This window comes from Prionailurus bengalensis, chromosome C1 (genome assembly GCF_016509475.1).
Source record: "Prionailurus bengalensis isolate Pbe53 chromosome C1, Fcat_Pben_1.1_paternal_pri, whole genome shotgun sequence".
Lineage (NCBI taxonomy): Eukaryota > Metazoa > Chordata > Mammalia > Carnivora > Felidae > Prionailurus > Prionailurus bengalensis.
The window spans coordinates 36,014,698-37,108,348 of record NC_057345.1 but is presented as its reverse complement, the minus strand read 5'-3'; the positions used below and the strand labels follow the sequence as shown (position 1 = coordinate 37,108,348).

The window sequence follows — 1,093,651 nt, the reverse complement described above, 5'->3', positions numbered from 1 at the left end:
CTGTATCAACCAAGCTCCACTTAGGTCTCCATTGGTGTTTTGTGTGTGGGGTTTTTTTGGTTCTTGGGAGTTGCTTTTGTAAGATTCAGTGGAAGAGCATATTTACAAGGAATGTTCCACTGCCTTCTAAAGGGGTAGGGGATGGTGGGAGAAATCCATTCCAAGAGAGTGGTCATATAGAGGCTGGGGCTTTTTCATACACTGAGAAAAATTAGCTCTGCGTGTTTGCTAGGGTTCTGGGATTTCACACACAGAAGCAAACATACACAATCGGTGGCCTTTCCCTTCAGGAAGACTACAGAAAGCTTACCTCATTTACAGTTATGGTGAGATGATGTCTTCATGCCTAAAGTGAAGGGGAAATTTTATATCCTGGGGGAGAGCTGGGGTTTCTTATCTTTAAAGTGGGACCAGGGCACCTGGGTGGCTCAGTCAGTTAAGCGTCCAACTTCAGCTCAGGTGATGATCTCACGGTCTGTGAGTTCGAGCCCCATGTCAGGCTCTGTGACGACAGCTCGGAGCCTGGAGCCTGCTACTGATTCTGTGTCTCCCTCTCTCTCTGCCCCTCCCCTACTCACACTCTGTCTTTCTCTCTCTCAAAAAAAAAAAAAAAAAAACCAAACATTAAAAAAAAAATAAAAAGTAAATAAAGTCAGACCTCATAGCCAGTATTCTCTTTGTCTCTTCTTTTAGGATTGTTTCCAAAATGTACAAAAATATCCCCATGTAGTAGATATTTACTTTTGGAGGGTCCATGGATGCGTTTGAGAAACATTTTAAAAAGAAGAAAAAAAGGAGGGGTGCCTGGGTGGCTCAGTCGGTTGAGCATCCAACTTCAGCTCAGGTCATGATCTTATGGTTCATGAGTTGGAGCCCTGCATTGCACTTGCTGCATTGCACAGAGCCCGCTTCGGATCATCTGTCCACCCCCCACTCACACTCTCTCAAAAATAAACATTAAAAAAACTTTTTTTTTTAAGATTAAAAAAAAAGTACACTTTGTGTGTAATTTTAGGGGGTTCGATGACCAGTCCTCCTAAGCCAATCCATGGACCAAGTTAATTACACCCTACAGACACACACACAATCATTTGCCAAGTGTTTTCTAACGAGACTTATCATTAGGGAAGGGACACTATGGGGGATGCTGAGAAGACCAAGAACTTTGATGCCAGGAAGATGGAAATTTGAGACCTGGCTCTGCAGCATAAAAACGATATGGCAGACGCCCTTGGAACCTGTCTCTTCCTTTGTAAGAGGAGGATTGTGGTGTCCATTTGGCAGTTTTCTTGTATCAGACATAATGCAGAGACACCCATAACTCAGTGCATCATCAATGTTAACAAAGAATGCAATTCAGCCAGCAATGCAGTGTGGCTCGTGGATCTCATGATGACTTGTCTGTGACGTGACCATGACCACTGTGAATCGCCATAGCTCACGCACCCTCAGCAGCTATCACTCTTGGGGCAGCTGTGCTTAATGTCACACAGAACAGCAGTGCCTTTGGATACCTAGCCCAGGGCCTGGCATGCATTTTTGGTCTCAAATACTGAATAGAAGGATGTTGAGCTCCATTGTGTCTCCCCACAGCCAACCCTCCTGTTCCCATTTATGAAGGTCCCATTGGTGACCTTCAGCTAGGTTTGCAAAGTGCCCCCATCAGACAGGGGAAGGACACTGACCTCCTAAGGACAAATAAGACACAAGGGAGCCTTGGACTTTTTTTAGTCTTTCATAATGTGACATCCAGATGAGTTCTGGTCTGTGTGTCAATACCACCTCCCCGAGGTTCGGTCCATTTTCCTGCTCTGCCCATAATACTTCCAGCTCCCACCCTCAGTGAGAGGTGGCTATAATTCTGAGGCAAAAGCCTTGGCACTGAAGCAGTGGTCTTCATGGACTATCGTGGGGAGGGAATGGAAGTGGACATTCCTTTCAGGACAGGTGTCCAAAGGGTAGGAGACCGAGTGGTTCAGCATTGGGGGCAGGTTGCACAGGGAAGGGGCAAAGGGCACCTCCTGAAAGATGGGCACCAGGAGTGGGGAGCTGGTCCGGGACTGCAGCACTGGGGAAGGTAAAGCCTGCCCGGGGACCAGCTGCAGTGCAGGTTGCGTGGGGGCAGGGGCCTCCACCTTGGGGCTGCTGTCTTGGGCAACAGAGCTCCTGCTCCCAGGAACGTCCAGTTCCCACAGAGGATCTGAATTCTGGACCTCAGTCTCAGTCTTGGTGACAGCAGGGGGAGGGCCCGTGTTGACAGTTGTGTTCATGCCATAATGCCGACGCTTGTTAATCCAGTACAACAGGGGGCTGTAGGTGAACGTGGCGGCTCTCATCACCTTCACCCACTCCTGGGCACGCTCTTCTCGTCGCAAGTTCTTCCTCCAGTGCAGAAAGAGAATGCAGCCACCGGTTACCACAGAACACAGCCCCAGGAATCCAAAGTACAATGAGACCCATACTAAGGCAATAAGAAAGAAAAAGAGGCAAGCTGGCTGATAGCTCTAATTGGGGCCTGAGCTGTTTCCCATTCTTTCCCTTAACCCTTTCATCAATTATCCCATCCACTTAACCACTCTCCGTTCCTCCCTTCCCTCATTGACTTGTCTCATCATTCTCTTATTTAGTCAATGCTAGATTTCCAGGGAGGTTAAGAGGCCATCTTTAGTCCTTTACAGATAAGGAAAGTTAGGTCTAGAGGGGGCATGACCTGCCCAGGCTTGGTCAAGCCTCTGATTCACCATCCTGGCCCCATCCAATCCATCAGATTGAGAAGCCTTACCAAAGGCAAGGCCCATCAAGGAAGTAAAAGTTTATCAGTTGACAAGGACATAGGTATCCCATCCCATTCCACCATACCCTTACCCATTCAGCTGTGATAGCCCTAGGGTATTCATAGAACCCCCCTCTGGTTCCGCAGAGAAACGTGATCTCTGCCCTCAATCCTTAGTTTTCTAGAGGAAACTATATCCTAACTGCTTGGCACACCTCCAGGCAGGCAGCCACCACCCCATCCATGTAAAACGTTTACCCTGGGTGCCTGCTCTGAGCTAAGGCACAAAGCAAGGGGCAGGAACTGAAGGGGCATTTACCACCAGGGAGGCTCAGGTCCTCCCGCTGGGAATCCATAATTTCGAGCCCTGGTACCCAGCTGATGGCTCTGGGGAGAGGGAACTCACCTACCCATCTGCCTAGCCAATAGGAGTCCCTGTAATGCTCAGCCCCATTGTTCCCTAAAGGTGAGGTCACTGAGTTCTGAGCATTAAACATTCTAGGGGCAGGGCTTGTGAAGCCTTGGGCAAACGAAGGAAAGGACTCTATCCAATGGTGTCCTTATAGGCATAGTGTGTCTCTACTTCCAGGGACTGATCCACCCACTGAATTGTCTGTCTCCCACCCCTTACGGTGAAGACAGGACCCCAGGAAAGGGACCCAGGTCTCTCAAGGGTCTATCCATGTTGCTGGGCTTTAAGAAACAGTTGATGGATACCTGTCGAAACCTGTTCAAGGGAACTAAGTGATCAACACCTCAGTCCTTGACTCTTACAATCTCTCTTTTGTTTAGTTACCTTCCTTCAACAAGTGTTAGCCAATCTTTCCTGAGCATCAGGCCCTGTAGGAGCTCCCCACCATCTGGCCCTACATCTTTTTCCAGCCTCACCTTCCTCCCTATCCTTTACATACCTTCCCCTCTGACCAGGCCAGACTCTTGAACAGACCCTGCCTATTCACATCTCTGGACTTTTGCTCATAATGCTCCTCCACCTAGGAGTGCCCTCCCCACTTCCCCCCGACTGAACACCCACTTACATTTCAAGGCTCAGCTTAGCCCCCCAACTCTGTGACAGTTGTTTCTGTTGGCTTCCCAGAATCCCATCATCTCCAGTTTGAAGGGACTTTGACAGCTGCTACTCCAACTCCTGTCAGATGCTTGAGGCCTGGAGGTAGACCTCTTCTACCCAGCAGCCAATGCTTCAGGACTCACCTGAATCAGGGACTTGCCACACCTCCTGTGGCAGCTCACTCAGAAAGCCCTTCCCTAAATGAAGCCCAAGTCAGCCTCCCTGCAGGCACAACCCTGGGCCTAGCTCAGCTTCTTGGCACCATTCAATTCCTTCTTTCTAGTCCCCTAGCCTGTGACTATTCAGCACAGATTTCCCTCCAGGTTCCACTTGCCCTTGGCTCTCCTATCTCACTCACTCCTGCTTTTCATTGTCTTTGCTGATTGCTTCTCTTTTCCCTGATCTCTCAATGTCAGTGTGCCCCAGGGCTTGGTCTTCAGCCTTCTATGTATATTCATTCCCTCTGTGATCTCATCCAGACTGTGGTTTTAAATATTATACATGCACTGACTGACAACTCACACTTTATTTATATCCAGCCCAAACTGCTCCCCAGGACTTTGAACTCATTCACCTAACAGCCTGGTTGACATGCCTACCATTACGGGGATTAAGTCTATTACGTTATCTCAAACTAACATGCCCCCCAAACTTCTGATCATCCAGCCTCCAAAACCTACCCCAGACTTCCTCCTCTCCATAAATGGCAACTCTGTCCTTCCAGTTGTTCAGACCAAGAGCCTGTAAGTCACCCTGGACTCCTTTTATTCTCTTGTGGCCACATTCGCTCCATGAGCACAATCATTAGGCCTTGCCTTCAACACACATCCAGAATGTAACCACTGTCCCATCACTATCACTTCTTTCTAAGCACTCCCCTCCCCCACTTTGAGTACTGATCTCCCTGTAGGGTGACCAGCCATCCCCATTTGCCCTGGACTGAGGACGTTTCCAGAACAGCAGATTTTTGACACTAAAAACAGGAAAGTCTCAGACAAACTAGGACAAATTGGTCACCCTTGGGAGAACTTCCATCCTTGCTGCAGCACCCCCACCCCACCGCCACCCACCACAACATGCCCTGTATTTCACCAGCAACCGGAAAGAGGCTTTTAAAAACTAGATTTAAAAAAAAAAAAGTAGAGCATGTTACTTCTCTGCTCAAAACCTACATGGACTCTCCATCATACTCAGAATAAACAGTCCTCAACCAAGGTCTACAGAGCCCTAAGTGATCTAACTACCCCTTCCCATACCTCTTCACATAAGAACCTCCTTGGTGTTCCAAAAGTAGGGCAGGTATGCTCCTGCATCGAGGCCTTTACACTTACTGTTCCCTTTATCTGGAAGGTTCTTCTCCCAGATATCCAGATAGATGATTCCCTCATTTCCATCAACTCTCCGCACAAATGTCCCCTTATCTCTATCTCTCTTACCCTGTTTTGTTTTTCTTCATAGAATGTATCATCACCTAACATTACAGTTGACCCTTGAACAATATGGGGGTTAGGGACAACAATCCCCTGCACAGTTGAAAGTCCATGTGCAACTTTTGACTCCCCCCAAACTTTACTAATAGCCTACTGTTGACCAGAAGCCCTACCAATAACATCAATAGATTAACACATATTTTGTGTATACAATATATGCCATATTCTTACACATAAAGTAAGCTAAAGAAAATGTTAAGGAAATCATAAAAGAAAACACATTTACAGTGTTGTAAAAAATCCACGTGTAAGTGGATCTGCACAATTCAAACCCGTGTCGTTCAAGGGTGAACCGTTTATTTTTTGTCTCTTACCCCACTAGAATGTAAGCTCCATGAATAAGTGTAAACAAGGAAATAACTACCTAAGAATTTCAGATAGAATTGCTATGAAGAGAATAAAATAAGGTAGTGGGATAAAGAATATAAAGGGATAGGGGGCATCAAGAAAAGTCCCTTTGAGGTGCTGACTTGTAAACTGAGCCATAAATGATGAGGAGGGAGCCTCATGCAGATCCAAGCAGAGGGATCAGCCAGTTCAAGGATCCTGAGGCAGGTATAGGTCAGCACACTTGAAGGACTTACTAATCTCAGAGTCTACCACACTACTTCCAGCACAGGTCAGGGCCCAGGGCCAATCTCCACGAGTATAGGTTAGCCTGAGAAGAGGTGAAGATCCTGTCCCTGCCCCAGAGGAATCCACCATTCAGGAAGGGTTTCTACCAGGTAAGACCCAGACAGGAAGGACTTCCATGAAGACAAATTGATCAGTGCCATTGTAGGAGGCTTGTTCCAGGGCCCTGTGCTGGGAGCGGGACACAGAGATGTTGATGTCACTGTCCATGATCTCAGGAGCTCTCACTTGGTTCAAGGGGATGAAGAAGACTGTGGTGGAGTACCTGGGTGGTTCAATCGGTTAAGTGTCCCACTCTTGATCTCAAGTCAGGATCTCATGGTTTGTGAGATGGAGTCCAGCATTGGGCTCTTCACTGACAGTGGGAAGTCTGCTTGGAATTCTCTCTCTCCTTCTCTCTCTGTCCCCCCACCCTTGTTCATACACACACTCTCTCAAAATAAATAAATAAACTTTTAAAAAGATGGTATTGGGTCAAGAGAGAGGAAAGAAAGAACATTCCAAGCATCAAAAGCAGCCAAAATAAAGACTTGTCAGGGACAGACCCAGGTGTCTCTTTAGGGAGGAGGGTAGTTCAGTTTGGCTGGCGCTCAAAGTGGATGTCAGGAAGCAGAGGGAGACAAGGCTTCGGAGGCAGCCGGCATCTTGCAAAGAGTTCAGTCCTTGGGTGGAACTTAGACAAGTTCTCTTAATGACCCTCAGCCTCAGTTTCTTCATTGGTAAAATGAGGAAAAAGCCTGCCTCACAGGGTATGAAGCAGTTAGTGTCCTGCACACAGAAACACCCAGTAGAGAAGCTGTTAGTGTGATTCTAGTTGATGAAAGGGCCTTGGATGCTGAAGGACAACTACTGCGGCGAGTGCCAAGAGAATCTGAGAGGGAGCAATCTCCGTGAGGACCAGCAGCAGGTCCGAGCGGCTTTAAGAAGAGACTTGGAGCGCACAGACTGCTGGACCCGAGCGGGAGGGCGCGGAGGCCAGCGGGCTCGAGGGAGGAGGCGGGCCGTGGCGCTCCGAGCGGCGGGCAGAGCGGCGAGCTCCCTCCTCCCCGCTGCGCCTCACCTCGCCCTCTCCGGGGCCCGGAACCTTGCGCGCGCGGAACCTCGGTGCCGGAGCCGGGGCACGGCAGACCCGGAACGCGATGGAGCCGGCGCGCGGGCCGCGGGCTGAGGCCGACGCGCACGAGGAGGAGGAGGCGGGGGCGGCAATGGCTGCCGTGGTGGCGGCGGCCGGTGGCACGGGCCCCGCCGTGCTGCAGGTGGCCGGTCTGTACCGGGGCCTGTGCGCGGTGCGTAGCCGCGCTCTAGGACTGGGGCTCGTGTCCCCCGCGCAGCTGCGTGTGTTCCCGGTGCGCCGCGGCTCGGGCCGGCCGGCGGGGGGTGCCGACGGCAGCGGAGCCGGGGCCGAGCTCGAGGCCAACCCCTTCTACGACCGCTACCGGGACAAGATCCAGCAGCTGCGCAGGTGCGGGCGCCGGCCGGCCGGCGGCGGGCTGGGAGGGGCGGCGCGCGGCCCGCGTTTCTGGTGGATCCGACGCCCTTGGTGCTTAGAACAGCCCTGCGATGCGGGCCCGGTTGCTGTCACTACTCTATAGATGATGCGTCTGGGCTCAGAGAAGCAAGGTCACTTGCTAACATCGCACAGCTAGGGTCAGAGCTGAGAGTCTCTGCAAAGTCCTCGCTCTTCCCCCAGTTGTCTGTCTCTGTGCTCTAGTTCTCAAAATGCGGAGGTGGAATCCTGTGTCAGACCTTATGAAGTAGGCAGTTCCAAGAGACCTGCCCTCATTATAGAAATGGGAACGTGGAGCCTTTCATAGAAGGGACTTGACTTGCTCAAGGCCACATATTGATTCACTGGGGCCTGGCCTAGAACTGGGGTTCCCAGGTTTCTAGCTACAGCCCTGACTACAAGGAAAGGAGGTTGGGGGAGGGAGCAGGGCGTCAAAGACTAATGGTGTGGCAGAGAATCAGCGTCAGAGATCTGGCAGAGGTCACACAGCTGGTTGGGATTCATCTGTCTTGGAATCCAGGATTCCTAACACTTCTTCTCAGCTTCCAGATAAAAGGACTTGGAGATCAAGAGGCTTAAGGTGGGTGTAAGGGGACCAAGGGAGGGTCTGAAGAGTTTAAGTGGGAAGAACTGAAGGAGATCAAAGATGAAAATTAAAGGGGCTTGGGAGAGAATTTGGCAGGGTAGGCAGGCAGTTGGTTTGGGAAACCAAAGACTGAGTACTATTAACTTTTTTGAGTTCTGTCTCACCTCTACTTCCATGGCCTTAATTTATTCCTCCGTCATCTCCTGGACTCTTGCAGTCAGCCACCAGCTAGTCTTCACCACTTCCACCCCAGTCCAGCTCACTGCTGCTATTGCGATCTGTCTTCTCTTTTTGAAAAAAATGACAGAATAAAGGAATGAGAATTTTTGCTCTCTTTTCAGCAATGTTCATATATACTCAAGAATTTCTCATCTTTAAAACCTTTCCTTGACCTACATTCCCCTCCAGTCTTTTCTCATTGATCCCTTTCACAGGCAGGCAGGCAGGCAGGCATCTTAGCAGAGTTGTCTACTCATACCCTGAATACTTCACAGCTCCCATTCATTCTTACTCATGAACCAATGAATGGCAGGTTTTATTCTTCTTCCCCACTAGATCATTCCCATCAATATTTACACATACTGACATCTCTTAAAGAGTGAGCTTTCCAAAGCACCCACACTGACTCTGGGTAATGTCCATATTCTGTAGTGTTCCACACAAGGTTCTCATGCTGTAGTATCTGTCAGTCTCTCTATACTCACGAAAACCTGGGCTCTTGTAGCACCAGCCCCAGGTTTGGTTTGAGCCAATAGCAGGACAAGGCTGTGTGCCCTGCTGACCCCTTCCAGCCTAGTATCTGGATTTTGCATCATACTCTGCTTTGGTGAATTGGGAGGATATGATCTAGCTCCAGACCCACTATATCTAGAGTGTGGACAAATTCCAGAGAGCAGGTTGATAGTGAGGAAATATTCACAAATTACTATATAAAGAAGGGCCAAAAGAACTAAGGCAAGTTTAACCTAGAGAAAAATTTAGAGGGTGACATAATAGTAATTTTCAAGTACTCAGATAAAAAGAATTAGACATTTTTTTTTCTTGTTCCTAAGAGTGAAAGATACAGATAGATTTAGGCTCAGATGTTTTAATAATAAAAGATGTCCAAGGTGGGAGTGCACAGACTCCAATGTCTGGGCTGCTCCTCACTCACTCTACCCACTCACCGTAGCAGACCCAGGTACAGCTGTGGATGCTTGCAGCACTTACCCTGGTCCTGGCATTTGCAGTCCCAGCTGGGTGGGTGCCACATCCCACAGGACAGGACTGCTGGACTGACTGTGTACTAAGTTGCTGCTCTGATGTGGAGGGGAGGAAGACGATCTGCCCATGTAATGGCAATGAAGGGAGTGGTGTTCCTCTGGAATGGAGGAATGGAGTGTTATGGAAGAGGAGTCCCATACAATGCCTTGACCGGGAAGGACTTCACCAGAGCGGTGATCACGATGCCCTTGGATCCTGCAGACCTCACCTATGACAGGTCTCATGGCCCAGGAGCTGGAATCCCTATATGAGGTCTTCACCAAAGTGTACAGTGGCAAATATCACCTTGTTGCCTACACAGCCTGGAGACTTCTTAACAAGGATGTCAGCCCCAACATAGCCTGAAGACTAGCTTCATTTTGACACAAAGGACAAGTTCTGCTATTCCATCTGCAGGAGCAAGGTCTTGGGAGAGAATCAGGGAGATACTCAGATACTAAATCTTTTCCTGCAAAATAGGCTGCCTAAAGCCTTTGAATCATCTGCATCTGAATAAACAAGTATTTAACCTGGGAGTGGGGGAAAGAGGATGTCCAAGAACTAAATGTGTTCAAGTAACAGTGTTTAAGTAAAAACATCTACTAGGAGTGCTATTAGACTCCGGCCTGAGTAGGACAACCAAGCAAGATGACTTCAAAGTCCCCTTCCCATCTTGAGGACTGAATTCCAAGGATGTAGAGTATAAGTACCTGAGGGACCAAGCTCTGCATCACCCTAGGAAATATCCTGCAGGAGAAGAATCGTACACAGGCCCCTTGAGGATTAACAGTTGTTAAATAACTGGATATCTTTGTCCACTTTCTTGATTTGTAGGCAAATCCTTCAACCTTTGAATGCCTGTGTCCTCTCTCTCTGGAAGTGGAACATGATGCTTTGTTATTTCCAAATCCAAAAAGGCTCAAGTAGTTTAACTTTTGGTTTACCTTTAATCAGATCTGACCCAGCTGCTTTTGAATCCCGACTAGAGAAGCGCAGTGAGTTTTGGAAGCAGCCAGTGGGGCACTCCAGGCAAGGTGACTTCATCAAATGTGTGGAACAGAAGGTAAGACCTGCCCCCTTTGTGTTTTTGGCTCACCAGTGCTCCACCCCCCTGAATGTAGCCTCATTAGATTCATCTCAGGCTCCATCCATAAAGGGTATCCTGCTCTTTCTGGCAAGGTGCTGTGGTCGTGGTAGAGAAACAGAGGGATGAAAAAGGCATGCTTCTGGGGGGATGCAGTAGAGTGGTCAAAGCAAGGCAGACATGGCAGTAGGCTGTAGGGATCAGGGGACAAAAAAGTGCTTCATAGCTATTATTATCCTTAAACAAGAATCAAAGCTGGGGGAAAGCATGTTGAAATCTAATGCAGTGCTTTTCAAACTTTTTGATCATGAGCCACAGTAAGAAATATATTTTACATTGCAGTTCAGTACACACATGTGTATGATTATAACTGAAGCAAAGTTTTTACAAAACAATGCTTACTTTTAGAACATGCAATGCATCTTATTTTCTTTTAAAAACCTTTGGTCACAATCTAGTAAATTGATTTCACAACCTATAATTTGAAAAATACTAACCTAGGGGCACCTGGGTCACTCAGTCAGTTAAGCTTCAGACTCTTGATTTTGGCTCAGCTCATGATCTCATCATGAGATCAAGTCCCACATTGGGCTCCATGCTGAGCGTGGAACCTACTTGTGATTCTCTCTCTCTCTCTCTCTCTCTCTCTCTCTCCCTCTCTCTCTGCCCCTTCCCTGCTCACGTGTGTGTGTGTGCATGCACGCACACACACATACGTGTACTCTCTCAAAAATAAACATTAAAAAAAATACTAATCTAGAGTGGTACATAGAACAACTTGGGGGAAAAAAAAGAAAAAGAACAAATTGGAGTGGGAGAGGCTAACACCAGGAAGGATATGCAGTAATCCAGGTGTAGACTTGAGATAACATACAGTAGAAAATTGGGATTCTGCATTGTGTTTTAGCATGAGAGATTTTTATTTAATTTGGAGAATAACTTTTTTTGCCTTAGGTGTTTTAAATTTTAAGAGAATCTGCTCAGTTTTTTAATAACTGAGTGAGTTCATTAGAACAAAAGCAATAGGTACTGGGTTAATCATTGCAAGGTTGGGGAGCAAATTCAACTTCCTATGACAAATATAGTTTACAACTTTATGTGAACAAACAGGTCTCTACTACAATATTTTAACAAATATAATTTCCTATAATAAACATTTATAGTGCCAAGATTACAAGTCAGTAGCTCTTGGAAATATTACTATATTATAAACTTTTAATGTGACATGGGAAAGCTCTTTGTCCCCTTTTGTAAACAGAGTTAGAAATTCAACTTTATGATGACAAGATAAAATGTAAGTAAAATGTAATTTAATTTTTTTTTAATGTTTATTTATTTTTTGAGAGAGAGACAGCACAAGTGAGGAAGGAACAGAGAGAGAGGGAGACACAGAATCTGAAACAAGCTCCAGGCTCTGAACTGTCAGCACAGAGCCTGACGTGGGACTCGAACTCACAAACCGTGAGATCATGACCTGAGCCAAAGCCGGATGCTTAACCGACTGAGCCACCCAGGCGCCCCTAAAATGTAATTTAAATTATGGCAACTCCTGGGTAAATAATGACTTTCTGTCTTTACTATCTAGGTAGATAGAAGAGGGCTAATGACTCCATTCCCAAAGCCTTTTCTTAACTCTGAGTCATTGGTTCCCTACCACATGAGACCCAACATCCCCTTTTTAAAAAAAAAGTTTTTTTAATTCTCCATTTTCTATACTGAAATGGTATGTAGACAATGTAACCCACTGGTGCACATAATTTCAGGGGGAAAAAATCAATATAATGCCCTAGCTGTAATATAAAGGAAAGAACTTTTTAATAAAATACTTATTTAGTAGATGATATGAATGATATTTTTCTATAATGAATGAATGATACAAATGAAATTTTTATAAGTGAAATTTAGTATCTAAGTTCTTTTTTTAAAATTTTTTTTTTTCAACGTTTATTTATTTTTGGGACAGAGAGAGACAGAGCATGAACGGGGGAGGGGCAGAGAGAGAGGGAGACACAGAATCGGAAACAGGCTCCAGGCTCTGAGCCATCAGCCCAGAGCCCGACGCGGGGCTCGAACTCACGGACCGCGAGATCGTGACCTGGCTGAAGTCGGACGCTTAACCGACTGCGCCACCCAGGTGCCCCAAGTATCTAAGTTCTTGAGCACAACTATGCTGTGAAACCTAATGCAGTCATCAGAGGTTTTCGCCTCCATGTGAAATCCCCATGAAGACGTAAGCAGCAAATATTGACTGGTATAGGGGTGTTACATTATTACTTTAAAAAAACTCCCAAATCATAAGCGATGTTGTTTTCAGTGATCCTCATGAGATTCCATAATGTACGACCTTCTTTTAAGTTACATAATAATTGCATTTCTGAAAATTTCAGTGTTTGTTAAAGCCATGTTAAAAAGAGAGAGAGTGAGAGAGAGAGAGAGAGAGAGAGAGAGAGAGAGAGAAAGAAAGAGAATTAGATTCTAGATGCAAGTAATTGTAAAAAGGTTTTTCACTTACAAGGATATTTGGCTAGACCCTGAAAAGTTGTGCAGGATGAGGGAAAATTCATTATGTGGAACTCATCAGCAAGATCACAGCTCCTGGCACCCCTTCCCTTCCCATAAATACAAATGTCTTCATCCAGTCAACTATTGTAATAATAGAAAAGTTGTCCACACAGATTTCCAAAGCATCTGTAGGGGAGTATTAATGTACCCATTTTAATGTTTTATTAAGTGCTCTTGACACTTTGGGCACATACTTTCAACTATAATTTTAATTACCTAATTTCATTATTTCCAAAGCCTACTTTTTTTTATTTTTACATTTTATTTTTTTTTCAACGTTTTTTACTTATTTTTGGGACAGAGAGAGACAGAGCATGAACAGGGGAGGGGCAGAGAGAGAGGGAGACACAGAATCAGAAACAGGCTCTAGGCTCCGAGCCATCAGCCCAGAGCCTGACGCGGGGCTCGAACTCACGGACCGCGAGATCGTGACCTGGCTGAAGTCGGACGCTTAACCGACTGCGCCACCCAGGCGCCCCTATTTTTACATTTTAACATTTCCAAAATTGTCTTAAAATTGATGTGATCTGAAAGTGTGCTATGTTATTTAGTTAGCGTCATTTTCTGATGCATCAAATAATGGTGCTTCTTAAGAGGTGTCTTAGGGTTAGATAAAACACACTAAGCTTATACTTAGAGCTTAAATTTGTTATTTCTATAAGTGCAAATGGAAATAAAGAATGGATTGGAGGGACATTGTGGGAAAAGAATACATCAGGCTTAGTGAGTAAGAGGAGAAGGCAGCTGTGCAGGTGGAGGGCTTCATTTGTTTTGTTTTCACAACGCATATGAAGGTGAGTGGTATGAAAATGAAATCCATTCTCTCTTTTCTGGAACGTTTACGTATGAAGGACAGACTGCATTAGGATGCTGCTACAGGATAGAGGTATGACCAAAAAGACCAGGGTGTATCCAATAGATTTTTCTACACCAGACTTTTGTCTAATTTATGGGTACCAGTCTGTGGGCATCATTTATGAAAGGTTTGAATTTGTGAAGGCACAGAATAACAAAAGACAGGGTTTTGTGCAGAAAGTGCTTTTTAGCCTCAGAATCCCAGGTATAGATTATACTCCTTCTGAAAGGCGTGGACTTGAACTAAGAAATTCAGAGGAAGACTCATAAGAACCCATCCATGCTATCAGAAATCTCAAAAATAGGATTTCCTGGATGTGGCCTTTCTCAGAAATAGTGGGCAGGAGAAGAAATAATCACTAATTTGATGGAGGGAATATTAAGAGTATGTGCTGGAGGGACGTCTGAGTGGCTCAGTCGGTTAAGCGTCTGACTTCTGCTCGGGTCATGATCTCACGGTTCATGGTTCAAGCCCTGCGCCAGGCTCTGTGCTGACAGCTCAAAGCCTGGAGCCTACTTCAGATTCTATGTCTCCCCCTCTGTGCCCCTCCCCTACTCGTGTTCTCTCTCTCTCAAAAATAAGATTAAAAAAAAAATTAAAAAGAGTGTGTGCTGGAAAACACTCTAGTCTGATGAGGATGGCTGCCATCAGAAGTGCTGTCACAGATAAGAAGTAGCCTTGGAAAATACATTTTTTCATTTCTTGCCTTCTTTGTGGCTCACTATGGAGCAGATCAGAGAGAGCAGAGCGCAGGAAACCCAAGCAGCTCTCATTCTGGGAAGGAGTCCCTCATGTCCATAGTGGCAGGTATGGAATGGACTCTCAGTACCATTAGATGGTAGTTACTAACAAAGAATCTTTTTTCATCTCTGTATCTCAAAAGCTTAGTCATAGAAAAGTTATATCACAAACAATAACTCTTCGAACAGTGTGTATAGTTACTATATAGAATAGAGAAAAGTGAGTTCTGTAGTGTCAAATTACTAAAATGAGATATTGGGCCCTTCACCTAGCTTAGTGGTCTTTTTCTTATGAGTAAAGCACAGATAAATATCCTGTCTCAACATGTATTTCAGACAGACCCCTTGGGGAAACAGCCTGTGAGCAGAGGATTCACTAAGGACAAGGTAGGTTTCTAATTAAAGATCCAAGTCTGGAGTCATGTGGAACATCTATAACAAGAGGCTGCAAATTTGAACATATTTACCGTGGTTCAGCAATTTGATGATTTTTTTTTTCCCAACTGTGGAGATGAGAAATATTTCTAAAAATGTTTATGTCCTTGATATAACCTCTAGCATAGTCTGGGTCCCGGGGGTGCTATGGGAAATATGAAGTAAATACAGTAATATAGAAATAAAGATACCCTTTCTTTCTATAGGAAGTATTTTTTTGAAAGATCAAAGCATGTTTACGCTCATTTAATTTGCAAATAAGGAGCCACCTTTGGTAGAATAGCAGTTAAGGTAACAACCAGATTTTCTTCTCTTACCAGCTACAAGGTGCTGTAGTGCTCATTAGTGAGGATGAAGCATTCAGAAAATACGTATAGATACTCTCCAGGAATAGTACTGTGAAAATCTGCCTGGGCTTAGGGGTTTACTTCTCTGGGCATGCAGATTTTCTTATACATGTTTTCTACTTACTGAAGATCTGCTCCACTGTCCTGATATGTTGCATCTGACAAGGCTTATAGATAGAGCTAAGCTATTTTATTTTTTAAATTGTGGATGTTAATTGCCTTTTATTTTGTCATCCAGACTCTCAGTTCAATCTTTAACATTGAGATGGTGAAAGACAAAACTGCAGAAGAAATAAGACAGGTAATGAATGAAAATGGATTGGCATACTTTATGAAAATGTGTGCTCTGTAAACCAAATCTGGAAGTAGAAAGCAGCATACATTTCTTGATACCTTTTTCTAGCCAAAATGAAAGGTGGTCATAGAAAGGAAAGGTTATGAATTACATGAAAAAGAATGGCATAAGAAAGCTTGTCCTTACTGGTTTTACTCCTATATGTCTCACCAACTCACATTTCGCCTTTGTGTTTCATTCCTGTTGCCCACATCTTATTTAAAATCATCCATACTGGGGTGCCTGAGTGGCTTAGTCCGTTAAGCATCCAACTCTTGATTTCTGCTCAAGTCATGATCTCATGATCTCACCAGGCTCTGCACTGGTGTGGAGCCTGCTTAAGATTCTCTCTCTTCCTCTCTCTGCCCCTCCTCTGCTCATGTGCACTCCCTTCTCTCTCTCTCAAAAAATAAAATAATCAGTACCGTTTCCTGGCTTGCTGTACTACCTGTCTGAATAGGTTTCCCTGCTCTTGTTTCTCGCTGCTTTTCCACCTCTCATAACCTTACCAGTTTCATTATGGAGAAGCATAGTATATTGGTTAAGAACACAGACTCTAGGCCAACCTGCCAGTTTTAAGACCTGGCTCTGCCACTCTACATGAATGACTTTGATAAGTTAGTTGATCTCTCTGGGTCTTAGTTTCCCTATCTGTAAAGTGAAGATAATAATAGTACTTATCTCTTAGAGGTATTTGAGGAATTAAATGAGTTAATATTTATAAAGCATATAGAACAGTGCCTGGCACAGAGTGAGTGCTACATTTGTATTTTTAAGTAAATGAATAAAAATAAGTATTTTGTTAGTAACCCGCTTGCAAATGTTCAGTGACTTCCCATATTCATTTGCTTAGCATTCAGAGTCTTCTGTTATAGGCTCTCCTTCAGGAAACTTTCTGGACACTTCAAAGCACTTACCATCTATCCTGCCTGTTTGGTCATTCCACATGCCTTGATTTGCATTGCTATTTACATTTTCATGTCTGTGATTCTTTTCTCTCTAATTAGACTATAATCGATCTATTGGTATTCTTTGTAATTCCATTAATTATTTTAGGTATATTGAGAAAATCAAAATCATAATAAAAGCAGTAGACTGTGTGTCAGGTCCTGTACTTAATGCTTCATATGCACTATTTCATTAAATTCTCATAACTGCCTTGTAAAGTAGGTGCTATTACTTCCAATTTACAACTGAGGAAACTGTAAGATTAAGTAACTTAGTCAGTGGTAGAGCTGGGACTCAGACCCCTGTCTGTTTGACTCTGTTTCATATTCCCTTTCCGGAAGTTGTGCCAGTTGCCACGAGTTTTCTTCGGGTGCTGTATCATTTGTTTCAGCAGAAGCATTTATTGAATACCTATTAAATGTCAGATTGTATGTCAGACCCATAAATTAAATGAGAGAATCCCTTACTCTCAAGGAGTTTTAACCTAGTAGAAGGACAGACACAAAAACAGATAAGAACAGCACAGGTTCTAACTTCTGTTAATAGAGGCTTATGCAAAGTCTGTAGGAGACCTCAAACTGTCTTTGGGAAGAAGTGCCAATAGAAAGTGGACACCAAGCATGTCCTTTAGGAGAGACAAAAGCCAGGCCCAAGCAGCTTGATCATGTGATGGATATCATTCAGACTTACAATTTTAGACATAAGTTTGTGTTTGTTAAAAGAATTTTGAGTAACCAAAATCAACTGTGTTAGTAAACATCTGTCCATTCTATAAATTTCAGTGTTGGTTCATGACCTATCTACTAATACAGATTAAATAAAAATAGCTGGATGTGCTGTCCTTAAAATGAAAAGACAATGTCTGACATGCAAAAAAAAAAAAAAAAAAAAAAAAAGGCAAAGCAACTTTAGTCTGCATTGACAGAGTGATTTGCCCAGGTCCTAGGAGGTAATAGTCCTCTATACTCTGTGTTGGTTAGATCATACTTTGATTAGTGTCTTCAGTTAGGGCTCACCCATCTTTTTTTTTTTTTTTTAATTTTTTTTTTTAACTTCTTTTTTATTTTTTTTAAATTTACATCCAAATTAGTTAGCATATACTGCAACAATGATTTCAGGAGTAGATTCCTTAGTGCCCCTTACCTATTTAGCCCATCCCCCCTCCTACAACCCCTCCAGTAACCCTCAGTTTGTTCTCCATATTTATGAGTCTTCTCTGTTTTTTCCCCCTCCCTGTTTTTATATTATTTTGTTTCCCTTCCCTTATGTTCATCTTATGTTCCCTTATGTTCATCCCTTATGTTTTGTCTCTTAAAGTCCTCATATGAGTGAAGTCATATGATTTTTGTCTTTCTCTGACTAATTTCACTTAGCATGATACCCTCCAGTTCCCTCCATGTAGTTGCAAATGGCAAGATTTCATTCTTTTTGACTGTAGGTCTCACCCATCTTAATGAAAATGTTGACAAAGCAGAGAATCTCTAAAGGAAGGTGGCCTGTTCTTCAAAAGCTCACTCAGGTGTCACCTTGGCTGCGATGCCTTCCCCAACTTCTGTGCCTTTGCTGATGCTGTCATTCTCTGCTTAGACTATGTCTCTTCTATGGTGTTTGTCTTCCCAGCCTCCTTGTTCACCCAGCTAACCCCTGTTCATTCTTCAGGATGCAGCAAAAGTATCCCTTCCTCTGGCACTCATTCCCTAACTTGGGTTAAGTGCCTCTTTGTTGCCCTCAGAGCACCTTGTCTCTGGTTTGCATTATAATTCTGTTGTGCTAAGCACAAACCTACTTTATTTCAGCTAGTCTTCACAACAATCCTGTTAGGTTGGTTTTATTGCTATTTTACTGATGATTATATTGATGTTATATAGTGATTTCTAATAATTTGCCCAAAGTAGCATGGCCAGCAAATGATTGGAGCTGGGATTTGCATCCAGGTCTGCCTGACTCCAGACACTGAGTTCTGAATGACTGATGTCCTGGCTGTCTGACAAGGCCCACAGTTGGCTGGGGAATATGAGTTTGGGGAAGGGAAAAAGAAGATAAAAGAGCATGTCTGTTACATACAGGCACATCACATCTTGAGAGAAATGATTAACAAGATCATGGAATCCATTTGTCCATTCCTGGCAGGAATTTGTTACAGAGTTACAGTTTAATCATCTAGAAGAGTAGATGGTATTAAATCTTTTTTGTAATCATGTACTAGTAATAAAAGCATCACGTTGGGTTTTCTTCCCTGTTGTCAAATAGCATATTACTCTGAGCAATGAAAGCTGTCATCATTTCTTGGCGCAGGTTGAAAAGATTACCCACATGTCACAGACACCCTCTCTTTTTTGTACAGATTTGGCAGCAGTATTTTGCAGCAAAAGATACAGTCTACGCAGTTATTCCTGTAAGTAGTTTGGAGGGGAAAATGAAAGTGTTATAACATGAAGGTCAGGTCTCTACCCTTAGCAGGCAGTTGCCTTTACTTTCCAATGTTTATTGCCTCTTGAGAACTTACATTTATAGCTCTGAGGGTTTTTATTATGCCCTAAACACCAAAGATTGGAAGCTCCATATGGTATATTTATGGCTCTTGTTTTCCCTCTTTCTGGTTTAGAAATGTCTCTTAGACTCAAGTCTCTGGCAAGGGAGCATGGTATAAGTTCATGTTGCTGAGCAATTTCCAAATGTATTTTACTTCTTTTTGGTGTTTCCCAGCCACGCTGTTGGAATTTCAGGCAGGGCCTCTAGCATAGCTTTTCTTCCCCTTTTGTCTATAAGTGACCTATTACTGAGCTGACTTAGAGCCTCCTCCTAGGCTTTTTCTGGCATTTCCCCTTAGCAAGTGGTGTTTTCTTTATTTTTTCCCTGCTTGAAATTGCTGTCTTGGAGATAGTCACTGGCCACTGCTTGACCATTGAGGTTTGTGTCTGGGAAGGGGTGCTGCTGGCTTCTTCTGGTTCGGTGCCCTTACAATGACTTCTGCCATAAGGAAGTATTCGATGTACTGGATTATCAGCTAGTTCTTCCACTATTCTTCTTTCCTAAAGAGGAAGCCATTTAAGTTGAGTTATATCAAGCACACAAATAGATACTGAATTTACATGTATGAGTTTAAGATTAAGGAGGTAAACTTAGAGATGGAAAAATAAAGCCAGGCCTTTTGGTTGCTCTGAGAGTATTGCTATCATTTTTTCCCCACCTCTTACATGTATATACCCTTGCCCTTCATGAGCTCAACCAAAAGGATCTATATTTTTTGTGATATTTTAGATCTCTAATACCGACTCATTGTTTGAACAGGCATTCTTGGCTCTCCCTCAGACAGCCTCAGTGGCTCTTGGCAGAGTCCCTTGCAGAGTTTGGAACATTTGAAATATCCACTCTGGACGTGTAGTTCTGACAACGAGCAGCAAAACATAACATCACATTTTTCTCTCTGTCATAAGAGGGATTTGTAAATAATAGAACTTAAGAGATATTTTTAGTAATATTGAATAGAGTTCAATATTGGTGAATTTAAGTGTGGTTGAGGCCTTATGTCTTCTTGTTTTTGAATTTTCTTCTTTTCTGACCTGTAGGAAGAGAAGTTTGACTTGATCTGGACCCGAGCTCAGTCCTGTCCAACAGTAAGTTTGTAGTGGTTGTATGAGGATTGCTTATCAATTCTACCAAATAAGGATATTTTCTAGCCAATCTCTTCATACTCCATACTATCTCACATGTTATAGTGTTCTGTTTATTTAAGAAAGATGCTCACATGCTGACTCTACTGATAAGTGAGATTTTCAGCCTTAAGAAATCATGGGACTTATTTGTCCCAATAAGTGTCTCTGGCTTTTTAGCCCTGTGACACAGTGTAGCCCTTTCTGATTTGGATCTCTTTCAGTATAAGCGAATGTGGGAGGCAACACCTGAGACCTTAATAATTTCACCTTCCTTTAATGTTCTGTTTTATTGGCAGTTTCTTTTTGATTTTGGCCATGCTATCCTGATTGTATGTGCCTAAGGAATTATGAGATTGTTGCTGGAGTAATGAGCTGCCAGAAGACCTTAGGAAAAGGGAATTGGTGAGGTGGACCAGCCGATTTGGTGTCTGTAATAATTTCTAAGATTCTCGAATAGATTTTCCAAACATTACTGAGAGAAAATAAAAACATCTAAGTAAATGGAGGGATGTATACTATGGTCATGAATTGAATGACTCACTATCGGTGTCCTTTCCCCCCAAACTGATCTCTAGAGTAAATATCTCAGTCAAAATCCCAGTAGGCTTTTTTTTCTTTAAAGAAATTGACAGAGTGATTTTAAAAATTATCTGGATATCCAGAGGACCTAGAATAACAAAATGATTTTGAAAAAAAGAACAGTTAGAGGACTTACATTTCATGATTTCAAGAATTAATATAAAGCTACAATAATGAAGACAATGTGTTATTGGCATAAAGATAGACATATAGATCAACAGAACCGAAGAGAGAATCCAGAAATAGACCAACATGTGTGGTCAGTTATTTTTTAGCAGAGGTGCCAAGGTAATTAAATGGGGAAAGGATAATCTCTTCAACAAATGGTACAAAACAGTTTGGCTTTCCATATGCAAAAAAATGAATCTCTACTCTTGCCTCATACTGTATCCAAAAATTAACTCAAGACAGATAATAGATGTAAATGTAACTTCTTAAAAAAGCAATCTTAGGTTGAATGTTAGTGATCTTGAGTTTGGCAGAGATTTCTTAAGTATATCACAAAAGGCCCAAACTACAAAAGAAAAAAAACAAATCAGTAAATCAGATTTCATCAAAATTAAAATTTTCTACCTGTATTCTCGTGTTTATAGCAGCATTAGTCCCAATAGCTCAAATATGGAAGCAATCCAAGTGTCCACTGATGGATGAATAAACAAAATGTGGTATATACACCCAATATATAAGGCTAAATAGAAAATTATTTAGCCTTAAAAAGGAAGGAAATTCTGACACATGCTACAATGTGAATGAACCTTGAAGACATTATACTCAGTGAAATAAACCAGTTACAAAAGGACAAATACTGTATGATTCCACTTATAGATCTAGAATAGGTGTAGGTACCTAAAATAGTCAAATTCGTGGACAGAAAGTAGAATGATGGTTGCCAGGGGATGGGGGAAAAGGGGATGAGGAGTTCCCGTTTAATGGGTATGGGGTTTTAGTCTGGAAAAATTTTAAAAAGTGGAGATGGATGGTGGTGATGGTTGTACAACAGTGCGAATGTACTTGATGCCACTAAATTGTAAACTTAAGAATAGTTAAAATGTGGGGCTTCTGGGTGGCTTAGTCAGTTGAGCATCCGACTTCAGCTTAGGTCATGATCTCACAGTTCAGGAGTTCAACCCCACATCGGGCTCTGTGCTGATAGCTCAGAACCTAGAGCCTGCTTCAGATTCTCTGTCTCCCTCTCTCTGCTCCTCCCCCACTCACACTCTCTCTCTCAAAAATAAGTAATAAAATAAACATTAAAAAAATTAAAAATAATTAAAATGATAACTTTTATGTTACATATACTTTACCACAATAAATAAAAAATAAAACTCTACTTTTCAAAAGACATTGTTATGAAATTTGAAAAGACAAGCCACAGACTGGGAGAAAATATTTGCAAGACATGTATTGACAAGTGACTTGTACCTAGGAATATATTAAAAACTCATACAACTTAAGAAGACAGGCAACCCAATTAAAAAATGGGCAAAAGATTCAAACAATTCACCAGTGAAGTGGAATGGCAGATAAGCACCTGAAAAGATGCTCAATATTATTATTCATAATGGGAACTGCAAATTAAAACCACAGTGAGATACCACTAAAATGACCAGAATTAAAAAGACTGACTATACCAAGTGTTGGTGAGGATGTGGAATAACTGGAACTCTCATATACTGCTGATATAATTGTGTAAAACGGTAAAAGCACTTTAGAAAACAGACTGACAGATTCTTTAAAAGTTAAACATATACCTGACATACCACCCCGTTATTCTACTCCCTAGATATTTTCCCAAGAATTGAAAGCATATGTTCATATAACACAAATGTTCATAGCAGCTTTATTTGTAATAACCAAATATTGAAAGATACCCAAATCTATCACAGGTACATAAAGAAATTGGCGGTGAGGGTGCTATGTGTATATATACATATACAGTGGGATAATATTCAGCAATAAGAACAAATGAACTATTGGGCAGCTCAGTTGGTTAAGTATCTGACCTCAGCTCAAGTCATTTTCTCACAGTTCATGCATTTGAGCCCTGCATTGAGCTGTGTGCTGACAGCTTAGAACCTAGAGCCTATTTCAGATTCTGTGTCTCCCTCTCTCTCTCTGCCCCTCCCCCACTCGCTCATGCTCTCTCTCTCTCTCTCTCTTTCAAAAAATAAATAAACATTAAAAAAAGGAGGAATGAACTATTGATACATGCAAAAACATGGATAGATCACAGAACAATTACACAGAATGAAAGAAATCATACAAAAGAAGTATAGATTATTTGGTTCCATTTTTGCAAAATTCTAGAAAATGTACCCTGACCAGGAGTGACAGAAATCAAATCAGTTGCCTGTTAGCTAGGCACTGAGTTTATGTCATCTAATAAAAATAAAATAGAGCCTGAGTGGTTGGTCATAAGGGGACAGTTCGTGACTAACATGCATTGGACTGTTTTTACTTTGTTTTGTTCTGGCACCATTCTCTTTACCACTCATCCCCAATTCTAAACATCTTAAACCTAAAACTAATCATTTCTTTGTGTTTAGAACCATGCTCCAGTATCAGCCTCAAATGATAGAATAGAAAGCAATTGTAATAATTGGAACAAAAGTTAATTCAGCATTAGAAAGTTTACACATTGAAAAACTCATATTATCAGTAGAAGAACAGATAAATTGTGATAAACTTCTAGAGTAGAATTTCATACAACAGTGAAAATTAATGAGTTAGAGTTTTATTTATCAACATAGACAAATCTCAGAAGTATAGTGTGAAGTGAAAAAAGCAAGTTGCCAAGTGTACGTATAGTTTGGTAAGATTTAAATTTTTAAACATGCAACAGGTTTTTAAACATGTAATACATATTTCTTGTTTATGGATATGTGCATGCACTTTAAAGTATAAAAACCTCAAAGAGAATGACAGACACCAAATGCAGGATAAATGTTACTCTGGAATGGGATTAGAATGGGTGACAGAGAAAGAAACCTTCAGTTGGATCTCTAATGCTTTCATTCTTAGGTGGATTGGGAAGTATATGACTATTTGTTAGATTATCATTTATGAATTTCATAATTTAAAAAGTGTTTAAAGACCAAACAGTGAAGAAATGGAGCAAATGATATAAGTGGTTGGACGTAGAACAAATGAGTTTATTTATTCATCTATATCCTTGTGTATTTATTTCCCATAGTTTCTATGTGCACTACCAAGAAGGGAAGGTTATGAGTTCTTTGTAGGACAATGGACAGGTACTGAACTCCACTTCACTGCACTTATAAATATTCAGGTAGGTGGCCTGTACTCATCCCCTAGAAGAAGGAGTCTTCCTTTGTGGGACTATGAGCCCTTGCTGAGGTTTGAAGACACAGTATCTACTAACTCCCAGCAGTATTTGCTTTGGTATTGATGAATTGTCATACTTTGTGTATCGGACTAGCTGTCTAGACCCTAGTCAATACCTAGAAATTGGAAAAGACCCCAAAACATATTTTCTGACTGCATCTGGTCTCTTGTGTCTCTTCCCCAGACCTCTATACCATTTGCTGCATGTGCCTCACTTAACAAACATGGGTGAACTATGATGGTTATCTTTTTAACCCTAAGGTAGATTCCACGTCTTGCTTGTGTTTTGTTAACCAAGTCAGCACTTTCCAAGATGCTAGATGCATAGTTTCCATTCCATAGGTGTCATTTTGTTTGCTTCCTTCCATCCTTTCTCTTTCTTTGTTTTATTCCCAAATATTAAATTAAGAAATTCAATCTAAAGCATTTGAAACTTTTAAAAAAGAAGTCAGTAGTTTAAATCAGATCATAACTAGGATTTATATTATATATTTGGAGGCCAAATCTGGCCCCCAAATCCACAAGCTTGTAATTATAATGACTTTGAACACGGGGGAAAAAGAAGTACAAGATAGAATAAGAGTTTCTTCATTTCTGTATCCCATGTGATTATATGCTAAAATTGTATCATGTTTGTTAACAAAAACAAAGGCAGGGTGTGGGTGGGAGAGAAAAAGCAGAATGAGGGGGCAGACTTTACTTTTTTTTGTGGATGAATTAAAAATAACATTTATTGGGCACATACTATAATAGCCAACCCTTGATGTATTTACTATATGCCAGGTGTTTTATATACATCATGCTTTTTAATCCTCACAAATGTCCCATGAGATAGTTACGGTCATTATTTCTCTAGAGAGAAGAACATGAGCCCATGCTAGGAAGTTAGGAAGCTAATATAGATGAGTGTGGTAATAGGTGCCAGGGCTAGATTTGATTGACTCAAAACTCTGTGAACTGAACCATTATGCCACTGTGTTAGGGATGATGTTCGGACTTGGAGACCTGTGAGACAAGGTCCCTGCCCTCCTGAAGCTCTTAGACAAGAAAAAAATCCAGAAACATAATTATGATCAAAATGATCAATATATTTGAAGTATATGGGGGGGGGAGACTGAGAGGCTGAACCCTAGCAATAGTTAGGTATTGATAGTTAGAAAGACTCTTGCTGAAATTTAGAGATGAAACCCAGAGATCTTTTTTAAATGTATAGTTGTTTCCTCCTGTACTATATGAAGGCTTTAACTTTGAACCCAGCCTCTGTTCCTAGTCTGGACTGAGGTCTGATAACCACTACCCTCTCCACTCTTCATGAAATTATGATGTTCCCATTCTTCTTTTCCCCCCTATCTCCCACTCAGATTATATTTTAAAACTGCACATTACAAATCTGGCCCATGTGCAAACTCTCCAGCTGTTTGCTGCAGCTTAAAAGAGCTCAGTCTTCAGAGCCAGCCAAGGGGAGTAGATTTCAACTGTGAAATGCACTAGTCCATAAAAGTGGCAATTACACAGGCATATTGCTTTCTTTAGAACTTGATTTGGTAGCTGCTTGTGCCGTTTTGTTTTTAAATATATGGCCATGATGAAGGATTCACTGCCTACTGTAAACATTTTCTGGGAAAAAAAGCCAAACCCTTTTCAATTGAAGACACAAATAACACTGTGCAAACTGTCAGTTTCACGGTGCCTTGGCAAGCCTGACCATCCCCCCACCTACTGGTCCTCTGACTCACTGGCCACCCAAGGGGCTGTTAAGAGCCCAAATTTCCTCCAGACTCTCTATTGCTTTGAAATTGCAGTTTTGTGTGGTAGTAACTTATTGAGCCTTGATAAGTGTTTGTCCTTACAGACCCGAGGGGATGCTGCAGCCAGCCAGTTGGTTTTATATCACTACCCTGAACTTAAGGAGGAAAAGGGCATAGTGCTGATGACAGCAGAAATGGATACCACATTTCTGGTAAGAATTAACTTTCATCTCTTTGGATTTACTTGGTGGCCCTGAAGGTGCTATCCTTCTGCCAAAGATCATGAGAGGTAAAATTCCAGAGACCTACATGTACTTGTTTCTTACTTAAAGTTGGTCATAATTTTGTCTCGCAAGAGCTCCTCCAAGTTGAAGTTAGTGCAATCACTAACTCAATCACTTATTCACAATTTTGAAGTCCATAAGCTCTGAAAACAAGGTTTCCTCATAATTCATTTGGTCACAAAACCTTACCTGACTAGAACTTACTTGGTAGCTAAATCTTCATTTAAACTGATGTAAGGCCACTTATAGTCCTTATTAATCCCACTTGATGTAGAATAGTCATACATTTTACTAAGGAAATATTAATGTGTTTGATTATGGGGTGTTGCCTAATGTACCTATCGCCTTTATAGAATACAATAATTCTGACTCCAAAACACATCTGGCCCGAAGGGTTTCAAGTAAGAGAGTGTGGACAAGCAAATGGCTTCTTAAGTATAAGGAAGAGTTCAAAGTCTAGAATAGTTCTCAATCTCTTATCTTCCTGCACACTGTTCATGTGTACTACCTTCATCATACATAGTGATTTCTCTTCCTCCTTTTCCTGTAGAGCATCAACCATATGTCCATAGGTAATGATGTCCATTGTGTTTGTTCTTTCTGTATATCCAGGGCCAGGAGCAGTTTTATGGTTCTTGTACAGCTGGTTTGTCTAGTCCTTGCTCATTTCTGTCTCTCTTATTTGGCAGGATTTAAGTTCAGGATGTCCTCAAGACAGTGGACACTTTAGTGCCTCTTCCCCCCAAGATTCATTACAGCACCCATTTATTTTTCCTCTCTCTCTTTACCAGCCACTTACAGAGAAGGAAAAAGTGAGGACACTTAGCTGGTATCTCATAGTAGCAGTAAGCCCCAAGTCTGGAACCAGAACTGGAACTCTTCTTCCCTATTATCCCTAAAACTGTTCAGTCCTATTTCTCCCATTCTTCTTTCCACCATCACACTCAACTGGCAGTCACCCAAAATCCTATCCAAGAGAATGGAGTTGCCATTAACTTAGATAGATAAGATTTCAGGAAGAACAGATTTGAGAGGAAGATCTGGAGCTCAATTTTGGATATATTAAATCTGAGATAACTTTTAGATATCCAAGCAGTAGGCAGTAGAACTCCAGTGAGCCTGGAGTTCACGGGGGAGGTCCAGGCTGGAGATATAAATATGGGAGTTGTCAGCAGGCAGATTATTATTTAAAACCATGAGACTGGGGGCGCCTGGATGGCTCAGGCAGTTGCACATCCACCTCTTGATTTCGGCTCAGGTCATGATCTCATGGTCTGTGGGTTTGTGAGATGGAGCTGTGTGTGGAATTGTCTCCTCTCTCACAGTAAATAAATAAACATTAAAAACAAAAACAAAACCATGAGACTGAATGAAATCACCAAGGAAGTAAATGAAGATAAAAAGAAAAGAGGTCTAAGAACTGAGCCTGGAGACATGAGGAAGCTTCAGCAAAGATTTAAAAGGAATAGTCAGTGAGATAGGAAAACTAAGATGGTAAAATGCCCTGAAAGCTAAGATGTAATGTCTCAAGGAATAGGGAATGCTCAACTGGCCAAGTCTCACTTGCTGGTAGTGCAAATGAGATGAAGACTGAGAATTTACTAGATGTCACAACATGGAAGTCATTAGCGAGCTTTTTAAGGACAGTTTCAGAGGAGTGGTAGGACAAAAGCAACATTGGAGTACATTTAAGAGAGAATGGGAAGAAAAATTACAAAGAGTAAGCATAAACAAGTCTTTTCAAGGATGGTTCTGTGAAGGGAAGGAGAGAATGAGACACCAGCTGGAGTGGGAGATGTGGGGACAACAATGTTTTTGTTTTAAATATGAGAGAAATAACATTATATTTATATGCAGGTGGAAAGATTCAGTAGAGAGGGAAATACTGATAATTCAGGAGAAAGAGGAGAGAATTGTTGAAGTATTTTTGAGTGGGCAAGTCTGGAAATGAGGGATTGATCTTTGCCAGAAATATCATAATAGGAGAGAAGCCAGAATATATACAGACACAAATACAGCTAAGTGGATAAAGGTGTGGGTGGTATCTTGAAGAAGTTCTCTCTAGATTGCTTAGAAAGAAAGGTCATCAGCTGAGAGGGAAGATGGAAGAATAGGTGTTGGACAATTGAGTGGAAAAGAGAAAGTGAAATGGTTTTCCAGGACAGAGTTGGCAACCACGGTTCAGTGCCTATAAATAAAGTTTTATTGGAACACAGCCATACTTATTATTTACATATTATCTATGGCTGCTTTAGGTCCACATCAGAGTTAAGTAGTTGCAACAGAGACTGTAGGGCCAGGAGAACCTCAGATACTAGCCATGTGTCCTTTTACAGAAAGTGTTTGTCAACATGTGGTCTAGGAGAATGAAAGAGAGACTGGCTGTGTGGGTACAGGCACAGAGAGAGGGCTGAGATTTGGATTTATCTGGGGTTATAGTTCAGCCAAGTGGTCTAATGAAGTATAAGAGACCGGGAAGTTAAAGGTGAGTGCAAAAGAATGATTATAATTACTGACTGTGGAATGCAAGCTGGCTAAAGAGGGAAGTGAAAACGTAAGGAAGGTTTAGAGACCATAAGAATTGTGAGTTCTGGTGGAGTTAAAATATTTTTGAAGGTGGGAGTGAGCTTAAAAGATAGGAAAATATAGACCAACTGTGGATGTTTCAAATTGAGATTTGGAGGGGATATAGTTACTGCTAACGACAAGGTTTAAGATTTGACCACAGGAAGGAGGGAGTAACACAGAGACTTTCTTTTCTGGACTTTAGCAAAGCCCAGCATCTAACCATATTGAAAGTGTGGACTCTAGAGGTCACAGGAGGCCCTTCTGCTCTGGCATTTTTACCACCTCACTCTGGTGGTCTCAAACTGCAGCACAGGCCTCATCAAGATTAAAATTTGCTTCCTGGCCTTATAATATTGGACAGCATGCCGAACAATATACATTTGCCTCATAGAAATCAATGTGACTGTGAGTTTCTTACTCGCAGTACAGAACTAGACATGTTAGAGTTTATTGTAGAGCCTGTGACTCCGAGATGGGAAATCTAGAGATGTAATATGAATATATGATCCCTTGCTGCTCTTTCATGAATTTGCACTTTGGCATAGTACTTCCAAAAACAGTAAGGCAAATGAAGAGAAACATACAGAATTGAGAACTGATAACTTTAATGCCGAAATTTAGTAGAATATTTGAAAACCTTATTTGGTTCCACCTCTGTGTCAATAGATGATTTCATTGGAATGCAGTCAGTGCTTAGGGTAGAGTACTGGGATGCTTATGCAGGGGGCGTTTGTTACCTGGCCCAGGAGGAGGAAGGAGATCCTAGATCCCTGGGCTGAATCTCAAAGATGAGCAGGAATTTAGCCAGATAAAAAGGGAGGTGAGGGAGAATGTTCTAGACAAAGGGAATAGCAAAAGTACATGATGCTCGGAGGCATAAAATGACTGGAGGTATTACAGTTTGGTATCATATATATATATATATGATATTTTTTATACATATATATATGATTTTTGATATAACATATATTAAAAGGAACATTTGGTGGGTTGTGTGTAGAGAAGGTTTGGCTTTATCCTGAGAACATGAAAGTGTCATTAAAGGTTTTTGAACAGGGAGTGACCCATAAAGAGTTGGACTTCAAGGCCATTTACCTTAATTATTTGCTTCCTAAATATATTTTAGTTCTAGCCTAGTCAGTATGATCATTTAGAAGACAGTTGCAATAGTGTTAGCAAGAGATAGGGAAGACCTGAAGTAGAGTAGTAAGGGTGATGGAGAGAGAGGGGCCCTAAAAGTAGATAGTAAAATGGACAGGATTTGGTAAGTTGATAGTATCTATGAAGATTGAAAGAAAGGGAAGAATCAGTCTATTTAATATACCTCCTTATTGAGCAACATAGGAATGAATATATTTATCTTCTTTGGTCCTAGAAAGGGAGACTATTGCTTCATATTGAGACCTAAGGCAGGGGGAGGGGGCTTTCCATAACCCTCTGTGAGAGACAAATACACATGTCTCCCATACTAGTGGTTAGAACCCTTTATCCAAACAAAATCTTATTATGTAAAACCTCTGATATAACAGCCGACACAGGTAAAGGGACCTGAGCCACCTCCACAGAGCCCCTAGCACTCTGCAGTGTGGACAGCACTGTTCTAAAATGAATACAGCTAAAACTACCCTTACCTCCACTATTCTGAGCCTTGAATTAAAGTTGATAATTGGAGGTCCCTATAGTTCACAGGACCAGAAAGTAGTGGTATCTGCCTCCAATTATGGCAGTGCACTTGCTTTAGAAATGGTTTACTCTTGAGGCATGTTTGAGTAGAGGAAAGGTAAAATTGATGAAGTAGTTATCAGTCTTGACCATTCTTAATTATCTTGCCCCACCAGAAACTGTATCAGGATGAAGTAGAGGGAGTACCAGTCTAGGAGTCCAGAGGACTGGTCCTGGCTCTGCCATTTGCTAGTCATATGACCTTGGACCCATCCCTGAACCTCATCTTCTTTTACTTCCTGGCCTATTAAATGAAGACTGGGTGATCTCTGAGGCTCCTTCCAGCTCTAAAATTCTATTAATTTGAAATACCCAGAGTTTTGGAAGAAGGCTTTTGATTGAAAATCCAGTCTCAGAGATTAGTCCCTGCCTGTGAGAAATGACCTGAAAGCCCCATGGGAGGGAATGGAGGTAAAGCAACCTATGGTATTCATAAATCCATTTTCATCATTCTGTAGCTAGACATAGCACACTTTTGGCAGTTAGTTTTAGTGGGAATTTCCCACTATCTTTTGCAGCTGGGTTTTGGCCATATGAACACAGTGATGATGAGTAAGTGCCTCTGACCAGCTAGAACTAGAGGATTGCATAGGAAGCAAAAGTAATAGTTGTTTGAGGTAGTTCTTTTGTAAGGTTTTGAGAGTGTAGCTTGTGTCCTGACCCTATCTCTGTTACATGGAGTGAGTGTACCATTTCCCCACAGCTGAGCTTTAGAGAAGGTGGACCCTTCTCTTCCGTGGAGCTTTGCTGGTAGATTTGCATAGCAAATTATTCCAAAATTTAGTGGCTTAAAACAAAAAAATTTATTACCTCACAGTTTCTGTGGGTCAGGAATTCAGGAGCAGTACAATTGGATGGCTCTGGGCATAGAGTCTCTCATGAAGTTGCCAGGATGTTCACTTAGGCTGTAGTCATCTGAAAAGAAGGTTGATTGGGCTCAACGACCCACTTCTAACCCCGTGGCATGGCTGTTGGCAAGAAGCCTCATTTCCTTGCCACATCGGCTTCTTCATAGGGCTACTTAAATGTCCTAATGACTTTGGCAACTGACTTTCCCCAGAGCAATTCAAGAGGGATAGCAAGACACAAGCTGCAGTGTCTTCTGTGACTTAGTAGAAGTCATTCTTCATTTCACCGTGGTCCAGTTGGAAGAAGCAAGTCAGTACGTACAGCCTACACTCAAGGAAAGGGAAACTAGGCTCCCTCAAAGAAAAAAGTGTCTTAGAATTTGTGGACAAACTGTAGAACCACACAGCTGACTTTGGCACTAGTTTTCTGACTGAGGTGGTTTCAGTAACAGTGTTTATTCAAGAGTATGTCTGGTTAGTCAAGAACTTAGTACTGACTCACAAACTGGTTCTTGGAGGTGGGTAACTATTGCTGTTTTTCCCTCCCTTGAGATATACCTAACAGTTACTGAGGAACTGAATGAAAAGGAAAATTTTTGACATATTTGTTACTTTATTCAGCAAACATTGACCAGATATGACCATGTGCAGGAATGTAGAACAAGCACATACTTTGAGGAATTCATACTAGGGAAGACACAAAAAAAGCAAAAGAGGGAAAAAAAGGACATACAATTTAATATGATACATACTATGGTAGAGGTCAGCATGGTGTAATTTGGGTGCACAGACAAGGGGCACCTAACAAAGACTTGGATGTCAAGGAGTCAGAGAAGCTTTCTGGAAGCAGTGACTCCTGGGTAAGGCCCCTCCACCTGTCACGGGACTCATAGAGCTTTATGGCCCTGTGCAGGGAAGGACCTCATTACTCTTTCTACCTTACAGAATGTTGCTGAGGCACAGTGCATTGCCAACCAAGTTCAGCTCTTCTATGCCACTGACCGGAAGGAGACCTACGAGTTAGTGGAGACCTTTAACTTCAGACCAAATGAATTCAAATATATGTCTGTCATCGCTGAATTGGAGCAAAGTGGACTTGGAGCAGAGCTGAAATGTGCCCAGAACCAGGATAAGACTTAGAGCTGTAAGGATTGGCTTACAGCGTCTGCTCAGCCCTGGATAGTTTTCTAAAGCCCACCTGCCCCCTTGAACTTTTGGAGCTTAACAGATATAAGGAGCAGTCTCTAATGAGTTGACCTGTGTGCTTATTGCAAGTAGTAGTCATGGAGGTGAGCCCTTTTACTTGATATTCAGGAACGAAGGTAGCAGACATTCTGAGAATTATCTGCCAGCGAATTTAAGCTTTCCTTTTTAAGTGTTTGAGGTCATAACCAGAGAGAGCTAAGGTTCCACAGTGTAATAGTGCTATGCACCGTACAGCTCCCAAATGATTAGTTCCTCATATGTATAAACTTGTGACAGGGTAATAAGCTTGACGACCTGCTGTAGTTAGACGTGGGCTTTGCATACTCTTCCTGTGTGCCCCTTGGCTGACCAAAGGCATAGCCCAAATATCCTGTTTAGAATCTAGAACAACCAGATATTGCTATCAGGATTAAGACTTAATGTAGATGTCCCCAGAGTTGCCTTTAGTGTAGCTGGTTTGGAGGGTCTTGTAGATTTCAGGTGTAGTTAAATACACCAGTATGGTGCCTGCGTACTGTTAAACCATAGTTTGTGGTACCTCCTCCTCTAGAAGCTGTGTATTTGGAGGGGGGGAGTCAGTACAGTGTCAACAAATCAACACTTCTGTAAGGAAAGGATTGATCCAGATTTGCATGTTTTGCTTTGTTTGTTTTAAACAACTCTAAACCATACCAGTATTAAATGAAAAAGTAGGTGGAAGCAAATGTTCCCAGATTGGGTGTGGGGAAAATGTAGCAATAAAATAAAGTCTGGTTTACAGTCTTTTTACACTAAACAGTGAAATCTAACCTGTGTGCTGTCCTTGGTGTCAGTGTGAATCAGTGGACTGATCAAAACCTATCTTTGGACTCAGCAGTTGCTTGAAACGCCAAATACAAGAAAGGAGCTCTCCAGCGCTGAAAACTCACATTTGGTTTGTAGTGTCATTGTTGTGGCTCCCAGCTCAGTGATAGAAGAGGGTGGTGGTTACACACCAGCCTTCTGAATCTGAGGCACCAGAGCCCCCCCACTATTGTCATCGACCCCCTTTATTATGCCTCTCCTTTTCCTGATCTGATGTGCTCCAACTTTGCCGCTCCTGCCTGCGGCTTGCCTGTGTGACACTGAATTGGTAAGTGAGAATGTAACCAGGAGTTTTAGACTGTGTGTGTATATGTTCTTTATTATGGAAGATTGTTTATAGGTTGGGCCTGTCTCTAAGCTCTAGAGATGGGATTGGTCTTTCCATTGTTTTCTGAGCTGTGTCTGTTTTGTTGTACTTCTGAGTCTGTGTGTAGAAAGAGATCGTGTGTATTTAAGCTGAAAAGGCTGCTAGCCTTTCACAGTTTCTCTAAAGGTTGAGCTCTTTCCTAATGCAAATTCTGGGTCTGCCTCTGTTCTGACAGTTCATTTTTTGAGAAACTTGAGTCTGGATGTTTCGAGTCCCAGGAATTTTTGACATCAGGTTGGAGTTGCTTTCATGGGTATCCAGCGATGTGTGCTTTTCCCTCTGGATGGACCCACTTCTTGGCCATAGTACATTTTTATAACACCTCCACCAGAGTGTGAGAAGAAATAAGATGATGGGAGAAGAAATAATTAATTGGCTGCTCGTTCCTCCCAGCTTTGCTCTGTATCCCCACTTGCCAGCAAAGAATGTATACATGGACAGTTATATTGGACATGGTCAGAATGCCATCTGGCTGCTCTTTATAACTTACCTGGCAAGATCTGGCAAAGAACCAAAAGAAAATTATGACAGTCAGTAAATTTGTACCCTGGTGCGACATGGTGTTACGGGAAGTGGACGAGTTTTAGAGTTAAGTGAATCTGGGCTCAGATGTCGTGTTGGGATTCATTAGCTCTGTAATGTTGAACGAATTATCTAAAGCCTTTGATTCTATTTCTCCATCTGTAAAATGTGGACCATAATAATATCTACCTCGTAGGATTACTGTGAGAATTTAAACAGACTTACACGTAGACTACAGTAGAGCTTCATAAATGTCAATACCACTCTTTTCTACTCCCCCTCCTATCATTAAAGACCAAATCAGTGTTTCAGATGCGGAGATCATTCTTCATTCTGGTGTAAAGAGCAAACCTTATCTCACAAGTTCTCAAACTTTAAGTTGCAGTAGAATTACTTAGAGCACTTTAAAATGCAGATTCTCAGGTCCCCCACCCTACTGAATCATAATCTTTTCAGAAGGTGCTGGGAATCTGCATTTAAGATGTGCTCCAGATGATTGGGATGTAGGTAATTCACCAGTCACACTTTGAGAACCATTGCCTTATCTGTTCTTCACAAAAAAAACCCTCCCATTAGCCAGAAATTTCTTTCCTACGGACATTAACCTTAGGATTGGTTCCTTTGCTCTTGCCTCCCATAGTGGTCTCCCTTTCTGTACTTTAAAGTATAATTATTTATGTATGTATCTTTTTTTCCCCACTAGACTGTGAGCTCCTTGAGGGCCAGAGTTTATCTCCATTCCCAGTGCCAAGGACATGGCCTGGAACATAGATGATACTGAGTTGTTTGTTGAATAAATAAATAACATGGATTTTAGCCAAAACATGATCTTGTATGTGTACCTATATTTAAATACTCTGAATTTAAGTGAATCTCTCCACATCCACAGATTGGAACTTACTGAGTAGTAATATCTGCAAACCAAGAGGCCAGCTTCTACAGAGTGTCTGTATCTCACCAGTCCGCTGGCATTACCACAGTGGGCTGTCTGCCCAGGACAATTCAGCAGGCACTCACAGAGCGCTTACTCCAACCGCCATGTAGGAAGATGAGTAGGATGGTCCCTGCCCTCAAGCTGTGTTCTGGCCGCAGCCTGAGTCTCTTTTCCCTCTGCCATTGTGCTTCACATCTGGCACCTGGTCTTAGTTCTTCTGCTTCTTTCTTCAACCAGTTTGGAAGCAGGAACCACATGTTCTGTTTTTTGTAGTCTCTACAACCCTGACCTTATTCAGTCTTGGAGGAGAGGTATAAATGCCCACCCCCAGTCATTTGATTTAGCATTGATTCAGCATCCGTTAATATTTTTTGAGCACCTGTTGTATGCCAAGCACAGTTCTAGGAAAACTGGGGAATACAACAGACAAGATAAATAAGGCCCCTGTTTTCATGGAGCTTATCTCCTTGTGGAGAAGACAAATGAATAAACCAGTAAGATTATTTCAAATACTGGTAGTGCTATGAAAATTAAAAAAAAAAAAAAAATAGTGTGCTAGAATGTGGAATGGAGGCAGTAACTTAGTGGTCAGGAGAGCCCACTCAGCAGAGGTGGTAGCTGATACATGAGTTGAGGATAAGTCCCAGGTAGAGAGAACAGCAAGTGCTGAGGACTTGAAGCAGGGTCAAGCTAAGCATGAGTGTTTCTGGGTGCAGTATATAGGTTCATTCCCTTGAGGAGCTCACAGTTCAGCAAGTGAGACACTGACATGAACAACTATAAGGCCAGTGCCATCTCAGAAGAGGGGCAAGGAAGGCTAAAGAACACTGCTGGGTACTGTGGGGATGCACATCTTGCCAGATCATGGCACCCACCATGAAGCACTTAGGCTTGTAATAGAGAATAAGAGGTAGACGATATCGAGGTCTCAAAGAATATGTGCTCCATACAGAGAGGCCCAATGAGTTCAGAGCTGACCTCACAATATATACACGTTAGCAGTAACCACTAGCATAGATGACTGGAGGCTCACCACGTGCCAGGCGCTGTGTAAGCCCTTTGCATGGATTATCTCAATCCTCACAACCCTGTGAGGACAGCAGGAACCTGCTAGTTGGTGAGATGCTCTGCTGCCCTCTACACCAACCCTGTCCTCCCCTACTTCCAGCTCAGATAAGATGGCAGCCTCCCAGTTACCCCTAACCCCAGCTCCAGCAGCCAGCTCAGGCCCTGAGAAGTCATGGGTGGCTCTTGAATCAGCCCTTGCTCTGAGACACAGGTATGCCAATCTTCCTGCTGTCAACTAAAGAACAAAATGCATGCGTTAAACATTTCTGATTTCTCCAAACTTTATTTCAAAAGGCTTCGTGTTCTAAGGAGAACTTGCTTTGTGCTGCATGGAACACTCTGGTCTTGGCAATTCTAATGTGGCACGGTGGTGGCAGCATTTTTGTCCCTGTTCTGCCGAAGGAGAGGCTCAGGGCACAGAAAGGGAAGAGGTGGCTTAAAGGTCATTGTCTGCATCAGGAGCCAAGCCAGAAATAGAAAGTGACTGTCCAGGCCCCAGACTTAATGGTGTTGTTGGTAACGTCCACTGAGCAGGCTCATATCCCTCACATTCACAGGGCTACCTCTGAACTCTCTGGACCTCAGGAACTAGAAGGGCTGCAAGAAAAATTGGTTTGAAGCATTATGAATCCTCCCGGGCTCTCTAGAGCTTTCAGAACCAAGGCCCTTTGGATCAGCTCACAGGACACAGGAGCTTCAGGATCTGGTCAACTTCTCCAGGCTCATCTTGTGCTAGACCCCCACCCACTGCCTTAGCTCCAGACATTCTGGATGACCAGCAGTTCCTTGAATACCCTGTGCTCTTCTTACCACTGTTCTGGTCTTTTTAGATACTTTTGCCTGCCTCAACTGCTCATTTCCCCTTCATCAAGTTAATTTGTCTATGTCTTTCAAAACTCCACTTAAGCATCCAGAGCTTTCCCTGACATCTGCCCCACTCCCTGCTGCCCATCACGTGCTCCTCTGTGACTCCCCGGCATTTTGTGCTCCACATTTACAAGGCTGTCTCTCCCATAGACTGGATGCTTTTCGGAGACAGGGATCACATCTTATTGGATATTATCTTCCCATGAAGCCTAGCACAGAGAGAGAAAATACCCAGCGAATGTTGAATAAATTCCTCTTGGATGACTGCTCAGCTCAGACCACCTGTGTCTATAAACATCCCTTGCACAATGAGATCTAGCCCCGGCAAACACACTGTGATTATGTCCCAGCCCCAGGCAGCGGGCATTTTGCTTGCTCTTATTATGGAGGCTGCACATAGAAAACAAAACCATGGGGCCATCAGAAGAGGCAACCAGCTTCAGGGTATGTAAGCAGGAAGAACTGAGAGACAATGTCCAAACTTTTGGAGCAAGACAATTATTTTAAGGTACCAGCACAGCATGTTCAAGCTCCTGTCTTGGCTTACCAAATTTTATTTATTTATTTTTAATGTTTTTATTTATTTTTGAGACAGAGAGAAACAGAGCGTGAGCAGGGGAGGGGCAGAGAGAGGGGGAGACACAGAATCTGAAGCAGGCTCCAGGCTCTGAGCTGTCAGCACAGAGCCCGACGCGGGGCTTGAACTCACAGAGTGTGAGATCATGACCTGAGCTGAAGTTGGATGCTTAACCGACTGAGCCACCCAGGCGCCCCAAGGCTTACCAAATTTTAACATTAAAAACAATCTTAGGGGCGCCTGGGTGGCTTGGTCGGTTAAACGTCCGACTTCGGCTAAGGTCATGATCTTGCGGTCCGTGAGTTCGAGCCCCGCATCAGGCTCTGTGCTGACAGCTCAGAGCCTGGAGCCCGTTTCAGATTCTGTGTCTCCCTCTCTCTCTGCCCCTCCCCTGTTCATGCTCTGTCTCTCTCTGTCTCAAAAATAAATAAACGTTAAAAAATTTTTTTTTAAATAAAAAATAAAAAAATAAAATAAAAACAATCTTAGCCAGGGTACCTTGGTGGCTCAGTCAGTTAAGCTCCCAACATTTGGTTTTCACTCAGGTCATGATCTTAGGTTTGTGGGATTGAGTCCCACGTCGGGCTCTATGCTGACAGCACAGAGCCTGCTTGGGATTCCCTCTCCCCTCTCTCTCTGCCCCTCCCCTGCTCACTCTCTCTCTCTCTCTCAAACATAAAAATAAATAAATAAAAGGATCTTAGGGGTGCCAGGATGGCTCATTCAGTTAAGCATGTGACTTTTGATATTGGCTCAGGTCATGATTTCAAGGTTTGTGGGATCAAGCCCCACATCAGGCTCTGGACTGAGAGCATGGAGTCTGCTTGGGATTCTGCCTCTCCCTCTCTCTCTCAAAATAAAAAAAAGAAAAGAAATTAATTAAAAGGATCTTAGAGGGGCACCTTGGTGACTCAGTTGGTTAAGCATCTGCCTCATGCTCTCAGTTCAGGTCTTGATCTCAGGGTTGTGAGTTCAAGCCCTGCATTGGCCTTCAGGCTGGGCATGGAGCCTAAGATAGATAGATAATTGGTAGACAGATGAGAGAGAGTGAGAGAAAGAGAGAGGATCTTAGAGACTGTCCAGTTGCTAGTTTTCAACTGTGCTTCAGGAAATGCCAACGGTTCCTTAGAGGTGGGAATCCTGGGAGCCTGGTCCTTACCCCAAACTCAACCTGAGAAGCAGTGTTGTATTTACTGGACTTCGCCTAAGCTGTCATTTGAAGAAACAGTTCCCAAGAAAGGCTGAAAAACCGTGGTCTAGTTTAACCTCCCGCCATGACGGCAACTCTCTACAGCATCTCCTAGCCACTGGGCAACTGTTTGAAAACTTCCAGGGTCTGGGAGCTGTCCACCCTGCTAGCTGACGTGAGCCCTGCTGAAACAGCTCTGAGTGATGGTAAGTTCTTCCCCAACCAGCACTGAGACCTAGCCACCCCTCACTCCTGTCATCTTGCTGGGCTTCTTTCTGCCCACCATAGCGGAGCCTCCCAGCAAACTCTGTTCACTTTTCTACCTCACAGCCTCTCCTGCTGGGGTATGACAACAGCTCTCAAGTTGCCTGGCAGCCTCTGCTGCAGATTAAGCTGCCTTCTGTCTTTCCTGAGATGACTGAAAACCCTAGCCCCTGCTTATGGAAAGACTGCCTCACCACTGGGGCCTGGAGCTGAGCCTAAGGTCACCTACTGGGATGACCAGAGTGGATATAGGGTGACAGTCCTTCAGGAGTTGTCATGGCCCACCTGGCAGTCATCTCCTCACACTGCCACTCACTGAGGTCACCTTAGTAACCCCTCCACCTTGCCCTTTTCTCACTCACATCCCCACTCCCACCCTCGACTATCTCCCCACAATCAGCTGTCAAACATGGCTCTTCCTACCTGGAACTCTTGACTTCGAGGCTTCTACACGTATCCTGATTTCATGTCACCTGGCTGGTTTCCATCACAGTGTTCCCATCACATCTTGACTTGAACCTTGACTCTTGCCCAGAAGCTGTCTCCCTCTCAACAGATGTGATACTCACTTTTCCTCAGTCTTCTACATCTGCCATGGCAGTTATCAGAGATAAGTGGTACCCCCTCAAGCATTTCATTTAACCACTGCCCCCCCCCAAAAAAAAACCCTTGCCTTGGTTTGAAACATCACTGCTACATCATTTGGAGTCTTGGGATCCACTATGATCCCCAGATTACTTTTGCTAGTGTTGTTATTATGCCTACATTTATGATTTGGCATGAATCCCCACCTTACATTCTTATTTCTTCAACCCACATTTATTCTCCCAATTTGGCCTTCCTCTGTTCTGGTAGAAGTAGCTGACAGATCTAATATTTTTCAGGGAAAGGAAGAGAGCAGAGAGGTGTTTTGCTGAACCTCTCTTGGTACATGGCTCCCAGGAGACTCTGAGATGTTTGCTTCCATTACTTAAGTTTCTTCCATTTGATCTCTTTCAACAATACCATGAAGACAATGTTACTCCCATTTTACAAATGAGGATACTGGGGAGACAGCATCATAGATGTTAAGAATTAGGTGTAAATTAGAATCCCAGGTCTGCCTTTGGACAAGTTACCCAACTTCTCTGAGTCTTTGTATTCTCATCTGTAAATTAAAAAAAAAAAAAAAAGTCTTATCTCAAAAGAAAAGGATTAAATGATATAGCATATGTAAAGTGTTTAGCTCTATGCTTCACACATAATAAAAGTGCAGCAAAATCATAGCTGCTAGATTAAATACTTCGTTTTTTCAAGGCAGACATCTCCACATGGAGGAGGTGGGATCTTCCACTTTTAGAACACAGATCTACTTCTAGAATATGGACCTACTTTTTTTTTTTTTTTTTTAATTTTTGGGACAAAGACAGAGCATGAACGGGGGAGGGGCAGAGAGAGAGGGAGACACAGAATCGGAAGCAGGCTCCAGGCTCTGAGCCATCAGCCCAGAGCCTGACGCGGGGCTCAAACTCACTGACCGCGAGATCGTGACCTGGCTGAAGTCGGACGCTTAACCGACTGCGCCACCCAGGCGCCCCCAAATATGGACCTACTTCTAAACACAAGTTTCTATTGTGCTATTTTTCCTGCACTATGTTTTCATTTCAAGAAATTCTTTTCTATGAATATAAAGAGACTTGAGCAATAGTTATCAGGTCAGAGAGCATGGCAGTAGGAATTTGGGGCTCTCAAGGCTGGATTCACAAACTGCCTGATAGGAGCCAGGAGGGGAAGGCTGGGTTAAGCCCAGACCAGAGTATACAGGTTGGAATGAGCACTATTTATCTGTCCTGATGATCAGTGCCCATACCTAGGACAGGGGAGAGAGTGGTAGGGGCAGGCAAATAAATCCAGCACCTAGGAGCTGACATCTGGGTCAGGAGTCAGTTGACACTTGGAGTTTCAGGCCAAGGTGTGGGGCCTGCCTGATTATTTGTAGATGGCTTATCGGAGACCAAATTCTTCCAGATTATAGAACTCTGCTTACTTAGCTCATTAGATTGAACAGTTTGACAGCTGTAAGAGGCCTAAAGTGTATAATTTTCCCACCTGGTTGGGCATCAAAAACACCTAAAGAACTTGTCAAAGATGTTGATTCTTGGGCTCCACCACTAAAATATGGATTCTTTTGGTCTGAGGTGAGGCCTGGGAAACTATTTAGAAAATAAATCTCCAGGTAAGTTTACAGTTCAGCCTGGTTTGGGAACCCCTGCAATAAAGTAGTGATTATACACCTGAAACAAAGGGCCCCAGGCCAGGCAACATGACTTTCCCAATGTCACACAGGGTGTTGGTAGCAACATTCCTTCTATCTCTTTGTAGCAAATTTTCTCTGCACCTTAGTGCCAGGCAACCCAACTGTAACTATCTGAAAAACAATGGTTGGGCTTATTGTCTGCTTCTAGGAAAGATTTCTGTTCCTTATGTTACTCTCTCCTTGGAAGAGAGTTTCTGTTCCTTATGTTACTCTCTCCTTGGAAGAGTCTCACCTGGGGTGAGACTGGCTATTCCTAGCAAGTCCCAGGTAAGGACTTTGAAGGACAACAGAGGAAACAGAGGCCTTCCCAGACTCTTGGAGTCCAGATGGCTTCCTTGTATGATTTGAGAGCTGAGATTTCCCCAGCTTGTGACCCCTGGAGCCAAATACTGGATTATCTGTTGCACTGGATTATCTGTGCCTGGACCCTGCAGCTGCACAGAGAATTGTGTGTTGCCCGTGTAGGCTGAAGCTCTCTATCCATCCTGTGCATATTTGCTCTTGCCTGTGGTGAGGGAGCAGAGGGGGATGATGTATGGTAGCTGGGCAGGCATGGGGGATGGATGAGAACTCAGCTACAGAGCTTGCTGGGAGACTCACACCCCATTGGAGCTGGGATTGATTGGCTGGAACTTTCTCGCCCTTCTCAGTTTGTCTCAGAGCCAGCAGCCTGCACTGTGTCCTCTGGGCACCCCTGTGGAGAGGGAATTGCTTTCAAGGTCACGGAAGCTCTGGGTATCTCAGTGGTGGTCTACCATATACCTGCTTCCCAGAGGCAGAGACCCTCCACTCAAGTGACTCTCAGATAGCCTTCTTTTCCTGAACCCCTTCTCTCTGTATCTTGTCTCTTTTTTGTGTCTTTCTCTTTTTTTGCCTTCTACCTGCAGCTCACCTTAATGACTTTCTCTCCTGGGTGCTATATCTGTAGAATGTGTGGAATATGACCTGTGCCAGCAGATTTTGCAAGGGTCTCAAAAGAGTGAGTGAGAAATCTAAGGTTTCAGTCAAGGTTACTGAGGATGGTGGGCGAACTTAATGCTGTTAATACTCTAACATGGATCCAGGCACAAATGTCTGTGCTATCATCTACTTTCCCAGGAGACCGTTTTTAGAAAAGTGTCTAGCTCCCTTCCAAGCCAATTGGTTTTCTCCCTGATTTACCAGTGGGTCATATGAGGTAGCTCTTAAACAGTACATGTGCTAAACACTCATGTGTGGGACAGGGGGTAGACCCATGACTGGAGTTAGGAGGCTGGGTCCCAGCTCCACCATTTTCAGGCTGTGGCTCTTGGCCAAGTCATTTTGAAAACCTTTTGGAGCCATTGCTTGCCTCCCAGGTTTGTCACAGGACTCAAAAATGACCAGAGAGGTGAAAGCACTTTGTAAACCAAAAAGTTCCTTACAACTGTCAGTTGTTGCTACAGGGTTCCAAGGAGAGAGTAACATAAGGAACAGCCCACTTTTCAGGGTTTACTGTCCAAAGGGGAAGACAATCTCCTGGGCTTCACCAGGAAGTCCTGAGAACTTTCTGCAAAGCACTAAGAACTTTCTGTGCCGAGGGCTCCCCCGTGAGGAGGATTGGTTCCAGGCAGCTGGTGTGATGAAAGAAGACTCCCTGGAAGAGGAGAGCGAACTCTTATCTCCCTTAGCCTGGGGCAAAGCTGCACTCCTTAAGCTGTTTCTTGAAAAAAACCCTAAATGCAGCCCCGTGGGGAGCTGGGTAACAACTGTGGAAGTCACGGGCTGTACTTGCTGTGGAATTCAGACTCCACAGGGTGCAGTGTGAGTCCTAGAAGCAGGGCCCCACCCACTGCCTGAACAGCTGCTTTCTGGCTGGGAGGAGCAGTTTTCCCACCTCCAGGAAGTGAAGCTAAGACGGGACCTAGTGGTCCTCCCAGAGAGAGCTGTAGAGCAGAGCATGGTGTGTCATCCTAACGTGCCCACTGCCTTCTTCCCCCTGAGCATAACCTCTTTCTCTCTTGCCCACTCCTTCTTCTCTCCCTCTGGAGGGAAGGACAATTCACAGCCCTAGAAAGACAAACCTCTCTGCCTCCCAGGGTTGATGAGAGGAAGAAATGAGAAAATGCATCTCAAGCACAGGTATATAAAAAGCTCACTGAATGGCTTTTTTGTCATTATTTATCTTTGGGCCCATCCCCTTCACTCCCTGTGCCTCATGTTTCCCATTTACTCTAAGGAAGTTAGACCAAGTGATGATAGTCAAGGACTTTCCCCTTTAAGAGCAGATCTCTTTCGGTTGCATGTAATGATCTTCTGTAGCCTCAGGTTTTTGTTTTCCTTTTTGTTTTAAGTAAGCTCCGTGCCCAGAGTAAGGCTTGAACTCACACACCGGAAATCAAGAGTCCCATGCACTACTGACTGAACCAGCCAGGCACCTTAGTGTAGCCTCAGTTTTATGAGCTGTGAAATGGGACACCTGGACCGGGTAGAAAATCCTCACAAGACTGAGGCTTTTGTCAGCACCCACAAAGCAAGGGCAAATACAGCGTATCTGCCAAATGCAGTGCCTGACATCCGATGAGTCCTCAGTAAATACTATGGAATGAATGAATAAATGAACAAATGAATGCAGTGGGTATACTGTTTTCACTCCACCATGCTGTCTCTGTAAGATGTTTACACTAATTTACTACTATCATTACTAGAAGACAGCACCCCGGCCCTCTGGGAGGGCCTCCAGCTTGACTCTGCCCCACAAGTAAAACAGGGAACAGGAAGCGGTTGTCTTAGTCTGTCCAGGCTGCTGTAACAGAATGCCATAGACTGGTTGGCTTAAAAACAACAGAAAGTTATTTTTCACAGTTCTGAAGGCTGGGAAGCCCAAAGTCAAGGCATTCACAGCTTCAGAGTCTTGTGAGGACCTGCTTCCTGGATCACAGATGGCCATCTTTTTGCTGTGTCCTCACATGGGAGAAGAGGCAAGGGTATTCTCTGGGGTCTCTTTTGCAAGGACACTAATCTCATTCCTGAGGGACTCTACCCTCATATCATCCTCACCTCCCAAAGGCCCCACCTCCAAATACCATCACACTGGTGATTAGGTTTCAACATATGAATTTGATGGGGTGATATAAGTATTCAATCTGTAGCACAGGTTCTCAAACCTTAGTCTTCTGAATAAATATCCCTGGGTAGCTTGCTAAATAGCAGATTCCTGGACCCACCCCAGAGATACGGAAACAGAATCTCTATGAGAGAGGCCTAGAAATCTGCCCTTGTGTGGTTCCTTTTTAAAACTTATTGTTGGGGCGCCTGGGTGGCGCAGTCGGTTAAGCGTCCGACTTCAGCCAGGTCACGATCTCGTGGTCCGTGAGTTCGAGCCCCGCGTCGGGCTCTGGGCTGATGGCTCAGAGCCTGGAGCCTGTTTCCGATTCTGTGTCTCCCTCTCTCTCTGCCCCTCCCCCGTTCATGCTCTGTCTCTCTCTGTCCCAAAAATAAATAAACGTTGAAAAAAAAAATTTAAAAAAAAAAACTTATTGTTAATAAGTTTACTCAATTATTGTTAATAAGTAAATACTTATTATTTAAATAAGTAATAATTATTGTGTAATTTAATTGTTAATAAGTTTACCTATTACTGTTTATAAGTTTTGGGGTGCCTGGCTGGCTCATTCAGTTGAGTAGTTGAGTGTCTGACTATGTTGGCTCAGGTCATGATCCCAAGGTTGTGGGATGGAGCCCAGCATCAGGCTGCATGCTGGGCATAGAGCCTGCTTAAGAGTCTCTCTCTCTCCCTCTGCTCCTATCCCCTGACTCATGCACTCTCTTTCTCTCTCTAAAATTAAAAACAATTTTTTTAAAATATATTGCCATTAATAATTTTCAACTTACTGTTGAAATATTAAAATGTATACAAAAGTAGAGCCAATAGTATAACAAACCCCAAGTCCCTATGACTCAGCATAAAAAATTTTTAACACATGACAATCTGGTTTCATATCTACCCTCACCTACTTTCCCTCCAAATCCTAGACATCAGATTGTTTCATCCTTACATTCTTTTGTTTATATTTCTAAAAGACAAGTACTTACCAAAAAAATCCTAAAATAACAATAATTCCTTAATATTATCAAAAGTACAGTCATTCAAATTTCCTAATTATTTCATAAATATTTTTACAGTTGATTTGTTCAAATCATGATCCAAAGATCCACAACTTACAACTGATATGTCTTTCAGTCAGTGTTTAAAAAAATATTTTTTTAATAATCTTGGACTCACATGGAAGTTGCAAAAATGACACAGAGCTCCTGTGTACCCTTTCCCCAGCTTCCCTCAGTGCATATAGTAATGATCACAACCAGGAAACTGACATTTAAAACTACAAACTTTATTTGGATTTCACCAAATATACTCATTTTTCTTTTCTTTCTTTTTTCTTTTTTTTTTCTTTTTTTGAGAGAGAGGAGGGGCAGAGGGAAAGACAGAATCTTAAGCAGAGGCATAAGAGCATAGAGCCCATGCAGAGCCGGATGCAGGGCTCGAACTCATGAACTGTGAGGTCATAACCTGAAGCCAATATCAAGAGTCAGACACTTAACTGACTGAGACACCCAGACATCCCCAAATGCACTCATTTTTCATTTTTTTCTTTTGTATATAGTTCTGTGAAATTTTATAACATGCATAGGTTTGTGGAACCACAATCAAGACACAGACCTGTGACCCAGAGAAAGTCCCATATGCTATGTCTTTATAGTTACACTCTCCTCCCCACCTCTAACTCCTGGCAACCACTGATCTATCATGAGTAGAGTGGGACAGAACTTCCTATGCAGGCTTTGTAGTAAGCTCTATGGAAGGCTGAGCCTGGGACACTGGTGAACCTGCCCCTGCCCCGGCCCAACACACACACACACACACACACACACACACACACACACACACACACACATATATATATATATATATATATATATACTATCACCTCCCCTGGGAACTAACTGGGAACTAACCCAAGTGGTTGGAGGGTATGCACCTAGGGGAGGGGGCAATGCCCACCAGGGCCAAGTTGGGGGTCAGGTCAGAGGGTTGTGAAATTGTCCTAAGGCCCATATGCACACAACTATACCTCTCACTCCAAGGGTGGGTGGGGAGCGTGGAGGGAGGAGCACCTTGGAGCACAACCAGGCTGTGTGACCGGACAGTTCTGGGTGTTTCATACTGCCTGGGTCTCTGCCCCTGCATTCCAGGACCACAAGGACAAGCGCAAACCCTCTTCTACACAAAAGCCTGCCGGATGCTTGAAGGCAGCACCCCCCGCCCCAAAAGACTGGCTTTCTGCAGTTTACAAAGATTATTGCATCTGACCCTTGCAGCTCTTGTTTTGTTGTTGCTATTTTACAGAAGGGGAAATCGACTCAGAAAGAATAAATGCATTGTCCAAAGTCACACAGAATTTTAATGTAAATCCTTTTCTACCTTGTCTTCCCCTGTCACATTCCCTTGAACCTTGTCTTCCTCAAGCTAAAGGAAATCTAAGCTCAATTCCTCTTAACTGCCATGACAGTATCCTTCACTTTTTTCTCCAAGTGCCAGGATGGACGACTCAGGATGACAGAGCCTGCCTTCTGGGCAGGGAGGGGCAGAAGCTGAAATAGAAATTTTTCCTTTGGAGAATGAGGGGAAGGTGGGCCCCATCTGGCTATAGGCCAGATACCTGGTGGGGAGAGCTGGAGAGTACCATCACCCATTCTGGGGGGAGTGTGGAAATGAGGGGGTGCTTTCTATAGGAGGGGCTGTGGAGTCCCCAGGGAAAGGTCACTCTGTATCAGCAGAGTCACTGGGTACAGGCCTACAGGCCTATGGGGAGGGGGAGCAGGCAGGAGCAGGAAGTTGGTCCTGATAAGGGATTTGAAATGGTGTGGGTGGCACAAATGGGGGCACAAATGGGGAAGTAGACTTTTCCAGACACACACACAGAGGAGCAGAGACTTCCACAGATACACAGCAGGTACCCAGGTCTGGACACAACATGGCTGCCACTTGGAGCTCTCATAGAGGAGTCGTGTGCCCAGGCTGTGCAGTAGAAGAGGGTACAGCCTCAACTAGGTCCTTGATGGCTCCCACCAAGCTTCAGAGACAGGGCCTTATTTGAGCCACAAACACTCAGGACACAGTGGGATGGACCAGTGTCTGTCCCATAGGGTTACAACATGCCATCAGAGAGGGTAGGAGCAACCCAAGGTCACACAGCTAATGTGTGTAAAGCCTCGACCTTGTTCTCCAAGGTCTGGGTCTGGAAGAACACAGTCTCTCTAGCCCAGACTGAGAGCCATAAGAAGGAGATACAGGTGTTTGAGGAACCTAGGTTATCTCTGGCTTCTCCCAACCCTTCCACCTGACAGCCTGTCAGCTTGTATTGAGGTAGATGCCAGAGAGCCCTGTGGATGAGCTGGGAACTTTTGAAGTTCCTTCAGAATGGATCATTTATATTTCCCACAACATAAGATTCTGTGCTTTTCACTCTTTACCAGGCAAACTCCTGCCCATCCTATAAAACTCAGCTCAGAGGTACAACAAATAACCATGTAGAAAACCACAGAGGGAGTCACATCACATTCCAAAGAATCTTACAGACCATGATCTCCAACCACAATGCAATATAATTAGAAGTCAACAAGAAAAATATAAACCTCCCATAGGCTGAGAAACTAAAATCGTACTTCTAAATCATCCATGAGTTAAAGAGGAAATGACAATGAAATTTCAAAATATTTAGAACTGAATGATAAGGAAAGCACAAGCGGTTTCTATTTCCTTTGTGGAGTCACAGTCCCTGGGCCCATGTGCCAAGCATTTAACTTCTATTGCCTCTCCAGCCACACTCTGCATCCTCCTCCCTCCAGCTTTAGGCCCTGGAAGGCCCATCTCAATGGGCTGTATAGAGGTTCCCTTGTCCAGGCTTTGGGTAGGATTTTCCCCCAGACCTTTGCACTATGATTGCTCTGAGCTGGGTATGTCCATCGAGCTTAGGCCACAGCTCCAGTCAGTAGCCCCCTCCTCATAGTTCCCACTTTTACCACTCCCTCCTAGCACCCCTGCAGCTTGGGAGTGACAGCTTCAGCCTAGGGTAGATAGCAAAGGGCTGCTCTTGCTAGCCCTTCAGTGATATGCCATCCCTGTGGTTTCCCTACACATTAACTACACCTCTAAATAGTGCCTCCTTTAAACTGTCCTTAAAGTGCCCAATTTGAGTGTTCCATGTGCTTCCTGCAGATAACCCCGCTCTTACAAAGGGCTTGTCATCAGTCCATAACCGTGTTCTCACTTCTGGATGACTGAGCTCTGGCCTTGTATTAGCTCTGAGTGTTGGACCTACTGCTGACTTGTAAGCACCTGAGGTCAGCCACTGGGTCAGCTTCCTCACCTGATCCCAGGCTCTCAGTGCACAGTCGTGCTCAGTAAAGGTATTGATTAGGATATCAAACAAATGAAGGACTAGATTAGAATTCCTTCTGCATACGCTAGAGCATGTGATTGTTTGCTTATAGGGGATTTGGGGAAGAGTGAAGACTCAGACATCATATAAAAAAAAAAAAAAGAACTTTAGACTGGGCAAAAATAAGTGCTTAACAAAAGAATGAATCCTCAGTTCTAGGAGCTGGGATTCTTAAGGATCCAGTCTGTTCTCATGCCATCAAGCAAGCAGAAGATCCAGACACAAGAGGAACCCAGTGATCTGTGCAATGCTAAATGCCTACCTCCTGCTGCCAGCTCCCCCTACCCCACACCTGCTCATCTTCTGCACCCCTCCAGAGTGACTTCTGTAGCCCGTATCTCTGCCTTGGCCCTCCCACCCTAGAAGGCCTCCAACCTTCCCTTCCATCCCAGGAGAGTCAGCCAACTGGTCTCTGGGCCTGGGAACCACGGCCCAAGTCCGCCCAAGTCGTGGTATGGGATATCTGTCTGCCCTCAGGGGAGGAACCTGAGCTGAAAAGTAGAGAGAGCAGATCGGGTCTTAAAGGTTTGGATTTGGTTGGAAGAAAGGAGGTAAAGAAGATATTTCAAACTGGGAAGAGCTGGAACAAAGGTCTTGTGGGGGAAATGGGGTGACTTTGAGGAGTGAGGAGAATCTGCCCAGCCTGAGCAAAGCTCCCAGGCATGGTCGCGGGGGGGGGGGGGGGGGGGGGGGGGGGGGGGGGGGGGGGGGGGGGGGGGGCGGGGAGGGTAAGCCTGTCATCTAAGCATTGTCCTTTCAGTGCTGGGTGAGGGACTCAGCTTGTGTTTACCAAAGCATTTATTCACTCAGCAAATGGGCATTAATTAAGTGCCAGCTATGTGCCAGGCACCATGCCAGGAACCGAGGGTATGAGAGCGGATAGGGCAGACCCGATCCTGATTGAGCTCAGGGACAAGTGGAACACAGACAGGAAACCACCATTACCTAGCAGCCCCTTGTTTCTGCTCCAGAAGCTGGGCCTGTCCCCATTTTACAGTTGAGGAAGCGGAGGCTGCCTCTGTGGCAGAAGTCCAAGGGGACTCGGCCAGGGCCAGCTGCTCAGTCCGTCCTTTGCCCAGCGGGAAGCTGGGAGCAAGATTCGGACTTCCCAGAAAGGCGGGCGTGCGTCTGTGCACTGGGAGGGGGTCCCCTTTCCCCGCCCCTTCCCCGCCCGGCGGCCGCGGCGCTTCGGGCCGGGAGGGCGGGGGCGGAGCTGGCGTCGCCGCGGGGGCGGAGGGCGACCGCGGCCCGGCGGGGCGGGCGGGCCGGTGGACAGGCGAGAGAACCGGCCCAGCCGGAGAACGGGAGGAGGACGCGACCCAGCGTGTTGGGGATGTGACCCTGCGGCCAGAGAGGAGGACCGAGGCGGTCCCCGTGAGTGAGCGCCCGCGCCCCCGCCGCGCGCACGGCCCAGCCTCGCTGCCACTTTCATTTCTTCGGCTGTCCCGGCGTGGCCTCGACCGGAGGCGACGTCCGCCCCAAGGCAGGCTGGCCGCAGGCGCTGGGTCCGGGGTCCGAGGCTCAGAGCTGTGAAAGTCGGGGTTGGGGGTGGCGGTGTTTGAGGGGGGCGTGTCTTCGGGAGCGGAAACGTCAGGCCTGCGCCTCTGGGTCCTAAGACAGGTCTGTCCCGGCAGCTGGGCGAGGGGGTCAGGGGGGTTCAGGGGAGGGCAAGGGGTGGGCGAGGGTGACCGGGCGCGGTGGGAAGAGCGTGGAGTCCCGCCCCTACCTTTCTCTTGGATCTCTGCCCTCAGGGCGCCCCCGCACACCCATCCTACAGCTGTAGGCTGCATTCTGGGTTCAAACTGGGTCCAGCCCCTGTCCAAGATCCTGGGCCAGATCAGAGTAGTGGCAGGTGTGGCTCTGGCAGGGGGGTGGTAAATGTCAGGAACAGACAGGGCCATTCTGTGGTCTTTTGGGAAGCCCACCCAGATGCCCACCCAGGGAGTGAGTCATCACTGGGTACTTTAGGAGTAAAAGGACACCGAGAATTAGCAGCAGGGACTGAGAGGCAGAAATGGCCATGATTCAGGGAAGGGACAGAGGTTCTGTGAGGGATGGAAACTCAGCAAGGGCATGGGAGTGGGAAGTGAAGAGACAAGGGGTGTGTATAGATTCCCTCCCTCCCCTTCCTGAAGCTTACTTACATTTTCTTGGGGAAAGACCCAGGTCTTGACATTCTACAGCCAGAAGATGGGAGTCTAGCTCACTGTCAGGTCACTTAAGGTGTTGTGGGGGCAAGAGGGAGGTTCAGCATGTTGGGGGAATAGGAATTAGGTTCATCTAATTGGTGGGAATATGCTTCTCCTCTCCCCCCACTCCCCTCCTTTCTCTCCCTCCACTCCCCTCATTTCCCCTTACCTCCACCAGACCAGTGACCAGCCAGTACAAGAAAATGGTCCTTTACTCATTGTCATGGACTGCGCCCCACCTTCTCCTGGTTCCCAATTCAATCATTAGAGATCCCCTACCAGAAACTTGCTTTGTGAATGGTGGCTCCTCAGAAAGAGGACCTCCGTTTCCCCATCTGTGCAAGAAGTGGGTTGGTCGGTTGGTTTTTCAGGGCTCTTTCAACTCTATAGTTCTTGATTGTAAGGTTTCCTTAAAGCCTGAGCATCAGCTATGTGCCCTGACTTAGGCTGGGGTAGGGGTGGGGCAACAATGGCCAAAGGGCAGCTTCCACCTGAGGAGAAAGGCTTCTGGGTTTAGTAGAGAGGGCTGTGGGAGGAGGTAGCATTCAACCTGGTCATGTGTAGTCAGAAAGACCAGTGGAAGAAAAACATGGGGGCAGGCGGGTGGGGGATCAGGAAACAGCCCTGGGTGGCTTGTGGAGGGAAGTGGGCAGGAAAGGTGGGGTGAGATGATGAATGCTCAGGTGGTAGTCTATTGGTAACTGTCAGTAAAGGGGGCTGTGCAAAGGAGGAGAACCAGGAACCCCACCTAATTGCAGTAGGAATGATTTTTGGAAGCACCTGCCGCAAGCAGAGTTTAGAATGCAGGTGGCATGTGAAGGGTGGAAATCTCCTCTGGGATCAGGAAGTCCAGGAGCTACACTGGGGACTTCTTTGGGTAGAAGTCAAGGATCAGGGAATGGGTGAGATGACTTTCCACATCTCCAAGGGGTTTTTTCAAGAGGACAAGATCCTGCTGGGAGATCTGCCCCTCCTGTCCATACCACCTGTCATTTTCTTGACCATCCCCATCCTGGCCTGCCTGTTATGGGTCCAAGAAAGAATCCTTGTTCCAAACTTCTCCACTAGCCTGACTTGTTGCCTAACCTGATACCTCCCCCAATTGTCACCTTGTTCCTGTCCTCATTCCTCCATTCTTCCCAGCATTATTAGAGACGTGAGAAAGGAAGGTGCTTCATATCAGCTCTGAGGTTAAGGCGAGGCTTTTTTTTGTGGCTGTATTCAGCCTCAGTCTAGGGCTAGAGTCAGGACTCAAATTGACAAGGGTCAGGGCCAGGTCAGAGGTCAGGCCGGAGCCACAGCTCAGTGCTTAGCCTACACTCAGGCTTAGCCCTCAGTCTATGGCTAAATTCCATTCTCAGCAGTTACCTGGGTCTGATTTTCCCAAGAGCTCACACATGCACAACGTAGGTGAGGTGACTACCACACCAGTCCCAGAAACCTAGTCTGTATCTGAGTGACCCAGGATGTTGCATGGGTGAGACTCATGCCTGCTACGGGGGTCACCCAGCCATGGAAAAGCTGAGACTAGAACCCAGGACCCCTGCCTGCCTCCAAGCCTGCTGTTCCAAACTCTGTTCTGAGCCTGGGATGCCTCCATTTAAGAGGCAAAACAAATTTGTCTGAATTCTAGATAGGCCCAGCTGGGTAGATCTGACTATATTCCCCTACTTTCCAGTGCCAGGCACATAGTAGGTGCTCACCGAGTTTGTACTGTCAGGTGCAGGGGGAGCCGGCAGCTTGTTCAGTTTTGGGTCTGGAGGAGGCTGGCTTGGTAGGGAGGGATCTCTAGCCACTGTTGGAGGAAGTGGTACCCATCTGGACCTGCCACCTCCCCCTCTCCTCTAGTGCCTGCAGCCACACTCAGAGGCCACCAGCTGGCCACATGAGGTCCCTTTCCTCTTTCGGGGGTAATAAAAGGAAAGTACATTTTTGGTAGAAAAGTCCCTCCTGCTCCCTGGGAATCCCCGGTGGCCGGATGGACTCGGGATATCCCAGAGGAAGCTGAAGGCGGGGCCTTGCTCCCTACCCCAACCCCCAGCACAATACAGCCAGCCTCTCCCACGCTGCACCACCTGGTCCACAGGGCACCCCTGAAGTCATCTTATCCAGGCCCCTGCCTCCTGGAGGGCCTGCAGGAAGCCTCTGCCACCTCTCTAATAGTCAACAGTAAGTCTGATGAGCACCTGTTTGGAGCCCAGGCCCAGACCTCTGTGAGATGCAGTGAAAGGGGAGAGGTAGCAAAATGAGATGGGAGGGCTGTGGGCACTTGGCAGGGGGAGCAAGGGTAGCTTGGAAATAGGGCAGGGGCCCTGGACCTAGGGGATGAGGAGGACTTAGACTCCAGGCAAAGGCTGAGGTGGGCCAAAAGCTGAGAGTGAGAGGAAAATGATGTATTGGGAAGTCAAAGCCCTTTTGGCGAGGACCTCACCACCATGCTCTCCCCGTGCCCTTGGCCCTGGCAGGGCAGCCACAGGTCCTGCCCCTGGACACCTTGCCCTCAGCCCCGCCTGGCCATGGCACTGTGCCTGAAGCAGGTGTTCGCCAAGGACAAGACATTCCGGCCTCGGAAGCGCTTCGAACCAGGCACACAGCGCTTCGAGCTGTACAAGAAGGCACAGGCATCACTCAAATCAGGCCTGGACCTGCGCACTGTGGTCAGGCTGCCACCAGGAGAGAACATCGACGACTGGATCGCCGTGCACGTGGTGGACTTCTTCAATCGCATCAACCTCATCTATGGCACCATGGCTGAGCGCTGCAGTGAGACTAGCTGCCCGGTCATGGCCGGAGGGCCCCGCTATGAGTACCGCTGGCAGGACGAGCGCCAGTATAGGCGGCCTGCCAAGCTCTCAGCGCCGCGCTACATGGCCTTGCTTATGGACTGGATTGAGGGCCTCATCAATGACGAGGATGTCTTTCCCACTCGTGTTGGTGAGTGCCACCTGGCAGGCAAATCAGGCCTGGCCAGGGAGGGAAGGAGCCACGAGAGGCCATTCTACAGATGAGGCATTTAGTTTGACACAGCAATTCCGTAAGGGGTGGCAGGGGGGGCATGATTTTCATCCCTATTTTGTAGAAGAGGAAACAGCCTCAGAGAGGTTAAGTGTCTGTTCAAAATTAGGCATCTTGACCTAGGACTACGTGGTTCTGTTTGGGGCCCTTGTCTGAGGCTTAAGTGTCCTTCCAGGAACCACCCTGGCAAGACCACTATGATTCTCAGAACCTTCTAGAACACGTGTCTCTAGGTGCTCCTAACAGGTCACCTTGCCTTGGCTGACTGACTTGCAACCTCCTGGGAGCTCCCTCTGACTCCCTGCTCCAGGAAAGGGAAAGGGGTGGGGATTGGGAAGGCCAGATTGTATTTCCACCTCAGGGGGCTCAGAGGGCAGAATTTTCCCTTGTCAGGCCCAAGCCAAGGGGCCTTTTCTTATCTCAGCTGGGCAGCCTGGGCCCGTGAGGGTGGGGAGAGGAGATGAGTGAAGTCACACTGGCCCTGCTTCCCCACCCAAGGGCAGCAAGAGCGGGTGTCAGCCCAGGAGCTGAGCAGGCATGACACCCTATTCATCACAGCAGCCCCACCCCCACCTGGCCTCCTGTTCCTCCACATCAAGGCTGTAGGAATCAGAGATGGGTTGGGCAGGGTGGTCAAGCCCAGAGGGGAGATGTCTGAATACTGACAGAGGCTGGGCACTGAGTCATGATTCAGTGCTCACAGCCCCTCCCCAGCTGGGGGCCTGCCATTTCCTGCACCATCATGCCCAACAGTGGGCATCTGCATTTCACATAGGAGGAACTGAGGCCAACAGAGGCAGTGCACTGAATCAGGAGGGATTCAGAAGTGCAGCTCAGGTCTCTTAAGACCCAGGGCCCCAAGTCTAGATGGGCAGGACAAGTCTGAGGAATATGGGCTGGGCCTAGTAGGGCTCACAGGGAGGCAGGGCTTAACCCCACCTGAGAGCAGTGAGGACCAGTATGGAGCAGGGTGGACCAGTGTGGGCCTGTGTCTGGGCTCTTATTCTCTTGTAGCCTCTTCTAACTCAGGACTGTGAGCCCCAGGTGTCTGTACCTTAACCCTGGGGATGACTCTGCCACAGCAGAGAAGATGGCATCGCCACCAAGATCTCTACCCTGAGTGTGAGGGGCTGTGCAGAAATTGTGTCTTTTTCACAGGTACCGGGCTTCCCTCAGGCAGGGGCTGTGGCATTTATCTCTGCGGGTCACAACAGTGCAGTGCCAACAGCATTTTAATCCTGCCTTCAGTCTGTCTAATCAAGAAGCATGGCCTTGGGCAAGTGGCTTCACTGTCGTGTGTCACCGTCACACACTTCTACTTTATCTTACCTATAAGGCTATGGTACCCATACCATATGAAGCAAAAGGTGAGGAGGGCCCAGCACAGAACTTGGCTCAAAGATGGAAGGTTCTTCGTAAGTGTTATTGAATAGTTGAAGGAATGAGAGATATCTGAACTAGTTCTTGAGGATTTTGTAGTTCTCGGGATTGGGGATCTGGGACCTGCTGTGTGAATGTTATGAAAAGGAAGGGTTGGGGTGGGGCTGGAGAAGGAGGTCAGGATCAGATCATGAAAGTCCTTGAGCAGGCACCATGCTGTGCAGTTAGAACTTAATCCCAAAGACCAATGTTTTTAAAAATGGACCCTAGATGTTGATAAACTCGCCTTGGAATTGTAACCCAGGTGTCACAGGACAGCACCTGCAGACACACATATTTCTGTGGAGAATTTGAACATAACTTTCATCATAGCCAAAGAAGGGTTGGTCAGTGACTCAAACACAGTTGCAGAGTCCTGCTCAGGGTGATGGGAAAATGTGGGAGATGATTTGTATTTCAGCAAGGGAGGGGCACAGTGAGATTTGTGCTTTGTTCAAAAGGGAAGTGGGGAGAAAATGGACCATGGTCTCTCTTTGTCCCTGGCAGGGAAGTGGCCATCCTAGGCCTGGAATGGGGAGGGCAGGGTTGAGCAGTGTTTCATCACCAGGATGCTGATCCCCACCACTTCTGCCCATCCCCACCCCCTAGGAGTTCCCTTCCCCAAGAACTTCCAGCAGGTCTGCACCAAGATCCTGACCCGCCTCTTCCGTGTCTTTGTCCACGTCTACATTCACCACTTTGACAGCATCCTCAGCATGGGGGCTGAGGCACATGTCAACACCTGCTATAAACACTTCTACTATTTCATCCGCGAGTTCAGCCTTGTGGACCAGCGGGAGCTAGAGCCACTGGTAAGGCCCCTGTTGCCCTCTCCAACCAAGGCTAGCCTCAGAATTTTCAGATCCAAAGGCTATCTACTTCAAGAAAATCCAATACCCAAGTGGATAGATTAGAAGAAGGCAATCCATTTAGCAGTGGATTCTGTTCTTTAATAGAGAATTCATTCAAGTCTCAGTTTACAGACTTAAGTCTATAGTCTGGAGTTGGCAGTGGGGGCAGGAAGGGGCCAGGTTCAGGCAGAAGAACAGCCAGACTCTATAGTTTGGGAAGGGGCTGCCTGGTAGGTTGAGCTCTGACTCATCCCTTTCCACCTTATGTCTCTGCAGAGGGAGATGACAGAGCGGATCTGTCACTGAACCCAGGTCTGGAGTTGTTGACTGTCAGATGGACCATGTGAACACAGAGTGGCTGGAGAGAGAACCCTCAGTAGTCTGGTAGCAGAGAAATCTGAAGTGCCTGGGACTCTTCCACACACACAAAGCCCCTGAACGTGTGGTTCTCAGGAGTCTGCCCACATGCTCCTTGACTGCTTATGAATGGAGAAGGGGAGAGCTTAAAAGTGGTCAAACAGAAGGAAAAAAGGAGCTACATCCCCACATGAAGTCTAGGGGTGGGATTGGCTAGGTTTCTGCTCCAATACTTGACCCTTCCATGGTGGTTCCCTTGCCTATTTGGGGAATGTGGATGTGGTTGAGTGATAGCAAGAAAGGTACTAGAGAGTGAGCAATCTGTGTGAGTGAATACAGATGACTCTGAGTGTGTGTGAGTGTATGTGTGTGTGTATGTGGTTTTCACCGTGGGGTGTGTCTATAAGAACTAGCTGCTTTAGATCCTCCCTGGCACATAGTAGGCCCTCCATAAATGTTAGGTAAATGGATGAATGGAAGGAAGGAGGGAAGGAAGAGGAAGTTAATAGGGATTGGGACCACCAGACCACGACCACCGTAGGAGTGATGACAGGTCAGCGTCCCCACTCTGACCATGTGTAAAAGTGCACAAAATGTGATTGTAGATGTAGCTCTATATTTTAACCTTTAGGCTACCGTCTTCCATAAGCATGAGTTCTGGGGAGCTATAGGGAGGTAAGGAGGGGGTCTTGCCCTGGATACCTACACCCCTGGCCCACCACGGACACACGTTCTGACTTGCTCAGCCAAAGATACCCAGGAGCTATCATTTCACTCATCGCTCTGCCTCCGGGAAAGCCTGATTATAGACAGCCTCTTGAGGGCTGGGGTTGATCCCTTATATCCACAAAGGTCCTCTGGTCCCTAAACTGGAAATCATATACTCCAATCTAGCTCCCAGAATCTGTAGACTTGGCTCTCAGGATCTGAAGCCCAGCACAAAATAATCTTCCAGCCCAAGGAGCCAGTGGAACTTGAATTGGGGAACTCCAGAGTCTTTTCTCCCATCCCAGGACACTGAAGATGTGTTACTAGTGAATGGACCCTTCTAGGCTTGGAAAGCCCCCATTCTGCAAGGACCTGCCTCCTTCCCAACCATCCCTGAGACAATACAGCTGGTTGGATAGCTATCCACAGAGAAACTGTTGATTTGACACTCCATTACTCAGCACCGCCATGCCCAGCCCTGTGCCCAGATCCACAGGTGGGGAAACTGAAGCAGAAGCGGGCCCTCCCCTCCAAGAGCCTCTACACTGGGAGGCCAGGATGGACAGCCACGAAGGGCCTAAGGATTATCAGTCTCACAGAATCATCCGTGTACCTAGGAGGAAACGGAAGCCCTGGGGAAAGGAGGGAGAAACTGTCCAAGGCCTCATAGCAAGGCTTTTATGGAGTTGGAGTAGAAACCACGGGTCCTGACTCCCACCTCAGGGCCTGTGGATTGCTACATAGGGAGGTGAGATGCATGTGGAAAGATGGTCTGACAGCCCCTCTCTAGGGCACAACTATTCCTGCTTTGAGCAAAGACTTCTAGTGAATGCCAGAGTGCCCCACTGCCTCTCAGGTTGGCTGGGGCTGTCTGCTGAGCCAAGCCTCCAAAATCATGCCCCTCTCAGTGGCCCAGAAGCTGCCTGATCTCTGGGGAAGTGTATACGGCTCCTGAAGCCAGCCAGCTGGACCTGAGACAGCTGTCTCTGGAGAAGTTCCCAGGGGAAACACTGACCCAGCAGCTTTGCTGGAGGCTCTGGGTTGGGGTGGGGTCCAGGGATCAGAGATTCCCTCAGGGAGGACTGAGGACTGGAAGATGGGTTCTAGGCCGTGGCCAGTGCTGACTGCAGAGGGGTTGGGGAGACGGGAAATCTATTTTTGTGAAACAGAGGGAAGACTTTATTATTGTTATTTTTGGTAAAATAAAGGAGGCAAACTAAAGCGGCACTGGTGGGAAGCTGTGGTCTAGATGCCACATGGCTCCTGGTTAGGCTGTGGAGGGAGCCGGGCCAGAATGGGGAAGGGAAGGCTCTTTGTCCTGAGATCCCAGGCCATGGGGAGGGCTGGCTGGTGTGGTCACATCTGGCCTAGCTCTACAGGGTGGAGACACTAAGGGTTTCCCAGGGTTCTGGGAATTCTGGACCCAGAACTTCTGGCCTAGTCTAGGACTCTCAGAGTAGGGAGGGTTGGCTCTTGACTTTGGGGAATTCAGTCTCTTGGGAGTCTTTCCTTGTTTCAGCTCAGGTTCCCTGGCATGGCTATTCTCACCCCACCCCTTAATCTGTGTGGCTTATTGGAGCTAGTGGGTTAAGGGACAGGGCAGAAATATAGTGCTACAGTCCCCAATCACAGCAGAGGAAGCCCTTCTCGAGAAAAGGCTGTTTGTTGGGTGCTGGCCAGAGCTCAAAGTTGGGGTGGCAAGACATGGGGCTGACTCCTGAGCTTATTCCCAAGGAGACAATTTGTTTTGGTCTTGCTGCCATTCCACTTACCCACCAGCTGCCCACACAAGAGCAGAAAACAGCTTGTTCTTAAGAGTTAGCAAAGGGTTACCTAGAGCTCTTTCCTCTCCCTAAGAAGGAGACAGCCTGGCTTTGTGCAGTGACTCTCCTGGGAGGCAGAGACCTGGGGTCCAGGCCCAGCCCAGCCCCTGAGGTACAGTGGTGGGCCTCTTTCCCTCTCTAGACCTCAATTTCCCAGTCTGTTTCATGACCAGGTGTGGGAGTGAGTGACTGACTTATCTCTGAGCTCCTTCATTACTCACAGTCTGTGGATCATTCACAATCAACAATAACAGCTAATACTCACTCTGTGTCAGGTACAATTCTAAATGTGTAACATACAATAGCTTACCAAATCAGGTTTGTCTTAGGCTATCTGCCTGGCTTGGCTCCCTTCCTGGTGCCCAGTATCCCTGCTTTCACTGCTCTAGGAGCTGGAGGCCCAGCCCAGCATTCTAAAAGGTAGCTCTGTTTGCACACTTCCTGTGACAGGTACCCACTACCTCCTCAATGACTGGATAGCTCAGACTCTTAGAAAGTTCAGGCTCCGGGCTCGCAGTTATTTTGAAATACACTATGGCAGAGAAGGTAAATTTATCTCAGAACTGTGTGGCTAAGGCCTGCACTTTACATGAGAATGTCTGAATACATCAGGAAGACATCACAAAACTGCTTTGAGAAATTCAGACAGGGATGCTCAGAGAAAACTGGACAGAGGTAGAGAGAAAGGAGGCTACGGAAGAGAGAGCTGGTGCCTCAGCAAGACAGAGGATAGAGCCCCCACCTCCACCCCATAGGGCAAAACTTGGCAGGAGGGGTTCCTGAGAGAGGCATGTGTTGGGGGTAGAAGGGCAGTTCGGTTGGGCAGCCACTGCAGAAGGCTTTGTTTTCCTGCTTGTTCAAAATCCATAAAAATACTTAGAGCAGGGAATGAGGAAGCCAGCCACTCTGCATCTTGGGGCAGAGCTTCCACCTTTGAGTAAAGGATGCCCCCCACCCGACCCTTGGCCCTGAAGAACACTGTAGCTTCTTTTTTGAGGTTCCTGCTGCAATTCCTACTCTCCCACCCCCAAGAGCTGTATGTAGTGTGGGGTGAAGGGAGCCACAGTATGGCTAGAGCTCCACCTGATTTGGGGGAGCCCTCCTGGAGCCCTTCTCTGAGCCCCCAGAGCCATCATCTAATATTACCTGAACTTGGTCACCATGTGCATAGAGACATAGCAGTTTTAAGAACCTGGATTGGAACATAGGCCTGAGCAACTCAGGACCAGTTGGCTATTTAGATATTCAGGGAACAGGGCAGCATGGCCTCTGAGGACATGTAGCTTGAGTGGGCCTGGAAGGTTATGGGTGGGGAGAGGTCAGGATATACAGGGGCCTCAGGTTGGACTGAGGGATTCTGTAAGTGACTCAACACAGAAGCGTGGGAGAAGGTTCCCCTCTCCAGCCTTCATCCAGACTGGGAAATCTAGCAAAGCCCTGAATGTTCTCTCATGTTCCAGACCTTCTTCCATCATGCAGGTGAGAACACTGAGCTCAAAAGGAGAAAGGAATAAACATTGTCAGAATGGTGGGAGATAGAAGTCTAAGAGGCTCCACCTCATCAGACCCACACAACAATCCTGAGACAGATAGGGAAGGGATGTTTACTTCCATTTCACCACGGAGGAAACACATTCAGAGTCAGGACCTGAATTAAACCCAAGTCAGTACTGGTTCCCTCATTACACTTGCAGCCTAGGGAAGGGCTGGGGGTTAACATATTAATTTAAATGCACTTGCTTTTCGCCAAGAAATTAACTTAAATTCTTTTTTTAATGTTTACTTATTTTTGAGGGGAGGAAGGGGCAGAGAGAGATGGAGACACAGATTTCTAAGCAGGCTCTGAGCTGTCAGCACAGAGGCAGACGACAGGATCAAACTCACAAGTGGTGAGATCATGACCTGAGGCAAGCCGAAGTCAGACGCTTAACCGACTGAGCCACCCAGGCGCCCCTCCAAGAAATTAACTTTTAAGTGTTTCATTTTGAACTACTGGGGGTAATCCTTTACTCAAGGAAACTCTCAAGGTGAAAAGAGAGGTACGCAAACGTCTTCAGAAATTTTACAGAATCAGCCCTCGTTTTAGAAAAGACTGGCAGCATTTCCCCACATGCAATAGGCACTTTAAAAATTCCATCCTGGCACTCGGAAGCTCCCGGTGAATGTTAATTACACCAGCCGCTTGCCTGGCCGCGTCCCTCCTGGCGCTTCCTTGACTTCCCGACCTTCACTCGGAAAAATATTTGTCAAAGGAGCTAAGCCCCACCCCCTGCCCCGGCAATCTCTACACCCCTCTCCCTCACTTGGTCTCAGTTTACTTAGCTCGCTCCCACCCTTCCCCGGGGAGTAGCCATCAGGGCGCACGCGCAGCCCCGCCCCTCTCTGGTCGGGCCCGCCCCTCGGCTCTAGCACCGCCTCTTCCGCGTTCTCGGAGCGACCTGCAGGTGGGTGCGCGCGACCGGTCCCGCAGAGAGTCAGCTGAGGTAAAGCCGCCCCAGCGAGGTATCCCTCCGAGCAAAATGGGGCGGGGGTCTGTGAAGGAGTCGGTGTGCCCGGGACGGAGCAGACGGGGCCTTCAGAGCGGCCCGAGGTCACGATCCGATCGTGCTGTGAAGGGAATGTTGAGGGGACGCTTGTTTAGGGCTCTCTTCAGGGACCGCGTCTGTGACCTGGCGGGGTACCGTCTGTGGCGAGCCCAGGACGCAGCGTGTGTCCCCGGTCGGGGCTCCGCCGGTGCCTGGGGTCAAGATTAGATTGACAGGTGTCCGAGGTCGGAGCTCAGTCAGTGGCCAGTTTGAAACTCAGCCCCTACCCTGCTGTATGGCTGGGCTCAAGGCGCAGGCAGTCCAACATCACGAATAGATTTTCACGTGAGGAGTTTATTCTGTATGTGTCCTACCTTATTTTAAAGTTAACTGTTTTCATCTAAAAGCTCTTGACATGTGTGGGTCGCTGTACAGTGAGGAGAGATGATGCAAGGAGTAATCTGTTCTTCGGGATTTCCAGGCTACCGTCAGGTGGTCAGTAGCAGATCAGAGCCCAGCGCAGGTGAGACGAATAAAATGTTGGAAGTGCTTGATTTTGGGTTAGGTAGTCCTGGGTTCACATTTCACACCTGCCACTTCCTAGCTGTGTGTTCTTGGGTCATTTCCCCTCTCAGAGCTGTGGTTTCTCTGGTATAAAAAGGGCATAATACATATGGTCATTGTGAAGGTTGACTAGGATTACATGTGTCACTGAGGATGGCACCTATCACAGAATGGGTGCTGAATACATGGTAGCTGTGATTTCTAGGAACTAGGTCATTTTGGAGGGGAGAACTTTAGAGAGGCCCCAGGGGAAGAGTTGAGGTCACCTAGGTCTTGAACCCTCACTGGACTTTGTAGATGGAACTGACTTGTAGGATGAGAAGGGAACTGATGCTTATTGACTGTGGCTTACGTGCCAAGCAGCGCCCTGGGCAGTTGATGTATATTGTCGCTCTAGATCCTCAGCCATCCGCCTGCAGCTTTCAGCCCTACTATCCTTTGCTTCAGCCCCTCTAAAAAGGGCCAGGCTGGAAGTGATGTAAAGAGGAGACTCGGGGTTGGATGTTCATATGGAGCCAGACCAGTTCAAGACTTTGTCCCCTTCCCCAATTTCTCCCACCTCAGCTCTTCCCTTTGTGTTAATTGTGTTCTTGACTTTGGGGAGCCTTTACTCTAGTGCTGTAGCAGATTTTGATGGTTAGAAGGCCTGGCAAGAGAGCACCTCTTAAACTTAGATTGCATGAAGCTGAATCATGGCAGAGAGAAGTTCTGTGAACAGGACCTGTTGGATTCCAGCACATGCTTAGGAAGTGTATATGGCCTCCTGTTATGGGGTCCCATAACAATCTAGTAATGTGGTTCTTTTTGCATCCCCTTCATGGGTGCCCGTGTGATCTGTCTAAGACAATGTTCTCATCATGTTATGTCTCTGCTCAGAAACCTTGGCCGGCTTCATTGCTTACTATATAAAGTCTGGACTCCTCAGCTGCATAGACAATTCCCCCCTCCCCGCCCTATAATCTGTTCCCAAACTTATCTCCTGCCCTGTTTCCCTATGTTCTCCCAAAACTGCACCCATGCCTCAGTCAAAATAAACTAGTTTTTTTTTTAATTTTTTTTTAACGTTTATTTATTTTTGAGACAGAGAGAGGCAGAGCATGAACAGGGGAGGGGCAGAGAGAGAGGGAGACACAGAATCCGAAACAGGCTCCAGGCTCTGAGCTGTCAGCACAGAGCCCGACGCGGGGCTCGAACTCACGGACCGCGAGATCATGACCTGAGCTGAAGTCGGACGCTTAACCGACTGAGCCACCCAGGCGCCCCAAAATAAACTAGTTTTTGTTGCTTAAATACTCTCTGCATGTTTCTTTGCTTGCACTCTCTTCCTGGCATTCCCTCCTCCTTTCTTGTCTTTCAACGCTTGTCTCATGTGACCTTCTCAGCAACTTCCCCTTGCTGGATTAGTTGCCCCCCTTCCCATCTTCTATAGCAGGGGCTGAACCTTGAATATAGCTCTGATTACTGTTACCTTGGGGTATATCACCTCATGTGTACTCTGAGTACACTGGTAGTAAGGGACCATGTCTGTTTCATCCCTCCTCTTCCTGACACATAGTAGGCCTTTGCAGTGTTTGTGGTTGAGTGAGTCATTGACATTTTTTATGTACTCGCTTTGGTCTTTGTTTTATGAGCTTTCAGGTTCAGAGTGGGCCTTTGTGTTTTTCCTTCTCTTTGTGCTAAGGAGAGCCCTTGTTTAGATTGATGATGCCCTAATTTACAGGCATCAAAGGCAAGAAAGTGCAGGAATTCTGTACAAGGCAGGATTCTTCATTGATATTATTGTTCTCTTGCCTTTGCTGTGAATTTTGTTGGAAGGGAGGTGGTGCTCTGTTCAAGGACCTGAAATGAGTATGATATAGATCATGCAGGGGAAGGCTCACAGGTGGTTTATTAATCTGTTGTCCTGCCTTTGGCCTTGGCATTGTCCCTGGCCCTTTCCATCTGGGAATGAGCTGCTACAAATCCACATTTTTCCTTGCCAACAGCTTGAGCACATGGAACAGAAGACTCCTTGATGATCATAGAAAAATACACATCACTGAAGATAAAGGAGTTTGGGAACCATCTGGTTCTACCTCTGATTTTACAGATGAGGAGAGGCCCTGAGAGGGGAAGGACTTGATCAAGACTGCACAAGCAATCAGTCAGTGGCAGAGATAGTACTAAAAGTGAAAGTACTGACTCTTTTTTTCAGTCCACCGACCTTGTTAATATAATATCTAACATTTATTGAGCACTTACTATGTGGTGGATACTATTTTAATGCTTTATATGTAACACCTTATAACTCCATTTATAGACTTGGAAACTGAGGCAGATGGAAATCATTCAGATCTACTTTCTGATTCCACAACTCTGGTTTTTAATATGGTGGAAATGGCAGTCCTCTCCTAACCAATGAGATAGAATGGTTCTCCAAAGAGTTTGCTCACAGATCCCCCTACCTCTGTGAGTAAGAGATGTCCTCCCAACAATGTATCCCTATAACCTGGGGAGATGTCTTGAGAGGAATCCAGAGTGTATTGAAAGAATGGATGAAAAAAGTGAAGCAAGCCAATGAGTATTAGTTTATCATGTTTATCAAGTCAGGTAGTAAATGCAAAGTTTTAGAATAAACTCAGTCCAGGATCTTTCTGTAAAGATTCCCAGTCAAGGATGGCAAGATTCAATTCAATGAACACATATTGAGCTCTTGTATGTACAAAACCCTGGTATTGAGAAATATACACAGAGGAAAACAACACATTTCCTGCCCTTCTGTAAGTAATTGTCTTCTCAGAGCCTTCTCCCTCCAGTGTAGTTGGGAAGATAGATAAGTACATAAATAACTGAAATCAGACTGACTGTGGTAAATATAGTAAGGAATGTAAACAAAGTGGGAGTTTGGGAAAAGGAGAAATCAATCCCAACATGACCAAAGGGGGTCTGGAGAAGGATTCTTGAAGGTAGAAATTTATGCTGGGCTTTGGAGGAAGTTCATTCCTATGAGAAGCTTCAGTTTGAGCACTGGTCTAGAAATGGAAATGAACAGAGGTGTGTGTGTGTGTGTGTGTGTGTGTGTGTGTGTGTGTGTTGGAGGAGAGGAGTGGAATGGGTAAGGAGAGGAAATAAGCTGAAATGATGGATTGTGGCCAAAACGTAGAGGGAAGTTGGGAGAAGAACATTAACATTTATTGAAGGTCTGCTCTGCATTATGGCTTGCAATATGTTAGGTGCTTTACACACTGTAATTTATTTAACCCTCACAATCCTATAATGTGGGGATATTTATCCCCAATTTAAAGATGAAGAAGCCAGACCTCAGAATGATTAAAGTGACTTGCCCAAGGTCAGGTAGCTAGTAAGTGTCAGAGCTTGGTCCAAACTGATGAGTGTTGGATTTCAAACACCTATGTTCTTTCCAGTATGCTGCAAGGCTCCTAATGCCATGACTAGGGTTCTGTTTCCTCTGGTTGCATAATGGAGGCTAGTCTGGAGCAAAGAATGTCCCAGAAGGAGGACATCAATGAGGAGTCTGTTGGAATAGTCTAGTTCAGGCTTAAACTGTGAATCACCAGCCTAATATGGAAGCTGCCTGGTCCAGGTCTGCTGCTGTAGCACCATAAACCAAGCATGTTGCCATCCTTTGCTAGTAGAATCTCAGAATCAGTTTAGAGAGGCTGCTGGCACCCTTACATTTCAGGCCTAAGTTCTAATGTGAGATTCGCAGGTTATTACAGAAGTGTCTGGGGAAGGAACCCATTTGGCAGATACTGTTCCTTCATTTTCTCACCCTTACATTGAATAAGAATCTGTAGTGGAGGAAATAGGACCAGCTCAGAGTCACTAGGCTGGTCTTAGTTTTGCTCATTATCATCTGTGAGGCCTTGATCTCAGCTTCTTCCTCTGTAATATTGGATCTGTTTGGGTTCACTTTTGAGATCTCTTCTCTTGCTAATGTCATGTGTTGCTTTGCTCTTCCTGGGTTGGGGTAGTATAAAGAAGTGGCCGAGTTGGGGCGCCTGGGTGGCTCAATCGGTTAAGCGTCAGACTCTTGATTTCGGCTCAGGTCATGATCTCACAGTTTGTGGGATTGAACCCCACATCGGGCTCTGTGCTGACAGCAGGGAGCCTGCTTAGGATTCTCTCTCTCTCTCTCTCTCTCTCTCTCTCTCTCTCTCTGTACCTGCCTTCCCCCTATCTCAAAATAAATAAATAAACTTTAAAAGAAGTGGCTGAGAATATGCACCTGGATTCCAAGAGATTAGGCTTTAAATTCCAGCCTCTCATGCTTCTTGTGGTTGCCAGTAGCTAGGTGTATAGACTCCAGAGTTGGACTGACTAGGTTTGAGTCCTGGCTCTATCACTTGCTAGCTGTGTGACTGGGGCAAGTTATTTAACCTTCCCGGGTCTCAGTGTCTTCATCTGTAAATTGGTGATACAAATATTATCCACCTCATAGGGTTGTTATGAGGATTGAGATAACTCATCTCAAACACTTAGCACAGTGCCCAGCATATACTAGGTGCTCAATGAATGTCAGCTTTAATACTAATCATATTAACAATTACTATCAATGTCTAGTTAGCTATTCTTTTTATAGAAAGTATATTTATTAGGGCCATTTTTCCTATGGTCTTACTCTGACATTGTTGCATTCTCTTTCTTTCCATTGCCTCATCAGGAAACTTTGAAATAATAGATAGTTCTATCACAGAGCTGCAAAGTGTAACATGACAGAAAATGCCTATAGGAAGAGGGTCAGGTAATAGTCAGTGGCTCATTAGAAAATCTCACTTGACTTGTGGTTTCACCACCTCTGTCACGATAAACAGGAAAAGAGCAGCATACTTATTCCCTTTTGCACAGCCTTCAACAAAAGTGCCAAGTAAGACCCCTCCAATTCACTTGCCAAAAAGTACAATAACAGTATCTCTGGAAAAGTAGTACGTAATTTGGTTCTTCTTTCTCTCCAGTTTAAACCCCTTTGACCTTAACTTAAGCCACTTCATCTTGTTCCATTGTCCATAAATATGGAGAATTTCCTTCTGATTTTAAAGGCAGGATGAGATCAAGATTTTCTCATGAGAACCTTTTGTGTACTTAAAGCCAGAATCGAGTTAGGCCTCCTCTTCTCTTCTCTAGGTTAAGCAGCCTTGGTTTCTTTTACCTCAGTCTTAAAACCTATTTTCTGTTGCTTGGATCACATTGGTCATGCTTCTTTTCCTTCTTTTTGGTTTTTCTATTTCTTGGCAGTGACCCAGACTGCTTAGTCTGCTAATAAGAGTCCAACTAAAACAGTTTAAGGGAAGAATAACTTCAGGTGTTTTCATTCAGTCATGAACATTTATGGAGTGTTTGCCCCATGCCAGGCCCTGTGCTAGGTGTAGGGTACCCAGAGAGGAATTAGACGTAGTCTTCACCCTGTCCCTAGCTCACAGTCTAAGGGGAGGTATACAATTAAATGTTACAGATGCCGTGATTAGATTACGCACAAGTGTGGAGAGCTGGAAATTGTTGAGGGCCATTAGGTAGAAACAGATCATCCATTTTGCCTGGACTGTAGGTCAAAATTTCTGTAGAGGAGTGGTAGGACACAATGCAGGAGTGGTAATCTGAAGCAAGGTTGTGGAGGCCCTGAGTGACAGCACAGGAGCTTGGTTATTCCAGCAATGGATACCCATTAGACGTGTTGGAGCAAGGAAGTAACAGGCTCATATTTGGGGTTTTGGACCAAGCACAGAGATACCACAAGCTTTAGTCTTATTGGTCCTCTATGGATGTTTTCATATTACTTGAAAGTAATATGATGGATCCCTTGTTTGTAGACTGGCTTTTTTGCTCTAAAACTTCTTTAGAAAAATTAGTTCTTAACTCTGGAAAAATTTCATTCCTTATACAGGCAGGAAGTTTGTGAGGAATTGAGAGAGAATTGGGTGACCAGCCTATATAAGACTCAGTGGCAAGCCGATGTGTGTAGGTATGGTCTGACCACATTCACCCTTTCCCAGCCCTATCCCAGGCAGAGGTCCAGGAAGGAGGAGAGGGCTCCAGAGCTCATCAGGGTATTTGGTAAGCCATGCTGAGAAGAGTCAGGCAGTGTGAGAGACAGAAGTTCTTTCTGAGGAGGAAAAGAGGCCCAGAGGAATTTGAAATGGTGCCAGAAGGAATCAGGGCCAACCAGGCACTTAGAATCCTGGGTCATGAATCTGAAAACCTCCAAATTCTATCTCTCTGCCTTTGTACTTTGCTATCAGTTTATTCCTTCTGGCTGCCCAGTTGTGGTTTACAGAGTGCTGTCCAGGGCCACAGCTAATCTGGGGAAGCCTTATCTCAAGCTAGAGTCATATCTGCTATTTATGGAGTGCCTACTTTGTGCCAGCCATTGTGCCATGAACTTGAAATACATTAACTCATTGAATTCTCACAACAAGCCTGCGGCGTAAGTATTCTTGCCCCCACTTTATAGATGATGACAGTGAAGCAGAACGGTTAAGTATTATTTCCAAGACAACCTCATTAGTCAATGTGAAAGCCAGAATCTCAATCTAGGCCCTAATGGCTCGAAAGCCCATGTACTTCCTACCTCCCCAGCCCTTGAGTAGTTCCAGACAGCAGAATAACACAAAATCCATAAAGGAATTCTGAAGATTGTTTTTACTATAAACCTACTAGAGGTAGAAATGAACAGAGGTGTGTGTATGTGTGTGTGTGTGTGTGTGTGTGTGTGTGTGTGTGTATTGAGGGGAGGGGAAAGTAAACTGGGTTGGCAAACTCTGGCCTGCAGGTCATATCTGGCTCACCACCTCTTTTGTGTGGACTAAAGAATACTTCTTACATTTTTAAATGGTTAGGGAAAAAAATTCAAGAGAAGATTAATATTTGTGATGGGAAAATTATATAAAATCCAAATTTCAGCATCCGTAAGTAAGGCTTCGCAAAAGTAGAGCCACAGTTGTTTATTTACATATTGTCTACGGCTGCTTTCACTCTACAAAGGCAAAATAAAGTAGTCACAACAAAGACCATGTAACACAGAAAGCCTAAAATATTTACTATCTGGTTCTTTGTGGGAAAAAAAATGGTGGGGCTCCTGGATGGGTCAGTCAGTTAACCATCCGATTTAGGCTCAGGTCATGATCTCACAGTTCATGAGTTCAAGCCCTGCATCGGGCTCTATGCTGACAGCTCAGGGCTTGGAGTCTGCTTCAGATTCTGTGTCTCCATCTCTGTCTCTCTGCCCCTCCTCCACCTGTGCATGCTCGCTCTCTCTCTCTCTCTCTCTCTCTCTCTCTCAAAAATAAAACATAAACATTTTTTAAAAATTGGCCAAGTCCTATAGGCAGCAAGAAGCAACCAATGTCAAGACTAAAGACAAAGAGTTGAAGTTCAAAGATGGTCAAGGTTGTCCCTGGAGGTGTGGCTGTAAGGAGAGGGAGTGTAACCTGAGCTTCTTTGGGCCCTGGAAATAGTTTTATTGGGCCAAAGAGATTTGTTGGGGAATAAAAAGTACGGTAGGAAGGATAATTGTATGTGCCAACATTCTCTATTGGACAATAAAGAAATATTTTATGGATGAAGTAACTTGGGTATTTACTAGAGCCCTTTTTTGTGCCAGATACTCTGTTAGATACTAGAAATACAAAGATGAAAAAGGGGTGTCACTGCCTTTGAGGAGCTTATGGCCTAGTGGGCAAGCCACACATGCATGTGAATAGCAGCTCTGTGTATTATCATAGCATGCCATGGATTTGATGAAATGCTGGATGAAGTAAAAAAGAGCCAGGGACTGCTGTACTTTGTGGAACCACTTTCAGTAATTCATGAGAGGTCCTGAAGGATGAATAGATGTTCTTTTCAAGAAGCAACGTACCAGGCTGAGAGAAAGCCTGACCATGTGAGTATTTGGAGCAAGGAGGTTAGAGGAGAAAGAGACATTAGAAATGATTTAGGGGCGCCTGGGTGGCTCAGTCGGTTAAGCGTCCGACTTCATCTCAGGTCACGATCTCGCAGTCTGTGATTTCGAGCCCCGCGTCGGGCTCTGGGCTGATGGCTCAGAGCCTGGAGCCTGCTTCGGATTCTGTGTCTCCCTCTCTCTCTGATCCTCCCCCATTCATGCTCTGTCTCTCTCTGTCTCAAAAATAAATAAACGTTAAAAAAAAAAAAAGAAATGATTTAGAAACATTCTGTGGGTGGGCAGCTGGCAGGGTGAGATAATCTGATAGAGAAGAAGGGAAAGGAGGAAGGATAGGGGTTGGGACATGTCCAGTTCGGGACACGTGATTTGAGGTAATGGTGAAACATATCCGGCTTCCAGTTTAAAAATCATTTTAGAAATGTTAGCACAGAGGCCCAGAATTCAGATTTAAACTGCATGGTCAGAGCTTTTCCACTGGGAAAAAAGGGAAGTAGAGACTCATTTTGTAGAGAAATTGACAAATCAGCTTTGATACAGGATAACTAGAGCCGCGAGTTTGAAAATAGCAGTGGACATGTAGAAAATGACATCAGATGGAAAACTAGCAATAATTATGCATTGGGCATAAAACCTTGCTCGTGTTTATACCACCTGCTGCTCTCGGCATCTACTCTTACCTTTTCTGGCTCCACTGCCTGCTGCCTGTGAGACCTCGACCTGGCCACTAAGAGATAGAGCCAGAACTCATTCATCCCTAAAAACATGGACGACAGAGAAGTGTCAGCTTTTACCTTCTGCGAGATGCTCTTCGGTGACCAGAGCTGTCCAGAACCGTCATCCAGGCCTAGGTCTGGACCCCCACAGTGGAAACAGAATCTGAAAACTTTTACTCAGACCCTTGTTAAATCTCCAAATGCTTGGTGTCAACATTTTCAAACACTCAAATGTCTAATTTTCCCACAGATGGGAAATCTGTGATGTCCTTGTGTATATCTACTTACTAGTATGACACATAGGTTTGGGGGAACATGTAGAGTGAGCTTTATCTTCTTTAGTCGTTTTAAAGAAGTCAGACTTTTATATCTTTTCTATTTCTGCTTTTTTAAAGATTTTCATGCCAGGTGAAGCAAAAGCCAGTGTAGAACTGAAGAATGCTACCCTCCAGAGGCCATTGAAATGCTGCAGTAGCTGGTAGACAGCGGCCCTCTGTCAGGAGCATTATTTCATTATTTCATCTCAGTTTACAGAGGATTTACTTCTCAGAAGTTGGGCAAGGTAAGACGGATGCACATTTCACTTAACCTTTTAGATTGCTTCGGGCGGAAATTACCTGATACTTCCAGAGGGAAGGGTGGGTCAGAGATTTCAGTATTCAGGGGGCAGCGAGGATTAACTGGGTTGCCTGGCATGCCTAAAACAGTTACTTAGTAGGGACGAGCACATTTCTACCAGAATACAATGGCCGAGAAGGTCACAAGGAAAACCACACAGTAAGTAAAACATATTTATTTACTTATAAAAGTAAAACAACTGTACCATAAATAACAAAATTCAGTAAAACAGAGGTATGAAAAGTAAAGTTCTGTACCCACCCAATTTCATTCTCTTAAAGTAACCATTGTTAATAATGGCTTGAGATGTATCTTTTGGGGTTATTTATTTTTATTTTTATTTTTTTACTGCATAATATTTGTGACATATGATGCTACTCTGAAGTGTTCTTTTTTTTTTTTTTTAATGTTTTATTTATTTTCGAGAGCAAGAGCTCGAGCAGGGGAGGAGCAGAGAGAGAGGGAGACAGAGGATCCAAAGCAGGCTCTGCACTGAGAGCAGTGAGCCTGATGCGGGGCTCGAACTCACAAACTGTGAGATCATGACCTGAGCCAAAATCAGACGCTCAACCACCTGAGCCACCCACGTGCCCCTGAAGTGTTCTTGAATACCTGCGGCTTCATCATGCCTGGCAGATTATAAATAATGCCTGTGTTGTAGATTGGGTCAGATGAGGGTTGGCTGAGAATAATTTTAGTCTGATCTGTGAGCTTTTTACTCCTTTGCTGCTATGTGTCACCGTTCTTTATCTGAAGCTTCCCAGTGGCCTTCCCCCATTCCCAACCAGCTCCCCTTCCTGAATTCTCCCCTTCTTTGGTGGTACCACTGATCTTAGGGTTACCTGACTTTAGTTAATAAACATAGCTTCATAAACATATACTGAGGTCCTCCTCTGTGCTGGATCCCTGCTGGGCAGTGGGGACAGAGAGAAAATAAGCCCCATCCCATCCTTCAAAGGGTAGTCATCTTGGACTCCTCCACCATCTCCAGTCGCTTGGCAGGACTAGGACCAGTTCTGCCTGTGCGGCTTCATCCCCTCGCCTCTTTCTCCCATTCTGTCCCTGCCTGGGTCACAGGCTTTCCTTGCCCTCCTGCCTATTGCGGCGGCCTCTTTCTACTCTCCCAGACTCAGTCTAGCCTCCAGTCTGTTCTGCATATCACAGCCAGTTTCATAGTCCAGTCCCTCCCCACTGCCTAGAATGGTGGTTCACAAGTGTGCTCTGCTGACCTTGGGGTCTTTGAAACCTTTTCAGGGTATCTACAAGGTCAAAACTGTTTTCAGAATAGCACTAAGATGTTATTTGTTGTTGCAAAGCAACAGTGTGTAGAACTGCTAGTGCGTGAGCATGAGTCCAGGCAGCGGCACAAAGATGTGCTAGCAGCCTCTGTATTCCTCACTGCTACACTCCCAGCTTCTTACAAAATGCCATTTTCACTTAAGAATGTCCTGATGAAGCAATAAAAAGTATTAATTTTAGTGAATCTCAGCCCTGGAGTACACATCTTTTTTTATTCTGGGTGACAGAATGGAAACGCTCACAAAGCACTTCTGTACATGCTGACGTACCCGGGTTGTCTCAAGGCAAAGCGCCTGTGGGATTGTTTGCATTACAAGCTGAACTCTTCATTTTTACTTGAAAGAAGGACTGAGGCTTGAGGAGGCTGCAAAGTAGATAGGGACCTTGGAGGGCCTCGCTGGCCACGCTAATAAGCCCTCGTGATCTGACTTCAGCCTGCCCTTTTCAGCTTTTTATACTACCCTGCTCACCCAAATCCAGTCCTTCACTCCTGCTTGCTCTTTCTAAAGCACACACTCCCTTTACCCGCTCTACCCTTCCTCTGATCATTCCTTCCACCAGGAGATGCAGTGACAGCTCTGAAGAGTGCTTGTGATCCCAGAGTCAGAACAGAGGAAGAAGATGGGCCTGACTCCAGACCCTTTGCCTCTGGGAATCTTGCTGTCACAGCCCTGTTGGGGGCCTGTTGTGAATGACCACCCTGCTGGCACCCTGGGCGGGGGTGGGGGGGGGTGGGGGGGGAGTGCTCACACTGCCCACTTCCATAGCAGTTGAATGAGAATCTGCAGTCTGCCTAATGCTGGCCAGCCTTGCAGCACACAGCACTCTTGGGAAAAACCTATGAACTACCCTAGCCCCTTGGAATCACACTCCCAGACTGTCATCTGAGTGAGATGATTTCACAGGTGGCTCCTTTCATCTGTCATGCGTTAAATTTGACTAGCTTCTGTTGGAGTGTACTTTTCCTTGACCTTGTCCCCTACACAGTAATGATCCATCAGAAACAAAATCAACCAACTAATAGGTCAGGTGGAAGAAGAACGTAGCTGTGTACCTGATACCCGAACTGCCATGAAATAACGTGGTTGGACTGGTTTGTAGCTCATCCTCCATAATATGCCGAAGCATAAAATGCAAAGTTATCTCCAAGTAAGACAGAGAAACTTATGATTAATCAGATTTCTGATTAATATAATAATGTGACAGCAATGCTTTTGTATTTATGTAAGCTAGTGCAGGGCTGCCCAGCCTTTTTGACATCATAGCACACACAGAAAATGATATTGTTCAGCCCGGTGAGGGGATCAATACCTCATTCACAGCACATCAGTAGGGAAGCTCTGTGCTAAGGTTTCTTTTTTTTTTTTTTTTAAGGTTTCTAAATAAAAGCATTCTTATTGATGCCTGGCTAACTTTACCCTCCTGCCTTTCAGCATTAATGTTTAAATATAATATTAATAATATTTAATATATGAAGTAATATTAAATATGCTTATAATAATGTAATAGTTAAAAGCTTGACTTTTAAGCCAGTCTATCTAGATTTAAATCCTAGCTCTGCCACTTACTTAGCTACGTGACGATGGGCAAATTAATTACTTAATCTCTTTGTAGCTCAATTTCTTCATCTGTAAAATGTAGATAATAATGATACTTATCTCCTCCAGTTGTGAAGATGAAATAAGGTAGGATATGTAAAATGTGGTGTTTGTAAAATACTTGGGACGTTGCCTGGCATATGAAGAGCACCACGTAAGTGTGCCTGCTGTCACTAGTCATTGTGTGCACTATGGCTGCGAGTACTACTCCTTCAGGGACGTCAGCGTCCTGGGCTCCAGCTCCCCAGACCCATCCTCGGTGCCTGCCCCTCGGCCACACATGTGTCAGTCTTAGCTCTTCCTTCAGAGTGCCCACCCCCTTCCTTTCATCTCCTCCGGTCTCCATTGTTTGGGGACCTCCACCAGCTGGTGACTGAGAAGGCATCACTACAAATAATTGTACTCATCACCTTGTTCTCACCACTGTTCCTTCTCTGGAAAGCCCTTGTGACTGAGGCAAATAACTCTTACAGGGTGGGAAGAGGAGTGAACCATAGTCTTTGAAGAGAACTCTCAAGTACTTGGGAGAGGAGTGTGAGCTAAATTTGCCGAGCTGAGTTAGCCAGCAAAGTCGTGTTCTTAGCGGGGAAATGATCTCCTTTGGTATCACATAGCAGATGCAGGAGCTGGTCGGTTCTCTGAAGTTTCTGTCAAAACATGGAGAACAGATATGGTGATTTGGGGGACAGTTTGGAGAAATGACAGTTCTTTCAGAGGCAGGCCTTGGGGTCACCTGTGGGGAGAACTGTGGATGATGGGTACTTGCCTGTCAGGAACATCTGTTGCTGTTGCAGTCCCACTCAGGTGAATCTCCTCAGTGCCTCCTCAGCTGCTCCGGGAGTTCTGATTCGTGCTGACCAGCCATAATGCTTCTCTTCAGGCTTAGCACATGTTCTTTGTCTGTCTCTCTCCCCAAGCCCACCCTGGCCAGTTCCCATTTATCCCCCAGATGTCAGCTTAGCTGTTCCTTCCTCTAGTTACCAAGCTGAGTTTGATGACTGTCTTCTGCTCCACAGCACCTGCTACTTGCTGTCACACAGCACCTGTCCCACTCTATTGAAATTGTTTTATACACCAGTGGATTTAAATTCCTAAGGGCAGAGACCGTGTCTTCTCTTGTATTCTCACTGCCTAGCACTAGACAATCTGTAGGTACCCAGTAAATATGGTAGTTGCCGAATGAGTAAGTCAGCAGTGCTCTTATGTTGTGTCTTCTTTGACCCTCACACAGCCTGGTGGTGCAGGCAGTCTGGGCCTTACTCTGACCTTTTTTGTTACATGAAGAAACGGATACTTAGGGAAGCCAAGCAAGCTACCAGAGTGCACACAGTGCTGGAGAGCCAGGATTGAGACTGGTATCTCTCAGGCTCAAATGCTCATTGCATCATATTGTCATATTGGTTTTTACAGAATTTTTCCTTTTAAAAAAATTAGCATTTAAAAAAGATAAAAATTAAAATAGTATTCTATGTTGTTTTCCAGTATTACAAAAATAATATCTTCAGGGCACCGATATTCCTGAAATGTTTTTTCCTCACTGAATGTTGAATTTCAATACAGAGAAATCTACATACAGTTTTAAATATTGTATGATCAGATTCTAAATTGCAATTTGTGTCGGAGAAAATTTATTGTGTATTTTATTGAAAATAAAACTTGGCTAAAACAATAAGAGCATTAAAAAGTAACACTGTTTCATTATATACAATTTGGAGAATGCTGAAAAATATAAAGCAGAAAATAAAAATCACCCTATCACACAGAGAAAACTACTATATAGATTAGAAACATCCTGGACTCGAAAGGTAGCACTGAGTTTGAACCCGCTAAACCGCTAACTAGATGTTTGATGTTTGGTAGATTGTTTAACCTCTGAGCCTCAGCTTTCCTCACCTAAAATATGGCAAAATATTTACCTCGTGGGATTATTGTAAGAATTAGAATTATTGTAATGTATGTAAAATACCTAGCATGGTGCCTGGCACATACTAAGCACCTTTTCAAATTTTAGTAGTGTTAACATTTTTATGTATTTCTGTCTGGTATTTCCATACACGTGTGCACACACAGATTTACCAAGTGTGTCATTGGGTCATCACAGGGTTGCTGGAAAGGGCAGGTGTTATTTTAAAACCTGTGTTTTAAACCATTGATGAGGAAACGGGGGCTCTAAGAGGCAGAGTAGCTTGGCATAACCTTGGTGGTGTGTCTGGTAATCTCTGAGTCAGGGCTCTCACCTTGGTCTCCTGATACCAAGCTCATGTCCTTCCCTGTCAACAGTGTGCTTCCCCTCCAGCTCCAGCTCCACCAGTACACAAATGGTAGACCACCGAGCTCTGACCAAGAGGAAGGTAAGGGCTGGAGGCAGTGGAAGTACTGGGAACCTACACACCAGCTGGGGTCTGTCTGAAAACTTAAAGGAAGTACTCACTTTCTCTAAAATAACACATTGCCCAATCCTATAGCAGGCACTAGACTTCTGGCTAGGATCCCCTGGGTCATGGGGCTTTTTCTTAGAAGGAGTTTGTCGGAGAACTCATAGAACTGAATAGCCTTACACTGCATTGTCTGTAGGGAGAGGTGTACTCACATTTCTTTCAGCGTGTGTCCTTGTTACTTGTACCTTGTTACAGGTGACACGCATGCACCTGACATTAAGAGCGTGCATTGTTTCATATCATTTCACTTCAGAGCACATTTTCTGATACCTCATGGGTATCTGACGCTGTGCCGCGGCTTATAGGAGATGCAGAGATGAACAGGCAACAGTCCTGGCCTGTAGGAACACTAGGGAGAGCTCAAGGCTGTCAGTGCTCAACACCAAATTCTGTCAGCACTCTAGAACTTCTAGCAGGGTGTTTGGGAGCAGAGGAGGAGCACTATTAGTTCTATGCGATAATACCATCTGTTTGCCTGGTGCCTAACTGATTTCCAAAGTGTTTGTACAAACTGAACTCATTCAAAGGGGCACAGCCTTCTGAGCTGGGTTTTGGTGGCTGAGAGGACGTCGTGGGCCAAGGGAAGGAGGTGAGCCAGGGACCAGTGTGATTGTGGAGCCTTACACCTTGAGGAAGCTTTCATCAAATGATTGTGCAATTAATAAATTAAGGACCCACAGCCCCCGCTAGTGGACCGTGATAAAACAGAGTTTATGGACAGGCTCCAGATGGGGACCTATCAACCCCTTGGTAAGATTAGGACACCTCCCCCCTCCCTGTGTAAACAGGGAAGTTAAGCATGTTTTGTTTTGTTGTGTTTTGTTTTTTTACTTCACTGTCTTCCTACATTTTTTTTTCTTCCTAGTTTCAAAAACAACTCTCCTTCAACAAGTTCTGTTTCCAAGGAAAGTGTTAACCATTTGTCCCTTCTGGCGTACCCTCTTCCATTGAAATCCATGCAGAATAGTCCAGGTACTCTATCTTTTTGTGTGTGAAGCCATAAAATCTAATATTGAGTATGTGGCGGTGCTCAGAGGTATGATTCTTCCACAAGAGGCTCCCTCAGCCCTGCTGTGGTAAAAACCAAGTATAAATTGCCGCTAACAGGGTTTTCTAGCTAGAGTCGTAAGTATGTCTGAGCATCCCCTGTGAATTATAATGCTGCCAGCTCTCTTGCTGCTCCTCTGCATTGCCTGCCTTTTGGCTGTTTTGCTTGTCCTCAGGCCCTCCATCAGAGTGCAGGCAGGGGAAGGAGAAAGAAGTGAATCCAAAGTCAGTCCGCTCTGCGTTTGCCTTGCAGCACCGATGAGAACATAGATGGGGACAAAGACTGACACAGGACTGCACACAAGGGCAGGGTGAGAGGGACAGTGGTCCCTCCTCCTCTGTCTGCTGTCCCCATGGCCAGTGCCCCTCCCTGGGCTCCTGAAGAGCCCCCTGTGTTTCATTTCTGTAGAATTTCTCACTGCGTTGGGCAGCTTTTTCCCTTTCATTTACCTTGGGGGGAGGGTGGATATTGGATGCTGATTCAAGTTGGATTCTTTGAATTCATAACGAGCTACAGTCCCCAGATTTATCTTGTGCTTGAAGCTGTTAGCCAGAGTACTATTTTGAGATCCCCTGTGGACTCCTTTTATCCATGTGTTTATCTGTTCCCTAAAATATCATTGGGGGCACCTGGTGGCTAAGTCGTTTGAGCGTCTGACTTCAGCTCAGGTCATGATCTCACAGTTCGTGAGTTCGAGCCCCATATTAGGCTTTCTGTTGTCAGCACGGAGCTTGCTTTGGATCCTCTGTCCCCCTCTCTCAGCCCCACCCTGCTTGTGCTCTCTCTCTATCTCTCAAAAATAAATAAACTTTAAAAAATATTTCAAAAAATGAAGTATAATTGAAGATCTGCTGTCATCAGATCCAAGAATGGAGGAGGAATCGCCCAAACCGGGCTGTCAGACGCTCAGCTGTCTAACCGTGCTTTCCAGGCTGTGGTGTCGACAAGTGCCATCGCTCTGCTTTCTCTTAATGGCTGTTGTGTACTTGCTTCTGAGAACAATGTATAGATGTACATTGGCTCTAATCAATCTTCCTGAGCCGAGTTGCCATTTCTCCAACCGTGTTCAGCCGGAGTCCTCCAAGAAGAAAGTGGGCCCTTCCCCTCAATGGGCAAAGAGCCAGCTTCCATTTCAAAACCTCTTAGGAAAAAAAAAAAAATCCAACAAGCCAGAGCCTGTGTTTATTGAAGGTTGGTCTAAAAGTCTGTCATACTGAATGCCCCACCAGTACCCGAGTGCCTCTATTTTAGAAGGATGTAAAGGTTTAATCACCCTGGTGGGGATTTAGACCCAGAGACTTCAGAGAAATCTTATTATTTCTAACTGCAGGCAAAGAGTATTAAGGCTTCACTCTGCATCAGGGGCATGACATGTTCTATAAGTAATTTATCTTTAATAGGGGAAGGCCCTTACTAGAGTGTCTTAGAAACAGTGCTGTGATTGGGCCCTGGTTCCCCGTGCCCCCTTTCTCTTTCCCCTCGTGCCTCCTGCTTATTCTTTCTGTCCCTACCCTTTCCTGCCCAGTGTATCCAGTGTTGAAATTCTTGCCTCACAAATCCTCCCTTGAACATGGGGAGCCTCCCTTTAACCTGCTGGTCAATGAGAGATAATGTTTTTGCAATGAATGACCTCATCCAGCAGCCTGATGTAGACCTGTCAACTGCAGACTTCTGAATGGACCCTAAATGTATCCTCTCAAATAAGGAGCTGAGGGGAAGGGGAGAGTGTGCCCGGGGCTCCACAGGTACTCAGGTCTTTGCTGTTAGACATGAAGTAATTTAGGGCCATCCTCAACCCCGTCCCCTGCCCCATTGTACCTCGAGAGGCTGCTCCACCAAAGACCTGTGAATCTATGTGCACATCCATTCATATGTTACTGCATATATGATTTCATTTGCATGGACCCCTCCCAAGCCCACGCCCTTGCTTAGCTCCCTGGGTCCTGCCTTTCTGGTGCTGAGGCAGGAGGACGTCACAGGTGGGACTCTGCTTATGGATTCATTGTTTTTGTTGGGAACTATAGTTTGACTGGTGGCGATCTAGATCCATGTGCTAATGAGCCTGGATAAAGCAAGCTCTGCTATCCTCTTTTAATCTAGCCTGTCTGTCTGAGTTCCTTTCCACAGTTAATGATCTCCTATAATGGCTTTGCCTTTAGTTTTGCCTCCTGGGTCAAACAAATCGATAGTCCTCACAGATATTTAAAAACCATCAGTGTAAAGCTCCTGGGTCCCCCACACACACACTTTTTTTTTCCCTTCTGGGTGAACTTATGGCTTGATCAGTATAGTGATGTTTCCCTTACATCTCTTTTCTCCCAGAGATGGGCAGCAGTGAGCCCCTTCCTATTGCAGAAGGTGACAAGAGGAAAAAGAAGAAGCGGAAGGCCCGGGCCACTGACTCCTTACCAGGAAAGTTTGAAGGTTGGTCACACGACTTCTCGGATCTGGGCCTATGGCTCTACCATATGGCATTCTGGTAGCCCATGGATCTAGGTTAGAGCATGCATCATCTGAGAGCCACCTCGTGCTTATCTGTGTGATAGGGATGAAAGATGGGATGGCAAAGCTCCCGGATGGTGTGCTCTGAATGCTTTCAGCACTTCATCAGGGGAACAGGAAGACCAGCTTGTCAGACTTGTATATGGAGTGAGATCACTTGGTGTGTTTCAGCCCTTTTCTGATGTGATCTTTGACCCCAGCTTGTTCCTGCAGGGGCTGCTGAGATGTAGAACAACCAGGTAAGAGAGAACACCTAGGGCCACAGCTCCAGATGAAAGTTAAATCTTCTATAAGCAGAGGATTTGACTCCTAGAGATTGCAGCTACTTGTGCTGTATGAGTTTGACTCCATTTTAAGAGTTCATGCCGTGTTCAGGTTGTGAGGCACAGATTCAGTGTTGGTCCTGTTATCGCTGGACATGTGATGAAATGAAGTGAATCACTGAACACTTTTGCAAATGGATCAGTAGCTACTCCAGGAGTGACACCTCCCCCCTTCATTTATTGTGTTTCTTTCATCATGAGAACTGAAACAGCTTCCCCTCATGGGCCTTCTTTCCAATGTTGCAGATACACTAGTGAATTGATTGTTTTGTACAGTGATTCTAATAACGAGCCCTTTTATGAATCAGGAATATTTGGGCTTCCAACCATCAGCCTATCCTGACATGCATGAAAGGCTAATGCCAAAGTGTCCATTGTGAGAGAAACATGTCACTTAAAATACTTACAAACAACAGTGTACATGCTTATAAATAGTCACAAGACCAAACTGTGATGGACCCAGGAAGGTACTTAGTGTAGGGTTTGTCTTTAACTTAAACGGTAGACATATGTGTATAGGAGGGTCGTGGGGATTGATAAAAGCCTCAAGGTTTTTAGAATAGTTTCCAAATCAACAGGTCTTGCCCTTTCAGTGAACATGAGAGTGTTTCCTGTTATTCAAGGATGGCTTGTGCAATTACAGGCTTCTCATGCTAAAAGTGATAAAATCTAATTTCATGGTTTGCAAGTGTTCTGCTCACTCTGTGGGTTTAAATGCTAGGCTGCCTTGAGAGGAAACAAACTGAAGAATGGAGGTCAAGGGAGGAGGAGGTCAGCTCGGCAAAGGCCACGATGGAGCTGTGGCTTTCTTAGGAAGGGGCTCAAAAATTTGTGCTATTTGTGAGCTTAGGCAGGTTACCTGTATGTTCTTTCAACCCAGGCCTATTCCTCTGTTAGAACTGCCCTGACTCAGCACCCTAAAAACCTCAAGGCATCCGTTTGCATCCTACTTCTGTCTCCTGTTTCCTGTGGGTGACTTCTGGAAACTTCTCGAAACCTCCAGTGACTTCTGTGTGTGGTGTAAAATAAAACTGCTTCATTTCCCTTTTATCACCAGTGCCTAGCACAGACGTAGGCACAGAGCAGGTGCTCAAAAAATGAGTAAATGAGTAAATGAATGAATGATATCCATTTGAATCACACTCCTTCTATGAGGATCCCCCAGCTTCCCTAAACAGATGTAACCTTTCCCTCCCCTTGTTCTTTTTCGCTGTGTCTTGTCCCTTTATAATAGTACTTACCACTGCCTGGTTTATTCTGGAGTCATTTGTTGATATGACTGTCTTTCCCACTGGACTGTGACCCTCAAAGGGCAAGGACTATACTTTATTCCTCACTCTGTCGCTATTATGAGTTTAATATGTTGTCCGGCACATAGTGGATGCTCAGGAGGTGTGGGCTGAATTGAAACTCTTTCACTGACCTCATCTCTAAAATGAGGAACAGGATGCCTTCGATGTGGTGTGGCTGTTGAGAAACTGAGTCCTAAGATGGCTGGGACAGTTAATGATCTTCCTCATCACTGAGTGCTGCGGAGCCATTGTGTGTGCCTAGGCTGTCACACAGGGACGGGCAGCGGCAGAAGCTCCTCTTTCCATGTTGGCTTGAAAAGGCGTGACTCACCTCGTAATTCCTTTCACCCATTTCACTTCTAGATATGTACAAGCTGACCTCTGAATTGCTTGGAGAGGGAGCCTATGCCAAAGTCCAAGGTGCCGTGAGCCTGCAGAATGGCAAAGAGTATGCTGTCAAAGTGAGTGTCTCATCTCACAGGCTTTACTTTGCAAATAGGTGTCGCTTGTCCTAAGCCAAGTAAATTTTATATTCTGCCATATGGCAACTCAATAAAAATGGGGGCTCCAAAGTTGTATTCACTGGATTCAGCTCTTGGTTTTTCAACTTACTTGCTGGGTAACATTGGGCAAGTTACTTAACATACTTGCCTTATCTGTAAAATGGGTATAATAATAGAAACTATACAGTATTGATGTAGGGATTGAATAAATATGTGTAAAGTTCTTAGAACAATGCCTGGCCAGTAGTAAGCTGCTTTTGATTATTCTGAAAAATAAAGTAAGCTTCAGGGAGTAGACAACCAGATTTGGAATTAGAAGGCCTACCTGAATCTCTGTTTTAATTTTTTTTTTAATGTTGATTTATTTTTGACAGAGAGAGAGACAGAGCATGAGTGGGGGAGGGGCATAGAGAGAGGGAGACACAGAATCCAAAGCAGGCTCCAGGCTCTGAGCTGTCATTACAGAGCCCGACGCAGAGCTCGAACCCACAGACCGAGAGATCATGACCTGAGCTGAAGTCAGACGCTCAACCGACTGAGCCACCCAGGCGCCCCATGAATCTCTGTTTTAACAAACTACTACTTGACTTTGGGCAAGTCACTGAACCTACTTAAGCCTGGGTGTCCCCACATCTCTAAATGAGAGTCCCCACATCTCTAAAATGAACACAATAATACCTGCCCTTCCTATCTCATGGAGTGGTTATGAAGATGAAAATAAAAATGAACTGGTAGTTTTAGAGACCCTACAAATTATAAAATGCTGTAAAGTGATGTATAGTATAATAATGAGGACTGAGCACTCAGCTTTGGGGCAGGAGAGGTGGCTCCTTGCTGCATGACCTTGGGGTGGCTCACTCTACCCCTCTGTGCCTCCATTTGCCAGCTCCACGTGGAAGAAGGGATGGATCTCAAAGTGTGGTTCCTGCACCAATAGTGTCAGCATTGCCTGGGAACTTGTCAGAAATTATAGATTATCTGGCTCCATCCCAGACCTACCAAGTCAGAAACTAGGGGTGGACCCAGCAGTTTGATTGTAGCCAGCTCTCCAAGTGGTTCTGACACTTGCTGATGTTGGGGAAGCCCTTATTTAGGGCCATTTTCCATTTAGTGTGGATCAGAATCATCTAGAGAGCTAACAGCACAGAGACCCAGTTTCTTGATAAAGGATAGGGTCTAGGTCTTTGGGTTTTTTGTTTGTTTGTTTGTTTTTTGTTGTTGTTGTTGTTGTTGTTGTTGTTGTTTTACCAAGTTCCCCATGTGATTCTTACTCCCACCAAAGTTTGGGAACCACTGATCTGGAAACAAGGTCACATTAAATCCAAGGGGGTAATTCAGGTGTATTTCCCATCATCCACCTGAACGCCCAGGTCAAAGCGCTGCCTCATACAGGCAAACCCAGCCAAAGTGGCTTCTGAAAGAAGTGTTTCTTCTTTTAACCAATTGTCCATAGTCCCAGCTGTGGATTAATGAAGGCAAAACTTCTGCTAAGCCATAGTCCTTGTTGCTGGAGTGTTGCTTCATATGGTAACGAAAGTATTACCTCAATTCCTTTTTGGAAACATCAGTATAAATTACAGGTAATTTTTTAAAAATATGCTTAAGTGTGGCAATAAATCACAAATACAAATTGATTTTCAAATGCATCCATCCAGACCTATTTCTTCGGGGTTGGATCGTAAGAGGAAAACCTGGCCCTCCATGCCTCCCCCAGCATCTTTGGTGCAAACACAGGACCCTAGCTTGGTAATTCTTTGAATTGAGCAGTTTGGCCCACATCTCTCCTGTCCTTTGGAGGCTCCCTAGAGATGTACTACTTCTGCCACTTTGAAGGAATGAAGGAGCAGGATGTCGTCGTCTGTGCTGTGCCCACTCCGCACGTGGGACTGTAAAGCAGAGCCGTCTCTGCAGAGGACTTGCCCCCATGTGCGACTTGCGGTGGTCTGGGGCTCGGGAGGGGTCCATGGAGGTGTTTGGAGCTAACCAGTCCCTCCCTATTTAAACCACCTGCTCACCTGTTGGCTCACCCCTTCAGTTTGTACTTGCCAGGCACCCCCAGGTATGGGAGGGAGAGACAACGCCCCTCAGCTCCCTGAGAGAAGCTGGACAGGGTACAGACAGGGATAGGATAGCAAGGGCTTTGGAGGCAGCTCTGGACTGGAATGGCAACCCTTTCACCACTTACCAGAGCTGTGGGCAGAATGTTTGACCTCTTCCTGTCTTTTGGATTGTGTTGTAAGAGTTAACTGAGACCACGGACCTGAATTACTTAATGCAGCGCCTGCCGAAGGGCAGGTTCTCTGCAGAACTGCAGAGGTGGGGTCTGAGCTGGGCCTTGGAGCTTTAGTCCCTCTCCACTGTGTCCTCCATCCCCCTTGCTGTTCCTTCAACCCTGGGAGGTCCTTCAGTGGAGGTTGTAAATCTTACCCTTAAGGCAGGAAGAGATGCCCTTGGGGTAGGAGCTGGGTAGAGGTAGCTCTTTATCTTCTTGCCGGCAGCTTCAGTCTCCCCTGGGCAGCTGGGGGCAACCACCCCATGACTTCCATCGTGTTTGCCTGGCCAGAGTCAAACAGGCCCAGCCAGGCTGGAAATCCCTCAGGCAGGCCAGTCTGTCGTGTTGCCGGCAGAGTCACAGTGCCAGGGTCTACTCCAGGCTTGTGCTTGAAACCAGCTGTGGGCTGAATTGGGCCTTGCAGTCTCCCAGAGGGATCCTGCTGAGACGTGTTTCGAGGTCAGGTGGGTATGACAGATTTTATTCTTCCCACAGATCATCGAAAAACAAGCAGGGCACAGTCGGAGTAGGGTATTCCGAGAGGTGGAGACGCTCTATCAGTGTCAAGGAAACAAGTGAGTACAGTCTTGGGTTACTTGCTACTTCTCTTGGGGGGATACTTAGCCACAGAAAAAGTTCTTTCTCACCACCTCCCAACCCCAGCATTTAGCTCTCACTCCTTGGCTACAACTGCACAGGATTCCTTCTGTCTTTCCGTGTTTAAAAAGAGAGAGTGGGGACAGAAGCAGGGTGGCCTTTGCTTCTGTTCAGGCTGCAATACTATAAATAACGATAAAGACAAGTTGGAAGAGTGAGCAATCTGAGTGAGGGGCTGGGAGAAAATTGGGATTCTGTTTCTTTCAAGTGCCTGTGGGAACCAGGCCGACGCAGTGTCTGTCCCCCGACACGCAACTTTAGGGCCCAGCTGTAATGACTAGGTGAGGATGTGTTCCGTTCCTAGCATACCTGTGTCTGTGTGGCCACTGCTCAGGCGGAAGAAGCTGCCGGGCACTGTGCTGGACAGCTGGGCCAAGGTGGTCTCGAGCCCCGCCTCAGCCTGCTCACCACCAGCTCCAAATGAGCGGCTGTCCCACGGTGGCTTTAAATCAGGGTCACCTCTAAGACTCTGCTTCCCACTCTCTCTCCCTGCACAGCAGGGTCAGCGGGGAGCCAGCGGCCAGGTATTGATGGCTTTGTCATTAAGCTTGGAGGGCGGGGGCTGCTGTTGATTTAACTCCAGGCGCTACCTCCACAATCTTCTTTCAAATCAGGCCATTTCAGTCATCTTATTTGGATGCCTTCACACCAGTAAAAGCCTGGTGTCTCCCAAAGTGGTCAGCATTTTTTTATGAGGGACAGATTTTTATTTTCAGCCCTGCAGCTTCTGAGTTCAGCATTAGAGACTCTACTTGGTTTATTTCGTTCTTTAAAAGAAAAAAAGCCCCCAACACCTCCGATATCCAGGCTGGTGGCTTCCCTCCTGAGTTACAAGACGACCTTGTTGGCAGAGCCCGGTAATGCGCAGGCAGACAGAGAGTGCTCACCGGGGAAGGCCACAAGTGCTGCGGTGGCGGGAACGCGGCCGTTTCATTAAGCAGCGCTTAGCAGTTAGGGTCTAGCGGTGCCCACGTTAGGCCCCAAGTCTATTTGACAGATGTTTCCATTTTCTCCAGGCAATGTAAATACTGCCCCGTGATTTATGGGCAAGAGGGAGGGCAAGTAATTATTTGCTGCCTGCCTCCAGGACACACACCTACTATTCAGTGTTATTAGCCGCAATTGCTTCCAGTCGGCTGCAGATTTTATTCAGTTTAATGTGACCAGGACTTTTTTATAACTCTACCTAGTGGGTTTTAGGGTTGGGGTTTGACAGCACAGGCTTGGTGAAAACACCAGAGACCGAACATTATGGAAAGATAAGGTGACCTGAGTCTTGCTAACACCACTGGCTACTTCTCAAACATGGGTCTTTAATAAGCATTCTGATTTGAAGCTGATTTCTGCCCTGCTACAGGGCGTTGTGAATTTTTTTTCATTGTATATTTGTAAGCGGGCTTTAATATATGATACCATTTTCCTTTTTTTCCCCTTTCCTCCTATTTTTTTATTTTCCTATTTAAGGAACATTTTGGAGCTGATTGAGTTCTTTGAAGATGACACAAGGTTTTACTTGGTCTTTGAGAAATTGCAAGGAGGTACTTACTGTTGAGTATGTGTTTGGACTTCTGATTAAGACCCAGAACGGTGATCATCCATCACGAATCCCAGAGACTTCTAAAATGAGTCAAGCTAATAAAAAGGATGAAGGACTTAAAACTGCCCTTGATTTGGGAGAAGGGAGGCCGGAGGGAAGGATGATAATTAGCATTTTGCAGAGCCTAGAATGTCACCTGTGTGGGCATTCTAAAAATGCCTTCTCATTATAATAGGACTCATATATAGATACATTTACTTATCAATTTATCAATCCAGTGTTTTGACATGTTCTCTATTTAAATTAATTGTGGGGTGGAAGCTCTTGCATACATTGTGAAGGCCAGAAAGGCTCGCCAGAGGAACGGAGGGTCCCATGGCTTAGGACATAGACCCAGGATAGAAAGGAGGCCTGAGAATCTGGATCCTTCAGATGGAAAGATGCCACTCTTAACTATCACCACTACTGCCATCGCCCATGCACATAGTCACTGGAATGTCTGTTGAAGTTGCTTTCCTGACGTAGAGAAGGGGATAGAGGAGCCCTTGCCCTTACCATCATTCATCCAGCCCGAGGACAGATCTGCAGAGTACAGGTTAGGGAGGCTATCTGGAGCTGAGTGGAGGGCCATGTGGAGGGGTTTGGTGGCTAAGGGAGCATGCTTTAGAAACCAGTAAAGCTGAGTTTAAGTATAGCTCCATCACTTACTAGCTGTGTGACCTTGGGCAAGTCACATAACCTTTCTAAACCTTTCTAAACAATGTTCTCGTGTGTAAAATAGGGATAATGACAGTACCTACCCTCTCTGATAGCTCTGAAGATTAAATGAGATCATTCATGTGAAATGCTTCGCACAGTGCCCCATAGGCACTAAGGGGTCAATAAATGTCAGCTGTTAATATTATGAAAATAATAGGGTATACTGGAGGCTATCTTAGAAGCAAGTAGCATGTCACTCTCTATCTTCCGCTTTAACAAATTTGGAAGCAAGAGACTCACTAGAGTAGAGCAAGCCTGAGACCTAGCCAGGAGCCAGTTTTCTGGCAATGTTCCTTAGCATGCTGGGATCCTTTCATTGTTTAATCTGGCAAGCGAGAGATCTTTCATCCCCTCCCCATGCCAAAAACCAGCGATAAGTAAACACGTGCCATTTTTAAGATACAGAGATGATACCTCCAGCTTCCAGGAGTGAGCATAGACCACATGGAGCCAGGCCATGTGCTCCTGCCCTGCCCAACAACACCGAGACATTACATTTGAAATGCTAGGGGTCATCTATAACCGTATTGCTTAGAGTGCAACCCTACTGAGGCTAGACCCAGTGGGAAAAGAGATTGTGGTTGGCTCAGGGCAGCCCATGCCCCCAGCAGTCAGACCACACATCTGGTTCAAGGGATGTGCACAGGTTCTCCGGTCAGACTTAGTGGGCTTACGTCCTCATGCCCCCACTTAGTGGGGTGTCATCTTAGCAAGTGGCTTACCCATTCTTGGCTTCAGGTTCCCCACCTGTAAAATGGGGATAGCTGTATTTTGTACATTTCATACAGTTATGGTGCGGCTAAGATAATCTGTTCAAGAGTATTACTTAGTGCCTGGCACATAGTAACCACTCAATAAATGTTAGCCATTGCCAACAAAGTAGTAACAATGATATTAATAATAAATAGGAAAATTCAGAGGGAAAGTACTTTCCCCCCTTTTTCTAGACCTTTACATATCTGGTGAGGGTGTGGAATTTCTGTTTAAAGGCTCATGCTCTTGTTTGGATCTGATATCAAATGCAGAGGAGGTAAAGTTCCTGTGGAGAGGCCCCCAACCCTATGTGGATTCACTTTTAGTTCTTATTTCATAAGTCAGACCTGCCCTGATGGTGCTAGTATTTTTGGTCATTTAAATAGTTGTTTGCTGTCCCTTCTGTGCTCATCATGGGCAGGTACAGAAGACAGCAGTGCAGTTCTGTTCCATCCAGTTCTGTGCTCGTGTCTCCTTGGTGCCAGGTACCAAATGGGTGCTGGACATTTAGTGATGGATAAGCCTGTGTCCCCACCCCAAACTTGTGAAAACTGGCCTCTGAGAATTTATACTTCCTAAGGCCCGAAAAGGCATAGCTGTGTGTCTCCTCTGCTCCCCAGGCTCCATCCTGGCCCACATCCAGAAGCAGAAGCACTTCAATGAGCGAGAAGCCAGCCGAGTGGTGCGGGACGTGGCCGCTGCCCTTGACTTCCTGCACACCAAAGGTGAACCAAGCCTTCGCCTCAGTGATTGGGTTGGGCCAGCCAGCCTCTGAGGATGGAGGGAGAGGAGCTGGGCCAGGAGCTGGTACAGCCGGCAGGCCCACCCATGAGGGTGAGGGAGCAAACCAGGATGGCACTAGGCTTCTGATGTGGATGGTGGGCAGATGTGGCGCTTTTAAGAAGGGGAGGGGCACAGGGGAAGGAGCAGGGAGGAAAAAGTAAATTTCATGTTGAACAAGATGTGTGAGCGTGTGGGTATGGATGATCTCCTTCTCCTGTCCTAGTGAAGAGTGCAAGCCTCATCATAACACTACTATTCCAGTGTAGATATGTGGGTGTTACTCTTTCTAGTGTTTAACATACATCACCTGCATCTCTCCAGAATCAGCATGATAGTATGTATCTAGTTTTGTATCTTGTTTGTCATAAATGGAAAATGCGTTTTTCTACTAACATGGTTGAGGTATCTGTTGAACATCGCGATGGTAAATCACGGGTTGCTATTGTCCAAATTACACTTCAGTTAACAGTCCCTTATCTAAAACTGATTATTTCAGAACTTTTATAGTGAATTAAATCTTTTTGCAAATTAAATGTTTTTGTATTTCCATAAATATGTTTGACTATTACATTTTTTAAATGTTTATTTACTTATTTTGAGAGAGAGAGGGAGAGGAGGGGCAGAGAGAAAGGGAGAGAGAATCCCAAGCAGGCTGTGCTGTGTCAGTGCAGACCCCAGCGCAGGGCTCGAACTCATGAACCATGAGATCGTGACCTGAACTGAAATCAAGTTTTGGACACTTAACCAACTGAGCCACCCAGGCACCCTTGATTATTATATTTTTTTAATTTGCCTAACAGCAGTGCAACGGAAAAATGAATTCTGGCTTCACTTTTTACCCACTATGTGCTCTCTCGGTAATAATGCCAACCCACAGAGTGATGGTGTGAAGAGAGAGAGTTACATCATCAACAGTAGTTAACACTCACATAGTCAGTGTTAGGCACTATTTCTAACTCACTTACGGAATTGCATGCAGCCTGTGTCTGTGTTGTGTATGTATAGCACAGTTGGAGTGAAGTGCCCGGCACTTAGTAGCTCAGTAATGTTATCTCCTCCACCCTTAACCCCTGCCGGACAGAAGTATTTTTATTCCTAATATTAATTCCCTTAAAATAAAGCATTGTGTCTGGTGGGGGATGTGGGTGGAACGAATAATCTGGGACTTAGCTCTGCTCCCTTCCGCTATTGTGGGTATGGGCCAGCCACACTGGTTGCAAGAGACCACTTGTAGTCATGCTGGGTGCACAGAGCAGCGCAGACCCGGGTGGCATGTGTGCAAGGAAGTTCAGCCTCACTGGTCCCGCCTTGTTTCCCTCCATGGCTAAAGGGAGATCTCCGTGTCGACAGTGCCCGTGTTGGGCACCTGACTTGCACGTGGGACGAAAGTTCCTAGGAGGGGCATCTGTACTTTCCCCCGCATGATGAATAGCACTAGTTCTGTTTCTGAAAGCTGGGATGCATGTAGGTAACACCTGCTTGACAAAGATTTACAACTGTTCCCCAAGCTGCCTCTGTAGATTGCAAAACTGGGTCACGCTTTTTGCAAGATCCATACCTTAGAGGGGGGTAAAGGCGGTTTTATTTTTTATTTATTTATTTTTAAATTTTTTAGAAGAATGCACTAAAGGGAACTGAGCTGGTGTGTCTTAGGAGTTCTGAAGTGCTTGTTAACATCTAGCTGGCCAGCTGCCCATGTGACTTGAAGTTGGAGGGGATGAAAAACGATTTCCAGCTGAACTTGGCTGTTTTCTAAATAACTTCACGCTGGGAAGATGAATTGGGCAAGAATGGGTCAGCCCTGAAACAAGTTCCACACTTTTAAATACTGGACACACTGCAGCTTAACCTCTGGGAAATGAACCAGAGCAGGTCGATGGCTGGTGTGCTCACAAAGGCAGGCCCATTATTACGGCATGGCGCTCAGTTCTCAGGCTGGGGGACAACTGGGCCATCGGCACCTATTTGGAGAGCAGGACTCCATGTGTGGCTCGTGATCCTTCTGTGGGAGCACTTGCTGTAATGGAAAATATCTTTCACTTTTAGTGCAGCAAGCTGTAGCCCGACTCAATTTGTACAGCCTGGACAGAGCTGCTCTGGGTTCTCATTCAATTAGGTGACTGATGAAGTTACTCAGCCTGCTGGAGCTCAGGTTTTCCCTCCCTCACGAAGTGCCTTGGGTGGGCTGGGCCTCTGCCTCCTACCAGGGAATTGGAGGGCTGCCCAAGAACTTGGTCATCGAGGGAGTTTTAGGAAAGCAGATTCTGCTTTTCCATCTTACTCCATGAATCCTCTGCTACTTTCCAGTACTTCTGGGCACTAGCTGTTTGGCTCTCGCTCAACCTTCCAGCCTTTCTGTCTCTGAACTGTGCATTCTGCAGGAGGAGAGAGGGATCAAGGTTTCTGTGTCCGCCATGGCCCTATGAGTTGGTTCTTTGTCCCTGTCTTTGGTCAGAAGGTGGTTTTCCCCCAGGTGCCCTCTTGGCCAGGTCAGCAGCCTTGAGCGCCTCATGGAGTAAGCTGCTATCTGCAGGAGGTCTGGTCAAAATGCAGGGCAGGTGTCTCTTAAGAACAGCACCCTCGGCCAAAGCAGTCCTTGTTGTGCTTCTAGCATGACTATTTTGGACATGCAGCGCGGGTGAGAAAGGGATTGGACAAGCTTTGGAAGATTTGTTAACTAACACTTGGCGCTCTGACCATTCAGGGAGTCCCGCTTAGGGAATCATCTTTAATACACATTGGCCACCCAAGAAGAAATGAGGTAGAGCAGCCTCAGTCTCCCCAGATGCTCTTAAACAAGGCACTAATTATTTCTGCACTGCTGTCCCAGCATGGCCATTTGCAGGGCTCTTTGCTTCATATTAGCTTCTTATTCTTGGTCGTCCCTGCGGTGCTGAGGAGTAGGCTGGCTGGGACTCGTTCGGCCCAACTTATCCCTGCCAGACTTCTAAAGCTTTGGCTTCGAAAGAGCTTGCAGAATCAACTGTGCTTTTTGGTTCGTCTCCGGTTACTCCTGCCTCCTGCAGCTCGTTGATTTTTTAATGTACCATAATTGGGAATTAATCTGCGAACAACAGCATTTGGAAAAAATTAATTGTGTGTGGAATGTTTGATAATTATGTGCGTATGTTAACCCTTTCTTTGTTTGCTCTTTGTCATTTCAGGCATTGCTCACCGCGATCTGAAGCCAGAAAATATATTGTGTGAGTCTCCAGAAAAGGTACGTAGGGCTGACTTGGGAGATTACAGTTTATACTGATGTGGGGAAGCCACTTCCACTTTCCTTTGGGTTGTTAGCAGCACCATCGGCCTTGGAGACCAACCTGAGCTGATTGTTATGAACCTGTGAGAATGTTATGCCTACTGTGTGGCGTTTCTGCCTTCCCAGTTGGCTTCCTCCCTGTCTCTTCCTTGCTCTTTATCAATAGTGTGATTGGCTTAAGCCTGAGAGTTTATAAAATACATGGGACCTGCATAGAACGAATGTTTTCTAGTCCAGTCTTTAGAGCAATTGATGTGAGTCATAAACAACAACTCAATCTTCTGGGAAGCAAATCTCTGCCTAAAAATGTTTGTGTTGCAGTACACACACCAGCTAGTGTCCACCACTTGAAGTGATAATTAGGAAGCAAGTTCTTAAGAAGGGTTTCTGTTTCCGTTTTTGTTTCCAGAGGTGCCCATTAATAAGAAAACACTTACATTTGGTGTTGAACAGATGCCACATACTTTAAACTTTACCTCAACCTACTAGTAAATGGAAGTGTTTGCCCTTCTGTAAGCATGTATCAATTTGACAAATTCTGTGTTTGTTGGAGGGACTGAGGCCCTGTCGACACACATTCATGGCTCTGTGTACGTATAAGAGTGTATACATATGAACACACATATTGGTCTGACTGAAGGGATAGCTCACAAGCAGGAATGGCTTCGAGTGAACGTGGGAGCCAGCCTGCTACTTACAGCTCTTTTGTGGGGATAGTAATACGCTCAGATAAGATCTTGTGACTTCCCGTCAGTGGCTCTGGCAGAAGACTTTATGATTTGTCACTATTATAATTATGATTATTAGTAATAACCCTAGCTAACATTTCTTGAGTACTTACATTGTGCCTGGCACTTATACTCAGCTGATAAATAGTATAGATTAAAACTAAGGTGGTCTCACCCCAGAACTCCACAGGCGTTCTAAACCACTCTGTTGCCTCTGATTTACAATATGCTTTCATGTCATTTATCCTTTCATTTGATCTTAATGGTGCAGGATTGTTGCCCCTTTTCTGTGGTTGAAAACTAAAACTAAGAATGCCTGAGCATCAAAAGACATTATCAAGAAAATGAAATGCTAAGCCACAGAATGGGGGAGAATGTTTGCAAATAATGTATCTGATAAGAGTTTAATATCCAAAATGTATAAAGAACTTCTAAACCTCGACATCAGAAATACAGCCCAAGTTTAAAAATGGGCAAAGGACTTGAATAGAAATTTCTCCCCCAAAAAAGTATACAAATGGCCATTATACATATGAAAAGATGCTCAACATCCTTAGTCATTAGGGAAATGCTAATTGAAACCACAATTAGATACCACTTTGCAGCTACTAGGATGGTTAGAATTTTAAAAAGAAGGAAAAAAATAGGTAGGAGTGTAAAACAGTGCTGCTACCATGGAAAGCATTCTGGCGGTTCCTCAAAGAGCTAAACACAGAATTACCACACCGCTCAGCAATTCCACACCTGGGTATAATACCCAAAAGAATTGAAAACAGAGGTTTGAACTTGAACATCAGTGTTCATTGGAGCGTTATTCACAATAGCCAAAAGCTGGAAACAACCCAAGTGTCCATCAACAACAGGTAAATGGATAAACAAAACGTGGCTTGTCCATGCAATGGTATGTTGTTCAGCCGTACAACAGAATGAAGTTCCGATCCATGCCACATCATGGATGAACGTTGAAAACAGTATGCTAAGTGAAATAAGCCAGACACAAAAAGACAGATACTGTGTGATTCTACTTACATGAAATATCTGAAATAGCCAAATTCATACGGACGGAAAGTAGGTTAGACATTACTAAGGAGAGGGGGGAATGGGGAATTACTATCAAATGGTTTCTGTTTGGGATGATGGAAAAGTTTTGGAAACAGATACTGGTGATGGTTGCACAACAGTATGAATGTAATTTTTGCCACTGGGTTATTTTCTGTTCTACAGATTTTACCACCACCACAACAAAAACAGAGAGGCTAAGTGAAAAAGAAAAGAAAATAGAAGAAGGAGAAGAAGGGAAGAAGGAGGAAGGGAAGGGAAAGGAAAGAAAGGAAGGGAGGAAGAAAAGTTGAGAGACTGTCCTGGCTTCCCTAGCAGGTTAAACGGCTAAAGCTGGGACTCCCAAAACCAGCATTTTGGAGTGGCTCACTGGGCTGCCTCCACCACGCAGGCCACTCTCCTGCTTGCGCACAAAGTGCCCTCCCGGTTGGCTCCAGAGATGACTAATGCTGTCTGTGGTTTCAGGGGCAGCATCCAGTATGGGTGACCAGCCATCCCAGCCTGCTTGGGCCTGTAGGCTTTCCCAGGATACATAACTTTCGGTGCTCAAACAACAAAGTCTCAAGCAAGCAAAAACAAGTTGGTCACCCTGAGACACCGGAGGTCATGCCCTGCACTGAACAGGCCACAAGGAGTCTTTCAGGAATACATACTTCTCAGATTCTGCAACCTATACCATCATTTGTCATTTGTCATTTGTCATTTGTGGGCAAGAGTTCCATAGGCTTCCTGCTTGTTTTACTAAGTGCACAGCAGTCTGACACCATGTAGCGTGCACATTTTTCCTTAGGAAGTGAGGAAGGGTGTGGGGCAGAGGGCACCTTAGGATAAATCCTCAGGTGATTTCTAGTTAACCCAAGGACAGCAAACATGACCTAACAGATAAAGCTGGGCTTCAGCATGGTGGCCATATAAACAGAGAGACAGAGAGAGAGAGAAAGAGAGAGAGAGAGAGAATGCATCCCCGAGGGCAAGAGCAAGAGTGAGCCAGTGAGAGCCCCCCCCCCTTCCTACATGAGGGGAGGGAGTGAGAGGGGGTAAGTGTGTCACAGTCACACTGGTCTCCTCCTGCCCTTGGGTTTCTTATATTTGTAACCTTGTTTTCGGCTTTCCTTTGCAGGTGTCTCCGGTGAAAATCTGTGACTTTGACTTGGGCAGTGGAGTGAAACTAAACAACTCCTGCACCCCCATAACCACACCAGAGCTGACCACTCCAGTATGTATGGCTGGGCACCCTGTACCACCTCCTTCGGGGCTCCTGTCATTTGGAGTACCCACAACCCAAAGCTGGAGTGCAGAACAGGGGCTAAGGAAGGAAAACCAAGTGTATCTACATCATTGCCATCTGCCTGAGTTGTCATCTGGCCACTGCATAGTGGGCCACCCCCCCCCCCCAACCATGCCAGTGCTTAACTGCTGATGAAAGAACTTACAGTGTGGGGTGGGTCCTCTGCCAATGACGGGACAGATTGTATCTATGAGAACAGGCTGAGCCCTGACTCCTGACCCAGGTAAAGACAGACACTGTCCCAGGCCAGCCCTTTGCACATGGGCACATGGTAGCTCTGAGAGTTCCACTGTGCCCGGCAGCATCTGGGCGCGTCCCCCTGTGATGGAGGACAGGAGTGTGGTCTCTCTGTGGCACGAACCGAGAGGTCCTGGCTCCCTGCACGTAGGATCACTTGGCTGAGTTATCCTGCGGCTTCCTTCACTTCACATTTCATGCCCAGATGTGCAGCTGGGAGCTGTCCTTCCTAAGACGTCTCTTGTACACACCTGATGTACTGCAATTATTGTGAGGCTTTTGAGATTTGCATGCTTCATAAGTGAATTTTCCTAATACCCTTTTTTAAGACATGCATTTCAGTATGCTCGTGTCTTATTCTAATCAACATTATTAGAAATGTTTCCATATTAGCTTCTACTACACTGAACTACCTTGTTCTCAAAGTCATTAACTCTAATTACCAATAACAGAAAGTCCTTTCTCCATTTCCCATCTTCCCATGTAATTAGTTGTGTGTGTGTTGGAGGCCAGGGAGGTATCTCTTGGCGAGCCTGAAATAATGAAGAAGGGAGCAAAAAGTATTTGTTTTGTTTTTATCAGCATTTTCCATGCAAGGATGGGAGGAAGGAATCCTGAATTCTTATACTTGGTTACCACTGATGTGCTTGAACCGAATTCCTGCCCCATCCTAGTCCTTGGTGTTCCCATCTGTAAATGGGAGAAGCAGGGAGGTTGGATTTGTTCTAAGAGCTGTTCCAGCTTTGATGGACTCTTAATTCTAAATTCTTACTCCTCCTTGGTCTAAAATGACAGAGAAGCTTGGCAGGGCTTCACCTGAAGAACTCCTTGCCTTATGGGATTACATGTCCACAGACCCCCTCCCAGAGCCATGCCCCTGGTACAGCCAGGTGCCGGTATATTAGGTGACTGTCTGCAGAGAGCTGAGGCAGAGAGACTCCTGCAGCTTCTTGACCAGGAGCCTCTGCCTACTGGAGAAGGACCTGAAAAGATAAGTGACCTGGAACTGGTCATGTGATCGTGAGGAATGCTAGGATTCCATTTACAAATGTTCAGTTGGCCCAGCTTTTCTAAGTGCCTTGGTGGCATCAGGCGAGCCCTCTGGTGGCTTTCCTGACAGCTTCTTGCTCTGCAACCCCATCCTCTTGCTCAAGTCCCATTTCATTCTGCTCTTCGCCATCTCCTCTCCCTGTGACTAAGCCTCTCCCTTCTCTGCCATTTCCCCTCCCCAACCTTGGCCCCCACAGTGTGGTTCCGCAGAATACATGGCCCCGGAGGTGGTGGAGGTCTTCAGGGACGAGGCCACTTTTTACGACAAGCGCTGTGACCTGTGGAGCCTGGGCGTGGTCCTCTACATCATGCTGAGTGGCTACCCCCCCTTTGTAGGTCACTGCGGGGCCGACTGTGGCTGGGACCGGGGAGAGGTCTGCAGGGTGTGCCAGGTGAGCACAGCACCGGTACCCCCTACACAGGGCCTGCTGGGCGGGGGTCAGCGTGCTTGTGGGATGCCTAGCAGGACTGGGCTGAGGGTTGTTCCTGCTCTGGAAGGGGGTCTATAGTGCCCCTTCCCTCTTTTGTCCAAGGGCCAGTGACAGGGTGAGAGAGAGACAGTGGGGCACTCAGCCCAGCTGGGAGCTCAGAGGAGGATTGTTAGAGAAGACCATACCTGAGCTGAGTCTTAAAACATGAGTCTAGCCCAGGGACAGAGGGGCAAGGAATAGAAGCAGAAGCAGCAGCGCCAGCAAAGACACAGAGGTGTGAAACAGCGGCATGTGTATGGGGAAGGAGGGTAGAATTGTAAGGTTGAGGGTTGGGGAGGTGAGACCTGACAGGTTGTGAGGAACCCATTTGTGGGGGCCCCTTACGAAGGGCTAAGGAATTGGGGCTGTGTTCCCTAGTTGGTCTTCCCCAGGTGTCACCCACCTAGCCCCCCAGGTGACCTAGCCATCTGTGCCCGCCAGGGGCATTCTGCGTGGCCTGATGATTTAGTGGGGACAAGGGAGCCGGGGAGGGCCCTGGCCTGTGGCATCCTCAAGCCCTGAGCTGCAGCTTCAGCTGAGGTCAATGGGACCTGGGGTGACCAAATCAATGGCAGCCACATCCTGCTTATTCCCTGGTAGTGTGGCCTCAGGAGGAATCTTCTTTACCTAGAACAAGCTGTTTGAGAGCATCCAGGAAGGCAAGTATGAGTTTCCTGACAAGGACTGGGCACACATCTCCAGCGAGGCCAAAGACCTCATCTCCAAGCTCCTGGTTCGAGATGCAAAGCAGAGACTGAGTGCCGCCCAAGTTCTGCAGCACCCCTGGGTGCAGGGGGTGAGTAACCCAGGGCAGGGTGGCCATCCACCTCCTCGGGCCTGGAGTGTGGCCATGAGGAAGCTTTTATAGGAGCAAGTACTGGACAGCCGCCCAGGTGTCTGACTTCAGCTGGAGGGAGACTATACGGCAGCTTCAGTCCCTGCGCATATGGAGTGAACTGCCACTGAAGGAGCCACGTACTGGTCATAGACTTGGCTCTAATCTTGGCCTCAGATGAAGCTCCTAACTGACCCATGCCTCTCAGGAATGGACAGAGGCCTCTGGGGGATTTGGCTCATGCATCCTACCATTGGCAGAGGCACACAGTCTGGTATTGGCATTTGGGGTCTGTGGTACCCTCCCCTTATACAGACATATCATTAGCTGGGAATGCCCAGAAGCAGGGCCTTGGTGCCCTGCTTGCAGTGAGGATGCACTGGGGGCACATAGGTTCTCCATGTGGTCCTGGAGTGCAGCTTGCCTAAAAGGCAACGGTGGTGGTTTCCCCAAACTAAAGATCCAAGTCCTTACTAGAAAATATTTTTTTTAATGTTTGTTTATATTTTAGAGAACGAGAGCAGGGAAGGGGCAGAGAGAGAGGGAGACAGAGAGGATCTGCAGTGGGCTCTGTGCCATCAGCAGACAGCCCGATGCAGGGCTGGAACTCACAAAACTATGAGATCATGACCTGAGCTGAAGTCAGCCGCTTAACCAACTGAGCCACCCAGGCGCCCCTACCAGGAGACATTTTTAACCGTCCTCCTCAGTTAGTCATGGTACCTGACATCTGCCCCTCTAAGGGGTCTGCTACACCTCCTGTGATTCACTGTGTCATTGGTCTGCCAGGCCCTACCCAACCTCGGTGGCCCTGCCAATGGGAGGGAGCAAACATTGCCAGCCCCATGTTACAGGGGTACCCAATCCAAGAATCTCTGAATGGCTAATTCCCAGCCACCCAAGAGTTGCTGTCTTTACTGAGCACCTGCCCCATGCCGGACTCTGCAATCCTGGGATGAGCAAGACCCAATCCCTGTCTTCATGTTCTAGTGGGAAGAAGGAGACAGGAATAAATGATGTGATAGTGTAACGAATGCTTATCAAAAGGACAAGGGTCCAGCCTCTGCTTGGGACAGGGGGAGGGAGGTGGCATGGGTGGGAGTATAAATGCTTCCTTCACAGGGGAAGCGACCCTCAGGCTGGGTCTTGGAGGAAGGTTAGGACTCTGCCAGGCACAGGGAGTGGCTCTCCATGCAGAGGCAGCTGGGTTCAAGCTGGGCCTTTCTTGCTCTCTCCTTGGAAGGTCTGACCCCACAGGCAAGCTCGACCAAGTCTCTGTGCTGGGCCAGGAGCCTCTAGTAATGTACCCACCCTGTGCTGGGGTGGGCAGGGGCAGCTCTTGAGGGAGGGAACAGTGCTTACCCCCGCGTCTGTCCTTCCCATTCTAGCAAGCTCCAGAAAGGGGACTCCCCACGCCGCGAATCCTCCAGAGGTAAATGCCCGATGCCCCTTCTTTGGCTTTGACTGTCCCTCAAACTTTCAGCCACATTGGGATGGAGGTGGGGACAGGGAGCCCATCTCTAGGCTCAGGTGTCCTCCTCCTGGAGGGGTTCCCCAGTCTGCCTACTCTGCATGTCTCTTCCTCTTTCCCCTCTTCTCTTCTGCCACCTGATGGCCTCCTCTGCCCTGCAGCTCCTTCAAGGACTCTCTGCAGGAGAAAAACCTGTTTCCATATCCACTCACATCCTAACTAGAAATCACCATTTACAGTCCAAAGACCTTCTCTGTGGGTTATTCACCCCAGGGTTTCCTACTGCTGCTCTGGTTGTAGTAGCAGGTTGGAGGTGCGGTAAAGTGCTGGGACAGGTTGTCCTGTCACCACTAGGCACAATAGGAATGGCCACTGGAAAGCAAATACATACTACGTGCCAGATATGCTGCTAAGAGCTGTGCAGAGATGCTATTCATAATCTGTAGGATAAATTTAAAAGAGAGGTTTACCTATTATCCCCATATTGTGGATGAGAAAACTGAGAGCAGAGAGATTATGGTAACTTACTCAGGGCCACACAGTAGCCTTGGGAGTTGGACTTTGAACCCGGATCTGTTGGACTCTAGTCCTTTTAACACTAGGTCATGTTCCTAGTGAGCACTGCCCTATTCCCAAAGGACCAGGGCTACCACGTTGTGGGGACCCCTCCAGGAACCAACCTCATGACCAGTTTCTGGGAGTCACACAGGGAGGTCTTACACCACTGTAGTCTCCATTCATGTGAGCCAGAATGCTACTGCCCAGCTTGGTTCCTAGCTGATTCTCTAGAGCTGTGTCCAGGGGCCTTGAGGCTCCAAACCTCTGGTCCACCTTAGAGGATGTATTTGGTAGACCCACAGTGCCTGCTGTAGGCTAGCCCTGAGCTGAGCCCTGGGGACACAGACATAAAGGCACAGCCCCTGCTCTTGGCGCTCTATGCCCTGACAGGGGAGAGGGGATATATGGGTGCGCACTTCGTGTGCCGCGCCTTTCCTCTGGGAGAGCTGGGTGTGGAGCATGAGAGCTCAGAGGAGGGTGTTCTGAATAGAAGGGGGCATTTGTCCCAACTCTGAAGTCTTAGGACTGTAGTTGAGGCTCAAAGCCATTCCAGCCTCAGTGAAATCAGATTCTGAACCCGGGCAAGAATGACTTCTGGGGGAAGCCACCCAGAAAAAGCTGCCGGGGGTCTGGGAGGCAGCCAGCCAGGGCGCTAAGCCCCTCTTCCCTCTGCTCTGTGCTGCCCGCCCCTCTAGAAATAGCAGCACGATGGACCTGACACTCTTCGCGGCTGAGGCCATCGCCCTTAACCGCCAGCTTTCTCAGCGCGAGGAAGACGAGCTGGCAGAGGAGTCCCTGGCTGAGGGCTTGTGCTCGGTGAGGCTTTCTCCTCCATGCAAGTCACGCCTGGCACGGCGGAGGGCCCTGGCCCAGGCAGGCCGCAGTGATGACCTGGAACTGTGTCCAACTCCCACCACACTCTGACCCACTCCAGCCACAACCTCCAGGACCTCAGCCTGCCCGGGCTTGGCCAAAGTCTGCAGAGCAAGTAGAGCGAGCTGCTCTGTGGCTCCGTCCAGGCCACCCAACCCCCCATTTCCCCAGAGTCCTCAAGGAAAAAGCTCTTTCCAAAGGGGTTGTCTTTGAAAAGGAAAGCAATCACTTGTCACTTTGCATAATCGCCTGCGGCAGGGACATCTCTGCTGGGCTCTTGCCCACCTGCTCACCCGCCTGCGGATCCGGGATGCAGCCTGCTCTCCTGGGCAGCAGGCGGCAGTGGCGGCTGGGGCTGCAGCCTTCAGGGAGCCAGCCTTGAGAAGCAGCAGTTGACAGAGGCTCTCTCTTCTCTTTGCACTGTCACCCCCCCCCCCCCCACGCCCCGCTGGTCCTTCCACCTTCCTCTGTCCTCCGGATGTCCTCCCCTGGCTGAACAAAGCCATCCCCTCACTTCAGGAGAGGGCAGGGAGCCTTCTGTGTTCAGGAGGCCAGATCAGTCTTCCAGTCTGTAGCGCTGGAGAAGCACATAATCTTTCTTTGCCGGGACCAAAACGTGTCCCTCATTTATCATCCCCTTCCTTGTTTGGGATTGCTGCTGAAGTCCGTATTATTTCATTAAAAAAAAATGTTTTTTTTTTAACCATGCACTTCCAGCAAAGATGGGACTTTCAACTCCCACTGCGAGCCCGTGGATTTTCCAGAGCACGTAATGGCTCGCTCTTCCTCAAATGTCCATGCATGTGAAAGGTTTTAATCAGCTGTTTCCTATTATTCTAACTGGTTTTAAGCTGTTGAGATGATGCGTGACTTGGAGGCTGTGTCTGCTGGAGGGCAGCATCAGTCCAGGGCAGTTAGAAGGAGCCGTGCGCCTGACGTGGCACCAGATCGGAGGCGGCGCGGGTGCCTGCTGCCGGAGAGTGAAGGCACATCCGGCGTCAGATAAGCTGGGCTGCTCAGCTACCTAGAGAAAATCAATTTGTACAAGTCAGACAAGACATTTACACCAAACGACAATGCTATTATACAATGTGCTTGTTTTAATAAAACTGTTTTAAATTTTAGCTGTGGCCTTCTTGATGGTCCTTTCTGCCCCTGTAAACCTGAGGAGACAGGCCTCCTGGAGAGGGGCCGAGTCCAGCCCTGTGCCGAGAAGGTGCGCCTGGTGGGACCTCTCAATCTGGGACCTCTCAATCTAGCCCCTCATTGGACCCGCGACACAGGTGAAGGAGATATCATTGCTCTTCCTTTTTACACGAAGAAATGAAGTTCATCAGCATTTGTCAATCTCCTGTTCTGTGCCTGGACCCAGAGATGAGTGAGAAGCAGTCTTTGCCCCCTAGGGTCTCATCAGACGGAAGAGGTGCCTATCAGGAACCATTACACAAGCCGTCTTCAAAAAGTATTTTATTAGATGTGCTCTGTGCCCAGGCCAGCTACCCCACCCAGGCAGGAACAAAGCTCCCATCTGTCTGGAGCAGCACTAAGCCTTTCTCAAGGATCTGTTGTGGGGGTGTTGTGTGCCCCGGACTGTGCCAGACTTGGAACAAAGAAAACTGGCACCTCACAGCCATGGCTCTTGTGTCCATTGTGCAAAAGGGCTTTCCTGTGCTTCGTCCCATGTCATCCTCAGAGCCACACTGGAGAGGGCAGGGGTGGGAAGGGGGTGGCAAGGGGGAGGTCCGAGGGGTCAGGGCAGTGCACAAGGTGCTGCTGGCAGATTTTCTCCCCATGGAGAGCAGAGAGGGGTGATGGGATCGGGAGCTCCTCATTCCAGGGGCTCTCCTGCAGTGTGGGTGCTTCCGTGTTGATGCTGACGTACTTGCTGTTGACTGTCTTCCCTTCCCAGTAACTGTTACCACCCTCACATCCTGTCTTCTACCTGAAGTGAGATGGGCTAGAGAAACAGGCCTGCAGAATCGGAGCCTTTGGGCCCAAAGTCTCCCAGTCCCTGGGGGCTTAGAGCCATGATATGAGTTTTGTCCAACTCCGGCACCAGCGCAGTCAGTCCTTCGGGTTGGCCAGCTGGGATGGGACTTCCAGGGGCTTCCTGGACCAAGCGCCCCTGACTCCAAGCTGCATGTAGCTCCAGCCGGCTCTCGTGCCTCCAAGCCTTTGCTCAGGCTGTGCTGTGCCCTCTACAAGCCTGCCTCCCCACCCCAGTCCAACCGGCAAGGCCCCTCTCCTCCTTCACGGCTCTGCTTTTAAGTGCTACAGTGCCTACTTTGGTTTTGCTGGCATTATTGTGTGCTTACTAAGGAGCAGCTGCTTGCAGAGAATGTTCTAGGCATTATCTCATTTAATTTTCATATGAGGTAAAGTACCATTATGTTACCCGACTTAGAACTGAGCAGAGAAAGGAAAAAATTACTTTGCTGTATAGGTAGGAAGACAGAGATGGAATTCTCCCAAGAGAGACTTGAGATCCAGAGCTGCACTGCAGGGGTTCAAGTCCCAGCCCTGCTACTTAACTAGCTTTGTGCCCTGGGCAAGTTCCTGCCCTGGGCGGCAGTTTCTTCAACCAAAAATTGGTGCTGCTTACCTCTTGGTGCTGTTGTGAAATTGTGGATTGATTAACAAAGTGTTAGAGCAGTTCCAGGCACACACAGCAAGTACGCAGTATAGGTTGGCTGTGATAGTTGTAGTTGTTTTTATTGCCATCTCCTAAGGCAGAATTATTCCACTCGGTGCCAGTGATGGAGATGAGCTTTCCCCCTTTCCTTGGCTTGTGTGGGTGGAGACGGATCTGGGCTTTCCAGGTGGGTCTGGCTTCTAGCCCTTTGTGGGGTCCTCCTACTGACAGGCTGCTCTGCCCCTCGGGGCTGGGGTCCCTGTCCCCAAGGGGCTGCTGTGGTGCCCAGAGCAGAGTCTGAGTTTGGGGATTTCGGGGGTCCTATGTTCTAGTCCTTCTGCTACTGTTCACTGGGTGGCCTTGGGAAGTCCCTGCCCTTTCTGAGGCCCAGGCCACGTACCTGGCTCTGCTGGGCAGAGACGCATGGCAGACACACAGGGGGGCTCTGAGGCCTTTAACTGGATGGCCAGTCCCCTAGCTCTAGGGCTCAGACTTGGACTGGGCCTTAGGAGAAAGATGGTCCCAGCCAGCCGGCATGTCCTAGACCTCAGGTCTCCTGCCTCAAATCTAGTTAGCAAGACTCCTATCTGACCCCTAGTTTGGGCCCTGGGCATAGGGGCCAAGTGTTTCTCCCTGTGGGTGTCCACCTGCCTGAGCTCTGGGGCACCCTCCTCCCTCCTGGCCCAAAGCCCCTGTTCCACGAACAGCAGTGCCCTGGTCCCGTGCCAACTGCTCCAGCTGCTTAGGTCTGGAGGGGAGCGAGGAGCAAGGTCCCCCCACGGCTGGCACTCTTGTTGCCATGGTAGCAGTTGCCTTGGAAGCCACTTCCCCGGAGTTTAGCTTCTGAACAGTCTGGGAAAGCTGCCCGTCCCCCAGGGGATCGGTGCATTAATCACGCTCTTTTCCAGGGTCCTCACCTCTCAAGGAAAATAAACAGAACTAAACCACACTGAGGCCTTCCACCCACTCTTCCTCCCCACCCCAGGCCAGCCTTGGACTTGGCACCTCTGGGAAAGAAGGAGCAGAGGCAGGCACTCCAACCCCAGCCTTGCCCAGAGACAGAGATGACCCATTGCCTATACAGCCCCCGAGTCCAGAGGCCTGGGAGACCCAGACTTCAGCGAGGAGGGCTCTGATGCTCACAGGGTGGGGAATAGGTGGGGTGATCAGTCTCTAGTGACTTGGACCTCCATCTCCTTACCTATTGTAGGAAACACATCACCCAAGGACAGGCTTGTATTTTCTTTTTCACAGATGAAACAGCCTATATTAAGGAAAGAATTGGCAAGCCTTCCTCTCTATATTTCTAATCAATGGAAGAGTGGGCGTCACAAAGGTTTTAAGATAACCAATGGATGAATGGGCATCCAAAGGTTTTAAGAAGCCTTTAATGACACTCCCCTGTCGTGATGGAAAAAATGGAGGCCTTGACTGAACACAGTGCCTCCCTCTGATGGTGGGGTTGCCAATTCCTCCCACCTCAAATAAGACAATTTAGAAATTCAGAGACAAAGAAATGCTAGAGTACTTCTGAGCTGAGCCGGGAATCTGGACACAGGTTCTGTCAAGGTCTCTGGGGCAACCCTTCCTTTCCCCATGCCTCAGTCTCCCCATCTGTTCTATAAAGGAGCTTGCATGGATTTGTAGTTCTGTGATCTTGTAACTGATAATGGCTTCATGTGTCTCTCCTCCGTATTTCCTCCTCTGACTTTGTGCCCTGAGGAATTTACAATGTCAAAAAAACAAAAACAAAAACAAAAACCCCAAACCCTCTAATTTAGCTTTGGTCTCCAGTTTTTAGAGGTCAGAGTATTCTTCTGGAAGCTGAAACTCACAATGTCCAGGCCCTCCTGACTCCAGCCTCTGCCATCCCCACCCCCCTTCACCAGATGGGCAAAGTGAGGTTCAGGCGGTGGAGTGGCTGGCCCAAAACCCACAGTGTGAGGTGGCCATCTCGCTGACGGCGTGGGAGCCACCCTTGGCTTTACACCCTGCCCAGCCTGAGTTATGCAAACACTTAACGGGGGTGAGGGCTCTGAGATTCCCAAAGCTCAAAATCTCAGAACACATTTTCATAAACAATTATTTTGACAGCTCCTTCTAAAACTAGTAAGTGGGGGGGTCAATTATGTGTGACAGAGACATGGGCTGTCATTTGATGCCTAATTAGAGGAATAATCAGACCTCATCCTGGAGAGAAGCACAGAGAACGTTGGCAGCAGCCGCTGTAACTGGGGAATGCCCACATCCGGGGGCTTCCTCTTCTGGGACCCAGGGACACAGCCTGGGGCCCCCTGGTGCTCTGCAGTCACCCCTCCTCTCTATGTACCTTTGAGTTCACACCTGTCTTTGCCTCAGGCTTCTCTCCAGCCTCCTGGCAGTGCCTTCCCTCAGCTGAAGCTCAGTCAGGTGACCCTGGCCTTCTCAGGCCCCCACCCCCACCCAAGAAAAGCCCCTTGTTAGAGGCAGAGGTCCCAGGGTGCCTGTAGCCTTCCTCTTTGAGGACCTGAGGTGGTCGTGCAGGTCTAAGCCCTCCCTGAACTCTACCTTTTGTTCAGAAGCCTCACCCTAGTCCCTTCTAGCCATGGCATTCTGTGGAGCTCACTCTGAGTCTGCCCTTGAGGGGCTCACAGTCCACAGAGGAGACAGGATGAGGTCAGATGGTGGGCACTTCAGCATGGGGGACACAGGAGCAGCGGTAGGCAGCAACCCCCCCCCCCCCCCCCCCCCCGCCTCAGGCATGGTCAGGAACAGCTCCACAGAGCATGGGCTGGCCAAGCAGGGTCCTGCAGGAAGGAGGCGCTCTCCAGACAGCTAAGCAGACATTCAGCAGAAGGCAGCAGCAGAGAAGGGGAAGAGGGAGGGGCAGGAGGTAGCTATGGAGGTGGAGGACCTTGGCCTGGCTATGCTGGGTGGCAGACATCATCAGGGAGACAGAGGCACACAAAGAGAGGCCAGTGGGGCCAGTGATGGGACCCTGGAAACAGTGCCCAGGTGCCTAGGTGCAGGCATAGGAGCAGGCCCCGATTCTGGGATCGGGGAGGTCCTTATCCACAAAGGCCCAGAGACTGCAGTCAGTGGCGAGGGCTGTGTCTGGGGTGGGATAGGGCTACAAATGCCCAGCCTCTAACTGGTGGGTACTGCAAGTAGGTCAGATAGGCCGGGCAGAGGAGGTCAAGAGGTGCCAGCCATGTCCCTATCTCCTGACCCCGGCTGCTGACACTCCACCCCTGCCAATCCTCTCCCCATATTTATCTTCCTCCTATCTCATGCCTCCCCACCCCTGCTCTTCCCTCTCAGCCCCCTACCAGGGATCCCTCCCAGCCCACTGGCAACTAAAAGGGGTGTGGGTACCAAACCTACTTGAGGAGAAGGAGGTCCCCTGAGATCAGCCTCCAATCAGGACCCCTCAGCCCTGCTCCCCTTAGGAGACCAGAGGTTGACAGGCTGGGGGGGAGGAGCAAGGGGGCAAGCGTGAACCTCTTTTTCTCCTCCTGTCCCAGTCACTGTTCTGGCCTCTGAGCCTCCTGTAGGCCCCCTGTGTCTCATGCTTGTGCCTGTCTCCGAGTCCCCGAGCAGAGGTCTCGTGTGCCAAATGGCCGAAGACAGCAGGGTGGGCCCTAAGCATGTAGCCGGAGAGTCTCCTCGCGTCCCTGGCCGCTAAACCCCACATGAAGCCACCAGTCCACCCTGCCCCCTCCAGCAGTGGAACCCGGGCTGCGTGCCCTCGTGGGCATCTGGGACAGGTGGCAGCTCGTGTTGCAGTCTCATGAATAACTCAGGACCTCCCTGCTGTCCGCTTCTCCGAGACACCCGTGTCCCCTGGACCAACCTCCCCCACTGCTTTAAACTTTAATAGGCCAAACTTTAATAGGCCAAGGCCCAGGGGCAGCCAAGCAGGTTCCAGGGAGCTAGGGCAGGATATCCTGAGCAGGAGAGCTCAGGCTAAGCTCTCCCAAGAGGAAGCTAACAGGATAGAACCCTGTACAGCAGGCCCGGCTCTCCAGAACTCTGGCAGCCAAGGCAGGATGTGGCCAGGCAGGAGTCCCAAGAGTGGCCTCCACATTCAGGGGCCTTCCGGGGAGGAAGAGTAGTCTGGGGTGACCTGGCAGGGATCCTAGGTCAAGGTGTGGCTGGGGGCCCCTGGGAGAGCTGTGGGATAGGGTTACTAGCCTCGACTCTTCCTGACCAGAAACTCCCACTCTGAAGGTGGAGCTCCAGCAAAGATACATCCAAGAGGACGGAGACCTCCAGGGCTCTCCTGGGGACAGGCCCCTCTGGCAGCAGACGGTACCCTGGGTAGGCCTGCATGGACATCCCCATCAGCAGCAGAGACTTCCGCTGCCTGCAGCTAGCCTGTGTGGCCCTCGGCCTGGTGGCTGGCAGCATCATCATCGGTGTGTCCGTGTCCAAAGCTGCAGCCGCCGTGGGTGGCATCTTTATTGGCGCTGCCAGTCTGGGTGAGCAGGTGCTGGGCTTGGAGGGGGAGCGGGGGGGGGCATAGTCAAGTGAATGAGAAATGGAGGCAAGGGTTGGTTTACTAGGAATTGGTTGGGGACCATAGAAGCTAAAGAGATGTGAGCAAAGCAGCCGTCGGGGGCACAGGGAGGCAGGGGAGGGTTGGAGTAAGCTTCCTTCTGCCTGGGGTAGGGAGACTGGGAGAAGGGAGCTGGTCGTCATGCTCCTCTCTGGCTGCTCCCCTCTGGCCCTCTAGTCCCAAGCCCTGGGCTCTTGGGTTTTTGGTGGAATTCATAAGCCTGTTGAGGGTGGGTTGACAGGGGGCAGGTAAAAGAGGACAGAGGTCTCAGTGGGACACTCTGTGAGCCAAGAGAGGATCCAACTCAAAGCGTTTCTTTTTCTCTCCTGGTATTTCTTGGCAGGGCATCTGTCTATCTGTCCAGGCATCCATCCATCTCTCTATCTGGGCCAGTCCCACTGATATCCCTGCACTGATGCTGAGTACTGTCCTTCCCCACTCCACCACCCTGGGCCAAAAGCAGAGCTAGAAGCACCAGAAGGGTGGGTTCTTGGCATCTGTACCTGCAAACTCCTGCCAAGAGCCACAGACATTTGGTCTGGGGATGAAATGCAGGTGGGCAGGGCAGGGTCCACTCTTCTGCTAACCCATCCACAGGTCTGGGTGGGAAGGAGCATGCTAAGAAGCTCCCAGGCTTGGGGCAGACTGAGGCAGAGGAGTGGTGGTGGTGGTGATGTAGCTGGGCCCACTTCCAGCCAGCTGAGAACATGCTTAGCACCTGGGAAGGCTGGAGCCGGGAGCCCGGGCTTTCACAGCCTGTAGCCCCTTCTCCAAAGAGGCACTACTCCCTGCCCCCTCTTAGGGCTGGGTGATGGGGAGCCGCCCCCCTAAACTCCCACAGGCTCACATTTACGCACTCACAGTCCCAACCTGCACACTCATGCTCCTCCCATGCCCATCCATATCACCCTCATAAACCACCCTCAGGCTCACAGCCTACCCACAGCCCCATGCAGCCTGCACTAACCAGGCCCCTTCCCCATCACAGAACCCCTCTGTGTCTCTCTTCTCAGGGTTCCTCATCTTGGCCTACCCCTTTCTAAAGGCTCGGTTCAACCTGGACCACATCCTGCCCACCATAGGTGAGTCCTCTCCCCAGCACCCAGCAGAGCCCTCTTCCAAGGACTGTTGTGTGAGACCCATTGTGTGTAAGTCTGTGGCCCACTGTGGGGCAGAACTGAGACCCTGTGTGTGACTGAGCCTGGCTGTGTGTGTTAGTTGCTATGTGTGTGTGTGTGTGTGTGTGTGTGTGTGTGTATGTGTGTGTGGTTTGGCATTGCCATGACTACGGTGTAACAGACTCCAGCCTGTTGCCTGCTCTAGAGGTGCCTGAACCAGCTCAGAGCACCTAGAACTCCCATCTCCCCGGAGGGAGCCTCCAACTCCCACAAAGCCTCCGAGATCTCCAGACAAGCGCATTTCATTCCTGAGCCCCCATAAAAACCCTCTACCTCCCCTAAGACCTCAGGACCCCTGTATAGCTCCTCGATTCATCTCAGCTCCCCACATACATGCTACCATCTCCATCAATCCTGGGGGGCTTTCCATATCCCTAGTTCTCCTCACGACCCTCACCTCCTCAAAAAGTTTGCCATCTTCCCCTTCAAGGGCCCATTTCTCCCATCTCCACTCCCAAACCAGCCCAGATCATGTGAGAGGCCTAAAGGAATGTGGTGGAGTGAAGACAGCAGCAGGGATGGAGATGAGACAACAGGCAGGTCTTCCCTTCCCAAAGCAGGACTTGACCTGAGAATGGCTTAGTAACCAGGGGGCTTGGGGTGATCTTATCATGCAGGGAGCCTGAGAATTCACCCCCACCCGGGGCCAGACCATGGGGAGGGAAGATCCAGCACCAATGGCAATAAAGAGGGTAAGTTTTAAAAACTCCAGAATCCATCTTCCACCTCTGCTCTCTGGCTGAGCAGCTCTGGGGGGCCCAGGGAGAAGCCTTGAGGGACATGCAGAAGGGGTGTCCCCAGTGACCGGGAGCCAGCAGAGTTAGCCAGTTCTTCCATGTGTTTGGTCAAAACCCTTCTCACTCCAAGCTGAGCGGGGCTCCTGTTTGACCTCAGGGCTTCTCTGTTGTGCCTGGCATGGACACTGGGACCGACCCTTGGTCCCATGTCTCAGTTTATGTTTTCTCACTCTCTTCTCCCATGATGGAATCCAACTCTCAGAGCTGGTAACTGAAATGGAACATCTTCCTCCTCCCCTACCTCCACACACTGGAAAATTCTAGGGCAGGAGTTTCTCAAAGATGGGCCTCGCCCACAGCATCTACTGCCAGTGGTGGGATGCCTAATCCCAGCAAAAGGCCCCATTCCAGACCCTGCTCCAAACACTTTACATATATTAATTTGTTCCATTCTCAAAACAGCCACATGAGGGAGGTACTGTAATTAGGTCCACTTTATATATGGGGCAACTGAGGCACAGAGAGATTAAGTAAGGCAGCTAGGAAGTGGTGGGGCCAGAACTGAAACCAGGCAGTCAGCCCCGAGTCCTGCCTGTAACTGCTCCCACCATGCTGCTGTCCTCTTGAAGAGCCATTCTGACCATCCGTGCCTCTTTAAATTCAGCTGAAACTGTCCCTGGGACTCCCCTCTCTCCCCACTGGTCCCTCTGGGTTGCTCTGATCCGGAATCTGTCTACTCAGGCAGCCCTGTGCTGGTCTCTTCCCCAGGAGCCCGAAGCAGCCTGTCCACTGTGAGCAGAACACTGGAGAAGCTGAAGCCAGGGGGCCGGGGAACTGCGGAGGGCTGAGGCAGGGCTGAGGGGTTACCCCCTACCCTCCCTCCCTCTCTGCCTGCTACCCTGATCTCAGAGCCCTCCTGGGTCCGAACCAGAGGTGAACCAGGCCCTGGAGACACCAGACATGCATTCGCCTGAGCAAAGCTCTTGAAAATGGATCCCACGTGGCCGAGAGCAGGGCCTGAAGCAAAGGTGTCACTGGAGGTTCCACAGGGGACCCTTGTATCAGGCTTTTGATGTGGATTTTCTCTCTGGACTGCAGCTCAGCAGGCTTCCCTTTTTGATCTACTGACTGGTTTCTCTGGAACTGGGGGCCAGAGGTACCTCAGGCCCTTGCTCCAGCCTGGCCACAGAAATGAACCACAGGCTGACAGGAGCCACAGACAGGATCCCCTCAGCCCCTGAGGCTTGGCCCTGGGCTTCTAGAGCTCACTGGATAGATAGAAGGGCTGGAACAGATTCTTTCTGGATATCAAAAACTTTGGGCCACTCCTTAGGTACAGGCTTTCAGCAATAGCAAACCAGACAGGAGCATGTCCTAGACAAACAAAATAGTCATGCTGGGACAGGGGCCCAGGTAAGGCAGTGACCTAGAGGCTTCCAGGAGGAGGTGGCTCCTGAACTGAGTCCTGTCCTGAGACTCTTGTGTGTGACTCCACCATCCAAGGCTTTTTGTGATCTCACCCCAGACAAGACCTCCAGCCTTCCCTCTTGTCCCCCACCCTCTCACCGCTGCTGAACAATCTCAAATATTCCAGCCTCCACGCTTTGTCTTGTGTTCTCCTGGAGGCCTCCTACTCCTCTCTGCCTATCCAAAGCCCTCACCTTGAAAGGCACAGTTCCAAGGATCCCCTTAACACAACACCCTCCCCATCATCTTCCTGCAGCCCATGCCTCTCTCCCTCCACGGGGTCCAGGCAGGCTGAAGTCTCCTTTTTCATAAAACAATTATTAATCCTACTGAAACCTACTGTGCGTTGCCCTTTTCCAGTTACTGTCAGGGTACACAGTAGGTGCTCAATAAATGTTAGTGGCATCAATTTAACACAAAAACAATTCCCCAATCTTTCCCTGGAGAGTCACGTCAAGGCCCCATGTATCTTTGTGGTTTGGGGCAAGGAGGACCTGGCCCACGTGTGTGTGGCTATGCAGAAAACATTGTGCCTCCCTCCACACCACTCCTCACTCACCTACACCCTCAAGGTGGAGCAGGTGTTTGACCTCTACAGAGACATCTGCTCCATGTGGCCTCTGTTCATGTTTGTGAGCAAAGGACAAGCTAGGAAGAGTCTCATTCTTCAAGGACCAGTGCAGATGACACCTCCTCTCAGAAGCCTCCCCTGACTGTGCTGTGCTCCCACAGCCCATATCATTCTGAGTGGTCTTTGTCACCTTCCTCCTCTCAAGAGCAGGGGCCAGAGGACGTACCCAGCAGACGTTGCAAAACCAAACCAAAAGTGGGAGAGGCCACTTCATTGTACGGATGGGAAAGCTGAGGCCCTCCAGAAAAAAGGACTCATCGAGTCCCGCGGTGAGAGGTTGTGCAACCAGCTCTTATAGTCAGGGCTCCTCTCTCCCCACCCAAGGCTCTACCCTCTGCTGTCCTTGGCACAGAGACCAGCTCCCTGACCAGAGTGGGACAGACCTCCACTCATAAATGCTGGCCAGTTGTGGAGCCTGTGGTTCCTCCAGCCTGAGGGAAGTCCCCCTCCTTCTATTTCCCTCCCCTCCACCTCCCTCCTGCCTGATCACTTACCCTTCTCCACTCCCTCAACGTCATTATCATCAACATAACTTGGGCCCAGCGGCCCCTCCTTGCTCAATAAGGAAACCCTTCCTCCTGCCCATCTTTAATCCTTACCTGAAGCACCCTGCAAGATGCCCATGGGTGGAAAGGGTGGGAAGGGGGGAAGTGGAACCTGGGCTGTGGGGAGGGTGGTAGCCCTTGGCCCACCACCAACGCTTCCCCAACATGATCTCCCCAAGGCAGGGCTATTGCATCTTCAATGCCTGGCAGAGCCCGGCACAGAGTGGTGTGGGGATCAGAGCAGAATAAAGTAAGGAATGAACACATAAAAAGGCAAGGGCTATGTCCACTGGGGAAGAACTAGGCAGAGGTCCAAAGGACCCTTGAAACTGTGGGAGTCTTCAGGGCCTGAAACCCCGAGGCCGCCTGTCCCCCAGTCTAAGTGAATGTCCAGATACATCCTCCCAAGTGCATACTGCACCCCAATGCCCCCACCCTTTCAGCCTGGTCACAGGAGTGGTCCGTGTGGAGCTCATGCCTTCACCCCCTTTGGAAGGTGAGTTTGGGCCAAGTAGGCAGGGTGGTGTGGTGGGTAGTGTTAGGGAGGAAGTGCCCTCTCACCTCTGAGCAGCTCCAGAACCCTCCAGTATTTCAGTGGGAGTGGATGTGGGCATGGACAGGTCATTGGACCGAGCTCTTCCAGTGGTCTGTTCAATAAATGAAATCAGTTCTGTCTGACAACCCTCAACTGTGGCTGTGCCTGGCTGGCCCCACAGGGGGTAATGATGCTGGTGCTCCAGGAAGAAAGTTGGAGGATACAGATCTGGACACCTGATCTCACCTGCTGGTTTGGGGGTTTAAGGAAGCCGACCTGAGGGAAGTGATGTCCCATCTGCACTCTGAAGGTTGAGCTGGAGTTAACCTGGTGGAGGGAAAGTCCACCATGGGTCAGAGAACTCACTGAAGTGGGGAGTGCTTGGTCCAGGCAGCCCCTTGGAAGTTACAGCCCTGCTGGCCAACCTGGAGGACTGACCAGGCTGGGGCTGGAGTCTGGGGGTGACTCACATCCCACCTCTGCATCCACAAGTCCGGGGGCCGGAGTTCTGGGCAAGAGGCTGTGGGGCTTTGCGCCTCAGTTTCCTCATCAGCCAGAGAATGAGTGTAGCGCCGCCTTCCCAGGGCCACTGTCAGGAGGAAGGTTGCCTGGCACGTGGTTCACATCGCGGAAGGTTTATGAATGGATGAGCAAATGAATGAAGACAGAGGTTGGAGGAGATGCTCTTCCAGCTGAACTCCAGGTTCTGGAAATCAGCATCTCAGTCTCCCACCCAGTCCTCCCTCTCCATCCTTCGCCCCTCACTGGACCTCTTACAGATCCCAGTGGGACACGTGTGCCCTCCTACAAGGGGCTCGTGGCCACACCCCGTTCTCGAGCGCGGGATTGGTGGGCGGTGTTCTGGGAAGGGTGGCTGAAAGCAAGCCCCTTCCCGAGAGAAGGCTCCCTGCCCCCACAGCCCCACCCCCGTTCCCTCCAGGGAAGGTGGGGAATCCGTCAGGGGCTGCAGACGGAACCCGCGCCACCTACGTCCCTCGCTCCAGAGTGAGTGGCAACGTCTGCGTCCGGCCCCGAAAGTCTGGGCTGGAAACCGTGGGGGTGCTGGGAGCCCAGGGCAAGGTGCTAGAAGCCGCGGAACGTAGAGGAGGAAAGGGGAGAGGGGCGGTGCGGAGAGGAAGACAGGAGGACGCTCCGTGAGAACGCCGCTCCACCCGGGAGCCCAGGGGCCCAGCGGCGGCTGCGACGCTGCGCGAGGGGCGCCCCGAACCCGCCGCCGCACCTCCCGGCTCGCCGCCGCGAGGGGCGGGGCCTGCCTGGGGGCTGCGCTCCCCACCCCCACCCTCCGTGCCCCCCGGCCCCTCCTGCTAGCCCGGGGTGCTCAGAGAAGCGTCCGACCACCGACCGGCCCAGGCAAGTGAAAGCCCCACGAGTTGGGGGCGGTTGAGGAGGGGGCGGGGGTCAAGGGGATGAGACTGGCGGGAGAGGGCGGCCAGGAGGGGAGTCTTTAGGGAATGGAGGCGATGCTCCATCCAGCCCGAAACCCCAGCAGAACGGAGTAGTGCCTAGACAAGGGGTCAGGGACCTGTAGCCTGGGACAGACTTCCCAGAAAAGATGAGAAAGAGAGGAAAACAGGAGAAGGGCACATGCAGCATGGGGTGACTGCATTGGGCCCCCTCTGCCTGACCCTGATCTCTCCCTGCTCTATAACTCCGTGGGAATTTGCCCTAGGACCCACCTCCAGCCCTCGCCCAGCTGACCGCCATTGTTCCCAAGGCCCAAAGTGAACAGGAAGTCAGCATAGAGAAGTGGGCATAGAGTCACTTCAAAACCAGGACACAGGTGAAGCCAGGAGACCCCTGTGACCAACCTCTGTCTTCATCGTTTGTTTAACCAATATTCCCTGGGCACCTGGGGACAGTCAGGCGCTTCACTGGGGACTAGCAGCAAACAAGATGAGTATAATGCTGGTCCTCCAGGAAGAAAGTTGGAGGATGCAGACCTGGACACCTGATCTGGCCCTGCTGATTTGGGAAGTTAAGGAAGGTTTTCTGAGGGAAGTGATGTCCCGGCTGCACTCTGAGGGTTGAGCTGGACTTAGCCAGTTGAAGGGAAAGTAGACCATGTTTCAGGCACAGGAAGCAGCGTGTTCACTTGGCCACCCGTGGTGAGTTCAGCTCCACTTGAGCAAAATCAAGGGGGCGGCCTGGAGGAAGCCAGCCAGGATGGCAGCAGTGGGGAGCCCAGGAGAGATGTAGCCACTAGGGAGACATGGAGGAGGGGGATGGTGGGGCAGCGGTGAGACTGAAAAGGAAGGGATGGGTTCTAGAGACACTCAGAGGGAAGAATCTGCAGGGCCTGGTGATGGATTGGGTTGGCAAAGTGCGGTGGAAAGCCTGAGGGAGAAGGAAGAGCGAGGATGAAGCCCGGGTTTCTGGCTGGGAGTCCGGGCTTTGTGGGAGAAAATGAAGTTTAAGGAGACTGTTTCCAAGAGGAAACACTTTGAAGAAAGGAATAGAGTGTTATATGGAGGCAGAGGTGGGGTGGAAGGAGGGTCTGGTTTTGTTTTAGGACAAGAGAGGCGTGAGTGCATCCAGGAGGAGGTGCAGTCACAGTGAGGGAAGCTGATGAACACCGATTGGGAAGGGGGAGGTTTCCCTACAGCCTTGAGGGCCTGAGCGATGCCAGAGACGTGCCAGCTGGTGATTTTCTTTTCACCTGTGTGGCTTAACTGGGCACAGACTTGGAGGAAGCAGAAAGCCTGACCGATGCAGGGTCGAGACTTTGCTAGGCAGCTCTGGCAGAAGGACAAAGGAACAGGTGAGGCTGCAGGACAAGGTAAATTGCAGGGGAGTAACTGAAGTGACGTAATGTGCAGAAAAGGAAGTGGAGATTAAAGGCTCATGGAGAAAACGCTGATAGTTCCAGGCCTGCACTAGATCAGAGAACAGTCACAGCAAGAGACAGTACAGAGTCACAGTGAAGAGCACAGGTTTAGAAGACACACTGCCTAGGTGTGAATCCCAGATCGGCCACATATTGTCACCATGTCTATGACAAGCAGTGCAACCTCTCTGAGCCTCTGTGTCCCCATCTGAAAACAGAGATGGCAAAAGCATCTGCCTATAGAGTTGTTACGGGGCTTAAATGAGATGATATATAACATATATAAAGGGCTTGAAAGAGTGTTTGGCACATAGTAGGTGCTGTACCGGTGTTTCTATAGTGGTAGCAGTGAGGTTATGGTGGAGAGCAGGAGGCTCGTGGTGATGACAGGGGTGATGAGGGCCAGAGTTGGTGAGGGAAAGGGTCACTGGGGTGGAATGGGGGAACTGGACACTGGAGATGAGGAGCCAACCAAGTAGGAGGGCACAGGGTAGGGCGGTTGTGCCAAGGATGCTGAAGTCTCTCAGCGCTGGGACTCAGACTGGAGGGCAGGAAGGGCACGTCCACACCAGGGAGTCTTTAGTACCCCCTTCCGCCACCCCTCCCACTAGCTCCAGGCAGCTGAGTTGCATGGAGTGGAGGCACAGGCCCAGACTGAGGCTGGAGATCCAAGTCTGGCCTGCCTGGGTACAGACTTGGTTTGATAACCACAGAGCTGTGATTGCTGCAGAGTCCTGTGTGCCTGGGGACCCTCAGCTGTGCAGGAAGCCAGAGCCTGCTGGGCCGGCAAAGATCATCTAGACCAAACTCCCACTTTCCCAATGGCAAATCTGAGCCTCAGTGAGGGGAGCTTCAAGTACTCGCCTGTTTCAGGCATGGGAACCCCCTGTAAAGGGGAGGGTGCCATCAGAGCAGCTAGAATGGAACTCCCATCACCCCTCCCATAGGCCCCAGCTCTCCTTATCACCAAATTACCCACCCCCCATGCTCCCAGGCAAAGAGAATTCTCCAGAGCCCATCTACTGGGAAGCAGCTCATTTCCACTGTATAGGCAGGCACCTTAGAGAGTGTCTGTCTATGTGTTGGCCGCTGTTTGCAGCTTTCAGAGTATATTACATCTGTATTTGTATTTCTGAGTATGTCTGATCATTGAGTGTGCATGTGGGGTTTGTGTGTGTGTATGTGTGTGTGTGTGTGTGTGTGCGCGCGCGCGCGCACATGTGCACATCCACTCAGAGACTAGGATAATGGGGCCCAGGAGTCAGACACAGGAACTGGGAGTCACACTTTCAGACTTCATCCTCAAGCCTTGTTTCCAGCTTGGGGAATCTATGAGGGGCCAAGGGTGGCCTGTGGGATGGACTAGGGTGGGGGTGGTAGCAGCTCTTTCGGCTCTGTCTGGGGAGGCAGAATTCAGCTGGCAGAAGCTGAGAGCTTCCAGGGTAGTGAATAAGCCAGCACTGAGTAATGGTGGTGTGGGAGGTTCCCTGAGGATAGGGAGAGGGTTAGGGATAGAGAACATGCTAGAAGTGTTGGGGGCCTGAGAGTTGGCCCAGACCTTCACGGACTGAGGGAGAATAGAAGGGCTAAGATTAAGGGGAACAAAGGGGTTCACAGTGAAGGGTAAAGAGCCAAGCTGAGCAAATAAGGGACTCAATCCCACCTGGAGGACAGGGGCTGGGACTAGTGACTAACGCCTGGACTAAAGCCTCAACCCCTTCACCCAGAGGCTCTTGAGCCCTTGGAGCAGGAACCCAGGACCAGGAGGCCTGGCAGCTGCCCCTGGTCAAGCCACCGCTCTTGTATAACAGACATCCCAGATTTGTGGATTGACCCAGGGGCGGGGGTGGCCAGCTGACCTGAAGGGGCTTCAGGCAGAGACCCTCTTTCCAGGAGCTCTTGCCTCCTCCTACTGAGGACCACCCTCCTTTGGCCCCAGGATTGCTGATGATTAGCTGGATAGTAATAAGTAATATATATATATATATATACACACACATATATATATATACACAACACTTATCTCTATTATATATGTTTCATATTATATGTTTTATATTATAAATAATATAGAATATGTTATATATATATATATATATAGAGAGAGAGAGAGAGAGAGAGAGAAAGCATGCACACAAACAGGGGAGAGGCAGAGGGGCTCAATCCCATGACCCCAGGATCATGACCTGAGCCAAAATTGAGAGTTTGACGCTCAACCAACTGAGCCACTCAGGCACCCCATTATGTCATTATATATAATATATATTATATAGCTATATAATATATATTATATATTATATATTATATAGCTATATAATATATTATGTATATTATATATTATATGTATATATTATATAACTATATATATGTATATCATATATTATACATGTATATTATATATAATATATATTATATGTGTATATTATATATAATACATATTATATATGTATAGCATATATATGTATAGTATATATATTATATATGTATAGCATATATGTTATATATGTATAGTATGTATATTATAAATATATGTATATAAAATATATATTTTTTGGTTTGGGCTCAGTTCTGGTCTGGCTTGGCCACAGACACCCTCCATGACGTTTTCCATTCCAAGCTTCAGTTTCTCCCATCCATAGATGAAGAGGTTGAACTAGGTGATTTCTACCAGGTCAGCAGATTGGAGTGCTCACTAAAGAGAAGGTCTGTTCCAATCCTAACAACTCAAGATTCAGAGCAATGGCCTTCCCTCCTGTTCAGGCAATGAGATCGAAGTGGAGAGGGCTTAAAGGATTTGGGAATGTGATAGCATCATCCCAAAGGTTCCTGCTTCTGAAATTAAATAATCCGGAAGCAATGGAGCCTAGAAGTGATGCATGGTGCCGTTCATTGGCCAGAACTACTCACATGGCCCCACCTAATCACAAATTGGCCACTAAGTCCAATTTTAACATGTGTTCAGAAGGGGGAGAACAAAAAAGATTTAGTGAATGGCACCAGTGACACCACACAATAGAGTTAGAGCACCCACCACAAAATAGCATCCGACATTGCAGCAGCCCCAGCTGGAGGGCCACAGTCAGATGGAAATGGTGGCACAAACTGAATTGCAATAGCTGAGGAACCTCAACATCCCACCCCTTTGCACCCTGGATCCCAGTTAACCAGGCTGGAGACACCTATCAACCCTTAGCCCTTTCTCTGCCTGGGGTGGAGACTCTGGGGGTAGTTTTGTCTTTCAGAGTCAGCTCTGCATCCCAGAAGCAAATAATCATTCATTGACAATTGGCACTTGGAAGCTCAGTCCCCCGCTAGTGCTTTTGTTGCACTGAGTGTGCTAAGCAACAGAAGGAGAAAAGTGAGTTTACTTTTCTCGAGAGATGCACAAAACACACCGGCCCCCTCCTCTATTGTTGACTTTGGAGCAGTGTAAGTGCTGATTACAGGAGCTTAGCTACAGGGCCCGAGGAGAGTCCATGCCCTGTGTTCCAGTCATTCAACAAGCATTTAGCAAACCTAGCACTAGACTAGCTTGATTGAGAACTCAGGCTGCAGGGTTCGGACACCAGGTTTCAAGTCCTGGCACCACCACGGCCCCTCAGAGATCTTGGGGTGAACTTAGTTAATCTTTTTGTGCTTCAGTATCCTCAACTATAAAATGGGGATATAACAGCAATACTTAATCTCATGTTGTAAAAACTAAATTAGATATTATTGCAAAATGTTCAACATAGCACAACCTACTTGGCTAAATTAGTGCTAATTTCAGATTCCCATCTAGACCTGTTTCTGGATAGACTAGCTTGTATCAGACCAACTTACGCACTGAGGATAACTAAAAGGCGGGATTAAATTTAAGAAATCTGTTCAAAGGCATGGGAGAGCTATGAAGACAGTAAGGACTTGAGGGGCCAAGATCTTGGAGAGAAGTAATATTTGGTTCATTTTTCCCTTAAGGAATTTTTTCCAGTGTGTAGGAGACAGTGGCCATAAATTAGGAAGTCGACATTGGAATTCAGGGCTTAAAGAGGGGAGAACCTTGTTAAAACCTTTAGCTTTTGGTTAGGGGACCCAACAGCCTATTCTCTGAGAGTAATGGTTAAACGAATACAGGCCAGACTCAGGAAGACTGAAACACGGCTCCCAGTCAGTGCAATCCCAGACTGGGTTAAGGTGGCCTATCCCTTAAGCTGCCTGTCAGAAACAAAAGTAAATCTCTGGACAAAGGTAACATCATCTGGAACCTCATGCTATCTCTACGATTTTTCATGCACAATGTTGGGCATTCAATAACTTATCTAGCCTTCCAGGAGATTAGACTAAATGACCAAAAGCCAAGGGCAATTAGACAATAGAAATAGGCAACCCAGATGTTGGAGTCTTCAGACAAGAACTTTAAAGGGCTTAATCTGTTCAAGAAAATAGATAAGAGGGATTCTGTCAGTAGAATACTGGAAGCTATGAAAAAGAATCAAGTGGAAATTCTAGAACTGAAACAGTGTAACAATTGAAATTAAGAACTGAATGGTTGGATTTTAGAGCAAAGAAGACACAGGTAAAGAGAGGATTAGTGAGTTGGATGACAAATCAATTTTAAGAAAGCATCCAGATAGAAACACAGAAAGAGGGAAAAAAGGCTAGAAAATAACAGAACAGAGGGGCACCTAGGTGGCTCAGTTGGTTAAGTTTTCAACTTCAGCTCAGGTCATGATCTCACGGTTCCTGAGGCCGAAACCCGAATCGGGCTCTGTGCTGACAGCTCAGAGCCTGGAGCCTGCTTCGGATTCAGTGTTTCCCTCTCTCTCTGCCCCTCCCCCGCTTGTGCTCTCTTTCTGTCTCTCAAAGATGAATAAATGTTAAAAAAAGAAAGAAAGAAAATAGAGAACAGAGTGTAAGAGACGTGTGGGACAACGTCATATGGTTGAACATATGCACAATTCAGGTTCCAGGAGAGAAGAAAGAGAATGAGGAAAAAGATAATGCCTGAAAATTTTCCAAAACTGTGGGGAAAATCAAGCCACAGGTTGTAGAAGCACCAGGAAGTACAAGAAAGATAAATACAGAGGAAATCACACCTAGGCACATCATAGTAAAACCGAAACCCAAAGAATCTTCCCTAGAAGGGAAAAGAAAAAAGAGCTGGACCCTCCAGGGCCTCCCCAACCCTTGTCCAATGTTGCCTTTCAAGAATCTGTGTGAGGTGAGGTGAAGGACCAGACTCCACCTCAGCCTCAGACGGAGCCTTCCCCACAGGGGAGGGGGAGGGGGGGCACCTATCTCATTCAGATAATACTGGATATTGAGAATGTGGGGGAGGGACTTGAGAAGGGGGAAAATTGGAGAATCTCACAGCCCCTCCTGAGGGCAACAGGAAGAGGCTGTTAGGATTCACGTCCACATCAACCCTGAGGAGATCAAATCCTTCTCTTTAAAATGAAGCAAGATCACATATGGTGTGCACCAGATTATGTATGTATTCTCTGACTCTGGTCCCAGAATGTCTGGTCTTCCTTCTACTCCAGCCACAAGAGCCCAGATCCACTTCCCTCCCTGAGCCTCGGTTGCGTCAGTTGTAAAATGTGTTGATACTGTTGATAAGTATCAAGCGCTTGTAGGGATTCCGTGATGTCATGGCTGTGAACATGCTTTGCCAACTGTTGAAGTGTTGTATCCTCCAGTGGTTGCTATTTCTGCCTGGCAGAGCCAAAGGCTGCAGGTTAAAGGGAGCAGATGGTTCATGCAAATGTGGATCTTCCTGAGGAATCTGTGGTTTGTAAGTCCTCTGAAAGGTCAGCAAGTGCTTGCTTGGCCAGGATTTGGGGATTTCTGGCTCTGGGTCAGCTGGCTGAGTCAGCAAGGTGCTTCTGGCCAGAGTCCCAATAGAACTTCTACCTCTCACCGTGGTGCCAGGGGAGGGAGCCCTGAAGTGATCAGATCTGGGCAAGAAGCAGAGGTGGCCCTCCTGGCCCTCTGACATGCTTGGGCCAGGCTGATTCCAGCCTGTGTCGAGCGAGGACTGTGCTGCCCCTCTCCCACACTAGCCCTCGCTTTCACTCACCCAGTCATCACATTCTCTCCAACCCCACAGTGTGCAGGCTTTGCAGACTCAGGAAGGACAACTCTGGGCTCAGTCCCAAGGCAGTCCCACCTGAGGGATAGATCAACTGTTCTGTTTCCAAACTGACACACCCCACCTCCCAGATCTGAGACCTTATAGATACCCTTCTCTAGCAGCCACTACCGTGACAACATGGCTGACAGTTATTGAATTCCCACTGTCCTCCCAAGCACTGTTCAAAGCACCCGATTTAGCTTAAAGCATTTAATGATCACTACACCCTATGAGGTAGGTTCTATCACTGACTCCACACTACAGGTGTTAACACTGAAGCACAGAGAGGCCACTCAGTCACGCTCAGTTACTCAACCGCATGCTCTGCTCCCGCCTGCGGTACCACTACCCCCATGACTCCCTCTCATCCCCACTCAGAGCCTTTTCTGACATTTTTTCACAATCCTAACACAGTTCCATAGCCATGATCTCATCCTTTGAGGACCTTTATACCTGTGATTTCATGTTATAGAACAGAATTCTCAAATAGAAGTCCTAAAGCTCCAGACTCTAATTTCATTACCTTTGCTTCTGCATGTATTCCCAGAATTCTAGAAGCCAGTGATAGATCCCAGAACCAGAGACAATTAGAGAATACTAGAAAGGCATTCCAGCAACCAGTGATTAGGCTTTCAAGTCCAGGTTTAATAGTAGAGTCCTGGGGGTGGGACGGGGACAGGGTTGGAATCTGCTCGGTCTACAAAATATCTTGGGTCTGCTCCAGCCCATGTAGAGACTGTCCCTTCTCACTGGCCACCTGAAACATCAGGAGCTCCTTACTCTCACGTGGTCACTCACTCCAGGGCCTCATCTGATGTTCAGGAAAGTTAATGTCACTGCTGTGCCTACCAGAGCCTAGGGTGGGGACACCCAGGCCAGGTGGCAGGTCATTAGATCCTGGTCCTGGATCTTGGGTAAATTGCTAGAGCTCTCTGGGCTTCAGTTTCCTTATCTAGACAAGGAAGGGCTTGAGCAGATGGTTTCTAAGGCTGCTTCCACTTGCAAGGTGTTAGAAGTTGTCTAAATCCCAAGAGCTGCCATCTGCCCTCTAATTAGGACTACTGATGATGATTGTCATTTTATGAGCACCTAGGCACACGCTGGGCACTTTACAACCTTTCACTCGCTTAATTTAATTAATGCAGGAAGGCTTCCTGGAGTAGAGGAGGTGGAGGGATTGCATCTGTCTGAAGGACTGGAGGGAGGATGGTAAGATTAGCCACCAGAGAGCCCAGGGCCAATTCCCATACAGGATGGGTTCTGCTCCCCGGAGGCAGAAGCAGAGGGCTGGCCAAGATAACCGCGGCACTCCCAGGCACTGAGTGTCGCCCCAGACCTGAGAGTTCTGGAAACTGAGGTGCCCCGCTGACCCTCCCTCCCGCTCTGTGCCCACAGGACTCCCGTGAGCTCGCCAGGTGGGCCTGGCCGGGCCGGCGGCAGGACGGAGCCTGATGCGTGCCCGGCGTCCCCAGGCCCATGCCGCCCCCAGAGAGGAGCCGAGGCGCCCCGGCCCAGGCGCTCGCGGGCCGCGCTCGGGGTCGACTGCCCGGGCTGCCGTCGCCGGCGCTGTTCTGCGCCTGCGGCCTGTGCGTGCTGCTGGCGGGCGTGAACGTGACGCTGGTGGGCGCCTTCGCCTCCTTCCCACCCCGGAGCAACGCGCCGCTCGTCGTGGGGCCGGCGCTGCTGGCGCTGGCGCTCGTCTGCTTCGCGGCCTGCTGCGCGTGTAGCCGCCGGGGCCCCGCGCCCCGCGCGCGCTCGGCGGCGGCCTCGGGCCCGGGCCGGGGCGGCGGCGGCGGGCCGGTGGCGCTGGAGATGGAGAGCAGCGAGCGCACGGCGCAGGACACCACGGCCGTGCAGCTCAGCCCTGCCGCCTCGGCCGCGTCTTCGAGCCGCTCCAGCCCCGGCCCCTTCGCCCTGGACGCCTCCGCGCCCGCGGCGGCCTATGCGCCGCGCACCGAAGGGGTCCAGCTCAACCTGCCCCGGGAGCGCGTCGCCCCCTAGCGGACCCGGTGCCGGGCCCTGACTCCCCGTCGGGCTCCCTTCGTTCGGTGCCACTTAAGAAAAAAGAGGAGTGGGAGAGAGGAAGGAGAAGAAGGAAAAGGAAAAAGAAAAAAAAAAATCCATATGGGTCGGGTGCTGGGCACAGGTGGCCTCATCTGTCCCATCTCTGGAACGTCTGGAGGGGAGAATGTGACGGTGAAGAGACACACTCGCCAAAGGAGGGAGCTGTGCCTTGGCCCATTAAGTGGGGTCTGCTGGGCCCTACTTTACCTCACCCCCTAGACTTGAAGCAACGGGGCCCCTGGACCTTCGATCCCTACCACCACCACCCATGGCACGCGGGCACTGTGAACAGAGCTGCTCTGAGAGGGACTACCAGCAAGGCCCCTGAGCCCAAGGGGTGGGAGGAAGCAGGGGCAGGGAGGAATGCCCTGCGCACGGTGTAAGGCCACCAGCTCCCACTTCTCCTTCTGCTCTCCTTGTCTCTACCCCAACATGATCTTTTGGGATTAAGGGGGTGTGAGGAGGTCCTGATTTGAGCCAGGATAGTCTCCTAAGGTAGAGCTGGGTTGAGTACTCCACTGACTGGTAGATCAGATCCGGGGGAGTTGAGGCTGAAGCAGACAGGGATGAATGGTGAGGGGGCTCCTCCAACCAGGAAGGCCTCAGTGTGATCCCCACTGCATTCCCGATGAGCCTCTCTCCTCAGTAAAGCACCTCTAGAGTCCAGTCCTCTGTGATGGTGCAGCCTGGGGTGAGAGGCTGCCTGTGGACCTTCTGGCTGAGCACCCTTGATTCTGGGGTCCTCCTAGCCAAGTGCCTCATCTTCCTAGCACCGGCCCCTCTTGGAGACCTAGAAGGGGACCCCAGGGGAGAGGAGTGTGTGACCAATCATCGTGGGAACAAGTGTGTGAGATTGGGAGCGGGGTGAATCTATGTGTCTGTGCATGGGGTTGCCTGGCTACGCGTAAGAGATGGGGAGTGTGGGAGTATTTGGGTGACAGTATCTAACGTCATACACGAATGTGAGAGTGTGTGTGGGTGTGTGTGGTGGTGGTTAAGGAGTGAGTCACCCAGTGAGAAGGATGAGAGAAGCGCTCCCCGGGGCTGGTCAAAGCCTACACCTTTCCCCTGACATGCCTGCGTTCTGCCCAGTGAGTGAGGGCATCTGGTAGAGGGATGGAGGCCACCTCACAAGAGAAGCAAGGGAGCTGGGGAGGGGGGGGGGGGGGCGGAGATCCCGCAACCCTGGGCCAGCCCCTCCTCGCTGCAGAGACACAGGAAAGCTGTGCCCAGAGATGGTGGCACACCCCTTGCTGGCTGTAACTTCCTGCCCATCGATCTTGGGCTTCAGCAGCCTCCCTTTTTCTTCCCAGGGTGGACTCTACTGCTCTTCTTCCCTGGTCTGGGATTTCCCCCCAGCCCTGGGAAGGGCTGACCCCCTCTCTGCCTCTTCCCCCTCTGACTCTTCCCTTCCCCTCACTCCCTTTCTGCCTCTGCCTCTCCTGCTGTCTCCCCCACCACTGACCTGGAGAAAAGTGAATCTGTCTGCGTAGGTGCAAGCAGGTCATTTCTATTAATTCACATGGATCGATGGGCCCTAACCTTCGAAGCATCCAGCCCCTGGAGCTGATGACCTCTTCTCAGAACACTTCCCCACCCCCCACTGTGTGTGTGTGTGTGTGTGGACACGCTTGAGCATGCACATGCAAGAAAGTCCGCCTTCCCAGGTTTCACTTCTGGATCACTGGTCTGCTGCCTCAGACGCCACCTGCTGCTGCCTTGGTAGAGCAGGAGGTGAGAGGGGCCACTGCTGATGCTGCCTTGGGGTGTGGTCTGGACCACCCTCTTTAAGACGAGGCCCCCCAGATTCTAGCCTGGAATGGTAGGCCCAGCCCCAATCTCTCTCCCACCTGCTGGCAGAGGCCTAGAATTACACCACCAGACCTTCCTCTTCTCCCTGCCAAAGACTTCCAGGTCCTGTCTGGGAGGGTGGGAGGAAGAGTGAGCATGTGATAAGGGCTCAGTGCCACAAATGCATGGTGTGAGTGAATTGAATTGGGGAGGGGGGGCACCAGGGGGAAACATTGGCTCGCTGAAGTCTCCCTTCCATTGCCTCCCCTAGCCAAAGGGCATCCTTTGTCTCTTCTGTGTCCCCTCCCCCTCCACAGGTACATTAGGAGATATTCCCCATACCCCAGGGCCCACTTCCCAAACAGCCAGCCCTAGAAACCACTCCCCCACTCCCTGTATCTTTCCTGGGCCTCCTACTGTGGGTGGGGGCTCTTCCCCTCACACTCCTTCAGGCCCTTCTAGGGCAGTAGACCACTGAGGAGCCAGCAAGGCCCAGGAACACCTCACTCTCTGACACAGAAGCTGGATGATGGCTCTGCCCCCCTCCCCCCCCCCCCAGTCTGCAGGCTCCTCTCAGGCAGGCTCAGGGGGCCAGTCTGTGGACAGTGAAGACACAACTCTGACAGCACAGGAGCAGCGGGCTCCCTGACCTCGAGGAATTCAGGCCAGGACTGGCTTGCAGGGACACCGCACAGGGGCGCTGAGATGAGGGCCAGACCCTCCCACTCCTCCCCTGAGACTCTGAGAATGGAGGCACGAGGGCCTGTCCTCAGAAGTCCAGGGGCTGCAAGTGTAGGAGGCACAGCTGGTCCTTCTGAAAGGAGGGGTGCTTCCTGGGGCCTGTGGAGCTCAGGGGTTGGCAGGGTGAGCCCCACTTCCCGGAGGGAACTCCCAATAGCCTGGGACAAGGGAGCCTACTAAGGTGCTGGGAACTCGGATCTCCTCCCTCTGTTCCCACCAGAAGAAATGAGGGCAGCCACTTAGGACCATTTTTTACTAATGATTTAAACAATTCTTGAGGGGCGTCTGGGTGGCTCAGTCAGTTAAGTGGTGGTTAACTCTTGGTTTCGGCTCAGGTCATGATCTCACAGTTCGTGGGCTCGAGCCCCACGTCAGGCTCTTCGCTGACAGTGTGGAAGCCTGCTTGAGATTCCCCCCCACTCTCCCTCTCTCTCTGCCTTCCCCCACTCGTGCTTTCTCTGTCTCTCTCAAAATAAATAAATAAATAAACTTAAAAAAATAAACAATTCCTGAACCCAACTATGTGTCCAGCACTGAGAATATAGCGGTGAACAAGCTCTGGAGGGGGGCTTACATCTACTTGGGGGAGACAGACAATAAAGAATTAAGTAAACAAGACAAAAAATGTTAGCTAGCGGAAGTGCCGTGCAGAAAATCACCATAAGAAGATGTGACAGAGGGACTTGTCGGGTGGCTGGGGAGGTCTTCTCTGAGAGGTGACATTTAAGCTGAGCTCTGACTGACAAGAGTCAGTCATGCAAAGGTCTAGGGCAAGAACATTTCAAGCTCAGGAAATGGCCAGTGCAAAAGCCCTAAGGTGAGAATGAACTTAGCCTCTGTGTTCAACCAAGAAAGAAGAGCTGTAGATGAAGTTGGGGAGGGTGGGGAGGGGGGGCATCTTGCTCAGCTCATGTACAGCTTAGTAAACCAGGATGCAGAGTTGGGATTTTACTCTCAGTGAGGTGGAGGGTTTTAAGCAGGGAAGTGACGTTGTCTGATTTATGATGGTGAAGATCGCTCTGCCTTCTGTGTGGAAAATAGAGTGTCGAGGGGCAAGAGGGAAAACAGGGTGGAGTGGGAGGTTATTGCAGTGAGATATGCTGGGGGTGCTGGGACTGGAGTGGTGGCTGGGAAGTGGACAGATTCTATATCCATTTTGGAGGTCTCTCTGTTGGGGAAGTTCAAGAGGAGTGAAAGAGAGGACTCCAGGAAGAACTTCTAGAATTTTGATTTGAGAGCTCAGCATAGGGTGGAGGAAGAGTCAGGGCTGTGGTAAGAGGAAAATTCTGTTAACCCAGGGGAGCTGTCCTGTGATTGCTGGAGGCACAGCCCTGAGTTCTGGAAAGAGAGGATGCAGATTTAGAAGCCATTGTCATATGGATGGTCGGGAAGCCACGAGTCCAGATGAGGCACCTGAGACATGAAGACAGAGAACTCAGAATCTAGAATAGTCTAACCTCTGAATCTAGGATAGAGAAGGAACATTGAATTGCCCAGTTCTGCATCCCACCCAACCTTCTGATGCAAGTGCCTTGCTGAGGCGGTCTGTGGACTTGGGGAGTTGGGGATTGGGGAGAAGTGAGTGGAATGTGAGCTCCAAGAAGTTAGCACTTCCGGCTTGTTCACTGCTCTGCACTCAGGTGTTCACCTGGCACAAGGTAAGTACACAATACATATTTGTTGGATGACTAAAAGGTGTGGGTCTTATCACGTGGCAAAGACCCCAGGCCCCCAGTAATAGGGAATTATTAAGATGCCTGCTCTGGGCAGGAAGGGAGAAAAGCCCCTTACGTGTGTGGGACTTGCCATGGCCAGTTCCTGTTTTCCACCTCTTTGTGGAAGGTGGGGTGACGCAGGAACGTAGAGCTGGCTAGATGGGTGTGGATGGAAGTGCCTGAGGGGTAGGCTCCCCGAAGTAGGAGATGGCCAGATGGACTGGGGAAGCCTGAGGAAATAGGCACTGCTAGGGAGTGCCACCAGAGGGCACTCTAGGCACATGACAGGGGATGGAGACTTCTCAGCCCAGCCAGACTGTATTGGCCTTTTCCCCTTCTGAGGGCAAACCCCTGAGGAGGAGGGGGAGCAAGGAGCTGGGCATACAAGGACTGGGGGTGGGGTCACCCAAGTTTACTGACACCTCCAACGCCGAAACCTGACCTTATTACAGAGGGAGGCCTGATCCTGGACAGCCTCTATCAAGGTCACAGGTAAGACCTGAGTCTGGTTATCTTGATCTTAGACTGAGACCTCACCCCAGTCCATACTGAGTCCTGGCCTAAACATGATCCTGGTCATAATCTGAGGCTTGACACTGCCTGGTCCCTACACTGAATCCTGATCCTGATCTTACACTGAGTTCTAACTCAGTCCATAAACTAAACCCTGATCTTTATCAAAAATTAAACCCTGACCTGGGCACAGACTGAGTCTTGATCATGGGTCTACATTAAGCCCTTATTGTGGTCCCAACCTGAACTCTGACCCTGATCCATACATTGAACACTAACCCTGGACAAAGACTGAATTTTCATCATGGTCACAGACCGAGTCAGGCTTCAGTCCCAGAAGGAAATAACTCCTGGAAATACTTTTGAGGGAAAGAAAAGGAATTCTGGATCTCTGAATGGTCCAGAAACTCCTGGACATTAGACCCCTGAGAGGCCAGACAGAAAGGCTGTCTAGGACATGAGGGAAGAAGGACGGCCAGGCCTTCTCCAAATACCCTTGGAGCTCCAGGTGGGGGGCCTTCCTCCCTGCCTGGATGTCTGAGGGGCCTGCAGGCTGAATTTCTTCCATCTGCACTTCTGACTCCCTAGGAACCTTGAGCAAGTCCCTCTCATTGTCTACCCCTTGTTACCTTTCAGGGAAAATGTGAGGAGAAGGTGACCTTCCATGTGAAAGTGTCCTTCCACGGACCAGGCCATGACTGAGGACTTGTGTCCCCTGTGCTCTGGATGCCCCTTCCCTCCTCACTCTGGCTGGTCACTCCAAATAGGCAAGAAAGAGTGAATCATGCTCAAGGTGGCACCAGCCAGGCCTCAGCCTCAGGTTGGCAGGGGCCCGTGAGCGTGAGGGCAGTGTGGGCTGGGTAGTAGAAGTCCCAGAGGTCCCCGTACACTCCTGGGGTCTGGTGTGTATGAGGGCTGGGAAGACCACACACCTGTCCCCAAGGCACGCGGGCCAATTCAGTTTCTGCCCTACTCAGGGTACAGCCTGGGTGTCTTGCCCTGCAGGGCCAAGCTGTCCTCTACCAGGCTCACTGGCCAGCTCACCTTGGGAATGGGGACCAAGCCAGGCAGGAGCCCGGGCGGGGGAGGGGACAGCTCTAGTCAAAAAACGCTGACGCCAAAGACAATGAGCTCTCGGAGGCTGAGGCAACTCATTTGGTCCCGGCCACGCTTTATTAAATTCTCATAAACCTGTCAGGGGGGACAGGGCTCGCTTCAGTTTACCTCATTAGCCCGACACAATGACAGTGGGGGGGGGGGGGCGGGGAGAGGGAGGAGGCGGCAAGGGGAGGCCCTTGCTCAGCGCTGAGAACTGAGCCAGCCGGGAAGATAATTGAATTAAGTGGCTTTTGTTAATGGTTTTTAAGACTCCGAAGTGTAAATAACATTTAGGGGCTTTCTTTTAATGGTGCTGGGGTTTTAGAGACCCAGGGAGCTTAGAGGAGGCCCAGCAGGTCCCTGCCCCTCCCCCACCCCAGGGAGCTGCACGGTGACGCCTTGAAGTTAGACTGGGAGGAGCGAAGGGAAGGGCCAGAGAAGGTACGACAACTTCCTGGTGGGTCTTTGAACCAAGGCAGGGAGGGGACGTGGCCGAGGGAGGACAGAGAGGCTGGGGCTGACGTGATGGCCTGCCCAGGCTGGAATGCCGCCATTGGACAAAATGAGCAGGGACGTCCCTGGGGTGTTACCAGAGGCATGGCTTGTAAGTGTTCAGGGGACACTGGGGCATCCAGTGTTCGTTCCTCATTGATGGGTCTCGGGACTTTATGGGTTTGTTGCTTATTGCCAGTGGGAGGGGCTCCCCTGGAAGGTGGTGAGGGCCTCACCATGGCACACGTGGGAAGGCTTCCTGGTGGATTAGACTAGACCTCAAGCTTCTGGTTTTGGAACCCAACCCCTGGCTTTCCTCAGTGACAACTTCTCCCTCTCTGCAAGTAAGAGCAGGTCCAGGAGCTCCTGGGGCTGGAGGCAAAGGGCTCTGACTAGATCCCAAGGAGCTGGAAGTGAGATGGGGCAGGACTGGCCCCAGGCCAGCCCATAAAGGGTTAAGGCATTAATCGCCCTGCATGTGACAAAGGGAAGTGGGTTTTCTGATCCAGAAAGGATCAGTCCGTGGGACGCCCCATCAGACCCTTCAGCGTGAAATTATACCCCAGCAGGGGTGCTCCCCCCCCCCCCAACTACCCGCCTAGGCCTGGCACAGGATTAGGGCCTGGAGTCATCAGTTTAATAGATCCCACCTCCCCCACCCCCCCTACCACCACCCCCTCTCTCCCAGGAGCCTTCAGTCCTTCCTCCAGGCCCGGGCCAACCTCTTTACTCACCTGCTGTCCACCTGGCTATGGATCTGTCTGGTCAGCTCTGGCTTCACTCTTAGTCTGGTCATTCCACTGGTCTCCTTGGCTGAACCCTGACCCCAGCCATGCACTGAGCCTTGACCCCACTCTCTATTTTAGTTTCTTCATAACCTTTAATCAGCATCCCAGATGTATTTATTTCATTGCTTATCCATGTCTCTCCCCACTAGCACTAAGTGCATTTGGAGCTGAGACAGTCTGTTCATCACTGTATCCCCAGCACCCCAGCTCTGTCTGGCCTGTGGACGGTACTCAATAAAATTAACTGACTGAAGTGCCTCCCGTCCACCTGACAAAGCTTGGGCTGTGGTCCCTAAACTCTGGACATTGGTGCTCAGGACTGAGAGGTAGGAGCTAAAGCCTGTGCCGGGACAGAGCCATGGCCTCCAGAAGAGACAGGGGGCTGTGCTATTGCTCTGCCTCAGGGCCAGCTTCATCTCATAAGGATGTCATGAGTGAGACAAGAGAAGGGAGAGGGTGCTCACCCATCCTTGGGTGCCATCCCTGAAGACCCTTTCACCTACTTCCTTAGGCTGCTGCTAGGCCTTTGCTACACAAGTCCCTCTAAGCCCTGTCTGCACCTACAACTGGCCATACCCAGCATAGAAAGAGCTCCTGGAGGGGCGCCTGGGTGGCTCAGTTGGTTAAGCGGCCAACTTTGGCTCAGGTCATGATCTCGCGGTCTGTGAGTTCGAGCCCCGTGTCGGGCTCTGTGCTGACAGCTCTGAGCCTGGAGCCTGTTTTGGATTCTGTGTCTCCCTCTCTCTGACCCTCCCCCGTCCATGCTCTGTCTCTCTCTGTCTCAAAAATAAATAAACGTTAAAAAAAAAATTAAAAAAAAAAAAAGAAAGAGGTCCTGGAAGGAACACTTGAGGAAACTGGGGAAGGTGGGGGTGGGGTGTGAATATCACACAGTAAAGAAAACCAAGCAGGACATTCAGAAACCAAGGCTCTCTAAGGCAGGCAGGCAGCCTATATAGACTACCCTCCAACATCTACACAGGAAACAGAGGCCTAGAAAAAGCCAGGGCTTGCTCAAGGCCGCACGGCAAAGCCAGACAGGAATCAGGTGCCCGAGATTGTAGGCAGAGCTTGTCCTTCATACTGTTCCTCCAGTTCAACTTGACAAGAATGGTATTCAGGTTGAATACTAACTCGGAGCCAGGCTTTGAGCCATGCCATGTCCTACCCGGGGTGTTCCATCTGCGTGTGGGTAAGAACTGTACACAGTAGCCAAGGGGGTTCAAGAGAGGGAAGGGGCTTCCTCTCCCCTGGTGTTATCAGGCCAGACTCCCTGGAGAGAGGGTGGTTTGTGAGTGGGCTCTGTATAATGACTAGACTTTCCCCAGGAGGAATCAGCAGGAGCAAAGGCAGGTGGGAAAGGGCACAGTGAGTGTGTGAGGCCCCACATGATTTGGTTGGACATCCCAGAACAAGATGAATAGACACGCTCTGTGTGCACAGTCCCCCACCCCCACCTCAGACCGGGGCCTGATGAGGAGGTGGCAGGTTTCAGCACAGCAGGAGGAAGAACTTCACAAGAGTCAGACCTGGCAAGGAGCTCCCCATCCCTGCAGATTTGTGAGCAGGGGCTGGGTGTTAGTGACCCCTGCCCGAATGGAGACTGAACTAGAGATCCCTGCAGATGTCTGTTCTGAGAACCTGTAGCAAGAACCTCCAGCCCATCCCTAAGCCTGCTCCTCCAGCGGGCCAGCTGCCACCCCTACCTTTGTCCATTCCCTTGGGCTTGGCAGGGTTCTGGTGGCTGGAATGGGGGAAAAGGAGATGAGAAGGCAGGCAGATAGACTCCTCCTGCAGCTCCAGCTACTCAGGGCCCTGTCTGTGTATTGTAGCGTCCACCCAGTCCAGTCTAAGGTACTTGAGTCCAAGCCTGACTTAAAAACAGGACTAAGACCCTGAGAGGGACTTTCCCCATATCCCACAGTCCGAGAGGCAGATTGAAGGTGGCTTGCAAAGAGCAGACTGAAGGTGAGCCCGAATGAGGGAAGCATTTTGGGCCATTTGTCGGTGCTGCCTCCAGAGGGAGAGGTCCCAGGGTCTGAGGATATCCTGTACCTTCTAAAAGAACCAAAACTCTCTTCCTTCTCTCCCGTGTTGTCAAGCATCCACTTCAGCCTAATCTGGATTCTTCCTGAGGTAATGGAGCTCCTGTTTCTTGGAATTCTCCCTCCAAGAGAATCTTAAGGGAGAAACCAAAGCGTCCTTCCCCCACCCCCGACCGCCCAGCACATCTGCATGGAGGCGGGGGGGATGGAGGGGGTGACCCTGTGAAGGACCCAGGCTTCCAGGTCTGCCAGGCTGCTCAGGTGGAGATGGCGACAAAGAGCGGCTTTGTGCACACACGCTCACACTCACATGCACCCGCACACGCCCCACACAAGCTCTTTCCAAGAACGGCTCTCCAAGCCTGGTTGCCAAGATAAAGGAGCCACTGGGCGGTCAGCCCCCAGGAGGAAATATCGCTCCTGTGGCCTTTGTTGTTCAAAGGGCTTTGCGAAATCTCCAGACTCCTCTTGGAACAGATCCCGGGCTGAGGTGGCGGTTTCCCGCAGCTGGAGACATAGGCGAGGATGGCATGGCCTCCTGGGCCTGGCAGGGGGGAGGAGAGCCCCAGGGGGCCAGGCTTGGAGTCATGAGCAGCCCAACAGAAGTATAATCCTTCACTTCCATACTTCCATCATTAGCTCACTCAATTCCCACAGGCCTGGGGGTAGGCAGAGATCTCCCCATTTTACAGTGATAAAACAGAGGTCCAGAGAAGCCTAGAGTTTATTAAACGGCCCCACCGTGAGTTCATGCTAGCAATGAGAGCGACTTGGCACCCGTCTCAGACTTAGCTCAGCCCTATCCCAAATTGAGCCCTGCCCTGGCCACATTCTGAGCCCCAACTCTGACCTCTGAGTTGTGATTTGCCCTAGACTGAGCCCCGCCCCTGGCCTCAATTGATCCCTGATTCCAGCTACACACCGAGCTTTGACCCTGGCCCCTAACAGAACTATGCCCTACCCCAGACTGGTCCCTGATCCTAGCCTCAGATTGCCTCTCCTATTACCTGTAAGCCTCATATGAGGTCAGGGATCTGTGCTTCTCATTCACCTGTGCTGCTTTACATTTCTAAGTGTGTGATTACTCAAGTAATCTCTAGTTTACCTACTAGATTATATATAGGGCTAGGGGGCTGAGTCTATTTTGTTTGTCAGCACTTACAATAGTGTAGTGATAACAATAATAACAAACATTTGTTGAGCATTTACTAAATGCCAGGCTCTGGGCTAAGCGTTTTACAGATGCTGTCTCATTGAATCCTCACAAAGATCCCTGAAGTAGGTGTTATCCTGAGTCCACTTTACAGATGAGGACACTGAGCCCCAAGGCCACACTAGGAGGAGGGGTGTGGAAGTACAGGATGCTCTCAGTAGTTCCCTTATCCATCACACTCAGCTGCCTGGTGAGGGGAGGGGGCCGAGAGGGAAGCCTCAGATGTAAGAGGCAGTGGAGGCATTTGGGCAGGTGGGAACAGCTGAGGGCTTTCTGGAGACCGAGTTTCTGAAGCCACAGAAGGGCTGGACTGAGGGAGATTGTGATGAGGGAGCCACACCGGCTATGTAATGTGTGGAGTCCAAGGCAAAATGAAAGTGCGGGGCACTTGTTTACGAATTAAGGATTTCGAGATGGCAACATCAGAACATTATAGGGCTTGAGCCTAGAGCCCTGTGTGGCCACAACTCACACGACCACGAAGGCAGCCCTGAGAGGGAGGACAGTGTGTGAGGATGGACGTGTGTGGATCAGGGAACGTGGGTGCTGCAGCCAAGGACGGACTCACGTGGGCATTCGGGCAGTATCTTCAGCAGGCACGGGGCAGCAGTCACGGAGTATCTTTGGACAGCAAGCCGGCAGCGTAGCTAAGGAGGCCCGCGTGTGGAGGGGGGTTGGTGCCACGCTCAGGGTGTTCAGGGGCGCCCATCTAGAGTGTAAACTAAGAATGCATGTCTGGGAGCTGGGGCGAGTGTGTATGGAACATCCAGGCAACAGACCACGGGCTTGGGTCTGAGGGCTTGTATGGGGGCGGGGGGTGTGTGTCCATGAGTAGGAGAGAGACAGACACTCTGGGACTGTGCAGCCCACGCAGAAGCCAGCATGTCCCATTGGTGCATGAGAGAGGGTATGTGTGTATGTGGTTGTGAGTGCGAGAAAAGGTGCGTGTGCAATTGTGAGTGTATGGGAGTGTGTGTGTGACTGTGTGAGGACGTGTGCGTATCTCCACCCACCCCCCTGGGCACCGGCCTGTGCTGCCTTCCCTGTTGTGAGGGACTCCCAGGTGAACGTGTCCCCCGGCCCGGCCCCAGGCCTCTGTGGGGCCAGAACCCTCCCAGAGACATTCCAGCCCCGCCATAGGGTGGGCAGACCACAGAGCTGCCTCCAAGGCTGCTGGAGTGATCCTGGGCCTGTGGTGTCAGGTTCCCGGTGGTGCCGGGCCCTCCCTCTGCAGCCCTCTGAGGGCCTTTGTTGGAAGTTCAGACAAACTTGTCAGGGGGGCGGGCAGGAGGCCACCTCCTAATCGGCTTTCCCAGAAGGGAGAGGAGAATGAGAGATTGGGGGGGGGGGCGCTCCAGTCCCCACAGCTCTGTGGGAAAAAGGGGGGGAGGGGCAGGCCTGGCCCTACTGGCCCTAAAGCGGCCCTAAAGCGGCCCTAAAGCCGTCCATCCCCCACGACCTCTCGGAAGGTGCCCTATCCCCTAGGCCGCTGAGGAGCCAGACTCCTGGACTCAAAGAACACTGGGGCCAAGGCCTAAGAAAAGGGGGCTTTGGGGAGAAGTTTCAGGGAGCCCCCCCCTCCCGACTTTCTCATCTCACCTACCACATACTATCTGAACACCTTCTGCATGCCAGGCAACCAACACCCCAGCCTCCTCTGGGGCTTTCTCCTCTTTAGCTCATCTGAGCCTCCCAGCCAGCAGACTGGTCATAATTAATGATTCCCATTCAACAGAAGAGGATACTGAGGACCAGAGAGGGCAGTTATTTGCCATAGTAAATAACACGCTGAGAGTAGCTTGTCCCAACCCCATAATAGAATCTTCTCTGCTTCGTTGGATTTCCCTGAGGTCCCATCCTCACCGTCACTCTGTGTGCTCTCTTATGATAACGAGGCTTCATCCACCATGTCTCTGTTGACAACCACCAAGGTGAAGAGCATGGATTCTGAGGTCAGCCAGGGTCATACCTTGGTCCACTTATTACTAGCTGCATGGTCATGGACAAGTTGTTTAACTGCTCTGTGCCTCATTTTCCTCATCTGTACAATGGAGATAATAGTGCCTACTGCATAGAGTTGTGTGAGAATTAAAGTACCAGGCACAGAGAAAGCGCTATGTAGTATTTGTTAAAGAAATTAAAGTCTAGGTCAGCAGTGCAGACAGACCCATCCCTTGAGCCCTGGTCCTGTACACTCCAACATCTTCCCTTGAAAAAACTGAAGGTTCCTCAGATGCAGCAAACAAGGCCAGCCTGAGCTCAGGCTCATTTCCCCAACACTCACCCCAGCCCAAGGGTCTCCATCTAGCATGTTGCCAAACCAGAGACTCAGCAGCAAGCTTGACCTTTCCTATTCCTACAGTCGCCTCAGTAATTCTAGTTCCTAGATTTCTCACCCATCTGACCCCTTCTCCCAGACCACATGGATGCCACCCTCCTCTCACCAGGACATGACAATGGCCTCCCCTCCGGTCCCCCAGCCTCCTCATGAACCACCATACTACAAAGAGATGGGGGATGGGTTTACTAAAATGCAGTCTGATCAGCCCCTTCCCCCACTGGAAATAACTCCCAATGCCCCCCCCCCCCCCCCACAGCTCTCAGGCTTGAATCCAAGCTCACAGCTTCTCTTTCCATTCTCAACCTCTGACTAGCCACCCCACCCCCCATGTTCAGTGCCTTGCTCAGGGCTCAGGGCTCAGGGCTCAGGGGCTCACCCAGCCAGCTAAGTCTTGCAGCTTTGTATGTGCTGTGTCTCTCCCGGGACACCCTTCCCTCTTGCCCTGCTGGTGAACACTGGACCCATGAAGCACAGCTCCGAAGTCCTTCTCCCAAGGGGCCTTGACCTCCCCAGGCTGAGCGAGTGACGCCTCTTCTGTACTCCCTTAGTTCTCTACTTTTCAACCCCAAATCACCTTGCACTGTAACTGTCTTGAGAGCACTTTGTCCTCGCTTGTTTCTATACCCAGCACCCAACGCAGGGACAAGCATACAGCAGATGCTCAGTAAGTGTTGAGTAGACGAGTGACTCGGGTTGCAGGGCTACCAGGGCACCTCCTACACCAGGGAATGCGTGCGCTGCACGGCTGAAGTATGTAGGAGGCACACAGTGGTTCAGGTCTGGGAGGGAGCAGTGAGAGACTTGGGGCAGACATTTGATCTGCCAGCCCCTCCTAGGGAGGTGGGAAGGCAAGGTGAAGGGGGGTGTCCCGCCTAATCCTCAGCCCTACTGGGGAGAGAGGAATGTGTCTCCTGGGTCAGCACAGGGAAATGGGGAGGTCACGGCCCTCCCAGGGTCCCTGCAGCTTGAGGCACCTGCCCCCTAGAAACCCAGGAGACAGCTCCCTGCACACTATTCAGGCCTGCTGGGCTTCTACCAGCAAATCTTCAGAGGGGACTCTCACCACCCCCAAACCCTGGCCTTGAGCTCAAGGGCCCTGCTGGCTCAAGGGCCCTGTACAGACACTCTGGAACCCCAGGGAAGGGCAGTGAAAGCTGAATAGAGAAGATGCCTGTACTCTTTTTCTTGAAATGCAGCAGAAATGCAGGCGCACGCGCACGCGCGTGCGCGCACACACACACACACTTATGAATTCATGGCACAGGTTCTCATACATACTTATAGACTTATAGGCTATAATCACACACACACACACACACACACACACACACACACACTGCTCACCCTAAGCTGGAAGGACCTTCATAAATCTCTAATCCATCCTGCCACCCATAGCAGAAATCTCTTCTTCATTCTCTACTTGTTCATCTCTGAGGACAAAGAGCTCATTCCCTCCAGAGGTCGTCCATCCCGCTGGAGAACAGCTCTGGCTTTAGGTGCAAATGTACCTGTCTGTCATCCCCCTCTGGGCCTGGCTTACTTGCTGTTTCCTACGGAATCCCCTGCTTCTCCTTATCCTGCAGACCCATCATCCCAGGCTGCCCTGAATACCCCCAAGTGCCCTGCACCTGCCACAAGTACTGTGGTCTAAACAGCCCACAGAAGATGGAACCCTCCCCCACCCTGGTCCCTCTGTTCCCCACAACCACTCCAGAGTGGCACAACAGCCACAATTGGTAAGGGCCATGGAGAAAGCCATGAGGCCAGTATGGGAGTGGCCAATCATGAGGCATGCCTGCTTCCCACCCCCACTGGCCACAGTGCTGGACAAGCAGGAAATAGACCTTGGGATGCTCAGCCCACTGCAGGCATCTCTGGGAATGAATGTGGACCAAGGGCTGTGCTGCCGGATTCTTTTATTAGCCAAGAAGGACAAAGAACAGGTCACAACATCACAGGAAATCAGACAGACGGACGGATCACAGGACAGAGTGTCATGCTGCACGACGCAGGAGGCAGGGCAAGGAGGGGGAAATTTGAGTCTTGCTTTTTTCAACTAACAGAATAAATAAATACAGTACACAGTGTTTTTGCCACGGCCTGGCACAACCTCTAAGCACAAATGGTCACAAAACAGCTGATTTGGAAAGCAGTCTGTACAGCCCTCCAGCTGCCAAGTCGGGGTTGGGGGCCCAGGCCCCTGGACCATGCTCAGGGGAAGTGAAGAAGCAGGGAAAATGGAGACCTCAAATAAGAGGGAGAGGTGAGGAATGAGGCTTTCCTGGAAGGAATGGTCAGAGATAGAGCCTCACGGTGAGCCAGCAGGCCCCAGGGGAGGCTTCAATCTCAGGTACAAGGGGCCCACGCCAAGCCCATACCCTCTGACTCCTGTAGGAGACACATGGTACACTCTCCTCGAGCTCTCTAGCTGTCTTCAGTAACAGGCTGGTCCCCTAAACGAGGCTGACATCTGCACAGGGGCAGGGGATCATGTATACTTTCCCTGCCTTTTCTGGGATAGTGGAATTGGATCAGTTGAACGAGGAAATGTCGACAAAGATCCGAGAGAAGCTGGGCTGACCTCCAGCCAAGACAGAACATGACTCCAGGGTGGACTTGCCCTTTAGGAGGTCAGGAGAGGCTTCCTGGAGAAGATGGTAATATCTAGAGCTGTTGGATTCCAAGGCCTACTGACAGTCACCTGCATCCAGGGACTGCAAAAGGTGTCAGTCCCCATGCCTGATCTAGATGAGACTGCTTTCATTGCAGAAACAGACCTTCCTGGAGCTGATCCCAGAAGACAAACCAAAAATCCCTTCTGTCTCAGAGAGTCTCCATCCTTCAGTCTTCCTGCCTGAGTCCCTTTTCCTCTGATGCTCCAGTGGTTGTTAAATTCACCTTCCAAATCCCAGATCCCAGATCCTGGTTCAACTGATCCCCCTCACCTGCCTGCCACATCAAGGTGAAGTCTTTAGCCTGGATTCAAGGCCCTCAGCCCCACCTCTCATGAAACAAGGGCCCCCTGCCCCACCATCCACCTAGTCTCACTCCGTTGCTTTATTAAAATAGCTTTCCTGGCCCAGGCAACCATCCCCCTCACTGCCCCCCCCCCAAAGCCTCCTCCATCCGCCCCAGCTCAGAAAAACACCATCCCCGCACAAACACCAAGAATGATGGGCATCTACTGCTCTGCAAACCAGTCCTACCTGGCCCCAACAGGGGCCTCTGCCTCCTACCACTGGGAGAAGAGACACACCTTAGGAATCTTTACCCCGGTTTCCAGATGCAATTTCTGTAAATAGAGTGTTGAGGGTTCAGTGGTGAGCCACAAAGGGTTGAGGATCATGACTCAGAATCTGTGCAAGCCGTTCCCCTCCCCTTGCCCTGAGTCCCTGACACCCTGTAAAGGCATGGAGATGGGGCAACCTCAAAAGCTGGCACTATGACTCAAGAAAATCAGGGTCAAATCCACATTTTCTCAACTAGAAGGGACCCATTATATTTATGGGGAAACTGAGACCCAGAAACTGTGGCCATGCTCATGCAAAGGCTTGTACGTACAACACTCATTGCTCCACAGCAAGGCAACAGTAAATTTCCAATTCATCCACTGTACTTTTGAGAGCCTTTTTGTTGTTGTTGTTTTGTTGTTGCTGTCGTTGTTAGTTTAACTAAAAACTTCCACCCTGCAAGGGTTGTGAGCCCAGACATGCAGGATGTTACAGCTGGGCAGGACGTTACAGACCATCTAATCCAGATGGGGAAACAGGCCCAGAGAGGCTATGGGCTGACTCAAGGCCACACTGCTTTGAAGGGAAGTTTGCTGAGCTGGGCTCCTGGACATAAACAGGAACCCACTTTTCCATGCCAATGACTAGCTGGACAGAGGCCCTAACTTCAACAATTAGCTCCAGGACGGCATGTCAACAGAAGCCTGAGACTATGCACTGCTGTGTGGTTTGCACTTATTGTGATCAGGAGTTAGGGTTCAGCCTTTCTTCCTGGCTCAGACGCACCCCTGCAGCAGACTCTAACTGCAGGACTTAGGGGCCAGGAGTGGGAGAAAAGAATCTGCCCCATTCCTCTGAAAACACCTCTCTCTGAGAGCCCCCCTCCCCTGCTGCCTCCCCCCAACCAGAGAAGTCTCACCAGAGAGACCTAGAACCCTGTGGTCAGTCCTGGATGAACACTGGCGGCCGTCCTCTGTCCTGGAGGTCTTACAGGCAGGGATGCCGCCATCCTATTGCCTGCCTCAGCCTGACTCCTGCCTCCACTCCCCTCCTCCTCCATCTTGGGTGGGGCCTCAAAGCTGAGAAAAGAGAGAGAAGAGAATGTGATTTGTGACCCCTTCTAGATGACAGGTCTGAGGGAGGATGGCTAAGGAGGCCAATGCCAGCTCCTGCCCTCAGCTCCAGTGGCAAAAGCGTCTCCAGCTAGGGCCTTACCACCTCTACTGGGGATGGAGAGGAACAGCAGCCTAGAGAGGCCGGTGCAGTGCAGGGAAGAGACAGGCAGGTGGGAAGAAGCAGGAGGAAGAACAGGAAAAAGCAAAATCACTACAACTAAGAAGTCACAATCCCAAACAAAACATAGCCTGGGAACTGACAACATCACACAGCCAGGACCAAAGAAAGAAAGCAGGAGCAGGGAGAAGAGATGTGGGCAAAGGTCCAGAGTGGGGAAGACAGAGGCTGGGAAGAGAGGGGTAGGAAACAGGACAGAGGCAGGTCAGGGAAGGAGAGGGGAGAGAGAGAGAGACAGAGGAAAGCCAGAGAGAGATGTGGACGCTGTACGGGGAGGCAAGGACGGCAGGGGGGCTGGGGCAGGCAGGGGCCTGAAAATATAGCTTTATATATTTATATTTATACCTCACATTCCACACATCGACTTACTAGGGGGCAAAGGGGAGGTAGGGAGGGCAGGGAGGAGGCCGTGCAGAGGGGAGGATCTGGCCACGGAGGGCCTCGCTCTCCTGCAGAGGCTGCGGGCGCCCCAGCCTCCCCTCCTCCGATTCGGCCTCCGTGGGATCCAAGCAGGGCCATGCAGAAGGTGTGCAAGTGTGGGCTTCACCGGGGGCTGGGACTCAGGGAGGGGGATGGGGGCAGGACTCCATGGCCCCAGGATCCCCGGGCTCATAGAGTTAACTCCATGCAAGCCGTCTGGGGGTAACCCTGGGGCTGGGAGGGGGCACCCAAGACCCCTGGCTGGGTTGGAGGCCAGCGGTCAGTTGGGCAGCGTATCGAGTCCCAGAGAGGCTGCGTGCTGCTTGGCCCGAAGCCGCAGGTTCTCGATGCTCGTGGTTTTACTGTTCAGGGCAGCAGAGGCAGGTGCCAGGCCTGCCGGGGGCGCGGGCAGCAGCGGGGACCCCCACACGCCCTGGTGGGCAGCAGCAGCTGCCGACAGGGACTGGTAGTAGGACTGGCAGTGCAGCGAGCCCAGCGGGGCCATGTTGACACCCAGGTAGGGGACGGCGGCAGCGGCGGCAGGGGCCGGGCCCCCCACTTCGAAGGATGAATAGTGCACTAGGTTGTTGGTGGCTGCCATATGCTGGCGGAATTGCTCCTGCAGGCGGAAGAGGCTCAGCGGGGATGACGAGTAGGAGTGGGAGGGGCCCAGGAGGCCACCCCCGGGTGCTGCAGGAGCCAGGGCCAGGCTGCCTGGGGAATCTGCAAGCAGAGAACCGAGAACCAAGGGCTCAGGACAAGGACAGTGGTCTGCCAGGAGGGTCTCCCTCAGTCTTCCCACCCCTTGGCACTGCAGATAAGACAGGCATTGGCTGAAACCATATCCACTCATCTCAGCTAAGGTGTGTCCTGAAGCACCCCTCAGAATCCTGGGAGGGGGGGAGCCAGGCTTCCTAGGGCAGTCCCAGAGACCCTGCCAGGGCCCCCCGTGTCTGACTTCTTGGGAGGACTGTCACCTCCCCTTCCCCTCTCCTGTCTGTGGCTCCCGCCCCTCACCGGCTCTCTGCCTGGGCTCAGGATTTGTGTCTGAGCTATGCCTCACCCCACAGCTCTGTTCCCTCAGAAACGTGGCTCTGAGTCTCTGCTGCACGTGAGAGTCCCTGATACCAGTGTGGAATTCACCCGATAGGCACTGGTGCATCTGTGCTGGCTGTTAAAATACCATAGTATTTCCATAATGGTTGATAAACAGCTTTTGCCCTGGGCTCCCTAAGTCTCCTCCCCTGCCACCCGGCCCTCCCCGGAAAATACCTGGCACAGGCCTGCTACGATCAACTCCTTTCTTTTATTTTTTATCTTTTTTTTGTTTTGTTTTTTTGAGACAGAGAGACAGAGAGAATCTTAAGTAGGCTCCACGCCCAGCACTGAGCCCGATGTGGAGCCTGATGTGGGGCTCCACCTCACGACCCTGAGATCAGGACCTGAGCTGAAATCAAGAGTCAGATGCCTAAGTGAGCCACCCAGGCGCCCTGGCCAACTCCTTTCTAAGGGATCATGCCCTAGTGCCATGTGTTAAAAGCTGACTCTATCCCTGCTCTGATCCACCTCACATACCCAGGGCCCTGTCCAGCAGGATCTGGCTGTTTTCCCTCCACTGGGCCCCAGCCCGCCCACGGCACCTGCCAAGCCTCACCTGCCTTGGGGCTGCCCCTCTTGCAGCCCAGCCCCTTGCTCTCAGCGCCAGGGCTCTTCTCAGTTTTGGGATCCTCGATTCCTGCCCGGGGATCCTCCTCCCGGTCTGGCTGGTCCTCAGGGGCTGACTCACTGGCCGACTGCTCAGACAGGCTCAGGTGAAGCTCGGCAGGGGGGTCGCCACTGGGCAGGCTTGGGGGCTGATCAGTCTCCAGCTGGGTGTCTGGGGTTGGGGCCTCAGCCTTGCTTTCCCCATGGGAGCCCTCAGCCTCCTTCTGCTTCTGGAGCTGCTCTTTCTGCAGGCTGCGCTGCTTCTTCCGGAACTTGGCCCTGCGGTTCTTGAACCACACCTGGGGATGGGAGAGCAGCTGTGGGTTGTGGAACTGGGTGCTCTGGGAGGGGACGTGCATGATAACATTGCCTCCCACCCCGCAGGAAACATGCACCCCAGTCCCTTCCAAAACCCCACTCCTGTCATCGCAGGCATTCATGGAGAGAGCAGTTACACGGGCACTGAGGGATAAAAATGCTGGCTCCTGGGCAGAGGGAAGCCAGGTCAGTGGGCTGGTGCTTGTCTGCAAGGTCCACTTAGAGGAGCAGGGACCTACCTGCACCCGGGCCTCAGGCAGGTTGGTGCACATGGCCAGCCTCTCCCGCATCACCACATCTGGGTAGTGAGTCTTCTGGAAGGTCTTTTCCAGGGCCTCGAGCTGCTGGGCAGTGAACGCCGTGCGGCTACGGCGCTGTTTGCGATGCTGTGAGCCATAGCGGGCCTCCAAGATGATGTCTTGAAATGTACAGCCGTTGGAGGGCAAGGAGAGGGCGCCCATTTAATTATGGGAAATAGGTTTTGAATCTTACTTTGCTCTGACCCGCTGCAGACACCCAGGCTCCTGCAGAGCCGGGTCCTGGCCCTTTCCCCTTGGAAACCCCGCAACTTCTCTCCATATGGCTGGGGTTTTGAGATCTCTCCTTCCCCACGTTCACTATAAGGACCACAGAGGTCTAACTCATCTCCATGAACAGCTGTCAGGAATATGACTGAGAGCAGTCTTCCTCATTTGGTTTGAGGGTGTATGGGTAGATAGGTGGACATTGCCCTAAGATCCTCAAAGTCCTAGGATGCTGAGCATAATATTCCGAGACCACATGATGCTAATAATCTGTTTACCAGTGTCACAAAGGTTATAACATCCTGTAACCCTTAGATTCTGGATACCAACAGAATATTGGCCCCTGACCGTGAGAAGCCAGGCTGGCAGCAGGGATGGTATCTGCAAGGTCTAGTTAGGTGAGGTCTGACTGGTACACAATTCACTGGCACTTGATTCCATGTCCTCTGCGTATGACTCTGAGGATCCAAGTTGGCCTAAGAGTCTCTGATAGCAAGACCTGAGGCTCCTGCTCTTATGTCTCCTCAAAAGAAAGCCCGGCACTGGCAGGGCCCTCAGAGCACGGGAAAGTTTTTGCATCTAGTCTTGGCCCTTTTGGCTGCTTCCTCAAAGGACAAAAAAGACTAGGTTCTAACCACTGCTTGGATGGGAGACAGAGCTAATGGACTGTTGATTCGACCGTCCTGCTCACATGCTGGTGACATGAAAACCACTGAGGATAGAGATCTGCCTAGGGCTGGTGTCTAGGATCCAGCCCTTCTGCTTGAGTACATCCTGGTGGATGGACAGTAACCTCTCTCCCCTGCCTCCCATAGCCCATAAATGGATCCTGGACTGCCTGTATTGAAGCGAACCTGAGCTGGGTCAGCCTCTGATAGGGCTGCCAGAGTCCTTCCCCTGTACTCCAGGGACTGGGGAGTCATCCACAGCACTCTAAATGGGGAAGGAGGCAGCTGGGTATCCAGCTGCGTATCCAGAAAGGCTACCTTTGGGTTGCTCCTTCTTCAGTTTAGAGGGAGCCCTGAACCTCTCACAAACTGGCACTAATCCCAGCCTGGACTGAGCTCACACTGGTTACCTGGGGACTGGGGACCCCTCGGTCAGCTGAACCCTGGTTGAGGGAGCAGCGGCTCAGCACCCTGCTGCTGGCTCCAGGGGCCATACGGGTGGGTGATCACAGGGGAGGCCAGGCTGTCTGTACCGTCAGCAAAACTTTCTGCCAGAAGGCGAGGCCTCCAAACAAAGGCCCACCTAGAGTTCATGTCCTTCCGTCTTAAGAATTAAGAGAATTGGGGTGGAGTGCTAAATGTTCCCGTTCCTCTGCCCCCACCAGCAGAGAGGAGCCTCCACCCCCTGCCTCCTCTCTGGGTCTAGAGCACAGTGAGGAGCTGGTGTCACCACCAGGTTCGGGATAGGGAATCCACTCCAAATCAGAGATGCAGCCATAGCCAGGACAGGACTGTACCCACATTCCCACACTGGAGACTTATGCCCCACACTGATCTAAAGAAGACAACCAGGGGCCCAGGGATTTTGTTCACTGAGCCCTGCCCCAAGGCCCCGCAGGGTCTCAAGGAGTGGAAATCACTGCCCCGCCCTCCCCCAGGCCGACACCTCTTCCCAGGCAGGGTCCTCATATCCCATCCCTTTTCTGTGCCTCTGCTCATGCTGGTGCCCTCACCAGTCATTCCTTTTTAAGGCCTGGCTCCTCCCCCACAGCCTGCAGGAAGGCTTCTCTGACTACACCAGATGCCGCTGCTCTGAGCTGCCCCGCCACTGAATCTTAGCCACACTCCTGCCGTGCTCTTCTATGGCTCTGTGAGCACCTGGTCTCCCTGGGGGTGCCCTGAAGTCCTCTGAGTACTGCCTGGCACAGGGCAGTGAACCCACATGGGTTCACTAGCTGCTCAAGGTTTGATCTGAGACAGGAGACAAAGGGCGGCCCCACCTCCCGGGAATCATGCCCCTCACCTATGTGGTCACATCCTTCTCACACCCAGCGAGGGGCTACAGGGCAGGGCAGCAAATCAGTAGAAGGGAGACGGGGACACAGGACTGCAGCTCCCTCATGGGCCCTTACCTTGGGACTTGAGGAATAATGACTTCTGAGCACTTACCAATCTCTGCTGAATCCTTTGCCTATGTTACCTCAAATAACTTCCCGATCATCCTATTGTCCCCTCTGATTAAAGGGGACACAGGCTCAGAGAGGAGAGGTGAATGTGCAGACCCCCAATAACTACAGACTTGGGGCTCCGAAGCTTATATTTTTAGCCCTAGTGTCATGTTCAAACCCTCCAGCCCCACCCCCACCTAGATTTGACCTCTCTGAGCCTCAGTTTCCTTGTCCATAAAATGGAGATAATAACCTCCTTTATCGGGGTTGGATTTGATGCACAGAGAAAGCCTCACACAGCACCTGGCACATAACCAGCTGTTATTACTTGTATGACTCCCTGTGCCTGAAATAACCTCTCCCGGGCACTCCACTCCTCTTGCAGCGACTCCTCAAGGCGAGTCCCTTACCCTCCCGCCTCAGTCTTCATCTGCAAGATAGGCAGAGAGGCGGATGAGTCCCTCCCTCATGGGGTCGTTAAGGGAATCCAAAGGCCAGGGCAGCACCAGTGCCCAGCACAGTCCTGGCAAACAAGGAGCATTCTGGATGGTCACACATAGATTTTAAATCGATGCCTTTCTGTGTTGCTAAGTGACCTGGGTCTTCCATAGCCTCCCAGAGTAAGATTTCCCAGTGCTCCCTCCCTCCTGTCTTCAACTTCCAGAGCCTCCTCCCCCAGACCTCTCCTCCACCGCAGGCCCCACGGTTCTGTCCCCAAGGTCCCATCTCCATGGCCCTTACCAGCCAGGCGCTCAGCCAGCGTAAGCGCATGCACCGATGGCCGGTAGTCGGGGGCGTGCTGGGCCTGCTGGGCCGCCTGCTGGTGCAGGTTGTACATGGCGCTGAGTGAGTTCATGGCGTGCAGCGAGTAGCCATTCACCCCGTAGTGCTGCATCACGGCGTGCGCCTGCGGACGGGGAAGAGGAGAGGAGACCTGAACCAGGGTATCACACTCCACCCTGGGGTAGACATCCCTAGCCCAGACCTTGGGTGTTCACCTCACCCCCGAGAGCTTCTGCCCCTCCATCAGAAAGTGGCCTGGGCTCTGGGCTCTGGAGTCAGACTGCCCGGGCTGGAATCTCAACTCTACCACTTAGGAGCTTTGTGACTTTTGGGCAAGTCACTTAACTTCTCTGCCCCTCCGTTTCTCCATCTGCAAAATGGGGCTAATAAGAGAAGTCTTTACAATAGGGCCTGGCACACAGTATGTGCTAAAAAATGTCAGTCACTGTGATTTATCAGTCCAATTGCTGCTTTATGCAGCCATCTCCATTTAGTCACCTAGGCACTTTCTTATCTGTGCCTTCACTGATTCACTCACACACGTATTATTTACTCAACACCACCGAGGCCCACATGGGGCCAAGTCCAGAGCTGGACTGGGGACACTGAGGCACTTGCTCTGAGATAATAGGATTAAAACCTTAATGCGCTACACAGACAAAAGGACACTATTGTTATGACTGGTATATATTCACTACCATTACCTCCCTCTATTTATCATTTTCCCAAGAGCAACGAACCCCATTTACAGATAGGTCTACCAAGGCTTAGAGGAAGAGCAGTGACATGTTGAGGCCACACTGCCAATCCAGGGCCCAGCCCGCCCACACTGCTTCAGCTTCATTTTTTGGTGGCTAATTTATCATCCTTCCTGCTGGGACGGCCCAGCTCAGCACAAGGCTGCCAAGGTCCTATCAGCCCCAGGTCTCCTCTGGACCCTCACAGTCCTCATCTGAGTGCCCACCTGTGTTGTCCTGAAGTGTCGTTTTTGGAACGTGACCCAATGTCTGCAGGCTCCCAAAGACACATAGGTGCTTCCTGTGTCCTGGGCATGGGAGGGAACGGGGGAGGGTTGGCGCAACGGCAGGTCCATTTGGTAAGAGGAAGAACTTGCCCAAGTGTCTCAGCTCCCCCCCCTCGCTGACGTAGACACTCAGGCTATACGTGATCAAACATCCACGGCACACACACGCACACACGTTTCATGCCCAAATAACACACACATGGACATTCTCAGCAAGGCACTCACAGAAGTAGTCATGGTCACACACAAACTCAGCAAATTTACAAATTCTATGTCATTATTCCCCATGGCTCTGCACACAGACATTCTCACGGGTATCTATCCATGCAGCAGATATATCTACACACAAACATTACACTCACACACATTTATATATTACACATATTCATTCAATAAATATGTATTAAGCATCCACCTACTAAGTGACCAAACAAAGTCCTTGCCTTCGTAGAATTTAGATTCCAAGGGAGGAGGACTACAAAATAACAAATAAATATAGGTACTAATGCCAGACAGAAACGAGTGCTCTGAAGAAAAATAAGACAGAGGAGGAGAATAACAAGAGGAAAAGGGAAGATTGTTGTGGAACACGTGGTCAAGAAAGGCACTCTGCTATTTGGAGTAAGCCATGCAAAGTTCTGGAGGGAAGGCTTTCCAGGCAGAAGGAACAGCAAGGATGAAGGCCCTGAGGCATGAATAAGCTTGGTATTTATGTGGAACAGCAAGACAGCCAGGGTAGCTGGAACACAGAGAGGGAACGAGCGAGTGGAGGGAGAGGAGAGGCCAGACCCCAAAGAGCTTCACGGCTCCATTGCAAGGAGTTTGAATTTTACCCCCACCATGATGGGAAGCTCCTGGAGGGTCTTGACTGAAGAGTAACATGATACAATTTGTCATTAAAAGCTCACTTTGGGGGCGCCTGGGTGGCGCAGTCGGTTAAGCGTCCGACTTCAGCCAGGTCACGATCTCGCGGTCCGTGAGTTCGAGCCCCGCGTCAGGCTCTGGGCTGATGGCTCGGAGCCTGGAGCCTGTTTCCGATTCTGTGTCTCCCTCTCTCTCTGCCCCTCCCCCGTTCATGCTCTGTCTCTCTCTGTCCCAAAAATAAAAATAAAAAAAAAATAAAAAAAAATAAAAAAAAAAAAAAAAAAGCTCACTTTGGCTGCAGAGAACAGCCTGCAGAGAGTAAAGAAGAAAAGTGGAGAGACCAGGTCACTGCAGAAGGCCAGGCCAGCAACTAGGTGCCTTCCGCTAGGCGGGAGCGGGGAGGTGGTGAGAAGTAGTGAGATTCAGGACATGTTTTTCTGAATTTGTTTTTTAATATTTTCTTAAGTTTATTTACTTTTGACAGAGACAGAGTGCAAGCATGAGCTGGGGAGGTGCAGAGAGAGAGAGAGAGAGGGAGACACAGAATCCGAAGCAGGCTCCACGCTCCAAGCTGTCAGCACAGAGCCTGATGCGGGGCTCGAACTCACGAACCATGAGATCATGACCTGGGCCAAAGTCGGACGCTAAACCGACTGAGCCACCCAGGCTCCCCCCCACCCTTATTTTAGAGAGAGAGTGCGCGTGCGTGCACACACACACACACACACACACACACACACAGAAGTGGGGGAAGGGAGGGTCAGAGAGAGAGGGGGACAGATGATCTGAAGCAGGCTCCATGCTGAGCCCCAACAAACCATCATGAACCACGACGAACCACAAGATCATGACCCGAGCCAAAGTCTAACCTGAGCCAAAGTTAGACGCTTAACCACTCTATTGACTGAGCCACCCAGGCACCCCAGATTCAGGACATATTTTGATGGTAAAATGGACATGATTGTGATAGGTTAGTTATAAGATGTGAGGGAAAGAGGTCAAAAAAGGATGACTGGGGGTGCCTGGCTGGCTCAGTCAGTAGAGAATGCCACTCTTGATCTCGAGGTTGTGAATTCAAGCCCCATGTTGGGCATAGAACCTACTTAAAAAAAAAAAAAAAAAAAGGTTAACTCAAATTTTTGGCCTGAGCAACTGAGTGAAGATGGGCCTTTTCCTGAATCAGAAACACTGAGGGAGAAGGGGGTCTGGGGAGGGGGCAATGGAAATCATGGTTTTGGGGGGGGGTATGCTAAGTGTGAAAATAGGGATCCAACTTCCAAGTAAGGATGCTGAATTAGCAGTTGCATATACAAGCCAGGAGCTGAGGGCAGGATTTATAGATATCTGACCTGTCACTCCCACAATATACCTCCCAACAACATTTACTTAAAGAAGCCCACTCTACACACTATAAACATGACCCCAAAGGCAGAGATCTAAGAGGGAAGAAGGACAGACATGGTGACATAGTGTTTAAATATTGTATAATAGAGGGGCGCCTGGGTGGCTCAGCCTGGAGCCTGCTTCAGATTCGTTGTCTCCCTTTCCGTCTGTCTCTCTGTCTCTCTGTCTCTCTCTCCCCCTCTTTCAAAATTAAATAAACATTTAAAAAATGTAAATACCGGGGCACCTGGGTGGCTCAGGAGGTTAAGCCTCCGACTTGGGCTCAGGTCATGACCTCACGGTTTGCGAGTTTGAGCTCCACGTCAGGCTCTGTGCTGACAGCTCAGAGCCTAGAGCCTGCTTCGGATTCTGTGTCTCCCTCTCTCTCTCTCTCTCTCTCTGCCCCCCGCCCTCCGCTCACACTCTGTCTCTCTCTCTTTCTCTCAAAGATAAACATTTTTAAAATTTAATTTAAATACTGTATAATAGAATAAACCATAAACAAAGCTAAAAGGCAAACAACAAGCCTGGAAAAATATTTACCATATATATGACATAGCAAAATTGATAAAAATAAATAACACAAATAAAAATAAGAGAACATCCATAATATATAAAAAAGTTCTTCTATAGAAACAAAAAGATGGTCACCTTAAAAGACAGCAAAGTAACTAAAGAGACAACTTATTAGGAAAAACACAAATAGCCATCTGATCTATGACAAAAAGCTTAGCCTTCCTTGTAACCAAAGAAATAAAAATAGGAACCATAAGTCACAATATATTTCACCAATCAGATTAGCAAATATGAAAAAAAATTATTACCCAGGATTATCTAGAGGAGTAGAAAATGATCCTTTCCTCCTCCGACTTTGCTGACAAAAGAGCTTTAGTTCCTGGCATCAAAAGCCTTTAGAAAGAGCATCATTTGACTCAATGATTCCATTTCCAGAAACATATCCTTCAAATATGCAGAGATGTGTGTCCAGGAATGTTTATCACAGCCCTGCTTACGATGGTAAACAACTGGAAACTTCACTGTCCATCAAGAGAGGGTTAGTTCAGTAAATGAGGGGACAGTCATGCCCACAATGGAATACAGTGCCACAGTCTGAAACAATGATATGGATCTGTATGTGCTGATGTTCACAATATATCGTTGAGTGGAAGAAATAGGTAACAGTACGCATGATATGATCCCATTTTTGTAATGTATGTATAAATATGCATAGAAAAGAAGTCTAGAAGGTTATACCCTGAAATGTTAACAGGGGTTATCTCTGGGAGATAGCAGATGGGATTACTGGTGATTTCCACATTTATATATTTTTTTCTTTCTTTCCTTTTTTGAGGGAGGAGTTGGGGAGGGTTATCCACATGTTTCAGTGGATGTGGGGATGGAGCCAGGCCCCAGGATGTGTCACAGGCTCCAGGTGGGGAAGACGGAACAGAGTTTAGAAGTAATTTTATCCATCCCCTTCCCCCACCTCTGCAGGGCTCTGTTGCTTTAAAACTCATTGCTGTTGATGTGGTGACATTTTAATTGACTTAATTATTGCTGATCTCACAGTTTTTGATGCACGACAAGTCTTTATTAACTAAAGCCAAGAGAGGTACCTCTCTCGGCGCCACAACTGCCCCAGCTCACTGGTCCTCTAAAGGTCTCCAAGACCTTCCCTGTCTGGCCTCTGCCCACCCCTTCAGCCTGATGCCCTCCCTCTCCCCAGCACCCAGCAATCTCAGATTACCTGCCACTCCCTCTTGTCACCTCCATGCCTTTGCTGCTGCTGGGCCCTCCACCTGAAACACCATTCCCTTCCACCCCCTTCACCTGACAAATCCCTCCCTCTCCATCAAGACCTAGTTCAACCTCCTTGGAAACAGGGCCTTTCCCAACTCGTCCCTAAGAAGGTATCTCTCTTCTCTCTAGGCTCCAGATAACTAAGCCCGGGTCAGGGAAATGATGATAACAATAACAAGAAAGCAACGAAAACAACTCCTGTTTACTGAACACACTCTCTGAGCCCTTGCTCACCACACAAAGCACCTTCCATGGCTTTTCTTCTTTTAGCACCTGAATCGGAATAGTGTGGTGATACTCCTACCTCCCTTACTAGACTGGGCTCCTTGAGGGTAAAAGGCGTATTTCATGCATTTCTGGACTCCCCACCCCAGCCCAGATCACAAGGTCTGGCACAGAGGCACGGCTCAGGAGATGAGGATTGGATGAATAAATTAATAATAACAACTATTTATAAAGTGCCTTGGATACATCAGCAGCCATCTCCATCAATCCTCCCAGCTCCATGGGAGGTAGGGACTGTTTTTATCAGATGCGGAAAAAGGAAGGTAAGAACGACTGTTGAATTTGTTAAAGGGCAAGCAGCTAGGAAGTGGTGGAACAGGTTTCCACAGTGAGGTTCTTCCCACCAGCTAGTGTTTCCTAACCCCAGTCACGCAGGCTCTTACTCCGGCATGTTCCATTCCCTGACTTCCAGCATCTCTGATTTGATCCAAGGCAACAGGACAAAAGCAGAGAAAAAGCACATCTCCCCAGTGTGCATGCTCATGCATGCATGTGTGTGTCCGCGTCTCCATGTGTGTATAAATGTGTGTGTGCGTGTGTTGTGAGATGAGGCTGCGTGTGAGCCCAAATTTTGCCAGCCGAGCTCCTCTCCCCCCAGCCTCACACTCCTCCTCACTCCAGGTGGACATCAGGGCCCCAGATCTGTGGACGCCACTTACCACCCGAGCTACACACATGTGGTAGCACACAGCGTGCAGTTCATCTCAGTGTTCATGTGTGTCCATGTCTGTGTGATTGGCCACATACTTGCATGTGTATCTGTGTCTACGTGCGTATGTGCAGTTATTTATGTCTCTGTGTGTGCACGTCTGGGGGCCCATGTGCATGAATGAATGTATGTGTGTGTGTATGATCAGAGGAACATACACTAAATGGGACCCTCAGAAAAAGGTCTGAGGGAGAACAAGAGAGAAGCACGAGGAGGAAAAAGGGGAAAAACCAAGGAGATGGAGTTGATACAGAGAGACAGAAAGAGCAACGCAGAGAAAATGAATAGATTTGTCCTCTCCATTTTTTGTTTCGGCAACACCTAGCACAGAGCCTGGTACACAGCCAGTGTTCAGTAACTAATAAATGCTGAATGGATGACAAAGAACCAGAGGCTAAGAGAGGTGAGGGAATAGTGAAAGAAGCAGGGCCGCCATAATGGGCTATGGCCCTCAGGCCAGAAAATGGACACTTAGAGCCCCAGTCCCACCACCTCCTTTGTCCCCAGGACCTGAAGCCAGGGTTTGGGGAGAACCCTGCTCAATGTGCCCTTTTCCAGCAATCAGGGCAGCCCAGACCTGGCCCCGGGGTCCTCAGCCAGGCCCAGCGGCTGGAACACCACCCACATCCAGGTCCCATGGTGAGGCCAAGAGCCACCCACGCTGGAGTCCTGCAGAGCCTGTGGGAGCCTCTGAACAGGGCCCTGCACTCCTGGCCCCAGGCCGGGCCCTGCACGGGCTCAGCCCACTGCACACTCCAAACAGAATCAATTATATATTTAAAAGGTGCCGCCCCGCAATTCCTGGCGAGCCAGGAGAGCCATCCATCACGGCGCGGCTGCGTTTCACAAGCTGTCGAATTGTGCTTACATTGGTTAAAAGAATCTTTATATTTCATTAAGCAAGCAGATCGGCGGATCTCCCGCCACAGGCGCCATATAGATGGCTTTAATTTTCCAAATCTGCAAATGCATCCGTTATGTCCCCGCGTCGCTGCTGGCTGCGGCCTAATGCCCAGCCAATCGAAGAATCAAGCAGAATTTTATTAGGGGGCATTTTTTATAAATTAACAGCAGGACCGCTAGGAAACCACACGCAAGGCGTCTTTGATTAACAGGAAAGTGGACCCCTCCTTCGGTCACACCCAGCTCAGCACCCCCACAGACCCACGCCATCTCTCTTCACCTCTTCCTCTCCTGTTCTGAACTTTTAATTCCCCCTCAGTTTCTTCTCATTCCCACACACGGTGGGGAGCAGGGCAGAACAACTTTGTTTAAAGGGAAGGAAAGAAAGCAGGAGGGGAGGAACCAACATTCTCCGAGGACTTGCCTCCTCTGTTGCAAGCCTGGTCAGACACATTATCTCATTAACAATGACAGCTTCCTTTCAGTGACACCCACTGTGAGCCAAGCCCCCTTCTAACTCACCAGCTTCAGCACAAGCTGACTGGGTAGGAATTATTATCCCCATTATATGAATGAGAAAACTGAGACTCAGGGAGGTAAAACCACCTGCTCCAGGTCCCACAGTTGTTAAGTGCTAGAGGCAGGACAGGAAGCCCAGGTCACTGAGGATCTATCTGGGATTCATCTCCAAAGTGTGGCCAAGGAATTGGCCCTAGTGAGGGCTAGTCCTGGGTGTCAATGGCAGCAGGAAGGATTGAAGGGAGACTGTTGCTACAGACTTCCTTCCCTGAGAAATGCCGCCCTTCAGCCCCACAGGATCCCCGGTGATCCTCTGTGGGGAGAGGCCCCCTGCAGCCGTCCTTCCTACCTAGCAGTTTGGAGACCAACAGGCCTTTTGCCTGGCAGGTAGCAGAACATAAATACACAAGCCCAGGAGCACCACGCCAGAGCTCCTGCCCCAACCCCAGGGTGCTGTGTGACCTTGGCAAGGGTCCTCCCTACTACTGACCAAATGGCTGCCCCAGAAGGGAAAGAAATCTCAATCATGAGAAGTGTGTAACCCAGGGCTGGCCAGCCACCTGAGGGAGGCTAAGGAGGAAAGATTCCTTCATATGTGTGCATGTGTGTGCATATGTGTGTGTGTGTGTGTGTGTGTGTGTGTGTGTGTGTGTTGGAGCTGGGAAGCTAAAGACTTCCAGCTCTGAGCAGGTGAGCCCAAGATTTTAAGAGAAGCTCTGTGCCTGGCACATGCCGGATACTCAACTGCAGTAACTTCACCAATTTCTTACCTCAACTCTATGAAGGAGGCACTATTGTCATCTCTACTTTACAGAGGAGGGATTGAGGCTCAAGGGAGGTGAGTTACCCTTGGCTGACCTGTTTGGGAACTGGAATGGCTGAGCTCCCATCCTAATAAGTGCCCCTATTCCCACATCAGTCCTTAGTCCTGAGTTGTCCAGAAAGAGCAATGGGAGCATATGCTGTATGGGGGCCACCGGGAGCCCAGCCCTGCCCTGAGCAAGGAGCCTGCAGCCACCAGGTCTGAGGGCAGACTTGAGATGAAGCATCCCTAGCTGCTCCCTCTCAGATGCTGTTTTACAGCTTCACTCTCAGGTCACTGCTGAACCCTCCAACTCCAAAAGTCTCCACTGTCAGCATCAGGTACTCAAAGGTGCAGAGAGCCCAGGAACCAGCCACTTTGTCGCCTTGCCAGGGGCCAGATTCCCCCACGCATGGCCTCCCTCCCAAGGGGATGGGCCAGGGCACCAACAAATCAGTGACTCAAGGTGGCCAGCAAGACCACAGGAAATGGCCAAGGACACATTCTAGAGACACATCTAAGGGCTAATGGCTGGAAACGTGGCATCATTCGCTTCTGGGTGTCTAAGAGCTAGGGAATCTAGGGCACATGCCCCTCCCTGAGATCCTCATCCCCTGGATTGCCAACCCCAGCCCCACCGCTCCTATCAGTGCACATTTAAACCTGTTTCCATGTCCCCCTTTTAAAGCAAAAGGACTCATCTCTCAGAACAGTTCTCTCTGGTCCCTTCAAAGACAACTTTCTTGAAAGGCATTTCCAAATTCATCATTTCCACTCTGGGAACACTGTTCCTCCACCAGCATTACCTGAAAAACTCCTGATCCCTCACACTAGGCTTAGGCACCCCCTTCTCCTGGAAGCCTCCCCTGACAACCCAGCCTGGGTCAGGTGACTTCTCTGAACTCCTACCATAGCATTACCTCACCAGATTATAGTTAGTTGTCCATCTGCCTGCCCTTCACCCAAGATATAATAATAACTATTTTTACCAGCCATCCTGATAGAGACCTGACAGGCAGCATCTCATTTAATCCTCATAACAAATTCATAATTCCCATTTGGCTGATAAGGGACCTGAGACTCAGAGAGGTGAAGTCATTTGCCCAAAGCCACACAGCTAAGCAGCTTAGCCAGGATGAAATCCAGGGAGTCCAATTCCACAGTGCTGAGTCTAACTCAATGCTCACCAAGAACTCATCAGTTAGGGGGCTCCTACAGGGCAAGATCTGGCTCCGGAGCCAGTACTCAGTACCTAGCACAGGGGACATTAGATGCTCATTCCTCAAGTAAAGAGAGCCACTGTTGGTCAGGTAATGGAATCTGGGGTAATGTAAGGAGTTCCAGCCCCATTCTAGGGGAATGGTCAGATAGTCAGATGCCCTGGAGAAGAGACCAGCATTAGGAGATGTGATAAGGGCAGTAGAGCCCAGAACTGAGTGAGCCAAGGCCCAGAGTCCCCCTCCTCACTTGCCTGCCCTATCCCACTGCATCAGGAAAGACCGCATGTCCCCACCAGAAGCCGAACCACCTTCTGGCCATAGCTGTGACCTTGACCTTGCCACAGACTGAGCTCTGACCCTGTACCAAATGGAGCCCTGGCCACTGCTCTCACCTTGGCCATGCCCCATCCCCCAGTGGCATTTGATACAGGTACCATGACCCCACATTGCTACCACTAATCCCACATTGCTTGATCCATGTGGGTAGGGAATGGGCTGTTGTTGAGGTCCAGAAATCCCAACGGCCCCCTTCAGCTGCGGGCCCCCAAAGCGGTCCTGGATTTGGAGCCAAAGAGCTCAGGTGGGCCTCAGGGTTTGTAGCTTTGCAAGGGTTAGATCAGATGGGATGCTGGTCTCTTGGCACCTAGAGCTCATCAGTTCCTCAAAGGAGATTCTTACCTCCCCTCTTAGTTTAGGGATGGGGAATGCCCGCCAGTGTGGAGATCTCCAGGGTCTGAGGTAGGTCTCAGGACAGACCCCACCCCCATGGCCCTCTGGAGGAGCCCAGGAGCTTAGTTCCCTACACAAACTGTTATCCATTAACATCCAATTATCCCTTGGTCCGAGCCATTAATTATAAATCAGAAGCTAATTGGGGTAATTAGCCCCCCGCAGGCTAATGGGCTGAGACTAAGGGAGGCCACTCTGCCTACCCTCCTCTGGTTTTCTGAGGTGCTTAATGTTGGGGGGGGGGGGCAAAGAAATCAGGCGGCTGGAGTTAATTTTAAGGCAGTGAAATGCGGCAGAGAGAAGGAGAAAAGATGAGAGAGGCTGATTTTTGTTCTTTTTTCTCAAGATCCCGTGCAGCGTGGGCTCTTGAGGACAGTCTGTTGCAGGGGAGGCCTGACCGCAGGCCCTGGGAGTAGAACTCGAAATAATTGCTGGATTCTCCACTTCTTTTCCAGCACAGATGCAGCTAGAACATGAGGGAAGACCGAAGAGACTTGGTCAGAGCCAGGGTGGTGCAGAGGCGGCGGTCAGCATGTTCCCGCCTCTCCCGGGCGAGAGGAGGCAGTCTTGCTCGCCCGGTGCGCCCCGGACCAGAGTTCCGGCGGGGACGAGTGGGCCTCCCCGCGCTCGTCCAGACCCAGGCCCGTGCCGGTGCAGGGGAACACGGACTGCGGCGTCCCTGCGGAGCCGCTGCTCCAAGCCCGGCTCTGGGTCTCGGACCGCGAGAGGAACTCGGGAAGGAGTGCGTCGTGCCTGCTCCGAGAGCCTGGTTCCCGCCCTGCGCGCAGACGAATGCCGCCGGGATGCAACCAAACCCTGGCGGATAGAGCTGTGGAGGCTGGAAGCCGGCTCCAGTGACCTGGACGCACTGAAGTAACACCCGCAGCGGCACAGGCTGACCCGCAAGGAGTGACCCCGTCTGGGAAAGGCACTCCGGCCTGGTTGTCGCGGATCCATACAACTCTCCACTTTGCCGCCGCTGGTAACCTGGCTTAAGTTCGAAAATCAGTCGGAGCCAGAGCTGTGATTCCGTGTCTGTGTGAGCTGGGATCTCCGCCCATCCGGCAGCAGTGGGGCTGTGTTAAATAAGTTGTCCGAAGAACGGACGAGTCACTAAACAGCAAGAGAGATCGCTGAGTGGCAGGCGGCCAGACGGGGTAACGGAGGACGCGGCTCAGTGCCGTTCTTACTGAAAGGGAAACTGAGGCCAAGGAGGAGCAGTGACTCACCCGAGGTCAGAGATGAGGGGTACTCAGTGCAGGACGAAGGTCCAGACCGGACCATACGCTCCGCTAGAAGCTCACCCGCCTCCCCCTAGCACCCCTCCCTACTGCGCCCGCCCGCTCTGTAATGGGCTTTGGCGGGCGGCGGCGGCGTCGCCCCGGGCCTTGATTAGATATTTATTGCTGTCATTTACATGGGCACCGCAGGGCGGCCGAGCGGGACTGCGGGGAAGGGGCGGGGGAGGAGGAGAGGAATGGGAACGAGAGGGAGGGGGGTTGGCTCCACAGGGACCAGAGATCCGGAGAGAGCAGGCCCGGGAATTGGGAGCGCAGCGGCCAGACGCCAGTCATAGACGCACAGGCCCTTGGGCTGCACCGCTAAAGTGGGAGAAGTGGGTTGTTGCGCATCCCAGCGTTGGGGGGCGGGGGGAACGGTGCATGCGTATGTGTGATGTGCAGTGAGTGTCCGTGTGAGTTTAACCAGTGTGTACCTGTGTCTGTCAGAGGGGTTTTGTGAGTGTGCATCCGGCAGATCTGCCTGTGTGCTCCTAAGTGTGTGTGTTCCTCTACCTGTGTAACTTCTCACCTGGGTGTATTTTAGCTACCCCTAGCCCAGGTGACTCTAACCCAAGCGTCTGACTCTGTGTGGCAGTCAGCATATGTGTGTCTGTGTGGCTCCGTGTGTGTGTGCTGCACGCAGCACAGAGATGGAGGTGGGAGTCTGTGCCCCTTGGTCAGGTTCTCCCCTTTGCCTCCTCAACCTACAGCCAGGGTCAGGGTGCTCCAGTCTCCCAGAACCCAGGCTTCAGGGAAGCTGGCAAAGAGGGCTGTAACTGATCCCTCATTCCTAGTCCACAATAGCGTTGGCCCCCAGCGGCCCTGGAAACTGTTTCCTGCTCAAGATCCACCAGGCAGAGTGTGAGAGGGTGTGCCAGGTCTCCAGAGCCAAGTCGTTTGTATCTGAGCAGAGAAATGGCTCCAATTGCATGACCACACTGGATGCCACTCGTGAAAGTGGCAGTGACAGGGTGCAGGGGCCCCCCAGACACTCACCCGTTCCTCTTGAAGCTGACCCGCAAGCCGGCCCACAGGCAGAACCCATCCAGAGGCCCAGGGTGGTCGCCTTCCCGGTTGACTTCGCCTGGAGCGGGTTTCCACTCCTCTGCACCTTTGCCCTGTTCGGATTTCCACTCGGGGTTTGTTGCAACCGCAGCCAGGTTCTCAGGTGGTAGCAGGAGTCCCCGACGGAAAGGTCTGCAGGGGTGGGGGTGGTTACCCCTATCCTGAGTAGGGATTCCCTGCTTCTGATCCAAAGACTGTGTCTACCCCAGCCACAGAGGAGAGAGATTTGAACCAATTATCTGGATAATTTGCTCTCACTAGGTAGCAAATTCGATTTTTTTCTGACCGCCTTCACACACATAAGTACAGCTGGCTGGCAGAGAGGGGAGGACTAAATTCACCATCCTTAGGTCAGACTGCTTTCCCTTTTGGGGAGGACTGGGGATGCGGGAACGTGAAACGCGAATCCCTGCAAAATTGAAAACAACTCACTCCACCCCACCTAAAACTAATAGACGACAAGACCTCCCAGGGAGATACTAGACTCGGCCAACCCGCCTGCAGCGCACAGGATCCAGAGCTCCCATGAGTGGAAGAGACGGCGGCCGCCCCGCCGTCGCGGCGGCGAACTGGGAACTTGCAGTTTCCAGGGCTTCGGCGCGAACCACCTCCGCGGTGCGAACTGCCTTCCCCCGACCCCCACCCCCACCTCTGCAAGGCCCACCGAGTCTGCAAAGCCCTCCTCTCTTCCCGAAGTCCTTAAACCAGGGGAGCCTCAGAAAACAAGCACAGGCTGAGCTGGCCAAGGGCCTCTGCAGACTTTTCTAAAACGAAAAAGGGCGCCCAGTGTCCCGGGCAGAACCGGCCCTGAGACTGCGCGGGAGACTGCGCGGGTCCCCTGCTTGGGGGGATTCCAAAACCGAAAGAAGACAAAAAGGCCGAGGATCCCAGCACCCCATCCAGACCTCCTTATTGAACATCCAGCCCAAAGAGCTCCCCTCCTGCCGCCGCCAGAATCCAGAAAAGTTCGATCCCCAATTTCGGGTTGAATTTGGAGGAGGAAAGGTTGCGCCTAGGCACCCCACCGCACCACCGGGGCCGTCGCGGCCCCAGCGCAGAGCCCGGGAACTTGTGACGGGTGACAAAGTTAAGCTATGGGTGTCCCGGGACACCGCCTATTCCCGTCCAGAACTGGATCACGGCCACCCGGGGTGGGAGGCCCAAAGACGAGAGACCATGGCAGCTCCCTAGCCCCTTGACCTCTCCTCCCAATGCACCGTGAGAGCCGCTCCAGGGACTAGACCCAGCCTGTGGTTCCCCGCCTGAGCTCACCCGACCCACGCCAGCCAGGGCCGCAGAAGGCAAAAACGAATTCTACGGGACTGGGCCCACCGCGCCCCAAACATCCACCTGAAGTACTCTAGCCCAAGGTCGCATTTACGCAGACAGAGGTAGACTGAGCGCTGAACAATCCCTAACTGGAAAATTCGTGCAGAATCGCAATCCCGAGAGAAAAGGCGCACTCGCCGGCGGCGGAGTTTGAGCCGGAGCCGCGCGGGCGGGACCTGAGCCGGATCCCGGGTAATTTCCCGGGCACCGAGGGGTTCACCAGGCGGCGTGAACTCCGAAGCCGGGGAGGCGTGGGCAGCCCCTGCGCTCCCCAAGCGGGAACCTGGGCTTCGGGCCGCGCCCCCTCCCCAGCCTGGGCCCCGGGCTTCTCGAAGCCCGGGGCGCATCTGCTCCGCATTACCCCGGCCACCTCCTCCCCGCCCCCCTCCAAACTGAGAAGGATTTGTCTCCGCTTAATATCCAAACCTTTTTTGTATTTTTTTTTTTCAAGGGCGAAGTAATATCTTCCAAATGAGGCAAAACCGTGACGGATCTGAAGCGTTCTCTGCGGGTGCCTGCGTCTCCGCGGGCCAAGCTTCCGTCTCGGCCGCGGCGTGTTTCTGCCCACGGCTCTCCTCTCTCTTTCTGCCTCGGAATTTCGAGTTCTGCGCGCTCTGACTCCGTTTTCAGCCCTGGGTATCGTTCCCTCTGTCTGACCCTGTGTGTCTCCCTCTCTCCTCGAATCTGCGTCTATGGCCTTCCCTTCTGCTTCCTCTGTCCCTGTCTGTCTTGTCTCCAAGTCCCTGACCGCAAGCAAACTTTCCAATCCTCCCAGCTGGTAGTGGACTGCAGGACCACAGGAGGGGAGGCGGTCCCCAGAGTTCTCGCGCCGTGTCCTCCCCGCCCCGCTCCCCTCCCGACCCGGCCCCATCGGCTCCGCCCGCTCGCACCTGGTCTCCCGGGCCACGCCGCCGCCGCCGCTGCCATCTACGCGCGCCGCGGCCGAGGCTGGAGTTTTAAACGGCGTTTCCCGGGCGCCCGGCGCGGGCCCACGCGATCCCTAATGGCCCCGGTAGCTGCCAATCACGCGTCGCTCCCGCCCCCGCCCCGCCCCACCCTGCTGGTGCAGTGGAACCACTCTTGGCCTAGGACGCGAGGGTCCGACCGTCGGTGGGTCTGTGGGCCCGGCCAGCGTCCGTCAGCTTCTCTGAATCTTCATCTTTCGGTCTTCCAGTCCCGGGATCTCTGCGTCTCTCGGATCTGCAAAAGCCGCAGGCCAATTCCTGGGACGAGGAGGGGTCTTGACAAACCTTTCCCTCAAAAGGCCGCACCCGCGACTGGGGGCTTAGCGCCAGAATTAGTGGAGCTGGCATGGGGGCGCTCTGGCTGACCCCCGCCCCCCACCGTCCCTCCAAGATGGGTCCTGAGCTGCGCGCGCACACAGACACGCACTCTCCCTACGGGTCCCACACCACCGGCCGCCCTCCCGTCCCCGCGCCACCACAGCACCCTACAACCCGAAATCAGCACTCGCCGCTCACGCACTCAGCCCATACACAGGATGGCGCTCCTAACCGCCGGCCTCCTGTCTGGCAAGCTGGAGGCCTCTTCGAGAGGCTGTGGATGTGGGACTCAGCTTCACACGCAGCACACGCACCTGTTTCAAGGGGGACAGACACCTGGTTCCTGGCCCACATGGGGAAAATCCTGGGCCTGGGACCCTCGCATTCCTGCCAGTGCCCTACTCCCTGCAGGCAGGACCGGCTCACAGGAAGAAGACGTTTGGGAGCCGCCTTTGGGGCCAGGTGGTGAAGGAGCCCAGCCTTCTGAAAGGTGTGTCTGAGGTGTGTGCCAGAGGGGCAGGTTAACGCAGACGCTACTGGTGGTGCCCAAGTGACGACTGATCGTGTTGAGGCTGTCCGTGGAGGTGACTAGAGAGGCACTTGGCCAAGTGTGTGTAGGATGTAGGGTGCATACAGTGTGTGTCCCTGTGTGGCTGGGATTCTGTGCAGTCTGTCTCTGGCCACAGTGGTAGCAACGGCGAGTCAGATATAGAGTGTGTCCTTGTAACAAATGCTCCCAGGACCGCAAGTCCATGTGTAACTGTGGCCGTAAGTCCTTTCTGTGTGTATAACCAATCATTGTGCAATTGTGAGTCCAAGCATGATTGTGGATCCAGGTGACTGCGTGTAAGACAGACACAGGATGAGCACATGGTCTTAAACTTGGGGCTGGAGCAGCTGGACCCTGGTTCTGGCATTCCCTCCAGTAAGAGTAGCTTCTGGGAGCTGGGCTGTTTACTTAGAGGCAAAGGCACAAAGAGGTGGGAGGTGTTGGCTGCCTGATGCTACCAGTAAGTTTCAGAGTCCTGGAATGGGTAGAGGAGGTCAGGAATTTGGGCCTGGGCAGGGCAGAAGGGGCCATGGATAGATTTGAGGATTGATCCCCAGGCAGAGTTAGGGGCTGAGTGCCTCAGGCGGGGGGGGGGGGGGGGGTAGGGAGTGGTGGGCCTCAGAAGGGAGGGGAGAGGAGGGGGCGGTAAGAGGATTAGGCTGCTTAGACCCTTCTCTCCCACCAGGATCCCCCACCCCCACCCCAAAGCTCCAGAAAAGATTTCTTCTGCCAAAGCAAAACCGTTTAGGCTCCATTTAAAGGGACAAGAAAGGTGGAGGCGGGGGCTTTAAATAACCTTTTAATTTCCCTTCAGGGATCCAGCCCTGTGAGGGAGGGGAGAGAGGAGGAGGGAAGCGAGGGAAGTGGGGGGGTACCTAAGCCTGTCTCTTTGGCTTAAATTATCCAGACTTTGGCCAGGCCCTCCACAAGCAGGACAAATGGTGGGAAGGACACTGCGCCCCCACCTGGCTGCCCTCCACACACAAACACATGTGCAAAGATCATCCTGGAGAAAATTGTAACCCCCTACACACATATACAGTCATTCAGTCACACACAGAGACCTAGATATGGGTGCACACGTGGAGCATCCCATTTAGAGATGCACAAATGAAGTCCCTTCTGTGTAGCACAGATGCGGAATCCCTCTCTCCCAGCCTCAAGCCATCTCTGCTTGGTGGTAGCAGGAGGGTTTGCTGAGGGCACTCCCCCCCCAGGAGGAATCCTGGCTTCATTTGGGACTCCCTTCCCGGTAGGAAGGGGCTTCATCTTTCTTTGCCCAGGGACCCAGCTCTCCAATTCATCCCCCCTTAGTCCTTGCCTCAGACAAGACAGGGGCTGCCAGGCAGACTGAAGGGGTGGAGACCCCAACCGAGCCAGGGCCTGACTTGGGGCCAGGTCTGCCAGGCCCAGACTTGCAGAGCAAGACTGTTGAGGATAGCACAGGTTCTGCTGGTGAACCGAGGGCTACTGAGGGTTCCAGGTGATGGGAGTACCTGCTCCTTGAGGGAAATTGTCTGCCATACAGACTCTGAGGCCAGCTGGGGAAACCCCTCTTATCTCAGGGCCTGCCAGTGCCAGCTGTTCCAGTCCCAGAGGTGTGGAGGTGGTGGCTGGGTGGCCAGTATATCTCAAGCCTCGTAGAACACACTGGGCCTTCACAGACTGGAATTCCTAGGCACCTGGAGAATCCCACACTGCCTTGCGGGGACACACAGGCCTCCACACAAGGGGACGATGTGGAAATCGTCTCTGTCATATTCCCACCCTGGTGTACTTCCACAGACATTGCAGCACAGTGTTGGGCTCTGAGTTGATTGTGGATTCTTTTTTTAAAATGTTTATTATTTTTGAGAGAGAGAGAGAGAGAGAGAGAGAGAGAGACAGAGCATGAGGGGGGGAGGGGAAGAGAGAGAGGGAGAAGCGGAATCCAAGGCAGGCTCCAGTCTCTGAGCTGTCAGCACAGAACCCTATGTGGGGCTCGAACCCATGAACCTTAAGATCATGACCTGAGCTGAAGTCCGACGCTTAAAGACTGAGACACCCAGGCGTCCTGATTGTGGATTGGTATGGAGGCAGGGCAAAATCCCTGGCACATGCTGGGATAGAAAGAGAGGAAAATGGGGTGGAGGGAAAAGGGGAAGGTGTCCTTTAGGAAGGCGGGGGGTGGGGGGGTGGGGGGGGGTGATGGGGAGCTTGGCAACCCACAAGGTGGGTGGGTTTTACTGGTTTAACAGTAAAGGTGATTCTAAAGGTGCCACCGTCTAGACAGGAGCTAAGAAGTAGAAATGATTCAGGGCCTCCCACCCGGGCTTGCTCCTGGAACCTCCCCACCCTCCCCGCTTACCCCAGGGGTGGGGGTGGGGGTGTCTGTGGCTGACACCTTCAAAGGGCTTAAAAGGAAGGCGTCCCCAGACTGGTTGGGGTCCCGCCCCTAATAGACTTTCCTGGGCTGCTGGGGCTGGGAGTGAAGGAAGCAGTGCATTTCGGGATGTGGTTGTATGTCTGTGTGCATTCGTTATCCTGTGAGTTTATGTGTGTATGAGTAGTTATGTGTATATACTCCTGTATTTGTGTATAACATATGTGTGTGCATGTTTAAATATGTAATATATGAATGCAGACTGTGCCTTTGTGTAGGGGGGGGAGAGGGGAAAGGGGGTGTTGGGGAAGATGTTTCTAAATTGGACCAAGGTAGTGGGTAGGCAAGGGATGGGTTAATTTGGGAACTTGGGAAAACTGGGTGCTCACAGGTCTGGAAACTCTGAGACCACCGGTCCCAGCCATCTGTGCAGAAAGATCTGGGAAATGAGGGTCGGAGGTTCCCTAAAGCCCCATCTCTGAGCTCGGTTTAGAGAGCAATGCCAAATCAACCCCCCCCCCCATACTCGCCCCCCACACACATACATACATTCTGAAAGAGAACTCTAAGCCTCCTTGGCCATTCACAGCTCGAGACCGAAGGGGGCAGGCGCCGATGAGGCCACTCTGTAGGAGCCCCCAGATCCCCGAATTGCAGGAACACACCCGGCTGCCATGGAAGAGGCTCGCCAGGCAGATTTGTGACCGTGCCCCTCCATGCTCCTTCCCGGAGCCCCACTTTCCCCTGCGTCCCTATGAGCCGGGATTCAGTGGAGGGGGGGGGCCTGTGTCCTGGTTCCAGATGGGGGGCGCGGGGCCCACTCCCCAGTCCGACCCCACGGCTGGCGCTCCCCGGGGCAGTAGCTAGGTGGTGGGCGGCTTAGAGCTAATTCGAGAGTTAATGGCGGCGGCCCGGCCCCCCGCGGCCCCCTCCGCCCCCCACACCCCCCACCCTCGGGCAGGGCCGCGGGCCGCCCGCATCTGCGCGGTCCGCGGCGATTCATCATCTTGATCCATGGCGCGCGCTGACGGCGGCCCCGGCCGCGCTGACAAGACTAACAAAGCAATTTGCCACGAGCCATCTCCTGGACAGGTTATTAGCGCGGCCGCCGCTTAAAGAGCCCTCCCCCCAACCCCAACCCCAGCGCAGGGCAGCTACCTGCTCTGCCCCTTCCCTCTGATGGCCTACTGCCCCTCGGCGGCGTTCAAAGATACCCACTTGCCCATATTCCTGGCCTCTTCCAACCACCCCAGAGTACCCCCACCCCCCCCCAACACACACTCACCCTGCTAATTTTCCGTGCATTCCTGCCTCCCCTAGCGGGGGTCCATACCTGGCCCACCGGCTCCTGCCCCCACCCAGCTCCCCCAATCCCCTCAGTACTCCTGGCCCCTTCCCACCATCTATCAGCTTTATTCCCAATACTACCTGAATTGTCCCTCACCTTCTTACTCCCAGTGGGTCTCCCCATTTCTTCTGAACACCCTCCTCACCTCCTCTACCCACCCCCTTGCCATCAGGGATTGGAAAACCCTACTCATTCCCAGATTTGGGGGGAGAGGTGTGTCCTACTGTGCTTTTGAATTTCCTCCAACCACTTTTGCCCCCAGGTGGCCTTACTGTGGGGGTTGGGGTGGCCAGCTGGGTGCCTGCGAGGTGAGAGGACACTCTGACTTCTCCAAGGGTACCTTGATGAGGGACGTGGTAAGTTGAACGGAGTTTCTCTGAGGAGAGGCTATGCATGCCAGGGGGAAATGTTGGTCCCCATCCAAACAGAGGCTCAGAGAAATTCAGGGCCAGACAGCAGGTCAGTGCAGAAGAGGTTACTGGAGCCAGGTGTGTGGCCTCCCAGGCCTGGGCTTCATCCCTGGCTGCATCCCGTCTGAAAATAAAGGAGGCCAAAAGATCAGGGTGCCCTCCCTAAGCAACTCCTCTCCCACCTGCAGTGAGGAGTGGAGAGAGCTATAAATGAAAGTAGGTGTGCTTGCCCAGATTTATCTATATATGATAGATAATAAGGGAGAAGAGCATTCTGCACATCCAGATCCCCAAAAGCAAAATGACTATTTGGTCATTTCAGACCGAAGTCTTCCTTTAAAAAATTCCTTAGGTAGGGTGGATGTGGTCTGGTTCTTTAGATATACAGCAGGTCCATGTGAAGGGACTCCATGCGCACTAGGTGAGCTCCCGGGTGTGTGTGTCTGTGTGCATGGATAAAGCCAAGTGTCAGACATGTGTGTACTTGCATAGGTGGGGTGTGCCAAGTGTGTCCCTCTGAATATATGTGTGTGTTGGAAGCTGAGTGTGTCCTTTCAGGTGTACATGGAGGCCTGGGAGGCCTGGGAGGCCAACGTGTGGCATATATGTGAAAATGTCTGTGCATACCTAGGGTAACTGGCTTTGAACCAGGAAGGAGCCCTGCCCCACTCTTCTCTTAGATCCTCAACATTCCCAAACTGGCAGCCTCTGTACCTGGGTGATGCGGAGAGAGACATGGCCCTGCTCTGAGAGCCTGCCGGAGCTTCTTTGGAGGGATTTAGATATAGGAGGGGACATTCTATCTAAAGGACAGGAGGTCTTGAACCTCTACCATGACCCAGGTTGGTGCTGAGTGCCCAGGGAGGGGCAGGGGAATGGACCATGTACCAGGAAGCTGGCGGTCTTCTTTTCCTCTAGCCAGCCAGGCCATGTCTTCACCCGCAGGGAGACCCAGCTCTGTCGCTGCCTGCGCCACCACTGCGTCCCTGACGTGAAATATGGGGGGCGCAGGCCGCGCTGGGGAGATTTGTCATCTGTGCTCAGCGGGTGACTCTATCTGCAGACTATTAGAGTATAAAATATATTTTACAAGAGTTTTAGCTACAGGTGACTTGCTCTTTATTACTAGATGTGGGCAAAATCAATACTTCTGTAACTAAAAGATCATTTATTTTGCTTTTTGAAACATTTTTCAACAGGGGCACTGGCTAAGCTTGCAAAGCTATGATTAAGAGTTATGGTGGCTCCTGTTTCCCTTAACCCTTTAAGGACCGCAGCCCAGGCGCTCCTAGTGCTGGTACCTGCCCATGGAAAGCCAGACGCACATCCCAATTACAGCAAACACAGACACACTGACTGAAGTGTACATGCCCCCATGATGATAAAACCATCGTGCAGACACCCAGATTTTCACATATGTATACATACACTCTCCCCAGGTACACACAGAAATATAGCAGCAAATACATTCCTTCCCGCCCAGAAACCCACAAATCAATTGCACATGTGCATGAGTGCATGCTATGAAAGCCACCAGCACATATGTCTACATACAAATTTCTCCCACCTCATGTCCTAACACATTCACACATACACACCATGACCCTCAGATGTGCACAATCACATTGTGCTAACTTGTGACTCTGGGTCAGTGGCCAGCCAAAAATGGGGACTCTGAAAGGGGGTTGGAAGATGCTGAAGGGGGGCAGGTTTCTCCTGAATGAAGTTTTGGCCACTATTGGGCAAGGAATGGAGAGAGGCCAGGAATGTCAGAGCCCAAAGATGGGATCTGTGGAAACTGGGCCCTACTCCAGTCAGCCCAGGTCTCCTCAAGCACTCATCCGCATGACTGCCCTGTACCCCCAACTAAAGCAGAAGGTGTAGCTTTTCTGTATAGGAAAGCTGACGTCACATAATTCTGTCAACACTGTTCATTGGTGAACACCCCTGGCCTGGGTGGGTTCAGAATGATTAAGTGGCCACATGCCATTTCCAGAATGGCATCACCTAACCAGACTGGACTGTGACCATTGTCTGATTCAGCAAATCAGCATTAGCTCGTTGTTATTTAACTCGGGGCTGGGGAGAAACATGGAGGAGACAGTGACTTAACCAATCCATGGATGAAGCTCTAATGGGGAGATTCCAGACCATGAGATTGGCTAAGTGTATCTGCTATCCATTGTTGTATAGCAGATTACTCCTAAACTTCAAGTGGCTTAAAACGAACATTTATAGGCACACCTAGGAGATATTGCAGGTTCAGTTCCAGACCACCGCAATAAAGTGAACATCTCAATAAAGCCAGTCAAATGAATGTTTTGGTTTCCCAGGGCATATAAAAGTTATGTTTACACTATACTGTAGTCTATTAATTGTGCAATAGCCGTATGTCTAAAAAACAATGTATATATCTTTGTTAAAAATACTTTATTGCTAAAAAAAAATGCATCTGAGCTTTCAGCAAGTCATACTCACTGATCACATATCACCACAACAAATATAATAATAATGAAAAGATTTGGAATCTTGTGAGAATTACCAAAATGTGCCACAGACATGAAATGCGCAAATGCTGTTGGGAAAAAAATGGCACCAACAGACTTGCTTGATGCAGCGTTGCGGCAAACCTTCAATTTGTAAAAGAACACGGTATCTGCAAAGTGCAATAAAGCAAAGCTCAATAAAATGAGGTATGCCTATATTATATCACAGTTTGGGAGGGGCAGGAATCCAGGAGTAGCTTAGCTGGGTGGTTCTGTCCTGTGGTTGGAGTGGGGGGGGTGGTCTCTTACAGATTGCAGTTATATTGGTTAGGGCTACATTCTCTGAAGTCTTGACTGGGGCTGGGGAATACTCTTCCAAGAAGGCTTATTCACATGACTGGCAGGCGGTGCTGGCTGTCAGCTGGAGCGCCTCAGTTCTACTCCACATAGCCTCTTCAGCATGATAACCTGAACTTCTTTATATGGTGGCTGGGATGAGAGAGAGAGAGAAAGAGAGAGAGAGAAAGCCAGAGAAAGAGAAAAAAAGTCCAAGAGAGAGAGAAAGGTCAAAATACAGACGGTCATCTTTTAAACCTAATCTCAAAAGTGACATCCCATCACTTCTGCTATGTTCTAGTCCTTGTAAGCAAGTCACTAAGTCCAACCCACATTCAAGGAGAGGACAATTAAACTCCACCACTCAAAGGAAGAAGTATCAAAGAATTTGTGGACACATTTTTTAAACTACAAAATTAGGCAAGGGGACACTTCCACTCTACAAAATGACAAGCATCTCTTGGTGACTCCAAACCCCAGGAAAACTCTGGGGCATCCTGAAGTGGAGAGGGGAAGGCATGGCCAGGTGATGATGGAGACTCAGAGGTAACCCTTGCTCAGGACCACAGTGTAACAGTATAATTGCACAATAATTAAATCCATAGACCCCGGAGCCAGACTTCCTGGGTTCAAATCCAGACTCTGGCAATGACTAGCTATGTGACCTTGGGCAAGTCACTCAACCTCTGGGCCTCCGTTTTCTTTTCGTAAAATGGGGGAAATATCAGTACTTACCTCCTAGGGTGGTTATAAAGGTTAAATGACAGTACCTGGTTATTTTGTAAAGGCCATGTGAGTTTTAGCTAATACATCAGTTCCTACCTCTCATTGGCAGACCTCTCCCTGTGGACGCTTTTTCACAAGGAATTTGTTGAGCACCTTTGATGTTCCTCAAGCTAAGCCCATACACCCACCACCCCAGTGACTCCGGGCCCCCCCCTGCCCCCATCCCCTCAGGCCGGACTGGTGGAAGGCTAAGCAGACAGGCTGGGCTCCATGAGCTCCATTTGACCCTGCCAGCCCAGCACTGCCTTTTGTGGCCTCTCTGGGAATGTTGTGCAATATGTTGGCCACAAACATTTTATGGGCAAGAAGACAGGAAGAAATTTTCCTCTATCGACCGCAGTCAGGCCTGCTCCCTCCGCCTCCTCTTCATAGGTCTCCTTGGTGATGAGGGGGACAAGGTGAAGACTGCCCTCACGGCAGAACCCCCAAGGAACAGCCTAGTCCCAGTGCCCTTGCCCTCAACCTCCCCAGGGCAGGACCTGAAGCAGCTGGCGCCCCCTCCCATCGCTGGCACAGAGGGGTAGGCAGACCTGGATCCAGGAGATCTCAGCTCCTTGGGGCAGGCATCCTCTCCAAGCTCGCCTGGTCTAGGAGTCCCAAGATGGTTCACTCAAACAAGAAAGGAGAAAAGTAAAATTTGGGGAGAAAATTGTGCAGAAAGCTACATCTCTTCAATGTGAACCTCTATCCTCTCCATTCTGAGATTGTCTTTTCAACTTTTTTGACATTCACATATCCTTTCTTTTCTGAAATGAAGCTGAGAGCAGTTGGTAGCTTTCCCTCAGTGCCTTTATATGGCAAAATTAATAACTGGCAACTTTATGCTGGAACCCACATCTTTTTAAATTTATTTTTTCAACGTTTTTTTTTTTATTTATTTATTTTTGGGACAGAGAGAGACAGAGCATGAACGGGGGATGGGCAGAGAGAGAGGGAGACACAGAATCAGAAACAGGCTCCAGGCTCCGAGCCATCAGCCCAGAGCCTGACGCGGGGCTCGAACTCACGGACTGCGAGATCGTGACCTGGCTGAAGTCGGACGCTTAACCGACTGCACCACCCAGGCACCCCTTAAATTTATTTTTTATGTTTTATTTTTATTTTTGAGAAAGACAGACCGATCGCAAGCGGGGGAGGGGCAGAGAGAGAAGGAAACACAGAATCCAAACAGGCTCTGGGCTTGAACTCATGAACCGTGAGATCAGGACCTGAGCCCAAGTCGTAGGCTTAACAGACTGAGCCACCCAGATGTCCCATGGAACCCATATTTTTAAAATATCACTCTCTTCAATGCAGGAGGCACAAAACTGTCCCACCTCCTCAAACACTTGCTGACCCCTAACTTGGGCTCCAACACCAGGTGAAAGAGGGAGCCCACCTCATTTCTGCCTCAGCTCTGCCAGCAACTTGGACTGACTGAGGACAAGTCCCTTCCTCTACCCAGCCCCAGTTGGTCTCCCCATCTGCTCTATGGGCTATTGGACAGATGTTCTCTCTCAGTCTATGATCTTAGACTCACTCTGACCTTTGCCCTGGGCACCCCCACCCCTCCCTGCCCCCACTCCCTCCACCTCCAACCTAAGATGACCACAGGTGGACGCTGACATGCTGCAGAGCAGGGGAATCACCTCTCACTGGCCTGATGCCCCTTTGCCAGGCTCCACTGGAGTCTCTGAGCTGGGGGCAGAGAGACGGGAGGGGTCTTCGGCCTTTGGCCAGGGGGACCCTCCGTGATGCGCCAGGGAGGGAGAGAAGGATTTGTCTCAGGGGCTTGGTCTAGGCTGAGGGACCCCCCTCCCCTCCCTGCCCCCAAGGCTTGGCTGGAGCACAAGGGGCCCCTTTGTGGGGCCTAATCTCAAAGCACTGCGGCTTTAGCGACCTTCAGGGATGAAAGCGCCAGGAGCTGGCGGCCGGGAGGTGGTGTGGGGGCAGCCCCACTAATCCCTGCGCTTTCGCCAAACAAAGCTGCCAGGAGGGGCTGGCTCCCAGGAGATGATCCAGGGAACCAATTCCTGGAGCCTAACCCGCTCTGACAGCCCGAAAAGGAGAGGCCCACTACCGCCCCAGTGGCCCCAGCTTGGCCACGGGGGCTAAGGGAGGCCTGGCCTCCGCACTTCCTCCTGTCCACCCATGGACTCCTCTCCCTGTCTGTGAGGATATGTTCCTGTAGTTCCTTTCTCTCCCTGCTCAGCTCCACTGGCCCCTAGTTCCTCAGCCCCAAATACTTTAACCTCTTTTCAGGCCCTGGTACCCTAGTCCCTCAACACCAGGCTCTTTGCCTATTGCCCCCAATATCCCATTTCTCAGTATCCCAGACCCAAATCCTTTAGCTCCCAATCCCTTGTCCCCTAATTCCTTACCCCCAGTCCTAACTCCCAGACTCCCAGTCTCCACCTCTTCTCCCCCAGCCCCTAACTCTCCAGTCTCATGGCCCTCTGGCTCTTGGTGTCCCCCAGTCCCCACCTCCTGCCTCCAGAGAGCTGCCAACCCTTGCTCTCCCGGCCCTTTCCTCCCCCCTCCCCAACCCCTCCTGACCTGATGCCCCTGCTGTTCCATGGGTGTGTGTGTGTGTGGCTGTCTCTGCCTCATTCCATTCTATCTAACCCGTACTCAGCTTGGCCACAGAGAAGACTGAGGAAGGAAGTGATTCGGACTCAACCTTGATGAAACCCATGCCTCCCACCAGACTCCCTCCAACCATGATCACCCTGGAATCCTGATGCTTCATCCCAGGCTCACAGGTGAGCACATCATGGTAGCCAGAGGAAAGGGCATGGTGGGCTCAGCAGGCTGAGAAAAGAGGCCCAGAGGGCTAGCTTCCTGGAGCAGAAGGTGTCAGCAGGGCTGGGCTGTCTGCTGCCCCATCTCTCCCCTAAGCTGAGGAGACCCAGGATGCAGAAATCTCCACCAGATCCAGAGAACGCCAGGTGCCAGGTGGGGTCACCCAGGCCAGCAGAGGCCACTGAAGAGCCAAGATGACTTTGGGGCCCACAGGGAGGGATTGGACAGGGCAAGAAGGTTGAATTCCCAGGAGAGGGGCGGGGGCCAGGCCAGCCCAAAGCACTTTCCCACCATAGCCTCTGCTGTCTCCACTCCACTAATCTGATTAGGATATTTACCAACCTCCCATAGCCTGCTTGGGGCGGAGGGGGGTATTACACCGAGGAGGATCGAGGATCTCCATCTCCCTTCCAGTTCCCAGCATAATGGGAGGCCCAGAAAGGTGTTTATGGCCCCTGAAATGACTGCACCAGGCCATCCCTCCTGCCTGCCTGGTCCCAGGGCTGTCTGAAAGACCCTTCCCCATCAAGTTTAGCCTTCTTCAGGAAGTCTCCTCTGCCACCCTCTGTCAGATGCCTGGGTCCTCTCCAAGCCATTTCTGGGCTTTCATGCTGTCCCACCCAGAGCCACAATTATTATGACATTATTCATGTCTGGAGGCAGTGCTTTCCTTCCTAAGTTTGTATGGGTGTTTAGGCACTGAGGACAAAGAGGATGGTGGTTCAGTCCCCAAGAGGCTGTTTGTTCCATGTAGTTGGAGTCAATGTCACTCACACTTGCTTTGACCCCACACCCAGGTTCAGGCCCTTCTTGAAGGGGGAGGGGCGCAGCACCTGTCTCAGGTTTCACTGAGAAAAGAACCTGACAAACCTTGGTGTGTGTGTGTGTGTGTGTGTGTGTGTGTGTGTGTGTCTCACACACACACACACGCACAGGCACACTGTCACACAGGGAAGGTCCACCCATCCCATGCCCTCCCTTGCTTCTGTACCACTGAACACCAGACACAGTGGGCCTAGCTTGGGCTTGCTCCCTCCCCCAGCTGATGTAGGTGTGAGTGCAGTAGAGGGAGGACACTGCCTGTAGATTAGAGGGAAGCATTCTTCAAGGGGCTAGAGGGGAGGGGCTGCCAGCCTCCCTGGGGGTTGAGGACAGTGGAGGTGGCTCTCCGCAGAGGAATGACAGCACCTCTTTCCCCCTCTCCTCAGAGGTTGAAGGCCCCAAGTTCATTCATCCCTTGCATGATTTCAAATAGAAAGTTATTCTGAGCCAGAGGCCAGAGTTTCTTTAAAAAGCTAACAATACAAGGCCAACTTCAGACCAGGGTAAAGCTGGCTCCCTCCTGAGGGTTCCCACCCACAGTGTACTCGTGTACTCAACATTTACCCCTTTGGATTATTCCAGCTAGGAGTAATTTCAGCGATGGTTTCTGAGGATAGAGAAAGGATTGGGCGCCCCCTGCTGTCTGACCTTCAGAACTGCACCATTTCCCCAGGGCGCCCCAGCCAGGATCCTTCTGTAACCCCAACCCCAATCACACAAGACCTCTTCCTCTCACCTCCCACCTCCAGATGCCCTTGATTGGGTCAAAGAAACTATCTTGCTTGGGCTCCCAATTTCACACTGGCAGCCGCCTGGAAAAGGGGATAGCCTGGCCGTGGTAGACGCGGTTGTTAGGGAGATGGAGTTTCACAGGCTGATTCTTGGCATTTTGGTCCCCGAGGGACTGAGGGGGACTAATGGGAAAATGGCTAAGAAGGGAGAAGACTGACCCAGAGACTGGGGAGGAGGGGCAAAGAGAGAGGAATCTGATGAGGGAGGAGAGAGGGGGCAGATTAGAGGGGCACAGGAGAGAAGACAGTGAACAGGACAGGTGAGGTGGGCATAGGTGATAGGAAAAAGAGAGAGATGTACAGGTGAGGACACAGGTGATCTGGGGAAGAACAAAGAGGGAAGAAAAGATGCAAAGTGAATGGAGGCCACCAAGGGGCTCATGAGCAGTAGTCATTGCTCCCTCCCTCCTGCCATCTACTGGGCCACATCCAGCCCTATGTGTCCAGCCAGCCCTGTGACTGATGGCCAGGCCCCTGGTGCGGCACTGAGGGCAGGCACTCAGCAGAGGCAGACACCTGGGATGTCTGGGCTGTGGGGCACACACAGAATTCATTCTGTGTGGGCAGAACACATTGAATTCAGTGCTGTGGTCAGAAGCCCAGGCCTGGGGGATGGGGGTGGAAGGTCTGTGGTTTTGAGCCAGGCCTTGGGCTCCTCTCCTTCCCACTCCTCACCATCTGCTTGGCCCAGGGGTCCTTCTCCAGGCAGGTTCAGCCTCTTTCTCTTATGTCAAAGACCAGAAGGGAGCCCTATCCAGCTGGGCTGGAATCAGGGGTGCTCAGGCTTCTAGCCTGCCAGGTACCCTTCAGGGCAGAACAAATCCCTTCATGGTGCACCCCGCACAGATAGCCACACCCAAGGAAGAGAAGAGGCAAGTTCACTTTCTGCTCTTGGTCTCATCTTCCTCCACCCGCTTGGTGCTGTGTATGTGTGGGTTGAGGGAGTATTAATTAGACCATACTTTCAGATTGTCCAGCCCCAAATTCATGATTTCTGCCCCCAAAGCATTTATCTGCCCATCCCCTTTGAGAAAAGCAAGCTTCATTATTTGTCTTTCTCAGCAAGGGCCCTTGGAGGTGGAGGTGGGGAAGGGAGGCTAGGTGAGCAACGTGTAATTCTCCCATGGTCACACAGCAGACAAGCTGGGCTAGGACTTGGATGTCTTGCACTCACCCAGGGCTCTGCCCACTATCTCCCCTGCCTCTCCAGGGCCCTGGAGTGGGTCTATTCATCTGCCTTCTAGCCTCTTAGAGCCTTTCCACACACACAGCACACAAAGGCCAGAAGATCTATGGCCATGAGGAGGGGTGAGGACCCAAGTAAGCAGACTTGATACAGATCTTCTGTCTCCAGATCCCGTGAGCCTGTCTTAGTCATGGGGTTAGTGCTCCTAAGGGGGCCTCAGGGCCCTGGTACCAAGAAAGGCCAATCAGGATTCCAAATGAGGAAGCATGACGCAATAAAGTGGCTGGGGAGATGCTGCGCTTACCATGCCTGGGAGAGTTTAAGAAGAGGCTGTAGAAAGGACACCTCATGGGATGCTTCTTGAGGCTCCTTGCAGACCTTGAACCCTAGGACGCTCCAAGGGTCCTTCATTCCAACTCCTTGCCCTCTACTCCTCTTCTCCCCAGTTACATGGTCTAAGGAAGTATCTGGGTCACCTTATTTCTCCAACATCCCTTCCCCCACCCCCAAGTTCTCAAGGGAGCCTGGTGTCTAGGCTTAAAGATTGCCCAGCCTAAACCCCCAGCAGCCTTCCTCCCTGCTCCCCCACTATGGCCTCTTGCTGTGTCTGCCTGAGTGGGGATGGGGACGCCAAGGGGCCGGGAAGGGGGCTCATCAGCAGTACTACTAATAGACCATCCTCAGCCACATCCTATTACCGCACAGCCCCTCCCCAACCCCCCAGCCTGGCTGGCCTGCGCCTCTCTGAGGCCCCGGGGACCAGGCATCAGATTGGAGTCAAGATTCCGAGAGTGTCATTTGCCGCTGCTGATGGTGCTGATAATAGGGACGGGATGGCAGGCGGAGAGCAGGAGGCACAGAGGCGGATTCTCTATTAAGGCTTCCCCCTCTCAGCACAGCAGCAGGCGAAAGGCAGGCCAGAGCTGGCACTGGGAAGATGAGGCAGGGAGAGTTCTATGATGGGCAGGATGTCTTGCTTCTGCCATTAGAGCAGACCAGGTACTGGCAGGGAGCTAGAGAGGACTGGGTAGCTATGTGGTCAGAGGATGCCAAATCCCAGGAGGGTGAAGGAAAAATGGAAAGCCCCAGCCTACCCCTTTGCCACACAGTGGCCCAAAACTGCCCATTTCCATCCCACTTCACTGCCTGGGACCTAAAGCCTCCTGCTGCTGAACAGAAGGGAGGTCCTTGCTCTCCTACCTGCTTGCAAAGCAGAACTTTATAGAGAAAATGCCCAGATAAACCTGGCAGAGCCTCCTGCTCTGCTGGGAGCTTAGCTAGTGGGTGTTCTTAGAGCAGGACTTTACTGCCCCTGTACCTCCCCTGGGAACCCCAGCAGTGCTCATTCTTCACCTCTTTTGTCGCCATTACCAGTGCCCGGCTCCCTCCATTACCATCCTCCACAAGCACCCAGCACTCACTCTTGCCAACCCCAACTCTATCATGGTCTCCAGTCAGCAAATGGTCAAGGGCACAGCTCTGGAGCTCCTCCAATTACTAGCTGTGTTGCCTTTGATCACGTATTTCAACCCTTCTGTGCCTATGTTTTATCAGCTTTAAAATGGGGATAACATTAGCTACCTCACAGGGTTAAAAGGATTATACAAGTTGCTACATACCAAGTGCTTACAATAGTGCAGGGCACATCTTAGTACTCCATAAATTGTATCATTGTTATTATCATCCCTGCTGTCACCATTATCAACTTCACTGCCACCATCTCCGTCCTCATCATTACCACCTTCACTGCCTTCCTTAATAGTAATAGCAACTATCACCCACATAGTACTCACCACATGCCAGGAACTTGTCTAAATATTTCACATGTTAACTCATTTAACCCTTTATGAGGTAGACACTATTATTATCCCTATTTTGCAGATAAGGAAGTTGGGGCACAGAGAAGTTAAATAACTTGCCTAAGGTCACCCAGTTAGCAAATATCAGAGTCAGAAGTCAAACCCAGGCCAAATTCTTAGCTACTGTGTCAAGCTCTCTCCCATTAGGGCTTACTTCTTTGTCTACCTTACTGCCACCTTTTAGCCACTGTCATCACGTCTCCATCACCTCCACCATTGTCAACACTCCAGTTCTCCCCACCCCTGCCATTAGCACATTAGCACCACCACCACGTCCATGGCCGTCTCCATCTCCATAATCACCATTCCCATGCCAGTCTCAGCCACCAACAGATCCTCGGCACTGTTACTCACAGCATACCCAGAACAGAGCCTTGCTTCTGCCATCCCTAGGCCCCATGCTCTGAGAGGTTTAAATGTTCCCTGTGATACAGATCTGTTAATATGGCCAGACCTGGAAAAGACAGACAGAGAAATTTAAATTGCTACAAAGCAATTCAGGTGCCAGCTAGAATTTAAGGTCAGCTGGAGCCTGCAAGATGTTCTTTGCAAAGCTGACTTCTCAGTTCCCCCAGGAGGCCCAGTGTGGTTTAAACACCCTTTTAGCATTCCAAGAGCCTCTGATGTGGAAAGACACCTTCTACCTCACAAATAGCTTGGCTGAAAACAGATTTGTCAACACAGACACAATCCCCTCCACTTGGCTTAGAAGTCTGTCTTCTCAACCTACTGAAAGCCTTGAGGGTGGAGACACAGCCTCATTCCTTTCCTTGTCCCATTTCTTTTCCAGTACACCCCCAGCCCCATCCCTACCCCTAACTCACCAACACACAATTAAACAATGGACAGATGAGCCTAGTTGAACCTGAAAGGGGTGGATCTTGCTGTCCATGGTACTGAGACAGAGCCTTGCTCTTTAGGAACCCACAAGTTCCCTCTTGTCCTTTACAGGTAAGAACTAGTCTTCAATTTTTCCAAGGTCCTTCCATCAACTTGCCACTCCCATCACTATTGCAAAGCCCGTTACTATTTGCAGAGCCTGTCTCTGTTTGCAAGGCCCATTATTGTTTGCAGAGCCTGAAATTGTATACCAAACTCATCAGTATTTACTGAGCCCATTACCATCTGCAGAGCACATCCCATCCCTGATTTCTGAGCCTATCACTGTTACAGATCCCATTATAATTTTCAGAGTATCTTATAAATTTTCAGAGCCTAAGACTTCACAAAGACCATCCTAAGTTGCAGAGGCAAACTTCACATTTGGATCTCATTATGGTTTACAGAGCCTGACCCCACTTGCAGAGCCAGGATCAAGGTTGAGTACATAGAGGGTGCTCAAGTGGCTCTTATCACCCATCCTCTCCAAGCATAGAGACAGCAAAAGACAGAAGGAAAGAAAGGAAATGAACAATGAGGAAATCTGTATCCATTCAACAAGACTCCTATGGGCCAATGCCTCTGTTAGGCTCTGTAAACAAATGGGGAAATGCAATAAAAAGTGACTTCCAGTTCTTGAGTCAGGCTCTGTGTTAAGTCCTTTAGTCATGATCTCATTTTATCTTCACCACAATCCAGGGAGATAGGCACTGTTCCTATCCCCATTTGTGAGAAGAATGTCCATAACTGGGAGAGATCAAATAATTTACCCACTATCATAGAGCTTATTAATAGCAGGTCCAGAATTTGAATCTGGATTTTTGTTTGTTTGTTTTTTTGTTTGTTTTATTCCAAAAGCCATTCCTAGAGCTTCTCATGGGGTAAAAATGGAGGAAAATGGAAGTGGGAGGTACTGAGAGATTGGCTACCTGTCTGAATAAAAAGACAAAGCCCTGCCTTTGAAATAGTCTAAAGCAGGAGGCTAAGCCTTTGAAAGCTTTCAGAGTGCCTCTAGCCTGACTCAGACTGAGTACAAGTGCAAACTCTGGAGGACAAAGCTCCTCAGAGGGAACACAGAGCATCCAGGACACCCTGTCTCCCAGCCTTGGGACAAGCCAGCTTTCCGTATCCATTCAGTTCTTGAGCTACAGTGACCTTCGAACCTGACCGTAAAGACCTCATAGAGCCACACAGAGGAGACAGAGACAGAGAGACACAGACTGAGAAACACCAGGATTCAGAGACAGGGAATCAGAGACAAAGAGAGACAAGCAAAAACCAGAGAAAGAGTCACAGATACAAATAGAGAAAGATACAGGATCAGACAGAGACACAGATTCACAGGCCCACAGAGATAGAGTCAGACATGGAGAGACTCTGAGAGGTACAAACAGAGACACAGAGAGACCAAGAGCAGCAGAGGAAGGGGGTAGGAGCCAGGAGGGCATGAGGTGGAAGAGGACTCAGTGGCATCAGTTGAGAGGAGCACCTGTTCAGGCCCAAATCAGAGGCTCCATAGCACCTGGCAAAGATGAGGCTCTTAAGGAAGAGGGAAAAGAAGTCCTTTCCAGGATGCTCTGAATGCAGGCGTTTGAAGAATCTGCTGGATACAAACCCAGTCCTGGGTAAGGATGCACACACAGCCCAAGCCCAGGGTTTAGGCTCACCTCTGTCCCTCTTCACCCACATTGGGGGTGACTTAAGAGATCACCACTTTGAACTTTAGTGGCTTCTGGGCCTGGAATTTGGTAGACAAATGCTTTCCCTGAGCCTGACCCCAGGGGTGGTGCCTTGATGGCTTGGAGGCTTTAGCCCTCTCCTTCATCACCAGCAATGCCAAGCCACCCCAAAGAGGCAGGAAATCTTCATAAAACAGCATGCTTGCTATACAAACCCAGCAGGCAGGATCTTCAGCCCCCTTCCCTCCAGTCAGCCACGCCTTTGCCCCCCCTATATGGAAATCCTCTGATTCCCACTGCCAAGTCTTGCCCTGCGGGCTAGATAATCGGATGACTTTCTTGAAAAGGCTCCTGCTGGTTTCCAGCTGTGGCAAAGGCACAAAGTAAACAGGAGATGCTTGGGGGCCCAGCTAGCACACAGTAGGTGCAATCAATTATGGAGGTGCTGTGGGCAGGGACCCTTTCTCTCTGCTAGTCCCCACCCCCACTGGTGCCCAAAGTGGAGAAGAGTAGGTTGGACTTTGCCTCTTCCTCTGGTCAGAGAAAGGGAAGGGGGAAGGCAAGGAGGCCTCAGGCGGACCTGGAGTCTCATTGCAATCTGTACTCCACTCGCCCCTGCCCCTAGCCTCAGATGGGCCATGGGCTTCTCTCTCCGGGAAGGTAATGGCTTCTGGCCTGAAACAACTGATCCGCTGAGCCACTTCAGATGGCTTCTCCCCTCCCCATCCACTCCTCATAGACGTGTACTTGGACCGGAAGGGAGTAGTTCAGGCTCCCTTCCCCTCAGGGCAGGCTGCCCAGACTGTCTCCCATCCCCTCTGCGCTCTCCTAGGTAATAAGCTTGAGTGAGGGGGGGAGGAATTGTAGTGGATCCCCATGTGTCCCCTCTCCCTAGCCTCCCTCCTGTGGGGGAGGGGGTGTCAAGATATCATTGGCTGGCGGATTCCTTCTGTACTCTGCTCTTCTGAACTAATAGTAATAGTACCATGATGCCCACAGCTTGGGCACTTATTATCTGCCAGCCACTTTGCTACATGCTTTACATTTTCTTTATATGGATTCTATGAAGAAGGTATTATTTTATCCCCATTTTAAACTTGCGCCCTGAGGCACACAAAGGTGAAATACCTTACTCAAGGGTACACATCCATTAAGCAATGCATCAGGATTTGGTCCAGGGCAGGCTGGGGGGAAGGAAGGCCCAGCCCAGCTAAGGACCACTGAGGTGGCACTGAGCCCTCACTGAGCCCTGACCTGGAGGCCCCCTGGGTGTGTGCACACAGGGAGGCTTTTTCCTATCTTCATTCCCTCTAGTCCCACAGGCCTCCCCCCTGGTACTCCTCAGATGGGATCTTGCCTGGGAGGCCCTTCTCCATAGCCTGGTTGCTGATTATTTCTGACCAAGCCCTCTCTGCAGCCAGTGAATTGGATCTGCCCCATTGGTGATCAGAGGAATCCTTCTTGAGCATGAAATCGGGCCTGATTGCCCCGTGGAACATGCTTCATGGGGGTGAGAGGCCAGGCCTACTATCAGATCCTGTCCAGTGGGTCAGGGATGCCCAGGAGAATTCCTTCTTGAGGGTCTGACTACTCCAGCCTCTCCTCCAATGGATTCAGGACCAGAAAGGCTGGATCAGGGAAGGCCAATGAGGGAACCAGGCCCAGACTGGGTCAGGGCTTTGCTATGGTTACACAGGAAGGGGACTAGCCTCCTACCATCCCCTGCAGCCTGAAATACCAGAGCACATCTTGACCCTACCATAGAACACCTTCTCCCCCAACTGAGCAGGATCCAGGGGTCAGTCCAGACCACCTTAAGGTGGTTCTGAGATTCTGAGGATAATGTTCTCCCCCACCCTCGCACACGCGCGCGCGTGCGCGCGCACACACACACACACTTCCCAGTGACAACAATGGTGCATGTGACCAACACACAGTCACATATGTACATACAGCACAGGAGTGAGTGGCAGCAGCCAGTGCCCTGCTTGCTAAGGACTCATTAACCCTGCCCCTCTTCCCCACTGATTGAGCCAGCCACAGGGTCACTCTATCACTGCCTAGGGCATGGGATGGGGTGCCCTCCAGCAGCTGTGGGACCTAAGAATTTGACTCCATTTAGTGTTCACTGTCTGTCCATACAAAGGATTGGCCTCTCTCAGAGGCTCAGTGTGTTTGTATGTGTGTGTGTGAAAGTGTGTGTCCATGGTCATTTCGTGTGTGCAGGATGAGTACCTTCTATGGTCAATGTGTGTCTACAGTTATTATGTGTGGCTGTGATATTTGCGTGAGGGGTGGAGGCTAGGGATATACATACCAGTGACCAGAAACACACACTGTCCAAAAGCACACATATTACCATGGATGTACACAAAGACCATGGACATACACCAAGCATGAAAGCATGTATGTTCCCCAGACGCACACTGATCACATACACTGAATATTTTACGGATAAAAAGAGGCTGAGGCTTTCCTGACTTCCTGCCTTGGGTTGGCTTATAGCTGGGTTCTGTGTCTTTTTCCCAGATGTGGAAGGGAAAGCTACCACCCTTTCTCTCCAACTTCCTCCCTGACTGCCCCTCAAGAAAGCAGTAGGCCCAGAGGAACTGGCAAGGAGAGTGAGTCTTGGACCCCCAGCCTGTAGAGAGAATCCCAGCCACCACCCCCCCCCCCAAACCACCACCACCACCAGCCAGAGTAATCAAGGCAAATCAGTCTATTTCCCAGCCCAGTGCCATTCCTCATTCCCTCCTTCCTGCCTGCCCTGAGAAGGCCCGTTGCAAAAGCTCAAGAGTAAGCTCAAACTCCAGAAATATGAGCTATCCTGGCAGGCTCACACTCAAGCATACACACACACACACACACACACACACGCACAAGCACACACTTGTCTTTAGAGTCCTTCCAAGGGAAAAGGTGGGGGAGGTCTGTAAGAGAGCGCAAGTGGGGGGCTGTGCACCTGGCCACGTCCCTGCATGGTCCATACATAGTGTAGCTGAAATCATAGCTCTGTGTCATGGGGGTTTCCACTAGGATCACCGGAGGCACTGCACCTGAATGTAGGATTGTGTGTCTGCGTGGTAGAGGGTCTGCCTGTGTCTGTGAGTGCGACCAGGAGCCAGTGTTGCATGACTGCGTGAGCAATGGTGGACCTGGTTTATGTGTGATGCTGAGCCTGTGCACGTATGTGCGCACACTTCCATGTGTTCTCAACTGTTTTTCCACTGGGGAGGGTGACGGGGGGGGGGGCTTGTGTACTTACGGTTATTGCAGGCCCTGGTGTGTAACTCTTTGCGTGCGTGCGAGCGCGCGCGCGTGTGCCTGAAAAAGTGTGGCTGTGGCTGCGTCTCAGTAGGCGCTCGCCCCACCTTGGCTCCTCTCCCGGCCCAACCGACCCGCCTCCATTCACCCAGCTGGGAGCAGTGCGGCCGCCGGCCGGGGGGGAGTCCCCGCCCCCTCCGCCCGAGTAAACTTTTCCCAAATCCCCGAGCCGCTTAGGGCGAAGCCGCCCCCGCGGCCTAATCCGCGCCCCCCGCGGATCTGCATAATCGGGTTAGCGGCCGCGCTCCCTCCCGCTCTCGCCGCCGCCGCCGCCGCGCGCGATTCTCTCGCTGTCACTTAGGGAGGCTCAGCGCGATTTGCGGCCTAATCCCCCGGGATCGCTCGGCCGCCGCTCCCCGAGGGGCCGCCAGATTGTTCCCTTCATAATTGATTGACTCTATTTGCCGGATTGGGACTTCAAAGCGCCGGCGGCGCGGGGGCGCCTGGGAAGGAGCGGGGCCCGCGGCGGGTCGGCGGGCTGGGCCGGGCGAGGCCCCTGCCCGGCAGGCGCCTTCCACCCCGCAGCCGCGTCCTTGGGCCGGGGAAGCTGGAGCACGAAATTCGTCAGTGATGTTGGTGACCAATACTACGAGTCCGATGGTGTGGATCGCGTGGTCATCGCCCGTGTTGGAAAGGTCTGGGCCAGGCACGGTGCTCAGTGCTTCTTGAGTCCACGCTTTAATCCTCCTCCCAACCTCAGAGCCTGCAGTGTATTAATATCCCCATTTTACAGGTGAGGAAACAGCTTCAGAGAGCGCTCTTCCTTCTCGGAACACCTTCCATGGGCAGCAAGGTTCTGGGGATCTAGCTGGAGCCAGACTGACCCTGTCTCTGCCTCCAAATGGAATCTTATTCTAGGGAAAGAGGCAGGTGGACACACAAGAAACAAAGAAATACATGAACAGAAAACAAGGCAAAGTGATGTTGTGATAGCACCTGGGGAGGTAAATTAGACTGAGTGGCCAGGGAAGGCTTCTTCTGAAGGAGGGGCTGCTTCAGCTGCAACCTGAAAGCTGGGAAGTGAAGGAACCTGCTTGGTGAGGAGCTGTGGGGCAGACACTGGAGCAGAGGGAAAGACAGGTGGGAAGGCCCCTGTGCAGGGACCAGCCATTAGCAGGTAGTAGAGCTGAGGCAGAAAACTCAGGGCTGAACTCCAGAGCCCAGAGGCTGAATCCCATTTCCTTTTCCACCTTGCCCAGCCTAGACCAAGCACCATCTTCAGCACAGGCTAAGCCCCTAACACAAATGTCCAGACGTACTGGCACAGGCACCCGTCTCTGCACAGCTCACTGCGGGTTCCTGGATTGGCCTATCAGTGCTGGAGCCCGGGCGCTTCCATATTCCATGGATCAGAGACTGCCTTGGCCGACAGCCCAGCACCCAGAGCCTTTTTGGAGCTAGGGCTGCCACTTGCTCCTCTCCAGAGGAGATAGGGGCAGGGCAGGAGGCGGAGCTGGAGGGGCCCCGTACCCTGCCCAGCCATAGCCAGACTCCCAGAACTCCCTAGCCCAGACTCAGGAATCCCCAGAAACGCCTAATTAATTCTTGATTACCCACTGTCTCTGCAGCTGCCATTAGCCACCTCCCCAGCCTGGGCCCAGTTAGGCCATGTAATTAAATTAGCGTAGGGAGAACATTTCCAGGCAGGAGCGAGGTATTCCTCCTGCTGAGCCTCCTACGAGTTCTGGGAGAGCTGATGAGGAAGGCTCAGAGACACCAAGGGGAGCATACAGGGTCACACAGAGGGGCTAGAACTGGGGCGGCTCGAGTGTAACTCCTCAAAATTAGTTCTGGCCCCCCTCATCCCACCTCTCTTGAGACCTCTACTCTCAGCACATATTTTAAACCTTAAATGTCTTTAAAATGACGAGAGATTTGCTGCTGTCCTTAATTAAATTTATGCCAATTCACAGAGCTTTTGGAGAGAGGGATTTGGGACAGGGGAGGAGAGAGCCCGATTTCCATGGTGTAGGAAGCAGAAGACAAGGGGTTTGCAGCACAGAGGCATTTCCCACCTTCAGGATCAAAGGGGTGGAGCAGAAGGAGGTGGGTGCAGCAGGGGTATGGCAGGGAAGGGAGAAGAGGTGAACATTGGAAAACTGAGGCCCTGGCCACAGGAGCTCCCTTAGGTGAAGGTGGGGAGTCATGTTCTTTTTTATAAGAGAGACCAGAGAAAGTAGCCTAAAAGAACACCCTGAGGGGGAAAATTAGGCCATAAACCAAGGCAGAAAGGGCTGGGGAATTTGGGCCTATACACAGTGAGGAGGACCTCGCTGGAGTCTCTACCTGCCACATCTGAGGAGCCAGGCTTCCCTCCCTCAATCCTGGGAGATGCTGGCTGACAGCCCCCCTCCCCCCAAACCCAGCTTCTTGTCACTTCAGAAAATCAGAAATAAGCCTTAGTGATTAGAGGGAGACGAGAGTGAGATGGGGCTTAGAGGCTCAGAGAGGTGTTAAGAGGCGAGTGGGACTCAGAGTATTAGGGGGGCAGAGCTAATAGCTTCTCTGGATGCCCCCCCCCACTGTAGTACTCAGGGGGAGGAGGGAGAAGGAGAGGGAGAAGGTGAGGGATGAGAAGACATGGAGAAGAGAAAGGAAAAATGATGGGGAAGAGAAGGAGGCAAAGAAAGACGCTGAAGGAGGGAGAGAAGAAGGTGGGGAGAGGGTAAGGCAGGAGGGATGGAAGTGAGAAAGGAGTGAGACATGGAAGTAAAGGTGAAGATAAAAAGTGGATGAGGAAAAAGAACGGATTCAGTGAGATGTCACAGTCTTATTTGATTGAGAAAAAAATAAATTTTATAAAGCTAATACCCAGTGTTGATGGCAGTAGGGCGATGGATGCTTGGGGTACAATGGCGCAACCTTGGAGGTTCTGGAGATAGAGGGAGTTTTGGCAATAACCATCAAAATTTTAAATATGCATCCCCGGAGGCCGAACAATTCCACATCTAGGCATCTGTCCCCCAGCAACACTGGCCTGTGTGCACAGTGGTGTAAGGACAGAGGTACTTGCAGCCATGATGCATTCCAACGAGCAAGGACTGAGTACATCACTGCAGCCATCCCATGGCATACTATGCACCCAGGAAGGAGAAGCTAGATCCACCCACGCTGTCATGGAAAGGTGCAGCAGACGTATTGTTCAGTGACTAGAGTAAGTCATTAAACAGTATGAATAGTATGGTCCCAGTTTGAAATGTTGAAAGAAAAAACACTTAAAACTATATTGGGGGAGGCACCTGAGTGGTGCAGTTGGTTGAGCGTCTGACTTTTGTTCTTGGCTTGGGTCATGACCTCACAGTTTGTGAGTCCAAGTGCCCACATGGGGCTCTGCATTGATGGTGTGAGCTTGCTTGGGATTCTGTCTCTCCCTCTCTCTGCCCCTTCACCGCTTGTGCTCTCTCTCTCTCTCTCTCTCAAAATAAATAAACTTAAAAAAATTTTAACCTATATGAGAGATGTGTGTGTGTAAATATATAGAATCAAATGTGGAAGGAAGGAGAACCCCCAATTACTGTCAGTGAGATTTATGGGGTAGGGATAGGGGGAGTATTACCTTTTCACTTTGTATCCTTTTGCATTATGTTTTTAGAATGAGGTTTTTGAATTTTTTTAATGTTTGTTTATTCTTGAGAGAGATAGAGCATGAATGGGGGAGCGGCAGAATCCGAAGCAGGCTCCAGGCTCTAAGCTGTCAGCACAGAGCCCAACGCAGGGCTCAAACTCACGAACCACGAGATCATGGCCTGAGGCAAAGTCAGACGCTTAACCGACTAAGCCACCCAGGCACCCCTAGAATGAGTTTTTTGAACCATATATTAGTTATGTATACTTAACAATAATAACTTTCTAAGAGGGATGAGGAAGGAAAGGAGGGCAGGAAGAAGGAAGGAAAGAAGGTGGTGCAGGGCCAGAGGGAGAGCGGTGGAAAGCAGGCCGGCTGGGTCAGTAGTGGTGCAAGGTGGGGGGTGTTTGGCTTCCAGGAGGTGGGGGGGGGGGGGGAAGGGCGGCTACCAGCCAAGCAGCGCCCCGCAAAGTGCCCAAACACATTCCTTACCCCTGTCCCCATCACAGAAAATCTGGCTGGGGCCTGAGTAATTGAAGGCTAATTGGGTTTTAGGCTTGTTAATGCTCCTGCGAATGTTTGCACTGAGGAGAGCCAGTCGATCCGGATAAATGACTCCCTGTGGGACTCCAGTGGGGGAAGAGACACTGAGGAGAAAGGGCCTTATGGATGACAAGCAGGAAGCAGAGTTTTTCAGCTCCCTCCAGAGGAGTGTGGGAGGGGGTACAGTGCCTGGGAAAGCTGAGAAGCCCTTGGATTTTGTGGAGAGGGGGAATTGGAAGGGAGAAGCTGGTCCAGGGAAGTTCAGGCCCTAGTCAGGGCAAGGTTCTGACAAGTGGCAGGGAGGAGCCCAGGAGGGAGGAGCCCAGGAGGGAGGAGCCCAGGAGGGAGGAGCCCAGGAGGGAGGCCAGGACTGGTGACCCCAGCCAGAATACACAGCAGCGTGGGGGTTCCAGTCTCCAAAGGGAGTGAGGGGATGAGTCGAGCTACCTGTGATAGGCAAGGAGGAAACCGCTGGAGCTTCTGCCCACACCCAGGAGCAAATTATTGGGCTCACAAAGGGACAGGGTCCCTTTAAGAACTACATCCTGGGCTGTGCTGAAGTGTGCCTTCTGACCCAGGCCCTTCATACCTTCTGAGGCATCCTGCACCTCCAGGCCTACATCACAGCCCTCCCTCCCAAATTCCCCACCACTGTGTCCTGCTAGGAGGTGGCTTGCCTGCTGCGCCAGAGGGGCTCTGAGGCTCCCCATTCTCTGTGGACTGGACGTTGTTGGCTTCTGACTGTCGAGCCTTCAGGAGGCTTCTGACTGGCATAAACGTGCGGGAGCAGGGATGGGGCCAGAGGAAGGTAGCCTCTCTAGGTCCCCCTGAAGAGACCTGATGATGCCAGAGGAGACCCCATGAAGGGGAGTCAGGCCCAGGCAGCCAAGGAAGAGAGAGGGAGACTCTTAGAGAACATGAAAAGGTTTTGTTTTGCAAAGTTACTGCTTGGGGGGGAGCTCCTTGTGCTACAGGAGCTGGAAATCCCAGACTCGGGAGAAACCCATGATGAGGCCCTTCCCCGGGGTAATCCCCACCCTCCACAATCCCCTTCTCTTCTCCAGGGGTCAGACAATACAGGATGTGCTTTTAAAGGATCAGCTGCACATTTGTTTCCTCCTCCTCCTCCTCCTCCTCCTCCTCCTCCTCCTCCTCCTCCTCCCCAGGCCTGACTCCGGGACTGGGCCCCTGTGACAAGGCAGGGAAACGTTTAATGAGTTTGTACCCCCGAGAGCGCAGTGACTGACAGCCGCCCCGGGGGTCACCACTCCTCTTGTCCTGGAAGAGGATGCGGCAGCTGCTGGGCTCTGCGTGTGCGTGTAAGCACACGCCTGTGCTCCCTGTGCACGTGCACCTGGGGCTGGGAACCCTTCCTGGGAACAGAAGCTGCTGCGAGGGTTTGAGGAAAGGGGAAGGACTTGGGGGGTTGCTTGGGGTTCTTTCTGGGGGTGCCTCTAGCCATAAACCCTAACCCTTCCTCTGGTCTCCTCACGTTGCTCTCCACACATTCAACTTAGGCCAGGCTGGTGGGAGGGAGGCCTGAGGCTGCCCACAGTGGGGTTTGAAGAAATTGGGGGGCAGGATCGATGTGGAGGCCTGAGTCTGCATGGGTAATGAGGCCAGGGACTGGCTTGTCAATAGCATTTAAGTACTTTTCTCCCATTTTCAGGCCAGACTGAATTATTTATTCGTTTCTGGTCAATCGCTGGTAATGTCATTAGCATTTGTCCATCAAAGGTAGGGAACAGAGTGGGAGTACTCCCCCCCCACCAACTGACCCCCGCTTTGCAAACCGACTCTCAGAGGTCAGTCCGTCCTGTTCTAGGTCCCTGCCCCGGCTCTCAAGTTACTCCAGGACTAGAATTTCTCAGAGGCCCTGCATCCAGGATGTTCTGTATTCCCACATGCCACATCTTCAAGCCTCATGGAACTAAGGAGCCAGGTAGTAGACGTCCTTCCTATTCTTCTCACACACACCTGGGTCATTAACTTAGAAACTCAGTCCTCCCACATTCAGGCATCACACCAGCTGGCTGACTTCTTGGAAGGTGAGCCAGGCCTGGCAAAGGAAGACCTAGATACACGGTGTGGTGGAGAGAAGGCAGTCCGGGGAGAGTCCTGCCTCTTCTCTTGGTCCAGAGCCTGCTCTTCTTCCTCAAACTCAGCTCTTCACGTACTGTCCTTCCTTCCTTCCCCCTCAGACGAGGCTCCCAAGTCAGAGTTCTACTTGTCCTCTCAGACCAGGCTCACAGGACGTGAGCTGCCTCCCCCTTCAGATTAAACTCTCAGACCAAGTTTCTTTCCCTTTCCTCAGTCAGCTCCCCAGACAGAATCTGCCTCCTCTTTCAGGCCAAGACCCCAGGCTGGGCTCCAGGGCAAGACCTCCCTCTCTACTCAGTCCACAGGACTTCCTAAACCATTGAAATCAAAGCCCCGCAGGATTAATTCTCAGGGAAGGGACTGCTGGTCCTCGCCTGGCTGAGTTGTGAGCATCTAGTTTGGGAGCCCCTAAATCCAGGCCCTTCAGTGACCAACCTAATCTTCCATCCTCGACCTTGGAACTTGAAAAAGCCAGTAAAGGAGGAGAATTCCTAAAGCGATCAGGGAGAGAATGTGCAGGGGGCTTGCTGAGCAGTGCTCTGGGGAACAAGCCTCTGAAGCAGTGGCAGCAGGACCAGACAGAGGGAGAGGTCCATCGGTGCGATTCAGTGGCCTCAGCCAGTCCCACAGGAAGTTTGAGGTAAGGGGTCAGACCTTGTACTCCTGCACTGGCCAGTCATCCTGTGCACCGCCCCTAGGGAAAGGGCGTACCTTGGGTGAGGCAGCTGAAGGCTGTTCCCCAGAGAAGAAGCTGACCATGACCCATGAGTAGCCAACAGTCAGCGGTTGCAGGAATGAGGAGGCCGGGAAGCACTGCAGTGTCCCCGGAGCGCTAGGCGACACAGACGGACCGGGCACCAGGAGTCTCTGTGGAATGGCTCAGTCCGTGAAGCTGTGGGTGTTATAAAAGTTGGGAGGGCAGCCACACAAGGCAGTTTGGATGGGCACCGCAGGATGAAAAGGTTTGGGGCCGCATGGAGGACTGGGGTAGAGGGAGGGACCAGGCAGATGTGGCTTGGGGGGACACCAGTGGACCAAAAGTTGGGAAGACAGAGGTGGTGAGAGTGTCTTCATGTTGCCCCTGCCTGGCTGGGCCAGGGCTTATTCCCGGGCAGGTCTAGGCAGCCCGGATAGAAAAGAAGGCCCCTCCTCAGCACTGTGGGCTCCTCAGTCACTAAGCAGGATTAGCCTCCTCTTCCTCAGGGGGAGGGGCTCCGCTCCTGCATCAGCTACCAGCTCTGGCCCTAATCCCCCTCGCTTTCTAATCCACCCACGACTTTCTTAGGCATTAACGTTGGGCTCTCAGCTCCCTAAGCACCACCCTGAAGATGGAAGCCGGGCTCTGAAGGGAATTAGGCCAGCCTCAGAGGATGGTTCTGCAGACAACTGGAGGGAGGCTGAGAACACCACTCCCCCCGCCACAGCAGCCTCTTCCTCTGCAGCCCACCCCTACCCCCACCCCCAGACAGGGTCCAGAGCCTCACAGGGGTCTCTTCCAGCTCACTGCTGGAGTCAGGCAAGGATGGGGGATGGAGAAGGTCTGAAGAGGAAGAGGATCCCCTAGGGTGGATGCTGAGTCCAGAGGTGGTGTCAGCAAAGGATACAAGGGTCACCCACAGCCTGGCAAAGGCAAAAAGTTGGGAGGGCTCAGGGCACTCTGTGCCATGAGAGAGACTGGAAGGGTAAACTAGGGCCAGATTGTGTAGGACCTTGAATGCCAGCTGAGGAATTTGGACTTTACCTTGGGAGTGGTAGGGAGTGGTGGTGGGAAAGTGGTGGGATTAAGAGCCATTGCTCTGGTACCTATGAAGGACTGATGGGGTGGGGGACAGAGACTGAGGGTGAGGAAGCTCTTGCTGTGATGGCAGCAACAGGCAAGGGGACCCAATGAGGACACCCACCCAAGGTCACCCAGCTTCGGCTCCCAGCACAGCTAGATGGTGCAGCACTCCATGTGGTGGCTGGGACAGGTGCCACCCCTGTCTGGTTCGGGGGCTCTGTGAGTATCTGTGGGGGAGCAGGCTGGGCGCCCCAGAGGTGAGGTGGGGCAGTGGCCTTCCGGCTGGCTGGAGGCTTCCTTCCAGGGCCTCTTAATCAACCCTTGCTCCAACTATCAGAAACAGGTTGCAGCAGCCTGGCTGCAGCACAGGACAGAAGGAGTGGCCTGGTGGGCACAACCGTCACCTGCCCCAAGACACCTCCATTTGGGGCTAAGTCATCTTCAGATGTTGTAGGGGTGGTTATGTCTTCATTAAACCAGGTATGTACTAAAATTCTCCTTACCCTACCCCTCGGGCTGGGCAGTTGTCGTTTGCCCATTTTTTTACAGATGAGAAAAATGAGGCTCAAAGGAAGTCACCTTTCCTAGACCCACACAGCTTGTGACAGCACTGAAACCAGGCAAGCAGAGAGGGGAGGACAGCCATTCACAAGCCAGGAAGGCCAAGTGGTGCAGTGGTTACAAGTGTCACTGTTGATGACTGATGGGTTGGAAGTCAAACCCACACTCTGCCTGCCTATTGCTAACTGGGCGACCGTCTGGAGTCCCAGGTTTCTCATTTTGGGTTAATAATGCCAACTCGCAGGACCCCTACAGTGAAGGTAGGGGAGGGGGAGGCCAGGTAGGAGAATATACATACAGGGTTCCAATGGGAACCCAGGTTGGGTGCCAAATGGTTGCTGTTGTTGCTGCCCAAGGCCACTGAGTAGACAGGCAAAGAGGCAGAGGCTGATTCCCAGCTCTGTTTGTTTCCTGGATGTACCTTCCCCTGGGTAGTGGCAGGCACCTGGGGTCCCTAGACTCCTTGAGGGGCATTAGGCAGTAGGGCAGGCAAGTAGGGCGCTGAGCAGGTGGTGGGATGTTAAACGGCCAGGAGGTTCATCAGGGCCGGTGTGTTAGGGCCTGCTGGCAGGCCCCTCTCATTGGGCCCTGTTAATGAGCTTCCACTGGATTATCCGCTCCCACCTCCGCTCCGTTTACTCTGTCAAATCGAGTTTGCATTTTAAATGGGAATTTGACAAGACGGGCAATTTGTCTGCTGACGAGGTTAATGGGTGTTAGCCCTGCGGACTGAGGAGGGAGAACCCATGCCCCAGCACAGCCTGGCCCCTGCCCAGATCAATGACCCTGGCCGCTGCTCCTCCCTCCACTGCAGCCACTCTGGGCCTCCCAGTGGCCAGAGGCTGTCCGTGTATGTCTGGCTCACCGCCTCCAGGCAGTCTTCCCCAAAGCTCTGGGCCCTGGGCCATCATCTACTGCTCAGGCTGGTGACATTCCCCTCTTCCTAGATTCAGACAGAGGGGGGGCCATGCCACCCCCTCTCAGACTAAGAGCCTCCCTTCTCAGACCCAGATTCTGGGGTGGGGGGCAGGGCCAGGTTTTCCACCACAGTTGGGTTCCCAAGGGCAAGGGAGTGTCTCCTCCTTCCTGCTCCCCCTCCCACCGCCCTCTCCCATTTGTGACTTGAAATAGAGCCAGGAGGGCTAGAACTGCCACTTCCTGAGTCTCAGTGCTGGGATATGGACTGGTTGGCAAGAAAAGCTTTCAAAGCCATCACCTCCAAGCTTGGGACAACATCTAGACCAAGCCCCAGTGTTGGGGCTCACAGAGGAGCTGAGAAACCCTGCTGAGACTTCTTGATGGGGCCCAAGTTGACCTCCCTCACGTGGGACCTTCCTTGAGCCACCTTCTCCAAGGCTGAGCAAGAGCCCAGGTTTCTGGAACCCCAGCCCGAGCCAAGAGCACCAGACCAGGGTGGGCTCAGGCTGTGGAAGAAGATGCCTCTGCTTCCCCTCCTCCTGGGGGCCCAGCGCCCTTCCCCGCCCTGGCTAATGTGCCACAATTACCTCCTAAGTGCCCAAACAAATGTGGCTGCTGGGGAAAGTGACACGGGCTCCAGGTGATGGATTCGTGCCATCGGGGAGCCGGGCGGAGCGGGCCCCGAGCGGGGGGGCAACACTAATATTGTATCAGCGTCGGCGCCGGCGCCACGAGCCGGTGATGAATATGTGTCACTTTACACGGCGCACACTCGGGGGCCTGGCTGCGCAGGCATGGAAAATAGAGTGTCTGGGATTAATGATATTGAAAATGATAGAGAGCAGATTGGAAATGGCTTCGCCCGCCCGACCCGCGGAGATGGAAACGTACCTCACAGCTATCTGCCTGGCCGGCCCCCACCTGCCCCCCCTTTCACCAGCCATGGAGGCCCACGCACGATAAGGACCCTGCGTCTCATTCCCACAGGCAGCTCTTTGGGATAGCACATGTGGGGGACACACCTGTGAACAGAGACACAGGACATCAAGGAAATCTCAGCTTCTGACTGACCTTTGACCTTGGTCCCAGATGAGCCTGACCCCAGTCACCCAGTGAACCTTGACCTTGGCCACAGACCAAGTCCTGACCCCAGTTCCAGCTGAGCCCTGCCTCTGGCCACAGATTGAGTCTGCTGGAGCCTGAGCCTCTCACAAGACCATGAGAGCTGGGGCAGTAGGGCAGAGGAGGTGAGGAATGAGGTGGGAATGTGTGGATCACTCAGCATAGTGCATCCCACGCTGGAGGGCAGCTCACAGCCCAGTCTGTTAACTCCACGGTGTGGACTCCTGAGTCAGTTAGCAAGTGAACAGGTGTCTTCTCCATTAATGTCATTTTTTTAATATTTTATTTTTAAATAATCTCTATCCCCAACGTGGGGCTCGAACTCATGTTCCTGAGATCGAGTCACACGTTCTACCAACTGAGCCACCCAGGCATGCTTCCACTGATGTCATTTTAGTGTTTAATTATGTTGGTTTTTGTGATTGTGTCTACTACACACATAAGTACATATTTGTAGGTATGTGTGTTTATGTGTGCATCTGTTCACAAATATACCTGTAGGGCTGTGTCTAGTGCGTGCAGGAATGTGGGTAACTGGGCTTCCCCTCTATACGTATGCCTTGATGTATTCAGACATCTATGGGGGATTCTGTGTATGCATGTGAGGGTGGCTTATCTTAGGTTACTCTGTACAGAGGTATGGGGATGTCTGTGGTGAGTGTGTGTGTGTGTGTGTGTGTGTGTGTGTGTGTGTGTCTGAGCGTCTGCGAAGGTGTGTGTTGTTTACCCACAGATGGAGGGACGCTGATGTGTGGACTGTAGTAGAGGAAAACCCCTCAATGAGGCCTGACCCTGTTTACAGGTTAAATTCCCAACATTAGGGCAAGATGCCTTTCCCTGTTGGAATGGAATCTAGTGCACTGGGATTTCAAAATTGCCAGATGGACAGCAACCCTATGGCCATCAGCTGAGCCCCAACATCCATCCCAACCCAAACCAAGATGAGGAGGATGCACCTACATCAACTCCATTCATTCATTCATTCATTCATTTGACAAATATTTCATTGGGTTCACGATATGGTGGTTACTATCTTCGATGAACAGGACAAACATGGTTCTTACTTCATGCAAGGTCCGTCAATCAGAGGAGACAGACACTAAACGAGTAAACAGAGAAGTAAGCAAACACTGACACAAGGTAAAAAGTGCCACAAAATAAATAATCAGAAGGCCACTATAGAGTTAATGGGGTGGCCCATCATTAGATGCGGTGGTCAGGGTTAGCTCCTCCGTGCAGGTGACATTCAAGCTGAGAGATGAGGAGCCAGCCCTGTGGAAAGAGGAGAACAGTGAGTGCAAAGGCTCTGGCCATATTCTAGGCCCCGTCAGGAGAGAGAAGTCAGGGCAGCAGCAGGAGGGGTTGGTGCCAGAAGGGACTGGGCCTCCTAAGCCAGCGTGAGGAGTACAGGTTTTGCTTCCAGTGGGCTGTGGAGACATGGGAGGATTGAACTAAAAGAGCAACATGGTCATCTCTGCATTTTTTTAAAAAATTGGAGGTGTTGAGAATATAAGCAGGAAACCTTTCAGGGAGGGGGCGGGGATGGTTCCGGTAGCAGCTCTGGGCCTAGGCCCACGTCCACCCAGCCCCGCCTAGATCCCCCCTCTGCCTCACTCTCCATCCTATGGGGTCCTGGACATGCTGTCTCCCCCCAGACCGCCTGAGTCTTCCCAGCCCTATTCTCATCCCAGGAACCGGTAGAGAAAACTAAGAGCTCCTCTGAAGCTAGGAGTGGAGGGGGGCGCTCCACACTGGTGGCAAGAAGCCAGGTCTAGGGGAGAGCCTCCACCCCCTCCAATTCTGCAGGGAGAGGCGCAGCTTGCCCTGAGTTGTGGGAACTCTGAACACCTCCCCTCTCCTGCCAGTGTCTCCATGGAGGGCTAGCATATAGTAAGGGGGCTCACCTCCCTGTCTGTCTGCCCCTTTGGCTGTGAGTCACCCAGGAAGGAATCCCAGATGTCTGGTTCGCCACCAGCACTAGCACACAGAGAGGCCTGTGGGAAGCTTGAAGAGGGAGCTTCACTGGGTGAAGGGCAGAGCTGGGTGACCCGACTCCACCCCCGGACTCCGGCACTACCCCCTCCTGCCCTGGCACCTGGACTTCCTGGCCGGCAGGCACCCCTTTGGCAGCGGCTTTTGTGTTTGGAGGAGGTGGGAAGAGGAGGCCGAGCCCCTGGGGGCTGCTTCTCTCTCCCTCTCTGCTTCCATCTCCTGTCTTCTGCTTGCTGCCTTCCCTCTCACTCTCTCTCAATCTCTCTTCGTCTCTCTCTGCTCCTTCCTCTCCCTCCTTCCCTGCCTCTCTCTCCCTGAGTCATTTGCGGAGCGGAGATGGCCTAGCCCATCTGGGAGCGAGCGCACGGCAGTGACGGAGGCGCAGGTAATAGCCGAGTGGAGGAGAGAGACGGGGAAATTTATGACATTGAAAATGGCTGAGAGAGAGAGAGAGAGAGAGAGAGAGAGAGTGTGGCAAGGGGAGCAGGAGAGGGTGGAGAGGGAGAGGGAGGGAGCTCCAGCGCTGGCTTGCACTCACACACACTCTCCCAGCCCTGCGCCCCCTCCCTCCAACCTTGCGGAGAGGACAGGATGTGGGGGAGTGGGCTGCCAGCTCAGAGAGAGAAAGACACACAGACAGACAGACAGACAGACAGACAGTTGGTAGGATAGAGAGGGCAAACGGGAGGAGGGGAAGAAGAGCAGGTGAGACAAGGAGACAGAGCAAGGCTGAGAACCACCGTGGGAGAGGTGAGAGTGTCTGGCTGTGGGGCCTGCTTGTGTCTGTCCTGGTGCCCCTTCAGGAGCTCTGGTCTGAGGGGAGGGGTGTCCCCTTGGAGTATGGTAGCAGGGAGTCTGGAATCTGAGCTGGAGGTTGTCTAAGGGATGATGCTCAGAAAGGGCAAGAACATGCTCTGGGTTGCACAGCGGATCTTCTTCTTCCCAGCATGGCTGTTTTCCCCAAGGTTCTGGGGTGTTGGGAGCCAGGAAGTAGACCAACTAGATCTTATAACAACCCCCAACAACTCCTCCTTCTGGACCAAAGGAGGCAGGGAAATGGCCAGAATGACCTCCTCTTGAAGTGAGAGGAGAGGGGCACCTGGGTGGCTCTGTCGGTTGAGTGCCCATCTACGGCCCAGGTCACGATCTCATGTCCATGGCTTCGAGCCTCTCATCGGGCTCTGTGCTGACAGCTCAGAGCCTGGAGCCTGCTTTGGATTCTGTGTCTCCCTCTCTCTCTGTTCCTCCCCTGCTCACAATCTGTCTCTCTCCGTCTCTCAAAAAATAAAATGAAGTCAGAGGAGAATCTGTTTCCTTGGGGACTAAACCCATAATCCCCTCTACCCTAGTCACCCCTAGGCCACCCAGAATGTTACTAAAGAGAAGAGTAATTAGACATCCTTCAGAGAACTAAACCCCCACCTGGACCCATGGCCACCTCCTACCCAGCAGACTATACTCCACACCCCTGTTCAGCCTAATTCTGCTACCTCCTGGCCCTAATTCCTCTGAGTCCCCTCCTAGTCACCATATTTTAACCCAGGGCTCTGTTCTTTGCTCAGATACCTTCCTCCTCTGGGCCTAAGTTTCCTCATCTATAAGCGGGGATAATAACATTCTCCTTGGGCCAGAGAAGCAATGCCAGGACTCAGGACTTTGGTCCACCTAAGTCTCAAGATTCTTCTCCATTGGAGAATGTGGGTCATCTTAACTCCTCAGGAGCTCTCAGCAGTTCTAGCTGACTTTGTGGGTGAAGGTGGAAGAAACAGGAGTCTCAGGTATCCCCACATACACACACACACAGCCATCTCCCAAGGAAGCTGATATATCAGGTACTCAAAGGGCAGAACCCTCCATGCTGAGGCTCCGGCAGAAGAGCTGATGCCTAGAGAAGGGGAGGCCTTACCCTAGTCATAAGCTGAGAAGGTCTGAGCCCCGGTCTACTAGCCCAGACTGTGTGCCAAGCCGCTTGTCCTGCCAGACGTGGGCAGGACAGGTACCTTAGGGCTCTTAGAAACCTTGCCCCACTCCCAGCAGCTTGACTTCAACAGGTGCCCAAGGTCACTCCCCACTCCACTGCCCTGCCCCCTTCTCCCTGCCAGCCTTCCACTGAGGCCCCATCCCCTCCCCTCTCTCTTCTCCTTCCTCCCTGCTCAGTAGCCCTCTCCACTGAAAAATGTCTTGGATTAACCCCTCCTAGCCCAGGGCATCTGAAGAGATGGGAGAGTGCAGTAGTTGAAAGCACAAGCTTTAGGGCCAGAAAGGCCCCAAATCACAGCTCTACCCCTTGGCTAGGTGACCTTGGGCTCTTCATTTAATGTCTCTGAGACTTATTTCCTCATCAGGCAAATGGAGCTGTAAAGGCCTGGCTCCAGGACTCCATGGTGTTCCATGGTGACCCATGGTAAGGATCACATGAAATCATGGATCTAAAATGCCTGGCACAGAGGAGGTGCTCGGCAAACGCCAAGGTGCTGGCATCTAGCCCTCTGGCTAGATGTGTCTTAGCTTTCTGCTGCACTTGGAAGGATGAGAGTGAGAGCTTGGGGTAGGGAGAGGAGGAAGAGTGGTGGCAGCAGCTTCAGAAGACTCTTGCTCACTTAGAGGAGACAAAGCCAGAGCTGTGTGGGAGAGACTCAGGTGAGCCCCTGAGAGGCACTTCCCTATTCTGAGAACGAGGAGGAAGCCGCATTTCAAAGGGCCCCATCCAGTCTGTTCGTGGCCCATATCCTCATCCTAGAGGTAGCTCCAAGGCAGCAGCGGCCACCGTCTGGGGAACAGTGGGGGAGGTGAAGAGTTCACTGGGCCCACAGGCTGCGCTGGCCTCGGGCCTCCCACCCAGCCCCTGTGCCCTGGCCCTGCCCATTGTGGCCGCATAAAAGGTGACGGATGGTTAATGGGGGAGATAACGGGATTCATAAGGGAAATTTATCGGTCACTCTGGTGGTATAAATATGTTTATAGCAGACCAAGGGGAAATGAAGAAGCCCCAATAAATCATTGTGAAGCCACCAGCCACTAATAGGCGAGCCGTCACGGGAACCCCAGCGTTGGTGTTTGCAGACACCCCCTCTGGCTGCCTGATAATGGCATGGTAGGGCCGCAGACTCGTTGGCCCAGCCCACGCCATGGTGGGAACAGGACCCCAGGGGCCACCTCTGCTGGACCTGAGCTCTCCTGCCCACCGTGCAGCAGCTCTTTCAGTAGATCTGGGCTCAGTCAGGCTGGAAGGGCCGAGGGAAAAGGGCAGGGGACACACTGGGCCTAGTCTGGGAGGTCCTGTAGTGCAGGGGTTAAGGAAGCTCTGGAGTCAGACCTGGCTTCAACCCACTTCCCAGTCCCAGCCCCTCTTCATGTTTCCCTGTCTGCAAAGTGATTTCACAACATGGGAAAGTGGTTGGGAGGCAGATAGGGATAATCCACTAATCATAGCACTTGGCACCTTGTAAGCCTCAATAAATAGTAGCTGTTCTCACTCTTTACTTTCCCTCTTGGGAAAGTGCTATGCACATGTGAGAACATTCTTAGAAAGTGGATAGCATTGTCCCCATTTTCTAGATTAAGGACCCTGAGGCTCAGAGAAGTTAAGGGGCTTGCCCCAGGTCACATAGCTAGAAGAGAAGGGTTTTGTTTGATACCCAAGCCCAGCCTCTTCCCTCTGTCCCAGTTTAGACCCCCATTCCTCCTTCAGAGTTCCTGGAGGGTCCCTATCCCCCACCTCCTCCAGCAGTGGCCAAAGATTCCAGGGATCTGGAAGTACAAGCCCTGGGGGCTCCAGCAGCAACTTGCTGGTGCTGGTGAGCTAGGGCTCAGCTTCCCCCACCCACCATTACCCCTACCTTTGCTACCCCTGCTCCTCCCTTGCTCACCCCCATCCCCTGCGTAGCAAGGGTTACACTCAGTTGGGTGACTTCACCCAAGCACTGAGGTGGCTTGAAGCCTTCCACATGATCTGTACAGAGTGCTTTGCACTCAGCCTTGTCCTGCAAACTCTGGGCCTTGGTCACAGCCTCAGTCCAAGCCAAGGTCCCCTCTAGACCAGTTCACTCCTCCATTCACTCATCCAACAATACTTATGTAGCTCCCTGTAGCTCCCTCCAGAGGGCCTAGGTGGGTGAGGCCCTGCCCCTGCCACACTCATTGTCTGGTGGAGGCCTGGATCTTGGAATAGAATGGGGTATGTGCTGACATTAAGGAAGGCGCAGAGGCTGCAGAGGCCAGGAGTCAAAGAGTAGGAGTCCAGTAGGCAAAGCATTTCCAGGGAGGGGAGCAGCTTGGGTGAGAGCCTGGGGGGCAGACAGGTTGGTTTCACCACCTCTCTCTCTCAACGCTGGGGCTGTCAGGCACCCCCACTTGGGGTTCTATCCTCACTTTGTCCCTGTTGCTGGCCCCTCCTCCCTCTTCTCCTGATCACACTGTCAGATTCACCTCCACACAGGACAATGCCATAGCCAGCTCCCCGTTTCCTGCCAGAACTGTGCTCCCCACTCTGTCACTCCCTGAGCCCCAGATCTTTCCCCCAGTGCTCCACCCAACAGTCCAGCCTTCCCCAGCCCTGGAGGGCTAGGGTCCCTACACAGACTGGGGGAGGGGAAACGGCCTTTGAGGTCCTGGGGCTCCCCCCGACGCTCCTCTCCCACCTCGCCAAGTTGCCTTTGCCTCCTCTGAGTCTCTGCGTGCTTCTCTAGACCTGTCTCTCCTTCCTGTCCCAGTTTCTATCTCTCCCCGTGTCTGCGGGTCTCTGGCCGTCTGTTTCTCCCAGTCTCTCTCCCCGTGGCTCTCTCCCTCCCGGTCTCGGGCTCCATCTCTCCCCGTCTATCCCTCCCGAGGCCGGGCGGGGGAAATCGCTCCGTAAATAGGCGGATGGCCCCGGGCGCTCCGGGCGCAGACACTCGTTTTTAGAGCCGGTAATTGACTCCTTTCAGTTGATAATTCATGGCTTGCATATGCGCTTTAATGCGGGCGCCCGGGGAGGCGCGGCGGGCGGGGCGGCCTGAGCGCGCGCGGCGGGCGGCGCAGCGGCCGGGGAGGGAGCCGGACTCTGTCGGCCGGGGTACGCCAGAGGAGGGGGCCTCCGCCGGGGTCTGTCCGCCCCGGCCACCCGAGACAGCGCGGATGACGGAACTGGAGTGCCATGGGTAAGGTGGAGGGGCCCGGGTCGCCCCTGGGCCGGTGAGACGACGCGGGGCTGACTGCCAGAGCCTTGGAAATGAAAAGCGGGGGAGGGGTTGGGGACACGCGGACACCCTTCCCCCGTGCAGTCACAGTGCAAACGGAGGCCCGGAAAGGGGATAGCTCTTACCCGTATCCCACAGCGCAGAAACAAGACCAGAATTCAAGGCACCCCCTTCCCAGAGTGTCCTAGTCAGGGGCCTCAGTGCCAGCCTTTGTAGACACCCCCTCCCACCAGAATTCTCCTATGTAGAAGGTAAATTCCTCCCCCTGAGTGACCCACCACCCTGTTGCTCTCAGGCTTCCCTAGGAGGAGCTGGCTCTTCCTGGTGAATTCTGGACCCTGACACCAGACCTGAGGTGGCCTCTCACCCCAGCAGGGGCTCCCGGGCTGGGGAGGGGACCCCAAGTCCTCTCCCACCCGGCCTTCACCCACTGTGGATCGGTCTCATCCTGCAGCTGTAATCATTTCCAACTCACAAAAGAAACTGAGGCTTAGAGAAGCTGGGAGGCTTGCCCAAGGCTGCAGAGGAGGCAGAGAAGAAGTTGGGCACATGTGCACCCAGATCAAGGATTCCACAGTGGGTGTAACAGGAGAGGGAAGGGGAGAAGGAAGGCAAGGTCCTGTCCCTGGACATCCCATCCGCACCAGACACAGCCTCAGCTGCTATGGCAAAAGGTGCCGAGGAAGCCAATGACCTGCCCACAGTCACACAGACCAGGCAGCTGAAAATGGTGCTGGCAGGTAGTGAGAGGCTACAGGTCAGTGCTGGAGCTGGAGCTGGAACTGGGGAGGAAGGCAGTTGACCCAATTATCAGCTCAGGAGAAACAAGAGAAAGCCCAGCCTGGAGGGAAATCTGGCCTTAGGATGGGCTTCCCATTTACTTGGCCCCTTGTCCAGGTATCTGCCACTCTCTTTCCCCAGGCTAATATCAGACAAAAGTAGAATTCTGCCCCCTCTCTCTTATAATCTACTAATGTGTAAACCAACTGGCTTATTCCTATGTCCCCCTATCTCAGTCTCCCCATCTCTAGTTTTCCCATCTGTGCAATGGAGTTTACACTGAGAAAGTCCTGCTGACAGTGGATCTGAAAGCTGAAGGCCAACTACTGTCTGAGCTGTGTGAAGCTCAATGCTGCCCCCTGGTGCCCAAACTGTTGCAGCCAGTGGGAGTGAGAGAGGAGGCAGGAGGCACTTGAGGTAGAAAACCTCTCTGCTCTTCCACCCCCATTTTCTCCCAGCCTCTTAGACCTCCCATCTATGGGGGAGAGAGAACAAAGCAGGAGCCCTGCTAGCCTTTGTCTGAGGAGAAACCATGAGGTTTCTTCTCCAGCAGAGGGCTCAGATTCTGATAGAGCCTGGAGAGAGGTAGAGGCCACAGTGAGGTCAGCAATAGCCCTGTCTCACCTGCACCTGGACATCCCAAATGGTTCCTTCTGTGATAGGTAGAGTCAGGGATTCCCTTCTAGTGTAGTTCCTTCTTTTCTTTAATTTGTTTTAAAATATTTATTTTGGGGGGGCGCCTGGGTGGCTCAGTCGGTTGAGTGCCCGACTTCGGCTCAGGTCATGATCTCACAGTTCGTGAGTTCGAGCCCCGCGTCAGGCTCTGAGCTAACAGCTCAGAGCCTGGAGCCTGCTTCGGATTCTGCGTCTCCCTCTCTCTCTGCCCCTTCCCCGCTCATGCTCTGTCTCTCTCTGTCTCTCAAAAATGAATAAACATTTAAAAAAATGTATAAAATATTTATTTTGGGGAGGGGAGCACACACGTGGGGTGCCGGGTGGGGGGGAGAGGGAGAGAGAGAATCCCAAGAAGGCTCTGCACTGCCAGTGTAAAGCCCGGTGCAGGGCTCAAATTCAGGAACTGTGAGATCACGACCTGGGCCAAAATCAAGAGTCGGATGCTTAACCAACTGAACCACCCAAGTGCCCCTGGTGTGATTCCTTCTTAGTTGAACTCGGGTCTTTTTCTGCCTGAAATTCCATCATTTGTGTTCAGAGGAGGCACTCAACAAATGTAGGATGGATTGATATAGGCAAATGGGTGGATGGATGAAATCTATTCCTCTGCATTGAGGTATTATCTTCAGAAAGTCTGTGCTATCAAGCACAGGAAGGAATGTGTCCATTAGCTTGCCTGGCTGACTGGAAGTAGGACTGTAAAGTGGAGTGAGATACAGAAAGGGTAAGTCTTAATGCAGGAGGACCTCAAGAGAGTTCAGATGAATGGAAGGTCATGGAGGGAGTTGGAGGGATCAAAGAAGACTTCCTGAAGGAGGTGGCATTTGATGCAGGGTTTGAAGGACAGAGAAGACAGTGAACGTGTTTGGGTGGTGGGAACAGGATGACAGAGGCACAGAGGCAGAAGTGTAAAACATGCTTGTGGTGGCAAGAAGGCTCCAGGTTGAGGGAAGGGAGGGAGGCTGTGCTGTGGTGGAGCCCTGGCAGAAGAGGCTGTGGAGGATCTTGGGAGCTGCTGGCTGTCAAGCCAAGAAATTGCAGCTTTGCAGGCTAAGCACTGGACTGTGAGCCTGGGTCTGGGTCCCAACCTTGGGTCTGTTCTGACTGGGTTTCACTCCCTTGGTCCTGCTCTTTGGAACTTTCTCTAGACAGCAATGGGAGCCATGGCAAGTTCTAGATCAGGGAAGTGCCTAGAAGTCACAACTCACAGAATAGTCAAGTTGACAGGTATACCATGGACCTCATCACATCTAACCCTTTCAGTTTGTAGATGAGAAAACTGAAGTCCAGAAAGGAGAAGCAACTTGCCCAGCATCACACAGCAAGCCAGTGGCAAAACCAGGACTTGAACCCAGGTCACCAGCCTCTTTGTTTGGGGCTCCTTCTCCTCTGCTGCAGTCTGGGATATCATCTGGGGGACTGAGCTGGAGGAGAATAGCTGGAGGCAGAAGGCTACCAGGAGGCTAGAGCCCCGCCTAGACCAGAGATCACAAGGTCAAGCAGTCAGAAATGTTTATTGGGCCCTTTCACCCTGTGCCCCATCTTGGGCCAATGTGAGGAGTCCATGTATTGAGTACCCACACAGAGGAATGACAAAGAAAAGGAATGTGGTGGGCCTCAGGGAGGAGGAGACATGAGGCAGATATGGTATTCATGAAAAGGGGCATCAGGAGCAGACTTGGATGAGGATGAAGAAGGCCTCCGGGAGAAGGAGTGGCCAGTCACTTGGGTCCACTGTGGTTCTTGGCCAAGGTCTCCACTTCTTTCATGAACCGGAGACACAGCTCCTCTTCCCATGGAAGAGCAATGCACTGCACAGCCACAGGAAGTCCCACAGATCCTTGTATCGCCTGCTCAGAGAGAGGGTCAGTGGACTTAGAGCCTGCTTTCTGCTCACAGGTCCCTCGCCCAGCCTTCCTTACCACCCATATGCATTAGTCCAAACATCTCATCACCAGTCTATACTAAGGCAGAGATGCCCTGGAGCTCAGAGTTCCAGGCTTCCTCAACTCTCAGGGAAACCTGGAAAACCTATTCTGACTGTATCGGTCTACAGTTCGCCAGGGCTAAGATGTAAAACTTGCTCCCCATGCACAGAACTGACTGTAATCATAAAATATAAAACTGTTAATTAAAAAAAAAATTTTTTAAGGGGCCACCTGGGTGGCTCAGTTGCTTAAACATCCAACTTCAGCTCAGGTGATGATCTTGTGGTTAGTGAGTTCAAGCCCCGCGTCAGGCTCTGTGCTGACAGTTCAGAGCCTGGAGCCTGCTTCAGATTCTGTGTGTGTCTCTCTCTCTCCACCCCTCTCCCACTTGAATTCTCTCTCTCTCTCTCTCTCTCTCTCTCTCTCAAAAATAAACATTAAGTTTTTTTAATAAAAAGATTTAACTTTTTTTAAAAAATACAAAACTGAGTATCCACCTAATGTTCTCAGCAGAGGAAATAAGAATGTGCAAATCCCTGATCTAGAGCCTAGTCATACTTCTGCAGTGAAGGGGGTACTTGGGCCTCAAACACAGACTTAGGAACGTGGGGACTGATCCTAAGTCCTGCCATGAAATTCACACATAGGAATTCAAACGTGTTTTCATTGTTTTATGAAAGCCCTTATTTGCCTTTGCTCTGGAGCCAGGTCAAGTGGCTTCAAGTCCTGGCTCCTCCACTTCAGCTGTGTGTGGCACTGGTCAAGTCTCTTAACCTGTGTGTGCCTGCATTTCCTCATTTGTAAAACCTCACGGGACAGTTACGGGATTTAATGATTTACTATATATACAGCACTTCTTAAACAGCTCCTGGAACAGAGTAAGAGCTCAAGACACATTAGGTAGTATCCTTATTGTTATTTTCTCAGAATTCAGGTCAGCAGTTCCACTGGGTAACTCTAGCAATAAAATCAATTTCCAAAAAAGTAAGTTGCTTAATGTCTGACTCAGACACATGCATACCTTTCAGAGTCAGTCTCTCTCTCCCTCTCTTTCTCCCTGTCACCCAAGACAGGCTTGTCATTTTAGACCGTGCATTAAATAGGCCCATGGAAATATTTCCTTCTGTGAAGCTACCTCGGAATCAGTGATATAGTAGCATGTATTGTACACGTCCTGTATACAAAGCCTTGTGCTAATTGCTTCACTGTTTTTCAGTGGAAACTTTAGGACAACCCTGCAAAGCAGATATTTTAATTCCTATTTTCCTGGCAAAGAAACTGAGGCTCAGAGAGGAGCAGTGTCCAATCCAGTTACATACTAAGCTCCTCACCAGGGAAATTTGCCCCCCTCTTCCTGCCTCTGGGATCGACTTTTCCTAGGAAAGTGTCAAGAAGACCAGTGGTTTTGTTAAGTATTCTCCCACGACAGGGACAGAGGTGGACTTGGAGATAAAACGGTGTGTCCTCCAAGATGAGATAACACTGTAGCAGAAGTGATAAAGGATAAACACTAGGAATGGCTGGCCCCACCCTGCCCCAATTTGCCCGACTGGGATTGAGGCAAGAATCAGTCCTGGCTTGTGCCGCTGGGGGAAAGGCATGGGGAGGGAAACTGACCCTCTGGAAATTTTTGTCGGTACTATCTCTGTAGTATCCCGTGTAGAAGGCCAGTTCCTCCTCGTCCTGCGGCGTCACAGTGGTGACCGGCACAACACCAGCAGGGAAGTTCAGGATGTTGTACAGGCCCATGTAGGAGGCAATATCTGTAGGAAGGTCCAGGCAAGCCCAGAAAATCATCAGCCGACAAGACTGAGGTGGGGAAGAATGCTGGGTGAGCGCCCCCTCAGGGTCCTCCTTGGAACTGTAGCACTCTGGGCTTGCGCGGCGCTGGGAGTACACCTGACAACTGTCTCTCGCTCACCCCACGGTGGAGGGAAAGAGAGAACGGACGCTGCGGAGGCCTTACTCAGTGCCAGGCCCCGTGCTGGCCTCTTTCCACTGCTGATTCCTTGAGTCCTCTCCACCCCTGGGAAGTGGAGAGTACTCTTTCCTGTGTTCAAATGTGGAACCCGAGGGGGTAGACAGGTTAGGTGGTTTTCCACAGGCCACACAGCTGGTGGGTGACAGAGGAGTCAGCCCATGCCTGCAGTACACTGGGCTCCAAGATGGCCCAGGTGTGCAGGGCCACCCTGAGTTAAAAGGCAGCTCCCCTCTGCAACAGCCACCTGCATGTAGGGAGTGACTGTCAAAGAGGCAGCGGTGACAACAGAGGACATCAGTGCAGGGCTAGGTATGGGATGTGCCTTTGGGCAGCCACTGTCGGGGGACCCGGGGCAGAGCAGTCCTGGCTTGAGGTGGGTTTTCATTCTGCACTGAGAACACCTCTGAGACCTGTACCTGTGCTGGGCAGGGGCCCCAGCAATGTCTCAGACACTGCCCTGTGCTGAGGCTGCATCTCAGGGGGGCTAGGCCAAAGCCACCTTTTGAAGTGAGGCAGCAGAAAGCATGTTACGAGTGAATGGATATGCTAAGTGAAAGAAGCCAGACAGAAAAGCCTTATTCCTTCGGATTCCATTTATATGAAATCCTAGAAAAGGCAAAATTATAGTGACAGCGGATCAGTGGTTGCAGGATGTAAGGGTAGAGTGAACTGCAAAGAGACATCAGGGAGATTTGGTGGGTGATGAAAACATTCTATTTTTTTTTTATTTTTTTTAATGTTTATTTATTTTTGAGAGAGACAGAGCACGGGCAGGGGAGGGGCAGAGAAAGAGGGAGATGCAGAATCCAAAGCAGGCTCCAGGCTCTGAGCTGTCAACACAGAGCCCGACGTAGGGCTCGAACTCCCAAATGGCAAGATCACGACCTGAGCTGAAGTCGGACACTTAACTGACTGAGCCACCCAGGCGCCCCAAAATATTCTATACTTTTATCATGGTGGTGGTTATACAGCTATATTTATTTGTTAAAATTTATCAAATTACACTCTGAAAATCGGTGAGTTTCATTGCATGTAAATTGTATTTCAGGGGTGCCCGGATGGCTCAGTCAGTTGAGCGTCCGACCCTTGATTTCGGCTCAGGACACGATTTCATGTTTCAGTTCCTGAGATTGAGCCCCGAGTCGGGCTGACAGCATGCAGCCGGCTTGGGATTCTTGCTCTCCCTCTCTCTCTGACCTTCCCTTGCTTGCACTCTCTCTCTCTCAAAATAAATAGATAAACTAAAAAAAAAAATGTTTAAAAAAATTTGAATGGGAGGGGCACCTGGGTGGCTCAGTGGGTTAAGCATCTGAACTCTTGGTTTTGGCTCAGGTCATGATCTCATGGTTTGTTCCTTAGTTTGAGCCCTTGTGTCTGGCTCTGCGTTTGGCTCTGTGCTGATAGCGCAGCTTTTTCTCTCTCCCTCTCTGCCCCTCCCCCACATGCATGTGCTCACGCGCGCGCTCTCTCTCTCTCTCTCTCTCAAAAGGTAAAATAAATAAACTTTAAAAAAATGAAAAATATAAATAAATAAAAGGTAATGGGAAAACTTGGGAGTGTCTGCTAACAGGTACAGGGTTTCCTTTCAGGGTAATGGAAATGGAATTAGATAGTGGTGGTGTTTGCACCACACACTAAATATACTAAAAACCACTGAATTGTACACTGTAAAATAGTGAATTTTTGTCATCTGAATTTTATCTCAATTTAAGACATTGCTTTAAATACTGAATGGTGACAGAGGTCAAGGCCTCAGAGGCTGTGGCAGGACTCTGAAGTCCTGGACTCTGGGTCTCAACTCCACTAAGACCTGGTGTCCTCTCACCTGTTCCTATCTCAGAATAGCATATATGGAAGGCGGGGTCCATAGCTGGCATCAGCAGCACGTCCAGGTCCAGGGACCTCCACTTGGCTATGAACTTTTGCTGATATTCCTGCAGGGATAGTGGGGTATGGGAGGGGCAAGACCAGCAGAGGTCACTATTTGCAGGACAAGGTCAGGGGCTGCCAGGCCAAGTCCTGTTAAAGATCAGGAAGAATCCCCAGGCTGTAAGATACAGACTAAGCTATCTGGGGAGGGTCAGGGCCTTCCCAGGGGCTGAGGTAAAGGGATGGCAAGGGGAATCTCAAGCTGCAGTCATTTGGGAACAACATATCATCCTGGCCCCCAAGGAAATGGACTAAATTAACCTCCTGGGTCACCAAGCCTCCCCATTTGAGTTTAACCAGGCCTCCCCTGCAGGCTGGGACAGAGCTCTACTCCCTGTCTGGCTACTCCTGTCACCACCCAGGCCTCTGCTGCCCCTGTTCCAGCAGTCCCTTGTCTCTTCAGGCACACGTCACCTGCACTGCTGCGTGCTGCTCCCACAGTTTCTTGGGAGTCCTGGGGGAATAAGGAAGATTCAGAATTCCAAAGGTCAGCATGGGATTTTATACAAAATGGGGACATTACAGCCAAGAGCTAGAGCCTAGTCTCAGTGCAGGCTACAAATCAGCTGATGGGCTGGGATGACCCTTGTCTTATTTGCTGTCCAAAATACCTTGCCTACTCAACGTTCCCAAGAGTACACACCCTCTGGTTGATGCCCTCCCCCCGCCACCATCACCAGCCACAGAGACTCACAGCCTCCCCCCAGAACCACGGGTTCTTCCCCTAACCTGTGAGGTCCCCCAGTCAGCCCTCAGGCTGACCATTTCCAACCTTAACCCCAACCCCAGCCCAAACCCAACCTCAGATTAGGCCCAACTTTTACCCTAAGCTAATTCTAGCCAGAACTCAGAGCTTAACTCCAAATCAAACCTCAGGCCCAAAGTAGCCCCAATCCCAACCCCACTCAAAAGTCTAAATTTAACTAGTGTCAGACATGACCCAAAAACCTAATTATATCCCAAAGTCTAAATAGCCCTCACCCTCAGTGGATGCCAACTCTAGCCACATGACCCTCACTCAACTCCCCTACCCCATGGAAGATGCTTGTGAGCTTGACCCGAGGAGACTAGCACTCACCCCACTCCACGAATCTCTTCACAAGTGTGGCTAGCTCGGGGTTCCTAGAGGAAGAAACCCATTCAGAAACCACAGGGCAACACCAGCCTTCCCAGGATGGGGGTCCAAGAAGAGCAACTCTGCTCAGCACACTATCATGGAAGCTTCTACTCCTCCACAAGCCCTGAGCCCCCTCTTGGCCCCCACTCCCTCTCTGAAAAGGCTTCCTCTTTTTGAGATGCACTCCTCTCTCTGAAAGCACCCCTCTCTTTTGGTCCCCATCAGCCCTTTTGGTTCCTCTTCTCTAAGCCCCCACTACTCTATGGGCCCCATCCTCCTCTCTGAGTCCTTCTCCTCCCTGGGCTCCTCCCCTCCTGAATGCCTCCCCACCTTGGTCCCATACTCACTGTGTACTTCAGGATCCAGGCCAAGAAACACTTGAGTAGATCTGGCAGGCGGAGCCAGTTGACCATTCCCTTTATGCAGGGGTCCACAATGTCCCCCTCACTGAGGAACCACAGACACATATCTAGTCAGTTACAGCCTTTCAGCCATTGACTGGCTCCCATACCCACCCAACTCCCATTCCAGAGGCAGGCCATGGAAGGAGGTCAGACCCAAAGAAACTCTTCTGTTTCCACCACCACCACCCTGGAACCATGCATGATGAAGAAGGAGCCCAAACAGCTGACTTGCCATTTAAGGTCACACAATTAACCAGAGGCACCCCACCAACCCAGGCCTGCAGTCTCTTCCTAAGGCACAGGTTGCTGCCAGCCCCACCCCCAACCCTGTTTTCACCATGCCCCATGTCAGAATCCTGACAAACATACAGCTTCTCCAGAAGGGTGGCCCCTCCATCAGCAAACAGACCCCCCTCGAACAGGTGTTTGACAGCATACTTTATATGGGGGATAGAGAAGGGGATGACCTGAGAGACAGAGGCTGAGTCAGGGCCTGGGGCTCCTCCCACCCTGCCTGGTATTCTCTTTGCATCCTTCAGGATTTAAAGAGAGGATACCAAATCGCCACTCATCTCCATCCACTCCAACCCCTCTGCTGCCATGCCCAGCCCTTCACCCTACACAGAGATGCCATGGCACTCAGGCAGCCCTGCCTGCTTCACTGGGATCCTGCCCCATGCTGAGTGCTTCACATATGTGAGCTCATTTAATCTGCACAGCTGCCCTATGTGGTAGAAAACTGAGGCTCCAGGTGGTTAAGAGACTGGCCCAAGACCACATAGTACACATGTGGCCAACCAGCAGTTCTCAAAGGGGAGACAGGACCAGGACAAGACATTGGAGGGAGGCAGGGGCTGGGGAGGGAAATGATTTTGGGGACATAGTTCTCCTTACAGCCATTTGATGGAGAAACCAAATCTATAGGAATTATAGGAATGAATCCCTGGTCCCCACCACTGAAGGGGGAGGATGCAAAATCTTGATGCCTTCCTCACAGGGTGGGGCCCACCCTGCCCCCACCTGCACCCATCAGTCTTTTCCAGGAAGCCTAGGGGAAACACAGTGATGTTAGCAGCTCAAACTCAGATATAACTTCCTTTCTCTCCAAGAATGGCCCAGCCCAGTCTCCTCGCCAGTCTGGCTTCCCTCCCCATCCAGGGGTAAGCAAGCCTACCTGATGTCCCGCATCCTGGAGCAGCCTGGAGGTGAGCCTCACGGCCCTGGCCATGCTAGGAGATGGCTGGGTGAAGCCATCTGTTTCACAGAAGCCAATTCGAAGGCGCTGGTTACTGGAGTATACCTGGGGGCAAGAGGGGCTGGGTGGGGCTCTCAGGAGAGACTACACCTCTTTAAGACTTAAGACTTGTAGGCTGGGACCTTGGAACACAGCTGTTTTCAACCCAGGGGAATCTACAGAGGCTCCCCAAGAGCTCCCTGGAGACTCTCTACATACTTTGCAGGCTCTAGGTCCTCTGGAGAAACTCCTGGAAGAACAAATGGATGAGGACATGATGATTGGGTGGATGGAGTGGATAGGTAGATAAATGGTAGATAGATTCATGAATGAGTGGGAGGGTGTATGTATGAGATGGTGAATGGGTGGGTGGGCAGAGGGTTGAATGGATAGATGGGTGGTTGGGAGAATGGATGATTGGAATTGAGTGGGTGGGCAGTTAAGTAAGTAGATGAATAGACACAAAGATCTTTAAGCTAAAAAAAACAGCCAGGAGACAATGGAGATGGAAAGATCAGTAGAGACAAATAATAGATGACAGAAAATGATCACAGGTTAATTATACTAGGATGTTAGTAGGGAATCAGATGAGTAGACATTGAATGAATGGTAGAGACTCTCCCTATGGAGAGGGTTCTGGAGCAGACAGGGCTGGAGTCAAAGCTTACCTCTTCCAGTTACTATCTATGTGATCATAAGCAAGTTATTTCATTTCCCCTCAGTTTCCTCGCCCATAAATTGAGAAGCACAATGCTCATTCTATATAGTGAATATTAGGATGAACTACAAAGAGCCTGAACATAGTAGGTACCAATAAATTTTGTTGAATGAACTACTGAATAAATGAAGGCTGCCAGCCTGGAGAAATCTTCAGGTGTAACCTCTTTATTATACCACTGAGGAGACTGGGGCCTAGAGAAGAGATGTGACTTGGCTAAGGTTACCTAGGGGACTAACAGCCTCGTTTAACCAGATACCAGACTCTCTAAACCATATCTGCTGAGTGTATGTCTGTGTGTGTCGGGTATGTGATGATGAAGTCCCTCTCTGGGGGCAGTATTGGCTATGACTCCAAGTAGCTGAGAGGCCAAAGCAGCTGGTGTCGAGCAGGGGTAGGATGTAAACATGACTGAGTATAGAGGCTTCTTGGTCACTGTACCATGGGCTGGGAAAGGAGGTCTCCACAGAAGATGGTCAGATGGTAGACAGGTCAATGAGGAATGGGGGAAGGGAGAGGTGGCCTGTTCCCCAACCCAGCTCACCTCCTCCCTGAAGGGCATAAAAGGCACAGTAGGGTCCAGTCGGTGCATGTCTTCACTTAGCAGGGCTCGCAGACACAGGGCCAGGCTCTCCACATCCCGGGCCATGGGGCCAGCCACTGTAGTCACTGAACACAGAAGAGGCAGATTCCTCTCACCCTTTCTGCTCTGGGGACCCCCACTGCCTGGCCTCAGAGGGTGGAGCTCAGGACCGTGATCAGGGTTAAAGGGCCCTGGGGCCAACCTGGGCCAGGGGTTGAGGACAGGTAGCGTTGGCACACCAGACAAAGTAGCTCTGATGCCTGAAAGAAGAATCTCATCTGGGGCCAAACATCTAAAGACCAGTAGGAGAGATTAAAGCTAGATAGTAGGAAGCACTTCTCATTGGACTAGGGGAGGCCTGGTGGGATTCATTCTTTACCATTAGTGGGGCTAATCTGTCTCAGATAGGGGCTGAGTGAAACGTCCTTGGGAGGAAGGCTGGCAAGTGTATCTTTGAATGGGTATGGACACAAGCACAGACAGGAGCTTACCTGATATCTTGCCTTTGACAGCACTGGAAACTCCAGAGAGGCTGCAAAACCCCCACCCAGAGTCCACCTCAGCACTTGAAGGGAAGGGCCTGAGTGCCCAGGCCTTAGCACCCAGCCAAGCACTCCCCCAGGGCCCAACACCCAGGAAGATGAGCTGCTTCAATCCTCCCATGACCCTGATGCCCACAGCATTAAGTCTGATCTTTTTGACTTCAAGGCTCTGGAGTATCAACTCACAGCTTCCCCATTCTTGCCGTTCGACACACACATATTACTCCAGGCAAAGTAGGCTGTTCACAGTTTACAGCCTTCTAGGTTCTACACCATCCCTGCATGTCCATCCTTTAAAACAAAGCTCAGATTCTGCCTCCTCCAGGAAGCCTTCCTTTCCCTTGCCCTGCCTCTGAAAGTTTAAAGTCTAGGCTTTTAATAAATCTCTGCTGAAGAAAATGTCAGCTTCATCTTGTGAGTTCTGACAAGCTTTGACACTCTCTTAGAGCTCCAATCACTTTCTGACTAATCCATCTGCATGTTTAAGAGCACAGCAGTGGGGGAGGGGGACAGGGACTGGGTCTGAGAGTGTTCTGTGTCCCCAGTACAGGGGCCACCACAGTGTAGGTTCTCATGGTGGGGCTGAGATACGTAGATGAATGAACAGAGGCAGATATGGATGGATAAACAGATAGCTAGATGACTGGATAGATGGGGAGATAAATGGATGGATAGATGGATGGATGGATGGATGGATGAACAAATGGAAGGAAGGATGTATATATGATTGTCAAGGGCTGAGATAGGTGTCCTTTTGCTTACTGATATAGCCCAAATAACTAGTACAGTGTCAGTGACGGAAGAAACACTCAATATATTTGTTAGATAAATTAAATGGTGGGTGAATAGTGAAATTGATTGATGGGATGATGACTGCATAGGTGGATGAATGGACAAAGGATGGATAGATGGAAAAACGGTTGGATCAATGAATGACTAAGGGAACAGGGAGGTAGATGGATAGATGTAAAGATGAATGAATTAATGAACAAATGAATTAATGAGTGAGTGGAAGGTCTATTCTGCCACCTGTACCAAACATGGTGTGTTTATCTGGGGCTGAAGCAGGAGTTATTTGAAGCCCTCCTGTCTTTAGCCACTTTCACTAGTACTGAGCTAAGTGAATAAGAGTTGAGGGGCCTGCTTGGCACTACTCCCCCCACACCTCTGTTCCCCTACACTGGGCTGAGTCTACCCCTCCCCCCCCGCCCCCCAGCACCAAGTACCTGAGGCGGTATCCTGTGGTCCTGAAGCCACAGATACCACAAAAGCTGGCTGGCACGCGGATGCTGCCAGCAGTGTCAGTACCCATGCCCAGGATGGAACCTCCTTTTGCCAGCAGGGCTCCCTCACCCCCTGAGGAGCCCCCTGGTGTCTTCTTTAAGTTCAGAGGGTTCAGAGTCTGTCCATAGATGGGGTTGCTGCAATCAAAACTGAGGGAAGCAGAAGAAAAGGGGCTAGGAGGTGAAAGTTTAACTGGGGAGACACCCCCCCATTTAGAGACTGATCCCCCCAGGAATCAACCCCAGGGCTTCTTTGGCTCCCAAACTCCTCCCTGGGGCTGAGTCTCCCAGTCTCCCTTACAGCTGAGGTGAGGGCCTACTGCCACAGGAAAGACCAAGAGTGGACACCAACCACAACTCCTAACTTAAGGACAGGAGCCCACAGCCCTGCTGTCAGAATTGGGAGCAGCTTCCTCACAAAAGTAGGTACACTAAGTGCTGAGGGAGAGGAGAGAGAACAGGGGATAAGAAAAACAATTAGAGAGAGAAACTGGGATAAACACAGAGATAAAACTCTTCAGAACCTCAGAGTCTGAGGGCCTGTAGAGACTATGGAGTCCACCCAGACACTATAAGATGAGGAAGCTGAGGCTCAGAGGGCAGAAAAGACTTGCCCAAGAACCTTGATCCTCGAGATCTGCTTGACTGGCCCCCACCTCACCTTCTTCTCTGAGTTGGGATTTTGTGTTGCTGTCAGTCCTGAGCCCAGCCCCAAACCCAGCCCCTGCCTACACACTTCAGAGACCTGTACAGTGTCTGAGGGATGTTGGTCTTAACAAAGGGAATAGCTCCTTGAGCCTTGAGCACTTGCACAATGACCCCATCCTTGGCCGCTGGCTTCTCCAGGAACTGGGTCAGACCACATGTAGAATCATGGCCCTGCAAGAAAGTGACATTAACTCCAGCCCATAGGGGCCAGGATGCAACCATCCAATGGACAGACTCTCCTCCTTACTCTGCTCCCACTCACACACGTTGTCATGGCCTCAGACATGCACGCTGTACCCTTAGGAGAGCTCACAAGTAGCAGAAGAATATGGTGGGCAAGAGCTGGGTTCAGATCCTAACTGGCCACTTTCTAGTTCTGCATCCTTGATTAAGTAGCTTGCCCAATGTCACACAGTCAGATGCTCACAGGCTCAGTGGCATATGGGCACACACACAGACATGTACACATGTGAACGTACACCTCCCAGCTCACCTTGCAGTCATAGGGGTCCTTGAGGCTGACAGGGACCCCATAAAGAAGGCCTCTCTCAGTCTTCCTAAGCTTCTTCAATGCCTGCAGTTGCTCCTCACACTCACCCAGGAAATCCGTCAGGCAATTCACCTCCTGGTGTACCTTCAGTGCCTGAGCAACATTGAGGGAGACCAGATAAGGGGCTCAGGGTGAGGCCAGGTATGGGGCACTCAGTCACACCAGCCCCTCCCACCACCCCAACTCAGAGCAGGATAGAAATGGCAGATGACAGTGGCATGCACCCCTTCCCAAGCTAGCTGCAGCACCACGATGTTACACCGGACATCCACCTCCTCTGAGTAGGACAACAGGTGCTAGCCCCCACCCCACTCCTGACCCAGACCCCCACCTCCTCTAAGTAGCTACACAGGACGCTCTCCACACTGAGTTCTTCATCCTGCAGCTTCTGGACCAGTGTCTCCAGGGGCAGCTCCAGGATGGGCTTGGGGTCCAGGGATGGCTCCTGTGGAGATGGGAGGACAGAGGTCAATGACTGATCCACTCCAGTGCACTCCTACACACTCAGCATCACATCCCCACACTCCACTGGATACACAGTTGCACACACAGCCATGTGTTCAGCACATGCTCCTGTGCTTCTCCTTTAGCATGAAGAACATTTCCTGATCTGTCTCTAGGTTGGCATGAAAGCCCTACAGGGCACAGTTGTTTCCTCTGCCTCTGCCTCTCCAGTGCCCATCCTGAGGCCTGGCACAGAGGAGAGCCTGCCCCCTCATCTTGCTACCCAAAAGGGGCACAAGTGCAGTGAGAGTGACTCTATATGCACGTTTTGGAACTCAGGGGTTATGGAACTGAGGCTCATCTCTGTATGGTTTGCCTTCACAGGGCACCCTGGCATCCCACCTTTCCTTCCTATCCAGCCCTCCCACTTCTGGTGATCTGACCTGGGAAAGGGCAAGATCCAGCATGAGTGTCAGGAGATCTGGCACCCAGCCTTGACCACACACAGGACTGTTCAGCTGGGTAACCCAGGATTGATCCCTTCCCCTCCCATGGCTCAGGTCTCTCCAAAGAAGAAAGGACTAGAAGCCAATCATGATTTACCCAGCTACTCCCCTCAGAGTATGAGGGGAGGAGTGACACCAGCCCCTCAGGACTCTTATCAGAGGCAAGTGTGATAAGACAAGGACCTAGCACACAGCAGGCACTCAGGAAGGTGAAATAGTCTTTCTTTGTCCTCCTGGGCCCCAGCTGAGACCCTGATGCCTACAAGCTGGAGTGGGGGCTGGGTGGGAAGACAGCACAGTGGGCCTTTCTTGGTCCTGGAGAGGGGAGGTGGCAGACAAGGGGATTTCCCCGGAGGTTAGTGCTCAAGGCTTCTTGGTTGTTAAATCTCTTGGTTTCTTCTTAGTCCCCATCTTACTCTCCTCAGTAGCATCTGACTCTTAGGCACTTTCCTTCTGGAAATTCTCTGTGCCCTCAACTCTCCTGGCTTCCTCCTGCCCCTGGGTGGCTCTTTCTCAGTCTCCTCTGCCCCTCTTCCCTCCTGTAAATAAATGTTAGTGCTCCTCAGGACTTGGCCTCCTCTCTCCCTACCTACCCACCCTCCCTGGGTGACTTCAGCAGCCAGATGTGTCCCAAGGATGCCCTGATTACCCTGTGACTACAGCCCAGGACTATTTCCTGCCATGCCTCAGACCCACTTACTGACCCACATATCCACAGGCACCCCAGGATTCATTGTTTTAATACCAAATCTGTTCATCATGAAATTCCCAAGTGATGATGCTCATGTCAGAGCAATAGTCCTCAGAATCATCCCGGGTCACTCCCTCACATCCCAGTTCTGATGATAGTCATAATAGCTAATTTCAATCACATGGAAGATGTGTTATTACACTTAATATGTTCTAGGCCAAATTCCAAGCATTTTACATATAATAGCTCATGTCGCTCCTTATAACAACCCAAGGAGGGAGGGCATACTATTTTTTCATTTTACAGTAGAAAAGACACTGAGGCACAGAGCTACTTGCCAAGGACACATAAGCCATAAGTGGCAGAGCCTGGATCCACACCAGTCTGGCCCCAGTGACCATTCTCTTACCCACAAGTACTGCCGATAGGTGGTTCTGCCTCCTTCATATCTCCCACCTCTGACTCACCAGACTCCTTGCCTAGAACTTTGTCAGTTTTCTCAACAGCCTCCTCACTGGCCTCCCTGACTCTAGTCTTTACCCCTCCAGCTCAACCACTTCACTACAGCCTAGGTGATCCTTTTCAGATGCTGTGACACCATAGGTCCCAATTGCCCTCAGTATAAAGTTGTAAAACCATTCTCCTCAGTACGGTTTACAGGGCTTTCACCATAAATGTATAATGTGTGTTACAAACCAAGATTCACGTGTACTGACTGCTTACTGTGTGGCTGGCAACCATGTTAAGCACTTTGCTTGCACCATTTCATTAAATCCTCACAAAATCCCTTGGATAGGTGCTTTCATTATCAATATTTCTACTTCACCAACAAGGGAAACATAGGTTAATTCTGTGGCCCAAAGTCATAAAAGTGGAGAGACTTAAGGTCTACACCACCCTCTAATGGCTCCTGGGGAAGGAAGCTTTTATGATGAAGCACCTCCTGGGTGCCAGGCACTGTACGAGGCCCTTTCCCTGCCTGGATCCCTGTAGGCCCATTTCACCAGCCTCCTGTTTCCCTGCCCTACTTCTGTATTCTGCTGCTCTAGCCACACTGCACATTCCCTCCACTCTCTGTGCCATTTTGTCATCTTGTGTCTCGGCTTGGAATTCCAGGCCCAGACCTGGATGCCTCTAGAATAGGGTGGGCATTTGGCTATAATGCACCTCTACAGCCGCACTGTGGCTGAAATACTGAAATCCTCCTGAGTCACTTAGCAAAAAGCCACTCCCATGAGTACTCCACCACCCCCGGCTGCCCTAGCCCCTGCCATGGGATTCCACCTTCTCTTCACATCACAGCAGGTAAAAGGTTAATGCCCAGCCCAGCAGTGACCCTCTAGGCATAGTCTCTGATTCCCTCAAGGACTGTGCTCATCCCTTGCCCTGCGGCCCCCAGCCCTAAGGAGCCCCAGTAGGGCCCGCCGAGGACCATCGCAGCACACACTGACCCACAGGCACCCACCAAAACTGCATGCCCATCCTGACTCCTACATATCTACCTGGAGAGGTGGCCCCCTTGGTGGCACCCTGGTCGGCAAGTGCCCGATGTCCATCTGGACCCATGAGGCTAGTGCTCCCCTGCAGTTGTCCCCACATGGCCACTTGTAAAAATGGCAGCCTCTCAGGGAGCTGGGGAGAGGTGCGAAGAGCAGGCAGAGGGCACTAATGGGGGCCACTGGAGGTGGCTGCTGGGACTGCTCTTCTGCCAGTATGGCAGACGCTCCAATGACTTGGTGGGATGGGTGGGGCTCTCAAGGGTCCAGCAACATGTTCACCAACTTGGTTGAGTGCCACTTCCACCTAACAGAACAAATTCACTGAAACTCACTAAACGCCCACTCAGCAAGGACATTAGTTTTATTATTACTCAAGTGAGAGCTTTCATTTATATGGCGCTTGTTAGGGGTGCCTGAGTGGCTCAGTAGGTTAAGCCTCCAGCTTCAGCTCAGGTCATGATCTCACAGTTCGTGAGTTTGAGCCCCGCATCAGGCTCTCTGCTGTCAGCTCAGAGCCCCCTTCGGATCCTCTGTCTCCCTCTTTCTCTGCCCCTCCTGGGCTCTTGTGTGAGTTTTATCTCTCTAAAAACCTGTGTGCCAGGTGCCACTGTAAACACTTATGAACTTGCTTGAGTACTATAACTATAATCATCACCCCATTGTGGAGATGAGTATGTTAAGGCACAGAGGAATTATTTGAAGTGTACACACCCAAGGAACATTGTTGATATTGATGGATAATATCTGCTTAAGGAGACTACAAATCACCTAACGACTCTCAGTTTATTGGGAGAGCTTTGAAAGATAGGGACATCTTCCAAAGATGATAGCTACATCAAAAGATCCCCACAGTTCTCTAAAAATTAACAATTTACTTGGAAATTATTAGGATAATTTGATGAAAGAACTGAGTCTTAACTTATATCATTTTCAAGTTGTTTTAACATATGCTTTGGTTTAGAACAAATCCCCTTCTTGCCAGGTCACACAGCTCCATGGACATCTGGCCTTCTCCACACTTAACTGCTGCTGCCTCCTATTGTGGTTTGAAAATCAAAGAAAATATAAAGTTGTTAGTAAATTGATATAGTATTAATATTTCCAAATGGTTGTTAAGTATGTTTACTAACATAAAAACCCTCAGCCCTTAGGGTGGCTAATTTCCCCCTGAGGTGACCAGAACTTCCTAGCCAGCAGCCAGCAGCCAGCATCCATGGGCAGCTTGTCTACTCCAGCTGACTAGGAGTATTTTTTCTCTGTGGTCTACATGAACACTGTCTTCTCTCAGGCTTTTCTCTCTCTGGTACTGCCTTTCCTCGTCCTTCCTGCTTTTGGAAAACTCCTACACATTCTGTAAGGCTCAGCTCCAACACCACCTCTCTGGGAAGCCTTCCCCACCCAGCCCTGTCCAGATGGTGCAAAGCCCTTCCTGCCGAGTCCCACAGCTCCACAGGCATCTGGCCTTCACCACACTCAGACCAGGAGCATCCTTAAGGCAAGTCTAAGTCAGATGTCAGATTCATCTTTATTATGAATCTGTCCCCAGGGTCCAGCAAAAGGCAAGACCCAGAGGAGCCCTCTGTAAAATTTTGCTAAGCTGAACTGAATTGCATTAGTTTGAACCCTGCCAGGGTGTGACCTATTATGTTTCAGCCTCCCACCTCCCTGGGACATAAAGCTGGATGCCTGAGGCCTTGACGGTATCCCTGGGTTTGCTTTGCTGGGGAGAGAATAAGGTACTGTGAGCCAAGAGGCCTGTAGCCTCGGGGGGAAGCTGGAGACACCATGGGTGATCTCACCCCACACCCCTTCCACTCCTCCAGCCAACCAGACACACACACCCCCGGGTACCCAGCCCAGTAGCCCCATATCCCAGATGCCCACCTATATACCAACCAGATGCCCAGACGCACACAGAACCAGGTGTCCTCACACATCATACACCCATGTACATGCCCAACCAAACATTCAAAACCAAACCAGCCACACATATCTAGATGTATATGCTCCAACCAGTAACACAACTCATACACACCCAGCCAGGCACACACAGCACAAGCACATAACCAAACACAAGGAGCAACACAGCCAAGCATACACTTGACCAGTACACAATAAAACCACAGCAGGAGACACACATAAGCAGGCTCTGGTGTGTGCAATAAAGGAACCCAAACCCACCACCACACACTGATGGTGCACACACACACACACACATACACAGGAATCCTCTCCATCATGCTGATTCACCACAGCAACCCCATTAGCCCAGATTTCCTCCTCATCAACCAGGGAGGGGCAGCTACTCTCTGGGGGCAGATTGATTTATCCAACTAATTAGCCCCAATTAATATTAATACACATTCTCAGGAACTGCAGCAGCTCGGGCAGAGAAGCTGCCCCTTGGGGCCATCAATCACCATCTAGGGGACGGCAGAGGACACTCAGGAACTCCAGAGCATGGGGACGGCACCTCAGGCACTATCCACAACCCCCACTCCCGGGGCTCCCAGAGAGTCAGCCACCATCAACCAAAGTTGGGGACCCTAAGATACCACCCTTTGTAGGGTAGTTGGGGAGCCCAGAAAGGGGCTGTCACATCCTCCAGGCCCCACAGCAGAGTCCAGGAACAGTGCAAGGTCAGTGGCCTCTCCTTCCCACCCTGCTCTCTTCCACCCTAGGCAGGTTCTGCTCCAACACCCATATCTCAGTCCCTTCACCCAGCCACAACTGCACCAGTGCCTTGAAATGTCACCACCTAAGCTGTCAAAAGCCCCTTTTAAGACACATAGCTTTGGGGCAACTGGATGGCTCAGTTAGGCATCCAACTCTTGGTTTCAGCTCAGGTCATGATCTCACAGTTCTGTGAGTTCGAGCCCTACATCAGGCTCTGTGCTGGCAGTGCGGAGCCTGCTTGGGATTCTCGCTCTTTCCCTTGCTCTCTGCCCCTCCCCCACTCATGCTGTCTCTTTCTCAAAACAAACAAAGAAATAGACTGTAAAAAGAAAAAAAAAAGACACATGGCTTCCTGGGAGGATCCCATCTCCAATGACCACCCTGCGCTTTGCATCTATCAGGTGCTGTCAAACATCTGCAGAACTCAGTGGGGTGGGGATGGGAGAGAGACTATGTAGACCAGGGTTCCTGACACAGGGGCTGGTACTTAGGGGCTGGAAGAGACCTGAAGGAGACCTCCTGCCTCCAACTGCTTCCATCAATTTATCTTATTTCAACAAATAGCTCAAGAGAACACCCACCATGTTACTGAGTCTTGTGTGGGCACTGGGAGAACAATGAAAACACACTGCCCCCGACCTCAGTGGTCTCAAAGGACATGGATGGAGTAGGAACTGACAGCAGTACAAAAAGCCACCATGGTGGGGTGCCTGGGTGGCGCAGTCGGTTAAGCGTCCGACTTCAGCCAGGTCACCATCTCACGGTCCGTGAGTTCGAGCCCCGCATCAGGCTCTGGGCTGACGGCTCAGAGCCTGGAGCCTGCTTCCGATTCTGTGTCTCCCTCTCTCTCTGCCCCTCCCCCGTTCATGCTCTGTCTCTCTCTGTCCCAAAAATAAATAAACGTTGAAAAAAAAATTTTTTTTAAATAAAAAACAAAAAGCCAGCATGGGAAGAGCTAGGGGTGGGGGACTGTCCTCTCTCCCCCATTGCCCCAGGCTCCTTGTCTTCTGAAAGAGACAGAGTAAGGGTCCTGAGGTGGAATCCACCTATTGGGATGGAGGGCTGGGGGCCTCACGTATAGGTATCCACCCACCTGCTGCCGGAGACGCTTTGCCAGTGCCTCCATCTGCTGCAAAGCTACCACTCTACGCCTCTGTGCCCTGGGGATCTTGTTCCTTGCTGGAGTATGCTGCCAGAAGAACAGAGCAGCCCCCAGCAGGGCCAGCAGGAGTAGAACCAGCATGGAGTAAAACAGCCAAGCTACCCCGGGCATCGTGGAACCTGTGTGGATACAGCAACTGCCTCCTCAAGAACACCAGCTGCTTATTCTCCAGCTAAATGCTAGAGCGCCCTCCCACATCTGAGGCCACAGGGGGCAGGGGGCAGGGGCCACTCCGGGCCCTACAGGTGGTAGAATTCAAACTCCTCCCACCTAGTTCTTATACCACCTTTTGTCCTGGGGACAAGAGCCCTCCTGGCTCAAGCAACACAGAGGAATAGGCCTTGGCAGAGACAAGCCTGGAGAGGAGCCCAAGCGTGCGGGTCGGCAGGTGACCAGACTCTGGTCAGATGTCCTCACATCCTTCTCCCCCATCCCACCTCTCAAACATGGCACCAAAACCATCGTCTAACCCAGGCCAGTTCTTAATGGAGTTGCCTCTGAGATTTCCTGCTGCTTCCAGGATAACCGCCAACCCCCCTTAAAGTGGTTCACAGGCTACATAGAAGTGGACTGAGCAGGTTCACTCTGGAGGATGTCTGGGGAGCAGGCGGAGAAGAAAGGAGGAACCCTGGGGGAGCAGGCAGGGCTCCAAAGGCATCAGCCTGAGGGGAGATGGTGCAAGGAAGTGAGGACAGAGGCAGGCAGGTGTAGCCTCACCTCTGCCTCTGTTCCCCTAGCTGGGCCCTTACTGCTGACTCCAACACAAGGCCACATTCCTTGTGACTCCAGCCTCCTCAGGCAATTGGTTCTCCCTCCTGAACTCATCTCCCATCTTCTCTTTGTTCCAGGAGCTCCCTACAGGCAAAGGAAGCAGTGGAGAGGAGGATTGAGAGGCAAGGAGGTGCAAACGATGGGAAGATATGGGGCCCCAGAGCAGGAAGGATTGGTTTGGGAGCCCTTTGGCTCTTCTTGGATGTTTTGGCCCAGTCCTGTCTCAGATGGGAAACAGGAGCAATCCATCACAACTGAGGCTGCCAGTCCTTGGGATTAGGAGAATGATAGCTCCACCCTCAAGACCAGGAAGTTAGAAGCAGAATTGGTGGCGGGGGGGGGGGGGGGGGGGGGGTAGGGGGAGAGCAGGGGGGGTGCCTGGATGGCTCAGTACGTTGAGCAACCAACTTTGGCTCAGGTCCTGATCCCCAGCCCCATGTCAGGCTCCCTCCAACACCAGGAATCACACTTGCTCTGCTGTGATGTGTCAGGCTCACTGCTGTCTGCGTGGAGCCCGCTTCAGGATCCTCTGTCCCCCATCTCTGCCCCTCTGATCTCAAAAATAAACATTAAGAAAATTAAAAAGGATTGGCGGGAAGGAGATGGGTTTGTGGTTAATAATGTTGAGTCTGAGCACCCGGGGGCTGCCCAGAGCCAGATGTGTAGTTTGCAACTGACCTGTCACGACCCAAAAGGTAACCCCAAGGTCATCCGCCTTCTGACACTCTGCGTCTGCTCCAACGGGTCTCTGGAACTAGCCCCATTCATTGGCAAACTCCCCGTGTCCTTCCTCCTTTTTTCTGACCATTTCCTTCCCCCATAACCAGGACTCCCTCACTGAACCCTGGCTCTGCAGATGGCTCAGCTCCCCCAGGCCATCTGACACCTGCACTCCTTTACAGCACCCTGAACCTTGCTACATCACCCTTTCTAAAGTTGTACCCCTTTATTAGCATATCACCCCATTTTATTTCTTCATTGCACTTACCATTAGCTGAAATTATCTTGTTTACTTATTCCTTGCCTTCCTCCATAGAAAGTAAGTTCCATGAAAGCAAGGACCTTGTCAGCCCTTTTCAAAGTGCCTGGCACAGGGTAGGTGCTTGGTAATACTTCTTAAATGGACAAATGATGGCCAGGTTGAGCCCTCCATTCCCACCTTTATCTCTATGTGTCTCTGCTGGCTCCTTCCTAGCAGAATTTAACTTGCTTAAGTCTCTCCCATCTTTAAAAAAAAAGAGTCTCTCTGATTTATAGCCTTCACAGCTGCTGCTCTTATGTCTTTCCTCCCCTTCCCACCTAAGCTTCTCAAGTTTTCTGCACCTTGCTGCCTTTGCTTCACCTTTGCTCTCCTGTGCCCAACCCATCTTGGCTTATGCCAAAATCATCCTAACCATCTCTTTGATGTTGAATCAGCAGCATTTGAAGTCCTCAGCCCCATACTTCTTTAAATATGGTCATTCTTTGGCTTGTGTGACAATGCAGTTCTTGGCTTAAATGTCAATTCCTGCAGGAAGCATTCATACAGGTGCACGCGCACACACACACACACACACAGGCCGGAGCAGGTCCCACTTGGTTTACTCTCATAAAATAAATAAGAGGGGCACCTGGGTGGCTCAGCCAGTTAAGCGTCTGACTTCAGCTCAAGTCATGATCTCACGGTTTGTGAGTTCGAGCCCTGTGTTGAGCTCTGTGCTGACAGCCTGGGGCCTGCCTCGGATTCTGTGTCTCCCACTCTCTGCCCCTCTCCCACTCATTCTCTCTCTCTCTCTCTCTCCCCCTCCCCCCTCTCTCAAAAATAAACATCAAAATGGGGTGCCTGGGTGGCTTAGCCAGTTAAGTGTCCAACTTCAGCTCAGGTCATGGTGTCACAGTTCATGAGTTCAAGCCCCGTGTTGAGCTCTCTGCTAACAGCTCAGAGCCTGGGGCCTCCTTCAGATTCTGTGTCTCCCTCTCTCTCTGCCCCTCCCCTGCTCATGCTCTCTCTCTCTCTCTCTCTCTCTCTCGAAAATAAACATTAAATGTTTTTTAAATAAACACTAAAAAGTTTCTAAATAAATAATAAAGCATTGATTCTGCATTATTGCACTTCTAACAAGAGTTTTTGTGTAATTATGCATTTGATGTCTCTTTGCTGGTAGAACAAAAGTTCCATGCAGGCAGTGACCATTTCTGATTGTTTACCCTGAGTATACTGTGGGAAGCATCCAAAATGTTTAGTGGGTGGAGGGAAGGATGAAGGGGTAGGCCGATGGGTGAAGTGAATGGAGGAGGAGTTTCAGAAAGCCACAGGTGGAATATAGACTGGGAGTTATTTGTCTTAATGAGCACTAATGAAGGTCATGGTGGTGGATAAGATGAACATGAAGGGAGAAAGCCTGAGGGCAGGGATTGGCTGGGAGGTTTCCTGTTGGGGACAAGAGAAGGAAGTAGTCAGGTGGGCAAAATGGGTTCACTAATAATGAGTCATCCAAACCTCCATTCAACAAGCCTTTACCAGGTACCTGCTGAGTACCAGGCACCATGGTGGGTGCTGGACACACAAGAGCAAACCCCACATGCCCTGACCCCGAGCGACCTAAGACACACAGGTCACCACTCCCAAACTTATGTGTGGGAAACTGGGGGAAGGAGCAGGGGGCAGTCCATACTGGCTGGAAGGCTCAGGACTTGATTATGTGGCTGTCTCTTAAGGGTGCAGCAGGTCAGATTGCCCTGGCAAGTGGCCTGCAGTGATACATCCCAGAGTCCTTCCTCAGCCCTGATCTGATCAATATATTTATTGGTGACTTCGAAGTTAAGGAGGTCTTGTGCTCAGACTTGTGGATGGGCAAGTTGAGAGAGCAGAAAGAGTGACCAACAGAATCCCAAAGGCTCTCAGGGCACCTGGGTGGCTCAGCTGGTTAAGCTTCTGACTCTTGATTTCATCTCAGGTCATGATCTCGCAGTTCCTGAGTTCAAGCCCCATGCCAGTGCAGAGCCTCTCTCCCCCACTCTCTGACCTTTCCCCCGCCTCAAAATAAACTTAAAAAAAGAAAATCCCAAAGGCTCTCAATAGGCTGGAGCCCTGGGATGACCTAAAAGATGATGCCTTAACAGGGACAAATAACAGGTATACTAAGTGTTCTAAACTCCAATATCACAACCCCAGGGAGAGGAAGGGAAGGTGGAAAGGGACATGACAGACCTCCTGTCAATCTACCTTAGCAGAGGAGCACAGCGCATGGACCTTGCTTCTGTCTCCAGTGTTTGTGGTCACCTAGCCCAGAACTTGCCACCCTGAGGGTGTGTCGTCCATGTTCTTGGAATTGTGTTACAAAAGCAGAAAGTACATGAAGTTTGGAGTTGGCATGTGGCTTCAAGTCTCTCTAAGTCTTTGGCCCTGGACAAAGTAGCAACCCTTTCTAAACTTGTTACTCCACCTATAAAATGGAAGTAAGAATTCCCATCTTTTTCCAATGGGATAATAGGTTATCAACTCCACAGCCTAACAGATGTTGGAATCTATTAAGACATGGAGTGCTTCAGAGTATGAACAGGAGCACAAAGAAGCCCTTCCCACTCAGCCTGCCAGTTGTAAAGTCTACCCTCACCTCAGATAAGTGGGAGACCTGTAGGTGGAAATGTGAAGTAGAGCATTCCAGGAACAGCAAGTACAGTGAGCAACAGGTGTGGAGGTGGAGGTGTGCAAAGTGTCCCAAGCACCACCTGAGGCCTACATGGTTAGGATGTGGATGGGAAGGAGACTTGCCAGGTCAGGCAAGACCATATAGGTCACAGCCAGAAGTCTGAACACAAGTGATACTAAAGGTTTCAGACATAATAAGATTTGTGTTTAGAAAGGTCACCCAGGAGCATCTGGGTGGCACAGTTGGTTAAGCGTCCAACTCTTGATCTCGGCTCAGGTCATGATCTCCCTGTTCATGAGTTCGAGCCCCATATTGGGCTCTGCACTGATGGTGTGGAGCCTGCTTGGGATTCTGTCTCTCCTCTCTGACCATCCCCTGCCTTTGCTCTCTCTTTCTTTCTCTCTAAAGAAATAAACTTAAAAAAAAATTTTTTTTAAAAGAAAGAAAGGTCACCCAACTGCCATATGAAGGACAATTGGAGAAGACCAGTCTGGACCTGGGGAGAGGGGAGAAGGCTGAGAAAAGACAGTAGCCATGTGGTGCCCAGGGTCTTGAGGCTGTTGGACTGGTGGTCAGATAGGAAGGAGGAGGTGGCTGGCTTATGCTGTCACTCCTCCATGCCTCAGCATCATGGGGCATCAGGAAGAGCTCTCTGCCAAGGCTCTGACACAGAGTAACCCAGGTTTTGATGCTAATTCCCTTACTTCTAGCTGTAGACCTTTCTGTAAAAGGGGACAAAGATGCCCACCACAGGGTTAATAGGAAGATTAAATGACATGATGACTATAAAGTGCCCAGAAAGTAGATGGTTCATAGTAGGTATATGGTAAGTATCATTCAGACTGCCCTTCTCTCTTTTTCCTGATCAAAAGTCACCATAGCACTCCATGCATTAAATATTCAGGGTCTTCACCACCATACCCGTCTGCCTCTCTTCCTCCTTTCTTTCAACAAACACCCCCCAGAATGTGAGCTCTAGGAGGACAAGAATCTAGTATGTCTCACTAGTCCCTGCAGTGCCAGCACCCAGTACACTGCTTGGTCCCTAGGAGACGCTCACTTGATATTCACTGAATTAAGCACCTTATAAGTGCCATTCCACATGCCAAGAAGATAATGGTGAGCAAGACAACGTGCAGCTTTCAGGAAGCTTGTTTGAGTGGAGGAGACAAAAAACCACCATATAATTCCAGATAGCATCAGTGCTACAAAGTACAAAGGGTAACACATTAGACAGGGTCAGACAAGCTGTTTTACAAGTGGGTGATCAGGGAAGTGACACTGGAGCTGAGTGTTCCAAGCAGGGGAAACTAGTCAGCATAACACAGAGGCTCTGCAACAGGAACCAGCTGGAGATGATCAAGAAACAGAAAGGTGCTCATGTGACTGGAGCACAATGGATGAGAGAAAGAGCCACCCTAGATGAGGTTAGAGAGGTAAGCAAGGGCCCTATCCCACAGAGCCTTGTAAGACACAAGGAGGAGACTGGATTTTATTCTGATTCTGGGTGTGATGGGAAGCCATGAGAAGGCTTGAAGCAAGTGACTCAATCTGATTTACACTTTCAAAGCATTCCCACTGGTGATTGCATGGAAAATGGACTGGGGACCAGGTGCAGATGGAAGCAGGGAAGCCCCATTCGGTTACTGCACTGCCAGATGAGAGGCAGGTGGCATGGACTAGAGAGCTAGTGTAGCAGTGAAGATGGAACACAGTGGCTACTCACTGGCCCCGGGGACCACCTTCCCCACTCCTTGGCAGCATTTACCCCTTGTCTAACCTTTCTCTGAGCCCTAATCACCCAGGACCAGATGTTTGAGTTAATGTCCAACCCCCAGAGTTAATGTCCAACCCCCAGAGTTAATGTCCCACAAGCCTGGGAGCCTCTTGAGGATGGAAGTCAAGCTTGGTAGAGCTCCAACACCACTGAGCACAGGCTGGGAAGGGCCACACTGGGGCTCAAAGGGTGAATCAACGAAGCAGTGAAGGATAGAAGGACAGGTGCCTCCTCCCTGCAGCCTCAGGTCTAAAAGCACAAGGATATCAGTAACCAAAGAGAAAAGTGGGGCAAGAGGAGAAAAGTGGAGGCAGGTGGCTTTATGGAACCATATGAGACAAACTGACACTGCAGTTACATGGAATCGGGGAAAAATACAGCACTACCTGACCGTCTCAACCTAGCTGTCTATGTGGGTTGGGACCTCTGGACATTCACTGGCTGCGGTGACCACCTCCCCCACCCCTCAGCAGCATTTGACCCTTGTCTAACCTTTCCCCAGGCAGTGATCACCCAGGTTGCTGATGTGTTTGTGTTAATGTCCAACCACCCCCAGAAGCCCTGGAGCCTCTGGAGGATGGGAGTCAAGCTTGAACTGAGCACAGGGTTAGGCAGGGGCACCCACACTGGCCTCCAAGGGTGAATCAATGAAGCAGTGAAGGAAAGGACAGGCACCCTCGCCCTGTGGCCTTGTGTCTAAAAGCACAAGTTTATCAGTAACCAAAGAGAAATGGGGCAGGAAGAAGCCAAGGGAGGGGTACAGGCCAGGGCACAGATGATTCTATGGAATGATATGAGGCAAAATGACACAGCAGTTACAAGGAATCTGGGCAAAGTGCAGCAAGTATCTGGCTGTCCCAATCTGGATGTCCATGTGATTTTGGTCTTGAAGTGTGAGGCCTCAGGCCGAGCAGGGATACCACTGTCAGTGGAAGTGCCCCTGGCCATGTAACCTGGAAGGCAAAGTCCCTCCAAAGAAGTAGGAAAATCAGGGTGGAGAAGGAAGCCTTGGGAAGGCAGCTTACCCTGAAAAGAATCTGAAGTGGGCCAGATAGGGTTAGGACCCGCCTGGCCTGAGGGCTTAGGCTCAGAAACATCTTCTGCAGTAAGTAGGGGAGTTAGAGCTGGGGCCAGGGAAGAGTGAGCTCTGCTTAGTGGGGCCAGGAAGTCCCCAGACTAGTCATAGACTAGTTGCCCACCCGCCAGGCAACACAGTCCTGTAAAAGGTGGGCTGGCAGATTGGGCAGAGGTGAGACTGAGCTGAGACAGCTCACTTCCAACCCAACTGTCAATTCCCAAACCACCTCTCTGCCTACCCCTAGGCCACAGCCCTAGCTCAGGCCTCAGGCCCCCTTCCTCAGATTAGGATCATGAAGCAGCCTCCTTATCCCTCTCCAGGCTCTGTCCCCCAAGTCTGTGCTCTTTGCTGCATCTGTGTGATCCTTTAAGAGCTCCCCATTGCCCTTGAGACAGAAGTCAAGTTCCTGAACTAACCCCCAAAGTCTACCTTGATCTGGCCCCCACCTGTATCTCTGCTGCCTCTCCTGTACCCATTCAATACCTCCATCTACCAAACTTATCGTGGTCTTTTGGGTGTGTGGCTCCTTATCCCTCGGATGTCCTCATCCCCATCTCAGCTTCTGGAAACCTTCTACACTCAATACATGTCTTCCTCCTTCAGGAAGCCTTCCTAGAACAATCCAGTCCTTGGCCAGCCCTGTGAGTGCTACCAGATCGCCTTGTCTCATGCTCTCTTCTCGAGGCCTATGGGACCCGTCCCCACAACAGAGCCAGCTCAGGGCCAGCCCTCCAGACTCCCTGCTGCCTTATGCCCAGCCCTTTGCTGGCCGCCGAGGACAAAGATACAGCATTAGAGTCCCTCCTGTCAAGGAGAACCAGCGTACTAAGGGAAGCAAACCCACCCACAGATGCTCACCACAGAGGACAGACTGGGAAGAAACAGTCCACCTAGTCCAGGGCTCAGAGGAAGGAGGGAAGGCCTTCTTGGGAAAGAGGGATCTGAGCTGGGCCTTGAAGGATTTAATGGTAGAGGAGCAGAAAGGGCATCCTTGGAGAGGGAAGGAGCAAAGGAAAGAAGAGAAGGGCAATGCTTAGCAAAGTAGGGCTTTGTCTAAGTGAGGGGACAGGGGGATGGGTGAGGTGAGAAGCCTGTGTCCCTCCTGTGGGGGATGGGAACCATGAGATTGCCAAGGCTGGAGTCGGGCTCAACCCCCAATGCCCTGACAATGATGGCCGGAGAGCATACAGACTAGAAACATTTCTTGACTGTTAGTGGGCTTTTGCCCATGTCACACCCACTGCCTGCCATGTGGTGGGCATGTCAGGGCAGAGGGAGGGATCAGAAGGGGGGGCAAGGTCCAGACTCAGGGCGTCTGTGCTTCTTGTAGATCAGGGGAGGGGTACATGGAAGCCTCTGGCCCAGGCTGAACATTTCTTCACAGGGTGGCAGCTGTGCCCAGACTAGGCTGGGCACAGATCGAGTGGATCTCAGGTCCCCAGAGCCCGGTGGGTGGCAGTCAGGATGGCTGCTTTTCAGGGGTCATCAGTCGCTCCACCTCCCGCATGAACCGCAGACACAACTCTTCTTGCCAGGGCAGAGCCACACACTGCACGGCCACGGGCAGCCCCACGCTCTTCTTCACGGCCTGTGAGGGACACAGGTATCAGGATGGGAGGTAGAGGAGGCAAGACCCCGCGAGGGACCAGAAGGCACCCCAGCTGGAGAGGAGGGGCAGCACAGCATGGCAGGGCCAGGCTGCTGTCCTTCAGGGTCTCGCATGAAGAAAGGTGAGCGAGGGGGTGCCTGGCTGGCTCACTGAGTAGAGTATGTGACTCTTGATCCTGGGGTCATGAGTTTGAGCCCCAGATTGGATGCAGAGCTTACTTAAAAAAGAAAAGGAAAAAAAATGCAGGCAAGGACTACATGCACTTATGTTGCTTCCTTCACAGCAGCCAGCATTGGAGTGCGGGTGGGAGTCCAGGGGAAGGGGGACCCTGGGGGCCAAGCCAGGCCCTGTGGCCTCACCTTCTGTAGCGCCTTGTCCCAGATATCTCCAAAGTAGCCCCTGTAATGTTCCATCTGGGCCTCATCCTCAGCGGTCACTGTGGTGACAGGCACCACCCCCGCTGGGAAGTCCAGGCAGTTGTAGAGCAGAGTGTAGCTGACAGCCGCTGAAACACAACACAAGCGGCTACAGCAGGCCAGGCGACCTTCAATGCCAACTGTCTTCTCTGTACCCCAGCCTTTCACCCTGGGAAATGGCACCCTGCCTCCACAGACAGAGAGGGACTCTCTCCCAGGGCCACGGAGATTCAGGTGAATGAGAAAGCTCAGGAATCCAGATTCAAGGTAGGCTGGAGAGCCTGCTGGGGCTTGCCCTCTGCCCTTGCCCATGAAGCTTCCCCACCTGGAATGTTGTTCCTATTTTCTTGGCTTATCTAAATCCCACCTGGACTTTAAACGCCACCTCCCCAAACCATAGACTCTGTAACTCAAGATCTCCAACTTCAGTAGTGCTGTGAACAGGGACCTCATTCCCACCCAGGACATCCCACATGACTCCCATCTCTCCAGCCAGACTGTGAGCTCCCCAAGGGCAGGGCCCTCCCCAAGGGGTGTAGCCCTCCCCCAAGGCTCCTCTTCTATTTCCCAGCAGCCTTCTGGGCACTGGGCCGAACTTCCAGAGGAGGAAAGGCAGGTGGGAGTGTCAGGGGTGTGGTGGGGCAGCAGGCCTCACCTGTGGCCCTGCCGGGAGCATTCAGGTTCAGAGCAGGGCCCAGCATGGGGGTGAGCAACACATCCAGGTCCAGTGCTCTCCACTGGGCAATCACAGAGTTGCGGTACACCTGGGGAGGATGCCAGCAGGAGCCCTCGGACCCAGCCCATCACAGGGACTCTCTAATGAAGGGACTGTGGCCAGGGTGGCTCGGGCCCCAGCACCTGCCCCTGGATCTGGACTAAGCCCGGAAGGGATGGAGGTCCTTGGGGCACACAGGCATGGCCACTCTCCGGCAGCATCAGTTGCTCCACCTCCCACACGAATCATAAACATCATTTTTCCTGCCAGGGTGGGGCCACGTAGTGCCAGACAGCACCAGTGGGGGCAAAGAGGCAGCCAGGACAGGAGCTGACTGACCCAGCCCCTAAGGATGAGCACCTAGGCAAGTGAGGATCACAGACCAGTCCAGGGAGCAGAAGGGGGAATGACAGGCTACTCCAGGGGACCAGAGGGACCAGTGGCCAAGAGAGCCCACTGGTAGGTGCCCTGTCCAACTCCATCCCATCCCCCACCCTACTCCATTCTAGGGGCTCTGACCTCACCTCAATCTCGTACTGCAGTTCCCAGAGCTTTCCAGCCGACCTAGGCAGAGGGAATGAGGTCACTGGCCATGGGGATTTGCAACATCAGACTCCTACTCCTAACACCCCCCAACCCCCCCAGATCTCAATCCTCCATGGGCGCTTCTCAACTATGGGAGCTCTGAGACAGATGCAATACAAGGGAGAATTTCAAATCCCTAAGTTCATGTCCTGCTGAGAAAAGCAGGCCCCAAGAGGGACTTAAGCTATGCCACTTAGTGACTTCACAGCACAGCCAGGACCACATCAGGCCTGATTCCCAACTACCCTTAGTACACAAGAGAGGCCAGAGCTGCCAAAGGTCCTAAATGCCTGGCAGTGAGAGAAGGGGCAAGTCCAGAGGATGTCAGGGCCTAAAAATAAGGCCATTTATGCCCTTTTCCCACCCGAGCCACTAAGGGGCAGGCAGGACCCAGTGAAGCTCAGTTCATGTCAGACCTCCAAGAGCAGCGTCTCTCACAGGTTCCCAAGTAGCCCCCTCTCCCCTGTGCCTCTACATGCTTCCTTTCCTGGTCCTTTTTACCCATGCATAGCCAGGTCTTCTCCTCTCCAACCCATCCTTCCCGTGATCCCTTTCAGGCTCCTCCTCTCTAGCCAGACCTGGACCCTGAGAAGGCAAACTTCAAGGTCCCATCTGAAAGCCACAGAGGTTGCCACCCTGGCTGAGCCACTTCCACCTCAGAAGCTACTTCCCTCATCTCTTCCTGTCGGAAACCACTTAACCCCAGGTCAGGGGAAGAGGGGGGTGGGATCTAGGCATAGGAAATGTCCTTACCGGGACTTCATACTGCCAAGAAAGGCTGCCATCCTTGGGAACTGCCAAAGGACAAACACAGTGTTAGTGACTCAGCTTTGGGCTGAGTGCAGCCAAGCCACCTGTGCCTCTTTTCCCTCTGTCCCTTCCCCCAGGTCCCAGGTCAGCACCTCTTTTAGCACACAGGCTGACTGAAGATTGCAGGGCATGGGGTGAGGAGAGGAGTATGGGTGGGGGTTGAAGAGAAGAGGAGGCCATGCTCACCCAAACCAAGAGAGGCTAAGGTGAGAGGGGAAGAGCCCCAGAGGCCCCCTGCCAGCCCACCCCAGCCCTCCATTCCTTGTGCCCTCACCAGAGGCTTTAGCAGGAAAGCCAGCAGTCCTTTCAAACACCTGGGTATCTTCAGAACTGAGATCAGGTCTCCCAAGCAGGGGTCCACGAAATCACCTTTGCTGGGAGACAAAGGGTCCAGTTCAGCATTTCCTCCCCAGGCCTCCCTCCTGGCTTGGGTCCAGTCCAGCACTCCCTACTCAGTGTCATCTCTTCGGTGACACCCTCTAGACTCCCTCTTCAACAGACTCTGGTAACCACTGGTCTCCAACCCCTTCACCTGCCTCCTTTTATTTATTTTTTAAAAGATTTTTCTTTCTTTTTTTTTTCTTTAATCTCTACACCCAACATGGGGCTCAGAACCACAACCCTGAGATCAGGCAACCCCGAGATGCTCTACAGACTGAGCCAGCCAGACACCCTTATCTGCCTCCTTTTAAACACGTGACTTGTTTCTGCTGATCGCTGGGATGCCTGGACTCCACTCCACACTGGAGTTCCCCAAGGCAGGACTCTGTGTCTCCCTCCCTGGCAAACTCAGCTTAAAGCAATAAGGACTCAATGAGGGCAAAAGCTCCCTGGCCAGGGATTGGCACTGAGAGTATCCCCTGTAAATGCTGATGCCAGCCTAGAGGTACAAGCGGAGCCGCCATGACTCTTGTTTCTGAGGCTGTCTCTAGCTCTAGAGTTCAGGGAAAGGTCTCAGAAGGCTGATCCTAAGGGTTCATTCCCAGGGCCAGAGTGAGGGGCAGCCCCTTCTGCTGAAGCCTAGACCATACTCAGCTACGAGAAGAAGTCCAGTCAGCCCAGGCACATGACCAGGAGGCACCTTCACAGATCTATCTTCCACTCCTATCAACCCTTAAGGACCAAAGGCTTCTCTAAACATGAGCTCTTTAAAGTCCCTTAAAGTAGTGGGGTGCCTGGGTGGCTCAGTCGGTTAAGCGTACGACTTCAGCTCAGGTCATGATCTCATGGTCCATGAGCTCGAGCCCCAAGTTGGGCTCTGTGCTAACAGCTCAGAGCCTGGAGCCTGCTTCGGATTCTGTGTCTCCCTCTCTCTCTGACCCTCCCCCATTCATGCTCTGTCTCTGTCTCAAAAATAAATAAAAAATAAAAAATAAAGTCCCTTAAAGTAGGCCTGGCCCAACCCACCCACTCCTACTCTACAGAAGAGAAAACTACTGAAAAGGCAGACTTGGCTCAAGTCAGAAGAGCCTGGAGTCACAGCATGATGTCTAGATGTCTCCCTTCCTGCTTCATCCTGCCCTTGTCTCCCAATATTCCCCAAATAGACAAGCAACTCCCCTTCCCACCTCCTACCTCCCAATGAGCTCCCATCAATTAAGCTCTGCTCAATCCAGCCTCCCCTTGAGCCGGTACCTTTCTAAAGTCTCCCTGGCAAAGGATCTCCAGGCTCAGTCTGCACAATTAGAGGGGCAGAGAGGTCCCTGCCCAGAATGCTCAGAGCTTCTTTGTGTTCAGCTGAGGCCTGTCCCCATCTTCTGCCAGACTGGCCCACACTGGGAGTAACAGAACCCATTGCTCTCTCTGGGTCTAATGTCCCCACCCCAGACCCCAAAGTCCACATCACTCACAAGTTCTGTAGGAAGCTGTGGCCGCCATCACTGAACAGCCCACCTGTTGAGAGGATCTCCAGAGCATGGGGTATATTGCTTGGCAGGAAGGGAATCAGCTGCAAGATTAAGGAGTATAAGGCCCCCACCCTAAAAACCCTTGACTCCCACAACCCCATGCTTCCCAGGCGGCCCTGAGGATGGACTGGACCAATCCTGCCTGCATGGTAGCACCCCCTGGAGCCACAAAGGCAGCCTTACTGACCCACGAAAACTCCCTTAAAATGCATTACCATGAGAGAAGTCAAGCCAAGCCATACATGAACTAACTTGTCTCAGATAAGCAGAGTAAAGCCCATTGGCTCACCACCCTGGGATGGTGGGAATCTCTGGACAGTTGTGCACCATTGTTTGTAGTTGATGAGAGCCTCCCATATAGCACTCACACATCCCCAGCACAGGGCTGAGTTCATCACCAATCACTTAACCTAATTAATACGATCAGCCCTCTATCTATGGTCCCGCAGGAACACAGTTCCCATCCCAACCACAGAATAATCAGGGTGAGAGGATGCCAGGGACAGGCAGCAGCCATGGGTACCAGGAAGGTTTCCCGAAGGAGGGGCCACACCAGGACTTCCAGGTTCCCACAGCCATACCGTGTGGCCAGCAGCCTCCAGGCTCTGCTTCGTCTCCAGCAGGGCCCGCTTCATGGCCGGGGTTGGTGTGGTATAGTTGTCGGTCTCATAATACCCCACACGCAGGGGCTGAGAGCTTGTGTAGACCTGGGGGCAAACACAGGAGTCAGAATCAGGTCAAGAGAGGGCAGCCCAAAGTAGGGCTCCCAGGGATCTTTGAAGCTACTCAGCCCCAAACACAGCTGAGAAGCTGCAGCCTGGATCCCTGGAAAATGACTGAGAGGCCAGCCCTTTCTGCCTCTGACCCTTTCACAAAACACCTTCACAATGACTCTGCAGGAGGGGCCCAGCAAGGATGAGGGTTCCCACTGGTCATATGATGAAACTGAGGCTTCAGGTTTTGATAGGAAGACAGGCAAACAGGCCCAGTACATACTGACAACACTAGGTCCAGAACCCAGGCATCCTGAGCCAAGGCCCTCCACTGCCTGTTTCAAGAATGCAAGTCCTGGCTCCTATGATAATTTGTTCCAGACCTCATAAAAGGGACCTCACCTCCTCCTTTCCTCCCTTTCAGAAAGGGGTTCATGAACCACTGGGTTAACAGAATATCTTCTGCCAAGGAGCGGGAACTCACCCCACCAAGTCCAGATATTCTGCCTACCAAGAAACACCCAAGTTCTCCCTCAAGTTGTTCTCTGAGATGCGTCTCCTGTTTCTCAATGACTGCAGAAGAGGCTGGGGCCAGAAGGGGGGGCCTTTCCTCAGCAGAGGCCCACCCCACCAGGCCAGTTTGGAAGCCTCAGGGTCTCCACATGCAGGCAAGAGCTCCATCTGGTGGCTGACTGCAGAGAAGCAGCTGACCCTGGCTGCAGAGGGTGGGTTTCAGGAAACAGAACCTCCAAGCCCTATCCACAATGCCAAGGGGCTGCTCTCTGGGCTCAGGAGCACCAGTGATAACCAAATTCAACCCCATGCCCCCCAACCCTGCTCACCTCCTCCTTGAAGGGCAGGGGGGGCACGGCAGCATCCAAGCGGAACATGTCCTCACACAGTAGCGCTCGCAGGCACAGTGCCAGGCTTTCCACATCCCGGGCCATGGGGCCGACTGACATTTGCACTGTGGGGCAGGGAGGGGAAGGAAAAAGATCAGCCTACCCTAATGGGCTCTGAGGCACAAGCAAGGGCTGGGACATGGCCTAGGAGTGTGAGCAGAGACATGGAAGTAGGAACTCCCACCTAGACCAACCTGGCAGCCAAACACTGCCCCCAGGAGATGCAGGGTAGAACTGGATCAGGAGACCCCCCCTCCACCAGGGCACTGAGGGAACCCCAGACCTCACCTGCTACCTGTCCATAGACACAGCCCTTCAGGCCACTCTTGCTGGATAAGAAACACAAAATGTTGGAAACAGGAAATGGTCACCCTTCGCCCAACCTCAAACCCATACAGCAGCTTAGAACTCTCACCACTTCAGAAAGTAGGAACCAACACCAATGGTGCTGTGACATTCCCTCCCAGGAAAACCCCAGAGTGAGGGGATCCCTGCCTGGGGCCTAGAGAGGTTGAGAGCTAGGCCAAGATCATAGAGCAAGAGATCCAGGAGCTCCCTCCACCCACTACCCACACCATACCTGATGCGGTTTCCCGTGGGCTTGAGGCCACAGATGCCACAGAAGGAGGAGGGAAAGCGGATACTGCCTCCGATGTCAGTACCTAAGCCCAGGGGGGAGCCTCCACCTGCAATGAGGGCCCCTTCACCCCCAGAGGAGCCACCTGGGCTCTTAGAGGACTTCAGTGGGTTCAAGGTCTGGCCAAAGAGGGGATTACTGCAGTCATAGCTGGGGGAAGCAAGAAAGGGTCAGCTCAGGTCACACTGGTGCCAATGCCCCTGCCCCCACCCGGCACCCAATCCAACCTGAACATGGACTGAGGGATGTTGGTGTGCACGAAGGGCACAGCGCCCTGTAGCTTCAGCACCTGCACCACCACACTGTCACACTCTGCAGGCATGCTCTCGTTCAGGCTCAAGCCCAGTGTTGAGTCCTGGCCCTAGAGGGAGGGATAGGTGCCAAGAGGTGTACAGCTGATGGATCAGGGGCCCTTCAGCAGAGGGTTCACTCTTACCGTCATCTCACAGGCCAAGGCAGAGCACACCCATGGTCCCTCTCAAGGCCTCTGGACCTGATACTTCCTCTGAGGGCCCAGCGTAACCCAGGATGCAGAGCTGGCTGGCAGGGGCAGGGGTGGGGGTTGAAGCCTGATGTGAGGCAAGGGCATACCTTGTAGCTGAAGCACTCCTTGAGGCTCACAGGGACTCCATAGAGCAGGCCCCGCTTTGGGGCCTGGGACAGCTGAGTCTCACAGTCTGCCAGGTAGGTGGTCACACAGTTGGTCTCTTTGTTTACTTCCCAGGCCTGGAAGAGGGAGAAATGGACACAAGGCAAAGTGAGATTGGCCTTTTTAAAAAAAAAAAAAAAAAAAATTGTGGTAGAATATACGTAACATGAAATTGGCCTTTTAAAGTATACCCAGGGAAAAAATCAGCAACATGGCCCGGAGCCAGGAGGGCAGAGAATAACTTAGGGCCCACCATCCATCTCACTGGGGACCTCTAGTCCCAACCTCACCCTGGCAGTCTCTGGCCTCAACCCAAAGACAGAGAGAGTAACTCCAGGGCCAGGGCACAAACAAGGCACGCAAAGGAGCAAGACACTGGCCTCAGATGCTCCCCAGAGGGGATGAGCTGGGAGGAAGATGACCTCTGGCTGCTCCACCTCCTCTCCTAAGCTACATCTCTGCCTGTGAAGTCAGGAGGAACCAGATAGGGGCAGATCCCCATCTCAGCCCACACCGGGAGTCAGCACAGAGCAGGACTAGAGCCAGGTTCCAGCCTCCCAGAGGCCAGCATGCTCTCTCCTGCCCCAGGTCTGGCCCACACCTGCCCCAGCTAACCCTCCTCTTTCCCAGAAACTCTTGAATCTGATAATGAAGTCACATAGAGGAGTGACTGACTAATACCAATCACTTAAAGGGATGGAAGCCTGCCTAAAAGGAACAATGCACTAACAGTGGCCATCTGCCATGGGGTCTTTCCATAGCCCTCAAACCACATTCCACAAGGCCCTAGGGGAGGGGTAGACCAGGGCAAAATGATACACAGCCTTCAGTAAATACTCCTGTCCCTGTGAAACATCTGAGGAAAATGGGTGTGGGTCCCATTGCCACAACTTAGCACATGAAATCGGTCTCCAGGCTACCCAAGGCAGGCAGGGAAGAGGCCAATCTGTGACGAGAATGCTCACTTGTGGGTGATTACGAAGGGCAGCAACTTTTCAGGGGCACTGACAGAGGAGACGCAGCACAGTCTGTCAAGACTGCCTGTGTCCTCCCGGCACAGCCAGTGCGGGGGTCTGCATACAGTCCTCTCTCCCCATACAGCCAATCTCTCTCACTCTCTGCTGCAGTCACTCACACCACTGTCACACACCCATCAGTCACCCGGCATGCATGTCCACCTGCCTAGTGGTCATACCCACTGTCACACACTCTGTTTCAAGAAATTACACACAAGTCAACTCACAAAGCACAATTCTTTTTCTTTCATTTCATTTCAAACACATTCCTTGAACACTTACTGTACGAAAGCCAGTAAGTATTCAGCACCAAGTACAAAGACAAATGAGACAAGCTCTGCCCACAAGGAGCCACAGGGGAAAATGAAGGATAAGACAAGCCCTAGGACGCCATGAGAAAATGTGTTAGAATGTTAGAAAGAGAGGCACCCGGGTGGCTCAGTCGGTTAAGTATCCAACTCTTGATTTCAGCTCAGGTCATGATCTCACAGTCATGGGATCAAACCCCACATCAAGCTCCGTGCTGAGCATGGAGCCTGCTTGGGATTCTCTCTCCCTCTCTCTCTGCCCCTATTCCCTACTACTACTCCTACTACTTTTTCTTCTTCTTCTTCTTCTTCTTCTTCTTCTTCTTCTTCTTCTTCTCCTCCTCCTCCTCCTCCTCCTCCTCCTCCTCCTCCTTCTTTCTCTCTCTCTCAAAATAAATAAATAAACATTTAAAAAAAGAAAAGAAAGAAAGACCACTGAAGAGGGAACCCTAACTCAGGCTGGGGAGGGTCAGGAGAGGCTCCCTGGAAGACAGCCTCTTTCTCTGAGCCCTGAAGGTTCAGCCAGCAGTGCCTGTTGCCCCAAGAGGGGCAAAGAAGAGGGAGAAGAGAAGAGGGAGAAGAGGCTTCCAGGTAAAGGGAATCCCACAGTGCAAAGTGTGGCAGGCTCTGGGTGCCAGGGAACCGTAGGCAGCTGAGCTATTGATGCCCACACTCCGGAAGGCCTTGACCAGACAGGATGCCAGAGACTGAAGAGGAGCAGAAGAGCAGAATCTAAAGAACTGGAGACCTGAGAGGGAATCTGGCCAGGAGGCTGGGGCCCCACCATGGAGGGAGATGGTGGTGGCAGACCAGGGTGGCTGCGGGGGACGGGAGAATGGGGACAAGGGGATGGGCCAGAGAGAGCTATAGAAAGAGAACAGACCACACTTGGTGACGGATGGGGTGGAGGCGGGAGCGAGAGGGAAGTCTGGGCTGAAAGCCAGGCTTTTAGCTAAGACAAGATGCTCAGTGTTGCCCTCTCACCAACACACACACAAAGTCAGCCTGCCTCTCCCTCTCTCTCAATCTCTCTCTCTCTCTCTCTCTTTTTCTCATGCACACAGCTCCTGGCAGCCCCTGGCACTGAGGCCCCACCCTGGTCCCGAGAGAGTAACTCCAGGCCAGGTTTCCCCCCAGCCTTTGCAGAGAGAGGGAGGATCCAGGCAATCCCCAGCCTGGGGCCTTACCTTTCCTACGTAGGTGAAGAGTGCAGCCTCCGGGGACAGCTCCCCTCGGTGTAACTTCTGCACCAGCTGAGTCAGGGGCAGGGCCAGCAGTGCCTCTGAGTCCAGGTCGGGGTTCTGGGGAGACACCTCAGATAAGTACCCCCTTACCCCACAGGCCTCAAGTGCCTACAGCTGACATTTGTGGCCCATGCCCCTAAGTCCCCACACCTGCCAAAGCAGATGCTAACTGTCACTTGCCAATCCATGACAGACATGCCCACCTGCAGCTCTGAGACCAGAAACTGTGGCCCAGCCTAGGCAGGCACTTGTCACCTATGGACAGGACAGATATACCTCTTCTAGGAGGTTATCAGACAGGGTGCCCTGGGAGAGGCCATGCCCAGTATGATTATTAAACCATTATGAACTACCACCATTGACAGCTGCCAACTGCACCATGCTGCTGCTCTCTGTTCTGACTAAATCTTGCTACCATTCCCATTGCACAGATAAAGAAACTGAGGCACCGGAGTGCCTAAGTGTCTCAGTCGGTATAAGCGTCTGTCTCTTGGTTTCGGCTCAGGTCATGATCTCATGGTTTTGTGAGTTCCATGAGTTCCAGCCCTGTGTCAGGCTCCATGCTGGCAGGGCAGAGCCTACTTGGGATTCTCTGTCTCCCTCCCTCTCTGTCCCTCCCTCACTCTGTCTCTGTCTCTCCCAAAATAAATAATAAATAAACTTAAAAAAAAAGGGGGAGGAAGGAAGGAAGGAAGGAAGGAAGGAAGGAAGGAAGGAAGGAAGGAATTAAGGCACCAAGTGGCTAAGTGCATCACCTAGGACCATACAGGTAAACTATAGTTCTCCGTCCACTCAGCATAGGCTGTCCACTGGCTGTCCACCTGCACCTAACCACTCAATCCCTGGCAAGGGAGATGAGAAAAAGAAGACACTATCCTGGGTGGTTGGGGCTGTAGCTAGAGGCTCACAACTAAAAGAGAGGAGTTTTTCATTCATTCCAGATACATATTACCAAGCACCATACTAGGCCTGGAGATCCAACAGTGAACAAAAAAGGCACGTCCATGCTTTGGGAAGCAAGCATGTAATTAATAAGTAAACAAGAATTTGAGATAGTAAGAAATAACTTGAAGAAAATAAAACCTGGTGTGGTGAGTGGGTGGCACACAGGTAGGTAGAGGGTGGTCAGAGAAGAGCTCTCTGAAGGAGGAGGGACATTTGATTGCACACCTGACTGCCAGACCTTGAAGGCTTCCAGTCTCTGGGGTCAGCCTTTGCCTGAAAACCCAGCTTGCTCCCTCCTCAAAGGTATTGAGGCAATTAGTAAACACGGTCAGAGAGAGGGTCTCTGAATCACAGCCACCACTTTCCTCCCCCACTCTCCTCTGCTCTTGCCAAGGTCACCAGGGACCTCCTGGTGACAAATCCAAGAGATACCCCACTCTGATATTTGCTCCATGTCTCACTGAGGTATTCAAAGCTATTGAGACCACATACCAGCTCTCTTCAATTGCCTCCTGGGCATGGAGATACTACCCTCCCTGGTTTTACTCCCGTTTCTCTGCTACTTCTGTCATCCATTTATTCAGTTAGTCAACAAACATGTTCTGAGTACCTACTATGTGCCAGGGACTACGTTCAGGGCTATGAATTTAGACGTAACCAAGACAGACAAGTCCCTGCTTTCAGAGCCTACATTCGAGAAAACAAACAAGTTAACAAATAATGGACAGATCATGGGAAGTATGAGAACACAAGAACAGCTGCTGTGATGGAAATAAGAGAAGACTGACTCAGATGGGATGGTCAGGCCTCTCTGAGGAGGTGACATTTCTTTGTGTGATTTGAAGGATGAGAAGGAGCCAGATGTGGGAAGAGACACGTTCTTCTGGGTACCTCTTCTTCCCTCCCTGATGCTGGGAGAAGTGAATCTTTCTTGTGGCTTCCACTCCAGGTTCTCCACCTAACCCACGGCCTCCTGACCCTCCACCCAGCCTGACCCAACTGAGCTCTGGTGCTCAGGGGCTATTCCCATTGCCGCCCACCCTTGTGTCCTTCTCCCTGAGCTCGCTGCTCCCCCACTTTCCACCGTCTCCTGTTCCACGTACCCTTGTGCAGGGAAGGGCTGAGTCCATCCAGGTGTTAGAGTGCAAGAACAGGCCAGGGCCCTTCCCTCCCCCTCTCCTCCACATCCAGATCCAATTAGTCATCCTGTCCATCCTTTCTTTACTGGATCACACAGGGCCACCTTAGCGGTTATCAAGCCCAAGCCATCTACCCACCCTTCCTGCCAGGCCAGCCAGTGCAAAGCAGGACTGGCTGCTCCTTAAGGTCTCTGTCACACCACAAGCTCCAGAGGTATTCCAGGAAGTGCTTCCAGGCTGTGTTCCTGTCAGACTCCTCCACATCCTTCCATGAGATACCACCTACTCACACCCTCCACACACACCCACCACAGAGCCTTTGTACCCCGGAGTTAACAGCAGGAACACTCTACCCCCTTCTCTTTTTCTTAATTTATTTTTTATTAAAAAAATTTTTTTTAACGTTTATTCATTTTTGAGAATCAGAGAGAGACAGAGCATGAGTAGGGGAGGGGCAGAGAGAGAGGGAGACACAGAATCTGAAGCAGGCTCCAGGCTCTGAGCTGTCAGCACAGAGACCAATGAGGGGCTTGAACCCACAAAACGTGAGATCATGACCTGAGCTGAAGTCAGATGCTTAACTGACTGAGCCACCTAGGCACTGCTCTACCCGCTTCTCTTAATTTGTTAAATAGATATAATACTCACTTGGGATTTTATATATATTTATATATATATATATATAATTATATATATTATATAATGTAAATATAATATATGTATTGTATATATATACATAAATATAATGTAAATATAATATATATTGTATATATACATAAATATAATGCATATATAAAATATATAATGTAGTGTGTGTGTGTGTGTATATATATATATATATATATATATATATATATATAAAATACAGGGAGCCACAAAGCAGAAAAAAATAGCAGAAAGAAAGGCCACCTGACCCTGCCTTGGGGGATTGGGAAGGCTTTATTGAAGAGTGATACTCAGGTGAAAGGTAGAGTATAGTTGGCCTGGCAAAGAGGGGTAAGTGAGGACAAAGAATGCTCTAGACAGTAAGAACAGCATGTGCAAACTGCTGTGATCTCTCCCCACATACACTAGATAATCCCTAGTGATACATGTTTTAAAAACATATACAAAATGAAAGTGGTGTCTCTCTTCCAGCCATCCAAGATACCAAAAGGAAAGAAGGCCAAGGGGAAGAAGGTGGCCCCAGCCCCTACTGTTCTGAAGAAGCAGGAGGCCGAGAAGGTGGTCAATCCCGTTTGAGAAAAAGCCCAAGAATTTTGGGATCAGACAGGACATCCAGTCCAAAAGGTACCTCACCTGCTTTGTCAAATGGCCCCACTACATCCAGCTGTAGTGGCAAAAGACTACTCTACAAGCATCTAAAATTGCCCCCTGCAATTAACCAGTTCACCCACGCCTTAGACTGCCAAACGGCTCCTCAGCTGCTCAAGCTGGCCCACAGGTACAGACCAGAGACAAAGCAAGAAAAGAAGCAGAGATTGTTGGTCCAGGCTGAGAAGAAAGCTGCCGGCAAAGGGGATGTCCCCACTAAGAGGCCGCCTGTCCTTCGAGCGGGGGTTCATGTGTCACCATCTTGGCAGAAAACAAGAAGGCTCAGCTGGTAGTGATGGCACATGATGTGGATCCCATTCAGCTGGTTGTCTTCCTGCCTGCCCTGTGTTGTAAGATAGGAGTTCCCCACTGCATCATCAAGGGGAAGGCCAGGTGGAGCATCTGGTCCACAGGAAGACCTGCACCACTGTCACCCTCACGCAGGTTAACTTGGAAGACAGAGGAGCTCTGACTAAGCTGGTGGAAGCCATCGGGACCAATTACAATGACAGATATGATGAGATCCACTGCCACTTGGGAGGCAACATCCTGGGTCCAGAATCGGTGGCTCGCATTGACAAGCTAGAAAAGACAAAGGCTAAAGCACTGGCCACCAAACTGGGCTAAGTAGACGCTGTAGTTTTCTGTACATTTAAAAGTAACAAAAAGTTCTCTTTCAGCCAGAAAAAAAATATATATATATATATATACACATACATACACAAAATGAAAATGAACATTCACCCTACCCCTGGGACCACCCTGCCCAGTCCCTCTCTGAAAAGGAAACCATAGTTAATGGTTTCTAATGAAAACTCACAGGGACAAAAAAGTTTATGAAAAGCTCACCAGGTATGTAATTGTTTTCATATATTCTATTTTTGTACAAAAGGACTATGCTGTATACACAGTACTTACTACACCTTGCCTTTCTCGCTTGCTATTTTCAATAGCAAGATTGCTTTTTTTTTTTCTGATTACATAAGTGTGCTCATTATAGAAAGAAAAATGCCTAAGAGTATGGGGAAGAAAGTAAAAATTAGCTGAGAGCCCACCACACTAGGAGACTTGCCACTGAGAGTGTGGTCACCACCATTTCCCACCTTGCTACAAGGTGCCACAAAGTCCCTGTGAGCCTCAGCTTGAAGCTATCAGCAGGTTCTCTCCATTTTTAAAAAAAATTAGCACAAATTTTAATTCTATCCTATGTTCTTCCATGTTGACAGCTGATGACAGCACCGCTAACAGCTATTTTTAAATCTTCAACTAGTTATCAGGCAGCTGAGACATTTTTTCTTTCACAAGACACCAAAGAAAGTCTGCACCTCCAGGAGGCCAATCTACAAACACAGGGGAAATTAAATTTGTATGGAGAACGCAGGGAAGTGTACAAATAAGTTGTAACTAAGCATTCGGCCACCTAGTAGCATATTCTTTCTCAAGGGAGGGATACTATAGCTATCATTGAATCACTGTCCCTCCTCCAGCTGTCTCTCCTTGAGTCCCCTACTGTCCTAATTTCAGCTGTTCTACATTATCCTCCATGTCTTTTTTAGTTTCCCTCATGGTTTTTATCACCTTTGTTCTATTTCAAGATATCTTTTCCATTTGGTCACACAGGCCACCGATAGTGGTCTCAACAAAAACTACATTCACCCTCAACTCATCTACTGAATCATTTTGTTTTAAAGTCAGGTTTCAAGCTGGGCTTGGAGAAGGCCAGGAGATGGAACCACACATCAGATCCAGTTGAAGGAAGTGGCATTTGTTAAGACCGGTGGAATTCTGGCAAAAGGGGTTATAAGAGATTTGTTTTGGGGTAAGACCACAAGTGCAAAGGCACAGAGGCATGAGCAGGTGTTCTGGCTTATCTTTTCCAGCCATAAGATTCTATTGATGGTAGTTCTTCTATTCAGTCTAGAAAGGATATTAGGGGTGCCTGGGTGGCGCAGTCGGTTAAGCGTCCGACTTCAGCCAGGTCACGATCTCACGGTCCGTGAGTTTGAGCCCCGCGTCAGGCTCTGGGCTGATGGCTCAGAGCCTGGAGCCTGTTTCCGATTCTGTGTCTCCCTCTCTCTCTGCCCCTCCCCCGTTCATGCTCTGTCTCTCTCTGTTCCAAAAATAAATAAACGTTGAAAAAAAAAAAAAAAGAAAGGATATTGACACTCATTCAGGGGGCAGGGTGGGAAAAAAGTGGGCAAAGAGTCGTTACAGGTTAAGCCTCACGTGGTCAACAGACAGTTACCAGAAACAGGCCTCACTCTCCAGTTGCTCTATAGTCAAGAGAGGTGAACCATTTTGTGATGATTCCGGAAGTGATTAGGATTCCCCCTCCTCCAGCAATGCCTGGGAACACTGGTGGTATCTAGGCTCCCAGCTAGCTTTGTCAGGAGTCTATCAGGCTGGAGCTGTACTACCTGCTGCTGTATTCCCCTGGGGCCTGCCCAGGGCCCTGCTTACCTCACTGCCCCTTACTATTTGGGGCAGGTCTGAAAAAGCCCCAGAAGAAAGGCTGCTTATACAGCCTCAAAACCCACATCCCCATCATCCAGAGACTCCAGAGCCAAGCAGAAAGGCACCTTAGGGGCAGGAGAGAGGAAGGAGCTCATCCCAAGTTTCCAAGGGATTGAGTTCAGCTAAACCACCTACTTCTTAACTGCCCCCAAGGCCTTTCAGAGTTACTGTTATCAAGACCCTTGCTGACTGCTCAAATGAGACTCCTGAGATACTTCTCCTTTTCTCCTCCACAGTCACTGGAAAATCATAATGTACATTTCGCTGTTTACCCACCTGGAAGAACCAGGCTTTGGTGTTCTGACACCAGGCTCTCTTGCCCCAGCGAGGGTATGTAAACAGCTTTTTGTATTTCAGGCCCATAACCTCTACCCTGGAAATTTTGGTTATTCTCTTTTTTTTTTTAATGTTTATTTATTTATTTCGAGAGACAGAGAACAAGCAGGGGAGGAGCATAGAGAGAAGGAAAGAATCCCAAGCAGGCTCCACACTATCAGCACAGAGGCCGATGCGGGGCTCAATCCGACAAGCCAGGAGATCATGACCTGAGCTGAAATCAGGAGTCTGACCCTTAACTGACTGAGCCACCCATGTGCCCCTGGAAGATCTGGTTCTAAAAAAATAATGAAAGGCGGTTGCTCCAGAGGGGACCTGTATAGATGCTCATGTTTGGAGCTGAGGTGAGGAAGACCTACCCTTCTACCACGTCACACCCCTGCCAGCAGGTGGGTGTCTTGTGACTGGGAGGGGAGTTCAGTAGGCAGCAACAGTGGGCAGACTGCTGAAGCTGCCCCTGCACAGTTCTTGCCAGCTGGCTGCAGTTCGGGCTATTGCTAAAGAACTCGGGCCTCAGGAGCAGCTGAGGGTCTCCAGGGTGAGCTGGGTGTCACTGCAAGGATCCCTGAGTGGGGCACCTTGGAACTCAGCCAGAGAAGGAGGACTTAGGCAGTGAAGAACTTGTGCTCAGGTAGGGTCAGTGGCCAGTGTGGACTGAACAGCTAAAAACTGACTGATGGTGGGCTTTTCAGCAAGCTTGATGAATAGAGGCTGGAACCAGATACATATTTATTTCAACAAATAAATAAATATGATATATCCTGGCCCAGAAATGGTGTGGAGTAAATCCATACCGGCTAAAAGACACCGTGATCAAGGCTGCACCCTGGGCCTGGCATCCTAAGGCCTGGTCTCCCTACCTAATATCCCCTCCCTGCTCTCCTCCACTGGAATGAGACTGGAGAGTACCACTGGGCATGTAGGTTCTAGTTCCAGCTCTGCACCCAACTCTAAAATCACAGCATCTGCTAAAAGCAATTTTCTGTGACTCCCTCCCTGACTCCCACCTAGGCACATCCTCCTGACACCTGCTGTGTCCCCAGTCACCTGGAATGCTTTCCCACCTGCCAGATCTGAATCCTATCAAACACAAAGCCTCACAAACAATCGTGGCAAGTTTTTCCTCTCACAGTACATAAGAACTTCTCCCAGAATTTATCATTTTGACTTCTAACTGGGTCCAGCGTCTCAAACACCTTGAGCGAAAGCCTCATCTTCTAGGCCCCTCCCCAGCACCTATGCACACACTGAGCTGAACCAGAATGAGAAAAGCTTGTTGACAGCTCACCCAGGGAAGGGCTGGAATTACACTTGCTTAAGGAAAAGGGCCTGTAAGGGGTTAGAGCAGGAGCTGGGGAGACTTCTATTCCAGCCCAGCCCTCTTTGCACTTGGGCAAGTCCTTTTCTGGCTCTCTCTTAGTATCATCACGCACAAATCAATGACTTTAAACTATAAGCTTTCCGGATTCCCTTGGCCATGACTCTGTGATTACAAAGTCTTAACCTGAGCATCATATTGGTTCTCATGCTTGCATTTTAGCTTTCTAAAAGTCTTGAGGGGCACCTGGGTGGCTCAGTCGGTTGGGCATCCGACTTGGGCTCAGTTTGTGAGTTCAAGCCCCGCTTGGGGCTCTGTGCTGACAGCTCAGAGCCTGGAGCCTGCTTCAGATTCGGTGTCTCCCCCTCTCTCTGCCCCTCCCATGTTCATGCTCTGTATCTCTGTCTCTCAATAATAAACATTTAAAAAAATAAATAAATAAATGAATGAAAGTCTTGAAATTCTTTGGCACCGAGCAAAGTTCCTCTCTCTTTGACCCAGTGCGGCGATGGCCTTTGGTCTCCCAGCCTCCCCTCGGCTCTACCTCAGAAAGAGTATGGAATGTATTAGGGCAAAGAGAGGTTCCGAACTAAAACCTGCGCGGCCCTCCACCTGCCCCTCCGCGCGCCAGTGCGGCTGAAAATGCTGCTAGGGATACCCCACCCTGTGCCTCCCCACACACACCACGGGACCCGAGCGGTCACCTGGAGGCGGAAGCGCTGCGCCGACTTATCCATGGTCTCCAGAGCCGCCCGCTGTTTGCGTCGTGCCCTGGCCCCCGCGTCCCGCGCGGGCCGACGACTTGACCAGCGTAGGGCCACGGCCGCTGCAACGAAGCAGCAGGCCAGGGCAGCCACGGAGGCGCCAGGGAGCTCGGTCCACAGTTCCTCCAGCACCATGATCTCCCGCCGCCAACTGTGCGGAGAACGGCAGATGAGGGATCAACACATTAGCATGCCGCCGCAAAACCCGGCCTGGATCGGCCTAGGATTCCGCGCCCCCTCTGCGGGAGAGGGGGTTGGAGGACGCGCGGCCGCTGGCCCACGGGGCAGCGCGCCGTTGCTTGGCAGCGGGCCGGAGGCGGATGGTGCGCAACCGTCAAGGTGAAGCCCGGCGACAGGTTTAGGGTCACTCCTCGCGTTCTCCCGCACCCGGCCGGGAAGGGCGCGACGGGCAACCGTGTTCCGCGCGCGCCCTCGGTAAGCTTACGCCCAGCGCACCTCACAGCCCCAGCTTCCCGGAAGACGCGGCCGGCAAGAGCCCTCTGCGGGGGAAAAGCCGGCCAAGAGGACGAGAGCAGCGACCGATTGGACTCGAGGACCTGATTAACCCCCCCGCAAATAGTTCAGTCGCACCTTTCTTGGAGACCCTCCCAGGATGCTCACCTCTCCCACCCTCAGAGCTTCCAGGGGCACAGGAAGTTTCCCTGGGAAGCCCACCTGCCTCCCTCTCCCTTTCCCCAAATCAGGGACCACATGTGTCTCACTCAAGGCTCTTCATGGCCAGATCATTGATCACTTGTCCTTTTGCTCAGCCACCTCCCCTTCTCCAGTCATGGGCCCTCCTGGATTTTACATCCAGAGAGCAGAAGGAACACCCGACCAGGAGTCTGGGGACCTGGCACTCTTCCAAAGAGGGGATGGGGTGGGGGGTTAGATACACAAACAAAATACTCCCACCCAGGCCTCTATCATAGGACTTTCTGTTTATGTGTTTTATGTCATTTGTCCTCCCAACAGACCTATGAGGAAGGCATTTTTATTAACCTTATTTTCTAGGTCAGGTAACTGAGGACAAGAAGGGTTAAATGACTTCTGTGGTCACACACATGGCTGAGTGGGGACTCAAACTCAGCTCTAATCTCAAACCATTGCTCTTAACCATCAAGCAGTACTACCATTACTGCCCCTGGAAGTGAAACTCTGTGGGATGTGGTGTGGGAAAGTACTTTGTGGCTGGAAATGGCACCTGCTGAAACACTCCGCTGTTACTCCAGTTCTGTGTTTACTTCTCTGAACCTGTGCCTTAACCTGTAAAAGGGGGGTGGTTATAATGCCGCCTTAACCTGTAAAAGGGGGGGGGGGGTTATAATGCCTACCTCACATAATTGTGAGCAGTGTGTGAGGTCCTTTATGATTGGTGCCTAGCACGTAGTAGGCCCTGCAGAAATGTCTGACTGAATGAAAGGCCCACCTGTAAAAAGCCTAGATATGTTAACCTTAAAATGAAAACTATCAGTTATTTTAACAGCAAAGTGGCGTATTCTGGAATAGCAGAGAGTTGCAACTCCTGACAACTAAGCCTGGCAAAAACCACAGGCAAGTCTAGGAAACAAAGGAGAGGAAGTTCTTTTACAGAGGAAAGGAGGAAGTTAGGAGGGGCTATTAGAAACAAAAAGTCCATTGAAGTAAACTGAGAGTTTGAAGTATAGTGGCTTTTCATTGGCTGAATTGTGGCATTGTCTCATTGGCTGGGCAGTTGCTAGGGAGAAAAAAACCCTTTTTCCTCCAGCTGGGTAATAAAATTTTATAAGGTGTGTCCCTTCCTGTTGGGCCTGCAGTTGGGGAGTGATAGGGCATGAGAACTCTTCCTTCTGACTCCACTTTTTTTTTTTTAAGTTTATTCATTTATTTGAGAGACAGCAACAGAGAGGATGAGTGGGGGGAGGGGCAGAGAGGGAATCCCAAGCAGCGACACCACCACCCCCTTTGCACTGTCAGCATGGAGCCCAACTTAGGGCTCAAACTCATGAACCATGAGATCATGACCTGAGCTGAAATCAAGAGTCAGATGCTTAATGAACCGAGCCACCCAGGCACCCCTTTGACTCCACTTTAAATGAGGTTTCCTGGGCCACCTAGCTGGCTCAGTTGCTACAGCGTGTGACTCTTGATCTTAGGGGTTGTGAATTTGAGCCCCTTATTTGGTGTAGAGTTTACTTAAAAATAAAATAATAAATGACCTTTCCTTTTATTAGTTCTCACAAATGATATTGGAAGAATCCGGACCTGAGGGTCTTGTAAGTCACTGTCAGGCTCTTGAGCATATTCTGGAGGCATTCAAAGCCTTGTTTCTAAGTCTTCAATCCCAGTTGAGTGCTGCTGAGTTCTTACTTAGCACTCATGGCCCTTTTTGTAAGTTTTCCTGGACCTCAGTTTCCCTAGGAGAGCTGACAATGCAGGATGATGGAAACCCCAATCTGAAATAGGTCTTGCAAGGTCATCTCACCCCATCTCCTGATGGAATAAAGGGATTCTATTCCTTGACTCAACCCTTCGCTTTCTGGGTGACCTCAGGTAACTCAACTTTCTTTCCCTTTTGTAAGGTGAGAAGCATTCTTTTTTAATTTTTTTTTTTAACGTTTTATTTATTTTTGGGACAGAGAGAGACAGAGCATGAACGGGGGAGGGGCAGAGAGAGAGGGAGACACAGAATCGGAAGCAGGCTCCAGGCTCCGAGCCATCAGCCCAGAGCCTGATGCGGGGCTCGAACTCACTGACCGCGAGATCGTGACCTGGCTGAAGTCGGACGCTCAACCGACTGCACCACCCAGGCGCCCCAAGGTGAGAAGCATTCTTTCCGACACACACTCCCTCTCACAAAGGAGAAATTGAGATTATAATTATGGCAGGAGGGCGACTGGGTGGCTCAGTTGGTTGTCAGACTTCAGCTCAGATTATGATCTCATGGTTCATTGGTTGGAGCCCCACGTCTGGCTGTCTGCTGTCAGTGAATGGCCCGCTTTGGATCCTCTGTTCCCCTCACTTTCTGCCCCTCCCCCGCTCACGTTCACGCTCTCTCTCTCTCAAAAATAACTGAATATTAAAAATTTTTTTAATTATAAAAAAAGATTATAGTTATGGGGAAACTAAGGCCATTCTGAGGTTTAATCACCAAGTTTATAACCTGCTGTGCGTTGGACCAAAATTTGCAGGGCTTCTTTGTTTCTTTTTTTTTTTTTTTTATTTTTTTTTCAACGTTTATTTTTGGGACAGAGAGAGACAGAGCATGAACGGGGGAGGGGCAGAGAGAGAGGGAGACACAGAATCAGAAACAGGCTCCAGGCTCTGAGCCATCAGCCCAGAGCCTGACGCTGTTTCATTTTTTAAGTTATTTGTGAGAGAGAAAGAGAGAGAGAGAGAGAGAGAGAGAAAATCCCAAGCAGGCTCCACACTGTCAACATGGAGCCTGATGCAGGGCTCCAACTCACAAACCTCAAGATCATGACTTGAGCTGAAATCAAGAGTGGGACACTTAACTGACTGAGCCACCCAGGTACCCCAAGCTAAAATGTGTTAATTTAGGAACTCCATTAACAAAATCTTCATTTGTATTTCTTTGCTGTGATGTTGGTTTCTCTAAGTACTAGCCTCCTGGGGGCATATTGAGCAGGATTTAATTTACAGAAAGGATCTGAAGGATCTGGTGGGGTCTGGAAGCCATGGCAGTAAGTTCTGGACCAAGTCGAATGCATAGGTCATGGTGGGTGACCACTTCATTCCTCTGAGAGATCATCCCTTCACCTTCTGACATTCTGTGGTTCAATTCAACAGACTGCCACCAGCCCCTGCTACTTATTTGATAGGCCTCTTGCGGTGAGCTGGAGAAAGTGAGGCAACTACCAGACCTCAGATCTGGCCTCGTGGGGCTCAAGGTTTTGTTGGGAAGGAAAAAACATGCATAGGCCAAGAGACAAAAGATATACTTTGGTGGAAAAAGCAGAGATCATACTGCATAAACCCAAAGAGCCTTTGGATGCTGGGCCCTTGTGCTGAACAGCCCTTGGGGAATCAGATAGTTCAGAGGTATATAAAGTTTGGCTCTGGAGCTAGAGTGTCTGGCAACCCATCCCTGTGGTGTGACTGTGCCCCAGTTTCCTCACCTGTAAAATGAGGACAATAATGGTACCCCCCATTCTCTAGTACTAAGAATCAAATGAGTTAATGCATGTAACAGAACAGGACCTAGCATATAGTAAGGATTCCATGCATGTTAATCATTATATTATTGTTACTATTTATTTAAAAAAAAGAGAGAGGGGTTTTCTGGCCTGAGAAGCCCAAGCTCAGGAACCAGACTGCTTGAGTTCAAATCCTGTTTGCCACTTGCTTACGATATCACCTTGAATAAGTCGCTTTGACCTCTTGTGCCTTAGTTGCCTCATCTACAAAATGGGGAATAAAAATAGTGACCACCTTACAGAATTGAGCAGATTAAATGAGTTAAATCAAGGAAAGAGCTTAGAACAGCACCCAGCCCATCGGCCATTGTAAGAGTTCAATAAACATTAGTTCATTAGTAAGCAGAAATGTGATGCAGTCCTACCAGTGTTTGGGAAAGGCAGTTTGGAGGAGCGGGAGGCAGAGGCCATGGAATGGAAGAGCAGGGAAATTCGAGGATCCCAAGTGGGGGATGGGTTTCCAAGGCTCCAGCTGTGTTATCCAAAAGGCATCTGTAAGTCAGTCAACACCATACCATCCGTGAGCCAGAACAGCAAGTACCTGCACTCAGCCGTCAGTGTCAGTCCCTCGGTCCCTCAGGTGGGTTCCCTGAGCAGGGTCAGTGTGTCCCTCCCCCATTAGTTGGTGACCTTGAGCAACTCATCCTTGTGTGTGCTCAGTTGTCAGGAAGACAGGTAATACCCTGCCTCACTCCCTTGGAGGTGGGGGCAGGGTTGCAAGAAGGGGAAGGAGAGCTTGCAAAAAGGAAGGGAGCTTCTCAGATTCCAGAAGGTTTGAAGTCTGTTTTTGGTTCTGAGAGTGAGAACAGAGTGTGCCCCGGTTGCCAGTAACTTCTCTGCTTCTCCGTTTCCTTTCACTTGTGAAACTTGCCTCAGTACTGAAGGGGTGGGCAAGAGAGGGACGCAACCCTGCTTCAAGGAACTCCCACTCCCACAGGTGAGGTAGGATACCAATCTCAGACGTACTAATCATGGGGTGCTTTATAATTCTCAAAGCACTGTCAGGTCTTTGACATTAGTTGTCTGGGCCTCCCTACCACTTTAAAGACCCCCACTACCCCTACACTCTCTTCTAAGTTAGAGGAGTCCACCTCCTGTGGTAAGCTTACTACATAAATGATCCCAGTACTACACCCCTTTCTAGATCTGTGCTTTTTGCAAAATAACTTTGTACCTCCTCCCTTCAGTAGGTGGAATCTCTTTCCTTACCCTCGTAAACCTGGGTTTACCTTTGTGCAAGGAATGCTGTGCTAGTCTGAGCCTAGGCTGCAAGAGAATTTTCTCTCTTTTCTGGTATCCCGCCACTGCCAAGAGAACAAGTCCAAGCTAGAGGATAAGGCCGTGTGCGGGGGGAACCTACTCAGGCCAGTTGTCCCTGCTCAGGCCCTCACCCAGGGGAGAGCACCCAGCCAAGATAAGCAGGGTCACTTACATGCAGATACATGCATGAGCCTAGCCAAGCCCAGCTTAGCTCAGCGGAGCCACCAACCAACTGGTAGACTCAGAATAACAAACGCTGTTTAACCACTAATTTTGAGGGCAATTCATCACATAGCAATAGCTGACTGATATACCTCCTGATCCCCATTGCCCAGATGGATAACCAAGGCCCACAACCAGTGACTTGCTCAGTGCTGCATAACCATTGGGGGGGCCCAACTGTGAATCAAACCTGGATCTTTGAGACTCACTGCTGCCTCTGTAATATGGACACAGACATCTAGACTTTAGAACTGTTATTAAAAGTTCCCATTCATTAGCTTGGAAACACATCAACCACACCTCACCTTATTTCTGTTTTTGTCAATTTGTTTTAACCCATGCACTCTTTGGATATACACAAAATGCTATGCTTTCTCCCTCCTAAATTTATTGGAAACTGTGGGGTAAGTTTCTTTACCATTGTGCATTTGAGTTTCCCCATTTGTAAAATGGGGATATTGGACTACCTCATTGGTTAGGAGGATTAAATGAGTTCATGTTAGTCACGTGTTCAGAACAGTGCCTGACATCCAGCAAAGGCTGTATAAAATAAAATAATAAAAGAATGTGACTAGAAATGAGCCACAGCAGTAGCAATTTTCCTAGGGGAACGTTTTATTTTGATCCTGAAAGCTGCATATTTTTCACTTGGGTCTGGTGACATCAGCATGAGTGTGGAGTCAGCCCATATGCCATAAGCTTTCTCTCCAAGATAGTGTGGGAGACATCTCGAGGATGACAAACCAGTTTTTGAAAACCAGGCATGCAGAAAAGCACATGAGTCCCTTCTTGAGAAGCACTGGTAGGCCATTATTATACATTTATCTCTTATTTCACAGAGGGCATATTCTTGGTAGGTTGCGTGTAAATCAAATCCTAACATAAATCTATGTTAAAGCTTATCTGGGGAATCATTCTGCAAAATGAAGATGGCTTTTTTTTTAAGTTTATTTTGAGAGAGAGAGACAGACAGAATGAGCGGGGGAGGGGCAGAGAGAGAGGAAGACAGTGGATCCAAAGTGGGCTCTGTGCTGACAGCAGAGAGCTCAATGTGGGGCTCGAACCCACAAACCATGAGATCATGACCTGAGCCGAAATCCAACACTTAACCAACTGAGCCACATAGGTGCCCCATGAAGATAGCTTTCGTAAAGCAGATCGGGATCCCTTTAAGGGACATTCAAAATTTTGACTAGAGATGGATTGAATTTCCTTGTGTCTAAAACAAATGTGTCCACCTGGGTTTCCCTCAGAGGACTCTGGTCCTTCTCTCTTCCCAGGATACCACCTCCCCCCCCCGCCACCCACCCCCCCACCCCCGCCCAGTTTCCAGGGCTGGCTGCGCTGAACCTCAGAACAATACCAAGAGGTCTCTTACTTCCTCTCACTTGGCTCTTGCTCTTGGCTCTTGTGGGAACCTGTGCAATTCCTGAGTCTACCAAAGTGAATGCCCTTGAAATCAGAAGGTACGGGGCTGTTGTCTGCAATGACTCTGATGTCACTATGCTGGCAGCCTAGACATGTAGCTATCAACTCCCTGGCTTCTTGCCTAAGGCAACAACCTGCTTAGAGCTTCCTTCACAAACAGGGGCATCTACGAGAGAGAGAACCCACAGTTTTAGTAGATGCCCACATTTGGTTCTGTGAGCTGGATGAATATATGGATAGGGTAAAACTCAGTATCTGATGGTTCTGCCAGCCTGTTGGAATAAGCACAAGTATGAAGGAAGGTCCTAACTAACTTCTTAGCCTTCCTCAGACACCTTAGGCCCCAGTGATGTCCTGTGCCTTTGAACATACTATTCCCTTGTCTTCTAATGCTCAGTGTTCCTCCATACTCTTCCTCTAACCACCCCCACCCTGCAACACACAATGCCTCACAAACTTCTATTCATCCTTCAAGACCCAATTCAGAGGCCTCGGGTTCCAGATGGCACATAAAGTACATGCATTTACCGTCTCCATTAAAATAACAGAAGAAAAATTCTTTTAAAAGATAAACATGAGCTTTTGGCAAACCAGGAAAAAAAAGTAAAATTCTTAGAAGATAGAAAGCAGGTGATATCAAACTGAAGGAGAAGGAGAAGCTGTTAAAGACACCAGAGGGAGCTCTGGGGAAGATCCAAGCAGGAATGGCCCTGACGACAGTCATGGGAATACACAGAGTACTGCTTGGAACTGCTGCAACTCTGGGGGCTTTTCCTGCCCCCCCCCCCCAATAAAGTAACAGTCCAGGTTCAAGTGTGGTGAAATACTCTATAAATAAAGTGCCCCGGTCTGGGAAGGACAACCATAAAGGGCATCGGGGTTTGAAAGGAACAGAACAGAAAGGGACTGAGTGACTCTGATCCCCTAAACAGACAAAAAGGGGGTTGGGGAGAGAAGAGGACAGTGATTTTGTAGGAGTCCTAAATTACCTGCCCACTTCTTGGTCATACTCCTTCTCCTGACCAGTTAGCCCTCTGGATCAGGGGAAAGGCCTCCTGGCAGGCAATCCTACCCAACTCAGTAGGAAATGCACACCACCAGCACCTTTAGTAACTAATGTTTAGTCTTTCATTCATTCCCACAGGTACAGATGATTGAGTTCACCACACTCCCCAGTTTAGAGCACATTATCATCATTGATTCACCCAAGTCCCTCTCACATTTTATCTATTCTTGCTATCTTTGCTCCCCAATCTTATTCTCCTCCTAACCCACCCAGGCAACCACTGATCTGCTGTCTGTCACTATAGATTGCTGTGAATTTGATATTTTCTACTGTATTCTCTTTCATTAAAAATGAGGAGCTGGTTGGCATACCTGGGTGGCTCAGTTGGTTAAGCATCTGACTCTTGATCACAGCTCAGGTCTTGATCTCAGGGGTCGTGAGTTCAAGACCCATGTTGGGCTCCATGCCCAGCATATTTTAAAAAATAATAATGAAAAGGAGCTGGCCTATACCTATGGCCGTAGTCAAGATAGACTAAGCTATACTTCAGGAACAACACAAACTCTCAGTGGCTTAACACAACCACAGCTATTTTTCACTCTCACCACATGTCTAATTCAGGTCCATGGGGGGCTCTGCTCAACACAGTCGCTTGGGCACTCAAGCTGATGCAAGTTCCATCTCAACAAATGTTCCCATGATCACTGTAGCAGGAATGACATGGCAGATCAGATGCTCACATTCAAAGCTTCCATCCAGAAATGTGGAAGAAAAACACCATTTATGCTAATATTTCATAAAGCCAGTCACATGGCCATGCCTACTTGCAGAAGGAGTGGGGAAGGCAACTCCTCCAAGGGTGTCCATGAAATAAAGTCCCACCACACCCACAGAACTGACTTCATGACCATTAATGAATCAGTGTTGTGAACCGTAGTTCAGAAAACACTAGTTTAAAAGTTTCTTATGTTGATCTGCAACCTGGCCCACTACAGATTCCTTCCACTGGCCCCAGCTCAGCCCCCTGGGGATACTCAAAACACCTCTGCACACCCTGCTTCAGAACAGTCCTATTTAGAAATGGCATCTCTCCTCCCTAGACCTTCCCCTCTCCTGGCTTAATACCCTCAATTCCCTCAATTCCTCTTCCCAGGCTGAGACTTTCAGTTTCCTCTCTATCCTGGCCACCCTCCTCAGGCTCTACCCATTTGCCAGTGTACCTCCTAACATGTCACCTTAAAATGTGGTCTGAGCAGCTTGACATTCAACAATTCCCATTACTCTGAGACATGAAGGCTGAGTAAGCTTAAGGATGGGACTGACCTTCAGAAGAGTTTTTTTGTTAAGCCAGTTATCTAATTTCCTCATTCTGCAAATACTACTGATAATCAAATTCCCAGCGGGAGGCCCATGGAAATTTGATCAGATCATTTTCTGGCTTAATAATCCTGCAACAGCTTCCAATTCCTTAGGATAAAATACCCACTCCTTCAAGTGGCCTGCAAGGCCCTGGTGCAGTTTGCTTACACCTGCTTCTCTGACCTCGTATTTCACAGCCATCCCCTCCTACTAGATTTCAGCACACTAGACCTCTTTCAGGTCCTGGAATACACCCTCTCTTGCCTCAGGAGCTTCACAGTCACATGACCTGTTCTCTTGCTCATGCCCCACATCCCCACTGCCTAGCTCACTCCTCCTCATCCTCAGGTCTGTTTAAACCTCTCTTCCTCCAGGCTAGGTTAGGTCTCCTGGGTGAAGATACTCTACACTTCTCTCAGTACTTTGCTCACTTATCATTCAGTTGAAATTCGTTTGTAATTACTTGCCTAGCTTGCCCAGTAGATTATATATCCCATGAGAAAAAGGACCTTGGTTTGTTCACCACTCTCTCTAGTATCTAGGATTGAGCCTAGCACCCAACAGATACTTGATGTGTGCTACCTAATTATATATCAAGCATTCTGGATTAGGGATGCAAAGATGCATACTGGCTTCCTACCCCAAGTAATTCCTAATCTAGGGATGGGTTGAGGAGAGAAAGCAAACATGGGAGGAACTACATTCATAGTATATATAGAGGGCTGGGAAAGCAGAGAGGAAGGAGCAACTCAGTCTGCTATAGAGGGATCAGGAAAGAAACTTTAGATTATGTGTAATTTTTGGAAAGTTTCTTAAGTGGTCTAAGCTTGTTTCCTTATCTATAAAATGGAACTAAAAAGAGTACCTCTCAGGGGGTTTGTGAGGATAAGAAACAATGATGCCTATAAAACAATGCTTAGCATCAGCCTGGGACAGATAACTGTTCGAAATGCAAAAGTGATTACTGTCACTGCTATTATGAATTAGGCATCAAGGGTAACTGCGGTTCCTGGCTTGGGCAGCAGGGCCCCTGGTGGTGCTATGTTTGGAGATGAGGAATGCAGATGGGAAGAAAAGCAGGTTGGGGGGAGAAAGAGTGATTTGAATTAGCCACTGGGGCTCTGCTTGCCGCCCCCCGCCACCCACCCCCCGCCCGTCCTCTTCTAAAGACCCTCAAGTTCTGAGACCTTCTTTTTTTTTTTAATAATTTTTTAATGCTTATTTATTTCCTGTTGAGAGAGAAGGAGAGAGGGCACAAGTGGGGGAGGGATGGAGAGAGAGAGAGAGGGAGACACAGAATCCGAAGCAGGCTCCAGGCTCTGAGCTGTCAGCACAGAGCCTGATGGAGAGCTTGAACCCACAAACTGTGAGATTGTGACATAAGCTGAAGTTGGGATGCTTAACCAACTGAGCCACCCAGGTGCCCCATCAAATCCTGAGACCTTCTAATCCAAAATTGGATTTTGGTTTTTAACTTTTTTTCTCAAAGGTTTTTAACTTAGGGTTTATGGATGGTCTTTGGGGAATGACCAACCCCCTGAGGTTATGTGCGAAATGTGTGTTTCCCCTCAGAATGCCAAAGTTTTTACCAGTCTCTCAGATAGATTTATGACCCCTGCCCACAAGCTGAAAACCACAGACCCAAGCTATCTCTCTAATGTAACCTACGGCTGCCCCAACATTTATGGCCCCCTGACAAGGATGGGCTGTTTTATGTCACACAGAAAGAACTCACAAGCAAGACTGAGGCAACATCGCTAAGCTTCTTGGTCTCTAGATATCTTCCACAACCCATATCAAGTCACATTTGGCACTCATAGTTTGCGAGCTTGGTTCTGTACCCCCTCCTATTTTTGGCCATCTTGTGCACAACATTGGATTAATCATAATCCTTTTGCATGACTGCTTTTATCATTTTTATCATGTTCAACACACTTTTTTTTAACATTTATTTATTTTGAGAGAGAGAGAGAGAGACAGTATGAGCAGGGTAGGGGCAGAGAGATAGGGAGAATCTTAAGCAAGCTCTGGGCTCCGAGCTGTCAGCACAGAGCCTGACACGAGGCTTGAACTCACGGACTGCAAGATCATGACCTGAGCTGAAGTTGGACACTTAACCGACTGAGCCACCCAGGTGCCCCACACAACACTTTTATGCATAGCTTTTAACCAATTTAGTTGACAATAATGGAACTATATGGTCCCTCCAGCTCTATTGTATCCACCTTACCTGTGGGAATCATTATCCTGAATCCCACAGTGAGAACCATTCTGTACTTCTTTTTACATAGTTTTATTGTATATATGTTCTTTAAAAATGTTTTTAAATTCTTAGTTGTATTTAACTCTAATAACACGGGAGAGAATTAAATTAAAACCACAATGAGATACTCAGACAAACCCACTAGAATACAGTTTAAAACTTATAATACCAAGTACTAGCAAGGATATTTGAATCACCATGATCTGTGTAAGGAACCCTGCCTTTGGGAGAGCTCAAATGAGAAGTTCACAGGAAGGGTTTTTATACTACTCTGGCCATGTAATCAAGCCAGATATATGTAACCAGTTAAGCCAATTATAAACCATCAGTAAAGAAAGTGACCCTGGGAATCATCAGGGGAGCTTCAGCATTTAAATGCCACATTGGAAATTCTAGAATAGACAAAACTGTATGTTTTGCAGATAGTGACAAAAGCAGATCAGTGATTTCCTGGGGCCAAGGAAGGGGGAGGGAATTGAGTGCAAAGGAGCAGAAGCAAACTTTTTAGAAGATAGAATTATTTTCTGTATTTTGATGGTGATGGTGATTATATGATTATCAAAATTCATTAAATAGTACATTGAAAATTGATCAATTATATTGTATGTAAATTATAACAAATTTTTATAAGTTTTTAAATTTATTTTTTATTTTTTAATTTTATTTTTGAGAGAGGAAGAGAGAGAACACGAGCCAGAGAGAGGGACAGAGGGGGAGAGAGAGAATCCCAAGCAGACTCCACCCTCAGCACGGAGCCTGATGCAGAGCTCGATCCCACAACCCTGGGATCATGACCTGAGCCAAAATCAAGTCAGATGCTCAACTGACCGAATCAACTAAATCAAACTGAAGCCCCTCAGTTTTCTTTTTTTTAAAAAGGGCATGATGCTACATTTAATCTTTTGGGACTAAACTTTTTCATTTAATATTTTATTGTAAAGATTCGTTCATATTGTTATGTGTCACTGTGGTTCATGTTTTGACAACCATATAATATTCCATTGTGTGAATATTCTAATTTATTTTTCCACTCCATTGCTCATGGGCATTTGGGTTTCCTTTTGGGATTGCTATAAACATTCTTATACAAGTCTGCTATTATACATGTATGAGTTTCTCTTGATTTATCCCTAGTATTGAGATAACTGGGCTGGAGGGCAAGTAAATATTCAATTATAGGAGATAATCAAACTTTTTTCCAAAGTAGTTCTCTGCTTTTTCTATTTGGGTCAGTCTATCATCAATTTGATTGGGACTCCCGGAGCAAGAGACCCTCTCTTCTTGAATTATCACTGCTTAGCATTTAGTTAGCACCAGGCTGGATACCCAGGAGGCAGGGCAGAAGCCTAGGCACCTGAGGCCTCCCAGGCTCAGCCAATACTGAGTGCAGAGTAAACAGCAGACAGGGACCACATACCATATATGGAGACTAATTAAGGTCCTGCTCCGTCTTCCTAGCTTCACTTGATTTTGAGTCTGGAAGATCTTCCAGGGCCCTCAGTTACAATGCAAATCCCAAGAAAAGAGAGGGCTTAACCTTATCTAAAATCCTTCTCAGCTGACACCTCTAATACCCAAACAAGAATTAGCAGGAAAGGCATAAAGAACAAAATGAGTGACAAAAAGAGGAAGAGGAGGGATAACGAAAGTGGGAAGAACCAGGAACATAAGTATTCTGAAATTATGCTCCCTTTTCTGCACAAGAACCAGTTTTTCAGGAAAAAAAAATTTAATTAAAAAAAGCAATATTTTGCAAGTGACCAAGCAACTTTTAATATCCCTGCCATTAAAGGATTACCTTCTTTACGTTAAAGTTACAAAAACAACATTAACTAGCATGCAGTCAGCAGTGATGTAATATCGACCCAAACTTCATACACTCTGGAAGATGAGGCCCTGTGACACTGGGGAAGAGCTCAGGGATTTGGGGGTGGGCCGAATAATGGAAACCAGAGCTTGGCCACAGACCAGGAACAAGAAAAACAAAACCAAAAGCATAACAGAAGATACTAGGAGCTGCTGAGGTGCTCAGAAAGCAAAAGGAGAGCTTCATGAAGAAGGATGAGGGGGTCTCACCTCCCACAGTCCCAACTGCTACACCTCCAACAGCTCCCTGGCTGAGGTGTCACACAGGAGCTCAAGGAACACTTGCTAGATGATGAACAATGGGAGAAACACACAGAAGAGGAGCACAGCCCTGTGGCAGAAGCAGCTTCCCCAGCCACCTTGGGCAGCAGTGCTGTGGACAGCAGGAGGAGTGGCTTCCATTGTGCAGCTCGGGAGAGCTTTCTCGGTATAAGTAAGCAGATTATCATGCATTGGCTTAACGTTTTTAGTTGCTTGTTCCTTAAATTAGATCATGGGCCATCTGAAGAAATTAGGGAGGCTTGTTTGGGCCCATTGGCTGCTGAAGACTGATCACACAGAACTCACTTCAAATGGGAGAGGTGCTCTGTAACCAGAGGTCTGTAACCAGGCTGAGTTCCTGGGCTTTGGACCCCTAGGAGCTAGTGCTCAGTAGCAGCAGCTGGTACAAATGGAACTAACAGTACTTGAACTGACATGAGGCCCCAACTACAGCCCCAGCTCTATGGAACTTCAATAATTTTATTGGCTAAATGCTTCTCCCCAAGTTTACAGCTTAAAGTGTGGGCCTGCTCACTGGCTCCTCTTCCTCCTAAGCCCCTAATTGGGCAGGAACCTTTAGCACAGGCTTAGAAATGGGGGAAGGGGGTACAATAAGTGAGTGAGAAACCTGCTGATGCTCCATAATTGGACAGCAGGACAGAAAAACTCCTACTTTCTAATGCTGAGAATTGTCTACACAAAGACTTGAACATGATGGAGATAGGACCCAGAGTGCATCTTTGCCACTGGTCTTGGTTTCTGGTGCCTCTATGGAAGTATACCCTTTACCTTCCTACCCCAGGACTTCGGGAACCAGGTGATGCTATGTCAGCCTACACATTTTGCAAAAGTACATAGGCCCAAAATTGGCCAAGAGGTTTGGGATTACCAGTTCCCCAACCTGGCAGGATGGGAAGAAAGAAAATGTGTCCATGAAAAGCTTTCGGAAGTGACTCAGGTCTTCCACCTGAACCTTGATGCTGTATTGATTGGCCAGGAACTCGATGGTGCCTTGCACCACATACTCGTTCTGTAAATGTGAGAGTGAGCAGGTGGAATAGACAACGTGGCCTCCTGGTTTGGTGGCAAGGAGTCCAGCCCTGAAACCAGAAAGAGAGAAAATCAGTGACTACTGAGCTTCCCAGAAGCAGAAGGACAACAGGAGGAGCTAGAAGCAGGCACAGTGGAGTCTACTATGGGATGCGCAGCTGTGTTAGCTTCTGAAGTCTCTCCCCCAAAGATACCACCAGAAAAGTCGTTCTCGAAAGAGAGCAGCAACCCAACCTTACTCCATGGGCTCTCCTCTGGAAGCAATCCCCTAAACTCTGACTCTGGTTATGGGCCAAACCCTGGTGCTAGCTGTGCACTGAGTCCTTACCAGCCCTACCGAGCCTTGACTCCAGTAACTTTTTTTAAGCTTTCAATCTTGTGCCACTCACTGGGACTGAGACTAGCATGGAGGTAAGATAACGTAAATGAATCTGTGCCGCCCACCCTGCTATGTGTGTCCTACCACATAGGGTTTGTGTGTTCCAGAGAAAGGCCATCCTATCATATCTGGAAGTTCCTCAATCAGAAGACCCTTCTGTGGGTGATGGTGTTGGCAAGAGCTCGCAGTTCCCCAAGTGACTGGCCCCCTGGAGCACTGTGGCACAAAGTCCTCAGTTTTTGTAAATCTGTTACTCACGCGAGCAGCTGCATCTGAAGCATAGGCAACATCTGCCGCTCCTTCTTCCTCGACCGCTGAAAGATGTTGTTCTCCTCCTCATGAAGGGAGTGGCGGTCTGTGGTACAGGGCACATCCACTAGCACCTACCCACAAGTGTTAAAGGGTACTGTGTTAGAGCTCCTTACTGGCTCTTCTCCCTTAGGCCCTTGCTCTGAGAGGTTTCACTCAGTGCTCCCTCTGCCCATCCTTCCATTGCAGAGTACCTGACAAACCTTCTCACTTTAACCTGGTAGACAACTGGGAAATAATGAGTGGGAAAAGAGTATATTTAGGTATACTCATGGCTAGTCAAAAAACCAAAGCCAATACCCAAGTAACCATAATTAAATAATTGATATCAACCTAGAAAGAAGGCCTTCCCTTTTTTTAGAGATTTTAAGTAATAACTACATCCAACATGGGGCTCATACCTACAACCCTGAGATCAAGAGTTGCATGCTCTTGGGGTGCCTGGGTGGCTCAGTTGCTTAAGCATCTGACTTTGGCTCAAGTCATGATCTCACAGTTCGTGAGTTCGAGCCCCGTGTTGGGCTCTGTGCTGTCAGCGCAGAGCCTAGAGCCTGTTTCAGATTCTATGTCTCCCTCTCTCTCTGCCCCTCCCATGCTCCTGCTCTCTCTGTATCAAAAATAAATTAAAACAAACAAACAAACAAAAAAACAAACATTAGAAGAGTTGTATGCTCTACTGACTGAGCCAGCCAGGTGCCCTTCATGGTTTAGGACTCTGTCCTTGGCTATTTGAGTGAAATATCCAATTTACAAAATGATACAATGCCCAGAAGGTAGCTAATAACTGAATAACAGGATCAGGATTCAAAATTATTTTATGCTGAAACATCATATCCAATATGGAAAGTTTTAAAGTAAGAAATATAAAATCATCCATTCATTTACTAAGAGCCTATACTCTGTGCTAGGCACAAGAGACAAAAACAAAAATTAAAACAAAAGAAAAAGTCCTATAATTATGTTTCCAAAAAAAAAAAATCATCTATGGAAGAGAGCTGTGAATTTTACTTGAGAAATAACCCTTTTCCCACTCAGTCAGGTTCAAACTCTTTCCTGTTAATTGTCTCCAATGAAGACACTACTGATGACTGTGAAGAAGGCTGTGTTCTCTCAATCACCCACAGAGAGCTGGCAAGGTCCAGAAATGGCCCTACATCCCCAAATATGGAGGGCTGGATCTTACTCACTCAGGGTCTACAGCTGAGATGGGAAGGCCAGATTCGACTAGCTCGATGTCTCAGGTCAGGAATCACTCACCCGGTCATAGGTGTCCCCCTCCAGTTCTCCCCACTTCCTGCCATCCCATGAGGTGACTCGAACTCGATTCCTATCCCTGATATCTTGAGGCACATAGCTGTGAAGAACCTTCTGTAGTCTGACTGTTCGAGAAGTGGACAGATCATTGGCAGCGAGATTGCCTGTGGGAATATAAATTTTAGCATTGTTTTTCTAATTCTGAAAAACAAATACCATCAGAAACTTGATAGGGATTGCACTAATCTATAGATGGCTGTGGGTAGTCTGGACATTAAAATGCCTGTGAGAATAAAGAAACTTCAAAGCCATCGCCCAACAAAACATCACAACAGCAATGGTGCTGATGGAGAGTCAGACCAATTCTCAGGCACAGCCAATCAATGCAGGCCCCAGGGGCAGGGGCAGGGGCAAGTGGAGAAGAAACGTTTACTATGTGCATGGCACAGTCCTAGACACTCGAGAGCAGGAGTTGCAAAGGCAAACACCTACACCAGCCAGAAAGGATATGGAAGTAAATAAAGCAGACCAAGTATGAATATTTCTAAACAAATATGCTCTCTCCTACTTTTCTTGAATCACGTGTCTCTCTCTACATCTTTGGCAGATGCTATACATTATTTACCAAAAATATATTCTCTTCCCATTCCTTACTAATAGAACTCCAGTTTTATTTGAGGTAGAGGGGAGCAATGTGCCCCATTTCCCAGTCTCCTTTTATAACTAAGTATGACTATATGGCTAAGTTTTGGTCAATGAGTTACAGGCATAATTATCGTGTGGGATTTCTGGGGAGATGTTCAAAAGAAGTTAATGCAATTAGATGTGCCCCTTTTACCCAATCTTTTCTTCCTGTCTTGAACTTGAATGTGATAACTGGAGTTCTAGGAGCCATCTTGAGCCATGAGGCAATCCTGACGATGGAAGCCAGAAATAAAATAGGTTGCAAAAAGAAAAAAGGAGCCCAAGTCCCTAAGACTGTGTAGACTCCATACCAGCCCCGGACTGCTGATATCCCAGTTCTCTTATGTAAGAGAGAAATAAACTTCTTTAAGCCAATTTGTTGATTTTCTGTTTTATATGACCAAACCTAATCCTAATTAACTTACCATCTGTCTTTCACTTTCCCTTTTGTGACAGGTGTGAATTCAAAAAAGAGCTCACTGGGGCACCTGGGTGGCCCAGTCAGTTAAGCGGCCAACTTCAGCTCAGGTCATGATCTTGCAGTGCGTGAGTTCGAGCCCCGCATCAGGCTCTGTGCTGACAGCTCAGAGCCTGGAGCCTGTTTCGGATTCTGTGTCTCCCTCTCTCTCTGACCCTCCCCCGTTCACGCTCTGTCTCTCTCTGTCTCAAAAATAAATAAACGTTAAAAAAAAAATTAAACAAAACAAAACAAAAAAGAGCTCACTTTGGGGCACCTGGGTGGCTCAGTCGGTTACGCGTCCAACTCTTGGTTTCAGCTGAGGTCATGATCTCATGGTTCGTGAGTTCAAGCCCCATGTTGGGCTCTGTGCTGACACCACGGAGCCTGCTTGGGATTCTGTCTCTCCCTCTCTCTCTGCCCCTCCCCACTCGTGCTCTTTCTCTCTTTCTCAAAATAAACAAATAAAATTTAAAAAGAAAAATAAAGAGCTTAATTACTTTGTTCTTAGATCTCCTATAAGAAAAAATATTACTGTAAGCTTGATAACAAATGATGACTGATACCTGGCCTCAGAGTCAAGGAATGAAAAGGAGGCAGGAGCTGCAGTGAAGAACTAGAGAGTATATACCTTATCCACTGGGACTGGTCACTCCCATGAACAAGCTTAGTGTTCCTACAAACACATAGAGTCCCAATTTTTGAGGGCACTCAAAGAAGTAAAAATTGGATTCTCTGCTCAGGAGGAATTTGCAGAAGGCCAGGAACTAAGAACAGAAAAAGCTGGGTTCCAGTTCTGGCTCTATCTCTAACTCAGGTAAAAGTTAAGTTATTTCATCTCTTCAGGACTCAATTTCCTCCTCTGTAAAATATGAGGGCTAGACTAGGTAAACTCGAAATTGCCTTTGTCAACTGGAATCAAGGACTCACTTTGGTGAGGGGCCAGGATGGGGGTAAGGTGCTGGTAATTTAGTACACCTTAGAAAAGCAACTCTCAGTTACTTCTCCTTGGCCCTTCTCCTGCCTCTTAGTTCAAGTTCCTCTTCTTCCAAGTAACCCTACCTCATTCATCCCCTTTCTGATGGATTCCTACAGCAGTCAGTCAGATCAGCACAGCCCAGCACAGAGGCTGGGATCTCCTGCACTGGACTCATTAAACCATATCAACACTTTTTCTCCTCTCCCTCTGCACTTCCAGGAGGTAAGATCAAATGTGCAACCTTGCTCAATCACCCATAGGGTCTACCACATGACTGGAAGCTAACCCAAACTATGCAAGTTGGCTGACAAGAACTGAAGAGAAGGGCCCAGGTCCAACGAAAAGGCTAGGGCACAAGGCAAGAGAAACCTGGCAGGGTGAGTGGAAAAACCACAGTCCTGCTCTGGGTATTTCTCAAATCACCAAGGAAAAAGTGTTGCCTATTTTAAGGCAGGATGTCAGCCAGTAGATGGCTGAAGTGAACTCTTATGGTACACATAGCCCAGGCTGCTGGCTGCACTACTGCAATTAGACTTGGGCCTATCCCCAGGGAATTAATAATCTTGAAGAGGGAGAAGATGCATACCTGGTAAAGCTCTGATGCAAGGCTAATGTGCTAACAGTTGCTAGGATACTGCCCATGGTAAGGGAGCATAGGAGACAGAGGCGTCACTTTGCAACCAGCCCCTAGAGGTCATGAGGGAAGACTTTCCAGGAGGTGGCACACTTGAGCTGGGACTTGAAAGCTAAAAGGATATAAGCAGGCCAGCTAGGATAGGACGGAGGGTATTCTAGAGAAAATGGAACATGAGCAAAAGATGGAGGCTTATTCAAGAAACAGAGAGTAGCAGGATGTGGCTGAAGCATATAAAGTCTGAGGAAGAATGACATAAAGCTATAAAGGGTGGCTGCAGACAGATCTTATTGCTTTAGCTGGCAGACTAAGGAAATGGAACTTAGAGACAAAGTAAACAGATACAGGGCGGTAAAAGTGTCAGGTATAGACTGGTCAGGGCCCCACTTTAGTCTGCCTCCAGAGACCTTGCTCTGCTCAGCAATCTTCTTTGGCCAACTGACACAGAGTGAGAGGAGAGACAGCTGCAAACACAAATACTCCACCTTAGCAAGCAAGCACTATACTCCCTCTGACCTTGAGACCTGAAATCCCATCAGATTCAGTATGCCCCTGACTGGGTGAGGTAGGGAGCCCTCACTGCCCAAGACACCAGCCCTCTGACTTACGGCAACAGCCAGTCTGAAGCAGTGCTAGTGTCTTTCCCCCAGGGGCCGCACATAAGTCAAGCACAGTGTCACCAGACTGCAGGCCAAGGGCCAAGACAGGCAGCAAGGAAGCAGCATCCATCAGGTAGTAGTCCATGACACCCAGGCTGCCAAGCCTACAAGAGAGGAGACCACCTTATAGTCAAACTCCAAGTCAGGAGACCCACTGGAAGTCAAGGCCACAAGTCCATGCCCTCGGGGGTTACTGAGTTCTACTCACCAAAAACTCATTTCTAAGACCCACACTCACTTATTCACTCACTGATTCATCCACACAGCAGGCAGAGTGACCCACTTAAAACACAGATCAAGGGGCACCTGACTGGCTCAGCTGGTGGAGCATGCAACGCTTGATCACAGGGTTGTCGGTTTGAGCCCCACATTGGGTGCAGAGATTACTTAAAATTAAAATCTTCAGGGGCGCCTGGATGGCTTAGTCGGTTAAGCAACCAACTTCCGCTCAGGTCATGATCTCACGGTTCCTGAGTTTGAGCCCAGCATCAGGCTCATTGCTGTCAGCCCAGAGCCTGCTTCAGATTCTGTCCCCCTCTCTCTGCCCCTCCCCCGCTCACTCACGTATGGGCACACGCATGCTCTCTCTCTCTCTCTCTCAAAAATAAATAAACATTTAAAAAATACATAGGGGTACTCGGGTAGCTCAGTTGGTTAAGCGTCTGACTCTTCAGCTCAGGTCACGATCTCACCATCTGTGGGTTTGAGCCCCACATCGGACTCTGCGCTGTCAGTGAGGAGCCTGCTTGGGATTCTCTCTCTCTCTGTCCCTCCCCCACTTGCTCCCTATCTCTCTCAAAATAAATTTTAAAAGAATAAAATAAAACTTAAAAAATAAATAAAAATAAAACAGCACCCCTCCCCCAAGCCCATCACTTCCTATCTCTCTATGTGACACTACTTTTCTTTAAGGCACTTATTGTTCACTTTATATGTACAGGTGTGTGTGTGTGTGTGTGTGTGTGTGTGTGTGTACTCTCCTCCTCCTCCCTCTTTAGAATAAAGGCAGAGACTTTGTTTGTTCACTGGAATAACCTCAGCACCTGAAACACCACCTTGCATACAATAGGAGTTCAGTCTTATTGGGTTACATATTAAGATACAAAATGCTTTCTGGGTTCAGAGAAGAGCGCCATCACTTGTCCCTCTCACAGTTACCTGAGTCAGGCCTGATGAAGAAATAGGCCCTATTAGGTGAAGAAAGGGAGGAATGGAGGAAGAAACAGGAGCATTCCAAGAGAAGAGAAAAGACCAAGCGAAGGCACAGAAGCATGCAAACTCATACCTCCTTTCAGAAACAATGAGAAATCTTCAGTAGCAGAAATACAAAGTGGAGGAGATTGAGGTTGAAAAGCAGGTAGAGGCCAGGTTGTAGAAAGCCTAGGACCCTATGCTAAGGAGTTTGGACTGTAACCTGGAGGCAGTTACCAGTTTGTAAAGAAAATGACATGATCACCTAAACAGAGTTTTAGAAAGCTAGGTAGGCTAGAAAGAACACATTAGAAACAGACACCAGTGATGAGGCTGTGATGAAAGTCCAAGTGAGAGCCAATGAGGCATGAAGACAGGCAGGATCCATGTGGGTAGAGAGAGGGACGACAGACAATAACCTAATGGTCACTCCCAGGCCAGTTGTCATAAGCCATTCCCCTGTCTGAGACACAGCTCAGCCATTGGGGACAGACTCAAGAAGACAGAAACCTGACCTTTGCTGCCCTGACAGGAAGGCTCTGGGAGAAAAATGTGATGAGACATGAGACATAGCAGCACTGAGGGTTTGCTACAAAAGCTATAATCCCCAGTCTTGAGGTTGTAACACCTTCGAAGATAGGCTCAGACTATAATAGGATACTTTCAAAATCAAATCATGCCTGGATTGTCCCTGAAGCTGTGTGCCCATTGCCCCTGCAAAAGAGAATCAACCAGCACTGGTCTACAAAACTCATTCTCATCCAGTTCCTTCCTTTGGAAGTGTCACTCAACCTTTTTTTGGTTCAGACAGTTTCGGGAATCTGCTGAAAGCTACAGTCCCTCTTTTCAACAACAACAACAACAAAAAGCACAACAGTTTTTCAGACAATTTCAGGAGGTTCCTGGACTCCCTAAATACATCCTTGACCTCCTGAGAGGCTAAGATTCCCTTGATTTATAGGGAGCCTATCAAGATGAGAAGGAAACCCAAACCTCACTGAATAGAAGCCAAGCACCCTAGGCAACTTAGGAAACCCTGCTTAGTCTGTGGTTCTGCCTAAGACCAATGCCTCCAAACCGGTCTCTAATCCTGCCCCAATCTATCTTCCTCCCACCCCAATTTATTACAGTGATCCTCCTGAAGCATAACTTCGATGAGAATGACACAGACAGTAAGAGATACTGTTTAGGAGTGCTCTACCACAGGTACTACACTAGGTGTCTCGTATACATCACTCCATTCAGGCCTCACCACAGCCCTGTGATGCAGCAGAACCCAGGATCCAGAGCCACACTGGCTGCATCTCAAATCCAGCCCAGGTGCTCAACAATTGTGTGCCTTTAGCAAATGACTCAATTTCTCTGTGCATCAGTTTCCTCATCTGTAATAAGAGTACATGCCATATAGGATTATTGTGAAAATGAAAGGAATTAATAGAAGTCAAGTGCTTAGAATAACAGCTGCCACACAATGAGCTATAGTACCAGTACCATCATTTTCCAGATTATTTTCCAGGAAAGGAAACCAAGAGTCAGTTATTCAAAGCTAATGTCCAATAAGTAATGAAGGTAGAATCCAAATCTAGGTTTTCTTGACTCCAAAGCCCATGCTTATAACCACTGTGCATTATTGCCTTTCCCCTACTTAGAAACCCTTTCCACCAGTTCTCTAGAACAGATCTTGGCAATTTACAGCAATATGTACTAAAGAGTGCATCGTCTGAAGCCATTCAGCCCTGGCAGGTCCAGCCATTTATAAGCAACCCTGGGCCATCAGAAAAATCCCCTTCTCCCAACCTATAAGCTCCTGACATTCAAGATTCCCATACATGGCCCCCCACATACTCTTCCAGCCTTACCTTCTAGCTTTACTAAGCATGTAGCCCTCCTTCAAGTCAGCAGCTAGAGCTATTGCAAAAGCTTCCTAATTTACTTCCCTATTTCATATTTGATACATAGCCTCGCCCCTCTTCAATTTGTTTTCCACACAGCAGCCAGAAAAAATATCTCAAAAATTCAAATCTGGTTATGTCATTCCCCACCTTAACACTTTTCATGGCTCCCTCCTCCTTTTAGAGAAAAAGTCCAAAATCCCTCATGGCTTAGACTTTCAAAATTTGGCTCCTGCCAGCTTTTTTGGCCTGTCACTCCCACCCCCACCCCCAAGCCACCAGCTGTAATTCCTACTCATTTCCAGGTCTAAGCTTAAATTTCACTTCCTCAGAAAAGACTGCGTTAGATCTCCTAGTTATAATACCTCATAGCACCTTGTACTTTTCTTTTGTGGCACTTATCACAATTGTAAATAGTTTCTCAATACTTATCTTCCTCACTAGACTGTAAGGTCAATGAGGGCTTTTGCACCTGTAACCCAGGCACTTAAGAAGGCCTGGCATTTGGTAGACAATAACTATTTACTGAATGAGTGAATCAGTCCTTCAAAGATCAATTCCCATATCCTACAACTAACATTGAGCTCTCGTTTTCTCAGTTTCTAAAGCACAATGTAGCATTTGATCGCAAGAGTCTTTTTCATCCAACTTTATATAAATCTGAGCACTGGATCAGAAGACCAGGAGTCCCCTCACCACCACACCCCTCTGGTACTTGGTGTCCCTAGCAAGTCCTACTTGTTCTTTGGTACCATGAGCTTACCTGTCCCACTCACTTGGATGGGTGGCTGTGAGGGCAAAATGAGAAAGCCCTTATAAATAATACACACTTTAACTGTGGAGGGTGTTAAGTGCTCAAGTTAGAGTACTCTTCGATGGGAGGTAGCGGAGAAGAGCAGGTTCAAAGTGCAGGTTTTGGGGTCAAACTGCCTGGGTCTAAGTCCTAGCTGCATCACCTGCTTTCCAAGGAACCTAAAGCAAGCAACTTCTCTGCACCTCAGTCTCCTCAAATATAAAAGAGGAACAATAATATTACCTACCTCAGAGTGCTGTTGACAGAACAAAAGGAGATCATGGATAATGCACACACAACACTTAGAAAAACGCCTAGCATGTATAAGCACTCAGTAAATATTAGCAATATAATGATCCTCATTAAATGGGACAAAAGCTGGGTCTCCTGCTGTTTACTTCCTGTAGACACTCAGGATGGCCCTAGCCATGACTCCAGATCCTACCTGGCAGGGGGGAACCGGCTGACATCCCCTCTGGTGAAAGTGAAGCATCGAAGGTTCGGGCTGCAGGTCCCAGAGGCTAGGGATGGAGTTGCAGTTTGGCCACTCTCAGGCTCCAGTTCCCCATAGGAGATGGAGTCATTCACAAAGTCCCTGGCACTCAGCTTCTCCAGCTTTCCACTCACATGATCCCAGGCAGCAAAGTTATTGACCAGTGCACCATACTTCTGCTCTGAAAGGAGACTGACCCGGATGGATGGCCAAAGATCACCAAATTGCACACTGTAGGTCATGTCAAAATTCTGCAGAGCCAGTTGAGTGGCAGGAAATTTGGGCTCTGTGGCAGCCTAAAAGGAAAAGAACAGCCTTATTGGTCTTCCAGCCTTGCCTCTCCCCTCCCACCTAACCTCACCAATACCTCAGAGCCCTGCAGCCAACATGGTTCCAGCTAGTGCCCACTCCTGCCTTTGCATCCTACCTCTGCCAGCCAGAAGTGCGAGAGAGAAAAGTAGTAGGAAGTCGGCCCTTCTGTCTCAGTGTTGTGAGAGAAAGCAAGCTGTAGCTCTCACAACAGCAGGTGGGGTCACCAAGAAAGGCGCGGGGCACTCCCTCAGGCCTGGGAGTAAGAAGAACTTAAGAAAATGGCAGCTCAGGATAGGACTCTTGAGGGGGGCCTACCGAAGGTTGGAAGAATCTATGAAGGCCCCGGGAAGCTTCAGCCTTAAAAACAAAAGACGCAGGGCGCCTGGGTGGCTCAGTCGGTTGGGCGTCCGACTTCGGCTCAGGTCACGATCTCGCAGTTTGCGGGTTCGAGCCCCGTGCCGGGCTCTGGGCTGATGGCTCGGAGCCTGGAGCCTGCTTCCGATTCTGTGTTTCCCTCTCTCTCTGCCCCTCCCCCATTCATGCTGTCTCTCTCTCTGTCTCAAAAATAAATAAACATTAAAAAAAAAACAAAAACAAAAAGACGCTTTCTCTCTGAACAGTCCTTCCATCTTCTAAAGCATTTTCTGGTCTCCTAGCTTATGTGAGCACCACAACAGATAGCTCGGTGGGATACAAAAAAATATCAACCCTCCACATTCGATGGACAGGTATAAGGTAACTTACCTAATGGCATGCAGTGGCTGACACCATAATGCTCAGAATCACAGGGTTGAGGGTCATTTGGGGAGTTCTTATACCCCAGGAACATGGGATAAAGGGAGCTCACAGAAACCCTGAGGTGTGAGCCAAAATGGGGACTTCTATGGGGGTAGCAGAGAGAGACATGAGTCAACCTTGCAGAGCATAAACACAGATTACGAGGAAAATGAAGACCTCAGCTGAGGAGTCCTCAGGTCGATCCACGTTGCCACAGCTGGGCGCTTGCTATGGCTGGCAGTCCTGTTATTGTCTATGAATTTTGCTCTGGTCTGCATTTTTGATTTGGTCAGAACTCTTCCTCTGGCCCTCATTTCTTGCTATGGCGAGGACTCTTGCTCCCACCATGATTTCTGCTATGGTGGGGACTCTCACTCTGGCCTCGACTTTTGCTGGGACAGGGACTCTTGCTCCGGCTCCTGCTGCGGGAGGGACTCTTGCTCTTGCCTTGCCTTTTGCCATGGCAGGAACTCTTGCTTCGGCTCCGACTTTTGCCATGGAGGTCACTCTTGATTTGGCCCTGACTTTTGCTACATGGAGAGCTCTCACTCTGGCCCTGATTTCTGCTATGACACTCGCTCTTATCCTGATTTATGCTTTGGTGGGAACTATTGCTCCGGCTCCAACTTCTCTTTCGACTAGGACTCTTGTTCCGACTCTGACTTCTGTGAAGATGGAGACTCTTGCTCTGACTTCGACTTCTGCAGGGGTGGTGGGTATTCTCATTCTGGCTCTGACTTCTGCTTTGGCGGGAACTCTTGCTCTGGCTGTCACTGCTCTGGCATTCACTAATAACAGTTAAGCTACGGCTGACATTAGTGCTACAGCTGGAAGTCTTGGATGAAGGCAAAGGACAGCCGAAGGGAACCTGGGGGCACTCTTTGCAGGAGACTCGAGGAGCCACAGAGTAGACGTGGAAGCCACAGGGCATAGTATCGGGGTGGCACCGGGTTTGGGGGCCAATGGGTAAACTTTGAGGATCAAAGGGTGTTCTCAAAGGGATAAAAGAATAGATGTGGGTGGAACAAGGAGGTGCCACAGGCTGGCGATAAGGTTGGGCTGGGCCCCTGGAAGTGCTATAGATGCCACAGGGGGGCACCATGGGCAGTTTATGACACTGAGAGGGGCAAATGGATTGATTGAGGGAAGCAAGGAATGGGCAGGGATCAGGGGTCGAGGAAACCACAGAATATATACGGGTACTGCATGGGGGTCCTATGGAGAATCCATGGGGGCTGCTCTGAGCATAACTATTGGTTGAGACAGTACCAAAAGGAAGGCGAAGGGGAAGACAAGTGGGGATAACAGGTTTGAGGGTCCTAGGGATCACAGTAGGTAAGGTAGTTCCTTGGGGAATTTCTTTGGGGCAGGGATTTGAACAAGTGGTAATGGATGTCACCATACAAGAAGGACCAGAAGGGCGGGACGGTGGTGGAGGGGAGGCGCTGGCCTTAGGGGCCCTGGGCTGGTCAAAAGGAGTGTGCTGGAGAGGGATGACCAGGGAGCGACATCTGTGGAGAGCACATGGTTGTTTTAACTCTGAGGATTTGGGGGACTTCACTTGGGGGCAAACTGGGGTAGGGAGAGGGGGTTCATTACAGCTTCCGCGGGGGGGTGACTGGGATGGAGATATAAACTGGTTGCCCAGGGGTGAAGGCAAGGAGAAGACAGTATAAGGACAGCAAGAGGAGAGGGGAAGAGGTGGTTCCTGGGGACAGGGGGGACAAGGGGGACAAGGAGGACAAGGAGGACAGGGAGGACAGGGAGCACAGGGGGCACAAGAAATTGGGGTGCCTGGCTCTACCAAGAGGTAAGAGTTCCCACTAATCTCCCAGGTTAAAATGGACTCCAAGCAAGGCTTTATGGGAGCCTGGGACGGGGGTGAGCAAAGAGAACCAGTACTCTTAGGGGATAGGCGGATGGCACAATAAGGGCTACCGGGGGCAGGTACATGGGCCTCTGGAGAAAAATGGGAACAGTGATAAGAGCTCTCCTGAGGTGAGCTGGGACAGCCAGATGTACCTGCCTGAGAAGAAAGTGGGGAGCCACAGAAATTTTTCCTAAGGGGCAGGTCAAGCTGTGGTTTAGGCTCACAAGAGTCTGGAGGCTTAAGGTGGACATGGTAAAAGCTGCCAGTGGGTGGGGAAGATGCTGGAGAAAGAGGAGGGTCATTATAACTTCTCCCTGAGGACCAGGGAGAGAGCAGAGGGGAGATCCCAGTTTCCAAAACCTTGTGAGAAAGGAGGGGGGAAGCTAGAAGTCTAGTTTCCGGGGGCCGGTGAGCAAGAGGAGGTGACATAATGGGGGTAGTTCTCAGGGGCCTATGAGTAAGAGAAGGTGACATGATGGGGCAAGTTCCCTGGGACCCAGGACCGGTGGAAGGTGAAATCATGGGATCTGTTCCTGGGTGCTGATGAGTGACAGAAGGTGGAGTCACTGGGCCAGTTTCCAATGGCGCATGAGGGAGGGTGGGAGAAGTCACTGGGCTGGTTCCTGAGGGCCGATGAGGAAGAGGAGGGAAAGTCACAGGGCTGGTTACCAGGGCTGAAGGGTATCCACAGTAACACAGGTAAGTCTGCTGGTCAGTGTAAGGGCTTCGGGGACAGGGACGCGGTGTTCTCGGGGGACTGATCCAGCTGCAATAAGGGCTCCGTGGACGAACAGAGGGTGACCCCAGAAGGCTGCGCCGGTCAAAACAAGGGCTCGAAGGGGGCGAACCCGAGATAATAGGCTCACGGCAGTAAGGCCTTCCAAGGAGTGGATAACAGGGTTCAAAAGAACATCTCCCAGGGCGCAGGGGAGGCTGTGGAGGTGGGGAAGGGGAGGGTGGGGGCTGGGAGGGAACCGGAGGGGGTAGGGAGGCGGGCGTGGCGGTTATGGAAGAAATTCCAGGGCTACAGCTGAGGCCAGAGAAAGGGTCTCTGGAGAGGTGAGGAGATTCCAGGGGCTGAGGAGAGTCGCTGCATCCTTTGCCTGGGTCTGGGTAAAGGCCAGAAGTGTGGGCAGGGTGATCGCTGTAACCTTTCCTGGACGCCAGAGGCACCTCGAGGGTGAGGACAGGGTTGAATCCTTTCCCAGTGGGCGGCGGAGACCCAGGAAGGAAGGGGTTGTCGCTAAGACATTTTTCGAGGGGTGAGGGCGGCCGGGCCGAAAGTTCTAGGAGGAAAGGCGGAGACGAGGTCATGCAGGGAGGGATGAAGGGGGGCGGGGTAGGAAAGAAGGGGAGGGCGGGGAAGAGGGAGGAAGGGAAGTGTAAGGGATAGTGGGGGCCAAGGGGAAAGTAACCAACAGCAGGGGAACACGTGGTGGTGACATAACTGAAAGAATGAGGGCGGAGGTGATGGCGTAACTTAGGGGGGCGGAGTCAGGGTACAGCGGACATACTAAAACAGCCGAAGATTTGTGACGAAACAACAGGGCAGATAGAGGCGATGACGTAACAGATGCGAGAGGGAGGAGCCTAGAGACGGCCCCTGAGGGGCGGGGAAAAGAGGCTAAGGGCCTTCCGGAGGGGCTGGAGTAGTGAACCTATCCGACAGTGGCGGGAGGTGGCAGGGCTAGAGAAGTTTCCCGAGGGGAGGCGGCAAAAGGCCGCTGTCACTGTTTCCTCGTGGGCCAGTGGCTGGACCTTACCCATTTCTTCTTATGTCGATGTCTCCGCGGGATGGTCGCGAAGTGCGCACGCTTCAGCACGCCCGGCACACCCCTCACTACCAGCGCAGCCATATCAGCGTGCACCGCCGAGTCATTCCGCCCGGAACCGCAAGGGCCGACCCGCGGGTTCCGGGGAGGTGGGGGCGCCACTCTGGACGAGAACAGGAGGGAATTCCGGCGGCCTCAGGTTCGGGGCTCAGCACACCTTTACAGCTCAGGTGCAAACCGAGCCCCGCTCCTTCAGGGATTTTCTGTGGGTTCTGGGAAAGCAAACATTCGCACGGAATGGCGTCTCTGCCTGGGTGCTTGGAGCATTGGGAAAGACTCCGTAAAGGCTCCTAGCCCAGCTGGGGGATCAGAGAAAACCGGGAGGTGGCAGTTGGCCAATGGGGGCGGGAAGGGCCTTCTAGGCAGAAGTTGCACGAGGAAAGATCCTGAGGTAGAGAAAAATGAGGCCAGATTTGTGGGCAGAGGCAGATTTATACTGAAGCTAACCAAGCTTGAAATTTCAGAACTTGCCATTTGCAGTGCCCCTTGCAAGACCCTGTGCCTAATTTTGTATTGTTTTTCTTGAAGAAGACCTCTCGGATTCTGTAAACTGTAGGTCCCACAAAACTTGACCCCCTCATAGGGAGACGGTAGAAAGGAAGGACGTGATCAGATAGGTGGGTTTTGTTTTGTTTTGTTTTTTAAAGTTTATTTATTTTGAAAGAGAGAGCATGAGGGAGGGGCAGAGAGAGGGACAAAAAGAGAATCCCAAGCAGGCTCTGGCGCTGACAGCGTGAAGCCCCACACGGGGCTTGAGATCTCACCAACCGTGAGACGTGAGCCGAAATCAAGAGACCAAGAGACAGTCGCTTAACCGACTGAGCCACCCAGGTGTCCCCTCAGATAAGTGTTTTTAAAATGATCATCTGGGAGCTTACTGGTTGGTGAATACACGGAGGTGCTGGGAGAGAGCACGGAAGCGCCCTGTCTTTCCCTATGTGCATCTCCATCTGACCGTACCTGAGTTGCATACTTTTATAATAAGCCAGTGATCTAGTGAGTAATGGGTTTCCCGAAATATGTGAGCTGCTCCAGCAAGTTAACAGAGCCAAGGAGGGGCTGGTGGGGAACTCTGATCTCTAGGCAGTGGATCAGAAGTACAGATGTGAGCTGTCAGCCAGTGGAGCTTAAGTATTCAAAAGTAATCAGCCACCATTTCAAACTCCCATCAAAAAGTCCTATCACTTTCAGAAGGCAGGAAGTTTGGGTACATTTTTACTGAAGTTACAGGAATGATGAAGCAAGTGTGAATTTTAAGACAACAAACTATCTCTTCACTACCATAGAAAATTAGAAGTAGTGAAGAATCTTGTAGCACTTTGACCTTTTCCAGTATTTTATGGATTGTGAACTGCCAAAGCTACATATGAATGAGGGAATTTTTGACCTTTGCTCAAACTATATTCTTCTTGATGTGGGTTGTAAAATTCCACTGAGAAACATACACCTTTATTTCCACATTTACAGGGCAGGAGGAGTTACCAAAACTTTAAATATCACAAATAGAATCTTGTGTTTATCACTAAAAAAAGAAAAATCATCTGACAGTTGACCGGAGTAGGTAGGATTATGGGAAGTAGATCAGATGAGAGAAGACAGTTCTGGATTAGTGTGGTGCCAAGGAAGATACAAAAGGATTCCCAGGCGCCTGGGTAGCTCAGTTAAGTGCCTGACTCTTGATTTTGGCTCAGGTCATGATCTCACGGCTTGTGGGTTCGAGCCCCACATCTGGCTCTGTGCTGGCAGTGTGGAGCCCACTTGGGATTCTCTGTCTTCCTCTCTCTTCTCCTCCCCCACTGGTGATCTCTCTCTCTCTCTCTCTCTCTCTCTCTCTCTCTCTCTCTCTCACACACACACACACACACACACACAAGTAAAATAAATAAACATTTTTTTTTTAAAAAGGAAAAGGATTGATTCTACTTGTGATTAAGAGAGAATTGATTGATTGGCCCTATCTATCTAAACTAGTACATGCTACACCACCAGTTAATAACTGTCCTCTTAACCTGCCTTTATTCTTATAACTTATGTATTTTTTCATATAGTCTGCTAAATTACAATTTGCAAAAGGTGGGAAACATAATTCTTACACAAAGATAAAGTGAGTGCAGGCCAAAGATTTTATTCATCATGATAAACTACTCCTCCATTATTATCCTAGATAATGAGGGAACCAGTTAGATGGTAAGATTTGTGCAAATGAGAATTTGAGTTTCAGATATTTAGATTGTCAAAGGAATGCTGAAATGAATTTGCTGATAGTTGCAAAAACATTAAAATCTTCAGTAATAAACTATAATGTTTGGGACTATCACTTATACCAGATGGAAATCAATTCCATCTCTACTGATCAAAATCCATTTGCATTACTATGGATAGGAGTAATTTGCATTTGCCATTGGTTTTTTACAAGCTAACCTTTACCCCTACAAAGTTGTGCAATAGCCTAGTCAATATAAAGTCAATCAAAGGTATACTCTAGCACTACAATGAAAGAGCACCCAGTAATTCTCTTCTGCCCATTTACAAGTTCTGGACCAATTTTCTGACCCCTCACCAGAATGTAAGATTTTAAAAATCAAATCAAGGATTTTGTTTAATTCATTGTTGGATTATCAGCACCTATAGCTGTATATGGTACATAGTTGGCGCTCAGTAAATAGTCATTGAATGAGTGAGTGAAAGATGAGAAAGAAGTTTGTAACAGGGACCTAGCAGTTGTAAGATGGAGGGAGATGTGTGCATAGAGAAAAGCCTTTTTTGTTTTATTAAAAAAAAAATTTTTTTAATGTTTATTTATTCTTGAGAGAGAGTGGTGGAGGGGCAGAAAGAGAGGGAGACATAAAATCCAAAGCAGGCTCCAGGCTCTGGTCTATCAGCACAGAACCCGATGCAGGGCTCGAACTCATGAACCGCGAGATGACCTGAGCCGAAGTTGGACGCTTAACTGACTTAGCCACCCAGGTGCCCAGAGAAAAGTCTTTAAAAAAAAAAAAAAAATCTCATGACATTTAAATCCAGATAAGGATCCAGTGAAGAGAGATTGAATACACTAAATAGGAGTTATCCCAGCACACCTCTTCTCACAGATTTATACCGAATGTGGAGTGTCAGGACCACAACCACAGTCTCCCTGTGAAGGGTCCTTTCCAACTCCAAGCCTCAGTTTACCCATCTATAAAATAGGGAATCAAGAGAGAGAGGGTTGGAGTAGATCAATGATTCTCAAACCTTTGGGTCTTGAGACACTTTACACTCTTAAAACTTAAGAATTATTAAGCTTTTTATTTGCTGTCAATATTTGCCAGATTAGAAATTAAAACAAAATATTTTAAATATTTACTCATTAAAAATAACAATAAACCCATTGCATGATAATATAGGTATCTTTATGAAAAAATAGTTATATTTTTCTAAAAGAAATTTAGAAGAGTGGCATTGTTTTACAAATATGTGGCAAATTAATGTCTGACTTAATGAAAAGCTGGATCTTCATCCTCTTCCTTTAGTGTGTTATGATACGTTGTTTAAGTATATATAGAAAATCCAGCCTCACACAGATAGGTGGTTAGAAAAGAGAGGAGTATTTTAATAGCATGTATATATATATATATATATATGACATATATATTGGATATTCTTTGGTACTATCTCAAAATTGGACAAGTGGTAGTTTTCTTAAAAGTTAGTAGCAGGGAAAAAAAAGTCAGTAGCAGGGGCACCTGGGTGGCTCAGTTGGTTGGGTTGAACATCTGACTTCCACTCAGGTGGTGATCTCAGGGTTGGTGAGTTCAAGCCCCACGCTGGGCTGGCTGCTCTCAGCCTGTCAGTGCAGATCCTGGTTTGGATCCTCTGTCCCCCTCTCTCTGCCCCTCCACAGCTTACACTCTCCCAAAACTAAATGAATATTAAAAAAAAAAAAAGTAGATAGCAGTGTGGAATCTGAAACCATATCTATAACTTTTCATACTCTGTTACATTGAGATCCATTGATCTATCTTGTAGTTAAAATGACTCTGTTGCCCAAGCTTGATTTGTCACATCATACAGTGGTTATTTGGAAATTATCAGGGTCACTGAGTTATGCAGAGCTTACAAATGCTTTCACATTCATTATACAACATCAAAAATCATATTTGTTAATATCTACTGATCTCATTGAAAACTTTATATGTTAGGAAAACTTTTAAGCTCACAATAATGGGTACCAGTTTTTTCAAAATCCTAATTTTATTTATTTATTTAGTTATTTAGTTATAAATGTTTATTTATTTTTGAGATAGAGTGGGGAAGGGGCAGAGAGAGGGATGGAGAGGATCCAAAGCAGGCTGTGCACTATCAGCTGTCAGCAGAGCCTGATGCAGGGCTTGAATTCGCAAACCATGAGATCATGACCTGGACCGAAGTCCAATGCTTAACCAACTGAGCCACCCAGACACCCCTTTATTTATTTATTTATTTATTTATTTATTTATTTATTTAGGTAATCTCTACACCCAGTGTGGTTTGCAGACCCACAACCCTGAGATCAAGAGTCACACGTTCCACCAACTGAGCCAGCCAGGTGCCTCTCAAAGTGCTAATTTTGCTTGAAGGCAAAATTTTTTTTTTAATGTTTTTTTGGGGCACCTGGGTGGCTCAGTCAGTTAAGATTCCAACTTCAGCTCAGGTCATGATCTCACAGTTTGTGAGTTCAAGCCCCGCATCAGGCTCTGTGCTGTCAGCTTGGAGCCTGGAGCCCACTTCAGATTCTGTGTCTATCTCTCTGCCCCTTCCCTGCTCATTCTCTGTCTCTCTCTTTGTTCTTTTTAATGTTTCTTTTTTATTTTTGAGAGAGAGTGTGAGTGGGGGAGTGGCAGAGAGAGAGAGAGGGACAGAGGATCTGAAGCACGTTCCCTGCTGACATCAGATCCCGATGCAGGGCCCGAACTCATGAAGCACAAGATCATAACCTGAGCTGAGTCAGATAGTTAACTGACTGATCCACCCCGGGTGTCCCTAAAATTAGCTCAATTTTTATCTTTGGCGACTGGTACTATCAATTGTTTGAATTGACAGTGACAGGCTTACTTTGTTCATTTTTTAAGAAAATGCTAGTTATTAAAATACAATTGATTTTTGTCTGTTGATCTTACATCCTGAGACCTTGCTAAATTAAATTATGTTTCGGTAACTTTTTGGAACTATTTTCACTTTTTCTGTGCACAAGGTCATGTTTTTTATAAAGACATTTTTACTTCTTTCCAATCTGTATGCCTTTTTTTTTTTTCCTTTGCCTTATTTTACTGTTTATGACTTATAGCACACCATTGAATACAGGTGGTAGTAGTAGATTGCCTTGTTCCCATTCTTGGGGGAAATCACTCAGTATTTCATCGTTATATATGATGTTATATAGGTTTTTTTTTTTTTAAAAACAGATGTCCTTTACTAGATTGAGAAATTTCCCTTTCTTAGTTTGCTGAGATTTTTTTTTTTTTAATTATGAATGGGGGGCACCTGGGTGGCGCAGTCGGTTGAGCGTCCGACTTCAGCCAGGTCACGATCTCTCGGTCCGTGAGTTCAAGCCCCGCCTCGGGCTCTGGGCTGATGGCTCAGAGCCTGGAGCCTGTTTCCGATTCTGTGTCTCCCTCTCTCCCTGCCCCTCCCCCGTTCATGCTCTGTCTCTCTCTGTCCCCCAAAAAATAAATAAACGTTGAAAAAAAAATTAAAAAAAAAAAAAGAAAAGAAAAAATTATGAATGGTTGTTGATTTTCTTCAAATGCTTTTCCTGTATCTATTGAGATGATCATATGATTTTTCTGCTGTATTGTTAATATGATGAGTTATATTGCCTGATTATCAAATGATGAACCAACTTTGCATTCCTGTAAAAAAACATACTAGTTCATGATGTATCATTATTCTTTTTATATATTGTTATATTCTTACATCTGTGTCCACAGAGAATATTGGCCTGAAATTTTCTCTTTCTGTAATATCTTTGCTTGATTTTGATATCCAGGTAATGCTGGATTCATAAAATGAATGTGGAAAGCATCCTTTACTCCTTTTTTTTTTTCCCTTCACTCCTATTTTCTGAAAGAATTTTTATAGGATTGGTATTATTTCTTCCTTAAATTATGGATAGAATTCACCAGTGAAGCCACGTAGAGTTGGATGTTTGGGTGGCTTTGTTTTTGGTTTTTTTGTTGTTTGTTTTTTGGGAGGGGAGGGTGTACAGGGTAAGGTGGAAAGGAAGGTTTTTAATTGTGAATTCAGTTTCTTTCATTGACATAGGGCAGTTATATTCAACCAGAGATGATATCCCTTCCCCAGGGAACATTTGGTAACATTTGGAGTTATTTGGGGTTATTATAACTAGATGATGCTTCTGGCATCTAGTGGGCAGAAGCCAGGGATACTGCTGAAAACCTTATCCCCCACACAAAGAATTATCTAGTCCAAAATGTAAGTACTACTAAAATTTGAGAAACCCTGATATAGGGCTATTTGAATTTTCCAGTAGCAGTTTTAACAATTTGAGTTTTTTAAAGAATTTGTTTCACATAGGTTGCCAGTTTTCTTCACATAAAGTTGTTCAGAATATCCCCTTATTACCCTTTTAGTGTTTGTAGCAAGGGGCATCGAACTATAGCCACAAACCAAACTCAGCCTCAGCCAATATTTCAAATACTGTTTTATTTTTACACAGCCACCTTTCATTTACTGTGGCTCTAATAGAGATGAATGGTTGCTCAAGAGATCATATGTCCCACAAATCCAAAAATATTTACTGTCTGAATGTTTACAGAAAAAGGCTGCTGACCCGGTTTGTAGGATCTATAGTAATGTCCCCTCTCTCATCACTGATACTGGTAATTTGTATCTTCTCTCTTGGGTACTTTTGTCAGCCTAACTACAGGTTTATTTTGTTGAATTTTACAAAGAACCAGGTTTTGGTTTTATGGGTTTTCTCCTTCTCTCTCTTTTTTTTTAAAGTTTATTTCTTTATTTTTGAGAGAGAGAGAGAGAGCAGGGGAGGGGCAGAGAGAAAGGGAGACAGAATCTCAGTAGACTCTGTATTGTCAGTGCAGAGCCTATTTCAGGCTTTGAACTCACAAATGTGAGATCATGACCTGAGCCATAATCAAGAGTTGGATGCTTAACCGACTGAGGCACCCAGGCACCCCTCCTTTCTTTTCTATTTCATAGATTTCTACTCTTTATAATTTCTTTCTACTTAATGTGTTCTTTTCATTGTAAGCTATCTTTAAAAAAAATTTTTTTAATGTTTATTTTTGAGAAAGAGAAAGCGGGGTGGGGGTGGAGGGGAGCAGAGACAGAGGATCCAAAGCAGGTTCAGTGCTGACAGCAGGAAGCCCGATACGGGGCTTGAACTCACAAACTGTGAGATCATGACCTAAGCTAAGTTGGACACTTAATCGACTGAGCCACCCAGGCACCCCTGTAAGCTATCTTTTAAATAAATTTTTTAAATGAGATAGAATATCTATTCTATTTAATATTTATTTACCATTTCTGGGACTGTTTGTTTCTTTGTGTAGATCAAAGTTTCCATTTAGTATTTTATTTTTCCTGAACTATCTTTAATATTTCTTGTAGAATCCAAGTCTGCTGACAATGAATTCTGTTTTGTTTATTTTTATTTTTATTTATTTTTTTTAACGTTTATTTATTTTTGAGACAGAGAGAGACAGAGCATGAATGGGGGAGGGGCAGAGAGAGAGGGAGACACAGAATCAGAAGCAGGCTCCAGGCTCTGAGCCATCAGCCCAGAGCCCGACGGGGGCTCGAACTCACGGACCACGAGATCATGACCTGAGCCGAAGTCGGATGCCCAACCTACTGAGCCACCCAGGCGCCCCTGTTTTGTTTGTTTAAAACATCCTTATTTAGTTTTCATTTAAGGATATTTTCACTTAATACAGAATTTAAGGATAAACATCTCTTTCTTTCAACACTTTATTTTTTAGAGAGAGAGAACATGTGAGTGGGGGAGCAGGGAGAGGGGGAGAGGAAGAAAGAATATCAAGCAGGCTCCACAGTCAGTGCAAAGCCGGATGTGGGGCTCAATCCCACAACCCTGGGGTCATGACCTGAGCTGAAATCAAGAGTCAGCTGCTCAACCAACTGAGCCACCAGGCGCCCCTTTCAAAGCTTTAAAGATGATTTTTCTTAGGAGAAGTGGGTAGTAATTCTTACCATTGTGCCTCTGTATGTAATGCATGTTTTCTTTTTGTTTTCCAACGTTTTTTTTTTTTTTTAATTTATTTTTGGGACAGAGAGAGACAGAGCATGAACAGGGGAGGGGCAGAGAGAGAGGGAGACACAGAATCGGAAACAGGCTCCAGGCTCCGAGCCATCAGCCCAGAGCCTGACGTGGGGCTCGAACTCACGGACCGTGAGATCGTGACCTGGCTGAAGTCGGACGCTTAACCGACTGCGCCACCCAGGCGCCCCGCATGTTTTCTTTTTGAGATTTTCACTTTATCACTGGTTTTCAGCAATTTGAGAATAAGTGACTTGGTGTGATTTCCTTTCTGTTTATACTGATTAGAGTCTGTTGAGCTTCTGGGAACTATGAATTTATAATTTTCATTAAATTTGTAAAATTTCAACCATTATTGTTTCCATTTTTTTTCTGTTCCAAAATATCTACTTAAGTTTTTTCATTTATAACATTCCTTCAAATAAAATAATATGGAATTCCCCACCACCCCCAAAATTTGTTTTTCTCTCTTCCTTCCCATCTCTCACTTTCTCTCTCTTCTGACCATGTGATATTGTCTCAGTTTACTTTTTCCTTGTTCATTTATTTTTAGTGTTTTTTTTTCCTCTTGTGCTTCAGTTTTTATAGTTTCAGTTGCTGGGTCTTCAAGAGCATACCAGTACATATACACTTTTTTTTCTTCACTGTATAATCTTGTGTCAGTCTTGTCCAGTGAAGTTTAAATTTCAGATATTACACTTATAAGCTCCAGAAATTCTATTTGATTTATTTTATATGTTGCACTTCTCTCATTATGTTCATTTCCCTTAAATTCTTGGGCATATTTGTAATAGCTCTTTCAAAGTCCTTATCTACTATTTTCTCATCTTATCATCATGTGTCTGTTTTTATTGACTATCTTTCCCCTGGTCACATTTGCCTGTTTTTGTGCATGTCTAGCAATTTTTTTATTGAATGCTTGGTATTGCAAAATTTACATTGTTGAATGCTAGATTTTGTTGTCTTCTTTTAAAATGTCTTGGACTTTGTTCCAGCAGGCAGTCAGGTTTTTTGTGAATCAGTCTAATCCTTTTAAGGCTCCTTTTTAAGATGTGGTATAGCCTATCTTCAGTATCCTCTTTCTAGGGCTAGCTTTAGCCCTACTGCTGAAGCGTCCACTTCCAGAGTCAATGCTCCAGGTGTTCAACAAGTTTAATAGGAATTCCCCACATTAGCTCGCCAAAACTCAAACAACTCCCAGCCTTCTGTTAACTCTGGGAATTAGTCAATTTATAGGTACCCAGTAGTTCTTTGCCTGGCTACACAGAGTTTTGCCCTATTCAATTGCAGCTTAATATTCAGCAACAGACTCAAGAATCCTCTAGGCAGAATTCTGGAGCTTTTTCTCTGGGTAATTCCTCCTCTCTATGATAAAACTAATAACACATTACTAACCATTCACTGAAATCTGAGTGATGAGTTTAGAAATGTTCCCTGTAAAACTTCAGCTTTCCTATATGTTTGAGATTTTAATGAGCTGTTTGAAAATAATCAGATTACGTACAACAAATACAATCCCAGTATTTTTAAAGGTATTTTGTGAGATTATACATCACCATGAAATGGGTTCTAAGTCAGAAATGGCTGGGAAATGCTGGCCATCCCTGTAGCTAGGACAACAGGTTGAAAGAGCTTCTAGGTTCAAGTGGCCCTTTGCCCCATTTTTGCAAACATAATCCTTCAGATTCTCAGAAGCTCCACTGCCATATTTTCATCTATGAAGCTTTCTGCAGCCTTGCTGGCTATACTATCAATTACTTCTGAAGCACAAGGTACTCATTTTTGCCATGGTTCACTTTCTATCCATATATAACTATCTGCATATTGTCTTTTTCGTTTGCAACCAGAGGTTGCAAACTAGTGAGCCAAAGCCAGCCCATAGATGTGTGTTATTTGGCCTAATGCTTTTAAAAAGTTAGTTGTCCACATTTAAAAATTGGGAGATGGGGACAGGAAAAAATAAAAAATTGGGAGAGCTAACATAAAACTTGGATTTCTGGCTCCTTACCAAGTGGTCTGGCAACACTGGCTGTGTATTCCCACATAGCAACAGTTTATGCAGTTGGAGCAGTTTTCCAACATCTACAGTGCCAGCTTCCCTCAGCACTCAGGTGGTTCAATTTGCAATGCCTAGCCTCTGCTAATATGGTAACCACTAGACACACGTGGCAATTTGAACATAAATTAATTCAAATTTAATTGCAATTAAATAAATTTAGAGGCACCTAGGTGGCTCAGTTGGTTGGGCATCCGACTTTGGTTCAGGTCTGATTTCACCGTTTGGGGGTTCAAGCCCCATGTTGGGCTCTGTGCTGACAGCTGGGAGCCTGGAGCCTGCTTCGGATTCTGTGTCTCCCTCTCTCTCTCAAAAATACTAAAAAGAAATTTTTTTAAAAAAATAATAAATTTAAAACCTCAATACCTCAACCACATTTCAAGTGTTCAGTAGCCATCTATGGCTAGTGGCTACCATATTGGACAATACAGAATAGATACCAGTTGCCCCAATAATGTCCTTAATAACAAAAGGATCCAGTTTGAAATCACATGTTGCACTCAATTGTCTTGTCTCTTTAGTTTCCTTTTATCTGGAGCAGTTCTTCAGTTTTTCCTTGACTTTTACCATCTTGATACAAATGAGGATTACTTTGTACGATGTCTAGTTTTATAGAATGTCCCTCAGTTTTATTTATCTGGTTAGATTCAGCTTATCTATTTTTTTTTTCTTTTTTTTTTTTTTTTTTTTTAATTTTTTTTTTCAACGTTTATTTTTGGGACAGAGAGAGACAGAGCATGAACGGGGGAGGGGCAGAGAGAGAAGGAGACACAGAATCGGAAACAGGCTCCAGGCTCCGAGCCATCAGCCCAGAGCCTGACGCGGGGCTCGAACTCACGGACTGCGAGATCGTGACCTGGCTGAAGTCGGACGTTTAACCGACTGCGCCACCCAGGCGCCCCTCAGCTTATCTATTTTTTGCAGGAATCAGTGATGCTGTGTTCTTCTCATTGCTGCCTACAGCCATGTGTCTCCTTAGTGGGGATACCAGCTTTCATTTAAGCTAGTTTGTACATTCTCCTTTTGTAATATGTATCACCTTCCTTACCTTTTTTTTTTTAGGTTTATTTATTCATTTTGAAAGGGAGAAAGCACACATGCAGGTGGGGGAAGGGCAGAAAGAGAGGAGAGAGAATCCCAGGCAGGCTGTTTGGCTCATGACCTAAGCCAAAGTCAGACACTTAACTATCTGAGCCACCTAGGTGCCCCCCTCACCTAACCTTTAATTGATTCACTTATTTTTATTAGCTTGGATTCCTGTATTATTTTATTCAATTGAGTTACAATCCAGTACTATCATTATATATTTTGATGCTCAAATTATTCCGGATTTGGCTAGTTGCTTTTGTGTACTTGACACGTCCCTATCGTTCTTTGAGCATTTCCTTCTCTCTGGAACAAACAAATGTCTTGTACTTTCCGAGCTCTGGAATCACCCATTCCTCCAAGGAACGCTGGTTCCTTTTATTGGAGAATAAAGCCCTCTTTGTGGGCTGAGCTAAATATATATCCCCTACATGTTTATACACTGGCATCTGTATTTACTTACATTGAAATCTGTATTTATTTAGATCATAAATACCTCAACACTGCTCAAATCCTTCTGGTTTCTTCCTATTTGTAACTCATTCTCTCCTAGCACTTATTACCTTCAATATACTAACTTACTAGATGTCTTCTACTCATATGTATGTAACCAATTTCCCATTGCCAGCACTGCCTACCCAGGTGCCCTTTTTTCATCCTTCTTGGAATCTACTACCTTTCCCCTCACAAATTTATTATCTCCTCACTCCTTTTTAAAATATGTATGTATGTTATTTCTTAAGTAGGCTCCATGCTCAGCGTGGAGCCCAATGCAGGGCTTGAACTCATGACCCTGAAATCAAGACCCAAGCTGAGATCAAGAGTCAGATTCTTAACTGATTAAGCCACCCAGGGGCCCCCTAAATATGTGTATTTTTAAAAAGCAACCTTGTTGAATACTGAGACCAAAAACTGTCAAAAGACGCTTGTAAGAAAGAATTTCACATGGACTCAGCATTCGATGAAATTGAGCCATCCCTGTTCATGTTAACTGTGATAATGGCATCCAGGTAAATTTTGTATCATTAAGAGATGCATACTTGCTAGGCGATGGGTACACGGGAGTTGATTATTGTTCTACCTAGTCTTATGTTTGAAATTTTCAAATTAAATTTAAAAAAAGGACAAGAGGCAGCAGGTCTGCAGATCACTGGCCTTTATTAAGAGGAATCACTGCTAATTACATAGAAGCTACCTGCCTAGCTAAAATCCATGAGGTTCACATGAACTTACAGTTACACAAATAAACAAATGGCATGGTCAAAACCATAAGAAAGTATCCTGATGACCAGGTCATGAAGGCTGGGGTGAAGTCTGCACATTTATTTCAAGCTGTTAAAGAGTTTGTGGGCCACCTACATGGGGGAAAGAAAAGGATGTCATCAAACGGCAGCTTTAATATCCTGGCTTACAAGGTCCTTCATGACCTGGAACAATACTGCTTCTTGTCTCTCCACAGCGTTCCATACACCCACACCCCTCTTGAGCCCTAGTGAACTCCCTAGTTACTTGAATACTATCTCCCTTGTACCTGGAACTCTTTCCCACTTTTTTCATCCTTTATTTTTCCTTTAGAACTTAAGTTTACATGTAATTTCTTGTAAGCCTTCTCTAAACAAACTCCTATCCCCACACAAATGTGTCTCTCCTCTGTCTTCCCCACAGAAACTTATATGTCCCATATCACAGTGTTTAACTCAACAAATGTTTATATATAATATCTACTATATGCCAGGTACTCTTCTAGATGCTGAGTAAGCTACAATGGTAAACCAGGTAATACCTCTGTCTCTTAAGGAACTTACACAATGACAGAATTATAAAATACATATAAGATTAACTTCTGATAGTGAGGAATGCTCTGAGGAAAATAAAAAGGCAGGGAGGGCTAGTAGCTTTAAACAGGAGGATCAGTGAAGGCCATCCTGAAAAGGCTACACCCAAGAGAGTTTACTACTCTACTTGTCTTCTATGCTGGCTCAATTTGGTGAAGGAAAGGACCATGCCTATTTCATCCCCAGATCTCAATCCAGTGCTTGGCTCATAAAAGTACTTAAATAATATACAATTTACCATTTTAACTATTTTTTTTTTAAGTAAGCTCTAGGACAAACATGGAGCTTGAAATCACAACCCCGAGACCAAGAGTTGCACACTCCACTAAATGAGCCAGCCAAGCACCCCCATTTTAATGATTTTTAACTCTACATTTCTGTGGCATTAAGTAATTTACTGTCTAGCAATTATCAATCTCCAATTTTTTTCAACTTCCCAAACTGAAACTATGTACCTATTAAGGAATTCCCCATTTCCCCCGACAATCACCATTCTACTTTTTGTCTATGAATTTGACTACTCTAGGTACCTAGTAAGTGGAATGACCTATTTGTCTTTTTGTGATAGGTTTATTTTACTTAGCATGTCTTCAAGATTCATATATGTTGTAGCATGTCAGAGTTTCTTTCCTTTTTAGGACTGAACAATATTTCATTGTATGCATATACCACAATGGACATTTGGGCTGCATCCATCTTTTAGCTACTATGAGTGCTGTGAACATACATGTACTAATCTGTTTAAGTCCTTGAACAGTCTCAATTCTTTAGGGTATACAACCAGAAGTGGAACTGCTAGATCATATGGCAGAATTTACATTTTTGAGTAAAGTACATGATTTCTTTTTACTGCCAAATAATATCCCATTATACAGATATATCACATTTTATTTATCCATATATCAGTTGATACATGTTGTTTCTCCTTTCTGCCTATTATGAATAACGCTTCTGTGAGTATTTGTGTACAACCTTTTATATAGACGTTTTCATTTCTCTTGAGTATATAGGTAGGAGTGGAATTACTGGGTCATATTAACTCTAACTTTTTGAAGAAATGCCAGACCATTTATCTATAGGGCTATACCAATCTATATCCCCATTACTAGTGTATGAGGTTTCCAATTTCCCCACATTTCACCAACACCAATCTATTTCTTTCATGATATGGAGAATTACAGACACATATTTTGTATATAAATTTTGCTTCTTTCCACTAAAATTATGTTGAAAAAGAAATGCCTCTATTCATATTTTATATGTAAATGTATCTATGATGCCATTTTTATTTAAAAATCTGATAGTATATACAAGAAAACATGGTTATCTCTAGCCAGTATGACTTCAGTTAGATTTTTCTATATTCATAAAATACCTTCCTTGATTATCACAATGTGTTTAATGGGGGTACTTGTGTACATTTGTGTATTTCCAGTGTATATTATAGAATTAAAACACAAATATTGAATTGTTGAAGCATAAAATTGGTTGAATGGAGATCATTAACTTTTTCACGGGGGCAAATGTCATTTATTTTCTCCTTTTTACTTTTTGACCCCCTTCACCCATTTCTCCCTATCTTTTTGATTATAGCCATCCTAGTAGGTATGAACTGGTATCTCATTATGGTTTTGATCTGTATTTCTCTGAGGGGTAAAGGTATTAAGCACCTTTTCATATGCTTATTAACCAATCAATTTTAATGTAACCAATCATATCCAACTTTTGCCTACTCTGTAATTTACTTACAATACCTTACTCTTACATGTAAAAGAGTCAAATACAAATTTTAAAAATTAAAAAAAAAAGGAAGGGGCACCTGGATGGCTCAGTCTGTTGAGTGCCTGACTCTTGATTTTGGCTCATGATCTCCTGCCTGGGATTCTGTCTCTCTCTGCCCCCTCCCCTCCCCCCACCATTCTCTCTCTCAGAATAAATAAACTTAAAAATAAACAAATAAATAAAAAGAAAGAAAACTTTTTGGACCAACTGCTATGTATAAGACACGCTGAAGGATATAAATTATTATTTAAAAAAATTTTTTTTAATGTTTATTTTTGAGAGAGAGACTGCGTGCATGCACACACATACACCCATGCATGCACACACGCACTGAGTGGAAGAGGGGCAGAGAGAGGAGACAGAGGATCTGAAGCGGGCTCTGTGCCAACAGCAGAGAGCCCGATACAGGGCTCAAACTCACGAACCATGAGATCATGACATGAGCCAAAGCTGACACTTAAGTGATTGAGCTACCCAGGCGCCCCAAGGATATCAATTATTTTAAAATAGCCTGTTACTTAAAGATACAAAATCCAGCTTTCTTACTGGATTCCCAATCCAAGTTGGGACATCATTTCTCTTCTTTAAGCCTCAGTTTCTTATCTGCAAAATGGGGATAACGACCCCTTATCTCCAGTGAAAACAGAATTAGATAAGACTATTTATGTAAAGTGCTCAGAACTGGACCTGACATATATTGGGCCAATAAGTAAATGCTTATTGACGGAACTGTCCTAGGATGGAAAGGCTGTCAGCACCAAGTCTGCCTGGCCACTATAAGTTTCCCCCTTCCTGACTTTAGGCTGACTTACACAATGGTCCCTTGCATGCAGGAAGTCAAAGAGCTCCTCTGTGCAATCCTCCTCTGTCTTTGACCTGGAGGATACGCGCTCATCACAGAGCTCTAGCCGCTCCCGAGCCTTTACACATTTCTCCAGCTGCTCGCATTGCTCTCTCACCGTTGTTAGAGGATCCTGAAGGAGAAACACAGAGAAGAACCAAAATGGGGTTATAGGAGGAGACCCACAACCATCTGCTTTGATTAATACAACCACCAAACCAAGGTGCTGCCTCTGAATTACCGTGCAGAAGGCCAGCTGGCAGAGCCACACTGCCGCCAGAAATGGCAGAATGGGGTCTCCCATTCAATTCTGATGCTAAGTAGTAGGGGAAAGTTTCACATTCCTGCCTTCCAAGGTTGCCAGTATGCACTGAAAGCCTCAGTCCTATCTGAAAAACAAGGTGGTAAAGGAAACCTAGCCAAATTTGAAGTAGATCTATAGGAGGCCTTACTTGTTAACATAGCATTTTGGGATATGTAATGTCTGTCAATTTGAATTCTCCTCATCTGACAGCCAGGCCTATGCAACCCCAGCTGTCCAGCTAGAAAGGCAATGTTAACATGGAGAAGGACTATACAAGAAGAGTTCCTTCCAGAATTCTTTATTAAACCACAAATAGCAGATAATTGAGTACTAGGTCCTCAAGATGCTGCTCTGCTCCCTGACGCCATGACTAAAGCCCCAAGCCCAGAAAAGACTGTTTCCCAGGCCCACACCACCCCCCAAACACTCCACAGTACAGGAAGGATTAAAGGCCTTTTCCACTTCCATCTTTTCCAAGGTGTCAAGTAAAGACGCCTTAAAATGCCCTTAAGAGTTTCACGAAGCTCAAACTTTCTTTTACTGAGGTAGTTCCAAACCTGAGACGGCTCTTACCACTAATTCCTCCTCCTCCTCTTCCTCCTAAAAAAGGAAAACAAAATTAATGTCAGCAGCAATTTAGGAAATATATATTCCCAATCACACTGATTGTTGTAATTACGGAGGATAAGCATTGTATTGTGTTTTTTTAAATTTTCTGTATTTTATGATGCTTTGACATTGTAGGGCATTGCTACCTTACTAATCCAGGAGAGAAAGCCCCTCCCAGGGCTGGCTAATTTCTAGGCAGCAACTTGCCTTATGGACACATCTTTCATATGTAAACCAACTAATCCAAAACCCTTATCACCAACTACCTCCTTTATCTAACTCTCCTACACTAAACCTGTTATTGTCCCTGCCCTAATCTCCTTAGAGTCAAGTACCAAACAACTGGAGACCACCTCTATAGCCCAGAACCCAAGGAAATTATTCAAACTATCTAATCCTAACCTTTCCAGAGCTTGACTATCTTGCCTCACCCATTCTTTCCCTCAGAAACCAAAAGTCTGGTTTCTCTTGCTCTCTCCGCTGGTCCAGGCACTTTCCCATGTGGCCCTGGGTGGTGTGGCCTTCCCCACTTCTCTTGGAACCCATACAAACTCTTCTTTCAAGAACAGTTGTCTCCATGCCTGTAACCTTACCATACCTAATTAAAACAAACCCTGAGTACATTGCAACAAGGACACACTATCTCACTTTAATTAGCAACAACCTAAAGTGTGCAGGACACTCTAAAGCCTCTAAAGTACTTATCTGTAATTTGATTAATCACAACAGCCCCTTAAAGGGCTCCCAGTTTAGAAATAACAAACACTAATTAGACATTTTTTTAAGTGAGCTCTATACCCAGTGGGGCTTAAACTCACCACCCCAAGATTTAAAAAAAAGTCGCATGCTCTACAGCCTGAGCCAGTCAGACACCCCTAATTAGACATTTTCTGACACAGATTCAAGCTGATGTTCACATGGAACCTATATAACTTAAAGTATTTTGTTTGGAATTCTGGTAGGTCCTACTAGCACCAAAAATAGCTTAATTTCATCCTTACATCCCAAATGAAATTAGGAGGAAAACATTTTTTCTAGACACTGAACTTGAACTGGGAATATGAAAATGCCCAAACCTAAACTCTTCTATAGCCAATGCTTTCCAGTTACTGCATTTGGCTTGCTGAACCCTCAGGACTCTAAGTAAACTATCAGTGTTAAGTGCATCAAAAGTCTAGAGTAGTCCATTCACAAACTTGGAACCACGCCTTAACCTATTTACTTCTGATTCAGGGACACAACCTCAAACTTACAAATAATGTAAAAGATTCCCTGTGGGAGCATCAGCATAGGCTTAAATCTCAGGCATAGCAGAGTCTGAACTGCAGTATCTCAACCTGTCTAAATTAAGGTGTTTGCCTTAATTTACATTCACAGGAATGTGAATGCACATGTCCACATTTGGGGAAGGGAAAGAAAAGGTATATACGAAGATTAAAAGAAAAAAAAAAAACCACAACAAATTAGCTTAGCAATCCTTCATTAAGTTTTCAAAATTCCAACACAATTTGCTTCATTCTAATGAAAGCTGGGAAGGGTAAGGCAGGTTCAACCCAGGCTATTTATTCTCACAGTTAGCAAAGATCTCTCCTAAACATGAAGATGATTTTTATGATGTCAAATTCCAGTTTTTCATTAAGGTTTCTTAACCTTGCTCTTTAAAAAAAATTCATACTGAAAAAGCTTTTCCAGGGGCACCTGGGTGACTCAGTCAGTTGAACATCCCAACTCTTGGTTTCAGCTCAGGTCATGATCTCACTGTTTTTGGGCTTGAGCCTCACGACAGGCTCTGTGCTGACAGTGCAGAGCCTGCTTGGGATTCTCTCTCTCCCTCTTTCACTGCCCCTCCCCAGCTCACTCACTCATTCTCTCAAAAACAAAAACAAGGGGCACCTGGGTGGCTCAGTCGGTTAAGTGGCCAACTTCGGCTCAGGTCATGATCTCACAGTCTGTGAGTTCGAGCCCCGCATCGGGCTCTCTGCTAACAGCTCAGAACCTGGAGCCTGTTTCAGTTTCTGTGTCTCCCTCTCTCTCTGACCCTCCCCTATTCATGCTCTGTCTCTCTCCGTCTCAAAAACAAATAAACATTAAAAAAAAATTTTTTTTAAAAACAAAAACAAAAAAACAAACAAAAAATCCTCCCACCCACCAAATTGAAATCCTAACCTGCCCGAGTTAGAAACCTGAAATTTGTATCCCAGAAGCAAGACCTTTGTATCATTTCCCTATTAGCAATGCTACTACATTGATCATTTTGATGATTTTGTAGCAGAAGTATCACAGCATGTTTTGGAAAAACAAATCCAAATACAAGTCTGAAAATGGGACTACTTCATATAAAATTTCCAGTCAATGACAAAAACCAAGGTCACACTAGATAAAAAGATTTATTGTCCAAAAGGTATAGATAGGTTCTTCATAAAAGACCTCAGTTTTCTTAATTAAAACAAAAAAACAAAAACAAAAAACAAAAAACAAAACTGACTACTGTCTTCTTCTCATCTGCTGCTGTGGTGAGCTCTACTGAACTTTCTGGTATACTTCCCGCTGAACTTCCTGAGGCAAGCTCCATTTCTTTCTGGTCCTCTTTCTGAAAGTAAGACTAAGAAAAATCATGGGATCAACTAGTTTCCAACTACTCTGAACCCATAAACCCAGAACAGCTGCCCAGAAGTGACTAGAGAACAAAACAAAGGATAGGAAATGTGACTGAAAACCAAAAGTTAGCTGGCTTCACTAAAGCTGTATAGCACTGTGGCTAAGTCTTGGCTCTGGAACCATGTGGCTTGGGTTCAATTCCTCGCTCCATGATTTCTTAGGTGTGGTCCTTAGAAAAGATATTTAACCTCTCTATGCTAGCTTCCTCACCTGTAAAATGACAACAGGAATAGTACCTAATACTTACCTCATAGGACTATGGGGTGGCTTAAAGGAATGAGTACATATAAAGAACTTGGAATGGAATAGTAAGCTGTCAATAAATTATTACTAGGTTGGAATTCTTCCTCTGGGAAAGAGCTCCTTCTTCCATCCTCACAGAATTATACTGCACACTCCTACACCGTCCCCAAATATACCTCCCACTCCCACCCCCACCAAAGAAAAAGAAACCCTTTCCTCACAGAAACTAGCATAAGACCAGATCTCCGGAACCTCAACAGAAGATGTAGCAGGATTCCTGACCTGAGCGGAGGGAAGCGCTAGGGTTGGTCTGCTTGCTCCCTGACCTTGCCAAACCAGGATCTCAGAACACCTGATTGACTAAAAACACAGATACTATTTTTACAAAAGTTTAGGCGACACAGCATTTTCGCTCTCGTTAAACCGTCACCGCTTTCACAAGACGGGGAAACCAAGGCCCAGAGAAAAGCTAGTCATCTACTAGCCCCAGATGAATCGACGAATTCTGGGGCTGGGTCGAGGGAACCAGTAAATCCCGACCGTGCAAACTCCAGGGGCGAATCCAAGGCCAACAGGGCCCCGCGTGTATTTTGGCGGGCTTGGTCTTGAGCCTCAGGGCAGTGAAGAGGGCCGAGTCGGTCGCCTTGCCTTACCTCTTTGGGGTCTCCGGACCCAGTCAGCATCTTTCGCTCGTCCTCCAGCCCCATGTTCCGCTACGGTCCTGAATTCAACACCAGCAGCAACAGCGGCACCTATTCCACTCCAGGATCAAGAAGGACTTGTAAGGGTCACTCAGCGGATATCCGGCGATCTGGCCGGAAGTGCGGCAGACTCGTCGTAGTCGCGAACACACGCTCGGATTGGCATATACTACCGTCCACAGGCAGGGGACAGGGGGAGCTAGTATTCGTGCCTAAGGAGGATTTGCTAAGAAATATCCCCTTGATCGCGCCAGAGCCAAATACATTGATATACGAATTTATTTAAAGTATTGGCTTCTAAGAGACTTGGTAAGAATGCGCATTTACTCGACGTTCCTTTAGCGCAGTTCCCAGTCTTCCCCACATCGCTGATGAAACCGTCCTAACTGCTGACCTTTTCAAGATGGCGGCGCGAGGGTGCCACTCTCGGGATCGCGCACCTCCCCAAGATGGCGGCGCCCGAGGCCTGGCGCGCCCGGAGTTGCTGGTTCTGTGAGGTAGCGGCGGCAACGACCATGGAGGCCACGTCCCGGGAGGCGGCGCCAGCGAAGAGCTCGGCCTCGGGCCCCAGCGCTCCCCCCGCCCTGTTCGAGCTGTGCGGGCGGGCGGTGAGCGCCCATATGGGGGTTCTGGAGAGCGGGGTGTGGGGTAAGTCGCGGGGTGAGGGGCTACCTCTGGCAACGAGCGGAGGCGGCCCAGCGGCCGGGGGGCGCGGGGGGCGAGGCCGGGAGGCCTGGGGCAAGGCCCAGCCCGGGGTACTGGAAGCCGCACCGTCGGGTCGGAACACGAATTCCGTGACTGACTGGACTAGGCAGAGTAAAAGCAGGGACCAAATCGGCAGGTGGACCTGCACCGCGGCCTGGCTAGGGGGTCGCGGGGGGCGAGGGCAGGAGGCCCGGTCTGGGGCCAAGCAGGCAGGGCCCGGACGACAGAGGCTGGAGTGACGGACCGGCCGTGGGCACCGAACTGACGCTCGAGACGGGCCGGGCTGGGGAGTCTCGGATGTCGAACCGACGGGCAGAGATGGCCCTGCCGCTTGGGGGCGGGGGCCGAGGTTGGGAGGCCCGGCCTAAGGCAAGGAGGCCAGGCCCGGGGCCACCTAACCTGACTGACGCGCGGGGCCTCCGGTGTCTGCTTGACGGACCGCGGGTGCTGAGACTCCCGAGGCCAGGCTGTTGGGCCAGGGCAGCCCAGTGGAATGGAGAGCGAGGGGCTGGGGGAGAGGCCGAAGCCTTGGGGCGCCGAGGCCTGTCCGACGACCCAGGGCTGAGGGGAGCGCACTGACGACCGGGGCCTCGGGTGCCCAATTGCTTCAGCGCAGGACTGACTGACGGGCAGGGCAGGGAACGCCGGAGGCCACTCGGACTGGCCTGAGCGGAGGAAGGGCCCGAGCTGGTGAAGGGAGGCCGGGAGCGGGTCAGCAATCTAGGGAGGCTCGAATGACGGACAGGCGGGAAGGGCCAGGGAGGCCCCAGGCGGGGCGACGGCCCGGGGATCCCGGCTGGGAGGGGGCGCGTCGCAGCTAGGAGGCCTTGGGCTGAGTCGGAGCCAAAGGAGGCACCGAGCCCGAAAGCTGCCGGGACCGACGGTCCGGCTCCGGGCTGAGGGTGCCCAGGCTGAGCGGCCAAGGCGGGCGGCCCGCGGCCCTGGGCCGAGGGGCCGGGAAGGGCAAACCGACCAGCCGGGCTGGTGGGCCTGGGAGTAGGGCGGCCCGGCGCGGGTCAGGTAACGCAGGAGAGAAGGCCCGCAGCCGGATGCGCACGCGGAGGCCGGGCTTTGGGGTGGGCCCCGCCGGCCCCAGCCTGGCAGCTGGTGAGGAAAAACTCGGGTCGGCCTGGCGAACACTGATGGTGAGAGTGACAGACAGCAGAGTGAGTGAGGGCTCCGGGGGGGGGGGGGGGGGGGGGGGTAGGCCTGGCCGCACGGGGATGAGGGAGGCCTTGGGCCTGACAGACTGGTGGTGTGAGGGGGTGGGGTCCAGAGGCCCGGCCGAAGCTGGGTGAGGAGATCCAGGCCAGGCCCAGGGCCCAGGGAACCCGGAGGGAGTGGCAGGAGAGAAGAGGAGGCCCCCAGGCCTTGAAGGGGTTGGGGGGGTGAGGTTCTGGAGAAGGCCTCGGGAGTGGTGGTAGTGCCTCTGCCAGGAGGAAGGCCCTGGTAAGGTCAGAAGTGAAGGCTTGAGGTCCTGGGATTCTGGGTTTGAGTTGCACTTTGAGGAGATGGCTGTGAAGAAAGGGCCCTGGAGTTTGACGGGTTGGGCCTCCAGGAATAAGGCCCAAGGCTGTGGAGAGTGGTTAAAGAAGGCCTAGGGATGTGGGAAGGCCCTTGGTGAGGTGGGGGTGGGGCAGCGATCCTGAGGAGGCCCAAGTGTCTTCCTGTAGTGGGGAAGACTGTTAGAGTCCTCAAGCTGATGGGGGGAGGGGTTGTGGAGGCCCTGTGCCAACAGATAAGAGGAGAAGGGTCAGGCTGACCCATGGGGAATAGGTGAAGTCTCAGTGGAGCTGGGCAGGGGGCTCAGAAGAGTCCTGAAGAGTCTGCCTGGAAGAAGGCAGAGAGAGGATTGGCTCTATCAGGCTGGAGCTTCTAGAATGCTAAACTTGGCTAGGAGGGAAGAGGACTGGGTATAGAGGCCCCAAGCTGGGAAGAGGAGGCAGTAAAGGTAGAGACTGGAAAGAAGCAAGGAAGAGCCTGGCTTAAGAAGAATGGAGAAAGGAAGAGAGGAGTTTGTGGATAATAGGGGATGAGAATCCCTATGGCTGTGAGAGGGGATGGCTAAACAGAGCAGATTGGAGGGACAGAGGAGGACGAGCTCCTATGGGCCTAGCCTAGGTAAATAGTCACACAGAAAAAGCTGAATCAGGTTAGGCCTCTTAGGAGGGCCAAGTAAGAGGCCTGGGAAGAAGTGCTACTTTGGAGGAAGGTCTCAGTGTGGGCTAACAGCCAAGAAAGGCTTCCTGGAGGCAGTGGACTAGCGTTGCTTTGTGTAGGGACAGAGAAGGGTAAAGTGAGTAGAGGCAGCAGGAAAGGCTACAGTGAGGAAACAAGTAGAATAGGTATGTTATACCTTGAATGCCAGGATAGGGAGCTTGAATGCAATAGAGAACTTACGTTAATGTAATAGCTTAGGGAATTAATACTTTCATTCAGCAAGTACACTGAGTACTATGTACAAAGAATTGTACTAGACTGTGGACATCAAGATTCACTTATTCCACAAGTAAAGATAAAGGGAGATCCTAGAAGTTTTGAAAGATTTTCCTTAGATATGGTATACTCTAAGATCTTAGACTGTTCTTGGCAGGACAGAGATGGTATTGACAGGATAAGGATAATAATAGACAACATTTAGTGAGCTTATTATGGCCAGGAATGGTCTTAAAAAGATTACAGGTATGATCTTCATTAATTTTTATAGCAATATTATGAGGTTGTTATTATTACTTCCATTTTAAAATTGAGAAAACTGAGTCTTAAAGATGTTAATTTGCCCAAGGATTCATAACTAAGTAATAGAATCAGAATTTCACTCAGTTTTGTCCAACTCTAGAGACTAAACTGTTTAGCCATAATACTGTAAAGCCTTTCGGCTCTAGACGTCAGCAAGAGCAAGTTTTGTTTTTATGATATGTTGAATTTAGAGTTAGGGCTGGATTATTTCTATTGTTCACCGGAAAGTACTAGTTCAGAATATAGTAGGGGCCCAAAGGATGGGAGTCACCAACCTGGAAGAGTGGGAAGGGGATTCAGAAAAGGCTTGATAAAAGGCACATGATACTTGGAAGATGAATAGTTAATATGATGAAAATGACAAGGACATTCCTAGTAGAGAGCAACATGACAAAGGCACAGAGACAAAATAGTGTGACATGTTAAATAAATGTAAAAGTAATTTAGCATGGATGAAGCATAGGAGGCAAAGCAGGGAGCTGGAAAAGTTAGTACGGCCCAGATTATGTTGGACATTTTTATCACACATATTCAATAGGAATTTTTATTTGTTTTGTATTTTTATCTTTTTTTTTTTAAGTTTATTTATTTTGAGAAAGCAAGATCAGGGGAAGGGTGGAGAGAGAGAGAATCCTAAGCAGGCTCCACACTGTCAGTGCAGAGCCTGATGCGGGGCTCGACCTCACAAACTGCTAGATCATGACCTGAGCTAAAATCAAGAGTCGGACACTTAATCGACTGAGCCACCCAGGCACCCCTTTTTATCTTTTTTTTTTTTTTTTTGAGTTTATTTATTGTGAGAGAGAGCAGAGGAGGGACAGAGAGAGAGAGGGAGAGAGAATCCCAAGCAGGCTCCGAGCCGCCAGCACAGAATCTGATGCAGGGCTCATACCCACAAATTGTGAGATCATGACCCTAGCTGAAATCAAGACTCAGTTACCTAACCAACTAGGTCACCCTGGTGCCCCTCAATAGGACCTTTCAAATGCAGAATGTTTCATTATGCTTGGGCAGAAATGAACTGACCAGCTCCTAAATGAGTATATCAGCTTGCTTTATTATCTCACCCTTGAAGATGTGCATGTCCCTGAAATTCTAGGTGCTAACTAAGTGGCTGAAGATAAGTGGATTAGAGTTTGAATTAGACTTAGGTTAGCTTCTGGAGGTTACATTTGCCAAATGAGAAGTCTGCCCTTCTGTTTTCCTTTCCAATAGAATAAATAATGCTTGGAACCCTAGGAGAAAAAAATAAATTTTGTGTTTTCTTTTTGTAGCTCTCCCAGGCCCAATACTTCAAAGCATCTTACCTCTGCTCAATATATATTACTTGGAGAGGATTGAGGAAACTGCCCTCAAGAAAGGTGAGTGTCTTTCTCTCTTTCTCATTCAGAGATTATAAGCCGGGCACCATAATGTTCTGGTAAATATTACACCTGATACCTGCGTAGAACTCACGCTTTTCAAAAGTACCCTCACACCTGCTTTCTTACCAGATTCCTTACAGTGTCCAGTGAAACACAAAGCAAATAAATGATCCCAATTATACTAATGAAAGTGAAACCATAGGCACACCACAATTAATAGCTAAGTCAGACTAAAACCCAGATCTTCTGAATCTTAGTTTTTCTATTTTACCTTGCTGTTTCCCAAACCACTCATTAGACAGATCTTTTTTTTTTTTAATTTTTTTTTTTTAACGTTTATTTATTTTTGAGACGGAGAGAGACAGAGCATGAACAGGGGAGGGTCAGAGAGAGAGGGAGACACAGAATCTGAAACAGGCTCCAGGCTCTGAGCTGTCAGCACAGAGCCCGACGCGGGGCTCGAACTCACAGACCGTGAGATCATGACCTGAGCCAAAGTCAGCCGCTTAACCAACTGAGCCACCCAGGCGCCCCTAGACAGATCTTTTAATAGCCAGCATTTATCTAACTAATCCTGATGTGCCAAGCACTCTCCTAGGCACTTTACTTGGAGAAACACATTTAATCTTTTCAACAACTCTATGAAATAACTATTATTAACTATGTTTTACAGATAAGGTAACTGAGGTACAGAAAAATGAAGTAAACTCGCCCAAAGTCACACAGCTAGAGTGTGGTTGGCTGATATTTAAACCCAGGCAGTCTGTCTTTAGAGCCAGTGCTCTTTACTAGTCTTCCATATTGCTCCTGTGAATCCAGAGAAGGCAACATTAAAGGCTGATGTACTTCACTCATGGTGGCCAAAGAGCAGCCAAATAAAGGTGATATTTCTCCCCACAGGCCTCTCTACTCAAGCCATCTGGCGCCGACTATGGGATGAGCTAATGAAGACAAGGCCTTCCAGTTTGGAAGTAAGTTAGCACCAGGTAGAACTCTGGCCTGACTTTGCACAATGAAAGCAGGAATAGCTTACAAACACAAGCTGGGTACTGGTAAAGTGCAGACACAGGGTTGGAATGAATTTGGGAGGAGGGCTCTGATGTCTTGTCACAAGGTTCTTTCCATTTGGCATTTGTCACTGGTTTGATTGCTCACCGTGTTTATAGGTAACACAAAACAGAGGAAGGTAGTGATCATAATGGAAGGCAGAACCCAGATTCGTAGAGGTCTTGACAGGGCTGGAGCAGCGGTCAAACCTAACAAGATAAAATTTAACAGAATAAACCAATTCCTCACTTGAGTCTAAAAAAATTCCAATTGCATGACCTCAGGGAAAGAGGTGGAGGGGCCTGGCTTAGCAACTTGTATAAAAATGATTAAGGGGGTTTGGTCAACAGTGTGCTAAAGTCATTCATACAATGACTATACCCTGAGCTGTGTGAATTAATGTAACTATAACATATGCTAAAGGACAAGGGGGATGATAGACCTGCCTGGCTTTGCAGTGGTCAGGCTACCCTTGGAGTATGGAGAAAGAAGTCAAGGCCACATCATGTGAGTCACACTTGGAACACTGGAGATGTTTTTCCTGAAAAAAAGAAGACTTGGGGAACATGAACTGTCTTGAAATATTTGAATGATTAATTATCATATAAAAGAGGAATTAATAGACTTGTATGGGTAGAAGCTAAAGGAGGATAAATTTTTGCCAAAGTGATTGTAGAACTTTTAAACCCTGAACTTATTGGTGATGAAACAAGCTAATTCCAGAGGTAATAAGCTTCCCATCACTAAGTGTTCAAATAGAGTCTGGATAATTACCTGACACAAAGATATTGTAGAAGAAATTCAGCATTGTAAGAGAGGTTGGACAAGATGACTTTTAGGGCTTCTTGTAGCCCTGCAGTTCTATTATGTGTTGGTTCAGATATAACTCACTGGATCTCTCTTTTAAGCAAAATTTCTTTTGCTGCTCCATAACTAGGTGACAGAACAGATTGAGTTCAATAAACATTACTAAAACTTCCCACATGCCAGGTCTTATGTTAGATATTGGAAGTATAGACACAGTCCCTAATCTTCAGGAACTTCATGTTTAGCAGGAAGTCTGCAAAGAAATACATTATGCATGGGAGGATAAGTGGTGTGATAGTAACAAGAAGGTTGAGGGAGAAGGGAGCATGAAAGTGTTTCTTGGGAAGTAGTATTTGAACTGGTGGGTGAGGCCAAGTGATAAGAAAACAAGCTCTTATCAGGAATTGGAGATTTAATTTCTGGGGATGCACTGGGTTCAGTAACATTCAGCTCCGTATCCTTCAGCTTTTCTACTTCCAGATCTGGATGCAACTCTTGAAGTTCAGTGAGATAATGCTAAGGCCCAACAAAATCTTCAGGCACTATATACAGGAATTAGGCCTCATGAGGAGAAGTAGATGCAAGATTTGAAAACAGTAACAGCTTCCTGAAACCTTTAAAGAAGCATGAGAGTCACTGTGGCCTAGTGTTTCCCAAGCAGTATGGTTGACTAGCAGTTGATGGAGATTGTAATATCTTTCACTTAGAATACGCTTTTTTTCCCAACATTATCTCAAGCTTCCTGGTAAAGAATATATGTTTGTTATCTTTTTTTGTCTCAGAGCATTTCAGAACATTAAGGAAACCCCAGGCTTGGTGGCCTAACAGTCACCTAGACAGAGGTCCTGACTTGGATCATATCCATTCCAAAGGGTGCCTCTTTTTGTTTCCCAGTTTTGCATGACAGTAACCTTAACCTCATAATTCAGAAACACTTAATAAGTGCCTGCTCAATTCCAGGCATTATACTAGGTTCTAAGTATACAGTGGTGAACAAGATAGCCATGGTCCCTGATTGCTTATAAAGAAATAGAATTTCAAATTGTGCAGTACTTTGTGTGTATTAAGAGATCTGATATTCTGGAGACAAGGCAACGGGGAAATGAAGGATTATTCAGTAAATGATTCTCTAGTTACTGGTTCACTATTTGGAAAAAATCAAGTTAGAGCCTCATTTTACAATATACTCAAATAATTTCTATATGGAACTAAAGATTAAACTGTAAAAAGTAAAAGCATAAAACAACAAGAATAAAGGTGACTGGTTATCTAATCTCAGGATGGAGAGTGTTATTAAATGGGCAGAACCAAAAAAAAAAGTATGGACAATAAATGCCAATACAATAAACACAATTTAAAGGTACATAAACTAGGAAAGAATGTTTGCAACAACATTTGTAAAACAAGAGGATACAGAGAATAAGACAAAGACAAGCTATTCCAGTAGAGTACATAAAGATTGGGACAAGTCACAAAATATACAAAAATCTCCAATAAAGTGAAAACTATTCAATCTCAATAATAAAAAATGGGAAAATAAACTTATAACTCTTGAATTAGTGAAGTCTTGTTTTGGTTTGTTTTAAAAGATAATTCCAGGGGTGGGTGAAACTTGCATTTTAATATGGTATTGGTGGGAGCAGAAATGTTAACATAACTGTCTTGGTGGACAATCTGGTGATAATTGTCAAGAGTCTTTAAAATATTCTTAGACTAGAAATTCTATTTCTTAGAATTTATAGTACATAAAAGTTGAGATACTCATGAAGATTTATTTCAAGATGTTCATCGCAGCAACTTAATATCAAAACCTGGAAATAATTTCTTCAATAATGCATGAATTATTGAATGTAGCACATCCAAATTTTCAAAATATTAACAGTCATGTTCTAAAAACATTTAAATACATGGTGGTAAAATGTAATGACACGGTGGTATAATGTTTAAAAAGCCCAGAATTTGAAATTGTTCAAAATTGTTTCAATGTTATAAAAACAATTATAGCTATATGGGGCCCCTGGGTGGCTCAGTCGGTTAAGTGTCCAACTTCAGCTCAGGTAATGATCTCGCGGTTTGTGGGTTCGAGTCCCGCATCGGGCTCTGTGCTGACAGCTCGGAGCCTGGAGCCTGCTTTAGATTCTGTGTCTCCCTCTCTGCCCCTCCCCACTTGCACTCTCTCAAAAAAAAGAAAATAATAAATGTTTAAAAATTAAAAAAAAAAACAATTATAGCTATTCACATTTACATATACATTCCAAAGAGTTGGTTTACAGATTTTATCTCTCCGCAAATAATATTTCTGTTATCAGAAAAATAGTGGACAATAGTTTGTGAACATTTGCTGGCTCTGTTTAGTACAAGAAAATATTTAGCCTTCTCTAGTTTGTACACACACTTCTTCCTCCCCAGCTGGTGCCTAAGCCACCAGCCTGTGGATGGGCCAAGGACTGTGTTGGTAGACAAATGTTATTTTACCTCTTTGGTGGTGCCTTATTTCCCCTACTCTTGCCTGAAAGAATGTGTGTGTGTGTGTTTTTAATGTTTATTTATTTTTGAGACAGAGAATCCCAAGCAGGCTCTGCACTGATAGCGTGAGGCTCAAACTCATGAACTGTGAGATCATGACCTGAGCTGAAAACAAGAGTCTTATCACTTAACCTTGACTGAGCCACCTAGGTGCCTCCAAAAGAATGTGCTTAAATCTTTTATTTTTGGGGCGCCTGGGTGGCTCAGTCGGTTGGGCATCCAACTTCAGCTCAGGTCATGATCTCATAGCTTGTAAGTTCGAGCCCCACATCGGGCAGGCTCTGGGCTGACAGCTTAGAGCCTGGAGCCTGCTTCGGATCCTGTGTTTCCCTCTCTCTCTGCCCCTCCCCCACTCTCACTCTCTGTCTCTCAAAAGTGAATAAACATTAAAAAAAAATTAAAAAAACAATCTTTTATTTTTAAATTTATTGAGTTTATTTTGAAAGAGAGAACATGAGCAGGGAAGGCTCAGAGAGAAGGAGAGAGAGACTCCCAAGCAGGCTCCGCACCGCCAGTGCAGAACGCAATGCAGGGCTCAAACTCATGAACCATGAGATCATGACCTGAGCCAAAATCAAGTCCCACGCTTAACCGACTGAACCAGTCAGGTGCCCCAATTTTATTTATTTTATTTTTTGATAGACTGTGTGCACACATGCACAAGCGGTGAGGGACGGGGGCAGAGGGAGAGAGAATCTTAAGCAGGTTCCACACCCGGCATGAAACCCAATGCAGGGCTCCATCCCACAACCTTGAGATAATGACCTGAGCTGGGATCAAGTGTCGTAAACTTAACCAACTGAGCCACCCAGGCACCCCCAAAAGAATGTGTTTAAATCATTTTGTATTCGATAGTGTATAAGTTCACACAATGAATGGCTTGAACTAGATCTCTTAGCTTGTTTTCAGTTTTGAAATTAAAAAAATTAATGTTTATTTTTGAGAGACAGAAAGTGAACAGGGGAGGGGCAGAGAGAGGGAGGGAGACACAGAATCCAAAGCAGGCTCCAGGCCTTGAGCTGTCAGCACAGAGCCTGATGCGGGGCTCAAACCCATGAACCATGAGATCATGATCTGAGCTGAAGTCATGCTTAACCAACTGAGCCACCCAGACACCCCTCAACTTTGGAATTTTAGCAGAGATTCTTCTAAAAGGTGGTGATGGAATAAAACGCAGTGAACTGCTGTCTGCTCATAATTAATTGACATAATTGTCATAACTAACTTTACTCATCTAATCGTCACAACTCTATGATGTAGGTAGGTTTAGTTACCTTCCTCACTTTATAGATGATGAAACTGAGGCAGATAGAGGTGAAGTTACTGTCTGAGGTTATAGTTAGTGAATGGCAGACCTAGGATTCAAGTTGAGGCCATGTGGCTCTGGAGTGCCTGCTCCTATTCACTATGTCATGCTGTTCTCACAGCAGTTACCACATGTCTGGGTGTTCCAGTTTCAAATATTCTCCCACTGTCTTCATCAACCAATAAAATGTGGGGAGAGGGGAACACTAATATTTAGTTACCAAAACTACATATTACATGTGCCTCCTGGTCAGAAACAGCCACAATATCTTGGTTCACATTTTTGTCCATATTTTAGGCCTTGACTGTCTCACTTGTGAAGTTGAAGCCTTGCTAGGTTACCTGCAGGTGTTTTCCAAGGCTGTGAGCATAGGCCAGCAAATGTGTAGGAAAAGTGTTAGAGATAGGATTCAGGAATACCCGCTCTGCTTCTTCTGTAGGCTGAGTGGAGATTTGGTTGTCAGGTATTTTTTCCTGGTCCCATAATGCCCCTATATTATTGCTGGTGAGAGGTCCTTCCCCCTTGTTGCTGCCATGCAATTAGCTCAAACACGAAGAAGCCATTCCCAATTATTACCACAGCAGGCAGTGTCATAGGGAATGGCCAGGGCAAAGGGAATGACACTTTTGCCTAAGAATAGGGGCCCAACTCTTGCCAAGAACCTCAGATATAAGTTGAGGGTGACTGTGGTATGAGTGAATGCATAGAGGCAGGGCAAATACCAAAGAGAAGTGCCTTTTTAGTCTGGGGGAACCTCAGGCCCCTACGGCTTTTGCTTCAGGCTGAATAAGCACCCTGCTTAACAGGCTCTGCCTCCATCAAGTTCATTTCACATTGCCCATCTGGGCTATTATCATTAGCAGTAACAGAAGTAACATTTTGTATTTTACAGTTTACAAAGTGCTTTGACTTGCATGGTCTCATTTGATCTCCACAACAAACCTGTGAAACAAGTGATATTATCTACCTTTTACAGATGAAGAGATTCAAGAGGTCCAGAGTATAGTGGCAGAGATAACACTTGTATTAAAGTCAGCAGACTTTCTACTGCACCTTAGGAGAGAATGGGAACTTAAGGAAGGCTGTGTGCCCTTTTGGGGGTGGGGAGGGTAGGTAGCAGTAAATGCTGACCTCTGATATATATCAGAATCATCTGGGGGAAGTTTAAAAAATAAAGATGCACAGGCCTTGGTGGCTCAGTCAGTTAAGCGTCTGACTTCGGCTCAGGTCACCATCTCGTGGTTTGTAAGTTCGAACCCTGCATCAGGCTCTGTACTGACAGCTCAGAGCCTGGTGCCTCCTTTAGATTGTCTTTCTCCCTCCCTTCCTCTCTCTCAAAAATAAATATTAAAAAAAAATTTTTTTATGGGCCTTACTGCAGATATAACATAGGAGGATCACCAAGTCTGGGTAGCTGACATGAATTTTGGAGAAACAAAAGCTCCACAGTAAATCTTGATGTGCACCAAAGGTTAAGAAACACCTGCATTCAGAGATCTTCTAAATGTACCAGAATAGTCTGATAAAATCTCATGTGCATCAAAGCCAGTAACTATTGCCTTGGAGAAACCAAATCTAGGATTTGGACCTTGATCTCCAGGAATTTTTCATCTGGTTGGGATAAAACATGTGCAGAGACAACACCATGAGACAAGGTTACCAATGTCTAACACCTGAGTAGTCAGATTATCAGAAGAGTCCCACAAGAGAGGCAGGGGAGGGGTAAAAGGGGGCACACAGAGACACTGAGATGAATAACCTCAAGAAGAGTAAAATGTTGGGGCACCTGAGTGGCTCAGTCAGTTAAGCATCCGACTTTGGCTCAGGTCATGATCTCACAGTCTGTGGGTTCAAGCCCTGCATTGGGCTCTGCTGACCACTCAGAGCCTGGAGCCTGCTTTGGATTCTGTGTCTCCCTCCCTCTCTCTCAAAAATAAACATTTAAAAAATTATTTAAAAAAAAAAGTGAAATGTTAGTAGGTCTTCTCAGGAAGCCTATTTGGTCTGGCAATGAAGAGCATTTCTGGCAGATGTAGGAAAAGCACGTAGAAGGCAGGTCTCGGTCAATAAGGTGATCAATTTGTCCAGAGCAAAACATTCACATGAGCAAGATGTGGGAGATAAATCTTAGAGGCCACATTGTACAGGGCTTTCCCTCCCAGGCTAAGGAACTTCAGATTAACTCTGAGCAATGGAAAGATTCTGAGGGTTTTAAGGCAGAACGTAGTCAGGCATGTTTTACAAAGACGAATCTAGTGGACTTGTGTATAAAAGTTTGGGAAGGAGAAAGAGATGGGGGAGTAATCAGGAAGCTAATGGTCAGGTGTGAGGGGGTAAGGGTCTGAACAAAGGTGGTAGCGGTAAGAGTGGAAAGTTGGGGTCAGGTTCTAGAAACAAACATGGAAGAAACTACAGGAGTGAATGTTTCACTTGAATGGCAGTCACTATAACAAAATAATCTCTGGAACCAAATTTCCTGGGTTCAGATCTTGATTCTACTATTTACCTGTGTAACCACAGGCAGTAACAACTTTTGTGCCTTATTTTTCCTACCTGTAAAATGGGGATAACAGTAATATAAGCCTCAAAGATGTGAAGATTAATTTGTATAAATTATTTAGAATGTTGCCTGACTCATCAAATAGCTATTGGAACAGAGGAACTTGGGGAAATGATGGTTCAGTGGGTAGCCCTTAGTATCACAGCTGTCTGGCATGTTCTCTGCTTTCAGAGTGTGACCTGTTGGCGAGCCAAGTTTATGGAGGCCTTTTTTTCCCATGTTCTACGTGGGACCATTGATGTATCTTCTGACAGGCGTCTCTGTGACCAGCGCTTCTCACCTCTTCTGCATAGCTCCCGCCACGTCCGGCAGCTGACCATCTGCAATATGCTACAGGGTGCGACTGAGCTGGTGGCTGAGCCCAACCGCAGGGTTCTGGAGACCCTGGCCAGTTCCCTGCACACCCTCAAGTTCCGCCACCTGCTGTTCTCTGATGTGGCTGCTCAGCAGTCTCTTCGGCAGCTGTTGCATCAGCTTATTCACCATGGGGCTGTCAGCCAGGTGTCGCTGTACTCCTGGCCTGTGCCTGAGTCAGCCCTTTTCATCCTCATCCTCACCATGAGTGCTGGCTTCTGGCAGCCAGGCCCTGGTGGTCCACCTTGCCGCCTCTGTGGAGAAGCCTCCCGAGGCCGGGCCCCATCCCGAGATGAAGGGTCCCTCCTGTTGGGCTCACGCCGGCCTCGCAGGGATGCTGCTGAGCGATGTGCTGCAGCCCTGATGGCCTCCCGGCGGAAGAGTGAAGCCAAGCAGACGGCCAGAGCTGCACCTGCTACCCGGGTAACACGCCGGAGCACACAGGAGAGCCTGATAGCAGGTGGGACAGACCCTAAGAGGGATCTGCACCCTCCAGCAACCTCCTACGAGGCTCCTGGCACCAAGCGGCCACCCTCTGCTCCAGCCACCACCTCCTCTGCCTCTGCTTCCTCTTCCACATCCTCATCGAAACGGGCTCCAGCTAGCTCAGCCCCACAGCCTAAGCCCCTAAAGCGTTTTAAGCGAGCTGCAGGGAAGAAGGGTGCTCGCACCCGTCAGGGGTCTGGAGCGGAGTCTGAAGACCTGTATGACTTTGTTTTCATTGTGGCTGGTGAGAAGGAGGATGGGGAAGAGATGGAGATCGGGGAAGTGGCTTGTGGAGCTTTGGATGGATCAGATCCCAGCTGCCTGGGGCTTCCAGCACTGGAGGCCTCCCAGCGATTCCGAAGCATTTCCACCTTGGAGCTATTCACAGTTCCGCTCTCCACAGAGGCGGCTCTGACACTGTGCCACCTGCTGAGCTCCTGGGTGTCTCTGGAGAGCCTCACACTCTCCTATAATGGTGAGTGCCCTGCAGGGGCAGAGATGGGTCTCACAGCAGCACCAGCCGTGTGCCCAATCCTGCAGAGGGGAATAGGGAATACGATCGAGGAGCTGGAGATGTGGCCCAGCCTGCGTCAGAGTGGGGCAGAAGGCACATACATGAAACAGTGGCAGACTTTCAGTGCTAGGGAAGAACATGAGGTTTATAGGCTTTAGAGTTGGAAGGAGTTCCTGAGAGACAGTGAGAACCTTAAGAATGGGTACATTTTAGATATGGTAGGCAATTCCCATATTGTGGGAACAGTATAGTGTATGCAGGCCCACCAAGTCTAAGGTTGGGTCCCACCACTCATATCAAAGCAGCTATACAGACAAGGTGTAGACCACATTTTTATCAGACCAGCAACCTGTAAAGCAGTCCTCAGTTCACCCACCTGGCTGTGCCCAGCGAGCCAAACTTCAACTCTGGGTAAATCCATCAATCTACTTAGGATGCTGAGTACTGATGGAGAAAATCACAACTGTGCAGACCAGTGCTACTGTATATTCAGTCATCATCCTTATATGAATCCTGTGTTTGTAACATTAGCTCCCATTCCTACTACTTCCAAATCCTCACTTTTCCTTTCTTAGCAGATGACTTCACCTCCTACTTCAGAGAAAATAGAAGCCATCACACATGAACTTCAACTTATTGTTAACCAACCTATAAACTCTCCTACATCTACACTCACCTTTTCTCCTTCATCACAATGGAAGAGATGGCCATCCTATCTAAGGCTAACTCTTTTACCTGTTTTCTGGATCCATACCTTCTTGCCTTCTTAGGAAAGCTTGTTTCTCAGATGCCTTAGTAATAAGAACTTTTATATATTGCTTAGTATGTGTCTGGCATAATTTAAGCACTATATGAATTGAATCCTTACACCAACCCTATGAGGTCAAGTGGCTTGCCCAGGATAACCTCACTGAGCCAGGATTCAGATCCAGGCAACCGGATTCCCGAATCCAAGGTTTTCCCCACTCCTTGATGCTGCCTTCCTTCTCCAAGGTCCTCCCTGTTGCTAAGTCCAATACATATGTTTTAGTCCTCCTCTCACATTAATTTTCGGCAGCATTTGCCGCTATGAAGTAGTCTTCATCAAATATTCTCATTTCCACTATCTCAAAATCTATTTTTCTCTTCTCCCTCTCTGGACATTACCTCTCTTATCTCTTAATGTTCAGAGTTTCTCAGAGCTCTGCCACTTTATACATGCTTCCTGAACAATTCTGTCCATTCTTGTAGTTTGAAAGGCCAACTATGCTGAAGATTCCCCAATCTATGACACTGGCCCAGATCCTTCTCCTAAACTCCAGAACTATTTAGCCAGCCGACTACTAGATATCACTTCATAAACCACAAGCCCCGCAGCCTGAATGCATCTTCTCCCCTGATAGCTCTGTTCTGTCAGTGACCTCACAGCTGAGTCAGCTGCCCAAAAGAAAGCTGGGTTCTTTCTTTTGCACCACATATCTTTATGATCTCTCAAATCCACTTACTTCTCTATCTCCACATCCTTAATTTGAGCCATGATTACTTCTCACCCGGATTCATCATTTCAGTAGTTCCTCCTGACTTCATACTCACCATACAATTCACAGTCTACACTGCAGCCCGTTTTGTTTTTTCAATGAAAAGGTCATTCATTTAAAAACCCTTGAATGGTTTCCTGTCACCATACTTTACTTACAGGTCATTTGTGTTCTCACTCCTGCTTACCTTCATAGTGGCATCTTGAACCAACCCCCCCCCCCCCCCGCCCCGCCTCATACTTTACACAGCAGCCACAGTGAATATTTTCAGTTCTTGGAAGCTGCCACTCTTCCTCCTTCAGGCTTTTATATATACCGAGTTCTCCCTGCCAGTCCCTCCCGTCCCTCCTTTTAGCCTGTCTCCTTTGTGTTCTTTACAACTCAGCTGTAAAGTTTTTACTGAGGGAAGCTGGACTGGGTGCTAAGTACCCATCCTTTGTGCTTCTACAATACTCAAGTTCTCCAGTTCCCTCACACATTTTTGTTGTTAATCAGCCTACATAGGCAGGAGCAAGAGCTGTTGCTGGCTACTGTCTAGCAAAAACACACAAAAAAAGTATTTACTAGGTGCTGGGTGAGGTTTAGTTGAAGAAATGGATCAACAGGGGCCTTCTCAGTCCAAGGGGAGATAAGTAGGTTCCAAGAAATTATTTGCTTTGTGGCATTAAGCATCTGCTCTAACCCTTCTGCATCCTGTTCCCTTTTGTGGGATGTGGTTATCCTTTTCTGCTCTATTCCCACCTAATTAATCTTTTAAAGTATTCCCTATTGAGTCATTGCCACTCCCCTTAGATTTCAAATGTTCCACGTGACCTATAAGAAAAGTCCAGAGATTTCTGCTGCCCTCTGGGCCTGTCATTTAGCTGGCAGCACAGTATGCCCCACCACATCCTCTTATTTTGTGACTGCCCTGACTGATGCTTGAGGGCATAGCCCAGTACAGTAGACATCAGTTTGCTGGTTACCTGAGGAAAAAAGCAAGACGATGAATAGTTGAGACAAATGATTTTGAGTAATCTGATCAGAAGCTCAAGAAAATTGGTGGTCATCAACAGAAATATCTGGAGTGGTCTCTGAATGTTATTCTTGCTGACACTCCCACATGACTGACCTAACCTCTTTCCTGCCATAGGCCTGGGCTCTAACATCTTCCGCCTGCTGGACAGTCTGCGGGCCCTGTCAGGCCAGGCTGGATGCCGCCTCCGTGCCCTGCATCTCAGTGATCTGTTCTCACCACTGCCCATCCTGGAGCTGACACGTGCCATTGTGCGAGCCCTGCCCCTGCTGCGGGTCCTTTCTATCCGTGTTGACCACCCCAGCCAGAGGGACAACCCTGCCGTGCCAGGGAACGCAGGGCCCCCTAGCCACATAATTGGGGATGAGGAGATACCAGGTGAAGCACTGTGCGTGTGCGTGTGCATGTGTTCACACAAATGTGCAGGTGCATTTGTGTGGAAAAGGTGGGAAGACCTAATCCAGACCTAGCAACACTCATTCCTGGCTTATCTGAAGTCCATTCCCTCTTAAGAGCCTAGTGTTAAAGATGACCATGGGCTGGACAGGGCCCAGACCACTACAAGCCCAATAGAAAGTGACTGTGGCAGATGAGTTTCCAGAAAAGGGGTCTAGGTCCCCCCTCTGTATGTCCCCTTGGATCCTGTTTCCTAGCTCACTACTCTTGCACACTCCTGTTTGCTTGTCTGAATAGTCTAGTCTTCCTGGACTAAAAGCTCCAGGAGAACAAGGACTAAATCTCCTAGTACTCTCTTCCCAGAACCTAGTGTTATAGCAGGCACTCAATGACAAGTAAACAAGATTTTTCAGTGAGCCTCTAAAGGACAGGATGGGACCTGCTCTGAGAATAGAAGAGAGATGGCCCACTGGAATCTTTTCTCCCTATCATATCCAGAAAACTGCCTGGAACAGCTGGAGATGGGATTTCCACGGGGAGCCCAACCAGCTCCACTGCTCTGCTCTGTACTGAAGGCCTCAGGTTCTCTGCAGCAGCTGTCTCTGGATAGTGCTACCTTTGCCTCTCCCCAAGATTTTGGGCTTGTGTTACAGACACTCAAAGGTAGGACCCAGCTAGAATGATAAAGGGAGGGTAGGAGACCCTGTTATTCTTTGGGAAAGCTAAGGCCTGTGGCCTCTACCCCCATGCAGAGTACAACCTAGCCCTGAAGAGGCTGAGCTTCCACGACATGAATCTGGCTGACTGTCAGAGTGAGGTGCTCTTTTTGCTACAGAATCTGACTCTTCAAGGTAAATTCATCATTCAGAACCTGGGGCATTGCTGGGTCCTCATTGTGGCTCTGCCACTGTTCTTTTCTTGGCCTTATATCCTCAACTATAAGTTATAGAAACTGCATCATCTTCCTTCTAAAAGGTCCCAAATTCAACTCCTCCTATACTTAACATGGGAAAATTACTCAAGTTTTTCTTACCTTTCAGTGGCCAACAGAAATAATGGTGGTGGGGAAGGATATATATGCTGTCAGGTTCCCCTCATACTGTTGTCCCTAATCCCCACCCCTGCATAGAGGGCAAGCAATGGATAGAGGGAAAAGAAGTGAATGGAGAACTGTCCACACAGAAGACCTCTCTAGGGTGAACCTCTGGGTTCAGTCTCTGGTTTAAATCTGGTTTAGTTCCAGTCTTGCTTGAGGTCTTGGACAAATTCCTTTCTCTTTCTGGGCCTCTATAAAATGTTCAGACCCCTTGCTAAGGCCAACTGGGGTAGGAGGGGCAGCAACAAGTCCTAATGTTAGCCATCAGAATTTATTCTAATTTCTCTTGACAGAGATTACCTTCTCCTTCTGCCGTCTGTTTGAGAAGCGCCCGGCCCAGTTTCTGCCTGAGATGGTTGCTGCTATGAAGGGCAACTCCACACTGAAGGGCCTCCGGCTGCCAGGGAACCGCCTGGGTGGGAGCAGGGCCCTGGGAAGGGACAGGGGTGAAGGAGCCAGTTCTTTGACCTCAAAATTCAGTGGAGGAAGGCATAGGCCTCTCCACTGGGAACATAGGGGTTGGAATATAGTTGTGTGCTGGGGCTTTTGGAGGCTGGGCTTCTCCCCACCAGAAATGGGTTGGGATACCATTGTTCCCTGTTCTTGGGTGATTAGACATTTCTCCCCTTCTCCCCAGGGAATGCTGGCCTGCTGGCCCTGGCAGATGTTTTCTCAGAGGATTCATCCTCCTCTCTGTGTCAGCTGGACATCAGGTACATGGGGAGGAGGAGGGAACAAGGGATGGAGCTGTAAGGATATAGACTAGGGATTGTTTCCTGGGTGTCTAATCCATCTCACCCTACCAGTTCCAACTGCATCAAGCCAGATGGTCTTCTGGAGTTCGCCAAGCGGCTGGAGCGCTGGGGCCGTGGAGCCTTTGGTCACCTGCGCCTCTTCCAGAACTGGCTGGACCAGGATGCAGTCACAGCCAGGGAAGCCATTCGGCGGCTCCGGGCCACTTGTCACGTGGTTAGCGACTCGTGGGACTCATCCCAGGCCTTCGCAGATTATGTCAGCACCATGTGATGGGGCCCATGCTTCACAGGCCCATGCTCAGCACCATCAGCTTGCAGGGGCTGAGACATGGGCTGCCCAGAACTCCCAAACACCAATTCTTTCTCTTTCTGCAACCTTTTTTTCTCTTTTTCCTTCTTCCCTTGCACTGAGGTCCTGGAGGTCTTGCTGGGCTCAGCAAAGGCACTCTCACAACTGGGTTTAGAGCCTTTGGGCCCCTTACCCACTACTCTCGGAACCCTGGGTCAGGTTACAGTGCTCATCAGTCACTGAGGACAGCTCCTCTCCCCCTGCCTGAGGTTCCTGCTTTCCTTCCTCAAGCAGGTACCCAGGCTTTAGAGAAGTACAGGAGTGTCCACTACCAGGCCTCTTCTCTGCTGGGCTCACCATGCTGCTCCCAAGCCTCAGTCCCTTTCATACCTTTATTCCTTTCTTTTTTTTAACCAAAAAAGTTTTTCTTATAAAATAAACTTTGGGCAAACATCATGCAGCCCTCCTTGATGATTTTTGTCCCAGAGAACAAAATTCAGTAGGGTCCTATGGGGCAAGGAGCCCCCTTTCCCTGTCTCCTTCCTCTAACAGCTACACCCAGACCAGCTGGTTATCAGTGGAGACCCCGCTGCTCCTCATGAGACTGTTGGTGGAAGACAAATGTGATGGCTGTGGAGGCAGCATCCCAGGCGGCCTGGAGTACCTCATCCTTAAGCCCCCGTTTATCAGTGTTATGGTTCCACTGAGCCAGGTCTGAGGTGCAGTCAGAACCATCAGGGGGTGGCCGGACCTGGTGATTGTTGACACAGCGGCAGCAGCGCAACCTGGAGGCAGAGGACAGAGCCATGGTAACTATAGAGCCCGTCTCCATGCTGTGCAGGGAGTTCAGAAGTAATGGCCAGCAAGGGCACCCCACCCACCTGTCATGTGTGTCACTGAGGCTAGCCTCATCCAGGGTAAACAGCTCCTTCAACTCGCCGAGAGAGAAGTGCCGCTCCACATCCTGTTCCTCATCCACCACACAGCTGCTCAGTGCCTTCTTGTGGCTCTGGCGCTGAAAGATCTTCTCCTCAATGGTTCCTGCCTGGGGTGGGGGCGCCCAAGGATGTACAGCTAAGTCATTCCCAAACATAGGGGGCAGGAAAACCCAGGGGTTGAAACTATAGCCACCCAAGAGAAGGGGAAATGAATGAGAAGTAAAAGTCCTATAGCAACACATCTGCTCAGCTGAGCCCATTTTCCCAATCTGTCTCTTGGGAACATGACTTGTAGCCACTGCTCACCCAGGATATTTTCTGTACGAATGGAGGGTTTCATGTCTTGGCTAAATTCCTTCAGTGAGCTGAGGTTTGCAGCAGCTTCACCAGACCTCCACACCAAGCCCAGGCCTCTCATACTCAACAAATATCATTTGGGTATCCTATGCCTGGCTCTGTGCCAACACTAGGATACAAAGAAGAATTAAATATGATCCTTATTCCTGAACTCCTAGGCTTTTGGGAGAGACACATAAACTAATTGGCACAATAACAGAAACCTGCATAGGTTTCCCAAGAGCCCACAAGAGGGGTAGTAGAGGGGGAAAATGATGAAAAGCTTGAAGTAAAGATGATCCTTGAGTTGAATCGTAAAAAATGAATAGATGGTTTACAAGGGAAGAGAGAAGGAAAGCTCATAGGCCCCACATAGGACAAAGGCATAAGCCTGGCCTACTGGAGGACTGAGGAGTTGAGCCTGTCTTGAGGATGGTGGGAGTGTAGTAAGAGCTGGGACTGAGTAAGTCAGCAGAGGCCATACCGGAGAAATATGGATGCCAGGCTGAAAGAGCTTTGCCTTGTCCTGCAAGTGATGAAAAGCAAAATCAGGATTTTTGGAAAGTTCATTCTGGAAGCAATATGTGAAGAACAGGTTAAGACCAAAGGTAAAGCATTAGGAAGCTGCTGCAGTATCCAAGTGAAAGAGAACTGTGACTTTAGCACAGGGTAAAGAGGAAGGTTAGATAAGGAAATTGCCAGAAGACAAATAGTGATTTGTTGTTAGGAGACAGGGAATGGTCCAGTAGGATGATACCCAGATTTGGGTTGGTTGGATAATGGAGCCATTAAATGACAAAATTCAGAAAGGAAATGAATTTAGTCACCTTGCATCTAAAGTGTTCATGAGACATACAAGTGGAAATGTACAATAGGTGATGGAAATATGGGTCTAAAACTCAGGTAAGAGATCTTGGCTAAACATTTAGAGATTTGTCAATATAAAGAGTAATCACAGAGATAGGAAAACCAGAGTGGAATTTCCAAAGAGAATAGAATTTTAAAGACTAGCAGTCAACAGTGTCAGACACACAGAGGAAAAATCAAGAGTTTCTTGTTCTGGCAATTAGGAAGCCAATATTACATTCAAAAGCAAGTTCAAAAGCGGTCTGATGAGTGAATAGAAGATGAGGAAGTGAAGTTAATCTGTAGGCTTTGGAAAAATGTGACGGTGAACGCACGGAAAGTAACCCAAGGTAGTAGCTACAATAGGACAGAGAATTAAATGGTGAGAGCTAGCTCAGCATGTTTATAGACTTAGGTAAATAAGAGAGACCTTAATCAACTAAGAAAGAAGGAAAACAATCCAGGGCAGAGCTGGAATGATGAAGCTCAAAGAAGGAAATTATCTTCCTCTGAGATGGGAAGGGAAGGGCAGGTCTAGAGATACACAAAAGACAGGTAAGAGAACTCAAGCCTGGTAGCCTACATTTTTTTCTGTGAAGCAGAAGACAAGGTCTCTGCAAAAAGAATGAGAGACAGGGTTAGGTAAGAAACTTGAGGGAAGTGGTGAAGGCTTGAAGTGGCTGTTGAAAGAAACGAGATACAGCCCAGCCCAAAATGGAATATGTGAATTTGTGGTAGTGCTAATCTACACCCGCAAATTTTATCTGATGCAGAACTTGAGAACAGTTGTAGTGATCCAACTGGAGTATTACAGAAAGAGTGACTGAAAGGATGCACAGTAGGAATCAGGCCAAACAAAGAGAAGTGAAGCCAGACTGGGGGAAAGGTGAGGTACTAGGGACATTTAGGCTAAAGCAGATATAGGAGATATGAGAAAACTGGAAGGACAGGAAGTTGAGAATAGAATGATAGTTTTGGGTACTGTGTATAGTTTTGGCATTACTAAAGTTCCAGAGTGTGGCCTTGGGAGTAACTAAATGGGAAGGAGTTGAACTGGTCATTAGAGATGAGGTCAAGGAAACATGGAAGCCAGAGTGCTAGATAACTGCATAGTCCTTGAAGTCAAGATGATATCTGAATTTGGGGAAGAAATGAAGGACTAGACTAAGCTGGTATCCAAAGTCATCAATGAATTAGGAAACTAGCATAGGGTAGATGACAGTGACGAGGAAGAAAAGAGAGTAGTCAAGTCAGAGAACATGAGCTTTAAAAGAGAACTACAGTCTGTATGATTGATCACTGAGAACTTGGGAGAATGCCAATACTACTTCTTAGTCCCAGGGGACACATGGAGTATGAGAAGATTACAAGGCAAGTGCACAGTAGAAATCAAGGTATGAGGGAAAGCAGGTGTCCTGTGAAGAGATGAGGCCACAGGGGAGTTTGTCAACCACTGAACAGGTATCAGGAGGCATAGGTTTTGAAGGAATGGGGTGGAGAGAGGGAGAAAGAACAGAAAAATACAGGGGTCTGGCTAAGCCCATAGATTGGCCACTGCTAGAGGCAGAGGCAAAACAGGTACTGAGAAAAAACCCAAGATGGTCCTAAAGGTCTTTTTCACGACCCACCCCTACTCTGACCACTGTCATCATCCTTACAGACAGCAGGCGATAGATGTAGCAGGTCTTCTTTTGACCATCACGCCAGACCCGGGCCATGGCTTGTTCATCATTAGCCGGGTTCCAGTCAGGGTCAAACATGACCAGTCGGTTTGCTCCAATGAGATTGAGGCCACAACCCCCAGCTTTGCTGCTCAGCATGAAGACAAAGTCAGGGCTCTGGAAAGAAAGGAAGCAGGAGAAAAGAACCTCTTGCAGCCTGAACTGGAATCCTATTCAGTCCAGCCAACAGTTCTCTCTCTCATACATCTGTACTCTTATGCTGTGAGGACCACCAATTTGCCTACCAATTTCCCAGCCCCACCATCACCAACCAGGCTAATTCCACCACACCCACCAAGGGCGGCAGGGGGGGGGGGGGGGGGGAGAAAGAGAGAGAGAGAGAGAGAGAGAGAGACCCTAAAGCAGAGCACCCATCTAGTTTCTCTATCAACCACTGATTCAGATGTTACTGCATTGGTAGTATGGAAACGGGCTGCACATTTACCAATGGATTGTTGAAGCGCTCTACAATCTTGGCTCGCTTCTTAATGGACATTGTGCCATCCAAGCGGACATACAAGTACCTGAAGGGGAATTCAAACATCAAAACCCAAGAAGGAAGCAGAGGCTTGCTACTGAAGGACTTGAACTAACCAGGCTTGAGGCTACTCATGTAGAGCCTGAGGGCCTAAACTCCCAAAGGGAGAGGCAGGGGACTAAGGGCTAGGACTCTGTCCTCTGGAAGTACCTGAAGGGCCAGGGGCTATTCTGCTTGGAGATGGAGTCAGGATCATCACAGTAAGAGAACAGATATTTTCTGGGAAGTCCCCCCTGCACCCATTTCTTGCCCATATCCACCAATCAGAACACCTACCATCTACTCTTCCTAGGGGGACGGTAGGGGAGGCACTCCTTTGGCAAACTGATTTGACTCTTCCCTACCTTCGAGCCCGGCAGAGCTTCTCAAAGAGGTCCAATGTCTGAGTGTAATTGGACACCAGCACTACTTTGTCACTGCTGCGGCTTCGGGTCACTGCCAGAATGTAATCAAGGACCAGCATCTTACCTGGGGAAATCATCAACCATTAGCTCCCAACAGGCCATCCCCATGGCCCAGGATTCTTACTTTTGATATCATGCCTTGAGGTAAGGATACATCTAGCACAAAGAGACAATTTCCCACCTTTCCTCCCAGAGGAGCCCAAAGACTGGCTTACCTGATAGCTGGGGCTCTAGAGCCTTGGAGCTATAACCAGGGGGGAATATTTCCAAGGCACCTTCAAAGCCACCCTCCTCTTCCACACACTTGTCATAGATTAGAGCTGGATCTGAAAACAACAACAAAAACAAAACCCTAATGCCAGCTACAGTGCTTTCCAGTTTCCACTTCGATGCTCATTGGAATCTCCTCTAGAAGCCTACCCAGCAGACCTTCCTCAGCACCAGACTTACCAGGTTCCAATTCCTAGTTTGCAGTCAGTTCCATCTAGGACCACCTTGCTTACTAGTGTGTTCTCCCAGCAAGAAGGGAACTATACCACAGAGGGCAAGATTTGTTATTTTTCCTCCTGTCCAACATTTTTTTTTTTTAATTTTTTTTTTTTCAACGTTTATTTATTTTTTGGGGGACAGAGAGAGACAGAGCATGAACGGAGGAGGGGCAGAGAGAGAGGGAGAGGGAGACACAGAATCAGAAACAGGCTCCAGGCTCTGAGCCACCAGCCCAGAGCCTGACGCGGGGCTCGAACTCACGGACCGTGAGATCGTGACCTGGCTGAAGTCGGACGCTTAACCGACTGCGCCACCCAGGCGCCCCAGTGTCCAACATTTTATATGCACAGGTGTGCGTGCATACTCCCATGTACTCACAAGTCCCATATACTCCCAAGCATCAAGCATGGGCTGGGCAAAGGGTAAGCAAACTTTTCCAAAGCAAAGGGTCTGGTATGGAGTACAAAATGTAGGGTTCATGCCTTGGGGAGGGCTGGAATCACAGGTGGCCTTTATGAGGACTCTAGACAAGTTTTGGTCAAGGTGGCTGGACCTTACAGGAGCCTAGCCTTCCTTGCTTACTCTCTCAGGGGACCCCAGGACATGGACCCAACTCACGATTACAAAGCTTCTTTAGCAAGGTGATGGAAGAAAGGGAAGACACACTCATCTTTCCCTCACGCAACTCTTCTGCTGGCTTGGCCTGTCTCAGAAACTTCTTGTATAACTCAGTCTGAAGGGATGTCAGCCTGAAAAAAGGGTAGCTGGGTTAGTGGGAAAGGCTGGACGACACCTCTGCCCTGAGAATACTGTGAGAGCCCAGCCATGACTCAAGGGCTGAGTTTTTACACACTCTACACCCCTCAGTTGAGTTCAGTACCTACAACAAACCACCTGCTCAATTTTCACAGGCAGATATTTAGAAAGGATATCAGAGGTCCTCCGTATCAGGCACCTGGGGAGAGAAGATAAAAAGGCAAGAGGCTGGTAAAAATGCCCTGCTAACTACTAGAATAAAAGCTACCACCCAAAGAACCCAAAAGACTGTATCTTTTGTAGAATCAAATGTCAGAGACACATCAGCTCTATGGCAAAGAAATCTTTATCAGGGTCTCAGTCATGGGAACAGAGACTCTTTCGAACAGTCTAGCTTACAGTGACAACTCTTCCTCTTCAAAAGTTTAGCTAGTCTTCAAGAGAAGGCCAAGATCTCCCATTAAGCCTGGTGCTCAGACAGGAGAAGGAAGCTGCAAACCACCAAGTCCTTAGAGGAGTTTCTACTTGCACTTGTCCAAATACCACAGGGCCCAAGGTTCAATGAAATTAAGCCCATACCTCCTGGCCGACCAGGAAGGACAGGGATCAGACACCTAAGGAGCAGCTCCTAAGAATATAGTGACTCTCCTTCCTGCCATCGAAAATTGGGAGGGAGAGAGGGCGGGACTCCAGGATATAAATCAAGTGTATTACCTACAACAGGGAATCTAGAATGTACTTGCCTTTTGGATTATGTGGACCCTATGGAAAAGCCCTCTTAGTCTGGGAGCCACACCCATCAGTCAGATCTATTTCTACCTGTCACAGAAGACTATGGGGTCTGAGAAGGGAAGTCTGGTGCTTTAGGTCTAAGACTGACTGACAGGAAGCTTCTGAAGTATTAACAATGCTCCAAGGGATATTCTGTTCAGGGAGACCAGCATCAGAGAAGAGGTTCCTCAGCAGGATGCTAAGCAGCCCAAAGCCAGACCACAGGGTCCAGGCCAGGAAGAAAGCAGGGACTTGGCTTGCAAGACCTCTCCATTTATTCAGTGGCTATAGTCAGGGCACAGATCCCACTCCCTTCCCAGCCTCATGGGCCAAAGCACCAAAGGATTGGACTTGGATAGTTTAGTAGGCAATTCTGATAACTTAACTTGGGGGAAAATCCCAAAGAAAGGTGCTGCTGGGGCACCTGGGTGGCTCAGTCGGTTAAGTGTCCAACTCTCGGTCTTGGCCCAGGTCATGATCTCATGGTTCATGAGTCTGAGCCCCACGTTGGGCTCTGTGCTGACAGTGCAGAACCTGCCTGGGATTCTGTCTCTCCCTCTCTCTCTCTCAAAATAAACACTTAAAAAAAAAAAAAAAAAAAGGTGCTGCTGCCTAGCCCAGCACCCACCCCGCTATTACCTATTCACAATGCTGGTGAGCTCCCGTAGCCGCTCTTCTCCTAGCTGCCTGTCGGCCTCACTGGCAGCTGCATCTCGACTCTTCAAAATTGGCAACTCAAAATGCTTCTTGAACTCATGGGCAGTTCCTAAGACAAGAGAGAAGGGAAAAATAAAATACTACATTAAAAAAAAAAAAAAAAAAAAAGGTAGGGGAGTCTCGCTCTTTTACATCCCACTTCTAGCCACTTGCTCTTTTTGCCATGTGTTCCCCGGCACCCCTCCTAGCCAGGCCTCACAAAATTGAAGAAATCAAGGACTTTTTGCTCACAGCCAAATGAAAGGATGCCAAATCTGCCAAGATCAAGAAACATAAGGGCGCTTGGGTGGCTCAGTCATTAAGCATCTGACTTCAGCTCAGGTCATGATGTCACAGTTTGTGAGTTTGAGTTCTACATTAGGTGAACTCGAGTGCCACTTTGGATGAGCTCAAACCCTGCTTCTCTCTCTCTCCCTCTCCCTCTCTGCCCCTCATGAGATTCTCTTTCTCAAGCAAAAAAAAAAAAAAAAAAAGGGTGCCTGGATGGCTCAGTTGGTTAAGCTTCCAACTTCAGCTCAGGTCATGATCTCATGGTTCAGGGGTTCAAACCCTTCATGGGACTCTGCGTGGACAGCTCAGAGCCTGGAGACTCCTTCAGAGTCCGTGTCTCCCTCTCTTTGCACCTCTGGCACTCTCTCTCTCAAAAATAAACAAAAAACAAAACAAAAAAAATACTGTATCAACTTCCTTCTTAAAAAATTGAAAACATAAGGAAAACATAAGGATAATGTGAAGGTGAAAGTTTCATGCAGCTTGGTCATCACAAAAAAAAAAAAGGCAGAGAAACTGAAGCAATCCCTACCTCCAGGTCTGGCAGTGAAGGAGGTGAAATGAACCTGGCACACTGATTAGAACTGTATTAAAATTTTTAATTAAAAAAAACAAAAACAAAAACAGAATGATTATCCCACTGCCAATAATGACAGACTGCTCTGTTACAAACCACCTTCCTGCCAAGAACAAAGCTGAACAAATTATAGGCAATTTCTGTTTGAATGGATCAGAAAGCTAACCAAAGCAGTGGAGACTTGAAAGGCCAAGTAGGTTAAAACTCAAATATATAACTAATTACATTATATATAAATGGACCAAATAATCCAATTAAAAGACCATACAATTGTCAGACTGGGCTTTTTTTTTTTAAAGCCCATCTATATGCTGCTCATAAGAGATGAAGTAGCATGTATGATACATGCTACAACGCAGCTGAAATATTATACTAAGTAAAAGAAATCAACACAAAAGGTAACATATTGTAGAATTCCATTTATATGAACTGTCCAGAATAGACAAATTCATAGAGATAGAAAGAAGATTGGTGGTTGCCAGAGTTTGAGGTTAAGGAGAGATAGGAAATACTTGTTTAATGGGTACATTTTTCTCTTGGCCAGGAATAAAAAGGGCAGGTTATCTCACATATGAGGCTCTCTAAATGGCCAATAAACATATTAAAAGGTATTCAACTTTATTAAACATTAGGTAAACACAATAAGGTATCACTAAACACCCACTAGAATTACTAAAATTAAAAAAAAAATTGGGGGGGGGAACCCCAAATCTTTAATTTTTCTCCTTGCCTGGTGCAAGGACTCGAGAGACACCTGAGCTTTACAAACAGGAGACAAACGTCAGCCACCAGGGCCCTCACCGGGTTCAATGCAGGCACGAGGCCCCTCCCCTCAGAGTGCATCACAGACTGGCTCCCATGTGGCCCTGAAGTTCGGCTCATCAGTGCCCTGACAAGTCCATGGTGAGGGCAGGGAGGGCGGAAAAAATTTTTCTTAAGATAAATATTAGTCATGGTATAGAGTAGAGGTGAGCTAACTACAGCCATGGGTCAGCCACATGTTTCTGTAAATAAAGTTTTATTAGAACACAACCATGCCCATTCATTTATACTTTATGGCTGCTTTCATACTACAGTATGAAATGAGTAGTTGTAACAGAGACAGGCCTGCAAACCTAAAATACTACCTATCCCTTTAAGAAAAAATTTACTGACCCCTCATGTAGAGACACTAGAATTCTCATACACTTCTGGCACACTTTGGAAAGAAAGCCAGAGTATCTACTAGAGCTGAATACATGCATAACACATGAACTAAACACATGCATACCCCAGAAATCCACTCATAGGACAGAGAATGCATATGTACACAACAGAAATGCATACTATGCTCAGGTAAAGACATGTACAAAAATGTTTACATCATTATTCAAAAGAATAAAAAACTGGAAACTCAACTGTCCAACAGAACAGATAAAGCCTGGTATACTCATGAAAATGAAATACACAAACAAGAAAACAAACTACTGCACAACATGGACTGATCTCACAAACATAATGAACAAAAAGAAACTAGATGCCAAGGAATACTGTATTATTCCATTTACAAAAGTTCAAAAATAGGACAAACCAATCTTGAGTCAGAAGAGATTTCTGGGGGAAAAGGTGAGAATAATGATTAGAAGGGGGTGTCACTGAGATGGTGGCAGTAATTGATCTGATAGTGGTTACACAAATGTGTTCACATGAAAATTCTACTGCTTAGCTGGTTCTTGCCTAAAGCCATCTTCCTGAGCAACAGCAAGTTGAGGTGGCACTAAGACATCCTCCCATAGATATTTAAGCGCAAGAACTGTCCACCTGTGGTTTCCAGAGGCTGGGAGGTGAGGGGGGATGGGACATGGGGAGTTATTATTTAATGGGTAGAGTTTCAGTTCTGAAAGATGAAAAAAGTTCTGGAGATGGATGGTGGTGATATTTGCACAACAATGTAAGTATATTTCAGGACACTGAATTGTACACTAAAAAGTAGTTTAGAACAAAACAAAACAGCCCAAGACAGTCTGTTCTGAGGCCAAAGCTCTTATGAGGCAGCTACAATGCAATGAGCAAAAATGCCTAGGGGTAGTGTTTCCACCCCCAGCTCATAGTGACACCATACTGTGCATAGCCCCTGCTACCTCTGTACTGGAAAAATGGCTACAGTGGTCCTTGCTGAGCTGTTCAGCAGAACCACGGTCTCCCAATGGCTTTGCTACTCCCTGACAAGAGAAGCCTTCCTACAAGAGTGACTAGTGACCCACGTGTTATAACTAGCATTCTCTCCTTTCTCTCTTCAGCTAGAGTTATACTCCCAAGGCCAAGGCAAGGTTCCTCTCCAATGCAGCAGACAAGGCTGGAATCTTACCTAGAATGCCCGAATTAACAAAATGTACCAAGCTGAAATACTCAAGGAGATCATTCTGGATGGGGGTCCCAGAGATAAGCACCCGCCGGCTGGTGTTCAAGCTGTCCAGGGCCTGGTAAGTCTGATTCTCAGAGTTCTTAAGTCTGTGCCCCTGCAAGGAAATTAATTCTCACTTAGGCCTGGGCATGAAAAGGCATCCCTAATGATAGCAAAGTCTTGTGTAGACAGGAAAAGAGGAAAGAGGAATCAAACATTACAAGTTCTGGGGCCTTAGGAACTGGGCAGGGCACAGCAAGAATGAGAACCTACCTGCTTGCTTACGGAGAAATGTCATGTTCAAGAGACAGACCTTCAGTTTCCAGACCACTAGTGTTACATCCATCCATAAAACAACGATTCCCTGGATTATTACCTCACCTCCTTTTCCCTGCCCTAACCTCCAGAGCCCTAGCAGCCTGCCTATCCTCTTCAGAGACATTCAGCCACATTAGTGACCCATGCTTTCAGGGAATCCTCCCTTCCCACTAGCCAAACCAACCCAGAACACCTCCTGAGCCAGATGCTTTCTAGATTGGTTTACAGGCCATGTCTGGGTTGTCAGAGCCCAAGTCCCTCTGGACTTGGCCCAGGCTCCTTCTTCCCGCTCCCTGCAGAATCCTAAGAGCCTCTCTTCCTCCCTTTGTATCTCTTCCCCAATTCGTCACCCATCCTTCATACACACCCTGTTACTTCTCTCTTTTAAGCCCTTTTCAAGGAAGTGGTAAAGGACCCTATCATCTTCCCTCTTTCCCTAAGAATCACATGGGCAAGATCAAGCCTGCTCCTGTTCTATCCACAGTCCCCATTTCAGCCCCAAATGCAACCACCAATGAAAGAATGGAGAAACAAGTCAGCATGCTCCCTCTGGCCAGCCTTGTACGATGAAATTAAACACAGACCCTCTACTGACCCTCCTGTGTCTAGGATCAAGTCCAAGCTCATTAGTTTAGCACTTCTCAGTAAGACCCCAGCTAACTTCTCTGACAAGTCTTCACAGCTCGTCTTAGTCCAGGAAGCCATAACTCCTCCTCACTCCTAATGTTGGAGTTCCTTAGGTCTCTTTGCCCATGCCATTCCTCTGCCCAGAATTCTCTCCCACAGGCAAATTCCTCAATGTCACCTCCGATGCAAAGCCCTCCTCACTGACCCCAAGCTGTTGGTGTCTCCCACTTCCATGCTCCTATGGCACTCTGTACATAATAGCTGTTTACTAAATCTTTTCCAAGTGCCAGGCACTGGACTAATAAGCAGCACTTCCTGTATATTCTCTTCTATAATCCAGATAACAATTAGATGAGTGGGAATTGTAATACCTATTTTAGAGAAAATGAAGTTCAGAAAGGTGAACACACCAAAATCCCACACTGGTAAAAAGTAGCAGAACTAGGGGGTGCCTGGGCGGCTCAGTCAGTTGAGTGTCTGACTTCGGCTCAGGTCATGATCTCGCGGTTCATAAGTTCGAGCCCCACATCGGGCTCTGTGCTGGCAGCTCAGAGCCTGCAGCCTGCTTCGGATTCTGTGCCCCCTCCCTCTCTGCCCCACCCCTGCTTGTGCTGTCTGTCTTTCAAAAATGAATAAACATAAAACAATTTTTTTAAGGAAGTAGCAGAACTAGGATTTGAACTCAGGTCTGTGTGATTCCAAAATCTGGGCACTGTACTACTCTGCCTCTCGTCTACTGCTACACAGAGTACTAATCATACTCTACTGTATGTACTCAATCTCCTCACCTAGACAGGAACTTCTTCAAACAGAGACCATGTCAGATTTGCCTTTATATAACTTGGTGTACATGACAGAGTCCCCCACAGAGAACTGCTCAGTAAATGTTTGCTAAATGAAAGAATAACCAACGTTACTATTAAAGAAGAATTAGACATAGAGTTTTAATCTTTAAAAATGACTGGATGTTGTATACCTAAGACTAATACAATGTCATGTCAATTACATTTCAATTAAAATAATTTTTAAGATATCCAAAACAAACAAAAAAATAAAAAATGATTAGAGGCTCCAAGCACTAGTCCTGAAAACAGAAGGCTGAGACTTTGGAGTCAAAGAGGGAAATAAAACTTGAAGCTTGTGAGGAAATTCCCCAAAGGACCCCAGGGAAGGGCACCTGGGTGGCTCAGTCAGTTAAACGTTCAACTTTGGCTTATGTCATGATCTTGCGGTTCTTGGGTTCAAGCCCCACGTAGGGCTCTGTGCTGACAGCTCAGAGCCTGGAGCCTGCGTTGCATTCTTGTCTCCCTCTCTCTCTGCCCTTCTCCTGCTTGTGCTCTCTCTCTCTCTCTCAAAAATAAACATTAAAAAAAAATTTTTTTTAACAAACAGAAAAACCCAAAAAATACCCTAGGGAAATAGGGGTCAACAATTGGGTCCCTCTAAACTGAAGCTCCCTGAGGGCAGATATCAATGGGATTCCCAGGGCCTGATGCATGACAGGCACTTAATAAATAATCCAACAAATGAACTGGGCTGACACACTATCCCTGTGGGTCTCTGTGGAAGTGAAAGCCAATACCAGCTCCCTATGGGAACACCCCAGCTCCAGACCCAGCTCCTCCCACCATCACCCACAGATTTAAAACCCAAACTCTCTGGGTTGCCTGGCTGGCTCAGTCGGAAGAGTATGCTACTCTTGATCTCAGAGTCCTCAGTTTGAGCCCCCGTGTTAGAGATTGCTTAAAAATAAAATTTTAAAAAAATAATAAAAATAAGACCCAAACTCTGGCATCTCAGCAAATCAAATATTTGGCCAGATGAAAAGCTGTCAGAGCTCTTATTAATAAGCTGCTGCTGGGGCGCCTGGGTGGCGCAGTCGGTTAAGCGTCCGACTTCAGCCAGGTCACGATCTCGCGGTCCGTGAGTTCGAGCCCCGCGTCGGGCTCTGGGCTGATGGCTCGGAGCCTGGAGCCTGTTTCCCATTCTGTGTCTCCCTCTCTCTCTGCCCCTCCCCCGTTCATGCTCTGTCTCTCTCTGTCCCAAAAATAAATAAAAAACGTTGAAAAAAAATAAAAAAAAAAAAAATAAGCTGCTGCTGAATTTCTGTTCTGGCAGAGTTCTCCGTTTATCCTTTTTAAAGACAAAAGGGCCAGTCTTTCCATACCTAAGCCAAGCTTCCTATACCACGTTTTGGATTATATCCAAGGCACTAAGGGATAAGAGCCCAGTCTTAAAACCCCAGGCCTGAATTCAAGTCCCAGCTCACTAGGTCCTCACAGGGGAAACCCTAGGCAAGTCACTGCACTCCTAACCTCCAAAATGGAGATGACAATGATGTCAATCCCTCACCTATTCATACACTTTCCAAAATGCTTCCATAGATCTCTCTGATCAGGATCGTGTCCCTTTCAGGCATACCCTGTGCCATCCACTGTACAGAAGTCACTGAGTCTCTGAGCAGTCTCTTCTGCATTGTGCTTACAAGTGGCAACACCAAGGCTGACCCCATGTCTTCTGACTTGCTCTAGTAACCTGAGTAACCTGAGTAACCTAGCTCAGGTTACTATGAGGGATCAAAGATTTTGTACACAGAGTTATTACGCAGCACTTCTGTGTTCCAGAAAGACCCATCAGCTAGAAGGAAGTTGTGGGTATGAACAGGACAAACTCCTCCTAGAGTAGGCAGTCTTCCAGGACTGGCTTCCTCAGGTCTCTGACAATTGACAAACTGCTGACAAATAAAAGGTAGATGAGTAAAAAGGCAGGCCAGGATGCTAAGTGTGACAAGCAGCAGCCTGGTCCCTTCTGCCCTGCAGAGTCAGCTCAGAAAACAAGAGAGAATGAGAAAGAAAACACTACAGAGCAGAATAAAATCCAGATGGGCTAGGACCCTGAGCTTCATAGGGTTTATCACACATAAAACCTACCTCAACCTCCTATATCCTTTACTCTTACAAGAACAGCCCATCAAGGTATCAGAAGTTGGCACACTTGCCCAACAATGACTAACTCTTTATTAAGGACAAAAGCCTAATTGGGAAAGAGCTTATAAGTAGCAAGCATGGCATCCCAAAAGTAAGCCTTTCTTCTCTGTCCTGTCCCAAAAGTCCCTCGGATACTGAGCTAATAACCTACAATTCCCAGAGCACAGTCAAGCTTCCCAATCAGTTGACAAATGGGGGCCAAGTCTTTCAGCCACATCTCCACTAAAGACCCAGGGGTGTGCAAGGTGGCCTTAATTCTTCCCAAGAGGTACAAATAATGGTAGCAGCCTCAGGGTAGCCAAGCACCCTGAAAACCTGGAAAATTCATTTTTTAAGTTTATTTATTTTGAGAGAGACCTTGAAAGCGCGAGCAGGGGGGAGGGGCAGAGAGAGGGAGAGAGAGAATCTTAAGCAGGCTCTGCACTGTCAGCGCAGAGCCCAACGCGGGGCTCAAACCCACAAACCATGAGATCATGACCTGAGCGGAAACCAAGAGTTGGACTCTTAACTGAATGAGCTACCCAGGTGCCCCTGGAAAATTCTTTATACTGGGAAGCTCCCACCACCCTCATTCCTTTCTAAGTAGTAGCATCATTACCACCATTCATGCATAGTGGTGGAAAAAGCTAGTAAGTAACTACTGCCACATTTCCCTCTGTCCCAGCGAGTCAATATGGACTGGTGTAAGGTGTATGGACTGTCCACACTGGACTTTCCTACCTCTGTGCTTCTGTTCATATGCATTCCCCCAGCCTAGAATAAAAAAACAGAGTTCTATGACCTTTACCAAAGTCTTAGGACATACCAGGCACTTGGTAAGAGCTTTCCCTCATTCACCTCATTTAACCCTCACAATAACCCATGAAACAAATATTATAAGCCCATTTTACTGACGTGAAAATAGAGGCTCGGGTGGTTAAGTAACTTGTCCGACGTCATTTTACTGGTAAGTAGAAGAGCTAGAATTTGAAAACAAGTCTGACTCTTGGGGTGCCTGGATGGCTCAGCCGGTTAAATGTCTGACTTTGGCTCAGGTCATGATCTCACAGCTTGTGGGCTGGAGCCCCACATCAGGCTCTGTGCTGACACCTCAGAGTCTGGAGCCCACTTCAGATTCTGTGTCTCCCTCTCTCTCTCTGCCCCTCCCCCACTCACACTCCATGTCTCTCTCTCTCTCTCAAAAATAAATATTAAAAAACAAACAAACAAAACTAGTCTGACTCCAGAACCTGTTCCCTTAAACACTATACAGTCTGTCTCCACCTATCCAAATCCCTCTCATCCTTCAAAGTCCTTCTTCAGTCTAAGAATACTGACTGGAAGCAATCAAACAGCCCACAGTACCTCACCCTCCTCAAGTTCCAAGCACTGCTTAATCCCTTTTGGCAGGCTGGTATCAAAGGCTCTCCCTCTCACTTGCGTCCTCTAAGGCAACAAGCTCTGTCCTTAATATTCCCTGGTGACTGGCACAGCCTTTGGATGGCAGTTATTAGGAGATTTCAACACTTCCTCCTACCACCCAGACTGCTGAGAGGCAAGTACCTCATCACAGATGACCAGTCCAACACTCCCTTTCTGGAGGATTCCAACGTGAAGGCGGAATGTCTCATAGGAAATGATAAGGATGGGAGAAGGCACTCGGGCTCCACGCTGGTTCATGAATCCTTCTACAACAGAAAACAGGTCAAGGGAACAAATCTCAGAATACCTTAAACAAAAAAAGTTTCACGGTTCTTTAATTTAGCCTGAAACTACTTCAATTATTTTCCATGGAATTCTCTTCCACCCCCTCAGTGCCCTCAACCTACTGGCCATCAGTGAGCATACACACAAGAAGCGAGCAAGCTCTATGGAAGAGTTAAGGCTCCATACCCAGTTTTTGGTCTATCTCGTCCTTAGAGCCTCCATCAATGGCCAGAGGTTGGATCCTCCCTGCAAGCCATTTCCCAACTTCATTGTACCAGTTCTTCACTAGGCTGGAGGGTGACACCACCACTGCCTTGTCAATTTCCGGTTTGCACTCTGGACTCTGGCGCAAAAGCGTCCACATCAACGTGATGCACTGCAGCGTCTTGCCCAGACCCATCTCATCAGCCATGATACAGCCGTGGCTGCCAGGGATGCGCCGACTGGTGACACACTCCCACAGGAACTTTACTCCCTGGGGAATAACAGCATTCAGGCCACTTTGATCCACAATGCTGCAGCCCCAGGGATGACAGCCTCCCATCTCATACCTCTTTACCCCAGCTCCCCTTACCTCTCTCTGATGGGGCCGTAAGACCTTACTGAGAATGGGATCAACAACCACATGGACAGGGAGTTTTTCCCTGAGAAAACACAGCAAAGAAAATATAGTGCTCAGACATGTGCAAGGCCACACCCTCAGGAAGTTGTGTCCTGCTGATCTAGAGGCCAGAGGCAGCTGCCTAAGAGAAGACCTTCTTAGCCTGATAATCAAACCATAGCAAAATTTTGCTCCAGGAGTTAGAAGGTGAGGAGAGGGCTCCCTGTGTCATCAATCCCTCCTGCTCCCTTGAGCAAGCTTGGCAGGAAGGGTGAGGAACCCCCACCAACTGGACATGCCCACAAGCTCTTCCCCACACACTCTCCTTCCCCACCTACCCACTCTCTGGATGATGCAGTGGTCATGACAGCACTCTGAAAGCATGCCAATCCCAAGGGGGAAAAAAAAAGTCACACCAAAATTCCCTCTGCCCTCCCAGGTATGTGCACTTAACAGAAAACCAAACCTGTTCAAGAAATACCAATGCACATACTTGTCAAGCTTCAGCTGGTCGTGGGCACTCAGAGGGGGAGGCTCATACAGAACCAAGGCACCTTCTTCCAAGGGGTCATGGAGGGCCCGGCGGACCCCAGCCCTTTTGAGGCCCAATGCACGAGAGCCCAGAGGACCTAGAAACCAACAATCTGTCACCTGGGGCTCTATATTGAGATCAGCACGCCCAGCTTAAATACTTATCTTTCATATGACCTTTAAGCTTGCATACGACCTTCTCTCTCCCAGAACCTCTCCAAACCCAGTGGGGCACCTCTACCCGACCATTATCCCAACCTGCTTCAGATCAGTTTTTCCCCATTTTGTTTCTTCCATTTAACTATAAACTTCTGGAGGGTTGGGTCTTGTTCATCTCAAGTCAATCCTAGAAAGATGTGGAACCCAAAGGGCCTTTCAAAATGGAGGGTTCTTGAAAGTTGGCCTCCTCCCTCTCCAGTCCCAGTTTTAGCACAATAATATGCTCTACAAAGGTCAGGGAAAATGCTGTAGAACCCAGGTCTCAGACACAGCCAACCTCAGACACAAGATGCTACTGAAATTACTCAGACTGAATGAAGCCTGGGCCCATCAACCACCTGGGCCCACCAGGAGATTCCTGAGCACTGGCACATCCCCACCAAGGAGATGAGGGGCAGTCAGGTGTGGCAGCCCTTGCTCAAACTATCAAATACAGCCTTCATGCAAGCCTCTGGAGCCATTCCATACACAGACACCACTGGGCTGGCATCTTCAATTCCAAAGTAAGTACGTATTACAGAAGCAGAGGTTTTCCTCTATTCATTTCATCATACATTTGCACATGATTGATTCAAAAGATAGAAAAGTCTCTATTTTTACCTTGATAATTTGGAATGGGAATTTTAAAAGGCTTTGACAAAATGCTTCGAATAAAGGCTTCCTAAAAAGAAAAAGAAACAGGGATTCAGGACTGGTTGGAGAGGTTTGGGGATAATATTTCTACAAATGCAGTCTGAAATTTAAAGATAATAAACACATTCAGAGTATTATATTTTGATTACATCTCACTCAGATGCATTTAGAACATAAGGAGGGGCATATGGGTGGCTCAGTTAGTTAAGCGTCTTTTTTAATGCTTATTTATTTTGAGAGACAGTGCACATGGGGAAAGGGCAGAGAGAGAGACACAGAATCCAAAGCAGGCTCCAGGCTCTGAGTTGTCAGCAGAGAGCCTGATGCGGGCTCGAACTCAAGGACCAGGAGATCATGACTTAAGCTGAAGTCTGAAGCTTAACCAAGTGAGCCACCTAGGCACCTGAGCACCTAAGCGTCTGGCTCCGGATTTCGGCTCAGGTCATGATCTCATGGTCCATAAGACTGAGCTCCCCCACCCCACCCTACCCCTGGTCAGCACAGGGCCTGCTTGGGATTTTCTGTCTGTCTCTACCCAGATTACATGCATGTGCTCTCTCTCAAAATAAATAAAAACTTAAAAGAAAAAAAACTTAAAAGAAAAAAACTTAAAAGAAAAAAAAACATAAGGACATGTGTTCCTTATTAGGTTATTAGGTTTTATACAACAGCTTTCATCTTTGAGGCTTTACATAAGATTCCACAAATACTCAGGGAGAGGAGAGTGCATTTAGAACACAAATACTCAGGGAAAGGAGAGTGCCACTGGCAAGTAACCAACCTCAATCAACCACAAGGCTTAGACCCATTCATTCATGAAAGGCCATGTCAGTGAGGACAATTAAATATTCCCTAGGGTGCAGCACCTTAAGAAGAAAACACCAGAGGGGTGCCATGGTGGCTCAGTTGGTTAAGCATCCAACTCTTGGTTTAGGCTGAGGTGGTGATCTCACAGTTCATGAGTTCAAGACCCACGTCAGGCTGGGGCAGGAGAGAAGATAGGGAGAGAAGGTAGGGGAGTCCATAGCACCAGCCCCTGAGCCAACTCTGACAACTCCCATTAAAGTTCTGGGGTGGGTGTGGGTGTGGGGGTGGGGGTGGGTGTGGGGGTGTGTGTGTGTGTGTGTGTGTGTGTGTGTGTGTGTAATGTCCCTGAGCCCTCTGGGGAATTACAATGGCCTGTGAACCTCAACAAAACAAGAGCTAAAACCCAAGATAGCAAAGAGAAAAAACAGAACCCCTCACGGTAGTTTTAATGGGTAATACATTAGTGGAAAAAGAAATAATGAAAAATACTCCCCTCAAACAAAAAGGTTTAATAGGGAAAAAAAGCACACCTGTCTTGCCCTGAAATTTTTTACCTTTTTATTCTGACCCACTGCTATACTGATCATAAATTTCTAGAAACTCAGTGTACTTTAAATAGGAAAAATGTAATGAACACATTTGACAATCTACTGGAAGACAGAAAAAGAATGTGGAGAACTGAACTTCATCACATTAAATAACATGACAAGGGAAGGTTGGAGGAAGGCCCAAATTCTCTGTTAATTGCATATTTCTTTGCAGCTGAATAAAATCTTTTATTGACTATAATAAGCATATTGGCTATGCTTATTATAATTATGAATAGCAATGATAATGAGAAACATATATGAAAAATGCTATCAAAAAGCTACTCTTCAAAGGAGAGGAAAAGGAGATGGACTCTAATTTCCTTTCTAATTTAGCTTCAATTCTAAAACAATTTTTTCAAAGATTTTAAAAAAATTATTATTTTTTTTTTTACATTTATTTTTGAGAGCCAGAGCGCAAGCAGGGGAGGCGCAGAGAGAGAAGGAGAGACACAGAATCCAAAGCAGGCTCTAGGCTCTGAGCTGTCAGCACAGAGCCTAACATGGGGCTTGAACCCACAAACTGCGAGATCATGACCTGAGTCGAAGTTGGATGCTTAACCAACTGAGCCACCCAGACTCCCCTAAGATTTTTTTTAAGTCCCACATCGGGTGAGCTCAAACACCGCTTCGGGTGAGCATGAGCCCCACTTTGGGTGAGCACAAGCCCTGCTTCTCTCCCTCTCTCTGCCCCTTGTGGGATTCTCTCTTTCTGCCCCTCACTCACTTGCACCTCCCCCTAAAAATGAAATAATGAAATGAAATGAATGAAATGAAATGAAATGAGATTTTTTATTTTTATTTTTATTTATTTATTTATTTATTTTTTAATTTTTTTTTTTCAACGTTTATTTATTTTTGGGACAGAGAGACAGAGCATGAACGGGGGAGGGGCAGAGAGAGAGGGAGACACAGAATCGGAAACAGGCTCCAGGCTCTGAGCCATCAGCCCAGAGCCCGACGCGGGGCTCGAACTCCCGGACCGTGAGATCGTGACCTGGCTGAAGTCGGACGCTTAACTGACTGCACCACCCAGGCGCCCCGAGATTTTTAAAAAGTAATCTCTACACTCAATGTCCCAATGTGGGGCATGAAACTACAACCCCAATATTAAGATTCTCACACTCCACTGACTGAGCCAGCCAGGCACCCCCAAAAAACTGAAATCTTCTTTTCAATATGTTCAATACAGAAGGCTAGATTTGAGGCTCAGGGTAGCCAAAAACTTATGCACAGATTTAAAAAGCAAGACTTTCAATAAAACCCAGTAACCATAGGGTCCGCAGGGAGAACTGCAAGTTTGTACAACTAGCATGAGCATCCCTGGCCAAAAACACGAGGGCACAGCCTGTAAGACTTGCAATGGCCTGCTTCAGAAAATCTGGTCTGGTAAGACTGACAGAGGCAGGGGAGAGAGCATGCTCTCACTTTATTTAGTTACTGAAAATTCATACCATCCCTTCCTTCTGATAGAAGAGGAAGAGTATCCCTCCTTCCCACCAAGGTCAAAACTTCCCTCTTCCAGAGAGATTCAATCAGTTCTGCTAGATCTTTCCTGTATCTCAGCCTCTCCCTCTCTACTACCACTTTCCCACCAGCATTCAAAACATGCTTAACTATCTTAAAAACAAAAATTCCTTTGACCTCTTATCTCCTCCCTTTCAAACTGCTACAAATTGTCTGCTTCCCTTTTCTAATCTTCCACTCCTGGTATCTTCTGCCATTTCTACTCCTCTGAAATGACTGGCCAAGATCACCAATGGCTTACATGACCTTAATTCCAGTGGACATGTCCCTATCCTTATGTTGGTAGAAGATAAAGCTGGCCACTCCTTCTTCTCAAATATTCTCTGCCTTTGAATTCCATGACACCACTCTCTTACTATTCTGACCTCTAGGTCAGGACCTAGAACTTCATGCTCAGCCCCCTAATGAGCTCTTCTTTCTCTGCTTAACCCCCTTAAAAGTCTGTTTCTCAGGGCTCAGGGATTGTCTCTCAGCTCCTGAATGCACACTCACTGTGACACTCCAATACACTTTGGAGGTGTCAAATATCATCTCTATGCTAAGGATCCCAAATCTATTCCCAGTCCCCAGCTTCCTCTTAGGCTCCACACCTACCTATACTTGCAACTATCCCCAAACCTAGATATCCTATCAGACTTCAAAACACATCACATCTAAGTGCTCATCCCCAGGGCTGCACTGTAAGATTTTTCTGGGCCTGAGGCACTTTTGCCTTTAGAACACACCTAGAACACCTCCCACTCTCTTCACCTGGCTGACTCCTCATATCCTTGAGGACTCAACCTAATCGTCCTACCCCTCAGATTCAAGTCTTCACCAACCTCCAGGTGGTTAGACCCCTGTTGTATACTCCCACTACACCTGCACTTATGTCATATGCTTACATAGAACAACTTGAATGAATCCTGAATGAAGAGTCCCATAGGAAGGGAAGGAAAAATAAGATTAAAACAGACAGGGAGGCAAACCATAAGAGACTCTTAAATATAGAGAACTGAGGGTTGCTGGCTGGGTGCTGGGTGGGGGGATGGACTAAATGGGTGATGGGCATTAAAGAGGGCACTTTTTGGGACGAGCACTGGGTGTTGCATGTAAGTGATGAATCACTAAATTCTACTCCTGAAACCAATACTATACGTTAACTAACTTGAATCTAAATTAAAAAAAAATATTTTAAAATTTTTAAAAATTAAAAGAAAAAAAAGTCCCAGAGAACTACACACCATTTTTAACGGCTCAGTAAACCATTAAACAATGTATTATTTAGTGAATTATATACACATAACTATCACAAAAGCAAGGGATGATGAAGATAATTCAGGATAGTGGTTACCTCTCAGGATGGGAAAAGGGATTATGACTTTGATGTTTTAGTGCAGGATGGCGGGTTCACAGGTGTTTTTTATCTCACATGTTATATGCATATTCCTTTGTATTTATCAAGTATTACATAAAAATGTTTTAAAATGTTTGCTGAACGGACAAATAACTAATGTCCACTATATATTCCCATTTTTCCTCCAAAACGTCCCTGTAAAGGAAAAACACACTCTTGTATGTCTCCCCCATTCTACCGCAGTACTTCACTTGACACCAGATGTGTTTTCTATATACAAGAAATTATTCAGCACCACCTGGGTATCCTATAGTTTAACTCATTTCTGACACTACCTACCTGGAGATAGCATCAGATCCCACACGTTAGGGGCTCAGTCTCACAAGCCTGCCTCTCCCCACCACTTTAGACACCAATCCGAAATCCAGGTTGCTCCCTGTGCTTCTGACCAACAAGCTCTAGATCAGAGGGTCCCAACCCCCTCCTGGGGTTTAATTAATTTTCTAGAGTGGCTCACAGAACTCAGGAACTAAGTTTACCCATTAGATTACCAGTTTATCACAAAGGCTATTAAAGGACATGAACAGGGGTGCCTGGGTGGCTCAGTTGGTTAAGCATCCAACTTCCGCTCAGGTCATGGTCTCATGGTTCAGTTCGTGAGTTTGAGCCCCGAGACGAGCTCTATGCTGACAGCTCAGAGCCCAGAGCCTGCTTTGGATTCTGTGTCTCCCTCTCTCTCTCTGCCCCTCCACGGCTCGCGTGAGCACACTCTCTCAAAAATAAGCAAACATTAAAAAAAATTTTTTTTAATAAAATAAAGGATATGAACAGCCAGAAGAGATACATAGAGCAAGGTCTGGAAGGGTCCTGCGCACAGGAGCTTCTGTCCCTCTGGAGTTTGGGATGTGCCACTTCCTGGCACATGGATGAGTTCCTGTTCACCTATTCGTAAGCTCTCCAAACCATGACCGTTTGGGGTTTTATGGAGGCTTCATTACATAGGGATGATTGATTAAACATTGGCCACTGGTGGGTTGGTTCCCCTAGTAAGCAGCCATCAAGGTTAGGCACTTTACAAATGAAATCTCATTAACATAAACTCAGGTGTAGCTGAAAGGGTTTTTTATGAATAATAAAAGACACCTTTATTACTTATTCACTTAAGAAATTCCAAACATTTTTGGAGGTCCAGGCCGGAGCTCAATACAACAGTCCTCAGAAAGTTTGGTGGAAAAAGCTTTGGTGAAACTAAGCAGCTCTGACTACTCTGCAATTGTAATTTGGGACACATTATTTAATCCCTCTGAGACTCAGTTTCCTCATCTTAAAAAATGAGTTACATGAGATAATGTCCAGAACCTGTCATAGTAAAGATTACATTTGATTTTACTATAGGAAACACATGAAACCTGTAAGTTAGGCTGAGTGAGAGACTGAGCTGGCATGGGGATCGTGGTTCCAATACCCTGCCATGGCCTTCCCTTTCCTCAGGAATCTGAGCCACCTGAGATCTGGTGTCCAAATAGCTCTAAACAAGGGGAGATTCCAAGTCAGGAACATATCTCAGAAGGCAAGAGGCCAGGACTCTTCCAGGCCCTCGAGGCTGTGGGTGGACCCACAGTAGAAGCCTCCCTAGACAAAGCAAGAAAGGTGCCTCCACAGGGCACACACATTTACCAGCAGGTAGCAATTCTGACTTACATGTTGACTACTGTCCAGACTGGGTGGTCGATTCGTTAGTTGAGTCAAAGGTTTCCGAAAAGGCGACAGGAAACACTCTTTGCTCTGGGTCCCACTGTTGGATTTCTGTTTCTTGGGAGTCTAGAAGAGTATTGGGAAAGGTGAAATCTGGAAGACCACAGAGTTTACCAAAATGACAACTACATTTAACACACTTATTAAATGCCAGGCATTGTGCTAAACTCTTTACATGTATTATCGTGTATCATCTTCACAGTAATCCTATGATAAATATTTATTATACTCATTTAGCAGGTGAGAAAACCTTAGGTTAATGAGGTTACAGAACTTGTCCAATCTGAAGAAGGGTACTGGATGAAGTGAATGAAGTGAGCCAGTCAGCCCACACCAAGGCAGTGAGGACACTAGCACTGAAAGCATTTTTTAGTAGCAACCAGCCGCAAACAGCAACATTTATGACCCAGCTGCACGAAGTGCCGCCCCAAATTCAAATCTGAGACCCATGTGAGTAACAAGGGGCAGCCTTGTCCCTCACAGGTAGAGGAGCCTCCTGCACACCAGCAATGGTGCAACTACAGAGCAAGACCCCATGGAACTATCAGGCAAGCCTGTAGCAGCTTGCCAAAAGTACTTGAACTTTCAATGATCCTACGAGACACACCTGAAACAAACACGGGGTCTCTTCCCCTCTCACATACAGCCCCTGCCCAAAATTGTCTTCTAGACCTTCCTTAGCTAATCCCTTCCTCCAAAGTTCCAGTGGCCAAGCCCTTCTTTAACTCCTCTCTATCTCTGAAGTACATGCTACATTATCCTGTTGATTTTTATTTATATAGGTCCTGCCTACAGCCAACCCCAGAAAGCCTCAAAAGCAGGCAACAGAGCACAGGACCCAGACCAAAATCAAACTGTACTTGAGTATTAGGAGGGACTAGAAGGGCACCACTCCTCTAATCTAAGCCCAAGTGAGCTCAGGACCCTAAGGCAGGCCCTATAGTATTCTACTATTCTGTGATATTGGGCAGGGGACAAAGAGGAAAAAAAGCAGGCAGCTAGTTGCTATTGGGGAGCCATTTTTTCCCCCAAGGAAGCCAAAAGGCCCAACCCAAGCCCAACTCTTTGGCTTTGAAATATCCTTTTCTATCAGAAAAATTGAGGCTATATTAGATTTTAGTAAGCACCTTGAGAACAAAGATTTTATCTTGTTCAATGCCTGATGATGCAAAGTAAGCACTCATTAAAAGTTTACTGAAGAGGTTTCTGGAGGTGACCAGCTTCATTCTGTGTAACCCCAGAAACCAAGTCCAGGATTCCTTTCTGTCCAAAGAGTCCTGCATCCCACCTGTCCTATACCCCTGTGGGGTAGAGTACTCACCACTGTCCTAGGCTGCCAATCTTCCTCATCACCAGGTCTGCCTTCCGGTTTTCTCTTGGCCAGCTGGCTAGGAGCTAAGCTCTTCCTCTGTAAGGGGAAAATGCAAACTGAGCATCTCCAGAGATCCTGCAGCCGGAGTCCACTAGACCCAGACACAAGGCTCCCCACAGTCTCCCTTATGCCCATACTTACCATCCTGGGCTCAGGATCATAAGATGTCAAGTACCCATCAGCCAAAGATCAAAGGCACCCAACAGCTGGGAATGCAGAAGCAGGGCGGATTAAAGCGGGCTGCTGTATTATTGAAAGCATGAGCTAATTAAAGAGGGCGTGTGGATGGAGGGAATCCAGCCAGGGGCTGGAGTTTGAGCCCAAACTGTGAGAGTGTCGGTCGCCAGTTAGCCAAGGCGGGAGAGCAGGCCAAAGAGGAAGTATCCAAGGAAAGGTGAGTAAAAGTCTGGGATAGAGGGAGGAGGCAGATGGAGTGCCGGATTCAGCAGAGCTGGGATAATGGTCCAAGTGGACGTGATGGCAGGCAGTAGTTGAGGAGGAAAAGTAATCACAGGCCAGGGGAAAAGGGGCTGGGGTGAAAAGCTGAGGCCTGGGGAGGGCTAGGCGCTCGACTGCGGAGGGGTTTTTCCCAGGTCTGGAGCGCGGAAGCCAGGCCAGGACTAGGGGAGGTCGAGCAGGGGTCCAGGCAGAACAGGTAAAACACCCAGGCTTGGGAGGGGAATCCCAGGAAGAGCTGGAAAGAGTCGCAGAAGTAAATCCGGGCCCAAGGAGCCCGGCTTAACCTTCCTCTTCGCAAAGCGCGCGTTAACAGCCGCCGGGACTCTCCGGACGCGCCAGGCCCAGTGAATCGAACCTCCCGCGGTGCTGCCGCCGCATCACCCATTGGCTGCGTTCGAGGAGTTCGGCGCTCGCGGCCCCAGGAAGGGGGTGGGCCTAGTGCTGTGGTCACCGATGGGCCGAGACTCCTCCGGAGAGTAGACTAAACCGACCTGCTAGGAGGTGGGACTTAGGGATGACGGGCGGGGCCAACAGTGATGTGCGCAGTTGGGCGAGGTGGGCGGAGCAAGCGGGGCTTGCAGGCAAATAAAGTGACATTTGCATCAGACTGGACTGCGGAGGAATTGCCCCCTGTCGGCAGAAGGCTGGGTATTATGAAAGATGGCACGTGTCTGCACTTCCCCTGTGTTCGACCTGGAGTTGTGGTCCAGGGTCGGAATCAGATCTCGCCCACTCTCTGGATGGGGATAGTCACTCGGCCGGGACTACCTATCACCAGGTCTACTCCGCAGTGATAGAGCCTTCAGGGGAAGTAATTTGTTTGGTCCGGGGTTTCTTGAAGGAAGCTGTTTCTTTGCTAGGCAAAATCAAGTTGGTGGAAGTGTGATTCTTGGAATCAGGCCTGATCCCAGAGACTTAATGATTCAATCTCTCAAAACTTCAGTTTCTGCACATCTAAAATGTGCATTCTATTAGTATCTTCCCCTGAGAAGATACTATGTTCTGTATCTTATTCTGAGAATTAAGTAAATTAGTGTTGAAAGTACTCAACACAGAGGGCGCCTGGCTGTCTCTTTTGGTGGAGTGTGAGACTCGATCTCCGGGTTCAGTTCGATCCCCGGAGTGTGGGTGGGTGTGGAGACTACTTTAAAAATAAATAAAATAACATCTTTAAAAGTAAATAAAAACAGTGCCAGGCACAACCTAGGTACTCACTAATTATAATAAGGGTATACATAACATTTACTACAAGCACTTCCAAGCTTCTTACATATAATTCATTTAGTGCTCATTACTATGAGATAGGTTTATTATTGCCCCCATTTTATAGGTGAAGAAAACAGGTGCGGAGAAACCAGTAACTTGTCTAAAGCCACATACGTAGTGTGTGGCTCCAGAGTCATTGTTCTTAGCCACCATGCTAAGGAGGGTCAGAGCCAGGTTTTGTGGGGCCTAAAGCTTTTGTAAGTACTTGTTGAGACCCTCTAAAATTAGGCACACGTTAAAATTAGGAACACATATTAATATTTACTGAGAATAAAGGAAAAAATACCCAATTATGGAATCTTGGAAATGTGGGTCCCTTTCTGCTGAAACCTCTTTAGGCAATTAGAAATGCTTCCTGTTGCAGTCTGGTTTCTTCCTAGTTAGAACACTGGTTACAAATCTCTAGTAACTTCCAGCACTCCCAGAGGCTATGCAGACAGGAGTCTAAGGGTCTAAGCTTACCTTTAGCTTGATGGTAAATCTGCCTCTGATGATAATTTTACTATTTGGGCGGTGGAGGGCAATAATGTTTTACTTACTGATTTTTTAAAGTTTATTTATTTATTTTGAGAGGGAACGCACACACATGGAAGAGGGGCAGAGAGAGGGAGAGAGAGAGAGAATCCCAAGCAGGCTCTGCACCATTAGCACAGAGCCAGATCTGGGGTTCAAACCCATGAACTAAGAGATCATTACTCCAGCGGAAGAGTTGGAAGCTCAACCGATTCGGTCACCCAGGCACCCCTTTACTGATTTGTTTTAAATTTATTTATTTATTTTGAGAGAGAAAGGGAATCTCAAGATCCCAAGATCCCAAGAGGGTTCCACGCTGTCAACAGAGCCCCAATGAGGGGCTTAAACCCACTAACCATGAGATCATGACCTGAACAGAAATCAAGAGTGGGTGGCTTAAGCAACTGAGCCATCCAGGCACCCTGTTATTATTTTTTACTTTAGCGATTCTGATAGGTGTGAAGTAATATCTTGTGATTTTAATTTGCATTTCCCTAATTGCTCATAACATTGAACATCTTTACATGGGCTTATTTGACATCCGTATATCCTCTTCAGTGAAATATCTCATATCTTTTGCCCATTTTCTAATTGGATTCTTTGTTTTTTAATGTTGTGTTTTGAGCATGTTTTATATGTTCTAGTCCTTTGTCAGATACGTGGTTTGCAAGTATTTTCTCCCATTCTGTAGCTTTTTTTTTTTAATCCTCTTAACAGAATCTATCACAGAACAAGCATTTTTAACTTTGACACAGTATAATTTATCAATTTTTCCTTTTATGGATCATGATTTTGGTGTTAAGTCTGAGAACATTTTGTCTAACCCTAGATCTAACCATAGATTTTTCTCCTATGTTTTTCCTAAAGGTTTTATTATATTTTACATTCAAATATGTAATCCACTTTGAATTTCTTTTTTATAACGTAACATTTAGGTACAAATCCACTGTTTTGCCTATGGATCTTCAATTGCTCCAGTACCATGTTAAAAAAAAAAATCATTAAAGAAGACGATTTAGGTGATACAAACAAACTTAATTTAATACTTCATGAAGTGGACAGTCTCCATTTGGAGAACTGTGAAATGGGACAGAAGGCAGGAAGCATTTATAGGATAAAGAATAAAGAACAAGGAAGAGAAAAATAGAAAATATCTGATTGGGTGGGGTAACATAGTGAAACTTATTTGGGGTGGGAAGGAACAAGGAAATAAGTATAGAGCCCAGAGTTGGCTTGGTGTTTAGAGATTGGCTGAGTGGATGTACTGTGTTTCTGGTCAAGCAGAGCATTTACAGGGACATGAAAATTATCTAAGTTTCTGTTTGCTGATCTGGCACCGTGGGCAGGATTGGCTCCAACTTGGGCCTAGAAATTTACTTCAATAACCATTTGTTGAAAAGTCTGTCTTGGGGTGCCTGGGTGGCTCAGTCGGTTGAGCATCTGACTTCAGCTCTGGTCATGTCTCGTGATCTGTGTGTTCAGGCCCCATGTTGGGCTCTGTGCACACGGCTCAGAGCCCGGAACCTGCTTCGGATTCTGTGTCTTCCTCTCTCTCTGCCCTCCCCTGCTCGCGGTCTATCTCTCTCAAAAATATATAAGCATTAAAAAACATTTTTTTAATTATTTTTTTTTAACGTTTATTTATTTTTGAGACAGAGAGAGACAGAGCATGAACGGGGGAGGGTCAGAGAGAGGGAGACACAGAATCTGAAACAGGCTCCATGCTCTGAGCTGTCAGCACAGAGCCCGACGACGCGGGGCTCGAACTCACGGACGGCGAAATCATGACCTGAGCCGAAGTCGGCTGCTTAACCGACTGAGCTACCCAGGCGCCCCCTTTTTTTTTTTAAAGAAAGGAAAGTCTGGGGCACATCGGACTCTGTGCTGGCAGCTCAGAGCCTGGATGGAGCCTGCTTCCGATTCTGTTTCCCTCTTTCTCTGCCCCTTCCCTGCTTGCTCTCTCTCAAAAATAATAAACATTTAAAAATTTAAAAAAAAAAAAAGTCTATCTTTCCTCCACTGAGTTGCTTTTGCCCCTTTGCCACAAATCAATTGTGGATATTTGTGTGGTATGTTTCTGGGATCTTTATTCCATTCCATTGATCTATGTGTCTAACCCTCCACCAACACTGCACAGTCTTTTTTTTTTTTTTTAATTTTTTTTAACGTTTATTCATTTTTGAGAGACAGAGTATGAGCGGGGGAGGGGCAGACTGAGAGGGAGACACATAATCTGAAGCAGGCTCCAGGCTCCAAGCTGTCAACACAGAGCCCGACACAGGGCTCAAAGTCACCAAGTGCAGGATCATGACCTGAGCCGAAGTCAGACGCTCAACTGACTAAGCCACCCAGGTACCCCTTCACAGTCTTCATTACTGTAGGTGTATGTAAGTATTGAAACTGAGTAGATTTCTTCCTCCCATTTTATTTTCTTTTTCAAAGCTATGTCGGCTATTCTAGTTCCTTTGCCTTTCCATATAAATTTGAAAATAGTCTTGTCAATGTTTACAAAAAAATCTTGCTATGATTTTGATAGGAATTTAATTAAATCCATATATCAGTTTGTGGAGAATTGACATCTTTACTGGGTTGAAGCTACTAATCCACGAACAAAGTATATCTCTCCATTTATACAGATGTTCTTTTTTTCATTCATCAGCGTTGTGTCATTTTCAGTATACACACACCTTGTACATGTTTTTTCACATTTACACCTAAGTATTTCTTTCTTTTTTCTCTTAATTGTAAACAATATTATATTTTTATTTTCAGTAGCCATGTGGTCATAGCTAGTATATTGACTTCTTTCTTTTTCTTTTTTTTTTTTAAGTAGGTTCCATGCCCAGCATGGGCTTTAACTCATGACTCTGAGATCAAGACCAGAGCTGAGATCCAGAGTTGAACACTCAACCAATTAAACCACCCAGGCACCCTAACTTTTTTTTAAAGTAATCTCTACACCCAATGTGGGGCTCAAACTCACAACCCCAAGATCAAGAGTTGCATTCTCTACCAGTTGAGCCAGCCAGGTGCCCCAAAATGCAATTGGTTTTTTATGTTTATTTTATATTCTGTGACCTTGATGAACTTACTTGTTCTAGGTTTTTTGTAGATTCCTTGGGATTTTCACATAGACAATCTTGTCATCTACACACAGGGACAGTTTTATTTCTCTTTCTAGTGTGTATGCCTTTTAGTTCCTTTTCTTGCCTTATTGCACTGGCTTAGAACTTCCAGCACCATGTTGAGTAAGAGTGGTCAAAGAAGACATCCTTGTCTTGTTCCCAACTTAAAACAATCTTCGACCATTATGCTTTTGTTGATGCTTTTTAACAAGTTGAAGAGTACCCCTCTATTCCTATTTGAGGTTTTATAATGAATGGCTTTTGAACTTTGTCAAGTTCTTTTTCTGTGTTAATTAATACAATCATGTGATTTTTCTTTTTAAACTGTTAATATGGTGATTTTCGAATATTGAACTGGACTTGCACCCCTGAAATCAATTCTGTCATAATGTAAAATTCTTTTTATAAATTATTGAATTCTATTTGCTAATATTTTCTTAAGGACTTTTACATCTACATTCATGAAGGATATTAGTCTGTGGTGTGTCTTTTTTTGTACTGTTTTTTTCTGGTTTTGGTATCAGGGTAATACTAACTTTATAAAATGAATTGAGAACTGTTCCCTTATCTTCTATTTTGTAGAAGAAATTGTGTAGAATTGGTGTTAATTCTTCTTTAAATGCTTGGTGGAATTCTTCAGTGAAACCATCTGTACCTGGGGATTTCTTTTACGCGAGTTTTTAAGTTATGAACTAAATTTCCTTAATAGTTATTGGATTACTCAATTTTTTTAATGTTTATTTTTGAGAGAGAGAGAGCATGAGCAGGGGAAGAGAAGAGAGAGAGGGACACAGAGAATCTGAAGCAGGCTCTGTACTATCAGTGCAAAGCCCAACGGGGAGCTTGAACCCACGGACTATGAAATCATGACCTGAGCCGAAGTTGGATGCTCAACCAACTGAACCACCCAGGCGCACCAGGGACTATTCAAATTCTCTATTTCATATTGAATAAATTGTGGTAGTTTGTATTTTTTGAGGAATTGGTCCATTTTGTTTAAGTTGTTGACTTTATGTGTGTAGAGTTGTTTGTGGTATACCCGTACTGTGTTTTTTATGTCTACAGGATGTATAGTGATATTCACTGTTTCATCCCTAATATTATTAATTTGTGTCTTCTCTTTTTGTTCTTCATAAGTCTTGCTGGATATTTATCAATTTTATTGATCTTTTCAAAGAACCAACTCTTTGTTTAATTGATTTTCTCTATTTCTGTTTTTGTTCTGTGTTTACTTAGGTTCTGCATTTGTTTTTTTGGCACCCTTTAATCACAGGGCCAAACTAATGACCAAAGTTTACATCTCCTCTGCAATCCAGCTTTCATAGGCATGTGAAAATCATATTACAAACCGTACAACTAATCCCAAGTCTATACCCCCAACCACTTCCTTTATTTAACCACACATCAAACCAATATTTGCCCTACCCTAAATCAACCAGACAACCAGAGGCAGCTCTTATGCCCTAGAGCCCACCAGAATTATTCAAATTAAACAATCCTTAACTATTTACCCCAACATGCCCTACATTTCCATGGAAACTCCAGTGAAGACTATGGCCTATTCCTTCCCTTTGCTCCTTTCTGCCTCTGATTGACACTGGTGCTTCCCCCCATGGTCCTGCATGGTGAGCTGTGCTTCTTGTTCTATGGGAATTATGAATAGTAACATTAAACTTTTCTTTTAGTGGCATTGACTTCTCTGTATTATCAGTCACCTTTATAAATTAAGACCTGTTAATCAGTTTTCAACTTTACTGTTTTCTGTTCTTGTCTTTATTATTTACTTCTGCCTTCATTGCATTATTTTGCTCCTCTTTTTCTAGATGCTTGAGGTAGAAATGTATTGATTTGAGACTTTTCCTCTTTTCTAATGTATCCAGGAGTGCCTGGATGGCTCAGGCAGTAAAGCATGTGACTCTTGATCTAGGGGTCACGAGTTCAAACCCCACATTGGGCATGGAGCCTACTTAAAAAACATTTTAGGGGCGCCTGGGTGGCGCAGTCGGTTAGGCGTCCGACTTCGGCCAGGTCACGATCTTGCGGTCCGTGAGTTCGAGCCCCGCGTCAGGCTCTGGGCTGATGGCTCAGAGCCTGGAGCCTGCTTCCGATTCTGTGTCTCCCTCTCTCTCTGCCCCTCCCCCGTTCATGCTCTGTCTCTCTCTGTCCCAAAAATAAATAAATGTTGAAAAAAAAATTAAAAAAAAAAAAAAACATTTTAATGTATGCCATAACTTTCCCTCTCCACACTGCTGTAACTGTGTCCCACAAATTTTGATATTTTGTATTTTCATTTTCATTCCATTCAAATATATTTTTTTCCTTGAAACTTCCTCTTTGACCAATAGATTATTTAGAAATGTGTTTAGTTCCAAGTATTAATAAATTTTGTTATCTGTTACTGATTTCTAGTGATTCCACTGTGACTAGAGAATACACTCAATATGATTTCAATTTTTTTTGTTATTGAAATTTGTTTTATGGCCCAGGACATGTCTTGGTATATATGTTCAGTGTGTGCCCTAAAATAACGTATATTTCAATGTTGTTTGGTGGATTGTTATGCCATGTCCATTAGATCCTGTTAGTTGACAATATTATTATTTCTAATATTTTTGCCCATTTTCTGTCTAGTTCTGTTAGAGAAGGGTGTTAAAGTCTCCAACTACATAGGCACACCTCATTTTATTGAGCTACACTTTACTGCACTTGGTAAATACTGAGTTTTTTACAAATTGAAGGTTTCTTGCAATCGTGTGTCAAACAGGTCTATCAGTGCCACCTTTCCAACAGCATTTGCTCACTTCATGTCTGTCACATGTTTTTAATTCTCTCAACATTTCAGACTGGGTGAGGATTTCAGCTTTTGTCCACTGCTGGAGACAAAATTTGGAGTCAAAGTCTAGCCAAGTTAGCTTCCTGCTAAAACAAAAACCATTCTTCAAAGGAACATAACAGAATTCAGAATTCTAAAACATATCATTCCTAGTGCCCAGCATCCAACAAAAAATAGTAGACATATAAAGAAACAGGAAATGTGACTCACAAGTCAGTTAATAAAAACCTCCCCAAGGGGTGCCTGGGTGGCTCAGTCAGTTAAGTGTCTGACCCTGGATTTTGGCTTAGGATCTCATGGTTTGTGAGATCAAGCCCTGCATCAGGCTCCAAGCTGACAGTGCTGAGCCCGCTTGGGATTCTCTCTCTCCATTCTCTCTGCCCCTCCCCCAGTTGTGAGCAGGCACATGTGCTCTCTCTCTCTCCAAATAAATAAACTTAAAAAATAAAAATAAAAATAAAAACCTCCCCCCAGATGACACAGGTATTAAAATTAGCAGACATGAATTTTAATGCAGCTGTTATTAATAGTTTCAAAGACAAAAAGGAAAATGTATGTACATTAGATACCTCTACATACCTATTAAAAGAGCTCAAATTAAAAAAGACTGACAATATTAAGGGTTGCTGAGGATGCAGAGCAACTGAAACTCACATACATTGCTTTTGGAATGTAAAATGGTAAAGCACTGGCGGTGTCTTACAAATTTATACTTGCTATATAACTTATCCATTACACTCCTAGGTATTTCTTCAAGAGAGATATTTATTCAAGAAACACATGCTTAAAAAAAAATTGACAAAAAGTCTTGTACATAAATGTTCACATAATCTTAATTCAGAGCAAAAAAAAAAAAAACTGGAAACAACTAAAATATCCATCAATAGGTGAATGGATTAACAAATAGTGGTATATTCATACAATGGAATACTTCTCAGCAGTACCAAGTAACAAACTCTTGATAAATACAACATGTATGAATCTTAAAAACATGATGCTGAACAAAAAAATACAGACATGAAAGATTAAAAATTTATTATTCTACTTATATGAAATTTTGAAACAAGAAGCAACTAATCTTGATTGACACAAAGCAGATCTGTGGTTGCTTGGAACCAGGGTAGGAGAGAGCCTAACTGCAAAGGGGCAGGTGATACATTTTGGAAAGGATAAAAATGTTCTATATATTGATTGTAATAATGATTACGTGCATGTATACATTGTCAAAACTCATCAAACTATATACTTAAAGTAGGTTCATTTTCTTATATGTAAATTATACCTCAATAAATTTTAATTTTTTTTTAAATAATATGAAGGCGAAATAAATACAAGTTCAGGTCAACAAAAACAGAGAATCACCACCACCAGACTTGTGCTACAAAAAATGCTAAGGAAATTTTCCTTAGACTAAAGGAAAATTACACCAAATAATCTGTAGGAAGGAATGAAGATCACCAGAAATGACAAACAGGTGGGTGTGGTAGGAAGAATAATGGCCTATCAAAGATGTCCTTGGCTTCATCTCCAGAATCTGTGAATATGATAGGTTACCTGGCAAAGGAAAACTAAGGTTGCAGAGGGAATTAAGGTTGCTAATCAGATGACCTTGAGACGGAGAGATCATCTGGATTATCTGGTCCAAAGAAATCACAAGTATCCTTATAAATGGAAGTGGGAGGCAGAAGAGTCCGTGTCAAAGAGCAGATGCCCTCTAGAACCTGGCAAAGGAAAGGAAACAGTTTCTCCCCTAGAGCATCCAGAAAGAACACAACCTGGCTGGCACCTTGATTTTAGCCTGAGACTCATTTCATACTTCTGACCTCCAAAACTTTCTGACCTCCCGAACTGTAAAGTAGTAAGTCTGCATTGTTTTGTACCACTAAGTTTGTGGTAATTTGTTACAGCAGACATAGGAAACTAATACTGTGGCTTAATATAAAAATCTGGCTTAAATTTTTTTTCTTCTGTTAATCTCTTTTTTTTTTTTCAACGTTTATTTATTTTTGGGACAGAGAGAGACAGAACATGAACGGGGGAGGGGCAGAGAGAGAGGGAGACACAGAATCGGAAACAGGCTCCAGGCTCTGAGCCATCAGCCCAGAGCCTGACGCGGGGCTCGAACTCACGGACCGCGAGATCATGACCTGGCTGAAGTCGGACGCTTTCTTCTGTTAATCTCTTTAAAATGCTTATTACATGTTAAAATGAGCACTATAAGCCATATTCTGCAGTTAACAACACATGTTGATATAGTACATCTGACTATAGTAGCTCAAAAGACGGGACCAAAGTTGGAAAATGGACCCACACTGCTGCAAGATTTCTATGTTTTATGTAAAGGAGTAGAATACCTATTCTATCAATCAGTGAGGAAGGGGTGTTAAAAATCTCTAAATAGGGGGGCACCTGGCTGGCTCAGTAGGAAGAGCATGTAAATCTTGACCTCAGGGTCATGAGGTTGAGCCCCACATTGGGTGTGGAGATTACTTACAAATAAATAAGTAAATAAACAAACTTAAAAAACAAAACTCCAAATAGGATTGTGAATTTGGTATTTCTCTTTTTAGTTCTGCCGATTCTTCTCTTCACATAATTTGCAAGCTCTTTTATTAGGTGCATATGTGGCTTACATGTAAACCACGTATGTATTGATCCTTTTATCATTGTGAGATGTCTCTCTCTTTCTCTAGTAATTCTCCTTGTCTTAAATTTATTTTGCCTGATATTTCCTTGGATCAGCGTTTGCATGGGATATTTTTTCCCATAGTTTTACTTTCAAGTTATTTACATCTTTGTATTTAAAATGCATCTCGTGTAGACAGCATATATTTGGATGTTGCTTTTTTATTCAGACTTACAGTCTCTGTTGTTTTTTTTAATTTTTTTTTAACGGTTATTTTTGAGACAGAGAGAGACAGAGCATGAACGGGGGAGGGTCAGAGAGAGGGGGAGACACAGAATCCGAAACAGGCTCCAGGCTCTGAGCTGTCAGCATAGAGCCCGACGCGGGGCTCGAACTCACGGACCCGCGAGATCATGACCTGAGCCAAAGTCAGCCGCTTAACCGACTGAGCCACCCAGGCGCCCCTATTCTCTGTTTTTTAATTGCAGTGCAATTATAAGTGCACTTACACTGTAAGACTGCCATTTGCTATTTGTTTTCTATTTGTCTAATCTGTTGATGGAACCAGCAGATAAAAATTCATCAAGGATATACTAAACCAATACTATCAAATACTTTGACTTAATTGACATTTACATAACATCATACACAACAATTGCAAAATGCACATTCTTTTCAAGGGGCTATGGAAATTCACCCAGAAAGGTCATATTCCGGACATAAAAAAGTCCCAATAAATTTTGAAAAATTGATACCTTAAAGAGTATATTTTCTGGACTTAAACTAGAAATCAATAACAATAAGCTTTCTAGAAAGCCCCAAGTGGGGCACCTGGGTTGCTAAGTGGTTAAGCATTTGACTGATGATCTCGAGGTTCATGAGTTCAAGCCCCACATTAAGTTCTGTGCTGACAGCTCAGAGCCTGGAGCCTGCTTCCAATTCTGTGTCTCCCTCTATCTCTGTTCCTCCCCACTCAGGCTCTGTCTCTCTCTCACAAAAATAAATAAAGATTATAAAAATTTTTTTAAAAATAAAAAGCCCCAAGTATTTGGTAAGCATTATACTTCTAATTAACTCATAGGCCAAAGAAGAAATAGCAAAGGAAATCACAAGACACTTTTAACTGAATGATAATAAAATACATAAAAAATGTGTGGTAGGTAAGTAAATCAGTGCTTAGAAATTTATAACTTATAAAGGCAGGCTTAAAAAATCAATTATCTAAGTTTTCACCTAAAAAACTAGAGAAAGATGAACAAATTAAACCCAAAATAAGGGAAATAAAGATTAGAGTAACATTTGATGAAGTAGAAAACAAACAATAGAGAAAATTAACAAGGCCAAAAGTTGGTTCTTTAAAAATATTAATAAAATGGGTAAACGCCAAGCAAGATTGATCAAGAGTAAAACAGGGAAGCACAAATCATTTATATCAAGTATGAAAGAGAGGATGTGACTACAGATTTTACAGACATTAAAGGATAATAGGGAGAGGATTCTGGGAAGATGATGGCAACGGTGACACCATAGTTTTTCTATCTCTTCAGATCCCCACATAAAAACTGACGCAGGGACTAGAGAGTAAAATTAGAAAGAAAAAAACATGGACAACATTTACAACAAAATTTGGGGACCAAGCTATCTCCACAGCCCCCAAATATAAGCAAGTAGGAGCAAACCACCAACAGCCACCAGACCTATACAGGATCAGCATCTGCAAGAGAAAGAAGAAAATAAAGGAATGGCCTCTGACAGAATAAGAACAGGAGAACCCGAACAAGCCTATAGGTACTCACTGAAATCAAGACAGGCCGTTTGAGAACAGTAAATGAAATGAGGAGGGATCTGCTGTCTAAAATAGCAGGTGAGTGCAGAGGGCCTGCAGTGAGAAGCTCTAAGGGGCTGGGGCGGGTCTGGCTCCTATGAACTGTCAAAACTGACCCATCAGGGCTGCCTTCTAGTACCCTGCCCCACACTGAGGAGAAGTTGCTTGGAGTTGAATCAAAATGTATTAGGATGGGGACAACACTTGTGCGCACATGCTCTCTCTCTCTCTCAAATTAATTAAATACATACATAAATACATAAAATTTTAAAAAAGGTTGTATGCCCTCCAACTGAGCCAGCCAGGCACCCCTAAAATGATTGAACTGTAAAGAAAATGAAAAAAATCCTTTGGGCATCTGAACACACACACCCCATACACACAAAAAATTAAATGATCATTAGACTTCAATAGTAACACTTTATGCCAGAAGAAAATGAACATTTAAGAGACTCAAGATAGAAAAGTGTGAACCTAGCAAAACAGACTTTATAAAGGGCACAAACATATCAACATGAAAGATCTCAAAGAATACTGTTGTCAAGTGCCCTACCTGGGGAATCTGACCAGAAATTAGCTACAAGGGCACTTGGGTGGCTTAGCTGGTTGAGTGTCTGACTCTTGATTTCCATTCAGGTCATGACTCATGGTGGTTCACGAGTTCAAGCCCCACTGCCAACACAGAGCCTGCTTGGGATTCTCTCTCTCCCTCTCTCTGCCCCTACCCCCTTTGTGCTCTCTCTCTCTCTCTCTCTCACACACACACACACACACACACGCACAATAAATAAATTTTTAAAAAAAGAAGAAGAAAAAGAAAATCAGCTTCAGACAACCAAAGTGAGTAGAATGACTTAAAGACTAGAGATGAGTATTAATTATAAGATTACTTGTGGAACTAAAATTATATAAGGGCTAAGAAGAAGAAAATACAGACTTACTACAAAGTTTTTTAATGTAGAGAATGGGAAACGCATTTGCAAAATACTTCCTTAATGTTTTCAGTAATCATATCAGTGGTAGTATTAATATTGTTATTCTGAGAAATCTTGCCATTTGCAACTACGTGGATGGAACTGGAGGGTATTATGCTAAGTGAAATTAGTCAGAGAAAGACAAAAATCATATGACTTCACTCATATGAGAACTTTAAGAGACAAAACAGATGAACATAAGGGAAGGGAAACAAAAATAATATAAAAACAGGGAGAGGACAAAACAGAAGAGACTCATAAGTATGGAGAACAAACAGAGGGTGACTGGAGGGGTTAAATGGGTAACGGGCACTAAGAAATCTACTCCTGAAATCATTGTTGCACTATATGCTAATTTGGATGTAAATTTTAAAAAATAAAAAATAAAATTAAAAATATTGTTATTCTGAGAGTGCTTTGTATAGGAGATAAAAGAAATGAGTAATTATGGATTATTCTGTGTCCTTGAAAATCAGGATTCTTGGTACAGAAAAAAGAAGCTAGACAAGAAATTGAGTAAAAGCTCTTTAATCTTGAATTTGAAGCAAAAGTATCAATATCTACTCATGAGGTATTTCACCATATATGTTTGTGCGTACATGTATATATGTATGTGTATGTGTGTGGGTATATACAGTATACAGTTGACCCTTGAAAAACACAGGTTTGAACTATGCAGGTCCACCTATACCCAGATTTTGTCTTTACAAATACAGTACAGTGCTGTAATTATATTTTCTCTTCCTTATGATTTTCTTAATAACATTTTTTCTCTAGCTTGCTTTATTGTAAGAAAAATATATAACATACAAAATATGTATTAATCAACTGCTTATATTATTGCTAAGGCTTCCAGTCAACAGTACGCTATTAACAGTTAAGTTTTAGTCAAAAGTTACATGTGGATTTTCAATTGCGCTGGGGGTCAGTGCCCCTAACCTATGCCATTATTCAAGGGTCAACTGTACTATTTTCTCTACTTGTGTCTATGTTTTAAATTTTATGTGATATAAAACAAAAAGTAACTGCAAGTGATTAAAAGACATTAAATATATTAAAAACTACAAATTCACAATAATAATTTAAAGTGAGAGCAAAACAAAATCATCGAACTTTAAGTTGCTAGGGGATCAATTCACTACTTTAAAAGGGATAGATAAGGGAAGAGATTTAAGCATTCATCTTGCTATTCTAGTATAAACTTTATTTTAGGTTAACCAAATGGTCCTAGAGGATGTAATGGTCCTAGAAGATGTGAAAAAGGTTTTATGTGTAGAATTAGAATAACAGAGGGAATAATATTACTAGAAAAGGCATCATTTTGTAATCTCTAATAAAATAACCAATTTATAAAATGGTCATTAATAGATGTTAAAACAATTTGCCAAAAAGCTGACAGGAATTTTATGACACAGAATCAGGCTATCACCACCTGAAAATGGAAGGAGCCATTTCAAACCTGAAATGGCCAGGGGAAGAGAGCCGTCCAAGTGGGAATACCTGTGCTCCTGTGTAAGTGAAAAGGAAATGTTTATTGTATTAAATCACTGAAATATGGGGCAACGTGTTATGGAAGTTAGCTTTTTGTAAAATAATACCATTTATATATATATATATTACAACATATAAGCGCACAATTATCTATTTTTTTTAAAGATACAAACATATCCGAACACATACTAAACACATCAGAGTATATGCCTAGGTCAGGAAGAGGAATGAGAACAGGGATCAGGGATCAAAAGAAGAAAATAAAGCAATAAAGGGGCCTAATATCAACTGAGGATGAGAGTTCATCACGCTATGAGGAGCATGGTTTAACTTATTAAGGAATAAAAACTAATTTTAAAAGGAGAGAACAAATCTACCCTTTCTAAAGAGAGCCCAGCCTAGTTCGCTGGTAATTACCTTCCGCCTTGCACAGAATGGTTCTGGAGAGGAGGCAGTGTTGAAGACAGAGCTTGCTGGAACCCTCCACCATGTTCACTAGGAGAGTGTCAAGCCTGAAAATTCCCTAAACTGAGAATTTCTCCCTTTAATCTCAGCTCTGCCTGGTAGTGATGATGCAAGAGGCACTTGCCATTCTCCAGACATGGGGCCTGGACCTGGCCACCTTCCCCTTGGCCACCACTTTCCCACCACCCTTCACTCCAGGCTGAGGGAGGCTGGACAAAGCATACAGGCTCATTCTGGGCCTGGGTGCATCCATCTGCCCACCTTCTCTCTGCCTTTGGTAGGCTGAATAATGGTTCTTACTCCAAAGATGTTCATTTTCTGATCCTCAAAACCCATGAATATTTTACCTTTTGTGACAAAAGGGACTTTGAAGAGGTTAAATTAAGGATTTTGACATGAGGAGATGATCCTAGATCATCCCAGTGGGCCCAATATAATCACAAGCGTATGTAATCACAATATAATCCTCAAAAGACAGAATTAGAGAAGATGAAAGAATGGAAGAAGAGGTCAGAGGAGAGAAGATGCTATCCTGTTACCTTGAAGATAGAGGAAGGGGCCATGAACCAAGGAATGCAAGCATCCTCTAGAAACTAGAAAAGGCAAAGAAATGGACTCTCCCCTAGCGTCTCCAGAAGGAATACAGACTTTAATTTAGCCCAGTGAAACTGATTTCAGACTTCTGACCTACAGAACTGTAAGATGCTAAATTTGTGTCATTTTTTTTGTTTGTTTTTTGTTAGTTTTTATTATTTATTTTTAAATTTTATTTTTTATTTTTTAAAATTTACATCCAAGTTAGCATATAGCGCAACGATTTCAGGAGTAGATTCCTTAGTGCCCCTTACCCATTTAGCCCATCCCCCTCCCACAACCCCCTCCAGTAACTCTGTTTGTTCTCCATATTTATGAGTCTCTTCTGTTTTGTCCCCCTCCCTGTTTTTATATTATTTTGTTTCCCTTCCCTTGTGTTCATCTGTTTTGTCTCTTAAAGTCCTCATATGAGTGAAGTCATATGATATTTGTCTTACTCTAATTTCACTTAGCATAATACCCTCCAGTTCCATCCACATGGTTGCAAATGGCAAGATTTCATTCTCTTTGATTGCCGAGTAATACTCCGTTGTGTATATATACCACATTTTCTTTATCCATTCATCCATCGATGGACATTTGGGCTCTTTCCATACTTTGGCTATTGTTGATAGTGCTGCTATAAACATGGGGGTGCATGTGTCCCCTCGAAACAGCATACCTGTATCCCGTGGATAAATGCCTAGTAGTGCAATTGCTGGATTGTAGGGTAGTTCTATTTTTAGTTTTTTGAGGAACCTCCATACTGTTTTCCAGAGTGGCTGCACCAGCTTGCATTCCCATAAATTTGTGTCATTTTAAGCCAATAAGTTTGTGGTAATTCATGATAGCAGCAGGAGGAAACTAGCATACTAGCCCTGCTGCTAGGCAGCATAACCTGTTCTCCCAGGGGAGTAAGGTCTGTGACATTGGGGAGTGGGGAATCAAAGACTTTTGGGAAGCCCCTGCAGCCAGACTGACCCAGATTCCTATTATAGTTGATTTATTACCTATCTCACCATGAACATATATCTAAGCAACAATACATGATTAATAATGCATTATTTAGAGGGTTGCTAAGAATTAAATACAATAATATTTATATTACCTACTATGACCTAATTAGCTACTTTTTAAAAAACAAGTCATATCTCCTTGTGGGTTTACACACATTCGTTCTTCCATTCATTCAACAGGTGTCACTTAACAGCAAGTAGTGCCTGGAACGCACACACACAGTGAGCCTGTCTGCTACAAGCTCCAAGCATTTCTCATCTAAGCTGCCACCAAGCTTCCAATCAGTCCAATACTCAACCTTACTGCTCCATCCTAAATGCAGGCTCTTACACTTGCCCACTCCCAAGGTCTCATAACTCCTCAATGGGCTCATCCTGTCAGCACCACCCTTTACCCTCCTGGGCATTGTTTTTTCAGCTTCCAGGAGCAGTCTCATCTCTGCCTTTACCCAGTTGTACCTATCCAACTGTGCTGTACTCCCTAGACCTGCAGAGCTCCCCAACTCCACAGGATCCATCCGGATTTCCTAATTTCAAAGCTCCCCACCCCCACCTTACTTCTAACCTCCAGGTCTGAAATGCTGAGCTCTCCCTCCATAATGTCTGGGCCTACTGGCCCTCCCTAGGAAAAGGGTTTGTCCAGGATGATTTTTCTTATATCTGCAGTCCAGATTCATGCAGCTTTTACCTAGTCGAGGTCCAAGGTTCTCTTTCCTCAGAGCCTATAGCACTTTCTCTAAACCCCAAGCTGCCTCTCTAGAATAGGATTAAGAACCTAAATATTAACACAAGGAAAAATTGCTTTCTGTCCTTTGGGTGGTGTTAACTGGGTGGAATGGGGGAACAGTCTAGCCAAATGACGGCACTGTGGGCAGACAGGCAAGAAATCTGGGTTCTCTAGAGTCTTGCCTTGGATCCACAATGGGTGACACTGGGCAAATCTCTGCCCTCTCTAGGCCTGTCTCTCTAGCTTGTCTGTGCACTGAAGGTCCAGTGTTCTGTAAGGCTATACTTGAGCTTTGAGAGTCTAGGCAGCTACCCCGGCTGTGGCACACAATGGCCACAAGAGGGCGCACACCCTCTTCAGCTCAGAAGTTTGTAGCCTAACCAAACAAGTAAGCTTCAAAAAAGAACACAAAGCTTCTAAGTGAAAAGGAGTTTACCCGAGGCATGCTACAAAATGGCAACAGAGTAGGAACTGGAGAAGGGCATTTGAACTGCCACCCTAAGGGGAAGTCAGGAGCCCCAAGACCAGAAGAGGGGTTAAGGAGAGGGCTGGTAAGTAGCAAAGGAGGAAAGGCTAAGAATATGCTTTAGAGATTTTGATCACTTTTAGGGGATGGGAGAAGAGCGGGTCCTTAGGGGGGAGCTATGGAATGAACACATTGCCCCAAAAGGACTGGGGTGGGAGTTGCAGAACAAAACTTGAGAAATTTAGGGAAAGTGGAGATTAACTTGTCTTCTTTCCCTTCTCCAGCATAGAACAAAAGGTAGAGAAATTGCAGGAGTTATTATAGCACTTGGGGAAGCTCCTCCTCCACGGTGGAAGGCACAGCAAATAGGCAAGGATCACCTGACATCCTTTTCTCTCTTTTTTGCCTTCCAATGATTAGTTTCAGGCCCCAGGAAAAACAAAGACCAACATATAGGCAGTTAGCTGGGGTTCAAAGGGTTAATCTCCAAGAATTCATTCTCTGACATCAGCCACAGCCCTTCTTTCACAACTGCACCCCCACCCCATTACCCCCACTTGTCCTCTCCTTGGGCCCCAGGTTGGCAGCTTCCTTGAATTCCTTCTTTGCTGTAATTCACTAGGGCCTTAGGACCTAGGCTCAGAGCCAGTTCCCTGCTCCCACCTCAGGTCCCAGGGGTCTAGGGCTTGCTCTAAGGGAGGAAGGAAAGCAGCCTTCCCCTCTATCTCTGCCCCTCATAGGATGTGGGGCTTAGGACCAAAGAGCCTCTGTCTTTCCCTGCCACACCCCCACACTCCCATTGTAACCCAGACAAGGAGATTTCTTGTGTTTCAGCCTCTGGCAGGCATCCTTGTGACCAAATGGTAGAAGGTCCAGGGCAGGATGGGGGAAGGGAAACCACAGGATCAGAGAAGACACCTCCCCTCTCTGGAAATTATGATACACCCCCAGAGCTCTTCAAGCTTCTTCTCCCTCTGATTCCCATCAGCAATGGGGAGAGAGGGGGGTAGATGGGGGACTCATCTGCATATACAAGGCCAGAGGCCCTGAAGAAGTGGAAGTGGAAACTGAGAAGGTGTGGAAACACAAAGGCTAAACCTCCTGGCAGACAGATTTGGAGCCAGAATACAAAAATGGGGGCAACCCAGGGAAGGGGTAAGACAGGGGACTGGCAGTGCAGGCCAAACAAACTTTTGAGAGCTGTGGGTAGAGGCCCCTGAATTTCCCTCCCTAAAAGCACAGATGTAGGAATACTGGCATCAGATAGGGATGCGGTCACAGAGGAAGTGAGACCCCCTAGAACAAAATGAGAACACCCAATTTAAAAAGTAAGAACCTTTCTGAAAAGGAACACAAACATCTGACAGTGAGAAGCTTTCCTACCAGGAGGGGTGATATGATCCCCCTAGCAAGAAGTAACGGTATGGAGAATAAATGGTGTGGTCTCACTTAGCAGCAGGGGCTCAGACAACCCTATACTGCCCTATCACCACTAAGAGACTGGTACAGAGGAAAGTCTATTCCATCCTGGCAGGAAATGACATCACTCACCAGACAGGAAGGGATGGTTCTACCAACCCCAGAGGCTTCTAGGAGGGCCAATCCATGGAAGGTTGGCCCTGAATGTCCGTGTCCCTCCACACTTCTCCATCTTGGCCAAGAGGGGGGCCAAGACTCCTAGATGTTGGGTGAGGTAATTACACCCCCATCTCTTCATCAGTGATCTCCTATGGGTCCTAAATCCCTCAAATCCTTACGTAGTTGCAGGGGGAAGGAGAAGAGATACTATCACACCAGAAGCTACAGGTCAAGCCTCTAGAGTCATTGTATCTATGTAAATAGCTCTAGGGTCCCAATAATTGAAGGATAAAAGCAGAGCCTCCTTAGGGGCCAGAAGGATGGTAAGGCCAGGTTTCCACGGTAACTGGATTTCAATGCAGCCTCCTCCTAGACCCAGAATAAGGGAGAATAAATTTCTAGGGAGACCAGGACCTAGTGATGAAAGAGTTATAGAAATATGAAAGGACGGGAAAGTTATTACAAGAAGGTCACATCATCCTGGCACTGCCCCCAATACCAGTGGGCCTCAAAGCCAAGCTTAACACTTTCATCCTCTAGTGGTTCAGGAGGTCCACCTTGGAGCCCCTCCCCTGGGGGCTTCCATACAGCCCTCAAGTTCCCTAGCCTGGTGGCTGTCAGGTCCACCTCAGTCCTGGCCCTGTCCCCACTGGGTATAACCTTTGCCCAGTCCATCTCAGGACGGGGAGCCCCAGGGGGGCCCTGTTCATCCATCTCGCTGGGGGCCACCGTGTCTAGGAAACTGCCGATGGAGACACTGTCCAGCCGGTCAGTGGAGCTGGTGTCTGGCAGGCTGTCCCAGCTGCCTCGCCTTGAGCGGCCTGGACTCCCGCCTGTCAGACTATATTGGCTGCTGGTGAGGCTGCTGCAGTGACTGGTCAATGTCCCCCGCTCCTCCAACAGCCAGCGCACAGCCTCGATGCCCTCATTCAAAGTCACCAGCTGCTGCAGGATCTTCACATCGATGGCTCGCAGGTAAGCCTGGGGGAGTAGGAGAAGGAATCAGTCTGAGCTTCAGAGCCATGGGTTTCCCAAATGTTTCTAGAGACCCCACTTTGTGGTCCAACCAACCATGCCTCAATTTTAAGAAGCATGGGAATGGAAGTATGGTTGATTTAGAGTGTGGGCTTTAGAAGCAGACAGATTGCAGTTGTTGTTTTTAAAATTTTTTTTAACGTTTATTTATTATTGAGAGACAGAGCGTGAGCGGGGGAGGGGCAGAGAGAGAGAGGGAGACACAGAATCAGAAGCAGGCTCCAGGCTCCGAGCTGTCAGCACAGAGCCCGATGCGGGGCTCGAACTCATGAACCGTGAGATCATGACCTGAGCCGAAGTCGGACGCTCAACAGACTGAGCCACCCAGGCACCGCAGATTGCAGTTTAAAGTCTCAGTTCTGGGGGCACCTGGGTGGCTCAGTCCGTTAAGCATCCGACTTCATGATCACACAGTTCATGAGTTCAATCCCCGCATCAGGCTCTGTGCTGACAGCTCAGAGCCTGGAGCCTGCTTCAGATTCTGTGTCTCCCTCTCTCTCTGTCCCTCCCCCATTCACACTCTGTCTCTCTCTTTCTCTTTCAAAAATAAACGTTAAAAAAAATTTTAAGTATTTTAAGTATTCAACACGGTGCGTGACACAGAGTTAGGTCTCAGTAAATGTTTAGTATCGAAATCCGATCCCACTGAGATTTGAACTTCATAGAATAGGGCATTAACTATTGAACCAGTCCAGAATCAAAGAATAACCTGATAGGGAGTCTGGTGTTAATTAGGAAGTAGACTGAGCCAAAAGGAGGCAGGAGCTGGGGAATAAAGAGGGAGCTCACCTGGCCCCACAGTCCCTTCAGGGTTTGGGTAGCAGTTGTTCAAAGGGTCAGAATCCTGTTGGCTACAGATGCAGGGCTTCTCTTCACCACACACTAGTCTAGGGTGTCTGTACTGGGAGTAAATCTGACTTACCAGGTAATCTTTAGGTCCCTCCCACCTCAGATCCCCTAAGTTATCTTCCACAAATACCAATCTGAATCTGTCCCTCCCCTGCTCAAGAAACTTTCTGGGCTTTGCACAACTCTTAGAGAATAAAATCTAAATATTTTAGCAACAGGCATTCAAAAGCTGTCATAATACATCCCCTGCCTGTCTCTCCAGCTTCACTTTTAGCATACTTCCCTGGAAGCCCCCCAGTCCCGTCACACATGACTTCCTGATTTCATATGTATTTAATTTTCCTTTTAGGCAAAGTAATGGATGCACATAGATGAAAGACGCAAAGAGTTCTGTGAGATTTATCATGAAAGTAACAGTCCCCCATCCTAATCCTAAATCTTTCTTCCCAGAAACAACCATTATTCACTTTTTATCTGCTTATTTTGGTACTTAGATTCTAATCTCCAAATAACATTCCACTTACTGACTTTTAAGTTTTAGGTGTTTTCTATTGCCTTCCCATACGATAGAAGGTTAAGGATTTAACTTTTTCATCCTACTCCCCGATCCTCTGCCATACAGACACCTTTCTCTCTGTATTCCAACATACGCGATAAAATGAATTATTCAGTATTTACCTTATTAGGATTTGGAAAAGCTATTCGCGGCTAAGTTGTACAGTTTACTATGGCTACTTTTCATTTCTTACTTCATGTTTTCCTTAGAATAATAATATTGTAATTATGCCTTAGAATAATAATAAATGATATGTATCATCTTACGTAATTATTACGTTATTATCATATTATTACTACTACATACACTACTACTACTCTTTTGCTTAGTTTGCTATATAATCATCAGTAAGTCAGCCTCAAACCCTCTCCCAATTGTCTGAATTTTCCTCTCAAGGCTTTTAAACATATCACATCTTCCATCTATTCCATGTTCTTAGAGACAGCTCTTCAGGAGCCTTCTTTTTTATATATAAAATTTCTAATATTTATTATTAAAAAAAAACTTTTAATGTTTATTTATTTTTGAAAGAGAGAGACAGCGTGTGAGTGGAGGAGGGGCAGAGAGAGAGGGAGAGACAGAATCTGAAGCTCAAACCCATGAACTGTGAGATGATGACCTGAGCTGAAGTTGGATGTTTAACCTACTGAGCCACTAGGACGCCCTTATCTATTTATTTTTGAGAAAGAGCACGAGCAAGTAGGGGAGGGGCAGAGAGAGAGGGAGACAGAGAATCCCAAGTGGGGATGGAATTCATGCACCATGAGATCATGGCCTGAGCTGCCCAGGCGCCCCAGGAGCCTTCTGATCTGCCCCAATCTGTACCTGCTGCACAACTATCCTCCAGGGATCCCCCTTCACTCTCATCCTAGGGACTCCCTTTGCCTCTTTCCTGAGTTGGATCCCTTGTTTCCTGATCCTATGTCTTCTTCTTTCTTGATTCACTCCTTTATTGTGTGTGTGGTGCTTTTCCTTCAGTAGCTTCCTGCAACAGTCTACATAGGAGGTACATTTGTTGAAGCTTCACATGTTTAAAATGCTGTTATCCTCCCTTCCCCTCATAGACAGTTGATGGGTATAGAATTCCAGGTTGAAAATAAATTTTCCTCAGGATTTAAGGCATCGTTCCATTGTCTTTTAGTTTCCAGTGTTAAACTTAAAAGTATGATGCCATTATGATTCCTGATTGTATGTATCCATCTTCCTTTTCTTTCTGGAAGTTTTTAGGATCTTCTCTTTGTTTCCCATGTTTTTTTTTTTTTAAATTTTTATTTGTTGTTTTTATTTATTGATTTTGAAAGAAAGAGAGTATGAGCAAGGGAGGGGCAGAGAGGGAGAGAGAGAATCCCAAGTAGGCTCTGTGCTAGCAAAGTGGGGCTTGATCCCATGAACTGTGAGATCATGACCTGAGCTGAAATCAAGAGTTGTACGCTTAACCAACTGAGCCACCCAGGCACGCTGTTCCCAGTGTTCTAAATTATCCCAATAATTTGCCATGGCGTGGGTCTATTTTGATACATTGAATTAGCCACTTGATGGGTCCTTTTAATCTGGAGGCTCATATCCTTCAGTTCTGATTTTCTTTATTTCTTTCTTGATTTCTCCTCCACTATTTCTATGATCTTTCTGGAAATCCTATTATTTGAATAGAGGGTGTCCTGGACGGATCCTCTTTTTTTTTTTTTTTAATCCTCTTCCATCTTTTTCTATATTTGCTCTAGTTTCTGAAATATTTCAACATTATCAACCCTTCTACTGAGTTTTTCATATTTTCCTATCATGTTTTTATTTCTAAGAGTTGTTCTAGTTCTCTGAATGTTTTCCTGTTTATAGCTTCCTGATATGGCTGCAATATTATCTTTTTAGGGATATAGTTAATGATTTTTTTTATAAGTTCTCATCTTCCAATATTATCTCCATTTCATTCAAGTTGTTTTTTTCTGTTTATCTACATCTGCACAGTTAGAGGGTCTCATCAGGTGTCTTACAGTGTTTAGTAGCTGCTCATACTTCAGAGTGGTCTCTAAAAAGCTGGTTGCAAACTGGCAATTATCTGGCTGGGCTATTTGGGTTAGCCCTGAGTCAGTATCTCTTATGGTTACTTTCTCTCAGGTTCACCATATTCACCATATTATACCCATCTTGAGAATATAAGGAAAGCTGCCAAATAGGGGGAAATGCTAGAAGGGTATATCATAACATTTAATACGTTTTTACTTAATCCCTCTTGCCTTCAACTTTATTGTCTCTCAATCTGGAGACCTTTGGTTCTAGGTGTTTTTTTTTTTAATATCAATTTATAAATGTTTATTGAATTATTCAGTAAATGATTGTTTTACATCTAGAATGATAAACCAGAATATAACCAAGTATTTGTACACTGAGAAAAATATAGGCACTGGAATTAAACAGATATGGATTCAAACTCCAGTTATGCCATTAACGAACCATATGATTTTGGAATTTTTATTCCCCTTTAAACCTTCATTTCTTCATTGTAAAATGAGGATACTATTTTTTTTAATTTTTATTTAGTTAATTAATTAACTTATTTATTTATTTTTAATTAAAAAGTCTCCACACCCAACATGGGGCTTGAACTCACAACCCTGAGATTAAGAGTCACATGCCCTACCAACTGAGCCAGCCAGGTGCACCGAGGACACTACCTAATTAAAAAGTTCATTTTAAAAAACGGAAGGGTGTCCCTAGGTAGCTCAGTTAGTTATGCGTCTGACTCTTGATTTCAGCCCAGGTCATGATCTCATGGTTCATGAGATGGCCCTGTGTTGGGCTCTGTGCTGAGCATAGAGCCTGATTGGGATTTTTCTCTTCCTCTCTCTCTGCCCCTCCCCCTCTTGCTCTCTCTCCTTCATTATAAATAAATAAACATTTAAAAAATAAAAATAAATGGAAGGAATGCATTAACATGCACAAGATACTGCCTGACAAGTATTAGTTCATAAATGGTAGCTATTTAATTTTACATATTACTATGGTAAACCTAATTACCATGGCATAAGCACAGAACAAAATTCTGTACCTGAAATTATTTGTGACTTTGGAATAATATCACAACTCTAATTCAATGAAACAGATGGTTATTTGGTTCCTGAGTTGTCTAATGATTACAAAGATAATGGAGAAACTGTCCCTACTTAACAGAAACTTGCAGTTTCAATAAAGAGATATGAACAGGGGCAACTGGGTGGCTCAATTGGTTAAGCATCCAACTTCTGCTCAGGTCATGATTTTGCAGTCTGTGAGTTCGAACCTCACATCGGGCTCTGTGCTGACAGCTCAGAGCCTGGAGCGTGCTTCAGCTTCTGTGTCTCCCTCTCTCTCTGCCCCTCCCCTGCACATGCTCTGTCTCTCTCTGTCTCTCAAAAATAAATAAACATTAAAAAAAATTTTTTTAAATAAAGAGATATAAACATGAACAACTGAAATGCCACAGACTATACAGATTATTAATGACATATGATAAAGAAGATTATCTTCAATTGTTTCATACTGGGGACAAATAAGTCAACAGTGAAACCAACAGCCCTAGTCCAAAACCAAACTAGATGTATTAAATAAAACTTCTCAAACTAAAAATGTTTCTCCTGCTATAATTCCTCCTTTCTTCCTTTCTTCTCTCCTTCCTTCCCCTTCTTCCCTTCCTTCTGTGCTATTCTTTTCCAAAACTTACATCTCCAATCTTCTGTTAGGATAAAGAAGTGGCTGGCACCTGGTTGCCCAGTTAGGGAGGAGATCTTAGAATATGATTCTTTTTTTTAAATTTTATTTAAAAAATTTTTTTAATGTTTATTTATTTTTGAGAGAGACGGAGACAGAATGTGAGTGGGTTGGGGCAGAGAGAGAGGGAGACACAGAATCTGAAGAAGGCTCCAGGCTGTCAGCACAGAGCCCGACGCAGGACTCAAACTCACGAGCTGTGAGATCATGACCTGAGCCGAAGTCGGACGCTCAACCAACTGAGCCATCCAGGCGCCCCATCTTAGAATATGATTCTTAAACAGACATTCACAAACCCTTCTGTTTTCAGCTTCACTTGTGCCCCCCAGTTCTAGAAATACCCAGTGCTTCCAACTCCTGTGACCTTTGAAGGTTTCTGTAGTGCAAAATGTGTTGCTTTTCAGCTTTCCTTGCTGCTAGCTTGAAATTCAGCTTTTTTTTTCAGGTCTACTAAGTTACAAGTCTTCCTTCTGCTCTTTAGCTTCCAAAATTTTATTCCTATCATCTTCTCTCCTATTTTTGTTGTCATAATGGTTTCATGGCCTTTAAAATAATCCTTCTATTGGCTTTTTAGTGAAGTTTCGGAAGGAAATGAAGGTAAATGCATGTGTTCAATCTGCCATCTTGAATTGGAATTCCCACTGACTTTATTCATTTTTCAAGCCCCAGCCTCAAATGCCACCTCCTCTAGGAAGTCTTCCCTGCTCTTCCTCACGATGTAATTAATCCATTCAGTTATGAAACAATATTTACTGGGTGTTTCTTATAGGCATTGCATTGTGTTAAAGGAAGAAAAGACACCATTTCTTAGCCTCAGGGAGTTCACAATCTATGGGTAAGATAAGACAATGACACAAGCACTAAAAATTCAATGTAGTAAATGCTAGGGGAAACAACTGCTATGTAGAGGGCCACAGGTACCTAGAGGGCCCTAACCCAACAAAGGGAGGTAAGAAAATGCTTCCTAGAATAAGGCACATCAGCCGAGGCATAAAGGTTAAGTAGGACTTAGCCAGACTAAGCAGTGGAGAGAGACATTCCAAACAGAGTAAACAGCATGTAACCCCTCCAATTCAAAGTGGCCTTTCCAGGGGTGCCTGTCTGGCTCAGTCAGTAGAGTGTATGACTCTTGATCTCAGGGTTGAGGGTTCAAATCCCATGATAGATGTAGACATTACTTAAAAATTAAATCATAAAAAAAAAAAAGTAGCCTTTCCAGAGTACAAATCTGACCATGTCACTCCTTAATGAAAACTCTTCCAGGAAGCCCATGCTGTGTTCCAATAACACTTATGGTCCTGTACCAGATTTATTAGTCTCTCTCCCTCCTTTCTGTGATTTCAGACTGTGAGCTCCCCGAGAGTAGGTCCTGCACAGTTCATTTATGGTGCTTAGCCTAGGTCATATTAGACTTTGTGATTCTATTGCCTTTACCATCCTTGGCCCCTCTGGAGGTCTCCAGGATTCAGGGGGTTGGGTTTTACCATGCTGATGAAAAATAAGTTCTGTGACAGTGGGATTCCCTGACTGTGATAGCATCACTCCCCAGAATAGAAAAAAGCAAGGCTTTTCTTGCCAGAAAAAGAAACACTCATTCCACACCATCTCTTTGGAAACAGAAAGGTATAAATAGCTCAGAGAGATGCAGCCTTAAAGGCCACCACAATCCAATTCTCTTCCCAGGGGGATTCAGGTTCCCCACTCCCCCACTTAACACATACATATTAGACTCTCGGCCCAGCCCTGGGGTCACAAGTATGGCTCCCTCATCACTCAATACAAATCAGGCCCTGGGGTAAAGCTTGGAGATTCCAGGCCCAGCTCCCTGGCCACAGATTGAGATTCTCAGACTATTCTTACTAGGACTATCTGGTCCCACAAGCTCCTGTCCTCTCATCTTCCAAGAGGCAGAAAAACTGAGGCCAAAAGAAAGTCAGGGCCCTGCTCAAGATCTCAAAATGATTCAGGAGCTGAGCCAGGACTTGAACCCAGGTCTTCTCCCCCTTCTTGCCTGAAGCTTTTTCTCAAGCTGCTCTGTGGGGGCTCTGTGGGGGCAGGTTGTCGCAGCAACAGTTCTTTGGGTGGATTAAGTAGGGAAGGTTGCTATTGTTTTCCTTTCCCACATACCCCAGACTCTGGCTGGTTCACTCAACGTGTGAGAGGGGGAGGGAACCAAGAGGAAAGGAGCCTAGAAGCAGGAATAACCTTGGCCTCAAGAGCAGGCCTGTCCCCTCCCTGCAGGATTGCTGGGAGAGGGACAGTTGAAGGACAGTGCTTAGAGGGCTTGGACCAGTAGTGCCACCAGTTGCTCCAAGGGAAACCCCCTGCCCTGTCCCGTCCTCCCTAGGTGCAACCCAGTGGGCAGGACAGAGTATGCAAATATATCAATGACACCTTGACCAAGGAGAGAGAAAGGAATGGGGTAGGTAGTGATCTTTCACTGTTTGGGCCCCCAAGCAAGCGCCCTCCTTTGTGCCTTTAATGGGCAGCCTAGGGTCCTAGACCAGGCTGGGTCAAGAATGCAGAGACCTGGGGCTCCTGGGTGGCTCAGTCAGTTAAGCCCCAATTCAGGCTCAGGTCATTACCAGGGTCTGGCTCTGTGCCCAACAGCTGGGGCTGGAGCCTGCTTCAGATTCTGCGGCTCCCTCTCTCTCTGCCCCTCCCCCACTCACACCCTGTCTCTCTTTCTCTCTCTCTCTCTCTCTCTGTCTCTAAAATAAACATTAAAAAATTAAAAAAACAGAATGCAGAGACCTGATCAGAACTTAAATGCACCCCCTTAAAGTTTACAACCAGAAAATCTCCATCAAAGGCAGAAGAGTTCTGAGCCAGAGAGGAGGCATGGCTCCACCACGGAGCTCCTGAGTGAGCCCAGGCAAGCCCCTGAACACCTGCAAGCATGCTTCATCCTATGGAGGAATGATGACTGCTCTTCTCACTTCAATGACGTAAAATGTCTTTAAAGTGTCTGGCACAAAGCAGATCTCAACGGTAAAAAATGTAAAGTGCAGGCAGATCATCTGGATTCAAAGCCTGGCTCTGCATTTTACTTTTTATATGACCTTGAGTAGTTATTTAACCTCTCTGTGCCTCAGTTTCTTTATCTATAAAAGATCACTTGCCAAATAGGGTTGCTGTGAGTATTAAGCGAATATTTTGTAAAGTGCTCAACATGATACCTGGCACCACTTTGTACAATGAGGCAAATTCGAGCCCCTCCCTTAGGTGGGCAGTCACAGCCCTGCCCTGAAGAATCTGGCACTCACCTCCAACCTTCAGGGCCAAGTGCACACATGGCATTCGAATCCTTCCCCCACGAGCCTTCCCTGATTACTCTGCCCACAAGGCTCTCCTCTCAGACTTGCAGGCTGTCTAGGAGCTCCCATGCCCTCCTTCTCTGCTCTCTCACAGCCCAGCCTGGCACAGAACTGGGCAGACAGTGGGGCTCCAGGAAAACCTATTAACTGACACACTCACCATGGCCTCCTGGTTCTAATCCAGAGAGAATTCTTCGGTTCCCCAGAACTGGCTGCAAAGTGGTGGCAGGTGTGAATCACCCCCTTCACCGGAACTAGGGCCTTGGGGAGCCTAGGCAGCCCCAGATGCCCTTCTGGCTCTGAATCTAGACCAGCAGCAACAGGGGAGGGGGAGGGTGCCTGTTTCCTTCTCTTCTCCCCAAGAAGTTACAGATAAAATATAAATATCCTTGGGGGGCTCGGAGATGATGGAGCCAATGCTGATGGTGCTGCTATTCTGACTGCTCAGGTTCTAGGAACTTCCAAATATTTTAAATGGGGGTGGGAGAACATTGCAGGAAGGGAGGATGTCTTTAGTGGCCCTAGTCCAGGAGGTTTTCACCCAGATCTCTTCTGTGCTAAATCCTGTCATGAACACTGAGGCCTCAGAGGAGCAACCCAGTTTGCAGGAAGAGAAGAAACTGGTTGCCCTTTAATGGTGGCCAGGGGATAGATGGCACCTGGTGGAGGGGTGGGGTGGGGGAGATTTGGGCTGTGCTAGGTTCTCAGTGCTTCCCAATCTTCACCTCTCCCCGCCCAATTATTTGGCAGTAAAAACTTCCTAGAGCCCATGCCTCCCACCTCAAGTCTTCAGGACCCATCAACACCCCATTTACCCTTGGGAGGGGCAATTAATGGACCCCAGGGTTTAAGGATTGATCTGGAAGGGACCCTGAGGAGTAAGATGGGGAATTTTAATGCTCTCCTCTCCTGTCCAACTCTGGGGGCATAAGTCTGTCCCTCAGCCCTAGCTGGGGATTCCATCCCCTGGCCCATGGAGCCCACACTCACCAGCTCCATCCTCAGCGCCATGATCTTGTCCCCCAGGCCGTGGCCCGTGTTGGGCGCCCCCGGGAGCAGCAGGGCGCCAGAGGTTCCTGGCTCCCATTCGCCTCGCAGCCCGCGGAGCAGCCCTTCAGGGGTCTTCCTGCCCACCTTGCCCTCCACGTCTCGAAGGTCAGGCGATTGGGACTCCGCAGTCCCCTCCATGCAGGCCTACCGCTTAAAAGTGCTGGGAGACCGGACGGCTGGATCTTGTTCCCAGGGGTCCTCCTTTCTCCGCGACTAGCGCGGAGCGGAACCGGTGGGTCCCCGCCCGCGCCGCGCGGGGGCGGTCGAAGGGCGCCGTAACACTCAGAAAAGCAGCGCAGAGCCGCGCGCGCGTGTGCGTGTGTATGTGTGTGTGTCGGTCGAGGGCTGTGCATACGTCTGAACGTCTGGCCCTGGAATGGGTGGGGCTCGGCGATTTGTACTTGGATTTGTACTTGAAGGGGCGCTAGGAGAGTTCAGTGCCTTCTGCCCACTCTTCCAACTAAATCTAGCCAGGTACACAGCAGGCGCCCTGTAAGTATTGCAGAACAAAGGCTAAATAAGCATCCTCAGGAATTTGGGAAATTAAGAGATCTGCAGAGGTTTTTGAAAGACTTCCTGGAGTAGAAGGGCTGGGTCTAAAACAGTGGTCAGAATTTAGCTACCTACACACACACACACACACACACACACCACTTTCAGTGTAGCCACTGAATTTATTTTTTTAAGTTTGTTTGTTTGTAAGTAATCTCTACATCCAAGGTGGAGTTCAGACTCACAACCGGGATCAAGAGGGAGTCAGTCAGGCACCACCACCACCCCTCCCAGCCACTGAGTTTAGATTAAAGAAATAGAAAGTAACATTCTGTGCCTTGTGGCTCAGTTGGTTATGCAAGGGACTCTTGGTTTAGACTCAGGTCATGATCTCACGTTTTGTTGGTTCAAGCCCCGTATCTGGCTCTGTAATGACAGTGTAGAACCTGCTTGGGATTCTCTCTCTCCCTTTCTGTCTGTCCCTCCCCTGCTTGCTCTAAACAAACAAACAAACAAACAAACAAGAAAGTAACGTTCTTCTGGCCACTGAGAAGTAATCAGTATGGAAGATGAAAGGTCCACATGGGCCAGACAGATCAGATCCTGTAGACTGATGCTTCTTTTTTTTTTTTTTCAACGTTTTTTAAATTTATTTTTGGGACAGAGAGAGACAGAGCATGAACGGGGAAGGGGCAGAGAGAGAGGGAGACACAGAATCGGAAACAGGCTCCAGGCTCTGAGCCATCAGCCCAGAGCCTGACGCGGGGCTCGAACTCACGGACTGCGAGATCGTGACCTGGCTGAAGTCGGACGCTTAACCGACTGCGCCACCCAGGCGCCCCAGACTGATGCTTCTTAAGCTTGACTGTGCATATGAATTTTCTGCACATCTTGTTAAAATGCAGATTGTAATTCTGTAGATCTGGGATGGGTCTGAGATTCTTCTTTTCTAACAAGCTCCCAGGCAATGGCCATGATGCTGTAGAACTGTAGAAGATAGTTCTATAGTGCTTGGATTATATTTTATAAGCAATGAGGAGCCATGAAAAACTTTTTTGTTGTTGTTTTGGCTTGATTTGGGTTTTTAATACAAATTATTTCAGCCCATGGTCACAGAAGGATTTACAATCCAAACCCTGCTTTATCTTTTCCCACCTCTATACCCACACCCCAAAGACAATGATGTTCAGCTTTTTTTTTCTGGTGTTTATACACATAACTCTACATATGCTTATACAGTACTACTATTTATTAATTTTAAGTATCATCTACTCACTTCCTATTATGATAAATATAGATTTATCTCACACTCTGTACTTCCCTTCTTCCACTGACCCTAAATATTACTATCACTATTTTTAGGTCATCTAATGGTTACCTTGTAACCTTAAGTAATGTGTTTTTCCTTGATATCTCTTGATCCACAGAAGAGTTTTAAATCAGAGGTTAAAAACCAGATTTACCTTTTTGAAAAACTGCTCTGTATTTTGCAAGGAGAAAGGATTGGAGGGGTACAAATCTGGAGTCAAGGAACCTCGTTGGAAGGGAAGAAACTGAAATGGACTGGACTAGGGAGGGGCAGGTTGTGAGATTGGAGAACAGTTAGACCACAATGGAGGACTCTTAAGGAGGTAAGACTGACAAGACTTGGTGACTGGTTACATTTATTTGTTTATAGTGGCATTCATGAGTATTTGCTCAGGAAACGAGTGATTTCAATAAATATTATGGAGCATCTACCATTTACTAGCCATTGCGCGTGGTGCAGAGAGTATGCTGGTGAGTAAAGACACCTCGGCTGGTTGTTGGAGATGAGGAGTCAAGGATGACTTCAGCTGTTCCTGCTGTCATTCACCAAGGAAGGGAACCCCAAAAGAGATCTAAGAGTGGGAAGAGATGATTACAGCAAGGGTCACATTGAGTTGGAGGGGCCTGTGAAGATGTCCAGCAGGCAATTAGATACAGGTCAGCCTGGAGCTCAGGAAATATTAGGACTGCAGATATGAGTGTAAGAATCTAGGTGGTTACAGAGGTCAAGAGAGTGGATATGATCTTCCATAGAAAGTGAGATTGAGGAGTGAAGATCAGGAAGGAGCCCCGAGGGACATCTTTTTCAAATGCTAATAAAATGTGTTGCATTTTTTTCTGTTCTCTAATACATACCTATTAGGAAAAATCACTTATTATCTTAGCTTCTAAGATAAGTACTGTTAACATTTGGTGGGGGGGGGGGGGATACCATCCCACCACGTAGGGAGCAGGTGGAATATGGAGAGCTCAAAAAAAAAAATCTAACTGGTCTGGCTTCCTCTGTTTCCTTTTAAAACAGCCTTCACAAAACAGTAAAGGTTCTCTTAAATGGGACTATATTGCTCCTCTGCTTACAACTTGCATAGCTACCCATTCACTTCAAATAAGCATCTCCATCACCTAGAAACTTGTTAGAAATGCAGTATTCTGCTCTACCCCAGACTATGAATCAAAAACTCTTAGAATGGGGCCCAGCAATTTGTGTTTTAAGGCACCCTCCAAGTGATTCTGATGCAAGGTAAAGTTTGAGAATTACTATGTTAAGCTAAGTGCTTTATATGTATTATCTCATTAAACCTTCACAACAACTCTGTATTTTTCTTGTCAGTATAGGGCAGGGGTTGTGAGTAAAATCCGGAGCTGGGATGCCTAGGTTTGAATTCTAGCTCTCCTAGCTTTGTGACATTGGGCCTCATTAGTAATAGCACCTAACTCACGGGGTTGTGGAATTCAATGAGTTGATGGAAGTAAAGTGCTTGAACAGTGACTGGCATAGAGTAAGCATCATATAGAGTAAGCATTTCACAGATGAGGGAACCTAGGCTGAGACGTGCAGTGACTTGCCCAAGGTCTCGGGTCGTGGTAGAAGCAGGTTTTTAATTCCCCTCAGCCTCCAAACGCATACCCTAGGCCTGCATACCCTAGACCTAGGTGCATGCAGCCTTGGCCAAGCAAGGGGAGCAGGTAGCTGTGTCCGAGGCCTGTAGGCCCTATGACCCTGGAATCCCGAGTGGTCTAGTCCAAATCTCTAGGACTCCGACTTGAATCCAGTTTGCCATCGGCGATGCTGGGGACCAAGACGTCGGGGGTGGGGGTGGGGGCCGGATCTGCTCTCCCCAGCAGCCACCCCGCCCGCTGGTTGCGAGCCGGGGGCTGCTGAGTATTCGCGGCACTCGAGGGCTGCTGACACTCGTCGCCGCCGCCCTAAGCGCCGCCCGCCGCCCTCTCACCCCGCGGCGGCGGCGGCGGAAGCGGGGAGGCGGGCCGGGCCGGGCCGGGGCGGGGCCGCGAACGGCATGGAGGAGGCGGAGGCCGCGGCGCGCCGGGCCGAGCAGTGCGGGCCCGAGAGGGGCCCGAGTGGGGCCCGGGCCCCCTGAGCCGTGAGTGCCTCTGGGCAAGAGTCCGGGAGGGGTGGCGCGGCCGGGGCAGGTTTCCCGAGTCCTCAGGCGGCCCCGAGCCATGGGAGGAGAAGAATGGGGCCAGATAGGAGAGGGCGAGGGCGCAAGGGGGTGGAGGATTGGGGGCTGGGGAAGGGGGTTGTCTCCGCCCTTTGCCCACAACAGGACTAGGAAGACCTGGAGCTTGGCCCTTTTAGGAGCTGATAAACCTCGAGAGCCGATTATTTGGCCCCTTCTCCGGCGCGGGGGGCGGGGGGGGGGGGGGGAAGGTCCCCGAGCATCTGTGTCAGTTACCCCAGCCCCAGGGGGAGTTTCCAGGTGATCTGACCCCTCTGAAGGTTTCCTCTCCAGAGAAGTTGAGCCACTTTTCTCAGGTCACACAGCGTGGATGTCTTCAGGGAAGCGTTGCTGGGAGGTCCTCCCTGGTCTCCCTAGAAGGTATCAGACTTTGGGAGGAACACCTTACTCCATGTGACCCTCTGGTCTCTCAGATTCCTGAAGGCATGGGTTGGCCAGGACAGTGGTGACTCCCCAATCCGGCATGGACGACTGGAAGCCCAGCTCCCTCATCAAGCCCTTTGGGGCTCGGAAGAAGCGGAGCTGGTATCTTACCTGGAAGTATAAACTGACCAACCAGCGGGCCCTGCGGAGATTCTGTCAGGTATAGAAATGTCCCAAACCTCTTAGGGGCTCCCTCCCAGCTTTACCCTAGCCTAAACTATTGGCACTGGGACTTACCTTGGCTACCCCCAACCCTGGAAAGGGGCGGCAGGTTTCTAGAGAGGAAACCTCTTTGTGTCACGTCGCTACAAGGTGGTGGTTTGGGCCCAGAGTTCTAGAATCAGAACCCAAGTACAACCTCCTAGGCTTCTGACAAAAACCTGAAGTCTAATCAGGAAGGCTTTGCCCAGGGGTACACACACCTGTCAGGCAGTCAGAGCTAAGACCCAGGTCTTCTGATCCCCAGCTTGGTTCTCTGGGACTGGCTCCATCTCTAGGAACTAATTGTGGAGGGGACCAAGGAAATCAGGGCCTCAAATGGAAGAATACAGGAGCTCTGGGTAGGAAGGGCCCTGATGAAGAGAGAAGGGTCAGGGGTGGTTCCCAGGAGGAGGTGGTTGTGAAACTGGACCCTGGCTGGGGGGAGTAGAACTGGGTGGACAGAGGGACGAGAGGCCCCAGGATCTCCCTGTGTCCTCACTGCAGCCAGGGCCCTCCTTTCAGGAAGACCCTCAATGATCTGGAGGGGGTGCCCCTCTTTAGTCATCCCTACTGCTCCTCTCAGACAGGGGCAGTGCTTTTCCTACTGGTGACCGTCATTGTCAACATCAAGTTGATCCTGGACACGCGTCGAGCAATCAGTGAGGCCAATGGAGACTCGGAGCCAGAACAAGACTATGGTGGGGCCAGGCTGAGGATGGGATTGGCTGTTGAGGTGGAGTGGTGGGGGGGGAGGGGTCCCCCGGGATCTCACAGCTGAAATGGTAGGCAGATCCCAAGGGATGAGATGCTGCTGGAAAGACCATCTCCCTGACCTTTGCACCTCTACAGATGAGGCCCTGGGCCGATTAGAGCCATCACGGCGCAGGGGCAGTGGTCCCCGACGGGTTCTGGATGTGGAGGTGTACTCAAGCCGCAGCAAAGTATATGTAGCTGTGGATGGCACTACGGTAAGTGGGCCAGTGTCGGGTGTACAGCCATTGTATTCTACTCAGGGTGTGGGTCCGTGGCTCTGGGATCCACTGCCTGAGTGGGTACTGCATCTCTGCCACTTTCAAACTATGTGGCTCTGGAGGCCTCAGTTCCTTATCTAAAGGCTGGGACTAATGATTTCTCCTTGTCAGGATTAAAAGAAAAGTATGTGAAATGTGTTGCGTGTAGTGGAATATTATGCAAAGTGATCGTTAGTATCAGTAGGTAGATAATTCATTGACTTATCCCATAACTGTTTTCTGGTCCCTTCTTTGACCTCAGCCTAGTTCCAGGCATTGGGGACCTAGAGGTAATCAGAGCTGGCCCCAGTTTGAGGGGCTTAATCTGATGGATTATAATATCTCCAGCACGAGGAAGAGACGTTAGGGCTCTAAGAGTCTGAAAGCCGTAGAGAGGAGGGTTCTAGAAAGATCTGATCTCTCTAATGGATAACTTAAGGAGGTTTTCTGGAAGAGGTGGCATTCAGGCTGGGTCAGAAAAGAACTGTTAACAGAGGCATAGGCAGGAGGAGAGGTTTCATGCAGCTGATTTTTTAAATTCCCATAAGACAGAGAGACCTTGAATGCCACCATGAAGAGTTGGATTTTGTCTCTGCCACCCTGTAGGTGCTGGAGGACGAGGCTCGGGAGCAAGGCCGGGGCATCCATGTCATCGTTCTCAACCAGGCCACGGTGAGGTTCTAGGGGTGGGGGACCTGGAGGGCTGAAGCTCAGCCCACCTTGCTGGTGACATTAACTCATGAGAGGTATGTCCCTGCCAGGGCCATGTGATGGCAAAGCGTGTGTTTGACACATACTCACCTCATGAGGATGAGGCCATGGTGCTGTTCCTCAACATGGTGGCACCTGGCCGAGTGCTCATCTGCACTGTCAAGGTCAGTGACTCTGCCCTGGTCCTTCTCCCAATGCCCCCAATTCCAACTTTGCTCATGGCCCTGGGTTCTATACCCCTCATAAAGCATAGTGGGAAGAACCTCTGGAGGAAGGTAATACAGGTTCCAATCTTAGCCTTGTCATTTTTATTTAGCAAATAGTTATTGAGCAACTACTGCATGCCAGGCACTGATCTGGGTGCTAGAGCTACAATCAGAAGCAACCTTTATGAAACTTACATTCTGCGGGGCAAGATCAACAACAAAAAAGCCAGATAAACGTGTGATGTCAGGAAATGATAACTTACTGAAGATAGTGAAGCAGGGAAGACAGAATAATGGGTGATGCATTTTAGAAAGGGAAGGTGTCTGTTAAGCAAGTGACGTGAACAGAAAGCTGGAGGAAGTAAGGAGAGGGCCAGGTGACTATCTGGAGGAAGAGTGTTCTAGAGAAGAAGATTGACGAGTGCAAAGGCCCTAAAGTGGGAAGGTGCTTAGCATGCTTGAGGAATTGCAGGGATGCCAGTGGAGCTGGAACAAACTAAGGGAGGGGAGGGAAGTGGTGGGAAAAAAGCGGAGAGATGCAGATTGTATGGGATCATGGTAAGGATTTACTAGCATGGCCGTCTTGGATAATTCTCAGAATCTCTCTAAACCTTCAGTTTTCTTAACTGTGAAAGGATAGTAACCTCAGAGGGTTGTTGGGATAATTTAACGAGCTAATTTAAATAAAAGGTTTTGCAAAAAAAAAAAAAAAAAAAAAAAAAGGTTTTGCGTGATGCTTGACACATAGCGAGTGCTCCATGAAGCCAGGTCACCCAGAACCATGGCAGGCAGGCTGACCACTTTCTCTGGTCTCCCAGGACGAGGGCTCCTTCCACCTCAAGGACACGGCCAAGGCTCTGCTGAGGAGCCTGGGCAGTCAGGCTGGCCCTGCCCTGGGCTGGAGGGACACTTGGGCCTTCGTGGGACGGAAAGGAGGTACCGGCACCATGGGCCATCCACCCTAAAGTATCAGGGGTCTGGAAGGAACAGAACACCAAGAGATGGGGTGGGGTTGGGGGCAAATAGGAGCCAGAAGTGGTGGGCTGGATGAAAGTGGGCAGAGAGTTGGGAAGAAGCTTTCAAACTGGAGCCTGGGCCCCCATTGCCCCTCATTCCTACCCCCTGCTAGGTCCTGTCCTTGGGGAGAAACATTCTAAGTCACCTGCCCTCTCCTCCTGGGGGGACCCAGTCCTGCTGAAGACAGATGTGCCGCTGAGCTCAGCTGAAGGTGGGGTCAGTGGGGTCTGGGCTCCAGGGCAGTGCCTGGGCTGGAGGTGGGGATTTGGGTCCTCTTAATGGAGCTTTATTCTCTTGACTGAGTGCCTGGGGTTTTGTAAACCACACTGGTCTTCTGCCCCTACATGCCTCATCCTGTTGACCCCATCCCTCCCTCAGAGGCCGAGTGCCACTGGGCAGACACAGAGCTGAACCGTCGCCGCCGGCGCTTCTGCAGCAAAGTTGAGGGCTATGGGAGTGTGTGCAGCTGCAAGGACCCCACACCCATCGAGTTCAGCCCTGACCCAGTGAGTGCAGCCTTAGACAGTGAGGCTTGGACTCCTTCTCAACTCGGCCAGAAGCCCTAGGAAAAAGCCAGGTTGGGCTTTCCCTACCTCAGCCTGAGAGGGAACCAGGACCCGAGGATCTGTGCTGAGCTCTGAAAGACGGGGGGGCATCCTGTTGGGGGGAAGAGTAGGCCATGTGAACAAAGGCCTGGAGTTGGATGTGGGTTGAGTGTATGGGAGGGCCGGGACAGGGAGACCCTCTGCCTTTTCCCTCTCTACTCTCGAGTCGCCTTCTCCCCAAAGAACTCTTCCCTAGGTGGGGATCCCAATGTGAAGAGGGAGTGAGGCAAGAACTAAAAGCTGTTTCTCCCTCAGCTCCCAGACAACAAGGTCCTTAATGTGCCTGTGGCTGTGATTGCAGGGAACCGGCCCAATTACTTGTACAGGTGAGCCTGGGAGTGGGCTGTATCCAGCACTGAACAGGAGGGTGCTTAGCAAGTGGGACCCTCAAGCTTATCTGCCTGCAGGAGGAACTCTTGAGGTGGGCAGAAAGGCAACAGATTCTAGGCCCATTCACCCATGTGGGTGAACAGGGGGATGTGGACCCATCGATAAGCACAAGGGAACCCAGAGTTGGGTGACAGAGACCTAACCCATCCCTGGGCTCCCCAGGATGCTGCGCTCTCTACTCTCAGCCCAGGGGGTGTCTCCCCAGATGATAACGGTTTTCATCGATGGCTACTATGAGGTGAGTGGGGTTTGGGGGCTATGGGAAGAGCAGAGCCCAGGGCCGTGGGTGCTGAGTAGCAATGATCACAAGAGACGGCCAAGGCAAGGGCTGTGAAATGTGAATGGTTTGGCATGGCGGAGCCTGCAAGGTGGGCAGGGGGAGGTGGCTCACATGGTGACCAGTGGCCATGCCTTCTAGGAGCCAATGGATGTGGTGGCCCTGTTTGGTCTGAGGGGCATCCAGCACACTCCTATCAGCATCAAGAATGCCCGTGTGTCTCAGGTACTGCCTAGGCAAGGATGGAAGGGGCAGACACCTGACCCTGCCATCCACCCCAAAGCTCATGTGCCCTCTTTCCGCTCCCCACCCAGCACTACAAAGCCAGCCTCACTGCCACTTTCAACCTGTTTCCGGTGAGTAGTAAGGACAAAGTCCTTGGACCTAGGGAGGAGAAACATGGGTATAAGGTCTGGTCTTATTATACAGCAAGCTCTTCTCCTCTCTGGACCTCAGCTTCCTGATCTGGAAAACAGGGGTAGTGCTGCTTGAGAAATAAGATGGGGGTGGAGGAGGCACAGGATGGGAAAGGCCCCCTTGGGGTCATGCTGTCCCCCTCCCCCTGCAGGAAGCCAGGTTTGCCGTGGTTCTGGAAGAGGACCTGGACATTGCTGTGGACTTTTTCAGGTGAGGGGAGTGCCCTTCCATAAGTACCTCTCCACTCAGCTCCTATAGGCTTCCTTGGGCCTCTTTGCTTAACTGGGTCTCCAGGAAAGAAGGCAGTGGGATGTCTGGGAGAGCTTTCTGAGGAAAATAAGCTTAAAAGTGGGGGGAAAGCCTGCAAAGGTAGGACAGCAGGTGTTGGGGTTGGAGTAGAGAGTAGAAGGATGGGTAGACACAGTGGGGATTTGGGGGAAGGGACAAGTAGGCATGACTCCTGAGTCCCATCTCTAGCTCCTCCAGCATCACTGTGTGACTGGGTTTGTCCTTGTCCTTCCCTGAACCCTTGGACCCTGCCTGTCTCAGTTTCCTGAGCCAGTCCATCCACCTACTAGAAGAGGACGACAGCCTGTACTGTATCTCTGCCTGGAACGACCAAGTAAGCCAAGTGGCCAGGGGTCAGCTGGGGTGTTGGTACAGCACAAGCACCAAGCTGATACCTCCCACCATGGCACCCCTGTCCCCAGGGATATGAACACACAGCTGAGGACCCAGCACTGCTGTACCGTGTGGAGACCATGCCTGGCCTGGGCTGGGTGCTCAGGAAGTCCCTGTATAAGGAGGAGCTTGAGCCCAAGTGGCCCACACCGGAAAAGGTGCCCTGGCAGGGTAGGGTGAGTGGGCTGGAGTCCCCTCCCAGCTCCAAACCTCTTAACCATCATAATCTTCCATGCCCCCAGCTCTGGGACTGGGACATGTGGATGCGGATGCCTGAACAACGCCGAGGCCGAGAGTGCATCATCCCTGATGTTTCCAGATCCTACCACTTCGGCATCGTTGGCCTCAACATGAATGGCTACTTCCATGTGAGTGGGAGGCAGGGATATTGTGGAGGTGGGCACAGAATAGTAGATAGAGCAAGAACATGGACTCTAGAGCAGTCCCAGCTCTTCCACTTAATAACTTTGGGGAAAATTCCTTATCTTCATTTGCCTCAGTTTCCTTATTTGTAAAATGAGGATAAAGATATTACCTATCACAAGGGTTCCAGGTTACGAGGCTTAAATGAGTTAATATATGTAAAATGCTTTGAACTGCAAGCATTATATAAGGGTTAGCTCGTATTTTTTTCATTATTACTATTTTTAGCACCCGACTGTGGGTGTGGGGAGGGGATTTCTGTCACCAGGCGCTTATGCAGCCCTGGAAGCTTTGCCCTCTCCTGTCCTTGCAAGTGGAGGGGCCCAAGCCTCAGCCCAAAGTGAACAGGGAGGTCCCTGGGCCTCCATGCTTTACATGGCTGTGTCCAAAGGGCCACTCCCCACATACAGCAAGAGTATGCATTGAGACAGGCCAGCCCAAAGGAACATATGGGCAGCTTAGAACCTCCTAGATTCCAGAAGGACCCTGAAAGATCGGCTTATACAAGACCCTACTCATCTCCCAGAGAGGGGCAGGCATTGACATTTTCAGTACCTTGGTCTTAGCACTTTCCTCCGTCTCAGCTCAGCCTGGCCTTTTGCCCTCTGGTCCCCACAGGGCCTGTTTCTGGCTTCTGTGGCTCTACAACAGCAGACCCGGGGAGAACCACTGGGAATAGGGACTAACCCAGGGGTCAGGAGCATGAGCTGCTGGTGTGGGCATGAGGTCTCTAGCAATGAGGGAGCTGAAATTAAAGCTAGTAAGAGCAGGAGCGCCTGGGTGGCTCCATCAGTTAAGCATCTGATTCTTGATTTTGGCTCAAGTCATGATCTCACAGTTTCTTGAGTTTGAGGCCTGCATAGGGCTCTGCACTCACAGTGCAGAGCCTGCTTGAGATTCTCCCTCTCTCTCTGCCCCTCCCCTGTTCACAGTCTTTCTCTCTCTCAAAATAAATAAATAAACTTAAAAAAAAAAAAAAAAAGGCTATGAGAGCCGGCCAAAGATGCTACAAAGAGGAGGATAGGGAAGATGGAGGGAAATTAGGGGGACCTCTCTGGGTCCAGGACTTCATCTGTGGGCCTTATGGCTATGTGGTGGGTCAATGGGCGGGTGTGGGCCTGAGAGTGTAATGCCCTAATGTTCACCCTCACACCCACTTCAGGAGGCCTACTTCAAGAAGCACAAGTTCAACACGGTTCCAGGTGTCCAGCTCAGGAACGTGGACAGGTCAGGGATGGGGACAGAGCAGAGGGGAGGATATCTAGGAGCCTTGATGACCAATCTTCAATATTCCCCTCCAACCCTGGGGCCTGCTGTTTACCCCAGCCTTGCTGCCACCCAATTCTCATGTAATCCCTTGCCTTGCCCCTGGAACCTGAGGGGTTACCCCTTCCCCTGACCCATTTTTCCTTCTCCTTCAGTCTGAAGAAGGAAGCTTATGAAGCAGAAATTCACAGGCTGCTCAGGTATGGCCTATGGCAGTAGGGATATATGGCAGGGAGTGAGGAGGCAAATACTGGGGGTCTTGGCCCCATTATATTTGGGGCACGCTGCAAAATGAAAAGCAGGACACCTTGTTGAAAAATTAAGAATTTCAAGACAGCAATAGCAGAGCTTTAAACTAAGCACAGGGCCTTGTAAAACACACCCATGAAGCAGGCTCTGTCTTGGCCTTTCTCCCCTACCCTCTGCTGCAGCGAAGCTGAGGTTCTGGACCACAGCAAGAACCCTTGTGAAGACTCTTTCCTGCCAGACACAGAGGGCCACACCTATGTGGCCTTCATCCGAATGGAGAAAGATGATGACTTTATCACCTGGACCCAGCTTGCCAAGGTGCCCCACTAACATACCCACCCCAGGCTTACTCCTCCCCACCAGATACAGGGAGCCTTTGTTCTGGAATCTTCTACCTCAGAACCTTTTCTTCATCCTCTGGGAACCCCTCTTTCAAACCCTTTGTCCAATTCCATATTCTAGAAGATGCTACGTCTTACAAATTGAGACTGTTGAGGGGCTGGAGGCTGAGCCAAGGGTCCTCAGTGGCCCCTCCCCACAGCTCTCTGACCCTTGCCTCTCACTCTGTCCCACTCCTACCAGTGCCTCCATATCTGGGACCTGGATGTGCGTGGCAACCACCGGGGCCTGTGGAGATTGTTTCGGAAGAAGAATCACTTCCTGGTGGTGGGCGTCCCAGCCTCCCCCTACTCGTGAGTGACTCTTTTCTGACCTGGGACGTGAGAGTCTAGTGGGATTAGCGGGCATAGCTAATTACCTTTTCCCTATACATTTTCAAATTATCTTTCCAGGGTGAAGAAGCCACCATCCATCATCCCAATTTTCCTGGAGCCACCCCCAAAGGAAGAGGGAGCCCCAGGAGCTGCAGAACAGACATGAGACCTCTTCCAGGACCCTGCAGGGCTGGGTACTGTGTACCCCCAGGCAGGCTAGCCCTTCACCCCATCCTGTAGGATTTTGTAGACACTGGCAGGGGTTGGGGCTGGTTTGTTTTTAACATGAGACTTAATTACTAACTCAAGGGGAGGCTTCCCCTGCTCCAACGCCCCTGTTCTTGAGTTGGAGGTCTATTTATTTACTTCCTTGTGGGAAGGGGCAGGATAGTACCTGGGAATCATCGGGGTCCCTGGGCAGCTGATCCTGCCCTTTGCACACTCCCTCCTCCCAAGCCTGGCTCAGAATCTAACCTATTTATTGACTGTCCTGAGGACCTTGGGAAAAGGCTGAAGCCTGGAGGGCCTTGATTCCTTTCTTGGCTGGGTGCTGCCCTGAGGGTGGGGCTGGCTCTTACTCAGGAAACTGCTGTGCCCAACCCATGGACAGGCCCCCTGGGGCCCACCTGCTGATGCAGACTCACTCAGAGACCCTCAGACACTGAACCAGGCCTCTTCTCAGCCTCCTCTTTGTCCAGGTTTCCGAAGCTGGATAAGGTGGTCATTGATTAAAAAAGGAGAAAACCTCTGGGGATGTGTTTTATGATGGTGTGACTGTGTGGGGGCGGGGGGGGGGGCAGGGAGGGGGAAGAGAGAGAGACAGAGAGAGATGGGTAGGAGAGAGAATGGTCATGATGGATAATGAGTTTTCCTTACTGTCCTCCACAGAGTTTAGCTTCCATTTGGCACCATTTGGCCACCAGGGGATGCCCCAGTCTCAAACACCAAGGTTTTTTCCCTAAGCTCCACCTTAAGACAGCTGAGCCTGACCTTAGCCTCACTGTACTTGGGGCTGAGCTTACAGAAGCCACCCCAAGCCTCTTCCCATCAGGCAGTTAACCTGCCTAGCTGGTCTGTTTAGGTACCTGTCTCCAGAGATGAAGCAACAGAGCAAAAGGGATACTTGGCGTTAGGGGAGGTGATGGGAGAGCAGGTGAGTCTAGGGGGGTTGGAAAGGAAGTGAGTGAAACAGAACTGGGGTGGCATCATTCAGGAGGCTATGACTGGGCTGAAGATGGAGTTGTAGGAACAAGGATCTGTGGTCCTTAGGGTACTTTTTTTTTTAATGTTTATTATTTAAATTTTTTTTTATGTTTTATTTATTTTTGAGAGAGAGAGAGATCGCATGAGCAGGGGAGGGGCAGAGGGAGAGGGAGACATAGAATCTGAAACAGGCTCCAGGCACTGAGCTGTCAGCACAGAGCCCGACACGGGGCTCGAACCCACGAACCGCAAGATCATGACCTGAGCTGAAATCGGACATTTAACTAACTGAGCCACCCAGGCACCCTTTAATGTTTGTTTATTTTTGAGAGAGAGTGAGAGCAAGCAAGTGGGAGAGGGGAAGAGAGAGAGGGAGACAGAGTATCATAAGCAGGCTCTGCATTGATAGCAGAGTGCCTGATGTAAGGCTCAAATTCATGAACTGCAAGATCATGACCTGAGCCAAAGTCAGACACTTAACAAACTGAGCCACCCAGGTGCCCCCCTTTGGGTACTTTGTAAGCAGATTCCATATCTATAAATTTTTCTGGAGAAAAGCTATCAATTTCTTCTTAAAAAAATTTTTTTTAATGTTTATTTTTGGGAGAGAGAGAGAGAGAACATAAGTGGGGGAGAGACAGAGAGAGAGGGAGACACAGAATCTGAAGCAGGCTCCAGGCTCTGAGCTGTCAGCACAGAGCCCAATGTGGGGCTCGAATTCATGAATCATGAAATTATGACCTGAGCTGAAGTCAGATGCTAAACCAACTGAGCCACCCAGGCACCCCCGTTTCTTCTTATTTTTTTAATGTTTATCTTTGAGAAAGCATGAGCAAGGGAGAGGTAGAGAGAGGGGAATAAAAGAACTGAAGCAGCTCTGAGCTGACAGCAGCAAACCTGATGTGGGGCTCAAACTTACAAACTGTGAGATCATAATCTGAGCCGAAGTCGGATGTTCAACCAACTGAGCCACCCAGATAGCCTGAAAAGCCATCATTTTCATCAGATTCTCACCTAGCCAGTGATCCAAAGAAGTTAGAAAGATCTAACTTAGTCATAGAAGCACCAGGAAATGGATAGGACTGTCTAGAAGGAGTGGATAAGAAAGTCTAAGGCAGGTGGCAGGACATTTAAGGGATCTAGTGTAGACCACACCTCTTGAGATGGGTCAGCCTGCAGAGTCTGTTCAAGGTAAGTCTGGTGAGTGCCTTATGTAGAGCCTTGGCCAGGGAGGCAGGAACTGACTAGAACTCCCGCCCTTTTATCAGCTCTACCCCTCCCTCCACCATGGCACAGGTGCTCCGACATTTCTCGCCACCCTGACGCCTTCAGTGTTTGCTGGAGCTACAGATAGTGCTTGAGGTGCCACAACAGTCAAGTTGAGGAGCAGTTAGCTCACGAGGTGGTGGAGGCCCGCCCTGGGCAAACAAATCCCCTGCAGCCTCCATGTAGGTACCTGGGGAAGGGTGGTGTGTGAGAGATGGTAAGGTTGTGAAGGTGGGGAGAGGGACTAGTTGCTCTCCCTGCCCAGCCCCCCAGCAGGCTCCTGATCTGGACCTGGGACTAGCTCTCAGGCACTGTGTGGTTCTCTCCAGGTTGCTGTTCCTTCGCGGGCTCAGCAAGGGGTAATAGTTCTGGACTGCCCTAGGAAAACCAGGTGGGGAGTAAGGAGGACTGGTTTGCTAGTCTGGGTTTTGCTGGCTGTAGCCTTCCTCCTTAGTGTTGTCCGTCCTGGTTCAGCAGCAATCAGATCTATGTCTGGGATATTCTGGCCTTCAGGTAAATTGGACTGCACATCAGCCAGGACCCCACCAGACTCTGGAGTCAGACAGTCTGGGCCCAAGTCAAGGCTCAGCCCTTCAGGGAAGGTTGTGGACGTGGAACAAGTCACTTGGCCTTTCTAGGCACAGTTTTCTAGAGCTTGGGGGTGGTTAAGATTAAGAGATCAGATCTGTAGAGTCCCAGAGGCAAGCCAAGACCAAAATAAACAAAGTTCTTTCTAAAATCCCCAAGGCAAGGACAGGTATGGGCTTTGCCTGAGTGAGAAGGGTAGGCAGCTTGGATCCTCTGATGGGGGCTTCTGGAGGGATTCCAGAGCCTAAGAAGTGACCCTCCCATTGCCTTGGCAGTATTTCTTGTCTCTCCACCCCCACCTGGGCACAGGCTTGTTATTTTCATAGCTTTCCAGTCCACTGCCCCCACCCAGGAGGGGGTAGTTTCAGGTCAAAGTCCTCCCACATTATGGGAAGGCAGACTGGCCCAGCCCCCAGTTCCTCCCCGAGTGCCCTCTTGGTCATCCCTGTTAGGCTCCCTCCCAGGCCTGGAATCCAAATGAAGGGGGAAAATAGGCATCTACCTCCACCCTTGTGACCTTTCCAGGGGCCTTCTGAGTCACCAGCCCCATAGGAATCTGAGCTAAGTGAGGCAAGATGGGCCTGCCTCTCCAAGGATACGCGAAAAGAGTTCCAAACGGAGACATTTTAATTGGGTTATGAGTTCTGAAGAGCCTTCTACACATCCGCCTGGTGACTGCTGATTTTGCATGTGTTCATGTTTTAGGGTGCCTTTCTCTCATCCCGCAGCGGGGCTGCTGGGATCACTGAGAGCCCCATTGGCTTGAAAGGGTGTCAAGGGTTTAAGGGACAGACTGGAAATATGGGCAGGAGAACTGACTGCCTTAGAGGTTCTGACCCCAACCCCACCATTGGAAGGAAAACTCAGGCACAGTCGGAAGGGGGTGGTCCCCTATTTGGCCCCAAGTCCAGAGCAGCAAGGCTGGGCCCACTCTGGCCCAAATGAAACTGTTAGATCCTGTCCTCAGCCCAAACACTGCCGCTTGACAGTGCCAGGATGCCTCTTCCCAGTTCTTATGTGGCAGCAGCAGTGGCGGAGGCAGAAGCAGACTTACTTCAAATTGCAGTACAGATACATGGACACGATCATGGCTGCCAGCTGGTGGGAAAGGAATAGGTAGAGATAAGGGATATGATCAGGGTCCTTACGCTTCAGTCCCCTGCCTCCCAGACACTCTACATGAAGCTCTGTTAGAAGTCTGTCTCCTTCTGCAAGGCCTCCAAGATGGGTCAAGCACCCTGATCCAGTGGGGATATCCTGCCCCAACCTCCTCATGCCCCTTACCTCCAAACCCCCAATTCCAGCTGCCACAGCACCCACAGTGACTGCGTTGGTTCGGATGTCATACAGAAGCTGACTGAAGCAGCCCTTGGAGGAGGGAAGAGAGGGGCTGTAGTCAGCAGCTGCACCCCTCCCTCATTCAGCACTTTGAGGACATTAAAGCAGCCCCCAACCTTCCATACCACACCTGTACAATGTTGTCATCAGCCTTCTCCTTGGTGCAGGGTTCTGTGGCTGTGCCATTGCCATCATCAAGGCAACAGTATGGGGGAAAGGTATGGTTCTTCATGAAGTAGGGAGAGCCCTCAAAATCCGTGTAGTTGTTAAAGCCACAGCACTTGAGCTGGAAATGAGGAGGGAAGGGTGGTCAGTGGGGCCTCGTTTTTTCTCCCCACTCCAAAATCTCCCCCAGCCCACCTTACCCCTTCCATGGTGGTGTTCCACACTTGGGTGAAGTCCTTCTGAGAACCATAGTCTTTCTTGATGGTAGGCACTACCAGCAACGTCAGGAAGTGCTCAGCCTGGATGGGGCAGGTCAATGCTTAGGGCCTGGTAGGGAAGGCGGCCATTCACAGGCCACAGCCCACTTGCAGGGTTTTTCCCGATCTTTCCCCCTTGCCCCATCCCCACTCCTCACCATGGTGGTATACACCAAGGCAACTACAGCAGCTGCAACCTCAGCGATGAAGATGATGAGGAGGATCAAGAAGAACTGAATGGGGAACAGAGGTCTGAATTTTAGAGACAGTCCCTCCTGCCTCACTTATTGTAACCCACCACCCATTAAAACAAGGCAGTTGCCCCCTCTGCTGAGGCCTCTGGAGTCCAGAGCACGGTTTGGGGATCCCCAGAGCCTGGTGTCAAGGGTGAGGGGGCCCCGGGTCTCGGTTATGGGCCTATGGAGCTGGGTTTGACACACCATCATGAGGGCACACTTGTTCTCAGTCTGAGCACCGTAGCAGCCCAGGAAACCAAGAGCAAAGAGCACAGCACCAGCTGCGATGAGGAAGTAGCCCACGTTGACAAACTGCATGGCACTGGATGACAGCGGCCCGAAGATCTTCAGGAATGATGACCCATCGACGGACACCCAGATGCCCACTGCCAACAGGGCAACGCCACACAGCTGGGGACAGAGAGGCAGACCATAAAACAGTGAGGGCAAGCAGCTCCTTACCATGCAGTTGAGTCAGGAAGATGGGAAATGAGAAAGTTTCTCCCTTTATTGGCTAAGGAGTCTTAAAAACTCATCCTGCACGGAGGAAAATATTCTGTAGAGCCAGAAAAATGGGAGCTGGGCCACCCATAGCCAGCACCTATGCAGATATAAATGGGATCAGGGGTTCCAGAAATATCTACAGGATGGGAGAAGGGCAAGACTTTTCCTCACTGCTGTCAGGGTCAAGCCACATAGCTAGGAGTGAAAACAAGCAGGTGAGGGCAGCAGGGTACCCCACCCCCACCCCATTTCCTTGCAGAGTGAACCGCCTCTGTCTTCTGATAGGTGAAACAGTGGGGTTGTAGCTTGAGCAGGCTCAACAGTCACCATGGCAACAGAGGTGGGGCTGAGGTTTACACCTGCTTCCAACCTTGGAGAGGGACTCGGGGAGAAGGGACACCTACCTTGAGGCTCCATTTGGCCCCTCTCCAGGATCAAACTCCAGGCCTGCCCTTCATCTAACCTAGACCTCTCTTTGCCTCACAGGAAAACTGAGGCACCAGAGGGGGAGTACAGCCAGGGTTTCTTTTAGAGGCTCTCTCTTGCTCAACCCCAAACCTCAGGGGATTCTGAGGCCCAGACTGGGCAGGAGGTACACTGTCCAGATGTCACACCTCTTAGAGCAAAGCCATCCTGATCCAGAGTATCAGCAGATGAATCAGCCTGACATCACCTTGGTGCCCAGCTATAGAAACTGAGGCTAGAACCAGGTGGCAGATTGTGGCTGGATCCCAGGCATGTTTGCCCAAGGACAGAGAGCTGGGCTCCCAGCCTATAAGGGTCAAATTTCAAGGAGGTTGAGACCTGCCCTGCCCTGCCCTGCCCAGCCTGGCAAAGCCTGACCAACAGAGGCCAGAAACCAAACCGGATTTGCCTTTAACCCCCTCGGACCGGAGCCCCTACTATCTCCATATTGCTGGGATCCCTTTGCCTTCTCCAGATATATGGATAAAGGCTAGTGCCCTGAAGCTAAAAGAAGCCCAAGGCATGGACCATATTGGAGTCAGGTTATTCACCTCTAGCCCAATTTCTCCAAAAATCCATCTACACTTCCTGTCTCTACTTCCTCACTTTTCACTGACTCTAAGCCACTCTAGTGTGGCTCCAAGGTCTGTGGTGCCATGCTGTGCTAAATCTGGTGGACACTTCATGTGCCATGCCCTTCTGATCTCTCTGAGATTGTGCTCTCCTTGATTTCTTTCCACTGCTCTTTCTCTATCTGCTTCCTGGTGGCCGTTTCTCCACATAATCCTTGTAAGTTGGGTTTCTCAGAGGTCACTCTGCCTGAGTGCTGTTACCCACTCAGTGGCTTCACTGACTATTTGTGGTCACATGACTTCCAAATATCCATGTCCAGCTCCAACCAGAGCTGCAGCCCCATTGGGTATGCAGCTGCCTGTGGGACATCCCCCAGGTTGCTCATACCAGAGCCACAGACATTACCTCCAAAACCTCTGTCTGCCTTGCCCCCCTTCTGCCCCTTGGCCACCATCTGAGGCCTTTGTCTTTGTCCATTTCTCCCCATCTCCACCACCATCTCCAGGGTTCATGCCTCATTACTCAGCTTCCTCAAACATGCCCTATACAATCTGTTCCTGGTTTTCTGAACAATATCCGATTTCATTGCCTCTGGGTCTTTTTGCATGCTTTACAACCTCCTCACCCAGTGCAAATTCCCAGCCTCACCTATTTCCTCCAGATAGTCTTCTCTGACCAGGGTTCAGGCCCCTCCTGTGGGCTCCCATAGTCCCTCTGCTAAGGCCAGACACAGTACGTTGCCACCGTCTGCCTATCTGCTTTGCTGGATCTGAGATCCTCAAGGGCAGAGAAAGGGCTTGCTCACCTTTCACCCCACCACTTAGCACAGTCTTAGCACATAAATGTTTGTTGAATGAATAAAGACTGCTTGAGGTTTGTTGAATGAATAAAGACTGCTTGAGGCTGACTCTCTGCTCTGAGGTCTTCAGGCATTTCTCCTTTCAGCTGCTTGTCCTACAGAGGCCACTGAATTTCCTTGATCACTAGGTAAGCTTGGGCAAACCTCTTCCTCTCACTGGGCCCCCAGTCCCTATAAAAGGGGACAATCGCTCCTGTTAGCCTACACTGCCCTGTGCTAAATCTGGGCTGAACCTTCCTAGAAGGGAGGACCTTCTCCTACGCTTCTCCTCCCCAACTTGTGTAGCAGCCAGGCTGCTCCTGAGACCAGGACTCAGCATTTGGGGAGAATTCTGCACCCTATCATAATGGGAAATTTGTACCACAGAGTCTGGACACAGCAGTGTCCTATTTCCCAGCTTGGGCTCTGCTTAGGTTGTGACCCACTCTTATAGGAAGCCCCAAAGAGCCCACAACCCCCATACTTACAAAGATGAGGAAATTGAAGAGGGTCATCATGGTTTTAATGAAGCTGAAGCACTGCATGGTGGCTCCTGAGAGGCAGACAAGTGTGAGTTAGGAATTAGTGCCACGTGCCTCCACTGGCCCCTGGACTGGCTCTGCCATTTGGACCCTGACATAGAAGACTCCAGCATCCAGGACCCATAAATCACCAAAATTCCCCTGAATCTAGACTCTGACACCTCAGGACTTTTCCCAAATCCTCCTGACACCCCTACCTCTTTGTACTGCCCCAGACCTCTACCAGCACCTGACATTCTGAGATACTAACACCCCAGGTTTCCCCGCTGGCACCCCAAACCTAGCCCCCACACTACAGATTACTTCATGCCCTTCCTTGGCACCACTATGTCCTGGACCTCTCTCCCAACCCAGCCCTAGACTCTTTCCAGACCCTCCCCATTGGCCTCCCAGCTTCCCAAACCTGTTTACAGGTTGATTTCACTTTATAGGATAATCCCTATCCTATACCATCACCTGTTCAGGGCTCTTGGTAGCAAGTTCTGAAAGAAGAATCTGCTGAGGCTCCAGAGGGGACAGGCAACTCCAGGGAATTGCCACTTGAGTGGGCAGGCAGTGAGACGGGGCTGGCTCTCACACACCACTGCTCACCTGTAGGCGGGGCAGGGCTTTTCAAGGCCTCCTCCTCTGCTTGCCTTCCCGTCTGCCCCACCCAGCAGTCACTCAGCCTCCTCTTGCCCTGCTGCCCCCTGCTGCCTGGAGATCTGTCCCCACAGCCACTGGAGCAGCGGGCCTCGTCGGCCTGGCAACACCAACCGCAGCAACACCTTTCCTGATCTGAAGAAGGAAGAGAAATCTGAGGGTAAACAAGCAGCTCACAGAATTTCTGGGTGCCCTCCACCACCACCGGGCACATATGCTTTATACACCCTGTGTGCTCACAGGCACGCATACCTCTGCCCAAGCTGCCATTTGTATACACACACAGAGATATGTACATAAACACCTACTAGCTCTCGTGAGCGTGCACACAAACACATGCATACACACATACTCTGACCTATGTGTGGACGGATCCCCAGCAACTAAGAAACAACAAAGCAACATCTGAGGTACATTCTTAAAGTCTCTCTGTGTCTCTGTGTTTCTTTGTCTCTGTTTCTCACACACACACACTCAAGCACATCTACACTTTCAAGGAAATGGCCAAGGTTTAGTAGCTTCTGCCCCCTCTTCTGAGCAGCAAATGACTCCTAGTCCTTTTCCCTCTGCAAAATCTCAATTTCCCCATCTTTCTGCTCCCTTCTTTCCTCCTTACTCGGCTCCCTTCCCATCCTTTCTCTTGCTCCTCCCCCCCCCCCCCCCCCCCCCCCCCGCCGCAGCGATCCAGTATTCTAAGCAATCTGTGTTAAGCACCTCTTTCCTTTCTGCCAGCAGGTGGCACCGTGGTCCCACAAAAACATCACCCCAATTTGAAGGCTCAGCAATCCCGTTCTACAAAAATCCCTCAGGGTTTAATTTGAACTCCTGCCTGCCTCTTTCCGCTGCTGGTCCTACTTTCCACTCTAATGCTGCCTGCCGCCCGACCTTGAGGTGCTGGGGAAGTTCTGGCCTTGGAATCACTCAGACCAGGTACTCCAATGCTGGTTCTACTGCTTCTTAGCTGTGCAACCCCAGGGGCATTTCTTAGACTCGTTTCTTTTTCTTTTTCTTTTTAAAATTTATTTTGAGAGAGAGAGAGGGAGAAGGAAAGCATGGGAGAGGAGCAAAGAGAGAATCACAGGTAGGTTCCATGCTATCAGCACAGAGCCAGACATGGGGCTTAATACTGTGAGACCATGATCTGAGCCAAAATCAAGAGATAGACACTTGATCTACTGAGCCACCCAGGCACCCCTTCTTAGACTCAGTTTCAAGCCTCTGTGTCCTGGTCTGTATAACAGAATAGTTATATAGAGTTTTAAAATAAGATTTTCTCACCACTCTGGGACAAATGAGAATGACCACAGAGTGGGAGGTCAGAGTGGGAAGAGTCATCACCAGAGGGGGTATGAGTTGGATGAAGTGGACTTTTAAAATTTTTTAAAAATTTGAATATAGTTGACACTTTGTTTTGTTTTTTTTATAATGGGAGGAAGCAGTGAAGAAACAGGGGAGAGAGGAGGGCTGATGACACTAATAGTTGTGTAGATCGTGTTTTAAATGCATTACATATATAGTTTTTTTCCCCTCTTCACAACCATTCTATGAGATAGATTCTCTTTTATCCCCTTTTTAAATACGGGGAAACAGAGGCACAGAAGGTTAGGCACTTGCCGTGATCACACAGCTCATAAGTGGCAGAGCCAGGATTCAACCCTAGTCAGCCTGGTGCCAGAGTCTGTATCTTAACCACCAAGCAGACTGTCTATATTGATAGAATCTCTGAGAAGGCAGGAAGAGCTGACGTCCAGAAAGAGCAGAGGAAGAGGCCTTGGTCTGGGACTTGAGGAAGAAGGCCAAGGGCAAAGTGGGTTTATGGGTGTAGTGGCTAGAAGTTGATGGGAGAAAGGTCCATTTTCTAAGACTGAGGATAGCGAGAGAAGAGGCTAGAGGGGGAGTAGGTAGGTGTGAGGCTGTATAGGGTGGTGCTGAGGACCCTAAAATCTGTTGGCAGGCTCCTGCAGGAACAGAGAAAAGGCAGAGGCTGGGAAGGAGGACTAGAGGTGAAATAGGAGGGAAAGAGAGTGTGGAGGGAGAAAGGACAAGTCCATAGTCCCACAACAACTCAGTGCAAGGCCTGGCAGAGCCATTGACAACACTGTCACCTACAAGAAAGGAAATAAACCCCGGGTTGACGCAACTTACATCCCCTGGGGACCTAGCTGTTCCTCCACCTGCACTGATTATCCACATGGCTTTCTCTTCTCACTCAAGAAGAATCGAGCCATGTCACCTCCATCTACATCCCCAGAGCCCAGCACATATGAAGTTGTTAGTGAACATATGTTTAAATGAATAAATGAGTGCAGAACAGCAAGAGTTAACTGTCTGGGCTTTGGGCCCTAGAGCCATCATGGATTTGAACCCCTCCCTGTCTCTAATTGTGTGACCTCACCTAACTGAGCCTCAGTTTCCTTATACAGTCGATCCTCATTATTCATGGCTTCCATATCTGTGAATTTGCCTACTCACTAAAATTCATCTGTAACCCCAAACCAATACTCGTGTCACTTTGGTGGTCATTCATGGACATTTGTAAAAATTTTGAGCTGCCTCATTCTCTTGTTCTCAGCTGAGGTTGAACAAGAGGATACTCTACCTTCTTGTTTCACCTCTTATAATATAAACACATGTTCTTCTTGTGGGCTATTTAATGTCACATTTTATGCATTTCTGTGCTTTTTGTTGACGATTTTGCCATTTATCAAATAATGCTGACGTGTTGTCTAGTGTTGCTAAGCACAAGAAGCCTGTGATGTGCCTTACAGAGGACATATGATATGTCATCCAGGTACAAGTTATAGTGGTGTTGGCTATGAGTTCAATGTTAATGACTCAACAGTATATTTTAAATTAGGAACCTTTTTTTTTTTTTTAAGTTTATTTATTTATTTATTAAAAAAAATTTTTTTTTCAACGTTTATTTATTTTTGGGACAGAGAGAGACAGAGCATGAACAGGGGTGGGGCAGAGAGAGAGGGAGACACAGAATCGGAAACAGGCTCCAGGCTCTGAGCCATCAGCCCAGAGCCTGACGCGGGGCTCGAACTCACGGACCGCGAGATCGTGACCTGGCTGAAGTCAGATGCTTAACCGACTGCGCCACCCAGGCGCCCCATATTTATTTATTTTGAGAGAAAGAGAGAGAGAGAGAGTGCGCACAAGCTGGGGTGGGGCAGAGAGAGGGAGAGACAGAATCCCAAGCAGGCTCTGAACCATCAGCGCAGAGCCCAATGTGGGGGCTTGAACTCACAAACTGAGAGCATGACCTGAGCGGAGCTCAAGAGTCAGGACACTTAACCGACTGTGCCACCCAGGCACCCCTAAATTAGGTGTCTTTAAACAGAAACACATAAAACAAGGTCATGTTCTGATTGATCAGTTGACGAAAAAATTGTGACCAGAGACTGGTAGGAATCTAGCCCTGTAGATGCATTGGCTCAATTTACTAATGCACTATTTGTGGTGATGACTTTATTAACTACTATGAATAATGAGAATCGACTGTATATGAAATAGGAATAATGATAGAGTCTAAACTTTGTGGGATTAAAGAGATAGTGTTTGTAAAGTACTCAGTACTGTTTGACACACAGTAAATACTTAATAAATATTGTTAATATTGTTAATGCGGATAAATGAGAAAGTGAGGGAGTAATTTTCCCCTACTCAGAGTTCCTTTTCCCTAGGGGCCAAGCTGAGGTTTTTCTGGCCCTTGGGCTGCACCCGTGGAGAGAATTGTGAGGAAGTCTGACCCATGGGGATGGGCTGGGGACCAGGACCTATAATAAAGAGCACCGCCCTTATGCAGACTCTATGTCATAGAGGCCCCAGCTGCCCTGGCCAGTAGTGCCCTCAGGCACACTACAGAAGCTCCCTGTGCCCATGGGGCCTTCTCAGCTTGCCCGTGCCCCTCGGCCCCGGGGCTTAAGATTCCGCTACCACAGGCCAGGGATGGGCTGGCCTAGGCCTCGATTTCCCAGGATGTTCAAGTGTAGCCGTAGAAGGTATCGGCAGAAACCCCAAGGCAGAACTCCTACCACTGCAGCCACCAATTTTGCCACCCTGGCCACAGATATCAACAACACTCACACCGTCACCACCACCAGTGTGTGGATCCTTCCACCACCAGGTTAGCCAAGGGCCCTGAGGCAGGGTGGGGGGGTTGGCAAAACAGAGCCATTAGTTTTCCCCCACTTTAGCCCTGCATAGGCATTCTAGGAGGCACACTCTGTGAGAAATACCACCCCAAAAGTATGGTGGGGTCTTGATAGCAGACATCCTAAAGGCTCAGAGCCTTAATGGAGGGCATATTGACTAAAAGCAGAGGGCTTGGGGGACTGTGAATCTAAGAGCAATAGAGCTTCCAGAACTTCTGTCTTCCTCACACTCTTCCCTTTCCTTCTTCTCCTTAGTTCTCAGACACCTCTGTCAACCTGGCAGCTTTCTGATCTTCTAGAAATGTCCAGAAACTAGTCCAGAAGCTTGGCTGTCTCCGGACCTGTATCTCCTAAGGGCCCTGGGTGGTTAACAGCAGACAAATACAATCAATTCTGCTCCAACTGCCTTACCCATTCCAAGGTGTTTCCAGATAAATATGCAGCAGGGTATGAGGGCAGGGTTGGGGCTGAATGCTCCCAGGGACGGGCTTTAGTGACAACAGCAGGGATCACAGTTAGGCAATGGAAGGACAGGACAAGGTCGGCAACACACACCATTTCTCCATCTTTGGCCTCAGCTTTTGATCTGCCCTGGGAGGTAGGGATCCTTCCTGCACTGCACAGGGAAAAGGGTCTCCATAGACATCTTGGAAGTTATAGGGAGCCAGATCCTTGAGGAGGGAGGTAGAGGCACAGATCAGAAAGAGATAGGATGAAAGAGATTTCACTACTTGAGTGTAACTCCACGAGTGCTTGAATGTGAGATGTTATGTGGCTCTGTGCCTATGATGGCCAGTGTGCAGAAGTAGCTGTTGGTGTGTGTGTCTGAGTGTGTGTGGAGATGGGAGTCTGAGCAGACATGTGTCTGAGTGTGCCTCTGCAATAGATTGTGACTTTGTGGCCGGCTGTGTGTCGAGGGTAAGGCTACTGGTGTGCCAGACAGAGGCTTCAGCTAAGAGGAATGAAGGTCAGGAGGGAGGGTGAGGGGCAGCCTGAAGGAGGAGAGGGTTGCTTCTGAGGAGGACTGGTCACCTTCAGCCCCCTAGCTGTTCCCCGAGGCCAGTGTTTTCCAGGACTGTCAGCTGAGCTGCGGTGGTTAGGGGTGGGGCAAGACTGAGTTTGAGTCCAGAAAGGGGGAGGGTGTTAAGCACTCTGGCCTGGGGATTTTCCATTTGGATTTCTGAGTGTGTGCCCATGTGTCATCAGGTGTAACTGCATTTCTGTGGGGTGTATCTCCATGGAATTGTGTCTCAGTGGTGGGAAACGTTGTGAGGGACTTGGTCTCTGAGGTGTCACTTTATGCCTGGGTGTGTGTCCAGGGCTCCCTTCCCTGAGGGGTGGGGGTGAAAGTGAAGTCTGAGAGCTTTGGCCTGGCCTCCTGGGGTTTAAGAAGCCTGTGAGGAAAAAATGAACTGTGTCTGTGTCCTTCCACTCTAAGGCTTGCCAGAGACTGGGACCCTGAGAGGAGGAAGCGGCAGAGAATTCACTGACACATCATGCCCAGGCAGTGCTGGCTGGGGTGGGGGGAAGGGGGAGGCAGGAAGGTGGCTGGGCTAGCACCCAAGGTCCACAGAGGGGCCCACACATATAAAGACACATGCCACAGTCCATGAACATATGCAGACATGTAAATATAAGTAGACTCACAGACACACAAAGCAACAAATACAGGTGCATGCAAGTACATACTTATAAACAGAGATAAACACTGACACTAATGCACATGGTCCTCCCCACAAGGCATATGTAACAGCACATACACATGCCTACAAATGAACACACAGACATGCATGCATCTGGACAAGCACATAAGCATATAGATAGAAACATGCAATCACACTCATGCAAACCCAGGCACACGTAGACACCTGCACACGTGCAGACACACTCACCAGACTTCCCTGCCCCTGCAGCCCAGGAACCCAGAAGCTTCCCTCCCCTAGCAGAGTGTGTGTGTGTGTGTGTGTGTGTGTGTATGTGTGTGTGTGTGTGTATGCCCACACTTGTGTCTGTGTGTATCTGTGTCTGTGAGGATGTGTGTGTATGTGTGTGAGTGAGGGGGGTGCTGAGCTGTGGGAACCTGATGACATCATCTCTTCTGGCTATTTTTAGCTCCCTCTGCAATGACGGGCTTCTCCGCGGCCCCTCCCCCTCCAGGCTCCCAGAGGCAGCTGCAGCCAGAGGGCACCCACCACTCCAGTCTAGGTGACCCTTGGATGACTGGGTACAGCTCACTCATTCTCACCCCAGCAGGGCTCCCTGGAGGTTGAGAACCCCAGAGGAAGAGGCCTGGGCCATGTGGCAGCCTGGAGCAGGAGCCTGGTTAGGTGAGCACACCCGGCTGGTCTCCAGCCCCTAGGGTGCCTCTGCTTCTGCTTTTCAGTCTGAAACTCTGTCTCAGGCAGTAGTGCCTGCCATGTGCCAGGGAGGGTGCCAAGTCTGGAGATACAGCAGTGTGCAAGACAGCAGGAGTTCTTCCTGGTGGGTGTTACAGCTCGGTGGGAGACAGACATTAAACAGACCACACAGGCACCGCACCAAACTGTGGCAAGAACTCTGAACATTAGTAACAAGGGGACTCAGTCCGGGATGATGGATGTTCTCTGTCTCTTTCTGTCTCATGAGATAGCCTGAGGACACCAGAGGGGCACCCTCCTTTACCTTGCACCTTCTACCCCAACAAGCACACTCCAGAACAGAGCTTCCTTCTCACACCCCAGGCTGTGCTTCCAACATTGCGCCCACCCACCACCCAAGTGGGGAGCCACTGTTATTCATGGACCCTTTGTTCTGGAGCCTCCTCACAGTTGACCCCTGTGAGTCAGGCCAGTCCTTAGTCCTCCATCTGCAGATGAGAAAACTGAAACAGAGAGGGGCAGTGCTGGACCACACCTCCTGGTGCTGGGCAGGGGAGACTGCAGGCTGACAGAGGAGGAAGTGGTGGTGGCACAGCTCCGAGTAAGAGCAAGTGGTGGGGGCAGAAGGGCAGGAGGAAGAGGACAGTGGCCTGAGGGGTCCCGGCCCAGAGAAGGCTTCCCGCTCCAGCCAGCTTCTGGGCAGCCACCGGAAAATCGGGTTTGGCAGCTTCAGCCAAGCGCCTGGGGGCTGGAGGAGAGGTCCAGACAGCTCTGGGGAGGCTGCCTGGGGGCGGGCCCGTCCTCCATCCCAGAGTCCAGCCAAGCTGTCCTGTTGTGGGAGCATTTTGTAAAACTGGGACCTTTTGGAGTGTTGGGAGAACAGCTCTGGGCTGCAAGCTGGAGCTCAGAATTCCAGTCCTTGCTCTGTCCCAAACCCTAGTGTGATCCTTGGAAAGTCCTGTCCCCTTTCTTGGCCTCAGGTGGCCCTCCCAGGAAGGACCCCTGGAGGATCAAGTTCCCCATCCCCAATTTCTGCCCTCTGGGTTTTCCTGGGAGTCTGAGTCAGGCACAGAAACACAAAGTCAATGGGTAGGGACGAGACCAGACCACTCCCAGGGCGCCAGGCTGGAGGTCCCTTGTCACCAATGGGTCAATGGCAGGAAGCCCAGCTCCAGCCTTACAATGCAATACCGGTCACCCCACCCTGACCAGTACCCTCACCCACACCCCCGCTTCCGTCCTCTGTTCCTTCCTCACCTTCGGAGAAAGCTACAGGGCTCCCTAGGGAATCTCCCATACTTACTTCATTGGCTACCTGCCCTGCCCTGTACTCAGCCCTCCCTCCCCCTCTGCCCATTTGACGGGGCCAGCCTCCCAGTTAACTTTCTTTCCCGGATCCTGGGGCGGGGCAGGCCAGGGAGGAAAGGAAGCTGGGTGGAAGGGCTGCAAAGGAGCCTGCTTTTCCTGCTACACTCAAACACTTGCAGCCCAAATGACTTGGGGGGAGGGAGGTGGACTGAATGCTGGGCTGCCCTGAAGCCCCAGGGGAAGTGGGAATGTTACCTTTACCTATCTAATCATCTCCTTCCCTGCCTTCAGTGAATTCAGAGAAGGGAGCCCAGAACTGAGACTTCCATCCTGTGGAAAACAAACACAGAAACCCAGGACAAGTGAATCCTGGTTATTGTCACTAAGTCAATGACAAATTCATGAAACACACAAAAAAACATAAAATTCTAAATGCATAGAATCCAGAGTCATGGAATCTTAGCATCACAGAATTCTAGCATGGTGAAATCTGAGTTACAGAATCAGGAATATAGAATTCTGGCATCACTGACTCCCAGATCACAAGGTTAGAGTATCCTTGAATTAGAAGTCTTGAGAAATCAATTAGTGAAATCCTTACCTTCAGGTGAATGTCTAAACTAGAGGATTCCCAGGTACCTGAGTGGCTCAGTCCATTAAGCCTCTGACTCTTGATTTCAGCTCAGGTCATGATCTCTCAGTTTGTGGGTTTGAGTCCCACATGGGGCTCTGTGCTGATGTGCAGAGCCTGCTTAGGATTCGCTCTCTCTCCCTTTCTCTGCCCATTCTCTCTCTCTCTCTCTCTCTCTCTCTCAAAATAAATGAATTTAAAAAATAAATAAACTAGAGGTTCCCCCATTGGGGATGGGCAAAGGAGTTCACACATGAACACTAAGAAGGAGGCGGAGAGCTCAGGACATATGAGCTTAGGATAAGTTAAGAAGCCTGTAATAAACCAGACAGAGGACAGACAACTTCCGAGAGGACATATCTTGGTTCCTGAGGATGAGGGGGGTGGGGTGGCAGGAGAGGGAGAGAGAGAGGGGAACTAGAAGAAGAAGAAGAAGAAGAAGAAGAAGAAGAAGAAGAAGAAAACCTAGCCTAGAGAAAAAATTATCAAGTCACAAGTACACCAGCCACAATGCCCCCGATTTCTTCAAGAGTGGGAATAACACCAGCCCCAAGACATTTTCAAAGGTTAGTAATGGAATGGCAAGCCACGTCTGACTTTTTTGGGAAGAAAAGTACTAAGTAGAAAATATTTCATATACCACAATTTCTTGGGGCTGCTGGGAACAGCAGACTCTCCAAAGAAGATGCTGAGCCATGAACAAATCATGCTGTGGGGTGGGGTGGGGTGCAGAGCCCCTAGCAAGGCCTTGGTAAGGGACCTTGTGGAGGGCATCTGCCTGGGGTGGTGCTGGGAGAAGTATCTCCGAAGAAGGAGCCAAAGTTGAGGCAGCACTTGGTGTGGGGACTCTTGTCAGTATGGGAACTCAGTAAACAACAGGGATATTTACCTAGCATTTCTGGGAAACTACTGCAAACTCAGGAACCCAGAAGGAGCAGTTCCAGAGAGAAGCAAATGCCAAGCCCTTCTGGGCATGGGAAACAGGGCAATGTCAGTTGGAGACCCTCTTGTTCGGCTGTCAGTCCTTGGATTCAGCTCAATACCTCAGCCCCGACCTCAGCCCCGACCTCGGCCCACATCCCCATTTGCCTCCCTCTCCCTGCTTGCCTGCCATTCTACCTACCTCCATCTGCTATATGACCTTTGGCAAATTGTGTCCCTCAAACATCCTTTGCTTTCTTTTGAAGTCTATAATTGGGTCCTACGCACAGGTTTTATTATTTCATAGTCCTGGTTTTGTCCAGATCAGTTCCATTTTAGACGTCTGCATTCCCAGCTTCCAGAGAAAGGGTCAGGCAGCTTCAGGGAAAATGGAGGGAATAGGGAATATAAATAATACTTACATTTGCCATCCTACATGTGTCAGTTCCTATGACAGGTGTTTTATAAATCTTATAGGATGCTCACAACCACTGTGTATATAAATCATTGCTGCCATTTTATAGATGAAGGAACTGAGGCTCGAAGAAGATAAATTAACATGCCTAAGGTCATTCAGCTAGGGAGGACTGGAAACTCAGCTAGGTGTCCTAACTTGAGGGCTGTGTTTTCAGATTAGCATTAATCCATGTGGCTTCAAGGGGTAAAGTGAAGGTAATCCATGTGGCTGACCCCGAATTTAAGGAGTTCCTTTAAAGGAAGTGTGCAATAGGGGCTGACAGCCTGTGCTGTGAGAGAGCTGAACTGAGTCTCCTCTTGGGGACTCTGGGTGTTCTCAACTCAGATTGGAGAGAGCTGGGGTGGGGTGGGTGTGTAGGGGGTTGGAGTGGAGAGTAGGGTGGTCCTGGGCTGGTCTTCAGGGGGTTAAGGGACTGCTGCCACTGTTCCTGGAGATAGTGTGTATCGGTTGGAGAGGGGCTGTGAATGGGGGGTTCTTCACTTTCTGGGATGGCCTAACCAACCACACACCCCCACCCCCACTACGCACCCCCACCCCTGCTGGCACTGGTTGTCAGGCCCCTGGAACCTTGGGGGCAGGGGACTTTCCAGCTGGGTTAGCATCATGGTGTGTTGTCACTAGACTCACCTCCTTGAAGTTCCTAGAAACTTTTGGATTCCTAAGCTTCATCAACCTTGCACAGTTGCCTCTGTTTTTTTGTTTTTGTTTTGTTTTGTTTTGTTTTGTTTTAAGAGAGAGAGGGCACAAGTGAGCGAGGGACGGAGAGAGAGGGAGAGAGAGAAGTGTAGCTCTTGTTCACTCGATGCAGGCCTCAAACTCACGAACTATGAGATCACGAACTGAACCAAGGGCTGATGCTTAACTCCCTGAGTCACCCAGGGGCTCCTACAGTTGCCTCTGTTAACTGACTCAAGTGGAAGTGGAAGAATTTTAAATGGAACCCTGACCCCTGCCCTTCCCAATATTGGTCATTATATGAGGCTTGGGGATCCAGGAAGTCACTGGCTCACAGGGTCAGAGCTGGAGGCAACCCTGGGGACCATTTCATCCAAATCCTTCACTGTAAGGGTGAGGGAGGAGTTTGAAGTTCAGAAAGGGAGAGGACTTGCCAAAGATCACACAGCAGCCAGTACTGTCCCCACCAAGTCCCAGACACTCCCATTGGCACTGAGGACACAGTTGAATCGGTCCTGACTCTTTTTCTTGAAAACTTGCAGTCTAACAGAGAAAACAGGCTTGGTAGATACACCAAGAGAAGTGTCAGGGCTAAAAGAGAAGTCCAGACTTTGTACACTGGGGGCCTAGAGAGGCAGGGGCACTGACCCTTAGGCTTCAGTGAAGATCTTTAGGTGGTTTTAGAGCTGGGCTTAAAGAGGGAGCAATATTTTAGCTGATAAAAAGGGGTAAAAGACTTTGTGGCTGAGAGACAGCATGAGCAGCCTCACAGAAAGATATGAATGAATTGCCCTGCAAAGACTGGCCATGTGGGTGGAGTGGAAGTCTGATGGCCTATAGTCTAAGCCAAGGCTAGGACCTGAGGTCAGGACTGTCTGCTCTATGAGCACACAGTAGTCACAGAGGTTCAGGCCACCGGGATACAAGGGCTCCCGCGGCGGTAGGGGGATCTCAGAAGACCACGGCTGGGAGAGTCTTAGCAGTATGGGTGGGGATTGCTAGGCTCTCCCACCCTCCGGGCCGCGCTGTTTCCTTTCATCCAAGTTACACACATGCACAGAAAACCTCTGTCCCCACTTCCTTCGACGAGGACCCAAGCCCAGGCTGAGGTCCGGCCCAGCCAAGGAGAGGAGATTACTCCCCACTAGCTGGCTTCCTGCCCCAGCTTTCGCGGCCAGGGCACACACCTCTTCCCTTTAAGCAGCTTCCCTCCCACTCCCCACTGCTCCTAAACCCGCCACTGGGCCGGGACGGGTCGGGGACGTCCTCCGCTTTGGAACTTCGGTGGCCGCGAGCCCGCCCCTGCTGATGTGATGCAAATCCGCTCCGGATTTATTCTCAGGCATCCTTTCCGTCAAGTGCGACGCACCCGGCGCCAGCACTTGTCTGGAAGTGCCTGCCTCCTCCGGCCCTGACCCAAGGGCGCCAGGGCCTTGAACTGGGTGGGGGACGGGGGCGGTAGTTTCCCATTTAGCAGCTCCCGCGGTTGCAGCCGGGGACGCGGTGGAAGCCCGGCAGTTGGGCTGCTGAGGCAGCCAGGGGCCTGGGGGCGGGGCTGTAATTTAACCGCGCCGGGTGCCTCGGGTGCGCTGAGTGGGCAGCCGGAAGCCGCGGTGCGGAAGACCAGAGGCTTAGGAGTGTGAGGGTGGGGGGCACCTGGGGCGGGCGGGACCGTGGCCTCGAGGTCCCGGCCTGAGGTTTGGGTACAGAGGTGAGAAGGTGTGGGGCTGGAGAGCGTGGGGGTGGAGCGAGGGGGAATCCCGGGCCTTGGGAGGGGCCGCCCCAAGCCTGAGCGCCGCTCGTCACCTCGCCTGGTCTCTGGATTCTGGTTTGTGTACAGATGTGGTCTGTGCACTAAGAACCAATTCGACCCGTCCCTGTCCTCATCTCGCCGGGGAAAGTAAGCTGTAGTTACACCTCAGAGGACCGAGAGCCTGGTACTACTAGGGACTGGATGGAAGCGGGAGTGGGGGTGCTCGGTGCACTCCCAAGAGCTCCAGATTCAGGAAACTGCAGGAAGGGTGTGAACAGTTTATATAAAATGCTATCCAAATCAGCATGTATATATAGGCATAGAGTACTGGCGCTTACTTTGCCTACTGCATGCCAGACCAAGGGAATTCACCAAAATGACAAAAAGAAGAGTAATTCTTACCTTTTTCTTGGTACTTTCATAATCAGAAAAGAACAATGCAGATTTTTTTATTAAGGAAAAAAAAAAGTAAATAGACCTGAGTTTCAGCACTACTAAGCACTTATTTGGCCTTGGTAGTTTTGCTTCAACTTCTATAAGCCTCAGTTCTCTTACCTGTAAAGTAGTAATAGGAGAGCCTAGACACAGGGTTTGCTGTGAAGATTAGATGAGTTAAGGTATCAAAGGTGCTTGGAACAGTGCTCAGTAAGTGGCAACAAGGGGAACACTTAATCTAGTTTGGGAGTGTGTGGGGAATGGAGGAGCAAAAAGCCTTCTGGAAGAATGGAAATCTGAGCTAAGTCTTATATGAAAAGGAGCTAGTCAGTGGAAAAGAGAGGAAGAGAAGAACATTAATGACAGGGAATGACATGAGCAAAAACAGGCAGGTGAGAAACAGGACAGTGAATTTGGGGAAACTACAGACATGAGGCAAGGAGTGGAGATGAGGTTAGAAAGGTAAGCTAGGACCAAACTGGGGCAAGGTGGGGGACTTACAATTACTGAGGCTGGTTTTCTGAGAGCTATTGAGGCATCTTCATCAGTGGCAGGAGGAGATGTGCAGGGTAGAGGCCAGGAGACCTGTGAAGAGGTGGGTAGTGGCACGAACTACAGCAGCAGCCCTAGGATGGGAGGAAATGGATGGATCTGAGAGGTAGAAATGACAGGACTTGGTGATGGAATGAGAGACATAAGTGAGAAGGAGTGGTGAGGACCATATCCTGATCTCCAATTTGAGTCCCCTGCGTGATGCTATTCTCTGAGATAGGGAGCAGGAAGGGTAATACGTTTGAGGGGAAGCTGAATTCAGTTTTGGACATGTCTGTGGCCACACCCCTGGACAGACCCTTAATAATTGGGGTCTTGCCATCCCACCTGGCAATTACTCTGTCCAGAAGATGGGAGAGGTATCATTAGCCACTGCTGGCTGGCTGTTCCCTGGCTGCGGCTGGCTGGAGATCTGGGTGGGGAGGTTGGGGGGGGGGGGGTGCCTGCCACCACAATGCTGGGCCTAGTGAGTATTCTCTTGTGGTTCTGGGCTGCTAGACAATTTCTTTGGGCACAATCATGTTACAGGAGCTTGAGGATTGGGTTGTCAGGTCCTGGGATGGGGGCAGTTCTGTGTGCTGCTGAGATTACTGTCTCCATTTTACAGTTGAGGAAACTGAGGTTCAGGAATTGAGTGACAAGAATCAGGAAGTGAACCAAGGTCTGTGTGATGTCTTCTCACAGTACCAGCTGCCACATCACCACATTTGCTCTGAGGGGCAAGGAAAGTACCCAGAGCCATGACTCCTTAGGGGAGAAATGTAATATGGAGAGGCAGTGGGGATCAGGGAAGGAGGCACAGAAAGCTTCCTGGAGGTGGTGCCATTTGTGTTGTCATAGAAACATAATCTTGTTTTCTGTCTCCCAGTCCAGCAATCTTTGGCAACCAGCCATTGCCTGCAGTGAGGGAGACCTTGTCATCTGAGGGGCCTCTAGGTAGAATGTGTCCACAGAACCCAAAAAGTGGTAGGTTGGAATTCTTGCAGGCATTTCAGGCCTGAAATGGGGGCACATTTACCTGTCTCTGGCATCCATCAGCCTGGACAGCCCTTCTGCACTGGCACTTCACTGGCAGTTGGAAGCCCAGTGCCTACTCATTTTCATATCAGGGTTCAGCACAAGTTTATGTTCCATTCCCAGGTTTTGTTTTACTTAGAAAAAAAAAAAAAGAGGCATCATGTGATGAAGTGATGGATTTTAAGGGAGGACTGGCAAATACAGGAAAAACTGATCTTCCTGTGAATGATGGGAGAAAAGTTGTAAGACACAAAAAATGTTGCTGATCTTTTTTTTTTTTTTTAATTTTTAAATGTTTATTTTTGAGACAGAGACAGAGCATGAGCAGGGGAGGGGTAGAGTGAAAGGGAGATACAGAATCTGAAGCAGGCTCCGGGCTCTGAGCTGTCAGCACAGAGCCCGACGCGGGGCTCAAACTCATGAACTGTGAGATCATGACCTGAGCCGAAGTCAGACCCTTAACCAGCTGAGCCACCAAGGCGCCCCTAAATATTGCTGATCTTAATTTGTCACCCACCAAGTGTTTTTCCCCAGGTGTCCAAATGATTGAGACAGACTGACATGGTAAGTGGGCAGCCAAATTCTCAGGAGCTAAGAAGGGGTTACTTTCAAACAAGGTTTAAATAATTTTTGCTCATTGTGGAAAACATAAGCAAGTAAGAAGAAAAAAATGTATATAAAGCATCCAGCAAATAGAGATAAACAGTACTAGCATTTTTATATATTTATTCTTTTTCATTTCTGGGCACATGTGGCTTTCTTCTACATGGTTAATACACTGTGTAGACAATTTTGTATCTTGCTTTCTTACTCAACGAATTTATATGAACTATCTCACATCATTTAATTTGGTCACTGCACAATCTTCTACTATATGGAGTTGCTATATTTTATTTTACCAATCTCTAATCCTTACAATTAGAGATTTTCTTTCCTTCTTCTTTTCCCTCTTTTTTAAAAAACAAGTTACTTTAATGTTTATTTATTTGGGGGGGGGACAGAGGGAGAGAGGGAGAGAGAGTATCCCAAGCAGGCTTCTCACCATCAGCTCAGAGCCCAATGCGGGGCTCGATCTGACGAACCCATGAGATCATGACCTGAGCCAAAATCAAGAGTCAGATGCTTAACTGACTGAGCCACCCAGGTGCCCTTCTTTTCCCTTTTCTTTCTTTCTTTTTTGTTATTATAAGAACTCTGTGATGAAAATCTTGATGCATAAATCTTTATCCGTATTTTGCATTATTATAATTATATATATATATATATATATATATATAATTTTTTTACAAATTTTTCTAGAAGTGGAATTACTGGGTTAGAGGATCAAAGTATTTTTAGGGGTACCTGCATGGCTCAGTCAGTTAAGCAATATCCAACTCTTGATTTCGGCTCAGGTCATGATCTCATGCTTCATGAGTTCAAGCCTGGCACTGAGCCCCACACCAAGCCCTGCATCCAGCCCTGCATCAGGCTCAGTGCTGACAGTGCAGATCCTGCTTGGATTCTCTCTCTCTCTCTGCTCCTCCCCTGCTTGTATGCTCTCTCTCTCTCTCTCAAAAATAAATAAACTTTAAAAAATATTTTTAGAGATCTTGATATGTATTTCCAAAATGCTTTCCAGAAAGAAAGGTTCTGCCACTTACACTCCATCACCCTGACAGAAGTGTTAACATTAAAAAGAAAGATCTTGCTAATTTGTTAAGTGAAAAATGGAATCTCAGTTTTTTGGTGCTGAGCAGTTTCTTGAAGGTCAGAGCAACATAAATCTACTAGGTCAATGATTTGGTCCAATCTGGCAAATTCATCTACTGTTGAGAAACTGGTAGGGTTTGGCCCTTGTTGTGAACATGTATTGCTTTTACCTGCCTGGAATTCTCTCTTCCTTTTGGTTATAGTCTTCATTCACTTCAGAGGTGAGTTCATGGAAGGCTTCCTGGAGGAAGTGGCATTGGGCTGACCTTTGAAGAAAGGTTTTTCGAGCAAAGCAGGCCCAAGAGAATAACTGGCAAAGTGCTGTGGCACTTCAGAGGTGAGTTCATGGAAGGCTTCCTGGAGGAGGTGGCATTTGGGCTGACCTTTGAAGAAAGGTTTTTCATGGATGCAGATGAGGAGGAAAGGACATTCTAGAAGGAAGAAAAAGGTATGAGCATGGGCACAGAGGCTGGCATGCCCAAGTCACATGGGGAAGTGGGAATTGCCTGGTATGGTGTAAGCATAGTGTGTTGGAAGGTGAGAAGTAGGGACACAATTTTGAAGGGATTTACTGTCAAGTTAAGGAGTTTGGACTTTGTCAATGATATAGAGCTGTTAAACATTTTTAGGCGGGGAGTGATATGGTCATGACTGTGTTTTAGAATGATCTGTCTGGCTATAAAGGAGGAGGGCTTAAGTCAGCTTACAGGGATACAAGGGATGGTAGCAGGGACCCAGTGCAGAGGCTATAACAGCTGCCCTGGTGAGAACTGATGAGACCTTAGAAATGGAGATGGAGAGGAAGGATGATAGATGTGCAGGGAGAAACAGGATACTCTAACTGGTCTCTAAGGATCATCAGGGAACATGTAGGAATCGCCCAAATATGGCTACAATGAAATTATGCTTTTAACTCTTCTGAAATTGGGCTTTGGCAATTAAGGTCAGCTATTTTCAGTCCCACCCCATGGAAAGATTTTTCAGAAAGGGGAGATGGATAGGAGTAACATGTGTCTGCCCGGGCACCTTCCTGTTTTGGGATTTGATAACTGCATGAAACTTTAGCAGCTTGGGGCACTCTAGCCATCACTCTGTCCTTCAGGGGTCAACTTTCTGGACAGGGAGTTCTTGAAGCGGCTTGAATTGAGAGATGTGGAGAATTGAGTTTTGGCCCTAGGAATGTCAGGCTTAAATCTCTGTAAACTGGGAGCAGATAATGCTATGATTCCCACATAATCTTTTCAAAAGGCTGTTTTGACTTTCTAAATGATCTATCTAGCTGAAGAACGAAATCAAAGATCATCCAAAATTCGATAATTTGGGGGAATCCGAGATCTGCCATGCTGCCAATTCCTTTAAATGAGGAAAGTCAAGCCAGACCCTGGGCTTCAGGATTTATGGTACCATTTGGCATAGTATCAATATCAGGAGGCTGGGGGGCTCTGGCCTTAAATATGGGTGACTACTTAGTGACCTCCTCTGGAATTTTCCCATCCACAGACGGCAAGGTGTCGTGTGGGCTGACTCTGGGGTGGAAGGAATTAGAGGGAGGGGATCCGGCAGATGATAATCATAATAGCCCAGCTGAGCATTTTTCAGCTTCGAGCATTTTTACCCACATTAGCTAATTAACTGACGGTTTGTCCAAGTGGAGATGAGGGATGGTAGGAGACAGGGAGCTCATGCCTGATCACGCTTCCAGGGTCTGGAGGGGACTGATAACGTGACTGCAGTACTAGGGCCAGAGTGTTTGGACAGGGGCTAATGGACAGGAGCTAATTCACAGGCTCTTGGGCCCATGTGCATGATGGTCAGCTGGTTTGCCTGAGACAGGGTGATAAATGCCCCATTCAGTCCGGGAGCATTCACGGTCAGAGAGACCCAGTCAGACCCCGTTACTGATCTGATGACAAGTGCACGGGGTATTAGCTGCTTCATCACAGATGTCTTCTCTGGAGAACTGTCTCTGTGTCCAGGAAACTGAATGAGATTCTTCACGGTCAGAGATGGTGCATATGATTTTTTTTTAAATAGGAAAATTTCACATCAGAACCCAGTCAGTGATAAATTCCTATTATTCACTATTTATCTTCTGTCAGAAAAAACAGAAAGGACATGCACATTTACAGAAATGAGTGTGTTAGCACAGCTCATACTAAATCAGTGTAGGCATCTATAATTTCACATTTTAAAATTCACTTTAAAAATTTTATGTAAGTAAAACCTACCAATTTTTGTGTACATTTCCATGGATATAGACCAAGGGTTAGCGAACTTAACTATAAAGAGCTAGGTAGTAAATATTTTAGGCTTTGTGGATATACAATCTCTGTCATAAATACTCAACTTTGCCTTTGGAATGCCACAACATCCACAGATAATACATAAATAAATGAGCATGACTTTATGCACACTGAAATTTGAATTTATATAATTTTCATGAAATATTATTCTTTTGATTTTTTATTTTTTCCCCCCAATCATTAAAAAATCTAAAAACTATTCTTAGCTTGTGGGGCATACAAAGACAGGTGGTGGGCTGAATTTAGCCCTTGGGCTATAACTTTCTGACCTCTGGCTTAAGCCGGGGTTTCTCAGCCTTGGCACTATTGACATTTGGGGCCAGATACTTCTTGGCTGCAGGGCTTGCTCTGTTGTCTTGTAGAATGTTTAGCAGCATCCCTGGCCTCTACCCAAAGGTGCCAATAGCATCCCCTCTCCCTTTGAGTTGTGGTAAGTAAAAATGTTTCTAGCCCTTGCCAAATGTCTCCTAAGGAGCAGAATTGCTCCCAGTTGAGAATCATTGGTTTAAACAATCGTATACAGCCATCTAACCACCACTACAGTCAAGATACAGAGCAGTTCTTGGATGTTAGGATGATCTGGCTGCGACATCTGTCACCTCATTTATCTCCAGGGTTGATTTGGCTGATCTGGGTAGCTTGGCGGGTGTCCCCTTCCACCCTCACTGCTCCAGGTGCATCCCTCCAGAAGCTGCACACTCAGTGGAAGAGGACAACCTTCCCCAATAGAGGAGGACAGATTTTTGGTCAAGAGTATACGAGTAGCTGAGCTCCTGTGCTAGAACCTCCAAACAAGCTCTCAAGATACAGAACAGTTCTATTATCCAGAAAAATGTCTCTCGTACTACCCTTTTATAGTCAATACCTCCCTTCATCCCAGTTCCTGGTAGTCATTATTTTCTGTTCCTATAATTTTATATTTTTCTGAACAACATATAAATAGAATCATACAGCAAGTCGCCTTTTGAGTTTGGTCTCTTCTTTTTTTAAATGTTTATTTATTTTTGTGAGAGAGTGGGGGAGGCCAGGGCAGGAGGACAGAGAATCCAAAGCAGGATCTGTGCTGACAGCAGAGAGCCCGATGTGGGGCTTGAACTCACAAACAGCAAGATCATGGTCTGAGCCGAAGTTGGTTGCTTAACCAACTGAGCCACCCAAATGCCCCTTGAGTTTGGCTTCTTTTACCCAGTGTAATGCATTTGACGTTCATTTAGGTTGTTGAGTGTATCAGTAATTTATTCTTTCTTATTGCTGAGTAGTATTTGTCTATATGGATATACCAGTTTGTCTACTCACCAGTTAAAAGATATTTGTGTTTCCAGTTTTTTGTGATTATGAGGAAGCTGCTTTACACATTTGTGTGCAGGTTTTTGTGTGAATGTAAATCTTCATTTTTCTTAGGTAAGTACCTAGGAGTGGAATTTATGGGTCATATGATAATTGTATGTTTAATTTTATAATAAAGTGTTAAACTGTTTTCCAAAGTGGCTGTACCATTTTATCTTTTTTAATTTTTATTTTTTTAAATTTTTTAAATGTTTATTTTTGAGAGATAGAGAGAGACAGAGACAGAGACAGAGGGTGATTAGGGGAGGGGCAGAGAGAGAGGGAGACACAGAATCCAAACCAGGCTCCAGGCTCTGAGCTGTCAGCACGGAGCTGGACATGGGGCTCAAACTCACAAACTGCGAGATCATGACCTGAGCCAAAGTCACGTGCTTAACCGACAGAGCCACCCAGGCACCCCATGGCTGTACAATTTTAAATTTACACTGACCATGTAAGAGAGTTTCATCTGCTCCATATTCTCACCAGCCCTCAGTATTATTAGGGTTGTTTTTCTTTGTAGCCATTCTAATAGGTGTGGAGTGGTGTCTCATTGTGGTTTTAATTTGCCTTTCTCTAATGGTTAATGATGTTGAGCATCATTTTATGTGCTATCTGCATATCTTCTTTGGTGAAGTGTTAATAATTTTGCTCATTTTTAATGAAGTGGTTTGTTTTCTTATTACTAACTTCTTTTTTTATTTTTATTTTATTTTATTTAAAAAAATTTTTTAACGTTTATTTATTTTTGAGACAGAGAGAGAGAGAGAGCATGAACGGGGAAGGGTCAGAGAGAGAGGGAGACACAGAATCTGAAACAGGTTCCAGGCTCTGAGCGGTCAGCACAGAGCCCGACACAGAGCTTGAACCCACGGACCGCGAGATCATGACCTGAGCCAAAGTCGGCCGCTTAACCGACTGAGCCACCCAGGCGCCCCTAACTTCTTTTTTTAAAGTTTTTTTTTACATTTTAAAAATTTATTTTATTTTATTTTTTTGAGAAAGAGAGAGACAGAGTGCGAGCAGGAGAGGGGCAGAGAGAGAGGGAGACATAGAATCCAAAGTAGGCTCCAGGCTCTGAGCTGTCAGCACAGAGCCTGATGCGGGGATCCAACTCACGAACCTGACCTGAAGTTGGATGCTTAACCAACTGAGCCACCCGGGTACCTTAAATTCTTTTTTTTAATGTTTGTTTGTTTGTTAGTTAGTTTTGAGAGAAAGAGAGAAAGTATCCCAAGCAGGCTCTGGGCTGTTAGTGTGGAACCCGATGCGGGGCTCAATCTCACCACCATGAGATCATGACCTGAGCTGAAATCAAGAGTGGGACACAGGGCGCCTGGGTGGCTCAGTTGGTTAAGTGTCCGACTTTGGCTCAGGTCATGATCTCACAGTTTGTGAGTTCAATCCCTGTGTTGGGCTCTGTGCTGACAGCTCAGAGCCTGGTCCCTGCTTCAGATTGTGTCTCCTTCTCTCTCTGCCCCTCCCCGACTTGTGCTCTGTCTCTCAAAAATAAATAAATGTAAAAAAAAAATTAAAAAAAGAATGGGATGCTTAACCAACTGAGACCCCCCAGCACCCTTCTTATTGCTAAGTTCTTTATGTACTCTAGATATAAGACCTTGGGGCACATAGGTGGCTCAGTCGGTTGAGTGAATTCAGCTCAGGTCATGATCTTGCAGTTTGTGAGTTTGAGCCCCACATCTGGCTCACTGCTGTCAGCACAGAGCCTGCTTTGGATCCTCTGTCTCTGTCTCTCTCTGTCTCTCTGACCCTCCCCAACTTGCATGTTCTCTTTCTCTCAAAAATAAACATCAAAAAATAAAAAGAAAGAAAGAAAGAAAGAAAGAAATCTTTAGATATAAAACCTTTGTTGGGTAAGTGATTTCCCAATATTTTCTCTTTTCTTTTATTCTCAACATTATCCTTTGCAAGCAGAAAATTTTAATTTTGAGGAAGTCTAGTTTATCAATTTTCTAATTTTATAGATTGTACTTTATGTCATTTCTAAGAAGTCTTTGTCTCACCCAAGGTCACAAAGATTTTCTCTTATGTTTATTCTAGAAATGTTACAGTTTTAGGTTTTACATTTAGGTCTATGATCCATTTTTTAAAAATGTTTATTTATTTTTGAGAGACAGAGAGTGCAAGTGGGGTAGGAGCAGAGGGAGGGAGACAGAGGATCTGAAGAGGACTCTGTGCTGAGAGCAGAGAGCCTGATGCGGGGCTCGAACCCACAAGCTGTGAGATCATGACGTAAGCCAAATTCGGACTTTAACCAACTGAACTACCCAGGAGCCCCTGTTATCCATTTTGAGTTAATTTTTATATAAGGTGTGAGGTGTGTGTTGGGGTTCTTTTTTTAAATTTTTTTTGGTGTGTGGACATCTAATCGTTCTAGCACCATTGTTGAAAAGACTATCCTTTTTCCATTGAATTGCCTTTGCACTTTTGTCAAAAGTTAATGAGCTTATATGTGTGGGACTATTTCTGTGATCACTATTCTGTTCCATTGATCTATGTGTCAATGCTAATTTTGCTAATACCAAACTGTCTAATCTCACATTTTATTTAAAAAAAAATTTTTTTTTTTCCAACGTTTATTTATTTTTGGGACAGAGAGAGACAGAGCATGAACGGGGGAGGGGCAGAGAGAGAGGGAGACACAGAATCGGAAACAGGCTCCAGGCTCTGAGCCATCAGCCCAGAGCCCGACGCGGGGCTCGAACTCACAGACCGCGAGATCGTGACCTGGCTGAAGTCGGACGCTTAACCGACTGCGCCACCCAGGCGCCCTAATCTCATATTTTAAATAAAATTCCTAAAGGTGAATTCTTTTGGAACAATTATGTATCTGATAAGTGTTCTGGCATGCTGAACACATTCAAGATTATGAAATACTTAAAACCCAAAACAATTATTTTGGTGGGAATCTTGGGTCAAAGTTGGAGGGTGACAGAGTTGGTGACTCAGACATGTAAGGGCACTGAGAGGACACTGAGATACCTTTGGCTTCAAGCAAATCCCATAGCTTCTCTAAGTCACAATTAAAAATAACAAAGGAGGGACACCTGGGTGGCTCAGTTGGTTACCCATTCAACTCTTGATTTCTGCTCAGGTCATGATCTTATGGTTTGTGAGACTGAGCCCCATGTTGGGCTCTGTGCTGATAGTGTGGAGCCTGCTTGGGATTCTCTCTCTCTCTCCCTCTCTCTCCCTGCCCTCTCCTGCTTTCTTTCTCTCTCTCTCAAAATAAATAAGTAAACTTAGAAAAAACAAAGGAATTAAACTAAGTGCATTCGTTAAACATTTATGGAGCAGTGTTCTAGGTATTGGTTATATAGAAATACAAACCATATATCTGACTTCATAGAATTTACTTTCTATCTGGAGATATAGTCAATAAACAAAAATAAGCAACATTATTTCAGGTTTGGTAAATGATAGTAATAAATGAAAATAGAGTAATGGAATAAAAGCTGATGTGGAGGGAACAACTTTGGCTAGACTAGCATCTTCATGGAAGGCCACTTTGAGGAGGTGACGTTTGAGCTGAGACCTGAATGATGAAAGGTTACAGTAAAGATCTGGGATAAAGAATATTCCACATAGAGGTTCCCTGAGACCTCTCTGACTCTGACAGGGAAAAGACCAAAGCTGATGTAAAGGACTGAGTGTGTGTGGGGAGATGGGTAAGAAGATAGGCAAGAGATAGATAGTGGACCTTCACAATCAAACCTCCACTGTGCCTCCTCCTCATCTCCCGCTCTTCTGCCCCTCACACTCCACTTCCCAGGCATCCTGAACTTTTCTGTTCTCCAAACAAGCTGTTCTTTTCTTGAGATTTGCATAGTCTGTCCTCTCAAGTCAGAATGTGGGGCTGGATCCATTCTCCCATTCCTTTGAGTAATAGGATTTCCCTGAGTTTTTAGCCGGGCATTTGGATAGAGTGTCCTACTCGACCTGGACTACTTGCCTACCTCCAGATTATTCCATGACAGACAAATAAACTTCTGTCTTGTTTGCTATGCTATTTGGTGACTTATAGCACTTTAGCCTCTATTCTTCCTTTTTCTCATCTGCCTCTTGAACGCTTATTTATCCTTCAAGACCAAGCCTTAAGTGCTGCTTTTTGCATCCTCTCCAGGGAAAGTTAATTGTTTCTTCCTCTGTGACCTCATAGTACTTTGCATGTACAGCTACCATCGTATTCTGTTCAGTCAGTGAGCACTGACTAGGAGCCTAATGTAAGTCATGCACTGTGGTAAATAAGGAGTTTATGGTCTAGAGAGAAAAACAGACACGTGATGGAATAATTGCAAAGTAGTGATAGTACACTCTCTGTGAAGACTGAGTGGTAGGGGAGCACAGGTATCCCTCATTCTTCCTTCCTCCTCAACTCCCACATCCAATTCTAACGAGATATTGGGGAGATTAAGGCTGTATAACCCAGATCTTGGGAAACTAACATAATGGGAAGGAGAGAAAGAGGAAGGTAGGTGGCATCAGGACAGCAGTAGTAAGTCATACCAGCCTCGAGAGAGTAGATTCCAGCACCTTCAGCAAAGGTGGCAACAGCCAAGATAGAATGCATTGTTTCTCCTGGAGGCCAGAATGGGTCCCTGCTTGTGGCCACTATTGGAGACTCCTGGGAGTCATCTGCCACGAAAGCTGAAAAAGTATGGTGGCAAGATGACTAGCTTTTGAACTTATTCTTGAGGACTCAAGGGGCCCTGGAGAGACCCTCAGAAATAGCTGAAAGACATTTTGAGGTGGGGTTAATTCCCATAAGTAGGGAAATGGGTGTTTATGCCTTTTGGTATAAAAAGTTATTAAATAATATAATCTCATTTTTTTTTTTACAGGCAAATGACCTGAAGACATGTGGGTTATGCTTTGGGGGTTCTATCTGGGATTTCTACATGATACTGTATATCTGTATCTGTGTATCTTTTTATCTAACTTAAGTTTATATCTGTACCATGGACTCATCACTACTAAAGATAAAGCCAACTAAATGTTTAGGACAGTGACCAAGATAACACTAGAAAATTGCACATGGAGGTAGATATAGACTTCTAGAAGCCTCTATGAATTGTGAGATTCAAAAAGAACCATGAAAAACCTGAAACTGAAGAGGCTGTGTGAACTTCTGTTAGGTCTTTGAGCAGATAAAGAGGGCCCAAAGAGGTCTTCAGGAGCGGTGAGAACACAGCCCTCCTCAAGTTTGCCAAAGATGTTAACTAGTTTGCAGTCTCGGGGAAATAACAGGGAACAGAGTTTCAGTCTTGGATATGATTACAAGTTCTCCTCTACTGAAAGAGCCCCAGCTGCCACCAGAATTATTGGCCTAGTGACTGGAGACGGGTGAAAGGAAACTCAATTTGGTTAATACAGAGGTTTATGAGGATCCAAAAGTTGGGAGTATTTTTGAGGAAGGCCACCCCTGGCATGAGGAAAGTGTGTTCTTGGTTGGGCACATTGCTGAGATGCTGTGAGTGGTGGATACCCGATGTGGAGCAGTGATAGCAGAACGTCTGAGTGACAGGGACATTTTCAAGGCTACCGAGGCTTCAGTGTCAGTTGGTCGAGTACTGAATGTTCCAACCAATTGAGCAGTTTGGAGGGTTTATAACCACAGAGTTGCTCAGATTTTTTCCCCTCTGCTCTATCAGAGAGTGTGACATGAGATACCTGCTTTTGAATTGGGGGCGGAGACACTCTTATAGAAGGCAGAGGAAATAGGAGCCAAAGATCCAAACAGTAGGAATCAGGTCTCCTGCGTAACAGGCAAGGACTAGGGTTGTCCCAGGGTAAGGCTTTGGGGAAAATTCCAGCTGCCAGACTCACAGTGGTCTTTTAGATTCTTCCAACTAACATGGGAAAAGGAGGATGGGAGGCAGCTCAAGTCTTGGAGTAAAGGAAACTCAATCAGCTGAGGTGATTGTAGATATCAAGCAAAGACTCTAATGACTACCATACATGAGGACTAAATGGGACAGATGAAAGCACTAATGATGGCCCTATAGGTTTAGAGAAAGGGTATCATAGTGGACACTTCTGAGCCTCTGAAAGGCAGAATACTGGAGGAAGTTGGAGGTGAAGGGGCTCTTGGCCAAGAAGAAATCCTGGCTATAGCATTCCTAAAGCTGAAGAGCATCAAGGAAAGAGGAAGTGAAGATGTTCTTGGAGTTTGAGCTATTTTCAACCCTTAAAACAGGAGGCTCAAGGCCTTCTAGAAGATCCCATCTTTGTCCTCTGGAGGCAGAATCCTAGGAAGAGGGGCAGCCAAGAAAAGCATCAAGTCATAAATTCTGTTTGATGGTGAATTCACAAGTAGCAAGCACCCAAGCCACCCTCCATGACAGAAATCAAACGGGTCAGATGTGGTTTTAGTACTGATTGTGGGGCTCCAGTTCTTATGGAGATAAGGGAAGAGGTGAAAAATCTATAGTTATATGTTGGACCCTCACAGTGTTCAGGAGAGTTAGGTATATTGGTAGGGATCAAGTCTAGACTCTTTAAAGTGTTTATCAGAAGTATGCAGGGACAGAGCATCTGGGATGTTCTACCCTCATTCAGATGTGGAAGCCATAGGAAAATCAAGACAAGGAAGAGCCAAAAATTCCCAACTTGTCTGCTTCCACTCTGGGTCCTCTATCTTAAAGCTTTAAGGAACAGTTTTCTCTCTCCAAGAATGGAGACTGACTGGGCTGAGGGTAAGTAATGAAAGCTAGAGGTTGGAAACCAAGGCTCTTTAGAAAACAGTGCAGGAAGCCTATATTGTCTGAGATGGATGATTTTTTAGATCATTTTGAAGACCTACTGATTAACTGCATCATCTTTAGGGTTCATACCCCATAGATTTCCTTTTGTGATAGTGAAGAAAAAAAAATCATGTAGGATCTGGGTTTGTGTGTATTTCTTGGCTCTGAATAGACAGTCCAAAATAGTCCAGCACACTGTGTTCCTTATACAGGATGGCTTAGCCACTTCCTATGGAGTCCATTGTTTCCAGCATTGGATGTCAGAGCAGGTATTATAAAATCCCTATGACTGTGGAGGACATAAACAGGGTGGATTTTACCTATTTTGTGTAGGTCTACCAAAATGAAGGGATGGTCATTTCAGTAACTCCTGTTACTGCTCAGAGGTTACTGGAGAACATGATTGGTCATGTGAATTTATCTGAAGTGTTTTATTTACTCATTTATATGTAATATTTATATATTCATTATGCATATACACACATATGTAAATTCTCCAAAACCTTGAGAAAGCATAAACAGTGGCTCTTCAACAGTAAAGTGTTTTTGGTCTGCCCATATTTTCTCTGAGAAACTGCCCCTCCTCCCCAGTTCTCAATCTATGTAGCTTGGGTGCAGCTGATCTCATACTCTGCTTCTAAGGGTGCCACATGACCTAGGCCCATCCAATTAGAACATTCCATCTTACTGGACTTGTGATTGGTTCAGGCGTGAGCATGTGACCCACGCTAGGCCAATGAGACTTAACCCCCAGAATTTTTCCACAATTCTGTGGAGAAACTTGCACTCTGCTGGATGGGGTTGTTAAGCAGATGGAATGTAGCCTGCAGCTGCTGGAGACTATCCTTGGCACCACCTGGGGAAACATCAGAGGGAATGAGAAATGAGAATGAATCTGGTTCCTGATAATGTTGTTTGAGCACCTTTACTTAGCTGTTTGTCAAGTAAGACTATGCTTTTATTTGGTTTAAGTTAGTTTTCTGTCACTTATACCTAAAAAAGTCATGCTATTACAATGGTGATACTAGACCATGTGGGAGATTTTACAACTTGAGTCATTTTTTTTTTGATCTCAATAAAAGAGGATGGCATGTAATATCACATGGGGATAAACACAGGCCATGAGAAGATATCCATTATTAATAACTAGTCCCATCCTATCAAATATGGAAAACTAGTAATATTCACAATGTTTATGTTTATGAAAAACTCTTCCAGGGCTACACACATCTTTTGTTTTCTAACTCGGCATTATCAAGACAGACCCAGAGCACCAATTCAGAAGTCAGCTTAAAATCCAGAAGGAAATCAATTCTCTCACTCCCTTGACCCCTTGCTGGAGTCCATGGCCTTGGTAACCTTGGTGAGCTACTCAGTTCAGGCTTGTCCTAGCAATTGATCACCTGCATTGATATCAATTTTAAGGGCATCAGAGTAGGTACTATGTCAGAAAAATGAAGATGAGAGAGAGTTTATAGTTTTGTTAACTTTGCTTCCAGGGATGTCAAGTTACTTTGTCTAATAGTGAGGTACAACACTATTAAAAAAAGAATTCCTGGGGCAGGTGCCTGGGTGGGCCATTTGGTTAAGCGTTTTGGCTCAGGTCATGATCTCACAGTTTGTGAGTTAGAGCCCTGCATTGGGCTCTGAGCTGATAGTGCCGAGCCTGCTTGGGATTCTCTCTCTCTGCCCCTCCCTTGCTCACATTCTCTCTATCAAAATAAAGAAATAAACTTTAAAAAAAAAAAGAGTTCCTGGATCAAAAGTGGGAAATCACAGGTAAGTTCTGAGACAGAGCACGTGAGTCAGGTATTAGACTACATACACCTCACTTGCTCATTTGTTTCCCAGTGCTAGGCTAGTTGCTTCTGGCAACTGGCTATTATAGGCCTGTGAGCAGGCTGGTGCTTTCTCTTCACTAGCTATACTTAGGCCACTGAGAGTCAGGATCTGAAAGAGGTCTATCAGGAAGCCTTGGGTACCATGCTTATTATGGTAGCATTTGACTGTATAGTCCAGAGCAAATCATTACTACCCTAACTATGAATGTAGAGTTTGGAGAGAGAAGTGATGGGTAGGATCCAAGCCAAGTATATGTGTATGAGGGTTGTCCCCAAAGACAATGCTCAAAGTTTCCCAAGGGAGAGGACAAGAGCATCCTCCAAAGGAGATGGCTTCAAGTCCTGATTAATGGGGTTATACAGAAATTTGACATTTTTGGCTGCCTAGCATTTGAACACCCTTCCCATTTTGGAGGACTCCCAAATCAGATGGGAGGCGAGGCCCATAAACTCTAATATGATGTTGAGTGTGGTGCCAGAAGAGACAAGAATGAAATACAATGATGTTTTAGGATTTGGGGCTGCCCATTAAACTCAAAGTGGCTAACTGGAAGTATAATGTATGACCTGAAAGAGGGAGAGGAAGTCACAGAGATTGATCAAAATAACTTACCACTGGTGGGAGAACCTATGAAAAGAGATGCTTCCCTGTTTCTGGCCCACTTGGTAAGCATTAGGGTTCATGAGAAAGCCCTCTCAGGCACTACTACAGGCCCCTTCGGGAAGGAGTGAGAAAACTGGACAGTGGTTCAGAGGATAAAGGTAATGGCCTTAGTTAGGATTCTTGGGTTGCAAGTAGTAGTATCTAGTCAGACCCTGTTTAAACAAAGAATTCATACAAGGAACCCCTAATAGACCTGGGAAAGAGGAGGCCCAGGACAGGATCTAAAGGGCTCTAAGCCCACCTAGCCTCAGACAATGAGAAATCAGTGGAGTCAAGGAAATTTATTCATCCAGAGCCCTTACTTCCCTCTTCTTAATCATACTCTTGGAATTGTGCCCAAATGACCGCAAGAAATTTGTTTCAAGATCTGCATTGGGCCTTTTCCATGGATCTGTTCTCCTAAGGATAGACAGGAATGTCAGTGTCAATACCTTTAGACCACAGGGGTGGTAAAGGGATAGCTGTTTGTGGATCGATGGGAGAGGCTTGGACATATGCACAAGGGCCCTCTTCACAGTGCAGGGTGAAACCAGGGGTGGGAAGAGATGGGAGTCGGCTCTCTCCCAACTACCATGTTGTATCTGTCAGAACTCTAAGGACCCATGAATCCTGAATTTGAACTGGTCTTCCAAAAAAAGGTCTTCCAGAACCTTTGTATGAAAGTATATTTGTCAAGATAAGATGATTTAATATATTTTATTTAATTGTTAACTTGATTTATAACTTTCAAGTATTTTGACATATTGTATGTGAGCCTCCATTTACATTCTTGCTCTGGGCCCTGCAAAGGTTACAGGTAAGCCTGTAACAGGGACAGGGACAAAGCTGGGTATTAGGGAGCCACAGACTCAAGAGATTGACCATTGCTTGCGTCCTTCCCATTCCTCATCCCTACCCCTTTCAGAGCATTTCCTTCATTTTTCTTCACTTTCTGAACACTGATTTCCTTTGAACTCAGCTCTCATAGTAGAGTGGCCACAGTCAGCTCCAGAGATTCTATGCTATAGGTCTAGACCCCTGGAGAGACCAGTCCCTGTTTGAGGTACTATTTCTAAATACTTAAAAAAAATTTTTTTTAATGTTTATTTTTGAGAGAGAGAGAACACAAGCAGGGGAGGGGCAGAGAGAGAGGGAGACACAGAACCCAAAGCAGGCTCTAGGCTCTGAACTGTCAGCACAGAGGCCAATGAGGGGCTCGAACTCATGAACCGTGAGATCATGACCTGAGCTGAAGTTGGATGCTTAACCGACTGAGCCACCCAGATGCCCCTAAATACTTATGAAAGAAACTTTGATTCAGCCTGTGTCCCATCAACTATGGACAGGGGCAAGCAGGTCATGTACAAATTGGGAAGTAGAATATCATGGTGAACTGGACAGAGGTATTAAAAGGTGTCCATTAAAATGAGGCAATTGACCAACCACCCTGGGTCATTAATCCACTCACACCCTTAGGTCTTAACCCATAAACAGTGCTCTTGGGGCTGGTTGATCCACCCAATGGAGTCCTGGTAGTGAGTGAATCATCTGCAGAAGCAGAGGAGAATACTACCAATAAAGGGAAAGATTCTCAACCAGAAAGGTTGTAATCTCATTTTGCAGTGATCTATTAAAAAAAATTTTTTTTAATGTTTATTTATTTTTGAGACATACAGAGACAGAATAAGAGTGGGTTAGGGGCAGAGAGAGAGGGAGACACAGAGTCTGAATCAGCCTCCAGTCTCCAAGCTGTCAGCACAGAGCCCAATGCGAGGTCCAACTCACGAGCTGTAAGATCATTACCTGAGCCGAAGTCAGACACTCAACTGACTGAGCCACCCAGGCACCCCTGCAGTGATCTATTTTTTAGAATAGGGATATACTGGTTACCTAATCATTCATCAAGTGTGGCCTTTTCTATCCTCTAAATGTCTCTCAGATATACACAGGGCTCTCCACCTTTTTGCCTACATTGTTTCAATAGTATTTTGTCTTCAAATGTTTTTAGAGACTGCCCCTTTATCTTCTTTTCTTCTCTTTTCTTTTCTTTTCTTTTCTTTTCTTTTCTTTTCTTTTCCTTTCTTTCTTTCTTCCTTCCGAGAGTGAAGGAGAGCACGCGCAAACCTTAAGCAGGCTCCATGCCCAGCGCCCAGCTTAGAACCCAACAAGATCTCCCATATGACCATGAGATCTTGACCTGAGCTGAAATCAAGAGTTGGCACTTAACCTACTGAGCCACCCAGATGCCCCCAGAGTCTGCCCCTTTTACTATGCAATCTATGATGATTCTCAGGTGCAAATCTGACTGTGCCACTTCTCTGCTTAACTCTTTAATGTCCAATGCCTTACCCCCTTTCTCCCTTGCTTTGAGCACACATGCCTTATCTTGGTTTACAAGACTCTTTATGCTTACCTTGTAGCTTCATCGCTCACCATCTTCTTCAATCTTAGACCAGCCTGCACAATTTTCAGTGCGTTTAAGAGACATATGCTCTCTTCTGGGCCTTTACACGTGCTGTTCTCTCTGTTGGCCCATATTTCTGGTCCTGTCATCTAACTAGAAAAGGAGTGAAGATATGATGATTTTGGAGGTATTTTGGGGACATCCAAAAGTAGGCATTTGGATAGATAGGAGATGGACAAGAATGTTACTTTAGGAGGCTAAAGAGGGTGGCATCCAGAGGCCAGAATGGGTGATCAACTTTCTACTGGAGGAAAGACAGGCCTCCTCAGAGAGGGGGAAGCAAGGATGGGTCCAGTTTATAGGCTCTGGAGGGGATTTAAGGGGTGGAAGGCATTATGCCTGTTGGTCTCTGTGGAGTAAAAGGCCAGCTCAAATTTACTGATCTGAGGATGGAGGGCGGTCATTTGAGATGAGGAGTGAAGGGTTGGAATGTCAGAGGAAGCAGATCCAGGATAAGCAAAAGGAATCCCAGTTATCACCAGAGATCAGCCCAGAGTGAAGTCGGTAAATTTGGTTTTTCTTTACCAAAGCCTAGCTGCCTGCGTATAAGAGCAGACGGAGGACTCTTGTTTTGGTCTGGGATTTGGCTTTGGCAGGATGACTTCTTTGGAAGGACAGAAGGGAGGCACAGTTAAAGGAACTGGGAGAAAATGGTTACAAATATCTACCTTGGGGTTGGGACTGTGGTTTCTAGTACTGGAGCTAGTCTATGACAAAATTTCATCAGTTTGAGCACCATGTTTAGTTTAAGGTGACTTAGAGTTATCTGGGAAAGATGCTCTTTTATTTTGATATTATATTCTCCCTACATCTTGATATTAAAATGTTTTAAGAAATTAAATTATGGTGGGTGTATTAGTTTCCTAGGGCAGCCATAATGAGTTACCACAAACCAGGTGGCTTAAAGCAACAGATATCCTCTCACAGTTTTGGAAGTTAGAAGTCTGAAAGTCTGATTGTAGGCAATTGTTGGTGTTTATTGGCTTGTAGATGTATCCCTCCAATCTCTGCCTTTGTCTTCATCTTGCCTTCCCCTCTGTGTCTGGGTCTCAAATCTTCCTCTGCCTTTCTTTTTTTGTTTGTTTGTTTGTTTTTAAGTTTATTTATTTATTTTGAGAGAGAGAGAGCATGTGCGTGTATGCTCACGCAGGGGTGGGGCAGAGAGGGAGAGGGAGAATCCCAAGCAGCCTCCCCACTGGCATCTCAGAGCCCGACATGGGGCTTGATCCCACCAACTGAGAGATCATGACCCAAGCCGAAATCAAGAGTTGGATGTTCAACTGACTGAGCCACCCAGGCGCCTCCTCTGCCTTTCATTATAAGGACACCTGCCTTTGGATCTAGGGCCCACCTAAATCCAGGATGCTCTCATCTCAAAATCTTTTTTAATTTATTTTTTATTTTTTAAAGTTCATTTATTATTTTTCTCAGAGAGAGAGTGTGTGCGGGCGGGGGGGGGGGGGGGGGGCGCGGGATTCAGGGAGAGAGGGAGGCAGAAAATCCCAAGCAGCCTCTGTAATGTCAGCACAGAGCCCAATGCGAGGCTGGAACTCATGAATCATGAGATCATGACCTGAGCTGAAACCAAAAGTTGGAAGCTTAATTGACTGAGCCACCCAGGTACCCCTCAAAATCTTTTTTTATTTTTAATTTTATTGTAAAGAGTGTGTGAGCCAATTGGGGAGGGGCAGAGGGTTAGAGAGAGAATCTCAAGCTGGCTCCACACTCAGCATGAGCCTGACACATGGCTCAGTCCCATGAACCGTGTGATCATCACCTGAGCCGAAATCAAGAGTCTGATGCTCAACCAAGTGAGCCACCCAGGAGCTCCTTTTCTCAAAATCTTTAATTTATATCTGCAAAGACACTTTTCCTAAATAAGGTCACATTCAGAGCTTCTGAAGGGTTAGGATTTGTATATATCATTTCTGGGGGCCACTGTTCAACTCACTACAGTGGTATTAGATGGTAATTATTTTCCCTCATGTCTGTGCTTGAAAAAAAAAAGAGGTGGAGGAAGGTCAGAGAGTGGCATCATTAGAGTTGAGATTTCAAAGAGAGAGCGGTTCATGGGTATAGTATTGTCTGGTTCTTGTTTGCAGATTTCTGGGGGAACTCAGGAGAAACACCAACCACAGGCCCTGTGTTAGGGTAGGATAATGGGCCAGATTTCTCCATTGTCCTGAAAAAGAAGACAAGGAACAGATTTGAGTTGTGGTTAGGGAACACAAGCCAGCAGTCCATGCTATAAGTACAGAATCAGTGAGGAGTGTGAAGTTAAGACTCAGAAGTCCAGGAGGTCAGGAAGAGGCTAGGAAACAGAGTGAACTTGTTGGAGAGGAAACCTGATGGAGAGGGTAAATAAAGGATGCTATCTTGCCCTGATCTTACAGCCTCAGGGCGTTAGCCAGTTTGAAAGCATAGGGGTCAATGAAACTGTTACTGCTTTTTCACTTGAACCTCTTACTCAGTGGTGGGCTCATCAAGGACAGGAATAGTGTCTTACTGAGCACTCAGCACAAGGTCTAGCCCATGAAGGGTCTGGTTGAACTGAACTGAAAGGGCTTGTCATTTTGGAGAGTTCTTCCCTTCTATCTTTAACATTTGATAAATCTACTTTAAGTGTAACTACCATATTACACACTTGGTGTATGTGATGACCAATTACATTTTTTTTTGTTTACAATAAGAAAATATGTTGATTTTGAATACATACCCCCAGCACCTTAGGTACCTTTACTTAGCCCCAACATTACATAATTTAGAATTTCACAAATTGGCATCAAGAGGGGAGAAACACGATCCTGAATGATTTTGGGGAATAACAGTGATCCTCACTGAGTGCCTCCTTTGCAAGAAGCATAAGATGAGCAGAGCACAAGGTAGTCCCTATCCTTGAATGAAAAGAATTTCACTGTGGGTGTATCATTTTTCAAATTCCCAGAGCTGAAGATATAAATGATGAGGTCTTTCACATTCTATACTTGTACTTTTCTTACTCAGTGGTGATCCTTAAGCCCCAGAGGCTGCATCATTTTCTCAGATTTCAAGGATGATGCTCCCGTAAATGTGTCAGAGGAGGATGCAGGAGGCCTTGTTTTAACACATCGATTTTATAAAATACTTCTAGAGGATGCTTGTGACTTTATTGTTCATAGAAGCAAAGAAAAATGCTATTAGTTGTTGATTTAAAAAAATTTTTTTAAACCAAAATGTCCAAAACAGGAACTGGACTGATTTTGCCCTCTAACAATGAAACATATAAGACAGTTTAGATTTGAGACCTGTGGAATTATAGGGTAATTATTGTACATTCCAGAAGGGAGGCACGAACTGCAAATTGTTCCAAACTATTGAAATCATGGCCACAGGAAGTAAGCATACTTTAAAAACCCTATATGGTGTTACATTTCAGAAATGAGCTGGGTTGGAAAGTGAAACCAGCTTCTCTTCTCGCTGCTGAGTTTTCCTGAATTTCTTACAAGCTGCTTGGAATTTTGCAAACAATTCACAGCTGATAAAATAAAAGAGCAGCAGAACTGAGTGTCTGTGGTGAAGACCCTAGAGGCAGCCAGCAGGAGAGAAGGGTCACTATCTGCCTCCTGGATTTCTGTAACCAAAAACTGTACAATTTTTAAATTTTCTTTTTGTCCTCTTAAATAAACGGGAATCAGCTGAAGACCTAATCCTTTCTGATTATCAGGGTAACCTGAACTTAGACTGCCCCAGAAACTTCTTAGTTTAGTTTCTACAATTTTTGTTTATTTGCTCAAAGAACATTCACTGGCTACCCACTGTGTGCCAGGCCTGATATTTGGCACTAATGATTCAAGAACACGTTCTCCACCCATGAAGATCTCCCTCATGGTGGGGGAGAGATAGATCTAGAAAAAGACACTTTGAACATGATGTGCCAAGGGCTGTGCAGAGGCTGGTACAGGGGGCTGCATAAGCAGAGTCTGCACGATCAGATGCATGGAAGTGGGAGTTTGCCACTTGACAGTGGAGTGTGTTTTGTGAGGAGAAATTTCTCCTGTTCTGAGGACTTCAGTACTTCAGTATGATTAGTCTTAGGAGTGACAGGATAGAACTGTGTGAGAAGAGATGGAAGAGCTAGACAGGGGCTAGATCATCAAAGCCTTGAATGCCAGTCTGAGAGATTCAAAATTTAGCCTATAGGCAAAAGGAATCACGGCAGGGTTTGTGCAAGGAAGTAGTATGTTCAGATTTTTTAGAGCCATCATTCTGTGCAGAGTATGGACTGGAGGAGGACAAGACAGGGAGATTATGAGGAGGTTGTTGCAATCTGATCAAAGATGATGAGGGACTCTTTGGTGACCTGATATTTGGGTCAGCTTTCACTGAAACGTTTTCAGGCTTGGAGCTAATGCTACAGATTTGGAAAACAGAAACAAACAGACCAAATGTTTAAAGCAGGTGTATATAAGTTTGGGACAGCTCAAATGTCACCTCCTTGATGTTATTACCTGCATGTGGGGAGAGATCATCACTGTTTTGGAGGCTCACATAGCACTTTGTCAATTTCTCTATTATACCTTACATGCCTATAATTATTCCTTTGTTGGCCCCTCCTCTGTGAGCTCTGGACTCAATGTTAGACACTCTGTCTTATTCATTTTTGTATCCCCAGTGTTTAGAAGCATCCATTAACACTTGCCAAGTGAATGAAAAGGAGAGGCAAGCTGTGGTACAGTGGAAAAGGTACTTACCTGGCTGTTGGGACCTGGGGCTCTAATACTGGCTCTGCTACTAAGTACCTGAGTGGCTTTGAACAAGTCCCCTCACTGCTCTGGGTCTCAATTTCCTCATCTGTAAAATGAGAATAAAAATACAACCCTCTTCCTCAGGGTTATGGAGATTAAATGAGGTAACAGAACTCACCAGCTGCCTGCCCTGTTTGTGCCCTGCCCTTGTCAAACAGCCTAGACTATTGTTCCTGTCATTTGGATCTCATTTGCTCTCTCTCTCCTGGTGAGAGCTGAGCTGAAAGCTGTTGCCTTGATGGAGGGGAAGTTTAGGGCAGCAGCATGCGGATCATCCAGGTGACCCCTGTGTTGCTGGAAGGGCAGATGACAAAAAGAGGGGAGCATGTTAGGCTAGAGAGAGAGATCTGATTTTTTGTGACCCTAAACCTGTGGGAGGACCCAAAGTAGGGTGAGGGAGGCAGAGAAGATCGTTATCATGTGCTGAGGGGTCTGAGGAAGCCCTCTAACAGTGCCCCCTAAGCCCAGGAGTTTAGCAGGATCTGGAGGAATGCCACTTCCATGAAGACCATTTATTCATCCAATGTTACAATTTTTCAGTGCCTTGGGATGATGTAATTAACAGTATCAGAGATTTTCTTTTTTCTTTCCTTTTTAAAAAAAGTTTTATTTAAATTGCAGTTAGTGAACATACAGTGTAATATTAGTTTCAGGTGTACAATATAGTGATTCAACACTTACCTACATCACCACAAGCGCACTCCTTAATCCCCATCACATAGTTTGGGATGTACAAGAGAGGTAAAAAATTGCAAAAGCAAGTAAAGGAATACCATTCTGAAAAAAATGGAAAATCATGATTGTAGACACTACCATCTCAAGAGATGACTATCAATTCTCAAGTGAGAGGTCTTTCTAGAAGATACACTAGCATTGTTTGCATTATAAAGCCAAACTTTCCTGGGCACCTGGCTGGCTCTCTCTTGGAACAGCACGCAACTCTTGATCTCAGGGTTGTGAGTTTGAGCCCCACATAGGGTGTAGAGATTACAAAAAATAAGCAAAAAAAAAAAATAAATAAATAAATAAATAAAGGCAAACTTTACCATCAAATCTTGCTGTATCCCAACTTACAAGGCATGTGGTTCAGGAGGTCCTTGAATCTGCAACTGATGATTTGTGGAGTTGTCTTGGAACTCCATTTATTGAGTTTATTTAAAAAAATTTTTTTTTTCAACGTTTTATTTTATTTTTGGGACAGAGAGAGACAGAGCATGAACGGGGGAGGGGCAGAGAGAGAGGGAGACACAGAATCGGAAACAGGCTCCAGGCTCCGAGCCATCAGCCCAGAGCCCGACGCGGGGCTCGAACTCACGGACCGCGAGATCGTGACCTGGCTGAAGTCGGACGCTTAACCGACTGCGCCACCCAGGCGCCCCTTATTGAGTTTATTTAGCTGTATGGACTTGGCCTTATCATAAGACATTTGACCAAGAAACATGATGAGAGGGCAGGGGGAAAGAAGAGAGGGATTGAGGCCTGTGATCCTTCCCTAAAGGCTCAAGTCAGTCCTGGTGTTAAAGCTAGTGACGTTAAAAAAATAATAAAAGTGTGTTTCCATTTTGCAAGGCTTTTAAAAAAATATTGTGTGCTCAGATGGCACCTTTAATCACGAAGAACTTTTGGCTGAGTTCCAGGCTGATTCTGCTGGCACAGAGAGCTCTGAGATCATACCCTATATTCAGTGCACAAGAGAAATATTTCATCCATCTCTGAAATAAAGAGGGGGAAATGGAGCATATTTGAACAGTTTGATAGCAAGACCATACCAGGGTGAAAAGTGAAGGACACCCTATCTATTTGGAGTTACAGAAAGGTACTATTAATTCTAAGTAGTTAAGTGGCATTTTTGTTTTCATTCTTAGTGTTTCAGAATAAGCTAAGAAGCTTGTATAAATCTGAAGGCAATCTCCTACTTCATATAAATCTCCTATATATAAATAAAGGCATACAGATTTTGTGATTTATCTAAGACTACTTTAAATTAAAAAAAGAAAGGAGGGAGGCAAAGGGGAAAAAAAATCCCAAAGTAGCAGGTTGTGACCCAGGAGTTTGAGCTCTTAGAGCTGAATTTAATCCACGCCCAGGCCAAATATAATTCTCCAGGATGGAAACGGTCCAGGACACCAGAGCTAACATTCTCTACCTTTGCCAAAGAGCCTGAGGCGGTTTGATGACATGCAGTCAGAACCTCACTTTTATTTCTCAACTGAAGGAAAGTAAGGCCAGCATCATATGACAGGCACTTCCCACCATGACAGGGCACTGATTCAAGCCCATCCAAAGGAAATGTGTTTCCCCTTGATTCATCGTTGCTTCTTGCATCACTGTTATTTTTTGGAGGTCTCCTATTCAAAGCTTTATTTGTTGGATAGTTGGAGCATATAATTTTAGGTGGCAAGGTTGAATCAAGCCTTACTCTGTGTGCCAGTGTTGAGGACCAGATTATACACTGTGCTGCTTTACTACATCTCTCAAAGTCTTAGCTGTGGGAAAGGTTGGGTGATTGCTCTGCATATTAGAAATTGAAACCCCACCACTAAATGATGAAAAATGGTCCAAGCAAAAACTGCTGTGGACATCTGAAAGCCATTATCTTTTCCACACTTCCTCTCTTCACCTTCATTTTGTTTGGGAATGCACAGGGACACCCGTGAACAAAAATAAACCAACTTGCCCTTGACTGATTGTTCTGCCTTTTGAGTTATCACATGTGAGTACTTCTGGCTCCCAGATATGGTGAAGTAAAGAGACTGCTGGGAAGCCAGCCACAAATTAGAGTTGATCTTCCAGTATCTTCTACCTAGAGAAATGGTTCAGGACATTCAAATTAACAACATGCCCTGCCCCAAAGTTGATCTGGCTTCTGAATCATGTTTGGGATTTCAGAAACGTGAAAAAGAAAGCATGTAAGAATGTTGATGTCTTTTGTTAGTTCAACCTTGTCCATTTAGTCTTACTAGCCCTTTTTTAATCCAAGACTCTATACAGAGCCTATACATATTTTGACTGCTTCCGGGAACTGTCTCAACTTAGAGCACCGTTAGGGAAGGCAGAATCACTTTAGGAGGTAGAGGGTGAAACGTGGCAACTTTTCGACAGGAATGAATCAATATAGCAGAGCCACTCAGGGTAGGAGGTTTTGCTAGGGCTTAAAGCGGGTTGTCAACCCAAACACAATGGGCTTTGTTACTCCTGTGTAAAGAGGAAATGGAACAGTTTTTGGCCTCCCCAGACTGTATTGTACGGTATGCAGGATGGCAATTCCAAGCATAACCTTTAGGAGACACAAATCTGCTTTTGGCTATTCAGTGTTCCCCAGCAAGTTATTTAGCTGTCTCTGAAATGCATGGAAATAGTCACAGTTTTTCATAGTCTATCATAGTTTTAAGTTTGGGGAAGGGACTCGGTGTATGTGGAAGGGGGTCTGTCAGGGAAACAGAATAAAGCCTTTTTGGCTGGGGATTCTAACACCTGTGATTTGTCTTAAATCACAGACGCACTGTAATTTCAAGGCATGTTTTCTGCCGTGAGCACTCGAGCTGAGGGGCCTGCTGTGGCTCCTCACTATTTATTTCAGGTGTGGGGAGTTACCTCTGAGTTCAAAAGTCCTTGCGTGGGAAGCGCAGAGGAACTGCGAAATACCTCCTTAAGAAAAGCCTAACCGCTCAAGGGGAGAAGCCGGGATTGGGTTCCGGTAGCTGCCTGGGAAAGCTACAGGGGGGCATGGGCATCTCATCTCACAGAGTGGTTAACAGTCCTGCAAGTGGGTTTGGGGGACCTTTCTTTATATGGCAACTTATCGCGAGGAGTGGGGGCTGCCCAGCACAGTGAAGAAGTCTGTGGGGAGGGATTCTGCCCGGGGACCTCCTAAGGACCGGAGGAGCCCAAGTCCCTCCAGGTGACAGCAGGCGCCCCTCTCCGTCCGCTCCCCTCCTCCGCGGCCAATCTCCGGGCAGAGGTGTCTTGTGCCAGCCCGTCTCCCTCCCCCCCCCCCCCCTCCCCAACTCGTCCGGCCCGTCCCAGCCTCAGCGGGAGCCCCGCCTGTCTCCGGGCAGCCAGAGCCCCTGAGCACTCGCCCAGCCTGTCAGTAACCGCCGTTTGCGCTTTCTTTCTTTCTTTCTTTCTTTCTTTCTTCTTTTTTTTTTTTTTTTTTCCTCCTCTTCTTTTCTTTCCCCCTTCTGCCTTTGTCCCGCTTAGTAACTGGGCTTCGACCAATCGCCGCCTTACCGGCCAGCGCCGGCTGGATCCTGATTGGCCTACTTGGGGCGCGCAGCCGTCTCCCGCTCCTTCGCTGGAGCAAGGCAGACAAAAGACGCAGGCTCCGGGCTCCGGCAACCCGGCTCAGCCAATCACCACGCACCTTATCCTTTCTTTCTACCCCCTCCTTTTCTCTCGCAGCTTCCCCCCGGCCTGGCTCGCGTGCTCCCGGCACTGACTCCTGGCGTGCGGCCAGCGCCCGGACTGTACCATTTTGATTGAGGCTGGGGGGAAGAGAGGATCGATGATTAAGAAGCCAAAGCCCAGAGATCGTTGGGGAGAGTTGAAAGTCGAGATGAAGGACGGTTTTCTGTACAATTTCTCAGGCACCTGATGGAATCCCCAGTACTTCGAGTCGGAAAAGAGGGGAGGAACAGTAGTTATGTTGCTTGTCCCCCCTGCCGGGTGCGGTTGGGTGGCGCCTCAGCGGGGGAGCGTGAGGCGGGGGAGGGTGTCCCCCTCCGCGCCGTTAAAATGAAACTCTAGTGGCTGGAGTCAGGGCAGAGCGTGAGGGGAGCCGGCACAGGCGGGCTTGCTTGCAGCCCAGCGGGAGCGGCCAGCCGGGCAGAACTAGCTGGGCTTTCCGACGGGCCCCCATCCCGAGGCTGCGGCAGCTTCGGTTCCGAGCCTGACTGGAACGGAGCCCGAGTCCTGGCCCCTGAGGGGATCGCTCTCTGCAGACCAGTGGGACCCCGAAACTTGAACGCAATACCTACTCCCTTTTTATGCCTTCCTTTGTCACTTCCTCACCTTTCTCCCAGCGCGTTCTTTCCCCCCCCTTTTCGTTCTCCCTCCCTCGAAGGACACAAAAGTGGCTGCCGAGGAAAGATTTGGAGGCAGTGGGAGCTTTTCTCTTCGGAGAGCGACCGTGTGGAAAGAATTTTTGGGAAGCAGCTTTCTAACACCTCAGCCCTCCTGCCCCCCCCAAGCCTCTCTTTACCTCTCTGAGGAGAAAAAGCCCGTAGATTGAAAGTTCGGGGGGCATCTTGCTGGGTGCTGTAAGAGGAAAGTGGGGGAGGACCCCGTCCTCGTCCCGGTAGTTGGCTGGACTTGTACCGGCCGTTGGAAACCCCGAAGTGCATTTCCGTGTGGGACTTTTATAGATCTATATTTTTAGATTTTTAAATATCAGATAAAAAAAATATATATATGCTTTCTATATATTTCCTGACGACCTGCCCCTGACAGCGCGATGTACAATACGGTGTGGAGTATGGACCGCGATGACGCAGACTGGAGGGAGGTGATGATGCCCTATTCGACAGAACTGATATTTTATATTGAAATGGATCCTCCAGGTACTTGGGAGAGAAAAAGAATCTTGTGATGGGTCTGATTGGTATATAACAAGACCTTAGTGATGTTTTCAGGGCAGAAGTGTTCCTGGGAGCTCTAGGTTTGGGATGAGGGGCAGATTTGCAGTTAGAGCTGCAGTAAAACTGCTTCTGGTATACTCGTTTAAAGTTTGCAGTTAGGACCCCGATCCTATTGTCCTGCGAGGGTGGGGGTGGGGGCTGGAGTGGGGGTGGGAGGAGAGACTCATTTCTTTTACTTCTTTTTGCCTATGCGTGTCGTTCAGGTTTTTGTTGTGCACCCCCCGGTCCTCCCCCCCCCCCCCCCCCCCAAAGATCTTCTACCTGCATAGGATGCTTTATATCCGAGCCTTGAAGTCAGCCTTTCCCTTTAGGGAAATTCTTTAAAGCTTGTCGTTTCATACGTTCGTCTTATTTGATTCGTTGTGTTCTACCTTCGTTAACTTCTGAAACTGGGTTGCCTATGTGATAATTCATTTTAAGACCCCCCCCCCCCTTTTTTTTTCTCTTACAGAAACCAAATGCTGGTTAGTGATTTTCAGGGATTGGGCGTTTTTATTCAGTCATGGTCTTAGCCTGAGGTTTTTCTTCTCGGAATATAGTCGCTTAGAGAGATCTGCGTGCAGTATTTTATTACTGTTTAATTTATGGTAATTTAATTTATGGGCTAGGGTTTAATGTAACTTCAATTCTTAGAGCAAAAAAGGAGGAACCTTCTTTTTTGTGTGTGAATATATGTGATGTGTACATCTATGTTATAGGTTCAAATACACATAATGTAAACTATACATATACTGTATTTTTAGTTCAGAGCTTTGTCTGAGACCCTTACAGACATTTTGTGTATCTGGTTGGAAAGGAAAAGGAAGAGAAAATGGAAAAGTTGGGTCATTTTTTTCCTTTTAAAGTCTAACCTCGTTTTATCATTATTGTCAGATTTTCAAACCCTTTTTTGCAGTTATAGATAGTGCTTTACATAATGATTTTGAATAAGTACAGGGCCTTTGTGAGTCCTTATTTTTGTTTAGGATGACTTGATTATGTCTTTTAAAATTGTGTCATAGCTAAGCTTACAATATAAATCATGTGTCATTGGGGAACCTCAGTCATTATAAGACTGTATATTTCTGGAACCTTTGAAAGGATTTGGAGCCCATGCAAGTGTAATGAGGTATAACTGTTGTAGAATGTATATAGAAATTATTTCTTGTGTTCTTGTGAGCAGTAAATTATCCTTTGTTTTTTTTCCAATTAGAGTGTTGAATGATGCTATATAAAAACTAATATTAAATCAACCTTTTTTACTCTTAATGATTCCTTAGAATTTTTCTCTTTTCCCTTCATTTTGGAGCCTTCTTTATTTGCTTTTGTAATTGTGACTGCAATCCAGATGCAGCTTTTCAGTGTTTTGCAAAGTTTGTAAGATTTGCCACCCATCTATTGTGTGTATTTTCCCCTTTGTTTCCCCTTAAGGGTAAAGCATCCTTTCTATTAGATGCATTTGTCATTCATGTAAATGGAAATTTAGTACATCATTGGTTCTTCTTGTAAAAAGTAAAGTTAATAATTCTAGATTTCTGTTATAAGAATTATATATTCACACTGCCTCAGAATCATACTGTATCCTAGTATCTTGCCTTGCAGACATACAAAGGGAATTTGTTGGGCGGAGAGGTGAGTGGGGAGGAGGGGAGAAAATGAAGAAGGCACTAATGTTTGAAAAATATGGGCCTCAGAAAAATATCTGCCGAGTTGTCCAAAAATGATTTTGAAAAAAGTTGACTATTGTAATTATGTAGTGATGTGGGTCTTACAAGGTTGTATATAAAATTCTGATCCAAACTTTGTGCATTACATAGAAATAAACTTTTGAGTTTTAAAATGATCATCCTTGGATAAAATTTTGCATACAGAGATTCTATTCAGAATACTGGAAATATGCATGTGCTCTTCTTTATTACCCATGTTGTAACCTTAATGTAGATTATGGTTGGTTATGCCTAACAGCTTTTTATAAAGGATGCACACTTGAATATGCTGGAATATTTTCTGTGATGTGAATGGTTTTTAATGGAAATAATGTGGACGCCGGCCTTATTTTGTGTGGTAAATTAAGGTTTTGAAACATTTAAAACTAAGTAAATTATTAGTGAGTAGGTTGCAGCATGTCTTGTATCTTCATTTTCCTACCGTCTATCCCAGATCAAGCTCTTATTATTCCCTGAACTGGACTGATAGTGTACTAACTGTTCTTGTTTCTACTTTGTTCAATCCACAGTATCATTAAAGTACCATCCGATGATTTGCGTCCCAGTGGTAAATCTTCCAGTGACTTTGAAAATGCTTCAGTGGCTTTCCTTTGCCTATTAAAAACAGTCCCAGGTTGCTTATCTCGTCATATAAATCCGTCTTTTTTGCTTCCAACCTAATTTTCCAGTCTGGTCTCTTCATGGAGTCCATCACAAGTTCTGTGGAAGCTATTTTATACTTGCTGTTTCTTGAATGTATGCTTTTTCTTCTTGTGTTGCTTTTCACTCCCATTGGTTACTTGTTGAAATCTTCTATATGTTTAGGGTCTACATTATATGCCTTCTTTGCCAGGATGTATGTTTCCTGATCCCTTCTGTTAGAAAACATCCTTTCCTTTTCCTTTCTTTTCTAGCACCTCTCAGAACTTTTCATTCTGTCTGTGGAGTAGCTAGCTTCTGCATTTATGTATACTTGCCCCAGTGGAATTGTCTTCCCATCAAATTATGAGCTTCTTAGCTTGCTCAGGGTCTTGCAAGCATAGACAATTTAATAAATATGTGTTGAATTAATAAATACCTAAGGAGCACCATTTCTTTCTAGCCTGTAAGTGCTTTTCTACTTAAGGTCCTTGGTCATCGCATTCCTTGGCTATTGCAGTAGCCTAGAGTTAAAGGACTTGATTTTGACAGCTGTTGACTTAGGGCCCTTAACTGTAACAAATATTACAGTTTTAAAAATATGGTTTTCATCTCCATTTTAGACTAAACCATAAATGCAGTTTATAATAAGTTACCTATTATTGCTTTCAGTTGCCTGAAAAACTATTTTCCAAAGGTGTTTCTTTAGCCTATTTTCAAAAACTACCATTACCATACATCCTAAAGGTTTCTAATAACTGCATGGATTGCTATATCTACTACAATTTACTGACAATGTAAGTAAGACAAACTCCAAATGGGAGTTTGATGTCAATCTTTATGTATTTCTCAGAAGCAATAGAAATACTGAACTGTTTAGATGAAACAAAAGTTTTTATTTTGGAAATGTTAAGAGTGTGGTACAGAGAATTGCTTATGAGCATCTTGATTAGTCCTGTTGTGATTTGGGAATCAGGATTATTCCGTGATAGAATAGTTGCTGGGTAGGCTTCTCAAAGAGCCCTGTCTCTGGTATAGGAATTATTGGAAGATTACAGACATACAACTGATCATAAACTCATATCCAAAGCTTATAGATAGTGGTGTATTAGCTAGCACTGTAGTTTTGACATTGTTATTGGTTTTTTTGGGGGAAGGTCTAACAAATGATTTTATTATTTAAATGAATTCTTTTGCTAAAGATTGTAGACTTTTTTTGTTCTTATCAAGAAGAATTTCTGAAATTATCTGTACGGCAGCAACATCTCTTCAGTAGTAATTAGAAAATTAAAAGCATTTATTGGTAAAGTATATATAGGAAGGTCTAGGAAAGTGGTTCTCAATATTTTTTTGGTCTCAGTACCCCTTTTATACTCTTACAAATTGTTGAGGATCTCAAAGAGCTATTTACTGATATTTACTGTATTAGCATAATACAGTAAAACAAAACTAGCAAAAACTGAGAAATTTTAAAAATTTAATTCATTAAAAAAAGCGTTACATGTTAACATAACTTCTTTTAATGTAAAAATAACTATATTAAAAAAACAAAAATAAGAGTGGCATTGTTTTACATTTTTTGCAAATAACTTAAAAAACATTTTTTTTTAAATGTTATTTATTATTGAGAGACCGAGAGAGACAGAGCATGAGCATGGGAGGGGCAGAGAGGGGAGGAGACACAGAATACAAAGTAGGCTCCAGGCTCTGAGCTGTCAGCACAGAGCTCGACGCAGGGCTTGAACTCACAAACTGTGAGATCATGACCTGAGTTGAAGTCAGATGCTTAACTGACTGAGCCACCTAGGCGCCCCGATTTTTTGCAAATAACTTTAATGTTTGCCTTAATAGAAGACCTCTAGTTCCCATGTCTCTGCCTGTATTCAATCTGTTGAGATACCACAGGTCTTAGTCTCTGGAAAACTCCACTGTACAGATGTGAGAGAATGAGGGGTGCAAAAGACAAACAATGTTTTAGTATTACTATGAAAATATTTTTGACCTCTTGGACCTTCTGAAAGGGTCTTGGGGATACAGAGTGGTCTCTGGATTACACTTTGAGAACTACTAGTCTAGAAGTTACATAGTTTGTGACTACATAGTTTGATGGTCAACCTAGAAAAGTATTTTCTGACTTTTTTGAAGTCAGATGAAAAGGTTGTTTCAGGAAACTTACTTGCTCATTCTGGCATACTTGGTATTTTCATCCTGGTGAAATGTAGATTAAGTAACATTCTGATGGAGAACTGGCATACTGGCTCTGTGGTTGGGAAAATATTTGCTGAGAAACACACTGAATAAATAGGTCACCTGCCACCATGTGGTCCTTACTGTTAGCAGGTTGGTCGTTCTACTTCTGTGGTTGAGTATTTCCCTGTAACTGAACATTTGATGAGCTAATTTTTTTTTTTAATATATGAAATTTATTGTCAAATTGGTTTCCATACAACACCCAGTGCTCATCCCAAAAGATTCCCTCTTCAATACCCATCACCTACCCTCCCCTCCCTCCCACCCCCCATCAACCCTCAGTTCTCAGTTTTTAAGAGTCTCTTATGCTTTGGCTCTCTCCCACTCTGACCTCTTTTTTTTTTTTCCTTCCCCTCCCCCATGGGTTTCTTCTGTTAAGTTTCTCAGGATCCATGTAAGAGTGAAAACATATTTGATGAGTTAATATTATATAAATTCTTCTCCTCTGTGTGGTAAGATATTTCTTTTATGAGGTTAGTGTCCTTTTTAAAATAATACTGTAGTGTGGGACAAATGTTAGTATAATCAAATGATGTAAAAGCCATGCCAAATTTGTTTACAATTTCTTATTGAAAAAGACTAGTCATTCCTTCATTTAACATATTATAGTTAGGGGCGCCTGGGTGGCGCAGTCGGTTAAGCGTCCGACTTCAGCCAGGTCATGATCTCGCGGTCCGTGAGTTCGAGCCCCGCGTCAGGCTCTGGGCTGATGGCTCAGAGCCTGGAGCCTGTTTCCGATTCTGTGTCTCCCTCTCTCTCTGCCCCTCCCCCGTTCATGCTCTGTCTCTCTCTGTCCCAAAAATAAATAAACGTTGAAAAAAAAATTAAAAAAAAAAACATGTTATAGTTTATAGTATACTTACTTATATTTCATTAGAATATGGTAATTCTCCATTTAATAATGCTTTTTAAATTCATTCTCATCATTGTTTTCATGCTGAATACCTTTATATTTTTCTTAGAATGTAGAAAATATTGGACATGTTTATGGTCACCATATTTAGGAAGGTTGGTAGAAAAATAATTACAAGTATGTCTGTGTGATACTGTATAATCTTATTGATTTAAAGGGGATGCAGCACAAGTGGAGTAGAAAGGACACAGGCTTGGAAACATAATATGGGTTCCAAACCTAGCTCTGTGTCTTATGATTACCAAGGTTATATGGCTAGAACTTAACCTCTTTGAGCATTGAGAAGCAAGATGCCGGTGCTCTTTTGAAAAATTGAATTTTAATACTCTACTTTTCAGAGTTCTGGGGATTAGATGTACTATATCAACATCTAGCACAGTATTTGGCACCTACTGTACCCAATTCATTGTAACGTGTCTTTTTTTTGTTTGTTTGTTTATTTTTTTTAGTCATCACTAGACCCAACATGGGGCTCAAACTCACATCCCCAAGATCAAAGGTCACATACTCCTCTGAATGAGCCAGCCAGGCACCCCACTTGTAGCCTATATCTTAAATTATGTTGATAACATGTAATTACTTCAGGTCTACCTCTTTGAATAATCTTGCAGTCAAAACCTTTTGACTTGCTCCATTTATTTTTTCTTCATCCCTGACATTTAAACTGGGGCCATTTTGTTCTTGGAAGAGTTCTCTAGGGTCTTTTCTAATTATGGCATCTCATGAGTCTATGGAAATGTCACTCCAAGTCATCCTTTCTCTTTAGTTTCTGTTGCCCTTGTCTGGTTCCTCATCACCACACATTTGAAATGATTTATAATGAAGGTAATACTTTTGTTGAATAATTTGTTGAATAATTATTTGTTCAATATTGTTGAATAATTATTTTAGACCAAGTGCTGTGTTAAATATTTTTACCTGTACTATTTCTGTTAGCTACATAACAACCTTATGAAATAGGCACTATTATTACCCCACTTTACAGACAGGAAACTGAGACTCTGATGTGTTTAATAACTTAATCAAGTGCCTCACAGCTAGCAAGTGGCAGAGCAGGTCTGTCTTGCTAACACCCTGGTTCTTAACCAGTACCTCCTAAAACTGGTTGCTCTATTTTTAATTTCTTCTTCTCCTCCCCCATAAATTTATCCTGAACTCTTCAGGTTAATCCTGCTCAAATGTTATTTTGAAATAATTTTTGACATAATTAGCAGCTATCCATTTTTTTAAGCAGAGGCCATATTCTTAAACTAAGCATACATGGTCTTTAGCACCAATTTACATTTCCAACTTAATTATTAATCCTCTATTGTCATTTTTTTTTATAATTTTTTTTTTTTACAACGTTTATTCATTTTTGGGACAGAGAGATACAGAGCATGAACGGGCGAGGGGCAGAGAGAGAGGGAGACACAGATTCGGAAACAGGCTCCAGGCTCTGAGCCATCAGCCCAGAGCCTGACGCGGGGCTCGAACTCATGGACCGCGAGATCGTGACCTGGCTGAAGTCGGACGCTTAACCGACTGCGCCACCCAGGCGCCCCGTCTTCTGCCCATTTTTTAATTGGATTGTTTTTTGGTGTTGATTTTAATAAGTTCTTTCTTTATTTTGGATATTAACCTTTTTAAAAACTTTTTTTATAAAAATTTTTAAATGTTTATTTTGAGAGAGAAAGAGACAGAGCCTGAGCAGGGGAGGGGAGGGGCAGAGAGAGAGGGAGACACAGAATCTGAAGCAGGCTCCAGGCTCTGAGCTGTCAGCACAGAGCCCAACTTGGGGCTCCAACCCACAAACCATGAGATCATGACCTGAGTCTACATTGGATGCTTAACCAACTGAGTCACTCAGGTGATCCTAATTTTTTTTTTTTCATATTTATTTATTTTTGAGAGAGCAAGTGTGTGCACTCAAGTTGAGGAGCAGAGAGAGGGAGATTCTGTGTGTGCACTCAAGTTGGGGAGGAGCAGAGAGAGGGAGATTCTGTGTGTGCACTCAAGTTGGGGAGGAGCCGAGAGAGGGAGACAGAATCCCAAGCAGGCTCCTCTTTGTGAGCACAGAGCCCAGTGTGGGGCTCAAACTCACAAACTGGGAGATCATGACCCAAGCCAAACTCCAGGCACCCCTGGATGCTAACCTTTTATATATGTCCTTTGCAAATATCTTCTTTCATTGTCTAGAAATAGCTTCTTTCAGGGGCACCTGGGTGGCTCAGTCAGTTAAGCAGCCGACTTCGACTCAGGTCATGATCTCACAGTCCGTGAGTTCGAGCCCCGCGTTGGGCTCTGTGCTGACAGCTGAGCCTGGAGCCTGTTTCAGATTCTGTGTCTCCCTCTCTCTGACCCTTCCCCGTTCATGTTCTGTCTCTCTGTGTCTCAAAAATAAATAAATGTTAAAAAAATTTTTTTTAAATAAAAAAAAAGAAATATCTTCTTTCATATCTAGAAAGAAGTTGCTACAGTTGATGTCAAAGAAGTTACTGCCCGCGTTCTCTAGGATTTTCATGGTTTCAGGTCTCACATTTAGTTCTTTAATCCGTTTTGAATTAATTTTTCTGCATGGTGTAAGAAAGTGGTCTACTTTCATCCTTTTGCATGTTGCTGTCTAGTTTTCCCAGAACCATTTGTTGAAGAAACCATCTTTTTCTTTTCCAAGTATTTATTTAAATTCCAGCTAGTTAAGGGGCACCTGGGTCAGTGGGCTAAGCATCTGACTTTGTCTCAGGTCATGATCTCACGGTTTGTGAGTTCGAGCCCCATGTCAGGCCGTGTGCTGACAGCTCAGAGCCTGGAGCCTGCTTCGGATTCTGTGTCTCCCTCTCTCTCTGCCCCTCCTCTGTGCCCTCTCTCTCTCACTCACTCTCTCTCTCTCTCTCTCTCAAAAATAACATTAAAAAAATAAATTCCAGCTAGTTAACATACAGTGCAATATTAGTTTCAGTTGTAGAATTCAGTGATTCATCGCTTACATACAGCATACAGTGCTCATCACAAGTGCCCTCCTTAATACTCATCACCTGTCTAACCCATCCCCTCCACCCACCTCCCCTCCAGTAACCATCAGTTTGTTCTCTATAGTTAAGAATGTTTCTTGGTTTGCCTCTCTCTCTTTTTTTTTCCTCACCCTATGTTTGTTTCTTAAATTCCACATGAGTGAAATCATACGATATTTGTCTTTCTCTGATCTGCGTTATTTTGCTTTGCATAATACTCTCTAGCTTCATCCATGTTGTTGCAAATGGCAAAATTTCATTGTTTTTTTATGGCTGAAAAATATTAGTTATTGTATATATGATATTTATATACGTATACATACACACATACCATATCTTTATCCATTCATCAGTCGATGGACATTTGGGCTCTTTCCATAATTTGGTTATTGTAGATAATGCTGCTGTAAATATCAGGGTGCATGTATCCCTTGAAATTAGTATTTTTGTATTCTTTGGGCAAATACCTGGTGTGCAATTTTGGATGGTAGGGTTGTTCTATTTTTAACTTTTTAGGGAACATCCGTGCTGTTTTCCACAGTGGCTGTACCAGTTTGCATTCCTACCAGTAGTGCAGGAAGGCTCCTCTTTCGCCACATCCTCACCAACACCTGTTGTTTCCTGTGTGTGTGTGTGTGTGTGTCTGTGTGTTTGTTTGTTTATTCTCCAGATAGTTAGCGTACAGTGTAGTCTTGGCTTTAGGAGTAGAATCCAGTGATTCATCACTTACATATAACACCCAGTGCTCTTCCCAGCAAGTGCCCTCCTTAATGCCCATTACCCATTTTCCCTACCCCCATCAACCCTCAGTTCTCTGTATTTAAGAGTCTTTTATGGTTTGCCTCCCTCTCTGTTTGTACCTTATTTTTCCTTCCCTTCTCCTACGATTGTCTGTTAAGTTTCTTAGATTCCACATATGAGTGAAATCATGTGATAAATGTCTTTCTCTGACTGAATTATTTCAGTTTAGCATAATACCTGCCAGTTCCATCCGTTGTTGCAAATGGCATGACTTCATTGTTTTTCATTGGTGAGTAGCATTACAATGTATGTATGTATGTGTGACATCTTTTTAATTTTTTGTAATGTTTTCATTTATTTTTGAGAGATAGAGCATGAGTGGGGGAGGGGCAGCGAGAGGGAGACGCAGAATCCAAAGCAAGCTCCAGGCTCTGAGCTGTCGGCACAGAGCCCAACACAGGGCCTGAACCCACGAACCTTGAGATCATGACCTGAGCAGAAGTTGGACACTTAACTGACAGAGACACCCAGGCACCCTTGTATGACATCATCTTAATCCATTCATCAGTTGGTGGACATTTGGGCTTTTTCCATAATTTAGCTATTGTTGATAGTGCTGCCATAAACATTGGGGTGCATGTGCCCCTTCCAATCAGCACTCCTGTATCCTTTGGCTCAATTCCTAGTAGTACAATTGCTGGGTCATAAGGTAACTCTATTTTTAATTTTTTGAGGAACCTTCACACTGTTTTCCAGAGTGGCTGCGCCAGTTTGCTTTCCCACCAACAGTGCAAGAGGGTTCCCCTTTCTCCACATCCTCAATAATACCTGTTATTTGTGTTGTTGATTTTAACCATTCTGACAGGTGTGAGTTTATACCTCATTGTAGTTTTGATTTGCATTTCCCTGATGATGAGTAACGTTGAGGATCTTTTCATGTATCTATTTGCCATCTGGATGTCTTCTTTAGAAAAGTGTCTATTTCATGTCTTCTGCCCATTTCTTCACTGGATTATTTGTTTTTTGGATGTTGAGTTTGATAAGTTCTTTATAGGTTTTTGGTACTAACCCTTCATTTGCAAGTAGCTTCCCATTCCATCAGTTGATTGTTTCCTTTGTTGTACAGAAGCTTTTTATCTTGGTGAGGTCCCAATAGTTCAGTTTTGCTTTTGTTTCCCTTGCCTCTGGAGACATGTCAAGTAAGCAGTTGCTGTGGCTGAGGTCAAAGAGGTTGCTGCCTGTTTTTTTCTGTAGCATTTTGATGGTTTCCTTTCTCACATTTAGGTCTTTTATCCAATTTGAATTTATTTTTGTGTATGGCGTAAGAAAGTGGTCCAGTTTCATTCTTCTGCATGTTGCTGTCCAGTTCTCCCAAAACCATTTCTTAAAGAGATGGTCTTTTTTTTCATTGGATAACTCTTTCCTGCTTTGTTGAAGATTAGTTGGCCATACATTTGTGGGTCTATTTCTGGGTTCTCCATTCCATTGATCTATGTGTCTGTTTTTGTGCCAGTACCTTACTGTCTTGATGATTACAACTTTGTAATACAGGTTAAAGTCTGGGACTGTGATGCCTTCAGCTTTGGTTTTCTTTTTCAGCATTATTTTGGCAATTTCGGGTCTTTTGTGGTTCCATACAGTTTTTAGAATGGATTGTTCTAGTTCTGTGAAGAATGCTGGTGCTATTTTTTTAAAGTGTTTATTTATTTGCATTGTTTATTCTAATTAGATTATCAGTAACTTTTTTTTTTTTTTTTTATGAAATTTATTGACAAATTGGTTTCCATACAACACCCAGTGCTCATCCCAAAAGGTGCCCTCCTCAATACCCATCACCCACCCTCTCCTCCCTCCCACCCCCCATCAACCCTCAGTTTGTTCTCAGTTTTTAACAGTCTCTTATGCTTTGGCTCTCTCCCATTCTAACCTCTTTTTTTTTTTTTTCCTTCCCCTCCCCCATGGGTTCCTGTTAAGTTTCTCAGGATCCACATAAGAGTGAAAACATATGGTATCTGTCTTTCTCTGTATGGCTTATTTCACTTAGCATCACACTCTCCAGTTCCATCCACGTTGCTACAAAAGGCCATATTTCATTTTTTCTCATTGCCACGTAATATTCCATTGTGTATATAAACCACAATTTCTTTATCCATTCATCAGTTGATGGACATTTAGGCTCTTTCCATAATTTGGCTATTGTTGAGAGTGCTGCTATAAACATTGGGGTACAAGTGCCCCTATGCATCAGTACTCCTGTATCCCTTGGATAAATTCCTAGCAGTGCTATTGCTGGGTCATAGGGTAGGTCTATTTTTAATTTTCTGAGGAACCTCCACACTGCTTTCCAGAGCGGCTGCACCAATTTGCATTCCCACCAACAGTGCAAGAGGGTTCCCGTTTCTCCACATCCTCTCCAGCATCTATAGTCTCCTGACTTGTTCATTTTGGCCACTCTGACTGGCGTGAGGTGATACCTGAGTGTGGTTTTGATTTGTATTTCCCTGATAAGGAGCGACGTTGAGCATCTTTTCATGTGCCTGTTGGCCATCCGGATGTCTTCTTTAGAGAAGTGTCTATTCATGTTTTCTGCCCATTTCTTCACTGGGTTATTTGTTTTTCGGGTGTGGAGTTTGGTAAGCTCTTTATAGATTTTGGATACTAGCCCTTTGTCCGATATGTCATTTGCGAATATCTTTTCCCATTCCGTTGGTTGCCTTTTAGTTTTGTTGGTTGTTTCCTTTGCTGTTGCAGAAGCTTTTTATCTTCATAAGGTCCCAGTAATTCACTTTTGCTTTTAATTCCCTTGCCTTTGGGGATGTGTCGAGTAAGAGATTGCTATGGCTGAGGTCAGAGAGGTCTTTTCCTGCTTTCTCCTCTAAGGTTTTGATGGTTTCCTGTCTCACATTTAGGTCCTTTATCCATTTTGAGTTTATTTTTGTGAATGGTGTGAGAAAGTGGTCTAGTTTCAACCTTCTGCATGTTTCTGTCCAGTTCTCCCAGCACCATTTGTTAAAGAGGCTGTCTTTTTTCCATTGGATGTTCTTTCCTGCTTTGTCAAAGATGAGTTGGCCATATGTTTGTGGGTCTAGTTCTGGGGTTTCTATTCTATTCCATTGGTCTATGTGTCTGTTTTTGTGCCATATCAGTAACTTTTTAAGATTTGTAGGTTTTTTTTTAAATATGAAATTTTTTGTCAGATTGGTTTCCATACAATACCCAATACTCATCCCAACAGGTGCCCTCCTCAGTGCCCATCACCCACTTTCCCCTCCCTCCCTCCCCCCATCAACCCTCAGTTTATTCTCAGTTTTTAAGAGTCTCTTGTGGTTTGGCTCCATCCCTCTCTTTTTTTTTTTTTTCCCTTCCCCTCCCTCATGGTTTTGTTAAGTTTCTCAAGATCCACATAAGAGTAAAAACATATGGTATCTGTCTTTCTCTGCATGACTTATTTCACTTAGCATAACACTTTCCAGTTTCATCCACATTGCTACAAAAAGCCATATTTCATTCTTTCTCATTGCCAAGTAGTATTCCATTGTGTATACAAACCACAATTTCTTTATCCATTCATCAGTTGATGGACATCGGGGTGCAAGTGCCCCTATGCATCAGCACTCCTGTATCCCTTGGGTAAATTCCTAGCAGTGCTATTGCTGGGTCATAGGGTAGATCTATTTTTAATTTTTTGAGGAACCTCCACACTGTTTTCCAGAGTGGCTGCTGGTGCTATTTCGATTGGGATTGCATTGAATGTGTAGATTGCTTTAGTTAGTATCAACATTTTAACAATATTTGTTTTTCTGATCTAAGAGCATGGAATGTTTTTCCATTTCTTTGTGTCTTCTTCAATTTCTTTCATAAGCTTTGGATAGTTTTCTATAGATCTTTTACCTCTTTGGTTAGGTTTATTCCTAGATATTTTATAGTTTTTGATGTATTTATAAATGGGATTAATTCCCTGATATCTCTGTTGCTTCATTATTGGTGTATAGAAATACAACCGATTTCTGTACATTGATTTTATATCCTGCGACTTTGCTGAATTCCTGTATCAGCTCTAGCAGTTTTTTGGTGGAGTCTTTTGGATTTTTTTTTTAAACATTTATTTATTTTTTTATTTTGAGAGACATAGAGAGACAGAGCACAAGCTGGGGAGGGGCAGAGAGAGGAGACACAGAATCCAAAGCAGGCTCTGGGCTGTCAGCACAGAGCCTGACACGGGGCTCGAACTCACAGAGTGTGAGATCGTGACCTGAGCCAAAGTCAGATGCTTAACCGACTGAACCACCCAGGCACCCCTCTTTTGGATTTTCCATGTAGAGTATCATGTCATCTGTGAAGAGTGAAAGTTTGACTTCTTCTTTGCCAATTTGGATGCTTTTTATTGTTTTAGACTGTGAGTCTGGAGTCTTCTCTCGTCCAGCAAGAGAGCAGACACAGAATTGAATATGAGAGAGGCTAATGTCCAGGAGGAGGCAAGAGCCCTGAACAGGGGTCTTGTCTCCGTATTTATTGAGTGCACAAGATCTTACACACGTGGGGAACATGAAGCAAACCAGATCTTACACACATGGTAAATGTGAAGAAAACAATCAGATAGTAATCATTAATTTGTATGTGTAAGTAAGGGGTCTGTGGGGCAAGTGGAGTTTGTGATTAAGGTACATTGGTGCCAGATGGGAAGTAAGTTCCTGTAGGTGATATAACAAGTTACTCATGATCCCATCACAATATCTCACTAGCTAACCTTGGGCACTTTCACCCCGTGGTGGTGGCTTTCTGCCCTAAGCTTTTTTCTAACTGATTTATGGAAGTAGAACCTATTTCCCCATATTTTATGTTGTTTTGTTGTCTGCTGAGGCTAGGACTTCCAACACTATGTTAAACAGCAGTGGTGAGAGCAGACATCCCAGTCATGTTCCTGATCTCAGGGAAAGCTCTCAGTTTTCCCCATTGAGGATATTAGCTGTGAGCCTTCATAATATGACTTTTATGATATTAAGGTATATTCCTTCTATCCCAACTTTCTTGAGGGTGTTTATTAAGAAAGGATGCTGTATTTTGTCAAATGCTTTTTCTGCATCTATTGGCAGGATCCTATGATTCTTATCCTTCTATTAATGTGATGTATCATGTCAATTGATTTGTGAATATTGAACCAGCCCTGCAGCCCAGGAATGAATCCCACTTGATCATGGTGGATAATTCTTTAAATGTACTGTTGAATGTAATTTGCTAGTATCTTGTTGGGAATTTTTGCATCCATATTCATTAGGAATATTGGCCTGTAATTCTTTTAGTGGGGTCTTTGGTTTGGGAATCAAGGTAATGCTGGCTTCATAGCATGAGTATGAAGTTTTTCTTCTGTTCCTATTTTTTGAAACAGTTTGACAAGAATAGATATTATCTTTCCTTTAATTGTATGGTAGAATTCCCTCTAGGAAGCCTTCTGGCCCAGGACTCTTATTTGTTGGGAGATTTTTGATAACTGATTCAATTTCTTTGCTAGTTACAGGTCTGTTCAGATTTTCAATTTTTTCCCATTTGAGTTTTGGTAGGGTGTGAGTGTCTAGGAATTTGTACTTTTCTTCCAAATTGTCTAGTTTGTTGGCATATAATTTTTCATAGGATTCTCTAATAATTATTTGTATTTCTGGGGTGTTGGTTGTGATCTCTTTCATTCATGATTTTATCTATTTGGGTCTTTTTTCTTTTTGGGAAGTCTGGTTAGGGGTTTATCAGTTTTGTTTATTCTTTCAAAAAACCAGCTCTTAGATTCATTGATCTGTTCTACTGTTTTTTTGTTTTTTTGTTTTTCTTTGGATTCTATATTGTTTATTTCTGCTCTAATCTTTATTGTTTCTCTTCTTCTGCTGGCTTTGGGCTTTCTTTGTTACTACCTTTCTAGCTTCTTTAGTAAGGCTAGGTTGTATATTTGGGACCTTTCTTGCTTCTTGAGGTAGGCCTGGATTGAAATGATTTTCCTCTTAGGACTGCCTTTGCTGCAGTCCAAAGAGTTTGGACTGTCATGTTTTCATTTTCATTTGCTTCCATTTATTTTTTAATTTCTTCTTTAATTACCTGGCTAACCCATTCATTCTTTAATAGGATGTTCTTTAACCTCCATGTATTTGGGGGCTTTCCAAATTTTTTCTTGCGGTTGATTTCAAGTGTCATAGTGTTGTGATCTGAAAATATGCATGATATGATCTCAATCTTTTTATACTTGTTGAGGGCTGTTTTGTGACCCAGTATGTGATTGATTTTGGAAAATGTTCCATATGCACTCAAGAAGAATGTGTATTCTGCTTTAGGATGAAAAGTTTTGAATACATTTGTTAAGTCCATCTGGTCCAGTGTGTCATTCAGAGCTGTTATTTCCTTATTGATTTTTCTGCCTAGATGATCTGTCCTTTGTTGTAAGTGGAGTATTAAAGTCCCCTATAATTATGGTATTATTGTCTATACATTTATTTACATTTGTGATTAATTGATTTATATATTTGGGTTCTTTCATGTTGGGGGCATAAACATTTATAATTGTCAGCTCCTCTTGATGACCCCTTAATTATGATATAATGTCTTTCTTCATCTCTTGTTACAGTCTTTGTTGTAACATGTATTTTGTCTGGTATAAGTATGGCTACTCAGGCTTTCTTTTGACATTCAGTAACATGGATATATGGTTCTCCATCACTTTCAATATGCAGGTGTCTTCAGGTCTAAAATGAATCTCTTGTAGGCAGCATATAGATGGATCTTGTTTTTTAATCCGTTCTGATACCTTATGTCTTTTCATTGGCGCACTGTGTCCATTTACATTCAGAGTGGTGATTTAAAGATATGGATTTAGTGCCATTGTGTTATATGTAGGTTTCGTGCTTGTGGTGATGTCTCTGTCTCTGGTCCTTTGTAGTCTTTGCTGCTTTCCACTCACAGAGTCCCCCTTAGGATCTCCTACAGGACTGGTTTAATGGTCATGAATTCCTTTAGTTTTTGTTTAGGAAAACCTTTATCTCTCCTGCTATTCTGAATGACAGCCTTGCTGGATAAAGGATTCTTGGCTGCATATTTTTCCTATTGAGCACATTGAATATTTCCTGAAATGCCGCTCCCTTCTGGCCTGCCAAGTTTCAATGGATAGGTCTGCTACTACCCTTATGTGTCTACCCTTGTAGGTTAAAGACCATTTGTCTCTAGCTGCTTTCAGAATTCTCTCTTTATCTGTGTATTTTGCTGGTTTCACTACGATATGCCATGGTGTTGATCTGTTTTTGTTGATTGTGAAGGGAGTTCTCTGTGCCTGTTGGACTTGGATGACTGTTTTCTTCCCCAGATTAGGGAAGTTCTCAGCCATAATTTGTTCAAATAAATCTTCTGCCCCTTTCTCTTGCTCTTCTTCTTCTGGAATTCCTATGATATGGATATTGTTTCATTTTATGGAATCACTTAGTTCTCTAATTCTCCCCTCATGATCTAGTAATTTCCTTTCCCTCTTTTTTTCAACTTCATCATTTTCCATACTTTTATCTTCTATTTCACCTATTCTCTCCTCTGCTTTTTCCATCCTCACTGTCACTGTTTCCAGTTTATTTTGCATCTCATTTATGGCATTTCTTAATTCATCATGACTATTTCTTAGGTCTTTGATCTCTGCAGCCATAGATTCTCTGCTGTTTTCTATGCTTTTTTTCAAGCCCAGCTGTTAGTCTTATGACTGTTATTCTAATTTCTTGTTCAGATATATTGCTTATATCTGTTTGAGCATTTCTTTGACTGTCATTTCTTCCTGAATTTTCTTTTGAGGAGAATTCTTCTGTTTTGTCATTTTGGCTAGGTTTTTGTCTTTTACGTGTTTTAATAGCTTGTTATATGTCCTGCACCTGCGAGTACTACTACATTGAAAAGGGATCATACACTGTCCAGGGCCTGGCACTTCAGGAAGTGTTTTTGGAGTGTGTTGCATGCACTCCACTGGTGGGTTTTGGTTGCTCTATCCCACTGGTCAGTCCCCTGCAAAGTTCCTCTTTGCTTGTAGTGGTGGAGTGTTTGGATCTTCAACTAGGTATAATTTGATTTGTTCATCGAAATAACTCTGGAAAAAAGGGAAAGGGTTGGGAGAAGCCCAATCTCATATAAAGAGAAAAATAAAAGGGGGCAAACGAAGACCAAGCAGAGAGTCAAAAAACCCATAAGGCTTAATCCAGAGAAAGAGAAAGGAAAACGAAGAAGAAAAAGATATAGAAAAGGCGTAAAAAGAATGGAGTAAAAATGCCTGATTAAACAAACAAAACATAAAAAGAAAAAACAATTTTGTGTGTGTATGTAGGCATAAAATAAGAATTGACCAAAAACAAATCAGAAACTATGAGCCGGGGCGCCTGGGTGGCGCAGTCGGTTAAGCGTCCGACTTCAGCCAGGTCACGATCTCACGGTCTGTGAGTTCGAGCCCCGCGTCGGGCTCTGGGCTGATGGCTCAGAGCCTGGAGCCTGTTTCCGATTCTGTGTCTCCCTCTCTCTCTGCCCCTCCCCCGTTCATGCTCTGTCTCTCTGTCCCAAAAATAAATAAATGTTGAAAAAAAAAATTTTTAAAAAAAGAAACTATGAGCCTGATTCCAAAAGGAAAAAAGAAGAGGGTAGAAAGAAGACAAGAACCAACAAAGACAGACAAAAACAAAAAACAGTTGTCTGTTGGTGCCTGGGACCTGTGGCTGTGCTGGTCTGGAGGAGAGGCAGTCTGGTTGGCTCAGTGTCAGTCTTCCTCCAGCACATAAGTGGTTACCAAGCATGGAAAGGTGGGGTTTGGTGTAAGCAGGTCTGCTTCCACTGGGGGCCGCTGTGCTGCTCCCTGAAGTCCCACTGTGTTGGTGTTGGGAAGAAAATGGTGACACCCCAATCTCTCCTCCTCCCCAGACTGAGTATCTCAAACCACCCTGTTCAGGCAGCCCTCACAGAGTAGCTCAGGCAGTCAACTTGCCCTGCTTCACAGTTCTCCTAGGCTTCCTAGGCCCTTGGCCGGGATTCAAAACCCAGTGTTTTAAAGGTCCCTGTACTGCACAGACCCTATTCTGGTGTAGTGCCACTCCTCCCTGCTGATAAAAGGCCTTTGGCTGGCACCTGTAGGGTCTTTTCTCCTTGGGGGGGCAATAAGCCCTCTTACAGTACTTGAGGAAGGGGACTTCTCTCCGAGTATGCCCCTGAGATTGCTGTCACGCCCCAGCGCTGGCTCCCCCTGACCCCCAGGTGTGTTCACAGGGTCAGCTCCGGTCCAGAGAAAGTCGTGCACTTTTGAAACTTCTGATCTTCAGCTCCTAAAACTGTAATAAAAGTTGGAACTCTCCATACTTCTTGTTGCCTAGTCCATGGTCTGGAGAGGTTTTCCTCTTGTGCTAACTCAGTGCTGCAATTCTAGAGTCCCTCTGTCTTTCTCTCCCTTTAGCCTCTCCACAGAAGGGGTTTCCTTCCCTCTGTGCCTGCACCATTTTATCTCCCCAAATTCGCATACAAGTATCTCCATCCTGCCAAGCTGTCTCCCTCCACCTGTAGAGATCCTTCTGCCACTCTGCAGATTGATTTCCTGGGTTGTTCCAAGTGATCTGACCTCAGCTGTGTTTGAGGGATGAAGGAAATCCTGGTCCCCCTACCTCTTCTCCATCTTAACACCTCTCCACCCATGTTGTTAATTTTAGCCATTCTAACAGGTGTGAGTTGATAGCTTATTTTAGTTTTAATTTGCATTTCCCTGTTGATGAATGATGTTGAGTATCTTTTCATGTGTCTGTTAGTCATCTGTATGTCTTCTTTGGAAAAATGAGACTGTCTTTTTCCCATTGGATGTTCTTTTTTTTTTTTTTTAATTTTTTAAATGTTTATTTTTGAGAGAGAGGGAGACATAGTGTGAGTGGGGGAGGGGCAGAGAGAGAGTGAGACCCAGAATCCGAAGCAGGATCCATGTGGGACATATGGATCCATGTATACACATGTATACACATGGATCCATGTATACACATATGGATCCATGTACACACATATACATATATGTGTATATGTATGCACATGAACTGTGAGATCATGACCTGAGCTGAAGTCAGATACTTAACTAGCTGAGCCACCCAGGCCTCCCACCCATTGGACATTCTTGCCTGCTTTGTCGAAGATTAATTGACCATATAGTTGTAGGTTCATTTTTGGGCTTTTTACTCTGTTCCATTGATCTATGTGTCTATTTTTGTGCCATTACCATACTGTTTTGTTTATGACATCTTTGTAACATAACTTGATGTCTGGAATTGTGATGCTTCCAGCTTTGCTTTTCTTTTTCAAGGTTGTTTTAGCTATTTTAGGGTCTTTCGTCATTCCGTGCAAATTTTAGGATTGTTTGTTATAAAAATGCTGTTGGTATTTTGATAGAGATTGGAGTAAATGTATAGATTGCTTTGGGTAGATTAGACATTTTAATAATATTTGCTCTTCCAATATAGGAACATGGAATGTCCTTCCATTTCTTTGTGTCGTCTTTAATTTCACCAATGTTTTATCGTTTTCAGAGTATAGGTGTCTCACCTCTTTGGGTTAGGTTTATTTCTAGATATCTTCTTATTTTTGATGCAACTGTGAATGGGGTTGATTCCTTAATTTTTTTTTCTGCTGCTTTATTAGTGTATAGAAATACAACCGATTTCTGTACGTTGATTTTGTATCATGTGACTTTACTGAATTTGTTTATCAGTTGGAGCAGTGTTTTGGTGGAGTCTTTCAGGTTTTCTATATAGAGTGTCATGTCATCTGCAGCTAGTGAAAGTTTTACTTCTTCCTTGCTGATTTGGATGCCTTTTCTTTCTTTTTGTTGTCTGATTGCTGTAGTTAGGACTTCCGGTATTTTGTTGAATAAAAGTGGTAAGAGTGGACATTCTTGTCTTGCTCCTGATCTTGGGAAAGCTCTCAGTTTTCCCCCACTGTATATTCTGTTTTCTGTGGGTTTTCATATATGGCCTTTATTATGTTGAGGTATGTGCCCTTTAAACCTACCTTGTTGAGGGTTTTTATCATGAATGGATGTTGTGCTTTGTCAAATGCTCTTTCTGCATCTGTTGAAGTGATCATATGGTTCTTATACTTTCTTTTATCAATGTGATATATCAGATTGGTTTGCAAATACTGAACCACCCTTGAAACCCAGGAATAAATCCCACTTGATCATGGTGAATGATTTTTTTTTAATGTACTGTTGGATCTGATGTGCTCATATTTTATTGAGAATTTTTGCATCTGTGTTCATCAGGGATATTAACCTGTATTTCTCTTTTTTTTAGTGTTGTCTTTATCTGGTTTTGGAATCAGGGTAACGCTGGCCTCATAGAAGAAATTTTGGAAGTTTTCCTTTTTTTTTCTCTTTTTGGGAATAATTTGAGAAGAATAGGTATTAACTCTGACTTAAACATTTGATAGAATTCACCTGTGAAGGGATCTGGTCCTGGACTTTTGTTTGTTGTGAGTTTTTTTTTTTTTTTTTTTTTTTTTATTGATTCAGTTTCTTTGCTGGCTATTGGTCTGTTCACGTTTTCTATTTTTTTCCTGTTTCAGTTTTGTTAATATATGTTTCTAGGAATTTACACATTTCTTGTAGGTTGTCCAATTTGTTGGCATATAGTTTATTATAATATTATAATTGTATTTCTTTGGTTGTTATTTCTTTCTCATTTGTGGTCTTGTTTGTTTGGGTCCTTTTTCTCTCTTTTGATAAGTCTGACTAGGTGTTTATCAATTTTGTTAATCTTTTCAAAGAACCAGCTTTTGGTTTCATTGATATGTTCTTTTTTTTGTTCCTGTATCATTTATTTCTGCTCTAATCTTTATTATTTCCTTCCTTCAGTTGGCTTTAGGCATCATTTGTTGTTCTTTTTCTAGTTCCTTTAGGTGTAAGGTTAGGTTGTTTGAGATTTTTCTTCTTTAGGTAGGCCTGTATTGCTATATACTTTCCTCTTAGGATCACTTTTGCTGCAGCACAAGTGGGCATAAGTTATAAGAAAACTTTTTTATGATTGATTTATTTATTTTTTTTAACAAAAGTTTATTCTTAAATGTACAGCAGCATCTAAGACAATACTTTATTCTAGCTATAGGGGTAACAGATGCTATGTCAGGGAGTCCAGATGTTTAAACAAGAATGGAATTAAGGATCACCATTCCCTCAGGCACAAGGAATACCTTACTTTTTGTGAAAGTTCTTAAATCCATCTGTGGCCAGGGGACCCTTCTGCAGTCTTGGCTTTTAGCTCCTCAAGTTTCTTCTGCTCCTCTTTTCTGTTTCTGGTTGGATGCATTCTCTTCCTCATCTGTCTCTTTGGCCTGCTTCTAGAGCTGCTTCAGGAGCTGCTTCTTGACACTTTTGCGATTTGACATGGCATCTGCCACACCTTCCCCAGCAAGGAAGCTTGATTCATGAGTTAGGTTCAGTATTGGTGGAAATATGAATTACTATAGCCATTTTGGAAGGTTTATAAAAATTGGTGGAAGGCAATAATAATTAGATTCCTCTCCTGGAAATCTATTCTCTGGAAATTAAAGTATCAACATGAAAAGTATATGTATGCAATATTTTTATTTTATTTTATTTTTTAATTTGTTTATTTTTAAGAGAGAGAGACAGAGCGTGAGCAGGGAAGGGGCAGAGGGAGAGGGAGACACAGAATCTGAAGCAGGCTCTAGGCTCCGAGCTTTCAGTGCAGAGCCCAGTGTGGGACTCAAACTCATGAACTGTGAGATCATGACCTGAGCTGAAGTCAGATGCCCAACCGACTGAGCCACCCAGGTGCCCATATTTTTATTTTTAAATGAGCAGCAGGAAAAAGTTTATTAAGTATAAGATCAGGAAGTAAGAATAACATGAAAGCTCTCTACAGAGAGGGGGAATTTGAAAATGAATGCTTGCAATATTGTGTTTAATGGCAAAAATTAGAAACAGCCTGAATGTCTATCAATAGGGGTATGAATATATAGACTGTGATGTACTTATATTGTAGAATATTATGCAACTCGAAGAGAATGAGTTACATCTGTATATCTTGACCTAGAAGAATATCTGTGCTAGGTTGTAGATTAAGACAGGCAAATTATAAAGAAATGTGTATAATAACATTTATACATTTGAGCCTAGGTGGTTCATTTGGTGAAATGTCTGACTCTTGATTTCAGCTCAGGTCATGATCTCGTGGTTTGGGAGTTCTAGCCCTGCATTGGGCTCCGCACTGACAGTGTGGAGCCTACTTGGGATTCTCTCTTTATCTCTCTCTCTGTCTCTGTCTCTGTCTCTTTCTCTTTCTCTCTCTCTCTCCCCCTCTCCCTGTCTCTCTCTCTCTCTCTCTCCCTCTCCTCTCTCCCCCTCTTCCCCTCTCCCTCTCCTTCTCCCTGTCCCTCTCTCCACCCCTTCCCCCTCGTGCATGCTCTTTTTCAAAATAAACGAACTTAAAAAATATATATCTTTTATAAAATAAAGATATAAATATGTAGTTTTATTTGGGGATTGTATGAACATGGAGAAAGGTGTAAAGGTGCATTTAAAAATTTTTTTTAATGTTTATTTTTGAGAGAGAGAAAGAGCAGGAGTGGGGGAAGAGCAGAGAGAGAGGGAGACACAGAATCCAACGCAGGTTCCAGTCTCTGCACTGTCAGCGCAGAGCCTGTCGCGGGACTTGAACCCACGAGCTGTGAGATCATGACCTGAGCCGAAGTCGGATACTTAACCAACTGAGCCACCCAGACACCCCAAGGTGCATTTTATTCTAGGTATTCTTCTCATTGCTGGGAATATAGCAGTGAACAAAACAAAGTCTTTGCTTTATGTAGAGGAGGTATGACAACAAACAAATTAAGAAGTAAATATATAGTATGTTAGGTGAAGATTAATAATATAGAGAAAAAAACCCCTGCTGGTGAAAAGGGATGGGGGGCAGAGAGGAATGACTGTTTTATTCTGGTTAGTCAGAGGAAGCCTCACTGATATGGTGATACAACCTTTTTATTGTGAAATAAAACATATGCTAATAAGCATAGTTTACTGACATTGGTGAACAATTATGTAACTACCACCTGAATAAAGATGCTGAGATGGCCAGCTTCCCAGTAGCCAAAATCATGCCCCTTTCCAATTATAACTCCCTTCTTTGCACCAGAGTAAACCATTGACTTAACTTTTTTTTTTGTTCACAGTTATTTTTTTTTCTTTTTTCTTTTTTAAAATTTACATCCAAATTAGTTAGCATATAGTGCAACAATGATTTCAGGAATAGATTCCTTAGTGCCCCTTACCCATTTAGCCCATCCCCCCTCCCACAACCCCTCCAGTAACCCTCAGTTTGTTCTCCATATTTATGAGTCTCTTCTGTTTTGTCCCCCTCCCTGTTTTTGTATTATTTTTGTTTCCCTTCCCTTATGTTCATCTGTTTTGTCTCTTAAAAGTCCTCATATGAGTGAAGTCATATGATTTTTGTCCTTCTCTGACTAATTTCATTTAGCATAATACCCTCCAGTTCCATCCACGTAGTTGCAAATGGCAAGATTCCATTTTTTTTGATTGCCGAGTAATACTCCATTGTGTGTGTGTGTGTGTGTGTGTGTGTGTGTGTGTGTGTGTATGTGTGTATGTATGTATATATATATCACATCTTCTTTATCCATTCATCCCTCAATGGTTATTTGGGCTCTTTCCATACTTTGGCTATTGTTGACAGTGCTGCTATAAACATGGGGGTGCATGTGTCCCTTCGAAGCAGCACACCTGTATCCCATGGATATATGTCTAGTATGCAATTGCTGGGTCGTAGGGTAGTTCTATATTTAGTTTTTTGAGGAACCTCCATACTGTTTTCCACAGTAGATGCACCAGCTTGCATTCCCATTGACTTAACTTTTAATGGTAATTATTTCCTTGTTTTTCTTTATAGTTGTATTCCTAAATGCTATATTTTAGTTTTGCCAGTTTTTGAATTTGATATGTATGGAATCACACTGTATTTATTCTTTTGTGGGTTTTGCTCACCATTATGCTGAGTCATCTATACTGTCTTTATGTAGCTGTAGTTTCCTTTTTTTTTTTTTATCTGATATTGTAGAACAGTTTATTTCTACTTTTAATAGACATTTGGGTAGTTTCTATTTTGGCTATTATGGAAAATGCTGCTGTGAGCATTTTGCATATATGTTCTACATGAATGCATTTTTGTATGGTATATCTAGGATTCAGAATTCTGGTTTATAAAATATGTGTATCTCAGCCCTTCTAGAGAATGCCAAATTATTTCCATCTATAATAGCATATGACAGTTAACTGTACATCTACAATAACCCTAGGTATTGTGAGACATTTACGTTTTTGCAAATCCTCGTAAGTGTGTAGTGGTATATCATTATGGTTTAAATTCATTTGCATTTTTTCATTCCTAATGAGGTTGATCATCTTTTCATATGTTGGCCATTTGGTTATTATCTTTTATGAAATGCCTTTTCATGTCTTTTGCCTATTTTTCTATTGGATTGTCTTTTATTTGTTTATGGGAGTTAAAGATTCTGGATATTCTTGTCTATTACATGTATTGCAAATATCTTCTCTTAAGGTGACAGTTTGAGCAGAGAACTGGAGGAAGTGAAGGAGTGAGTTGTGGAGATGGCTGAATGAAGGGTATTTGAGGTAGGGTGAAAGGCAATTACAAAGAACTTGATGGAGGAGTATTTTTGAAATGTTGCAGGAGCAGCAAAAAGATGCTTACCTGGGGTTGGAAAGGAGAACAGGTAAGAAGATCTCAGAAAAAAATGAAGCAAAATGGGAAAAATCTTCTGGCATGTTACTAGTAAAAATATAGATTACTAAATCCATTCCTTGACATTATCACAAATATGTAAAAATAGAATATGGTGGAGGAAAAGAACTAGCATATGATCAAATGAAAACATTGATGAAAGGATTGTGGACAATTTTTGTCTTAGATTTGTTTATATAAGCAAAAACAATGTTAAAAATAGATACAAAAAGTTAAAAGATTGGCAAGTAAATACTAAATACAAAAAATTAATCTTCAGAAAGATAGGCTTAGCGCTGCCTTTTATTCTCAGGCACTGATAAGTAGAAACTCTGTTAGTTTCTTATTGTTGCCATAATGAATTACCATAAAGTTAATGGCTTAAAACAACTCAAATCTATCATATTGCAGTTTTGGAGGTTAAAAGTCCTAAAATCAAGATGTCAGCAGGTTGTATTCCTTTTGGAGGCCCTAGAGAAGAATCCGTTTTCTTGCCTTTTCCATATTCTAGAAGCTGCTCGCATTCCTTGGCTTCTGGCCGCTAACTCCATTTCAAAGCCAGTAGTGTTACATATTTCTTTCTCTGACCTCTGCACCTGTTGTCCTATCTGTTTCTCTGATTCTGATATTCTTGCCTCCCTCTTGTAATGACTTTTGTGATTTTTTTGGCCCACATGAATAATACAAAATAGTCTTCCTTTGTCAATGTTCTTAAAACTTCATCACATCTGCAAAGCCCTTTTGCCATGTAATAGGATATATTCACAGGTTCCAGGGGTCGGGGTGTGGACATCTTTGTCGGGCTATTATTCTATCTACATTACAGACTGTAAATTTGAGAATAAAACTTTCACTAACCCTGTTTCTTAGGGTTTGATGAATGAGGAATTGGAAGTACAGATAAAAGAGAGAGGACCCTTACTAGCAGAGAGTAAACTTGGTCAGTGTCCTATCTCGAATATTCTACAACATCTGCCATAGAGGCTAGCTTAGAGTTAGCCTTACACATGATGTGAGGGATGCCTGAAAGACAACTGGAAAATTTCAAGTCCCATGAGAGGAAAGAGGATTGTACTTTGTTTTTTTAATCTTTATTTACTTTTGAGAGAGAGAGAGACAGAGGGTGAGCAGGGGAGGAACAGAGACAGGGAGACACAGAATCTGAAGCAGTCTTCAGGCTCTGAGCTGTCAGCACAGAGCCCGACGCAGGGCTTGATCTCAAGAATCTTGAGATCATGACCTGTGCCGAAGTCATACGTTCAACCGACTGAGCCACCCAGGCACCCCTTTACTTTGTTAGAACACTGGTTTGAATTTGGTCTGCTTAACAATGGTATGGCACTGAACAGTTCTCATCTATAAAATGGGAGTAGTAATAATTAACAAAGATTTTTATAACAATTATAAAAAAATATATACACAAATATACATATAATGAAGTAATACTTAGCTTGTATCTGGTATATAGCAGGTACTCACTTTTCTGGAAGGTCCATGTTTTTGTGATACAGTGATGAGAAAATGTTAGAAAGGGGCATCTGGATGGCTCAGTTGGTTAAGCATCTGACTCTTGGTTTTGGCTCAGGTCATCATCTGCTGGTTTGTGAGTTTGAGTCCCATGTTAGGCTCTGGGCTGCTGGTGTGGAACGTTTTTGGGATTCTGTCTCTCCTTTCTCTCTCTGCCCCTTCCCTGCTCACTCGCTCTCAAAATAGGTAAACTTAACCTAACTTTTTTTTTTTTTTTTTTTTAAGGTGAAGGGCTTATGCTTATGCTAGAAGTTTTGCTAGAGTCTGCTGCACATCTCTCTTGCTAGAAGCTACCTGATTCTAATGTGTATCTGGCTCTAAGATCAGTATGGGTAAAATTTTGGGCAAAAAGAACCAATGGTTTAAACCTTGTGACTGATTATCATTCTTTTTCTGTGGCTCGTTTTACCTTTTTCTGTGGGAAATTCAAATATAACATTTGTTTCTCTAGGCTGATCTTTTTTCTTTTACTGCCTTCAGTAAAATTCCACTGCTATACTTTCAGCAGGATTGTTTTTGGATATTCACTTCCTCTGTGTGGTAAGCCTAAATGCTGATCATCTCATGCATTAATTCAACAAATATTTAAGTACCTTCTCTCTGTGAGACACTTGGTGCTGGTGATGCAAAAAAATAAATAAAAAAAGGTGTGTCCTCAAGGAGCTCACAGTTTTAGTACAAAGACAGGTCAATAGCTAAACTATAATGCATAAGCTTTATATTAGAAGGTTGAGAAAAGCTCTGGAATCAAAGAAGAGACAGTGTTTGGACCTAAAGATGTGAGAGAAGGCTTCAAGAAAAAAGTATGCATGACATGAGTCCTTTAAAAAAAAAAAAAAAGAGGAAAAAAAGGGTAGCTGGATATAAGGGAGTGTGGTAAGGGAGAGGCGTGGAGAAGAGGGTGGAAGGAATGGGTGTTCTATGAAGTACAGGGAACCCTAGGTACAAAGACATGAGAAAATGTTGGATGTTTGGATGAGCTTGGGTGTTTTTGTTGTGGCTAGGGTGAAAGGTGCCTGTGGGAAAGTAATAGAATAAGCTGAGGAGAATAAGTGGAGACCAGACCATGAAGGGCCTTATATGCCATGCTGAATGAAGAGTTTGTACTTTATACTATAGGTGGTGGGGAACTCTTGGAATATTTATATGCTAAGTTAACATGATTAGATTCGAGACTCCTAAGAAGCAGGGAAGGTTGGAAATGAACAAAGACATTGGTCTCTGGGAAACCCAGGGAAAGATTTTCAAGAAGGAAAAAATGGCTAACAGTGTAAAACTTAAAGTGATTGTGAAATAAAGATAGTAAAGTTTCTGCTGGACTCTTACTGAGAAAACCTTAACAACACTATAGTTAGTGAATGGGGTAGAAATCAAATTACAACAGATTGACGAGTGAATGAAAGGTAAGAAAATAAAGACTACAAGTATAGACCACTCTTAGAAAACTTGCTGTGAAGCAAAAGTGAGATGTAGCTAGAGAGAGATGTAGATCTGAGAAACATTTTTTGTTTTAAAGATAAAAAAAAATGTTCTACATGTGTTATGTTTTAGTGGAGATGATAAATTAGAGATAAGGTTGAGTATATGGGAGTGTGTGATTTGATGGACCAGGAAGATAATGGATTTGGTTGTTGAAGAGATTATGACCCCAGGGAACGAGGAGAGACACTTTTGTCTAAGACTTGGAAGGAAGGAGATGGGCTTGAAGAAGAGTGTGGATTGGAAAATTGGAGGAGGTCAGGTTTCTTTTTTCTGGTAGCGGGCAATTGTGAGAGGAGGTAGATACAGTGTTAGGTTTTAGATATGGTGAAGTCACTGATCACTGTATGGAATGGAGTAGGTCACTGATCAGAGGCATGTAGATAAATTACTAATAGGATAGTTGATCTCAATTAGATTAGAGACTAAATTTGTAGTGGCACAAATTTCCAGCTTGTGATTTTCTTCAGAATTTGCAGCTGTGGTGTGGGAACAGCAGAAGCAGATGGTTAGATTGATTCCCCATGGTTGAGAGATTTACTGGGCTGGTGTGGTTTAAAAAAAAAAAAAAAAAAAAAAAGCTTGGTGGAGATACTGACAAGAGAGTGGTTGATGCCCAACATTGAGGGAATAGTTAAGTAAATTATGACACATTCATGTAAACTATTTTGTAGCTATTGAAATTTATGTTTATGAAGAGTTTAGGGGTGTCTGGGTGGCTCAATTGGTTAAGCATCTGACTTCAGCTCAGGTCATGATCTCGTGGTTCATGAGTTAGAGCCCCGCCGTCATGCTCTGTGCTGACATCTTAGAGCCTGGAGCCTGCTTCAGATTCTCTTTCTCTCTCTGCCCCCTCCCCTGCTAACACTGCCTCTGTCTCTCAAAAATAAATAAACATTAAAAAAAATTAAAAAGAGTTTATAAAATGCTTATTTTATAATGGTAAGGTAGTAAAAATGTTATATGTTGTGGGCACCTGGCTGGCTCAGATGGAAGAGTATGAGACTCTTGATCTTGGGGTCATGAGTTCAAGCTCCACTGGGGTTTAGAGAGTTCTTAAATAAAAACATAAAACAGTGTTATGTTGTACTAAGGTTTAGCAATGATCAACTGTAATAGTCAAGGGATTGTGAATGAAAATGATGAAAAAACAGTCTGAAAACCAGAGAGTATTGATCTTCCCTATTAGCACATAGACCATCATTTGACAGGGATTATTAAACATTTATTTATTTTTGAAAGACAGAGAGAAACAGCACAAGCTGGGGAGGGGCAGAGAGAGGGGCAGAGAGATACAGAATCCAAAGCAGGCCATTTGACAGGGATTATTATTTCTACTTTACAGTTGAATAAAATGACTTGTTTAGAGTCATAAATTTGATAAATGGCAGAGATGTCCTTTATAGTACTTATTGAATAGATACTGTGTCAAGCTTTGTTTTATATATTCAGTTTTACTTAATATTTTCTTCATGTATTGCTCTAATTTTTATTTTCCAGTAAAGAGGATAGATTCAGGGCCACCTGGGTGGCTCAGTCAGTTAACTCCTGACTCTCAGCTCAGGTCATGGTTTCACAGTTTGTGGGATTAAGCCCTGCATTGGGCTCTGCGCTGCCATAGCTTTGCAGAGTCTACTTGGGATTTTCTCTCTCTCTCTCTGCCCTTCCCCCACTTGTGCTTGTGTGTGTGCACGCTCTCTCTCAAAATAAACTTAAAAAAACAACAGAGATTGTCAGGGTGCATGGGTGGCTCAGTTGGTTAAACCTCGGGCTCTGGATTTCAGCTCAGGTCATGATCTCGTGGTTTATGGGATTGAGCCCCACATTGGGCTCTGTGCTGAGAGCATGGAGCCTGCTTGGGATTCTCTCTCTCTCTCTCTCTCTCTCTCTCTCTGCCTCTCTCTCACATTTTCTCTCTCTCTCAAAATAAATAAACATTAAAAAAAAAAAGATTCTTTCTCTGTCCTTCTGCCCCTTCCCTGCTCGCACTCACATGCTCTCTCTAAATAAACTTAAAAAAATTCTCAGGGCGCCTGGAGGCTCAGTCGGTTAAGTGTCCAACTTCAGCTCAAGTCATGATCTCATGGTTTGTGAGTTCAAGCCCTGAGTCGGGCTCTATGCTTACACCTCGGAGCCTGGAGCCTGGCTTGGATTTTGTGTCTCCTTCTCTCTCTGCCCCTCCCTGCTCGCACTCTGTCTCTCTCTCTCTCTCAAAAAAAAAAAAAAAAAATCTCTCTCCCCCCCTCTGTCCCTCCCCAACTTGAGTGCATGGGTGTGCTCTCTAAAATAAATGAATAAAATAAAACATTCAGAAGTAAATAATATGAGCAATAGATAACTATCAAAAGAGTGTCAACAAGTGCTTTAGAAGTGTAGCAGAAGAAGGTATTGTGGAATAGGATAGAAGAGAAACTTTGGAAATGATGATACTTGAACTTGGACTGAAGGACAGGTAGGCTAGTAGTATTTTTTTTTGGTCTCTTTGACTTGCTCTTTTCATGTTTAAAAAAGGTTCTCTATAATAGTCTAGAATATCATGTTTATAAAGCCTTTTGCTCAGGTAAGAAAAAAAATATTCTTGCCTTTTTTTTTTTGCTTGCTTATTATTACTTTTAAAGATTTTATTTCTAAGCAATCTGCATACCAGCATGGGGCTTGAACTCACAACCCCCAAGATCAAGAGTCACATGCTCCACCAACTGAATCAGCTAGGCACCCCTTTTCTTATTTTTAGTGAAAGATCGAGGCTATTGGTAGATGTCATAAAGGGAACCACCATAATTTCTGGATCTCTAGTACATCAGTTTTGAGACTACTTTGGAGAGAATGGAAGAAATAATGTCTTCCAACTAACTTTGCAAGTTGAATCATGAACTCATTGGTAGGCCTTCTAGAATAGGTTTCAAAATAAATATAAATCTGTCTGCCTAGTTATTTTTCCCCTTACACAATCATTTATATTTGAGTATTCTGGTTAATGGAAGAAAACATTTCATTTGATACAACAGCTAAAAGGCCACTGAAATCAAGGATTTAGTTCTTTCATGCTGAGCTGAAATGGGAAAAGTAGGGCTTTTTTAAGGATAGTTTATTTTTATTTTTTTTTAATATATGAAATTTATTGTCAAATTGGTTTCCATACAACACCCAGTGCTCATCCCAAAAGGTGCCCTCCTCAATACCCATCACCCACCCTCCCCTCCCTCCCACCCCCATCAGCCCTCAGTTTGTTCTCAGTTTTTAACAGTCTCTTATGCTTTGGCTCTCTCCCATTCTAACCTCTTTTTTTTTTTTTTCCTTCCCCTCCCCCATGGGTTTCTGTTAAGTTTCTCAGGATCCACATAAGAGTGAAACCATATGGTATCTGTCTTTCTCTGTATGGCTTATTTCACTTAGCATCACACTCTCCAGTTCCATCCACGTTGCTACAAAAGGCCATATTTCATTTTTTCTCATTGCCAAGTAGTATTCCATTGTGTATATAAACCACAATTTCTTTATCCATTCATCAGTTGATGGACATTTAGGCTCTTTCCATAATTTGGCTATTGTTGAGAGTGCTGCTATAAACATTGGGGTACAAGTGCCCCTATGCATCAGTACTCCTGTATCCCTTGGATAAATTCCTAGCAGTGCTATTGCTGGGTCATAGGGTAGGTCTATTTTTAATTTTCTGAGGAACCTCCACACTGCTTTCCAGAGTGGCTGCACCAATCTGCATTCCCACCAACAGTGCAAGAGGGTTCCCGTTTCTCCACATCCTTGCCAGCATCTATAGTCTCCTGATTTGTTCATTTTGGCCACTCTGACTGGCGTGAGGTGATATCTGAGTGTGGTTTTGATTTGTATTTCCCTGATAAGGAGCGACGTTGAGCATCTTTTCATGTGCCTGTTGGCCATCCGGATGTCTTCTTTAGAGAAGTGTCTATTCATGTTTTCTGCCCATTTCTTCACTGGGTTATTTGTTTTTCGGGTGTGGAGTTTGGTGAGCTCTTTATAGATTTTGGATACTAGTCCTTTGTCCGATATGTCATTTGCAAATATCTTTTCCCATTCCGTTGGTTGCCTTTTAGTTTTGTTGGTTGTTTCCTTTGCTGTTGCAGAAGGTTTTTATCTTCATGAGGTCCCAGTAATTCACTTTTGCTTTTAATTCCCTTGCCTTTGGGGATGTGTCGAGTAAGAGATTGCTATGGCTGAGGTCAGAGAGGTCTTTTCCTGCTTTCTCCTCTAAGGTTTTGATGGTTTCCTGTCTCACATTCAGGTCCTTTATCCATTTTGAGTTTATTTTTGTGAATGGTGTGAGAAAGTGGTCTAGTTTCAACCTTCTGCATGTTTCTGTCCAGTTCTCCCAGCACCATTTGTTAAAGAGACTGTCTTTTTTCCATTGGATGTTCTTTCCTGCTTTGTCAAAGATGAGTTGGCCATACGTTTGTGGGTCTAGTTCTGGGGTTTCTATTCTATTCCATTGGTCTATGTGTCTGTTTTTATGCCAATACCATGCTGTCTTGATGATTACAGCTTTGTGGTAGAGGCTAAAGTCTGGGATTGTGATGCCTCCTGCTTTGGTCTTCTTCTTCAAAATTACTTTGGCTATTCGGGGCCTTTTGTGGTTCCATATGAATTTTAGGATTGCTTGTTCTAGCTTCGAGAAGAATGCTGGTGCAATTTTGATTGGGATTGCATTGAATGTGTAGATAGCTTTGGGTAGTATTGACATTTTGACAATATTTATTCTTCCAATCCATGAGCAGGGAATGTCTTTCCATTTCTTTAAATCTTCTTCAATTACCTTCATAAGCTTTCTATAGTTTTCAGCATACAGATCTTGTACATCTTTGGTTAGATTTATCCCTAGGTATTTTATGCTTCTTGGTGCAATTGTGAATGGGATCAGTTTCTTTATTTGTCTTTCTGTTGCTTCATTGTTAGTGTTTAAGAATGCAACTGATTTCTGTACATTGATTTTGTATCCTGCAACTTTGCTGAATTCATGTACCAGTTCTAGCAGACTTTTGGTGGAGTCTATCGGATTTTCCATGTATAATATCATGTCATCTGCAAAAAGTGAAAGCTTGACTTCATCTTTGCCAATTTTGATGCCTTTGATTTCCTTTTGTTGTCTGATTGCTGATGCTAGAACTTCCAACACTATGTGAAACAACAGCGGTGAGAGTGGGCATCCCTGTTGTGTTCCTGATCTTAGGGGAAAAGCTCTCAGTTTTTCCCCATTGAGGATGATGTTAGCTGTGGGCTTTTCATAAATGGCTTTTATGATCTTTAAGTATGTTCCTTCTATCCCGACTTTCTCGAGGGTTTTTATTAAGAAAGGGTGCTGGATTTTGTCAAAGGCCTTTTCTGCATCAATTGACACGATCATATGGTTCTTCTCTCTTTTTTTTTTTGTTAATGTGATGTATCACGTTGATTGACTTGCGAATGTTGAACCAGCCCTGCATCCCAGGAATGAATCCCACTTGATCATGGTGAATAATTCTTTTTATATGCCGTTGAATTCGATTTGCTAGTATCTTATTGAGAATTTTTGCATCCATATTCATCAGGGATATTGGCCTGTAGTTCTCTTTTTTTACTGGGTCTCTGTCTGGTTTAGGAATCAAAGTAATACTGGCCTCATAGAATCAGTCTGGAAGTTTTCCTTCTCTTTCTATTTCTTGGAATAGCTTGAGAAGGATAGGTATTACCTCTGCTTTAAACGTCTGGTAGAACTCCCCTGGGAAGCCATCTGGTCCTGGACTCTTATTTGTTGGGAGATTTTTGATAACCGATTCAATTTCTTCGCTGGTTATGGGTCTGTTCAAGCTTTCTATTTCCTCCTGATTGAGTTTTGGAAGAGTGTGGGTGTTTAGGAATTTGTCCATTTCTTCCAGGTTGTCCAGTTTGTTGGCATATAATTTTTCATAGTATTTCCTGATAATAGTTTGTATCTCTGAGGGATTGGTTGTAATAATTCCATTTTCATTCATGATTTTATCTATTTGGGTCATCTCCCTTTTCTTTTTGAGAAGCCTGGCTAGAGGTTTGTCAATTTTGTTTATTTTTTCAAAAAACCAACTCTTGGTTTCGTTGATCTGCTCTACAGTTTTTTTAGATTCTATATTGTTTATTTCTGCTCTGATCTTTATTATTTCTCTTCTTCTGCTGGGTTTAGGCTGCCTTTGCTGTTCTGCTTCTATTTCCTTTAGGTGTGCTGTTAGATTTTGTATTTGGGATTTTTCTTGTTTCTAGAGATAGGCCTGGATTGCAATGTATTTTCCTCTCAGGACTGCCTTCGCTGCATCCCAAAGCGTTTGGATTGTTGTATTTTCATTTTTGTTTGTTTCCATATATTTTTTAATTTCTTCTCTAATTGCCTGGTTGACCCACTCATTCGTTAATAGGGTGTTCTTTAACCTCCATGCTTTTGGAGGTTTTCCAGACTTTTTCCTGTGGTTGATTTCAAACTTCATAGCATTGTGGTCTGAAAGTATGCATGGTATGATCTCAATTGTTGTATACTTATGAAGGGCTGTTTTGTGACCCAGTATGTGATCTATCTTGGAGAATGTTCCATGTGCACTCGAGAAGAAAGTATATTCTGTTGCTTTGGGATGCAGAGTTCTAAATATATCTGTCAAGTCCATCTGATCCAGTGTATCATTCAGGGCCCTTGTTTCTTTATTGACCATGTGTCTAGATGATCTCTCCATTTCTGTAAGTGGAGTGTTAAAGTCCCCTGCAATTACCACATTGTTATCAATAAGGTTGCTTATGTTTATGAGTAATTGTTTTATATATTTGGGGGCTCCGGTATTCGGCGCATAGACATTTATAATTGTTAGCTCTTCCTGATGGATAGACCCTGTAATTATTATATAATGGCCTTCTTCATCTCTTGTTACAGCCTTTAATTTAAAGTCTAGTTTGTCTGATATAAGTATGGCTACTCCAGCTTTCTTTTGGCTTCCAGTCGCATGATAAATAGTTCTCCATCCCCTCACTCTCAATCTAAAGGTGTCCTCAGGTCTAAAATGAGTCTCTTGTAGACAGCAAATAGATGGGTCTTGTTTTTTTATCCATTCTGATACCCTATGTCTTTTGGTTGGCGCATTTAATCCATTTACATTCAGTGTTATTATAGAAAGATACGGGTTTAGAGTCATTGTGATGTCTGTATGTTTTATGCTTGTAGTGATGTCTCCAGTACTTTGTCTCACAGGGTCCCCCTTAGGATCTCTTGTAGGGCTGGTTTAGTGGTGACAGATTCCTTCAGTTTTGTTTGTTTGGGAAGACCTTTATCTCTCCTTCTATTCTAAATGACAGACTTGCTGGATAAAGGATTCTCGGCTGCATATTTTTTCTGTTTAGCACACTGAAGATATCGTGCCAATTCTTTCTGGCCTGCCAAGTTTCAAAAGAGAGATCAGTCAGGAGTCTTATAGGTCTCCCTTTATATGTGAGGGCACGTTTACCCCTTGCTGCTTTCAGAATTTTCTCTTTATCCTTGTATTTTGCCAGTTTCACTATGATATGTCGTGCAGAAGATCGATTCAAGTTACGTCTGAAGGGAGTTCTCTGTGCCTCTTGGATTTCAATGCCTTTTTCCTTCCCCAGTTCAGGGAAGTTCTCAGCTATAATTTCTTCAAGTACCCCTTCAGCACCTTTCCCTCTCTCTTCCTCCTTTGGGATACCAATTATGCGTATATTATTTCTTTTTAGTGTATCACTTAGTTCTCTAATTTTCCCCTCATACTCCTGGATTTTTTTTTATCTCTCTTTCTCTCAGCTTCCTCTTTTTCCATAACTTTATCTTCTAGTTCACCTATTCTCTCCTCTGCCTCTTCAATCCGAGCTGTCGTCGTTTCCATTTTGTTTTGCATTCCGTTTAAAGCGCTTTTCAGCTCCTCGTGACTGTTTCTTAGTCCCTTGATCTCTGTAGCAAGAGATTCTCTGCTGTCCTCTATACTGTTTTCAAGCCCAGTGATTAATTTTATGACTATTATTCTAAATTCACTTTCTGTTATATTATTTAAATCCTTTTTGATCAGTTCATTAGCTGTTGTTATTTCCTGGAGATTCTTCTGAGGGGAATTCTTCCGTTTGGTCATTTTGGATAGTCCCTGGAGTGGTGAGGACCTGCAGGGCTCTTTCCCTGTGCTGTGGTGTGTAACTGGAGTTGGTGGGCGGGGCTGCAGTCGGACCTGATGTCTGCCCCCAGCCCACCGCTGGGGCCACAGACAGACTGGTGTGTGCCTTCTCTTCCCCTCTCCTAGGGGCGGGATTCACTATGGGGTGGCGTGGCCCATCTGGGCTACTTGCACACTGCCAGGCTTGCGATGCTGGGGATCTGGCGTATTAGGTGGGGTGGGAAGGCAAGGTGCACGGGGGCAGGAGGGGCAGGCTTAGCTCCCTTCTCCTTAGGTGATCCACTTCAGGAGGGGCCCTGTGGCAGCGGGAGGGAGTCAGATCCGCTGCCGGAGGTTCGACTCCACAGAAGCACAGAGTTGGGGGTTTGCGCGGAGTGAGCAAGTTCCCTGGCAGGAACTGGTTCCCTTTGGGATTTTGGCTGGGGGATGGGCGGGGGAGATGGCACTGGCGAGCTCCTTTGTTCCCCACCAAACTGAGCTCTGTCGTCCAGGGGGCTCAGCAGCTCTCCCTCCCTTTGTCCTCCAGCCTTCCCGCTTTCTGAGCAGAGCTGTTAACTTATGACCTCCCAGATGCTGAGTCGCGCTTGCTGTGGGAACACAGTCCGTCAGGCCCCTCCGCTTTTGCCAGCCAGACTCGGGGGCTCTGCTAGGCCGGCGAGCCGCCCCTCCGCCCCGGCTCCCTCCCGTCAGTCCGTGGAGCGCGCACCGCCTCGCCGCCCTTCCTACCCTCTTCCGTGGGCCTCTCGTCTGTGCTTGGCTCCGGAGACTCCGTTCTACTAATCCTCTGGCGTTTTTCTGGGTTATTTAGGCAGGTGTAGGTGGAATCAAAGTGATCAGCAGGACGCCCGGTGAGCCCAGTGTCCTCCTACGCCGCCATCTTGACAGTCTCCTCTTTAGGATAGTGTAAATTCCACTTACCTTTTTCTCCAGTCTTAGCACTTTTCATTCTGTGGTTTCAGTGGAAGAGGCATTTGAATATAAGGCATTTTACATATAAGGAATTTTTAAGAATTATCAGAAAGTACTTAATAAGAATGATCTCACTTTACTCATAAAGTAGGGATCACTATGTGTAGATACAGTTATCAGTTTTTATATTTAAAGATGTCTGTAATTGGCATCTGTAAATTTCTATAAGAAGTAGCCACCATTGGGTCCCTGGGTGGCTCAGATGGTTAGGCATCCGACCCTTGATCTTGGCTCAGGTCATAATCTCATGGTTCATAAGATTGAGCCCCACGTAGGGCTCTGTGTGGACATTGGGGAGCCTGCTTGGGATTCTTTCTCTGCCCCTCCCTGACTCACATATGCATGCTGCTGTCTCATAAATAAACTTGAAAGAAGAAAAAGTAGTCACCTTTGTAATTTGTATAGTTTTTAGATCCAGTTCATATGTAATGGCTATGGCTTTCAATGAATACTTGATACTTTTTAATAGGGCTCATCTGATAACTACAAAGAAGTAAAATTAATATAGACATTTTAATGACCTATGAAAAGGTAGTTTCAATAGCAAAAGCACATTAAAAAAAAAATAACAAGAATAACTTACCAAAACTGACTTAAGAAGAAATTAAAAGTCTAATCTAAAAACCAATTTATAGTCTTTTAACCATAAAATAAATTGAATTAGTAATAAAAAAAAAAACCTGCCTACCAAAACAATTCCAGGGCCATGTAGGTTTTTTTTAATTTTAATAAAAAAAAACCCATAAAATTTACCATCTTAACCATTTTTACGTGTGCAGTTGAGTAGTATTAAGCATATTCACATTGTCGTAGAACATACCTCTAGGACTTTTTCATCTTACAAATTTGAAATGCTGTACCCATTAATTTCTTTTTCCTCCTTTTCTCAGTCCCCAGAAAAACTATTCTATTTTCTGTTTCTGTGTATTTTACTACTTTGGTTACTTCATATAGATGGAATCATACAGTGATTGTCTTTTTGTGACTGGTTTATTTTACTTCATATAATGTCCTCAAGGTTCATCTTTGTTGTAACATGTGACAGGATTTCCTTCCTTTTTAAGGCTGGCTAATATTCCGTTGTCTATATATACTTCATTTCGTTTATTCATTCATCCCAACAAGGGCCATTTAGATTCCTTCCACCAGTGGCTAATGTAAATAGTGCAGCTGTGAGCGTGGGCGTCTATATGTCTCTTCTAGATCCTGCTTTCAGTTCTTCTGGATAGACCAAATTGGGATTGCTGGATCATGTGGTATCTTTTTTCTTTTCTTTCTTTTTTTTTTTTTTTTGCATTTATTTATTTTGAGAGTGAGAGTGCAAGCAGGGGAGGGGCAGAGAGAGAGGGGGGAAGAGAGAATCCCAAGCAGGCTCTGTGCTGTCAGTGCAGAGCCTGATGCAGGGCTTGAACTCCTAAGCTGTGAGATCATGACCTGAGCTGAAATCAAGAGTCAAACACTTAACTGACTGAACCACCCAGACGCTCCCCATATGGTATTTCTATTTTTAATTTTTTGAGGTACCTCCATACTGTTGTCCAGAGTAATTGTGCCATTTTTACAATTCTATCAACAGTGCATCAGGGTTCCAGTTTCTCCATAATTCACTAACACTTGTTTTCTTTCTTTCTTTTTAATAGTAGTCACCCTAATCAGGTTTATATAATTCTATAAGTGAGTGCAATAAAATATTTATGGATAATCATAATTTAAGATAAACTCTTCCTGAGTCTAGAAAAATAATTATGAATTTGCCTGTTCTAGGTATTTCATAAATGTAGAATCATAAATTTTTGTCTTTTTTTGTCTGGCTTATTTCACTTAGCATAATGTTTCCAAGGTTTATCCATATTGTAGTATATATCAGAACTTCACTTTTTGTGGCTGAATAATACTCCCATTATGCATGTACACTGCCTTTTATATATCCATTGATCTGTTGATGGACACTTGTGTTTTCAGAGCACATGTAATTTTATTTTATTTTATTTATTTTTACTTTCTAAGAGAGAGAGCAAGACAGAGTGTGAGCAGGGGAGAGGGGCAGAGGGAGAGAAAGAGAGAGAGAATCTTAAGCAGGTTCCACGCTCAGTGGAGAGCCTGACACAGGGCTTAATCCCGTGGTTGAGATTGGGATCATGACCAGACCAAAATCAAGATTTGGATGCTTAACCAACTGAGTCACCCAGGTGCCACCCCCCACATGTAATTTAAAAAGATAAAATTTATTTTTTTAATGTTTATTTATTTTTGAGACAGAGGAAGACAGAGTGCGAGTGGGGGAGGGGCAGAGAGAGAGGGAGACACAGAATCTGAAACAGGCTCCAAGCTCTGAGCTGTCAGCACAGAGCCCGATGCGGGGCTCGAACCCACGAACCGTGAGATCATGACCTGAGCCGAAGTTGGACACTTAACTGACTGAGCCACCCAGGCGCCCCTAAAAAGATAAAATTTATTATATCAATAACAACAATTGAAAAAGTATTTAGGAACACAACCAACAAAAGATGCATATGACCTTTTATGGAGAAAATTATAAAATTTTATTAAAAGACATTAGAGAAGATCTAAATTGGGATACTATATTAATGGATAGGAAGACTTAGTATCATTAACACATTAGTTCTTTCCAAATTAATTTATAAGTGTATATAATGATAGGGTATTTCATGTAATGTAAAAAGTCCTGTCCAAAAATTTATAATAGAGCAAACTGGCAAGAAAAATAAGAATTTACTTATACAGATAGTATGACTTTTTTTTTTTAATTTTTAAAATTTTAACGTTTGTTTATTTTTGAGACAGAGACAGAGCATGAACAGGGGAGGGTCAGAGAGAGAGGGAGACACAGAATCTGAAACAGGCTCCAGGCTCTGAGCTGTCAGCACAGAGCCCAACGCGGGGCTCGAACTCACGGACTGCGAGATCATGACCTGAGCCGGAGTCGACGCTTAACTGACTGAGCCACCCAGGCGCCCCAATAGTATGACTTTTAAAGCCATGCTAACAATGTGGTAATGGCACCTGTGCCATTACCAGAACAAAGATGCCAGAAACTGATCTTCATATGAGGAAACAATATAGGATAGTGAGAGCTTTGCAGACAACTGAGGCAATGATGGATTGACTAAACAATACATGATACTCATGAAACAATTGGTTATATGGGAAATAACAAAATGCAATTTCTACTCACACCATATATGCAAGTAAGTTTCTAATGATTAAAGATGTAAATGTGAAAAGCAAAACTTACAGAAAAAACATGGAAGAATGTTTTTATGATATCAAAGTGAAGGTAGGAAGGATTTCTTCAATAAGATTTCAAATTTGAATTGTAAAGGAAGAGATCAATAAATAGGTCTAGATCAAAATTTAAAAAGTACAGTTATCAAAAGACAATATGCAATGAAAAATACCATCTCGGAGATAATGTTTGCAGGACATTTAAGTAAAAAGGATTAATATTCAGATGTATAAAGAGGATTTTATAAACCAATAATAATATATAGCGGGTTAGAAATTCATAGAGGAGGAAACACAAATGACCTGTGGACATGAGAAAGATTTCAGTCTCCTTAGTTGTTTTGAAAGTGTAGGTTAAAATCTCAATATTTTAATCCCACCATTTTGTCGAAGATATGGAATAATGAAAATTCATCATACGTTGTTGTGGGGAGTGGAGTTATCAAATTGGAACCCCACTTTAGAGGATAATTTAGCAGTATCTGGTAAAGTATATACCCAGTGCTAACTCCACAGGTGGGCAGAGTTTGTACCTATGACGACTAGAAGAAAGTTCATAGCAACATTATTATTTTTTTAATGTTTACTTTTTGAGAGAGACTGAGTGCAAGTGGGGGGAGGGACAGAGAGAAGAAACATGGAATCTGAAGCATGCTCCAGGCCTCTGAGCTGTCAGCACAGAGCTCATCGTTGGGCTTGAACTTGTGAACTGTGAGATCATGACCTAGGCCAAGGTTGGATGTGTAACCAACTGAGACATCCATGTGCCCCGTAACGTTATTTGTTAAAGCAAAAAACTGGAAACAACTAAAAAATCCATTAGTAATAGAATGAATACATTAAAGAATAGTCCTATAATGGTAGAGAGCACTGAAAATAACCACAGTTAAGTATCAGTATAAATGAATCTTAAAAACAATGCAGAATGAAGTATTATGGGGGCACCTGAGTGGGTCAGTCGGTTAAGTGTCTGACTGGCCCAGGTCATGATCTCACAAGCTTGTGAGTTCAAGCCCTGCATTGGGCTCTGTGCTGACAGCTCAGAGCTTGGAGTCTACTTCAGATTCTGTCTCCGTCGCTCTCTGCCCCTCCCCCACACTTGCGCACTCTCTCTCAAATATAAATAAGTATTAAAAAAAATTTTTTTAAAAAGAACGAAATATTATGGAGTGGTTCCTCTGGAAACAAAGTATGTTAGGAGATAGAGCTCCTGGGGAACAATAAGGAGACTTGGGAGAGGTGAAAAACAGTGGCAGAGGAAAGAAAGTGAGGCTAGGAGCTTAAAAAGGAGCAACCAGAACATATAACTAAACATATAACTAAAAAGGTTTAGAACCAGGTAGTTTTTCTGTTATATATAAAATTGTGGTAATAGGTTGAAAGTAAGCCCTGAATTGAAACATCCTCCTCTCTGTGATTAGTCTTTTTTATGTATTTTTAAAAAAATGTTTACTTTTGAGAGAGCAAGAGACCGTGCCTGTGCACACAAGCAGGGGAGGGGCAGAGAGAGGGAGCCAGGATCTGATGTGGGCTCTGCGCTGACAGCACAGAGCCCGATGTGGGGCCCAAACTCGTGAATAGTGAGATCCTGACCTGAGCCAAAGCTGGATGCCAATCAACTGAACCACTCAGACACCCATGGTCTTCTTATGTATTTTTATTTTTTCTTTGCTAGGACTTAAAAGGTCTAAAAAAGGCTATTTTAAATGAGGTGGAATTTAAAAGTTTTTAAAATGTCTATTTTTTTATTTTGATAGAGTGTGAACATGAGTGGGGAAAGAGCAGAGACAGGGAGAGAGAGAATCCCAAGCAGGCCCTGCACTGTCCGAGCAGAGCCCAGTGTGTGGCTTAATCCCACAAACCAAACTGGGAGATCATGACCTGAGCTGAAATCAAGAGTTGGACAATCAACCAACTGAGCCACCCAGGTGCCCTAGGTGGAATTTTTTTTTTAAAGGATTCCTTTTTAAAATTTATTTTTTATTTTATTTATTTAATTTTATTTTTTTAATTTACATCCAAATTAGTTGGCAGATAGTGCAACAATGATTTCAGGAGTAGATTCCTTAAATGCCCCTTACCCATTTAGCCCATCCCCCCTCCCACAACCCCTCCAGTAACCCTCTGTTTGTCCTCCATATTTAAGAGTCTCTTAAGTTTTGTCCTCCTCCCTGTTTTTATATTATTTTTGCTTTCCCTCATGTTCATCTGTTTTGTATCTTAAAGTCCTCATTTGAGTGAAGTCATATGATATTTGTCTTTCTCTAATTTCGCTTAGCATAATACCCTCTAGTTCCATCCACATAGTTGCAAATGGCAAGATTTCATTCCTTCTGATTCCCAAGTAATACTCCATTGTAGATATACACCACATCTTTTTTTTTGTCTTTTTTTAAATTTTATTAAAGATTTTTTTTCCTTAATGTTTTTATTTATTTTTGAGACAGAGAGAGACAGAGCATGAGCAGGGGAGGGGCAGAGAGAGAGGGAGACACAGATTCTGAAGCAGGCTCCAGGCTCCGAGCTGTCAGCACAGAGCCCGATGCGGGCTTGAACTCACAGACTGTGAGATCATGACCTGAGCTGAAGTCGGATGCTCAACCGACTGAGCCATCCAGGGGCCCCTAAGTTTTATTTTTTAATTTACATCCAAATTAGCATATAGTGCAACAATGATTTCAGGAGTAGATTTCTTAATGCCCCTTACCCATTTAGCCCATCCCCCCTCCCAGAATTCCTCCAGTAACCCTCAGTTTGTTTTCCATATTTGAGAGTCTCTTATGTTTTGTCCCCCTCCCTGTTTTTATACTATTTTTGCTTCCTTTCCCTTATGTTCATCTGTGTCTTAAAGTCCTCATATGAGTGAAGTCATATATTTGTCTTTCTCTAATTTCCTTAGCATAATACCCTCTAGTTCCATCCACGTAGTTGCAAATGGAAAGATTTCATTCTTTTTGATTGCCAAGTAATACTCCATTGTGTGTGTGTGTGTGTGTGTGTGTATAGATAGATAGATAGATAGATAGATAGATAGATATACCACCTCTTCTTTATCCATTCATCCATCAATGGACATTTGGGCTCTTTGTGTACTTTGGCTGTTATTGATAGTGCTGCTATAAACATGGGAGTGCAAGTGTCCCTTCGAAACAGCATACCTCTATCCCTTGGATAAATACCTACTGGTGCAATTGCTGGGTCGTAAGGTAGTTGTGTTTTTAATTTTTTGAGGAAACTCTGTTCCGTTTTCCAAAGTGGCTGTATCAGTTTGCATTCCTACCAGTAGTGCAAAAGAGATACTCTTTCTCGGCATCCTCATCAGCATCTGTTGTTGCCTGAGTTGTTAATGTTACCCAGATGGAATTTTAAAAGTACTTTTACTGGGGCACCTGGGTGGCTCAGTTGGTTAAGTATCCGACTTCATTCAGCTCAGGTCGAAATCTCATGGTTTTTGAGTTCGAGCTCCACATTGGGCTCTGTGGTGACAGCTTCAGAGCCTGCTTCAGATCTCCCGTCTTCTCGTCTCTCCTCTGCTCACTCACTCTCTTTCAAAGATAAATATTAAAAAAAAAAAAAAGTACATTTGTTTGGCTTTTTCTCTCCTTTATTGAGATCTCATTTACATACCTTAATAATATTAATCCTTTTAAAGTATATAATTCAGTGATTTTTAGTATGTTCACGAAGCTGTGCAACTATCACTACCATCTAATTCCAGAACATTTTTTTAAATTTAATTTTATTTTTTAAATTTACATCCAAATTAGCTAGCATATAGTGCAACAATTATTTCAGGAATAGATTCCTTAGTGTCCCTTACCCATTTAGCCCATCCCCCCTCCCACAGCCTCTCCAGTAACCCTCAGTTTGTTCTCCATATTTATGACTCTCTTCTGTTTTGTCCCCCTCCCTGTTTTTGTATTATTTTTGTTTCCCTTCCCTATGTTCATCTGTTTTGTCTCTTAAAGTCCTCATAGGAGTGAAGTCATATGATTTTTGCCTTTCTCTGACTGACCAATTTCACTTAGCATAATACCCTCCAGTTCCATCCACGTAGTTGCAAATGGCAAGATTTTATTCTTTTTGATTACCAAGTAATACTCCATTGTATATATATACCACATCTTCTTTATCCATTCATCCATTGATGGACATTTGGGCTCTTTCCATATTTTGGCTATTGTTGACAGTGCTGCTATAAACATGGGGGTGCATGTGTCCCTTCAAAACAGCACACCTGTATCCCATGGATAAATGCCTAGTAGTGCAATTGCTGGGTTGTAGGATAGTTCTATTTTTAGTTTTTTGAGGAACCTCCATACTGTTTTCCAGAGTGGCTGCACCAGCTTGCATTCCCACCAACAATGCAAAAGAGATCTTCTTTCTCCGCATCCTCACCAACATCTGTTGTTGCCTGAGTTGTTAATGTTAGCCATTCTGACAGGTGTGAGGTGGTATCTCATTGTGATTTTGATTTGTATTTCCCTGATGATGAGTGATGTTGAACATTTTTTCATGTGTCGTTTGGCCATCTGGATGTCTTCTTTGGAGAAGTGTCTATTCATGTCTTTTGCCCATTTCTTCACTGGCTTATTTGTTTTTTGGGTGTTGAGTTTGATAAGTTCTTTATAGATTTTGGATACTAACTGTTTATCTGATATGTTGTTTGTAAATATCTTCTCCCATTCTGTCGGTTGCCTTTTAGTTTTGAAAAAAGAATTTTTTTTAACATTTATTTTTATTTATTTATTTTGAGAGTGAGAATGCAAGTGGGAAGGGGCAGAGAGGGAGGGAGAGAGAATCCCAAGTAGGCTCCACACTGTTAGCGTAGAGCCCGATGCAGGGCTTGAACTTGTGAACTGTGAGATTGTGACCTGAGCTGAAATCAAAAGTCGGATGCTTAACTGACTGAGCCACCCAGGTTCCCCTTTAATTAAAAACAATTTATTATTTATTTATTTGAGAGAAAAACACAGAGTGCTAGTGGTGGGAGGAGCAGTGAGAGAGGGAAACACAGAATCTGAAGCAGGCTCCAGGCTCCGAGCTGTCAGCACAGAGCCTGACTTGAGGCTCAAACTCACAAACCACGAGATCATGACATGAGCTGAAGTTGGATGCTTAACCAACTGAGCCACCCAGGTGCCCCCAGACATTTCATATAAGTGAAATGGTATAGTATATGGCCTATTGTGTTTGGCTTTTTTCACACAGCATAATGTTTCCAAGGTTCTACCAGTTGTTGCATGTAACGGTACTTCATTTCTTTTTATGACTAAATAACATTCCACTTTATGGATGTAACACATTTGTTTATCCACTTATCAGTTGGTGGCTATTTGGGTTGTTCCCACTTTTCAGCTATTGTGAAGAATGCTGCTGTGAACATTCATGTACGAATTTTTGTATAGACATTTTCAGTTCTCTTGGGTATATTGCTGGGAGTGGAATTGCTGGGTCAGATGGCACCTTTAACTTTTTGAAGAACTGCCAAACTGTTTACTACAGTAAAATCATGTATGATTTTACATTTTCGCCAGTTTTTATGAGGGTTTCACTTTTTCTATATCCTCACCAACACTTGTTATTTTTATATTTTTCAGTCTATCCTCTCTTTTTATTATAGCCATCCTAGTGGTTGTGAAGTGCATACCATTGTGGTTTTGATTTGCACTTCCCTAATGACTAATAATGTTGAACATTTTTTCATGTGCTTGTTGGACATTTGTATTCTTTGTTGAAATATCTATTCAATTTTTTATTCTCTGGGAGGGCTATCACAAAGACCATTGTTTTCTTAATTTCATTTTTGGATTGTTAATTGCTAGTATATAGAAATTCAATTGATTTTTGTGTTGATTTTCTGTATCTTTCAATCTTGCTGAGTTTGTTTATTGACTAGTGTGTGTGTGTGTGTGTGTGTGTGTGTGTGTGTGTGTGTGTTCTCTTTAATTTTCTATGTGCAAATAGAGATAGAGATAGTTTTACTTCTTTCTAATCTGGATGCCTTTTATTTATTTCCCTAATTGCTCTGGCTAGAACCTCGAGTACAGTGTTGAATAGAATTGGCAAGAGAAGACATCCTTGTATTGTTCCTGACCTTAGGAGAAAGCATTCAGTTTTTCACCATTTTGTATGATAGCTGTGGGATTTTTGTAGATACCCTTTATCAGGTTGAGGAAATGCCCTTCTCTTCCTAGTTGGTGAGCATTTTTTTTTTATTGGGAAAGGGTGTTTGATTTTTGTCAGATGCTTCTTCATCTATTGTGATAACCAAACCTTTATTCTATTGTTCTGTTAATATAGTGTATATATTGATTAATCTTTGTTAGTTGAACTAACCTTGTGTTACTGGAATAAACCTCACGTGATCATGATACATAATCCTTCTTATGTCTTGCTGGAGTTGGTTTGCTAGTATTTTGTTGAGGATTTTTGTGTCTGTTTTCCTAAGGGATATTGGTATTGGTCTATAGTTTTCTTCTCTTATATTGTCTTTTTCTGGTACTGGCACTGGGTAATCCTGGCCTCATGCAACGATTTGGAAAGTGTTCCCTCCTCTGTTTTGCTTCTCCATTCCCCTACTTCCAAGTCTAATCCCAGTTTTCTTCAGTTTTATTACCCATTAAAAAAATATTTATGCTTTTCTTTTGGGTTCTGGTTATTCTTTTTATGAACACCCAGAAAAACTTTGTGGTCTTCATAATTGTATTTAGGTTACTAGTTGGGAATATGACTTGTGATACTCCGTCAAGTTTTAATGAAATTTCTGAAATTCCAGTGAAATCTGCCTACTATACTATCTCTCTTGGTTGGCCAATTACAAAGGCTCATATAAAAATTAGGGACAGGAGGAACTATGTAGATGTAATCAAACATTTTGTAGATAAGCAGATAAGAAAGTTTAAGAGAACTGTCCAAAATTACATTGCTAGGTTATGGCTGACCCACGAGATTTTATTTTAAACCGGTAGCTTTTATTTACCAGTGATTAGTAATCTGTGAAAAGAATAAGTTAAAAAAAATTGTTTCATTTCCATCTGTGTGTTTGTGAGCAGTGGTAAGAAACAGTATTCTATTTATTTGAATGGAACATGTCTAAGACTTATCATACCATAATCATCCTATTCTCCAGCTGCACAAGTCCCTGAAAATATAATTAATTCACTGCTCTCAGGAAGAAATTATTATTAGCATTTTTGATATCTTCAGAGCAGTTAACATTAACTGAAGAAACTTCTGTTTACCTAAATTATATCACATGAGTGGGCAAAAAAAGGCAGCGTCAAAATAAATTGAAATCCGAAGGAGCTCTGTTTCTATTTTGGGGAAAAGCACAGAGGGAGAGAAAATCATATTACTGTTTCAACCTAAATCTTTTAACTTTTAATTAACTAATTATTAAATATTATTTCTCCTAATTGTTGAAATCATTACTTTGGTTGTGAGACCATCTTTTAGAAAAATATTTTCAAAGAAAAAAAATCAGCAATATAATTTTAAGGAAATATCACGTATGTCTCCAAAGATAAGATGATATTTCAATTTTGCTGAGCCAAGAAACGCAACTAAAATTACCTGCTGGAAACCGCATAGTTTTCTCTGTCAACGTCAGTAACATACGATCCGAAGTCTGTGTTCTGATTGGCTGTTGTACTGTTTTCATTCAGAGATTAGTTTTGCCAACAACATCTGATTTGGGATTGGGATTTAGCTCACAAAGCAGGTTGGTTGTTGGGACATAGGAAGGGGGGTTAGTCTTACTAATGAGCAGCTACAGATAAATCATTTCAGTGGGGAAAAATAGCATTTGTCCATGCATGAGCAAAATTGTTCAGTAATTCAGTACTGCATGCCAAATGGTGAAGTCTGGATTTGAGTGTGGCAGCTCACTGATGCTGGGGGGGAATTGTGTTTAATCGTTGTCTTTTAAAAAGAAGTTTGTTAAAGCTGTCGGTTGTTTCCCTTTTAGAGAGATAAAAATGTTTTTATTTCCCCGTTTCCTAATTTTATTTTCAGCCTTTCAAAAAGCTGAAGATTTAGTTTAAATAATTTTTTTTTCTTTCCCCTGAAGATAATTGTTACTTTCCTCTGGAAAGTTTTATCAGCCAGTCATTTTTTTCTAAGCATTTTTCTGCATCTAAGATTATATCATAACATCTAGGATAGTTTTAATTTCTCTTATTTTCTTCTTGTTATTTTATTCAAGTATAATTGACATAGTATCCTATTAATTTCAGTATAATTATTTGTATTCCTCTAAAATAAAATAGATTGTGAGTTTAGGAAATTTATTCTAATGAAATTATTTAGTTTTGTTTTTGTATTTGAAGCCTTATAATTTGATTATTCACAAATATATGTACTGGTTTTTTGTTTTTGTTTTTCTCGTTCCCTGTTTCCCTTAGCAGTGGGTAGTCAAAGCTGGTTTAACGTTTCCAGAAATTTAAAATACCTTTCTACTAATGTGGTCAATCAGAGTACCAGAATTAAAACTTTCTATTCAGGTAGACACAATTTATCATCTAATAAAATATTTCAGGGGCGCCTGGGTGGCGCAGTCGGTTAAGCGTCCGACTTCAGCCAGGTCACGATCTCGCGGTCCGTGAGTTCGAGCCCCGCGTCAGGCTCTGGGCTGATGGCTCAGAGCCTGGAGCCTGTTTCCGATTCTGTGTCTCCCTCTCTCTCTGCCCCTCCCCCGTTCATGCTCTGTCTCTGTCCCAAAAATAAATAAACGTTGAAAAAAAAAAATTAAAAAAAAAAATTTCGGGTTTGTCATGTGTCTTTGATAATGTCATTGACTTTGGCAATATTTAACAGGATAACTCTACGTACTTAGTATTAATTTTTTTTATGTTTTATTTATTTTTGAGAGAGAGAGAGAGAGAGAGAGAGCGAGAGCAGGGGAGGGGAAGAGAGAGAGGGGGACACAGAGTCCAAAGCAGGCTCTAGGCTCTGAGCTGTCAGCACAGAGCCTGACGTGGACGTGGGGCTCGAACTCACAAGGCTCTAACTCAGGCTCATGACCTGAGCCAAAGTCAGAGGCCCAACCTGACTGAGCCACCCAGGCGCCCCTGTACTTAGTATTTAGGTATAATACATCAATATCCTATAGCAAACATTTATATAAATGAAATACTTTTCTTAAACTGAGAATTTTTATGTCAAGGATATTTGTAGAAGATAGGATTTACTATTTGGAGGATAAATATTAAGAATTAGAATCAAATGTAAGAGTTTGAAAAAGAAAGGGAGATATTAAAGCATTATAAATTCCTTTCTTTTTAGTTGATTGGTCAGAACCAGTAACTAAAAGTAGCTTAAATGACTTAACTGCAAAAGGGAAACATAAATTAATAGGGGTTTCTTTATTTCTTCCTTTTTATGAAATTAAAGATAATTTCTGTTCTACTTGTTCACCATTTCTAGTTATTCTGCACTACCAGTAACTAAGCCAGAAGTGCTTGGAGCTTTTACTAATACAGAGATGATGGCTTTCTGTTTGTGCATATGTTACTTGGGTCTGGTTTAGTGATAACTGAAATATCCTATGAATGGCTAGTATTTTTGGTGTCTACTACTTTGCTTAAGTGTAGTGGAGGAAAAAAAAAATCTTTACTCTCATAGGTCGTTTCTGGGGTCTGCAGATTAAACTGACAAACACTAGGTTAACAGGAGAAAAGATTTACTACTCATATATCAGGAAGCTTCATAGGAAACAAGTGGAAACCCAAAGAAGCAGTTAAGATTGATAGTTTGTATGCCATTTTTTCTTTTTTGCTGAGCTATAATTGAATATAACATATTAGTTTCAGGTGTACAGCATAATGATTTGATACATGTATATATTGCAAAGTGATCACCACAATAAGTCTAGTTAACATGCATCATCTCATAATAGTTTTTTTTTTTTTTAAGGAAAGGTTTTTTTTGTTTTGTTTTGTTTTTTAAATTTATTTAGTTTTGAGAGAGAGAGAGAGAGCATGAGCAGGGGAGGAGCAGAGAGAGAGGGAGACCCAAAACTCAAAGCGGGCTCCAGGGCCTGCACTGTCAGCACAGAGCCCGAAGTGAGGCTCAAACTCAGGAACTGTGAGATCATGACCTGAACTGAAGTCAGACGCTTAACTGACTGAGCCACCCAGGCGCCCCAACAGACTTTTTTTTCTTGTGGTGAGAATTTTTAAGATTTACTCTCTTAGCAACTTTCAAATACAGTATTATTAACTATAGTCACCATGATGTACATTATATCCCTGTGACTTCTTTTATAGCTGGAAGTTTGTACCTTTTGACTACCTTCATCCATCTCCCACCCCCTGCTAGCAACTACCAATTGGTTCTCTGTATCTGTGAGGTTTTTTTTAGATTCCATATGTAAGTGAGATTATACAGTATGTGCCTTTCTCTGTCTGACTTATTTCACTTAGCATAATGCCCTTGAGGTCCATTCATGTCACAAATGGCAAGATTTCCTTTTTTTAATGGCCAAATAATATTCCTCTGTGTGTGTGTGTGTGTGTGTGTGTGTACACACCAATGTGGTATATATATCACATTTTATCCCTTCATCCTTAGGTTGTTTTCATATCTTGGTTATTGTCAATAATTCTGCATTGAACATGAGAATGCAGATACCTTTTTGAGTTAGTGTTCCTGTTTTCTTCACTAAATGCACAGAAGTGGAATTGCTGGATCATACAATAATTCCATTTTTAACTTTTTTTTTTTTTCAACGTTTATTTATTTTTGGGACAGAGAGAGACAGAGCATGAACGGGGGAGGGGCAGAGAGAGAGGGAGACACAGAATCAGAAACAGGCTCCAGGCTCCAGGCTCCGAGCCATCAGCCCAGAGCCTGACGCGGGGCTCGAACTCACGGACTGTGAAATTGTGACCTGGCTGAAGTCGGACGCTTAACCGACTGCGCCACCCAGGCGCCCCCATTTTTAACTTTTTAAGGAACCTTCACATTGTTTCCATAATGGCTGCACCAATTTACATTCCCACCAATAGTGCACAAGGACTCCCTTTTCTCCACATCATCTCTAACACTTGTTATTTCTAGTCGTTTTGAGAACAGCCATTCTAACAGGTGTTAGATAATACCTCATTGTGGTCTTGATTTGCATTTCCCTGATAATTAATAATGTTGAACACCTTTTAATTTTTTTTTTTCAACGTTTATTTATTTTTGGGACAGAGAGAGACAGAGCATGAACAGGGGAGGGGCAGAGAGAGAGGGAGACACAGAATCGGAAGCAGGCTCCAGGCTCTGAGCCATCAGCCCAGAGCCTGACGCGGGGCTCGAACTCACGGACCGCGAGATCGTGACCTGGCTGAAGTCGGACGCTTAACCAACTGCGCCACCCAGGCGCCCCTTCTTTTAATGTACCTATTGGCCATCTGTATGTCTTAGGAAAATATCTATTCAGATCCCCTACCCATTTAATCAGATTATTTTTTGTTATTGAGTTACGTTCTTTATATATTTTGGATATTAACCCTCTGTCAGATATATGATTTGCAATATTTTCTCTCATTTCATAGGTTGCTCTTTCATTTTGTTGATGCTTTCCTTTGCTGTACATAAGCTTTTTAGTTTGCTATAGTCCCACCTTTTGCTTTTGTAGCCTTTGCTTTTGGTGTCAAATTAAAAAAAAAAAAATTACCACCAAGACCAGTGTGAAGGATTTTACCACCTGTGTTTTCTTCTAGGAAGTTTATGGTTTCAGGTCTTAGACTCAAATCTGTAATCCATTTTGACTTGATTTTTGTGTATGGTGTAAGATAGTGGTCGGTTTTATTTTTTGGCATGTGGCTGTCTAATTTTCCCAGCACTGTCCTGAAGAGACTGTTCTTTACCCATTGTATATTCATGGCTCCTTTCTCTTAAATTAATTGACATATATATGTGGGTTTATTTTGGGTCTCTCTATTCCTTTCTGTTGATCTGTGTGTCTGTTTTTATGCCAATACCATACTGTTTTGATTACTTTAGTTTTGTAATATTGTTAAAAATCAGGAAGTGTAATGCTTCCTTTTCTTAAGATTGCTTTGCCTATTTGAGGTCTTTTGTGGTTCTGTACAAATTTTAGGGTTGTTTGTTCTATGAAAAATGCCGTTGGAATTTTGTTAGGAATTACACTGAATCTGTAGATTGCTTTGGTTTGTATGGACATTTTAACAGTAGTAAGTCTTCTAATCCATGATCGTGGAAATCTTTACATTTATCTGTGTGTTCAGTTTCTTTCTTCGGTGCCCTATAGTTTTCAGTATACAGAGCTTTCATCTCTGTGGTTAAATCTATTTTTAAGTAATTAATTCTTTTTGATGTAGTTGTAAATGGTATTTCCCTAATTTTCTGATAGCTTGTTGTTAGTACATAGGAATGCAACTGATTTTTGTGTTCTGATTTTGTATCTTGCAACTTTACTGAATTTGTTTATTATAACAGTTTTTTTTTGTGGAGAGTTTAGGGTTTTCTATATATAATACATCGTCATCTGCAAATAGAGACCGTTTTACTTCTTTCCTGATTTGGATACCTTTATTTCTTTTTCTTGGCTAATTGCTCTGGCTAGGACTTCTAATACTGTGCTGAATAAAAGTGGTAAGAGTGGACATCTTTTTTTTTTTAATTATATATAATGACCCATTTCTAATTTAAAAAAAGCAAAATATAAAAGAATAGTTGGGCATCTTATTTCTGATCTGAGAGGAAGAGCTTTCAGCTTTTCATTGAGTGTGATATTAGTTATGGGCTTATCATATAAGGTATTTATTATATTGAGTTTTGTTCTCTCTATACCCACTTTATTGTGAGAATTTATCATGAATAGATGTTGAATTCTGTCAGATGTTTTTCTGCGTCTATTGAGATGATTGTACGATTTTTATCCTTCATTTTGTTAATGTGGTGTATCACATTGATTTCTGCATATTGAACCATCCTTGCATCCCTAGAATAAATCACATTTTATCATGGTGTATGATCCTTTTCATGTCTTGTTGAATTAGGTTTGCTAATACTTTGTTGAGGATTTTTGTGGCTATTTTCATCAGAGATATTGGGCTGTAATTTTCTTTTCAGTATCCTTGTCTAGTTGGAGTATCAAGGTAATGGTGGCCTTGAAAAATGAGTTTAGATGTCTTCCCTGTTGTTTTTTAAAAATGTAATTTATTTATTTGTTTGTTTGTTTGTTTATTTTAATTTTGTTAAATATTTATTTTTGAGAGAGGGCACACGTGGTGGAGGGGCAGAAAGAGGGAGACAGAGGTTCCGAAGTGGGTTCCACGCTAACAGCAGCATGCCTGATGTGGGACTGTTAAACTCACAAACTGCTAGATCATGAGCTGAGCTGAAGTTGCATGCTTAATGGACTGAGCCACCCAGGCACCCAATTCCCTCTTCTGTTTTTTGGAAGAGTTTCAGGAGTGGTATTCTTCTTTAAATGTTTGGTAGAATTCACCAGTGGAGTTATCAGGTACTGGACTTTTGTTGGGGGGCTTTTGATTACTGACTCAGTCTCCTTACTGAGTAATCAATCTGTTCAGATTTTCTATTTCTTCATGATTCAGTGATGACAAGTTATATATTTCTAGAAATTTATCCATATTTCTAGGTTGCCTAATTTTGGGGGCAATTTTTTTGTTGATAGTAGTCTCCTGTGATCCTTTGTATTTCTGTGGTATCAGTTGTAACATTTCCTCTTTCATTTCTGATTTTATTTGAACTCTTTTAGCTCTAAGACTAGCTAAAGGTTTGTCCATTTTATCTTTAAAAAAAAAACAAACAGTGAGAATTTGTATATCATTTTAAGAAAGAGTGATAAATTGTGGAGAAGTGATTAAACAAAGTAAAAGAGGTTTAGGCTTGTGGGGGCAGTAAACTATGGGTAGAAAATGTAGGAGAAACTAACGGAAGATAAGGGTTACTTCAGTAAAGTTTGTTTTATGCGGATGCAAGTTGGTTGTCACCTGTGATAAGAATCATCTCCACTGAGTAAGACTCTCCTCTTCCTGGTATGGGAGAGGGAGACATCTTTATAAATGGAAATATATGCCCTGCTTTTTAGGCAGAAAGGGGGAGGGCACAGAGTTCCTCCTGTGTTTGCTATTTCTTAATTGCCATTAGCTCAAAGTAATTCTTATGCCAAAGTGGCATATTTTGGCCTGGGCATATTATCATCCCCTTCGCTGAACATGTTTTGTTCCTTAACAAATACAGCTTTCTGAATAGGTTGTAGGATCAGAACTTCAGCCTCTTATTTATTCTATCCGCTCCCCCCCCACCCTGTTTTTTGGTTTCAGGGTACAGTTCAGTTATACATATACCCTTTTGGTGCCTGAACAATGGAGGTAATGAAAAAAGTGCCATTTTGAAACAAAGGTCTGACTAGATCAGCAGTTCTCAAATGTTTTGAGAAAACCAAACATTACCAAAAACCCTACATACTTATTGTTTATGTGAGTTATATCTGTTGTTACTATATTAGAAATTAAAACTGAGAAAATTTAAAAATGTTTTATATATAAATAACATAATAAAACTGTTACATGTAACATAAATGGCATATTTTTAATAAAAAATAATTTAATTTCCAAAACAAATTAGTTAGAAAAGTGGTATTGGTTTACACTTTTTAAAAGAATTTTATTTTATTTTATTATTTTAATGTTTATTTTGAGAGAGAGCAAGCGAGTCCAGTGAACATGAGCAGGGGAGGAGCAGACAGAGGAGAGAATCCTAAGCAGGTTCCGTGCTGTCAACACAGAGCCCAGCCTGGGACTTGGTCTCACAAACCGTGAGATCATGACCTGAGCCAAAATCAAGAGTCAGATGCTTAACTAAGCCACCCTGGTGCCCCAGTTTACATTTTTTCAAATCTCTTAATCTCTGGTTTAATAAAAGGCAGATGGATTCTCATAGCTTCTTTCAATCTGTTGTGATGTTTTGGTTGAAGTCTGTGAAGAAAAATCTTGCCTCATACAGATATATAGTTGCAAACAGGAGGACTATTTTACTATCTATTAATATTAATATTTAAATTCTTTCTTGATACTACACCAAAACTTTCTGAGTTGTAGTTTCTTAAAGGTTATTTGAAATGTGGAATCAGAAACTATATCAAAGAACTTTTCATACTCTGTTGCATTATAATCCATTGGTCTGTCTTACACTTTAATGGATTTCTTACCCATGCCTGATTTTGTAACATAATGAATTGGTCATTGTTGTAGTCCATTTGGGCTGCAGTAACAAAAATACTGTAGACTGTATGTCTTATCAACAACAGACATTTATTCACAGTCTTGAGGCTGAGAAGTCCATGATCAGGGTGCCATCAGATTTGGTATTTGATGAAGGCACACTTCCAGGCTGTGTTCTCACTGTATCCTCACTTGGTGAAAGGGACAAGGGAGCTCTCTGAGTTCTCTTTTATAAGGGCACTAATCTCATTCATGGAGACCCTACCCTCATGGCCTAACCACTTCTTAGAGACCCCGCCTCCAAATAACATCACTGTGGGAGTTAGGATTTAACATACGAATTCTCTGGGGATACAAACATTGTCTTTAGCATTCTTTTTTTTTTTTTTTAAGTTATTTATTTTGAGAGAGAGAAAGCACATGCACCAGTCTGAGTGGGGAAGGATCAGAGAGAGGGAGAGAGAGAATCCCAAGCAGGCTCTGCACTAATGGTGCAGATCACGTGGGGTGTGATCTCATGGACCACAAGATCATTACCTGAGCTGAAATCAAGAGTCAGAAGTGTAATTGATGAGCCACCCAGGCCATTGACTTTAAAGCAAACAAACAAACAACAAACTCCAGGTGTGTGATAGTGAAGAATAGAGTGCTTATACTGATGAAATAGTTGTTTGATGCCACTGCTTTGAATTCATTTTTATCCAAGGTGCTTTTACACTATCTCTGAACCATGACACATTGAAAAAGAAAATATTAATATGAAAATAATTTTGACCTTGTATATTCCCTAAAAAGTCCCAGGGACTCTCAAGGGTTTGTGGAATACTTTGAAAACTGCTACATCAAATCAAGAGAAGAATGCTTTCTTTATCTGTGTCATGACTGTTTTAGTGAAAAATCACCCTGGGAATTTTTTTTTTTTTTGGTACTGTGTAGGAAGATGAAAAGATTCTGGTTGTGAATTAAAAGATTTTTTCTAATATATACAAATGTAAAATGTATTATTTTAGCCATTTTTAAACTGTGCAATTCAGTGGCATTAAGTACATTTACAATGTTGCGCCATTATTACCACTATCCATTTCCAGAACTTTTCATTATCCCTAGCAGAAACTCTGTATGGATTAATAATTACCCATTTTCCCTACCTTGCAGCTCCTGGTAACCTCTGTTCTACTTTCTGTCTTTATAAATTTTATCTGTTTTAGGTCCCTCATATAAGCTGAATCATAAAATATTTGTTCTTTTTTTTGGTCTTGCTTATTAGGATAATGTTTTCAAGATACATTCATGTTGTAATCTATCAGAATTTCATTCTTTTTTAAGACATATATTTTTTATATGTATATAAAAATTTGTATATATGTATACATGTATGTATACATATGTATATATGTATATATATGTATATAAAAAATATGTATATAAAAATTTTTATTTGTTCTTCTGATGTAAATGGGGTTGTTTCCAGTTTTTGGTGATTATGAATAATGCTGCTATGGATATTGGTATCTTGGGTATCTGTTTGAGTCTCTGCTTTTAATTCTTTGGGGCATATATTTAGAGGTGGACTTGCTGGATCATATTGTAATTTGGTGTTTAACTTTTTGAGGAACCATCAAACTGTTTTCACAGCATCTGCACCATTTTTACATTCCCACCAGCAATGCACCAGGGTTACAGTTTCTCCAGATCCTTACCAGTACTTGTTATTTTCCATTATTTTGATAATAGCCACCATTCTTCTGGTGTGAACTGATAACTCAGTGTGGTTTTGATTTACATTTCCCCTAAGGACTATTGATGTGGAGCATTTCTTCATGTGCTTCTATGCCCTTTGTATGTTGTGTTTTGGAAAATTCTATTCAAGTCCTTTGCCCATTTTTTGATTCAGTTGCTTACTTTTCTTCTTGATTTGTTCTCTATATATTCTGGATATTAAGCCCTTATCAGATTTATGATTTGCAAATACAGTGGACCTTTTGAAGAACTCAATTTTCAAGTGTGTGGGTCCATCCAGTACAGGATTGTAAATTTGTTACTCCTTCCTTATACTTTTCTTAATAACATTTTCTTTAGCTTACTTTATTGTAAGAATGCAGTATACAGTACATATAATATACAAAATATGTATTAATCAACTGTTTATATTATCAGGCTTTCAGTCAACAGTAGGCTATTAGTAGTTAAGCTTTTGGCTTAAGACAGATTTCCAACTGCATGAGGGTTGATATTTTATTCTTTTGGGTGCTGTTATAAATGGAGTTGCTTTCTTAATTTCCTTTACAATTGTTCATTGCTGAATTCATTGCTGTTTATAGAAACATGAATTTTTGTGTGTTGATCTTGGAGCCCTATAATATTTTTTGAATTTTTGGATATTTAGGATTGTGTCATCTGCAAATAGAAATAGTTTTGCTTTTTCCTTCCTAATTGGGATGTCTTTTATTTCTTTTTCTTGCCTAATTACTTTGGCTAGAACTTCCAGTCCCATTCCATTTTTGCATCATTTGCTCAGGTTTCAAAGTCCTGCAAAAAAAGATCCAGGGATGCCTGCGTGGCTCAGTCGGTTAAATGTTTGACTTTGGCTCAGGTCATGATCTCATGGTTTGTGAGTTTGAGCCCTGTGTCAGGCAGGCTCTGTGCTGACATCTTGGAGCCTGGAGCCTGCTTCAGATTCTCTGTCTCCCTCCCTCTCTGCCCCTCCCCCACTCACACTCTGTCTCTCTCAAAAGTAAACAAACATTTAAAAAAAGAAAGAAAAGATCTAGTTTGCTTTATTCAGATTATGTGCCTCTCCCTTAGCCCCTTAGCCTAGGGGAGAGGTGGAGACCTTGATTTACCAAGATGTGTACATAGGGAAAGAGTTATTCTACTAGATGAAATTGTGGTACTGTTACCAAAGAAGGGGACATGGATGCTCAGTAGCCAGAAAACAAACAGCTGTTGACTCCAAGGCCCTATTTGGTCCTAATTGGTTATGGCAAATCTATGGCCAGAACCCAGGTTTCTTGATTGATAGGCCATATTTTTGTCCAGTGTTCCAGCATTCTTTGTTACATTAAAAAAAAAAAAATTTTTTTTAATGTTTATTTATTTTTGAGACAGAGAGAGACAGAGCATGAACGGGGGAAAGTCAGAGAGAGGGAGACACAGAATCCTAAGCAGGCTCCAGGCTCCGAGCTGTCAGCACAGAGCCCGACACAGGGCTCAAACTCATGCGAGATCATGACCTGAGCCAAAGTCAGACACTTAACCGACTGAGCCACCCAGGCGCCCCTCTTTGTTACATTTTAACCACAAATTAATTTTCTTAGAATAGTTCAATAGGTTTGAATTTTCATGGTTAACAGTTTACACAATTTAATGAGACAGTTTTAAAACAGCATTTTCTATTACATAGAAAAACTTAATGGGTAATGTTGAATTCTTTCAAAGGCCCCTAAATTAATCTAAAAGTTTATGTTGAATATGTGTATATAGCGTTTTATGTTAAGTTTTTACTCTCCATCCAGTAAGAATTGCTCATGACATTCTTGCAGTATCAAAACTTTGTTTTGGTACTCATGTTTAAACATTTTCCTAATTGTTTTATTTGTTCAAGATGTTGACTTATGAAGAAATGACCACTTTCATTCAAAGTCCTCTCCTAAAGCATGTTGTAAATTATTGGCTTAGAAAATCATCATTCATTTCTGTATGAATAAGAAGTAGTCTTCAAAATGGTTAAAGTGATAGAATCCGGAGCAAAGCAAGACTGCTTGGATTAATTTCCCAGCTCTAATCCTTACTAGTTGGGCAAGGGCTAGTTACTTAATTTCTTTGTGCCTCAATTTTCCATTTGTAACATGGTATAAATTAATAGTATAAAGCATTTATACTTTTTATTTATACTTTTTATTTATACTTTTTATTTATACTTTTTATTTATACTGACATAGTGAGTGAACATTTAGTAAATGGTAGTACAGTGTCCCCAATGAAGAGGAATATTGGTCCAAATATTTTTATTAAGCCCTATAGAGTGGATTTTTAGTCATTGTTTGATTTGATAAACTTAGGGTGAATTAGTATATCAGGAAATTGCATTACTAACTACAAAATTCTTGTGGAGATTCAGCACTATATTAGGTACAGAGGTTATAGTGATGACCAGTATACACTGCTATCTAGGAGCTTGCAGGCTAGTAGGGACCACAAAAAAGAAATTATTTTTATAGAGACTGAGAAGTACTATGGGTAAGTAGGAAATACTTATGGTATCAAATAGAGGGGCACTTTAGCCTTATAGTGGAAGGGGATATCTGAGAAGATTCCCTAAAGAGGTACTGAGAATGAATTCACATAGAAATTAGCCAGTGGCTAGACTGGATGGCTGGAGATAAGATTTGGAGGTCTACAGCATGAAATCACCCCAGGAAAGTATACAGAGCATAGTGTTGCAAACTTGCATGTCTATAAGTAACAATGAGGGGAACAGGCTGACTATTTTTTAAAAATGCTACACCAGCAAAATGAAAATGACAACTGATTCTTGGCCTTAGGTATTTGGGAGTCTCTAGGGAATGTTTCTTTGTGGTAATGGGCTCAGGATTTCCAGACCTGTTTTTTGAGAGAAGTTATGAATGAAAATTTTTATGTGGAATTCCCTAATTTTTAAGTGTTGGCAAATCAAAACATTCTGAGAGTGGAGTTGGTGGGGGAGAAAATGCTTTGTAAGGTATATAGTTCTGACCATTAAAATCAGCCTTGTGGACTGCCAGTCTGTGATGTCTTCACTGTAGAGTGGTGGGTAAGGAGGCAACCAAAGATAAATCCCTGATGATACCTCAGTTGGCCTGGGAAAAGTTGCTTATGACAGGTTTAGAAGGAATTTCCAGAGAAGTGGAAAAAGTATAGGGGAGTAGAGGGTCTCATATGCTGAGTAAAGATAGTGTTTCGAAAAGGAGGGAATTATTAGCAGCATCAAATTCTGCAGGTGAGGACTGAAAAATGTCTACTAAATTTAGCAAAAAGGGTCACTGACCCTTGGCAAGAGTGTTGTTAGTGGAGTTGTGAGATTGGGAGGCAGGACTGCAATAGATTCATGAGAGAATTTAAGTAGAGAGAGAGAGAGTGTATACAGCTTTTTGAAAAAACTTGGGTATGAAGGAGATAAGAGAACAGAAGTTATAGAACATGGGTTCTTAACAGGGCACCTGGGTGGCTCAGTAGACTCCAGCTCAGTTCATGATCTCATGGCTCATGGGTTCATGCCCCATATTGGGCTCTGTGCTGACAGTGCAGAGCCTGGAGCCTGCTTTGGATTCTGTGTCTCCCTCTTTCTCTCCCCCTCCCCTACTCACACTGTCTCTATTTCTCTCTCTCAAAACTAAGTAACATTTAAAAAAATTTTAAAGAATATGGGTTCTTAACCAGGTATTTATGGATACCCCACCCTCAGTATTACATGAAAATTTTGTGTGTGTGTACATTTTTTTGGAGAGAAGGAATAAAGCTTTTATCAGTTCTTCAAAAGAGTTTATTTTTTAATTTTTTTAATTTATTTTTTTTTTAATTTTTTTTTCAACATTTATTTATTTTTGGGACAGAGAGAGACAGAGCATGAACGGGGGAGGGGCAGAGAGAGAGGGAGACACAGAATCGGAAACAGGCTCCAGGCTCTGAGCCATCAGCCCAGAGCCCGACGCGGGGCTCGAACTCACGGACCGCGAGATCGTGACCTGGCTGAAGTCGGACGCTTAACCGACTGCGCCACCCAGGCGCCCCAAGAGTTTATTTTTTTAAATTTTTGAATGTTTTTAATGTTTATTTAATTTGAGAGAGAGAGAGAGAGAAGTGGGGGAGAGGCAGAGAGAGAGGGAGAGAGATTCCCAAGCAGACTCTGCACTGTCTCTGCAGAGCATGACATGGGTCTTGAACTCATGAACTGTGAGATTATGACCTGAGCCAAAATCAAGAGTTGGATATGGAACCGACTGAGCCACCCAGGTGCCCTTGTTCTTCAAAAGAGTTTATAACCCAAAAGCACAACTCTGTCAGGGGACATGTAATTGAATGGATTGGGCATACTTATAAACTGGTAAGAAAAGGAGCCAGTAAAGCAGGAGAGCGAGAGAGTAGGAATAGGTTGGTGGAGGGCTGAAGTTTCTCTGGTGGTAAAAGGAGATGAGATCCAGAGCATTTGATAGAGGGACTAATTTAGATAGGAAAGAAAAAAACCGGGTGTAGATGCATACCATTTATATGTGAATGACAGGAAGCCGAAGTAGCTCTCTGCACACAATTTTTATTTTCTCTATTATATAGGGGGTGTAATGGGGTTTGATTAAAAAAAAAAGTGAAGAGAGGTGGAATATCATGTTTGAGAAAGGTGGAGAAGGTTTGAAATACCAGTAGTAAAGAATGGGAGAGAGGGAAATCTAGAGAAAGATATTTGGATCATGTGGAGGGTCTACTTGTGATTGAAGGTCATTACTAGTGAAACCAAACTGAAAATGGTATAGCTTTTTTCACCCCCTCTAACCACCGAAGGAAAGAGCAGAAACATGAAAATGGATTGAGCTGTTGGTGGTGTCTTGCCAGGCAGGTGCCGTTGGGAGGATAAGAAGGACAAAAGAAATGAGGGTATTAGAGAGAGAGAGAGAGAGAGAGAGAGAGAGAGTGTGTGTGTGTGTGCGTGTGTGTGTGTGTGTGTGTGTGTGTGAAGACCAGTATAGTATAGAAAGTAATGAGTTTGAGGAATTGGAGGTCTCCTAGAGAGAACAGGGGAGTATTGGAGTGAGAAAGCTGTAGAGATAGAAGCCAGAGTATATTTGTGGGATTAGGAACAAGGTTCTTCTCCCAGATAGCCAAAGCAATGTTGAAAAAGAAAAGCAAAGCTGGAGGCATCATAATTCAGGACTTTAAGTTACATTATAAAGCTTCAAGTTACATTACATTACATTACATTACACTACATTACATTACATTACAAAGTTGATTACACAGTAATCAAAACAGTATGGAACTGGCACAAAAATAGACACATAGATCAATGGAATAGAATAGAAAGCCCACAAATAAATCCACAACTATATGGTCAATTAATCTTCAACAAATTGAAAAGAATATCCAATGGGAAAAGGACAGTCTCTTCAACAAGTGCTGTTGGGAAAACTGGACACCAACATGCAAAAGAAAGAAAGAAGACCACTTTTTTTAATTTAAATTTTATTTTATTTTTAAGTAAACTCTGCAGTCAGTGGGGCTTAAACTCACAACGCTGAGATCAAGAGTTGCAGGCTTTACCAACTGAGCCAGGCAGGCACCCGCCCCCCCTCCCCCCCTCAACCACTTTCTTCCACCATATACAAAATTAAGTACAAAATGGATTAAAATATGAGACCTCAAACCATGTAAATCCTAGAGAACACAGGCAGTAACCTCTTTGACATTGGCCGCCGTACCAGTGTTTTTCTAGACATGTTTCTTGAGGCAAGGAAATAAGAGCAAAAATAAACTGTTGGGACTACATCAAAATAAAAAGCTTCTGTACAACAAAGGAAACAATCAACAAGACTAAAAGGCAGCTATGGAATGGGAGAAGACATTTGTAAATGACTCAACACCAAAAAAACAAATAATCCAATTAAAAAATGGGCAGAAGACATGAACAGACATTTCTCCAAAGAGGACATCTGGATGGCCAATAGACACATGAAAGGTGTTCATCATCACTAACCATCAGGGAAATGCAAATCAAAACTACAATGAGATATGACCTCACCCTTGTCAGAATGGTTAAACTTAACAACACAAGAAACAACAGGTGTTGGCATGAATGTGGAAAAAAAGGAACACTTGTACATTGTTGGTGGGAATTAGTGCAGCCACTCTGGAAAATAGTATGGAGGTTCTTCATAAAGTTAAAAATAGAACTACCCTACAACAATTTAGCACACTACTAGGTATTTACCCAAAGAATACAAAAACACTAATTCAAAGGGATACATGCACCCTGATGTTTATAGTAGCATTATCTATAATAGCCAAGTTATGGAATCAGCCCAGGTGTCCATTGATTGATAAATGGGTAAAGAAGATGTGGTATATGTATGTGTGTGCATGTATGTATGTATGTATGTATAATAGAATATAATAGAATATTATTCAGCCATAAAAAAGAATGAAATGTTATCATTTGCAATGACATGGATGGAGCTAGAGAGTATAATGCTAACCTAATTAATTCAGAGAAAGAAAAAATACCATATGATTTCACTCATATGGAATTTAAAAAATGAGCAAAGGGAAAAAGACAAAGATATAGATTCTTAATTATAGAGAACAAACCGATGGATAACAGAGGGGAGGTGGGGGGGGATGGGTTAAATAGGTGATGGTGATTAAGAAGCACACTTGTGATAAGCACCAAGTGATGTATGGAATTATTGAATCACTATATTGTTCATCTGAAACTAATATAACACTGTATGCTAACTAACTGGAATTAAAATAAAAATTAAAAAAAGGAACAGGGTTCTTTTTTTAAAATCAGAATTGCCAGCTGTGTTTAAAAAACTTCAGGACTCATTCTGGATCAACTAAATCAGAATTTCTAGGGAGTTGGAATGAGACACCTTCATTTAAAATGTGTCACAAGTTGGGGCACCTGGGTGGCTTAGTCAGTTAAGCCTCCGACTCTTGATTTTTGACTGAGGTCACGATCTCATGGTTTGTGAGATTGAGCCCCATGTCACAGAGCCTGCTTGGGATTCTCTCTCTCCCTCTCTCTGCCCAGCTCTTGCATATGTGCACTCTCTCTCTCAAAATAAATAAATAAACTTAAAAAGAAAAAGTTTCACATGTGATTTAAAGAAAGTTTTTAAAAATTACATATGATAAAATTTGCTCTTTTTGGTGTATAGTTCTAGGAGTTTGACAAATGCACAGTGATACCCTTTATTAGGATAGAGTAGACAGGAGGAATAGTTTTGGTGAGGAAGATATATTTATTTTTAAACACCATCTAATTTCTTATTACACTAAAGCTGCAGCCATGGAGTTAAGATTATTATACTGAATTAATATTTTCTCTTAAGTTTAGATCAGGACTGGACACTTTTTTTTTTTTTTTTTTTGGTAAAGAACCAGATAGTGAAAATTTTAGGCTTTGTAGCTCATGTGGTCTCTGTTGCATATTCTTTGTGTGTGTTTCCAGTGATTAAAACATATAAAAACCATTCTTTGCACTGTAAAGAAATGTTAGAGGGCCATAGTTTGCTGACCCCTGGTAGATAATAAATACAACAATAAACTCTGACCTGTAGCGTTTGCTGATTTCTGAAATGTAAATACTCCCACTGTGGCTGGTTTTAAGCTACCCATGTGTTATACTGAATGCAGAGTTTGAAAAAGATGTGCATGAAGTATTTCTACTATATAATACAACAGTTATAGATAGGTAGTAAAACATAGTAATAAAATATTAATGAAATAATGAATTTTGAGTGCTTATTACCTTTCTTTTTTAAAAAAGTAATTTCTACGCTAAATGTAGGGCTTGAACTCACAGCCCTAAGATCAAGAGTTGGATGTTCTACCAACTGAGCCAGTCAGGTGCTCCGCCCTTTTTTTTTTTTTTTTTTTTTTTTTTTAAGTAGGCCCCCAGCCCAGCACAGAGCCCAACATGGGGCTTGAACTCAGGACTCTGAGATCAAGATTTCAGCTGAGATCAAGAGTTGGACAGTTAAGCAACTGAGCCACTCAGGTGCTCCCCCCTTTATTTTTAATATAACTTCATTGTGCATTCATAGGATTTAATTCTTAATAATGATTGTGTATAACTGTGGCTTGCAAAATTCTTGGAACTGTAACAATCAGCTCTTGCTAGCCTATATGAGTTGACTTAAACATATCATTGAAGCTAGAGCTTAAGTGAGATCATTTACCAAATCAATTTTAAGTGCCAGAATCAGATAAGCTCTTAAGTTTCTTTTTTTTTTTTAATTTTTTTTTAACGTTATATTTATTTTTGAGACAGGGAGAGACAGAGCATGAACAGGGGAGAGTCAGACAGAGAGAGACACAGAATCTGAAACAGGCTTCAGGCTCTGAGCCGTCAGCACAGAGGCCGACGCGGGGCTCGAACTCACGGACCGAGAGATCATGACCTGAGCTGAAGTCGGCCGCTCAACCGACTGAGCCACCCAGGCGCCCCGCTCTTAAGTTTCTTTTAATTTGATTTTCATTTTCATCAAAGCAATATAAGTTCATAATTTAAAAAGTCAAAAGGTACTTCAAGGTTTATAGTGGGACCCCTCCCACCAAAATCCCAGCAGTTCCCTGATCTACCCTCTCTATCCTCCATTTCTAGTCTACAGAGCCAACATTTAACTCTTAGCTTTTTCTTCTAGTTTTATCTCCCTATTTTTCATAATGTGTTTATACTTCTATTTTAGTATAAATAGAAGTATTCTATTCCTTCTTAGATGGGGATTTAGGTCTCTTATGTCATACATGCTATTCTCCTTTACTCATTTTTCCAATGTATTTATATGACAATTATAATTGCTTCTTAATTTATCTTTTTTTTTTTTAATTTTTTCTTAACGTTTATTTATTTTTGAGACAGGGAGAGACAGAGCATGAACGGGGAAGGGGCAGAGAGAGAGGGAGACACAGAATCGGAAGTAGGCTCCAGGCTCTGAGCCGTCAGCCCAGAGACCGACGCGGGGCTCGAACTCACGGACCGCGAGATCGTGACCTGAGCTGAAGTCGGACGCTTAACCGACTGAGCCACCCAGGCGCCCCTTAATTTATCTTTTTAAGATTTTATTTTATTATTATTTTTTAAGTAGGTGTCATGCCTGTACACACAACCCTGGGATCAAGACCTTAGCTAAGATCCAGACTTGGACACTCAACTGACTGAGCCACCCAGGGGGCCCTAAGATTTTATTTTATTTTTTAATTTTTATTTATTTTTGTGTGTTTATTTTTGAGAAAGAGAGAGAGAGAGTGAGCGGGGGGAGGGTCAGAGAGAGAGGGAGACATAGAATCCAAAGCAGGCTCCAGCCTCCAGGTTGTCAGCACAGAGCCTGACATGAGTCTGGAACTTGTGAACCGCAACTTCATGACCTGAGCCGAAGTCTGATGTTTAACCAACTGAGCCACCTCGGATCCCCCCTAAAAATTATTTTTAAGTTTATTTATTTATTTTGAGAAAGAGTGAGCAGGGAGGGCAGGGAGTGGCAGAGAGAAGAGGGAGGAGAGAGAGAGAAGCCCAAGCAGGCTCTACACTGTCAGCCCTGAGCTGTCAGCACAGAGCCCACCATGGGGCTTGAACTCCCAAACTGTGAGATCATGACGTGAGCTGAAGTCAGGCACTAACTGACTGAGCTACCCAGGCACCCCTGAGATTTTTTTTTTTAATTAATATTTTAATGTTTATTTACTTTGGAGAGAGAGAGAGTGTGAGCAGGCGAGGAGCAGAGAGAGGGAGACACAGAATATGAAGCAGGCTCCAGGCTCTGAGCTGTCAGCACAGAGCCTGACGCAGGGCTCGAATTCATGAGCCATGAGATCATGACCTGAGCTGAAGTCAGACACTTAACCGTCTGGGCCACCCAGGTGCCCCAGATTTTATTTTTAAGTAATTTCTACACCCAACGTGGGGCTCGGGCTTAAACCTTGAAATTAAGATTTTCATGCTGTACTGACTGAGATAGCCAGGAGCCCCGTAAATTGTCTTTAGTATTTACGTGTTATGATCATGTAACCAGTGCTTACAGACAGGCCATTAGTATATTATGATTACATGTTCTTCTTACATAATTTTTTAGAATTAATAATTGCCATAGTTTTTATTTATTTTTAAATTTGCAACTGTAAACTCTTTTTCTGCTTTTTTTTTTTTTTAAGTTTATTTTGAGGGAGAGAGAGAGCATGGGAGGGGCAGAGAGGGAGAGAGAGAATCCCAAGCAGGCTCCACACTGTCAGTGCAGAGCCTGATGTGGAGTTCGAACTCACAAACTGCAAGATCATGACCGGAGCCAAAACCAAGAGTTGGACACTTAACCATTGAGCCACCCAGGCACCCCAAATTGCCATAATTTTTAAACATTTGTGGGTTTTAAAGTTTATATATTTTGAGAGAGAGAGAGTGGGGGAGGGGTAGAGAGAGGGAAAGACAGAGGCAGTCGCTACTCTGTCAGTGCAGAGCCCAATGCAGGGCTCAAACTCATGAACTATAAGATTATGACCTGACCTGAGATCCACATGCTTAAGGATATGTATGTCCAACTTCCATTCAGGTCATGATCTCACGGTTTGTGAGTTCAAGCCCCGTGTCAGGCCCTGTGCTGACAGCTCGGAGCCTGGAGCCTGCTTCGGATTGTGTCTCCCTCTCTCTGCCCCTCCCCCGTTAATGCTCTGTCTCTCAAATAAAAACACTAAAGAAAAAAATTTAAAAAAAAAGAACAACAGCCCTTATATATATTAAAAGAATGACAGAGGCTTTAAAAAAAACCTCAGTTGACAAGCTGGCAGATAACATTGAGGAAATCTCCCAAGAAGTGCAACAAAAAGAGAAAGTAATAAAAAGTAGATGGGGCACCTGGGTGACTCAATCCATTGAGAGTCCAACTTATTTTTATTAATATGTTATTTTTTCTTTTTTTAAGGTTTATTTATTTGGAGAGAGACACAGCATGAGCAGGAAAGGAGAGAGAAAGGAAGAGAGAGAATCCCAAGAGAGATCTGCACTACAGCTTTGTAGTATAGCTTAAAGTCTGGGATTGTGATGCCTCCTGCTTTGGTCTTCTTCTTCAAAATTACTTTGGTTATTCAGGGTCTTTTCTGGTTCCACACAAATTTTAGGATTATTTGTTCTAGCTCTGTGAAGAATGCTGGTGTTACTTTGATAGGGATTGCATTGAATATGTAGATTGCTTAGGGTAGTATCGACATTTTAACAATATTTGTTCTTCCTATCTAGGAGCATGAAATCTTTTTCCATTTTTTTGTGTCTTCTTCAATTTCTTTCATAAGCTTTCTATAGTTTTCAGTGTATAGATTTTTCACCTCTTTGGTTAGGTTTATTCCTAGGTATTTTATGGTTTTTTTGTGCATCTGTAAATGGGGTCGATTCCCTGATTTCTCTTTCTGTTGCTTCATTGTTGGTGTATAGGAATGCAACTGATTTCTGTGTGTTGATTTTATATCCTGCAACTTTGCTGAATTCATGAATCAATTCTAGCAGTTTTTTGGTGGGATCTTTTGGGTTTTCCATATAGAGTATCATGTCATCTGTAAAGAGTGAAAGTTTGACCTCCTCCTGGCCTTTTTGGATGCCTTTTATTTCTTTGTGTTGTCTGATTGCAGAGGCTAAGACTTCCAATACTATGTTGAATAATAGTGGCGAGAGTGGACATCCCTGTCTTGTTCCTGACCTTAGGGGGAAAGCTGTCAGTTTTTCCCCATTGAGGAAGATATTAGTGTTGGGTCGTTATATATAGCTTTTGTGATCTAAAGGTATGCTCCTTCTGTCCCTACTTTCTTGAGGATTTTTATCAAGAAAGGATGCTGTATATGCTTTCTCTGCATATATTGAGAGGATCAAATGGCTCTTGTCCTTTCTTTTATTGATGTGATGAATCACGTTAATTGTTTTGTGGATAGTAAACCAGCCCTGCATCCCAGGTATAAATCCCACTTGGTCGTGGTGAATAATTTTTTTAATGTTATTGTTGGAGCCGGTTGGCTAATATCTTGTCAAGGATTTTTGCATTCATGTTTATCAGGGAAATTGGTCTATAGTTCTCCTTTTTAGTGGGGTCTCTGTCTGGTTTTGGAATCAAGGTAATGCTGGCTTCATAGAAAGAGTCTATTTTTTCTTTTTTTGAGCAGCAGGCAAAATTTTATTAGAGTATAAGATTAGAAAGAAAGAATAGTAGGAACGCTCTCTTTACAGAGAAGGAATACCCAAAAGTGAATGCCCCTGGAATTCTGTACTTATTAAACACTAACTTCCAATTCACCTTCCCCCCAGCCTCTGGCAGCCACCATTCGTTCTGTGTGAATTTGACTACTCTGGCTACCTCAGATAAGAGAAATAACACAATTTGTCCTTTTGTGACTGGCTTATTTCTCTAAGTTGTTCATGTCTTCATGAAGATGTAGCTTCAACGTTCATCCGTGTTGTAGGATGTGTCAATTTCCTTCCTTTATAAAGTGTTTTCTTATTTAAAAGTGACATACTAAAAAACTGATTGGAAGTTCCATGTCAATGGCCAGGTTGTGTTAATTGGAGACCTTTAGTGAAAGTTGATAAGATGAATATCTTTTTCATTGGTAACCCAAATATCCACATTTTTAGATCTTTTATGGGGTCCTTGTCAGTTTCTCCAGAGAAAATCTCTGTGACTTCTCCCTGGAAATAGACGGCTGGTAGTTCAGTGTTCAGAAAACTGAGGTGGGAAAGGGGGATAATTCTGTTTTCGATAAAGGACTTACCCCTAGTCTCAGCTGTGCTTGGTGTTCCCTGAGTTGACAGACAACCTTTGTGTGGGGTGGGGCAGGGGTGGTTGCCCAGTTGCTTGGGGGTTGGGGTGGAGAACTAAGGATCTAACTGCTCTTTCTGTAGACTGTCAGCCAGTCCTTCTGGTTATGGCCCCATCCCTCATTCCTGCCTTCAGGAGATGCATCGTGCCTTCAATTTCTGGCCTTCCCAGAGTACAGTGATGTGACTCAGATTGTTTTTTTATTGGACTTTCTTCAGGCTTAAGTTTCAGTTTTTGCACTCTACCAGGTCAAATTTATCTTTTTGCTTTTGTATATTAACTTTTTGTTGCTGTGTCATTTGCTGTTGTTTCCTCTCCTGATCTCTTTGCTATTGTGTGTTTATACCATTAAAAAAAGGGAGAGGAGCAGACCAAGAAACAGACTCTTAACTACAGAGAACGTACTGATGGTTACCAGAGGGGAAGATGGGCAGAGAGATGGGTGAATTAGGTGATGGGGATTAAGGATTGCACTTGGTGTTTTTTTTTTTTTAATGTTTATTTATTTTTGAGACAGAGAGAGACAGAGCATGAATGGGGGAGGGTCAGAGAGAGGGAGACACAATCTGAAACAGGCTCCAGGCTCTGAGCTGTCAGCACAGAGCCCAACTCGGGGCTCTAACTCACGGACCGCGAAATCATGACCTGAGCCGAAGTCGGACGCTTAACCGACTAAGCCACCCAGGCACCCCAAGGATTGCACTTGTAATGAGCGCTGGGTGATGTATGGAAGTGTTGAATAACTATATTGTACACCTGACACTAATATTACACTGTATGTTAACTAACTGGAATTTAAATAAATATATATATTTTTTATTGCCAATTTGGATGATTTTAGATGTAGTGAAGAATCACATGTATTTAATCAACTGTATATTACCTGCTATAATCTACTTGCCTAATTTTTTTTTTCCTTACCCCATAGAAGCTTTTCAAGAGACATCTGTAAGCTTCTTGCTACAGTTTGGACCAGCAGCATTGGTATCACCTGGAAGCATGTTAGAATTGCAGAATTCCAGGCACCAATCCATACCTAGAAAACCATATTTTACATTTTTACGAGATCCCTAGGTGATTTGTAATTTAATGAAGTGTGAGAAGCACTGTCTTCTGTTGCATAGTCAGAAATTTAGGAAGGACCTTGTAGTTATAAATACTGTTTTGGGGTCAGAGTATAGGTATTATTTGAAGCTATGGGAGTAGATGAGAGTATGAACCGTGGATCAAGGAAATACCAGTTTTAAGGTGTGGATGAAGGAAGAAAATTGAGAGCTAAGGAAGAAAGAAGCCCAGAGTACATGAGGTGTGGGAAAATGAGCAACCTTCCAAGAACAAGGGCTTCAAGATTAGTAGTGTTCTTTAGGGAGAGCCAGATTTCAGAGAAGGCTAGGAATTAGGGAAAAAACACATTCTGGGAACATACTGAAATTATAAAATAGTTTAATTACAATGTAGGGAGAATGTTCAGGGAGGAAGCTCCAGAGGATATAATGGAATGATGAGGAATGAGAAGATGGTTTAGTTAGTGGGGAGGCAGCTATACTGGGGTGAGAACATAGGAGATGACAAGTAGCTAAAAGGAACTTCCACTGTTCCCTACCTTCTTCTCTTCATGTTTCAGGCATTTGTTTAAATTGTCTCTTGGATCTTTCTTTCTTTCTTTCTTTCTTTCTTTTATATAAACACTGTTCCTTTAGTCTGGGACACTAGATTGTCTTCCTTGACTCTCTAGATTCAGTGCCCTTTGTGTTCCATGGCATCCGTTTCTTTCTGTGTCTTTTTTAAAAATTAAGATGTAAATCATACTTTAAAAATACTTTCACTGTGTTTAATCTTGGCCCAATAATTATATGTTTTACTTACTTGAATTGCCCACTGGACTGTTTGTTTTGTTACTATCTTTGGCATCTAGCCTAGCCCCTATATCTAACAGCTAATATTTCTTGGTTGCTGTGTGTTGTACACTGTTTTAAGTTTACATGTATTGACTCATTTAACCCTCATAGGATGTAGGTACTACTTTGGCCCTATTTTATGGATGGAGGAAACAAAGGCCTAGAATAAGTAGGTCAGTCACTGTTGAATGAACACATTTATTGTGTGTATCAGGCACTGTGCTGTAATTTTGGGTTACAGAGTTAAGAAAGTCTTTGGTCAGAGTTTCAAACATAATGTTAGTTAAAACTTTACCCTGAGAGGAGCCTGGGTGGCTCAGTTGGTGAAGCATCCAGCTCTTGATTTCAGCTCAGGTCGTGATCTCACAGTTCATGAGTTCGAGCCTTGTATTGAGCTTTGTATTGACAGTGCAGAGCCTGCTTGGGATTCTCTCTCTGTCTTTCTCCCCTTACCCTGATTGTGCTCTCGCTCTCTCTCTGTCTATCAAATAAATGTAAAAAACAAAAACAACGACAAAAAACTTCACCCTGAGATGAGGGAAATATAGCTGGCTCTGAGTTTTGTAGTATTTGGAATGAAAAGGTTGAAAGGCCTAAATGCTTATATAATTAGATGTGCCCCTTCTCCCCCCAGCACAGACTGGAGACATACATTCGAATGTTGTTTTAGCCTTTTATCTACCATTTTTTGTTTGAAACCATCCTTTGTAAAGTCAAATCCCAGCATAGACTATTAGGGCTGAGATCTGCCATTCCTCCCTGGTTTTAATAAGTACCTAACTCTGACTCTTTTTTTTTTTTTAATTAAGTATTTTATTTGGAAACAATTTAAAACTTACAGAAAAGTTGCAAAAATAGGAATATAAAGAATACCTATATGTTCTTTACTCAGGTTTACTTGCTAACATTTTATTCCATTTACTTTATCATTCGTGTTCTCTGTTTATTATATAAAATCCTACTGCTTTTTTCTGAACTGCTTGAGAATAAGTTACATTCATCCTGACCCTTAACCCCTGAATGCTTTAATATAGATTTCCTAAGAATAGGAATGTTCCTTTACATTCCACAGTATGCTACAGTTATCAACTGTAGCACTTTTAACTTTGATACTTTACTGTTCATTTATAAATAGCATTTATAAAATACTAATTATAGACCACGACTAAAGAAATAATCTTTTTATAGTGCTGTAGATCCTGAATGCTTTCTTTAATTAAAAAATACCAAAGTGAATTTTTGAAACTTCTTTTAAAATTTTTTTTTCAACGTTTATTTATTTTTGGGACAGAGAGAGACAGAGCCTGAACGGGGGAGGGGCAGAGAGAGAGGGAGACACAGAATCTGAAACAGGCTCCAGGCTCTGAGCCATCAGCCCAGAGCCTGACGCGGGGCTCGAACTCACGGACCGCGAGATTGTGACCTGGCTGAAGTCGGACGCTTAACCGACTGCGCCACCTAGGCGCCCCGAAACTTCTTTTAAAAAGTCGGAAAATAGACTCTTAACTATAGAAAACAAACTGAGGGTTGATGGAAGGAAGTGGGTGGGTGGGGTGGACTAAATGGGTGATGGGTATTAAGGAGTGCACTTGTTGTGATGAGCACTGGGTGTTACATGTAAGTGATGAAATGCTAGATTCTATACCTGAAACCAATTTTATCATATAGGTTAACTAGAATTTAAATTTTTTTTTAACATTTATTCATTTTTGAGAGACAGAGTGTAAGTGGGGGAGGGGCAGAGAGAGAGGGAGACACATCATCCAAAGCAGGCTCCAGGCTCTGAGCTGTCAGCACAGAGCCCCACACAGGGCTTGAACCCATGGACCACGAGATCATGACCTCAGCTGAAGTCGGATGCTTAGCCGAATGAGCCACCCAGGCGCCCCTAGGTTAACTAGAATTTAAATGAAAACCTGAAAAAAAGTCAGAAAACACAATGAATTAAAAAGTTACTCATGACCATCATTTTTGTTTTTATTAAAATATACCTAAAGAAAACATACATACATACTCTCCTGTGCTGCTTCTCCATCCCTGTTGTATACACTATTAAGTTTCTGTATTTTTCCAGATGTTTTTATGTATGTATACACACACACACACACACACACACACACACACACACACCAAAGCAAACATGTACATTTGTGTGTAGATGTTTGCTCGTATATCTACATATTAAAATTGAATTTAAAAATCTTTGTTGCTGAAATTTAAAACTCATAATTTATGAAAGTGGAAACAAAAGTCCTTTTTATCATCTACTAAACAGAAATAAAACTCCTAGGCATTTTATGAATACTTATTTAGGAAGATATTTGTTCAGGTGTATTTAACATCACCTAGCACTGCAGTGCTCACCAGTACAAGAACTACCTTATCAAGTGGTTAAAAGATCATTAATGTACCCTAATTAGCTTTTCTCTCCATATGTTCCACTTGACCTACTTAAAGTGTTAAGTGGTTTGGAATTTTTTAAGCCTTATTTATAATATCATAATTTGGAAGCAACATATAGATATAAATCTCCCTGTCTCCATATAATTACAAGGTTAAGATAATTTTTTTGTTTTGCTTGTGTTTAGTAAATTCTATAATTTACATGATGATGGGGGTCAAATACCAGAGAAGGCAAGACATTTAGTTTGAAGACTCTAATTGGGATAAATTTGAACATACTCAGATTTTAGGAATAATGAATTATATTGAAATTTATCCTTTTGGACTATAAAGTCCGTAAGTATAGGGACTGTGTCTCTCTAGTTTATTGCTATAATTCCCCACTTATAGAACATAGGAGGTATTGAATATTTTATGTATATAATGATAGATAAGAATATATAAATAGGCCAGTATTGCATTCATTTCCGATCTTATAGTTCATTATAGTTGTGTTGTTTTAGGAACTTTATGTAGAAACAGCTTTGTAGTCATTTCATTCTTATTTCTGTAGATAAGAAAAGTAAGATACAAGGAGGCTCTGGGCAGCCCTCTGTAATAGATGAAATGGTCATTATATGTTTGTTGGTGGTAGAGCTACCAGTGAACTATTATTATCCATAAATAGCATCTTCTCCATGCAGCTTGGTCAACTCAGTTTAGCATAGAGCTCTTCCAGAGAAGGGATATAGATAGTACCAAGTCTTTGTGATTCCTTTTGGTGATTAGAGTGTAACCCACTGCTGACTCAAGGAGGCATATTGGTTCTTTTTGGGCCCTGCTGGTCACGGCTCTTAGTTCAGGAAGTTCTAGGTTTGAGAAGCTTAGTGTTTGAACTGAAGTTTCCTCAGGAGGGAATCAAATGCTCCTTTTGCTGGGTTTCCATTACACTTTGCTTTTACCTTTATTATAATATTTACTTCACTCTGCCGAGTGTTACGGTTAGGTGTTTCTATGTGTTATTCCCTCTAGGTTGGTTCATTTGAGTGCTGGGAACACCTTGTCTTTGTACCTTTCATAGCTATAGCACAATACTTTGTATAGCACAAGTTTAAACTGTTAATTCTTATAAGTGGAGAAGTAGAAGAATTTTAAATTTTGCAAAATTATAGTTCCAATTGTAGCTATTTTTTGTAAGCTGCATCAAATCCTTTCCAAACAAGATAGGCATAAATAAGTAGCATTTAGAAAAAAGTATGGATTATAGCAAGTTCTTCCTTCATCTAACAATTTCAGAAGGCTGATAGTTTTTTTAAAAGAATAGCTTTATTGAGATAAAGTTCACACAGCATACAATTCACCCACTTAGAGTGTATAATGCCATAGGTTTTAGTACATTCACAGAGTTCTGCAACCATCACCACAAGCAATTTTGGAACATTTTCATTGCCCCACTCTGCACACATTGGCTCTCCTTCCCCTTTCCCCTTTAATACCACCCTAGGCAACCATTAATTTATTTTCTCTGTAAGTTTGCCTGTTCTAGACAGTGAAATCCTCTAATTTGTGGTCTTTTGTGACTGGCTTCTTTCAGGTAGCCTAAATGTTTTCATGGTTCATACATTTTATGGAATATTTCATTCCTTTTTACTGCCAAATTTTGAGAGAGAGAGAGAGAGAGAGAGAGAGAGAGAGAGCGAGCAAATGTGGTAGATGCGGAGAGAGGAGGAGAGAGAATCCCAGGCAGGCTCCACACTGTCAGCACAGAGCCCAGTGTGGGGCTCGAGATCACGAACCCATGAGATCATGACCTGAGCTGGGATCAAGAGTTGAATGCTTAACTGAGGCACCCCTATCCATCCGTTGATGGATATTGGGTTGTTGCCACTTTTTGGCTATTATAAACAATGCTGTTATAAACACTGATACACAAGTTTTTGTGCGGATGTAGATTTTGTTTTTCTTAAGTATATAGCTATGATTGAAGTTGCTGGGTAATATGGTGACTCTAGGTTTAACCTTTTTTAAAAAAATTATTTATTTTTTAATGTTTTTTTTTTTTTTGAGAGAGAGATACAGTGTATGAGTGGGGGAGGGGCAGAGAGAGAGGGAGACACAGAATCTGAAGCAGACTCCAGGCTCTAAGCTGTCAGCACAGAGCCTGATGCGGGGCTCCAATTTGCAGACTGTGAGATCATGACCTGAGCCGAAGTCAGATGCTTAACCGACTGAGCCACTTAGGAGTCCCTACTAGGTTTAACCTTTTTAAAATATTTATTTATTTTTTTGTTTTTAACTAATCTCCACACCCAACGTTGGGCTTGAACTCAAAACCCCAAGATCAAGAGTTGCGTGCTCCACTGACTGAGCCAGCTAGGCACCCCTCTAGGTTTAACCTTTTGAGGAGCTGATAGATTGTTTTCAAAACAGTTACATCATTTTATGTTTCTATTAGCAGTGTATGAGAGTTCCAGTTTCTTCACATTCTTACCAACACTTGTCTGTCTTTTTGATTATAGTTTATCCTTGAATAATGTGGGAGTTAGAGGTGCAAATCCCCTGTGCAGTTAAAAATCTGTGTATAACTTTTGACTCCCCAAAAACTTAACTACTGATAGCCTACTGTTGACCAGAAGCCTTACTGATGACAGAAACAGATTAACACATATTATGTATGTTGTATGTATTACATACTGCATTTTTACCATAAAATAAGCTAGAGAAAAAATGTTAGTAAGAAAATCATAAGGGAAAATACATTTACAGTACTGTAATATATGTATTGACAGTGTGAGTTTATGTTGTCTGTTCATAAGATAAATCGTCTGTCTTTCAGTAACTACATTATTATTATATGATACAAAAATACTATAAGATGTTATACCTTTTACACTAGACATCAAAAATGAAAAGATAATGTGAAAAAACTCATTTATTTACAGATATAACAATTCATGCATTGATAATGAAACATAAATATGATTGGCAATGATGACAAAAATGTCATAGTTCTTGCTATACAGTTACTAAGTTTTCATATCAAGACACATGCACAACAGTTTATTAACTGTACAGTATGATGATTATTTGCTGTTAAGTGGAATTGAATCATCATAAAGATTTTCATCCATGTTATCTTCATGTTGAGTAGGCTGAAGAGGAGGAGGAAGAAGGAGAGTTGATCTTGCTGCCCTGGGGTGGCAGAGGCAAAAGAGGTGGAGGAGGAGGTAGAAGTGGAGGCAGGAGAGGCAGGCACACTCGGTGTAATTTTACAGAAATATGTAGTAATTTTTTTTTAAGTTTATTTAGTTTGAGAGAGAGGGAGAGAGAGAGATTCCCAAACAGGCTCCATGCTGTCAGCACAGAGCCTGATGCGGGGCTTGAACTCACAAACTATGAGACCATGACCTGAGCTGAAGTCAAGAGTTGGGCGCTTAACTGACTGAGCCACCCAGGAGCCCCTGTAGTAATTTCTATCTGACATTTTTGCTTTTTCATTTCTCTAAAAATTTCTATACAGTATCAATCCTTCTACCATTTGTTTTGTTTCGTTGCTTGTATCATACAAGGGTCCATATCCTAAATGAAGTCAAAAGCAGTCTTGGATATTTGGAACCCTTTTGCCAGATTGTCTAATGTCACTTTGTTTTCTGGAACTGCTGCTTCTTCATCTTCTTCTTCATCATCTGACATTGGTTCAGAAGCACTCCTCTCCATCACGTCTTCTGTTAATTCCTCCGTTGTGATAGCATTTTTTCTCTAAGATCCATATCTTGAAACCCTTCACTCGCTGCTTCCCCCTCCCCCCCATATCTACCATCTCTTTCATGATTTCCTTGATTGGCTGTATTGTAAATCCTGTGAAGTCATGTACAACATCTGGACACTATTTTCTCCAGCAGGAATTTATTGTTCTGGGCTTGATAGCTTTCATGGCTTTTTCTGTAACAGTGATGGCATCTTTAGTGATGTAATCCTTCTAAAATATTTTTTTAATGTTTATTTTTGAGAGAGAGAGAGACAGACAGACAACATGAGCGGGGGAGGGGCAGAGAGAGAGGGAGACACAGAATCTGAAGCAGGCTCCATGCTCCCTGAGCTGTCAGCACAGAGCCCCAACACGGGGCTCAAACCCACAAATTGCCAAGATCATGATCTGAGCCGAAGTTGGACGCTTAACCAACTGAGCCACCCAGGCGCCTCTTTAGTGATGTAATCCTTCTAGACTATCATGATGTTCTCTCTATCAGGGTTCTCTTCCATATCATTGACAATTCTTTCCAAAGACTACTGTGCATCACGAGCCTTTAAGGTCTTTATGACCCCCTGATCTAGAGGCTGAATTAGTGATGTTGTGTTTGGGGGCAAGTAGACCATTTTAACACTTTTGGTGTTGGATTTGTCGGGTTCTGGGTGGCCAGGGGCACTGTCCAATATCAAAAGAACTTTAAAAGGCAGTCTTTTACTGGCAAGGTAAAAGCCAGTAAAAGGTAAAAGCCTGGCAAGGTAAAAGCCAGGAAGTACCTGGCTTCAGGGACAAGCATTGATGAAACCAGTCTAGAAAAAGGGTTCTTATTATCTAGGCTTTCTTGTTGTATAATCAAAAGACAGACTGGTATCTGGTATTTATTTTTTCTCTTCAAGGCTTGGGGTTAGCAGCTTTATATAGATAAGGACAATCTTTTTTTTTTTTTCTTTAATGTTTACTTATTTTTGAGAGAGAGAGTGAGACGGAGTATGAGTGGGTAGGGCCAGAGAGAGGGAAACACAGAATCCGAAGCAGGCTCCAGGCTTTGAGCTGTCAGCACAGACCCTGACGTGGGGCTTGAACTCACAGACCACAAGATCATGGCCTGAGCTGAAGTCAGACGCCCAACCGACTGAGCCACCCAGGTGCCCGATCTTGATCATAAATCCAACTGCATTTGCACCAAAGGATAGAGTTAGCCTATCCCTTCTTGTCTTTTTTTTCTTTTTTTTTAATCCCTTCCTGTCTTAAATCCAGGTGCTCACTTCTCTTTCTTACTAATGAATGTCCTTTGTGGCTCCCCCCCCCCCCCCAAGAAAAGGGCACTTTTGTCTGCATTAAAAACCTGTTCAGGCAGACCTCCTTTCTCCTCCATGATTTTCTTAATGGTTCTGGGAACTTGTCTGCTGCCTCTTGGTTGGCAGAAGCTGCTTCTTCTGTTATCTTAATGTTTTTAAAGCCAAACTTCTTTCTAAAATTATCAAACCATCCTTTGCTGGTTAAATTCTCTGGCTTTAGATCCTTCACCTTCCTTTTGCTTTCAGTTGTCATATAAAGACTTAGCTTCTCTTTGAATAATATTAGAGTCTATAGGTATGCCTTTCTTATAGCTGTCCTGCTATAAAAGCTGCACTTGCAATACAGGATAAAAAAGTATTTTGCAAAAAGTGTGAGGTTTTTGCATCTGCTGGCATAGCGGCAGTGACGGCTTCACAAATTTCCTTTTTTTTTTTTTTTTTAAAACAATGGTCTTTTAGGCTGGTGGGCAACTGCAGACCTCAAACAATTCAACTTTTTCTTGTAATGTTATGACTTTTCTTTGCTTCTTGGGAGCTTCCAACATCACTAGTGGCACTTTGTATGGGTCCTTTGGTGTTATTCAAGGTTTAAGGCATTGCACTAAACACAGAAAATATGCAAGAACCACGGGAGATTACTTTTTACTGTGATATGTAATTCACTAGAGAGAAATGAACTGTTCATGCAGAGATGATTAGTGTCACAGGGCATTTTAAGTGGATACTTACAACACTTGAGCTTACTGCAATAGCAACAGGAGATGGCTACAAAATTATTACAGTAGTACAACATGTACTACAGTTAATTTTATGCAGTTATGATTTAGTACTGTATTTTTACCTTTGTTTAACATTTCTCTCAACCACAAATGGCACCATGTACAATCTGTAAGTGTTGGCACAAAATTTTGATGAATTTTAACTTTTTATGATTTGTGTATATTTTATGGTAGTAAATGATAAAATAGACTAGTGTATACATGTATTTTATGCATTCATGACATATCTAATGTTTTTTTAGGCTGTTATGTTTCTAGACTTAGGTGGTTTGTGAAGTTTTTCAAGCTGCTGGAAATCTCCAAAAAATTTTCCAAAAAATCTGTGTATAAGAGGACTTGTGCATTTCAAACCCCTGTTGTCAAAGGGTGAACTGTATAGTCAAATCCTAGAGGGTGTGAAGTGATATCTATTGTGATTTTTATTTTATTTTTTTGAATTTAAGTTAGTTTATTTGAGAGAGAGAGAGGGAGTGAATGAGAGAGAGAGAGAGAGAGAGAGAGCAGGGGAGGGACAGAGAACGAGGGAGCGAGAATCCCAAGCAGGTTCCATGCTGTTAGCACAGAGCCCCACCCAGGGCTCAGTCTCACAAACCGTGAAATCATGACCTGAGCGGAAAGCAAGAGTCGGACGCTTAACCAACTGAGCTACCTAGGTGCTCCATTATTTTGATTTTGATTTCCTTGATGGCTGATGATCTTATTTTTTCATGTGCTACTGGCCATGTGTATATTGTCTTTGGAGAAATGTCTATTCAGATCCGGTGCCCATTTTTAATTAATCATTTGCCTTTTTGTTAAGTTGCAAGAGTTCTTTCTGTGTTCTAGATACAGTTTTTAAAATCAGATATATGGGGCACCTGGGTGGCTCAGTCCGTTAATTGTCCGACTTCATCTCAGGTTATGATCTCGCGGTCCATGAGTTTGAGCCCCGCGTCGAGCCCTGTGCTGACAGCCTAGAGCCTGGAGCTTGCTTTGGATTCTGTGTCTCCCTCTCTCTCTCTGCCCACCCCCACTCATGCTCTGTCTCTCTCTCTCTCTGTCAAAAATAAATAAACATTAAACATTTTTTTAAAATAAATAAAATCAGATACATGATTTACAAAGATTTCCTGCAGTTCTGTGTGTTGTCTTTGCACTTTCTTGATGTCATCTGAAGCACAAAAAATTTTAATTTTGATCAAGTCCAGTCTATCTGTTTTTTTTCTTTTAGTCATTTGTGCTTTTGGTTTCTAAGAAACTAATGCCTAATCCAGAGTCATGAAGATTTAAGCCTGTTTTCTTTGAAAAGTTTTTTAGTTTTAGCTCTTATGTTTAGATCTTTGATCCATTTTGAGTTAATTTTTGCATATGGTGTGATATAGGGGTCTGACTGTGTTCTTTTGAATAAGGATAACCAGTTATCCTAGCACCATTTGTTAAAAAGACTATTCTTCTACCATTGAATTTCTTGACATTCTTATTGAGAGATATTTAACAGTTTCTGTTTTGAAGAATATATTCACATTTTCCCCGTTTTCCCTCTATATTGTCTCTTTTTTATTAAAAAAATATTTAGAAACCATCTCAAACTTATAGAAAAGTTAGAAGTATAAAAAGAGGTTAGAGTGGGAGAGAGCCAAAGCATAAGAGACTCTTAAAAACTGAGAACAAACTGAGGGTTGATGGGGGGTGGGAGGGAGGGGAGGATGGGTATTGAGGAGGGCACCTTTTGGGATGAGCACTGGGTGTTGTATGGAAACCAGTTTGACAATAAATTTCATATATTGAAAAAAAAGTATAGTACAAATAATTTATTTTCTTGAATCATTGAGAGTAAGTTGCTGACATGATACCCCACAATGATCATATTTGTCTGTATTTCCCACCACCAAGAACATTCTCCTATACAAAATCAGAATATTCACGTTGATGTATTACAACACCAATCTTATTCTCAGCTCCCATTCAAGTTTTGTCCTTCCTCCAGTAATATTCTTTGTAACAAAGTCACAAACTGCATTTAATTGTCACAATTCTCTAGTTTTCTTCAATCTGGAACAGTTCATCAATCTTTCTTGATTTTCACAACCTTGACTTTTTTGAAGATTACAGGCCATTTTTTTTTTTTTTTTGGTAGAATATCTCTCAATTGTGGCTTGTCTGATGTCTCCTCATGATTAAATTCAGTTTGTGCGTATTTGACAGGAATATCACAGAAGTGATGTTTTATCCTTCTCATTGCATCCTGTTGGGGGCCCAAGATTTTATCATTACTAGTGGTATTAACTTAATTGATTATTTGATTAAGGTGGTATTTGCCAGACTTCTCCACTTCTTGTCTTTTTACTTTTGTGACTAATAAGCATTTTGTAGGAAAGCCTTCTGAGATTTTGTAAATCCTCCTCATTAATCTTTCAATTATTTATTTATTTTTTATATCTGCCTGCATGGACACGTGGATTCTTATTTTGTTTGATGACTTATATTTCCTTACTATCATTATTCATATTGATGCTCCATATTTGGTAGTGGGAGCCCCTTCAGTTGGCTCCTTTATTTTTTGTCGTGGCCCCTCATTCTTTGAGCACTTGCTTGCTTTTTGGCTTAACGTGATGTTTGAGGTTCATTTGGTTCTTGCTCTGCCCCAGCCCTGGAATCAGCCTTTCTTCAAAGAGCCCAGATTGTTTTAAGTAGAGGATGGCACTAGAAATAAAGATATGGGTACTGGTTATGCATATTGGGGGTGCGGCTGATCTCAGGACCTCTCAGGACAGAGCTTGGGAATAATTTTATTCCCAGTGTGTACAGACATTTGCATCTCTCTTTCTATTGAATTTCATGAGTTCATTATCAATAGCTGCAATTCCAGTTCAAACTCGAGGGATCGTTCTATTTTTTCACTTTTCCATATTTGTAACTTCCTTTTTAGACTATGAGAAAACTGGGTCTTATTAATTTTAATAGTTTTACTTATTTGGTTCATATCTCTGTATGTACCTCATCTCTTACAGCTATTGCTGCATTCCCCCAACACCTCGCAGCCTCCCCTCCCCCAAGTAGAAACTCTTTTCACCCTTATCTGGCTTTGTCTCATTGCACTGGTATGCCCATTTCTGAGGACTGTGTCCTCATTGGCTTGGTCTCCACTACACTGTGCCACCGGGCCCTGTGCTGCTGTGCTTCTGATTTCATTTAGCTTTATTTAACACCTTGTGCCAGGCTGTCCCTGTGAAGATCTCCTTCTTACCCTCCTCTGGCTCTGAGATCCTGTGCTGTGCTGTGCTGCTGTCCCCTTATTTGGACATAATCCTTCTTCACCTGCTTTGGGCTCTGATACTAACTCTTGGCCATCATGACCAGTCTCATGTAATGGCTTTTGGGCTGAATTGTTGGTGAAGGGGCTTCACACTGTCTTTTGAGAGAAGATGAAGTTTTGGGTGGCATATGTTCAGAATTAAAAGTTAGCACTTTATAAGAAGGAAAAAAAAACCCAGGTAGCTTGAAAATTTCACATTTTAGGCAGTTATTGGTAGAGTTCTAAAAGGATTCCTTCTTTGGCTAACATTTAATATAAAATAACACTTGATTTATAATTATCTGAATCTTAATGTACATTGGTTAATGAGCTGTTCCTGACTGAGGAAATTAGAAAAGAAATAGTAATTTACATCTACAAAATAATATTCATTTTTCTTCTAGCTCTTCCACCAAAGCCACCTAAGCCAATGACTTCAGCTGTTACAAATGGAATGAAGGACAGTTCTGTTTCTCTTCAGGATGCAGAATGGTACTGGGGGGATATTTCAAGGTAATAACTAGAATACTACTATAATTCAATGCAGTTGAAAAATCATTTTTGAGAATTAGTTAAAAATAAAACATTCTAATGCACTACTAGTTGTTAAAGATTACCATTTTGAAAATCATATGTGAGAACATTTCAAAAGTTTCTAAATGCTGTCCTTCCCACAAAAAAGTGACAAGAAAATCTTTATTACAGGTGTGATCATTACTTTTAATACTGTATTGAGGATAGATTTCTGAATAAATGAAACTTCTACATTTAGGATAGCTACATGTGTTTTAGGATAAAAGATAGCTACAGGTACTTAATTTTCTTTACCTTTCTGTGTCTAAGTCAGTGGTTCCATAATCTTTGCATGCACAAGAACCAATTGAGGTGGGGCCCAGGAATCTGCATTTAACAGTTTCCCCAGGTGATTTTGATGTAGTCTTCACATACCTCATTTTGAGAAACAGGACTTTAGAACAGGTTTACTTTTTGGGTAAAATGTGGTTTTGGAAAAATCTGAGCCTAGAGAAGGGAAATATATATATTGAATTTGAATTTTCAAATTTCTTGTTTTTCTTGAATTTTGTTTTAGAAAAGACCTATCCATTTCTGTCAAATTAGGTTCCAGGCTGATGGTGTATTCTTTAATATGCTTGTGTTTCTCTTTCTCTTGTCTGTTTTCTTTAATTCCCAGAGTGCCACTCATTTCTTTTTTTTCCCCTTTGTTACCATTTTAACCATCTTTAAATGTCCAGCTTAGCGGCATAAAGTACATTGACAGTATTGTTCAACCCTCACCACCATCCATCTCTGGAACTATTTCATCTTCCCAAAGCATAACTTTGTACTCGTTAAACACTAACTGCCTTTTCCTCCTGTTCTCCCCAGCGCCTGGAAACCACCATCCTACTTTCTGTTTCTATGAATTTGACTACTCTAGGTACCTCACATAAGTGGAATCTTACCATATTTATCCTTTTGTGACTGGCTTATTTCACTTAACAAAATGTCTTCAAGGTTCATCCGTGTTATAGCATGTGTCAGTATTTTCTTCTTTTTTAAGGCTGAATAATATTCCATTATGTGTATATACACCACATTTTTATTTATTCATTCATCTGGACATTTGGCTTTGAACATTTGGATTGTTTACAGCTTTTGGCTATTGTGAATAATGCTGCCATGAACATTGGTGTATAAATGTTTATTCAAGTCCCTGCTTTTAGTTCTTTTGGGTGCATGCCCTGAAGTGGAATTTCTGAGTTATATGGTAATTCTATGTTTAATTTTTGGGAGGAGACTTAATATATTTTTATATTAAAATGGATCAGAAAATTTTTATTTTGTAATTATATAATAAAATGATTTGTTAGATTTAAATATCATTTAAATTTATATTCTTTTTTTTTAAGTTTTATTTTGAGAGGAGGGGGAGCACAAGCATGTGGGGGAAAGGGGCAGTAAGAGAATCAAGCACAGGACTTGAACCCACTAACTGAACTGTGAGATCATGACCTGAGTCAAAACCGAGTCAGTTGCTTAACCGACTGAGCTACCCAGTCATCCCTTAAACTTACATTCTGAGACCATGTGGGTCTGTAACTCAAGAGTCTTCTATGCCCTCCTTTCCTGAGTGTTCTAGTATTCTTAAAGTTCTAAACCAACTCTGCGAGAGGAGTTTATCATCAGTATAAATTCAAATTGGAGAAGATTATATTGAAAGGTTGTGAACTTAGTGAAATTTTCCCCTTCTGATCAGACACAGCTGCCACTGTTGCTTAAACATAACCTTCTTTCTAAACAGCTGCTGGTTTCTCCTGAAACCGTACAAGTTCAGACTTGCCTAAGGAAGCCCTAAAGGCTTAATGGAAACATTATCCCCTACAGACGTTTGAAATCTGGAAGAGTTTAAAAAGCAAATAGCCTGTCCTTAGGTTGCATAATTCCAAAAATCAAAACAGAAAGATCATATCTAGGGGGAGGAACTAAATGACCTCTGAGGGCCCCCATAATTCTGTGACCTTAGACATACTCCCCTCCTAACTAGTCTTAGTAGTAATATGTGAAGAAAACAATTGACTAATCAACTAATCGATTAATGTGAAGAGAACAATCAGCGATTACATTTTTTTTGTTTTCCTATAATTCTGTTTTTCAGGGAGGAGGTAAATGACAAATTACGGGATATGCCAGATGGTACATTCTTGGTCAGAGATGCCTCAACAAAAATGCAGGGAGATTATACTTTGACTTTGCGGTGAGTATTTTTCAGCATTTGACTACTGTTCTACTACCATTATTTATTTCTGGGTATAGAGAGATTTTTGTATTTATTTAAATGTTTATTTACACATTTAAAAAGAAGTTAATTTAGATATATAGTTTTTTTTAAGTTTATTTAGTTTGAGAAAGAGCACGAGCTGGGGAGGGGAGAGAGGGGGGGAGACAGAAAGAATCCCAGTGCAGAGCCCAGTGCAGGGCTCAAACTCACAAACCGTGAAGTCATGACCTGAGCTGAAACCAAGAGTCAGATGCTTAACCTATGTGAGCCACCAGGGAGCACCTAGGTGCCCCTAGATACATAATTTTTAATTGTTTGGCTGACTATTCTTTCTCTGTACATTAAATATTTAAATGTCTTATATGAAAATGGCCACAATTTTTATTTTTATGAAGGAATAAAAAAAAAAAAAAGGCTAAGATCCCTAAAAGTAAGGAAGGAAGAAGACCTGTGAGTGAAAAAGAAGTCCTGGGCACAGTTTGAGGTTATTAATGATATGTTGGGAATCCACCCCTCTATTAATCCTATTCTTTTTCTCAGTGCAGACTTCAGAGAATAAAACTCAACATAGTTTAGGCTGATGAGGATATGTAGAAGATAAGGCAATTCTCAGCCTATATCATGCCATCCATATGGGCATATTAGAATTTTCTAAGTGGTGGGTGTATCACCTTTTATATTTACAAAGATATATTTACAAATATATTTTAAAAGATTAGGAAAACGGCATTAGATATTTTTACATTTAATTTTTTTATATTCAATTTTAACAATTAAAATAGCCTAATTACAATAAAGTACTGTGATTTTTTTATAAAGGAACTATCTAAAGAAAAATATAATGAAAACAGTAATGATAATAGCTCCCTTGTACTAAACATTTTACGTGCAATATCTTATTATTCACAACAACCTTATGAGATAGGTATTATTCATATTTCCATTTTATAGATGAGGCAACTGAAGCTTAACCTGGTTAAGAAACTTACCTGAAGACACATAGCTAGTAAGTGGCAGAGGATGGGTACAGATCCAGATTTATCTGACTCTTTATTGTCTTTCTACCTACTATCTTTAGGAAAAATCATGTAGTTTATGCTAGAAATTTGGAGTTTCTGGTAAAGATATTATAAGAAGTTAATACCTTGGGACTTTTAGTTGTGCTGAGGAATAATCAGTGTGCTACAATGATTCATTTGATTCTGTTCCCCCCCCCCCCCCCCCGCCCCGCCGCTCCAGTCAGGCTTCTGTCTCTTCCAGTCTACAGGGACTACAAAACCAATGGCCACTTCTTTCTTCTGTGTGTGTGTGTGTGTGTGTGTGTGTGTGTGTGTGTGTCTAATTAATGTTATTTATTTACATCCAAGCTTGTTACCATATAGTGCAATAATGATTTCAGGAGTAGATTCCAGTGATTCATCCCCTATGTATAACACTCAGTGCTCATCCCAATAAGTGTCTTCCTTAATGCCCCTTACCCATTTAGCCCATCCTCCCACCCCACAACCACTCCAGCAACCTTCAGTTTGTTTTTTGTATTTAAAAGTCTCTTATATTTTGTTCCCCTCCTTGTTTTTATATTATTTTTGCTTCCCTTCCTTTATGTTCATTTGTTTTGTATCTTAAATTCCTCATATGAGTGAAGTCATATGATATGTCTTTCTCTGACTAATTTTGCTTAGTATAATACCCTCTAGTTCCATCCATGTGGTTGCAAATGGCAAGATTTCATTCTTTTTGATTGCTGAGTAATACTTCATTGTATATATATACCACATCTTCTTTATCCATTCATCCATCGATGGACATTTGGGCTCTTTCCATACTTTGGCTATTGTCAATAGCTCTGCTATAGACATTGGGGTTGCATGCACCCCTTCGAACAGCACAGCTGTATCCCTTGGATAAATACCTAGTAGTGCAATTGCTGGGTTGTAGGGTACTTCTGTTTTTGGCTTTTTGAGGAACTTCCATACTGTTTTCCAGAGTGGCTGCACCAGTTTGCATTCCCACCAGCAGTGCAAAAGAGATTCTTTTTCTCCACATCCTCGCCAACATCTGTTGTTGTGTGAGTTGTTAATTTTAAGCCATTCTGACTAGTGTGAGGTGGCATCTCATTGTGGTTTTGATTTGTATTTCCCTGATGATGAGTGATGTTGAGCATCTTTTCATGTGTCTGTTAGCCATCTGGATGCCTTCTTTGGAGACGTGTCTATTCGTGTCTTTTGCCCATTTCCTCACTGGCTTATTTGTTTTTGGGTGTTGAGTTTGAGAAGTTCTTTATAGCTTTTGGATACTAACCCTTTATCTGTTATGTCATTTGCAAATAATCTTCTCCCATTCTGTTGGTTGCCTTTTAGTTTTGCTGATTGTGTCCTTTGCTGTGCAGAAGCTATTTATTTTGATGAGGTCCCAGTAGTTCATTTTTGCTTTTGTTTCCCTTGCCTCCCTTGAGTAAGAAGTTGATGCAGCCAAAGTCAAAGAGGTTTTTGCCTGCTTTCTCCTCTAGGATTTTGATGGTTTCCTGTCTTACGTTTAGGTCTTTCATCCATTTTGGCTTTATTTTGTGTATGGTGTAAGAAAGTGGTCCAGATTCATTTTTCTGCATGTCACTGCTGAAGAGATTGTCTTTATTCCATTGGATATTCTTTTCTGCTTTATCAAAGATTAGTTGGCCATACATTTGTGGGTCCATTTCTGGGTTCTGTAGTCTGATATGAGTGTTCTTGTGCCAGTACCATACTGTCTTGATGGTTACAGCTTTGTAGTATAGCTTGAAGTCTGGGATTGTGATGCATCCTGCTTTGGTCTTCTTCTTCAAAATTACTTTGGCTATTCGGGGTCTTCTCTGGTTCCATACAAATTTTAGGATTGTTTGTTCTAGCTCTGTGAAGAATGCTGGTGTTATTTCGATAGGGATTGCACTGAATATAGATTGCTTTGGGTAGTGTCCACATTTTAACAATATTCTTCCAATCCAGGAGCATGGAGTATTTTTCCATTTTTCTGTGTCTTCGGTTTCTTTGATAAGCTTTCTATAGTTTTCAGTGTTTAGATTTTTCATTTCTTTGTTTAGGTTTATTCCTAGGTATTTTATGGGGTTTTTTTGCAATTGTAAATGGGATCGATTCATTGATTTCTCTTTCTGTTGCTTCATTATTTGTGTAAAGGAATGCAACTGATTTCTGTGCATTGATTTTATATCCTGCAACTTTGCTCAATTCATGGATCAGTTCTAGCAGTTTTTTGGTGGAATATTTTGGATTTTTTCTATAGAGTATCATGTTGTCTACGACCACTTCTCTTTTTACCTCACCTGACTTCTTAGTAGCATTAGTCCTAGGCACTTTTTCCTAGAAACAGTTTATTGTCTTGGCTGTGGTGACATCACACTCTTCTGATTTTCTTCCTAACTCTAGACTAGCCACTCCTTTGCTCAGTATCTAAATTTTAAGTGTTCAAGGCTCAGATTTGGGTCTCTGTATTCATTCTCCCAAGATGAGTTTGTCCTATTCCATGGCTTTAACAGGCAGTTATATGGTGGTGATTCATAAACCTCATCTCCAACTCTGACCTCCAGAACTCCACATGCATATATCCCGTTGCCTATTTGACTTTGCCATTTAGATAACTAGGGAACATATTAATTTTAACATGGTCAAAGCAAAATGTTTTATTTCTTTTTATTTCTTTATTTTTTATTTTTTTAAATGTTTGAGAGAGAGAGAGAGAGAGAGAGAGAGAGAGAGAGAGAGAGAGAACACAAGTGGGGAAGGGGCAGAGAGAGGGAGACAGAGAATCCGAAGCAGGCTTCTTGCTGTCAGCACAGAGCCTGACGTGGGACTCAAACCTACGGAACTGTGAGATCATGATCTGTGCTGAAGTCAGATGCTCAACTGACGGAGCCACCCAGGTGTCCCAGAATTTTTTATTTCTAACCCGACTCCTCCTACTCAAACGATTTCTCTTTTAGTCTTTCCTTTTCTTTGTTTCTTTGTTTTTTTGTTTTTTTTTTTTTCTTTCAGAAATAGAACCACCATTGGGGCACCTGAGTGGCTTAATCAGTTAGGCATCCAAGTTCAGTTCAGGTGATGATCTCACAGTCTGTGAGTTCGAGCCCCGTGTTGGGCTCTGTGCTGATAGCTCAAGCCTGCAGGCTGCTTCGGATTTTGTATCTCCCTCTCTCTTTGCCCCTCTTCCACTCATGCTCTGTCTCTCTCTGTCTCTCAAAAATGAATAAATGTTAAAAAAATTAAAAAAAAAAAGAAATAGAACCACCATCTCTACAGTACTCAAGTCACAACTCTTTTTCCCTAACACATTCAAATCCATCATTAAACAGTCCTGCCAACTTTACCCCCAAATCTGTATTTGTAATCTCCACTTTACCTCCAAATCTATATTCATAATCTTGTCACACTTGTCTGCCACTCAACACTAAGCCACCATCATCTTGTTTGATCTTTTACAGTCATTTCGTGACAGGCCTCTCAGCATCTTATAATTTCTAGTCTTCCCCACCCTTTTTGACCATTTTCTGCACAGCAACCCGTAGTGATCATTTTAAGGTATGAGTCTGATTACTCCTTTGCTTAAAATTCTTTTTTTTATTATTTTTTTAGTATTTTAATTTATTTTTGAATGAGAGAGAGAGAGAGACAGAGCATGAGTGGGGGAGAAGCAGAGAGAGAGGGAGACACAGAATTCAAAGCAGGCTCCAGGCTCTAAGCTGTCAGCACAGAGCCCGATGTGGGACTCAAACTCACAAACTGTGAGATCATGACTTGAGCTGAAGCTGGATGCTTAACCAACTGAGCCACCCAGGCACCCACTTAAAATTCTTTTTTAAGAGTTTCCCTACTGCACTTAAAGTAAAAGAATTTGGATTTTATTCTAACTTACAAAATTCTATTTGACCTGGTCTTGGTCTACTTTTTTTTTTTTAAGTTTATTTATTTTGAGAGACAGAGCAGAGGAGGGGCAGAGAGAGGGGGAGAGAGAGAATCCCAGGCAGGTTTTGTGCTGTCAGAGCAGAGCCTGATGCTGGGCTCAAACTCACGAACCGTGAGATCATGACCTGAGCTGAAACTAAGAGTTGGACGCTTAATCGACTGAGCCACCCAGGCACCCCGGTCTCAGTCTACTTTTTACACCTCATATCTTGCCCTCTTCTCTCCCTTCCACTACATTCAACCCCACTATCCTTTTTGTACCTCAGATAAGTGAAGCTTATTCCTGTCTCAGGGCCTTTGCAATAGCTGTTCTTTCTGGTCTTCGCATCCTCGGTTCCTTTTTGTCGATCAGATCTCTGCACAGTTGCCACCTGTTAACTCTTAAACTCTCTTAAACTCTCAATCCAAAGTAGCCATCCAAGGATATATATTGCCTCAATTTAATTCTCTATAATCTGCTCCTGTATTTTCTTTTCCTCTTCCACCTTGTCTATCTCACCCCATAGAATTTAAGTTCTCTGATAATCATTGTTTAATCATTGTTGCATCTCCAGACTTTAGTGTGTGATAATGGATAGACATTAGACAGTGGATAATACATAACAGATGAATGTCTGATCTGAAAAATGGTTTTAGTTCCACACTAAGTTGTTTTATGATGGGTAGATTCCTAAGTGCACCTAACTAAAGGCAACAATTTTTGCATCTTGGGATGAGGAAAAGAGCCTGCAGAAGTTATATTACTTACCTGAAGTTGCAGCACTGTTTAAGAACAAAGGCTGGAAAGGGGTCCCAATGACAGTCTAGTCTAGAACCACCTTGAGAATTCTTATGCTTAGAGACCTGCAGCTGGAAGATTGTTAATACTACTTGGTTCAGCTGGGGTTTCTACAGATGTAAGAATTCTCTGCATAACATTTTTCAGAAAGGGCCACTGAGCTTCCATGTGATCTTTCAGTCAGAGGGAGCTAGGATCTTCCTTTGAGACAGCCCATTTTATTTTTGGGCAGCTTTAAAATTTAGAGGGTTATCTTTGTGGTGGATATTACGGTAGGACCAGGAATGTGGACATGAATAAGAAGATGCGGTTTTACCCTTAAGAGTTCATAATCTCAATGTGTAATGGTGGAATAGGAGAGACACATATATACTATACTTGAATGCTTTTAATATAACACATAATATAACATTGTGGTGTTATATTTGAGTTCTCCCCATTTACTCCTTCTCCTAACTCCTGGTAACCATTGTTTTAGTTTGTTTGTGAATTTAATTTGACTATTCTAGGTACTTCATATAATTAGAATCATACCAAAAAAAAAAAAAAAAGGTAGAATCCTACAATATTTATCCTTTTGTGTCTGGCTTATTTTTCAAGAATAATAGTTAAGTTTCATCCATATTGTAGCATATTCTTCCTTTTTAAGGCATGTGTATACTACATTTTGTTTATCCATTGTTCAGTGGACATTGGCAAGAATATTTTATTTAAAAATTATTTATTTATTTATTTATTTATTTATTTACTTATTTATTTATTTATTTTGAGAGAGAGAGGAGGAAGAGAGAGCCAAGTGGGGTAGGGGCAGAGAGAGAGAGAATCCCAAGTAGGCCCCACGCTGTTGGTGAACTATAAGATCATAACCTGAGCTGAAATAAAGAGTCAGACGCTTAACTGGCTGAGCCACTCAGGCTCCCCAGCAAGAGTATTTTAAAGCTTTCATGTATCTAGCAAAATGTCTGACATGTAGTAGGTACTCAGTGAATATCTGAAAGGAAAAAATAAATGAGAGAAAGGTAAAGGGAAGTTTTCTCAGAGGAAATACTAGTGTAACTGGGCCCTGACAGATTTTGTTAGACAGAAAAGTGATGGTCTTACTGGAGTTTAGTAAAATCCATAGTTCAGTACTAGTTACTCTGCATAGGATCTGATACTGAGTTAAAAATTTTTGTCTCAAAGAAGCCATAGTGTGTTGAGGACAATAGGAATAAGAAAATTGCTTTGAATTAAACTAAAATAATAGGAGAAATTCAAAAAATGGGAAAGAAATATCTTGTTGAGAGGATATACAGAGGTGTCCTTCATGGAAGAAATTGCATTGCAGTGTATCTGGAAGAAGGGAATAGATTTGGGCATGTAGAAAGTGGGAGGGGAGGTTGCAGGATTAGGTAGCAATAGGAACAGAGATAAGCTGGTGAGAAACTAGAGTGCCCTGTTCTTGAAAGATGCAGTCCCAATTTGGCCAGAGGATAAAGTCCATAAAGAGGAACCAAGTGGTAGAGGATGGATGGTTGGAAAGGGTCATGTTGAAGAGGGCTTTGAATTCTAAAATTTGGAGTTTGCATTTATTTCATTTTAATTTTATTTTATTATTTTAGAGAGAGAGTGAGCGGGAAGAAGGGCAGAAGGAGAGAGAAAGAGAATATTAAGCAGGCTCCATACTCAGTGTAGAGCCTGATATGGGGCTCGATCCCATGACCCTGGGATCATGACCTAAGCTGAAATCAAGAGTTGGATGTTCGGCGAATGGACTGAGCCACCCAAGTGCCCCTGCATTTAATATCATAGGTAGGCAGAGGGAACCATTGCATTTTTTTTTTTTAGCAATTATATGATCAGACTATATTTGAATAGAAAGAATAAAAGAGGATAGATACTAGCAAAGAGTTAGGATATTATGAAATGTCAGGGTACCTGGCTGGCTCAGTTAGTTGGTAGAGTATGTGACTCTTGATCTCATGGTCGTGAGTTTAAGTCCCACATTGGGCATAGAGCTTACTTAAAAACAAAACAAAAAACCATAGAATATTATCAATTGAGAGGTAATGGTGATCAAGAATAGAATTTATTCTTTAATCATTTAATATTTATTGAGTGCCCACAATGTTCTAGGTACTATTCTAGGAAAAGGGAATGATGAACATTTCCTATCTATACGTGGTCTCCTATCCATTTGGTGTTTATATTTGGAGGTAGAGATAGGAGTAGGGGAGAGGAGACAAACACATAAAAAAGAAATAACTTCCAGTATATGAAATGCTATATAGGAAATACACAGGGTTATGTGATAGAGAATATAGGGAAAGGGAATTTAAGATAGTTTTGAGAAGGAGGGCCTCTCTGAGGATGTGACCTCTGAAAACTGAAGGATATGTGAGAACCAGCCAGAAAAGTATTCTAGGAAGAGGGAACAGAAAATGCAAAGACACTGAATTTTGGAAAGATTTGGTGGATCCAGTGAATACAAAGACTGCTGTGACTGGCTTACAGTGTGAACCATAGAGTGGTAGAAGATAAAGTTGAAAGTGGAAAGGAGACAGATGCATAGAGTCTTGTGAGCCATGGTAAGGAATTTTCTCCCTCCCTCTCTCTCTCTTTCTCTTTTCTTTCTTTCTTTCTTTCTTTCTTTCTTTCTTTCTTTCTTTCTTTCTTTCTTTCTCTTTCTTTCTTTCTTTCTTTCTTTCTTTCTTTCTTATTTTCTTTCTTTCTTTCTTTCTTTCTTTCTTTCTTTCTTTCTTTCTTTCTTTCTTTCTTTCTTTCTTTCTTTCAGAGTGTGTGTGTAGGAGTAGGGGAGGAGCAGAGAGAGAGAGAAGCCCAAGCAGACTCCATGCTGTCAGCACAGAGCCCAACACAAGGCTCAAGCCCATCAACCGTGAGATCATGACCTGAAACCAACAGTCAGATGCTTAACCAACTGAGACACCCAGGCACCCCTAATTTTATTTCTAAGTGAAAAAACAAAAAACAAAAAACACAACAGCAACCAAAAAAACCAAACCCAAGAATGGTTTTTTAAGCAGGGGAATGATATGATGGAAAGATGGAATACACTATTAGCTGGGATAGTGGCTCTAGGAAAGGAGTTGAGGAATCAAAGTAAGAGGCAATATGGAGCTAAGAGCCAAGGGATTTAATAATAGAGTAGGTATGAGGTTGGGGTGGAGTAGTTAAAGATGATTCATTTGAGCCTGTTGGGCTTAGAATGAATGTGCCATTTATAGAAATAGGCAAGTCAGAAGCAGTTGTTTTATAGAGAACAGGGGAAAGATGTTGGTTTTTAGCTGTTCCAGAACTTCCAGAAAAAGTGTATCTAGAGTAGAGCTAGAAATGTAGGTTTAATGCTTAGAGGAGAGCATAGAACTAGAAAAAGATTCAGGTACCATCTCCATAGAATAAATGGGATTTTAAGGAAAGAATATATATAGGGAAGAAAAGGTAGAGGCTGAAGGCAAGTATTTTTAGAGACTGTGTTTACCAACAGGAAGGAGCTGAGGAAGAACAGTCTAAGAGGTTGAGACAAAAGTGTGATGTCATAGGGGCACCTGGGTAGCTCAGTTGGCTAACTGTCCAATTCTTGATCTCAGCTCAGGTCATGATCTCACAGTTCATGAGTTCGAGTCCTGCATTGGGCACTATGATGACAGCACAGAACCTGGTTGGGATTCTGTCTCTTCCTCTGTCTGCCCCTCCCCTGCTCCCTCTCTCTCTCTCTCTCAAAATAAGTAAATAAAAATTTAAAAAACTGTAATGTCATATAAGTAATGGGAAGACAAAATATTAAATGGGTAGGGAGAGAAAGTAGGGAGAGTAGAAATCTTAAGCCATTGCAAAGAATCTAAGCCTGGGGTGGAGGGAGGAGGCAGGCAGAGTCTGAATTTAATAAAAGTTGGTGACTCTCAAATGAGAGTGAAATCAGACTGTAAAGGGTAGGTGATAAGGAAATAGAAGTTTTCCAATTTAGTAAACCATCGTAAATAGAACTCATTGTAGAAAATCTGGATAGTTAAATCTTTAGGAATTTGCTGTATGCCAGGCATTAGGCCAGGTGGTAGAATACAAGAAGGGATAGCATAATTCTTCTGTTTAAGAAGGGTATAGTGAGGGAGAGAGACATATAATTAAAAATTGACCATTATTTAGTTCCTTCATGTCCTCACTTTCTTCCCTCTCTGCTTAGAGTCCATGGTCTATTATTAAAATTAGCCTCATGAATATATCCTCAATAAACTTGCTCCTTTTTCCCCTCCGTTGTAGTTCCCTAACTGTATTCCTACACTTGTTAAATTCAACTCTTTATCTATTCCTTGCCTATACCTAAGTAGCTGAATGTGAAGAAAAATACACTGTGCTCACTGGCTTCACTTAAAATTCATGACTATTAATCTTACATGGGTGTTTAGTACTGCTTAGCTGAATTTCTGCATCTCTGCAATCTGTTTGCTCTCTCACTTTCCTAGATGACAATTTCTCTCTTTTTTTTTTTTTTGAGAGAGAGAGAGAGAGGGCAAAAGTGAGAGAGGGGGAGGGAGAGAAAAATGGGGCATACCTGAAGCGGAGCTCACCCAAAGTGGAGCTCAAGCTCACCCAGAGTGGGGCTCTTGCTCACCCAAAGCAGGGCTCGAACTCATGAACCGTGAAATCATGACCTGAGCCGAAGTCCGATTCTTAACCGACTGAGCCACTCAGGTGCCCCCCAAGATGACAATTTCACATATTCTTTCTTTTTTTTTTTTTCTTTGAACAACTCATTTTCCCCTTTCTACCTAAGGAAATTGCTTCCTGTTTCACTGGTAACATTGAAGTTGTCGCAAGATACCTAACTCCCCATTGGTCCTGTTGCCACAGCTATCAACATATTTGCATCTGAATGTGAATACCCTTTCTCCTGTTCCAGTGGATGACTGTTCAAGTTTTGTCCAAGATCCATCTCACTACTTGTGGTCCAAATCCCATCCCATCCCTCTATTCTTCTCAAGGACATACATTAGGAATTATCTTGTTAGTCCTCTTGGTGATCATCAGTTTTATCTCTCTACTGAGCCATTCTCATCAGCATATAAATATGTGATACTATCTCCCATTTAAGAATAATAAAGAAGGAAAATTCCCTTGACATATCCCTTTCCAAATACTTCCCTATTTCTCTGCTCCCTGTTTACAGCAGTACTCCTCAAGACAGTTGTCTATTGGCATTTCTTTTCCTTCTTATTTCATTCTCTTTAGTCCATTCTAGTCGGGCTTTCACCTTAGCATCCCATGGAAACCATTTTGTCCAGATCACTTAATGATCCCTTCTTTATCAAAACCTGTGATCATTTACCTGGTTGATTATTTTCTCTGGGTTGAAATGCTTTCTTAAAAATGTACCGTGCTGGGGCGCCTGAGTAGCTCAGTCTGTTAAGGTCTGACTTTTGGTTTTGGCTTGCTCATGATCTTGTTTATGGACAGTGTGGGGTCTGCTTGAGATTCTCTCTCTCTCTCTCTCTCTCTCTCTCTCTCTGCCCCTCCCCCACTCACCCTGTCTCTTTCAAAATAATATATATGATATATATATAATATATATATCATATGATATATATCACATATATATGATATATATCACATGATATATATATATCATGTTCTTAGTCCTCCTTTTAATTTATTAATTGCTCTCTCTTGGTTTCTTTTGCTGGTTCTTCCTCATCTTCCTAACTACTAACCATTGGTGAACCCCAGGACTTAGACCTTGGACCTCTTCTCTTGTTTGACTGTACTCATTTCAAATAACATCTGTAGACTGACAGCTCTTGATTCTATAACTCTAGCCCAGACCTTTCTCCTGAACTTTAGATTCTTCAAATAGGTTGCTGGATTGTCTACTCTTGTACATTCATTAGGCATCTCAATCTTAACATGTCTAAAAGCAAAATATTTTTCCCCTTTAAACATGTTCTTTTTATACAGCCTTCTTCATTTCGATAAATAACAATTCCATTCTTCTAATTGCTTAAGATAAAAAACTTGAAATCATCTTTATGTTGTTTCTCTCTCTTCTACCCATCTATGTCTATGCCATCAGCATGTCTGGTAGGCTCTCTCTTCAAAATATATTCAGCATCCCACCATTTCTCACTATTATCGGCTTTGTTCAGGATGGATGCCATCTCTCTTGCTTAGATTATTTTAATAGTCTCCCAACTGATCTTTCTACTTCTACACCTGCTCATTTTGAATGGTTTCTTCTCACCCCAGCAGCTAGAGTGAGCCTTTTAAAATACATGAGAGATGGTATCATTCGGCTCAGAATCCTCTTGTGTTTTCCCATCTTTTTCAGTAAAAGTCAATACCCTTAAGATGGCTTACAGGTTGTTACATGATATGAGCTCCTTTTACATCTCTTACTTCTCTCCTACTAGTATTCTCCCTTTTGCTCATTCAGCCCCAGTGTCATTGGCCTCCTTGCTGTTCCTTGAACATGCCAAACATGCTTCTACCTCAGGGGCTTTGCACTTGCTGTTCCCTCTGCTTGGACCCTTATATACCTGCTGTGTTAATTCCCTCACTTCATTTAGGACTCTGCTTAAATGTCACCTGAATAGAGCAGTTTTCTTTGTGCAATATATATAAAAAAGAAATCCCTGCACCCCCAGAACTATCTCTTGCCTTTACTCTGCTTTATTTTTTTCCATAGGATGTATTACCATTTGATATATCTAGCTGTTTGTTGTTATATTCTATCTTAATGAGAAATTCTTTATCTTCTTTATAAACTTAAAGATAGAAATACGTTCCTCATGCTCCTAAATTGGAAGTCTGGCTTGTTCATCATTATATGCACTGTACCTCGTACAGTTCCTGGCATATAGCAGATATTCAAAAATTTTGAACGAATGAGTGCCTTTTTTACTTTTCTCTAGAGAGACCAGGTTGTATTTATTGTGAACATATGTGTGGGTATACACACCTATAGTAACTACATAAGATTAGGTGGTCCTTCCGATACATATTTTGTAGGAATAGTTCTTCATCCATCGAAATCTTGACTTTCTATAAGCATTATTAAATCAATCCATAGATTCAACCTATTGTGTTTGACCTTTCATTTGTCAATGAGGCATTGACAAATCCCAGTGTCTCGTTTATTATGTGTAATAGCATGGCAGAAAGAGATGTAGAGACATATTTTCCCCCCATTAAGTCCGCATGTATTATAAGAAGAGTTGAGTGGGAATGGTGCAGTGTTTTGCTTGATAGAATGAATCAACCTGCTGTGGTTTGATTATACTGTGTGGGACTTGGAAAACACTGCCATTTTAAGCTTTGGTTATATATTATCTTTAAGGAAACATTGGATATGACTCAGTAAACAAAAGAGTCAAATTACCCCATTCTAATATAAACGATTCTTCAAAAGCTATACCTTATAAAACAGTTGAATGACAATTGAATCATTTACTTATTGTGATGGTTTAAATAAATAGTCACTTCCAAGAATTATAAGCAAATATAAAAGACAAAATAATGCAAGGTACTAGATTAAATTACTCAGTTATAAATCATTCAAGGAGCTTAATTATGTTTGGGCATTCACAATAAAACCTTGAATGTGTTGGTGATTTCTGTGTGACCAATGTTTATCATCCCCCTTCATACAGAAATGGCTTCTGCTTCCCTCCAAAGACACACAATCACATATCTTTAGGTCCTAAAGAGATTATCTCTGTTCTTCCTGAAAAAATATTAATCGAATTTAAATTTAAAAATTCATTCAGAAAATAAACAAAAGATATAATTTACTTTTGTTTTAGTTATTTTTCTGGTCAGGTATATTGACCTTTAGTAACCAAGATATTTTATAGACAAAAGAAATAGTTGTTAAAATGATAAGATATTGTATGTACTTTTACACACATAATTATATGGAAACACATATGAAAATAGTACTTTGATAGAATTTTTGGAAAAAAAATCTACAGTTGTTGTTTTGTTCACAGGAAGGGAGGCAATAATAAGTTAATAAAGATCTATCATCGAGATGGTAAATACGGCTTTTCTGATCCTCTGACATTTAATTCTGTGGTGGAGCTCATTAACCACTATCATCATGAATCTCTTGCTCAGTACAATCCCAAACTTGATGTGAAGCTCATGTACCCAGTGTCCAGATACCAACAGGTATGATTAGTTCTTGATAGTTATTCAACAAGTCATTTTTAACATCATTTCATTTTAATTTACCAGGCTTATCAGTTTAAAAAAAGAAAAAAAAAAAAAGAAATGTAGTCATTTTAAATTTCCTACTTAAGATGTAAGATATTTTTGGAACTTATTCTGTGGCTACTATTCCTTAATAGCTGGTTGCATGTATTTACTAACTTTATATAAAAATACTTCTGTTTCCTATTTATACTTCATTTCTTAATTTTTAAAATATTAACTATTTTGATATAATCTAAAGGCTTATAATAGTGTTAACAAAAGAATTTAGTGCTTTTGGATGCTTGATATTAATACAGTGACTTAAACTTATAGTAGAAATGCAATTTAAAAATAAATAGGTGTGGAAAAATTCATGTTTCAGAATTCTTAACATTCTTTATTTCCTTTTTTTTAACTGTATAGGATCAATTGGTAAAAGAAGATAACATTGATGCAGTAGGTAAAAAACTCCAAGAGTACCACTCTCAGTATCAGGAAAAGAGTAAGGAGTATGACAGGCTATATGAGGAATATACCAGAACATCACAGGTTAGTATATTTTTGTTGGTTAGCCCAGCAAGTATGCAATGTTATAATTACATTAGATTTTCTGAAATTCACCTGACAATCTTTAGCTGTTTTAATATCTTACACAACCTTTTTGAGACTTTGGAGTGATACAAATTCTTCTCTCATTTGTAAATCACTTTCTTATTGGTTAAGGGCATAATTTTTTTTCAGTTAGTATTAACTAGGATAAGGTTTGACTGCAGGTGATAAAAAATAACAAAATAGCAAAGGCTTCAGATAGAAATTTATTTTTCTGTCATGTATAGGCAGTGCCAAGGATATTATGTCAACTCCACAGTCATTAGGGGTTAGGGTTCTTCTGTTTTGATGCTTTGCTATCTGTAGAAGTTGGCTTACTCCAGTATCAGTCATCACAACAATATTCTAGCAAACAAGAAGGAAGAATAGAAACAGAAAGCAGTTTCCTGTTTTTAAGGCTACTTCCTAGAAGAAGTACACACTGCTTCTACTTTCATCCTACTGGCAAGGCAGCTGCAGGTCACAACGCTGTAGTGGAGGTGAAGAAAGCTAGTTATTTGGTCAGGTGTGCCCGACTAACATTTGAGAGTTTTCTGAGGAAGAAGGAACTAATGTAATTATGAGACCACTGGTAGTCTTTTTTTTTTTTTTAAGTTTATTTTATTTATTTTTAAAATTTATTTTGAGAGAGAGAGAGAGAGAAAATGCCATGAGCTGGGGAGGGGTAGAGAGAGAATCCTCTATCACTGCAGAGCCTGACTCGGGGCTCAAACTCCCAAACCATGAGATCATGACTTGAGCCGAAATCAAGAATCAGATGCCCAAGCAACTGAGCTACCCAGACGCCCAAGACCACTACTAGTCTTAACCACACAGTTTCTGGATCATAAAGCTTAATAATATTTCTTTTATCTTATATATGTGATAGAACAAAATTCTGAAGAGTAACCTAGTTATTTTCCTAGATCTGTTTTTTCCTAGTTCTTTTCCTAGAACTGTTTTTGATTTTTTTAAGTTACATTTGGATTGGCTTAATTTGCCCTAAGTTATTATATAATATATAAAAGGTGCTAGGAATTTTTATGAAGGTGCAAGTCTTCAGGGGAGTTTATACATTGCAGTATTTGGGTCATTGGTGGCCTAAGAAAATATATCTAACTGGGTTTCTTATGCACATTCTTTTGAAACACAGGTTATTTGAACGTCAAATAACTTACAGAAGCTTTAGTCTATGTTGATTAGTCCATGTTATGGTGGCATTAGTCCATTCTACTAAATTCATAGTGAATCCTCAGTGCAGTAATAACTTGCCTGAGTCCTTTATCGAACATAACAGTAAGTGGGTTTTTTCTAGTGTTTATTTTCTATTGTGTTATTATTACTGCTCTTTATTATTTCCTTTTTATTTTTATTTTTGCTTTCAATTTAATTTGCTCTTCTTTTACTAGCTTGAGGTGAATTTTGTTCACTGGCTTTAAAACTTTTTTTTTTTTACAGTTATTTATTCATTCATTCATTTATTTATTTTGAGAGAGGGAGAGAGCACGAGTGAGTGAGGGACAGACAGAGAGGCAGAGAGAGTGCGGAGCCCCGAAGTGGGGCTCAAGTTCCCCCAAAGCAGGGCTGCCGCTCACCTGAAGTGGGTGAACTGCGAGATCATCACCTGAGCCGAGGTCGGATGCTTAACTGACTGAGCCATCCAGGTGCCCCCAAAACTTTATTTTCTAATATAAGCACTTAAAGCTATAAATTTCCTTCTAAGCACTGCTATAGGTGCATCCTACAAATTTTGTTATACTGTTATTTTCATGATTCAGTTTTAAATATTTTCTAATTTCCCTTGTGATTTCTTCTTTGGCCATATGTTCTTCAATTTCTAAATATTTGAGGCTTCTCTAGATATATTACTTCTAGTATATCTTCTAATTCACTGTAGTCAGTGAACATATTCATTAAGGTTACAGTGTTTTGAAATTTATTGACTTATGACCTAGTTAACCTGCCTTATCTTAGTAAACTTGTGCACTGACAAAGACTAGTAAAGTTGTTGGGATAGTGCCCTTGTAGTTGTTGGTGTAGTCCTCTCCAAGTATCAGTTTGGTCAAGGTGATTCATAGTGTCATTCAGATATTCCATATCTTTACTGAATTTTCTTTTTTGACTGTACTTTCAGTTAATTAGAAGGAATCTTAAAGTCTCTACTTACAATTGTAGGTTTGTCTATTTATCTTTTTAGTTTTGTTAGCTTTTGCTTTATGTGTATTGAAATTCTATTAAGTGCTTACATATTTATAGTAATTTTTTCCTTTATCAATATGAAATGTTCCTCTTTATATCTGGTAATCCTCCTGGTCTTAAAGTCTACTTTTTCTAGTATATCCCTATCAGCTTTCATATACTTGTTATTTTCAGGATATATCTCTTTCTGTCCTTTTATTTTCCATCTGTTTGTGTCTATATTATAGTTAAAGTGCATCTCTTATAGATAATAATATATAGTTGGGTATGGCTTTGTAAAAAATCCAGCCTGACAATTTCTGCCTTTTAATTGGAGAGTGTAATCCATTTGTATGTCTTATAATTATTGGTATGGTTGGGTTTATGTTTACTTTTTTGCTATTTGTTTTCTATTTGCTTTATCTGTTTTTTGTTCCTCAGCAATTCTTTCACGGTTGTCTTTTGGGTCAAACATTTTTTTTTTAATGTCTATTTTTGAGAGAGAGCATGAGCAGGGGAAGGGCAGAGAGAGAGACACACACACAGAATCTGAAGCAGACTCCAGGCTCTGAGCTGTCAGCACAGAGCCTGATGTGGGGCTCGAACCCACAAACTGTGAGATCATGACCTGAGCCGAAGTTGGACACTTAACTGACTGAGTCACCCAGGCACCCCTGGGTCAAACATTTTTTAGTATTCCATTTTGATTCCTCATCTGGCTTTTTTGCTATGACTGTCTTTTTTTTTCCCCCATAGGAAGTTGTTCTAAGGATTACAGCATGCATTCTTAATCATAGTTATTTAACTTCATATCGTGTCATGTAGTATGTAAATATAATAACCCTGTTTTATATCATTCTGTTTTTATCTCTTATTGTTATCATATATTTTATATTTACCTATGTTACCCCCATAATTCATTCTTGTAATATTTGCCTATTCTAAGTACCTTATATAAATGAAATCATATAATAATTGTTCTTTGGCTTACTTCACTAATTACAATGTTTTCAAGGAAAATACATGTTGTAGCATATATCAAAATGTCACTTTTTATGGCTGAATGATATTGCATTTGAAGGGGAATATGGCATTTTGTTTATCCATTCATCTGTTGATGTCATTGGGTCATTTTCCAGTTTCCAGCCATTGTGAATAATCCTGCTTATGAACCTGGTGTGCAAATAACTGTTCAAGTCTCTGCTTTCATTTCTTTTGGATATATACCTAGGAGTGGAATTGCTGGATCATATGGTACTATGTTTAACCTTTTAAGAAACTGACAAACTGTTTTCCACGCTGGCAAAACTATTTTACATTCCTACCATTAATGCATGAAGATTCCAGTTTTTCCACATTCTAAGACTTGTTACTATTTTTTTTATCTTTAATTTAAAAAAAAAAAAATTTTTTTTTCAACTTTTTTTTTTTTAATTTATTTTTGGGACAGAGAGAGACAGAGCATGAACGGGGGAGGGGCAGAGAGAGAGGGAGACACAGAATCGGAAACAGGCTCCAGGCTCCGAGCCATCAGCCCAGAGCCTGAGGCGGGGCTCGAACCCATGGACCGCGAGATCGTGACCTGGCTGATGTCGGACGCTTAACCGACTGCGCCACCCAGGCGCCCCTATCTTTAATTTTTTATAGCCACCCTAGTAGTCATGAAGTAATATTGTTTTTGTTATTGTTGAGTTTTAGGAGTTTTTTTTTTTTTAAAGGAATTTCTTTTTTTTTTTTATGTTTATTTGTTTTGAGAGAGAATGTGAGTGGGGAAGGGGCACAGAGAGAGGGAGACAGAGAGAATCTCAAGCAGGTTCCACGCTAAGTGTAAAGCCGGATGTGAGACTCAAACTCATGAACCATGAGATCATGACCTGAGCCGAAACCGAGAGTCAGCTGCTTAACCGACTGAACCACCGAGGCACCCCCCTTGGAGCTTTTTTTTAAAATCCCTTATCAGATCTATGATTATCAGATATTTTCCCCATTTTGTAGGTTGTTGTTTTGCTTTTTTAATATCATCCTTTGATGTGCAAATGTTGTTAATTTTGATAAAGTCCAATTTTTTTCTTTTGTTGCCTATGCTTTTGTTATCATATTCATGAAGTTGTTGCCAAATCCAATGTCATATTTTCTCCAGTGTTTACATCTAAGAGTTTATTGTTTTTACTCTTAAATTTAGGTCTTTGATCCATTTTGAGTTAACTTTTATATGTGATGTGAGTTAAGGTCCCAGCTTTATTGTTGTACATGTGAAAATACATTTTCCCTGCACTGTGGTCCCAACACCATTTCTCCATTGAATGGTCTTGGGATATTTACTGAATTAAGACATAGATCATAGGTGTGAGGGTTTATTTTTGGGCTTCCTATTGCACTGTCTTGGTCTGCATGTCTATCCTTATGTCATTACCATATTCAAAATATGTTAAACTATTAACATAGCTTCTTAATAAGCTTTGAAATCAGCAGGTGTGAATCTTCCGACTTCGTTCTTTTTCAAGATTGTTTTGGCTATTCTAGGTCCCTTTCAATTCCATATGAATTTGAGGTTGAGTTTTTCTGTTTCTGTAAAAAAAAAATGCAGTTGGGATTTTGATAGAGATTGCATTGAATCTGTATATTATTTTGGGTAAGTATTGTTATCTTAACAATATTAAGTCTTCCAATCCATGAACAAGGAGATGTCTTTCCATTTATGTATGTCTTCTTTAATTTCTTTCAGTATTGTTTTATAGTTTTCAGTGTATGAGTTTCTTACCTCCTTGGTTAAATTTATTCCTAAATATTTTATTCTTTTTGATGCTGTTGTTGATGGGATTATATCCTTACTTTCCCTGCTAGTATATAGAATACAGAATATTCTATACACAGTTGCTAGTGTATAGAATACAGTTGATTTTGTGTGTTGATTTTGTATTCTGCAACTTTGCTAAATTTATTAGCTCTAACAGTTTTTGATGGATTCTTTAGGGTTTTGTACCTATAAGATAATGTCATTTGAGATAATTTTACTTCTTCCTCTCCAATATGAATGTCCTGTATTTTTTTTAAATTTTTTAATGTTTATTTATTTGTGAGAGAGAGAGTGAGCGAGCGACAGAGTGTGAGTGGGGGAGGGGAAGAGAGAGAGGGAGACACATAATTCGAAGCAGGCTCCAGGCTCTGAGCTGTCAGCACAGAGCCCAACGCAGGGCCTGAACCCACAAACCATGAGATCATGACCCGAGCCGAAGTCAGACACTCAACTGACTGAGCCACCCAGATGCCCCATGAATGTCCCATATTTCTTTTCATTGCCTAATTGCTTTGGCTAGAACTTTAAGTACTTTGTTAAATAAAAGTGGAGAAAGTGGATGGATATCCTTGTCTCGTTCATGACTTAGGAGAAAGTTAGCCCATTTCACCATTGAGTATGATGTTAAGCTTGTGTTTTTTATATATAGCTGTATTAGTTTCCTAGCTCTGTTGTAACAAAGTACAACACGCAAGAGGTACCTGGGTGGCTCAGTCGGTTGAGCATCCAACTTCAGCTCAGGTCATGATCTCGTGGTTCGTGGGTTTGAGCACCGTGTTGGGCTCTGTGCTGACAGCTCAGAGCCTAGAGCCTGCTTCGGATTCTGTCTCCCTCTCTCTCTGCCCCTCCCCCACTCACTCTGTGTCTCCCAAGGATGAATAAACATTAAAAGAAATTTTTAAAAAAAAACCCAAAAAACAAAAACAAAGTACAACAAACTGGGTGTCCTAAAACAACAAATTTATTGTTTCACTGTTCTAGGGACTCCAAGTCCAAAATCAAGGTGTTGGTAGGGCCCTCTCTTTCTGGAGGCTCTGGGGAAGACCATTCCTTGTTTTTCTTAGCTTCTGTTGGTTGCTGGCAGTCCTTGGCATTCTTTGGGTTGGACATACCACTTCTGTTTATGCCTTCATTATCAGTAGCATTCTCCCTCTGTGTCTCTGCTTTCTTTTTTATAAGGATACTAACCAGTCATTGGATTAGGGCCCATCCACTTCCAGTATCACCTCATCTTAATTCACTAAAGACTCTCTTTCCTAGTAAGATCACATTCTAAGGTCCTGAGGATTAGGACTGATCATATCTTATGTGTGAACACAATTCAATCTATAACAATGGCCTTTATATGATGAAGAAGTTTCCTTTTATTTCTAGTTTATGGTTTTTATCATGCAAGGATGTTGGATTTTGTCAGATGTTTTGTCTGTATCAATTAAGATGATTGTGGTTTTTTTTTTTTTCCTTCAGCCTATTAATGTTGTGTATTGGCTGATTTTCGTATGTTGAACCACCCTTGCATTCCTGGGATAAATTCCATGTGGTAATCGTATACAGTTAAAGTCCTTTCAATACGCTGCTAAATTTAGTTGACTAGTATTTTGTTGAGGATTTTTGCATCTGTATTCAAAAGGCATGTTGTTCTGTAGTTTTCTTGCAGTCTCTTGATTTAGCTTCAGGATCAGAGTAATGATGGCCTTGTGAATGAGTTAGCAAGTGTTCCTTCCTCCTTCTAGTTTTTGGGAAGGGTTGGTGTTAATTCTTCTTTAAATGTTTGGTAAACTTCACTAGTGAAGCTATCTGATCCTGGGCTTTCCTTTGTTGGGAAGTTTTTGATTACTGCTTCAATTTTCTTATTGATTATTGGTCTATTTAGATTTTCTTTTTGAGTCAGTTTTGGTAGTTGTGTGTTTCTAGGAATTTGTCCATTTCATCTAGGTTATTCAGTCTATTGGCATAAATTTTATGCAGCATTCTCTTAACAATTTTTATTTCTGTAAAGTGGGTAGTATGGCCCCCTTTAAACTTAACAATTTAGTAATTTGAGTCTTTTTTTTCCCTTAATCTAACTAAAGGTTTGTCAATTTTGGTGATCTTGTTAAAGAACCACTTTTTAGTTTTGTCGATTTTCTCTACTTTTCTATTTTCTATTTCATTTACCTTTTTAATCTTTATTATTTCCTTCTGCTAGCTTTGGGTTTAGTTTGCTCTTCTTTTTCTAGTTGAAGGATAGTACTGGTTGAATATAGACTTCTTGGTTGACAGTTTTTTTTTCTTTTAAGATTTCTATGCCATCCCACCGCCTTCTGGCCTCCATGGTTTCTGACAGGAAAACAGCTATTAATTTTATTGAAGATCTTTGTACGTGACACATTTCTTCTCTCTTGCTTCTTTCAAGATTCTCTTTTGACAATTTGACTATAATGTGAAATACATGTTTCTTATATCTTTGTCTATAGTTTATAGTTATCTGTGGAAGGTGTAGTCAGCAGGGAGCTATTCTAGTATAACTGTAACTCACGGTTTCCTGTTTGACCCTAGTATTTATATTATTGATTTTTCCAGCCTCATAGCCACTGATCTTATTTCCAGGGTAGTGTCCATGGTGGGCAGTGTTAAGGTAGATACTGCAACCCTGAAGAGGGTATTAGGGGATACTACCCTATGAGGATTACAGATTAGGAATGAGATATAGTACTGACTGGGAAAAGGTATGGGATTACAGCCAGAAATGCTGTAATGGTCTATTTTCCTATATGAGAAGTTTACTTCCATTTTATTTTCAGGTTTAATTTTATTAATTAGTTATATAGAATGATCTTAATACTTTTTATTTCTTCATGATACTTGAGCTATATCTCTGGTGTGCCTGTGTGTGTATGCTTTTTTACCCTGCTAATTTCATTTTCTCTCTGTATTCCTTTAGCTTTTCCAGATGAATTATCTGTGATGAGGCCAGTGTTTCGGGTAGAATGGGGAAAAAGTTACTGAAGCCTCTTTAGATTGAATCAACATAAGTGGGCAACATTAGGGGATGGTGAAATGATCATACATATAATAGAACATTATACAACTATTAAAATAGGTTTTCAGAAATTATTTTAACTTTGATTTTTAAAAAGTACAAAGGTTATATAAATATGTATGCTAAATTCAATATAGATTATTGCTGAATTATTAAATTCAGTATAAATTATTGCTGAATTATTATTATGAATTATTGCATACAGAATAAAAGTCCTGATTTCTTGGAGTCAACTGCTGCTAACTATGTGCTTTTTAGGAATTCCTAATGACCTGAGAAATGCTTATGATATAGTTGCAGGCTAAGGAAACAGCATGTAGAAGTGTGTGAACAGTGATTTCAGCTGTGGGTGTACTCACTAACCTGAAGGGAAACTTTATAAAAATATGCTGGAATGTTTGGGGTGATAGAATTAACAGGATTTGGGAAAACTACAGTTAAAAACAGAAAGGAGGAAATAATAGAAATACTATACACATTAATAACAATAATATATATAACAAAAATGACCTTTTAAAAAAAATAAAATGATATGCAGTTATTCTATTACCATCAAAAAATGAGGTAAGGTCTATATTTACTGATTCTGAGTGATTTCTAAGATACATTAAGTAAAAAAAGCAAGGTAGGAAAAAAATGTATGTGGTATACTATCATTTATTGTTAAAATATATCATGACTAGACTAATGTATTCAGTAAATGTTTTTGGATGTATAGTCCCCCCACCCCACCTTTTTTTTTTCCTGATTCCCTGTTTCCATTTCTTTCTATCCTTTTGTCATTCATTCTCTCTCTCTCTCTCTCTCTCTCTCTCTCTTCCTCTCTCTCTCTCTCTCTCTCTCTCTCTCTCAAATATAGTTGGGGTTGCCATTATCTCCATTTTATAGATGGGAACTTAAAGCATAGAAAGACTCTCTTAAGGGACATAACCAGTTTTTAACATTACCAAGATTAGATTATAAATCTTCTAAATTCAAACTCAGTTCCTTTGTAGCATCTAGGCATGATACTGTGCTTGACTCTAGAAGCACAGAGGGAGAGATGAGACTCTGTTCTACACAAGGTTGAAGTACTCTGACAGCATTTGTCAAACACAATGTACATTAGCCAAAAAGGCATGTTTTGATCCCTTTTCTCTCCATCAAACAAAACAATGATGGATGACTATATTTGTGTGTGTATATTTATTTAAAGGGCAACATATAACACTGTTTAATCTTACAAAGAATATTGAGTGAAGGAAAACATATACATATTCTATGGGTCTATTCATAGAAGGTACAAAACAAGGTAAACGTTAATTTTTTGATTTGGGTTGGGAACATAAAGTGGTAAAATCATAAAGAATAATAAGGAAATGATCCTCATAAAGGGCAGGATAGTGTTATTACCAAGGTGGGGGAAGTAGAGTGGGCAGAGACAGGGAGTTATGATCCAGAAAGGATACACAAGGAATTTCTGGGGTTGCTGGTAGTGAATGTTCATTTTATAATAATTTGTTAAGCTCTGCATTTTTTTTATGCACTTACATTATCTCCTACTAAAAAATTGGTAAACATTGAAAACACATGGCTGTATGCAAAAACAATACGATTATTTCTGTAGATAAGAGGTGGAACAGAAAACCATAATAAAAATTATAAATGGAATTTCCAGATCTGGAAATAACCAGAGACAACTGAGAATGGAGAGTTTGACCTCCCTGTTGGTTCCTTCTTGGTCATCTTTGCTGATTTCTCATCTTTGACCTTGGGCCTTTTCTTTTTTCTGGTTATTTATTCACTCTCTGGTGATCTCAAACAGCCTCATGGCTTTACATATGATCTGTATGCTGGTAACTCCCAAATTTATGTCTCTGCTTCTTCTAACTTCTCTTAATTGTAGACTCATATATATCCAATTGCCTTTCCAACAGCTCCACTTGGATGTTTAATAGATATCTCTCAGACTTAACATGTCAAACTGAATTCATGAACAAAATTGAACTCAGGGCTGTTCTATCCTTTGCCTTACCTGTCGGAGTTGAGAGAAGTCATGTCCTCTCTTAGGTCAAAAGCCTTGAAGCCATCCCAGACTCTTTCTTGTACACCTTCCATCAAATCCAGTAAGAATTTCTGTTGACTTTACCTTTAGAATATAGCCAGAATGCAACCCCTTCTCCTCACATCCACTGCTGATACCTTGATATAAGTCACTATCATTTCTTACTTTGATTTACCACAGAAACCTCCTAACTGATCTTCTTGCCCTTATCCATGCTTCACTCTCCCTGATCAATTCTCAACAGAGCAGCTAGGAGATGCAGGTGTGCCCTGCATTTTGCAAGTTCTCATTACACCACTTGGCTTTTATGAAAGACCTACATTAGTACTTGTTTTCACTAACTGAAATAAATCTGAAGAGTTCTGCTTTTACAAAAAAAGGCAAAAAGTGACAATAGCATTCAGAGTTTGTTTTGCATCAAGCTGTTACAAAGGCAGTGTGCACCCCAAGCAGTGGGAATGGTGCTGCCAAGTTCCCTCCCCGGGAACTACACTCAGCATCTTAGCATCAAGCCGCTATAGCTTTGAACTGTGTCTGTGAGCATCTGTGCTTCTCTCCATTTACTTTGTGCACCTGTTAGTAAGATGTGTCCTAAGGTATTCAGAAAAAAAAGCCTAAGAGAAGTTATTTTTTGAGTTTGGGAACACTGCAAAAATTTTTTCCATGTAAATTAATGTTAATTGTTTCTTTGCTTTATGCCATTTTGGCTTGTGAAAGGTTTCATAGGAACTCTATGTAGGGGAAACCTATACTTGTAAAACCTAGGTAGGATCACAGTACTCCTTTAACACCTGTCTGTGGTTCCACGGTTTACACATAGGAAAGCCAGAGTGCTTTCTACAGTGCCCAGCATAATCTGCGCTCCTCTTCCTTTCTGGCCTCATTACTTCTCTCTTCTCCAACCATGCTATCCTCTTTGCTGTTCTTCAAATATACTAGACCTGCTTCCTACCTTTGAGTGTTTTACTGGCCACTTCCTTGCCTGAAACACTCCCCCACTGCACCGCCTGCCCAGATAGTCAGCTGGCTAACCCCCTCCCCTCCTTCAAGTCTTTGCTCAAAGGTTGTCATCTCAACAAGGTGTGCACATGAGCTGGGGAATAGCAGAGAAAGAGGGAGAGAATCTCAAGCAGGGGCCATACTGTCAGCTCAGAGCCTGATGTGGGGCTTGATCTTACCAACTGTGAGGATCATGACCTGAGCTGAAATCAAGAGTCAGATGCGTAAGTGACTGAGTCACCCAGGTGCCCCTAGAACTGCATTTCCGCTTTCTTGTCATGACTGGAGGAAGCGAAGAAGGCTCCACATGTTGTCCGCATGCTCAGTAATACTGGGGATTTAACCACAGAGTATGAGTTCTGAGCAGCTGGTGTGAGACTGCATTCTGGACTTGGAATCCTTGGTTGGGGAGCTGGGTATGGGAGTAGATGGAGGAAACTGCAAAAACCACTAAGTTGAAGCTAGGAGAGGGCTAAATCTGGGTGTGCGAGAACTGAGAGAAAGACGTAAGATGGCTGAGCAGAGAAGAGCCATGAGGTTTAAGGCTTTGGGAGGTGGAGGAAGAGGAAGATCCAGTGATTATTAGCAGTACAGGAGATGTGCTGGGACAGTGAGGATAGTGAGTGTTAAAGGGAAGTTAAAGAATTGATCTCCTCTGTTTATAAATGTTTCAATATTTATAAGTGTTATAGACTGCCTAAGGTTTCTGTGAAACCTTAGATAAAATTTGGATTGCTTTGTTGGAAGTGAATTCTTCGCAGAGAATGGGAAGAGATGGTGTATCCTGAGTCATAGTTGGCACAGGATGAGAATAGATTGCATGTGGGGATATTTGACATCTGGATTACATGTAATTAGGAGGAATTGATAGGATTTAGGGATGGATTGGGATAGGGGACAGGAATTGGGCAATGAGATCATTGATAACCTTGGAAAGACAGTCTCTGTGGAATGGTAGGTACAGAAGCCAGAAAAGAGTGAGTTGGAGTGAGAATGAGAGATGAGGAAAGAGAGACAGCCTATATAGATAGTTTGTTCAAGGAACTTAATTGACTGGAAGAGAATTTAGGGTTAAGGGATTATTTTTTCAAAGTGGTGTTACTAGAACCTGTTTGTATGCTGATGAGAAGGAACCATAAGAAGGGCTGGAGAGGAGAAAGGAGAGAAGGGGTGTAGATATAGGTAGATTTACAGTTTTTTTGTGGTAGGTATTGTGACATTGTTTATGGGGCAGCTGCTGCTTCGGCAATGCTATAAATATTTTCCCTTTGCTGCTTTACCTACCAACACAAACACCAGTTATAGTAAAGTCTGAATTATTAGTGTCTTCTTTAAGGATATAGGGCCAGGGCTTCATAGGTAATTTTTGATCTTGCAAGGGAGCCAAGACCCTCCACTGTAATTTGAGAGTTGCAGAATTTGTAGCTAGATATTTAGATATGGGCATTCCAATAAGTTTACAGCACTATTTGAGATATGTATAACTTCAAGCATATGGAACATCATAAGGTTCTTGTAGCCTCCATGAAGCCTCTGTAAAGAAGTAATTCACCCTGATTTGATTGTCTCTGCCATGACATGGAACAAAACCTTATCAGAGTTCGGAAATCTGTTTCACCAGTGTGTTCTGAAACCTGGAGGGCAGGCTTCATGTTTTATTAATCTCTTTACCACCAGACTGTACTTTCTGTATAGTGGATTCTCGGTAATCATTTGTTAAAATTAATCAATGCTGGATAGTTTTGAGGAATTATCCCATAAACACCAAACTTTAAAAACTGTAAATATTCAGGATAGCAATTTTCTAGACCTTTAAAATATTTCTTGACTTTCTAATATAAATTGTACAAAATTAAAAAAAAATATTTTTTCAACGTTTATTTATTTTTGGGACAGAGAGAGACAGAGCATGAACGGGGGAGGGGCAGAGAGAGAGGGAGACACAGAATCGGAAACAGGCTCCAGGCTCCGAGCCATCAGCCCAGAGCCTGACGCGGGGCTCGAACTCACGGACCGCGAGATTGTGACCTGGCTGAAGTCGGACGCTTAACCGACTGCGCCACCCAGGCGCCCCAAATTGTACAAAATTTTAACCCTCTGAAGATTTGGGGGAATCTGAGTTCAGATGCTGAAGTCTAAAAAAACCTCAGAGCTCATCAAAATGCATAGGACTACTTATCCTAGTGCTAAATGGCTTTAGCCTACTGGGCATTTGTTTGTGAAGTTTTTAGTTTTTCATCTTATTCTGCATATAATTTTATTTTTTTTAAGTTTATTTATTTTGAGAGAGAGAGAGAGAGAGAGCAAACCAGCAGGGGAGGGGCAGAGAGAGGGGGACAGAAGATCTGAAACAGGCTGTGCGCTGACAGTAGAGTGCCTGATGTAGGGCTTGAACTCCCAAACCTTGGGATCATGACCTGAGCCGAAGTCAGACGTTTAACCTACTGAGCCACCCAGATGCTCCTCTGCATCTGACTTAGCTGCTATTCTTCCCCCTTTCCTTTTCTGCTTTTCCTTTTCTTTTTAAAGATTTTTTGGGGAGCGTCTGGGTGGCTCAGTCGGTTAAGTGTCCGACTTTGGATCAGGTCATGATCTCACAGTTCGTGGGTTTGAACCCTGTGTCGGGCTGTGTGCTGGCAGTGTGGGGCCTGGAAGTTGCTTCAGATTTGTCTCCCTCTCTCTCTGCCCTTCCCCGACTCATGCTCTGTCTCTGTCTCTCTCAAGAATAAACATTAAAAAAAAATTTAAGATTTTTTTTATTGTTGAGTAATTTGTATGCCCAATGTGGGGCTCAAATGTATAACCCTGAGGTTAAGCGTCTGATGCTCTACTGATTGAACCATCCAGGCACCCCTCATTTTCTGCTTCTGAGATTAATCTACTGATGAATCTGTTTAGAAAAACTACATGTTTTAGAAATGATAATAAGAATAAATAGACTCTATAGGACTTTTCTGGGAATAAGGCTTTGTACGTTGGTGTATGGACTCCTCCACTGTATCCATTCACTTCTTCAGCGCCTTTTGGGGGTCAGCACTACGATGAGTGAAAAAACATAATTTTATCTTTGTCTTCAAAGTGTTCAGGGCACTTGGGTGGCTCAGTCGGTTAAGCATTGGACTCTTGATTTCAACTCAGGTCATGATCTCACAGTTTGTGAGATTGAGCCCAACAGCATGGAGCCTCCTTGGGATTCTCTCTCTTCCGCTTGTGCACACATGTCTTCTCTCTATATCAAAATAAACAAACATTAAAAAAAATATCTGAAAGTGTTTAGGGTTAATCTAAGCAACTCAGGCCTTTTTGTGGATCTCAGCTATATTTCAAGTAATAGTTTTTTTCTTCTATTTTAGGGTTTGAGTGATGTATTTTGCATATAAGTATTAAGGGTGGGAGTTAAATAAGTAAGAGTTGTTTTAGCCATCTTTCATTTTCTATGGAATTGTAATTAGAATTACAAGATTTAAGACCAAGATTACCAGAAAAAAAAAAAAAGATAAAGTGTATGTCTTTTCTTTTTCTCCTTTGTAGGAAATACAGATGAAAAGGACTGCAATAGAAGCTTTTAATGAAACAATTAAAATATTTGAAGAGCAGTGTCACACACAAGAACAGCATAGCAAAGAATATATCGAGCGATTTCGCAGAGAGGGGAATGAAAAGGAAATTGAACGGTAAATCTATCTAACACTTCCAAGTGCATCAATGAGAAGAGACTTCTTTTCTTCCCCAATAATCTCTGTTGTGTCTGCTTTTACCCCTGTAAACTTCACAGTCCTGCTATATGGAACTATTTGCTGTTCCCACTAATGGCACCAAATTGAACTGCCTCTGTTCTGTGTTCCTTCTATGTCCCTCCAAATTTTTAACTCCTGCTCATCCTTTAGGATTTAGCTTACACATGACTTTTTTAAGAAAAATTTCCCTGATTTTCTAGACTGGTTTAGGAGCTTTTTGTCCCTACCCCTACAGTATCTGGTCCTGATTCCTACCGTGACTTTGCCAAATGTCACACCCACTAAACTGCAAGCTTGTTGGTCAAATAAGGATGGTGGCTTATTTTCCCTGATAGCTCCAGCATCTGTTATGGTACCTGAACGTACATGGTGATGCTCACTGAATATTTGTTGAACTGAAAATAAACAGCAGCAGTCTGAGAATAAATTGGAGGCTGAACAAGACTATGGGCAGGAAGACCAGCTTGACTCTTGCAGGTGACTGCAGTGTTTGTGGTCATCAGGTTAAATGATGGTGAGGGCCTGAACCAGAGCAATGGCAGGAAAGGAGGGGGAATTAATGGAAATACTGAGGACTTGATACCTGACTAGATATGGTAGGTGTGGGAGAAGTCAAAGATTACTCCTAGATTTCTAGGATTCCTAGATTATTTCTTAGACTAAGGAATGGTGTTATTTACTAAAATAGAAAGTACGTGAGGAAAGTTCAGGGTTGGAACCAATGAATTTGAAGTTCCTGTGAGAAACCAAATGGAGTTGTCTGAGAAGCAGGCAGCTGGTTATTTGGTTTTGGAACTCAAGGTACAGAAAGGATTTGGGAGGCATAAGTGTGTAGGTTATACTAAGGTTATAAGTGTAAAGTTATACTAAGAATGAGATTACACAGAGAGTGTGCAGCATGAGAAATATTGGGTCTGGCAACTAAAAGGATATTGGAAGCCTTTATCATAGCAAATTTAGTGGAATATTGGGAGACCGAGCCAAGTAACAGTGGGATGAGGAATGAAAAAGTGGATAGTAGATAAAAATGAATCATTTGCAAGGGAAAGGCATAATTACTTCTCATACTAGTATCAAAGTGTCAGTGAACTTCTGTGTGCATAAGAATAGGGCTAAGTGCTGTTGAGGCAGGATAGCTTAATGGTTAAAACCATTAAAACCATGGGCTTGGATTCTGTATTGACCACGTACTAGTTGTGTAACCTTGGGTAAGTTACTTAATTCTCTAAGCCCATTTCCTCCTCCGTAAACTGGATAATATCTTTTTGAAATGCGTTGAGAATCAAGTGATAGACACATACATGTATACTTATGTTGCAGAAAGGCATGTGTGTGTATGTATGTTGGCGTATGATATCAATAAATGGCATTATTATTAAGATGAAGAAATAGAAAAGAACTTGTGGTTCAGTTGCAAAGGGAGGTAAAGTATCTGATGAAGAAGTTTTAACATGAATATAAAACCATGTATTATATTAAGTGACAAATGAGTGACACAGACAATTGTCTTCAGAGCACAGCAAAACTTTGTGTGCTAGAAAAGCTTAGGGCCATTATCTGCTGAGTGCTTACCAGGATGTACCAGGCACTGTTTAGTCCTTTTAGATGTATTACTACATTTAATTCACATAATAATTTAGTGAAGTAGGTACTATTGTAGGGCCCATTTAAACAAATGAGGAGATAAAGGCACAAAGAGGTTAGGTAACTTGCCCATAGCCACACAAGTGGCAGGGCAGAGATTCAAACTTAGGCAGCCTGACTCCAAAGCTGTTGCTCTTAACTGTTATATTGTGCTACCTCTTGAATATCATACATAGAGCTTTACTTGTTTAGTCATGGCTGGATCCAGGGCCCAAACAAGGTCATCAGTATTCTCTCTTATACCCTGTGTTTTGCCTTAGGTTTTCTCTGTGTTGGCTTCATCCTTAGGCAGGCTTTCCCTATGAGGTTGGTGGTATAGCTGCTGGGAGTCCTAGAATCACATATTTATAACTTAGCAATTGAGTGGAAAGAGAGAATCTCTGTTTATAATAGTTCTAGCAAAAGTCCTAGAATTGACTCTCATTGGGTCAATTCGGGTATTATTCTCATTCCTGAACTAGTCACTGTGGTCTGAGTGTGGCGATAGGATGTAATGGTGGAATACTTTTATTGCCCAGGCTGGGTTGTGTGAATATTCATCATGACTCTGAGATGGGGGCAGGGAGCCCTTACCTACAGGGAACATCAAGGTGCCATTACCAAGAGCAAGAATGGATATGGACCAGGCAAAAACAACAAATATCCACCACACCTAAGATACTAGGACTATGCTCATACTATAGAATGCTTCTGTTTGGTTCCTGGCTTAGCCTTAATATGTCAAATGTTTTCACAGAATTATGATGAATTATGACAAATTGAAATCACGTCTGGGTGAGATTCATGATAGCAAAATGCGTCTAGAGCAAGATTTGAAGAAACAAGCTTTGGACAACCGAGAAATAGATAAAAAAATGAACAGTATCAAACCTGACCTGATCCAGCTGCGCAAGATCCGAGATCAGCACCTTGTGTGAGTAATCTGAGCCCGTATGGGAGAAAACCCCAGCCCCACATTACTGCTGGCACTAGACATGTTAGAGGTAGAAGAGATTTGTAATTAAGAAACCAGCCAGTGAGATTATAAGAATTTAGGAAAGCAATCCTGGTTAGTAGTTGGCAATACCAGAGTTTACCTAAAGTCAGCGTGTGGGGCAAATCAGAATGTAGCATTCTAGACTCCAGTCCATACAAATGGAAATTTCAGAGGGTGGGTGTGGTGTGGGCAGTGTGGTGTAGCTTAAAAAGTACAGGTTAATGTTTGCCTATATGTGGGAAAATAATGTTTGCCTATAAATGGGGCTTAGGGTGGAAAGCCACCACCATGGGGTGAAAACTCCCGAGGTTAGCTAGCGAGATACTGTAAATGGGATCATGAGTGAAATTACTTTCCGTCTGACGCCAGAATACTATTGTACTTTAATCACAAACTCCATTTGCCCCTCAGACCCTTTGCTTCTTGCACACACAAGTTTACGATTACGGACTGATTGTTTTCTCCATGGCCATGTGTGTAAGATCTTGTTTTCTTCATGTTCACCACATGGGTAATATCTTGTGAGCCCAATAAATACGGAGATGAAGCCCCTATTCGGGGCTCTTGTCTTCTCCTGGACATTAGCCTTCCTCCTATTCAATTCTGTGTCCACTCTCTTGCACAAGAGAGAACTCCAGACTCATAATCTGTGACACCTACATACAAAAACCAGAATCTTTGATTACATAGAACCACAGAAATAGAAACTACCCCTCATAGGCATAGACAAGGACACTAATAGTGGGGGCCTACAAATAAGTATATAGGACAGTCTATTAAAGGGTTTTTATATTTAAGAAATGAAACTCTGAAGTAATAGAAATGTGCTGATGGCAGGCATGCAAGATAATTTGACCTAAGGATTTAAATAGTTAAAACCCAACTATTTAATATTATGGAAAACTATATGGTTTAGTTAGATATAGGGACATTATTTAAATATAGATTGAAAGATATATCATCAGAACAAGGTGTTAGATTTTTAGAACAAATGACTTTTATAGAAGGAAAGAATCCATGAAAAAGGAAAATGGATTAGGTTTTGTTCTAGGTAATGAATGTTATGAAATATGTTTATGGGTGACTTTCAAGCATGTAACATAACTTTATTCAAACTCATGGCAGAAGACAGAGTAAGGGTTTTCTGTAGGCTTCAGGGTTTCTTTGTGTGAGAAAGAGAGTGGGGAGAAAATAAAAGCTTAGAGGTTGGAACAGTAGCTGTTGAGTTTCAGTAGAGTAAAATTTAAGGTGATAAGTTTTGAGGGCAAACAATTACAACTATGCTGTGCTGAATAGTTTTTAGTAACTCCTCTTTAGGGATCATTTCAGTTTGCTATTGTGGCCAAAAAAAAAAAAAAAAAAAAGTCCAGCAAGTACACCTAGCATACAGAAGAACTTTGGAAAGAAGGCAAGGAAGTACCCTTGTCTAAAATTAGGGTGTGTCTACTCTTGGAAAGCTTATGTGGTTCTGGTCACATAGTGAAACTGAAGAAAGGCCCAAGAAGAAGACTTATGCCATGGACCAATGGAATTAATGGAAGCCCTTGTTTTCTCTGGAAAGTGATGAGATTAAGAAATATACCATCCCTTGGGGCGCCTGGGTGGCTCAGTCGGTTAAGCGTCCGACTTCAGCTCAGGTCATGATCTTGCGATCCGCGAGTTCGAGCCCCGCGTCGGGCTCTGGGCTGATGGCTCAGAGCCTGGAGCCTGCTTTCGATTCTGTGTCTCCCTCTCTCTCTGCCCCTCCCCCATTCATGCTCTGTCTCTGTCTCAAAAATAAAAAAAATGCTTAAAAAAAAAAAGAAATATACCATCCCAAGAGGCATGAATAAGTAAGGCAAACTAAACCTTGAAAGCTCCTTTAACAAATAATGTAGGTTAAATATAAAAGAGAGCTCACATCATGTGTGATAAATCATCACCTGGTGGTAAAGACACATAGGGTGTTTAGGGAAGTATTTGTTGAATATCTACTAGGTGCTGGCACTGTTTTCAGCAGTGGGGACATGAACAACAGGACAGACTCCTTTCTTTTCTTTTTTTTTTTTTTTTTAATTTTTTTTTTTCAACGTTTATTTATTTTTGGGACAGAGAGAGACAGAACATGAATGGGGGAGGGGCAGAGAGAGAGGGAGACACAGAATCGGAAACAGGCTCCAGGCTCTGAGCCATCAGCCCAGAGCCTGACGCGGGGCTCGAACTCGCGGACCGCGAGATCGTGACCTGGCTGAAGTCGGACGCTTAACCGACTGCGCCACCCAGGCGCCCCCAGACTCCTTTCTTTAAAGCAGCTTACATTTTAGTGGGGAAGACAAACATAAGTGAAAATACAAAATAATCTCAGGAAAGTGCTATGAAGGTGATAAGGTAAAGTATAGAGAATAGCAAGGGGATAGCATTCATTGGGATGATTAGGGCAGTCCTCCCAGAGAGATGATGTTTATGATGAGACCTGAGTGATCAGGAGCCTGGTTGGAGGATGGTGATGAAAGAGTTTTTATACTCAAGTTTTAGACCAGTGGCCATGTCAAAAGAACTAAATGTAATGGTTTATGTTGTTTTGCATCTAAAGTGTTGGTTTGGTATATTTAAAAATACTATGATTTGCCTAGTGATAAAGTAAATTTATATTAATTACTCAGATTGTCACCATGAATTTCTTGTGGCTTGCTTAGGTGCAAATAATAGGCCTTGAAATTGTTTTGGAATGTTTAACTCAATATAGTAGGCCATCCAGGACTTCAGTCTTCTGGCTTAGTGGAGATTGCTAATGTGACACCATGCTCATGTAACTAATGATTTCAGAAACACATGTCACTTTCTGTTTGAGTGCAAGTGTATGTGTGCTTATGGTGGTACAACCTTCTAGAACAGGAAAATTGAAAAATGAGGTAAGTGCCTAATTTCAGGTACCTCCCTGTGTTTCTGCTTTTTTGCAGAAAGTTGAAGGAAAAGTTAAGGAGAAACTAGTTTAAGGAAATCTCTGGCCATTCTTAGTGGGAATGGGTTAAAATAAAAGGTTCCTGGACTCTGGAAATTTGGTTGGCTTGGACATGTCTACTTTGGGCAGAGTTGGCACAGATACTGACACTGGTGTCTTCCCTCTGGCAGATGGCTCAATCACAAAGGAGTCAGACAGAAACGCCTAAATGCCTGGCTGGGAATCAAGAATGAAGATGCTGATGAGTAAGTTATTTACCTTTCTGTCAGAGGGTTTTGTTCCCAATATAAGACATGAGCCCTCTTCATACATGCTAAATGTTGGTTCTCATTGTCACTTGAGGACATTGAATCAAGAACTTTGCACCTCTTGAATTGAATTACTTGAAGAGTACTTAAGGTCAGAGACCTGCTGAGCCACATGAAACCTAGGTGCATAAGCATTGCACATTCAGACATTCATGTGTCAGCTGATTGGATGAGACATGTGATTTTTGTGCTTTCTGCACCATAGCAAACAATGAAGTTGTTAAAAACCATGTAAGTAATTATTGTTTCACTTTGTCATTTTGTGGTTAAAGATTTAGAAGAGTGTCTTATTCATGAGTTTGCTTTTAGATCTAAAGTAACCTGATTGTTAGAATAACATTTTAACATTTAATTTTTAGGACCTATTTTATCAATGAGGAAGATGAAAACCTGCCCCATTATGATGAGAAAACCTGGTTTGTTGAGGATATCAATCGAGTACAAGCAGAGGACTTGCTTTATGGGAAACCTGATGGTGCATTCTTAATTCGTGAGAGTAGCAAGAAAGGATGTTATGCTTGCTCTGTGGTGTAAGTCTTCTCTGGGGGGTTAACCTTTTGAAAACTTTTGCATTGATTAATAGAAACTCAGCCCCTCATCAAATTCAGTTAAAATTATTTCAAATACAGTAATGAGGACCCATGGCTTAGACCATTAATATTTGTACAAGGAAAACAGTTTGTTGCTTTAGGAGAAATTATATCTGAAATTCTTTAGGGGATTTTAATTTTTTTAAAAAATTAAAAAAAATTTTTTTAATGTTTATTCATTTTTGAGAGAGGGAGAGAGAATGAGTGGGGGAGAGGTAGACAGAGAGAGGGAGACACAGCATCTGAAGCAGGCTCCAGGCTCCAAGCTGTCAGCATAGAGTCCCATGCTGCGGAGCTCCAACTCACAAACCATGAGATCATAACCTGAGTCGGAGCTTAACCAACTGAGCCACCCAGGCACGCCTGGGGGAATTTAATTTAAATGGTAAGTAGATTAGGCCCTGCAATGTTACTACTGGATTTCAGGTATTTGTGAAAAGTAATGTGAGTTCTTCAATTGAAAAGATCACATAATTCTTTAGTAGTCTCCTCATGTCTAATTTGGGCTTCAGTGTCAGTTTAAGTAAGGCTTGATTAAGAACTGTTTTTACTTCAGAAGAAAAACTATATCAATTTTATACTTAAATAGTATTCTGTTGGGGTACTGAGAGAAAATATTGGGTATTTTCCATAAGATGATTTTATGACTTTGTTTGGAAAAGTCTATTCTATTAGTTTCCTTTTTGAAAACAGGTTTTAATGTTTATGAGAGAGACAGAATGAGAGTGGGGGAGGGGCAGAGAGAGAGGGAGACACAGAATCCAGTGCAGGCTCCAGGCTCTGAGCTATCAGCACAGAGCCCAATGTGGGGCTCGAACTCCCAAACCGTGAGATCATGACCTGAGCTGAAGTCGGACGCTTGATTTCCAGGTTCTTTGCATTGTGGTTAGAAATCATATTATGTGAGATTTCAACATATCTCTCAACGTTTGAGACGTATTAATGTTTTAAACGTATTGAGACTCGTGGCCTAACCTCTGGTCTATCCTGGATGATGTTTCACGTGCACTTGAGAAGAATGTGTATTCTGCAGTTGTTAGGTGTAGTGTTCTGGATAGGTCAGTGAGGTCTAGTTGTTTTATAGTATTGTTCAAGCCTTCTGCTTCCTTTTTGATCTAGATCTATCCCTAATCAAATTTTTTATCCCAAATGGCAATAAGGATCAGAGTTGAATCCCTAACCTACGAATACAGGCATTGCTTGCTGCAGGTCTTCAGCCTGAGAAGGCTGTAGAGTTAAGCAATTTCTTCTTAAGCTTCTTTATGATGTCATTAACAAATTAAAATGAAAAAACGAGTGAGTTCCATGTGTGACTTCCTACTACATAATCATGTGAATTTTGCTATGAGAGTCTCCTAAAAAACTACTTAAGCAAATGTTCTAGGTATATTGGGAGATTACTGTAGGCAGAATGGCTGGTAAACAAGTGGAATTCTTTGTGTTGCCAGACTTTTGCTTACAGCCATCCTCAGCATGAATGCCAGCATGATATTTGACTGCAGGTAGTTTTCATAAGCAAGGGAGATCTACATTGCTGTGGACCTCAATGTGGTCAAGTCTGAGGCTAAAGGAAGGAGAAAAAGTACACCTTCGCAAGAGACTCAACCTAACCATAGGTTAGGTCACGAGTCTCAGAGTATGTTTAAAACGTTAATACGTCTCAAACATTGTGAGGTATGTTGAAATATCACAAAATATGATTTCTAACCACAATGCAAAGAAATTTGGGAAATCCTCAAATGTCCGACTTTGGCTCAGGTCATGATCTTGCAGTTCGTGGGTTCAAGCCCCGTGTTGGGCTCTGTGCTGACAGCTCAGAGCCTGGAGCCTGCTTAGGATTCTGTGTCTCCCTCTCTCCCTCTGCTCTTCCCATGCTTGTGCTCTCTCTCTCTCAAAAACAAACAAATGTTAAAAAAAATTCAACAAAATATATACTGCATTAATAGGATAATGGACAAAAATTACATGATTATTTCAGTAGACTCACAAAAACATTTGACAAAATCTAGTGCTCTTTCAAGTTAAAAAAGCACTGAACAAACTAGGAATAGGAGGGTACTTCCTCAACCTGATAAAGAGTATCTATGAAAAACCCAGAGCTAATATACTTAATGGTGAAAGACAATCCTTTCCCCTAAGGTCGGGAAGAAGACAAAGATATCCACTCTCACCACTTCTAATTATCATTGTATACAAGGTTCTAGTTAGGGTAATTGGGCAAGAAAAATAAAAAGAAAAAGCATCCAGTTTGGTAAAGAAAATATAAACTATTAGAGCTAAAGTTCGGCAGGGTTGCAGGTTAAAAGAGCAGGATTCTAAATACCAGTAATAAACAATCTGAAAACAAAATGAAGAAGGCATGTAATATCATTTGTAATATCATCAAAAATACCTAGGATTAAAACTATAAAATGTTATTAAAAGAACTTAAAGGGATACCTTAAATAAGTGGAAAGATATCCTCTGCTCATGGATTAAAAGACTTAATATTGTTAAGATGGAAATAACTTCCCAAATTGATCTACATGTTCAATGTAATCCCTATCAAAAATCCCAGGGGCATCTGGGTGGCTCAGTTGGTTGAGCATCTGACTCTTGATTTTGGCTCAGGTCATGATCTCACAGTTCACAAAATCGAGCCCTGCATTGGGTTCTGTGTTGATAGCATGGAGCCTGCTTAGGATTCTCTCTTCTTCTCTCTCTCTGCCCCTCCCCTGCTTGTGCACACACGTGTGCTCTCTCCCTCAAAATAAACTTAAAAAATTAAAAAAATCCTAGCTGGATTTTTGCAGAAATTGACAAAATGTCATGAGAGAGCAAGGGATCTAGCACAGCCAAAATGGTCTTGGAAAGAATAGAAAAAAGTTGAAATCCCGATTTCAAAACTCAACAAAGGTTTAGTAATAAAAATCCTGAGGTGCTAACAAGGATACAGATGTAGATCAATGAATAGAATTGAGAAACAAGAAATAAACTCTTACATTCATGGTCAGTTGGTTTTCAGTAAGGGTCTCAGGACAATTCAATGTGGAGAAAATAGTCATTTCTAACACATGGAGCTGGAACAATGGGAGAGCCATGCAAAAGAATAAAGTTGGACCCTTGCCTCACACCATATATAAAAAATAACTCAGTGGGGCACCTGAGTGACTCTCAGTTGGTTAAGCGGCTGACTTCAGCTCCGGTCACGATCTCATGGTTCGTGGGTTTGAGCCCCACATTAGGCTCTGTGCTGACAGCTCAGAGCCTGGAGCCTGCCTTATATTCTGTGTCTCCCTCTCTCTCTGTGGTCTCTCTCAAAAATAAATAAACATTAAAAAATAATAAAAATAAATAAAATGGATTACAGACTTAAATGTAAGAGCTAAAGGTACAGAATACTTAGAAAACATAGGCATAAATCCTTGTGACTTTGGATTAGGCAATGGTTTCTTACAAACCAAAAGCACAAACAACAAAAGAAGAAATAAATAGGGGCACCTGGGTGGCTCAGTTGATTAGGCATCCGATTTTTCGGCTCAGGTCATGATTTCGTGTTTTGTGGGTTTGGCCCTGCGTCAGGCTCTGTGCAGACAGCTCAGAGCCTGGAGCCTGCTTCAGATTCTGTGTCTCCCTCTCTCTCTGCCCCTCCCCTGTTTGTGCTGTCTCTCTCAAAAATGAATAAACCTTAAAAAAATAAATAAAAAAAGAAGAAATAAATTTGATTTCACCATAACTAAACACTTCTTTATTCTTTTTAATGTTTTATTTTTGAGAGAGAGCAAACATGAGCAGGGGAGGGGCAGAGAGAGAAGGGGACAGAGGATCTCAAGTGGGCTCTGCACTGACAGCAGAGAGCCCAATGCAGAGCTTGAGGTCAGACACTCAACTGAATGAGCCACCCAGGCACCCCTAAAAACTTTTTATATCAAAGGGCACTATCAAAGTGAAAAAACCCACAGAATGGGAGAAAATATTTGTAAATTATATATCTGTGAAGCAACTAATGTCTAAATCATAACTCTTAACAGGAAAAAAACAAATGTTCCAATTTAAAAATGGGTGATTTGGATAGACATTTAAACAAAATGTCACGTACAATTAACATACAGTGTTATTAGTTTCAGGTGTATTATATAGTCCAACAATTGTATACATTTCTCAAAATTCACCAAGATAAGTGTAGTCTTAATCTTCTTCATGTATTTCACCCATCCCCCTACCCACCTTACCTCTGGTAACCACCAGTTCTCTGTACTTAAGGGTCTGGGGTTTTTTTTAATCTTTTTCCTTTGTTCATTTGTTTTGTTTCTTAAATTCCATATATGAGTGAAATCATATATAGTATTTGTCTTACTCTGATTTCACTTCGAATCATACCTTCCAGGTCCATCCATGTTTTTGCAAATGGTAAGATCTCGTTCTTTAATGGCTAATATTCCATTTTGTATGTATGTGTATGTATCTCTCATATCTTCTTCATTCATGTATCGATGGACTTGGGTTGCCTCCATATCTTGGCTATTGTAAATAATGCTGCAGTAAGCCTGTCTTTTTAAACAGCAAAGGAAATCATCAACAGAACAAAAAGGCAACTTACTGAATGGGAGAAGACATTTGCAAATGACATATCTGATAAGGGGTTAATATCCAAAATATATAAAGAATTTATACAATTCAACACAAAAAAAACCCCCAAATAATGCAATTAAAAATGGGCAGGGAACATTAATAGACATTTTTGCAAAGAAGAAATATAGATGGCCAACAGACACATGAAAAGGCGCTTAACATCACTCATCATCAGGGAAATGCAAATTAAAGCCCCAATGAGCTATCACTTTACACTTGTCAGAATGGCTAAAATAAAAAATGCAAGAATCAGCAAGTGTTGGTGAAGACATGGAGAAAAAGGAACCCTTATACATTGTTGGTGGGAATGCAAATTCATACAGCTACTCTGGAAAACAGTATGGCAGTGGTTCCTCAAAAATAGAACTACCATATGATCCAGTAATTCCACTACTGGGTACTTATCCAAAGGAAATGGATTGACATTCCTCTAAAGAAGATATATAAATGGTCAATAAGTCTATGAAAAGATGCTTCACATCATTAGTCCTTAGGGAAGTGCAAATCAGAACCACAATGAGATTATACTAGATTATACTAGATTATACTAGAATGATTATAATAAAAAGGATGGACAATAACAAGTGTTGACAAGGATGCAAAGCAATTGGAACCCTCATACACTGCTGGCAGGAATATGAAATGGTGTAACCACTTTGGAAAACAGTTTGGCAGTTTCTCAAAAAGTTAAAAAGAGATACCATATGACTCAGCAGTTCCACCCCTAGCTCTATATCCTAGCTCTGTATCCAAGAGAACTAAAAACATAATCCATAAAAAAACTTGGCAAATGTTTGAGCAACATTATTCATAATAGTAAAAAATAGAAACAATCCACTTGTCCCATTAGTCGATGAATGGATAAATAAAATGTGGTATATCCAGACAGAATATTATGCGGCCACAAGATGAAGTAACTGATGCAGGCTACAACATGGACAAACTTCGAAAATGTGCTAAGTGTGAAAGAAACCAGATGCAGAAGGTTGTACAATATTGTGTGTTCTATTTATGTGAAATTCCAGAATAGGCAAATCCATATAGAGACAGAAAGTAGGTTAGTGTTTGTTAGGGTCCAGGGGGAGGAGGGATACAGTGTGACTGCTAATGAGTACATGGTTTCTTTTAGGGTAGTGACAATATTCTGGAAATTTTTCCACAACCTTGTGAGTATTCTAAAAAATCACTGATTTGTATACTTAAAAAAAAAAAAGGTTCTCTTTCCAGTGCAATCTTGCCTCACGAAGATTCACAGCTTAGTGATTATATGCCACCATCCATTTTCCTTCTGCCATGTCTTGGTGGGAGGTGAAAGGTGCCTCTGTGATAAGTCTGTAAGGGGGGTGAGGGGACACACATGGATGTGACATTTTACAAATTTACTGCTAAACCTCTTCCTTTGCAGAAAAATTGTTCAGACTTTTGGTCATTTAGGGTCTCTTTATCATCCCTGCTCTAATTCCCTGTGGTGTTTGTGTGTTGTATCTTGGCAGCGCCGATGGGGAAGTGAAGCACTGTGTGATCTACAGCACTGCTCGGGGCTATGGCTTCGCAGAGCCCTACAACCTGTACAGCTCGCTGAAGGAGCTGGTGCTCCATTACCAGCAGACGTCCCTTGTTCAGCACAACGACTCCCTCAATGTCAGGCTTGCCTACCCTGTCCATGCACAGATGCCCTCGTTCTGCAGATAAAGAGGGAGTGGGAAGAGAGGTGGCTCTCTAGCATTTTTTTCCTACAGTTTTTATTAGACTATGAGGGCATTCTTTCTACATAGACTGCTTGTTTTGCACAAGAAGTGATCCTGTGAATGTGGAGAGGCCGAGAAGCAGCCTGCCAGGATGGGGGCGCAAGAAGCCTGAGCTTCTCTGAGACTCCGCTCTGCCGCTGCACCAACATAGGGAGCTGGAAGCAGATGTTGTTTTCTGGAAAGCCTATTTCATTGGGGTTTTTGTTTTGTTTAGCCAGGCACCCTCAGCAGAACGTATTAGGTTTGATGGGGGTGGGGGTTTATATCTGGAAATCTCTGAAGAGTCCTTGTCCTCTTTTGGTCTTCGACTCTGAGAATGTGGCAGGGGCATGGCTCTTTGGGGAGTTCTGTTTTGATCTGGCGGTCTCTCTTAACTTCCTCCCAAAAAGAAGTCTGTTTTGGTTCTGTGGTAGAATGGCATTTGGTGAAAAAGACAACCAAAGGAAAACGAGGAGGCTTGGGATTTCATTTAGAGAATCTTAGTCAAGGGGGTAAAAACACCTTCAACTGGAGGTACTTTATTAACTAACACAAGTTAGGCGTCAGCATCTCAGTGGCTCCTTCCTCTAAAGAAGCATTATGTTTAGAAACCAAATTGATCTCAGCAGAATAATATTTGTTGCCAGACCAAGGTCTGATGGAAAAGACAGCACTAGTATCTGAATGCACACTTCTGTACCAAAACTTGAAAGGAAAACTAGAATTTGTTAGTTTTAGCAAACACTAAAATTGGTCAGTGCAACTCCTTCTGCCCCACCCTTGTTTCTCAGAGATGAGGAATAGTGTTGTTTTTGTGGGCATGGTGAGCTTTGAATCATAAAATGAAGTTGGTGCTTGTGTGGTGTTTCCTTAAAAGAATGATCTATTGTTTTAAACCTTTGTAACTTGTTTGTATGAGTAAAGAAAAGGTGCAATCCAGTGCTTTTAGATGGCTTGATATACCAAATAATGATATAGAACAACAGTCTTACATGTGCTTCCCCAAGTTTAAATGCCCTGCAGAAACAGTAAACGTGGTTTAATTTCCCTTCATCTCCCTCTCTGCTGGGTAAGGCTTAGGGGAGATCTAGGTGGCTAAGGTTGTAGCAGGAAGGGAGCCAGACTGTTGTCAGGGACCTCAGTAATTCACAGACCCAGAGGCTGGGGGTCATCTACATCACCCATGTGCTTCCATACAGTGGTTTCTGAAACTTTTGCAAGGAGAGGAAATAATGGCTTGGAGTTTAGACTGTTAGTAAAAGCCATCTGGAAGTTTTTCACTTTGCCTTTTTGTGAGCCTGCCATTAAGATGATGTGCACAGACTGTCCTCATGCTTCAGTGACCCTGATTTTAGGCCAGGAATCTTCTGCTCCATGTGGTTTTAAACCTTCCAGCTGAGTGAAGCTAGCGAGCAGAGTTGGAGGCAGGCATCTACTCCTACCTCCATTATGCCCCACCCCCATCAGTCCACACTCATTCAACAAATAGAGTCCAGCTGCCTCCAAGCCAGTCCTGGAACCATAATAGGTTCAGAGTGAGTCAGCTGTTTGAGTCCAAAGCTGTGCAGTCAGGCATCCTGGCTGAGCTACAGAAGCAGCCAATATCCGGGTCTTGGTACATAAGGCTTACCTAGGAAAGTTCTAATTTGTGGGATGAAAGAAAGAAAGAAACACTGCTTTCCCTGAGCACTTATCTTGGTGACAGGGTCTAGAATGGACCATGATGTAAAAATAGCTTACAATTTTTGGAAAGACCTCCAGAGTTACTAACGATGAGGATAGGAAGAAAAGGGCATATCTTTGGTTTTTCTTTGGTTACATAGCAGTTTCAGGATTAGGTGAGGCAGACAAATGAACCCCTCCCTCCAGTGTCCCATTCTGACTTAAGCCCTTAACGATAGCCAACTGCACATCCCTTCTCCACATTGCCAGCTTGAAATCTTGCAAGTTTTACTGAGTAGTATCAGCTTAGTTGCTGCTAGGCCTTGTACCTGGTATTGAACCTGCTTAAGCAGTTGGGTGCTCAAGATTGGGTGCAAGAAATCCCTCCTTTCTGGTACTAAAATTTAGTGAGTTCCGAGTGTCTCTTCTAAAATAAAACAGGAGTAAGGATACATGCCTGTGACATTGAACCATGTGTTGCTCCTTTTCAGGCAGACATTAAGGGTGTGTAGGGAGAGAGCTAACACCATCTAATATTTACACTTCGAATAAGGGCTGGCTTGTAGAGAAGGACTCTTCTTTTTTAGTCCTACATTCCTTCACTTTTTTCTTTCCTGTTTTTTATTCTTGAATTTGTTGCTTTGTGGGAACTAAGGCCTTAGGGATCATTTGAGAAATTGGAAAATATCTTTTATGACTAGTTGCCACATGACTTGCTTGATCCTGAGCCAGTGGAAATGGCATAGGGGACCAGTCTACTAGCCACTTGGAGGGGTAGCATGCAGCTCTTTTACTCCATGGTCCTTCATCTGAGTGTAGCTCTGTGTCCTGTCCCATGATTTGGACCCTGGGACTCTCTCTCTTGGCATCTTAACTACAGCCTCACTGAAGCAGGGAGTAAAGAGACAAAGACCAGAGGGGCTTGTTGTTTTTCTGGCTAGGGAAGCCAGCCACCAGCATGGAAGCAGCTTGAGGCTTGCTGAACACAGGTCCTAGGCCCATGTTTTCCAGGCACAGATTTCATCACAGAACAGTCCTCTTGGTCTCTTCCTGATCATAGATGCTAAATCTTGGCCAGGCCTCAGGACTGTATAGGCTAGCTGTGTCCTTACCACTGATTTGGCCAAGGTTGAGGACTTCCTAATACCACCTTTACTCCATCTCCAAGCCTTGTTGGGACCTCCCACTTACCTTGGACCTCATGTGCTCTAAAGGCATTGATAGCCAAATGTGGTGTCTTCCATAGGTCTCCTCTTCTTGCTGCAAGGAACCAGCCCCATGGGTCCTCTTGGGCCAAGAATTGCATCTGGACAATTCTTGGTTTTTGAGGTGGTCTTTGTTGCCAGTTAAGACTCCAAAGTAGGCCTCTATAAGGCTTCTGTGGCCTCAAAGCAGAGGGTGCAGATGGAGGCCTGGCTGAGCTCTCTGCTGCCAACTGCTCATCCTTGCTGTAGCTGCAGCCACTTGTGACAAACCTTGTTTCCTTACAAATTCCAGCATGTGACTTTGGTGCCCTGTTGTTACTTGTGAAAAACTATTCTTCTACTGTCTTTGATGTAGTCAAAAACAAAACAAAACAAAACAAAACAAAAAAAACAAAAAAACAAAAACAAAAAAAAATCCCAACCATGTAGTTTATGTAAAAATATCTGATTCACAAAGAAGCCAACTATATGTCTTGTGTTGGGACAGTTCATAATGTAGTTCCTAGACCACTTTTTCAAATTGTTCTTGTCACCAGATGTGTTCAGACATTGCTGTGCAGTTGTGGGGGAGGGTGGGGGGAAGGTGATGGGGGAGATACTTTTCAGTCTTTTGTTTATCTTCCCCAAGAGGGAACAGTCTGGCCAACTTGCTCCAGTAATGCAATAAAAACATTGCAATAAAGCACCTTTTGTCCTCATGCTATGAAAGGGTGGCCTAGGGGTGGGAGGCAAGCAGAGGATTAGGGTGTTGAAAGCCCTGAAACTCCCAAACCTTCTCTGTCATGAGCACCAAAAGATTGGTCCTGGGGCTGAACTGGGGCCACGAAAGGCGCTCCTCCCCCCCTGAACAAGAAGAGGAAGTCGCCCCTAACAGGCATGATGCCAACATCTCCATCCAGCACAGGACACAGGGACACTCAGAAACCAACCCCGAGAAAGTTAAATCTGAGAGTTGTTTCCTTCTCGCCCCATTCCTAACTACTAGAAAGTCCAGCGTACAGATTCTCATCACACCTTTCTACCTGGAAATAAAAGTGTTTCCAGAGTCTATTCTGGGGGTAAATGTTTGTTGCCCAAAGCCCTTGTCACCCTCCTGCCACAGCACTTTGTTAAGGTTTCTCTATGTTAGGGACATAATTAACAAAATGTGACCACCTCTTTGCAAAGGACATTGCAGTTTTCATGCAGTCTCTCAGGCCCCACCCAGGTGTGTAGTGAATTACAAATCAGATTGGGTAGTGGGTAGTCCATTGCCCTAAATGATCTTGCCTATGTCCTTTCTCCCCATATGCTAGGAACTGATAGAGGATCTTCCCAGATCCTGAGTTGTTCCCACTCTCTGTATAGGACACTCAAATTACTGTCTCCAGCCTAGTCCTGTCTTCTGAACTTCACCTGCTGTATGGATATCTCCACTGGGGCCTTGAGTGTCCCACAGGGACTGCAAACTTTGTTTCCAGAGAAAACCTATGCTTGGCTATGAATTCCCTTTCCTACCACCAAACCTAAAACCTATGTCCACATGACTGCTCTCTCACCTGTTAAATTACAAAAGCTGGCCCTCCTCCAACTAAAAGCTAACCTTTCCACATGTATTTTTGTATCTATTTTCTCCCTCCTCCTCAGGAATCCCCCATGATCAGTTATCAATTCTTTCACTGTTGTTTTCTCTCGACTGGGTCATCTGTTGACATTGAAACATGGTTGGGTGTGTCTCAGTCCACTTCCTGACCTCTACTGAATCCTACATCCCTTCATCTCTTTGCCCCCCTTCAAAGCCAAACCTTTTTATAAAAACTGTCTAAATCTGTCTTTATTTCCTCTCCTCCACCATCTCAGTTCAGGTTCCATCACCAGCTGAAGCTGCTTTCCTTGAGGTCTTCAATAACCATCATCATTGACTACTTGCCATGAAAAACTCCCCTGGACTCCATGATGACTCAGCATCTGGTTTTCCTCCTACATCTCTGTTCCTTTTAATTCTTCAGACTCCTCTGGCTGCCTTCTCACTGATGTCTTTTTCCTTGGCAGTTTTATCCACATCCATGATTTCATCTACCATCTTTAGGCCAATTAAATCTTTGTTTCTGCTGCTCAGTCCTCTATTGGGAGGCACCTCACAGCATACCACATGCAGGGTCACCACTTCGCCCAGGTTCTCTTCTACTGTTTCACATTTCGGGGTGGAAATATAAAATTCATCTGGTTATGTAAGCCAGAAATGCAGCAGTCATCCACAAGGCCTTCCTGTTTCTTGTCTACACAAAACATCACCAACCCGTATCAGTTTTACTTTCTAAATGTCAGACTTCACTTCTCCCCAACTACATTGCTTCACTTCATTGCTTCACTCTAACCTTAATACTGCAAAGGCCTCCCTTCTTCCATTCTTGCCCCCCTCAGATATATTCTCATAACAACCAGAGTTAGCTTTTCTTTCTTTTAAAAAAATTTTCTTTAATGTTTATTTTTGAGAGAGAGAGAGACAGAGTGCAAATCGGGGGGGTGGGCAGAGAGAGAGGGAGAATCTGAAGCAGGCTCCAGGTTCCAAGCTGTCAGCACAGAGCCCAATGCAGAGCTTTAACTCATGAACCATGAGATCATGACCTGAGCCAAAGTCCGAAGCTTAACTGAGCCACCTAGGGGCCATCCCCCCCCCCGCCCCCCGCCTTTTTAATGTTTCAGAGTTAGCTTTTCAAAATACAAATCTGAACCTGTGTAAAACCATTAATTTTCAATTGCTCTAAGCGTAAACCACAGAATTCCTAAAATGGTCTGGTTTCTCCCACGTTCAGGATCTCATCCCCCACTTCAGTTATTCTTCCCTGGCTCCTTCCCTTCAGATAGTCCCAATGTCTTGGGTTTTCTTCCTTCTGCTACTATTCTTTATACAATCCCCATCTATTCCTATGGCTTTACCAACTATTTGCTGGTAGTTGTCAAATCTGTGTCCAGCTACTACACTTTCCATCAAGGTTTTCCTAGTATTTCAGACCACCATAATGGATCACTACATCATTTTCTCTCTGGTCTGCTTATTCCACTAGAGCCTTCCTTATATACTGAAGCCGGTGATATTCTAAAACATAAATGTGATTATAACACTTTTGTGCAGTTGTCTTTCAGAAACCCCTCCCCTCAGGCTAATCTAGTGATGTTTCTCAAAGAGAACACCACTGGCACTTGAGACAGCTGCCTTGTGCATTACAGGATGCTTAGCATCTCTGTGCCTACTCTTTCCTCAATCACCCCCCACTTCTAACCTAAGAGAGGTAGTTCCTCCCTCCCACAAACTGTTGCAAGATGTGCTTGCCCCCACCTCCTTCACCTGTGGTATTACGGTGCTTCTAACCAGAACCTGATCTACATGGGAGGCTCCCCCAGGCAACCAGTTACCTGTGTTCTCAGTGTCCAGTACAGGCTGGCTGAGGGTCTGCTGCCAATGAATGACTGAAGGAAAGAGGAAGTGAGTTCAAGAAGGGACTGAAGGCTGAGGGGCCAGACATCTACTTGTGGACTCTGGCGCCACAGGCAGGGTACGCCCTCTGGCGGCCACAGCCTTCTCCATGAAAGGTGACAATGAGTTGAAGGGTGCAGGAGGCACCCAGCCAGTGGCCCTGAGGCATTTTCCTGTCTCCAGTCCTCTGGACGCCTCTCCTTCAAACCTGGGCATTGGATTATGGGACAATTAGTGCAAGGCCACAGTTTGAAAAGTCCTCCATCACCATGGAGGTACTCCACCACAGCCTTACTTTCTGCTCCTGTGATGCCATCTCCTGACTCCTCCAACACAATGGCCCCATAGATGTCCTCTCCCCTCCCACACCACCTGCTCACCCACCCGCCAATGCAGTCCCACTCACTGGGGGCCATCCACCTTGGTAACGTCTACTTCCGTTGCTAAGGCCCATCTGACAAAAGCCCAGGAAGGGCTTACTGGCTACAGACATTAAGGCATCTCTGTATTTTCACCTCAAATGGGCTTTCAGTGTTTTAACAAGTCATTTCTCCCTTCATTTCAAAACTCTTCCCTCTCTTGGATTTTAGGATTCTCTTCTTGCTGCTGTTTCTAAGTCCTCTTTATTTGCCTTAAATGCTAGTGTTCCTCAATGTATCACTATTGATACATTGATGGCTCTCAAATTTCTATCTTCAATCCAGATTTTCCTACTGAGTTCCAGGCCCATGCATCCAGTTACCTTCTGAATGTCCCTCAAGTACCTCAAATATATCCCAAGTTTAACTCTTCACCTCCTTCTACCTCATCGTCTGGCCATGAAACACTCCAAGTTAGGAGATAAATATGGGTTGTGGAGTCAGGAAAGACCTACGTTCTAATTGTAATTGTGCCCAAGCTATGTTAATATCTGAAAACCCAAGTTCCCTCCTCTATAAAGCCAGAATATTAGTTGCTAAGGGGTCTTCTATAACTCCCCATCACTTACAGAAAGTCTAAGCTCTTGGAAGATCATTAAATATGGCCCTTGCCAAACTCACTAGACCTATTTCCACTTTGTTTTCTGTTTCTTGAATATACCAAGTATATGGCAAGTGCTGTACTTTTTGCTTGGATACTCAGACTAATGCCCCCCCACTCTTCTAACCCAGCAAACTACTATCATCTGTCCTGGAGGTTGGAGCTCAGACGTCGCAGTCTCTGAGAAGCCACATTGGGCTTAGGCAACCCTCCCCTGACAGGGGAAAAGTGTGTTATTCACCACTCTATTCTCAGCAGTAACAAAGACCTTGAGTTACATTTGTGTTGACTGAAAGAAACAAGACAAAGATGGTTTCCAAGAGCATGTATTACACAGATCTGAGTGCAAGAAATGGCAAACGACTGTTAGGTTTGCTTTAAAAGCTCATCAGGCACCAATGCCAAGTCCTGATGCTTTTGAGGGCCTGCTGGGTCTCGGCCTCTCCGGAGCAGGCTGGGCCCAGGCTCCTGGGTGAGAGGGCAGCTTCTGCGTGGAATGTCCTGCTTCCTATCACCTGAGGCATCAGGCACTTTGGTGATGCCCAGGGCTGGCTCCTCTTTCTCTATTTGTGCACATTCGGGCTCCCACAGCCAGGTTTGGCGGGGAAACTCACAAGGTGGATGGACCGGCCCAGGGGCACCAGGTGGCCATGACTTCACCTCCTGTCTGGGAGACAGGTTCTCTGAGTGGACTGGAGTTATGGTTTCCAAATCCTGGGAGCTGGCCATCCCACCTTCCATTGTTGCCTTTCTGCTTGGGGATGCCCTGTCTGGACCCTCAATAAGAAATTTCCAGGCCCATGGGCCTGGCTCTCCAGAGGTCGAGGCGACAGCAGAGGGACTGGTAGGGAGAAGTCCTGAAGAGCTAGGACAAAGTGCTGTTAGTGCCTGGGTATGGAAGTGCTGGGCCTTCCAGCAGCCTTCAGGAGGGATAGGGTCTGTGGGTCCAGCCTTACCTAGGCTGGGGGCCGGTGATGAGGAGCTGGCAGCCTCCTCAAAGGCTTGTGGGATCCCAAGCCTCCTCTGGGGGACACTAGGGCCTTCCATTCCGGGATCCTTCAGTGTGATCTCTGTCAACAGGCCTGGGGCCGCTGAGCCCTGGCTCTTGGGGTCCCTAGACAAGAAGGCATCCTCTTCCTCACCCTCTCCTGCTCCTCTGAGGGGTGGGTCCCGGCCCACTTCTGGGCTTAGTGCCAAGCTCGGTTCCTGTACACCTTGGCTGTTCTCCGGCCCCTCCTCGGCGTCATCCTCTGAAGAGTCAACCTCACGGATGGCTTCCTGCTTCTGCAGCGACTCTCGCCGTTCAGCCCGGTCCTGTCGGAGAGCGCCTAGGGCCCATGAGGGAGAAGGCTGCAGCACCCCCTTCCCTGGCAGTGACCCTTTCCCAGACAGCACACTCCTGGTCCCAACCACCTCTAGAGGGCTGACTTCCCTGGGCGGCAGTTCCTTCTTTAGCTCGGGGTGGGGCAGGTCAAGGCTATGCTTCCGAGAAGTGGCTAGCTTCTTCTCGGAAGCAGCAAGCGCAGCTGCCAGTTTCTCAGCTGACTGTACCCTCTTAAGTAGTGGTGAGCGGGGCGGCTCTGCACTCTTGGGTCGTGAGAGCTGCCTGCCCAGAGGAGGCGACAAGTGAAGCTTGGTGGGGAAGGCCTGGGCTCCATGTCCAGAAAGGGGTGATGGGGAGCGCTGGGGTGAAGCTGCTGGCGGTGGGGAAGGGGTATGGGCCAGCGGTGACAGAGGGATGCTGCCGGCCGACTTGCGCCGCGGAGAGCGGTACTGGCGCTGGAGCTTGGGTGCCAGGCCGTGCAGGGAGCTGGGTCGTGTGTGCCCAGAGCCGGCTGGAGAACTGGGCACGCTGGAGCTGGGGGAGCTGCTCTGTGATGAATTTCCTCCCACTTTGCACACAGACAGACACACAAAGGCAGAACAATGTTAGCTGACAGAAGTGACTGAGGGGCAAGGCAGGGCTAGCCCTAGAATGTCCCAGGATCATCAAGGTGACCCTAGCCAGTGAACCAGAGCCCAGGCTACAGAAATAAAGTCACCCTCCACCCCTGTCACCTCCTCCCTAGGACTGCTGAGTCTTTCAGGGGGTAGGGTGAAGGAGTTTCAGAGTGGGGCCGCAGAGAAGCACAGAGGGCCTATAGGCTCTTTCCTACCTCCCAGGGGCTGTCTCTGTGATGTGCAGGGAGCACTTCATACCTGAATGCAGAGCATCAGGGGTCACCCGGTAGCCCTGAGTGGGAGATCGGGGGGAAAGGCTGTGGCTGTGTGTAGGAGAGCCTGGCCCGCTCTCCCCTGATGATAAGGAGCGGTTAAGGGAGGAAAGGCTACGGCTGGTGTGCAACAGGGATGCCTGCTTGGTGATCTTCCGGAACAGGGAGCTCCTTTTTTTGCTGCAGAGACAAGAGTCAAGGGCTGTGTGAGTTGGTGCACGAGGCATAGCATATACTGGGTCCAATAGCCAGGGCTCCGAGCACACACAGGTGGCTCAGTCATGCTCACCTTTCTTGCCCATCTTTGCCCCGGCTCCGCTTGCTCCTTCGGGCCATCTTGGCCTTATAGCTGCCCTTCCGAGCTGGCCCCACTTTAATGGATGTGTTCTCCAAGGGCGTTGTTGAAATAGACACCTTGTTTCCACTCTGGGGAACAGAGCGTGAAACCAGGCTAAGGCAGGGAACATATTTTTGCTCCTACCCTCACCCTCAGGCATGGCTACCCCACAGCTCTAGCTTTTGTCCCTACATTGACAGGTGTGAACCATAGGCCTGTCTTCCCACTTCACAGATTAGGAAATGGCTCCAACTGGAGCCTGGACAGTTTAGGGTCGGGAAAGTGGAGAAGAGGCTCATTTGTCTTGTTCTTCAGTCCTATCCATGGCTCAGAAGGATCCCTGGGCCTTGGTCAGTGAGAACGCTGCTTTCCAGCAAAAGCCCACTGCTATGGGTGCGTCTGTCCTCAGTGCCATGGGTGTGTGCACCCAACTCTCCCAATTCCCCGTAGTAAGTCATAGACTTATAAGGCAGGGTCACTGGGGGACCATGTCAGGTAGCATACCCAGCACTAACCTTCAGAATCAGCTCCACCACTTCTGTGTGCACCAGTCCATGCACAGGCTCCCCGTTGACATGAGTGATGAGGTCACCCTGACGAAGCCCTGCCTCACTTGCTGGACCTCCATCCTCCACGTGCTGCCCCAGGGAGATAACAGTCCTCAGCCTGGAGCCTGAGTGTAAAGTGTGGGGCCTGGTTCTGCTGTTCCCCACCCCCACTTTATACCCTGAGGATAGTTTAGGCAGGGAAAGAAGCAGGGACAGACAGGCCCTGATAGGGGGAAGGCAGAACAATGACAAAACTGGGAGACAACAGGTCTGGATGGCCAGACATACCCACACCATGTGGTGCACAGTGTAGACGTCTGAGTCACCCATGTAGACACGGATGGCCCGCAAGGTGAAGCCATACTTCTTGCCAGCTCGGTGGATGACGATGGGGGGCCTCGAGCTGCTGAGGGCTGGCAAAAAGTCCCTGCTTGGAGAAGAGTCCCTGGATGATGGGTTGGATGACTGGGAATGTGGGGACATGGGGCTGGCCAATGGAGAGCAGGTGTGTTCTGGAGAAGGAAAGACAGGACTGAGCAGGTCAGAGGACCCTGGCCTGGCCATACTTCCAGCCCAGCTCCATCTAGGCTAGGCTGCTGATGCCTCACAGCTGTAGTCACAGGCAGAGACTAAGCCCAGGGATGTCTTCACCACAGACTCAAGAGCAGCAAAGCCCCTCCCATGCCCAAACCACCCCCCTTGGCCCAGGAGGTGATGGCAGCTAGCACTTACTGAATACATACTTGTATCCATCAGGGGCCATATATGCTCTCTGTACGTATTCATACGTCCCAATTACCCTATGAGCTACCACTAGTAAGTTCTACGATTTTTGATGAGGAACTTGAAACTCAGAGAGGTTAAGCAACTTTGTCAAGGTCAGGAGCCAGGATCTGAATGTAAGCTCTCTGCCTCAGAGCCTGCACTCATTACATAGTGCCATCTCGCCTTGTGGCATATGCACACACAACCTGACACCAATGCACACTTTTAGAGACCTCTCATCTCCTAACAAGGAGGCAGCAGTGACACACAGTCTCTCAGATACCTGCCATGTGCAGACCCTGCCAAAGGCCCACAGAGATTCCAGGGCCCTTCCTGTGATTTTTATCCTAGTTCCCTGGGGGGGCTTACCTGTAGGAATGAGGAGGGACAGGGTTGTGGCTGAGGCAGACTTGATCACTTTGTTGATGGGGCGAGTGGTGCGCTTTTCTGCTGAGTCCCCGGAGAGCAGTCGGTGGCGGGCCCTGCGTACCGCCAGGTCACTGATGGCCTTGGCTGTGGCTCCCTCAGTCAGCTGTGGGGTCCCACGGCCTCCTCGAGTCTCCAGAGCTGTGGGCCCAAGTGAGCACTGAAACCTGCAATGCAGTGGAGCCTCACCCCCCTGCCTGCCTGCAGCGTCCTCCATTCCAGGCCTCCTGGCCACCTGCTGGGCCACACCTGGACTGGAGCTGCAGCTCTGGCCAACAGGCTCCTCATCTAGCTTCAGTCGCCGCTCTACTGGCCGTTCAGGGACAGGCCCAGATACCCCTTCTCCAGATGGGGGTGTCAGAAGCCATGTACCCTCCAGCTGCTGCCTCCTGGGGGTGCTGCTAGCCTCCTCAGGGCCCTCAGGGAAGTGAGGAGCATCCAGGAGACCTGAGCAGCGGCGTCGCACTGTCAGTGGAGGGCTTGAGTCGCTCTCCGTGTGGGATGACTCTGACACTGACAGCCTCTTCCGCAATCTGTGAGACACAAGGCCCAGGGTGAGACAGGCAGGTGGTCTCCTTCCTCCAGCTCAGGCTTCCTGAGGGGCTCACAAGAGTTGTAAGTCATAGAACTTTTTTCCTCTGACATTCCCTTCAGCAGCCATCCCTGGGATACCCCCTCACTGCCACCAGCACTGCCCCCCAGCATCTGAATCTCGCCCATGATCTGTAACAACTAATGGATGGCTATGCTGCCCACCCTAGGTGGATTCTGGGTGCTCACATCTCAGGGGAGCCAATCACCCAGCTCCGGTCTCGGCCCTTCAGCCCTGCCAGGCCATCAGAGCGGTCGTCCTTCTCCTCACTCAGGCTGCGCTTGGTGGGGGGTGGTGCCCGGCGCTCCTCAAGCAGGGACAGCCGCTCCATGCTACTGTACACCTGTGGGCACAGAGTCTGTGCCAGGGACAGGCCCCAACAGCCACACCTCCCAAAAGTATCCTTGGCACCTGAAACCCAGGAATTGGAACCAGTTTTCCCCTTCCCTCCTCCATACCAGATGAACAATTCGAGGAAGCGGCTATTCCACTGGCCTGACTGGGCCTCACCCCTGGCATCTCTGATGTCAGGGCCTGGAGTGGTTCTTGCGATATCTGTCATATGCAGGCTGGGCCCCTTCTTCCTCTTTTCCTAGGGGCAGCCCCGTCACATGCTCCCCCCAACCTGCCCCAGGCATATTCCTTGACAGGTCCTCTTCTCCCAGTCCTCCCCAGCCTGGGCCTGCTCCATCGCACCTTGCTGAACCTTGGAGAGCACGATGAGAACTGGCGGATCTCCAGGCAGCCATCCTCACTCACTTCTTCCTCATCCTCTGAGTCCACATGGTGGTAGCGCTCGGAGCGGGCTGGGTTAGACACACAGGACAGTTCCATTTAGAGGCCCTGGGTGGTGCTTCCTTTTGACCTTTATCAGACCTCAGAGGGCTGGAGAAGTGACTCCCAGTACCAAGTGGAGGGTGCACAGGTGTTTCTGGGCAAACAGGTAGGATCCCCACTTCTCCCCATCCCACCAGTGGCCTTACTGTCAAAGTAGCTGGTATCATCCTCTGACTCCAGTTGAGGAATAAATTCAGCCTTCTGGCGAAGAAGTCCTGTCCAGTCCAGACCAGTAAAGAACGGATGCTGCTTCACCTCAGAAGCACTGCCTGTGGACAGGGAGGGTGTGGGCGAGGCGCAGGATGAGCTGTGTGGAGTCCAGGCCAGCAAGTCCAGTGAGAACCCAGACCTCAAGAGGCCAGTCCTGAATGCCTCGGCTATGGCACCTTTCTCCTTGTGCTCACAGGAGCAGGGCAGTCTCAGGATCAGATGCGCTGCCCATATCTGAAGCCTGAGCTTCCCGGTTGCATGGACTCAACCTCCCTCTTCCCAAGTTGTGAGAAAGGTCAGTGGGGCCTGTCCTACCTGCACCCAATCTCTCCAGAGGGTTCTGGTGGAGCAGTTTAGAGGTGAGGTCCTGGGCATCTGGCGGCAGTGCATCCTCCCCCTCAGGCCACACAATCTCATCTGAAGAGTTGGGGGTAAGAGGGAAGGAGTGGTTTAGAGAAGGGTCTCAGAGGTTGCAGGCAGGCAGAGTGGGGAGATAAAGAAGAGGGTTCTATGGTAAGACATGGGTAGGGAGGCATAACGGGCCCAGCCCAGAGCCACTGAAAGCCTTGCCCAGGACCCAACTCCTTAAGTTCTATAGGTCCCTGCCCTCCTAGGGGGTCGCACATACCCTAGCCCGAAGCTTGCTCTCGATCCTGGACTTCCCCTGTCCTGAAGCTCCAGCTCACCCTGCCTTTACACTTCAGACACTAATATACTCACACATACACAACACAGGCATATGGGGGATAGATGAACACAAATGGAACAAGCCCCACATGACACACACAGTGCACATGTACCCACACACATTCGCATCTAAGAGGCAAACATACTACACATACACACAAATTCAGAACAAGAACTCATAAGCCTCACAGGTGCATGTGTAAATCATATTTGTGGATCCAGACTCTGTCTCCCCAGTATGCCAGGGTGATGGTACCTACCACTGATCACTTGCCCAAAGAGCTCCTCCGGAGTATCTCCAAAGAAAGGGACGCAACCCACCAGGAACTCATACAGGATTATGCCCATGGCCCACCAGTCCACTGGCTTCCCATAGCCCTGACGCAGGATCACCTCAGGCGCAATGTACTCCGGGGTCCCGCATACCTGGGCACAGAGAAGCCAGGCTGGCTCAGCATCCTGAGGTAGCTCATTGGCATAATGGCTGAAGAAGTGGGGATGTTCCCACCTCTGGAGAAGAAAGTCTCTGAAGGAAGACTTGGCTTACTTTGGTTAAAGAACAAGATCAATAGGAACCCAGGGTATCAGATTTGGAACTGTTGGTGGAGTGAATTTACATACTTCCTAACTGACCAAAACATACACTTCTAGCCTGGAACAACCACTCCCTGAGCCCTTAACAACTCTTTCTGGCATCTTGTTCCCATAACTGGTCTCTGCCCTCCAGCCTCTCAAAGGACAGACCCTATACTTAGTCACATGACTACTACAGGGACTTGCAAATAGTCACAACCTGAACTGTCAAATCAAGGAACATCCAGAGGCTACTCTCAAGAAGCTGGACCATAATCCAGTGGAGACTTGGAGCAGTGTTCCAAGAACAGGCTCCAGAAGAGCCTTGCCCTTGACCGAGGCTATAGGAGGTTCAGGACAAATCTCAGGTTAGTCTCTGAGAGTAACAATGGTTATACGACCTATTTTCTCCAAACCCTGAGGAAGATGATTTTGGATTTTATATCCATATGATTCTTGTGGCCCACCCTATTTTCCAAATGTGCTACCTACCTCAATACCTCCGTGGAACCAAAAGGTGGAAAAGATAGGAGCTCCCAGTCTTAATATCTAGCTAAGTATATGGCCCCCTACCCTTATTCTGAAGTCTGGAACTCAACTCCCAAGGTCTCAACTATCCTTCTGTACCTGCTTGTCCAGGAACTCCCGGGCATCCTTTTCAATGTGGCCCTCATACAAGTTTGTTGTCAGGCTCATGAGGCCAATTTTAGAAAGGCCAAAGTCAGTAAGCTTGATGTGCCCCATGGATGTAATCAGGAGGCTGGGAAACCAGAGAAACAAAAGTATAGGGTTATTTCCTAGTTTTCTAAGAGTGCTGATTTTTTATATGCCAAAATTTCCCAGTCAGGCTTCCACAGGGTTCCTGTGGGATATAAGCAGGGTAGCTTCATCAAGGAGACCGGCCCCTATGAAAAAAAAAATCTCTGGCTTTGTGAGTACTACATTGTGCACAAGAACTAACCTGCCTTTTGCCCATTCCCCCAACTCATTAATGTTTACTCCCCTCAACTGTATTCTATGCTGGGGGCAGGTACCAGCCAGCTGACGGACTGACTTTCTTCCGCAGAAAGATCAGCCGCATCCCAAGGCTCTAGTCATACCCAGCCCTCTTTTCTCACTGGGTGTCTCACGATACCCAGACTCAGGGAGAGGCGAAAGGGGTGAATCATCTTGCTCCATGTGCACAGCTGGTTTTAAAATTTTTTAAAGCTTATTTATTTTGAGAGAGACAGAGAGAGACAGAGAGACAGAGAGAGAACAAGCAGGGGAGGGGCAGACAGGAGAGACAGAATCCCGAGCAGGTTTTGCTCTGTCGGCGCAGAGCCTGATGCTGGGGCTTGAACTCATGAACTGTGAGATCATGACCTGAGCCAAGATCAAGAGTTGGTCACTTAACTCACCGCACCACCCAGGCACCTCTCCACAGCTGGTTTTAAAGGAGGGTTGATTGGGAGAAACCAGAAATAAGATCTCACAGAGAATGGTCTCTCTGTTCTCCCATTACATACTCTGCTGGGACCATTTCATTTCATGACAAAGGCTTCACCCTGCCACCCCTTTATTCTGATTCCCAAATCAGCATCTGACTTCTTTTATGAGCTTCATGACTACTAACTGCCCAGATGTCTTATGGACACCATGAACTCAACCTGTCCAAAACAGAGTCACACCGCCTAAGTGGTCTTCTCAGAAAATGATTTTTGTTATCTCTGAGTTCTGTGACAAGTAGTTTATTACTTATAAAAATATCCTGGCTCCCAAAAGGTCTTTCACAGTAACTAATGCAACAAAGACCAGTATTAATAATTAAAAAATAAATTAAATAATTAATTATTAATTAAAAACAGTTGATTAATAATTGATAATGAATAATTAGTAAAATAATTAATAAAATAATTTAAAAATTATCCCCAATTTTTTAAGAGGAGGAACATGAGGTTCAGAGAGGTTTAATGAAAAGACCCAAACTCACAGAGTTAACAATGAGTCATTTGAACTCAGGTCTGTCTAGTGTCAAAGCCACTTTTCACAAAAGAGGCTATTCCCCATGCATTAGTCCTGAGCTAGAAGTCTGGATGACATCCCAGACTCCTGCTCCCCTGCTTCTCTTCCACCACCCACCCCAACCTTTTGGTTTCCTTTCTACTTCTTAACACTATCCCCTCTCTTCTGCATCCTGCAGGTATGGTTGTTTTGGGCCTGATCTACTGCAACAGCCTCACCACCTTTTCCACTGCACAGTGGACTCTCTAAACCTAAACTAAAATCTGTCTATTCTATCATACCTTTGGCTAACAGGCCCTTTGAAAACTTGTTAGGACCCTTTATTTTTTATTATTTTATTTTATTTTATTTTATTTTATTTTATTTTATTTTATTTTATTTTATTTTATTTTAATGTTTATTTTTGAGAGAGACAGAGGGAGAGACAGAGAGTGAATGGGGAGGGGCAGAAAGAGAGTAGGAGACACAGAATCTGAAGTAGGCTCCAAGGCTCTGAGCTGTCAGCACAGAGCCCGACATGGGGTTCGAACTTATGAATTGTGAGATTGTGACCTGAGCTGAAGTTGGACACTTAACCAACTGAGTCACCCAGGTGCCTCCAACCCTTTAAAATAAAACCCAAACCTAACAAAAAGACCCCTGATGATCTAATCCCTGCCTATCTCTCCAGCCTTCTCTCTTACTACTCTGACCAATTAACGATCTCCATTTCCGCATACTGTAGTTCCTAGGTCTCATTCTCTCACACCTGGGTGGGTGCCTTTGCAAATCCTGTTTCCTGGCTTTAGAAAGCTCCTCTCACCTTTTCCATCTGACTTATGCCTTCCGAGAAGCAGCCTATACTCAGATATTTCTGTTCCCATACTAAACTTATGTTCTATAGGCCAGGGACTATTTTACAGTCCAGATTATAGTGCTTGGCCCAGAGAGGCCAGTAAATGTTAGAACACTTGTTTATCCATCTACTAGATGTGCCGATTCTTTCGTTCCTGCTTGGTTTCTTTAGTGGAGCTTCTCAGTGATTCTTACATGTCACCGAAGTCTTATGTGCCTGCCAGACTTATTGGCAATGGTCTTTGCATCTGGGGTGGTCAGGGGCTAGAGTACTAGGCCTAGACGGACACCCACAAGAGCACTATTTCCTAGCATCCATTCTAGGATAGATTCAAACATGCTGTGTCTGCCTCCATCTATTTAGAGATCCAAGAGAGACCCTGGACAAGGAACCAAGAGTGTGGGCATACTTGTCAGGCTTGAGGTCACGGTGCACGATGCCATAGTTGTGTAAGTACTCCAGGGCTAGCACGGTTTCTGCGAAGTACAGACGCACCATGTCCACAGGCAGGGCCCCGATGTTCTTCAGCAGAGTAGCACAGTCTCCTCCTGCAACAAGCCCAGGCTACCATGAAGGAAGGATCCAGTTCCCTATGGTCTTAGGCTTTATAGTCTCTGAGGTCCCAGAGGAGACAGCCTCACAGAATAGCCTGGTGCTAGAGACTGTGAATCTAGCCCTTCCAACGCTGGTATGGGGGCAGACAGAGTGTGGAGACAAGTAGGCAGCATGGTGAATCTGCCAATGGCTGTCAGGGCCACTGTTCAGGCCAGAGAGGGTAGGAACCCAGGCTTCCGTACTTGTGAGTGGATTTGCAGGGATGCAGCTGCGTTATTTTAGGGTATGAGTCCTGTATATTATAAACACATCTGACCGAGACTTCAGCATTTGTTCACTTATTTTCTTCCTGACAACTATCCTCTGGTTTTCCAGTAAGATAACACCATAAACTCTCAGCATGTACCCTGAATTAAAAGGGGAGTTTTGTGTTTCAACTTTAAGCCTTAGGCAAAATATCTTTGGCAGTTGTACACAGCAGCGAGAAGGGAAGTGGGAAGGCCACTGGCAAAACTGCTCTCTCTCCCCCATATGCCCCATGATGCTCTTTTATTCCATCCCCAGAACATTTTGTGTTCTCAAGGGGTGATCCCTTCACAAGCCATGAGCCAGGCCAATGGCATTCCTTTCTTCTGAGGGTCCAGATACAGTCCTCCCAGCACATAACCTTGGGCTATGTGGCTCTGCTACCTCCTTTGTTCCTGCCTGACGCCAGCAGTAGAGACCGTCCAGGCTCTGAGGTGCAGGATTCTACAGCTATTGGGCTGATACATCTTGTCCCAGAATGCCTCTCTTTGCACCTGACATGGGGAGCCGCATGGCAGCTACTGCTCCAGAAGCCTCTCCCTATGAGGGGCAGGGAGATTTGTGCCCACCATGGCCAAATGGTCTCTGAGATCCTAAGGCAGAAACCAATGCCAAAGAGAGATTGGGAAGCTGGGCTCTGAAACTTCACCCCTATTCAAAGCTGTTGGTCCTAGCTCAGGGCTAAGCCTCATGTTGTGCCTTGGCTTCCATGCCAGGTCACCCTTCCCCCAGTACCTTCCACATACTCCATCACCATGCACAGGTGGCGCTTGGTCTCAAAGGAGCAGAACATGCTGACGACAAAGGGGTTCTCGGCAAAAGTCAGTATGTCACGCTCCACGAAGGCCTGCTGGATCTGGTTCCGTAGGATCAAGTTCTGCTTGTTGACCTTCTTCATGGCAAAGCGCTGCCGAGTGGACTTATGCCGCACCAGGAATACAGCCCTGGGAAACACAGCCCGGCCCAGCCCCCATGGGCCCTCAGCAACCTGGGCCGTGCTTCCCACCACCCAGAGCTGGGGTGTACAAAATGCCTCCTATCACACCTTGTAAATGCACAGAACAAAGGAGCAGGGGTAAGCTTATCGATGAAAAGGATGTGGGCCCCCTGCCCATAGAGCTCTTCAATTTCCCAATAACACCAAGTCCTGAGGACACAGCTCAGACTTCCCCAGAGCTCACTACAGGAGGAGTGCTACCAAGAGAGGTGGGGACCTTGTCTGGGAAAGGAACAATGCCCACATGTCAGAGGAAAATCAACTCCTGTCTCTCCTGGACTCCTGGCTTTGGAGAGGGAGAGGGTCTATCCTGAGGCATCTGCTGCCCGGAGAATTGGGTATCATATACTTGTAGAAGGAAGAGTCCAAGGGCTGACTTAGCTCCAGTCCTGGCTACACCCTCCCCTCTGCCTTTACCCATAGGCGCCATTGCTGATGAGCTTAATGGTCTCAAAGTCCTCTTCAGAGGGTGTCTTTTTAGTCAGAGATGCCCCACGGCCCTGGAAGACAAGAGCAAAGGCAGAAGGCAGGCATGCTTCTCAGAGCCCACGTGCCTGGGGAAGCTGAGCCCCAGGATCAGCTCAGCTCTTAGTCCTGCTGCGGCCCCAGCCCATTCTTCCTCAGTCAGGAGCTGAATGACTTCTGAGACAGTATGCACAACCACCCACTCCTCCAACCCTCCTTTTAGATATTCTCTCACAGAGGACTCACGGGCCTTTGCTTCACAGGGCCCAGTCTCTGTGATTGGGGCAGAAGCTCAAGCTCTTTACCTCAACTGAATCATCTGTCTCTGGAGTGTCAGGACTGTCATAGCTGCTCAACTGGGCCATTTCTAGAAGCAAAGCAAGGGCACAAGAGAAAGGTGTGCATACCAATGTCAGTAGTCCACTCACATCATATGACAGGTACGTGCAAAGTAGGCATTAATATTTCCTGCATCTGTGCACTCCTGTGGCTCTATCCACAGAAGAGTCACAGCTTTTGGACTTAATTGCCAAATAATACTGCCACTCCTATTTCTAGAAGTCCAGTGCCATTCATAAGGGCTGGAAAATTCTAAAAAGTTTCACTTAAATTTAGGACAATTCCTGGAAAACAGGGCCCAAGAGTGGGCTATTGGTCCCTATCCTGCTTTGCCGGATGGGGTTGGGGAACAGAGAAGGCAGGAGCAGGATGAGCACAGACCTGGGACTTAGAAGCCCAGGGTTCATGAAGGGGCACAATGTGAAGCCCCGTGTCAGGACACATCAAAGACACAGGAGAACTTGTAAGGTGGCAGGCAAGGAGGTAAGCATGCAGAGGAAGGAGCCATTTTTGAAAATGTAATTGTGGTCTTTTGTTGTTGACCTCTTTTGACATTCTAAATCCAACCCAACTGGCTTCACGCCAATCCAGATTGGGTTAATGTCAGGCAGATGTGAACAATTCTGAAGGAGAAGCTGTTTTCTGACAGAGAATACACGGTTCCTCTGATAGCCCTGAGGCCCCTGATGCTGAGTTGTGACCGTGTCCAATCTAAGTCTCTTCTCCAAGTGGCTTTCTTGAGGTTAGAGTTTGTTGGCTGTGGGGCCTCTTCACAGCCACCAGGCAGCATGCTCACCCTCTAAGGGATCCCGTGTGAGGCCCAGTTGACTAACGATGTAGCGGGGAATGTCACATTTAATCCCTTGTCCCTCTTTGGCATGGCCCTCGGCTGCTTCTAACAGGTGGTAGAACTCTTCAGGGTCAAACTCCTGTACCAGGGGAGAGAGGTGGTCAGTGGTGAGGGCTACAAGTGAAGGCTTTGGTTTTCACAGCACATACCTGGAGGAAGATGAACAAGAAGACTTTCTCTTTGTGATGGGACACCCCTGCCTCCGAATACCCAGAAACATCATGATTCATGGATCATGAGAATGGGGACAAAGTTGTCTTCCAGGTGAGCTCCAGACTGGACACCCTAAGCATGTGTTGTCTTCCTCACACTAAGAACCAAAGCTTTTGGCTTCAAGATAGCTCAACCTATTCATCTGGTCCAAAGCCTTCTGCCAGCCAGATGGCACTATCACACACACACGCACAAGTACGTGCAGCCCTGCCTTCAGATATTTACCGAGCACCTCCTACGTGCTAGGACCAGAGTGCCATGTGGACAGCACATGAGTCCTTGTCTGCACAGAGCACAGAATAGTGAGGATTCTATTTACCGAGTCCCTACTAAGTGCTACACTCTGGCCTAAGCCCGGCTAACACCTCTATGACCTCAGTGAGGAAATCAAGGCCCAAATAGATGCACTGATTTATCCATGGTCACAGAGACAGGAAGGGACAGAGAGCCAGCATTCAAACCCAGGCCTGACTCCAAGCCCTGTCCAAGCATGGACTTCATGTTCTTGAGGAAGAGGCCCTCTGCTTGACCACAAGTCCAGCTTCCACGGCTTCCCTCATCTCTGGTCTCAGTATTTTGGAGAAACACCCACTGCCAGAGGAGAGTAATCTTACTCTCCTATGAATTTAAAACATGGATTAATCTACTAGGCAAGATCTGGAAGTCCTTCTAACTTCTTATTCTTTCCTCAGTCCCTGGTCAGAGTGTCTGTCTCCTAAACCCCTAAAGCTCCTCCATCTACCTCTTCTCTGTGCCCCTACCACTGGCCTCCTCAGGCCACTCCTATCTGCACACGAACTGCTGCTTCTGGCTATTTGCCTGGTCATCCTGCCCTCTCTTCCAATTCACCATCCATGTTGCCACCACAGTAATCTTTCTCAGGAGTAAATTTGATGGAATGTTACTCATAAACAAATAGGAACCCATTAGTGATACATGTAACATGTATAAAACAAAACAAAACAAAATTATGCTGGAAGAAGTCAGAACATACTACATAATTTCATCTACATGAAACTATACAAAGGGCAAACCTATCCACAGTGGAAGAGAGCAGATAAGCAGCTGCCTGGCAGTGGGAGGTGAGGGATGGGAGAGAGACTGCAAAAGGCACAAGGGAACTTTTTGAGGTGAAAGAAATGTTCTCTATCTCAACTGCAGTGGTGATTATGCAGGTGTGTATATGTTAAAACTCACTGAATACATCAAAAAGGATGTATTTTAGGGGCGCCTGGGTGGCGCAGTCGGTTAAGCGTCCGACTTCAGCCAGGTCACGATCTCGCGGTCCGTGAGTTCGAGCCCCGCGTCGGGCTCTGGGCTGATGGCTCAGAGCCTGGAGCCTGTTTCCGATTCTGTGTCTCCCTCTCTCTCTGCCCCTCCCCCGTTCATGCTCTGTCTCTCTCTGTCCCAAAAATAAATAAACGTTGAAAAAAAAATTTAAAAAAAAAAAAAAAAAAAAAAAAAAAAAAAAGGATGTATTTTATTGTATATAAATTATGCGTTAATAAAGCTGGTTAAAAAAAGTAAATCTGACCATATCACATTCTTACCTAAACTTTCTGATGGCTCCAAGTGGCCCTCAGGATAAACCCAAACTCTGGAGCAGGGATCCTGACCCTCCATGATGCTTCCCCGCCTACCCTCCAGGTTTCTCCCTCACCAATTCTTCACACTCACCCTGTGCTCCATCGAATGCCCTTCCCGGGCAAACTCATAATCATCCTTCATGTCCCCCAAGCTTTGTGTCCTCTAAGGAGCTTTCACCAAACGTCCATCCCAAGGAGGACTAAGGCACCTCCTTCCTTCCCCATGTTCTTGTCACACTTTGGACTTCCCTCAGTTGCAACACTACTTGCAGTATCATAATTATTATTTCTACGTCTCCATGCCTCCTACCTGAGGCACTGAAAGACCAGCTCCACTACAGAGGGAGTACCTTAGGCTCAGGGACTCTGCTGTGTTTAAGTCTGTGTCTCCAGTGTGTGGCGTGGAGCAGGTGCTAAGTGCTGCTGCATGATGAACTGATGGACTCGACTTGTGCCAATGGAACTGGCCTATGCTCCTCACTGCCCAAAGCCCACTCACCTGGGGTCTGCTCAGTGTGTGTGGGTCAGACGAATACCCCTCAGGACCAGCCATTTTCCTCACAGGAACTCATTTGGGCCCAATGCCAGCATACCACATTTAAACAAGGACGTCAGCAGCAGAAATGACGGTGGTACTACCATAGTTCTGCTGTTAGCAGGATACTTCCTCTGTATGCCCCACCCCCTCCCAACCTTCTCTGGAGTCCACTCACCAGGCATTCCAAGAGCCGAGCTGGGCGGGCAATGACAATCATCAGCTTCTTCACCAACTGCATCACAAAAGCCACTTCTGAACTCTCTGAGCGCTCATGAGCCTGTAGAGAAGACAAAGGTTGGTTAAGCAATCCACTGGCACATCGTGGTTGGGCTAATGCAGGACTGGGCTGGGCAGAGTGGACTCTGGGGAGACACAAGTTGGTAGAACAGAGACTTCTGCAAAATGAAGGACTTAGGGAAGGCCTGTGTGCCATGAGAGACAGCAAGCCGCTTACAGGAACTGTGTGAACTTCAGGACACTACATGACACCGGGGAATGTCACAGAGACCCTGGCTCAAGGGACAATCCTCAGGGGAGTTTCATTGTTCACTCCCCACCCCAGGCAGAAGGTCAGGAATAGAAAGGCTTCAAAGCAGGAGTGATGCGACCAGACAGTATTTTAGAAAGATGGCTCTGGCTGTAGTGTTGATGGTGCACTAAGGAGCACAAGCCTAAAAGCAGAAAAACCCATTAATGGACTGCTGTAATAATGTGCATAAAAAAGGCATAAATCAAGGCAGGAAGAATAGAAGGAAACACAGTCTGGGGCCATTTCAGAGGTAGATGACTGAGTACAGCGGAGGGTTGGCCGAAGCAAGAAGAGAAGGGAACTGCAACTACAGTTTTAGGGAAAGTTCAGTGAACCCATAAATAAAATAGGAAATATAACAAGTAGTTCAAGTAAGGGAAGGTGGAGAAGCTCCATTTTGGATTTGCAGAGTTTGAGATACCTAGATTAGATACTCTATTGGGTATTTACTCAGCCCAGGAGCCTTTATCTTTTTTACGGAAACTGCTCTGACTTCTAGTAGCTACAATTGTATCGTGTGGCTGAACCTTCCATCCCACCTCCAACAGCTGACAAGTGTGGATTACTCTCCTAGGAATTTAAAAATGGACAGAAAGACAACTGTTATTTATCGGTGTGCTAGAAGAGTATAATCTACTGTTGGATGAAAAGGGATGGCCACATCTACCAAAGAGACCTAGGAAAAGCAGCACAGAGAAAAATGGCAGGAAGGGGAATCACCACTTCCTGAGCTTCCCACAGTTTCTGGTTTCTAGTTTTGGTCCCTTAACACCGGGTTGCATTCCTATCTTTAATTCTCTAAAACCCACCCTTTTCATCTTTATAATTAGTTTCTCCTTCCTGCTTAAACTACTTTGACTTAGCTTTCTATTACTTACAACCAAAAAATACTAACCAATCTGGAAGTCGAAGTGGGAGTGGAACCAATAAACAGTGGACTGGAGCTCCAATACTGACCAGGGGCTAAAGAGAACAGGGAGAGAAGCAGCCAGGTGGCTGTCCTCAACACATGGGCGACAATAGAAGGCACCGAAGATGAGGCTGTCAGAGAGCGTGTGAAGAAAGGAGGAAGAGGAGACCAACACTCAGGGCTGTACCCTGTGGAACATCAACATTTAATACTTTTATTTTATGTATTTTTAAAGGGTTTTTTTTTTCCCCCAATAATTTCTACACCTAACATGGGGCCTGAACTCATGACCCCAAGATCAAGAGTTACATGCTCTTTCGACTGAGCCAGTCAGGCGCCCCCTAAAGCCAAATGAAAAGCATTTAAGAGATGGGCAAAAAAGGAATTTGTGAAAGGGCAGCAAGACTGCAAGACTGGAGAGAACAGTGCCATGACCCCAAGTGGGGGAAAAGTCCAGGAGACAGATTCACACTGTAGAGCTCTGCAGAGTTGTGAAGAAGGAGGAGGACGGAAAGAGGCCATAGGATCTCTTCGGCAACTGGTTGCTTGGTGGCAAGCTGGTTGCTTGTTGACTTTAGCCTGAAACAGTGTTGTGGAATGGTGGGAAGGGAAAGTAGAAGGCAGAAGACTGAGCAGGTTGTTAGACTGAATGGGTTGTTAGTAAAGAAAACTAGCAAATAAAGACCATTACAAAAAAAAACTGGCTATGAAATGAAGAGAGAGGCTGGGCACTACGTGAAATCTTGTTTATTCTTTTAAGACTTAACCCAAATAGCCACTTTGTGAACCCTCACTGAGATCCTCTGCCTGTACCTCCCACCCCACCCAAACACATAAGAACAGGAACTAACTGCTCCCTCTTCTATGTTTTGTTTGCTTACATGCCATGGTGCCACATGTTTGTTTTTTATTTGAGAGAGAGAGAGCAGGAGAGAGAGGGAGATGGGCACAAAGAGAGGGAGAGAGGGAAGGAGAGAGGGAGAGAGAGAGAATTTTAAATCCATGCATGGAGCCTGACTTGGGGTTCAATCCCATGACCCTGGGGATCATGTCCTGAGTGTCAGACATTCAACTGACTGAGCTACCCAGGTGCCCCCCACATGTTGTTTTACAATTAGTTATCTGTTTCTATGGCTACACTGTAGAGCCTTATGAACAGAGACACTATGTCTTTTGTTCTTCCTTTACATGCTAAGACTAGCATAGTGCCTCTTACAGAGCAGATGCCAATGTTTGTTGATTAAGTGTTTGAAAATATGATCTTAGGCTCTGGAATAAGACAAACCTGGGTTTGGGTTCTAGCTCTGTTACTTAAGAAATGAGTTACCTTTGGGGCGCCTGGGTGGCTCAGTCGGTTAAGTGTCCGACTTTGGCCCAGGTCATGATCTCACGGTTCATAAGTTCAAGCCCCACGTCAGGCTCTGTACTGACAGCTTGGAGACTGCAGCCTGCTTCGGATTCTGTGTCTCCCTCTCTCTCTGTACCTCCCTACCTCACGCTCCCTCTCTCTGTCAAAAATAAACTTAAAATTTTTTTTTTTTTTTTTTTTTTTTTTAAAGAAATGAGTTACCTTGGGCTAACCTAGCTTCTTTAAAGCTTTGGTTTCCTCACCTGTAGACTTACAGAATAGTAGTACCTTACCTACAGTGTTGCTATGAAGATTAAATTAGATAAATTAAATGAGATAATGCAGTATCTAGTATGCATTAAGTGCTCTTCAATAACAGTTATGTTTATTATTTTAAATATAAATTTTACCATGCCATTTTCCAAATTACAACCATTAATAATTTTCCCACTGCCTTTATGATAAAACCTAAGCTCCTCACAGACACTTCAGCCTTTGCCCATCCCTTCCTAATTTTCCCTGCAGGCATCCTTCACCTAGTCATGCCAAACTACTTTATCTGCAATTCCTGGAATGTCCCAAGTTCCTTTACACCTCTCAGAGTGGCCTGATTCCTGGGGCTGGCTGGTGCCAGCTGCTGGTGGGCAGACTGACCCTAAGTGGTTGTTCCTGTGTATCTTTTGATGACTCTCATGATGCATTTACTGTTTACATTTGTTTTGTTTACACAGGTTTGTAAATATTATTGCCTAAGATGTTTGTATATAACTTGTAGCTTTTATTTATTCAAAATTCACATGTTAACGACTTATGATGGTGTCCTACTCCCACCATTACGTGGTTAAAAAAGAAAATAATTCCCCTCAAAAATTTTTTTAATGTGGAAACAATAACTTTCACAGGAGAAAAAAAAAAGGAAAAAAATAACAACAAAAAATTTTTCCCTAGTGAACTCCTACCTACTTGTCAAGACTCAACTTTTCCTGAACTCTCCACGCAGAGTCAGCATATCTTCCTCCATGCTCAGAACTGACCTCTAATATTTAGTGCTCACCAATTCACAATTACTATAACACACAAAAGTGAGATAATTCACGTACTCAGTGTAGTGTCTGGCACACAGTACACTTCAATAAATGACAGCTGTTCTTTTTACTTGTTGATGGGTCTGTAATCCCACTTAACAGCAAATTCCTTGAGCTGGAACCTGGAACAAACTTTTTTTCTGAATTCCCAGGACCTAGCAAATTAGGGAGCAGATGAATGCACTGACTCCATATTCAGTGTTCTTGCTGCACCAAACAACCTACTCCCAGGGGGACAGGAGTTTGGGAAAACACCTGAAGGTTTTGGGCAAGGCTCTGACTTTAGCATTTTTGGAGATCAATCTTAGATATACAAACAACCTGGGAAGTCACTCTACCTTGATCCTTTGCCTGATGCCACAATCCCAGATTCCTATCCACTGTTGGAAAGTTATTCTTGAACAGAAACAAAGAGCTGTCAGGGATATGCATGAGAATTTAGTTGCCTAAAATCAAATTTCTACAATGTCTGAATTTAAGTATTATTCTTGAAATAAAAAAAAAATTTTTTTGTAGAAGGAAGTAATTTTTCATCTATTAAATCAAAACTTTTCTCACTGTAACACTTGCCCACTGGGTTAACAGGCCTTTTAGAGAATGGAAAACAATCTGCTACCTATTATATATGAGAAATCTTCCAATATTTGACAGTAATAATCATGGTCATTTTTAATCATCTGTCTCTAGATTCAAGTGTTTCCTAATTAAAAAAAATAAACTCCCTGTTCCTAATTTCTAGACCAACACACTGAAGTCCTGTTTGATCATTAGCCCTGGGTTCTCAGCTCAGTTGGTACTACCCCAGAGCAAGGTCATAGGTCTAGAAGTAATAGGGGCCTGGACTAGGAAATACTCTAGTACACAAAGAGGTACATGTCCTTCCCGTTAAACTGTACTAATGGTGTAGTATGGGGCAACTGTCATTTGAGTGGGCAGGCATCCGACCACCTATTTGTAGAGACCAACAGGAAAGCAAACTCTGGAGCATGAAGCAGTAGTTAAGAACTCACTGGACACTCTGGTCTTGACCATCTCTGGGTTATTTTATCTCTAGCCTCCTAGAGAAGACTTTTCACACTGGGGAGGATCGGGTCTCTAAATACCTAAATCCCTACTAACAAAGTTCTCACCATGTAAACAGAATGTCAGCGAATAGATAAACCCATAGTACAAGCCCCAGCCTGTTTCCCCTTGGCTGAGCAGAACCAGTCTGAAGGCTCTGCTTATACCAGTATTTCTACTAGAAGAAAACCCACCACAGCCGCTGGGGCCACTTTTAGGCTTTCAGTATTTTTTTTTTTAACTTTTTTTATTTTTTAAAATTTACATCCAAATTGGTTAGCATATAGTGCAACAATGATTTCAGGAGTAGATTCCTTAATGTTCCTTACCCATTTAGCCCATCCCCCCTCCCACAACCCCTCCAGCAACCCTCTGTTTTTTCTCCATATTTAAGAGTCTCGCTTTTGGGCGGCAAGATGGCGGCTTAGGAGGACGCTGGGCTCACCGCACGTCCTGCTGATCACTTAGATTCCATCTACACCTGCCTAAATAACCCAGAAAACCGCCAGAGGATTAGCAGAACAGAGTGGCCGGAGCCAAACGCAGACGAGAGGCCCACGGAAGAGGGTAGGAAGGGCGGCGAGGCGGTGCGCGCTCCACGGACTGGCGGGAGGGAGCCGGGGCGGAGGGGCGGCTCGCCGGCCAAGCAGAGCCCCCGAGTCGGGCTTGCAAAAGCGGAGGGGCCGGGCGGACTGTGTTCCGACAGCAAGCGCGACTTAGCGTCTGGGAGGTCAGAAATTAACAGCTCTGCTCGGAAAGCGGGAAGGCTGGAGGACAAAGGGAGGGAGAGCTGCTGAGCCCCCTGACAACAGAGCTCAGTTTGGTGGGGAACAAAGGCGCTCGCCAGCGCCATTTCCCCCGCCCATCCCCCAGCCGAAATCCCAAAGGGAACCGGTTCCTGCCAGGGAACTTGCTCGCTCCGCAAACACCCAACTCTGCGCTTTGGCGGAGCCAAACCTCCGGCAGCGGATCTGACTCCCTCCCGCTGCCACAGGGCCCCTCCTGAAGTGGATCACCTAAGGAGAAGCGAGCTAAGCCTGCCCCTCCTGCCCCCGAGCACCTTGCCTACCCACCCCAGCTAATACGCCAGATCCCCAGCATCACAAGCCTGGCAGGGTGCAAGTAGCCCAGACGAGCCACACCACCCCACAGTGAATCCCGCCCCTAGGAGAGGGGAAGAGAAGGCACACACCAGTCTGACTGTGGCCCCAGCGGTGGGCTGGGGGCAGACATCAGGTCTGACTGCGGCCCCGCCCACCAACTCCAGGTATACACCACAGCACAGGGGAAGTGCCCTGCGGGTCCTCACCACGCCAGGGACTATCCAAAATGACCAAGCGGAAGAACTCCCCTCAGAAGAATCTCCAGGAAATAACAACAGCTAATGAGCTGATCAAAAAGGATTTAAATAATATAACAGAAAGTGAATTTAGAATAATAGTCATAAAATTAATCGCTGGGCTTGAAAACAGTATACAGGACAGCAGAGAATCTCTTGCTACAGAGATCAAGGGACTAAGGAACAGTCACGAGGAGCTGAAAAACGCTTTAAACGAAATGCATAACAAAATGGAAACCACCACAGCTCGGCTTGAAGAGGCAGAGGAGAGAATAGGTGAACTAGAAGATAAAGTTATGGAAAAAGAGGAAGCTGAGAAAAAGAGAGATAAAAAAATCCAGGAGTATGAGGGGAAAATTAGAGAATTAAGTGATACACTAAAAAGAAATAATATACGCATAATTGGGATCCCAGAGGAGGAAGAGAGAGGGAAAGGTGCTGAAGGGGTACTTGAAGAAATCATAGCTGAGAACTTCCCTGAACTGGGGAAGGAAAAAGGCATTGAAATCCAAGAGGCACAGAGAACTCCCTTCAGACGTAACTTGAATCGATCTTCTGCACGACATATCATAGTGAAACTGGCAAAATACAAGGATAAAGAGAAAATTCTGAAAGCAGCAAGGGGTAAACGTGCCCTCACATATAAAGGGAGACCTATAAGACTCGTGACTGATCTCTCTTTTGAAACTTGGCAGGCCAGAAAGAATTGGCAAGAGATTTTCAGGGTGCTAGACAGAAAAAATATGCAGCCAAGAATCCTTTATCCAGCAAGTCTGTCATTTAGAATAGAAGGAGAGATAAAGGTCTTCCCAAACAAACAAAAACTGAAGGAATCTGTCACCACTAAACCAGCCCTACAAGAGATCCTAAGGGGGACCCTGTGAGACAAAGTCCCAGAGACATCACTATAAGCATAAAACATACAGACATCACAATGACTCTAAACCCGTATCTTTCTATAATAACACTGAATGTAAATGGATTAAATGCGCCAACCAAAAGACATAGGGTATCAGAATGGATAAAAAAACAAGACCCATCTATTTGCTGTCTACAAGAGACTCATTTTAGACCTGAGGACACCTTTAGATTGAGAGTGAGGGGATGGAGAACTATTTATCATGCGACTGGAAGCCAAAAGAAAGCTGGAGTAGCCATACTTATATCAGACAAACTAGACTTTAAATTAAAGGCTGTAACAAGAGATGAAGAAGGCCATTATATAATAGTTACAGGGTCTATCCATCAGGAAGAGCTAACAATTATCAATGTCTATGCACCGAATACCGGAGCCCCCAAATATATAAAACAATTACTCATAAACATAAGCAACCTTATTGATAAGAATGTGGTAATTGCAGGGGACTTTAATACACCACTTACAGAAATGGACAGATCAACTAGACACACGGTCAATAAAGAAACAAGGGCCCTGAATGAGACATTGGATGAGATGGACTTGACAGATATATTTAGAACTCTGCATCCCAAAGCAACAGAATATACTTTCTTCTCGAGTGCACATGGAACATTCTCCAAGATAGATCATATACTGGGTCACAAAACAGCCCTTCATAAGTTTACAAGAATTGAAATTATACCATGCTTACTTTCAGACCACAATGCCATGAAGCTTGAAATCAACCACAGGAAAAAGTCTGGAAAACCTCCAAAAGCATGGAGGTTAAAGAACACCCTACTAACGAATGAGTGGGTCAACCAGGCAATTAGAGAAGAAATTAAAAAATATATGGAAACAAACGAAAATGAAAATACAACAATCCAAACGCTTTGGGACGCAGCAAAGGCAGTCCTGAGAGGAAAATACATTGCAATCCAGGCCTATCTCAAGAAACAAGAAAAATCCCAAATACAAAATCTAACAGCACACCTAAAGGAACTAGAAGCAGAACAGCAAAGGCAGCCTAAGCCCAGCAGAAGAAGAGAAATAATAAAGATCAGAGCAGAAATAAACAATATAGAAACTAAAAAAACTGTAGAGCAGATCAACGAAACCAAGAGTTGGTTTTTTGAAAAAATAAACAAAATTGACAAACCTCTAGCCAGGCTTCTCAAAAAGAAAAGGGAGATGACCCAAATAGATAAAATCATGAATGAAAATGGAATTATTACAACCAATCCCTCAGAGATACAAACAATTATCAGGGAATACTATGAAAACTTATATGCCAACAAATTGGACAACCTGGAAGAAATGGACGAATTCCTGAACACCCACACGCTTCCAAAACTCAATCAGGAGGAAATAGAAAGCTTGAACAGACCCATAACCAGCGAAGAAATTGAATCGGTTATCAAAAATCTCCCAACAAATAAGAGTCCAGGACCAGATGGCTTCCCAGGGGAGTTCTACCAGACGTTTAAAGCAGAGATAATACCTATCCTTCTCAAGCTATTCCAAGAAATAGAAAGGGAAGGAAAACTTCCAGACTCATTCTATGAAGCCAGTATTACTTTGATTCCTAAACCAGACAGAGACCCAGTAAAAAAAGAGAACTACAGGCCAATATCCCTGATGAATATGGATGCAAAAATTCTCAATAAGATACTAGCAAATCGAATTCAACGGCATATAAAAAGAATTATTCACCATGATCAAGTAGGATTCATTCCTGGGATGCAGGGCTGGTTCAACATCCGCAAATCAATCAACGTGATACATCACATTAACAAAAAAAGAGAGAAGAACCATATGATCCTGTCAATCGATGCAGAAAAGGCCTTCGACAAAATCCAGCACCCTTTCTTAATAAAAACCCTTGAGAAAGTCGGGATAGAAGGAACATACTTAAAGATCATAAAAGCCATTTATGAAAAGCCCACAGCTAACATCATCCTCAACGGGGAAAAACTGAAAGCTTTTTCCCTGAGATCAGGAACACGACAAGGATGCCCACTCTCACCGCTGCTGTTTAACATAGTGCTGGAAGTTCTAGCATCAGCAATCAGACAACAAAAGGAAATCAAAGGCATCAAAATTGGCAAAGATGAAGTCAAGCTTTCGCTTTTTGCAGATGACATGATATTATACATGGAAAATCCGATAGACTCCACCAAAAGTCTGCTAGAACTGATACAGGAATTCAGCAAAGTTGCAGGCTACAAAATCAATGTACAGAAATCAGTTGCATTCTTATACACTAACAATGAAGCAACAGAAAGACAAATAAAGAAACTGATCCCATTCACAATTGCACCAAGAAGCATAAAATACCTAGGAATAAATCTAACCAAAGATGTAAAGGATCTGTATGCTGAAAACTATAGAAAGCTTCTGAAGGAAATTGAAGAAGATTTAAAGAAATGGAAAGACATTCCCTGCTCATGGATTGGAAAAATAAATATTGTCAAAATGTCAATACTACCCAAAGCTATCTACACATTCAATGCAATCCCAATCAAAATTGCACCAGCATTCTTCTCGAAACTAGAACAAGCAATCCTAAAATTCATATGGAACCACAAAAGGCCCCGAATAGCCAAAGGAATTTTGAAGAAGAAGACCAAAGCAGGAGGCATCACAATCCCAGACTTTAGCCTCTACTACAAAGCTGTCATCATCAAGACAGCATGGTATTGGCACCAAAACAGACACATAGACCAATGGAATAGAATAGAAACCCCAGAACTAGACCCACAAACGTATGGCCAACTCATCTTTGACAAAGCAGGAAAGAACATCCAATGGAAAAAAGACAGCCTCTTTAACAAATGGTGCTGGGAGAACTGGACAGCAACATGCAGAAGATTGAAACTAGACCACTTTCTCACACCATTCACAAAAATAAACTCAAAATGGATAAAGGACCTAAATGTGAGACAGGAAACCATCAAAACCTTAGAGGAGAAAGCAGGAAAAGACCTCTCTGACCTCAGCCGTAGCAATCTCTTACTCGACACATCCCCAAAGGCAAGGGAATTAAAAGCAAAAGTGAATTACTGGGACCTTATGAAGATAAAAAGCTTCTGCACAGCAAAGGAAACAACCAACAAAACTAAAAGGCAACCAACGGAATGGGAAAAGATATTTGCAAATGACATATCGGACAAAGGGCTAGTATCCAAAATCTATAAAGAGCTCACCAAACTCCACACCCGAAAAACAAATAACCCAGTGAAGAAATGGGCAGAAAACATGAATAGACACTTCTCTAAAGAAGACATCCGGATGGCCAACAGGCACATGAAAAGATGTTCAGCGTCGCTCCTTATCAGGGAAATACAAATCAAAACCACACTCAGGTATCACCTCACGCCAGTCAGAGTGGCCAAAATGAACAAATCAGGAGACTATAGATGCTGGAGAGGATGTGGAGAAACGGGAACCCTCTTGCACTGTTGGTGGGAATGCAAATTGGTACAGCCGCTCTGGAAAGCAGTGTGGAGGTTCCTCAGAAAATTAAAAATAGACCTACCCTATGACCCAGCAATAGCACTGCTAGGAATTTATCCAAGGGATACAGGAGCACTGATGCATAGGGCCACTTGTACCCCAATGTTCATAGCACTCTCAACAATAGCCAAATTATGGAAAGAGCCTAAATGTCCATCAACTGATGAATGGATAAAGAAATTGTGGTTTATATACACAATGGAATATTACGTGGCAATGAGAAAAAATGAAATATGGCCTTTTGTAGCAACGTGGATGGAACTGGAGAGTGTGATGCTAAGTGAAATAAGCCATACAGAGAAAGACAGATACCATATGGTCTCACTCTTATGTGGATCCTGAGAAACTTAACAGGAACCCATGGGGGAGGGGAAGGAAAAAAAAAAAAAGAGGTTAGAATGGGAGAGAGCCAAAGCATAAGATACTGTTAAAAACTGAGAACAAACTGAGGGTTGATGGGGGGTGGGAGGGAGGAGAGGGTGGGTGATGGGTATTGAGGAGGGCACCTTTTGGGATGAGCACTGGGTGTTGTATGGAAACCAATTTGTCAATAAATTTCAGAAAAAAAAAAAAAAAAAGAGTCTCTTATGTTTTGTCCCCCTCCCTGTTTTTATATTACTTTTGTTTCCTTTATGTTCATCTGCTTTGGGTATTTATAAACACTACCAATGTTGGAGCCTCAGGCAGAGGAATCAGAATCAGAAAAAGAAAAACCCCCCAGAACCAAGTTCTTCTCACACCACACAGGCTTCTCTTAGCAATGCAGGGGACTGAGTAGGAACCAAAGTCCATCAGCAACCACACTCGGGGGTGGACTCTGCACATGAGTAAGGAGGTGGGGGCAAGCTGGCTGAGAAGACTGGAAACAAAATCTTAGCCTTAATCTTAGCTTGGAATTAATAATCCACTACCTCACAGAGAATTTACCAGAATTCCAGCACAAGGACACTCACATCTTGCAGAAGTTTCTCTAAATTCTCTTGAAGCTCATAGAAGTAGTGTGATGTAATGAGACGACTCCGAGATTTATCCAGGCAGTCTCGGGCCATCTCAATCACCTGATGATGAATAAAGCTCAAGGTTCCATCTGCCAAGGGCAACACACTGTCTGGAGTGTTGGAGGAAATGAATTCTGCAAGACGCTCTTCCATTTGTGCAGTGGCCTGCAAATAAAAGCAGGAAAAGTGACATTTCGCTTCTAGTTCCAGCTCACTTGGGAGCTCAGCCTGAAGGACCTGGTAATAACCTGAGGATAAGCTCTGTGATCCTGGTTTCCTGATGTTGCATTTGGGAACCTGACAACTGGACATATGAAAAGATCACCGTCAGGTCAAGTCAAAACATTACAGTCAAGGCCCTCTCTCACGTGACCTTGCCTATCTCCCCCCACTTCTTGGAAGATGTGCTCTTTTGCTCTGAGGACCTGGAAGTGTTTGCTGCTCTCCCCCTTTAGCATGCTGCTTCATGCCTGTTCATGCTGTTCCCTGTATGTAGCTTTTTCACCTGCCAAGCCTGACTGGCAGGTCACTCCTCTAATCTCAGTTCACACATCACCTGCCTCTCCTCTGGGAAGTCTTTGATTCCTCCAGGCAAATAGGGTTTCCCTTCCTCCATGCTGCCACTAGACCTCCTTGTGTATAGGCACTGCTAGCTCCTAAACATTTCTCTAGACTGGAAATTATAAGTCAGAGAGAATTTGATTTATTTCAGGATCCTCTTACTTGACCTTAGGACTCAACTCAACTAAGCAGATGCTCAGAGAGTGTTTACTGAAGGTGTGAACCTGCCTCCTCACGGACCCAGACCTTCAACAGAGCAGAACAAAAGTTTAGCTCAGAAGCCTCTGGGGGACCTAACTGCACAGTCACGTCAAATGAGAAATACACACCAGTTAACAAGTTCATAGCTGCCAATCTAGGATGTGGCCTAATCTTTCCTTTGCCACCAGATGGCAATTTCTGATTTCCAGTGTGTGTTTAGGTGGATATATGTGTGTCTGGTATTTTCATCATAAGCATTTTTGCCACATTTTTACTGTATAATTAATTGGCCATAAGGCAATTTTGCTGTATGAAAAAAATAACTGGTTGACAGTTTGGTTTCATTTCTCCAATAATGCAGTATTCCCATTTTGTATCATATAAACCTTAGCCTTCATAATGGTCTATACAGTGGCACCGAGTTTTGAACCCACATTTCCCATAGAACTTTGGAACATCTCTAAACCGACATGTGACAACATGCTAAGAACAAACAGTGTGGAAGGCTTTCACAACAATACAGAACTCAGTTATAAATATGTACCCAAGTATTTAGAGAAACTGATACTTCTCTTAATGAAGGATGAAATTTTGGTCAAAAAAGAAAAAGTGTGATGCCAAACAAGGAGATGAATCAACAAGCAAAAACAAAATGTATAATACTATGACCAAAAGACTTTGAAGACAAATGCTTACGTACAATCAACAAAATAAAATCAGTTATTTGTGCTGTATTGCAATTAATTTACACTACACATTTTGAATGTATACAAATATTTTGTGTATTTTGTTTGCAAATAGCCTTTTAATTTTATGATTTGTTTTTTGTGTTTCATTATGTTCTTTTCAATGAATGCCCCTCATTTATTTTTTGCGACCTTATCCTTTACAACAAAATTGCCCAATGGCCAATTAGTTATGTAGTAAAAGTGCTTATGGAAAAACTACCCAGAACTATGTATATAAACACACATCTAAGTACAAACACACACACACACACACACACACACACACACACAGTATGTGGAGAGAGAGAGGAAACAGAAGGAAAGGAATCTTAACATATTTTTTCTAACAGTTCGTCTTTACATGAATGACTTGGAGACATCCATGCGAAACAAATATGCAATGTTAAAATGATAATATAGCATCTAACATTTAAGCAGGAGGAGATGCATTTTAAACACTACACACTCCCAAATTTCTTTGTAAGGATCAAGCATAAAAAAATGATTTCCTAGGGGCTCCTGGGTGGCTCAGTTGGTTAAGCGTCCGACTTCAGCTCAGGTCATGATCTCACAGTTCGTGGGTTTGGGCCCTGCATCAGGCTCTGTGCTGACAGCTCAGAGCCTGGAGCCTGTTTCAGATTCTGTGTCTCCCTCTCTCTCTGCCCCTCCCCCACTTGCACTCTGTCTCTGTCTCAACAATAAATAAACATTAAAAAAAAAAAAAAAAGATTTCCTAGCTGTTCATTCTGCCTATCTTCCTCACTCTTACTCTCTAATGCCTGCTCCAAGGCATAGAAAGCACAGACCACAGGGCACTGGGCAACAAAGAAACAATAGCTCACACTGAGTGCTTATTATGTCCTGGGCACAGTTAGAAAAGCTTAATGTCCATTAACTTTCATAAACTCTCTATGAGATCAATACTCTTATTATCCCAAATTACAGATGAGGCAAATCAAGCTCAGAGAAGTTAAATAATCTGTCCGGGGTCATATAGCTAGTAAATGGTAGAAGCAGATTTAAACCCATTCAGTCTGGTTCCAGAAAGTGTGTCCTTCCTAACTGCTATGCTTCACTGTGTATGTCAGGAGGGAAAGTACAGGGTGTCATATCATTTCCCTAGGCCACCCATGTGTGTCCAGAAGACTATACTGGAGTCTAGAAAAAGGACACTCTCAAAAGAGTAGGAAACCAACTGCACACTGCAGATCCTATACACAGATGAACAGACCCAGGGAAGTCTGGACAGAGGATGAAGATAGAGGCTTGAGGACTCCATGCTCCTTGCTGTCATGGACAGGGAGGCTGAGTCAGTCCCTGGTTCAGACAGAGCTGGCTGTGTTCTGCAGGAATAGGGCCTGGCACGAGAAGACCAGGTCAGAATGTATAGGCGTGCTGTGCAAAAAGGGAAACAAAGGCCTTCGTTCCATACACTTGGTGGTTTCCAGCCAAACCATAGAGCTGTGGAACCTACTTCTCCACTATCCCAGGAGAGTAATCTGCCTTCCTCCTTCAGCATTTTCCTGCTTGAACACTCTGTCTCCCACTTTCCTGCTCCCTCTGGCCAACTTCCTGCCAGTCCAGCACACCTGTCTCCTGTGCACACTATGGGCCTAGTAATGAGGCTCTGCTTAAGAAATCTGCATCAAAGGAACGTGCTCTCTGATAGCTAATTCCATTCTATGGGGACCCTGACTTACAGACCTGATGTGCATGGTTAGAAACAGGGTCCCCAGTTCTTCCCTTCCTCACTAACATATAGCAGAACATCTTTCTAACATTTCTCTCTAGATACCTCTCCAGGGAGTGAAGAAATATAGGCCCTGCAAGCATGAGCCCCAGACTCATAGTCCTCTGCTGCCTGCCTCTTCTCCAGCAGTCTGGAAGCCTTGTGTTTGTATCCTCCTCCTGCCAGGGACCTTTCTGCTCTTCTTGATTACCTATGGAGAGAGCATTCCATCCCCTCACCCTCAGTCTTCCCACAGGGGCAGCCCTCCTCAGAATCCTTACCTTGGGAAATCTTTCTTTGTACACATGATTCATCATTATTATTTCACTGTCAAAGGAAACTGGGGACCGTCCAGGACTAAATAAGAAAGAAACAACTGTGTTACTTCAGTGCCATGGAACTATCAAGAAGAAAGATGACCATTCCCAGAGTCCCACTCCCACAATGTCTGCAGAGTTCCCTCCCACTGTCTGCAGCACCCACACACTCCCACCTTAATGACTACTGACTTCTAGGGTCTTCCTTTTTCCTGAAGCTCCCAGCATACCTTGTTTAGCTCAAAATGCTGCCATCTGGAACTAGGCTACTTTCCTGCAAGAAGCCTAGCTTTCACAAAGACCTTTGCCAGTGCCTGAAAAGGCCTAGAAAGGAGGAGACTACTCCTGAGACTACCTGGTCTTCCTAGGATGACCTCCCCCAGAACAGGACTCTCTGGGTCTTCTTTGCTTTGGCCAGTAGATTGAGTATACCCCAGCATGTTCTAGGAATCAAATCAAATCAAACCACCACCAAAACAGCCAAAGGAAGACAGTGTATACCTGTATCTTTTTCCAAACATGCTGGAGCCAATGAGGCTAACTTGGGCTCTGACCTGGGGGATAAATGAGGCCAATCCAGCTTATAGTGTGTTATAAGCCTGGGTCCTCTATACGTTCTCCTTTGACCCACGTGTGGTTACATCTTCTTAAAGGATTTCAAAGTTTGAGCCACACAAATGGATATTTAGGTCCTGCCCATTTTGGTGCCCCTGACATGTGACCCCAACTGAGCTAGGTTCAGAACCGTTCCTCTTTGCCTTTCCTCCCTGGTGTGGGGCCATGGTCTGCCTGCTGTATCAGTATACATTACCAAGTATTTTAAGAATAATACAGCAATGGGGCACTTGGGTGGCTCAGCTGGTTAAGCGTCTGACTTCAACTCAGGTCATGATCTCAGGGTTTGTGAGTTCGAGAACTGCAATGGGCTCTGTGTGTACAGCTCAGAGCCTGGAGCCTGCTTCAGACTCTGTGTCTCCCTCTCTCTCTGCCCCTCCCCTGCTCACACTCTGTCTCTCAAAAATAAATAAACGTTAAAAAAAAATTTTTTTTTAAAGAGTAATATAGCAGGGATTTCCCTGAGATACTGTGGTCCCCTCAATCTCAAATGGCCTAAGATGTACCCTTTACCCTGTGGATTACGGAGAACACCAAGATTTGGGTGTTCCTCTGAGTGAGACAAAGAAAGGCACTGGGATCCACACTCCACAACCACTCATTTGTGTTTCTCATCCTCTACACTACAGTCTAGTGATCATCTTCATCAGTCTATAAACTCAAACCAGTCTTTATGGTCTGGCTCGGCCCATTCCCCAATACTCATAGTAGCAACATTACCTGAGGCGATTCTTCCTGGGAGGCCATGCTCCTCTGGGTCCCTACCCCGAACATATTAACCAATTTATTATTTCCCAGGGGCTCTGGAAAGCTGAACTCAGTCATTAAAGTCATGCCCATTTTAATTTCCACCCTCTTCCTTAATCTCGAATTATGGTGCAATTTTATCAGCTAATGCCAAAGAAAAGAGTGAATTAGTCTAAGGATTCACAGACAAATCAGCTGCTACGGTTTGTATGGTTTGATGAGCCCAGCTGAATCAGGGAAATGAGTTAGATTCAGATGGGCATTTAATTCTGCTTCTGAAATTGGCTTCTTCCCTAAGTCAGCCACAAGTGTCTTCAGCAGCAACTTTTGTAGCTGGCCTAGTTCATATACCCTGGGACGGTGGGTTCTGCAGCCAGGTAAATATCAGAACAGATCATACTATTACTCTCCTCTTACTGAATGGAGCTTAAAGTATATTTCTACTGCTAACTACTTTTTTTAATGTTTACTATTTCTGAGAAAGGGAGAGACAGAGCACGAACGGGGGAGGGGCAGAGAATGAGGAGACACAGAATCTGAAACAGGCTCCAGGCTCTGAGCTGTTAGCACAGAGGCTGACACGGGGCTCAAATTCATGAACCACGAGATCATGACCTGAGCTGAAGTTGGATGCTTAACCAACTGAGTCACCCAGGCAGCCCTCTATGGCTAACTACTTTCAAAGGGAAAAAGAGAGGGACCACTCGACAGCATCATCAGATATGCTTGAGTGTCACTGGACATAACTCATTTGAGCTGTGCCAAGGTGCTGTGCCAGGGGTTGGCAAACTATGGCCCACAGACCAAATCTGGCCTGCTGCCTGTTTTTGTAAATAAAGTTTACAGAATGTCTGTGGGTGCTTTCGCACTACAACAGTAGGGTTAACTAGTTGCCACAGGAACTGTATGGCCTACAAAGCCTAAATTATTTACTATCTTGCCCTTTATAGAACATCTGCCAATTCCTATGCTGTGGAAACAGGCTGAGTTCCATTGGTACTGGGGTAGCAGGCAGAGAGGACTCCTTACCTGAGGCTGCGAGAACGGGGCCGCATGGCTGGGGACTGCCGTCCCTCCTCATCTGGTACACTCTCTGTGCTGAAATGTTTCGTCAAAAAGTGCAGCTCATCAGCTGTAGGCTGGAAGGGCAACTGGTGAAGCTTTTCCTGTGAGGAACATGATGACTAAAGGGAAAAACATTAAAAAACAGCATTATAGGCATGTCTAAGTGCAGTCCAGGAACAGAGAGAACTTCCCAGTCAATGTGAACCCAAAGGTAACCAAAATCAGGCCTTCTTTGCTTTGTTCCTTTTAGTCTCCACTGTGTAGGATTCCCCTCTCTACTCCTTCAGAGCCTTTAGTCCTGAGGAAGCCAAGATACTAGGAGCTGACTCGAAAACAATTAAGAATTCCAAACATGGCCCAATGACTGAGATTCCAGACAAGAGCCCACTGCCAACCATAACAGACCTTTGAGGGAGCGAGCCGTGCTACGACAGGAATCCCACCAGATGCAGCAACTGCTGTGACAGCCCTATGAAGCACCAGAATCAGTGAAGTCCCCCTTTCCTGACAAGGGAGCAGGCAGATCTAACACCATTGGCTCAGTTTCCGTTCACCAACTGATGAAGAATCTGGGGTTCAAATATCTAAATCCATTTAGAGTCAAAGCTGCAGCACCACACTGAGGAAATTGTTGCCACAAGTAAGCCTCAACACCAAGTGAAAAATCAGAACTTTTTTTGAGCTACCGGCATAGGCTTCTGTCATGGAATGCTATCACATGAAGCTGTAAATAGCTAGTGGGAGGTCTCCACAGGGCTCTGTCTTGGCCACATTTTTGGAAATAGTTTGGATAGAAATCGCAAAAAGTATCTTCACCCAACTGCCACTAAGATGAAGTAAAATTGGTTTTTTAAAGTATCCCAATAAAATAAGCTGCAGCCATGGGTTGAGTCTATTAAAATTTATTGAACAGGTATATGTCATATGTATCTTTATCTTGCCTTAGGTTAAAAAATCATCATCTGAGTAAAGGGTTATAGGGAAAGGGATATTTACCAGGCAGAGATCTAAAGCTTAACTGCTGCTAAAAGACCAGTGAGATCTTTGGATTAATTTATGAGAAACATCTAGGTCAAGGGAGGAAATGATACTCCTTTTACCTGCTTGGTATTCATGAATGTCAAAACTGCCTAGGAAGACCTGAAGAATGGCGGAAGACATGGGGAATGGGTCATCCAGCCTACTGCCCAATCCAGCCTGCAAAGCCTATAATACTATTTGGCTCTTAACAGAAAAAGTTTGCCAACCTTGTCATCCTGGCTTCAATTAAAACTTGCTCAATGAGGAAGACTCATTTTACCGTCAATTGTGCACAGCAGCAATTATGACATCTGTTGTGTTTTAGGCTAAACCTTCTCTAAAAGAAATATAACTAGAAGTTTTAGAGACAGGCTTAGCTTTTTTTGCTGATATATATCAAACTTCAATATAAAATATCATCCTTCCTTTCTTTTTGAAAGGAAAAGGTGAAAGAGGAGAAGGATGGTCCACCAGGCCTTTGGGACATGGGAGGGTCTATCTGCTCTTGGTTGCAGGTCTAGAAATAAGTTGGGGGAAGATTCTTGCTTAGGATCCCCCATGTCTGGCAAAGCAAAAGTCCATCCTCAAGCCCTCCTCTAACTCAACTAGGAAAAATTGATGCCCAGAGAGCATGCTGGTTAGTTCTTTCCAAAGGTGTTTAATGGATTTGGCTATAGCTGTTAAGGGCCACCACTGCCCCACTGAGCCTCATCCCAAACAACCTGAGTTTGGCTTTGGTGGGAAAACTGAGAATCACTTTGCAGCACACTTTAAGGACAGGCAGCAATAATCTGTAGGGAAGTACTTCCTTGGGGTGATGGAGGTAGAGCCACAGATTTGGCTACTTACTGAGACAGTAGAGCTAGGAGTGTTGGTTCCATAGCCTGAAGAGGGCAAAGAGGCCAAAGACCAGCGCCGTCCATCAGTCCTATGTAAGATTAAGAATATTAGGCAGTTTCCACAGGACCCCACCCTGAGCCCTGGACCTGCCTGTCTTTCCATTAGCATTTTTTGGGCAGCTGGTTCACTGGTAGGCTCTTCTTGGTCTCTACACAGTACTGCTCGGTCTAGTACATGCCTTCATGTCTCTCTCCCACATGGGGCCTATGGTTGTGTGTTTTCCACTGCAAAGACAAACATCTCTGACTAAAAAGAAGTCTGTGACTTTGAATAAGAACATCTGGTATATAATACTGCGGTTCTGAAATAAAAATCTTTATACTCTCAACCTATTTACTTTTAGAGAAGCAATGACAGAGGGCTCCAGCTAAAGGCATCACCACAAGGAGAGAACTGCCACTGAAATGCAGCTATTCCTTTTTCCGAGGACTCCATGTGAAAGGCTCTTTGGTCTTCCCAGGCCACTGGGTTGATGAGGAAGAAGTGGATCACCATCTGTGTCTGAGTATGAATTAATCATTGGCAAACAGTCCAAGGTTACTTAAGATCCATTAGGGCCTATAAAACCAGTCTTTGAGAATGTTTGTAAAGAGTGACAGTAACCTCATGAAAGAAGAGTGAGGTGGCACAACCTTGGCTGTGTATAAGATTTTGGAGTGGGCTTCCTGCTGCTCTTGAGAGGATGCACCTCAAAGCTCTCATCACAGAGAACCACTTATCTGCTTTGCTGTGGAGGAGAAAGAGCAAGCAGGTATCTGGTTTGAAGCTTTTATTACATGGACAAGTGATTCTTTCCTGGACTATGGGATGTGCTGTTCAACAAGTGTTTTTTCTTATGAAGCCTGGGGGGATAGCCTAGTCTGGGTGAAGATGGAGAAAATTTCTTTTCTGCTCCCACAGAACCTTAGAACATTAGCAATGGAAGACGTTTAGAAGTTAAATACCCTCAATCTTTGAGAAAACACTAAGGTCCAGGAATTTGGGTGATTTAGTCCAGACTTCACAGTTAAGGGGAGTGGGGAGAAGCAGGGAGAGAAAGGAGAAAAAAGAGGACTCAATCTTGCCAGGTCTTTCCCTTTTGAAGCATTCCTCTCCACCCCCACCAATACTCAGCAGCTTTTCCTACTATATTCTGCAAGGGGACAGTCCAGGGTTCCATGCCACATGCACCTGATTCAAACTTCATGCCACCCAGGCAGCTAGTTCTGCTGGAACCTAGTCTCTGAGGCAAAGAAATGTCCAGGAGGCTGCCTAACATGATGTTCTCTCTGACCTCTTTGTTGGGTCCCAAGAGCTCTACACAAGAAAGCAAGTCAGTTCCAGGAAAACAGAGCTCACCAAAGACAGTATTAGTCTAATTCAGCGAGGAATTTCCCAAACCCTTGTCAAATAGACTTTTTCACAGATCGTTTTTCCTTCTTTAGATAGAAATGCAAACAAACTGCAGGGCAGCCATTTTCTGTAATCTGAAGAGCAAGGGCTACCACAGTCAGAAAGAAATGCCACTACAGGATGCCTCCATCTCCTCTGCCTAGTCATCTCATTCGGTGACTGAGGAAATTTGTGGGAATGAGGGTGACTTGTTCCTAGGCTCAGAAACTTGGAATTATTCAGCAATTCTTGCCCCTAAGTGTATGGGCTCTGAGCCTTGGTTCCAGCAGGGGGTTCCCTTAGGGCCTCTGTGCTAGATATGAAAGGCCAAATGTTCATACCCACAGTCAGAAAGACTCATCACAACCAGTTCTCACCAAGCACAACATCAAAAACCATATTGTCTGGCCATGCATAGCAGTTCCCCAGTCCCTCTCCCCATCAAGTCCACTATTACCTGTCTGCTCTGTGGCCATGGCTGTAGTGAAAAGACATATATTATAATGAGAATCATATGGAACCAGAGAGATTGATCTGTTTGACCCCTGGCACTGGGTCATGCTTGGCAGGGGCAAACTTTGTTTAGGAATGTGTGGAAGTTTGAAGTGAAATTGTAGGATTGATAGACCTATCCTTAGCATTTCATCAAATCTGTGTTTTGTGTGATATTGCAAACCCATGTGGTCCTACAAGGCTCAAGTCAGACCTTAGCAACCTAGCAAAAACAATTTCTGAGTACCCTGTTTGCAGGGTTGAAGTCCCCTTCTCCACCCCTACCAAAACCTAGCTGCTTTTCCTACTATGTCCTATTATGGGGATAGCCCAGAGTTCCATGTTCCATGCACATGACTCAAACTTTATGCCACCCAGCACAGAACTATTTGGATCTCAGTGGTAATACCAGGCCCAGAAATCCCCTAGCTGATCCTACTCCTAAAGCCCAGATAATGAAGCAGAGTCAAGGGCACCAATGGAACATGTTATTCCTTCTGCCTAAAATGGTCTACACCCATGTTCTCACTTTCAACATGCAGGCTCCTTCTTATCCTTCAGGTCTTACTTTGAAAGTCAGACCCCTTCAGAAAGGCCTTACATGACCACCCCGTATATATCTTCAGCCCCATTCCCTTCCTATGCTTTCATGCAGCATCATGTTCTTTCCTCTCATGTTGCTTATCACAGTTTATAAATGTTTGCTTGTTCATTATTCTTCCCCATCACTCATTCAAACAATAAGAGCTGAGTGAGTACTTATTATACACCAGGAGACACAGCTTTCAACATATTAAGGCATCTCAATTAAAGATACTTTTATTCTGGTTGAGAAGAGATAGAAAACAAGCACATAAGAAAATACCAGGTATTGAAAAGTACTTGTTTGAAAATAAACTAGATGATATGATGGAAAATGAGTGGGCTCCTTTATATTGCATGGTTAGTGAAGGCTTCCTTGATAAATTGACATTTAAGATGAGAAATGAAAGACAAGAAAGAGTTAACAAAGTGAAGATCTGAGAAAACAGCATTCCTTGCAAAGGGAACAACAGGTGCACAGACTCTATTAAGTCTACTAAGTTTCAAGAAAGTAGGCACTATGGTGTGGGTTTTTTTGTTTGTTTTTTATGGTTATTTTGTTACCACTATATAACTAGTTACCCAGCATAGTGCCTGGGGATACTGGATGCTCAGTAAATACTTACTGAATGAACGAGAAATGACTCAATACCACTTAAAGAGATTGGTCACAGATCTTGCTGTCTCAGCACAGATGTAATCTGAGGCTACAGTTCACACACAAGATAGGAAGTCTGGGGTAAGAAACACTTTCCAGCTGGACTAGGAAAACAAATGCATCAATCCAGCATATTACTATACTGGAAATGCTCCTAAATAGATGCCTGGGTAACTAATTTTAAGTTACACAAGGTAGGAGAGATCTGTCCATAGGACAAACTTAGATATTTGTTTTGAATAAGGCAACTGGGTCAGGAGGAGCACCCAAGTCAGCTATCCATTTTTCCCAACCTATCCATGTCCTTTTCAGCTATAGAGAATCATGGAGAGGAAAGGGGTGGATTTCTTCTCGGTCCTCATTTGAATGGTGAGTTAATGCTGTTTCGAAGAATGTGCTCTTTTTCTATTATCTCTTTTTAAAAAGGAGTCTAAGTATAGAAACTGCTCTGGCCTCGGAGCGCCTGGGTGGCGCAGTCGGTTAAGCGTCCGACTTCAGCCAGGTCACGATCTCGCGGTCCGTGAGTTCGAGCCCCGCGTCGGGCTCTGAGCCATCAGCTCAGAGCCTGGAGCCTGTTTCCGATTCTGTGTCTCCCTCTCTCTCTGCCCCTCCCCCGTTCATGCTCTGTCTCTCTCTGTCCCAAAAATAAATAAAAACGTTGAAGAAAAAAAAAAAAAAGAAACTGCTCTGGCCTCAAGCTGCAAATATCATTCTGTGTCCACTAAAGGTTCCAAATCTGGAGCCATGATTTTTCTGGAGGACTTAATGCCAAATGCTGATTCTAACCAAAAATACTTTTAAAAATAAAAAATAAAACCAGAGAACATGAACTCTGCCAAGAAAGAATTTTAGAAAAATTTTTGAAAAGTAAGGCTTTTTCCATTTTATATGGAACCATGGTATGTAGTTTGGATGAACTCATCTCAATCAGCTCAGTACTTCTCAAGAGGCCCTGACAATGGGCTGGGCTGTCAGGATTGCTACCACTTCCAGGAATAAGTTTGTATCACATCCAGAGGGTGAAATGCCAGGAGGAATATAAGCATGGCCTTTTAATGCAACAAATCTTTCTAAATTCATGAGAGGGTAAGTGAAGACTCTGTAATCTCTTTATCCCCCAGGAAAGATCCTTTCAGCTCCTCAGAATTAGCTGAGTAAGAGGAGTAAGAGTAAAACCTTGGGTCCCTCTGAGAGGAGAGGCCATTTTCTCATTGATCACACTAGGATAGCTCTCAGTCAAGAGTATAATGTTTTGGAACATATCCTCAGGAAACCAGAGACTTGTGTTCAGGATTGTAAAAATAAATCCACACTTCTTATACCTACTTGTCCATTCAAACTAAATGCAAATACTAGGGCTTTTTAGAAAGCAAAACGTGAACAAGATGATTATGACGTGGGTGAGGAAAGCAGGGAAGGAATTTTGATGGCTGACTGCCCAGGTAACACACTTGAAGGGCAGTACCTCAAAGGAAGAAGTCAACATTTAACTGACATTCATGCAAATGCCACACATGTTTGTCACAGAGGAGGTTTTCTATCAACTTACCTACGGGCAGGAACAAAGGAAAAGTGAGCAGGTGCATTTGGAGAGAAATTCCGGGGACTATCCAAAGGACTGTTACCTGTGGGTGGGAAAAGGAAAAGAAAGCCTATATGAGGTCTGTTTCTGAGGACTGTGACAACCTTTAGGGAAGAAATCTCCCCCTAGTATCAGCAATTAGCACTCATATAGTTATGTTTTCAGGCTTACCATTAGTTTAATGATTCTCTCTTTGTAAAAGTCTGGTAGTCCAGAGGTTTCTTCCTTGTTCCCAAGTTGCCTGTAACCATCTATGTCTCTCAGGCATCCATTCTAGTTCCAGAGGCAACTTGTCAATTTCCTGCCCTCCTAGGAACACCTCAGGCTCCAATCTGCTTAGTCAAGTTACCCCAACTTTCCAAAAGCTTAAAGAACTCATTTGGTGCAGATGGCATGGCCAAATGCTCAAACATTTCTCAAAGGGCAACAGGACTCCTGGTCTAAAAGTCTCTTGCACATATATCTCCGCACACTGCATCCAAGGCTAACCCAGAAAAATGCATGCTTAAGAGAAACTTAAGTTCTTTGGTGAGGACTTAGGATAGCAACATTCCTTAAAAAAGACCATACACAAGGGCCAAGTCTGTAAAGCATGCCCAACTTCCTCACAGTATAGGAATTAACTCCATTTTCCCTTATTAGTTTTCACATGTCCCCTGTAACTTGCTAACCTACAGACAGAAGGTTTGAACAAAACTATGGTTACCTTTGCACTAGTTACAACAGTTCTTGGACCTAAGACTGCCATACTTCTCTGGTCTAACTCCCACCTGGGGGGTTGTATTCAGAAGCTCCTAGATGGCAGAAGCTGTCAATGTGTCTCTATACAAAGGACCATGTCAAACCAAGTACCATACTCCATTATGTGCTGACTACTCTGCCAATCTCTGTCTGCCTCCCACTTCTGTACTCACTTCCCCACACAGCACCTCTGCGACGATTATGTAAAGCCACTCTCAGGACACCTGGCTGGCTTAGTAAGTGGAGCAATGTGACTCTTGATCTCAGGGTTGTGAATTAGGGTCCCACATTGGGTGTAGAGATTACTTAAAATATTTAGATGGCACAAAAACAGACACTCAGATCAATGGAACAGAATAGAGCACCCAGAAATGGACCCACGAATGTATGGCCAACTAATCTTTGACAAAGCAGGGAAGAATATCCAATGGAATAAAGACAGTCTCTTCAGCACGTGGTGCTGGGAAAACTGGACAGCAACATGCAGAAAAATGAATCTGGACCACTTTCTTACACCATACACAAAAATAAACTCAAAATGGATGAAAGACCTAATTTTAAGACAGGAAGCCATCAGAATCCTCAAGGAGAAAGGCAAAAACCTCTTTGATCTTGGCCGCAGCAACTTCTTACTCAACACATCTCCGGAGGCAAGGGAAACAAAAGTAAAAATGAACTACTGGGGCCTCCTCAAAATAAAAATCTTCTGCACAATGAAGGAAATACTCAGCAAAACTAAAAGGCAACCAACAGAATGGGAGAAGATATTTGCAAACAACATATCAAATAAAGGGTTAGTATCCAAAATCTATAAAGAACTTATCAAACTCAACACCCAAAAACAAATAATCCAGTGAAGAAATGGGCAAAAGACATGAATAGACACTTCTCCAAAGAAGACATGTGATGGCCAACCGGCACATGAAAAAATGCTCAACATCACTCATCATCAGGGAAATACAAATCAAAACCACAATGAGATACCACCTCACACCTGTCAGAATGGCTAACATTAACAACTCAGGCAACAACAGATGTTGGTGAGGATGTGGATAGAGAGGATCTCTTTTGCACTGCTGGTGGGAATGCAAATTGGTGCAGTCACTCTGGAAATCAGTATGAAGTTTCCTCAAAAAATTAAAAACAGAACTGCCCTACAACCTGAAAGGGCGGGCCCACGCTGGCCGACTCCATCTTGTTCTGTGTCCTTCACCTTGACCACACCTCCTCCCCTTGAGTAACCCCCCCCCCACCTGCCTAACAGGACTCGGACCCTTCCCCAGCCAATCGGCTGAGGCCACAGCCATTACCTTGCCAACTGCCCCTAAGCCCCAATAAAACCTTTGTCCTTTTGAAACTCGCTCTCTCCCCGGTATCTCACCGCTGCCTCGGTGCAGGTAGGGGATTGAGCTCGAGCTAGCGCGAATAAAGGCTCTTTTGGTTTTACATCAGACTCGGCTCCCTAGTGGTCTTTGGGGATCACGAATTCTGGGCATAACAAACCCAGCAATTGCACTACTAGGTATTTATCCAAGGGATACAGGTATGCTGTTTCAAAGGGGGACATGCACCCCCATGTTTATAGCAGGACTGTCAACAAGAGCCAAAGTATGGAAAGAGCCCAAATGTCCATCAATGGATGAATGGATAAAGACTCCATTCTTAGTTTATTTAAAGACTCTATTAAGGAAAACATCAATCTCCGATATCTTACTGATAAATTCTACCAAACAGTTAAGGAAATCTTTCTTAATTGACTGAACCACCCAGGCACCCCCATTCTTTTTTTTTTTTTAAGTTTATTTATTTTGAAAGAGAGAGAGAGAGTGTGTTAGGATGTCCTTAGAACCACAGTAGAGGTTCCAAGTAGAGGACGGCTATCTTGCCAGCACAACCCAACTAAAAGCCCCTAGTAGCCTGCCAGAACGAATTGGAGGTCAACCAATCACCGAGTGACAGCACTACCGGACGAGAAAAAGGCCCACCCGGACTTAAACCTGGAACCGCAGCAGCTTAAAAACCCCACCCCACCACACCTGGGCGCGACTTCCCTGACTCCTCTCTCTCTCTCCCTGAGTCACGGAACCTCGCCTGAGACCTTAGTTCCCAAATAAAGCCTTTGCTAAAATTTTTTAGTCTCTGACTCCTATCTTTACCCTGCCTTACGCCTGACCCTAACAGAGAGTACGCACACAAATGGGGGAGAGGTAGAGAGAAAGGGAGACAGAAAATCCCAAGTAGGCTCTGAGCCACCAGCACAGAGCCCGACACAGGGCTCGAACCCAGTGTGAGATCATGGCCTGAGCTGAGATCAAGAGTCAGATGCTTAACTGACTGAGCCACCCGGGTACCCCTATATGCATACATTCCTAATGAAACTTCAGAAAATCAAATCCAACAATTATGAAAAGGGTAATACATTATGACCAAGTATATTTATTCCAGGAATACAAGTTAGTTAAAATAAGGAAAAATCAATCAATATAACCCACCATTATAATAGGCTGACAAAAACTATATGATCATCCCAATAGACACAGAAAAAGCACTTGATAAAAATCCAACAACCATTTTTTAACATTTATGTATATATGTATATATGCGTAACCAGTGAGATCAGAAAGGAAATAAAATAGTATTTATTCATTGACAACGTGATTGTCTAGAAAATCTGACAGAATCTATAATAAAATTACTTATATGAATTTCGCAAGGCTACAGGATACAAGGACAATATACAAAAATCTATTATATTTCTATTTGCTAGCTATAGCTAGCTATTTTTATAGCTATACTTTATGTAATCACGAAGTGAAAATAAAAACACTAGCATTTATTGCATAAAAACATGAATACTTAGGGATAAATGTGTCAAAAGGTGTGTAAGAGCTATATAAAACACTGTTAAGAGGGGCACCTGGGTGGCGCAGTCGGTTAAGCGTCTGACTTCAGCCAGGTCACGATCTCGCGGTCCGGGAGTTCGAGCCCCGCATCAGGCTCTGGGCTGATGGCTCAGAGCCTGGAGCCTGTTTCCGATTCTGTGTCTCCCTCTCTCTCTGCCCCTCCCCCGTTCATGCTCTGTCTCTCTCTGTCCCAAAAATAAATAAACGTTGAAAAAAAAATTTTTTTTTAAATAATAAAACACCGTTAAGAGAAAGGCATTAAGAGGTACAAACTTCCAGTTATAAGTAAGTTATGGAGATGAAAAGCATAGCACAGGGAATATCATTAATACTATAATAACGCTGTTTGGTGACAGATGGTGGCTTCAGTTATGGTGAGCGTTAATGTACAGAATTGTTGAGTCACTATGTTTTAAACCTGAAACTAATAAAACATTAATGCAACTATACTTCAATAATAAATTTTAAAAATAAATTTAAAATATTTTTTTAATGGTAAGAGAAATTAATAATGGCCTACATAAATGGAGAAATATACCATGTGTAAAAACATTCAATATTGTTAAGAAGTCAGTTCTCTTCCTAATTGATCTACAGGTTCAGAACAACCCAATCAAAACCCCAGCTGCCTTTTTTTTTTTTTAATAGACTATTTTTTAGAGCCATTTTAGGTTCATAGTAAAATTGAGCAAAAGGCACAGGATTTTCCTAATGCCCCCTGCCCTCACTCATGCACCAACTTTTTCTATCAACTACCTTTTGGGTAAGCTGATTTTAAAATTCATAATGGAGGGGCACCTGGGTTGCTCATTTGGTTGAGAGGCCGACTCTTGATTTTGGTCCAATCATGATCCCAGGGTCGTGGGATCAAGCCCTGCATCAGGCTCTGTGCTGAGCATGGAACCTGCTTAAGATTCCTCTCTCTTTCTCTCTCTCTGCCCCTCCCCCAATGTGTGCACATGCTCCCTCTCTCAAAAATAAATTAAAATAAATTAAAAATAAAATTCATATGAAGGGGCGCCTGGGTGGCTCAGTCAGTTGAGTGGCAGGTCAGCTCAGGTCAGGATTTCGCAGTTTGTGAGTTCGAGCCCCTCGTCGGGCTCTGTGCTGCCAGCTCAGAGCCTAGAACCTGCTTCCGATTCTGTGTCTTCCTCTCTCTCTGCCCCTCCCCTGCTCATGCTCTGTAACTCTCTCTCAATAATAAATATACATTAAAAAACAATTTTTTTAATAAAATTCATATGGAAATGCAAAGGACAAGTGGACAAAAAAACACACTGTATGATTCCATTTAGATAAAATTCTACAAAAGTCAAATTAATCTATAAGTGTTGAAAGCACACCAGTGGGTGCCTGGAGATGGGAAGAATTATAAAAGGACAGGAGGAAACTTTTGGACAATAATGGATATTTTCACTGTTTTGATTGTGGTGATGGTTTCATAGGAATATATATATATCAAAATTTATCAAAAGGTATTCAAATAGGAAAGGAAGAAGAAAAACTTGCACTCTTTGCAGATGACAGGATACTCTATGTGGAAAACCCAAAAGACTCCACCAAAAAACTGCTAGAACTGATACATGAATTCAGCAGTCTCAGGATACAAAATCAATGTACAGAAATCTGTGACCTTCCTATACACCAAAAATAAAGCAGCAGAAAGAGAAATCAAAGAATTGATCCCATTTACGATTGCACCAAAACCCATAAAATACCTAGGAACAAACTTAAAGAGGTGAAAGATCTATATGCTGAAAACTATAGAAAGTTTATGAAAGAAATTGAAGAAGACACAAAGAAATGGCAAAACATTCCATGTTCATGGATTGGAAGAAGAAATACTGTTAAAATGTTGATACTATCCAAAGAAATCTATATATCCAATGCAATCCCTATAAAAATAACACCAGCATTCTTCACAGAGCTAGAACAAACAATCCTAAAATTTGTATGGAACCAGAAAAGACCCTGAATAGCCAAAGTAATGTTAAAAAAGAAAACCAAAGCTGGAAGCATCATAATTCCAGACTTCAAGCTATATTAAAAAGCTGTAATCAGGGGCGCCTGGGTGGCTCAGTCAGTTGAGTGTCTGACTTCGGCTCAGGTCATGATCTCGTGGTCTGTGAGTTCGAGCCCTGCGTCAGGCTCTGTGCTGACAGCTCAGAGCCTGGAGCCTGTTTCAGATTCTGTGTTTCCCTCTCTCTCTGCACCTCCCCCGCTCATGCTCTGTCTCTGTCAAAAATAAATAAACATTAAAAAAAAAAAAAGCTGTAATCATTGGGGCACATGGGTGGCTCAGTCAGTTAAGCGTCCAACTTCAGCTCAAGTCATGATCTCGCGGTTCATGAGTTCAAGCCCCATGTCGGGCTCTGTGCTGACAGCTAGCTCAGAGCCTGGAGCCTGCTTTGGATGCTGTGTCTCCCTCTCTCTCTGCCCCTCCCCCACTCACACTCTCTCTCTCAAAAAAAAAATTTTTTTTTAATTAAAAAAAAAAAAAAGCTGTAATCATCAAGACAGTATGGCACCCAGCACAAAAACATACACCCAGATCAATGGAACAGAATAGAGAACCCAGAAATGGACCCACAAACATATGGCCAACTAATCTTTGACAAAACAGGAAAGAATATCCAATGGAAAAAAGGACAGTCTCTTCAACAAATGGTATTGGGAAAACTGGACAGCAACATGTAGAAGGATGAACCTCAACCACTTTCTTATACCATACACAAAAATAAACTCAAAACAGATGAAAGACCTAAACATAAGACAGGAAACCATCAAAATTCTAGAGGAGAAAACAGGCAACAACCTCTTTGACCTTGGCCACAGCAACTTCTTACTAGACATGTTTCCAGAAGCAAGGGAAACAAAAGTAAAAATTAACTACTGGGACCTCATCGAGAGAAAAACCTTTTGTGCAGTGAAGGAAACAATGGGCAAAACTAAAAGGCAACCTACAGAATGGGAAAAGATACTTGCAAATGACATAACAGATAAAGGGTTAGTATTCAAAATATATAAAGAACATATCAAACTCAACACCCAAAAAACAAACCAGTGAAGAAATGGGCAGAAGACATGAATAGACACTTTTCCAAAGAAGACTTCCAGAAAGCTAACAGACACATGAAAAGACACTCAACATCACTCATAATAAGGGAAATACAAATTAAAACCACAATGAGATACCACCTTGCACCTGTCAGAATGGCTAAAATTAACAACTCAGGAAACAACAGATGCAGGTGAGGATGCAGAGAAAGGGGAAAAATGCAAACTGGTGCAGCTACTCTGGAAAACAGTATTAAAAAAATTAAATTAAAAAATTTAAAATAGAACTCCCTACGACCCAGTAATTGCATTACTAGGTATTTATCCAAAGGGTACAAAAATGCTGATTCAAAGGGACACATGCACCTGAATGTTTACAGCAACACTACTGACAAGAGCCAAATTATGGAAAGAGCCCAAATGATGTCCATCCATCAACTGATGAATGGATAAAGAAGATGTGTACACACACACACACACACACACACACACACACACACACACAGAGGAATATTACTCAGCAATCAAAAAGAATGAAATCTTGTCATTTGCAACAACGTAGATGGAACTAGAGTGTATTATCCTATGCAAAATAAGTCAGAGAAAGATAAGTATCATATAGTTTCACTCACTTGTGGAATTTAAGAAACAAAACAGATGAAGATAGGGGAAGAGAAGGAAAAATAAAATAAAAAGAGAGAGGAAAACAAGCCATGAGAGACTCCTAAATACAGAGAACTGAGAGATGCTGGAGGGGTGGTGGGTAGGGGAATGGGCTAAATGGGTGATGAGCATTAAGGAGACCACTACTGAGATGAGCACTGGATGTTATATTTAAGTGATGAATCACTAAATTCTATTCCTGAATTCATTATTACACTATATGTTAACCAATTTGGATTTAAATAAAATTTTAAACATTTAAAAATTTATCAAATTATATACTTTAAAACAAAAACTTTGTAAGTTAAATTTTATTCATGATACACAATTTTTTGCTCCTTTTATTCTGAGTCTAGTACAATTGAAGATGGTTCATATTTTTAGAAATTTTAGGTCTTTTTGCAATTTAGTTTTAAATTTATTTTGTGAGTTGGTTTTATTATAGATGAAAAATAAATGTCACAAAGATACATAGCTCCCAATGGAAGAAGTCCATTACTGGCTCTATTTATTAGATCGTGATACTTGTTTTTCAATTCCACCCAAAGGATGGTAAATTTCTATCTTCTTGTGGTAACAAGCAGTTTCTCTTGAAGATGAATAGAAACATTTATGTTATTATATTTTTAACAAATAGGTTCAAAATCTATTAAACGTTTCACTTGGAAGAGGAGAAACATGTTATTTCCAATGTTTTTATGAGGTAGATTTACCTGTTTTAATAGGTGGCATCAGTTTGTCAACAAAATAACATACAGATGGGAACACATCCAAAAATTCATTTTTCAAAATACTCTTTCCATGGCACAAATTTCTTTCAAAACGCAGCTACTTTTTCACTCACTGTTACATGTCACCTTCACCTTGAAGGATAGACTAAGAGTATCTGCCACTGTTGCCCACCCTCCATCCCCAATTCCTAGGCAGCATACTACTCAAAACCACTTGTTAGCACAGGAAAGTTCACCAAATGTGGAGCACTTGACATTTTGTAAAACTGCTACAACATTTAGTTTGACCATTCTTTTAATTTGCCACAAGACAACCAGTAAATTTCCTTCTTACACAAACCATTTCAAAGGTTCCCTCCATATTGTATTACAAAGTTTTGTGAAAATGCATCTGTAAGAGAACAGGTGGTTGCCAGGGTCGGGGATGGAGATGGGTGAAATAGGTGAAGGGATTAAGAGTACACTTATTCTGATGAGCATTGAGTAATGGATAGAATTGTTGAATCATATTGTATAGGTGAAACTAATATAATACTGTATGTCAACTATACTGGAATTAAAAACAGAGACTTAAGTAATAGCAAAAACTGGGGGGGGGGGGAATGCGCCTGTAAGCTGCAATATGTTACAATATGATCAAGGGAAATGATGACTGAGGGTATAGAGGGGCTCAACGCTGTTCATGGCATATTATGTACACTTTGTGACACAGGGTTTAATGTGGGTAGTACCATTGTCAATCCATATTAGTACTGGTAAACCTGATTTAATTCTCAATTTTCATTGTAAAAAATAAGTAGAAGTTTTATTATTTTCCCCTCATGCCCAAATGGATTGTCTTTAGAGAACCACTTTGGAGAATGTTGCTATTCAAAAATTCTAGGTAGTAGAATGACAAGTACTAAGTGATACATTAGGAAGAAAATGTCCAATTTCAAAATTTAGAATGAACTGAGTAGAAAGAAAAAAGGAGTTAGGGGTTTCTTCAAATAACTCAAATGAAAGGTGATTAGGGCCTCCATATGACCATAACAAAGTCAGAATATATTCACCCAGAATTAGTTTATTAAAGGCTTTCTCTCTCTCTCTCTCTCTCTCTCTCTCTCTCTCTCTCTCTCTCTTTTTAAGACAGCGAGAGAGCACTAGAGGATGAGGGGCAGAGAGAGAGGGGGAGAGAGAGAATCCCAAGCAGACTCTGTGCTGTCAGTGCAGAGCCCGACATGTTGTGAGCCCAATATCTCACAAACCATGAGCCAAAATCAAGAGTCAGATGCTCAACTGATTGAGCCACCCAGGCATCCTGGCTTTTTCTAAGTCTTAAACTGAATATGTCCTCTGTTTCTCCTCTGTTGGCCTATTTCTAAATCCTTGATGGCATCTGTCATAACTAAAGGCACTGTTTAGTTCATCTTTATTCCCATGTCAATAAGGTAAATACTTGTTAATTTATCAGTTTTTAAGGTTTATGCATTTGTTCATTACAACTTTTTAGAGCTGGTTCACAAATCAACACTTTAATATCAGATATGGCCAACAAAGTAAGGAAATGGTTTGCAAGTTGTGGGGTAGTTGCCAGGACACAGCCAAAACCCCTTGCCTGTGTCTGTGATGGTAATGTCTCACAAGAAAATTCTGTAGTTCAAAAGGAAATAATAATGGATTCCCAGTATCTGAAAGCTGACAAAATAATAAACATTGTAATAAGCATTCCTTCCAACTGGCCAGGCTCCAATAGACTTTTCAAAGGTACTATTCTGACACTAACTGGGTGTACTGAAATTTAACCACACAGAGTTAGTGCAGATCTGACAGATAGGGCAAGGTCCTCAAGCCTGCCTCACTTCCTACACCAACTATAAATCTTCAGGGAAGGAAGGTGGCAAAGCCACCTGTACTGTGGACATATTGACTATAAATTCAGAGGTTTCTACAGCTCCCCCCTCCACATTCAATAATTCACTAAAACAAGTCATAGAACTCAGAAAGCGTTATATTTACTATTACGGTTTTATTATAAAGGATGCACATGAGCAAGGTCAGGGAAGGAATGCAGAGCTCCTGTGCCCTCTTCTTATGTAATCAGGGTGTGTTGCCCTCCTGGCACATAAATTGTTCACCAACCAGAATGTTCTACTCTGAGCTTGCTATCTACAGTTTTTATTGTGGTCTCACTAAACAGATATAATTGATTAAATCATTGGCTGCACAACTGAACTAAATCTCCGGCTCCAATTCCCTCCCCAGGATGGCCCAAAGTTCTAAATTTCTAAACATGCAATTGGTCTTCCTTCCCGGTGACCAAGCCTCCATCTTGAAGCTACCTAAAGGGCCACGTTGAACTGCCCCATTAGCTAACAAAGACACTCCTATCATTCAGGATGTTCCAAGGTTTCTAGAAGCTCTGTACCAGGAACCTGAGATAAAGACCAGAGAAATTGTTTATTATACCACCAGATGCCATGGCCTAAAAAGTTTGTGCTACTTTTCCTAGGTTTTCTCTACTTCTGCAACATTCATTTTACCTTAAAAAGTCAAAATTACTAATACGATGGTTGTAACAGAATAAAATCAATATTTGAATTGGTCTTGGTTTGAGAGAAAATTAAGATGTTAGAATGGAGATGGTTGTGGGGATGGGTTACAAACATGATGGGGTGCAAGGAGTGCACTTGTGATGAACACCAGGTGTTGTACAGAAGTGCTGAATCACTGTACTGTACATCTGAAACTACCATGACACTGTATGTTAACTAACTGGAATTTAAATAAAAACTTTAAAAAATGGAACTATCCTACAATCTGGTAACTGCACTGCTAGGTATTTATACAAAGAATACAAAAATATGAATTCAAAGGGCTACATGCACCCGATGCCTGATTTTCCACATGGACTGGTGGTCGCAGTGTGGGAACTCCAGCCTGGGAGGATGGTGTGCATCCCTTGCTGCGTCATGGTTCTGCTCTGGATCTACAAAGAATTCCTGGTGCCATACATATGCCCTCTGCTTTCCCCCTTTGTTAGTCGCATGTGGCCTAGAAAAGCTCTTCTAAAATCCCATGATAAAAACAAAGGCAAAGCAGACTGCAAGGGTGCAGACATAAGTGGACTGCCAACAAAAGGACCAAAGGAAATCTCTGATAAAAATAAAGACTTAAAGGGATTGTTCTAAAGGATCTCACTGTTTTAAAAATGGACGTGATAATATGAAGCACCTTGCTTGTAATTGTCTCTGACCTTTTTCTGAGACTAGGATTTGGGATAGGTAGCTTAGATACTTACCCGATACTAATCAGGAAATACATGATATTTATATTTAAAATGTGTGTTTATATTTAAAATGTGGGGCGCCTGGGTGGCTCAGTAGGTTAAGCGTCCGACTTCAGCTCAGGTCATGATCTTGCAGTCCGTAAGTTCAAGCCCCACGTCAGGCTCTGTGCTGACAGCTCAGAGCCTGGAGCCTGCTTCTGATTCTGTGTCTCCTTCTCTCTCTCTGCCCCTCCCCCACTCATGCTCTGTCTCTCTGTCTCTCTCTCTCAAAAATAAAAATAAACATTAAAAAAAATAATAAAATGTGTTCAGTTATATTTAATGATCTCATTCCTGTGTTCCTTTTTCATTAAGGTAGCTTTCATTTCTATTATTGCAGTTATGAATAAATAGAAGGTTTGTGCCAGTAGGCACTGCTACTAAATCAGTACTCAGAAATCCTTGGGCCTCTAGCTTTTGTTCAAGCTCTTTGAATTTGAGCAGAGTACAATGTTACCGTGAAATAGTGCAATGAGACTATGCAGTGAAAGGAAAAGGGGTTTGGGGGGATGCTAAGGACCTGAAACATAAAGATACAATTACTGCTCAATACAACAGAGAAGCTTACTCAGGAGAGTAGTAATTACTGCTTCTGGCTGTGAGGAAAATAGAAAAGACAGGAAAATAGGGGAAACACCTTTGAAAAATGTAATACTTTAAAGTATCTAATGTACATTATAAAATTCTAATCCTATTGCATTCTTTCTATTCTTACAAAGTATACCAAATACTCTGTTCGGGGGCGGGGGGGGGGGGAGAAAGAAACAGCCTTAGTGTCCATCAACTGATGAATGAATAAAAATGTCAGATACACACACAAACACACACACTGGAATATTACTCGGCCATAAAAAAGAATGAACTTTTGCCATCTGCAACAACATGGATGAGCTAGAGAGTATTATGCTAAGTGAAATAAGTGATAGACAAACACCATATGATTTCACTCATGTGGAATTTAAGAAACAAAACAAAGAGAAAGGGGTAAAAAAAAGAGACAGCGAGATGCAAACCAAGAAACAGGCTCTTAACTATAGAGAATGGATAGTTACCAGAAGGGAGGTGGGTGGGGGGATGGGTTAAATAGAGGATTAAGGGGTGCAATTGTTGCAATGAGTACTGAATGATGTATGGAAGTATTGAATCACTATACTGCATATCTGAAACTAGTATTACACTGTATGTTAACTAACTGGAACTTTTTGTTTTTTGTTTTTTTAAAAAAGAGAGAGCATGAGCAGTAGAGAGAGAGACTGTTAAGCAGGCTCCAAGCCCAGTGCAGAGCCCGATGCAGGGCTTCATCTCAAGACCCGCAGATCATGACCTGAGTCAAAATCAAGAGTCGGGTACTTAACTGACTGAGCCTCCCAGGTATCCCAGTAACTGGAATTTAAATAAAAACTTTACAAAATAAGAAAATTAAGATGTTAGAATGTTAACATTTTGAAGAAAATATTTAATTCTTTCATTAAAATTTTTTGTTTGTTTTTGACAGAGAGAGCGCGCGGGGCGCGCGCACACTCAAGTGGGGGAGGGGCAGACAGAGACACACACAGAATCTGAAGCAGGCTCCAGGCTCTGAGCTGTCAGCACAGAGCCTCACACAGGGCTCAAACCCATGAACTACAAGATCATGACCCGAACCAAAGTCGGCTGCTTAACCAACTGAGCCACCCAGGTTACCCTAATTTAATTCTTAACAATCACATTATTGAGAAGAACTCTTTCATAAAGAGAGCCAGAAATGGATCAACAGGACAAAAAAAAAAAAAAAAAAAAAAATCAAATCTCGTCAGGACAGAAAGCCCAGCGGCCTACAAAGCAGGCTTTTTCAACTTTACCAAGCAGTTTAGCAGTCAGAGGAGGTAGTTCAAAGGCAAGTAGTCATCCACCCCAGAGAAACAAAGTTATAATGAAACATATAAACAGAACTGGGAACAGTCAGTTGACCTTGAACCAGTTCCTTCACTTACACAGTTTAACTAGTTATAAAGGAATGTAAGCATATAGCAAGCTCCTATGTAAATACCACCCAGGTTAACAATACCATTTTCCAAAATCCCTTTACATAATCTTTCCAAAGTCCCTCCCCTTTCTCAATACAGGTTAAACATCATTGTCCTTACTTTTACGGCAATCATTTCTTTACAGATTTATCAACTAAGTATGCATCTCTAAATACTTGAGTTTTTTTCATACAGCTTAAAAAACTGAGAAATAATTAATACATTATAAAATCCAACCTTTTAAAGTGTACAGTTTAGTGGTTTTTAGTATATTCACAAACTTGTACAACTATCACCACTATCTACTTCCAGCACATTTTTATCACTCAAAAAGGAAACTGTCCCTGTTAACAATCACTCATTCTCCTCTCCCATCAAGCCCCTGGCAAACCACTAATTTACTTTCTGTTTCTATGGAATTGCCTATCCTGGACATTTCATAGAAATGGAATTATATAGGGGCGCCTGGGTGGCTCAGTCGGTTAAGCGTCCGACTTCGGCTCAGGTCATGATCTCACGGTCTGTGAGTTCGAGCCCCGCGTTGGGCTCTGTGCTGACAGCTCAGAACCTGGAGCCTGTTTCAGATTCTGTGTCTCCCTCTCTCTCTGCCCCTCCCTTGTTCATTGCTCTGTCTCTGTCTCAAAAATAAATAAACATTAAAAAAAATTTTTTAAAAAGAAATGGAATTATACAAGTAAGTGACATCTCATGTTCTACTTTGTCTATCTTTAAAACTTTATATGAGGGGCGCCTGGGTGGCTCAGTCGGTTAAGCGTCCGACTTTGGCTCAGGTCATGATCTCACTGTCCGTGAGTTCGAGCCCCGCGTTGGGCTCTGTGCTGACTGCTCAGAGCCCGGAGCCTGTGTCAGATTCTGTCTCCCTCTCTCTCTGACCCTCCCCCGTTCATGTTCTGTCTCTCTCTGTCTCAAAAATAAATAAATGTTAAAAAAAAATTAATAAAAAACAAAACTTTATATGAAAAAAATGTGAAACTGTTTTTATAAAATGGTTCTACCAATTTATATTTCCACCAGTAGTGTTGTAGGATTACCATTGTTTCATATACTTATTTACACTTGGTTTTGTCACTTTAAGCCATTTTTGGTGGCCACATAATGGAGTCTCATTGCAATTTTATTTTGCATTTCCATGATTACTAAAGAGATTAAAGTATCTTTTCATGTATTTATTGGCCATTTGTATTGCTTTTGTTAACTAATTCCTGTTCAAGTCTCTTAGCTGTTTTTCAGTCATACTATTTTTTATTTTATTGATTTGCTGGAATTCTCTTAAAGATTCTCAAGGCAAGCCCTTTGTCAGTTTTAAGCATCATAACATCTTCTTCCACTTTGTGGCTTGCTTTTTCACAGTATCATCATCTTCTTTTTTTTAAGTTTATTTATTTTGAGAGAGAAAGAGAGAGCAAAGGAGGGGCAGAGAGAGAGAGAGAGAGAGAGAAAGAGAGAGAGAGAGAGAGAATATCCCAAGCAGACCCCACACACAGTACAGAGCCCTATATGGGACTCCAACTCACGAACTGTGAGACCATGACATGAGCTGAAACCAAGAGTCAGATACTTACCTGACTGAGCCACCCAAGTGCCCCCACAATATTTTCTGATGACTACAAAGTCTTAATTTTAAGGTAGTCAAATGTATTATCCTTCTCCTTTATGTTCTTAAAAAATATTCCCTTTATGCTCTTTTAAGATATTCTCCCGCACACTTTCTAAAAGTTTAGTGTTTTGACTTTCACCATTTAAACCTACAATTTAATGTATATCAAATCATGTTGTATACTTTAAATAGCTTACAATTGTATTTATCAGTTATACCTTAATGAAACTGAGAAAAAAAAATCTAAAATTCACCTGAATTGATTTCTGTGAAGAAAGAGTTAAATCTGGGGCACCTGGGTAGCTCAGTCAGCATCTGACTTCAGCTCAGATCATGATCTCACCAATCATAGGTTTGAGCCCCACATAGGGCTCTCTATTATCAGCAGAGACCCTGCTCTGGATCCTGTTTCCCTCGTGCTCGCACTCTGTCTCTCTCTCTCTCTCTCTCTCTCTCAAAAATAAACAATAAAAAAAAGAAGGTTAAATTTTTCAGTGTCTCCATATGGTATACAATTGGCCCAGTGTTACTTTCACCATAAATCAAGTGTCCATATATGTATACATTTGTTTCTGGGATCTTCTTTTTCCTTCTCTTTCATCTACTCTTCAGTACTCCTTATTTAAGTTAAGGGTATCATTACTCATTAATCACCCAACCAGGAAATCTAGAGATAACTAACTCTAATTCCTACTTATTTAATCTCATAAAATTTTCTCATATTCATATATTTTCTCCATTTCTAACACTCCCTTCCATCTTGACAATGGCAATGGTCTCCTCACTGGTTCTGCAACTGCCAGAGTATCCTTACTTTTGTACTCCCAAACACCCTGGACATATATTTAGTAAAGCCCTTAACATATTTAATTAGGTGAAAACTTGACTGCCCCCATGAAGACACACAGCTTCCCCTGCAGCTCTCTCAAATAAGAACTGTTGGCTGTCACACATCCCTTTATATCACTGGACATAGAGGTGGGGTAGGTATTTTGCTGGCTCCTTATGTTCTCTTCCAGGTACTCTCCATCTTAATACCACCGAATCATCCCCATCAGTGTCTAGAAGGCATCCCAAACTTAAATTCCCAAGGATTGGAGATCCTGGAATCAAATGCTGATTTTTTGGGGGATGAGGTTTCTAGATGACACAAGGTAGAAAGATTAGAGGTAGTGCTTAGAGAGCAGTAGGAAGAATAAAACTAAAATTAGTTTAAAACAGTCCAAGTAACTGAGGTACTATGGAGAAGAAGCTCACTAGAAAACAAGAGTTCAAACAACCAAAAGTCCTAAGAACTGAAAAATCAGCGAATGTATTCAAACCATCAAGAATAACAGGAGTTAGAACTGAAGAGTAATAGTGAGTCAAGAGCTAAGATAACTACAGGTGCATTGATGGGTAGTGATACAATTAAATGGTATAAGATTAAAAGTTTGGGGGCATTAAGAAAAAGAGAGAGAGAATAATGAAAAGATAAGGACATCTTCTCTTCCTTTCAGGCCCAATGCTATAAGGCCTTGGGAGAGGCAAAAGCTAACACTTGAGAGGGTTGTAGGACAATCTTATTCTAACCTTTCCCTTTCCCACAGGATTCCACTAGAACAAGATTGAGCAGGGGCACCTGGGTGGCTCAGTCAGTTAAGCATCTGACTTTGGCTCAGGTCGTGATCTCCTGGCTCCTGGGTTCGAGCCCCATGTCAGGCTCTGTGCTGATAGCTCAGAGCTGGGAGCCTGTTTTGGACTCTCAGTGTGCCCCCCCACCAAAATAAATAAACATTAAAAAAAATTTTTTTAAAGAACAAGATTGAGCATATAGGAGATTTTGCTGATAATAAATTCCAGAAGGTACATTGGAAGGGTTTCAAGAGTCAGAGGGTTGAGAAAAAGGGGCAAAACAGGAATATTCTGGAATTTACAGGAATTAAGAATGTAGCATACAGGAAAGGAGGGTGCCAGGGGATTCCTGTAGTGACAGATATAAACAGGAATAAGGGATGATGAAATTAGCCCTAGTGGATTCAAGGAAGATTGAGTGATGAGCCTGCAAGTGTTAGGGAGTAAAGAGGAACGAATCCTGGGACTTGCTCCAAAGCCTCAAGGAAGTCATACTCTAAATCCCAGTACACTCATTGAAAATTAGATGATATTTAACAAACATCATATAAACATACATGCCCACTGACCTGTTAATCTTATTCCAAAAATTTACACAGTATATTCCATGACTCACCAGTTTCATGTCTACATACACAGGCAGAGAATCCGTAAGGACACAGTTGAATTCTACAGCACCACCAATCAACTGGACATAACTGACATGTATAGACTACTTAATCCAATGACAGCAGAACACACATCCTTCTCAGGATCACATGGAGCATTCACAAAGATAGACCACATTCTGGACCATAAAGCACATCTTAACAAATTTAAAAGAACAGAAATCATACAATGTCTACTTTTAGATCACAATGGAAGCAAACTAGTAATCAATAACAGAAGATAAGTGGAAAATGGCAAAATACTTGGAGATTAAAAACACACTTCAAAATAACACATGAGTCAGAGAAGAAATCTCAAGATAAACATTTTCAACTAAATGAAAATGAAAATACAGCTTACCAAAATTTGTGAGATGCAATGAAATACAGCTTTGAGAGAAATTCATAGCCTTAAATGCATATATTAGAAAAGAAGATCTAAAATTAATCATCTAAGCCTACACCTTAAGAAACTAGATTAAGTTTAAAGTAAGCTGATGAAATAATAAATACTTGAGAAGAAGTTAATGAAATTGAAAACAGGAAGTCAACAGAGAAAAATCAACAAAACTAAAAGCTGGTTCTTTGAGAAGACCAACAAAATGGATAAACCTCTAGCTAGGCTAAGAAAAAGAGAGAGAAGACAGAAATCACTAATATTAGAAATTAAGGGCACCTGGATGGTTTAGTCGGTTAAGCGGCCGACTTCAGCTCAGGTCACAATCTTGTGGTCTATGAGTTTGAGCCCCACATCGGGCTCTGTGCTGGCCCCTAGAGCTTGCTTCTGATTCTGTGTCTACCTCTCTCTCTGCCCCTTCCCTGCTTGCTCTCTGTCTCTGTCTCTCTCTCTCTCAAAAGTAATAAACATTAAAAAAAAATTTTTTTTAAAGAAAAATTAAACAAGAGACATCATTACAGAGTCCATGGACATTAAAAGGATAATAAAGCGATGCTGTGAACAGCCCTGTGTCCATAAATATGATAACCTAGATTAAATAGACCAATTCCTTAAAAATCAAAATCTACCAAAGCTCTGGCAACAAACAGGCAATCCGACTAGGCTTCTATTAAAGAAAGTAATCAATAATTAATAACCTTCCAAAACAGAAAATACCAGGCCCAGATGTACTCAATCAAACACTTAGTAAGAAATTATAACAGCACTCCACAATCTCCTCCAGAAGACAGAAGCAGAGGGGACTTAACTTACTCTATGAGCCACAATTATCCTAATACCAAAACCAGGCAAAGACATTACAAGACAAAAACTAAAGACCAATCTCTCTCATGAAAGATGTAAAATCCCCCCCCCCAAATATTAGCAAATGAAAGCCAACAATGCATAAAAGAAATTATACACCATAACAAGGGGGGATTTATCCCAGGTATGCAAGGCTGGTTCAACATTTGAAAATTAATCAGTGTAATCCATCAAACCAACAAGCTAAAGAAGCAAAATCAAATGAGCATATTGGGACCCCTGGGTGGCTTAGTCAGTTGAGCATCTGACTTCAGCTCAGGTCATGATCTCACAATTCATGAGTTTGAGCCCTGCATCAGGCTCACTGTTCTCAGTGCAGAGCCTACTTTGATCTTCTGTCCCCCTCTCTCTCTCTGCCCCTCCCCAGCTTGTGCTCTCTCAAAAATAAATAAAACATTTAAATTTTAAAAATGATCATATTAACAGATGCAAAAAAAGTATTTGATAAAATCCAAAACCCATTCATGATTTTAAAAACTCAGCAAATTAGGAATAGAAGGAAAAGTTCATCAATTTGATAAAGAACACTTACAAAAAACCTACAGTTGTCATCATACTTAATGGTGAGAAACTTGAAACTCTCCCACCATGTGGTACCTTCTCACCACTGCTTTTCAACGTTGCAGTGGAAGTCCTAGCTAATGCAGTAAGATAAGGAAATAAAAAGTATACAGATTGAGAAGGGAGAAATAAAACTGTCTTTGTTCACAGAAGACATGATAGCCTATAGAGAAAATCTGAAAAAAAATCAGAAAACATCCTAGAACTAATAAGCTATTACAGCAAAAATTCAGGACACAAGGTTAATCTACAAAAGTCAACATTTTACTATATACTCTCAATGAACATGTGGAAATATAAATTAAAAGCCTATTGCCATTCACATTACCACTCCCCAAAAATGAAATACTTAGTTATAAATCCAACAAAATATGTGTAAGATCTAAATGAGGAAAACTACAAAGTTCTGATGTTTGATATCAAAGAAGAACTGCATAAATGGAGAGGGATTCCATATTCATAGATAAGGGGATTCAATATTGTCAAGATGTCAGCTCTTCCCAACTTGATCTATGGATTCAACACAATTCCAATCAAAACCCCAGCAAATTATTTTGTGGACGTTGAGAAACTGATTCTAAAGTTTATATAGAGAAGCAAAAGACCCAAAAATAGCCAACTCAATATTGAAGAAAAAGAACAAAGTTGGAGAACTAATGCTATCCAACTTCAAGACTTACTATAAAGCTGTGGTAATCAAGACTGTGTGGTGCTAGATAAAGGAAAGACAGATTAATGGAACAATATAGAGACAGAACAGACAGGCAGAAACAAAACCACATAAATACAGTAAACTGATCTTTGACAAAAGAGCAAAAGCAACAAAACAAAACAAATTAAAAAAAAAAAAACACAATCTTTTCAACAAATAGTGCTGGAACAAGTGGACATGCACAAGCAAAAAAAAAAAAAAATAGATATAGACCTTCATAAAAACTCAAATGTATCACAGACCTAAACCTTGATGACCCTGGCTATGGCAATGACATTTTAGGCACAACACCGAAGGCATGATCCATGAAAGAAACAATTAAGTTGGGTTTTCATTAAAATTAAAATTAAAAACTTCTGCTATGCAAAAAAGAATAAGGCAACAAGCCAAAGACTAGGAGAACAGGTTTGCAAAAGGCCTCTGATAAAAGACTGTGATCCAAAATAATACAAAGAACACTTAAATCAATGATAAGAAAACAACCTGATTAAAAAACAAGCAAAAAATGTGAACAGACACGTCACCAAAGAAGATGACAAGTAAGCATATGAAAAGATGTTCAGGGGCACCTGGGTGGCTGAGTTGGTTAAATGTCCGACTCTTGATATCGGCTCAGGTCATGATCTCACCAATCAAGAGACTGAGCCCCGCGTCAGGCTCTGCACTAACAATGTGGAGTGTGCTTGGGATTCTGTCTCTCCCTGTCTCTCTGCCCCTCCCCTGCTTGTGCAGGCGCTCACTAGTTCCCTCTCTCTCAAAATAAACATAAAAAGATGTGCAACATCATATGCCATTAGGGATATGCAAATTGAAACGAGATACCACTAAAAACCTATTAGAATAGCCTAAGTCCAAAACACTGATAACATCAAATGTTGGTGAAGATGTGGAGCAACGGGAACTCTAACTCACTGCTGGTGGGAACGCAAGATAGTACAGACACTTTGGAAGATAGTTTGGCAGTTTCTTACAAAATTAAACATACCCTTAACCACATGTTCCAGCAATCAAGCTCCTTGGTATTTATCCAAATGAACTGAAAACTTATGTCCACAAAAACTCTGCACACAGATGTTTATAACAACTTTATTCATAATTGCCAAATTTGGAAGCCACCAAGATATCCTTCAGTAGGTGAATGGGTTAATAAACTGTGGTACATTGGACAATGGAATATTATTACTCAGTGCTAAAAAGAAATGAGCTATCAAGGCATGGTAAGACATGAAGGACTCTTAAAATCTGAAAAGGTCTCATACTATATTATTCCAACTATATGACATTCTGGAAGAGGCAAAACTATGGCAACAGTGAAAAGATTAGTGGATGCCAGGGGTTAGAGGTAGGGAGGGATGAAAAGGCAGAGCACAGGGAGTTTTTACATCAGTGAAACTATTCTCTGTGATAATACAATGACAGATACATGTCATGTACAACACCAAGAGTGAACTCTAATGTAAATTATGGAGTTTGAGGGATAATGATGTGCCAGTGTAGGTTAATCGATTTTAACAAATATACCACTCTGGTGCAGGATATTGATAGTGGGGGAAGCTATATGCTATGGGACAGGGTATATGAGAACTCTCTGTGTTTTCTGCTCAATTTTGCTGTAAGCCCAGAAACTGCTCTAAAAAACAAAGTTTATTAATTAAACAACAACAACGAACTAGGAAGGTTCTATTTCCAGAATTACTAAGTACCTACTAAACTGACCTTGTAGTAGTTATAATCTACTTACACATAGTAAGTATTTAATAATAAATTGAACTGTATGGAATAAATAGACCTACTTTCAAGTCAACAGGCCTCACATTACTCAACAGATTCCAGACTTAAAATTAAAGTTGAAGGGTCTTAGGATATCCTGTGGACCCAAATATCACGATGTATTAAGACTGGAGGATATAATCTAATGTGAAGTTTGATTTGCATGGAACAATCAGTGCTGCTTTTCTCAACATCTAGGTAAGTAGAGAGTCTACAGCCATGAATTGGGCTTTTAAGTCAATTCTTCCCTGGGTCTGAGGCCCACCTGGATTTTCTACAGTGATCTGGGGAGAGATGATGATGATGACAGGTCACATTTATGGAGTACAAACTATGTTACATGTATTAACTCAAAGCTAGAGTCTACAGCCCTAGGCAGGCTGAAAAGAGCAGATGATGTTCTCAATCAAAGCCACTTGAATAGGGAAGATTTAGTCCTGAACTGCCAGGAATCTAAATAAAGAGACAATCATCTCAGAGAGGAGCAGGCACTAGTAACATGCGCAGAATTCATATTATAGTTATGAAATAATGTATAAGGTCTATACAAGCTAAATTTATTTCTATAGATGAAAAGGCCAGGTCAGAGATATATGCCGTTTTTACAAAGTTCCAGTGTAGAGTGCACATAATCCAGTCAATTTGAGGGGGAACATACCCAAACACAATGAGAGCTTTACTTTACAGGCTCAGTATGCCTCCAATTCCCTGGTCCCCCCTGTGCTCTTGTGGTGTCTTCTAATATGAGAGTTAGTGTTTGAGAGTTTTATTGATTTCTGGAGAAGGGCCATGAGCACACTGAACAGCTGGATTTGAGCCCAGTAAAGTGAGACCTTTGTCCCAAGGACAAAAATCAATTTCAGAACCACAAGACTCTCATTGTACTTAGACAACTACTCCACATGCACCCTCATTTTCCTTCCTCCAAAGACACAGTAAACTGTGAGAAAAGAGACAAACCCAAGTGAAACAGGTCTGTCTTATCTGGCTTGATGACGAGCTGTTTCACTGCTGTGGTTTTTGTTTGTTTTTTTAATGTTTATTTCTATTTTTTTTCTATTGTAATCTGTACTTTTATGCTATTTTTTTTTAATTCTCTTTCAATTCCTAAACATACATCCTTAGTTGAAATATTGCCCTATGCTCTGTGGACAATTTACAAACACTTAAAATATTTTCCAGGAAAATTTCATTTCATTTCAACTTGTGAATCCTTTAAGCCTTTTTTTTTTTTTTTTTTTTTAATATCCAAGTTAGTTAGCATACAGTGCAATAATGATTTCAGGAGTAGATTCCAGTGATTCATTTCCTATGTATAACACCCAGTGCTCATCCCAACAAGTGTCTTCCTTAATGCCCCTTGTCCATTTAGCCCATCTCCCCACCCCTAACCCCTCCAGCAACCCTCAGTTTGTTCTCTGTAAGAGTCTCTTATGTTTTGTCCCCCTCCTTGTTTTTGTATTATTTTTGCTTCCCTTATGTTCATCTGTTTTGTATCTTAAATTCCTCGTATGAATGAAGTCTTATGATATTTGTTTTTCTCTGACTAGTTTCACTTAGCATAATACCCTCTAGTTCCATCCACAGAGTTACAAATGACAAGATTTCATTCTTTTTGATTGCCGAGTAATACTCCATTGTATATATATTCACCACATCTTCATCCATTCAGCTGTCAATGGACATTTGGGTTCTTTCCATACTTTGGCTATTGTCGATAGTGCTGCTATAAACATTGGGGTGCATGTCCCCCTTTGAAACAGCACACCTGTATCTCTTGGATAAATACCTAGCAGTACAATTGCTGGGTCATAAGGTAGTTCTATTCTTAATTTTTTGAGGAACCTCCATACTCCTTTTCCAGGGTGGCTGTACCAGTTTGCATTCCCACCAGCAGTGCAAAAGAGATTCTCTTTCTCTGCATCCTCGCCAACATCTGTTGCTCCCTGAGTTGTCAATTTCAGCCATTCTGACAGGTGTGAGGTGGTATTTCATTGTGGTTTTAATTTGTATTTCCCTGATGATGAGTGATGTTGAGCATCTTTTCCTGTGTCTGTTAGCTATCTGGATGTCTTCTTTGGGAAAGTGTCTATTCATGTCTTTTGCCCATTTTTTTCACTGGATTATTTGTTTTTTGGGTGTTGAGTTTGGTAAGTGCTTTATAGATTTTGGATACTAACCCTTTACCTGATATGTCATTTACAGATATCTTCTCCCATTCTGTTGGTTGCCTTTTAGTTTTGCTGATTGTGTCCTTTGCTGTGCAGAAGCTATTTATTTTTATGAGGTCCCAATAGTTCATTTGTTTATTTCTATTTTTGAAAGAGCACAAGCAGGGGAAGGGCAGACAGAGGGGAGGGGCAGACAGAGGGGGACAGAGGATCTGAATCAGGCTCTGTGCTCACAGCAGTGAGGGCTTGAACTCACGAACTGTGAGATCATGACCTGAGCCGAAGTCAGAGAGACACTTAACCGCTGACCCACCCAGGTGTCCCGCTTTGGTACTCTTTTATTGCCCAAAGACTGACAAGGCCCATGGCTTACCAAACCCAGGCAGCAAGCTCTAAGTGGCTTCCCACGGTTTCAAGCCTGCTCCATTTCCATTACCCCTAGGTCTGGAATTTCCACTGTAAATAATGTAGCAACGAACAGTGTTTAACCGTGCAGCAACCCCTTTAGCAAACGCTCCCCTGGGATGCAAAAATACATGTCTAGGCTAAAATATATGTCTAACTCAAATGAAGTCTTCTGCCTTATAATTTTTTTATATTCCTCAGTCATAGGTAAATAAATCAGTCCTCATACTGGCTAGAGGAGCTCACATTCCAAAAGGAGTGAGATACATGTCTGAATACATGAGATCATTTGCTTCAATTTCAGTATGTGAAATCAATACCAACATAAATATTCCTCTCACTTTTGTTGACTCCTTTTCTATTTTTTATGAGTTTATTTAAAAAAATTTTTAATGTCTATTTTTGAGAGAGAGAGAGAGAGTGAGCATAAGCAGGGGAGGGGCAGACAACGAGGGAGATACAGAATCCAAAGCAGGTTCCAGGCTCTGAGCTGTCAGCACAGAGCCCGACACAAGGCTCAAACTCACAATCCATGAGATCATGATCTGAGCCAAAGTCAGACACTTAGCCGACTGAGCCACTCAGGTGCCCCTGTTGAATCCTATTCTAACAGAGAGAAAGTTATCAGGATTTCCATGAAGCAGAAAACCATCTTTGTGAGGACTTCCCCTTGGCCATGGTAGGACAAAATGTTAATGAAGCCCTCTTCACAAGGCCCCAGATGACTAGAATCGTAACACACTCTCAGTATACCAGAACAGAGGCCATGAACCCAGGATACATACCTGGCCCCAAGATATGTACAAGACCAAAAGAAAAGGTGGCAGGTTAAGGCAAGAAACACCTAAGTCAAAAACAGACTGAACACATTCTCCCATAGAAAGCATGCCCATGAATTCTGTATGCCTCAGTCAGCCACATGAAATGACAATGTGATGTGCTGAACTACACAAAGTGAGAAGTAGGAAAGAAATCAGGCGTCACTGACCACTCTTTTCATTCTGCCTGTCCTTTTTATCATTCCACCTTTCTTAACCTTCAAGCACTCACCTGTGTGGCCATGGAGTGGTGAGTGTGGCCGTGGTAGTGTAGGTGATGTGCTAGAGGTCACAATCAAACTCTTACGGTTACTTGTCCGACAACTGCAATGAAAACACAAATGTCAGTTATAACAGGGGCCCACCTTGGGCTCAAGGAACTTAAATGGCTATTGAAGAACAAAAGGGTGACACCATTACATGAGCTGAGCAGTATACCACTTTCAACTGAACCAGGTCAGCAAATCCTGTTTGCCCCAGAAAGATTTCATAATTCATTGTGTTCCACCTTATAATAATTTGTCACCGTCTTGACTTTTGTATTACTACTGCACTTTTCCAATGTTTAGATTTTGCTTCCCAAGAAAACACAAGGAGCTCCTCTAAAGGTAACAACCATGTCTTAAATAGTTTCTAAAGAAGAATGATCATGGTAAATTTGATTTAGAAAACAAAAAATACAAGTCACATTCTCATATCTCATAAAAATTAATGTTCTTGCCATAAAAATAAAACCATTAACTTAACCTGTGAAATTTATTTCTTAAAAACTGCTTAATCACTGAATGAAGTAATACTTTCATTTCACCATAAATTTTAGAACAGGCCTGGGTTCCTTCTAAAAACTCTTTCCATTACATGTTAATGCCTGAGGCTTTTTCTTGTAGTTGGGAGAAAAACAAAGCATGATGAAAACCCACCTTATGCTGTACCTGCCAATGAAAACTGTATATAAATTTATTTGAAAGGCAATTTGGGAAGCTTGCCATTTATATTCATCCAAATATTTACCAAATACCTACTTTGCACCAGACAGTGTTCTAGATGCTAGGGAAGCAACAAGAAACAAGAGAAAGTTTCTGTCCTCAAACTGGTGTACTGCTTGAAGAAAGACAAAGATAGAGGAGTGGAGGGAAGGGGTAGAATGTTCAAAAAATAGTAAAGTGGGTGACAGGAGGGGAGAATGACAGGAAAAGGAATAGCTTATAAAGGCTATGGGGGTAGGTCACAGCCAGACTCTGTAGGACTGGTAGACGGTCATAAAAAACTATCGGAAATGTGAGGAGAAACTACTGAAAGGATTGAGATCAATCTCAAGAATGCAATTATGATTAGAAATAATAAATACTCTTTCCTAAGAAACTATGAGGACGAATCTAATCATGTCTTACAGCCCTCATTATCTCAGTCACCATCATATCTCCAAGCTTCGCTTTCTCAATTTGACACAGTCTCCCTCTATTCTCTGATCTTCCAACAAAAAAGCTTACACTGTGCCTCCCATGAACTCATTCTGTCGTCAGCAAACTCCCTATATTCTCAACTTCTTTGTTCAAAAATCACTTTAAATTCTAGTTCTAATTAAAACTTGGCCCAACACACACACACGACACCACAGTCCTGGTGAAATCCCAACACTTTCAAACCCAGCTTTCCATCTATTTTACAACCGCACTCAGGCAGCTGAAGATGACTAAAGAAAAATCCAAAGTCATGCTGGCTACTGTCTCTTTATATTTATGATGATAAATATCAAGTGGGTCTCATCAACCATACTACAGTCACCTAGGCAATGTGTGCTCGCTCTCGCTCTCGCTCTCTCTCTCTCTCTCTCCAAGACAACTAATTTGCACCTTCTCTCCAAACCTCTAGTACTCCTTCCCCAAATCTCATCCTCATATGCTGACTTTGCTTTTTATCCAACTGGGTGTAAAAAGAAACAACACAAGGGGCGCCTGGGTGGCTCAGTCAGTTGAGTGTCTAACTTCGGCTCAGGTCATGATCTCACGGTTTGTGAGTTTGAGCCCTGTGTCAGGCTCTGTGCTGACAGCTCAGAGCCTGGAGCCTGCTTCAGATTCTGTGTCTCCTCTCTCTCTCTGCTCCTCCCTTGCTCACACGTTCTCTCTCAAAAATAAATAAAGATTAAAAAAAAAAACCACAAAAAGATTTCATATTCCTGCTCTACAAATCCACCAACCTAAATTTGTACCCATATACTCATTTCTTATCTACAACAGCAGAAGGAAGACCATACTCCTATTGAAGGCAACTCCTTGAATCTCCTCCTTAAGAAGTCTGCACCTCCACTGCCCTCCCTCTCCTATGCCATGAATTTCTACTTCCTACTGAACCATTCTCATCATCATAAAAACATGCTGTCATTTCTTCAATCTCAAGAAAATAAAAAGAGGGGTGCCTGGGTGGCTCAGTCAGTTAAGCGTCCAATTTCGGCTGATGTCATGATCTCACGGTTCATGGGTTCGAGCCCCGCATGAGACTCTGTGCTGACAGCTTAGAGCCTGGAGCCTGCTCTGGATTCTGTATTCCTCTCTCTTTCTGCTCCTCCCCACTCAGGCTCTTTCTCTGTCTCAAAAATAAATAAACATTAAAAAAAATTTTTTTTTAAGAAAGAAAATAAAAAGAAAATCTTTCACAGACTTCCCTGACTTGTGCAGTTCTTTCCTCCCCTGTTTAGGAAAGAGTCCATGTAGGTAATTCTGTACTTGTCACTTTCACACCTTCATTTCCTATTGTCTTGTTAGTCCATTCTAAACAGTCATCCCCATCTTTGCCATTAAAACCACTGTTATCAAAATCACCAGTGATTTTGACCCTCATTTCATGTAACCTCTCAACATCATTTGCAGTTTCAACTCCCTCTTTAAAAAAAAAAAATTGGGATATAATTTGCATTCAATAAAATATATAGATCTTAAGTGTTCTGTTCAATGAGACAATTATATACATCCATATAACATCCAAAACAAAAGACGGAAATATTCTATTACCCCAGAAATTCCCATGTGACCCTTTTCCAGTCAACCCCCTCGTCCCTCAACTACTTTCTTCTATCACCATGTTATTAATTTTGTTTTACTGGATCTCCTATAATTAGAATTGTACACCATGTATTTTTGTGTGTGTTTGGCTTCTTTTGTTCAACCTAATATGTGTAACTCTTCCTGAGATACTTTTCTTTGTTTAGTTTCTGGGACCTGATGATTTCCTGGTTTTCTTCCTCTCACTAGCTGCTCATATTTTATTCTCCTTTACTTGTTCCTTCTCTTCCTGACCTCTAAATAATTTAGTACTGAGGCTCAGATGTGAAATATCTTTTTTCTCTACCTATACACACTCCCTAAATGATTTTTTTCCAGTTTTCCAGTTTTAAATCTTTGATGTTGATGATACCCAGCATTTTATTGCTGACTCTGTGCTCTCTCCTGTGAGTGCAAGACTCATATATTCAAGTGCCTATTTGACATCTCCAACTGGATGCCTTAAAAGGCATCTCAAACTCACACTTCCACAACAGAGCTCTTGAATTTCTAAAATCTGCTACTCCTCCCTACATTGTACTATCTCATTGTATGGAACCACCATTCCTCCAGATGCTTAGGCAAAAACCTATGAATCGTTGCTTAGTCTCTTTTCTTCACACCCACATCCAAAACAACCAGCAAGTTCTGTGGAATTATACCCTAAAAATATATCCTGTGTCCAAGCCGTTCTATTTCCAATACTACCACTACTTCAGTTAAAGTCTATAAGATATTTAAAAAAAATTTTTTTAATGTTTATTTATTTTTGCGAGTGGGGGGAGCGAGGGAGGGAGGGAGGAACAGAGGGAGAGGGAGACACAGAATCCGAAGCAGGCTCTGAGCTGTCAGCAAAGGGTCTGATGCAGGGCTTGAACTCACAAACTGTGAGATTGTGACCTAAACTGAAGTCGGATGCTTAACTGACTGAGCCACCCAGGTGCCCCAAACTCTATAAAAGATTCCTAAATGATTTTCCTTCCACTTTTGTTCTTCTTACTCATTCCCCTGCCCCTACCAGTCTATTCTTCACCTCAGCCATAGTAATATTTTAAAAACCATAGATGAAATTATGTGAATTCCTTGTTTTAAAACCCCAATGGCTTCCCATCATACGTGGAATATAATTTGGACTCCTTACCACAGTCATTCAAATTAACCCTACTGTAAAGAATTTTGGGGGCACCTGGGTGTTTCAGTCAGTTAAGCATCCAACTCTTGACTTCAGCTCAGGTCATGATCTCATGGTTGTGAGATCAAGCCCCACGCCCAGCTCTGCGCTGAGGGAGCAGAGCTTGCTTAGGATTCCCTCCCTCTCTCTGCCCACCTCTCCCCCTAGCTCACGTGCACACTTGTGCACACATGCACGTGCTCCTTCTCAAACTAAATAAACCTAAAAAAAAATTTTTTTAAGAATTTTTTTTTGGGGAGCACCTGGGTGGCTCAGTCAGTTAGGTGTCCAACTTTGGCTCAGAACAAGATCTCTTGGTTTGTGGGTTCAAGCCCCACATCACGCTCTGTGCTGACAGCCCAGGGCCTGGAGCCTGCTTTGGATTCTATGTCTCCCCTCTTTCTCTGCTTCTTCCCCACTCATGCTCTGTTTCTCTTTCTCTGTCTGTCAAAAACGAATAAGCATTTAAACACAAAGATTTTTTTTTTTTAAATTAAGGATCTTAGGTAAGGTTTTGTATTTTGGGTTTTCTTAAAAAGAATCATACCTATGCTTATTCAATCTCTTGTTCTAAGGGCAAGTAAGATCTAAATATTCTCAAGAAAATAAACTCTAGACCCTTCAAGTTCTGAACATGAGACATTTTACAGAATGTACATAGGAAATTATACTGACCATTGAAAAGCTTACCCAGATCAAAGGAATCCTGAGTAGAAAGATATCTCAGAGACTTCTGTACTTCAGGTCACTATTCCCTCAACAGTTACCCTTCCCTCCTTGACTTACTCAGTTTTACCCAATTTTTAGAAAGTATGAGCTCAGATTAGGTTTTATGTGAATTTTCCTTTATTCTTTCAAGCAGAAAAATGTTTCTCTTCCTCGCACCCCCTTAGCACTTGTGGCTTATCCTACTCACAGTCTTAGTGTCACTGTGGTACACTAGAAAGAGATAGGACTTTGCAATTAGAAGATCTGAGTTTGAGATTGGCTGTCTGACCTTGAACAAGCCTCATAAATTCTCATGCTCTGGTGTTCTAAAATATAAAATGAAGATAATATAAACCTTATGTGTCATTCTGGACTTTTTCTTTTATATATCAACCCATCATAAATTTTGTCGGCCTTACCATCAAAATATATCCAAATTCTGATCATTTCTTACTTCTTTCACCATTACCACCTTGGACCAAGCTACCATCATCTTTTATTTGAATTAAGTAAAACAGCTTCCTCACTGGTATTCGTGTTTCCACTCTTGTTCCCTTGTCATCTATTCTTAACAAAACACCCTTTAAAATATAAATCAGAAAAGACTTCCACTTCCAATCATGATGGAATAACAAATAATATATTTACCCTCTCACCTTATATAACTAATAAGCTGAATTAAAAAAAAAAAAACAATTTTCAGACATTGGACAAGTAGTAATTCAGGACAGTGATCGCTAAGAGAAGGGATTACCTGAGGTTACTATCTGAAAAGACCTCCCAGCAACAGTGCAGGGAGGACGTGACCTGCACAGGGCCTGTCAGTGTCCCTGAATTGAAAAAACTACCCAAGAGAAGGAGGTGAAAATTCCTCAGTGTATACATAGGGTTAGGAATAGTTTGTGTTCCTACCAGTCAGAAGGAGAAAACCTGGTAATTCATGGTACAGCAGCAAGAAAATATTAGTCCCAAATGTTACTCTGGTCTTACCTAACAAAGCTTAAAAGCAATCCTTAAAAAGATCAAACTATTTCCAAGTAACTTAACTGTGTCCCAGAACAAGGCTCAAAAATATGGAAAGCAATAAAAAATGACATACCTGATAAAGGGTTAGTATCCAAATATATAAAGAAGTTATAAAACTCAACACCCTCCCCAAAAAATAATCCAGTTAAAAAATGGGCAGAAGACATGAATAGACATTTTTTCCAAAGAAGACATCCAGATGGCTAACAGACATATGAAAAGATGCTCAACATCACTCATCATCAAATTAATACAAGTCAAAACTACAGTAAGATATCACCTCAAACCAGTCAAAACAGCTAAAATTAATAACACAAGAAACAGCAGGTGTTGATGAGGATGCAGAGAAAGGGGAATTTTCTCACACTGTTAGTGGGAATGCAGACTGGTGTAGCCACTCAACAACAGTATAGAGATTCCCCAGAAGGTTAAAAAATAGAACTACTCTATAATCCAGCAATTGCACTACTAGGTATTTACCCAAAGGACACAAAAATATTAATTCAAAGAGATATATGCACCCCAATGTTAATAGCATCATCATCAACAGCCAAATTATGGAAAGAGCCCAAATGTCTATTGACTGATGAATGGATAAAGAAGATGTGGTGTGTATATGTGTGAGTGTATATATACACAATGGAATATTATTCAGCCATAAAAAAAAGAATGAAATCTTGCCATTTCTAATGATGTGGATGGAGCTACAGAGTATTATACCAAGCAAAATAAGTCAGACAAATATCATATGATTTTACTCATGTGTGGAATTTAAGAAACAAAACAAACGAACATAGAGGAGAAAAAGAAAAAAAAGAGAAGAAAACCAAGAAACAGATTTTTAACTATAGAGAACTGATGGTTACCAGAGAAGAGGTGGGTGGGGGGATGGGTTAAATATGTGATGGGGATTAAGGAGAGCACTTGTAATGCGTAGCAGGCACTGTATGGAAACATTGAAATCATTCAATTGTATACCCGAGACTATTATTACATTGTATGGTAACTAAATGGAATTAAAAAAAAAAAGGAATATGTTCAGCATATAAGCTAAAATTCATAGTTGTATATATAATAAAAAATTACTAGACATGGTAAAAAGGAGGAAAATATGACCCATAATTAAGGGGGAAATGAATAGACCCAGAAATGACACAGATGATAGAATTAACAGAATATTAAAACTGTTATTATAAATATATTTCATATTTTCAATAAGGTATAGGAAGGTATGAACACGTAAAGGAGAGATTATAGATGACATTTACAAAACACACAAAAAAACTTCTAGAGATTAAGAGTCTCAGATGAAAATTAAACTGGATGGCACTAACAGAGATGAAGCACTGCAAAAGAAAAGATTAGCGAATGTGAGCATAGCAAGAGAAACTATGCAAAATGAAACAGAGGAAAGAGAATTTTTAAAAATGGAAAGAGCAAAAGTGAGCAGTGGGACAACTTTAAGAAGACTAGATGAGTAATTAGAGTCTCTAAAAGGGAGGGAGGGACATAAAAAATATTTGAAGAAATAACTGCTGAATAATTTCTAAATTTGATGATAATTATAAATTCACAGATCCAAGAAGCTCAATGAACCCCAAACACAAGAAGCATGAGGTGGGGCGCCTCGGTGGCTCAGTCAGTTAAGTGTCCAACTCTTGATTTTGGGTCAGGTCATGATCTCCTGGTTTGTGGGATTGAGCCCCATATCAGGCTCCACGCTGACAGCATGGAGCCTACTTGGGATTCTCTCTCTTCCTCTCTGTCCCTCCTGTGCTCATTCTCTCATAAATAAATAAATAAACTTAAAAAAAAAATAGAAACATGAGTAACCAGTGTACATCATAATCAAATTACTTAGAACCAGTGATAAAATCTTAATAGCACCACATAGAAAAATTATGTAATACACAGAAGCACAAAAATAACAATGACAACAGATTTCTCATTAGAAAAAGATGCAAGCCAGAAGACGGTAAAGAAACATCTTAAAGTACTGAACCCAGAATTTAATACCAAGCAAAAATATCTCTCAAAAAGGTAGTCAAAATAAAGACTTTTTTATACATACAAAAGAAGAACTAATTCATTACCAACAGACCTTTACTATGATAAATATTAAAGAAAGGCCTTCAGGGAGAAGGACATGACACCAGATAGAAATCTGGATCTACACAAAGGAAAGAAAAGCACCAGAAATTGCGAATATGCGGGTAATATAAATCACTTGTTTTTATTTTTATATCTCTTTACAGGATAATTGAGTTTTAAAGGAAATATAATTTACTGTGGGCTTTACATACATATGTAGATATAAAATGTGGGACAGCCACAGCACACAGGCTGGGAGGGAAGAATGGAAGTGTACCATTGTGAGGCTCTTACATTAAATGTGAAGTGATATACTACTTGAAGGTAAACTGCGACAAGTCAAAATTTTATATCTAAACACTAATGCAACTACCAAAAAAAGTATAGTTAATAAGACAACAAAGAAAATAAAATGAAATCATAAAATATACTCAATCCAAAAAAAGGCAGAAAAAGGAGAAAGGAAAAAACAAGTACAGCAGGACCAAAAAGAAAACAAATAGCAAGATAATAGACTTAAGCCATTTATACCAATAACCACATAAAGTATAAGTGTACTATACATACACTGTCAGATTGGACAAAATAGCGGGACCAAACTATATGCTGTTTATTATTTGTGGCAGCCAAACCTAGAAACTACCTCAAATATCCACTGACATGAATGATAAATCATAATACACCCATATAGTAGACAACTACTCAGCAATAAAAAGGAATGAACTACTGATTCACAAAGTGGATAGATCACAAAATAGGCTGAAAGTAAAAAGAAGCCAGACATAAAAGAGTACATACTGAATAATTCCATTTATATAAAATTTAAGAAAATGCTAACTAATCTACAGTGACAGCAGATTAATGGTTGCCTGTCCAGAGGCAAGGGAGGGATTATAAAGAGGCATGAGGAAATTTGGGGGACTTATAGATAGGTTATCTTGACTGTCATAATGGGTTCACAGATGTATCCACATATCAAAACCCATCAAATTATATGCTTTAAACATGTATAATCTATTATGCTTCAATCATACCTCAATAAAGTTCTAAGAAAAAAATTTTTTATAATGTTTTTTATTTATTTTGAGAGAGCACAAGCAGGCAAGGGGCAGAGAGAGGGGAACACAGGATCTGAAGCAGGCTCTGTGCTGACAGTAGTGAGCCTGATGTGGGGCTTGAACTCAGGAACCACAAGGACAAGATCAGAGCCGAAGTTGGATGCTCAACTGACTGAGCCACCCAGTTACACCCTAAATTTTTTAATATAAGCAGTATCAAAGTTACTCTTCTGCTTAAAACTCTCCCTGTCTCACTGAGAGTAAAAATCAATGCTCTTATAGCAGCCTACAAGACTTTATGTGGTCTGGATCTCCATTTCCTCTCTCCCTTTTACTCACTCTATTCCAGATACATGGGCCTCCTCCCTTTCCTTAGAGTATGCCAAACCTTTACAAATGATATTTCCTTTGCCTATGTTTGCTCAGATAGCCTCATGGCTTGAACCCTCACCTCCTTCTGTCTTTCCTCAAGTGCAGTCTTCTCAATGAATTTTCCCCGAGTCATTCTATTTAAAATGTAATCTCCTCCCCAAACTCTCTATCTCCCTTTCACAATGTATTTTCTCAACAGAACTTACCACTATCTAACATACTATATATTTTGCACATATTGTTTGCTGTCTCTCTTCCCATTAAATAAAAAATTTTTTTTTAATATTTATTTATTTTTGAGACAGAGAAAGGGGGAGGGGCAGAGAGAGAGGGAGGCATGGAATCCGAAGCAGGTTCCAGGCTCTGAGCTGTCAGCACAGAACGTGACACAGGGCTCAAACTCCTCAACTGAGAGATGACCTGAGCTAAAGTCTGACGCTCAACCGACTGAGCCACCCAGGCACCCCTATCTCTCTTCCTATTAGAGTCTAATTTCTAGGGGAGCCTGGGTGACTCAGTCGGTTAAGCATCTATCTTTGGCTCAGGTCATGATCTCACAGTTCATGGGTTCAAGCCCCGGGTTAGGCTCTGTGCTGACAGCTCAGAGCCTGGAGCCTGCTTCAGATTCTGTGTCTCCCTCTCTCTCTGCCCTTCCCCTGCTTGTGTTCTTTCTCTGTCTCAAAAATAAATAAACATTAAAAAAAAAAAAAAAGAATCTAATGTCTAGGAGGCCAGGCAGGGGCTTGTGTATGCTTTGCTTACTGCTGTATTCCTCAATTCCTAGAACACTGCCTGGCACATCGCAGGCTCTCAAAATGTACTTGTTAAATGAACGAGTGGATGAATATGCTTTGTTACAAGGATTAAAATAAAAGAGGATACTTGTATACCTGGCACATGAAAGATATATCAAACCATTATGTTTAAACTTCTTGTGTATGAAAATGGAGATCTCTTGGCACTGCAGGGACAGATAATTGATTCTAACTTCATTTGCCATGATTTTATTTAAAATTTAAAATAAAATCCCCAACACTAAAGATCATATTTCCAAGCCACATGCCTTTTTATGAAGGTACACATAATCTCAATTGGCAAATCTGTGACAGCTGCCAGGGGAAAAAAAGGTCAGACATCCTGGTAAAGATGCCATGACTCAGCTGAGATACAAAACAAGGAACCGGCTAATTTTTCCATTTCAACAGGCTCTGGCCATTTCCCCAGGATCCTAGAAAATAAAGAACAGGTCTTAATTCCTTCATCCCAGTAAGACAAAAGTACTGGATGTTTACAGAATCAGCCATGCTAACTCTCAGCTGATGGGAGAAAACCTAGACGCCCCCCTGAGCTGATGCTCTGTTGCCTATTGCAAAGACTGTGTTAAACCAGACTGCTGCTCAGTACTATCCCAGTCACTTGGTCACTTGAGCAAGACCTGACATTTCATCCTATAAGCTTCACACAGTCATCTCAGTGGATGGTGGTAGCAACAACTAAAGCTGTGCCATCTCTTTGATACCATCGAATTATGGCCATATTTGGAGAGATCCCAGCCTTCAAAAATTCCTCCTTCCATCTACTAGCAGGTATTCAAATCTGACCCCTGCTTCCCTCCTTGCAGGAGCTGCTATAAACTCATTTAGGAGGTCTGCTTCCCAGTCTGAAGCAATACAGGGTACAGAGTAGGATGCATGGTCTGCAGGCTCCTTATACCTCTCCAAACCCCAAATCCCACAAGTCCAAGTGCTCCTAGAAACTTGAGAACTCTGTAATTGGCTAACACATGGCTACTTCCCTTCAGAATTTAGAATGAGGAAAAGGCCACTTCTGGTTCATTAAGTACGATCAATAAAATATAGAAGAATTTGGGGTCATTTAAGTAAGGTCAAGTACTTCCAGATGTTATTTCAGAGTAACAACCATGATAATGTCCCTATAAAGACTGAAAAGCTAGACTTGCAAATTCATTCTATGAGGTCAGCATTACAAATAAAAACACTACAGATAAAACCAGATAAAAACACTACAAAAAAAAAAATAACCGGTCAATATCTCTGATAAACATAGATGTAAAAACCCTCAACAAAATGCTAGCTAATCAAATCCAACAATACATTAAAAAAATCCACCCACCACAATCAAGTGGGATTTATTTCTGGATGCAAGCGTGGCTCAACATTTGCAAATCAAATAACCTGACACATCACATAAACAAGAGAAGGGTTTAAAACCATCTGATCATTTCAATTGATGCAGAAAAAGCATTTGACAAAGCACAACATCCATTCATAAAAAAAAAAAAAAAAAAAAGACCCTTAGCAAAGTAGGTTTAGAGGGAATGTATCCCAACATAATAAAGGCCATATATGAAAAACTGAGAGCTTCCCCCTAAGATCAGGATGTCCATTCTCACCACTTTTATTCAACACAGTACTGTAAGTCCTAGCCACAGCAATCAGACAAGAAAAAAAAGGCATCCAAACTGGTAGGGAAGAAGTAAAACTTTCACTATTTGCAGATGACATGATACTATATATAGAAAACCTGAAAGAGTCCACCAAAAAACTGCTAGAATGGATACATGAATTCAATAAAGTCACAGGATACAAAAACAACATACAGAAATCTGTTGCACTTCTATGCACTAATAACGAGGTAACAGAAAGAGAAATTAAGAAAACAATGCCATTTATAATTGCACCAAAAAGAATAAAATACCTAAAAGGCCTGTATTCTACAAACTATAAAACACTGATGAAAGAAATTAAAGATGACACAAAATAATGTAAAGATGTTCCCTGTTCATGGACTGGGAGAACAAATACTGCTGAAATGTCCATATTACCCACAGCAATCGACAGTTTTAATAAAACCCTATAAAAAATATCAACAGGGACGCTGGGCTGGCTCAGTAGATACAGCATGTGACTCTTGGGTTTCAGGGCTGTGAGTTCGGACCCCATGTTGGTGTGGAGATCACTTAAAAAATAAAATCTTTAAAATTTTTTAAAAATGTTTATTTATTTTTGAGAGAGAGAGAGAAAGAGTGAGCAGTAGAGGGGCAGAGACAGAGAGGGAGACGCAGAATTAGAAGCTGGATCCAGGCTCTGAGCTGTTAGCATGGAGCCTGACACGGGGCTTGAACTAACAAACTGCAAGATCATGACCTGAGATGAAGTCAGACGTTTAACCGAGTGAGCCACCCAGATGCCCCTAAAAAAACAAAATCTTAAAAAAAAATTTTTTTTTCATAGAACTAGGAGAAATAATCCTGTATTTGTATGGAACCACAAAAGACCCTGAATAGCCAAAGCAATCTTGAAAATGAAGAACAAGGGGAGCCTGGGTGGCTCAGTCGGTTAAGCGTCCGACTTCGTCTCAGGTCATGATCTCATGGTTTGTGGGTTCGAGTCCCGCATTGGGCTCTGTGCTGACAGCTCAGAGCCTGGAGCCTGCCTCCGATTCTGTCTCCCTCTCTCTCTGCCCCTTCCCTGCTTATGTTCTCAGTCTCTCAAAAATGAATAAATGTAAGAAAAAGAAGAACAAAACTGCTGGTATCACAATCCCAGATTTCAACATTTAATAAGATATAATACAAAGCTGTAGTAATCTTAACAGTATGGTACTGACACAAAAATAGGCACATAGATCCATGGAACACAATAGAAAGCCCAGAAATAAACCTATGATGATATGGTCAATTAATCTTTGACAAAGAGACAATATTATACAATGGGAAAAAGACAGTCTCTTTGACAGTGGTGTTGGGAAAACTGGACAGCTACATAAAAAAGAATGAAACTGGAGGCGCCTGGGTGCCTCAGTTGGTTAAGCGTCCAACTTGATTTCGGCTCAGGTCACAATCTTATGGTTCATGAGACTGAGCCCTGCAGAGCCTGCTTGCCATTCTGTCTCTCCCTTTCTCTCTCTCTCTCAAAATAAATATTTAAAAAATAATAAAACTGTTTATTAAAAAAAGAATGAAACTGGACCACTTTCTTACACCACACACAAAAATAAACTCAAAATGGATTAAAGATCTAAATTTGAGACCTGAGACCATAAATATCCTAGACGAGAGCACAGGCAGTAATTTGTTTGGCATCAACCAAGGCAACACTTTTCTAGATATATCGCCTGAAGCAAGGGAAACAAAAGCAAAAATAAACTACTGAGGCTACCCCAAAATAAAAAGCTTCTCCACAGCCAAGGAAGCCATTAACAAAACTAAAAGACAATCTACTTAATGGGAGAAGTTATTTGCAAATGATATATCCGATAAGGAGCTAATATCCAAAATACATAAAGAACTGATACAACTCAATACCAAAAAAATAAAATAACCCAACTTTTAAAAAAGCAGACATAAACAGACTTTCTCCAAAGAAGACATACAGATAGCCAACAGACACATGAAAAGATGCTCAACATCACTCATCATCAGGGAAAGGAAAATCAAAATCAAAGTGATACCACCTCAGACACATGTCAGAATGGATAAAATCAAAAACACAAGAAACAGTAAGTGTTGGTGAGGATGTGGAGAAAAAGGGACCCTTGTGCATTGTGCACTGTTAATGGGAATGCAAACTGGTGCAGCCACTGTGGAAAACAGTATGGAGGTTCCTCAAAAAATTAAAAATAGAATTACCATATGATCCAGTTATTCCCTACTGAGTATTTACCCAAAGAGTACAAAAAGACTAATTCAAAAAGATACATGCACCCCTATGTTTATTGCAGCATTATTTACAATAGCAAAGATATGAAAGCAACCCAAGTATCCATCGAATGATGAATGGATAAAAAAGATGTGGTGTATGTGTGTGTGTATATATGTATATACAGAATGGAATATACAGAATGGAATATTACTCAGCCATAAAAAATAATGAAATCTTGCCATTTGTAATAACATAGATGGATCTATTGGGTAAAATATTAAGTGAAATAAATCAGAGAAAGACAAATGCCACATGATTTCACTCATATGTGGAATTTAAGAAACAAAACAAATGAATAAAAAAAAGAGAGAAACAAAACCAGAATCTTAACTACAGACAATAAACTGATGGTTACCAGAGGGGAGGTGGGTGGAGGGATGGGTGAAATAGATGAAGAGGATTGAGTGCATTTTATTAGCGATGAGCATGGAGTAATGTATAGAATTGTTGTATCATGGGACGCCTGGGTGGCTCAGTTGGTTGAGTGTCCGACTTCGGCTCAGGTCATGATCTCACAGTTCAAGCCCCACCTCAGGCTCTGTGCTGATAGTTCGGAGCCTGGAGCCTGCTTTGGATACTGTGTCTCCCTCTCTCTCTGCCCCTAACCCACTCGCATTCTGTCTCTGTCTCCCTCAAAAATAAATAAACATTAAAAAAATTTTTTTTAGAATTGTTATATCACTATATTGTATACCTGAAACAATTATAACATTGTAAATTATACTGAATTTAAAAAGTGAATGAGTAAATAAATAAGAAAACAAAGACTGAGAAGGTAGAGTGGGAGAAAAGTGTGTTCGCTCAGTCAATAAAGGGTGCTGCTTAGTTAGAAATAAATCCGTTATTTATCTCTTGCCTAGATTATTTTGACAGCTTCCTAACTATCCTCTCTGGTTTACTATTGTCTCCTATTCCCAGTCTCTTCTCAACACAAGTAGTCACAGTGAAAGCATCAATCAGATTATTTCACTCCGCCCAAAACCTTCCAAAGCCTAATTTCACATGGAGATCACAAGCTAGAGTAATTGCACTAATTATTCCCTCTAGCTGAAATGCTCTTTCTGCAGCAATACAATGGCAAAAATCCCTTACTCTTTCAAGACCTTACTAAAATGTCACCTACCCCATTTCCCTATATGATACTGTGACCTGCTCTCCCCTAATCCCCCTTACTCTACCTTTTCTTTTTTTTTTTCTTTAGATGACAGCTCTTCTTGGATTAATCAAGTAGTTTTTTAACCCTGCTTCATTGATTTGGAAATTATACACTGTTTTATTTTCTTTTTTAAAAAAGTTAAAGTTTTAACAAGGTTAGCCAATATCTCAACCCTTCTATATAAAATTATAGAATCCTAACTCCAATTCCTTCCTATTCCCTTTCAATTTACATATTATTTGCTCCCGTATTTTGGGTCTAGCTTGCTTTCATATTGCCAAATTAATAATTATTATTGTTTTACACAAGAACTGCTTGCTTAGATTTACTCATATATTTTCCAATTTCTTTGCTCAGCACTTCCTCTTGGATCTCGCTTAGCAATGATTTCAGTGAGAATGTGATACTGATCAACATTCTCAATTTTGGTATTTGTCTGAAAATGTCTTTATTTTGCTCAATGACTTCCAATGATAATTAAGCAGGTATGGAATTCTACAACCATTTACTGAGAGTGACTTTTTTCTCAATATCTTAAAGACATTACTGTATTGTTTTATGGCTCCCCCTATTATTACTGTTAAGGAGCTTGCTCTTAGGATTACTGCTCCTTTGTAAATAATTTTTTTTCCTCAAGTTCCTTTTTTTTTTTACCATTAACTTTGGTGTACAGATATAATTCACATACCACAAAATTCAACCTTTTCAAGTACACCGGTCAGGGGTTTTTAGTATACTCACAAGTCTATGCAACCATCACCACTAATTCCAGAACATTTTCATGAAGCCCCAAAAGAACTCCTTTAGCCATAAATAATCACTCTCCATCCCCCATTCCTCCCCCACCTCCCTTCCCAGGAAATGACCAATGTACTTTCTGTCTCTATGGATTTACCTATTCTGGATATTTCATAGAAATGGAATAATACATTATATAGTCTTTGTGTCTGGCTCCTTTCAGTTAACGTAATGTTTTCCAGATTCATCCACATTGTAGTATTTATCAGTACTTCATTTCTTTTTATGGCTAAATAATATTCCATTGTGTGAATATGCCACATTTTATTTATCCATTTATAAATTGATGGACACTTGGTTGTTTCTATTTTTTGACTTTTGAAAATAATATTGCTATGAACATTTGTATGTATATCTGTCTTCAATTTTCTTGGGTGAACTTCCTCCCTGAACTCATTTATTAGAGTTCTTTTAGCTTTTGTTAATTCTTGAGGGTTCTCTAGCTGCTTTTAAGACCTCTCTTTTTATGGTTCTGCAAGTTGACTGCAATGTTTCTAGATGGAGATTTATTTCTGCTTATTGTGCTTCATGATGTTATTTTATCTCTAATCAATTTTGGAAGGTCTCAATCATTATCTCTATGAATACTGCCTTTCCCCCATTTCTCTATATTTTGTTGGACATTCATATTGTATCTTCCATACTTCTTAGCTCTCATTCATACTTTACATCTTTCATCTCTGTGCTGCACTCTAGATAAAATTTTACTCACTTTGGGGGCACCTGGGTGGCTCAGGCGATCTGACTCTTGATTTTGGCTTACGTCATGATCCCAGGATTGTGGGATTGAGTCCTACATCAAGCTCAGCATGGAACCTGCTTGGGGTTCTCCCTCTCTCTCCTTCTGTCCCTCTCTCCTCCTTGTGCTCTCAAAATTTTAAAAATTAAAAAAAAAAAATAGGGGCACCTGGGTAGCTCAGTTGGTTAAGCGTCTCACTTCCGCTTGGGTCATGATCTCAGAGTTTGTGACTTTGACTCCCACATAGGGCCCTGTGCTGACAGTGTGGAGCCTGATTCAAATTCTCTCTCTCTCCCTCTCTCTCTCTGCTCACCCTCTCTCAAAAATAAATAAACACTAAAAAAATTTTTTAATTAAAAAATTTACTAACTTTGTCTATGGCTTTACTATATAACCTGTAGAGTTTTCAAATTCAAGGACACAATATATTTATTTATTTTTAAGTTTATTTAAGAGGGAGAGAGAAAGAGAGCACACACATGAGTAGGAGAGGAACAGAAAGAGAAGGAGAGTGAGAATCCCAAGCAGGCTCTTTGCTGTCAGTGTGGAGCTTAATGCCGGGCTCAATCCCTTGAACCGAGAGACCATGACCTGAGCCAAAATTAAGAGTCAGATACTTAACTGACTGAGCTACCCAGCCATCCCAATGACAACATATCTAATTTCTTGAATTCTAATTTGCATTCTTCCCAGATATGCCTGGTCTTTTTTACTAAATATATGTGTTTCTTCTCTTGTGTCTCCTTTTATATTTTTATTCATTTTAAATATACTTATTTTATGGGGTGCCTGGGTGAGCATCCGGCTTCAGCTCAGGTCATGATCTCGTGGTTCGTGGGTTCAAGCCCCGCATCGGGCTCTGTGCTGACAGCTCAGAGCCTACTTCGGGCTCTGTGCCTCCCTCTCACTCTGCCCCTCTCCCACTCATGCTCTTTCTCTGCCTCTCAAAAATAAAGAAATGTAATAAAAAAAATTTTTTTAATATACTTATTTTATAATCTTTATCCATAATGCTATTTTCCAAAGCTCTTAGGCTTATAGTTTCTTTCCTTTTTTAATTTGAGAGAGAGAGAACACGGGGTTGGGGTAGGGGGAGAAAGAGAGAGACAGACAGACAGACTCTTAAGCAGGCTTATGCTCAGTGCAGAGACCAACTCAAGGCTTGATCCCATGACCCTGGAATCATGACCCGAGCCAAAATCAAGAGTCTGATGCTCAACCAATTGAGCCACCCAAGCGTGACTGTTTCTTTTTTTCTATTGAATCTCAGTTGTGGTGAATCGTTTCCTTTATGATCTGTTTCTTTTGTACTATGAAATCACTTTCAGTGTGGCTTTGTTTATGGGAAAGTTGTACTATGTGATTTGAGGGTGTGTCATTTAAGTGAAATTTTGAGTTTCTAACAGACTTGTCAAGGTTATTACCACCTAGAATCACTTCCTAGGCCACATATACACTATAAACTCCAGGCCCCAAATTCACTTGAATAAAAGCCCTACAGTTAAAAATTCTCAAGGGAAACTTTTTAATTATTAATAGCCCTATTTACACAGATGAGACTAAAGAAATTTTCATTTCTCCATGCCAGTGGGTAAACTGTTTTCTTAGTCCACTGGGGGCAAAGTTCTTTGAGGGTCCTAATTATATATGGGGTCTCAATTCTATGGTACCTTAGAGTCTCCTTACCCAAAACAAGCTTAAGGTCTTATCCTCTTTCCCCTAAAGGAAATCAAGACCAGTACACCTCCTCACTAGTCCCTTTCTTAGAAGTTCCAACACTGGTTTCCACCATTCAGGTACTGTTTTTTTTAGAATTAGGTCCTGTGGCGTTTTCTTCACAATCTACTGAATTTAGCTATGCATGTAAAGCAATAGTCATAATAGCTAATATTTATTAAGTGCTAACCAGGCACTGTTTAAAGCACTACATGTAGTATCTCATACCCTATGGAGTAGGTATATTATTATTCCCTTCATACAGATAAGGAACTTGAGGCACAGACAGGCTAAATCGCTTGCCCTAAGTCACAATAAGGTACTAACATTCTTTGAAACCTAATGTAATTTACATCTCTTTGCTCTGGGACTTTCTTAATGTGGAGCTCCATTCTAAAGATGATTAAGGGGTGCCTGGGTGGCTCAGTTGGTTAAGTGTCCAACTCTTGATTTCAGCTCAGGTCATGATCTCACAGTCATGGGATCAAGCCCAGCATCGAGCTCTGCACTAAGTGTGGTGTAGAGCCTGCTTGAGATTCTTCCTGCCTCTCTCTCTGACCCCTCCCCTGTTTGTGCTCTCTCATTCTCTCAAAATAAATAAATAAACTTTAAATAATAATAAAAAAAAAGATAATTCAGAAGGCATGTATCCACAAAAACAAGGGCATGATTCAGTTGATAGCAGATTATAATAGCCAAACCTAAAAGTCTCAGCAACAAGGTCCTGCAATGATACCAACTTACAGTGAAAAGAAACAAACAAAGGTCTAATGCTCAAATGTCAATGTCCAAGGTATCACCACATGGATTTAAAAGACCCAGAATGTAGGGCACCTAGGTGACTCAGTTGGTGAAATGTCTAACTCTTGGTTTTGGCTCAGGTAATGATCTCACGGTTCATGAGTTCTAGCCCCACGTTGGGCTGTGTGCTGACAGTGCAGAGCCTGCTTGGGATTCTCTCTCTCTCCCTCTCTCTCTGCCTCTCTCTCTCTCTCTCTCTCTCTCTCTCTCAAAATATATAAATAAACTTAAAAAAAATTTTAAAACACCCAGAATGTTTGGAATGAATTGATACTTTTAAAGTAAAAAACATGAGAAGAGGGGAACCTGGTCAAATATAGATCAGTGTAATGTCCTCCCCTGGAATTGTGTAACATAGTGGGAAGATTCTCTAACGTGACAGTGGCAACATGTCTCCACTCCCAGTCTCAAGATGAAGAAAGAGCTGCCCACCACACCTTAGTAAATGTGCCCACCACCTACATACCAGATAATTCTGTCACTGGTGACTGTAGGTCACATTCCCAGAGGTCTAAATAAATAAACCTGATAGTAGAGATAGGAGAGAAATTTAAAAGCCCTAGACTGGGGACTGCTTCAGAATTTGTTTATTCTAAGCATGTCTGTATTTCCAATGCCTGGGACAATGGCTGAACCACAGTTGTTATTATTTGGATAACTAATGAATGGGAGAGAATGGTCCTGTCATACATTTTTAAAGCAGTACATCTCTTGGTAATCAAAGGAAAGTGGCCAATGAGACTAAGGATTTTGTCTTTGAATGAAGTATACCTCCACTACAGAGGCCCTTCACAAATAAGGGCCCTGGTAAAATGAAATAGTATAAAGTTACTCCTGATTACACAGTGTCTGGGAAGATGTGGTAAATTTGGTTTGTCTTCACTAGTTTCCACGGTTTCCATATTTCTTTGGAAATTCCAAATTATGAACCCATTCCCAAGTTACATTTCCAGACCAGTTTCTTTGAAAGTTACTGGTTAAAGGGAAATACAAAAATGTCTTGTACTCTATATGTTAGTCCAACATCCAGATTAAACCCTGCATTAGTAACAACCCTCTTCTGCCTCCTTCCTTAATAAATAACCCAGCTGTCTGTCCTGTGCCCAAATTTCCATAATAGATAAGATTAAAACAGAGTTCTGTTTCTGTGAAGCAGACATGAGTACAGAGGCTACTTGAAGGACTAGGCCTCCACTTTCAGTAGTCAAACTCTGTGACAATGGTTTTCAGTGACAGTTAATTTTAAGGTTCTATGCCAGGCACTCAAAGGACTAAAAAATGTGCACATATAATCAATCCTTGGCCTTCAGAGACCAAGAAAGAAGAAACTTAGATATGTCAGGGAAGAGAACTCAGGCAACATATACTGACACAGGTTCCTTTTAAGAATCTGGGTGTCTATGCTCCATAAAAATGAAAGTCAACTAAGAAGAAGGCAGAAGGTCTGAGGAACTCAGAACCCACAGTGGAGAGGTACTGGGAATTCCATGACAACAACTATGTCAGAGGACTGGAGAGTAATCAGTCTAGACCAGAGCAGAAGGTGAGAGGCCTCTAGGAAGAATAATGCTGGGGTGATTTGATCATTTGATATAGAGAAGCACTTTGCAGCTTAGATGGAAAATTTTATAATGAATAAATGAATTCTACATAGAATATAAAGCAATGCAAAGATGAGATAATTATTACCCCCAGGAAAACAAAAAGTCATAAAAGAGAACAAATAGAATATAGCATGTAATGACTCAATTAGGAGTAATAACTATGAATTCATAATAGTTTAACATTGATATAGATAAAATAATTTTTAAAGTAGTTACTTCCTAGTTAAGTATCCCGAATCTTGATTTCGGCTCAGGTCATGATCTCACGGTTTGTGGGATCAAGCCCTGTGTCAGGCTCTGAGCTGACAGCATGGAACCAGCTTAGGATTCTCTCTCTCCTTCTCTCTATCTGCCCCACCCCTGCTTATACGCTCTCACTTTCTCTCCCAAAAGAAATAAACATTTTAAAAAATAAAAAATAAAGTGATTACATTTAAGAAAATCAAGAGTGGTAAGAATGGAGTAAGAGAACACCCAAGTTTTCTAAGACTTAAAGAACTGACTTTTAAAATTATGTCCATATATTTGACAAAATAAAAGCTAAATTTAAAATGTGGGTAGATTACACATATGTAAAGTGAACAGGAAGAGGGTGGTTGTGATAGAAGATTTGCCCAGATAGAAGAAATGTGTATTAAGCAGTAACATGATAGTAGTGATTATGGTGCATTTTAACTGGTACAACCATGGTTCGAATTTAACCTACAGCAGTATGTTTAAAGAAAACCAGCAAATGATCACCTCAAACCTCTGCTCAAAATCCTCTGACAACTGCCAGAGCCAAGTAAATATCTAACTTAGTTATTAGCATGCCATGCCATGATATGGCCCCACACTGACTTGTCCTACCTATCATCTCTCTACAAATCCACTCTCCCCACACTTTACACCCCAATGCTAAACAAGTCCATGCCATTATGTTTCTACTCCCTTGCACATGCTATTGCTTCTATTAAATACAAGGTCTACCTGACAAGTGTGTGTCAATTCCTCTCTTCTCAAGTCAAGAGTTTCCTCATCTCTAAAGCCTTCCTTGTGTTCTCCAGAGCAAAATGAGACATTGGTTTCCACACACTGGCACTGAATTTTGTATAACCTTTCATTACAGAATTTATTATGCATCTCCACGCAACTCCCACCACACGCCAGGTAGCTTTGTAGGAGAAAACTAACAAACTTTCAAGGAACAAGTAATTCATGTCTTATAAAGTTGTGCAGGAAAATAGAGTAAGATGGAGAGCTGCCTAAGTTATTTTATAACAATAGTATAACTTTGATTCAAAGCCAGATAACAACAGCCTAAGAAAATTATGGGCCCATTTCCTTTATAAATATATATGTTTTAATTCTATAAAATTTTAGCAAACTTAATTTTAAAAAATACTGTGATCAAGTAGGTCCACAGACCCCAGAAGGGCCCTGAGGCCCCTTCAAAAGGACTGCAAAGTCAAAACTATTTTTATAGGAACACTGAGACATCATTTGGCTTTTTTCACTGGGTAACATTTGTACTGATTTTACAACATCAAAGTAGGTAAAACTTCTGAAGCACCTCAGCAGAAATTAAAGTAGTCATAGTTTTTTTCACAACCATTCACTTGCGGGGGTTGGGGGGAGACAACTAGATTCACTTAGAATGTTCTTATTGCAGCAATAATAATTAGTAATTTCGTTAAATCCCGACACTCTTTAGAGGCACCTGCCTGGCTCAGTTTGGATAGCATGTGACTCTTGAATTTGGGGTTGTGAGTTTAAGCCCCATGTTGAGTGTAGAGGTTACGTTTTAAAAATATTGACTATCTTTTAAATATTCTACATGACAAAATGATTAATTATGCATTAAATACTACTGCTGAATTATCAAAGTACAATAACTGTGTTGAAGAAGACATGCCATTGTTTGTGAGCCACTTTTTTTCCATGAACATCATTTTACAGTTATTCAGACTTAAGAACCTGCAAACATTTTCTGGAAATGAACAAAACAAGCTTATCACTTTAAGGAAAACAACTGAAAGCATTTGTTGCCAATGATAAGTTTAAACTTTTAAGCAAAAATCAGAATTTTGAAAAACTTGTATCGTGATTTTGACTGCTTCCCAATGTTTATACTTTGCTGATAAGAGTGATGTTGATATTAGCAAATGTGATTTTTTTCATATTGTACAACTGAAATGTATCAACATTTGAGAGAAAAATAAAGAGAAAAAGTATTTGATATATATCTTTTAATATAAAGAAATTCTCAAGAAAACAGAAAACGAAAGACATTTTCTTAATTTCAAAAAGGATCTTTACTCAAAATTTAAAGGAAAAATTATACTCAAGGAAAACTATATTCCCTTTGAGGCCAAGGAAAAACACAAGGGTACCTACTCTAATTGCTATCCCTAAACCTAATGCCAGAAGCTCTGGCCAATTAAAGTAAAAAAAAAAAAAGAAAAAAGAAAAAAAGAGAAAACAAAAAAATGAGGATAGCATGGAAAGATATAAAATTGTAATCTTTGCATATACTAGCAATAACTATGTAGAAAACCATTCACAACAGTAGTCAAAACACTTTAAGAAATCCAATGTTAAGAAAGTCAGACAATACAATCAGTAATGGGACGATGAATTTCTTTAAGTCAAAATTCAACTAATACAAATCTGAGGAGTGTCTGGGTGGCTCAGTCAGTTTAGTGTCGCTCTTTATTTTGAGGGAGAGCAACAGCAAGAGAGAGGAAGTGGATAGGGGAGAGAGAAAGGAAGAGAGAGAATCCCAAACAGACTCTGTACTGTCAGCACAGAACCCAGTGCAGGGTTCAGTTCATGAACTGTGAGATCATGACCTAAGCTGAAATCAAGAGTCAGACCTTAGTTGACTGAGCCACCCAGGCACTTCTTGCACGTGCTTGAAAGAAAGAAAGAAAGAAAGAAAGAAAGAAAGAAAGAAAGAAAGAAACCTGGGAAAGACCTGCAAATACAGAACACTTTAGCTTATCAGAAATATAAATGAATAGCATTTTAAAAATAAAGATTAATGCAAAACTAGCAGTAATGAAATAAGAATTGTTGGGTATGGAAAAGAATTTAATTAAATGTCTTATAAATTAAAATTATAGACATTGAAAGGATAAATGGATAAAGAAAATACGGCATATACTGACAGTGGATTATTATTCAGCCATAACGAAAATGAAATCTTGCCAAGTGCAACAACATGGATGAATCTCAAGGGCATTATACTACGTGAAATAAGTCAGACAGAAATAGATAAATACCACATGATCTCATCTATATGCTAAATCTAAAACAAAAAACTGAGTTTATGGATATAGAGAACAGACTGGTGGTTGCCTGAGGTGGGGTGGGAGGTGGGGGGCAAAATGAGATACAAATTTCCAGTTATAAAATGAATCTCATGGGAATTTAATGTAGAACATGGTAACTCTAGTTAATAATACTGTATTGCATATTTAAAAGGAGCTAAGAGAGGGGATCTTAGATGTTCTCATCACAAGAAAAAAAGCCTCTAACTGTGTATGGTGATGGATGTTAACATATTGTAGTGATTACTCACAATACATACAAATATCGAATCATCATATTATATACCTGAAACTAATATAATGTCAATTTTAAAAATTACTAAAACTCAATGATGAGGTAAACTCTGAGGCAAAGTAATTAGAAAGAGAATTAGTGAAAGACCGTTTTAAGGAACCAAAGACACAGTGATTAAATGGTTATATGAGTTTGTTTCCTGAATTCTATTTGGGACCATAGTGTAGAGGCCTAAGCACAGACTTAACAACTAGAGAGAAAAAAACTGCAATATAATGAGCTTACTTATCAACCACAGACACTTCCAAACAGTCCACTTCACTGCCTTGGTTCTTCTTCCACATAAACTTCATGGAAACATTTAGACTAGGAAGAACATACCTCTTTTTAAAATAATTAGTAATCCAAAAGGGACCAGAACAAAATCAATCAAAGACACAATAGAAAATTAATGTCTAGAATATATAAAGAACTCCTACAACAAACAACACCAGATTTTAAAATGAGCAAAGGGGGGCACCTGAGTGGCTCAGTCAGTTAAGCGTCCGACTTTGGCTCAGGTCATGATCTCACGGTTTATGAGTTCAAGCCCCATTTCAGTCTCTGTGCTGACAGCTCAGAGCCTGGAGCCTGCTTTGGATTCTGTGTCTCCCTCTCTCTCTCTCTCTTCCCCTCTCTCACTTATGCTCTCTCTCTCTCTCTCTCTCAAGAATAAAAATAAATACAATAAAAGGAAAAAATAAATAAAAACAAATAAATAAAACGAGCAAAGGCCCTGAGGGGCACCTGGGTGGCTCAGTCAGTTAAGAGTCCGACTTCCGCTCAGGTCATGATCTCGCAGTCGGTCAGTGAGTTTGAGTCCCATGTGGGGCTCTGTGTTAACAGTTCACAGCCTAAAACCTGCTTGGGATTCTATGTCTCCTCCTCTCTCTGCTCCTCCCCCGCTCATGCTCTGTCTGTGTCTCTCAAAAATGAATAAACGTTAAAAAAAATTTTTTTTAACGAGCCAAGGACTTGAATAGACATTTCTCTTAAGAAGATACATGCATGGCCAAAAAGTACATGAAAAGCTGCTCCATATCACTAATCATCAGGAAAATGTAAATCAAAACCACAATAAGCTACCACTACATACCCACTAGAATGGCTATAATCAATAAGACAAAATATCTAGTGCAGGTAAGGATGTAGAAAAACAACCCCTCAAATATTGCTGGTGGGAATATAAAATGATATAGCCACTGCAGAAAACAGTTTGGAGGTTCTTAAAAAGTTAAGTATAAATTTACCATACAACACAATTTCATTCCTAGGATTCTGTCCAAAAGAAATGAAAACATATGTCCACACAATGACATGTATGCAAATGTTCGTAGCAATATTTACACCTAATAGTCCCAAACTAGAAACAACCCAAATGTCCATCAACTGGTGAATGGATTAACAAAACGTGGTCTACCCATACAATGAAACATTATTCAGGAATAAAAAAGAATGAACTACTGATGTGTGCTACAACAAATAAGCCTCAAAAAAATTATGCTAAAAGAAAGAAACCAGAAACAAACTACAAAGTATATGATTCCATTTACATGAAATGTTCAGAAACAGCAAATTTATACAGCCAAAATCAAATCAGTGGTTGCCTAAGGTAAGTGGTTGCCTAGGAGAAACAGTACAGTGGTATGATGGGCACAAGGAAACTCTTTGGGTTAAGGAAATATTCTAAATTTAGATTATGGTGATAGCTGCACAATTTTACAAATTTGAAAAAAAACTGATGAGGTTTTTTGGGGTGATGGGGGTTGGTTCTTGACAAGAGCTAGGCCTCCAGTATCCTGTGAGTCTTCTTTAGCATATGAAAATCTCATTGGAAACTTCCCTCCACTTTACCTTCCCAAATCCCAAATATATAACCAGTCTCTCCACAGGGTCCAAGGCAGCTCTTCCTCCCCGCAGGTCCTCTCCCTGTGCTTTAATAAAATCACCTTTTTGCACCAATGATGTCTTCAAGAATTCTTTCTTGACCATCAGCTCCGAACCACCCCACCTCTGTCACCCCAGAACCTCATCAAAAACCACTGGATAACTTGGAATTGGTGAATTTTACAGTATATAAACTGTATCTCGGTAAACTTTTTTTTTTTTAATTATACAGGCATCTAAGACTATATTTTATGTACTTAGTGGACCTAAGAATCCTCCTTCCTCCTCTTCTTTCCTGAATAATTCAGTCTAGAAGCCATTAGATTATTATGATGATGGCCAAGTGGTTGGAGGGTTGGGGGAAGAAGGCACTCACACATGCATATTACATATATACACATTCTCTAGGAACAGTGAACCCAAATATCAGCAACCATGCCTATCACCCACATCTTGGCTTTTAAATACCATTTTCCACTAAAAGGAACCATGTTCTTTGGAGAAATGGCTAATACAAGGGCTAGAGCAGGGAAGATACAAAATAAGCCATCCAGGAATGTCTTACAGAGCCAGAAAATTAGGAAGTTCTCAAAGAATGGTGGGGAAATGTTTAAAAAAAAAAAAAAAAAAAAAGCAGCAGCAGCAGCCACCAGCATAAGAGACTCCTCTTAACTAAATATGGTACAATTTGAATATCAAAATATATAATGTTATTAACAGATTACAACCCACTAAATAAAATAAGAGCCCATTGAATTCATGCTGATATGAGAGAAAAAATGAACAGGGAGAAGAAAAAGCTTTTCCTTACAGTGCAGTGCCAACGGACTAGTGCAGAAAAAATGATGGAATTTGAAAAATACCATTTGGCAACCAGCATAGAATAATAATTCAGCCAAGAAACATCAATGGATGCTAAAAATAGTGAGTTAAAATTTGATGAGAAGTGGGGTAGTTACATAATTTCAAGAAATTTCCCTCAAAATACTTGTTAATTAGAGAGGGGCAAAAAATAATCTTAGAGCAGAGAAACTAGCAGATCAAGTGATCAAGGTTAATTTCACAGTAATGGGATATAATGAAAGCCTGTATCACCTGATAGGATGCAACAAGAAGAACACACCATCCTTTTTCAGGAACCGTAATATTTCTGCCAAAGATGCTGGAGGTGACCAGAATTTGCCACCCCAAAATAACGCTATGTTGGCAAAAGGATATTTTTAAGCCAAAGGCAACTGAGAATCAAAAGATACGGAAAGAATTCTCTGTCCTCTCATTATCTGCCTGAAACCAGGCAAATTTCCCTTTGAGGAATGTGTCCCTCTGTACCTGGGAGAGAAGAGCTACAATGTGTTTGCATAAACATAAACACTGCATAATGTTCCATTAGTTCCTTCACATATTTCCTATTATTCCCTACAATTTATCATGCCTTAAAACCCAAATCCTCTTTCCTTTGTAAAAGGATACGTAAGCTTCTGAGTCTAACCAGTTCTTTGAGTTACATTTCTTTTCTGTGAATTCCTGTATGTGTAAATATTGATAAAAATTGTATGCCTTTCCTCCTATTAATCTTTCCTTTGTCAGTTTAAGTCACAGGCCCCCAGGCACTGAACTAAAAGGGTAGAACAAAAGTTTTTCCTAACAATGCATAACCTGAGCCGAAATCAAGAGTTGGATGCTCAAGTGACTGAGCCACCGAGGTGCCCCTGAAATTATTATTTTTTTAATAGCTGCTAACCTCCAGAGCAATCACCTGAAATGTTCTCAGAATGGCTGTAATAGAAATGAATAAGGCTGAAGGCTGAAAGCTTACTGGATAAACAGCATTCTCTCTCACTCCACCATGTGCTGGGAACTTTCCTACTGCCGATTTGGGCCTATTCTCCCACTCAGAGTATCTAGTATACAGTTGAATGAAATAATGGATGATTCCACCTTAATTTCCTAGGACAAGAAAACTAATTCCCTCCACATAAGATTGGGAAATACATTCTTTATCCTTAAGGAACAATTTAATATGACTTTTTAGTTAGCTACTTTGAGATACTATTTCTCACCCATCAGATTGGAAATAATTCAGAAGCTTGATAATCTATTCAGTTGGCAAGGCTGTGAGCAAATACAGTAGTCCCCCTGCTTTTTAATTTTTAATTTCTTTTTATTTTTAATTGAAGTATAATTGACATACAACAGAAGTCCCCACTTATCAGAAGTTTCGGTCTTGGTAGTTTCAGTTACCCATAGTCGGAAGGCATAATGTCAGAAGGTCAGTAGTACTTAATGCTACATCACAGTGCCTGTATCATTCACCTCACTTCAGCTCATCATGTAGACATGTTATTATCTCACATCATCACAAGAAGAGTGAGGACAAGATATTTGAGAGACCACAGTCACATAACTTTTATCACAGTACATTGTCATAACTGTTCTATTATTAGTTATTGCTGTTAATTTCTTACTGTGCCAAATTTATAAATTAAACTTTATCACTGGTATGTACATATAGGAAAAGACATAGCATATACATGGCTGGGTACTATCCATGGTTTCAGGCATTTGGTGGGTCCCCTGCAAATAAAAGGAGACTACTCTAGACATTATCTTATACCCACTGGTGGAAATACATAATGATATAACCACTATTTTGGGAAACTGGACAATAGCTAATAAAACTACATATGCATTTATTCTTTGACTCAGCATCCGCAATTCTAGGAATTTATCCTGAAGGCAAACCATGAAAATTAACTCTTCTATGCTTGATAACTCTATCTGATAAATCATTGAAAATTATTTATGTCCAGAACTCTCCAGTTCCAAACCTCCTATCTACCAAGACAAAAGAAGGGATTGACCCGAGCCCCTATGACAATCAGGACTGGCATTGGTTTCTCTTCCTGTAGCATCCAGGGACATGAAAGAGAAGCTGTTGGAAGAGCCCCTCCTAAAGAACCCTAAGAAATAACATTTATCTTTGCAATTGCCTGGGCTGTTGGGTTCTTGCTATCTGGATCAGTTCTCACCTCTCAGAGCACCTATGTAACAAGGGTCTACATAAATGGTGTCCCAGGATGACTACTAGGAGCCAAAAGAGGAAGCCAAGGTTTTCTTCAGTTTAGCAATCAGTTAGCAGCTACTTAAATGGCAAGCTCCAAGGGTCTTTACACACACAAAAATCTTCTGTCGCACTACTCTGGGTATAGAATCTTCACTACAAAGGAGTAGTTACCAGGTTTGAAATAAGACAAAGAAACTGGTGACATGGAGGCATCAGGATGAAGGCCCAGGAAAGAATCTAGCTAAACTGACTCAAGAGTAAGGGTAACAAATAGATAACAAGGGGGAAATTCCTTTTGTGTAAGTATTGTAGCTAATAAATGGAAAGGGAATGGGAATATCAACTTTTTTTTGCAAACTTTTAATAAAATAATGGGTCTAAGGTGACAATTATTAATGGCCAATACTATCAAAACATGGGAAAGAGTTGACACAACCTGCCTCCTGACAATTGTACACTGCAAACCAACTACTAAGTATTCTTCTCTGGCCCCCCAAATCAAACTAGAATCAGATCAAGCCACCAGTTTATCAGAAACACGGAGGTCATAAGAACTATGTTAAATAACCACTCAGGGATGCAATGAGCAAAATTCAGAATGTAGGAAAAGTCTATAAGAACAAATATTTACAGATAAAATGATACAGTCTGGGATTTGCTTTAAAATAATCAGGTTGGGGGGAATAGGCAGAGATGCAGAAGAGATAATATACTGACCATGAGCTGATAAGTAGACACTCAAGATAGGAGACTACTCTTTGTATTTTGTAATGTTTCTGAGAGTTTCTATAATACAACATTTAAAAAAGAGTTTTTTAGTGAATAAAATTTTCCTACTTCCAGAAACAGAAATGCCATTTAGAAACCTTCAGCTTCTTGAAGTTGAACAATCCAAGAACAAGCCTGTGGCATCTTGCCAAATAGAACTATATGTTTATTCAGAGTTACCTGTAGCCAGGATCTATGAAAAATTCTCTGCTATACAAAGTTTCCTGAGGTTAAGTCACAGCTAGTATTCTTCCTTATTTTACCTTTCTATTTAAAAAGCAAAAGAACACGGGCTGTGACTCCATCAGTTAAGCGTCCAACTCTTGATATCGGCTCAGGTTGTGATCTCTCAGTGGTGGGATAGAGCCCATGTCAGGCTCTATGCTGAATGTGGAGTCTGCTTGGGATTCTCTCTCCCTCACTCTCTCTGCTCTTCCCCTGCTCACATGTGTGCATCTGCACGCGTGGCTCTCTCTCTCAAAATAAACATTTAAAAAAACAAACAAACAAACAAAAAAGCACTTTCCCTTTCTTAATAAGAGAATCCTATTTCCTGATGATACTCTCAAGCTGTTCTTTCCCTTACCTATGAGGAGAGGGAAAATGAAACACTTTAAACCTAGTTTAATGAATTTTCCTCACTGTCAAAAATAGCCCAAAAAGAGTTTTTCTCATTTTAGTCCACATCCTGCTGCACCCCAACTGGCCAATTTTTAGTAGCAAATAGTGAAACCGCATGTGAGGGCAGAAGAGCACCCAGCTGCCAGTAACAAAGCTTCCGTGGGCAGGACATAATGATAAGTGATACCTAGAGCTATCCAAGGGAAAATAAGAATATGAGAAAACGAACAGAAGCAACATGAAGTGTGGGGATCAGCAACATGTGAGTTTTCCAACAAAAACAGCAACACAGTAACTGTTATAGCAGCCTGAGTATTCTCAACAATTTTACATGTATTGACTCATCTAATCCTTACAGCAACCCCTGAAGGGCTATTTTTATCCCCATTTTAATGATGTAGAAAACTGAGGCAGAAAGAAGTGAAGTAATTTGACCACAACAGGGCCAGGATAAGAACAAGTTCTAGAGATGTTCCTCTTTTAGAGTCACTTTGAAAAGCAGTTGTTTAAAAAAAGACAGACAAGGAAAGCAGGTGTTGGTAAAATGAAAATAGTGCTTTCTCTTTGGCAGGAAACAATCTTGACACTACCAAAAAGGGGTTTCAAAGGCTGCCTAGTCTTGGAGGAAGTCCAAAAGAACACCTGTCCTTTGCTGTAAAAGTCTACAAAAAGCCTCTCACACATGTGACACAGGAGGGGTCAGAGGGCTGAATTAGTACCAGCTGCAAACTTCAGTAGTGAATTTGCGGAAGATGTTTAAGTGAAGGCTGAATAGCTTTTTACTAGACACTGTATAAAAAAGAATTCCTTACCCTATGACCCAGCAATAGCACAGCTAGGAATTTACCCAAGGATATAGGAGTGCTGATGCATAGGGGCACATGTACCCCAATGTTTACAGCAGCACTTTCAACAATAGCCAAATTATGGAAAGGGCCTAAATGTCCATCAACAGACGAATGGATGAAGATGTGGTTTATACGTACAATGGAATACTACTTGGCAATGAGAAAGAATGAAATCTGGGTATTTGCAGCAACATGGATGGAACTGGAAGATATTATGCTAAGTGAAGTAAGTCAGTCAGAGAAAGACAGATACCATATGTTTTCACTCATATGTGGATCTTGAGAAACTTAACAGAAGACCATGGGAGAGGGAAAGGGGGGGGAGTTACAGAGAGGGAGGGAGGCAAACCATAAGAGACTCTTAAATACTGAGAACAAACTGAGTGTTGATGGGGGGTGAGGGGGAGGGGAAAGTGGGTGATGGGCACTGACGAGGGCACTTGTTGGGATGAGCACTGGATGTTGTATGGAAACCAATCTGACAATAAATTATATTAAATAAATAAATAAAATTAAAAAAAAAAAGAATTCCTACACAGTATGGAGTGGACTAGAGCTAGAACCCTTCCAATATAAACTCTAATAAGGAGTTCTTGCTGTAAACCCTCCCAACTACAGGGCTGACAAAGTCTATGGCAGTTTAAAACTGAATCAAAATATAAACCATTCTATGTTTCAAGAAGTTGCCAACACCAAATTCTTATCCCCAGGAGGCCTAGCTGGGCCAGGGAATAGCCAAAAACACAATTGCCTTTTCTCTCTTCAGGGACACCAGTTACACCATAGACCATATCTAGCATCCCTTCAAATCAGGTTATGTCAACAATGCAATACCCATGTCTGAATGCCAATCAATAGGCTGGAATCATATTCTTGGAAGATGTACAAGATAACTAAAGGTTATAGGGTAAGGGCGCCTGGGTGGCTCAGTCAGTTAAGCATCTGACTCTTGATTTCAGTTCACGATCTCACAGTTCATGAGATCGATCCCTGCATTGGACTCCACACTGACAGAGTAGAGCCTACTTGGAATTCTCTCTCTCCTCTCTCTGCCCCTCCCTTGCTCTCTCTCTCAAAATAAACTTTAAAATAAAGTTACAGGTTAATTAATTCAACCCAAATCATGATCATATTTATATATGCCTCTTAAGGTTGATCAGACCCATCTAAGACATTTAAGAGCCACTATCAAGCTTGCCTAAAACTGACCCATCCATCCTTTCCTATCAAGGAACAAACAGAAATGTAGTATACAGTTAGAGTAGGCATCATTTTAAAACTGTGCCGTAATTGTTCTTCAAATTATTATGGGCAATAATTTGTAAGGTCCTAAGCACATCACTAAGATGCAGTCAATAAGGAAGGTTAAGATTCTGAGCAGGGCCTGTTCTAACAACCAAGCAAAAGGATACTATTTTCTAGGACTTTAGGCCAATGCAGCCAAAAGCCTCAAGGGCTATATTAGTTTGCTAGTGCTACCACAACTAAGTACCATAGACAAGGTGGCTCAAACAAAAGACATTTTTTGCCTCACAATTCTGGAGATTGGAAGGTGTCGGTAGGGTGGGTTTCTTCTACGGCCTCACTCCCTGGCTTGTAAATGGCTGTCTTCTCTATGTCTGTGTCCTAAATCCCTCTTTACAGGGCACCACTTGTTTTAGGACCCACCCCAATGACCTCATTTAACCTGTAAAGACCGTATCTCCAAATACACTCACATTACAGGTACTAGGGGTTTTAACTTCAACGAATGAATTTTAGGGGGACACAACTCAATCCATAACAATAGTTATACTCCATGGGAATAAAAGAGAACTCAATATGGCCACTGCAAGAGAGTTCCCTCTCTCTTGTGTCACCCCTTTTTATTATTTTTTAAAGAGATTTTATTGTTCAATAATCTCTAAATCCAACATGGCGCTGGAACCCACAACCCTGAGATCAAGAGTCACACGCTCCACTGACTGAGCCAGCCAGGCACCCTTTGGGTCATCTATTTTTAGAGGTCAAATTCACTGCCAGTAGCTCTCAATTTTTAGTTCCTCACATTGTTTACTAGAATCATTTTTCTCTTCTTTCAACTTGTATTTTCTCAGTTGCTCAATAACAGTGATGTTCAACAGACTTATCTACATGGTAAGGATTTGTAGAATTTATGTGCATCGCTGTGTTCACTAAGCACTGATTCTGTGCTAGACTTTGAATGTGAATAGAGAGAACAAAACTAAGTTAATGGATGACAGCAATGAGCAGGGGTAAAAGATAAAAGTGAGTAAAATAAGCCTAAAAGAGGAAAGAAGGTAATAAAGACAAGGGCCTGGAAGTGACAGTGGACTATGAAATACCAATTCCCACCCCCAGTATGGGAATATTTAGTAAAGAATGTTATGAATATGTCATTTTGGGAAGAGAAAACCTGGGGCTGCAAAACAATTTAGGTTCAGAATATACTATATTACTCAAACGAAGTATCTTAGATGCAAAAACAGAATACTTTTTTTTTTTCCTAACAAAAAGCTTAACAAATACCTATTGATCAAACACACTTTCCTTCTTGAAAAATTATGACTGGTTTCCAATATACCTCTCTCTTGATTCTTCTCATTTCTAAAAAGCCACTCCTTATCAGTCCCTCTGCTGCTAGTTCCTCATCTCCCCAATCTCTCAAAGTCAGATGGCCCCAGGGCTCAATCCTTTGACATTTCTTCCTTATCAATAGACACTCATTGGATGATCTCATAAATCTAATCATTTGTTTCACTTATACCCTGATAATTCCTTATAAATCTTCAACCCAGAGTTCACCTATCTTTAACTGAATGTCTACTTAGCTATTCTTACAGTTTCTCAGTCTCAGTTCATGGTTCTTCCAGTTTCCTAGCTGCTCAACCTCAAATTCTCAGTCATCCTTCACTCATCTTTTTCTCAAACTCTGCATCTAATCCATCAACAAATCCTATAGATTTTACTCCAAAATATATCCTCAAATCTGACCACTTCTTACCACCTGTACCACCGTAGGTTCAAACAACCATTGTGTTTTACCTAGAATGTACAGTAGCCTTACTTACTTACTTACTTACTTACTTACTGAGGAGACACACAGTGTGAGTAGGGGTGGGGCAGATAGAGAGGGAGAAAGAGAGAGAATCTCAAGCAGGCTCCATACTGTCAGTGGAGAGCCTGATGCAGGGTTTGAACTCATGAATTGTGAGATCATGACCTGAGCCAAAATCAAGAGTCTGGCACTTAACCAACTGAGCCACCCAGGCACCCCAGGTACCCTTCTAACTATAGCCACAGGGATCCTTTGGATTTAAGTCAGATCATAACATTTTCCTGCTTCAAACCCTCCAACAGCTTCTTATGTTATTCAACATAAAAACAAAAATCCCAGTAATGGATTTAAAGCTCTATTCCATTTGGCTTCTCATGTATGTCTCAGACTTCATTTCCCACTTTTTACCTCTTAACTCATTCCACATGAGCCTCACTGGATTCTGTGGAAGAACACATGAAGCAAGCTCTTAGATCAGGTCTCTGGCACTTAATGTTGCCTCTGTCTGAAACACTCTTCCTTCAGATATCTCTAATTCTAGCTCTGTGACTGTCCTTCAGGTCTTTGCTCATATGTCAACTTATGAGTGAGGACCCTCCCTGACTATCTTATATAAAATGTCAACCCCTATGCCTCACATTCCCTATTCTCCTCATCCTGTTTTCTCCGTATCACATATGTCCGTCTGTTATATATTCATTCATTAATTTGTCTCCCTCCACTAGAATCTAAGCTCCTCGGAGGGCAGGTATTTTACCTCTTTGTGTTCATTCTTTTGTTCTTCATGCCTAAAACACTGTCCAGCACATAGTATTACTCAAATGCTGATTATACGAAAAGACAGAAAGAACTGAAGAGAAGAAGATTATTTTCAGCAATATGAACAAATCACTTAACCTACTTCAGAATCAAGTTTTCCTGTTGTATAAAATGTGGCATTTGGACTAGCTAACCTTTAGAGAGCTCTAGCATTCTGCCATGCTATGCTTCTCCTATGGAGGGGTCAGAGGGCTGTCCAATAGTCACAATGGGCACATAACTGTCTTAACTACTGATATGCTATATTACTTTCTCTTGAATTTTGAATACAGCAGAAATCTCTGAAATTCCTCTTACTCTTCTCTGTGACTTTTATTCTGTTTCTTCCCATCATTAAGGAGAAAGGTCTGGGTTTTTACCTACTTGGCCAAAAGCAATCACTAAGGCCACACTCACATCACAGCAGGTTTCCTTACCTCCATTGCAGTGGGCGGCTGGAACAGGGACTGCCAGGACTGCTGTGAACTTGTGGGTTCAGGAAAAAGGCAAGAGGAGAAGTAGCCAAAGCACAATCAGCACTAAATGGGATTTTAGTGAAGTAAAGAGCTGGAGCCGATGTGGGTGAAAACATGTGCTGGTTTACTTCAAATCCTCGGCAAAGAGTAGAGATTCTGACAAGGTACCACAGTAGAAAAAAGAAGGGTCAGGGATAATTTCTCAACCAAAAAGAAATATATTCAAAGTGGGTTAGTTTAGGCAAAAGGCTCAAAAATAGTGGTCAAAAATCATTCTCACATATCATACCTCAGTGTAGTGTTGGCACAGAATGACCATCGAGACTAAAACTTAATCCACAGAATTAAAACCAAAAATTTAAGCTTTGGGTATTCAAAGTATTTAGAATTGGCTTCTGGAAATATATTATAAGTTTACTACAAATCATCAATTAGCAAGAAGTAATATTTTATGTTCAATGACTAAAACTTCCTAGAGAAATGTGTATGTCCGTAAAAGTAAAATATTAATAGTTCATAAATTTGATTATCTCTACCATAACACCAATTTATTTAGCTAATTCTTGACTAATGAGTAAATTAAATATCATTTAATTCTGTACAATAAATTTTGCTTCTATTTAAATTTTAGTATTTTAGTTTACTTTTTTCCCCTAAAAACAACCTAGCCCTCTTGATGTGTTAAGTCTTAACAAAGACTATTAAGTAAATAACCTCATTAGACTGAAAACAGATGGTAAATATGGATTTCTACTTTGTTGATCATTGATTGATATGTCACAGATGATGAAAAATAATTGACAGGTGCACAGCATTTAATTTGCTATAGTAGGAGCATGGCTTTCCATACAAACACCATATTTAGCCACAACATTTCAAAGATTTTTTAAAAACTTAGGTATCACACAGGCACCTGTTTAAAAATGTTAGTTGCCTATGTTGTTACTACTGGCTATTTGAATATGGTGACATTTTACTTGTTTTAATTACATATATTCAAAGGAAATATTTACTGCTAATTATCCCTGTAGCTGGCTTCAGCATATTTCTCAGATGAGTACACAAAAAGAGGATACAAAATGATAATGTAGAAGGCAGAAAATTATTTAAAATTACCGGTGTGCACAAATTTCTACAAACTCAACATATTAATAAAAATTACAAGAAGTAGAAATATTAATTTTGGATTAATTCCTCACTTTCAAAAAGAATTTTCACTTTTCTAAGGAACTATTTCAAAACTCAACTCCCTAGTGTATACAAGCTACAGCTAATTAGAACATACAATAAGACAGTTCTTATTGGGGCACCTTGGTGGCTCAGTCAGTTAAGCATCCAACTTTAGCTCAGATCATGATCTCACAGTTCATGGGTTTGTGAGTTCAAGCCCTGCATCAGGCTCTCTGCTGTCAGCACAGAGCCCACTTCAGATCCCCTGTCCTGCTTTCTCTCTCTCTCAAAAATAAATAAAAATATTTTAAAAACTATTTTTGAAAAGAGAGTTCTTATGAACCTAAATAATATTGCTTATAGAGTTATAAATCTTATCACATAATATGAAGCTTAGTCATGTTGATGAATATATAATTAAGATTATAAATCTATGAAAACCAAATCTCATTCTCTACTGTCTAGTAATTAACACTCTGCAAACTGGTTATACACTGAGGCTAGAGTTTAAAAAGGATTGTTTGAAAAAGGAAAGGTGATTTAGAAACTACTTACTAGCTCCTCAGGGGGAATTTTCCTAAGTTAAATTCAAAATCACTAATGATTACCAATAGCAGTGCACCAACAACATTTGGAGAGCATGATTCTGACCACTTATGTTTTTTTAAACTACAAGCTTAATTTTAAAAATTTAAAGTTTTACTAACAAGTCCTTTTTACTTTAAATGATACTTTAGTTCATGAAGCTTCTTTTTTATGGTCTTTAACTTTTAGTCTAAGTAGGAGAATAAACCATTTTTAAAACATATGCCAATCCTTCTAATTATATATTTCAAACAAGTCCAGTCTTCCAAGGTCTTGTTGAATCATTAATTCAATCAATGAGCATCCACTAACACAGAAGGCAATGATCCAAAGAAAGCCCACTGAAGAAGTACGTCTATTTAAGTATACCACACTAACTCCAGGTAAACACTAACATTCAGGGGAAGAAAATCTAAAGTGCATTCCCTCTACCCTGTGAGTTACACAAAGGCAGTTTAAGACAGATCAATGAATGAAATGGATTCTAGGACACTTCATTCCCTGGTTCCCTAACTTGCTGATCAATTCACTCTGCATTTCTTCATTAAATAAGCCTGAGCAGCTCTTGGAAAAGCTACCCTGAAATGGAAGCCTTCTTCCATTGCCCAGCTTTGAAATCCTTATCTAAGTATTCTTCTATTTCTATTTTATTTCTATACTGGCCAACACAGAAATAAAATTAGGTCACACCTGAAAGGACTCGGGCTTGGATCTGCAAGGGCAGATCTGAGGTCCTGAGCTGACAGGCCAGGGGCAGAAATACAATACCCTCTCTAGTCCAAGGAGAAGATACTTTCACTTCCATTTGTTTCCCACATTCATGGAGCTTGTATAGGCAGCTTTGACAGTAAATTTAAATACACATTTGCTTTCAAGGCAGGAAAAAAGATCTTAATCATTAACCCAGTTCCCCAGATACCTAAGCACCCCTAAAATGATATCGAACTCAATTTTCAGAACTAGAAGCTCCATAGGCCCCTGCCAGGGACCAGTGTTTTGACCTTGAATTTATGAAGCCAGCCCAGCCAGCCCTCTTGGCATCTCCAAAGCAGAGTCTTTATCCAAGCAAATGAAAGTGTGTTAGTTGGCATTAGTTCTTTTCCTGACATGTGCCAGTTTCCACTCAGAGACCCCAGCCTCCTTACTGAATCCGCAGACATGGTGCTCCCAGTCTCTCTCTCCTTCGTTTCATCATTTTCCTGGCTACTCAAGCTTTTGCCCTCTCACACTCGGGAGTCTTGGCAGGAAGTTCTCTCACACAAGGGGTATGCAGTCTATAAGCCAAAGGAAACTTACAAAGGTTTCCCAAACTTAAGAGAAAAATTAAAGCACTGTTCTTCTAAAACATAATATTCAGAATCCCCCCCACCCCACCCCCACTGCAAAAGACTTAAGAGCCCAGGAGGCAGCAATGAGGCACAGTGAGGAGTCCCAGATCCCAAATGAATCAGCTGTCCTCTGATCTGCCTGACATCATTCACACTCCGCCTGTAACAAATCAGAGCGTCAGAGAGCACCTTGTTCCTCCCCAGTGACAAGCACCAAACTCCCTCCCCCACAAGTCAGTTGCAACCTCCAACCCTGAGGCCTGGTAGCAGTGAAGACTCTGGCAAAACCGTAAATACCAACTTGAAAACTCACACTGTGACAGAAATGCCATTAACTCTGGAGGTGTGGGCCACTATAGAACAGCTGTTGCAGTGGGCGGTGGATTGGAAGAAAGAATATTAAGATCCCAAATTGGTAAATTAAGGAGCTAAGAATACATGGGCATTTCTGCAACATTATTCATTGCCAAGCACAGGTCAGGTGAAGTATTACAGTCTTAATGTTAGGACTCAAAGCATAGCCATTATTCAAATTCTGAATTTGACCGATTTAAATAAACTCTGTACTCCCTCCGTAAACAAAGTTTAACATCATTTTTAATTCAATTTCTATTACTCTCTAATCACCTGAATAAGTTTGTGGTGAGAAAAGCCATAGGAAGCTAAGAAAATAAGTTCAGAAAGTATTGGTTTAATTTCAACCAGTAACTATTAATAAAATCATTTGCATGGCAGATGTTACACAAGACATTAAGGTAAGCTACAGAAGAACTCTAAAGAAGTGTAAGCTATTTAACCTTGTATGCTTTGTTTTCCCTATCTGTAGAATGCAAATAATTAAGGTACCTATCTATAGATTGTGGTGAAGATTAACATATGTAAAACAGAAAAGTGCCTAGCACAGAAGTGCTACAGAACCGTTAGCTATTATTATAGGTCTTGCCCTCAAGGAGCTAGCTCCCATTGTAGAGATCAGCCCAGACACACAAAAAACCATCTGACAAAAACAGCCTGGCCTGAAGAAAGCCAAGTGCTCAGGTAAAGCCAAGTGATCGAGCAGAGCTAAACAACAACAGCTAAGGGAGCCAGAGTAAGCAAAAGTCTTGGTCCCCTGCTTCAGAGCACCTGCCAACTCATTTACCTAGATGACAAAGTATGTCAAACTGTTTTTCTAGGGTAACATTCAAAGGATTAATTCATACCCCAACCAATACTTTTCAACTGCAGGTCACAACTCTTTATTAACTCATAAAATCATTTCAGGAAGTCAGGACCAACATTTTCTTTTTCTTTTTTTTTTTTTTTATGAAATTTATTGACAAACTGGTTTCCATACAACACCCAGTGCTCATCCTAAAAGGTGCCCTCCTCAATACCCATCACCCACCCTCTCCTCCCTCCCACCCCCCATCAACCCTCAGTTTGCTCTCAGTTTTTAACAGTCTCTTATGCTTTGGCTCTCTCCCATTCTAACCTCTTTTTTTTTTTTTTCCTTCCCCTCCCCCATGGGTTCCTGTTAAGTTTCTCAGGATCCACATAAGAGTGAAACCATATGGTATCTGTCTTTCTCTATATGGCTTATTTCACTTAGCATCACACTCTCCAGTTCCATCCATGTTGCTACAAAAGGCCATATTTCATTTTTTCTCATTGCCACGTAATATTCCATTGTGTATATAAACCACAATTTCTTTATCCATTCATCAGTTGATGGACATTTAGGCTCTTTCCATAATTTGGCTATTGTTGAGAGTACTGCTATGAGCATTGGGGTACAAGTGGCCCTATGCATCAGTACTCCTGTATCCCTTGGATAAATTCCTAGCAGTGCTATTGCTGGGTCATAGGGTAGGTCTATTTTTAATTTTCTGAGGAACCTCCACACTGCTTTCCAGAGCGGCTGCACCAATTTGCATTCCCACCAACAGTGCAAGAGGGTTCCCGTTTCTCCACATCCTCTCCAGCATCTATAGTCTCCTGATTTGTTCATTTTGGCCACTCTGACTGGCGTGAGGTGATACCTGAGTGTGGTTTTGATTTGTATTTCCCTGATAAGGAGCAACGCTGAACACCTTTTCATGTGCCTGTTGGCCATCCGGATGTCTTCTTTAGAGAAGTGTCTATTCATGTTTTCTGCCCATTTCTTCACTGGGTTATTTGTTTTTCGGGTGTGGAGTTTGGTGAGCTCTTTATAGATTTTGGATACTAGCCCTTTGTCCGATATGTCATTTGCGAATATCTTTTCCCATTCCGTTGGTTGCCTTTTAGTTTTGTTGGTTGTTTCCTTTGCTGTGCAGAAGCTTTTTATCTTCATAAGGTCCCAGTAATTCACTTTTGCTTTTAATTCCCTTGCCTTTGGGGATGTGTCGAGTAAGAGATTGCTACGGCTGAGGTCAGAGAGGTCTTTTCCTGCTTTCTCCTCTAAGGTTTTGATGGTTTCCTGTCTCACATTTAGGTCCTTTATCCATTTTGAGTTTATTTTTGTGAATGGTGTGAGAAAGTGGTCTAGTTTCAACCTTCTGCATGTTGCTGTCCAGTTCTCCCAGCACCATTTGTTAAAGAGGCTTTTTTCCATTGGATGTTCTTTCCTGCTTTGTCAAAGATGAGTTGGCCATACGTTTGTGGGTCTAGTTCTGGGGTTTCTATTCTATTCCATTGGTCTATGTGTCTGTTTTTGTGCCATAGGACCAACATTTTCTTAAAAGGAAAACAGAATGAAATAGAATAGAAAATATCAGAGTGCTTCACACAGAACTGTTTTATGAAATATGTATGTTTGTGACATCTATTACTGGTAATACATATAAATATACAAGGGCAAACACATGTGATGGGCTGCAATATAAAATCTATTTGTTATTAAGGGTCAGAGTAGGGGCGCCTAGGGGGCTCAGTAGGTTAAGCATCTGACTTCGGCTCAGGTCATGATCAAATGGTTTGTTAGTTTGAACCCTGCCTCAGGCTCTGTGTCCATAGCTCAGAGCCTCAAGCCTGCTTCAGACTCTGTGTCTCCCTCTCTCTCTCTCTGCCCCTCCCTTGCTTTAATCTCTCTCTCTCAAAAATAAATAGAGTTTATTAAAAAAAATTTTTTTTTAAATGGGGATCAGAGTCTACAAAATTTGAAAGCCATTGTTCTAATTACCCAAGCAAACTCGCCTCCACCTAGTAGCTACAGACACTCACTCTTCCTTCCATGTACTAGTCCATCACTTGGCTCTCACAGCTCCTATTTCAGAATCCCCTGTTTTCTATAAGTCCTAATGAAAATGGAAACACTCTGAAATCTACAACCTCTCAACAAGTAATTATCAGGGTCAGTCACAAAAGCCCACACTCCCACAACTAAGAAACCAACCATGGTCTATCCCCATCTCAGGCTAAGTCAAGGCCAGCCTTAAGTTTCTAATCAACATTGTCCAATCTCTAATACCCAAGCCCATGCTCCTGAACAATAATATATAATGATGACATAACAGCAACGAACATTTACACATTTGTAAGTACTTACTATGTACTAGACTCTATTCTAAGCACACTACACATAATACCCAGGTAGTCCTCATCACAGTCCTATAATATATGTGCTATTATTATTCTCATTATTAAAAAAAAAAAAAGGCAGCACGAGGATGTTAAAATCATGCCAGTGGTAAAGCAGAAAGTACCCTTTCTTCAATATATTTGCACCTAGTTACCCTACATATGAACTATGTATGCTAGCCAGAAGTATTCCTGTCTTCAGCCAAGTTGGTGAACTGAGGTAATCTCTAGAATCAATGTAATGAACCATTGTGCTATAAATACCTTTCAGCAGACGATTCTGACAACAGCAGCAAATACACTTCTCTCTAGCCTGCTGTGCAATAATAAATTGGGAGAGGAGGCAGAGCATGGAGCTCCTTAAATAATGCTAAAGGTTAGAAAATATTTGATTTTTAGAGAATGGGAGTCATATTTTATGTCCTTCATCTAATCCAAAGAAGGCATCACTCTTACTCCCAGAGTTTAACATCCCCACACAAAGCACTTGCTTTAAACTTACTGGCATTATAATACATTTGTGCCAATATTCCTGTGGCTGTGTCAGCACTAGGAGGGCTTAACATTTCCCTGGGACTGGATAGCATTCAACAATGTGAGGTATGGAAGATTAAACATCTGCTTTTTCTTATTTGTTCACACAACTATTTATCAACTGCATTACTACCCTTAGGCCAGGCAAGAAGGGTCTCTGCCACAGGCTTCTCACTTTAGCAGTTCTGCAAAATAACAAATACACAAAAATAAATTCATTAAAGAAATGGGTTGCTTCTATCACACTTGTGACTTACAATTCTGTACTGACAAAGTAGAACCCTAAAAATCCATTCTCATGACTTACACTGTTCAAACCTCAGGAAAACAGTTGCCCACATGTTTCTTCCTTTGTATTTTTTAAGAAGACAACCATGTCAGATTGCTGTTATGGACTGTGAAACTGCAAACTTCAGAGAGAATTCTGCTGAGATTATAAAGTATCTGAACAGCAAAGGGCCTTAGAAGTAAGCAAAAAGACAAATTAATTAACCTGTCAAATCCTTCCTCCTCTCAGATAACGTGAATAAAACAGATTTCTTGTCTAATCCAAGTATGGTTCTAAATACAACCCAACAACTATTTACTTAATTTCTTTCTGTTCCAATTCATGGTTCTAAAGATATTTATCATTTACCTCAGTATTCATACCAGAGCACATGGCAGCTGAGGAACATTCTGCAGAATTAAGGAATTCATATCACCAGTAAGTTTATTTATGTGCAGGTCTAGACATAACATATGTAAGGCCAAAGGCTAATTTTTTATGCTGATAATTGTATAGTTAATGCTAAAATTAAAATGTTATCTATAAAACTATACTTAGGAGCACCTGGGTGGCTCATCAGTTAAGTGTCCAACTCTTGATTTCGGCTCAGGTCATGATCTCCTGATTCATGAGTTCGAGCCCCATGTCAGGCACTGACGGCACGTAGCCTGCTTGGGATTCTCTCTCTCACTCTCCCTCTGACTTTCTCTCTCTCAAAAATAAATAAACATTAAAAAAAATACATATTCAGATGTATCCAGAAATCACAAAATTTTTAAATTTTTTTAATGTTTATTTATTTTTGAGTGAGAGACAGAGTGTGAGCAGGGGAAGGGCAGAGAGAGAGAGACACACAGAATCGGAAGCAGGCTCTAGGCTCCAAGCTGTCAGCACAAAGCCCAATGCGGGGCTCAAGCTCACGAAATGTGAGATCATGACCTGAGCTGAAGTCAGACATTTAACCGACTGAGCCACCCAGGTGCCCCGAAATCACAACATTCTTAAATTTAGGGTAAATAATTTAAAATACTTAAAAACAAAATAATTTTAAAAGCATGAAAATTTTCAATTTTTTACTTTATATTTTTATAAAAATATACTCAAACTTGTGCTCACTTTGGCAACACATATACTAAAACTGGAATGATACAGAGAAGATTAGCTGGCCCCTGGGCAAGGATGACACACAAGTTCAGGAAGCATTCCATATTTTTATAGTTTGCAATATATTTTTGAAAACTATAAAATATATGTATTCAAACTTGATACTCTCTGAATACAATTACATTTTCTTTTTAAATCCTATAGATCATTATAATAATGAGTACAAGATATAATCATGACAGAGATAGAAAAAGCAGGAAAGTAGAACTTAAGAAATAAAAAATCTACAAATAAGTTGTACTGCTTAAATTAAAAAACAAAATTAACGAAAGTGAACAGACTTCACTGCACACAGAAGGCACACATACAATTATTAGCACTAAAGAAAAGATTGAATAAACAGGAAATAAGCCATCATAGTCAAAGAACAGAAGTAAATGCCAATATAGATGCATGTATAATTGTTCTTAATATTATCTATCTAATGTTTAGCCAAGTAGAAAGGTGGTTTTTTTTTCCTCCTGTGGTTTAACAGCAAAGTGATCACAGAAAATAAAGAAAAACTTACAGGTTTAATGTAAATTATTTTGAAATTTGATGCTAAAATGACTAAAGATTTAAGCTGGTTGAAAAATGATGAAACAAATGGTCACTAGCAAGACTGAATAAAGACTGAAATGATTAATTTTACTGGAAAAAGTAAGAAAAATCATACCTAACTTTAAAAAAAATATATATATATATATATAACTCAGTTCTATAAATTATAACAGGGACAAAAGTCATGTTAAACAACTTTGTTATATGTAATAAGTTATCTAAGGAGGAAAATGACAAAGTACAAATGACACTTTAATTAACTTGAAACAAAATACAGGTTCTCACTTATGAGAGAACTAAGAAAAAACTCTGAATTTTAGGCATTAAGACTGTCAAACTTTCACCTGCAACTATGAGAGTTATGGAAACAAAAGTAGCTAGTCTTCTACAAAGCCCTATAAAACTAGACAAACTGTATGAAGGAGAACAAAACTAGCTATTCCGCTACAAAGCCCCATAAAACTAGACAAAGCATACGAAGCAGTAGTTTTCAGGCACTGGGAAAAGGCAACACAAAAATGCAAACCCAGAAAAAGGGGAAACATCCCAGTTGTCCCAGCCCTCTGCTTGGGAACACTTTTCTTACAGAGGTACAGACAGCTACAGTTCAAGCAAAATATAGTAGTTCCACCAGGCTGAGAAGGCACCAGTTAGAATGCAGGGTAGCTAATCAAACACACATTGAACATACATCAAGAAAGACCACAGGCTAGACCATAAAAGAAATCTCAAGAAATTTCAAAAGACTGAAATCCTATAAAGTATGTTATCTGAACACAACAGAATTCAAAATCAATTACAATTTTTACGTAATTCCCCAACATCTGGAAATTAAACCACACTTCTAAATATGCTATTGATCAAAGGTGAAATGACAAAGGAAATTAGAAAATAATTTAGATTAATTTAAAATGAATACACAACATATCAAACTTTATAGTATGCAGTTAAAGGAGCACTTAGAAGGAAATTATAGCTTTAAATGCTTACATTAAAATGCTTACACTAGGGGCGCCTGGGTGGCTCAGTCGGTTAAGCGTCCGACTTTGGTTCAGGTCATGATCTCGCAGTCTGTGAGTTCGAGCCCCGTGTCGGGCTCTGTGCTGACAACTCAGAGCCTGGGGCCTGTTTCAGATTCTGTGTCTCCCTCTCTCTCTGACCCTCCCCCGTTCATGCTCTGTCTCTCTCTGTCTCAAAAATAAATAAACGTTAAAAAAAATTTTTTTAAATAAAAAAAAATAAAAAATAAAATACTTACACTAATTTATGCCTCTAGATTAAAAACTGAAAAAAGAAAAGCCAATTAAAATTTAAAAATCAAAATATAAGAATACATACAAGTAAAGGCAGAAATCAATGACTAAAACACTGTCTGTCAACTACATCTCAATTAAAAAAAAAAGGCGGGGCAGGAACAGAAGAGTCCTGTCCTGAGGTCTAGAGGCAGCCTCAATGGTTTAGGACATGCTTCTAAAAGGAAATCAATGACAGAAAAGAAAAAATAGAAAAAATTAACAAAGCCAAAAGTGGGTTCTTTGAAAATATTAATAAAATTAATAAAAATCCTAGGAAGACAGAGGCACCCAGCTGGCTCAGTCAGTTTAGAGCCTGTGACTCTTGATTTTGGGGTCGTGAGTTCAAGCCCCACATTGGATGTAGAGTTTACTCTAAAAAAAAAAAAAAAAATTCCTAGTAAGACAAATCAAGAAGCAAAGGAGAGAAAACACAAATTACCATTCTTAGGAATAAAAGATGGGCTATCGCAACACTTCAACAGACAATAAAAGAATGAGAATACCAGGAACAACTTATGCCAATAACATAAATTAAAAACCTCAAGGGGCACCTTGGTGGCTCAGTCGGTTAAGCGTTCGACTTCAGCTCAGGTTGTGATCTCACGGTCTGTGGGTTCGAGCCCGGCATCGGGTTCTGTGCTGACAGCTCAGAGCCTGGAGCCTGCTTTGGATGCTGTGTCTCCCTCTGTCTCTCTGCCCCTCCCCTGCTCACACTCTGTCTCTCTCAAAAATAAATAAACATTAAAAATTAAAAAAGAAAAACTCAAAAAATATCTTACCAAAATTGACTTAAGATATGGACAAAATGAATTATGTTAAGTGACATAAGCCAGACAAAAGGCCAAATATTGTGTGATTCTACTCACATGAAGTATCTGTAATAGGTGAATGCATAGAGACAGAAAGTACAATAGAGCTACCAGAGGCTGGGAAAGCCTTATTTCTTAAAGGCTACAGAGTTTATACTTGGGGTGATGAAAAAGTTTAGAAATATAATGGTGATAGTTGCACAACATTGTGAATAAACTTAATGCCATTAAATTGTATACTTGAGAATGTGTATAATTAAATGTTATATGTATTTTATCACAATTTTTAAAGTAAAAAATAATTCAAAAGGGACTAAGACCCAAATGTAAAAGCTAAAATTACAGAACTTCTAGAAGAAAACACTGGAGAAAATCTTCATGATCTCAGGACAGGCAAGGATTTCTTGGATGTACATAGGATGAATACTCACAAATTGAACTCACAAAAAATAAAAATTCACAAGCTAAACAATATAAAAATTAAGACCTTTTGCTCTTTGAGAGCGCCGAATCCTAACCACTAGACCACCAGGGAGGTTGACCTTTTGCTCTTTGAAAGTTACCGTTGCAAATATTTTTCAAAGGAAAAAGGCAAGCCATAGACCGGAGGAATACAGTCACAATGTATCTGACAAAAGATCTATATCTGGAATGTATAAACATCTCTTAGTAATAATAATAAACTACACAATTCATTTTAAGTGAGCAAATGACTAGAGCACACATTTCACAAAAGAAGATATACAAATAGCCAATTTGTACATGAGAAACACGGTCAACATCATTTTTCATCTGGCAAATACAAGTTAAAACTACAGTGAGATACCACTACCCACCCACTAGAATGACTAAAATTTAAAGTCTGACCATAACAAGTGTTAGTATGGATGTGGGCCAACTAGAACTCTCAATATCACTAGAGGGAGTATAAAATGATACAACCATTTTTGGAGAATTATGTAATGGTTTTTAGAAACTTAAACACTTAACATTTACCATTTGATGGGGAGACAAAAACGAAAGAAATCTGTTTCACAGTTTGGCTCTTTCACCTTTTAAAAGATTAAAAATAATTTAGTCAAAAGAATTTCCACATACCAGATGTAATGAAACTGACATTGCAATATACAGAAATTAAAGCAAGAAAATGTAATAAGTACATCTGTATCATGTATTCATTTTCTATCGAATAACATTATCACAAATATAGCCACTTTAAACAAACTTTGATTAATTTCAGTTTTTGTGAATCAAAAATTTAAGCACAGCTTAGCTAGGTCCTCTGCTTAGGGTCTCACAAAGTGAGACATTCACAGTGTTGCCTAGGTTGTATTTTCGTAAGGGAGGCTAGGCTGGGGAAGAGTCCACTTCTAAGCCCAGTATTGTAATTGGCTGAATTCATTTCCTTGTGGTTGTAAAACTGAGGGCCCTAGCTGCTTGCTGGATATCAACTGAAAGCCACCTCACCTCCTTGAAGCTACCGCAGTTCCTTGCCACATGGGCTTTTACAACATAGCTGCCTACTTCATCAAACAAGTACAGTCTCTATGGTGAGCCTACTAACTAGAGAGTCTTACATACCATAAAATAGTCAAAGAAGTGATATCTCATCACCTGTACTATGTTCTGTTGTTCTGTTAGAAGCAAGTCAAAGGTAGTGTCCACATTCAAAGGGAGGAGCAACACACAAATGTGTCAACACCCAGAGGAGAAGGAAACCATGGGGGCCACCTTAGATTATGTTCACCATACATGACTATAAAGAAGAGTCACTGCCAAATAATCCTAAACTGATCTCTATAGACTACTTTGGAACCAGCAACATATTAAGATTTAGTATGAACATACTGCTATTGTTGGTTTTGTTTATAATATCCCAGCACTGAAAAGATTAAAGAAGAACTTAACAAATGTTATAAGGCCCTAGACGTTGCTTTTAAGAAATGGTGAAATTGCAATAAAAGTGACAGTAATTTATAAGGTGATATTACAACATTGTGCAATATCTTCCATGATGACAATTATTTATGAAACTCCATCACAAAGTTTGATGTGCAAAATTCATGGTTCATCTGCAGCAGAATAAACACCCCCTAAATAGAACTTATTTTTTAATAATGTTAAGAAATAAAATGTCTCAAGGAAGTTAATTTGGCACTTCTTCAAAGTGCCAAAGATAACAATCTTTGTTACTTTGATCAAAGTAACAAGATAACAACAATTTTTGTTATCTTGATAACACAATTTTTAAAATTTTTAATATATCTCATTTAATGTAATATAGTATATTCAAAATACAATTTCAATATGTAATATAAAATATTGATGAATTATTTAACATTTTTTCCTAGTTTTATTGAGATATAATTGACATAAAGATAATACCATTTATTTTAAACAATCTTAATTACAACATAGTGATTTTGCTGAAATAAAGCCAAGGAAAAGTATAGGCATTTTAACAATTTATGAATTGCTTGCCTTTACTTTATTGCTCAAACAGATGAGTATCAATATGGGAATAATATTAATGAAATTATGATCCTTGATATTTTGCCAACTTTCAATCATAAATATTGATAATGGAAAAAATTGATAACTGGTTATAACATCTGATTCCCTCATTAATGATGAGGCTTTTTTTTTAATCTTTAAATGTTTTCATTTTATATCTAGATAAGAGCCATGATTTTCTTTTTTGGAAAATTACCTGTTAAACAGTACTGCAAGTCCTCCACCAAAATGCCCAATGGATTCACCTCACAGAGCCACAGATGAGAAGTGTACCTCATGTGGGCTGCCCACACATATCTTTTCTTAACTTCTAAAGGTAAATTTTAAGTGGCAATCTGAACTTTGCTGACTCTCTACTTTTATAAGTTTAATTTTCCTCTATATAATCAGGTTTTGTGTTAGGTTTGTTTATGGCTAAGCTACTCCCATTGCTGGTAGCAATGATTAGGGTACTATTTTAATGGCTGGACCACTCGCAGTTATATACCTCAAAAAAATGAAAACATATGTCCATAAAAAGACTTGTACATGAATGATCATAGCAGCTTTATTCATAATATCCAAAAACTGGAAACAACCCAAATATCTACCAAACAAATAGAGGTATATTTACACAAGAAAATACTAATCATTAAAAGGAACAAGAGTACTAGCCCCACATTGGGCAGTATGCTGACAGCTCAGAGCCTCGAGCCTGCTTCAGATTCTGTGTCTCCCTCTTTCTCTGCCCCTCCCCAACTCCCAATCTGTCTCTTTCAAAAATAAACAAACCTTTAAAAAATCTTTAAAAAAATAAATAAAATGAACAGGAGTACTTGAGGAACATGAGGAAGCCTAATACAAAAGAGTCAATACTGTATGATTTTCACATACGAAATTCTGCCATAGGCAAAACTAATCTATAGCCCCAAAAAGCAGATCAGTGGTTGCCTGGAGCCAAGGGTGGAAGAAGAATTGACTGCAAAACCATGCAAGGTATGTTTTGGGTAATAAAAATATTCTACATATTGATTGTTGTGGTAGTCTAATTACTTCCCAAAGGCCCCACCTCCAAATACCAGAAGATTGGGGGATAGGCTTCAACATCTGAATTTTGGGAGGACACAAACATCTTTAACATACTTAAATAATCTCAAAACTTAGCACCTCAAAACATTATTATTAGCTCTTGATTTTATGGGTTGACTATGATTGGCTGGACGGTCTGAGACATTTTTAAATGTTTACTTATTGATTCATTTTAAGATAGCAATGATAAATGCACTGCATGTTAGTATCATTTTAGGAATGCAAGTTGGTACAGCCACTCTGGAAAACAGTAGGGAAAAAACTAAAAATAGAACTACCTTACAACCCAGCAACTGCACTACTTAGGTGTTTATCCAAGGGATACAGGTGTGCTGTTTCAAAGGGACACATGCACCCCCATGCTTATAGCAGCACTATCAACAATAGCCAAAGCATGGAAAGAGCCCAAATGTCCATCGATGAATGAATGGGTAAAGAAGATGTGGTATATATATATACAATGGAGTATTTACTCGGCAGTCAAAAAGAATGAAATCTTGCCATTTGCAATTACATGGATGGAACTGGAGGGTATTATGCTAAGTGAAATTACAGAAAGACAAAAATCGTATGACTTCACTCATATGAGGACATGAAGAGATGAAGAGACAAAATAGATGAACATAAGGGAAGGGAAACAAAAATAATATAAAAACAGGGAGGGGTACTCGTAAATATGGAGAACAAACTGAGGGTTACAGGAGGGGTTAAATGGGTAAGGGGCACTAAGGAATCTACTCCTGAAATCATTGTTGCACTATATGCTAATTTGGATATAAATTTTAAAAAATAAAAAAATAAAATTAAAAAAAGAGATAAAACAGATGAACATAAGGGAAGAGAAACAAAAATAATATAAAAACAGGAAGGGGGACAAAACAGAAGAGACTCATTGGGGCACCTGGGTGGCTCAGTCGGTTGAGCATCTGACTTTGGCTCAAGTCGTGATCTCGCGGTTTGTGAGTTCAAGCCCCGCATCAACTCCATGCTGACAGCTCAGAGTCTGAAGCCTGCTTTGGATTCTGTCTGTCTGTCTCTCTGTCCTCTCCCACTCGCACTCTGTCTCTCCCTCTCAAAAATAAATAAACGTTAAAAAAAAAAAAGGCTCATAAATATGGAGAACAAACAGAGGGTTACTGGAGAGGGTGTGGGAGGGGGGATGGGCTAAATGGGTAAGAGGCACTAAGAAATCTACTCCTGAAATCATTGTTGCACTAGATGCTAACTAATTTGGATGTGAATTTAAATAAATTAAATTTTAAAAAAATTTTTAATTAAATTTGACCATTTGACCTTGATGACCCCCTAAGAACTGTCCTCAAATAAATTGTAAATATGTTACAGAATATAAAGGAAAATAATGAACAAAACTTAGCAAGATAATTTTATTTGTCATGGTTTATAATACCATGCCACAAGTCTGAAAAGCTATGAACTGGTTAAAATCTTAGCTAAGTTTGTTCAGTATTGATGGGCCAATTTCCCTGGTTTACAGTTTATCGCTTTCACCTACAATATTAAAAGCTATTCTTTTTTTTTTCTGTGTAATATGCCCAGATAGCAATTATTCTGTGTCTTATTAGAATAATTTTGCTTTATACTGACTAATTATGTCCTTAATTACTTAAGAAAACAAACAAAGGCTCCTCATGAAAAAGTTGTGGTTATTTAAAATTGGTTACCTTCAATGCTCATTTTAAAATGTTTTATTGTCACCCTGGTAAAATACCTGGGTATTATTTCTCAAGCACCAACACTCCTATCTTAAGCATTTTCACTGACAACTCCTTGAAGGTTTGCCTTCCCAAAATCAGATCCTAAATATAGAAAACAATAAAACTTTCAGTGTATTTTTACTAACTAAAGCTATCTTAGAGACATCCCATAGCATCCCTGGAAAAATCACAAGGTGTCCTTTCAAATGTACTAGAAATAATTAGATTTGTTTTTTTACTTTCGATAAGTTTCATGAGAAAAGTTCTCAAATCAGAAAAGACGCTCAGCCCTCCCTAGTTTAAATTTGGACAGGTAAAATTAACATAAATATCCTAAACATTGTATAATTTATGGGAAGCTCCTCTTAGAGATTTGTCAATGCCCTCTTTATACATAAGGTTTCTATTTACAAGTCCCAATGGTGTTTTGCCAGATTTTGGGAAATAAGAGTTTAGTGTTTCCGGTCTTAATTTGAGTTATTATTTAAAATGTTTGGGGGGTGCCCATGTGGCTCGGTCAGTTAAGCAACTGACTCTTGATCTCAGCTCAGGTCATGATCTCATGGTTTCATGAGTTCAAGCCCTATACTGGGCTCTGCGCTGACCATGCACAGAACCTGCTTGGGATTCTCTCCCTCCCTCTCTGCCCCTCCCCCATTCTCACTCTGTCTCTCTCAGATAAATAAACTTAAAAAAAGTAAATGGGCCGCCAGGGTGGCTCAGTAGGTTAAGCCTCCGACCTCAGCTCAGGTCATGATCTCACAGTTCGTGGGTTCAAGCCCAGTGTTGGGCTCTGTGCTCAGAGCCTACAGCCTGCTTCAGATTCTGTGTCTCCTTCTCTCTCTCTCTCTCTCTCTCTTCCCCTCCCCCACTCGCACTGTCTCTTTCTCTCTCAAAAATAAACATTAAAAAAATGCTTTTAATAAAAAAATTTAAAAAGTAAAAATAAGGAGCACCTGCGTGACTTAGTTGGTTAAGCGACCGACTTCAGCTCGGGTCATGATTTCGCAGTTTGTGAGTTTGAGCCCTGCATCAGGCTCTGTGCTGACAGTTCAGAGCCTGGAGCCTGCTTCAGATTCTGTTTCTCCCTCTCCCTCTGCCCTTCCTCAACATGCACTCTCTCTCTCAAAAAATAAATAAACATTAAAAAAATAAATAAAAATAAAAAACAGGTAAATAAAACAAAATGCTTAATAGGGCACTTGGCTGACTCAGTTGGAAGAGCAAGAGACTCTTGATTTCAGGGTCATGAGTTCAAGCCCATGTTGGGTATAGAGATTATTTAAATTAAAAAAAAAAAACTTTAAAAAATAAAATAAATAAATAAATAAAATGCTTACTTGGTAACAATCTTACTTTTAAAATTTGAATCTTCTAGGTAGATGTCTAGGACTTATACCAGACTTACTAAATCTTTTTACTTGAGATCCTTAGTATAGCCTTGATACATATATTATGCCATAAGATTTTATATGTTATATGTCAAGATTTTTTTCCTCTGCAAAAATTATGTTCATTCATGTTTTAGAAATCAGCTATAATATTCACTGTCTTCCTTGACAGTTCTTGAAAAGAACTACTCTTAGAGACACTTTGTTAGAACGTTTTTGAATTGGCTTTAATATTCTTTTTGTATGACACAGAAAGAACTTGCTGGTTAGCTGCATTATTCATGTTGTAAACTCTCATTAGACCTTTCACCTTTAAAAATTACCAGTATAAACTGACCACAGCTATTTTAAGTCTTTGTCATCTACAGAGAGATTCTGTTTTACACAGATGCTAGTCTGAAGGATCTGCAATAAACTAGAAGCCAAATCTGTTTGTTTGTTTGTTTGTTTGTTTTTTAATAAAGGATGGTCTCAGAGCCCCCTGGAAAAGAACTGTAGCAGGTATCTCAAACTACTGACACTTCAAAGAATAGACTCTTGGGTACAGGCTTCTGATACCATTGCATGAACAACTGGACAACTTCCAGACCATTCCACAGGACTGAGTCAGAATTTCCAGAACTCTTTTTAGTTGAGAAGCAGACCACTAAACTAAATCCAGTGAAATGAAAATTAATTACACAGGACTAAATGAACTAATGAGAGATGATTATAGTGATTTGTTTGGAATACTGTCTTAATGTCTGTTTTCTAGATATGTAAGGAAGCCTGCTCTCTTCCTTCTTAAGCTATCTAAACTCTAAAAAATTTAGTAACCTTTGCTTTTATAAATGCAATATTCCTGAATCATGATTCTCAAAGACTCTCTCCCCAGTGAGATTTGAGAAAGTCTTGCTGAATTTACTTACTGAATGCCCTTAAAATATCATTGTAAAAAAAGTTATACAAAAAGTATTTGTCTGAAATGTCATATTTGAGAATGATGTTTACTTATTTAATCAGGTATAATAAGCCACTTTTAAGGAACTATAGTTGACTTTATGGAACCAGTAATTACAAAACCCTCCCAGGAAAACTGCCCTGGTACCTAGCTTTCCAGGGTCCACCCTTCTAGGTGGTAAGGAAGGTCACTTCCTGGAAGGCCCAGGACCCTTAGGACATTTGGGGGATACTGAGAAAAGAAGAATTCACCCAAATGTATCAGTACTGCTGATGAAATATAATACAGCATATTTCTTAAGCTTGCTTTCTAGACTCAAAATACAGACAATAGAGGGGCACCTGGGTGGCTCAATTGGTTAAGGGTCTGACTCTGGATTTCAGTTCAAGTCATGATCTCACGGTTTATGAGTTCACATCCCACATCAGGCTCTCAGCTGACAGTGCAGAGCCTGCTTAGGATTCTCTCTCTCCCTTCTCTCTGTCCTACCCTGCTCACACTCTCTCAAAATAAATAAATAAACTTTAAAAAAAATTGAAAAAAACAATAGAGGCTTTTAAAGTTCAATCTGAGATTCTTTACAAAATTTCCAGAAAAGCAAATTAAAAAGGTCAACATGAAAAATTAACATTATTACTACCCCTATTTAAATAACCAAGCCAAACTTAATGAGACCAATCTTGTTTTGTGATCAAGAATAAGAATAATATTTGAGATTGCGTTAGATCAAAAGGGTGAGACTATAAGGAAACTTGGAATAAGCAAAGAAGAGATAACAATCATCTGATGGGAAACTATGTACTGTTTAGAGAATACACTACTTGTTCTAGCCTTTTATTGCCTTTCAGCTATTTTCCAACTCTGTAAGTTATAGGTAATTGATACTGATACAAACAGTTCTTGTCTATAGATATTATAAATAAATTTTGTAGAGCTGAGGTTCAAATGACTTCCCTTCTCCCCACAGAAAACTCCAGTTTAGTAACCATTTATAAATATAGTTCAACATTTCTTTAAACATATAAAGCTATGTTTCTTTCACTTCTCTGAACTGGCTGTAACATCTGCCTCATTAATATTGAGTTAGACAAAATATCACATTCATTTTTTAAAATCAATAGCTTCACGGGTGGGCACCTGGGTGGCTCAGTCGGTTAAGCATCCAGTTCTTGGTTTTGGCTCAGGTCCTGATCTCACAGTTCTTGGGCTCAAGCCCCACATTAGGCTCTGCACTGACAGCACACAGCCTGCTTGGGATTCTCTCTTTCTCCTTCTCTCTGCACCTCCCCTGCTCACTCTCTAAGTAAATAAATAAACATTAAAAAAAACAGCTCCACACAATTATTTTTGTAATTTGTTATTATGAAACTATGTATGTCTCAGGATAGGAAAATAGAAGGTGTTTTATTTTACAATTTGTTAGCATTACATAAAAATCTAACTTAATATCTCTATTTATGTTCTTGTTCCAGGACAAACAAATGTTAGGAACAGGCCTAACTGCCCACTATGTATTAAACTTTATACCAGGCCTCAAGGATAGAGTATACCCATACAACATGGGTCCTGACCTCATGGAACTTACCATTTGCTATGGACCAAACAGTACCCCTACCACCCCAAAGTCAAATGTTGAAGCCCTAACCCCTAATGTGGCTATATTTGGAGATAGGGTCTTTAGGAAGTAATTAAGATTAAATGAGATCATAAGTGTGGGGCCCTAATCTGAAAGGACTAGTGGCTTTATAAGCAGGAAAAAAAAAATCTTTCTCATACACACATACCCTTCCCCCCTCCCACTCCCCTCCAAAAGGCCATGTGAGCACACAGCAAAAAGCATTATCTACAAGCCAGAGAGAGAGCCCTTTCCAGAAACTGATGCTGCTGGCACCTAGATCTTAGACATCTGGCCTCCAGAACTGAGAAAATACATTTCTGTCATTTAAGTCACCAAGCCTGTGGTGTTTTGTTATGGCAGCCCAAGCAGACTAACAGATCATCCAGTGGGAAAAGACAGACAACTAATTCTTTACAACTGCTGTAAAAGCTATAAAGGAAAAGTACAGGGTTTAATGAAAGTACATTCTGGGAAATCCAACTTAGTTTAGGGACAGCAAGGTAAGGGTGAGGTCAGAAAAGCCTTTCATAAGGAAGTGAGATAAAAGCAGACATTTGACGGAAAGTAGGAGCTAGCAAGGTAAATATGAAAGAGCATTCCAGGTCCAGGGAACATACTGTGCAAAACATGGAGACAAAGACAGGAACCAGATTGTGTATATAGTCTTATGGACCATGTCAAGACTTTCAGGTATCATCTTAAGAGTAACAAAAAATTCACTAAGCAAGTTCACATAAACATCTAATAATCAAATCTGCACTTTAAAAAGCTTTTTTTCCAGCTATTGTGTAATAGATGGGTGACAGACTGGTGATAGACAAAGAAAGACTAGTTAGGAAGTTATAGCAGTAGTAGAGCCAAGAGATTACAATGGCTTGGACTATATGGACATACCAGTGGTAGTAGAAAGAAGTAGAGGAAATTAAGAGATATTTGAGGTATAATAGAAAGGAGTTATAGGTATAAGGAAGAGGAAGGTAACAAGCGTAACAAAATTTTCTATCAGGAAGTGGTACCATTTAGTAAGCTAGAGAATATGAGAGGAGCAGGTTTTTGTGAAAGGCAATGACTTCAGTTTTATAAATGCTAAAGTTGAGATATTTCTGTGATATCCAAGTAGATTATAGTGAATTGGTAGTTGTGAGGTCTAGAGATAAAAATGTGAGGATGATTAGCATAACAACAAGAATTCTAAAAATAACAGTAACAAAATGGGCTCTCAAAAATTTTCAATTTTCAAGTCCTATGTCCACATACTCACAGGTCACTAACAAACCATATCTATTTTTTAACAACAAAATGGGTCCTGCTAGGAAATTAGTGATGACTATTTTTCCATCCCTGCCAAACTCTGCCAATTCCTGCCTTCCCACTAGAGAGATAGTGTACCTATGTGAAACCAATTCCTATAGAAGCCCAATTTTCAAAAAGGTAGGGGGGGCGGCGCCTGGGTGGCTCAGTCAGTTAAGCATTCAACTTCAGCTCAGGTCATAATCTTGCAGTTTGTGAGTTCGAGCCCCGCACTGGGCTTTATGCTGACAGCTCAGAGCCTGGAGCTTGCTTCAGATTCTGTGTCTTCCCTTCTCTCTGCCCCTCCCATGCTCATGCTCTGTCTCCGTTTCTTAATAACAAATAAACGTTAAAAAAAATTTTTTTTAAAAAGACAGACTATAAAGTGTAGCACAAAGCTATGGCTCTGGCCTTCAACATGCTTAAAGCTACAAAAATTTCCTGATTTTCAAAGTTCATAGAGAAACCATAGCCCTATAGCAGGCACCACAGATACAACACAAAGGGTTTACTATGTGTAGCAGGTGGTATCTCTTTTTAGAACATTCTCCAGAAGCATTTATCCAGGCAAATACCATCAAGTTGCATCAGAATGGGAAAGTACATAATACTGTTTCACATGTCAGTTTCACAGGGGCAAAGTGAGACACATCATATCCTTGAGCCCCAGGAACTCCTCCCTGCTCGCTGCCTATCATTGCACACACTTGGCATTCACTTTCATCCAATATCCGATGTCTAAGTCCACTGCCCAAATGAGTAAGCCAACAATGCAAAAAGATAACTATCCCCAAGGACTCTAAGAATAAAGGTCACCAATATCAACACACACACTATGACAGGTGCTTCAGCTACCTCTTTACTCCTATAGTCCATTCTTCACCTCCACTGAACTAACTGCTCATAGCCTCAAAGAAATAAAGCAATGACATTTCAAGAAATATAAGGAAAATTACTTTAAGTTGTAATGGGTATTAGAAAAGTTTTACTTTCTGGGTAACTAGAGACATAAACACTATTTACACTGAACTCCTAAAGTGTAGGGTCTAATTATTACCAGTGCTGAAATTCACAAACAAACAAACAAAAACCTATTTGAAAGGAAGTGCCAAAGGAGGCCTCCCTCACAGAACTGGGGAAGGGAAGCCATTCAGTGCTGGTCCAATTGAGGAAAAGCAAAATATAATACTCCCATAGCTTGGAAAACAAATAAAAATAACTTTAGAACTTCATTTTCTCAATTCTTTTTCCACAGATATGTCTACTTTTTTTTAAATGTTTATTTTTTAAAGTTTATTTATTTTGACAGGGAAAGAGAAAAAGCAAATGTGGGGGAGGGGCAGAGAGACAGAAAGTGAGTGAGGGAGAGAAAATCTCAAGCAGACTCCACACTGATGGTGCAGAGCCCAACACAGGGCTCAAACCCACAAACCATGAGATCATGACCTGAGATGAAATCAAAAGTCAGATGCTTAACCTACTGAGCCACCCAGGTGCACCTATTTATTTATTTTTAAGAAGAGAGAGAGAGAGATTGTGAGCAGGAGAGGAGCAGAGAGAAAGGGAGACAGAATGCAAAGCAGGCTCATCACCATCAACACAAAGCCGGATGTAGGGCTCAATCTCACGAATCCATGAGATCACAACCTGAGCTGAAATCAAGAGTTGGGCACTTAACCAACTGAGCCACCTAGGTGCCCCTGTATACTTTCAACAAGATTATCAGCTCCTCTAGGTCTGATAGGAGTTAGGTCTGATAGGTCTGATATTCTAGACTAGATTTTTTAATGCACTGAAAAATATCAAGGTGGGCTTAAATATGAAATAGCTTTCTAAAAATGAAAATGATTTTTATTTCAGAGAGCTACACCTAAAATAAATGGTATGAACCAGGCCAAGAGAACTTACATAACCAACTTGCCCCAACAAAGCCCCTTATCATTGAAGGCCTGGATTTTCTCCTTCCCCATATTGAAATTTAGTTGTTCTCTTCCCTTCAGTGACCAAAGCCAGTCATGAATATCCTGTGGCTTTTCTAAGATACACTATTGTTCATTTAACTTGGTTTGGGATCTTTCTAATATCAAAACAAAACAAAACAAAACAAATCTACAGGCCCTAAATATCATTTAGGCCAAGTCACCAAACTGAGGCTTAATACCTAACCTAATTGCTCTTATAACCTCTCCCAGAAATGTAGTCTTTATCGGCCAAGAATTTTCTGGTCAGCACCAATAAGGGTAATCTGTCACATGTGCCCTCCCCATCCCTCACAGGAATATGAGATAATCCACCGACTTAAACACTTTCATCCCCAAAGGTAGGTGACCTCACCTCAAATAAATAACACTTTTTTCTGTTTATAACTTCCTTGTCCTGCCTTTAAAAACCTTTCTCTTTCTATATCCCTTTGGAGCTTTCCTCTGCTTGTTAGGTGGGATGCTGTCTGACTCATCGATCATTTAATAAAGCCCATTACATCTTCCAATTTACTAGGTAGAATTTTGGGGTTTTAACACTAATTTGTTTTTCTGAAGAATTTACAGCTTCTAACAGGTAATTATGACCTGCTAATAATAAAAACAGTAATAAACTACTGGGTTGTTTTGGGTTTTTTTTTTTTTGAAAGTTTACTAATAATAGGCATTGCACTAACTTCTATAACAAAGAGCTGAGGGCTTAATTGCAGGCACTATGCCATATACTTTACATGCATAATCTTTTACAGATAAACTGAGGTAACCAAGGCTACTGGGGATAAACTGTCAAAGCTCCTAAGGCCAGTATTTCCATATGTACCTAGATGTGTCTTCCATTTTTGCCTATTCAAAAACACCCTGGCAATTGTTCCTTCCTCTCTCACACATCAACTTTTCCTTCTCTACTGGATAATTTCACTGACATACAAACATAATGTAATATCGCCCATCTACATTTTTAAAAGAGGGCAAAAAAGCTCCATGACCTTTTCCAGCTATCACCTGATTTCTATAATCTTCTTTTCACCAAATCTCTTTGAAATAATATTACTCACTTACTCCTCCCCCAAAATATCAGAAAAGAAGCAAGAATATTTAAATGAAACTCTATATACCTTTCACTTAAATTTGCTTTTTTCTCTCCCTACTCCTCTTCCTCTCTCTCTGCACACATATGCACACAATTACTTTTGGTTAATTAGCTGAACCACTTGAAAGTCATTTGTAAACACCAGAACACCTCCTCTCTCAAATACTTCATCTACAATTAATCCCTAGCCTAACAAGGGAGAACCACCACACGACCATCATATAAGGAAGTTTAACACACGACCATCATATAAGGAAGTTTAACACACGACCATCATATAAGGAAGTTTAACACACGAAAGAAGGAAGGAAGGAAGGAAGGAAGGAAGGAAGGAAGGGAGGGAGGGAGGGAGGGAGGGAGGAAGGAAGGAAGGAAGGAAGGAAGGAAAGAAAGAAAGAAAGAAAGAAAGAAAGAAAGAAAGAAAGAAAGAAAGAAAGAAAGAACACTGACACAACAACACTATTGAATAAAAGTCCACATTCAAGTGTCCTCAATTGTCCCAATAGTGTCCTTCAACTATTTTTTAAAATCCAGCATCAAACCAAGAATCAAGCATTGCATTTATTCACCAAGTCTCTTTTGTCTCCAATAATCTAGAATACATCCTTAGTCTTTTTTTTTTTTCAATCTTTTACAACTTCAACATTTTTGAGTCCAGGCCAGTAGTTTCTACAGATTGCCCCCTCAGTTAGGACTTCTCTGCTTCTTCCTATATTAGACTGAAGTTAAATATTTTTAACCCAAATATTACATAGATAATACTATCTCCCACTCTCTCTTGAACCCATTTGAATCAAGCTCTATACCCACTGCTGACCAATACTGCTCACTAAAAGTCACCAATAGGGAATGTCCTATTACTAAATCCAAAGGTCAATTCTTAAGTGTTCATCTTACATAACCTGTCAGCAGCTTTTGGCATACTTTCTTCTTGTGGCTTTGGAAACACCACTCTTTTCTGGTTTTCCTCCAACCTTACTGGCTGCTCCTTTCCAGTTTTCTTTACTGATGGATTATTCTCACTCCCTGACCAGTAAATATTCAAGTGTCCCAGGGCTCAGTCCTTCTATCTGTTCTTCCTAGACTCACTCACTCACCATGTCAGTGCTGCTCAAACTAGCTGTGGTGAAGGACCAGGTGAAAATTTTAATCCATCGCAAACCACTATAAAATGCAATAGATATGAAATAACAAAAATGATCAAATGCTTGAAGGTTACAACAATATCACTTGCTTATTCTAAATTTTTGTAGTTAATTCACAGCAAATTGGTAACAGTTCTATCACCATCCACCAGTCAGCTGACCACATTTGAGTAGCATTTAAGGAGTTTATCATCCAATCTCATAACTTTGAATATCTTTTATATGTTGTCAATCTGCAAATATGTATCTCCAAATTAGATTTCATACCTTGATCCCCCAGTTCATATATACAATTGTCTTATCAACACCCTTTCTTGGATGCCAATCAAGCACCAAAGTCCTGATTCTTTCAACTCCCACTTCTGCTCCTCCCAAGAACAGTAAAAGAAAACACCCCTGCTCCTCTCACATATTCCCCATCTTGCTCAGTAAATGGCAACCATATTCATCTAGCTATGCAGCCCTAAAATCTTGTAGTCACCACCAATTCTTCTTTCATATACTAAAATTAACTATCAACAAATATTGTCAGTTTCAAAACACATCCAGAACCTAACCGTTTCTTACTACCTCAGCTGCTGCCACCCTGTCTAAGCTACCATGATGTTGACTGATTTTTCTAACTTCATGTACTTCCCTGCTTTCTCACTTCCCTGCTTCTCTAACTTCATGTACTTTCCTACTTTCTCACTCCCATTCTCCCCACACTCTGAGTATGAAGTGACTTCATTAACACCTAAGAAAACTATTCAGTAGGGAAAGAAAAGTTGGAAATGGAGCTGGTACAACAGCTATCCACATTCTGAGGAATGAAATCAAATCCTTACCTTACACCACATATAAAAATTAATAATGACTCAAAGACCAAAAGTAAGAGCTAAAACCATAAAACTTTTTTTTAATGTTTTTATTTATTTTTGAGGGGGTTGCCCAGAGAGGGGAGGACAGAGGATCTGAAGTGGGCTCTGTGCTGACAGCAGTAAGCCCGATGCGGGGCTCAAACTCACAAACCACTAGATCATGACCTGAGCTGAATGTGGACACTCAACAGGCTCAGCCACCCCAGAGCCCCTAAAACCATAAAACTCTTAAAAGGAAATAGAGGTAAATCATCACAACATTGTTCCGTTTTCTTAGATTCTGTATTTGCCTATTTGGCCTTTTTTTTTTTTTTTTTCAAGTAACCTCTACACCCAATGTGGGGCTTGAAGTCAACATTGAGATCAAGAGTTGCATGCTCAACTGAGCCAGCCAGGCACCCCCCATTTGGCATTTATTAATCATAGAGCCAAACTAACAGCCAAACTTGTTTATATCTCCCCTGCAATCCAGTTTTTGTGAATACGCAAAAATCCTCTTACAAACCTTCTGACCAAACCTGAGTCCATACTCCCAAGCCAATTTATCACACTCACACATCAAGCCAATATTTCCCCTGCCCTGTATCACTCAGGGCCAAGTACCAGATCACTAAAAATCACCCCTACAGTCCAGAACCCACCACTGTTATTCAAAATAGCCAGTCATAAGGGGGCTACCCTGCCTGCCCTTGCCTTATCTGTAGAAACCCCATAAAAGCTCTGGTTTAGGCTTTTCCCTTGCTCCTTTCTGTCTCCTAACCAAATCTGGTGCTTTCTTCATGTGGCCTGCATGGCCTGCCATGCTCCTTTCTCCTGGAGAAACTGTAAGTAGTAAGTTCTTCTTTCAATAGCATTACTCTCTCTCTGTGTCATTACTTAGTTACCTTTATGTATTAAGGCCCAGGAAAAAATCAGACCTTGAATTAGTCAATGGTTTATTAGATAATGATAACAAAAGTACAACCAAATAAAAAGCAAATAAACTGGACTTCATCAAAATTACATATTTCAGTGCATCAGAGGTCACTATCAAGAAAGTAAAACAACTGAGCCTAGGTAGCCCAGTCAGTTAAGCGTCTGACTCCTGATATTGGCTCAGGTCATGATCTTGCGGTCATGAGATTGAGCCCATGTCAGGCTCCACACTAAGTGTGGAGTATGCTTAAGTCTTTTTCTCCCTTTGCCCCTCTTCCCTGCTTGCACTCTCTCTCTCTCTCAAAATAAATAAACTTAAAAATAGGAATAAGTTCAACTAAGGAGGTAAAAGACCTGTACACTGAAAAAGAAAACTACAAAACATTTCTGAAAGAAATTAAAGAAAACATAAATAAATGGAAAAATATCCTATGTTCACACACTGGAAGACAATATTGGTCAATCTGATAATATTACCCAAGTTGATCTATAGATTCAATACAATCCCTATCAAAATCCTAATGATGTTTTTGCAGAAATAGAGAAACTCTTCTGTCATTCTCATGGAATCACAAGCAGCCCTAAATAATCAAGACAATCTTGAAGAACAAAGTTAGTTCTTTGATACCACACTTCCTGATTCAAAACTTACTACAAATCTATAGAAATCAAAAGTGTGGTACTAGTATAAGTATAGACATTTAGACCAATGGAATAGAGAACCCCAAAATAAATGCTCGTATATATGGTCAAATGTACAAAATATATTTACTCCAATGGAGTAAAGAGAGTCTTTTTAACATATCATTCTGGGAAAACTAGATACTCATATGCAAAAGAATGAAGTTAGATACTTACCTTATACCATAAACAAAAAGTAACTCAAAATAGATCTAAGACCTAAACATAAGAGCTAGAACTATAAAATTCTTAGAAGAAAATACCTGGAGGAAATCTTTAGGACACTAGATCTGGCAATGATTTCTTGGATATGACACCAAAAGCACAGACAACAACAACAACAAAAATAAATCAATTCATTTCATGAAAATTAACATCTTTTATGTGTGCATCAAGGACACTATCAAGGGAGTGGAAAATGCAACCCAAAGCATGGGAGAAAATATATGCGAATCATGTATCTGGTAAAAGTTTAATATCCAGAACATATAAAGAATTCCAACAACTAAGCACTCAGAATAAATCACCCAATTCAAAAATGGGCAAAGAAATTTATTTCTCCAAAGAAGGTTTACAAATGACCAATGAGCACGTGAAAAGATGCTCAATATCACTAGTAATTACGAAAATGCAAAGTAAAACCACAATGAAATACCACTTCACACTCATTAAGATGATTATTATTTTAAAAATGGAAAATAACAAGTGTTGGCTAGGATGTGGAGAAATTGGAACCCTCATGTATTGCTGGTTGGAATGTAAAATGATGCAGCTGCTGTGGAAAGCAGTATGGTAGTTCCTCAGAAAGTTAAACAGAGAATTACCATATGATCCAGAATTTCCCCTTCCTTTTTTTTTTTTTTTTTAAGTTTATTTATTTATTTTGAGAGACAGAGACAGCAAGAGTGAGGAAGCAGAGAGAGAGAATTCCAAGCAGGCTCCACACTCACAAAACTCTGAGATCATGACCTGAGCCAGAACCAAGAGTGCAACACTTAACCGACTGAGCCACCCAGGCACCCCCAGAAAACTCCCTTTCTTGGTATCTACCTGAAATAGAAGTGAAAGCAGAGCCTCAAACAAATACCTGTACACCCACGTTCACAGCATTATTTGCAATAGCCAAACAGTGGAAGCAACCTAAATGTTCAGCAACAGATAATGGATAAAGAAAATGTGATACATACATACTATGCAATATTATTTAGCCTTGAAAAGGAACAAAGTACTGACACAAACTCAAACATGGATGACTTTAAAAAATTATGCTAAGTGAAAGAAGCCAGACATAAGAGGCCACATATTATATAATTCCACTTACATGGAATGCTCAGAATAGGAAAATCTATTAAGATAGAAAGTAGATTAGTGGTTACCAGGGACTAGGGGGAATGCAGAATGAGGAATGAATGCTAGCAAGTAGGGGTTTTTCTTTTGGGGTGATAAAGATGTCTGAATTAAAATAGTGGTAATTCCTGTAAAACCTTGTGAATACACTAAAAACCAGTGAACTGTATACTCTTAAATGGTGATTATATGGCATGTGGATTATACCCCAGTAAAGCAAATTTCCATTTTAAAAAAGAAAAAACAAAAACCTAGGGCAGATCACATCTTTCTCTGATTAAAATTATCCACCCTCTTTCTGTCCCAATCAGCTGAAAATACAAAATCTTTTCTGTAGCCTACAAGTACTACAAAATCCAGCCTCTGCCTCATATTCTCTATGCCCCACCACCATCATCAGTCCCAATACCACTGTTCACTAACCAACAGCCACCTTGGCCTCTTGCTGTCCTCCAACATGGCAAGCATGTTCCCACCTCAGAACCTTGGCACATGTGTATCCTCTACATGGACTACTCTTGCCCAAGACACATCAGCATCACTCATTCTATACTCTTTCTGTTCTCTGCTCAAATGTCACCTTAATGAGAATATTCCTAGACAACACAATTTAAAATTTCAATCCCTGCTCCAGGGATTGAAGTAGAAACTTTGCTTAAACCCTACTTTATCTCCAGTATCTAGAATAGTGCCTGCACATAGTAAGAACTTAATAAATATGATGGATGGATGAATTTAAACAAATGAACAAATGAATAGAGGCAAAAAAAAAAAAAAATATATATATATATATATACACTAACTTGTTTTACAAGGAAACACTTAGTCAAGGGCATTGGCAAGACTCAAGCCCAGGTTGGCCTCTCAAACCCAAGCTCTTCATTTCTAAGCTATACTTCTACTTCCCAATGTAGAGACACTGGAGGGATTACTTGTTAGATGGAAGAGTATTTTGTAGAATGCCAAGATATCACATATATCTAAAAATCCATTTTTTAGTTCCTATTCATTTTAATGCAATGGTCATATTACACAAAAAAAGCATAATGAGTCATAGCCTCCAAAATTACTGAATTTCATTTATTCTATATTGCTCAGCTACTTTCAAAATTACGCTTATTGAATGAACGTGACTCTCTCTCAAAAGGCAAGACACCAGACTAGATGCAACCTCCAAATCTCTCTGTACCTATAAAGTATACTATAGAGAAAATGCCAAAGGAAATGAGGCTTTATACCTCCAATGGGCATACAGTAGCATCTGCTCTTGCAAGAGCCATTATGGAACAGAGACAAACAGGGATATAAATACAACAGTTCCTTCTCCTTCTAACCAAACCAAGACTCATAAGATAATTATAATAACTTTTTTTAATGTTTACTTATTTATTTTGAGAGAGAGGGAGAGGCCAAGGGACAGAGAGAGGGAAAAAGAGAATCCCAAGCAGGCGCTACACTGTCAGCACAGAGCCCAATGCAGGGTTCAATCTCACCAACCGTGAGATCATGACCTGAGCCAAAAATCAAGAGTTGAACACTTAATTGACTGAGCCACCCAGGTGCCCAATAACTTTTTAAAAAGTAATCTCCACACCCAACGTGGGGCTCAAATTCACAACCCCAAGATCAAGAGTTGCATGCTCTACCAATTGAGTCAGTCAGGCATCCCAAGACAATTATAGTAATTTTTAAAACTTCCAGATTCAGCTACAAGGACAAGAAATAATGGGACAAATGCCTAAGTCACTTGTTTTATTAACATCAGTTTCTCCACACTTACTACAAACTTTTAAGTATTCATTAAACTTACTCAAACATCTTATGTTTTGTGGTTTTTACCTTCCTGGCTTCTCTACTGCAAATGCTAAGCCATCCTTTGCTTCCTACTGCATACTTCCTACAAAGACTTAACCAGCTCTGTGCAAAAGAGGTACCATGGAGCTTCAATTATTTGGGGAGATAACGAAGCACAGAGATGAGGAGAGCCAACTGCCTCATTTTATAAGTGAGACAATTCAGGCTCAGAAATCATAGTTCCTGTGGAAACCACACATAACTTATTAGTGGCAAAGCATAGATTAGTATCCAGGATTTCTGGCTTCCTTCCAGAATGAAACTTTTCTACTCCTCCAATACTAAAGATAAAAAAACTATTGTTTGCATTAAGGTACCTCTGACTTACTTAAAAATAAATCCTCAAAATAGAAGGATGTAGGGGTGCCTGGGTGGCTCAGTCGGTTAAGTGCCAACTTTGGCTCAGGTCATGATCTCACAGTTTGTGAGTTCAAGCCCCGCATCAGGCTCTGTGCTGACAGCTCAGAGCCTATAGCCTGCTTCAGATTCTGTGTCTCCTCTCTCTCTGCTCCTTCCCCACTTGTGCTCTCTCTCTGTCTCTCAAAAATAAATAAACATTAAAATTTTTTTAAAAAAATAGAAGGATGTAGCTAATTGAATCTTATAGCCTCAAAACTTAGATCAGTGCCCAACACAGAGTAGGTATTAGTGTGCATTTACTGCATGGTCAATTGTTTAAATGTGAGTTACTTTATTAAAAAGTATTTCTGATTCTTTTTAATGTTTATTCTTGAGAGAGGGAGAGACAGAGCGTGAGCTGGGTAGGGGCAGAGAGAGAGAGAGACAGAATCTGAAGCAGGTTCCAGACTCTGAGCTGTCAGCACAGAGCCCAATGCGGGGCTCAAACTCACGAGCTGTGAGATCATGACCTAAGCCAAAATTCGACCCTCAACCAACTGAGCCACCCAGGCACCCCAAAAGTATTTCTGATTCTGGTCAATTAAATATTTTAAGGCAGTTATAATAAGCCTAACTTGAGATACCACTAAAATGACCAAGATATTCCTTGAATTTAAAACTAAAATGACCCAAAATTCCTCCAATTTCAAATAAAAAACATTTTCCCAGGATACCCTTCCTTCTCCTCTTTGTCCTCCTCAGCAAACTCCATTCATTGGAGGCATACACTCCTAGAAGCTACCTGCCTCAGGCCCTGATTCATTTCACCTAATCTTTAGCAAAGAGCAAATCACAGAGAACTTACAAATAAGAGGAATCAAAAGAAAAAATGCCAGAAATAGTAGAATAGTGACCAAGTACAGGGTTGGCTCAGTCTGTAGAGCATGCGACTCTTGATCTCAGGTTGTGAGTTCAAGCCCCACATTGGGTGTAGAGATTACTTAAAAGTAAAATCTTAAAAAAAAAAAAAAAAAAAAGGACGAGTGACAAAGTACAAATATTTGCTGAACATGATGTTGAAAAGCCACTCCTTTTTAGTTATGTTATACTTACTCGGTAGATCACTCCATTAAGAGCCCTGATAGCACCATTCCTCAGTTTTTAGAAGACTCTGGATACTTGAAAGCGTGGAATTGAGATTCCATTTAGGTAGAACTAAATTTAAATAAAGGAATGTGGCTCTTAAATAATAAAAGTGTATCCAAATTTATAATTTTTATTTTTTTAATGTTTATTTATTTTTGAGAGAGCACAAGTGGGGGAAGGGTATAGAGAGGGGGACAGAGGATCTGAAGCGGGCTCCGTGCTGACAGCAGTGAGCTCAATGTGGGGCTCAAACTCACAAACCGTGAGATCATAACCCAAGCGAAAGTCAGACACTCAACCAAGTCACCCAGGTGCCCCAAAGTGTATCCAAATTTAACCCAATAGATTTACAGGAATTCTAAAGCTGGGGTGCCTGGGTGGCTCAGTTGGTTAAGTGTTTGACTTGGTTTTGGCTCAGGTCATGATCTCATGATTTGTGGATTCGAGCCCCACATCTGCTGTCAGTGCAGAGCCTGCTTGGGATTCTCTGTATCCTCCTCTCTCTGACTCTCTCTCTCTCTCTCTCTCTCTCTCTCTCTCTCTCTCTCAAAATAAATGAGTAACCTTTAAAAAAAAAAAAGAAGAATTCTAACACTAATACACCTTAGAAAATTGTAAGATGGGGCACCTGGGTGGCACAGTCGGTTAAGCGTCCGACTTCAGCCAGGTCACGATCTCGTGGTCCGTGAGTTCGAACCCCGCGTCAGGCTCTGGGCTGATGGCTCGGAGCCTGGAGCCTGTTTCCGATTCTGTGTCTCCCTCTCTCTCTGCCCCTCCCCCGTTCATGCTCTGTCTCTCTCTGTCCCAAAAATAAATAAAAACGTTGAAGAAAATTGTAAGAAATGGAGCACCTGGGTGGCGCAGTCAGTTAAGCTCTTGACTTTGGCTCGAGTCATGGTCTCACAATTCATGAGCTCAAGCCCCACATTGGGCTCCACACTGGCAGCGCAGAGTGTGCTTCAGATTTTCTCTCTCCCTCTCTCTCTCTGGCCCTTCCCAGCTCATTCTCACTCTCTCTCTCAAAATAAACATTTTTTAAAAAGAGAATATTGTAAGAAATGAAGCACTACCACATGTATTAAATGATCCTTCCAATAACTATAAGAAAAGAGAAAAACAAAGGTCATGACCTTCATTTTATGGATAAGACAACTAAGGTTTAGGAAATAAAGTGATTTGTCTACATTTACAAAGCTGATTAAGTGACAAAGCTAAGACCAAAGTGTAAGGGTTTCCTACTCCTAAGTTGAGATTCTTCTTGTCAAATCACAGTGAGCTTTCATAAAGCAGACAAAGGGGCTTTATAAACAAAAATCTCACAGGACAACTAATTACTAAGGCATTTTTATACAACTAAATCCTAAAATGACAGTAACAGAAAGAATTACATTGTGTTTCATACATTTACAAAAAATGCATAAGATGTATAAAGTACACTTAATAAATAAATATGAATACTGTTGTGTCCTTCTCCTTATATGTTCTATATGGAAAAGTTTCAAGGCCACTATTTAATCATAGCACTATTTCCTAAGAGTTTCCCAAATCTTAGCAAAATCATGGTGGGTGGGGATTGCAGGTACATAAGAATACAGCTTTCCTGGGCCCCAATATGGAGATTCTGATTCAAATAAGTTCAGAATCTGTTCGGAACTTTAACAAGCTTTCTAGCAAACTGGTGCAGCCACTCTGGAGAACAGTATGGAGGTTCCTCAAAAAGTTAAAAATAGAACCACCCTATAATCCAGCAATTGCACTACCAGATATTTACCCAAAGGATACAGATTTGAAGGGGTACTTGCACCCCAATGTTTATAGCAGCATTATCAACAACTGCCAAACTATGGAGAGAGCCCAAATGTCCATCAATAGATAAATGCATAAAGAAGATGTGATATATGGGATGCCTGGGTGGCTCAGTCACTTAAGCATCGGACTCTAGATTTCAGCTCAGGTCATAATCTCATGGTTCGTGAGTTTGAGCCCCACATCAGGCCCTGCACTGACACACAGAGCTTGCTTGGGATTCTCGCTCTCTCTGCCTCTCCTCCCCTCAAAATAAATAAATAAACATTAAAAAAATAAAAAGAAGATGGGGGCACCTGGGTGGCTCAGTCAGTTAAGCATTTGAGTCTTGGTTTTAGATCAGGTCATGATCTCACAGTTAATGGGTTCCAGCCCCACATCAGGGTCTACACTGACAGCACAGGGTCTGCTTGAGATTCTCTCTCCCTCTCTCTCTCTACCCCTCCTTTGTTCGTGTGCTCTCTCTCTCTCAAAATAAACTCCAAAACAAAAAGATATAATATATACACATACAATGGAGTATTACTCTGCCATCAAAAATAAAATCTTGCCATTTGCAACAACGTGGATGGAGCTAGAGTGTATTATGCTAAGCGAAACAAGTCAGAGAAAGACAAATACCACATGATTTTACTCCTATGAGGAATTTAAGAAGCAAAACAGATAAACATATGGGAAGGGGGAATAAAGAGAGGGAAACAAGCCATGAGAAACTCTTTAGAAATAGAGAACTGAGGGTTGATGGAGGGATGTGGGTGGGGAATGGGTTAGATGAGTGATGGGTATTAAGGAGGGCACTTGTTATAATGAGCACTGGGTATTGTATGTAAGTGATGAATCACTGAATTCTACTCCTAAAACCAATATTGCACAGTATGTTAACTAGAATTTAAATAAATACTTGCGGTGGGGGGAAGAATTTTAAGAAGTATTCTAGATGATTCTGACTAGCCAGATTTGCAGTACTGCCCCAATAGAATTCTCAGAGAAAAAGCAAGCCAAGAATATACAAAGCAATTAAGGTCCAGGGACAAAGATTTTCACCAATTTCCCTGGTCCTAAAGCCAGAATAGAACAAACAGGTGAAAGAAAACCTTATTCCTACCCTGAATCCAAACTTAGCTGCTGCCCTTACCCCCAACTGTCAAAAAAGTTGGCCTCTCCCTAGTCCCATGTTATGAGACAGATATAGATGCTAAGAGTTTCAACCTGAATGTTCTCGAAAAGCTTGAGTCTGTTAAAAACAACAACAAAATGATAAATCCCAAAGCACAAGTATAAAACTGTGATGGGTACTTAAGTAGCAGCTTTTTCCCAAATACTAGGCAAAAACTGAGACAGAGGAGAGGATTTGGGGTGAGAAGGGATGGGGGGAAAGGGGAGGTTCTGACCTAGCAAGAAAAGTTAGTTGGCCCCCAGCTTCCCTGACAGAGAAGAGTCCACAAGGAAAACACACACACACACACACACACACACACACACACACACACACACACACGAGTGAGATTCCTCCAAATAATACTTAGAATAGTCCCCAGAAAGGATTCCTAAGCAGGTGTTCATAATCATAATAATCATCAACTTACAAGCTGCCTCTTCTTGGAAGGCTCAACTCCTTCTGAAAAACAAAGCACAAACACAAGTTAGAAATAAGGACACCTCTAAGTCCTACAGGTCTGCATTAAATGTCCTACAGCATTATCTTAATAATGGCAAAAACTAAATATTTCCAAATGATAATTTCTTCCCTTATCTTCTAAATTCAGTGACTAGGGGCGCCTGGGTGGCGCAGTCGGTTAAGCGTCCGACTTCAGCCAGGTCACGATCTTGCAGTCTGTGAGTTCTAGCCCCGCGTCGGGCTCTGGGCTGATGGCTCAGAGCCTGGGCCTGCTTCCGATTCTGTGTCTCCCTCTCTCCCTGCCCCTCCCCCGTTCATGCTCTGTCTCTCTCTGTACCAAAAATAAATAAAAAACGTTGAAAAAAATTTAAAAAAAAAAAAAATAAATAAATTCAGTGACTAGTCTTCTAAATAAAGACTAGTCAGGTTAACTACCACCTCTTTATTTTTCCTTCCCAAAGTAACATCTCACAGAGTACTTGTAGCATTTTCCCCACTAGATGGAACCATCTCACCAGTGGAGATTATTCCAGATATTCACTGGGCCAGCCATTAACTGTCGATGAATTGGAAAGGATTCACCTATCATTAAGAGTCAGAGATATGAAGGAATGATATGGAATTTTTCTTTAATTAAGAAACATTTTAGATAAAAAAGTACAAAAAATTATATAACAAAGAGATGACTATACTCACCACTGGCTTGAGAACAGTTGGGTCCCTGTGACTTGCTTTCAAAATTTATTAGGTCTCACTCCCCTAAGTCCCCACTTAACTATTCTGAATATTTTATCTTTGCCATATGTCTTTATATTTTCTTACATATATATTCATAAATAATCAGTATTGTTTTATATGTTTTTAAATTATATATTTAAAAATCTGCTGACTTGAACATCATAACTGGGAGATTCACCCATGTGGATATTTTTCACTTTCACACATTACTTCACTCTATAAATTTATTTTGTCACTTATTTATAATATTTATTTATCCATTCTTCAGGAAACAAAATTAATTTTCTTTGCATGTTTTTCTTCTCCATCAGAACAATGCTCCTATAAATAGCCTGTCCTTGTTTCCTCATGCACATTATGAAAAGTTTCTTGAAGTATATAGATGTGGAACTGCTAAGTCATAAAGTACCAAAACTTACTACCAAAAATGATTATACCAATTTATCCTCCCCCTCTAACAATTCCCAGACCTATCTCCCAAATTCCTGACACTTCTAATCAGTTGCCTACTCAACACCTCAAATCCAACATGTCCCAAACTGAGCTCATTTTTTCCACAAAAACTGATTCCAAACCACAGCCTTTCCCCATCTTAGATGATGGTATTTCTATTCTTCTGGTTGTTTAAGCCCAAACCCTAACCATCTGGACTCCTGTTTTTCACATACACATCACATCCATCAGGAATTCTTAATAGCTCTAGCTTTAAAATATATATCCAGAATACAACGAGTTTTCAGATATATCTCCACAGACATACAAACTTAGAATCTCTTAAAAACCTTGGATTTAGTCCTGTTTTAGATATTGGAATGGGGGGTGGGTATTAAAGTAAACAGCATAGGGGCACCTGGGTGGCTCAGTCAGTTAAACATCCGACTTCAGCTCAGGTCATGATCTGACAGTTTGTGGGTTCAAGTCCCGCATCAGGCTCTGTGCTGACAGCTTAACAGCCTGAAGCCTGCTTTGGATTCTGTGTCTCCCTCTCTCTCTGCCCCTCCCCTACTTGCGCTCTGTCTCTCTCTGTCTCTCAAAAATAAATAAAAATGTTAAAAAAATAAGATAAACAGCATATACTTGTTATATTATGTAACAATATAGAACACTCTCAAAAAAGACCGGGCAGCAACAAAACATACTAAATACATTAAAATTTCTGCAACAAAATATATGACAGCTATGATAAGTGTGTGAAAACTTCATCTAAAGAGTCTCAGTTCAATTTTGTCACCTGAAGAGTTAAAGTCAGGAAAAAACCTCTAGGTTTCTGCTATTGCCAATCTAAGCTACTATGGTTTCTCCCTGGCCTTTCAATCATCTCCTAACTGGTACTCCATTCCTGCTTCTACCCTTACTCTATAGTCTATTTTCAATGTAGGGTAGGGTATTTTCAATGTAGGGTAGTTAGGTCAGGGCACCTGGGTGGCTCAGTTGGTTAAGCATCTGACTCTTTTATTTTTTTTTTTTTTCTGAGAGAGAGAGCAAGAGCGAGCAAGTGAGTGAGGGGCAGAGACAGAAGGAAAGAGAATCCTACAAGAAGCAGAGAGAGGAGGGAGAGAAAATCCCTTGCAGGCTCCACACTGTCAGTTGTCAGTTCAGAGCCCAAAGTCGGGCTTGAGGTCACCGGAAGATGGGCTCAAATTTACCTGATGCAGGGCTCAAATTCATGAACCCTGGGATCATGACCTGAACCAAAGTGGGATGCTTAACTGACTGAGCCACCCAGGTGTCCCAGCATCTGACTTTTGATTTCGGTTCAGGTCATGATCTCACGGTTCGTGAGATGGAGACCCCACCTCAGTCTCTGCTGACATGGAGCCTGCTTGGGATCCTCTCTCTCCCTGCCCCTCCCCTGCTTACACTCTCGCACTGTCCCTCAAAACAAATAAATAAACTTAAATACATATATACATACATACATACATACATGTCAGGCCATAACACTCCTGCTCAAAACCCTCAAATGGCTCCCCAATTTACTCAAGAGTAAAAATCAAAATCCACATAAGACCTATAAGTGACCCGCCACCCCTCCCCAGTATCTCTGTCCCTTACACTTTGATCCAGACATACAGAACTCTATTATCCATTAAATACATCAGGCATTCCTCTACCTTAAGGTCTTACTCTAAACCACACATTCTGCCTATAATGCTCCTCTTTCCCCCAAATATTTCTTTGACTAATTCCCTAACAGCCTTCAAAAATCTTGGTTCAAGTTTACCTGAGTATGAAACCTACTACCCTGATAGCCCTACATAGTATTACCACTTACTTTACACCCCATCACCCTCTTACTCTGCTATAACTTTTTAATTTATCACCAATACACTTTCAATACATTTATCACTCCTAACATGCTATGTAATTTACTTATTATGTTTATTGCTTATTTTTCTATCCTCCCCCGACTAGAATCTAAGCTTCATGAAAGTAAGGATCCTAGTATGTTTTATTTACTAATGCATCTCAATGACTTAGTACAGTAATTGGCATATAGCAGATGCTCAAAAAATAATTGTTGAACACATACTCTCCAATACTTGGTGTTTTTAGACTTTTTAGTTTTACTAATTTAATGGCTGTGATGATAGTATGGTTTTTAATTTTTTAATTTTTTTAAAACCTACAATCTTGAGATCAAGAGTCACATGTTCCACTGACTCAGCCAGCCAGGCAACCCTGATCATAATATGGTTTTAACTGGCATTTCCTATAATTATGGGTAAAATTAAGCAATGTTTTATATGTTTATCAACCACTAGGGTTACCTCAACTGTGAGCTAGCTATTTATACCCTGGCCCATTTTTCTATTAGGTTTTCTGTCTTTTTTCTTACTGAATTATAGGATATATTCTGGATAGTAATTATTTGTAAGTTAAATTCATTGTAAATGTTTTCTCAGTCTTATTTTTTTACTTCTATTTTTAATGGAGTCACCAAAAGATTTAATTTTTATGTAATCAAGTTTATCAATCTTTCCTTATCTTTTTTTGTATGCAAGAACTGCATCTCTGACAAAAGACACGTGAATATATTTACTTAGAATTTTCTTCTAAAAGATTTATAGGTTTGCTTTTCACATGAAGTTTGTTAATATACCTGGAACTTATTTTTATATATGAAAGAAGATAGAAATCCTATTACATTTTTTTCTAAACATATGACTGATTATCTCAGGTCATTTGTTAAATGATGTTGCAATGTCAGTTTTGTCATATACTAAGTTTTCATAAATGCAGGACTGTCTTTCTTGACTATATTCTGTTCCACTGTACTATCAGCCTCTGTGCCATACCATACTGTTTAATTGGTATAGCTTGACAATAAATTTTAATACTTGTAAGGCAAGTCCACTCACATTGTTATTATTCTTAAAAGTTATGGGAGGTAATCTTGGGGCTTTGTTCTTCCATATAAATTTTAGAGTCAACTTGTAGATAAAAACTTTGACACTGCACTCAACTGAGACTTGATCTGGGGAAAACGGATATACAATACAGACAACTACTATATAAGAACATAGTATACCTATCTATTTATCTCCTTTTTTTTAATGTTATTTATTTTGAGAGAGAGCGAGTGAGTAGGAGATGGGCAGAGAGAGAGAAGGAGACAGAGAATCCCAAGCAGGCTCTGTGCTGTCAGTACAGAACGTGACATGAGACTCAATTCACAAACCATGAGATCATGACCTAAGCCAAAATCAAGAGTTGGACGCTTAATTGACTAAGCCACCCAGGAGCCCCTATTTAGGTTTCCTTTAATATGTTTTAATAAAGTTTGATAATTTGTCAAGTAAGGATTATACAAATATTTTTGTTAGATTTATTTCTAAGTACCTTATATTTTCTTGTTGCCATTACAGCCTATTTTTTAAAAATCTCATTTACTAGGGTTCTTGGGTGGCTCAGTTGGTTAAATGTCTGACTCTTGATCTCAGCTCAGGTCATGATCTCACAGTTCACGAGATCGAGCCCCACATCAGGATCTGCACTGACAGTGCTAAGCCTGCTTGGGATTCTCTCTCTCTCTCTCTCTCTCTCTCTCTCTCTCTCTCTCGCCCTCCCCTATCCACACTTTCTCTCCCTCTCTCCAAAATAAACTTAAAAAAAATCATCTCATTTACCAAGAGTTGTATTTCATCACACTAGTAACACCATTTTCCTCCAGGTATGGTATGAAAATTTTCAAACATAGAAAACAGAAAAATTTAAAGACCTGTACATCAAACATTCATATACCTACAACCCAGATTGTTAATATTTTGCAGTACAGGCATGCCTTGTTTTATGGCACCTTGCTTTCTTGCTCTTCATAGATATTGCTTTTTCCTTTTTTTTTTTTTCCCCAACAAATTGAAGGTTTGTGGCAATCCTGCATCAAGCAAGTATATGAGCACCACTTTTCCAACAGCATTTGTTTACTTCATGAGTTTCTCTCACACTTTGGTAATTCTCACAAAATTCCAAACTTTTACGTTGTTATTATATTTGCTATGGTGATCTGTGATCAGCGATCTTTGAAGTTACTATTGTAATTGTTTTGGATACCACAAACCTTCCCCATAGAAGATGGCAAACTTAACTGATAAATGTTATGTGTGTTCCAACTGCTCCCCTGACTGGCTGTTCCCCTCAGCTCTCTTTCTCTCCTCCAGCCTCCCTACAATATTGAAATTAGGCCAGTTAATAACCCCACAATGGCCTCTATGTGTTCAAATGAAAGAAAGAGCTACACTTCTCTTGCTTTAAATCAAAAGGTAGAAATGATTAAAGTTAGTGAGGATGGCATTTCACAAGTCAAAATAGGCCAAAGACTGGCCTCCTGCACCAAACAGCCAAGTTGTGAATGCAAAGAAAAAAAAGACTTGAAGGAAACTTAAAATGCCAATCCAGTGAACACATGAATGCTAAAAGAGCAGAACAGCCTTATTGCTGATATGAAAAAAGTTTGAGTGGTCTGGATAGAAGATCCAAATTTTATTTCCAGTTTTCCATCATGGATTAGATTTGCCTGCTCCAGAACTTCTTATGAAAGGAACAAGTATGGGGGTGCCTGGGTGGCTCAGTCAGTTGAGTGTCCGACTTCAGCTCAGGTCACGATCTCATGGTTTGTGAGTTTGAGCCCCATATTGCAGAGCCCACTTTGGAACCTTTGTCTCCCTCTCTTTCTGCCCCTCCCCCTACTTACATGTGCACACACTCACATGCTTTCTCTCTCAAAAAATATAGGTAAACATTAAAAAAAAAAAAGTATGAATCTTTTTATATAAAACTTCTTTCACTCAGCATGTGGATGAATTTAGAAATAAAGCCACATGTTGCATATAACAGTAACAATATCCAATCATATGAATATACCACAGTTTATTTATCTTTTCTCCTACTACTGGACATTTGGGTTATTTCCAGTTTTGAGCTATTAACATTCCTGTACAAGTCTTTTAATAGGTCTATGTTTCATCTGTCTTGGGTAAATACCTTAACAGAAGAATAGAAATGCTGGGTTATAGGATAGGTGTATATTTAGTCGTATAAGAAACTACCAGATCTCTTTCTGAAGTGATTGTAACAAGTTACACTCCCATTAACAATGTAGGAGAATTTTAATTGCTCCACCTTCTAGCTAATATAGTAATAATAATAACTAATAATACAAGAATAGCTCTACATTTACCCCAAGAATTCTAATTGCTTCACATTCATGCCAATATATGCTATCATTTTAAATTTTAGCAGTTCTAGTAACTGTGCAGTCATATCCTACTGTTTTAATTTGCATTTTCAAGATGACTAATGATGTTGAGCATCTATCTTTTCATGTGCTTATTAGCCATCAGTACATATTCTTTTATGAAGTATCTAAAATATTTTGCCCCTTTTATAATTGAGCTATCTTTTCATTACTGAGTTGTAAAGAATTCTTCATATATTCTAGACACAAGTCCTTTATTAGTTGTTTGATGAATATTTTCCCCCAGTCTGTGGCTTGCCTAACTGAAGTCATTAGTGGTATCTTTGGATGAGCACAAAGTTTTTAATTTTGATGGTCAATATTTTTTTGTGGTTAATGCTTTCAGTATCTTGCCAATGAAAACTTTGCCTATGCCAAGAAGACAAATATATTTTCCTATATTTTATATCTAGATGCTTTATGGTTTTTAGCCTGTATGTTTAGGTCTATGGTCCATTTTGGTTTTTTTTAAATTTTTTTTCAATGTTTATTTATTTTTGGGACAGAGAGAGACAGAGCATGAACGGGGGAGGGGCAGAGAGAGAGGGAGACACAGAGTTGGAAACAGTCTCCAGGCTCTGAGCCATCAGCCCAGAGCCTGATGCGGGGCTCGAACTCACAGACCGCAAGATCGTGACCTGGCTGAAGTCGGACGCTTAACCGACTGCGCCACCCAGGCGCCCCTCTATGGTCCATTTTGAATTAATTTGGGGGTATTATACAAGACAGGGTTATGGTTCATTCTTTTCCCATATAGATATCCACTTATTCCAGCACCATTTATTAAAAACTCCATCTTTTCCCCAATAGATTGCTTTGGCACCTTTGATGACAATCAAATTAAAATAGAATGGGCTATTTGGGGGCTCTCTACTGTACTCTACTGATCTATTTTTTTCATCCTATGCCAGCTATACTTTCTTGATTCTGCAGCTTTGTATTAAGTATCGAAGTCAGATCATGTACAGTCCTTTAACTTTGTTCTTCAAGAATGCTTTGGATATTCTAAACTGCTTGCATTTCCATAAAAATGTTAGAATAAAATTAATTTGTACAAAAATGTCTGCTGTGATTACAGTCCAATTTGGAAGAACTGAGATCTTAATATTGAGTCTTCCAGGGCGCCTGGGTGGCTCAGTGGGTTAAGCGTCCAACTTCAGCTCAGGTCATGATCTCACAGTTCATGGGTTTGAGCCCCACATCAGGCTCTGTGCTGACAGCTCAGAGCCTGGAGCCTGCCTCGGATTCCGTGTCTCCTTCTCTCTCTGCCCTTCCCCTGCTCCCTCACTCTTGTTCTCTCTCTCTCTCAAAAATAAACATTAAAAAAAATTATAAAAAATTTTAAAAAATATTGAGTCTTCCAACCCATGAACATAAAATTTCTCCACTTACTTACATCTACTTTAATTATTCTAAGCAATGTTTTGTACTTTTCAGCAAAAAGGTCTTCTTTTTCTAAACTTATTCCTAAGTCGATATGTTGAGGCTATTGCAAATAAAATTTTTATTTCATTTTCTAATTGCTTGCTTCTAGTATAGGAACGCAATCAATTTTTATATATTTACTGTTGTATTCTACAACTTTGCTAAATTCATTATTAGTTGTAACTACTGTTTTGTAGATTCCTTAGGATTTCTCTGTATAAACAATCATGTTCTCTATGAATAAGAGAGTTTTACTTCTTTCCGCTTTTTTTTTTTTAATGTTTATTTTTGAGAGAGAGACAGAGTGCAAGCAGGGGAGGGGCAGAGAGAGAGGGAGACACAGAATCTGAAGCAGGCTCCAGGCTCCAAGCTGTCAGCACAGAGCCCAACACGGAGCTCAGACTCACTGACTGCAAGATCATGACCTGAGCCAAAGTCAGACACTTAACCAAATGAGGCACCCAAGGCACCCCTCATTCCACTTGATATAACTGTCTGTGGTAGATATCCTTGCCATGTTCCTCATCTGATCAAAGGGGGAAGGAGTTCAATATTTTACCACTAAATATAAAGTTAACTGTAGGTTTCTCATAGATAATTTTTATCAAATTGATGAAGTCTCCTTCTACTCCTAATTTGTTTAAAGTTTTTATCATGAATGAGTATTGATTTTGTCAACATATACTGAAATGACCACAGGGTTTTTCTCCTCTATTCTTTTTTTTTTTTAAATTTTTTTCAACGTTTATTTTTGGGACAGAGAGAGACAGAGCATGAACGGGGGAGGGGCAGAGAGAGAGGGAGACACAGAATCGGAAGCAGGCTCCAGGCTCTGAGCCATCAGCCCAGAGCCCGACGTGGGGCTCGAACTCACGGACCGCGAGATCGTGACCTGGCTGAAGTCGGACGCTTAACCGACTGCGCCACCCAGGCGCCCCTCTCCTCTATTCTTTTAATGTGATGAATTACAGTGACTGATTTTCTAATGCAGACATTCCTCCTCAACTTACTATAGGGTTATGTCCCAATAAATCCATCATAAGTTGAAAATGTTATAAGCCAAAATTGCACTTAATACATCTAACCTGCTGAACATCACAGCTCAGCCTACCTTAAATGTACTCAGAACACTTATATTAGCCTACCGGTGGGCAAAATCATCTAACATAAAGTCTATTTCATAATCAAGTGTTGCCGATCTCATGTAATATATTAAATACTGTACTGAAAGTGAATGGTTGTATGAGTACAGAATGGCTGTAGGTGTATCAGTGGCATGGTTGACTGGGAGCTGTGGCTCGCTGTTGTTGCCCAGCATCACAGGAGAGTCTCGTACTACATTATTACTAGCCCAGGAAAGTAACAAAATTCAACATATAGTTTCTACCAAATGTTCATCATTTTCACACCATCATAAAGTGGAAAACTTGAAGCCAAACCAGAAGTTGGGGACTGTCTATAGTGGACTGTCCATTTCTAGGTATAACCCAACTTTGTTAGATTATCTTTGCTAATATTTTTTTAACGATTTTTGCACCTATGTTCATAAGGGATAATGGTCTCCAGATTTTATTATAATGCTTTTGTCAGATTTTGGTATCACAATTATACTAGCCTTCTAAAATTGTCTGAGAAGAGTTCCTGCCTCTATTTTCTGAAAGAGTTTGTGTAAGATTGGTGTTACTTCTTATTTTTAAGTTTATTCATTTTTGAGAAACAAAGAGAGACAGACCATGAGCGGGAGAAGGGCAGAGAGAAAGGGAGACACAGAATCCAAAGCAGGCTCCAGGCTCGGAGTTGCCAACTCAGAGCCCGATGCAGGGCTCAAACTCACGTACTGTGAGATCATGACCTGAGCCAAAGTTGGACCAACTGAGACACCCAGGCTCCCCTCTTCCTTAGTGATTATATAGTTTTTGTTAATAAAATCATCTAGGTCTGGAGGCTTTTATTAAGGATTTTGCCTCTATGTTAATAAGTAAGACTAACCTACATACTTTCTGTTCTCAAACTGTCCTTGTCAGTTTGGGCATCATAATCCTCATAAAATGCAGTTAGGGAAGTGTGTCCTCTTTTTCTTTATTCTGAATCAATCCATATAAAACCGGGAATACCATTCTTTGAACTTACATGACAATTCTGGCTTCTTGAAAAGTTTAAATAGGTAACATCAGGTGGGTTATATTTCAGGGCAAAAATAATAAAAATTCTACAAAATGCCAGGGCGCCTGGGTGGCTCAGTCAGTTAAGCATCTGGCTTCGGCTCAGGTCATGATCTCATGGTTCATGGGTTTGAACCCTGCATTGGGCTCTGTGCTGACAGCTCAGAGCCTGGAGCCTGCTTCAGATTCTGTCTCCCTCTCTCTCTGCTTCTCCCCAGCTCATACTCTGTCTCTCTCTCTTAAAAATAAATATTTAAAAAAAATTTTTTTAATTTCTACAAAATGCCTATGTGCCCCTCTCTGAATCCATATTTTTTTATTTTATTTTTTTTGAGGGAGAGAGAGCACAAGAAGGGGAGGGACATAAAGAGAAAGAGAAAGAGAATCCCAAGCAGATTCCTTGCTTTCAGTGCAGAGCCCAATGCAGGGCTTGATCTCACAAACTGTGAGATCATGACCTGAGCCAAAATCAAGAGTTCGATGTTTAACCCACTGAGCCACCCAGAGACCCCTGAATCCCTTTTACATAAGGAAATGCATCCATGGAGATCCATCCCTTCTTCTTCCTTACCCATTCTGTGCACCTCTACAAAAGTCTGCATTTGCAAGATGGATGCCCAGAGCTCCCGATCAGTACATTCTATGCCAACCACCCTGGTACCATAAAGACAAGCCTAAGGCAAAGTGGAACAAAAAGAGTTTTCCAATCAGATAAATGTAGTAGTCCAAAGAACAATGATTTCCCAATCCTCCCTTTCCCAGAGAATATTCATAGCAAATTAAGGAGGAAAGCTGTACAATCAGGAAGTTTGACTAAGGTAAGAGCACTCTCATTTGGACAGGTAACTATAAATCTGATCCATTATCTCATCTTAGAAACTAGGATGGTAGTAGCTAACAATACACTATAACATCAGGTCAAGCTGATCCCACTTAGCCTTCTCTGATCTACTAGTTATCTCTTGGCTCTCCATACTCTTCATGATCTTCTAATTAGCATTCTGAACACATGCAAGTCTATCCCACCTTAAAAAAATTCTTCCCCTTAATTACTACACAGCCTTCTTCAAGTACTGCCATATCAAGCCTTTTTCCCTTCACAACCACACTTCTTGAATGAGTTGTCTACATTCAGTCTCCAACTTCTCACTTCCTATTCATTCTTCAATACACTACAAATATCCCCAGACCTTACCACTCCATTTAAATTATTCTTGCCAGATGATTAATGGTCTCCATGTAAAAAAACCACTGTATTTAGGCCACCATTTCTTTTTCTGACTTGATGCTCAGCAGGATTTGACAGTATCATTCACTCTTCTATCTTGAAAGACTTTTCTTTCCCCCAAACCACATTCTGTGTTAGCTCTATTCTTGAAAATACTATTTAAACACTTTTGCAGACTCATCCTTCATCATCTGAGACCCTTATACATTGACTATCCTTAAAGCTCTGCCTGGAAACTCTTCTCTCTGTATTCATTTTACAGATGATTCCCATATATGTGTCTTCATCCCAGGTCTCTCTCCTGAGCTCTATAGTCATATATATATATATATATATATATATATATATATATAGTCATATATAGTCATATATAGTCATATATATATATATAAATAAACTATATATATATATATATATATATATATGTCATATATATATATAAACTACCTTGTCCTTAAAATGTCTAAAACCTCAACTTAGTCTCCTATTCAATCTTCCTCCTCCTGAATTTTCCATTTCAGTAATGGTACCACCAAGTCCAGAGTCATTCTTGATTCACTTTCTCTCACCCTCCAACTCTATTTATTATTCAGCAAGCCTTGCCAATTCTACCTCCAAAACATGTATCTTTAGTCTGTCAATTTCACTTTACTTCCACTGCCATGTCCCGTAGTCCAAATCAGTATCATCATCTTATACCACCTTCCTAGTTGATCTCCCTTTAGTGTGTTCCCCTTGATTCTTAATGTTATATAAATATAAATATCATGTAATTAGTAGCTGTTTTCTAAGTGATACTATGTTAATTTAACAAAACAAACAGCCAAAAAGATCTTTTTAAAATGCAGAACCGGGGGTGCCTAGGTGGCTCAGTAGATCAAGTGTCTGACTCTTGATCTCAGCTCAGGTCATGATCTCACACTTCCTGAGATTGAGCCCCACATTGGGCTCTGCACTCACAGCACAGAATCTGCTTGGGATTCTCTCTCAGTCTCTCTCTGCCCCTCCCCTGCTCTCACTCTCACTCTGTCTCTCTCTCAAATTAAATAAACTTTAGATTAACTAATTAAAATAAAATACAGAACTGATGGGTCATTTCTTAAAACTCCTCAATGGATAAAGTCTAAAATCCTTTCTGTAGCCTACAGGATGTTACCTGGCTGCTATTGCCTACCTCTTCAGCATCCTTTGTCTCACTGGAGTTTTGATCTCTGGGACAGGGCATACCCTCTCTTCACCTTCAGGGTTTCACACCTCTTGTTCTCTCTGCCTGGAATACTTTTCCTTATCTCTTTTTATACATTCCTGGACCTTAGCTTAAATCTCATTTCCTCTGGGAAGATCTCCCCAGACACAGTTTCCCTAGCCTACCTCTATATAATTCCAACTCTTCACTATCGTTAGTTACTTAATTGTCTGTTTTCTGGGAATGACTGTCAGCTCTAGAGGAAGGGAGATCAGTCTTGCTCACAATGACATTCCTAGCACCCAACACAATACCTAGCCTAGTAGGTACCAAATGAATATTAGATGAATAAATCATTGAATCAATCAAGTAAGTAAATGGTACTTACTATTAATCATTATCATCACTATAATGCTCAAAATATCAACTGGAAACTAGGTCAGCAAAAAGGCTTTACTAAAGAAAGGATATACTCTGTTATCACATATTATTTATCGACAGTCTTCTAGCTGGTAGCTATTATAATAATCATCAAAAACATGCTTTTAGGAAAGAAAAACATATCCTACCACAGAAATCTACTTTAGTACCATTTACTAACTGGCCTTAAAAGAACCATTATCCCCATATATAATCTTCTCCCCTAAGCTCTGGCAGCAAATAAATCTGCTGGGATGCACAAAAACCTCCCTTTCCTATGTACCGTTATTCCTGCTCTGGGCATTACGGTGTTTTTAGCTCCACTTACTCACACTTGAGTGTGAATCTATCTTGTCAGGAGCCAACAAGGAAATCAGTGTATATGCTATGAGGCACCAATGAAACTCTAATGTAGTTTATTTCTCTTGTCCCATTAAATAAACATGTTATCACCCTGAGAACAGGTTTCAGTGATACATTATTTACATTATACAGTATTAAGAAACATGGGAAAGAGGACAAAATATAGAGTTCAGAAAATCAGGCTCATGTGATGGCTCAATAACATAACATGTGACCTGGAATTTCACCTACCTCTAAAGCTTAGAAACAATATTTATAAGGTCAAATAAAATAACACATATGTAAGTATGTGATTCTATAAACTGTGACACAAATGACAGATGTGTTGTTCTCATGTGAGTCTGAAGAACAATAACAGCTTGATGATATTAACAAGATATTTCAACACAGTATAAAAAATTCAGGACTCAGGGCACCTGGGTGACTCAGTCAGTTGAGTGTCCGACTTCAGCTCACGTCATGATCTCATGGTTCTGGAGACTGAGCCCCGCCTCAGGCTCGCTGCGTGCAAACAGCGCAGAGCGCACTTCGGATCCTCTGTCCCCCTCTCTCTCTGCCCCTCCCCTGTTCACATTCTCTCTCTCTCAAAAATGGATAAACATTTATTTAAAAAAACAAAAAAAACCCTCAAGGGTCACCTGGGTGGGTCTGTTAAGCGACCGACTTCAGCTCAGGTCATGATCTCATAGTCCGTGGGTTCAAGCCCTGTGTCAGGCACTGCACTGATGGCTCAGAGCCTGCTTCGGATTCTGTCTCCCTCGCTCTGCCCCTCCCCTACTTGCACTGTGTGTGTGTGTGTGTGTGTGTGTGTGTGTGTGTGTGTGTATGTCTCAAAAATTAAATAAATAAATAAATAAATAATTTTTTAATAAATAAAATTTAAAAACTCAGACTCAAAATATTTAAATACAGTTCTACTACTTATTTCACTCACTATATCTTGATCAATGATTACACCTTCCTAAATCTCATTTTGCTTATCTGAACACCTGCAATAAAAATACCTACTTTGCCTATCTCACAAAAGTTAGTCTAAGGTTAGAATAAGAAAAACATTTAGGGGCGCCTGGGTGGCTCAGCAGGTTGAGCGTCTGACCTCGGCTCAGATCATGATCTCATGGCTTGTGAGTTCAAGCCCTACATCGGGCTCTGTGCTGACAGCTCAGAGCCTGGAGCCTGCTTCAGATTCTGTGTCTCCATCTCTCTCCCCTGCTCGCACTCTGCCTCTCTCTCTCTCTCAAAATAAATAAACACAGAAAGAAAGAAAGAAAGAAAGAAAGAAAGAAAGAAAGAAGAAAGAAAGAAAGAAAGAAAGAAAGAAAGAAAGAAAGAAAGAAAGAAAGAAAAACATTTAGGGGCCCCTACGTGGCGCAGTTGGTTGAGCGTCCAACTCTTGGTTTCGGCTCTGGTCATGACCTCATGGTTGGTGAGTTTGAACTCCACATCAGGCTCCGTGCTGACAGCACAGGACCTGCTTGGGACTCTCTCTCTCTCCTTCTCTCTGCCCTTTCCCCTGTTTGCACGTTCTCTCTCTAAAAATAAATAAACTTAAAAAAAGAAAACAGAAAATACATTTAAAAGCTTAAGTTGGAGCATCTGGGTGGCTCAGTCGGTTAAGCATCTAACTTTGGCTCAGGTCATGATCTCACAGTTCATGAGTTCAAGCCCCACATCAGGCTCTGTGCTGACAGCTCTGAGCCTGGAGCCTGCTTTAGATTGTGTCTCCCTCTCTCTGTCTCTGCCCCTTCCCTACTCATTCTCTCTCTCTCTCTGTCTCTCCCAAAAATAAATAAACATTAAAAAAATTATTTAAAAAAAGCTTAAGGTTTTCATATGAAAAGATGCTCCACATCATATGTCATCAGGGAAATGCAAATTAAAATAATAACCAGGGGGCGCCTGGGTGGCTCAGTCGGTTGAGCGTCTGACTTTGGCTCAGGTCATGATCTCACAGCTTGTGAGTTCTAGCTCCGCATCTCACAGCTTGTGAGTTCTGAGCTGTCAGCTCACAGCCTGGATGGAGCCTGCTTCGGATTCTGTGTCTCTTTATCTCTGCCCCTTCCCCAGCTCACACTCTGTCTCTCTCTCTCAAAAATAAATAAACATTAAAAAAATTTTTCTTACCAAAAAAAATAAAATAAAATAACACTATACATCTTGTATAAAAATGTCCCAAATGTGAAACACTGGCAATACCAAATGCTGGCAAGGATGTGCAGCAACAGGAACCTTCATGTGATATTCTAATGGTGGATATATGTCAGTATACATTTGTCCAAACCCACAGGATGTACAACACTAAGAGTGGACACTAAATTAAACTGCGGACTTCGGGTGATTATAATGTGCCAATGTAGGTTCATCCTTGGCCAAAAAAAAAAAAAAAAAAAAAAAAAAGTACCATTCTGGTAAGTGGTGTTGCTAATGGGGGAAGCTGTGCACATGTTGGGGACAGGAAATATACGGGAAATCTCTGTACCTGCCACTCATTTTTGTTGTAAACCTACAACTGCTTTAAAAATAAATAAAGTCTTTAAAAAAAAAAACAAAACTATGCCTCTCCCCCATCCCCCACCAAGAAAAGCTTAAGGTTTGACAGTCTGGATTATCACTAGTAATAAGGAGTTGCATTTTTCTAATCTGACCCACCTGCAGCAAGGTTGTAAAGCTAATGGATGAGGTACTATTCTCCAAAAACCAACTCTACCCCCAAACTAAGAATATATTGTTTAGAGGCTCTAAAATTTTATTCCCTTAAACTGATATAGTTTGATACTATCTGCTGAAGATGATATTCCCATATTTCCTTGAACCATATTCTGAAGTTGCAAAGAAAGCTGTATATACTAAATTCTAGAGAAATAATCATTCGCTGTTTTTCACTTGTCCACAAAGCAAACTTCTAAAGGTATTACATACAAAATGAGATGGCGCTGTTCACATGGGGAATCACTGTCTATGCGTATTACTCATTATTCAAAATGACTAAATCCATAAAATATTTCCAAAGAAAAGACAAAGACCAAGTGTCCAAAGGCAAAAACCACTACCCCCACAAGTAAATATGCAAGCCAAGAGTCACAAGGCTGGGGCTTGTCCTTTACATCAATCGTCACCAGCACGGAGATGACTGTTGAGTCAAAGCCACCTCTGCCTAAGGCAGCTCCCTCTCTGGGCCTCCCTCACACTTTCTAGTTGAAATCTCACTCAGTCATTCATTCGTTCCTCTTCTACTGGAGCAGCAGTACTCTTCCCAGAGAAGGCAATTAACAGGCTTCAAGAAACATAGCTCAACCTTCCACTCCATTGAGAGTAGAGAGTGAGTTAGGTTTAGGAGACAAGGTCTCAACTAACATACAAAATCAAGCGGGGGGAGAAAAAGGCATTCTCATTACTGAGTAACTATATACCTCTTAACAGAACTTGTAAATAGGGGCACCTGGGTGGCTCAGTTGGTTAAGCATCCTACTCTTGATTTCGACTCAGGTAATGATCTAGCAGTTTCATGAGTTCAAGCCTCACATCGGGCTCTGTGCTGACAGCGCAGAACCTGCTTGGGATTCTCTCTCTCTCTCTGCCCCTCCCTCACTCATGCGCTCTCGCTCGCTCTCTCTCTCTCTCTCTCTCTCTCTCTCTCTCTCTCAAAAGAAATAAATAAACTTAAAAAAAATTAACAATGGCAAAAAAAAAAAAAAGAACTTGTAAATAAACCAATACAGTGTGACTAACATAAATAACACTGCTTGGGGTGAGGGTAAGAGTGGAGAACAACATTCTAGAGCCCACTCACAATCCACTGCTGATGACAATTAACATCATGTACTTCAGTATCCCACTGGATGAAAGAAGACAACAAATATTTTTAACTACTTACTGAAATACAATAGAAATCCAGAAAAGTGCACATAAACATACAACTCAAATTTTCACAAACTAAATACAGTAGTGTAACCAATAGCCAAGTTTTTAAAAAATGAACATCACCATCAACCCAGAAGCATCCTTGTGCCTCCTCTTCTATTTACTACCTATACTTCCCAAGGAAACCATCATTTTCACTTCTAACTTTATAGGTCACTTCTGCTGTTTTGGCATTTTCTTAAATGCAATATACAGTCTATACAATTTTGTGTCTAGCACTTGTATTCAATATGTCTAACTTGAATCCCAGAAGGCAAAAGGTAAATAAAGAAGTTATAATATTTTCAGATATAATGGCTAAGAAATTTCTAAAATTGGTAACAGAAATGAATACACGTATAATAGGAAGTTCACTATACCCAAATGAGCTTAATTTTTTAAAACTCCAGATAAGGTAAATGATAGTAATACCAAAACAACAAGGATGATCTTAAAAGCCAGAAAACAAGACCCATAAACTTCAAAGGAATGACAATTACAGTGGCAGTATATTTCTCAATAGCAATGACAGAAAGCAAAAGACAGCTGAATAATATGTACAAAGTTAAAGAGAAAATGACTATCAGCATATAACTAGGTACCCATACAATCTTTCAAAGAGAATGACAACATAGAGAAATTTAAATGAATATTAAGTATTTACTAACAACCTACCTATACTAAAGGAAAGTCTACATGACATACTTTAAGAAGAAAAATGATCCTAATAGGAAAGTCTAAGACCCAAGAAGGAATATTGAGCAAGAAAACTAGTAAACATAATTAACTCTAAGTACTGACTACGTAAAATAACAGTAATAAAAATATCTAATTTGTAGAATTTTTAGAAGAAAAAAACTAAAATACTGTAAAAAGCAGCATGTAAGTTTGGAGGAGGTGATGAGAGGGAAGAAGTCCTTGTGTTGTTCAGGAGGGGGTTAAAATTTGAATTTCAACTCATCAGTAGAGTTAGAAAAATTAGGTAAGAAAAACAACCCAAAAAGCCTCTATCAGTATTTTTAAATGGCAAAAAAGAAAAGAATTAGTAAGGCATGGAAATGCAGGACATGGAATGCAAGAAATAATAGAGCTGTAACAAATTCAAATTAATCAGTGATCATAATAAATGTAAAGAAATTTACCAAAAACCAAAAAACCTACTGCATGCTATTTGCAACAAATAATCCAAGTATGCAAAATGATAGTTGGCTTTAAAAAACTAACAAAACAGACAAACTTCTGATGCTGATCATAAAAAAAAGAAAGTAAAAACACCCAGTATCAGAAATACAAAGAGGGACATAAGAACAGATTCAACAGATTTTTGGTTTGTTTTTTTAAGTTTATTTATTTTGAGAGAGAGAGAGAAAGAGAGAGAGAGAATGCATGCAAGTAGGGGGTGGGGCAGAAAAAGAGAATCTCAAGCAGGCTCCACACTGCCAGAGTGGAGACTGATACAGGGCTTAAACCCACAACCATGAGATCATGACCTGAGCCAGGTCAGTTGGTTAAGCGTCCGACTTCGGCTCGGGTCATGATCTCACGGTCCGTGAGTTCGAGCCCCCACGTCAGGCTCTGTGCTGACGGCTCAGAGCCTGGAGCCTGCTTCGGATTCTGTGTCTCCCTCTCTCTCTGACCCTCCCCCATTCATGCTCTGTCTGTCTCTGTCTCAAAAATAAATAAACATTTAAAAAAATTAAAAAAAAAAGTAAAATAACTTTTAAGAAGAAAAGGAGTATTTGAAATCTAGCTGGTTCTTGACGACTTTGCTTTTAAGGACAACCATCTAAGCAGAATTACATTTTGTATGAGGATTTCAATTTATGAGGTCATAGTTTTCAAAATATAAAAGAAATCCCAAGAAATCTTTGTCAACAATGCTTCCCAGTATGTTGTCATATGTTCTCCAAAATGAGTGCCCCTGAACAATAGTACTTTTAAGTACTCTCACTTTTGAACATCGAAAGCAGAAAAGAGATGGGAGAAACATTACACGGTTTTCACCTGAGGGCAATAACTTTATCAGCACAACAAATACTCTCAACTCAGAACCTGGGAAACTGGGTTCTCTCTATATATACAATAAAGCCCAATTACTGTGTCTGCCTTCTAGGCAAAAACTTAATGTTGAAATGACGGCATTAAGAGTTGATAATAAAAATTTATTTACGGTAGCCAGTCAGCTGACCTTTCAAAATTAAAATAAAATCATCTCCCATAAAGATCTGGAAAACAGAGCAAATATAAAAGCACCTTCATTCATTTACAAGGAACTTCAACCTCAAAAGTAGCAATAGGATGAAAGCTGACCCAAAGACCCAAACCTGAACTGCTCTTCAAGTAAAACAAGGTCAATTCCTACATAGGAATAGAGCCTCCTCTAGTCTAAAGGAAAGACACTGCCACATAATCTCCCAGACATCTAAAAGGACCTAAGAATGCTATAGTGTATGAATGTGCAGGCTGAAACCACAACAGTCCTTTCTCTAATAAGTAAGGGAGCCAACTTGAGAATTAGGCCAATACATAGAGCAGAAAAGCTGAGCAAAAGACACTAGATTACCCAACTCTGAACCCCATCCAACCTCTGGATTTCCATATTTGAGTCAATACCTTTTTTAAATAACGAAATCACTCAGAGTCGAGTTTTCTGCTACTTTCAATTCAGCATATCCTGACTTATATACCTAGCCTGTCCACTCACAAGCCGTCTGTCCTTGAGGAAGTTACTAAGATTCACATAGCTGAAAAAATGACCAATCAGAAAATCTCCCACAGCCTCCACTGCTATTGCCCCCAACAAATCATTAGATCTTCTTGCCTCTACAGCTTACTCTCAACCTGACGATGGAATACAGAAAGGTAGGCATTAAGAGTTTTTCAAAATTTGACCATGGTTAATATGGTAGAATGTGGCAGAACTATAATTTGAACCAATCTTCTGCTCCTTCTTTAAAAATTTCTGCACCTGAAAACCTACCTGTCATCAACATCATGATGACTACGTGAGATAATATATACGCTAACAAAGTAGGGCACAAAATAGGCACACAATAAATGCACTATTTATTACACTGCCACTTCCCAGGAAACCTGGCAAAGAAAGCTGGAAGGATCAAAGCAGGGTTGTATGTATCTTAGCTGATTTTCTGGAAAACTTTTAAGAAATCTAAATTATTCATCAAAATGAAGTCCCAAACATTCATTTGGATTTTCATCTTCTAATCTGAGGTTATCCAGTAAATTACTTGTACACTGGATACATTTTAGCTTTTGCGTGTTTATGTACATAAATCTAAAACTAACTTTTGAAATTTTACATTATAATTTACCTGTTTAAAACAAATAATCCAAACCACTACTTTTCAAATATTATTTCAGAATGTTCCAATACAGTCTTTTGGAGAATAAACTTTAAAGTAATAAAAAATATCGGGGGAGGCGGAGAGGAAAGGAGGCTGTAAGAAAATACCCTCCAGTGTCTGTAATCTGGCAATTTGGAACTCCTGCTAGATAGAAACAAAGACTCAAGAGGAAGGGCATCAGTAAACAGGGTTAGTGGATACTGGAGAGTGACTCATTTAGTAGGGAGAAAATGATGGATTCAACACAAAACAGGCACAATAATTGAAAATACCCTCCACTCAACAAATAGGACTCCCTTTCAGAATCCAGGCAACTAAAAAGTTAAATAAAAATATAAATAGGCAAAGCAATTAAATGTGCTTATAGAGCCAGCCATTTTATTAACAGCTAGTGGAACATACGTGACTTATGTATGTTATGAGAGGTCTTCTTGAGTACTTTACACTTTTTAAAATATCCCCAAGAAATCAAATGACAAATTCATCAAAGCAATTGTACTAAAGTCCAGTCATACTAGGAAAGTGCTGAAGATTCAGTGAATGCTCCCAGTAGGCTTCAAATGTTCACAATACCATTAATAAGAAAGATACATAATAACTGCAAATATCATAATACGCCTAAATTTTACCAATTCTGTATGTTTTCTTTCTGAGCACTTAAAAGAAACCAAAATAACGTTAATTCATGGTAATTAAAAAGACCCAAGGTGCTTTGTACCAAAGAAAAAGGGGGGGGGGGACTTTACAAATGTCAAACAAACAAAATAAAAACAAGAGAAATAGCTCTATTTCAGGAGACTTTCACAGGTTGATTGATTAGTTCAGTGTTTTATACTGTAATCTTCACTACGTTAATCCTTAAACTCATTCAATGTTGGACTAAATGAAACTGGCTTGTTCTTTATTAATAAGACCAAGACAGGATGATCTACTTTACAAAGCATGAAAAAATTAATCAGAAAATTTAAAAGAAATGTGGTTAAGTATTCTTTTAGTGCTAAGGACACTGAAACTCCGTTGAATGCTATCGACCAGTCTCTCCATTTTCCCCTCATTATTATAGCTTACTTACCTCTTCATGTGTCAAATGACCCAAGACTTAAAGAGGAGAAGGCCTCTAAAACAGGTGTCAGATATATGGCTTTGATATATGGCTATACTGTATGTATATACTTACTATATGCAAAGTGATAATTTTAAAAAGTTCCTAAAACTATGTGTAGAGTCAAATATATATTACACATATATGTGACTTAATTAAGCAGAGGATGTGGGGAAGCAGGCACAGTGGTAAGGAGCAAAATATGTTTACTGTAAACAATCTGTCAGCAGCAATGTCTAATATTAAAAATTAGACTTACATCCTACAAAGATCTGATTTAATTGTACCACTCATTTAATACAAGTAAATGCAAGCAGCATTCTTTCAATCAAAGTAGAAGGGTCTTGGACAATTTCTCTAATTATAACTATACATGATGGAATAAAGAACTTAGTGGCATTCAACCTTGCTTCAAATGAATTAAATAACATTGGAGCAATCCATTTAGCACATTTTCAAAAGACACTAAGAGGAAGGAGATCAGTAAAAAGGCTTTCTGTTACTCACCTGTAACCCTCTCCTTCGCAGAATACTGGAATCATCCATAATAGATATCAGACAAAAAAAGCCACTCCCCAGACAGTCAACTACTAGTGCCTACTTACTTATTGCTAGATAATGCAAACAATCAATTCCTTTCTCCATGCTGTACCCACTAACCACCACTCCACTAAATCAGTTTTCTCTCAGTCCAGTTTAAATAGACAATCTCTGCCTCACATCAGAGCCACGTCTTTCTTCACAGCAGTACAGATAAATCTGAATCACCACCAAAATAGGGGAAAATATTTCACATTTGTTTTTCTTTTCCAGGCATACCTCTTTGGTTAAAAATATTTGAAGTACCAAGAAAAGGATAAAGGTCCCAGGAAAAAAAAAATCAATCTTTGATATACTGACTTCATTGCTTATTAAAAAGGTTTGGCAAGCAAAACAAGAGAGTCTCCACCTGCAGCTACTGAGCTTTTAAAATCCATGTCACGTTTTCCTTTCCAAAAAACAAAACCACTTCACATACGTTTTTAAAAGGATAATAATTCTTCAGAAATACAAAGAAAAACATATTATTCTGATGCCTGTATTTTAGGCTGAGGCTGATATAAAACCAGTTATTGTTCTAAGCCGGCTAAATTCCTTTCATCCTTTGTATAGACAAAGCAAATGTCAGATTCTTTCAATACTGTCACAGGCTCTTTTGTTTCTTTATCTCTAGATATGCTATGCTGGTCTTCACTTCTTGGGCAGTAACGAAAGCCTCTTTCTTCATGAGCTTAGATCACTGCTAAGGTCGGTTTCCCTGCTCTTTTATGTCCTGGAAGGGGCTAGTACACGTGTGGTATGTTCTGAGCATGGACGAATTCATTCATCTATTCACTGCTGGATAGTACTGTCACAGGAAAAGCTCCCCATTCCATCAGACTTCTAAAAGGGCACAGCATGAAAAAGTCTAGTTTTACTCAGGCTTTATTAATCTCAGAATCGTTTCTTTGGTCACTGGCTGCCATTTTCAAGACTCCAGTCAAGTTTAAAGATGTTTCTAGGGTCTTAATTTATAACTTAAAAATGTGTGTGTGTGTATGTGTGTGTGTGTGTGTGTGTGTATGTATATATGTGTATAATGTATGTGTGTGTGTATATATATATATATATATATACACACACACACACACATATTTTTAAGAGTTCTAGAGTGAAAGGTTAGCTGACAAGATAGGATTTTGTCAAACATCCCATAAGTAATGTTTTAAGCTTTCCAATTTTATAATAATTTCCAGAATCCTAGTAAACATGGGTAATGTGAAGCAAGTTGGTGGTTTTTCCAACAATTCACAAAAAAAAAAAAAATTGTTAGCAAAGGCAGCACTATATTTTTAGGAACAGGGTTAAAACATTATTTATCAATTCACAATCATTTGTTCTTCAAACTATGGGACATACTACAAAAATTATCCACTCTCCAAAGGATTGCAGGAGATACTGATCCAAATTTCCTAATTTGACAAATAGATACATAAGGTGCTGTTATACTCTCCGTAGTAGATATAAAAGTATATATAGAGATATATAAAGCAGGCCATTATACTCTCTAATGAGTAAATATAGCAGTAACTATAAGACTGATTCAGTCTGTACTCAACAAGGAGAAAAGACAAGCTGCTGCTCATATAATTATGGCAGCTGTACCATCAGTCTGAGGCTTAAAGGAAGGTTTATTTACAAAATCTTTTTCTGGTCTTAAAACTGACTCTAAGAACAAGAACTAGCCATACTGCTGAAAATAGCACAGAAAGCAGGATTCATCTCCCTTTCATTCAGCAAAAAATTTCTAATCCTTAGACAACCAGTGTGGTCTTTCATTGTGAGAGCTAATAAATCCACATCTCCATGGGCTCCTTCCATCTGCTGCTTTAAACAACTAACGGCTGGATTAGGTCTATGGGGAAAACAAACACAAGACCTGAACGGACAGCTGATTTGCATAGGGTGTACTATCTACTATATGAGTCTCTGCAAAGTCACAGGCTTTTAAAGCCAGAGAACTTCTCCATCAAAATGGATTTTATTAATTAAGTAAAATATATATATCAGCAAAGAGGAAGTAGGAATCAGTCTCTAATCCATCAGTCCTGAGAAATACAAATGGTACAGTATGATAAACTGTTCCGACCAGAAATTCAAAATTCAAACTCTTCATTCATTTACTAATTCAGGAATCATTTATTATGCTAAGCACTGAGATGGGAATGGGGAAAGACTACCAAGTTTAACATTATCCATAAACTAGTAATTCTCTAGAAGATCTCAAATACAATGGGGAAGTCAAATACAAACAAGTAATGATACAATGTGAGAAATTCTATCAAAAGTATGACAAAGTGCTAATAAAGGAATGCCAAAGAGGGCTCAATTCATTACATCAGGACATCTACAAAAAGGCTTCCAGTCGAAGTGCCATCTGGCCACTGAAACTAATATTATAATCAGCCCTTGGCCAAGACAGTCTCTCTTTCCTAAATGTGCACAGCTTAAAAATATTTCACCAGTCCTCACTATCTAAAAAATTAAGTAAAAAACTCCTCCTCTTGGCATTCAAGGCACCCCATAACACTGAAACAATAGATTTCATCTCCACTACTACCTTCCTGTAACTTGGGCCTTCCAGTAAGAAAAAACAATGCAGTTTCCTAACACATCCCATCCTTCTGTATCTCACATTCTTTGTGGTTAAAAAGGAATATAGTCATCTACCTTGTAAGATTGTTGAAAGGAGTAATTTAAATAACATATACCTGGGGCACCTAGGTGGCTCAGTCAGTTGAGCATCCAACTTTGGCTCAGGTCATGATCTCACGATTTGTGAGTTCAAGCCCCATGTTGGGCTCTGTGCTGACAGCTCAGAGCCTGGTGCCTGCTTCAGATTCTGTGTCTCCCTCTCTCTCTGCCCCTTCCCAACCCGTGCTCAGTCTGTCTCTCTCTCAAAAATAAATAAACATTAAAAAAATATTTAAACAACATATATCAATGATTCTTAAACTTTTTTAGTATCTCTAATGACACAGTAGAGTGCACTCTGAGCAAAATTTCCTACCACAACCTGGTTTCTTTAAAGTTTCATGTTTTATTCTTGAAACTCATACAAATTTTTCATTCTTCTAATAAACCCTTACTTTTTAATATTAATATTTATAGACACTGATTAAATTGCAGAAGGCTGAGGAAGAATAAGCAGGGAAATGGGAGAAAATAGAGACTGTGAATGCTATTAAGGAAGCCAAGAGCATTCAGAGAGGGGTGAACAGTAACAAATGCTGCCAAGAGACCCAAGAACACCCTTGAATTTACAAACGTGAAAGCCAGTAGTCCCCTTTGTAAGAACAATTGCAGGGGTAGATGTGGGATAAGAGCGGAAGCCCAAGTGCAGTGGGTTACAGAATAAGTAGGAGATGAAGAAATAAAGATAGAGAATCTAAACAGCATTTCCAACTTCCATTTAATTTCATTTAATTCTTTTCTACCCTTCACAAATTTCTAAAAAAAAAATTTGTTCTTAAAAAGGTGGTAGTCAGGGGCGCCTGGGTGGCGCAGTCGGTTAAGCGTCCAACTTCAGCCAGGTCACGATCTCGCAGTCCGTGAGTTCGAGCCCCGCGTCGGGCTCTGGGCTGATGGCTCAGAGCCTGGAGCCTGTTTCCGATTCTGTGTCTCCCTCTCTCTCTGCCCCTCCCCCGTTCATGCTCTGTCTCTCTCTGTCCCAAAAATAAATAAACACTGAAAAAAAAAAATTAAAAAAAAAAAAGGTGGTAGAGCATAAACAGAGATAGAAGGGATACTTCTTTCACTCTAACATTACAAAAAGCAGGTACAGGCAACAAAATATCTGTAATCTTAGTAGTAAAGAGGCTAGAGACATTTCCAAATTATAGCTATTTTCTTTGTGAAATGAAGAAGGAAGTCAGGGTCGCCTAGGTGACTCTGTCAGTTAAGTATCCAACTGCTGACTCAGCTCAGGTCGTAATCTCACTGTTCGTGAGTTTAAGCCCCACATTGGGCTCTGCACTGTCAGCCTGCTTGAAATTCTCTCTCTGTCACTCTCTCTCTCTCTCTCTCTCTCTGTCACTCTCCCACTTGCTCATGCACATACACTCTCTCTCTCTAATAAGTAAATAAACTTAAAGAAAAAAAAAGAAAAAAGGAAACCAGAAAGCAAAGAGATTGGAGACTTGAGAAGAGCAAGGAAATCTGAAAGGGATCATGTAGAGAACAGATGATGAGTTAATTAAAGAAAAAAGTAGAATTGGCCAACAATGCTGAGGACTTACTAGCATTATTCATCATAATTTTACAGGGCCACCAATCTGCTCCGCATATGGCTTTCTTCAGCAGACTACAGTAACACAAAGGTAAAAGTTTTACCAGACTGATATACCAGACGGACTGACAAAAAAACGGGACAAAAGATTTAGGACATTAACTAAAGAGTTAAAGAGTTAATGGACCAGGGAATCAAAGCTAAAAAGGGAGGAAAGTAAAGATGAAGGAACAGGTAGAAATGAGAAGGATCTAACAGAGATACAGATAAGCCTAAGAACTGGTACACTTTAAGAATAAGTAAATGAATGGGAATGCAAGGTGGTGCAGCCACTCTGGAAAACAGTATGGAGGTTCCTCAAAAAAACTAAAACTAGAACTAGCCTACGATCCAGCAATTGCACTACTAGGCATTTATCCACGGGATACAGGTGTGCTGTTTCGAAGGGACACATGACCCCATGTTTATAGCAGCACTATCAACAATAGCCAAAGAATGGAAAGAGCCCAAATGTCCATCGATGGATGAATGGATAAAGAAGATGTGGTATATATACACAATGGAGTATTACTCGGCAATCAAAAAGAATGAAATCTTGCCAGTTTCAACTATGTGGATGGAACTGGAGGGTATTATGCTAAGTGAAATTAGTCAGTCAGAGAAAGACAAAAATCATATGACTTCACTCCTATGAGGACTTTAAGAGACAAAACAGATGAACATAGGGAAGGGAAACAAAAATAATACAAAAACAGGGAGGGGGACAAAACAGAAGAGACTCATAAATACGGAGAATAAACTGAGAATTATTGGAGGGGCTGTGGGAGGAGGGATGGGCTAAATGGGTAAGGGACACTAAGGAATCTACTCCTGAAATCACTGTTTCACTATATGCTAACTAATTTGGATGTAAATTTAAAAAAATAAAAAATAAAATTAAAAAAAAGTAAAAAAAAAAAAGAGTAAGTAAATGAAGGAGCTGAAATCCATTAAGCTATAGTGAGGAAGTTTATCCAGCATTATGATTTTAGTAGGGGACATTTCAGTGGTATGACAATGCACAGACTCCAGTCCTGAAGAAGGTACAAAGGTAGACTAGAAATGATGATGATGAGATCCAGCAACTGTGATGCTGGAATACTTGTAGGGTCCACATGGTTGCTGAAGATAAAGATAATAAAGATAATGGCAGAAGTTAGGAGACTTATGCCTAATGACAATATGTAACATGAAAAGGAGGAAAAATTAGGAGATTAGTAAATACAACAGCTAGTAATGGAATGGTTTAGACCTGAGGACTGCTAAGGAAAATTACCCTAACAGTTCACATTGAATCCTGCTTCTAATAAGTTTGATTTATAAATGGATGTAAATTTAACTGAAACCATTTATTTTATAACTAAATAAACTTAGGACCCAAGAAGGGGATGTAACATGCTTAGAAACTGTATGGTAGGAACTTGAACATGTGTTTCTGCTAGAACATACATATTTAACTAAATAGAACAGATGGGAAAGGGTTGCTTATCCTAGAAAAGATGAGCAGAACATCTTCATCAGTTTCTCTACTCTACATTAATATGGTCTTAATAAGACTATTTGGGGGCAGGTACCTAGCTGGCTCAGCCGGTACAGCATGCAACTCTTGATCTCAGGGTTGTAAGTTTGAGCCCCACATTGGGTATAGAGATTAGTTAAACATTAAATCTTTAAAATAAAAAAAAATGCTTTGGCAATAACTAGGTTAAAACTAAACATCTGCATAAATAAATAAAATTGAATACATAAATTTCAGGATAGCTTGCATCTATGTATGTTCTCAACATAAATTATCTTTTCATTCATCAGAAAGTGAATAAAATATCTTATAACAAACTCTATATGGAAAGCTATAAGGAGCTTTAAATGGTAAACATACCAAAGTAAGCACAGTGACAAAATCACTTTTGTTACAAAACTTAAGCCCTAAAGGCAGTCTCAGAGATTTTCTCACTAGACCTACCACAGCCTCTACCTGTGACATTCCACACAGCACAAAGCACAGAACCTGGAACCTCCGTGGTCCATGATAGGTTCAACAAAGGATTCTTTTTTATTTGTTTCTTATATGGGAACTCACTCAAGTAAAATTCCTTCAAAATAGGCAGACTTTTTGGGGCGCCTGGGTGGCGCAGTCGGTTAAGCGTCCGACTTCAGCCAGGTCAGGATCTCACGGTCCGTGAGTTCAAGCCCCGCGTCAGGCTCTGGGCTGATGGCTCAGAGCCTGGAGCCTGTTTCCGATTCTGTGTCTCCCTCTCTCTCTGCCCCTCCCCCGTTCATGCTCTGTCTCTCTCTGTCCCAAAGATAAATAAACGTTGAAAAAAAAATTCAAAATAGGCAGACTTTATGGAAGAAAAATGGGCTCCTCAGGGTAAAAAGACAATTGATTTTCTGATATCTCCTATTTTAGAATTTGCATAGGTTTACAATTAAGATTCCTCCATCAAACCTCACAGGAAATCATTTTGAAAGTAACTCCTTTCATTCACTTATTCTACAAATTAAGTAACCTCTATGTACCAGGTGTAATTTGGGTTCTAGAGATGCAACTGTTAATAAAGAAAAAAAATCTCTGAATTCTTGGAGTTTCCATTCAAGTAGGTTTAGGCAGACATTAAACACAGCAATGAATACACTGAATATATAGTATGTTAGAACATGATAAATGCAATAAAGAAAAATAAACAAGGGGACAGAAACGTGAGGATTTTTCATGTAAATTTGATATTTAAGATATTGAATATATTGATGAAAAAGCTATTCTAATATTGAGGCAAATACATTTAATCCAACTCTTATCAAAATCCCATGGCGTGGAGGTGGCAAAGAGCCTGTTTGGGATTCTCTCTCCTCCCTCTCTCTCTGCTCCTTCCCCACTCATGCACATGTTCGTGTTCTCTCTCTTGCTCTCCCAAAAATAAATAAACAAACTTTTAAAAAATCATCATGAATTTAAATGCAAAATTAAAAACTACAAAACGTTGGAAGATGGTGCAAGAATATCCTAGGCTCACCTCATCCCACAGATACACCTAGGTAACACCCACATCAGTATTAAAAACCCAGGAAATGACCCAAAGACTGGCAGAACAGACTCTCCGCCGCTAAATACAGGAAAAAAAAACACATGGAAGAGGGTACAATGGGCAGAGAAACAAACAGCTGATCTGACTGCAGGCCCCAACCACCAACAAAAGCTTCTCAGGGGACAACATAGGGAGACCATCCTGAAATTCAGTGCTACTAGACCTCTGGCAAACACCTGGTCTGACTCAACTCAAGTCCAAGACAGCCACAAACTGGCCCACTAACAACACAGGGACCGAACCCTGTCCACGACAGGCAAAGAGAGCCATTACAGACAACTAGACTGAAGGTAAATGTTGCTCAACCACAACAGTAGGGCCACGCAACACACATAGGAGACATCCCTGAAGCATCAGATTCTGGTAAACAGCATACTGGAATACAGAACCTCTTCTTCATAAGGCCACTACTTTCAAAAGCAGGACACATGGCTGCCTTTCCTAACACATAGAAACATAGAGGATTAGACAAAATGAGGAGACAGAAGAATATGTCCCAAATTAAAGAACAGGACAAAAAAATCACAGCAAGAGACCTAAGCAAAACATAGATAAGTAATTTACCTGAGAGAGAACTTGAAGTAATGGTCACAAAGACAAAGATACTCACTGGACTGGAGAAAAGAATGGAGGATCTCAGTGAGACCCCCAACAAAGAGACAGAAAACATAACAAAGACCAATCAGAGATGAAGAACTCAGTAACTGAAATTAAAACACACTAGAGGGAATAAATAGTAAACTATAGAAAGTGGAAGAATGGATAAGTGACCTGGAGGACAGAGTAATAGGAAGCAATCAAACTGAAGAAGAGAGAGAAACAGGAATAATAAAAAATTAAAACAGAATAAGGGAACTCAGCAACGCCATCAACATAACATTTGCATTATAAAGATCACAGAAGAAGAAGAGAGAGAAAAGGTGCAGATGTATTTGAAGAAGCTGAAAACTTACTGAATATGGAGAAGGAAACAAATCCACATCCAGGAGGCACAGAGAACCCCAACAAAATCGACCCAAGGAGGTCTACACCAAGACATGTCGTAATTAAAAAAAAATTTTTTTTTCAACGTTTATTTATTTTTTGGGGGACAGAGAGAGACAGAGCATGAACGGGGGAGGGGCAGAGAGAGAGGCAGACACAGCATCGGAAACAGGCTCCAGGCTCCGAGCCATCAGCCCAGAGCCTGACGCGGGGCTCGAACTCACGGACCGCGAGATCGTGACCTGGCTGAAGTCGGACGCTTAACCGACTGCGCCACCCAGGCGCCCCAAGACATGTCGTAATTAAAATAGCAAAAAGTACTGATAAAGAGAGAATTTAAAAATCAACAAGAAAAAAGTTAAATACAAAGGAAACCCCATAAGGCTATCAGCTGATCTTTGCACAGGCCAGAAGGGAACAGCATGATATACCCAAAGTACCGAAAGAAAAAAATCTGCAGCTAAGTATACTCTATCCAGCAAGGCTATCATTCAGAATAGAAGAGATAAAGAGTTTCTCGACCAAAGTTAAAGGAATTCATCACCACTGAACTAGCCCTACAAGAAATGTTAAAGGGAACTCATTGAGTGAAAACAAGAGACCATAAGCAGAAGAAAAGTAGGAAGCACAAAAGCAGTAAATTAAGTATATCTATAAAAAATCAGGGGCGCCTGGGTGGCTCAGTCGGTTAAGCAGCCGACTTCGGCTCAGGTCATGATCTCGCGGTCGGTGAGTTCAAGCCCCGCATCGGGCTCTGTGCTGACAGCTCAGAGCCTGGAGCCTGTTTCAGATTCTGTGTCTCCCTCTCTCTGACCCTCCTCCGTTCATGCTCTGTCTCTGTCTCAAAAATAAACGTTAAAAAAAATTTTTTTTAAAAATCAGTCAAGGAATTCACAAAATAGGAGGATGTAAAGTATGACACCATGTATCTAAAATGGGGGAGTGGGAGATAGGAGTAAAACATAGTGTTTTTAGAATGGGTTAAACTTAAGTGACCATCAACTTAATATAAACTGCAATATACGTAAGATGTTATACACAAACCTAATGGTAACCACAAATCAAAAACAGGTAACAGATATGCAAAAAATAAAAAGAAATAATCAAGTATATCACTAAAAGAAGCCAATTGTGAGAAGAGAGCAAGGGCAGAAAGGAACCTCTACAAAAACAACCATAAACCAAATAACAAAATGGCAATAAATATATAGCTATCAACAATTACTTTGAATGTAAATGGACTAAACACTCCAATCAAAAAACATAAGGTGATTGGGGCACCTGGGTGACTCAGTCAGTTAAGCGTCCGACTTCAGCTCAGGTCATGATCTCGCAGTCTGGGAGTTCAAGCCCCACATCGGGCCCCGTGCTGACAGCTCAGAACCTGGAGCCTGCTTCCGATTCTGTGTCTCCCTCTCTCTCTGCCCCTCCCCCACACGAATGCTCTCTCTCACTCTCAAAAATGAATGTTAAAAAAAAAATTAAAGGGGCGCCTGGGTGGCGCAGTCGGTTAAGCGTCTGACTTCAGCCAGGTCACGATCTCGCAGTCCGTGAGTTCGAGCCCCGCGTCGGGCTCTGGGCTGATGGCTCGGAGCCTGGAGCCTGTTTCCGATGCTGTGTCTCCCTCTCTCTCTGCCCCTCCCCCGTTCATGCTCTGTTTCTCTCTGTCCCAAAAATAAATTAAAAAAAAAAAAAAGTTAAAAAAAAATTAAAAAAAAAAAACATAAGGTGATAAAATGGATAAAAAAGCAAGACCCATCTATATGCTGCCTACAAGAGACTCATTTCGGATGTAGAGACACATGCAGATCGAAAGTGAAGGTATAAAAAGCATTTATCATGCAAATGGAAGTGGAAAAAAAAAAAGACAGGATAGCAATATTTATAATGGACAAAATAGACTTTAAAACAAACACTAGAGGGGCGCCTAGGTGGCTCAGTCGGTTAAGCGTCCAACTTTGGCTCAGATCATGATCTCACACTTCATGTTTGGCTCAGATCATGATCTCACACTTTATGAGTTCGAGCCCCACGTGTTGGGCTCTATGCTGACAGCTCAGAGCCTGCAGACTGCTTCAGATTCTGTCTTCCTCTCTCTTTGCCCCTCCCCCACTCCTAGAAATAAACTTAACTAAGGAGGTGAAAGTCTTGTTCTCTACAAAGTATAAAACATTGATATAAGAAATTCAAGAGGACACAAACAAATGGAAAGATATTCCATGCTCATGGATTGGGAGAACAAGTATCATTAAAATGTCTATACTACCCAAAGCAATTTACTATCAAATTTATCAGATTTAATGCAATCCCTATTAAAATAAAAACAACATTTTTCACAGAACTAGAACAAACTACCCTAAAATTTGTATAGAACCACAAAAAACCCTAAATAGCCAAAGCAATATTGAAAAAGAAAAGCAAAGCTACAGGTATCACAATTGCAGATTTTAAGTTCTATAACAAAACTGTAGTCATCGAAACAGTATGGTACTGGCACAAAAACAGACACACAGATCCCTAGAGCACAACAGAAAGCTGAGAAATAAACCTACCATTTTATGGCCAATTAATTTTTGACAAAGGAGGCGAGAGTATATGCAATGGGAAAGACACTGTCTTCAACAAATGGTGTTGGGAAAACTGGACAGCTACATGCAAAAGAATGAAACTGGACAACTTTCTTATATCATACACAAAAATAAACACAATAGATTAAAGACCTATACGTGAGACATAAAACAACAAAAATCCTAGAAGAGAACACAGGCAGTAATGTCTCTGACACTGGTCATAGCAACATTCTTCTAGATAAGTCTCCTGCGGCAAGGGAAACAAAAACAAAAATAAACTATTGGGACTACATCAAAATAAAACGCTTCTGCACAGCAAAGGAAACCATCAACAAAACTGAAAGACAACCTACTTAATTCAAGATGGTATCTGCAAATGACATATCCAATAAAGGGTTAGTATCCAAAATACATAAAGAACTTGATGCAACTCAACATCTAAAACACAAATAATCCAATTAAAAAGCAGGCAGAAGATATGAACAGTTCACCAAAGAAGACATACAGATGGCCAACAGAAACATGAAAATATGCTCAGCATCACTCATCAACAGGGAAATGCAAATCAAAACTACAAGGAGATATTATTTCACACCTGTCAGAATGGCTAAAATCAAAAACACAAGAAACAACAAGCATTGGTGAGAATGTGGAGAAAAAGGAACCCTTGTACACTGGTGGCAGGACTGCAAACTGGTGGTGCAGCCACTATGAAAAATAGTATGGAGGTTCCCCAAAAAGTTAGAAATAGAAATACCATATAATCCAGGGGCACCTGGCTCAGTCGGTTAAGGTCCAATTCTTGGTTTCGGCTCAGGTCACGATCTCACAGTTTCATGAGTTCGAGCCCCACATCGGGCTCTGTGCTGGCAGTGCGGAGCCTGCTTGAGATTCTCACTGTCTCCCTCACTCCCTACCCCTCCCTCACTCACTCCATCTCTGTCTCTCTCAAGATAAATAATAAACTTTAAAAAAAAAAGAAAAGAAAAAAAGAAAGCACATATGATCCAGTAATCACACTACTGGCTATTTACCCAAAAAATACAAAAACATAAATTCAAAGGGATACATGCACCCCTATGTTTATTTACAATACTTACAATATTATTTACAAGAGCATTATTTACAATAGCCAAATTATGAAAGCAGCCCAAGTGTCCATCAATAGATGAATGGATAAAAAAGATGTGGCATATATATATGCACACACACGTGCACACAAAGGAATATTATTCAGCCATAAAAAATGAAATCTTACAATTTGTAACAACATGCTTGGAGCTACAGTTACAATGCTAAGCGATGTCATTCAGTCAGAGAAAGACAAATAATATATGATTTCACTCACATGTATAATTTAAGAAACAAAACTGGGGTGCCTGGGTGGCTCAGTTGGTTAAGCGTCCAATTCTTGGTTTCAGCTCAGGTCATGATCTCAGTTTAGGAGACTGAGCCCCACATCAGGCTCTGGGGGATCCTCTCTCCCTCTCTCTGCTCCTCCCCTCCTCATGCTCGCTCGCTCTCTCTCTCTCAAAAAATAACTAGAGAAAACTTAAAAAAAAAAAAGGGGGGGGTAGAGACAAATCAAAGAACAGACTCTTAACTATAGAGAACAGAGTGTTACCAGTGTTAGGGGAGGTGAGGGAGGGAGGGGGAATGGGTGAGCAGGTGAAGGTGATTAAAAGTACATTTATCTTGATGAGCACCGAGTTAAGATATAGAATTGTTGAACACTATACTGTACACCTTAAACTAATTTAACACTTTATGTTATACTGGATTTAAAATAAAAATTTTAGGGGCGCCTGGGTGGCGCGGTCGGTTAAGCGTCCGACTTCAGCCAGGTCACGATCTCGCGGTCCGTGAGTTCGAGCCCCGCGTCAGGCTCTGGGCTGATGCCTCAGAGCCTGGAGCCTGTTTCCGATTCTGTGTCTCCCTCTCTCTCTGCCCCTCCCCCGTTCATGCTCTGTCTCTCTCTGTCCCAAAAATAAATAAAAACGTTGACCAAAAAATTTTTTTTAAAAAAAAAAAATAAAAATTTTTAAAATATGCTTATGAGAAAAAGAATTAGCAATGCTTTAAACAAAACTGCTATGTAATTTAACATAAAGTAATTCATAGTCAAAAGTGTACATAAATAAGCTCAGTGTTCAAAACTTGCAAGATGTACAAGATAGCATCCACTTGCCCTCTGGATCATCCTCTGTACCCCAAAATGCAGAATTATTATAAACTATATACCAACAGGTTCTCTTGCCCTCTTCTGTCCAGATAGATTCAGCCAATAGGTAGCACCGGCAAAAGGTCAAAGAAAGAAAAGAGGGTAACAGGAAGATAAAGAGGCTATTTATTCTCCTGGGTTGGTTCCTACAGGGTCAAGTTAGGCTGGCCGCATCACACTACCACAAGTCATGCCCTTATCAGGTCGCCTTCTATATACACATCTCCTCTATCTCCCTAGGTCCAAGGATCACTTCCTCTCCTCACCCTTTCAAACCTAGGGTTAGTAATGGTACGGGTTAATAACAGTACCAGATTACTACTAGTAAGCAGAAAGTACTATGTGTGTGTTGCCATTTCACGATGTCCTGCCCATATCCTTTTATTATAATTTCATAATTTTTTCTATCTGCTGCCAGGACCCTGAGTAATATGTGGAATAAAGATAAATGTATTTTCATCTTTATTTGCCTAAAGAACAGAAATTCCTTTCAATTCATAGAAAATTTTATGTAATCAAAACCAAGTAAAACTCTCCCTATATGTAATCCTGATCAAAGTCTTCAATATCCAAACAGAAAATGGAGTATTAATAAATCCAGGAAAAAAATGCAATTCAAATAATCCAACCTGCCAAAGACTTTTCTCTCCACTTACAAGTCTTGAAATAAACTTCAGAGTCAGACCTCTTTTGAATTCCCACTCTAACACTTACTGTCCTACAGCAAAGCATCTAACTTTGTTTTGTTCAACAATGTTGTATTCCAGACACCTAGTACAGTGTTGACACATAGTGGATACTTCATAAATATTTGTGGGATAAATGGACAAATGAACAAATCTCTGCAGGCCTAAATTTCCTCACCTGTAAACTAAGATAATGATATCTACCCCACAATGTTCTTGAGAAAATAAAGGATAATACATGCAAATGAACCTAAGTGTAGGGTCTAGTAAATATTATTACTTTTCTATCCCAACTCAAATTTATCTCCTATAAATATATATATCTACCCTAAATAAATATATCTACCCTGTTTACATGAAAGAATGTACTAATATCCATACTTTTCAATCTTTCCTCAGCACTTGTAAATACACCTATGTATAGCAATACATGACATTAACAATACAATTAAAAGACATTCTGGACAAGATTTAAAACAAAAGCAGAACAAAACCTGCAGTTATAACATTCGTTAACGTTTTCATTTATTTTGAGAAGAAGAGAAGAGAAGAGAAGAGAAGAGAAGAGAAGAGAAGAGAAGAGAAGAGAAGAAGCATAGGAAGCATGAGCAGGGGAGGGGCAGAGGGAGAGAGAGAGAGAGAGAGAATCCATCCCAAGCAGACTTTGCGTGACTCACAGAACTCATAAACTGTGAGATCATGACCTGAGCTAAAATCAAGAGTCAGACGCTTAACCAACTCAGCCACCCAGATGCCCCTGTAGATATAACTTCTAATTTGTGGTTTATAATACCATTTTTTTTTACATATATGATACTTTATGAAACACTTGCATAAAACTAAAATACATAAAGGGTCACGTATTCTCTCAACAAATTCAATAAGATGTGTTTCAACAGTCCCTTGATCAACCAGCTTAAGTAAAAAAAAAAATTTAGGGGCACCTGGGTGGCTCAGTCAGTTAAGCATGCTCTTCCGCTCAGGTCATGATTTCACCATTCGTGGGTTCGAGCCCCGCACCTGGCTCTGTGCTGACAGCTCAGAGACTGGAGCCTGCTTCAGATTTTCTCCCTTTCTCTCTGCCCCTCCCTCGCTCACACTGTCTGTCTGTCTCTCTCACTCTCTCTCTCTCAAAAATAAACAAACATTAAAAAAAAAAAAAAGTCGGGGCGCCTGGGTGGCTCGGTCGGTTGGGCGTCCGACTTCGGCTCAGGTCACGATCTCGCGGTCCGTGAGTTCGAGCCCCGCGTCGGGCTCTGGGCTGACAGCTCGGAGCCTGGAGCCTGTTTTGGATACTGTGTCTCCCTCTCTCTGACCCTCCCCCGTTCATGCTCTGTCTCTCTCTGTCTCAAAAATGAATAAATGTTAAAAAATTAAAAAAAAAAAAAAAAAGTAGGGGTGCCTGGGTGGCTCAGCTGGTAAGCATCCAACTTCCACTCAAGTCATAATCTCATGATTTGTGGTTCGAGCCCCATATCAGGCTCTGTGCTGACAGCTCCAGCCTGGATCCTGTTTCCAATTCTGTCTCCCTCTCTCTCTGCCCGCCCCACTTGTGCTCTGTCTCACTCTCAAAAATAAAAATTAAAAATTTTTTAAGTAAAAATTTGTTTCAATTTTAAAATAAATGCCTTTTAAAAACATAAACCCAATATTTTTTCAGGTTGCATACAAATTTACAAATTTCTTACAAATTCTTAAGAATTCTTTACAAATTTACAAATTATCACAGAACACAAGTGTTTAACACAAGTGTTTAACGATCCAAGTTAAGATTAAGCTCTGAATTTGTTCAGGCAAAATAATTGGTCTGGTCTTTTGCTTCTCTCTTGAGGATATTCTTGAGAAGCAACTAAGTTAATAAACATCCCATTCGATCTCATGAAAATCTCTCAACTTTTATTTTAAAATCTCTTATGAAACATTACCCTCATACCTTTGAAAAGACACTAGGTGGCATTGGAAACATATTCATTCCTCTTACAAAAAAGAAGAAACCAAGAGAGCCAAAGATAGCAATTCTCAAATCAGCAGATAGCAAATGATCTAAATTCCTATAAATCTTACTAAATTGAATACTTCACTATCTTATCCTTTCACATATAAAGTTTTTGTTCTCCCCTACATTCCTTTTCATTCTCTATACTCTCTTGGATGATGATTTAATCCACAGCTTCCAAATCCCTATCTATAGCTCTAAAATTGATCTCCTTTATATCTTTATTTCTAACTCAAAAAAGCCTATCTAACAGGGGTGCCTAAATGGCTCAGTTCAATTTGCGTTGGACTTCGGCTCAAGTCATGATCTCATGGTTCATGAGTTCAATCCCCACATTGGGCTCTCTGCTGTCAGTGCAGAGCCCACTTCAGATCCCCTGTCTCCCTCTCTCTCTGCCCCTCACCTGCTCACACACCCGCTCTCTTTCTCTCAAAAATATATAAACATTTTTTAAAAAGGGCTATCTAACAAGTGGATATCCATATTCAAAAGACTGAAATTGGACCCTCCTAGTTCATACCATATACAAAAATTAACTCAGAATGGGTCCATGAAGTAAATATAAAGCTAAAACCATAAAACTCTCAAGAGAAAGCAGAGGGGTAAATTTGTATGACCTAGGATCTGGCAATGGATTCTTAAGATAGGAGACCAAAAGCACAAACAAAAAAAAAGAAATAAATAAACTTCATCAAAATTTTTAAATTTTATGCATCAAGATATATTATTAAGAAACTGAATGGGGCTCCTGGGTGGCACAGTTGGTTGGGTGTCTGACTTCGCCTCAAGTCATGATCTCGCGGCGTGTGAGTTTGAGCCCCACGTGGGCTCTGTGCTGACAGCTTGGAGCCTGCTTAGGATTCGGTGTCTTCTTCTCTCTCTGCCCCTCCCCCACTCATGCTCTGTCTCTCTCAAAAATAGATAAATACCGAAAAAACAAAACAAAAAAGAAACTGAAAAGAAAAATATAGAATGGGAGAGAATATTTGCAAATCATACATCTCATAACGGTCTAGTATCCAGAATATAAAAAGAACTCTCACAATTCAACAACAAAAAACAAACAACAAAATTTTTAAATGGGCAGGCAGGGTATGTGAAGACATTTCTCCTAAGAATATATACAAATGGCCAAAAAAGAACATGAAAAAAAGATGCTCAAAATCATTAGTCATCAGAGAAATGCAAATCAAATGAGATACTTCACATTCACCAGGCCAATATAACAAAAAATAATTTTTTTAATAGAAAATAAATGTTGGCCAAGTATGTGGAGAAACTGGAACCCTTGTACACGGCTGGTGAGGATATAAAATGGTGCAGCAACCATGGAAAACAGTTTGGCAATTTCTTAGAAAGTTAAAGACAGAATTATCATATGACCCCTCAATTCCATCTCTAGCTATATACCCCAAAGAAATGAAAACTGGTACTCAAACATGTAGACATAGACACATGTTCATAGCAGCACTATTCGCAACAGCCAAAAAGTGGAAACATTCCAAATGTCCGTCAACAGATGAATGGATTAACAAACTGTGTTATATACATATAATGGAGTATATTATTCAGTCACAAAAATAAGGAAGTACTGATACATACTAGAATGTAGGCAGACCATCCAAACATTATGCTAGGCCAAAGAAGTCAGACACAAAGGTTACATATGATATGATTCCATTTATAGGAAATACCCAGAACAGATAAATCCACAGTAACAGAATGTATATTGATGGTTGCTAGAAGCTGAATGGAAGGGAAAAGGGGGAGAAGAACAGGTAAAGGGTTTTACTTAGGAGTGATGGAAAGGTTTTATAACTGGATAGAGGTGGTGGTTGCACAATATGGTGAATATACTAAATGTTCACTAACTCTTCATTTCAAAACGGTTAATTTTATGTTATCGGAATTTCATCTCAAAAAATTATTTTTAATTTTTTTTGATGTACATTATTTTTGAGAGAGAGAGCGTGCATGAGTGCAACCTGAGGAGGGACAGAGAGAGGGAGACAGAGAACCTGAAGCAGGCTGCAGGCTGCATGCTGTCAGCACAGAGCCCAATGTGGGGTCGAATTCACAAACCATGAGATCATGACCACAGCCAAAAGTGGATGCTCAACCGACTGAGCCACCCAGGCTCTCCTTCAATAAATTATTTTTAAGAGGTTATCTATATCTATACCATATGACCTGTCATCAATATGCTGAGAATCAAACTCATTAATTTCCTCTCCCAAACCTGTTCCTTTTCCTGTATGCCTAATTTCAATTAAAGGTACCACAATCTATCCCTCAAAGTTGTAAATGAATTCATTCTTATTTCTTGATTCTCTTTTATCAAATCCAGCAGTTTTCCATGAGTAAACCTATGTTATAAATAATTGCTTCGGGAAGGAAAACTTCCAGACTCATTCTATGAAGCCAGTATTACTTTGATTCCTAAACCAGACAGAGACCCAGCAAAAAAAGAGAACTACAGGCCAATATCCCTGATGAATATGGATGCAAAAATTCTCAATAAGATACTAGCAAATCGAATTCAACAGCTTATAAAAAGAATTATTCAGGGGCGCCTGGGTGGCGCAGTCGGTTAAGCGTCCGACTTCAGCCAGGTCACGATCTCGCAGTCCGGGAGTTCGAGCCCCACGTCAGGCTCTGGGCTGATGGCTCAGAGCCTGGAGCCTGTTTCCGATTCTGTGTCTCCCTCTCTCTCTGCCCCTCCCCCGTTCATGCTCTGTCTCTCTCTGTCCCAAAAATAAATAAACGTTGAAAAAAAAAATTAAAAAAAAAAAAAAGAATTATTCACCATGATCAAGTGGGATTCATTCCTGGGATGCAGGGCTGGTTCAACATTCGCAAATCAATCAATGTGATACATCACATTAATAAAAGAAAAGATAAGAACCATATGATCCTGTCAATCGATGCAGAAAAGGCCTTTGAGAAAATTCAGCAATCTTTCTTAATAAAAACCCTCGACAAAGTCGGGATAGAAGGGACATACTTAAAGATCATAAAAGCCATTTATGAAAAGCCCACAGCTAACATCATCCTCAATGGGGAAAAACTGAGAGCTTTCTCCCTGATATCAGGAACACGACAGGGATGTCCACTCTCACCGCTGTTGTTTCACATAGTGTTGGAAGTGCTAGCATCAGCAATCAGACAACAAAAGGAAATCAAAGGCATCAAAATTGGCAAAGATGAAGTCAAGCTTTCACTTTTTGCAGATGACATGATATTATACATGGAAAATCCAACACACTCCACCAGAAGTCTGCTAGAACTGATACATGAATTTAGCAAAGTTGCAGGATACAAAGCAATGTACAGAAATCAGTTGCATTCTTATACACTAATAATGAAGCAACAGAAAGACAAATAAAGAAACTGATCCCATTCACAATTGCACCAAGAAGCATAAAATACCTAGGAATAAATCTAGCCAAAGATGTACAAGATCTGTATGCTGAAAACTATAGAAAGCTTATGAAGGAAATTGAAGAAGATATAAAGAAATGGAAAAACATTCCGTGCTCATGGGTTGGAAGAATAAATGTTGTTAAAATGTCAATACTCCCCAAAGCTATCTACACATTCAATGCAATCCCAATCAAAATTGCACCAGCATTCTTCTCGAAGCTAGAACAAGCAATCCTAAAATTCATATGGACCCACAAAAGGCCCCGAATAGCCAAAGTAATTTTGAAGAAGACCAAAGCAGGAGGCATCACAATCCCAGACTTTAGCCTCTACTACAAAGCTGTCATCATCAAGACAGCATGGTATTGGCACAGACACATAGACCAATGGAATAGAATAGAAACCCCAGAACTAGATCCACAAACGTATGGCCAACTCATCTTTGACAAAGCAGGAAAGAATATCCAACGGAAAAAAGACAGTCTCTTTAACAAATGGTGCTGGGAGAACTGGGCAGCAACATGCAGAAGATTGAAACTAGACCACTTTCTTACACCATTCACAAAAATGAACTCAAAATGGATAAAGGACCTGAATGTGAGACAGGAAACCGTCACAACCCTAGAGGAGAAAGCAGGAAAAGACCTCTCTGATCTCAGCCGCAGCAATTTCTTACTTGACACATCCCCAAAGGCAAGGGAATTAAAAGCAAAAATGAACTATTGGGACCTCATGAAGATAAAAAGCTTCTGCACAGCAAAGGAAACAACCAACAAAACTAAAAGGCAACCAACGGAATGGGAAAAGATATTTGCAAATGACATATCGGACAAAGGGCTAGTATCCAAAATCTATAAAGAGCTCACCAAACTCCACACCTGAAAAACAAATAACCCAGTGAAGAAATGGGCAGAAAACATGAATAGACACTTCTCTAAAGAAGACATCCAGATGGCCAACAGGCACATGAAAAGATGCTCAACGTCGCTCCTCATCAGGGAAATGCGAATCAAAACCACACTCAGATATCACCTCACACCAGTCAGAGTGGCCAAAATGAACAAATCAGGAGACTATAGATGCTGGAGAGGATGTGGAGAAACGGGAACCCTCTTGCACTGTTGGTGGGAATGCAAATTGGTGCAGCCACTCTGGAAAACAGCGTGGAGGTTCCTCAAAAAATGAAAAATAGACCTACCCTATGACCCAGCAATAGCACTGGTAGGAATTTACCCAAGGGATACAGGAGCATTGATGCATAGGGGCACTTGTACCCCAATGTTTATAGCAGCATTCTCAACAATAGCCAAATTATGGAAAGAGCCTAAATGTCCATCAACTGATGAATGGATAAAGAAATTGTGGTTTATATACACAATGGAGTACTACGTGGCAATGAGAAAGAATGAAATATGGCCCTTTGTAGCAACGTGGATGGAACTGGAGAGTGTGATGCTAAGTGAAATAAGCCATACAGAGAAAGACAGATATCATGTATGTTCACTCTTACGTGGATCCTGAGAAACTTAACAGAAACCCATGGGGGAGGGGAAGGAAACAAAAAAAAAAAGAGGTTAGATTGGAAGAGAGCCAAAGCATAAGAGACTCTTAAAAACTGAGAACAAACTGGGGCGCCTGGGTGGCTCAGTCGGTTAAGCGGCCGACTTCAGCTCAGGTCATGATCTCACAGTCCGTGAGTTTGAGCCCCGTGTCAGGCTCTGTGCTGACAGCTCAGAGCCTGGAGCCTGCTTCAGATTCTGTGTCTCCCTCTCTCTGACCCTCCCCCATTCATGCTCTGTCTCTCTCTGTCTCAAAAATAAATAAACATTAAAAAAAAAAAAAACTGAGAACAAACTGAAGGTTGATGGGGGGTGAGGGAGAGGGGAGGGGAGGGGAGGGGAGGGGAGGGGAGGGGAGGGGAGGGAAGGGGAGGGGAGGGGAGGGGAGGGGGGTGATGGGTATTGAGGAGGGCACCATTTGGGATGAGCACTGGGTGTTGTATAGAAACCAATTTGACAATAAACTTCATATATTGAAAAAAAAAATAAAAATAAATAAAAAGAATTAAAAATAAATAAATAAATAAATAAATAAATAAATAAATAAATAATTGTTTGTATTACTATTTGAGGTACCTAAAGACAGGCAAAGAAAGAGCAACATTTAGTTCATACTCATGACAAGTCTGGCACTATGTTATTTTACATGGATAGTCTCATTTCATCCTAATAACTCTATGAGAAAAGCCCCATAATTTCTTGATTTTAGAGATGAGAAAGCAGAGATTAAAGTTAAGTGACTTCCCTAGACCTATATGATTATTAATCAGCAGGACAAAAACATATAGGTCTACAGCCTCAGCTAGTACTTACTTCTTTTATAAAATAGAAAGCACTCACAATCATTTCATTCAAATATATTTTCTTGAGTAGGAATGAAAAAATAGAAATTGATAAGTAAACACATAAGAGTTTTTTGCAAATATCACTTATCATGACTTCTGGACTTCTATCTCCAAAGAAGATAGTGATATTTTTTTAAATGCAAACAACAAAACCTATTAATACCTCTTTAACAGTTAACAATGTTGCATGACATTATTACCATCCTACCCTCCTGTAGATGCACTTCATTTTGTCCCTACCCCAGTAAAAATGAGCACTCAACAGCAAAAATTTTTCTTTTTGATAAGGTCAAATTGTTCCTCCTCTTACAGCGTGTGCTGTTTTTTGTGCTCTAAGAAGGCTTTACTTCACCCAAAATCACAAAGACTTTCTCCTGCGTTTTCCTTCACATGTCTTATTATTTTATCCATTTCAACTTAATATTTGTATATAGCATGAGATAAAAGTCAAAGTTCTTTTTTTTCCCATGTAAATTGTTGCAGCAACATTTGTTGGGAAAAAAAACTATCTTTTCCCTATTACCTTGGCACATTTATCTATTTCTGGACTTCCTATTCTGTTCCAGTGATCTACATGTCTATTCTAACACCAATATCACATTGTCTTGCTTACCGTACCTTTATAGAAGTAAATTGGATGAAGTGATTTCTTTAAGTTTAGTCTTCTTTTTCAATATTTTGGTTATTCTAGGCTCTTTGCATTTCAATATAAATTTGAAATCTATCTTGTCACCTTCTGAAAAAGACTGTTAGGGTTTTTATTAGGATTGCATTGAATCTACAAATCAATAGGGAGAGTTTACATTTGACATTGAGTTTTCCAATCCATCGACATATCATATATATTAGTTTAGCTCTTCTCTAATTTCTCTCAGTGATGTTTTATAGTTAACATGTACTGATCTTACAAATGATTTCTTAAATTTATCTTTAGTTATTTCATATTTTTTACATTTATTTATTTTTGAGAGAGACAGAGAGTGAGCAAGGGAGGGGCAGAGAGAGAGACAGAGAGAGAGAGACAGAATCCGAAGCAGGCTCCAGGCTCTGAGCTGTCAGCACAGAACCCGACACGGGGCTCGAACCCACAAACCGTGAGATCATGACCTGAGCCGAAGTCCAATGCTTAACTGACTGAGCCACCCAGGCGCCCCAGTTATTTCATATTTTTAAGCTATTGTAAATAGCAGTGATTTTTAAATTTCAATTTCTAATTGTTCATTGTTAGCAGAGAAATATAATTGATTTTTGTTTTTTAATATAGACTTTTGAATAAAACCCTGATAAGAAAATGAAAACGTGAGGAGCGCCTGGGTGGATCAGTGGGCTATTGTCCAAGTCTTGATTTTCGCTCTAGTCATGATCTCACAGTTCGTGAGTTTGAGCCCCATGTCAGGCTCTGCGCTGACAGTGCACAGCCTGTTAGATATTCTCTCTCTCTCTCTCTCTCTCTCTCTCTCTCTCTCTTTGCCCTTCCCCTGTGAGCTCTCTTTCAAAATAAACAAATAAACATTGAAATAAAATGAAAATGTGAGCCATAGACCGGGAGAATATTTAGAAAGCATAGATCTGATATACAACTAATATCATAATAAATGAAGAACTCTCAAGACTCAATAATAGACAGATAACCTAAAAATTTTTTTAACAGACGAAAGATCTGAACAGGTACCTCATCACAGAAGATTTGTGAATGGCAAACACTTGAAAAGTAATTCAACCTCATTAGCCATCAGAGATGCAAATTAAAATCACAATGAAATATGCTTGCATACCCATCAGGGTGGCTATAATTAAAATAATAATACTTCGTACTGAGAAGGATGTGAAGCAAATGTTGGTAGAAATGCAAATATGCCACTTTATGAAATGGCTTGGCAGCTTCTCATACAAATTAACATGCCCTTACCATTTACCATACATCCCAGCAATCTCATTCCTAGGTATGTATCAAACAGAAATTAACGCATAAGTTCAGACAAATACTTGTACACAAACTTTCATAGGAGTTTTCTCCATAACAGGCAAAAACTAGGAACAATCCAAATGATCATCAACTGATGAATGGCTAAACAAAGTCTGATTAGACCCCTGCCCAAGGAATACTTTCAGCAATAAAAAAGAACTGCTGATACTCAAAACAACATGGAGGAGTCTCAAAACCATTATGCTAAGTAAAAGAAGTCAAGACACAAAAGGTAACATTCTGTGTGCTTCCATTTATATGAGAGCCTGGAAAAGGCAAAAACCACAGTGACAGAAAACAGATCAGTGACTGCCAAGAGCTGGGGCTGGGGGAGAAAACAGACTGCAAACAACAGACACAAGGGATTATTTTGGGGTGACAGAAATTTCAGTACCATGATTTTCTATACTATATCATGATTTGGTGGTGGTAACACAACTGTACACATCTGGAAAAACCCATCAAACTGTACACTTAAAATGGGTAAGCTTTATCCTATGTACATTATACTTCAATACAACTTATAGTATAGCTACAAAAATCTCCAACTCTCACAGCAGAAAATGCTACAGTTACAGACTGAAAGTAGAAGTTGCTGAGTTTAGAATCACTTGAACACAAAAGTGGGTAACACAATATTTGGGTATTTCTATGGGCATGTCTCTTTGAAGGCACAGGTGATAATTAAAGAATAATCATGACAGTTAAGAATGAAGCAGAAAAGGTTCTAAGTAGTATCATGGATTTTTAATTCTTTTAAAAGCATATCCCATATATGTCCATTTCAACAAAGTTCTGAAATATTATTAAAGTAAAAATATAATGATAAAGAAAACCTTAAATCCTCAAAGCCACTAAACACCTATTAGAATGACTAGAAATTTTTGGGGGCGCCTGGGTGGCTCAGTCGGTTGGGCGTCCGACTTCAGCTCAGGTCATGGTCTCACTCTTCCTGGGTTCAAGCCCTGTGTCGGGCTCTGTGCTGACAGCTCGGAGCCTGGAGACTGCTTCAGATTCTGTCTCTGTCTTCCTTCCCCTCCCCTACTCGCTCTCTGTCTCTCTCTCAGATATAAAAAATAAAACATAAAAATAAAAAAAATGACTAGAAATTTTTAAAAAAGAGAAAGAAAAAAGAGAATAATAAGTGTTAGTGAGGATGTAGAGAAATTGGAACTCTCATACATTGCTAGTGAAAACACAAAATGATGCAGCCACTGCGGAAAACAGGTTAAAGGTTCTTCAAAAAGTTAAACACAGAATTAGCATGATTCGGCAATTCCACTGCTAGGTATATACCCAAAGGTATTGAAACCAGGAACTCAAACATTTGTACATGAATGCTCATAGCAACATTATTCACAATAGCCAGAAGGCGGAAACAGTCCAAACAACTGTCAACTGATGAGTGAACAAACAATATGTGTTATATCCATAAAATGGGATTTTATTCAGCCATAAAAGTAATAAAGTACTGGGATGCCTGGGTGGCTCAATCAATTAAGGTCTGATGTGATTTCGGCTCAGGTCATGACCTCACAGTTTTTGAGTTCAAGACCTGCATCAGGTTCTGCACAAACAACATGGAGCCTGCTAGGGATTCTCCCTCTCTCTCTCAAAATAAAAAAAAAAAAAAAGGAAAGATGCCTGGGTGGCTCAGTTGGTTAAGCGTCTGACTTCAGGTCAGGTCATGATCTTGCAGTTCATGAGTTTGAACCCTGCATCAGGCTCTGCACTGACAGCATGGTATCTGCTTGGGAATCCCAATCTCTCTTTCTCTCTGCCTCTTCCCCACTTGCACTCCCTCTCTCAAAATAAACTTAAAAAAAAAAAAAAAAAAGGAATAAAGTACTGATATATGCTATAATGTCGACAAACTTCAAAAACATTATGCTAAATAAAAGAAGCTAAATGAAACAAAACATCACATATTATATGATTCCATTTACATGAAATATCTGGAATAGGTAATCCACAGAGACAGAATGCAATTGGTAGTTGCCAGGGCTGGGATGAAGATAGAATGCAAAGTGACTGCTTAATGGGTAGAGCTTTTTCTTTTAGGGTGATAAAATGTCTTCAAACATTACTTAAACTGAAAGTTCAATCTGGTTTTGAGCTTTGGTACTTTAAAGTTTATACTTTTCTTGGGACCCCTGGATGGCTCAGTTGGTTTAGCATCTGACTTTGGGTCATGTCATGATCTCGCAGTTCATGAGTTCAAGCCCCACATCAGGGTCTCTGCTGTCAGCCAGTGTGCAGCCTGCTTTGGAACCTCTGTCTCCCGCTCTCTGCCCCTCCCCTGCTCTCTGTCTCGCTCTCACTCTCAAAAAAAAAAAAAAAAAAAAAAAATTTACTCTTGTCCCTGTTAAATCTCACTTGCTAGTTCTTCTTGAACCATCATTTTTGTTTGTGACTGAACTTATTCAACACGGAAAATGTGCCCTCAGCATATGTGATAAGTGTCTCTTCTAGGTCTTTATCAAAGAAGTTGATGGAAATAATTATTAGGGCAGGGACAAGGGGTGCCTGGGTAGCTCAGTCAGTTGAGCATCCAACTCTTGATTTGGGGTCAGGTCATTATCCCAGGGTCATGGGATCAAGCCCTGTGTCCAGCTCCACACTGAGCATGGAGCCTACCTAAGATTCTCTCCCTCTCCCTCTGCCCCTCTCCCCTGCTTCCTACACTCTCTCTAAAAAAAAGACAAGGACAAGAATAGAGGTCTGTATGACCTGATCATATCAGGCTGGTCCTGACACATCAAATCAACCTTCTTTTATAGACATACTTCAAACAAGTATTAATACAATCAGCTGTAACATTAGCAAAGAAATCCCAAAAAGTTCTTTACTCATTTAATAAAAAAGTATACATTGCTTACTATGTGTCATATATAATGCTACATATAAATTAGAAACATGATAATGGAAACAGTCATTCTTTGCAGTGATCATTCCTATTGTTAAAAAGAAAACCACAGGCCCAAAATGGTGTCACTTAGGTTAAGGCCTCTAGTCGGTAAACCAATACCTAACTGCAGTTTCAAACCCAGGAATGTAACCTTTAACCTGTTGACATGGAATTTCCTGGTCAATACTCAGAAATTTACTAATAGACCCCTTCTGCTCGCTTTAAGAGGGCAACCTTGCCTAAACAATGCATTCCCTGCTAATAAATTCCTTTCTGGTTTTTTTTTTTCTTCCCTTTTTTTTTTTTTTTTTTTTTTTTTGCTATGCCCTCTCTCTGCCTTTAAAAACCTTTTTTCTTGCTTAACTCCTTAGAGCTCCCTTCTCATTGCTAGAGGGGATGCTGCCTGATTCATGAACCAACTAATAAAGTCAATTACATCTGTAAATTTACTCAGGTTGAATTTTGTTTTTTTCAACACTATAAGGCATTATTCTTGTAAAGGCAAGTTGGCCAACAAAGTAAAAAAGAGAATCCCAGGGGCGCCAGGGTGGCTCAGTTGATTAAACATCTGAGCTCGGCACAGGTCATGATCTAATGGTTTGTGGGTTTGAGCCCCACATCGGGCTCACTGCTGTCAGTGTGGAGTCCTCTTCAGATCCTCTGCCCCCCTCTCTCTCCCCCTCCCCTGCTTGCTCTCTCTCTTAAGAATAAACATTAAAAAAAAAAAAAAAAAAAAAGAATCCCAAAAGTTCATTCGGAGGATCAAACCCTACCAATTAAAAGATTCTTGAGATTTACAATCCTCCTATTAAAATGCCAATATTCAGTACAGTTCACTGGTTAGGCCAACCTCAGTATAAATTACTTGAACCCAACAAGAAAAACCATCCAAACCTAATCCTTCCATCTGTGGTCTCTGTTTCTAGTTCCTCATTCCCCATTTTCTAATCTCAATGAAAACTTATTCATTCAATAATTACTAATTATTGTACATTATTATAACTGTAATAGGAAACTACTGAAAGACTTTAATCAAGAAAATGGCTAAACATTGGTGCTGCATAAATATTGACAAAATGAAAAAATTGGAAGATAAAACTGAAAGAAAGAAGGTACGGCATAGGTGATACAGTTAAAGGTACTACAATAGCATTGTGTGGTAACAGATGGTAGCTACAATTTTGGTAAACACAGCATAACATACAGAGGTTTGTTTTTTTTTTAATTAAGTTATTTTAATGTTTATTTATTTTTGAGAGAGACAGACAGAATGTGAGGGGTGGGAGGGGAGCAAAGAAAGAGGGACACAGAGAATCCAAAGCAGGCTCCAGGCTCTGAGTTGTCAGCACAGAGCCTGACACAGGGCTCGAACTCATGAACTGTGAGATCATGACCTGAGCCGAAGTCAGATGCTTAATCGACTGACCCCCCAGGCACCCCCCACCTACTAACTTGTTGATTGGCTATGTTGTACACAAGAAACTAATGTAACATTGTGTGTCAACTATACTTCAGCTAAAACAAAACAAAAATCTAAAAGAAAGAAGAATAAACATGATCAGATTTGTGTTTTGGAATTAACAGACTTTAGAGCGAAGAGTGACCTGGAAACGAAGAAGACTGAATACAGTGTTAACATAATAAGGCCACCAAAATGACCTAAGTAAAAAGACTGTAAATGTGGCTTAGAATGGGCAACTGTGGTGAAAAAGAGCAGACCACCTGGAGATGTTGGGAACTAAGGCTCTCTGGGTGATTGGATAGGGAGGGGAAGAAGGGCAGAAGAGGAGTCAAGAAGGACTTCCAGGTCTCTGGCTTTCAACTACTGGGTGGATAATGGTGATATTTAATAAGACAGGGACCAAGGAAGAACTGGTTTAGGGGAATAGAGAGGCAGAACAGGGGCGTTTGGGTGGCTCAGTCAGTTGAACATCCGACTTCAGCTCAGATCATTATCTCGCCATTTACGTGTTCCAGCCCCGCATCAGGCTCTATGCTGACAGCTTGGAGCCTAAGAGCCTGCTTCAGGTTCTGTGTCTCCTTCTCTCTCTGCCCCTCTCCTGTTTGCACTCTGTCTCTCTCTCTCTCAAAAATAAATAAAAACATTTTAATTTTTTTTTTTTAAAGTAAGGCAGAATAAACAGATGGAGTGAGTTGTAGGGTGGTATAGTTCAGTGGATTCATATTAGAAATACAGAAGACAGAGCACCTGGGTGGTTCAGTAGGTGGAACATCCAACTTGATTTTCAGCTCAGGTCATGATCCCAGGGTTGTTGGATCAATCCCCATGTCAGGCTCCTCACTGAGCGTGGAGCCTGCTTAAGATTCATTCTCTCTCTCTCTCTCTCTCTCTCTCTCTCTCTCTCTCTCTCTCATATTCTCTCCACCCCTCACTCCCTCTATACCCCCTCCCCTGCTCTCCCTCAAAAAAAAAAAAAAAAAAAAAAGGTGGCACGCCTGGGTGGCTCAGTTGGTAAAGTGGCTGAGTTTGTGAGTTTGGCTCAGGTCATGATCTCTCCGTTCATGGGTTTGAGCCCCGCATCAGGCTCTGGGCTGGCAGCTCAGAGTCTGGAGCCTGCTTTGAATTCTGTGGCTCCCTCCCTCTCTGCTGCTCTCCCATTTGCACTCTGTCTCTTTCTCTCAAAAAATGAATAAGCATTTCTAAAAATTTTTAATTAAAAAAAAGGAAAGAAAGAAACAGGGGCACCTGGGTGGCTTAGTTGGTTAAGTGTCCAACTCTTGATTTTGGCTCAGGTCATGATCTCACCATCCGTGAGATCAAGCCCCACGCCAGGCTCCACCCTGACAGCATGGAGCCTACTTGGGATTCTCTGACTATCTCTCTCTGCCCCTTTTGTACACACACTCTCTCTCAAAATGAACTTAAAAGAAAAAAAAAAGTAGTTCTTTTACAAATCTCCCAAAAGATAAATAAATCAGCTTTTTAAATGGGCAAAGAATATGAATAGACATTTCTTCAAAAAAACATTGCAAATAGCCAATAATCACATTAAAAGGTACTCAATGTCATTAGTCCTCAGGGAAATGTCAATCAAAACTACAAGATACCACTTCAGACCCACTATGATGACTAAAACCAAAGACAGACAACAGCAAATGTTGATGAGGATGTGAAGACATCATATACTGCTGATAGGAATGTAAAATGGTACAGCCACTTTGAGAAAGAGCCTGGCAATTCCTTATTTAAAATGTTAAACATAGAATTACCATACAACCCAACAATTCTACTCCTAAGTATATACCCAAGAAAAATCAAAACATATCCACATGGAAATCTTTACACAAATGTTCACAGAAGCATTATTCACAACAGTCAAAAGGTAGAAACAACCCAAATATCCATCAACTGACAAAATGTGGTATATCCATACAATGAAATATTGTTCAGTGATAAAAAAAGAATGAACTACTGCTACATGCTACAACATAGATAGACCTTAAAAACGTCATGCTAGAGGGACATGTGGGTGGCTCAGTCAGTTGAGCAATGGACTCTTAATTTCAGCTCAGGTCATGATCTCACAGTTTGTGAGTTCAGGACCCACGTCAGGCTCTGTGCTGGCCTGCTTGGGATTCTGTCTCTGTCTCTCTCTGCCCCTCCACCCCAGCCCCTCTCAAAAATAAGTAAATACTACATTAAAAAAAAAAAAAAAATCACGTCAGGGGCGCCTGGGTGGCTCAGTCAGTTAAGCGTCTGACTTCGGCTCAGATCATGATCTCGCAGTTTCTGAGTTTGAGCCCTGCATCCAGCTCTGCAATGACAGCACAGGGCCTGCTTCAATTCTATCTCCGTTTCTCTCTGCTCCTCCCCCACCTCTCTCTCTCAAAAATAAATATTTTTTAAAAAGTCATGCTCACTGAAAGAAGCCAGTCACAAAAGGCCACATATTGTATGACTCAATTTGTATGAAATGTACAGAATAGGCAAATGTACAGAGGCAGAAAGTAGATTACTGGTTACATAGGGTTGGGGGAAAGGGAGATAAAGAGGTGACAGCTAAAGGGTCTAGGGATTCTTTCTGAAGTGATGACAATGTTCTAAATTTGACCGCAGTGATAGCTGCATATATCTGTGAATATACTAAAAGTCACTGAATAGTACAGTTTAAATGGATAAATTGTATCATATGTGAATTATATCTCAATAAGCTTTTAAAAAGAAAAAGTAATTCAGGAATACTCTCTACTTCAGTTGGGCTAGGCTAGGACTCCAACAACCTCAGTCCAGGAATTCCCTATGCAACACAATACCTTAAAATGAAACCTTCAATTTTAGTGGCAATAGTTCTCAAAAGGGTACATATTAGAATGAGTTGTAATGCTTTAAAGAAAATACAGATCCCTGGGACCACCCCAGTCCCACTGGATCAAAATCTTTATGATAGTGTATGGATTTATATATATATATATTTTTTACATTCCAGAGGTTAAAAGGAAGACAACGTGAGGCTTTTAATAGACATGTTGAGAACAAGTGAAAAAATTTGAATATGGTCTTTATATTAGATGCTATTATTAAACTGATGTTAAACTTCTTGTATCTGATAATATATTGTTACTTAGGAGACTATCCTTGAGCTTACAAAAAATACTTTTAAGGGTGAGGCACATAAGGTCTGTAACTTGCTTTGAATTGTTTCAGGAAAAAATATACATAAATACACACAGATAAAACAAATATAAAGTTACAACCAAATCAGTCAACCTAAGTCAGTTTATATGGGTATTCATTGTATTTGAAAATTTCAAATTTCAAAAGAAAAAGTTAGGTAGCAAGAAAATTCCCGATTCTCCCTGTAGCTTAAGAGTCACAAACTTCAGGTCAAAAGGAAATCTGACCCAAAAATTAATTTCCCTGTTGCTATAAGAAGACTTCTTCCCCATCCTCACTTCCCAGGATGGACAAATGGACAAAGCTTTCTAATCCATATGTGCCCAAGATTTATAATCCCGAAGAACAGATGAGATTACATTTTAATGGGAACAAGTGTCTGTTATTGTACCCTGAAAATTACTAGTGTGCTTTGTCCTTTAGAAAGAGGGAAGAGTGTGATTTCAGCAGGAAGTCAATGAGTACCTTCAGTAAAAAGCAGAGGCACTAAAGGTAAAAGAGTAGAAGATGCAATCACAGGCGAAAAAACTGCCCAGACTACACAGCTTAACTTTTGTTAGATCCCGTCTATCATACAAATCCTAGACAAAGAAAAGGCTCATTCTTTCATCCAGGATATACTGAAGTGCCCAGTACCTTATCCTATCCTCATGTGCTAAATATGTATATCAAAGAGCTATACACAGAAGCAATCTAACTTCACAAGGTTAAGAATCCTGTTTATAAGGGGGTATCTGGGTGGCTAGGTCGGTTAAAGGTCCTACCTCAACTCAGGTCATGATCTCACGGTTCGTGATTTTGAACCCTGCATCAGGCTCTGTGCTGACAGCTCAAAGCCTGGAGCCTGCTTCGGATTCTATGTCTCCCTATCTGCCCCTCCCCTGCTGGCAATGTGTGTGTGTCTCTCTCTCTCAAAAATAAACATTTAGGGGCGCCTGGGTGGCACAGTCGGTTAAGCGTCCGACTTCAGCCAGGTCACGATCTCGCGGTCCATGAGTTCGAGCCCCGTGTCAGGCTCTGGGCTGACGGCTCAGAGCCTGGAGCCTGTTTCCGATTCTGTGTCTCCCTCTCTCTCTGCCCCTCCCCCGTTCATGCTCTGTCTCTCTCTGTCCCAAAAATAAAAAATAAACGTTGAAAAAAAAATTTTTTTAAATAAATAAACATTTAAAAATATATAAAAAATAAAAACTTAAAAAAAAAAAAAAGAATCCTGTCTAGGAGAATACTCTCTCCCAGAAAAATGCATTCATTCAATCACATTGAATCTTCTTGACTCTCCCTACATGATCAGTACCAGTGATAGCATAAGAGAGCAATCAGAATATATTCCATTAAATTCCACTTTCTATACTTCACTTTGAAAAATTAAACTATCTAAATCCTAGAAAGAAAAATAATAAATGTGGCCATGACAAATGACAATCAACAATTTGTTCATAAAGCAAGGGACCATCTTTACTGACACTTACCAAGCTGGCAGTAAGAGAAGGTGCAGATTGTCCAAGAGACTGGTTCCTCATTCGAACCAGGTTTGATGCTTCTCCTGAAGACTGCCAAGTCACCTGTCCCACACTGCTATGTACACTGCTGGACAAGGGGAGCAGCTGCTTACCTTCAAACACAAGGTTCAGAAAATATACTTGTAATTATTTATTAATTAACAAGTGAAAATACACACTGATATCAAGTGGATAAAAGTATACCAATTCAAAACAAAATGAAGTTCTGCCATACCCATTTTAGAATCTGTAGCCCTTTAAAAATTCCAACTGCCTTGGGGTCCCTGGGTGGCTCAGTTGGTTAGCATCTGACTCTTGATTTCGGCTCAGGTCATGATCTCATTATTCGTGGGTTCAAGCCCCGTGTCAGGCTCTGCACTGACAGCATGGAGCCTATTTGGGATCCTCTCTCTCCCTTTCTCCCTGTCTTCTCTCTCTCTCTCTCTCTCTTTCTCTCTCAAAAATAAATACACTGTTAAAAAGATTCCAGGGGTGCCTGGGTGGCTCAGTCGGTTAAGTGTCCAACTTCATTCAGCTCAGGTCATGTCTCACAGTTCATGGGTTCAAGCCCCACATCAGGCTCTGTGCTGACAGTGCCGAGCCTGCTCGGGATTCTCACTCTGCCTCTCTCACACACACGTTCTTTCTCTCTCAAAATACATAAACAAACATTAAAAAAATACAATAAAATTCTCTGTAATATCCACCACCATGCCAGCCCCCAACCCAGACATCCAACCTAGCAAGCTAGGAGTTTTCCAGTCTCTTCCATGCTACTTAGTTTCTCACCAACTCAATGCAACATGAGTGAAGCAGGCAGCTTCTCCTAGACAAGTTTGGCCCCTCGGTTTCCAGAAGACAAACACTGGATCTATAATGCTCTGTCTAGACTCCATGTGTTCAGTCCAGGATGACTGACTGCCTTAATCCCAGTGAAAGAATACAAGAAAGTCACTTAAAAAGACTGAGTATCTAGAATTGCAATGACTTTCCAATTCAAGTGCAAGTCCCATTTCAACCTCTTCCTTCATATTCTTCACATTGCTGCTAGTTATTTAACCAAAACAAATGTGATATCATTCCCCGCCTTAAAATATTTCTGATGACTCCTTACTGTTTAAAATAATTAGCCAAACTTTTAAAAAAACTAAAGAGATCCTTGGTGCGACTGGATGGCTCCATTGGTTAAGTGTCTGACTCTTGATATCAGTTCAAGTCTTGAACTCAGGGTCATGTGAGTTCAAGCCCCACACTGGGCTCTGAGCTGGTCATGAAGACTACTTAAAAAAGCAAAAACAAACAAACAAACAAACAAACAAACCTAAAGAGATCCTCAATAAATCCAGATTATCTTCCTGGCCTCATCTCCAACTCTTTTCCACACCCATTTGCTCACTCAACTTCACGTATGCCCTGCATTTTCACCTGGCTTTATCCTGATCACCCAATTCACTTGAAAATTCTTCCTCTTCCTAGCAAAATCCTATTCAACATGGAAATACCTGCTGTAATAAAGGTGTGAGCAAAAGGAGTTTTTAGTTTTGTTTTTGCTACAACATATCCTTTTATTGCAACAAAATATGATGCAAATTATTTGGAGGGCAATTTAGCAAAACTTATTAAAATTTTAACTCAAATGTTTGAATCCAGCATTCCACTTGTAGGAATGCAGTAAAATGAAAAAAATAATAGTCCAGAATGCTCACCTTAGCAATGCTCACCAGGATAAAACTGGAAATAAGATAAACATTCATTATAGTTTAAAGAAATTATAATATCTCCACATAATGAAATACTAAACCCATTAAATGAGGCACCTTGGGGCGCCTGGGTGGCTCAGTCAGCTTAGTGTCCAACTTCAGCTCAGGTCATGATCTTGCGGTTCGTGAGTTCAAGTCCCCGTGTCAGGCTTTGTGCTGACAGCTCAGAGCCTGGAACCTGCTTAACATTCCATGTCTCCCTCTCTCTCTGCCCCTACCCTGTTTACGCTCGGTCTCTGTCTCTCAAAAATAAATAAACATTGGGGCGCCTGGGTGGCGCAGTCGGTTAAGCGGCCGACTTCGGCCAGGTCACGATCTCGCGGTCCGTGGGTTCGAGCCCCGCGTCGGGCTCTGGGCTGATGGCTCGGAGCCTGGAGCCTGTTTCCGATTCTGTGTCTCCCTCTCTCTCTGCCCCTCCCCCGTTCATGCTCTGTCTCTCTCTGTCCCAAAAATAAATAAAAAACGTTGAAAAAAAAAATTTAAAAAAAAAAAAAAAATAAAAAAAAATAAATAAATAAACATTAAAAAAATTTTTTTTAAATAATAATGAGGCACCTCAACATGCAGTCAAGAGAAAAATGTTCAACATTTCCTGTTGAGTATAAAAAGCAGAAAGGAAATATGTGGCATACGATTCCAATTTTGATTTTTAAAATAAAAAAGTTTATGTATATTTACATAAATTTTTAAATATATATTTAAATATAATGGAGCATATATAAATAGTTGGAGAGAGGGAGACAGAAGACTAAGAAGAACTTTTCACTTTGATAATAATGCAGGTCTTTTAACTCAAATTTTTTATTACTGGTATATCTACTTTTTTTTTAAGATTTATTTTATTTTGAGAGAGACAGACAGAGACAGAGAGAGAGAGAGAGAGAGAGAGAGAGAGAGAGAGAGAGTGTGTGTGTGTGTGTGTGTGTGTGTATGTATGAACTGGGGAAGGGCAGAGGGAGAGAAAAAGAGAAGCCCAAACAGGCTCCATACTCAGCACAGAGACCAACACAGGGCTCAATCCCACAAACCATGAGATCATGACCTGAGCTGAAATCAAGAATTGGAGACTCAACCAACTGAGCCACCCAGGTACCCTATGGTATATTTACTTTTTTAATCAGAAACATGCAATGTTTTTTAAAAATCTAGTTATCTTTCAGGTCTGTTCTCAAATGTATGCTTTACCAAAAAGCCTTTCCATAAAACCCTCTACAAAAAGTAAGAATGGTTCTCTACTCAAAACTTCCATAAGGCCAGAGTAGAGACTGCCTGCCTTCTTTCCTTCCTTCTGCAAATGTTGCCATGTTCTCCAGATGACCTGCCTACTCCTCATCTATATATTCTAAAGGAAAGAGATCATTGACTTACCCTATCCACATATACAAAGGCTAGTATCATAGCCCTATCTCCCTTCAAAATAAGGGCTTACTGGGGAAAGGCTTATACATCTGCAAAAGAAACCCATTTGGATATATACAAGTCTGGGCTTGAAGCATACCAAGGTTTGCCAAGAATTTGAGGAAAACAAACAACGTAAGAAGGAACAATATGAACAAATGGAGCAACTGGCCTTTTAGTAAAGAAAGAACTCAGAAGAAAAGAAAACTTAAAAATTATAATTATTCTTACAAGGATTCAAAAGGCTAATGTGTAAAATAATCCCAGTTAAAGATGGCTGACTGAGGACATACTTTTATCTTTGGTCACCAAGGACAGTAAATGAAAATAAAGAAGTAAAATATACAAACAAACAAAGGCTATAATGAGGGAGGGGGATTGACTGAGGAAATGAATAAAATTTGGGGAAAATCTAAAGCAGATAGGTGAATCATAACCAATGGAACTGGGCAAAGAAAGACACAAGGTATAATAAGCATAGAGGAAATTGCAGTTAAATGACATATGAGGCTACCCTGCAAAATCTCAGATAAGTTCAGTATTCAGAGATACAAGATACCAAAGAAGATATAAAGTTAAGACATAAAGCTGCACTCAGATTAACTGAAAATCTATAGGCAAACACAACCACATTCCCATATTGTACCACCCAGCAGCCAGACAATCACCTCACAGGATAGAAGGGATATGGGATCTCAGAGCAGAGTGATGGATTCTGGTTGTTAGGTGCTCAAAAGAAAGAGTTGATTCAGAAACAAAACTTTAAAAAAAAATTTTGATACAAAACTCAAAATTCTATTTACTCATACAAAATTGAGAAGGTAACACATCCTTATATTCATAGCATTCTGCTATGAAAAGAACCAAAAAAATGGCTTTATGTGATTAAATACATGCCTGGAAAAATAACAATTCCAATAAAAAAGTGCAAAGATAAAGCCAAGAAAATAGCCCTGAAATGGGACAAAAATAAAAAGAAATTTAAAACCATTTACCAAGAAGTATGGTGGGGTTTCTTCTCTATTAATCTAATATTTTTAGCTGAGGCCAAACAGATTCTCTTTTAATATTCTATTGATTTCTGAAAATTATGTCACATTTTAATGGTTTCCCATTTGGACTATAACTTCCTTATATAATTTCTTCCTCTTGAATTTTTTTAAAGACTTTTCAATGGGGAAGGTGGGGAGGCACTACCGGCTTTGGAAAGGATTTTGAAAATGGGGGTGGGGGCAGAAAATCAAAAGGAGTGCCTGGGTGGCTCAGTCAGATAAACATCTGACTCTTGGTTTTGGCTCAGGTCATGATACAGCAGTTCATGAGTTCAAGCCCCACATCGGGCTCTGCACTGGCAGTGCAGAGCCTGCTTGGGATTTTCTCTCTCCCTCTCTCATTGCCCCTTCCCCATTCTCTCTCTCAAAATAAGTAAACTTAAAAAAAGAAAGAAAGAAAGAAAATCAGAAGAAGCAAAGGATGTAAAGTCTACAGAAGTGAGCAGAAAGCAGAAGTCAAATTCAAAGAGAATAACCAGTGACAGTGGTCAACTAGGAGATAACTAACAGGCCCAGGAGGCTACCATTCAGACACCACCAGGAACTAGTAAAGAGAGGAAGATAGCCTTACCCTTAAGTGTTTTATACAAAACTACCACCAGAGAAGATGACAAGTCAACTGATATACCCTTAAATATTGACAACGCAGTCCCATATTTCTTAAAAAACAAATTTAGAGAGGCTCCTGGAAGGTTCAGTTGGTTAAGCATATGACTCAAGTCATGATCTCACACTTCGTGAGTTTGAGACCCACATGGAGCTCTGCACCAGTGGTGCAGAGCCTGCTTGGGATTCTCCCTCTCTCTCTCTCTCAAAATAAATAAATAAAAGCTTTAAAAAAAAAAAAAATTAGCTACTCACCTGACAGAGAACTGGCCAGGCTTCCTCTCCGCAACTTACAGTCATCCTGACTAAGTTGTCGTTGAAGTTTAGCTTTTCCAGTGGATGAAAACAGGTCAGGATTACTGAGCTTCCTGAAAAGCAGGGGACTAAGTCCAGTTATCACATCCTTCAAAGAAAAAAAGGTAAAATATAAAGTCTTTAAGGTCTTTTCTGAAAGTATAAGGACTTTATATTAAACATTCATTACAGTTAAATAGTGCCAGCATTTTCTACTTCCTGATCAATAGCTAAAGCCAAAAACATATTTCTTAGTAAAAGCTGTTTGGGTATGCTATGAAGGCTACAGGACACTGATTATAAATGCAAAAGAAGGGACGCTTAGGTGGCTCAGTCGGTTAAGCGTCCGACTCCTGACTTCGGCTCAGGTCATGATACCACTGTTTCTGGGTTCAAGTCCCGCATCAGGCTCGCTGGTGGGGTGGAGCCTGCTTGGGATTCTCCCTCTTTCCCTCTCTCTCTGCCCCTCCCCCACTCACTCTCTCTAAGTAAATAAACTTTAAAAAATAAAATAAATAAAAATAAATAAATAAATAATAAAATGCCAAAGAAAAAACGGGGGGGAAGGCTCACAAGATGACACATTAAGACATTTTGACAGGATGTATTATTCATAATGAGTACATGTCTAGTTATGTTTATTTATTTTCCTCCTTCTATTCACTCTTCCTATATATCCAGTAAAGAAAAGCATATTTTAGTTTTTAAAAAAAAATAAATAGCAGACCTTCCTTTACCTGATATACAAGGTTAGAAATGCCTCTAACATTCAATTAATGCTAAAATAAGATATAGAGATTTCTTTATAGGTCAAATAGGAGCTGAATACATGTTTCAATGAAAAAGCATAATAGTACTATGGAGAGGGGTGCCTGGGTGGTCAGTCAGTTGACCATCCAACTTTTGATTTTGGCTCAGGGCATGATCGCAGGGTCATGGAATAGAGTCCCACGTGAGGCTCCACACTGGGCATGGAGCTTGCTTGGGATTCTCTCTCTCTCTCCCTCTGCCCCCTCCCCAGCTCACACACACACATTTTTTGAAAAATTTTTAAAGTACCACGGAGAAAATACAGATAATATGGAACATTGACAGAGCCTCCTCCCATTTGTCTTTATTTTAATCCAGCTCATCCTGCTCCATCCCAATGCCTGTTCCTCTTCACTCAGTAAGCAATATCAACTCTCTTCAAGATTCAGACATTTTGAAGCAAACATGCACCTCATTGGCAGCATTGAAAGAGAAACTATTTTTAAAAAAATAAGGCAAATGAGACATATCTTTCACATTTCAATGAAAGAAACTAAAACAAATACAGGTAATTAGCACATCAAAGTGATATGGACAGGACAAAGACAAAATGAGAAACATAAGAAATAACTACAATCTATGTTACCTGCCATTTGAAGAATAAGACTCAAACAACTAGTAAAAGCCACAGGGGGGGAGAATGGGAAAATGCCAACCTTCTTCAGATTAAAAAAAAATAAAAACCTATAAGGTCATACACTGTGATTGGTGGGTTCACAAACATGTTCACAAACATAATACTGGTTGGTGGTGCCTATCCAGAATATAATTTACAAATGCCCCAAAATAAAAAAAGTTAAATAAAAATAACGGTTAAATAAAAATAAAAATAAGAGTAAGTTAAATAAAAAATAAAATAAAGAAACAAGGAAACACTATTTTTAAATTGGTAGTAAATGGATAAAATGATGAAGAGGGATATTTAGGCACTGTATCATTAAAGCAAATGGTGTGTCAAGATAACTATAACAGAAGTTAGCAGGGAGAAAGGGAAACTGGAAGCAGTAGCTAATACAAAAAGAGAAGACAGCAAGATAGCACTGTATATTCCCACCATCGGGTGTGTTAAGGATGAAATACTACCTATGCATCAAGGAGAAAGCATGGAAGGAAGCAGGGTTTGGGCACTAATGCTGATAACCAACCAAAAAAGGCCGGCCACTCACAGAGGCAACACCCCAGCATGCAGCTTTAGGTGGAGTAAGGAAGCATTGGAAGATATCAAGCTGAAGTAATATCCTAAATGAAGACAATAGGGAGAGGGAAAGGTCTCATCCCCAAAATAACTTACAAACCAACTACATCAGGAAGCCAGCACTGGGATGCCTGCCACACTGTATGGATGAGCAATTAGTCTTAGCCAGAAAAGGAACAACAACGAATACAGGACTAGAGCAGCACCAATTAAGAGCAAGTCCTAGCCTTTTCAATCTCCCTATTCCCTATCATAATATACCACAGGAAAAAAAAAAGCCAGAAAACAGAAAAAAATAAATAAAAGTATATCACATCCCTTCTTATTCCAAGACTCACCTGTCAAAACCTTGCAAAAGGAAGCAAATATAAATTAAATTGGATAAGAAATTTAATTTTTAAACAATTTTATTTTTAAGTAATCTCTACACCCAATGTGGGGCTCAAACTCAGAACCCCAAGATCAAGAGTCGCATTTCCACCAATTGAGCAAGCCAGGAGCCCCTGAAATTTAACTTTTAAATTAGTATGTCTTTTTTTTTTTTACTGAAGTATATTAGTCATTTCAGAAAAGTACACATATCCAAGCATATAACTCAATGAATTTTCACAAATTAAACATACCTATGTAACCAGCATCAAGATATATATTTAAAAAAAAAAAAAAAGACATAACCAAGCACCCCAAAAAGCCCGCTGTGTTCCCTTCCAAGCACTACCCAGGCTTCCAACAGAATAGATTATATAAAGTGAAAAACTTGGGGCACCTGGGTGACTCAGTCGTTTAATCATCTGACTCTGGATTTCAGCTCAGGTCATGATCTCAGGGTTCACAGGATCAAGCCCTGCCTCACTCAGGCTCTGTGCTGACAATATGGAGCCTGGTTAGGATTCCTGCTCTCCCTCTCACTCTAATTTTGCCCCTCCCCTGCTCATACTCTCTCTCAAAAATAAACAAACTTTTTTTAAAAAATTAATAAATAGGAAATCTTTATATGAATGGAATCAACTAGCCTGGACTTTTTAAGATTAAATTTACCCAAGAAGTCATTAAGGGACAGGATAGAATGAAGCAAATAATACAAAATCACATATAATCCAACAGAGAAAGAAAAAGTGTATAGGAGGTAGAACTTCCTTACTGATTTCCATAATAACTTCATATAGTTCTCTAGTTTCCATTCTAGTCACTTATGAGATCCATCCAAGCTGCATGTTTTCAGGTTCTATGGGATCCATTATACCCTTTAAACTCTTCCTTTCGGCTCAAAATAGATTAAATTGGTTTCTATAGTTTTTACAATCAAATGATTCTTAAGCAAATTAGGGAGTTAAGGAGGGGAAAGAGTCTAGGAAGACTTAGAGGCTTCTGGCTTGGGTAGTATGCTTATCAAGACAGGGAATACAGAAGGAGAAACAATTTACAAATAAAACACCGCTCTGACAATAGCAAATATCAGCATTAACTACAGATCATAGTACTTTTCCAATAACTATTAGGGGAACTATAAACATTTAACCTGAAAGAAAGAAAACAAAGGAGACATGAGTAACTCTCTAACTACATGAGTGCTATTTCTTATATTACAGGAAATTTCTAACTTCTGAGGACCGAATTAGAACTAATGGATGAAATTAAGGTCATGATCTCACAGTTTGTGAGTTCAAGCCCTGCATCAGGCACTGAGCTGATGGCACAGAGCCCGCTTGGGATTCTCTCTCTCTCCCTCTCTCTCTCTGACTCTTTCCCGCTCTCAAATTCTCTCTCTCTCAAAATAAATAAACTTTAAAAAAAAAAAAAAAAAAAAAAAAGAAGAAGGAAGAGCTGTCTAACAGTCAACAGGCCACCTTAAAAAGGAATGGACTGTGCCACCAGAAATACTGAAAAAGGTGAAAGCTGACCTAAAACAGTAATTCTCAAAATGTGGTCCCCCATACCAACAGCACCAGCATGACCTGTGACCTTGCTAAAAAATGCAAAATCTCAGGCTTCACCTCAGACCTACAAAATCAGAAATTCTGACAGAGGGGACCAGCAATCCATGTTTTAGCAAGCCCTCCAGGTGATTCTGAAGTACATGAAAGTTTGAGAACCACCAGACTAGGTCAAAAACTTTCAACATGATCCCACCAACACACAAATATACCAATCAGTTGTGAGGACTGTATCACAAATTACTTAAAATTTAAATAAAGTACTTAAGTTTGCAACCACTTTAATTAAATGAAAGCAGGTTCTTGGTAAACTCTACAATAAAGTCAATTCACCTGTCAATACAACATTCTTCAGTGAAAACTTTAAAAGGCAGAATTATAGCAAGCATCCCAGAAATTACACATAACCTATATTTATTTATGTAACATTATAACAATAACATATCTAACATATGCCAGGTAAAGTTCAACTGTCAAAAAAAAAAAAAAAAAAAGGGCTGAAAATTGCTTGACTACACAATCTCTACATTTTCTTCCCAAGAAGCTTCCCAAGAAGCTCTAGGAGCTTCTTGCTTTCTTTTTTAATTATGAGTACTGAGTTGTGCCCATTTTGCCTGTTGCCCTGGGAGCCCTCACAGAGACTTCTCTCTTTTGGCTCAAAACCATCTCCCTCCTCCACAATACCAAAGCAAATCTCACACGAACTTTACCCACAACGCTAGTGTTGTGCTTACACTGTACTATGCTATTAGGATAGTATTCAAAGGAAAGGATTCACAGCTGAAAAACTGAAGTCTACACAACTAAAAACATTTGTACCAGACTAAAAACCTGGATTAACTCTCATTGGGAGTTGTCTTATCCCAAATGACTGGTAATCCAGTAGGTAAAGAGAATTCTATACCTTGTGGCAGATTCTTCCTGATCTACCCAACAAGAGTCAAATCCAGGTGCCACACTAATCAAAGTCCATCCTCTTAATCCCTATCAAAAAACCTTTGCTTGATTATCTATCTATCTATAATGAACTTTGACCCATACCCCAAGCATATCAAACACAGACATAAATTAACTCTAAATGGATCATGAATCAAACTGTAAAACCTAAAACAATAAAACTTAAGAGTAAATTTTTGTAAGTTTTAGAGTTCTTAGATAAGATACAAAACACAAGTTTAAAAAGAACAAATTTATAAATTGGACTTCACCAAATTTAAAAACTACTCCTCTTCAAAAGATACTGTTTAAAAAAATGAAAACAAATCACACACAAGGAAAAATCATTTGCAAAACACATGTTAGAAAGGACTGGCATTCACTATATAGAAAGGTCTTACACAATTCAATAACACACAAGCCAATTAAAAACGAAAAAAAGACTGAACAGACACTTCAACAAACAAGAGGCAACTACGGCAAAAGAATATACAAAACCATCATCAATATGATTTATCATTAGGGAAACAAAAATTAAAATCAAATGAGAAGTAATGTCAGCACAAAAAAAAAAGGGAGGGGGGGCGCCTGGGTGCCTCAGTCAGTTGAGTGTCTAACTGATTTCAGCTCTGGTCATGATCCCAGAGTCGTTGGATCAAGTCCCTCATCAGGCTCCACGCTGCACATGGAACCTATTTGGTATTCTCTCTCTCCCTCTCCCCCACTCATGCACGTGCTCTCTCTCTCTCTAAAATAAAACAAAGCAAAACAAAACCCCACAGTTGCAAGCTAACATCTCCCCAGAGAAACAACTGGAAAACAAGCAGAAACTATCAGAACCACCTTTGTCAGAATTCTGGAAAATAGTCAAAGGTTTACAGTCAAGAAAATGCTGAATCAACAAGTAAACTTAAAAATGGTAGGAATGCTTTGTGGCATTTTTATGTGCCCCTGCCCACCCACTTCTTGATGTTAAAGCAGTGTGAAGACATCAGCTGGTGGTCCTAGTGCGGGACCTTGGTCCCTGATTCTAGAAGGAGCAGAACAAATCTTGTTTGCAAATTATTGTTTATAGCTGTTCTCACTTGTCTGGGGGCTGCCAAAAAGACTGACACAAGGCACTCCTTTATCTCACCTAACTCAGAATCTGCTCAAGGCAGAAAAGCAGGAGGCTTTGCTCAAAAACACTGTAAGGTGATCCAACCACCCAGAGCCACGTGGACCAAAAGATTAAAGGTGAGACAAAAAACAGACTGCCTAAAGCCTGGGAGGAAAAAGGGAGAGTTTCTCTGGAAAATTTGTGCAATCAAAATAGGGTAATTTAGAAAGTCCAAGGTAGGGGCACCTGGCTCATTCAGTTGGAAGAGCTTAGGACTTTTCATTTCAGGATTGTAAACTCAAGCCCCACATTGACTGTAGAGATTACTTAAATAAATACACTTAAAAAAAAATAATAATAATAGAAAGTGCAACGCAAAATGCATGCTCAAGAAAGACCTGAAAAGACTCTAAGCTTTCATTTCAGGCTGATCCCTATGCTCACTATAAGTCTAGCTAAGCAAAAAGTCCATATAGTGGTTTGCAAAGACCCTATAGGAGAGAGGTTGTTTATTTAGATTCTGGTGATCAAGGAAATCTCTATCTAAACACAAGCTAAGGAACAGAGACTTCAGCACCACAGTACAGTACCACAGTATACACAGACCAAGGAATATAATTTCTGCAAAAATAAATAAACAAAAAATAAATGCTGGGAAAACTCACTAGAAAAATGGACAACTACAGCCTTCAACAACCTAAAACAACAAACTCTGGAGAAAGGGGAAGTGATTTCCAGAGTTATCAATATTCAAATGTCCATTTTTCAACAACAACAACAAAAAAAAAAATCACAAGACCTACAAAGAAATGAGAAAGTATGGACCATTCAAAGAATCAAAATAACAGAAACCATGTCTGAGGAAACCCAGCATTAGACCTAGTAGTAAACTTTAAATCCCTTTCTTAAATATGTTCAAATGTACAAATGAAAGAAAATCAGAAAAACAATGCATGAAAGAAAAACAGGGTTGCATATATGATACTCAAGGAAAGACAATGTGAGCCAAGGATTTTATATCCAGGATAACTAACCTTCAAGGTAAAGGGCACAGGAAAACTGTTACCAATATAAAAATAATTCAGAGAATATTGTTCCAAGAGGCCCTTCCTAAGGAATCTACCAGAAAACAAGATTTACACAATCAAAATAATTAGAGCAATATCAGCATGTGATTAGCATTAAATATGCAGTCACTTGTAAAATGAATAAATGTACATTCAAAGGGAGAGTACAGTATATAATGGCTATATAATTTGAAAATGTAGATACACATTTTCAACCACAAGATGGAAGGGGAAGGTGGAGACAGCATATACCAAAAAAATTTAACAGTTCTCATTAATCATTGATGGTAGTACATTAGAATTGCCTTTAGAGACATATATTTACGTAGGACAAAGCAAATGCATAATTACTGGATATTCTAATTGTTGGTTCAAAACACTCTCAGAAGCTTCCCGGCTGTAATCTGAAAATGGCCCCTGTTTCAGGGGTAGGGAGAGACAAAAAAAAGAGGCAGGCCACTCCAAGTTGGTAGGTGGCAGTATTAATAACCAAAGGGAACTTACATAACAAGACTTGCCTTGGGCGGCAGCAAGACAAATACATCTCCACACCTGCCCACCAGATCTTGGTTTATAAAGAGGCCTTAACTAGGTGCAGTCGTGTATACCATGCAGGTGTTTTCAATACTACATCACTATCTCAAGGCTATGTCCTTGAAGAAGACTCTGGGAGCAGGAAAGGCAAGTGAAACCTATTTCCAAGGACAGGTGAGGAGCCTCCCAGAGCCCAGGTCCATCCGCAGTCATGTCTTTTTGATAACATTCTCCAATACTTAATTCTTTCACACCGTGAGTCTTTGGGAATATGATTCAAGGTAGGAAATAGAGAAAATACTGATGTAATATACAGGAGATTAAGTTTTTTAAAAAATCTGAGTAGTCCTTTGCAAATACACTGTTAATTGACAAGTAGTTTATGTATTTAACTCTCCACTGACAAGTTTAGAAACAATGACCAACATAATAGCAAAGAGTATCCTTAAGATATAGTTTGCAGTTGTTCTAAAATACCATTTCCCATTAAAAGAAACCAAGAGTTCTTAGAAAAACAGCTAATTCCAGGTCTAAGGTGGAAAATGAGCCCGGAACAGTTTGACCCATGAGATTGCAAAAAAAACTATCAAAACTATGAGGATCAGGTCCAAAAGACTAAGAAACCAATTGTTTCTAGACAAGAGGACAATCTGAGATTCAATTAGTACAAGAAAACCATCAGATGCTGTACATTTAAATGCCTGACCGGGGTGGCTCAGTCAGTTAAGCCTCTGACTTGGGCTCAGAAAGCCTGCTTCAGATCCTCTGTGCCCCTTTCTCTGCCCCTTCCCCACTTGAGCTCTCAGTCTCTCTCAAAAATAAATAAATAAACTTAAAAAAAAAAAAAACGTTTAAATGCCTAACCACATGAATAATAAGATGACAGGGAACTAATTACCTTAAAAATCAGGCAAACTTAAAAGGAAAGAATCAAGCCTTTCTTACATGTACTATACCACTGGGAACTAAATAGATGAGGGGAAGCATCTCCTTAAAATGTTATTCCAGTTAATAATTGAAAACAAAATGATAGAATTGTATCACCATTTTGCAACTCCCAATTACTGAATCTTGGCACTGAGCATCAAAACTGCTAAAATCAAAGAGTGAGCAGCAGAGATTACACACCTACTGTTGAAAGACCACACAACCATCTATAATTTTGCCAAAGGAATTAAACCTGAGACTGGATGAAGCTTCTGTATCCAGCTGTAATTTGCAGGAAATACAAAGGATACGGAAACATTCTGAAATGCATCATGGTTATATAGTAGGAAACCTACAGGTCAAATGCCCCAGATATTTCTACGTATAAATTTTAAGGAAAAGGAAGACATGGAAGGGAAACCTACAGATTAAAAAAGATTTAAGACCTATCTTGTGTTGGGGCACCTGGTGGCTCAGTCGGTTAAGCATCCGACTCTTGATTTCGTGTCAGGTCATGATCTTACTGTTCCTAGAATAGAGCCCACACATCCAGCTCCGCGCTGACGGTAGGTAGCCTGCTTGGGATTCTCTGTCCCTCTCTCTGTGACCCTCCCCCGCTTGGGCTCACACGCGTGTGCAGGTGCATGCACATACACGCTCTCTCTCAAAATGGATAAACTTTAAAAAAATAAACATATCTAGTGTTTTTATTTTATTTCTTTTGAGAGAGAGGGAGAACACAAGCAAGGGAGGGGCAGAGAGAGGGAGAGAGTCCCAAACAGGCTCTCTGCTGAAAGTGGAGCTCGAACTCCTAAACCTGTGAGATCATGACCTGAGCCAAAATCAAAAGTCCAATGCCCAAGGGACTAAGCCACCCAGGCACCCCTATCTCGTGTTTTTAAAGGGGCAGGACTAAAATGTAATGTTTTAGATGCAAACTTACAAGGAAATGAAAGCAAATTATTACTTTTTAAGTCAGGACAGTTATTACTTTTGAAGGGAAGGTGGGGCTGTGATTGAGATGGGACACATTTATAGAATGGGTGGCAAAACTGTTTTTCTTGATCTAGGTAATAGTTTGTAAGGGTGTTCATCTTATAATTAAGTTATACATTTGTTTTGACTGCTTTTCTGTGCTTCTTATATTTTACAATAAAAAGGCTAAAAAAGAAAAAGAGGAAAGGAAAAAAAAATCACAAAACAAGTGGCCTGCTGCAAAAGTAAAGGAATATTTTGCCACACATAAAGTTAGAGCAGTGACAAAAAACAAGCACAATAATAAACATAGAAACATTTAGTGAGATCCAGTACAAATGAGAAATTCTAAATCTTGATTTGACAACAAAAACAACACTGCAAAACAGACATTCTTTTTTTAAAAAACTTTTTAAAGTTTATTTATTTATTTTCAGAGAGAGAGAGAGAGTACAGAGGGGGAGAGGGAGAGGGAGAGAATCCCAAGTAGGCTCTACACTGTTGGTACAGAGCACAATGTCAGGCTCAAACTCACAAACCATGAGATCGTGACCTGAGCCAAAACCAAGAGCCAGATGCTTAATCGCCTGAGCCATCCAGGTGCCCCCAAAGCAGACATTCTTATCCTCATTTCATATTCAAATCTACTAAGCTACTGAGAGAATTCACACCTAGTCCAAATTGTTTTTTCTCCTATTATATTTAAATTACATTAATATAGAACTCATAACAATAAGAAAAATAAAACGAAAGAGTGTATAAGAAAAACAAGAAAGTATATGGATAAGAAAGTCACAAGACAATAAATCCAAATAATAAATAAAATTCACTAGCAATTAGGGAAATATATTTAAAACACTGACAAGTCATCCAAACCTAACAAATTACCAGAAGTAATAACCTGATAAAACCAAGAGTTGACAAAGACATAGAGAAACATCACTGATCAAAGTAAAAATTGGTACAATCACTGTAGAAAACAATTTGGCAATAATATCCAGCAAGAGAAATTCCTGTACATGGGCACAAGGAGATAAGTACAAGGATATTTACTGCAGCACTATAATAGGGAAAATGGAAATAACTTAAGGGTCCATTATTATAAGAATGGATAAACTGTCATTTACTCAAAGGAATGCTATATAGCCTTTAAAAATTAATGAAACTGATTTGGAGCGCCTAGGTGGCTCAGTCAGTTAAGTGTCTTACTTTTTTTTTTTTTTTTTTTTTTTTAACATTTATTCATTATTGAGAGACAGAGAGAGTCAGAGCACAAGCATGGGAGGGGCAGAGAGAGGGGGAGACACAGAATCTGAAGCAGGTTCCAGGCTCCGAGCTGTCAGCACAGAGCCTGACACGGGGCTTGAACCCACGAGCAGTGAGATCATGACCCAAGCTGAAGCTGGACGCCCAACCAACCGAGCCACCCATGCCCCAAGTGTCTTACTCTTTTTTTTTTTTTTTTAATTTTTTTTTTCAACGTTTATTTATTTTTGGGACAGAGAGAGACAGAGCATGAATGGGGGAGGGGCAGAGAGAGAGGGAGACACAGAATCGGAAACAGGCTCCAGGCTCCGAGCCATCAGCCCAGAGCCCGACGCGGGGCTCGAACTCACGGACCGCGAGATCGTGACCTGGCTGAAGTCGGACGCTTAACCGACTGCGCCACCCAGGCGCCCCCCAAGTGTCTTACTCTTGATTTCAGCTCAGGTCATGATCTCACAGTTCGTGAGATCGAGCCCCACATCAGTCTCCATGCTGACAGCACAGAGTCTGTTTGGGATTCTCTCTCTCCCTCTCTCTCTGCCCCTCCCCTACTTGTTCTCTCTCTCTCTCTCTCTCTCTCTCTCTCTCTCTCTCTCAAAATAAATAAATAAACTATAAAAAAAATTAATGAAACTGATTTAAATGTATTAACATAGATCAAGGTTGGCAAACTTCAGCTGGCAGGCCAAATCCTAACCATAGCCTGTTATGTCCAGTCAGAAAGCTAAAAGTAGTTTTTACATTTTGTAAATGGCTGGAACACAAATCAAAAGAACATTATTTCATGAAATATTCTCAATATGAAAAATATAAAAGTTACATGAAATTCCAATTTCAATGTCTATACATAAAGTTTTATTAGAACATAGCCACATTCACTCATTTACATATTATCATAGGTATGCTATCATGCTACAACAGAAATGAGTAGTTATGAAAAAGTATGACAAAGCCTAAAATATTTATTATCTGCCCCTTTACCGAAAAAGTCTCCTGATCCATGACATAGATAATTCTCAAAAAAATATTGACCAGGGTCTGGGTAGCTTAGTTGGTTACGCATCCAAATGTTGATTTAGGCTCAGGTCAAGAACTCACATTTCATGAGATCAAGCCCCATGTCAGGCTCTGTGCAGACAGTGTGGAGCCTGCTTGGGATTCTCTCTCTCCTTCTCTCTCTCTCTGCCTCTCCCCCACTCTCTCTCTCTCTCTCTCTCAAAAATAAACTAAAACAAAACAAAACAAAAACCAATGTTAAATTAAAAAAGTAAGGGCAAAAAGATTTATACAGTAATATATAATTTATATAAAAGTTAAAAACAAATACTGCTTCAACTTACTTATAAATATCTTTAGTAATGGATTGTTTTTCTTCCTTATTAATGCAGCATTTAAATACACACCACCTTTAACAGTGGTTTCTTTCAGGAATGATAGTGGGGAGGGAACGGATGCTAAAAGTAACTGTAACATTTTACTCCTTTAAATATAACATTTTACTCCTTTAAAATCTAAAGCAGGGTCCCTGGGTTGCTTAGTCACTTAAACTTCAGACTTCAGCTCAGGTCATAATCTCACAGTTCATGGGTTCCAGCCCGAATCGAGAGAGAGAGAGAGAGAGAGAGAGAGAGAGAGAGGGAGGGAGAAAGAATCCCAAGCAGGCTTCACACTGACAGCTCAGAGCCTGGAGCCTGCTTTGGATTCTGTGTCTCCCTCTCTCTCTCTCTGCCCCGCCCCTGCTCAGCGCAAATGCACTCTGCTCTCTCTCTTTCTCTCTCAAAATTAAACACATTAACAACATTTGAGTATCTACTATGTTCCATAAAGTATGTTAGGAATACAAACCTAAGCAAAATAAAACCCTGATACTTATTACTTTTTTACTCTATTTTGCCTAAAGCAGTGGTTCTGATCCTAAAAGTGTGGTCTCCAGACCAGCAGCATCACTTTCATTATCACCTGGGAACTTGTTGGAAATGCAGACTCCAGGCCCTACTCAATCAGAAATTCTGGGTGTCAGGCCCAGCCATCCTTGCTTTAACAAGGCTTCCAGGTAATTCCATTAGCCCTGAAGACTGAAAATAACTGGCCCAAAGAAGTTCACACCCATACCCCAAAAAAGTGAGGCTCTGGTTAGGCTCTGGGGCACCTGGGTGGCTCAGTCAGTTAAGTGTCCGACTTCTGCTCAGGTCATGATCTTGCAGTTTGTGAGTTCGAGCCCCGCGTCGGGCTCTGTGCTGACAGCTCAGAGCCTGGAGCCTGCTTCGGAGTCTGTGTCTCCCTCTCTCTCTGCTTATTCACCTGCTTGCTCACTTGTTCTTTCTCTCTCTCCTCTCTCTAAAAAATAAATAAAACATTAAAAATTTTTTAAAAATAAATAAATGGGTTAGGCTCACTTAAATGGATCAGTCTCAGGAATTAAGAAAAAGCATAGCTAGAACTGGATAGCCACATGCAAAAGAATAAAGTTAGACCCTTACCTCACACCATATACAAAAAATAGCTCAAAATAGATCACACCTAAACATAAGGTCTAAAACCATAAAACTCCTAGACGAAAACATAGGGGTAAATCTTCATGGGGATCTTGGCTATGGCAATAGTTTCTCAGATGTGACCAAAATCACAAGCAACAACAACAACAACAAAAAAGGTAAGTTATACTCCATCAAAATTAAACTTTTGTGCAAAGGTCACCAGCAAGAAAGTAAAAGACAGGGGCACCTGGCTGGCTCAGTCAGAGCCCTCACGACCATGAGATCATGACCTGAGCCAAAATCAACAGTTGGATGCCCAACCAACTGAGTCACCCAGGCAACCCAAAGATAAAATCTTAAAAAAAGAAAAAAAAAAGTGAAAGACAACCTACCAAATGGGAGAAAATACCTGTAAATCATATCTGATAAGATATCAGATTCTAGACGTCAGATATCAGATATCTAGATATCCTAGTATCCAGAATAAATATAGAACTCTTACATCTCAACAACCCAATTTAAAAATGGGCAAAGAACTTGAATAAACATTTCTATGACAAAGATATACAAATGGTCAACAAGCACATAAAAAGATGCTCAACATCATTAGCCTATAGGGAAATGCAAATCAAAAAGCACAATGAGGGGTGCCTGTCTAGCTCAATCAGAAGAGAATGATCTTGATCTTGGGGTCATGACTTTAAGTTCCATGTTGGATATAGAGATTACATACATACACACATACACACATACATACATACATACATACATACATACATACATAAGCAAGTACAATAAAGGGCACCTAGCTGGTTCAGTCAGGAGAGCATATGGTTCTTGATTCGGGGTTGTAAGTTCAAACCCACACTGGGTGTAAAGATTACTTAAAATAAAATCTTTAAGAAATAAAAATAATTTTAAAAACTTAAAAAAATTTTAAAAGTACAATCAGAGATCACTTACATCCACAAGATGGCTAAAAAAAATTTATAATCCAAAATAACAAATGTTGAAAGGTCATGTAAAACTGGAACCTTTGCACATTGCTGGTAGCAATGTTAATATGGGACAGCTAGGGGTGCTTAGATAGGTCAATCGGTTGAGCATCTATCTCTTGATTTCAGCTCAGGGCAAGATCCCAGGGTTGTGGGATCGAGCCCCACATCAGGCTCCACACTGAATATGGAGCCTGCTTAAGATTCTCTTCCCCCCTCCCCCTCCCTCTGCCACTCTCCCTCACTTGCGCGCTCACTGGCTCTCTCTAAAATAAAACTTAAGGGCTTCTTAAGGGGAGGGGAAGGGAAAAAAAAAGAAAAAAAGAGAGGTTAGAGTGGGAGAGAGCCAAAGCATAAGAGACTGTTAAAAACTGAGAACAAACTGAGGGTTGATGGGGGGTGGGAGGGTGGGTGATGGGTATTGAGGAGGGCACCTTTTGGGATGAGCACTGGGTGTTGTATGGAAACCAATTTGACAATAAATTTCATATATTAAAAAAAATAAATAAAATAAAATAAAACTTAAATAAATTTAAAACAAATACACAAAAATAAAAATAAAATGGTACAGCCACTGTGAACAGTTTGTCAGTTCCTCTTAAACTTAAACATAAAACTGCCATATGATCCAGCAATTCCACTCCTATCCATACAACAAAAAACTAGAAAAAGCAGGTATTCAAACAAAAACTTATACATGAATGTTCATAGTAGTTTCATAGCAGTCATCTCTATCATCAAAAGGTAGAAACAACCCATCAACTGATGACAAACAAAATCCATATAATCCATATAAATATTACGTAGTCATAAAAAAATAAGGTACTGATAATGCTACTATATGGATAAATCTCAAAAATATGCTAAGTGAAAGAAGGCAGACATAAAAAGCCATATATTGTATGAATCCATTTATATGAAGTGTCCAGAGTCCATAGCAACAGAAAACAGATTAGTGGTCCCAAAGACAGGAGGAAGGAAGAAATGGAGACTAACTCAATAGGTAGTTTTCCTTCTGGGGTGATGAAAATGTTCTGGAACTAGTGGTAATGGTTACAAAGCATTTGAATGTACTAAATGTCAGTGATTTTATGTTTAGTGTATGTTACTGTGATTTAAGAAGCCAAAGTACATGTGGAGATGGACTGTCTAGGGCCATGTTTTCTTCCTACTGAAGAAACCTACTGAAATGAGAGCTGAGACCCAGTCACCTTTCTCTCTGGCATACCTTTGCCTTCCTTCTTGGTTTTTTCCTCTTCCACATGGCTGGGCTGACAAAGTGAGAAAAGCCTGAGCACAGCTTTCACTAGCCACCAAGAGTGAAGGAGTATGAGGGTTGCCAGTGACTAGTTCTGCCAGAGGCAGAAGAAAACAAGCTTTTCCAGATCTCCTAGATGTTCCTGAAAAAAGGCCTTTACTTGCATTCAAAATGGTTATTACCCAAAACTCTGTGGGCCTATAAGAAATGAAAGGAGACTACACTGCTAGGCTGTCTATACCCAAAATAAGAAGATTTCTACATAGTTCTCGTTGAGGAATTATTGAGGTTTGAAGCCTGGAGCAGGAAGTAACTAGATGTTGACTAAACATGATTCACCTTCCTCCTGGGCACAACTAGATTTTTCCCAGCCCTCTAGCAGTTAGGCATGGCCCTGTGATTGAATTCCCGCAATGGAATATGGGTGGAAGTAATTAAGCCATTTCCAGACCAGGCCCATCAAAACCTCCCACAAGATTCCCCTACCTGCTCCAGGTGACCTTGGAAGCCATGTGCATAAAACGGTAGAGCCTCCATTAGTCTGCATTCTTTTGAATGTATCTGTTACAGTAACTAATATTCCTTAATATAAAAGACTACCAGCATAAGAGCTACTAGTAGCTCTCACTGGTCAAAGGCAGGACTCAGATGTTCCTGGGTCACTTGAGCAAAACCATCACCCCTTTGAAATAGCTTAAGTGGGGTGCCTTGGTAGCTCCGTCAGTTGAATGTCCGACTCCTGATTTCAGCTCAGGTCCTAATATCCCAGTTCATGAGTCTGAGCCCCACATCAACTCTGCGCTGACAGCACAGAGCCTGCTTAGATTTCTCTCTATCCTCCTCTCTGTCCCTCCCCTGCTTGCTGTCTCTCAAAATAAATAAACTTTACAAAAAAAAAAAAAAAAGTGATGAAATAGCTTAAAGACTTTTTAAAAATTAATACCAACTATTTCTACTCTCGGCTTTTTAAAACATTCCTGAAAGCCTCACACAGTTGTGCAAATTAGAAGGTCTGACAATATTATATTACCTCTGTTTTACTGAAATATAGGCAGAGAAACTATGTGGCTTGTTAATCTCCCACATATTAGGTTAAAGAATTTGTGCATCTGCTACTCAGGTTCACCCTTGGGAAATATTGTTACATTAGAGTTGGCACAACTAAAATGGTATCACAGAATTTTTAAATGTGGTTTCCTTGGCCTGAATTTGTCCTTAATTACATTCTAAAACCTAGGGAGACTACACTATCTCCTTAGCTAGTTACTTAAAGAAATTCATAAAAGGTTCCCTAAAAGCAAAAATGCACAAATTAAAGCCTCCTTTTCAAGTTGAACAAAGTAAAAGAACAGTTCAATAATACCAACAAATCAAAGGTCAAGATACATCTTTTTCTATTATATTTCTTTCTCAAGCCAGACAAGAACACTGAAAAATATGAATTCTATATTCACACATTCTGTGCATGTACCTTAAAAATATAATGATAGCTTTTTGGTATCATGCTTTTAGTAAGTGTTTTATGTGGATTAATTTATTAAATCCTCGGGGTGCCTGGGTGTCCCAGTTGGTCAAGCATCGAATCTTGATTTTGGCTGAGGTCATGATATCATGGGTCAGGAGATGGAGCCTGTAGCAGGCTCTGCACTAACAGCACAGAGCCTGCTTGGGATTTTCTCTCTCTCTCTCTCTGCCACCCCCCCCCAAAAAAAAATAAATAGGTAAACTTTAAAAAAGGGGAGGGGCCCCTGGGTGGCTCAGTCGGTTGAGCATCTGACTCTGGCTCAGGTGGTGATCTCCCAGCTCATGAGTTGGATTCCCACATCGGGATGTGTGCTGACAGATCAGAGCCTGGAGCCTGCTTCAGGTTCTGTGTCTCCATCTCTCTCTGTCCCTCCCCTGCTCATGCTCACTTGCTCTCTCTCTCTCAAAAGTAAATAAACATTAAAAAAAAAAAAAAAAGCTTTCCCTCTAAAAACAAATTTTTTTAAGCCTCACAATAACCCTATGAAATAGGTATTGATATCATCTCTGTTACATATATGGGATAATTAAAGCTTAGAGAACTTAAGTAACTTGCCTCAGGTCACAAAGTTGGAATTTGAAGTCAGAAAATGACTCAATCTTAATCATTACAAAATCACCTAGAAGTATTTATTGAGTACCTTAGATACACAATTTTATTTTATTTTATTTTTTATTTTATTATATGAAATTTACTGTCAAATTAGTTTCTATACAACACCCAGTGCTCATCCCAAAAGATGCCCTCTTCAATGCCCATCACCTACCCTCCCCACCCTCCCACCCCCCATCAACCCTCAGTTCTCAGTTTTTAAGAGTCTCTTATGCTTTGGCTCTCTCTCCCACTCTAACCTTTTTTTTTTCTTTGTTTTCCCTTTCCCTTCCCCTCCCCCATGGGTTTCTGTTAAGTTTCTCAGGATCCACATAAGAGTGAACACACATGGTATCTGTCTTTCTCTGCATGGCTTATTTCACTTACCATCACACTCTCCAGTTCCATCCACATTGCTACAAAAGGCCATATTTCATTCTTTCTCATTGCCACGTAGTACTCCTTTGTGTATATAAACCACAATTTCTTTATCCATTCATCAGTTGATGGACATTTAGGCTCTTTCCACAATTTGGCTATTGTTGAGAGTGCTGCTGTAAACATTGGGGTACAAGTGCCCCTATGCATCAGTACTCCTGTATCCCTTGGGTAAATTCCTAGCAGTGCTACTGCTGGGTCATAGGGTAGGTCTATTTTTCATTTTTTGAGGAACCTCCACACTGTTTTCCAGAGTGGCTGTACCAGTTTGCATTCCCACCAACAGTGCAAGAGGGTTCCCGTTTCTCCACATCCTCGCCAGCATCTATAGTCTCCTGATTTGTTCATTTTGGCCACTCTGACTGGTGTGAGGTGATATCTGAGTGTGGTTTTGATTTGTATTTCCCTGATGAGGAGCAATGTTGAGCATCTGTTCATGTGCCTGTTGGCCATCTGGATGTCTTCTTTAGAGAAGTGTCTATTCATGTTTTCTGCCCATTTCTTCACTGGGTTATTTGTTTTTCGGGTGTGGAGTTTGGTGAGCTCTTTATAGATTTTGGATACTAGCCCTTTGTCCGATATGTCATTTGCAAATATCTTTTCCCATTCCGTTGGTTGCCTTTTAGTTTTGTTGGTGTTTCCTTTGCTGTGCAGAAGCTTTTTATCTTCATGAGGTCCCAATAGTTCATTTTTGCTTTTAATTCCCTTGCCTTTGGGGATGTGTCAGTAAGAAACTGCTGCGGCTGAGGTCAGAGAGGTCTTTTCCTGCTTTCTCCTCTAGGGTTTTGATGGTTTCCTGTCTCACATTCAGGTCCTTTATCCATTTTGAGTTCATTTTTGTGAATGGTGTGAGAAAGTGGTCTAGTTTCAATCTTCTGCATGTTGCTGCCCAGTTCTCCCAGCACCATTTGTTAAAGAGACTGTCTTTTTTCCATTGTATGTTCTTTCCTGCTTTGTCAAAGATGAGTTGGCCATACGTTTGTGGATCTAGTTCTGGGGTTTCTATTCTATTCCATTGGTCTATGTGTCTGTTTTTGTGCCAATACCATGCTGTCTTGATGATTACAGCTTTGTAGTAGAGGCTAAAGTCTGGGATTGTGATGCCTCCTGCCTGGTCTTCTTCTTCAAAATTACTTTGGCTATTCGGGGCCTTTTGTGGTTCCATATGAATTTTAGGATTGCTTGTTCTAGCTTCGAGAAGAATGCTGGTGCAATTTTGATTGGGATTGCATTGAATGTGTAGATAGCTTTGGGGAGTATTGACATTTTAACAACATTTATTCTTCCAACCCATGAGCACGGAATGTTTTTCCATTTCTTTATATCTTCTTCAATTTCCTTCATAAGCTTTCTATAGTTTTCAGCATACAGATCTTGTACATCTTTGGCTAGATTTATTCCTAGGTATTTTATGCTTCTTGGTGCAATTGTGAATGGGATCAGTTTCTTTATTTGTCTTTCTGTTGCTTCATTATTAGTGTTCTATACACAATTTTAGAAGCTGGAAATATAGCAGTGAGAAAAACAGACCCAAATTCCTGCCCTTATGAACCATATATTCTAATGTGGAAGGATGACAATAAACAGCAAACACGTTAACAGTACCAGGTGGAAAAAAAAGAAGATATGCATAAAAAGAAGGAAAAGGAATGACTACGTGTTACTTTATTTTTATTTTAAAAAAAATTTTTAAATGTGTATTTATTTTGAAAGAAAGAGAGAGAGGGAAGGAGGGGCAGAGAGAAAGGGAAAGAGAAAATCTCAAGCAGACTTTGCAATGTCAGCACAGAGCCCAAGGTGGGGCTCGATCTCACAAACAGAGATCATGACCTGAGCTGAAATCAAGAGTCGGATGCTTGGGGCGCCTGGGTGGCGCAGTCGGTTAAGCGTCCGACTTCAGTCAGGTCACGATCTCGCGGTCCGTGAGTTCGAGCCCCGCGTCAGGCTCTGGGCTGATGGCTCGGACCCTGGAGCCTGTTTCCGATTCTGTGTCTCCCTCTCTCTCTGCCCCTCCCCCGTTCATGCTCTGTCTCTCTCTGTCCCAAAAATAAATAAACGTTAAAAAAAAAAATTTAAAAAAAAAAAAAAAGAGTCGGATGCTTAACCAACTAAGCCACCCAGGTGCCCAACTTTTTTTTTTTTTTAATATTTATTTTGAGAGAGAAAACAAGGGAAAAGGGCAGAGAGAGAGAATCCCAAGTAGGCTCCATGCTGCCAGCATAGAACCCAACACACAGCTTGATCCCATGAACTGTGAGATCATGACCTGAGCCGAAATCAAGAGTCAGACACTTAACCAACTGAGCCACCCAGCTGCCCCTCTCCCCTTCATTCTTTATCCCCCTTCCTTGCTTTATTTTTTCATAGTACTTATCACCATATAACATAGTACATATTTTATTTTATTACCTGATGTTCCCTCTACTATAATTTCTTGGCCTTTTGGCTAAGATCAAACATGACATTCCCTCTACTAGAATAGACACTTCATAAAAGCAGGGTTTGTGGCCTGCCTTTTCCACTGCTGTAATCCCAAGAGTACTGAAAACAAACAAAAAACTGTTGAATCAAAGAATAAATGAAAAAAGGAGCAGTGTAGGATTAATAAAGTTTTTTTAAGATGGAAAATAATATAAATATTATAGCCATACTGATGAGAACAAAACATACAGAGCATACAACAGAAAAGAAAAACTAATGATTCAGGAGTATGAAGGAATGATTTCAAGAAGAAAACTCTTAATTGATGTAGGGGTTGTCCTTGGTAAGAGTAGGAAGAGATTATCCATAGCAATAGGAGAGAGGGCATGGAATATGGGTACAGATACAGGTAGGTTGGGTAATTTATAATGGGAGCTTGTGGAAGTTCTCTTCGGATTTTTTTCCCTTCAGTTAAACAGGAAACAAGGATATCAACTAAGAGTAAAGAGGACAAAGAGAGTTTTGGAGATTTGAGGAGAAAAATTAAACTATCATTTAAGAGTGAATGGACTAGGGAAATGTCATGGGACTGAGTGGCAGTGCTGACAGACTCTTTGAGGTTCCCGATCACAAACTGGGATGTCACCATGGTCATGTTTTTCTCCAGCCACATTCAGCTGCTTAGACACAGGTGCAGAATAGCCAGAGTTGGTGTAATGATGGCTGGAATTTAGTCAAGCACATATGCCAGAAAGGGGAAATGGCAAAGAAACTGGAGGTACATGCACAGCAGTGATTATGATAGCCCATGAAATGTTAAGTTGAATAGGAGGGAAGTCGAAGCATGAGGTGACTGACAATGAAAAGATGGTTTAAAAAAAAAAAACATCAACTAGAGGTTCCAAAGACCTTGAACCATTTTTGAAGAGGACATTCTAAAAGAAGTGTGAAATAGAAAAATGGAGGATGATGTGAAGGTCAGAGTGTGGTAAGCTCAAAACTAAGATTTTAGGGGCACCTGGGTGGCTCAGTCAGTTAAGCATCCATCTCTTAGTTTCGGCTCAGGTCATGATCTCACAGTTCATGAGTTCAAGCCCCACATCAGGTTGTGTGCTGACAGCGCAGAGCCTGCTTGGGATTCTCTCTCCCTCTGTACCTCCCCCACTGATTTGCTTGCTCACTCTCTCTCAAAATAAATATTTTTTTAATCTTACATTTAAAAAAAACAAAGATTTTAGAGGTGGAACAATTATTGGTAAGGATGAAATATACCTAATGAAAATGGAAGTAGAAGGTTCAGGTTGATGTCAATTTCTCCCCTCAATCATTTACTATATATCCATTGTGTTCATGGCTGTGGTAAAGGGAAGAGGAAAGAATCTTTGGGAGTTAATAATGAGGCTAAAAGCTAAAACAAAAGGTTGCCAACTATGTCTCACTAACTGCATTTTGTGGAAGTCCTTACTCCTAATAACATCTAGCCTCTACTCTCCCTTGAGGGCTTTTTCTTCTTCACCCAGGGCTAGGCCTTGATCCAACAACCCCAGTTTTCAACTTATTTGGAACCTCAAGTAGGTATATTAATGATGAAAAACAATCATCACCTGCTAATGAAAAGTAATAATTACGAAGGTACCATAGGGATTTAATCAAGAAAATACAAAGCTAGGTAACAAATTTAGCAGAGAATCACACAGCAGCTAAGACCAGCAATGAAGAAGGTAACAATCATTGCAAGATTCAGCTGCCTTTGATACTCATGACTATAGGTCACCATCAGTAACTGGGGTGGTAAAGCCCTTAGGCTGATCGTTAGGCTAAGAGGCATCCAGTAGAACAGAGACAGAAAAATCAGGAACATTGTCCAACCCACTTCAACCATCCCAGGCTCTCTACTCCCACTACCTTTGATGAAATCAAATCTTCCAAAGCCACCACGTTTTCAGGAGCTGGCCTTTACCCATTATACTTGTGGATAAGAGGCAAGGGAAGGCTAAAAACTTTCTATACTGAAAACTCAAAAGAATTCTCAAATGTCTATGTCTCAATCACCATGTCCAACATTCTATCCCCCACACCGTTGCCAAAGTAATCCAGCTAAAACACAAGTAAGACCATCTTGCTTCCCTATTTATTACACGTTTACATAGTACTAAAGAGCTTCTATAACCCAGGCTCCTTCAGTCTCTTAACTAACCGTCTATGCCTTTAACTTTATGCTCCAGCAATACCAAGTTGATTTTAGTTCCCTACATACAATATGCAGCTTCCCCTCTTTCTTTCCTATGCTTTTGCCAATGTACTAACATTATACTGCAGAGGAAAGAGATGTTGCTGATTTCCATGAAAATAATTTTGCAAATTTCTCAATGGTGCTGAGGGAATATCTTCCTCCATCCTCAAAAATGTCTCATTTCTTTTAATTGGCTATTTCTATCATGCTATTATTATTCGAATCCCCCCAAATTCAAAATATTTGAAGAATTTTCTATTCATCAATAAATACTTACCAACTAATGTGAGCAAAGCCCTGTCTATGCATTATAGTAGAAAAATTATATCGTTCTTACATTTAACCATTTACAACTTAAAAGCAGAAATGAAATAATACAAAATGAATACAGAAGGATAAAAGTGCTAAAACACTAATTCATTCACCCACTCATTCAGCAAATCTTTATTCAGAACCTACCATATACCATGTAGTGGACAAAACAATGTTATAGAAACAAAATGAGATAAGAATTAGTATTTATTGGGGCGCCTGGGTGGCTCTATCGGTTAGACCTTTGACTTCGACTCAGGTCATGATCTCACGGTTCATGGGTTCGAGTCCTGTGTCAGGCTCTCTGCTGACACCGCAAAGCCTGCTTGGGATTCATTCTCTCTCTCTCTCTCTCTCTCTCTCTCTCTGCCCCTCCCCAGCTTGTGCTCTCTCTCTCTCTCTCTCTCTCTCAAAAATAAACATTAAAAATAATTTTTTTAAGAATTAGCATTTATTAAGTCCCTATCTAATGTGCTTTCTAATCATTTTTTCATTTTCATTTAATATCATAGAACCAAAGCTTTCACTTTCTGGATCACAGATTTTTGAGAACTAAAATTTCAGGAGATTTAAAGATTTATTAAGCCTACTCAAGGATCCTCTTAGGAGGATCTCACATAGAAAAATAACTTCAAAGAACAGTTTCTGTAGCATTTGAGCTAGGCCTGGAACCTTGAGCAGAATTTCAATGGGCAGAGGCAGAGAAGAGTTTTTCAGATGGATGATTAAAATAAGTATACGAAAGTGCCCAACAGTAAACAAATATTTACTGACCGCCAACTACTACAACCAGTTAAAACACTAAGGTGATACAATGAATAAGACAGTCTCTGAGGAGTATTTTCTCTGATGAGAGACTGACAACCAATTAGCATGCTCATTGAGCAAATATCTGTTTCAAGCACCACCACATGTTTCTTTCTTTTTTTTTTTTTTTTTAAGATTTATTGTTTTTAAGTAATCTCTACACCCAATGTGGGGCTCAAACTAACAACCCCTAAATCAAGAGTCACATACTCCACCCTCTGAGCCAGCCAGCCAGACACCACCACATATCTATGTTTCTAATAAATATTCAGACAAATAACTATGTTTCAAATACCACAGTAGGCCTTAGGTGCACAACAGTAAATGAAACAACGTGGGCCTCAAAGAATTTATAAAGCAAAGTCTTGGGGAAACAAGAGAAGCGGCACCTAACTCCAATTCTTCGAATAAAAAGTGGTATCAAGTAGACCTCGAATGCCAAGATCTCCAGACTTTATTCTATGGGTAATAAGCTAATGAAGGTTTCCGAAGATACAGAAATGGAATGATCATTTAACAAATATTTATCTACTACCGAAACTCAGGTAAGCAATGAGTTATAATCTTTTGGGGTTTTTTTTTTACCAGAATGCATTATAAATTAGAGGTTAAAAGACTAAAAGCAGAGTAAATGCAATTAAGGTATTACAACAACCAAGACAGAAGTTTATAAATGCTTAATTAAGGTGATGACAGTGAGAATAAAGATTTGAAAGGCATCATGAAGGCAGAATCAGCAAAATCTGGGTTAGGGGGTCAAGGGAGAGGGGAAGTCAAACACCAAGGATACAACTTCAAGCTGTATGACAAGGAAAAGGAATGACAGGGAAAAGCACACTTCAAAGGAGAAATAATGAATTCTATTTTAAGGATATAGCAAGCCACTGATCTTCTAGAGATCCAAGTCATGCATCCTCTTCAGAACTTACTCCAAAACACCAGCTAGTATGTAGTATAACAAGCATTGCTCCATGTCATGAGGAAAGGAGAACAAAGTCACCTGTGAGAGTCAATGCTTGTTGATCAGCTAAGCTTACTCCCTGAATGGACATAATTCATTCAGCTTCATAATACACACAACTGAAATTTTTATCTTTTCAAAATCAAATTATTACAAGTTATGGACTTTCAAGGACACTATCAAATTATAAAAATTACAACGTTAAGATCACAAATGCTGAGTATACTATAGTGGAAACATCAGAGAAAGAAATGGGAATGTAGAGCTAAGGGAAAAGGTCAAGCTTGGGAACTCAGATCACTCTACAAGGAGGTTCTGTGACACAAGGCCATGAATAAAAGAAGATCAGAGACCCTTGTTTCACATCCTAAATACTTGCCATGAATAGGGTAGGCCTGCAAAAACACAAGAGTACAATAAAGGAGAGAGCTAAGAACAGAGGACATATCCTCAAGAAACATTTATGAGAAAAGAAAACAAAAAAAGACACACAGGAAGCAGTCAGAGAAAAAGGAGTGCAGTGGTCGTTATGACAAGAGATGAAAATACCAAGAAGGAACACCTGAGCAACAGTGATAAATAGTTCACAGAAGTCAGAGAGAATGAAGACTGGGCTGAAGACTATCAAATTTAGTCATTTAAAGTTCCCCGGGACTGCTACATATCTCTCTGCATAATTCTTTCACAATGAAAACTTTACACAAGTGCCATGCATTATTTTGTTATTTGAAAAAGAAGTTTTAGTATCATTGTGGACATTCGTACAATGGAAAACTACACAGCAATGAAAAAGAACCATTTCTACAAGGAACAACATGAATGAATCTCACAGCCATGATTTAATGAAAGAAATCTAGTCAGAAGAGTACAAACCGGGAGATTCCATGTATACGAAGCTCAAGAAGGGGCAAAACTAATCCATGGCGATGAAGGTTGGGAAAGTAGTTACCTTTGGGGAAGCATAATAACTGGGAGAAAACACCAAGGGGCATACTAGGGTATTGGACATGTTCTACATCTTGATTTGAACAGTAGTTACATGGATGTATTCAATCTGTAAAAATTCATGGGCTGAATGAACCTTCAATTTATGCACTATATTTAAGTCACATTCAATAAAAAAGTAAATATCATACAAAGCAAAAAACATATAAAGTTATTAGTGACCATGAAGACATCAGTTTTGGAACAGTATAAGTGTAGAAACCAAACTATAAGGGGTATCTGGCTGGCTCAATCGGAAGAGCATGTAACTCTTGACCTCATGGTCCTGGGCTGAGTCTCATGTTGGGTGTAAAGATTACTTATATAAACAAACTTTTAAAAAAAGCAAGAAGGCTGCTGGTAAAGCAAAGCAAAGAAAACAAATTAGCTTAGGTGGGTTACACAATTCAGGGAAACTGTTGTTTCATTTTTTAGTTGAGGTATAAGACAAAGAGAAAATAATATACATAACAAAGGCCTCCACTGAATGAGAGAGGATAAAATCAAGGACAGAAGTACAGGGATAAGCCTTGAAGAGGAGGATGAATACTTCTTTCTCTAGAATTGAAGCAAAAGATGAGTGAACACAGAAATTGTGAGCTAGAGGGGCAACTGGCTTGCTCAGCTGGTAGAGTATGTGACTCCCAATCTTGGGGTCATGAGTTAAACTCCAACGTTGGGCAGAGAGCTTGCTTTCTTACTAAATAAATAAACAAACAAACAAATAAAATTGTGAGATAGAGAAGAAGGAAAAATCAAATAACCCTGAACTCTTGTGAACCATGCAATAAGGCCAATTGAACCGAGTAAACTGAATCAGGAAAGGATCAGAGCTTTAAGTACATTTTAAAAGTTTCAAGTAGGTACTGGAGAGAATATAAAAAACAATATAAAAAACTGGGGAAATTACATCCAGGGACAATGTTCAGTGGCCTGAAAGCAAGGGCAGAGATAGCGGATGGTGCAGTCTACTCAGAGCTGGGTGCAGAATAAAAGATGAACAAAACGTAGAAAAAAATCCAAGTGCTAGCGTGTGCATCAATGAAACTATGTAATGAAGAATGATATCTAAGTAAAATACTTATTGAACTGATGGAAAAGAGGCAGGAGACCTAATAAAAGTCTTGAATGAGTCAAGGATGAATTTACTAGGGTCTCAAGTAGAGCTGTGCAAAGAGAAAGCTGTCACTAGAGTTCACTACTACAGAATATTTTTCTGCAAGTCGCACAAGGTCAAGGACCACATATTCTCCTTTCACTGCACCTCCTACAGCTACTAGTGGCAACTTCTCCTGCCTCATAAAACTGACCTTTATCCCCTATTTCTATGCTTGATTAATAAATTATATAAACACATCCTATCCATTCAGAAACTCCATGAATAGTTTTACACTGCTTTCTGTTTTCCCATTAAGGTGTTTTCAGTGGTAAACTCCTAGAAGGGAGAGCCTATCTCTCTATAAATTCTGTTCACAGCGCTGGGTTTGGAATTGCACATATGCAGGTGTTTTAAAAAGTGCTTTCTTGTGAAATAGATCGTTACCGAAGGGAATCTTGAATATTTGAACACACTCCACAACACTATATAATGATGGCCAAATAAAAGAATGCTTAGGAATGGCATCTGTTTTTATAACTGTCAGGACAACCTCTAGGAAATAGGATAACATTTACTCTATCATACTGATTTTCCCTACTTTGCACTATTTACCCTTCTGGCTAACTCCTCAGTATCCTTTAGTAAGCCTATTCTTTGCAGTTCATCTACTCCCAGGCCACATTCCAGCGTCCCTTCTTCGCATCCAGAATCCCGGACTACAAACGCTCATAGGACCATTTTTCCAAACCCCTGTTCCCCCATTTCCCTCCCATTCAACCCCAGGCCATGACTTCCATTTTTCCACTCCCCAGTTTTCTGCCGCTCCAGACCTACCTTTAATCCGGCAGAACTACACAGTCCCCACCCCTCAAATGCCCTAGCCCAAGTCTTCCCGCCTGAGATCCCCCTCCCCCACCGCTCCCATTCAGGCTCCCGCTCCCCATCCTTTCCCTCCCGGACGCCGGCCCGCCTTACCTGCTCCTTCACCTCGGGGCCCGAGGGCCCGGTCCGCTCCTCCAGTAGCTGCCTCCCAGGAGGCGCTCGCCGGCGCGACGGCAAGGGCTGGGGTTGGGGCAGCTCCGCCGCCCGCTGAGCCCCATCCTCCCTGCAGGCGGCCGGTGGTGGCGGCTGCGGTCGGTCGCGGCAGCGGCTCCGCTTCATATCTGTGGCTGGGCCCCTCGGGCGTCAGCGCCACGACTGTCCCAGCCCCGAACGGCCCCGGGCCGCAGCGCTGCCGCGCCAACCACCGCCCGCGGCCACCATGGCCGGGCAGGCGCCCGAAGCCACCGACCCAGCTCGCAGCTCTTCCGCGCTTTCTGGGGCTTCAAGCGCAGCAACCTCCTCGGGGCTCCTTAGGGAGGCGGCAGCATCGCCGCCGCCCGTCTTCTCCCACCCGGCACACGCTTGGCCGGCCACCCGCCGCCGCAGCCGCCGCCACCACCGCCGCCGGCTCCCCAGCCAGCAGCCAGCCGGCGCGCCCGCCTCTGGCCCGGCCCCGCCCCTGTCCTCCCCACCTCGCGCGCGCGCGCGCGCACGGGGAACCCGCCCGCCACCTCCGGCCGCGCGCGGCCTCCGGCGCACGCGCCAGCGAACGGTCGCGAGAGACGCGCCCGTGGCCTCCCTGCTTGGTGGGTAAAGCGGAAGGGGGCGGGCCCTTGGCGCGTCTGCTGCGGCTGGGGACGCTCATTGATCTTTTCATTCATCCATTCATGAAATTGTGTGCCCCGCCAAGTGCTAGGGATCTAAAAGTGAGAACCGATTAGTGTCTTCAAGGATCTAGGGGGAGTGGGAACAGGAACAAGGAGACAAAATATGCAATTAAGTAATAGAATACTAACGTATGCCTTTTTATTGACCACCCACCAACTGTCTTCACTTGGCGCTTTGGATGCAGGTTTGCTCATTCTCGTGTTACAAATAAGGACGAGGTGAAGTGACATACACCAGGTCACTCAGCAAATCAGTGACCAAACTAGACAGGATTCAGATTCTTGCTTTTTGTCCCTTTCTACTGTTTCCTGCTGCTTCCAGAAAGTAAGACAAGGTATGGAAAGTCCTATAAAAGAAGAAGAAGTAATGGATTCCTTCTGGGAGGAAGAGGAGGACAAAAAGGCTTCTGGAACAATCCTCATGATTCCCCACTGACAATGAAGTCATATTATAGCCCAGTCTAGCCTGGCCACAGCCAGTCCAGCTGTGGCTTGGGCAGCCCTGCCTGCACTTCCAATGACTCATCTTCTCAGCAACGTGGCTTAAGTTCAGCCCTGTCTGGCCTCCTCCTTCTGGCTTTAGCTGGTCTGCCACAATGTTGCATTTTTCCTGTTTTGTCTTGAACACAGTTCTTTCTCATAAGGCTTTCCTAAAGGCTTCACCCATTTTTCCTGAGCCTCCTCCCTGAACCCTCTTTGAGAAGTAATAGCCAGCATTATAGAGTACTTACTTACTGGATACCAGACACTGTGCATTCAATTCACACATACACAAGCAAGAGGTAAGTTATATTATTTCCAGTTTACAACTGAGGAAACTGAGGCTCAAGTTGCATAACATGCTCAATATGACATAGGTCATAAATGCAAAGCCAGGATTCAAACCAAGGTCTGTCAGATACCAGAGCCTACGTACACAACCAAGCATACAGCCCATTATCAGTCTGCCCCTGTATTCCCTGTTTCAGTTCCTCACCATCGTCCATCCAGTTTCCTCAGCCAGAAATTTGGAAGTCATCCTAGACTCTTTCCCTTCTGCCCCCACATCCAAGTAATCAACAAGTCCTTGTTGCTTCTGTGTATCTAGTCTGTCTCCTATTTCCATCCCAATGACACCACCTTAGCTCAAGTCCTACCTTGTCTCACTTGACTGGGAAACTTTCTAAACTGGTTCACCTACATCCACTCCCTTTCTCTTCAAACCCATCCTCCAAAAAGCCTTTCCAAGAATCTTCACATAAGATGATGTCACTCAGGGCACCTGGATGGCTCAGTCAGTTAAGCGTCTGACTTCGGCTCAGGTCATGATACCATGGTTCATGGGTTCAAAGCCCTGCCTCAGGTTCAGTGCTGACAGCTTGCTCAAAGCCTGGAGCCTGCTTCAGATTCTGTGACTCCTTCTCTCTCTGTCCCTCCCCCACTCACACTCTGTCTCTCTGCCTCTCAATGATAAATGTAAAAAAAAAAATTTTTTTTTAAAGGTGATGTTACTCCTTTGTTTAAAACAGTTAAATGGAGGGGCACCTAGGTGGCTCAGTAGGTTAAGCGTCTGACTCTTGATTTCAGCTCAGGTTATGATCTCACAGCTTTGCAGTTTCAAGCCTTGCATCACACTCTGTGCTGGCAGCATGGAGCCTGCTTGGGATTCTCTCTCTCCTCTCCCCGTCCTGGGCTCACGCTGGCTGTCTCTCTCAAAATAAATAAATAAACTTTAAAAAAAAAATTAATGTTTATTTGACAGAGAGAAAGAGAGACAGATTGTGAGCAGGGGAGGGGCAGAAAGAGGGGAAGACACAGAATCTGAAGCAGGCTCCAGGCTCCAAGCTGTTACCACAGAGCGCAATGCGGGGCTCAAACTCACAAACTTCAAGGTCATGACCTGAGCCGAAGTCAGAGACTTAAACGGCTAAGCCACCCAGGTGCCCTAATAGATAAACTTAAAAAAAAAAGAGTTAAATGGATTTCCACGACCCTCAAGATGAAATGTAAACTTACTATAGTTGACATGGCCATCCAAAATCTAGTCTCTGCCTTCCTCCCCTTCTCCTATTAATCTGTGCTGTATCAACTATTTACAGTTACACCAGCTGTCTATATTGACCTGAATGTACAGGATCTGCCACATTCTTGGGTACAAACCACAGAAACAAACACCACATCCTACACCTAAAGGGGAATTTATTGGAAGGCTGGATAGAAGGGTTCACAGAATTGAACAGAGATTGAAGAAGCAGGCTTATAAAATTGGCAGGAAACAAAAGGCCTCTACAAACTGAAAACCAGGAACAATTTCAGGACATTGCTGTCACCACCACTCCTGCACTACCACCAGACAATGTACTATGCTGCTGCCACACACCTCCGTGAAAGGATTCTAATCTTTTCATAATTATATCACCATTCCAGATTAACTGTCTCAAGCAGGAGAATCCACTGACTCAGCCTTGAGTCTAGTCCTTAGGGACCAGGAATTCATTCCAACTTTTCACCTTTCACTATGGGGACTAGGAAAGTAAGTGCAGCACACAGACTCTAAGGGGGCCCTCATGATCTGCCTCCTCCTCAGTATTTATGCCTTTGTGTGATCCCCTCCCCTTGAGTGTAGGTGGGACCCATGACTTACTTATAACCAATAGCACATAGCAAAGGTGATAAGATATCATTTTCCTGATTACTTTAAAGTATATAAGGATCTGTCTTGCTAGCAGCTCCGCTCTCACTTTCCTAATGCCCTTGAAGGAGCAAGCTACATATTCTGAACTGCTTATGGAGAAGAATATGTGGCAGGAATTTGCAGATACCCTCTAGGAGTTAAGAGCCAAAGAGCCCAGAAAAACAAACAAACAAACAAAAAACTTCAAAGTGCTCCATCCTACAACCAAAGGAAATTAATTCTACCAACAACCTGAATGAGCTTGGAAACAGATCCTTCTCTAGTTGAGTCTCCAGATGAGAACTCAGCCCAGCCATACCTAGACTCCTGATCCACAAAAACTGAGTTAAGTGTGTATTATTTGATATATCTTTTTAAAGTTTATTTATTTTTGAGAGAGGAAGAGAGAGACAGAGTTGTGGAGGGTCAGAGGGAGAGGGAAACACAGAATCCAAAGCAGGCTCCAGGCTCTGAGCTGTCAGCACAGAATCCAACGCAGGACTCGAACACATAAACTATGAAATCATGACTGGGCCGAAGTCAGATGCTTAACCAACTGAGCCACCTAGGCATCCCTAAGTGTATGTTGTTTTAAACTGATAAGTTTGTGGTAATTTATTGGACAGTAATAGAAAACAACAGCCAAACAAACAGTCAGCCAGAGATGACCATGTGATACAAGCTGGCCCGAATCTACCCTCACCCCTGTGTTCCCCAGCTTAATGAATGACAAACCATTTTTTTCAGTTTTTCAGGCCAAGACCTCAGAATGATCCTTAAGTCTTCTCTTTCTCATACACATCATACCCATTCCACTAGCAACTCCTATGCAAATTAAGAGGATATTACAAATATCTAGGAGAGAGGTGATGATGACAAATACTAACAGAGTGATGGTGGTGAAGGAAGAAAGTAGATGGATTTTAGAGAGACTCAGAAAGTAGAGAAATAAGACCTATTGACTGTATCTGGGTGGAGAAAAAGAAGATGAGAACATTTCCAAGTTTCTGGCGGGGCAACTGAGGTAGAGGACAGTGGAGAAGTAGAAATTTGAAGGTGATTATGATTGTCTTAGATGTGTTTGCTCTTAAGTGCCTGTGAGATGCCCAAGTGAAAATGTCCAGTGAGTTATTGATTAAATTGACTTAGAGCTTAGAACTAAAAGCTACCAGTATTTACATGTGTAACTAATATAAACTGTTCCATAATCTTAGAGTATAAATGTGATCACATCTCTTTTCTCTTTTCTATTTAGTCAGACAGGCCCCTCATGTCATATTATCAGGAAGTCTAGTATCTCCTCTTTAATTATCTAAAAACTCCAAAGTTCTTTTATATTCCAAAAGATATGGTGGTTACCTATTGTTATATAACAATCTACCCCAAAATTTGTACCTTAAAAAAAAAAAAAAACATTGATTTTAGCTGACAATTGTGTGGATCAACTGGGTGGCTCTTACGGTCTGGGTGAGTTTAACTGGTTACTGCTAGGTTTGCAAATGTATCTTCAGTCAGCTGAGGATTGGCTGGTGGCTAGATAATCTAGAACAGCCTTTCTCACACATCTGGCAGTTGGCATGCTATCGGCCATGGTAAAAGGAGAAACTAAGTCACATATCTCTCATCCTCTAGCAGGCTAGCTTGAACTTCTTCACATGGCAGCAGTGATAGGAGTCCCAAGAGCAGGAAAAAACAGCAAGCCTCAATGTGAAAGCATTTTTCAGGTCTTTCTTACTGTCATGTTGGCAATTGTGTCATTGCCAAAGCAAGTCAGTGTGGGAAGGGACTAAAGTTATATAGCAAGAGGGAGTAAATTCAGAGAGGGGAAGAATTTGTGACTATCTTTGAAATCCTACTCCAGGAAGATCAGTCCAACTGCCACAGTCAAGTCTAGCTAGAATTAAATTAGTCAATTAGCTTCATTGCTTCCTGGGGCCATATTATGGACTGAATGTTTATATCCCCCCCCCCACACACACACACACAAATTCATATGTGGAAGCTCTAACCCTTCAGTTCAGTTATATTTGGAGACAGGGTCTCTAAGGAAGTAATTAAGGTTAAATGAAGTCATAAGGGTGTGGCCCTGATCCAATTGGATAATTATCCTCATGAGAAGAGACACCAGAGAGTGCTTGCTCTCCCTCACCCCAGGCATGCACGCACCACGGAAGGCCATATAACTATATAAGGAGAAAGCAGCCATCTACAAGCGAAAAAGAGAGCTCTCACCAGAAACTGAATCGGCAGGAACTCTGATCTTGGACTTCTAGCCTCTAGAACTGTAAGAAAATAAATTTATGTTGATTAAGATACCCAGTCTATGGCATATTGTTATGGCAACCCAAGCTGACCACATAGCAAGGTCCTCCTAATCCAACAAATGTTTTTTTGAGGGAGGACAACTCCATTCCATTAGTGCCAAACTTAGCCAAAGATACCCAGATCAGAGTTCCCACAAGGACTTGTGGGAACTTATAAGCTTCCACAGGAAGCTCAGGTCCAATACATAGCATCATCAAGCGCCAAAAAAATAAGCAGTCCCAGGACAAATTTCCCAAGGAGCCCACATTCTAGGGACCAGCAGTTTTTCTTCTCAAATACTCAAAATGCTCCCTTTCCCTAGGGAAGGATTGCTTGCTAATCCTCCTAAGGGAGGATATTCTCAGTGTTTCTAGTGGACTGGAGAATCTACACATATCCTCTTGGAGAAGGCTGCTTTCAGTGATATTAAAATGTTCTACTCTTCCATGAAAGACTCCCAGGTGATTCAAAGGGGTCCATGTTACTTCTAAGAGTCAGCTTCAAAGATTCTTTATTATAATAATGGCAAAACCAGATCTTGTTCCCTATTATCCATTTTCCCCTTTTTCTATTATTGGACATATGGCCACCTAAAATAAAGACAAATTTCCTCAGCCTTCTTTGTGGCTCATTCAGCCATCTGACTAAGCTCTGACCAATGAGATGTGAGCGTAAGAGATGGGTGCAACTTTTGAATTATGCTATTAAAGGGAAAACACATGTATTCCCTTTCTTCTTTTTTCTCTTCTTTTATCCTGTTGCTTAGAAAGTGGTCAGGGTAAAATCTATCTTGGACCACAGGGAAGGGGTGAGAAGACATCCTAGGATGACAGTGCAGCAATGTAGAAAGTTCCAAGATGAACTCATGGAGCACAGCTGGCATCCTTGCCTTCTGTACTATTATGTGATAGACAAGTACACTTCTACCTTGTCTCAGTAAATTTGGATGTGTGTTATATGTAACCAAACTTCCACTGTTATCACTTAATATGGTGATTTCTACTATCTGTTGTTTTAGAAAAGCTGATGCATCACAAATGTAATCTTAGGCAGCATACCAGCTACAGATGTAAATTGAAGCCATATTAAATATATTAGGATACACTTGGCAATAAGAAAGACAGGAGTCTTATGGAAATGCAAGAATAAAAGTATAGCTGTCACCAGGGAATTTGGAACTGGAACCATTTTTCCAGGACCTTCAGTAGTAGTTTAGGGCATTTTATTCTATGCTTTGTCATTATCATGACTAAGTTTCCCTGTTGAGCACTGCTTTAATTCATGTGTCTTTTTGCTTTTCCTCCCAGAATCAATCAGTTTATTTATCCTATTATTTCTTTATATCATCACTTCTGCCTACCAATATTTTCTACTTAGCCAAAATTTTGTGTTGATCATGGCCTCTTCTCTACTAACTGACCTCTCTATGCAATTTTAAAATAATCACTTCCTGCTTCTAATGTCTGATCCATTCCCTACTTCCTAATTCATTTGCCTAAGGTTGGGAAACTAACTGGCCAAACTTTACCTGTCGAGTTACTTTATAGCTACTGCATAACCTATACATTATTAGTCAGGGGTACCTCCGTGGTCCAATCAGCAATGTCTACGAATTGGGAAGATGGTGTCTTGTGGTACAGAATATGACTGCCTACGGCTAACCCTCAACAGAAGCATGGGAAGGATAATTTTCCATAAAGAGGAATGACAGACTTATCTGGAGTTATGAGTAACATGTCTTGGACAGATATACTGGAGGGGAATAAAAGTGGAGACCAAAAACCACATAGAAGCCTATTAGAAAAGAATAAACAAAAGTGATCAGAGTTTTATAGTAGTAGAGCTAGAGAGGAAGGGACTGAAGAAGAGTCTGAAGAAGTATTAAAGATGTAGAATCACAGGACTTGAGGAGTAGCCAGAAAGGGGAAAAAAGAAAATGGGATAAGTCAGGGATGATTTTCAAGATTCTACTTTAAATAATCAGGTGGATGGTGATGTCTTTCATTGTCCTAGAGAATACTGAAGGAAGAGCAAGTTTTATAATTTTGTTCACTCATTTATTTATACACTCAACAAGTATTTGCTTCATGTTGCATGGAAGGGAAACATCGAACAAATGCACTTACTGGATGTTATAAAGAAGTACAACTTTGGAACATGTTGATTTTGCAGCATCTATGAGATATACCAGATGGATAAATAGGTCTAAAGTTCAGGGAACACTCTCAGCCAGATATATGTGACAGAATAAAAATTACTGGGGCACCTGGGTCACTCATTCGCTTGGGCGTCCAACTTCAACTCAGATCATGATCTCACAGTTCGTGAGTTCAAGCCCCACATCAGGCTCTGTGCTGACAGTTCAGAGCCTGGAGCCTGCTTCCGATTCTGTGTCTCTGTCTCTCTCTCTGCCCCTCCCCAGCTCATGCTCTGTTTCTCTCTCTCAAAAATAAACATTAAAAAATATTTAAAAAAACAAAAAGAATGAAAATAACCAGCAAGCAAATGCTCACAATCTTCACTCCCACCCCCAAGTCTTCCCCTGAGAGTTCTATGGATGCCAGATTGCTTCTTTGGACTTTGGGAATGCAGGATAAGGAGAATGAGAAATAATAATTTAAGGGATAAAAGAATTAGAATTTAGTTCAAGGGGCTAAGTTGATCTACTTAAGAAAGAGCTATAAGAAGGGAGGAAAGGGAAGAGGGTAGAAGACAGGAGGTAAGGAAGCAAAGAGAAGAAAAGAAAACTGTGTGGGAGGCTGGGAGTATTTGTTCTGTGGTGAGGGAAGTGGGTAAGAGAGGAAGAGGAGCTGTAATAAGTATTGCTACAAATCCTCTTCTCAGTTCCCAAGCAATGCCTGTAAAGGACTTGCATCATTTTGAAGTTACTTTTGACTGCTGAACTATGTACTTCCTTAAATATGATTCCCTGCAGATACTGAGCCATGTAGCCCTCCCTCATTGATTGAGGGTCACATATAAATTTGAAGTTGTTGCAATATATATGTGTATATATAAATATATAAATGTGTGTGTGTATATATGAAAAGTTGGTTAAGGAAAGTGAGGAAGCCTGCAACTTCCAAAGCATCTTAAACTCACAGATGCTCCATCATTATAAACAAATGGCAGCTTGAGACTAAAATAAGCATTATAATTTCAGAGTATAAAATTAATGTTATAATCTGTGGCAACGTGAAATAATGATATAACTAAAGATGTTGGGAAATACGAGAGGTTTAAAAAAAGAGGATTTCTGGGACTCCTGGGTGGCTCATTTGGTTAAGCCTCCAACTTTGGCTGAGGTCATAATCTTGCGGTCCGTGAATTTGAGCCCCATGTCAGGCTCTGTATGACAGCTTAGAGCCTGGAGGCTGCTTCAGATTCTGGGTCTCCCTCTCCCTCTGTTCTTCCTCCACTTTCACTGTCTTTCTCTCTCAAAAATAAATAAAGATTTAAAAAATGTTTTTAATAAAGATTAAAAAGATATGACCAAAAAATTAAATAAATAAATAAAATCTTAAAACAAAAGAAATTATATAACAAACATAAAAAGGTTGTCATCTTAAAACAAAACAAAACAAAACAAAAAACATTCTTGACTGCTCAGAGCAGAAAGAAATTTGGAGATCATCAGGAGCAGGTTATTCCAAGTGTGGTCCTCAGACATGAGCCAGTTGGCAAACTGTTATTGGTCTATAAAGTTATAAGTAAAGAAACTGACAGCAATTTCTCAAAAAAACATTTATAATATTTTGGCAGAGTAATATTATGTCTGTGAATCTAATTGTAAGAAATTTTACATGTCTGTCTTATTTCATTTTCTTCCAGTTTTCTCCTTTTTTTTTTTTTTACTAAGGTATGATTGACATACCACATTATGTTAATTTCAGATGTACAAGGTAATGTTTTAATATTTGTATATATTTCAAAATGATCATCACAGTCTCCATTCATCTCCATACATAGTTACAAAATTTGTTTCCTTGTGATGAGAACTTTTAAGATCTACTCACTTATAGTCACATGCTATACATTATATCTCCTCAGATTTATCTTATAACTGGAAATTTATGCCTTTTTTTTATGGCTTATTTATTTTCAAGAGAGAGACAGGAAGCATGAGCAGGGGAGGGGCAGAGAGAGAGGAAGACACAGAATCTGAAGCAGGTTCCAGGGTCTAAGCTGTCAGTGCAGAGCCTGATTCGGGGCTCAAACCCATGAACCACAAGATCATGACCTGAACCAAAGTGGACACTTAACAAACTGAGGCACCCAGGCGCCCCAGGAAATTTATGTCTTTTGATTCACTGATTTTGCCCATCCCCTGCCTCTGGCAACTACCAATCTGTTCTATCTATGAGCTCAGTTTTTTGGCTGGCTTTCAGTTTGTTTTTAAAGGTTCCACATATCCATAAGATCACATGGTATTGGTCTCTCTTTGTTTTATTTTACTTAGCAGAATGCCCTCAAGGTCCATCCATGTTGTTGCAAATGGCAAGATTTCATTCTTTTTAAAGTATGACTGGGGATGCCTAGGTGGCTCAGTTGGTTAAACATCCAACTCTTGATTTCTGCCAAGGTCTTAATTTCACGGTTTGGGCTCCGTGCTGGGCATAGAGCTTGTTTAATATTCTCTCTTTCCCTCTCCCTCTGTCCCTCCTCCACTTGCGCTTGCAAGCTCTCACTCTCTCTCTTTCTGTCAAAAAATTAATTAATTTAATGTAATTAAATAAAGTACAGTTGAATAATATTCCATAATATATACGTACTGCATCTTCTTTATCCATTCATCTGTTGTTGGTGGATATTTAGGTTGTTTCCATGTCTTGGCTATTATAAATAACACTACAGTGAACATGGGGGTACCTATATCTTTTCATATTAGTGTTGCTATTTTCTTTAGATAAATACCTAGAAGTGGAATTACTGGATTATGTGGTAGTTCTATTTTTTATTTTTTGAGGAACCTCCATACTGTTTTCCACAGTGGTTGTTTTTCAAGTTGTTTCATTGTATTTTACAAAAATATCAGCCTATGCAATTAAAAAAATTATTTTAAGTCTCAGATAGTTGAGAAGCATTGACCTAGAGCAGCAGCAACATTACCTGAAAATTTATTACAAGTGCAGATTTATTGGGATGCCTGGGTGGCTCAGTCAGTTGAGCATCCGACTCTTAATTTTGGCTCAGGTCATGATCTCATGGTTCATGAGTTTGAGCCCCACATTGGGCTCTGCACTGACAGTGTGGAGCCTGCTTGGGATTCTCTCTCTCTCCCTCTCTCTGCCTCTCCCCTGCTCAAATCTTCTCTCTCAAAATGAATAAATAAACTAAAAAAAAAATGCAAATTTGACTTTTTCTTGTTTTAGGTATTGTGCTAAGTAGGGCCCTCTGAGGAAATAACAATTGAGCTAATCTGATGGTTGAATACATGTTAGTCTGGTGAATATCTTCAAAGCTCATGCTCTTTGTATTTTACTATGTTACCTTTATTTGTTCCTTAATTCATTCATTCAGCAAATATTAAAAGAGTGCCTACTACATGCCAGGCCTTATTTCTGTTGAACAAGCTAAGATGAATATAATTCTTGGACCCACTGAATTTATAGTTTAAGGGAGACTTCAACTTTTATAAGGGTTTAAGTCTATGTCTTGAATTTCTATTAAGTTCTGCTTTCTTTTCTTCCATTAGTAATGTAGTACCAGACAGCTTTGACAGCTGTTGCGTTATATAATTTTTCAAGTTGGGTAGACCTCTCTACGCAACAGTAGCATCTTACTTACTCAATACAATTTCCTTAGGTAATCTCATACATCCCTATGACAAAATACTGTGTATTGCTGACTTTCAAATTAATAATTTCAGTTCAGATTTCTTTAGTATCGTTGTTTATTGTTATTTTCAATAATTCCATTTTCTTTCATTTACTCAAGAATATCACTCCAGAAACGCTGCCCCTTCTCTCTTATATCATAATTTTCCCTCTCTGTTCTGGATCATTCTTTCAGTGTACTTAAAGTTTCTCTTGTCCCCACTTCTACCATCAGCTACTCCTAATACTTTTTGCTCCTCTGTGCAGCATAATTTCTAAGAATATTTGTCCATAAATCAAAACCACACTGAGATACCACCTCATGTCAGTCAGAATGGCTAAAATGAACAAATCAGGAGACTATAGATCCTGGTGAGGATGTGGAGAAATGGGAACTCTCTTGCACTGTTGGTGGGAATGAAAACTGGTGCACCTGGTCTGGAAAACAGCATGGAGATTCCTCAAAAATTTAAAAATAGAACTACCCTATGACCCAGCAATAGCAGGATACAGGAGTGCTGATGCATAGAGGCACATGTACCCCAATGTTTACAGCAGCACTTTCAACAATAGCCAAATTATGGAAAGAGCCTAAATGTCAATCAACTGAAGAATTGATAAAGAAGATGTGGTTTATATATGCAATGGAATACTACTTGGCAATGAGAAAGAATGAAATCTGGCCATTTGCAGCAATGTGGATGGAACTGGAGGGTATTATGCTAAGTGAAATGAGTCAATCAGAAAAAGACACATACCATATGTTTTCACTCATATGTGGATCTTGAGAAACTTAACAGAAGACCATGGCGGGGATGTGGGTGGGGGGAAGAGGGAAAAAAAGTTACAGAGAGAGAGAGGCAAACCATAAGAGACTCTTAAATACTGAAAACAAACTGAGGGTTGATGGGGTGGGGGAGAGGGGAAAGTGGGTGATGGGCTTTGAGGAGGGCACTTGTTGGGATGAGCACTGGGTGTTGTATGAAAACCAATTTGACAATAAATTATATTTTTTAAAAAAGAATATTTGTCCATATATACTATATCTAATCCCACTCCTCCATCCTATTTTTAAAAGTCGTTTTATTATTAAATTTACAAACATGGGGCACCTGGGTGGCTCAGTTGATTAAGCACCCAACTCTTGATTTTGGCTCAGGTCATGATCTCATGGTGTGTGAGTTCCAGCCCCACATCGGACTCTGCGCTGGCAGTGCAGAGCCTGCTTGGGATTCTCCCCCGTCCCCCCCGCCCCCACTCTTCCCTTCCCTGCTTATGCATGTGCTCTTTCTCTCTCAAAACAAATAAATAAACTTAAAAAAAAAAAAAGCTTCCCCTACCACCACTCCACCAAAACTTCTCTGGTCAAGATTATCAGTACTTACCATGCTTTTAAACCCAAAGATCAGTTTTTATTTAATTTGGTTTCTCAGTTGCATTTTATATATTTGCTCATGCCATACTTCTTTTGTTTTCACAGAAAATTATAAAACAAAGTACCATTACCACCCAGGTTGTATAATTATCAACATTTTGTCATTCTTGTTTATTTATGCTCCTCTGGAGTATTTTTTTTTTAATTTTTTTTTCAACGTTTATTTATTTTTTGGGACAGAGAGAGACAGAGCATGAACGGGGGAAGGGCAGAGAGAGAGGGAGACACAGAATCGGAAACAGGCTCCAGGCTCTGAGCCATCAGCCCAGAGCCTGACGCGGGGCTCAAACTCACGGACCGCGAGATCGTGATCTGGCTGAAGTCGGACGCTTAACCGACTGCGCCACCCAGGCGCCCCTCCTCTGAAGTATTTAAAGGAAATCCTAGACAGTATATAATTTCAATATATATCTGTACAGATAAGGACTTTTACAACATAACCATATTGCATTTTCACACCTAACAAAATTAATAATAATTTCTTAATATCATCTAATACACAATCTGTGTACAATTTCCCCCTTTTGTCAAAAAAAAAATCTTTTTGCAGTTGTTTTGAAAATTCTTTCCAAGCAACATCTACACAATGATGTGATTGATATATCTCTTAAGTCTCCTTTAATATAAAACAGTTTCCCCTTCCCCCCTTTTTATGCCATTTAGTTGCTGAAGAAACCATGTTATTTGTCCTATAGAATTTCCCATTCTACATTTAGCTGACTGGATCCTTGTGGTGTCATTTATATATTCCCCTATCCCTAGTGTTTCCCTGTAAATTTGTAATTATATCTGGAGGCTTGATGAGATTCAGTTTTATTTTTCTTGGCAAGAATACTTCATAAGTGGTGCTGTGTAATTCTCACTGCATCCTGTGAGGAGACAACACAATAAATTGTGCTCTTATTTGCAATGATGATAATAAGACTGACGAACTTGATCCATTCACTATAGGTTTTCCCATCAACTATTCACCTAATGGTTTAGGAGACAATGAGAATCATTAGGGAATCTAAGTCTAATGTTTCATTTTATGGAAAAGCCAATATATGTGCCTGATTCTCTTTGTTCACCAATTTTCAGAGTAATGACTGCCCTGCTCTCGCCAAAGGAGACCAATGGGTATTGGAGGTTTATAGTGGTTACAGGCTCATAGTTTCAATCCATGTTAGTCATATTCTTAGTGCTCAAATTATCCCTCTTTTTTTGGATAGTGGGAGAGCATTTAGGTTGACTCCTGTATCTTTTCATTCTTTTGACAAACCCCAGTAGTTTTTGGTAGTCTTCTTGCTTTTTGGAAAAAAGGACATCCCATGATAATCTTGCACATTTCTTGCATCAAGCCTGGAATCAGTCAATTCCATCCTTATTGTTATATTTTTTCACTTAACTAACACCTAAAAAATGACACTTTTATCTATCTAGTTGCTTAAGCCAAGAATCTGGAAGTCATCCTTGATGCCACTGACTTTCTTAACCCCTCCATGCAGTCAGTCACCAAATCCTCTTTGGTCTATCTATAGAGAAAAATCTAAAATTGTTCATTTATTATCTCTACTGCTATCTCTCTAGTCCAGGCCATTACCATCTTTCATTTGTACAACTGAAATAGCAAAAGAAATCTGAAATAGATTACCTCTTTCTATTGCCCCTTCGAATCTGTTCCACAACCAGCAATGGCTTTTTGAAAATGTAAGTCAAGAGGCTGTGTTTACTGCAGCACATTTTTTGTGGGTTGTTGTGTTTTGTTTTTTTTTAGAGGGAGAGAGGGAGCACAAGTAGGGAGAGGGGCAGAGGGATAGAGAGAGAGAATCCCAAGCAGGCTCCACACCCAGCATGGAGACCAATGTGGGGCTTGATCCCATAACCCTGGGATCATGGCCTGAGCCAAAGTCGAGAACTGGATGCTCAACCGACTGAGCCACACAGTCTCCCTATAGCATATGTTTTGACAATTTCTATTTCTAAAAACTTTATTGAATTTGGGCACCTGGGTGACTCAGTCAGTTAAGCATCCCACTCATGACATTGACTCAAGTCATGATCTCTCAGTTTCATGAGTTCAAGCCTCAGCTCAGGCTCTGTGCTGACAGCATGGAGCCTGCTTGGGATTCTCCCTCTCTCTCCGCCCCTCCTCTGCTCACACTCTCTGTCTCTCTCAAAATAAATAAATAAATTTTAAAAATAAATAAATAAATAAATAAATAAATAAATAAACAAAAATTTCATTGAATTTGAACAATGAATAAATAAATTCCAGTTTGTGACAAATTCCTAGACCAAAGCTAACAGGGTCAATGGTCCTGATAACGTTCTAGCTATTTGGCTGGGTGATAAATTTGCTAGGGTTTATTTTATCATGCTTCAAACTTACATACATGTTACATACATTATTTTGCATGTATCTGTGCAAGACACATTTATTGCTCACTAAATATCCATATGATCCCCTACATTTCCCATCATCCTTTGCAGTTAGGTGGGATCATGTGACAGAACTGAACAATGAGCTGTGAAAGGAATAGAGATAAGTAAACTTCAATGTGTAAAAGAGAGAGTGTAAGTTTGTCATGTTCTCCCTTCCCTACAGGTGACTGCAGAGACTTATTAGAAAGGTGGAATTGTTAAGTTATCACATGGAGGACAGCTAACCTTTTGAGTCAGACCAGAATCATCAGAATGAGCAAGAAACAAACCTTTGTTTTTGTAAGCCATTAAGATTTTAGGGTTACTCTCTAGCCTAACCTGCCCTGACAAAACAATATCTAATAGTATATGATTTTCAAAAAACAAAAACATTTTTTACAGATAGGATCATATTGATGGATAAACTGGAGCTGAGAAAGCCACAGCCCAGAACATGCACAGAAAAGTCTAAAATGGGAGTGGAGGGGTACCTGGGTGGTTCAGTCAGTTGAGCATCCGACTTCTGCTCAGGTCATGATCTCACAGCTTGTGAGTTCAAGCCCTGTGTCGGGCTCTGTGCTGACAGCTCAGAGCCTGGAGCCTGCTTCAGATTCTGTGTCTCCCTCTCTCTCTGCCCTCCCCTGCTTGTGTTCTGTCTCTCTCTCTCAAAAGTATGTAAACATTAAAAAAATTTTTTTTTAATGGAGGTGGAAATCAACTTGTGAGACAGAGAATTTCTAAATTGGATTGAGCTAGAGCAAAGAGCATCGAAAGGGAAGCAGAAATAAAGATATTAATTGAAGCACCAGGTGATTAAAATTGAAAAAAAAATTAAGATAGTAATTGAAACACTATCTATAGAACAGGTGCACTATTTAGCATCTTCTCTCTCTCCACAGGCATCCACTAGTTTCCCTGTTATTTCAAAATACATCCTGAGAATAAATGGAAGAATCTGCACAGGGGAGTTCATGGCCTAGACTCCTTATTTTGGTATTTGGGTGAGGGAAGTCTTGTTAGCTAACCCTCTCCTCATTTTAATTATATATCTTCCTCAGAAAATAAACTCTGGCATCAAACTTCTTATCATCTTTACTTTAATATATGTAATAATTCAGAAACTTGATCTTTCATGTAAATACTTGAAAGTATATATATAATTGAATACAAGTGTGTATTCCAGAAAAAATTATAAAGGAGTCCAAAAAGAAAGAGACAGTTATGGGAAGAAACAGTTGACTAATATAAAAGTACAATGAAAATAGATATCAGGATTTACTTGTACAGTAGGTCTAAAATGAATTGTTCAAATTAGAATAAGAAGTCAAAAGTTAAAATGAAATTAATTCCATTTAAATTATACATGTTTATGAAGATGAAATATCTTATTGATATAGTAAAGAAGGGGTGCCTGGGTGGCTCAGTCAGTTGAGCATCCAACTTTTGATCCCAGGTCGTGATCCCAAGATTGTGGGATCGAGCCCTGTATCAGGATCTGTACTGAGCATGGAGGCTGCTTAAGATTCTCTCTTTATCTCCCCTCCCTCAGCCCCTCTCCCCTACTTGTACTTGCTTTCTCTGTCTAAAATTAAAAAAATAATTAAAAAATTTAAAAATATATGGTAAAGAAAATAAAAGTTTCTTAACAAGAAAAAAAGAAGAGCTATTAGAATCTCCAGAAAAACAAAAAACCATAGTTGAAAGATGAAGCAAATTTAAAATGTGGCCTATATTTTAGCAATCATTGGCAAATAGGATAGGAAACTCCATTTAGCCCTGACACTTCTACTTTTGTCGTTAACGTTTTATAACTTCTAGGTTGGATTTTTTAAAATCCTAATGGACTTGGGAACGTCTTTGTAAACTTCAGCCATTATTAACTATACTAGTCTCAAATCCATTTCTTGGCCTTCCTCTACTTTGCTCTATTTTGCAGAGGATTGGCTCATATGAATTATATATCTAAAGTTCCCTAACCTGGTTACTTTTGGTCAGTGGGAAGGATGTTGAAGGATCTCTGCTACAGGAAGCATCACCAACTTTTCCATGATTTCAGGTCTCACCAGCCTCCCTTCCTTCCACCTCAGCTCCTACAGGACAGTCTTTGCCTGTATGGTTTCAGTTCCCACCGAGTCATCCCAAGTTATGGGATCTATTAACATCACCTACTCTTCTCACTCTCCAGCCCTAGAGGTGGTAGAGGTTTCCTGCTGTTGCTAAGTCCTGAGTTGCTTCCCCATCCCTGTTTCACTAATACATTTTTAAGTAGCTCCCTAAAATACATTTTTAAGTAGCTCCCTAAAATAAACTCCTTCTATTTAACTGCTGGCATGGGCTCTGTTTCTCTGACTGAAACTTAACAGATAGAATTAATCTAAGTAGTATATATAAATCATGAGAATTAATGTTACTCAATCATCCATCAAAGGACAAGAAAGGTGAGCACCAAGACTAAAGAGTATCCAGAGCAGTGAGTTAGATAAGAGTTTTACCACACAGGTTTATATATAAATATAAAATATATACATATAAAATAAAATATTTTTTATATATGGAATTCCAGAGGGTATTTCCCCTAATATGAATCATTCTCCCTCAGTATCCAATCCTAAATTCTACAACTATCTATTGAATGTCTCTTCATGCTATATCCTGAGGGAAACACAAAAATAAACTAAACATGATACTTGTGCTCAAGGACCTCAGAGTTTTGTATGAAAAATAAAACATGTACAAGTAATCAGAAATAGACAACACCTGTTCTATGAGAATTCAAAGAAAGGATCAATTTCTGCTGAAGGTTCAAGAAGAACCTCAAGAAGGAAATGTTGTCAGTTGTGCTCCCTCTCAGCAAAGTGGCTGGGCCTACGGTCTTCGTGTGCACATGACCCTGCTGTCCTCATGGTGCAAGGAGTTCTGCTACCTGCTGCTGCTCTGCTTCTCTCAGAAGAGAACCAGGGCAATCCTCCCACCCCAGGAAACTCCCCATGCAGCCCTCCCTCAACTCCATGAGCTCCATGAAACCCAGTCTATCGCACAGTGATGGGTCATTCCCCTATGACTCTGTTCCTTGACAGCAGAACACCAACCAGTCTCCCATCTCCCTCTCTGTGGTCACTATAGTTTGGGGAGTAACCGACACATCCCAGAGCCAGCTCCTATGGCCAATACCAACAACCCCATAAATCCAGGCAGCAATCCCATAGCATCAGGCATGACCACCAATAACCCCAGCCTCAACTTCCCCCCATTTGTTGGGTGGCAGCAGCAGTTCTTGGGCAAGGCCAGGCCTGCTCAGCCCTACATCCAGCAGAGCATGTATAGCCAGCCCAACGACTCCAGCAGCAGGGGCTTCGGGACCAGCTACCCCCTGGGTCCTAATGCCCCTGCAGACACGGGTACACTTCTGCACACCTGGCCACCCACTGACTTCATGCACCTTGAGGCCATCCCCATCAAATCAGATCTACACATTAAAGATGACTCCCAGCCAGATGGTCATGCCCAACATCATGGAAATGATCACAGCCCTGGGCCCAGCAGGTCCCCCTACCCACTCCTGCCTCTAACCAGGGCCGGAGAAGGGGGCGGGAGGGTGCCAATTCCAACATTCACAACAACCAAGGCAACAACTACCAGGGCCATGGCAACTTTGACTTCCCCCATGGAAACCCTGGCCAGATGTCTATGAACGACTTCATCTACGGGCCCCGCCATAGCTCTCCCACTCTCCAAACATGCCCAACAATGTGACCACCCTCAAGAAACCCCTCAGTCACCCTGTGCAAGAAGCTATGCCAAAAGCTGGCAGTTCTGACCAGCCCCATCTCTCCATATGACAAGGTTTGCACGTCCTGCACTCCAACAGCTAGTAAAGGCCTCCATTACATCACAGTAGGGTTCCTCCTCTTCCTTCCCAGTTTCCCCTCCAATTGCAACAGTCTGTTCCCAGCAACCATACACACAGCGGCCTGACTTTTAACTCCTCCTTGGCCTTGGAGGGTCAGGCTGGAGCACATGGAGCATCCGACATGAAGACATGCTGGAGCCATACTGGATCTCCTTCCAGAACTCACAAATTCTTTTTTTTTTTTATGTTTATTTATTTTTGACAGGGAGAAAGACAGAGCATGATCAGGGGAGGGGCAGAGAGAGAGGGAGACACAGAATCTGAAGCAGGCTCCAGGCTCTGAGCTTTCAGCACAGAGCCTGATACAGGGCTTGAACCCACGAACAGCGAGATCATGACTTGAGCTGAAGTCAGACATTCAACCGACTGAGCCACTCAGGCACCCCCAGAACTCACAAATCCTGATAAGCTCCTCTCATATTTGGATCCCCCTGATATACCAAGTGATAGTAACGATGATATCCTTTCTCTGAGAACAACTGAAGCCCACCCCTCCATTGCGGCCATCCCTCCCCACTCTGCCTCCTTCCCCAACTGTCCCACACACACTTTACCACTGGGAGCTCATGCCCCCAGACCACCCCTACTATGGCCTTCTCGAAGCAGAGGGGTGGGAGAGTGCACTGTGAAGGTTGTGTGCGTCTGGGGCCCATGCCCAGAGCATGCTCTAAAGATGACCCTCACGGTGACAACAGGCCTGGTGAGAGTATATACGCTGAGGAAGCCCTCCTGGTCCCTCTCTGCATGCTAATTCCAAAGGACCCTCCAGTGCCCCCCAAGGTTCTTCCAGTTTCTAAACTGTAACCCTGCCTCCCTGCTTCCTGGCCCAGAGCCTCCTTCAAATGACTGAGCCTGAGGGAAGGCAGGCACTGAGCCTTGGAGGAGCAGTGACAGTTGGCGGCAGTTAAAACAGCCCACCCACCACCACCATTACCCACCACAGAAAAGCACAAACCTCTGGGAAAGAGAACTCCCTCAGGGCCAAGTTTGTAGGTTTGACCTCTGACCTCTAAGCCAAGATACCCTGTAAATACTCTCTCAGAAAGCAGAGAAAAAAAGGACAAGATTCTGTATTTGAGGGAGGGTGTGCCATTCCTCTGGTGGGAAAGGGGGTTAAGGCCTCCTCAGAGCCAGGATAGTGAAGCTGGCCCCACGACTTCTGGACTCAGGCAGCGCTGGTATGGGGGGACAGAGAGAGAGCGTTCCCAGCCAAAATTATTGTGCCTCTAGTTGGGGGACAGAGGGATGCTGCCAGCTGGAGTCAGATAGGAACAGCAACTTATAACTTTGCTCCAAGCCACTCCTTGTTTATAAGTGACAATTTAGGGTTGCCTGGGTGGCTCAGTTGGTTAAGAGTCCAACTCTTGATTTCAGCTCAGGTCATGATCTGGGAATCAGGTTTGTGAATTTGAGCCCCTCATTGGACTCTGCTTGGGATTCTCCCTCTTTCTCTCTCTCTTTGTCTCTTTCTCAAAAATAAATAAATTAAACACTTAAAAAAAATTACAATTTAGGGGCACCTGGGTGGTTCAGTCAGTTAAGCATAGGCTCTTGATTTCAGCTCAGGTCATGATCTCACGGCTCGAGGGTTCAAGCCCTGTGTCAGGATCTGAGCTGACAGCACGGATCCTGCTTGGGATTCTCTCTCTCCTTCTCTCTGCCCCTCCCCTGCTTGCACACTCTGTCTCTCTCTCTCTCAAAATAAATAAAGAAATGACAATTTTATTAAGCTACAAAGTCATCTGAGAAAAGGGACAGTAGACTTGGATGGCAAGTAAACCATTTCTCTCCATGCACCCTGTTTCCTTCTTCCTGCCTCCACTCACCTCTCCCAGACTGTTAATGGAACACTTACTTCCCTCTGCCCCAGTTCTTCTTTGACCACCCTGATAGTCGGTTGGGCCCGTGGAGAGGCAGGGGAGACTCCGGCACCTGTGTAGGCTTGGCAGCAGGCATCTCTCTGGCCTCGCTGTCCCACCTGTCCCTTTGCTCAAGACTTCCCCAGCTGCACTCCGGTCTGTCACCAAATGTGCCAGGATGTGCCTGCCAGCATCATGTGGTATTTTTGTATTGCACTTGGCTGCCGACCTCTCCTTCCCTCTGTGTCCCCCTGCCCTGCAAACCTGCCCACACTCCTGCTCACTGGAGCAGAAGCAGCCTCTGGTTTTCCTTCCACTGCTTTGCTCCATCAGGCTTACTGCTCTCTCAGTCTCCCAGCCTGTGGAGTGCCCCTTTTGTTTTGGGATCATCTGTGTCCTGCTAAGCCACATGGTCTGTGATGCTGCAGGGCAGTCAGGTCATTTGGGTCACATCTCTGAATTCATTACACCCCTCCCTGCTGCTGTCTGGGGTCTCCTGCTTCCCATCCACTGTCTGTGATCTCAATCTCTGTCTACCCCTGTGGTGGCTGGTCCCCAGAACTCCTCTGGACTTGACCAGAATGGTGGCCTCAGCTGTTGATTTCTAATCACTGTATCAGATAGCTGGCACAAGGTTTTCTGTAGGAAAGCTGCCAATGTCTCCGCCCCCTTTTCCTTTGTTGAGGTTTTTTTCAAACAGCATGGTATTCAGTATTCAAAGCAATTATTTTAAAAATTGCTTTTGTAAATATCTTTGTGAATATTTTACTATTGTCTTTGATAATATTCAACATTTTCATGACCTGGTTATATAGTCTTTGCTGGTGTTTTTAAAATACCTTGACTCAACAACAGGACTGAGTCCTTTTAAAAAACAAACAAAAAAATAAATAAAAAATAATTTAAAAAAAACAGCAAACAAAAACAAAAAAGCAACCAGGGCTGTTTGTACAGATGAAGGGACAAAGTACATGGGTGACTGTACCATGAGTTAGATCAGGCTGCCCTCTGTTTAGAACCATCTCTAAAGATGCCAGGTAGCATGTGGGCATCCTTGCCCAGTGACTGATAGCCCTGATAGGTGGCCACACTCTGTGTTAGGCCATCTGGGAATGTTCTGCCCCAGACAAACTTACAAGTGCCTCCCTTAGAAGTTCCTGCTTATATGGGCACCTGGGTGGCTCAGTCGGTTAAGCATCTGACTTAGAGCCTGGAGCCCACTTTAGATTCTGTGTCTATTTCAAAAATAAACGAACATTAAAAAGAAGAAGAAGAAGAAGAAGAAGAAGAAGAAGAAGAAGAAGAAGAAGAGAAGGAGAAGGACAAGGAGAAGGATAAGGAGAAGGACAAGGAGAAGAACAAGGAGAAGAACAAGGAGAAGAACAAGAAAAAGAAGAAGAAGAAGAAGAAGAAGAAGAAGAAGAAGAAGAAGAAGTTCCTGCTTGCAGCTGTGCTACTTTTTCCCAGAAAGGCCTGGGATCCCTTCTCATTCTTATCGGGTGTCCCCATTCTGCTCACCAACCTACCCACAGCTTTCTAGTACAGAGGGTCAATCTGCTCCCCACAGCCCAGACTCTGGGCACCTCCCATAATCATCTGTGAGGAAGCCAGGGCTCAGCACCTGAGGCAGGTTTCCTGCAAACCTCCAGCAGCAAGCTGGGCAAAAAGCTTTCCAGAACCATGATACCTGAAGCCCATGTTCTGGGGACATACTATTCCAGAAGGATTTTGGAACCAGGCCAGGTCGTGAGGGAGGCAGAAAGGTGTCCAAGGCTGGAGCAAGCCCTGGATGGTGACAGATTCAGGTGACAACAGCCTCCCCAAGCAAGGAGATGCTGAACATTTTTGGATGACTACTTGGAGCCATAAGTAACCTCAACAGAAACGAGGTCTCAGCAAGCCACTTCTCTATGACAAGGATCCACCCAGGCCATAGACACATTTCTGCTGCCACTCCACAAAATGGACAAGGCGCCAGCTGGCAGGTGGGAAGGCCCGAATACAGGCACTCACCCCCTCTTCTTCGTTCGAAGCTTTACACATGTATCATGTTCCCTGTAGCCATTTTATTTTTAAAGAAATTTCTAATACTTTCTCCCTAATGGAAGCTTTAACCCCCCATCCCCACCAGAGCTCCCTTGATCTGACCATCTAGACAGGATGATGTCAGCAGTAGACTCAAGGGATGTGTGTACATATGTAAATGAGAAAGAGAGACGTGTAACAGATGCATTCATTTCCCTTGGAATGTGTATTGTTTTTATTTTCAGAACAAAACGAAAGGCTTAGAACTCCATCTTAACGTGGAAGAACTAGATCCTATTTGTTAACGTTTGTGAGGTCTCTCTCCACATTTGTCTCAGGTAATATACTCTGACTCTGTGTGGAAGAAATGTTTGTTCTTTTTTGTTTTTATTTTATCTACATGCACTATTTAGATTCAGTGTACTAGTCACCTATGTGCTATGGAAATAATGAAAAGAAACTGGAATTTCAGAAGAAAATTATAACCAAATTCATACTTTGTATAATTTTTAATATCATGATTGCAGGTGATTCACACCTACACACAAACACACCCACACTGCAGCCTGAAGTAACTACCACAGAAACTGTCACTGTCTTTTTACATCTATGTACAATGCAATCATTTCAAACTTTAAACTGCTCAGAAATTAATTTTTTTAATTTAAAATTTTTAAATTTTTATTTATTTATTTTGAGAGAGAGGAGATTGAGACAGAAAGAGCACGTGCAAGTGGGGGAGGGGCAGAGAGAGAGGAAGAGAGAGATTCTCAAGTGCACTTACAGTGCACAGCCAATGCAGGGCTCAAACTCATGAACTGAGACCATGACTTGAGCTGAACCAAGAGCTGATCACTTAACTGACTGAGCCACCCCAGAAACCTAATTTCTAGTCTTGCAAAGCAGTATGTAGTTAGATGATGTGACAACCTCTAATATTTATCTAATAAATATGTATTCAGATGAAACCTGTAAAAAAAAAACAGGAAATGTCATTTGAACAGAACCTTAAACTATTTTGATATTGAGAGATTGTGGATGGAACAGCATGAACACAGGAGTGGACTTGGGGAAATGTAGGTGGCTTATACTGAATGGTAAGTATTTTAGTTTGACTAGTGAAGTATGTGAATAGAAGTAGTCAGCAATAGGGGCGCCTGGGTGGCTCAGTTGGTTAAGCATCTGACTTTAGCTCAGGTCATGATCTCATAGTTCATGAGTTCAAGCCTGACATTGGGCTCTGTGCTGATAGCTCAGAACCTGGAGCCTGCTTTGGATTCTGTGTCTCCCTTTCTTTCTCCCCCTCCCCTGCTCACACTCTTGTCTCTCTCTCAAAAATAAATAAATATTTTTTTTAAAAAAGGGGCACCTGGGTGGCTCAGTCGGTTGGGCATCTGACTTCGGCTTGGGTCATGATCTTGCGGTTTATGAGTTCGAGCCCCATGTCGGGCTCTGTGCTGACAGCTCAGAGCCTGGAGCCTGCTTCGGATTCTGCATCTTCCCCTCTCTCTGCCCCTCCCCTGCTCATGCTCTGTGTCTCTCTGTCTCTCAATAATAAATAAATGTTAAAAAAAATTAAAAAGAAAAAAAAGTAGTGAGCAATATACATGGAAAAGTAGTAAATACCTGAATCTTGGAAAATCTTTGAGTACCAAGTTTCAGAATATAGAAGCTTCAGGCACTGGGCCATGGGTTAGCAAACTATAAGCCATTGGCAAAATCTGGCTTGCTGCCTATTTTTGTTAGAACCATGTTACAGGTCAAAATTTGCAATCTATTTGATGATAGAAAACACTAATCTTGAACCCCAATTAAATGAAATGTTAGCTCCTCTCAAAAAGAATCCCATCCTCGTCATGAGTAGAACTGTATTACAAACAAAAACAAAAACACATATAAAAAACCACAAAAAACCCAAATAACAACAAACCCAGTTATTATATTTTCAATTCTTTCTTTCTTCCTTCTTTTCTTTCTTCCTTTTCTTTCTTTCTTTCTTCCTTCCTTTCTTGCTTTCTTCCTTTCTTTCTTTCTTGCTTTTCTTTCTTTCTTCTTCCTTTTCTTGCTTTCTTTCTTGCTTTCTTTCTTCCTTCCTTTTCTTGCTTTCTTTCTTCCTTCCTTTTCTTGCTTTCTTTCTTCCTTCCCTTTCTTTTTCTTTCTTCCTTCCCTTTCTTTTTCTTTCTTCCTTTCTTCCTTTTCTTCCTTTCTTCCTTTTCTTCCTTTCTTTCTTTCTTCCTTCCTTCCTTTTCTTTCTTTCTTTCTTTCTTTCTTCCTTTCTTTCTTTCTTTCTTCCTTTCTTTCTTCCTTTCTTTCTTCCTTCCTTCTCTTTCTTTCTTTCTTCCTTCCTTCCTCCTCTTTCTTTCTTCCTTTTCTTTCTTTCTTTCTTCCTTCCTTCCTTTTCTTTCTTTCTTTCTTTCTTCCTTCCTTTTCTTTCTTTCTTCCTTCCTTTTCTTTCTTTCTTTCTTCCTTCCTTCCTTCCCTTTCTTCCTTCCTTCCTTCCCTTTCTTCCTTCCTTCCCTTTTTTCCTTCCTTCCCTTTCTTTCTTCCTTCCTTTTCTTTCTTCCTTCCTTCCTTTTTTCCTTCCTTCCTTTTCTTTCTTTCTTCCTTCCTTTTCTTTCTTCCTTCCTTCTCTTTCTTTCTTCCTTTCTTTCTTCCTTCCTTTTCTTTCTTTCTTTTCTTTTTTCCTTCTTTCCTTCCTTTTCTTTCTTCCTTCCTTCCTTCCTTTTCTTTCTTTCTTCCTTCCTTTTCTTTCTTTTTCTTTCTTTCTTTCTTCTTCCTTTTCTTGCTTTCTTCCTTCCTTTTCTTGCTTTCTTGCTTTCTTCCTTCCTTTTCTTGCTTGCTTTCTTGCTTTCTTCCTTCCTTTTCTTGCTTGCTTTTCTTGCTTTTGTTTTAGAGAGACAGAGTTCAAGTAGGGGAGGGGCAGATGTAGAGAGAGAATCCTAAGCAGGCTCCACACTCATCACAGAACCCAACACGGGACTCCATCCTGCAATCCCAGGATCATGACCTGATCCAAAATCAAGAGTCAGATTCTCAACCAACTGAGCCATCCAGGAGCTCCTCAATTTTTTCAATAAAGGTTTGTGGAAATGTGTGAACACCTATATAATGTCCTCAATTTCTCCTTAGTCTACAAAGCCTAAACTATCTATTATCTGATCTTTTATAGAAAATGTATGCTGGGGCGCCTGGGTGGCTCAGTCAGTTAAGCGTCCGACTTCGGCTCAGGTCATGATCTCACGGTCTGTGAATTTGAGCCCCATGTCAGTCTCTGTGCTGACAGCTCAGAGCCTGGAGCCTGCTTCAGATGTGTCTCCCTCTCTCTCTGACCCTCCCCCATTCATGCACTGTCTCTCTCTGTCTCAAAAATAAATAAACATTAAAAAAAAAAAAGAAAATGTATGCTGACCTCTGTAACAGGCAATGAAATAGCTAGGCTCAGAGATGTACTTTGGGAAGGTTGGTTGCATTGGCATCATCATTTCAAGCAAAGTGGAAATCAGTGGCAGGGAGACTTTAAAGGACCTCAATACAGTAACCCAGGAAAGAGATGATAAAGGCTGTATTAGTCAAAAAGTATCTGGTTGCAAGTGATCAAAACCTAACTCAATCAGGAAAGCAAAAGTGAACATGGAACACACTGCTGATTGCCTATCCGATATCCATTCCTCTGTCTTCCACATGAAGGAATTCTAATTTTGTATGGGACAGCAGTACTTGTAACAGCTAAAAATTCTTACCTTTCTAGAGTGCAGGTGGGGTAATCTGTACTTAAGGGATGGCCATATAACTCAACTCTGGCCAAAGAGAGAATAAAAGAAAGTTTCAGAGTTCTACTTCCAGGGGTATGTGGATACTATGCTTATTCCTTCAGTCTTCTGTTCTTTATCCTTTCCTTCTCTTCTTGGTAAGACAGCAGACTCTACTTGGGAGGTGTAGCCTCTATTTTGCCTCACACTGAGGATGGTGGAACAGGAAGCCTAGTCTTTTACGAAATTCTGTAACCTGAAGCAGCTGCTCTTACCCGATGTCTATCTCCAAGCATCTTTTCATAAGAGAAAAATAAATTCCTATACAGGTAAGTCATGTTAACTACTTACAACTGAATACATCCCTCACTGATAAAGGGAATGTATTGGAGGGATCCTAAAGTAACTCACAGATTGTACAAACTGAACTGGAGTTCAATAAATGGATCTTGGAAGAAGCTGAAGTACTGTAGATCTCCCTTCTTTATCTCATTATTGTTCTCTGCATGTTGAATTAACTTTTTTTGCTTGTCTAATCCACCTTTCTCTACTCCTCAATCCATATAGCAGAAAACATGACCAACAACAGCTTCTATGTTTTATATTAAATATTGACAGTCACTGAAAAGAGATCAACCTCACTCTCTTGGTCTTAAATATAAAAAGATAAGAAGAAACTCATTTGCCCAGCATGGGTCAGATGACTGCCCCTGGACCAATCAACCCTTAACATGTGCACAAGGTCATATATAGACATGCAATCTCCAGCAAGAACCATATGGATAGAATTAGAGGAGAGCAGTTTTCACATGAAAAAGAAAGCCTAACAGACAAAACAATAGATGCTTACTATAAAGACTGAATTAGGGAGATGGTACCAGAGTTAGAGATAAGAAAGATTCAAAGAATATGGGGCGCCTGGGTGGCTCAGTCGGTTAAGCATCTGACTTCAGGTCAGGTCATGATCTCATGGCTCATGAGTTTGAGCCCCATGTGGGCTCTGTGCTGACAGTTCAGAGCCTGGAGCCTGCTTTAGATTCTGTGTCTCCCTCTCTCTCTGCCCCTCCCCCTCTCACTCTTGACTTTCTCTCCCTCTCTCTAAAAAATAAATACACACTAAAAATTTTAAAAAAAGAAGAAAGACTCAAGGAATAATTAAAAGGATAATCCACAAGTGACTGATTGTCTTGGAAGAATTGTCTTGCAATGTTGCTCTTCAACAAATGGCGTTAGGACTGGACCACTTTCTTACACCATACACAAAAATAAATTCAAAATGGATGAAAGACCTAAATGTGAGACAGAAAACCATCAAAATCCTAGAAGAGAACACAGGCAGCAACTTCTGTGACTTTGGCCTGAGCAACTTCTTACTAGAAACATCATTGGAGCAAGGGAAACAAAAGCAAAAATTAACTATTGGAATTTCATCAAGATAAAAAGCTTCAGGGTGCACCAGGATGGCTCCATTAATAAGTGTCTGACTTCAGGTCAGGTCATCATCTCACAGTTCATGAGTTTGAGCCCTGTGTCAGACTCTGTGCTAATAGCATGGAGCCTGGAGCCTGCTTCAGATTCTGTGTCTCCCTCTCTCTCTGCCCCTCTTCCCCCACTCTCTTTCTCTCTCTCAAAAATAAAAATAAATAAATAACAAATTTAAAAATTTTTTAATTGAAAAAAAGATAAAAAGTCTTCAGCACAGCAAAGGAAATGATCAACAAAACTAAAAGGCAACCTACAGAATGGAAGAAGATATTTTCAAATGACATATCAGACAAAAGGTTAGTATCCAGAATCTATAAAGAACTTATCAGGGGCGCATGGGTGGCTCAGTCGGTTGGGCGTCCGACTTCAGCTCAGGTCACGATCTCGCGGTCCATGGGTTTGAGCCCCGCGTCAGGCTCTGGGCTGATGGCTCAGAGCCTGGAGCCTGCTTCTGATTCTGTGTCTCCCTCTCTCTCTGCCCCTCCCCCGTTCATGCTCTGTCTCTCTCTGTCTCAAAAATAAATAAATGTTAAAAAAAAAAGAACTTATCAAACACTTAAAAAACAAACCCAGAGAAGAAATGGGCAAAAGACCTGAATAGACACTTCTCCAAGGAAGACATCCAAATGGCTAACCGACACATGAAAAGTTGCTCAACATCACTCATCATCAGGGAAATACAAATCAAAACCACCTCATACCTGTCAGAGTGGCTAAAATTAACAATACAAGAAACAACAGGTGTTGGTGAGGATGTGGAGAAAGGGGAACCCTCTTGCACTGTTGGTGGGAATGCAAACTGGTACAGCCACTCTGGAAAACAATATGGATGTTCTTCAAAAAACTAAAAATAGAACTACCCTCTGGTCCCACAATTGCACTACTAGGTATTTATCCAAAGGGTAAAAAAAATACAGATTCTAAGGGGTACATGCACCCCAATGTTTATAGCAGCATTATCAACAATAGCCAAATATGGAGAGACCCCAAATATCCATCAACTACTGAATGGATAAAGAAGATGTGGCATACATATGTGGCATACATATATGCATACATATATGTGGATACATATATCCATATTCCAGTATATGGAATACTACTCAGCCATCAAAAAGAATGAAAATTTTGTCCTTTGTGAGGATGTAGATAGAGCTACAATGTATTCTACTAAGTGAAATAAGTCAAGCAGAAAAAGACAAATACCATATGATCTCACTCATAGTGGGATTTAAGAAACAAAACAAATGAACATATGAGAAGGGGGAGGGGAAAGAAGAGAGAGGGAAACAAACTGCAAGAGACTTTTTTTTTTAGTGTTTATTTTTGAGATAGTGTGAACAGGGGAGGAGCAGAGGGAGGGGGAGACAGAGGATATGAAATGGGCTCTGTGCTGACAGCAGAGAGCCCAATGTGGGGCTCAAATTGACAACCTGTGAGATCGTGACCTGAGCCAAAGTCAGACATTCCTCTGACTGAGCCACTCAGGCACCCACAAGAGACTCTTAACAATGGAAAACAAACTGAGGGTTGATGGAGGGAGGAGGGTGGGGGATGGGTGAGATAGGTGACAGGTATTAAAGAGGGTACTTATTATTATGAGCACTAAGTGTTGTATGTATGTGATGAATCACTAAATTCTACTCCTGAAACCAATTTTGCACTGTATGTTAACTAACTACAATTTAAATAAAAAGTAGGGGTGCCTGTGTGGCTCAGTCAGTTAAGCATCTGAATTTGGTCATGGTCTCATGGTTCGTGACTCAAGCCCTGCATCGAACTGTCTAGTGGCAGCATGTAGCCCACTTTGGGTCCTCTGTCCCCCTCTCTCTCTGTCCCTTCTTCACGTGTGCTCTCTCTCTCTCTCAAAAATAAATATAAAAAAATAAAATTTAAATTAAAAGTAAGAAAAAAAGAAGAGGGAATGTTGAAAAGAAGGGAGAAGTTGAGAATGACTTCAAAGTTTGTTTCTTCCAAAAAAAAAAAAAAAAGAACTGATTATTGAATCAAATTGACTTATCATAAATAGTAACTTTGGTCTGAACAATGTTGATTCTTCTCTACACACAATTTACATGGTTTTAGGGGTGCCTGGTTAGCTTAGTCGGTAGAGTAGGTAAGTCTTTGTCTCGGGGTTGTGGGTTTGAACCCAACATTCAGTGTAGAGATTATTTAAAAATAAAATCTTAATTAACAGGGCACCTGGGTGGCTCAGTGGTTAAGCATCTGACTTCGGCTCAGGTCATGATCTCACAGTCCGTGGGTTCGAGCCCTGGGTCCGGCTCTGTGCTGACAGCTCAGAGCCTGGAGCCTGCCTCAGATTCTGTGTCTCCCTCTCTCTCTGCTCCTCCCCCATTCATGCTCTATCTCTCTCTGTCTCTCAAAAATAAACATTAAAAAATTTTTTAAATAAATAAATATAAAATCTTGATTAAAAAAATTTACATGGTTTTAAACACCAGGTTTTGACCTTAGTTCCACACAGATTCAATATAGGTCAATGTGAGAATCACAAAGCTTCCAATAAATGAAGGAGCAGAATGCAGGGATAATTCACAAAAGAATGAAATTAAAAGAATTAACAAACATGAAAAATGTTCTAACTTATTAGTGACCAAAGAAATGCGAATTAAGACAAGGAGATGTACTATTTTTTTTTTTAACCTATTAGATTAGCAAATAGGCTGGCTGCTAAGGCAATGTTAGGCCTTTGTACTTACCTGTGTTTCAGATGGCAAGGATATAGGTTACAGTCTTTAGAGTAACCATTGTGGTCAAATTATTCATGAACCATAGAAATGTTCCACCTTAATGATTCTACTTCTGAGAAAAGATACTAGGCAAAAAATCCAAAATATGGAGAAAAAAAAACCCTTATGCATTAAAGATATCTTTCAGGGGTGCCTGGCTGGCTCAGTCAGTAGAGCATGCGACTCTTGATCTCAGGTTTGCAAGTTCAAACCCCCATGTTGGGTGTAGAGATCACTTAAAAATAAAATCTTAAAATAAAAAAACCTAAAACTAAAAGATGTTTTTCACAGCATTGTTTAGAATAGTGAAAATTAGGGGCACCTGGCTGGCTCAGTCAGTAGAGCAAGTGACTCTTGATTTTGGGGTTGTGAGTTTGAACCTCATGTTGGATGTAGAGATTACTTAAAAAAAATAAAAAATCTTACAAAAAATAAGTTTACCCCAGAGAACCACTACTAAATGTTTTGTGTGTTTGCAAACTTTTTTCTGTGCACAGAAACTTGTATATCCTAGTATTTTTACTTATCATTACACAATAAACACTTTACATGTCATTAAATAGTCTTCTACAATATTTTGGGAGCACCTAGGAAGCTCAGTCAGTTAGGCATCTGACTCTTGATCTCAGCTCAGGTCTTGGTCTCAGAGTCATAAATTTAAGCTCTGCATTGGGCTCTGTGCCAGGGGTGAAACCTACTTAGAAAAAAAATATGGCAGATAATCTACATACAAAAATGTATAATTATTTACTCAATCATTCCCTTAGTTGTAAAGTTATTATAATGCTTGGTTGCAAGTACTTAAACTCACCTAAGTTGTCTTTTTTTTTTTAAATAATGTTTATTTATTTTTGAGAGCGAGTGTGTGTGCACATGCACAAGTGGGGTAGGGGCAGAGAGAGAAGGGGACCGAGAATCTGAAGCAGGCTCTGTGTTGACAGCAGAGAGCCCAATGCAGGACTTAAACTCACAAACTGTGAGGCGATTAACCAACTGAGCCACACAGGCACCCCTCACCTAAGTTGTCTTAAAGGAAAAATTATAAGCTGTTATAAGGATGTTGTGTTTTATAGCATGAATAGGTGGGAATGCATAAAATAGCTAGAATGTGCAATAGAATGCTCTGAAGAAAGTTTTATCTCTGTCTCTTACCTCTGCTTCTCTCCACATTCTTCTCTCTGCTTCATCCTCCTCTCTCTACAGACTGATGTTCTCTGCTCTGCTCTACAGTCTATCTGGCAGATAATAGCCTTGACACAATTCCTGAGTTTTTATACTCCTTCCATTCAAGATGTCAGCTCAAATTAAATTGGAATTCCTAGGTGAGAAAGATAATTAACCTAGTTTGGCCAGGTGCCTACCCTGGTCTAGTCAAAAGTAGCCAATGGATCAAGGCCCCACTTCTGAGGCTGGATAAGGAGGGTGATGACATGAATAGGACCCTCTGTTTTCAGAGAAAGGTGAATCATTATGAGCTGGGAATGTACCTCAAAAAAGGTCTACTATGGCCTTCATATGTCAACTTTCCTTAGAATAGATAGGTAAGTGAAATTATCAGATAAAATGATGTAAGCATTTTAAAGCCAATTGCTTTCCAGAAAGAGCACCAACCTGCCCTCTTACCTGCAGTAACTGGGAGTTCTGTTTGCCTACACCTGTTAACTTTAAGGAAATGGAGGCTAATTTGAAAGGGGAAAAGTGGTATCTCATTGTTGTTTTAATTTGTGGTTTGGGTTTGTGGGTTTTTTTTTTATCACTAGTGAGGCTGAGCATTTTCTCAGGTATTTATACACTGATGCTTCTTCTGGACAGGGCAGAGATATGTGTAGTTTCTTCCGATCGCCTTGGTAAAAAGTATGAAGATCTCCCCTGCAGAGCTGAGGAGTCAGGCTTTCTGATAGGAGAGATGAATGAATGAGGCCTCTGGCGGTGTTATACAAATATCTGCATTTCTTCTGGGCTGCCCACACCTGCTCTCCAGCCACTGCTGTCTCCTGCCTGGTTCCACTCCCTGTCCCACCACCAGTCTTCCTGGTCCTCCCCTCCTCCTTAAGAGCCATAGCTGAGTATGGATAGAAGTCCTGGGCTGTCTGGACAGCTCTGTCTTCTGGGAAGTAGGTACTTGTAGAGAAAGTTCAGAAGTCCCCATTGGCAGGAGTCAACACTTGTAGCAGTCTATACTGCAGCATAGAAGCTAGACACTTACATGTGGCACCAGAAACAGCTACCTGGAGATTTTAGCTGTGCTGACCTTGTGGATGGAATGTGAAACTATGAAGACCAAAGTTTCATTCCCCTTCCCTGCATCTGTCCATGAAGTTGCACCCATCCCACCCACAGCCTCTAGTGCATAATTCTGTCACTGCATTTGTCATATTGCATTGTCATTGTCTGTGCTACTCTCTTTTTCCTCCCTAAAGTATCAACTCCTTTTAAAAAAAATTTTTTTTAAGTTTACTAGAGAGAGAGAGAGTGAGTGGGAGAGAGGCAGAAAGGGAGGAGGAGAGAGAATCCCAAGCTGTCAGCACAGAGCCCAAAGCAGAGCTCAATCTCACAAAAAAATGAGATCATGGAAAGACAAATAAAGAAACTGATCCCATTCACAATTGCACCAAGAAGCATAAAATACCTAGGAATAAATCTAACCAAAGATGTAAAGGATCTGTATGCTGAAAACTATAGAAAGCTTCTGAAGGAAATTGAAGAAGATTTAAAGAAATGGAAAGACATTCCCTGCTCATGGATTGGAAAAATAAATATTGTCAAAATGTCAATACTACCCAAAGCTATCTACACATTCAATGCAATCCCAATCAAAATTGCACCAGCATTCTTCTCGAAACTAGAACAAGCCATCCTAAAATTCATATGGAACCACAAAAGGCCCCGAATAGCCAAAGGAATTTTGAAGAAAAAGACCAAAGCAGGAGGCATCACAATCCCAGACTTTAGCCTCTACTACAAAGCTGTCATCATCAAGACAGCATGGTATTGGCACCAAAACAGACACATAGACCAATGGAATAGAATAGAAACCCCAGAACTAGACCCACAAACGTATGGCCAACTCATCTTTGACAAAGCAGGAAAGAACATCCAATGGAAAAAAGACAGCCTCTTTAACAAATGGTGCTGGGAGAACTGGACAGCAACATGCAGAAGGTTGAAACTAGACCACTTTCTCACACCATTCACAAAAATAAACTCAAAATGGATAAAGGACCTAAATGTGAGACAGGAAACCATCAAAACCTTAGAGGAGAAAGCAGGAAAAGACCTCTCTGACCTCAGCCGTAGCAATCTCTTACTCGACACATCCCCAAAGGCAAGGGAATTAAAAGCAAAAGTGAATTACTGGGACCTTATGAAGATAAAAAGCTTCTGCACAGCAAAGGAAACAACCAACAAAACTAAAAGGCAACCAACGGAATGGGAAAAGATATTCGCAAATGACATATCGGACAAAGGGCTAGTATCCAAAATCTATAAAGAGCTCACCAAACTCCACACCCGAAAAACAAATAACCCAGTGAAGAAATGGGCAGAAAACATGAATAGACACTTCTCTAAAGAAGACATCCGGATGGCCAACAGGCACATGAAAAGATGTTCAGCGTCGCTCCTTATCAGGGAAATACAAATCAAAACCACACTCAGGTATCACCTCACGCCAGTCAGAGTGGCCAAAATGAACAAATCAGGAGACTATAGATGCTGGTGAGGATGTGGAGAAACGGGAACCCTCTTGCACTGTTGGTGGGAATGCAAATTGGTGCAGCCGCTCTGGAAAGCAGTGTGGAGGTTCCTCAGAAAATTAAAAATAGACCTACCCTATGACCCAGCAATAGCACTGCTAGGAATTTATCCAAGGGATACAGGAGCACTGATGCATAGGGCCACTTGTACCCCAATGTTCATAGCAGCACTCTCAACAATAGCCAAATTATGGAAAGAGCCTAAATGTCCATCAACTGATGAATGGATAAAGAAATTGTGGTTTATATACACAATGGAATATTACATGGCAATGAGAAAAAATGAAATATGGCCTTTTGTAGCAACGTGGATGGAACTGGAGAGTGTGATGCTAAGTGAAATAAGCCATACAGAGAAAGGCAGATACCATATGGTCTCACTCTTATGTGGATCCTGAGAAACTTAACAGGAACCCATGGGGGAGGGGAAGGAAAAAAAAAAAAAAAGAGGTTAGAATGGGAGAGAGCCAAAGCATAAGAGACTGTTAAAAACTGAGAACAAACTGAGGGTTGATGGGGGGTGGGAGGGAGGAGAGGGTGGGTGATGGGTATTGAGGAGGGCACCTTTTGGGATGAGCACTGGGTGTTGTATGGAAACCAATTTGTCAATAAATTTCAGAAAAAAAATAAATAAATAAAATAAAATAAAAAAAAAAATGAGATCATGATCTGAGCCGAAATCAAGAGTCAGTTGCTTAACTGACTAAGCTACCCAGGTACCCCAAGAACTGAAAGATTTGGCTGAAGACTGAATTTACAAGGTTTATGGTGAAGGGAAGCTAACATTTTCTAAGAACCTACTAAGCGCTAGGCAATTGTATTATTCAGTACTCTTTCGCTCACGTGGTTTCTCTCCTACAACTGTCAGGTTTTCTGCATTGTAGGAAAGATGGTAGCCAGCAGCCCCAGACTTACATTACCTCAGATAAGAAGAACCTGCCACCAAAAAGGAACGTGCTTCTCTCCTACGGTATATAGATTAAGCCTAGGACTCTTGTTAGCTCTTCTAGGTCACATGTCCCCTGTGGACCAATTACTGAGCCAGGGAGATGGAATACTGTGACAGACCATGGCTTAGTTATGTTTCCTATTTTTTGAAAGATTTTTTTAATGTTTATTTTTGAGAAACAGTAAGAGAGAGAGAGAGAGAGAGAGAGAGAGAGAGAGAGAGAGAGAACATGAGTGGGGGAGGGACAGAGAGAGAAGGAGACAGAATCTGAAGCAGGCTCTAGGCTCTGAGCTGTCAGCACAGAGCCCTATGCCAGGCTCAAACCCATTATATGTTTCCCATTAAAAGAGAAGCAAGTTTTGTTAGCCAGAGAAGGTGAATGTAAAAGTTTGCTGGACAGCCAAGAGGATTTGCTACCAGAGCTAAAAAATTGATGAAGTCATTATCTGCCTTGAGAACCTCTCCCCTAACACTCTAACCATTATACTCTAAGGACTGCTTTCTTGTACCCTGAGGCGATGGATTCAAAAATCTTAAGGGAACTTCTGAACTTTCTGGGTGAGAAAGAACATGATTTTTAGCCAAACCTTGAATACTGGGCCTGGTCTGAAATAATCAAGAAAACTGGATAATCAGCACATCTGGATGGATCTGCTCCTATTACTAGGTTTTCAGACAGGAAATTTCAGGTTTGGATAGAATCCTTATTAGTCTCCAAGCTAACTGAGGTTGTTTTGAGGCCAAAACACAGTCACACCTCATTTATCCGGCCAACTTCGTTCTCAGTCCTCCTCTGCTAACGGTGACTTGACCTTGAAACTCACTCCTCCTCTAGCCATTTTCTCCATTCACTTTTTAAAAGAAACTTGCTCTCAAAATTCATTCATCCATTCCTTCAAAAATAATTCATTAAACATCTACTATGTACTAGGACTATGCTGGGCACCTTAAAAAACTTTAAGAATACAAGACCTGTAGGGGATGGAATCTGCAGATATCAACCTGACCACATGAAGCCTCTGCTGAGTCCTTTCATACCCACCCTGATTCTCAGGTCTGCAGAACGTTGAACAAGGCAGGTGTGACTTACTATGTGTGGTTTCCAGGTGTCCTGACCCATCTTCTTTCTGATTCAGTCACACACACGCACACACAGCCACGGGACAATTTTTTTCGATCAAACAAATAAATTAATAGATCCGTATAAATAATTGGGGACTTGGGGAAAAATACGGCTGCATTTTTTTTTCTGGAAGTGGAGTATAACTGACTTTACACATGTACACATGTGTTCAACTTGCACTTTGGCCCAAGGCTGGATGGTTCTAACCTCACCAGCTATCCATGCATTGATAATTTTCTTTCTGTGTAACTTAGCAACAACAGCAATAGCAAGCTTAGCCCAATAGCAGGGTCAACTGTTCAAGGGTATCTCTGAGAACTATGGCTTCTTAGTAATGCTGCAGAAATAGTCCTCTTGGGCTTCCTCATCTCTGTTCTGTTCTTTTGTCAGAGAAAGTTATAAACACAATTTCCCAGGCTAGTGTAAGCCACTCCCCAGCCACAATACTTTCCAAATAATAATAGCTGATGAGAGCTAAGAGGTCTCAGGTGCTTTTAAATGGAGCATATAGCACTCTCTGGTATCTCCCCAGAACTCAGTGTGGACCCTCAAACCTGCCCATCCTCTGTGTGTGACAGGAGTACAAATGGCACTGGTTGTTCAACCATACAGCTATGTATTCTAGGGTGAAATTTCAACCTGTCAAAACCTTATAAGGGTAGAAAAGACCATTCTGTAATCTCCCTATGATACAAGACAAAATCTTCCCCAAAGCCTTGGGGTGAATGAAAGACAGAATGAGGATTCCTAATGCTGAGCCAATTACAGCTTTGCTTAGAAAATCCAGGCATTTGGTCAGTGATGATGAGGGGGAACTGAGACAATCCTACAGGCAAAGTAAAAGGAGTAGCCAGAGCTGCCTCACAGATATCCAGTAACCGTTGTATGCAGAGTTAGCCAAGAGAGTGGATTGAGAAAAGAAAAGTTGATGAAGCCTCATCTTGTGTAAGGAAGTCTCTATTGCTTGTAGATAAATTGGGATTATGTGCCGTTTTGAGCCAATAGATATTTTGATAGAGACAACAAGTCGGGAAAGTCATAATCACTCCAGTGTCCAGATGATGAAAAACCTGCAGACCAGCACCCAAGCAGGTCAAAAGAGGAGAGATTATGTCCAGTATGCTACATGGAGGTAACTCAGAGTTATAATGGAAATGAATGTTTCTGGGTGAAGAGAACAGACTATTATTTGTGAGACAGATGGTCTAATATCATGCTACTCTCTGTGTTTACTTCCTGTGTCACTTTCAAGCTTTTAGTAAAGCCTTTTCGAAAGTCTCGGCCTCCTGTCATCATGCTGCTGGCATTAAGGGCAGCATGGTGATCTACATTTCCACATTCAAAGCTCCCACCCAAGAGCAGCTATAAATAGCCTTTTAGCTCTACACCAAGACCAGATGTGCCAAAGCTCAGCACAGATATAGCCAGAAGGAAACATCACTTTCCTTCTCTGACCTTCAGTTCCCTCTACTTCCGGGTATAGCACGATGTCCTAGTTTAGCCCAAACTGAATTTAGAGTCTGAATTGTGGTGGAATTTGTGGGCTCGTGTATGAGTTAATACATGAAAAGTTTCCCTGGGGAGAGGTCAGAGATAAATGGAGGGAACAGCAGAGACTTACTTAGTCCCTATATTTGCCAGAGGAACTCTGGAGAGTAGGTGTCTTAATTTGAATTCCCCTTGAAACAAACCCTGAAACAAAAATACAACAACAAGTAGATCATTAGGTGGTACAGGAAACATTAGTAGGAAAGTGAGGAGTTAGAAAGGGAAGGAAAAGTCAATAAGGAACAAATTATCCAACAACTTATCACTATAGTGACTAGAGCTTAATCCCACGGAAAAACTGTAGGAAATTGTATAGAATACAAGTCTCAGAGTTACTGCATGTCAGGGGTAAGGAACTGGGATATATACACCAACTCCTATCAGTCATTGGTTGAGGACTGCTCCAGGGAGTATTAATTCCCTTCACTACCACCCCTGCCAGTGCACTTGCAGCCTGCCCAATACAGGGGCTGAGTGACCTTCATGCAAAGAGATGCAGATGCAGACTAGTGGTAGTTTATTAGTGAGTTCTTTTTTTTTTTTTTTAATTTTTTTTTTAACGTTTATTTATTTTTGAGACAGAGAGAGACAGAGCATGAACAGGGGAGGGGCAGAGAGAGAGGGAGACACAGAATCTGAAACAGGCTCCAGGCTCTGAGCGGTCAGCACAGAGCCCGACGTGGGGCTCGAACTCACGGACCGTGAGATCATGACCTGAGCCGAAGTCGGACGCTTAACCGACCAAGCCACCCAGGCACCCCTATTAGTGAGTTCTTAAGTGATAAGGTGCAAAGGGTAAAGACAGAGCACCAATAGCATCTGCTACAAAAGGGCTGGAGCTAGGTGTGCATCAGATCTTTGTGAGATTTGGGGCAAACTTGGGGGAGCTTTGGGACTTTAGTAACAAACTTAGGGAGCTGATAATTTCCTTCCTTTCCTTCCTCTACTATAAACTGTAGTGCCAAGGCCAGAGGTGGAAGACAACCTATGCCTGCTGGAGAATTCTGGCAAAGGTATCAGGCAATTAAAAGGCTCCTTGAAGAGGTTTCTGGACCAGAAGAATACAAGCAAATTTCCCTCAATTCCTCAGACACCTCTGAGTACTACCTGGAATATCTAGGAAGGCTTTTGCATGGCAAAATGAGAGCTAAGTACCAATGTGATTGGACATTAATATTAAGATGTTTTCTTTTGAACCCATAGAGGCCTGGAATATTCTGGTTGCATAGAGCTGTGGTGATGCTCCATGAGATGGCATATAGCATATATGAAGGGGCTAGGGCAGCAGTGAACACAGAGACACATTCAATAAAAGACAATTTTGGTTACTTTTGTGATCTCATTTAGTGAAAGTGTTCATCAAAGACAGAGGCACAGGGGTGCCTGGGTGGCGCAGTCGGTTAAGCGTCCGCCTTCAGCCAGGTCACGATCTCGCGGTCCGTGAGTTCGAGCCCCGCGTCAGGCTTTGGGCTGATGGCTCGGAGCCTGGAGCCTGTTTCCGATTCTGTGTCTCCCTCTCTCTCTGCCCCTCCCCCGTTCATGCTCTGTCTCTCTCTGTCCCAAAAATAAATAAACGTTGAAAAAAAAAAAAAAAAAAAGACAGAGGCACATCTCTCAGAATGCCAAGTCCTTTGAGTAAAGTTCCTACAGGCCTGTCTCAGACTTTGAGTAAAAGGGAATTAGAGCCAATCACTTTCCCTACCCCATCTAGACCTTCTGACCTGTAAGGTATTTGCGTCTGTGTATATTTATGTATGTGTGTGTGTGATCACATCAATGTGCATGTTTCTGTGTATGTCCATGATATGTGTGTACAATGTGCATATGTTCATGTGTGCATGTCTGTGGGTATCTGTGTCACTTTGTGGGGGTTGAGGGGTAGGGCTGATACTGCCCTGTTCTCCTGTGCAACTTGCAACAAGCCCAGAGGTCTCTGCTTCCAAGCTGCACTGTGATTTTGAATTTGAGGGAAATTAAAGGCACAAATTATTCAGGCAACCGTTGCTCTTGGGGTCAGCTGCACAGAGCCCGGGTAGTGGGCTAAATAGATGATTGATTGTCCAGCCAGGCACAGCCTGGGCCAGAGCCTAAAAACCACATTTGTGAACATGATCAGGGGAAGCAGGGACAAGAAACAGAGAAAGCAGAGAGAAGTGAAGCAGAAGCAGATAGCTCAAAAACTGAAGCCAAAAGAGGTGCCTGGGTGGCTCAGTCTGTTAAACATCTGACTCTTAATTTTGGCTAAGGTCAGGATCCTTGAGTAGTGGGATTGAGCCCCGGACTGGGCTCTGTGCTGAGCATGGAGCATGCTTAGGATTTTCTCTCTCTCTCTCTCTCTCTCTCTCTCTCTCTCTCTCTCTCTCTCTCTCCCCCTCTCTCTCCCCTACTCTGCCCCTATCCCCCTACCACTCGCGCTCTCTCTCTAAAATGAAAACAAAAAACTGAAACCAAGAAACAAACAAAAAAACTAGAAACAGGCCCATAAATACAGAGAACAAACTGGTGGTTACCAAACTGGGCAAAGGGGAGTGGGAGGTATAGGCTTCCAGTTACAGAATGAATAATTCATGGAGATGAAAGGTATAACATAAGGAATATGGTCAATGATAGTATAATAGTCTTATATGGTGACAGATGGTATCTACACTTGTGGTGAGCATAGTATAATGTATAGAGTTGTTGAATTATTATGTTGTACACCTGGAACTAATATAACATTGTGTGTCCACTATACACAATTTTATGTGTGTGTGTGTGTGTGTGTGTGTGTGTGTGTGTGTGTGTGTACTGGAACCAAGAGCCAAGAACTGAGAAGCCCTTTTCTATGATATAAGATAATTTTCCAACCTATTATCTCAGGAGGCCCAGATTAGCCAGGCAGAACTTCCTGGATAGTCCCTGTTCAATGCCAATCCAAGATGAAAAGGGCCAAGTTACAAAATAAATTGCTTGGATGAAGATGGAAACTCAGCATGGTTTCCCTGGGACCCAGTATAGCAGCCAGAATCTGAGCAGATGCATGCTCCATGTACAGGAAATTCACTAGCCACTTTGGCCATACAGGAAGCAATCATCGTCACAATAACAATGGCATATGTTTACATAGGGACAAACAGTTTATGAAGCCCTTTAACTGTATGATCTCATTTGAGCCTCGTTTGGGCCTCTGGGGACAGTGTCATATCCACTGCAGAAATAAAGTGATGTAAACTTGGAAGTTAAGTGATTTTCCCATGGCTATATAACTGATTAGTGACACAGCTAGGACCAGAATTTAGGTTTGTCTATTTCCAAAACCAGAAAATTCTGTCTTTTCTGTTTCCTTTCCTAAACTGGTCTCCTCAGTTCTCCCTTCCTAGAGACATACAAGTGCTCCTGAGAAAATAAGGGTCCACTTCATTGGGCCCTAAAAAACCCAAGAACCTGATTGTCCTTAAGCAGATATGGTCCTCAGCTCAGTCACATGATGCTCCTCCTGCCAATTCATCCAGGGAAACTTGTATGAGCTGGGATAGAGGCAATCTGGGAACAGAAAATCTCAGGAGGTGTCCAGTGTATGCACCTGGGCCTGTTCAGCTCAGACAGAAAGAAGGAAGGCAGAAACACCTCCAGGACTCTTCCATCAGGGTACAAGCACCTCAGCCCCAGCAAGAGACCTGGATGCTCTTAATTCCTAGCTATGAAAACAGTAATTTTCTTCTAAAAGATACTTGGATTACAAGGAAAGAAAAGTCCTGGGGCGCCTGGGTGGCTCAGTCAGGTAAGCATCAGACTTCGACTCAGGTCATGATCTCACAGTCCATGGGTCGAGCTCCATGTCAGACTCTGTGCTGACAGCTGGGGAGCCTGGAGCCTGCTTCAGATTCTGTATCTCCCTCTCTCTCTGCCCCTCCCCCACTCATTCTCTTTCTCTGTCTCTCTCTCTCTCTCTTTCTCTTCCTCTCAAAAAATAAATAAACATTAAAAATTTTTAAAAATGAAAAATCTTAAATTGTGGGAGAATAAATTAATTGAGACTATTTTTCTACATTTCCTTGTACCTTTTGTTCTACCATTCAGTGAGCTTATTGCCTCACTTACTACCTCTGGAAGGAAATGACATAGCAGACTCAAAAATTGTTTCTTGACTTCTGAGAATTAAAACTTTAGGTTTCAGGGTGCCTGGGTGGCTCAGTCAGTTAAGTGTCCAACTTTGGGTCAGGTCATGATCTCACAGTCTGTGGGTTTGAGCCCCGCATCAGGCTCTGTGCTGAATGCGTGCTTGGAACCTGGAGCCTGCTTCGGATTCTGTGTCTCCTTCTCTCTCCACCCCTCCCCAATTCGTGCTCTGTCTCACCCTGTCTGTCAAAAATAAATAAATGTAATAAAAAAATTTTTAAACTTTAGGTTTCAAGGCAACATGATATAAGAGCAAGCTTCCCATAGGTAAGGATAGCTTGGGATATGTTGAAGTGAGGAAGAAGAATTGAAGAGAAGCAAAGAGGATGGAGGAAGAGTTGAGCCTGAACTTCTCTGATGAGATGTGCTTATGACAGATTTGCCTATTCTGGACATTTCATATAATATGTGGTCTTTTGTGACTGGTTTCTTTCACTGAGCACAATTTTTTCAAGGGTCATCCATGTTGTGGCATATATCAGTACTTCATTCCTTTTTCCAGTCAAATAATGTTCTATCGTATAGAGATACCACATTTGGTTTATTCATACATCAGTTGATGGACATTTGTATTGTTTTCTCTCTGTGGCTATTATGAATAATGCTCCTATGAACATCATATACGAGTTTAGTGTAGACACATGTTTTCATTTCTGCTGGAGTGGAATTGTTTGATCATGTGGTAACTCTGTTTTTAACTTTTTTTTCCTTTATTTACTCTTTATAGTTTTAAGTAAGCTCTAGATCCAACATGGGGCTTGAACTCATGACCCCAAGATCCAGAGTCATGTGCTCTACTGACTGAGCCAGCCAGGCCCCCACAGGCATTTTGATGAACAGCCAAACAGTTTTCCAAAGTTGCTCTACCATTTTATGATCCCATCATCAATGAATGAAGGTTCCAATTTCTCTTCATCTTCACCAACACTTGCTATTGTCTGTCTTTTGTTTTAGTCACTCTATGGCTGTGAAGTGACATCTCCCTGTGCTTTTGTTTTTGTTGCTGTTAAGTTTATTTATTTAGTCTCTATACCCAAGATTATTGGGTATATTATCATGGGGCTTGAATTTGCAACCCTGAGATCAAGAGTTGCATGTTCTACTGACTGAGCCAGCCAGGTGCCACTCCCCATTGTTTTTGATTTTCATTTCCTTAATGACTTTTCTTTTTTTTCTTTTATTATTGTTATTTTTAATGTTTATTTATTTTTGAGAGAGACAGAGACAGAGTGCGAGTGGGGGAGGGGCAAAGAGAGAAGGAGACAGAATCTGAAGCAGGCTCCAGGCTCTGAGCTGTCAGCACAGAACCCGACATGGGGCTTGAACCCACGAACCCGAGATCATGACCTGAGCCAAAGTTGGACACTTAACTGACTGAGCCACCCAGGCTCCCTTTAATTTTTTTTTTAATGTTTATTCATTTTTGAGAGGGGGGGGGGGAGTGCAAGCGGGGGAGGGGCAGAGAGAGAGGGAGACACAGAATCTGAAGCAGGCTCCAGCCTCTGAGCTGTCAGCACAGAGCCTGATGAAGGACTCAAACCCATGAGCCATGAGATCATGACCTGAGCTGAAGTCGGACACTTAACTGACTGAGCCACCCAGGTACACCCTTTAATGACTTTTCATGTGTTATTGACCATTTGTATACCTTCTATGGGGAAATGCTTATTCATAAATATCCTTTGCCCATTTTTAAATTGCATTATTTATCTCTTTATTATTGAGTTGTAAAAGTTCTTATACATTCAGGATATAATCAGAAGGTATATCCTACGGATAAAAAACTTCAAAGAAATCTTCAATGTTATTAATAATTTTAATGTTGGTAGTAATATTGGTAATGCAATTTTGAATTTAATGATGTATATTGTAGGATAAAACAAATAAATACTATTAGTATTGAAAACCAAAAACAAGTAAAAGAGAAGGGAGATACAAATTTAAAAATAAAGACAAAAATCCTATAATGTTCATTTTGAATTGGAAATCAGTATGGATTCAGTTTTTTAAAAAATTTATCTCCCAGCTTTGTCTTTTAAAAGCACCTAGAAGCTATAACTTGTAGTAGATTCTATGGATGCCCTCTTCTATATTCCCTTCAGCCTGCTCAGAGTTCACCTGAAGATGCAGTAAACACTTCAAATCATGCTTATGAAGTCATACGTCTGACACAAGTGCTGGGATTTAACAATCTAGACAATTCCTCAAACAGTAAGGGATGGAGGTTAGTGGATAAATATCCCAGTGTTTCTGTCCCTGAGTGGGAGGGTTCTGGAACACGTTTTAGGCTGTTCCTTAGAGGATTCCCAACAGGATTGAGCCCCATTTGCTCACAACAGCAATGTGTTCATTAATACACCCTTTACTGGCTTTCTTCCCTTTCCTGATTCATTTCCCCACTTCCTGACTTATACTTCTTGGGATCATCTTCCAAAGAAAATACTTGCACTCAAATCCTTGTCTCGGGGTCTGCTTTCAGGAGAATCCAAATGAGGACAAACTCCAATAGTAATCAGTATACCTAGCACTCACATTGTAATCTCTAATTACTATCTTTCACTAAAATAAGCCACAATTCCTAAAGAAATAGCTTATGACAGGTATAGGGCAAGGAAAGTATAAGGTAAACTTGGGTTATCTTATTGTGCCAGAAAACAAGGAAGTCCTCAAAGACTATTGGAGACATATCACAAGCACGTGAGGCATGTTGAAGGAATTCTCATTGGCCAAATTTGGGATTACTTTAGAATCAAAAAGAATAATGACTGTGATTTTTGAATATTGAACAAAGAGGGAAGCCTGGTTGGCTCAGTTTGTTAGGTCTCTGATTCTTAATTTCAGCTCAGGTCATGGTCTTACAGATTGTGAGATCGAGCCCCAAATCAGGCTCTGCACCGACAATATGGAGTCTGCTTGGGATTCTCTCTGTCCTTCTCCCTCTTCCTCTCTCTGAAAAATAAATAAATAAACATTTTTAAAATATTGAACAAATAAAAATTAATAAGTCCACAGTGATGCTCAGAGAGAGACAGATAAAGAGAGGGGATTAATTGAAAATAAACTTTTATACACACTATACTGAAAATGGACAACAAAAAGAAATTAAGCATTTACCCTACCTTTAAAGAGGAACTGTGGATAATTCCAGTAGAGAAGAGAAAGCTTTTCTTTATGGGAAAATGTCAGCTAGTGAATATAAAAGGAACAATGGAAGTAAAAACAGCCATTTCTCTACTCATAAAATACTTGCTTATGGCAAGAAAAACTAGTGGATGCTGAAACCCTGAGTGAAGGGCTTTTGGGGACAAGATATTTGCACTCTATCAAAGCATCACTCACAGGTTATTCTGTTGCTAATTGCAAAGAGAAAACCCTATCTTTACAATTTGGAGATCTGGGAGATCACTAACTTAATCAAGTGAACAAATCTAGAATCACTATTAATGAAACAACCCAACATTATGGGCATCATGATGTGATACAGTATAAAGTACACAGTAAAACCTATTAAATATTTTTACCTAAACGTTTAATTGAATTTAAGCAAATTTTTAGCTACAACTGTCAGTTACAGGAAATATAAGGGTTAGAAGAGCAAGGTAAATTACTACTAAGAAACAACTTTGGGGGTGCCTGAGTGGCTCAGTTGGTTAAGCGTCCGACTTCGGCTCAGGTCATGATCTCACAGTCCATGAGTTCAAGCCCTGTGTCAGGCTCTGTGCTGACAGCTCCAGAGCCTGGAGCTGGCTTCGGATTCTGTGTCTCCCTCTCTCTCTGCCCCTCCCCTGCTTGTGCTCTGTCTCTCTCTGTCTCAAAAATAAATAAAAACATTTAAAGAAATTAAAAAAAAAAAAGAAACAACTTTGTGGGGTACCTAGGTGGCTCAGTCGGTTAGGCATCTAACTTTGCTTCAGGTCATAATCTCACAGTTCATAGGTTTAAGCCCCACATCGGGTTGCTGACAGCTCAGATCCTGGAGTCTGTTTCAGATTCTGTGTTTCCTTCTTTCTCTGCCCCTCCCCTGCTCATGCTGTCTCTCTCTCAAAAATAAATAAACCTAAACATTTTTTTAAATAAAAATAAATAAATAAAAAGAAACAACTTTGTCTCCTCAACCAGTAGGTATGCTGGATTCTGAGTTCTCCCTCCTTGAACTGTATCAGGAAATTCTCTCCATGCATTGAGATAAGGCAATTATAGAACTCTCGGCTTTTGATTCCCCTCTCTCAAGGATCACTCTCTTGTTCTGCCTGTTTTCCAATATCTGAAAAATGTTCCAAATATTTTGCCCAAAGTGTTACATGTTTTATGCTGAAGGGTAAATTATGATTGGAAGTGAAAGTCCATGTGGAGATACTTTGAGATCATATAGATAGCCTGTTCTCTGACATCTTTTTATGCAATGGTTTTTAGCATCCATTGACTATTCTTATTATACCATTTATTGCTGTGATGGTTGAAAATAGTAATTTTCTGAATATCACTCTTCTACATTTATTTGTTAGTCTGTTACCGTGAAAAATTTCTTTCCTTTTTTCCTCTTTCACTCATCTATTTAGGTATTTGTGTAGTAGACAGACTCTAGGGTGGTCCCCATGATCCCTACCTCCCAAAGTTCACTGCCTTATGTGGTATCTTCCTTTTGAGGGTGAATGGGACCTGTAACTTGCTTCTAGCCAATAGAATATGGTGAAAGTGACTGTATATACATGTGGTTATCTGTTTGTGATTACATTACATAAGATTAAAACTGTCTTGCGAGGGGACTATTTTTCCTTTGCTAGATTGTAAGAAACAAGCTGCCATGTTGTAAACTGCCATATGGAGAGGGACACCTTGCAAAGAGCTGAGGGTGGCCTCCTGTTGACAGCCAGCAAGAAAGAGGCCCTCAATCTGGCAGTTCACCAGGAACTGAATGCTATCAACAAGCACACAAGTGAATCCTTATCCAGTCGAACCTCAGATGAGATGACTGCCCTGGTAAACAAGCTGATTATAATTTTGTAAGACCCTGAAGCTGAGGATGCAATGAAGCCATGCCCAGATTCCTGACTTTTTGAGACAGTGAGAATAAATGTGTGTTATTTTAAGCCACTAAGTTCATTATATTATTGTTACATAGCACTAGATAGCTAATACAATTATTCACATCTCTTAGTGAAAGGACTCATGGGTCCTTTTCTGAGTTATCTTTTTAAACTAGAATATGCATTAAAATCAAGTATAGAAATGAATTAAACTTAAAACTGGATCTTCAAATTATTGTTTCACAAGTTGTTTAAGAAGAATTAAGCCTATTCTGTCTCATTGCTCTCAACAAGAAGGAGTAAAAAGGTTTTTTGTATCATTTAAAAAAATTAATGTAAAAATTTTTAATGTCTATTATTTTTTGAGAGAGAGAGACAAAGCACAAGCAGGGGAGGGGCAGAAAAAAAGGGAGACACAGAATCCAAGGTAGGTTCCAGATTTGAGCTGTCAGTACAGAGCCCAATGTGGGACTTGAACTCATGAACCACCAGATCATGACCTAAGTCAAAGTCAGATGCTTAACCAACTGAGCCACCAGGCACCCCAGGCTTTTTAAACCATTAAAAGTTAAATAGGGGTATCTGGCTGCCTCAGTCAGAAGAACATGCAGCTCTTGACCTTGGGGTGTGAGTTTGGGCCCCACATGGGGTGTAGAGATCACTTAAATAAATACAACTCCAAAACAAAACAAAACAAACAAACAAAAAATAAAACCTATCTTAGAAATACTGCTTATGTCATATTTATATCATTCTAAAAATTTTAGAATTTGTGTTATATATAATTTACACAAAAATAAATACACATATATTTGGAAGATACTTAAAATATTTTACTAATGGGGTATAATAATCAAATGGTTTGGAGAATACTGTTTATATTTTTAATGTTTATTAATTTAGGGAGAGAGAGAGTGTGTGTGTGCATGTGCGTGCGCAAGTGGGAGAGGGGCAGAGAGAGAGAGGGAGACAGAGAATCCTAAGCAGGCTCTTAGCTGTCATGACGCACAGAGCCTTTCACAGGGGTTGAACTCACGAACTATGAAATCATGACCTGAGCCCAAATCAAAAGCTAGACACTTAACCAAGTGAGCCACCCAAGATGCCTCAGAACATACTGTTTTCTATGTGTAACTTTTTCCCTATTATAAAAAGCTGCCTTTTTTAAAAATTCAAAAGCCTTCACGTTTTTTCACTTTATTGGAAGTGCAATTCTCATCTCTATCAGCTTATTATAATCACCTAGGGAATTTTTAGACCATAAGAAGCCTGTGCCTCACCCCAAACCAATTTAATCAACTTCTCTGGGGGTTAGGTATGGTATTATTATATTTTTATTTTTTAAATTTTTATTAAAATTCTAGTTAGTTAACATACAGTACAGTTTTGATTTGAGGAATAGAATTCAGTGATGCATCACTTACATACAACACCCAGTGTTTATCATAACATGCCCTCCATAATACCCATCTCCTTAATACTCCATCACCCATCTAGCCCATCCCCCACTAACCTCCCTCTATCAACCCTCAGTTGATTCTCAATCATTAAGAGTCTCTCATGGTTTGTCTCCCTCTCTCTTTTTCCCCCCTCTTCCTATATATTCATCTGTTTTGTTTCTTAAAATCCACATAGGAGTAAAATCATGTAGTATTTATCTTTCTCTGACTGACTTATTTCGCCTAGGATAATACATTCTAGCTCCAACCATGTCATTGCAAATGGCAAGATTTCATTCTTTTTGATGGCTGAGTAACATTCCATTAAATCTACATACCACATCTTCTTTATCCATTCATCAGTCAATGGACATTTGGGCTCCTTCCGTAGTTTGACTATTGTTGATAATGCTATTATAAACATTGGGGTGCATATACCCCTTAGAATCTGCATTTTTGTATCAGGCATGGTATTATTTTTAAAAGTTCTTCAAGATCCTGGGAAGATGGCGGCGTAAGAGGACGCTGGGCTCACCGCGCATCCTGCTGATCACTTAGATTCCACCTACACCTGCCTAAATAACCCAGAAAACCGCCAGAAGACTAGCAGAACGGACTCTCTGGAGCCAAGCACAGATAAGAGGCCCACGGAAGAGGGTAGGAAGGGCAGAGAGGCGGTGCGCGCTACACACACTGGCGGGAGGAAGCCGGGGCAGAGGGGCGGCCCGCCGGCCAAGCAGAACCCTGGAGTCTGGCTTGCAAAAGCGGAGGGGCCAGACGGAGTGTGTTCTGACAGCAAGAGGGACTTGACATCTGGAAGGTTATAAGCTAACAGCTCTGCTTGGAGAACGGGACGGCTGGAGGACAACGGGAGGGAGAGTTGTTGAGCCCCGGACCACAGAGCTCAGCTTGGCGGGGAACAAAGGTGCTCGCGAGCGCCATCTCCCTAGCCCAGCCCCCAGCCAAAATCCCAAAGGGAACCAGTTCCTGCCAGGGAACTTGTTGCACCGCGCAAACACCCAACGCTGTGCTTCTGCGGATCCATCCCTCTGGCAGGTCTGACTCCCTCCCGGTGCCGCAGGGCCCCTCCGGAAGCAGATCTCTGAGGGAAAAGTGAGCTGAGCCTGCCCCTCCCGCCCCTGTGCACCTTGGTGATCCACCCCAGCTAATACGCCAGATCCCCAGCACCACAAGCCTGGCAGTGTGCAAGTAGCCCAGACGGGCCACACCACCCCACAGTGAGTCCTGCCCCTAGGAGAGGGGAAGAGAAGGCACACACCAGTCTGACTGTGGCCCCAGTGGTGGGCTGGGGGCAGACATTTCAAGTCTGACTGCGGCCCCGCCCACCAACGCAAGTTATTCAAGACAGCACAGGGGAAGTGCCCCGCAGTCCCGCACCACTCCAGGGACTATCCAAAATGACGAAACGGAAGAATTCCCCTCAGAAAAACGTCCAGGAAATAACGACAGCTAACGAACTGATCAAAAATGATTCAAATAATATAACAGAAAGTGAATTTAGAATAATAGTCATAAAATTAATCGCTGGGCTTGAAAACAGTATAAGGACAGCAGAGAATCTATTGCTACAGAGATCAAGAGACTAAGGAACAGCCAGGAGGAGCTAAAAAATGCTATCAATGAGCTGCAAAATAAAATGGAGACGACCACAGCTTGGATTGAAGAGGCAGAGGAGACAATAGGGGAACTAGAAGATAAAATTATGGAAAAAGAAGCAGCTGAGAAGAAGAGAGATAAAAAAATCCAGGAGTATGAGGGGAAAATTAGAGAACTAAGTGATGCACTAAAGAGAAATAATCTACGCATAATTGGTATTCCAGAGGAGGAAGAGAGAGGGAAAGGTGCTGAAGGTATACTTGAAGAAATAATAGCTGAGAACTTCGCTGATCTGGGGAAGGAAAAAGGCACTGAAATCCAAGAGGCACAGAGAACTCCCTTCAGAGGTAACTTGAATCGATCTTCTGCACGACATATCATAGTGAAACTGGCAAAATACAGGGATAAAGAGAAAATTCTGAAAGCAGCTAGGGATAAACATGCTCTAACTTATAAAGGGAGATCTGTAAGACTCGTGACCGATCTCTCTACTGAAACTTGGCAGGCCAGAAAGGAATGGCAGGAGATCTTCACTGTGATGAACAGAAAAAATATGCAGCCAAGAATCCTTTATCCAGCAAGTCTGTCATTTAGAATAGAAGGAGAGATAAAGGTCTTCCCAAACAGACAAAAACTGAAGGAATTAGTCACCACTAAACCAGCCCTACAAGAGATCCTAAGGGGGATCCTGTGAGACAAAGTACCAGAGACATCGCTACAAGGATGAAACCTATGGACATCACAATGACTCTAAACCCATATCTTTCTATAATAACACTGAATGTAAATGGACTAAATGCACCAACCAAAAGACATAGGGTATCAGAATGGATAAAAAAACAAGACCCATCTATTTGTTGTCTACAAGAGACTCATTTTAGACCTGAGGACACCTTCAGATTGAGAGTGAGGGGATGGAAAAGTAGTTATCATGCCACTGGAAGTCAAAAGAAAGCTGGAGTAGCCATACTTATATCAGACAAACTAGACTTTAAATTAAAGGCTGTAACAAGAGATGAAGAAGGGCATTATATAATAATCACAGGGTCTATCCATCCAGAAGAACTAACAATTATAAATGTCTATGTGCCGAATACAGGAGCCCCCAAATATATAAAACAATTACTCACAAACATAAGCAACCTTATTGACAAGAATCTGGTAATTGCAGGGGACTTTAACACTCCACTTACAGAAATGGAGAGATCATCTAGACACACGGTCAATAAAGAAACAAGGGCCCTGAATGATACATTGGATCAGATGGACTTGACAGATATATTTAGAACTCTGCATCCCAAAGCAACAGAATATACTTTCTTCTCGAGTGCACATGGAACATTCTCCAAGATAGATCACATACTGGGTCACAAAACAGCCCTTCGTAAGTAAACAAGAATTGAGATCATACCATGCATACTTTCAGACCACAATGCTATGAAGCTTGAAATCAACCACAGGAAAAAGTCTGGAAAACCTCCAAAAGCATGGAGGCTAAAGAACACCCTACTAAAGAATGAATGGGTCGACCAGGCAATTAGAGAAGAAATTAAAAAATATATGGAAACAAACGAAAATGAAAATACAACAATCCAAACGCTTTGGGATGCAGTGAAGGCAGTCCTGAGAGGAAAATACATTGCAATCCAGGCCTGTCTCAAGAAACAAGAAAAATCCCAAATACAAAATCTAACAGCACACCTAAAGGAAATAGAAGCAGAACAGCAAAGACAGCCTAAATCCAGCAGAAGAAGAGAAATAATAAAGATCAGAGCAGAAATAAACAATATAGAATCTAAAAAAACTGCAGAGCAGATCAATGAAACCAAGAGTTGGTTTTTTTAAAAAATAAACAAAATTGATAAACCTCTAGCCAGGCTTCTCAAAAAGAAAAGGGAGATGACCCAAATAGATAAAATCATGAATTAAAATGGAATTATTATAACCAATCCTTCAGAGATACAAGCAATTATCAGGGAATACTATGAAAAATTATATGCCAACAAACTGGACAACCTGGAAGAAATGGACAAATTCCTAAACACCCACACACTTCCAAAACTCAATCAGGAGGAAATAGAAAGCTTGAACAGACCCATAAGCAGCGAAGAAATTGAATCAGTCATCAAAAATCTCCCAACAAATAAGAGTCCAGGACCAGATGGCTTCCCAGGGGAGTTCTACCAGACATTTAAAGCAGAGATAATACCTATCCTTCTCAAGCTATTCCAAAAAATAGAAAGGGAAGGAAAAGGGAAGGAAAACTTCCAGACTCATTCTATGAAGCCAGTATTACTTTGATTCCTAAACCAGACAGAGACCCAGTAAAAAAAAGAGAACTACAGGCCAATATCCCTGATGAATATGGATGCAAAAATTCTCAATAAGATACTAGCAAATCGAATTCAACAGCATATAAAAAGAATTATTCACCATGATCAAGTGGGATTCACTCCTGGGATTCAGGGCTGGTTCAACATTCGCAAATCAATCAATGTGATACATCACATTAGTAAAAGAAAAGATAAGAACCATATGATCCTGTCAATCGATACAGAAAAGGCCTTTGACAAAATTCAGCAACCTTTCTTAAAAAAAACCCTCGAGAAAGTCGGGATAGAAGGAACATACTTAAAGATCATAAAAGCCATTTATGAAAAGCCCACAGCTAACATCATCCTCAATGGGGAAAAACTGAGAGCTTTTTCCCTGAGATCAGGAACACAACAGGGATGTCCACCCTCACCGCTGTTGTTTCACATAGTGTTGGAAGTTCTAGCATCAGCAATCAGACAACAAAAGGAAATCAAAGGCATCAAAATTGGCAAAGATGAAGTTAAGCTTTCACTTTTTGCAGATGACATGATATTATTCATGGAAAATCCGACAGACTCCACCAACAGTCTACTAGAACTGATACATGAATTTAGCAAAGTTGCAGGATACAAAAACAATGTACAGAAATCAGTTGCATTCTTATACACTAACAATGAAGCAACAGAAAGACAAATAAAGAAACTGATCCCATTCACAATTTCACCAAGAAGCATAAAATACCTAGGAATAAATCTAGCCAAAGATGTACAAGATATGTATGCTGAAAACTATAGGAAGCTTATGAAGGAAATTGAAGAAGATATAAAGAAAGGGAAAAACATTCCGTGCTCATGGATTGGAAGTATAAATATTGTTAAAATGTCAATACTACCCAAAGCTATCTACACATTCAATGCAATCCCAATCAAAATTGCACCAGCATTCTTCTCGAAGCTAGAACAAGCAATCCTAAAATTCATATGGAACCACAAAAGGCCCCGAATAGCCAAAGTAATTTTGAAGAAGAAGACCAGGCAGGAGGCATCACAATCCCAGACTTTAGCCTCTACTACAAAGCTGTAATCATCAAGACAGCATGGTATTGGCACAAAAACAGACACATAGACCAATGGAATAGAATAGAAACCCCAGAACCAGACCCACAAACATATGGCCAACTCATCTTTGACAAAGCAGGAAAGAATATCCAATGGAAAAAAGACAGTCTCTTGAACAAATGGTGCTGGGAGAACTGGACAGCAACATGCAGAAGATTGAAACTAGACCACTTTCTCACACCATTCACAAAAATAAACTCAAAATGGAAAAAGGACCTGAATGTGAGACAGGAAACCGTCACAACCCTAGAGGAGAAAGCAGGAAAAGACCTCTCTGACTTCAGCCGCAGCAATTTCTTACTTGACACATCCCCAAAGGCAAGGGAATTAAAAGAAAAAACGAACTATTGGGACCTCATGAAGATAAAAAGCTTCTGCACAGCAAAGGAAACAACCAACAAAACTAAAAGGCAACCAACGGAATGGGAAAAGATATTTGCAAATGACATATCGGACAAAGGGCTAGTATCCAAAATCTATAAAGAGCTCACCAAACTCCACACCCAAAAAACAAATAACCCAGTGAAGAAATGGGCAGAAAACATGAATAGACACTTCTCTAAAGAAGACATCCGGATGGCCAACAGGCACACAAAAAGATGCTCAACGTCGCTCCTCATCAGGGAAATACAAATCAGAACCACACTCAGATATTACCTCACGCGTCAGAGTGGCCAAAATGAATAAATCAGGAGACTATAGATGCTGGTGAGGATGTGGACAAATGGGAACCCTCTTGCACTGTTGGTGGGAATGCAAATTGGTGCAGCCACTCTGGAAAGCAGTGTGGAGGTTCCTCAGAAAATTAAAAATAGACCTACCCTATGACCCAGCAGTAGCACTGGTAGGAATTTACCCAAGGGATACAGGAGTACTGATTCATAGGGCCACTTGTACCCCATTGTTTATAGCAGCACTCTCAATAATAGCCAAATTATGGAAAGAGCCTAAATGTCCATCAACTGATGAATGGATAAAGAAATTGTGGTTTATATACACAATGGAGTACTACGTGGGAATGAGAAAGAATGAAATATGGCCCTTTGTAGCAACGTGGATGGAACTGGAGAGTGTGATGCTAAGTGAAATAAGCCATACAGAGAAAGACAGATACCATATGGTTTCACTCTTATGTGGATCCTGAGAAACTTAACAGGAACCCATGGGGGAGGGGAAGAAAAAAAAAAAAGAGGTTAAAGTGGAAGAGAGCCAAAGCATAAGAGACTCTTAAAAACTGAGAACAAACTAAGGGTTGATGGGGTGTGGGAGGGAGGGGAGGGTGGGTGATGGGTATTGAGGAGGGCACCTTTTGGGATAAGCACTGGGTGTTGTATGGAAACAAATTTGAGAATAAACTTCATATATTGAAAAAAATAAAATAAAATAAAATAAAATAAAATAAAATAAAATAGTGAAACAAGGTTATAAAAAAAAGGTTCTTCAAGTCAGGGCTGAGAATTATTGCCTTTGAAATAGGCAATTGTCTTTGAAAAGTACCTTGTAAAAAAGGCCCATTGGAAAAAAAAATCTGTTTGGGGTGTTATTTTCTGGCTAAACCCAACTTCTGGAAGCCCTGAAACCGACCTTTATAGGAAATATGATCCAGATCACAAGAGGTCCAGTCAGCATTCAGCATTCATCTGTCTTTCCTTAACCAAAATAAAATCACGAGTATTAGACGTCAAAACCAAAGCATGTTTTAGATGCTAATTGATCTTTAACCAAGATTCAAGATTAAGTTTTGGGGCACCTGGGTGGCTCAGTCAGTTAAGCCTCTGACTGCAATTCAGGTCATGATCTCTCAGTTCATGAGTTCAAGCCTGGGATTTTCTCTCTCTCCTTTCTCCTTCTCTCTCTCTCTCTCTCTCTCTCTCTCTCTCTCTCTCTCTCTCTCTCTCTCTCTGCCCCTCACTCACTTGCACCCTCACTCTCTCCAAAAAAAAAAAAAAAAAAAAAGAATAAGTTTTTTGTCAAGTTTTCTTCTTTTTTTCTTTCTTTTCTTTTTTTTTAAATTTACATCCAAGTTAGTTAGCAGATAATGAAATAATGATTTCAGGAGTAGAATCCAGTGATTCATTCCCCTGCATATAACACCCAGTGCTCAACCCAGCAAGTGTCTTCCTTAATGCCCCTTGCCCATTTAGCCCATCCCCCGCCACAACCCCTCCAGCAACCTTCAATTTGTTCTCTATATTTAAGAGTTGTCTCTTATGTTTTTCACCCTCCCTGTCTTTATATTATTTTTGCCTCCCTCCCATTATGTTCATCTGTTTTGTATCTTAAATTCCACACATGAATGAAGTCATGATATTTGTTCTTCTCTAATTTCGCTTGGCATAATACACTCTAGTTTCATCCATGTGGTTGCAAATGGCAAGATTTCATTCTTTTTGATTGCCAAGTAATAATCCATTGTATATACATACCCCATCTTCTTTATCCATTCATCTGTTCGTGGACATTTGGTCTCTTTCCATACTTTGGCTATTGTCGATAGCACTGCTATAAATACTGGGGTGCATGTGCCCCTTCGAAACTGTATCCTTTGGATAAATACCTAGTAGTGCAATTGTGGAATTGTAGGGTAGTTCTACTTTTAATTTTTTAAGGAACCTTTATACTATTTTCCAGAGTGGCTGCACCAGTTTGCATTCCCACCAGCAGTGCAAAAGCGTTCCTCTTTCTCTGTATCCTTGCCAACATCTGTTGTTGCCTGAGTTGTTAATTTTAGCCGTTCTGATAGGTGTGAGGTGGCATCTCATTGTGGTTTTGATTTGTATTTCCCTGATGATGAATGATGTTGAGCATCTTTTCATGTGTCTGTTAGCCAACTGGATGTGTTCTTTGGAGAAGTGTCTATTCATGTCTTTTGCCCATTTCTTCACTGGTTTATTTGTTTTTTGGGTGTTGACTTTGATAAGTTCTTTATAGCTTTTGGATACTCACCCTTTATCTGATATGTCATTTGCAAATATTGTCTCCCATTCCATCAGTTGTCTTTTAGTTTTGTTGACTGTTCCCTTCACTGTGCAGAAGCTTTTTATTTTGATGAGGTCCCAATAGTTCATTTTTGCTTCTGTTTCTCTTGCCTCTGGAGACATGTTGAGTAAGATGTTATTGCGGCCAAGGTCAAAGAGGTTTTTGCCTTCTTTCTCCTCTAGGATTTTGATGGCTTCCTGTCTTACATTTAGGTCTTTCATCCATTTTGAGTTTATTTTTGTGTGTGGTGTAAGAAAGTGGTCCAGGTTCATTTTTCTGCATGCCGCTGTCCAGTTTTCCCAGCACCATTTGCCAAAGAGACTATCTTTATTCCGTTGGATATTGTTTCCTGCTTTGTCAAAGATTAGTTGGTCGTACATTTGTGGGTCCATTTCTGGGTTCTCTAGTCTGTTCCATTGATCTGAGTGTCTGTTTTTGTGCCAGTACCACACTGTCTTGATGATTACAGCTTTGTAATACATCCCGAAGTTTGGAATTGTGATGCCTCCAGCTTTGGTTTTCTTTTTCAGGATTGCTTTGGCTATTCAGGGTCTTTTTCTCGTTCCATACAGATTTTAGGATTGTTTGTTCTAGCTCTGTGAAGAATGCTGGTGTTATTTTGATAAGGATTGCACTGAATATGTAGATTGCTCTGGGTAGTATTGACATTTTAACAATATTTGCTCTTCCAATCCAGGAGCATGGAATATTTTTCCTTTATTTTGTGTGTGTGTCTTCAATTTCTTTCATAAGCTTTCTATAGTTTTTCAGTGTATAGATTCTTCACTTCTTTGGTTAGGTTTATTCCTAGGTATTTCATGGTTTTTGGTGCAATTGTAAATGGAATCAATTCCTTGATTCCTCTTTCTGCTTCTTCATTATTGGTGTATAGAAATGCAACAATTTCTGTGCATTCATTTTATATCCTGTGACTTTGCTGAATTCATGGATCAGTTCTAGCATGATTTTTTTGGTGGAATCCTTTGGGTTTTCCATATAGAGTATCATGTCTGCGAAGAGTAAAAGTTTGACTTGCTCCTTACCGATTTGGATGCCTTTTATTTCTTTGTGTTTGATTCCTGAGGCTAGGACTTCCAACATTATGTTGAATAACAGTAGCAAGAGTGGACATCCCTGTCGTGTTCCTGACCTTAAGGGGAGAGTTCTCAGTTTTCCCCCATTGAGGATGTTACTAGCAGTGGGTCTTTTTTATATGGCTTTTATGAACTCAAGGAATGATCCTTCTATCCCTACTTTCTTGAGGGTTTTTATCAAGAAAGGATTTTGTCAAATGCTTTCTCTGCATCTATTGGGAGAATCATTTACTTTTTGTCCTTTCTTTTATTAATGTGATGTATCACATCGATTGACTTGCAGATGTTGAACCAGCCATGCATCCCAGGTATAAATACCACTTGGTCATGGTGAATAATTCTTTTAATGTATTGTTGGATCCAGTTGGCTAGTATCTTGTTGAGACTTTCTGCATCCATATTCATCAGGGAAATTGTTCTGTAGTTCTCCTTTTTAGTGGAGTCTTTGTCTGGTTTTGGAATCAAAGTAATGGTGGCCTCATAGAATTAGTTTGGAAGTTTTCCTATCATTTCTATTTTTTGGAACAGCTTCAAAAGAATAGGTATTAATTCTTCTTTAAATGTTTGATAGAATTCCCCTGGATAGCCATCCGGCCCTGGACTCTTGCTTTTTGGGGGATTTTTGATTACTAATTCAATTTCTTTATTGGGTACAAGTCTGTTCAAATTTTCTATTTCTTCCCATTTCAGTTTTGGTAGTTTGTATGTTTCAAGGAATGTGTCCATTTCTTCCAGATTGCCCAATTTATTGGCATATAATTGCTCATAATATTCTCTTATTATTGTTTGTATTTCTGCTGTGTTGGTTATGATCTCTCCTCTTTCATTCTTGATTTTATTTATTTGGGTCCTTTCCTTTTTCTTTTTGATTACACTGACTAGGGGGTTATCAATTTTGTTAATTCTTTCAAAGAACCAGCTCCTGGTTTCACTGATCTGTTCTACTGTTTTGTTTTGTTTTGTTTTGTTTTGTTTTGTTTTGTTTTGTTTTGTTTTGTTTTGATAGCATTGATTTCTGCTGTAATCTTTATTATTTCCTGCTTCTGCTGGTTTGGGATTTTATTTGCTGTTATTTTTACAGCTCTTTAAAGTGTAAGGTTGTGTATCTGAGACCTTTCTTCCTTTTTTAGGAAGGCCTGGATTGCTATATACTTCCCTCTTATGACTGCCTTTGCTGCATCCCAGAGATTTTGGGCTGTGGTGTGATCAGTTTCATTGGCTTCCATGTACTTTTTAATTTCTTCTTTAACTTCTTGGTTAGCCCATTCATTCTTTAGTAGGATGTTTTTAGTCTCCAAGTATTTGTTGTCTTTCCAATTTTTTTCTTGTGGTTGACTTCAAGGTTCATAGCACTGTGGTCTGAATATATGCATGATATGATCTTGATCTTTTTGTACTTGCTGAAGACTGATTTGTGTCCCAGTATATGATCTATTCTGGAGAATGTTCCATGTGCACTAGAGAAGAATGTGTATTCTGCTGCTTTGGGATGAAATGTTCTGAATATATATGTTAAGTCAATTTGGTCCAGTGTGTCATTCAAAGCCATTGTTTCCTTGTTCATTTTCTGCTTAGATGATCTGTCCATTGTTTTAAGTGGGGTGTTGAAGTCCCCTATTTTTATGGTATTATTGCCAATGAGTTTCTTTATGTTTGTGATTAATTGATCTATATATTTGGGTGTCTGCATGTTGGGGGCATAATGTTTACAATTGTTAGATCTTGATGGATAGACCCCTTAATTGTGATATAAAATCCTTCTTCATCTCTTGTTACAGTCTTTGTTTTAAAATCTACATTGTCTGATATAAGTATAGCTACTCTGGCTTTCTTTTGGTGACCATTAGCGTGATCGATGGTTCTCCATCTTCTTACTTTCAATATGAAGGTGACTTTAGGTCTAAAATGAGTCTCTTGTAAACAGCATATAGATGGATCTTATTTTCTTATCCATTCTGTTACCTTATGTCTTTTGATTGGAGTGTTTAGTCCATTGACATTTACAGTGAGTACTGAAAGATATGAATTTATTGCCATTGTGTTGCCTATAGAGTTGGAATTTCTGGTGATGTCCTTTCTAGTCTTTGTTGCTTTTGGTCTTTTTTTTTTTTCAATCTTTTCTCCCCTCAGAGAGTTCCCTTTAATATTTCTCATAGGGCTGGTTTAGTGGTCACTAACTCCTTTAGTTTTCGTTTTTCTAGGAAACTCTTTATCTCTCCTTCTATTTTGAATGACAGCATTGCTGGATAAAGAATTCTTGGCTGCGTATTTTTCCAATTCAGCACATTGAATATATCCTGCCACTCCTTTCTGGCCTGCCAAGTTTCTGAGGATAGATCTGCTGCAAACCTGATCTGTCTTCCTTTATAGGTTAAGGACTTTTTTTCCCTTGCTGCTTTCATAGTTCTTTCCTTGTCTGTGTATTTTGTGAATTTGACTATGATATGCTTTGTTGATGGTCGGTTTTTGTTGAATCTAATGGGAGTTCTCTGTGCTTCCTAGATTTTGATGTTTGTGTCTTTCCCCAGGTTAGGAAAGTTTTTATCTATGATTTGCTCACTTAAACCTTCTACCCCTTTTTCTCTCTCTTCATCTTCTGGAACTCCTATGATTCAGATGTTATTCCTTTTTAATAAGTCACTGAGTTCTCTAATTCTTATATCATGCTCTTTTGCCTGGATTTCCCTCTTTTTTTCTGCTCCATTATTCTCCATAATTTTTTCTTCTATATCGCTGATTCACTGCTCTGTTTAATCCATCCTTGCTGCCGTGGCATCTAATAGAGATTGTATCTCAGCTATAGCATTTTTTAATTTCGACCTGACTAGATTTTACTTTTTTAAATCTCTGCAGAAAGGGATTCCATGCTTTTTTTCAACCCCAGTTAGTATTATTGTTATCGTAATTCTCAATTCTAGTTCAGACATCTTCCTTATATCTGTGCTGATTGAGTCCCTGGCTGTCGTTTCTTCCTGTTCTTTCTTTTGGGGTGAATTCCTTCTTTTTGTCATTTTGGAGGACGAGAAAGAATTAATAAAATTAAAAATTAGAATTAAAATTAGAAAATTAAAACAACAAAAAAATCAAATAAAGGAAGCTTGATCCTAGATGTGTTTTGGTCTGGTTGTTGAAAAAAGCTTAACAGAATAAAGAAGAAAGGGAAAGAAAAGAAAAGAGGGGGAAAACATAAAAAGAAAAAGAGAAAAAAAAAGAAAAAAGAAAACGATTAAAAAAATTTTTAATGTGTACAATAAAATGGAATAAAATGAAATGAGAAAGTAAAACAGAATAAAAAATTTACAAAAAATACAGTTAAAATGTTTTTTAAATCTTTTATAAAAACAGAAAATGAAAATAATTTTTTTCTCTTTCTCTATCCAAGAATAAGAAAAGAAAAAGAGAAAAAAATGAATAGATGGACCATCAAACAGAATGAAATCTGAATGAAATTACATCCAGTTTGCCCTAGAAGCCAAACTAGGAAGCACTTTATAGTACATACACTCAGCAGGGGCAGAGACTTGTGGTCATTCTCTAGGGCTTGGTTGGCACAGTTAGATTGGGTTTGGTGTAATGGCTCTGTTCTCCACTAGGTGGTTTGCTTAGCTTGTTGGGGTGGATTGGTGTGGCTCTGGTGTCTGTGTATGTGCAGGCGAGGGAGAGGTTAACATGGCATCACACAACTTCGCAGTCTGTAGCATCAGAACTCTGTGCTCTCACCAACCAGCCATCAGGCACCCTTCCTTGTCTCCAGCTTCCATCCCCTCCCCACTTCTACAATGTCGGTCACCAAGTCATCAGCCGGCCAGGTGGCACCTCTCTCCTGAATTTTATCTCAGATGGGGATGTGTTTCCAAACCCGTCACTTCTGAGGGCCCTGTGGCTTGGGCCCCCTCCAACCCTCTGGGGGAGGGTCTCACCAAGCAGTGGCCTGGTACCAGCTTGACCCCCAAGGAACGCTCATGCAACTGCACTGCAGAGGCCCAGAGACTGTGTCCAGATGTCAGTCTGCCCCAGAAAAAGTTCATGCAATCATGTAGCAGCAGTGGTTCAGAGAACTATGGCAAATCAGAACACACAACTGGCACCCAGGCTTCACTGCACCCTAGTGTCCTTGTTCCAACACTGGCAAATGTTTCTGTTCTCCAGGGTCTGCTGGGACCTTTTCCCATGGGAAAGCTGCATAGCCTCTACCAGATGTCCTCTCAGCAGGAGAACCTCTCTCCCCATGTGGCCCAAGGACCCCGAGGACCTCACTGTCTGCTCCTGGGGATTCGCCCTTCCCACCAGAGCATGGCCAGATATTGAGCTGTGGAATTTCAGACTCTGCACTCCCCTGTTTATAGAGTTCTAATGGCATTGAAACTCTCTCCTTTTTCCTTTCTCCCTTCTTGTTCAGATCCTTGTGGGTGCTTCCACTCTTTTTTTTCTTTCCCTCTAGCTGCTTTTGGGGGGAGTGCTTTTCTTGTACTCTCCCCCCTCTGTCTGTCCTCTCTCCACAAACAAAAACAGCTCCCTACCCTCCATGGCTTCTCTCTCCCCCAGTTCACTAATCCACCGCCACATACCTGCCAAGTTCTGTGGCAGGTATTCTATGCAGATTGTTGTGTTAATCCTCAGATCAATTTTCTAGATGTACAAAATGGTTTGTTGCTTGTCTAGTTGCATTTCAGGGATGAGCAGAGAACTTCTATGCTGCTCTGTCATCTCCAAAAAGATTAAGTTTTGGGGCGCCTGGGTAGCTCAGTCAGTTAAGCGTCTGACTTCAGCTCAGGTAATGATCTCATAGTTTATGAGTTTGAGCCGTGTGTCGGCCTCTGTGCTGAAAGCTCAGAGCCTGGAGTCTGCTTCAGATTCTGTGTCTCCCCCTCTCTCTGTCCCTCCCATGCTCATGCTCTGTCTCTGTCTGTCTCTCAATAATAAACGTTAAAAAAAATTAAAAATAAAGATTAAGTTTTGAGGGAAGTAAGGACAATGGTGGACTGTGAACTTTGAGTTCAGTTCTCTTGTGGTGTATAAAAAAAACTACTTTACTTGTCCTTTGATTCTCTGTTGATTTGCTTACCAGATTAGTATTTATAACGACTGTGGAATTATTGACCCCTTCTGGGTTGTGCACCAAAAAGAAGCAGTTAAGTACCTTATATACTTTTCTTCCATTACCTCCTGCTGAAGGAACCACTGAATTTTCTATCTTCTTTGCATTCCAGCATTATGTATTTCTTTGGTTAATATGAGAAATTATTTTGTCTCTGCCTCTGGTAATTCTACAGCAAATGTTCTGCTCAAACCTTAAAGTAGTCTCTCTTATCAACCATTTTTCTTCCCTACTCATTTCCAACCCAGACTATTATTTCTCAGGAGAAATGGAAAAGAGAGAGAGAGAAGGAAAAGAAAAACGCAAATAATAGTGAACTTCTGATTAATAAGTTTAGTCTACTTCATTGTGAAATACTTTGCTAAATTGGAAAGTCTCCATTCTCTAGTCTTTAACACAACCTTCCAAGGAAAACAGTGGTATTATCCAAACTGTGTATTAACAATTAAGAATCTTTTTTAAAATGATGTATGCTCCAACCCAGTAACAATTAGCTCCCTCTAGTGTCCAAATTATAGTCTCTAAATACCATTTCCTATTAAAAAGGATCTAAAACTCCTTGGAGGAATAGCTGATTCCAGGCCTGGAAAAACAAATGTTAAGGTGAGGGGTGCCTGGGTAGCTCAGCTGATTAAGCGTCTGACTTCAGCTCAGGTCATGATCTCGTGGTTCATGAATTAAAGCCCTACATCGCACTCTGTGCTGACAGCTCAGAGCCTGGAGCTTGCTTCAGATTCTGTGTCTCCCTCTCTCCCCACCCTGCCCATGTTCACGCTCTCTTTCTTAAAAATAAACATTAAATGGCACAAAAACAGACACATAGACCAATGGAATAGAATAGAAACCCCAGAACTAGACCCACAAACATATGGCCAACTCATCTTTGACAAAGCAGGAAAGAATATCCAATGGAAAAAAGACAGTCTCTTGAACAAATGGTGCTGGGAGAACTGGACAGCAACATGCAGAAGGTTGAAACTAGACCACTTTCTCACACCATTCACAAAAACAAACTCAAAATGGATAAAGGACCTGAATGTGAGACAGGAAACCATCAAAACCTTAGAGGAGAAAGCAGGAAAAGACCTCTCTGACCTCAGCCGTAGCAATCTCTTACTCGACACATCCCCAAAGGCAAGGGAATTAAAAGCAAAAGTGAATTACTGGGACCTTATGAAGATAAAAAGCTTCTGCACAGCAAAGAAAACAACCAACAAAACTAAAAGGCAACCAACGGAATGGGAAAAGATATTCGCAAATGATATATCGGACAAAGGGCTAGTATCCAAAATCTATAAAGAGCTCACCAAACTCCACACCCGAAAAACAAATAACCCAGTGAAGAAATGGGCAGAAAACATGAATAGACACTTCTCTAAAGAAGACATCCGGATGGCCAACAGGCACACGAAAAGATGTTTAGCGTCGTTCCTTATCAGGGAAATACAAATCAAAACCACACTCAGGTATCACCTCACGCCAGTCAGAGTGGCCAAAATGAACAAATCAGGAGACTATAGATGCTGGCGAGGATGTGGAGAAACGGGAACCCTCTTGCACTGTTGGTGGGAATGCAAACTGGTGCAGCCACTCTGGAAAGCAGTGTGGAGGTTCCTCAGAAAATTAAAAATAGACCTACCCTATGACCCAGCAATAGCACTGGTAGGAATTTACCCAAGGGATACAGGAGTACTGATGCATAGGGGCACTTGTACCCCAATGTTTATAGCAGCACTCTCAACAATAGCCAAATTATGGAAAGAGCCTAAATGTCCATCAACTGATGAATGGATAAAGAAATTGTGGTTTATATACACAATGGAGTACTATGTGGGAATGAGAAAGAATGAAATATGGCCTTTTGTAGCAACGTGGATGGAACTGGAGAGTGTGATGCTAAGTGAAATAAGCCATACAGAGAAAGACAGATACCATATGGTTTCACTCTTATGTGGATCCTGAGAAACTTAACAGGAACCCATGGGGGAGGGGAAGGAAAAAAAAAAAAAAGAGGTTAGAGTGGGAGACAGCCAAAGCATAAGAGACTGTTAAAAACTGAGAACAAACTGAGGGTTGATGGGGTGTGGGAGGGAGGAGAGGGTGGGTGATGGGTATTGAGGAGGGCACCTTTTGGGATGAGCACTGGGTGTTGTATGGAAACCAATTTGACAATAAATTTCATATATAAAAAAAATTAAAAAAAGAAATAAATGTTAAGATGAGTCTGAAGTATCTTGTGCCTGAAAGCAAGGAAGGTATCAAAGACTACTGGTGTTGTGTTAAAATCATACAGAAGCGACAGCAATGCAAGATGACAGCCACCACGGGCTCGGGAGTAAAAGTCCCTTGCAATTTTCGACTGTTGGAAGAACTGGAAGAAGGCCAGAAAGGAGTAGGAGATGGCACAGTTAGCTGGGGTCTAGAAGGTGACGAAGACATGACACTTACAAGATGGACAGGAATGATAATTGGGCTTCCAAGAACAATTTACAAAAACTGAATATACAGCCTTAAAATAGAATGTGGCCCTAAATACCCAGAAGCACCCCACTTTGTAAGATTTGTAACAAAAATTAATATGAATGGAGTTAATAGTTCTAATGGAGTGGTGGACCTAAGAGCTATATCAGTGCTAGCAAAATGGCAGAATTCATACAGCATCAAAGTTGTCCTGCAAGAGCTCAGGAGCCTAATGATGTCTAAAGAAAACATGAAACTCCCTCAGCCGCCCGAAGGACAGTGTTACAACAATTAATCAAAAAGAAAAACCACAGGTCCTCCCCCTACCCCCTCCCATTTGATTTAAGCAGTCTTCATTTTTTTTTCACAGTAGTAAATTTTCTAGATACGTCTTGTAGACCTCAAAGTACTGGAAAGGAAGCTCCCATTTAAAGGCAATTTATCTTAAGATACTGTGAACGATACTAATTTTTTGTCCATTTAAAATATGTAAGTTGTGCTATAAAAAAAAATCATACAGGAGCCAACTAGAAAGGGATCCCAACTTACCAAAGATGGAATAATTTGAATATCAATAAGAATAATGACTGCAATGATTTGAATACTAAAATGTATTCTTTAGTTACCTTTGGAAGTTGCTAGGGCACTGAATCATTACTCTGAAAATTGATAATTAACAGTAAGCATCACACTTCTATCCTGTCTTGGGGCACTCAGTAGGTTAAGTGTGACTTTGGCTCAGGTCATGATCTCATAGTTCATGAGTTCAAGCCCCACATCCAGCTCTCAGCTGACAGTGTGGATCCTATTTGGGATTCTTGCTCTGGCTTCTCTCTCTGCCCCTCCCTGGCTCACGCTTTCTCTCTTTCTCAAAATAAATAAGTAAAAATTTTAAAACAAAACAAAACTCCTGTCCTGTCTTTACTGTATAGACTATACTTAAAGATAGTGTGGGAAAGTTATTTATAGAAGAATCATTACTAGGGGCACCTGGGTGGCTCAGTCAGTTACATGGCCAACTTCAGCTCAGGTCACAAGTTCATTCGTGAGTTCAAGCCCTGTGCTGGGCTCTGTGCTGACAGCTCAGAGCCTGGAGCCTGCTTCGGATTCTGGGTCTCCTTCTCTCTCTGCTCCTCCCCTATTTGAGCTCTGTCTGTGTCTTTCTCTCAAAAATAAATAAACATTAAAAAATTTTAGAAGAATCATTGCTAATGAATGGTAAGGAAGTGACAGAATTTTAAAAGTCAACATTTTGCAACCTCTAATGAAACAATGGGTTTGGCAATTATGTAGGCAAACTTGCATGTATAAGATTATCTAATCACTACCACAACTCTAAAAGAAAGGCACTCTAATTATTCCTATTTTACCAACAAGGTTAAATAACCTTGCCCAAAGGCAAATTGCTTTGAACCAAGGCACTCTGACTCTGGCTTGTATTCTTCAATATTTCATTATACTTCTTCTTGAACATAATAGGAAACCAATAAAGGAATTTGAGAAAGGGTGATATTCCCACGTGTAGGAAGATCACTCTGATTTGCAGGTGGAGATGAATTGCAGCAGGGATAAACTTGAGGCAGAAAGAGTAAAATGTTATTCATTCATTCACTCATTCATTCAATAAACATTGAACATCTCCCATGTACCAACCACTGTTCTATGTACTGAAAATATAGGAATGACAAAATACAGAAAAATACCTGCTTTCATAGAGTTTATGCTTGGATGAGGAAAGACAGTCAATAGACACATAAATACATAATATTTATAGTATGTCAAATGGAAATAAATGCTATGGAGAAAAATATAGGTGAAGACTGGGAAAGAGAGTTCTGGGAGAGGTGTTATACTGTAATTTTAAATAGGGAAATCAGGATGGCTTCACTGAGAATGTGAATCTGAAAAAGACCTGAAGGGATAAGCCATGAGGATATACTGGGGAAGAATGATCCAGCCAAATACAACCCCCAAACAGGACTGTGCCTACAGTGTGGAAGAACAGTAAGGAAGCCAGAGAAGCTAAAACAGTAAATGCAGGGGAGAACTATAAATGAGGTCAAATGGAGAGGCAGATCTTACAGGATCTTTTGGCCAATTAAAGACTTTGACTTTTGCTCTAACTAATATGAAAAGCCACTGAGGAGTTCTGAGCACAGGAATGATGTAATCTTTTTAAAAGAGCTTTATGAAGATATAATTTACATGTCATAAAATTTGTCCTTGGATAGTATACAACTCAGTGGTTTTTAATATATTTACACAGTTGTACAACAATCACCATTACTTAATTTTAAAACATTTTCATTATCCTGAAATGTATCCTGAAATGATCAATCATCCCTTTCTTATGCCCTCGCCTCAGCTCCTGGTAATCACAAATCTAATTTTTATCTTCATGGATATGCCTATACTAAACATTTCATATACATGGGATGAGAGAATATGTGGTCTTTTGTGACTGGCTTCTGTCACTTAACATAGTGTTTTCAAGGTTCATCTGTGTTGTAGCATATCTCAGTACTTCATTCTCTTTTATTGCCAAGTCATATTCCATTGTATAGAGATACACTATGTTTTGTTTATGCATTCATCAGTTGATGGCCATTTGGGTTGTTTCCACTTGGTGGCTACTTGAATAATACTGCTGTGACCATTCTTGTACAAGTTTTTGTACGGATATATGTTTTCATTTCTCTTGGGTATATACTTAGGAGAGAAATTGTAAGGTCACATGGTAACTCTGTGTTTAACCTTTAGAGGAATGGCAAAACCGTTTCCCACAGTAGTTGCACTATTTTACAATCCCACCGGCAATAATTGAGGGTTTCAATTTCTTAAACTTATCAACAGTTGCTATTGTCTGTCTTTTTTATTTTAGCCGTCGTAGTGAGTGTATTAATTTTATTGTAGTTTTTTTTTAAATTTTTTTTAACGTTTATTTATTTTTGAGACAGAGAGAGACAGAGCATGAATGGGGGAGGGTCAGAGAGAGGGAGACACAGAATCTGAAACAGGCTCCAGGCTCTGAGCTGTTAGCACAGAGCCCGACGCGGGGCTCGAACTCACAGACTGCGAGATCATGACCTGAGCTGAAGTCGGACGCTTAACCGACTGAGCCACCAGGCACCCAATTTTATTGTAGTTTTGATATGCATTTCCCTAATGACTAATGATGTTGAGCATCTTTTCACATGCTTATTGACCATTTCTATATAGTCTTTGGGGAATGTAAAATCAAATCCTTTGCTCATTAAAGAAAATAGATTTTATTTTTTAGAGTTTTAGAACTGATTTAGAGCTATACAAAAATTGAGAAGAGAGCACAGAGTTTCCATCTACCCAGCACTTAATTTCCCCTATTATTAACATCTTACATTAGTATGATATATGTGTATGTGATGATTCAATATTGATATATTACTATTATATATTTATTCCATAGTTTTTTCAGATTTTCTTTGTTTTTACCTAAGTTTTTACCTTTCTGTTCTAGGGTATCACCCAGAATACCATATTATATTTTGTTGTCATGTGTTCTTAGGCTGTGATAGCTGCTCAGACTTTCATTGTGTTTGATGACCTTAACAGTTTTGAGTAGTACTGGTCAGGTTTTTGTAGGATCTGCCTCACTGGAATTTCTCTGATGTGTTTTTCATTATTAGACTGGGGTTGTAGGTTTTGAGAAGGAATATCACAGGTGTAAAATGTCATTTTTGTCACCTTATATTAAAGACAGATATCATTGACATGATTTATGACTGGACTTTTGCCTATTTTTGAATTGGGTTGTCTTTTTATTTTTGAGTTGTAAGAGTTCTTTATGTATCCTGGATATGAGTCTCATATCAGATGTGTGATTTGCACAAATTTTCTTGCATTCTTTGGTTGTCTTTTCACTTTCTTTTTTTTTCTTTTTAGATTTTTTAAATGTTTATTTATGAGAGACAGAGTGCAAACAGGGTAGGGGCAGAGAGAGAGGGAGACACAGAATCCTAAGCAGGCTCCAGGCTCTGAGCTGTCAGCACAGAGCCTGAGCGGGGCTCAAACTCATGAGCTGTGAGATCATGACCTGAGCCAAAATCAGACGCTTAACCGACTGAGCCACCCAGGCGCCCGGTCTTTTTACTTTCTTAAAGGTGTCCTTTGAAGCACAAAAGGTTTTTTTTATTTTTTTTATTTTTTTTAACATATGAAATTTATTGTCAAATTGGTTTCCATACAACACCCAGTGCTCATCCCAAAAGATGCCCTCTTCAATACCCATCACCTACCCTCCCCTCCCTCCCACCCCCCATCAGCCCTCAGTTTGTTCTCAGTTTTTAAGAGTCTCTTATGCTTTGGCTCTCTCCCACTCTAACCTCTCTTTTTTTTAAAGTTTTTATTTTTGATGAAGTCCACTTTATATATTTTTTTCTTTTTGTCACTTGTGCTTTGGTATGTATCTAAGAAGTCTTTACCTAACCCGAAGTCACAAAACTTTATGCCTACATTTTCTTCTATGATGTCATGGTTTGGCACTTATATTTACATCTTTGATCTATTTTGAGATAATTTTTACATATGATATGAGGGAGAGGTCCACCATTCTTTTGCATGTAGATATTCAGTTGCTCCAGCACCAGTTGTTGAAAAGACTCTTCCTTCCCCTTTGAATCATCTTAGCATCTCTGTTGAAAATCGATTGACAATAGATATGAAGGTTTATTTTTGGATTCTCAATTCTATTCACTTATCTATATGTCTAAACTTATGCTAGAATCATGCTGTCTTGATTATAGTAGCTTTGTATTAAGTTCTGAAATTGGAAAGTGAGAGTCTTCCAACTTTGTACTTCTTTTTAAAAAATGGTTTGGCTATTCTGGGCCCCTTGAATTCCAATTGAATTTAGGCTCAGCTTCTCAATTTCTGCAAAGAAACCAGCTGATTTTTTGATAGGAGTTGCACTGAATCTAAGTTTAGGAAGTGTTGTCATCTTAACAATATTAAGTTTTTGATACACGAACACAGGATGTCTTTTCATTTATTTAGTTCTCTTAATTTCCTTCAACCATGTTTTATAGTTTTTTAGTTACAATTCTTATACTTCTTCTGTTAAACTTATTCCTAAGTATTTTATTATTTTTGATGCTATTGTAAATGGAATTGTCTCCTTTTTTTATTTTTATTTTTTGTATTTTTATTTATTTTTTGAGAGAGAGATAGAGAACAAGTGGGAGAGGAGCAGACAGAGAGGGAGACAGAAACCCAAGCAGACTCTGCACTATCAGCGCAGAGCCTGATGCAGGACCCAAACCCATGAACTGAGAGATCATGACCTGAGCCAAAGTCAAGAGTTGGACACTCAACCGACTGAGCCACCCAGGCACCCCTGAAATTGTCTTCTTAGTTTTATTTTAAGATTGCCCATTTGCAGTGTATGGAAATACAATTGATTTTTGTATATTGATATATCTGTAACCTTGCTAAATTCAATGATTAATTCTGTGTGTGTATGTATTCTGTAGGATTTTCTACACAAGATCAAATCACTGCACATTAAAACTTTTATTTCTTGGGGCGCCTGGGTGGCTTAGTCAGTTAAGCGTCCAACTCTTGGTTTCGGCTCAGATCATGTCTCGTGGTTCGTGAGTTCAAGCCCCACATCAGGCTCTGTGCTGACAGCTCAGAGCCTGCTTGGGATTCTCTTTCCCTCTCTCTCTGCCCTTCCCCTGCTTGATATTGTGTGCTCTCTCTCTCTTTCAAAAATAAATAAACTTTTTTAAAAAATTAAATTTTTCATCTAATCTGAATGCTTTTTTAATTTCTTTTTTTTTAATTGCCCTGGCTAAACATCAAGTACAATATTGAATAAAAGTGGTGAGAGCATGTACTTCATCTTGTTCCTGATCTTGGGGGAAAATTATTCAGTCTTTCACTATCAAGTGTAGTGTTAGTTGTGGGGTGTTTGTAGATGCCCTTTATAAGATAGGTGGAGCTCCCTTCTATTCCCAGTTTGTTCTGTGTTTTTATCATGAAAGGTCACCTTACATTTTATAATAATTTTTTTTATGTTTATTTATTTTTGACAGAGAGAGACAGAGCATGAGTGGGGGAGGGGCAGAGAGAGAGGGAGACACAGAATTTGAAGCAGGCTCCAGGCTCTGAGCTGTCAGCACAGAGCCCAATGCAGGGCTCGAACTTACAGAGTTCAAGATCATGACCCAAGACGAAGTCGGATGCTCAACCGACTGAGCCACCCAGGTGCCCCTGGTCACCTTACATTTTAAATGGATTGGAGTAGAGCAAGGTCTAAAGCAGGAAGACTGGTTAGGATGCTATTGTGACAATCTAGTTGAGAAATGATGATGGCTTGCAGTTTTCCAGGCAAAAAGTGATTTAGCAGTGTAGGAACTACCCAGTGGTAATCAGAATAACAAGAGATGTTAAGACAATAGGATAGATACGGGACGCCTGGATGGCTCAGTCAGTTAAGGGGTTAAGCATCCTACTCTTGACTTAGGTAGGCTCAGGTCATGATCTCACAGTTTATAAGTCAGAGTTCCACATCGAGCTCCATGCTGACAGTATGGAGCCTGCTTGGGATTCTGTTCCTCTCCCTCTCTCTCTGCCCTTCCCCTGCTCACTCTCTCTCTCAAAATAAATAAATAAACTTAAAAAAAATTTTTTTAGAGGGGCTCCTGGGTGGCTCAGTTGGTTAAGTGTTGGACTTGGGCTCAGGTCATGATCTTGCAGTTCATGAGTTCCAGACTCATGTAGGGCTGGCTCTGTGGCTCAGAGCCTGGAGCCTGCTTCAGATTCTGTGTCTCCCTCTTTCTTTGCTCCTCCCCGGCTTGCACTCTCTCTCTCTCTCTCTGTGTCAAAAATAAATAAAACATTAAAAAAAAGATAATAGAATTGGTAACTCTTTGTGACAGTTGAATGTAATATTGGGCATAGTAGATGTCCTGCCCAGATCTTCTTTACTAGGCTGATATGGGTATTGGCTGATAATGGCTCACAACTGCACTTCTCTTTTTATTTTTAAATTTTATTTATTTTGTTATTTATTTGTCTGTTATTTATTTTTAAGTAAGCTCTAGGCCCAACATGGGGCTTAAAACTTGCTACCCTGAGATCAAGAGTGGCATGCTCTACTAACTGAGCCAGCCAGGTGCCCCAAAGATTCTGATCCTTGAACTGCCCACTGGGAGTGGAAAGTTCTCTCTTTGGCATGATGAATTCAGTTTTTTATTTAAAATTTTTTTTCTTTTAGTTTTTATTTTTTGAGAGAGAGAGAGAGTGCACGCGCAAGTGGGGGAGGGGCAGAGAAAGGGGGAGACATAGAATCTGAAGCAGGCTCCAGGCTCTGAGCCGTCAGCACAGAGCCCAATGCGAGGCCTCAACTCAGGAACTGCAAGATCATGACCTGAGCTGAGGTCAGATGCTTAACTGACTGAGCCACCCAGGTGTCCCATGAATTCAGTTATTAATGGAAGCCATATATTAAGCTGTTAAGATTGACAATGATATTTGATCCTAAAAGTTTACCAAGCAAATTGCAGAAGGTCTTTGAAGATAATGAAAATATTGTGGTTAGAAAATAAGTCCTCAAAAGTGACGTTACTTTATGGAGTAATGGAAATAATTTATATCTTGATTGTGGTAGGCTGCATGACTTTATACTTCCAATGCCATCTGAATGTGCCTGGCAGACTTTCAACTTCAGGAACCATAACTGATCAAGGGCATTACCTGCTGGGTCCAGAAATTCATCATCCTATTTGAACCAATGCTACATTTCAATGGTCTATTCCCAGACAATGACTGGGAATATTAAGGCAGGTCCATTGCAAAAGTTTCTCTGAAGGTCAGTTTTAGCTCAAAGATTCCCAAAATCCTTGCCTGTTGATCTTTCTTTAGACTTCCTAGAATTCAAGGAATAGAACCTTTCTCCTTCTTTTGCGCACTCTGGATCAGGCTTGCATTGTGATCAGATAGTTCTCCTAGCCTTTCTTGGCTCTCTCCTCATTTCTACTATGTGTTGCCCCTCCCCCCAAATCCTTGCATGTTTAATCTTATATTGGCATCTGCTTTATGGATAACCTGGACTAACACAATGCATTTGTCAAAACTCAGAACTGCTGGGGTGCCTGGGTGGCTCAGATGGTTGAGCGTCTGACTTCAGCTCAGGTCATGATCTTGCAGTTTGCAGTTTTGAGCCCCGCATTGGGCTCTCTGCTGTCCTTGAAAAACCAGCTTCAGATCCTCTGTCCCCCTCTTTCTTTGCCCCCTCCCACTCACTCTCTCTTAAAATAAACTTTTAAAAAAGAACTCAGAAGTGTATACACAAAAAGGATAAATTTTACTCTATGTAAATTATACCTCAATAAACTCGACTTTAAAAAATGTTAGTTTTAAACATTTATCAACAGCAGGTGAATCATGACTGTTCTTCTCCACTCTACTTCAACCATTTAGAACTGCTGAAATTCCACATCACACAATGACCACATCCACCCAATCTTACAATTTGTTTGCTCAGTTGCTCTCCAAATCCAGATGTCCTGGTCTCAGGATTAGCTGGAGACACAAATGACATAAGGATGACATAAGGACTTGTTTATGTAAGCTTACATACATATTTTACTTGTATCATGTATGTTTACAACCAACATACGAGGAAAGGGTGAGAGATCAGGGCATGAGAGAAGAGTGCCTAAACTAGACAGACAAACTGGCCCTAAAGTTTGCTCAACAATTGTTTGCTCAACAATCTGATCTCGGGAACACACCTAGTTCTTTAAGGATTCAAAAGACTGAACTCAATTTGACTGGGTGTTTTTACATTCCAGTTAGCTAACATACAGTATTATCTTAGTTTCAAACATACAATATAGTGATTCAACACTTGCATATAACACTCTGTGCTCACCACAACATATGCACTCCTTAATCATCACCTATTTAATTCTTTCCCCCACCCACCTCCCCTCTGGTAACCCTTGTGCTCTATAGTTAAGAGTCTGTTTTCTGGCTCATCTTTTTTTTTTCTTTGTTTGCTTTGTTTCTTAAATTCCATATGTAAGTATACTCATATGGCATTTATCTTTGTCTGACTTATTTCACTTAGCATTATACCCTCTAGATCCATTCGTGCTGTTGCAAATGGCAAGACTTCATTCTTTTTTACAGCTGAATAATACTCCATTATATATTTCAATTTTAATTAATAAGCAGAATTATATAATATATTATATAATTTATTAATTATAAGCAACTTCAGTTGCTTCCATAATTTGGCTATTGTAAATAATGTTGCAGTAAACATAGGGGTGCATATATCTTTTCAAATTAGTGTTTTCAAGGGATGCCTGGGTGGCTCAGTTGGGTAAGTGTCTGACTCTTGATCTTAGGTCAGGTCTTGATTTCAGGATCATGAGTCCAAGCCCTGCATTGGGCTCTGCACTGGGTGTGGAGCCTACCTCAAAAAATGAAAGAAAAAAAAAGTGAATAAATTAGTGGTTTTGAATTCTTTGGGTAAGTACTCAGTTCACTAGATTTTTATATGCATAAATGTGTGAGAGACATTTGTCATTTGGAAAACAAAACAAATAACAACAAAACACATTCAACAGCATAGCTATTTCACCCAGAAAAAAAGCCAAAGCTCTTCCTGTATACAAGACACTAAGTGATACTGCTCTTAGCTACCTGTCTGCCTTCATACCCTAAGACTTCTCCCTTGCTAATATTTCTCCAGTAACAATGGCTTCCTTGCTGTTTCTTTCTTTTTTTTTTTTTTTTAAGTTTTTAAGATGTATTTTGAGAGAGAGAGAGGCAGAGAGAGAGGAAGAGAGAGAAAATCTCAATCAGGCTCTGCACTGTCAGTGCAGAGCCCAATGAGGGGCTCGAACCCACAAACCTCGAGATCATGACCTGAGCAGAAACAAGAGTCAGTCACTTAACTGACTGAACTACCCAGGTGCCCCAATTCTTTGCTGTTTCTTAAATATCCTAAGCATACTCTCACCATAGGAAGGTTTCATGTACTTTTCTTTTTATTTATTTATTCTTATTAGGTAAACTTTACCCCCAAAGTGGGGCTTAAACACATAACCCTGAGATTAAGAGTCATGCTCTACTGACTGAGCCAGCCAGGTGCCCTGCATTTACCTTTTTTTTTAAGGTTTATGTATTTATTTTGAGAGAGACAGAGACAGTGCGAGTGGGGGAGGGGCAGAGAGCAAGGGAGAGAGAGAATCCCAAACAGTTTCCAAGCTATCAGCACAGAGCCCAACGTGGGGCTCGAACTCACACAACTGTGAGATCATGACCTGAGGCGAAACCAAGAGTTGGGCGCTTAACTGACTGAGCCACCCAGGCGCCCTTATTTTTCTGTCTAGAATTCTCTTTTACATGGTTCCCTCTCTCCATTCAGGCCCCTACTCAAATGTTACCTTCTTAGGAAAGTTTTCCCTGACTACATTGTCTAGAATAGTACCCCTTCTCCAGTATGTCACCCCATCCTCTTATCCTTCTTTATCCTCTTCGTAACACTTATCATCTCCTGATATATCATATATTTATTCACCTATTTGTTGATTTTCTGCCTCCTCAATCAGAATGTAATCCCACAAGAACAGGTCATTTTTTTGTTCACTGCTATATCAGCACAACCTAAAGTGGCCAATTGTTGGCACTCATTAAGTATTGATTGAATTAAAAAAAAGTTTTGGTTGAATCAATGAATAAATGAAGCTCACGCTCATGTCTCCTTTCCCTTTCTTTCTCAGTTTTTCTCAGTAAAAACAGAAAAAAAGTTAGCAGGAGGACTCTCAGCAAACAGTTGACCTCAGCCACAAACTTACCTGGGGCCTTGAGTACATTGGCATGATCTGAACAAGTTTTCTGGGGCTTTTAAGAATGACTTTCAGAGTCACCTGGGTGGCTGAGTCGGTTGAGCGATGACTCTTGGTTTCCGCTCAGGACATGATTTCGTGAGTTCAAACCCCACATTGTACTTGCTGCTGTCAGCACAGAGCCCGCTTCAGATCTTCTGTCTACCTCTCTCTCTGCCCTCTCCCTGCTTGCGCGCTCTCAAAAATAAATAAATCCTAAAAAGAAAAAAAAAGAGAAGATTGACTTTCACGAATGTAACATATTGTGAGGTTCAACCGTGAAAAGAACTAGATGTTTTGAGTTCTCCCCTCAAAGTAGGCATCCATCTACAATGCCCGGCTCAAAGAGGCAAACTTAGAAAATGATTTGAGTGAATGGTAAAGAATAAAGAGAAGATAAAAATACCGTATCATGTTGTACACATGAAACTAATATGATGTTATATATCAATTACATCTCAATTAAAAAAAAGAGAAGCACACCGTGTGGGTGTGGGGTTGGGGGCAGGGAGGGTTGTCTCAGTCCTTCCCTTAACACTGAGGTTTGCTGTATGTGTGGGACGCCACAAGGATGGAGAGCAGGTGAAATGGCACTGTCGAAAGGGCCAGCGCCAACACGCAGGAGCTTGGGCTTGCAGCAGGGCAGTTCGCCAGCGGGGAATCCAGCACCCGCCCTAGGCCAGAGCCGTGTTGTCCCTGGAGCCGCCGCTACTCGCGAGCGGAAAAACACTGCGCACGCGCAGACCCGGCGAGAGGCACCCTCCAGTGGGCCTGGTCGCGCCTCCAGCTCTGCGCTGACCGCACTTCCCAGTCACCTCTGCCTCTTCGGCCCTGCTGTCCGCCCCCGCCCGCCCTCTCCGCGCCGGCGCTGGCGCCGGTAGCGACTGCGAGCGCAGAGCCTGAGCAGGCGCCGGCGGGAAGGGGAAGAGGCGGGTAAGAACGGCCTGCGTCCGGGTGCGACCATGACAGGGTTGGGAATGTCCTCTTCGGCTCTCACAGCTCTTGGGACCCCTAAGGAGGGGAGCCTCTGGAACCGGTTCCTCATGCAGCTCAGGCGTGCCTCTGATAGTTGAAATGTTTTCGCCCTCACCTTTCGTTAGGTCTGGTCCGCTCCGCTTCTGCCTCTCCTTTCCCCGCCCCCACCGGGGAATCCTCAGGCCCCTAGCCTGTCCGCTAGCCCCAGACAAGTCTCAGTTGCCTTACCCGCCATTTAGGTAGTGCCCAGTGTTTATCTGCTTGTAGTGTCGCGGTAGCTTTGACTCTCTAGGTCCCCAATTCAAACACAAAGAGCCTCGGTTTTTTGACGCTTGCTTTTTCTGACACCCTTTGCTGAAGGAGCTTCCCGATGCTCTCAGCAATGAAGTCAAGGCCACCAGACAGGTCTTCTTTGCTTCCGAGCATCTCCATCTAATTATCTGCCTTTCGTGGTTTGGTTTCTTGAGGTACGTCCTTTACCTCCATATGCAGTTTCCCGGAGTTAATGTGCTTTCCTTTTGGAAGTACGCGTGTGCTGCTGTTTGGAATGAAGTTCTTCACTGGCAGTGGGGTAGTATCAGCAGTTACTAAGAAGCATGGTAATATTAGAATTTCTGCTGTCGGCTACCAGAGTGGATGGATATTCAGTGAACCCTTTTTTTTTTTTTTTTTTTTTTTTTTGTAGCAGGGGGCAGCATTTTAGCTCAGTGGCAGTGCTTGATGCCTTGAAGTTGGGGTCAGAGGAAGATACCTTGTAATTAAGCCACTGGGGTCCAAAATCTGCTGACTGGAAGAAATCTAAAGCAAAAAAAAAAAAAAAAGCCTAACAGCCATGTCATGTTTAATAATATCTGCAGGTCAAATTTCTATGTAGAGACAAATGCACTGTTTGCTTTTATATGCCAGCTAAATGTAATATGTTGACATTCTGTAAATGCTGATGTGAAGTTTTAGCAGCTGACTTGGAACCTCTTAATCAAATTTCTGAATTCCTAGATAATCATGATAATCAGCTTAGTTAGTTTTACTTTGATAAATTTGACTGATTGCTATAAACTTAACCACTTTTTTTCTAACATCAGCCCACACCTTTCTGTCAGTCTTATTACTAATTCCCTTTGGTGCCTAAATTACAAAACCTTAGTCATCTTAGATTTCCCCTGTGCTTCATCTCCAGATGTCTTAATTTACTGAATCTCAGTAGGCTTCTTTATTCAAAAAGTAAGTTGGATTTATCCCTTGATTCTCATTATTGAAGCTGTAAAGCTGTTTTCAAGGACTTTGCTGCCTCTCAGTTCATCCCTTGGAAGGTTCATATAACAGTTCTGAAACATGATTGTTGTCATGTTTACTCTTGAGCCTATAAAGGCTCATGTCTACATTTCTGCACTTGAGTTTCAAAGCCTTTTTTCTCTATAACCTGGCCTAGTAATTCCTGTGCATGTGATATGGTGGGAAAAGGCCAGGATTTAGAGTAAAAAGACTTAGATTCAAATATTGAGAGTATTGTTATACTAATACTGTGTCCTTGGGAAACTTTTTCAGTTTCCTTCTCTCTCACCTCAAAAAAAATTTTTTTTAAATGTTTATTTATTTTTGAGAGAGAGAGAGAGAGCGTGAGCAGGGGAGGAGCGGAGAGAGAGGGAGACACAATCTGAAGCAGGCTCCAGGCTCTGAGCTGTCAGCACAGAGCCTGATGCAGGGCTTGAATTCATGAGTGGTGAGATCATGACCTGAGCTGAAGTCAGATGCCCAACCGACTCAGCCACTCAGGCACCCCTCAAATAAAAGTATCTTTTCTTCTAGACTCTTAATTATTGTGAGAATTACAATTGGCAGAATGTGTGGAATAATTATCATAGTTAAACAAATAAAAACAACCTAAGCTATTGTTATTTCTCATTGTATTCATTCATTTCATAAATAGTTGAAAACCTCATATATGTTAGATACTGGCACTACTGCTATGAAAGATAGTCTGTTCCTTTAAGGGACTGTCTTTCAGGGAGCTTTCAGAGAACATATGTATCTATAGGGAGTAGGGTGGTAGTATCTGACAAGGTAAAGTGTGATATAGGCTGTAAAATAGGTAAGCTTAGGGTGAGCACCAAATCCAGAGGAGAGAGGAACAGGGATGGTTCTGCAGGAAATTATGTTTGAACAGAGTCTTGAATTATAGCAAAGATCCAAAAGGAAAAGGTGAGGAAGGATGCCTTGAAAGAGACACTTTTAGAGAACTGCAAATTGTTAGGTTTTGTTGGGGTATTAAGTTCAAATAGGAGTATGGGAAATAGGACTGGACAGGTAGAGGTGAGATTTGAAGGGCTTTGTGTGCTCAGAGAAATGTGTAAATTGAAGGATTATAAGTAAACAGTTGGCCTGATCACTTTTTTTTTTTTAATGTTTATATATTTTTTGAGAGCTAGAGCATGAGCAGGGGAGGGGCAGAGAGAGGTAGACAGAGGATCCAAAGAGGACTCGGCGATGACAGCAGCGAAATCGGTTGCTCAACCAACTGAGGCACTCCCACAATTGGTTTTTGAAAATTTGTTGACTAGAGTATGTTCTTCCCTTACTACAGTATACAAAAACTTATGCCTTTGTGCCTTATTTTCTTTACTTCACCCAGAAGGGCTTATTTCCTCTCTTCATATGTTAATCTTTATCGTTCAGGTCCCATTTCTTTCTTTCTTTTTTTTTTTTTTTTAACGTTTATTTATTTTTGAGAGACAGAGTGTTAGTGGAGGAGGGCCAAAGAGAGAGGGAGACGCAGAATCCAAAGCAGGGTCCAGGCTCTGAGCTGTCAGCACAGAGCCCAATGCAGGTCTTGAACCCACGGACCACGAGATCATGACCTGAGTCAAAGTCAGACACTTACCTGACTGAGCCACCGAGGCACCTCTCTCAGGTCCTATTTCTGCTGTAAAGCGTCCTCCAATTATTTTAGGCCCCATTACTTATTCCCTTCTTTGAAACCCTATTAAGAAAGTATCACATAGTTTAGTCCTTATTTGTTTCATGTGTGTTTTTTTTTTAATTTTTTTTTCAACGTTTATTTATTTGTGGGACAGAGAGAGACAGAGCATGAACGGGGGAGGGGCAGAGAGAGAGGGAGACACAGAATCTGAAACAGGCTCCAGGCTCTGAGCCATCAGCCCAGAGCCTGACGCGGGGTTCGAACTCAGGGACCGCGAGATCGTGACCTGGCTGAAGTCGGACGCTTAACCGACTGCGCCACCCAGGCGCCCCACATGTGTGTTTTATGTCCCTAACTAGATTATAAGCTTCTTGAACATGGTCAATGTTTGATATGTGTATGAATAGAAGACATGTTAAGCACAAAAATGCGTTGTCTGGTCTCCTATTTTGTTTTTCAGGATAGGACCAGATTATGGGCAACAGTTCTTTTAATTAATCTGTCATCATCATGGCTAATGAGGACTGTCCCAAGGCTGGTGATAGTCCTTTTTCATCGGATAAACATGCCCAACTCATCTTGGCCCAGATCAATAAAATGAGGAATGGAGAGCATTTCTGTGATGTGCAGCTGCAAGTTGGGAAGGAAACTTTTAAAGTTCATCGGCTGGTGTTGGCTGCCAGTAGCCCTTACTTTGCAGCTTTGTTTACTGGAGGAATGAAAGAGTCCTCAAAAGATGTTGTACAGATTCTAGGAATTGAAGCTGGAATCTTTCAAATACTTCTAGATTTCATATATACAGGTATGTCAAGTGAGCCTTTAGCTTTGAGTGAAGAGTGGTGTAATCACTCAGGTATTGCAATGGGAATATAAATAAGTTGATACAATTTATGTGGAAAGTAATTTAACAATAGGCTATCATCAGTGTTTGAAAGGTTTCTATCTTTTGACCCAGTATTCCTTTTCTAGGAATCATAAGTAATCAATTAGTGCTGCAGGCAATTGTAGCATTATTTACAATAATATATAATTGAATACAATCTAATTGTCCCTCAGGATATATGATTAAATAAATCATGGCACATGTATATATCATGGAATATTTTTTAGATTTTTCAATTATATTATGGAAGAGTGTTTACAATATATAAAATGAAAAAAAAATTGGATATAAATACTTCTCTAGTTTTGTAAAAGAAAAAATTATTTGTATTTGCGCACAGGAAAAAGACCAGAGTGTTGATAAGTATTTATCTCTGGATGATGGAATATGGATGATCCTTATTTTCCCCTCTTTTTCTGTTTTTTTTCTGATTTACAATCAGCATGTATATATTTTATTTAAAACTTTTATTTTTAAAATGTTTTTGAAGAGTTTTAATGACGTTAGAAAATGCACACAAAAACTATGAAGTTTAAGTTTTATATGATAGGTAACATAAATATACATGGGAAAAAGATTAAAAAGAAATGCACTAAAGTGTTAATACAGTGTATGTCTGTGGGAAAATGTGTCATTTTCATTTTTATACTTTTATGCCTTAAGGTTTTTTTCTGTGGTGAATATATATTACTTTTATAATTAGAAAACATGTTTGAAAATAAAGACTGTGTTTGGTCATCATGCTTAAAGGACTACTTGATGGGAGATAATTATGTGATCTGATAAAATATTGTTTATTTGGTATTTAAGCCTGGAAAATGACAAAAGGTCATTTCTTTGTGTTCTTCATATTGCTTTTTGGAAGATATCAGAAAATAACTCTTAAATTGGAGATTATAAAAACTATCTTTAAAAAAATTTTTTTTTAATGTTTATTTATTTCTGAGACAGAGAGAGACAGCATGAGTGAGGGAGGGGCAGAGAGAGAGGGAGACACAGAATGTGAAGCAAGCTCCAGGCTCCCAGCTGTCAGCACAGAGCCCAACGCGGGGCTCCAACTCACAGTCCGCGAGATCAGGACCTGAGCTGAAGTCGGACGCTCAACCGACTGAGCCACCCAGGTGCCCCTAAAAATTACTATCTTTAATGCAGCCCTGTCTATTGGCTAATGTACAAATTAGCGTTGAAGGATTTTTTTTACCTTTTCTAAATGATTTGTGTGAGCTGAAAACTGTTTCATAAATGCCCCTGCTTCTTTTGTTTCCAAAATGTAAATTAACACAGATTAATCTGATGGAATTAGTGAACTACATAAAAACAGAAGCAATACTACAAAGTGTCTATTCTGCCTCTGTTTAAGGGTAGCAACAAGAGATACTTATTGAAAGACAATGTTCCCGGTACTATCATCATATTGTTGGTGATTAGCACTTCCATCAAATAGATAAAAAGTAGTAAAACCCAGGGGCGCCTGGGTGGCTCAGTCGGTTGAACATCTGACTTTGGCTCAGGTCATGATCTCACCACTTGTGGGTTCGAGCCCCGCGTCGGGCTCTGTACTGACAGCTCAGAGTCTGGAGCCTGCTTTGGATTCTGTGTCCCACTCTCTCTCTGCCCCTCCCTCGCTCATGCTCTGTCTCTCTCTCTCTCTCAAGAATAAATAAAACATTAAAAAAAAAGTAGCAAAACCCAGAGAAATAAATAGTACTGAGCATATTTGGGAGAAACAACATTCTAGAATACTGAAATTTAAGGTTAAAATAGTTAAGAATAGCATTTGGCTACTAGTAGAAGATATGAAGTGGCTTAACGAGATAGAAATTTATTTTTCCACAAAAGTGAATTCATAGTAGGCATTCCAAGGATGGCAGGGTGGTTTCATGATGTCATTAGCATCCTATTATTTTCCCAACATTTCGCTCTACCATCTATGGCTTGTAGCTTCTAATCTCGTATCGCTGAACTCCAGCCAGTGGAAGGAGGAAGGGGAAAAGGCAGAGGGCCTGCTAGCTAAGTCTATGCTCTTTTTAACTTTTTCTGTTAGCCCTACCCAGTAACTGCTGCATATATCCCATTGGCCAAATAGTAAATAACTCATCCCTATCTGTAAGGGAGACTAAGAAATGTAATTTGCAGCAGAGCACAATTACCACCCACAGCAAAATCAAGGTTCTCTTAGTAAAGGATGAAAAGAAAATGGATATTGAGTATTTATTGGACAGGGAACTTTGCAGTCTTTGATATAATTTGTTCTTAAAAAACATGTTCTTTCACTGCAATAGCATTTCCTTTTGGGGGGATGTGGGCACAGCAAAACCTGTTATTCTATTGATCTCTCCTTTGGATTTATCTATACATTCTTCTTTTTTTTTTTTTAATCCTTATTTATTTTTGAGAGAGAGACAGAGTGTGATCAGGGGAGAGAGAGAGGGGGACACAGTATCTGAATATCTGAAGCTCTGAGCTGTCAGCACAGAGCCTGACGCGGGGCTTGAACCCACAAACCGTGAGATCATGATCTGAGCAGAAGTCGGATGCTCAACCGACTGAGCCACCCAGGCGCCCCTATCTATACATTCTTTATTAACCATTCCCAGTTCTAACAGATCTTAACAGATTTTTGTCACATTAGATTTTTATATACTTCACTTAAAATCAAATAACCTGGGTTTGTGATCTAGTTCTGTCACTAATTAGCTATTTGATACAAGGCATTTCCACTTCTTTAGTCAAGCATTCATTCTTTCAACAGATATTTATGAATACTTTTTTAAAGGTAAGCTCTATGCCCAATGTGGAGCTTGAACTCACAACCCCCGAGATCAAGAGTTGTATGCTCTACTGACTGAACCAGCCAGGCACTCCACATGAATACTTTTTGTGAACGAAGCAGTTGGGATATGATAGTACACCAGATAGGCAGAGCCTCTGCCTTCACAGAGCTTTATAGATAGTGCAGTTAGGTACTTACAAATTTGAAATCAGCTTGTGAGAACCTCATTTTCCTTAGCTGTTAAGTGGGGATAGCATTTCATAATTCATGTGAAGGTTAAATGAGATAAATTTTAATAAATGTAAAAGTGCTTTTTGTAAGCTATAAAGCCTTATTAACTTATAGGGCATTCTTTGTATTGCTCTCAAGTAACTCTTGGCTTTATCCAGTAACAGTCATTCAGTCTTCATAGATCACAACCCATAATCTTACCTTGTCCAAATTTGTAGTGAATTCTCATTTTGTTCAACTAAGTCTTACCTCCATTTTCTCTGCAGCCACTACCATTTGCTCCCATGGTGGATTCCATTTCTTATACTTTCAGAAATCCCCGTTTGCATTCAACAAGCCATATTCTTCCTCTTACCATAATCTCTTTGGCCATTCATTTATTTAAGACAAATTTTTTGAACACCTGTGGATGCTAGGCATTGAGAATACAGAAGGGACAAACCTTCCCCCCAACAGACTTTATAAATCTTTTTGGGAATACAAACTTTAGATAAATAGTTTAGTGGAGTCAATATCATAAAGGGGATGAAGGGCAAGTATAAGATTGAATTGAGAGTTTATCCTTATCAGGTAGGAGAATTACAGTGTTTTTTTTTTCCCCCTTCTAAATATAATTGACTATTTGGTATTCTCTCAAAGTCACATATGTAAATATATGAAAGTGAAGCCATCTAGAAAGAGAGTGGTATACATAGTTACTAAATGTTAAGTATTTAAAACTTCTCATATGGTATAGACTCCTGATTATACCTAGTATTAAAAATTAATGTTTGTATGGCACTTTATCATAATTGAAGATGGAGACCCTGCGTTACTCACCTCAGTGCCTTAGTAAATGTTAGGTGCATTATGTTAAACAGCCTTATGTTAAAAGCATGGACTTTGATAGCAATCCTTACCCCAATCACTTGATCGTGTGACTTGGTGACAAATTATTTAAAGTTTTTGATTCTGTTTTGATAGAAAAAGAAAAAAATAATATCTATTATATGGGGTTGTGGTGACAGTTAAATGAATGTCTAAAACAATTAATGTGTCTATCCATTGTAAGTGTTCCATAAATGTTAATTATCATCATTTAGTTTTCTGCTCTTTCTACAAATCCTTTGTTGCTTTTTTTTTTAATTAAAAAAAAATTATTTTTAAGGTTTATTTATTTTTGAGAGAGAGAGAGAGAGATTGAGAGTGAGAAAGAGTGCGAGCAGGGAAGGGGCAGAGAGAGAGGGAGGTACAGAATCCGAAGCAGGCTCCAGGCTCTGAGCTGCTATGAGACCATGATCTGAGTTGAAGTCAGATGCTTAACCAACTGAGCCACCCAGGCACCCTGTTGCTTTTTACTTAGCATCTATCAACTCTGCAAACACTAAGCTATCAGTTAATATATTAAATTATATTAAATAAATAATGCTTTTTGACCATAAGTCAAATGTTTGTTTTATTTTTTGGTTAATTTGTCTCCCTACTTCCCTAGGTATAGTGAACATAGGCGTGAATAATGTCCAGGAGTTGATTGTTGCAGCAGACATGCTACAGTTGACTGAAGTTGTTAATCTTTGCTGTGAATTTCTGAAAGGACAAATTGATCCACTGAACTGCATTGGGATCTTTCAGTTCTCTGAGCAAATTGCCTGCCATGATCTTTTGGAATTCACAGAAAACTACATTCATGTCCATTTCTTGGAGGTTCATAGTGGGGAAGAGTTCCTGGCACTCACAAAAGATCAACTGATCAAAATTTTGCGAAGCGAAGAGCTTAGTATTGAGGATGAATATCAGGTCTTCTTAGCTGCAATGCAATGGATTCTGAAGGATCTGGGAAAAAGAAGAAAATATGTGGTGGAAGTGCTAGAACCAATTCGATTCCCTTTATTACCTCCTCAGAGGCTTTTAAAGTATATTGAAGGTAATTTTTTTGTTGCTTGTCAAATGAGTCAATATCCAGTGGCTTTTCCTGTTGAAATGTGATAATGTTTTCATTTTTCAGTCCAATAGCAGACATTTATTGAATGATTACTATATGCAAGATACAACTTTTGTGTTTTGTGGATAGTGGTATTCAGTATTTGTAGCCATTATTTTAATCAAACCTTTACACACCTTTCTCGAGATTAAATACTAAGGGAGATTAGAGGTATAAATAAAATCAGTGACAGAGCTAAAATACCACTGCTGTTTTTGGTAATACTGATTATATTTCAGTGTAAGATAAATTCAGCAAAACCTGTCATTTGAGGAGAATGCATATGCTAAAAACAAAACCCAAACTCAATAAATCCTGTAAGTCTTCTCTTTATAAAATTAATTTTATATTCACTCCTGGGTGGCTCAGTCAGTTAATTGTCCGACTCTTGATTTTGGTTCAGGTCATGATCTCATGGTTTGTGGGATTGAGCCCTGAGTTGGGCTCCCTGTGGAACCTGCTTGGGATTCTGTCTCCCATTCTCTACCCCTCCCCTGCTTATGCTCTCTCTCTCTCTCTAAGTAAATAAATAAACATTTAAAAAAATAATAAAAATGAATTTTGTATTGATACAGTATCATAGCTTCTAAGTAGCCTTTGAATTATCTTTAGGTATGAAACTTTGAAAATACTTTTCATCATAGTATAAAATAGTTTAGATTGTTATATTAGAAGAATGATAATATGTATTTAAATTATTCATTAATTAAGATTTTATTTTTAAGTACTCTCTACACCCAATGTGGAGCTTGAGCCCACAACCTTAGTATTAAAAGTTACCTGCCCACTGACTGAACCAGCCAGGCACCCCATATTTAAATTTATTTATTTATTTATTTATTTATTTATTTATTTATTTATTTTTAAATGTTTGTTTATTTTTGAAAGAGTACAAGTGGGGGAGAGGCAGAGAAGGAGACAGAGGATCCAAAGCAGACTTGGCACTGAGAGTAGAGAGCCTAATGTAGGACTCAAACTCAAAAACCGTGACCTGAGCCACCCAGGCATCCTAAATTTATTTTTAAAAACTACCTTAGACCTTCGGAATACAAGCTGGTGCAGCCATTCTGGAAAACAGTATGGAGGTTCCTCAAAAAACTAAAAATAGAACTACCCTATGACCCAGCAATTGCACTACTAGGCATTTATCCAAGGGATACAGGTGTGCTGTTTCAAAGGTACACATGCACCTCCATGTTTATAGTAGCACTATGAACAATAGCCAAAGTATGGAAAGAGCCCAAATGTCCATCGATGGATGAATGGATAAAGAGGTGGTATGTTTATACAATGGAGTATTACTTGGCAATCAAAAAGAATGAAATCTTGTCATTTGCAACTACGTGGATAGAACTGGAGGGTATTATCCTAAGTGAAATTAGTCAGTCAGAGAAAGACAAAAATCATATAACTTCACTCCTATGAGGACTTTAAGAGACAAAACAGATGAACATAGGGAAGGGAAGCAAAAATAATATAAAAGCAGGGAGGGGGACAAAACAGAAGAGATTCATAAATATGGAGAACAAACGGAGGGTTACTGGAGGGGTTGTGGGAGGGGGGGATGGACTAAATGAGTAAGGGACATTAAGGAATCTACTCCTGAAATCATTGTTGCACTATATGCTAACTAATTTGGATGTAAATTAAAAAAAAAAAAAAAAGTTAATTCAAAAAAAAAAAAAAAAACCACCTACCTTAGACCTGGTTTTAAGATTTGAAGCTCTTACCCTTGTTGTGCATTGAAACTTTAGGATATGACTGAGTTACAAATGAGCTTCTTTTCTTTTTTTTTTTTTTTAATTTTTTTAACATTTATTCCTTTTTGAGAGACAGGGAGAGACAGAGCCTGAGCAGGGAAGGGGCAGACAGAGGGAGACACAGAATCTGAAGCAGGCTCCAGGCTTTGAGCTGTCAGCACAGAGCCTGATGCAGGGCTTGAACTTATGAACTGCAAGATCATGACCTGAGTGCAAGTTGGATGCTCAACTGACTGAGCCACCCAGGTGCCCTGCAAATGAGCTTCTTATGATTTAAATACACCACTAGCATTAAAGGTGTAATTCTGTGAAAAAATTATATTTAATATGGGGGTGCCCATCTGGCTCAGTCGCTTAGGCCTGTGACTTGATTTCAGCTCAGGTCATAATCTCAAGGCTCATGAATTTGAGCCCTGCATCAGACTCCCCACTGACAGTGCAGAGGAACCTGCTTGGGATTCTCTCTCCCTCTCCCTCTCTCTACCCCTCCCCATTTGTGCTCTCTCAAAATAAATAAGTAAACTTAAAAAAAAGAAAAAAATTATACTTAATGTGGATTTTTAGTTTTTTTCTACTCTTAACAGTGTTAACAGAATTTTGTAGGTTTTTCTGAATGTTATCTTTTATTAATACACATATATTACTCAATCAGTTCTCATTATTCACAGTCATTATGCTCTGTAAAGTTGCCACAAACTTTGAATTGGCAAATACTGAAACATTGTTCCTAGGGGAAATACTGGGTAGTTCTTACTCTGGTCACAATATTTTTGCCAGATGATCAATACATAACCTTGTTTTATGTGTGTGTCTATCAGAAGCACCTTATTTAATTTATATACTTGATTCATTAATGTTGAACTCATGGCCAACAGCACTATAACTCATGCCTGAATGAAACCTATCCAATACATGTATTAATTCCATAAGGTATATCACAGGCTTCCTGCAATTAGGAACACTAGACAGCACTTCAAAAGTAGGCGTGGGGTCATTATTAACAATGAAGTCAACAAAGCACAAAAATGTGAAAAGCATGGCACAAAAGAGACTGTGAAAAGGACATTTGTTTATAGTATGAGAGCTGAAATAAGAGGCAAAGCATCACCTTGTTCAGTTCTCACCTGGAAACATGCATGTCAGGTGATTCATACTTTTTGCCACTCTGTGGCATATCTGTGAATGACTAGGAAAGCTCTGTGAGTTTTAATTTGGGTTACAAATGCATTTTAGTGAGTACATGTATTCCCAAATAAGGAGTCCACAAATAATGAAGACTGACTGTATTTAAATGCTAAAAAAGAAAAGAGAAATTATCCAGACACATTTCTGTGGAATCATGAGAATTTAGGAATAGGGCAAAAGCTTTCCCCTGCTCTCTCTGTCTCAAATATTTGAAAAAGAGAGGGGGGCGCTTGGGTGGCTCAGTCAGTTAAGCATCCAATCTTGGTTTCAGCTCAGGTCATGATCCCCCAGTTCATGGGTTCAAGCCCTGCATCGGGCTCAATGCTGAGAGTGCAGAGCCTGGGTGGGATTCTCTCTTTCTCTCTCTCTCTAGCTCTCCACTTTAAAAAAAAAAAAAAAAAAAGGAAAGAAAGAATGAAGTTCTTTTGGGGCACCTGTGTGGCTCAGTCAGTTAAGTGTCTGACTTCTGCTCAGGTCATGATCTCGTTGTTTGTGAGTTTGAGCCCCGTGTCGGGCTCTTTGCTGACAGCCCAGAGCCTGGGGCCTGACTTGGATTCTGTGTGTCCCTCTCTGTCTGTCCCTCCCCTGCTCGCACTGTCATGCTTTCTCTCAAAAATAAATAAAAACAGGGGCACCTGGGTGGCTCAGTCGGTTAAGCGTCCAACTTCGGCTCAGGTCGTGATCTCGCGGTCCGTGAGTTCGAGCCCCGTGTCGGGCTCTGTGCTGACAGCTCAGAGCCTGGAGCCTGCTTCTGATTCTGTGTCTCCCTCTCTCTCTGACCTCCCCCCATTCATGCTGTGTCTCTCTCTGTCTCAAAAATAAATAAACGTTAATAAATAAATAAATAAATACATAAATACATAAATAAATACATTAAAAAAAAAAGGGGGGGCTGGATTCTCAACCAACTGAGCCACCCAGGTACCCCAAGCTTTTTTTTTTTAAATAGGGTCTCTATATTTTTTTAAATGTTTACTTATGTATTTTGAGAGAGACAGAGAGACAGAGAGACAGTATGCATGTTGGGGAGGGGCAGAGAGAGGGTGAGAGAGAGAATCCCAAGCAGGCTCCGCACTGTCAGTGCAGAGCCTGAGGCAGGGCTTGATCCCACGAACTGTGGGATTATAACCTGAGCCAAAGTGAAGAGTCCGATGCTTAACCAACCAGATGTGTAGCCACCCAGGCACCCCAATAGGATCTATATTCTTAAGTAATTCTATCCTATGAAGCATTTATGGCAAGTCTGTTTCTGTTTTTGGCTAATGTTTTCTTCCAGACTGAATTCTTCAATCTCCTTCTTTTCTTTTTCCTGGGATATATTTTATTTATTTAGTTTTTAATTTTTATTTTATTTTTTAATATAATGTTTATTTCTTTTTGAGAGAGAGTGAGAGAGAGAGAGACAGAGTACAAGCAGGGTAGGGGCAGAGAGAGAGGGAGACACAGAATCCAAGGCAGGCTCCAGGCTGTGAGCTGTCAGCACAGAGCCTGATGCAGGGCTCCAACTCACAAACCACGAGATCATGACTTGAGCCGAAGTTGGATGCTTAACAGACTGAGCCACCCAGGCGCCCCTCCTGGGATATATTTTAATAGTTGAATTGTTATTTCTTGATCTATTGCTCAACATGAGATCTATGCATAACATGAGAAACTTTGTTTAAACCAGTTTAGCTCTGATAACGTAAGAGTTAATTCTCCTTGACACCTTTTTTGCCTACTAATGTAACTACTTTGTTTCTTACATCTAAAATTTGAGGACTGTGTTGTATTTTGGCCACTTCTTTCTAACCAAAGGTATGATGGTGGTAGAAGAACAGAGATCTGGTAAGGCTTAGATATTTGCTTAAGGACCTGGTCTCTGAGCTCTCTCTCAAATCCAATTATTGATCTTGTGTCAGGGCTTACTTAACCCAGGTAAGGATGTGTCTTACTAGTGTGGACTTTAGCTGGTACTGTGCTCTGTTAGATGGCAAGCTCTGGTGATTCTACATTTACTGATGGCCCTATAAAGGATTTTTTTTTTAACGTTTTATTATTAATTTTTGAGAGAGAGAGAATGTGAGCCACGGATATGCAGAGAGAGAGGGGGCATAGCATCCAAAGAGGGCTCTGTGCTGACAGCAGAGAGCCCAATGAGGGGCTTGAACTTATGAACTATGAGATCATGACCTGAGCCCAAGTTGGATGCTCAACAGACCAAGCCACCCAGGCGCCCAAAGGATTTTTCTTTTTTTTTTTTTTTTTAATGTTTTATTATTTATTTTTGAGAGAGACAGACAGAGCACGAATGGGGGAGGGGCACAGAGAGAAGGAGACACAGAATCCAAAGCAGGCTCCAGGCTCTCAGCTGTCAGCACAGAGCCCAGTGCCCAAAAGATCATGACCTGAGCCAAAGTCAGAGGCTTAACCAACTGATCCACCCAGGTGCCCCCCAAAGGATTTCTTTTAATGTTTTTTTCTTTGACTTCTCAGTTCTGCTTTATACCTGCTCATTCTCCCTTTCCAAATTATTAGGCATTAGTGAGAATTCTCAAGATTTCCTTGGTTGACCTTGTTTCCTCAATATTGCTTCTAGGCTTCAAGGCTTGGAGATAGTCCCTTGCTGGCATATTTGGTGCCTTTGTGCAAATTAGAAAATAGTGCCCTTTCACAGGGCAAGATCTTAGAGCTTGCCAAGTGGGACACAGGTTGACTTTTATCCCCACTTCACCTCAGCTAAGGATCCTTGTGCAGGAACAATCTACCCAATCATGCTCAAAGTCTTTTTGAGGAGATGGACCTCGTTCCACTAGAATCTTTTGTTTCTTGCTTCGACTATCATTTTTAAAAGTATATGACATAATTTTATATCTTTTTGTTTTTAAGTTGTAAATGTAGGTATTGGGCTATTTTATTTTTCCATTTTGTTGGATAATTGTGATCCTGTTTCACTTTGCCATCTTTGGGAATCCTAATGCATGTGTTTTCAAATTAGATATAATGAAGCATATTGTTAAAAACAATCTGATTTAGGGAAAGTATATTCTTTAGTAATAATGAGAAAAATAAAATTTGTATTGTAGGAAACAAGCACCATTGCTTGATGATGAGTTTTTATTTTTTGGTATTTGTATTTTATCTTTATAAGAACACGTTTTTTGAATATTATTTAAAAGTTGATTGAAACATTATCTTGTTAAACTTGCTTTAGGAGTGTCCGATTTCAATCTTCGTGTTGCGTTGCAAACACTTTTGAAAGAGTACTGTGAGGTGTGCAAATCTTCCAAAGAGAACAAATTTTGTAATTTTCTGCAGACATCTAAGGTTCGACCTCGGAAGAAAGCAAGAAAGTACCTGTATGCAGTAGGTGAGAACCTTTAAAAAGGTGATACAAATAATCTCTTTTTAGGATTAAAATCTTTCAATATTTTGTTATTTTACACATCAGAATATGCAGGTATATCAAATAGGCATATTTAATTTCACATATAGACTACAGATTAAGAAATTGTGTAGTATAGTGGATACACCTAAGAATAAATAGCTGCTCATTTGACATCTATTATTCTGTGATCTCAATTGTTGGGTTCTTGGATTGCTCAATTATTGTCAAATAACTGACTTAAGAAATACTACTTTAAAGTTAAAAATGTGAATTCTAGTGAAAAATAAGGAAAATTTCAAAATTTTTGACTCTTCATGGTATTTTAGATGATTAGGGATTATAGGAACCAGTGGTCTCTAAAGTGTGAGTATACAGGATAATTCACAGTATCAGATGAACATATTAAAACCTCTTTTTTATTTTAAAAAGCATTAAACCTTATTAATATGTGACATATAGAGACAGATTGTCCAGATTTATATACATAATATTTTATATTCACTTTGTAATATGATTTATAATTTGTATGTAATTAGATGTATAATATCATATATGCTATAATATATAAATACATAATTTTTGAATGCATGCTAAAGATTTTTTACTGATGGGATGTGTAGTTAAACAAGGGTTTCAACTCACTTTTTTTTTAAAATTTTTTTAATGTTTATTTATTTTTGAGACAGAGAGAGACAGAGCATGAATGGGGGAGTGTCAGAGAGAGAGGGAGACACAGAATCCGAAGCAGGCTCCAGGCTCTGAGCACAGGCTCTGAGCCTCAGCTCAGAGCCCAATGCGGGGCTCAAACCCACAGACTGTGAGATCATGACCTGAGCCAAAGTCGGACGCTCAACCGACTGAGCCATCCAGGCGTCCCTCAACTCACTTTTTTTTTAAGTGTATTTATTTTGAGAGAGAGAGAGAAAGCAGGGCAGAGAAAGAGGGAGAGAGAGAATCCCAAGCAGGTTCCACACTGTCAGTGTGCGGAGCCTGAGGTGGGGCTCAGACTCATGAACTGTGAGATTGTGACCTGAACCAAAATCAAGAGTCAGTTGTTTGAGCCACCCAGGCACCACTCAACTCACTATTTTTAATTGAAAAAAATGTTAATAGAAGTCATGATGAAAATTCCTAACTGGACAGATAACAGCTCCTTTTATGTTTTATCTGACATTCTATTAGAACCAAAACCAGGTGGTAGAACACCGTAGTTGACTTCATTGCATTTAAGCCATAATCTTTCAGGACTTGGTGCATTTAAGAATAAAATATGTATATATGGCAGGCTTTAAAGCACTTATTCCTTGCTATGAAATAGTTAATTACTTAATGTCTGTCATTTGCATATTTAAATAAAGGATTTGCTGTGTATCTCCTTTCCTTCGTTCAGGTGGATATACTCGGTTGCAGGGGGGTCGTTGGAGTGATAGCAGAGCCCTCAGCTGTGTAGAACGTTTTGACACCTTTAGCCAGTACTGGACCACTGTGTCTTCACTTCATCAGGCTCGATGTGGGCTGGGAGTAGCAGTTCTGGGAGGGATGGTTTACGCTATTGGAGGTAATAATGAAAATGTCTTCTTTCTGTTATTAGTCTCTAGCCATAAGTTGGCTGTATATATGCCTTATGTATATTGTTAGGTACTATGGGGTATACATAGATATGATTGTGTTCCATAAATATTTAATGAATAAATGAATAGAAGAAAGAAAAAGGAAACACAAGATATTGAATGTTTCAGACCAAAGGGATACTGTGATTTATCACGAGGCAGAATATTTAGTTTGGTTTTAATGAAAAGTTGTTTATAAAATGTGGCACCAGGGGCGCCTAGGTGGCTCAGTCGGTTAAGGGGCCGACTTTGGTTCAGGTCATGATCTCACGGTCTGTGAGTTCGAGCCCCGCGTCGGGCTCTGTGCTGACAGCTCAGAGCCTGGAGCCTGTTTCAGATTCTGTGTCTCCCTCTCTCTCTGCCCTTCCCCTGTTCATGCTCTGTCTCTCTCTGTCTCAAAAATAAATAAATGTTAAAAAAAAATTTTTTTAAATAAAAAAAATAAATAAAATAAAATGTGGCACCAAAATTTAGGTCAGTGTTTGTGATAAAAATTGTTTTAATTTTGAAATTTAATTTCATATATTGGAAGCAGCATTACAAATCTTTTTTTTTAGATTGGTCTTTTTAAATTCTATTTATTTATTTATTTATAAAACATTTATTTATTTTTGAGAGAGAGAGGGTGGGGGTAGTAGAGGACAGAGAGAGAGAGAGAGAGAGAGAGAGAGAGAGAGAGAGAGAGAGAATTGCAAGCAGGATATACGCTTTCAGCAGAGAACCCGAAGTGGGGCTTGAACCCACGAACTGTGAGATCATGACCTGAGCTGACACCAAGAGTTGGATGCTTAACTGACTGAACCACCCAGGTGTCCCTCAAGTTTTTAGTGAAATACCAGTTAGTTAACATACAGTGTAATATTAGTTTCTGGTATAGGATTTATTGATTTAATCCTTACATACCACACTTAGTGCCCATCACAACAAATGCCCTCCTTAATACCCATCATCCATTTAAACCATCCCCCCACCCACCTCCCATTTGGTAACCATCAGTTTGTTCTCTATAGTTAATACAAATAATTTTTAATTAACCAAATTACCTGGAAGTGGGATTTATAAAAACTAAGTCATCTGGACATTGGGATATATGTCTTGATTGAAATCACTGTGTTTTCTAAAACTATTATTATGAATTATAAAATGATTATTAAAATTAAATAAAACAGGTTTCGGGGTGCCTGGAATGGCTCAGTCAGTTAAGTGTCCAACTCTTGATTCCAGCTCCGGTAATGATCTCACAGTTTGTGAGATCGAGTCCTGCTTCAGGCTCTGCACTGACAGCACAGAGCCTGCTTGTGATTCTCTCTCTCCCTCTTTCTCTGCCTCTCCCCTGCTCTCACTCTCCAAATAAATATATAAACATTTTTTTAAAAAAGGCAAATGTTGTTTCCCATCAGAGGAGGAATCTAAAGAGAAATAAATGCTAACACTTTTAGATCAATATTTACTTCTGGCTAATTTGTCTTTATAGCAACAAGCCTAGGTAGGTCATCTCCAATCCTTAGAGCTAGTCTTTATGCTTTATTTCTACAGATTAGGCTAAAACACAAAAAGTTGTATATTGAAAATTTTGTTATTTTTAACTATGATACTGTCAAGTTAAAATGAAAGAGATACAGGGTGTCTGGGTGGCTCAGTTGGGTTAAGTGTCCAGCTTCAGGTCATGATCTCACAGTTTGTGAGTTCAATCCCCACGTCTGACTCTGTGCTGATGGTGCAGAGCCTGCTTAGGATTCCCTCTCTCTCTCTCTCTCTCTCTCTCTCTGCTCCTTCCCCCCCACTCATGTACGTGCATGCTCTCTCTCTCAAAATAAATAAGTAAACTTTTAAAAAAGTTTAAAAAATAAAAATAAATAAAATGAGAGAGATGTAGAGAATATTTGATTTTTTACTTGTCTTTTGGAGGGAACACAATTGTCCCTTAAAAACAGTTCATTAAGTCAATAAATGCCATGGTGGATCCAAAAATCCCGACAAAGAAATAAAAGTTTTAAGCAGTAACTTTCTATCAACATAAAGACCATTATTACATGTAATCTTTGACTAGAACTCTAACAGCTCTTTTTATATACATTTTGGTGATTGTGGATAGTTTGATTGCATGAACTCTTCTGTTTAACCGAGGGTCACAGTGTCCTAGGTGACACTTGCATATATTTGTGTCCCTTCTTGTGATTCCACAGAAATACTTATGGGTACCTTTCAAAAATGCTGTGACTTCACTAATTTATTTTTTACTTATTTATTTATTTGTTTATTATTTTTTTAAGTAGGTTCCACACCCAATGTGGGGCTTGAACTCACGACTCTGAGATCAAGGGCCGCATGTTCTACCAACTTGAGTCAGCCAGGTGTCCCAACTTGGCCTACTATTATTAATGCTAACAACATTGCTGGGGCACCTGGATGGCTCAGTTTGTTAAGCAACCAACTTCGGCTCAGGTCACGATCTCCCAGTTGGTAAGTTCAAGCCCTGCTTGGGGCTCTGTGCTGATAGCTCAGAGCCTGGAGCCTGCTTCAGATTCTGTGTCTCCCTCTGTCTTTGCCCCTCCCCTACTCATACTCTGTCTCTCTCTCTCAAAAATAAACATTAAAAAAAATTTTTAATACTATCAACATTGTCATCTTAAGATATTTTGTAATATATAATTTTTTTAAGTTTTTATTTACTCATTTATTTTGAGAGAGACAGAGTCCAAGCGAGCAGGGAGAGGCAGAGAGAGAGGGAAACAAAGAATCCCAAGAAGGCTCCGCACTGTCCGTGCAGAGCCCTGATGTGGGACTCAACCTCATGAAATCATGAGATTATGACCTGAGCTGAAATCGAGAATTGGACATTTAACCGACTGAGCCACCCAAGCACCCCCATAATATGTAATTTTAAAATAATGTTTATCATTAAAGCACTTCAGGTTTGTGGAAGAAAATTTGGCTGAAATTGAAGCATATGAAAAAATAAAAATCACACATACTCTAATCATGCCACCCAGAGATAATCAGAATATTTGGTTTATTCTAGATATGTACATATCTGGCTTAATATTCTAAATATTATTTGTAAAAATTAAGATATAATTTACATACCATAAAATCCACCATTTGAAGTATACAGTTCAGTGATTTTTAGCATATTCACAAAGTTGTGCAACCATTATCACTGTCTAACTCCAAACATTTTTATCACCGCAAAAAGCTGTTCTTATTATTTAGAAAGATTTTTATATCAGTGCAGAGAATTATTTACGAGCCGTGTTCCCAGACTCCAGTCAAGGGTCAATCTGGCAAGCAGGACTTTCTAAGGATGGGCAGTCTCAGGCCTGCTGTGCTGATTCTTTTCTGCACAGTAGTTTTGTAGCATTCAGGATTCTAGGCCCTCCTAAAGTTATATGTGCTGCAAATACCTTTTGCTACTCTACTCCTTTATCTTTCACTCTCCTTATGGTAGCTTTTTTTCTTTATGATATCTTTTGATAAACAGATGGTTTTCATTTTAATGTAGCCAACTCCAACTCTATTATTTTTTCCCCTTTATGGTTAATGTTTCTTGTATTTTTTATTTTTAAGTGTTTATTTTTTGAGAGAGGGAGGAGGTGCAGAGAGAGAGGGAGACAGAGGATCTGAAGCAGGCTCCATGCTGACAGCAGAGAACCCACGGCGGGGTTTAAATTCATGAACTGTGAGATCATGACCTGAGCCGAAGTTGAGTTAACCAGCTGAGCCACCCAGACACCTCTCTTGTATCTTTGTAGAGAAATCCTCCCCTACTCCAAAGTCATAAGTTTATATATACCTTTATTGTTTCTTAAATTTTTAGTTATGTCATTTACATGTATATCTGTAATCCACCTGGAATTGAGTTTTTATAGACAGTATGAGTAGGCAACCAGTTTCATTTTTTTCCCTTGTATATATAAAGCAATTATTCCAGCATAAAAGGCTTTTGTTTCCCCACTGCTGTGCAGTGCAAACTCTTTCACATATCAAGTAATCATACATGTGTGTATCTGTTTCTAGAATTTCGTTTCTATTCTGTTTGGACTTTCTGTGTATCCCTATCTTAATTACTATAGTTCTGTTTTAAGTCTTATAAGTTTATCTGACAGGACAGTTTCTCTCATTATTCTCGTGTGGGAGTGCTTGGCTATTCTAGGCCCTTTGTACTTCCATATAAATTTTAGTATCAGTTCCTCAGATCTGTTTGTTTTTTTGTCAATTCTGTTTTTAAAAATAATGTATGATTCCACTTATATGAGGTACTTAGAGTAGTCAAAATAATAAAAGATGGAAAGTATAATGGTGTGCCTGGGGCTAGGGAAGTGGAGAATGGGGAGTTGTTTTTCTTTTTTTTAATGTTTATTTTTGAGAGAGAGAGAGAGAGAGAGAGCATGAGTGGGGGAGGGTCAAAGGGAGAGGGGGACACAGAATCCCAAGCAGGCTCCAGGCTTCAAACTATCAGCAGAGAGCCTGATGTGGGGCTTGAACCCACAGACCTTGCAATCATGACCTGGGCCTAAGTCAGCCGCTAAGCCTACTGAGCCACCCAAGCGCCCCAGGGAGTTATTGTTTAAATCAGGATAGTGTTTCAGTTTTACAAGATGTAAAGAGTTATAGGGATGGATGGTGGTGATGGCTGCAAAAATGTGAATGTGTTTCACATCACTGAACTCTACACTTAAAAATGGTTAAGAGGGTAAATTTTATGTTACTTGTATTTTAGCAAAATAAAAAAGAAAACGTGTTTCAAATTGGGATCACATTAAATCTACAAATCAGTTTGGGGATAATTGTCTTTACGTTGACTCTTCTAATTCATGAATGTGATATCTCTTCATTTACTTAGGTATTCCTTAATTTAAAATTTTATCTAGGGGCACCTAGTGCAGTTGGTTAAGCATCAGACTCTTGATTTTGGCTCAGGTCATGATCTCACAGTTCGTGAGTTTGAGCCCCACATTGGTCTCTGTGCTGACAGCACGGAGGCTGCTTGGGATTCTCTCTTCTTCTCTCTGTGCCCCACCTCACCTCGCATGAGCTCTTACTTTCTCTCTCAAAAATAAATAATGTTAAAAAAATAAAAGTCTATTTTTAAAAAAAATTTTTTTTTCAACGTTTATTTATTTTTGGGACAGAGAGAGACAGAGCATGAATGGGGGAGGGGCAGAGAGAGAGGGAGACACAGAATCGGAAACAGGCTCCAGGCTCCGAGCCATCAGCCCAGAGCCTGACGCGGGGCTCGAACTCACGGACCGCGAGATTGTGACCTGGCTGAAGGCGGACGCTTACCCGACTGCGCCACCCAGGCGCCCCAAATAAAACTCTATTTAAATGAAGTGTATAAATTTTATCTGTAGATGTATTGTACAATCTTTGATTAGATTTAATTCTAGGTATAGTATTTTTTAAAATTCTATTTTAAGTGGTATCTTTTTAGAAATTTTGGGGCACGTGGGTGGCTCAGTCGGTTAAGCGTCTGACTTCAGCTCGGGTCATGCTCTCATGGTTTGTGAGTTTGAACCCCGCATCAGGCTCTGTGCTGCCAGCTCAGAGTTTGGAGCCTGCTTCAGATTCTGTGTCTCCTGCTCTCTCTGCCCCTCCCCTGCTCACACTGTCTCCACCTCTCAAAAATAAACAAACATTGAAAAAAATTACAAAAAAAAAAAAAAAAAAGAAGAAATTTTATTTTCTGTTTGTTGCTAGATAAGAATTGCATTAAAACTCAAATTGTACCAGAGCTAGCTATCCAAACTAATGCATGAAAAAATATAGAAGTGTTAAAATATAAATTTCATCCTCAATAATTACATGGATTATTTGGGTGGTAGAATTGGAAATAGATAATAGGGAAATTATGCCTTTGTTTCATTAAGTGGACTTTAATAAATGAAAGTGCTATTGATTTATAATAACACTAGGCAAATGAATTTTATTGTTTTTATTTTTTTTCTGGGCAAATGAATTTTAATGAATAGTAAAAAATCAGACAATAGTTGAATCTCTGATAACATGAATACTACTGAGTATTGTATTATGGTTCTAGGCTATTAGCATTACTAAACCTTCTGATATGTGTTTCTTTTATTGAACTCAGGTGAGAAGGATTCAATGATTTTTGACTGTACTGAATGCTATGATCCGGTTACTAAACAGTGGACAACTGTAGCTTCAATGAATCACCCCCGCTGTGGCTTGGGAGTGTGTGTGTGTTATGGGGCTATCTATGCTTTGGGTAATTATGCTGTTCAGTTCAGTTTAAGGATATCTAGTATTATTTTAATTTTTAGATTCTGATTACATTAGAAATTTTCCTTCCCTTCTATAAGAAACTTATGCCATTTCAGCTTTATAAATTTTTATTTTCAAAATTGAATTATGTAGAGAATATTGTCAAGTATAGAGCTCTTAGAAGGAGAGGGGGATAAAGTATAGATGAGATAGATGTCCAGTGGAGCATTTAAAATCTTCACATTTTAAATTTGGGCAACCATTCTGAATATGCAGAAGTTGTTTTAAGAGGTAGTTTTGTAAAGTACCATATTTCTTAAGCAATATGGGTTTGTTTTTGTTTTGTTTTTTAAATGTCTAATGAAAACTAAGCAGAGAGTTAAGATCCATATGGTCAGATTCTAACTTTTCATATGATCTTGGACAAATTATTGATAATGTGCTAATCATTCACAATGTAAATCTGCTCCATATGATAATCATTCACAATATAAAGTTGTTTGCTAAGGTGTTTTTCATAAATAAGACTCCTTTATCCAGAAATAACATTTTCTATTTGGTTACAGGTGGATGGGTTGGAGCTGAGATAGGGAACACCATTGAACGATTTGATCCTGATGAAAATAAATGGGAAGTAGTTGGCAACATGGCTATGTCACGCTACTACTTTGGGTGTTGTGAAATGCAAGGTAATTGCTTTCTAAAAACTTTTTCCTGAAGAAATATTTTTGAAAAAAAGAAACTTGAGGCTTTATTTTCACAAGAGTATATTTTATGTCTGTTAATATTGAATGGTTGACACTAACAGTATTGAAGTTTTGCTTTTAAATGTTTTATATGTTTTAACCTCTTAGGTCCTTATTTCTGTATTGCCAAAATAATCATTTTTTCCAAAATAAACAAAACTAGAATTAAAAATTACAGATAGGCACAAATACCTAACTAGCAAAATAAACATTTGAACCTTCATCTTTGTCATTTTCTCTCCCATGCAGTCCTTAGTATTTCTAAGTAGGAAGAGGATATAAAAAATGATCTTCACTGTCTCTTTTGGCTTTTTCAGTGTTTTCTCACAGGGCACATTGTGATTCAATCCATACAGAATATAATGCTATGACAGATTTGAAAAATGTTGTACTGCATATTAAAATGGTACACAAACATTATTTTAATTGTCTACTATATCCTGAGAAGTAGTTGGTAAGCACTCCAAATTCTTTGTCCAGAGTTGGAGAGCAGATTTATATGTACCTGTAGAGTAATGAGCAGTCTGCTCATTGTTACGATAACTCAACCAGCTGTTCCCAGCTCAAGTTCTTTCTGTTTTGTGAGTACCTTCTCAGACTTTCACTAGCATTTAGATGTTCACATTACATGGTACAGACTATATTGTGTAATATTATAGTATTCTCTAATTGTTTTGTATTTATTACTTTCATTTTCCCATGCAAATCAGGTGTTCTGAGACTAAGTTTCCAGTGTGGAGGTAGGGGGAAGTTTCCCTCCTACTAACAAGTGGTTTTCAGAACACCAACTGGGTGTTGGAGAATTCACCTCACTTCTAACACTATGTACCATACCTGGAGATAGCCTCAAATTCCACAGTTTGAAGGCTCAGTCCTATAAGACACTCATCCTTACCAGGCTCTTACCTGTGCTTCTGATGGACTGGCTATAGATTGGAGGTTCTAACTTCTTTTGGGTTCAATTAATTTGCTAGAGCAGCTCACAGAACTCAGAGGAAATGTCACTACTAAAAGGATATAACTCAGGAATAGCTAGGTGGAAGAGATGCATAGGGGATGTTATGGGGAAGGGGTGCGGAACTTTCATGCCCTCTCCAGGTGTGCCAGTGTCCTCACATCTCCATATGTTACCAACCCAGAAGCTCTACAAATCCTGTCCTTTTGGATTAAAAAACAATTTTTTTTTTTAATGTTTATTTATTTTTGAGAGAGAGGCAGAGCACGGCCAGGGGAAGGGCACAGAGAGAGAGAGACACAGGATCTGAAGCAGGCTCCAGGCTCAGCACAGAGCCCAATGCAGGACTCAGTCCAGGGCTCAAACTCAAAGCCGCAAAATCATGACCTGAGCCGAAGTCAGGCGCTTAACCAACTGAGCCACCCAGGTGCCCCATGTCCTTTTGGATTTTTATGGAGGCTTCATTACATAGGCATGAGTGATTAATCATTGGCCATTGGTGATTGATTCAACCTCTAGAACCTCTCCTCTCCCCAGAAGGTCAGGGCGTGAGACTGAAAGTTCCAACACTCAAATCACAAGGTTGGCTCCTTTAGCAACCAGTCCCCATCCTTAAGTACTTTCCGAAAGTTACCTCATTAACATAACAAAAGACACCCTTATCACTCTTAACAGTTTGGAAATTCTAAGGGTTCAGATTGCTGTGAGCTAGGGACTGTGGATGAAGACCAAATATAGATGAGAAATATATATTTGGCCATCTTATAAACCACAGTGTTGCACCTTCGAAAACTACGGAGTTAGAGAGGCATCTTGGAGATTATTCCAACCCCTTTATAGAGGAGCAAGCTAGAGATCAGGAAGGTTGTGTGTTCTTTTTCATACCCCGTAACTGGCAAAGTTGGAACTAGAACCCACATTCACTGACATTTAGCACACATTTCTTAAAATGCCATTATATGGGAAACAATGCTAGGCATTCAAAAATAATTGTAGATTGTCAGGACCATTAGTTTCAAATCAAATTTAATCAGGAACTCACTGTGAATTACATTCTCTTGTACTCTGGTGATTGATCCTGATACCTTAATCTAGCCATATAACTATTATAATTTGAATTCACTTCTCTGTGTCCATTTGAGCAACAGGTAGGCTGTCACAAACAAGGCTATGTCATTCCCTGTTTAAGTGCCTGGCATTTTTTTTTTAGGAGGAAAAAAATCCGTCTCCCTTTTTTACCTTATGGTAGCAGTGGTTCTGGACCTTGAGATCATCAGGCAGACAATAAGATGAGAAAATTGTTTGACAGATTGTTTTGTTACAGCATTGTAAGTTCGTTGAAAATTAAATGCCACTTTATACCTCTAAATCTTTGTAACATGCTTACGTGTGAGCTATGATATACTAGACACAAGTCAATTTTCTCTCTTAAAAGGCTATTGTGAGCTCTATGTTAAATATAGCATCAGCATAGCAGACATATTACTTTTTATAATATTTATATTCTATTTCCTGTAAAATTTTCTATCCTGTTTCCAGGTTTAATTTACGTAATTGGGGGCATCAGCAATGAAGGAATAGAGCTTCGTTCTTTTGAAGTATATGATCCACTTTCTAAGCGTTGGTCTCCACTTCCTCCAATGGGAACCAGGAGAGCATATCTTGGAGTGGCTGCACTTAATGATTGTATCTATTCTGTTGGAGGATGGAATGAGACACAAGATGCTCTTCATACTGTAGAAAAATATTCCTTCGAAGAGGTAGGGTGGATGATTTCAGTGTTTAATATCCTATTATTTTTTTAGTGTCTACAAGATCTGTAGTGATATGCACTTTTTCATTCATGATATTGATCATCTGTAGGTTTTTTTTTTTTTTTTCAAAGAACCAACTTTGGTATCATAGATTTTTTTTTCTATTGATTGCCCATCTTCTATTTCATTGATTTCTGTTTCTATTTTTTTCTTCTGTTTTGTTTTTTTTGTTTGTTTAATTTGCACATTTTTCTAGATTCTTTAAGTAGAAGCTTAAATGATTGATTTTAGACTTTCCTTTTTTTATATTGTAAATGTTTAAAACTATATTTTCAAGTCCTGCTTTAAGTGGCTCCCACACATTTTGATATGTTGTATTTTAATTAGCACTTATCTTGAAATGCCTTCTAATTTCCCTGGCAATTTTTTTTTGACCAGTGAATTGTTAGAAGTATGTTATTTGATTTCCAAATACTTGGCAATTTTCCAGATCTTTGTGTTACTGATTTCTAATTTAATTCCATTATGATCAGAGAGCATACTTTATATGATTTCTGTCTTGGTAAATGTTTTGTGTCCACCTGAAAGGAATTTGTATTCTACTCTTTAGTGTTCTATAAATGTCAATTAAGTCAAGTTGGTTAGTGTTATTCGAGTCTTCCCTAGTCTTTTCTTTTCAACTTGTCGAATTGTTTTGTCAACTATTAAGAAAGAAGTGTTGAAATCTCCAAGTGTAATTATGGATTTGTCTGTTTCTCCTTTCATTTCTGTCAGGTTTTACCTCAAATGTAGGAGTCAAGGGCAGGCCGCCCTAAAATGTACCACTTTGGCATATTATTTTAAATAAAAGTTACTTATGAGACCACTTGTGCAAGAAGGATATTCAGACCCTCCTTTCTCCCCCTAAAAGAAGGAAATAAATCTCTCACTTGAAAGGTACCTTGGGGCGCCTGGGTGGCGCAGTCGGTTAAGCGTCCGACTTCAGCCAGGTCACGATCTCGTGGTCCGTGAGTTCGAGCCCCGCGTCGTGCTCTGGGCTGATGGCTCAGAGCCTGGAGCTTGTTTCCGAATCTGTGTCTCCCTCTCTCTCTGCCCCTCGCCCGTTCATGCTCTGTCTCTCTCTGTCCCAAAAATAAATAAACGTTGAAAAAAAAAAATTAAAAAAAAAAAAAGAAAGCTACCTTTCCTGTACCAGGAAATAAAGAGGTATCACCAGAGATGGGAAATGTAGAGCCAAGAAGGGTGTATAAACAGCCCTTATTATTTTTGTTTTTACTAGTTTACTCTCAGGGGGCTCCTGGGTGGCTCAGTCAGTTGAACATCTGACTTCAGCTCAGGTCATGATCTTACGGTTCATGAGTTCGAGCCCCACATCGGGATGTCAGCGCAGGGCCTGCTTTGGATCTCCTGTCCCCCTGTCTCTCTGCCCCTCCCTGACTTGGTCTCTCCCTCTGCCCCTGTCTCTCTCTCTCTCAAAATTAAATAAACATTAAAAAAAAAAACCTAATTTACTGTCAGAACCCAAATTCTTTTTACAATTCCTTACTAATTGAAGCTCCAAAAGTTAATTTTACTTTGTCCTGTCAATCCCCCACAGATTTATTCTCTCTTTGTTTAAAACGTATAAAAACCACCTGCCTTTGTCACTTTTTTAGGTCTCAATTACATTATTGGGCCTTTGTGCGCAAGTAATAAAACTTTTTTTCTCTTGTTAATCTGTCTCATGTAAATTTAATTCTTAGTCCAGCTGGAAGACCTTAAGGGTAAAGGAGGAATTTTCCCTTCCCTGCACATATTTTGAATCTCTGTTATTAAGTGTGTACAGGTTGGGATTATTATGTCTTCTTGATGAAATTGATCCTTTCATAGTCATGAGATATTTGTTTTTATCTTTGGTATTATGTTTTGTTCTGAAGTCTACTTTGATATTAATATAATCATTGATGTGGCCAAGCTATCTTTTGACTATTATTTGCATGGTACATCTTTTTCTTTCCTTCTACTTTAAATCTATCTATATCTTTACAAGTTGCATCTCTTGTAAGGTAACATACAGTTGTAGTCTCTTTTTTAATTTATTTTTTAAGTTTATTTACTTAGAGAGCAAGCAGGGGAGGGGCAGAGAGAGAAGGGGCAGAGAGAGAGAATCCCAAGCAGGTTCCTTACGGTTAGCACAGAGCCCAGTGCGGGGCTCAAACTCCCAAACTGTGAGATCTATGACCTGAGCCAAAACCAAGAGTCAGATGCTTAACCAACTAAGTCACCCAGGTGACCCAGTTGTAGTCTCTTTTTAATCCAGTTTGACAGTTTCTTGCCTTTCAAATGGAGTCTTTAGAGTTTTTACTATTTATATGTAATGTAATTACAAATATGATTGGTTTCTAGACTCCTGTTTTGCTGTTTTTCTATTTCTACAATTCTTTCTTTCATTTTTCCCCCCTCTTTTCTGTCTTTATGTCAATTGTTTTAGTATTCTATTTGATCTCTTTTGTCCAATTAACTATTTTAACTCTTCACCTTTTTCTTAGTGGTTATTGTAGGGTTTATATTATGTATTATACATATTTATACTATATATATATATATATGTATGTATGGTCAAGGCTACCTTTGCATTATATCATACCACTTTCTTTCTTTTTTTTTTTTTTTTATTTAAACCACTTCTTTTTTGTTTTAACTTTTTTTTTTAATGTTTATTGATCTTTGAGAGAGACAGAGTGTGAGCTGGGGAGGGACAGAGAGAGAGGGGAGACACAGAATCTGAAGCAGGCTCCAGGCTCTGAGCTGTCAGCACAGAGACTGACATGAGTTTGGAACTCATGAACCATGAGATCATGACCTGAGCTGAAGTTGGATGCTAAACAAACTGAGCCACCCAGGCACCCCTAAAAGTTTTTTTTAATTCGAGTATAGTTGACACCCCAAACCACTTCACTTTGAATGTCAGAAACTTACAAAAATATACTTTCATTTTCCCATTTTCCATTCTTTGTGCTTTTGTTATACATTTTACTTCTACATATGTTGTAAACCCCATAATACCTTTTGTTATATTTGCTTTAAAAAGTTATATTTAACATAAAATTTTAATGTGAAAGTCTTTTATAATTATGTATATATTTATCATTCCTAGTTTTATTCTTTTCTATAGAACTAAGTTTTCATCTCATAACATTTTGTGTTAGCATGAAGAACTAACTTCTCTTTAATATTTCTTTTAGTATTGGTCTGCTGGCGTTGATTCACTCTCTGTTCATTTTCTGAACGGTTTTCTTTTGCCTTCATTTTTTGAAAGATATATATTTTTTTCTTTTTTTAATGTTTATTTTTGAGAAAGAGGGAGACAGAGCACGAGCAGCAGAGGGACAGAGAAAGAGGGAGATACAGAATCTGAAGCAGGCTCCAGGCTCTGAGCTGTCAGCACAGACCCCGATGTGGGGCTGGAACTCACAAGCCATGAGATCATGACCTGAGTCAGACGCTTAACTGACTGAGCCACCCAGGTGCCCCACAAGATATTTTACTGAGCACAGAATTGTATGGGTTTTTTTTCCCCCCGTTGCTTAAAAGGTGTTGTTTATCTTCTTGCACTGTTTCTGATGGGAAGTCAGTCGTCATTCTTATCCTTGTTCCCTTGTACGTGTCTTTTTTTCTTTGGAGGCTTTTACAATTTTCTCTTTATCATAGGTTTCCAATATTTGATTATGGTGTGTCCTGTTGGAGTTTTGTGTTTAATCTGCTTGGAATTCACTGAACTCCTTGAATTTGTAGGATTATAGCTTTCATCAAATTAAATGTTTTCAGCCATATTTCCTTAGATTTTCTTAGATTTTCTGAGACTCCAATAACATGCCCAGGTCCTACAGGTTACTGAGATTCTGTTAATTTTTCCACATCTTTTCTCTCTCTGTGCTTCAGTTTTGTTTTCTGTTTTTTGTTTTGTTTTTTTCCTATACAGCTTCACTGAGGCATACTTGATAAAAATTGTATAGATTTAAGGTGTATAATTTGATGTTTTGGTATACATTATGAAATGATTACCAAATCAAACTGATTAGCATATTCATCACATCACAGTTTCCTTTTCTTTTTTTTTCCATTTTACTAAAGTCTGTATTAGTCATTCTAATTTTTATTTAATTTTTTTTAATGTTTATTTATTTTTGAGAGAGAGAGGGAGACCCAGACTATGAAGCAGGCTCCAGGCTCTGAGCTGTCAGCACAGAGCCTGATGTGGGCTCGAACTCACAAACCGTGAGATCATGACCTGAGCCAAAGTCGGATGCTCAATCCACTGAGCCACCCAGGCGCCCCTCTAATTTTTTTTTAATCCCAGTATTGTCACCATACAGTGTTATATTAGTTTCAGGTTCTCTTTTCCTTTTTTTGTGTGTGGTGAGAGTACTTAAGATCTGCTTTCTTACCAAATTTCAAGTATACGGTATAGTATTATTAACTATAGTCACCATGCTATATGTTAGATCTTTAGAACTTATATATGTTAGATCTTTAGAACTTACTCATCCTGTATAAGTGAAACTTTGTGCTTCAGTTTGGATAGTTACTCTTGCTGTGTTTTCAAGTTTATTAATCTATATTGACTTCTAATATGCAGTGTCTAATTCCATTTAAGGAATTTTTCACTTCAAATATATTTTTAGCTCTAAAAGATATTTTTGGGTTTTTTTTTTTTTATGTCTTCCATTTCTCTCATCATGTCCATGTTTTCCTTTAGATCCTTGAACATATTTATAACATCTGTTTTGAAGTCCTTGTCTGCTGATTCCATTATTATCATCACTTTTGGACCTGTGTCTGTTGAAATTTTTTCTTTCTGGTTTGAGTCACATTCTTCCTGCTTTTTCACATTTTTAGTAACTGTCGTTTGGATGGTGGACACTGTGAATGTTATATTGCTCAGTGTTTGGATTTTATTTTCTTCTTTTAACTGTTGATAAACAGTTACATCATTTGCAAATCAGATTGATTCTTTTGAAAAATGTTCTTAAGCTTTGTAGGGAAGGTCTAGAGTAGTCTTTCTTGTAGGTCTTCTTCTAAAGAATGACCCTTCTTGAGTCTCTGCTAATGTCCTAGGTATTCAGCAAGGTTTCTTTATTTTGGCTACTCAAAACTAGAATGTTCTCTAGCCTTGTGTGAGCTCTGAGAATTGTTCAGCTTACACCTCCTATCAAGGAAAACAGTTTTTGTTGTCACAATATTTTTGACACCAAATGTGTAGGTATTCCATACCAAACTGTTCTCTAGTTCTTGATAGACAGCAACTGGGTACCCTCAAGTCAATTCATTTCTGACCCTAACAACCCCACAGATTAAGGGCTCAGTTTTACAAGACTGCCTCTCACTTTACACACCAATTTCAAGCAGTGGGACTTCAGGTTAACCACTGACTTCTTTACATTACATTTGTTTGATTTGGATACAAATCAGGGGTTCCCAAAATCCTTTCCTCAGGTTCAATAATTTGCTCTAATGGCTTACAGAACTCAGGGAAACACTTTATGTACTATTACTGGTTTATTATAAAGGATATAAATGAATAGTCAGATAAAGAGGTATATACGGCAAGGTCCAGAAGGGTCTTGGGTGTAGGAGTCTGTAGAATTTGGGGTATGACACCCTTGTGATACATGGATGTCTTTACCAACCTGAAAGCGCTCCGAAAACCATAGTATGGGGATTTTTATGGAGGCTTCATCATGTAGGCATAATTGATTACTAATTCAACCTCCAGCCCCTCTCCCCTACCCAGATGATAGGGGGTGGGGCTAAAAGTTCCGAGGTTCTAATTCTGGCTTGGTCTTTCTGATAACCAGCTCTCATTCTGAAGCTATTAAGAGCGCCTCATTAGAACAAAAGACACTTCTATCACCCAGGAAATTCCAAAGGATTTAGGAGTTCTGTGTCAGGAACTGGGGCCAGAGACCAAATACATATTTCTTGTTACGTCACATCCCATTAGTTCTTTGCCTGTTCTAATAGAGTCTCACTTTATGCATTGAACAGATTAGTAGTACTCAAGACACAAGGGGACCTCTGGCAGTCTTGCTTGCAAATCTTAGCTGCTTCAACCTCTCTAAACTATGATCTCTGTCTCCTAAATCAGATTACTGTCATGCTGTGCTTGGGAATCTCCTTCCCTGTACTACTGTTTAGAAAGCCCCATCAGACAGAAAGCTTGGACACCTTGTTTGTTTCTTTTTCTAAGGGATCACAATTATTCATTGTGTGTTGTCTGAGAACTTTTGTTTCATAGGTTTTGTCCAGTTTTCTAGGTTTTTATGGCAGGAGGACAGCTTTGGTAGCAATTAGTCTACCATGGCTGTAAGTGGAAATCCTTCCTGTGTCCTTTTGACATGTTCCATCATTCATTTAGCATTACTTTATAGATAATAAAATATTTCAAGCTTATTTTGTACTTTCTCTGCTCTAGCCCTGGAATCAGCCATTTCTCTAAGAAGCTCCAGTTCGTCTTAGGGAAGGATAGTATTTAGAAACCAAGGTCTAGGCACTTGGACTGCTCATTACTACTGGGGTATTGCTGCTTCTAGGCACTCTCAGTAAACAGAGCTAGGAAATATATATATTTATATACATATATTCACGCACATTAATTTGTAAATATTTCTGTAACATGTAAGTATTATACATTATAAAACCATGAGTTCATAATGATAACTCCAAATTCCAGTACAATATCTCAGATTCTTTCAGGCCTTACCCATTTCCATTTTTGTGAATACCTTCTCTGTTAGTTAAAAACTTGGGTCCTGTTATTCTCTCTATAGCTGACCCTTGAACACAACATGGTTTTGAACTGTGTGGGTCCACTTATACATGGAATTTTTCAATACATACAATACGGTACTGTAAATGTATCTTCTCTTCCTTATGATTTTTTTAATAACATTTACTAATAGTAAGTTATTAGTAATTAAGTTTGTGGGGAGTCAAAAGTTACACATGGATTTTCAACCGCATGGGGGTAGGTGCCCCAACCCCCTTGCTGTTAATGGGTCAACTGTATATTTACTTATTTGTTAATTCAATGTACTTATTAAATGAAACAAATCTCCCTACTATGTCCAACTCTCTTCTCTAACTGCCACTCCTGTACATAACCCTTCTTTTTTTTTTTTTTAATGTTTATTTATTTTTGAGAGACAGAGACAGCATGAGCGGAAGAGGGGAGAGAGAGAGAGAGGGAGACCCAGAATATGAAGCAGGCTCCAGGCTCTGCGCTGTCAGCACAGAGCCCAACGTGGGGCTCGAACTCATGAGCCATGAGATCATGACCTGAGCCAAAGTCGGATGCTCAACCGACTGAGCTACCCAGGCGCCCCTGTACATAGCCCTTCTTGTCACTGCGTATATGAGCTCACCAATGTTCTTTCTTCCTCTCACATACTGGGTTGACTCAATTATGCTAGGAAGGGGAGATTAGAGGAAAATAGGGAAAGGGTGTGTCTTCATTGAATCACCATTCTATCGTGCATTTGTTCATTAATCCATTTATTCATTCACTTGTACAGACTTCTTAGTATGTAAGTATCGATCAGATACTATGCATGGGGAAACAGGGCAAACTGAACATGCAAGGCCCCAGTTTTTAAGGAGCCTAAATTCTAGTGGGGAATATAGAGACGTAAATAGACAAACAATTACATCACAGTTTGTTAGGTGCTGGGATATGCAGTAATAAGGTGTGTTATGCTGTAGGCTTATAGGTTGGAGCGATTTTTTCCAAATTAGTTTCTATGGAGTACTATATTTATCTAGAGAGAGAGAGAGAGCGAGCATGAGTGGGGGAAGGGTAGAGAGAGAGAGGGAGGGAGAGAATCCCAAGCAGGCTCTGCACTATCAGTGGAGAGCCTGACACAGGCTTGATCTCACAAATGGTGAGATCATGACCTGAGCCAGAATCAAGAATCAAACAGGCAACTGACTGAGCCACCCAGGTGTCCCTAGTTTTTTGCACTGTTAAGAGGAATTAGGTAACGTGTTCCCCTAATCAACTATATGTAGGGAAAGTCGGGTTAAACAAAGTTAAATAAGTTTCTTTACACAATTTAGTACAATAATATGCTTTATGCATCTTTATGCTAAATCTCTCAAATTTTATGGTGCACACAAACCCTTTTGTTTGTGGATGTTTGTGGAGCATTTCTGGAATAAAGTGTTTCAGGGAACATATTTTGGGAAATGTGGATTAATGTTACTTGAATTTTATGGTTCTTAAACCACTTATGGTTATTAAAACCTTTAAAGCCTAAAGACTTAAATTTTTTTTCTTTTCTCTCTCAAGTAAAAAGAATTTTGTTAACAGCTTTATTGAGATATTATTCACACACCAAACATTTGAATTGTTTAAACTTTTGGCTATTATAAACAATGCTGCTGTGAACATTTGTGTACACATTTTTGTGTGGACATGTGTTTTCATTTTTCTTGGGTATATACATACCTAGGAGTGGAATTGCTGGATGATACAGTAATTCCAACTTCGGCTCAGGTCATGATCTCACAGTTTGTGGGTTTGAACCCAGCTGTCTGTGCTGACAGCTCAGAGCCTGGAGCCTGCTTTGGATTCTGTTTGTCTCTCTCTCTCTCTGCCCCTACCCCGCTCATGCTCTGTCTGTCTCTCTGTCTGTCTGTCTCTCTCTCAAATAACAAACATTAGAAATTTTTTGAAAAATGGATTGTCTTTTTATTATTGAGTTGTAAGAGTTCTTTATATATTCTAGTCCTTTATCAGATGTATCATTTGCAAAAATTTCCCCCCATTCCAAGAAGTGATTTTCTTCACTTTATGGTATAGTTAGAAGCACAAACATTTTTGGGGCACCTGGATGGCTCAGTTGGTTAAGTGTCTGACTCTTGATCTCAGCTCAGGTCTTGATCTCAGGGTTGTGAGTTTAAGCTCTACATTGGGCTCTATGCTGGGTGTGAGGCCCACTTAAAAAAAAAAAATCAGCATTTTTAATTTTGATGTTTTTTTCTTTTGTCATTTATGCTTTTGGTGTCATAACTAAGAAACCATTGCCTAATTCAGTGTTATGAAGATATTTTTCTAAGAGTTTTATAGTTTTAGCTCTTATATTTAAGTCTTTGATTCATTTTCAGTTAATTTTTGTATATGGAATGAAGTAGGGGTCTACCTTCATTCTTTTGTATGTGGCTAACCCATCATCCCAGCACTATTTGTTGAAAAGACTATTCTTTCCCATTGGATTGTCTTGGCACCTCTGTTGAAAATCAGTTGACCATGAAAGTGAGGGTTTATTTCTGGACTCTCAGTTTTATTCACTTATCTATCTATATGCCTATTCTAATGCCACTACCACACTGTCTTCATTACTGTAGCTTTGTAGCAAGTTTTGAAATTGGACAGTGTGAGTCCTTCAACTTTGTACTTCTTTTAAAGAGGGGGTTTAGGGGTACCTGGGTGGCTCAGGTATCAAAGCATCCAGCTTTGGCTCAAGTCATGATCTCACAGTTTGTGGGTTCGAGCCCCACATCGGGCTCCACACTGACAGTGCAGAGCCTACTTGGGATTCTTTGGGATTCTCTCTCTCTCTGTGTCCCTCCCCTACCCATGCGCATGCTCTCTCTCAAAATAAATAAATAAACTTAATAAATAGAATAAAAAATTAAAAAATGGGTTTAGCTATTTTGGGTCCTTTCCATGTGAATTTTAGAATCAGCTTGTCAGGTTTTGTTTTTCTTGTTTTAAGATTTTATTAAAAAAATTTTTTTTTTTTTACATTTATTTATCTTTCAGACAGAGAGAGACAGAGCATGAACAGGGGAGGGGCAGAGGGAGAGGGAGACACAGAATCCGAAACAGGCTCCAGGCTCTGAGCTGTCAGCCCAGAGCCCGACGTGGGGCTCGAACTCAGGGACCGCGAGATCATGACCTGAGCCGAAGTCGGCCGCCCAACCGACCAAGCCACCCAGGCGCCCCAAGATTTTATTTTGTAATAATCTGTATACCCAGTGTGGGGCTCAAACTCACAAACCCAAGATCAAGACTCGCATGTTCTTCCAGCTGAGCCAACCAGGTGCCCCATCAGCTTGTCGGTTTTTACCAAGAAGCTAGCTGGATTTTAATAGGGATTACATTGAATTAGAGATCAATATGGGGAGTGTTGCTATCTTAACAATATTAGGACCTTTTTAAAAAATGTTTTTAATGTTTATTTATTTTTGAGAGAGAGAGAGAGAGAGAGAGAGTGGAGGAGGGGCAGAGAGAGAGGGAGACACAGAATTCAAAGCAGGCTCCGGGCTCCGAGCTCCGAGCTGTCAGCACAGAGCCCAAAGCAGGGCTCGAACTCATGAACTGCGAGACCATGACCTGAGCCAAAGTCGGACACTCAACCGACTGAGCCACCCAGGTGCCCCAACAATATTAGGACTTTTCATCTTCAACATGGAATGTTTTTGTTTGTTTAGTCGTCTTCAGTTTCTTTAAACAATGTTTTATAATTTTCAGTTCCTTGAACTCTGTTTTTAAAATTTATTCCTAAGTATTTTATTCCTTTAATGTTGTCTTAATTTCATGTTCAGATTTTTCATTGCTAGTGTATAGAAATTCAATTGATTTTTGTCTGTTGATCTTATATCCTGAAACCTTGTAGCATTTGTACTCTGATAGTTTTTTGTAGATTTTTTTTTATTAAAAAAATTTTTTTAATGTTATTTATTTTTGAGAGAGAGAGAGAGAGAGAGACAGAGTGTGAGTGGCAGAGGGGCAGAGAGAGAGGAAGACACAAAATCCAAAGCAGGCTCCAGGCTCTGAGCTGTCAGCACAGAGCCTGATGTGGGGCTCAAACTCACAAGCTGTGAGATCATGACCTGAGCTGAAGTCGGATGCTTAACTGACTGAGCCACCCAGGCTCCCCTTTTTTATGGATTTCTTAAGATTTTCCAAATACAAGATTGTGTCTTCTATAAATAGAGATCGCTTTACTTTTTCCTTTCCACTCTCAATGCCTTTGATTTCATTTTCTTTCCTAATTGCCTTGGTTAAAACCTCTAGTACAATGTTGAATAGAAGTGGCAAGAATAGAATTGTCTTATTGTAAAGCATGATTTTGATTCTTATTTCTAATAAATTTCAGACTTTGGTGATAGTTCAAATTCCTTTGACTTTCTGTGTGATCTTATTTGGGAATCTAGAAAATGAACTTTCTGAGGGCACTTTCTGTTGCTATTTTTTTCTATATGGCTGGAAATGAATAGATTTTTGTTCCAAAATAAGTGTTTATCAGTAGTCAGTTACCTTGGTTTTTCGTGCATAAATCTAAAATGTTACTGTTATTTTCTGTCTACTAAAGACCTACATTATAGATCCAAATCTTAAAGATAATGTATAACATGTGTCTGGTCCTACAGAGTTTATTTTGAGGTTACTCAGGATAAAAAGCAAACTATAGTTCTAATACACTGATGAAAATGAAACATCGACATTGTAGGATGAGCCCCGTGGTTCCCTTATTCTTGTCAAGAGCCATTTTTGTAGGGGAGATTTCATTCTTTTTTATGGGTGAATAATATTCCACTGTATTCATATACTATTCTTTATCCATTCCTCTACTGATGAACACTGAGGCTGCTTCTGTAATTTGGCTATGTAAATAATGCTGCAATAAACATAGGGGTGCATGTGTCCCTTTGAATTAGTGTTTTTGTACTTTTTAGGTAAATACCCAGTAGTGCCATTACTGGATTGTAGGCAGTAGTTTTTAACTTTTTGAGGAACCGCTATACTGTTTTCTCCAGTGGCTGTACCAGTTTGCATTCCCACCAGCAGTGCACAAGGGTTCCTTTTTTTCCACATCCTTACTAACACTTTGTTTCCTGTGTTATATTTTTATTTCTATTTTTTTTTTAAGTAATCTCTACGCCCAACATGGGGCTCAAAGTCATGACCCCAAGATCAAGAGTCACATGCCCAACCAACTGAACCAGTCAGGTGCCCCATCTTGTATTTTGATTTTAGCCATTCTGACAGGGGTGAGGTGGTATCTCATTGTAGTTTTGATTTGCATTTCCCTGATGATGAGTGATGTTGAGCATCTTCTCACATGTCTGTTGGCCATCTGGATGTCTTCTTTGGCGAAATGTCTGTTCATGTCTTTTGTCCATTTTTTAATTGGATGATGATGATGATTATTATAGTATTGAGTTGTAACAGCACTTTATATATTTTGGATATTAACCCTTTATCAGATATGTCATTTGCAAATATCTTCTCCCATTCAGTAGGTTGTTTTCTTGTTTTGTTGATTGTTTTCTTCACTGTGCAGAAAACAGCATTTTATTTTGATGTAGTCCCAACAGTTTATATTTACTTTTATTTATTTTTGTCTTTCCTCAGGAGACCTAGCTAGAAAAGTGTTGCTACAGCTGATATCAGAGAAATTGCTGTGTGTGCTGTCTTGTAGGATTTTTATGGTTTCAGGTCTCACAGTTAGGTCCTTGATCCATTTTGAGCTTATTTTTGTGTATGGTGTCAGAAGGTGGTCCAGTTTTATTCTTTGACATATAGTCCCATTTTTCCCAACACCATTTGAAATATTCTTATATTTTGAAATAATCTTTTAATCTGGAAAAATCATTCTCACCAAAATAGGCTATAGTTTCTGACCCCTGATCTATACTGTTTCTGAAAATACATTTTGCAAATCATTAACTCCACTAGATGATTTTTGAAAAAAAGGATTCCGTGGTTAATAACTGGGCAAGTGTTGATAGCAATATCATTATCTTGGAGATTAATAAAGGTCATTAGCATATTAAAGTCCTTCTGTATAGAGAAGCTTTTTTCTTCTTGGAGCTTTGTGGGTTTGTGTTGTGTGTGTGTGTGTGTGTGTGTGTGTGTGCGTGTGCATTACCTACTTATATTCAATAGAACTAGTTTTATAGAACGCCTGCCTATAAGGGATTTCTAGATTGTCTCCTGATCATGATTTATAATTAATCAAACATGTTTTTCAGTTGTTTTCCTCTAAACTCGTTACTTTTGTCTATGCCTACTCAAAAGTTCATCTGAAAATGTTTATATGACTGGATTGTGAGTTTGAAATTTAAACATGTAAAAAGAACTAGAGTATCTGATTTCTCAACAGTTTTCTCTGTTACCATTTTATGATTTCTGCTCTTTTTTTATTTCCTCTTAACCAGGAAAAGTGGGTTGAAGTTGCTTCGATGAAAGTGCCTAGAGCAGGCATGTGTGTTGTGGCAGTTAATGGGCTTCTGTATGTTTCTGGAGGTCGATCTTCCAGCCATGATTTCTTGGCCCCAGGTACCTTGGACTCTGTTGAAGTTTATAACCCTCATTCAGATACATGGACAGAAATCGGTAACATGATCACCAGTCGTTGTGAAGGTGGTGTTGCTGTACTATGAAATATAAAGCATAAGGGAGCACAAGAAACATTTTGAAAATAAACTGTTTGCAAATCACATATGTATTTGGTGATAGGACCCTCTGATTCTGTTGAGTTTTCCATGTATTTGATAGGTTAGATGACTAAAGAATGATTTTTCTAAGAATTTGAGTGAGAAGAAAAAAAAAAAAAAGAATTTGAGTGAGAAGAGATATGGAACATATCCTAAATTAATAAAGAACTCACACAAATTTGTTAAGCTTACCAATAGCAATGCTGTTTTTGCTCTAGAATTTTCCCCTAAGGGAAGAGTCCTAATTGTAAAAATGATTTGCTAGAAGCTTCTTGGCTAATAGCCCCTTTAGCTGTTTCTCCAGGGCAAGCCAAGCTGTAACATGACCCTTATGTGATATAAGAATTTTAGTGAGACAGTTTAAAGATGTCTGTACATTCATGATTCAGTCTATAGCACAATTTTTCATGGCCATAGTTGAACCTACAGAAAAAAGCCAATGAAACAACTCCCTACTTTCATTTGATGCCAGGAGTTTTCAATAGCCCCAGACTTTTTATTAGCAGCAGATACACTGGGAGGGACATGTGGGAAATATCTAGCTATCTGTATAGATGTTTATATAGATTGATACATTTTTGCCTATTGTTCACAGGGTTAAAAAAGCCTTTGTTCACTTATATTTTTTGTCTTAATGCTCAAAATGCAAGTGAGGAATTACTAGGAGGTTCTTATTGATAGTCCATTAGTGCAATTGGATAATATAATGGGTAACAGAGCCTAGAGGGAGGTTAACACCTATTTTCTAAATAGTTCTTAGTTTGGCTTTGGGAAGAGGGAATTTTATTACACCATCAACCTTGGTAAAGCTTACTTGTACTTGAGCAAGCCTAAGTATGAACTTAGTACAAAGTCTACTGCCTGGCTTGGAAAAAGTGGAATTGTAGGTACCTATGAAGCTTTTATAGACATTGTTAAGTTAAAGGACTCTGATCCAAAATTGCTTCTCAGAACTTTTCATTTTTCACCTGAGAAACATTCTAAAGAATGTTTTCTGTCCAGTTCTGAGGAACATTCTTTGTGTACATGATCATTATTTTATTTATTTCCACTAGTCGTTTGGAACCATACATATTAAAGGTCTTGCATACATTTACGTTTACCTAGTGATTCCAGGATTTGATTTGTATATCCCTGATTTCCCTTTTTCTTTACTAAAGTTCTTCAGGGTATTGTTAACAGGGATCAGCAGCTTATTTAGATACACAATCTTTGGTAAGCATTAAAGACTCAGCACTCATATCCAAAATATTTGGATTGGCCCACAAGGATACTTTCTTCCATAACTTAACCATATGCATGTATTAAGAAAAGCCCAAGTAGTGCTGACACAAAGCTCTGTGTCCCTTTCTTTGGGGTATCCTGAAAGTCTGAAGTGTCATAGATGCTTGGCTGAGATCTATAAAATGTCAAGGAATGAAGTATCAAGATCATTTGTAAATTATTGAAGCTCTAATTTATGTGCCTTTAATATTTCTAGTTATAGAAAATCTGCATTCTGGTTCAAAAGAGATTTAAAAAATACTACTGTAATTTAGTTCTCATTATTGCCTGGTGCCAAACTAAAATGGCACTGTGAGGGAGGCATTTTGTATTGTGGTGGCAGAAACCTGTCAAGACAATCCATGTTTGGGCTTAACAGGTCCAGACAATCTCTGTAAATAGATAATTGTAAAAATGCTTATTATTTTTTGGGTAATGACACTGTTTTAAAAATAATGTACTAATAAAGTATGTTGATTTTTGCTTTCCTTGTATTACTTATAACTTAGTTTATTAGTGGTGTTCCTGGATCACCACCAAACTAATAGGATTGACCAAGTTTTTTAGTGTTTTGTTTTACCTTTAGGGACTTGCACATTTAGTTCTTACATTTAAATCTGTTTTCTGAGCAGCTGTTAATGTGCCCTTCCTTCAAAATATTTGACAATCTTGGAGCACCTAGGTGGCTTAGTTGGTTGAGTGTCCGACTTCAACTCAGGTCATGATCTCATGGTTCATGAATTTAAGCCCTGCATCGGGCTCTGCTCTGACAGTGCAGAGCTTGCTTGGGATTCTTTCTCTCTATGCCCCTACCCCACTTGCTCTCTCTGTCTCTCTCAAAATAAATAAACTTAAAAAAAATTTTTTTTTAATATTTGACAATCTAATATACTTCAAGACGTCCTGTGCAATGTAAAGTTGGATGTACTTTAAAATCAGTTAAAAAAATTTTTTTTTAATATTTGAGAGCGAGCGAGCTCAAGAGCACATGAGTGGGGGAGGGGCAGAGAGAGAGGGAGACACAGAATCCAAAGCAGGGCTCGAACTCATAAACTGTGCATCATGACCTGAGCTGAAGTCTGACACTTAACTGATGAGCCACCCAGGTGCCCCTAGAATCAGTTTTCTTAAAGAATCATACACTGTAATTCACTTGCAAAGTGCATTTGCCTGCCTCGTTTATTGAAATTGGGCAACTAGCTTAAGTGACTTACCCCTATTCTGAAAGATGATGAATTTGAGATCAGAGTTTTAATTTGTGCAGTCCTCATGTAATTTAGAAGCAGTTTCCTCACCAAAACACTGTGAGTAGAATCTGAGAAAGAGCTTCTAAAGTGTAAGGTTTCTTTTCTTTAGTGTCAGACTGTAGGTAACATATTCTCTGCATTAATAAAGAAGGATTGTGTGGTGGTTTTATTGGTAAGCTTCTCACTGATCAGAACAAGGTCTAGCTCTGTGGTATTATATTTGTTTGCTAGGGCTGGTGTAACAAAGTACCACAGAAGTTTAAACAATAAAATTTATTGTCTCATAGTTTTGGAAGCTGGAAGTCTAAAATCAACTTGTTGGTAGTTGGTTCCTTCTGAGGGCTGAAAGGAAGGCATGTATTCTAGGAATCCTTGGAATGTGGATGGCCACCTTCATGTATACATGGCAATTTTCCCTGTATGCATGTTTATCTCTAAGTTTTCCCTTGTTATTAGAATACTGGTAATAAAAAAAGAATGCTGGTAATATTACATTACAGCTTACTTGTATGCCCTCATTTTAGCCTTATTACCTCTGTAAAGACCCTGTCTCCAAATAAGGTCACATTCTGAGATATTGGGGCTAAGATTTCAACACACAATTTATGAAAATCAAGTTAACTAATATTTGAATACATTATCCAAAGATAACATATACCAGGTTTATATTCTTTAAGTTTATTGATTTATTTTGAGAGAGTGAGCAAGCAGGGGAGAGGCAGAGAAAGAGGGAGAATCACTTGCAGGCTCTGCACTGCCAGCAGAGCCTGATGTGGGGCTCAAACTCACAAACCATGAGATCATGACCTGAGCTGAGATTCAGTCAGACACCTAACCAACGGAGTCACCCATGTGCTCCTACTGATTTATAGTCTTCTGCCAATTAAATTGTTTTTCCTTTTTTTAGAAGACAATCTCAAGAGACTGTTTTCAAGTTAGAACCTAAGGTGTTGCTTCTGTTTTTAAAAAAGCTTCTGAGTTGTGTAAAACTAGATCACCCTGCTTGATAGAACATCAAGATGGCTCCAGCTTTACTTTTCCTAATTTATACATACTTGTGACTTTATTTAAAAATTTTTTTGACCAGCTGATGATATTTGAAGATGGGGTTGTGTCTATAAAAATTGGATACAAACTGGAAAATGTGTCCAGCTTTCTTTGAATATGGCTTTCCCCTTATGATACTGCTCCCTACTGACTTTTAGAGCCACAGATCCTTTCAGCTCATATAACTAGATTATACCAGATAAAATGAGCTTGGAAATGCAATTCTCAGGGTCAAGTGCAATGACAACCCCACAACGGAACCACCTATTATTTTCAAACACTCATGGATACAGGGTTTTCCTCTTATGGGAGAATATGTGTGTCTTTTTTCAATGATCATAAGGCTCTAGCAAAAAGGATTTTCATTTTTATCATTTTATATATATATTTTTTCATTTTACGTTTTTCAAAACAAGTAAAACATTAAAATGTTATGTATAATTCATACACACTGAAAAATGTAACCTAAAGTGAAAATGACTTATTAGGGATTTTCAAACTCTTATCAAATAATTCCTAGGAAATAAAGATTTCTAGAAATGAAAAAAAAAATCTGTGAATAAATAACCACTGATGGGGAGCAAAAGCTAAACAGGAGAAGAAGAAAAAGGTGATGCCCAAACACAACTTTACGAGGCTTGTAGCCAACATGCTAACATTATCTACAAAGTAGTTTTTATATTTATTCTACTTGACCAGGCTTCTTGAGTCCTTTCTCTGGATAAATATCTTTAACTAGTAAAGTGATTACAAATGAAAGCAAAGCCACTAAAGTGACTACTATCTTAAGGACTTTGAACCAGTTGGGATAATGTGGCAAGAGAAAAAGTTCAATGTGTAATGCTATCCCCAAACCTATTATTACTGTGACTATAGCTTCACTGAGTCTTTCAGAAATAAGGAAGGCAAACCATGAAAACAGAAGAGGAGGCGTACTACTAGCTAAACTGAGGAAGTCTGGTTTGGCTGTATTATCTTCTGGCAGAGCAAAACCCCATTTGATCCCTCCCAAGAAAGATAGGAAACTGGCTCCATAAGCCATCTGAGTAAAAGCTAATAAGGGGATATAAGTCTTTGCCATCACCATGACCAGTGGTGGAGCAACAAAGGGGATTACTCCTGCCAGAATTATGTATAATAGTGGCTTTGGGCTTTCAAGCAGGAAAGTTATGGTGCCTGGTGGCTTGGTTGGAAGGACTTCTTGCTTCTGCTGCTTCTTAAAGCTGCATGGGGAAGTATGATAGTATTGTGTCTTGTTCATATACACTGGAAATGATGAGAAAAACCAAGGCCCTGGCAACAAAGGGGAAAAGTTTTGCTGGAGACATGTCTTGAGAGAAAGTGTTTCTATTCTGCTGGCTCCTAGTCGGAATGTGAAAGAGTACTTCAGCATCTAAAGAGAAAACAGAACCAGTAGACAAAAACAAATTTTAAAATAATAGCAATTTCTTAGTTAATCCCAAACTGAAACAATATAAAAACAAACCATCTCCTTTCTATTAGTACATCAAACTTACAAAAAGATTGTACTATAGGGTGATGTTAATGCTAGCTAAGGCTAGCAAATAGTGATAAAACATGCAAAAGAAACTGAATAGAAACCTAGTGATGTATTTTTTCCTACCACTAACCTTATCCCATGAAAGGAGTATCTGAAAGAGAAACAGGTAAAGAGTACACCTTTAGGATCTGGCATTTTAAACTGCCTCTTCTATTTATACCTTGCAAAAGAAGCAGTGTTAATTACTGTGGGAATGCTATTTTATATTGATAAAGCAATCTACCTTCCAGTTTAGCTTTATAGAAACTATACTTTCCATAGCTCCATTCCTTCCTACACGTCTCTGCCTACTTTTCTCTGTAGGGAACCCATCTTTCAAAATTCAGCATGAAGCATTCCCCAGTCTGAATTAATGCTCCTATAACTATGTAAGTATCTTCTGCACATTCCCATCATAATTCTCACGGTGAATGTAAATTATGTGTTTGTCTCCATATACTTGAGAGTCAGAACCATATTTTTTCCTTTGTCTTCGAAGAAACAAAAAAACTCCCCAGTGCCTTTCATGGTCACAGCCAAAATAAAAACCTTTCCTGCTGATTCTGTGCTTTAGTGAGCAGATTTCAGACTTCAACTAGCTAATAGATGAACAGTGACTCAAAAAGCATTGAATGAAAGAAAAAAAAGCTATTTAAGAATCTTGGTGACTCCTCAAAATGCTAGGAATGATTCCATCCTGGAGTTTTTTCTTCCTTTTGTTTGGAATGTTCTTCCCTGAGCTGCTTGCACAGCCTATTCCCTCTCTTCCAACCTATTTTTAAGTACCATCTTAAGTTTATTGTTGATACTCCCTATTCCCCTTCCCTGTTTTATATTTTTCCAGAGGACTTACCACTTGATATATGAAATAATTTGTTTTACCCACCTTTTCCCGCATCACCTAAATATATAAGGATAAAGATTTTTGTCTTTTTTTTTTTTTTTTTTTTCACTGCTATTGCCTCAGCGAAGCAGTGCCAACAAAATTTGACGAATAAACCAACCTTTGAAGATGCCTGAGAAAACTTCTGGATGAAATGAAGCATGCTGGGTCCAATTGAAAGTCTTGCTCAGGAAGATGCCAGGCAGTTCTGATTAATTCATTTTTACAGCTAAGTGGAGGGGCTGAATCAGAAGTATGCTGCTGTGTACAAAACAAGATGTCACTTAATTTTCTTCATTTTATACATATCTTTTTATAAGTAGTAACTCAAGAATTTTACTTTGAAAACAATCATTAATGTCTTCAAAAAATCAGTACCACATTAAGTAGATAGATCCTTTTCATCTCTGAACCATTCTTTTATTTTTTATTTTTATTAATGTTTATTTCTTTTTGAAAGAGAGAGCACATGCGAGTGGGCAAGTGAGGTGGGGGCAGAGAGGGGGAGGGACAGAGGATCCAAAGCAGGCTCTACACTCTCAGCGGGGCTTGAACTAATGAACTGTGAGATCATGACCTGAGCTGAAGTCTGGATGCTTAACCAACTGAGCCACCTAGGCACCCCTGAACCATTCTTCTAGCTTTTGCTGTTTGGTGTAACTGAAAAAGTAATGTACAGTGACAGAAGATTTGTATCTTACAAACACCTCTATAATTCCCCAGCTGTTGTGACCTTGCATAAATTGTTTCCTTGAAGTGCAGTTCTCTCATTAAAATGGAAAGTTATAGCTTCTCTGTTCTCTTTTTTCACCTTAGTTACCTATTTTGGGTAGGCATTTACAGTTCCAAATGATGGTAGCAATCAATACAATTTAGCTGTGAACCAAGCACTGTAACTATGTGTTTTATATGCATTAACTCATTTAATACAACAACGTTATCAACTTAGTGCTGAAAGAACACATATAGCCTGTTAAATTAGAGTGAAGATTTTGGAGTCAATTTGTGTTGGGATCATGGCTCCCCCACTTACCAAGTATGTGACTTTGAACAAGTTATTTAACCTTGTTATGTTGCAGTTCACTCACCTTTGAAATAATTACAAGAACTACATAGGGTCGTTTTGAAAGTTAAAAGAATTAATACATGTAAAGAACTGAGAACTGTCCCTAACATAAAGTAAGCACTCAAAAAGTATTAACTATATTCCCACCTTACACAAGGGGAAATGGTTAAAAACCCTGTCTAATGTAAGCAGCCAGTAAGTGGTTGAGTGAGAAGATAAATCTAGATCTGTCTTACATGAGTTTCACTCTTAATCAGGAGAATGGGTGTCTAAAAGATCCAAAAACCACATGTGCTACCTAAGTAAACATTTTAATGAACTAATTTCTAGGTTACAGCTCTTAAGGCTGGGTAGAAAAATCCTGTATACATACCAGTCAATGTTTTCATTCTATAACATAAAGACGGAGGGAGGGAGGTTATCCCGGTCCTATGAATAGATCTTAGATGGCACTTACACCCACTCCTGACTTCAAACACATATATCTGCGGGGCCCACACTCACTGTTGCTCAAAATCACCTGCGTAAGAGCTTTCCGGACCACCCCCACTTAAAATCTCAATGCTCTTTTCACTTTCGGGACTCCCTACGCACTATGACCATGTGATTTCCAACTCTTGGTTGTTAAAGGGAAAGAGTGATGGCCTAAACCCCGGGGACGGCAACTGGTAAGGAAATGAAGGGCAAAGAACCAAGGGTTAATCCGCTCAATTTAGGTGAAAACGGACGGTATTTCCACTGCCCCAGAGGGAAGACTTGCAGACTGCAAAGCCTCAGAGTGAACATTTGAGAGAAGTGTCTGGACGAAAGGATCCTCGGGAAACTGCCCCAGAGTGCTCGCGGCTTTGATTTACTCTCAACCCTTGGTGACCCCATTCCCAATCTGCACCCTGTGGCAGCCGCCCTGCTACTTACTTGCCACCTTGGAATCAGGAGATGTAAATAAAGCTGAGCCGCCAGAATAGCCAGGTATTCAGGAAAAGGCAACTTCCGGCACGTGGGTGGTAACAGTCCCTCCCCACTTCCTGAGAAGGGGCGGGTTGGGGAACAGTCCGGGTGGGAACTTGACCAGCGCTGAACTGGTTCCCATGCCAGGCTTTCCATCTTGGGTTATTATTTTAAATCTTAACTCTGGAAGCCGGCTTTTGAAGTCTGTAGGATGCCTGAATGGTCTTTTTTTAAGGTTTCCCAGCCAGCAGAATCTGCCCCTCCGAGTTCGGGAAGGTAGAGTGTAACTACTGAAACAATGACAGGTGATAGTGGTAGGAGAGATTTGGAGTCTAGGTCGTGTGACTTGGCCAAATTGTTTGCCATCTCTGGAACTCATAACAGGGTTTCTAGGATCGATGGGCCACATCTTACAATGTATTAGGGTCCTGAACTACTAAGAAAAACAAAACTGTTTTTACTTCCATTCTCGTTGCTTGGACCTGGAAACGTATTAAGAAAGAGTATGGGGGCGCCTGGGTGGCTCAGTTGGTTAAGTGTGGGATTTCGGCTCAGGTCACATCTCCCGGGTTGTGAGTTTGAGCCCCACGTCGGGCTCTGTGCTGACAGCTTGCTTGGAGCCTGGAACTTGCTTCGGATTCTGTCTCCCTTTCTCTCTGCCCCTCCCCTGCTCACACTCTGTGTGTCTCTCAATAATAATAAAGATTTTTAAAAATTATTTTAAAAAAGAGTACAAGGGGCAGGACTTTTGCTTCCATGAAAGGTATGGTGATAAGAGCATTGGTTTGGGTTGATCTGAAAAGTTAGATCATTCTTTGTCACCCTCTGTTTTAATTTTTATTTATCAGCTCTGTGACCTTGGACAGTCTCGTGTCTTCTCTGGGCCTCCATTTCAGTCTATCAAAGGAGGCAGCGCCGAGCAATTTGAGCGTTCATCTGAAAACAATAGAGCTGAAAGGGCCCACGCTGGCCGCTTCCTCCAATGCCTCAGGACTCTAGGTAATCTAGCTTCCCGGCTGCTGGCCACCATATAGCTTAGCGTCCTGTGCAGGGTGGGCCCATTGCGAATTCTTCGTAATAATAACCGCTTCTAATCGCGATAGGCTTTCACTTTTATTTCCTTCTGTCATGGCAGCGCCGCCCCTTCCAGTAGTGCGATATCCAATGAGGCTTTGGGTCGGAGAAACAACTTCTCCACCCAGGCATAGGAGCAGGCTCCGGACAGAAATACGCCCTGCGCTGGGCCAAGGCCGTGACGCCAGCCATCGGGCGGAACTACCACTCCCAGCGGGTATAGCGCGTCGGGACCAGCCGCGCAGGCCTCAAGAGCCGGGCGGTGTGGCCCGCTGGGGGCTGAAGTCTTAACGACGCGCGCACTGGAAAGAGTGGAAAGTGGGAAGGGTCGGAAAACACGGGATCCTACGAAGCCGGTTTCCTAGTACTTGTACGGGTAGTTTGGGGACGCGAGCATGCTCAGAAGTGGGGTACGGGAGGACGAAGGGGCGGGGAAAAACAGTACACACATACACACCCACCCACTCATTCACACGCATCCAGGCCCTGGGCCGGGGGATAAGAGGAGGGATACCAAACTCGGCTGGTCTCTCCCTCTCAAGCGGCGCGAGGAAGGGCAGAGAATTCAAGTCGGCAGACGGGTGGGGGCACTGTCTCCAGCGGCCGTAAGTGGGGGGGGTTGGGAACCACGTACGGAATAACTGCCGTTCACGCGGCGGAACGTTGGCTGCGTGGGGCGCCCGCAGGGTCACCCGAACAGGGCTCCTGCGCTTGCGCTCCTGTGGGAGGTGCGAGCGGGTGGGCGTGTGCGAGGCGTGGTCGGAGGGGGGAGGGCCCGGCTGGCCGTCGCTCCTCCCCCTCTTGCCCCTCCTGGGCCGTGTGGGCCGGGCAGCCATTTTGGGAAGAGCTTTGTTATGGTTGTGGGCTCTCCACCTTTGCGGGATCAGGAAGCTGGGGACGCGCCCTCAGACGCCGCGTATGCTCCCTGTCTGTAGCCCCGCTACGGCCGGGTGAGTAGGGGTTCCGGGAAACGGGCGGTAGGGGATCTTGAGTCGTCCCGGCTCGGGGCTCCGCCCGGTGCCTGACCAACCGGCTGTTGAAACTAGTTGAAGGAGGCTCTCTCACAGGTGGTTGGTATAGGTCGGCCCCGGGAGGGGGAGAGGAGCCGAAGGGCCCGCGGTCCTGTGGTTCGGACTGGGCACTTCCCCCGCGCGAGGAGCTTTGCAGTCGAGTGTTGCAGCGGCTTTGCCCGAGCGCTTCTACTTCAACTTTGGTCTTCGGGTCGGAACGCTCACCTGCGGCTCTCTGGCTCCTCTCCAGGCGTTCCGGCTTGTTGGTGGTTGAGTGGCTTGGTTTACGGGTTTCTTTTTCTCCCCTTCTTAAATTAGAACCAAGGGCTTTTGTTTTCCAGTGAAGGAAAACCTAAGGAGGAAAAAATAGTGTAAGTCAAATGTGGGACCTCTGAGGGGAAAAGAAGAGCTTAACCACCAGCGTTTCGGTTCTCCGTGGTAGCGAGGTATTTTCTTTGATTTAGATTTAAGTCGATATCCAACACCTACGGATCGCCTCCTCCTCCGAAAAAAAGCTGGTCGATGTTGAAGAGTTTTAACGAGGATTTTTTTTACTGTTTTAAATCTACCTCTCTCCACCCCCATGCAATTCAAAAGAAAGGCTGAATCTAAAATGGCTGTAGCTTGGGAAGTGCCCTAAGCTTCAGTAACTTAAATACATTACCATGTCTTAATTTTTGGTTGTTTCTTCTACGAGGGCAGCAGCTGAATCTTTTGATATTTTGGTCTTCTTGCAATTGGTGTCTTGAAGAGTCCTTGCTAGGTGAAAAGAAAGGTGAGGCTAAAGAAGTTTGCTTACTCCAAAAGTTTACGTAAGAGTGGGTGCGGGTGTATGTGTGTGTGTGGTTGCTTATAGTTTTGAAATTGTGCTATGATGGTAATTTTATCAGCCAACTTTGTGCTCTGAGGTTGGTTTGTCATATTTGTTGAAATACTTATTCTCAACTTTGATATTTATTGCTTACCAGGAAAAAAAACCAGCTAATGGTGTGGGTCATGTTTTAGTAACAGAAGTCACACATTCCTGAGTAAATCCAGTCCAAAACTAAAGTGATTAGTAGTCTTCAGAAGACTCAGATTGGTAATTTGACGGACTTCTGAAGTTTTCCGGTCTTTTCTGTGTAATACTTGAAAGGAAATCAGAGTGCTCTTAAGTTTGGGACCTTGATTGCAACTCTGTGAGACAACCAGTGAAAACGAACTTTAGATGTGGAGTGGCTGATTGTTGTGCCCTTTCAAACAAAAGGCTGCCTTTTTGTTTGCCCCTCTCCCCCCCCCCCTCCTTTTTAAGCCATCAGATCCAGTTTAACTGAAAACAAAAAGGCATAGACTGGAAATCAAAAACAGATAACTTCAGTGTTTGGAAAGGTGCTTGAGTTTCAGGTTGCAATTTGCTTAAAAGATAAAATAAGAAAAATGCTAATCGTGAATGAGAACTTGGGAATTAACAATAAAATAAGCTGTCATCTTCCTTAAGGAGTCAGTTTCAATTTAACATACTGCATTCTTTTAACACAAAAGTTTAGTTTTGTCAGTGCTCCTAGGATCTTTTTTTGTTTTTAAATTATTTTGGTGATTTTACAAGAAAAACATTTGCAGTGCTCTATAGAAATTACAAGTCAACTGCTTTGTGTTTGGCCATTTGCCTACTGAACCCATAAACTTAGATGCTCAAAATGGTTTGTACATGTTGATATAAATATTCTTTCAATTGATTCTGTATATAGTATCTTATCAGAGATCTTGAAATAAGGGGGGATGTTAGGAAGCCTTTTTATTTTTTAATGTTTATATATTTTTGAGAGACCGAGACAGCACGAGTGGGGAAGGAGCAGAGAGAGGGAGACACGGAATCCGAAGCAGGCTCCAGGCTCTGAGCTGTCAGCACAGAGCCCAACGTGGGGCTTGAACTCAAGAACTGTGAGATCATGACCTGAGCTGAAGTCAGCGTTTAACCGACGGAGGCACCCAGGTGCCCCTAAGCCTTTTTATTTTTAATAAATGGAATCCACGGGTTTTCTCATCAGTGGCTGTTTAAAAGCTTGGCTGAGGGGGGCACATGCAACCATTTTAATAAGTTTGGAATGATAAGAAATCTGGGACACATTTCTGCTTATAATTCCTATCTACTTATTTTTAAAATGTTTAATTTTTTTTTTTTTTTTTTTTTTTTGAGAAAGAGAGCATGCACTTGCTGGAGGAGGGGCAGAAAGAGAGGAGAGAGAGAATCCCAACCAGGCTCCCAGCTGCCATTGCAGAGCCAGACTCTGCTGATCCCACTAACTGGGAGATCATAATCTGAGGTGAAATCAAGAGTCGGACCCTCAACCGACTGAGCCACCCAGGCGCCCCCTGCTTATAATTCATTTTTAAATTCTGTTATAGATACAGTACACAATTCTGAATCATACTTTAGCAGATTGCATATCTTTGTTTTATGGTTAAATTGTATGTACTTAGTAACAGTGATAACTAGGCAATCTGTTTCTAAGTCATTGTGCTTCACCATTATGAATGCTGTCTTTACTGGTGAAAATGAGACTATTAGAAAGTTGACAGGCACAAAAATTTTAAAGGATCGCAACTAAAAAAAAACTTCATGGAAAAGGTAAATTTTGTAGTGGGTTATTTATGGTTTCCCAAATAGATGGGTGGAAAAATCGAGGTGCAGCATAGATAATATGTTACCTCATATGTGACTGTAGTTGCCGTTGTCTGGAATTTAATATTTGGTGTGTTGAGATCTAGCTGTCCAAGTCATTTCTAAATCAGACTCTGATTTTTATTTCCAATTGTAGTGTGCCCAAAACAAAACTGGCTACAACAAACTAGTTAAGTAAAAAAAAAAAAATAGTTGGGGCATCTGGGTGGCTCAGTCGATTGAGCGTCCGACTTCGGCTCAGGTCATGATCTCACGGTCCGTGAGTTCCAGCCCCGCGTCGGGCTGTGTGCTGACAGCTCAGAGCCTGGAGCCTGTTTCAGATTCTGTGTCTCCCTCTCTCTCTGCCCCTCCCCCGCTCATGCTCTGTCTCTCTCTCTCTGTCAAAGATAAATAAACATTAAAAAAAAATTATAAAAAAAATAGTTAAGTAAGAATGGCTGAACTTTTGTCCACAGGTAATTTTAACTAATAAGGTAAAATATTGCTAATGTTATGTGACTCGAATTTTTATAGATGATTGCAAATATCCCGGGCAAGTATTTAAAGGAATCAAATAGGGGCGCCTGGGTGGCGCAATCGGTTAAGCGTCCGACTTCAGCCAGGTCACGATCTCGCGGTCCGTGAGTTCAAGCCCCGCGTCAGGCTCTGGGCTGATGGCTCAGAGCCTGGAGCCTGTTTCCGATTCTGTGTCTCCCTCTCTCTCTGCCCCTCCCCCGTTCATGCTCTGTCTCTCTCTGTCCCAAAAATAAACGTTGGAAAAAAAAAAATTTTAAAGGAATCAAATAGTTATTTTCCTTTACTAAAGCAAACAATCAGCCTTTACTATTATTTTTTTTTTTTTTTTCACTTCAAGAAATGATAGAGGCTATACTGTGGTGCCAGTTTGGGTGTTCTAAGGTGTTTAGAAATTCCTAAATGACCATAAAATGTCTTGCCAGCAAAGAACTTAGTAGTTTAACACATAAGTGGAAAATGTTCATAGGATAACAACATAGAAAGCTGTCTTTCTTAAAGGAGTTGACTTTTAACATACTTACTATGTTTACCTTCCTTTTCTATGATAAAACTGCTTTGCCTTATGTTAACCAGATGTCAGGCTAGAATCACCAGCATGAACAAAATTTTGGTACACTTTTCTGAGCATTAGGTCTATTTGTGCGGAATACATTTTGTTTTCAGAAAAATCAAATTCATTTAAGTTTGGGTATACTTTAGATTTCAAACTCTTATTTCTGCTGATTGTAAGTTTAAATTTTGTTATATAAAAAATTCTTTTCTGAATGATTGCTATCTTTGAAGTATGTTGAAAAGTTGTTTTGAGGGCTCTTTGGCTAATTAAAAGGTAGAGGTATTCCAGTGTTCCTGCTATGTGTTTATGAATTATTAGCTCTACTTTTTAATTAGTCTTACGAGATATGGTGGGAAGGGTAGTTTATTTTGGGCTTCATAAGCTATGGGTTATAATAGAGTCTAGTATATAACCCAATGTATATAATTCCTCAAAATACTTTTTAATAAATAGATAATCTTATCCCTTCTACAAGTGAGTGTACAGAGGGTCCAAGAAATTACGTAATTTACATAACATAATGAGAGATCTGGATTCAGGCGCCTTTCTCTGATTCTGAAGCTCAGTTTCCACCACATCTGATGCAAAGATGACATGGTGTGGTAATTAAGGGCACCAGTTATACAGCCAGGTTTGAATCTCAGCATTGCCACTTACAGCTTTGTGACCTTGGAGAGTTTAAAGTGAAATTTCTTCTGTGCCTTTTCCTTCCTCTGTTAAATGGGGATAATAGTAATTTCTCGTAGAATTATTGTGGTAAATAATATTTGTAGAGTTCTTAAAAACAGTGCACTTCATGGGGCGCTTGGGTGGCTCAGTCAGTTAAGAATCTGACTTCGACTCAGGTCAGGATCTCAGTTTGTGAGTTCACACTCCACACCGGGCTCTGCGCTGATAGTGTGGGGCCTGTTTGGGATTCTTTCTCCTCTTTCTCTGCTCCTACCCCACTTGCGATTGAGCGTTCTGTCTCTCTCTCTTTCAGAATAAATAAATGTTAAAAAACAAAAAAATATATATGTATGTATTTATATATGTATATATAACAATATTTCATAATTGTTATATAAACTGTATGAAATTGTCTTTAATGAATGTCCTTTTACCAATCAAATGAAATTTAGTGAAATCTGAACAGAATGTTGCATGCGGAGGTTCTTCTTTTTTTCTTTATTAGGTATTATTTTTCTGTTAACTTTTCTAGTTTATCTGAATCAGAATCTAGTTCCCACATACTATAATTGACATTCTTTCAAGCTTCTTAATTTTTATGTTTCTTCTGTGTCCCCCCCCCCTTGCACTTTGTTGAAGTCAGATTATTTGGCACAGTTTGCCACATTTGAGATTTTTCTAATTTCTTATGAATTGGTAGTTGGGTATTGAAGCTTAGATTGAGATTTGATTGATGCATTGGGAATAAAGAGAAGACTAACTTCATAGGTGATTCTGTGCATTTGGGGATTATTTTTTTCTGGTTTGTTCAGTGGTTCTCATATCATTTTCTTAAAATTTGTCTATTGAGCAGCATAGAGTAATTAAATGAGTTATTTGTCCTCCTTTGATATGCATGTAAAATGGAGTGTTTCATTTGCCAACTTAATACTAATTTTCCAAGCAGTTTTTTTTTCCTGTCCTTTTTTTCTTCATAGTATGTATTTATGGTGTTGTAAAATTGAGCTGAGTGTGCTGGGTTTGCAGTGGTTTTGTTTTCTAGTTTTGGTTACTAGTGAGTAGTTTTCTCAGTGTATTTGGTTTGAAAATTTTTCTCCTCTTGCTTATGCCCCACTCCCAACCCCCTTAAGCATTTTATTCTTAGCACCTATTGAATGCTCACTATAGGCCAGGCACTTCTTTCCCCACACCCCTAGGGAAAACATCCAGGCATATTCTTTTTTTTTTTTTTTTAATTTTTTAAAATATTTATTTATCTTTGAAAGAGAGAAAGTGTGTGAGCAGGGGAGGAAGGGGGGGGGGGGGAGACAGAATCCGAATCAGGCTCCAAGCTGCTAGCTCAAAACCTGATGTGGGGCTCAAACTCCTGAGATCAGGACCTCAGCTGAAGTGAGATGCCAAAGGGGATGCTAAACTGACTGAGCCACCCAGGTGCTCCCAGGCATATTCTTAACACTACCTGTATTCACCATTTAATCTTTCAATGTTCCAACAGTCTCCAAATTACAGATAAAGATTTGAAGCAAAATGAGATGAAGTGACTTGCCCAAAGTTACCCAGCTAAGTACGTGGCAGAACCGGCTAGATACAGTCTGCTCTTCTACCTTAAAAGTAATGTTTGGATCGGAAGCCAAGTTTATTCTTCAGAAGAGATTTTAGAAATGCTTATAAGTTGGGGTGCCTGGATGGCTCAGTTTGTTAAGCATTCAGCTCTTGATTTTGGCTCAGATCATGATTCACAGTTCGTGTGTTCGGACCCCATGTTGGGTTCTGTGGTGACAGCACGAAGCCTGCTTGGGATTCTCTCTTATCTTCTCTGCCCCCTTTTCTCTCTCTCTCTCTCAAAAAAAGAAATGGTTATAGGTAAGATGAACTTGAAGTAAAAATGTGTGTCTTGTGATAGTTATTCACTAGTGTTACTTACACCCATCAGTTATAAAAATTATACATCGTTTTATTTATTTATTTATTTGTTTGTTTGTTTGTTTGTTTGTTTATTTTTGAGACAGAGAGAGACAGAGCGTGAACGGGGGAGGGGCAGAGAGAGAGGGAGACACAGAATCTGAAACAGGCTCCAGGCTCTGAGCTGTCAGCACAGAGCCCGACGCGGGGCTCGAACTCACGGACAGTGAGATCATGACCTGAGCCGAAGTCGGACGCTCAACCGACTGAGCCACCCAGGCGCCCCTATACATCGTTTTTTAGATGTGACAAGTAGTCTTTTCCCTATTAGGGAATTGGAGACTTTCAGGGTCAGTGTAGCTGCAAAAATTTGATAAAAGTTTATCACTGTTGAATGGCTTGTTTGTTTGTAGTGTAGTTGATACAGTGACTTCTGAAGCAAATGTTATGAAAACATTTTTGCTGTTTATAAAACCTTATGGTTTCAGGTACTTGCATAAATCTAATGCTCTTAATTATCTGAATCTCATAGCTGGCAAATTTTAATGTGTCTGGATTACATTAGGTAATAAATATATTTCTATAATATACTATTATTTGGAACTTTTGTGAGTTAAGAGTGTTTAGTTATGGTTGCAGCAAGTGTTGATGACCATTGAATGATGCAGTATTGGAAAGGAGATTACTTGAAAAAAGTTAATAAATTTTACTCTTCAAAAAATTCATATTTTGTGAAATTACTTTCAGGAAATGTTTTTTGGAACAGTGAAGCGGAAGGTGGCACAGTGATTAAAGTTTATTACTGATGGGAAAACTGGCAAGATTCCTGTGTTAGACATTCTAATTGGGATGTAAAGTGATCCTTTGTTGTTTCTTTTGACTGTTTACCGTTTTAACCCCCTTTGTATATAGCCTTTTTGTGAATCTTAGTGGGAGAGGAAGCTGGAAAGGCTGTGTGTATATAACTTGATGCATACACACATATACATACCTACGCATACACTTTCTGTCCTGAACACCTGGTAGTTGTCACCCAAGTTGTGCCAATCACATACACTTGACTGAGGACTTGCATCTGGTGTGAGAGATGCAGAGAAGCAAGGACAGTTTAGAATCCATTCCATTGGCTGGTGGCAGTAGCTGTGGCAGTGCCAGTGGGGGGGTTTCCTGGGACTCTTCTGTGGTGTGACCTTGGTTGGTAATTTTGACTGCTTAGTTTTACCTTGGTTTCTGCATGTTTGCAAAGTCAAGGAGGCTCTCATTCATTCTCTGAACTCCCAATATATTTCTGATAAACTCCTTTTCTATTTAATCTACCTAAATATAGTTTCTTTTTTTCAACCAAAGATGCTGATTTATAAAATTGGCTAATATAATTTGCTCCTTGTAGATTTTTTGTGACTGCCTTTATTTAGGGTAGTCTCCTAACTCCTGAGTGAAAAACTTACATGAATGTCTTTGTTAAAGACAATCTCAGACAATAATTTTCCCTTTTATCCACTTCCAGTTTTGTTTGTTTTTTTATTTTTAACTTTCTTTTTTTTTTGGAGAGAGAGAGAGACAGAGTATGAGCTGGGGAAGGGCAGAGAGAGAGAGAAGGAGACACAGAATCTGAAGTAGGCTTCAGGCTCTGAGCTGTCAGCACAGAGCCAGACATGGAGCTCGAACTCACTGCAGAATCTTGACCTGAGCTGAAGTCCAACAACACTTAACCAACTGAGCCACCCAGGCACCCCATATTCACTCCCAGTTTTTAAAAGCAGTAGTTCTCAATCTTTTTAAAATTTAGCTGGAGTAAGGCTTGTGCACTGTGAGTTTATTAAAGCTCCCCCATATGATTTTTCTTTTAAAGATTATTTTATTATTATAAAAGCAGTACATATGCTGGATAGAATATTAAGAAATAAACATGCAAAAATAAAAGCGTTCTCATCATCTAGAAATCACTAATGTGACTTTTGGTACACTTTTTCCAGATCTTTCTCTAAGCACATATATGTAGGTTTTTATTTTTATTTTACGAAATTGAGACTAACTTACACCTTGCTTTTTTAGTTGGTAATACCCACTCTTCGTGTGAATAAATGTTCTTTTCCTCTCATATCCAGGTGCTATTTAGATTCCCCCAGTTGATCTAAAGTATAATCATATAGCTAGCTTATTCAGTACTAGTATCTGATCCAAGACCTTGTTGCATGTAATACTTTATAATGTTTTTATTTATTTTATTTTTAATGTTTATTTTTGAGAGAGCGCATGTGTGTGGAGGAGGAGAAGAGAGAGGGAGGAGACAGGATCTGAAGTGGGCTCCAAGTGATAGCTCAAACTCATAAACCAACCGTGAGATCATGACCTAAGTCAAAGTCAAACCCTAAACCACCTGAGCCACTCAGGTGCCCCTGCATGTAACACTTTAATTTCTTTATGTCTCTTTAATCTAGCATACCTTATTTTTCAGTGACACTTGAGTTTGAGACTATCCTGAGAATGGTTTTATACAGTTGCATTCTGTGTTGTCATTTAATTTGTTCCTTTAATTCCTGTATTTTTCTCTAAAGTGTACATGTAGAAACTTGACAGATTAACATCAAAATATTTTTGGCTAGAATACATCATAGCTATATCTCGTTCTGCACAGTATTATAAAACACGAGTGGCTCAGTTGGTTAAGTGTCCAACTCTTGGTTTTGGCTCAGGTCATGATCTCATGGTTCATGAGTTTGAGCCCTACATTGTGCTCTGTGCTAACAGTGCAGAGCCTGCTTGGGATTCTCTCTCCCCCCTCTCTGCCCCTACTGTACTTGTGCACTCTCTCAAAGTAAATTAAAAAATTTTTAATAAAAAAATACATATTATAAAATACATAATGCCTCATTGACTTATAATGCTAAGGTTGATTTTTGGATTAAGGTGATAGTTGTCTGATCCGTATATTAATGATGAGTCTTCTTTTCTTGCAATGAGAAAATACTTTGCATAGTACACTAAAAGTTCCCAGTCCCTCATCAGTCACCCTAATTTTTTTTAAGTTTATTTATTTATTTTGAGAGAGAGACAGACAGAGCGAGCAGGGGAGGGGCAGACAGCGAGGGAGAGAGAGAATTTCAAGCAGGCTGCGCACTGTCAGCAGAGAGCCCGATGTGGGGCTTGAACTCAAAAACCACAAGTTCTTGCTTGACCTGAGCCAAAACCAAGAGTTGGATACTTAACCCCACTGTTGTCCTAATTTTTTTTTAAGGCTACTTTATTGAGATACTAATTTACATAATCTGAAATTCACACATTTTATTTTTACATTTTATTTATTTTTAAATGTTTATTTTTGAGACAGAGAAATAGAGTGCATATGCATTGGGGAGGGGCAGAGAGACGGTGACAGAGGATCCAAAGCAGGTCTCCATGCCAACAGCAACGAGACTGAACAGGGGCTCAGACTCACAAAACACGAGACCACTACCTGAGCCACAGTTTGACATTCAACTGACTTGAGCCACCCAGGTGTCCCTAAAATTCACACATTTTAAATGTACAATTCAATGATTTTTTTTTAGTATGTTCATAGAATTGTATAACCACTGCCACTGTCTAATTTTAGAACATTTTCATCACCCCAAAAAGAAACCTCATAACTGTCAGCAATCACCTTGCCCTAAGGCAACCACTAATCAACTGACAACCACTAATCACTAACCCCTCTCTCTATGGATTTGCCTATTCTGGAGTTTTCATATAAGTAGAATTATACAGTATATGGTCTTTTATGTATGACTTTCCTCATTTAGCATAATGTTTTTAAGGTTCATCCATGTTGTACTGTGTATCAGTGTTTAATTTGTTTTTATGGTTGTGTTCTGTTGAGACTGTATTTTGTTTATTCAGTCATCTGTTGATGGGCATTTGAATTGTCACCTCTCAGTGGCTGTTTATTATGAACAATGCTGCTGTGAACATTGAGGTACAAGTTTTTGTGTGAACATATGTTTACATCTTTCTTAGATCTTTTTAGGAGTGTAATTGCTAGGTTATATGGTAATTCTGTTTAACTTTTTGAGAAGCTGTGTTCCACAGTGCTTGCACCATTATACGTTCCCACTGGCAGTTTCTGTTGGTTTTGGTTTTTCACATCCTCAGCAACACTTGTTATTATGTCTGTCTTTTTTATCACAACCATTCTAGTGGGTGTGAAATAGTATCTCATTGTGGTTTTAATTTACATTTCCCTCATGGCTAATGATGTTAAGCATTTTCTTATGCTTAGTGGTCATTTGTATATCTTCTTTGGAGAAATGTCTATTCAAATCCTTTGTCCACTTTTTAATTGTGTTATTTGTCTTTTCGTTGTTGAGTTGTAAGAGGTTTTTTTTGTTTTTTTTTAAATTTTAGAAGTTCAATTGAAGATGTAAAGAATACCTAAGTAAGAGATTGACTATATTCATGATTTGGAAGATTTATCGTAAAGATATTTTTCCCATATTGATCTAGATTGACTCATTACTGTTCTAAGCAGTGTCATAACAACCTCCCATCCCATGCTTGTTTTATTTATTTATTTTTTAAATGTTTTTATTTATTTTTGAGAGAGAGACAGAGCATGAGCAGGGGAGGGGCAGAGAGAGGGGAGACACAGAATCGGAAGCATACTCTAGGCTCTGAACGGTCAGCACAGAGCCTGACGTGGGGCTCAAACTCACGGAGCATGAGATCATGACCTGCGCCGAAGTCGGACGCTCAACCAACTGAGCCACCCAGGTGCTCCCCATGGTTGTTTTAAAATATACATGAAAGGATAGCGAGGGCCTTCAATACGGTATATGTATGGGGGGGGGGGGAGGCCTTGGCCTACTATATATTAAGATCTTATTATAAAGCCATAATAGTTAAGACACGAGGTAATAGCATGGGAATAGATAAATAGATCAGTGGAACAGAAACCTGGAAACAGACCCATACATATATAGAAATAATTTATAATAGAGCTGGCTTTAAGAAGACAACATAGGTAAATGACTACATTTAAATTTAAAACTTGTGTTCCTCAAAAGATAACCCATGAAGTTGGAAAAGATATTTGCAACACTTAGAAGATTGGGATCTATTGTAATTTTCTTACTTCAGATAAGTAAGAGAAAGATCAGCCACCAAAGGAGGAATGTTTAAAAGATAAAAATTGGTATTTTACAAAAAAAGGAAACAAAGATATGATAAATAGATTAAAAGATGCAAATGAAGACCAGAGTAAGTGATCATTTTATACTCACCAGCAGAACAAAGAATAACTGCCAGTTTGGCAACATGTAGCTTGGTGAGGATGGGGAACAGATGGAACTCTTAAAATAACCCCTACTGGTGATGTAAATTGCTAACACCTCATTGCAAAGCAGTATGAGATTACCTTGTGAAGGTGAAACTGTACTGCCTTTCGGTCAGCAATCCTTTCATTTATTTATGCACTCATTCAGTAAATATATATTGAGCACTTATGTGCCAGACAGCGTTCTTTGTGCTTGATTCATTGGGTGACAGTTAAAGATAAGTTACATAGGTAATCGTGCTATAGGAAAAAGTTACTTACTAGAATGAAAACAATAACAACTTACTTCCCCCCCCCCCTTTTTATTAACTTTTGTGGATGTGATTTTTCTTCAATTTTTTAAATTAAATTTTAATTCCAGTTAACATACAGTGTTAGTTTCAGGTATACAATATAGTGATTAAGCACTTCCATACAACATCCTGTGCTCATCACAAGTATACCTTTAAACCCCATCACCTATTTAAATCCATCCTTCCACCCTTCTCTCCTCTAGTAACCATCAGTTCTCTGTAATTAAGAATCTGTTTCTTGGCTTGTCTCTCTCTCTCTCTGATTTTCTTCCCTTTGCTTGTTTTTTTGTTTTTGTTTCTTAAATTTCACATGTGTGCAATGATATGGTATTTGTCTTTCTCTGACTTATTTTGCCTAGCGCTATACTCTCTAGCTCTATCCATGTTGTTGCAAATGGCAAGATTTCATTCTTTTTTATGGCTGAATGATATTCGTGTGTGTATGTGTGTGTGTGTGTGTGTGTGTGTGTATGTGTGTATACACACCGCATCTTTTTCTAAGGTTTTATTAAGCAATCTCTACACCCAGTGTGAAGCTCTAACTCACAACCCCAAGATCAAGTCACTTGCTCCACCAGCTGAGCCAGCCAGTCACCCTTATACCACATCTTCTGTATCCATTCATCAGTTGATGAACATTTGGTTGCTTCCATATCTTGGCAATTGTGAATAATGCTGCTATAAACATAGGGGTGCATGTACCCTTTGAATTAGTGTTGCATTCTTTGGGCAAATATGATTGTTGGATCATAAGGTAGTTTATTTTTTACTTTGTGAGGAACCTCTGTACTGTTTTCCACAGTGGCTGCACCACTTTGCATTCCCACCTACAGTGCATAAGGGTTCCTTTTTCTCCACGTCCTTGCCAACACTTGTTTCTTATGTTGTATTTTTATTTATTTTTTTATTAAAGTTTATTTATTTTGAGAGAGAGAACACAAGCAGGGGAGGGGGAAGAGAGAGAGTATCCCAAGCAGGCTCCACACTGTCAGCGTGATGCAGGGCTCAAACTCCCAAACTGTGAGATCATGACCTGAGTCTGAAACCAAGAGTCAGATGCTTAACTGACTGAGCCACCCAGGTGCCCCTATTTTTATTTTTAAAGTAATCTCTATGCCCAGTGTGAGGCTCAAACTCATGACCCCAAGGTCAAGGGTTGCATGCTCAACCAACTGAACCAGCCAGGTGCCCTGTCTTGTATTTTGATTTTAGCTATTCTGACAGGAGTGAGGTGATATCTCATTGTAGTTTTGATTTGCATTTCCTCATGTGTCAGCCATCTGGATGTCTTTGGAGAAATGTCTGTTCATGTCTTCTTCCAATTTTTTAATGGGATTTTTTTGTTTTTTTGAGTATTGAGTTGTATAAGTCTTTCTATATTTTGTACGGATGTGATATCGAAGAATGCCATACATGGTTTGTTATATCATATTGCCACTCACTTCTTTGAATTCTTTAAGTTGTTTACCAAAAATCGTTTCATAGTCTGTCATCAAAAGTTATTTTTAGTGATCTTTTAGCTGAGAACTAGGTTATATCTTTTTTTCAATTCTGTGGAACATAGGCATACCTTGTTTTATTGTGCTTCACAGATACTGTGTTTTTTCCCAACTGAAGATTTGTGGCAACCTTGTGTTGAGCAAGTTTTTTGGTGCCACTTTTCCAACAGGATTTTCGTGTCTCTGTCAGTTTGGTAATCCTCGCCATATTTCAGAGTTTTTCATTATTATATTTGTTATGGTGATCTGTGATCAATGATCTTTGCTATTACTATTGTACTTGTTTTGGGGGACCACTAACTATGCCCATACAAGAAGGCTACCTTAATAAATATCTGTGTTCTGACTGCTCCCCTGTTTCTTTCCTTCTCAGGCAGAGTTCCTATTCCGAGACACAACAATGTTCAAATTAGGCCAATTAATAACCTGCAATGGCCTATAAGTGTCCAAGTGAAAGTAAGAATAGCAGGTGTTTCACTTTATTATTATTTTTTTAATCTTTATTTTGAGAGAGCACATCCACACGAGGGGGGGGGGGGCGGCAGAGAGAGAGAGAGAGAGAGAGAGCGAGAGAGAATATCACACTCAGTGTGCAGGGCCTGCTTGGGATTCTCTCTCACTCTCTTTGCCCCTCTTCCCCGGTTGCATGCTCTTGCTCTCTCTAAAGTATAAAATAAAATAAATATTTAAATCAATAGCTAGAAATGATTAAGCATATTGAGGAAGGCATGTCGAAACCCAAGATAGGCCAAAAGCTAGACCCCTTGTGTCAGACAGCCAAGTTGTAAATGCAAAGGAAAAGTTCTTTAAGGAGATTAAAAGTGCTACTGCAACAAACACCTGAATGATAAGAAAGTGAAATGGCCTTATTGCTGGCATGGAGAAAGTTTGAGTGGTCTAAATAGAAGATCAAACCAGCCATAACACTCCCTTATGTCAAAACCTAATCCAGAACAAGACCCTAATTCTTTTTTTAATTAAAAAAAAAATTTTTTTTTTTTAACATTTATTCGTCTTTGAGAGACAGAGACAGCATGAGTGGGGAAGGGGTAGAGAGAGGGAGACACAGGATCCGAAGCAGGCTCCAAGTTCCGAGCCGTCAGCACAGAGCCTGACGGTGGGGCTCGAACTCAAGAACTGCGAGGTCATGACCTGAGCCGAAGTCGCATGCGCTACCCACTGAGCCACCCACGTGCCCCGACCCTAATTCTTGCAGAAGAAAAGTTCAAAGCTAGCAGAAGTAGTCATCTCCATAACAAAGTACAAGGTGAAGCAGCAAGTGCTGATGCAGAAGCTGCACCTACATCCAAGGCAGGACCCTCCACCAGCAAAAAGATTATGACTGGTTGAAAAATCATGACGGGTAGCATTTTTAGCAATAAAGTACTTTTAATAAGCTATATGTACATTATTTTTTTGGACATAATACTACTGCACACTTCATAGACTACAGTATATTGTAGACAACTTTTATTAAAAAGTTTATTTTTGAAAGAGGGAGGTGGGGAGAGGATCCCACACAGGCTCCACGCTGTCAGTGCAGAGCCCCATGCAGCTCTCACAAACTGTGAGATCATGACCTGAGCCGAAATCAAGAGTCAGATGCTTAACTGACTGAGCCACCCAGGCAACCCTAGTGTAAACAACTTTTATGTGCACTGTGAAACCAAAAAATTCGTTTGACCAGCTCTATAGCGATATTTGCTTTATTGCGTGGTCTGGAACTGAATCTGCAATATCTCCAAAGTATGCCTGTACACAGATTGTGAACACAGATTGTGTGTTCAATGATTTGTTACCCAGTCATTACATTTCTCAGTTTCTAAAAGGTAGACCCAAAAACCTTTACTAAAGAAGACTTACCAAATGACTATAAAGGAGTTTTGTTTATGAATCTAAAATTAAACACAAGATTGGTTAAAAGGTAGATACTGAGTATTTGTGGATTTTTCCCATTGAGTATTAAAATATTATATTAAAGCCGAAGCAAGCACTAAAAATAGAAATTTAATGGTTGAAGATGTGCTTATAATTATGCTTTAGAATTAAAATGGGATGTCAGCATCTGAGAGAGAGAAATTATTGGAATTAAATGAAGTGTATTTTGTTGTTTATAAGTTTAAGGCATTATATCCTAGATTGCATTTCAGAAACAGTTGTCCTCCCTAATGTGTAGATGTAGGTGTTCTGTTTTTAAGAGTATAATTTATTTTGCTAGGAACTTTTTTAAACAGTATAATTCACAAAGTCACTTTAAATTAAGCAAATAACTATATGGTAGGAATGAGTATGCTTCATTTATGACAGTAACAAAAGATTTGCACTTAAAAATGAATATAGATATGGGGTGCCTCAGTGGCTCAGTCAGTTAGGTGTCCGACTTTGGCTCAGGTCATGATCTCAGGGTTCACGAGTTTAAGCCCCACATCATGCTCTGTCCTGACAGCTCAGAGCCTGGAGCCTGCTTCGGATTCTGTGTCTCCTTCTCTCTATGCCCCTCTCCCTCTCACACTGTCCCTCTCCCGCTCTCTCTCTCTCTCAAAAATAAACACTAAAAAAAAAAAAAAAAAAAAAAAGGTAATGTAAACCTTAACATGTGTTTGTATTTCTTTTTTAAAAACATGTTTTCAAACTTTATGTTCCTTTTATTCAAATATATAACATTGATCTCTTGGAAGTAAATTTGGACCTTTTCAATAGCTTGGAATCATGTGAAATGTGAAACTGGGACACGTTCTTAGTGTAGCTTAGACACAGTTTTAGGCACAGTATGAGTCCTTGCCGAGTTTCACAGTAGATTCATTTTCCCAGCATGCTTTACAAGGAGTATTGCTGAGTCTGTTACCTACATGAAATAATGTTCTATATCTTACCCACATTCTCTGTGCTCTCAGAACCAAGGCATTCTTTCATAATAGGGACCCAAGAGACAAGGCCATTAAACAGAAATTCCTGTCATCACACTTAACAATCAGAATACTCCCGACATTAATCAAAAGATTTTTTATTTTTCTTTTTAATACACTTAAGGTAGTACACCACAGTAAGATGGGTGAGAAGAACACTTTTGAACCAGGGAGATGGGAAAAAAGAACCAACATGATGCCTTGATTATAGGTGCCGCCTTAGGCAGAACAGTTTTAAAGAAGTGAGCATATGGAAGTAAAAAATAGGGAGGTTCCCTTCAAACTCTTCCAAGTCTACTACCCCTTTTAGCCAGTCTTTTGGCATAATCCTGATAATCTTTTTTTTTTTTTTTAATGTTTATTTATTTTTGATAGAGTGCGAGTGGGGGAGGGACAGAAAGAGAAGGAGACAGGATCAGGATTCAGTGGCACAATCAGCCGAGACTCTAATGGTGGGCTGGAACTCGTGAACTGCCATGACCTGAGCCAAAGTCAGGCACGTAATTGACTGAGCCACCCAGGTACCCCTGTAGTTTTATTAAGATGAGGAACCATGTGCTTACTAGCCACATTTAATTATGTGGTTTTTTTCTTATCACAAAAATGTATTTTTCAAGTCTTCAGTTTTGCTAGGATGCCAGCCTCTACTGACACAGACAAATAATGAGAGGAGTACAAAAAGAAAGACAAAAACCGCTATATTTAAGTTAAAATCCTTGTTTAGTACATTTGCTCCATTAGACTTTAAGGAGCTTGTTTTATTTTTCTAATTTTAGGAATTTTTAAAAATTTTTTATTTATCTTTTTACATTTTTATTTATTTTTGAGAGGCAGAGAGAGACAGAGTGTGAGCGGGGGAGGGCCAGAGAGAGAGGGAGACACAGAATCCGAAGCAGGCCCCAGGCTCTGAGCTGTCAGCACAGAGCCCCACGCGGGGCTTGAACCCACGAACCGTGAGATCACGACCTAAGCCAAAGTTGGACACCCAACCAACTGAGCCACTCAGGTGCCCCTAATTTTAGGAATTATTTTATGACTGGAGACTAAGAGCTGCAGTGTAGGTGCACCTGGGTGTTTCTGTAGGTTAAGTGTCCAACTCTTGATTTCAGCTCAGGTCATGATCTCGTGGTTGTTAGATTGAGCCCCATGTTGGGCTCTGTGCTGATCATGTAGCCTGCTTAAGATTCTCTAACTCTCTCCCCTGCTTGTGTGCTCTTTCTTTCTCTCAAATGAGTTAATTAATTAATTTTTTAAGAAGATCCACAGTGTAATGCAGAAGGCAGTGAAGTTAGAAGGCTTGATTCCAGGCCTGACCTAGCTGCTTATTAGATGTGTTACCTTGGATAAGTCCCTTAACATTTTAGAGCCTGCCTCAGTTTTTTCTTGTTGTTAACCTCTGGAATGGATGGCTTCCCTGATGTCCGTGGGAGGAAGGAGCAAAAGGATAAAGTGAATGTTAGGAGTGACCTAGATCAGTGTTTTATTTTAAGAATTCTTCCCGAATAGGAGTAAATAATGTATCTGGCTTTGTATTTAGTTTAATCCATCCTTTGACTAAGAATCAGTGTAATGTGTTTCTCATTTTTAATATTTGGTTTATTCTTCAAAGCAACGTGTGAAATAGCACAGCTTTAATTTAGAGATAAACTGGGAGCTACTCATCAGATTTTGGAATTAGAAGGACATCTGTGTTCAGAGTTGTGTTTGAAATTGTGAGGGAAAAATAATTTGCTGTGGACTGAGGAATAAAGGGGGGGGGGGTGATAAAATGAAGGCTAAGGGATATGCTGCTGTCTATATAAGTTTATTAAGAATGAAGAGGGGAGGTGCCTGGGTGGTTCAGTCGGTTGGGCATCCAGCTTCGGCTCAGGTCACGATCTCATGGTTCATGAGTTCGAGTCCCGCACTGGGCTCTGTGCTGACAGCTTAGAGCCTGGAGCCTCCTTCAGATTCTGTGTCTCCCTCTCTCTGCCCCTCCCTTGTTCGCACTGTCTCTCTCTTTCTCTCTCTCAAAAATAAGCACTAAAAAAAAAAGGAATGAAGGGAGGGATGCCTAGGTGGTTCAGTCGGTTAAGCATCGGACTCTTGGTTTCAATCAAGTCATGATCTCACGGTTTCGTGGGTTCAAGCCCCACATAGGGCTCTGCACTGGCAGTGCAGGGTCTGCGTGGGATTCTCTGTGCCCCTCCCCCACTTGCACAGTCTCTGTCTCTCTCAAAATAAATAAATTAACTAACTTAAAAAAAGAATGAGGGGAAGTGAACTTAAATACCTAGAGGGAAATACAGACTCTAGGAAAGGGTTTTGTTCAAAGTTGGGGGAGAAGTGGGTGTGTTTTTTTGTTAGTTGCAGTAAAACCAGTGTAGAAAGAGGTAGAAGTTACCAAGAGTAGTAGATGGTGACACTGCTGGACTGTGGAGAAAATGACTGAGATCAGAGTGGTAAAGGGAGCCTAAGGTAGAAGAAGAGATTGAGGGAAGGTCCCTTGGCAGGGACATCCTCTACTTGCATTACAAGCTTAATTATAAGGGATAAAATTAGATCATGTTGTGAAGTACTTTGCAAATTGCCAGGCATATATGAAATGCCTGATAAGTTACAGGTTTGGAAAAGGTAAAATATTCAACAAATGTTTATGAGTGCGTGTTTGGGTCAAGTATTCAGGTACAGATATTTCTGATATACATGTTACAGGGAGAGAGCTAAAGCACTTAGATAAAACCTGAATAAAAATGGAGAGCATTGGGACACCTGAGCATCCAACTTCAGCTCAGGTCATGATCTCAGTCTGTGGGTTTGAGCATCGTGTCGGGCTCCAGTTCAGAGCCTAGAGCCTGCTTCGGATTCTGTGTCTCCCTTCCTCTCTGCCCCTCTCCCCCTCATGCTATGTTTCTCTCCATCTCTCAAAAATGAATAAACGTTGAAAAAAAAATTTTTTTAATGGAGAGCATTGTTTGTATTTATTTATTTATTTTTAAATAGCTTTGTTTCTCTTTTTTTTAATGTTTATTTTGGGAGAGAGCGCATTCATGAAAGTGGGGGAGGGGCAGAGGGTGAGGGAGACAAAGAATCTGAAGCAGGCTCAGTGCTGACAGTACAGAGCCCAATGCGAGGCTCGGACTCATGAACCGTGAGATCATGACTTGAACTGAAGTCAGACGCTTAACCGACTAAACCACCCAGGCTCCCCCGTTTATATTTAATATTGACTATTTATTTTGACTTAGCTGCCTTATACTTTATAAATTGTGGCAAAATGCACTTAACATAAGATTTACCATTGCAACCATTTTTTTTTTTTTTTTTTTTAATTTAAGTAGGCTCCATGCCCAATGTTGGGCTTGCACTCATGATCCTGAGATTAAGAGTCACATGCTCTACTGACTGAGCCAGCCAGGTGCCCCCACTGTAACCATATTAAAGTATATACAATTTGGTGCCATTAAATACATTCACAGTGTTTTATAACAGTCACCACTATCCAGTTGCAGAACTTTTTTGTTATTCCAAACATAAACCTCATATTCATTAAGCAGTCACACTCCCTCCAGCCCCTGGTAACCACTTAATCTGTTTTCTGTCTCTATAGATTGGATATTTCATATAAATGGAGTCATATAGTATGTGTCCTTTTATGTATTTGGTTTTTTTTTTTTAGTTTTCAAGGTTCATCCGTGTTGTAGCATGTATTAGTACTTCGTTCCTTTTTATAGCTGAATAATCTATTAAATGGATATACCACATTATATTTCTTCATCTGTTTGTGGACATTTGGGTTGTTTCTACTTTGGCTATTGTGAACAAAGCTGCTGTGAATATCACTTACAAGTTTTTGTGTGTACGTATCTTTTCATTTCTCTTGGACATGTATCTAGGAGTAGAGATGTTAGGTCATATGGTAACTCCCATGTTTAACTTTTTGAAGAACTGCCAATTGTTTGGGTTTTTTTTTTTTTCTTTTCCTTTTTTAACGTTTATTTATTTTTGAAGGAGAGAGAGAGCCAGCAGGGGAAGGGCAGAGAGAGAGGGAGAGACAGAATCCAAAGCACGCTCCAGGCTCTGAGCTGTCAACACAGAGCCCAGCACGGGACTTGAATTCATGAGTGGTAAGATTATGACCTGAGCCAAAGTCAGATGCTTAACTGAGCCACCCAGGTGCCCCAGAACTGCCAATTGTTTTCAGCAGCTACACCATTTTATATTTCTACCAGAAGTGTATGAAGGTTCCAATTTTCTGCATCCTTGCTTTATTGTAATTTGTAAAAATTCATTAAACCTTTGAATCCTTACCACATGCTGGAGACTATGTTAGATGCTATTGAGTTTCAAAAAAAGGCAAGGCAGGATTATAGAAGCTAATAGGTTTTTGGCCTGCTTGGGAGTTAAGATCAACATGTATATCTATACTGGAAGGGGTAAATGTTAAGTACATTAGAAGGCACAAAGTCCTTTGCAGATTTCAGAGGGGATTACTTGTGAGGAAACATTTATTTCTGACTATTAGACTGAGGAACTTAAATCCTATTCTGTAGTTGGTAGGAAGACAAAATTTCTCAGCCAGTGTTGTGATATAATTTGAACCTAGATTTAGGAAGAGAGATCTAGCAGCCAGGAGTAGAGGCTGAGGCAGAGGATGGAAGAGACTAGTAGTGCCTATGAAACCAATTTTCTTATTGGTGAGTAATTGGATCTTGGAGTGACAAATAGAAATGGAAACTGAGGGATGGAATAGACAGCACTTCAAAACTATTTATATCCATATAGTCTCCCTAGATCTCATCTCCTCTGAAGTTAACATCTACCAGATACTGATAGTTGCCAAAATTCTGTCTCCAGAACAGACCTTTCTGAGATCCAGACCACATACTTGATGTCTCATATTTAAAAATATATATCTTATGGGGTGCCTTGGTGGCTTAGTTGGTTAAGCATCTGACTTTGGCTCAGGTCATGATCTTGCATTTCGTGGGTTCAAGCCCCACGTCAGGCTTGCCGCTGTCAACAACGAGCCCTTTTTGGATTCTGTGTCCCCCTCTCTGCCCTTCCCCCATGTGCACTGTCTCTCTGAAAATAAACTTTATATATATAAACTATATATATGTAATATATATAATATATATTTTTTTTAATCTTAATTTCCCCTCTAATTTAGTCTTGTACAATGTTTTTAAAAAGTTCTAAGAAAATTTTAAGTGATGAAATTTTTCCTTTTCAGAATCTGTCAGTGGTTAAGCAGAAGCCCCTTCAATTACTCACTCTAGAAAAATGGCCACAGCTCCAAAAGGCATCAGCAGAGAACTTTATAAAATTTTATAAAAAATTGCAGAACAAAGTAATTTCATTCCAAAAATGTTGACTAATAAAGAAGATAAAACAAAATGCCCATAGTTCCACCATCCTAATAAAACCATTATTGGCATTTTATCATGTTTCTCTTTAGTCTTTAGCTTTCAGAACAGGAATTTTTTTTTTATCTGACTTCTTTTCTTCTTCTTTTATTTGTTGCCTTTTACTAAACACTCCCATTTGTCATCCATCTTCTCCCGACCACATACTTTGCACATGTGTGCACGGATCACACTTTTATATAATAACTTTACATCCTAGGTGTGGTGTTTATTGAGGATGGTGGGAATTGTTAAGAGATATATGATAGCTTTAGAATTTTCATACCAGTAGCAAAGCATTGCCAGTTAATATTTCTTCTGCAATCACTGCCTCAACTGGGAGTCTGTTACAGAAATTTGGAATTGAGAATTGACTGAAAAGATGGTATATAAGCATCAGTTGGAAGACTGGAGGAACATGCTTACTCGGGTCTGCAAAGGAACTGCTCATGTTTAAAATTGAGGCATTTTTGGGGGACACCTGGGTGGCTCAGTCGGTTGAGCGTCTGACTTTGGCTCAGGTCATGATCTCACGGTGTGTGAGTTTGAGCCCCACGTCGGGCTTTGTGCTGATAGCGTGGAGCCTGGAGCCTGCTTTGGATTCTGTGTCTCCCTCCCTCTCTGCCCCTCACCCGCTCACACTCTGTCTCTGTCTCTCAAATAAACATTTTTAAAATTAAAAAAAAAAAAAAAATTGAGGCATTTTTCCTTTGTGCCCAACAGCTTAATAACCTAATGGGTGGTTCATCTCCCTGCCTTGAATTTCACATTCTCTGTGGTTTAAGCCAAAATTCTTTAAGACAAAAAGCATGTAGCAGTTACGTCTTTCCATAAAAACCTATTACATGGACGTTACATTTATTACTGGGAGTTGTAGGTATAGACGTATATAAAAACAACTCTAGGAGTGCCTGACTGGCTCGGTTGGTGGAGTATGCAAATCTTGGTCTCAGTGTTGTGGGTCTAAGCCCCATGTTGGGTGTAGAGATTACTTTAAAATAAAATCTTAAAAAACAAAAACAAAAACTGAATTACACTGAAGGAAGAGTCAGCATTTTATTCCCTATATTAGCAAATGATATGATGGTCATCTATGTAGTTGTACAAACTAGAAAGGAGCCTGTTTCTCCTTTACACCCACTCCCGTATCCCATTAGTTATGAAGTCCTGCTTATTTTCCTTCCTAAATATTGTGTGAATTGGCTTCCTTTAATTTGTTTATATTAAATGCTGGTCTTTCCCAGAGTGTGTCTTGCAATCAGTCGTGATTTTAAAAATCTCTAGACTGGGCCACTGAATCAAATCAAGGGATTGTCCTTGAATTAGCTATTCCTTTTGTGCAGTCTGGTCCTAAACTTTAGTTCTGGGCCAAAGTGGTAACCAACCTGTCCCAGCTCACTAACAAGGCACCTCTTTGCTAACCAAGAGCAAATTCCACGCAGAGATTCAGCTTCCTTTCTTCACCTCAGACCCTTTTGAAAAGGGGCATTTTCTGATTCACATTTAAGTGTCTTTGGTGTGTGTAACAGTATATACAGGTCTATTTAAGTTTTTTACTATGCCAGATTCATCATGTAATAGAAATTATCTGGTGTACGATTTTCAAATTTATTAGCATATAAATTGCTCATGATAATTATTTTGCTCATAATATTTCTTAATCTGTTGCATTTATTGTAACTATAAATTAATTATAAATCATCTGTATTGTTTTACCTTTTTTGCTTCTGTTTCTTTGGTTTGCTTTATTTTAAATTTTTATTTATTTTTGAGAGAGCGCACATGCATACAAGCAGGAGAGGGACAGAGGGGAGGGTACAGAGGATCTGAAGTGGGCTCAGCACTGACAGCAGAGAGCTAGATGCGGGGCTTGAACTCACAAATGTGAGATCATGACCTGAGCTGAAGTTGGATGCTTAACTGGCTGAGTGTTACCCAGGCACCCCTTTTGGTTTGCTTTATTGCTCTTTTTCTTTTTTTAAATTAATTAATTAATTAATTTATTTATTTATTTATTTAGAGAGCGAGAGAGAGAACGCACGCACAAGGAGGGAGGGGTAGAGAGAAGAGACAGAATCCCAACCAGGTTCCACAGAGCCTGATGTGGGGCTCGAACTCATGAACCGTGAGATCATGATCTGAGCCAAGATTAAGAGTCAGATGCTTAACCCTGTGCTACCCAGGCATCGCTTACTGTTCTTTTTCCATCATCTTGATAAAAATGTTTTGTGTCAGTTTGGTTTTAATCGTGTGTGTGTGGATGTTTTAAGAAAGAGACAGTGGAAGCAAGGGAGAGGGGCAAGAGGAGAGGGGGGGAGAGAGAGAGAGAATATCTCAAGTAGGCTCCACATTGAATGTGTAGCCTGATGTGGGGCTCCATTCCATAACTCTGGGATCATGACCTGAGCTGAAATTCAGGGTGAGTCCTTCAACCGTCTGAGCCACCCAAGTGCCCCTAGTCTTTTTTTTTTTCATTTATTTAAATATTCTTTTTTTTTCCTTGATAGATTTTCTTTATTTTTTCCCATTTTATCTGAACTATTACCAATAAAATTCAGTTATGATATGTTTTCATTAATAGTGTTCTAACATGTTATTTTCTGGTTTAAGAAAAAAAATTCAATACCCTTCATTTTTGAAAAATCACTATTATGGATATAAGTTTTTTGGTTGATGTATGGGTTTTTTGTTTTGTTTTTTTTGTTTTAAAATTTATCTTGTTTATTTGTTGCTGGCTAATGCATTCACATAGTTCAAAGTCCAAAAGGTATACATAGATATACAGAGAAAATATGACCCCCACTTTCCCTTCCCTCAAAGCAGCCCTTGCCAGCGTTGGTGGTATAGTGGTGAGCATAGCTGCCTTCCTCAAAACAGCCCTTATCAGCTTCTTGTGTAGCATTCTGGAAACACTCTGTGGCTAATCAAGCAATAACAAATATATTGTCTAAATTTTTTTCCCTTTTTTTTTTTTTGGTGGTAAAATAACAAAATTTACCATTTTAAGCCATTAAAAAGTTTTTTTTATGTTTATTCATATTTGAAAGACAGAGACAGAGCACAAGAAGGGGTGGGGCGGAGAGAGAGGGACACACAGAATCCGAAGCAGGCTCCAGGCTCTGAGCTGTCAGCACAGAGCCCGATGCAGGGCTCAAACCCACAAACCTTGAGATCATGACCTGAGCCAAAGTCGGACGCTCAGTCGACTGAGCCACCTAAGCACTCCACCTTTTAAGCCATTTTTAAGTGTATGTGGCATTAGGTGAATTGGCATTGAGTACATTCACATTGCTGTGCAACTATCTTTTTTTTTTTTTAACACAAATATTGTTTTGTATGTAGTATTTTCAGTATCTTTTCTCTTTTTTTTAAATTTTATTCTTTAATTTACATCCAAATTAGTTAGCATATAGTGCAACAATGATTTCAGGAGTAGATTCCTTAAATGCCCCTTACCCATTTAGCCCATCCCCCCTCCCACAACCCCTCCAGTAACCCTCTGTTTGTTCTCCATATTTAAGAGTCTCTTATGTTTTGTCCCCCTCCCTGTTTTTATACTATTTTTGCTTTCCTTCCCTTGTGTTCATCTGTTCTGTGTCTTAAAGTCCTCATATGAGTGCAGTCATGATATTTGTCTTTCTCTGATTAATTTCGCTTAGTATAATACCCTCCAGTTCATCCACGTAGTTGCAAATGGCAAGATTTCATTCTTTTTGATTGCTGAGTAATACTCCATTGTGTGTGTGTGTGTGTGTGTGTGTGTGTGTGTACATCTTTATCCATTCATCCATCGATGGACATTGGGCTCTTTCCATACTTTGGCTATTGTTGATGGTGCTACTGTAAACATTGGGGTGCATGTGCCCCTTCGAAACAGCATACCTGTATCCCTTGGGTAAATATCTAGTAGTGCAGTTGCTGGGTCGTAGGGTAGTTCTATTTTTAATTTTTTGAGTAGCCTCTGTTTTCCAGAGTGGCTGCACCAATTTGCATTCCCACCACCAGAGAAAGAGATCCTCTCTCTCCACATCCTCGCTAATACCTGTTGTTGCCTGAGTTGTTAATGTTAGCCATTCTGACAGGTGTGAGGTGGTATCTCGTTGTGGTTTTGATTTGTATTTCCCTGATGATGAGTGATGTTGAGCATTTTTTCATGTGTCGGTTGGCCATCTGGATGTCTTCTTTGGAGAAGTGTCTATTCATGTCTTTTGCCCATTTCTTCACTGGATTATTTGTTTTTTGGGTGTTGAATTTGATAAGTTCTTTATAGATCTTGGATACTAACCCTTTATCTGATACGTCGTTTACAAATATCTTCTTCCATTCTGTTGGTTGCCTTCTGGTTTTGCTGATTGTTTCCTTCGTTGTGCAAAAGCTTTTTATTTTGATGAGGTCCCAATAGTTTATTTTTACTTTTGTTTCCCTTGCCTCCAGAGACCTGTTGAGTTGCTGTGGTCAAGATCAAAGAGGTTTTGCCTGCTTTCTCCTTGAGGATTTTGATGGCTTCCTGTCTTAATTTTAGGTCTTTCATCCATTTTGAATTTATTTTTGTATATGGTGTAAGAAAGTGGTCCAAGTTCATTTTTCTGCATGTTGCTGTCCAGTTTTCCCAGCACCACTTGCTGAAGAGACTGTCTTTATTCCATTGGATATTCTTTCCTGCTTTGTCAAAGATTAGTTGGCCATACGTATGTGGGTCCATTTCTGGGTTCTCTATTCTGTTCCATTGATCTCAGTGTCTGTTTTTGTGCCAGTACCATACTGTCTTGATGATTACAGCTTTGTAATACAGCTTGAAGTCCATAAAAAAGTATTCTTGAAGCTTATTTTCCATTAAGTACTGCTCTACCAGTTATACTGAAGATGTATTCATAGTGGTTTTTGTAATTCTGTGTGTTTTGAAATTTTGTCATTGCCTCCTTTCTCCCACAGTAAGAAATCTGACTCCTGTTTTTCCTTAATACTTTTTACTTTTTGATCAATTCCCAGTATGTAACTAAACTCCAGTTACCACCTCCTCCCTTACATTAATTCCTTCCTCACTTCACCCAGGTTACAATACCTGTGCAAAGCATCTTGCTGCATGGAAGTCCTCAACTTGCTTGGCCTTGTCCCTCTGCCAGGATGGCTTCCTTATTCTACTCAGGCTCCTGCACTTTGAATTGGGCTGCCCTCCTACTAGGACTTTTGCCTTACGTTTCCTAACAGGAAACAGCAGGCTCTGACATTCTTCACTGGGCTGCTGCCATACACACATTACCCTATCTTCCACCCTTCGTGGACACACTTCACATCCTGATTAGGCCCCAGCACCCTGACATGGGCCTCTGCCATAGATCTATGGATCTGACCTTGCTTGACCCCACCTAATGACTTTGGACAGGATCTTTTCAGGAGGGGGAAGGAGAATGGGAACTGCAAAAGAATGTCATTTTCTAAGTTTAATACAGTATGGTTAGAGAACATAGAATGTTTTATTCTTTGGAGACTTCTAGCTAGTATAAGGTCAGTTTTTATGACTTCTATGTGTACTGAAGGAATATATATACTCTGGGTGATTGGGGTGTGTGTGTGTGTGTGTACGTTATAAATTGCATTCAGATCTTTTTTTCTTAATGTTTGTTTAATTTTGAGAGAGGGAGAGAGAAGTGGGGGAGGGGCAAAGAGAAGGCAAAAGAGAATCCCAAGCAGGCTCTGCACCGTCAGTGCATAGCCTGATGCGGAGCTCAAACTCTCGAACCATAAGATCATGACCCAATCTGAAGTCAAAAGCTGGATGCTCAGCCGACTGAGCCACCCAGGTGCCGCTGCACGCCCATCTTTTACATAACTTTTTTTTTTTTTTAATATATGAAATTTATTGTCAAAATGGTTTCCATACAACACCCAGTGCTCATCCCAACAGGTGCCCTCCTCAATACCCATCACCCAATACATAACTTGCTGTATGCTTGTTCTGTTACTACTGTTTCAAGTATTTTAAGTATATAAAAAGTGTAGAGAATGGTGAACACATAGAGATTGGGGAGAGTGGTGCACCTGGAGAGAGCTTAGAAGCTCTGCATACTTTCATCACCTTATGCATGTCTTCCAGCTGGCTATTGATTCATATCCTTTATCATATTCTTTAATAAGCTGGTAAATTAAAAAAAAAAGTGTAGAGTGAGTAGTGATGTATGTATCACTTTAAGAAATAAAGTATTACAGGGGCGCCTGGGTGGCGCAGTCGGTTAAGCGTCCGACTTCAGCCAGGTCACGATCTCGCGGTCCGTGAGTTCGAGCCCCGCGTCGGGCTCTGGGCTGATGGCTCAGAGCCTGGAGCCTGTTTCCGATTCTGTGTCTCCCTCTCTCTCTGCCCCTCCCCCGTTCATGCTCTGTCTCTCTCTGTCCCAAAAATAAATAAACGTTGAAAAAAAAAAATTAAAAAAAAAAAAAAAGAAATAAAGTATTACAGATGTAATTAAAGCCATCCAAGTCCTCTTTTTGATTCCTTTCCTTTCCTTACAGAGGTATTTACTGCCCTGAATTTGGTATTTCCTATCCCCGTGAACTTAAAATAGTAGAGCAAGGCTGCCAATTTATTATATGAGAAATATCCTCCAACACTAGACTTTGTACCAGTGTAGACCAGAGTTGCCTACAGATGCAAGCCTCCTCTTATATCAAAAAATTTTTATCTAGCCCCTGGAAGAATGATGGGAATTTGCCAAAGAAATATTTGTGTTCTCTCTTACAGTATATTGTAAGTCAGAGCCTAAGAGCCTAAGTCTCTCAGTTGATAACTAGGTATCTAAAAATATGTATCATATATCAGGAATACTATGACAGATGTCTTATTTTTAAGGATCAAGCTGTGGTTGGTATTAGTTGATGACTGGTAATAAGCAAGTTATATGGCTTTTTGATTACTTAGAGCAAGTTATTCTCATGTAGGAGAGAGAATGTTAACTCTAACAAACTCATTAATTTGCATTTCTGAATTACCTTTGATAGCTAATTACAGGTATGGTTATATAAAACAACAGACACTGTTCAGCTGACTTGTCTAAAATCCTTAAAAGAATTATAGCCAGTTATTTTGTTGCTATAGGCGGTGACACATTAAATTAATGTCTAAGTTGGACCTAAAAGTTTTAACTACTAATACCTTTTATTGATTGATCATTTGACTGTGTCTCATTTTAGCAATTATATGTAATAATGATTTTGCCTCTTGTGATACAGTGTTATTTTGCTTTTTCACTTATAGTGATAGATTCCTGTGGCCTTTAAATGATTGAAAAATGATGGAAATGGATCCAAAATAAAAAGTGACTACTCTACTGAAGCAGTAGAAGATTCTTCATAGTACCCTCCAGCTCAGTTCAGTCTTCAGGAGAGGCAGAACAAGTGAAATACAGCAAACTGAAGAGAGAAAAACCTCAGCGTTGGAACTGTTTTACTCCTTAACTACTCCTTAACTTCTTTCCTTCTGCTTGTTTTAATTTTGCTGTGAATTTATAAATAGTGAAGACCAAAGAAATAGAAGATACATTTGGGAGCTTTATATAACAAAGAAATTTGCCTTGAGAGCTGCTATTCTTTAGAGGAAACATATATCAAGTTCTTGTCTGATTAAAAACAAACAAGATTTCTTATGCCCTTAGATTTTGAATATTAAAACAGATATAAATATCTGCATACTTTTTAGCAGCTGTGTAGGAATAATGAGATTTGTAAATTAAGGACTTTGTCATGTGGATGTTTTGCCTTTAGAATTGATTGTTCAGAAGATCTTTTATAACTCTTTAATGTTATATTTTTGACTATTGCTTTGATGGCATTATTTGCCCACACACGAGTTAACCTGTCTTTCTAGCTATGACCTTGTTATGAACAGTGTTTGCACTCAATGTGCAGATGTCCATGTATTATCTATTTAAACAACATCATAGTGCCGTCACTCAAGGAAGTTGAATGAGGTGAACGTAGACACAGCTCTTTCCCCTTCCCCCCATTTTTTAAATGTAACAAATACTTTTTATGTTCCCCTTCCCCCTTCCCCTTTCCCTTTCCCCTTTTTGGAAACGTGTCAGGAATTAGATAGTTAAAGATGAGCAATTGAGGGGACTGAGAGTGATCCACACAGAGTCTGGCTTCCTTGTGCTTTATCACAAGGCGTGCTGCTGGCCAGCCTATTTAAGCACCCTTTTAACAAGACAACCTCGTGGGAAATCCAGCTGGCAGACTCAAGGAGTTTGGGAAACAGGACCACAGAGGTTACACTCTGGGGTAAATATTCTCCTATATCTAACTTTGGAAGAAGACTGTGTATGTATCTGTATCATGGAAAATACATACTGTTTTCTGGTGTATTTAATTTTGGAGATCTTTAGTGGGATGGTTTAGAGACACCAATGGATCTCTTAGGAAAACTGATGCTAGTGGGTGTTGGAGGAAATTAATGTGAACTAAATAGAATAACTTTTTTTGTTGTTTAATGTTTATTTTTGAGAGAGAGAGCGTGAGTTGGGGAGGGGCACAGAGAGAGGGAGACACAGAATCTGAAGCAGGCTCCAGGCTCTGAGCTGTCTGCACAGAGCCTGACACGGGGCTCGAACTCACAAGCTGTGAGGTCATGACCTGAGCCGAAGTTGGACACTTAACCCACTGAGCACTGAGGCACCCCACTGAGGTCCTTAAGTGGGGTTGGACAAACTCACCTTAAGTGAAGTTGGACACTTAACCCACTGAGGCACCCCAAGAATAACTCTTTGAGAGATTGCATCTTCCTTCTCTAGGAAGGTCTTTTCTACTGCTTTTTCACAATTTGCCTGAGTACCTGAAGCAGGTTAATCTTTTCATAAGAATCAGTAGTTTTAAGTAGGTGTTTATTCTTTTTGTTTTTTTTTCAAACCTTTCGCTATTTGTTTTTAAAATGTTTATTTTTTGAGAGCAAGGAATCCCAAGCTGGCTCCACACTGTCAGTGCAGAGCCCGATGCAGGGCTCAAACTCATAAACCGTGAGATCATGACCTGAGCCAAAACCAAGAATCAGATGCTTAACTGACTGAGCCACCCAGGCACCCCAGGTGTTTATTCTTAAGGTTCTTCTCATGAAACTCAAGAATTCATAACCTTCCAGGTTTATGTCACCTTTTTCTGTTCATGTGTTTTTCATACTCATATATTCATGGACTGCTGCTCCTGTTTAGAACTTTGAGCTATGTCTGATAAGTAGTCTTAGAGAGGCTCAGAGGGTAGGTCTTTTTATAAAGAGAGAATCTTAGAGTAATCAAATTCTTTTGTACATTGGTATCCAGGTCTTGCAAGCATAAGTGATGAGAGTTTTCTCATTTTCAGATCCTGGCCATGAGGTTGGATGCCTCACCTTGCTGAAAAGAGACACTGGACCTAAATGGCGCAGCATGACTTTGTTCCTGCTTGGCTAAATTTCTCAACACCACAGTCAGCTAAGGTACTGTTCTTCATTCCTATAGTAACTTTCCAAATAAAAGTTTTATCCCCAACTTGTTGACAGCCTCTCTTTTACAGTCTAAGTGTTTTTGTATATTCAGCCTTGCCTGAGGGTTTAAAGTGTGTTTTCATCAGCTTACCACATTTCTTTTAATAGGATATAAATAATTAGGCAGTCTAAGTCAGTCAGTGTGTGCCCTGCCACTGCCAAGTGTGTCTCCCCACCCACCCCCCATTTTTCATTACATGCTAAGCTTTTCTCATGTGGCACACAAGATTTCCTGGATTAGGTGCACTACACTTTGGAACTAAAACATATTTGCTTACCTATTATTTAGGTACAAAGGGGCAGGGGTAAAGGGGAAATGTTTTTTGGGGGAAATGGACCTTTGGAATGAATGTATATTTGTGTATAGTAACAGATGAGAAGGAAAAGGGAGAGGCACTGATTGACTACTATGTGGATCTCAGATTAAATCTTAGAAATTTTCTTTTAGGGGCACCTGGGCGGCTCAGTTGGCTGAGCGTCCAACTTCAGTTCAGGTTATGATCTCACAGTTTGTGAGTTTGAGCCCTGCATTGGGCTTGCTGCTGTCAGTGCAGAGCCTGCTTCAACTTTTCTGTCCCCTCTCTCTGCCACTCCCCTGCTCACACTCTCTCTCCCAAAAATAAATATTAAAAAAATAGAAACTGTTTTGGAGATAATAATCTGCTTAATGATTTCAGGGGAAAATGTGTGTTGAATCAGGAATAAAGACAAATGAAAACAGCCAGTTCATATGAAGTAAGGTATTCTTAGTCACAGTACACAGAAGAACAGCCTAAATTATTGATAAAAGAAACCTTTGGGAAGTTAATAAACTTAAAAATGCTTCCCAAGGAGGGACAAAGTTGATTGGTAATCTCAAAAAAAAAAAAAAAAGGCCCATCTTCCCTATTTTTAAATGTGATTTTTGGGACAGATACTCCTTATCTGCCTAGACCCACAACCTTTTTCTCTGAACTTCATTTTGAATTGCCCTTTTGAAATTCCCAAGATCTCATAATTGGCATAATTTTGACCCAAAGCTTGGGGATGGTGGGTCTGAGGGAGTAGGTGTGAGATCCAGGAAAGCATTTAAAAGTATGTAGATCTTATCTGTAAAGATAATCTAGCACAGTGAAGTAAGTAAAAAGAATTGGGAAATATGGTTTGACTATTGCCAGTAAAGTTACAATAAACAAAGTTGTGTAGCATTGGCATAAGCATAGACATAAAGCAATGGAATAGAATATTCAGAAATTGTCCTATAGGTATAGTCAGTTGATTTTTTTACTAAAATGCCAAGGTAATTTAATGTAGAAGTGATAGTCTTTTTAGGAAATGGTTCTAGAACTGGATATAAATATGGGTGGGGGGGAGTGAGAACCTTGACTTCAACCTTCATATCACACACAAAAATTAGCTTGAAGTGGATAATAACCTAATTTAAAGAGCTAAAAACCATAAAACTTCTGGAAGAAAGGAGAAAAATCTTTGTAACCCATTAGAATTGGCTAAAATAAGCAATACTAACAATACCAAGTGTTGGTGAGGATATTAATAATAAGAAAATAAATGCAAAGATATCTGTGCCCCAACCTGTAGTTTTCCTCTAAGCCTTTGTCAAATATATCCATATTTTTCACAACTTCTTAGACTTTGTTCTCTCATTGGAAACTAAAGAATGTTCTAGAATAAAATTATTTGGAATAGGGAGGGAAATGAGAGTTCATCTGTATTTCTCAAACTGCTTCCTTTTCGTGATGCAACCGCAAAGACTTACTTTCCCTGACCTCTTTCTTCATGTGTAAATGAGTAAAATGAGAATGATGCCAAATTATAGTACTGTTATGAATATTAAGTGACATTCAGAACTAAATGTTTTATAAAACTATAAAAACTGTGTAGGTGTTAATGGCCTCAAGGTGATGTGGTATTTAAACCATTTCTTTCTCTCCAATTCTAGAATAACTTACGGAAGTAATACAGCTGTTTAGGATTTAAAAATAATTGTTTTAATGTTTATTTTATTTTTGAGACAGAGCATGAGTGGGGGAGGGCAGAGAGAGAGGGAGACACAGAATCCGAAGCAGGCTCCAGACTCTGAGCAGTCAGTACAGAGCCCAAAGCAGCTCTCGAGCTCAGAAACCATGAGATCATGACCTGAGCCAAAGTCGGACACTTAACCAACTGAACCACCCAGGCTCCCTGAGAATTTTTGAAAGCAAGCATCTTTTCCTTTTCTGTTGCAATATTAACTTAATATCTTTAAGTGTAAAGTTGGAGGTCTTATTTATGGATATCAACAGGGTTTTTGTTCACTCTCTCATGCAAATAAATGAGTATCTCTCCCCTTCTGGAATATAGAAAATGAGTTAATGATTGAGTATGTAACCTAGGACTTCTCTAACTCATGGGCCTGTAGTACCCTTATTATGGCCCGTATGCTCATAATGGGGTTTCTGCCAGTGTTACTTGTTTTCTAAAAGGCTGATGCGAAACCTAAGATACTGAGATTGATATCTTAACTGTTTGCTTCTCTATACTTTATCATCTTAGTCACCTACAGCCACCTTCGAAAAACACGGAGAACACCTACCCCGAGGAGACCGTAGATTTGGAGTAAGCCGTCGTCGACATAATTCCTCTGATGGCTTTTTTAACAATGGACCTCTACGAACTACAGGAGGTAAGCCATGCCCAACTTCCATGACTATATTTAAACTACTCAGAGCAAGCCCACATTGAGGGATGCAAGTCTGTCCATAATCTTGAAATGATGATGTTTTTTAAACATATTTTTCAATTAGATCTCCTATTGTCATTATTCAGTTACATTGGCTTTCTAACATTCTTGTGTTCTCCTATGTCATTTATTTATTTGGAAGATTTCATATAGAAATTACATAAAAGAAAAAGATGTATTTTGTGATTTCTTTTTTGTGGGCTTAATCTTTTATTTATTTGTTTGTTTATTATTTTTTGAGGGAGGGAGAGAGCAAGTGGAGGAGGGGCCGAGAGGGAGATAGAGGATCTCAAGCAGGCTCCATACTGTTAGCGCAGAGCCCGATGAAGGGCTCGATCCCGCGAACTGTGAGATTATGACCTGAGCCGAAATCAAGAGTCAGATGCTTAACTGACTGAGCCACCAAGGTGCCCCTTAATCTTTTATTTTTATTTTAAAAGATCCCCTAAAGTGCTTTTGGTAGTACTGTAAATCAGATCAGGAAGCAAAAATGTAATGTGTTACTTTTCCTTACTATTCCAGATTCCTGGCACCAGCCCTCCCTGTTCCGCCACGATTCTGTGGACTCTGGTGTCTCTAAGGGAACATATGCTGGAATCACAGGGAATCTATCTGGTTGGCATGGCTCCTCCCGAGGTCATGATGGCATGAGCCAGCGTAGTGGGGGTGGCACAGGGAACCATCGCCACTGGAATGGCAGCTTCCACTCCCGGAAAGGCTGTGCCTTTCAGGAGAAGCCACCTACAGAGATTAGAGAAGAAAAGAAAGAAGACAAGGTGGAAAAATTACAATTCGAAGAGGAAGACTTTGTAAGTATCAAAGTGTAGATGTTTAATTAAAACCTAACAAATAATGCCATAAATATAAGACCCTGTTAATAATAAGAATATTGAAGAAATTGCTAAAAAAGGAAGTCCCTAAATTTAGATTTTTATTGTTTTTAGATGGAGTTGATTAGTATGAAGATAATGACCAAAATTCCTTTTTTTTTGTTGTTTTTTTTTTTATGACCAAAATTCCTATGTAACTTTTGGCACATCATCATGTTTTTCATCTTTATGCCTTCAAAACTTTAAAAAGTTCTTAATTTCCTTTGTTTTATAAGGTTTAACATTCAAAATTCAGTATTCAAATTATGTAAAAATGGTCTTGCATGTTAAATTGTCTTTCTCCAGTTATCGTAAGAGGTCTTTTTCTCTTGATTTTTTCCCTCTTATATAAAATAATTGTGATGTTATAAATATGCAGTTGTGAGTATTTAAGCTCCTTCCTATATATAAGTAAGACTTTGCTATTGTGTGTTGAATTAATATATGCCTTTTGGCCTTTCAACCTAAAGTAGAGTTTTTAGTGTGCCTTAAAAAAAAGTCAAGTATATTTTATTTAACAAAATATATCTAAATTATTAACATTTTAATATGTAATTGATATCTTTAAATTATTGAGATAATTTATGTTATTTTTTGTACTGGATCTTCAAGATCCTTTGTGTATCCTCTACTTGTTTGTAGTATAATCTCAGTATAAATGACACACTTCCTGAATGCTCAACAACTACATGTAGGTAGTGGCTACCATATTGAACAGCGCAGCTCTAGTTATTTATTTATTTTTATAATTTATCTTTTTGAGAGAGAGAAAGTGCAAGTGGAGAGGGGCAGAGAGACAGAGAGAGAGGGAAAATCCTAAGCAGGCTCTACAGTGACAGTGTGACAGTCTAACACAGGGCTCAAACCCATGAACCATGTGATCGTGACCTGAACCGGAAGTCGGACGCTTAACCAGTTGAGCCATCCAGACGCCCCTAGTCATTTTTAAGTAGCACATTTGATTAGTCAGTCACTTCTGTGACAGCCGTTTTTAATATATTAATAAGGGCAACTGATTAAGAGTCAAATTTAGGTGTCCTCTCCTCTTTTCCCAAGTCTAGCAAATGTTCTGGGGTCATTTTATCTTAGTTTTTCTAGATTTCTTTTTAATGTTTATTTATTTTTGAGAGAGAGAGCACGTGGGCAGGCAGGGGAGGGGCAGAGAGAGAAGGAGAGAAAGAATCCCAAACAGGCTCTGTGCTATCAGCACAGAGCTGGATGCAAGACTCCATCTCAGGAACCATGAGATCATGACCTGAGCCAAAATCAAGAGTCAGATGCTTAAATCTACTGAGCCACCCAGAGGCCCCATTCTGGGATCCTTTAAATGTTATTTTTTAATGTGAATTCCTACCCCAGGCACCTGTTCTTCAAAACTTTATTTGTGAAAGGTTTATACTTCCCTGACGTATTGAATATTTGTCCAGAATGTTCTAAATATTAAGTGGTGCAGACTTATGACATAAATGATAACTTTCACTATTTATTCAATAAATTTAGCAAATATAAGAAAGACTAGTGGGAAAGATTAATAAAAACCTCTGTTGCTCATCATGCTTTGGGAACTTGGTTAAAGTCCTCATCAAACTAGCAATGACAAAAAACTTTGGGGCACCTGGGTGTCTCATTTGGTTAAGTGTCCAGCTCTTGGTTTCAGCTCAGGTCATGATCTCATGGTTCATGGGTTTGAGCCCTGCATGAAGCTCTGCACTATCTGCACTTGGGATTCTCTCTCTCTCCCTCTCTGTCTGCCCCTCCCCCATTCCTGCTCTCTCTCAAAATAATTTTTTTTTTTAACTTTAATGTATTCCTATTATAAAGTATTTCTTTTTGTATTTTATTCCACATAATTAAAAACCGCTTTTTTTAATGCTTATTTAGAGAGAGAGAGAGCTAGCAGGGGAGAGGGCAGAGAAAGAATCCCAAGCTCAGTGTGGAGACCAATACGGGGCTCAATCCCACTACCATGAGATTATGACCTGAGCTGAAATCAAAAGTTGAATGCTTAACTGACTGAGCCACCCAGGAACCCCTCCACATAATTAAACTAACCCACTATAAAATTGTAATTTATATATGACTTGAATGTTTATTTAGAAGTATGTCTTACATTATGACCATAGCCAGCAGAGCATATAGTAAAGAAGTTTATTTGGGTCTCTTTATTAATTTTGTTTTTGCTTGCTTTGGTAAAAAAGAGATTGCAGCAAACAAGAAATGTGGGGTAAAGTGGAAGTTGCTTAAGAGTATTTTTTTTTTTTTATGAATACCTTTTAAACTAGGTTCTATACTCCTCATTGGTATGGTTTGATAAGAAGGACTATTTCAGTTCTGTGGCATCCCCAGTGGGAAGTGAATTGACAACAGAAAGAAAAATGTGAATGGGAGGCTTTGAATTAGAAGACCCAACATTGTTAGGACATCATTTCTACAGGTGCTGCACAATTATCAGTCAGTATGCTTTCTTATAGAAATGGACAAAATTATTCTAAAAATTTTTCTTAAAGACTCTAGAATATCCAAATTAATCTTGAAAAAGAATTGGAGGACTTATACTACCTAACTTGAAGCTTAGTGTAAAGCTTTGATAATCAAGATAATGATGGGGGTACCTGTGTGGCTCAGTCAGTTGAGTGTCCCAACTCTTGATTTCAGCTCAGGTGTACCAAGTCAGGCTCCATGCTAAGCATGGAGCATGCTTGAGACTGACACTCTCTCTCTCTCTCTCTCTCTCTCTCTCTCTCTCTGTCTCTCTCTCTGTCTCTCCCTCTCCCTCTGTCTCCCCCTGCCTCTCTGCCCTGCTTTGTGCTGTCTCTCTCTAAAATTAAGAGGAAAAAAAAGATAATGTTACATTATTATAAGGATAGTCCAATAGTGGAGCAGAATAGAGAGCTTAGAAATAAACTTCCATTTATACATTCATTTGATTTTCAACAAAGATGCTAAAGCAGACCAACAGAGAAAGAAATGTGGAGAAAGAACTATATATACATACACACACACACACACTCTCTCTCTCTCTCTCTCTCTCTCTCTCTCCCCCTCTCCCCCTCCCTCCCTCCCCCTCTCCCTCCCTTCCTCCCGCCCCCTCCCTCCCTCTCCCCGTCTCCCCCTTTTTCTCACAGCATACAAAAAAATGAATTTGGGAGGAATTATAGACCCAAATGTATGGCCTAAAACTGTAAAGGTTCTAGAAGAAAACTTGGGGGAATATCTTTATGGCTTAGAGGGTAGAAAAAGATTTCTTTGGACATAGGAAACAATAACCATAAAGAAAAACATTGATGAATCAAATTTCATCAAAATGTAAAACATCTGCTTATCTCACAGACTGAGAAAATATTTGCAAAACATATATGAAAAGGGACCTGTATATATAATATGAATAACTCTTACAACTTAATAATAAAAAGACAATATTTTATATATACAGTAAATATATATATGGTTTGTGAGAATAATTCATTCTGGAAACATGCTTGTAATCCAAAGCAGTTGTATATCACAGCGAATTTCCGTGTAAGAAATATTGGAAACTCAGATAATTCATCCCACAACCCAAAAATATTCATATAAAAATGATTGCAATACTGTAACATAATACAAAATAACAAAATAAAATACAAAATATAAAGAAAAATAATTGGCACTTACCTTTGAAAACCTTTGTGGTTGGTATGAGGGAAACAAGAGAGGAGGAGGGTTATTTGATGACTTTCACTATCACTAATGGAATCACTGCTGTCTATTGGTTCAATGGAATCGTTTTCTTTTCATGCAGTTTTAACGAGGAACCTATCCAATGGCACTTGCTTTTGCCTCCTTTTGAGGATTTTACAGAAATGTGATATTGGATTGTTGTTAAGCAGATTCGTCGCTCACACTGCTACAGCTTTATTGAGGTGGTGCTTTTCTACAAAGTTTGCACTGTTTGCCACATTTTACACATCTCCCTAATCTCATTTGAAGTGAAGGATTCATCCACATTTTCTCCTCCTCCTCTGCAGACATGATGCAGACGTAGACGTCTTTTTTTTTTTTTTTTAATGTTTATTCATTTTTGAAAGACAGAGACAGAGCACAAACAGGGGAGGAGCAGAGAGAGGGGGGACACAGAATCTGAAGCAGGCTCCAGGCTCTGCGCTGTCAGCACAGAGCCCGACACGGGGCTTGAACTCACGGACTGTGAGATCATGACCTGAGACGAAGTCGGATGCTTAACCGACACAGCCACCCAGGTCATGATCTTGCAGTTTGTGACTGGTGCAGCCACTCTGGAGAACAGTATGGAGGTTCCTCAAAAAACTAAAAATAGAACTACCTTATGACCCAACAATTATGCTACTAGGTATTTACCCAAAGGATACAAAAATACAGATTCAAAGGGGGACATGCACCCCAATGTTTATAGCAGCATTATCAACAATAGCCAAACTATGGCAAAGAGCCCATGTGTCTGTCGACTAATGGATGGATAAAGATGTGGTGTACGTATATAATAGAGTATTACTCAGCCATCAAAAAGAATGAAACCTTGTCATTTGCAGTGAGATGGATGCAGCTAGAGTATTATGCTAAGCAAAATAAGTCAGAGAAAGATACCATAGGATTTTATTTACCTGTGGATTTTAAGAAACAAAACAGATGAACATATGCAAGGGGGTAGGGAAGAGGGAGAAACAAGCCATAAGAGACTCTTAAAGATAGAAAACAAACAGGATTGATGGAGGTGGGTGTGAAATGGGCTAGATGAGTGATGGGTATTAAGGAGGGCACTTGTTATGATGAGCACTGGGTGTTGTATGTAAGCGATGAATCACTGAATTCTTCTTGTGAATCCAATATTGCACAGTATGTTAACTAATTAGAATTTAAATAAAAATTTGAAAAGAAAAAAATGAGCAAGATTTGAACAGATAACTTCGCAAAGGAGGATACTCAAATGTCCAGTAGGCACATGGAGAAAATAATCATTGTCATTAGTTGCAAGGGAAATGTGGAAATTCAAATTAAGACCATTGTGAGATATTTGCTACCCACGCTCCAGAATGGCTAAAATTTATAAGTCTGAAAACACTAAATTCGGTCACATTTTAGAGCATTTGGAACTCTCATACATTACAGGAACATGAAGTAGTCTAACCATTTTGGGAAAAGCTATGGTAGTTTCTTGTAAAACTACATTATGACCCAGCACTTCTAGATATTATTTATAGATACTCAAGAGAAACGAAGGTAAATGTTCATTTATTTTAATTTTATTCATAATAGCACCAAACTGGAAACAGTTTAAATATCTGTTGACCCAAGAATAGAAAAGTTGTGGTGTAATCATGTAATGAATTACATATTTGTTAATAAAAAGGAGTGACTGATAAAACAACATGATGAGTTTCAGTGTACCATTACACAAAATGGTACATACCATTTGGTTCTATTTATGTGCCTATTCTAGAATAAGCAAGTAATCTATGGTGGGAAAGAAAATCCAAACAGTGGTTGCTTGTGTGAAGTGGGGATTGACTGCAGAGGGCAAAAGGAACTTTCTTGTTGTAGAAGGTAGTTTTTATTTTTATAGAGGTTGAGGAGTTATGAGCATTTTTCAAAACTCATAGAATGGTATACTTGGTATATGTGTATTTCACTCTATATTTTATTTTATTAAAAAAATAGATGGGCGCCTGGGTGGCTCAGTCAGTTAAGCATCCAACTTTTAATTTTGGTTCGGGTCATGATCTCATGGTTCGTGGGATCAAGCCATGTCAGACTCTGCAATGACAACATGGAGCCTGATTGGGATTCTCTCCCTCTTTCTGCCCCTACCCCCGCATGTGCGTGCTCTCTCTCTTTCCTTCCCTCTCTCTCAAAATAAATAAACTTAAAAAATAGATTAACATCACCAGTCATGGGAGAAATAAATATAATAAGCCTTCTGATGTGATGCATTGAGAATGCAACCTCACCTTTGTGAACTCCTTCCAGAAATGCATAGCCTGAATCTAATCATAAGGAAATACCACACACACTCAAATTGAAGTTCTACTAAAGAATTACAAAAGATTCTACAAAAGAAGTAGCGTCTACTTTTTAAAAATGTCATGAAAGAAAAGTTCCAGGTTAAAGAAAACTAAAGAGATAAGACAACTAAAGGAAACACGTTCAGGGTGCCTGGCTTGCTTAGTCAGTGAGACTCTTGATCTATGGGTCATGAGTTCGAGCCTCACATTGGGCATGGAGCCTATGCAAAAAAAAAAAAAAAAAAAAAAGCATGTAATCCCAGATTGGATACTGGATGAGAGAAAAACAATGTACATTTTAAAAATTTTGTTTTGCTATGAAACTAATCAGTATTATAATTTGAATAAGTGTTATAGATCAGATAGTAGTATTTGTTGATGTTAATTGCCCAGTCTTTTTTTTTTTTTTTTTTTTAACGTTTATTTATTTTTGAGACAGAGAGAGACAGAGCATGAACAGGGGAGGGTCACAGAGAGAGGGAGACACAGAATCTGAAACAGGCTCCAGGCTCTGAGCTGTCAGCACAGAGCCCAACGCGGGGCTCGAACTCACGGACCGCGAGATCATGACCTGAGTCGAAGTCAGACGCTTAACTGACCAAGCCACCCAGGCGCCCCATGCCCAGTCTTTATAATTGCATTGTGATTATATAAAGAATGTGTTTTTGAGGAAACACATAATAAAGTATTTATGGGTAAATGGTATCAAGTCCTTCAGCTTACAAATGGTTCAAGAAAAAATAATTAGAATGTTGGAACAAATGTAAAATGGTGACATGAGAATCTAGACATCTGTGCAGAATATAAAGAAATTCTTTGAATTATTTTTGCAACTTTGTTGTAACTCTGAAATTATTTCAAAATAGTAAGAAAGAATACAGAGCAACTGGAATCGAAGAACCAGAAAAAAATCCATGGGCATTATCTACAGCAAAACAAAGTGAGGTGTTAAACAGGAACAAACCACAAAACTATAATACCTGGGTGGTGGCAGCATTTGTGCAGGAAAAAAATTGGAGGAAGCATAGGATATCTGACAGCCCCCAAAAGAGGCAGGCAGCAGTTGTTTCTACATGGCTTAGAGCGTTAATTGGAGAACAGCTGAAAATTAGGAGTGGTTTTACAAAACTAGTCAGTCAATACAGAAGTCTGGAATGAGGGATAAAGGGTCTGGTTGGATCAGTTAGGAGAGAAAAGCCACACAATAGTTTCAACAGGGAAAGTACAGGATTGGGGAAATGAGCAGTTGACTAACAATAAAGAGAACGCTGAAGAGTATCAAAGTAGCAGATGTAGGGAATAGCCATTAACCCTAGGGCTAAGATAGAGTACTCAAGGAAGAGTATCCCCATTCCCCCATCACCACCAGACCTTGTGAGGAAGGGCTTAGCTGTGGTTTACTGAATGACAGAACAGTTGTTCAGGTGCTTCTCCAGAGAACATGTTGGAAATCTGCCCTCTTAAGTACCTGGTAAAGCTGTTCAGATGTCACTCTGCTGTAAAATCACTCAAGTCAAAGCTCATTTGCACTTTAGAACCTGGCTTAGCAGGAACTGGGTGCTGCAGGAGCCTGCTGAGTAAGCACACCGGAGTAAGAAGCAGAAGTCTCTCTTGCTCTACTGACAAAACTTAACCTGACAGCTGGCAAAGGGAAAAATTTTAAGTGCTCAGACACATTTACAAAGAGTAGGCAGAAAGGATGACTTTGGGACTAAGGCAATAGTTGATAACTAGCACCGGGCACTATCATTGTTTATATTAACCAACCAGTATTCCCTTCCAGAATGTAGCCCCTCACTGAACACAAAGCTTTTGGAAATAGAATCCAGATTGAGCTACAGAAATGGAAAACATAGAGACAAAGGAAAGAGAAGGTTCAGATAAAAGGGAGGGAAGAAGGTGGGGACAATAGCCTGGACATGAAAGAAACTAAGCCACCTTTTTAAAAATTTTTTAAACATTTTTATTTATTTTTGAGAGACAGAGACAGTGTGAACAGGGGAAGGGCAGAGAGAGAGAGATACAGAATCGGAAGCAGGCTCCAGGCTCCAAGATGCCAGCACAGAGCCTGACACAGGGCTTGAACCCACCAACTGTGAGATCATGACCTGAGCTGAAGTTGGATACCCAACCACCTGAGCCACTCAGGCAGCCCCATAAGCCACCATATTTTTTTAACACTATGAAAACAACAGAAAAGAGCTCTAAAGTTTGATGTCAGAAAAGCAGTCTTGACTCACATTCACAAAACTAATCATACATAAATGAACATAAAAGGATCAATAGAAGTGGCGCCTGGGTGGTGCAGACATCCAACTCCTGGTTTCAGTTCAGGTCATGATCACATGGTTCATGAGTTTGAGCCCTGCATCAGGCTCTTCGTGCAGCCTGCTTGGGATTTCTTTCTCTCTCTCTCTCTCTCTCTCTCTCTCTCTCTCTCTCTCTCTCTCTCTCTCTCTCTCTCTCTCTCTCTCTCTGCCCCTCCCTGGCTTGCTTGCTCTCTCTCTCAAAAACATTAAAAAAAATTTTTTAAGGGTCACAAGGATAAAGAATAGACTAGAATAACATCCTTAACAGACAATGCAACGTACACCTGTACAGCATGTCCACAAAACAGATAACCATTTTAAAATTTACTAGTACTGCAGTACTACTATACTATTTTAAAATTTAGATAATACTAAGAAAATGTCATAAGAACAACCTCAACCAGAAAAACTCAAGGTGCTAGAAATAAGGAAAGATACTCAAAAGGAGACTAAACGAGAAGGAACTCAAGTGAATAATCAATGTTCTCTAAGAATTAGAAGAAAATTTTTAAATGAGGGAGAAACATTAAAAGTTAGAATTGAGGAGCACCTGGGTGGCTATATTGGTTAAACGTCCAACTCTTGATTTCGGCTCAGGTCATGATCTCACAGTTCCTGTGTTGGTCTCTGCACTGACAGCATTGCACAGAGCCTGCTTGGGATTCTTTCCCTCTCTCTGCCCCTCCCCTGCTCGCACTCATTCGTTCTCTCTCTCTCTCTCTCTCAAAATAAATAAGAATTTATAAACAAAAGTTAAAATTGGGGTGCCTAGGTGGTTCAGTCAGTTGAGCATCCAACTTCGGCTCATGTCACGATCTCAATGGTTTGTGGGTTTGAGCCCCATGTTGAGCTCTGTGCTGATGGCTCAGAGCCTGAATCCTGCTTTGGATTCCCTCTCTCTCCCCCTCTCCTTCCCTCCCTCCCTCTCTCTCTCCCTCTCTCTCTCTCTCTCTCTCTCTCTCAAAAATGAGTAAACATTAAAAAAAAAAGAAGCTAGAATTGAGAGGCATCTCGTTGGCCCAGTCAGTAGAGCATGTGACCATTGGTCTCAGGGTTGTAAGTTCAAGCCCCACTTTGGGGGTAGAGTTTACTAAATATAAAAAACTGAGGGGGGGGGTGGTGCCTGGGTGGCTCAATCAGTTAAGTGTCCCACTCTCAATCTTGCTTCACGTCTTGATCTTAGGATTGTGAGTTCAAGCCCCATGTTGGTCTCCGTGCTATGTGTGAAGCTGCTTAAAAAAAAAGTTTTTTTAATGCATCATTATTGTTTAAATGAGTGAATGAGTGAATAAAAAATAAAAGGGCACCTGGGTGGCTCAATCAGTTGAGTGTCTGACTTTGGCTCAGGTCCTGATCTTGCAGTTTGTGGGTTCAAGTGCCGCATCGGGCTCTGCTGACAGCTCAGAACCTGGAGCCTGCTTTGGGTTTTGTGTCTCCTTCTCTCTCTGCCCCTGCCCCGCTCATGCACGCGCGCTCTCTCTCTCTCTCTCTCAAACATTAAAATTTTTTGAAGAATTGAGAGATGATACACATTTGGCCAAAAATGATCCAATATGTGTATAATAGGATCATACACACACACACACACACACACACACACACACACACACACACAGAAAATCCAAAAAGAACAGGTTAATGGCTAAAAATTACAATTCAAGAATAATTCCCTGAAATACAGTAAGATTTGAAGCTATGAATTGAAAGGGCAGCCAGAACAGCCAACACCAAATAGGCTTATAAAATGCTAGATTCAAGTGAAAAAGAAAAATACCCTTTGAGCTTGTCCAAGTGACTTACAAAGAAAATTAGACTTTGATGAAGTTTTATGACAAGTCAATGGAATAACAATTACAGTACTCAAAATGTGAGCCAAATATTTTATACTCTATCAAACTAATCTTCATTTCTAAAAGTCACAAATACTAGTGTGTAGGAACTTGGAATATTGTTTCCAAGAATTTTCCTGAGGAAAGTACTAGACAAGCTTCAGACAATGAAACCTGAAAGATAAACAGAAAGATGGTAAATACTAAATATATGGCTGATTATAGAACTAAATGAGAGTTAAGAGAGTTTAGCATGTAATAGCAGTGGGCTCTTAACAGTCTAGAAAAAGCATACCTTACTTTTTTTTTTTTTAATTTTTGTTTTTTAACGTTTATTTACTTTTGAGACAGAGCATGAACAGGGGAGGGCCAGAGAGAGGGAGACACAGAATCTGAAACAGGCTCCAGGCTCTGAGCTGTCAGCACAGAGCCCGACGCGGGGCTCGAACTCACGAGTCGTGAGATCATGACCTGAGCCGAAGTTGGACGCTTAACCGACTGAGCCACCCAGACGCCCCACCTTACTTTTTTTATTAGAGATTTTATTTCTGAGTAATCTCTGTACCCAACTTGGGGCTTGAACTCACAATCCCAAGATCAAGAGTTGCATGCTCATGGAGCGCCTGGGTGGCTCAGTCGGTTAAGCGTCCAACTTCAGCTCAGGTTATGATCTCACGGTCTGTGAGTTCAAGCCCCACGTTGGACTCTGTGCTGACAGAGCCTGGAGCCTGCTTTGGATTCTGTGTCTCCCTCTCGCTCTGCCCCTCCCTTGCTTAAAAATAAATAATAAACATTAAAAAAAAGAGTTGCATACTCCACTGACTGAGCCAGCCAGATGCCCCAAAAAAGTATAACTTTTTAGTGGGAGAATGGGGAGAGCCTGTACAGAATAACATTTTATTAGTCATGTTGGTGGTGTCATGTTGATTGTTACTCTGATTACTGTTGTATGTAATCTGTATGTAACTGTTGTATGTTGTATGTAATACGAGATAAAGTGGTTGAATATGATATTCTATACCTTGTGTCCTTGAAAGTCAGGATTCTTGGTGTAGAGGAAAGGAAGTATAGATATAAGATGTTTGGTAAAAACTCAAGTTTCTCAATATGAATTAGAAATATCAGGGCACATGGGTGGCTTGGTTGGTTGAGCATCCACCTCTTGTTTTTGGCTCAGGTCATGATCCCAAGGTCATGGGATCGAGCCCCATGTTGAGCTTAAGATTGATTCTCCTTCTGCCCCTCTTCCCTCCTCGTATGCAATCTCTCTCTTAAAATAAATCTTTTAAAAAATCTGTATCAGTGAGAGGTCATGTTATGATATATTCTTTGAAAACAGGTATATATTTCCAGACTCTGCTCATGGAAAAGACCTAAAAGCAGTGACCAACCTCATAGCAATTAGCATCCCTAGTACCCAGATTGTAGTCTTGAAATAGCATTTCTGGACAGGATATTTGTAAGATAAGCTTGGAACATTTTGTCATACTACATAGCAGAGAAGTGATTAAAGATTACTAGAGCTGTATCAAAAGTATTCAGTAGCCAAATTGAAGATGTTCCCACTGGCCAAATATAGATGTTTCATGCATCAGCTAAGGATATTAACTGATTAAATTCGTGAGTTCTCAGTGATACCTCACCTTAGAAATAAGCATGTAGTCTATCTTTCCCTGTGAATTTTACCATTGAGTCACCAAATAGATGAGAGGAAATTCCATTTTATGCAAGTATACTAGCTAATAAAGAAGGAATGATAAAACTGGAAGATCATTGTTTTGCAGCTTGTAGTAAGTTAATAGTTTTAGGCTATGAGCATCCATATCTGCCAGCCTCACAAAAAGAAGCATAATCAGACATTATGTGTGTCCTAGTGCACAAAGCTAGCAAGAAGTTGCCTTTCCAAAATAAAGATGTGTATAGGGGAGGGGGGCAGTTCTGTAGCCTCTAGAACCAACCACCAATTTATAGGAAATATAGAGGTATAAGATATTTTAGAGTAACCTGTAAGTTAAGAGAGTTAAGAGATATTTTTTTGGAGACCAAATAATCATTTTGAGGGATATACACTTGGGTGGTAAAAGCAAAACAAAGAGGTGTTCACCATAAGTCAGGATAATAGTTATTTTTAGAGGGGAGGGAGGTTTGTTTTTGGGTTTATGTTATGGTTTTTTGTTTGTTTTAGGTTTTATTTATTTATTTTTGAGAGAGAGAGAGAGAGCAGTGGGGGGCAGAGAGAGAGGGAGACAGAATCCCAAACAGGCTCTGCACTGTCAGTTAATCTGTCACTGTAACTCAGATAATGACCTGAGCCAAAATCAAGAGTCAGACACTTAACCAGCTGAGACACCCAGACACCCCTGGTTTGTTTTTTTTTTTAATGAGGCTTATAAAACGTTTTCTGGTTTGGATGTTGATATTCTGTTGCTTGAACTGCCTGGTGATTACTGGAGCTTTTGCCCATTTGTTTTTTGTAATTTTTTGTATCTGTGTTGTATTTTACTATTTTTAAAAAACCAATGGAGAGAAATAGAAGGTACCACACATAAAGTAGCTCTGAAAACCCTAAATGAAATGTGACTAAGAATAAAAGCTTAGGGGCAACCAGGGTGGCTCAGTTGGTTGGGCATCCAACTTCGGCTCAAGTCATTATCTCACGGTTTGTGGGTTTGAGCCCCATATCAGGCTCTCTGCTTTCAGGGCAGAACCTGCTTCAGATCCTCTGTCCCCCTCTCTCTCTGCACCTTCCCCGTTCATGCTGTCTCTCAGTCTCTCTCAGAAATAAACATTAAAACAAAGAACACAAGCCTGTTAAAACAGGAAAATACAGCTTTTATCTGTGGGGACTCCCTTTACCTGTATTTTTCTATCCAGAGGAGTGTATTTACCTGTCCTTCATATTTTGTCACTAATTTGTCCGTTTATATATTGAGTTAGTTGTTCAGTATGTATCTGTGCTTATCCTATTGTTGTGGTTCTCAACCTTGATGGGTTGAAAATATATACCTGCTGGGGCTCCATCCCTGGAGATTCTGATTCAGAAGGTTTGTAGTGGATCTGGGCATCTTTCTGTTGTTTGTTTAATGTTCTGTGGGTAATTGTGCTGAAAAGCCATTTTCCTACTCTATTACCATATTGTAAAGTTTGGGCTTGAACACCAGTGTCATACTCAACCTTGTTGAGTCCAGTTTATTGCTCTTAACACTTTCCCATCCTTCCCCTCATCTCTTCCTCTATTCCTGTTACCTTCATTTCTCTCTCTATCTGTGGAATTGGTCTCCTAGTTGATGTTTAAACTTCTCAAATACATCCTTCAAGCTGCTTACCAGACTGTTAAAAACTTAATGATTATGGATTATGTTAACTCGGCCCGAGAGATGGATCTTCAATACCTACAGGATAAAATTTAGTCTCCCTAAAAACTAAACTGCAGTCTGGCTCTTGCCTACTTTGCAAGACATCTCTTTCAGCACAGAAGGATCCCCTCCTTCCCTAGTACTAATCATTCTAAACTATTTGCAGATTTCTGAATATTCTATTCTTTTTCACGCTTTCCTGTCCAGATGTTCATTGAGCATTCTGTTCCTGGAATCACCCATTTTTCCAACTTTGGACTTCATCTTTAAAGATTCCTTCTTAGTCCTTTAACCTCTAATGAAACCTTTTCTGATAGCACTTCTTTTTCAAGCGGAATTGACCGTTCCTCTTCCCTAATACGAATTTTTATCATAAACCCTGTAACCTTTTATTATGCTTGTCTACTAGTGTATCTTTGTAGTGGGCACAGGGGCTCTTCTTAATAGTCTTTATATTTCTAGCACTGTCCCTGGCACATTGTCAGCCTCTGCCCTAAAGCAATCTTAGAATAAGTTACGAATACTACACATTTCACTGTCCAGATTGTCCTTAAATCTGAGAAAAGTGATCTACATTCTTGTTCATTCAGTTTTCTGTGCCTCCTTATTTGGCGTATATATTCCTATTGGCAGACGAGGACTTACATTTAATCTGTTCATTTAAAGAAAACAAATTTAATCTTCTTACATTAAGGGAAATGAAACCCAAGAGAGCCTAAGATTAATACGAGATCTGTTGATTTAGCATTTCAATATCTTCTGCTTACTTGATTCTGATTACAGCGTTAAATAAGTGCTGCTCATATATAATTATTTGATAGGTTCCATGGTGATGGCTACTTTGTAAAAAGTGCCAAAATAATTAGCTTTCTTTATCAACCATTAATATCCCTTTTTTCCTAGCCTTCTTTGAATCCAGAAGCTGGCAAACAGAATCAGCCATGCAGACCTATTGGGACCCCTTCTGGAGTGTGGGGTAGGTAGATTTTGCCATTTTAAAGGCACACAACTTTAAATTTTTCTTCGCATGGAGAAGAGCAAAAATTCTTTATCTCTTTTTTGTTTGTTTGTTTCTTTATCTCTTTTTTTCTCATCTCATCCATTTGCACATGGTAACTAACACCTATTATCTCTTACTCTGCCCGCTGAAAATACCATTGAACTATAACGGTAGTGGAGTCCCAATACAGATAATTGAGAGCTTGTAGAGCCCTGAATTTGAAAGATTTTAAGCAAAGGGAGAATAATCTAAAGCTTATAAGTAGTAATGTTTAATTAACATTGCTAATTCATTTGTAACAATTCAGTTGAATTTTATGTTGTTATAATTGTCTCCTAAATATTTGGCAGGCATCTATAACAATATGTACTAAGCATTCTTTCATATTATGGGATACCCTTCTAAAATGTTCTTTGAAAGGCTGCATACTACCACATCCTATAGAGTATTTTGTTCAGCCAGGTTACACTTGATTTTGTTTTTATTTGGTGGGGGTGGTTAGGGGGCAGGTTTGGCAGTTAAATGTTGCTTATTGTAGAAAGCAAGGTGAAAACATATACATATACCTGTTTATGTGTACATGCTGGGAGTAACTAGCCTTATAAAAAATTAACATACAAATCAATGTATTTTATACCAAATGTGATCTGTAGTTTTGAAATTGTTGGCATTTACAAATGAGACTCCCCTAGTTCCTACATTAGACCTATTCAGTCAGTAGTTAGGCATCTTATTGGGAAGACTTTAGCATACCTGAATACTGGTTTTGGATTTTGAGTTACAGAATTAAGGGTGCTTGTTGTACCATTTCCCCTTTGTTAATAGTGTAAAGCTTTGCTCCACTTTGATCAGAAGGTCCCATGGTAGCCTCCTTTTCCCAATTTCCACATCTCTCTCCATTCCCCTGCTGACAGGAACTGCCACCCTTGGATATATTCTTGATGGCCTGAGTGATCACACCATACACTAGACATATTAAGCCCCTGAAGGACTACTAACATCTTTGGGCTTCCTGGTTGATTTATGAATTTAGCTTCATATGTTGCCTTTTTTCCTGTAGTTCTCAAGTATTGTCACTTTTGAGAATATCTGTTAAGTGCACACCAGGAAATGTTTGTCCCTCAGTCTCACCTGCCAGCTCTCTGTTGAAAGTGAGGACTTCATATAAACTGTGCTTCATGTTAACCATTGCTTGACATTCTTTTGTCTCTTCGCTATTGTATTTCACAGAAAACCCACCTAGTGCCAAGCAACCTTCCAAAATGCTAGTCATCAAAAAAGTTTCCAAAGAAGATCCTTCTGCTGCCTTCTCTGCTGCATTCACCTCACCAGGATCTCACCATGCAAATGGGAACAAATCGTCAACCATGGTTCCAAGTGTCTATAAGAACCTGGTTCCTAAGCCTGCACCACCACCTTCCAAGGTATGATTTGGAATCCGTATAAGAACCTTATACAGCAGGAGTTTGGTAATAAATTAGGGAAAAAATTAGTATTTTTATTTTTTTCTGTTGAATCATTCGCCGGATACTCATTCAGTACCTAATATATATACTACTGAATGAGTATCTGGTGAATGATTCAACAGAAAAAAAAAAATAGATAATAACTGTATAGATATCTATATAGTTATATACAGATATCTATAGATATGGTTTACTCTGTCTCCAAACTTTCTACTGCTGCCAACTGCTTTCTTAGTAGGCTTCTCATTCTCATGAGCTTTATCTCATAAACCTGTTTCTCTTAATTTGCTGTTTCCATTAATAGCATCAACATCCGTTTGATCACTCGGGTGATTGTCTAGATTGGCTGCTTCTTTCCTCATTACTCATTCCCCTCTACCAAGCAGTTATAAAGTCCGTGTCAATAACTCCCTCTGTGATGTCCTGTGCCCTTTTTACCTCCCATTTACTGTTGTAGTGTCCTCTTCTATTTCTTCATCTCCCTGCAGTCATCTTGTACAGAACTGCCAGAATGATTATCATAAAACAATTTGAATATAACACATCCTTTCCTCAATCACTTTAGCGGTCCCAAACCATCTACAGAAGGGTTTGGTAAACTTTTCTGTGAAGAGCCAAATAATAAATATTTTAGGCTTTGCTGGTCACTTATGACATATGGTCTCTGTTACCTTTTCTCCCTTCCCCTTGTGTTTTTTGTTTGTTTTACAGTGCTTGAAAAATGTAAAATATTATTAGCTCATGGGCCATACAAAAACAGGCCTCTGACCCACGGGTTGTTGCTTGCCAACACTGATCTTACAATAACAGTGGCTAGACTCCTTGGCAGTGGCATGTATAATTCTTTATAGCCTAACTCTAATCCATCTTTTATATTTTACTATTGCTTCTTTCTTTTACCTGGGAAATTAGTTATCCTTCAAGTTCATGTTACCTGCTCTGTGAATCCTTTTCTATCACATACATCTAAAGATCTAATTCATCCTTTTATCTCTAATTGAGTATTGCTCTTGTCTCTTATCATAATATTTATAACACTTTATATTTATTATATAAATATGTATATATATATAATCTTTATTATAATTTAAAATTTTTTTAGTGTTTTTTTAAAAATTTGTTTAACGTTTGTTTATTTTTGAGAGACAGAGCATGAGTCGTGGAGGGGCACAGAGAGAATAAGATGCAGAATCCAAAGCAGGCTCCAGGCTCTGAGCTGACGGCACAGAGCCCGATGTGGGGCTCAAACCCACGAACTGTGATATCATGACCTGAGCCAAGGTCGGACGCTTACTGGCTGAGCCACCCAGGTGCCCCCCCCGTCCAAATTTTTTTTAATGTTTATTTTTGAGAGAGAGAGAGAGGCAGACACAGAATTTGAAGCCGGCTCCAGGCTCTGAGCTATTAGCACAGTACAGCAATAACTAGAATTTACTTTGTTGTTGAGAGGAATACCAGTGAGCATTTATTCATTTCCTCTGTGTGTAAGCACTGTGTTTGGTGGTTATGAACAGTACAGAGAAGTACAACATGGGTCATGATACTCCATGAGCTGAAAATCTGATTAACAAGATATAACAATACGAAAGGTCATGTGATATATGTGAAATAAAATAACAACATGCTAATAAATTCTAAACAGACTTGGAATAACTAAATCACTTAAACACTATTTAAATTTTTTTTTTTTCAATGCTTATTTATTTTTGGGACAGAGAGAGACAGAGCATGAACGGGGGAGGGGCAGAGAGAGAGGGAGACACAGAATCGGAAACAGGCTCCAGGCTCCGAGCCATCAGCCCAGAGCCTGACGCGGGGCTCGAACTCACGGACCGCGAGATCGTGACCTGGCTGAAGTCGGACGCTTAACCGACTGCGCCACCCAGGCGCCCCCTTAAACACTATTTAGGGGGCACCTGCGTGGCTCAGTCGGTTGGGCATCCAACTTCGGCTCAGGTCAGGATCTCACAGTTCGTGGGTTCGAGTCCTACATCGGGCTCTGTGCTGACAGCTCCGTGCCTGGAGCCTGTTTTGGATTCTGTGTCTCCCTGTCTCTCTGCCCCTCCCCTGTTCACGTTCTGTCTCTGTCTCAAGAATAAATAAACATTAAAAAAAAATTTTTTTTTTAAATAAACACTATTTAGTGGTCAGTTTAGAGGAGCAGCATCAGTTCAGATTATGACCATTGAGGAAAATTTTATTGAAAACTGTCTTTTGAACTGATCTTTGGAGGATGATTCACATTTGGATAGGCAGAAAAGAGTTTGGGGAGTATTGTACATAGTAAGAAGAGGTAGTTAAATGCAAGTTCTGAAACCAGAAAACACTAGGCATATTTGAGGGATAGTGGATGATCATTTTAATTACTCCTGGGAGCACTGGGGAAATATCCAGACTGGGGGTCCTTATCCTAGTGGTAATGAATGAGGCTTTCAGGGTAGATAAGATCTCTAAGGGAAAAGGATGGAAGAGTAAAGAACGGGAAAATAAAACTTGGAGGAAATATTTAATATCTTATAAATATTAGGAAAATAACAATATAGTCCATAAGACTAAGAAATTGTAATTCAGACATCAAAAAAATACTATGCTATCACAAAAATCTGGGTAGGTGAGTTTAGATAGCAACTGGGGTTGTCAACGCTTGTCAGTTGCTGCTGACCATTTGAGGAAAATAAATGAAAAATGGGTTTTGACCTTAGCAATTGGAAAGGTTTAGATGACCTTTGACTTTAGGTTTTATGAGAGTGGTGTAGGGACAAAACAAGATGTCAGGGGATCCTGGAATTACGTGGGTGGAAGTAGAGGCAGTGGCAACTTTTGAGACTTGACAGTAAAAGGAAATAGAATATATGTGGTGGTAAAGTTAAGTGAAAGGATGAAGAAATCTGTAGGAAGAAGCCCTTGGGAGCAACTTGGAATATACTTCAAAGAAGTCATTAAAGAATCATGGCTCAGGAAGAAATGAGTGGGAATAAAACTGATTGACAAGTTGAATTATCTTTGAAAGGGTATAAGATACTTGTTTCTCTGATGTAGAAGGGAAAGAATGTGAATTTAAGTCAAGGGAGCAAGTACTATCAAAGAAATAATGTGCCATGAATATTAACAGCAGGGCTTTGGAGTAGATAGAGTTGACTTTGCACATTCTTTATGATATGACCGTGGTCAGGTTTCTTACTAAGTCTCAGTTTGATCATCTATAAAATGGGGTAATAGTACCCCTCTTTTAAGGTTTTTGTGAGGAATAGATGAGAAGGTTTTATGAAGTACTTAAAGCTGACATATAGTAAGTGCTAATAAATTATAGCTATTATTATCAATATGCCATCACACTTTATGTTTGCTCCATTCCTCAAGAATTTATAAAGAATTTTTATGAGTGTTATTTAATTTGAAATGAGTGCAAGTATTCTGTTAGACTCTAGAGAGTATAGAAATGAGTTAAGACAGTGTCATGTCCTCAAACATCTAGGAACGGTTTTGAGGGTGAAGAGGTGGCAAGAACAAAAGTCAGGACACAGGGGTTAAGATTAATTTAGACCTGTTGTGTAGGACTATCCTAAGTGGAGGGTAGAATGAAAATAGGAAAACTAAACTGTTACTGTCCTTGTAAAAGGTATGTAAAACAGGGATGATGAAAGTGGACAGAGAAGGGAGTGGTGAAGTCACACAGTGTGAAGCAAATTAGAGGCCAAAAACATGACACCACATGTTCTTCTGGGAAACTGGTATAGCTCTGGAGCCGTTTCACTAGAGGTGTAAAAGAGAGGAAGGTCAGATTTCAGGAACAGTTAATGAGAATGGTTGTAGATATGTGAAAAGCGAGGTATTAGAGGAAGGAAGAGGTGAGATGACTGGAAAACATGGATTTATCCATTCATTCATTTTCTCTAGACGTTGAGTATCTGTGTATTAAAACCTGTGTCACTAGAGGCACAAAATAATCTTAGGGGTGCCTGGGTGGCTCAGTCGGTTGAGCATCAGACTCTTGATTTTGGTTCAGGTCATGATCCCAGGGTTGTGGGATCAAGCTCCCTGTCGGGCTCCATGCTGAACATGTAGCCTGGTTGGGATTCTCTCTTTCTCCCTCTGCCTCTCTTCTCTGCTCCTGTACTCTCTCTCTCTCTCTCTCTAAAATAAAACAACAACAACAAACCCCAAAATAATCTTAAAGAGTTTGCTGTCTAGTGGAGAGACAGATATAAAAAATAAATGTTCTCGGGGCACCTGGGTGGCTCAGTCAGTTAAGTGTCCAACTTTGGCTCAGGTCATGATTTTGTTGTTTGTGAGTTTGAGCCCCATGTTGGGCTCTGTGTTGACAGCTCAGAGCCTGGAGCCTGCTTCAGATTGTATGTCTCCCTCTCTCTCACTCTGAAAGAGAAATAAACATAAAAAAATAAATAAACAATAATAATAATAAATGTTCTTCTCAGAGTCTTTATAGATAAGGTCAGATTTGAACTGGGTTTTGAAGTAGAAAAGGAAAGAATTGCCATTTGTTGACATCTTCCTATGTTCCAAGACCTTCATTAGGCCTTTTACATATATTCTATAACGTTTACTCCTCTAATCCTAGGATGTAGAAAATTCTGTAATATGAGATTACATAGCTAATAAAGTGATGGAGCCAGGACTCGTAAACCAGGTTGGACCAACTTCAATCCAGAGCTGTTTCCACTGCTCCAAAATGTCTACCATCCTGAAGGATTAAAAAAGAGGAAGTTGAGAATTTGGATTTTAGAGTCAAACTTCATGCCGCTCTCTAGGGCTATGATTTTCAGCAAGTTACTTAATTTTGCTAAACTTGTTTCCTTAAAAATAAATTGGAGGGGCGCCTGGGTGGCGCAGTCGGTTAAGCGTCCGACTTCAGCCAGGTCACGATCTCGCGGTCCGTGAGTTCGAGCCCCGCGTCAGGCTCTGGGCTGATGGCTTGGAGCCTGGAGCCTGTTTCCGATTCTGTGTCTCCCTCTCTCTCTGCCCCTCCCCCGTTCATGCTCTGTCTCTCTCTGTCCCAAAAATAAATAAACGTTGAAAAAAAAAAAATTTAAAAAAAAAAATAAAAAAAAAAAATAAATTGGAGCGAATTATATCTGTCACATAATTGTGGTAAAAGAATGAAATTAAAGTTTTAAAAGTACTTGGAATATAATATTGACACGGCCTAAGTCAGTAAATAGTTTAAAAACAGTAGAAGTTTGGGACACACCTGAAGGGCTGGCTCAGCCCATGAAGCATGTGATTCTTGATCTCAGGATCATGAGTTTGAGCCCCACATTGGGCCTAGAGATTACTTTAAAAAAATAAAAAAGAAAACAGCAGAAGTTTGTTAGGGAGCAAGTAGATGGGGCTTTTGAGGCAGAGGAACCATTGTTATCCAAAAAGAGAGAGGAAAGAAAGGGAAGGAAAGGAAGGAAGGCAAAACATGGCATGTTTGGGAAAAGACAAATGCTTAAGTATGGCTGATAGTTGGGAATTGATGGGGGGAAGGACTACTAAAGCCAGTCCAGTCATGGAGGTCTTTATAAAAAACTCAGGAGAGACAGCACACGTGGGTGGCTCACTTGGTTAAGCATCTGACTTCAACTCAGGTTGTGATCTCGCAGCTCGTGAGTTTAAGCCCCAAATCTGGCTCTGTGCTGACAGCTCAGAGCCTGGAGCCTGCTTTTGGATTCTGTGTCTCCCTCTCTCTCTCTGCTCCTCCCCCACTTGCATGCTGTCTCTGTCTCTCTCTCTCAAACATAGATAAACATTTTTTTAAAAAAAAGCAAACCTCAGGAGAGAGGTTAAGTGTAGAGATACAGTTTTACGTATTATCATATGGTCTCAACAATTTAAAGGATTAAACAGTTACAAATAACTGGTTAACTGAGAAGCATATTACAGCAGAACACTGAGGCTAGAGCCCTGGAGAAAGCCTCCTGGATCCACTGAAAAGACGCAAGGGAATCCAGAAAGGAAAAAGGGGACAGGTTCTGAAAAGATGGGTAATCGCAATCTCCAAAAACAGATATTTTTATTAAGAGCTGGCCTTGGAATATAATATGACAACAAGATTTTTGGTTATTTATTGAAAGAGCTAGTTAATTAATTGATTGTTTAGGGAGAGAGTGCAAGCAGGGGAGGGAGAGGGGGACAGAGGATCTGAAGCAGGCTGTGCCACCCAGGTGCCCCAAAAGAACTATTTTATTAAAATGCGGATGGAGGTGAATGTTGCAAAGAATTGAAAAGTAATAATGAGCAAGTGTAAGACAGCAGATACTGACTTAATGCAGGAAAGCTTGTCAATAAAAGGATGGTAGTATAAAGGAAAATAAATGTGTTTGGTTTTGTTCACCTAGCTTCAGTAAGGTGGCTTAGCATGTTTGTAGATAAAGTGGAAGAACTTATTAGAAGGAAGGGAGGAAATAACTGATAAATTCTGAATGGAAAGAGAATGAACCAGGTGTAGTATGGTAGAAAGGGAGTAGGAAGCTGTTAAACTTGAGGTGCAAAGGAGGGAATTGGGGAAAGTTTGATCTAGTGACTTCTGACTTCTGAGTCCAGTAGGAGAAGACAGGATCATTTGTGGTAGAGAGAGTTGGGAGTGCTTTGATTGGAGTTTAAAGGAAAGGGAGGACATTTTTTAAAAAGCTGTGTTGAGGGGTGCCTGGATGGCTCAGTTGGTTAAGCGTCTGACTCTTGATTTCGGTTCAGGTCATGATCTCATGGTTTGTGGGATCAAATCCAGCATCGGGCTCTGCACTGGTGGTGTGGAGCCTACTTGGGATTCTCTCTCTGCCTTTCCCCTGCTCATGTATGTGCACTTGGTGGCTCGCTCGCTCTCTCTCTCTCTCTCTCTCTCTCTCTCTCAAACATTAAAAAAAAAAAAAAGCCAACCATGGTTGATATGTGGTTCACTCTGATGGATTTCTACATATATAATTTCTCTACTAAAAGAAGGCCCAGGGCATAATGGTTTTTGTCCAGTGAGAAGTCAGCTATATAGCATAGTGTTTGAGTTACTGAAAATTAAGATTAAATTGGAATAAAGTTGGGCAGAGATGTAGGTATCCTGTTGCATGTAACATTGGTAAACTTTTCATACTGCTGTGGCAGAAATGCAAGTGTTTGTGTGTCCTGAGGTGACAATGTTAAAAGAAAGACAAGGCATCTGGTAACCATCTACAACTCTGTGGAAGCCACTGAGGAACTATCATCTTTGATATTTAGCCTTATATAAGCAGCCATCTTAGATTTTGATGAGCACAAGAAAAAAAATTAATCTCCATTCCAGTAGGGTCGTTGTCTCTCTTATCTGCTTGCACGTTCTTTTTGGAGGCATTGCAAAAAAACAATACTACATACTATTTGAGTAACCTTGGACAAATTGTATAACTTTCTTAAAAGTCAATATAATAATTATACCTAATTAGAATAAGAATGTGAACAGTTTGATAAGCGTCTGGTAGATACTCATTTACATTAATTCCTTTCCTAAAGCCTATAATATCCTGTTGAATACCAAGAAAGAAATTCTTTTCACTCAGATCCTTCCTTTGTCCTGACCGTCTCTCCGTTCTGATTGTTTCATTCTGGAAAAATGGACATTTTTCACTTATCCAGCCTCACTCCATTGATGTGCTTTGTCTTCCTGTCTCTTCAGACAGTGTGATTGACTCAAAAAAAAATTTTTCCAGCTTCACTATGCTGCCATCAAAATTGGAGCTAGGGCCAGCGTGACAGAATAGGCCTAAGCCCCACAAGGCCAAGCAAAGAAAGGATCAAACCAGAATTGTCTAGCCATTTACATTGCCTGCTCTGGCCTTCTAGAACTAGCTTCCTGCCATAAGAGTTCCTTCTGGGAAACAAAACATTTTGGGGTCCAGTAAGTTTGGAAAACGCTGTATATTATATCTGCCTCTCAAATTCATACACAATTAAATGCTTTGAGAAATAGCACAGTGAAGAAACCTGTTGAACTTTATTCACTTCAGCTTCTCCCACAGTTATTGAACCAGAGCTTTCTTTTTGAGAACTACCTATTAATATCCCATGACCCTTCTGGTTCCCATCTGCTTTTTTCTCCTTCAAGTGCCTAACATCAGAAAGAGGTTGCATGCCTCCCAAATATGTTAAGATGGGTAAGCTCTTGGAACTCGTGTTCTTACATAACATTTCACTGTTTGCTTTCTGATCTTCCAGGCTGAGCTTCTGTCTCCATACTTGTTTTGACTGATTTATTCTTTCTTCCTGTGTAGCCCAGTGCATGGAAAGCTAACAGAATGGAACACAAATCAGGATCCCTTTCCTCGAGCCGGGAGTCTGCTTTTACCAGTCCAATCTCTGTTACCAAACCAGTAGTACTGGCTGGTGGTGCAGTTTTAAGCTCTCCTAAAGAGGTGAGTAAGGACAAGGCCAAACAGCCTTTTCTAAAATTGCCATTTCTCATTTACTTACATATGCTAAGATACACGGTATGACATGTACAGCTCTAATTCCATTTCCTTTGTAGCTGTGCTTCTCTCAGAGTCATTTCTTGACCCCATTAGCGTCTAAAGATGGACAGTAGCTGAGTAGTTAGTAGTTGCTCTGTAGTAGACTATGTTAGACCGGCATCATTTCTCGAGACTATAAAAAAATGAAAGAGATGCTGTATAAACTATACAGTCTTAACTGCAAAAAACCCTGCAAAGCTGAAGTCTGTTTATATGAAAAGGATAGTTTGTTTTTGGTAAAAGACAGACTGGTAAATAGGCTGCCAGATTCTGGAAACCACTTCCAAATAGAAGTGACCCAGAGAATTCCAGTTCTTGCTCTTTGCTGTCAGGAGCAACCTATTTGTGATATTTGCCCAGAGTCCCTCCAGCACTACTCCTCCAATTGAGATCAGCTCCTCTCGCCTGACCAAGCTGACCCGCCGAACTACCGACAGGAAGAGTGAGTTCCTGAAGACTCTGAAGGATGACCGGAATGGAGACTTTTCAGAGAACAGAGACTGTGACAAGCTGGAGGATGTAAGACCATAGGAATTTTCTGGGCAACATAGGGGTTTTCCCATGTTGTATCTATGCTTTTTTAAAGTCTTGAATTGGTCAGTGCTATAAGAAGTTGGTAAACTTACAGGGGCGCCTGGGTGGCTCAGTCGGTTGAGCGTCCGACTTCACTCAGGTCACGATCTCACGGACCGTGAGTTTGAGCCCCGCATCAGGCTCTGTGCTGACAGCTCAGAGCCTGGAGCCTGCTTCAGATTCTGTGTCTCCCTCTCTCTCTGGCCCTCGCCCCATTCATGCTCTGTCTCTCTCTGTCTCAAAAATAAATAAATGTTAAAAAAAAAAAAAAAAAATTTAAAAAAAAAAAAAAGAAGTTGGTAAACTTACAGAAGCTTTTATCAGTTAGGATTATATTTAGTTGCAATATAAGAAAATCTGACAGGGTACCTGGGTGGCTGAGTCGGTTAAGCATCTGACTTCGGCTCAGGTCATCATCTCATGGTTCGAGAGTTCAAGTCCCACTGCGGGCTCTCTGCTGTAAGCACAGAGCCCACTTTGGATCCCTCTGTTCCCCCCAGCCTTAGAAATACATTTTAAAAAATTAGAAAATCTGACAAAACCGTAAAGCCAGGAGGGTTTTGTTTTGTTTTGTTTTTGTTCTGTATCCTACAACAGGAGAGTTAGAGGTTGCAGTTTAAGAGGGTGAGCCTGGGGCACCTGGGTGGTACGATTGGTTAAGTGTCCGACTTCAGCTCAGGTCATGATCTCACAGATTGTGAGTTCGAGCCCTACATCAGGCTCTGTGCTGACAGCTCTGAGCCTGGAGCCTGCTTCAGATTCTATGTCTCCCTCTCTCTCTGCCTCTCTCCTGCTCGTGTTCTTTCTCTCAAAAATAAACATTTAAAAAAACTAAAAAAAAAATACGAGGGTGAGTTCCTTGGTATTATCAAGAAACTTGTAAGTTTTAGTCAACTTGGGCTTGGCTAGTTATGCACCTCTATACTACCCATCCATGTTCTGGTTAGAAAAAGGACAAAGAGGGGCGCCTGGGTGGCGCAGTCGGTTAAGCGTCCGACTTCAGCCGGGTCACAATCTCGCGGTCCGTGAGTTCGAGCCCCGCGTCAGGCTCTGGGCTGATGGCTCAGAGCCTGGAGCCTGTTTCCGATTCTGTGTCTCCCTCTCTCTCTGCCCCTCCCCCGTTCATGCTCTGTCTCTCTCTGTCCCACAAATAAATGTTGAAAAAAAAAAAAAGAAAAAGAAAAAGGACAAAGAGCGAAAAACCTGAAAGAGGATGACGTCTCCCTTCTTTAAGTGCTTTCTTAAAAGCCCCATCCTGCAATTTGCATGTATACAACATTGGCCAACTGTCAGATAGCAACACCTAGCTGCAAGAACTCTAGGAAAGTGAACTTTTTTTTTTTTTTTTTTTTTTTACCCTGGGATAATGACCTGAGCCAAAATCAAGTGTCGGACGCTCTCAGTTGACTTGAGCCACCCAGGTACCCGAAAGTGAACTTTTTAAAGCTGAGCACAGTTCTTTAGACCAAATGATTGCATGGGTATTGCATAGGGATCTAATAGCTCTGCCACATTGACATAACCTGAAGTTAAGATCCTGACTAGTTGGTAATACTTTGGAAATCTTAGTAAGGTGAGCAAGTCCTCATTATTAAATAGGAAGACTTTTGAACTGAAGTTGTTTTCTGAAAAGCACTTCCCTCAATCCTGACTCCTTAATTTTGTAGATTACTTTTCTTGCCACAAAGGATCATTAAACCAAGTGTGTCCTTATTTCAGTTGGAGGACAACAGCACACCAGAACCAAAGGAAAATGGAGAGGAAGGCTGTCATCAAAATGGTCTTAGTCTCCCTGTAGAGGAGGAAGGGGAAGTCCTCTCACATTCTCTGGAAGCAGAGCACAGGTAAGGGAATATCAGATCACAGTGGATGCTGTGTATGGCCTGCGAGAAGCTTGAATATACTTAAGACATTTCACATCTGGTCTGGCATACAGAGAGAAGTGTCCATTAGCACAATAACGTGTTCTCTCTGTATGCCCCTGCTTGACCTATTGCCCGCTAGGCATTGCTTTACAGATTTGCCAGCTTTTTTTACACTTTCCTCTCCAAGGCTTTCATGTAGTTTAGTTTCAGATTCAGTTTATAACTCTGGGTGGAAAGGGGAACCGGTTTTCTGGGACTGTTGTGCTGGCCGTTGGGTCCTCCTAACCCAAGTGAGCAGTTCCAAGAGGCCTTTAAAGGGCCTTGGGAGGCATGAGACCCCCATGGGTGGAGTGCATTCTTTTAATGAGGGCCTCAAACACAGAGCAGCCAGCTCTCTGGGCAACTAACTAGACGGCAGATAGGGCCTGCCATGTTTGGCAGTCCCTTCCTGAAAGGAGGTTCCTGTCCAGAATAACTTTAGGAGTCAGCAAGATCACAAGAGTATGAAGGAGACCACAATGCCATGAACTTGAAAGAAAACTTAGGTACATGTGGAACTGTACTAATTTGCTTACAAGAGACAAAAGTGAGATTTCTTCCTCTGTTTTGTCTATGGGATAGAGAGGGCCCTTGCATTTTGGCTCTTATGCAATCTTATTTTCTGCTCTACTATCTCTTCTCTATAGCCCTTGTGCTCTGGAAAGAGCAACTGTGGAGATCCCTCATTTAATTCAAGCACCTAAGTTGCCATAATTAAAGTTTACCCCGCTGGGGAGGAAAGAAAAATCCAAGTGGGTACCATTGCCCCTAGACAAGTAAGTTTTTTCTGAAAAGTTGTGGGCTTCCCACTTATGCTTAAAGGTGTCATGTTTTTTTGTTTTTTTTGTTTTGTTTTGTTTTTGTTTTGCCTTACCTCCCTCTACAAGGTTATTGAAAGCAATGGGATGGCAAGAGTATCCTGAAAATGATGAGAATTGCCTCCCCCTCACAGAGGATGAGCTCAGAGAGTTCCACATGAAGACAGAGCAGGTATGTCATAAACCTTTCCTGGAGACCAGGAGAGGAAGGAGTCAGAACAGTCCTTGTCCTTAGGGAGCCCCAGTTTAGTGTAAGAAAAGGACCTTGAAGAAGAAAATATAAAGTAAGTTGTCATAGTAAAAATAAAGAGAAGTGTATCACTTCCTAGGCAATATGGATCGCCAGTAGGTGGATACAAAAACTAGGTCAGTAGTTTGCAGATTTCAGAAGGTAGTATAGTCTTTCATCCTGGCAGCTCTAACTCCTTATCAGAACCACAAGACTGTGTCCAAAGCTAGGGGCTCAGCCCTTGGTCTCTAGAGAAGCAAGCTCACCCTCCCCTGCCTTCAGCGTTATGGTTTCCCTCAGATACTCTGGCCAGAGCCAAGAAACGACGTATTTGAATTCATTCAACAAATGTTTGGAGTCTTTGAGTGAAACACTGCCAGATCCTAGGGTTTATAGCAGTGAGCAAGATTAATGGAGTCTCTACAAAACTAATGGAGCCTAAATTCTGGTGGTATTTATATTTATATTTTATTTACATGTATTTGTATTTATGACATTTATGTTTAAAGCACAAATAACAGTATCAAGTCCTATAAAGAGAAATTACAGGCTGACAGAAAAATTTTACTATTCAGAACTATTCCCTCAGTCATTGTCATCATCTGAGAACTTGGAGAAAGAGAATCTGAAACCCTACCTACTGAAATCAGAATCTGCATTTTAAAAAAATCATTAAATGATTGATTTGCACATTAAACTTTGAAAAGCACAGCTATATGAAATCTTTAATGTCTCAGAAGGGCGCCGTCCACATTCTGCCTAGAATTGAGTTGAGGCCTGGCCTTTTCCAGGTCCCATTGCCAGTGTCGTTTTTGATGGTTTTCTTTTTTCTTTCCCATGCTAACCATAGCTGAGAAGAAATGGCTTTGGGAAGAATGGCTTTTTGCAGAGCCGCAGTTCCAGCCTGTTCTCCCCATGGAGAAGCACTTGTAAAGCAGAGTTTGAGGACTCAGACACGGAAACCAGTAGCAGTGAAACATCAGATGACGATGCCTGGAAGTAGGCATATAAATGTTCACAAATCTGACCCAGGAAACTCAGCTTGTGTGTTTAGAGAGTATACAAAAGAAATTGTTCTTTTCCTTTTCTTATGTTGTTGTTGAATACTTCATGCACAAGGGAAATAATCATATCCCAAAGAGAGAGCAATTGGCTTGTTTAGCTTTTGTTGTTGTTCTTCCCTGTTATCTGCTTAATAGAGAGAAGTTTGTGTGATGGGAAAAATTTTTTAAATACACACACACACAGACACAGTATATATGGGGCGATGCACAGGTGGGAGCTGGCAGTGCAGAGAGGAGGAGACACCGGTCTGCAGCAACAGCTTCTACTACCAGCCCTTGGGGCACTCACCCCTGTGCTCAAGCAATCATTGTCAATGACAAAGTGACTATTGAAGTTATAATTGTATTAAATTAATGCTAATAATTTGGATATTTTATTTTATTTTTGGCTGCTCGGGTAACGATAGCCCTTAACCAAGCATACATGGTTTTCTTTTTCTTTTTCTTTTCTTTTTTTTTTTTTTTTTTTTTCCTTTTTGGGTACAGCTGTAAAATATTTGGATATAGGAAATGTGTTATTCTTGCAGCCTTGATATTCAGGGTGGATTGTAAAATATAAATTTTTGTGAGATTTCAAAGATTAAGATTATTTTGATAACATTATTTACAGATTTAAAAGATGTGGTTATCACAAGTCTGTTGAGGGGGAAAACTACTGCATAAAATAACTAACTTGGAATAAATATTTTGCATCAGTTTGGATTGTCTTGTGTAAGAAGTATATTTCCTTTAAAATTAGATAAGTGGATTCTTTGGGGAAATACTTTTAGAAGTCTGAGGGAAATCTGAATTCAGACACACCTGTTTCTCCTTTTAGCAGATACTTTTCTGATGCAGAAGAATTTGTGCAATAAATTACCCATAATAAAATCAGAAACCCAAGTTTCCTTCCTGAAACTGATTTTCACTGCTTAAGTATTTACCAGTGTGCATATTTTAAGGAAGGTTTATGTCTCAGTTTCCTGCTAAATAAGAACATGGGAAAGGGTTTGAGCCAGTGCTGTCTGGGTGACCAGTGGAGGAGGTACATTTTTTCATTCAATGTACACTTCCCCAGCAAGGCTCTGGGGATGCAGGGAGTGCCCAGCCCAGTAGGAAAGAAAATAAAGTTACATTAAAAATGAAACCTTAGTCCAAAATTTGATGGACCAGGTAGAAATTAAACCAAACAGATACACTGGCACTCTTTGGCCATCCCTACAGTGGCTATAGAGGTCTAAGATCATACTCTAATAGGAGACCAGCAGCAGAGTAACAGGCCTCATTGCATGTTAGATGACTAACTTGTAGTGTCTTCAGAAGGGGTAGAGGCCTAGAGGCAGAAAGACTAGCATGACATTTGTTGGATTCTAAAGGCTAGGAAGGCAGAGACCCTATCTGCCACACTTTAGTCTCTCCTGCTAGTGTTACAAGTAGTCCAAGTGGAAATGTTGATTGAGCAATAAAAACTATCATATTTCATTGAATATATCTATTTGAAGACATTCTTTTATGTAGTAATAAGAAAACTTGGCAGTTACTACATTGTTGATCCTGATTTCAGTGTTAAAATGTGGAAAAAAACGTGCATATTAGAATCCGTGAATACTATAAATGAATTAAGTTGCAAAAGTATTAAACCAGACATGAGAAATTGGTTGAGATAGAAATATCGTACCTGTTTAGCCTTGGGCTTTGCTCCTAACTAGCTTTCACAGAACAGATTTCTAAAAATGTGCCCTTCTCCCTTGGACTTAAGCTGGACTGAGATCACATGCTTTGAAACGCTTTGCAAACTGTTGCTGGTCATATCTTGGCCTTACATGGGGAGGGGGTGTTGCTACCTTAAGTCTCTATCTTGTTTAGAAAAGGGAGTTTGTTTGGAAACATGGGGCTAAGTCAGAGCTCCTGCCTCTGATGGATGCAGATCTTTGGGGAGGTGGTGGAGAGATCTGACCCACAAGAAGGGGCTCCCTGGCCCCGGCCAGCTCAAGTGAAAGCTTACCCTCATCTGATAAATTTATAATGTTCTCCCTGAACTTTCCATTCCTTGGCCTGTGTGGACTATCTTTCCTCTATAGCCAAACAAAACCAAACCCAAAAAACAGGAATCAGGGAATGGGTGTTAGGGAGAGACCCCTGGCCTTGGTGTGACTTGGTTATGCAAAAGCTGTGGTTTCTTCCAGAGAGGCACAGTGCAAAGAAGAGCTTTTCAGCCTACAGGAAAGACAGGTTTCCTGGAAGAAAACCCAGAAGGGCCGATTGCTTCCATTCCCAGGTGTTCCCTAGAATGGAGAATGGGGCTAACTTGGGTAACCTCCATTTGGGGGAAAACAAGAATGAACAAGATGACACCTCCCTGCTGGAGGCTATTCAGTGACCAGCAATCAGGAGTAATGGGGCCCAGCCAGCCTAGGAGACAGCTGCTTGTTCCCCTTTATATAAGAGAAACGGAGATATTAAAAGGGACTTGCCCATGCTCATGTAATTAAGTAGAGCAGTCCTTGTGACACTTTTTAGGGGCTCCTCCCAAAGGTGGCCTGCTTTTTTCCCGCCCATGCTCCAGACCTGCCTAGACTTGTAGTTTCCCAGGTTGCTAAATCTCCTCCCCAAACATAAACTTAATCTAAACTCAGTAAACCTGGCCTTTCCTCTCTGCCTCTGGCTTTCTGTTTCAAACTCCTCTCCCATTCCCCTGCCCTCTGTCCTGTCTTCTGCAGGTCTTGTCTGGTGTCAGGAAAGGGATCCCATTCCATGGCCTCCTACTCTGGGGAGCCAGGGCTCCTGTCCTGTGGGTCCTGTGACATGGTTTTCCGCTCCTGGGCCCTGCTGGCTACCCACACTCAGCGCTTCTGCATTGGCCATCTGACCCGAGAGGTAACACCTGGTGCACACCCCTCAACAGGCCGCCTCTGGCCAAACCGGGCGGGTATTCAAACAACTCTTTGAGGATTTCTCATCCCACACCCTGTCGCCAGGTTGTGCCACAAGGACAACAGGGCATCTCAGACCAAAAGGCCAGCAAATTGGCTCTGAAGCAGCTAACGGAGGAGGTACTCTTGGCTCAAAATTCAGCGTCCTCCCCAAGCCTACATACAGATCAGGCAGATTATAGGTCGGATTACTCCTAACAGAGATCGCGCGTTCCTGTTATCTCCAGGTGCAGCGGCTGTGGCTGTACCTACAGGAAATGCAACCCTGGATAACAGAGGTCCCCCGAAGATCAGAAGGGCTCCGAAGACGTTGTGAGGCGCTGACTCAGGGCCCCACCCCAGAAGCTGCTGGAAGCCCGGGAGAGAGGCTTTGGGCATTGCAAAGGACTCACGCAAAGCGGATGGTGGAGACGAAGGCACAGAGCCTTGCCCTGGAGCGACGCAACGAGGGTGAGGGGAAAGGAGAGGGGGACTAAGGGCCCGCTCCGCCCCTCGCCCTTCGGATTTGAGTTTGTTGGCCCCGTTGCGACCCAATCCCTTACCGCCTCAGAACTGAGCCAACGCCTCCAAGGTTTGGCCCAGACCCGGGGCGGAATATCACGCCTTATCGGCCTGGAGCGGGAGCTTCGAGAACTCAGGGCAGAAGGCCGGCGAACGCGGGGAGCTCTAGAAGCGCTAGGGGCGCACGTTCAGCAGCTACAGCCAGAGTCCGGGTGAGAGCCGGCTCGGGGAATTCGGTAGCTCAGCTGAGCTGGCTTGGGGGCGGGGCTGGGGCTGGGCGGGACCCTCGGGAGGGCGGGACGCGCGAGGCTCCAGCCCCTAAGCCGCTGGAAAGCTGAGAGTGTTAGGTCGGGAAGGGGCGGGGCTTCCGGAGGCCTGGCGTCTGGATCTGTAATACCTTTTCCGCGCCGGTATCCCTCTACTCCAGGACCGGGCTCAACCCCTTGCGACAGGCAGAACTCTGTTGTCCGGTACTACAGGCCAACCCAGGGACTCTGGCTGCCGAGATCGGGTGAGGTCCCGGGCCCGGGTACGGCATGGGCGAAGCGCTGATCAGCTCTGGAAAGACGCTGCTGCCTTTTTGTCCCCTACTCCCTCCCTAGGGCCCTGCGCGAGGCCTATGTTCGAGGCGGGGGCCGGGACCCCGGCGTTTTGGGCCAGATATGTCAGTTGCAAGTGGAGGCCTCAACACTGGAGCTGCAGCGGTTGCGGACTCGCAGGGGTGAACAGGAGGGGTCCGGAGGGCCGTCCAGGAGTGCCTCTCAGATGCGGTGGTCTTAATTGTGGGAGGAGGAAAAGGGCGGTTGAGGGAGGTGATGAGGGAGGCATGAGGACCACCTGAGCAAAAACCCAGAAGTATAAAACCTGGGTGGTCTTTCTGGCAATGGCTAGAATGTTACCTGACAAGTCCAGCCTTGTCCAAAGAGACCTAAAGCTGGAGAACTCAGAATCTCACCAGCTGGTCACCAGAGGTCAGAGGTGACAGGTCGGACTTTTCATCGCAGGAAGGAAGGCAGATGCCACACTGGGGGAGCTTCTAGTAGTGGAAGCTGAAAACCGGCGCCTGGAGGCAGAAATCCTGGCCTTGCAGATGCAGAGAGGCGCAGGCCCTGCGTCCTGGCTTCAGCGAGTACCCGTCCCAGGTCACCTAGCTCAATCAGACCAAGCTCGGAAGAGGGGGTTAGAGGGACCATGTATGGGGAATGAGGCTGGTGTTTACGTGCTGTCCGTCCTTGTTTACGTGCATCTCCAGGTGTCCATGCACCTAGGCTCCCGGGGGGAGGGTTATCTCAGCGCTGTTACTTGTTGCGTCCTGCTTAGGGGTGCCCTACTGTTAATTTTGCTCCCAGGGCCTAGGAAGCTGCCACCTGCCGGGAATCCCAGCCCAAGTCTGAGAAGGAGGGAAGATCCCCCACGCCTCCCACCCCGGGTGGCTCCCCCACTGCCACCGATTCCACACCCCACAGGTGTCCTATTGAGTGGCACAGAAGAGGCTGTGAGGACCCAGGGGTTTGGTGGGGGAGGGTGGCAGGCAGTTCTGTTTTGTGCAGTTGGGGAAGCATGGACACCTGGGAGGCTTTCCGGGGTCCACTCTTTCCCAACCACAGCCGCTGCCTCCTGGAACCATGACCAGAAACCTAGGCCTGGATGCACACTTCCTCCTGCCCACTTCTGACGTTCTGGGCCCTGCACCCTACGACCCTGGGTGAGGCGGGCTTCCTCTTTTGACATCCTCTGTGACTTGGCCATCACTTTTAATTAAGGAGACCACTAGGACAAGTGAGGGTTGAGGGGGGCAAGGTTAAGAGGAGCTGGGGGTGTGTTTATGTGTAGGTGCCAGCTGAGACCTGTGTTCTTCAGGGCTGGGCTGGTCATTTTCTATGACTTCCTTCGGGGACTTGAGGCTTCTTGGATTTGGGTGCAACTACTGACCGGTTTGACCCGAGATGGACAGGATACAGGAGGGGTCACAGCATTGCCCCCAGCCCTTTGCTTGCCCCCACCTCCAGCTCCTGGGCCCATGGGCAACTGTGCCATCCTTGCCAGCAGGCAGCCTGTACCCAGGTCAGTATGTGGAGATTGGCTTTGGTGCCACATTTTGAGGCTTTTCCCTCATTCTGAGTTTTCTCATGTGTACATAGGGCCACTGGCTCTGAGGGCTATCCTAGGAAGGGAGAACAGTTCTGACACCTTGTTTTGGTTGTTCTAGACTGCCACCTTCACCATCAGTATCCTTGGTCTGTGAGCTACAGGCCTGGCAGGGGCTGGCATGGGCTACAGCACCACAGCCAAAGGCTTGGGCCTCACTGGTGTTATTTGACCGGGATCAAAGAGTGCTAAGTGGTCACTGGCGTATTCCACTTCGGGCCCTTCCTCTGGACCCCAGCCTTAGCCTTGGGCAGCTGAATGGGATTCCCCAGGTAAGTGTGGATTAACGAGGACTGGGTCTACTCCACGTACAGATGCATTACTATTTCATCTCTCTCCAGGTAGGTCAGGCTGAGCTCTTTCTGCGACTGGTTAATGCAAGAGATGCAGGTGTCCAGACACTGGCAGAGGTCAATCCAGCAAGTGCCCAGGAATACCAGTACCCACCTCTGGTGAGGGCCCACCTGGAGCTAGGGGCACCACAGGTGTGATTGGTGTGGTTAATTGCCGATATTTGCTGACCACCATGTGCCAAGTTATCAAGTGCTGTGAATGAACTCATTTAACCCTCATACATCCTATTAGGTAGATCTAGGTAAATGGATAAAGAAATCAGAGAACAATGAGGTTAACTTGGTTTACATTGGGTAGTCAAGACAAACCTCTTGCTAAAGATACACTTTCTTCTCCCCGTTCCACAGATGTCCAGTTCGCCTTCACTGGAAGCCAGCTCCCTTGCCCCAAAAGCTGGCTTTGTTGATCCCCCTCCTCCCACAGAAGAGCCCCTCAGCAGTCAAGGTTTGAGACGAGGGTTTGGGCCCTCATCACAGCTTTGACCTACCCCCTCTGGCTTTGAGTCTAGGAAAATATGGGCAGGAGTAGCTTAACATGCAGAGATCTAGGATTTGAAGTTGCCAGACCTGCAGTTTTACTACTACGCCTTCTGGTCTAGGAGCAAATAGCAGATAAAAGCTCCAACGGCTTTACCACCTTTCAAAAATACTTTTGTAAAACAGATGTGGTGATTAAGTGAATGTAAGGTTATTTGCAATACTGCCTGGCATCTAAATCCTTTCAAAGATGAGCAAGGGCACTCTTTAATTCATTAAAGGAACTTGAACTTATTCCCACATGTTTCTTGCTAAAGCCTGTCTTGTTGCCACACTTCTTCATTCAAATCCAAGCTTCCTCAGGACATCCTCTGGGAAGCCATCCAGGCTCTAAAGGTCCCATAAACTAGGAGCTCCCGTATCTTACACACTTGTAGAGGGCCACTTGTGAAATCTGGCTGAAATTTGATATTAGGCCTAAAACTCTCAGGACTTGGTACATGCAATACGAAGGCATCTTCAGGAAGATCTGCAGCCATGAGTTACCATAACCAGCCCAGAAAAACTCCATTTTCTCTTGTATTTAGGGGACAAAATAATAAAGTGAAAAACTGCCTCTGACATTGGTTATTAAAATGGCAGGTTCTGACCTAGAGTCTAGTGCAGCAAAGTAGCCCTGTGGGTGGTCAGAATTAAATAACTCCCTTTAGGTAATGTAGGGCAGGCACTGTTTGGAATTCAGATCCAAACAATGCCTGATGCATAACACGTAATTAAACTAAGGGTCGGGTCAGAGGCAGCTCATATATGGAGGCTCTCCATTTACCTTGCATCCTGGGCATCTGTGAGGTCCTAATGGGATGGCTTTAGTACCAGTATCCTAAGCACCAGCACCCTTAGACTGGGCAGCCAGACTTTCAACCCCACCTTCCACATGGAAATACTCTAGGCAGTCAAGGATCCCAGTGAAGATCTTTTTTTTTTTTAACATTTAGTTGAGAGAGTAAGAGTGAGCAGAGGAGGGGCAGAGAAGGAGACACTGAATCTGAAAATCTTTAAACACAAGTTCAGACCAAGAGCTTTTTTAGCATCTTTATTTGAGAAGTCAAAACTGCAGATAGGGTAACAATTCGGATTCAAGTTGATAGTTTCAGCCTTTCTGTACAGAAAACAAAACTCCATCAACCAGCCTCCCCACAGATTCTCCCAAGCACATCCAAAGGGTCCAGTCTGTCCCTCAGCCACTTTCAAACCAGAAAGCTCATTTCTCTATAATTAAGCACACCAGTTCTCAAGGTTTCCCCCACCACTCCCTCACAAGTTTTCTTCAGAGTTCTTTTTCCAGACAGGATTATTGGCCCCCAGTTGGAGACTAAGTGGATAAAAGTACCAAGGGCTGACTGAGAGGCGGTTATCAGCTCACAAAGTCCATCAAACAGAAGTATCAGCACCAAAGAGCAAGATCTTCACCAAGTCTTGTTTTTGTAGCCCCCATCCAGGGACAGCACCACTGAAGGTTTGCAACACAGCTGAGTGCAGTATTTAAAATGGAAAAAGCATAGCACCATTGGAAGACAAAAGGCCTATAACCATGCTTGATTTAATCACCTCCACAATAGGTAGGAATTTGGATGAGAACAGTACAGAAAGGGAGTGGGGGGTGCCTTTGGCCACTATACAAAACCTGGAGCGTTCCAAGGCACAGATTCAGCCAATGTTTAAGAAAAAAATCATCAAAGCCTCAACCTTTGCTTACAATCTTTATTGAAGTTATACAAAAAGAATCCCCCCAAAGTGAAAAAATACATTATATACAAAAACACTTTCCCTCAGGAGGAAGGCTCTGCGCCCTCTCTTAACATGCAGTGCTTTCAACTGTTGCTCCGGCCTCCACGGTCCCCTCCACTGCTGCCCGGCTTTCAGCCTGATTCTCAGCCTGGAAGACAAACAGGGAGCCTGGGCATAAATGACCCTACCTAGTTTAAGCCATTCTGTCTTATATATTGAGTAGAGGCCTTAGAGAAAGTAAACAGGTCTCTTAAAACCCTGCTTTGCTCCCTACATGAATAACGGCAATGACCACAAAATATAAGGCCATTTCCTAAATTTTCTAGAATAGGGCTGACCATGCCAATGTTTATAGGTTACCTGGAAAGGAGGAAGCAAAAGTAACCCAATGGTCTTGCCAATTAAATACCTTCTCATACATTCATTAGGACGGGACCTGTGGTATGTATATAGTTTCCATCTGTCAATGGGACATCCTACATTCCATAACCAAATTGTTTCCTGCACAGTGGATTAACTGAATGCAACCCTTATAAAAACAAACAGGCTCAAGGCGGGGAGCATGCACTTAGGAGGACCAGTTTCCCCAGGCCCTGAGAACAAGGGGAAATAAGGCAAGAGTCCAAGCCCTCTTAACTGCCCACCTCCTCCTCCATGTTTTCTGAAACTTCATTTCCACTGGAGACGGCATCCCCACTGCCTCCATTCACCTCCAGCTCTTGTTTGGCTTTCTTTGCATCATCTTTTCGGGGACTCTCTTCCTCTGGTTTCCTCTGAAGATATAATTGTGAGCTTCACAAATGTGCTGGATATTTTTAAAAGAACTGCAGAACTTTTTAACAGTCCCTTTACTCCTCTCCTCCCCTGCCGCTGCCACCCCATGGTTTTGCAGCACCAGGATCCACAGGTCTAAGGGTCTTCTCCCATGGCCACAGAGGCAGAAGCCAACCTGAGTTCAATACAATAAAGTGGTCTGCCAAAACATACCAATTCAGCCTCCCTAGTGGAAAGGTGGGGTAGGGTAAGGAGATCTAAACAATAACCAAACCACAATTTTGGGAGTCAGAAACAAAGGAATCAGTCTCCCACAAGAGGAAAAAAAAAAACTATTGTAACTACAGGCAGAGTCAGGAGTGTAAGTATCAGCAGGTCTGCTGCTGAATGACTACTGTCAAAACTTGCCTGCTTCCTAAGATGAGCCATGAGACCAAGTCTCCTCAGCAACTTTTCTGATTTGATACTCCTAGGCCAGAAGAGGCCTGGAAATTTTTGTTAGAAGACATATTCAAGTGAAAACTACGTTCACTCAAATCCTCACCAACTTTGCAAAATGAGTGTCTTATTGCATCAAATATTAGGGAATGCATTCCCCATGTATCATTTGAAGCAAAAAACAAAAAGACTGGAAAGACAGAAATGACCACATGTACATTTACCTTCTTTCTGACAAGGTGGGAAATATCAGTCACACAGTTAGATGAGGAAGCACCATCTGTTGGCTTTCTACTGGCAACCTGGCAAAAAGGACTTTGTTAGCAACGTACAGCTACATGAGGCCAACAGACCTGATGTTAAGTGACAAAAACCACCCGCATACTCACCATGGAGACTGAAGTGCCTCCTCCACTAGGAGTGAAACCTGAAGTAGAGCTCTCCACCTGTTTGGGAGGTGACAGACCCAAGTGGGGCCCAGGACAAAACCCACCAGGTCACCCACAGTCCTACAACGGTACTGACCATCCAAAAAACTGATTCTGATTAAGACCTCAAATACTAGCGGGCTTCCTTATTAGAAGCAATATCGTCCACCCACCTCTACCTACACCTGCCATCCCCAAACTGGGAGCTTAGGCAGTGTAGATGTTAAATTAACCCCTCTATATCATGTCATCACCAGGAGGGTAGGATACTCCCTGACATTCCAGCAGCCAAAAGCAGAGCCAGGAAATGTGGGGCTAAAAGCCATCATCAATACCTTGCTAATCTAAATAGGAGTTCTCAAAGATGGAAGTAATAGCTAACATTTATTAAGCGAACACTATTTGTATTGTCATAAGTATTTTAACCTACGTATTATTATCCCCATCTTACAGATGAGTCAACTAAGGCAAAGAAATGTTAAGTAACATGCCTATGGCCACACACAGTAAGCAGCAGATACAGAGCTCAAACCCAGTATGGCTCTAGAGTGTCTTCTCTTAAGCATTATACGATCTTAAGCATTATACTATCTGATAGGAATAATTAGATAAATTCTCACATTCCTTCAAACAACCAGCTCCCTAGAAACCAAGTCATGGTTCCTAGACAAATGGAACACTAATACCATGATGACTTCCAACAATATCATACTATTACCAAAACTTTAAAAGGAAACCAAACCAACCAGAGTTGCTTTCAGAGCCAATTCAGCTACATTCCCACTACGCTGGGACTCCTTCGCATCTTCTATCTTCTCTCTAATTTCAGGTAGCAGTTCCTTCAGCTCCTCAATTTCTTTTTCATATTCAGAAGATGATCCATCAGCCTCCTTCATCTGCTCACTTAGTACAGCTACAAAAAACAGGCTAAAGTGATCACTAATAGTTAACCACAAGGGGATCCATTTTTTAAAAATCTTATCAATTACTGGATCCACCAAGCTTAGCATCAAATAACTGATGCTCACTCACCCATTCTCTTCTCAATTACTTCAATGGATTTGCTGAACTGTGCCACTGCCTCATCATACTGAGAGTTGTACCCATAGGCCAAGCCCAGCTGGTAGTGGGTCTCTGCAAGGAGACGGTCATGGGCTTCCAGGTACTGTTCTTGAAGGTTTAGGCAGGCCTGGAACTCCTCCACAGCTTGGACATAATTCTCTAATAAACAGAAAAAGAAAAGCAAGCAAATGGATAGCATTTAATATTTCTAAATTTTATTTTTATTTATTTCATATTTCTAAATTTTATTTTATTTTTTATTTATTTATTTTTTTAAACGTTTTATTCATTTTCGAGACAGAGAGAGACAGAGCTTGAACGGGGGAGGGGCAGAGAGAGGGAGACACAGAACTGGAAGAAGGCTCCAGGCTCTGAGCCATCAGCCCAGAGCCCAACGCAGGGCTCGAACTCACGGACCGCAAGATCATGACCTGAGCCGAAGTTGGATGCCCAACCGACTGAGCCACCCAAGCGCCCCAATATTTCTAAATTTTAGACTATCCTACAGGAATGCTCTATTTTACATTTCATTTTCTTTGTAGCATCTCTAGGATCCTTGACTATAAACAATATCAAAATAACAAAAAACAAAACAAAAAAAACTACTGAAAGACTTCAGTTAGAGGAGATTATTCACACAGCTCTAGGAGCTATAGGAACCCAAACTGACTGTCCTTTAAAGCCAACTGCCCACAACTTATGATCAATCAAGCTGAATTTTAAGGAATTAGAGGAAGAATGGGGACGGGGGGACATTAAAGGAAAGAGTAAAATGAAAAATGTATTACCAGATTCAACACTAACTTCTCCAAGTTTAAGATGTGCCTGCGCAGCATAAAGCTGAGCTTCTTTTGTTTCTTGCCTAAAAGAAGGAAAAGATGATCAGAAACCTTAACAGCATTTGCCCAAGCCTAACTGGTATTCTATTTTCATTCAACCTCCGAACTCCCAACCTGAGCCTAGACACACCAAAAGTTTTACCTTTTAAAAATAATCTTTGCTAAATCCAGCATATCCCAGGCAAGCTCTAGATTCCCAATCTCTTCCTCTTCACTTTCTTGAAGAGACTAAAAAGTATATCCAAATCATTGGTATTAGGCAGCAGTACAAGACAGGCATCTTTAGATTACAAATCTAAATGTATAACTAAGAAAAAGCTATGATAATAATCAGGCATACCCTAGTAAGCTACAGTCCTACAAAAAGAAAGCAGAAATTGATACTGACAAATAATTTACCTTGTTTTCAAGAATGGATTCATTTGGTGTTTCTTCAGCCTTGTCATTTTCTTTATCCTCCTCTTCTGAGCCTTCAGTTTCTGCAAGCAAAAATTACTCAGTATTGAGAATACTAAGGATATCTTTTAACTAGTCAGAAGTTCCAATAAATGTCGGTTGAATAACCTATATTCTGAGGTAGAACAGGCCAGATGCTAAGTCAGTTAATATTTGAACTGGATAGAAATATAAAGCCAGTGATTATAGTCTAATTCATGTGTAATCTAGATTTAGATTGTATAATCTTATGGCGTCTATGGTTTATACCTTCAGTGATCAGAAGGCTGAATGTTTCTCTTCTAAAAATCATTCCTGATCTCTCAGATCAAGACATATTAGCTATTGTAGCCTTTTGGTTACTAGAAGTTCCCATCTACTCAGCCAGAAGCAAATGGAGACCTCAGCCAGTGTTCCTGGGGTCTTTAGGCCACTTGTTAGAGAATACTAACAAGCTGACAAAGTATGAAAAGTTAAATTACCCCAGTCCATTCAGATCAAGAATGCTCAAGAGACTAGCTTTCCCACAACAGAGCTGTAGAGAGAAAAGCATAGTCCTTACCAACTCTCACCAATGAGCATGCCACAGACTCCAGCCAGCTCTAGCACATACAGAAATGAGTGAGCACTACCACAACCAATTATTCTACTCCAGTATAATGTTAAAATTTGCAGCCATACTGACACTGTATTTTACCATATTGGCATACACTCACAAGTCAAATGCCTAGTAGAAGGACAGGCTGCTAATAAATAGCTCTATTCACCACATGAAGCTCAGAATACCAAGCGATTAAAAATGGGCTTATAGGGGCGCCTGGGTGGCTCAGTCGGTTAAGTGTCCGACCTGGCTCAGGTCATGACCTCGCGGTTTTTGAGTTCAAGCCCCGCGTCAGGCTCTGTGCTGACAGCTCAGAGCCTGGAGCCTGCTTTAGATTCTGTGTCTCCCTCTCCCTCTGCCCCTCCCCTGCTCATGCTCTAACTCTGTCTTTCAATAATAAACGTTTGGGGCGCCTGGGTGGCGCAGTCGGTTAAGCGTCCGACTTCAGCCAGGTCACGATCTCGCGGTCCGTGAGTTCAAGCCCCGCATCAGGCTCTGGGCTGATGGCTCGGAGCCTGGAGCCTGTTTCCGATTCTGTGTCTCCCTCTCTCTCTGCCCCTCCCCCGTTCATGCTCTGTCTCTCTCTGTCCCAAAAATAAATAAACGTTGAAAAAATAAATAAATAAATAAATAAAATAAATAAATAAATAAACGTTAAAAAATTTTTTTTTTTAAAAATGGGCTTATGGGGGCACAAACAATTCACAAACTGGGTATAATGTGCCTACCTCTGCCATCTTTCATTAAGCATTTTTAACACAAGTAAAATATTGTCTCTTAACAAGCTATTATGGGAACATGAATATGGCAATTAGGCCTTAGGAAGTCAGGCTAAAGGACTTTTATCTGTCTAGCAATTCTGGTTCAGGATGGGAACAGGCAAAGAAAATTCCTAAACATTATAAATTAGTAGGACAATCTAACAAAGTCCTTTAAGAAGGGCACCTGGCCGGCACAGTCAATGGAATGTGTAACTCTTGATCTCAAGATTTTAGGTTCTAGCACCACACTGGGTGTAGAGATTAAATAAATAAAATTAAATTAAAAAAAAGAAATCCTCTAAGAATCAATTACAAGTTACAAGCTAATTAACCTCTTTGGTAAACTGTTTTATCAAATGAGTCACTTTTCCCGTTGACCATGTGATTTAGTGCTTCTGAAATAAATACCCACCATCACACACCATTATATATCCATGCCCAAATTTCCAAGATGTTTGTATACTTAGTACACTGTTAAGACTAGATGGTAATGAAGCCCGTTCTCCAGGAGAATATGCAAAACGGGTGAAGTAAATCTATGAAACATTTTACCTTCACAATTTGTAGAAAAAAATTTAACAAAATGTGTATGGTTATTCTCTATTTTTAATTATCTGGTATCTGTTCCTACTCATACCAGAATGCTAGGTGACATCTAATTTGGCATAAGGTCTTACTGAGTTTTACATCAAATTTTTAAACTAAAACTCTTATGATAATGTGAGAAAATATTGGTTTTCCTGCAGAAATTTGTACTACCTTCACGGGATGGTGGAGAAGCAGCTAGGTTAATGAGAAAGCCATTACTTTAAAGTGATACTTTCCAATCTGGTAACCTGTACTCAGGTATTAATAGGAATTGCCCTGATGTCCTCAGTAAAGTGATCTGTTAAAATATTTTCCAAACTTCTCTGAAAGTGGAATCTTCTTTGTAGTATGCCTATTATCATCCTTTGGAGAAAGGGAAACACAGTTTTATACCATTTCTCTAATTTGTTGCCTGTTCAAAAGTTAAGGGCACAGAATGGTGCAAAGAAGAAAATTCCTCTTAAAGACAAAGTAAAGGCAATCTGCTGGTTCTTTGGTTATTCTAGCACTCCCACAGGACTAAGTCAGGTAAACACTACAGACTGACCAGTAGTCTGAGCATGGCCAAGCTCTGTGCCTACAATTTAAAAACTTTGTTTACTTATCAATCCTATCTAGTGTGACAATCAGAAAAGAACAGATCAGTTATCTTTATTAGGGATAAATGACATTTGAAGAGAGGTGGTAGAAAATGGGATTTTAAGAGAAAACCTCTGGGATACCTGGCTGGCTCAGTTGGTAGTATATGTGACACTCGTGATTTTGGGGTTGTGAATTTGAGCCCCCTGTTAAGTGTAGAGATTACTTAAAAATAAAATCTTAAGGGGCACCTAGTTGGCTCTGTCAGTTAAGCTTCCAACTTGGGCTTAGGTCATGATCTTACAGTTCAGGAGTTTAAGCCCCATGTCGGGCTCTGTGCTGATAGTTCAGAGCCTTGAGCCTGCTTCAGATTCTGTGTTTCCCTCTCTCTCTGCTCCTCCCCCACTCATGCTCTGTCTCTGTCTCTCAAAAATAAATAAACGTTAAATTTTTTTTTTTTTTTTTTTTTTTTTTTTTTTAAATAAAATCTTAAGGGGTGCCTGGGTAGCTCAGTCAGTTAAACTGCCAACTCTTGATTTCAGCTCAGGTTATGCCCTAGCAGTTAATGAGATTAAGTCCCACTTTGGGGTCTGTGCTAACAGCACGGAGCCTGCTTGGGATTCTCTCTTTCCCTCTCTCTCTGCCCCCCCACCCCCTGCCCCACACTTGTGTGCACTCTGTCTCAAAATAAACAAACATTAAAAATTTAAAAAAATTAAAAATCAAAATTCTTAAAAGATAAAGAGAGAGAGAAAAAAAAACAACAACACTTATAAGATTTCTGCAAAGGGATACCTGGGTGGTATAGTTAGGCATCTGACTTGGGCTCAGGTCATGATCTCATGGTTCATGGGTTCAAGCCCTGCATCAGGCTCTGGGCTGACAGTGTGGAGGTCTGCTTGGGATTCTCTCTCTCTCTGTTCCTTCCCCACTTGCTCACATGCTCTCTCAAAATAAACTAAAAAAAAAAAAAATTCTGCAGGCTAGTGTTGCCACAGAAAGAGAAATAGAGCACAGAGAGTTGAGAGCTTGGGCCCTAGAGCCAGAAGGTTTGGGTACCTCAGCCCTCCACTTATTGGCTATATGACTAAGGCAAATTGCTTAACCTCTTTCTGCCATTTCTTCATTTAATTTTTTTTTTTTTTTTTTTTTTTGAGACAGAGATCATGAGTGGCAAAGGGTATCCCAAGCAGGCTCCACACTGTTAGCATAGAGCCCTACTCAGGACTCGAACCAACCGAGATCATGACCTGAGCCAAAATCAAGAGTGGGATGCCTAAATGACTGAGCCATCCAGGTGCCCCTGCCATTTCTTCTTTTGTAAAATATGGAAAACTACCTTCTTTAGAAGTAGAGTGGTAGCTGGGATAAGACTAAAAACTGCAACTGATGACTCCTAGGGCTTTTATAAGTGTTTTGAAAAGAGTGACCAGAAAGTTTTTGATAGGAGATGGATTAAAGGAGATAAAACTACCTTCCTCACTGTGAGGTAGGCTTGGGGACAGCAATACATTCATGTCAGATCTAGAGTTGGATTCTAGTACTATGACTTAGTATTTGACCCTAAACATGTAACGTAACCCCTAAGCCTCAATTTCCTCATGGCTGTAAGTGGAGTAATACTACCTACTACATAGTATAATCTTGGAATAAAAAATAACGTATGTGAGAAAGCTCTAACAATGTCACTTGTGATCCCACAGAATAGTTTTTGAACTGGAGAAATAGGACATCTCTACTGTAGCTTATTATTCAAAGTCCAACTTAAAAGAGCCAGCAGAACTTCTTACTGTCTTTGCTCACTATCATTAAAGATCAAGACATGGTAGTTTCTTAAAAATTGAGGTAATTCAGTTCTGTGCTTTTTCCATAAAGAACTCCTAAAACCCAATAAGCAGCCCAATGGTGCTACCACTTAGCCAATTCATTTCTGGTTACCATGCCTGTGCTGGCTGGAGTGCAGCGACCTGCACATAGGTAGAATGTATTTTACCAGGATGAGCTGCAAGTACTGATTGTTTGTTTTTGAAAATCTAAAAGTAAAGAGAACTCTTGAAGTAGTCTGGCAATTATATGAAGTAGTAACTATTAACTAGAATATACCTGTGGTTATTAATACCAACGTTAGATGAACCTTATAGACAGTAGAATCCTCAAATGATAGTACAACTCAAGTCAGACGTGCCAGTTATCTAATTACTAATTAGAGGCTTATACATCTTGATGGAATTGAATCAAAATTAGACCAATACTATACAAAGCATCCAGACACTTTATAACGTTCTAAGTAACAAAAACTTCAGTTTAGCAGCCAAAGCAAGCATGAAATGAGGGGGAAAGCAGCAAGAGAGCTAACAGTTAAGTTTTTCATTATCTTTTGGAGGGGCTAATTTAAAACTAATGTGAATAAGCCTCTAAGTACTTCCTGAAGACTAAAAGTAAAAGTCACCAGAATTCTTTCACTGTGGTTAACTGCCTTCATTTAAATGGCATGCCTGCTTAAGTGTACCAATTCACTGGATTCTACTGTTCTAATCCTGCTTCCTAAAGCAGAGAATAGGAACCATGTGAACAGTAAATTTAAAAATCCAGAGGCATGCAAGTGAACATCCATTCAGCATTCTCTGCCAGCCTAGCCCACTATTTCCCTACCTACTCCACCACCCTCCATCCACCTTTATTGGCTAGTACAATACAAATTACTGATAGCTAGCCAAGTCTCAGAAATCACAGAGAAGGCCTATTTTGCAGTTAGTAAAAGCGTTAGTTTATAAGCCAGCTAAAGACTTGCTTTTGATTTAACTTGCTAAACTTATCACAATCTTCTTAAACTACCCCCATTTTCATTTAGCCCTTTCCTAATCCAAAGGCAGACGGAAAATCCTGAATGGAAGGCTGACTTTTACCCATGATTAGTGAGTCAAATCCAGAATGTACTCCACCCACTGCAGCTCTTGCATATCCCGGTTACCTTCACCCTCTTTCATCTGTTCTTCTCTCTCTTGTGTTTCTTCATTAGCAGCTATCTTAACTTTGTCTTCAGGGCATTTCTCAGTAGCCCCCTGGGCTACCTTGGTCTCAACCCCATCTCCAGCTGCCTCAGACTCTTCTGTGGACAGCTTAATCTCCTCCTGGCTAGGAACCAACTCTGCCCTGACCTTCTCCTCTAGTCCTGAGCCATCTTTTGTTTCTGTCAGTCCTTCTGCATTAGTCTGTTGTTCAACAGGAGTCTGATCTCCTGCAGCTGACCGTCCATTGACTGCACCATCCTTAGGGAGAACTGTGATCTCCTGCCCAGGCTTCTCAGAGACTTCTGACCCAGCTTTTACAGCTGAGGACTCTGCAGCCTCTACTGTCACCTCTGGTGACTCTTCAGCAGGAGGCACTTCTTGCCCTACCAGCTGCTCAAGAACAGCCTTTCCTGACTCATTTTCAGAGGCAGCTACCTGCTCCTTTGGCTCATCCCCACCCACCTCCACTGGCTTGACTGTTGAATCTATAGGCTCTGCTTCTGCCTCCACTGCAGTACCCTGCTTTTCAAGAGTCATATCAGACTGCTCTTCTAAAGCTTCTTTTGGCTTCTCCTCTATGCTCACAATTACTTCTCCCTGCTTTTCTTGACCTCCTTTTTCTCTGCATTCTTCTTGGACGTTAGTTCTACAAACTGATTTTTCTTCCTCAGCATCTGGTGCTTCCTCCTCTGGTCTCTTCTCAGAAGTAACCTTGGCTTCATTCAGTCCTTCTGGTGCTGCTGTTTCTTTTGCTTCCTCAGTGGTTTCAGCTAACTGATCTGGAGTGGATTCAACTTTTTCCTGTAGTTCCTGTGCAGGCTCACTTATATCCATATCTTCTCTTCCACCCTTCTCCATTTCAGTCTCCTGCTCTTTATCAATTTCAGGCTTTACCAGAGACTGGTCTTCTGGTTTTTTTGCTTCTTCTTTTTCTCCCATGGCGTCATAAACCTGTTCTCTCAACTCTTCCCTTGCTTCCTCTACATGGTTAAAGAACATGAAGCATAAACATGTCTTCGAGTTTAGTGATAAAGGCATAAACGGAAACTAAAAATACATTCCCTTTAAACCCTCAAACAACCTGGCTTAAATTTTAGCGATGACCTAAAACTTATCTACCCCTTGAGAAAAGCAAAGGGAAAAAGTCCCAGATAGCAGAGCAACTTATTGCAAAAGACACCCAAGCTCCTTAAATTAGATACTCTTTTACTTGAGCATTCTGATTATCAGTTAGGTAAGAGATGCCAAGCTTTATTCTCTCCTCTGAACATTATAAACCTCCAACTGACATGTAAAACTCTAGTAGCCAAACTCTACTTAGAATTTAACATTTAATTTTCTTAGCCACAAAAAGTGTAAAGACTCCAAAACCATGACTATTAAAATCACTGAGCTGCACAGACTTTTAAAATTTTTGCATCAGAAAAATATTTAAAGTTGTTGTATATTTAAAAGTATCAATTTAACACATTTATTGGGGAAATTAAGTTTTCCTCTTACAAAAGCCTGCTGTCAGTTTCAGTAATTGGCTACCTCCACTGTAGTCTCCACTAGATGCAGGTTATTTACCCCCTAGCAACTTAGGGAGAGACCATCCAGGATAGGGAGAGCCTTACTTCCATCATCTGTACACAAGAAATATACGTCGCATCTTCTGAATGTCACATGCAACTCCACATACCATCTATGTTATCATTATTTTCTACCAGAGATTCGTCTTCTGTTTTTTCTCCTTCCTCCTCTTCCACATGCACACCTTCCAGGGCATTTCCCAACACACCATTCTCCATTCTAGGAGAACAAAAGGAGAAAGCACCAGAGGTATGATGGATAGAACTAACAGTTTTTCTAAGACAAAAATTACAGTCCTATATTATAAAAGCAACAGAAGAGCAATCAAACGCAGGATATAAACTAAGTTTTCAGAGACGAAAAGCAACAATCAAAACTAATATAAATTAAGACTGTAAAAGTACTGAAAGAAAAAAGCATAACCTTCATCCAGCCACCTAAAAAATACTGATGACTCTTGTCAAAAGAACAAAATCAATAAATATATTCCCTTTACATTACAGCCATTGTATTTCCTAAACTTCGCATCCACCTGCATTTCTCTAGATGGCTTAAAAACATTCTGGCAAGACTTTGATGACAAATCATGGGAATGATCTACAAATTAGAAAACTTACCAGATTAAACAGGGCACAAATTATTTGCTAGTTTGTGTACCCTCAATAGATTCTATTCTGGTTAATAAACTTCAGTGGAAAATACACAAGTTTCCAAGAGTTTAGACTACTTATGAGTTTTATTTACTAGAGATTCTCATATGCTAATGTTTTCAAATTGTCCTTCATTCAGTCCTTGTTAAGGATGATTGTTCTGGGCTGAGAGTGCTTTTAAGGATGACTGTTTTGGGATGAGAGTGTTTTTAAAAGTTCTCTCTATACTGCACTTCAATAAATTATTGACCATTCACTAATAGAAACATCTCTGCCTCTAACAAACCCAAAAGTCAAAACCCATGCATAACTTTACTCTGCTTCAAGTGCCTTTGAAAACTTCCATCAATATGTCCTGTTCCTCCTAAACCCCCAGTTCTCTTAGCTCATGTGAAATCACAAAGCTAGTAAACAATCCTGGCAAACAAAGAAACCTTAAGTTTTTAAAGAGACCATCATAATGTTACACAAAACACCCTACTTAAATACTGTGGCTTAAAAGACATACCTTGCCAACTCCAGAAGTGATTTCCCATAGAAAAAGAAGGCTTCTCCACACTCATTAGCGGTCTCTCCATACTTCTTACCTCTACAAAGAGAAGAAACATCTAAGACCTGAATTAACATCTAGTCTAAAACATTCATTTCTAGTTCTTTAAACTCTAAAATGACATTTCTTCAGTAACACATCTCTCTAGGAAACCAATATTCCCCTCCTCTTGCTTTCAAGTCAAGGTCAAAGGGTTATTGCCTGGTCTCTCTACATATACATTCCAATTAACATCAATTTGCTATGGTTAGAGTATATAATCTTAAGAGACAAACTACATTAAATAGATATTTCTCCTGCTAGAAGATGGGTGTCAGTATAGGCCAGAATAGTTAAAGGACCTTTAGCTGGAACCTAAAAGACGAATAAAATATATGGAAAGACATCATGTTATAGAGGGTAAGACTCTGGAGTCAGACTGTCTGGGTTCAAATCACATCTCTAAACTTTAGCTGTATAACCTTAGACTCACAGTGCCTTAATGTAGAAATGTTAAGAACTGCTCAAAGATCTAAGAATTGAATTAATGTATACAAAAGTACGATGCTTAGACATACAGACAGCACTATATGTAAGTTTTAGCTATTAATCTCTAGACAGGGTGGCTCAGATCGTTAAGCATCCAACTCTTGATTTCGGCACAGGTCATCATCTCCTCATTGCGGAATGAAGCCCCATGTTGGGCTCCATGCTGATCCTGGACCCTGCTTGGAATTCTGTCTCTCCCTCTCTCTTTGCCCCTCCCCCCATTCTCAAAGTGAATAAACAAGCATTAAAAAAAGCGAAAAAAAAAAAAAAAAAAGGAATTAGACACGATATTAATGCAGACATCTAGGAATAAGGTTCTGCTCTATTGGGAGAAGTAATGGGGTTGAGACAAGAATGGACTGATACGACCCTGACTGAATAAGAAGGAATGAAAAAGCCAGAGGCTTTTAATCACTGTGAGCCTGAAACCCAGTTTTATTATAAGGATTTCTATTATAAGGAGGATTTCTTCAACTCAACTCCATATAACTACTCAACTCATCAGGGAACATGACTAACTTCAACTGCTACTGGTAACAGGATGTTACCTATATTGAGAAACTAGCTCAAACCAGGTCATAGGCTGAAAGGCTATTGCTTGAAGATTCAAATTAAATTTCTTCTCTTCCAGTTCCACGGATACATAAACTCTTTGGTTAAAATAAATCACTTTTGAGGCACTAAATAAAGCTAATCTGCTTCCTCATGATGTAGATATATATGGCCACCTAGTGGTAGCTGCCAACTTCCAGATAGTTGCAACAGAGAATAAAGGTGCTAACAATATGAAAACTTCTGCACTTATATCAGCATTAGTGGTAGGGTGGCCATTATGGCTTACCTGGGACTTTTTTTTTTTTTAAGAGACAAAAGAAAGCACTTGAGCAGGAGACGGGGGGGGGGGGGGGGCTCGATCCCACCCTGGGATCATGACCTGATCTAAAATCACAAGTTGAGGGCGCCTGGGTGGCGCAGTCGGTTAAGCGTCCGACTTCAGCCAGGTCGTGATCTCGCGGTCTGTGAGTTCGAGCCCCGCATCAGGCTCTGGGCTGATGGCTCAGAGCCTGGAGCCTGTTTCCGATTCTGTGTCTCCCTCTCTCTCTGCCCCTCCCCCGTTCATGCTCTGTCTCTCTCTGTCCCAAAAATAAAATAAACGTTGAAAAAAAAAATTTTTTTTTTTAAAAAATAAAATCACAAGTTGGTTGCTCAACTGAATTACCCACCCAGGAGCCCCTACGGCTTGCTTGGGACTTTGAGGAGTTTCCCCAGACACAGAACTTCCAATGTTAAATTAGAAAAGTCCCAGAACAGGGGCGCCTGGGTGGCTCAGCTGGTTGGTCGTCCAACTTCAGCTCATGATCTTGCGGTTTGTGGGCTCAAGCCCCGCATCAGGCTCTGTGCTGATAGCTCAGAGCCTGGAGCCTGCTTCGGATTCTGTGTATCTCTCTAGCTCTGCCCCTCCCTCACTCATGTTCAGGCACGTGCGCACTCTCTCCCTCTCTCAAGAATAAATAAAATATTAAAAAATAAAAAATTTAGAAAAGTCCCAGAACAAAGCAGGACAGGTTGGCCACCCTAATCAGTGGTGGTTGGAAAACAAATTACCTTACTCAGGAAAAGCAAAGACCAAAATTGCTCAGTGATATGTAAGTCTCATCATTAGTTACAGGAATAAACTTGTACATGAAAAATATCCAACCTTTTAAAATTCTTTCCCCCACAAGACAACCATATATATACATATATATATACACATACATATATATTTGTGTATATATATTTATGTATTTATATGTATTTGAGCAGAGTGAGAGGGAGAGAGAATCCTAAGCATGCTCCCCACTGACAGTGCAGAGCTCAATGCAGGTTCAGACCCCAAAACCACGAAATCATGACCTGAGCCAAAATCAAGAGTCAGACGCTTAACCGACTCAGCCATCCAGGCACCAGAAGACAACCTTTTAACGAACAAAATATAGCACATCATATCAAAACATAGTACTTACAAAAGACTAGCTGCTTCCTGGAATGCATTGACAGCTGCTGGAATATCCCCCATCACCAGATGTTTCTGTCCTAAACCCAACAGTTTCTTAGCTTCATTATCCACATCCAAACTGCAAGAAAAAAGTTTTTCAAGTGTCAAATACTGTTTAAAACCCACATTTTTTGGAATACCTGCTATGTATTTTTTTAATTTTTACTTTAGAGAGAGTGCAAGCAGGGAAGAAAGGCAGAGGGAAAAGAGAGAGAATCTTAAGCAGGATTCTTCACACACAGCATGGAGCCAGCATGGAACTGGATCCCACGACCCTGGGATCATGACCTGAGACAAAATCAAGAGTCAGACAATCCACTGACTCACCCAGTGCCCTGAATACCTGCTACATTTAAACCATTATACTTTAACCTCTTTAAACCTCTGACCACTGTGGCAAGGCCTAGCTAACTCACATTTATTTATCACTATAAAATCAAAAGAAATCCTGGGACGCCTGGGTGGCTCAACTAAGCATTTAACTTCAGCTCAGGTCATGATCTCACGGTTCAAGAGTTCAAGCCCCACATGGGGCTCTCCGCTAGCAGCACAGAGCCCAGTTGGGATCCTGTCTCCCTCTCTCTCTGACCCTCTCCTGCTTGCTCTAAAAAATAAACACTAAATAAATAAATAAATAAACAAACAAACAAACAAACGTCCAGCTTCTGTTCAAGTCATGACCTCACGGCTCATGAGTATTCAAAGATAGGTTAACATTTGCCAGGCATGTAATGAATAAGGAGAACTAAGTAACTTACAATTTAATATTTTAATCAATGTGAAAAACCAGAAGACATTGCTGTCAGGAGAATGCCATACTTTATATATTTTTTAAATTTTTAATGTTTATTTATTTTGAAAGAGATAGAGACAAGAGCGTGAGCAGGGGAGGGGCAGAGAGAAGGAGACACAGAATACGAAGCAGGCTCCAGGATCTGAGCTGTCAGCACAGAGCCCGATGTGGGGCTTGAACCCATGAACTATGAGATCATGACCTGAGCCAAAGTCGGACACTTAACTGACTGAGCCACCCAGGTGGCCCAAGACTATACTTTAAATTACACACAAGTATAGGGCTTCTCTGGGTGGCTATGACCTCATGGCTCATGAGCTTCAGCCGTGTCGGGCTCTGTGCTGACAGCTCAGAGCCTGGAGCCTACTTCGGATTCTGTGTCTCCCTCTCTCTCTCTCTGCCCCTCCCCTGCTTGTGCTCTGTCTCTCTCTCTCTCAAGGGTGAATAAACATTTTAAAAAATAATAATTAAAAAAAATAATAATAATGATACTGTGGTGCCTGGGTGGCTCAGTTGGTTAAGCATCCGACTTCGGCTCAGGTCATGATCTTATGGCTTGTGGGTTCAAGCCCCACATCCAGCTCTGTCTTGACAGCTCAGAGCCTGGAACCTGCTTCGGATTCTGTCTCCTTCTCTCTCTGCCCCTCTCCCACTCATGCTCTGTTTCTCAAAAACTAAACATTAAAAAAAATTTTTTTAATAAATAATGACACTGCCCTCAAGTTATATAGTTCTTAAGTTTATGTTCCAGAGATAAAATCTAACTGTACTCTGTAAACAATCTTACCTATCCACTTTATCTGCAGAGGTAGAGGGAGCAGGAGCATCTTCTTCAATCCTGTAATGAAACATTAAGAGGAAACAAAAATGAGGTTATTTTAAGCCTGGAAATTACATAAATTAAGAAAAATATAAAGCCATAAAAAGAGGGTGCCTGGGTGGCTCAGTTGGTTAAGCATCCGGTTCTTGACTTCAGCTCAGGTCATAGCTTATAGTTCATGGGTTCAAACCCATGTTGGGCCTTATGCTGGCAGTGTGGGGCCTGCTTGGGATTCTCTCTGCCCCTCCCCCACTCTCACACTCTGGCTCTCTCTCAAAATAAATTAAAAAAAAATTTTTTTTAAAGCCTTAAGAAGAGCCACCATTTATTAAATGCCTGATAGGATATTAAGATCTTAAAACCAATATTTACTTCTATTCAATCTTCACTCATTCAAATATCTGTTAAATACGTATTTGCTAGTCATGAGATATACTACAGTGATGGTCACATCCTAGCTTTAAGTTTATGATTAGGTGGATGAAAGTGAAGTATTTATTATAATGCAACATATGCATTACTGAAAAATCTCACATTCTGCTTAACTTCTCACTAAAAATAAGTTTTTTGTTCTTTAAAAAACAAAGAAGCAAAGTTTTCAAGAACATTCATTTTTTGAAAAGTTTTAATAAGTATCTTTAAAACATTTCATAGTTGTGGGACACCTGGCTGGTTCAGTCAGTTGGGAATCCGACTGGTTCAAGTCATGATCTCATGGTTCCTGAGTTCAAGCCCTGCATCAGGCTCTGTGCGGACAGCTCAGAGCCTGGAGCCTGCTTCAGATTCTGTGTCTCCCTCTCTCTCTGCCCTTCCCCCACTTGCACGCACTTGCCCTCTCTCAAAAAGAAACAGCATGCGCTTGCTCTCAAAATGAAACATTAAAAACTTTTTTAATTAAAAAAAAAAAAAAACACATTTCATAGTGGCGTTTACTGAAAAGGCCTAGAAATAATGACCAACTCAGTAGCAAGGAGTACCCCACCCCTAGCACCCAGACTATATGCCTAAAATCCCATTCCTCACTAAAAGGAACCAAGATTCCATTGAGAAGTTAACAGATTCTAAGCTGGGACAGGGAAAATACAAAGGTGACTTTGGCTTTCATGCCAGAAAGCAACAAAGCTATTTCTAATAACGACTTAGGAGTTCTATATAGTTATGGTCATGCCAAAAGGAATTATAAAGCAAATATGGGGAATCCAGGGAAAAGCAGATGAATAGTTCTTTGTGCCATTTTTGCAACTTTTCTATAAATTTGACATGTTTCACAATAATTTACAAAAATATTACAAAAGCAGATTCAAGAGCCAGCCTGGATAAAATCCCACTGGTGAAAAGAGTCAGTTTGAGCACCAAAAAAACAACAGCTACAATGGATTGAAAACTTCGAATGTTTAAATCGATGCACAAAAACAAAGAACTCGTTACCTTTGAAGAATAATAGGAAACCACTGCATTATTCTGAAAATTAGTAAATAAAGTGAGAGAAAAGGCTACAATACAATTGTATTTGCATTTTCTTTACAATACAGTTGTATTTAAACAGGCTTTAAGATATGGTTGATTTAAGTTACTACTTAGGAATCCTGTAGATTATTTGGTATTAACTTAAATTCTTGCCATTTTAACCTGCTCTACTATCAGTTTTCATGTATATCCCAAAAGTAATATCCAGAGAAGGATATCATTTATGTCATTTATAAATGTGCCCCCAAAGCACACCAGATCTCAAATGAGACCCAAGAATGCTGTTAACTGGTGAAATGGAGAAAAGGAAAAGAAAGAACACACAGAAAGAGGCAACCTGACTACCAGGTACTTTACACTACCAAGTATTACTCAGAAGCAATAAATTAGAATTGGGAGTACATACCACAAGAAAGCTAGAAATATAATAAATAGAAGCTTAAAAGATAGGGGCACCTGGGTAGCTCAGTCGGTTTAAGTGTTTGATTCTTGATTTCGGCTCAGGTCATGATCACATGATTGGGAGTTCGAGCCCGGCATCTGCACTGACAGTGCAGAGCCTGCCTGGGATGCTCGAGTGGGCACTCTCTCTTCCCTCCTTCCGTCTCTGTTTCTGCACCCCCTCCCCCCAATAATCTCTCTCTCAAAATAAATAAATTAAAAAAAAATTTGTTTTAAAGGAAGCTATAGGGGCGCCTGGGTGGCTCAATCACTTAAGTCTCTGACTTTTGGTTCTGGTCATGATCTCATAGTTCGTGGGTTCAAGCATCAGGGTCTGTGATGATAGCCCAGAGCCTGGAGCCTTCTTCAGATTCTACTTCCCTCTCTGCTCCTCCCGTGCTCACACTGTCTCTCTCTCAAAAATAAAATAAACATTAAAAAGTTTTTTAAAAAAATAATGAAATAGGGGCGCCTGGGTGGCTCAGTCAGTTGAGCATCCAACTTCACCTCAGGTCATGATTTCACGTTCATGGGTTCAAGCCCCACATAGGGCTCTGTGCTGACAGTTCAGAACCTGGAGCCTGCTTCGGATTCTGTCTCCCTCTCTCTTTGCCCCTCCTCTACTCACACTCTCTCTCTCTAAAAATAAACATTAAAAAAATTTTTTAATAAAAAATAAAATAATAATAATAGTAATAATAATTAAAATAAAAAGGAAGATATGGAAGATTAAAAGGGCTCTCCTATTAGACAATTACTGACTCTCTCTCTCACACACACACAGAATGGAGTCCATTAGTTTTTCAAACTGGACTTTCTTCTTGTTTAGCTGTAACAAACTTATAAAGAAATGAAATAACACAAGCAAAATGGACAAAACAAATGATCAATGAAAAAACAGCTTACTCAATTCAGTAAATATTTAAATTCAACAGACATTTTAATTTTAGTACCTACTGTATGCATTGGAGACAGTCTCCAACCAAACATTAAAACAGTAGAGGGGACACTTGTTTAGAAGGACAGAGAAAGGGAGAAGAGATTACATGACAGGTGGGGACTAACTATATTGGAGTCAGAGTCCTAGAAAATGCTTAAATGCTTTGAAGATTAAGATAAAATTTTAAAAAAAGTCAGTTACTTTCAGCAGAATCCCAAATCTTTGCTTCCAACTCCTAATCCTTTTGTGAATATATTAGTCAACAAGTTTGATGAAAAGCCCTGAGGAATGGGGAAAAACCGGGTTGAAAATAGAGAGACTTCAAAGCTAGAGCCATAGGGATGAGGCACAGTTTAAAAGGCAGTATTTAGCTGCAGGTAAGTAAGCAGACAGATAATCTGCCCAGAATCCTGGAATTATGGCTTTGGATCCTTATCTACAAACACTTTCTGACCTAGCCAGTGATGTCTAACCCCTTAGTGAAGTTAGTCATTCTGGGCAGATTCCAACACATAGCTCCTCAAATTACCAGTGGTTGAAGGACCAGATTTTTTTATTTCCAGTGTACAACAGATGGGTTTTTTGTTAACAATCACTCCTTGCTGTATTTTTTAAAATTTATTTATTTCAGGGGCGCCTGGGTGGCTCGGTGGGTTAAGCGTCCAACTTCGGCTCAGGTCACGATCTCACAGTGAGTTCGAGCCCCACGTCAGGCTCTATGTGCTGACCGCTCAGAGCCTGGAGCCTGTTTCAGATTCTGTGTCTCCCTCTCTCTCTGCCCCTCCCCTGTTCACGCTCTGTTTCTGTCTCAAAAATAAATAAACGTTAAAAAAATTTTTTTTAATTTTTATTTATTTTTAGTAATCTCTATACCCAATGTGGGGCTCAAACTCACAACCCCGAGATCAAGAGGCATATATATGCTCTTCCAACTGAGCCAGCCAGGCACCCCATCAAATGGATTTTTATAAAATAATGCTCACTCCAGGGGTACCTGGGTGGCTCAGGTGGTTAGACATCCGACTCTTGATTTCCACTCAGGTCATAATCTTGCAGTTGTGAGATCAAACCTGCACTGAGCATGGAGCCTACTTGGGATTCTCTCTGCCTCTTGTTCTCTGCCCTCCCCCACTCACACTTTCTCAAAATAAATTTTAAAAAATTATGCTTACTCCAAATTTTTATACTTCTCTCTCTGTAGACCAGTAACAAACAGTTCACAAACCACATTAGTCTATGGACCACACAATGTGGTATTAACATTAAATGTCCAAACAGAGTATGAGCACTAAAAACAAACACATGAATGCTACATATACATGCTACAAACACTGAGGTACTCCAGTGGCAACAAAAATACACAAAATGTTTTATATCCCACACAAATGAGGGGTAAGTTGCAGTACTATTTAACTTTCACTGTTAGCCATGATGGAAGTTAACAGGTACCAGATTCACCCTCCCACCTCAAACAAATTAAAAAAATGGCCAAGTACATGAAACATCAGTTTTCAACAATGAACAGTAGTAGCACAGGACAGTGATCAGAGAGAAGGGAAACAAATGAGATGAGTCCTACAAGTGTCCCCAACTTACTGCCTACAGAATTTTGTTCACAGCATAGAGGAGCAACCCAAAAGGAGTATTGTCTCACAGAATTGAGACAAGAGTTTGGGGCTTGGAGAGGCCTTGGTGGCTAGAATTTACAGGACAGAATGAAGAGATAGCAAGCTCAGATATCTGCAGAACATTCCCTCCAGCCTTTGGCTAACTGCTAATCAGCTTCTGCTTGAGAAAACTGAGGCCTATATAAGAATTACTTAGAAATGAGTAGATGAAACAATCTTCAGATATCACATAGGGTCTAGAATAACTCATGTTCCCAATAGCCAAGGTAGAAAGACCTATACCACACAGGCCAAGTACTGCTTTAGTAATGGAGTTAAATTAAACACTGGAGACCTGTTCCAGGCCTGCCTAACAAAACATAAAGGCAATTCTCAATAGGACCAAACTGTTTCCAAGTAACTGCCTCCCAGAGTCAAAACAAACAACATACATACAGGGGCACCTGGGTGGTTCAGTCCCTTGAGCGTCTGACTTGATTTTGGCTCAGGTCATGATCCCAGGGTTGTGGGATCAAGCCCTGCATGTGGCTCCTGCTTAAGATTCTCTCTCCCCCGCTCTCGTCCCTCTCCCCCACTCATGTTCATCAAAACAAAACACACACAAAAAACAAAAACCCAGCACTACAACAAACCTCACAATGTCTGGTAAGTTACATAAGTAAAAAATTATCAGGCAAACAAAGAAGCAAAGAATTAAAATCCATAATAAAGAAAGGATATTCAATAGAAACAGACCCAAAAAGGACACAGATGACAGAACTAGACAAGGACATTAAGACAGTTATTTAAAATGTATTTCACATGCTCTGGGGCATTTGGGTGGCTCAGTCAGTTGAGAGTCCAACTTCAGCTAAGGTCATGATCTATCTCATGGTTTGTTGAGTTCAAGTCCCACATAGGGCTCTCTGCTATCAGCGCAGAGCCTGCTTCAGATCCTCTGTTGCCCTTGCCCCCGAGCATCTCTCAAAAATAAATAGAAAAATTTAAGAAAATGTATTCCACATACTCAAGAATGTAAAGCAAAGCATGAGCAGGAGAGAAATAGAAGATACTTTAAAAAACAAAGAGAAAGACTCAAGTCAAAACTTCTGGAGACAAAAATACACTTAATAGGATTAACATCAATCAGACTGTGAAGAAGAACATTATCAGGAATTAAAGATACTTGGGGCACCTGGCTCGCTCAGTCTGAAGTGCATGTGACTCTTGATCTTGGGGTTGTGAGTTTGAGATCGATATTGAGTATAGAGATTACTTAAATAAACAAACTTAAAAAAAAAGAATTCAAAAACAGCAGTAGAAACTACCTAAATGAAAACACAAAGATTTAAAAAAACAAAAAGAACAGGGGTGCCTGGGTGGCTCATTCAGTTAAGCATCTGACTTCTTGGTTTCTGCTCAGGTCATGATCTCACAGTTCATGAATTCGAGCCCCGCATGAGGCTCTCTGCTTTGGATCCCATCTCCCTCTCTCTGCCTCTCCACTGTTCTCTTTCTCTCTCAAGAATAAATAAACATTAAAAAAAAAAATAGAACTTTGTGAGTATGAAACACTAAGCATACAAACATACATGTTGACTGGCTGCCTGAAGGGATATGGATGGGAAAGGAAATATTTTTTTTTAATTTTTTTTAACGTTTATTTATTTTTGAGACAGAGAGAGACAGAGCATGAACGGGGGAGGGTCAGAGAGAGGGAGACACAGAATCTGAAACAGGCTCCAGGCTCTGAGCTGTCAGCAGAGCTGGACGCGGGGCTTGAACTCACTGACTGTGAGATCATGACCTGAGCCCAAGTCGGCTGCTTAACCGACTGAGCCACCCAGGTGCCCCGGGAAAGGAAATATTTAAAGGAATGGAGGAAAATACTTAAATGATGGCAAAACCAAAACAAACACAATAAAAACAATAAGCAGTAAGTTTACAAAATAAACAATGGCAGAAAACTTGCCAGTTTTGATGAAAAGTATAACTCTCAGATCCAAAAAACAAATCCCAAGCAAAAGAAATATGAAAAAGCACCTACCAAAGAAAGCATTTCATAAATTGCTAAAAGGACTTGTGGCTGGCTCAGTTGGTATGGCATGCAACTCTTAATTCCAGGGTTGTGGGTTCCAGACCCACGCTGGGTGTAGGAATTATTTAAAAATAAGTCTTTAACAAAAATTTTTTTTTTTAAATTTTTTTCAACATTTATTTATTTTTGGGACAGAGAGAGACAGAGCATGAACGAGGGAGGGGCAGAGAGAGAGGGAGACACAGAATCGGAAACAGGCTCCAGGCTCTGAGCCATCAGCCCAGAGCCTGACGCGGGGCTCAAACTCACGGACCGCGAGATCGTGACCTGGCTGAAGTCGGACGCTTAACCGACTGCGCCACCCAGGCGCCCCAAAAAATGTTTTTTTAACATTTATTCATTTTTGGGAGTGACAGAGACAGAGCATAAGCAGGGGATGGGCAGTGAGAGGGAGACACAGAATCCGAAGTAGGCTCCACGCTCCCAGCTGTCAGCACAGGGCCGGACGCGGGGCTCAAACTCATGGACTGCGAAATCATGACCTGAGCTGAAGTCAAACGCTTAACCAACTGAGCCACCCAGGCACCCCAAAAATAAAAGTCTTTTTTAAAAGTTTCAGAAAACCAGTGATGGGGGGAAAAAAACATAAAAATCAGGCAAAAGGAAAAAAAAGAGACTTGTATAATCAGAGTAACAAATTTAAGAATGACAACTTGTTAGAAACAATGTAAGCCAAAACATAGTAGTCAGATCTCTAAAATGGGGGAGGGGGAGGGGTGGGCAAAACACAAAAAAATATCAACCTATTTTGTAGCTAATGAAGTATCTTTCAAATACAAGAAATAAATCCTCTTCATGAAAAAAATACTAAAAGAAGTCTAAACAGAGAAAAAATAATACCGGGTAGAAATTTGGATCTACACACCCAAAAAAAGGAGTTTGTATATACATAAATAAAAAGCATTGACAACAGTAAATGAGGATTGTAAATATATCTTTATTTATATTTATATAAATTTTTATATTTTATGTATTTATATATATTTTAAAATATATATAATAAATTATATATATTTATAAATATAAATAATATCTTTATTTTTTAAAACTTTTTTTTGAGAGAGAGACAGTGAGCAGGGGAGGGTGCGAGAGAAAGAGAGACACAGAATCCAAAGCAGGCTCCAGGCTCTGAGCTGTCAGCTCTAACCAAAGATGAAAAATCTACACACTGGAAACTATAGAAAGCTTATGAAAGAAATTGAAGACACACACACACACAGGAAAAATATTCCATGCTCCTGGATTGGAAGAACAAATATTGGTAGAACGTCATTACTACCCAAAGCAATCTACACATTCAATACAATCCTTATCAAAGTAACACCAGCATTCTTCACAGAGCTACAACAAACAATCCTAAAATTTGCAGGGAACCAGAACCGACCCAATAGCCAAAGCAATCCTGAAAAAGAAAACCGAAACCGGAGTCCTCACAATCCCGGACTTCAAGATGTATTGTATTACAAAGCTGTAATCAAGACAGTATGGTACTGGCGCAAAAGCAGACATTCAGATCAATGGAACAGAATAGAGAACCCAGAAATGGACCCACAAACGTATGGCGAACTAATCTTTGACAAAGCAGGAATTGAATATCCATTGAAATAAGACACTCTCTTCCGCAAATGGTACTGGGAAAACTGGACAGTGACATGCAGCAAAATGAACCTGGACCACTTTCTTACACCATATACAAAAATAAACTCAAAACGGATGAAAGACCTAAATGTAAGACAGGAAGCCATCAAAATCCTCGAGGAGAAAGCAGGCAAAACCTTTTTGACTTCGGCAGCAGCAATTTCTTACTCAACATGTCTCCAGAGGCAAGAAAAACAAAAACAAAAACAAACTATTGGGACTTCATCAAAATAAAAAGTTTTTGCACAGCAAAGGAGACAATCAGCAAAACTGAAAGGCAACCAACAGAATGGGAGAAGATATTTGCAAACGACATATCAGATAAAGGGTCAGTATCCAAAATCCATGAAGAACTTATCAAGCTCAACACCCAAAAAACAAATAATCCACTGAAGATATGGCCAAAAGACAGGAATAGACACTTCTCCAAAGAAGACATTCAGATGGCTGACACATGAAAAAATGCTCAACATCACTCATCATCAGGGAAATACAAACTAAAACCACAATGAGATACCACCTCACACCAGTCCAAATGGCTAAAATGAACAACTCAGGCAACAACAGATGTTGGCGAGGATGCAGGGAGAGAGGATCTCTTTTGCACTGCTGGTGGGAATGCAAACTGGTGCAGCCACTGTGGAAAACAGTATGGAGGTTCCTCAAAAAATTAAAAATAGAACTACCCTACGACCCAGCAATTGCACTAGTAGGTAGAAACAGGTGTGCTGTTTCAAAGGGGCATGTGCACCCCAATGTTTATAGCAGCGCTATCAACAATAACCAAAGTATGGAAAGAGCCCAAATGCCCACTGACCGATGAATGGATCAAGAAGATGTGGGGTGTACACACACACACACACACACACACACACACACACACACACAAAATGGAGTATTACTAGGCAATCAAAAAGAATGAAACCTTGCCATTTGCAACTACATGGATGGAGCTAGAGGGTGTTATGCTAAGCAAAATTAGAAAAAGACAGGATTTTGGAAGACTACTGCCCAGAAGAAAAGATGTTTGGTTTTCACAAGCCAAAGATGTACCGAAGTATAGAGGGCTGCTGTATTTGCAGAGCTAAGTCCTCCAGTTCTCGATTCACTGACAGTACACGCTATGAAAAGGACTTCCAGAGCTCTTTTGGGTCGCATGAGACTGGTTCAGGAGACATCTGTAATGCCTGTGTCCTGCTTGTGAAAAGATGGAAGAAACTGCCAGCAGGATCACAAAAAAACTGGAATCATGTGGTAGATGCAAGGGCAGGACCCAGTCTGAAGACAACATTGAAACCAAAGAAAGTGAAAACTTTATCTGGAAACATGATAAAAAGCAACCAAATCAATAAACTACAGAAGGAATTCAAACGTCAGAATTCTGATGCTCACAGTACCACCTCAAGTGCCTCCCCAGCTCAGTCTCCTTGTTATAGTAACCAGTCAGATGATGGCTCAGATACAGAGATGGCTTCTGGCTCTAACAGAACGCCAGTTTTTTCCTTTTTAGATCTCACATACTGGAAAAGACAGAAAATACGTTGTGGGATTATCTATAAAGGCCGTTTTGAAGAAGTTCTCATTGACACACATCTATTCAAGCCTTGCTGCAACGATAAGAAAGCAGCTGCTGAGAAGCTGGAGGAGCAGGGGCCAGAGCCTCTGCCCATCTCCACTCAGGAGTGGTGACTGAGGTTTAGGTAAAAGGGGAACAAAAAAAACGATTTAAATTTTGGAAAGAAAACAAAGCAACAAAACCCTCCTATTTTTAACTTGGATACCTGCTATTCTGCCAAAAGACACTTTCTAGAATAGTTTTGAATGGGTTGTTATTTCTCCTCCAGTTCCACAAACTCTGAAGCCAGTGTCTAGCTTACTAAAAGAAAAAAAGTATACATAATATTTAAGATGCTGAGTATTTCACAGGAAAGCTGATGCTGCTGTAAAGTGCTCTTTAAGTCTTTTTTTTTTTAATCCCCTTCTAATGAATGAATCTAGGGGAATTTCAGGGGACAGAGATGGGATGTGTTGTATGATAAACGTATGTAGTTTTAGTCTTTCTATATTGAGAAGCAGTGTTGGGCATTTTTAAGATGGCTGGCTATACTTGTTTTCCTTCATGATAATAAATTTGTCATAACTCAGTAACATGGACTTGCCCCAAGAGGTAGTTGTCAATAATTTAAGGTCTTGCCAAGGTTCTGACGATTCAAACCTGTACTACTGAATATTAAGCAGGACAGACTAAGCTCTCTGGTGCAAATGCCTCGAAGGAGTTGTTTCTAAACATACAGAGAGGTACCTTGAGTGTATATGTTGCATCCTCTGTCACCCCCCTCCATATTCATTTTTGATAAAGATTTTAATCTATATTGAAACTTCTAAAGCAGAATCAAAGCTCCTCTGGGGAAATGTCAAGTTTTAGGATGAGCAATCCTAAATGAAGAGAACCAAAGCATTACCGCATGGTAGAGATCACATTCTATTAAAAATGTTAAATTATCTTAAAAAAAATGTGCACGTCTTCAGGATGGCACACACAAAAAACAAAGGTTAATGCTGCTTGGGGCACATTTCTTAGAGGGCTTGCCTAGTGTGTAAATAATTGACTTTTGTTTGTGTTACATGACTGGTGACTTCATTGAAAATCTGCGCAATTCAGTTTTAGCTCTGGATTACTTCAGTTGACCTTTGTGAAGGTTTTGTCTGTGTAGAGTGAGTTGGGGTTGTTTGACTGGTTTTAACCTATTAGGGTCTGGGGTTTTTGTGTTTTTTTTTTCCACTCTAAAGTAAAATTCTAAAAGAAAAGAAGTGTGTGTTAATGCTGAGTGGGCTGGTTTAGGTTTGACTTCTTTTAGTCAGGCTTTGTGAACATTGAGATGTTAGATGATGCATCCTGAACACAGAGCTCTTTGATTCCAAAATCTTCATTTGAGGCCTTTTTACCTGAACCCAAACCAAAGTACTGTCATTGCCTCTTTTCTAAACGTTCAGGAATATAACCTATCACTGGTTCAGACCTCTCATAATTAGGGAGGATCATTTGCCTACCTTATAATAACATGACTCAGTGATTATTTTTAAAACTGGATTTTAAAAATTAGATAGTATAAATAACAGTAAGGAGTGAGCCATTTTTTACGGGCACCATATAGTTTTATAATTCTTAATCTAAACTTAAAATTTTATATTTCTTCCTTATGGCAAAAACTACAAGCCACCATATGCACAGATTACACCATGAGTTGGGTTGGCTCTCCCACAGCCTCTGAGGTGAATTACAAGAGTCCCAGCCATTATCATATTCCTCCTGTTGTTTCCAAATGGTTTTTTTTTTTATTTTTTTGTACATTTTGGCTACAGTATTGGTGGTAGAATATACTATAATATTGATCATCTCTACTTCTGTATTTATTTATTACCAGACCTCAACCACAGCCTTCCTTTTCCCCTTCCACCTCTTTGCCTGTAGGACGTACTATATGTAGTCATGCACTTTGTATTAATATATTAGAAATCTACAAATCTGTTTTGTACTTTTTATACTGTTGGATACTTATAATCAAAACTTTTACTAGGGTACTGAATAAATTTAGTCTTAGTAGAAAATTAAAAAAAAAAATTAGAGAAAGAAAATGGCCTACGACTTCACTCATAGGAGGAATTTAAGATACAAAACAGATGAACATAAGGGAAGCAAAAATAAGAACAGGGAGGGGCAGGGTGTCTGTCGATTAAGAATCAGACATCAGCTCAAGTCATGATCTCACACTTCATGGGTTTGAACCCCATATCTGGGTCTTTTCATTCCAGCTTGGAGCCTGGAGCCTACTTCGGATTCTGTCTCCCTCCCTCTATGCCCTTCCCCTGCTCGTGCTCTCTCTCAAAAATAAATAATAAAACATTAATTAATTAATTAATTAATTAATTAATAAAACAGGGAGGGGGACAAAAGACTCTTAAATACAGAGAACAAACTGAGGGTTGCTGGAGGGGTTGTGGGTGGGTGGGGATGGGATAAATGGGTAAGGGGCATTAAGGGGCATTAAGTGCTTGTTGGGCCAAGCACTGGGTGTTATTTATACATAAGGGATGGATGAATCACTGGAATCTACTTCTGAAATAATTATTGCACTATATGCTAACTTGGATATAAATTTAAAAATAAATAAAATTAAAAATAAACAAACATACAAACAACTCTCTCCATAGCATGTATCTTTTGAAAAACAGTTACTTTCTCATTTGTTAACAGATCAATTTTATCTTAGGGCACCTGGCTAGCTCAGTCAGTACAGCAAACAACTCCTGATCCTGGGTGGTGAGTTCAAGCCCCACATTGGGCCAAGAGCTTACTTAAAAACAAAACAACACATTATCTTGAACAGTTTATTTTCAAAGTATCTGCTAATGGGTTTACGACTGACAACCATTGTTTTCAACCTAATGTGGCTAACAAAGAGCTAGGAATACAAACTATAAAAGGGTCAATTCTGCTATTGTCTTGCTATTTGTGCTTGCATTATCACCTTCAATCCACCATTTCTAAGCCCAGAATCTTTTAAACACATTGTCCATTTTTATAAGAGCTAGTTTAAAACTGGAAAAAAAAGTCCTATCTAGACTTACCATGGTGATCATTTGGTAATATGTACGAATGTTGGATTGCTATGTTGTACACCTGAAACTACTGTCAATTATATCTCAATTTCTTTAAACCTAATCTTAATGGGTAAAGATGTGGCACACATACATAATGGAGTATTACTCAGCCATAAACAAGAGCAAGATCCTGGTGCCTGGATGGCTCAGCTAGTTAAGCCCCCAACTCCTGGTTTCAGCTCAGGTCATGATCTTGCGGGTCTCCCCCACATCGGGCTCTGCGAGCCTACTTGGGATTTCTCTCTGCCACTCCCTGGCTCATTTTCTCTCTCAAAATAAATAAATAAAACTTAAAGAAAAAAAAAGGGAGCAAGATCTTGGGGTGCCTGGGTGGCTCAGTCGGTTAATCATCCAGCTCTTGATTTCAGCTCAGATCATGATCTCACAAATCCTGAGTTCGAGCCCCACCCTGGGCCCTGCACTGACAGTGCAGGAGCCTGTTTGGGATTCTCTCTCCCCCTCTCTCTCTGCCCCTCCCCTGCTTGTGTGCTTGCTCTCTCTCTCTCTCTCAAAATAAATAAAAGAAAAAGCAAGATCTTGCCATCTACAACACCATGGATGGATCTAGAGGGTATAATGCTAAGTGAAATAAGTCAGAGAAAAACAAGTAACATTTTAGTCTTATGTGGAATTTAAGAAACAAAACAAATGAACAAAGAAAAAAGAGACAAATCAAAAAACTGGACTCTAACTATAGAGAACAAATTGATGGTTACCAGAGGGAAGGTGGGGGGGGGGGTGAAATAGGTGAAGGGGATTGAGAGTACACTGATCGTGATGAGCACTGAGTAATGTATAGAATTGAACTGCTATATTCACTGCTACACCTAAACTGCTACACCTAAAACTGATATAGCACTGTAGGTTAATTACACTGGAATTAAAATTTTTGAAGTAAAAATAACAATAAATCATCCTACAGATATACTAGTCCATGGTTTATTACAAGGTATTCACTGTAGCACTATTTGTAATAATACTGGAAACAACTCAAATGTCTATCAATAGCAAATTTGTTATGAGATACCCACAGAATAGAATACAAGGCAGTCATAAAAAGTTAAGGGGAGCCTGGGTGGCTCACTCAGTTAAGTGTCTAACTTCATTCAGCTCAGGTCATGATCTCACAGTTCGTGAGTTTGAGCCCCACATTGGACTCTGCACTGACGGTGCAGAGCCTGCTTGGGATTCTCTCTCTCTCCCTCTCTCTCGGCCCTTCCACTCTCTCTCAAAATAAATAAAATTTTAAAAAAAATTAAGAAGGGGTGCCTGGGTGGCTCAGTCGGTTGAGCATCCGACTTTGGCTCAGGTCATGATCTCGCAGTCCGTGAGTTCGAGCCCCTCATCGGGCTCTGTGCTGACAGCTCAGAGCCTGGAGCCTGTTTCAGATTCTGTGTCTCCCTCTCTCTCTCACCCTCCCCTGTTCATGCTCTGTCTCTCTGTGTCTCAAAAATAAATTAAAAAAAAAAAAATTAAGGAAAATTTAAGGTAACTACACCCTGATGAATGATCTCCAAGACATATTGCTAAATGTTCAGAAATGTGTCAAATAGGCTACCATTTATACAACAATGTAGAATAACTACATACAATTTGTTTTTATATGCAGAAGGTTGTCTTTGAGGAACATATAATAAACTCCCACTTGAGAAGAAAAACTATGCGACTAGAAAATACGGGGTAGAAGGACATTTCACTGTATAACAATCCTTATGGATTTTGAATCAGGAATGTATTTTCTATTAAAAATTAAAATATTTCTTAAAAATCTGATATCTGCCAATATGGCCTTACCTTCTCACACAATCAGCTGGAGCTAAATAGTGACCACTCACTTTAAGGAAGGAGAATGTACTACAATCCCCATCACTTTTTTTTTTTTTTAATGTTTACTTCTTTTTGAGAGAGGGAGACAGAGAATCCCAAGCAGGCTCTGCGCCGTCAGCACAGAGCCAATTCTGGGTTTGAACTCACAAACTGTGAGATCATGACCTGACTCAAAATAAAGAGTCAGATGCTGGGGCGCCTGAGTGGCTCAGTCAGTTAAGCGTCTGACTTCGGCTCAGATCATGATCTCAAGGTTCATGAGTTCGAGCCCCGCATCAGGCTCTGTGCTCACAGCTCAGAGCCTGGAACCTGCTTCAGATTCTGTGTCTCCCTCTCTCTCTGGCCCTTCCCCTCTTGAGCTCTGTCTCTCTCTCAAAAATAAATAAACATTAAAAAAAATAATAATAAAAATAAAGAGTCAGATGCTTAATCGACTTAGCCAGCAGCCCCCTGCCATTACTTATTTTTATCTGGGCCCTCTAAGCTTAACATTTCTAAATTCTGTTATAGAACACCACACTACTAAACATTGGTAACTGTCTGGAAATGAGAAAAGGAGAGAGCCCAGAATTCTTATTTCTGGGGTTGGGAAACTTGAGTGCTATCCAACTAAAATAAGGTACAAGAACATTAGTGAAAATTGGAAGACTTAGGTTTTAAGACAAGTTGATTTTGAAGTGCTTATCGAACAACTAAACGGATAACATCCAATAGGCAATTCAGAGCAAACATTTGACTGCCAAACATAATACATGCAGCACCTATTCATTTTCATTTAATCCTCTCACAAAAAACAAAAACAAAACCTGTGGCAGATGGCAATGCTCCTATTTTACAGAGAAATTACTTATCTAAGTAAATAAGTGATTTAGTAACCTATATGACCCTATCACATTTCATAGTATATTTCAATTGCCTATTGACTTTCTGTACTGTGCAAGAGGATTAAGCTTTAAGGAAAAACATCCGATCTCTCTCATTCTAGCTGTATACTAGTACCAGGCACAAGGTCTGGCACCTAGTCAGTATTTGTTAAAATAAGTGACCAATTCTGAATCACTAGGGTAGGATTAGGGCAAGTGACTTTGCCACTTAGCATGTGAGGTGCTTCAGTTTCATCAACTATAATTAATAGCACCTAACTCCTAGGGTTTGTTTTGAAAATCAAATGAGAAAGTTCATAAAGTACTTCATTCAAGGCTTGACATATAACAAATCAATAACAGCAATTATCAACAATGAAACAGAGGTAAGGAATAGAGGTAGTATCAAAGGGAAATAAAATTAGGAGGTAATGACTGGTATCAGCTGCAGCAAAAAAGTTAAGAAGTAAAAAGCTAAGAATAAGACTAATTTAGCATGCAGACAATCAATGATTACTTTTAGTAATGTTTAGAAGGCATGAAGGGAAAGAAGCTGGACTGATACAAGCTGAACTAATGTGTATACTCACTGCATACCTGCCCTATTAGATTGTGTATGATGACCAGAAACTGAGACTCTGAATTCATCTTTGTATCTCTAAAACCTAACACATTAAAATATATGGTAAAATCCTGGTTTGTGAGCATAGTTTATTCAAGAAACATGCTTATAACCCAAAGCACTTGTATATCAAAGCGAATTTCCCCATAAGAAACAATGGAAACTCAGATGATTTGTTGTACATCCCAAAAATATTCATACAAAATAGGTTAATACTGTAATGCAAAATAAAGAAAAATAAACATATTAACCTTCACTTACCTTTGAAAATCTTCATGGCTGATGTGAAGGAGAGAAGAGAGAGGAGGATTATTATTGTATAGGATGACTTTCGCTATGACAAACAGAATCAGTTATCTACTGGTTCAATGGATTCTTCTCCTGCATAGGGGCCAGTGTATACACTGGCACAGATGGTGACTACAGGACAGTATTAATTAATAAACTCTTGTCATATACTGTATTTAACGTAACTGGCAAGGGGCACTGGGGTGGCTCAGTTGGTTGAGTGTCCGACTTGGGCTCAGGTCATGATCTCACAGCTTGTGAGTTCGAGCCCCACGTCAGGCTCTGTGCTGACAGCTTGGAGCCTAGAGCCTGCTTTGGATTCCATGTCTCCCTCTCTCTCTGCTCCTAACCCACTCACATTCTGTCTCTGTCTCTCTCAAAAATAAATAAACATTAAAAAAAAAAATTTTTTTTAATGTAACTGGCAATAAGGCAGCACAGGAAAGGGTCTATATCTGCAGGCAGCCTGACCTAGAATGAAGCAAATCATTCCTGAGCTTACTCTTGTGTTGAAAAGCAAAGGACTGTCCATAGGTGCTTTGAAGTGACAAAAAATACAGTAGTGCCAGGTGTGGGGTACCTTCCAATGTTCTGAAAAAAATCACTGATCTCTGCCAAATACCACAGCCTGAGACCAAGCATCTGAGCATAGGAGACAATCACCCATAATCCCGCAGTGAGAGAAGAACCATTGGTTCTATTGTGATGTGACATTCAGCACCACGTACTATTAGTATGGCAAGACATTACTCATTTATCAAGTTAAATTTTATTAGAAATGTTTGCTCGTCTTGCAGAACACTCACAGAACAAGTCACTCACAATCTAAGGTTTTACTGTATATTAAATATATCTGCTAAATGGTTAAACAGAAAGGAAGAAAAGGGGATCTAGGAAGGCAGATTCTTGTCTAAAGAAGTTTGGCTCTCAACTGGAAGAAGCTAAACAGATATATGATGGAGTAATGGTTTTTAAATGCATTCATGTTAGGACGTTTGAACGCAAGAGATGCTGCCATGTGAGGGGAAAGGGGGAGCATCAAGAGACCAAATAGGTAATTGCTGCTGAACAATTAAATATTCGGGGGGCGGGGGAAGGGGGGAATCTCCAATGGTTATCTTCAAGATGTTTTTTAATATAAACCCCCTATGAAGACACTGTACTATATTCAGACTTTTCTTGTATAAAACCTTTAAGTTCCACAAGAGGGAGGTCTCAACCCTCTAACCATCTATTTTGTGTCTGTTATTGCCAAGCATCTGAATGAACATTCTAAGAAAACATACAACAGTACTGAATGGGCTCATTTTAAATTCTTGGCCACAGGGGTGCATGGGTAGCTCAGTCGGTTAAGCGTCCAACTCTTTGTCTTTTTTAAGTTTATTTTTGAGAGAGAGAAAGTGAAAGAGAACATGCACACAAGCAGGGGAGGGGCACAGAGAGGGAGACACAGAATCTGAATCAAGCTCCAGACTGAGCTGTCAGCACAGAGACAGACATGGGGCTTGAACCCACAAACCCTAAGATTGTGACCTGAGCCAAAGTCAGAGGCTTAACCGACTGAGCCACCCAGGCGCCTCAAGCATCCAACTCTTGAGTTCAGCTCAGGTCATGATGCCAAGGTCGAGGAATCGAGCCCCCATATCTAGTTTTATGCTGAGCATGGAGCCTACTTAAGATTCTCTCTCTGCACCCCCCCCCCACCCTAACACTACATTCTTGGCCACAAACCCAAAACAGAGACAACAATGGCAATCCTACCACACATCCCCTATGTGTTTTTTTCCCACTCTCCATAATGACTATTTCTTCTTCAAATGTCCTACATCATACTACATTCCTCCTTGCTTCAAAACAGAACTTGCCCCACACTTCCCTAAGCAAACAGAAACAGACCTTTCTCCACCACGCCAAAATTACCAACCTGCTAACCCTATTTTCTGCTATCCTTATTTCTATGAATAAAGTTTCTGTACTAGAATCTTCATATAGCTGCTCCTTGTCATTCATATCTCATAATGGCAATATCTGACCATGCAGTCTAAATTAATCACCCAGTTACTTTCACCTTAAAATGGGTAAATGAAGACAATCATCTGCATACATTTTATCACTGACATTCTCGAATCTATGTATTTACAGTCTATAGTCCAGTAGTGGAGATTCCATCTGACATGACAAGAGGGACCTCTTCTCTTTTTCTAAATTTTTTAATGTTTACTTTTGAGAGAGAGAGCGAGAGAGAGAGAGCGGGGGAAGGGCAGAGAGAGACACAGAATCCAAACCAGGCTCCAGGCTTCACCCTGTCAACACAGAGCCCATCGCGGGGCTGGAACCCACCGACCACGAGACCATGACCTGAGCTGAAGTCAGATGCTTAACCGACTGAGCCACCCAGGCACACCACCTCTTCTCTCTCCTTAACCACAGTACCTCTAGTAACTGAAACAAATGATCAGTAAATATAGGGGAAATATGCTTATAACCTGGGAGACAAGAAAACTGCTTCACAAAATTCTTCTAAAAGAATGAAATCTTAACTTGCAGAATCTCCCCCACTACTGCCACCATGAGAAATGGGAAAAACCAGGGCCCACAGTGGCAACCAGAAACAATACAGTTTTCCAGATACCTAGTCATCATAGAAATTTATTATCATCTATCATCCACTCTAGATTTTAAGGTACCCTTACACATAAATGTAAGCTCAACGTCTGCCTATGATAGAATGGATAAAGTAGGACATATTCATACAGTGAAGCAATATACAGCAGAAATCACTGAAACAGTATGTAATGTGAACAATTCTCACAAAGTTGAATAAAAGAAAACCAGACATTATCGGGGCACCTGGGTGGCTCAGTTGGTTGGGCAACCGACTTCAGCTCGGGTCATGGTCATGATCTTGCAGTTTGTGAGTTCGAGCCCCACCTTGGGCTCTGTGCTGACAGCTCAGAGCCTGGAGCCTGCTTTGGATTCTGTGTCTCCCCCTCTCTCTCTGCCCCCTCCCCTGCTCACACTCTGTCTCTCAATAATAAACATTAAAAAATAAAACTAAAAATAAATTTTAAAAAAAAACAGACATTACTACATACAGTACATAATACCATTTATTTCAGTCAGTTAGGCATCAGACTCTTGATTTTGCCTGGGGTCATGATCTCACCCTTCGTATATCAAGCCTGAGCCCCATGTAGGGCTCCGCAGTGACAGCATGGAACCTCCTTGGGATTGGATTCTCTCTCTCGATCTATATCTCTCAAAATAGATAAATGCTTTTTTTAAAAACTAGCAAAACAAGTATGTTAGAAATCAGAAGAGCTATTCTTGATGGGAGTGATGGGATTAAAAGGGGGATTTCTGGGTTCCACAGTGTTTTGTTTTTAATTTTCCTTTGTGAAAACTCAGCTGTACGTTTTCCATTTGTGTACTTTTTGTAGTATGTTACACTTCAGTAAAATATACTGAAAAACGGGCTGGTAAATTTTTTTTTAAGTTGAATGACTTGCCTTGCTTGTACTTTTACCTCAGAACTAATTCTTTAAAAAAAAAAACAACTATGTAAAATTAAAAAGCAGGGATCTACAATCAATAAAATAATTTTGAATAATCAAGACCTGACTTCCATCTTCTAACTAAACTTTCCATTGCAGGTTCAGACTTTTTTTAATGTTTACTTACTTTGAGAGAGAGAGAGAGAGAGAGAGAGAGAGAGAGAAAGAGAGAGAGAGAGTGAGTGTGAGTGAGTAGGGGAGGGGCAAAGACAGACAGAGACTCCCAAGCAGAATCTGCACTGTCAGCGCAGAGCCTAATGTGGGGCTGGATCTAAAGACCATGAGATCATGACCTGAACCAAGATCAAGAGTTGGACGCTCAACCCACTGAGCCATGCAGTCGCCCATTTTGTAGTTTTTATTACAAAAGTTTGTATAAGTTTTTCACCTCCTTGGTCAGGCTTATACCTAGTATCTAACTCTTGGATGTTATTTAAAATTTTTTTAATGTTTACTTATTTTTGAAAGAGAGAGACAGAGTGCAAGCAGGGGAGAGGCAGACACAGAATCTGGAGCAGGCTCCAGGCTCTGAGCTACCAGCACAGCCAAAGTCAGATGCTTAACTAACTGATTGAGCCACCCAGGCACCCCTTGTGCTATTTTAAATGAACTGTTAACTTTCCAGATCATTCGTTATTATATAAACGCATAACTCATTTTTTTTTTTTTTTAAGTAGGCTCCATGACTAGCATGGAGTCCAATGTGGGGCTTGAACTCAGGACCCTGAGATCATGATCTGGGCTGAAATCAAGAGTCTGACACTCAACTGACTGAGCCACCCAGGTGCCCTGATTTAAGATTTTACTTTTAAATAATCTGTACACCCAACGTGGGGCTTGGATTCACATCCCTGAGATCAAGAGTTGCATGCTCCAACATCTGAGCCAGCCAGGTGCCCCCAAACAGAACTGATTTTTGTGTTGATTTAGTATCCTAAAACTTTGCAGGGGCAACCTCACTGGTCAGTAGAGGATGCACTCGATCTTGGGAGTTGTAAGCTGGAGCCCCACGTTGGATATAGAGATTATATAAAAATAAAATCTTAAAAAACAAAACCTTGCAAAATGTGTTCATTAGTTTTACCAGTTTTTTTGTGTGTAATCTTTAAGGTGGACTTCATTTAAAATTTTTAAATTTATTTTAAAGAATTTTAATTCCAGTACAATTAACAGTGTTATATTAGTTTCAGGTGTATAATACAGTGATTCAACAATTCTATACATTGCTCAGTGTTCATCATGATAAATGTAGTTTTTATCTTTAAAAAAATTTTTTACTTAAGTAGTATCCACATCCAACATAGGGCTTGAATTCACCACCAGAGATCAAGAGTTGCATGCTCTGTACTGAGCCAGCCAGGTGTCCAGAAGTATACTTTAAAAAAAATTTTTTTTAATGTTTATTTATTTTTGAGAGAGGGGGAGAGACTGGGCACAAACAGAGGGGCAGAGAGAGGGAGACACAGAATCTGAAGCAGGCTCCAGGCTCTGAGCTGTCAGCACAGAGCCCGACGCGGAGCTCAAACTCACTGACCACAAGATCATGACCTGAGCTGAAGTCAGACACTCAACTGACTGAGCCACCCAAGCTCCCCTAAATTGTCTTAAGAATACAAGGTGATGCTCTTATTCAGAAATAATTTCAACACACTTACTCCATTTATTTTTCTGTCCTCACCTCAAAAAAGGAAATAGCAGAATTACCAAATAACAGAATTCATCTAAAACAAATCTAACAATAGTTTGTTGCCTTTTCTCCCCAGATTCACCAGAAGGGCTCTTTTCCCACTTACATACTTGAGCTAATACACTTAACTCCCTCCACCCCACTGAAAAATAGGTACTCAGGTGTTCTGGCTAAATCTGTCACACAAATTATGACATTAATTCATCATAAGTCCATAAAGCTAACTCACAAGATTATCTTATTTAAAAAATTTTTTAACATTTTTATTTATTTTTGAGAGATAGAGACAGAACGTGAGCGGGGGAGGGGCAGAGACACAGAACCCAAAGCAGTCTCCAGGCTCCAAGCTGTCAGCACAGAGCCTGATGGGGGGCTCAAACTCACAATCTCACAAACCGTGAGCTCGTGACCCAAGATGAAGTCAGACATTTACTCAACTGAGCCACCCAGGCACCCCGGTTATTTTATTTTAAACAGCAAAATACTAAGCACTAACATAACCACCACACCAACATAAATGAAACGAATCACTTGTGGAAATTAAAAAACCCCAGAACTTTGAAGATTATTGAGCTAAACCACCTAATTATTATTTTGACATCTCTCTTCTCAAGCAACAAATAAGCAGCCCAGGAATTATACAACAGCTAGGCCAAAATTCAGTGCATCACAAAGACTCCCTTCTGAGCTTTCTTTCCTTTTTACCATTACAAACTGCTATATTCTTTACTTTTTGTAACAAAAAGATTAAGAACTGGTTAGAAAGGTAATAAGGGCAAGGACTGATTTAGCACTTAGTCACTGGTTACCCTTAGCAATGTTTTGTTTATTTATTTTTAAGAGACTAAGAGACAGAGTGTGAGTGGGGAGGGGGCAGAGAGAGAGGGAGGGAGATACAGAATCCTAAGCAGGCTCCAGGCTCTGAGCTGTCAGCACAGAGGCTGATGCGGGGCTGGAACCCACCAGCCGTGAGATCATGACCTGAGCCGAAGTCAGACGTTTAACCGACTGAGCCACCCAGGCACCCACCCAGCAATGTTTAAATGGCATGAGGGGAGAGAGGCCAAATTGAAGCTTTTTACAGGTGACAAGATTGTGGCCCAACATCTCTCTACTTAAGCAATGAAGTTGGTATCAAAATCAACTCTGAACTAAGTCTTTTCTCATTCCACTTTTCCTCTCTACTGGTTTGAAAGTTATACATGTTCTTATTCTTTTAGTTATATCAGAATTATAGGGGTGCCTGGGCGGCTCAGTCGGTTAAGCTTTGGCTCAGGTCATATCTCATGGTTTGTGAATTCAGGCCCCACAGTGGGACTCTATCAGCACAGAGCCTGCTTCGGATCCTGTTGCCCTCTCAAAAATAAACATTTTTTAAAAATTATAAAGTGCATCATATGAAAGTCTAAACTCCTTTTCTTTACCTACCCCTTTAAATTTAACCTTTAGACATTTTACCTCTGAAAAGCCTCACCAACTTGTGTAACTGAGAAATGCCATCTTTACTGTTCCCTCAGATTAGCTAATTAGGTTTCATGGAATTTACTCAGGTTTTTCTAGGAGTAATGAAGGAATAAAAAAGGAAATACTGGGATTTAACCCAGACTGCCACTTACTAATTTGGAAATTATTTCACCACTCTAACCTTGATTTTTCTTATCAATAAAAGATAACTATTTCATAGCATACTTATGTGGATCAAATAAAAACACTCAGAAAAGCACTTATTACAGGGGTGCCTGGCTGGTTAAGCATCCAACTTCCTCTTGGGTCATGATCTTGCGGTTTGTGAGTTCGAGCCTCACGTCGGGCTCTTGGGCTCTGTGCTGACAGCTCCCAGCCTAGAGCCTGCTTCGACTTCTGTGTCCCACTCTTTCTCTGCCCCTCCCTCGCTAATGCTCTCTCTCTCAACAATAAATAAAACATTAAAAAAAATTTTTTTTATAGAAAGAAAAGCACTTATTACAATTGGTCGGTTTTAGTTTGCAACTTATGATAGGAAGAACTTATATTTTCCTTTTTGGTGGCACATGAGTACTTTCTCTGTGTATGACCTTCCAGGAAGCCGCAGACCAGTTCACTACCAACTTTGCCAAACACTGATAACATCTGGAAATCTGCAATCCATATTCATTGCATAATTTTATCTCAAAACAAAACCCATACAGCGTTTATTAAGTATTGTAGAGGGCAAGGATCCCTCTAAGTGGAATGATTGCTAGAGCTGTCTAGGGCACCATAACATGGGTCTGCTGAGAATCTCAAGTAAGATCCTTTAAAAAAAAAAAAAAAAAAAGATACCACACGACTCACAAAGCTTAAGTTATTTCAGTCCTAGTAAATCAATGAAGAGGCTGAAAACGGAGCTTGAAACTAAAATTGTACTTCCCAAGAGTTTCCAAGTGATTTTGATGCTGGTTTGGGAACCACTCAACATGAACATGGTTCTGAAAGGAAAGAGAACCAAAAAGTGGTAGGTAACATGATAGAGATACGTAAATCTCTAGTAACTGACTGTACTGCTAGTACAGTGTAGTTAGTGTAGTCTAAGCCTACAGAACCTCACAGCAACCTTTCTCTTTATAGTGGAGAAAGCTTACTTTTAAAGTGCAGAAGAGAAGGAAAAATATAAGACCAGGCCCCTAAGAAACGAAGGATAATTTAAAAGTGAGACCTACTAGATGAAGAGCACTTGCTCCCTCGAATTAATGGAGTGTTCCCTTTCACGTTTCAAGAAATACCTTACACCTGACGAGCACTGTGCCATTTTCAAAGCAATCATATATCTTTTATTCAAGCCTCCTACTACTAGTCGCGCATATTACAGTCCATTCATCTAGCAACCAAACACTTCTGAAAGTGAGGGGAGCTCCACGCAGTGCTAGGTGAAGATGCTGTGTGTCCCCATAAAAATCCTTCCCTAGCAGCCAAGTCTCTGGACAACTCTTGAAGCCTAAAGAGACACTATGCTCTCCATCACAGGCCTAAGAACGAGGACAGCTGAGTAGGAGGACACGAGGCGAGCGAATAGACGGTGGAAAACAAGCTTCACCGCGCCACACCGCGGAAGTTGGAGGTTCTCCGCGAGCCGCACAGCCCCAAACAATGGAGTTTTCCCGCCTCCTCAGGACCCCGCCCCCTGCTCCAGAGCTAGAGGGAAGGGAACGCTCCCGCGCAAGCCCCGCCCCCGCAGGCCCCGCCCCCTCCAGAGCCCACCGGACCGGCCTCCCTCCTCATGCAGAGGGTTTTTTTTTTTGGCGCCAAATCTCTTGAGTTATTTTCCCGGTTTGTTTGGGGACCCTACTGAAGACACGAGCCAAGAGTGGGAGGACAGTAGGAGCTTAAACACAGACCAGCGCGCTGTGGCCCCGCCTCCTCAAAGATAGCCCCGGGCCGGGGGAGGAAGGAGAGGGGCAGGCGATGGAGCAGCCGCCGTTGCCCCCGGCAAGATGGCGGCCGCGAAAAGCGGGGCAGGGGGCGCCAGCCGACTTGCGTTACCGCTAATGCTCGAGGTTCTCTGCAAGAGGTGGGTTTCCACAGTGCCGGCCTCCCCAAACTGCGACGGTTGCTCACTGGGAGGCAAGTCCTCCCTCTCACGGGTCTGTCCCTCCGGGGGAGCCCCCGTCCACCACCCCCTCCCTGTGTACTGGCCAGTGCCTCAAGCTCTCTACATTCCCGCTTACTTGTCGGCGGAAACCAGCTCCGCGGTGATGGCGGCAGTGGCTGTGGACTCTGCGGCCATCGTTCCCCTGAGGTGGTGGACCAGCGGGCAGAACAGAATCTGTGAGGAAAACAGAGGGAATTTGGGAAGCCAGAAACCTATTCAGGGACAGAAAATGGCAGATTGGAGACCCCGCGCGGCTGGACCCCTATATATACCAGAGCCCTTCGCCCCGCCCTTCCACTTCCGGATCCGCCCCCTCGGGTTTAAAGGGCCAGGACTCTGTTCCAGTCCAGTCCAAGGACACGCCCTCTCTCGCCGTCGTTTTCAACGGGGTACCTTCCTTGCCAGCTTTCTCCCCAAAAAGTAACTTCCTGCTTCTCTAGCAAGTCGCGTAAGAAGAACTGGAATCTTGGTATTACAACTCCTGACTGGGCGTCGGCCAGCGACTTTCACAGAAGGGGAAGCTGGTGCTGCTCTGCATGTTTGGAGAGAGTAACCGAGGGTCTCTTTCTGGCCCAGATACTCCGAAAGGTGAACGAAAGTTTCTATCCGTCCTCTCAGTCCTAACGGATGGACACGAAAGAACCGAGCATGGGTACAGCAGCAACATCCAGAACTGATTTCGGTAAGAGACTCGTGGCTCTGAACCTCAGCAACAATGATGCAAGAAAATACTACCCTAGGATTGGCTACCGCTGAAACTACCGCGCTGGATTCAAAGTCAGGGCTGCGGGTGTTGGCGACTGGCTCCTCCCTCTGGGCCCGCCCCCCTTCAGCTGGCCCAATCCCCTGACGCAATCCTCTTAGCCCTACCCAGACTCCAAATCTGGCAAGTTGAACTCTCCCAGCTCTTTTCCTCCACTGGGAGCTACCGTTTGTCGTTTGCACAGTACGAAAAGAGTACTTTGCTTAGGCACTTTGAAAGATGTTAGCCGTTTTTATTAAATCTTAACAACACTACTGATGAGATTGGGATTATCAGCCCCATTTGGTAGAAATAGAAGCCAAGGTTCAGAGGGGGCGCCTAGGTGGCTCGGCTAAGCATCGGTCTCTACATTTCGGTTCAGGTCGTGATCTCATGATTGGGGAGTTCGAGCCCGCATCCGGCTCCCACGCTGACTGTGTGGAGCCTGCTTGGGATTCTCTCTCTCTCTGCTCCTCCCCACCTACCCCCTCTCAAAATAAATACACTTTAAAGAGGGGGCGGGGGGGAAGCAGTGTGCCTTGTTCAGAAAGTGGCAAGACAAGTCAGTTACGGAAAGCAGTGTGCTTCCATTTCCTGCAACTGGCAGTGGAAGATAACTGGCAGGCTGCAATGATTGCACTTTCTCACACCTGTAGCATCATCCATTGCCTTCCACCATGGCCTTCCCTATGGTGATCAGAACAGGGATTTTTTTTTTTAATTTTTTTTAACGTTTATTTGTTTTTGAGACAGACAGAGACAGAGCATGAACGGGGGAGGATCAGAGAGAGGGAGACACAGAATCTGAAACAGGCTCCAGGTTCTGAGCTGTCAAGCACAGAGCCCGATGCGGGGCTCAAACCCACGGACCGCGAGATCATGACCCCAGCCGAAGTCGGCCGCTTAACCGACTGAGCCACCCAGGTGCCCCAGAACAGGGATTTTATTTCTGTCCAGGTTAAGGCACACTAGAAAAGATTTCCTGCAAGAATTCTTCCTCCAGTCTGTAAAAGATCAGGCAGGTTGAAATCTTAGGGGCATAGAGCTAGACCTGTAAATGCCAATTCCTGTGGCAAACAGAAGTGGGATCCCCTTTATTAGTTGGGTGACTTGAGGTAAGTCATGTAATCTTTTAAGATTGTATGTAAAATGAGGACAATATTTATATTCACTCCTTCAGGATATTGTGAAAATTACAGTTAATGCTTGTTTCAATAATCAACACTACCTGGCTTATGCTAAACACTCATTAAATGGCTACCACTGCCTGATAACGTGGTGACTGGAGGGTTGGCTTGGGGAAGGGGAGGTCTCTTCAGAGTCATTGCAGCATTGCAACCTGGGCTAGGGTCTGAGAAACCGGTCTAGTACCTTTTGTGACCCACTCATCTGTTAAACTAACATTCACAGAGCAACCATGCTGTGCAAGGCTTTGTACTAGGTCCTAAGGACAAAAGACATGATCTCTGACTTTGGGGAATTCAGTTGTATAAAAAAATAGATTTTAAAATAGATTTTAAATCCATCCACTCTGTCAGTCTTTACTACCAGCATTCTGATCCAAGCCTAGCCACCATCATCTCTTGCCTGTACTACTACATAGCCTCTGGTCTCTGCATAATCCTCTCCAGGAAAATCTTTTTAAAATATAAATAAGATCACATCACTCTCCTTGAATAGCTTTCCATTGCTCTTAGAAGAAATTTTGAGCCCCTTATCATTGCCTGCAAGGTCCTGTATGATCCGGCTCCAATCCACCTCTCCAAACATCTCATACTACTCTCTTTCCTTTATCTTCCTCCTACTATGTTGATCTCCTTGCTATTCCTCAGAATGCCCAAGCCCTTTCTCATATCCAGGGGCCTTTGTGCTTACTACCTGACTGCCTAGAAAGCTCTTCTCCCAATACTTGGAATGACTAGCTCTATTCATCCTTCAGGCCTCATTTTAAATGTTACTTCTCCAAAGAAGCCTTCCCAGTCCACTCAATCAAAATTAGCTTCCTTTTTGTATATTCTTCCATTGTGCTCATCAAACTCTGAAGTTATTTACTTGTTTTTTTTTGTTTTTGTTTTGTTTTTTAACTCTCACCCAGTTCTAAGTATAGGTTCCATGTGACTTTTTCTGTCTTGTTTATAGCTAAATCCCCAATGCATACCATAGTAGTGGCTGACTCACACTAGGTGTCCAAAGTGAACTTGTTGGGGGGGCGCCTGGGTGACTCAGTCAGTTTAGTGTCCAACTTCGGGTTAGATCATGACCTCTCGGTTTGTGAGCTCAAGCCCTGGATCGGGGTCTGTGCTGACAGCTCAGAGCCTGTAGCTGCTTTAGATTCTGTATCTCCCTCTCTCTCTGCCCCTCCACTGCTCACACTCTATCTCTCTAAAAAATAAATAAACATTAAAAAAATGTTTTTTAATGTTGAAAAAAAAGTGAACTTGTTAGATGACTGAAGGAATGAACAAATGAAGCAATCATAGTATAATCATAATTAGAACTGAAAGAAATTTCACTTAGAATATATCTACTTAGGGGCGCCTGGGTGGCTCAGTCGGTTAAGCGTCCGACTTCGGCTCAGGTCATGATCTCGTGGTTCGTGGGTTCGAGCCCCGTGTCAGGCTCTGTGCTGACAGCTCAGAGCCTGGAGCCTGCTTCAGATTCTGTGTCTCCCCCTCTCTCTGACCCTCCCCCACTCGCACCCTGTCTTCCTCTGTCTCAAAAATAAACAAACATTTAAAAAATTTTTAAAAAAAAGAATATACTTAAAATAAGAACCAATATTTCATAGTAAGTAATAAGGATAATGGGACTTTATCTGGGGTGGGGTGGGAAGAATCTTATATTTAACAAGATTTAGGGAGGGCTTCCAGTTAAAGATGTTGGGTTGAGGGGTGCCTGGATAGCTCAGTCGGTTGAGTGCCAGACATTGGCTCAGGTCATGATCTCATGGTTCATGGGTTCAAGCCCCACATTGGCTCTCTGCTGTCAGTGCAGAGCCTGATTTGGATCCTCTGGCTCCCTCTCTCTCTGCCCCTCCCCTACACTTTCTCTTTTTTTCTCTCTCTCTCTCAAAAATAAAAAATAAATAAATAAAACATTTAAAATTTTTTTAAAAAGATGTTGGGTTGAAGACATACATTTACATCCATTCCCTTTTGAAGCCTGTCTACATACTAATAAAGGAAATTTTTTGTTTTTTTTTTAATGTGATTGACCCTAGAGAATTTTTTTTTAATTTTTTTAAATATGTATTTATTTTGAGAGAGAGTAGGAAGAGGCAGAGATTGAATCCCAAGCAGGCTCTGTACTGTCAGCACAGAGCCTGACACAGGGCTCAATCCAACAAACCATGAGATTATAACCTGAGCCTAAATCAAGAGTCAGATGCTTAACCTACTAAGCCAGGCACAACTTTTATTTGTTGTTTTGTTTTGTTTTGTTTTGTTTTGTTTTGTTTTGTTTTTAGGTAAAACAGGATCAAAGAGAATGGGAAAGGAAGCAACAGCAACATTTTAAAAGCTGGAAAAGAGATGAACAAGTAGTAATTAACCTAGCAGACTAAGAAAGGCTCAGGAATTAGTTGCAGCAGGTCCCTCTAGGAATAGAGAATGAAAGTAGGGCTAAAAAAAGGCGGTTAGGTTGAACATTTTTAAGAGGTATTTAGACTGTCTACATCTTCTTCCCCAAGGCAATAGAAGACTAGAAGTTTAAAGAGGATAAAAGAGGCATCTGGGTGGCTCAGTCAGTTAAGCATCCAACTTAGGCTCATGTCATAATCTCATAGTTGATAAGTTCGTCATGATCTCATAGTTGATGAGTTCCAGTCCCACACTGCTTCGGATCCTCTGTCTCCCTCTCTCTCTGCCCATCGCCCACTTGTTCTCTCTCTCTCTGTCTCTCTCTCTCTCTCTCTCTCTCAAAAATAAATAAACATTAAAAAAAAATAAAGAGGATAATACAGGAGAGCCTGGGTGGCTCAATCAATTAAGCATCCAACTCTTGATTTTGGCTTAGGTCATGATCTCAGGCGTTTGTGAGTTGGAGCCCTGCATTGGGCTCTGTGCTGACAGTGCGGAACCTGCTTGAGATTCTCTCTCTCTCTCCCTCTCTCTCTATTCCTCCTCGCTCTCTTTTGCTCTCTCTCAAAATAAATTTAAAAAAAATTTTTTTTAATAAAAAAGGATAAAACAGGCCCCGGCAGAGAAGCTGAGGTCATCATTGAATTTGAAATATTTAAAGTGGATACAAAACTGTTTCAGCAATGCAGACAATTAAGTGTGTTGTTGTGGGCGATGGTGCTGTTGGTAAAACCTGTCTCCTGATATCCTACACAACAAATAAATTTCCATCGGAGTATGTACCAACTGTTTTTGACAACTATGCAGTCACAGTTATGATTGGTGGAGAGCCATATACTCTTGGACTTTTTGATACTGCTGGGCAAGAGGATTATGACAGATTACGACTGCTGAGTTATCCACAAACATGTATTTCTAGTCTGTTTTTCAGTGGTCTCTCCATCCCCATTTGAAAATGTGAAGAAGTGGGTGCCTGAGATAACTCACCACTGTCCAAAGACTCCTTTCTTGTTTGTTGGGACCCAAATTGATCTCCGAGATGACCCCTCTACGATTGAGAAACTTGCCAAGAACAAACAGAAAGCCTATCACTCCAGAGACTGCTGAAAAGCTGGCCCGTGACCTGAAGGCGGTCAAGTATGTGGAGTGTTCTGCACTCGCACAGAAAGGCCTAAAGAATGTATTTGACGAAGCAATATTGGCTGCCCTGGAGCCTCCAGAACGGAAGAAGACCTGCAGGTGTGTGCTGCTATGAACATCTCCAGAGCCCTTTCCACACAGCTGGTGTCAACATCGTACTAAAAGCAATGTTAAATCAAACTAAAAATTAAAAATTAAAATTTGTTTTTGCAATAATGACAAATGCCCTGCACCTACCCACATGCACTCGTGTGAGACAAGGCCCATAGGTATGGTCCCCTTCCCCCTCTCAGTACTAGTTAATTTGAGTAATTGTGTATTGGAGAAAAGTGGTTAGTACTAGTTTTTGTTCTGTTGTTTCAAAAAAAAAATTTATTTTTTTTTTTTTTTTTTTTTTGTTTAAAAGCAAGGCATGCTTGTGATGACTCTGTAACAGACTAATTTGGGCTGTTGAAGCTGCTCCCGGGCCTCCATCCACTCTGGAGAATAATCTGGGACATTTAGGGGTTTTGTTTTTGTTTTTGTTCTTTTTGTTTTTGTTTTTTTTTGGGGGGGGAGTGTGTGGGGGGGTTGTTTTTATTTAGTCATGTTTTTTAAATTCAGTAACCATTGGACAGCCCTTAAGGGGAGGAGGATGGACTGACTCCACATTCCACTTCCTAGAGCTAGTTTAGAACACTTGTCCCCCACCTGGTGCTCTTAGGAAGGAGTATAGTAAATGCCTCATTTAATAACATACTCCTTTTTGAAAGTTGCCTTTCTCTCCACCCTTGAGTAGGTCTAGTACTTGATGAAACTCATGAAAGCAGGTGGAACCTGTCTTGCCCCTCTTCTTTTCTAGGATGCATTCTATATGTGACTGTGACTTTCAAGGAAATTTGTTTGCCATTTGCTGATTTTTTTTTGAAGTTAATTTCTAACTTCATTCATTGATAAATGAAGAAAAGTATTGCACCTTTTGAAATACACCAAATGGATTGAGTACGTAATTAAAAAACATGTTTTTTTCCCTGTCAGTCATTGTCTTACATGGTTAGGTAGATGTCCAGCTTAGTAGCATATGATACAGTGTTCCTAAAACACAGCCAGAGACCTGGTAGATGGAGGAAGTGTGAGGGGTGGTGCTAGAAGACAGATGTCTGTGGAATGATGCACATCCTCTTTCAAGTTGGAGGATGGAGACAGATCTGCTTCATGAAGAAGCTGGGGGTGTGGGTGGGGGTGGGGAGGACATTTAACAACGTGGGGACCAGTCAGGGGAATCCCCTTATTTCTGTTTTGCATAGGAGGAACCCTAGAGTAGCTAGTTAAGGCTCTCTAGTTTAATAAAAAAAAAAATGGAGTCTTATGAAGATTCTTCATAAGTGTTAATGGGGATTTTATCTGCTTATTTTGGTTGCAGTTCCCAATTTTTAAAAATGTTTAGGTAATCTTCTCCGCCTTCCCCAAATCCTAATTCTCGTAGATTCATTAGTGTTGAACCAATGCTTTCACATGTCTCAATTCTTTGTACATGCATTCTTTTCAGATGTATTAAACAAACAAAAAACCCTTCAAAAAAAAAAAGGATAAAACAAAAAAGGATGTTGAACTGAGTGAAGGTTGAGAGGAGAAGGATATTGAAAAAAAGGGATTAAATGATTACATACAAAATGTTGAGACTTTGTGACAGGCAGCTAGTTGTCTTCCCATATGCATGTTCCCCTTTTTCTATAGTAGTAACAGAATCCTGATTTTAATTTATTTATATATTTATTTTTTTATTTTTATTTTATTTTATTTATATATTTATATATTTATTTGTCACTGTCCCATGGAGGTAGTACTCACATGATGACATTCTGGTTAATGGAAAGTGAACAGAAGCAATATGTGCAACTTCCAGATAGACACATCAAAGGGAAGGGGCTGGTCTTTCAAAAGACTTGGTAGCGAGGGGCACCTGGGTGGCTCAGTGCATTAAGCTTCCTTCCTCGGCTCAGGTCATGATCTCACAGTTCATGAATTTGAGCACCACATTGGGCTTCTGCACTGACAATAAAGAACCTGCTTGAGATTCTCTCTCCCTCTGTCTCTGTCCCTCCCCTGCTTGTTCTCTCTCTCTCTCTCTCTCTCTCTCTCTCTCTCTCAAAATGAGTAAATAAAAATAAAACTTAAAAAAAAGAAAAAAGACTTGGTGAACCATCTTCAACCATGTCAATCAGGGCAATGCCCCAGGAATGACAAAGCAGTAATACAGGAGAAGCCTATGTTCCTAGCATCATGGAGCCACTATACCAGCTCTAAGCTGCTTACTCTCAAAATGTTATATAACATAGGGGCACCTGGGTGGCTCAATCTGTTGATTGTCCGACTCTTGGTTTTAGTTCAGGTCATGATCTTGCAGTTCATGAGTTCAAGCCCCGCATTGGGCTCTGTGCTGATAGTGCAGAGCCTCCTTGGGAGTCTCTCTCTCCCTCTCTCTTTGCTCCTCCCCTGCTCACTCTCTCTCTCTCAAAATAAATAAACTTTTTTTTATAATTTTTAAAAATGTTTTTATTTATTTTTGAGAAAGAGAGAGACAGAGCATGAACAGGGGAGGGTCAGAGAGAGAGGGAGACACAGAATCCGAAGCAGGCTCCAGGCTCTGAGCTGTCAGCACAGAGCCCGACGCGGGGCTCGAACTCACGGACCGTGAGATCATGACCTGAGCCGAAGTCAGATGCTCAACCGACTGAGCCACCCAGGCGCCCCTCAAAATAAATAAACTTTTAAAAAAATGTTATATAAGACAGAAATAAACATCTTAGATATATTATCACATATCAAGCAATAACTACCAGAATTGCAAAATAGATAGAGATGAGTCAATAATTGTAGTTAAATTTTAAATGCTTGTCACTCAGAAATCATTATAAGCACACAAAAAATTAGCAGAAATGTTGAAGACATGACTAATACTATTAATATGCTCAAGTGACTAAATATATGTAGAAATCTATACTCAAAACTTCAAATGCACATTATATTCAAACATTATGGATGATTTACAAAAATGGACCATATATTAGGCCACAAGAAAAATCCCAATAAATTCTAAAAAATCCTTGTCATAATTGTACAGACTATATTTTCCAATCACTAAGCTTTATTGCACTGCAAATTAACATTTATAGAGTTGACCCTTGAGCAACAACATGGGTTTGAACTGTGTGGATCCAGTTACACATGTATTTTTTTTTGTTTTAATTTTTTTTTTTAACGTTTATTTATTTTTGGGACAGAGAGAGACAGAGCATGAATGGGGGAGGGGCAGAGAGAGAGGGAGACACAGAATTGGAAACAGGCTCCAGGCTCTGAGCCATCAGCCCAGAGCCTGACGCGGGGCTCGAACTCACGGACCGTGAGATCGTGACCTGGCTGAAGTCGGACGCTTAACCGACTGCGCCACCCAGGCGCCCCAACACATGTATTTTTTACAGTATAGCACTCTAAATGTATTTTCTCTTCCTTATGATTTTCTCTTTTTAATTTGAGAAGGAAAGGAGGGGCAGAGAGAGAGGGAGAGAATCTTAAGCAGGCTCCATGCTCAGCAAGGAGCCCAATGCAAGGCTTGATCCCACAACCCTGAAATCATAACCTGAGCCAAAACGAAGTTGGACATTCAATCGACTGAGCCAACCACGCGCCCCTATGATTTTTTAAATATATATTTTTAATGTTTTTATTTATTTTTGAAAGAGAGAGAGAGAGGGAGGGGCAGAGAGAGAGAGAGACAGAATCTGAAGCAGGCTCCAGGCTCTGAGCTGACAGCATAGAGCCCGATGCAGGGCTCAGACTCATGAACTGTGAGATCGTGACCTGAGCTGAAGCCGGACACTTAACAAACTGAGCCACCCAGATGCCCCTATGATTTTCTTAATAACATTTTCTTCTCTCTAGCTTCATTGTAAGAATACTGTATGTAATGCATATAACATAAATATATGTTAAATGACTGTTTATGTTATTGGTAAAGTTTCTAGTTGACAGTAGGCTATTAGTAGCTAAGTTTGAGGGGATTAAAAAAGCTATATGTGGATTTTTGTGAGGAGTGGGAGGGAAGAGGGATCAGTGCCTCTAACTTCTGTGTTGTTCAAGGGTCAACTGTATATAGCATAAATAATATACTATAAATATCCCTTGGGTTAAAAAATCATGAAGGAGGGCACCTGGGTGGCTCAGTCGGTTAAGCATCCAGCTTGGGCTCAGGTCATATCTCGCGGTCCGTGAATCCAAGCCCCCCATCAGGGTCTGTGCTGATAGCTCAGAGCCTGAAGCCTGCTTCAGATTCTGTGTCTCCCTCTCTGTCTGACCCCCCCTACTTGCGTGGTCTCTCTCTGTCTCTCTGTCTCAAAAACAAACATTAAAAATATGTTTTTTAAATCACGAAGGAAGTTAAATACTTAGAATGGAGTGATAATGAACACTCTATATGTCAAAATTCATAGGACATGAAGCTGCATTTACATGAATTCTAGCTTTCAAAAAATTTTGTCAGGAAACAGTAAAAAGAATGACCTAATAATTCAATTTATGAAGTTAAAAAAAGCAATAGAGAAATCTCAGGAGGAAAAGACGTAAGGAAGATACGGCAGAAATCAAGAGAAAAATTGAAAAATAATAAAACTAGAGACTGCTTCTTTTAAAAAAATTAAATATGTGCAGAAAAAATATATAGATAGCAAATGCAGAAAGGAAAATGCAGAAGAAATAACTATAGAAACTTAAACACAATTTAAAAATAAGCATATTAAGAATAACTATATGTTAATAAATTTGAAAACATAGTTTCATGAATATACGGGTGTTGAAGTGTGGACGATCCACAGAAAGGAATATAAAGAGGAAAATCAACAGAACTTGTCATGAACATTCTAGCAGTTAACATCTCAACCAATAAAAAGATTTTCAGGGACACCTTTGGCTCAAGTTATGATCTTATGGTTCATGAACTCAAGCCCTGCTTCCAGTGAGCTAGAGCCTTGCTTCGGACTCCACACTGACAGTGCAGGGGCTGCATGAGATTCTGTTTCTCATGCGCCCTCTCTCTCTCAAAAAATAAATTAAAAAAAAAATTTTTTTTTTAAAAGAGATTTTTTTTTAATAAATTTTTTAGATGTTTATTTTATTTTTGAGAGAGACAGAGACAGAATGTGAGTGGGTTAGGGGCAGAGAGAGAGGGAGACACAGGATCTGAAGTAGGCTCCAGGCTCCGAGCTGTCAGCACAGAGCCAGACGTGGGGCTCGAACTCACGAACTGTGAGATCATGACCTGAGCCGAAGTCGGATGTTCAACCGACTGAGCCACCCAGGCACCCCTAAAAAGAGATTTTCAATATTTTAATGCTTTGGACAAATATCAGGACTCCTTAATGGATATTTTCCTACATGAATACTGTGACCTCTTTCAAATGCATGTTATCAGTCCCCCTTTTCAAGTATCTTTTTTTTTTTTTTTAATGTTTACTTATTTATTCTGAGAGAGCACAAGCAGCAGGGGCAGAGAAAGAGGGAGAGAATCCCAAGCAGGCTCTGTGTTGTCAGCACAAAGACAGATGAGGGGGCTCAAAATCACGAGCCAAGCTGTGAGATGACCTGAGCCAAGATCAAGAGTGGAACAGACTGTTAACTGAGCCACTCAGGCACCCCTCCAGTATCCTTTTTTAGATTCATCAACATTTTGACTACAAGGTTCACATTCCTTCCCCTACACAATGTTACAAGGTCTAATTTTTCCTACCTGCCTGTGAGATGGACTCTCCCTTGCAGACTACAAGGCAGTTTCTGAGAGGTGTTAGATTGTACTGGTGTATAAAAAATTTTTGGTGTAAGAACTAGAACGTGGTGGTGCTAGCCATTAGCCGGTGAGCACTCTCTTCCTTTCTTCTGGAATGTAGTCTTAGAAAGGCAAGTCTCATTTTGAAATTCTTTTTATTCAAAACAATAATCATAAAAAGAATCATTTTTGTAAAAATACTTGAGGACTTCATAGTTTTCCAAAAAGCCTTAATACTTTGATATTAAGTATCTTCCTTCAAAGGCTAGTGTCCTCATCTTTGATTTTCTTTGTTGGTTAACTATCAGATCCTCACTTATCAATGGCTTTGGGTATGTTGTATGAAATTTCTCCAGCTTCACTTCCATTGTTTCATCAAATAATACATCTTTTGCAAGATTTGCAATTTCACTTTGCAGTGGATGTGCACTGTATTATCCAGTGATTAGTCAAAGATGTCAACAGAGAAATTCTAAAGTTAAGTATGGTGAGATGTTTGAGTCAGGAAAAATTTTTAATCAGTCAGTTTTGTTTATTAGTGAATAATTTCATGTTATATTCAATAACTTCTGCTTCCTCATATGGGCTGAATTGTGTCCTCTCCAAATTTCTATACTTAACTCCTAACTCCCAGTACCTCAGAATGTGGCTGTATTTGGAGACAGGGTCTTTAAAGAGATAATTAAGTTAAAATGAGGTCATTAGGATGGGTCCTAATCCAACATGACTAGTGTCCTTATAAGAAGAAATTTGGACTGACCTGGGAGTGAAGCCACTACCACCGTGAGCCTCCTCAAGAAGCTCAAGAGTGATATAAATAGAACTACCCTACGACCCAGCAATTGCACTACTAAGTATTTATTCAAGGGATACAGGTATGCTGTTTAAAAGGGGTACATGCACCCCAATGTTTATAGCAGCACTATCAACAATAGCCAAAGTATGAAAAGAGCCCAAATGTCCATCGATGGATGAATGGATAAAGAAGATACACACACACACACACACACACACACACACACACAATGGAGTATTACTTGGCAACCAAAAAGAATGAAATCTTGCCACTTGCAACTATGTGAATGGAACTAGAGGGTATTATGCTAAACGAAATTAGTCAGAGAAAGACAAATATATGGCTTCACTCATATGAGGACTGTAAGACACAGAACAGATGAACACAAGGGAAGGAAAGCAAAATAATATAAAAACAGGGAAGTGTACAAAACATAAGAGACTCTTAAATGTGGAACAAACAGAGGGTTACTGAGGGGTTGTGGGAGGGGGGATGGGCTAAATGGGTAAGGGGCATTAAGGAGTCTACTCCTGAAATCATTGTTGCACTATATGCTAACTAATTTGGATGTAAATTAAATACATACATACATACATACAAACATAAAAGAAGCTCAAGAGTGAGATGACCCCAGAGGAGCTACAGAAGTGGGAGGATGAAGAGTTTAACATGGGTCCACTCTCTGTGCTCACACATCCAGTCAAGAACACCCAAGTGTTCATCAACTGCTGCAACAAGAAGCCCCTGGGCCCTGGGAAGGCCTTTGACAGGCATTGCACCATGGTGCTGGAGAATGTGAGAGATGTGGACTGATGTCCCCAAGAGTGGTAAGAGTAAGAAGTCCAAGCCAATCAACAAAACCACTGCATCTCCAAGATGTTCCTGTGTGGGACTGGGTCATTGTGGTCCGGCAGAACCTACTTATCGAAGGCAAGCAGGGACCTCCTCCTCACAGTTGGAATTCCCTCATCCTTCGAAGACCTGCCCTTTGGAATGGGAATAATAAAGTCTTAGGTTTTTTCTGTGGCAAAAAAAAAAAAAAAAAGAGAGCGAGAGAAGAAATTTGGACATAGAAGTATACAGAGAGAAGTTGTAAAGGCACAGGGAGATGGCCATCTATAAGCCAAGGAAAAAGGCCTGGCACAAATCCTTCCCTCATGACCTTCAGAAGGAAGCAATCCTGACACCTTCATCTTGGACTTGTAACTTCCAGAAGTGTGAGGAATAAATTTCTGTTGTTTAAGCCACCCATTCTGTGGTACTGTTACAGCAGGCCTAGCAAATTTAATACACCTCATACTCAAACTACTTCATAATTGTAGAAACTTGAATCATGAGTCAGAAGCTATGGAATCATATAGCAAACAACCTGGGGAGGGGGAGGTCAGGAAAGAGGTCCCAGAGGAAGTGACAGCTAAACTGGACATTTAAGGAAGAGGTGTTAATTGCACAGTGGGCTAAAGGATGGGTTGTTCCAGGTAGAAAGGACCAGAAAAAACGACTAACTTCCAACATGCTCCCTCCATCTACTTTTTATCCGTTTAATCCATTCTCTCCACTGCATCAGCATTGTGTTGCTAAGACACATATCATGACAAGTTATTCCAGCTCCAAACTGTGTGGCTTCCTGCTGCGTTCAGGATAAAAGCAAAATCTTTAACTAGGCCCTCCATCACCAGGCCCTACCTAATTTCAGCATTATTTCATGCCATTTCATCCCCACTCACTTTCAGTTTTTATTACAAAAGACTTCTTTAGGTTTTCCCAACAGCTTCTTCTAGTTTCAAGGCTCCCCCCTACCACAAGCTATTCAACTTATATGGAATACTGTTCTCATGCTCACCTCTTTTAACTAATTAATCCCTATTCATCCTTCATATGTCTACTGATTAAATCAGCAGGCTCCTTACTCTGCGTTTTTTCATAACACTTCTTCCAAGTGTAATTAAACTAATTATGCAATTACTTAAAGTCTGTCTCCTCCATTAAACCGTAAGGACCTATGTGTCTTGGTCCCCTGGGTCTGACATTGTGCTTAACTCATGTAAGTACCCAATAAATATGTGAATGAAGAGCAATGGTTCCACTGGAAAACTAAAATATGTTTTGTGTGACTTTTTAGAGGAATTATTCAAAAACTCTCCTGGGGCGCCTGGGTGGCTCAGTCGGTTGAGCGACCGACTTCGGCTCAGGTCATGATCTCATGGTTTGTGAGTTCAAGCCCCGCGTTGGGTTCTGTGCTGCCAGCTCAGAGCCTGGAGCCTGCTTCTGATTCTGTGTCTCCCTCTCTCTCTGACCCTCCCCCACTCATGCTCTGTCTCTCTCTGCCTCAGAAATACATAAACATTAAAAAAAAAACCAAACTCTCCTAAAACCACAGTGGCTAGGGCACCTGGGTGACTCAGTAAGTTAAGTGCCTGACTCTAGGTTTCGGCTCACGTCATAATCTCACAGTTTGTGGGATTGAGCCCTGTGTCAGGCTCTGAGCTGGCAGTGCAGAGCCTGCTTGGGATTCTCTGTCTCCCTCTCTCTCAAAAATAAATAAATATACATTAAAACAACAACAACAACAACAAAAAACCTCAGTGGCTTCTGGTGGGACTATAAAATACATAAAATACATGCAGACTGACAAGTTTTTTGGACTGACTTGACCTCCTTCAGGTAGCCTATGCATACTGACTATAGTGTCTATGAGACAAAGCCCCTATCCCCTCCTTTCTTAGTATTATAAGCTGGAAATCTCAAACTTCTGAATGTTTGTTTGTTTGTTTTCCTCTTCACAGTCCTAAACCTAGGGGCTGAACAGGGTGGTGGGGTGGGAACCCAAGACCCAGGCCCAGCAGTGTCACGAAACCACGGGATCGCACTGCCATAATGGCACGCCAAGAACCAATTTTGGGCACTCTGGGGAGCATGTAAGTGCTGCAAACTGCCAGTAGATGGCACTACTCCATCAAGGTACCTAATTCAAGAAAGTAGAACTGGAATTCAGCCACATTCTTGTTCCTCCAGAACCAAAAGAAGTCTGGGCTTGGGGCTGGTGCAATCCAGGGTTCCTAGGTCTGGCATTCCTAAGGGAAACCATTTTTATTTTGCGTCTGACCAGACAAATAAGACAAGCAAGTAGTATGGATGTTCCAGTGGTTTTATTAACTCCTTCTTTCTGGGGGTGGCAGGACCTTGTAGCTGGAGAGCTGGAAAGGAAACCACAGAGTGGTGGTCTCAGTATGGATCATTAAAAGGATACAGAGGGTGCCCTGCATCTCTCGGGACCCTCTTCCCATCCACCTGGAAAGAGAGACAGACAGATGACTATTAGCAGGAATTGACATTCCAAAGACACAGGGCATTTTTCCCTGAATCTTCATAAACAATGTCACCTGTAAGCACTATGACAGATGGCAGTGGCAGGACCTGGACCTCAGACAATGCCAGTGTCAGCACTCCAGCAAACCATAGTCTGTTATATACCTGCCCCTGCCCCTAAGAGATTGCAGTCTCAGCTGGGATAAGGAATTATTTATATCCCTATGTGTAACAGGCTTCAACCCAACCTCAATCCCTCTACCAAGGTTGAGAATGCCTTCTAGGCTCCTCTTATTTATACCATTTACTGAGAACTTGCTATGTGTCAAGAACTGGGAACTTGCTATGTCTCAGTTTACTGGGAAACTGAGGCTTGGAGAAGTTAAATAACTTGTTCTAGGTCACAAGGTCATATAGCCTGGGACTCACAGGCTATATGCTTTATTCCCAAGCCATACTACTTCCCCAAGCTTAATAAAAATAAAAAAGCCCACTGTGTGCAGGAAAAGCAATCCTACCAACAACATCCTGCCTCTCCTCTGACCAGGGAGGTTGAGGCCAGTTTTGGGCCAGACTCCTGCTGCAAAACTTACATTTATTCTCTAACTTTAGCACATGATATATACTCACAGTGATCATGGGCACAATGTATCGCCAATTTTTATTCAGGGTGTCTAACTGCTTCATCTCTTCTGGGCTAAAGGTGAAGTCAAACACCTGGGGAGGGAAAGTGGAGGTCAGGAAAGCCAGCTTTGTGTGTGGAAGTTGAGATTCCAGAACACTGCCTTCTTGCCAGGCAGAGTCGGAGCCAGACTGTGTCCCAATGGTCTAAAAGAGAAAGGACCCATCACCAAGTACCTGGATGTTCTGAAGGATACGTGAAGGTGTGATACTCTTGGGGATGGAGATCACTTTCCGCTGGACCTGCCACCTAAGGTGGGTGATTGAAATAGAATTAGGAAGAGGAGTCAGTACTCACAAGCAGTGTTTTGTCTTCCACGCAGTGTTCTCTAAACTCCTGGACTCTCTGAGCCTCACTAGAATGGGGAACATGCCTCAGAGTAGCTTCCCCCAGATTACATACATGGCAAGATTAGCAACTACATCCCTCAACACTTGCCTCCCAATCCAGTGCCCTCCCCCACCTTTCTCCAAGACTGCGCACACCTGAGCAGGATCTGAGCCGGAGACCGGCCATACTTTTCAGCCAGTGCCAGGATCACTGGCTCCTCCAGTAGGACAGGCTCATTAGGATCACGCCAAGCACGATCAGAGGAGCCCAGAGGACTATAAGCAGTCACCTCCAGGCCACGTGCTTGGCAGTGGGCAATCAGCTCCTTCTGAGACAGGTATGGGTGGCATTCCACCTGAATCAAGAAAAAACCCATCACTATAGGTTGGCCACACCCAAATTTTAGAACCCCACCCACACATCTTGACCAACCTTGCACTGCTGATCCCCCCACTTCCCCTCAAATCACTTTTCTCACTCTCCATCTTCCACTGTCCATTTCATTCTATTCCCACACTTCAATGCCTTTCATTTCTTTATTTTTGGTTTTCTAATATTCTTATATTTGATATGAACCAATATATAGTACTTGTTCTCACTGACAGAAACTTACTTTATCTATTTTTAATATTTTTTTAAGTTTATTTATTTGAGAGAGAGAGCAGGGGAGGGGCTGAGATAGAGGGAGAGAGAAAATCCCAAGCAGGCTCCACGCTGTCAGCACAGAGCCCTATGTGGGGCTCAAACTCCCTAACCGTGAGATCACAACCTGAGCCGAGACCTGAGCTAAAACCAAGAATCATATGCCTAACCCACTGAGCTACCGAGGCACCCTCAATCTTACTTTGTATGTACGTTATTCATATTTATTTCCATTGTGTTTCAATCAAACAGACCTTTTTAGCTTTTTTGAAATTTAATTCCAGTGTAGTTAACTCAATGCCCTTTATCTTTAAGTTTTTATTTTTTGGGGCACCTGGGTGGCTTAGTCAGTTGAGTGTCTGACTCTTGATTTTGGTTTTGGTCGTGATCTCAGGGTCATGGGATCAAGCCCTGTGTCGGGCTCTGCACTGAGCCTGGAGCCTGCTTGGGATTCTCTCCCTCTGTCCCTCTTCCCAACTCACACACTCTCTAAAATAAAAAATAAAAAAAATTTAAGTTGTTTTTTTTAAATGTTTATTTTTGAGAGAGACAAGCTCGAACAGGGGAAGGGCAGAGAGAGAGAGGGAGACACAGAATCTGAAGCAGGCTCCAGGCTCTGAGCTGTCAGCATAGCACTCAATGCAGGGCTTGATCCCATAACCCTGGGCTCACAACCTGAGCTGAAATCAAGAGTTAGACACTCAACAGACTGAGCTACCCAGGCACCCTTAGTGCCCTTCTTTATGCATAGAATTTTACACTAACACTTCTGAAAACTTGCTAACCATCTCCATAAAACAGACACATCATCTGCTCACTCATGTTCTTGAACACACATATACCCCCAAACCAACAGATCTGCTTTGCTGTACTTACCTGCAAGACAGCTGGGCGCACAGACGCCACACTGAGCACGTCATCAATCTGCCGACTGCTGAAGTTGGACAGGCCCAGTGCCCGTACCAGCCCCTTATCCACCAGTGCCTCCAGAGCCTTCCAGGTCTCCTTGTAGTGGGTAGAATCATAGCGGATAGTCCCATCAACATTCTTAGGGAAAGGGTTGTCTCCTCGCCTAAGTGAAAGACAGTTCCCCATGAGTGGGCACAAATGTAGGCCTCCTACCTTACCTGCCCATCCAGCCACTCTGTGTCCCCATACTAAGCCCAGAAAGGGCAAAAAGCCAAAAATAAGAAACCTTATTAAAGAAACCCTTTAAGGTCATGACCCAGGCATTAACTTTATACAGAATGCCCATTTCTGCTCCTCTTCTTCCTAGACACATTGTACCTCTTCTCCTCTGGAAAATCTCCTTGAACTTCTTCCCCCTCAGAGAGTTGCATGCTCTTGCAATCTTCTTTCATTACAGTGCACAGAGCTGATGGTAAGGCTCCTTTCACGCCCTCTGCTGGAGCTGACTCTCTACGGCAATCTCTAGGCCTAGCTTAGAAGCTAGTAGTTTTTTGAATAAATTAAGGGGGCAGGAGGGACCACCCGCGCACCCCTAGGGTACACACCATGCGAAGCTGCCCTCCTTTTCTGTAGCTAAACTTCTGGCTGCTGTGGCATAAAAGGCTGAGTTCCCACAGCAAGCTGAGGAATGTTCCTCTCCTGCTCTGCTCCTGCTCTGCTCCTGTGCCTTATAAGTTCCTAACCTGACTCCCACAACACCCGACTCCCTGGATAAAGACCCTGGCAAGACTCACTCAAAGGCATAAGGCCAGTGCATTAGGTACAGGTCCAAATACTCCAGCTGGAGGTCAGCCAGTGTCTTCCGGAGGGCAGGCTCCACATCCTCAGGGTGGTGTTTAGTGTTCCATAGCTTGGAAGTCACAAACACCTCCTCTCGAGGCACCACCTGGTACAGGGGGCAGGGCCCATAGTGAGAAGAGCCCTGGGCACCCAGTCACCCACCCTCACCTCCGGGAAACTGATTAGAAGGAAGGTGCTTTCAGATCCCTCTGTCCAGGTGCCCCAGGTCCAGAGCTCTCTCACCCCATCCCTCTGTAGCCCCAGACCTCACCTTGCCAGGTCCCACATTCTCCTTCAAGGCCTCCCCAATCTCCGTCTCATTGCCATAGATAGCAGCACAGTCAATGTGGCGGTAGCCTACACTCAGGGCGTACTTAACAGCAGCCTTTACCTGCCAGGTGAGAGAAGCAGAGGTTTCAGCTCTGCTGGCCTAGGCCAGAAACTGCCCTAGGCCAGGAACTGCCCTCCTGAGGGTCACTGATGGGGGAGGGGCAGGATGACTGCAGTTATCCATAAAGTAGGGGTGAAAAGATGAAAGATGGTTCTAGATGAGGGGACCAGAAGCCTCTTCAGAGACCCCAACCCCTTTGTGCCTACCCCAATAACCCCCAAGTTTCCCTCCTACCTAAGCAATCTCAATGCGAGCCCAGCAAAAAACTACCATTGTATTCCCAGTTAGATGCTCAGCAGGTGGATGTATCCTTTGACAGAGAACAGAAATATAGGTCATGGACACAGGTTCTCTAGTCCTGAAGAGCTGGTTACAGAAACATGATATACAGGTAAGTAATTTGTACGCCAACGCACAGAGAAATGCTTATGGAGCCGTGAAGATCAAGTGAGCTCTGGGAGTTCAGGGAAGCAGAAGAACTCTGAGAGTGGAAGAAAATTAAGGAAGGCAGAGAAGTAAGATGGAGGCTGGGCTCAGAGCCCTCTGTTAGGAAAGAAGAAAGCAGACACCAGGTAGGAGGACAGGTCAGTCAATTTGCTAAAAAACAGACTAGAAACATGGTAGCAGAAGCAAAACCAACAGTGTCAGGGCCTTGCCATTCAAGATCCCCATCTAGGTATAGCTCTTACTATCCAGACGTACTCCCCTCACCCCTGCTGCCCCATACCCCTAGTTTTGGCCCAGTTCTGACTTCCACCTCCTGCCTTTATGTAGCTCCTGGACTTGTCCTGGGCTATGTCAGTGCCTGCCTGGAGCACAAAGACCCTGACTCCAGGGTTCTAGGCAACTGCAGGAATGAAAGCAAAGGGAAAAGAGGCAGAACACAACACGAATACCAGCCTAAATCCCTGAGAGAAGAGGCTGTTCTCCCTGCCTGAGTCCCTCTTAAACTTAATCCCCAAACTTCTCTAAAGCCTGATTCAGATTTCCAAAGAACAAGGAAGAAGACCTGGGAAGATGCCCCACCCCAGGTGGGAGCAGATCTCTATTCCCATGCTCCCCTAAGATGAAAAGTTGACAGCAGGGGTTATTATACTCCAGCTCGCAGCTGCCTTTTGTTTTTTCCAGCCCTTGTGCTAAGAATGACTTTTACACCTTTAAAAGGTTACATGAATACATAATCACCTCCGTCTTGCAACTTATCCAGCAAAATCTAAATTATTAACCATCTGGTTCTTTAAGAAAAAGTTTGCTAACCCTTGGTCTACACAGCTGACATAGTTATTCTTCAAATCCTGACATCTGCTGTTGTCTATCTCTGGACTGGGCATTAGGGAGTGGCCCAGTCCTCAAGGAACCCTGTGTAGGAGAGGGAGACATGATCACGGCGCAAGGTGGTAAGTGGCATTATGAGGGGTCAGCATAGGGCCAGGCACAGAGGGATCCCATGTCTGCCACAGCACTCAGTGCAGATCCAATTAGGGAAAGAGTTCCTTCCTATTCGCTCGGCCCTACTGGGCCCCTCAGCCCTTCCTCTGAGTCAGCTGAGGAAGCCAAGGGCTCACTGCTGGTCTCTTCTCTTGTTTCTTCCCACTGCCCTTCAGGTTCATCCCTACATGAAATGGAGTATAGGGTTGGGGCTGCTAGGGAAAGTGCTGGGACCATCTCCCAAATACTGCCTCTTCCCTGGCAGAGGCACAAGAAGCCCTCCTCTTTTTCCTCCATCTCTCACCTGGCCAGGATCGCTCTTCCAGGTGCCCAGTCCAATCAGGGGCATCTTCTGCCCAGTGTGCAGGAGGACACAGGAAGCCGCCATGCTCCCTGAAACACAGATGGGAAGAGAATGGTGTGGGGGTCAGTGCTGCTTGAGCTTCAGCCACCCACCTGTCAAGACTCCTGTAAAACATGGGTGGTAAAGGGAGCACAGCGGCGAAAGGAGAACAAACACGTGGTTGTGTATACATGCCTGTGAGCAGAGGGCAGCTAAGACAGGGTGACTAGAACCAACCAAAGTCAGGAGCTCCTGGACAAATATTAACCGGACCATCAGTTTAGCTGCCTTCCTTCTACCAGGCTAAAGGTCTATGTTAGACAGTTCTAATACCTAAAAACAAAGGTGGGTGGCTCCCAGAAGTACCCAGCCTTGACTACATAAGGTCTCAAACCAGTGTAGGACAGGTAAAGGCCATTATGAAACAAAGTGAGACCAAGTGACAGAACAAGGTCAGGGATGGGTCACTTCTCTGAAGATGAAATGAACATTCACAGGAGGATGTCAGAAACTACAGATTCTCCTAGTCCCTCACAAAGATGTCTGATCAGCATGTTACGAGGCCTGAGTGGGTTATTACAAGGGAAGTAGACCATTGTTTAAAAAAACAAAAACAAAAACAAAAAAACCAAGCTCAGAGAGGTGAAGTTATTTGCCTTGAATCAACAGCTAAGAAGTGGCAGAGCCAAGCATTCAAGGAAGAGCCAATGGAAAAAGGCAAGAAAAGAGAGGTAAACACAGATTCATAATATACTTGTGCTATGCCTCACAGTAGACACATATCACAGTGTGCTACAGAAAAGCAAATGACTTCTGCAGAGCAAGGACCAGGGAATATTGACATTGGCTTTTAAGAGTAAGTTGGACTTTCCTAAGAGTCAAGGGGAAAAGGGTTTCCAGGACGGGTAATTAGACACAGCAGAAAGCAGTAAATTATAGACACAGGAAAATTTCCAACTGAACAAAACAGGTGGGTGATTGGAACAACCCTCTTTGGAGAGCTATGAAAATCAGAAGTCTCCAAATGACCCACGGATACTCATTCAGGCAGCAAATGCTTAATATTCCTGGCCGTGTGCTAGATCTAAGAGACATACATATTCAAATAAAGCCCCTGCCCTCTTGGAGTTTATGGGCTAGTAGGGGCTGGACTGAGGATATCAGTACAATGTATAAGATAGGAGCAAAATCTGCTCAAGTGCTATAAGAAAAGAGTAACCCTGCTAGGATGGCTTCATGGAGGGGATATTTGAGTCGTCTTTTTTTTTTTTTTTTTTTTTAAGATTTTATTTTTAAGTATTCTTGGGGTGCCTGGGTGGCTCAGTTGGTTGAGCATCTGACTTCAGCTCAAGTCATGATCTCATGATTTGTGAGCTTGGGCCCCACGTCGGACTCTGTGCTGACAGCTCAGAGCCTGGAACCTGCTTCAGATTCTGTGTCTCCCTCTCTCTCTGCCTCTCCCCCACTCATGCTCTATCTCTCTCCCTCTCTCTCTCAAAAATAAATAAACATTAAAAAAGTTTAAAAGAAACGATTTTATTTTTAAGTATTCTTTACACCAATGTGGGGCTCAAACCCACAACCCCAAAGTCAAGAGTCGCATGCTCTATCAACTGAGCCAGCCGGGCATGCCAAGTCAAGTCTTGATGAATAGCAATTATCCAAGCGAAAGGGAAAAAAGAAAGAATGCTCACCCTAGAGCGGATAAGGTAGAAGCCTTTTCCCTTGATTTCATTAGTACTATAGATATCACTCCCTTGGGATTGATTTCATTGCCAGCAATACCTTTATAAATATAACCTTTGTTTCCAAGTTCTGAAAAGACATCCAGAATATTATGGTAGAGCAAGAACTATGACAAGTTCTAAGTATAACTGACACATCAAAATTGTCTTTCCTGATACGTCTGACTCCGGAAGAATTTTTTTTTTTTTTATAAATGTTTATTTTTGAGAGCAAGAAAGAGAGCAGGGGAGGGGCAGAGAGAGAGGGGACAAAGGATCCAAAGCAGGCTCTGCATTGAGAGCAGAGAGTCTGACATGGGCTTGAACTCACGAACCAGAAGATCATGACCTGAGCCAAAGTCAGATGCTTAATGGACAGAGCCACCCAGGCACCCCTGCAAGAACTTTACAGTCTAGCATAACCTGGTTATGGAGACCACCTGTTTCTGCTAAAACAAAAACAAAAAGTTCAATCTGGGCATCAAACCACAGATCACTTGAGTGCTAGCAAACTTCCCAGGGATATAAACTTGCCAGAGGATCAGGCAATCATGTCTGGACTTCACAGGAGCAATTAGCCTGCCAGTTGCCACCAGGGTCTGTGGCTGGTTTCCTGGGCTTGATCCCCAAACAAGTGACCGTTGGTCTCTCCCGGATTTCCCAGCACACACTGGAGAACTCTGAAATTACACGTGGACTTAGACTGAGAGCCTTGAACAAAGGCCTGATCTAAGGCGAAAAGGAAGAAGAAACCTGATGCTTGTTTCTCTTTCTTTTGATGCTGAAACTGAAAACCCAAAACAATGAGGCTTGGGGGGGGGGGGGGGTGTTGGCTTCATGCAAGTAGGAAGACCTAACAAAGAGCTTCAAAGAACAAGAGCTCCAAGGGAGGGAATAGAAGAGTCTCTGCAAAGAACAAATGTTTTCCTCTAGGACAGGAAGTCATACTCTGCCAGCTCTGGACTTCCTCATCTTCTGCCTGAGGCATTGGCTTTCCAGCCTTCTCCTGAATTAACAGGCTCTGAAGTTGTCAGAAACTGCCTGGCTTGGCCTCTGGCAACACTCAGAAACACTCACGTTAATTTGAGAAGGTTTTACTCATGAAAGAGAGAAAAACTGGGTCTGCATAGGGAGAGGTAGTATCAGGTCTCAGATTTTAGTGGTGCCTGGCTGGCTCAGTCAGTGGAGCATGTAACTCTTGATCCTGGGGTTTTAAGTTCAAGCCCCACACTGGGTCAGAGATTACTCACTCTTTTTTTTTTTTTTAAAGGACTCAGGTTTTATTATTCCTAAATCAGTGCCTATGTTTCTTCTCAGAGGAGGGCTCTATAGCTGCTGCTTGCATGCAGGGATCTCAAAAACACAGGAAAAAGAGGAAGCAGTATTTACATGAATGTTCCTGGGCTGCATGGGCCTTTCCTGTACTTCCCATAAATGTTGGTGTCCCTGAGAGTTCTGTTCCCAATCCTCTTCTCACTCCCTAGTTAAGCTCATGCCTTCAGTTATCACTTTAAGCACTGATTCTGCCCACCCTAGTTCTGTACATTCAACTCCCTGGAGATATCTCTACCAGTATGCCCTATAGGTATCTAAGACTCAAAATGTCCAAAACTGAACTCATCAAATCCAACAGCAGAGCACAAAGGAATCAGTTCAGGGCCTGGGGTTGCACAGATCTGAGTCTGAATCTCAGCACACCTTCCCCCATTTGGAAGAGAAACTAGATCTAAAGCACTTTGCACAGTACCTGACCCATGCATGCTCTTCTTTCTGTATACTCTCTCTCACAAGGGACTCAAGGGCCTGGATAACAACTGTTAAAGCAAATCAGACAACATGTTCACAGTATAATCCATCTGATAAAGTTTTGGAGTCGGGGGTGGGAGGTGGGCAGGTTCTGAGCTGACAGCCAAGAAAGAATTTTCTAAGTCTTTGGTACAAAAAGGTGATTTTATTGAAGCAGAAAGAGCTGCACTGGGGTTGTAAAGAGTGACTGTTTATATACTAAGGAGTTGGAGGAGGTCAAGTCAAGGGGAAGTTTTCAAAGAGATTTTCATATGCTAAAGAAGATTCTCAGAATACTGCAGGCCTAGCTATTTGTCAAGTTAAGGCTGTTTTTCCCTCTAGCAAAGCAATGACTTTAAGACATAGGGAGTTGGGGCACCTGGGTGGTTCAGTCGGTTAAGCGGCCCACTTCGGCTCAGGTCATGATCTCATGGTCCGTGAGTTCAAGCCCCGTGTCGGGCTCTGTGCTGCCAGCTCAGAGCCTGGAGCCTGTTTCAGATTCTGTGTCTCCCTCTCTCTGACCCTCCCCTGTTCATGCTCTGTCTCTCCCTGTCTCAAAAATAAATAAAATGTTAAAAAAAAAAAAGACATAGGGAGTTCCTGGAGAAATGGAGAAATATTTGCCTCAAGTATTTGTCAATGGGCAGCAGGTTATAAGGAAATTTAATTTTACCTGCAAATTCTGGGGGTGCCTGGGTGGCTCAGTCGGTTAAGCGTCCGACTTCAACTCAGGTCACGATCTCGCGGTCCGTGAGTTCGAGCCCTGCGTCGGGCTCTGGGCTGATGGCTCAGAGCCTGGAGCTTGCTTCAGATTCTGTGTCTCCCTCTCTCTCTGCCCCTCCCCTGTTCATGCTCTGTCTTTCTCTGTCTCAAAAATAAATAAACGTAAAAAATTTTTTTTTAATTTTACCTGCGATTTCCTTCTTGCCTTTGTTCCCCATATCACTACGAAGGGGTGATATTGGGGCTCCAGGAAACTGAGTCTACAGTTTCTGGAGATTAGGCTATTGATAAGACTGCCTTTTTCTTGTAATTTACTAAGACATTTGTAAACTGATGGAGATTGAACAGTTTAACCATCTGTTTTCTGTCCTTTCCTTTGTTCTTGGGCAGCCAGGAGCTCCTGAAGAATATTACACATATCCCACCTTGTGTGTGTGTGTGTGTGTGTGTGTGTGTGTGGTGTGTGTGTGTGTGTGTGTGTGTGTGTGTGTGTGTGGTGTGTTCGCGCACGCGATAGCTTGTGCTTTGCCCTCAGCTTGCATTATGCTCCCTCATCACATGGGGTCTTGAAAAGCCATCTAAATAAAGTATTTCAGTTCATTTGGCATTTCTGAGTTATTATCATTTTAGGGTTTTGACAGGTGATTGGTAGGGGAGTATACCCTTGCTTGTACTTCTAAGAAACAAGCACAGAAAACTACTTTAAATATGTAACATTGGCCTAGATTAGGTCTATTTGGCTGGGACACAGCAAACACCACCTACCCGCCCCCCCCAACAAGGTGGGATAAGTGTGACACTCCACAGGCACCCCTGGCTGCCCAAGAACAAAGGAAAAGGGGAAAACAAATGGTTAACTGATAGAGATCACAGTCATGCAGGACCTGAGTCCCCACCAGTTTACAAATGTCTTAGTAAATTATAAGAAAAAGGCAATCTTACCAATAGCCTAATCTCCAGAAACCTATAGATTCAGTTTCCTGGAGCCCTAACATCACCTTCCCCTCCATTCTGATGTGGGGAACAAAGGCAAGAAGGAAATGGTAGGTAAAGTTAAATTTCCTTATACATTTTTTTTTTAATGCTTATTTATTTTTTGAGACCGAGAGAGACAGAGCATGAACGGGGGAGGGTCAGAGAGAGACGGAGACACAGATTCCGAAACAGGCTCTAGGCTCTGAGCTGTCAGCACAGGGCCCTACGCAGGGCTCAAACTCACGGACCGCGAGATCATGACCTGAGCTGAAGTCGGACGCTCAACCGACTGAGCCACCCAAGCACCCCAAAATTAAATTTCCTTATAACCTGCAGTCCACTGATGAATACCTGAGATAGGCAGAGTGAAACATTTCTCCAGGAACTTCCTATAATGTTAATGCCTCACTAAAGGGAAAACCACCTTAGCCTGGTAATAGCAAGGCCTCCAGTATCTTGAGAGTCCTCTTTAGCATATGAAAGTCCTTTTGGAGGTCTCCCTTTTGCCTTTATCTCCCCCCAACTCCATAGGAAATAATTATTGACTCTTTACAACTCCAGGGCAGCTCTTTCAGTCCATGGGTCCTGTCCCTGTGCTTTAATAAAATCACCTTTTTTGCACCAAAGAAGTCTCAAAAATTCTTTCTTGGACGTCGGCTCTAGACCCCCCACCACTCCAAAACCCCATCACTACTAATACTGGTAAATATATATTTCTTAAGTTTATTTTGAGAGAAAGAGAGAGAAAGAGAAAGAGAGAGCGCATAAGTGGGGGCAGGAGAAAAGAAAGAGGGAGAGAGAATCCTAAGTAGGCCTGCGCTGTCAGCATGCTTTGAACTCATGAACCATGAGATCATGACCTGAGCCAAACACTTCATGTACCTCTTGACGTGAAAAGAATTTTAAAATATATATTTCTTTTTTTTTTAACGTTTATTTATTTTTGAGACAGAGAGAGACAGAGCATGAATGGGGGAGGGTCAGAGAGAGAGGGAGACACAGAATCTGAAACAGGCTCCAGGTTCTGAGCGATCAGCACAAAGCCCGACGCAGGGCTCGAACTCACGGACTGTGAGATCATGACCTGAGCCGAAGTCGGACGCTTAACCAACTGAGCCACCCAGGCGCCCCTAAAATATATATTTCTTAAGTCTTTCTCCAGTCCATCCATATCTGCCTCCACTGCTACTGCTCTAGCTCGAACCACCCCTACCTGAACCACCATCTCTCTGCTTCCAGTGCAGCCCCTCTCCCCACAATCCATTCACTAAATCTGAACATGTGATTCCAAGGCTCAAATTCTTCCAGTAGTTCTTGCTTACCTTCAGGATAAAGTCCACAGTGCTTAGTAATACATTTCATTACCTGGCTCCCATCCTCCTCATTTTTCCACCTCTTCATTCCAAACTCCGTGCTTCAGACTTTGCAAAACCAGCCACCACTTATTAACTCCAGCCACACTTTGCTTCCCCAAGTCCCACCCTTGTCTGGCTAATTACTGCTCATCCTTCAGCTAGCACTTGCTCCTCCTGTGCACTGACAGCTTGTGCACATAGCTGCAGTTGTTTGTTTATATGAGTTTCCCTCACAAACTAGGGGATACCTTGAGGTCAGAGGTCATCTATCTGAACCCCTTACTCCTAGAGTGCCTGCCCCATGCATAGACGTAGAAACACATGTGAGCACACACACTAAGGCAAATGGGCTGCAGGGCATTTGAGGAAGTCACTGCCTTCATCACTTTTCTTTCTTCCTTTCTTCCTTTCTTCCTTCGTTCCTTCCTTCCTTCCTTCCTTCCTTCCTTTATTTTGAGGGAGACAGAGTGCGAGGCAAGCCAAGGAGTGACAGAGAGAGAGGGAGAGAGAATCCCAAGCAGGCTCCATAGGGTTCCAACCCACAAACTGAGATCAGGACCTGAGCCGAAATCAGGAGTCCCATGCTTAACCAACTGAGTCACCCAGGTGCCCCCATCACCTTCTTTTTTTACTTCTTGGGTAACCTGGGAAGAATCATCTCTGGAAGACATCAAAGCACTTTACCATTTTCAGAAAAAAAAAAAAAAAATTCCCAGTGGCTTCATACAGGATGATACTGGGATTGCTCACGTACAGATAAGAAAACTGAGATCTGGGGCGCCTGGGTGGCTCAGTCAGTTGAGCGTGACTTCAGCTCAGGTCATGATCTCGCGGTTTGTGAGTTCGAGCCCCGCGTCGGGCTCTGTGCTGACGGCTCGGAGCCCGGAGCCTGCTTCGGATTCTGTGTCTCCTCCTCTCTCTGCCCCTCCCCTGCTCATGCTCTGTCTCTCTCTGTCTCTCAATGATAAATAAACATTAAAAAAAATTTTTTTTAATTAAAAAAAAAAGAAAACTGAGATCTTGGGAAATTAACAGGCCTGATCAGAACCCTCAAGACTCTTTTAGGGAGGTCTTGCAGCCTGATATGAGTAGGCTGAAAGGAAGAGTTAATAGTAACTCTATCTGGTGACAGTTCAGATTCCAGCCTCACTGTAACAGAGGTCTGAGGACAGAAAAGCCCTAGCTTTCCCAAACCCAAAGCAGGTGCCTAAGTTAGCTAATTTTGCCCACTACTCCCACTTTCAGGAAGTATCTCTGCAATTCCAAAGAAAGGCCGGAGCTCCTGGAAAAATCGTGTTGGTGCTCAAAAAGAAGAGGGCAAGGGCGCCTGGGTGTCTCAGTCGTTTAAACATCCAACTTCTGCCTTGGGCTCTACGCAGAGAGCTCTGAGCCTGGAGTCAGCTTCAGATTCTGTCTCCCTCTCTCTCTGCTCCTCCCCCGCTCCCCCACTTGCGTGCTCGCGCGCGCGCGCGCGCTCTCTCTCTCTCTCTCTCTCTTAAAAATAAATTAACATAAACAAAAGAGGGCAACTAAAATTTACTGAGCACCTAATAGTTGACGGGCGTTTTAAAAGCTTTATCTCAATTCTCACTACAGTTCCGATGTAGGAACTCATTTCATCCGTGAGTAAACTGAGGTCCAGAGAAACTGAGAACTTTTCCAAGATCACAATGAGCTCAAATCCGAAACCAAGTCAGGTTGCCTCCAGAGCCTGCGCTCTCCGCTCTATTCCGAAGGCACACAACTCTGTAGTTTCATTACAGATCAAGGCCATCTCCTCTGCGAGAAAGATGGAACAGCAGCAGGGGAAACTCACCTCGGCTCAATCACAGAGCGTGAACAAAAACAGTGTGATCGCTCTTCGGTTCTGCACCTTGCCAACGTTACAGTAAGCCTCAGCTTCCGGAACTGGTGGGCTGCAAAGGAAGTTGGTTGGCCTGATGGTGGAGGCAGGAATCTAGCTTAAGTCTGGCGGTGAGGAGGAAGCTCCTCCCGGAGGAGGGGAGAGGGCCGGCATTCAGCATCACGCGCAGTGGTGGACCCCACCCCGCCCTGTAAAGGGCTGGAGTTTGGAAGCCAGAGTTGGGAGCCTGCACCAGCTCCACCTCTAGCTCTGGTGGTTGGATTGGCTGGAGTCTAGACACACTTCACTGCGCAGGTTTGGAGTACGTGGGGGCAGAGTGAAGCGCGAGCCCCTGGCCACTTGGGGGACCCTAACGTCGGGGCCAGTCAGTGCCTCTGCTGGCCCACAATGCACCGCGCGCCACAGCCACGCCGCTCTAGGCTGCTGGAGCTCCTTCTGCTGGAGGGAGGAGGGTACTGGGTGTCACATTGCAGGTTCTTCTGGTGTCTCCACTCCATCCGGGTTCGCAGAACCGACTCTCGCTCCTGTCTTTTAGAGTCAGGTTGGCGGGGTTCCCAGTATATACCTAAACTGGCTCCGTTACTTGGTCTGGCAAACAGGCTCGGAGAGCAGCCGCGATAAAAGTTGTCTGTAACAAGGAAGAAGTCGGGTCTCTGGGCTGCAAGCGGTAGTAAGTTCGTGGTCCCTGTATCCGGACTGTGGACTCTGGACGCGCTTTAATGTGCCAGATACTGTGCTAGACTTATAAACATGATTTTATTGAATCTTCAACCCTGTAAGGGAAATTTTTTTTGTAAGCTTTTTTATTGGAGTATAGTATAGCATACATACAGAAAAATGCACAAATCTAAAGCTCTATGATTCTTTTTTTCAATGTAACTATTATCCAAGTGAAGATACAGACGTTATCTGCACACTGGAAGTCTCCTGTGAGGGAGGTATTCGCGTTCAATTTTACAGACTGAACAGACTCAACCAGGTAAAGTAGCTTGGCCAAAATCACATAGCTATTAAGTCATACAGATTTTATATTTGAAATAGCCCTAGCCATGTGGACTGAGAGGTGTCTTGCATTTTACACGTTTTCCCCTCTGTGTAGCTCTGCTTTTCTCTCCCCACACCTCTATCTCCTCTGCTCCTCTACTCTTCCTCATTTTTTTTTGGCTCCCCTGGATTACTCCCCACTGTCTCCTCAATACAGGTAGTGGCTTGATGGACCGAATGTCTAATGTTTGACACCATCTATCCTCATAAAGACACTCAGATTCCAGCTTATGTGATTGGAATTTAATATACCTCAAACTCATCTTACCCTAGCAAAGACTTGCCATCAAGAGACACATGCCATGTATCCCATCCCTCCCACCTTTTCTTCAGGGTCTGACAGACTCCATATTTCTTTTGTGCTGAGTCTGACTTCTTTAAAGTCTGAAGTGTAACCATCAGGTGGTGACCTTGCCAAGTGATGAACTACTGAGGCCCTCTCTCCTTCCCCCAACTTTGGGGCTTTTGGTCTTAATTCTGGTGCCAGGGAATATTTCATACAACGCACAACCCTATCCCTCCAAAAGTTTTCAAATAGTTGTCAGACTGCAAAATAGATCGTCTCAAGAACACACTGCCCCTTTCACAACCATCCTTTTCCCATCTTACGAAGGATAAGCCTCTGTCAACTTCTAGGGTGCCTTGCCCCATTGTAAAAACAAGGAGGCAGAGAACAGCCTGAGGAGGTGGACTGAGAGGAGACCAAGTGAATAAGTTGTCTCAGAATCCAAGGGAAATGAGTGGTTCAGGCAGGAGGGATAGTGGGAATTATTGTTTTTGGCTTCCCAGTGCCCATTCCTCCCTCTTTTGGAGAATTTCTTCCTCCTCATTGGATCCAATTCAACAGTCATTAATTCAAGTACTTGTCCTCCCCTAGCTAACATGTGTGTGAATATCCCAAAATATGCCAATTGGCTATTCCTTCCTTGAGTCTTAATTATTAATACAGTCACCAAAAGACTAATCACCTGGATTTCATGCCTTTCATCATGAAATGCATTTCACTAGCACCCTGCCATGGCTGTCGAGCAATCTCTGCTAATAGGACCTCCTGAAGCCACCTGGTTCCTTCCAGTTCCATGCTGTACCTTCCCTTTGGTTTTGCAAGTACTCCTATAGCCTTCAAAAACAAAACAAAACAAAACAAAACACCTTTCTTTGTCTTTGGTTAGAGACAGTTTTTGTTGCTTGCAACCAAAGAACCCTAACAGACACAAATGAGTAAAAATAGTATCAGACACTGCAGGAAGAAGAGTAAGTATATCACAGGGAACTCTACAAATGGTCCCCAAATGGTCCTCTTCTATATTGGCAAAATTTACTTCCCTTACGTATAGATAAGTTATGCCTCTCTGTTGCTCTTAACAGAAAACCTAATTTAAGCTGGCTTCAACAATGAAGGAAATGTATGGACTCATGTAGGTAGGATTAGGTTTGGTTTGATTCAGCAGTTCGACAAAGTCACCGGGACCCCTTTCCTTCTGTTTTTTCTCTCCACTCTCCAATCTCTCTTCATCCTGAAGTTGCTTTCCTCATGGTGGCAAAATGGTTGTGGCACATCTCGCCTTCCATCTCAGCTACCACCTTCTCCACAGAAGTAACTTCTGGGAACTCTCTCAAGATCGGAAACTGCCTGGAGCCTCCTATATAAACTGAGTCATAAGATAATACCATGGCATGGAAGAAGAAGTCAGTTTCAAAAAAGAGGTAAATAGGAATTCTGGGAGTGATGCAGGAGTGAAAAAGAATTAACTTCTGCTATATTCAACAGCATGAATAAATTTCTCAAACTTACTGCTGAGTGGAATAAAACAGACATGAAAGACTATTAATTCCAACCAATTCTATAAAGTACAAAAAACAATAAAATTTAGAGTTGTTAGAAGTCAGGATAGTGGTAACCCTTGGACATACAGTGACTAGAAGTGGGCAAGAGGGGAAGCTTGTGGAGTGATAGGTATGATCTGTTTCTTGATTTGACTTATAAGGATATGTAAAATTTCTGGGGTGACTGGGTGGCTCAGTAAGTTAAGTGTCCGCATCAGCTCAGGTCATAATCTCACGGTTCCTGAGTTTGAGCCCTGCATCGGTCTCTGTGCTGACAGCTCAGAGCCTGGAGCCTTCTTTGTATTCTGTGTCTCCCTCTCTCTCTGCTCCTCCCCCACTCACACTCTGTCTCTCAAAAATAAACATTTAAAAAAAATTTTTTAAAGGATATGTAAAATTTCTGAAAATTTAAGTTATATATTTGGTATGTACATTTTTCCATATTGTGTTGTATTTCAATTTAAAAGAGAAACCTTTCATATTAAAAAAAACAACAACAAAACCTAGGGGTGCCTGGGTAGTTCAGTTGGTTAAGCATCCAACTTCTGCTCAGGTCATGATCTCGTAGTTCATGAGTTTGAGCCCTGCATCAAACTCTGGGCTGACAGATTGGAGCCTGGAGCCTACTTTGGATTCTGTCTGCCCCTCTCTGCTCACATGCTGTCTCTCTTTCTCTCAAAATAAATAAACATTAAAAAATTAAAAAAAACCCCACCAAACCCTATATGTATAAGGAAAGAAAGTAGATGGAAACACACAAAACTAATTATAACAGTTGTATTTGATTAGTGGAAGTATAGGTTATTTTGTTTTTCTTCTATATTTATCAAGATTTTGAACTATTGTATTGGATTTAGTTTAGTAACTCTGCAGATTCACTTGGACCCACTTGCTCCAGGTTCTCCACTTATTCAGTGGAGCACCCTAGTCACTACTATTGCTCATCTCCTGATGCAGTGGTCTGTCTCACATCCCCAAGTGCATGGGCCAAACACCCTCTCTTTTGCACCTGTTGTAGTGGGAGCCATAGCAGCTATGGCACTCAGTTATGACTTAAGTAGACCTGCTGAGAATTTTGCCACTTACACCACTTTCAGAGTAAGCAGAAGCACTTGATGTGGGGATTGGGATCAGTCTCTTCAGGCTTCCCTGAGGATCAGGGAGTGCAGGGGAGTTAATGTCTCATAGGGTATAAGGAAATTGACCAATGAGAAATAGAAGGAAAGAGTCAACAGATAGTTTGCTTTTCCTTTACCCAATAAATAGTTCCTGGACACCATATAGTGGTTTCACATAGCTTCTCAGACCTCTATAACTGACCAATTAGCTGTGTCTTTTTATAAAGCAATAGCAAGCTCTGTAGCACAACACCTTTTGGTTTCTTTCCCTTCTTTGCCTCATTTATGTTTTTGTTTTTGTTTTTTAAAGTTTATTTGTCTATCTTTGAGAGAGAGGGAGGGAGGGAGACAAAGAATCCCAAGCAGGCTCCTCACTGTCAGCACGGAGCCTGATGTGGGGCTCGAACCTATAAACCCTTGAGATCATGACCAGAGCTGAAGTTGGAAGCTTAAACTGACTGAGCCACCCAGGCTCCCCTTCTTTGCCTCATTTCTGTTTTTCCCTCATCCCTATTGCCCTGAGAATGAATTACCGAAGTTCCCAATAAAGCCTCAGCATGTAAACTTTGTCCTGAGCTCTGGTTTTCTAGAGAAACAGGCTAAGATTAAACAAAAAAGTGTTATTTTTTAAAATATATTTTATTTTTAAGTAATCTCTGCACCTGCACCCAATGTGAGGCTCGAACTCACAACCCCAAGATCAAGAGTTGCATCCAGGCACTCCAAAACCATATTAACTTTATAATGGGGAGAGAGAGAGGAGTAAGGGGAAAAAATGATTTAAAAAGAAGAACCAAAAGTAAGTTTAATGTTAGAGAAACTAAGACAAATAAGAACAATTACCATTTTATTGATCATCCATTATTTGTCCTACTCTCTACATTCATGCTGTCTAATCTCCACAACAGAAACTTTTGGATTTGGTTGATATGAATGTCATTGGTGACCTTGTGGAGATTTGGCTCAGTGAAATAGTTAATCCTGAGCCAGATGGTCTGGATTTAGGAGTGAACAGGAAATGAAGATGTGGAGAATCAGTGAACAGATTTCTCAAGAATATAAAGAGAAAGAAAGTGGTAAGTCAGTGACTTGAGAGAAAAGCAGATGGAGAGAGAGTTTTTCATTACGTGGGAAATTTGAACATGAACATGTGCTAAGGGGAAATGTCCAGAAGAAGAGACTGGAGATAAGAAAGGGGAGAGAATAATGGGATCAGGTTTTTGGCTAACATTTATTGAGCATTTATTAAGCCCTAGTATCTTAGTCCATTTAGACTGCTATAACAGAATCCACATACTATGTAGTCTATGAACAACAAAACTTTATTGCTCACAGGGCATTTATTAAGCCCTAGTATCTTAGTCCATTTGGACTGCTATAACAGAATCCACATACTATGTAGTCTATGAACAACAAAACTTTATTGCTCACAGTTTTGGAGTCTGGAAGTCCAAGATCAGGGTGCCAGCATGATCAAGTAAGGGCTCTCTTCCAGGTAACAGACTTACTGTATCCTCACATGACAGAAGGGGCAAGAGATTTCTCTGGAGCCTCTTTAATAAGGCATTAATCCAATTCGTGATGGTTCTATCCTCATGATTTAAGCACCTCCCAAAAGTGCCATGTACTGATACCATCACATTGGGCAGTAGGATTTCAACATATAAATTTTGGGTGAACACAAACATTCAGATCATAGCACCTAGTCCTTTTGCTAGGCAAAAAGATGAACAAAAAAAATGGACCAGATTTATCCTCTGGCTTCATGGTTCACAGCCCAGAGGGACTAATGTGGAACAGGTAGAATGCAGACCCAGAGGTGTTTGCACAGATACAGCCTTTTGGAATGCAAGGAGAAGAGGCTGAAGCTGGTGAAGAGCTGGAAAGTGAGAAGGGCCCTAAGTAGAAGGAGGGCATGCCCTTCTCTGGATTACTGGGTGGGAGGAACAAGGTCTCAACCCTGCCTCACTGAGCACTTAAGCATTTGGCAAAAGTTTCTAGAATCTGAGAGGAATGTGGTCAGGTCAGAGGGATAAGTAAGGAAACACCCTCTTCCCAAGTCTCTGAGTCTGTCTTGGGGCTATCCTGGTATTTTACTTGCTGGCACCTCCTGCTTACTCTAGATTGGGCTGTCAGAGCAGAAACCAAGAACAAAGTTCAGGTTCCCATAACAGATTCCCTTATGCAAATCAGGACAATAAAGGAGCCACCCTGTAAATTCACAGCCAGGAGACCAAGGAAGGAGGCCTATATGCCTTACCTAGATGAAAGGAATGTGAGGCAAGGTGCTTGTCCATATAGTCTCGCCTGGCTCTTAGCAGAAAGGACTTCTCAGACCCTCTCTAGACTCCTTATCATTGTCAGTAAGAAACTTGCCTCTGGAAGAAGGAGTTCATAATCCAGACTTACCTCTAGGAGTTAACAACTGAGTGTCTTTCCATCCAATAGAGTGTCCTTCGTTCAACTAATACTGAATTCCTGCCGTGTACTAGATATTCTGCTAGTGTGCTGAGAATACCTTGAACAAGATCTTGCCTTCGTGAGCTGACCTCCTAGTGATACTATAGTAGAGGGCAGGAGCACATTTTTTTTTTTAATTTTTTTTTTAACATTTATTTATTTTTGAGACAGAGAGAGTCAGAGCATGAACGGGGGAGGGGCAGAGAGAGAGGGAGACACAGAATCGGAAACAGGCTCCAGGCTCTGAGCCATCAGCCCAAAGCCTGACTCGGGGCTCGAACTCACGGACCGCGAGATCGTGACCTGGCTGAAGTCGGACACTTAACCGACTGAGCCACCCAGGGGCCGGGCAGGAGCACATTTAAGGAAAACCTGATCCTTTCCAGTCCATAAATGTCTCTAAAGGGTAGAATCATTTTTAACCCCTGGACAACTCAGAAACCAGCCCTCAATGCAGGATGTTAAGTTTTGTTTTTATTTTTTTTTAATTGTTAATTTTTTTAAAAGTTTATTTAAAATTTTTTTAATGTTTATTCACCTTTGAGAGACAGAGAGAGACAGAGCATGAGTGGGGAAGGGGCAGAGAGAGGGAGACACAGAATACGAAGCAGGCTCCAGGCTCTGAGCTGTCAGCACAGAACTCAATGCAGGGCTTGAACTCATGAACTGTGAGATCATGACCTGAGCTGAAGTCGAACGCTCACCCGACTGAGCCACTCAGGCTCCCCTAAAGTTTATTTATTTATTTTGAGAGAGAGAGAGCACGTACAAGTTGGAGAGGAACAGAGAGAGAGAGAGAGAGAGAGAGGGAGAGAGACAATACCAAGCAGGTTCTGCACTGTCAGCATACAGCGAAGCGTGAGATCATGACCTGAACTGAAATCAAGAGTCGGATGCTTAACTGACTGAGCCACCCAGATGCCCCTCTTTTTATTTTAATGTTTATTTATTTATTTTGAGAAAGAAAGCACTGACAGAGGAGGGGCAGAGAGGGAAAGAGAATTACAAGCAGGCTCCATGCTGTCAGTGCAGAGTCTGATGCAGAGCTTGATTCCACAAACCCTGAGATCATGACCTGAGCAGAAATTATAGTCACACACTCAAATGACTGAGCCACCCAGGTGCCCTGGACGGTAACTTTTCTGTAGTAAAGGGATGATCCCAACTTTATAAGACCTGATTTTCCCAAAAAAGACAGAATCCCTGCCTGCATAGCTTCTAGGAATGGCCATGGGCATTCCTAGACAATGGACAATATTTTCTGTCTCAGTCCCTTGGATTGTGTGGTCCAATTCAAGAGCCTACTGAACAAGCCTGGCACTAGACCCTGTGGGATATACCTTGCAGTCTGCTTCTTCATCCTTCAAGATCCAAGCTCCAATCCCTTCCTCTCCCCAGCATGCCATTGTACCTGTGCATGATTCCACTGTACCATATTTCACTGATTTTACTGTGGACTATGACTGTGTGCTCTATCTTGTCTTATCCATAGCTGGGAACCCTCTTCAATGCCAGAGACTGGTTTAGGAAACATGCCCTAACTATCATTTTAAATAGCAAAATAATAGCTAATATTTATTGGGCTCTTACTATACGCATCAGACACTGTACTGAATATTTCATAGAAATTACCTCATTTAATCTTCACAACAATCTTAGGAGTAGGGACTTTTCTTTTTTTTTTTTTTTTTTTGAGAAAGAGAGAGTGAGCACATGAGTGAGAGAGAATCTTAAGCAAGCTCCCATGCTCAGTGTGGAGCCTGACACAGGGCTAGATCCCATGACCCTGGGATCATGACCTAAGCCAAAATCAAGAGTATGACGCTCAACTGACTGAGCCATCCAGGTGCCACAGGGTAGGAACCATTATTATCTCCCTTTTTCAGTTGAAAAAAGAGGCCAAATGACTTGTGCAGAGTCACACAATAAATGGAAACATAGCCTGCATCTTTGACTTCAAAGTCCATGCTTTTTCCAAGACACCACTTTGTCTCTCCTAGTGGGTTGTTGATCTGTGTAACCCTGGTGCCAAGAATAATGTTTGGCTCCTACTGAGGGCTCAATCAATAAACGTCTGAAAATGTATTCACCTAAGGTCCAGACACTCAAAGGAGTATGGGAAGTAATAAGGAAGCTGTGACTAGAGTCAGGCCTTAGTAGGTCAGTAGTTCTCATGAGTAACACCTATGGGAGTCATACACTCCTAAGCATTTGTACAGGTACCAACTACTGGAAATAGAAGTGAGCTAGGTTGGGCACAGAATTTCCCAACAATTAGTCTGTCTTGTAGGAGATGTGTGTGATGCATCAACCTGCCAGATTTGAGATAGCTGTGGAGTTGAATAACCCCACAGTATCTATTATGTACTATAGTGTTTCTCTGCTTTGCTGCCTCAGGGTTTTCTCCAAACCACAAAAGTCTGCTTGGCTATGTGCAGCTGCAACATGGAAGTATGAGACATTAAGGTCTCTAGGGGAAACCCTCAAAAAATTGAGGGACAGGGATCTTTAGGTAAATGCTTCAGCCAACACAGTCTCCATTAGGATAATTCTGAGGTGTGGTTTTCATAGTTTTTTAGAGGTATCTCTAGGTGGATTGTTCACAATTGCCCATAGTATTAAGTGATTAATATGTATATTTTTCCCTCTTTTCTATCTCATTTCCCCCTTCCTTCTTTCTGGTTCCTGGAATCATCTCCCAAATAAATGACCTGTAGCCAAATCCTTGTCTCAAGGTCTGACTTTCGAGATACCCCAACTAAGACACTTTCTATCTAAATATTTCTTTTCTTAAAAAAAAAAAAAGAAAAAGAAAAAAAAGGACTAGGACATGTCCATTATGGCAACTTTTGAAATATGTGAAAGAATTGTCGTACTCCCTAAAGACAACTACTGTTATCTTTCAGCATATTATAAGTTATTTCTTTTGTATTTCCGTTTTTAACTGTGTTTCTGTAATCTGAACTACTAAAATTATTATTCTGTTTATTAGTTTGTGATGTGATTTAATCATAGACATTCAGTTTATTCTCAATCATGTAGATGAATATGGGAAAAATACATTTAAAAAATGTAGTAGTAGGACTAAGAGTGTTTGGGAAGTGACTCATAGGACATAAATTAGAAAATGTTGAAGGCTATTACTTTAGAGATGGCATTTTCCCATGAAGTTTCTATCATTTTGATAGGTAGAAATTGAGGGAAGGAACATTTCTAGAACACTAGTTAGCAAAAGCATGTTGGCAAGAAGAACCAAGGTATGTTTAGCAGGTGGGCCACTTCAGCTGGAGAGTAGGTTCATGTAGAACACTGATTGCTTAGCCAAGTGGTTTAGACTTTTGTAGAGACAGTAAGGTTTCTCAGAAGTAAAAAAACATGATTAAAGGAGTTCATTGGGAAGATTAATTGGGTATATACAAAACAGATAGAGTGATGGTTAGAAATCAGGCAGCAGCAGGCCAAAGTCTGTGTAGTAAAAGTCTGAATTAGGCACTTAATTACTGGAAAAGTGAAGTACCTTCTAGATGGGGAAAAATTGGTCATGTGGGCAGATGATTCTGTCACCCCTGAGGTCAAAGGGTGAAACACTCCTTGGAGTCCATCAGGATAGCAAACTTCTGCTAAAACTCTAACAAACTGTAATCTGTCAGAGCATACCTAGGGAGCCAACTTAATTAGCATCATTCTCATGGCAATGATTAAAGGAATTGAGATGCTAGAAATTGCTATGGAAGGGAGGCAGTAACTGGGCAAGGGCACCTCTGAAAGGGGGGTTGGGGGCTTGAGATTCCATCTGGCTTTCCTTCAGCCAGAGTGAATATACATCCATACATTCCATATACATCAAATTGATCATCAAGTTGATTCCATATTCATTAAAGCAAAGTTCCTAGTAATATTTTGCTTCCTATATTCCTTAATGCCAAGAAGAGAGTCTTCTGGAGGGCCAGCAGGAACATGGCAATCCTTGAAATGTAATCTTTCCATGATGAATTAATATATTGATTTTCTAATTTATATATCCATCCTTTTTGGATATGTAAATGCTAGTAAAGCTCCCCTGGGTCAGGATTCTGTAACAAAAGTTGAGTTGAGGCTTAGGCCAGGGGCTACAGTAACCAAGCAAGATCTTGCCCTGGCATCTAGCCTGCATTTTTGGCTGCTGTGTGAGGATAGTTAGGAAGTTATGAGTAAACCACAGTTGAGGTGGTAGTGACTTAGAAAAAGATGGAAGCAATACAGAGGTAAGAAGTCATATTGAGGATACTTTTTTTTTTACTAAAGATTTTATTTTTAGTAAAAAAAAAAAAAGATTTTATTTTTAAGTAACCTCTCCACCCAACTTGGCATTCAAACTCATGACCTCAAGATCGGGAGTCACATGCTCTACCAACTGAGCCAGCTAGGTACCCCAGATTCAGGATACTTTTGTTTTGTTTTGTTTTGTTTTGTTTTTTTGAGAGACAGAGCACAAGTCGGGGAAGGGCAGAGAGAAAATGAGACACAGAATCCAAAGCAGGCTCCAGGCTCTGAGCTGTCAGCAAAGAGCCTGATGCTGGGCTCAAAGTCACAAACCATGAGATCATGACCTGAGCCAAAGTCAGAACTCAACCCACTGAGCCATCCAGGCACCCCTAGGATACATTTTTTTTGAGAGAGAGAGAGAGAGAGAGAGAGAGAGAGAGAGAGAGAGAGAGAGAGAATGTGAGCAGAAGAGGGGCAAAGGGAGAGGGAGAGAAAGAGAATCCCAATCCCAAGCAGGCTCCACACTGTCAGCACAGAGCCCAATGTGGGGCTCGATCTCACGACCATGAGATCATGACCTAAGCTGAAACCAAGAGCTGGATGCTCAACCAGCTGAGCCACCCAGGCACCCCAGGACACATTTTTTTAAAGATCTTATTTTTACATAATCTCTACATGCAACATGGGGCTTGAATTTACAACCCCAAGATCAAGAGTTGCATGTCTACCGACTGAGCCAGCCAGGCATCCCTAGGATACATTTTAAAGAGCTCAGGGCGCCTGGGTGGCTCGATTGGTTGGGCGGCCAACTACAACTCAGGTCATGATCTCGCAGTCTGTGAGTTGGAGCCCCGCTTCGGGCTCTGTGCTGGCAACTCAGAGCCTGGAGCCTACTTCGGATTCTGTGCCTCCCTCTCTCTCTGCCCCTTCCCTGCTTGGCCTCTGTCTCTCTCTCTGTCTCAAAAATAATAAACATTACAAAAAAAAATTAAAGACAGAGCTGACAGGATAGAGTAGATGAGGAAGGAATATGAAGGAAAGAGTAATAAAGAATGACTCCTGGGATTTTGACCTGAGCAACTGTGCAAATATTGGTGTCCTTTAGTAAGGGGGGAAAACTGGGAAAGCAGTACATGAGTGGGAGGGAGAAAAGAATGATTTTTGGACAAGTTGAATTTGAAATGCCTGTAAGACATTAAAAGAGGAGATCCAAGTAGACTTATTGAATATATGAGTCTGGAGCCCAGTGGTGAGGTAAGGGCTGTATAAATGATGTCTAAAATCCTGAAATTAGATGAGCTTACTTAGGAAGTGAGTGAGACATAAGAGAAATGAGGACCAAGGACTCTGATCTGGAGGGCCTGTAAAATTTAGAAGTCGGGAAAAGGACCCAGAAAAGGAATGAACAATAAAATGAAAGAAAAATAAAGAGTGCAGAATTCCAGAAGTCAAATAAATCTTTTCATGGAAAGAATGATTAACTAGGACAAATGCTGCTGAGAGGTCGTGTAAGATGAAGACTGAGGCTGGACTATTGGATTTGGCATAATGGCAGCCATTGGAGAGCCTGACATAGAAGCTGCAGTGAAGTTGTAGACAAAGCTTGATCAGAGTGAATTAAGAAAAGAGTTGGAAGGGTACCTGGATGGCCCAGTCAGTTAAGCATCTGACCCTTGATTTCAGTGCAGGTCATGATTTCAGTATCGTGAGTTCGAGGTCCCACATCTGCGCTAACATCACAGAGTCTGCTTCAGGTTCTTACCCTCTCTCTCTCTCTCTCTCTCTTTTTTTAATTTACATCCAAATTAGTTAGCATATAGTGCAACAATGATTTCAGGAGTAGATTCCTTAATGCCCCTTACCTATTTAGCCATTCCCCCTCCCACAACCCCTCCAGCAACCCTCAGTTTGTTCTCCATATTTAAGAGTCTCTTATGTTTTGTCCCCCTCCATTTTCATATTATTTTTGTTTCCCTTCCCTTGTGTTCATCTGTTCTGTGTCTTAAAGTACTCATATAAGTGAAGTCATATGATATTTGTCTTTCTGTGACTAATTTCACTTAGCATAATACCCTCCAGTTCCATCCATGTAGTTGCAAATGGCAAGATTTCATTCTTTTTGATTGCCAAGTAGTACTCCATTGTATATATATATACCACATCTTTTTTATCCATTCATACATTGATGGACATTTGGGTTCTTCCCATACTTTGGCTATTGTTGATAGTGCTGCTATAAACATGGGGGTGCATGTGTCCCTTCGAAACAGCACACCTGTATCCCTTGGATAAATACCTAATAGTGCAATTTCTGGGTCATAGGTAGTTCTATTTTTAGTTTTTTGAGGAACCTCCATACTGTTTTCCACAGTGGCTGCACCAGCTTGCATTCCCACCAACAATGCAAAAGAGATCCTCTTTCTCCACATCCTCGCCAACATCTGTTGTTGCCTGAGTTGTTAATGTTAGTCATATCTCATTGTGGTTTTGATTTGTATTTCCCTGATGATGAGTGAAGTTGAGCATTTTTTCATGTGTCGGTTGGCCATCTGGATGTCTTCCTTGGAGAAGTGTCTATTCATGTCTTTTGCCCATTTCTTCACTGGATTATTTGTGTTTTGGGTGTTGAGTTTGATAAGTTCTTAATAGATTTTGGATACTAACCCTTTATTTGATATGTTGTTTGCAAATATCTTCTCCCATTCTGTCTGTTGCCTTTTAGTTTTGCTGATTGTTTCCTTTGCTGTGCAGAAGCTTTTTATTTTGATGAGGTCCCAGTAGTTCATTTTTGCTTTTGTTTCCCTTGCCTCCAGAGACAAGTTGAGTAAGAAGTTGCTGTGGCCAAGATCAAAGAGGTTTTCTCCTGCTTTCTATTCGAGAATTTTGATGGCTTCCTGTCTTACATTTAGGTCTTTCATCCATTTTGAGTTTATTTTTGTGTATGGTATAAGAAACTGGTCCGGGTTCGTTTTTCTGCAGGTCGCTGTCCAGTTTTCCCAGCACCACTTGCTGAAGAGACTGTCTTTATTCCATTGGATATTCTTTCCTGCTTTGTCAAAAATTAGTTGGCCATACGTTTATGGGTCCATTTCTGGGTTCTCTATTCTGTTCCATTGATCTGAGTGTCTGTTCTTGTGCCACTCTCTCTGTCTTTCTAAAAAATAAGTAACAAATAAAAAACTTTTAAAAAGAAAAGAATTAGAGGTGAGGAAGTAGATAAAGTGCATATAGGCAACCCTTTCAGGAACTTTGCTCTAGCAAAATGGGACAGTAGTTGGAGGAGTAATGAAGTTAAGGGTGGGATTTTCCCCCCTGATTTGGCAGATACACTATTACAGTAGGTTATGTACTGATCCAGCTGAGTGAGGAAAATTAACAATTCAGGAGAAATAGAAAATAATTGCAGGAGCAATATCTTTGAGTAGTGTGGACTCTCATGCCTTTGCTAAGAGAGCAGACTAATAAATATTTTAAAAGTAATTGATGCCTTCTTACCTCAATATCTCATTTAATCCTTAGACTAATCCAAAACATTGGTGTTATCATCCTCAGAGTGAAGTATATTGAGTGTCCGAGAGGTCTAGTGGCTTGCTGAAGGTAACATAGTGGTGGAGATGGGATTAAAATTTTTGGCTACTTTCAAAGAGAGTGTACATTTGACTGAGCTCAACAAAGATTGTTGAATCAGTGAATGAGGAATGTGCACAGAAGTGTACTACTCAAGAAGCTGGATAGTAGTTGTAGACTTCCTAGAATATCAGGCTGGGGAGCTGAGAATCTCACAGCCCTAAACCTCTAGGCTTGCGGCTGCCCAACTAGGTTGGTTGTGAATCATTTAAGACAGTTGTTGTTTATTTTATTTTATTTTATTATTTTTTTCAACGTTTATTTTATTTTTGGGACAGAGAGAGACAGAGCATGAACGGGGGAGGGGCAGAGAGAGAGAGGGAGACACAGAATCGGAAACAGGCTCCAGGCTCTGAGGCATCAGCCCAGAGCCTGACGCGGGGCTCGAACTCACGGACTGCGAGATGGTGACCTGGCTGAAGTCGGACGCTTAACCGACTGCGCCACCCAGGCGCCCCAAGACAGTTGTTGTTTAGATAGAACTGTATTTAAATCCTTGCTGTACCCCTTAGTAGCTGTGTGATCTTGGGAAAATTTCTCATCTGTGAAATTTTTTTAAGGTTTATTTATTTATTCTGAGAGAAAGAGAGAGTGTGAGATGGTGGGGAGAGAGAGAGAGAATCCCAAGCAGGCTCCATGCTGTCAGTGCAGAGCCAGATACGGGGCTCAAACTCACGAACTGTGAGATCATGACCTGAGCCAAAATCAAGAGTTGGACACTTAGCCGACTGAGCCACCTAGGCTCCCCTGAAATAGAGATTTTAATATCCACCTTGCTGATATGTTTTTGGATTAAATGAAACAATGGATGTAAAGTACATGTTAGTGCATAGTAGGGACTTAGTGAATGGTAGTGATTATTTGTATTCAGAGTAGATTGCTGCAAAGGAGGCTAAAGAAAACCATGCCCCTCCTCACCCAGTAAAGCTGCTGAAACTGCTCTCCAGACCTGAGAGAGACAGCAGGACTCCCAAATGGAGAGGACTCTGCAGAAAGGTTGCACTGTCTCCATCTCTCTCTCTCTCTCTCTCTCTCTCTCTCTCTCTCTCTCTCTCTTTCTCTCATACTAACACATGTGTGCAAACACACCTTTCTGTAGAGCAGCAGCTGTTAGTATAGAGCTATGGTTGTATCAGGGCAGGAATCATAGTCACAAAGGTTGATGTGCAGTGAAGTGGAAAGAAAGCTGCAGCCAACTGAATGCCAACCAATGCAACCTATTGGTCTGGGCTGGAAAAGGGAGGGGAAGAGGAAGGAGTGATATGAGCAGGTCTGGCAAGCAAGAGCAGAACCACAGCAGGAAGGTGACAGCCTAAATCATATGGCAGTGCGGATTTCCCCTGTCAACTTCACTTCCCAATTTTACATCCTTCCATTGCACATATCACCCACAGACCCACTCTGTGCTAAAAGTGGGTAGAAGTGATTGATATATTCATTAAATTGACCAGCATTTAATGATACCTGCCATGTGCCAGGAATATTCTGGAAGGATAAACAGTTGTTGATCAGGGAATTAAAGGGAGCTGGGGAAGGGTATTCTAGGTAGAGAAACTAATGTGCCAAATTGTGGAGGAATAAAGCAGGGTGTTACATTCCAGAAATTATCTATGGTTTGATAAGAAGGGGGCATAAAATTCCAGGCAGAAAAGTGGGAGATGAAATTGCAGAGGTAGGATAAGGTCAATTCATAAAGAGACTTACATATAACATTAAAATGTCTGGATAGGGGCACCTGGGTGTCTCAGTTGGTTGAGTGTCCAACTCCTGGTCTTCGCTCATGTCATGAGCTCACGGTTCGTGAGACTGAGCCCCATGTTGGGCTCTGTGCTGACAGTGCAGAGCCTGCTTGGGATTCTCACTCTCCCTCTCTCTCTGCCCCTCACTTCCTTGTGTGTGCACATATGCTCTCTCTCCCTCTCTCAAAATAAATAAACATTTAGAAAAAAAATTTTTTAACGTCTGGATAATTGACTAACCATTTGAGAAAAAAAAGTTCAACTCCTACTTTATACTATACATAAAGGCAGATTTCAGAAGGTTTAAGGGTTTGAATATTAAACAACAAACAGAATGCTAAAAGAAGAAACAGAAGAATATTTGTATAATCTTGGGGGTAGAAAAGGCCTTTCTTAACTTTACAACCAAAGTTAGAAAGTGTAAAGGAAACTATTGACAGTTTTCACTAGATAAAAGTGAAAATTGCACAACAAAACCAGCATAAGATTAAAAGACAAATAACAAAGTAGGAAAAGATTGTAATATTTAATGATTAAAGAGTTCAAAGCTTACTTTGTAAGGAATTGCTATAAAATTAAGAAAAAGAAATATTTTGAAAAAATATGCAAAGTTCTTCACAAGTAGTTCTCAATAGAAAAAAAGAAAAATGGCAATAAAAGTGTTATTCAAATATACTAATAAAAATAATTTTCCCCATACAAATCATTTTCCCCATGAGGTTGATAAAATTAAAAAGATCAAGCCCCAGTGTTAGGGACAATATGAAAAAGGGATCTACTCATATACTGTTGATGGGAATGCAAAACAGTACAATCCTTCCTTCCTTCCTTTTCTTTCTTTCTTTTCTTTCTTTCTTTCTTTCTTTCTTTCTTTCTTTCTTTCTTTCTTTCTTTCTTTCTTTCTTTCTTTCTTTCTTTCAGTTTATTTATTTATTTTGAGAGAGAGAGAGAGTGAGAGGGAGAATCCCAAGTAGGCTGTGCACTGTCAGTACAGAGCCCAATGCGGGGCTGAAACTCATGAACTGTGAGATCATGACCTGAGTCAAAATAAGAGTCTACACTTAACCAACTGAGCCACCTAGATGCCCCCAAAATAGTATAATCTTTCTACAGGGTAATTTGGTAATATATATTAAAATTTTAAATGTGCATCACTTCTGATCCAGCAATTTTAAGGAATTTAGTCAAAGGAAATAATAAAAAAAAGCAACCAGATATTTACTGTGTTGTTTAAAGGAGAGAAAAATTACCCAAATGTTCATAAGAAGGGAATTGGCAAAATAAATTATTGTATATCCATACAATAAAAACAATATAGCCCCAAGGAGAAAGTAGATCTGTAAGTGTTGTAGTGGAAAAATGTCTATGATACATTGTTAAGTGGGGGGAAAAACAGGAGGTTACCAGGGCCCCTGGGTGGCTCAGTTAAGCATCCAACTCTTGATTTCAGCTCAGATCATGATCTCATGGTTTCTTCAAGCCCTGCACTGGACTCTGTGCTGATAAAGTGGAGCCTGCCTGAGAGTCTCTCTCTTTCTCTCTCTCTCTCTCTCTCAGCCCCTCCCCCAACTCATGCTCTTTCCCTCTCTCTCAAAAATAAATAAGGAGGTTATCAAAAGCAGGTTTGGCACTAGGTGTATTCAGCTCATTCAGCTCCAGAGATCAAAGTCCTAGTGCTTCAAAGGCCAGGGTGCCAGTCTGCTCCTGGATCAAGGTTGTGCACAATGAAGGAGGAGGCTGGCCCAGAGTCAAGGGAGGGTGGGGGTGGGGATTTCTTCTCCAGCCCTGTCACAGCCATGACAGAGCCCAGGATCCAGATCCCTGCACTGAAGCCCAGATTTCCTTCTCTGGGCAGAATGTGGGTCAAAGTTAAAGCCCTGGGTGCTTACTGGTGCCCTTCCTACTTCGTTAGAGTAAGAAAGTGCCTTCTCTGAGCTCTGCTAGTGCTAGGCTTTGGAAATCTGATTTCATTTTTCTAGGGAATCTAGCAGATAAGTCTTTGCTGTAAGGCTGTCATTTTAATTATAGACCAGCTATAGCCAGAACATTTGTCTTGGTCGTGTTCTATTAGAGGAGAGATATTTGAGTCCATTTCTGAGGGGCAAGAGGATCATAAGATTTCAGGGTCCTCCATAATACAGTAGTAGGTACTTGACAAACACGAAGCTTCATGTAAGCCTAGGTTTCCAGTAAGATCTTAGGAAGCAAAATAATTTCTTCACTATATTTCAGGATCTGAACATTGGACAAACTATTACTACTTAAATGACCAATTAGTAGCTAATTAGAGCTCTGGAACTCCCAGGTTGGGCCCTGTCTGGAAATCCTCTAGGGATTGAAGTAGTAAATCCAGTGCACAACACTTACTGATCAAAAACATTCTCCAGAGAAAGTCTCCACACTGGTCTTTCCCACCTAAGGTGCCAGAATCCCACTTCTTACACTCTTAAAAAAAATGCCTTTTCTTCCTGCCCTCCCCCACCCCACAGAGAGGAGGAGGACAGAAGTCACAGTGCAGTTCTCAGGCTCAGATTAGTTCCACTCCTGTCAGCAGTTCTGGGCCACCATCCAGATCAGAATGGCTATGGTTGGCTCAGTTTTCAGTGAGGCTGACTCATAATGCTCTCTGTCTCTCAAGGAACTTAGAAAGTAATATTAAATACATGAGAGGGCTGTTTTTTGTTTTATGTTCAACCTTCTTGCTAGCCTATGGTGGAAGGTAGCAGGAACCTCAGTTCTTGAAAGTGGGAAAATTGTGGCATTGATTAACTCAGCAGATACCTACCTGTTCAACACTTTCTCTGTTGACATGAATAAGGAACTTGCACACTTGTGACGGATATAGGTGAATGGGGTAATGGCAAGATTCAATCAGCTTTCTGGCTCCATCTTGGTCCCCTTTGCATCCTCATGATACTCAAAAATAAGCACTAAATGTGTGGCTAGTCACCTGAGAGCAATTCCCTTCTGCCTGAGGCATTCTTGCATTTATTCCACATTCACTGAGCATCATCTGCTTTCAGGCCACGTACTGGACTGCTGGAGATGCAGAGGTAAAGATGTGACCCTGCCCTCGAGGAATTTACAGTCCAGTGCAATGGTTCTCAATCTGTTTTCTCTTTGATGCTATGGGGTACTTGCTACCATCATATCCTTAACTTACTAAAATCATGGTCCATGGTGGGGGAGGGTGGGAAAAAGAAATAATAATTATAGAACTATGTGATAAGTGCTATTTGTGATAGAAATAAACACAGGGTATGGTGGAAATACAGAGAAAGGAGCACTGAAAATCAGATTAGGAATGCGGAGCTTGTCAGGAAAGGTGTCCCAGAATGGTGACACTTGAACCCAGTTTTGAGAGATAAGCAAGAGTTAGGCAAATAAGAATCTGTGAACAGAATGTGGGAGATCTGTAACATTATGGTACACTCAGGGATTTCACTCAGTGCTTTATGGTTAGAGCAATATGAGGTGTATGTGAGGGAGGAGAGACAAGATGTCAGATGGGGGAAGGCCTGTGTGTCAGGATAAGGAATATTATGCTGAACATTACGCTAAGTTCAGTGCTCTGGGGAGATATCAGCAAGGGGGTTGGAAATTACTTCACATAAGGAATGGCTGGGGAAATGGGTCTGTTTAAGTTGAGGAGAAGATGTTAAGGGAAAGAAAACCTGGTTTATAGCATGTGCAGAATTTTTTATTCCGTATTACTTCAGAATTAGAAAAGGCCGTTTATTCTAGCTTGGCAAACCATACATGATGATCTGGTTAGGGGCAGGTTACCAGACCTCCATTAGCCTCTTTGGTCAGTTGCCCAAACTGTTCAACCGTATGAAATGGCCCTGACTCCTATCCCACTCTGGTCTTAGAGTTCTCAGATTAGGGTCTGCTTGTCAGCCCTGATGTTCCTCTGTGGAAGGTGGAAGGAGAGAATACAGAGATACCTCTAGTTGCAGAATTACAGCTTGCAGAGGGCTAAGGGAACATGACTAAGGGTGCCGTGAAAGGCAGGAACCCAGCTTGTGGTTAAAGGTGTGGTTAAGGCTGGGAATGAATCAGTAAAGCCTTCTTGCCCAGAGGTAAAGCTCTCCTTTTCCATCTGTGTGATTTCTCAGAGCCTTTTGTCCTTTGTCTCCCTTTCTTTCCCATCTGTCAGCCAGAGTCATTACAATGGGTGTGAGCTTTTCTAGTCTCAACATCATTACTCACCTAATTGCAGTACTTCTGACAGTGAAGGCACTCTTCTGGAAGCTTTGGCCAAGATATTTAGAAGTAAAGTATGAATACATGAAAGAGGTACATTTTACTTTCCCTGCTTCCAGGCAGAGAAGACCCTACCAGCCAGGACAAATGGGCCAGAAGGCTATATAGGCTATGAGTCTTCAAGTCATTTATTTGATTTTCTCTAGCTCAACCTGGGGAAATTTTGTCCCCCAGGGCACATTTTGGTAATGTGTGTGGGGGTGGGAGGGTTGCTACTGGCATCTAGAGGACAGAGTATTGTAAATATCCTATTATGCATTGAACAACCCTCCACCCTCCCAACAAAGAATTATCAGACTCAGGGGCACCTGGGTGGCGCAGTGGGTTAAGCGTCTGACTTCAGCTCAGGTCATGAGCTGTCCGTGAGTTTGAGCCCCGCGTCGGGCTCTGTGCTGACAGCTCAGAGCCTGGAGACTGTTTCAGATTCTGTGTCTCCCTCTCTCTCTCTGACCTTCCCCTGTTCATGCTCTGTCTCTCTCTGTCTCAAAAATAAATAAACGTTAAAAAAAATTAAAAAAAAAAGAATCATGAGACTCAAAATGTTGATAGCACTGATGCTGATGGAATAACTGATAAAAGCTTATGTGTATAAGGATTTGGTTGGGGGGGGGGCAGTAAAAAAAGGATTTGAGCAGTAGTCCCTGAGGTATCAAGTGGCTAAAAGTAAAAGCCCACTTTAATTGTATAAGCATAGTCTGCAAGCTTGCTGTTAGTCTAGCTTATTGATATGTCATGGTGGACTTCCCCTTTACTGCTCTGTTTTCAACTGTATCTGTGCATTCATTCTAGTTCTCCTAAAATTGGGGAGAAGGAAGATGGAGGAAGAGAAGAAAAATCAACACTTTATTTTTCTAGTTAGGTGTGAGAGGGTGAAAACTGGAGTCTAAAATTGAGTTTAATATCTTAAATATGTACCTTTTTAAAATATAAATAGCAGTTCATTATAAAACAGGACAATGACAGAAAAATACCAAATACCAAATCACACTTGAGTTTAAAGTTGGAGTCATTGAAAATGTATGAATGGGGATGTCAGATTTGTAGAAATAAAAACCAGAAATGAGTGGAAGTCAATGTAGTCTCAGAAACAAGTTCAACTGAAGATTAGGTAAGGAGCTATTTAAATTCATTAATTTTGGGGAGTGCCTGGGTAGCTCAGTCGGTTGAATGTCTGACTATTGGTTTCAGCTCAGGTTATGATCTCATGGATTTGTGGGTTTGAGCCCTGCCTCAGGCTCCACGCTGACCATGCAGAGCCTGGTTGAGATTCTCGTCTCCCTCTCGCTCTGCCCCTCCCCCATTCATGCTCTGTCTTAAAAAAAAAAGACAACAATTTTAAATTCATTAATATTTTGATGGATTCAAATGATGGATTGGAGGCAAGACAACAAATTTTGATACAGATTATAATGATAACAATGATGATCATAAGAATGATTATTACTAAGCACTTACTCTGTGCCACAGATAGTGCTGTCATACCATTTTCATGAGAAGAAAACTGAGGCTGAGGGGAGTTACATGAGATCTCAGTTATCTATGTTTGTTAACAAACTACCCCGACACTTGGTGAGTAAGCAAAGGTAGGGAGACAGTTCCACTGTATTCTACGTGAGTAATACTATAGTGGTTTTATGGATCTGAATTGTTGCCCCCTTCTAGGGGTCACAGATAACCTAGAGAGCACCAACAGGAACACCTGCAAGTCAGTTATCACGGAAGTGTGCAAGCCAAAACCAAGTGACTGTTAGGCCTACTGAAGAAGGGATTCTGGAAATGGGTAGAAGGTTGGGTGTTAAGCTCCATGTTTAGTAAGTATAGGGCACAGAGGACAGGGCATAGAAGAGTACATGGCACATGGTGGCAAATTCATTTTAAATTATTTAACTGTGGTTCCTTCCAACTTTGAGGGTCTAGGGCTCTATATTTTTTTGAGGACATAATTGTGCATAAATAAATATTTAATCATGCATGTAACCAAGAGTTTTATATCACTTCATGAAAGGTCTGCAATACCAAAAGCATTACTACAAATAGTGTTGCTGTGTTACCCAATTCCAGGGGCACTGTTCATGGAACACATAAAGTGAATATCACCCCCTAAAGTTCTATGACACAGAGGTCCGTATAAATATAAGGCAAGTTTAGTAAAACAAGTTGCCATTTCTGTCAAGGGTAGAAGATAAAAATAGTAACTGAAAC

At 43.2% G+C, this 1,093,651-nt stretch overlaps 28 protein-coding genes, 1 long non-coding RNA gene, 1 other non-coding gene and 4 pseudogenes across 75 annotated transcripts; 19 read left to right on the top strand and 15 right to left on the bottom strand.

The window, feature by feature from the left end:
• Positions 1 to 1,713: 1,713 nt before the first annotated feature.
• TEX38 (testis expressed 38) lies at positions 1,714 to 3,205 on the bottom strand. Of its 2 annotated transcripts, none has more exons than XM_043574891.1 (2): positions 3,093 to 3,205; positions 1,714 to 2,461 (listed from the first exon to the last, which is right to left on the bottom strand). In XM_043574891.1, the coding sequence occupies exons 1-2, from the start codon at positions 3,127 to 3,129 to the stop codon at positions 1,854 to 1,856; spliced, it is 645 nt and encodes a 214-aa protein (XP_043430826.1). In that variant the 5' UTR covers positions 3,130 to 3,205; the 3' UTR covers positions 1,714 to 1,853. The 2 variants fall into 2 exon arrangements, with proteins under 2 accessions (XP_043430826.1, XP_043430827.1); XM_043574892.1 differs by having other exon boundaries at positions 1,714 to 2,382; positions 3,093 to 3,197.
• Positions 3,206 to 7,049: 3,844 nt separating this feature from the next.
• ATPAF1 (ATP synthase mitochondrial F1 complex assembly factor 1) lies at positions 7,050 to 35,117 on the top strand. Of its 2 annotated transcripts, XM_043574888.1 has the most exons (9): positions 7,053 to 7,427; positions 10,255 to 10,363; positions 14,879 to 14,929; positions 15,563 to 15,625; positions 18,951 to 19,001; positions 20,176 to 20,223; positions 24,035 to 24,130; positions 26,039 to 26,146; positions 32,302 to 35,117. In XM_043574888.1, the coding sequence occupies exons 1-9, from the start codon at positions 7,105 to 7,107 to the stop codon at positions 32,494 to 32,496; spliced, it is 1,044 nt and encodes a 347-aa protein (XP_043430823.1). In that variant the 5' UTR covers positions 7,053 to 7,104; the 3' UTR covers positions 32,497 to 35,117. The 2 variants fall into 2 exon arrangements, with proteins under 2 accessions (XP_043430825.1, XP_043430823.1); XM_043574890.1 differs by lacking the exon at positions 24,035 to 24,130 and having other exon boundaries at positions 7,050 to 7,427.
• Positions 35,118 to 50,162: 15,045 nt separating this feature from the next.
• Positions 50,163 to 58,718, top strand: MOB3C (MOB kinase activator 3C). 5 transcript variants are annotated; one of them, XM_043574886.1, is made up of 5 exons: positions 50,454 to 50,572; positions 53,183 to 53,310; positions 53,607 to 54,075; positions 56,185 to 56,387; positions 56,703 to 58,718. In XM_043574886.1, the coding sequence occupies exons 3-5, from the start codon at positions 53,658 to 53,660 to the stop codon at positions 56,730 to 56,732; spliced, it is 651 nt and encodes a 216-aa protein (XP_043430821.1). In that variant the 5' UTR covers positions 50,454 to 50,572; positions 53,183 to 53,310; positions 53,607 to 53,657; the 3' UTR covers positions 56,733 to 58,718. The 5 variants fall into 5 exon arrangements, with proteins under 5 accessions (XP_043430822.1, XP_043430820.1, XP_043430818.1 ...); XM_043574887.1 differs by lacking the exons at positions 50,454 to 50,572; positions 53,183 to 53,310 and adding an exon at positions 50,163 to 50,326; XM_043574885.1 differs by lacking the exons at positions 50,454 to 50,572; positions 53,183 to 53,310 and adding an exon at positions 50,210 to 50,435.
• Positions 58,719 to 61,244: 2,526 nt separating this feature from the next.
• On the top strand, positions 61,245 to 102,350 carry MKNK1 (MAPK interacting serine/threonine kinase 1). Of its 7 annotated transcripts, none has more exons than XM_043574872.1 (15): positions 61,681 to 61,758; positions 71,409 to 71,575; positions 76,809 to 76,879; positions 77,832 to 77,938; positions 80,337 to 80,438; positions 82,495 to 82,592; positions 85,402 to 85,481; positions 87,028 to 87,101; positions 89,233 to 89,337; positions 92,560 to 92,615; positions 95,565 to 95,660; positions 97,217 to 97,411; positions 98,121 to 98,285; positions 99,713 to 99,756; positions 101,049 to 102,350. In XM_043574872.1, the coding sequence occupies exons 4-15, from the start codon at positions 77,923 to 77,925 to the stop codon at positions 101,275 to 101,277; spliced, it is 1,260 nt and encodes a 419-aa protein (XP_043430807.1). In that variant the 5' UTR covers positions 61,681 to 61,758; positions 71,409 to 71,575; positions 76,809 to 76,879; positions 77,832 to 77,922; the 3' UTR covers positions 101,278 to 102,350. The 7 variants fall into 7 exon arrangements, with proteins under 7 accessions (XP_043430813.1, XP_043430807.1, XP_043430808.1 ...); XM_043574874.1 differs by having other exon boundaries at positions 61,703 to 61,797; XM_043574873.1 differs by lacking the exon at positions 76,809 to 76,879.
• Positions 102,351 to 108,150: 5,800 nt separating this feature from the next.
• On the top strand, positions 108,151 to 113,025 carry KNCN (kinocilin). 2 transcript variants are annotated; one of them, XM_043574880.1, is made up of 4 exons: positions 108,151 to 108,318; positions 109,409 to 109,477; positions 110,191 to 110,265; positions 111,079 to 113,025. In XM_043574880.1, the coding sequence occupies exons 1-4, from the start codon at positions 108,168 to 108,170 to the stop codon at positions 111,156 to 111,158; spliced, it is 375 nt and encodes a 124-aa protein (XP_043430815.1). In that variant the 5' UTR covers positions 108,151 to 108,167; the 3' UTR covers positions 111,159 to 113,025. The 2 variants fall into 2 exon arrangements, with proteins under 2 accessions (XP_043430815.1, XP_043430816.1); XM_043574881.1 differs by lacking the exon at positions 109,409 to 109,477.
• A 1,223-nt stretch (positions 113,026 to 114,248) lies between these two features.
• TMEM275 (transmembrane protein 275) lies at positions 114,249 to 125,654 on the top strand. Its single transcript, XM_043574871.1, has 2 exons — positions 114,249 to 114,859; positions 123,841 to 125,654. The coding sequence occupies exon 2, from the start codon at positions 123,922 to 123,924 to the stop codon at positions 124,444 to 124,446; it is 525 nt and encodes a 174-aa protein (XP_043430806.1). The 5' UTR covers positions 114,249 to 114,859; positions 123,841 to 123,921; the 3' UTR covers positions 124,447 to 125,654.
• Positions 125,655 to 141,497: 15,843 nt separating this feature from the next.
• DMBX1 (diencephalon/mesencephalon homeobox 1) lies at positions 141,498 to 147,752 on the bottom strand. Its single transcript, XM_043573405.1, has 4 exons — positions 147,593 to 147,752; positions 144,451 to 144,629; positions 143,844 to 144,192; positions 141,498 to 142,912 (listed from the first exon to the last, which is right to left on the bottom strand). Exons 1-4 carry the CDS (start codon positions 147,744 to 147,746, stop codon positions 142,470 to 142,472), a joined length of 1,125 nt encoding a protein of 374 aa, XP_043429340.1. The 5' UTR covers positions 147,747 to 147,752; the 3' UTR covers positions 141,498 to 142,469.
• A 57,610-nt stretch (positions 147,753 to 205,362) lies between these two features.
• Positions 205,363 to 223,707, bottom strand: LOC122479393 (fatty-acid amide hydrolase 1-like). Its single transcript, XM_043573336.1, has 16 exons — positions 223,528 to 223,707; positions 216,950 to 217,063; positions 216,562 to 216,711; positions 216,106 to 216,239; positions 215,304 to 215,510; positions 214,027 to 214,067; positions 213,497 to 213,621; positions 212,060 to 212,300; positions 211,558 to 211,610; positions 211,338 to 211,467; positions 210,944 to 211,065; positions 210,558 to 210,601; positions 209,894 to 209,933; positions 209,376 to 209,484; positions 207,187 to 207,332; positions 205,363 to 205,491 (listed from the first exon to the last, which is right to left on the bottom strand). The coding sequence occupies exons 1-16, from the start codon at positions 223,705 to 223,707 to the stop codon at positions 205,363 to 205,365; spliced, it is 1,965 nt and encodes a 654-aa protein (XP_043429271.1).
• A 6,759-nt stretch (positions 223,708 to 230,466) lies between these two features.
• Positions 230,467 to 251,147, bottom strand: FAAH (fatty acid amide hydrolase). The gene is made up of 15 exons (XM_043574870.1): positions 250,636 to 251,147; positions 242,309 to 242,422; positions 239,740 to 239,874; positions 239,376 to 239,509; positions 239,092 to 239,298; positions 238,800 to 238,840; positions 238,452 to 238,576; positions 237,478 to 237,603; positions 236,840 to 236,937; positions 235,264 to 235,363; positions 234,933 to 234,973; positions 234,119 to 234,158; positions 233,535 to 233,643; positions 232,823 to 232,968; positions 230,467 to 232,442 (listed from the first exon to the last, which is right to left on the bottom strand). The coding sequence occupies exons 1-15, from the start codon at positions 250,828 to 250,830 to the stop codon at positions 232,314 to 232,316; spliced, it is 1,740 nt and encodes a 579-aa protein (XP_043430805.1). The 5' UTR covers positions 250,831 to 251,147; the 3' UTR covers positions 230,467 to 232,313.
• On the top strand, positions 245,378 to 246,401 carry LOC122480452 (annotated as a pseudogene).
• A 13,030-nt stretch (positions 251,148 to 264,177) lies between the features above and the next one.
• NSUN4 (NOP2/Sun RNA methyltransferase 4) lies at positions 264,178 to 280,507 on the bottom strand. 2 transcript variants are annotated; one of them, XM_043574868.1, is made up of 6 exons: positions 280,053 to 280,507; positions 275,283 to 275,626; positions 270,911 to 271,065; positions 267,552 to 267,712; positions 266,244 to 266,368; positions 264,178 to 265,656 (listed from the first exon to the last, which is right to left on the bottom strand). In XM_043574868.1, exons 1-6 carry the CDS (start codon positions 280,143 to 280,145, stop codon positions 265,380 to 265,382), a joined length of 1,155 nt encoding a protein of 384 aa, XP_043430803.1. In that variant the 5' UTR covers positions 280,146 to 280,507; the 3' UTR covers positions 264,178 to 265,379. The 2 variants fall into 2 exon arrangements, with proteins under 2 accessions (XP_043430803.1, XP_043430804.1); XM_043574869.1 differs by lacking the exon at positions 280,053 to 280,507 and adding an exon at positions 276,387 to 276,565.
• A 12,170-nt stretch (positions 280,508 to 292,677) lies between these two features.
• On the bottom strand, positions 292,678 to 300,619 carry LOC122480448 (cytochrome b-c1 complex subunit 6, mitochondrial). 2 transcript variants are annotated; one of them, XM_043574867.1, is made up of 5 exons: positions 300,464 to 300,552; positions 296,874 to 296,900; positions 296,238 to 296,385; positions 295,968 to 296,129; positions 292,678 to 292,893 (listed from the first exon to the last, which is right to left on the bottom strand). In XM_043574867.1, the coding sequence occupies exons 3-5, from the start codon at positions 296,298 to 296,300 to the stop codon at positions 292,861 to 292,863; spliced, it is 258 nt and encodes an 85-aa protein (XP_043430802.1). In that variant the 5' UTR covers positions 296,301 to 296,385; positions 296,874 to 296,900; positions 300,464 to 300,552; the 3' UTR covers positions 292,678 to 292,860. The 2 variants fall into 2 exon arrangements, with proteins under 2 accessions (XP_043430802.1, XP_043430801.1); XM_043574866.1 differs by lacking the exon at positions 296,238 to 296,385 and having other exon boundaries at positions 300,464 to 300,619.
• Positions 300,620 to 300,654: 35 nt separating this feature from the next.
• LRRC41 (leucine rich repeat containing 41) lies at positions 300,655 to 320,443 on the top strand. 2 transcript variants are annotated; one of them, XM_043574864.1, is made up of 10 exons: positions 300,655 to 301,159; positions 305,230 to 305,316; positions 306,220 to 306,290; positions 313,737 to 314,880; positions 317,569 to 317,829; positions 318,346 to 318,510; positions 318,600 to 318,698; positions 319,237 to 319,359; positions 319,581 to 319,656; positions 319,750 to 320,443. In XM_043574864.1, the coding sequence occupies exons 1-10, from the start codon at positions 300,961 to 300,963 to the stop codon at positions 319,967 to 319,969; spliced, it is 2,445 nt and encodes an 814-aa protein (XP_043430799.1). In that variant the 5' UTR covers positions 300,655 to 300,960; the 3' UTR covers positions 319,970 to 320,443. The 2 variants fall into 2 exon arrangements, with proteins under 2 accessions (XP_043430799.1, XP_043430798.1); XM_043574863.1 differs by having other exon boundaries at positions 300,723 to 301,159; positions 319,237 to 319,656.
• RAD54L (RAD54 like) lies at positions 320,366 to 346,644 on the bottom strand. Its single transcript, XM_043574865.1, has 18 exons — positions 345,861 to 346,644; positions 345,669 to 345,755; positions 344,294 to 344,413; positions 338,303 to 338,363; positions 337,446 to 337,581; positions 336,926 to 336,995; positions 336,538 to 336,826; positions 336,208 to 336,332; positions 330,698 to 330,848; positions 327,426 to 327,552; positions 326,140 to 326,214; positions 325,878 to 326,008; positions 324,986 to 325,096; positions 324,711 to 324,834; positions 324,274 to 324,352; positions 323,766 to 323,945; positions 320,869 to 321,032; positions 320,366 to 320,772 (listed from the first exon to the last, which is right to left on the bottom strand). The coding sequence occupies exons 1-18, from the start codon at positions 345,861 to 345,863 to the stop codon at positions 320,562 to 320,564; spliced, it is 2,244 nt and encodes a 747-aa protein (XP_043430800.1). The 5' UTR covers positions 345,864 to 346,644; the 3' UTR covers positions 320,366 to 320,561.
• Positions 346,645 to 365,787: 19,143 nt separating this feature from the next.
• On the bottom strand, positions 365,788 to 376,539 carry LURAP1 (leucine rich adaptor protein 1). The gene is made up of 2 exons (XM_043574862.1): positions 376,145 to 376,539; positions 365,788 to 366,637 (listed from the first exon to the last, which is right to left on the bottom strand). The coding sequence occupies exons 1-2, from the start codon at positions 376,340 to 376,342 to the stop codon at positions 366,116 to 366,118; spliced, it is 720 nt and encodes a 239-aa protein (XP_043430797.1). The 5' UTR covers positions 376,343 to 376,539; the 3' UTR covers positions 365,788 to 366,115.
• Positions 376,540 to 378,343: 1,804 nt separating this feature from the next.
• Positions 378,344 to 380,944, bottom strand: LOC122480444. The gene is made up of 3 exons (XR_006296573.1): positions 380,863 to 380,944; positions 380,419 to 380,555; positions 378,344 to 378,576 (listed from the first exon to the last, which is right to left on the bottom strand). It is a non-coding gene; the product is annotated as an uncharacterized LOC122480444 (long non-coding RNA).
• On the top strand, positions 379,996 to 389,539 carry POMGNT1 (protein O-linked mannose N-acetylglucosaminyltransferase 1 (beta 1,2-)). Of its 3 annotated transcripts, none has more exons than XM_043574860.1 (22): positions 379,996 to 380,106; positions 380,616 to 380,785; positions 381,410 to 381,485; positions 381,676 to 381,794; positions 382,443 to 382,508; positions 382,598 to 382,711; positions 383,572 to 383,689; positions 383,883 to 383,981; positions 384,149 to 384,276; positions 384,631 to 384,701; positions 384,928 to 385,003; positions 385,184 to 385,267; positions 385,357 to 385,398; positions 385,611 to 385,669; positions 386,009 to 386,081; positions 386,170 to 386,298; positions 386,383 to 386,508; positions 387,726 to 387,790; positions 387,985 to 388,029; positions 388,261 to 388,396; positions 388,661 to 388,770; positions 388,870 to 389,539. In XM_043574860.1, exons 2-22 carry the CDS (start codon positions 380,666 to 380,668, stop codon positions 388,955 to 388,957), a joined length of 1,944 nt encoding a protein of 647 aa, XP_043430795.1. In that variant the 5' UTR covers positions 379,996 to 380,106; positions 380,616 to 380,665; the 3' UTR covers positions 388,958 to 389,539. The 3 variants fall into 3 exon arrangements, with proteins under 3 accessions (XP_043430795.1, XP_043430793.1, XP_043430796.1); XM_043574858.1 differs by having other exon boundaries at positions 381,410 to 381,524; XM_043574861.1 differs by lacking the exons at positions 379,996 to 380,106; positions 380,616 to 380,785 and adding an exon at positions 381,145 to 381,185 and having other exon boundaries at positions 381,410 to 381,524.
• Positions 389,540 to 392,457: 2,918 nt separating this feature from the next.
• On the bottom strand, positions 392,458 to 397,347 carry TSPAN1 (tetraspanin 1). The gene is made up of 8 exons (XM_043574857.1): positions 397,223 to 397,347; positions 396,713 to 396,777; positions 394,049 to 394,255; positions 393,767 to 393,841; positions 393,552 to 393,650; positions 393,317 to 393,472; positions 393,133 to 393,216; positions 392,458 to 392,946 (listed from the first exon to the last, which is right to left on the bottom strand). Exons 2-8 carry the CDS (start codon positions 396,767 to 396,769, stop codon positions 392,899 to 392,901), a joined length of 726 nt encoding a protein of 241 aa, XP_043430792.1. The 5' UTR covers positions 396,770 to 396,777; positions 397,223 to 397,347; the 3' UTR covers positions 392,458 to 392,898.
• A 3,897-nt stretch (positions 397,348 to 401,244) lies between these two features.
• Positions 401,245 to 401,970, top strand: P3R3URF (PIK3R3 upstream open reading frame). The gene is made up of 2 exons (XM_043574856.1): positions 401,245 to 401,540; positions 401,824 to 401,970. The coding sequence occupies exons 1-2, from the start codon at positions 401,294 to 401,296 to the stop codon at positions 401,865 to 401,867; spliced, it is 291 nt and encodes a 96-aa protein (XP_043430791.1). The 5' UTR covers positions 401,245 to 401,293; the 3' UTR covers positions 401,868 to 401,970.
• A 28,586-nt stretch (positions 401,971 to 430,556) lies between these two features.
• LOC122479392 lies at positions 430,557 to 438,370 on the bottom strand. Its single transcript, XM_043573335.1, has 5 exons — positions 438,309 to 438,370; positions 437,743 to 437,996; positions 434,194 to 434,289; positions 433,459 to 433,558; positions 430,557 to 430,910 (listed from the first exon to the last, which is right to left on the bottom strand). The coding sequence occupies exons 1-5, from the start codon at positions 438,368 to 438,370 to the stop codon at positions 430,796 to 430,798; spliced, it is 627 nt and encodes a 208-aa protein (XP_043429270.1). The 3' UTR covers positions 430,557 to 430,795.
• PIK3R3 (phosphoinositide-3-kinase regulatory subunit 3) lies at positions 438,237 to 570,742 on the top strand. Its single transcript, XM_043574855.1, has 10 exons — positions 438,237 to 439,070; positions 523,058 to 523,166; positions 525,310 to 525,408; positions 539,142 to 539,322; positions 539,770 to 539,895; positions 554,506 to 554,648; positions 557,092 to 557,268; positions 560,443 to 560,517; positions 560,940 to 561,110; positions 567,275 to 570,742. Exons 1-10 carry the CDS (start codon positions 438,965 to 438,967, stop codon positions 567,471 to 567,473), a joined length of 1,386 nt encoding a protein of 461 aa, XP_043430790.1. The 5' UTR covers positions 438,237 to 438,964; the 3' UTR covers positions 567,474 to 570,742.
• A 4,420-nt stretch (positions 570,743 to 575,162) lies between these two features.
• On the bottom strand, positions 575,163 to 800,863 carry MAST2 (microtubule associated serine/threonine kinase 2). Of its 11 annotated transcripts, XM_043574854.1 has the most exons (31): positions 800,403 to 800,604; positions 772,545 to 772,692; positions 767,444 to 767,586; positions 712,591 to 712,622; positions 676,035 to 676,229; positions 640,199 to 640,290; positions 614,949 to 615,024; positions 612,125 to 612,145; positions 610,246 to 610,324; positions 608,341 to 608,495; positions 605,914 to 605,989; positions 602,369 to 602,578; positions 590,904 to 591,005; positions 588,338 to 588,470; positions 587,508 to 587,569; positions 587,155 to 587,237; positions 586,476 to 586,684; positions 585,289 to 585,427; positions 582,668 to 582,800; positions 581,728 to 581,893; positions 581,096 to 581,197; positions 580,717 to 580,839; positions 580,430 to 580,539; positions 579,922 to 580,076; positions 579,391 to 579,674; positions 579,085 to 579,282; positions 578,239 to 578,462; positions 577,918 to 578,040; positions 577,355 to 577,491; positions 577,052 to 577,245; positions 575,163 to 576,744 (listed from the first exon to the last, which is right to left on the bottom strand). In XM_043574854.1, exons 1-31 carry the CDS (start codon positions 800,586 to 800,588, stop codon positions 575,219 to 575,221), a joined length of 5,616 nt encoding a protein of 1,871 aa, XP_043430789.1. In that variant the 5' UTR covers positions 800,589 to 800,604; the 3' UTR covers positions 575,163 to 575,218. The 11 variants fall into 11 exon arrangements, with proteins under 11 accessions (XP_043430789.1, XP_043430782.1, XP_043430786.1 ...); XM_043574847.1 differs by lacking the exon at positions 676,035 to 676,229; XM_043574851.1 differs by lacking the exon at positions 676,035 to 676,229 and having other exon boundaries at positions 579,514 to 579,674.
• Positions 625,833 to 626,246, top strand: LOC122481751 (UPF0729 protein C18orf32 homolog). Its single transcript, XM_043577775.1, has one exon. It carries the CDS (start codon positions 625,920 to 625,922, stop codon positions 626,244 to 626,246), a length of 327 nt encoding a protein of 108 aa, XP_043433710.1. The 5' UTR covers positions 625,833 to 625,919.
• LOC122482241 lies at positions 684,607 to 684,712 on the top strand. The gene has a single exon (XR_006297046.1). It is a non-coding gene; the product is annotated as a U6 spliceosomal RNA (small nuclear RNA).
• Positions 800,864 to 866,027: 65,164 nt separating the features above from the next.
• Positions 866,028 to 866,529, top strand: LOC122479584 (annotated as a pseudogene).
• Positions 866,530 to 877,832: 11,303 nt separating this feature from the next.
• LOC122480436 (intracisternal A particle-promoted polypeptide) lies at positions 877,833 to 919,658 on the top strand. Of its 5 annotated transcripts, none has more exons than XM_043574835.1 (9): positions 877,914 to 878,019; positions 881,439 to 881,780; positions 886,337 to 886,768; positions 892,964 to 893,119; positions 894,528 to 894,695; positions 900,839 to 900,976; positions 901,539 to 901,661; positions 904,213 to 904,433; positions 917,634 to 919,658. In XM_043574835.1, exons 2-9 carry the CDS (start codon positions 881,489 to 881,491, stop codon positions 917,856 to 917,858), a joined length of 1,755 nt encoding a protein of 584 aa, XP_043430770.1. In that variant the 5' UTR covers positions 877,914 to 878,019; positions 881,439 to 881,488; the 3' UTR covers positions 917,859 to 919,658. The 5 variants fall into 5 exon arrangements, with proteins under 5 accessions (XP_043430772.1, XP_043430770.1, XP_043430774.1 ...); XM_043574836.1 differs by having other exon boundaries at positions 878,001 to 878,528; XM_043574838.1 differs by lacking the exons at positions 877,914 to 878,019; positions 917,634 to 919,658 and adding exons at positions 878,026 to 878,528; positions 914,230 to 914,273.
• A 1,728-nt stretch (positions 919,659 to 921,386) lies between these two features.
• Positions 921,387 to 926,451, bottom strand: TMEM69 (transmembrane protein 69). 2 transcript variants are annotated; one of them, XM_043574841.1, is made up of 3 exons: positions 925,874 to 926,451; positions 924,014 to 924,153; positions 921,387 to 922,862 (listed from the first exon to the last, which is right to left on the bottom strand). In XM_043574841.1, exons 2-3 carry the CDS (start codon positions 924,053 to 924,055, stop codon positions 922,152 to 922,154), a joined length of 753 nt encoding a protein of 250 aa, XP_043430776.1. In that variant the 5' UTR covers positions 924,056 to 924,153; positions 925,874 to 926,451; the 3' UTR covers positions 921,387 to 922,151. The 2 variants fall into 2 exon arrangements, with proteins under 2 accessions (XP_043430776.1, XP_043430777.1); XM_043574842.1 differs by having other exon boundaries at positions 924,014 to 924,150.
• Positions 926,452 to 927,080: 629 nt separating this feature from the next.
• Positions 927,081 to 992,525, top strand: GPBP1L1 (GC-rich promoter binding protein 1 like 1). 5 transcript variants are annotated; one of them, XM_043574829.1, is made up of 12 exons: positions 927,081 to 927,298; positions 956,938 to 957,959; positions 959,031 to 959,145; positions 961,726 to 961,855; positions 962,435 to 962,721; positions 977,196 to 977,268; positions 978,523 to 978,716; positions 986,999 to 987,139; positions 987,596 to 987,754; positions 989,528 to 989,652; positions 990,600 to 990,702; positions 991,610 to 992,525. In XM_043574829.1, exons 3-12 carry the CDS (start codon positions 959,086 to 959,088, stop codon positions 991,760 to 991,762), a joined length of 1,425 nt encoding a protein of 474 aa, XP_043430764.1. In that variant the 5' UTR covers positions 927,081 to 927,298; positions 956,938 to 957,959; positions 959,031 to 959,085; the 3' UTR covers positions 991,763 to 992,525. The 5 variants fall into 5 exon arrangements, with proteins under 5 accessions (XP_043430764.1, XP_043430763.1, XP_043430762.1 ...); XM_043574828.1 differs by lacking the exon at positions 927,081 to 927,298 and adding an exon at positions 927,326 to 928,765; XM_043574827.1 differs by lacking the exon at positions 927,081 to 927,298 and adding an exon at positions 927,789 to 927,930.
• Positions 992,526 to 992,652: 127 nt separating this feature from the next.
• CCDC17 (coiled-coil domain containing 17) lies at positions 992,653 to 998,508 on the top strand. The gene is given in 13 exon segments (XM_043574834.1): positions 992,653 to 994,772; positions 994,775 to 994,855; positions 994,963 to 995,185; positions 995,286 to 995,448; positions 995,664 to 995,747; positions 995,839 to 995,957; positions 996,241 to 996,829; positions 996,831 to 996,941; positions 997,097 to 997,300; positions 997,446 to 997,656; positions 997,726 to 997,836; positions 998,086 to 998,174; positions 998,176 to 998,508. Coding segments are annotated over 13 exon segments (2,292 nt in total). The 5' UTR covers positions 992,653 to 994,556; the 3' UTR covers positions 998,267 to 998,508.
• Positions 998,509 to 999,292: 784 nt separating this feature from the next.
• On the bottom strand, positions 999,293 to 1,042,075 carry LOC122480431 (nuclear autoantigenic sperm protein). 8 transcript variants are annotated; one of them, XM_043574819.1, is made up of 16 exons: positions 1,041,847 to 1,042,059; positions 1,032,896 to 1,032,913; positions 1,016,437 to 1,016,487; positions 1,014,825 to 1,014,935; positions 1,012,249 to 1,012,329; positions 1,011,200 to 1,011,309; positions 1,009,479 to 1,010,498; positions 1,003,943 to 1,004,022; positions 1,003,686 to 1,003,771; positions 1,003,493 to 1,003,566; positions 1,002,675 to 1,002,863; positions 1,002,389 to 1,002,555; positions 1,001,604 to 1,001,660; positions 1,001,439 to 1,001,516; positions 1,000,647 to 1,000,775; positions 999,293 to 1,000,150 (listed from the first exon to the last, which is right to left on the bottom strand). In XM_043574819.1, exons 1-16 carry the CDS (start codon positions 1,041,903 to 1,041,905, stop codon positions 1,000,070 to 1,000,072), a joined length of 2,391 nt encoding a protein of 796 aa, XP_043430754.1. In that variant the 5' UTR covers positions 1,041,906 to 1,042,059; the 3' UTR covers positions 999,293 to 1,000,069. The 8 variants fall into 8 exon arrangements, with proteins under 8 accessions (XP_043430754.1, XP_043430758.1, XP_043430755.1 ...); XM_043574823.1 differs by lacking the exon at positions 1,000,647 to 1,000,775 and having other exon boundaries at positions 1,041,847 to 1,042,074; XM_043574820.1 differs by lacking the exon at positions 1,032,896 to 1,032,913 and having other exon boundaries at positions 1,041,847 to 1,042,066.
• LOC122480434 (SIN3-HDAC complex-associated factor-like) lies at positions 1,025,631 to 1,027,159 on the top strand. The gene has a single exon (XM_043574833.1). The coding sequence runs from the start codon at positions 1,025,684 to 1,025,686 to the stop codon at positions 1,026,347 to 1,026,349; it is 666 nt and encodes a 221-aa protein (XP_043430768.1). The 5' UTR covers positions 1,025,631 to 1,025,683; the 3' UTR covers positions 1,026,350 to 1,027,159.
• A 4,634-nt stretch (positions 1,042,076 to 1,046,709) lies between the features above and the next one.
• Positions 1,046,710 to 1,048,786, top strand: LOC122480430 (annotated as a pseudogene).
• Positions 1,048,787 to 1,054,380: 5,594 nt separating this feature from the next.
• On the top strand, positions 1,054,381 to 1,056,701 carry LOC122479391 (annotated as a pseudogene).
• Positions 1,056,702 to 1,056,953: 252 nt separating this feature from the next.
• On the bottom strand, positions 1,056,954 to 1,071,497 carry AKR1A1 (aldo-keto reductase family 1 member A1). Of its 2 annotated transcripts, none has more exons than XM_043574816.1 (9): positions 1,071,076 to 1,071,497; positions 1,062,659 to 1,062,747; positions 1,060,807 to 1,060,926; positions 1,060,490 to 1,060,641; positions 1,059,663 to 1,059,858; positions 1,058,300 to 1,058,499; positions 1,057,991 to 1,058,063; positions 1,057,763 to 1,057,849; positions 1,056,954 to 1,057,114 (listed from the first exon to the last, which is right to left on the bottom strand). In XM_043574816.1, exons 2-9 carry the CDS (start codon positions 1,062,740 to 1,062,742, stop codon positions 1,057,049 to 1,057,051), a joined length of 978 nt encoding a protein of 325 aa, XP_043430751.1. In that variant the 5' UTR covers positions 1,062,743 to 1,062,747; positions 1,071,076 to 1,071,497; the 3' UTR covers positions 1,056,954 to 1,057,048. The 2 variants fall into 2 exon arrangements, with proteins under 2 accessions (XP_043430751.1, XP_043430753.1); XM_043574818.1 differs by lacking the exon at positions 1,071,076 to 1,071,497 and adding an exon at positions 1,066,880 to 1,066,901.
• Positions 1,071,498 to 1,093,651: the final 22,154 nt, after the last annotated feature.

Excerpts from the sequence above, each read along its gene's own strand:
- LOC122480431 (XM_043574819.1), bottom strand. The coding sequence starts at position 1,041,905 with ATGGCCGCAGAGTCCACAGCCACTGCCGCCATCACCGCGGAGCTGGTT. Across the intron at positions 1,012,330-1,014,824 it reads CAGGAAGCAGCTAGTCTTTT|AGGTAAGAAGTATGGAGAGA; the intron begins GTAAGTACTATG and ends TTCTCTTTGTAG. Across the intron at positions 1,004,023-1,009,478 it reads ACAGATGAAAGAGGGTGAAG|AAACTGAAGGCTCAGAAGAG; the intron begins GTAACCGGGATA and ends TTTTGCTTGCAG.
- LURAP1 (XM_043574862.1), bottom strand. The coding sequence starts at position 376,342 with ATGGAGGGGACTGCGGAGTCCCAATCGCCTGACCTTCGAGACGTGGAG. Across the intron at positions 366,638-376,144 it reads TGGCGCTGAGGATGGAGCTG|GCTTACCTGCGAGCCATCGA; the intron begins GTGAGTGTGGGC and ends CTACTCCCCCAG.
- LOC122480448 (XM_043574866.1), bottom strand. The coding sequence starts at position 300,517 with ATGGGGCTGGAGGACGAGCGAAAGATGCTGACTGGGTCCGGAGACCCC. Across the intron at positions 296,901-300,463 it reads GGTCCGGAGACCCCAAAGAG|GAGGAAGAGGAGGAGGAGGA; the intron begins GTAAGGCAAGGC and ends TTCCTTTTTTAG. Across the intron at positions 296,130-296,873 it reads AGGAGGAGGAGGAATTAGTG|GATCCTCTAACAACGGTGAG; the intron begins GTAAGAGCCGTC and ends TTTCTCCTTCAG.
- P3R3URF (XM_043574856.1), top strand. The coding sequence starts at position 401,294 with ATGGGGCCTTCTCAGCTTGCCCGTGCCCCTCGGCCCCGGGGCTTAAGA. Across the intron at positions 401,541-401,823 it reads GTGGATCCTTCCACCACCAG|TTCTCAGACACCTCTGTCAA; the intron begins GTTAGCCAAGGG and ends TCTTCTCCTTAG.
- TMEM275 (XM_043574871.1), top strand. The coding sequence starts at position 123,922 with ATGCCGCCCCCAGAGAGGAGCCGAGGCGCCCCGGCCCAGGCGCTCGCG.
- POMGNT1 (XM_043574858.1), top strand. The coding sequence starts at position 380,666 with ATGGACGACTGGAAGCCCAGCTCCCTCATCAAGCCCTTTGGGGCTCGG. Across the intron at positions 382,712-383,571 it reads TGCTCATCTGCACTGTCAAG|GACGAGGGCTCCTTCCACCT; the intron begins GTCAGTGACTCT and ends CTGGTCTCCCAG. Across the intron at positions 388,030-388,260 it reads GAAATTCACAGGCTGCTCAG|CGAAGCTGAGGTTCTGGACC; the intron begins GTATGGCCTATG and ends CCTCTGCTGCAG.
- AKR1A1 (XM_043574816.1), bottom strand. The coding sequence starts at position 1,062,742 with ATGGCGGCTTCCTGTGTCCTCCTGCACACTGGGCAGAAGATGCCCCTG. Across the intron at positions 1,060,642-1,060,806 it reads AGAATGTGGGACCTGGCAAG|GTGGTGCCTCGAGAGGAGGT; the intron begins GTGAGGTCTGGG and ends CCCCTGTACCAG. Across the intron at positions 1,058,064-1,058,299 it reads CCGGCTCAGATCCTGCTCAG|GTGGCAGGTCCAGCGGAAAG; the intron begins GTGTGCGCAGTC and ends CACCCACCTTAG.
- ATPAF1 (XM_043574888.1), top strand. The coding sequence starts at position 7,105 with ATGGAGCCGGCGCGCGGGCCGCGGGCTGAGGCCGACGCGCACGAGGAG. Across the intron at positions 7,428-10,254 it reads AAGATCCAGCAGCTGCGCAG|ATCTGACCCAGCTGCTTTTG; the intron begins GTGCGGGCGCCG and ends ACCTTTAATCAG. Across the intron at positions 24,131-26,038 it reads CTGCACTTATAAATATTCAG|ACCCGAGGGGATGCTGCAGC; the intron begins GTAGGTGGCCTG and ends TTGTCCTTACAG.
- TSPAN1 (XM_043574857.1), bottom strand. The coding sequence starts at position 396,769 with ATGCAGTGCTTCAGCTTCATTAAAACCATGATGACCCTCTTCAATTTC. Across the intron at positions 393,842-394,048 it reads ACAAGTGTGCCCTCATGATG|TTCTTCTTGATCCTCCTCAT; the intron begins GTGTGTCAAACC and ends TTCCCCATTCAG. Across the intron at positions 393,217-393,316 it reads CTGATGACAACATTGTACAG|GGCTGCTTCAGTCAGCTTCT; the intron begins GTGTGGTATGGA and ends CCCTCCTCCAAG.
- LOC122479392 (XM_043573335.1), bottom strand. The coding sequence starts at position 438,370 with ATGGGGGCCCGTCGGAAAGCCCAGCTAGTTCTGCCCGGCTGGCCGCTC. Across the intron at positions 433,559-434,193 it reads GTGCGCTTGTGGTGATGTAG|ATGAGGAAATTGAGACCCAG; the intron begins GTAAGTGTTGAA and ends CTCATTTTACAG. Across the intron at positions 430,911-433,458 it reads CCCCAGGTCCCAACAGCCAG|GACAATGGAGAAATCTGGCC; the intron begins GTAAGTACCTTT and ends CTTCTTTTTCAG.
- LOC122479393 (XM_043573336.1), bottom strand. The coding sequence starts at position 223,707 with ATGCCCGGGGTAGCTTGGCTGTTTTACTCCATGCTGGTTCTACTCCTG. Across the intron at positions 214,068-215,303 it reads ACCACAGGATACCGCCTCAG|CCTCTCTGGAGTTTCCAGTG; the intron begins GTACTTGGTGCT and ends GGGGTTTTGCAG. Across the intron at positions 209,934-210,557 it reads GAAGAGATTCGTGGAGTGGG|GACTCCCAAGAAACTGTGGG; the intron begins GTGAGTGCTAGT and ends TTATTCCCCCAG.
- RAD54L (XM_043574865.1), bottom strand. Across the intron at positions 326,009-326,139 it reads GAGCAGGTGGTTTGTTGTAG|GCTGACATCCCTTCAGACTG; the intron begins GTACTGAACTCA and ends CCCTTTTTTCAG. Across the intron at positions 324,353-324,710 it reads AAGCTCTGCCGGGCTCGAAG|GTACTTGTATGTCCGCTTGG; the intron begins GTAGGGAAGAGT and ends ATTCCCCTTCAG.
- MOB3C (XM_043574887.1), top strand. The coding sequence starts at position 53,658 with ATGGCACTGTGCCTGAAGCAGGTGTTCGCCAAGGACAAGACATTCCGG. Across the intron at positions 54,076-56,184 it reads TGTCTTTCCCACTCGTGTTG|GAGTTCCCTTCCCCAAGAAC; the intron begins GTGAGTGCCACC and ends CCCACCCCCTAG. Across the intron at positions 56,388-56,702 it reads AGCGGGAGCTAGAGCCACTG|AGGGAGATGACAGAGCGGAT; the intron begins GTAAGGCCCCTG and ends ATGTCTCTGCAG.
- DMBX1 (XM_043573405.1), bottom strand. The coding sequence starts at position 147,746 with ATGCAGCACTACGGGGTGAATGGCTACTCGCTGCACGCCATGAACTCA. Across the intron at positions 144,193-144,450 it reads TGCCTGAGGCCCGGGTGCAG|GTGTGGTTCAAGAACCGCAG; the intron begins GTAGGTCCCTGC and ends TCCCATCCCCAG. Across the intron at positions 142,913-143,843 it reads GAGGGGCAGCCCCAAGGCAG|ATTCCCCAGGCAGCCTGGCC; the intron begins GTGAGGCTTGGC and ends CTCTGCTTGCAG.
- MKNK1 (XM_043574873.1), top strand. Across the intron at positions 80,439-82,494 it reads CTTACCAGGAAAGTTTGAAG|ATATGTACAAGCTGACCTCT; the intron begins GTTGGTCACACG and ends TTTCACTTCTAG. Across the intron at positions 85,482-87,027 it reads TATCAGTGTCAAGGAAACAA|GAACATTTTGGAGCTGATTG; the intron begins GTGAGTACAGTC and ends TTCCTATTTAAG.
- NSUN4 (XM_043574868.1), bottom strand. The coding sequence starts at position 280,145 with ATGGCTGCGCTGGTAGTGAGGGGTGTGCCGGGCGTGCTGAAGCGTGCG. Across the intron at positions 271,066-275,282 it reads AGCCGGTTCCCCCCTGCCAG|GCTTGGCAGCCTGGGTGTCA; the intron begins GTAGGATCTGGA and ends CCTCTCTTGTAG. Across the intron at positions 265,657-266,243 it reads CTTCAGATGCAGCTGCTCGC|GGCTGGACTCCTTGCCACCA; the intron begins GTGAGTAACAGA and ends TTCTGGTTTCAG.
- LRRC41 (XM_043574863.1), top strand. The coding sequence starts at position 300,961 with ATGGCGGCGCCCGAGGCCTGGCGCGCCCGGAGTTGCTGGTTCTGTGAG. Across the intron at positions 306,291-313,736 it reads CAAGGCCTTCCAGTTTGGAA|AGTGTGACCTGTTGGCGAGC; the intron begins GTAAGTTAGCAC and ends CTCTGCTTTCAG. Across the intron at positions 318,699-319,236 it reads ACAGAATCTGACTCTTCAAG|AGATTACCTTCTCCTTCTGC; the intron begins GTAAATTCATCA and ends TTCTCTTGACAG.
- LOC122481751 (XM_043577775.1), top strand. The coding sequence starts at position 625,920 with ATGAATTCAAAGGGCTACATGCACCCGATGCCTGATTTTCCACATGGA.
- TEX38 (XM_043574891.1), bottom strand. The coding sequence starts at position 3,129 with ATGGATTCCCAGCGGGAGGACCTGAGCCTCCCTGGTG. Across the intron at positions 2,462-3,092 it reads GGACCTGAGCCTCCCTGGTG|TATGGGTCTCATTGTACTTT; the intron begins GTAAATGCCCCT and ends TTATTGCCTTAG.
- MAST2 (XM_043574843.1), bottom strand. The coding sequence starts at position 800,588 with ATGAAGCGGAGCCGCTGCCGCGACCGACCGCAGCCGCCACCACCGGCC. Across the intron at positions 602,579-605,913 it reads ACAAAGAAAGATTTCCCAAG|GCCACTGCACAAATGGAAGA; the intron begins GTAAGGATTCTG and ends TTTTATTTGCAG. Across the intron at positions 582,801-585,288 it reads CGTGACCTCAAGCCTGACAA|CCTCCTGATTACATCCATGG; the intron begins GTATGCCCACAC and ends CTGGTTTCCCAG.
- LOC122480436 (XM_043574835.1), top strand. The coding sequence starts at position 881,489 with ATGGCTAATGAGGACTGTCCCAAGGCTGGTGATAGTCCTTTTTCATCG. Across the intron at positions 894,696-900,838 it reads GATGGTTTACGCTATTGGAG|GTGAGAAGGATTCAATGATT; the intron begins GTAATAATGAAA and ends TATTGAACTCAG. Across the intron at positions 900,977-901,538 it reads TGGGGCTATCTATGCTTTGG|GTGGATGGGTTGGAGCTGAG; the intron begins GTAATTATGCTG and ends ATTTGGTTACAG.
- PIK3R3 (XM_043574855.1), top strand. The coding sequence starts at position 438,965 with ATGTACAATACGGTGTGGAGTATGGACCGCGATGACGCAGACTGGAGG. Across the intron at positions 539,896-554,505 it reads AATATACCAGAACATCACAG|GAAATACAGATGAAAAGGAC; the intron begins GTTAGTATATTT and ends TCTCCTTTGTAG. Across the intron at positions 561,111-567,274 it reads TGTTATGCTTGCTCTGTGGT|CGCCGATGGGGAAGTGAAGC; the intron begins GTAAGTCTTCTC and ends GTATCTTGGCAG.
- TMEM69 (XM_043574841.1), bottom strand. The coding sequence starts at position 924,055 with ATGCTTCATTTCATCCAGAAGTTTTCTCAGGCATCTTCAAAG. Across the intron at positions 922,863-924,013 it reads TTTCTCAGGCATCTTCAAAG|ATGCTGAAGTACTCTTTCAC; the intron begins GTTGGTTTATTC and ends TTTTCTCTTTAG.
- KNCN (XM_043574880.1), top strand. The coding sequence starts at position 108,168 with ATGGACATCCCCATCAGCAGCAGAGACTTCCGCTGCCTGCAGCTAGCC. Across the intron at positions 109,478-110,190 it reads CCACATCCTGCCCACCATAG|GGAGCCTGAGAATTCACCCC; the intron begins GTGAGTCCTCTC and ends CTTATCATGCAG. Across the intron at positions 110,266-111,078 it reads CACCAATGGCAATAAAGAGG|GAGCCCGAAGCAGCCTGTCC; the intron begins GTAAGTTTTAAA and ends TCTCTTCCCCAG.
- LOC122480434 (XM_043574833.1), top strand. The coding sequence starts at position 1,025,684 with ATGTTTGGTTTTCACAAGCCAAAGATGTACCGAAGTATAGAGGGCTGC.
- FAAH (XM_043574870.1), bottom strand. The coding sequence starts at position 250,830 with ATGGTGCTGGAGGAACTGTGGACCGAGCTCCCTGGCGCCTCCGTGGCT. Across the intron at positions 239,299-239,375 it reads ATCCCTCAGTCCATGTTCAG|CTATGACTGCAGTAATCCCC; the intron begins GTTGGATTGGGT and ends TGCTTCCCCCAG. Across the intron at positions 233,644-234,118 it reads AACTGCAGTACGAGATTGAG|GTGTACCGCAACTCTGTGAT; the intron begins GTGAGGTCAGAG and ends CATCCTCCCCAG.
- GPBP1L1 (XM_043574829.1), top strand. The coding sequence starts at position 959,086 with ATGGCGCAGCATGACTTTGTTCCTGCTTGGCTAAATTTCTCAACACCA. Across the intron at positions 987,755-989,527 it reads ACTGTGACAAGCTGGAGGAT|TTGGAGGACAACAGCACACC; the intron begins GTAAGACCATAG and ends TCCTTATTTCAG. Across the intron at positions 989,653-990,599 it reads TCTCTGGAAGCAGAGCACAG|GTTATTGAAAGCAATGGGAT; the intron begins GTAAGGGAATAT and ends TCCCTCTACAAG.